The 1,128,446-nt window shown below is 39.4% G+C and overlaps 111 protein-coding genes, 15 long non-coding RNA genes and 8 other non-coding genes across 269 annotated transcripts in view; 63 read left to right on the forward strand and 71 right to left on the reverse strand.

Annotated features, from left to right (window-relative positions):
- Positions 1–1,114: 1,114 nt before the first annotated feature.
- Positions 1,115–9,673, forward strand: LOC109610998 (vesicular acetylcholine transporter). The gene is made up of 2 exons (XM_020031794.2): positions 1,115–1,310; positions 2,812–9,673. Exon 2 carries the CDS (start codon positions 2,986–2,988, stop codon positions 4,714–4,716), a length of 1,731 nt encoding a protein of 576 aa, XP_019887353.1. The 5' UTR covers positions 1,115–1,310; positions 2,812–2,985; the 3' UTR covers positions 4,717–9,673.
- A 13,773-nt stretch (positions 9,674–23,446) lies between these two features.
- On the forward strand, positions 23,447–31,397 carry LOC105279742. The gene is made up of 3 exons (XR_893995.3): positions 23,447–23,614; positions 26,098–26,154; positions 26,675–31,397. It is a non-coding gene; the product is annotated as an uncharacterized LOC105279742 (long non-coding RNA).
- Positions 31,398–35,758: 4,361 nt separating this feature from the next.
- LOC105279745 (choline O-acetyltransferase) lies at positions 35,759–70,142 on the forward strand. The gene is made up of 11 exons (XM_026971218.1): positions 35,759–35,887; positions 56,688–56,860; positions 57,647–57,827; positions 58,187–58,361; positions 59,834–60,063; positions 61,356–61,567; positions 61,819–61,941; positions 62,381–62,567; positions 63,183–63,251; positions 64,651–64,851; positions 64,954–70,142. The coding sequence occupies exons 2-11, from the start codon at positions 56,712–56,714 to the stop codon at positions 65,158–65,160; spliced, it is 1,734 nt and encodes a 577-aa protein (XP_026827019.1). The 5' UTR covers positions 35,759–35,887; positions 56,688–56,711; the 3' UTR covers positions 65,161–70,142.
- LOC105279743 lies at positions 37,833–52,635 on the reverse strand. Its single transcript, XR_893996.3, has 2 exons — positions 39,006–52,635; positions 37,833–38,664 (listed from the first exon to the last, which is right to left on the reverse strand). It is a non-coding gene; the product is annotated as an uncharacterized LOC105279743 (long non-coding RNA).
- On the reverse strand, positions 53,365–56,681 carry LOC105279744. Its single transcript, XR_003406797.1, has 2 exons — positions 55,069–56,681; positions 53,365–54,878 (listed from the first exon to the last, which is right to left on the reverse strand). It is a non-coding gene; the product is annotated as an uncharacterized LOC105279744 (long non-coding RNA).
- Positions 70,143–71,370: 1,228 nt separating the features above from the next.
- Positions 71,371–82,932, reverse strand: LOC105279741 (mitogen-activated protein kinase kinase kinase 4). Of its 2 annotated transcripts, none has more exons than XM_026971216.1 (18): positions 82,733–82,932; positions 81,416–81,550; positions 81,024–81,297; positions 80,573–80,770; positions 80,289–80,494; positions 79,548–79,961; positions 79,034–79,279; positions 78,208–78,435; positions 77,576–77,992; positions 77,302–77,412; positions 77,064–77,223; positions 76,552–76,996; positions 75,894–76,256; positions 75,616–75,803; positions 75,343–75,511; positions 75,128–75,250; positions 74,798–74,949; positions 71,371–73,456 (listed from the first exon to the last, which is right to left on the reverse strand). In XM_026971216.1, the coding sequence occupies exons 1-18, from the start codon at positions 82,813–82,815 to the stop codon at positions 73,274–73,276; spliced, it is 4,095 nt and encodes a 1,364-aa protein (XP_026827017.1). In that variant the 5' UTR covers positions 82,816–82,932; the 3' UTR covers positions 71,371–73,273. The 2 variants fall into 2 exon arrangements, with proteins under 2 accessions (XP_026827017.1, XP_026827018.1); XM_026971217.1 differs by having other exon boundaries at positions 80,289–80,479; positions 82,733–82,931.
- Positions 82,933–83,074: 142 nt separating this feature from the next.
- On the forward strand, positions 83,075–86,398 carry LOC105279740 (cytochrome c oxidase subunit 6B2). Of its 3 annotated transcripts, none has more exons than XM_011339724.3 (3): positions 83,103–83,252; positions 85,485–85,596; positions 86,097–86,398. In XM_011339724.3, exons 2-3 carry the CDS (start codon positions 85,505–85,507, stop codon positions 86,263–86,265), a joined length of 261 nt encoding a protein of 86 aa, XP_011338026.1. In that variant the 5' UTR covers positions 83,103–83,252; positions 85,485–85,504; the 3' UTR covers positions 86,266–86,398. The 3 variants fall into 3 exon arrangements, with proteins under 3 accessions (XP_011338024.1, XP_011338026.1, XP_019887370.1); XM_020031811.2 differs by having other exon boundaries at positions 83,104–83,252; positions 85,482–85,596; XM_011339722.3 differs by lacking the exons at positions 85,485–85,596; positions 86,097–86,398 and adding an exon at positions 84,119–85,406 and having other exon boundaries at positions 83,075–83,252.
- Positions 86,399–86,972: 574 nt separating this feature from the next.
- Positions 86,973–89,145, reverse strand: LOC105279738 (protein max). 2 transcript variants are annotated; one of them, XM_011339721.3, is made up of 4 exons: positions 88,960–89,145; positions 88,835–88,894; positions 88,018–88,252; positions 86,973–87,472 (listed from the first exon to the last, which is right to left on the reverse strand). In XM_011339721.3, exons 1-4 carry the CDS (start codon positions 88,996–88,998, stop codon positions 87,288–87,290), a joined length of 519 nt encoding a protein of 172 aa, XP_011338023.1. In that variant the 5' UTR covers positions 88,999–89,145; the 3' UTR covers positions 86,973–87,287. The 2 variants fall into 2 exon arrangements, with proteins under 2 accessions (XP_011338023.1, XP_011338022.1); XM_011339720.3 differs by having other exon boundaries at positions 86,973–87,484.
- A 676-nt stretch (positions 89,146–89,821) lies between these two features.
- LOC113562331 (tctex1 domain-containing protein 1-like) lies at positions 89,822–96,199 on the forward strand (the record flags this gene model as incomplete). Its single annotated transcript, XM_026971544.1, has 3 exons — positions 89,822–89,980; positions 90,265–90,458; positions 90,772–96,199. Coding segments are annotated over 3 exons (519 nt in total), but the record flags the coding sequence as incomplete, so codon positions are not given.
- LOC105279737 (inactive rhomboid protein 1) lies at positions 94,333–148,552 on the reverse strand. Of its 5 annotated transcripts, none has more exons than XM_011339718.3 (19): positions 144,365–148,552; positions 139,004–139,192; positions 125,438–126,928; positions 124,781–125,226; positions 123,682–124,219; positions 122,746–123,240; positions 107,199–107,537; positions 106,642–106,828; positions 106,378–106,467; positions 101,016–101,347; positions 100,747–100,833; positions 100,180–100,353; positions 99,871–100,054; positions 99,456–99,692; positions 99,231–99,257; positions 98,754–98,941; positions 98,037–98,324; positions 97,590–97,743; positions 94,333–97,342 (listed from the first exon to the last, which is right to left on the reverse strand). In XM_011339718.3, exons 3-19 carry the CDS (start codon positions 126,895–126,897, stop codon positions 96,911–96,913), a joined length of 5,658 nt encoding a protein of 1,885 aa, XP_011338020.2. In that variant the 5' UTR covers positions 126,898–126,928; positions 139,004–139,192; positions 144,365–148,552; the 3' UTR covers positions 94,333–96,910. The 5 variants fall into 5 exon arrangements, with proteins under 5 accessions (XP_011338020.2, XP_011338019.2, XP_011338017.2 ...); XM_011339717.3 differs by having other exon boundaries at positions 100,180–100,362; XM_011339715.3 differs by having other exon boundaries at positions 100,180–100,380.
- On the forward strand, positions 111,228–119,611 carry LOC113562332. Its single transcript, XR_003406856.1, has 2 exons — positions 111,228–113,804; positions 117,044–119,611. It is a non-coding gene; the product is annotated as an uncharacterized LOC113562332 (long non-coding RNA).
- Positions 148,553–149,625: 1,073 nt separating the features above from the next.
- LOC105279736 (facilitated trehalose transporter Tret1) lies at positions 149,626–154,166 on the forward strand. Its single transcript, XM_026971542.1, has 5 exons — positions 149,626–150,066; positions 150,301–150,480; positions 151,266–151,462; positions 152,579–152,885; positions 153,072–154,166. The coding sequence occupies exons 1-5, from the start codon at positions 149,988–149,990 to the stop codon at positions 153,695–153,697; spliced, it is 1,389 nt and encodes a 462-aa protein (XP_026827343.1). The 5' UTR covers positions 149,626–149,987; the 3' UTR covers positions 153,698–154,166.
- A 1,291-nt stretch (positions 154,167–155,457) lies between these two features.
- On the forward strand, positions 155,458–157,313 carry LOC105279733 (mRNA turnover protein 4 homolog). The gene is made up of 4 exons (XM_011339708.3): positions 155,458–155,600; positions 155,863–156,182; positions 156,412–156,648; positions 156,736–157,313. Exons 1-4 carry the CDS (start codon positions 155,573–155,575, stop codon positions 156,880–156,882), a joined length of 732 nt encoding a protein of 243 aa, XP_011338010.2. The 5' UTR covers positions 155,458–155,572; the 3' UTR covers positions 156,883–157,313.
- Positions 157,314–157,443: 130 nt separating this feature from the next.
- On the forward strand, positions 157,444–160,823 carry LOC105279734 (putative 3-methyladenine DNA glycosylase). 2 transcript variants are annotated; one of them, XM_011339709.3, is made up of 5 exons: positions 157,444–157,571; positions 158,039–158,186; positions 158,268–158,471; positions 158,625–158,834; positions 160,105–160,823. In XM_011339709.3, exons 1-5 carry the CDS (start codon positions 157,470–157,472, stop codon positions 160,476–160,478), a joined length of 1,038 nt encoding a protein of 345 aa, XP_011338011.1. In that variant the 5' UTR covers positions 157,444–157,469; the 3' UTR covers positions 160,479–160,823. The 2 variants fall into 2 exon arrangements, with proteins under 2 accessions (XP_011338011.1, XP_011338013.1); XM_011339711.3 differs by having other exon boundaries at positions 158,271–158,471; positions 160,105–160,478.
- LOC105279735 (vacuolar protein sorting-associated protein 18 homolog) lies at positions 160,798–166,642 on the reverse strand. Of its 2 annotated transcripts, XM_011339712.3 has the most exons (18): positions 166,291–166,642; positions 166,042–166,225; positions 165,528–165,862; positions 165,394–165,441; positions 164,910–165,099; positions 164,634–164,755; positions 164,287–164,502; positions 164,100–164,216; positions 163,916–164,028; positions 163,706–163,817; positions 163,400–163,582; positions 163,021–163,338; positions 162,796–162,931; positions 162,503–162,724; positions 162,215–162,366; positions 161,971–162,068; positions 161,451–161,762; positions 160,798–161,281 (listed from the first exon to the last, which is right to left on the reverse strand). In XM_011339712.3, exons 1-18 carry the CDS (start codon positions 166,369–166,371, stop codon positions 161,218–161,220), a joined length of 3,003 nt encoding a protein of 1,000 aa, XP_011338014.1. In that variant the 5' UTR covers positions 166,372–166,642; the 3' UTR covers positions 160,798–161,217. The 2 variants fall into 2 exon arrangements, with proteins under 2 accessions (XP_011338014.1, XP_011338015.1); XM_011339713.3 differs by lacking the exon at positions 165,394–165,441.
- Positions 166,643–166,863: 221 nt separating this feature from the next.
- On the forward strand, positions 166,864–171,086 carry LOC105279732 (chymotrypsin-like elastase family member 2A). Of its 5 annotated transcripts, none has more exons than XM_011339704.3 (6): positions 167,239–167,338; positions 168,558–168,783; positions 169,108–169,372; positions 169,538–169,683; positions 169,798–170,069; positions 170,325–171,086. In XM_011339704.3, exons 2-6 carry the CDS (start codon positions 168,687–168,689, stop codon positions 170,505–170,507), a joined length of 963 nt encoding a protein of 320 aa, XP_011338006.1. In that variant the 5' UTR covers positions 167,239–167,338; positions 168,558–168,686; the 3' UTR covers positions 170,508–171,086. The 5 variants fall into 5 exon arrangements, with proteins under 5 accessions (XP_011338007.1, XP_011338009.1, XP_011338006.1 ...); XM_020031771.2 differs by having other exon boundaries at positions 169,126–169,372; XM_011339705.3 differs by lacking the exon at positions 168,558–168,783 and having other exon boundaries at positions 166,864–167,338.
- A 2,256-nt stretch (positions 171,087–173,342) lies between these two features.
- On the forward strand, positions 173,343–185,402 carry LOC105279726. The gene is made up of 18 exons (XM_026971108.1): positions 173,343–174,113; positions 174,871–175,139; positions 175,443–175,478; positions 175,623–175,908; positions 175,989–176,519; positions 177,726–177,916; positions 177,990–178,190; positions 178,316–178,510; positions 178,670–178,775; positions 178,905–179,099; positions 179,246–179,472; positions 179,609–179,768; positions 182,118–182,337; positions 182,457–182,803; positions 182,969–183,311; positions 183,385–183,552; positions 183,635–183,877; positions 183,954–185,402. Exons 2-18 carry the CDS (start codon positions 174,928–174,930, stop codon positions 184,985–184,987), a joined length of 4,695 nt encoding a protein of 1,564 aa, XP_026826909.1. The 5' UTR covers positions 173,343–174,113; positions 174,871–174,927; the 3' UTR covers positions 184,988–185,402.
- Positions 179,978–181,585, reverse strand: LOC105279725 (39S ribosomal protein L39, mitochondrial). The gene is made up of 3 exons (XM_011339678.2): positions 181,463–181,585; positions 180,639–181,290; positions 179,978–180,454 (listed from the first exon to the last, which is right to left on the reverse strand). Exons 1-3 carry the CDS (start codon positions 181,471–181,473, stop codon positions 180,107–180,109), a joined length of 1,011 nt encoding a protein of 336 aa, XP_011337980.2. The 5' UTR covers positions 181,474–181,585; the 3' UTR covers positions 179,978–180,106.
- Positions 185,401–194,565, reverse strand: LOC105279728. Of its 11 annotated transcripts, none has more exons than XM_011339691.2 (8): positions 194,424–194,565; positions 193,973–194,178; positions 192,082–192,139; positions 191,036–191,270; positions 187,147–187,372; positions 186,747–187,061; positions 186,335–186,580; positions 185,401–186,221 (listed from the first exon to the last, which is right to left on the reverse strand). In XM_011339691.2, exons 5-8 carry the CDS (start codon positions 187,369–187,371, stop codon positions 186,006–186,008), a joined length of 1,002 nt encoding a protein of 333 aa, XP_011337993.1. In that variant the 5' UTR covers position 187,372; positions 191,036–191,270; positions 192,082–192,139; positions 193,973–194,178; positions 194,424–194,565; the 3' UTR covers positions 185,401–186,005. The 11 variants fall into 11 exon arrangements, with proteins under 11 accessions (XP_011337993.1, XP_011337984.1, XP_011337990.1 ...); XM_011339682.2 differs by adding an exon at positions 193,338–193,536 and having other exon boundaries at positions 191,036–193,272; XM_011339688.2 differs by lacking the exon at positions 192,082–192,139 and adding an exon at positions 192,967–193,536.
- Positions 194,566–195,731: 1,166 nt separating this feature from the next.
- LOC105279729 (complex I intermediate-associated protein 30, mitochondrial) lies at positions 195,732–197,030 on the forward strand. Its single transcript, XM_011339694.3, has 2 exons — positions 195,732–196,323; positions 196,476–197,030. Exons 1-2 carry the CDS (start codon positions 195,953–195,955, stop codon positions 196,996–196,998), a joined length of 894 nt encoding a protein of 297 aa, XP_011337996.1. The 5' UTR covers positions 195,732–195,952; the 3' UTR covers positions 196,999–197,030.
- Positions 197,031–197,379: 349 nt separating this feature from the next.
- Positions 197,380–199,155, forward strand: LOC105279723 (phosducin-like protein). 3 transcript variants are annotated; one of them, XM_026971480.1, is made up of 4 exons: positions 197,380–197,730; positions 197,821–198,067; positions 198,259–198,673; positions 198,888–199,155. In XM_026971480.1, exons 2-4 carry the CDS (start codon positions 197,864–197,866, stop codon positions 199,118–199,120), a joined length of 852 nt encoding a protein of 283 aa, XP_026827281.1. In that variant the 5' UTR covers positions 197,380–197,730; positions 197,821–197,863; the 3' UTR covers positions 199,121–199,155. The 3 variants fall into 3 exon arrangements, with proteins under 3 accessions (XP_026827281.1, XP_011337977.2, XP_011337978.1); XM_011339675.3 differs by having other exon boundaries at positions 197,828–198,067; XM_011339676.3 differs by having other exon boundaries at positions 197,383–197,730; positions 197,841–198,067.
- LOC105279724 lies at positions 199,129–200,735 on the reverse strand. Its single transcript, XM_026971482.1, has 3 exons — positions 200,555–200,735; positions 199,983–200,448; positions 199,129–199,813 (listed from the first exon to the last, which is right to left on the reverse strand). The coding sequence occupies exons 1-3, from the start codon at positions 200,586–200,588 to the stop codon at positions 199,294–199,296; spliced, it is 1,020 nt and encodes a 339-aa protein (XP_026827283.1). The 5' UTR covers positions 200,589–200,735; the 3' UTR covers positions 199,129–199,293.
- Positions 200,736–201,001: 266 nt separating this feature from the next.
- LOC105279719 (BRCA1-associated protein) lies at positions 201,002–203,829 on the forward strand. 2 transcript variants are annotated; one of them, XM_011339670.3, is made up of 6 exons: positions 201,002–201,241; positions 201,447–201,750; positions 201,854–202,043; positions 202,129–202,447; positions 202,698–203,116; positions 203,244–203,829. In XM_011339670.3, exons 1-6 carry the CDS (start codon positions 201,163–201,165, stop codon positions 203,625–203,627), a joined length of 1,695 nt encoding a protein of 564 aa, XP_011337972.2. In that variant the 5' UTR covers positions 201,002–201,162; the 3' UTR covers positions 203,628–203,829. The 2 variants fall into 2 exon arrangements, with proteins under 2 accessions (XP_011337972.2, XP_011337971.2); XM_011339669.3 differs by having other exon boundaries at positions 201,003–201,241; positions 202,692–203,116.
- Positions 203,735–211,934, reverse strand: LOC105279720 (chitin synthase chs-2). The gene is made up of 19 exons (XM_011339671.3): positions 211,645–211,934; positions 211,295–211,533; positions 210,855–211,151; positions 210,402–210,626; positions 209,791–210,135; positions 209,150–209,574; positions 208,801–209,071; positions 208,384–208,658; positions 208,037–208,247; positions 207,588–207,835; positions 207,238–207,430; positions 207,003–207,157; positions 206,590–206,889; positions 206,106–206,332; positions 205,531–205,918; positions 205,225–205,401; positions 204,767–204,928; positions 204,360–204,588; positions 203,735–204,201 (listed from the first exon to the last, which is right to left on the reverse strand). Exons 1-19 carry the CDS (start codon positions 211,740–211,742, stop codon positions 203,957–203,959), a joined length of 4,710 nt encoding a protein of 1,569 aa, XP_011337973.1. The 5' UTR covers positions 211,743–211,934; the 3' UTR covers positions 203,735–203,956.
- Positions 211,935–212,056: 122 nt separating this feature from the next.
- Positions 212,057–214,139, reverse strand: LOC105279722 (superoxide dismutase [Cu-Zn]). The gene is made up of 4 exons (XM_011339674.3): positions 213,859–214,139; positions 213,397–213,493; positions 212,606–212,793; positions 212,057–212,425 (listed from the first exon to the last, which is right to left on the reverse strand). The coding sequence occupies exons 1-4, from the start codon at positions 213,922–213,924 to the stop codon at positions 212,318–212,320; spliced, it is 459 nt and encodes a 152-aa protein (XP_011337976.1). The 5' UTR covers positions 213,925–214,139; the 3' UTR covers positions 212,057–212,317.
- On the reverse strand, positions 213,397–229,034 carry LOC105279717 (DEAD-box ATP-dependent RNA helicase 20). The gene is made up of 4 exons (XM_011339668.3): positions 228,743–229,034; positions 227,743–228,196; positions 225,867–227,549; positions 213,397–213,493 (listed from the first exon to the last, which is right to left on the reverse strand). The coding sequence occupies exons 1-3, from the start codon at positions 228,769–228,771 to the stop codon at positions 225,912–225,914; spliced, it is 2,121 nt and encodes a 706-aa protein (XP_011337970.1). The 5' UTR covers positions 228,772–229,034; the 3' UTR covers positions 213,397–213,493; positions 225,867–225,911.
- Positions 229,035–229,757: 723 nt separating this feature from the next.
- LOC105279716 (nucleoprotein TPR) lies at positions 229,758–239,172 on the forward strand. 2 transcript variants are annotated; one of them, XM_026971470.1, is made up of 13 exons: positions 229,758–229,865; positions 229,943–230,157; positions 230,397–230,559; positions 230,722–230,943; positions 231,193–231,752; positions 231,892–232,283; positions 232,451–234,220; positions 234,295–236,739; positions 236,847–237,251; positions 237,341–237,703; positions 237,811–237,991; positions 238,095–238,418; positions 238,713–239,172. In XM_026971470.1, the coding sequence occupies exons 2-13, from the start codon at positions 229,989–229,991 to the stop codon at positions 238,826–238,828; spliced, it is 7,110 nt and encodes a 2,369-aa protein (XP_026827271.1). In that variant the 5' UTR covers positions 229,758–229,865; positions 229,943–229,988; the 3' UTR covers positions 238,829–239,172. The 2 variants fall into 2 exon arrangements, with proteins under 2 accessions (XP_026827271.1, XP_011337969.3); XM_011339667.3 differs by having other exon boundaries at positions 229,772–230,157.
- A 462-nt stretch (positions 239,173–239,634) lies between these two features.
- LOC113562326 lies at positions 239,635–242,193 on the reverse strand. Its single transcript, XM_026971481.1, has one exon. The coding sequence runs from the start codon at positions 242,162–242,164 to the stop codon at positions 241,667–241,669; it is 498 nt and encodes a 165-aa protein (XP_026827282.1). The 5' UTR covers positions 242,165–242,193; the 3' UTR covers positions 239,635–241,666.
- Positions 242,194–245,517: 3,324 nt separating this feature from the next.
- LOC105279712 lies at positions 245,518–248,319 on the forward strand. Its single transcript, XM_011339657.2, has 2 exons — positions 245,518–247,464; positions 247,629–248,319. Exons 1-2 carry the CDS (start codon positions 247,397–247,399, stop codon positions 247,957–247,959), a joined length of 399 nt encoding a protein of 132 aa, XP_011337959.1. The 5' UTR covers positions 245,518–247,396; the 3' UTR covers positions 247,960–248,319.
- LOC105279713 (dynein assembly factor 4, axonemal) lies at positions 248,046–250,994 on the reverse strand. 5 transcript variants are annotated; one of them, XM_026971478.1, is made up of 7 exons: positions 250,729–250,994; positions 250,422–250,659; positions 250,121–250,319; positions 249,343–250,033; positions 249,003–249,103; positions 248,774–248,927; positions 248,046–248,583 (listed from the first exon to the last, which is right to left on the reverse strand). In XM_026971478.1, the coding sequence occupies exons 1-7, from the start codon at positions 250,849–250,851 to the stop codon at positions 248,377–248,379; spliced, it is 1,713 nt and encodes a 570-aa protein (XP_026827279.1). In that variant the 5' UTR covers positions 250,852–250,994; the 3' UTR covers positions 248,046–248,376. The 5 variants fall into 5 exon arrangements, with proteins under 5 accessions (XP_026827279.1, XP_026827277.1, XP_026827278.1 ...); XM_026971476.1 differs by having other exon boundaries at positions 250,422–250,994; XM_026971477.1 differs by having other exon boundaries at positions 248,437–248,927.
- A 144-nt stretch (positions 250,995–251,138) lies between these two features.
- Positions 251,139–269,410, reverse strand: LOC105279714 (microtubule-associated protein futsch). 5 transcript variants are annotated; one of them, XM_026971471.1, is made up of 18 exons: positions 269,065–269,410; positions 266,528–266,632; positions 265,931–266,195; positions 263,804–265,629; positions 261,496–262,573; positions 261,068–261,088; positions 260,530–260,748; positions 259,942–260,125; positions 259,090–259,712; positions 258,471–258,726; positions 258,076–258,129; positions 257,248–257,553; positions 256,740–257,129; positions 256,322–256,583; positions 255,958–256,164; positions 255,690–255,842; positions 255,469–255,575; positions 251,139–255,230 (listed from the first exon to the last, which is right to left on the reverse strand). In XM_026971471.1, the coding sequence occupies exons 3-18, from the start codon at positions 266,191–266,193 to the stop codon at positions 254,979–254,981; spliced, it is 6,201 nt and encodes a 2,066-aa protein (XP_026827272.1). In that variant the 5' UTR covers positions 266,194–266,195; positions 266,528–266,632; positions 269,065–269,410; the 3' UTR covers positions 251,139–254,978. The 5 variants fall into 5 exon arrangements, with proteins under 5 accessions (XP_026827272.1, XP_026827274.1, XP_026827273.1 ...); XM_026971473.1 differs by having other exon boundaries at positions 255,469–255,527; positions 269,065–269,408; XM_026971472.1 differs by lacking the exon at positions 261,068–261,088.
- A 543-nt stretch (positions 269,411–269,953) lies between these two features.
- On the forward strand, positions 269,954–273,361 carry LOC105279706 (SUMO-activating enzyme subunit 2). Its single transcript, XM_011339646.3, has 8 exons — positions 269,954–270,312; positions 270,510–270,664; positions 270,744–271,031; positions 271,119–271,186; positions 271,414–271,632; positions 271,707–271,964; positions 272,037–272,632; positions 272,748–273,361. The coding sequence occupies exons 1-8, from the start codon at positions 270,169–270,171 to the stop codon at positions 272,970–272,972; spliced, it is 1,953 nt and encodes a 650-aa protein (XP_011337948.1). The 5' UTR covers positions 269,954–270,168; the 3' UTR covers positions 272,973–273,361.
- A 142-nt stretch (positions 273,362–273,503) lies between these two features.
- LOC105279708 (carbohydrate sulfotransferase 11) lies at positions 273,504–275,965 on the reverse strand. Its single transcript, XM_011339647.3, has 5 exons — positions 275,524–275,965; positions 275,004–275,200; positions 274,656–274,775; positions 274,413–274,556; positions 273,504–274,294 (listed from the first exon to the last, which is right to left on the reverse strand). The coding sequence occupies exons 1-5, from the start codon at positions 275,830–275,832 to the stop codon at positions 273,913–273,915; spliced, it is 1,152 nt and encodes a 383-aa protein (XP_011337949.2). The 5' UTR covers positions 275,833–275,965; the 3' UTR covers positions 273,504–273,912.
- Positions 275,966–276,085: 120 nt separating this feature from the next.
- Positions 276,086–280,469, reverse strand: LOC105279709 (YTH domain-containing protein 1). 5 transcript variants are annotated; one of them, XM_011339654.3, is made up of 7 exons: positions 280,278–280,469; positions 279,068–279,443; positions 278,520–278,736; positions 278,154–278,358; positions 277,742–278,009; positions 277,450–277,596; positions 277,012–277,186 (listed from the first exon to the last, which is right to left on the reverse strand). In XM_011339654.3, the coding sequence occupies exons 2-7, from the start codon at positions 279,409–279,411 to the stop codon at positions 277,012–277,014; spliced, it is 1,356 nt and encodes a 451-aa protein (XP_011337956.1). In that variant the 5' UTR covers positions 279,412–279,443; positions 280,278–280,469. The 5 variants fall into 5 exon arrangements, with proteins under 5 accessions (XP_026827170.1, XP_011337956.1, XP_011337955.1 ...); XM_011339653.3 differs by having other exon boundaries at positions 279,068–279,886; XM_011339650.3 differs by having other exon boundaries at positions 279,068–279,886; positions 279,960–280,469.
- Positions 280,470–280,526: 57 nt separating this feature from the next.
- LOC105279710 (GPI mannosyltransferase 4) lies at positions 280,527–284,517 on the forward strand. Of its 2 annotated transcripts, XM_011339656.2 has the most exons (6): positions 280,527–280,614; positions 280,688–280,876; positions 281,232–281,403; positions 281,469–281,869; positions 282,055–282,593; positions 282,657–284,517. In XM_011339656.2, the coding sequence occupies exons 2-6, from the start codon at positions 280,865–280,867 to the stop codon at positions 283,585–283,587; spliced, it is 2,055 nt and encodes a 684-aa protein (XP_011337958.1). In that variant the 5' UTR covers positions 280,527–280,614; positions 280,688–280,864; the 3' UTR covers positions 283,588–284,517. The 2 variants fall into 2 exon arrangements, with proteins under 2 accessions (XP_011337958.1, XP_011337957.1); XM_011339655.3 differs by lacking the exon at positions 280,527–280,614 and having other exon boundaries at positions 280,633–280,876.
- LOC105279705 (histone deacetylase 6) lies at positions 283,989–292,487 on the reverse strand. 3 transcript variants are annotated; one of them, XM_020031813.2, is made up of 19 exons: positions 292,207–292,487; positions 291,677–291,841; positions 291,131–291,550; positions 290,843–290,940; positions 290,486–290,659; positions 290,088–290,280; positions 289,816–289,875; positions 289,448–289,537; positions 289,257–289,363; positions 288,994–289,137; positions 288,679–288,785; positions 288,311–288,480; positions 287,740–288,080; positions 287,465–287,660; positions 287,085–287,214; positions 286,322–286,891; positions 286,058–286,221; positions 285,477–285,764; positions 283,989–285,351 (listed from the first exon to the last, which is right to left on the reverse strand). In XM_020031813.2, the coding sequence occupies exons 1-19, from the start codon at positions 292,207–292,209 to the stop codon at positions 285,262–285,264; spliced, it is 3,510 nt and encodes a 1,169-aa protein (XP_019887372.1). In that variant the 5' UTR covers positions 292,210–292,487; the 3' UTR covers positions 283,989–285,261. The 3 variants fall into 3 exon arrangements, with proteins under 3 accessions (XP_019887372.1, XP_011337947.1, XP_011337946.1); XM_011339645.3 differs by lacking the exon at positions 289,816–289,875 and adding an exon at positions 289,923–289,982 and having other exon boundaries at positions 292,064–292,487; XM_011339644.3 differs by lacking the exon at positions 289,816–289,875 and adding an exon at positions 289,923–289,982 and having other exon boundaries at positions 292,207–292,486.
- A 215-nt stretch (positions 292,488–292,702) lies between these two features.
- Positions 292,703–295,189, forward strand: LOC105279704 (pentatricopeptide repeat-containing protein 1, mitochondrial). The gene is made up of 4 exons (XM_011339643.3): positions 292,703–292,996; positions 293,264–294,498; positions 294,589–294,894; positions 295,010–295,189. Exons 1-4 carry the CDS (start codon positions 292,903–292,905, stop codon positions 295,109–295,111), a joined length of 1,737 nt encoding a protein of 578 aa, XP_011337945.1. The 5' UTR covers positions 292,703–292,902; the 3' UTR covers positions 295,112–295,189.
- Positions 294,896–300,538, reverse strand: LOC105279703 (protein virilizer). Its single transcript, XM_011339642.3, has 5 exons — positions 300,153–300,538; positions 299,931–300,043; positions 299,416–299,782; positions 295,720–299,347; positions 294,896–295,515 (listed from the first exon to the last, which is right to left on the reverse strand). Exons 1-5 carry the CDS (start codon positions 300,204–300,206, stop codon positions 295,226–295,228), a joined length of 4,452 nt encoding a protein of 1,483 aa, XP_011337944.2. The 5' UTR covers positions 300,207–300,538; the 3' UTR covers positions 294,896–295,225.
- Positions 300,539–301,156: 618 nt separating this feature from the next.
- On the forward strand, positions 301,157–308,827 carry LOC105279702 (nucleolar pre-ribosomal-associated protein 1). The gene is made up of 9 exons (XM_011339641.3): positions 301,157–301,872; positions 301,966–302,554; positions 302,696–302,986; positions 303,075–306,453; positions 306,599–306,726; positions 306,826–307,035; positions 307,299–307,519; positions 307,635–308,034; positions 308,407–308,827. The coding sequence occupies exons 1-9, from the start codon at positions 301,439–301,441 to the stop codon at positions 308,689–308,691; spliced, it is 5,937 nt and encodes a 1,978-aa protein (XP_011337943.1). The 5' UTR covers positions 301,157–301,438; the 3' UTR covers positions 308,692–308,827.
- Positions 308,828–308,839: 12 nt separating this feature from the next.
- On the reverse strand, positions 308,840–310,509 carry LOC113562316. Its single transcript, XM_026971370.1, has 2 exons — positions 309,945–310,509; positions 308,840–309,613 (listed from the first exon to the last, which is right to left on the reverse strand). Exons 1-2 carry the CDS (start codon positions 310,366–310,368, stop codon positions 308,865–308,867), a joined length of 1,173 nt encoding a protein of 390 aa, XP_026827171.1. The 5' UTR covers positions 310,369–310,509; the 3' UTR covers positions 308,840–308,864.
- Positions 310,510–311,654: 1,145 nt separating this feature from the next.
- LOC105279700 (ankyrin repeat domain-containing protein 6) lies at positions 311,655–331,986 on the forward strand. Of its 2 annotated transcripts, none has more exons than XM_011339635.3 (11): positions 311,655–312,979; positions 313,499–313,912; positions 320,666–320,771; positions 321,997–322,095; positions 327,552–327,761; positions 328,282–328,380; positions 328,648–328,885; positions 329,035–329,915; positions 330,257–330,503; positions 330,595–330,834; positions 331,131–331,986. In XM_011339635.3, the coding sequence occupies exons 3-11, from the start codon at positions 320,679–320,681 to the stop codon at positions 331,292–331,294; spliced, it is 2,271 nt and encodes a 756-aa protein (XP_011337937.1). In that variant the 5' UTR covers positions 311,655–312,979; positions 313,499–313,912; positions 320,666–320,678; the 3' UTR covers positions 331,295–331,986. The 2 variants fall into 2 exon arrangements, with proteins under 2 accessions (XP_011337937.1, XP_019887392.1); XM_020031833.2 differs by lacking the exon at positions 311,655–312,979 and having other exon boundaries at positions 313,284–313,707; positions 313,802–313,912.
- Trnar-ucg lies at positions 323,758–323,830 on the reverse strand. Its single transcript has one exon. It is a non-coding gene; the product is annotated as a tRNA-Arg (tRNA).
- Trnal-caa lies at positions 325,221–325,340 on the reverse strand. Its single transcript has 2 exons — positions 325,303–325,340; positions 325,221–325,265 (listed from the first exon to the last, which is right to left on the reverse strand). It is a non-coding gene; the product is annotated as a tRNA-Leu (tRNA).
- Positions 331,819–338,454, reverse strand: LOC105279701 (lipase 3). The gene is made up of 9 exons (XM_011339640.3): positions 338,355–338,454; positions 335,930–336,258; positions 335,271–335,469; positions 334,138–334,252; positions 333,659–333,902; positions 333,367–333,525; positions 333,092–333,176; positions 332,748–332,890; positions 331,819–332,653 (listed from the first exon to the last, which is right to left on the reverse strand). Exons 2-9 carry the CDS (start codon positions 336,116–336,118, stop codon positions 332,474–332,476), a joined length of 1,314 nt encoding a protein of 437 aa, XP_011337942.1. The 5' UTR covers positions 336,119–336,258; positions 338,355–338,454; the 3' UTR covers positions 331,819–332,473.
- A 2,501-nt stretch (positions 338,455–340,955) lies between these two features.
- On the forward strand, positions 340,956–351,597 carry LOC105279698 (ankyrin repeat domain-containing protein 13C). Its single transcript, XM_011339632.3, has 12 exons — positions 340,956–341,479; positions 341,633–341,674; positions 341,907–342,011; positions 342,082–342,213; positions 342,371–342,582; positions 342,815–342,946; positions 343,183–343,344; positions 343,481–343,881; positions 344,089–344,140; positions 349,379–349,538; positions 350,453–350,663; positions 351,002–351,597. Exons 1-12 carry the CDS (start codon positions 341,338–341,340, stop codon positions 351,324–351,326), a joined length of 2,076 nt encoding a protein of 691 aa, XP_011337934.2. The 5' UTR covers positions 340,956–341,337; the 3' UTR covers positions 351,327–351,597.
- A 381-nt stretch (positions 351,598–351,978) lies between these two features.
- LOC105279697 (collagen alpha-5(IV) chain) lies at positions 351,979–368,735 on the reverse strand. The gene is made up of 5 exons (XM_026971121.1): positions 367,798–368,735; positions 360,201–360,324; positions 358,980–359,321; positions 355,611–358,907; positions 351,979–354,442 (listed from the first exon to the last, which is right to left on the reverse strand). The coding sequence occupies exons 1-5, from the start codon at positions 367,831–367,833 to the stop codon at positions 353,088–353,090; spliced, it is 5,154 nt and encodes a 1,717-aa protein (XP_026826922.1). The 5' UTR covers positions 367,834–368,735; the 3' UTR covers positions 351,979–353,087.
- A 5,920-nt stretch (positions 368,736–374,655) lies between these two features.
- On the reverse strand, positions 374,656–381,103 carry LOC105279692 (multiple inositol polyphosphate phosphatase 1). Its single transcript, XM_026971198.1, has 9 exons — positions 380,859–381,103; positions 378,041–378,240; positions 377,702–377,833; positions 377,330–377,523; positions 377,093–377,203; positions 376,566–376,716; positions 376,204–376,414; positions 375,656–375,865; positions 374,656–375,467 (listed from the first exon to the last, which is right to left on the reverse strand). Exons 2-9 carry the CDS (start codon positions 378,219–378,221, stop codon positions 375,224–375,226), a joined length of 1,434 nt encoding a protein of 477 aa, XP_026826999.1. The 5' UTR covers positions 378,222–378,240; positions 380,859–381,103; the 3' UTR covers positions 374,656–375,223.
- Positions 381,104–381,669: 566 nt separating this feature from the next.
- Positions 381,670–385,072, reverse strand: LOC105279919 (multiple inositol polyphosphate phosphatase 1). Its single transcript, XM_020031809.2, has 9 exons — positions 384,898–385,072; positions 384,524–384,749; positions 384,070–384,201; positions 383,758–383,939; positions 383,191–383,313; positions 382,765–382,900; positions 382,474–382,684; positions 382,182–382,391; positions 381,670–382,105 (listed from the first exon to the last, which is right to left on the reverse strand). The coding sequence occupies exons 2-9, from the start codon at positions 384,705–384,707 to the stop codon at positions 381,940–381,942; spliced, it is 1,344 nt and encodes a 447-aa protein (XP_019887368.1). The 5' UTR covers positions 384,708–384,749; positions 384,898–385,072; the 3' UTR covers positions 381,670–381,939.
- An 87-nt stretch (positions 385,073–385,159) lies between these two features.
- On the reverse strand, positions 385,160–386,087 carry LOC105279694 (tctex1 domain-containing protein 1-A). The gene is made up of 2 exons (XM_026971199.1): positions 385,866–386,087; positions 385,160–385,340 (listed from the first exon to the last, which is right to left on the reverse strand). Exons 1-2 carry the CDS (start codon positions 386,030–386,032, stop codon positions 385,175–385,177), a joined length of 333 nt encoding a protein of 110 aa, XP_026827000.1. The 5' UTR covers positions 386,033–386,087; the 3' UTR covers positions 385,160–385,174.
- Positions 386,088–386,728: 641 nt separating this feature from the next.
- Positions 386,729–389,649, reverse strand: LOC105279696. 3 transcript variants are annotated; one of them, XM_011339628.3, is made up of 5 exons: positions 389,320–389,649; positions 388,620–388,869; positions 388,422–388,509; positions 388,024–388,254; positions 386,729–387,944 (listed from the first exon to the last, which is right to left on the reverse strand). In XM_011339628.3, exons 2-5 carry the CDS (start codon positions 388,832–388,834, stop codon positions 387,831–387,833), a joined length of 648 nt encoding a protein of 215 aa, XP_011337930.1. In that variant the 5' UTR covers positions 388,835–388,869; positions 389,320–389,649; the 3' UTR covers positions 386,729–387,830. The 3 variants fall into 3 exon arrangements, with proteins under 3 accessions (XP_011337930.1, XP_011337929.1, XP_011337928.1); XM_011339627.3 differs by having other exon boundaries at positions 388,620–388,854; positions 389,320–389,648; XM_011339626.3 differs by having other exon boundaries at positions 388,620–388,839; positions 389,320–389,645.
- A 581-nt stretch (positions 389,650–390,230) lies between these two features.
- Positions 390,231–396,030, forward strand: LOC105279691 (GPI ethanolamine phosphate transferase 2). 4 transcript variants are annotated; one of them, XM_011339618.3, is made up of 13 exons: positions 390,231–391,165; positions 391,409–391,607; positions 391,705–391,914; positions 392,057–392,245; positions 392,508–392,871; positions 393,099–393,298; positions 393,418–393,654; positions 393,870–394,048; positions 394,267–394,451; positions 394,547–394,703; positions 394,914–395,214; positions 395,407–395,570; positions 395,660–396,030. In XM_011339618.3, the coding sequence occupies exons 1-13, from the start codon at positions 391,017–391,019 to the stop codon at positions 395,877–395,879; spliced, it is 2,754 nt and encodes a 917-aa protein (XP_011337920.2). In that variant the 5' UTR covers positions 390,231–391,016; the 3' UTR covers positions 395,880–396,030. The 4 variants fall into 4 exon arrangements, with proteins under 4 accessions (XP_011337920.2, XP_011337921.2, XP_011337922.2 ...); XM_011339619.3 differs by having other exon boundaries at positions 390,997–391,165; positions 394,273–394,451; XM_011339620.3 differs by having other exon boundaries at positions 391,017–391,165; positions 395,665–395,791.
- A 175-nt stretch (positions 396,031–396,205) lies between these two features.
- On the reverse strand, positions 396,206–407,589 carry LOC105279689 (transmembrane protein 94). 2 transcript variants are annotated; one of them, XM_011339614.3, is made up of 24 exons: positions 407,338–407,589; positions 406,944–407,109; positions 406,712–406,846; positions 406,475–406,611; positions 406,098–406,291; positions 405,514–405,984; positions 405,212–405,373; positions 405,033–405,139; positions 404,796–404,884; positions 404,475–404,712; positions 404,287–404,380; positions 403,985–404,202; positions 403,582–403,817; positions 403,366–403,490; positions 402,998–403,146; positions 399,829–399,972; positions 399,325–399,469; positions 399,039–399,247; positions 398,536–398,710; positions 398,182–398,427; positions 397,810–398,050; positions 397,625–397,718; positions 397,206–397,367; positions 396,206–397,112 (listed from the first exon to the last, which is right to left on the reverse strand). In XM_011339614.3, exons 2-24 carry the CDS (start codon positions 407,105–407,107, stop codon positions 397,040–397,042), a joined length of 4,008 nt encoding a protein of 1,335 aa, XP_011337916.1. In that variant the 5' UTR covers positions 407,108–407,109; positions 407,338–407,589; the 3' UTR covers positions 396,206–397,039. The 2 variants fall into 2 exon arrangements, with proteins under 2 accessions (XP_011337916.1, XP_026827314.1); XM_026971513.1 differs by lacking the exon at positions 407,338–407,589 and adding an exon at positions 400,649–400,789 and having other exon boundaries at positions 406,944–407,107.
- A 162-nt stretch (positions 407,590–407,751) lies between these two features.
- On the reverse strand, positions 407,752–410,129 carry LOC105279690 (protein lifeguard 3). Of its 2 annotated transcripts, none has more exons than XM_026971514.1 (7): positions 409,853–410,129; positions 409,320–409,558; positions 409,074–409,127; positions 408,742–408,832; positions 408,524–408,649; positions 408,198–408,347; positions 407,752–407,950 (listed from the first exon to the last, which is right to left on the reverse strand). In XM_026971514.1, the coding sequence occupies exons 1-7, from the start codon at positions 409,955–409,957 to the stop codon at positions 407,798–407,800; spliced, it is 918 nt and encodes a 305-aa protein (XP_026827315.1). In that variant the 5' UTR covers positions 409,958–410,129; the 3' UTR covers positions 407,752–407,797. The 2 variants fall into 2 exon arrangements, with proteins under 2 accessions (XP_026827315.1, XP_011337917.1); XM_011339615.3 differs by having other exon boundaries at positions 409,314–409,558.
- Positions 410,130–410,253: 124 nt separating this feature from the next.
- LOC105279687 (vacuolar protein sorting-associated protein 13) lies at positions 410,254–429,764 on the reverse strand. 3 transcript variants are annotated; one of them, XM_026971510.1, is made up of 44 exons: positions 429,382–429,764; positions 428,912–429,093; positions 428,748–428,834; positions 428,384–428,581; positions 427,767–428,221; positions 426,973–427,493; positions 426,300–426,768; positions 425,714–426,079; positions 424,981–425,444; positions 424,195–424,900; positions 423,251–423,970; positions 422,125–422,973; positions 421,780–421,882; positions 421,568–421,714; positions 421,282–421,478; positions 421,017–421,154; positions 420,810–420,929; positions 420,549–420,728; positions 420,264–420,440; positions 420,027–420,188; positions 419,738–419,901; positions 419,516–419,636; positions 419,113–419,337; positions 418,758–418,973; positions 418,338–418,379; positions 418,037–418,102; positions 417,243–417,446; positions 416,958–417,095; positions 416,706–416,852; positions 416,210–416,358; positions 415,990–416,101; positions 415,668–415,906; positions 415,304–415,466; positions 414,994–415,210; positions 414,624–414,799; positions 414,297–414,416; positions 414,080–414,201; positions 413,575–413,888; positions 413,297–413,418; positions 413,042–413,211; positions 412,768–412,882; positions 412,345–412,476; positions 412,064–412,231; positions 410,254–411,857 (listed from the first exon to the last, which is right to left on the reverse strand). In XM_026971510.1, exons 2-44 carry the CDS (start codon positions 429,009–429,011, stop codon positions 411,810–411,812), a joined length of 9,849 nt encoding a protein of 3,282 aa, XP_026827311.1. In that variant the 5' UTR covers positions 429,012–429,093; positions 429,382–429,764; the 3' UTR covers positions 410,254–411,809. The 3 variants fall into 3 exon arrangements, with proteins under 3 accessions (XP_026827311.1, XP_026827312.1, XP_026827313.1); XM_026971511.1 differs by lacking the exon at positions 418,037–418,102 and having other exon boundaries at positions 429,382–429,763; XM_026971512.1 differs by lacking the exons at positions 418,037–418,102; positions 418,338–418,379 and having other exon boundaries at positions 429,382–429,763.
- Positions 429,765–430,083: 319 nt separating this feature from the next.
- On the reverse strand, positions 430,084–434,707 carry LOC105279679 (synaptic vesicle glycoprotein 2C). Its single transcript, XM_011339591.2, has 11 exons — positions 434,619–434,707; positions 434,119–434,175; positions 433,744–433,905; positions 433,495–433,657; positions 432,963–433,084; positions 432,646–432,884; positions 432,266–432,486; positions 431,749–431,966; positions 431,332–431,491; positions 431,130–431,257; positions 430,084–430,856 (listed from the first exon to the last, which is right to left on the reverse strand). The coding sequence occupies exons 1-11, from the start codon at positions 434,620–434,622 to the stop codon at positions 430,801–430,803; spliced, it is 1,530 nt and encodes a 509-aa protein (XP_011337893.1). The 5' UTR covers positions 434,623–434,707; the 3' UTR covers positions 430,084–430,800.
- Positions 434,708–440,436: 5,729 nt separating this feature from the next.
- On the forward strand, positions 440,437–444,987 carry LOC105279681 (proton-associated sugar transporter A). Of its 8 annotated transcripts, XM_011339600.3 has the most exons (10): positions 440,440–440,545; positions 440,663–440,720; positions 440,960–441,238; positions 441,459–441,721; positions 442,081–442,332; positions 442,482–442,732; positions 442,822–442,956; positions 443,054–443,227; positions 443,643–443,882; positions 444,205–444,987. In XM_011339600.3, exons 3-10 carry the CDS (start codon positions 441,039–441,041, stop codon positions 444,598–444,600), a joined length of 1,911 nt encoding a protein of 636 aa, XP_011337902.1. In that variant the 5' UTR covers positions 440,440–440,545; positions 440,663–440,720; positions 440,960–441,038; the 3' UTR covers positions 444,601–444,987. The 8 variants fall into 8 exon arrangements, with proteins under 8 accessions (XP_011337896.1, XP_011337898.1, XP_011337900.1 ...); XM_011339594.3 differs by having other exon boundaries at positions 440,437–440,860; XM_011339596.3 differs by having other exon boundaries at positions 440,437–440,818.
- Positions 444,818–451,103, reverse strand: LOC105279683 (tetratricopeptide repeat protein 21B). Of its 2 annotated transcripts, none has more exons than XM_011339604.3 (10): positions 450,976–451,103; positions 449,558–450,760; positions 449,016–449,273; positions 447,892–448,613; positions 447,438–447,754; positions 446,901–447,235; positions 446,325–446,532; positions 445,950–446,263; positions 445,479–445,872; positions 444,818–445,252 (listed from the first exon to the last, which is right to left on the reverse strand). In XM_011339604.3, exons 2-10 carry the CDS (start codon positions 450,707–450,709, stop codon positions 445,014–445,016), a joined length of 3,939 nt encoding a protein of 1,312 aa, XP_011337906.2. In that variant the 5' UTR covers positions 450,710–450,760; positions 450,976–451,103; the 3' UTR covers positions 444,818–445,013. The 2 variants fall into 2 exon arrangements, with proteins under 2 accessions (XP_011337906.2, XP_011337907.2); XM_011339605.3 differs by having other exon boundaries at positions 445,014–445,252; positions 451,006–451,098.
- On the reverse strand, positions 450,908–457,611 carry LOC105279684 (DNA-directed RNA polymerase, mitochondrial). The gene is made up of 13 exons (XM_026971456.1): positions 457,450–457,611; positions 456,744–456,857; positions 456,502–456,677; positions 456,149–456,360; positions 455,705–456,084; positions 455,246–455,595; positions 454,744–455,013; positions 453,313–454,662; positions 453,022–453,181; positions 452,600–452,843; positions 452,274–452,445; positions 452,085–452,185; positions 450,908–451,974 (listed from the first exon to the last, which is right to left on the reverse strand). The coding sequence occupies exons 1-13, from the start codon at positions 457,574–457,576 to the stop codon at positions 451,863–451,865; spliced, it is 3,768 nt and encodes a 1,255-aa protein (XP_026827257.1). The 5' UTR covers positions 457,577–457,611; the 3' UTR covers positions 450,908–451,862.
- A 2,388-nt stretch (positions 457,612–459,999) lies between these two features.
- LOC105279685 (cysteine sulfinic acid decarboxylase) lies at positions 460,000–464,259 on the forward strand. Its single transcript, XM_011339607.3, has 5 exons — positions 460,000–460,299; positions 461,922–462,316; positions 462,648–463,111; positions 463,376–463,713; positions 463,983–464,259. Exons 1-5 carry the CDS (start codon positions 460,027–460,029, stop codon positions 464,154–464,156), a joined length of 1,644 nt encoding a protein of 547 aa, XP_011337909.2. The 5' UTR covers positions 460,000–460,026; the 3' UTR covers positions 464,157–464,259.
- Positions 464,260–464,457: 198 nt separating this feature from the next.
- On the reverse strand, positions 464,458–472,196 carry LOC105279677 (alanine aminotransferase 2). 3 transcript variants are annotated; one of them, XM_011339588.3, is made up of 6 exons: positions 472,063–472,196; positions 469,471–470,363; positions 467,030–467,362; positions 466,412–466,856; positions 465,877–466,145; positions 464,458–465,058 (listed from the first exon to the last, which is right to left on the reverse strand). In XM_011339588.3, exons 2-6 carry the CDS (start codon positions 469,864–469,866, stop codon positions 464,780–464,782), a joined length of 1,722 nt encoding a protein of 573 aa, XP_011337890.1. In that variant the 5' UTR covers positions 469,867–470,363; positions 472,063–472,196; the 3' UTR covers positions 464,458–464,779. The 3 variants fall into 3 exon arrangements, with proteins under 3 accessions (XP_011337890.1, XP_011337891.1, XP_011337892.1); XM_011339589.3 differs by lacking the exon at positions 472,063–472,196 and adding an exon at positions 470,912–471,983; XM_011339590.3 differs by lacking the exon at positions 472,063–472,196 and having other exon boundaries at positions 469,466–469,687.
- LOC105279678 lies at positions 470,307–470,764 on the forward strand. Its single transcript, XR_893991.2, has 2 exons — positions 470,307–470,438; positions 470,524–470,764. It is a non-coding gene; the product is annotated as an uncharacterized LOC105279678 (long non-coding RNA).
- A 2,179-nt stretch (positions 472,197–474,375) lies between the features above and the next one.
- Positions 474,376–486,399, reverse strand: LOC105279676 (BAG domain-containing protein Samui). Its single transcript, XM_011339587.3, has 3 exons — positions 486,089–486,399; positions 477,345–478,835; positions 474,376–477,026 (listed from the first exon to the last, which is right to left on the reverse strand). The coding sequence occupies exons 1-3, from the start codon at positions 486,260–486,262 to the stop codon at positions 476,580–476,582; spliced, it is 2,112 nt and encodes a 703-aa protein (XP_011337889.1). The 5' UTR covers positions 486,263–486,399; the 3' UTR covers positions 474,376–476,579.
- LOC105279674 lies at positions 478,749–483,990 on the forward strand. 2 transcript variants are annotated; one of them, XR_002193287.2, is made up of 2 exons: positions 478,749–478,840; positions 482,705–483,990. It is a non-coding gene; the product is annotated as an uncharacterized LOC105279674 (long non-coding RNA). The 2 variants fall into 2 exon arrangements; XR_002193286.2 differs by having other exon boundaries at positions 478,833–481,768; positions 482,705–483,987.
- Positions 486,400–486,924: 525 nt separating the features above from the next.
- Positions 486,925–491,297, reverse strand: LOC105279673. 2 transcript variants are annotated; one of them, XM_020031768.2, is made up of 11 exons: positions 491,050–491,297; positions 490,720–490,908; positions 490,341–490,646; positions 489,555–490,207; positions 489,235–489,456; positions 488,845–489,159; positions 488,531–488,729; positions 488,223–488,395; positions 488,045–488,142; positions 487,713–487,974; positions 487,090–487,599 (listed from the first exon to the last, which is right to left on the reverse strand). In XM_020031768.2, the coding sequence occupies exons 2-11, from the start codon at positions 490,853–490,855 to the stop codon at positions 487,090–487,092; spliced, it is 2,874 nt and encodes a 957-aa protein (XP_019887327.1). In that variant the 5' UTR covers positions 490,856–490,908; positions 491,050–491,297. The 2 variants fall into 2 exon arrangements, with proteins under 2 accessions (XP_026827258.1, XP_019887327.1); XM_026971457.1 differs by lacking the exon at positions 491,050–491,297 and having other exon boundaries at positions 486,925–487,599; positions 490,720–490,855.
- A 210-nt stretch (positions 491,298–491,507) lies between these two features.
- LOC105279672 (coiled-coil domain-containing protein 6) lies at positions 491,508–496,337 on the reverse strand. 4 transcript variants are annotated; one of them, XM_011339581.3, is made up of 6 exons: positions 495,811–496,337; positions 495,048–495,588; positions 494,851–494,986; positions 494,449–494,591; positions 494,002–494,111; positions 491,508–493,768 (listed from the first exon to the last, which is right to left on the reverse strand). In XM_011339581.3, exons 1-6 carry the CDS (start codon positions 496,030–496,032, stop codon positions 493,604–493,606), a joined length of 1,317 nt encoding a protein of 438 aa, XP_011337883.1. In that variant the 5' UTR covers positions 496,033–496,337; the 3' UTR covers positions 491,508–493,603. The 4 variants fall into 4 exon arrangements, with proteins under 4 accessions (XP_011337883.1, XP_011337885.1, XP_011337884.1 ...); XM_011339583.3 differs by having other exon boundaries at positions 494,449–494,576; positions 495,811–496,336; XM_011339582.3 differs by having other exon boundaries at positions 494,002–494,096; positions 495,811–496,335.
- Positions 496,338–497,252: 915 nt separating this feature from the next.
- On the forward strand, positions 497,253–501,076 carry LOC105279671 (U3 small nucleolar RNA-associated protein 14 homolog A). Its single transcript, XM_011339580.3, has 8 exons — positions 497,253–497,441; positions 497,570–497,649; positions 497,734–497,950; positions 498,134–498,454; positions 498,556–498,807; positions 498,905–499,238; positions 499,361–500,439; positions 500,567–501,076. Exons 2-8 carry the CDS (start codon positions 497,591–497,593, stop codon positions 501,047–501,049), a joined length of 2,745 nt encoding a protein of 914 aa, XP_011337882.1. The 5' UTR covers positions 497,253–497,441; positions 497,570–497,590; the 3' UTR covers positions 501,050–501,076.
- A 569-nt stretch (positions 501,077–501,645) lies between these two features.
- Positions 501,646–511,545, forward strand: LOC105279670 (S-adenosylmethionine decarboxylase proenzyme). The gene is made up of 6 exons (XM_011339578.3): positions 501,646–501,953; positions 504,559–504,645; positions 509,574–509,700; positions 510,393–510,495; positions 510,734–511,017; positions 511,215–511,545. Exons 1-6 carry the CDS (start codon positions 501,823–501,825, stop codon positions 511,518–511,520), a joined length of 1,038 nt encoding a protein of 345 aa, XP_011337880.1. The 5' UTR covers positions 501,646–501,822; the 3' UTR covers positions 511,521–511,545.
- A 57-nt stretch (positions 511,546–511,602) lies between these two features.
- LOC113562325 lies at positions 511,603–514,973 on the forward strand. Its single transcript, XM_026971462.1, has one exon. It carries the CDS (start codon positions 511,632–511,634, stop codon positions 512,253–512,255), a length of 624 nt encoding a protein of 207 aa, XP_026827263.1. The 5' UTR covers positions 511,603–511,631; the 3' UTR covers positions 512,256–514,973.
- A 6-nt stretch (positions 514,974–514,979) lies between these two features.
- Positions 514,980–516,457, reverse strand: LOC105279669 (transmembrane inner ear expressed protein). Its single transcript, XM_011339577.2, has 2 exons — positions 515,819–516,457; positions 514,980–515,446 (listed from the first exon to the last, which is right to left on the reverse strand). The coding sequence occupies exons 1-2, from the start codon at positions 516,147–516,149 to the stop codon at positions 515,271–515,273; spliced, it is 507 nt and encodes a 168-aa protein (XP_011337879.1). The 5' UTR covers positions 516,150–516,457; the 3' UTR covers positions 514,980–515,270.
- A 143-nt stretch (positions 516,458–516,600) lies between these two features.
- LOC105279668 (actin-related protein 2/3 complex subunit 2) lies at positions 516,601–519,868 on the reverse strand. Of its 2 annotated transcripts, none has more exons than XM_011339576.2 (7): positions 519,668–519,868; positions 519,210–519,303; positions 518,861–518,960; positions 518,571–518,772; positions 518,290–518,510; positions 517,852–518,053; positions 516,601–517,603 (listed from the first exon to the last, which is right to left on the reverse strand). In XM_011339576.2, exons 1-7 carry the CDS (start codon positions 519,739–519,741, stop codon positions 517,576–517,578), a joined length of 921 nt encoding a protein of 306 aa, XP_011337878.1. In that variant the 5' UTR covers positions 519,742–519,868; the 3' UTR covers positions 516,601–517,575. The 2 variants fall into 2 exon arrangements, with proteins under 2 accessions (XP_011337878.1, XP_026827262.1); XM_026971461.1 differs by lacking the exon at positions 519,668–519,868 and adding an exon at positions 519,365–519,405.
- LOC105279665 lies at positions 519,865–520,543 on the forward strand. Its single transcript, XR_893986.2, has 2 exons — positions 519,865–519,971; positions 520,059–520,543. It is a non-coding gene; the product is annotated as an uncharacterized LOC105279665 (long non-coding RNA).
- Positions 520,544–520,555: 12 nt separating this feature from the next.
- LOC105279666 lies at positions 520,556–525,059 on the reverse strand. Its single transcript, XM_011339575.3, has 6 exons — positions 524,865–525,059; positions 523,332–524,125; positions 522,710–522,863; positions 522,142–522,330; positions 521,107–521,215; positions 520,556–521,011 (listed from the first exon to the last, which is right to left on the reverse strand). Exons 2-6 carry the CDS (start codon positions 523,426–523,428, stop codon positions 520,817–520,819), a joined length of 744 nt encoding a protein of 247 aa, XP_011337877.1. The 5' UTR covers positions 523,429–524,125; positions 524,865–525,059; the 3' UTR covers positions 520,556–520,816.
- A 270-nt stretch (positions 525,060–525,329) lies between these two features.
- On the forward strand, positions 525,330–548,737 carry LOC105279663 (acetylcholinesterase). 3 transcript variants are annotated; one of them, XM_011339570.3, is made up of 9 exons: positions 525,330–525,875; positions 534,009–534,159; positions 537,789–538,225; positions 538,655–538,885; positions 539,277–539,568; positions 539,985–540,620; positions 540,770–540,931; positions 541,242–541,417; positions 544,599–544,747. In XM_011339570.3, exons 3-9 carry the CDS (start codon positions 537,802–537,804, stop codon positions 544,745–544,747), a joined length of 2,070 nt encoding a protein of 689 aa, XP_011337872.1. In that variant the 5' UTR covers positions 525,330–525,875; positions 534,009–534,159; positions 537,789–537,801. The 3 variants fall into 3 exon arrangements, with proteins under 3 accessions (XP_011337872.1, XP_011337873.1, XP_026827259.1); XM_011339571.3 differs by lacking the exons at positions 525,330–525,875; positions 534,009–534,159 and adding an exon at positions 534,254–535,135; XM_026971458.1 differs by lacking the exons at positions 525,330–525,875; positions 534,009–534,159 and having other exon boundaries at positions 537,802–538,225; positions 544,599–548,737.
- A 1,978-nt stretch (positions 548,738–550,715) lies between these two features.
- On the reverse strand, positions 550,716–554,738 carry LOC105279664 (RCC1 and BTB domain-containing protein 1). Of its 2 annotated transcripts, none has more exons than XM_011339572.2 (11): positions 554,635–554,738; positions 554,323–554,429; positions 553,909–554,111; positions 553,397–553,570; positions 553,073–553,334; positions 552,811–552,938; positions 552,431–552,709; positions 552,020–552,144; positions 551,834–551,931; positions 551,638–551,768; positions 550,716–551,561 (listed from the first exon to the last, which is right to left on the reverse strand). In XM_011339572.2, exons 2-11 carry the CDS (start codon positions 554,423–554,425, stop codon positions 551,421–551,423), a joined length of 1,644 nt encoding a protein of 547 aa, XP_011337874.1. In that variant the 5' UTR covers positions 554,426–554,429; positions 554,635–554,738; the 3' UTR covers positions 550,716–551,420. The 2 variants fall into 2 exon arrangements, with proteins under 2 accessions (XP_011337874.1, XP_026827260.1); XM_026971459.1 differs by having other exon boundaries at positions 553,852–554,111.
- A 104-nt stretch (positions 554,739–554,842) lies between these two features.
- LOC105279661 (probable serine/threonine-protein kinase DDB_G0282963) lies at positions 554,843–566,306 on the forward strand. Of its 6 annotated transcripts, none has more exons than XM_026971450.1 (18): positions 554,843–555,366; positions 556,162–556,352; positions 556,434–556,604; positions 556,693–556,832; positions 556,913–557,097; positions 557,186–557,316; positions 557,437–557,556; positions 557,634–557,942; positions 558,016–558,112; positions 558,352–558,436; positions 558,530–558,802; positions 559,373–559,567; positions 559,716–559,865; positions 559,941–560,071; positions 560,368–560,706; positions 560,816–562,574; positions 562,851–563,660; positions 565,233–566,306. In XM_026971450.1, exons 1-18 carry the CDS (start codon positions 555,112–555,114, stop codon positions 565,523–565,525), a joined length of 5,634 nt encoding a protein of 1,877 aa, XP_026827251.1. In that variant the 5' UTR covers positions 554,843–555,111; the 3' UTR covers positions 565,526–566,306. The 6 variants fall into 6 exon arrangements, with proteins under 6 accessions (XP_026827251.1, XP_026827252.1, XP_026827253.1 ...); XM_026971451.1 differs by having other exon boundaries at positions 559,373–559,561; XM_026971455.1 differs by having other exon boundaries at positions 554,844–555,366; positions 563,883–565,375.
- Positions 566,307–566,535: 229 nt separating this feature from the next.
- On the reverse strand, positions 566,536–571,761 carry LOC105279660 (cell death specification protein 2). The gene is made up of 5 exons (XM_011339568.3): positions 571,323–571,761; positions 571,111–571,244; positions 568,870–569,091; positions 568,399–568,577; positions 566,536–568,313 (listed from the first exon to the last, which is right to left on the reverse strand). Exons 2-5 carry the CDS (start codon positions 571,217–571,219, stop codon positions 568,110–568,112), a joined length of 714 nt encoding a protein of 237 aa, XP_011337870.1. The 5' UTR covers positions 571,220–571,244; positions 571,323–571,761; the 3' UTR covers positions 566,536–568,109.
- Trnam-cau lies at positions 568,672–568,744 on the reverse strand. Its single transcript has one exon. It is a non-coding gene; the product is annotated as a tRNA-Met (tRNA).
- Positions 569,239–569,311, forward strand: Trnar-ccu. The gene has a single exon. It is a non-coding gene; the product is annotated as a tRNA-Arg (tRNA).
- On the reverse strand, positions 570,448–570,519 carry Trnah-gug. Its single transcript has one exon. It is a non-coding gene; the product is annotated as a tRNA-His (tRNA).
- A 6,935-nt stretch (positions 571,762–578,696) lies between the features above and the next one.
- LOC113562270 lies at positions 578,697–580,664 on the forward strand. Its single transcript, XM_026971109.1, has 4 exons — positions 578,697–578,840; positions 579,039–579,247; positions 579,740–579,857; positions 579,954–580,664. The coding sequence occupies exons 1-4, from the start codon at positions 578,697–578,699 to the stop codon at positions 580,662–580,664; spliced, it is 1,182 nt and encodes a 393-aa protein (XP_026826910.1).
- A 1,412-nt stretch (positions 580,665–582,076) lies between these two features.
- On the reverse strand, positions 582,077–583,806 carry LOC105279917. 2 transcript variants are annotated; one of them, XR_002193297.2, is made up of 4 exons: positions 583,488–583,806; positions 583,290–583,394; positions 582,341–582,629; positions 582,077–582,204 (listed from the first exon to the last, which is right to left on the reverse strand). It is a non-coding gene; the product is annotated as an uncharacterized LOC105279917 (long non-coding RNA). The 2 variants fall into 2 exon arrangements; XR_002193296.2 differs by having other exon boundaries at positions 582,077–582,629.
- LOC105279657 (WD repeat-containing protein 60) lies at positions 583,342–589,219 on the forward strand. Its single transcript, XM_011339563.3, has 16 exons — positions 583,342–583,434; positions 584,115–584,828; positions 584,924–585,043; positions 585,114–585,301; positions 585,484–585,634; positions 585,728–585,868; positions 585,950–586,090; positions 586,173–586,478; positions 586,571–586,743; positions 586,833–587,052; positions 587,164–587,309; positions 587,388–587,527; positions 587,626–587,684; positions 587,770–587,924; positions 588,012–588,144; positions 588,226–589,219. Exons 1-16 carry the CDS (start codon positions 583,423–583,425, stop codon positions 588,346–588,348), a joined length of 2,922 nt encoding a protein of 973 aa, XP_011337865.2. The 5' UTR covers positions 583,342–583,422; the 3' UTR covers positions 588,349–589,219.
- On the reverse strand, positions 589,061–598,807 carry LOC105279659 (transferrin). Of its 2 annotated transcripts, XM_020031802.2 has the most exons (16): positions 598,719–598,807; positions 597,200–597,311; positions 596,856–596,958; positions 596,329–596,462; positions 595,859–595,983; positions 595,612–595,756; positions 595,071–595,228; positions 594,768–594,892; positions 594,535–594,677; positions 593,846–594,092; positions 593,599–593,747; positions 593,367–593,522; positions 593,070–593,177; positions 592,844–592,965; positions 592,490–592,645; positions 589,061–590,022 (listed from the first exon to the last, which is right to left on the reverse strand). In XM_020031802.2, exons 2-16 carry the CDS (start codon positions 597,279–597,281, stop codon positions 589,843–589,845), a joined length of 2,133 nt encoding a protein of 710 aa, XP_019887361.1. In that variant the 5' UTR covers positions 597,282–597,311; positions 598,719–598,807; the 3' UTR covers positions 589,061–589,842. The 2 variants fall into 2 exon arrangements, with proteins under 2 accessions (XP_019887361.1, XP_011337868.1); XM_011339566.3 differs by lacking the exons at positions 596,329–596,462; positions 597,200–597,311; positions 598,719–598,807.
- LOC105279658 (isoaspartyl peptidase/L-asparaginase) lies at positions 590,029–591,690 on the forward strand. Its single transcript, XM_026971407.1, has 3 exons — positions 590,029–590,470; positions 590,625–590,856; positions 590,963–591,690. Exons 1-3 carry the CDS (start codon positions 590,306–590,308, stop codon positions 591,253–591,255), a joined length of 690 nt encoding a protein of 229 aa, XP_026827208.1. The 5' UTR covers positions 590,029–590,305; the 3' UTR covers positions 591,256–591,690.
- Positions 598,808–598,929: 122 nt separating the features above from the next.
- LOC105279916 (major facilitator superfamily domain-containing protein 6) lies at positions 598,930–604,692 on the forward strand. 6 transcript variants are annotated; one of them, XM_026971401.1, is made up of 10 exons: positions 600,652–600,742; positions 600,931–600,997; positions 601,455–601,617; positions 601,848–602,137; positions 602,374–602,704; positions 602,899–603,089; positions 603,287–603,423; positions 603,516–603,631; positions 603,738–603,983; positions 604,127–604,690. In XM_026971401.1, the coding sequence occupies exons 3-10, from the start codon at positions 601,560–601,562 to the stop codon at positions 604,432–604,434; spliced, it is 1,677 nt and encodes a 558-aa protein (XP_026827202.1). In that variant the 5' UTR covers positions 600,652–600,742; positions 600,931–600,997; positions 601,455–601,559; the 3' UTR covers positions 604,435–604,690. The 6 variants fall into 6 exon arrangements, with proteins under 6 accessions (XP_026827203.1, XP_026827204.1, XP_026827202.1 ...); XM_026971404.1 differs by lacking the exon at positions 600,652–600,742 and having other exon boundaries at positions 600,868–600,997; positions 604,127–604,273; positions 604,349–604,690; XM_026971405.1 differs by lacking the exon at positions 600,652–600,742 and having other exon boundaries at positions 600,868–600,997; positions 604,127–604,273; positions 604,364–604,690.
- A 300-nt stretch (positions 604,693–604,992) lies between these two features.
- On the forward strand, positions 604,993–606,793 carry LOC105279654. Its single transcript, XM_011339558.3, has 4 exons — positions 604,993–605,288; positions 605,539–605,731; positions 605,898–606,068; positions 606,235–606,793. The coding sequence occupies exons 3-4, from the start codon at positions 605,956–605,958 to the stop codon at positions 606,599–606,601; spliced, it is 480 nt and encodes a 159-aa protein (XP_011337860.1). The 5' UTR covers positions 604,993–605,288; positions 605,539–605,731; positions 605,898–605,955; the 3' UTR covers positions 606,602–606,793.
- Positions 606,794–607,303: 510 nt separating this feature from the next.
- LOC105279655 (intraflagellar transport protein 172 homolog) lies at positions 607,304–615,957 on the forward strand. Of its 5 annotated transcripts, none has more exons than XR_003406841.1 (15): positions 607,304–607,717; positions 607,929–608,072; positions 608,141–608,253; positions 608,346–608,531; positions 608,688–609,158; positions 609,228–609,836; positions 609,916–610,354; positions 610,479–611,192; positions 611,308–611,761; positions 611,892–611,998; positions 612,073–612,516; positions 612,661–612,984; positions 613,102–613,532; positions 613,666–614,647; positions 615,225–615,957. XR_003406841.1 is itself a non-coding variant. In XM_026971397.1 (15 exons), the coding sequence occupies exons 1-15, from the start codon at positions 607,679–607,681 to the stop codon at positions 614,503–614,505; spliced, it is 5,190 nt and encodes a 1,729-aa protein (XP_026827198.1). In that variant the 5' UTR covers positions 607,304–607,678; the 3' UTR covers positions 614,506–615,956. The 5 variants fall into 5 exon arrangements, 4 of the variants coding, with proteins under 4 accessions (XP_026827198.1, XP_026827199.1, XP_026827197.1 ...); XM_026971397.1 differs by having other exon boundaries at positions 613,666–614,368; positions 614,494–615,956; XM_026971398.1 differs by having other exon boundaries at positions 613,666–614,368; positions 614,499–615,956.
- Positions 615,914–683,657, reverse strand: LOC105279652 (zinc finger CCCH domain-containing protein 13). Its single transcript, XM_026971406.1, has 14 exons — positions 683,161–683,657; positions 673,240–673,435; positions 659,329–659,404; positions 646,324–646,416; positions 628,968–629,029; positions 625,944–626,015; positions 625,633–625,836; positions 625,201–625,392; positions 624,594–624,834; positions 623,418–623,603; positions 622,951–623,053; positions 622,306–622,555; positions 622,022–622,197; positions 615,914–620,606 (listed from the first exon to the last, which is right to left on the reverse strand). Exons 2-14 carry the CDS (start codon positions 673,282–673,284, stop codon positions 618,248–618,250), a joined length of 4,059 nt encoding a protein of 1,352 aa, XP_026827207.1. The 5' UTR covers positions 673,285–673,435; positions 683,161–683,657; the 3' UTR covers positions 615,914–618,247.
- Positions 683,658–683,764: 107 nt separating this feature from the next.
- LOC105279653 (40S ribosomal protein S9) lies at positions 683,765–686,013 on the reverse strand. The gene is made up of 4 exons (XM_011339557.3): positions 685,897–686,013; positions 685,222–685,460; positions 684,778–684,964; positions 683,765–684,008 (listed from the first exon to the last, which is right to left on the reverse strand). The coding sequence occupies exons 2-4, from the start codon at positions 685,442–685,444 to the stop codon at positions 683,837–683,839; spliced, it is 582 nt and encodes a 193-aa protein (XP_011337859.1). The 5' UTR covers positions 685,445–685,460; positions 685,897–686,013; the 3' UTR covers positions 683,765–683,836.
- Positions 686,014–686,600: 587 nt separating this feature from the next.
- On the forward strand, positions 686,601–691,539 carry LOC105279650 (mitochondrial glycine transporter). Of its 3 annotated transcripts, none has more exons than XM_011339552.2 (8): positions 686,601–686,722; positions 687,980–688,599; positions 689,678–689,799; positions 689,965–690,049; positions 690,143–690,322; positions 690,450–690,621; positions 690,984–691,231; positions 691,384–691,539. In XM_011339552.2, the coding sequence occupies exons 2-8, from the start codon at positions 688,582–688,584 to the stop codon at positions 691,408–691,410; spliced, it is 852 nt and encodes a 283-aa protein (XP_011337854.2). In that variant the 5' UTR covers positions 686,601–686,722; positions 687,980–688,581; the 3' UTR covers positions 691,411–691,539. The 3 variants fall into 3 exon arrangements, with proteins under 3 accessions (XP_011337854.2, XP_019887381.2, XP_011337853.2); XM_020031822.2 differs by having other exon boundaries at positions 687,980–688,287; XM_011339551.2 differs by having other exon boundaries at positions 687,980–689,799.
- Positions 689,669–690,257, reverse strand: LOC109611000. The gene is made up of 3 exons (XR_002193300.2): positions 690,124–690,257; positions 689,863–690,030; positions 689,669–689,752 (listed from the first exon to the last, which is right to left on the reverse strand). It is a non-coding gene; the product is annotated as an uncharacterized LOC109611000 (long non-coding RNA).
- Positions 691,540–691,726: 187 nt separating the features above from the next.
- Positions 691,727–704,594, reverse strand: LOC113562252. The gene is made up of 3 exons (XR_003406774.1): positions 704,584–704,594; positions 700,771–700,773; positions 691,727–691,922 (listed from the first exon to the last, which is right to left on the reverse strand). It is a non-coding gene; the product is annotated as an uncharacterized LOC113562252 (long non-coding RNA).
- On the reverse strand, positions 694,266–696,549 carry LOC105279651 (luc7-like protein 3). Its single transcript, XM_011339554.3, has 7 exons — positions 696,261–696,549; positions 695,639–695,887; positions 695,357–695,563; positions 694,942–695,103; positions 694,678–694,871; positions 694,480–694,565; positions 694,266–694,367 (listed from the first exon to the last, which is right to left on the reverse strand). The coding sequence occupies exons 1-7, from the start codon at positions 696,363–696,365 to the stop codon at positions 694,294–694,296; spliced, it is 1,077 nt and encodes a 358-aa protein (XP_011337856.1). The 5' UTR covers positions 696,366–696,549; the 3' UTR covers positions 694,266–694,293.
- LOC105279649 (brefeldin A-inhibited guanine nucleotide-exchange protein 2) lies at positions 697,067–704,564 on the forward strand. Of its 2 annotated transcripts, none has more exons than XM_026971046.1 (13): positions 697,067–697,343; positions 697,438–697,731; positions 697,819–699,155; positions 699,237–699,677; positions 699,786–700,063; positions 700,140–700,514; positions 700,599–701,097; positions 701,175–701,470; positions 701,622–701,794; positions 701,917–702,137; positions 702,232–702,435; positions 702,527–703,107; positions 703,242–703,788. In XM_026971046.1, exons 2-13 carry the CDS (start codon positions 697,608–697,610, stop codon positions 703,786–703,788), a joined length of 5,076 nt encoding a protein of 1,691 aa, XP_026826847.1. In that variant the 5' UTR covers positions 697,067–697,343; positions 697,438–697,607. The 2 variants fall into 2 exon arrangements, with proteins under 2 accessions (XP_026826847.1, XP_026826846.1); XM_026971045.1 differs by having other exon boundaries at positions 697,068–697,343; positions 697,429–697,731; positions 703,242–704,564.
- Positions 704,595–705,489: 895 nt separating the features above from the next.
- LOC105287508 (Werner Syndrome-like exonuclease) lies at positions 705,490–707,388 on the forward strand. Its single transcript, XM_011353081.3, has 7 exons — positions 705,490–705,757; positions 705,839–705,898; positions 706,126–706,253; positions 706,370–706,594; positions 706,717–706,861; positions 706,949–707,050; positions 707,256–707,388. The coding sequence occupies exons 1-7, from the start codon at positions 705,620–705,622 to the stop codon at positions 707,334–707,336; spliced, it is 879 nt and encodes a 292-aa protein (XP_011351383.1). The 5' UTR covers positions 705,490–705,619; the 3' UTR covers positions 707,337–707,388.
- Positions 707,373–708,167, forward strand: LOC105287509 (putative lipoyltransferase 2, mitochondrial). Its single transcript, XM_011353082.3, has one exon. The coding sequence runs from the start codon at positions 707,399–707,401 to the stop codon at positions 708,113–708,115; it is 717 nt and encodes a 238-aa protein (XP_011351384.1). The 5' UTR covers positions 707,373–707,398; the 3' UTR covers positions 708,116–708,167.
- Positions 708,168–708,209: 42 nt separating this feature from the next.
- Positions 708,210–720,420, reverse strand: LOC105287506 (ectopic P granules protein 5 homolog). 4 transcript variants are annotated; one of them, XM_011353079.3, is made up of 31 exons: positions 720,094–720,419; positions 719,556–719,801; positions 718,617–719,372; positions 717,964–718,380; positions 717,440–717,844; positions 717,080–717,302; positions 716,770–716,942; positions 716,555–716,695; positions 716,296–716,456; positions 716,102–716,231; positions 715,469–716,013; positions 715,189–715,366; positions 715,007–715,030; positions 714,643–714,870; positions 714,401–714,567; positions 714,128–714,313; positions 713,922–714,045; positions 713,321–713,842; positions 713,039–713,181; positions 712,786–712,963; positions 712,490–712,687; positions 712,278–712,409; positions 711,969–712,205; positions 711,638–711,821; positions 710,957–711,516; positions 710,692–710,861; positions 710,401–710,609; positions 710,020–710,265; positions 709,691–709,907; positions 709,370–709,579; positions 708,918–709,269 (listed from the first exon to the last, which is right to left on the reverse strand). In XM_011353079.3, the coding sequence occupies exons 1-31, from the start codon at positions 720,109–720,111 to the stop codon at positions 708,918–708,920; spliced, it is 7,680 nt and encodes a 2,559-aa protein (XP_011351381.2). In that variant the 5' UTR covers positions 720,112–720,419. The 4 variants fall into 4 exon arrangements, with proteins under 4 accessions (XP_011351379.2, XP_011351378.2, XP_011351381.2 ...); XM_011353077.3 differs by having other exon boundaries at positions 708,210–709,269; positions 717,964–718,359; positions 719,556–720,419; XM_011353076.3 differs by having other exon boundaries at positions 708,210–709,269; positions 719,556–720,419.
- On the reverse strand, positions 720,097–724,198 carry LOC105286587 (disrupted in renal carcinoma protein 2 homolog). The gene is made up of 8 exons (XM_026971110.1): positions 724,060–724,198; positions 723,717–723,971; positions 723,406–723,574; positions 723,231–723,343; positions 722,797–722,985; positions 722,458–722,587; positions 722,020–722,125; positions 720,097–721,745 (listed from the first exon to the last, which is right to left on the reverse strand). The coding sequence occupies exons 1-8, from the start codon at positions 724,196–724,198 to the stop codon at positions 721,353–721,355; spliced, it is 1,494 nt and encodes a 497-aa protein (XP_026826911.1). The 3' UTR covers positions 720,097–721,352.
- Trnar-ucu lies at positions 722,260–722,332 on the reverse strand. Its single transcript has one exon. It is a non-coding gene; the product is annotated as a tRNA-Arg (tRNA).
- Positions 724,199–726,522: 2,324 nt separating the features above from the next.
- LOC105286558 (homeobox protein rough) lies at positions 726,523–737,795 on the forward strand. The gene is made up of 4 exons (XM_011351587.3): positions 726,523–727,286; positions 727,537–727,795; positions 730,471–730,705; positions 732,793–737,795. Exons 1-4 carry the CDS (start codon positions 727,086–727,088, stop codon positions 733,019–733,021), a joined length of 924 nt encoding a protein of 307 aa, XP_011349889.1. The 5' UTR covers positions 726,523–727,085; the 3' UTR covers positions 733,022–737,795.
- On the reverse strand, positions 734,154–742,095 carry LOC105286557 (heterogeneous nuclear ribonucleoprotein A1, A2/B1 homolog). 3 transcript variants are annotated; one of them, XM_011351585.3, is made up of 7 exons: positions 741,943–742,095; positions 741,285–741,496; positions 740,867–741,179; positions 740,501–740,744; positions 740,031–740,276; positions 739,621–739,814; positions 734,154–734,740 (listed from the first exon to the last, which is right to left on the reverse strand). In XM_011351585.3, exons 1-6 carry the CDS (start codon positions 741,961–741,963, stop codon positions 739,660–739,662), a joined length of 1,191 nt encoding a protein of 396 aa, XP_011349887.1. In that variant the 5' UTR covers positions 741,964–742,095; the 3' UTR covers positions 734,154–734,740; positions 739,621–739,659. The 3 variants fall into 3 exon arrangements, with proteins under 3 accessions (XP_011349887.1, XP_011349888.1, XP_011349886.1); XM_011351586.3 differs by having other exon boundaries at positions 734,157–738,142; positions 740,031–740,246; XM_011351584.3 differs by lacking the exon at positions 734,154–734,740 and adding an exon at positions 736,726–738,142.
- Positions 742,096–742,293: 198 nt separating this feature from the next.
- Positions 742,294–743,777, forward strand: LOC105286562 (mitotic-spindle organizing protein 1). 2 transcript variants are annotated; one of them, XM_011351594.3, is made up of 3 exons: positions 742,294–742,455; positions 742,681–742,955; positions 743,642–743,777. In XM_011351594.3, the coding sequence occupies exon 2, from the start codon at positions 742,703–742,705 to the stop codon at positions 742,943–742,945; it is 243 nt and encodes an 80-aa protein (XP_011349896.1). In that variant the 5' UTR covers positions 742,294–742,455; positions 742,681–742,702; the 3' UTR covers positions 742,946–742,955; positions 743,642–743,777. The 2 variants fall into 2 exon arrangements, with proteins under 2 accessions (XP_011349896.1, XP_011349895.1); XM_011351593.3 differs by lacking the exon at positions 743,642–743,777 and having other exon boundaries at positions 742,681–743,022.
- Positions 743,023–744,958, reverse strand: LOC105286561 (LDLR chaperone boca). The gene is made up of 5 exons (XM_011351591.3): positions 744,034–744,958; positions 743,878–743,952; positions 743,613–743,773; positions 743,362–743,506; positions 743,023–743,275 (listed from the first exon to the last, which is right to left on the reverse strand). Exons 1-5 carry the CDS (start codon positions 744,187–744,189, stop codon positions 743,213–743,215), a joined length of 600 nt encoding a protein of 199 aa, XP_011349893.1. The 5' UTR covers positions 744,190–744,958; the 3' UTR covers positions 743,023–743,212.
- A 3,291-nt stretch (positions 744,959–748,249) lies between these two features.
- Positions 748,250–750,988, forward strand: LOC105286560 (telomerase Cajal body protein 1). The gene is given in 6 exon segments (XM_011351590.3): positions 748,250–748,665; positions 748,849–749,360; positions 749,474–749,706; positions 749,853–750,086; positions 750,168–750,260; positions 750,263–750,988. Coding segments are annotated over 5 exon segments (1,191 nt in total). The 5' UTR covers positions 748,250–748,665; the 3' UTR covers positions 750,382–750,988.
- Positions 750,973–752,665, reverse strand: LOC105286588 (the record flags this gene model as incomplete). Its single annotated transcript, XR_003406778.1, has 3 exons — positions 750,973–751,247; positions 751,357–751,510; positions 751,709–752,665. It is a non-coding gene; the product is annotated as an uncharacterized LOC105286588 (transcript).
- A 2,482-nt stretch (positions 752,666–755,147) lies between these two features.
- Positions 755,148–760,108, forward strand: LOC105286564. 6 transcript variants are annotated; one of them, XM_026971160.1, is made up of 9 exons: positions 755,148–755,223; positions 755,918–756,097; positions 756,162–756,374; positions 756,515–756,693; positions 756,831–757,186; positions 757,522–758,135; positions 758,201–758,691; positions 758,880–759,136; positions 759,284–760,108. In XM_026971160.1, the coding sequence occupies exons 2-9, from the start codon at positions 755,963–755,965 to the stop codon at positions 759,475–759,477; spliced, it is 2,439 nt and encodes an 812-aa protein (XP_026826961.1). In that variant the 5' UTR covers positions 755,148–755,223; positions 755,918–755,962; the 3' UTR covers positions 759,478–760,108. The 6 variants fall into 6 exon arrangements, with proteins under 6 accessions (XP_026826961.1, XP_026826958.1, XP_026826959.1 ...); XM_026971157.1 differs by lacking the exon at positions 755,148–755,223 and adding an exon at positions 755,310–755,445; XM_026971158.1 differs by lacking the exon at positions 755,148–755,223 and adding an exon at positions 755,452–755,638.
- Positions 760,109–760,520: 412 nt separating this feature from the next.
- On the reverse strand, positions 760,521–761,595 carry LOC105286563 (chromobox protein homolog 1). 4 transcript variants are annotated; one of them, XR_003406788.1, is made up of 4 exons: positions 761,346–761,595; positions 761,173–761,225; positions 760,849–761,058; positions 760,627–760,769 (listed from the first exon to the last, which is right to left on the reverse strand). XR_003406788.1 is itself a non-coding variant. In XM_011351596.3 (3 exons), the coding sequence occupies exons 2-3, from the start codon at positions 760,971–760,973 to the stop codon at positions 760,641–760,643; spliced, it is 249 nt and encodes an 82-aa protein (XP_011349898.1). In that variant the 5' UTR covers positions 760,974–761,058; positions 761,173–761,573; the 3' UTR covers positions 760,521–760,640. The 4 variants fall into 4 exon arrangements, 3 of the variants coding, with proteins under 3 accessions (XP_011349898.1, XP_011349899.1, XP_011349897.1); XM_011351596.3 differs by having other exon boundaries at positions 760,521–760,764; positions 761,173–761,573; XM_011351597.3 differs by lacking the exon at positions 761,173–761,225 and having other exon boundaries at positions 760,523–760,764; positions 761,346–761,573.
- Positions 761,596–761,743: 148 nt separating this feature from the next.
- On the forward strand, positions 761,744–764,497 carry LOC105286567. Of its 4 annotated transcripts, none has more exons than XM_026971167.1 (7): positions 761,744–761,893; positions 761,971–762,402; positions 762,635–762,745; positions 763,034–763,329; positions 763,414–763,560; positions 763,735–763,886; positions 763,978–764,497. In XM_026971167.1, exons 2-6 carry the CDS (start codon positions 762,384–762,386, stop codon positions 763,879–763,881), a joined length of 720 nt encoding a protein of 239 aa, XP_026826968.1. In that variant the 5' UTR covers positions 761,744–761,893; positions 761,971–762,383; the 3' UTR covers positions 763,882–763,886; positions 763,978–764,497. The 4 variants fall into 4 exon arrangements, with proteins under 4 accessions (XP_026826968.1, XP_026826966.1, XP_026826967.1 ...); XM_026971165.1 differs by having other exon boundaries at positions 763,960–764,495; XM_026971166.1 differs by having other exon boundaries at positions 763,967–764,495.
- Positions 764,450–766,770, reverse strand: LOC105286572. The gene is made up of 5 exons (XR_003406779.1): positions 766,764–766,770; positions 766,562–766,617; positions 766,389–766,480; positions 766,196–766,242; positions 764,450–765,660 (listed from the first exon to the last, which is right to left on the reverse strand). It is a non-coding gene; the product is annotated as a putative nuclease HARBI1 (transcript).
- Positions 766,771–766,782: 12 nt separating this feature from the next.
- LOC105286571 lies at positions 766,783–767,874 on the forward strand. Its single transcript, XR_895264.3, has 2 exons — positions 766,783–767,381; positions 767,454–767,874. It is a non-coding gene; the product is annotated as an uncharacterized LOC105286571 (long non-coding RNA).
- LOC105286568 (THAP domain-containing protein 2-like) lies at positions 767,640–774,670 on the reverse strand. 5 transcript variants are annotated; one of them, XR_003406787.1, is made up of 5 exons: positions 774,124–774,670; positions 773,842–774,053; positions 773,355–773,645; positions 773,075–773,187; positions 767,640–767,784 (listed from the first exon to the last, which is right to left on the reverse strand). XR_003406787.1 is itself a non-coding variant. In XM_026971169.1 (4 exons), the coding sequence occupies exons 1-3, from the start codon at positions 774,342–774,344 to the stop codon at positions 773,389–773,391; spliced, it is 690 nt and encodes a 229-aa protein (XP_026826970.1). In that variant the 5' UTR covers positions 774,345–774,670; the 3' UTR covers positions 767,640–767,784; positions 773,355–773,388. The 5 variants fall into 5 exon arrangements, 2 of the variants coding, with proteins under 2 accessions (XP_026826970.1, XP_026826969.1); XR_003406786.1 differs by lacking the exon at positions 767,640–767,784 and adding an exon at positions 771,918–771,983; XR_003406785.1 differs by lacking the exon at positions 767,640–767,784 and adding an exon at positions 772,290–772,522.
- On the forward strand, positions 768,109–776,854 carry LOC105286569 (3-oxoacyl-[acyl-carrier-protein] reductase FabG). 2 transcript variants are annotated; one of them, XM_011351609.3, is made up of 11 exons: positions 768,109–768,549; positions 768,759–769,614; positions 769,705–769,771; positions 769,869–770,201; positions 770,266–770,439; positions 770,520–770,672; positions 770,751–770,912; positions 771,129–771,458; positions 775,341–775,657; positions 775,769–775,970; positions 776,090–776,854. In XM_011351609.3, the coding sequence occupies exons 1-11, from the start codon at positions 768,477–768,479 to the stop codon at positions 776,330–776,332; spliced, it is 2,910 nt and encodes a 969-aa protein (XP_011349911.2). In that variant the 5' UTR covers positions 768,109–768,476; the 3' UTR covers positions 776,333–776,854. The 2 variants fall into 2 exon arrangements, with proteins under 2 accessions (XP_011349911.2, XP_011349917.1); XM_011351615.3 differs by lacking the exons at positions 768,109–768,549; positions 768,759–769,614; positions 769,705–769,771; ... (3 more) ...; positions 770,751–770,912; positions 771,129–771,458 and adding an exon at positions 774,754–775,008.
- An 8-nt stretch (positions 776,855–776,862) lies between these two features.
- LOC105286574 (lysoplasmalogenase-like protein TMEM86A) lies at positions 776,863–781,956 on the reverse strand. Its single transcript, XM_011351614.3, has 6 exons — positions 781,724–781,956; positions 779,672–779,835; positions 779,380–779,573; positions 779,154–779,269; positions 778,853–778,963; positions 776,863–778,712 (listed from the first exon to the last, which is right to left on the reverse strand). The coding sequence occupies exons 1-6, from the start codon at positions 781,742–781,744 to the stop codon at positions 778,605–778,607; spliced, it is 714 nt and encodes a 237-aa protein (XP_011349916.1). The 5' UTR covers positions 781,745–781,956; the 3' UTR covers positions 776,863–778,604.
- A 1,155-nt stretch (positions 781,957–783,111) lies between these two features.
- Positions 783,112–788,311, forward strand: LOC105286577. Its single transcript, XM_026971170.1, has 10 exons — positions 783,112–783,370; positions 783,454–783,700; positions 783,767–784,043; positions 784,149–784,252; positions 784,578–784,828; positions 786,513–786,613; positions 786,802–787,058; positions 787,296–787,526; positions 787,640–787,838; positions 787,911–788,311. The coding sequence occupies exons 1-10, from the start codon at positions 783,244–783,246 to the stop codon at positions 788,067–788,069; spliced, it is 1,953 nt and encodes a 650-aa protein (XP_026826971.1). The 5' UTR covers positions 783,112–783,243; the 3' UTR covers positions 788,070–788,311.
- A 402-nt stretch (positions 788,312–788,713) lies between these two features.
- LOC105286579 (zinc transporter 1) lies at positions 788,714–794,764 on the reverse strand. 3 transcript variants are annotated; one of them, XM_011351620.3, is made up of 8 exons: positions 794,456–794,764; positions 792,805–792,996; positions 792,343–792,565; positions 791,145–791,406; positions 790,933–791,050; positions 790,627–790,842; positions 790,361–790,471; positions 789,631–789,843 (listed from the first exon to the last, which is right to left on the reverse strand). In XM_011351620.3, exons 2-8 carry the CDS (start codon positions 792,979–792,981, stop codon positions 789,631–789,633), a joined length of 1,320 nt encoding a protein of 439 aa, XP_011349922.1. In that variant the 5' UTR covers positions 792,982–792,996; positions 794,456–794,764. The 3 variants fall into 3 exon arrangements, with proteins under 3 accessions (XP_026826964.1, XP_011349922.1, XP_011349923.1); XM_011351621.3 differs by lacking the exon at positions 794,456–794,764 and adding an exon at positions 794,035–794,405; XM_026971163.1 differs by lacking the exon at positions 794,456–794,764 and having other exon boundaries at positions 788,714–789,843; positions 792,805–792,981.
- A 543-nt stretch (positions 794,765–795,307) lies between these two features.
- On the reverse strand, positions 795,308–803,930 carry LOC105286582 (cyclin-dependent kinase 14). 2 transcript variants are annotated; one of them, XM_011351624.3, is made up of 7 exons: positions 803,257–803,930; positions 801,512–801,601; positions 801,173–801,301; positions 800,064–800,260; positions 799,587–799,972; positions 798,950–799,494; positions 795,308–798,871 (listed from the first exon to the last, which is right to left on the reverse strand). In XM_011351624.3, exons 1-7 carry the CDS (start codon positions 803,300–803,302, stop codon positions 798,780–798,782), a joined length of 1,485 nt encoding a protein of 494 aa, XP_011349926.1. In that variant the 5' UTR covers positions 803,303–803,930; the 3' UTR covers positions 795,308–798,779. The 2 variants fall into 2 exon arrangements, with proteins under 2 accessions (XP_011349926.1, XP_026826963.1); XM_026971162.1 differs by lacking the exon at positions 803,257–803,930 and adding an exon at positions 802,738–803,203.
- A 54-nt stretch (positions 803,931–803,984) lies between these two features.
- LOC105286580 (puromycin-sensitive aminopeptidase) lies at positions 803,985–808,569 on the forward strand. 2 transcript variants are annotated; one of them, XM_011351623.3, is made up of 4 exons: positions 803,985–804,497; positions 804,846–805,090; positions 805,277–805,424; positions 805,764–808,569. In XM_011351623.3, the coding sequence occupies exons 1-4, from the start codon at positions 804,117–804,119 to the stop codon at positions 807,837–807,839; spliced, it is 2,850 nt and encodes a 949-aa protein (XP_011349925.1). In that variant the 5' UTR covers positions 803,985–804,116; the 3' UTR covers positions 807,840–808,569. The 2 variants fall into 2 exon arrangements, with proteins under 2 accessions (XP_011349925.1, XP_011349924.1); XM_011351622.3 differs by lacking the exon at positions 805,277–805,424 and adding an exon at positions 805,477–805,627.
- Positions 808,570–809,931: 1,362 nt separating this feature from the next.
- LOC105286583 (DNA-binding protein inhibitor ID-2) lies at positions 809,932–812,134 on the reverse strand. The gene has a single exon (XM_011351625.3). The coding sequence runs from the start codon at positions 811,601–811,603 to the stop codon at positions 811,196–811,198; it is 408 nt and encodes a 135-aa protein (XP_011349927.1). The 5' UTR covers positions 811,604–812,134; the 3' UTR covers positions 809,932–811,195.
- A 15,965-nt stretch (positions 812,135–828,099) lies between these two features.
- Positions 828,100–831,461, forward strand: LOC113562286. The gene is made up of 2 exons (XM_026971215.1): positions 828,100–830,311; positions 830,466–831,461. Exons 1-2 carry the CDS (start codon positions 830,215–830,217, stop codon positions 831,173–831,175), a joined length of 807 nt encoding a protein of 268 aa, XP_026827016.1. The 5' UTR covers positions 828,100–830,214; the 3' UTR covers positions 831,176–831,461.
- On the reverse strand, positions 831,263–832,991 carry LOC105286584 (epimerase family protein SDR39U1). 2 transcript variants are annotated; one of them, XM_011351626.3, is made up of 6 exons: positions 832,831–832,991; positions 832,623–832,729; positions 832,280–832,550; positions 831,929–832,194; positions 831,736–831,849; positions 831,263–831,662 (listed from the first exon to the last, which is right to left on the reverse strand). In XM_011351626.3, the coding sequence occupies exons 1-6, from the start codon at positions 832,853–832,855 to the stop codon at positions 831,558–831,560; spliced, it is 888 nt and encodes a 295-aa protein (XP_011349928.1). In that variant the 5' UTR covers positions 832,856–832,991; the 3' UTR covers positions 831,263–831,557. The 2 variants fall into 2 exon arrangements, with proteins under 2 accessions (XP_011349928.1, XP_011349929.1); XM_011351627.3 differs by lacking the exon at positions 832,831–832,991 and having other exon boundaries at positions 832,280–832,540.
- Positions 832,992–833,614: 623 nt separating this feature from the next.
- On the forward strand, positions 833,615–835,031 carry LOC105286586 (mediator of RNA polymerase II transcription subunit 10). Its single transcript, XM_011351630.3, has 3 exons — positions 833,615–833,782; positions 834,225–834,308; positions 834,384–835,031. Exons 1-3 carry the CDS (start codon positions 833,661–833,663, stop codon positions 834,571–834,573), a joined length of 396 nt encoding a protein of 131 aa, XP_011349932.1. The 5' UTR covers positions 833,615–833,660; the 3' UTR covers positions 834,574–835,031.
- Positions 835,032–844,628: 9,597 nt separating this feature from the next.
- LOC105286590 (uncharacterized protein K02A2.6) lies at positions 844,629–848,594 on the forward strand. The gene has a single exon (XM_011351633.2). The coding sequence runs from the start codon at positions 844,629–844,631 to the stop codon at positions 848,592–848,594; it is 3,966 nt and encodes a 1,321-aa protein (XP_011349935.2).
- Positions 848,595–871,418: 22,824 nt separating this feature from the next.
- On the forward strand, positions 871,419–875,720 carry LOC113562284. 3 transcript variants are annotated; one of them, XM_026971183.1, is made up of 5 exons: positions 871,419–872,526; positions 872,607–873,522; positions 873,665–873,794; positions 874,144–874,359; positions 874,440–875,720. In XM_026971183.1, the coding sequence occupies exons 2-5, from the start codon at positions 873,203–873,205 to the stop codon at positions 874,455–874,457; spliced, it is 684 nt and encodes a 227-aa protein (XP_026826984.1). In that variant the 5' UTR covers positions 871,419–872,526; positions 872,607–873,202; the 3' UTR covers positions 874,458–875,720. The 3 variants fall into 3 exon arrangements, with proteins under 3 accessions (XP_026826984.1, XP_026826985.1, XP_026826983.1); XM_026971184.1 differs by having other exon boundaries at positions 871,419–872,177; positions 872,344–873,522; XM_026971182.1 differs by having other exon boundaries at positions 871,419–873,522.
- Positions 875,721–887,169: 11,449 nt separating this feature from the next.
- On the forward strand, positions 887,170–892,595 carry LOC105285380 (chitooligosaccharidolytic beta-N-acetylglucosaminidase). The gene is made up of 6 exons (XM_011349539.3): positions 887,170–887,342; positions 888,609–889,020; positions 890,334–890,777; positions 891,015–891,526; positions 891,730–891,860; positions 892,252–892,595. Exons 1-6 carry the CDS (start codon positions 887,185–887,187, stop codon positions 892,482–892,484), a joined length of 1,890 nt encoding a protein of 629 aa, XP_011347841.3. The 5' UTR covers positions 887,170–887,184; the 3' UTR covers positions 892,485–892,595.
- Positions 892,596–892,915: 320 nt separating this feature from the next.
- On the reverse strand, positions 892,916–932,286 carry LOC105285379 (adenylate cyclase type 2). Of its 2 annotated transcripts, XM_011349537.3 has the most exons (19): positions 931,594–932,286; positions 911,003–911,169; positions 909,295–909,630; positions 908,567–908,761; positions 907,826–907,932; positions 906,973–907,084; positions 901,405–901,532; positions 899,882–900,040; positions 899,251–899,383; positions 897,871–897,941; positions 897,577–897,682; positions 897,444–897,502; positions 896,895–897,074; positions 896,199–896,436; positions 895,724–895,887; positions 895,389–895,626; positions 894,715–894,969; positions 894,315–894,432; positions 892,916–894,196 (listed from the first exon to the last, which is right to left on the reverse strand). In XM_011349537.3, exons 1-19 carry the CDS (start codon positions 931,604–931,606, stop codon positions 893,931–893,933), a joined length of 3,045 nt encoding a protein of 1,014 aa, XP_011347839.1. In that variant the 5' UTR covers positions 931,607–932,286; the 3' UTR covers positions 892,916–893,930. The 2 variants fall into 2 exon arrangements, with proteins under 2 accessions (XP_011347839.1, XP_026826717.1); XM_026970916.1 differs by lacking the exon at positions 931,594–932,286 and having other exon boundaries at positions 893,931–894,196; positions 896,895–897,065; positions 911,003–911,182.
- Positions 932,287–933,234: 948 nt separating this feature from the next.
- LOC105285382 (histone-lysine N-methyltransferase E(z)) lies at positions 933,235–937,870 on the reverse strand. 5 transcript variants are annotated; one of them, XM_026970917.1, is made up of 12 exons: positions 937,514–937,869; positions 936,812–937,125; positions 936,489–936,731; positions 936,008–936,224; positions 935,727–935,750; positions 935,421–935,521; positions 935,168–935,348; positions 934,704–935,081; positions 933,992–934,312; positions 933,735–933,917; positions 933,494–933,659; positions 933,235–933,420 (listed from the first exon to the last, which is right to left on the reverse strand). In XM_026970917.1, exons 1-12 carry the CDS (start codon positions 937,647–937,649, stop codon positions 933,360–933,362), a joined length of 2,325 nt encoding a protein of 774 aa, XP_026826718.1. In that variant the 5' UTR covers positions 937,650–937,869; the 3' UTR covers positions 933,235–933,359. The 5 variants fall into 5 exon arrangements, with proteins under 5 accessions (XP_026826718.1, XP_026826719.1, XP_026826721.1 ...); XM_026970918.1 differs by having other exon boundaries at positions 933,354–933,420; positions 935,727–935,747; positions 937,514–937,870; XM_026970920.1 differs by having other exon boundaries at positions 933,354–933,420; positions 933,992–934,282; positions 937,514–937,868.
- Positions 937,871–939,180: 1,310 nt separating this feature from the next.
- LOC105287169 lies at positions 939,181–959,676 on the forward strand. 3 transcript variants are annotated; one of them, XR_003406805.1, is made up of 5 exons: positions 939,182–939,494; positions 939,887–939,989; positions 940,200–940,793; positions 958,586–958,591; positions 959,666–959,676. It is a non-coding gene; the product is annotated as an uncharacterized LOC105287169 (long non-coding RNA). The 3 variants fall into 3 exon arrangements; XR_003406804.1 differs by lacking the exons at positions 958,586–958,591; positions 959,666–959,676 and adding an exon at positions 941,775–942,059 and having other exon boundaries at positions 939,181–939,494; positions 940,200–940,806; XR_003406806.1 differs by lacking the exons at positions 958,586–958,591; positions 959,666–959,676 and adding an exon at positions 941,775–942,059.
- On the reverse strand, positions 943,633–947,449 carry LOC105287365. Its single transcript, XM_011352913.2, has 2 exons — positions 945,460–947,449; positions 943,633–945,343 (listed from the first exon to the last, which is right to left on the reverse strand). Exons 1-2 carry the CDS (start codon positions 945,524–945,526, stop codon positions 943,758–943,760), a joined length of 1,653 nt encoding a protein of 550 aa, XP_011351215.2. The 5' UTR covers positions 945,527–947,449; the 3' UTR covers positions 943,633–943,757.
- On the forward strand, positions 955,678–958,324 carry LOC105281977. Its single transcript, XR_894404.3, has 2 exons — positions 955,678–957,177; positions 957,248–958,324. It is a non-coding gene; the product is annotated as an uncharacterized LOC105281977 (long non-coding RNA).
- A 7,133-nt stretch (positions 959,677–966,809) lies between the features above and the next one.
- LOC105281978 lies at positions 966,810–969,137 on the reverse strand. The gene is made up of 2 exons (XM_011343586.2): positions 968,459–969,137; positions 966,810–968,342 (listed from the first exon to the last, which is right to left on the reverse strand). The coding sequence occupies exons 1-2, from the start codon at positions 968,523–968,525 to the stop codon at positions 967,477–967,479; spliced, it is 933 nt and encodes a 310-aa protein (XP_011341888.2). The 5' UTR covers positions 968,526–969,137; the 3' UTR covers positions 966,810–967,476.
- Positions 968,587–980,315, forward strand: LOC113562271. Its single transcript, XM_026971112.1, has 6 exons — positions 968,587–968,679; positions 970,538–970,677; positions 971,666–971,781; positions 972,217–972,435; positions 972,865–972,942; positions 973,480–980,315. Exons 1-6 carry the CDS (start codon positions 968,587–968,589, stop codon positions 973,692–973,694), a joined length of 861 nt encoding a protein of 286 aa, XP_026826913.1. The 3' UTR covers positions 973,695–980,315.
- On the reverse strand, positions 975,244–1,080,318 carry LOC105281988 (regulating synaptic membrane exocytosis protein 1). Of its 9 annotated transcripts, none has more exons than XM_026971226.1 (22): positions 1,080,179–1,080,318; positions 1,066,932–1,067,043; positions 1,054,897–1,054,975; positions 1,052,342–1,052,501; positions 1,050,140–1,050,391; positions 1,045,359–1,045,512; positions 1,044,330–1,044,635; positions 1,041,464–1,041,668; positions 1,033,102–1,033,277; positions 1,029,552–1,029,620; positions 1,015,403–1,015,527; positions 1,006,985–1,007,097; positions 1,006,790–1,006,854; positions 1,005,473–1,005,531; positions 993,371–993,549; positions 992,812–993,027; positions 992,119–992,447; positions 991,821–992,012; positions 985,408–985,495; positions 985,067–985,149; positions 984,692–984,799; positions 975,244–984,101 (listed from the first exon to the last, which is right to left on the reverse strand). In XM_026971226.1, exons 1-22 carry the CDS (start codon positions 1,080,215–1,080,217, stop codon positions 983,791–983,793), a joined length of 3,420 nt encoding a protein of 1,139 aa, XP_026827027.1. In that variant the 5' UTR covers positions 1,080,218–1,080,318; the 3' UTR covers positions 975,244–983,790. The 9 variants fall into 9 exon arrangements, 4 of the variants coding, with proteins under 4 accessions (XP_026827027.1, XP_026827026.1, XP_026827028.1 ...); XM_026971225.1 differs by having other exon boundaries at positions 1,045,359–1,045,521; XR_003406798.1 differs by lacking the exons at positions 975,244–984,101; positions 984,692–984,799; positions 985,067–985,149 and adding exons at positions 986,987–987,046; positions 988,406–988,549 and having other exon boundaries at positions 985,432–985,495; positions 1,045,359–1,045,521.
- Positions 1,007,635–1,012,215, forward strand: LOC105281980. The gene is made up of 3 exons (XR_894406.3): positions 1,007,635–1,011,314; positions 1,011,394–1,011,463; positions 1,011,841–1,012,215. It is a non-coding gene; the product is annotated as an uncharacterized LOC105281980 (long non-coding RNA).
- A 36,810-nt stretch (positions 1,080,319–1,117,128) lies between the features above and the next one.
- LOC105281979 overlaps positions 1,117,129–1,128,446 on the forward strand; it is a 16,882-nt gene continuing 5,564 nt past the window's right edge. Inside the window, exon 1 of the long non-coding RNA XR_894405.3 lies at positions 1,117,129–1,119,324. This is a non-coding gene — a long non-coding RNA (uncharacterized LOC105281979). The remainder of the gene's footprint in view (positions 1,119,325–1,128,446) is intronic.

Here is a 1,128,446-nt window from a genome sequence, read left to right on the forward strand (position 1 = left end):
ATTTGTGATGTCAATAATGCTACCTTATTTTCAATCTGACATTTTAGACTGGGGATTATAAGAAAAGTTAAAGACGTCATTGATCGTGAATTGCAGAAAATGATTGTACTATGTTATGCAAATTCATATCTGTTTAGCGCTAAAAAATGATAGATAATTAGAGTCTCGAAAAAGCAGCATGGCGTTTTCGCTTCCGACTCACATTCTCCAACGGAGAACGCTGCTCGCGAGTGGCGTTGCATAATGTGGTTCAACCGAGCGCCGAGGGAATCCTGAAGTTCCCCGTTGAAATTTGTAGTTTACAAGAGCGACGCGGGTAATAAGAGATATTGCTGCACTCCCTGCAAACAACGGGGAACGAAATAACACGTGGCTATCAAATAACTATATTGCGATGCGGCGAGGGGGAGTAAAAAATTACCTTGGGAAGTTACACACGTGTATAATGCCCGGTCTTCCTCAAATGCTCGGTATAGGAGACTCAGATGATATAGATAGATGCAGAAACTCTAAATTTAACTTGCCCATTGGTAACGCGTACATAAGATAATAGAAAGGTTAGCAAAAATTGTGTCGACCGTACGAGAAGACATGAATATGTAGAGTACAAACGTTGCGCGATGTGCCTCGCGGGTTAAAAATATGTTTGACGATGAATTTTAACTCGAAGGTCGACGGACTCTGTCCCGCCCTCAAACGACGCGTCACTTCCTCCCCAAAGGGGACACATCGCATTTGGGAGTGTAACTCAGTTTAGGAATTTGCAATCGCCTTAATAACCCTACTATGGCCAATATTCTGATCAGCTTTCCGCGAGAGAAAACAGCTGTAGCTACTGGATCACGTTGTTTTCAATCTTTAATTGTCTTCATCAGATTAGTGACGCCTGACCTAGATCTCCGATATTGCATATTCATCGGAGATGACGCTACCCTGGATCTGCTGATCCGAAACGTACTTTGCAAATTTAGCTAACCGAATTAAACTGAATTTAACTGGCCTTCCATGATCCTTGATTCTTCTTCTTCAGCTGCTTCTTTGCAGAACGATAAGCGAGTTTGCTCAACACTGTCCACAAATTTTAACCGGTCGGAAAATGCATGACTGCTTGCAGGCTCGGTTGTGACACTCGGCTGAAAAGGTGGAGGGCCCAGGGACGCGTGGAGCCAAGGAGTCGGTGAATGACTCGAAGGACGAGGACGGATCAGACGTCGCCTCGACTCTGAGCGGCCTGCTCGCCGGTCTTCCGACCTTGGCGGGCCCCCAACGCCTTGCCAGTTCCCTCAAGCAGAAGTTCGTCAGCAACTCCGGTGAGTCGGTGAATCCTTTTCTCGTGCGCGGCGTCGTTAATCGTAGCATACACTATCTTGAGAAGGCTCGCTCATCCGCCGTGGTCGAGTTCGTCTATTTATCAAGTTGCGTCATTAACGAGCGATGACGATGATGACGATCGACAGGCGCCATTTTGCAGATGCGCGAGAACCATTGATCCGGTTGCCTTAGTTCTCGGGTAAAAAATGTTAACTCGCACTTATTATAGAGTAATTTACTTGATCGGGGTACATGTTTTTCTCTTCGCGAAAGGTTTTGATAAATCAGAATAATAACAGAGCAGGCGGATAATCGAGAGGTAACTTTAAAGTACATCGTTAAACAAAGATTTTACCTCTCGAGAGAAATAATAACAAACAGATTGAAATAGATTTTTAATTCGGATCGTTGAACTATGGACGGGACAAGTCGGTAAGTGCAATTAATAGAAAATGCACTTACAAACTTTTTCCATCACTGCATAGAATATGGTTTCTCTCCACGATTGTTAGCTCTTTCGGAAATTTCCTAGAGCTGTTACTTCATTGAGTCTTTAAAGAATAATTTCATAGAAGCTGTGTGTGCCATTTTTTATCACATTTTGTACTTGATAAACGATTAAAAAAAGCAGATAATTTCAAAGATAAAGTTAAAATACACGTATTCGAAAAACAATGTTTATCATAAAGTAATTTCTAATATCGAAAAATCTCATTCTTAATAAAATAATAATTTCTTAATCAAACTGTTGAAAATATACCATTTAAATATTATCTTTTTGTTGCTAAGTCTGGAAAGACGCAACATAGTTTCCTGTTTTATTTTTCGTGTAATTGGTCATCGTTTCACGGAGACTGACGACTCGACAAACAACTCGGACAGCAATATCGTCATTAGCACGGGGATACATCTCTGTGGCAGCAACATTCTCAAAGTGATTAGCGGCAACCCCACTGACAATGTCTTGTAACACGCGTCGACCCTCTTGTTTCCTCGGTGCTTTTCCGTGCTGTTTTTATCTCCGCCGTAACGCGATGCGCGATATACCAGTCTCGGGTATACAGAGTCGATCTCTTATACCGTGGGGGAGCCTCTATCCGGTGTCGCGTTCTTTTCCGTACGTGCGGGGAAGCAAGCCAAACAGAAAACAAGTGAGAAAAATGGATAAGAGAAGCGAGTGTGCGTTTCTGCAACGACAACCTCGCGAGGTCGGGGCATGAGGTTTGGGTCGGGGTCTTGTTGAAACCGCTTTGCGCTGATCAGGCCGGGTCAGGGCTCCCCTGTCTTCTTGTCTTCTGTCCAGCAACCATTTTTCCCCCAAAAATCCCTTCTCTCGTTGCTTCTCCAGACGCGTATCGCGCTGCGATCGACGACGATCACGATCGCGGAGGAGCTACGCGGCACCGGCGTGTACGCGGATCGCAGACGCGGATCGTGAACGCGAACGCGAGTCTAGCATCCACCGCGTGCTAATCGTGCCAACTCGGTGATCTGTTGTAGGTTACCCCCGGCCCGGCCTGATGCGCGCCGCCCCAATCGCGACGAACTCCTCGTCACGCTCGCTTCCCGAGGTCGCACGACTGGTGACCGCGATTAGTCCCTCGCACTAAACACAGACACAGAACACGGGAAGAAGCAGCGGTCGCTCCGCGACCATCACCTACTGCCGCCACCATGACGACGATACCGATACTGAATATGCAGTTTGGCGAGCTCAAGGAGATCATCTGGACGAAGCTGCAGGAGCCTAAGGCTCAGCGCAAGCTGGTCCTGATCATCGTCTGCATTGCGCTGTTGCTGGACAACATGCTGTACATGGTGATAGTGCCGATCATACCAGACTATCTGCAGTACGTCGGCGCGTTTGGCCCGGTTGAGGAAACGACCAACGTCACCGGTCCCCCGGGTCATCATGGCCAAGACTCCGCTACGGGAGTGCTGTTCGCGTCTAAGGCAATCGTGCAACTAATGGTGAACCCGTTCTCGGGCGCGTTGATCGATCGGATCGGCTACGACGTCCCCATGATGATTGGGCTGTGCATCATGTTCCTGTCGACAAGCGTGTTCGCGTGCGGTAAGAGCTATGGGGTGTTATTCTTTGCGCGCAGCCTGCAGGGAGTGGGCTCCGCGTTCGCCGACACTGCCGGTCTCGCCATGATTGCCGATCGCTTCACTGAGGAGTCCGAGCGCTCGAAAGCGCTTGGCATCGCCCTGGCGTTCATCAGTTTCGGTTGCCTGGTCGCGCCTCCATTCGGCGGTGCACTGTATCAGTTCGCCGGTAAGGAGGTGCCATTCCTGATACTAGCATTCGTCAGCTTGGCGGATGGCTTTATGCTGTTGCTAGTGATGAAACCGTTAAAGGAGCAGTTGCGCGATTGCCATCGCGAGGCCAAACCCACGATACCGATCTGGCGGCTGCTGATGGACCCGTACATCGCCGTCTGCGCAGGAGCCTTGATGATGTCTAACGTTGCGCTTGCCTTTCTCGAGCCGACCATCTCGTTGTGGATGGAGGACACGATGACGCACGACAACTGGAAGATCGGCATGGTCTGGTTGCCAGCTTTCTTCCCGCACGTGTTCGGCGTGGTGATTACCGTGAAGATGGCCAAGCAATACCCGCAGTACCAGTGGCTGATGGCGGCGGGTGGACTCGCGCTCGAAGGTCTCTGCTGCTTTATCATACCATTCGCCAACTCGTACAAAGTGCTGATGATACCGCTGTGCGGTATTTGCTTTGGCATCGCGCTCATTGACACCGCCCTGTTGCCCACGCTCGGCTACCTAGTGGATGTCAGGTACGTGTCGGTGTACGGCAGCATCTACGCGATTGCCGATATCTCGTATAGCGTGGCATACGCAGTCGGGCCAATCATTGCCGGCGGCGTGGTCGAGGCGATTGGATTCACAGCTCTGAACATCGGCATCGCCTTCTCGAACCTACTGTACGCGCCCATGCTCTACTACCTGCGGCACATCTACGACTTCAAGCCGTTCCAGGACGAGGCAAACATCCTGATGCAAGACCCACCCGATAAGGAATACCAGACCTACGTTCTACAGGAGCAGCGGCCAATAACCGGCGAGATTGGTAACCATCTGAACCAGACGCGCATGGAGACCAACATCGATCAAGGCTACGATCAGAATTACCAAACGACACAGCACGGCTATGATCAGCACGTCGGTTATGGTGCGCAGAACGCGATGGGCTACAATCAACCTGTCGAACAACCGCCAGTTTATAATCAGCAGGCTGGCTATGGTCAGCAAAGAAATTACCCCGCTGATCACGTTCAGGAGCAGAGGGGACCGCAAGTCGACGTGAACCCTTTCAGAAGACCGGAAGTGGATCAGCAGCGGCCAGCCGGGGATAGTAATCCTTTCAGGCAAGGCATGTACTAAGAGCGATCAGCCATCGCCGGTTGTCGCTCGATTGTTTGACGATCGCGATCGATTGGAAGGCAGGCATGTCCTTTCGCTCGGGAGTGCGTTCGAGAGTCTTCGAGACAGGCTTCCACTTATCAGCAGAGAATCGACAGAGTCGTCGTAGGGCGGCAGGTCGGCGAGACTTCAGGAGCGGGTGATCGGGACGCTAGATTGAAAAGACGAAAGAAAGGCGGAAAAGGAGAAAGAAGGAAAGAGAGAGATTGCCTGGGGGATCGTCGATCGTATCAGCATCCGCTAGATCTCGATCGTACTCAAAATATACCGGTACTAGTCGGGGGTGACAGACAGAGGCAACGACTTCCAGAGTGATTCCCTGAGAAATTCCACGGACTGTTGCTCCGTGAAAGCGGTGAATCCTGACGGTCCTGGGATCTGTTCGAGGTTTCGCAAGTGTGTAGTACGAGTCGCGAGAACGAGAAGAAGAAAGGAAAGGTGAGAAATGGCAACGCGAACACCGAGTTCTGACGCTAGCAGAGGATGTGACGTTGTAGGAGTAAAGTGACAGTATTTATGCAGACTGCAGATCTTCAACAGAGATAAGGACCGCGAGGGAAACAAAATTAGTCGCAACATCGAAATAAAATTAGAGTGAGAGAAAACGGGAGATGTGACTGGTGCTACGGAGAAAAGAAAAAAAACAACGTTCTTCAGGTGAAGAGTCGACGTTGTGGGAAAGTTGAAAGGGAAAGAAGGATTCACGACCGCGAGGAAGGCTTCCGGTCAGCAAGGACCTTCGCTCGCGGATTGCCGCCGGGCAAGTTTTCGGTTTTTATTGTTTTTCGTTGAAGATCGTTTTATTGCTGAACGGAAATAGCATATCACTAGTTAAGACTAATCAGGAATCTAGGATAAGGCTTTAAGTTAAGTAGGAGACTGTATAGGAGGAGTGTGACGAGGGTGGTCGAGACTCGCCCCGCGTACCGCTCTGTATTGGCAAAGTACTTGTCCCTGCTCCGACCTGCACGAATAAATTCCATTACAAAGGAAAAATCGGGAATACATCACTTCAGTAATTAAACTAAGACTGCAAAAGCTGTTTTTAATTATTAGAATTTCAGACTTTTACACATGTGCGCATTCTAAAATTGTTGCTTGACGTACGTTTCATGTTATGAATAAAATCTTCTACTACGATAGCGGAATTTTAATTATTATAAATAATTATTATAAATGTTGTTATGAAAGACAGATGGTGAAGCCTATTAAAGACTTTTCTGTTTAAATAATTTTTAATGTTCAAAATTTGTTTCCTACTCCATTCATCTCTATTTCACGTTTTTGCTGAAAAGCAAGACATCTTCATTGTTTTAACAAAATACCAGACGACGTCTCTCGTATAATTATATTTATCCATATGCGCGTATGCGTATGTATCAAGTAAATATTATATAAATATTTATATTATGTAAATATTATATAAATTGTTGTTAGAATTCTGAGAGAATATATCTTCTATTTTGTTAAATATAATAAGTACAAATTGATAAATTGACCGCAACTTCAAGAACTCAAATATAATCAGTATTTCAAGAAAATTCTTTCTGATTTTCCTCGCGCTTCAATGCGAGACTCTACATCTCCTTTCAGTCCGATCGAGTACTTTGCCGCAATAATGGAGCAATACCAGTACCAAAGCGCGACAAAGTGAACATATCTGTATTTTTATGAGATTACTTTTCTAATTGTAGAGGTATTTCGTTCTCGGAACCTTGTCGATTTGGTTCGCGCGGGGATAATCGCGCGCGAAATCTGCATAATAATCTACACGTAGACTCTAACGTACGCATATTTCTATATGTACATGTAAATATGTCGAATCTCTTAATCGTGTGTCGGAGACTGACTCGACCGCGCGGTTTCGCGGGGACCGTCGCGAGCGGACTTCACCGTCACGGGCGCGGGTCTGCCTGCGCGATTTTCCTTGTCGACAACCCGCCAAGCTTCACGGCCGAGTGCACAGTACACATTCGTACCTACTCGTCAATACTAGAAGACGCCACGAGAAACGCAAAGCAAATGAGTTAATCATTAACGAGCACACCCGCGCGCTCGCGCGCGATCGGCATCGTTCGTCATCGTCGATTAGCATGAAGGGCGCGAAAAGGATAATGATGATGAGAGGAGGGTTGCTCCTCACTCGTCAGGGAGAATCCGCTTCGCTCGCGACCGGACCTCGGGATGACCGCTCGCCATCCGATGACGTCGCGGCGGATCGGCTCGAGGCCCGGCCTCGCGACTGCTTTGAGTTAACAGTGCCTGAACTTCGCAAATTTTTAATCCCCATCCTGCCGCGGGGCTCGCGGCATGGACAAGAATATCGTAAAGCTCTCCCGCAAAAAGATTCAACGCGAGTGTGCATCACCCGACCTAACGTAGACACACTTTCTATTAGAGACCCGCTATACACATGTACCTAAACGTAGGCTATACGCGTTTCGTTTTGTAGCTGCGAGGGAGAGTGGAGCGCGTTTTATCTCCGCGACGGCGCATTTCGTTTCTATATACGAGCTGGCCTCTAACGTTAAGTACTTTATCGTAACGGTAGCGCGTGGCACGCCGATAATTACCGCCGCGATTCCGCGCTCGTGGCGGATTCACCGCGAAAGCCGATGTTTTAGCATAATCGAGACGCTTCGTACGGCGCGTTTGTGTCGCTGGTATGTCATTATGGAATTAACGATAATTTCCCTGCTCTTAACCCGCAAATAACCCGCAATGTCGTTTTCGACCCGTAGATTCCAAGGTTGAGCCTTGTATGAGCCTTTGACTTGTCTAGTCGATTTAATTAAATGTATTTATTTATTTATTATATACTTATTGTATAAATGGATATTACGTTTCGTATAATATATTTTTTTATCGCGCGTCTCTTTGTGATTCTCTTTACGATGCACCATGCAATTTCTTTCTTTAATTTTATCTTTGCATTATATTCGTATTTATGCATTACATTTGATATGTACAATGGTTACCCGAGCGTTCTCTTTCGAGAGTAGCAAAGTCGAAAGTGTTACGTACCAAAGAATACGCGATAATTATCGGCGAGGCGTTGCATCGGTGCACTGCGGTTATACATACACGTATATCATATGAAAAATTATATAGTAGCTTCTTTTGTCTCTTGTAAATACACTATATTATGCGTGCGTGAAATGGAAAGGAAGAAGGTATCTTCCTTTCCCTTTCTACGCAATGCGTCACATATTGGGTGTCTCAAAATTATCGTCACTCAATTCAATCACGAGTGCTCCAATTCGCTTCAATATTTTTAAGAAGTAAAATCTACAATTAGAATTCTCAATAGAGATTTTGAAAAAAATCCGCTTAAAATTTAATAAAGAAGATAATTAATCTTCTGTTTTCATTGCATATGAAATTTATTACATTTTTAATTGTAATCATATCTCAAATATTGCGAAAGTCCCTTGAGAACATTGAAACATGCATTGCTCTTTTCGTCTTCTGACTTCTAGTAGTCGCGATGATAGTGATTGATGTAGTGGCAGCAGTTGTGGGACACCCGGTATATATCTTGCCTACTTGTATCATATCATTGGTGAGTGTTGTGAAAGCGACAGTACGTGAGTATAAAATCCCTTTTCCTTTTTCCCATCTCCTGGGACTAAAGGCCAGTGCTGGGCAAAGGTGTACGCTTCTGATACCCCCGGTTTGTGTGCAGAACCTGAGGATCTTAAAAGCGAAACGGGAACGTGTTTTTTTCTCAAAACGAGATCAGTTACGCTTTGCATTATATTAACAATTTTACGATTGTTATTGGGTGAATTTGTTCGAAGGAGAAATCGTTTTGCATTCTTAAGAATACATTTTGAAGAAAGCAGCGTGGCTAATTTTACTTTGCTCTTGAAATCCTCAGTTATCGCGCGTACGACCAACTCGAAAGACTCGCCGTTCTCACGAATTTCGTTAAGTTTTGACGATTCTACCATACGTTGCAATTAAGTCAGGAAACAGTGAAAACGGCGAGAATTTCTCTGTTAAGTCAGTTGTAAGTTCTCTGTTGTAAAGATTTCTATAAAACACGGTATCGAATAATTTGTAGATAATTAGCTTAGACAGATACGCGGATGGGTGGATCGTTGTTTCTCCTCTGCTTGGAAAAGATTCAAGGTACCGAGCTCGACTGTAAAAATTATTATATATTTTATTGATTTTTAAGAGTAATAGTCTATGCGATGATGTCCTGCGTGTTACAAGGCCTTGCTCAGCATGGTCGTGAGCGACGTTTGGAGCACGAACACGGGCGCTAGTTTCTCAACAATATTTTTCTCACCTGGTAACCCGCGTGTATCTGATTCCCAAGTGTTGCGAGCGAGCGAGCGAGAGAGAGAGAGAGAGAGAGAGAGAGAGAGAGAGAGAGAGAGAGAGAGAGAGAGAGAGAAGAGCTGGGGATCTCGACGATCTCCAGCTCGATGACGGAGCGTGCGACACGCGAGCATATATCTTTAACGGAGTGCGGAGGGGAGAAATAGCCACCAAAGTTATGTATATCCAGTTATCCGTGCATAATGCGTAATTATTCGTGCGCGACGAGGAGTTGATCGTGCATCTCGAGATTAATCCGTAAGCGTAGCATAATTTAACTGCAATACATTCGCACTTTGCGCGTACACACAGCATGCATATACACTGACGTACACTTATACACGTACATTTACAGGTACATATATGTACAGGAGATGACATATACATACATAGACAGATGGACACTGTACACACAAACATACACACACACACATTCGCGATTCTAATAATTATACATAAAGACACGCATGTATGTATGTATATTTAACTGATGAAAAACCAAGTAATTCGAAATGCGTATGTAACTGAAATCCTATGACACTGTAATGTTGTTGAACCGGTTATTAAAGATGTCATTGTTACCGAAGGATACCATGTGTTGCACTTGATACCATCTCGACACATCGTTAACTTGTTCTCTTTGTGTATGAAGCTAATTTCTATCAAATATTCATACAATACAATTATACAAATTTTAAACTTCTAACAGACAATTCCCAGCGCTCTTAAAATATTAATCAAAACGGAAATATCTCGCTCAGCGCTCGTGAGAGAGAATTTTCCAATCGTGGAACGTAAAATTGCATCATCGCGACACTCGCTCTCGCATAAGAGCAACCGATGACAAAAGCATCTCTCTTTCATCCGGAGAGAAATCGATCGACAAGAGGAAGGGGTGCGGAGGGAGAAAGGGATGCAAATGTCAATCACGAATTCATCGTAAATCCCTTTCGCGCGGCATCAAGAGCGTAATGCGATCGCTTATCCTCTCTTCGTTCGCTCTCCGCGACACGCTTGGGAGAAAAGTAACGAGAACGACTTACACCCTGGTATCATATCATCGCGGGATGCTGCAAAGGGTTGACCAGAACGAAGTAACGATAGGAGGGGGTGAGGAGAAGGGCGAAAGAGAGGAACAGGGGGTTTTAAGCCCTTAAGAACGCGCGGCACGCGCCGTTCGGAATTCGGGCCTAATGAAAAAGCGAGAAGCAGAGAAACGAGCGCGCGCGCGCACAAGACGATGACGAGCGATCCATAGGGGATGTCTGCGGGGGCTCTCTAGTGTCACCCTAACCCCATCAAAGTGTAATAATATTTATATTAGGGTGCAGCTGAGAAGGGTGGGTGTATGGGGTACACCGTGCGGCCGGGCGAGCGAGATGCCTCGGGGAGGGGTGGAGATGCATCCATCCCCTTCCAACGACTGTACCGAGTGATCCCCTGGTAACGACTGACCCGCGGCACGTTATTCCGCAGATATCGATCGCGCGCCGCAACGAGTACGCGCCGCATCGATAACGCCGCCGTGCGCCCTCGAGGTATCGATTAATCGAACGGGGATACGCGGGCGAGCAGACGAGGAACATCACCAGACACGTTCCGCACGTGCGTGAGTAGAGTTCGGTGGGTAATTACGTCAACGTGAATCTTGCTAACTCGGGAAAAAGTTGCGACGATTGCAGCGAAGTTCACTGTTGGCTGTGATATCTCGTAAAGAATAAATTTACCTTGTATTATAGTACAGTAATCGATTTTAATGCACGTCACTGATGCGAAGAATGGACACATTTGTCGATGTCTCTTGTAAAAAATTGCAATGATTGTCTTTTAAAAAAATATAAATCTAAATTATCGATTTGCGACTGTTTAGGAAGAGATGTTAGAAAATTCCACTTATAATAAATTGCAAGTGTATATAGATAGAAAGAAAGACAGATATTTATCGAATTTTAGATAAAATTGTACTATATTTTAGATATAATGTATTTTCTATATATTGAAGAAACTAATTCTTGTAAAATAAAATTACTAAGATATCTAATTTTGTAAAATCATAAAAATTAAAGTATAAAGATAAAAAGATATTCAATTTTATGCATATTTTAATAGAGAAAGATTTATTATAACTATCTCTATGAGAAAAATAAAAATGCGATTAGCAGTGAACAGTTTTCACAGCTATCGGGAGTGAATTGATAGAACAAAAATATATACGCTTTCTTTGCTTTATTTATTTGATTATGTTACGTGATTATTTGAAGCACTTTATGTCAGAGAATAATTCATTGTAGAATAATTTCAATTACTTGCTACGGTACATCGTTACATCGTTTATTTTAAGAGTTACATAAGTCATGTATATACGACTCGACGGTCGCGTATATAATCAGCTACTCAGATCTTTACGTGTCCCAGATCGCAAGGCTGTCCTAGATTAAAGTTGACACGTCGACGTTGTGCGCTTTTAAGACGCGAATATCGATTCCTTCCATTCTCTCTCTCCTCATAAAAGTGTCTAAATATCATATATTCTTTAGTATATTTGCAGATGGAAGCTTTACCTTGCTTGTTAAGAAATTTCACGTTTAAATGTTCACGTGGACTTCTTTGTTCTGAAAATGTCCTTAGTAATGACCAAGCAGTATTGTATTTTCGGAGATTTCAACGAAATTCTTGAAGATTTTAACGGACCGTGAGGTTGAATTTTGAAAATAAAATGACGTTATAAAAAGAGCATATTTATTAAAAATGCACGATGATACACTGCAAAACACGATTTACAGTTACGACACTTTCTGACACTTTTCAAACAAGATTTAAACTAACATTCATGAGCGCTATTCGCATATCTGTTACAGTAACAAAACCAAATAATTTTGCCGTCAGTTTTTGTGTGTCGATAGAAGTGAGAAATGATAAATATGATATTGACAAGATACTAAACTCAAACAACCGTTATATACATATCGTTTACCGTTCTCACAGAAGATACATCAAGAATATATTACACAATTTTATCATATTTTATCACAAAACGTGATATGCGCTCAATACCTTATTTTAACTTTATTTTGCCTTCTCAAATCGCGATATGGACTTTTTAATGGACTATCGCTTTCTAGTAAATTAATATTTACCGTCAAAATGTCAATTGATGAGTCGGCAGATATTAACGAAGACTAACGATGATTCAAGAGTCCCTGAGTAGGAGTGCGTCCAAGAATATCTCGTGAAAGTGCGCCTCCAAAGCGGCAAACGAGCCGACAAATCGGATTCACAGGATGCTGGACATTACGTCGGAGGTGATCGGGGACGGGGGTGGTTCACACCGAATTCGATTAGGTTCTGGCGCCTTCACGTCCTTGCCCCCTCTCGCTCCTTATCCGGGCCCGCGACCCTTCGACATTGGCCAGGCACGATTAATTGACAGTAGTCCCTTCGAGACTTCTCGACGAGATTCGAAACGACAGCTACGAATTCCAGGAGGGTGCGAAGAAAGGCATAAGGGTGTACGCCCGCTCGACGTGGATCCGTGTCGGGTGTCAGTGCTTTAAGATTAAGTCATTTAGCCTAACTTGTTGAGCGCGAGTTTACGCTCCGCAGTCTTGGAACGCGTCGAGAAGTTCCGAGGACGAGTTTTATTAGCGTGCAATTATGACGTTGGAATATCACGAATTTGGTGGATAACGAGAGACGTATTATACATTAATGCTTTTCCTATTTTCTTTATAGAATGTTATACTATTACAATCTTAAAGATCTTCAAGATTTAAACATCTTTAGACTTTAAGACATCTTAAAGATTAAACAGTTCGATAATTGAATTCGAAAAGTATCCTAACAGAATATTTTATCAAACTTATCGCGCTTCGAATATCTCGATTTTATTTTATTATTTATTTCGAAATTACGCCAAACGTAACGGAGAAAGGTGAGGGAGGGAGGATTCCCTGACATAATCGCGTTACACGTACATCGGGTACCATACAGCCGTCATTACGTACCTCCCCCGGGTATAAAGTAATTTATCATGCCGATACGTGTGCCTATCGTTAGTGACCGACTGTTAATGCTTGCTAATTAATGATCCCGCAGCGACCGCTGTAGTCGAAATTCAGGACGGGATCTAGAATGTGAACTCCGCTGCCATTTGTCTTCAGCCGGAGCTGTGCATGGGAAAGCTTCGCGCATGTTGTCATCGTATAGTACTCAACTGCAAGAGCGATCATGCCTCCAAATAAAATCCGAGTATCATTATTGTACCATTACTGTATCCTTCCAGATTAATACGCTCGAAAAATACGCGGACGATATATTACGCAAGATATTATGTCGCCAGGATGATTAACGAAATAGAACATTAATTGTGTACCCACGAAAGTCGATCAATTATGAATAATTTACGAAAGGCGTGCAAAATGATGCAATTAGCTACGATCATCGAGAAATGGGACAGCCATATGTACAATTAACGGTAATTTCATGTCGATTTATTGTACACTGCGCGTTCAAACGCAGGCTCGGTCAGACCCAGTGACATTTAACGTATCTGGAGCGCGATCCACATTTAGGGTGAACTAATCTGGGAAATATACGTGAGCGTTATACTTCGGAAGCGCACGTGTAGGTGCTGAATCAGCGCCGATTTAAATTTAGAACTTCGAAAAGTGCATTTTCTTACCCGCGATAGCCAAAGGATTCCCGTCAACTGTTCGGTTGAGTACGGGAGATGAAAGCCGGCCGGAGAAAGAGGCCGAGTCACCATAGGCGTTCACGGTGGCAAAAGAAACATTGATTGAACGCGGAGGGTGCCACGCCGGTGTTGCGTCGAGGACCGATGAGGCGAATAATCGGATTTAGGGATTATCAGCTCTCTCCTTTCTCCTTCTCTCTGTCGGTGCCGGCCGCAACATCGTTGTCGGTATCGTCAGCGATTTCGAGAATCATTAACGAGACAAACGAGCCACCGTCATCGACACTGGAAATCATTAATGCATTCTAGAAATTTGCCTGGATTGTTATCATACTTCGGTTCGCACTTTAGTTTCATCAGGAAAAGCAAATTAGGAGCATAATGATATTTAACTTGATTTTCAGCTCGAGTATCACGTTCTATTTAGTTTTAATTTTATTTTTATAATAAACTTTTCGTATTATTTTAATTTTATCACATTTTATCATAATGTAAGTAGAACTTTTCAAGAATTCTTCAGCGTGTTTCTACAATCGAATACATAATTTATTTATGGTATATTCACGACGTTATATTATGATTTATGACATTACGATGTTATCATAAATGGATTGCCATCAGAAATAATGGGAGCACACGTGGCCGGTTTAATATCTCTCTTACCCACTTTACGGAGTCAATTTCCTAAAGCGAAAATGCTTCAGAGAATAAATTGTTACAAAAAAAAAACTTTTCGTGAATTAAGTTTCGGAAGTGTAAATAGGGGGCGGAATCCCGGATAAATTTGCGCTGGATGGCAGACACGACGATCGTCGCCGACCCGGGGGTGCTCTCCAGAAGACCATCCAGAAGAGCGAAATGCCTCACATCGCTACCGGCATTTCCGGCAGCGCAAGTTACCGGACCCGTTTTCACGCGCGTTTTACGCCGGACCCTCTTATCTCGGCAATAAATTTCCTTCGGCACGCCTCGCGTGCGTCGTTCACCGTCTCAGGGATCTTTCCCATTCTCCCCGGATAACCCCATCGAGAGCCGGTATCTGCGGTTCCTCCCACACAGCCAGACGAAAAAAAGAAGATCCAGATAGGGATGCTGCACCGTGCGGCCGATAATAACGCTAGTTTATCGCATGATTTATCAAGCGCGATCGTATCACACGCCGGCCCACGAAGGACCTTCGAAGAGTGGAGGATACACTGAGGAGGGCGGGGGTGCGCGTTGTGACAAATTGTCGGTCCACAGGAAGGGTGAAAGAGAGAGAAAGAGAGAAAGAGAAAGTGAGAGACACGTCGGCCTCTCCATGCGTACATCTGTTTTCCGCGCTAATACCTTGTATAACTCTTACGGGGCCGACAACTTGGGGGACAGCCACGACACGAGAGTCCGGAAGTGAGAGAGAAAGAGAGAAAGAACGAGAGTGAGAGATCGCGAACGGGACGGAGAGCCGTTTCTCGCACCCCGTCTACACCCCGAAGATATATCGCGCTCGACGTGTCGTCGTGCGATATAAATAATGCATCCCTCTCCTGGATCGCAGATCTTCGTCTCGTGATACCGCCGTCGATACCTCGGTGCGATCGGAAAATTATCATCGAGCAGGATCCGAAAACGGAAGAATCCGCATGCGAAGAAAAACATTTTTGGACGAAAGAGAGATATAAATTTATCAGGTTGATATTTTGGTAGACTTATCGTCATTGTGTGTTTTAAATAAAGTTAAAAGCCCGAATTTTCTCTTCAAAAATAAAATCGGAAAAATATTTTTTAAAGATAAAACAAGTATATGTGACTCTGATATCGACTTTTGATCAATAAAAGTTACTTCGTCAAAAGCTTGATATTCCATTTTTTATTTTATTTAGACAATACGTTCATTTTTTTTCTTTTGCAGGATTAAACTGCACGGTATATTTCTTAGATAAAAAAATCGAAATGAGTGTTTCTTTTGTATATACACCTATATTTATTACGAGACAATAAGTCTCCCGCAGAAAATCTGGAAAGACCGGGAGTCTGAGAAATAACGACGCTGCAATCTAAAGTTTGCGCGTTTCTCATAATGCAAGGGCGTTGATAGATGTGCATACTTAAGAGCAAAGGAACAACTTTAAAAACGTTCGCATCTGTGTTTTTCACCGAATAAAATTAACCGATCTGCGCGACGCCGACATCACAAAACGATTCGTCGTAACAGCTCGTTCAAACTCCAAACTGATGCATTCTTCACGCTGCTCATTCAAGATGTCCGACAGCAACCCCCGTTCTTCGACGTCTTCAAAGTGGCTCTTCGAAACAGTGCACCTGACACGCCAATCTAAAGTTCGCGAAAACCGTCGTCACTGACGGAGAGTATGGTGGTGCAAGAGGGCACAGGGACGAAGGGAGGTTCTCACCCCTTCGAGATCCACTTCTAGTCGGATACGGGGCCTGTACAAGTATCCCCTTTGGTGCGCCGCGACTCGCGTGCTCTATCTGCCGTCGGTCACCCTGAGGCCAGTCACCCTCTAAGAGAGACAGAGAGGATGAGAGACGACCAGGGGGCGGCGATGCGGACGGGGGTGCTCCGTAACAAACGCGGATCGTGTAAGGGGTCGAGGAGATAAAATGAGATCGTGTCCCTAGCACCGGGGACAGGGGGCAGGGGGAACGGCTGGAAGACAGAGGAGAAAAGAAATTGGTACATCGCCCGAGAAAAATGAGCCGACGGATCTCGAGCGGTCGTCCCTCTCAGCCCCTCACCCCATTCCACCCTCCGTTTGTCGCTTCTCGTGCGAGTACCTCGCGCGATGTGGCCAGTGCGTTGTTGCGGAAACGGGGACATTGTTTCCGTTGCGAGATCCGACCAAATCGATCAACTCGATTGTCGGCTGATCAATCTTACAAGTTTGACAAAATATTTGACAGAACGAAAGATAGTTTTGAATAGGTATAGTATTTCCCAAGCATGTGTGGTGGAGTAGCGTGTGGTGGACGTACGTCGAACGCACCTGCGCGTTCTTCATTCTTCCCGATCCACTTGAGCGAACTAAAACCACGTTTACGACCGCACGAGATAGCGCACGACTTCGTGCACAAGTCGTAACAGCGTATTAAAGTCTCTCGAAGCGACGTCACGTTGAATGATGCGTGCCTCTCGACTACGCGAGACACGACTGAGTCATAAGCGGTGCATGAGGTTGTCACTTATATTATTCAATTCGGATGACATCCGTAACATGTCGCATAAGCAATGACATGATGACAACGATATGAATACACAATCAAGAACTTGACATCAGGGAACTGTAATTTCAAATTCGTCCAATAAAAATATTATCTCACTAATATATATAGTGTCCTGTTACTTTAACGAAAGCAATTTTCATTAAAATTCCGCATATGAGTAAAAGTTATCAGATATCCCATCGTGTCTGACCTGAAAAACGAGCGAGGCATTTTCCGGAATATCCGGTAATTCGGTCGAATTACGAGAATCGCTTGCTAAACGAACGAGCTGAAATAACCAGGAAGTGCGCACACGGCGCGGATCTCTCGGGAAGCGGCAAACGACCGCACTTCCGGTTCGTGCGGCAAAGTGTTTCCTGCGTCGTCCGCGCGAGGGTCGGCAATCCCTTCGTGCTTGCGGCCGGTTGCGGGAGGGTAAAGGGCAACAATGCCGCGAGCAACTACTCGAACACCCCGGCCTTTGTCTGAAAATCTCACTCAAGCTTTCTCCTTTTCGTTCCCTTTGCCCTCCGCGTGTTCCCTTATCTATCTCCTTTACGCCCTCCGCCTGTTCCCACCCTTCTTCTTGGCTCCCTTTCACCTCGCTTGCCTCCCTTAACGGCGGGACACGTGTGATTGCTGTTCCTTTGAATTTTAAGAAAAAGACTCCCGCGAGTGCCGTCTTTGTCTCACGTCGCTTTCACGTTCTGATCAAAAGGAGACGAGTGCTCCAAGGCGGGCATGCTTATTAAGCAATTGAACTTAAGGGATGATGGAGTCGCAATTTATGACTAGGGAGTGGGTATCAAGGTCAGTTTCATGAGCATCCAAATAATATTCATGACATATCGAGTATAAAAAACTCTTGATTAATAATTCCATATGAAAACAAGTCTAAATTACTTTCTTTACGTACTTTTTAAGCATTAAAAGAAAAACGAAAAATATCTGTAAATAATAAATGTATGAAAATATAAAGTCTACATATCTCAAAAATTGTAATGTATTGCAAAAATATATGAGCGTACAAGATCATGCGTAAATAAATATATAATCTTCCTTGATATTCTGTAATCAGTGTTGTAACATCATCTTACCATTATGAGCAAATTACTCCATTGGCAATATTGATTATATTGGTCAAAGGAGGTCGACATGCGGCGAACATGATTCTGCAATTTGCTTTACTACCTGAATAAACATGTACGTACCTGACAAGCGTTGCTGCTAACAAACATTTGCTCGTGATTATCAGCGAGCCGTAAATTCTTGCTGATAGCTGACCGACGTTTCACAAGGAGCGTTAATTTTGCATCTCAAACTACTTGCACCATCTTGACAGAAATCTCCTACCGTGTCGTGCACACTTGACGTGCAAAAGAAACGGATTACCGTTAATATTCGATATCACACTGCGACTCTTGCCGCCCCGCGTCGTACCGTCAAAAGCGTCCGTAAATGCGGACAACCCGCCTTATGAATAACGTAAAGCGTCACGGCGAGGCGCATTATTCGACCCACAACGGCAATTCTCGACGACTATGACGACGACGACAATAAGGTTTCCGCCCTCGCGTACGTCTTCCCGCGAGCTGGTACCGTCATCACGGGGTACCATGTTGCGTTATGGGTATCAGCCGGCCCATAAAACGGCATTAGCGCTTCCCCCATATGCTGCGCGACCGGTTGAGTTTACTCGAGCGAAAGGGAAAGGGCGATCTTTGTCGTCTTGAGAGAAGATCATCTTCATCGTTGAGGATCGTTGTCCTTCCACGTTGCGCTTAATGACAAAGCTCACTCGAGAAGACGAGCGATTCTCGATCGAGCTACTTTTCGAGTGATCTAAACCGATACATGTGTTCTATAATAATAGAAATAATTTTTTTATAAATATTAATTATTGATATCAATGTAGATTGATAGCATGATATTTCCCCTGCACATTGTTCAAAATGTAAATTGTTTCCCTGAGTCTGTAGGGCTCTGAACTCACTGCAATTATATCGATTCTAAGTCGACCATTCCATCGCTCGAGATGAGCGATTTTATCGTTTAATCCGAGCGCGAGCGACGATAATAAAAATGTTTACGAGCCGTTTACGAAGCACGTGGACGCGCGAAATAAAGAACCGCGATGAAGAGCGAGAAACGCATTACAATATTCCCTCGGACTTCTCGAAAAAGTCGGTTTTGTGTATGGGATTTTACTCAGTTTTGATGCTGAACACCTCGAATGCTGCAGTGGCGATCTATTCGATGGGTAAACTGATGAAACGAAGAACTCGATTAGTTCCGTCGGATCGTTCGAGCGCCATAAAAATTCCTTGTGCTATTCCTAAGTGCTGCCATTTTGGACTTCGAACTTCAGGCCAGATGGAAGAATGGTGCATCATTTTCTTCCGCAATGGACCTCCACTGGCTCCGAACGCATCCCTCGCGGTGAGAAAGGCTTTTTATCGGGGAAAGGGAGAGGAAAAAACCACGAACGTGATCGCAGCACGTAGGCGAATAAAGCGAGGGCGAAGGGGGCGCGCCGTCCCAGCCGTCTCTCTCTTGCCCGGGGCACCCCTTAAGTCTGGTCCACCCTTACGGGTGGTAATAGCAGCAGACCGGCAGGGTGGCCGCAGTAACGACGCGTCGTCAGTTAATCAAGCCATTTCGTTCCTGCGGGATCGGAATGAGGATTCGGCCGAAACGGCCATCGATTTTCCCTCGGCAACGGTCGCAGCTTTTCCAACTTCCGGGAAAGCACGGGGAAAACTTGGAGGAAGTCGGACTTCTTCGCATGTTGCGGCACGATGGCCGCGCATTTCGTCGTTACCGAATGACGTACAAAGGAAGAAGAATAACTGAATCCAAAAAGACAGAACTTTTGTCGTGAGATATAGGTGTGGCTTTACTTTCCAAATGTGTCTTCTAACTTTAATCGCAAAACCATGTATGCAGCCATCACGAGAGAGAATTGTACAGTGCGTAACAAATGCATATGCACATTTTATCTCAGTTGGAATAATCGCACGCAAAACAGAATGGTATTATTGTAATATGTTTCTGTCGAACCTTTCTCTGTCTCTCATTCGACTGTGTGTTGAGTGCATTTCGGATAAAGCAACTTTTATATATTTTGTTGATGTATTGTAGTAGTAGCTCTCTGGGCGAACGGGCAATGATTGATGCAGCGCGTTAGGAGTCTCAATTTATTCCTCTATCCTTGTTGAATGTTGAGCGTGACTGTACATCTCGAATTACTGCTTTTCCAGTATAATTTCCGAGCGCGCTGTATATACTTTCTGTGAAAATAAAGATGTACAGAAATAATATCTTCCTTCTTTTATGCGAATTCGGTTTCCTTTTCACGTGAAGAATCATAGTCCTCTCTCTTGTTATCTCAAATAATAAAGCTGGGAAAGTTAAGAACGAGTGCCTTCTTATTTAACGTGAACGGTAAAGTAAGTACGAGCGTAATGCGCGTGCCATTCCCCACGCAGATATCAATAAAAGCGCGCAATATGGTAATCTCGCTGTACTTTTACGAAGCGAGTTTTAATCCACTTCCGAAAGTTTTGTAACTCGTCGCGAAACGAGATCAGAAACTCTGGCATTTCAATAACGCTCCTCCTCATAACTTTCTTCATGGTCTCTCGCGATCCTTTCGGAATTGAAACTTCAGCGTAAACCAGTTCAAGAGTTCCTCGTTGGCGGAACTGCACAGAAGGAAGCTCTCCCATTTTCGACATTGTCCGTCCTCCGATGGACATTATAAATCCCGGACCGGAATTTCCGGTTAAACCAAAATCCACTTGACATTACGAGACTGCCGCGGCTTCAGTGGCGGTTCCAAACCAAACCACTGCTCGGCCAACCGAAGATCTTGGGCAAGGTCAAGTGTTCTCGTCCTCGGAAGCACGTACTCTCGTCTCGCCACTACCTGGAAGACCAGCAGACCCTTCTTCAAGAGTGGGATGATGCAGAAGGTGCACAAAATGCGCGTCGACGGGCGCATCAAGCCTATTGTCATTGAAATTCCCTAGTGCAGGGATGCCCCGGAGGGAAGGTAGGGCGCGCAATTTCCGCCCATCTCGGGGGTACCAGAGGATGGGGACGCGCCCCACGACCCCTCGTAATCCCGCGACTGAAAGCCTCGTTTAATATTTATGATTTATTTCGGTTTAATTCGACGCGCAAACGAGAGGCGTATTTGTATTCAGCTGGCTGACTGGCCCGCTCGCTCGTGTGCTCACTAGCGATGACGGTGTCGAGATGCTTGATGCTTGAAAGCGGCCTTCTCGATCCCTCGAGACAGATCCAGGGTTTGGAGTTTCAGGCCTTGACGAGGAAGACGTTCCCCGAATTCTGTTCTGAATGCGCCACGAATTCTCGTCCTCCCTCCGCGGCGATTCGGCTCATGTCGCTTCTGATTTATAGTACATGCTGTGACAGAGATGTCATAGTTGCTGATACAGTAGCTATAAGTTTGTCGATGTAATGGTCGATATTTTTATTCAGGGAAATTTATTTAAATTTTTCATAAAATTAGCAAGCGGAAGAACATTGCATACTTATTGAATACCTTAGGTAGCTAGATTTATTAGATTTTTTGTGTTAGGTCCATTGATCGACGATCGACGGTCTTCAGAAAAATGGATTTGGGCGAATTGAAGCGCAAACTGATTGGCATCGCGTAAGGGTTAATGTCACGGAGGATCGCTGGTGTACGGTAGTACAAGTTTCAAGAACGACGGGTTTACAAGCGCGACGGAATCGCCGGCGTCATTGTCCCGGCAACAATGCGCGATAGAAATACCTTCACCCTCGCATCCGGGGCTGCCTGCGCGAGGCCTAGGGGAGAGAATTACCCTCTGCATTAACTCGCGTAATTGAGATTTATTAATCCGGCGGCCGGTTAGTGGCTGCGCACCAGTCGCATCCCGTTCTTCTCCGGCCGAGGTTGGGCTGCGTAACTTTATTATTATTACGTATAATAATGGTGCATTCGCCCGTGGAATTTTTCGGGACCGCTTTCAGGGGAAGAGAGTCATTTATCATTTTGAATAAATAAATAAACGGCGATACATTCGTCATATTTTTTTCTTATTGCATAAAGCGTGCCGTACAGCCAAGATAAAAATGTAGATTTTTATTTTTACCATCCTTCATTTTGTCTCTTTATTTGGATGATTTTCCACAGTAAATCTCAGCAAATTCGCGATATTTTTCTATGTTTGCTTCCTTATTTTATTTGGATCATTTTTACGAATTACGTGAACCTCAGTTACGCACAAACTCGCGACGTGTGTTTCCACGAACCTTCAGTTTGCGTTTTCTTCCTTATTTTATTCGGACTTTTGTTCTTCCAACGTAAATTTTAACAGAAATTCGCGACATAATGTATGATACGATACTGTATATGTTCGCAGAATAATGTGGTTACCCGAGGGTAAGTTACGAGGTAAGCCCACAGGGGAGTCTCATATTGCTGGATTAAGCGTTCAACCTCCACCTTGGAGTCACTCTCTGTCTCCTTCTTCCTCTCTCTTTCGTTCTCTGACTTGCCATCATCTCTGTCATGCCATCTTCTCCGTCTTAAGCCGGATGGCCCTAAGATATAGGCGCGATTTTCATTAAACGGCCCGATGACAGATCGCTTTGCCTCGTTTGTATTAAGGGCGGCGCTGAAACCGGATTTAGATGGCAGAATTTGGCCGCGCGATATTACGACTTCGAGACATGATTGTCCTTAATTCAAGTCCTTCCCGGCTACGTGACCGCGATTCATTTGCGCGTTATCGCCTACAACGACGGTAGCTTGTGATTATGACCAGCCCGAGGGCGACATTAAAGAGTATACTATATTTCTTTAATCTTCAAGTAGAAAGAAGAAGAGACTTAAGTGAGAGCGTATCTGATTAGAATTACATAAATGTTTTCTAATATATTACTGAAGAATGTAAAAAATATATAATACTATAAGAAACTCGCTGTGTATGTGCAAAGCATAAAGTTTCTAAGCTTTCTATACATAAAATCAACTTTCTATAGCATAATGTAAAACAAAAATGTGAAACTTGAAATTACACTCTTCTGCTATAAAAGCTTTATCTTATACTATATATTATAACTTATATATTTAATATTGGTGACAATTGCAAAATGTATCTTTAGTAAGAGCATTATTTCTTCTACTCCCACTCGAAGGTTCCGCTTTAAAAATCTACGGATGCGCTTCACCGGAATGTCGCTCTTCTGTCAGATGCGAAACGTTCGGTCATGTATCGAGCCACTCCGTGAGGAAGCAGATGGCACATTGCACGACGGATGAGAAACGTCCATCGATGTATAATGCAATTTCGTTTCTTGCTTCTTGCAGAGGGATGGCGAGACTCGGTGTTGGGGGCCCCGCGTCGCTTACTGGTGACTCTCGGCAGTCTCTCCAGGGACAGCTCGCCGTGTCCTGCCGCGGTAAGTCACCACTTTGTTCGTCCTTTATCAACAAAGCCCCGCTAAAGCGACGATCTTTATTTGCCACACTGCGACGAGATACGCCGAGAAGGGCCAACTTGCCGTGATCGTCAAGTTCTGGAGAGAGTTACAGGGACATCGTAGAACATTCTGAAAAAGAAGAAAATTGTCATAGTAATTTCTGGATTTAAATTTCTAGGCATTGTTTAAACAAAAATGAAATTTAAGGAAACAAATTGTACATTATTAATTAAATGTGAACACTGCATATCTTCATTTCTTCTTATTATTTTTAGTAGCACTTTGCTTTTTTTTAATTATTCTGTTTTATTTCTTGATAGCGAATAGATTGACAGAAATAACATGGTTTCTCTCGTGTTCGTGAAAATTTGCGATGCGAATTTTGCATCCGCAAAATTATGAGATTGCCACCGCCGACTTCTGTAATGTCACAGCGCGAAAATGAGGTCGTATGTGCAATGCATAAATATAAATTTGCATCTCGACACAATTCGTGTCACCGATTGTGTCCCCGAAATTTACGGCCTCGAGTATCACACACGCCTACTGCGTTAGATGGATAAATCACGGAATTGCAGTGTGACGCAATTGCAGTGTGACGCAATTGCAATTCGTGTCTACCGGGCAGCATCGATACGCTTTCGTCATCCTTGTTCGTCGATATATCGTAACTTACACATGACAAGACTCTCATACGTGAAACCTTTTTCTATAAATCGCCCAGACATCAAAAAGCAGAGGTCAAATGTCAAACGCGCACGATAATAATTGCGAGAGGCGCTCTTGCACTCTCAAATAAAAGCGGATGCTGCAAATTTCGAAATGCTGAGAGCGAGATGCGAGAATCGCGTCGCGCAATTTCGAGACACGCACGAAAATGGCGAGCGAAAAAACAAATTGGACTCAAAGGGAATCGCTTCTGCATTTCCGAGAAGAAATGTTCGTTCGAATTTGATCACGTTCGTCGCGCGAGCGTGTCATTCGATCTCGATTCTTGAGATCCGCGCGCGTGGACTCGGCATGAGCGTTGATCCACATGCAATAAATTCTCCCTTTCGACTTCATCCCCTGGCTCGCGCCTGTCGCGCTGGTAACGAGATCGTATCTGGCACGGAGCCGTGTCATTTACATACTCCTCGCTCGGGGCGAAGATGCGCGGCGAGGGTGTGCGGCCTCGGTTTGATTTACATTTCCAACACGCGAGAAGATCACAGCCGTGCCCCCGAGGCGGCGCGGGGGGTGTGGGGCCTCCGGCATGGATTACGGAAAGAGGCGCTCGCGCGAAAGTCTCACCTGCCCACCGCCGTGCCGCAGGGGAGAGAGATGCAAATTTTGCACTTACGGGATGTATCACTTTCGCTCGAGAGACCCGACGACCTCGCGAAAATGCGACATCTTTCCTTCGTTTCCCGTTTTACTTTCTAACTAATTTAGTATTCGTGTAACCGTAGAAACGAATGGGAGGATAAGTATGAGTGACGTGCGAATTTGTGATAATTGATGATATGCTAATCATATTGCAGTTGGTTGATGATAGAAAAAAATCATAACTTTATTTGCATTTGCGGATGTTGCGGTGAGAATTTCATTTTTTAATTACGTATTTTTTGATATACTCAAAGTGCACATTGCGCTTATCGGATATATTTTTCTATTTTCTCGTAAAAAAAATTCATAGCAGCCAGAGAAACGTTTCAAGTCTGTTTTAAAAGCATTTATAAAATGTCATTTGAAAATGAACAATTGTTAAAGCTGTTTCCTTTATTTCTTTATCTTTTTCATGTTTCCATGTTATTTTTCAATCTTTCATAAATTCAAGATATGCAACTCGTGAAACGGGAATTTAATAATTCCGACGAGTCGGAAAGCATGGCCGATTTATTTGGAAAATACTGCGCGGACTTTGAGCTACACTAATGCAATATTGCAAGCAAAACTGGACGAGTACGTCCGCGTATCTATTAGGATAACGAATTCCACTAGAACGAATTCATGACTGAAAGCGCGATGACCGGCAGAAAAGTAACGAATGCGGATGTAGAAACGGCGAGAGAAAATCTTGGATGGGGAAAATCGCTCAAGGAAAGTTCACCGGCAGGTCCCTCCTGCGGAAAACTTTCCTCGTAGTTCCCTTAAGGGAAACTTCGCTCAGGAGAAGTCCCACGCACGAATGTTAATATAAACGCGAAAGATAAGACGCGTGTGCTGTACACCAGACGTAGTTATTCCATACATAATGTACAAAGTGTTCCAGCTAACTTTATCAGCTGAGAATTTGTCACGTTCAGTATTGTCAAAACAGAGGAAAGAATATTTTTCGTGATTCGTCATGCAATGCACATGCAAAATAAAAATCCATCTAGTATTCTAAACGAGAAAGAAAATTTTAAAAACTTTATTCTAAAAATTCTAAAACTTCTAAAAAATAAAAATACCAGGTGATAAAGTTAGAGAGCTGCATTTATCGTGGCATTTACGCTGTAAATACCGTATTTGATCAGAATTTAACGCGTTGCGCAAATTTCTATCTAGTTTTATTTTTAGTGCACCATAAATATAGCGGCAAGTACTGTCCGACTATTTTGATGTGTCTGTATATATGTTGTTTTTAATAAATGATCGTTCGCGCGTCACAGGTGTCATCCACAGAAATTACGGTAATCCCGGCCGTCAACTATGGATCATTCAATAAGGTTGAGTATCTATCTAGCAACTTTTCACCCGGTCGTCGTTAAATATAAGGGCGGTTGCCCTCCGCTTCGGTGTCAAGTTCGCACTCAGGTGTTACACTTTATCGCGCCCACGCGACTCGTGTACGTGTTTCCCATAGCGTTGTGTGTGTAGTTTCCATGCCATCCAATTTTCGAGGCGAGCGCGCATATCATGTGTCTGAAAACCTGCACTAAAACTACAAACGTCACGAATTACACGCTCGATGCAATTTTCAGCTGCCACTGCTGCACCGAAAGCAAACACGACAAAATCGATTTGCATGATGCTTTCAAAAGCACGCTAGATTTCAAGCATAAAACGAAAAAGTTAAAGCAGTTTTACGTCAAATTAGATTGTTCAGTAACGCTATTCACAAGATACTTCGCAAAAAAAGCTCTCAAAAAAGAATTGATTTTAATTTTTTTAAAATCAGGAAAATTTTCAAAAATTTTTTAAAAATCGGCTACAGTTCCCAAATATTTCTGTATATTTTTATTTCAGGAAATGTTCAGCATGCTTTGATGTGAAAAAAGAAAAGGAAATTGGACATAGTATATGTTTAATGTCCAACGAGAGATGAGAGTCTATAAATTTGAGAATTTTTACGCGCTACATCGATGATTATCCATTCGCTGAGGCAGTTATCGTTGAAATTCCAAACGCCCATAAGGAAATTACTTTCACACGAAGCGAAGAGCAGGAAAAGAAGAAGAAGAAGAAGGGTAGAAAGTTAGTCGTGAGAGAGAACGATATACATTCGCGGCTCGTCACTTCCGATATTGCTTTTATATTGGATTTTCGTTTCCCGTCGCGGCGTCTTTGATTGCGGCGCCTCTTTCGGCAAGAAGGAGAAAAACAGACGATTCCAACTCGGTCCGTTACTCTATCCGAAAGTACATGAAAGAGCGTAGGGGGAGATGTGAATGCGCGGGTGGGTTGCGTGGCCACTCCGGGGGTTGCGAGGTATCGATCGGCAAAACCAGGTGTTACCACACCCAGGAGGCGTCAATTAATCCTCACGTGAGAAGCGCGCAAAGCGATCCTCGCGGTCCACCCGATCGCTCGATCGCTCGTTAACAGTTCAATCGAATTCGTCGTTCTCTCTGACATTTCGCGCCCGATTAATCCTCGCAGGATTAAACGCGCCCGATAAATCCACGATAAGACAAAATGCTGAGCTGAGCAGAAATAAAAACTCCGATTACTTTGAAAACTATCCGCTTTTAGATCGCAATCCGGCTCCGAGCGGCACTCCGTCAAGATCGGGATCGCGACACGCGTCGAGGGGGCGCAAGAAGGGGGTTCGAGCGTCGGTTGGCGTCGAGCGGCGAGCCGCAAGTCCACTTATTCTACCTGAGTGCGCCCGCGATGCCCCCGTCCGATCCCCTATATTGCATTAAACGCGGTCGAGCGGTCGGCCCTACCTGCGAGCAGGGATGAAAAGGGGGCATGCGACGTCCTCGGTCTCGATGTAAGCATTGATGGTACCTAAATACCTGATATGCTCCAGTATTTATAATAAAGGGGTATTTAAACTTTGATAAGATGGACCCTTTCCAATATGATGAATTTGATTTTTGCCGTTTAATTCCCTATGAATAATGCAGCGCTTTGAAATAGTATTTCTGGAACATAATAAATGCTCCAATGCGCGTGTAACTTATTTACGCGCTGCAGCGTGTAATGTACACGAATTTGTTTCAAGAATTATTCCATTACTGTAATGCATGTTACACACATGATATACGCGCACACATACACACGTATGCAGACACACTATTTATGCTACTTCAGGTGCGCGTTATAAGATGCATTAATAATTTCCTGCGCGAATCGATATTGAGGAAAATATCGAGTGATACGCTCGCGTGAGAGTAACAATATCGACACTCTATTAAATTCAAGCGTTCCAATTGAAACGCGACGCTTTCTTAAGAAGCGCATCGTCACGAGACGCTCATAAATATCTCGCGTTATCGCGAGATCCGATAGCGGCTAATTTATTTACGAATCGTGCGCTAAGGGTGGCGCACACGCGTGAGTCACGTGCCATCTGCCATTCGCTACCCGCTCTATTATGACACGCGTATACACGCACTCCGGCCCATTATCCGCGATGACTGAGTTTTTCCGCCGGCGCGGCGAGCGGACGTGATTCGACGGACTCGCGACCTGTCGACGGAATTGCATCAAAGATTCATCGGCATGATGGACGAATGCAGAAGACGTAGTAGCGATAACAGATGAGTGTGAAATTGACCGATCGATTCGCACATTGGCTGACAAATTCTGTTTTTAGACGAATGAGATCAAACTGCGTACTCGATACAACTCGATATAAAACTACCTATATGTGATTATATATTACTTTAAATTTCTTGTATTTATCATGCTCTTTGTATTTAATCATATTTTATTATTTATTATTATAGAGCGAGCAATTTAAATTTAAAAAAAAGGAAAATTAAATTAATCTCACTGAATAAAAAACCAAGATAATACCAAAAAACATCTATTACCGTTAGTAACAATCCTGGAGCTGCGTCGCTTTAGATCAGATTCCTTCACTGATTTCGCGGAAATTAGTACTAGTAAGTTAATTACAACATTAAAGGCAATCCGAGATTAGCAATAAGCTCCGGTAGTAAATTGGAGCGCGGAATGCAAAACGCTCTTCGGGGTCAAAGAGCTCGTTGATGTTCGTAATAGCATGCTGCTTCCGCTCTTGCGATAAGCGGTGTTCGGTAAGTGTACAAACTACCACGACGACGTTCTCGAGATGTTCATGCGACACAGTCGATCCATTTTCGCTAATAAGCGCGATCGAGGGAGGAACAGGCGGGCGGGGAGCTCGTTGAACTTCAAAGCGCGCGCGCGGCGAGTTGTCGCTAACTAAACTGCGAAGCGAGCGAGAGAGGCGAGTTTGCTATTTCCAATCCGAGTCCATTTCGTGATTAAGCACAAACTTCTAAAGCTACCCCCCGAGAACGTGCGTAAATACGCGCAACACGCGTACACAGGCAGCGCACATCCTATTCACAGCGTCTGCATCTCCCTTGCCTCACCTACCCCTTGGGTGGGTGGCGGTGGACTCCGGTGGATCGCGAGGTTCGACTTGCCGGAGAATAAATACGAAAAAGTAGCTGAACTCGAGAATCGATTCCAACTTTATTTACTTTGAGTTTTTGATGATATTACATGTATATCATACTTTTAATCTTATCGCGATTATGATTATCGATCGAATCGATCGCGAAAAATCGGAGAAAGGTCTCGTAGACGCACGGCTCGGTCGCTCGAGTGGTTTAAGACGTTTAAAGTTGCGCGAAGCGAAAACAAATCATCGATGGGGCCGTCGACGAGGAAGGGTCTCTCCGATGGGTCTCATCGAATATCAGGTTGCTAATGGTGTAAGCCAAACCGGCTGCCATAAAAACGCGCGTCAGGATAATTGAACGGTGGACCCTTTCACCGCTATCCAACAACTTCCTCACGGTTACTCTCATCGATCCATCCCTTTCGTTTCCGCATCGCCTCTCCCTTTTCTTTCTTTCCTAATTGCTCGCAAAATTACACTGCGACGGAACTGAATCATACGGAAATTTATGCTTCCGGCCGAAGGAAGCCGGATGCGTTCTCGCGCACATGTCATCATCAGGATAAGCGTTGGTCAGACGTGCACTTGCAATCTCGCCAACAAGAGGATCTTGCTATTGCATAATCTCGTGCTCGGAGAACAGCCGATTGAATTTCCACCGCGAACAAAGTCGCGAATTCGCGATGAAATATATTTTACAAGTGTTTTACTTGACGCTTGTGAGCTGAGAGTACTTCATTTGAAGAACATCATTCCGCATTATCTCTGCATTTCCAATCTCGTGCTTAAGAAGAAGATTAAATAGAGGAATGAGGTCATGCATTTCGCTTATTCACGCGCTCTAACAATAAGTGTACTCTCGGGAGTCATAAATGAAATCGAGAAGCTACGGGGCAAGAGGGGACAAATCCGCGTGACTTTAACGTAACGTGACGAGATTGCGCGATGTCGAAGAACGCTATTTTTGCACACAATTTTTCTCGCTTTCTTCGAAGACATCGCGCGCGTATTCCGCGGTGTGTACGACGCGGCTTAGCCTTGATATCGTCATCGTCGTCGACATCGTTGTTGAACCTGACGCAAATCAGGAAGACAAATTCGAGGGTGCGAAGCATTCTTCCACGGGGGTCAAGTTCTCGGTCGCCTCATTAGAAACGCGAGCGTAATCCCCGCCCGCTTTGCTCTCCAATTACTGTTCGCCCGTTCCTGGTTCAAACCAGGTTCAGCCTCACCCCAGTGGTGTAGACACGTTATCAATCGCTGAAGAAAATAAAGAAAATAACGCGGCTTCAGCTCATCCCCTTTAAACACTTTCCACGTAGAATTTCATAGAGTTTCGCATAAAGATGTAAACGACCGTAATTTCTCTGGAAAAAAGTTTGATTAACAATAAACAACAATTTTTAAATAAGAGAATATGTAAATATATATTTCTCACGAGACTTTTATTAAGGATTTTATAATTCTACAATCTTATAATATAATACAAAAATAACACACAAATCTCATAGAAGTTTATAACAAATGTCGATAAAGTTGAACATACAAGTAGTATTTAAAAAAAAAATAGAATTCATAATATAATATAACTTACTCGCTTTTTCGCTATTATTTGCGTTTTGCAGCGCAATCAGATTACTCTCCCAGATTTGTCGCAAAGTTCAATAGGCTACGCCACTGTGACGAGGCAGAAAAACCCTCTCCGCTCCCTTCGCCCACGCACAAAGAGTTTGTGCGCGTCGTTCACGCAAAATCCGTAATTGCTTCGCACGGTTGCACATCCCCGACTGTTTGCCAATTTGCTCGGTTTGCCGCTGTTTGTGTTACACGCTGGGAACATCACCCGATGACGGCAGCCATCGCGACGCGGCGTTCCATGCCCTGACAATTTTAACTGTTTTTTTGCATCATACATATCTCACCAATTTGCAATTCTCCATAGCGTTGCTATAAATTTTAAAAAGTATACTTTTTCTACGCCAATGTATACCATTTTTCACTCCAGTCACGTACAATGCATAAACATATCACGAAAACTCCACCGTACGACAATTGATTCTCGTAAATGTCTGAAAAGAGTTGAAACATACACGATCTCCGAATTTTACCGAAATAAAAGTTCCAGAATTGAAAAATAAAACTAAAATCCTTCTTTTTATCAAAAGCGGAATTGAGTTAAGATTAGCGAGAATTGGGAGGATGGAAGGAAGAGCGTCTTCGAAGCTCTCCGAGTTTCAGAGTGTCTCACCCTGTATGAATACAGCCGACTGCGCTTCTCAGGAATCCCGAGCTGTGTTGGCGCAGGGGGCTGTGTTGGGATGCGGGGGTAGTTAGCCCGCCTCATCGCCGGCGTTTTCCTGGGCAAACATCATTAAGCGCGCGAGAGAATCGCGCTAACGAGGAAAGAAGGAGCGTTAAGGAAGTCGCCGCTGGAGGTACGAACCCGCCCCCGGCGCTCCTTTTTAAGCTGTGGAGGAATATTGCGGAGGAATATTGCGCGGAGCGGAATCTCCATTGCGCTTATCCGCGCCGCGTAATCTGACTTTGATCGCGTCGCCGTCATTTCTCCGGAGAAATTGGCGCGAACTTTCGTGCCCCCGGCAATCGTCTCGTCACCTTTCCCTTTCTCACTCACCCTTCTGTCTTCGTCCCGCCGTCGTCGCCGAAAAACTTATTTTCTCCTTGAAGTGCAACCCCCGCCGAAAGGGAGGAGGCCAGTTCGTTAAGGCGCGAGCGAGAGCGGCAACTCCCGAGAGATTATATCAGAGTTGTATCGCTCACAGTATCGCAACAGAGAAACTGAGATGAAAAATGAAATGTTTTTTGATAATGTCGATATATTTTATTAACTTTTTATTCTCCTGAAAAAAGAGCATGAAAGATAAAACAGACGGGAAGAAAATTGTGAAAAGTCGGACGCGACAAAATTGTAAAATTGCTCTTTACATTTATAATATACGTCATAAATACATTACATAGATCATACAAGCAAATGATTTCTAGCTTTTTCCAATATCCATATTTTAACGGAGAGTTTCGTTAACTTTATTGTTTCAATTTAAATCATCTCACGAATGTACGAAAGATACTTCCGCCGCTCTCTAAGTGAATAAAAATAGCATTCGTAGTTGCCGCTGGTAATCGAGTCGATAATAATTGTGCACATGTGTTTATGGCGAACGCCGGCGCGATACTAATCAGCATCCAAGTCAACGAACAACGCTCGGCTGGCTCCGATCAAGCACCCTCGTTTGCCCGATTCGATAATAATCAATCGGACGTGGCTGCCATTCGAACGTACTGAATTCGAAATAATTGCCTGTCCACCGCCGTCCGTTTCCCCTGCCCTACCCTCCGTCTCTTTTCCTTTCATCCCCGAGTGATGGGTGACCGGAGTCACCGGAACGGAGCATAATCAGTTCACGATGCGACACATTTTCCAGCGAATTATCGTCTCGTTAACCGGCTAATTTTTCTGTTTCGAAATAGTGATCCAGTGTACTATCCACGCAATCATTAACGTATAAAAGTACACTTCGCTACTCTTGTTAGGCGAAAGAAACCTCTCCAATGGTCACTTTACATTTCCTTGATATTTTTATATTGATGATATTGATCTTATTTGTCTTTAATGAGAATGAAATCGATCATAAATATATTGTCCATATCATACCTTGCGACCAAAACTTGATCAAATTTTAGTCAATCAGGAATCGGCATATTCCAGATAAGAATTAATGTGTCGTGGCGCGGGAATTGCACAGGAGATTCGGCGAAGTTCAAGTTATCTCAGATAAGATAATATGTACCTTCCATCACGAGAGAGCGGCACCTCGCAATCTACTGCGGAAGTCCCTGGTGGACCGTCGTGGTATGCAAACAGGGGTCGAAAAAGCGGGGGAGAACCGGCCCGAGGGGGTGGAACGGCCGGTCGTGCGGCGAGGGGTGCGCAACGAGGTCGGTTGGTTTGTTTCGTTCGTCTAGCACACCGTGGCTGCGGGGGTGTTACTAATTGGAGGGGCGCCGTAGGCCGAGGGGGCAGGAAGGAAACCTTGTTATCTCTTAATTGCTACGACCCTCCGCGCTGTTTTGCATCGATAAGGAGAGCGCGAGAGTCGACCAATCTCCCCGATGGCGTTTGTTTCGCGAACCGTGTCGATCGCTCTTATCGATCTGACTCCTCGACGAGATTATTCGACGGGATGTAACAACCCTTCGACTGCCGCCTCCTTCGTGTCCCTTTTTCGTGTCCCCTCCCGTATTCCTTTTTTTCTTTGTATTCCGGTAGCACCCTTCCACGCGCACAATGGCTGATCGCACCTTAGTTAACTCACGTGACCCTCTCTTCCCTTTTTTCATTTTTCATAATTTTGTACAAGGTGCACGTAGCTTCAGCAAACGCGGATTCAATACATTAAAGCGATAACCAAAAATTTATCGCGATAGATATGAGGAATATTAATAATAATAACGTGAAACTTATGATACAAAAAATCGCGAATGATATAAATGAACAATGCAACATTTCTCTGTCTTATTACTTTCTTATACCTTTCGAACCTTCATTGCGCGAGATCATGCGTCGCAGAATTAAGCGCCACGCACAGTTCTCAGCCCTCATCTTCCAATACAGAGTGCCGTACTGGAATTACCATGAGGGAGTGAGCCGTGGTCACTTCCAAGACGTACCCGAAAGCGATTACGTCCGATGGATTGTACACCGTAACGGCAAGTTTCGGTACATCGATATACCTCGCGGGTCGGAACGATCGGCGATTCCGCACACGAAACGAATCCGGGGAACTGATCGTAACGAGTTCGATTATCCTGGTGCGGCATGAGTCAGTTGTCCCGGTTCCCTCCCGCGTCTACGAGTCCGACACACGCCCTCCGTTTCATTCCGCGTTCTATATAACGGGTGTCCGGATTCCCAGGAGGTTTTCCGGCCCCCTTTTCAAGCCTCATTGCTATGCACCGCTCGAAACTCCGCTAACGACCTTACACATCCCCGACGACCCCTCTCATCCTCTTCTCTCTCTCTTTCTGGTCTTCAGGCTTCTTCGGAGGTCGCGTTCGTTCCGCGTACACGTTTTCGTATCCAAAATCGTGTATCCTCTCGCTCTGCTCGAAACCACTGTCTTCTATCGGGCCCTTTGATCGCGGCGCGTCAATGGAGAACTTGTGCGGTGAGTTCTTCCGTCGAAGCCGACTTGCGAAAGCTCCATCGATCGGGATGATAGCGAGAGGTAGTTTTCATGAAGGAGGTTTGAGAAACATTATTCGAAAGCTGCAAGGCAGCGTACGTTGACTTGTACTGCTGTAAGTAGCTGCGAGCGGAGTATACATGTTACGTTTAATTTTTAATGTTCTATTCAGTTAAATTTTACTGGTACCTATTTGGCGAGAAAATTCGATAAAAATCACGTTGGGATTTATTCTTATCCAATAAAACTAGAGGAAATAGCCAACTGCAAGCAACGATTGCAGAGTTTCTATTTTCACACATATGTCAATTTATTCTCTTACGCGAACCGGTCAAGGTAATGTCCTTATTCGAGAGAAAATAAAATTTCATAAAAGTTAATCAGAAAACGAATTATTCAAAAAAAACGACAAAATAGTCGGGGCAACGGCTAATGAGTCTATAAACACGCAAATGTAGGAAAAAGGGAACAAAGCCCATTACAGTAACTCTCTTTCTCTCTCTTTCTCTCTGTCTCTCTCTCATTCTTACTCACACAAGTTCACCGGAAATACTCAAGCTGAAGGACGAGGGTGTTCGGATCGCAAAGTTGGTCTTGTTAGGCCTGCGAAAGGGGATTCCGTTCAACCAACCGTGCTAGCCTTAAGGGCCCTTACTTCACCAGAGGCACGCTTCGTTTCTCGATTGATTCTTTATTTTACAATCGCCGTGGTCCCCGCAAAGGGCAACGAATACACGAACGGCATGGGGAGCAGGACACGCAAAAGGACTCGCCTGCGACCCTTCCGTTCGGCAATTTCCGGTTGTGTCATCGTTTTCCACGTCACGTATTCATCTCCGGCGATGTTGCACTGTGCAATGACCAAGAATACACGTAATGTCTCTAACCCTTAAATTCTTAAGGGTATATTCCTCTCAGACTCTTATTATTCCTCATAAAATACGAATCAACATTTTTTATTAAAAATTTTAATTATTTCCTTTCTTTTTCTATTCGTTTGAAGAATATGGCTTAAATAATTTTATTGGGAAAAATAGAGTCATCTATCAGCAAATCACTTTACTGATAAGGTAATAAATGTGCAACGATATTCTCAATGTCGCTTAAACCGAGAAATTCAATCCATGTCTCTCGTCGCTTATAGCATTGAACGTAATAATCGCCAACTCGTACTTCTTTCTCGTAGTAATCGCCTATTTCCGCCGTTCGTTCGATTTGCAGAAGGAGGAAGCTCTACCGAGTCTTCCGGTTCCGGACCTCGAGACGACCTTGCAGAAATACTTGGCGCAGGTCGAAGCGGTCGCGCCGAACCACCTGGAAAGGACTCGGAGCTTGGTGAGGGCCTTCCTCTCGGGTCCTGGACCGAAACTGCAACAACGTCTCCTAGAACGTAGACAGAAGACGACCAACTGGGTGAGAGATCACATTTCATATTGCAAATATCATAAACATTAGTCATATGCACACATCGCGTGTGTTTTGAATCATTCGAATAAAGTAGGTAAATCAAAATATTCTTTTTCATTTAATTGATGGAAGAGTCAATTAAATATCGACCTACTTTAAAAGAAACTATATGTATTGTATTATTGGAATATTATTAATGATAAAAGCGAAGATATTACTGAAGTACTATTGAAATATCTAAAGAAACTTGCGGAATAAAATAAAACGATTCATTGCTCATTTATCAGTGCACAAGGTAGTGCTCGATCTACGTCTGCGCAAAGTTCGGAATCTTTCCTGTATTTGCGGAAGCGACGGAGGAACTTCGTAAGCCCTGATCGACTTTTCTATTCCGTAATGTCACCGGGAAGACACCGGTTCTTCCGTAAAGCCGAGAGTCAGACGGCGTAATCCCTAATACGGTCGCTTTAAACGAGGGACTGTCCTATGTCATCGTGGTAAGGAAAAGAAAAGAAAATACTCTTTGTGTCATGGTCATGGGTACCGAGAGCAGCAAGAGAAAGACAGAGACGCCCTCCGCGTATCCTCTAAGTGGCGCAACACCATTTTCGTTTCAAGCCGCGATGCCTCGGGAGAATTTACCGCTACACAGGGTGTTCACTTATTGTCCTATCGATCGCAGTATTGAGGGGAGTGAGACTGCACGTATGGGGTACAATGTGGATTCAAATAATGAGGTACAGGACTTTGGACTTTAAAGAAACTCCTGAGGGACATTTACATCTTTGTGACGTAAAGATTTCGAAGAATCTCTATACATATATATTCCGTAAAATTATTTAAAATTCTTCCCTAATCATTAATAATTTCATAAATGAATTTTATCAAATTCATTTATGAAATTCCTAATTAATAATAATCCACTCTTAAAAAAGCCGTGTTAAATCAAATCGAAATGGCTAGAACTTTTTTATTTATTGATTTAACGAATTTTAAATCATCGAGAACTCTAGGCAATATGCCAAATAACAATATAAATAGCACAGAACTCCTCGGAAAAGAAAACAATTTTAATGGCTAGAACTTTTTCATTTCTAAGGATTTTCAATCGTCGAAAACTCTTCGCAATATGCCAAATCCACTCTTAAAAAAGCCGTGTTAAATGTCTTCACGTGGAGGTTAACAATTTGGTAGAGTGTGATAATTGTGCATATAATAAATAATAGATGAATATTATTATTCGAAAACATTAGTAATATCGAAAAATAAAATAGCGCGCGCCTGTGTTGTACTAGTACATTAAAAAAATCTAACTATATTTTTTATATATTTCTGAGAGTAATATATAGTAGCATGATACGTATACCTATATTTAGAAAACAAAAGCGTATTCTTAATTTAACACTGCGAGAGATTGGAGAACATGAGCTTCTGGCTATTTTTGTCACGAGAAAATAAAACTTGTAGTGCACACCAACTTATTTCATCTTTTTGACGGGAAATATAGGGTTCCATATGTTAAACGTGCAAATAAGTAAACACCCTATATATCGCGAATGCGAGTGCTCTGAGAAGCCGACGGAGTCGAGTATCCGCGCGCCGTATCCCCGTGACTTTTGCCGTCGTCCCCTCATCCCGTACGGGGCGCTCCCATGGGATTCCTGGTTCGATGCATGCGCCAGCTATAAGCCGAGCCTCGTCGCACCCCCTCGTCAGCCCCAGGCCCCCCCCCGTAGCACATAAATAAATAAATAAATGGATTTACGAGGGCCCAGGCGCCACTCCTCCCCCGTCTCTCTCTTCTCCCGCGCAAAGCACCGGTGAAAAGGGATGGACGTAAGGGTCGCCTCCCTAGACTGTACCGGAACAATGCAAATATTGCCAAAGGAATGAGGACAGGAAGGGTGACATGGAGTATCGCGTAAGGTTGCCATAAGAACAAGACGGAATTCTGATGAATGATTCGCTTTAATACACAGATATAAATTATGTCTCTTCACAATATCAAACGCTCCAAAATTCTTCGAGACAATGTTCCCTGAAAATCGTCAAGAAATTTCACTTCCTCGGAATTCCCAAATTCGCAGTAGAAATCGTCCCTAGGCAATTCGCGTAATGTACCGGAGACGCGTCTGAATCGCAAAGCAGACTCGCGGATCGCGCCGCAATTTTATCGTGAGGAGCGCATTTCTCTCGCGAGAGGGAAAACACGCCGGACGTCGGCCGATAATTCTTCCCGCGGCGGTCTCCCACGGATGTCTCTTCATCTCTCTTACTTTTCCTCGCTTCTTGTTCTACATTTTCCGCTTCTCGCTGCGAGAGAGAACTGCGTCCTTGACGGCTGCCTGCCCACCCACGTAATTTCTCTGGTTTTGCCGAGCGGACCATTCACCGGTTCCATCGAACGGTTCGGCACTCATTCGCACAATCGCCGGTCCGGGTTTTCGATTTGCCGGCATACATCCGGAAATACATTTTCGTTTCTCGTTTCTTCAAGGGAGGGTCGGCTCCTACTTCTCTCCCCCGGACGAAGTGTCGCGAAAGGCCAAGCTGAAAGCAATTTTCTCGCCAGCGGCGGTGGCTGCCGCGCGAATTGCCGGTTCTCCTTCGATCTTGCTTTCCCTTTCACGCTATCTCTTCATTCATCTGATCGATGCCGGCTGCATTATCCATTTACGCGTCTTGCGCCGTCTTGTAAAAGCGGTCGCCGATCAATTCAGGGACACGCGACTCGTCAACGAAATTATTCGGTGGTCTTTTCTTGCGAGGGATGAGAATTTAATCTGCAATATAAATTTATGGTTATTTGTTATGCAAATATACGTTAATCGTAACTCAATTTCTGGCGTAAACAAGATTAAAGAAATGATAGAAAGTAATAATAGTAAGAATTTGTTAATAATGAAGAAGTGACTTTGTTGCAACTATAAATATGAGTTTTAACAAACAAAAGTTTTCAAATTTGAAACTTTCATAATTACATATCCAGCAGGCACAGGAATATAAACGTAAACGCTCTTCTATTAACAGTACTAAACAATTAATTAATAAATTTCTACAAAATTTAATTAAACCTGTAAGATTATCCTTCACAAAAAACGCGTGCATCACCCCGTCGACTCACCTGTGCTCACAATGCATCGCTTCCAACCCCGCGCATCCCCTTTAATCCTTGTATTTCTTTCCGCTTGTTCCCCGTTAATAGATGTCGGCGTCGGGGGTGAGAAAGGTATGAAAGCGTAGCACGAGAGGCGGTGGGAAGGAGGAGAAGGGTGGCTCGAATCCAAAACCTCGGGTCGGGTTGTGCGCTTCGCGGTCGCCGTTCCGGGGACCACGTCGGAGTCGCGATAGCGACCGTAAGCTAATATCACGGTGCCCCGCGGCGAACTGGAAAATCTCATTGGGGCCTCCATTATTCATCCGTGCGAGCCACCCCCTTCGTCGTTCGTTCGTTCATCCGTCCGTCACTTCGTCGCTTCGTAGTTTCCGCGGCGATAAATTCAATTCGAATTACAAACGCCCGGGTTTAATCCTCCCCCTCACCTCTCCTCCTTCCCCTCAGCGGTTACACTTGGCCTTTCTCGCGTTCTCGGTTTCTCGCTTCGCGATGTTCGCGACTTGGCCTGACGAAGATGCAATTACGACGCAATTAAGTGAATTACCTCAATGGAATGCGCAGCTCGCGAAGTTGCAGGCACTTCCGGTGGCAAGCTGCAGTCTTCAGGCTTCCTCCTGTTTTCCGAGTCCTCTCGCGGGGGTAGTAAAGTCTATCGTAATCTAAGGTATATTCTTGGATGAGAAATCGGCGCTTTGAGAAAATAGACGGCACGTTCGTGTCATAAATTCGTAAATATACGTAGCAACCATTCGTTACTTGATTTCTCCCGCGGAGATTAGCCGGCCGGAAGTTGGTCATTTTCAACGAGCGATCACGCGATGATCGCTTCCGCCAGCCAGAAGATTTCTACACAAAAATTACTATTGCATTAACGTAATTATCATAATTTCACGCACACAATGCCTGTATTTCGTTGACGTTTGATAAATCATATCGATCGGATACATTCGTATATATTTGAATATGCCTGGAAAGTAACGCGACGGTCCCCTCGCGTAAAGCGGTTAAAGTAGATGTATCCTCCTAGGGGGCACACGAGAGGGTGGAATAAAGAGATAGGATGGAGCGGAGGCAGGTGGATATCAGCACAAAAATATCGCGAGCACGTGCAAATGGCCGCGTGTCCCGGACTCAGGAGGGATCCCCTTTCGCGCGGGGAAGCGACAAAGTCTCGCTCCCGCAACACTCCGTGAAGGAGTGAACCACGGGAAGGAAGAGCAATAAACTTTTATGACCGTAAGCTCTCGCGTGCTTGCGCGGGCGACGGCCTCCGCTCGCGAGCATCGGAAACTCGGGGGTGTATAACGTCACCCTCGCGGCCTCGCAAAATCGTTGCGGCTCGGAAGAGATATAAGATATAAGACACATCGAAGAGAACACGGGAATGATTCCAAAAATAGAATTTCTCATCAGAGAGTAAAATAAAAACGGGGATTATTATGAATCCCGCAAGAGCACACCAAGTTTCGTAAACTTAGATCATTATCGCGGGAAGATTTGCTCTTTGCGTATTGCGCTACTCATTCTGAGGAAGCGTTAGAACGCCAAGCGAGAAATTAATTCAAACGATCATCCCTCTCAATAATTCTCGCGGAGGCGGAAACTCGACGAAGTCCAGGCGAGCAGCGCGTTTATTCGCCGCGAGTAAGAAACGAGACTCTGCCGTGGAGCGAGACAAGTGATACGAAGAGAAGAGGGAAGAAACTTTCTCGCAGGAACATACAAGAGAGGAAGAGGAGACCGGCTGATCCCACGAAGCCGAGCGTTTACTCGAACGAGCGGATCGAAAGCTAAACCGAGTCGGTGAAAGAGGGGTGTTTTTCGAAAGAGGGCCGCTTCCACGCCAAAGTACGCAACTTTTCTTATGAATCCCTGCGGACAGGAGAGAAAACCGGGGCGAACGAGGGTGGCCGTTTCACCCACGATTCCGCTCGCTGCGGCAGCGGGGGCAGGGAGAAGAGTGGTGTGACAAGGACAGAGGAACTCACCTCGCGCAAAAAGAAAATGTTTCTCGTCGAGTGACGATACAAAGGATCCTAGTTGCGCTTCCTTCATTCCTGCGCGCCTCCTTTTTGTCTTATTTCGGGACGTGTCAAGCGCCGTTCGACAGGCGAAAAGTCCTTCGCCCGATAAAGCTGAAGCCGCCAGTGAATCGATACACCAACGGTACACCTAATCTTCTCCTCGTGCCTCGTGTACCTCTGCGTCAGCCATTTGCACGATTTTTCCCTTTACGCGAGCGCCTTTGTGTCTCGAAAATCCCATATCAGATAAACTGTTGAGGTCTCGACATCTAAATATGTCCGGTGATGCAAGCTTTAGCGTTCAAATTGCTAAACAATAAGAAAATGCAAAATCATAATAAATAATAAATATTTTTCTAATAAAAAATTTCGTAAAATAGCTAATAATACTGGAATAGATAAAACTTTGACACAAATTATGACAATCGTTGATTTAGCATTAGAATTAGATGTTGCGGTACCGTAGTTTCCGTAGTTGCGGTACCTTTCATCGCATCGCGCACGATCGATCATCGCAGGCAACTGAGTTCGGAGTACTGAATTTGCAGCAAAACAGCAATTTGACAGTGTCCAAATAAAAATGAATGGAAAAACGAAATTATTGCTTGTGTGCCATGTTCTCGACATGGCTAAGAGGATTACGAATGCTTTCACGCTCTCGAGCGAGCAAGTGTCAACGATATCCGAGGTTGAACGTGATTACTGGCACGCGATTCTGCAACGCAAAACCGCGGCGGATGAACATACAGGATGTTCCAGAACAACGGCACTTTCAATTACCACTGCTTTCAATTGCGGTTGCAAGTTGAGGAGTTGCTTTGAAATCGGATTAGCCGGATTAGGCTTTGGATTTAAATGGACACTGAAGTTTCTCGTTCGCTGCATTGAAATTCTTTCTCTTTGGAAAAAGATCGTTGAATAAATGTAATGTTGATTTAATGTGTTAGAGCTCGTTAAAAAGTTAAAAACTTGCGAGTAATGACGCGGGTAATGCTTCATAAAATCTTTTAAAGCGATTATCCGTCAAGCAAGTCTCCATCGAGCGGCATGTAATCAAGTTGAAACGTGCATTAAGTGAAAGTGCGCAACTTTTGAGACCGCCTGTATGCATTGCGGAGAATAATATACGCGGTATTGCGGTTCATAAATTGCCGCCGGCCAGACACGTACGGAGAAGATAAGCACGTATGCTCGTCACGGTTTAAGATGAGACTCGTGGCAAGACTGTGCCTCTCTTGCGGTTCTCGTGTCATCATGCCGCGCAGAACGTGAAACCATCCCATTCAAATTAAACGGCTAATTACGACTATTAATAATCCCTTTTATTAGTCAGCGGGAATTAAAAGATCCAAGCTAATTTAAAGAAACGCCCAGACGCGGATGATCCCCGTTCGCGTATCCGTCAGGATACAATGTCGCGGTTTCACCAGCAGCACGCAGCCACTTCGCGTAATCTTGGCAATTTAAATGTTTGTCCCCGATGGGCGCACGCGGGTGGATCCTGCAACGGTGGATCGCATATCGCCCGGCTTAGGGACGCGCCGGTAATCCCTTGTTGAAACAGCGCTAAGCCCTTACGGATTGTCTGCGGGATCGCTACGACGATACAGCGGCGAACGGCCGATCTCGAAGGGTGACAACCCCTATCCGATGTTTTCGTTCTCGCGGTTTGTCCTATTCGTTTCGCCTCTTACTACTACCACTGTCGCTCATTACCCGCGTTTCACGCATGTTCCTCCGATTCTCGTTCCATTTTCAACCGAGTCAAATATTGTTTCAGGACTAATTACTGTTAAGCAATTGTAATTAATATAATAACAAAGCAGTTGTAATTAAAAACAAAAAGAATTTAATGTTAAAAAAATTCTGGGAGGTGAGTGACGTTTGAATAAATAATGTGAGAAATTCGATGGCGAGAAACACGTAAAATATATAAAAAAAGAACGAGAGTAAATCGTACGATAAAATTTTTATAAATATGTTCTCATTTATTCTGTTCCCTTCTTTGTGTTATCTTTCGATTCCTCGAGAATGAAGAAACGGGATATGGAAACACGCCTGGAAGACACGAACGATCGGCAGGAACAAAACGAATGTCGTACACGAAATTGGCCGATATAATATGTACCCGATACGAGCTGGGTAAATCGTCCCTACGCGGATAAGGGGTGCACAAAGCCAATCTCACCCAGGAGCTTGGAAGGCGCGCAATGGACAGTAATGCGGGGCGGAGGTGAACGACTGAATGATCCCGAAGAATCCGCAACTAATTCGAAAGGAGACGCACGAAACGAGGAGATGGTTTTGCAGAGATTCGAGCTTAAAGTGGATTTGTATACATATGTATTACAAAGTCCGTGTATATATTAAAAATGTTCGAAATAATTTAATCGGGAGTTTAAATTCGAAGAAGTTGAAGACGTAAAATATGCCAACGCGGCGACCCAGCAATTGCTAAGAATTTTAAGAAGCTTATTAATTTGGATTTTTGTGCTTAAAGTCTAACTAACCTAAATTTTTTAATTAAATATTTAGAAAGGCACACTTTTTACACGTAAATTTAATATAAGATTCGATGCAAATTAAATATAAACAGATTGTAAATTTTGCATCGCAGAACTTGACTAAAATTCTCAGAAAGCAAATTTATGTTGCGCGCATAAAACCTCTAGGAGGATCCTTCAAGGATAATGACTGCAGTCTTCATTCCTGCGAAGCTGATCAAGACAAGGAAATCGTCTTTTCACGTAAAAGAGCATTCGTCAGTTCGCGCGAGAGAGATCCGCGTCTTCTCGACGGCGGCTTGCTCTTATATTCCAGAGAAGCACTTAGGAACGCAAATATTTATGGTGTCTTCCAGTCTGGAGTGAAAAACAAAACCTTCCTATCCTCCGAAGGAGAGGAAGATGAAAGAACACGATGGAACACGGCGAAGGGAAAAATCCCTCCGTTCCCTCCCTTTCTCTCTCTCTTTCTCTCCCTTTCCCTCTCTTATTGGGGTAGATATACCCCGCGGGATTAACCTTTAATTCTATCTTGTCTCAAGGCAGCCCCTTCCTCGTCCTTGAGGAAGGGTCCTCGTGGCGTGCGCATCGAATGCTCTCCGAGAGCTCAACATGGGCCAGGAACAAGACCGAAATGCAATTTTCGAAATGGCTTGACGAGCAGTTCGAGATCGACTGCTCTTGTCAGGTCGTTCTGGGAGAACTGGAAAGGATACCAAAAAATGATAAGGACAGGAATATATTTTCCCTAACGAGGAAAGCGAGTAGAATTTTTGAAAGATGACACTTCGATCACATATGCGAGGGTTGAGGCGGTAAAAGAGCTTCGGCAGAAGAAGCTTCAAGTGGGTCAAACGTAGGAAAATAACCGAGCTATTTTTGTAAAAACGCTGCAAGTATGGGTCGTTACTGCGACAGCTAAAGGGCCACGATTTGTTACTCTCTGATCGTATCATTACTCGGAGCCGGCTGAAATTTTCGTGAATTACACAGCCTGAATCTCGGTTTATGCCGTTCTCCGGTGGTCACGCGACGATTCTCGAACGAACGAACGTGCGGCTCGAGAAAGTCTCTCTCTGTCTCTCTCTTTCTCGAGTCCGGGGATGTACATGCAAGAAGGGACGACGGCAGCAGGGCAGGGCAGGTCAGGTGGATCGATGCAGGTTACTTACGGGGGTCTTACACGCCTTCGCGAACCGCCGTGCACGCGTCGGCTCCTACCCTCGGCTGAAGGGGGAGGACTTGAATACGAGGTTTGGCCGGAAAGCCGTCCAAAAAGTCATCCAGACAGCCATGAGTCTTGAATATTCTAACGGAGGAAAGTTTCCTCAGGAGAGAACGAAGAAGAGGATTATCGTCTATTGTTGTCCAGAAATGGTAGCGCCATGGGAAACAACGCGTTCTCAGAAAATGCTTCCTTAAAAAGTTGCCATCTTTCTGAAAAGGAATTTTTGGAAAAGTCATTAAAGACTTTTTCATGTAAAATACTGGGAGTTGTGTCTCTCTCTTCCTGCCTAAGTCGCTCGTCTAAGTTTTAAACTAGTTTCTCATCATTTCGCAGGCAGGCAGGCCTCGGTTGTATCTGTAACAAAGATTTTCCACGGCATTATTTCATTTTGTTCACACAGCGCAGCGATCCTGTTGCGCGCAGCATATTGTTGCGGCCCTAGATTTCCGAGATCTCCGTTGTCGGCGGTAATTAAACACTTTACGATGAAACTTTGGGAGAATCCCGACTCGCTAACATGCCGCGTTGAAATTTATAACAGATAAAAGTCGTTATTACTTTCGCAATTGGTTGGCGCAATCACGTCGGAAACGGGCAACGATGGCTGGATGCGTGCAACGAATTGGAGAGCTACTCCAAATTGCGCCACGACACGAGGCAATGTGTTTGCTCGATTATAAATTGCCACAGTATCTTTCATCAACGATACACGCAAATATCATTTAATGTCCAGCGACAACGCGGAATAAAACCGAAAATACTTCTAGCTATGACAGATTACGGAAACCAACAGAACTATCGTATTGTATTTTCATTACTGTTCGAGGGCAAAGTTCTCCCAACTGAAACATGCACAAAACTAGAAGCTCGACTCAATCATGGTCTCAATTATTCATCAACCTTTACTCATTACCGAGGTCTCGACCGACGGCGACGCCGACGTCGACGACTCGGGGGCGCGTGTTATCGTCCGCGGCCAGGTGAAAGAACGAGGGGTTGACCCCCGGTTCGCCGGGTAGAATCCAGACGAGCCAGGCGAGCGGGCTCGCCTCTCGCAAGGGTGTCCTCGGCGCGCCGCGACAAGAGTGCGCAGAATCCGGGGTAACGATTGCAGGCAAGAGAAGCACCGGAGGAGGCGGCCATGGCGCACCACAGGTAAGGCGAGGTGAGGCTGCCGATTTGGGTCAGCACGCGACCTCGTCCTAAAGGCCGGACTCGCTGGAGGTTGCGACCCGCTTAAAGAGCCGGATCGATCCGCATCGACCAAGCAGCTCGCATCGCGCAACGTTCCACAGTCTTGCCTTTTCTTATTGTTAGCGTTTTATCTCTGGCGCGCGCGTTGGCGTTCCCATCAAATCGGCCGCATTGTATGATGTAATATGATGTAATGCGACCGGCTGCATTATTGATGGTGTTCGCCGTGCGTGTCCCCGTTGGCAGAAAGATGCTGCTGCGACGAGCGACGCTTCGCGCGATTCTCGAGCAGTTCTGAAGCGATCAAGATGTATAATTAATTATGGGAAAGCTTGTTGGATATTAAAGAAAAGTTTCATTGTTCGATGTAAATAGATGCCATTGGTGCGTTCTATTATCTTGGTTTATCTGTGGTTTACCTGGACCAGCACCGCGGGATTGAACAGATGCAAGATAATGCAGAGGAGATGCGAGACGTGAGGTGTGAGAGATGAATAATCCCAGCTGGGCGCGTTCGTGTTAAATGTAGCTCTCTGCTTGATTCCCATCTCGCGTCGCTTGGGAAAACGGAGGCTGAAATCGAACAGCGCTGTATTCGGCGCGCTGGAAGGATCCACGCGTCATTCTTCATTTATGACACTGACGTATGATTTTTAAATCATATTCTTAAAATAACAGAAAGCTGCAGCTTCCAAGCCTGTCCATTTTTTACTTTCGCTCGCATATTGGAATACTCCACGTCGGAAATCACGTAATGGTGAAATTGACGTAACTCTCTTTCTTCCTCGCAAAATTTGCTGAAAATAATAAAGACTAGATGGAGAAATAGAACTTCGATGTCTTCAATTTAAAGAAGAAATAACTATATCTGTTCGATCTTCTTTTTCTCGACGATTTAAGAATATTAATACTGAAGAAATATTGAAGGAAGTCTGAAGATGTGACAATGACAAAGAATATTACGTAATTAACGGTATATGTTAATTCCAAACTGTGCAAGCACCATAACGAATGCAAGAACAACCAAGGAAAATCCATCACGTTTTCGATGGTGAAACTTACGTATCGCGTCGAGCTCGGAAGATCCGCAAGCGAAAGTTTCCCTGAATCCGTAAAGCGTCTAAGGCCTAACTACACCCTGCGGGCTTTCCCTTATGTAGTTTTTCCTCCCTCACACAAAGAAAAGAAGAGGACGAGATGGAAGAAAAAGAGAAAGAGAGAAAGAGGAAGGAAGATGGGAAAGAAAATTAATTCGAGATTTTCGGATGCCGCGGGGGGTCGCTAAGATTGAGAACGCACGCTCAGTTAATCCCTCGCGTCACGTGGTTTCTCGATCTCGTTTTCTTCGCGGATCAACGGATACCCCGTGCACGCGATCCGTCGAAGTCTCCTCGTCGAGGTCTCCGCAATCCGGCTTCCTATTCCAGCGGATTCGGAATCGATCCCGCTTCCCGTTCCGTGTACGTGCGGGACTTCGCGAGGCTCCTCGTGAAAGAGACTGCACGCGTCACGACTTGCAAGCGTAATGAAGGTCTAATAAGAAAATGAAAGCCTTGGCTTATTCCTCGTTTGTTGGTCCATTAGATGAAGACATACACAGTGGTGATGTTTCTCACATCGGAGAATAGATGTATTTTGTAAAATGCCTTGTATATTATTATTAACATTGCGAGAAATTTCATATTGTCTATATTAATTTCTTTCGTACATTTCTTTATCGTGGAAATAATTTAGTTTTTTCATAAATGATTTAAAATAACTTTAAAGAGAGAGAGGGGGGGGAATTTGTTGGAAACTCTTGGACAAAGTTTTTGCGCAGTGTTGCACTCGGCGGTTAAATATTCAATTATCCACATAAAAACTGTGTCAGGTTAATTAAGCCGAGCAGAACGCTCTGATTAATTTTGAAATTAATTTCAAAGCGCTTGCGGGTTGGAAGAAACAGGTCAATTGAAGCACTCAGCAACCCAGCAAAGCGCAAAGCGGTATATCGTTCGCGTAAAATACAATGTTAATGGAGAATTTAATGAAATCACGTCGCGCTCCGCCGTGACAATAGACGGCACGAATCGAGTTGTTGATGGAAAATTAAGCAAACTCCGTGCCGTTCGAATCGCGGTCAAGTAATGCAGATGCAGACGCGCGCGCGCGCTTTAGCGTACAATCGATGTAACGCGCTATTAACTAGATATTCAAACGTACGTATATTCAGCGTTGATCCATCCCGAGCGCAAAATAGATGCAATGCATACCGTATATGCATTTAACCGTCGCGCAGAATTGCCTTCGGGCTGATCTGCTTGCGATTTCAAACGTTGATGAAATGCGGCAAGGAAAATTAACATTGTCCCAATTATATCTGCGCACGCCTGATCCCGCGTTGCGTCGCTTTCCAACGCACTGGAGAGATCGATTTTCCGATCGCGATCTCTAATCGCACATAACGTCGAAGATGCAGTTCGTAAAATGATGCGTAATAATGATGCAGAAAGTAAAAATTGCTCGCTCGCAAGGGGGAACAAGAGGCACTTCCAACTCCGGAATTACGGCGGAATTGCAGACGCAATTTCGGAAATTGCAGCCACGAACGTTGCTGACGCGTTCCTCGCCGTTCCTCGGCTTTGCAGGAGCATGATCGTTTTCAGTGAAAAACACCCTCCGCGAACTGCCCAGCATTAACAGCCTTCTGCTCGGGCTGCTGAGCGTTCACGTTCCGTTGCTGAACACGCGACGTCGTCGCGTATTGGTTTCAGGGAACTCTGGAAATTTGACGGGCGGATATTACAGGCCCAGCGCACCTCTGTAATGCTAAACACGTCACGCTAAATGCCGTTCTATTCCCATGCGACGCTGATTGTTCTCCTCCTGTGCGAATTGATCTGAGAATAGCACGTCCGCAGCGCTCGGCATTAAAAGTGATCTTCAGGATATTCAGGATGCGGCTTCAAATAGAATCGCCGTGAACCGATTCTGACATTACTGATATTTCATGATATTTTCGATAATGCGCTATTTTTGATTGCCCTTCTTTCTTCTATTTTCTTGTTGTTGTATACTGAGTGCAGCGAGCGAAGAGTTTCATGGCTGAATCGACCGCATCAACCATCCGCGAGAGATCCGCGAGAGAGACTTTCTACGCGTTCAGCCTTTCTCTTTTTTTTAATTTGCGGATCACGCGATGGGGTTGCAAAGGGAAGCTCATCTCGTCTCTACTTGCGTGGTATGTGTGTGTGTGTGCGTGTATCGAAGGGAAGAAGCGAGAGGTCCATCGATTGGAGAGCGCGTAAGCCCTCCTGACCCGACCCGGTGCGTTTTCACCGTGGCTAATGAAGTATCGCGTTGAACGAGAAACTCGATACACACTATGTATAATACATTCGCGACGAGTTGTCTGAAATATGAGCGGTTTCGCGAGCGGAGGGAGCCCACCAGTGTCAGGACCTCGCTAAATTTCCCCCTGCGCTCTCTCTGCGACAAGTTCGCGACACGTTAAATTCCGACGTGTTCTGCTCATTATCACCGTGTCAGCAGTTTCCTCGTTCGACTGAAATGAAACAAGTTCAAGCTTCATACGGGGAAAGCGTAAAACGAGCAAATCGCTACATTCACTTTACATCTATTCTTCGCAAATAAGCTATCAATTAACGTGATTCATTAATATTACAAATCTCAGCTCATCTTTTCCCTTTCCAAAGTTCAGACGAGCTTCTGGGTCAAGCCAGTATATGATCAGGCAACAGATGTACACGTTATCGCATTGCGTTAGCGCAAAAGCGTAGATGCTTTGAGGACTTCGTGAAAGGGCAGAAGATTTAATTTATGAGTAACGCGTTCTCTTTTTCCTCGCAACTTACTCTTCACGGATGAGAGAGACACGCTGGACACACACGTGCCAGACACACGCGGCCGACCGGCCGTGTCGTCGCGGTGCTCCGGGTGGTCGATAACGCCGCGTTTGCGCCGACGATGAGGGAGGATGAGGAGGAGGCCGCGGACGAGAAGCGGAGGAGCAGGTCGACGAGCAGGGTGCGAGCGAGCGCGAGGAAAGAGCGAGGAGGCGCCGAGAGAATTCGAGCTCGACGGCCTCGTGTTTCGGCTTTTCTCTGTTGAAATCTCCGTAACTTGACACCCCTCGAATGCCGAACTTCAATGCCGAACGACGGGGGTTGTTGATGTCTCCCGGAGCGCCGCGTCCGGAATTGCAGCTCGCACTGACACCCCCACAGGCACCCCCGCGCGGGATTCCAGGCGGAATTCAGTCCATGGCACTGAAGCATTCTTTGCGATTTCTTCAATCCTATCGAATAATCGATATTAATATATCGAATTCTGAATTCTGAATATTTCTGAAGCAACGGTTTAAAACGTGGAATTTATGCTCTCAATATTGAACTGCAAATTTTATAAATCGCATCAATTTTCGATCAATTCTATATAAAATATTTTGTACAATATTATAATATTTTTGTGATCTTACTAATAATGCTGATTATAAATTATTACGTCAGTTGCATGTTGAAGAATGCATTGCATATTCCGTTGCAAGAAGCACTTTTCGGGGCACTCCGTTCACTTGTTAATCATAAGTCTGCAGTAGTTTCCAATTCTCATTTCGTAATCGCGAATAGCTTGATACCTATAATCTCGTTCGCCTCCGCGCCGGCAACACCTTTCGATTACACGATAGCGCAACAAAAGAGAGATCGTAACCGTCACGGAGACTATTACCTGATAGTATTACCACACGTCATTATCCTGTTATATCGCCGCGAAGATGTATGCAGATGTACACCAGCAAATCACTCCAAGTTTGCCTGCAGCAATAAGAAAAACCTCTGCTTTGTCATAACAAGTTCATATTTCTCAAATAATTTTATAGAAATTAATTTTAATAACAATATTCTCTCTCTCGCTCTCTGTTTCTCTCTTTCTACAAGATTCAATAATATTTTTAAAAAATCGAATTAGCAGACCCTCACTTAAGCAAATTGAATAAGCTAATCTTGAAGAGTCCGCAATTCGGCTACGATTATAACGTTCCATCGGCTGCCACGTGTCCCGTGACGCTCTTCGTGTCACACATCGCAAATGTTGAAGGTAGACGAGTCGATTACACGTCGATAAGATGACAGGAGTCGGAGGACGAGGACGGCCCTTGAGAGCCTCGTAACGACCACGGCAAAGGACGAAAGTTCGCGGTAACTTGGGACGACCGCGGAATTGGCTCCGTCATCGCCATCCGTCATTCTCGCTACGGCAGAACAAATCGTCGTCTGCCCTCCCTTCCCCCCCGACACATCTTCGGCATAAAACCGAATTCCCGACGAGAATTATTCGATTATACGCCGTGCACCCTCCGCGACACCGGCGACGATTAATAATGTTGCGCGCCCCCGTAATTTGGACGCGTGCGAGGGCAAAGCGAGCGAGCGTGGATACGTTACTATTTCGATAAAAAACGAAAAGTATTTTCTCTCTTTTTTCCTTCTCTCTATCTCTCTTTCTCTCAGGGGGATTTATCCCGCAAAACTACACACTTATCCGCGAAATAAAGAATAAAAGCAATTATTCTCTATTGCTTTTCGTTTCCGCTTGTAATGTTCGCTTCTTTCTCGCATTAGTGTGATAATTGAAAAGGAATTAATCTTCTCTCTCTTTCTCTCATTAATTCGATTATAACTACTGATTGATTATAATTTTAGAAAAAAAGAAGTAAATCACATTTTCTTTTTTCCCGTCGGGATAATTAAATACCTCCGATACGGAAATCGCTCGTCATTAACTTGAGGAAAAGAAACGTTTCTCGTTTCTGGGATAAAATATATCCGCAAGCAAGAGATCTTGCTGGAAATTCCCGCTGCAGGCAATTAACTATCTCAGGAACGCCCAGATTTAAAAAGTTAACAATTCCTGGGCAACCCTCTCTGCAACACCCTGTACAACCCGTGCGTGGGTGCAGCGAATAAATGAGCGAACAGCGTCCATCAAATGCATTGAGACGTTATTGCGCCAACTGTTTCCTCATCGAGAACGACGACGTAGGTCTCTCGTAATTCCGTTCGCGCTCGTTAAGATCTCGCGTATCGTCATCGTGCGGAGCGCAAACACACACACATACACACAAATACAGGCGGAAATTTTATAACGAAACACTTTGCGGCTGCACGAGACGCGGGAGATGAAAACGGTCAGCGCAACGTTTAACGTAAGCGCGATTCGACGGGTAATCCATATTCCACGAGGATCCTCTAATGTAACGATCACGTGCGCCGGTATCTCATTAAGCCGTGGAGAACGGCGCGTACAAGCATCCGTGAGGCACCAAATGTCGGTTTCGCAAACATCCATCCCGTGAGCTGATCGTGAGCGGAACGTCGTGTGTCACCGGCTGATCCTGCAGATCTTGTTCCACTGCCGCCCGTATAAGCGTGAACTGATGAACGACGCAGTTAGATCCTAACTCGATCAACAAAAGCTCGTCGAGATGTACCAGTTATTTTTATGTAAAAATATATTTTTTTAATTTAATCGAAATTTAATATAGTTTTTATAATAAATATAGTTTTTAAATTTAATTTGAAATAATTTCTAGAATTATCCGCTTTTACTCGTAATTGTGTATTTGCCTGCGTCCTATATTCTCTGTATGGATCCCCAGCAAACACAAAGTAACAGGTAATATACATGTTAGTTATAATTTCCCACTTATTAATATAAATACAATATAACATACGTGTTATGTAACAATTACATTGTTGAGTGGGAAATTATAACTAACATGTATATTACCTGTTACTTTGTGTTTGCTGGGTCTGTTATATATCTATATATATTTTTTAACAACCCTGTGAATCGTTATTAATTTTTGTATAACGAGGAGTAAAGTGTCACGTGCGCCGAATGCGCTTCCATAATGAAACACCAATTATCGGATCTGCTGTGCAAGGTAAACAATCAATCCGTATCCGGCATTCGCGTATCAGGAGCCTTAATTAGAAAACGAGTATCGGGAAGAGCTAAAGCGCGAGCGCAATTACTTAAGCATCTAGTAATTGTTCGCGTGATTGCGAGGGATTGCAGACGCCACCGACTCTACTTTCACATAGGGAAGTGTGAACGATCGCTATCGTCGAACAGATCGAGAACCCGGAGACTTTAGTGGATGGAAGCGGATGGAACTCGGCACTCGTGGCCGCTTCCTCGCGAGGGTGCGCACCATCAACCACGCGGAGACCCGTAGATCTGCGTGACGTAAGGCATTAATATCGCCACAAGTATCTTTTCGAGCACATGGTTGTTACGTGTACCAGACGGGCTGATTAGTTAAGCAGTTATTATTATACGCGCGAGCCGCCTGACATGCCTATTTGTGCGATTTAAGAGGCAGACATTCTTGACCGTGAACGGCACAACTAGGAGCTGACAGAAGCCACTTTATTTCGAAATGAGTCTCTATTACTACAAGCAGCCGTTTATCACAATGATTAATTCATACTTTAATTACGTCTTTAATTACGTGCCAGATTATATTTATGTGCAGTTTTATATGCATCTGATTACGCGCGTTTGTTATTTAAGTATTTATTTTAGTGGTCTCGATGTATTAATTTCTTCCGTAAAAACGCAGTAATTTGCGTTTCCTCTATGAACATGTGTGTATGTGTTCTTTGGGCATATTAAGTTGTTATTATAATTTGTCGAGCTGAGGTAAGGAGAGGCCAGTGTTGAACAAGTCGACGAATCCTCAAGTTGCAACTTAATGCAACTTTTGGAAAGTGGATAATTAGCGAGTTTCTTCCCCTTTCGAGTACCCCGCAATTACAGATGCATCGAAAGAAATGCTGTTTCACGTGCAATGGTCTCGTGCATCCGCGCTGAAGACGAATCCGCGTCGCTCCTCCGCGTGCGCATCCTTCTGTGCATGCACGTTGCGCAGCATTGCACGTGCGCGTTTGTGGCGCAACGCGTTGTCGAAACATACCCGGTCTTACCCGGCAGAATCGTCGTGCTCGGTTATCCGCACGTCAAAGACACCGGATTGGCGCCGGTCGAACAAGTCCTGTCCACGTCGGCTGAATGTAGCAGTCCTCTCTCCCTCTCACAGCATCCCTCTCGCGGTATCACTCCGTTAGGCACGCATCTCCGTTGTACGCTTCGCAAATTTGCGTAACTCCAAATTCCGCACTGTAGAAGATGCGCATTCAAACTGAGGAATGGAATAGTTCTGCTAATGTCGCATTGCGAGTCCTAAGCAGAAAGAGAATTTTTTTAAATTTCCGATGGACGCGTGTATGGATTGTAATTTGTAACGTCAATGATCTAATAAGAATTTAAAGATTTAAGGATGTCGTATAGATAAATATTAATGTTCCGAGAGAAATCAGTCTTTTCTTTGGGTAATATTGTCACGTCGACTAACAAAAAAATTAGTAACAGAATCGTGCGGCAACATTTAGCTTTTTTTATGGTGTCCATCGCATGCGGTTTGCTGTAATGACTCGGTACCTCGGATGTCGGACGCATCGAAATGTCAGGTCGTTAATCTCTCCGCGAAATGCAGTTTCCTAATAAACAAGCAAATGAGGGAATTTACGAAATTCCGTAAAAATGTCACTACACGTATGTTCAATCACGACGTAACTCAGAATACACGCAGAATCGGATAACCGCACGTGATCGCGATCGTGTCCTCGTGCAATCTCATCGCAATCTTAATTACGTAATTCCTGTTGGTTCTTGTCCGTCTCCGGGGAAATCCAGTCGAGGAAAATTCAATTATTATAAATGTCATCAAATTTTCACAGTACAGAAATCGGAGATTCACCAGAGGACGCAGAAGATCCGCAGAATTATTCCGCATTCAGAGTGCAATTTACATTCGCAACAACTCGAATGAGTTGTCTGTACATTGCGTCGCTATAAATAGCATCTGCAATAATATGAACAAATTGATACGCTTCTGTTAAATAACACTGCAAACAATCAGAAGTTATAACATTCTATTAACCATCCGTAAACATTTTATCTATTTTATTTATAATAATAATAATATTAACTAAATTGACTGGACAACAACGGCAATACATAATAAATTATCGAACATCATTAAGGAAGCCTACTATTGCTACTGGCGCATTGTAAAGAAGAAGGTCTGTAATCGCCTTCGTTCGCCGAAACTGTGCATCGACGATCTAAAAAAAGGCCTGCCGGCATCTTCTGGGGCGCGCGCGAAACGATGTCATCTCTCGTCGCAAATATAGCAGCTATTCCGCGAATACGCGACAAGTTGAGAGCGTGAGTTCTATCTATAGGTGTTTCGAGAAGTCGGAGCTGCCCGATACGTCGTATCGACGCGAACGCCGGACCTCGTGAAACATGCATGCGAGATCCACGACTGCGGCGACTTCGTCACACTGACCTAGAATCGACCGTGAAGGGGGAAAGAGAGAAGTCGTACTTCGTGGGATGATACAATTACGGTTCAATTGTATAATATAATACGTATGACGTATGGCTGCCTAGTTGCTGCTTAAAGAGCAATCTGATCCGGAACGTCTCATCGCCGCCGACTTCACGTTCAACGATATATCTTTAGGACGATTTAAGATCGAACTTCCGTTAAAGGGATGTCAGCGTGATCGTCTACCGTAATTTCCGAAACGTTAGATCTCCAAAATATCTGAAAACAGTTGAGCTTTTAAAAGATGTCCAGTTGAAGCTATAATTGGGAAGAAATATGATCAGAAAGAAAATTAAATAGAAAATGTGAGGGGTAAAAGTCAGCGAGATTTCTTCCACACTTTGTACGTATAGAATTTATTTAGATATGACGCTACATGAGACCGTGTTACAAACTTTTAGATTCGCTCTTCTGACAGCGAGTGATTTTCGCGCACGGCGCGCGGCAAAACTCGATTGTTTAATCCGCATTTAATGATGCGCCGCGAGACGATAATACCCGATTATCGAGTGCGAAAAATCACGTCGCTTTACCGCGACGTTAAACGCCACGGCGACAAATTACGCGTAATTAAAAGCGCGTCAAAGTGAAAGTATAAAATCGCGTCCCGCGTCTGACAGCGACACGATTCATACGGCGCGTTTGAAAGTTCGAAAACGCGTCCCGGATTTTCCTCTAAGACATTCATCGGACATTCTTATTACCTTTCATATTGACTATAACAAATTGTGCTGCGATAACGCCCGTCCTGATGAGTGATTTACCATCGGGAAGCTTAAGGCAATCGCGACACTGCATCTTCTTCGTCCGCGTCTCGCAAATCATTCGCGCGAAGATGATCATCCGCTCGCGCCAGCCATCGAAATGCGTTCTACTCGTAATCTATCGCTGACAGATGCATTTCTGCTGCTGTATTTTAGTTATTTATTTGCTAGCCACTTTACTTTCATGCGACGTTATCTTGACTAATTAACGATTGTTATCATGCAATTATCGTTTACGGCACTTCATCATGCATTACGACCAGATAGCAATCGTGATCTTCTTGTTCTTCATCGCTTGACTGTGTGAACCTGATCACATTACATAAACCTTGATCACAGTCAGCGTAGTGATTAATGATCGTTCGCGTATTTGAGTATAATTTGCAATCAACAACGTGAATTATACATTCAATTATATATATAATTGATAATTATTTATATAATTCACGTGCGACGTACAGTTAATAAATAATTTATACTCTCAATAACGTGGATAAATGGATCGTTTGTGCAGGCGACGGAATGGTGGCTGAACGACATGTACCTATCCTGTCCGCTTGCTCTGCCGATCAACAGCAATCCCGGACTGGCGGCGAAACCGAAGAGATTTGCGAACCAGCAGGAGGCGGCGGTGTTCCTCGCGCGATTCCTCACCGAGCTCCTTAATTATCAGGAACTACTGGACAGGTGAGACAGTGCGACGATCTTCCACAAGCTTGCTCGTGCGCTCCGCAGTGAAAGTCCATGTTGATGGATGATAACGATGATGGAAATCCGCGACGTCATTATTTCCTCGTAAACGTCGATTATCGGATTCTCTCGCTTAGCGGACGTCATCGGCAAGCTTTTGGATGTTCGTATTGAACGCAATGTGCTCTAAATGCCTGAAACGAACAAATGAACCGTGTACATCCACCGTAAGCTGATGATCGGCGCACGGAAGCGACATGACGAGATGCGACGTGCCGATCGACTCGTCGCCGACGTCGGGGACAAAAAGAAGCCGCACTGAAATCAATTTAGAGAGGAACGTCTGCGAGGAAATCCGGGTCGTAAGATCCATAGAAAGCGAGCATAAAGAGGAAAGGGACCCGGCGACGAGAGAACGAGCGGACGCTCTCGTGACATGCGGCTCAAAGGATCCTCGGTATCCTGCATCCGGACGGGAATAAGCGGGAATAAGCCGGGACGGCAGCGAGTGTTCCTTTCTTTCAAAAACCGACGCAAATTCGCGGCAGGCCGCCGCCCTGGTTCTCTTAATATAATAATATAATATAATAGCGAACTGGTCTTGTTCCTCATGTTTGCTCGCCAGAGGAAGAGAGAAAGAAAGAGAGGGAGTTTAGAAAAGAGAGACAAATTTTTATCTTATCAGATAAATTCCGTCGAATTGAAATTTTCTGTGCGTTTCTCCTAATTACATAAAAAAACAATATCAAAATCATAAAATAAAATACTTTTAATTTTGGACAGACATGGATTGGAAGTCGAGCGTATGAAATCCAAGGATGGCAAAACCATGCAGTCGCTTTGTATGGCGCAACATTATCAAATGTTCCGGATTTACCGACGACCCGGGGTGAACAGCGACGAGCAGATCATCCTGGATAGAGCGTCCTCCGGTGATCACATCATCGTTGCCCACCACAACCAGGTATCGATTTGGAACATTTAAATAAAACACGTTGCAAAATTGTTGGCGATTATTGATGCGATCATCGATGAATGATTGCAATATTCGACTTTGACTCTTGAAATCTCGAGAACCGCTTTCATCCATCAGTTATAATCACGTTTGTCATACTAGCACATTTTGTATCTTTTAATTGATTTCTGTTTAATTATTTTCATTAATCAAGGACTCGGTTGATTATGAATCTTGCATATACGCACGATGCGATTAATTGGTATCAAGTAATTAAAAACATTTCATCATCATTGAACGATATAGTAAGATATTCTATGCTACATGTATTGCTAAGTGCACCTTTTTCAATACACTTTGTGCTGCAGTTTTACAACGTGCCAGTGAGAGCGTCGGACCGAGGCCGAATCACGGAAAACGAATTGACCCAGCAATTGTTGAGGATCATGGAGACAAAGGCCGATCCTAGAACTCCTCCGGTTGGAATTCTCACGACGGCGAAGCGACCAGCCTGGGCGAAGGCGCGGGAGGAGCTGGTAAAAAGTGCGTATACCATTTAGAAATGTCCATTGAATGTAGACACCTGATATGCACGAAGAGAACATCGAACTTTAAGCGCTTCGGCCAGGCACTCTCATATCGTCGATTTCAGGCGATCCAGGCGGTTTTTAATTAGGATTTTAGGTTTTGATAATTAGTAGAACAATTAAGCTGAATGTTCAATCAGGCATTAAAGCGAAGAAAACTCTGATAACTTTCTAAACTTTGCTTAGAAAGAATCTAGTCTCTTGTTTTATCTCTTTAAATCTCGTTAAATTCTCTTTCTATCGATTTTCACCATTTTTATATAATTTTTTATGACAGATGGAAGTTAATGTGGTTATATAATTCATAATATTCAATGTCTCCTGCATAGTAGAACTCGATTAATGTTTCCAGTTCCAAATATAATATGACCATAGACAGTCATATACAGCCATTTACATTTCTATACAGAATCTTATTAATATCCTATCAACTTACATCAAACGTCACGTTTCAAAATTTGATTTATAAAACCAAAATGAACATGTCTTGCAAGTTTTATCAATCAGTTAACCGCAAATCTGTTCACCAAGCTCTACAATCGATTAGAGCGAAGCGGTTACTCAAAACCTAAGCGTCGCGTCTTCAGGCAACCCTCGTCGCCACGCACCATCCTCCCTCGATGGGGAGGATGGCTTGTCGCCATAATTATTCAGTCGCGCGTTCTCCGCTTTCGCCAATATTCGCAATATTCCTATTAACTCTCTAACCCGACCTTGCTCAACCGGAGAACCTACGACCTATCTACCTACGCCTACAAATCGAATGAACGGCCGCAGTAACGAGTTAACGGCAACCTGCGTCCCGCCGTTGATTAATTAATGGCGGAAGCGGCGTCTCCGCGCGGAGACAACGGCGAGGATTCTGCGCGGCTCTCGTTAAAACGAAAATGTGTCGATGTTCTACGTTCCTACGTGGTGGATCTCCTATCGCTGGATACGCTGATGTTTCGCACGATACTGTATCATGTATATCGCTACACGTGTGTGCAGCGAAACTAATTAAAATTAAAGCTGATTAAAATTGTAAAATATGCGTCGCATAACTGTCCGATCACTGTCTTCGCATCCCGAAGTAAAACTAAATGACTCTGGCCGCTTTTGCACTCTGCGTCGCAGAACGAAAATTAAGATGGATGCACGAGGATGCCGATTAAAATGTAGATCGCGATCTATTTTGAATCCGGAATGAGATCTACAGATCTAAAATGAAATAATTGGGACCGGGTTTCCAAACGTCGCCAATTATTTCGGTTTTTGCCTCCAATTATCACCAACAGTGAAGGGTCGCTGCATTATTGCGCCGTATCTCTATGTAATTATTAATAACGGAGCGTGTAACGTGCGAATGCACGTCTACGGCTGGCTTGCGAAAGTCGCGATATCGTGGAAGCTAATCGGAATTGACAAAAGCACAAACATAATTTCCAGGTGAGCGCAACCGACACAATCTGGAGCTGCTGGAGCGTTGCCTCTGCGTTATCTGCATCGACGACGACGTGCTGCCGACCACGTTCAACAATCCCATCCGGAAGGAGGATCGATGGATCGGCGATCGGGATTACGCGAACGTGCTGCATCACGCTCTTCACGGCGGTGGGTCTCGACACTTGGGCGCGAATCGCTGGTTCGACAAAACTGTCCATGCCATTTTGGGCAAGGTAAGCCGGAAATTCAATCCAACGGAAACTCGTAGCACGTCGAGTGCAAAAAATCTCGAAAAGAGAAAATGTAAAAATGATAGAATCAAAACTGTTAGAAATAAAATGAAATTTTCAGAAACGAAAACGACTCAAATAAACCAAAAATTATTCAGACAGAAGACTTCTAAAAACAAACTAATGAAACAGAACTGTTAAAATTAAAAATAATTTGGAAACGAAGAGGACCGATAAAATAAAAGTAGCTGGGACAAAAACGGCACGGGAAATGATGTAGACGCGAAAATGAATTTAAAAAATGAAGAGTTATAGACGCGAAAATAGTACGATGCAATAAATTTGGAAAATTGATTGAAATCTGAGCCTGCTCGGCATTATGAACACGAGAGAGTGCGATTGGTGAACGATGCGTGATCGAATCTATCCGAGCTGGAAAACGCACGATGGGAAATAATGCTGTTGGTTTCGAAGTAATAGCGTCACGCAGTGATTTCCGGTGACGGGCCCCTTGACCGAGGGGGACATCGAACACCTAACAATTCGCGCGGCATAGAACGCGCAACGCGCGTTTTCCACGGAGATGCACTCAGCCGAATCGCACTTATCACTTTCTCTCCGCTCGCAAGACTACTCTTCTATTTAATCGATGTCAGGGTTCACGGGCGAAATCGTCGTTCGTGAATCGCTCGCGACGTTGCGGTATCGCTTTCATATCCCGCCACGGTGAAGAAATATAATATGTTTGACCTTTCCCAGCCGGAATATTTTCGCGGACTACGAAAACACCTTAAATTGAATTTTGTGCTTTGCATTTTGTTGATGATTATATCAGTTAATTAATTTCCTGCCACAATTAATTGCCTGCCATCGCGATAAAATGTTCGCAGCCTTTGTTCACCTTCTGTAGAGGTGCTTTCAATCAGCATCATTTACAGATACAATTGCAAGGGTATGCTAATGCTATAATTATGTAATAATATTGCAGATTAACAGAGTTGAATAATAATATTGCAAATGTCGATAGATGAAATATCAATTTTCAATTATTGAAAATTTATATTATCAAATTATTAAATTATTTGCTAAGCTCTATTGAAAATTTATATTATTAAATTATCAAATTATCAATTATCAAATTATTTGCTAGACTCTAACGTAAAAAATTACAAAAGAAGAAGAACTCTCATTATTAGAATTGTTATTTATGTTTTATTCACGTGCCTAACATGAATAAAACGTAAAGAACATAAAGAACTTAATAATTCTTTTCATGATAAATTTCTTTACTTCAGGACGGAATGTGGGGATTGTCTTACGAGCATTCCGCCGGCGAGGCACCGGCTATCTTCACAGCTTTCGAGGAGATCACGGAGAAGGTGGACTCCATGTCACCACCCGACGAGAATCTGGTGCCCTCGCATCTACCAGCCCCCGAAAAGCTGGAGTGGAGTCTCACTGAGCAGAGTCTGAACGACATTAGAGAAGCAATGACGAACTTCGACGCGTGAGTAATCTGGAAGAAGAAGAAGAGAGGAAGAAACTCGTGCATATCGTTAATTCGCAGCAAATCAGATTCTTGAAGATCGCTGAAGAAAAGTCGAGTTCAATTTCAATCACTTATCTGTGATTGTTGATATAATAGAGATAAATTACTTTAAATATTGTGTTATTATTATAGATATCTTGCTCTATGGAACGCGTCGCACTTTGCTTAAATTCGCGTTTACGTAATTAGAAAATTTCATCTTCCACCAGGCTCGTAGAAGACTTGGACCTCTGTATTCTATCGTTCGAGGATTATTCGAAGGACTTCATAAAGACCTGCAGAGTCAGCCCGGACGCGTACATCCAACTGGCACTTCAACTTACGTACTTCAGGTGAAGTATATGGAAAGCGCGATGGATTTTACCTTCATTCTTTACTCGAAGAATAAAGATTCGTTTGAAGGAATTATTGTTCATAACTAACACTCAACAGCTAGGTAGAAATAGAAACGCACCAGCAGTACCACGGATCGATATCGAAGATTAGCACGTTGAGAGTGCTATACAGTATTTCCCAGCAATAACAATTTATATTCACCTCTACACATTTCTATAAAAATTCTTGAATATAAAGTTGACAATCCTGTTCTAAAAAGAAAAATACAATCTTAAATCAATAAAAAAGTCTGCGTCTGAAATAGACAAAATAATTTAATACAGCGCCTTTTCCTTCCACATTACCAGATTTTAATTATTTATTATATGCAAGATTCGACAAGATATTAATAAATTATATTGCCAACTCATCAGAACGATACTGTGCTTTTCGCAGGCTCCATGGGAAACTCGTGGCCACCTACGAGAGCGCCGGCATCCGGAGGTTTGCGATGGGCCGCGTCGACTGCATCCGAGCCGCCAGTCCGGAAGCGTTGGCGTGGGCGAAGGCGATGTGCCAAGGCGACCCTCAGGGTCAGATGAGCCAGTCGAGCAACGCCGCCGTAGACGGAAGCCCGAAAAGAGTTCAGTTCACCATTTACAGTGTAACTGAAACTTGGCATTTTTCCTATGCGATTCTTGTGAACGTACAGCCGCATGCAGGGCGCGGCCGCGCACTCGACAATGCTACAAGACCGAGCAGACTGCGTTTTCATTTATTTATATCTTATACCCTTTATTTTTTTCGTTTATAAGTATGCTTCTATAAGTATGTCGCTTCACGCGCTCTATTCTCCTCGAGCTGAAAAATAAATTTTCGATATTTAGTTTGTTATGAGTAATGTATTTTACGATTATTTATGGATAATTTGGGACTAAGGGAAACATTTGTTCTAGCAAAGAAACCTTAGTATGGTATTTCGGATACGTTAATCTGAAAGTACGCGTTTGCAAGACATTGCTATAGCATAATATAAAATAATTAAGTTCAATACAATATGAATAATTTAAAATATTGTTCATTAAAATTCTCTCTCAAAAGTCCTGCTGTGTTTCAGTATTTTTATTGCATAGGAATCTGACCACTCTCATTCTCTTTTTCTCTCTTTTTCTCTCTCTCTCTCTCTCTCTGTCTTTCTACTGTAAAAGGAATTATTTAAAAAATACTCTATACATACTCACGATACGACTTTTTGCAGTGCCACGAAAAGTTTCGGAGTGCTTGGTCGTATTGCCCGTTTGCAACAAATGCATCCTCCTATAACAAGGTTTCGATCTGATATCTACGCTGCTTTCTTTATATAAAAAATGTGTCCCTTGTCTTACATTATTAAGAGTTACGTAATTTTTTATTCTAAATTCATCGTTTTGTTATATTTTCGTCTTTCATTTGTGGGTATCATGTGTGATCGCAATTCTTTATATGTATATCGTCATACGTCAGATCGATAGACATATGTACATACATGTTATTTTTCATATTTGCCGATTCTTATCAAGATGCATGCAAACGTCAGTGTATAAAAACATGCCATACACGCGCGTATGATATTCTTGTGCTGGCTAAACGTTGCTTATACGTGTCTCTCATTCGTTTTCGTATCGGCAGTGTCTCTAAAATATTCTTTAACATTTACCTCTTATTGACATTTCCTCCTCTCACGCGCGTTTCCACAAAACAAATAGCTACAAGATAAAAATTCTAAATCAAGGGAAAAAGCAAGAATGAAGTAAGATCCGCAGCATATAAGCAGAGATCGAGTAACGCACGAAAGGGAAAGAAAAAATAAAAATCTTCTCCTCGCCCCGCCGAGGAAAAGGCAATCAATTAAAGCGAGGCCACTGTTGGTTCATTCGTACTCTCCTTTGCAATCGAGTGTTTGCACGGTTCTCGAGAGGCCTCGGGCGAGTTCCGCGGGGATATTCCGTTCGTTTCCCTTACACGGGCTCACCCCCGCTCGGAAAATACCACGGCAACGAGCTGTTGTTCCTCATTTACCGCGCGCTGTTTCCCCTTTGGCGGTGTGTTGTCTCAGCCGTTCCTTTCTCTCTCCGTCGTCATTTTCAGATCCTCCGCAGCGAGGTCACGTGCTGTCACGAAGATACACCCCTGATGCACATCCTGAAACGCTTACAGCAATAAGGATTTGTATTCTCGCTTAATCGGCAAGCTTAATCGTTCTGCAAAAATATCTTCCGTCAATATTGCTCTTTCGCCTTTCTCTCGATGTAACTTTATATCGAGCACGCATTTTTCAAGAACTGTCTATTTAAGGGATGTTCGTTATTCTTCCTGTTACTTCATGTTCGATGTTGCTTCTGATCCCGCGATCTATCGAAAGCAAACAATCTTCATGCCAGTGTCGTCTACTTCACTGCTTCAATATTACCAAAAGCAGATCACTCTTTAATAAGATCGGAATATCATGAAGAAACTCACGAATTAATAATCCGTAATGAAAAGCAAATTGATTTAGAATTTAGTTTAATGGAAACGCCGTTCAATTACAGCCATTCGATCGACAAAGTTTCTTCATGATCTCTCCAAACGCTGATACCCATAATTTCGCGATCTATGCATCGTGAGTAATTCGGTATCAAAAAAAGAGCCAAGAGATGGATCCCGTTATACTCAATTGAGCGTTGTTTCCGGCTCGACTTCTCCAGGCGGAAAGGATCAAGGAGCTGTTCGACCTAGCGGTGCAGAGGCAGACCAAGGAGATGAACGATAACATATACGGCCTGGGTATCGATAACCACCTGATGGGGCTGCGCTACGCGGCGAAGGAGGCCGGCGAGCAGATCCCGGAAATCTTCACGGACGAAGCTTACGCGATCGTTAATCACTTCGCCCTCTCGACGTCACAGGTCAGTGATCAGGGTCCTCCTTCCTTCTACTGATCCGAGTTACGTGTCTGCCACTGGCGTGTCCGTCTCGTCAAATTTTCTAAAATAAAATTTGTCTTGCAGGTGACCACGAAGAACGACGTGATCGCCGGATACGGGCCGGTAGTGCCGGACGGTTACGGATGTGCGTATAACGTGAGGAAGAACGGTTTCGTCTTTTCAGTCTCAGCATTTCACAGCGACGGCCGGACCAGCGCGATACAGTTCGCGCAAACGCTGGAGCAGAGCCTGCGGGACATGGCAGCTATGCTGAAGAACTCAAAGAAGTGATAGACGCGATAAATGCAGTAGCGTTGTCACAGCGTAGAGCCGCGCGAACGCTTGTTTTTCTCGCCGGTGAAATAGGAGCGATCGAAGTAGGAGAGCGTGAGCTTCGCGGATCGCACGAGGGTGGTTCGAAACGCGAAAAGGTGTCCATTTTCAATTGTTCATTACCATGTATCAGATTTGAAAGATCTCGGCGTCAGAATTGTCTGACTGTAATCAAAATGAGAAAGAGCCCTGTTATTTTATTTAGACTTTTCACGGTAAATTTTACTTGAGTTTGAATGTTGTTGCCAGAGAATGACGACGAGGCGAAACAGAGAGCGCAACTTTCGAAGCACCCTTGCACAATAAAGAATACTCGTCGTGTAGATAGAAGGAAACGAGTGCATAGATGTAGCACAAAGAAGAAAGAGAGAAACAGAGCGATTTAGATGTAACTAACTCTCGCACAATTCGTTAAACATATCACTGATTTGATATAATAATCTTTAGAGAATATATAGAAGAGAAAGTAGTGACATGGATACTAGTGACACACATAGTAACAAAAGAAAAAAATGAAGAAGAAGAAGAAGAGGCTTCGTCGAAGCGCGCAAATTCATCGAAAGCTGTCTCGTAATCCTTAGGACGTGTTTCTTCGTTTTACGTGAGCTAATAGTAGATGTGAATCTCTCGTTGTTCGTTTTCTAGGGGAATACGTACAAAAGCACATACATACATACGCGCACTCGCGTGGTCTCACTCACGTTTACAGCGAATTGAAAGATTCTTCAGCGATAGCCGTTTAGTAGGAGAGTGTGTTGTAGATCGAACGGTCGTCTTAAATCTTTAGTCCACTCAAGTAAAGTTTCTTACGCGTGCGTTATGCCCGTGCGCTGGAAAAATCACCCTCCTGCCGCGTGTTTGTTTCACGTTCCTAGGAATTCAGAGAGAAGAAGCTCATGAAAAGTTGTTTTTTTCTGATCGAGTATGGGAAACGGATTATGTCACTAAATCTTGGTTTCTGCAAGAAGAAATATCATATATTTCTAATCTTTCTTCATCGTAAAAAGAAATTGAGCTTTAAAAGAAGATATTTGAAAAGTACTCATTGTAAGGATGCTCGAACCGTTTTCTTCGCGTATTCACTAATTATTCTTGTTGCTCATGTCTTCACAGATCAGCTGAGAGATCACTTTGCTTCAGAGACGTTCAATTATGTAGAGTTTCATGGACAATTTCGTTATTTGGCGGAATTTTTCAGCGCGTGGGACTCGTCTGCCGCAGGAACACTCTAAATGTGGCCAATCGTACGTATGTTGGCGCCCGCACAGTAAACTCTTGTCCAATTCTTAGGTAGGTCGGCGAATCGCACCACTCGGTTGTCAAGAGTCGGTCGATCGTCGACGGTATAGCTCTATCTGTCTATCGCGCTATTCTTCTACTTCCTACAACTTATATTGTAGTCGACCGTCTGTACGTGCCAGGAATTGGGATCACTACCATAGATTTCCATGTAACGAGATTATTAACACAATGTATAATAATAATTGCATGTGTAATTAATATGTTAATTATACGTAATAATTCGTGATATAATTTCATCTAGTTGAAATTTCAATACTATATATGGATATTTACGTTGATTTGTGGCAACGAAAATATGTTAATAAGTAAAGTGCATCGTATCTGTTAAAAATTAAATTCGTCCTAGTGATCCCGAATCCTGATACGTATTGATCTTGCAAATGAAGGAGGTAGAGTTCTTCTGCAATTTAGATAAATTTATTGCTCGATGCATTTATTGTCGTGCTGACATTGTTGCGCTCGTAATAGGCTTAAGGTGTCTGCGTGCTGTTGTTTATTCAGACGGGAATATGATGCAGGGAGCCAAACGATAACTTAGCATTTTAAGACTACGAGATGTCCCATTCCTGCCGCATCATTTTTTAATGACAGATTTTTTATTTTATTTGAATCAATTTAGAGTGTTAATTCACTTCAATCCATCAATCATCCATATTTTTTAAAATAATGTTCAATTAGAAATAAGCTTTCCGCGAATTAATTTTCTAAAAAGAAAATATAAACGCCAAAATCCTTTAATTCTAGATAAACTCTCACAAATCTTAACTTGAATCTTAAATTGATAAAAACATCTTTTAGAAAATTAAAAGCTGTTATAAACAATAATCTCTCTCGATATTCCCATGAAGAAAAATCAAGAGCTGACTGAAGAAAGAATCTGCCATAAAAAAATGATACAGTTAACATGGGACATTCTATATACATACTATGCTTTTTCTTCAAAGTTACGGAAAATTTATTGCATATCCACCTGCGATACATATCAGAGCGTGTCAGCGCCATATAACTGAAATCATCTTCGTAGACCAGTTCTATCGCATGATGATCCAACTTTACTGAATAGCGTTTAAGTTATTATTCCGCTGAAACAATCAGAAGGAATTCCTCAATTCTTCGGCTCTGCGATTTAGATAATTCAGGCGATGCTTTTGGGTTCGCCTCGTCCTCTCGTACAGGAACGTTACTGTTACTGATAGAAAATGCGTGATAGCTCTAGTCGACGTGTAACGGCGATCAGCAGGAATCGCCCCTCGTCACAGCCACAAGCTCTTAGATGCCTCTTGATACTAGTTGATTAAAATACAATTCTAGTTAATTAAAAAGTAGACAGTTAAGGGAAAACTCTGAAACCGGAGACACAGAAACAAGGAAAGCTTTTCATCGTCAGATGTGCGCAAGGGAGACGACGCATGTTCGAGATGAGTAACGCGGATTTGTCAATTTGTCGCATTCCATTGTGATTTATCACTTAATTAATTTTCCGTACAAATCTAATGGCGAAAGATCGCTTCATTGCGACTTTCGCGTGTCTCCCCCGTCTCCTGTGTCTTTTCCTGTTGTCTTGTTGTCAGGTAAGACGGATTTGTTAATGTTATTATATCATATTTTATGGAATCGCATCAGACTGATGTTTTAGCGCAGCGTTGGTTTAATCCACGTTTGCGAAAACTTGAGGAATCATAGAGAGATCTCAGTTTGATTTTCTGCAAAAGTAGTTTAGTCAACTTCTTCAAGGAAGCAGATTATTGTTGAATTTGTTTGTTTAATTGATATTTAAAACGTAATGTATATTATGAATTACACTGATATTAATTGCAAATTTTTTACAAAGAATTTTTTACGAATGCATAAAATTTCTATACATTCCAATGTACTTTTTCATAATGTACATGCCTGAAGAACCATTGATGATAGCGTGCAATACCTACCATTCAGAATCACGAGAAAGCGAATTTTACATATTACTAATTGTAAGTTTCAACAAGTTTTAACGAGAGTTTTATAAGTTAAGTTTGAAATACTCTAACACTGTAAGTATCGATATTGATATTTCTTCGCTTAGTTGTGTTACAGTTAAAGCAATTTTATTGTTCGTATCAAATTGGCTCTGCGAAGTTTCATCGCGTTCTGGCTCTTCCGCTTGTTAAAGACTCGTTCCGTCTCTTCGTAATTTTATCTACGTTTTATCTAGATTTTAGAGAGAATTTTATCCACGTTATCGTTAACTTTCGGTTCTATGAGTCGTGAAACATCATGAGTTGCGCATTTACAGAAGTTTATTGGGAAAATTGATTGATCACGAAGAAGTACGAGCACAGCGCCTCTCCGTTAGTTATTGTTAATGAAAGAAGAGTGGCGAAAGATAAACGAACAAAAAAATATATATATCTGTGTATATTGTACGCGTGCACTCGAAAGTACATACATGTTCTCGCGTATGCAGGGTGTGACTAAACCGTAAGTACCATTGAGGGCACTTCGCCAGCCAATTCGCACGAAGATTCGGAAACGTTTGTTCCTAATTATACAAATTTTTATTTAAATGTAATGTATTATATATAATAGTTATAACTTATAATAATATAATATATTAATACATAATATATTATATTATTAAGTAGAAAATAAAGAAAGTAAATATATTATATCATATAAAAAAAGAATATATATCAATTACAAATTATGTAATATATATATACATATACATATTAGTTATGTATAAAGTTAATACTTATCCGACATCTTCCCGATGCGAGACTCGTTATCGAAGTATCTCGACCCTCGTCTGTTTTAATCGCATCCCTGTGCACGCATGACACATGCAAGTGTTCTCTATTAGACCTAAGAGAAAGAGAGAAACCTGTTATTAATTAGCTTAAGGGAAAAAGAAAGTACGATTAGAGATACTCTACTTATACATATCGCGAAGTTATTGTGATCGCACTTTTGCGGCCAAGAATACTATACACATATCAGGCGAAAGCCAACGTAGCGACGATTCTATTCCGGGATATAAAGCATATCCTGATGAATCGATAGGAATGTGCTTACACGAATGTATTGTATAATGTACGATATTATTCGAGAGTTCTAAGTAGGGGATAGAAATATATCAATGCGTTGAAATACCCGTTGTTTTTGGAGTGACGTCAGTTGTGAATTTGCGTGAACCGCGACGAAAAATTCCTAAAAATAACAATTTCCGGTTATTAATCGACTCGTTCATTCAGTTCGCGATTGTGGAGAATAAAATAATTATTACAACAATTAGCCTTAGGTTTTAAATGGAATCTATGTGACATTTACGTAAAGATTAATCCTCATAGCTCCAAAACTTTATAAGCAATCGGTGTTTATAATTATAAATTATAGAAATATTGTTTCTATGCGTTAATTATACTAGCATATATATTATAAACTGTACTATGTTAAGACTGTTAATGTTAGCGTCGCAGAGAGATAAAGCATAATAAGAATCAAGACTATATAATTAATAAATATATAATTAGTGATGTATATTTGTTAAAAAGTAATGTTAATAGCATTAATAGTGTAGGATGCGCCTTATGGAACTATGAGGATTCAAAATAATTCATGCAACTCTCGGTGAGTCGTAAATTAAACAGAACTTCTAAAAATATAACGATTAAAAAAATGAAAAAAACTCTTTTGCAGCATTTTGTGGTTCACGCAACACGACTCGTAATCGTTGTGCGCGAAAGCCGCTTTCGTCGTTGTTGAGATATTTAATAAGAGATTCGTGAATTGTATTATACACATTAGTAAGCTTTCGGTTCTTCGGTCTGCACTTGGAATCTTGAGCAGCTAGGAAATAACTAGGCGCTGATCGGGAAGACGAAAATATTCAGAGGAAGCTAATTCACACGATGCTAACAAGATCGTGCTTTAGCGTTTAATTAGCTGATCGCATGGAATCAGTTTTTCCTGACTTATTCTTGCCTTCAACACCCGTGCAATAAATGATATTCTTCCTTTCCCGACTTTTCGTACGACAAATCGGAAGTCTCTCGATTCTTTCGTACGAGAAGCTGCAAGCTCGGCTGTCGATTCCGCATATAATAGAATTCACATTTCCTCTTGCCTTCGATTTCGTATAAAAATGTAAAGAAACCAAATTTCTATTGTAATGGAATATAATAATATGTACGAGAACTGAAAGTGTGCGAAGTTCGATAGACCGATCACGAACTGGAAAATTAAGACCACTCATGATTTCTAGCAATACTTCTGACGCCACGCATTAAATGACTCGTGTGCATAAACCAATAGCCCGTAACGGAAAAATCTGGTGCATATGCAAATACGTTGAAAACGTTCCAAACTTGCTATTGTAGTATAATAGATTGAATGTTCTAACGTTTCCTGAGTGATTTCTTCGCGGTTTGTGCAAGAAGCGGGTCGCACAAGCCGCTGGGTCATGTGTGATTGGTTTTAATCCTTATGCGAGCAACTCGGCTGATGATCCACTTAGTATTGTAGCTAGAAACTATATTCAACCCTTCCTCGTCTTTTAAAACAATTATTATCTCTGCTTGAAGCATAATACCATCGACTTTTATTGAAGTAACGTCGATTAAAGACGCATCTCGCTTTCTTGCGGAGATGAAGCGACAACGAGCATCGCTCGGATAAGGATTAAAGATCGCGGCGTGAGTTTTAACTACCTGCGTGCGTAAAGCGTTCGATAGATAAACGAATAGATGAACGTAAGAGTACACTCGGCTCTCCGTTCGCGCGGAAAGCATACACAGCATACCTCCGCATAAGTAATTGATCCACGTCAAAGTATGTTGTATCACGTGTGTACGTTTCCTCGTGCAGAAATAAACTACGTCGGAACACCAATTGTCGTCACATTCGTCCCACTTTATTCTCTTCTCAGTGTCGTTGTTTTTCTCTTTTTTTATGTAAAATAGAATATCTGTTTCGTGGTACATGTAGCAATCAGTCCACTCTCGAAACAGCTTCGAAACAGTTGTATACAATTATTTATGGACGTATCACAAACGCACGCTTCATTAATAATCGAGCAGCTAGATTTCAACAGCTGCCAGTTAACACGTTACATTTTAGAAAGTACCTCAACTTTCCGCGTCGCAACGATTTTACAGGATTTTCCGTGCGGATTATTCAGTATTGCGATAATCGTATTATACATAATTATCGTATTATACATAATTACATGATTATTACAATTAACAGTATTACGAGATAGTATAATGCCTCTATTTTATGATTACAGCAAAATTATACATTTAATATAAGATGAAGTAGTACCGCTGATGATATGAGCACGCCAACAACGTTCTATGATGATTGCGAGATGCAAAATTGACGGAATGTGAAAAATCTTACGTCTATCGTTCATGACATGTATTTACAAAACGTGCGTGTTTGCATATACATACATATATACATATACACTTACACATATGCTACTCATAAAAATATATATACTATAAAATAAGTATACGTTTGCCTTTGTCTGTATATAAAAAATGAAGAAAAAAATATATATACGATATTTGAGGCTTTCGCAGTGCAGATAATTGCAACTGGCTTTGTCTTCCGGATTGGAGCGCGAAAGAAGCAGCCTGACACTCTCCCTGATGAAGTAGACTAAGATGTTTCTTTCCGAAACGTCGGAATCAAAGTAACTAAAAACGCGGCTGCAACCCGAAAGCCAAATCTAATTGCAAATACGTACTTATAAATATACATTTATAGACATACATTTATTATAAATATATATTTATCACTCGATCGAGCTACCGATCGTACACGCTGCTACTTTATTATTACTCAACTAATCACGTTTGCAGCCCCCAACCTTCGACAGGCCGAATCACATTTAGCCTAATATGACTAGTTCAAAATCATCTGAGAGGAATATATGATGTTCCAGAAGGCATATTTTTCTCATCTTCTCACTATCACAATAGCAATTAAAATTTATCGTTCATGGAGACGCGTTATTACTCATAACAATATTTTTAATCTTGGATATATTAAAACTCTTGTATAACTCTTTTTTAAGTCTCCAACTACGCTTCTGTTATGCGTAATTAAGTTCATTGTTTGTTTTCCTACTAAATGTTTCTTCTAAAACAAGTAAAAAACTAGATCTTATCATTTACATATCTCCTATGTACACCAAACTTAACTCACAGTCTTGTAACAACTTTTGACGCTCAACAACTCCGTCATCCTCCGATGTAAAAATGCTATTCGTTTAGCCTCATCATCTTGCAATCGTGATTAAAAGAAAGTGTGCTCTGGAACCTTCTTCTATACAATAACACGATCACAAAAATCTTTATCCTTATTTTATGTATTACGTTGCACTCACTAGCGACTAAAATACGTTCGGATAGTCAACAGATATAAGTTCAATAAAATGTCTTGATAGAATAGAGTAAAATAAAATATATGTACATTCAATACGAAATATCCTAAAAGGCAGACAACAATTCTTCAAATAATGCGTACGATACGATCTAAAGAGAAACAAACACAAATATCGTACTGATCTTTCCTATAGATATCCTAGATTAGATATTGCGTGAAATTTTCATGAAAAAAGAAGAACAAATTATATTACTTGTGCTCTGCGCAAAGATTCACTTTGCTCTCACTGTAGAAAGGTCCACAGGAGAATACGAAAAGTCTTTTCAAGAGATCAAATTACTCAGTTAGTACCTTTTGATGGCTAGTACTCCGCAATCTTGGTAATCTTCTGGCGCAGCTCTCAGTAACGCGGCATCGTTAAATCAGCATTGACGTCTTCATATTCGCCACGCACGAAAGAGTGCGAGAGAAGGGACTCAGCAGGCCATCTTTTCTTCGGATCGTGCTGCAGGCATTTCTTCACCAGGTCAATACCTTCAGCGGAGAGATTCTTCGGAAGAGCTGGTATCTGTCCCATTCCGACCTTGCACGAAGAAAAGAAAGGATCACGTTAGATGACAAGAGAAAAATATGATGTTTAAAAAATTAATTCATTCAAGAAAGAACGTTTATAAGAAAAATCTAACTGCAAATTTTTTATCTTGAAATTCGAAGCCTGTATATGAACTAAAGCTGAGATTAATTCGTAAACTTGCACGAATTTGAAAATAATATAATAATGATGCATTTATCTATTATATACAGGGTGTCCCGGATTTTAACCGACAAACTGCGGGAGCATATTCTACTAGTGGAAATAAGAAAAAATTCTTATATCGAGCTTGCTTAGAAATGCTTTATTACAAAGTTATAAATCAATATTGAAAAGAAATATGAGATAAGTAACAACGGATTTTTTCACAAAAATAAAAATTATCTACGCAATGATTTAGTGACGCATTTCAAAATGTTGTCCTTGCACATCGATACAAGCTAGACATCGACGTAGTACAGAATTTGTTACAGTACGACATTCCTGAAAATTTTGTTGCATCTCAGTAACTGAATTAGTAATTCGTTGCTTTAAATCTTCAAGCGAGATTACTTCTGTACTGTAAACTTTATTTTTTAAAGTTCCCCATAAATAAAAATCAAGAGGCGTTAAATCGGGCGATCTTGGAGGCCAGAAAACCGGTCCTCCTCGACCAATCCACCTATGAGCATAATGTTCATTTAACCAGTTTCTAACTTGTCTAGCATAGTGCGATGGACAACCGTCTAACTGTATCCAGTTGTTTTGGCGAAACTGCAGTGGCACATTTTCCATCAAAATTGGTAAATCGTTTGATAGGAATCTTCGAAAAGATTCTCCGTTCAATCGGTCAGGTAAAAAGAACGGACCAATAAGCCGGTCATGAAGCATACCCATCCAAACATTACATCGAAATTCGTGTTGAAAGTTTCTTTGTCTGGTAGTATGTGGATTATTATGAGCCCATACACGAAATGAATATCAGTGTATTCCTCATTTGAAAACACTTTTGGCATTCTGATAGTAATTGCTAGTTGACACGACGATTGAAATCTAACAGCTACTGTTGTGAAAGTAACAATCATACTGAATCGTTTCAACATAGTGAACATGAATACATGTGAATACACATAACATAAACATCTTCGACCTTCCAAATTCTACACTATGTTCCGTTGTTACTTATCTCATATTTCTTTTCAATATTGGTTTATAACTTTGTAATAAAGCATTTCTAAGCAAACTCGATATAAGAATTTTTTCTTATTTCCACTAGTAGAATATGCTCCCGCAGTTTGTCGGTTAAAACCCGGGACACCCTGTATACATATGAGTGTACAAGTCTAGACATACTTTAAACATAATTTGATAATTCGAGTCGAAATCCGACCAGGGTTGTCGTCCGCTTGCCATTTCGATGACGCAGCAACCCACCGACCAGATATCAGCGATTCTGCCGTATCCAGTGCTCTCAGACTTCATGAATACCTCGGGCGCCATGTAGGCTTTAAATAATTTTTAAAAATAATTAAAAATTGACGCAAAAATACGATTATTGGCATATATTCCTCTAACATTCTCCTCTTCACATTTCCAAACGCACGATTACATTTTTATTCACTGCATAATAGATTGCACCAACATCGTGAGATTTTACTGTTAAAGTACGATTCGAGTACCAACCTTGAGTGCCTACGAAGCCATGAAGTTCCCCCGGCATCGTCATGTGCGCCTTAATTTGCACCGCGCAACCGAAGTCGCCGAGCTTCAGGCAATTGCCTTCGTCCGTCAGGAAAATATTCGCGGCTGCGGGAAGAGACACGTTTATCTACAGTTACGCAGCAAGTAAACTCGCACGCAGTCACGCAGCTAGAGGCAATGTTAGTTCGGATAGTTACTTTTGACGTCTCGATGGACTATTCCGTGAGAATGCAATGCCGCTATTGCGAGAAGCAGTTGATAAGTGTACTTTCGGACCAAAGATTCCGGCAGTCCGTTGCCGCTACCCGCTACCAGGTTCTCGAGAGTGCCCTCCGCACAGAATTCCATGAAAATTAACATCTCCTTCTGTAAAAGCGAGAGAGGTTTAGCGTCATAATACACAATTCGACGCAAGTTAATACATAATTACACTACAAGACGATGGAATTTTTATATTTCACTCGTCATACCCGGCGAATTTCCAGCCCGTAATATCGCACCAAATGCGGGTGCTGGATCCCCTCGAATATTTGTAGTTCCTCGGCGGTGTTCCTGATCGCTGCATGGTCGCCGGGTTTCAGCTGCACCTCCTTCATGGCCAGCAACTCGCCGGTCTGATTGTTCACCACGGTATATACTTTACCGAATCTTCCTTGACCTGTAAATCGAATGTATGTGTTAGGACTATGCTGTATATCTGTGCATAAATGTTAATCCATTATCTGTCGACATTTATCAATTATAATACCTATTTTGATACCGCGCTGCCACGTGAACGTGACCCGCCGCTTGACGCGAACCGTGTCCATCGTCTTCCTGTCAATGACCTGTCCGATGAGATCACGCTTCTGCCGCCTCTCGTCGAGCTCGTTCTCCACCCTCCTGATGACAGAGACGATCCTCTCGTGCCTCTGCGTGTTCCGCTCGGGCGTGTTTATTATCACTGCGAGATTCCCATCGATCATGCTCGGCGAGCTGCACTTCTTCGCGTTACCTAATATCTCGGGTGACTTTAGAGGATCTCGCGACTTCTGAGAGAAATTGATGCTCGTGGTCCTGCTGCGGCTGTGGCACGGCGATGTACCTCTCGATCGCGACAATGATTTAGGGCCTAAAAAGATAAAACAAATTAAAATAAAATTGATTCTTGCTCTTTTTATTAATCCTGTCCACGCGCATTATAATTAATCATTATTCGCATTATTTATGGCACAGTTACAAGAGTCTTGCAAATACGAATGACAAAGCAGCCCGAAAAAATTTGATAAAAGATTGAAAGTTTTAAAAGTTGTCGTAAAATTTTTTTTTAATTATTGGACGGTGAAAAATAACAGACAAAAATTGAGTGAGAGGTCATGGAAAGATAAAACTGATAAATATATAAATTCATAAGTTATTCTGCGAACCTTCTGCGAAACCTGAAGCGGTTCCAATGACGTGAGATATGCAACGGTCCATGCACGCCTTCAGCTCCTCAAACTCTTGATCCGTCAGGTACTTTGTATTGTGCGGCTCGCAGATCGTCATTAAGAAATCGAGACCTTGGTTCGCCCAAGTAGGCCTTAAACCACGGCCGCGCTCGCATCGCGTTCTCACGAATTCCATCCACAGAAGGGCAAACGAGACGAGACCGCGCGCCAGAGCGGCCTTCTCTTCCGAGGAGAACAGTTTGTACATCTCCTTGTGGAAGTCAAAGCCCATCCTGTAAGCCTGATGCAGAATCTCGCGGATCCTCGATCGCAACGGCGTCAGGTATTCACTCTCGGTATTCGACTGCTCCACCTCATTCGCATCGTTCTGGAAGTCTTCGATCACCAAGGTGATGCGGCGCCTCAAATCTAGGATTATATCCTAGATAGAAGAAAAAGAAAATTTAGACTCCTCATTCACGGTTCGAACAATCGTCCAAGATTCCCACCTTCAACGGTGTCAGCGATTCCATCAACTGCGAATCGAAGATCGTCCACTTCTCGATGTCACATTTCAAATGTTTGACCAGGTTGACGCTCTTCACGACCTTCTCCCGGGCCTCGACGAACATTCCCTGCCACTCGCGGCCCACAAACATCAGGTGAAACCTGAAATCGCATTTCGTCATAGCACAATAAAGCACGGTCGCAAAGCATCAAAGCAAGTAGAGAAAAAAACTCTCTTACTTGGACGACAGCTCATCATCGTCCTCCTTCTCGTCCGCGTTCTCCCGGATCTCGCGAGGTCGGTCGATAAGGAATTCGTTTACTTGCTTGATCATCATCCGCGCGATCTCACTGCGGAAGATATCTTCAAATGATAAATCGAATATATGACAGTACGAATAAAAATACAAAGATTACTTAATGACAATTGAACTCGCATCATTTTCACCTATTTTGATAAGTCTGACTTTTTCTGCATGAGATGCACGTCATTGTTCCTACGTTTACCACTCACCAGAACTTCACACTCGCGATCTTGTATCCGTTGCTTATATCACCAGCGATGGACTTGACAAACAGCCACTCATCCATGATGAGATTCTTGTGAAAGCTGTCGTGTTGCACCATGTCCACCCACTGCTGAAGATAATCTAGATAGACTTCGAACACGGCTCTCACACTCTCGTCGAAATGCTTGAGATCATCTTCAAATAGACTCTCGCAGCCGCCGTTATCGCTGGCAACAGCGGCACGGGAGTGCGTAGCGAATCGGTCACGATGAATGCAGGCGATCCTGAGACCCTCGCGAAGCTCCCGCATGAGCTGCCGAACCGACAACGGACTCGGCTGCTCCGGCTTCTGCTCCAGTCTCATCCTCAAAAATTCATGTACCACATCTAGAGGCACGCGCGAGAGAAACACGAAGGCCGATCTAAAAAGAAAATAATGCATGTATTTAATTAAATATTTAAATTATTAAATTATATTCAATTAAAATATATTTAATTAAAAATTTTAATTATTAAATTAAATTTAAATTTACATGATTTTCGAACAAAATTAGAATTAACTCTCTCGATTCCCCGACAAACTTTTGTACTTTAAATACAAATGTTACAAATTAAAAAAAAAAACAAAAGTTCGTACCTATATGATGGCAGATTTAGTTCCCTCGCCTCGGGGCTCCAGGCACCGTACCGACGTAGTTCCCTGTCACCTTCGTATTCCTCGTACGCGCTACTATTACCCTCCTCGTCCTCTTCATTTTTCTCCAAAGTTAATCTTGCTTTTCTCAGAACGGACGTGTGCAATCGATCCAAGAAATTCAGACTTTTTCTTAGGCCTCTTGTCTTCAACACGTCCTCGATGTATTTTCTGAGCGTGCGAATAAAAATTGTTATTGTCAGAATTCAGAAATTTTATAATAAATTTCGTAAAAATGTAAGCGTCGTAGAATTATTTGATAATAAATTGAAATACAAAATGAGAATTAACATACACTATATTAATTTATGTACTACAGATATATCGTAATTTCCGTCTTATTACCCCATATTCTTCGCGTAAAAGATCAAGATCGTCCTCTGTTTTCCGCGCGAATCGATCTCTAAAAGCTTAAGCTAATCTAATCTTAGGTAAAGTTTAGATTAACTGTCCTTGGATAGAAGAAGGCAGAAAACATTTACAATACAAACATTACGTTATTTTAAAGTTAAGATGCATTTTAACAACTAAACGTGATCTTCTCGCATAATACAAAATATAGATGAAATTTATCTTCCCCAATGAAATTTAGAAAAGACATACAAGTTAATGTGTAACAATTATCAAACAAAAATATTCTAAAATCAGATAATGTTTCATAATTTACTTATTGTAAATTATTTCAAAATTTACTTGTAATAATTATTTATTTATTTTGCATTAAAACTTGTAATCATTTATAAGTAGAAATGAGAAAAATTAGACATACCTGTAACCATGTCGATCAAATTCGACCAAGTAGAAATCGAGTCGGTCGACTCTCTCGTCCTCGAAGTACAAGATTGAGATCTCCGGGGTATGCGGCGCCGATCCAAGTGACAAAGCTCCAGCCGAAGAATTATTGCTGTTATTGCTGTCGGAAGGGCTGGAGGTCTCATCCTGATGAGGTATTTCAAACCGTACTACAGACTGCCGCTCCATAGAGTCGGTATCGACAGCAGACGACCGTGACGAACTGAGAAGAGAAAGAAACTAAGAAAGGGAAAATCGATTGTCTCGAAAGTTTCCGCGAAGTTTCACGCATCAAGAAAAGACAGAACCATCAAAACAAACCACCAATTTCTATTCTTAGTTCGCTGGATCATTACATGTAAATATAATCATTAAATCTACACATACACACACCAGTCAATCTGAATGCCGATTTGAATAAATCAAATGAGATTCAGCCGCAGGCTGCGGCAGGAATCAAAGATTCTAGAAAGCCTCCGGATTGTCGATACCTGATCCCGGAGTCGGTAGTCTCCTGTTTCTTCTGCGACGTGTGCAGCATGAGCAGTCTGCCCAGTATCTGCAACTTGAATCGATGGTGCTTCGTCATGTTGTACCACAGGCACATGGCCTTCACCTTGTCGGTGAACTCGGCGCTCTTGTACAACGGATAATTAGCCGCGAAAGCCTGAGACGACGGATAAAGCGCCTCCGCGCTCTCCAATCGCGCCAGCAGACCTTCCACTTGCTCCAACGCTTCTCGTTGGACGCGAGCGCATGCACGACAGTACATGGAGAGGCAACCAGGACACACGCCTAGCTCGATGCTCGGGCTCAAGCCAAGATTCGTAAGTCTGTCGCACGGGGCTTCTCCCGGGCTGATGCAACCTGGGCCTCCCTCTTGCGTGTCCGCAATTGGATTATATCTAGCAAAAGCAAGACAGTCGCCTTTATTACGGCGCGATAATTGAGGCTATCGGTTCGTAATTGCTATTATCTACTTTGATTTTTTTTGTTTAATAGATATATGTTATTTATATAGATTTAATAAATGTTTTTCGATAAAGTAGATTTTAATAGAATTTATGAGCTCATCACTGCGCTTTGAGCTTTCACTGGCTCCATTCAGATCTTTTGATTTTGATTAGTATCGGTAATTTTAATATTATTATTATTCTCAGTAATTTCTCGAAAAAAATATTTCTTGCGTCTCGTTTAAAGTGCTCGAAAATTTTGAGTAGATTCTTGCTCACCTGTACTCCATTATTTCTGCGAGTAGACCGTTCACCGCCTCCCGTTGGCGGCATAAATATTCATCCTGCGCCATCGGACTACGATCCGCGTGATGCGCCTGCAATTCCAGCCATATCAGGTCTTTCAGTTCGTTCTGCCATCTGGTCTCTTCGTGGCTGATTTGACGACAACGATTGCGTTCCATGCTCCCCTGCAAAAAATATTTCTAAAATATTAGATTTCTATGAGACTCCACGGCGCTACTTAAAAAAATATTTTATCCGAAGGAATCCAAGGTATTCACCAATTTAATTAAGAAGGCAAACGTATTGTAGAATATCTCTCTCTCTTTGAAGCTCCGCATCCTCGGTGACTGCATGAGCAAATTGTCTTCATTTATTACCGCCGTGCATTGTTCTTCGCTAATTTCCTGCTCAACTTTCTTCTCCTCCATATCGACCGGCTTCGACCGTAGACTGCGAAATCTATTTCTAGTTTCGACCTGTGCGCGAAAAACATTTTCTTTCATAACGATCCTACACCAAGCAAGTTGAGTGCAGCAGAAAAGTTCACAAAAATTTGAAAAATTATTAAATTCGAAAAATAATTAAATTAAATTTCAAGTTTTACGAAGAAATGTATCTAATCAATGAATGTAAAAGTAAGCATGTGCACAATATACAGAAACAAAGTGTCGCATGTTTGTGATCCGCAACTCTTGGCATCAGCTTGTCTGCGTTGCTATAATTATATACCTTGATCTGATTCGGCGTTGGTATCGCGATATTCCCGCAGCATTTATCATAACTGGCGATCTCTATGTCGAGCTTCAAATCCCTTTCGTTGCCGCGCAGCAGTTTCAAGCTTCTCTTGCACTTTCTCCCCGACTCCTTCACATCCTCCTTCGTCTCGTCCTCGCAATCCTTGTCCGCCTTGTCGCACATTTCGTTGAAGATGATGGTGTCGAGGGTGTTGCGTCTACGGACGATCACGTTCGGCTGAGCTTCCTTCTCCGTCGACTTGAGATCGCTAAAAAAATAAATGACAAAAGTTGAAAACAATGCTGATAACACCGGACTCACCGTGATGACTCACAGTGATCACTCGCATTTAATTTAGCAACTAATTTACAATCTTGATGGTGTACCTGCTCGAGAATTTTTGCTTCATGTATTTCTTCTTACGGCTGAGGCGAGTCCTGGGCGGTGTTTGGCCGTAAATATCGGACATCGCGTGAAGAGACTCCTCCAATTCGCTCGTTGGACTGGACGGCTGCGGTATGCTGCAAACATGATGCGTTTAATGGAACTGCGTGTTTCTGCCGGAAAACGTAATTATCTCGACATTATCGCCGAGTATCGTTGGGGAATTTTCTCACAACAGGAAGCGATCCTCTTAGAATAATGCGCTATCGTACAAGCTATTTTTGTAATTTCACACATTTAGATTTACGTGGGCACTCTCTCCCGAGAAAATATTAAGCGGCTAGACGAATATTCACGTGATATTTAGAGGAAAAAGCAATTTTAATTTCTATTAATTTTTAAAAAATTTTTTAAATTCTGTTTTAATTTATTTTGAAAAAAAGAATTAATGAGAAGTAAATTTATTTTAATTGATTTCGTACATCGATAATACTACAACAATTGTTATAAGATCGATTATCTTCAGGATGATTGGACTTTCATAACATGTAGCTTCATTTATAATTCCGTTTAAAAATAATCTCTTATAAAAAACTAATATCGATTCTATTCCTGCACGATCGAGGATTTTTACGTAGTTACGTATCTTTGTCCGCTCGATCATTCGATTTAACAATCTTTTATTTACGAATATCTAATATTCTTCCTCTTGAGAAATTAATTTTTCTGTGGACTAAAATACAATAAAAATAAATTAAAAAATCGTAAATAATGCTGCAATTACAATAACGAATCCCGTAAAATACACGCAAATATAATCCGCGCTGGTTTCACGAACTTAAGAAAAATAATAATAAATTACAAAGTCGTCGATTCATTGTTTAATTTAATCATTTAATTTTCTTTAATTCAGTTTAAAAAGTAAGCTCGTTATGCACCGGTTACGATGAAAGACGAGCTTGGCGCGCTGCAAATTTGCAAGTTTAGAGCGAAAAACTTCACGCAAGAGGGAAACTTCACACCTCATCGTCCATTCTCCACGTAGCCGAGACCGAGTGGAATCAGCAATGACGAACATCGTCGATTATATTCCGGGCACGTCGGGCTGCGACCGATTTCAGGTACAGCTGCGAACGCGTATCTCGACTCGTCACATCGTGATTCACGAATCGAAGCAAAATCCACGGGCGCAGAGCGCTATGTAAACAAGAAGCGTATCGCGATTCGCACCGGAGCACAAACGCCGGTTCCACCGTTCGCATCGAGCCGCGTCGCAAATTACGTAAAAGTAATAAATCGTCGGCTTGCCGGGAGCTTACGCAGCATGATCGACGTCATCGTTGTCAGTGGGCCCGTAATCGGGCTTCCTCGTGGAATGACACGGCCTACAACGACGAGGCATCCTCGCATCAGCTCGGAAAACGCGAACGACCAAACATCGATAATCGCTGACGACACTCGCCGACTCGCAGTGATTCGCAATCTAGCGGTCGCTCGCTCGTTCTCGTCCAACGTTCTTACGTCACGGTTTACGTAGTCTCGTAACTAGCTTCGCGATGGCTACAACAGCGCTCGCGCGGATGGATGAGCAAGTTGCTCGATCGCAATCTGATCTAGCACCAATAGGAGCTCGCGTCGTACGCATGCGTGCAGTATTGTACCAATTCCGTACGATCATGCTGGAACATCTCTCGTATGTTACAACGTGTGACTAGACCGTGTGCCCGCAAATTGCCGCAAACGCGAGAGCTCTCCTCGACGTGCATGACGTAACGAATTCGTCGGCTGGCGCGGTGTTTCTTAGTGGCCATTTTGTTTCCGACAGCACGGCTGATTAAGGTATTACGCATACAAATAATTAGCGTTATTTTAGATGGTCCAGCGAGACACTCGACGAGACGATGTCCGCTCGCGCGGGGCAGATAGCCGTAGGAGGGTAGTCGCCATCTCGGTAGTAGATCTCGAGGAATGCCGTCGTAAAGACGGCTCGCGTATCCCTCTGTGTTTGCCCTCTCCCAGTTCCTCGTCTCAATCCCCCGTGCCTGTGTATCCTACGAAAACGTACTTCCCTGCACATCACGCCTCAAGTGGAACCCCACAGCACACGTAGTAGCTCCCTCAGCTTCCCATTCTTACCCCCCGAAGAATGAGCAATTGTTTGAGAAATCGATTAGCGACCACACACGATCTGATCGGTAGTCAAAGTCCATGTTTTGTATCCACGATCTAGCTTTAATCTTGTTTGTTTGTTTTGGCACCTCTACTTGTGACGCCGCAAACGAATAGATGATACAGATAGCGAGTAAAGTCACTGTACTAAAGTTGTGTATTATTTCAACGTCTCTTGCATTCAAGTTTGCCTCAGAGTAAGCCATGCGGTCACCATGCTCGGTTTATTTGCGCTAATGATATTACTGGAATACGCTGGTCGTTGTATCACGGCTTGGTGATCGCAAGCGACGTGGCCTTAATTGATGAAAATATCTGCTCTTTCTTTCTCTTTCTCTCTCTCTCTCTTTCCCTTTCTCGTCTGTTATCCTTTGTCGTTTTCTATTCGAGCTACCTAACTACGTTACGCTCTCTCGCTCAAAGTCCGCCTGTCTCTCGCGAATGCACACTTAAAAAAAAAGCCCAAATGTCAAAGTAAAGGCGCTGGGATCTGGAATGAGCAGTGTACTCATGGAAGGTAGTTTCTATCCTTGTAGGTGTATCCGTGTACGTCCATCCTTCAGTTTGGCCCGGCCACGTGATGGACTCAAAGCGGTACGAACGCAGCTCCAGGTCGAATACCAAATCGCCACCTGCTCCGCCCTCGCCTCCCATGTATAGCACAAGTTACAGCACATCGACACACGACGGCCACAAGGGCAGAGTCAGCTCGCGGCGCTCTCCCTCGCCTACCACGGATCATCATCGGAGCAGTAGATCCTCGCGGAACGACTCGCCGCTCCAGGAGCGGCGCAGGCGCCGTCGCAGCAGCTCCAGGTCGTCCCCGGTGCGGTCCCACCGAAGGTCCAGGTCCAACGACAAGGACCGAGACCGCGATCGCGATCGCGATCGCGATCGTGATCGGGACAGGTCGCGAAAGTACTCCAGAAGGGACAGATCGCGGTCGAGATCGCGCGGTAGATCCCGCTCGCGGGACAGGAGACGAAGCCGCAGTCGTAACCGCAGCAGAGACCGGCACAGATACCGAGAGAGCCGCAAGCACCACACCAGGGCACCCTCGTACGAATCAGACGCGTTGGATGACCATGGAGAGGGGGCGGGGATGGCGATGTATCAGGCAGCGGCCGTAGCACCGCAACCGAACGCCTTCAAGAACGACGGTAGCTTTATGGAGATGTTCAAGAAGATGCAGGAGCAAATGCAACCCACTGCACAGAAACCTACCACCTCCGTGCTGGAAGAGAAGCCCGTGGTGCCGCCACCACTGATGGTAGGTAAGAGAAGAGGCGGCAGGATCCTAAAGACCGGCATGGTGGCGAAGCCAAAGACGGAACAGACGGTGGAGCAGCCGAAGGACGCGTGGTCGCTCTACATGGCGGAAGTGAAAAAGTATCGGGAAGTTTGTTGCCAGGAGGAGGACAACACGCGACCATTGGTCAAATAGCTCGAACATTCCGCGTCGCCCGTTCTTTGCGTACTACGGTTCTTTATCTTTCTTCTAAGACGTCTATAGTTAGTTAACGTTACCCTTGGTAAAAGAAAATATAAAAGAAAGCTTCGGAAGACGCTACTTCCGCAGACACCTTTCGTCCGTTTTGTTTTCACCGCGAACCTCGCGATTCCTCTGTAAACGGAAATCTGAACGAGAAAGACACGAAAGGAGACAGTGCCGTGAGAAACGGACGCATTTGTGATATACTGTGTGTCGCGTGTGTGTTCTGAGAGACGTATGGACGAGAGCGAGAGAGAAACGTAGAATTTACATTTGTGGGCGGAAAAAAAGGGGGATAGAACGAGGGAGAGAAAGAGAGAGAGAGCGAGAAAGAGAAAGAGAAGATGAAACGAGCAATGCGAGTCTGTGCTGAGGTTTAGAGATTAAATAATTTATGACTTGTTAAGCAGTGTCCTATATCGACGCAAACATGACCAAGACCACTTCAATCGCTGACTTGACTCCAGAAACGATGCAAACGGCACCGTTCGATCCTAGGTTCCCTAACCAGAACCAGACCAGGTAAGGCTCAAGTGATCAGCCTTCATTTAGACTTGATCAACACCAATATGTTGTGAAATAATTCGTTTTCTGTATCACGCCTTGGTACCTGAAACGTTCTCGAATTTTCGTACAATAAAATACAATATCGTTGTTATATTTCGCAATTTCTCTTCTCGAATTTTTATACATGTTAAATAAGCAATAAAGCAAGATAAAGTCGCTGATACACTTAATTTGGATCTTTGGAAGCAAAACAAGATTGCGCACCAATTACTTACACGTTGTTACTATCCAGTTACTATCCATTTTCCTGGAGAATCGCATTACATGTTAAGTAGCGTAACGGAAATAAAATGCAAATTTGCAAATAAAATCAACTCAGAGAAAGATGACACGCGATTAATTTTGCAAATCTGGAAACATGACAGAGACCTGTCGCATCACGATGACACTGATTATTACTATTTAGGACTACCAGTCTTGGAGAATGCTCTCTAATTCAGTCTGATAATCTGTAGATACTGTTACCAGAGCTATGTAGACTTTCATCGATGCAAGAAGAAGCACAACGAAAATTACGAGGCTTGCCAGTATTTTAAGAGGGTCTACAAGTCGATGTGTCCAAACGCCTGGATAGAAAAATGGGACGGACAGATCGAGGCTGGCACGTTCGCCGGTCGCATCTAAACTGCCCTGCGATCGATATACTACATCTGCTTATCTTAGTAAATTGTTTAAGCATTAAACAGGACTCTAGGATCGTGTCATATCTCCTGTTTGTAAAATAACTCATACTTCAATAAATCGATAACACGATCAATCTCTCGTCTCCTCTCATCTCGTATTAACAAATCTCCCGCGGTTTGTTCAACGATTCATTTTCGTTGTGTTGTTACGTATGCCAATCTTATACATGTGTATCTGCTACAGCGCGCCAACGTGCCATCTCTCTGATAAGTGAGCATTCATCACCGATATGTAATCAAATTTTAGAATTATGTAATTGAATCGTATTAGTAATGTTGATTCTGAGGTTCATTTCGAGAGACATAAATAAAGGATTGTAAGCTGTAAGAAAAGATACTGAAGTACTGATAGGAAGGGATATACTTCGGATTATATTTAGATAAATATGACTTGCGTCATTTTGTACTTTTGCGCAATTCCAGCAAATTGCAAGTGCAAGTTCAGGGATAGATACACCGATAAAATAATTGCAAACCCGTCAAACAAGCAATTCACGTCAATATAATGTTTTTTTATCATTGCTTAATAAGTAATTATATACATTCAATTGTATGAACATAAATGATATCTCAAAGCAAATGTGGATATATTTGCAACGGTTCAATTAAGTCGTTCCTCTCTCACGCAATAAAATGAAATATAGAAAATCGAACAAGCATATTCTTTATTTTCATCTAATTATGCATAATAATCGCCATATCGACACGACTTGTTCACGTGTATTGGTCTCTGGAACAAGTTATTCTTGATCTCATCGTCGGAGAGCTATCGTCGCTATATATTACAAATATATTTATATATATATAGAAGTATGTCCTACGGGATAAAAGATCTAATCGCGCTTGCTCTTAGTTGTCTATCTACATAAGATCACATAGTACACACATAGTTTACATCACTTACAATAATGAGAGAACGATATGAAAATAAAAGTATCGAAAAAGAGGAGAATGTATAAACTTTTAATGATGAAGACCAGCGACCTTCAGCTTCTTCGGCTGCCGTATTGCCCGGCCGCTCTCGCTGTCGGAGGACCCCGACTCGGTGTCGTTGTAAGTGCCCATACCCACAGGTTCGGATTTGATGGTCACCTCACACGTCTCAGAAGCGTAGTTGTCGGTGACCTTTGCCTTCTCCAGTGTACGAACTGTTCGTATAACTGTATTAGGAAGAATCATCCTCTTTGCGCATTCCCATTTTACGTATACAGGACAAATCGCTATAACTTAACTTGGATAATTATTGTAATTTTGTTATTAGAAATGAATGTTGTGGAAAAGAATATTTCTGCTTCGTTGGAGTTCACAAATTAAAGTTTTAACTTTTCGCGTCGAGATTTTGAAGCTCATCTTGACCTTATGAGAATATCGACAGCATTGTTGTAAAGTACGTGTTAATGTATGCAAAGAAACGAAGGAAAGAAGCAATAATTTTGATTGAAACGTGATAAATTGGATATTTAAAATTACTGGAAGTCAAAAAGACTAATTATTCGATGCTGAATGGAATAACTTTCTTTAAAACGTTTGCTTGTAATAACAAAAGTCAATAACACAACATGAGTCATTTAAGAAGCTAAGTTACAGCGATTTATCTTACTATTGTTCATGTACAGCTATGTATTAGGCAGACCGGCAAATCCGCATGGACTTTCCGATCAACCCAAAAACATATAAAGAAGGGAGTACAAACTCTGAGCTTCCAGAACATTATTTTGCCGTTTCAAGTCATCGATGTCCTGCTGGTGAGACGTGTTCTTGCGTCGCATGAATTGGATATATTCTGCAGCTTTTTTCAGGATTTGCGCTCTACTCGCGACTTTTTCTCCTTGCAGAGCCGGTACAGCATCCCGGAGACTTGAGAAACTGTCCTTGATGTGATCACGGCGCTTTCGCTCTAAAGCATTGTGATGTGCCCTTTTCTCTGCCTAACATTGCAAGTGTACATACATAAGTATGTTTGTGGAATATTGTTAGCAAATTCCAAAATTGGAATTCAAAAGACAAAGAATATCTTCCTCGAATTTTACTTCAACCACGACTTGCTTTGATTTTAATTAAAACTATAAAGATATCTCTAAAACGTTGACAATTAAATAATTGCAAGCATTAAACAAATTTCATGTGAAAGTGAACAATGTTATCATATTTGATAAACGTGACTCCGTCTCTGGTGCATCAGTACTTTGAAATTAGATACAACATAAATACTGATTGCAAGAATAAGATCAAGCATTCGCCCTGAAGGGCGACTAGATTATGTGAAAAAGTTGTCCTACGTTCTCTTCCTTCGTCCAAGAATACACCATCACACACTGGCAGATTTTTTGACATTTTTCTTGACAGTCAATGTGTATGCTAGCGCAACCTGAGGGTGTTTCTTGCAAATAAACACTGATTACAAGGAGACAGTTGAACGTAGTTTCTTCTGTCAAATGTCAACTTCAGGATTCTACAGGAATGCTTGATCTAGTTAAATACATACATATACATTATTGAGAACAACTCACTTGAGAGTAACACTGTGTGTTGTTGGAATGTCTTAACCTAGAATCGGAATCCTCACCGTCCTAAAAGCAGAAGTTTGGTTAGAAGCGCGTTTTCCGCAAACTTCGTGACTCCATTCGTCACTTACATCGCTTTCAATGTCAATATCTCGATCATCGTCACTCATTATTATCGCCTAATTGCGATAATTGCGCCTAATCCAGAAAACCAACAAACGCGCGGCAATAATAACAATAAACCTTTCAGAGACGCAGCCTGATACAAATACAAATACACTGTCGCGATCGGACATCGGACATCGGAGTCACTAAACTCCCGTGCATTTCACGTGACCAGCGCTTTTGGCGCCCTCTACGAGCTGCCATTTATAAAAGCAAAAAATTGGAGTATTAATATTAAATAAGTTCAGAGCAGAGAACGTATTTCCGACTTTGACCTTGATATATATATATTAAAGTGATGATTCTGAATTCTCTGAACATTTTCGTATTCAATTATTACAACTCATTTCTTCATCCAAAAATATCACAATAAATTTAAATTATTTAAATTCGTTTACGTATCCAGTTTTGCTTATAAATATTAAATATATGTTTAAATAGAATAGAATATCTTAAAAAATTGCAATCGCAGATATAAATGCGGCAATTTTCAAGAGAAAGAAACAGAAGAATTGATTATTAATAATAATTTTGGCAGTCATATTAATTGCCATATTCATGGCAGTTATTTGATATATAATATACATTATACAATATTTTTTAATGAATTTTCTTTCAATATTTTATATTTTTCAATATTTTAATAATTCAATATTTTCAATATTTTATATGAAACCAAAATAAATATGAATACAAGTGAGCCTGTATAAATTAGATCGTAATAATATCAAAAATTGAAAAGATTCTTGATTGTAAAAATAGTATATATATAATTATTAAAACTAATAATAATAGTTATAAATGATAATTATAAATGATAATTTATAAAATTGCTTTTATTTACCAGCGCAGAAATCCACATCAAAAGTAGCATGGTCTGTGATTAATAAATCCATTCAATCATCAAGAACGCTTCTTAGTAGTATCTCCATTGTAGCATTACACAAAGGTAGCTTGCTTTTTCGTAGAACCAAAAGCGGTTTAAAGGTATATGAAACTTATTGTATTAAAATAAACATATTGTATATTAAGAAATATAAAAGTAAATTTCATATAATTTTATTTATAAAAAATAAATACATATAATAAAATATTATTAAAATAATAATAAACAACGCTAATTTTATAGTTATAACTCTTGTAGCTTATAATTATTTTTATATATTGTACTTATAACTTATACGATATATGATATTTAATATGATATTTAAAAATTAAAAATATTTAAAATTATTAAAAATATTAATATATATACTTATTATATTTTTCAGATTCCAAGATACCATAATACTTACCGTCTTAAATCTTATAATCCCTTTAACTGTGAAGTTACTGATAAAATCTTGATGGATGTAATGCAAAATTATTTAACTAATCTAAAATACCAACCTGAAGTCTGCATGCGAATTTGCCAACAAATGTCGGCAGAAGTGCGTGATATAATTTACAAAAAAAACTATGACCGGTAATTTGTTGAACAATTAAATAAATGCGATAATTACACATATTTATATATATACTTTATAAGTAAAAAGTCGCTTTAATACTTGATGTACATTGTCTTTCTTCTAAATTTAATTTATAGTATTCATATATCCAAATAACTTAAAAAATAAAGTAACTTTAAGATAATTCATCTCTGAATCAACATATTTACATGAATATTTAGTAATATATTTTATTATTTAAAATATATACAATTTTAATGGTTGCGTTGTTATGAGCATAAAAACTCACTTGTTATTTAAACTTGTAATTTATTTTATTGTTGTTTTCAGATACAAAGTTGTGGTCGTTATGTCGATTGTCCAAAAATTATGGCAAAATGTGCAAATCGATTTTGGCAAATTATGGGACGTTGAAAGAGATACGTATTCAACTTATGTGCTTGATACCCCGGAATTTGTCGCAATGGGCCTTGTCGTAGGGATTTATCATGAATAAATGTGTCTAAAAACGATCAGTGAATGAATGTAAACTCTTTGCAGTAGTAACAATAATTGATTAACAACAATTACTACGGTACGTTAACTTTGAATTAAATAGAAACAGAAAAGTAAATAAAGTACAATCAGTTAAGTAAATCTGAATAAGAATTAAGTAAGAAAAGTAAAAGATTTTTTGCATCAGACACAAACGAATCGAATTTTAATGACATTATGGTTAAAGAAAGGATCATTGATCCATACAAAAACTACATGATGTGTTTCACGTTTTCTTTATTGTTATTAAATTAATATTTATCGTTCGTATATATATATATTTATATATTTATATATTTATATATTTATATATTTATATGTGTATGTATATAACAGCGACAAGTACAATGTATTGGTATGATTATTAATAATAATTGTAATCGAAGGGCACCGATGATTATAGTGAAAACCGAGAATGATGTATTCGTAACGGTATCAACAATGTCAGTTATGTTAATGTTAATGGTTATATGTAATGGATAATTGTGACGATAATGACGATGACCATGATGATGACGTTGATGATAATAAAAATTATTGAAATAATATTAATAAATCGATTAAATTTTAATCGATACAGTCGTATATCTCTTAAACTCCATTCTTAATACTTATATCGCGCTTTTATAGATACAGGGATACAGAAAAATAATACCGCGCGGCTGTGGTGGAATGTTTTATAAATTGTATATATATGTATATGTATATATACATACATACATACGTATATATGTATATATATACATAATGTATGTATAATATTTATATAAAAGAGGCGACCTTACTTAAGTGTAATTACAAACCGGCGCCGCCGCGCCGGCGCTTATTTTATTTACACCGCAAAAATTAAGCGAATTAAAAAAAGATTAACAAGAATTCATCATGTTAAATCAAACTGCCAATCTTCGAAATCACAGGCTGATAGAGAAATAATATGAAATTTTTCATATTAGTGTACTGTTTTAACGTGAAAACTTTTGCAAACTTTCAAAACCCTTTTTAATTCTGCAATTGCATTTAAAGTATCAAAATCAAACTGGTAATATTTATATCGGATTCCTGATTCAGATAGTAATGTAAATTTTATTATGTAAATTTGTTCATCTGCAGAGAGAAATTGAAAAACATTTTATCTTTCAATGACTTTCAAACAATTACGACAGAAATTATGTAAATACGAATTATGTAAACCAATTTAATAGATACTAAACATTGAAATATAGTTTGCAAAAATTTCATTTAGAATGCTTCGAAATTACATACATAATTTGACTAATAAGGAATTAAATTAATTCTTTCAAAGAGTGGAAGATTCTTTCGCAGAAATAAAGTCTGCGTGCGTTCCTTTGAATTCGCCTATCTTTCGCAGAGTCTTTTTATAATAATTAGGATTAATTGTAGCTTTACTTACGATCCTACTTGCCGATCGATTTACACGCTGCACTATGATCCTTGGTCCATTTTCGACGCATACGTTTATTTACAAGGGTTGCACGCGCGCGCGCGCGCGCGGCGGCGGTGATTTTCCGCATCGCGATGTACTAGCAAGCTAACCGCGCGATCTGAAACCTTTAATTCAGGAAAAATGTTACGTAAACTTTTTCTTTGTTCTACGTAACACAAAAACAAAATATTATAAAAGCTTAATAAAATATAAAATGTGTATGTGATATAATGTCTCGTATGAGAAAGAGAGAGAGAGAGAGAGAGAGAGAGAGAGAGAGAATTCATGATAAAAGATAAATTATTTTATAATAAACATTTGGATATAGTTGAGATAGTAACTTAATCGGTAATAATTGCACAGTGTTGCAAAATGTGAATTTCAATCACAAAATTTCTTGTAGAATAGATGCTTCCTAAAACTTCAATATACACAGAATATGTATAAAAAATTCATTCTAAATGTTTGTCAGAAATTTAGCAGTCTCTTTTGCTTTTACGTAAATAGATATCATATATTATTCTTTACATACGCCAATCTTTTATTGCCTCTTTGAATATTCAACTTCCATTTTACATATTATGCTAAATTCAGATCTAATTAAAGAGAAATCTGATTTCATTTATTTTAAATGTAACTTTTTTCTTGTAATTGTTCGATAATTAAGTGATAGTTAAAATTATGTCCAACTATATTACAAATTATAGAATATTATTGATTTGAACAAACGTTATTTGTCTCATTTAGCTTTTACAATATTAATAACTTAGAAACAGCATGCGACTTCTGAAACTCTACATAATAGATTCCATAAAAGAATTATTTTCGTCTTGCAGCGACAGTTGATTAATAAATGATGTTAGATTAATTATACAGAATTAGTTCGATCGCGCAATTAGCCCGCAATTTGTAATTTCTACAACAACCAACCGGCTTGAAAAATCGCCCTCTTCTGTCTCTCGCCTCCGCGAGGGGTTGGGGGAGGCGAGACATTCCACCTCGCCGTGATCGGTATGGAATTATTGAAAGTTCTCAATTTATTTATCTCCATCGTGTGTACGTGTATATACGATTGTTCATATGTTCGTGTGTACTGTTCGTGTATAATTGTGTGTTGCATGCTATTATTTGTATATGACACATTTACAATAATAACAATACGTTGCTCGTCATCGACGATTCATCTTAACCCGCGTATGTATACATTTATATTTATATATTTATATATATAATACGAAAAAAGTTTAATAGGGTCGCCCCAGCACACACCCGCGCGCGCGCGCGCGCGCACGCACGCACACACATACACGCATGCACACATGCACACATCTCTTCTGCTTCCCTTCTCATTCTTTCTTACCTTTCTTCTCGTATGACCATCAAATCGTGTATCACAAAGTTTTCAAATGCATGGTTTCGATTTAATGTGCGAGCAGTAAAAATGATAATCGTAATAGTCAGTACGATGATCCGCTTGGCATTCTCTGATAAAGTCACATTTGCATTTCGTAAAGTCAAATTTGCTTATATGGTTTGATGCGTTTGCATAGTAATGTAACGCTTAATGCTTTGGTAAATAGTAAAATGTCACTCCAAATGTTACGCAATCCATCATTGCTCTTATTAATTAAAAAAATTGTAAAAAATTCGATAAAGGAGAAGTAATAATAATAAATTTTAATTTTAAGTAATAATCCTTTCATTTTAAGTAATAATAATTAACAATTAACAAATCATGTATAAGAATATTGCATAAGAAAAAGACACGAAAATTGAAAAATCGACTTAGCACAATTCTCTCTTGCAGTAAAATAAAATATCCAAGTATTCGTTTACGCATGCGTGTACAGAGGATGAATTTAATCAAATAAAAGATCGGAAATCGATACAATTCCAATAAGTTTAATTTTTTATGTGCACAGAGGTATAAGAAACTTATTGCGTAGCGTATATATTTCGTGTATTTGTTCCTTTCACCGCTCCTTTCGTTCCCATACATTCCCTCGCATTGCCGCAGATACATATTTACAGACTTCGAAATTGATTAAGAATTCTGATATTCGCGCCACCCTTTCTCTCCCTCCCTTTCTCTCGCTCTCTTTCACGCCGTTATAAAAAATTGATTCGTTTCGCCTTAAATCGTTAACACTTTCCTTCCGCCTCCTCTGCCTCGGACCTCCCCTTCCCTCCTATCCTCGACAAGGACTCAGTCCTCTGGATACCAATCAGATATTTCAGTACCTGCTGTTTCTCGTGTTATTGCATGTATTCCATATTTTGTACTACGTTTTATATTACAATTTCATAAGATTATCGGTAGATATTATCAAAATCTAATGTAAAAATCCAGTTTTATTTAAAGTGACATTGCTAGAGTTATCGTATAAGATTAGTCTGGTTACGTTTGAAATGAATAATATTATTAATACTGTAATTATAATTGGTATCATAGAACTGATACAGATAATACTGAAATACAATGCTATTAGACAGAATTTGCATTGTCAAGAGATGATACGAATTATGTTGGAACTTCCTGTCATACATGATATAATTGATTAATAAATCACCTTACCGAAAATTGACAATTATATAATGGCAATTGCATTACTCGAATTGAAACGTGGTAACGAGAAATTGGCAAACAGCTTGTCGTTCTAAATGTTGAGCAATGCGTGTTCATTCTATTTTCAATATCCACGTTCAAGCCCGAAATTACATCAGGAAACGGAAAGAAGCGGTTTTTCAAGTGTGTTATACGTGCTTTAAAAGACTTACACTCTTCATCCTGCCTCTTCACACATAAACGCTTAAGGCTCCAGTTTTCCCTCGCCTCTTATCGAGCTACCAATTGGTATCCAGACGATGATTATCCCCGGGTCATTCCTGTAGGAAGGCTCGCGGCCATCATCATTACGGCCATCGCGGTGCTACGAAAAATATCTCCAAGATCAAGCCATCACAGACAATAGTTCCGGATGTCGGAGGTGCGGGGGACTATATCGTACAGAGACGAAAGACGTGCGCACTTTCAAGGTTCTTCCTAAAGTTAGCTTACTAAGGTCGTTCTTACAACGGTAACAAGACTTGATCCTATTTACATCTGCCCGTTTCTCCTCCGTTCTGCCTATCAACACCTCCGTGGAATGGATGCTGCCACGCCAAGCCGCGATGGACCCTCGCGTAGGTACGTTACATCCCGGATGTCACGTGGAGCATCCATCCGTTTAATCGTTTCGCTGGACACTCAAGGCCCGCGCATATTTACACACTCCGTCGGCGATTTAGAGTCCTGGACTCCCTCAAGGCCCGCTGGGCCCTGGCCAGCTTACGTTGGGAGCCATTTACTACGCTGGGACTTAATAATGTTAAGGCATCGTCGTGCGTCGACGAACACGAGTTCCTCTCTAACGTTCGTTGGCAGTAGCGAAAATGTCGGTCGGGATCCATTACCTTCACCCGCTCGATCCAGGCACTATCAAACCCCCATGTCCTCCGAACGCACCATGATATCATTCTTATAAGTAACGTGAACAATCCAAATACGATCGTTGATCCTGATCTACGCAGGTCGGGAATTCCGGAAAAATTTTAAAGACCAAACATTCGGGTCGCCAAATTTCAAAGCACAAAAGATCCTCCGTTAGGCGAATTGCTTTAGGCTCTACTTTAAAAGCTTATATTGCACAATTTTGCAATTTGAAGGTAAACGTAAACCTCGGATAATCTTGAAAGCTCAACAATCCAGATCATCATTAAATAGACTAGAAATTGATCACTGACCAAGAAATGTCTCTAAAATTGCACAATAGCTAATTCTTTAGCTTTATCAAAAAGGTTATTTTTCCGATGCCTTATTTTTCTTTTTTCAAAAATATAAAATTCCTTTCTTGCAGATTTTCCTACGATCAAAAATTAAAAAAAAATATTCATCTCATTCTCTCAATCTTCTTTCAACTTGAGAACCTAAAATCTTTTTTGGATCATTTTGCTTCTTCAAAACTTCAAGAAGTTCCTTTTAACGATCTTTTCAAAAATGCACATGTTCCCTTTTGATTTCCCAATTTTTCTCCCAATGTTTATTCATCTTCTTCCAGCCTCTTAAGAAATGCAAAAACTCTTCCCTGAATTCTTTACCTTCCTTAAAAATAAAAAAACTTCTACTTTTTTCTTCAAAACTTCATCAAAAATTCAAAACATTTGTCGTTCAATTAATTTCCGAAGGATTTCTTCTAACTTCGTACATCAGAGATCTCGATGATCATAAAGATTTTGAGCTTCAATTATCCCTGAAATGAAAAAGTTCTTCGATCAATCTCGGCCGACGTTGCGACTTCGGACGCGGCTTCGGGAGTCGACGAGGAGCGTCGCCAGGACGAGCGTTGCGAACAGTAATAGTGGATCGTGGTGGTGTGCGCGATGATGAAGAGCGTGAGATCGGGGGCCGAACGGAACAACTTCGCGCCCGACTGTGAACCGCGGCCCCGTATGTCATACCGGCTCCTCCCGTTTCAAATTGATGTTTTGGGAGGCGCAAAAGTCGCGGGTGAACGGCACGCAGTTGAACAGTTTGCACACCTCACACTCGTACACCGGCACATTGTAGAAGAGGGCGAGCAATAGGGCAAACAGGCCTACGATCAGGATCAAGCAGACCCAGATCAGCAGGATCTTTCGTCTGCGATCGTAATGGCCGAACGAGATGAACGGCATCAGTGCGTAGGCCGCCAGGAAGCCGAAGATGAAGCCGAATAGATGCGCATAATTATCCACCCATGGCAGGATACCCAGCGCCAATAGCACCAACAGGATTAGGATCAACTTGGACAGTGCGCGCCGAGGATGCTTCAGCATCGGCCAACAGTGCAGCACTTCGACCACCAACGTGGCCAGCAACGCAAAGTGCGCGCCGGCTGGACCGACCTGTACAAATAGAAATATAAAATATCACAATTCTTAAATAACATTAGAAACAATAAACTTGACAATAAGATTTGTTTTAAAATAATTATGTAAGAAAATTGCGTTGATAAAAAGAACAAAATTAATTATTGCAAAAGACTAAAAAAACGTTAGATTTTCATGAAATAAAATTAGGAAATAAATTTTAATAGTTAATACGATGTATTATAGGCAAAATTCAATATTAATATGAAACTTAAAAACTTACTTCTGCCCTGTAAGGGACGAAGATCGCACTGGCCAAATTCCCAGCAAGAGCACCGGTAAAATAGATCAAAGCGATGCGCAAAGATCCCGTCAACTTTTCCAAGTCCCTCATCAGAAAATACTGGATCAGCAACGTAATTGCCAAATGGACGATTCTGCAATGCCGATTCAGTGAGATAAACGAATAGAGCTTATTTCTTTAGAATCAATTACGGTAAAATAGTTAACATTAGATTTTTATCAGGAGAAATACAAATTATAGTTTGTCTTTCTTGAAATAAGTTTATCAGAATAATAAATTCATATTATTTTTCTTATTAACTCATTGAGACGAATAAATTGGATATTTCTTTGAATGAATCTATAAATACTAAAATAAATAAGTCGATAATATAATATATATAATAAATGAATTTGTCTGCTCGTTGATTATTTATTGAATTATTACCCGGCATGAAGAAAGATGGTGGTAAAGAGCCTGTAGAACTGGTCCGGCCATTCCGGATGCAAGAATGGTATCATACCGCAGACATCGTGCAGACACTCCACCTGCGAGCATAGCGACGCTTCCTCGTGGAAGTAACCGTGGACAAAATCACAGTATTCTTTCGTGGTGATCCGACACATCCCGTGAATCCCGATACAGCACGGATGGCCGATTACTTCGCACACCATGTGCTCCGCCATTTTATTGTAGCGGCCGATGGGAAAGTTCCCTTGCTGACTCCCGTTTTTACTGTCAAGAATTTCTCAGTTTTTTTTTTAAAGAAAAAAATATTTGAAATAAGTTAATCTTGATTTTCACCAAATAAATCTAAACTTTATGATCAATCATCAGTTCCCATAGATATAACGCGCCTGACCATTATTATATCATATATCGTATTATAAATCTTTGTAATTTTATTTATAAATAATATAAAATAATAGATAATGCTTAATAATTTGCAAATAACACGCAATAATACTATAACGCAAAACTTCACGAACAATAAACATGAAATATACGAAATAAAAAAAAATAGAAAGAAATCATGATGTTCTTCATTAATCCTCATTAGTCTTCACTTTCCTTGCTTTGGCAAGCGGATCGTTTATACGATATTCTATTATCTCCGTTTCAAAGAATTCGTTGATAGTCAAGATCAATTAAATCAAATCTTACCTGAAGCGTTGATTGAAGGCAGTCTTCCGGCAAATCGGCCATTTGGTGATGTCGTCTGGCCACTCGTAAGGCGCAATGCTTGCTGGAGCATCGCAGAATTTTGGATCCAGCCCACATACTGATCCACTAATGCGACCGCCAGGCCCGCTGGCCCCGTGTTTCCATTTCTTCCAGGTCGAAATTGTATTCTGCGAATAATCCCGATTGTATAATTAAAAGTTACCATGAACAATGAGTTTCGCGACTTTCTGTTATATACAGATCGCCATTAGACACATATACGCGGACAACTATTGGGAGAACATAGTGCCTGGATGAACGAATGCACATTTCTTAGAAATATACATTTTTATATTATATTTTATATTATATTATATTTTTTTATAACATGCAATGTTATATATAACGTGCAGTAAAAGCTAAAAGTTGTTAAGCGCTTCCAGCTAGAGAGTTAAAGTAAAGTTTTACGTGATTTACCGTAACAGTAGACCTTAATCCCCGGACCTATTGGCACGCATGGAAGAAAATTACGTTAACATAAACACACATGGATGTGAAAAGTCAGCGAAATATTATAGGCAAGATAGAAGCTGCAAAATGTCAGTAAGAGAGAGATATTATATCATATAAGTGCAAAATATATTACATTATTATTTTATTTACATTTGTAGCAATATTTTGCACAGAAATCAAAACACTCACAGAGCAATCTGCTTTGCTGGACTGAACGCAGCCGGAATCGTCGTTCCTGATACAGCAGGCGGTGTCCCGTTCTCTTTCTCGCCAGACGTCAATTTCCTTTAAGATCTTGATATCTCGGCGCATACAGGGCGCGAATTTGGCGCCCAAATGAATTAGATCCGCTGCTCTAGGACCCAGCCAGAAGTTCGCGGGTTCTTGATAGTCGACTTGTTGCAGTGACAGACTCGTCACGAGAACCTAAACACATTTCGACCCTTATTTCTTTTTCAGTAATACACCGAGATATTAGATTCAATCTCGACAAATGATTTCCGACAGCTTTAACGATAAGATTCTCAACAATTTTTGAAAATATTTCGCGAATATATCACTTATGATTGGATTTAATAATAAGTTGCAGTTTCTATCTACTCACCAGCCCGGATCGATGGTTGATGTCCATTCCAACAGGACCAAATCCATAGCATGCCAAGGATATTATCAGAATTAACACTTGCACGGTAGTGATCCAGTACGTGAAATACGGCCGATGATCTTCGAAGTCGTCCAGCTGCTTCTTTATATCCGGTTTGTGCGCGACGCTTTTCCGAAAAGATCGTCTGAAATAATAAAGAAAATGAAGAAATCTTTAAGTATTCATGAAGCACTTTATTTCAGCATAAAATGTAATTTAATTTAATTAATCGTAGCAATGAAAACTGAATTAAGATACATGAATGTATACCCGAAGAAGCGACCGACAATGCCCATCCCATATCGTCGCCGATTGCTGTTGTCGAAGACACGATCAATCGTGGTGCGGGAGATCCTCGTGCCTCCGGTCACTTCCCTTCGAAGAGTCACACCCTCTTCTTGCGGCACCTTCGTACCCTCCGTCGGGGGCGCGTCGTACTTCGACCTACTCCAACTTGTCTTTCTGTAATCTCTTTCTCGTTATGCACGCTTGCCAGAGTTTCTTGGCCAACAACAAATCTATTTTGCAATTTATTTTCGCTTGGATATTAAACGGGTTTTGCTACTTTTCAAGGCAAATGTAATGCAATTTGAAATGTCAAAGTGTTTTTACGAGAAAACATTATTTCTAACTTATAAAACTGTGCGGAAAATAGCGTGCTACTCATTAATATTAAATATTACTCTCCTTATATTGTGATTCTTAATTTCGTTTTAATAACTACGTTAATTCAAAAAATTTAATTAACACTTTTATGATATAATATTTTAAGAAATAGTGACGTTTCTTTTTCTGATAAACGGATTAGCTAAGATTCGATATTGAACGAATTCTCACCTGGAAATATAGTGGTCCCTCATGATCGAACGGGGTCGCCTGGCTTGTCCGTCGACCGTTGTCCTATCATCCTTCTGCTGTGCGAATCTGTACAAAAATATCCAACATTTTGCTACTTAAATACTCTCAATTATATCTAACAATTTATAAAACATTCAAACCTTTAACAATTCTAATTTTTCCCAATAATTTCGATAAAATACAATTTAATTTACAATCACAATTTTCTTAACTGTCTGACATTTAAAAATTCTCTCGTGAAAACTTACTCGACCAAATCTTCAGAAATAGCCGCTTCGCGATCCTGTTGAGTCGTGCTGAGAATATCCACGATCTTGGTGCTGACCTCTTCGTCCTTGACCAGTCCACTTGTAGCTTGATCGATTTGCGTCTGCTGCGATTGCTGAGATGACGGTGGCGGCGGAAGAGGCGGCGGAGGCGGCGGGGGCCTTTCGAAGAAAGATTCCTCCTCATCTTGACCGTTGTCAGGATACGACACTGCCTCTGTTCTCGACAGATACGCGATCGTGCTCGGTGGAAAACTGCGCGACTCCAGACGCGACTGCACACGCTCGCGAGGACGCTGCCTGCTGGTTAACGACTGGAAACAAACATTTTTCAACTTAGTACAATTATAATAAATATAATAAATATCCAATACAAAATTACTTTTATCAAGTATAGCTTCTGCAAAAAGCGTCAATTTTTCTAAGATAGATAACAGCCGCCGCAACATTTCTCGCAAGAAGAAATGAAGAAAATTGCCATGAAACGATTGTTACTCATACAATCGCTTTATACAGTTCTTTTCTTCGTGAGTAATATAAATAGCATTTTCTGAAAAGTGAGTGAATTTAGAGATTTGAAAATTTAAATTTAGAAATCTGAAAAAATTATACAATTCCAAAAGATTTCATATTAGTACTAGAGATTCGTGATATCTAACACCGGGGGACACGACGTGCGGTCATCGCGTTCATTTTCCTACGCCCCGATGACGGCGGAGAAAGAAAGGGGGCACACATCAGAAATCGATGTCCTTAAACTTTCGTGACAAGCACCAACTGCGCCACGCCCCAGTTACGGCCCCGCGATACCGCTAATAAACTGTCGAAGCTGTCGAAAGCACACTCACGCGTGGCTCTTGTTCGACTGGTCGCCCACCGGTTGGCACCTGCTACTACTAGCTGCTACCAGCAGCCAGTAGTAAGTGCAAGCTAGCTGGCAGACTGCGCTTCCCGCTATCCCTTCGAAACTTCGTAAAACTTGCCGCGTTAAACCGCAGTTTAAGTTACCAACTTTCGCCAATATTGTTTCTTCGGCGGTCGTGGTCTTCGGATAACGAGACGTCTTCGTCAAGCGAGTTCTATGCGTTTCAGGGATGTTCCGGATCAAACAGAGGTATTACAATTAATGAGCCCCTTGATTATAATATTAATAAGTATTTTTATGTGTGAGGTTTTAAATGTTTGTAAATTTCTGTGAAAATGTTTTAAAAATTTCTGGTATTAATAAATAAAAGCATATTAAATGTTTTTTTAGGAAAAGAAAGATGATAAAATTAAAAAATATTCCAATATACTAAAAATGTGAAAAATGTGAAAACATTTGGAGACACTAAGTAATGTTATAATTTTTTGTAGAGGCGGATTTTAATCGGTTACACTAGGCTGAAGCGATAATGAAATATTATAGATTTCCAATTACCTAAAACAAGTGACACATTTCTCAAAATACACGCTTTAATTGCGAGAATGACGATCGTGAAGTATGTCACGACGATCCAATTGGCTGAGCTAAATATGGAACAATAAACGTGTTGAATGTTAATTCTCGCAAACCGTGTATGAAATTAGATTTCGTCAGATATTAAAGAGCTGTAGTAATTTTCGCTTTAACAGATGTATTATCATGGTATTTCGTGTTCACATTCTTCATTTATATTCAAGCATCTTTACGTGATGTAAATTGCATTTAACATGAAAATATGAGATATTTAAACATTGACATTCCATGAAATAAAATTACATTGATAAAAAGAGAGAGATTCAATGTATTTCAATTTTAATTATATTACATTAGTACCTCTTAATATCTGTGTTTACACATGATGAAAAATATATCTAAAACTCAGATTTTAATTCAATAGATTTTTCATTTATAATTTATATCTGCTTTCCTAAAACAAAGTAATATAACACAAAAGATTAACTAAATATTATATTAATGCGTTATTAACATTTTTTAATGCAAAAGATTGGATTACATTCCTAATAAATAATACAATAAATATAAGCGTGAAGTTGTGAAAAACATTCAAGAAATGACAAGACACATATGTGTATTGTATAAAGGATTTGTGATAACAATCGACAATAATTCAACGCTTTATTAATCCGCATCGGCGTTATTATTGAATTACGTTATTGGCTCGTCATCAATATCGATCAACACACGTAATGAGTATTCATTGGAAAATTCATCCTTTCGCGAGCATATAATTAAACACAGATTTACATAATCTAGTAATAACGACTCTGTCGACGGATGCATCACATTGGCATTTCCGGATAACTAATGCGTCAGTATGTCGATTCCGATTCTACTCAACTTATAGCATTACCGAAATTTGATAAATGAGTCTCAATACTTTTATTTATTCGATATAAAGTTCGACTAAATACTTTTCTTTTTATCATTTTTTGTAAAACAATTTTTATACGTTATTAAATAGTTCAAAAACGATAAATACGATACATATATATCCTCTCGATATTGTACATGAATATATCGTATCGATATATTCATGTACAATATAAATGTAATTAAATCGAAGACTTGATTAATCATTCGAGTTTTAGAACTTCCTCCAGTCGAACATATTTAAAATCTAAAGACGATTTTTATTCGTACAAAGTACTGAAATTAAAGAAATATCTTGAGAAGAAATCCCTTACTTCCCGTCTGAAGAGGAAGAAGAAGAGCGATCTTATTTATCGGTCGTGTAGATGCAGCACCTCGCGTAATTCGCCGTTTTCGCGAAATTAAAAAGAAGATGGGAGAGCGAGTGCGAGAAGAGAGAAGGATAGGCACGCGTCATGTCTGTCGCGTGTAACGAAGTGTTTTAAATCTTAGGGCAACGTAACGAAGGGAGTAGATTACCCTCGTAACTCGCTTTACTCGGCCTGCATGCGTCCCGCTGAAGGGATATAATTAATGGCGGTCGGCGCGGGTGGCGCACGCGTTACACGCGAGTTTTTATTAAAATTTACATGGTCCGAGCTGAACGCGCAGCGCCGCGTAATAAGGAGACAGCGGCGACCATTTATTAGCGCGAAACTAATAAACCCCATTATTAAGTAACATCGGTGTTACTTTAATCAGAATGCAGCAACGTGGAGGCGTGCACATGCATCTGCTGCAGCTGCACCGTTTCGCAGAGTGCTTCTATACACGGTTATTATGTAGATATGTAGATATGCAGATATGATATCGCAAAATGGGGTACAGCTTTGCAAGATAAACTTTCGTAAGCGACAATGGCGCAAAGAATTTTTGGCGGAAGAATTTCTCGCGGTGCTGAAAAAGGGCGAAGCAACGACCTTAGCACGTTGCTTTAAATATTAATTTTTTCGTATTATAATATAATAATATTGTAATTCTAATATTATAATAATAAAGAATTAGAATAATACGTATATAATTGGAATAATTATAATGTATGCTCATTAAATAGTGTAAACAGATATGTATGTGTGTACGTGTATGTACGTACGTGTATGCATAAAATGAAACATTTGCAAAACTTAGAAATTTCTACAAAATTTCGTTCTTAAGGTGCAAATTCATGAGACGCTGAAAAGCAGCGTCGAGCGTCGTCACGTGACATCACATTGACGCTAGCGTCAGAGAAAAGAAGTCGAATGATTTCAGCTTCAAGCGTCAAGGTAGCAGAAAAAACAGCGTCAATTGATTAAAACGAAAGTGAAAGAAATATGGAAAAGATAAAAAATTTTCATTATTAATTATCAAAAACGATATGTTAATTACGAAAATGATATTATACACAATAATTCAGTTCTAATGAGTGTGTTAAGAAATATACCAGTAAATACTGTAACCTAACATTCACGTGCTAATGTGACGCTGAAAAGCAGCGTTGAACGTCGACACTGGAACGTCGACGCTGGAAATTCGACGCTGAATCTATTGGCGCACTATTGGCGCGATTTGATCACGTGACCTGTTTTGACGCTAAAAATGAGCGTCGAGCGTCAGCATGAAAAAGCACCTTTACACAATAATTTTATAGTGTCGAGAAAAAGAAAAATCAAATTCTGAACAGTCGATTACATAATCGACAAAATTAGTTGCAAGCAACCATTCTGTTAAACTTGAAATCGACGCGATATTTTCTAGCGATGATATCTTCGTACGTAAAATATTTTAATGGGCCATCGTGTATGTGAAAGACACACATTTCTCGGACGATACACGCTACCCTGTGTTGTCCTGCTTGTTCGAGTTAAGTGGTAAGTTTTGAAATATGGTCGACAGCCTGCAGTACAGGGAGAAGCATTGCACAATGCCTACATGTAATACGGTGGCCGTTCACATAGCCAATTAAAGTACTTAGCGCTTAAAACACAAATCTTATCGAAAATTAATAAATTAGTTTGACAACTGTTAAATTATTAAATAAATCAATTTATCATTATCTATACGTTATTTAACTGCATACAGTAAAGACTATTATATAATGTTAGACGATAGCTGAAGAAAACTGAAGAAAGAAAGAAACTGTTGGATAAAACTAATCCAACAGTTTCATCCAATTTGCAGAAGCATCATTATTCAGCTATTTTCGCCAAATATCATATAAACAGTACAATTTAAAATAAACAGCAAAATAATCGCGCAAATTATAAAATAGCTGGGTTATTCGAAGGTAAAATTTTATCTTTGCACAGCGAGCGCAAAGTTAGCGCGACCGGAAATAAGCCCTCCTCTGACATAAACTAAAACCAAAGTTACGTAATGGAGCAACGAGCGCGCGGGTCGCGCCACTTTTATGACTGGAATTACTCTACTTTGGCTAATATAAACTTTAAGGCTAATGTAACATAATTCAGCGAAGGTAGAGCGCATGACTGGCTAATTACATCGTGCGATTCGTCTACAAAGCCTGATAAATTCATCCGTAGATTAATCGAATTTATCAAGACTTTGTGAAGACGCTGACAAAGAAAAGATAAGATTATAAGCACACGGATCATTGATCGAGCAAGCCAAATTAATGGAATTAAATCTTTAAGTTTCAAATATGTCCAATTAAAAGATATTTAACGAATCGAGTAATTAACAAAAGTTTTAATTAATTATATTAGAAACAAATTAGACAGTATGATAAATCGTATACATAATCCATAATGTGTTTGACAGATTTAAAAATTATGATACTGTTAGTAAAATTATCTGTATAACGAAATGCTGTTCCATTACTATGAATGATATCTTCGAATAACTAATTTGTTAAACACATTATAATGTTTTGCGAAAGCAAGAAATAATCAAGGAAGATTTCAATACAACTAACACATTAAAGATAGCACAAATGAAACAAAGACTCACTTCGACGATGTAATGAAGGCCCGATAGCGTCATCCTCGCCACTGAATCTTTCCTCCGTACTGGTTGCTGCCATCGTCTGAGCGTGACACCCTGTGGATATTAAAATTTATGTAAAAATCTCGAATATAATCTACCAATATATTATAGTATTTCTCAGATCATTATAGCCTGCTATTACACGTCTCAACGTCTCAATTATCATCGAGTATGTCATCACATTTGCGTCACATGTAGCTCGTATCTTTAGAGGCGCAATGCACTCACTTCCGGTGTCTCACTCGTGTCGGGTACGTCCTTAGTGATGTCCGGATCCGGCGGCCGGTGTTCCGCTACCAGCGCGCCGTACTTCCTCGATGCCATGCGTCGCCGTCGGTCCAGCCATCTTTGCTTCTCCAAAGCCTCCGATTCCTCGTCGACCCCGAAGAACTGTGCCGTCTCGCGTCTGATGTAGCTGCAAAATTTAACAAGATTCCATAATTAATCAAATTCGTACAAATGAACTCAAATTTTAAAAATAAAATTAATAATATTATACACAAAATTACTGCATTGATAAAGAATGTAAAGACCGCTTTTACCATTGTATTGATTTGATAATTATATTGAAATTCGCCAATTAAAATTAACCAATCTTATTGTTATTTATATTTATAATTATTATTAATAATAATTTATTAATTATAAATTTATTAATTATTTATTAATTAATAATTAATAAATAATTATTATCTATATTAATAATATGTTATACATTTATTCAAATGTCTTGTCTAAGAATAAGATCGTACTGTCGTAATGCTCCAAATGCATCTCGTACTCACTTCCGGATAGCCTCGGTGCGGCTCTGATTCCTCCTCAGTCTCGGCCGTTGTGTCGCCGAGGCGCTCGCCGACGAGCTGCTGACCTGGACGACCGGTCGTGGGGCGCACGGCGCGGAGACGCTCCTGGCGACGCTCACACTTCCGGTACCAATGGCGACGCTGGAGGTAGCTTGCGGTATGGTCGTCGATGCTGTCGTCACCGACGTTGCTATCGCCGTAGTCGATGACGCTGCTGCGACGCCCACCGGATATATCCCGGTGCTCTGCGTCGCGTCATCCTCGCCGGTAGTTGACGATATCGTCGACGTGCCCGTCGTACCGGAACTCGGCGATGGTTGCCTGAAACCGGAAACAAAAAAGACGTTACTTTCGCCTGGCTCCATGCGAAATTTATGGCAAAAGTTTCTGTACGCGAAAGAGGAAATCGTGTTTTCTGCTGCGATCCTAACAGAAAATTTGGAAAATGATTATTCCAAAAGAGCCGAGGGGGTGGGGCAGTAGGGCGGAGAAGACCCAAGGGAAAATACGTGTTTATTGTTCGCCTATATTGATCGTCACAACAGCGTAGATTTTAATTCGCGAATGTAACAAGGCATTCGCAGCACGAAATATTCGCGCTTGGTTTTATTCTCGTCGTTGCGCGGAACTTTTTTTTTAATTTTTCATTTCTGCGTGATTGTGTTTATCCGTTAATTTTTTTCGCATCCGCGATCTCCGTTTTCAAGCAGCCGCGAATTTTCATCCGCGCTATTGGCACTGAAGGAATTTCCGTGCGGACGTTTTCAGTTCCGCTTGAAACAAATCGAGAGTGCTCTTCATCGTAGAGAGGAACTGCGATGCTAAATTCTCGAGAAACTTTTGTTTTATTCATTGCGAATTTTTCGGGGGACCATTATGACTAGGTATATATACATTGTTACTTCGTACGAAATTTCATTCGCGATGAAGACACACGCACGCGGGAAGATACTTCGCGGATACGCGAACGCGGCATAAGACGCAGTTTGAGCAGCCAAGATGATTTATACTCGTGCAAACAAAAAAGGAAAACTGCACCGGGAATTTTCACGACGTCACATTTTTCTCGGTGGCGGCAGCTGCATCCTTCGCTTGCATTCATTTAGGCAGCACCGGGGGAGTCAATATCGCGTGCATCAGGGGTAATTAATGGCAAGCCGCCCCTTCGTAGATGCGCTATCGTCGTTTTGCATCGGACGCACGTGCCATGTTAGTAATTTCCACGGGAGATCTTTTCCCCAGAAAATTGCGAATCCTTTTTTATCTGACAAAGCTAATTCAAAATAAATTGCATGAAAAATGCGATTAAGGGATTATCCGGTTTAAGCTTTTAAGCGCAGCTTTGACATTCACAGGGTAGAAACGCACCTTTGTGCTTATTACTGTCAGATAAAACATTGCAAATTTGGCAAAAGCCGGCGATTATTAAAATTTCGGAACAAACAAAAAACAAAGCGTTTAGCACAGGAAATATTACAATATGCGGCGATTCATTTCGTCGATAGAATTGAAGAAAATAACGATTAACGTTGCTTCTAAACCGAATGCAAACGCAGATACAAAAAAGAAGAAGGTGCGCCTAAGCGAAATTCACTGAAAGAATGTCGCGTCACGAAACCGTCTCATGAATAGATGAGAGAGAGATAGAATTGAGTAGCCGAGCTTGCAGCTTTCGTTCAACCTGAATGCACACGGAAGCGCATCAAAAAGCAATATTTCTAAGCGCTAATTTTCCAGATACGCTCCAAAACTTTATAGCTTTCACTCGCTATTATTCAACAAATATTTCAACTCTTTAATATATTTTTATTCAAATTTTAGATGACTGAATTACTTCGTTTATTTTCATGATAACTCATAAAAATCATCAATTAACATTGAAAATAAAATGGTTTGAACTTCATATTTGGTAATTATAAATCCATTGGTTTTTATTTAATGTTTAAAATTGATAGTTGGCGTACATTCTGCATATTTTTTATCATTATCCTCTGATTTACATATATACGATTAATTGCATTAACAAGAGTCCAATAAATCCGACAATTCTCAAATGTAATAAAATATTGGAAAAAGAGACAAATTCCACTTTTAACGTTCTGTGTACCACTTGTTAATAATTTTTCTATTATTCAGAAACTTTTTAGCGAAGGAAATTTTCATCGAAGAAATATTTCAATCGGAAGGAACGTAACACGCGGCAAGACCGTTTTGTACTTTCAGGTATTATATAAGCCGGGTGTTTAAGTTTCAACAGCATCTCGTTTCCGTTGGTCCCGCCGCCCTGCGTTACCTCGGTCGGAAATTAAGGACGTCGTAACGCGTCCGCTCGCCCAATTTCATTAGCCTGTTTTGGATTTGATAAGACGCAACCGCGGATTAATGCACAGGCCATGATAAATTGTATAGACAAATAAATGTGTTACAAATAAGAAGAAAAGCAGACAGAAGGTTCCACATTAAATTTATCCGAAAATATCATCTTTGTTTTACACGTGTGTTAAATACGCGTAACATTTCATTATAAAAAGTTAAATTAACTGTCATGAAATTTTAATTATTTTTGCAGTAAAGTAAAAAATATTTTTCAATTTTGTGCGTGCGAATTTTAGTGCGGATTTATCATTAAAGTGAATATACACAGTTGGAAATTTGTGTTTTCTTGTTAAAAAATATGCCGGTTAACATTTTTGTGTTAAATATTTCACACATTCATGTGTTAAATTAACATGTTGCTGTTGTGTTAATTCAACTCAAGTGTTAAATTTGTAAAACAACTAAAAAAAAGTGTAAAAATCACACATTGTGCACCTATTTTTACTTTTACACAATAGATATGTTCCGTATTATTAGTGACAAGTTGTATCTGTTAAAATTTACAGAAAACTATGTTGAGAGTAAAGATGTACGTAAAACCTTTTTTTCAAGTTAATTTTATCATTAAAAATATGTTGATTTTACACAAAATTTATTTCAAATTACTTCGCAGTTTGTATTCATTTTGGGTTAAAATATTAACATAATATTAGTGTCACCATTTAACATATCCATATTATGTTAAATTAACACAAAACTTTATGTGGACCGTTTGGGACATGTGATATCTGTTAAATTTAACACAAATTTTTCAACTGTGTATTATAACAGAAGTTAGGATAAAAAATCCCTATTAAAGTAATTGCGAGATAATTAAAGTACAATGGAATTTGATACATTTATTCGCGATAATCTGCAAATCGCTCATTTACGTGCGCAAACAAAGATCGGACTTGCCGTTAAAACACGTAAGAAATTTTAGCCGGCAAGTTCCGTCAGGCCACATCTTACTTCAGCGCTATAAGGAAGGTCCGGAGGAGTTAATTAATTTGATTTAAGGGGAACACGGCGTATTGCTGCAAGTGCTTTTACCCCTCTTGGCGCGTTCCAGTTACATTTTTTCTCAGTGTTGGCCCCGAGAAATTCTAAGAACACTTATTTTAGCTTTAGCCGCCCCTTGGTACAGCAACAATGGCTGCACTTTCCGAGAGCTAGTCCAGCTGGACCATTCTTACTGTATTTACCATCCTCTTTCTTCCTCGTCGCGTGTCTTGTTTTATAATAATCCCCAATGTTCTTACTTATCATCCCTGTATCCATTTCCCAATAATAGTCACACAAAAAACTTCAATTTAATGGCTGATCTGAATTCATCGTATTAATGAGCACGATTAGTCAATAAAACAGATTGGATAATAAAAGGAAGATCCAGTGGAAGTTTAATAGGAACTACAATAGAGTTCTGATTGAAAGAGATTGAGAATTTGATAAAGATTGGAATCGATTTGCTAGAACGAGATGGCGAAAAGAAATTTACGACGAATTGAAAGATTCGGAGGGCAAAGAAACTAATGAAGTCTAGACCAAATAGATTACCTTATAAATTAAAATAAATTCAGAAAAAATAAAGAATTGTCAGAAAAATCAAAATAACTAAAATACTGAAAAAAACCTAAAAACTGAAATTAATAGAAACTATAGAATTAATAAATAAAGATTAAAAATTAATATAAAATAAATTGTACGTAGATTTAAAAATAAATCATGCAACAGCAATGAAGATGAAAAGGAAGATAAACTAGACTATGAAAAAAGATAGATTCAAATGGAATCCAATAGGGACTATTAGATGTCAACGAACATCCAGAAACGACTTGAAAGAAACCGCGAGAAACTAGTCGGAGAGGAATCGGAGGCGACGGAGACTGGAAGGACAGAGAAAGATGAAATGATATAGAAAAGGGAAGGAAGGGGATGGTCATCTATGTCATTCGCGGAGAAAAGGCAGAGCTTACAGCGTGCTACCACCTATCAAGCAGTAAATGGTATAGCAATGGCCGGGTTGTTTTTCACGCGGGTGGATTTTACAACGCGAGATATTACTCTGCCCTTCCTCCCTCTCGCCGCATTTCTCCTCTTCCTTTCCTCACCACCACGCTACCGCCAAACATCCCGCCGACCTTACCAGGCAGGGTGTGGCCTCCATTCTGCAGCTTTTATACATTGCCTTTCACGTGTGCATCAGCGATACAGACGTACTTCACTCTCATCGCCTGTTCAACTCTCATTTTTAATTGCCGTTTTCGAGTCTCCGATAGGCAAGAAATAAATATTACATGATAATAATAAGTATATCACTATAAATAAAGGAACTAGAAAAATACTGTGCATGGTATTACCATGCAAGATGCGTTTGTTTTTCAACTTTTTTGGAGTCACGAAGAGACAATGCTAATTCTGGCTGGAAGATGGGTAGATAGGCCACCATTTCGATTAAAGCCGATCCGCGTTGAAAGTGAGCCGACATAAGCCGCAAATAATAATTACGATCGCGTGCAAGCCGGTTATTACGGAGAGCGCCGGAAACTGCTTCGGTTACTAATGATTATGTTCGTTTTTCAAGTACCATCCCCTAATGGCGCCACTTAATCAGAGCCACTTCGCCAGACTCGCTTCGCCGAACAATCGATCGAGCTTGCGATGTCAGAAAAGCATGAACGACACAAAAAAGTTACAATAGCAATTGCTTTCACTTGGGCTTAGTCCTTTTCGCGACTGCGAGATGTTAAAGGAATCGCATTTGTGCAATTTTGTACTTTATTGTCCGTACGTAACACGCTCAGACAAGCAGAAAAAGTTTATTCCACAAAATTGAGGGAAAGATGCATGAAACTAAATTTAATTGCATTCGTTTTTTCAAGAATGCATTGAATTGATATTGAAGGGAGTTTATGGGCGTGAAACGGACAAAATGATATATTTTTATGAACTCTTTTGAAGAAACTGACCGCCTAAATTTAATTTTCCCCCATATAAAGAAGATTTTAAAAAAGATATTTGAAAATTACCGCACACATTGTATCTTAAATCAAATAGAAAAGAAATTAAATCTAGCTGGCAGAATTCGCACCATTGTTGATCCCGCCAGGCAACAGAAGCTGTCTGGTTACCTCGGGGGTGAGAATTAGCGGTCGGTAACGAAAGAAACTTAATTCTGTTTGAATTACGATCGTCATTTTTTTTCTGTCATCAGCACGCGGGGACAAGAAGCCGATATAATTCAGCCTCGAAAATTGAAACTGGAAATTAACGGCGCGGCGCGCCGAAAGAGCGGCGAGCGGAAAAGTTTTACCATCGCGGAAATAAAAATCGCATCTGTCCGCACGCTATTCTGCCCCGCGATAATAAAATTTCTTGAAAAGGGCCGTGTACAGGCACATTAAAGTGCTCATCTCTTTTGAGCCGCAACTACAAAATTTTGCTAGCGGCATGACAACTCATATTTTTTTAAATACGATAAGCGAAATTTGCGGGAACGTATTAAAATAGAACAGACTGAAAAAGTCTGTCGGAGTGCTTCGAAATTGCTGCTCTCTGTACACTTTGGGTACAAAGGGGGTAGCGTGCACGTGCGCGTGTAAGACATACATACAGCTTCGCGCAAACATGGGCGCATACCCGAGCAAACGCATACGAGCTGCGATAACAAATGAACAGCGAGCATGCAAATTTGCGCTGTTAAAATTCAGAAAATGTTTACGCCACAACAAAATGCAAACGGAGCGCTCGCTGGTGCTGCACCTGCGTCTGACCTGCGTCTGATTTGTTCGCGAAACATGATACATCGTCGAGAGTTACAGAATAAGCTTATTTTTGCGTTCGCCGTTCGTTCGCCGTTCGTTCGCTCGACGTACACCCACATCTTAAGGCCTGTCTCTCTGTCTCTCTCTCCCGATGTTAACGACCTCGGCGATTGACTCGCGTGACCTGACCTAGAGTCCGCTTCGCATACGCTCGCGCCACTTCGGCTGTCTCCGGTGGTCGCGTTGGCACGGTGCTCGCACCGCTCGATACTTGCTCCTCGGTTACTAGTCAGTATTCGCTCGACCAGCGAGCTGTTAAGATAGGGGGAGTTTTGTCTTTCTGGATAAGGAGCAAAGAAGCCCACGAGAAACTCTCAATGCTAATCCTGCGGCAATTTGAAGATGCAATGAGGACTTAAAAATCTCCGATTATGTGAAGCAGCATGCTTGCGATGGATAGTGATGTTTTGTACGCATGTTAAGAGTTTGCAGGATAATATTAGAGAATCTAGAAGAATTACATACATTATACAAATGTTAGAGAAGTTTGACAATTTTTGGAAGAATTTTCAAATTTTTAGTAATGTAAAGCAAAATTGTTGAATGAGCAGTGATGTCTTTCGGACTGTTTTAGAAGACTATTTCTGAATATATATATAATACTTTAATTATATAAAAAAAAAATTAATAATATTATCTGTGAAAAATTATTAAATTACTCTGCAAACCTCAATTAGGTTCTTAATTCTTACGAAATGTTGCAAAATCTGACAGCAAAATGACATTCAGAGTGACTAACAGATTTCATATTTTATAAAGTAAATTATCTACATTATAAACGGAACAATCGATAACTATTTGTTCTTTTTTAAAATTATTATTAAAAGAAGGATAAGAATTTTTGGCAGAAAGTCAGTTTTGTAAACTATCAACTAAATGTTGCGGATGCAGAATAATTAGTGATTACCCGAAAGCCGAATCCACCCGTTCAATTATCCCGCATGCGAGCGTTACATTAACGGTGGCATAGCATTAGTTTCTCATACGCAAGATCCATTGTAAACGTCAGGCATTCGTAATAAATGCGCCACCATTAATTAATATAATGCCAGCGGCAATCGCCGTTATACCGCTCGTACTCTGTATCGATCCTAATTTCCAAAACGCATTCAATCTCAAATGCTGTTTAGCTTAACATAGTTTGCACACTGCGCGCAATTTGCGATAAAACTCAAATTCGCAGTTAGTGCGTGACAGACGCCGGAACAACTCAACGGACACCGCCACTTTATCCTCGTTACGAGGTTTTAGAATATCTTTAGTGAACCGATGTAAATTCTTTGAGTCATTATACTTGTTTTAGAAACAATAGGTACTATCTATTATATATTTATAAAAAAAATATATATATAGAGAGAGAGAAAGAGAGATCAGACATAATTAATATCTTATCGCTTTTCTCATAAAGGAAGTTATATCTTAAATTTGTAATTTTTTAATTAATTCTTCCTTTTTGGGAATAAAAACAGAATTGCATGTCCCATTGTCTTGATTTACATAATCGATATTATTATAGCCTAATATAATGCAGGAAATACAAAGACCGATACACTGATATGCATAAATGCAATGACGCTGCACTCGACCGATCTGATTAGTCTGTCACCAGATATTGACTACTTGCATGATCAATGCATCACGGTTTCATGCAAGATGGCTCATGTGCACTCGCGCAGGTGCGTCGCGACGCAATAAAGGCCGTCTCGCGCAAAACCCGCAATGATGTGAATAATGTCCGGCCCGCATGAATTTCAACTGGAGATTAAAGCCGCTGCTGGCACGAAATCGTTCTAGTCCGTTATAATGATGCCAGCGGTAACGCGATATTGGCAACGATATAGTTAGATACGATACGTTGTACTATCTCGGTTGCAACGGTATCATATTGCAGTCCCATGATTTTGCGACAATACAATTCACGTTGAAACGGCGATACGTTGATTTTATAATATCGCCTTATAAATTTTCCTCCCAATTATTAAACCATTAATGTTACGAGAGATTTAGTTTTCCAAAATTGATAATAATAATCGGAGAAATAAGATACGCTCTAAGCTGTTTCCGCCGAAAGTTATTTTTGTAGGAAATTGATATCGCACGATACGACGATATCGAGAATGAACTCGAGGAGACATCGCCATCGCTCGAATGTTCGTTGGCTTTCGCGCGGGCTTGCGAATCTGCGAGCTTCTGCTCCAGAATGCCAGGTATTCCAATCCATACCACCGGCGCACGAGCCCGGGCTCATGAAGTCGGGGAATCCCGTAATAAAAGCTGCCGTCATTCTCAAGATTGGGCCCAACATTGCCTACCTGACGGAGTATTATCATTCTCGCGAGCATCTCGCTGCCGTTTGCGACGGAGAAACAAAGAAACGAGAACTGTGTACACAAAGGAATTTTCTTCATGTCGAGAAGTATCTCTTTGCGAAGAAATCTTCACTTAGACCCTCGCTTATTGCCTAACGTAAAATATTGAGTCAAGCATACAAACAAGTCGATTTCAATTCTGTCTCAAGATCGATGCCGCAATCCATGAGCAGAAAGTGCGAGATATCTACACTTTCTCCCAAGATACATTGTACCTAAGTAGTACATATTCACTTTATCAACGGCGAAGGTGAATTATGAAGTTATAGACCTTGTACCCGGGGTGTCGGATAAAAGGGAAGACCGGAGGGATCTCCTGCGGGAACCTCCGAAGGAAGTTCGTCAAGTCTCAACGCTCCCCGGAGTTTTCCATACCGGCTCCTTCTCCCTCACTCGTCGCGCTTAAATATAGCAATAGCGAATGAATATTTAAGGGACAGTTTGCTGTCCGCGCCGCGTGCTTTCGGAGTCTGCTTTCGGATTCCGCTTCATCCGGCGAACTTTCCCTTAGGACGACTTGTCCTGCGAGAATCCCCGTTTCCTTTAGCACTTTAATCCTTTCGAGGCGCCCTGCGCTTTGTTCAGTCGGACGTATCTGATGCGTATCAATGCTTTCCGGTATGTAGCCGTACACAAAGATATTTTGCGAGATGTGACTCATCGATTATTCGCAAACGTGAAGTAGTCCGTGAAGCAGTTCTACCGTGCGATTAGTCACGTACAAGTGAAAAGTTACGTATGTTAAAAGTTGAAGAGAACATTAAATACAGCGGCATGTGTTTCGAATTTGGCGATCGTTTAAGTAGGTCACAAAATTGTCGAATTTGCGATAATCATCAAATAGTATCGAACACTGTCGTAAACAAGGATAGTAGTGGGCGTATCCTCTCGAAAAACAGCTCTCGGCCATGACGTAAAACAACCCCCCGATCCATTAAGGTTCTCTGGAAAGGGCAAAATACGAAGAATGTGTTTCGAGAGGGGATTAAATCTCTCTTCTCCTGTGCTTTCGGCCATTCTAAACACACATTTTCTTAGTAGTTTCTCTGCTGTGAAGTAAAAGTAACGCGAAGAAGGTGAAATTATCGAATATTAAGGTCCCTTGCAAGCTCTTTGTAAAATAAATATTTATAGTAATATAGAAATATCTCATATATTTATTTTATATCAACTATTCTATTTTTTTATCTTTTTTATCCATTTTTACATTTATCTATATTGGGATTTCAGAGAATGTCAGAATATCCACGTGACTTTATACATACTATGTTTCCAACAGATACTATCCTGGCGAAGAATCGAATCGCGATCTGCGATTCGGACCACAATCACGTGAGAATGTGACTTTCGGAGCGAGAGTGTGGTCGTATCCACAGATACCATGCGTCGCTTGCATAGTTTCGCACTAATGGAATTCAATAATTAGTCGCCGACTATAAAGTTTCTTGCAAGAATGGCGTATGTATTCCGCTTTAACTTCCAATGTTTTCAGTTACAATCCCCTTAACTTGCAACTTATTTGCTTGCTAAATTTTCTTGCTATTTATTTTTGCTTGCTATTTTATCTGTTAATTATTCTATCATTAACTGTTTTGATCTATAATTATAATAATTCCTAATATTATGTTAGAATAATTTGAATTAGGTAGCAACTATTTATACATATATTTATAACTATACTATTATATATGTAACTATGTACATGAACCGTTCACCAAGTTTGTTAAAATATTTTATTATTTAATTCTCAATATTCATTAGGATGAATTATTCATTTGGATTTCATATGGAGTATTCGCGAACAATTTAACGAATTTACGACAAGTATTCGTTATGAATTATTGATTCACTACAGGATATTAGTTAGTAATTAGTTATATATCGCTCATATAGTAATTAGACCATTTTATGAAAATTTGTTACAAATTATATTTGATATTTTAATCTATTTAATATTTAATTTCCGATATATGTTATTTGCCGTTCATTTTGCATAAATTTTGCTTGAAAATTCAACCTATCGATCATTTTTCATATTACTCTTTGCAGTTTCATGGCGTTTAAGAGTCATTATACTGCGATCTATGGCAAAAACCCGGCTTATTGTCATGAAAGAGTCACTGTAGGGGTGCATCAGTCGATGAAATTTTAATCCAATTAGAGCCACCGATCCTGCCATCCCCCTTTACTCTCGTCGCGTGCATTTCGAAGTTAAAATCAATAAGCATTGACTATGAAAACGAGCGCTTAAGGCAGCTCGGAAATAATGGCATTCATCGCTTTGATAATAGCAACAGAGGATAGTAGCCAAGGGGCGCACTGAGGTTTACGGATATATAATACGTAGGTAGATAAATTTATGTCTCCGATAAAGCTAGCTATTCTTCTTTAACCAACGATTTAGCAATTTTAGAAAAATATCATATTAATGTAAGAAAAGAATATGAACGAAAATATAATAGAACAAACACAACGTGTAACAAAGTTGCATAATAACATAAGAATAACGACGTAATATCAATCTACGTATATCGATAATTATTCTTGCAATAAAAGTTGATTTATTCAACAGTTGGATTAATAATATTTCATATATTAGTTAGCAGTTATTTAAGAACATAAATTATTAGATTATGTAAGTCAAATTTATGCGACAATAGTATTTTACGGATTTTCTTTTAGACTTACATCACGATCAGGATGACGTCAGCAAAGCGGGACTTGCGACTCTAATAGCAAGTATGCGTTGGCAAATTCAACACGATGCATGTCACTACATTACTTCAGCAAATCATAAATTGCTAAATTCTTATTCCACAAGTGATAATGTGTCGAAGATATCATATTGAAATGTTGACATATTGATAAGATAGCTTCCGCTGGAGATATCGATTAACACTGCAATTTATTTCACGCATCACTTCACAGTTTTGCAATTATAATATTATACGTTTGGTGCATTATTAATTACCTCCTTGCGTTAATTCATACATCAAACATCTAAAAACGGATATAAACGGAATTTACATATTCTATTGCATTAAAGTATTACTTTTAAACGCGATTGATTTCATGTGTCACTTCACAGTTTTGCAATTATAATATTATATTTAATGCATTATTAATTACCTCTTTGTGTTTTATACGTAATCAAACGTTTAAGAACAATTACAAACGGAATTTATGTATTCTGCTGCATTAAAAAGTATTATTTTTACACAAAGAAAAAAATAAGTTACATCCTCTCCGCGATAATATTTTATATTCAATTTTATATTTAAATTATATGCGATTTTTGTTAATTAATTTTGTTAATTAATCAAGTAAATGTTGCTGTCTATCCAATCCGGCTTTTAATTTTTGCACTACTTTTCATTTTAATCTTTCACTTTGTTACAATGCACACTTTGTTACAATACTCCAACCGTTTGTCGTTCACTATATTTCACGGTACATCACTGTGAGATAAAAAGGTTACGGGATTTCTATAGTAAAAATATTTAAATAATATCTTAGGACGAGTTCCAGCAGATGCTTCGCAAACAAAGATATGCCGTGCACTGAACAGACGCATGCGCCGCGTCACGTCGCACGTGGCTGTGGTGGCCGTCAGCTGTTGGGCGTCAACAAGTCCCGCTAGAAATGGTAGGAGTCTGTTACCAACGGAGAATCACGACCCACTGTCTGCAAGTCGATAGAAGAAAGAACCTGGCCAAGAAAATAGAGGGAAATTGCGGAAAAACGAGAGCCAGATGAGGAAGGAGGAGAAGAAAGAACTTCTTGGTCTGAGCCAAAAAGTTAAGGGGAAGAGAGAAGAAAGAGGAGAATGTGAGATGAGGAGGAGGAAGAAAGAGAAGCGACGTGGGTAAAATATGGGGACAGGAGCAAGAAAAGAAGAGAAATATAAAGATAGAACGAGAAAGATGAGAAGGGAGATGAGAGGAGAGGAAAGGCAATGACGGAGAAAAAAAAAGATTGCTGACTAACGAAGACTTCTTACGCAATTCGAACGTTTTCTAGAAAAAGACACATTATACCATGTCTGCGCGCATATGTACATCTATAGTATATGTTCAGCATATACATGTAGACGCAATATAAAAGTAGAAGAAAAGACTATTCTCATACGCGTGCGCGTGCGCGAGTTTGAAGGCTCGCCTTTCACTTGCTGAAGAGATTAGAACGTTTACTCAACGTAAGCACGATAGTGATTCGTAAAATCATTTTTATACGGACTCTTATTGCTGAAAGTTTTAGGTAAATTGTTAAGAAATAAATTAATGTCACAAAATTAAACGAAAAAAGACGAATTTATTTTATGTAAGCTGATTCAGCAGCGTAAGTTCAGCATTTTTATTAAATTATAAATTATGCGTATTGCAATTCTTACACGCGGTAAGTTAATTTATCTTTCTACAGCACCGCGTTAATTAAATCTGCTAATTAAAACCAGCGATTGTTAACAGAATCGTTAAGAAGAAACATTATCCTTCCAATTAACCGCTTGATTATTTTATTCTCATAAATATATCTCCTATGTAAAACATTCAATAAACACACAGTTTTATCACAACATAAGATAAAAATATTTCAAAAAATTATAAAACACGAAAATTTGCCGAAAACTGAAAAGTAAACAATAATCCATATGTGTTTCATAAGAAAACGATAAGATTTTCCGGTTAAACGGTTTTGGAGCAACGTATTTACATACGTGATTATGAATATTTGACATAAAAATTTTATAATAATTTCCATAGATTGTTCAGAGAGAGAGATAGAGAAAGATAGTTTTCCGCAAATTGCAACTGTCTCCTTGCTATTATATATTTTGGCAATAATCGATTTTGCACGTGAGGTAATGCATGAGCAACAATATTTTAAGAGGATATAGGTGATGATGGGATCTAATAGGATTTCGTGGTTCACGCAGATTTCGCTAAAAGCCTCTAAACCAGCGGGTTACAATTGCATTATCTAATGCATTATTATGCAATCTGCGCGAAGTCGAGAGTAGATTCGCGTAAATTTTATTTATTACACGACTGTTCACAATGCATTACGCATAATGATGGAAATAAATATTCTCCATTCGCCTAAGGATTATGCCAGACATTATTTCGACGTTTCTCGCGATCTGCTGCATTAACTTGTACAGAAATGTGTATATAAAAATGATATTAATTTTACCGCCAGTTCCTTCCGCCATTCTGCTGTTTTAAACTCTAATTTATTTGCTCTACTTCCACCGTACCAATCGTCAAACTTCCTCCATCTAGAACCACCTTTTATAGTTTTAGTCTTAAAAGGATCGCAGGCAAGAGGCGCACGAATTGTTCCGAGTTTACGACAAAAGACGAAGGGGTAGTTTCCCCAAGTTCCGCCTTCGAAATCTATTCCCGAAGAAAACACGGGGGTGGACCCTAAAGAAAGGAACCCAAAAAGCAATGAGAGATATCCTCGAGAATATGTGTCCATTCCTCTTTCAACCCGAGATTTATTCTACAAAATCAAGTTCTTTGTATATACACATATGCACATATCTCGTTACGTGATTTTCATAATTATACAATTTACATGTGATGTGCCTCCGTAAATGAAAGCCATTTTGAATAAAGAAAAATACAGCATGCTCTTCTAACATGCATTGTGTAAAAAGATGCTGGATTAAGAAAGTATTTGTATAATAAATACAAAATTAGTACATCTTGTATCTATACACACATTTTCTGAAAATGTACAAATTTATATATAGTATCTAACGTGTTATTCTATAAATGATTTTAGTCTCGCGTCAGCAATTTTTGTCATCGCAATTATTAAAAACGAGAGAGATGAGTGCGAGGAGAAACAACAACGGCAAAATGAAGACAACAAGGAGAAAATCGTTAATTGAAGCTGACATGGCGACGGCCGGCGTCAGATTGCAATTTCGTGCGACGAGGCCAGTTAAACTCGCGAGCACGACATAATTACCGAAGTTACCAGCGGTTCGTGGAACATTGTCGTCGCTAATGCAAGACAATGCCCGGACGCTTCCCTTACGACTACCGGGTCATTCGTCTACCCCTACTTCCTTTCATTCTGGACCATCCGCTCTTGCTCCTGCGAGCAGATCGTACTGAGGAGCTATCTAGATTATTTCGAATGAAATTTGAATTAAGCGACGCACTGCGGAAATGCACCAATTGCACAAAGATCAATTTTGGGAAAATCATATCCAGAGATAATCGTTCACGTTTTTCGAAAATAATTCATTCATATTCTTACAACAGAAACTTTTAAGCGCTTTTAGAATTTTTTATTTAAATATTATAGGCGACAGATTATAAAATTTTAATGCAATTTCTAAGGTACCAATATTTTGAATATTTTTGTTTAGACTAAGGACAGTAATATTAATTAATAATTATTTTTGTTTAGAGGAATAGCCAGCGATCAAATTCAAGAAGGAAGTGAAAAAGGTGCTGTTAGACCAAAATCTCTTAATGGTCACCCCCATAAATAACATTTATCCCTCGATTAAATTAAGGCGTTGTTCCATTCTACTTCACGAGCTTTATTATACCGACGTGTTATTACACGTGCGCATATGCATCTCCGAAGCTACCTCTTCGGTTTCTATAATAATCCCCAGGTTACACGCGCAAGCTCTCAACACAAACTATCGCTTTCGCTTGCAAACAATATTTTATGTATTTTATGTGCAATATGTACATTTAACCAAATTTTATAATAGATTATTTTATTTATTAATAAATTATTATTTAGAATATTACATATTCTATGTATTATCATATTATTATATTCATATATATTATTCTCTGACTTATAAAATTAAAAAAACCTAGAGGGATATCTTTCCTTTCTAATTTGTGATAATTTTTTATTTGATAATTATATTTTCAACGATTCTAATTATACTTTACGTAATTATAATATATTTTAATTATAATAGTATAATTTCACACAAGTACTCACCACGACGAAGTCTGCGTAGATATCGCCGGAAGCGTTCCAGGTGGCAGGGACCTCCTCATCTGGCAGCAGGCTCTAGCATTGGTGGACGCGTCTCCGCAACAGCCGACCGAGTTCGCGCACGCATGACGGTTGACACCGGCTGTCGTAGTGGTTGTCACCCCACCAACGGTGGCGGCGACGGCGGCACCGAATTCGACCGCGGACGCACGCACTTTGGGCCTCAACAATGGCGACGTCGCAAACGTCTCGCGCTGATTGGACGTCGTGCTGCTGGAACTGCTGGACCCGGGACTGCCGCCCAATCGACCGGACGTGGTGTACGCGAACCCGCGGAACCGGAAATGCGTCTGGTACGGATAACCGGCGGGCGGCGGTAGCCGGTAATGGTGATGAAAGCCAAGGTCGCGACGCATGTATGGATCGCCTGGATCGCTGGCGGGCACGTATCGATCAGTCGGTGTGTGCGCCGCGGGTGGTACGTACCTGTCCACGTACCTGGACAATCGTAGAAATCAGACATTGAAATTCCATTTGATCAGAAATAGATCGTGAGAATTCGATTTACGAGCTTTTAATTGAGGATAAATCATATCCGTCGACAAATGGATTGACATAAATCGCATGTAAATTATCGTCGTTTATCACGCGATGTTATCGTTCATCGTCCAGTTAAGCAATTTCTACTGAAGTAATGAAATCTGACCATGATAGGCAATCCAAAACGCGAAGATATTCTTCCACGGCAGCATAATGTAACAATTTTCATAATCCTACGTATAGAATTCTACACCAATATAGGATTCTTCTTTAATCTCGATTATTTTATAATATTAACAATTTATAATAAAATCATATCATATATCAGAGATTAAAAAATAAAGCGAAATATATAAAGAGAAGACGTCTTTAAACCGCAATTTTTTCATCCATCCTTACCTGTCTGGATAGAGCACTTCGGGGGGTGGTTGGGGCACATATCGTTCGACGGGGGTGTGCGCGGTTGGGGGCACGTAGCTCACGCTGGAGGAGCTGTAGGTGCGATCGGAGGACGACGTCGCAACAGCAGAGGCGCAGGAGATGGGTGTTATGCGGCCAGTGTACCTGTCCTTAGGCTTCGGCAGGGACAGATACTTGTCGGCGCTGCTGCGCGCTGGCGAGTAGCGATCAGCAGGAGTATGAAAGCGATCAGCACTGGCGGAAGTCTGAAATCGGTCAGCGCCACCGCTCGAAGCGAAGTATCGGTCTTGGCTGTACTGATGATCGTTCTGGCCGCCGACTGAGTAACGATCGTAGCTCTGAACTGACTTTGAGACCAGATATTTGTCGACGGTGCTCTTCGTGTTCTGATATCCTCCACCGACAGCACGGTGAACGTTTGACGATGCTTCGGGCGTCGGGGATATTGACGCAAAGCGCTCATTAGGTGTCGATGATTGGGTGCCGGTGGTTGTGTAGGGCGAATGGTATCTAGTGCCTGAATTTTAGAAAAAGAATTGATATATTGCTTGTAAAGTAATTAATTGTAAAAAATGTTTGTATGTCGATGTTGAGAAGTTATTAAATTATCGATAGTAATATATCTCAATCGCAACAAGACTGATACTCTTCACGTAAAAATTAATATTAGCTTTACAAACATATAATTTATTACTTTTTCAGACTAATATTTGCGAGTATTATTTCTTGCAAGAAAAGGAATTTTGATCAAAAGTCTCGTTAAAAAAAAGATCGTAATATTCTATTAACTAAATTCTATTATAATATTCTACTAACTTCGTATTTTGCTAACTAAAATACTAGTATTGTTAATCAAAGATTTGCGAAACAAATATTTGTGGTAATTCGAAAAGTGATTCGCAAAGCGTAAATCTGATATAATTTAAATGTTTGAGTAGGTAATGCCTATACATAGATAGTGGTCTAAGCATGAAACAAAAGTGCATTTTTAAAACTGAGGAAGTTGAGATTGACGCCAAGTTAAACCTTCTTAGCCTTTTACATTTTCTATGAGAGAGTTGCAATATATAATATTTACCGGTTTCCGAGGAGGAGGACGGCGAGGAGGACGTCGGCGCCAGCAGACGTTCGGTAGAGGAGACAATATAGTGTGGTGTCTCGGCACTGGAGAGTCTGCCGTCGTGCGCGGGTGACGATCCAGCCAAGTATCGATCGCTAGAAAATCGATCGGTTGACCGCGATTGACCGCAACGCTGCAGGGTGAGATCGTTGAAGCGGTCGTTGCTGGACACGTATCGCGTCTGATTGGTGACTTCCGGGAAACCGGAATACCGACCGAAGTCGGCGGATGCCGGTGAACCAATGGACCGATCGGAATACTTCTGACAAACTGTCTCGACACCTCTGTCAGTATAGAGACGTCGGTTTTGCTCGGAACCGCTAGAAGAGACTTGAAGAGACGAACGCTCTGACGATGAATAGCGCTGATGCGTGCTCTCAGGATTAGGCGAATTCGAAAGGAACCTGCACAGATTCCGTTACATGTATAAAGTTATTTGTATTCATACTTTTATATGCAATATTTATTTAAAGTGCGATTTCACAAATTATGCGATGTTATAATTAAAGAATACATTGATTTGAAAGCAAGTATTCTTGCTGTATTCCCGATATCGAAGATTTCAATAAAAAAATAGGTAAATCCAAAGATAAATCCAGACTAATTTTAACTGACCTCTCGGTGGCCGCCGCCATCGCCGAATACCGATCGTGATGTGTTGTCGCTGGTGGGTCCTGCCGAGGATACCTATCGTGAACGGGCGACTCGCCCAAGTACCTCTCCGACTTGCCGATGAATCTCTCTGGGACTGGAGCATGTATCGGCGAAGAGGATAATATCCTGTCTGCGGAAATGGTGGCGTAACGGGCATCCTTGGCGTAGACCCCGCTACCCTGGAGTCCCGTTTGAAGTCCAGCCTGAAGTCCCCCCAGGACAGGGGAGGATCCCGAGAGCAGGCGATCAGGTGGACCAACGTAGCGTTGTTGATCCTTGGCGTCGCCTGCGGTTGATTGTTGAGTGACCAGCAGTCGTTCGGCGGAGGCGAAGCGCTCTTTGGCGGGCATCGGTGATCCTGGAGCGGCACCGTCGGTGCCATATTTGGACCCCGGAGAATTGGGGGGAAAAATGCGATCAGTAGCAGGGTAACCAGCCAGACTCTGACTCGAAGCATACTTCTCGCTCGGACTGGGCGACAGTGGCGGTGGTGGGACGAAACGGTCGTTTGCCGGTGCCGGCGACGGCGGTGACGGGAACGTCTCCGACGTGAAGGAACCCGCGAGTGCGTTCGCGTTCGCGTACTCGCTAGGCCCATTCGGGCCCACCGTGTCGAAGCGCAGCTCCGGGTTGCAGACCGAGTAACGATCGCTCGAAGCTCGCTGCTCGCCGTGCAACGCACTGAGGTCGTTAAATCGCGCGAAACGATCGGCGCTGGCGTGCCCGCCACCGTAATGTCCCTGCAATGGGGACTGACCGAACGCTGAAGCTTGATAATGGCCGAACCGCTCGCAACCCGATTGTCGACCGTCAGCGGTGCACTTGGTGAAATCGACCGACGTCTTGTCGGATGACTTCTCGTACCGCTCGCCCATTCTAGCACCGACTTGGTGGGCTTGGTCGCAGCTTTGGGCCTGATAGAGTCCGAAACGCTCGCAACTCGGTTGACGACCCTCTCCACACTTCGAGTAATCAATCGAAGATTTGTCCACGGCCTTCTCGTGCCGCTCACCCCCCATTCGGATCCCCACATGCTCACCGCTTTGGGCCTGATAATGCCCAAAACGTTCGCAATTCGAAGTACGGCTCTCCGCGCACTTCTCCGCGGATTTTTCGAGCCGATCGACCATTCGGGCCCCGACATGCTCGCTACTTTGAGTCTCTTGATCCGATTGGCTGTAACGTTCCTGGCTCGACTGGCTCGCGATGCTCGTGACCGAACGCAAGTCGGACGATTGCTGCTGCTGAACCTGCTGTTTGTAGCAGTCGTTGGGATTATTGGGACCGATCTGGGTCCCCACGCTGCCGGAACTTGGCGCGCTTGACCCGGTAAGCGGGGATGACGAGGATCCGTACTGAGCGATCGGATGTTGGTGCAACAGAAGACGATCTCTTCGGCCATAGTCGTCGTCTGTCGGCATCCTGGTGGCCCGGGGCCCGCTGTCAGGACATCTACAATGAAAATGACGACCGCATATCTAAGATTATAGTAGAACGATATTAGCCGTAATACGCAAAATTAGGAAATTGAAGAAATAATAAATTAGAATGCATTTTGTTATATACGTATGTAATTATATTAAAATTTATGACATAACAAAGTGATAAAGAGCTTCTGTTAATATAAAAACAAATGCTCTTCTGTTATTATAAAAACAAATCCTCTCCTACATTTAATGAAATAATTCTTTAATTAATAAAATCTCTCGCTGTAGAGGGTTTTTTCTTTAAATGCATCTGAAGAGACATTTACTTTTGCGTCCTTCGTTCTTGCTTCCCCTTTCATGCTTGGCAGCGTTCAGCTGTGTTCTCTGCGAAAACGTCAGCTTATTTTTCATATTTTGTAATATTGTCAATGTGTATACCCATTCCCATTGCCGCCGTAAATTTTTTCCACCCTCGGTAGACGACGCATTGCAGAGCGAGACTGCTGCCACTCCCGCCCTCTTCAAATAGCCATTTCTGTCTCTCGTTTTCGTTCTCTTCTCTCTCTCTCTTCTCCCCTTGGAAACACGGTTTGCCTATCTCCGTGATATATCGCGAGATGCAGCAACTTTCGATGGCGATTCGATATAAATATTCAATCGACCGTTCTTATTCATCACGACCATCGCGTTGCCATTCCTCCCGCGCATAGTAACAGTGAGATTAAAATTGTAAAACAAGCGCGCTGTGATTTTCCACCTATTAATTCAGATTTGACGACGGAATTATTTAGAAGAATAGTTGCGTCTATTACCAAGAATTTTCGCCATTCATGTAAATCAACGTGAATTTTCGCCATTAACGGATAATCTATTCTCCACAGTAATATTTACATGCCGAGAGAGATGGCCGCCGCGAGGGAATATTGAGACAATGCGAGGGACGTCTGGTAATGACGTTTGATTCGACAACATGTCGGAAGCGAATGGGAAAGCTCTTGTGGAACGTACATTAATTGTTGAACTCGCTAATTGCGAATTAATAAAACCCGCTGTGTACATGCTGTGGCGCCCTTATCCAACGTTAAATGAGAAAATATCGAGAGAGACAGAATATTTAAAATATTTCTTCACAGAAGGAGTGCTTGTATTACACAACACGCAATGTATTGTACGATATACAATGCTCGGACATCACTTCCGATTTGAGCAGGCCGTCGATTCTTTCCGCAAAGCGTCAAAGGAATTCAAGAAAGCTCCGTCCCGTTCGGCACAACTAGATTTGACAAATGGTTTTATCTGGCAGTTGACGGGCGTACGTGCGCGCGACACGTGTCACGCGTGCCCACGTTCCCCAATGGTGGCTGCCGGGAATACGCTATTCCAATGGAATTTCGGAAGTCACGTCGAAGCACGTTGCCGCCCATCCGCGAAACGACGACGAGCGTTCTTACGCTGAAACGGCGCCGTTTGAAATATTTATCATGGAGAATTTTCGACGACAATACCACGCACGACCGATGCATCTGCGGAGATAACTGATCAACGCGATACAAAACTTTCAACACCCATTCCCAGCTCCGAAAGACTCACAAGAAATGCCTCTTTTCAGATAAATGAGTTACATTAAACGAAAGAGAAAGCCTTGAGCGATTTTCCGATAATATCAATGTTAAGATAATGGATTTTGATTTAGCCCCGTTGTAAAAGAGAATTCTTTAGAATTTTCCCAGAAAAGTTGAATGGATTAGAGAAGATTTACGAGCCGATTGACACACCTTTGCAAACAAGGGGTGTTCGCGTGACCTGCGAAGCACCTGATATTTTAGCGCGCATTCCGGATTAATATGCGGAAGAAAAACGTCGAGGTGGATGACACTAATTCGATGCCTCCATAAATTACTCTGCTGCCCTCCTGCCTCTTCACTCTTTCTCCCCATTCTTCGGATGAGCATCCCCGGGAGCGAGGTCGGTATTTATGAAGGACGATAAATAATAAGAAAGTATAATAAGCGACTCACTGCCATGCCCCACCCACAGAGGTCTCACCCGTCCCCCGACCGGATTTCGCCCCCCTTTCGATTTCGCTTCGTCTGGATGCAATAAATTCACGTCCACCATTCGACGGCTCCGTCCCTTCCTGCAGATATTTCTTCCTATCTTCCTCGATCCTATCCCCATTTTTCTTCAACCAGCAAAGTCGCGGGAAAGTATCGAACGGAAATATCGAAGCGTAGAGGGAAATATGGCGACATCGCAACAGGACAGCGCTGCTTCGTTGTTGTGCAAGCTTTCCGTTTGTCGTTTTGTAAATATTTGTTCATTCGTGGAAATTTATTGCGGATTACGTGAGAAAATCGCTAAATAATTTTTCACTTACAGTTTCAGTTGATGTTAACTTCTCTTGAACGAAAATATCAGAAATGCTTATCATTTGTTATTTATTTTTATTGTTTGATGTCAAATATGCTGCAATTAGATCAAAATCCAATTAAAAATTACTATTTTAGCTAAAGTTAAGTTAAGTGAATCTACTATTTTATTGTTTGCCGCCTTTAAAGCTTCGCAAATACGTTATCACTTTTAATCACTACTTTTTCAAAAATTGTTGATTAGCTGCACGGAGATCTTAATATCTATAGCATTCCATATGTGTGTATGTGTGCTGCATTTTTTGTTGTCAGAAAAAAAAGGTCGGCGAATCGGTCGATGACCGGTGGCCAGCAAATGGGACGTAGAGCGCGCGAGGCCATAAAATCTTATTTGTCGGTCGAGTAATGGCGACACTAAGACGTGGCTGGCCTGTATCGCACATTCACCATTAGCCCGCCTCGAAAAATGGCTGGGGAGCTGCTTGGCCGCCATTGTTTGATTTTATTTATCGTTCAATAATTTCAACTTTGAAACACGAAAAGTTTTGTGCCGAATTAATTCTTCAGATAATGTAATTTATTTTTCAGATTTTTCTGATTTCTGTTTAAATTAATATAAGTAGCATTTACTCAAGTATTGTATGCGTATACAGACACAATAAAATGTAATACTTGTATGAAATATAAAATATAAATAAAATATACTTGTACATAATTTATACAATTGTTTCTTTCATGTACCTAAAATAAGTTCAGTTGCACTTCGGATTCCATGAAAGTACTCTCGACGGGCAGAATGACCGTTGCAATGTTTGTACGAGCGCATTTGTAACATTCGTGCGATTTTATTATCGTTACCGGTTGATTGGCATTCCGGACAGCGCGTTACAAGGTAAACCGAAGGATAATTAATTATTCGCCCGGTGATAATTAATTTTGAGTACACGGCGAGCACGCGTGCCGACGTGTTACAGCTACAATAGCAAAATTAGCGAGGCACACAATGCGACCGTGCTTGCTACAATTAATCAGTTCGACGACGCTGCACTGTCGTAGGACAATCGATATCGCTATCATCATCGTGAGACTACGGCGACGTTCAAACTCAATAAGACACCGATGACTCGATTTCCACGGTATCGCGCCAACTCGAATTCGAATTAAGAAGTAATCGATAACGACGTAAAAGCGTCTGTGACGCTTAGTCGATTAATTAGCTAAAAAAAAACAAAAACGGAAGCCGTTAATTTGAAGCAACATTATCGACGTTGAACGGGAATTATACATCCGCGTTCGATATTTCGCGGAATAGTCTGGACACAAAGGGGGTGGGAGTTGGGGGTGGGAGAGTGACGTTGGTGTATAAGTGCAAATATGTGTCGACGCTAATTACAAAACTGGAGGCACGTCCTGTGTCCGTAAGATCGTGTCTTATGTAGCCGCAGCACCCTCGTTAACCGGCTGCCACGCGATATTGTTGCTTCAGTAAACACACGTACATACATTCCTATACGGTAGCACACGCATGCACGGACGCGTGTATGTACGGTGCATCGGACACGGGGAACTACGTCGAAAGTTATATCTTACAGTTACGGCACGTTATTGTGAAACTTGTACAACGTAACGTACATACGGGATAGAAACTGCACGCGAGACCGCATGTGTGTACCGGGTGTGTCTCGGCAATAATCGACCGTTACTCCTGTGTCGACGTCGCGTGCAATCGACCCCTCAATTAGATTCCGCTCTGTCCTGCATTTCTCGTCTCGTCCCCACGTAATGGTGACACTCTTTCTCGCTTTTCAGAAGGGCTTACGTCACATTAACGTTGAATGATAAATTCTTCAACTGGGATGCGTGAACTCAAACGCGGCAGGAATGAAATGCACTTAATTTGCTAAACTCGCACTCGCACGCGTAATGAATTGTGATAACTTCGAACGTCTTCGCGTGAAACGTATTAATTTATTAAACATATTAATCTTTAAGTAATATTTATAATCTTTAAATAATATTTAATAATAATTTAATAATAATATTTGTAAACTTTTTGCTATTTTAAATAAAGATTGACGATCCCATCTCGTGAACCATTTAAAACATTAAAACGTGGCAATTCTCTTCCATTTCAAACGTGACAATATTTAAATAATGAGTTACATTTTTATGATATAATGTAGATCGTATGATGCTTAAAGATAGCGCAGATTAGAAACGGACGCGCATTAGTGCAAAGCTACTAATCTATATTGCATCACTCTAATGTTCTAGTTTTGCGGAACAATGCCATATCGATATACATACTACGAAGATAATTCACCGTAATCTCGGGCTTATTCCTCACTTCAATATTTCGGGATAAGAGCGAAGAGAGATATTCCTTCTCAATTCTCCCGCTCCTTCACCCCGCCGAACACATCAAACTAACCGTGCTACGCGGAGTTTCGGGCACTACAAACTTCCGCTAATAAATGTAGAATACGCGGCTAATCCGCATCGGTGGTTTAAGAACAAAGAAGCTAGCCCGCGTTCTAATAGAGCGTACTTAGCTTTATGCAGGCTCTAATTTCAACGGCGCATTCCGCTCCGAAGAGTTGCCTAGACTTCGACAACTTGTTACGTACCGCTAAATTAGTCAATATTAACTGTGTTAAATTCCAAAAATATTTAAGCCTCTGTACAATCGTGGATGATTATAGATCAACGTTAGATCTAATAAGTCTGACGTACACGCAGGTATTTTCAGTTACGCGTAATGAGTATATTTAATAAGTTTAATGCGGCATCCATTTTTGATCTAACGGAAGAAAGAGATTTCTTCGATGTCAGCAATGCGCCTGCAACATGTGAAACGTATTACCGGAGTGCCAGCGTACGTGAAGGGTATGTGGAAAGAGGAAATTATGATTTTAGGGAAATTCACTGACAGACGTAACGGTGCGTTCGCAGTGAGCTGTCACGGCGGTTTTCCGCGGTCCAGGGTTTTTTTCGTGGTTTGCATCCGCGAAATCTATTCGGTTGCAACGAGAGCGGGACGTGTCGTTGCTCGGGTCGCCACAGAGGTTGGTAGGTGCTGAACGCTTAGCTTGATATTGATCGACCTTCTCCGCCATCCTGCTCCCTTCGCCGCCCGCGCCGCTCCCGCCGCATCTCCGTACAAAGCAACGCGCCGTAGTGACGTAACGTCGGGGAGGGGACGCAGCGAAACAACCCCTATTTTTGCCCCGTGCAACCTCCTCCTGAACGAGCGTCGACGGGCGCGCAGCAACAATTTGTCACTCAAAAATTGCTTTCCGGAGAAAGACAGTCGGATGCAAGAACCGGACGAGTCTACTTTTCCGAAGGGAGAAATCGAAAAATCGCCAGCAACATTCTGCGATATCGTATCTCGAAAATGGCTGTAATACAATTTAGGAAAATTTTTGCGAAAATGTAATTGTTAAAAGAAAAGATTTTTAAAAACTATTAATTAATTGTATATCAAACTATATTTTTTTGTTTATACATCGTTTTACAAAAGAAATTAATTAACACGTTATACGCATTATATATCGATATTATATTCAAAATTGGTGAAGAGAGTGTAAATGGAATAGCTACTCATTACAGCATGGCAACTTCAAAAATATCCATTTCGCGTGCACTGCACCATCTCATTAACTAGGAACAATCGGAAAAACGACGGCTCTGCTGCCGGGAAATAATTAGAGCAACATCACAGCGGAAATTAGCGCGACAACGATATTTAATTAGTAAGCGACAGACCGCGCCTCCCCCAGAAGCTAGAGGTAGATGCACCACCGAATATTGTGCGGAAAGGGAGCAACCCTTCTGCAACCTGCAACCGGATACGCCTTCAAAGGTAGTTTTCGAGCATCCCTCGAGAATTTTGGGGTGAGCCGGGGACCAGTGGACACAGCCGAAGAGTGAGACAGAGTGCAACAGTTTCGCCACACGTTTGTTAATTAACGCTAATTAATTAAGGAGCCCCGCTGCGTATGGTCACATTCGCTGGCACTCCGCACCTCGACCACCTCCAGCAAAGCGCTAAATCGAGTTTTGGCCACATTTTCCGCAGTTTTTGCTTAGTTCCTTTTTCTAAAGGAAGAGAGGGATGAGACTCGCCGAGTTCGCGCGGTAGTTTGAAGTGATCGAAAATGAACGGAGTTTCGCGAACTACTCTTTACTCTTTACGATAACACTATACGATAAATGAAAAGTAAACAGATGACAAAGTGCATACTTTTCACTTAAATTTTATTTAAATTAACTTTATTCTATTATAAAATTCTGAGATTTAATTAAAGATATTCAACAGCTATAATGAGAGACTGATAATAATTTCACTGAAGAAAAATCGAAAAAAGGTTTCTGAAAATATCACGTTAAAATTGTCACAAATGTTAAAATTACGTTTCCGATGAATAAAATTATTTAAAATATATTCGGATATCAAAAATGGAAATTCCAAAAATCGTAATAAGAAGTAATGCAGACATGTATGAAAAGGGGTTGTGAGTATAATTCATTCAATCTTGTTGGAAGGGGGGACGAGTATGCATTATAGTTATCTCTCCACTCTCTTCTCCTGTAATTACAATTCTAATAAGCGGTGCACTGGGTTTGTCAGATACAGAGTCACGGGCAGCACATTCATCAGCGCCGAACGTTATTTTGCGTTATTTCCCTATGCCGATTCTCGAATCACGCTATCGCGAGATAAAGCATGTCTTTGACATCGAGGACGTGGCGTACATCGAGAGTGCTAATTCGCGCGAAAGTGCCAGCCATCGAGTGAACGAGAAGAAATTAATTCTCCCTGGACTAATCGGCGGCTGATCGATTCCGTAAGCTCGAAATATGACGCATCCTGTTTTACTCGCAAGACGATTTAAATGATTCTTGTATGTGCAGGTGAAGTGGGTTTAGTGTCTCTGAGATCTTTATTTTCACTGTTACTGATATCGCGCTGTTACTGATTAATAATTAAAGTCGAGGAATAATTAATTCGACGCTCAATTGACACGATATTCCATCATATTTCATAGTAACCGTGCTTTGTGCTTTTGGCCTTTCCTCAAAAGCTTGCTCGATATGATTGTGACAATGCGAACAGATAATTAAATAGTAAATTAATATTCCAACAAGTAATATCTCTCACTTTGTTATTAATCTATAATTTGTGCTAATTATTAAATTATAATCAATTTCTGTGTGCCTCTATTAATTATCATATAATCGATTTAATGAAATTAATGAAATTAACAAATGCGCAATTTGAGGCATGCGCTCATGCAAAAGTTGCGCTGATAAAATTCTGTCCGGAAAATAGAAGGTTTGCGGATTATCCTCCCGACGCTCTTTATTCGTTTTACGACCCATCTTCGTCTCATTGTATTCCCCGCGTTTCACAGGAATTTTTCGTCGGTGGGATTCATATTTCATCCCCATTTTTACACCCCCTTCGACAAACCGGAGGAAAATGAATCCCATAGCGCCGGAATAGATGTGGGAGAGGCCGTTAAACATTTTATCGCCCGATAAAAAGCCACGATCACACAGGCGGGATACAACATTTATTTTGTCAATAGTCAAGTTTATGTGCCTGACGTGTCTATAAAGGAGAAAGAACCAAAAAACTTAATTGATTTCAATCGATCAATTGCAATTTTGGAATCATTTTATTCAAGTATAAAGATGAAATATAAAGAAACATAAAAAAAATTATACATATATATGTATTAAAAAAGTTATATTTTCGCCTCTTTTATTTTTCAGTAGAAATGATAATTCTGCATTAAATTTCATGAAATTCGCTGTTCCCTTTTTCTCTTGTTATTCAAAAATCAGAACAAGTTCTCTTAAAAAAAATAATAATATAAAAAAATAATAATAAAAAATAAATTAACGTTGAATCAGATTAATGTGTAAAAAGTAATTATCTTGCTATAACAACTAACAAACAACAATAGAGGAACGAAATTTTTGAACAATCTGTTTTCATTACCTCCATAAAACTAAATGCTTTCAACATATCTTTATTAATATTCTTATCAAAGAATAAACAAGTACGACAACGGCAAACTCCGGTGCCGCGTGCAACAAGCATCAACAGCAGCAAAAACTCGTTCTCCACTCGTGCTTGTAATGCGGCGCGTTAATGAGCGTAATTAATTCGTCTGATTAATGGCCGCGACAGCCGTCGCTACTAGCCTCCGTTTTCCAACCCCCGTCGCCTCTTCCGCCCGTCGCCTTCACCACGGTATTATTTATCGCCGGCGGCATATTATATTCCGCGCGATTCACCCGTTACATCCCGCCGGAAGTGGCTTTTGCATTCACGGGCTTAGATTCGGTTCGCATTTAATTGCATTCCCTCGTCACATAGATGCGGCCGAGCCCTTATCACGGCATTATCACGACATATTCCGTGTCTCGCAGTGACCTCCAATGAAAATACCGCCGATTCCCGCACGCGGGAGCGCGTGAAATTTGCCCAATTTAGGGGAACAAAGAGATATTTCATATGATTGCACACGGACATAGACGTAGATATAGATCGGAGTATGCAATCTAATTGCACACGTTAATTTCATAATTATCATATGCCTATTATAATTCTACACTTCCTCAAATAAAAAAATTAAATTAATTAAAATTGCAGAGTACGCAATTGTTCATTTCATTAATATGAATTAAACGCTCATCTCAAATGGCCAAACAACACCCCATATATAATTGCTCGACTGAGAGACCGTCTTTGTTCAGCAGCACGTACGTACATCACATCGCAGATATGAAAACGGGGGTTGGCAAGGAGGGGTGAGAGTTGTTTAGTCACCGTCGGTTACATATACAGTACACTCCAGCCTCCATTAAGGAAATGAATTTCCACCCTGTCTCTCCCAATCTCAACCTCCGCCTCCTTGCTCCCGGAAAAACTAGTCGAGCACCCTGCCTGCATCCTCGCCTCCACCCTCTCGAGGCTCCTCTCGAGTTGTCTCGAATCCTTATCGCAGACAGCCTGCGACGTCTGCCGCTCCTCGTCGGCCAATTATTTTCACTAATTAACGAGGAGCCCCGACGATTATGCGCCTTTGAGGGTGAAGGTGGTCTGAGAGAACGTCGCCACGATAAGGAAGGACGCCGCGATCATCTCGAGACTAGTCTTAATCCCTGGTAAAATTTCGTGATGAAATTTCATCTCGGCAGGCTTGTCTAATTCCCTTAAAATTAACGTTTTCTACCTATTTATTTTTTCTTTAAGTAGAAGAATGTTTTTTTATTCGTTTGCGTTTATATCCATTGTATTTATTTATCTTTCATCATCACTGTGTTTTTTTCTATTGCAACTTGAAAATGCCATTACACATCATCGGTTTCCTCGATTTATAACGTAACGTAATATAGTCCGTCTTGATCATGTCAATATTACGAGACGCGCATGTGCTCCAGTTTTCGAGGAAGAATTCTATCTCTTCAGATAACCATCTGTCCATTTGCGTCAGTAAAAACAACGAGACGATATTTTCATATAAATACGGATTTCCAATAAATAAATCTTTGCATCGCGCATTCGCAGTTGCGCGTGGAAGGTGCGGAGACAATACTGTGTTACTGACGGGCACGCAATTTTTAAGAAAACAGAGGATACACGGGAGAAATGATGTTCATGTCACTAATCCGTCTATGAAGCTGGTTGAGAGCGCGAGACGAGCCGTTATCTCCACGGAAGAAATTGCTTTCGGTTTTATCACGCAGTTGCGATTGATATAGATTGATCATCCTGACCCTCTCATGGGGTAGATAAATCATTCTCTGGAAGATAGGGTTGAATGATGAGCATGATTGCTGGTCGGGAAATTTCGAAATGCTTGAAGGAAAATTCCATTATTTCCAGTTCGCGGACGAAGAACCGCAATTTTAATTCCATTACGGGTTCATCGCATTTCACTTGGAGTCCATTTAATGTTAATCTATTCCAGTTAAACTTCTAGTCGCCAATTTATCTTAAGTTATTTATTTTATTTTCATTTTCGATTTATTAATCTCGTTATTCCATGCTGATAAATTTATTATTCTCTTGTATACATATTTTTTTAAATTTGTATACTGTATATTTTATGTTTATACATTTATATATTCCGTATACAAACTGCTAAAAATTTATTTGTAGCCTGTTTCTCTCGAGCGTATCTCATATAATTTAAAACAACGCAAAATTAATTGGAATAAAATTCTAAAACAAGATTGTTTTTAATGCACTCGAACGGAATTACAAGTATTTGTTGCACACATATTTTCTGCAGTTACCCAATCACGAATATTAATAATGTTTAACAACAAAAATTAACGCTTGATGTACGAATTTTCGGGAACAATGTAATTGCTTTCCGAGCGCACTTGAGAAATGCATTATGAGGCAGATTCCAGTTTCCAAGCACTATACGGTACGGTCCTGCCTGAGGGGTTCCCGAGAACTTTCAACTACCGTGATTTTCCGTTCGAGAGCTGGCGCCTTTGTGGACCTCGACATTCTTTGACAAGTTCGAAAAGTCACTGGTGTACACCGACCAATCTTCTTCCGGAACTTCACCTTCCTCATTCCCGGAGTAAGACAAAACGGGGGAAAAAAGAGAGGAAACCACCTGACCGCCTAAAATCACCGAGAAGGATGGAAAAGTTTCCCCAACAGCCTACCCCATAGCATTCAGCTATGAAAATGGAGCCATGAGACAATAACGTGATCAACGAAGTTCCTGAAGGTGAGCTTACTTTCCTAAGCCGACTTCCGTCGTGCTGATGCAACGTCAATCTTGATTTCGGATTTCGGTCTTTTATTTTACGATGAAACATCAGCGGACAGTGAGATGGTCGGTTGATGACGACGTTATTTCTTATTTCTTTTTTCTTATTTCGCTTGGAGAATAAATAATCATTGTAATGGTATTTCCGGAAGATTGAGGTAAATTCTCCTTTACGACATAATCGATTCAATCTTCTTACATGGGTCTGCACTTAAAGACTTCCCTAACCATTCTCGAAACGAGGATGGGAGGCACTTCTGACAAATGACTCTGTTTACAATGCGTCTAACTGAGGGATCGTGCACCCCCTTCCGTTAGAAACGTATAATAGAATGCTCCCTTAACGCGTCGAGATAAGCCCCCCTGCCATCAAGTTTTCGATATCTTCAACAGGAGTTTCCACCCCTTGCTCGATCCACGGCGCAAACATCCGCTCAAGACGAATGATCGATCTGCCTTCGATGGCATGTGAAAATGTCATAATTTGCATTCTTAACTCACCAATAAATTAACCCTTTTTTTTCTAGCTTGCGACAATTGTCGCGAATGCAAAAGTAAATGTAAAATATTTTTTATAGAATAGAAATCCTCGAAAAAAATCGAATGTCTCGAAATTTCAGCGCGCACAGGCTTCAGACATAGTTTTAGCAAAACAGCAGTTATGGAATCATTAAGAAGTCTGCAAATCTATTTTAAAAGATTCTCGTCAATTCTTTCTACATTAAACACGATATTCTTGAAATTTCTTTGAGCAGAATTCATTTTTTGCAAATGTAATCTATTCTTAAATAGACTAATATCTCCATTATATGAAAAAAGTACTATGAATTAAAAAGATCAAGAAAAATTCTCACAATTCATCCGTACGATCAAGTTATAGCACATTTAAATCTGTATTAATTACGAGGGGGATGTACGAACCTGTTCTGTTGTTCGTCGACAGTGACGGACGGGAGAGTTGCTGGTCGTCGGCAAAGGGGTTGCTCGCCCTCTCGCGCTCACCGGGTCTCGTACCGCCCGAAAGCGGCCAAACGACCCTCCTTTGATCCCTTCGCTGGTCGCGAAACGAGCCCTACGGCCGACTCACTCGTATTACGCATGCCAAAGATTCTGCAAACAGAACAGACTCTTGTTATTTATAGGCATTAAATGTACTTATGCTAATACTGAATCGACATTAAAAATACACAAATATTCTTTCTCTTTAACAACAATAATTTTCTTATAATAATTTCCTTATAATGAATTTAATGTAGAGAATTATTTATAAAGATTTCCTTTTCGAAAGAATATTGAATAGTCAAGTTCTGCAAACATTTAAATAAATGAACATTATTTAGCTTTGAGAATTTTACTAGAATTATTATCACAGTCATTCTTCATTGTAAATCACACATCCGGCACGAAATGTGAAACAGAAAAGTACATGAATGACGAAGTACAAAAGTAGTAAATAATAATGTCAAGAAGACATGTAGCTTAAAAACAAAAGTTTAGAAAATGTCCTTAAGAGCAAGTGCAATAAACCCCGTTGCATTATTACGTTATTTCGTTCTGAATTTCTCGACTCCGTGCATAAAAGTCGCATATCTCCATTGAACGGTGTCTCCTATCCTTCTCCTGTCTTTCTCTTCTATATTTTACTTTACTTGTTCCTCTCTTAAACTGCAGTCTGTTTTCGACTTGAATCATTCAAGCTATAAATGTTTCATGGCTCAAAATTAAATAAGAATTTAATTCGAAATAAGGTATGTTTTCTTCCTCCCAGTTTTTCATTCTCGTTTCACATTTCTTCTTATCTCCCGCATCTCCTGCACATCTCTCTCGCAAGCTCCGTGAGATCTGAGGAGGCGCAGGGGAGAGGAGGGGTAAGCAGCAAGAACGTCACTAAACGACGTAACTTTTATCGGCGACCATCGCGACTTTGCAAACTGTGCTATTACAAGAAGAGGCCGATGCCGACGATGACAACGAGGAGGACGACGAGGACGAGGACGCCTCTCGTCCTGACGATGAGAAGACCGGAGGTTTTTCGAAGTCGTTTAAAGTTAGACGAAACTTCGACGGCCGCACACCTCTTCCTTCAAATTGATCCGAGGATACCGAAGGGGTGAAAAGACAAGAATGAAAGGTAGGAACCGAGAAACTTGAAAAGAGATACGAGAAGATATAGTCTTAGCTCCACAAGAATGGATTATCTCCAAAATCCGATGTTAATTCTTGAGTTAATTCTCGGCGATAATCCTCGAGTCATCGCTCGAGAAATATCCAAAAAAAGACAAATGTGTGCTTGTATGTATAAAGACCGTGCATGAAGTCCAAAGATAGATTTAGATAGAAACTATTAAAGCATATTTAGAAATAGATCTTGAAAATAATTCACAGAACCAAAAATGTAACACGTTCAGCTATTTTAGAAGGAAGTAGAATTGAAACGAAATTGAAATGAAATGATTTCGAAAACGCCGCGGAATGCGATTATTAATTTCAATTTTAATAAATTATAACATGGATTACACGTTTCCCGATTAGTGATAAATTAGAGCACTTTGCACAAATTGGAATTTGCAATTGCCGATATGCTACTTGTCAGTCGGAAATGGACGAAAGATTGAGCATCGCATGCACGCGAGGAAATTCGCTACCACGTGAACTCTGCAGGGTGACTCGATCCACGATTTCTCGTCCTTGACGTCAGCACCCATACGGTTGCGTGCCGCAGGGAGCTTCCGGATTCACAGAAGTTCCAGAATTTTAAACAAAGATGCACCCTTGCGACGCGCGCTCACCGCATCGCAAAAGCAACAAAGCAAAGACAAAGCAGATTTCGGAAGATGGCGACCGAGAAGGTAGCCGGAGTGTCGGCCGGCCTCTCTACTTCCGCCTTGCTTTCTTTGTAAGAAGAACGGCGAACTTTCCTTCCGGCGCGGTTAGGTTACGCCGACACCACGAATCTGCGAATCAAACTTTTTAATGGAAAAGCCGACTTGCCGGAATTATTTTTCAGGAAGAGAGAGAGACATCCTGAGCTTTCCCATCCACTTTGCTCGCCCATCGGCCGACGAGAGCGGGAGGTGATTTACATCGGGGGTGGCTGTCACACCCTTCCTCCCCCACCCTTCGCACCGGCGTCCTCAGCACCAGGAATATTACCGGTTCTGCAGGATGTGCCCGTGAATCACCGTGAAATATCTTCAGACAGCTCGGGGACTCCGGCCTCAATGCCATTAGCGGCGGGGAATTTGTGGAAAAATCGAGAATAGGGTGAAAAAAGCTCAGAATATTTTTTCAGGACTTGCTCCTTTTTCCGTGCTAGGTGTCACGTTATTATCTGGTTTGAATGCGGACAGGAAGCGGTGTTTCATCTAGCCACTTAAGGACACTTTCTTTTTCGCCGCGTCTCGTAATTTATCTTATTGTTGAAGAGACTGAGCGAGTAAAAGTGTCAAATACTAGGAGTCAAAATTTCGGAGCAACAGTGTATTATTTCATTCTATTTTTCTTCGCTAACGTGCGCAATGTAGCAAGTGATGCCACACGCATTCTCATGCACGCGCGTTGGAATGTACGTTTTCGTTTTATTTTATATTTTCATTATATATTCTTTCATCACGCTTGATAAAGTCTTGATAAAGTTACGACATCTAAATATAATCGAGTAAATATATCGAGCAAGGAAACATTATTAATATTCCTCGTAAAGAATTTTTAAAAGACGCAAGGTAATAATATAAAGTAAAAATAGATCCAATAATTAACGTCATATTAATTTCTTTGGCGAGCTTCCGCTCATTTATATTAAATATTCATACAAAAAAGAATTTAATTCCCAAACAAACTCTTTTATATAATTTAAACGAGCTTTTCTTGCATCTGATTCTTCTCGCTCGATGCAAATTCGATTTTATTCGTTTAGGTGCAAAATAGAGAAATGCAATAGATAGCAATACGGAAAGTTAAAGAACCTCTTCACATTTTAATTTAAGGGAGAGAAGCAACAAGAAGAGAGAGAAAGAGCGAAATGGATCGAGCATTCGGGGGGCATATGCGCTCGTATATGTGTGCGTTTGTGAATGTCCTATGTGGGTGCATGTATGCTTAGGTAACGTATGCGTGTGTATCGAAGTGTGTATATCGATTTCGTGGAAAGAGGTCACCGCCAGTACTTTACGGCACACAATAGTAAATCAATTCTTTCGTGCACGTCGCTATATTTTCTTAAAGTTACAAGTACGATGCACGACGCGGGGGGAGCGCGACCGGAAGTGACCGACATTTCAGCCCCCTCAGTGTCAATCCCCTCGTCAATGCATGCGTCCTCACGTATCCCTTTCAGCTTCTCATCCTGCGCGCCGCCATTGTTGCAATTCGATTATTTGTATTTCTTTTTCTTTTTTAATTATCGTATGAAATCTCATTTACGCGCAAACTCATAATGAAAAAAGCAAGCCTTCAAATAAACGCCGCCCTCTCCCCCCCCCCCCCCCGTAGAATCCGCTGGTGAATCAGTCGCAATAAACGCGCCTCGATGTTTGCCGTGAAACTTTTCGGGCACAGAGTTCGGCCATTTCGGCCGAGCAGCGAAAAATTTCTCCGGCACACGGAAGGAAGTGTTCGCAATTTATGCTCCCTTCGTACCAAGCGCAGACGATTAATTTCGGACCTCCCCCCCTGCTTTTCAGAAACGCATTTCGGCTGCATCTCTCTAATGGCACCACAAATCACCGCCGTAATGATCTCGATGCTGGAAGAAGTGCGATCATCACCACTTGCGATCTCCCCTCCGACCCTTTCCCACCCTCGTTTTAAGTTCGACACGACCGCCAAAAACGAATCGCTTCATCAATAATCGATTTTCAACTCAGATATAATCCACACGCAGCTCATATTCGAGAGAAATTATTTAGACAAATTATAATGTCTGATTCCTCAATTAAGCTCGAATCAATTTTTCTTAGAAAAATTTTCGAAGAAAGGAGTCACTTGTTGCATTTTTAATATTAATAACCGATTTTAAATATCTTGTTGAGTACATCTTGTATAAAATGTTATAAAAGTAAAATCTACTTGTTGGACCAGATAAAAACTTTTTTCTTTAATTAACAAAACATATTTCCGTTTATTTTCACGAATAAAGCTATTATTCATGAAGATAATAATAATCATAGATTGCTCCAGATATACCGAGCAACATTTTGGACAATTTGATTGATCAACTTTAAAAGTTTTCTATTTAGAGACTATTATAATCGCAATATCTTGATGTCTAAATTTTCGTTTACAAATATCTTCAGGAATTCGCTGTTAACCGATGTCATGATCTAAAAGAAGATCTAAAATGCTTAGAAGTTTTAAAATTTAAATGTTAAAGCTGTTAAGTACATAAGAATATTATAGAGAAGACTTGTTTCTCTTAGATTCAAGTCCTCACGGATTTCCTTTGGAAGATAATTCTCCTCATTGTACCATCTCTTAGGAAGGAAGAAGAAGGAGGATGGAAACGGATGCGATGGTGTGTTCATCGCGGATGGTTTTCATTTTGCGGACTGAATGTGATTTGTCATACACGGATGAATATGTAGGTTAGCGCTTTCCTGAGGGTTTATATACTAACGCTTGAGGGGTGAAATGCGGGCTGCAAGTTGTCACCGAACCGATTCCTGACCCTCTTTCGGTCAGAAAAAATCGGTTTTAAATTTAATATACAAAACTTGTTTGCATTAAAATATTGTCTCCAAAAATATCAAATAATTTACTAATATATAATTCCAGCAGTTAATTCTTGCATTGGCGATATTATTAGAAACCTGTTCGAAATCTTACAAATAAAATGTGTGACAGTAATATCATTAAAATTAAATAATCTTATTACTGTTACGAGTACTGCTATCATTTATTCATTATGCCTAATTACTTTATAGTCAGATCGTTGATATTAGATAAACCAGTCTAGTTTCTCGAGAATTAATTTAATTAGCTGATGTAACTTTTCTGCATTTTAATTTTTCAATTCATTAATTATATGTAAAGTTTATTATGCCAACTACAAGAAGTTTATTCTTCCATTTAACGTTGGAGCTAATCTTTTATAACAACAGTAATATAAATAATTTAAACATGAGAACCGTTACATATATCATGGAACGCAGAGAAATTCTTGGATGGCAATTTTAGAATAAAATTTTTCTGGAATGCGTAATCGGATCGTCTTTCTGCAGTGATTCATTCAATTAATCCTCGAGCTTATTCCGTCGAAACAAAATGGCGTGATGGGATACTCACGTCTCACGAAACGTAGGAGCCCGGCCGCCACGCGTAATCCTTCGACGAGGCAAACCAGGAAAACACTTTCCGAAGCACTGATAACGCACCACCAATCGATCTCACTTATTCGTACGAAACATCTAAAACTACTTGTCGGTCCTTTGCCGAAATCACTGGTTCCTCGTCATTTCGGGCATTCCCGATACCAGTCTGTCCAATTCCTAACTATGTCCTGTTAATTGCTAACTATTGGAAGGATGTTACATTTGGCGACTTTATCGAGCATAATTCATTAGATATATTCTTCTTCCGTCAAGAACCACTGTTCGCAAACCCGTGAATTCCATGGACTCTTCAGCGACCATCTCGTTCGACGAATTTTTAATCTTCGTCTGGCAAATCTTCGTGGAAGATTTATTCCTGGATACGCCCGCTGAAAGAGTTCTCCTCTTAAAATTGCAGAGGGAGACTCGTGATTTTTCTCATCACGAATTCACACCATAATTCTTCTCAACAACATTCCTTAAATGAAGATGATTCGTGACTTCCCTCGACAAGCAAACAAGTTTTCTAGAAAACAACGGTTTTCTCCCGTGCGCAAAGAACATTCTTCAAGTAAGCAGAATTCACAGTTCTTCTTGGCAACAAAGAATTCGCGATTTCCTTTAGCGCAAAAGATTCTTTTGCTCTTTTTCAACAAAGAAGATTTTGTCCGCGCGGACAAGATTGTTCTTGATACTGAAAGAATCTTCTTGGACATAAATTATATCTTTTAGACAACAATTGTCTGCAATCTTCAATTTTTTGTAATACGTTAATTTTTCAAATAATCCAAATAAGCGCAGCTCTTTAGCTCAAGAACGATTCATAATGATTTTTTCCGGAACTTTAACAATATCTTTCAAAAGAACAAGATTAGCTCGTTATGAAAGATAAACAGAAAACACAACTTTGCATCTTCTTTCTTTAAATGATTATTAAACCGACGTTGAATCTGCGCACAATCTGTACACAGATGTTCCCAGATTTTCCTTAATGTGCAAATTCGTACTTTATTTTCTTCAGTAATTAATCATTTCATTAAATATGGAAGCAGGTACCAACTTTTCTCTGTCCAAGCCAATCATATCGCGCAAACGTTTCCTCATCGAACTTAGATAGCACGCATCTCCTCGTTCGATATATTTATGCACGCTGTACCTCCTTTAACGGAGAAACCTGCATCTTCTTATTCTGCGCATCGTTCCTCAGTATTACTTCGCATACAGTTTCACTCGTTCCAACGTCCCTCCCTTTTCGATGCATAAATCCAGCTTCCCTTCCCAATATCCCAATATTCCTTAACAGTTCATCGATCCGTAAAATCTACTCGCACACTACTTTCTTGCTCTAAGAAGACACATTTGCCTTCTCTAAGTGAAATCAATCTCACCACGCGATTCCTTTCACCGAGTCTATCGAGTCAATCTCCATGTTTTCATACTACACAGTCGATTGCACAAATCTTTTATCCCTGTCGCACGACACTCCCCAATAAATCTTCCGATTCATTGAGTCAATCCAGATCAACCACTGTCCCCACTTTTAACATACATCTTAGATGTTTGGACATCTTAGATATCCCTCCACTCTTAATCAGTTTCACGCGTTTTGTCTTCTCGCATGATATTCCTCAACTTGACCGATCCACTCCAAATCAACCTCCAAACGCACCCTGCTATTCCACCCCAAAATCTGAACACGTTTCACTTGCTTCAGTGTGCAAACCCACGCCTCTCCTCTTCCCACATAAAATTCCACGACAAATCCATTCGAAGTACACTCCTTTCCAGTTTAACGTATAAATCCATAGCTCTCCTTCATCAGTCTTAATCACTGATCACACAACCTTCCCTGTCCTTCACAATCCAGATCCAGACCCACGCCTTTCCTTCCTGCACAAGTCATCCCAATTAAATATCCTTATCACCACTAGACGTAAAACTTCTACTAAAGGGAGGGCAGGAAGTAACGTTTTTCAGTCTGGGCTGAATAGATCCACGAGCCTCCGGGTGACGGGCGAAGGAGGAATTCGAGCGGAAGCGACGCGGTAACCCAGTTTTCAGCGGGAGCGCCGCTTGCCTTTCGACATACGGAGCGTAAAAATGGCTCCAGTCCCGCGGCGTCGTGAACGTCGCGATATCCCGGAAAGTTTCGGGACTGTCGTGATGAAGTGCTGGATTCCTAGCAGATCCAGCTGATTCCTGTGCAGCGGTGTCGCAACATCGATTTGTCCCCGGAAACCACTCGCTCTCCCCGATATCCGAGATCTCTCCTACAGCGACACGAAGAACAAGAGAGAGGAAACGAGAGAGACGGGATAAAGGGAGAGAACGAGAGCTGGAAAATCCCCTCGAAATAGAACGTTATCTCCCGTGGATCGCGCGAGTGCCCCGACGCCTGGCACTCTTTCCGTGAGAACACAGAATAACCTCCGCGCAGCCAAGATGGTGGACGGCACTCCCGAGGGTTGATCCGCGTATCGCTTCGTTCGATTCGGTCCCGCTCGGTCTCGCCGATAAGCGGCGAACTTCCGATGCGATGCGGCAGCTCCGCACAATCTTTCCCAAATATGCCGTCCGCGCCGTGAGGGGATGATTGGGGCCCGCGGTCCACCCCAAAGAATACACAGCCTCGCGAAATGGACTTTCCGCACCGCTTCCGCCCCGCGCAATCCCACTTAGCGATACACGCGCTTGCTCGCGCACGGTTCCGCGCCCGCACGTTTACAACGACTTCACTTGGCACCGAGCGCGTTCCTCCTGGTCGCTGTCAGTCACCCTCAGCGTCGTGGATGGAGCCGTGGGGCTCGACAGCGTCGGCAGGATCCTCGCCGAGAGCACTCCAGAGAGGGTGGACCGCACACGCCACGCCATCTGGCAATCTCGCGGCGAATCCAACCACCCTTCGTCATGGCCGCCGGACCAACCCCCGAGTCAATAACAGGGCCAGCGGACGCGGATCCGGAGGTCGCGATGCTCACGCGACGTCATGGAGAACGATGTCATCCTCCGAGGGACACGCAAACCGGATATCACGATTCGACACCCCGTTTGAAAACACTATATCTCGATGCCTTCCTCACCTGTGTGCTTGCACCCCCGTTCCTTTTTTCCCTTTTATTTTTCGCACGCGATCACAACGCGGGACCAGCCATCCCGAGGTGTTCGAGCGGCTGCGCGATTCGCACTGAGCGCACCCCCGCATTGGAACCAAGAGGGTGCGAGCAGTGACCAGGAGTGTGACTAGAAATCTGAGTTGTCTGAGAGAGATGTTTTGATCACATACACATTTATTCATAGCGTACGAATCTAACTGAATTTATTCATCAAAGTAAAAAGCTAACTTTAGCTGGAAAATAGATAATGCTATCACTAATTTATATATTTATCAATGAACAATAAAAATGCATACGCCTACAATTGTTTTAAATTGGTTGTAGAAAATTATAAGATTAAAACTATCGAGATCTTGAGAAAAAAACATCTATTATAATAAAATAATAATCTGAAAGCATTATGTAAAAAGATAGTATCAATTTTTCTGTTATTGTAAATTAGTTAAATAAAATATTATAGTTAATATGTAATTCAGACCAAATTTTTATAAATTGTGATCTTGAAAATCTAAATAAACTTTGGAATGATTTGCAATCTAATTTAAATAAAATGTCATGCATTATTCGTAGGGAAACATAGCTACATATTCCATATCCGCAATTTGATATCCAAAACAACAACTTCGCTCCTGATGCACGAGCGTCGCCGGAAATACGCGACGTCCGCAGTGAAACGATGCTTTTGCAGAAGCGTCGCGCTATTTTGGTGATTTTTTGGGATGGCGAAGCTGAAGGAAGGACGAAGAGGGAAACGGTAGAAATGAGAACGGGGGTTGGTGAATGAGAGTGCGCGAGAGGGATGTTTTGTCGCTGGAATTGGATATGAATAATCGGAGAGCGCGTTTGCACAAGAGAATGATTTTGAGACTTTCCAGTAGCGAGTGAAAAAATATACAGCAATAAAAGAAAATAAAATACGCATGCACATGAAATAGAGATATGAATAGTAATGTTTAAAACTGTCGTATATAATTTTTACAATAAATTAAAATCTTATCTGGAAATGTTGAAAAGCAATTCCATTATCATTTTCTGTGACATTAATATTACGTAAAATAAAATAAAATTGTGGGCAATAAAAAGTATAATTATTATATAATAACATCAAATATAATGTTAATAAACGGATTATAAAATACTTTTTATATAAAGAGAAAAAAGGAAAAGAATATACGCATTTTAATTTGAAACCATGCAACAAATGAAATAGATTATTTTCATTAAAAATCAAGCAGTTTAAAAAAGTAAATTATAAAAAATTTATTGAATGTATTAAAGTTTATTATCATTATTAGTAAGATTATTAAATACTGCATACCATAAATAACTTAAAAATAGGAAAATTTTTCATGAAATTACATAAATTCAGATATACCGTAAGATTGGAAAAACAATCACGCGATCGTTGCATGTTAAAAAGTAACATAGAATATTACAGAAGATAAAGCGAGAGTTTTTCTGAACAAGAATGTCCCAGAAGAGATAAAACGCTCGTGCGATTATTTTCGTGTCGAGGCAATAAATTTGCAAAGCCCACCGGAATTTCGGTATTTTCATTAGCTGGAGGTGCTCGACGTGCTTTCGCGATAAGAATGCAATTGTCGTCAATTACCGTTACGATTTCTCACCAATATTTACACGCTGCCTGGTATTTTCCCAAAACCAAAAGCTACTTTATAGCGCCAGTGCTGGCTTTATGCACAAAAGACCCGCTCTTTTTCTAAAACTTTAAACATTAAAATGTTAAATAATATTATTACTGTGTCACACAAATGCAATATTATGTATAAGATATACATAAACTATATATAGATAAGATATTTACTATTATAAATATCTGCAAAACTAAACTTTTCTAAAATGATAAATTCTCATCGTTATTCGCTACATGTCCTTGGAACAATAACTAAACTTAAATTTAATAATAATAACTAAAATTTTGAATTCTTTATATACCAGAAATCTTACTCTCGTGAAAGTCATGGTTTACTGATAAGATATAATATGAAAATCTTTAAAGCAGTAGATTTTTTAAAATTCATTCAATTTCAGATTCTTTGTAAAAGGTTCGAAACATTTTAATAAATGCTTAATAAATGGGAAACGAAGTTTTTAGCACATCAGATCTCGGAAAGTCGAGATTTTTAGCTCGGAATCCGTGGAACGTAAAACCCTTCTCATTCATTTCTCCTAAAATTCCGCGGTTCCTCGTAAGTTCGGATATCTACGGCAGTAGATTGGCCCTGACGTCACTTATTAGAGATCACTTTTTAGTAACGACGCAAATACACGTGCTTTGGAGCAAATCAAATCACGCGACACGTAATAACGTCATAAACAACTCGAGGTATCACTCTTATCGGAATGTAAATGCCCTCATCTTAGCTCTTCTTTTTGAAAGTTGCCAGACTCGAACCCGCAGGAGTCAGTCCTACTCGATCAGGACGTGTAACATGTGCCTCATCTCACGCACCTTGAGGAAAAATGTCCTGCCCCGAGGATCCGAAGGCTCCCGCCGGCAGGAAGATTACTGTCTGGCCGCAGCGGGTGGCCGCCCTTACCAGTAAGTTTTTCTCTTTTTCATCATTTACCGTCGTTTTCTAAATATTTTAACGCATAAAGTGTCACTTGTATCCTTCGTAAAACATTCGTTAATACTGCATGCGTTTATGTGACAATTCGGAGATGTGTCCTCGATGATACAATGTACATACACAGAGTCAAATATATATGCACATCTCCTTTTTTTCTCTCTCTCTCTCTTTCTCTCTCATGTTTTATTTCTGTTTTTAAATAGTCAGTCTAGCAGCCATTGTTAGCGGCCTAGCGACTGGCTGGGCTTCGCCGTATTTAGCGCAATTAACATCAGCGGAAGCAGGAACCCTCCTGAAATTAACTGATGCCGAGGCATCCTGGGTGGCTTCCTTCTTGAGTCTTGGACGCCTGATTGGTGCGCTTCTCGGAGCTTTTTGTCAAGGTAAAAATCCTTCCCCACATATTTTTGCTTTTATATTCATATATATATAATGTATAATATATTAAACTATGAAAATATATAAAATAAAAACCCCAATCCCGTGCTTTTGGCTGTTACAGGCCCATTAATGCTTATGTCTGAAGCATTCAATTTTTCTTGTATTTTTGTCTTTTTACGTTAGTAGATTTGTTAATCGTTTAGTCTCAAGGTCCATTAGGCCTCAAGTTACGAATTATTGACTTTGAATAGTTTTCCGGTTAGAAATGAGCAATAATTCGCGATCTAAGAACAAGCCAGCCACGACTCAGTAATAGTCGATAATCAAAAGCATTCGTGTTTTAATATTATAAAAAGTAAATTAATAGTAGAAATGTGTGCATAAATTTCTCACTTTCTCTGTCTTACAACTTTTAGAACTATCTTAAATCAAGGATTCGCTCTTGAAGAGCCTCGTACTATTCGTACTGATCCCGATATTTTTAAAAAATCTTGAAACATCTGTATATCCTTGTTGAAGTTGTCGTAAAACTTTTGCATAATAATAATCTTGTATTCCTAGAATCAATTTTTCATGTAGGGGAATATTTGTCTTTCGATCCACATCTCGAAATTGTTTCTCTTTTCCCAAATCTCTTATATGAAAAATAGAATGATCGCTCAGAGCGAAACGAAAGCAAAAACCGACGGTTCACGTTGGTGAAAAGGTCAAACCGCAGTTCTGAGTTGTGGTGATCTTGTTCTCAGGATGACATGTGTCTAACGCGTGCTACGACACGATCCTTCAGAACATGTTGGACGAAAGAGGGTGCTTCTATTATCGGGCTTGCCGTTAGTCTCCGGATGGATCTTCAGCATCTACGCTACATCGGTCACGTGGCTCTACCTTTCCCGATTCTTCTCTGGGATCGGATCGGGCGTACTATGGCCCGCGATGTCTTTATACCTCGGCGAGATTGCCGATCCTCGCATCCGAGGCTCGCTGGTGATTCAACTAACTTATTTTTCCCATATCAAGCTTCATTATGCGATTCTTCGAATTTTATTTCACATTCTTTTTTTATTATTATTCTTCGATAGCTGCACACTAGATTACTTTCCTTAAAATTCATATAAATCCTTGTATGATTGTACTTTTTACTCTTATTTTCTTTATTATTTTCCATCTATTGTTATCTTTTTATTATATTATCTTTATATTATATTCTTTACCTATTTATTATTTTTATTTTCGAGTATTTTTCTCTTAATAATACTTAGCTACCATAGTTTTAGATTCATTTGCTTTTTTATATTAAAAATCTGTGTCAATGGTTTATTATTATATCTGGAAGTGTTGAGTCTTTCTATTACTGCATAGTTATGAATTATTACCTGAATAAATAGCATCTTCTCAAGATATTTTTCAAATTTGGTACAAATATTAATGTCAATGTTTTTCTGGTATTTAATTATTTATATAACAGATTTATGACATCAAGTACATTAAAGCATATGACACTAGGAACTAGGTCACTTGAGATTATAGTCGCAATTCGGTTTAGCCGATATCTTTAATATTTAAACTTCGTTATCTCTCTCTCTCTCTCTCCCCCCCCCTCCTTCCTCCCAAGACAATTAAACGGAATTACAGGGAGAGAGATAGAATGACAATCGAGATTTAAAGTATTAATATTAATCAATAACTTACGAAGATTTTAACTGTTGATATTAGATATCAAGATAACGAACACTATTAAGGTCAATAAAGAACAATGAAAATTGTACATAGAAATTTCGATTATCAATCGTTTCATTATGTTTAATTATCGCTCAATTTCAGTTATGAATAATAATAGATAATTTGAAATTATTAAATTAATTGCTATAACAATGATGATAATAATCCAAATATTACATCCACTCTGAAAACAATTCATTGTTATGTATTATTATAACAGTATCAGTTGCTAAATCAAAAATAATATCATTTTTATCGATGTTTCAATCTTTTATTAATCAAGATTATTTTTTATTATTTTCGTCAGTAATCCATACATTCGCCAATTTTTTCCATAAACCGTAAAAGTTCTCAGATTATAACTCGAAATCACATCTTCAGATATCTATAAACATAAATGCATCGTCCGTGGGTATGTTCCTGGGTAATGCGATGGGTCCTTATCTATCTATGGAGATGTACGGCTATGTGAGCCTCATTCCGACTATCCTCTTCGTGGCCCTCTTCAGCCTGATACCTGAGTCGCCCTATCATTATGTCCTTCATGGCAATATTGACGAAGCCGAGGCATCCCTCAAGTGGTTTCGACCAGAAGCTGACGTCAAGGCGGAGATGCAGGAGCTCCAGGATTTCGTCGAGGGTGCTAATACCGATATCCTGAAAAAACTCAACGATTTCCTGTTACCAGGTTTGCAGTCTCTTTTTATTAGCAGTCGAACTTCTTATTTAATTACATTTCCTTCAAGCGCATCGCGTATAAACCATTCTCTCAAACTGTGAAGAGTAGTTACCGTTTTTCACCGCTCTTCTTATTTAAAAATATCAATCTTCAATGCAAATTGTGTGTGTCAGATTAATCTTTCTCACGTTTCAGCAAATCTGAAGAATGTCTTCATCTTATTCGGCCTAAACGTTTTCGTCTATGCAAGTGCGTACAACACTATAAATTCCTATGCGGAGATTATCATCACCAAGTCCCAAGTGAGCGTAACTCCCTCAATTGTGGTGATGGGACTGGGCTTCTCCCAGATCATTGCTGGAGCCACCGCAGTCTTCGTCGTGGACAAATTCGGCCGGAAGAACCTGCTGATCGTTTCCAGCATTGGCGTCGCCATCTCGCTCACCGTTCTTGGCTTAGACTTTTATTTTCTTTCTCTAAATTTTGATCGTGAAAAGCTCACGTGGTTGCTGATCATATCGTTACTATCTTTTAACATTTTCGTGTGCTACGGCCTAGTTCCAGTGCCCAGTACGCTTCTGGGCGAAATGTTTCCGGCGAATCTCAAGAATTTGGCGTCTCTCTGTATCGCCTCGGGCAACGCCATGCTGACCTTCATGTTCGCCAAGAGCTATCAGCCCTTTCTCAATTTGGCCGGAGAAACGATCGTCTTCTGCAGCTATGGATTATTCGTTTCTATAGCAGTACCCTACGTGTGGTATTTCATCTCTGAGACAAAGGGCAAGAGCTTGCTGGATATCCAGCGATCCGTAAAATCGTAAAATGTCGCAAAATATCGGATTATTAAAACGGACTTTGATGAAATGTTATGTTTATTCCTAAGAGAATTTCAGAGAAAATCGATCTTAAATTAATCAAAGAACCTATATAGCAAAGTGCCATATTTTTAATATATGTCATATAAAAACCAGTTCTAGAATTAGAATAAATTAAACATTTCCAGATTGAGGATTTTAGCCTAAGATCTACATAATACATATACTTTTTTCTGAAATATTAATTTCTGTAAATTAATGATAAAAATCAATGTAATTCAAATGTTATGTGATAAAAATGTAGTATTTATCTTACGGACTATAATAATAATAATAATTAACTATAATAATAATAATAATAAGATAATATAATATTTATATATATCTCATAGATAAAAAGTCGGATTCATAATTTTAGATTATATGCATTTAAAAATGTTTGAGAATATATATTAATATTCTCGAAAACAACATATATATTAGTATAATTACATATTTTTTATATCAATAAGTGATAGAAAAAGTGTAATAAAGAGATTCTATCAGCCAAGAATTAGCTTGAGAGCGCTAGAGATCAGCGCTTATGAATATCGATGTATAGAATTGCTACTCATATATCTTCCCAATAAGCAATAAGAGCGCTAAGAAAGCGAGACACGATATATTAGATCGTGGGCAAAATGCGAATATTAACGTTGAAAGATGGAGTCGTCTTTTGAGGCGATCCATTCCATCAATCCATCTCGGCAAGATCTTATGCACCGCAATAAGATACTTTTAACATACATAGGACTCACCTATCCCAGGCAGCACATGTTAGCCTAATATATGTTTCTTAGACGTATCTAATGTCTAAGAAACATAAAGTACCATTTAAGAAACGGTTTAAATAGAAACCGTTTTTAGACCTAAATTTTAAAAACGTATTTTTCACGTTTCCACAGAAACGAAAAATGTGTTTATTAAATTGATTTGAAATTATATAATTAAAAAATAGTAATTTCTACTTACTTTGCGAGTATTAATTATTTTTACATCGTACGTTTCAATGTACTTGATTATGGAACAAGAGATAAAAATCAACACAAGTGTGTGTGATTCCCACCTCTGATTCACCAAGCGACCGATAGAGGGCCAGGCCAGACGTGACGTTCTCGCAAGTAACATTTGTGTTATCACTTTATAAATAACCATCCGAAAAACCGATCCAATACTCTTTTCTTCTTCTTTTCTTTTGAAACTTTTGAGATCACTATTACTTGAAGTGATATTTCAAAAGAGTGAGATTCCACTACACGAAATTTAGAGAGCAATTCATAAAATATAAAAATCTAGTTTTTTACAAGAATGTGACTTAACTCTGTCTATCTTTGAGGCACTGATATATAGAATTGATAAATATTTTTCTGATGGTTTCTGAAACGTTTTTTTGCCAAAAAAGAAACGTTTCTCCTAACGTTTTTTCGTTGGACATTTTTCTCCTAAATAAACGTTTCAATAAAATGGTTATGAAACGGTTTTGAAACCAATGTGTACTGCCTGGGATATGTATCGCAAACGTCTTGTTCTATCCTCTTAACTAAATGAAGTAACGAAGTTGATTGTTATACACTAAACGTAATTGCACACGATTAAAAACTGATTGCACGATTGGAATTTGGTTACACTCAGTTAAACTGGTTAAATGGTCCAACACGCGCATGCGCATTGAGTCAAAGGGCATGAATTGTGGAAATGAGAGATATGCGTCCGTACGGACTACGAATACCGCCCACAATTTCCTACAGGTGGTGCCCTCTCTGTTTTATTTTTAGTCCGTAGCACGTGGACGGCAAGTGCAGAAGTCTTGTGTGTATTTTATAATAACATCAATCTGTAAAGATGCCAAAATCGAAAAGAGATAAAAAAGGTAATTCTACAAGATTGTATTTTATCGCATCAAACTCAGCAGTATGCTTTTATACACGTAGCATCTTTAAGATACTCTAACCTCTATAAATAATACATAGTTTTAAATATTTATTTTCTTAAAATGTGCTACTATAATTTTGTTGAAACAAAATTAATAGCTTCATTGTATGACACATGAAGAATCACTCCTCTTTATTTCTTGAAATAATGAGAAATAATATATGCATATACAATATTTAATTTAACGTATCTTGTTGCAGTATCTCTCACAAAAACCAGCAAAAAGGGCTTACTCTTAAAACAACGAGTCATAGATGATGTTAAAAAATGTGTGGCGGAATATGACCACATATTCCTTATCTCCATTCAAAATACACGCAACACCAAACTTCTTGATCTGCGTGCAGAATGGAAAGACAGTAGATTTTTCTTTGGTAAACTCAGGATAATTGCACTGGGCCTAGGAAATACGAGAGAAACCGAGACTGCAGACGGCATATATAAACTAGCCACTGCAATAAGAAACCATTCAATGAAAGGACAATGTGGTTTATTATTTACTAATAGGTCTAAGAAACAGGTATGTAACATGTATTTAAATAGTAATGTTAAATTGCCGTTTAAATATTTAAATGTTTGACATTAATATCCAACTAAAAAAGTTTTATATCCTATTTGTACAAATATTTTAGAATAAAAATTTCAAAATATAACGAAAAATATAAATTATTTAAAAATTAAATAAATTATATTAAGGTTCATATTAATCCAATTTTGTATTACATTGTATTTGTTCATGATGCATTTAGGTAATCAAATGGGCAGAGCAATACGAAGAGCTGGAATATGCACGCTCCGGATTCGTGACACCTGAAACAGTAGAATTACCCGAAGGGCCTTTACGGCAGTTCCAACACAGCATGGAACAACAGTTGAGGCAATTAGGTATGCCTACATCACTGCAAAAGGGAGTTGTCACCTTGATTAAGCCATACACGGTCTGCACGAAGGATGACGTGCTAACTCCAGAGCAAGCGCAAATTCTGGTACATGTTTAACATATTTTCAAAACGGTGCATTGAGGTTACGTTATTTCAATATCTTATATTTTTTATAATCTTGGTATTTCACAGAAATTGCTGGAGAAGCCGCTAGCAATCTTTAAGCTGCTGCTCTTGGGGGTGTACACTGAAAAACATGGTTTTAAAAAGCTCACAGTACCAGACGACACGAAAGACGATGAGGAGGAAATGGATATGGAAACCAATGATAACAGATAAAATTTGTAATTTAATTTTTGAAAAAAACAGGATGTGTATATATGATTTTATACATAAGTATAAATATATATCTTGTCTACCCGTAGCTGTTTTCTTCATGTTTACGAAACGATTACTCGATTACTGCTAAAAACAATCGAATGTTACATGGTAACCTTACATTTAGTTTGTTACAATTATTGTACATTTCAATCTGATGACATGAAATCATTATCAACATTAGTAAAATATTTTAAATTTCCCTTAGATAAGAGATTGTCAGGTGAGGTTTTTACATAGTTTGTGTACATTTATCAATACATTATTGTTACATTTATATTTCTTGTTCTTGTATCAAAACATTATATCTTTTCATTAGAAAAGATGGCGATTTTCCAAATAAAATACTGTAACAAAGATTACGATTTAACAGAGAAACATGATAGATGTAATCCTAATTATGAACATTACTTATCTAGTCGCCTTCCTAACCTAACTTTCCCTTTCTAACGTTGATTCGTGGTGTGTACACACTGCTTCATGTAGATAGAATTTACTTTCGAACAGCTAGAAGCAAAACGACCGGATTTGTAATAGAAGAAACATTGATGAAACGAACAAAAGCAACTGCGAAAATTCTGCAACAAGAGGATATTGCTGTGGGAAAAAATAAAGATGAGGAGATATCGACAAAAATTCAAACGACGCCGGTTCGCATTTTCTGATTTTACAATGAATATAGTAAAGCAGTATCAATTCTGTTTTATTTTTTCCAATATAACAAAAACATTAGTATGAAAGTTTTAATTTATATTTATTTAAAAACCGATATTTTTTCTGTTATGCATAATCTGAACAAATAGGTTAGGAATGGAATTATAATTTATATTTGAATGGAATTATAATTTAATATATTAATATCATAGTTGTAATAACATTAGTATTAAGATGTTGTATCAAAGTATGTCAATTTTAATTTAATTTAATATTTGTTTTCAAAAAATACACCAAGTTATTTTCAAAAGATACATCAAGTTATTAAACAGTATATATCTCCTTTTATATCATATATGACTACTCATTTATTAAGTAAATACACACACATATATTTTTTTGTTACATAGCTTTCCTCTTTTGAGAACCTAATATGCTCTCTACATTAACATCATTTTATCAGGTTGCATTGGATAAAAGACCAAAACTAAATCTGAAGTCCTTACGAAATCAAAATAGTAACAATGTATTGGATCCTCCCAGTATTGCATCCTCAAAAAAATTCAAGAATCTTCATAAAGAATCAAACATGGGAGCCACACATATCGAAAGTTGGTTATAAACTCTGTTACTTAATTATAATAAACTTTCTTTTTCTATAGGCTTATTTGTTAATAAACTACTTTACACAGAAGAAGAAGAAGAAGAATTGAAACCAAACACGAGTCCTGGCAAGGGAAAACAAAGAGCTGTTGTGGACTTGCAGATGATGAAGGAGGAACTGAGCCAGTTAGAGGATCCTCCTGTCACACCTTGGGAGAAAGAAATATCCTCTAACCGACTGCAATATGAATTCTTCGACATTCCTTGTGAAGAGCTAGCGCAGAAATTACTAGGTTTGTACATTGAATTTTTCTCTTATAAGAAAATAATGTAACGTTAATAATTCTTAATCTGTCCAAACAAACGACAGAGAACACAATAAGTATTCTATTATTCTGCCTGATATTTTACATGCACTGATTATAAGATCTTTTATTGTTTTACAGGAAAAGTATTAGTAAGGTACTTTGAGAATGGAATCATCCTCAAGGGTAGGATCGTAGAGACCGAGGGATACTTGGGCACGATCGACAAAGCGTCGCACTCTTATCAAAACAAAGTTACACCGCGTAATCTGCCAATGTTCATGCCGCCGGGGACCATTTACGTTTACATGACATACGGCATGTACCATTGCTTCAATATCTCTAGTCAAGGTAAGTACAAACTTGCAAAGAAAATAAAACTTCTTCCCTTATTGTAGTGTTTAAAAAATTAGGAGATTTTAATTATATTTCTATTTTTAACTATATTTTTATATACGATTTTTTAAACTCTTGTTTAAAGGCAAAATAAAATAAATAAGAAAATAATTCATCACGATGAATATCGAAAATATTACCAATAATCTCTAACACTCTCAATAAATAAATAAATTTAAGACGAACACAATCGCAAACGTAATGGATCCCATGACAAATATAATTACTCGGCTAACATTAATATTATGTTCGGGAGACGCGAGAATTTGTTTTGTCAACGCATCAATCGAGTTCAAAAGAAAAGAATGAAAAAAAATCATTCGGGTACATCAATTACAATGCTAAATAACGTTCAGAAGGGAATGCGTACGTATCGATCAAATCGGTGGAGCCGTTAGTGGGCCTCGAGTACATGGAATTGCTAAGAAACATGCGGTGCAAGAGTAACGGAAGAGAAAAGCAGATCGCAAGACGCGCAATACACCTAAAGCAATACGAGCTTTGCAATAGTCCGTCCAAGATTTGCCACGCGTTCGCAATCGATCAGAACACTTTCGACCAGAAGCTTGCTTATGCGTGTAATAGTATCTGGTTCGAGAAGCAACCCTTTGTAAGGTCTCCCACCATAGTATCCGTACCATCTAAAAATCACAATTCAGACGATGGCGGTATCAAAAAGACGCGATATTATGTATTAGGAAGCGCCAGCATTGACGAAAGAGATGCCGAATGTGAGGAACATGCTTACGTTGTTACAAATTAGTCTTTATAAGTATTAAAGTTTGAAAGCTTGAAGCTTTTCGGATGTAGCCAATTTTTAATATTTATTTATTCTTTCAAGAATTTATATTTTACTTAGAATTAAGTTTCTGATCGTTAAAGAATTAAAAATAATTATTAAATGATCAAATCGAGCATTGATTTGTTGCGTTGTTTTGCTGCTAGTTTTTTAGGGACATGTAAAAGTTCGTTGAATATCCCTTTTTTAATTACTAGACTATTTCATTTAATTAATTTCATTTAATTAATTAAATAAAATAGTCGAGCAAAGTATTTATCATAATTATCCGCTACACATCTGTAAATTTATTCATTTTTTAAGCCAATAAATTTATATGGGATCCGTCGAACTTTTACAAACACCTAAGAAAATCTTGGGCAAACATTTCGAAGAGTAGATTCTTATATCGTCCAGAAGACCTTTATCTCACTGGAAAGGTCGTAGGTGATGGATGCGCGGTACTGGTGCGAGCTGTCGATCCCTTGGAGGGTATCGAGCACATGGCTGATCAACGTAATACCTCGACGAAGACGAAGAAAGTCGGTTTAAAGCCGCACGAGTTGTGCAACGGCCCGGCAAAGCTCTGCATGGCGTATCAGCTTAACAGGCAGCACAGCAGGTACTCTCTCTGTACGTGGAAGAGTTTGTGGATCGAGGACGATGTGTCTGGGGAGGAGGATTTTAAGATCGTCGAGTCAACCAGGATCGGAATCGATAGTTACGGCACGGAATGGGCCAGCAAACTTTTGCGTTACTACGTGTATGGCAATAAGTCGGTCAGCAAGAAGGACAAGAAAGCGGAAACGAAGATTTCTTAACAGCTCAAACTGTTCTGTCAGATCCGGTCTGCTCTTTCTCGTATAAAGACGATCGAGATATTCGATTTTAATATTTCCTGTAAATCTAAGCGATCATGAAGCGAGAGATTGAAGAAGGTGGTCATTTGAGTGAAATATTGTATTATTATTGGAGAACCACAAATATTCTGTCATTTTATTGGAGGATTGATAATATCAAAGTCGATGCATGCTATTGATTCATGCTGTGGTCCATTAATTATTATTAGTTCATATAAAAGCACGGACATCTCCAATAATAATTCTGGTAAACGTTAATACTGTATATGTGATATAGTTATTTAAATATAAAGCACGATTTATTACAATGATTGGGTTCTGTCTGCCGTGCGACTTAAGCTGGCGATAAAATAAGTCGAAATTATCCTTAGGACTTCGATTATAATATAAACAATTAAACATTCAGCCATTCTTGCAAGCTAAAAGGGTTCGAGGCTGGAATGCAAAGTATTTCTTCACGATGTTTCCTCAATACGCACTTAAAAAGAAATCGACTATAGATACAAGAGAAGTTACTTTGGAATTTTTTCGAGTAAGCTGTGGCAAATATACTAAGCCTTACAAGTCTACTTTAAGATCATCATAATAGCCAAGCAACACTCTGAGCGTAAACATTTTTCTGTTAAAAAAAAATATATAAATTTAAATTATATAAATATATATATCACTTTGCTCCATCACATTTTTCGCGGAAACTTCATCACGTCCACTCCTTCATCACACGTTCGTAATCTTCTTCCTCGATGAACGGCTTGTCTATCGACCTGTGAAAAACAATCGATTGTCACATTAACTCATTAAAACATTATAAAAATTTGTAAAATACGACATTTTTCTACGATCTAATATTGTAAAGTCTCTTTCAGAATTCCAATAATCTTTAAATTTTGCAATTGCGCTAATAAAATTATTTAATTAATCGTTCAAATGTACTCTATCATAAGCTCTCCGCAGTAGAGGCATTCCGAAGCGATTAGCTGGTCGATGTCGGCTTTGATCTGGTCCCTCGTGGACAGGCTCACGGATGTGACTGAATTGGTGTCTTCAGGCCGATTCGAGATGGCCGTGAGTTGCCGCTGAAGGTCCGCCAGTTTTGTTCTTTGGTCCATGGATAGCATCGGCGTCAACGCCGCAACTAAGCAGTCGCTGTGAAATTTATGGCCGCAAGGAAACACGTAAAAGGGCCTCGACAGCAATTGTACCTCGCATGTGTTGCACGTATCCTTCGCGTGCACGAAAGTACATCTGGAACAACATGGCTTGGTAATAAAGATCGAAATCCACAAATGTCTGATAATATATCTCAACATTATGATGTCTTTTAAAATTTACTACACGTTATCTAACAGAAGTAAGTTTTGTATGAGCCAAACACACTTTTTTGGATTTATTCTATTTCTACACATCAAGTTGAAGTAATAAATTATTTTGAAGGACTGATTTTGTTTTGTACCTAGTTCTGAAGGCTTGAATGTCTTTCCTTATTAGTTCCGCTGACTTTGTAGCTTCCTGCATTTCTTCTTTAAGATCCTGAATATGCTGGTTATATTCCTGTCAGATATTTACAAAAAAAATGAAAATTTGTACGAGAAAATTTCTAAATAAATATCATTATTTTGTAAAACTTGATATCTTTTTGATTACGTCAGATCTAACTTAAAATTATAATCTCAAAAATCATATTGGTTTTTTTCTACCTGCAGGGAATTGCAAATCGCTTCCTTAAAGTGATCAATTGTGACGAAGTCGGAAAAGAACGGCAGGATGTCTTCTATCCTAACTAAATCGCAGTGCTGCAAAAATTCCATTGCTTGTTGTATGTCGTCCTTCTCTCGTACCACGTGTTCCGCTGAAATAACACAACTTATTTAAAAATCTATAATAAATCACAAGCCTCAAACTACTGATATATTCGTCATGGATTCGTGAACATTTTTTTAAAATCAAACTAATTTGATTATTTATTAAAACACTCTTGAATTTACCTATTTTCAACCATAGTTTCTTTCTCAGCTCAACGTCATGGTCGGAAGGCATAGCGGCGATTTGCTTAGCGAGATCCACGCTAATCGTAAGCGCGAGATCCACGGCGGTGGTCCACAAACCGAGCAAAGCCGACAATTGCACGCAGGCTTCCGTCAAGCCCACTTCCTGGCACAATCGTAGCGCGTAATGTACGTCGTAATGTACCATACTGATATCTTGCCCTGAAAATAATAATAACAATTTATTATAATTGCAGCAATTGAATTTTATTCGTCGCACGCGGAATATTCACCTTGCGAGCTTATGTATTGCATCACTTCGTCCTGCTTGTAACGCGCGTACAAAGACAAAAGAAAGTTGTGGATCGCTTGCTCCTGCGAGCCCTGCTTGTACACGCAGAACTCCAGATACTTTATGATTTCCCTTGCCTAACGAAAATATAATGGATCGCTAACGAAGCTCGTGATTGACATAAAACGAAACAGGAATGAAAAGATGAATATCTCACGCTTCTTACATGCTTCTCGTCGCTGTTGCATGAAACCAAGGCTGGCAAAAGCTTCGCCGGCTTCAGCGACGATCCCTGCGAGATCAAAGCGGCGACCGTGGGCCGCGGCAGCTCCTGCAACAGGATCCCAGCGAATTGGTAGAAAAGATCTTTATTGTTTTGACTCTTGAGTACTCCGAGCGCCTCCAAGTAATTATTCTTGTACAAATGCTGACGAATCACCTCCTCGTAGTTACAGTGCATTATTGTCAGACGTATCAGATTGTCTTTGTCGCCGTGACTAGCCATTAGATCGTATATCGTGCTGCGGTTCCTCCTGATGCATTCCTATATCGAAGGAACGATATAAAAATTGAAATTTTTATTGATTGCTACCGCTTTCACATACCTCAACTTTAGGAATGCTGAGGAAACTGTCGAACTGCTTCTGCAGTTCTAGGTACTGCGGATCATGGAGGTAGGATATGTTGCTGCTGCGAAGGACTCCCATTTGGTTCATGAACAGCTCCGTCACCCAGATGACGATCATCGTTATCTGCGTCTTGTCTTGCATTTTCAAGCCATCGAGTTTCTTCAGGCAGATTCAAATGTTTCAAAAGATAGATAAGGGATCAATTCTAACTTGTGTCATTTCGTAATTATATTACCGCGAAAAGTAGAACCGTTCAATAATTTCTTACGCCTCGGTTCTTACCTTGCGCAGGAACATTTTCAGAGCTTCGATCTGCCATTCCTGCAGGAACTTTAGTGAGATCTCCTCGAAGGACGAGTGAGTGTCCGCGTATATTAACGCGCTTTTCTCATATCTATGAAATTGCGTTTATAAAATAGCAAATATTTTACAAGGCCAGGAAAGTTCTTCTTTTAAAAGAGACTCTCAAAAATGTTGTATATAAACACTCACTCTTTGTTCTTGAAGAGCATTTCGGCCTGCTTCACCAGAACGTGATCGATATGCGCGGGATTATCCTTGCAATATTGCCTAGCTAGCTCAAACTCGCCCTTGTCGACGTATACCTGAGCGAACAATATGCTATTATCATTTTCTAAATTTGATTTCTAAATTATTACACTTTTCCTCTGCTCACCTGCCAAACGTTCCTGTCTTCCTTCGTTACTTTGTACTTGAAGACGGCTCGCTCGCTGTAAGCCCAGATCGACCTCGTCGCAGGGTCTTTGGTAATGCCGATTAATTTACCGACTGCCTAAATAGCATTGAGAGACACGGTGAGTATTTAATATCTCGCAAGAGAATTTGGTTATAAGTTTGCGTACGTCATTGTAGATATCCTCGAAAATCAAGTCTTGATTCAGAAGCGATATGCCCTTTACGTGATCCGAATACAGCAGCAGTGCGTGAAATTCCGTTAATACGAAGGACAACGGTGCCGCGGTGGTTTTCGAGACGTTACTGCTCATAAGGCTTGTTTCCGGGCATGTCAACATCTGCTGATTGATTAGCACGTTGGTCGAATCCGGTTTCGCATCCACCTGAAACCGATCGTCATGTATTTTTTGTTTTGTTTTGCATCAATGCTCTCCAATGGCCGCGCACAGACTTAATTTCACACTAATATTAATATTTTTGAAATTAAAGTGTACATGCGACAGTATAACTGTACCTCGGCATACAAGATGCCAGTCTCCGTCAGCCATCCAAATGACTTTGGTAGAACGCCCAAAGATGGATAGTAAAATTGCATCTTCGAATATGGCAGAGAGCTTATCACTTCGCTGAAACTCTCTGTAGCAAGTGCACGACGAGATTTATTAGTGTTAGATTAATACTCTTGATACGTCATAACAACATTTTCAAGTTTCTTCGTAGAAGCATTTTCCCTCTTTCATGTATTAGAAATATTTTTTCAAAATAGATGAATGCAGAAAATGAGGCTTACCTTGCGCGTTCAGGTATCTGTAGAACACCTGTTGCAAGAGAGGCTTCTCCTCGGGATTACTGATAGCACCGATGTATTGATAAATGCGCATAAGAGTAGTCACGATGATCATGTACTTATCAGAATTGGGTATTCTATGGAATTCTATGCCAGTGATTGGAGGCTTGCTATTCTTCCCGATGTCAAACACCTAAAATAATACCAGAAATATATTATACTATTTCAAATACGATATGTAAACTTAAATGATATTTAAATGCACAACTATGCTACTACTACAACTAGAATATTTTGTTTATTAATAACGCCGATTTTGATTATATGGAAGATAAGTGGATTCATGATCATTTTTCAGCGAAAGTGGGAGAACAATTCTTAGATATTCTGTTCTTTTACAAGCAAATTAAAATTGGAGAAGCCAGAGTTAGGAGTTACAAAGAAACGTTATTTAATTATTTATTATATGTAAGTCATCGTAACTCACCAATCCTCCTACCTCTTTAGCACCATAAAGAGGCAGGTAATTCGGAAGCTTTGTTAAAAGTGAATCATACAATAGTGAAGGGATTAAAAGGTAAAATGAGATGATGATTCTATCTATCTATATGATATTAGTACCTGACGCCAATATTGTTCCAAACTTGTGTTAAAAATCTTGTCAGTGTCCAATCCAATTTCTGTCTCAAAAATCAGGCCCTTCGATGTACCCAGCAGAATGGGGCCAGAGGTTGTTTCCGAAGTATTTGAGAAGTTCCACCCTACTGCGGTGATCTCGTGGCCCTTGAACTTGCCGGCCTGCTTGAGTTTTGCCGTCTTCCTGTGCAAATAGAGCAGTTCCGGAGGAGGGTTGTCGCCGTGTTTCGCCACCAGAGCTATCAACAAGTGGTGACCCATCGGATCCAGAAACAAAGCAGACATTTTCATGCTCATGGTGTATTTGGATATGTCAATTTCTGGAAGCAGAAACGTAATTTATTAAGGCGAGTCATCAGTACTTGATAAAAAAGCAATCTCTATTAATAATATATTCAAACTTTGAATACTATATAAAACTGAATTTAACTTAACATAACTTTAATAGTATCTTGGATGCATCTATTGATAATAAAAATATTGATTATACTTGATATACCTTCAGTCTTGTCAGGTTGTCTCATGTCGATGCGCAGCAGGATATTGTTGGCCATAGCAATAACAATTGTGTTACTGCTAACAGATAAGTGAAGAATTTTATCGGACGGCAGAAAGTTGACTTTCTGCTTAGTAAATATCGGTCCATCCTCCTGCAGCTTCATTTGGATGAATCCCGCTGTGCTCTGTCAAACAATATTCAAGGTATAAATCGCCAGTTTTGTCACTTAACGTTAAACAATAAACTTACAATGTCTGGACGAATCGGTGGTGCGACCACTTGCTTGGAACGTTGAGAGGCTTGCTCGTACTGATCAAACATCGACGTCATCACGCTGATTGAAACTTAATCACTTACTCGCATTTCAAAGTAAAAGGATTATGTCGATTTAAATTCTTGTTTTCTTTAAAAAAGGCTCAGTGAAGTATTTTGCGACATCATAAACGTCCGTAATAATGCACAAATTTGCACAAGTAATGCACTGAGCTTGATTGACCTATAAAATTCTACTGTACAGCGAATGACAGCAAGCAATCGGATTAATTTGATCTGGTATCAATTGTCAGCTGATTGTAAATATACTGAAGAGTTGAAGACTCGTAGCGGAGTAGCGGCGCATTTACGGGGCCGTGGTGCCATCTACTATAATTTATGAAAACCAGGTCAAATAAGTCCGATAAGTTCCGCTGGATGACGCCACGGCCCGATGAAAGCGCGCTCTTTATTAGCTACTACTATTAGTTCTAAAACAACCGTTACGAGTCGCTACTGTCGCTGCTCAAAAAGTGAAGTAGTAGTACAAATCAACATATATCGGAAATAGCTGTATTTTTAAGTAGTACAAGTCAGTGACTTGCAGAATTGTATGGTTCTTTGCTTTCTTTATTTTTATATTCTTACCATTAAATAATATATCGAAACAGTTTCTAAAGAATACAGTATTAAACAATGAATTAAATAAATTTTTATTTTCACATATTCACATTAAAGAATCGATCTAACTGAAATCGAGAAGAATGGAAAAATTTACATTAAGTTTTCTTTCCTCAGAATTTTTCCTGCTTTGTTTATACTTTACTTTCCAAGATACTTTTCTCTCTTTCTTTGCCTCAAGAAAGTCAACTGTCAAAGCCACTGTCATCTCGATCACCAGCTCTACAGTTCACTGTTACACTCCTGATGTACAGCACTTCAATGCGGTAAATGGGCGGTGAGAAACAGCAGAGTTGCAGAGGTCGGCTCTTCCTTTCTTTTTGTGAGGCTGATTGCAAATACAGTTTCACTTTCTCATTTCATGGTAAGAGACGTGCATTCACGCGATGCACCTTTTTGCTTCTATATAACGCGACGTTTCAATATAAATCCTCCAAAGATCTCTCAAATATACCTCAACGACTGCCACGTATCTACACTTGCGAACTCGGCTCGAGATTAACTTGTTCGAACAATAAACAATTCTAAATCATCTGCATCATTCGAATATTCGTGACATGTATTTAATGTGCTCGTCGGCATGTCCCCATAAAATTCATTTAACATTTCGTCGGCACAACGTTTTTTTCCTCGCGATATTTCCGCGCTATATATTGATGTATGATTACGCGATATCGTTTTAGTGAAAAATCAAGACAGCAGATTTTATCACCTTGACGATTATATCATTATATTGACCGCGTTTCTCTTCGCGGCTGCAGCGAACAGAGTGTGGAGTGATTCGCTCTCGAAAGTCATCACCTCGTTCGAGTGTGCGAACGAGCGAGCGAGAAACTTGAGTTGCATCTCCGCGCCGCGCCGCCTCGGTTTCTTTCCTCAGTCAATCTACTGATCGTTAATTACAGCGTGTCTGACTTCCCGCTTAATTCCCCATACATCATCGTTCCCGGCGATGGAGATATTGGAGATGTCGTACCCGGGGAAGAAAGTCCAACTCGAAATTCGAATAATTCGACGAAAACTTTGTCTGCCGACAAAGCGGGAGAAAGTCTCTCGCGTCTTCTCCCTTCTTACTCGATTCGCTTCGCTGATTTTTTGCCCGCGACTCTCGACGTCGCAAGGATTTCTTTTGGTCGATTTCCATTCGAACTTCTTCGAGAGGGAAATCTCATATTGCTTGTTCTTCCAGGACTTTTCCAGGAATTCGAAGAACGAATCCAGAAATTGCGAATTTCCGATCCAGTAGATTTGAAAGTTCAATAATTGAAAGCTCTCGAGTCTAAGATCACTTGCTGCTGCATCCGAGAAATTTGTATTATCAAAACTAAAAATGCTAATCGTGCCATGCAGTTACTCTCAGCGTGATCATTAATATTGTTTTCTTCATATTCTCGCTTGAACGGAACATTAGCTTCATTATCGTTATCATTATCATCAAGATTGAGGAGTCCGCATCTGTCGATATTACGTTTCATGGATCTACGATTCTGAACGTACTTCATTCACGCTCTTCAGCATTTAGCAGTCACATCATCACCCGTTTTTCCCCCCTCCTGTAATGTTCGACGATCACTTTCTTCAAGATCGCGTCTTCGCGTCGCGTTAATCCTACTCGAGGATCGATCGGCGTCGCCAAGGCCAGTCGGGCTATGCGGATCCATAGATCGTGGTGATCCGTGCGGTGATCCAGCGTATTCTCGATTTCGCTGGCGATGTGCCGTCTTCGTGGCGATCTGGTGATTCTGTTGGTGGTCATCCTGGTGGAGACCCAGTGTGTCATGTTGAGAATCGTTCGAGAGGATCATTCTAGTGAGTAATTCCTCAATAATGTCATTCTTATCGCACCGACATCTCCTTTAAGTCATTTTGGAGCTTTCGATTTATATCTGAGTGAATTCCCAGGGTGTTGTAATTTGTAAAAATTACCATCTTCTATAATCAACGTAAATCTTTATTCCTGTTACCCCCCGTTACATTTGGACCCAACCCTAGACTATCTAAAAATTTTTAAAGACATGTCCATCAAACTTCCGTTGAACAGTCTTGGGATTGTATTTCACCATGCGGGATTCAGAAGTTGCAATTCGCATTTTGTAAAGGCGTTAAACAAATACAAGCGGCTTTGGATAACAGAATGCGGATGTCCGGCAGTGTCACAGAGGCAACCACGATCAATTGTGTCACCGAAGCTCCAGGTATTGAATAATGACGCCTCGTCCTCGACGACTACCACTACCACCGGCCGTATCTTCAATGGCAAACCTAGCAGAAGGGGTGCATGGCCCTGGCAGGTGTCCCTTCAACTACTGCACCCGAAACTCGGCTTCATCGGTCACTGGTGCGGAGGTTCTCTGATCAATCCCAAGTGGGTGATCACCGCTGCCCATTGCATTCACAAGTGAGTTTAGTTTTCCATGTAGAATTTCGCAAAATGTATTCTGCCAAATTATGATATTGTGGATGTCTTATACTTCGTATTAAATAAATTAAATAAATTTCATATTTCTCATCTTCTGGAGTATTTATCTCACGCTTCGTATTCTCAAGTGGGTATTTGCTGCAGCGAATTGTTCAATTTGCCTATTGGTGCTCTGTGGACGGCGGTAGTCGGCGAATGGGAATTGGATTCGGGTGGACGCGGATCCGCCCGTTTACCCGTTGAAAAAGTGATCCTGCATGAGAGATTTAATAATTACGTACATGACATAGGTGAGTGATCTAGCCAAGCCTGCAATGTAATCTCGCATCAAGGAAATAAAGCAAACCTCATTTTAAAATTCCAAAAATTTCAAATATTAATTTTTCAAATTTTTGTTATTGCAGCTTTAATGAAGCTTGCCAGGCCAGCGCCTTTGTCCAAGGTTGTCCGCACGATTTGCCTTCCCGATTCCAGAGAGACTCTTGATGAAAGACAATGCGTAGCTTCCGGCTGGGGCCGATACAGCCCCTCGCCCTCGCTTTCCACTGCCCTTTTAGAAGCCAACGTCCCTCTTTTGGATCTTGAAGAGTGCTTGGAAGCCTACGGTGCTTCGGTGCCTATCAGAAAGGGCCACCTCTGCGCTGGTCATACCGATGGTTCCTCTGGAAGCTGCGTGGTAAGAAAGACACATTTTAATCTGCTATATAGAGAAGTTAAAAATGTTTGAACAATGAATTGTTTAATTATAAAATTTTGTCTGCTGATATAATGTATAATTATATATAATATATATAATATTTTATTTTACATTAATTTTTTTAGTGTGAAATTACAATAGCAAGATTTAATTGTCCTTATATCGGATATGTCTAATAACATTAGTAACTTCATACAAAGCGGCGCTTTTAATTTTTTTTTATCTCATTGTCAGGGTGATTCCGGAGGGCCTCTGCAATGTCGCCGCGCTGACGGCGTTTGGCAGCTAGCTGGTGTCACGTCCTTCGGTTCCGGTTGCGCCAGACCGGGCTATCCAGATGTGTACACTAAGATACAGCATTATCTAAACTGGATCAATGAGACGATCAACGCCAACGACGATGATGAAGAGTGGTAAAATCCACGTAGATACCGATGTTGTAGATACCAAGGTTGTAAATATAGAATTGTACAGCGTTAGTGTGTATGTTTTAGCTTTTTGCATTTTGTCTGTGTTATATGATATATTGTACAGGATATTATGTTGAAACTATCGTAGACTTATCTATTTTATGTACAAGTTTCTATGTGTTAGATCTTCTTTATTATATTCTCACTTGAGAGTTGCATTGTTTAATTTATTGGAATTATATTCCTTATCTAATAAGAGAGAATAGAATATTTATTTAATAAAAAAAAACAGCAATGAATAATTTAACATGATATTAATTAATTTGCCGAGCTAAAATTTTCTTTTTAATACGGGAATATAATAGAGAATGTTCTGTTTTTTGTACAAAAAAATATGTGTATGTCATGTGTATATATTATAAAGTGTGATCTCCGTTTCAATTTTGTACAGTGCTTTACATTTATTAGATTATACGTTTGTTATTTGTTATGTATTGTTATAATACACGTTTGGAAAATCGACGAATTAGTGTCATCAAAAATCACTATGTCTATTAATAAAACGACAAGGACTCGTGTAACATCATTGAAGATGTATTATTAAAATTAAGTGTACATGTAGGTCACGCGTTGAGCCTGACATTGTAAATAGTCGACGAATGATAGAAAGCTGAGAAGATTTTGATAAGTGACGTACAAGCGCTCCTCACGTACGGTCGCTTGTAATAATCGCCTTATTTATTTACAGACTATAATTACGGCCATTCGTAAATGATCCGGTCGGATGGACGTCGGAATCCAAATAAACAGGGATAATGATTCCCCAGGCTTGTAAAGATCCTTTACGGAACATTGGCCGTGGCCGGTTAAAACTTTCACGGTTGTTCATCCAGCCGGAGAGGACGGGACGCGCGCGATCTCGCTTTAAATCACTTAAATTACGTCGGAGAAACACGAGTGTCTATTATTTTGTTCGGGAATGAATCGGGAAAAGGTAAATCGGTATACCTACGCGAAATTCCTCGCATTATCCATGAATATTTCACGAGGAGAAGAGCTCCCCGAGAGCCGGCGAGTTTCTGTAGAAAATCCGCGCGGTCTCAACCGGTTACACGGGCCTGATCCGCGTGTAGGGAGAGCGATAATGAGTTATAATACGATAATTCGTTCCGCTGGGTAGGACACGCGGCGCTTTATAATATGAGAGACATGCGTTATATGTTGACGATGAAGTACGTTAGAGATATCGATTTTCACGAGACGCACACGCGATATACCGTGAGAGCGCATTCGGTTACAGGGCGAAGCCCGTAATTAGCCTTAATTATTAATTACAGATATGTACGCGGCACTTAGTGCGCGTGCATTGAGCGCTGTTGCGCGAGCGTCGCACGCATTCCGGCAATCATCGAGCGAGTAATGCACATGGCAAAACTCAAGCGACGAGATCCACCCACGATAGCAGTCGCAAAATTGGGGTGTATTTAGAACGCTTTGATATTTGAATTATAGTCAGGAATTGTAGTGGAATATGATTTCATGATTTCTCGTTGTGTTACATAACATAATAATAATAATAATATATTGTAATATTGAGTCAATCGAGAAGTTCGATTCGATTCTCGCATTAAATTTCACGTTCTTGGGAAACAACCGTTTCGAATGAATACTTCCAATTTGGAATATATAACATGGCAGCTAGCGTGATAGATACGTCGCGCTTCGCTCGACACGGTTACGCAACAGCACAAGTGGCTCCTCGCAGGTTCGAGATCCCCATATAAATGCAGATTTTTCCCGGTATCTGTTTTCTCGCGGTAAATAGCTTTTCTTTCAAACTTCCAGGACGCATCTCTCTCTCTCTCTCTACGTATGCATTCCAATTCTCGCTCTGATAACGCAATAACGAAACAAGACCACGCGCGTGCTAGATGAAACCGGGATAGGAACCGGAAATGTCTCGGCATTGATTTTTCTACGTTTTTCCCCGGAGGTTGCGCGTTCAAATAACTATAGGAAATCGATGTCCATTTATTTAAACAATGTCAAAAACAAATGCTGATAAACGGCAAATAAATATATATGATCGTTTGACTGTTTCTTTTTTAAATTAATTACTCGACATATTTATTGTTTCAAATTTAACGCCGAGGATTCACGCAAAAGGAAAAGACACGAAAGTTTCGTGAGGGGTGCGAGGCATCAGCCGTTGCCAATGCTACCCTCATGAATGAATCATCGCCTGCGCACTCAATCCGTGCGCATTTCCCTCCACCCTCCAGCCTCGCGTGGCTCCTCCACCGCCACGCATTCGGATCAACCTTCGCGCGCGATCAGTAGCATACTTTCATCGCGTCGAGGAAAGTGAACGAGAAATCCGGCTGGCTGGGAGAGGAAAGAGAGAAAAAGAGGATGGTACGGCATTTTGGCCAAGATGGCGCTCTTTCGCGCCACTAATCAGAAGCAGTCGTGATGCGCGACTCTCCGACTGTTTTTGTCGATTACCGCGAAATTTCGAAAACGAGGTTGCGAGTATCGATACTCCGCGGTGTGCGATATACTGATTGAGCAAGAGTATCGATTGTCCGTGCGACTCCGTTAATCCTACGAAGGCAGTACGTATTTAAAATTTTAAGTATCAATCTATGTAAATTTTTATTTATTTAAATTACAGTTATATTTCGAACTTTTAAATTCACGAATTCATTTTATTCCGTAATTTTGTATCTTTTTCTTTTCTAAAATACGAAGCACAGAGAGAGAGAAAGAGAGCAAAATTTTGGAAGAGAATGTATTAAACGAGGCGGGAAAAGAACGCGGGCAGGAAAGTAATTTTTTATCCAGAGTGACGCGTGACATGCGCGTAAACGTTGCGTATCCAATCGTCGCGCGACTGGATCGAGGAGGACGAAGCGAGTCTCGCTTTAAGATGGCCGTTCCTGGCGTGGCGCGTACACGGCGAGGAAGCGTCGCGTCGCCCGCTGGTTAACCCGCTCGATGCGATTCGTTCGCGCGACTCACGCGGATCTGAGAATCCCGCGCGTGTATCGGTGACGCGTCTGCGATCAGTATATCGATTCCCGGGGGTTCGAGGAGAGACGACTCGCGGAGGGAAACGAGCGTTCGTACGGAGATGCTTCTTGGAGCATCAGTGAACTATCAACTATCATCAGTGACGCCTCCGTGACGCCTCCATGACACTTTTCATGACGCTTCAGTGACACTCGGCCAACTTCATTCCGGTACCGTGCTCCTCTTTGTCTCTCGTCGCATCATTTCTCGGCTTGCACAGGTCGAGTCTAAACACGCTCCGTGATTGGAGCTTGTCCGGGGGAGACACAGTGTCAACGAGCCATTAGTGACGCCTCTGTGGCGTCTCGACAGGTCGCGAGGACGATTCTCGCCCCCGACGCTTCGATAATAAACTCCGAGTCGCCCCTCTTCGGTCGTGTAGATCGCGCCTCCCGAGTGCGAGCGAGCGGAGCGAGAGTTTCGTGATCGTGAAGCCTGGTGTCAGTAACCTGTCAACAAGGTCTCTCCGTAACGTTCGTGTTATGTTTCTCGGTAACGTGCCGCTTCAATAATCAACGATCGAGACCTCGATGTGATCTCAGTGAGTTCGTATTTGCGAGCGTGCGAATGAGGACGAGGCGTTTTAAAGCGATAATCGCGTCCTCGTCCTCGCGAATTTCAAGCGTCGATGAATCATTTTTGTATATTTATACACAACAGTGCCGAAGTGTGGACTTCGTGACTGTTGAACGTTTCGATTCTCGATTTTCTGGTTCGTTCTTCCCCTTTTTCTCTCTCTCTCTTCTTTCCCCTCCCCTCTCTCTATCTCGCTCTTTCACTCTTTCTCTTTCTCTTGGTAGTGATGCGTCAGTGATACGCGCGGATAGACGACCTTCCATCGATCGCGGTTTGCGCTAACCCTTCCAAGAGTGTCGAGTATACAGAGTGGCTCGTAAACGCGTACTCGTACGTTCCGTTCGTTCGACAATCGCGAGATCATCGCGACGGCGATCGATCCGTAACGAACAATTAAATTTAACTCGCTTGAACTCTTAAAAACTCGAACGTTAAACAAATACGTAATTTCGCGGTCACCCTATAGAAAGTCTACTAATGGACTTCAAACTAAATGAGGTGCCATGACATATAATTAGTGCTATCATTATTGTCATTATTCATGCGATAGTTTTACCTAATTAAACTTCTACTATTAATTGCTGCCGCAGCCTTCGCGTTAATCGCGACAGAAATGATAATAATAACAGTATTAGTCATTGCAAAAGACCAATTAAGAGAATAAAGGTTTTATACAATGATATTTTGATGCAAATAATAATAATCAATGATGCATTGTGCAGGTTCCACGTTAATAATAAATAACTCATCAAGAAGAGTCATCAGCTCGCAGAATTGGTATGAGCAGGAACAATCAGAGCGGTGTATCGCTGGCGACACCGCCAGCGATTCACGTTGGACCCATCGTCACACCCGGTTCTAACGAGACCATCTCTATCGTGATACCATTATCGGCTCAGCTGACCACAATGGCCAGCCAGAAGATCGATAAGAACTGTAAGGATTGCAGCAAGGACGTGAAACGACCTGCAACGACCAATCCCATTCAAAGGTATCAGAAGCAGTTGGATAAGATTTTTCATACGTTTAATAATTAATATAATAATAATTATAAAATATACATAATATCAAATAGTATTATTACACAATTGTTGAATTACGGTGTCAAACACACATTATGTTGAATTAAGGATTGACGGAATGAAGATGTTTTATTTGTGACATAAGAACACTTGCGGAACAGAGATAATCAGGTTTTACACTGATTTGCAGATAATATAATAATGAAACTTCTGAAGTCTTCAAATATTTAAGGTCTTTAGATGTTTGTTAAGTTCTTTTTCAAAATTTCTAGATTTGCGCAGTATGCTTCAATGGTTTCGCGAGTTTAGTAAGTTTTTTTTATTAACTTCATTGAGATAAATTATTCAAGTTGATTTCTACTTCCATTCTTCTCAGTTAAACCCACAAATAATAATTACTGAACAGTATTGTTCACGGTTGAGAAATTCAATGAAAGTATTGTTCTGTCTAGTTTTGAGAACGACAAAACAAAGGGCTGTCCTATTCCCGGGTGCACGCGATACAGACGAGCGTTTTCCCGAGCGCACGATCTGAAGCGGCACATAGCTCGGCACGCGATGCGCAAAGACAAAATACTGCAGGTCGCTCAGCAAAAGCCCGACATGGAGAACGCGAGCGACGTGACCCTGCAGGGCGCCCTTTTGCGCGGCATGGAGGGCGGATATCCCTGTCCGCGCTGCAAAAAGAGATACAGCGACGAGGATAAACTGAAGGTTCATCTGGCCTCTCACGGCAAGGTACAGCAATTTCTTGAAAAAGACATTTTTTAGTTTATATCTTCCATAATGTTACATCTGTGCCGTTACGTTTGCTTCAGACCGTGCCAAAGAACAATCAAATAAAACCGGAGGAACATGCTAAGAGCTTGTTGCAAGGCCAAACGACTACGGACAAGTCCTCAGCGTCGAAGGAATCGGCCGATGATGATTTTCTGTTGGAGGAGATGCTGCTGCTGAAAAAGGATTCCCGAAGAACGGACAAGGGCGACTCGAAGATCAGGTGTGACTACTGCTCCAAGACATTCAAAACCAAATGGACCCTGAGCTCACACGTGGCCGCACATGAGGGCCGTTTCCAGTTCGATTGCGGCCAGTGCGGCAAGAAGTTCGTCAGGAAAAGCCATTACGAGGGCCACGTACGCTCCCACGAGGCCGCCAGGCCCTACGTCTGCGAGCAGTGCGGTAAGACGTTCAAAGAAGTCAAACACCGTCGAGAGCACACCAAAAGGAAGCACCCGAGCAATCAGAGCGCGATACAGAGCTTGCTGGACAGCATCGGGCCTTGCGCGGCCGAAGAGACGAACATCGATCAAGCCAAGTTTACTCTGCTGATGCCCGTGAACTTCGGCGCCTAAAATACTGCAAGGAAGGGGCCTTCATCGCCTTGGAAGCTTACTGTGGATTCTACGACTTCGTATTCCCGAAAGTCTCGCTCCTCGGGAACCTTTGATCTATGGGACCCAGATTTCTTGAAATGTTTTCTGCATTCCTGGAACTTTGATACTTTTCGTTTCGTAGAACTTTCAAGAGAAACATTTGGAAGGTTGATCCTCGAAACCTTCGGTACCTGGAAAATAAACTTTAAGATTTTGGATGCTTGGAAGAGTAGATTCTTAGAGCTGTCTCTGGATCCTCAAATTTTTGGATCCATGGAACCTTGATTATTTCAAAGAAATCCTTCATATAAGGGTGCAATATGTATGTATATGTACGTTTGGGTATCTTGAATTTTTTTACTGTATAAAACTAAAGATTCTCATAATATTGATTACATAAAAATTACTTGCGGTCAAGAAAATCGTGTACGTTTAGAAGTTTGGGTCCTCTCTGTAAGTTTGCTGTTGAAACTTCTCAGAATTTTTAACTCTCGAGAAATAATTCCAGCTAACCGGCTAGAAATATGAATCTTGGGACTCGGATTTCTCGCAATCACAGAAAGTAATATGTGTCTAGAAAATAACGATAAATTGGATGATAAAGAAGAAAAACATTCTTTGATTAATTTTAGTGATAAATCAAAACTATTGTGCTGATTATATTCGAACCTACTATTCTATACCTCGCGAGAATTGTCGAAAAAATAAATCTTGAGTCAATAAGATAATTACGTTTCATTTACTCCTTTATCTCCATGTGTGCAATCAAATTTTATTTAAATCTCTTTAAAAAATTAGATATAAAATTAAACAATCGTATAATAGTCTTAAAATAAAATTCACAAATTAGTTTTCGCGGAATGACATCGCAAAAGATGGATCAAGATGGATTCAAGTGACATAAAAATCTCAGATTTTCAGTTGCTCGCTTGTCCTTTCCTTATTCTCCTGAAACTATCACCGCAAATCGCAACAGGCGTATCACAAGAGTAGCTCTTTTGTTTCGCGCAAATTCGGGAGTCCTCTCTCGCTCAAGGGCTCTCGCAAAATTTCGGGAATTTTTATCTGTCCCGAGTAATTGAAAATTCTGCCAAACGCGACCGTTATGCGAGGATCACGTACGTGATCCTCGTGATTGATCGCGATCGGTTGTAATTGGTCGCGATCGTGAATTTGAAGGACAAGTTTGAATCCGAGAGAAGCCAAATGAGCGCGAAACGGCGGAGAGTGAGCTCGCGATGGAAGCAAGACGCGCGAAGATGCGAGAGTCTGCAGAGCACGTTAGATCATTTGCCACCGGAAGTCCTCAGCATCATCTTGCGGATGCTGTCCTTGCACGACATTGCTTGCACTGTTCGTTTAGTCTCCAGGTAAAAGTCTCCTTCCAAAGCCCAATAGAAATTTTCGAAAACTCCTGAAAAATTTCCTGATCTTCCTTAACAGACGTTGCTGCAGCATTGCCGCTACGGTATTGAACAGCGAGTTTCTAGTAGCCGGCACCAAGCTGGAAATCGCGGTGAAGCGCATACAGAATTTCATGAACAATGTAAGGACATATGCGGAAGTGCTGGAGTGCAGCAGGATCTTCAACGCGCTGGAGCTCATCCGGTCCCAGTACCAAATGCTGAAGGCAGTCACGTGGCGGTACACGCACCCAAGGTTTCCATCTGCTTCATGTCTTCTTTCAAGAGTTCAGAAACTCCTACGAAACTTTGAAATTGAATAGAAACATATGCGATTCTATTCTTATTTATTTGATCTGCACCAAGGTCCCGCGCCTTGCCTACATCGTGTTTCTACGGCGGCAGGGTCCTTGACAATCTGAACTGTTTACTTCAGACGGTCTTGGATCTCTGCCAAGGATCCTCGAATGCTCTCAACTACGTCGACCTTCAGATCTTCGCGCGCAGCTGTGAAAATTTCATGGACCACTTCGAGAAAGTTACCGAGTGCAGGATAAACAGGTGATACCTCATTCTTTTCATCGGCTTGATATGATCATTGAAACGGTAATAATCGAATTTACATTTCTGCGACTGTTTTAGCGAGTGATTAATAAATTAATGGATAATCATTATCTATATTTGATTAATCAGTGATCAGTAAAAAAAAATCACCAATAGATCCGCACTGGTTTCTGGATGTAAGATAGTCGACGTCCTGGACTGCTTGGGGGAGGGTCGACAAGTGGTATCTTTCAGGACTTCCTCGAGAACGGGCAATCCCGTGGTAAGAGATGTATCATCAAATGCAATGCATGTTACGTGAATTTAACTCGTATAAAATAAAAATAATATGAAATAAAATTATAATATAAAATGTAATTCGCGTTTATCACTCTATTTGATTTGTGACCAGATCAGCATGCAACTCAAGTACGTCCTGAGACGCACATGGTTCACGTGCCTGCGAGTGCCTAACGCGGGCAACGAGAGTTGTTGGCGGGACAAGCAGCGCTATATGTACCTGAGACTGCGCCGGCTAGTCAGCAACTTCAACAAGCACTTGTTCCACAAGCTGCACTATGAACGCAAGCTCGTCGTACAAGCGACGGTTCGTAAATATTCATGCTGTGTAGAACTTGTTAATCTTTCTTTTCATATTTACCCTTGTATGAAAATAAGAAAGATAATTTTTTAATTATGATACACGATTAAAGACCGACAGTATTTTTCACGAATTAAAATGCAAAATCCTAGACATCGCACCAGTCGTTACCACCTCGAAGATCGCCGCCGGCTTCCACGTATTCAGGATACGGCGAGTACGGCGGACAGTTCTTCTTTTACGGCAATATGAGCAAGTACGCCTACGAGAGTAAATTTAAATACGTGAAAGCCAACAACATGGAGAATACAGGCGAAGAAATCGAGGACGAAATTAATTCAGCGCCCCGCTTCGACTTGGTCATTGGGGTTCAATTGAGGTCTGATTCAATGGATATAAAATATATTCGTAGGAATCGGAGGTCGAAAAATTGCGTTAATACTTCATGATGGGAACAATTTCGGTAAAATTCTGTTTTAATATTTTTCGAATTATTTCATTGTTTTTTCATTCAGATGTTCCCCAGAATTAGCACCATTAGCGGTGAGATCGGATCTGAATCTCGACGATCTCGAAGGCTGTGCCAGTAATCCGCGTCAGGAATTGTATTTAAAACTGGATACAAAGTGTGCAGCGTCCAAAGTTAACAGACTGCCAAGCAGCTTTATCTGGGAAGTGCGCGCTCCTCGAATAAACCACTCGCAATGTCGTTAAAATCTATATACACACACTCTTATACGTAATATTTAATAATTTCTAGCGATTAAACTGACTTTTGTCGTTATCCATGTAAAAGTAAAATAAAACGGTTCATGCGCGTTTTATTCAAATACGTACTATGTGTTAAAGTAACTAAATTTCTCTTACGAAAAGTTCAAATTTACTTCATTGTGCTCGCCATTTATTTGTACAAACGCAAGAAGGAAGGAATCCGAAAAAAGGGAGAGACCGAGAGATTTAAAGTCATGATTGATAGATATTATTTACATAAAAACTGTATGAAATGAATATTCTTAATTTAACGACGCGGTAACATTGATCGCTGCTGTTTCTTCTTCTGTATGAGGCTGCCATGTGGCGGTATTCAGTTTTTTAGCACGATTTTCTAATATACTAAAGGCGAAGTGATTAAGCAAGATACCCTTGGGTAAAGCAACACCCTGGATGCGATACAGACCTTCTACAGGCCCATTCACAAGTTTATGTACAGCTGACATACTAACACGTCCTATCACGCCGCTGTTACCCACCATGGGTCCTTTACTGATATCTATATGGTCTCCCAAGCGGTACAGCGTCACCCTATTGTTATTGCTGTTTTTGGCGATGTTGGGTATCTGTTCAGATTTGAAAGGATTGTCCTGAAAGCAAAAATCAAATCAGATTTCTTGCAGGTTGTCTCCAAGTAAATGGTCAAATACGTTAAATCACTTGGTAACAAACAAATTTTCATGTTAAATTACTTAAACAGAATCCTCAATGCCAAATTCAACTTGCGAGTCACAGGTTTTACAGTTGTCGCATGCCTGATCATGCAATCCTTACCTGAAACATATCCAGGGCGACGTTGCATGGAACTTCTAGCCTCTCCAACAGCAGCCCGCGGTTTTTGAGTATGCAGAAAGAAGCGGCCATGGCGCGCAGCTCGGAGACGGTCGGTTGCCAGTCAGGCAAATCGATAAACACGTCGTAAGTGAAACTACCCGAGCGGATTACTGGAGCAGGGAAGCTGTGCAGGTGTACCCTTATGTCATCTTTAAACGCGGTGTCTACCATGGCGCCCAGGATCAGCGAGCAGGTCCGCCAAAAGGCGTAGTTCACCGCGGCTACCCGAGGACTCTGCAGCGTCACGAACTGCAGCTCACAGTTGTCCGTGAACGGCTTGTGCATGTCCCAGACGCGACCGTTTACCAAGGCGATGCCAGACGTTTTGGCGACGCTTTCGGAAACGTGTCTGGCGCAGTCGTAGGGTGTCGAGATGTTCCGGTTCATCACCATTACCGCCTCCTCGTCCGGCGCCTGGTACTTAACCTCTATCTTCTCAATTCTGCCGAGCTGCGATCGCTGCCTTTTCTTCTCCTCGTCGAACAACTGGCACCGTCGTTCCCTCGCCTCCGCTTTCGACAGTGTTCCGGCGCATCTTGATGACAGAGCGTGTACCGGTAACCCCAGCCGGCTCACACAGAGCCTTGTAGACCTGCGATAGATCTCTGATCGATATACATGTTCAGCAAGAAACAAGTGAAAATTGTCTCTGGTTCTAGGAACGCGGATTGATCCAAGTGGATCGGTATTAAATGGGAAAAAGCAAGATCAAACACGATTCCTGCAAGCTTTATATTGTTAACGAAAATAAGATAAATACGTACACGTGCAGCATGCTGAATGCTGCAGGTTATATCTGCGTATTTCGACGCCGTTTGATGCGACGATACTACACGATACCTACCAACAACACGAATGAGGTTAGGAACTGCGCGCGCCGCAATCGCATCAGCTGTTTCAGCGATGCGGCATCGCCGTCGGCGTCACTTTGTGCGTCTTGGTGACACGATCATGGAGTGACACAGCGACTGCTGTTGACGCAAAAATAGGAATAATGCCAAACCATTTATACAATTGAATGTTACGTTAGATTTTTCTACCGACTGAAATGCAACCATGTGTTCTGAGAAAAATGTTGGAAGTTTTTTATGGATTATATAGAAGTAGGCATGTGTCTTTGATAAGTTGATTGGTGATAACGATATGTAAATAAAATATTGAAGTGTATCGCACGCAAAGAAAGTAAAATAAATACAGTAAGTAAACATGTATCATCTATTATCAATTATGATTATATTGCACTACAATTATGATATTAGTTTATTGCGATTTTTAAATAAAATGTAAACCGAAGTTGTAAAATTATTAAAAACTTGATAATTAACTGGGTTGTCTTATACAGAGTTTGTGTATTATCTTGTATGTACATTATCTGAAATTATTTGTGAAAATCCTATTTTAGATACATGCTAGGCCTAGTACAGAGGACAGAGTATGATATTCCCTAAGGATTTTAAAAAATGTGCTATAATGAGCCAGGAGTGTCCAAACTGTAAGCAATTTACAAACGCATCTTTCTCAAGGCTCGTAAAGGATAGCTGTGGCCATACCAAATGCCGAATGTGTTTGCTGTATGAGGAGCACGGATGTAAAATTTGCCAAGCTGAATGCTTGACCCAAAGCGTTCAAGATTACTCGAGTAAATAATTTTTGAGGCTTTTCTTTGTCAATTTTTAATCTGGATCGTAATACTCTACACATTTTTGTATTGTATACATGATAATAAATTTAATTTAAATAATATTAATATTATTACAGAAGAAACATGTTCCATAAATAAAGATCCAAGTCAAACAGATAAACCATCCAGCGAAGAATTGGTGTTTCCATTGGAACTCGTCATCAACAAAGACTCCAAGTTCAAAGACAGCCATTCCGATTCAATCTCTATTGAATGCAGATCGCCAGATCTCCATGATGATGAGAATGCTTCCTTCGATGACAATGAAACATATCAATCTCAAGCAATAAATGATACGGACATTAATAACGCTCCTGACAAACTGTCCATTCCAACAATAGAGGCCTGCAATTTTGTGCGAAACATTCGCAACCACTTGAGAAATGAAGATGATCACGATTCAGTTAGCTTGCGGAATCTACATGTAAGAGAATACAAATTGCAATACAACTTGTATTAAGAGATATTTATCTCGTTACATCACATTAAATTTCTACTGTGCATAAAAATAAGATGTTAAAATCAAAACATAATTGCTGATGAAAAAGCGTTATTTGCAAGCTGACAAGATGCATCTCTGTCCCTTCAGGATAATCAGGTGGAAAAGAAAATTGATGAAGTGGTGGTGGAAAAGAACGTCAAGCGTCGTGATCGCAGTCACATAACGATAGTGCCCGGCAATCCGGAGAAATATAAATGCAACGTGTGCGGTAAGATCTTCCGGAATAAAAAGGGCAAGTGCTATCACGACGCTTGCGTGACAGGCATCAGACCTTACCAGTGCACCTACTGCGACAGGAGTTTCGTCAAACGCTCGCACTTTGAGTACCACGAGAGAATGCATAAGGGATACAAGCCATACAAATGCAACCTCTGCGAGAAGGCTTTTCCCCAGCAGAATAAGCTCAATCGGCACATGTTCTCACATAGCAGTAAGTCCCGTGTTTTTATAAATTATCGTATTAATATTAATTGTTTATTTTAATTAAAGAAATTTAATATTAGAAGAGAAGCAGTTTGCATGTCGCAAATGCAACAAACGTTACAGTAAGCGAGACGACCTGAAGATTCACCTAAACGTTCACAATGCAACGACCATGTACAATTGCAAGTCCTGCGACAAGTCTTTTCAGATGTTAACAAACTTGAAACGCCACATGCGAACGCACATAAGTAAGTGTGGCAAAAGTTCTGTTCTCCAGTGAATTCTATGCGCGTTATCTCTTAATGGAAATTTTATTCTAAATCGAGATAGTACGACGAAGTGGTCGTGATTTCTTAGACACTCAGGAGACGAAAAGTAACGAGCTGATCGATATCATTGTCACAGGCGAGCGATCACACGCGTGCGATCAGTGCAACAAGAGTTTCAAGGATAGATCCTTACTGATACGACACAAACGGATCCACGGAAAGGAAAGGCCGTTTTCCTGTGCCGATTGTAACAAGGTGTTCCTGTCGAAAAGCGAGCTGAGACGACACTTGACCGTGCACCTAGGTACCTGCATGACTCTTTTACTCTCTCACCTGCCAATTAGATTCTCGAATTCCCCAAAACAACTCGCTTTTTGCAGACGAAAAACCATTCTCCTGCGAGTACTGCCAGACGCTGTTCAGGCGCAAGGACAATCTAAATCGACACATACGGCACCATCACACCGAAGACCTGAATTGTGAGACGCGCAAGACGGCGATCGCCGAAACGGATAGCCGGAGCAGCTCGGCGAAGAGTGGTCAGCAACGGCAAAGGCAGAAACCGAAGGCGCCACCGAAGAAGACGCAGGCGAGGAGTCCCGACAAGGTCGCCACGATATCCGCGAGTTCTCGTGATCCGATCAGCTCTCGGCTGGACCTCATGGGTAACATCACCCCCGTGATAAGAACCACTAGCGAAGTGAGCAATGCGGTACCGGTGATCAATGGACCCATCAGGCGGCCGGAGGACAGGACCGACCAGAAGATGTTCACGCACATTGAGCCGATTCCAATTGCCGAGGCGGTAGTGCTCAACTGCCGGATCGAGGAGAAGCTGTACCCGCAGAGCGCCAACAGCCACGACTACTTCGTGCGCAGTTACCTGAAGGACAGAGGTTCGAGGTTGAACTCCTGCAGCGCGTATTCCAAGCCTGCATCGCAGGAGAACTGTACCGCTGCGGCCGCATCGTCACAAATCGAGTCGTCTCTTCCAAGAACGGTGGGAGGTCGGAAGGATTCCGCGGTTGACCTCTACGAGAGAGAAATCGTGAGGCAGCATCATCATGAGGAGCAACATCAGAGTGACAATCAGGATGAGGACGAGGATTCGAGGAAGAAAGAAGGAAGAATTCGACAACGAGAAAGGAATTCCAACGAGTATGAGGGGAATCCGAGCGCTGCTACACTTCGGGAATCGAATTGCGTGCCTACGATCAAGAAACGCTCGGTGCGACACTCAGAGGGGCACTCGAGCGAGATCTCGGCAAGTGACGGTGCTTTAAATCGAGATATTGGTGATTCGGAAGCGACGAGTAATTTAGCACTGCCAAAGAATCATCAAGACGGCTGCAAGAGGCAGCAAAGCGACGTACACTGGAGACGCAGAATTGCAGAGACGCTGAAGCCGTGCTGATCCATTTTAGCTTTCGGTTTTTAATTTTCGGTTTCTCGTTGATAAAAAATGATCCTTGTGATTTCTGTATCTTTAAGCATGAATTTTCAATCCGTCAAATTGACGTAAATCTAGTGTTAATGACGACAATGCAGCATTCGGTACAGCAGCAAAAGGAATGTACCGACTGCATAACGAAGCTATAATAAACTAAAAATCATTGTTACAATATTCGAGATATATATAAAATTATGCTCAAAAAGCAGAGTTATACTTAAGTCAATATTGTTTACATAATTGAGATTTGCGATTTTTCTTGGAATGAAGTTTGCGATCAGGAATTGATTAATTATAAAATATTAATTATTAATTATAAAATGTTTGATATATAATTATTAAAAGAATCGTGGGTGCGATTAAAGATGCAGCAACAATTTATCGGCCTTTTTTTATTAATCCTTAGCGTCAGTTGCACAATACAAGTACAGGCAAACTTAACGTATCGTTTAATTATCATTGATCGTTTATTTACAATAATTAAATTATCTTCACAATATATAAATGCGCCGCGAATTAGTCTTACGTAAACAGTAACTAATTAGAAAAAGACACACTAATTGTCGGCGCATCATTAATTCCACAAGGCTTGTCGACTTTCGTCTCTTAATGCTAATTATTATTCTTATCGCCAAAAAATTTTACAAATTTATAGAGCACAAAATAGTCTTGAAAAGACAGATGGATTCGCAACTCGCATGTGCGAAACATTAATAATAGCTTGAAATAAATGCATGCTTTATGAAATTTAGTAATTGATTTCTCTCTCTCTATTTTCTCATAAGTTCCTCTCTCTCTCTCTCTCTTTAGAAAGCCACTAATAATTCAACATGTAAATGTATCTCAAATTCCGAGATTTTCATGCTTGACATTGAGAAGAAGCGTTATATAAATCGAGAGACGTGCGTACTGAAAATTATTAATGATTTCATGGAAGAATTACATGAGGAATGAAAGAATTCACTACGACGGATCTAAAAATCTACTCGTAGTCTTCCTCGTCGGGCCGGACCTGAGGAAATCGTTTGTAGGCTTGATGCTGCGACTGCGGTCGCCTTTGCTGGAGGGGGATGTTCACTTCTTCGGGGCTGCGGAATACCTGGTTCACCGGAAAGCGAATCTGCGGGAGTACTGTGGGCTGTGGCCGGGCCGACGCGGGGATGCTGTTAAAAGCTGGGGTTTGGGGGCTCACAAAGACCTGTACAAGACCTAAGCGTTAACGTGTCAATGCACGCTCGTAACAGCTCTCGCAAATTTTATTTCCTATAAAAATGTTTTCTACTTTTCATAGATTTTACAATCGATACACACCTGCGGAGCAGGACGGCGTGCCGGGGCGACAGGCGTAGGCGTGATCTGGTAGTCATCGCTGTCTCTATTATCGTCCGCGTAGATATCAGCGGGATAGTACCTCTCGCTGTACCTGAGAGTAACGTTGGGTTTGGTCTCGGCCTCCTGCTGGTTCAGCGGTTTGTACAGATACTCGTTGACGAAATGGTACTGCGAGCTCTTCTTGCAGCTGATATCACCGCTGGGAGGCATGCAGATCAGGTGCACCTGACAATAAAAAGATAATAAATGTACTTTTAATTTTATCACTTAAATGTACTTAATTAAATTTGAATTTAATGAACTTAATTAAATTACTCAATTGAGACGCAAAATATGTTCACTAATCTTCCAAAAATCAAATAAGATACCTCTGCTTCAACGTTTCACTCACCTGGTGGAAGGTGAAGCCCTCGGGACAGATCCAGGAGTGCTTGGCGTTGTCCTGGCAATAATGGAAGACCTCGCAGTTCAGATCTTCATCAGCGTAATAGCCGGTCTGCTTGTTGACGCAATCGAATCTGCTTTGGGGTAAGAGGAGGCTCAGGCGATCAGGCTCCTCCTTCTCCTCCTCGAGCTCCTCCTGAGGGGGACCATTTGGCCCGTATTGCGGCTGGCCTCGAACAGGAGCCCGTTGTGGAGCACCAATGCGGATGGCTGTCTGAGAGTAATCCCGAGTGTCTATCGGCGCCGTCGGTTTGCGGTACAGCTACAGTATGTAACAAATGCGTTCGTGTAAAGAAAATGCATAATTAGACATAATTAGTGATTTAATTTTCCAACTTGGAACTGACTGGCTGTTGATTAGGATTCCTGTAGATCGGCGACGGCGACGGCGTGGGCGTTACCGCGTTGTCCTCGTAACTGTTATCACGGAACCCTTGGCCGGTACTCAAGCCGGCCGAGTAAAGTGGTCCTAAGCTCGGCTTGCCGGGAAATGAGACCGCTCTGGTCTCCAAGTCGTAAGAACTCTGCGCCGCGATGGCGGAGCTCAGCAACCCCAGGAAGACCCAGTACATCCTGGAAAACACGGAAAACGGTGCCAATACTCTTGCGGTTGAGGTAAATGTGGCGGTACTCCGTATAATGAAGGCTCCACGTAATGGAACAGTGAAGTTCCGGATAAAAGTGATGTGATATTGCGCTTTCGATCTCGTTCGCGCCAATCGTGACTTTCCATTTTCGTGTGCCGCGGCTGCATTTTGAGGGTATCGACGGCCAAGGGCACTTTCTCTCGCGTGTACACGTGCGTGCGAATTTAATGATGTAGATTTGCGAGAAAGTACAGTAGCTCGGAACATTTTTTTTCTGCTGCTGTAACGGCATCGATACGCAATTTCTGTTTAATTTTCTTCTCAATTTAATCCATCAATGGCTGTGATTAGAAACTTTATGCAGAACATGTGAATGTCTTGAGAAAAATTTGATGACTGAAAATTGTAGAATTCCTGAAACTGCGAGCTCTTCGCCAAATATAAAATTTAAAAAGAATATATAATTTGTAATTATTAATTTTAAGATAAAAATGGAACTTAAATAATGTTAACTAATGTTAACATAATTAGTTAAATAATTAGTTAAGAAAATGGAAAACGGAAGAATCTAAAAATTTAATACATAACTTTTTTATATATATTCAATAATATAAATAGAAGATTCTCTCTCTCTCTCTCTCTCTCTCTCTCTTTCGACAACTTTATTATGTGTTTCCTGCCTCTTTGTCGCGAATCAGACGTAAAGCAATTAGAAACTAGCTTTCCAGATGCGTGTGCCACATGCCATGTTTGAGAATTATTATGGAAAGCACTCGAGCTCGTCGAGCACGCGTCATCGTCACGACCGAAATGGCTTTAACCGAACGTGAAACCGCTGTCCGAGTTTTATAAAGCATGTTACTTAGAAAGTAACACGCTTTCCTCGCACCTGCAGCAGAATCGATTCTCGCATTGCAGCTCTATTCAAACTTTGCCACTGGCCACGTGACCACATCGAACGAAAAGAAGTTCCTTTCGCCTTGAAATCACTTTCGGATGATTCGTATTCATTTTACGAGGCCTGATGGACAACATTCGAAAACTGATGTCGCGGGACAGCGTTAAGCTTATTTATTTTATTTTTAATTTTATTATTAATTATTTTAATGTTTATTTTTAATTTTTCTATTCCAAAACTGATTCAGTCATTCGTGAAATTATTGAACTGCCATGCTGCTCTATTATTGACATCTGATTTTCCGTTAATGTTCCATAAAACGGCGCGTACGTTGGCCAATCGATAATTGCTAGTACAACGCGCCGGAAGTGTCGCTTTTAATAAGCATCCTGTACAGAGATCATTACAAGCCACGTTTATTAGCTGCGGTTTCCCGATTAAAATCAGATCGGAGTGAAAGTGAGAGGGGTTGCGCGTCAACATGGCGCCTGTCACATCGCGTTCGACCTGCTCAATGATATCTCTCTCAGACTCGAGTTTTTCTCTTCGTCGATCGCACACAATGGCCAAAGCGACGCGACGATTATGAAACAGTAAAAAACATGATGTAATGATGCGAAGGTCATGGTCGTCATTTTGTGAATTCAGCTTGACTCTGTAACAATTTCTTTTGAATTCGGTCGTCGCGTCGTTTTTGGATAAGCGGCAACTTTATGTTGATCGATTTTTTCATCTCATCGCTAGGAAAATGGCGGAAAGCCATGCTAGCAAGAAAAGCAAATTTAAATGATTATTATTACTCGAAATTGTCAGCGTAATTATATGCGTAACAGTTACATTATTACTCAACGAAGTCTCCGTGGTATTCGCGTATTTGGTGTCCATTAGAAGGGCGTTCTCCTCGCAACAACTGACTTCCCGTTTGGCGCGTAAAGAAAGCAATATTGCATAATGGAAAAAGAGATAGTTGTCCGGCGACTACGAAGGCGAGCCGTACGATATAACGCGCGTAACTCTCGCGCGATTTGATCGGTCGGCTTAAGGAAATCTAGAGCAATCGCCTCGAGGCGACATTTTCTTAGAATTCTGCGGACATGTAGGGACGCAACATCACGTTGATCAGTTTTTCATTTTATCGCTGCTTAATCTCGTTTTTTTGCCGGAATAATATTAATTTTATGTGTCTCTTTTCAGGCTATGCTGATATCAAACGATCTACTGATAAGTCCTGTGAGGATTTGTCTAATAATTAATTGATTAATAATTGCCATCTAGTTAGATAAAAAAAAAAAAAATTTATTCCTTATTAAATTGATTATAATTTAATTCTCAGATTTACTATATTCATTTTTATTTAATTTTTTGAAGTTAAGCAATTTTTAATCACATTAACTAAATCCATGCATCAATTTTTTATATTTGAATAAAACAGTATAAAAGCTTTTACCTGAAATCAAAATTCTTAATGTATCGAGGCAGTCGATATAGTCGATATTCTAGCGTTTTGATTTGCTTCAATCTTTTCTTTTATAGATTTCTATATACGAAGTCTGATACGAGTTGTAAGAGAAATTTCCGCTGTGGTATTTTAATCAAGCTAATTGATAAATGTGTAAAATGTAAAACAAGAAGCAGAGGTAGAGGAGGGGATATTCGAGTGCGTGCAACAGGGAGTTGTAGAAGTACTTTCTCTCGGGCAACGATATTGTTTCGCGCCAGAAGCCACAGCCCATAAATCGAAGGGGGGACCTCGGGGGCGCCGTCAGCCCCAGGAGTTTTACGAAATTAACCCAAGTATGCACGCTAAAACTGGAATTATGACACGTGCCTAGCCGGCGAGAACCAGTTCGGTGCACCGCAAAATTATTCGATTGCGAGATAAGGAAGTCGAGCATTTGAATCGCGCATAACTCGATAGCGCAGTCGTTGACCCAAGAATGCCGATTGCATTCTTATAACATTCACGTTGACCGAGCATTGAATTTCAATTATGCACGGATAAGAATCAAGAAATAGGGAAATGAACTATTAGCATTCTGTCTGGGTTACTCTAGTCTACAAGGAACAGTTTTAAGAAATATTCTATGTAGGAATTCGTACATGTAGAAATATTTTTATATAAGGATAGTAATTTCTAAAAGAATGATATTGAAATAAACTTAATTTAATAATGTAATAAATAAAATATAATGGTAAAAGTTATTTTAACTTTAAAAAAATGGTTGAAGAAAATTATTCTTTTTTAAATATATTCGTTAAAAATTCTCTTTTAAAGTATATTACTTATAAATATAAAAGAAAGATAAAAATAAGAAAATTTAAATTTGTATCCGAAAAGTACAAAATATATTTTTTATTGTGATTGCAATTTAGCTTTTACCAAAGCAATCTGCAAAGCAGATATAAATAATTTAATTTATATAATAGTTGAACTAACAATAGTACTAATAATAATAATAATTTCTTTAAAATAAAATTTTTAATAATATTAATTTAATATCAATCGTAAATTTTTATTACTTATTATCATTATTAAATTAATAAATTAATATTCAACACAACAAATGTGTACAGAGATATAATGATACTGATCAATCAATAAAACTCAAATTTCTGCAAGTTTGTTTCTTCAGAAGAAACGATAGGCGAGATAGAGCACAGTGGAATAGTGCGATAGGATATAAAAGTCCCTTGGTCCCTCAAGATGCACTTCACTGGCATTAAAGCTTCACTGATTTAAATCCCACTTACCTGTCAGTGACGAAGGTAGCGGGACGGTTCGACAGGACGAGTAAAACACCGTTGGAGATCAACTACACGCGCGTGCTTTATCTTGGCCGGCCGACATGTCACTCTCTTATATAGCGTATCCCGCTGAAAGTTGCCTTCGCCAGATGAGGTGGATTCAGTCCTCTTCAAGGTAGTGGGAGATCTCTTGTGACTGCACCGTCGCACTCCTTCTGCAGGATGCACCTGTCTGGAAGTCCTGGATAAGATGCATTTTTAATAGCTTTGAAGAATTATTTTCATGAAATTGGTTGCAGTAAAATGACAAATGTAATTTATTATCGTACCTATCGTGCTTAACAATCTCCGGTTACATCGATTAGTGGATTTCAATAATCATAAATAAAAATTACTGACGATATATTATTAAAATTAAATAGTTGCGCTTCAAACTAAAAGCTTGAATCCATTAATCTCAATTTGTAATGGACACCAATCAGTATTTCTTAGATAATTAAAATTTAAAAAAAAAGAGCTTCAAATGGAATATAACAAAGTATTCCAGCTTTCAATATCAAAAATCATCTTGATACTAAATGGGAAATCTAAGTGCTGAAATGCTAAGTGAAATTATCAGGAGGAAGGGAAAACGTCTCGTTATTTATTAATTAAGAGTTTAAATCGTTAAAGATCACAAAGTATCTGTTACTTACTGGCAACGAGCCGCCTCGTCGCGATTGCAATTAAGATTAATCTCTTATACGATTAAGATTGAAAAGAAAAGTTTTAAAAAAGCAAGTGCGGCGTAAAATTTGCGAGATTGGAGATTCGCGATTCCGGAAAATATAATTACAAGGGTTGTACGATTTCTAAGAAAGCCAGATGTACCCTAATGCACACGTACACATGCATACATATCTCGCACGCGGTGTGTAAAATCAAGATCGCATTGAGATTAAATGTAAAACATGCAACGGGTGGAATGCATAATGTAGCATGCCGTGCAATTAATTCGATCTGTCTATTATTCCGGAAGATCGGCCCGCGGATCGTCATAAAGCGAATCGCACCCTTTCTCCATGCTGGATCTCTTCCCTCGCTTTCCACTATTCACACCCAGCGCTGTAGCTAAATAGACAGAAGATTTCATTGCTATCATCCATACACGTCTCGTTAAAGCACCGGCATTAATGCAATTAAGATGCGCGGCAAGATACCGATACTCGATGTAATCAAAGGCTTCCGGCGGATACATCTAAGATTTGTCGACATCCAAGTATGAAGAAGTATATTCATGTGTCGGAAACACATATAATAATAATAATAATAAGAAAAGTAAGAGAGCAGAATGTTATGTAGACGATTTCTTGTTTCTAGGATGATTACGAAATAGAAATTTACAAGAACAGGTAACAAAAATGGGTGTGGCGGGGCATTAGAGGCGCCTGCAAGCGACGAACTTCGAATGCGAAATTCGATGACCCACTTGCGTACACGGAAGATAACGCCTATTTCTTCTTCCTCTCTGGCTTTATCTTCTTTAATCATAATTGGTGTTGCTCATGATTATTTTATTATACATCTCATATCTCTGTGTTATATCTACTACTTCGTATCCTCCATCGTTCACCGTCACGGATGAAGATTTTATTTCCGGAAATGCGTAAAGCGCGGAGGCGAAATTATTGTTAAACACACATTACTAAACTAGTAAAGCAACATAAGCCGCATATGGGCGTGAAGCGAATTCTAATTCGTAAATCCAAGGACGAATCGACATTTAGCTGGAAACAACAAACGAAGATAATTGCTTCCCGATATCAGAATACTCAGCAATGATATGTACTTTGCGCTTAAGTACGCCCTGACCCCTCTCCTGCCAGGGGGGAAATAAGAAGAAAAACGTTCAGCAAGAGAAAGGAGACACGGTCATCGGGCACCAATCGGTCACTTACACCACCAATGCTGCTCTGTGGAATGACTTAATCCGTAGCACAGAATATGTCGCTGAAATGCTTGAAATGTTTTATCGCTGCACAGGAATGACTGCTAATTTCACTGACCGCAGCCTCGTCGGCCGCGCTGATTTCTCAGTTCTTCATTCTGAAGATTAAATACGTTGATATACCCAAGTTCAAATTTTCAAAACTCATTTAAAACCAAAAGAAAATCTTGGAATATACTTCCTTTCTGAAACGCTTCTGAAAAGCCTCTCATTGTTGAGCACCCTTAATGCCGAAACTGCTAACACCCCCTTACTTCTGACGAGAAACACGAATTGCAAATATACTTGAACCTTTTCAATTTTAGAATCGCAATTAGTTACCTTATTTCTTCGCGTATAAAGGTAACTAGATTTTCGCGTTTATTATGTAACGTGATTAATTTTTTGCCTTATTTATCGACACGTGCAACTTGTCACTTAAGATCAGCATACTTTCGTTCAAGCGTTACGTTCCGATTAAAATTTCATACCGGTCGGGCGACGCGACTTTCTCAGTGCCCAACGAGCTTTACTTCCTCGTCTGAAAAATGTCATAACTCAATAATATTCCCTTTGTCTTGCTTCGTCACGTAAATTCATCTCGGATTCCCCGCAAGTTTATATAAAATATTTATTACTATACTTTGTATTGTTAAATTTTATACCGAGATCGTTTCAAGTTCAAGATGAATTATTTGCCGAGGCAGCTTGCTATTACGCGTCAACGATTCGCCATTCTTGTCCGTCAGTGAAAAGAGCGACCTTCGCCTCGCCCGACAAAAGAAAGTCCGATCCGCTTCCATAAAATTTCAATAAATCGGCTGCTAAGCAGTGCATTGAATTCGACGGGAAAACGAGATCGAAAGTCGCGGTTCTCCACCCACCGGAGAAACTCACCACTGACACGCTTTGTTCAATTTATTCCGATAGTATCGACCGCGGACGCTAATTATCCTCCTGGAAGGAAAGTGATTTACCTTGTTTTCCCTTTTTTTCCTGTGCATCATACGTGTACATCACAATTGAGACCGTAAATAAGTTGATGACCTAAGCAGATCTTGATCACTGGCTGGTTAATCACAGGTTTCGCACGTTTTCAACGCTGATTCTTTGATTTCTGAAGTCCATTGTAGGCAATTTACAATTTACGAGAGCTAGAGTTTCATCTGCAGCATTATTAAAGCTGGAAAAAGTCGATAATATACAAATTTTTAAATAACAATAATACTAATAATAATATTATTGAATAATATAGTAATACATATGCATATATTATAAAAATCATGAAATATTCAAATATAATTCGGAGTAATATGATATATCAATTGCAAACAGTGTACAATATTTCCTCGAAATATCTGCTTGAAATATTATTATTCCATTCGAGAAACGATTTCGATAGAGAAGCCAACATTCGAAGCTACATACGCGTGAAACACTTTCACCGACCGTTCCTGGGCCTGATGGAGAAAGTTCCTTCGACCTCCGTTACGCCCTTGTTAGCCGGAAATTCGGCTGAAAAAATGGATAAAATGAGGGAAGGCATTCAGACGATCCCAAAGAGTTTTTATTCGAATCTTCAAGTCAAAGATTCAAATTCGAATCTCAGAGATCTCCGATTCCTGATCTTAGGAGAGACAAGACTCATCATTATTCATCATCCACATGGTGCATTACGATGCAAGCCAGGAAAGTTGACTTTAAGGTCTCGGTCGACAGACAAGATGATCTCTGATTCTCCTCCTGTTAACATTCAATTGCGTTTATCATAAATAGTGGCATAATTATTTATAACAAAAAAGTAAAAAAATCGTATAACGATCTTTTGCGTTAATAAGCGAGAAGAAGAAGATCATAGAAGGCAAAGATGCACAAGAGAAATAAAAGATCACTGCTGCGAAGACAATAGAATGGAGAAATACCATGGTTTATAAAATAAATTTATGTCGAATCGAATATTCAAACAAGGCGACTTTCGATTGAGTAATAATCACGTAATGATCGGTTAATAACATTGCACTAAAGTGTTTATGCAATAGTTCGATCTCGAAGCGGGAACGAGCGAGAAAATGCGGAAATCTAGTGTGCGAAATCTTTTTCGTGTCCAGATATAAACCAATTTACATATACAAAGTGCATATTGCGTAAACGACTTGCATACCATTAAGAGGAAATAGTAACAAGCGAGTGTGCGAAACGATATATGCAAAATCATTTCTAAGCAATACTCGCTATATTCAACAAGTCACTATCAATTATCGTGAATATGTATCAAACATTAATTGATATTCTCAGACATTGTTAGCACGTAATTAAAGCATGATCATTCAAAAATTATAGAAATGGAATTCTAGTACTTATAAAAGTGAAACGATAAAACTACTAATACTCTTAATTATTAATAAAATTTAATTTAATTATAAAAAAATTAATTTAATATATCGAATAAACTTGCAATTTCTTCTACAATAGTAGGAGAGATACGTGCGCAAAGATACGAGAGAGATGTACGCAAATTATACATTGAAATATACATTTCATAATAAAATATAAAAGACTAACAATGTCAGAAAAAGCAATGTTAAAAGAAAAACCGTAATACGAAACAATCTCGATGAAACGATGAAGATTAAGTTTTACATACGTGTATTTATGTACGTGTTTATTGTAATGTTATGCAACAATTCACGCAATGATGCAAAGGGAAGATGGCGCACGCTAGTGTGCCCAGTGCTTCATCCTATTTGTTTAGATCAGCAATACTTATTTAATATGTAGCTGTAAAACTATAGGCAATATAAAATACAAGCTATTATTCAATATTGCATAAATACCATATATGCGTTAAAAGTGCAGTAGTAAATTATATAAGTAGAATAAATTTTAATTACGTATATGTAAAGTCCCAGATAACATAACCTCTAATTTCTCCGTAAACTGTAATACACTTAAGAAAAATGACTACACCGATATTTAGAAGAATATTGACGCACTATGCGATTGGCAGAAGAAAACTGCACACAACTGTGGGATTGTCATGCTTCTATCGACCAGATCCAAAATCAGGTTACAAGACAATGTATTACAACCTGCCAGCGCAGAAAAACTGGACTATTTTCGGCCGAATTTCTGATGGATATTATCAATTGAAGAGAGAACTCGGTATCTGGGTGGAGGAAATAAAGGAGAAACTAAGAAATGATCCTATACTTGTATATACACCAAATGAAGTAGACGTCGTGTGGGAATTTAATGGTGATCCGAGTTCACTGGATCAGTGGATCCTTACATGCGACAGTGATTATGACGAAGGCTTTTCAACAGCCACGTAAGTTAAATAAGTATATGCAGCAGCAGTAAATTCTAGCACTAAATTGTCTCATCAATTACAATTAGAATTACAAAAATAAATGTTCAATACATTAAAAACAATTGTTCACTTACGTAACTCAATTCATCCTTGTCACTCTCTTTTTCTAGATTAGAAATGTCTTCTACTGGCACTGGCATATTCTCTGGTACGCTGAGCACACAACTGCCCAAAGACGGCAAAATAAAGCACGCTGGTTACTGCAACATCACCACGAAGCCTAAAGAAAAGTCCTTCAGACGCACGATTCATCATGATTGGTCGAGGTACACTCATGTCGTCCTCCGTGTCAGGGGAGATGGCAGGACTTACGGCCTGAACATCGGCAACAAAAGCTTCTACGATTTAACGTGGAACGATCTGTATCACTACCCGTTCTATACCAGAGGTGGGCCCTACTGGCAACTCATCAGGATACCATTCTCCAAATTTGTGTTCTCGAGCAGGGGCAGAATACAGGACGACCAGAACGAGCTTATGTTACACGAGGTCTCGAATTTGGGCATTACCGTGGCGGACGACGTCAACGGTAACTTCAGGCTAGAAATAGCTTACGTCGGTTTAGAGAGCGATCACCTTCATACAGAAGTGTGTGCTTATGAAAACTACAATGTGACCGGAATCAGATTTTAGTGTGTATATACGAAATATAATTTTAAAAAGTATGAGCCTGTAATTTTTCTCAATGTCACTCTGTACACAGATACATTGGTACAGAGAGAATTATGTGTATGTGAATTGTCCTACCTGAATATATATAGGGGTGAGCTCCCCGAGTCGATGTCCCTCAAGACGTAATCGGAGGTTCCTCTCACCAGGACGGAGGCCTGAAGAGGTTTTTAGTGGGTGGAAATCCCACACGGTGCCCCTCCGTCCCCGGGGGGTGGCCAGTCTCCGATTTTCTTCCTCGCCAAAAAAAATCTAAATATATATAAATATATGCTTGTAACACTTTCGATTTGGCGCGATGTGTAATTAGTTCTGAGAAACTCCGCTGTGAGCCTCCACTGTTTTAAGGAAGCGAGGCAGTAGTACAAGTCAATGGCGGGTTAAACGTGGTTTGCTCTACTATACCGACATCAAAGGAGTTGCTATTGTGATCATTTTGTGACAAGTGCCTGAAAGGAATGGAAAGCGTATTCGTGTTTACTCTTACCTTTGTACGGAAAATCAATAAAATAATATAAACACAAGTCTCTCAAGAATAAGTAATAAGAACGAAGAATTAAAAGAACGTGTTAAATAACCTGAAATAAACGGGAGATATCAAATAATTCGTGATTTAAAGCAAGAAATGGATTCTCTGTGAAAATAATACTTCGAAAAAAATATTAAACGCACAATCGGAAGAGAATTAATATATATGTATGTCACTACAATAATAATATAAGAATTTAAATAAGAATTTTCTGCATTCTTTGTTCTGTAATCTTGCAACATATTTATCATTCTCAGATCAAAGATCTTTGTTGCAGACAAAGCACAGAATTTTTGGACTATGTCAACATTAGAGGATAAAATTTTGGGGGAGAAGTTGCATTATTATTGCAGCAGCTCCAGCGAAGATGAAGAAAATGACTCTGGGGAGTCTGATAAAGAATATGAGGATGTAAAATATACTGAAAATAATGCACAATATATGACATCTTACTCGGAATGGGATGGAACTTCCAGTAACACAGGACCTAAAGGTGTTATAAAGGTACAAAAATATTATCGAAGACATTTTATCGATACTATGATTCGCTTTCCTTTTTCTCTCACACATATATAATATGTTAATTATGATAAAGACAAGATTCATAGATCAAATTAATCATGTATTTGAAAGTATTAATGTCAAATATTGAATCCAAAATATAAAAATACTGTAAAAAAAAATATTCTTGGCAGGACTGGCAACGATACAAGCAGCTGGAAACAGAAAAACGGGAATCGCAGGAGAAAGAAAGATTGCAGTTGATTAAGAAACTGAGCTTGACATGTCGCAGTGCTTTGGACGAGGAAAAGGAAAAGCTGGACGAGACAGATCCAGATCTGGCAGATTTGTTAGGCGATGAATTCCTTCTGCAATATCAAAGACAGAGAATGAAAGAAATGCTTGCAAAAGCGGAGAAGCTTTGTTTTGGAAGTGTTATTGACTTGGAGAGCACAGATCAATTTTTGGAAGCTATTGACGAAGAAGACAAATCTGTGACTATTGTCGTTCACATTTATGAGGACAATGTGCCCAGCTGTGAAGCTATGAATGGATGCTTGGCGTCTCTTGCAGGGGAATATCCTCATGTTAAGTTTTGCAGAATTCTAGGTTCGTTAACAAACTTTAAAATTATCTATAGTAGTTCAAAAACAATATTTTGTCTTTTAATATCAAAAAATTAATTTTTAATTAAATTTAGATATTTGTGACTAATAATAATAATTAAATTTTACAATTACAAGCAAAAAAATATTTTTAGCACAAATTTCTTTAATTTTTACTTGATGTTTAATTATAATCAAAATATAATCTGTTCTTTCAGGATCGATTGCAGGCCTCAGCAAACAGTTTAAGAAATTCGGCGTGCCAGCACTGCTGGTATACAAGAAAGGACAAGTGATAGGGAACTTTGTGCACATGACGGATCATTTAGGAACAGATTTTTACTCGTCAGACGTAGAAGCATTTCTCATCGAGCATGGAATGCTCAACGACAAAAATTGCGTACCTCTTATCGTATCGAAGAACGAAAATGGAGCATCTGATAGCGAATAATTATTTTTCTCAATACGTTTATCAATATACAAAAATACCTTAACAACTCGCGCGGACATTCGACAAGGCAATTCGAAAGGACTAAATGAAGAGATACATTCTCTCCCTCGCAACATTGTTCTCGAACCAAATATCTCGTTATTGAAATCTCCCAACCGTTCATATTTACAGAACTATTTTAGCGTATCCAAGATGTGTTTCTTTTTCTTTATTGCGTTGCAAAACTGCAAGTAGGTCTGCAACACTTGGTCATATTTCGTGTTCTTCAAGCTATCATAAAGCTTCTTCGAATCTTCTTTCTGACGGATCTCGTCCGTGACTTCTTCCAACTTCTCTTCGACTAAACGATTCAGCGCTTTGAAAGCTTCGACGGTGGTTGGAGTCTCCTTGAACATTCTGATCGTACAAGACAGCTTTGTTATTCTCGCTTGCAACTCGGCAACTTGCGCCTGCAGCAGCAAATGCCCCGTCTTCTCTAAATACGCCTGACTCATATCTGCATACTTCAGTTTATTCCATCTATCGATCAAGCTCGCATATTCTGACAGGTCACTCTCGCACTGCAGAATTAACTCCGTGATTTTATTTTTCCACTGTACTTCTGGCATGTCGTGGCACTCGAGGAATTTGCCGCGTACGTTGCCCTCGTTTCTCTTCACCATTTCCTTGACGTTTCCTCCTAAAGCTTCGTATCTGTAACAGAAATTAACAGGATTTTATAATTTATATTTTGTATTGATATTAATATATTTATATTTTATTTATCCTTATTATTATGATTATTATACTCTGTCATATATTAAAATTAATAACATAGAATAAAAAAAATTAATAAAATTACTTTCTATGTACAATGACTTGCCTTGATATTATGTCGTGTATTTTCTCTCGAAGCATCGTCTCGACACAGCACTTCACATCCAATTTCTCACCAGGAGTTAGGTCAGATGGCGGTAAATCAATAATCCCCAGGAGAGCCAACTCATCTGGCATATGCTTTGTCGATGAAGGGAGGTGCATGTACTTGTCAAGTTCGTGAATCAACAGCAAAGTTTGCAATTTGCTCACTGTACTATCGGGCAGAACACCTTTGTGGTTCAACGGCGCTTCCTTCACACACTGGTACACAATATTGGCTTTTGCGTGCGCACTCATGCTCTCTTCGCAGAGTACCAAAGACTTCATCGCTTTCTCGATTGGGTTTGTTTCATTATTTGCTGCAAACTTATTACTGGTCCCAGAATGATTGTCCAGCAGGTTCTGTGCTGAATCTACTCTGCCAATTAATTTACCACTGCACTGGGAGATCATTGAAATGCTGGAGATATCTGAAAGTTGTAATTATAATCTCAATTTCATCAAGAAAATATTTTCTTGGAAATGAATACATATATCTTTAATAAAATGAAATGATAGTAATAATTTCTTGCTTACCCGATATTTGATGCAGATCACTAAAATTGCTCATGATGTCACGTCTGTCTAATAAAATCACTTTTTTGATTACGAGGATTAATACAACGCTAACAAAATGATGAATTCGCTCGTTTTTCTGCAATACGTGTATAAATATCCGTTTCTTGTGAAATGTCCTTTTAACAAGCGATCTAATGCATTTCAACCGCCTCTTTCTATCAATCTTCAAAATTCAAAACAAACATGTCAGCTGACTTCAGTAATACCAACTTCAGTGCAACTTCAGCTAATTAATTCTTGCATAGGGAATTTCTTTATCACGGAAATATGAAAGCGTCTGATGCCTGGAATGCGTTGATTGGTTGTCGCACTTTAGATTTCGCATTTGATTGGATAGCCGTTTCTAGGGAATTGTGAGTATCTCAATTTTTAGTGCGTAGTATAATCTATTCCAGATGACGCCACGAGTTGTGCGAAATAATGGCTTCTGAATTTAATAATGACAATAATGAAGAATAGAAGAGAGAGAGAACTGGAACATTTGCTAGTATGGCGATGATGTTTGCAGTAGTGAAGTAAACAATGGGAAATGTTTAGCATAACATGTCATAATTTAATTATGTGGCATGAGTTCGCCCGCCGTTCTGGTCTCCCTATGCGTTATTCGCATTGAGATTTGCGATCCAGAGTTAGAAGAAACTGCTAGTAAGCATAAATATCTTCATTGCATAATTTATTGACAAACGATTTTGATTACCTTTGATTACGTCCTAATATGGCCCCAATTACAAATTAATAACCATAAATAAAAACAGCAATTAAACATTTAGCCTCGACAATATGAAATTGTTAGAAAAATTATTTATGCATGAAGTCTACAGTATTTAATATTGTTATGTTATCGTTACAGGCACTATGGCTGCAAGGAAGATGAGAGGTCGCAGAGAGCCAAGGGATATTAATATCGAAACTTACACCAATGTAACAGAAGACACATCTCCATTGTTGTCAGCCCAAGGCACGAGCAAGTCACAGTCATCTTCGAGGGCTAATTCCGAAGAGATGTCATTCGCAAATACCAATCACGTCGCCAGTTCCGGTTCGGGAGAGACAATTGGTGCTACTGCGTGCACCTCACCTGATCAAATAAGCTTCATCTCTGGAAATCCCTTCGTTGAAGTTACAAAGGGCATTCTGCATCTCTTCAAGGAAGAGTAAGTCATCTCTTTGTGCTTTAAGCTACATGATCAGACATTAATGATATCGTTCATTAAAACTGTGCTGTTAATTCTCCTCGTTCTTATTTTTCAATTGCAGTGAATTGACTGAAATGCGCTGCGCCGCGGACCGTAGTCACACCATCTGCATCTTGTCAGTGCCAGCGACCATGACGTGTCATGATCTCTTGACCTTCACAGCAGCTTGTCACCAAGACATACAACATTTCAGGATTCTCAGGGATGGCAGTCCTAATCAGTACATGGCTCTGATTACCTTCAGGTCATCGGTGAGTGCTTCAAATATAATTTTTGTATGAAAAATTGGTCAATGCAACAATGTTTAAATGTTTTACGAGCCTTTGCCACTTCCAGAGTGCAGCAAGCGAATTCTACGAAACTTTCAACGGTGCTCCTTACAATTCCCTGGAGCCAGATGTGGTTTGTCACATGGTGTTTGTGTCCAAAGTCGAAGTGGGCGACAATGGAATGCCCCTGAGCGGGCACACGGAGTTGCCGTCGTGTCCCGTCTGCTTGGAAAGGATGGACGAGAGCGTTGACGGAATTCTGACGATATTGTGCAACCATACCTTCCACTCTAGCTGCCTCGTCAAGTGGGGCGATACTTCCTGTCCCATCTGCCGATACGCCCAGACGCCGGAACCGTTGGCTGACAGCCATTGCATGGAATGTGGTAGGCGTTCGTTTTCTCCCCCAAATTATTTAAATCTGAGTTTCAGCTGATCTTAGCAGATCTTAACACTTTATTATTAATATTATTATTATTATTATATATTAATAATTTTAATAATTCTTTGAAAAATTGGGATATGATTTGTTATATACTTTGCACTTTTTTTTAATCATGGTGATCGCTGACGATTCATCTTCATCGAATCTAAAATCTTCTTTAGCATGCTTTGTATGAATCCCTTCAGTTGCAGATGCCAGCAATGACGCGTTGTGGATCTGCCTAATTTGCGGCCACGTGGGCTGCTCGCGTTATCACCAGGGTCACGCGTTCGAGCACTACCAGGAGACCCACCACTGCTACGCGATGCAGTTGGGCAACAACCGCGTCTGGGACTACGTAGGCGACAACTTCGTGCACCGATTGTTGCAGGACAAGGACGGCAAAATGGTAGAGGGTGGCCGCACTGCAGCTAAGAACGAGGGAGCTGCCATGGAGGAGAAGGTCGACTCGGTGCAACTGGAATTTACGTACTTGTTGACGTCGCAATTGGAAACGCAACGGCAATACTTCGAGGAGAGACTCAGTCGTTCGGAACAACGTTCCATCACGGAGGTCACTGAGCTGAGGGACAAACTGGGAGAAGTGCTAGAGGACAACGCACAATTCAAGGTATTCCTAATTTTTTAAATCGATAACAGATAAATATCGTCTTGCTGTTTTCTTTTTATTTTGCTTTCTTCCTTTCCTCGTCTCTTGTTAAGTAAATTAAATAAAGGAAATACTTCTATCTTACCAGAAACAATTTGCAACGCTCAATCGCGATAAGCAGGCGCTGGAGAAACGTCTGCAGCACGCTACTAATAAACTGACACAAGTGCAAGCGGAATTAACAGAAGAGAAGGATCTGAGAAAGGCGCTGCAGCTCAATCAAACTTCATGGCAGACGAAATACAAAAAGTTAAAAGACGAATTGTCTGAACTGAAGACCACTAAGGAAGCAGAGGTCACCGATTTAAAGGAACAAATTCGGGATCTCATGTTTTTCCTCGATGCTCAAAAGCAGGTCGAGGAGTCCGCCGATCGAGATGAAATCGCTGCCGGTCGTATCGTTATTCCTCCGAGTCCGAAGAGTGGAAAATCGTCGGGATCTCGAGGACATAAAGGCCATAAAAGGCATTAACATCATATGAATAGATATCTAAATTTTGTATTTTTAAACTCGAATGTTTTTCTTTCAAGATTGCTTTCAAGAATTCGTCAGTCTGTAAAAGGGAGAACGAAATGTAATACTTTGCGAATTTTTATTTATACAAATAATTTTCATAGAAAATATAAATGCAAATATGACGTCGAAATTAATACTTGACACGAAAAAAAAAAAATACAATATTTTAATTAATACTGTACAGTGATTTTAGCGAACTGTCATCTACATTTGACTCTTGTACTAACATAAGTTTAAAAATAAGGAGTGTGAAGTCTGCATTGCACACTTTTATCTTTCGTCCCTCATATATTTTCATCTTGCTTAAATCCCGGATTATCATACTGGAATTGAGTAACATTCGTCTGTCTCGGCTGTGAATGAAAAGCCCGACCGTTTGACATCCTTCTCAAGTTGTCAGCGTCATCATAAATATCATACGGTTTCTGAGTTTGCGTCCTTCTTCTTTCGGATACGATCGTCGATCGTCTCCGCTGGAAGATGTTAAATGCGCTCTTTGGTATTTGTGAGGACATACGCCGCGATAAACCTACAAGAATACAGAAGAGGTGCTCAATAAGATAATAAATGTATAAAAGTACGGAACGTGTGTGACAATGTAAATAAAGTATTAAAATATTGTGTAAGTAAAACTTTAGTTTTATTTATTTACTTTTATTATTCAAGTGAAGTTAACAAAAGTTATACCTGATGCTTTTGGATCACGAAGCATTCGAAGAAACAGCGATTTAAAATTCCCCAGCATCTTTGATGGTCTTTGCGGATTGTCAGTTATGTCGTGTACAGTCCTTCGCCTGCCCGGAGAAGTCATGGTACTTCGTCTGAACTCAGTATTTATGTCGTCCTCCGCCATGCGTTTAAGCTCCTGCGCTATCTGGTCGGCATGCTTCTCATCGGGGTCTTCCGAAGAAGTTATCTGCACGGAGAGAAAAGAATTCGATTTTCTAAATTTTTATTTAAAGTTTTTCTTGGAATTAGTCTTTGCTTTGTATTTCTTGAAAATTTCTTAAATTTGACGCACGCCATGGAGTTTCTTCTATCCTTTTAATATATTTATTTCACAAAAGAAAATAACATAAAAAGACGGTCTTTACCTTTGAGTAAATAGGAAGTTTTGTATTAGCAAGCACGTGGGAAAACGTGCCGAATCGGTGCATCAGCATAGCGCAGAACTGGATGCCCAATATACTGATAAATGCGGCAATAAACACGCAACCGATTGGCTCAAGCCTCAAGTATTCTTTTTCTATAAATACCTGTAGAAAATTTATGTACGACATATGATGCTTAATAGTAATATAAGATAGTACTATAAAAGATCTAGTGCGAGAGCGGGAGTTAGATAATTTGTAATTTTATTATTTATTTTAAATACGATTTCGTTTATTTTGTTGTCTTTTAGTTTGCAATGCGTATTAGTCATATAGCTGAGGAAGCTCGTTCTTGCATTATTAACTCTACAAATTTGTAGATAATTTAATTGTTTAATGGAATTACAATATAATACAGAATTATTGTTAAGTAAGATGTGTAACGTTATCAAAATCTTTACCTGTCTCTTTTCACTGTCGTATGTAATATTGAACTTCATGCCCAATGGCCATTGCAAGTGCAATGTTTCTTTGTTCAACTGCATAAGAAACACAATCAACACGAATAATGCGTTTATCATAAAGAACTGTAGTAAATATGCATCTCGGCAGCTCATCAATTCCTGAGCCATTTTATTCTAAAAGAAACCAGATTTGAAAATTCACATTTAACAATCAAGCAAGCTCAGCTATTACACGAAAAATTTCCGTTCACTTTGCGCTTATTCTCTTCGTTTTTGTAAAATGAAATAAAATGGAGAGCTCACCTGAGTCTCCTCATCATTATCGATCGGCCGCAAGTATTTTCCGATCAAGTCCTTCCAGAATTCTTCTTCAGGATTCGATAGAAAGTCCACCTCGCCCTTCCGAATCCTTTCATCCTGTAGCCAGTAAGGGCTAATGAGAAAGCTAGACTGATCCTGACTGGAAGTCCCCGACACCTGCGTCAGAACATCACTTTCGTCGTCTTCAACGTCGTCTTTGTAGGTCTCATTCTCGTGATCGCTCTTCTCCGATGTGGGTTGTAATTCAATTTCCTCATGCAGTTCCTCTTCGGCTGGCTGCTCCATCGAGAAATACGGTTGTCTTGCGTACATATTAGTATCAGATGATTGGCCAATGTTGCTAGTCGTCTCTACGTTCGGTGTATGTACTCTGTGAATTTGTAATTATCTTAACGCAGGCTCGATGCGAAATAAACCAGATAATTATTTACAACTTAAATAGAACGAAGCTTAAATGTTGAGAAGATTAAAAGAAGGTATAAATGCATGTAATGGTAATTGCAGATCCCTAAGTTTAATAATAACTGTAAAAATAATAATTTCTTTGGGATTTCTACCTGTCCAGTAAATTCAGACGCTTATTTATTTGCTGCAAGGCCTCGTTGATCTCGTTCAACTTCTTCTCTTCGTGACTGATTCCTGAATGAATGCAGCAGACGCACTTGAAGAGATCCGCCAATGAAAACTCTAGTGAACCTCTCTGATTCCTGTCTTGCTTATTCCCTCTTCCTATTATGCGTTCAGAAAGACTGCTGGTTTCCATGGGTCTCTGCTCATCTTGAGGCTTGATTGTTTCGTCATTACAACATTATTTCTCAGAATGTTTTAAAGGACTTAAAATATTTTTTAACGAACATATATAAAATAAGAAGAATGGAAGTCGATATATACGATCTTCATCGATTTTCTATGTTGATCAAGATTAAATTCTTGTACGTAAAATTCATAGAATATTACACATTTGTTAATCGATGTGAGAAAAAGTAAAAAAAATTTGTTTCTGAATGATTCGAGCTTCGAGCGAATAGCGCAGGCACTTACAACACTCTGCTTCTTCGAGTCACGCGTTCCCCACGTGACGTTGTGCACGTTGAAGACGGAGAAGACGATCAGCAGCATGTACATAGACGGCACAGTAATGTAATAAATAACGCCACACAATAAACAAGTCCATTCCTGTGGATGTAACAGACCAGCTATTGCCATTTGACTGGCAACAACGAAGAAGAAGAGACTGCTGGGTGCGAGCCATCCGTCTTCGGCGATTTGTAGCATAATTCCCACCAGGACGACTATCATCACCAGGCCGTAAATGGCGCTAATGATTTCGGCCACTACTAACTGCATCCATACATCCATATTAGTTATCAACAAAAGTCATTATCAATATATTCTGTTCAACAATCGATTAATTTCTTTTAATCCGAGATAAAGTATTACTCCGAGTTGCGAACCTGCATGCGCTCCTTGCAGAAGAAGCAAACACCGACGAACACGCCAATCGGAATCAAATTGTACCAGAAGCTGGTCCAGTTGTCGATGTGAAACGCGGCAACGAATGCACCGACCAGCATTAAAAATATCGTACCTGGTCCCAGGATAGTGCTCCCTTCAGAAGACATCAGTAATATTTAGCAACTTCAAAGATAACTGACAACTGCGGCGATATAACATGTAATGGATACCTACCCATGAGAATCCACTGATAGGCGATGTACGGCAACGAGATATTATCGTTCACCTTCCTGGTTGATTTGGCAGTCAGCAGCAAGTCAAATATGTTCGCAACAGTGGAGGGAATCCACCTGCGACGTTGTATGTAAAAGTCCTTGAAAACTTCCGGTGCATGAGTATACGCGTCACTCGCCGCCGAATATTCGACCTGATGGAAGCATTAATTCCTTCGTTAGAACAGAAAATGAATATTTTTCTAAGAACAAGATCTGGAATTTTTGTGAGGATGGTTGGGAGAGAAACTAAATGCTATAAGAAGGCTCAAACATTTTACTATCTTTTATTACAGAGTATTAAGTACTTACCCGAGAACCCACTTGGAGGAGCAACGTACAAAGCCATCGATCTTCGCCTTGGTCATACTGGATGTAATGCCTGGCCTCAGTCGATTTTGTGGCATACTTCGCCATTACATTATTCTGCATTAGCGCCTTCGCTCTGAAGAGAGAAAAGCAGCCTGGACTGCACAGAACGCAACCGATCGTGTGCTCCGTAGATTTCTGCAGCCAGTGGCCGATGGCATATTCGAATTTCTGGAACCAAATCATCGGACCTGTAAAGAATAGCAGAATACTTGAGCGAAAGTCTATAGAAAAACTAGATTTGGAGCTCTAACAAATTTGAAGACTCAAAAGGCGCAAGGTCTAATAAAAACTGATGAAAAATTTCTTCGTCGGTTGTTGTAAAGAATATTGTAAAGAATTGAGCACAAAATACTCTGATCTTTCAGATCTAATTCATGTAATCATTGTACCTGATCCAACAGGATGTATTCGACCACACGCAGCACCGAGACCTTTATCTTTCTTCATCAGATCCACGAGGATCTTGACGGCAGCCGGTCGGAAGTCAATATCCCCATCCAGTGTAAGAATATACGTGTTTTCAGCAATGATCTCTTTCCGATCCACGTCGATTGACAATCCCATCAGATTGTAGCCCAGAAGGTAATACATATACATGACCTTGAAAGATTATACAAGTAACGCTTTGCGGATTCTTTCTTCCTTATTCTTAGAAGCTACTACCCGAAAAGTTTTTCTAATAAAAAAACTTGATGAGGAACTTGTTGAGTGCTTTTATATATTTCTGCTTCTATACCTGACTCCATCGTTTCCTGTGTCGAATTTTATTTTTATCTTTCAGATGAACTATCAGCTGAGTTTTTCCTGGCAACGACCACACGAGGCGGCCTCCATAAGGCGTCGGGTATTTAATTGGAGGCGAATAATGCATACACAAATTTTCGATATTTTTTTCAACTGTCTCCACTAGCGTTATCACGTAATGATTAACTTGTGTCTCGTTCTCATCGTGATTGCACGAACCAACACAGCCGTGCATGCAGCAAAATGCGTCATCGAAGAAAATATGCGCTATAAAAAATATACATATATTTATTCAAGAAACACATTTTAAAAATTTCATGATTACTCAATAATATTTCGTAACTTAAATAAGAATAAATAAGATTGTTAATTGTACAGTTAATTTAATTACAGTTAATACACAACTTACTCTCGAGCTCGTAATAATCCTTGATGGGAATTTTGTAATATTTCTGCGTGACGCTTATCGCACAGTGATCTTCGTCTAATCGCAGAATACTGCCCACCAACTGGTTCATCTCATTACTCTCTTCGTGCCACATTGTAGCACACGCGTAGATCCTCGTGATTCGATCCTTGCGTTTATTAAATGCCGTACTCAAATCGTCTCCTAATTCCTGCTCAATCCTCCCACCGTCTAAATTAATGTCGTCCCCGATACTTAGACCGTCATTCTGAAACTTTAATTCATAGCTAATTGATAATTGATGCGATAATAAAGGTGTTACGATATAATAAAGACGAGTTCAACTTCTTACTGAAAATCTAGCGTCATTGGGTACGGTTTCCTCGTCGTCTTCGTCAGTTTTATCATTCTGCGTTCTCCTGTTCAAGGCTAAACACTGATCAATCATCAGGGAATCATAAGTAATTGTGGAGAAGATCTTTTCGGCCAGCGCTAGTCTCTCGTTCTCGGTGGTCCACAAGTGCATTGTGATCCATATTTGAGATATTAGCCATGCCGGCCAGCACCAGACGTACCAATCAGAGAAGAAGTCGCTCCAAGTTTTGAACAACGGCTCCCCGAAGAAAAGATAGTCCGGTATAAATTTGTGAAAGGCACAGACATTTCCATTCCTGATAGCGCACAGCGTCATGATCAAACACACTGTAGCCGGACCAGCCAGACTCGTTGGAAACGCAAACCCAAACTGATGCATGTGGGTTCTATAGGCGAATTTGCCTGAAAATATTCATTCCTTAAGAATCCATCAATCAGATTATCTTGGATTGAAAAGAAAACTGTCAATTTTGAGATACTCAACTTTTAACAAATTTGCATTTAGCAATATTATAAAATAAGATTTAATTACTTTACGGATATCTGTATTGTTTGAATTAGTAGAAAATTTTTTCATTAGATGACATCGATACATTCGGCTGCTTGAAAGATACTTACAAGATTGGTACATCATTAGGGCGCCAACAGCCTGAATCGCTAATACGTAAAATATTATTACGCTGTCTGCGTTTAAGAAATAAGATTTTCCTTCTTGCAGCATGATGTTGGAATAATCAAATAAAAGATGATATTGGGAGACGTTTCCCATTGGAATTCGATTAATCTGATACGTTTTAGACAATTTCGGTAAAAAGAAATTTTGGGCATCTATCCCTTTGCACACGCTAACGATGAAAGCGCCTATGATAAAAATGAATATTCTCCAAAAGGAAATGTATCCCTGTATGATGTGCTGACATTGCTGAAGATCTTCTTTCACAGACAACAAGAATCGCACCAGACCTGTTTTAATCGTTAAACAATATCTTTGATAAACTTCTCTTTCTTTCTTGATTTTTAATAAAAAAGGAGACATAAAAATATACATAATGTAAAAAATTGATCAATTATTAAGTTTAAAATATAATTATTGGTAATGTTTTATTTCCACAATTCATAATAATTAAAAATGTTTTTACTGAAATAATATATATTAAATAGTTAATTTTTAATTGAACTTTTTTATTCAGGAAATGTTATTTGGATTTAGGAGTATAAGTCATACGTGCCGACATTGCTGTGGGGTGATACAAAGTTGCTCCACCAACGACATGAACACAACACGAGTGCAATAGGAAAAATCCACGTCGAGGCTTTATTAACATCATGCTGGATCATGGGCCATAAAAACATTCCGCTAACTTGTGCGGCCAAAGCCAGGATGTCAAAAATTCGAAACAATCCTAATCTGCTTGTTGATAAATTTCGACTTTCCTTGTTTCGTGAAAGTAGATCTGTTAAATATCAATATTGCCAGTATTTAACAAATTGAAATAATTAGTATAAAGATATTTGATCTGATCATTTCAGGCAACGATTATAAATGCATACTCTTAGTATTGTAAACTTATATTAGAACAATTTAAATTAAGAAATTGAGAAGAAATATTTTTCCGGAAATTTTTACACTAATAAAAAATTTAGCAATTTTTATCATCTTATTAATTAATGCACAGACTTACTTAACAATCCTGGTACAAAGCATAAGCAACAGAAAATAGCGGCTCCTTGAACTGCATTAATTTCCGGTAAGATAACGAAAATTAATAAGACTAAACCGATCGTGTGAAGGGTTTCTATCAGCATCATGAATGCGATATTTCGCTTCTTTGGCATTTTTGGTTTATTTTTGAAGAACCAGTGCCATAGAGTGTTTAGAAAGCCGAGGCACTCTGGCACGAGAAACATGAAAATTAGACACCAGGTCCAATTTATGCGGCCGTCCTGTGTATGCTCAACTAAAAGTCTATGTTCCGATTCTGAAGAATAGAAAAATTTTGTGTAATGATATGCGATAAGAGAGCCAAAATTCTTTAGAATATCAAATTTTGCATTTAAAGTTGAGGAAATTGTGAAATGTAAGTATTTACATTTCTATATCTTAAATTTATTCGTATCGTACCTAGACTGTAATTACAATAGCGTACTGATGGATTCTTCTGCAACTGCGAGGTCGCGAACAGGACAGCTGATTTAGCTATAACACTGCTGCACAGAACGATGATGAGTAGCAAACCGTAAATGAACAGTTTCAATATCCAAAGTATCATTTCGAAGAATTTATTCATACGCATCGAACCGCTTTCCGGTTGAGGTGGGAAGGACTTGAACATGTCCCATGGTGGGACGTCCTTCTGCGAACTAGAAAGTTTACTGATTTACTCGCAATAAATTCCAGTAAACTGCAATACGTTTACTACATTCCGCGTGGAATTTTATGCTGGAAGTAAATTTAATTCCCCAAATACGTACCCTTCGTCCTCAGTTTCGTCGAACTCGGAACTGCTGTCGTCGTAGTAATCACCAAGAACACTGATTCTCGGTCCATTTTCACGATTAATGGACGACATAATTCACACGTACGCATCAGTGAACACGAATCTCGCGACTGCCGAAAATGATGTATTATGCGCCATACGCCGAATGCGTCATTGATCGACGATATTATTATATTATCGTCGATAACCATGATAACGCTCGATAAGATTCGTAATCGAGGTCAATTTGGGAACCGAAATGCTAACACGTTTCCGCTATTTAAGACAGCGTCGATACTGCATAGATAAACCGGTAAACCATGTGAATTCCTGGAGCAAGGAGCGACATCGTTACGGATTTACAAACGTCGATGTGGAAAGATTCTACGAATAAAATTTTGTATTCTCCTTATTTAATTTTTATTTGTTCTGCATATAGACAGCATACATAGACAGCAGTTTCGGCACGTTATCTACAGCTTCATAAAGTACCAATAATTCCCGTGTATTTATTATTGCAGAAAACAAGGAATGATACTTGCGCAGTATGTATAGCTACATGCTCAAAGTTGAAGGATAAGAAAATAGTTGTATCTTGAACAGATCCCCATCGCTTGTCCGCACCGATCACATTACATAATATAATGTAGATTATAGGTTTACTGCGTTTACTTCGTGATACCAATGACGCCGCAGGCAAGACGAGCGCCAGCGTTACCGGTTGTCTTGGAGAGCTCGTGACCACCTTGGCCCAAGTCGTCAGGGTCAGCATGGACCTAGAAATAAAAAAAGATGTAGACGAAGACATTCACCCAAAAGACAAAGTTTCAGCTGTCCAATATAATTTAATAATATTTAATAATAGTTTTAATAATATTAGGAAAAATGTAGTTGCGCGTATGAAATGGCTCGTGCTTTGCATGGTAGCAAACGAATAACTTGAGCTTAATGATTACCACGAGAGTTCGTCCAATGATGTTGTGTGATCCACTGAGCTGAATCATGGAATCAGTGATGTTGACCTTCGCGACACCGTCAGCACCAGCTTCTACGTTTCCCAAGTCTCCGATGTGACGTACAGAATGGCTTGGACCACCATGATCTTTTCCCAATGGGTTGAAATGGGCGCCTGCGCTTGTGCAACCTGCAGAAATATATTTCATGCATTCTTTGGCGAGTTTGACAATTTTTTAGTAAGAAATATAAGAATAGTTTTGGGTAATTTTTATGTAGATTATGGAATAAATTAATAAAAATGATCAAAATTAATTATACTTTGATGCTGAATCAATAGTATGTTCAATATTAAAAATATTTTCGAATTTTAACAAATAACTTGCATATATGAAAAAAATTATTTACAAATTTATTAATAAATTTTTAACTGAAAAGAAACTTGACGATGCTGGGATATCACGTATTCGAGTATATTTGCTACCCTCTGACTTCGCATATTGAACAAACAAGCAGATATTGATATCATGTAGATTTTCTCATCCGTCTCAATTAACTTCGTGATTTCACAGCAAAGAAAAATAAACTTGATAACATGATAAGAGCCAGTTTCAGTAGAGTCTTATAAAATGTTTTCAAAAATTCACTCAGGAACTTTAATATAGTTGTAAATAATGACGCAATGATTAAAAAAAATTACAATCAGAGATTTATAAATAGTGCAACATTATATAACATTTCCAGGCACATCATAAATATTCAAGGCTGTTCTCATATATGGATTCAAACATACCATTGGTATTGTCGCCAAATTCATGAACGTGGAAACCATGCAGACCTTTCTGCAAGCCAGAAACTTCTCCGGTCACCTTGACCGAACTGGAACCTTCCTGTAACCAGAATATATGAAAAAAGAACGTTTTAGTAAATCAAAGCTTAATAATCATTAACAGTACAAGCAAATCAATTTCCACGAGATAAAATAATTTCCAAATTAGCGAAATACGACTATCGGTAATGTAACTACAGTTCAAATACCAATATAATATGTTAACCGAAAAGTTTGTGCAGTTTTTTTAACATGTATTTACATTTTTGGTACATCCCGGTACATCAAATAAAGAGAATCATTATCATCGCAGTCAATCTTTTAACCTTGAACGCAATAAAAGAATTACGCCGCGAGATTCAGTGGTCAGTAAATTTTGAGAAAATTCGCTGATTAATTGAAAATTGCCGAAGGTCAGGTGTTTACCGCTTGTTCGAAAAACACGGTCCCCTTAATGGGCTCGCCTTGAAGGACACAGACCGCCTTGACCATTTTGAGAGTTTTCTACGCTGCACAAGACCGCCCGAAAGGATAGCTCGCGGCAAACTGTGCGTAGCTTCGATTATGCAAGTATTATAAAATCGAACTGCTGAATCACGAGCAGCCAGCCAGGGAAGAATGATGATTAGTAGCAATTGATAAGTCGGCGCAATTTTAAATGATAAGATAACCGGTAGAACGGCTCACGAATACAACGTAGGATTATCAGTTAAAAGTTCGTACACATGATCTTGCGAACGTTGTACATATGAAGGTGTAAACAATTGGGACCTATCCGGAACAAGCACATCGTGTGCAGTCATGAATCATGACTCTTGGTTTGATTAAGTTGGTACTCGTGAATCTTTCATTAATCGACGCACATACACACACATACACACAAAAGATTAAAAGATAAAAGAGATTGCATATTAGATTAAAATAATAAAATTTCTTGTTATTCATAATCGATTTTTTCGTGATCGAAATGAACAAGTATTTAGATCCTAAGGTTTCGAAAGTAGCATTATTAATGCACAATTAAAAAATTGACAGCATAAATAATATGGAATACAATTTCATCTCCACATCGACTCAAGTTAGATGGTTACATACACTCACGTAGATAAAATATCACTAGCCCAAGATTCTAGTAACTAAGTTCTGACATTAAATATGATACACTAGATTCGATCCGAAACAACCGTTAGCTAAATCGAATTTAATCGGGGAGTATTCATAATCTCTTCTTATATTAAAATCGTCTTAAATACGATTTATAAAAATCGTATTTAAGACGATTTTAATATAATATTCATTAGTTAATCAGATAGCCTTATTAATATCTAAAAGACTTATGACTATCTCGTTATAATTATAATTATAAGATGTGCAAGTTAAATCGATGCTTTTCTTCTTTTTTTAAGAAATTATGCCTTTATTTACTTTCTTTCTTTTGAGAGGATTCGTCAGCTGTCCAATAAATGGAGAAAAGTATTAAAAAATGATGAATATTTCGAGGATCGATATATATATATATATATATATTATTATTATTTTGTAATAAAGGCTCAGTTTCTTCAGAAAAAAGCATCAAATTAATTTGCACATCTAATACGTATAAATCTGCGACTAGCCTTACAGAAGTAGGGAGTAAATAAAACACACGAAAATGCATTTTACTATTGCATTGTTTATTTTCTTAAGTTCTACCTGTAATACTGTAATAACATACAAGAAATGCACTTTAATGAAACCTACAGAAGAGAATCTGAATATAGAGTCTGACACCTTAATCTCACGCATCTGTTTTGCTTCTCTGTCTTTATAATACATCTAACAAATGTGTATGTGTGTATGTGCTTCTTTTTCTCGTTCAGCAACAAACACAAACGTATTTCCATTAGGTAATTATTCATTTTTTTTTTGAATCGATATAAGCGATTCGTACGACAATCGATTCATTCTCTCTTGCTTGCCAGATACCCACACATCTAAACGCACGCACACACAATCGCGCGCGCATGCATACTATTAAATATTACTTATCACCATATTCTGCCGCGCTGAAATGTCATGGTGGAAAAATAAACAAACCACTTTTTCGCATTATCTCTCTTTGGTCGTAAAAACTAATCGAATAGTAATGCAGTTTTTAACGGCTCGCCATTAAGAAATTTTGTCGCTTCTCCGTCTCCTCTTTTTCCTTTTATACATTACCAAACCTGAAATTATCAAAACACATAAAAATTTGTACATGCCTGATAGAGGAAACATGACATAATGTCATAGGCATCATTATGTCATCTTCTAACGTCACTTTGTTACTTGGGTGTATTCGTAACGATATCATTTTTGTAGTACATCTGTTTCAAGCAAGATAACGGACTCGTTCTGATTCTGAGACAGAAGAAACAGATTTTCAACATTTTCTGAAATATATTTTAGATAATTTTAATTACCACTAATAAAAACGATCTGCAACTTTTCTCCCGTCCATTTCAATTGCCAATAATTCGCAGCACTTCGTGATTCGTTTTGTGAATCGCTTTTGCATGAATCAGACTGCAAAATGTATTTAATTAAATCTAATTTTCTTAAAAACTAATTCTGTGTTCGAGGCTCTGAAGATTATTAAGATTAAGAAATCCAGCTTGTCATTGAATTATGAGTTACAAATTATACGCTTATACTTAAAAGTTAATGTCAAACATAGATTCCGACGAAGTTTTCCAAGTACACATGTCTTTTAGGTTTATATGCACAAAACCTGACAAATTATTACTTGATAAACAGTTAATTATTATTAATTTTCATTATAACTTTTCCGCCGTAAAACGGTAGATTTCGACAAAGCATATAAAATTTTCACTGAATTATCAAGCAATAACAATAGGAATAGGAATTGGGACAATAATACAATACATAGTATGAATTGATAGAATGCGACAATTGTTGACTAGAGACGTGATACTAATACATGTTCAATAATACGCTGCAACAGGATCATTATCTGTTGTCGTACAAAATAGACAGACTGCAATTTTTCGAATGTAATTCAAAAATTCCAAGAATTCAACAAGTTGAACACACAAGAACTTTTCGTACACAAACCTAAGTAAGAAAACTCGTAGTGATTATCGTATATCTATAAAAAAATAAAGAAAAACGATGGTAATGGAAATTATAAAGGAACGCAGACGCTAAAATCGTGGTAGATTAATAGAAGGCTCACACATCACAAAGTTCTAAACTCTGAAAGCCTTGGATGTGCGCTTCGGATATAATAGTTATCTGAGCCGCAGCCTCATGAATTTTACCAGTCGTGGCAGACATTTTGCCAAGGACGACCAAGGAGCGATTTTGAGAAAAAAATTATATAAATATGTATATTAGTTATATGCACGTAAAGCTTCCTCTCTCTCTCTCTCGCTTTGACGCTGTATTACAATGTCCTAAATAAATTAAATAGCACGGAAATCCGCATCGGGCAGTATCTCGATAGGATTTGTCCTTAATATTTCATGAACAGTTCAGAAGATTCGACGATATCCCGCGTTGTTCTGACTCCACCTTCGAAAAATGTTCATCTGTAGAGACGCTATTTCTACAAGGTACTTCTGGCTTTTATTTTGTATTTCCGTTTGTCGCGTGGCAATGCGAAGTCACGTAACAACAACGTTGGTATTACTCGGAGCTTAAAAGGATTACAAACGCGTAATTTTCTGGTGCCCGCGCGCGTACCGTTCGCGCGCCGATTTTCGCAGATCAGTACGTAATTCATCTCTCTGCATGCATGTACAACGCGCTATTCGCAATGTGTCACGTGACGTTCATGATGCTGTCACGCCGCGTTGAAATTTTACACCGCTCGCGCCAAAAAAGGCGAATATCGAAAAGTTCTCTTTCTATTTATATATATAATATATATTTTTTTAATTTCGCTGCATACATACAGTCAAGTGGCGCAAGAGCGTGCACGCCGTTTTCTTCTAAAATAAATAAAAACAATATTGAACGAATATTAAACGATGTTTATTTTATATTAAAAATAATAAACATGTGTTTAATTGTTCTCAGGCTGATGTCAATTGTTTTTTTAATTAATAATTTCTAAATCCGTTGCAATGTAACAAAATAAGATCTAGTTTTCGAAGCATTCTACTGTAATGTATTACCAATTGTACTGCTAAACTGTTGCATGCTAGATAGCTGAAATTATTAATTAAGTACACGCTTTTGCGCTACTGACCGTACCTCTCTTTCCGCATGTTAGTCAGATCCCGCGGATTTGTATCCGCGATCTCTGTGTTCACAGGTCAGTGGCATACTCAAACACACGCGCACACATACATACACGCGTACGAGTCAACGGATTCGAAAATAAAATATTATGTAAGAAACAAGAAGATATATCGCTACAGATCTCGTATCCTCTTTGTGTGTGTTCGAATTCGTGAATACATTCACTGAACGCTCGAATTATAACGACGAAACGTGATATTGCATTCTCGGCGCGCATTTAGCGCAAAACGTGGTTCTTTCATTTTCATTTTTGCAATAATTAATAAGGGTTGAAGAGCCTTGTGATTCGACGTGAATCGGGCAGCCACGTTCCACGTTAAAAGCGGTCGCCACGAACGCGGACTCTGATTGGCGCGCTATACCATACTGTTGTTGAAGGATTCACCCGTCGAAGGACCATAAAAATGAAATGAAACGGGACAAGCCTTTTGTTCTGTCCTCAAGTTTGTTAGTAACGAGAATAATAATAGGCGATACTTTTTGAGAGCAACAGGTTACATCTTCGGCACATACTTTTCGCTTATCTCGCTTATCTTGCGGTGATTGAACTCGTTAGTGGCTCGTTTTACTTTTTAGTCGGTAGCCATCATTTTTGTTTTTATTTTAACCGCGTGCTAAACGCTAAAATAATACGCGCGTTCAGACGGGATGCGAATACAACGAACGGAAACGTTTCGTGTGTAATGGCAGTTTGTTCTCCGTGAAAAAATAGTCCGTTCGCCGTCAACGAAATGCCCCCCCCCCCTCCCCTCCCCCAACTTAAGCGGACTTTATTTACGCAGCTAGAAAATAGTCTTCGTTAGATTAAAATACATTTAACCCTTTCGCTATTCAAATTAAAAATTTCCCGCCAAAAAACAAATAATAGGCGTTCATTTATTCATAAACAGTAGACAGTCAATTTAATAATCGCGTTCGTTTTTTGGCACAAGCCGTCATATAACTATCTCTCATAGATCTACCACTGTTATCCTCTCGCTATACAAATTTAAACTTTTCCGCCAAAACACAAGCGCTTCATATATACAAATAGTAGACATTCATTTATTTACAAACAATAGATACTCAATTTAAACATCGCGTTCGTTTTTGAGCAAGCACAGAAAGCTCTCATAGATCTATTACTGTTCATTCTTTCGCTATTTAAATTTAAAATTTTCCGCCAAAAAACAAACGCTTTATAAACAGTGGACAGTTCATTTACTTTAAGTCAATTAAATCATCGCGTCCACTTTTGACACAAGCTGTTGCACGAAGCTGTATACAGCGAAAGGGTTAAATTAAAAATGTTATATACCGTAGCTTTTCAGAATTTTAGGGCAGTTTTTTTATAGAAGAACGTAACCTTGATATATATCTGCACGCGTAAGGAAACTCATAGAAAATCCTTTTCCCGCCTTAAACAGATATATTCTTGATTTATGATGAGAGTAGGTCTTATTGTCGATAACATGACAAATTGAATCTGATACTGTGTTTTAATCTGTCACTGTGTATACATGTGGAATTGCTGAACAGACTCGAACTTTTGTCACTGGATTTGTCATTATAAACGCGCTTTCAGAAAAATAGAGATATTTTTTTCAATGAAGAATGTTTCAGGACGTCCGAAATGAAGGTATCTCTATCGTGTTCCCCCGTTTAGAATACTCTAGACACGAGCCAGAATTCCGTGAAAGAAAAAGACTTTTTCGAAAGACGCTTGAGGGTAGTTCCGAAGGAAGGAGCAAAAGAAAAACTGTGCAGTTTACACCCACATGACGACTCCCATGAGAAGTTAGAAATTAGATGATAAAGTATTCGTAGATTCGTAACACAATGGATTCCTCAACAAAATGCGAATAACACGAACAATCGAAACTAGCAGCAGTAACGGTACGATTACGACGACGCGAAATCACACGAAACATTATACAAACGATTAATAAGAGTACTATACTTCGTCGTATACAATGCATGTGCACACGTGAGGATGGGGCTTTGCTAAACTCGTGTGTAAATTGGCGAGATTCAGTCTTCATGTGTAAAAAAGAAGAATAGTCCCTATATATTTATGATATTTACGTTTATGATTAATTAAAATGTTTATGTACGCGATATCACAGCACTCATCAGCGTTCATCACGAAAAAGAGGAGAATAAGAAGAAGGTAGGAGATATATGTATATATACTCTCTCCCCCCCCCGAACTGCGATTATTGACTGTTATACCATCGCAGGATAATCGATTATCGATTCTCGACTCTATCACAGGGGTGTGTGTGCGCGTCGGTTATTAGCTTCGTACCAATTTAATAAATGAGGCAAAATCTTCAGTACGATTCGATTAATTAACGAAACTGTTTAACAAAATGGCGCTATCTACTACAACTAATTTAATTTGGAAATTCAAAGAATTCCAAAGATCCCATGCGAGAAATTGACATAGCGAAAATTAAGTGGCAATGAATAAGTCAGACCAATGACAAAGAAACAACCCGCAAAAGCGCTTTACACGTTAACGAGATATGTGAGATTATGTTTCAATCTTGAGATTATGCTCCATATAAGATGTGTGCTTGATGTACGTCACGGAGTACAATCTCAACCTCGAAATATAAAACCCGTGCACTTTACCAATTCATGCAAAGTTAAATTAAAACTCCACTTCTTCAATATAATCTCAATTTAAATTATATTTAAATTATCCACTTTAATGTGGGGTAAACACTATAATGGTAAACATTCTACAAGTTGTAATTTAAAGATATAAGGGAGGAATTTATCATGAGAACATTTTTAGCTTCGATTTTGTAAGAACTTGTAACAATATAAAAATTATAATTTGATAATTAACGTGAAGAATTTAATTAAAAAGGAAATTGTTTAGTAAGTTTCTCAGAAAATTAGGATAATGAATATGCTGTTAAATAAGTGATACAAGTTAGATAAGAGTTGATAGAAAAAGGACAAGCTGTTTACATGCGTCAGGTATTGATGTAATAGAGATATTAGTTACAGCTCATTATACTGTTTACCCCAGGAAAGTGAGAGGAAAGTGCATTCGGTGTCATTTTCCCTTTCGTTTCTCGTTAGCTAAATGGATATTGACGACCCTGCATTATTAAGCATCATTAAGTTCAAATAACTGATATTCCGCATATAAAACTGATGTGAGAGATACATACGTTCCTTACTTTAATCATGATGCACGATAGGTAGATCTAGAAATATGCTACGTTTTACATATCACAGAACTATGCATACTCCCGCTATCTACATTACTTATGCCATTCCGTTAATAGAGAAAAATAATAAAGAAAAAGAGAATGAGAGGAAGAGAGAAATGCAAAGGAGTAAAAACTAAATAGAGTAAAAAGGCAGAGAAATTTCCAGAGATATCTAATCACACACACAATCAGAGAAGACTAAGTTTGCAAATACCCCAAACGATTTTTCGAAAGCGCGAAAGGAAATGTATTAATAATGATTATTCTAGCATATATACATAATGATGGTTCTCATCAAGGATTGAACGACTTAATAAATTAGTATAATAAAGTATTTAGCGATTTGATGATCTTATCTGGCTGAAATTGTCGCAACTTGTTTGATAGCGGGTGTACGCAATGCGCGCAAGAGTATTCAGAATTTTTCATGCTCGCAACACATACTTTTCCTATTATTATATACTATTCATCGACATATGCAGTCAGATTGACAAAGTAGGCGCATCGAGCTCAATATTCATCGATCAAGAATCCTAGAATCCAGGGATTGTTTCATATGAAGATTCAAAGTGCGGAAAGTGTTTTGAAGAACATTCCAAGATTCCAAAAACTATTTCAAGATATATGAAAAACTTCTAAAATTCTCAAATGTCAATATTGTGCAGCCGAAAGGAAAACCAAATTCCAAGAGAAAGTCGAAATTTTCTAACAAAGAAGAATTGAAATAAGTCATCGAAGTCAGAATCTCCTATTTTTGCAATTGCATTACACATTTCGAAAATTGTAAGAATCTGAAAATTCAAGTTCAAGAATTCAAAGATTCTGAGGTATCAAATATTTGGAATACTGAGAAATCGGAAATTTGAAGTCTGCTCGAAACAGTAACGACAAAGCTATGATGTCAACAATTCTGGAATATGAATCTTCGAAGATACAAAGAATCCAAGGACACAAGCATTCCGATCCAGGAACCGCGAATGTCCCACTTCGTTGAATATTATTGACTATCATTTTTACCATAAAAAACAGTGGAGGTTCCACGGCAAATAATCGCGTTTAAAGTCAATCCGTGGATCGTGACTGACATCTCGAATACGCGAATCTAACCGAGTCGAACGGGACCTTTCTGCGAAAGGGATTTCTGCATCTCTGCTTTTCGTGCACTATGTGCGTAACGAGTGGCTAATTATTTCACAAAAGCGAGTCGCGAGTAAATAATCGCCACGCGGCAACAATCAACAATCATTAATTAATGACGTCCCTGCGCGAGTGCATTCTTGCATATACTTTTTAATTCTCTGGTCTTTCCAACAAGTCAAAAGAGAAGAAAAGAAAAGAAAATAAAAGATTTTTACCTTGGTGCAAATTGCAATTATTAAGAGCAACATTTAAACAGAGATATATCATATTATAATATAAATTCAGATAAGATTAGTTAAAAAAATATGACAAAAGTATATAACCAATTACAGTCTGTTATTAAACAATCAATGAGGTATGTTGTCGCAAAAAAAGATTATTCATTTTACCGTTCCCCCCCCCCCCTGATTGAGACCAGAGAATCATATCTTTCAAAAGATCAGAAGAACTAAATTATCACATAAATCATAACTTTATGCTTATCAAAGTTTTGATCCTATTCATCATTATTCGTGTAACGATAATGAATAGTTAAGATTACCTCTCTTTTTCTCTATCATTCCCCTATTTCTTTCTCGATTACATGATATACGGTGGTATGTGCAGAGTAATCTGGAGGCTCGCAAAATTGCTACACGCTGCTAATAAAATGTATCACATGCCCCAACAGCGTGCGGCATTCAATCATTAGTTCGAGAACAAATTCGGGCATGTCGATTAGAAAACGTCCTCCGGTACCACAAAGGGCTACTTCAGAATACAACAATATGTTATATCCCTAGCTCATTACACGCAAGGTGATTCGTCCTTCAACCAGTATCTCCTGTATACATTAAACAGAGATTTTCTAAGTCTGCAACACAGTCATAGAATTTCAATATCGAACTCAAGAAATTAATAAATAAATAATAACAGTACTGAAAGAAGACGTTTAATTTGTACGTTTTGTTATATTTTTTTTTGTTTTTTAATTTTTTAATCTAACTTGTAAAATTAAATTGTAAGAACTATTTCCAAGAATCTCTTTATCTCTCACTTTCTCTTCTGCCAATGTACAGGAACTGTACATTTCAACTACTTCACTTACTTTGAAGAATTGTCCGAGTTATGAGAACAGAACATTCAAAGAATAGAATAGGAGTTTAAGATTCAAAATCATATAAATATGAAAAAATATAATATCTTGCAGCACAATCTTATATAGAAAACATAAGAAACTATTGCAACAATTCGAATATCCAAAACCTCACAATTGGATTTCATTTGTAATTTTTTCATTTCTCAAATCAGAGAAGAAAAAAATAAATAAGATAAAAAAAATAATCAGAAATAAGTAAACTTAATAATTGTAGCAAAATTTCATTATAACATTTCGTATAACATGAATGGTAAATAGTTCAGATTTATATTTTTAGTACTATTTTAATAATGCACACTGTAGGACGGCAAGTTACTGGTTGAAGAAGGAGATTTTTAGCAAAAAGTAGCGTAATCGTTATCGTTCACCGGAGTGAAAAACGGCGGCACAGTAATTTGGACCATTGATTGTCAACTAAAATAGCAGGTACAACTAAAGGGAAACGGTTTCGATGGCGGCCAGCCTGCGCGTACGATGCGCAGAGACAAGACCACTCAGTGGCCAATTGCATAAACATCAAACAACAATGTATCATATAATCATTCGTTGGTTCAACAACAAATCACTTTCGATATATATATAAAAATAAGGTATCAAACTTTGCGTCAAGGTACACAGCCATCATGACTACGTGCTTAATTTACGTTGTCCCCTAAAAGCCATCTCCATTTCTCCAAAGATCCAAGGGCGTTCAAACCTCACCAAAGTCCCTGAATATCAGATTCAAGAAACAGAAAGTGCTTCAAGAAATGTAGGTTATAAATGTAGATTAGATTCACAACATTGAAGCACTTGTGTTCTCAAGATGTTTACAGATTAGGATTCAATTTATGAGTTCGAAGATGTGGAGGATAATAATTAAAGTGCCTAAAGATATAAAGATATGATTTAAAATATTGTTATATCTTGAATCCGAACTGATAAATTGATTCTTGAAATCAGAATTCTCAGAATTTTCAAAATCTGCTCTTTTGAAATATTATGCATTTTATTCTAGACTAAGAAAATCTAATATAGCACAGTTTCAAGGATTCGAATATTAAAGATGAAGGATTCTATAAATGTGTATTTCGATCATCTGAAAAGTGTTAATATTAATATTTCTAGAATCCAGGGACTTGCAGCTTGTTTGAAACCTTCAGATCATCAGAGCACGAGATACTTATTTTTAACGCTACGATTAGTTGCATCGGAGGGCCCAAAATTAGTTCCATCGGCAAAGCTGTTCCAAACGAGTGACATCCAGTTGTTCCAGTCTATGTCTTTCTCTTTTTTATCTCTTTTCTTAGCTCTTTGCTTTTATCACTTGCCGTTCGCGGAACAGAGGGCATGACAACTTGATTATTTTGCCGGGGCGTATAAAAAATGGCTTAATTTTTATGCAAAAGGCCTTACAAATTTTCTTTCCATAGAACATATCGCGCGTTTTGTTTGCTGGTTTTCTTTCTCTGTGTTTGTGTAATCACGCGAACTATATAAATAAATTATAAATTATTACACCTGATATATAGTCTTAACCCACCCCCTTCTATATGTTTCGTGCATTTCGGAGAAAGCATTTATAATATAGTTACAATAGTACTCGCACAAGAGGATTACTATTTATTCTCAATTACCATTAGAAGGATCTGTAGACCATCAATCTGACAGTCAACATCTAAAATCGATATTATATCGTGTATGTTCATCGCTAACGATGCTAAACGCTACATCAAAAATTCGAAAGCTGGAATGTGCCCTCGTTGATTAGCATGTTGTTTCAGAGTTTTCATCAATTTAACAAATTGAGTCCACCTAACACTGCCAAGCTATTTAACAGAAACTAATCGAGATGTATAAAGAAAATACAACAAATGCAAAACATTTGTGCATTTTAATGCAAAATACAACAATCGGAATACTAAAAATTCAAATCATTTGATCTCATAAATATAATTTTCATATCATCTATAATATCAATGTAATTATTAATTAAATTTAATCATCGATCATTATTTGTGTAATAAGTAAACTGTAAAACATTTTAATTATGTGTAGTGTGTGGCAGCGGACTCAAATTGTTAAAATAAATTTGTTTTTTATCATGGCAGCATCAAACAAAAATCAAAGTTCTCTTTGTATGTGATAGGATTCTTAAGTAACAATTCTATTGATCAATGTCTGGAAATAAACATTTAAGGGATGTCAAACTGGCACAATTCCAGAAAAGAATAAATGAAAAAAGAAAAGAACAAGTGTTACATCGAAGATAAATAGTAGACTGTCGATTGCCTAAAATATTGAGGAAAAAAGAAAAAAACGGAAATCAAGATTCGACACACAGATTTAAACAAAAATTAACAAATTCCTGCACTTCTAATTCTTTCAAGAACCAAGAGAATATAATAAATCTCTCGTTAACAGTCTCTCTTTCATTTCAACCTTTCAATAACAACAGTTTAATTATTTCCTTTGTTTCTTAAAATAAATGTTTTAAAAGTTGCCAAATTAAGGTCCAGATTTCAAACGAAGTATGAATTTAATTCCCAGAGTCAGGTTGCAATACGAAAATACTACTACAAACGAGTGAACTATCATCGACAGTCTACCATAGCCAAATTGGGCACGTTATCCGACATAAGAGCGACCCAAGGGAACCCGATATGCGGGAGTTGTATACTTACTTCTCATTTAGCCCGTACCCTAACGGCTTTGCACCGCGGGAAGCGTCACTGCTGCACTGGTGTAGGCGGATACGGGTATCCGTACGGCGGCACAGCTTGGAACTGGCCATAGCCCATCGACTGATAGGCACAGGCGCCAGCGTTGGGCGGCGGTCGGTTCGTCTGGAAGAACTTGTTGTTTACGAGATTCTGGATCCCAGAGTCCGCGTGGCCACCCGACGGCATCATAAACGGTGGCGGCATCGAATACACGTTCGGTCCATTCTGGCCACCATTGAAGCCATTCTGCCGATTCTGGAAACGATTACCCTGATATCCAGTTCTGCCCTGGTATCTGGGCGCGCTGGTGGTCTGATGCGCAGGTTGACACGCATTTCCAGTCGCTTGATAGCCGTTCTGGTAGCTAGCAGTGGATTGGCGTTGCTGATGCTGCTGCTGATAGGAGTGCTGCGGCGGCTGGAAATTATTCTGCCGGTTGGTCTGGTAGCTATTGTTACGTTGATGACGCACGACAGCCTTCTCCTGGGTCACCTGATTATGGTGTGCATTATGGCTGACCTGCGGTATATGCTGATTCTGCCAGTTGTTTATCGTCGGGCTGATATTGTTTCTCAGATTTACGTGGGTGGTGTTGGTCTTGTTGCCGCGTCCGTGGCTCCACCGCTGCCGTCCTTTGCCGTACTGGTTCTTGACGGAGTTCGCCATGTCCGCCAGTTGTGGGTTTATCGCTTGGCCGGCTTCCTCCAGTACCGCGATCAGTTCCTTCGCCTGTCTCGCGTTGTTCGGCGTGAAATAAGCGTAGGCAGTGCCCGCGCTTTGACAGCGACCGGTTCTGCCGATCCTGTGGATGTAGTCCTCGGAGCTGTTCGGATAGTCGAAGTTGATGACGTACTTGACATCCTCGACGTCTAGACCGCGCGCTGCTACATCAGTTGCAACCAGAATCATTGTTTTCCCGTTGCGGAACTCGGACAGTACGTAATCGCGCTCGGGCTGCGACTTGTCGCCGTGGATGGAGATGGCGGGCCAGCCCTCGCGTTTGATCGCCTTCGTAATGTCGTCCACCTTCTTCTTCGTCTCTACGAATATGATCATCTTGCTGCCGCGCTCGGTTCCGATCTCGCGTAACAATTGCGACAATTTCATCTCCTTCTCATGCTCCTGACAGATCTCGATGATCTGACGGATGTTGTGGTTGGCCGCCAGGTTCAACGACCCGATATTGATCTGGATGTAATCCGTGAGGAAATCTTCCGCGAGTGCTTGTACCTCTTTCGGCCAGGTTGCAGACCACATGAGCACTTGTCGATCCGGCCGAATTTGCTCAATGATCTTACGAATCTGAGGTTCGAAACCCATGTCCAGCATGCGATCCGCCTCATCCAAAACCAGATACGTACATCTGCGCAAGTTCGTCGTTCCTTTTTCCAGAAAATCAATCAACCTGCCAGGTGTAGCGATACAAATCTCCACTCCACGCTCGAGATCGCGAGCCTGAGGCCCTTTCGGCGAACCACCAAAGATACACGTGTTGCGAATGCATGATGACGAGCCGAAGTCACGCGCGACCGTTTGTATCTGTTGGGCTAATTCGCGCGTAGGAGCGAGGATCAGGACGATCGGGCCGTCGCCGCGGCTGAGACGAGATTGATGGTTAATGTGCACCGTTGCCGGAAGAATGTACTAAAATAAGTAGAAAAAAAATATTCTTACTCTTCGGTCTTACGGTTATCAGTCAATTTCTGAGTAATATTGCTCAAAATTTTCTGATTAATTTCTGATTACTGAATTAATTTTATTAACTTTATTTAATTAACTTAAATTAAATTTGATTAATTTCTGAATTTATTTGATTAATTAACTTGGTGCGCCTTACCGCCAAAGTCTTTCCGGAACCAGTTTGGGCGATTCCGACTAGATCCCGTCCACTGAGAGCAATTGGCCATCCCTGAGCCTGGATCGCAGTAGGCTCAGCGAAGCCCTGCTTCCTGATTTCCTCCATCACATAGTCCGGGAAGTTGCTCTCCTCGAACGCCTGGATGGGAGAAGGTGTGTTGTTGCCTTTGACAGTGATCTCCTTGCCGAGATGATACTTGGTGATCTCATCGGGTGTTCTGTTGAGAACATTGATATGCGGAGCGTACAAGTTCTTCGTTATTGTGGGCAACGATACCAGTTCCCAATTAGGTTTCTTCAGTAAATCGCCTGGGGTCTTCCTGTTTTGTTTCTTAATGCCAAAGTCCTTCTGCGTTTGTTGTTGACTGTTCCAGTAAGTTCCGCTGTTTCCTCCATTACGAGTCAGATGATCTCGATTCCCTCTTGGCCTAAAACTAATTAGAGTCATCTGCCTAAAGATGAATCTAAATATAGCATGAAATGAGTTAATTCATGATTTGATTTCTGAGAGTCCTCTTTGTTTCCTATATTAAAACGATATAGCCCCCATATTCGCGCTTGCAACGATAAAGCGTTTAAAATTGGCTGAAAATCCACCGACTGGCTGAGAAGACACGTTGCTTTTATCGCAAGCATGTTTGAGTACGGGTCTACAAAAAAATTCAAAATTGCCTTTTTTTCAACATTCTAGCAAGATAAAGAAACAATATCTTCGTTGATATTTCCATTCTAATTATTAGCATCAACTATCAAGTAACATCCGCCGGGCACTAAGTACTTGAATCCGTCGGATAACTGTATCAAATTTTATTTCACAGTTAGAAAATGGAGCAAGTAACCGCATATGCGGAACACAAAATGGCGGCGAAACAACCGAAAACTCGAACGGGCAGGAAGAAAAAAAACGTGTATCGACATCTCAGCAATCGACATAGTAAACTAATCTCGAATGCTGAAGAACGAAGGATCGAGGGACGTACTTGGCGTGGGCAGAATATCCATTGTACATCGTGGTGTCTCTCAGCGAGTGTCGACTTTGGTCGGTGGAAAGATGTTACTAGGCCCTGAAGTTGCAAAGATGGTATGCCAGTCGGTGAAATTAGCGACGGTGAGATTGTGGATTCGTCGAAGGATTCGTCTGCGCGCAACTTCGGACTTCGCTGCTGCACGAGCGACACACGCAAGCGGACTGCACGCTTGCTCCAGCTCGGCACAGCAAATCCACGGACTCAACCCACAGGAACCGGCGAACGGAGCTGCGATAGCTGGTAGGCTCCGGCGGGACGGAAGCGGCCGACTGTGGATGGGAATTGGACAGTGCTGCTTTTCCGGAAAGGTATAGCATCGACCCGGGGTCCGACGTCCGAGCATGCGCGATTCGATTGGGCGCTTGCTGCGCGCGCAACTATTGGATAGATCAATCGCTGGCGGGACACCTCCATTAATATGTCTACGATAAATTAGGTCGTGGCATCGATAAGATATTATTAAAGATTGACAATCTCATGGCTTCTGCATGCTATAACGGCACGGTATACATATACAGGAACGCAACTCATCTAATTTTCCAGCTTAGCCTATTACTGCATCTGAAATTGTAGTAAAAATTACGTAAAAAGATATTAATAATATAATATATGCAAGATAAATAAGAGAAAAATTACTTATTAGTGTTTTTTAAGTTCTTAAATCGGTATATGCTGCATTCAGCAGACTCAACAATTGGACACGTTGCTAGATTTTTCAATGACGCCCCGGATTGGTCATTCAGCAGAGAATCTAGTAACGTTGTCCAACTATTGAGTCTGTTAAATGCAGCAATTACATGCATTAGTAGTGTTACGCGCGTACAATGACATAACATTGTATGTACAATAAATATTTTAGGCATTATATGTAGCAGAAATATTAAAATTCAGTGCTCTTCTTTGCCGGCCGGAATCGCAACGATCTAGTAATAAACCACTAGAAATTTTGTAGTTTGTGCTCTACCTTCAGCTATTGGCTATTCTGTATCGGCACGTTGAACGGCGTTGGTCTTCACAAGTTTGCATTACAGTGTGTTGCAGTGCGTGGAAAGAAGCGGTAACCGAGGAAAACGCGGTAATTATTAGCGAAAGCCGCAAATGTAGTACTAGCCGAAAAGATTTTGATAATTTCACCCGAAAATCTGGCTGCAGAACCGTAAACTTCTACTATTGATCCATTTTTGATGAATAATTCGACATGGAGTCAGCCGAAGAAAATTCCGCCGTTCTTCGAACGATAATGAATGACCAAGAATTGGCGCAGATTCCGACGGAACTGTTAAAGAAAATTCAAACATACTGCAGCGGACAATTGGACGATTTTCTAACCGCTAAAGGGGTTTTCGATACGTGTCGAAGGAATTTAGGTAAGGCGAACGTCGCTTTGAATATTTTCTATTTTTGAATGTTTAAAAAATACATCACTTCAAGAGGTTCTTGTACCTTCTGTTCTTTCTCTTTTGTTATTTTCATCTAACTACGATATTTTGTGGATACTATATTTATTACAATATAGAGAACTTTTTAATTGTAAATTCAATGGAAGCTAAAGTAAAAAAATCTACCTGAATAAAAGGGAGAACTTGTATGGTACATTGGTTTGCAGAACAAAACTTGGAAAAGGCACAGAAAGAACTTGCGGAGCAAAAAGCGAATTGTGACGAGTACAAGGAAAAGTTTGAGTTCGTGGAAAGGACTAATGTAGAGATATCTAACAGCTTTGAGGATGCGAGGAATGAAGTACATAGATTGCAGGAAACTGTAAAACGGTAATGCCACATATAACCTATATAACCTATATGTATATATATTCAAATAATTACTATACAAAATAATTAAAAATTAAATGGTTGCTTTTTATATATTATTCATATTTTTAATAACATATTTATTATATAATCATAACAAAAAATTTAATGCATAAATTACAGATTGGAGAAGGAAAATGGTGATTTACGCAGACAGAGGGACACAATCACAGATGATACAAATGCATTGCAACTGCAAGTTGAAAGGCGGGATACTGAGATTGAAAGGATGCGCATCGAATTATCCTCCTTGAGCTCTCAGCTTCAAGCTGCCATTGCAGCAAAGTGTCAAACTCTAGCTGACACGGAGGAAATTCGCAGTCGAGAAATGACTTTAGATTTTAAGTAAGTTTAAAAGAGTAGTATATCTATGTTTTAAACGTAAAAATATCAAATGTCTCTAACGCATATATTACAATTATTCTGTTCATTTTATTTCATTACAGTTTATTATTTATTTTAGTATTTATTTTTATTAGTTTTATTTATTCGTAATTCATACTTTGGTGTGAAATTTTTATTGATATGTTTGTTGTTGATTAATTTCAATAACATCTTTAATTTTTTGTGCTTAATTTTCCCATGCGTTTACAGAGAAAAACGACTGGAGCAAGAACGCGTGCTTCTTTCCCAACAAATGGCGGGTCTCGAAGAGGAATTAGCCAAGAGGACCTCTGAACTGCAGACGGCAAGGTCTGAAGCATCTGCCAGAGCACTCTTAATTGATACCAAACTGTCTCAGCGTGAGGAGGAGTTACGTATAGCCAACGAAGCCAGTTCCCAATTGCGGGAGTCGGTTTCCTCTCTTCAGAAGCAATGCGACGAGCTAGTCCAGAAAGTGGAGCAGCAAAGGGCTCACGAAATCGCCATAAACGATTCCTACCAGAAAGAGATTAGTGCACAGAAAAATCTGACTAGTTTATATGAATCGATGAAGAACGATGCCAATGCCAAGGCTGAGGCGATCTCCAATGCAGCGAGCGAGCTGCAGAAACTCGTAGACAGCACTGCGGAAGAGTATGGACTCTTGGAAACGAAGTATAACCAATTGGAGCTACAGCATAAGCAAGACATCGAGGAAAAGGAGCAGAGTATTCAGGAGTTGACAAAGGAATTGGTACACGCTAACGAATTGGTGAAGAATATCCAGCAAGGTAGACTGCATAGTTTTCCATTCTATCACAATTAATGCGTTGATTAATAATATGAGATATTCTTGATTGTTTAGATTTTCTTTACTAAATATTTCACATATTATATTACACATACGTATATAATATTAAAATTTTGTAGAGAAATTAGACCAAGCTGTAGAACAACTGGCACCAACAGCAGCCATAACAAGCCGAGTATTGCGAAAGGGTCTGAGCCTTACGCAAATTTACACTCAATTGGTCGAAGTCACCAATGAACTGACTCTGGAACGAGAGGAGAATGAACGCCTGAAATCTCAGATGGACGTGATCCTTCGTGAATTAGAGCAGAAGGCGCCATTGCTGCAGCAACAACGACATGATTATGAAACGGCCATGTCGAACGTTGCAACGCTCACCACTAGATTGGATGAACTGCTTGCGGAGAACCAGCGTCTGCACGAAAGTTCTGACGAGGCTAACCGTCTCGCCAAGCATCACACAACGGAGAATCAGAGATTGAAAACGGAACTCGCCGATCTGGCCAGACAAGTGAGTTGTATTTTATCTCTTTTGTATTATAAAAATTATGCATTATAAAATAATTTTATAATAATATATTATAAAAACTTTTTTTGAAATATACAAGTCTACGCAGTAATGTGATAGTAAGTTGATATCCTGACATGTTCATAGACCTTTTTTTTATGTTCTTGCAGGTATGTTTCCTCCTTAAAGAGGTCCAAGAAAGCCGCACTGGTACCAGTATAGAAACCCGAAACTTGTCATCCTCCGTAGACACAGACGACATCTTGTCATCGCAGATTATCAGCAAGAAGCTGGTGACTTTCAAAGACATTGAGGAGCTACAAGAAAATAATCAGAAGCTCTTGGCCGTTGTCCGCGCATTATCTTCGAGGCAGGAAGAGATCGAACGGGCTACTGACGAGATAAATTCGGGCGAGATGAAGGAGAAGCTGGATCGTTATATGGAACAACTTACAGAAATGCAGACTGCACAGGATAGGCAGTCGAAGATGCTGGATAATCTTTTGAAACAAAGGGACATGTACAAGAACATGTACCAACAGACGCTAAAAAGCTCTACCGAGAAGAAAAAAGACGAACTGGAAGAGAACGCCGAAGAGAGCAAATCGAAATCGGAAGAGGAGCTGAAAGCAACGAAAGATGATGAAGAAAAGAAAAAGGAATGGTCCAAGAAGCTGCAGGAAGCCGAAGACAAATGTAAACATATCTCGGACGAGTACGAAACGTACCGGAAGGAACGAACTGCGCACGAGAAGATGTTGGGCGAGGAAGTGGATAGACTGAGGAAGGAGGCGGAGGCGAATTCGGCGAGATGTTGCAGGTTGAGAGCGCAGCTGGATTCTGCAAATGAGAGATTCACTCTTCTGCAGGGCAATGTTGCTTCCTACAAGTCTCAGATCAAGGTCCTTGAAGAAAAATGCACCAATTACAGCGTCACTATTGGTAAACACGAGCAGAGCATCATGATCCTGAAAGACGAGACTCTCGCTGCTCAAACTCGCTTGTCGCGGGCCGAGGTTCAGTTGGAAAACATACGTCAAGAGCGTCAAATGTTGAAGGATTCTGAAGGACGTCTCCTGAAGGAACGCGAAGTTTATCAAAGGGAGAGACAGACTCAAGTCCTACTTAAAGCAGACATGGAATCCATCAAGGCCAGTTTGGAGCGAGTCCAGGCTGAAGGACATCTCAGGGCTGAGCAGAGACTCGATGATGCCAACAGGGAGTGCGCTGCTCTTCGCCGTCGTCTGCAAGAGGAACAGGACCGCTTCAGGGAACTAGCAGGTCACTTGGAAAGACAATTGGCGACCGATCGAGAGAGATTGAAGGAAGAGCGCGAGTTATGCGAGAGACTGAGGACGGAGCTCGATCAACTGAGAGAAACTGACGCTCAAAACAGTCAGAAAATTGAGGCACTGAATAACAAACTGCGCCAGGCAGCCACTCATTCCATCTCTAAGCCCTTGATGGGAGAGGAAGGTCTTGTGAAGAGAATAAAAGAGTTGGAGATGCAACTGAGTGCATCGCAAGCGGAGATGAAGTCATTCTCCGAACAATTAAAGACAGCCAGACAACAGAATCAGCAGTACTGTGACATTGCCGAGAGCGCGGAAACGCAGCTGAGGGAGCTGACAGCCGAGTATAACAAGTGTAAAGAGGAGCTGGAAAATGCTCTGAAGGAATCACGCGTGGAGATTACTTCGCTGCAGAAGAGGGTGAAAGATCTTAGCGATGATCTGTCAAGGGTGTCGAATGGCAGGCAAGAAACCGACTTGGAACTGAGAGAGAGACTGGCCGAGGCCGAAAGGAAAATGGAGGAGTTGGATGAATTGAAAGGCGAATTAGAATTGCTGAAGGGCGACGTGAAAACTGCGTCTACTGTAGCTAAAGAGGCGGAAGACAAGTACACCAGGGAGATGATGCAACACTCGGCCGATTTGCAAGTGAGTCCAGCAACAAGTACATTAATTTTCTTGAATTCTTTTTAAACTTCTTATTTACGTAAATGTCTTTTTAGATCTTAGCCAAGCTGAAGGAGGAAGCTCAAGATTTCCAGCAACGGCTTAGCGTTTTGATTCAAGAGCGGAACGCAGCGGTGGAAGCTCTGGAAGTTGAGAAATCAGCTTCGAAAGAAAGAGAGCAGAGGTTTGTGAGCGAGATTGAAGAAACTCATAAGAGAATCACAGATCTAGATACACAGAATGCGCTTCTGCATAACCAGATTCAGGAATTGGGCGATAGAGTAGCCATCATGCAGAGCCAGCAGACTAAGATAAGCGGAAGGGAGAGCCCCGACACCAGTTTGGAAACTTTGAATAAAAGTTTCACCTCTCTTGAGGAAGATTCCAAGTCAGTGGAACAATTGTTGCGGGTTATGAAGTACCTCAGAAGGGAGAAGGATTTAGCTTTAGCGAAATCCGACGTTCTTAGAGCAGAAAATCTCAGATTGAAGTCGCAGGTCGAGGTGGCAGAGAAACGATTAAAGGAAACTGAAAGTTTGCTGAATTCTGAACGAGAGAAATCCGAGGTTGACGTGATGACCACCTCCAAGCACGCCGAATTGTTGCGCAAAGTGGAGACTTTGAACGCTATTACCGATTCTAATCGCATTCTTAGGGAAGAAAGGGATAGTCTGAGCGCAAAAGTCAACGAACTTACGGCCAAGGTCAACGCTTTATCGGAAGAAGTAGTGCCTCTTCGGGATATATCCAGAGATTTGACAGCCAAAACCGAAGCTTTGGCAGAAGAGAACACCAGCTTGAAGGGCGAGGCAACCAGATGGAGGCAAAGGGCGAACACGCTGTTAGAAAGGGCAAATAAAGCCAGCCCTGAAGACTGGCGACGACTTCAGACTGAGAGGGAGAATCTCAGCAAATTGCTGACATCGGAAAGGGAGATTCATGCGAAGAGAAGTGAAGAGTTTAATCAGGTAAAAGTGGAGAAAGCGAAACTCGAAGAACAACTGGTACAGTTGCAAAAACAAATACAAACTCAGGATGAGCAGATGCTGCGGGCGTCGGAAGAGGCACGCAAATTGGGCCACGAACTTAATGAGGCATTAGCCGACTCATCCTCAAAAGTAAAGGACTTGATGTTGCTCAAAAAGGAACTAGATGATAAGGAAACTGCACTCAGCGATATTCGAAGCAAAGAAATGCAAATTCGCAGAATAGCCAAGAAGTATAAGACGCAATTTGAGGAACTTGCGAGAAGCGTCGAGGAGGAGAAAAACCGCAATGAGGGAAGTAGGAACGAGAACAGTTCCGTAATCATGCAAGAACGTGAAGATCAACTGAGAGAGGAAGGCCGTCAAGAACTCCGCCAGGCAAACATCGAACTGACGACGAAAATAGACGAACTAACCCATCAAATAACGGCGGCCCAGAACGAAACGGAGACTCTGAGAAAAGAAATCGAAGCTATAAACCGTAGCAGTATAGAGAAGGAGGAGAGGGCAAAACAAGTTCTGAAAGGTGCTAGGACGAAAATTATGCAGTTGACTGAATCGAAGAAGATGTGTGAGAAAGAGCTGTTGGATCTGAAGTCGAGATTAGAATCCGCTGGCGGTAGCGCGGGAGTTCAGGATGACCCGGAAACGGAGCATGACGCGCGATTGGTGGCGTTGAAGTCACAGCTGGAAGCCCGCATCTCCAGACTGGAGCACGAGAAATCCGAGATACAGGCGGAGAAAGACACGCTCTCGCAACGGATTACTCAGCTTCAGAGGCAGCTATCGGGAGGGAGCGGTGTCAGCGCCACTACGGAGCCGCCTACGGCGAACATTAAGCCGATGTCTGCTAGAGCAGAAACACCTCTGGCAAGTATCAGACCGATGAGCGTCGTGGTACAGTCAAGAACGGTTGCCGTGTTGCCGACTACTGCCGGCGCACCGGTCATGGTCGCGCCGCATCAGATGCAACAGCAGCAGCAACAAGTGGTACACACTACGGAAACTAGCTCGCCGACTAGCAGTTTGACCGACTTTCAGCCGGCGAGTACAAGTAGTTCTTCGCAGAGTGCACAAACGAGTGGCCTTCGTCAGTTGGCAGTACAACCACAGTTGAGCGAGTCGGCCGAGTCGACACAGCGAGAGGACCCCGAGAGCGCCGAAACGTTAAACGTGCAGTCACAACAGCAGCAATGCCAGCAACAACAGCAGCAGCAGCAACAAGCAGTGGCGCTGGTAAGCCCTAGGGTGGAGCAACAACAGCAACAACAGCAGGTTGCCGTCAGCGATCAACAACAGACAGTGGCGAGCAGTTCCACACAGTCAGTCAGCACGTCTCAAGCTTCTACAGGACTTAAGAGACCTCGAGGGTTGGATTCGACCGCTTCTGGCTCCGGTATAGTTGAAGGGGTAGATCATGGACGGCAGGAGCAAGGACAGAGCCCGAAACCAAAAAGAAGCAGACCGGATATCAGCGCAACTGCAAGTGCCAGCGCTTCAGAGGTCGAATACCAGGTGAGATTAGTATGATAAGGATGATAAGGATATAAATTTACGATAAACATTTTGACTCAATCTCGAATAATGTTTAAGTAATTTTCTAACTAATCTATTGGCATCAGGTGCCTACATCAAGCCAGAGGGATCAAGATGAAGAAGTGGAGGAAGGCTGTGTAGTGGTAGTAGATTGCGATGAAGGTGAAGGTGGCGGAAATCACCAGACCCAAGAGGAAGAAGAATTCGATAACGACACCTACGAGGAGATGGAAGAAGAGGAAGAAATGCCTTACGAAGTTGAAGTTGAGGTTGAACGGGACAATAACGAGGTGGAGATTATCATGGAGGAGGATTCCACCAGCGTTGAAGTTCCTAGACAAGGTCAAGCGGCGATTCCTACCAATCAACAACAGTCTGAAGCAATCAGTAGTGCTGGCCCCACTGGAGAACCACCAACGTCTTTTACAGCTAGATCGTCGAGAGGAATCGCGCCTATGCCTAGACAACAGCAACAGCAACATCTTCTTTTGGTGAGTACTCAAGACACTACTTCCGTCTATGAAGCCTTACAAAATATACTTTACATCCAATTTCCTGTCATTCTTTCTTCTCTTAAAAGCCACAACAAGGGTACGAAGATGGCGGCGACGACTGTATCGTACCTAGTACGCCTACTCTCTTTGTGCCACGTCGCGACGGCTTTGGGGAAGCTGTGAGCTCTCCACAGGTTCCTCAGGGTCGTTTTACCTTCGGGGATCCATCGGCGCCCACAACAGCTTCCTCAACGCCGTCTCTAACGACACCCACTGGCTCTGCCACCAGAACCATCTTTGGTTCATCAAATTCTGCAGTAGCTCAGGTTGTCCAAGAAAGCTTGGACGATAGTAGAATGGATTTGGCACAGCTCGAAGATGGCGGTACTGGTCGTAGCGTGCCTACAACACCTCTTCAGGTTTCGCCAGCTGCAGATCTGCCACCTTCGGTAGAAAAGTTTCTATTTTCCATTATTATTTTCTACCAAATGCAATAATATAAATGCAATTAATAATTAATATCCCTTAACTTTAACTGTATCGTTTATTGCAATAGACTAGTAGCAGTCAAGCGGAAGAACAAGAAACTACTGCGTCTGTAGCACCCATCACTATAACGGCTACTTCCGGCGATAACGTTGAGGAGCCGAGCATTCCGAGCATCCGCATCGTGGGTGCGGACGATCAGCAACGCGGTTCAACTGAAGCTACAGAATCCAGTGCAACCCCAAGCGAAGGTCTTTCATCAAATCTAAACTACTCAAATTTGTCATAAAATGTAGTCCTCAGAAAAATAAAATAATGTTATTTCCATATTAATTTTATCGCTTTTTTCCACAGGAGTGAGTTCGGAGGGCGAGAAACGATCAGAAGAACCAGTGGCTCTGACATCCGGTGAGGATGATTCTGTGGACACAGCAGAGGCAACGGAAGAAGCCGGAAGCGAGATCGTTGAAGATGACGTCGAAGAAGAGAGCCGTGAAGCAGAAGCGTCACCGTCTAGTAACACTCGCCAGAGGACAATGGCAGCCAGTCTAGCAGCTGCAGCTGCCTCCAACGGTGCCAGAGGAGTAACTGTAAGACGATCGCCGAGATCACCCTTCCGAGCAGCGAGAAGCGCTAGGCCTACACCGATTGTATGGGGAGAAAGCCAGTCAGGTAGAGGTAAGCGACAATTGCGACCAAGTTTTCACTTCTGAAGACAAAACGAATACCTCATCTTTTTAATTGCATTTTTCATTAAAAAATCAGGTAATTTGACCATAAAAATGTGTAAATCTTGGAAGTGAAAAATTCTTTTTTATTAACACTTTATTTAAAAAATATATAACCTGTTCTTTATTTCAATGCATCTAATTGATATTAATATTGCAATTATTTAATAATTATTGTATTCACTTCTCGCCAGAGAACTTCCAAAACAACGAATATTAATGTGCAATATCTCTGTGTTCGAAGGACAACCCGTGCTACGAGGACATTCAACTAGGGGGACTACCAATGAAGGTGGACGAGGACGAGGAACCCGAGGTCGAAGAATGCGTGGGAAGTACTCTTATGGTCGATATTCATAATATAATATAACGATACATTTTATTCGCCAGACATTCTGTATAGGTTTATGGTGACAATATGTTATTAAGCAAGTAAAGAAAATTCCAATAAACTGTTTTTTTGTTTATTATGTAATAAATAGTGTTCCTACTCTTTGGAAAGAATATGTGGACTATATAGAAATATTATGCTATCTCTTATATTCGCGTCCTTTTTTCTGAATAGATAATTGTTTTTGAACAAGTCCAGTTTTGCAGCTTATGATCTTATTTATATTAAAAAGATTTAAGGATTGAGTGATTTTACAAAAGTTTTGTCATTCGTAAAGAAAAAATTGAGAAGATTAATAAATTCTAGATTAACAATATAAAATATTCTTCTTAAAATTTCTCTCCTGAAAATTTCAAGATCCATTTTTATTTTTTCATACAGAAGTCTGTTATATTAGGTAAATAAGGCTTCTATTATACACACTGTAATTTCCAAGAATAATCTATACATATGTACAATCCGAACTTTAGTTTGGCAGTATGTGTGATTCAGTATGTGAATTTCTATTATGTTTTTCGCCAGAGAGTGTCTTCGTTGGATGCTTACAAGTGTCGACGTAACAGTTCTTGCAAAGCATCAACGTAATTCTATTTTTATATTGTTCTTCAAACTATATTGAGACTCTGCATTGCTTTAATGTTTTCATTTTGCAGATAGACTTTAGGTAACAATTGGAATTGTTATTATAAAAAGTAATATTAATTTATAACTCAGAGACATTTGCTACAAATTAAATTTGAAGAATATATGATGTAGAAATCAATTGTACAAGTTATAGTGTAAAAATAACCAAATTTGCGATTTATTTTTTATAAACATTACAGTTTTGATTGCATAAGTTGCTCAATACATAAATTAATTAGTACAAAAATTAAATTAACATTTAAATACTCACTAATTACATACTACGGGAATACTGAATTCTTTCGTTACATTTATTTATTATTGCCGATCGCGATAATAAATGCGCGACAATGCTGTTGCGATATTTTTGATACGAAATTTTATCACATAAAAAAGTGTAAATTTTGCACTTTTACAGCTATGACTAATTTAGGCTTGCTTTTTCCTCAACAAATATTGAGTCCATCTTCTTATAAACTTTTATGAAATAAAATAAAATCTTTTATAAAATAAAATTATCAAATTTTGATAATTTTGGTAAGTAAATGTCATACGCATCAAAACTTGTTGTTTTGTTAAAATCCGTTCTAAATTAAATGAAAAACGAGTATTTTATTTTATGATGGTTAAGTCATGAAAAATTGCTCTTACGTAAGGTAAAAAATTATTTTTTAATATAAATGTACACTTTTAACTTTTAACGGCATTCCGTGTACAGAGTGATTTACACATAACACAGCGCGTTATTTCTGTTGCGCGTCTGGACTTTGTTTAACTAGTATAAACTCTGTGTTTAACGCGCGAACAGTATGGCATTTAGTGGCGAATATATAGTGAAGTTATATTTAGCATTAAACGTAGCTATCAGTTTTGTGATGCTATTAGTTTAATATAAAGTTGGAAGTGCACGTGAATCCAGCAGACTAAACGTGATACAAGCATTCCGACGCCATCTTATATAGATTTTTACAGAACGCATTTTATAACTAGAAATTGATATGATTTCTTTGTATCACAATGTAAAAAAAAGTTAATTATTAAAATGTTTAAGATGTCTCTAAGACGTTCACGATCACAATTCAGTGAGGCAAATGTGAAATACAGTTATATATAATATTACTGAATCTCACTTTAAGTGTAACTGTTTAGAATAGCTAAAACATTTTAAAGTATATGAGATGTTTAAAAGAAGTAACGTGATGTTTTACGTTACATGTTGCGTTTAACAGTTTTCTATTTCTCTATAATACTAAATCACATAAAAAGAAGATGGCACTATTTTATTAAGTCTATTAAGTGCATTTATATTAAAATATATAAATAAGATAAGAAGAAATATATAAATATTTATGATAAAAATAGATACTTCTTATATCTTACATACATAAGGCATACTTTGATCGATTGAAGAATCGAAATATTCTTTGCGAGGAAGAAAAACCCAAGAGGAAACTAATTTCCTTAAATTTGCTACTGAAAGACTTTTCTTCACTTTCTGCTTCTTCATGATGATAATTCATCGTTCAAAGCATAATATGTTCGTTTATATTAATTATAATCACTTATCAAATATCTAGACAGCTTCTTTATATCTTCACCATGCTTCGATCTTCCATTGATGATTCTTCTAGTTGTAATCCAAGTTTGTTTGGACATCTCTGAATCTATATGTCTGCTACATAATTTCACCTTTATTATTTCTTATTTGTTATGTCACAATCAATTATCGATGTACAGAAGATTAGCAAATATTATTCGAAGAAACTTCAAGGATCTTAATTCCATATAGTTTGATTGATCTCACATCAGTCTCACATATAAACTAATAGTCAACTAATGTCTTTTGGCATCTCACGCTAATTTTTATTTAAACTTTAGCACTGCTGGTAATCAAAACTTCTTGCAGATAATTCAGTAGTAACGATGATCATACTTTCTTAATCTTCTTTCTTTCTCCGATATGCTTCTTAATTGTAACAAGTTAAAACGTTAAGAGATTAATCTCAGTCTTACTTTGGGTTAGCTAACTTCTATTGGCAATGCACTGTCACATTGACATTGTTAGTTTTTTGTACCATAAATGTTGTTCATCGAGAAAATGCAAGGTGACTGCCTTGATTGCCGGCCAGTGCACTCGCAGTCTTCTATTCGCTGGATGAAAGATCCAAGGAACCTCTTGAGGATCAAAGGATTTCTGTAGCGGGTGGCTGGATGTCCGCTCTAAGTCTATCACTGGAGTTGCTGATTTCGCAGCTGCATCTACCATGCTGCTCAACCCTGATCCACGTCCTCCTCGTGCTATTTGTCAACAGGCTCCAGACCTCCACCTCCACCTCCTCGTAATAGATTGACGACTGTACCGGCGCGCAACTGAGATCAGGGCTGGTACAGCAGCCTGAATGACTGTCGCATCTCTTCAACACAATGTACACCGGTCGATTCGGGCTCTCGCTGGATTGCATGCTCTGTACCAGATCCCTCACGTTGTAAGATCTCGACTGGGGATCTCTGCATGGGAATCTTTTGGTAGCCTCCATCGCACGTGGCAGATGAATCTTCCTTGACACCCGATGATGATGGCCGTTATGATGACTTGCCAGGACCATCATTGCTTGATCTATCGTTGTCAGGATCAGAATAAAAAATATAAGAAGCGACTCCTTGCTCGATTTTCCCCTCATTATTGATTCCACTAAGAATTGATCAGTTGATTCACTGGCTCGTCAGAAAGTGGAGCTCACAAATTACTTTGCAAGACACAAAGCGATAATTCAAAAAATATATTTTTAACTCCAATAGAGGATCATATCAGGCCAAAACAACTGGCCCACGCAGAAATCACACAGGTTGACAGGTGCACAAAACATAGTCTTTTGGATCAAACTATATTTGACCGCACTAGACTAATCAGTAGATCCTAAGCCGCAAAAATTCGTAGTCACTATGAATCACTGAACTTATAAGATTCAATGATCCTACTGGTCCCAAATAATCCTTGGCTCAAAGATACACTGAGTTACTGGGAAAATTTGATGATATTTAGATAACAGGAGAGATGAAGGTTCTTCTATTATATCTTTAGAAACGGAGACTTCTTCTTTTATTAGACTTTTCTTTCTTTGTGAATATTTTATACAGCGGTGCGATTTGCTTCAGGATTTTCTTCTCCTTTTTCACCCTAATATTGGATCTCGATTTCTTCTAGTACTACGAAGGAATCACGTGAATTTGGGTTCTGATTTCTGGATAAAGGTAGCAAGGTGGATGAGCGACGAGCTCCTGGCACCAAATATCGGTCGACTGAGATTTTCCCACTGGCACACGAGTATTTATATGTAGAAGAGCTTGCACGCATGCCTCACTCGAGAGCACGCGTGAAGTCCGCGTATGTGCCTTCCTTGATGATTCCATTTTATTGTGCAACATTCACGTTTCATGCGTGAGTGTGTCGTTACTGCTTTACCCCTTGCACTTTGAATAATGATTGTCAGCTAGTAATGAAATTGTAAATCAATATTTATATCAATACTCATTCAATTAATATTTTTAATTAAGATATTTAATGGTATGCATGTGTGATTTTAGTATCAATAGCATCCCAGTGAGTGCTGCAATTGGATTTGCTGCATATGCAAATTGTAATTACTAGTATTATTGATGAATCTTTGAAATTCTTCAAAGTTGAACTTGAACTAGAAGTCGTTTTTTCACTCTTCTCTCTCTTCTGGTATCTATGAGTTTTAGGATCTTAGATTCTGTATCAGATCCTTTTTTTAGGATATAATCCGTATTATTCTTGTTTTTTTAGGACTTATAATCCGTACTACGGATCTCATTCATGTTATGAGGAAAATGTATATTTTCCGAGAAATCAAAACTCGGAAACGCATGATAATGATGAAGTCGCAATCAAACGTAGAAAGATCGAGTCGGCAGCAATCACATTTATTTTCCTAGTATCGATGATATGCATATTGGAACGTGTGGAATGTATTTACATTTCAAAGATTTTTTTGCGGAAACTGTTCGGATTTTCAATAACTATTATATGACTATCAACGTACAATATGCAACTAAACAGTAATCAGTACCTTATGGCCTCTATTTATCTTGATATCATCAAGGTTGTAGCTTATATATGATAAATGAAAAAACATTACGCTTCCTGTAATAAGCACGATAAATTATAAGTTATGTAATAGAATTATATAGTTATGATTGCTGTCAAGTTCAAGTCCATGTTATGTAAATGAATTGAATTTAATACAACGAAGCCGAAGCTGAAGAATTGAATTGAAATTATAGATATTCTTATAATACATGCAATTTAACATAAATTACAAATATTTTTACAATAATTTAAAGATTTGTTAAAATAATGAAGTTAAGAATATATGCTTCAGAGTATATTTACATTACTTTTCATATTTCTGATGAGAATTCCTTTCTGTAGTTTTAGAATTGATTTCAAGATGAACTATAAGGAATCTCTTTCTTTTTTTCTTTTTTCTTCGGAACCAGCATCTGGCTAGGTGAGTCAGACAGCATAAACGGTGTATTTTTAGCGAATCCAATATTTTTGGCAATCATTGTGGTCAAGTTTCCCACTAGGATGTATTGCTCAGTTAATTATATGTGCGACTTAAGATCGTAGTCACCTCATTGTGATGCATCACAGGCGCCTTCTTATCAATAATTAGAGCCACGTGTGCGGCCACGTGTCCATAGCGTTGCAATAGTTCTTCCAAGTTTGTAAGTTTGTAAGTTTATATATATCTCACTAAGGCAAGGTAAAACACAATATTTATTATAATAAAATTATTATAATAAATGATTTTAATAAATATTTATTATAATAAAAGTATTATACTAAATATTGCTATTATTCTGTTTCTTATTATTATTCTTATTATCAGATGTGATAATTAAAAATCTGTTATAATTAAAAATTTCCTATATTATTTTTATTTACTCTGCTTATAAACGGTTGATAGTGATAAGGGGAAAAAAGAGAAACATATATTATTACAAATAAAACACTTAAAGCTTTTGCAAAGTTTTGGTATCTTGCATCGGTCAATGCACAGTCAATGACGTATACTTATTGCAAATTAAAATTGCGGAATGATCTCATCATAGGTAATTCTGCAATCGTCATGAAAGGATCAGATACCGTGAAATACTGTTCTGCATACCGTGTGACGCAGTTGGAACATCCAATTGAGGATATTCCCTTCTTCCACGAAAGGGGTTTCCCTTATTGCTGACGCATCCTTCTGTCATTTACATCATTGCATGCTGCACCGGCTGATTCGACAAATGTGCGTGCAAGTGCTGTATACTTTTCAATTATCTATATTATTATAATGTACTAAATACTAAAAAAAAATATCTCAATACTAAATGTCTGTTAGTCAAGTAATGTTCTTTCAGTTTGATTAAGAAACGTGATATAACTCTTACATAAAGATTTCTCATCCCAAAAATTCTAATTTTTTGAATACTTTTTATACACTCTTCGAACTTTCCGTGAACATTTTCTAGACATTCTTCGCGTTTTTAGTTATGTAAATAATTTTATTCCCTACTATTTTAGATTTCAAGAGAGAGAACTCTTTGCATGAAAAATATGCATTTCTGTTAGGAATTCTGTATTATAAAGATTTCAATACCTCAATGACACTTATTAAAACTGACGTAAAAGAGTAATGTATTATCCTGTGACGTAGGTCTGCAGCGTAGCTGAATCGTCGGTACACTCATTCAACGGTATATTCATTCAACATCACAGACAAAATTTCTTTCCTTGTTCTGATTTATGCAACTCATCGAGTCCCTTTTCCAGAAATAGAATATAATATTCATGATGACTTGATTTAATCATGATGATTACACAATGTGTGTGTGTGTATGTGTAATTTATATAAATGATCCTGTAAATCCCCAATTTTTTTATTCCTGTAAAAAGAGATGTTTTGTGGATTTAATTAAATAATTAATTAACGATGTTTTTAATTCTGTTTATTAATGTTTTTACCTGTTTTCTAATATACATATATATATATACATATATATATACTATATATATTTGGCGTTTTAATGAATATTTATCGTCTTTTGATAAGTAGATCTCTGTTATTAATTAATAATAACACGCGTAATGGTATAAATATACTGTTATGATGTGCATTTGATTAACAGCAAATGAGTAAGATGCATATAATATGTAATTATATAATTATCTTAATGTAGCTAGAAATGTATAAAAAATTATGTTTCTTCAATCAATGAAACAATCATGTATCATTATGAATCACTGCATGTTACATGTTGAATTTCTTGAAGAGAGAGAATCTTAGAATTGTTCACTTGTAGGAAGTGTAATTAAATTTGCTTTGTAATTTTTCCATTTATGTTTTTTGTTTTTTTCTAAATTATAAGAATCTTTTTTACATTGCAAATATTTAAAAAAGTGTTAATGTAAATATGTAAATACGTAGAACTCTCTTAAGAAATGCTAGTTGTTGATCTTAATTTATTATATAACAAGACATTTTAATACGAACATGAAAACTTCTCCGTTCAGAAAATAAAAAATAAACAGTATCGATTATTCGATTTATAGAAAGTATCGATCATATCTTGTGATTCATTCAACGGTGACTCAGTCCCTGAAGTTACAGGATTGGCAAAATGGTACGAATACCATCATGTGAGTATCGATTGCCCACTCTCGCCAAAGCTTCGCAAGGAATTTTAAGTAGCTTCCTCAACTTGGATGCCGTGAATGATGACACATCATTCACTTTGTTGTAACCGTTACCGGTTCTACAAAGATTACGAGTTCCGAATTTCATCACACGAATGATCGGCGAATATTTATTGGAATATCCGTTGCAACTAGACGAGATATAGACATTGATTCATTATTGTAATAGGTCATATTAGCATATATAGCCTCTGGCGCTGCCATATTAATATTAATTAATTTAATAAGACGTTACCTAATAAGAAAGTAACTCATAAGAAAAATGTGTTATTAAATGAGATTCTTGATTTCTTGTTATGTTTACATTACGTACAAATAACAGTATAAAACGATAAATTACTTTTTCAGTTAAAACGGGATAAGATCAAATAACAAGTTCTTAGAACTACAAGATTTTCAATTAACGGTAAGTTAAGAAGGGTGACATCCTCGGTTTATTTCACCACGCTTTTTGGGCTCCTCTCCCAGAGCAGGTGGCCAAATAAATCGAGGAGAAAGAGGAAAGAGGACGAACATTCAGAAGACGAAGGAACTGAAGCGAGGAAGAAAGGAGTCACGCGATGCAACATTGCGTCCTCTCGCTGCTCCTAATAATTATAGTTATCTCGGAGAATTCTTCTGAGAATGGTCTTAGATCGACCTCTCTTCGGACCTCCTCCTCTTACTAAGAATTCGCAGGGAGACGAGCGAAGAGAAATCGAAGAGCAAGTAGGAAGAAGAGAAAAGAAATCGGAGAAGGGAGAAAAGAAGGGTGAGGGAACAGTTCGGATGAAACTTACGTCTATACACCGAATGGAAAAGAATTCAGATCGCAGAGAGCTCGGCAGCAACCGCAGTGAGTCTCTCTAGCACCGAATCTTATTTCTCGAAGACGAGCTTATTCCTGAAAAAATTAATTGAATATTTTTGATGTTTATGTTAAAGTGAACAGTTAAATATTTCTGAAAAGATACAAGAAAGATTGAAAGATTCAAGAACGAAGTTATGTTAATTAACAGAAGTGTATAGATTACGTTTATGTGAATATATTGTGAAACTGATTGAAGCAAGTTAATTTGAACGCAGAATTAGATTTCTTCAAGCCAGATTTGCAGAATTGATCGAAAAATTTGTGAGAATTTACTTCTTAAATCACATTTTGAAGATGAAGAAGCTTCTATTTCTCGCAATCTGTGTTCAGATTGCATTAGCCGTTATCGGCAGGCATCATAGGTGAGAAAATTAGTTGATTAATTAAATGATTATTATATTTGTTTCTTTTTTTCATTATATTTTCTTTTTACTTTCTTTATTTCTTCGTTTCTTCTAAATGTCTTTATTCTGATATGTATATTTACACATACAATATTATACTTACATATACTTATTCAATGTAGAGACAATGCTTTCCTGAACCACGTGCAGCTGGTACATCAATTTCAATGTTCTCTGCCTCAACCACGAGCAGTCCCAGTGGAGGATCTTCTGACTGCAGGCGTCGGACCTGACGAAATCTTCTATCCGGCATCCACGGTTTTGACACGCTGTGCAGAATCAGGATGCTGTCCTGATCCCATGCAGATTTGCGCACCGATCGAGACTAAAAACGTCAGCCTCGTCTTCATGGTTAGACATCGTATTGATCGACAACGAGATCGTCATCACGAAATTATCCACGCTGTGGAGCACACCAAGTGTGCCTGTATGGACGATGTATCGGCCACTTAGAAATTGCAAGCTTTGGGTAATGGAAGCTTTAAAACCAATTCTCCATAAATAATATAAACGATAAAGTAAAAGATAACAGGAATAAATTCTGAAAATTAGGATTTCTATTTTACAAAATACAAAATATAAGTTACATAAGAATCTGTAAGAATCTTAACATGAAGACTTTATATGTGAACTTCTGTGATATTTTCGTTGTTTTATATTCCATATTTTTCTTTCCTTTTGATATAAAACGAATAAAACGAATTCGTGCCTTGATAAAAGAGAATTATCACTGTGAGAAAAATCAGAGAAAAAGAATCTTTTTATAGATTCATGTATCTTACATAATATATGTAATAAATGGATAAATTGAAACATTTTTGTAATTATCTGAAGAAAATCTTAAGAAAAACGAACCACAGGTGTTCATTTTTATTCCTTTAAATTAAAATATTGTTTAGCGGTGTAAAGATCGTGTTTGATGCTGTCGTTACTAGGATCCAACTGCAAGGCAGCTTCTAGCTCGGGAATTCCATGCTGCGGTGCAGACAATTTACACAACGCGGCACCCCGACGAGCGTGACATCTCGCACGCGATACTCTGTTACTTTCGCACTTTGGTTCCATCAATTCTAGCACCTACAAAGAAAATATCTCTTTCTGCTTGCACTTTCTTGCAATTTAAACGAAAGAAGGCACATTTAAGTATCGAATGTACTTTTTTTATGAATATTAAAAGCAGGAACAAAGTATGTGATTGATAGAAAGAGAGATACATTAGAATTGTAATAACATTTTTTGCGACTTGGAAGACATTTGTGTATGGTACCTTAGAACAATCTTCAATACACCTATAATAATTTCCAAGAGCATAATGCGCAGCGGATCTGTTCACGTAGAGCGCAGCCATTTTATCACTGATTTTAATTCCATGCGTATACGCGCTAATAGCAGCCAAATAATTTCCTGCCTTGAAGAAATCACTGCGATATACAGAAGCAATTAATTAGAAACCTGGAATAATTAGGTGTGAAACATTCGTTCTCTTGTCGACATACTCGCCCTTATCCTTCAACCACTGAGGATCCTGTTCCTCAGGACGGAGATCCTCAACGACGAATCCAGTTTTCCTTCTAGCTTCCGCTACCTTGGCGAGCCACTAAAAGTAAACTATGTATGTAACATACGGAGCACATTAGGACGCATAAAAAAATTGAAACAAATTAAAACTGAAAATTTTGAGTTTATCCTGTTAAAATATCATTTTTCCTAAGAAAATTCCTTTCCTAAGAAGAAGAAGAAGTTAATTTCAGATAATTTCTCACTCAAAAAATTTACTTCCACATTTTTGTTGAAATGTTTATCGCAATTTACGATTGCACGGGTATTATAGCTTACTTCTTGCTCCTCTACGTGAGAACTCTCCCTCGCTGGAGTGGGAAAGGCTCGTTCAGAGAAAGTAATATTGATGGTCCCGTTTTTTCTAGGAAGAGGAACTGCCTTTTCAGGTTCATCAAATATTCGGTTTATCTTGGAATATTTGTTCTTCAGCACTCTGTCGATCAAATTCTGATCTGGTCGCTGTTTCTTCATTTTCGCATAGAATTTCTGTAAGGATTTTTGGTCCATTTCTTTGATTAAAGGACCCGTTAAAGATTTTGGATATGCAGTTTCATAATCCGACTCGGAATCCTCGGAACAACTTTGTTCAAGATTAAAACTCTCGTGTGGAATTGCTGTTTTCTTCTGTGCTGAATTATTCGTTGAAGTATTCGTCTTTCCTCGGAATTCTTCATTGACTGTGTCCTCTTTTAGACTCGTTTTATTAATTGATTCTATCGTTAAATTTTCGTCAACAGTTAGTCCGTCTTTAAATTTCTCTTCGATAATTAATTTTTCTTTTACGTTATCTTCGTTTTTTTCAGTTAGTTTTTTCTTTATCTCTTCTTCAATAATTGATTCGTCTTTTAATTCCTCTATAACTACTGATTTTTCTTGTTCTATCTCTTTCACTGCTTCCTCTTCTTTCGAATTAATTTCTCGAGATCGCACGAGGTCATGTTCGTCTTTGAACCATTTAAGCGGAGGCCTTTCAAGGAAATTTTTTAATTAGACATAAAGCCAATATTTTCCTGAAAAAGGAATATTTTTTCTATGCTTTCCAAAGTAATAGTACCTGTATGCTTTCCTATTTTCTTGCACCTCGCCAGATATATATTGAAGAAATGGTTTTTCCGCGTTTGATCGCCATTCTTCAAAATCTTGCATTGCGGCCTTTCGTTGAGAGTCTCTTAAAGATTCTATCTTGTTTAATGTATCAGTATCTAACTCAATCTGTACTTTCACTGCCTTCTTTTGCAGTTGTTGACGTTTTTCTATGGAAATCAAAGAAATAACATAGTATTTGTTAGAATTGTATTACAAAGCGGCGATTCTCCGTTATAAATATCACAAATTCTTATAATCACGAACCTTACCACTTCTAAATTTCGCACGACTTTCTAAGACACTTTGTGCTTTTTCTAGAATTTTGTTTCTAAATCCACGTTTTTGCTCCTTATCAATATCATTGATCTCGAGACTTGGCCAGTCGAGAGCCATCTGCGCTTTTTGTAAGGAAAAGATAGCTTCGGTATCCGCTAAGGTGCATTCACTGTCTTCTTCAAGCACGTTTTCCCACAGAAATAATTCCAAAATGAACGGAGAAAAGCTAATCTTCAAGGAAAATTGATTATGTAAATCTTCTAATTGTTTTGAAAGATATTTAAAAAAAGAGTCACGTACTTTAACATAATTATCCATGACGAATAAATCGACTTTTTTGGGACGACCTTTTAGCGGTACATAAATTATTATCTTCTTTTCCGTCTGCCGCCAGTGATAATCTTTGATAACTATTGCTGGCATAATTAGAATCCAGATTTTCACAAATAATGCACTTGTTTCAATACAACACTTTCCTCGTTTGCTGCAAAATTCTACATAGCGGCGCTATGATAGCGCTGCATAAAATATTGATTAAACAAAATGTAATGTGTCTAAGCAACGTGTCTAAGCAACTACAAAGCAAGCGCAGCTAGCGCAAGCTGCAAATTGATTTTCTTCAAAAAATTAATTCTTATTAAGAGTAACTTCATAAATATTTTTTTAAATATAAAAATAATAAAGCATAAATGAAGAGTCAAATTTTATATATCGTACGAATTACTTTTAATTAAAACGTTCAAGAGTATTTGTTGACAATACTTTTAGACATATTAAAAAGCTGCCGTTTCGCATGTACCTTCACTGTCATCGTTATTATCCTTACCATCATTAGAATCTTCTTGTCACTTTAATCATCTTCCCTATCATGCGCAACAATATCAAATCAATAGAAACATGTACATGACTCGATCACACACGATCCAATAAAAGCAACAGCAAAAACACACAATTGTGTTATGCAAAAAATATCAGTAAAATATTTTCGAAGTCTGATTGTAATGTAAAATTATTTGCAATCTAAAACTAAGAATACTATATTTGTCACTCATGATTGATCATCTTATACTGTGTCCATCGCTAGCAGTATTGAGATTTAAACATTATTTGCTTCGGACAATCAAAAGATTGCATAACGCGATTGAGAGAAACGACGAAATACTGGAAAAGCTTTTGCGTTTAATCGGATCGTGTGTGAGGCACTCCTCGAAGTTACATGGCTAAGTGATTCGTTGAAAATCGGCTACAAAACTTATGATAAATCAGTCGGTTTTGCGAAGGGTCCATTCTTTCAAGGAACGGAAATACATAAAACGAGGATCCAGAACTTGAAAATTCTCTCTCTCGAAGGATCGAAGAGCAAGAAAGATCTGGATCTAATATTCGAAGGAACAAGAAATCTAATTGATTAAGAATAGCAATTAATGGATCAATTAAAATGCCCAAGTGTTGGATAACAATCTACAAATTCCAGAGTTTACGAATAGAATTTCACGATGAAGGATTTGGATCCATAGTCACATAAGGATCTAAAGCTTCGGGAATTCACAATTCAGTTTTATGGATCTAGCGATCTAAGTCTTACGATTTCACGCAGTTAAACATCCGAGGATACAGAAGAAGAATTCAAAAAATTTCAAAGATACAGAGGACACAGACAAAACCAGCAAATCAAACCTTCAAATCGAATTGCATCCAACAATCCAAAGATCTCAGAATACAAGGACTGTGAACTCCAGGGATACACAAAGACCCGAAAATGGAAATGTCTATTTCAAGTTCCAAACATCCCACGAGGTTTCTGGACACTAGAAAACCCTCAAAGCGAGATCCTAAGATCTTCGACAAGTATAATAAAGGAAGTATCGAAGGAAGTAAAAGCAAAATTTTCAACTATGGACAATCGAAATGCAGGACGACCGTTCCATCGGCGACCATCTCCTCGCCAACGGCGACCGTACGTATTACAATCTTTAGAAGAAACACGGACACCTCTCTCATTCCCGCAGTTCGTTGTGAATATAACAACAAAAACAACAAGTGCGCATCGCAGTCGCCAAGTAATGGAGGACTTCTGTAAGGACTGTCATGAACATTGAAAATTATGCCTCGTAGAACAGTATTATGACATTGTGCATAGTCGCTTTCCTCACTGCGGAATCACGCAATTCAAGCACGCACGCACGCACGCACGCACGCATTAATCATCTCTCATCAGTTATAATCGTCGTTATTAATCGTCGCTCGATACATATGCATATTTACACATTACGCTCCAGCGTTCAACATTTCCGACCTCTCGCAGCGAGACCAAGTCCAAGAGAAATGTTCAAAGTGGAGCGCTCACAAGTTCAACGCTACTATAAATAAGTACGCGTACAGCGACACGCTCGTCCTCGCGGAGCGTGCGTCTCGCAGCCTTCCGCACGCTCAGGATCTCCCCTTCGCAACAGGAGCCGCTTGGCTTTGTATCCAATTTCGTGGAATGTTCGACAACACCGAGTTGTTCTACAATTTACAGCGGTGCGACTCGCGACTCAGCTCGACGACGAGGGATACTTCTCGTCCTCGAATTGCTTTTTCGCGATCGTTTGACAATGCTGTGAAAAAAAATGATCGGACGCAGAATGCAAATCTGTCGACGTCTGACTTGATGCGAAAAAAATTGCTTTGAGCAAATTTTTTGTGGCGCGCGGGGGGTGGGCGGAGGAGGGCGAATAAATATAAATTACGAAGTCTCTTAGTTACGAAGTAATTATAGCAAGTTCGTAAAATATACAGCAGCTGTTTCTGATCAATTGCATTTTCATTTATTCTTGCATCGAAGGAACGTTGTTGCATCGTAGTGATTAATTGCAACAAAATATTTATATTCATAAAGAACACTGATTAAATAATATATAGTGCGACATTTAGTGTGTCTAATATCTGAAAATTATTAGTACTATTACATTAGATAAGAATAATAATAATGATATTGACAAAGAGATTGTTTCGATACGTTATATATAATATTATAATTATTATTGATATAGATTGCGTGGGATATATAGAGTCTGCTTGATATTGATATTGAGCGTTCCCGAGATCCATCTCCCAAGCTTTCTCTACGCAGTCCGTCCGTTAGTGGTCCATCATTTTGTCCAATTATTCATTACAATGCAAAATATTACAAAATGCAATAATCTTTGCAACAGGAAATAGAACTTCGCAGAATCATTGCGACATCATTTAACGATGATTTGATGTTTGACAAATATTTCAATTCAGAGAATCCCATATTCATGAGACATTTAAAAATATAATTGATCAGAGAAGCTTCACAGCGAATAATTCATGATTAATTAATAATTCGTTGACGATGCATTTAAATTTATATAAAATCGAAGAGGACGATTATTCAAACGTTCATTTGTAAGATTCAAGTCTTAATCGTGAAAAAAGGGGCGCCGTTAAACGCGATTGTAAAATAAATACGAGAACAATGCTTATGTGACTATATATGTATATGTGCTATAATACGTACGTACAATTACAAAAGAGTGTACTTTTAACTGACATGATGTTTTTATTACACATTTTCCGCGCTCTAGACGGCTCATCTAACGATAAACGTGGCACGCAAATTCCTTTTTTTTATATTTTCTTTTTCATAGAAGAACGGCTTTTATTATTAAAAATCGAGCTGCCACTAATTCAGGGCTAAACGCGCAGCTAGAACGCGGCTGTTTAGCTACATTGCTCGAGTTTTTACACACATTCGCACGTACCGCATACACGCGCATACACGAACGCACATTCGCTTGTTTTAAATAGTATTAATAACTAAGGAAAAAATACTTAATATAAAAAGTATATAATAAGTATGGCGATAACAAGTAAATGCGGAGGATCAATATGTCGACCTCGTTCAAGGAAACAGACTGTTATTGAACGGAAGTGGAATATCTCGAAGAAGACGTCAGGATATTCGGGTGTCCCACAAAGAGGCACTTTCAATTATCAAAATTAATTGATATTTTTTTATCACACCTCAGTTGCTACTAAATCAATTATGTCACCTCAAATAATCCATAATCTTAATTTTTAATTAGAAATATTAATCATATACAATACGATTATGATCTAAATACTGGATATCACTGGATATAATTATTTTAAGGAATAATACACTAAGAGAAAACAAGAAATGTTACATGTAAATTAGAGAAAGCACGATTCTTTCATTGCTTGATGAATGTAACGCTTCTCTCTTAAAGAACATGCTTCCTTCTTTCACGAAAGATGACACCCTGTACGAAATGGACGGCGTCACTTTAAGTTTCACGTCTTTCAGTTCCTCCAACGAATTGCTTTTCGAGCATCTTTTGGAGGAAATTCGTTCCTCAATCATTCCCAATAAGTATAACTTATAGAGATAAGTTCCGATATAGTTCCTATTATTATTAATTTCACTACCTCTTGTGAGACACCCTGCACATCTCGCGTCCAAAATTCACACCATCCGATTGGGTGTCTAACTAATAGTACGCGTCTAAGTCACCCGCTTGCTATTTTTTCCGCGCGGCTTTTTCCGCTTTTCGTCGCATCCGCTCAATTTCTTTGCGTTCCTTGCGCTCGCGATCAGCCTGGGCCTTCAACTCTTTCAACTTGCGTTTCAGATGTGCTTTAGCCTCGCCGTAGATACCTAGGACTTTCAATTCCCTTGATTCCAAACGCAGCAAATTGCTGCCGTTGATACCGCTGTCCAAAAACTGGGATGAGTAGCGTTCCAAACCGATCCCCGTCAGCCATTGGCAAACCTGAAAGAAAGTTCTTCTTAAAAATATCAAAAAATAAAAAGGCAAAAGGTTTCAAGAAAATTTACAAAAATCTTCAGTGATGATGTAAAGCTGATTAAAAAATTATAAAGCTGAAATAATATTAAAAAGTGTTTCTGACACACAATTGCCACTTTTAAGACATAGAATCAAAAGAATTTTGAAATAAACCGTCTAATTGTAAATTGCTCTTTTCTAAAAATCAGTGGCGAATACTCACTTGCTCTTTGGACCAATCTGTGACCGACGCGTTCTGCCAGAAGTGGGACTTCTTGTCACCTAAACCAAAGTCGCTTAGGTGAGCAGGCAACCAAACTGTGCTCGAATCTATATTGATAATGCATGCATGATGGAAAATAAATAACATATAGAAAGTAACATATTGAGTGATCAGGGTGTTAGTGCCGAGAGTAACATTAATACACAAAATATCGGAAGTACCTGCAATGCTACCGGCTTTCGAAGGACTAGGATCAATGGCAGGAGGACTCACGGAACCACCGGAGGACAGACTCGAAGGAGAGCTTCCTGGATGGTGCCAAGGCGCGCCTCCACTTCCGATTAAGTTCGACGGGGGAATCGACACTTTTTTCACTGAGAATATAACACGTTAATTACAATAACTGATAATAAGATGTAATAATTTAAATATGGTGCCTACGTACTGTTTCAATTTCAATTTAATCAACCAATTTCTATTCTTATTTACCTTTTTGATTAGCCTCGTTAACAGCTTGTCGTATCTCCTCCACGAGATGATGCGTGACCATAGTCGGATCGTTAGGATTGTTGAGATCGTTGAAGTCGCCGGAACTCTCCCTCGATAACTCGCGGTTGACGCCAAATCGTTTTTCTCTCTCGGCTAGGACTTGTTTCAGCTGTTCCGCCAATGATGCAGGAGGTCCGGTTAAAGCCACTAAGAAAAATTTGCTTTCTCGAGTATAAGGAATTAAATATTAAAATTAATACATATCAAGTTTACACATATAAAATAAAATTACAATTGCACATCCAAAAATTGCAATATTCTCGTAAAGATCGTCAAAGTAATTAAAAAAAATGCATCGACGTACTCTTTTGCGATTGGGGCCAGCTCTGCTCGGTCATCGCCCGTACTTGCGAGCTGATGGTACTGTGCTGTCGGATCGCGGTAGGATGTATAGGATCCATGTGCTTGCCTTTCAGCGAACTGATGGACGAAATGCTGGAGTAGGAACTCAAGTTGGACTGCTTGGACGTCAAGTCGTTCGGCGATCGGCTGCTGTTGTCCTGCGACGTGAGTTTCGAGGAAGAATCGTCGTCCGTATTGTCGCCTGATTCGTCCAGTCCGTAATCCTGAAATCAGATTTATTAATCACAGAATTTAATCATTAAAAATAAAAAACCTTACGGTATTAAAATTGAAAATGATTTGTTTTTAAACTTTCATATTTAAATTAATTAATTCTCTTAAATATTCATCTGTGAATTAATGTAAAAGCAGCAACATACGGAACTGCTGTTGCTGAGACCCCCGGACCGTTGTTTGGGCAGCTGACGATTAGCCAGGCCGCCTCTGCTGGCGAGCTCCGCCTTGCTCTTGCCAGCAGAGTTGTCCAGCAGACGATGAGCTGGCACAGCGCGATCTAGCTCTTCTTTCACTGGTATCGGTAGAGGCAGCTTCCTCTCTACAGTTGCAGTCTTGTCACCGTCGTCTGGACTACTGAGATCGGAGGTTTCTGTATCAGACAATTGGCAGCTGGTAGACGAAGGCGGTGGTGGTAATTGCCTGCGGGAGAGCTGTGGCGTCACTATTCTGGCAGTGGCATTGTCATAGGGCAATCGTACCGGCAGACCGAATCGCCTCTGAGTCTCCGTCAACTCCACTTCCAGCGTAATCACCTAAAACGAAATTTTTTATTCAGAAATAGTTAATTGTAAATTCTCATATTTATCGGAAAAACATTTGTTTTCTTCTCTCAAAGTCAAATCACTCAAGCCTTCAATTGGGTGTACGTACTCGGTCCTTGAGACTCTTCACCAGCGCGTTGTACTCTGTGTCTTTCTCCTGCAACAGTTGCTGGTAGAATTCGTCTCTGGCTGCGATATCCGCTCGCAGTTCCCTGGCGGCTCTCCTAGCTCTGGCGTACTTTTGTTGCAGAGTTGCGTTCTGCGCTGTCGCCTGCGAGAGCATCTCTCTGGCTGTCGATAGATCTTGCCGAGCAGCCCCCAACGCTCTTTCCGATTCATGAAGACGTAATCCTGATTCTCGTAGCTTGGCCGCATACTCTTCACTGCCTGCTCCGCTGTTTTCCAACTCCACCAGCTATTCAAGATGTTAAGATTATAAAACTACAGTTACATATGCAAATACAAAAAGTACAACGTATAAAGCTTTTAATTTTACAGCGATATGTAGCAGTAAAATTTATATTTTAATCATATAATGTTGTAGAATAAGAAAAGAAAAGAGAGAAAAAGAGAATATGCAGACAGATACATTATTAATTAAATATACACATAAATATATTATACAGAACTAAAAGAGTATTAAACATTATGCGCTTAGTATTTAAAACAAGCATGGAGAAAAACGGAAAAAAGAGAGCATGCTGAAGCATAGGTAAAAATAATACGTACATAAAAAAAAATCTTTCTTATTCTTCTGAAATACATTTTCGCATTTTATGTTAATTGTTTTTACGTTATATTAATATTTTAATTAATTTCTTATTAATTCTGTGCTTAAACTATCGTTGCATGATAATTGGTTAAATAGTTCCGATTCAATTATAATTATCTGATTAGTTGTTGTTATTATTACATAACTATTACGATCTTACGTTACCTTCGCTTTGAGTTTTTCGACTTCCTCGTCCGCTAACGCGAGTTTATACTGACTCTGCAAGCAGCCAACGACACATACAACGCATAAGCAAACCAAAAACAAAGAAAATCATTAAATGCACTGTGCGATTGCAATAAATTTACATATGTATGATACAAAAGGGGACATTTTCGCAGATTCTTAATTTACACACACAAAAATGTATGTACAATACGTGCGCTATATATATGGAATATATATGGTGGAAGAATGACTGTTAAAAAGACATACCGACTATCCCTAAAAGGTCAAACTAGCAAACACCACACATGTACACACATAAACAGAGAGGCAAATTACTGAACGAAATGAGATTTTCAAACGGGTGAAAAATGATTCTACATTATATAAAGTACCTCTTGCAACAGTAGTCTCAGGCTGTCGACATCGCTCTGTGTAGTGGCAGTGTGTGGTGGCAGCGACGAGCTGAGTATCGGAGATCGGCTGCGACTGGAAGGCGACAGATAGTTCTCGATCGGGCTGTGAGGCGGTTCACCCTCCGAACAGGAAGACATTGCTGGTGAGCCGGGAATTCCGCTCATCCCACTGCCAATGGAGATGTCCTCGCTCCCTCGTTGACCATCGGGAGAGGCGTCAGAGAAGTTAAGTTTTCTACTTGCGCATAATAAATACGTTTTCCTTAACGTTAGCTGAAGTATAATTCACGTGATGGAAAATGATCAATCTTCATGCCGAAATCCCTGGTTCCCTCAGTACTCCAAGATGCCTCAGGCTCTCATTGGAGTGGCCAAACAAATATCGTCACGGAAATTTTGCGAGCAAGGATATGTAAATCATCATCGGGAACGCAACGGAGATGAAACATTCGAAGATTTTAAATCACGAAATACGTGATAAAAATCTGTTGATCATTTCTCGTTATGCACACACATATATAATTTATTATATAAATTGTTAATAAATTTTTATCTTAAAAATAATTTTCAAAGTATGATGTAAATACGGGCCACTTACCTATTGGCAGCGTTCGCCAGCTCTCTCTCTTTATCCGCCTGGAGACTCTGCCTAATCAACATCGCCACTTCCGAGTTCTTGGGATCCCTCTCCCTGCCAATGACAAATCGCACGAGACCGGAGGTATTCCTCAGCACACTGGCGGCGTAAGCTTGCGTCACGCCGACTAGACTCTTCCCGTCAACCTCGACGATCTGATCATTCACTTGAATCCGTCCCTCGCGCGCAGCTGCGCCCTTCTCCGTGATGGTCTTCACGAAAATGCCCAGTTTCTCTAAGCCCGCGTCCGCGCCCACGCCCATCCCGATGATGCTGAGTCCTAGTCCCTCCGGGCCCTTCATCAACTCTACTGGAAAGACCTCCATCTTCTCCACACGTTTTTCCAATTCGTACTCCGCACTGGCTGCCACAGGATCGACGTCCTCGTTACGGCGGTCATACTCGTTGACCGAGTGTGTGGAGTAAACTCGCATCGGGCCGGTGTCGAAGGACACCTTGGAGGTCTTCTTCACGGGCACGGTGGACGGATATTCTTCTTCGTCATCGTCGGATTCCGGAATCCCCGCGACTTCCATCCAGAAGTGGCCGTCCTCGAAATAGTGCACACCGTTTTCCACAAGTACCTGTTTAATAATGCACATAAAGTTAATGCAAGTAACAGATTTTCTTAAATTAGTTAAAAGCTAGCCATTCAAATTTATATCGATATTTTTTATTAGAAATAGAAAAGCACAACGCGATATTCTCTCAGCAGTTTTAAATTTCTTCCCTATTTCTTTTTAATTTGGAGAAATATTAATCAAAGAGAAAGAAAAGTTGATAAGAATACTGCATTATTGTATTATATATTACAATTTTTCCTGGTGTCGGAATGTATTCATCTTGATGCTCAGTTTCGGTGTCATCGTTAGTCTCATGTGTATCGTTCAAGCTGCTGACGGAGCCTAGCAGTCCGCTCTCGCTCCCTGTGACTGATCCTATTTGGCTTTCCGTTAATGAATCTATCGTCAGGTCACTGCGGGATCTATGAGACAGACTGAAATAAACAGAGATTTAATAATTTGACGAATAATTTGATAATTAATAGGAAGATTTACATATATATGAGGATCCTAATAACAATTCTTACAATTTCAAACATTTAAAGACCTCAAGTATTCAATTGTGAAAGAATTTAAATGTTCAATTGAAGATTATAAAAATTCAATATGTATAATATTAAAAAATCTTAGATTCTGGAAATCCAGAATGCAAGACTTTAAAGGAATCAAAGATTTTAATAATTTGGTTTAACAATCCACCAATTTGTGATTGTCGTCTTAAAAATTTGTCATATTAAACATTTGCTCAAGTCGTCAACAAATAGAGAATGGAAACGAAAAGGCAAAGATGCAAGAAGGACCCGCAACGAAAAGACATAAAAAAAATAAGCTCGTTCACCTATAATCATGAGTGGCGCTATTGATAAGACTGGAATCAGGAGCAGACAGGACATCGGACAGCCAGTCGGCTGTGTTATCCTGGTCATCCCTATCCCTGTCCTGTCCTTCCTTATCCTTGTCATTAGAAATCCCGTCACCTGCGTCATCCGCACCGGTGGGAGACAGCAACCTCGCTATCTCCTGCGCTTCCTCGTCCGATAGCAACGCCGAACCTTGTCTAATTTACGTTCACGAATCATTTACTTAGCTTTGCGAACAAATCATATGATCGCTGATGATAACAAATCGATTCTGCAATTAAATAGCAGAAGCAGTTATGCGCCTATTACAGAAATTTCTCGTACATTGGTGATATTTTTCATTATTAAATATTCGGTCTAATTTTTTAATCAGAAAATAGTTTGATTACCGTTTTCTTCAATTGTTTATGAAAGTCCTTATTAGATATTAATACATATATGTAATTTTATAATAATTATAAGAAATGCCATCTATCTGCTTCTGTTATTCAATTATAGAACTGCAACTGTACTCACCTGATCTTCTTCTCTAAGATGCTATTGTAACCAAGGCGATCACCAGTTTTACATTTAAATAAAAACACAAACACAAATTAGAATTAAAACAAAAAATATAACTAATGCTAAGCTTAAAATTAAAAGTCAAAAATATCAAGCTGCAAAACTGCAGCCAAAGGTGCACCATATTATTATAAAACATATAGATACGCTATAAAAAGTGCACAATCGCTATTTCAGAGCGCGGAAGCTACAATCTATCCCCTAAAAGCAGCTTCCAATAACAGCGTCATTCCAAAAATATATTTCTATCGCTCCCAATGTTAAGAAAATTAAATGAAATATTCCGAAAGTGTGGCCGTTCATCTAAAACTAATTGTCACTTCCGTGTAACATGAGTGCAATCTAACATCGACTAGAGGGACTCCTCTCCACGAAGCACTCACCGAGAGCTCAACAGGTTCTCAGCCTCATCTGGAGTCATGGTATCCGGCGTCACGGGGGTGATGTGATTAACGGCAGCAGCTTTCGAGGGCGTCTCTGCGGCAGCGACGGTGTTGTTCTGCACTTCCGTCATCGCGCATTCCACATTGGTGACGGTCTTCGTGTCACTGGAGTCACTGTCTTCAATCTGGCTGCTCTCCGATGCGAGGTACTCGTTGGATTTCTGTCTGCTGGAAGGTCGCTGCGAGACCACGCTGGACTGTCCCATCGAAGGGCTTTGAGCGTAATTCTCCGACAGCCTGAGCTTCGCCAGTTCGGCCTTCTGCTTCTCCTGCTCCCACGTCGTCTGCGGCTGGTCCATGCTCTCGATCCGCCTGCTCAGAACGCTGTTCACCGCTGCGATGCAGTCCTTCCTGCTGCTGACCTCGGACTTGGCAATCTCTGTTATATACTTCTCATCGTCTCTGTTCTCTTTCACCAAGCTGTTCTCCTGGCTCAACTCCTGGCTGCAATTCATCACCTTGTCGATGCTGTCCTTACCCTCCGCCTCGATGAAGCTGGAACGTTTGCCGGACACCTCTTCTCGGTTCTTTGCAATCTTCTCCTTGACGCTGATTTTGATCTGATCATTCTTCGCGTTCGAAACTAGCTTCTGGCACATTCCGTCGTTACTAGGTTTTACTTTCTCCGGCACGGCTTCCGCAGAGTTGATCCTTGTCGTTTCAGTAACGGCACTATGATTTTTCGCCTCTGCGTTTAGTTTCGATTGCGTTTTGCACTCGATGTTGCTTTGCGAAAGAGCCTCCTCGTTCTGTTGCAGCTTCTTCGCATACGGAGAGGGAACAGGGATGTCCTTGTGCTCTAGAGGTGGATATTCCTGATCGGAACTAATGACGGAGGGTGGACGTGGGCCCAGACCTGCAGCCTGGAGATCAAGACGCACGTGAGAACGCCGAATCACTGTGGTCGTATCCGTTTCATTGAACTGATCTTTCTCAGGTGGACTCTCCATGTCTGCACAGCTTTGGTACGTGGCTGGCTTCTCTTGGTCCTCGGATTCCAAATCATAGCTGTTGCGACCTGAATTTCAAAGACATAAATTTATGATAATGCTCAAGATACGAGGGTTAAAGTCTAAAAAGACTTATTAAACTAATGAATTTCTAAAGTACCTCCACAATCGATGCAAAGTAATCGTAGACACATAATTTTATGCCTGTTTGGAGTACGTGCAGCTCCAATAAATACAAACACTTTGATTATACTAAATATAACGCGTTTCATATATAAACACTCTATTATAGTCACTATAATAATATTCTATCACAAGATTATGCACTGGTACAAAATCTTCAGTTTAATTAATCAATCTATGACACAAAATCGGTAGTTTGATAAAATTCTTTTATGATAAATTATTTCTCTCACTTTAATGTTTTTTAATTCTTCGATATAACTCCTATAAATTTTTCCAATAAAATATAAAACATATTTACATCCAAACAGTTTTAATTGCTAAACTACATATATTACTTCCACAATATAGATGACTAATTTATTCAAAAAAATTTCTTTATATGTACTTATTAGTAAATTAACATTTTCATTTTCTATTTTCACACACATAAATTTACATCACAATATCTCAAAGTGGTTCACAAACTCGCTTGCACATTTATAAAATGTGTTGTTGTTCATTCTATCGTCATCAGGAGAGACTTGCAGTGATTAAAAATATGATTGAGGCACAATGAATTGATGATTTCCAAATTCCAAAATTCTGTGAAAAGTCCCAGAGACACTTTTGCAAAGTAAACGCGACGATGCACGAACGTTTGGCTGCTGGACAAGCCACACAGTGATTTCTATAAATAATACCGTCGTATACTGGTAGGAGAAGGTAGGCACAGTGAAGGAAGGAGAAAAGGGGAACGAAGAGGGGGTTGCGTCTGGTACTTTTATTTTTTGGCACTTTGGCACACTGCCATCACAACCTACGACAGCCAAAGTCACCTGGCTTCACCAACACTTTACAAAAGTGCATTTATTTTTGAAGCAATATTCATTATATGTGTCCAAGTATGTAATCTTCTCTATTCTAATTATTCTTCCAACAATCATTCGTAATCATTCTTTAATAATTATTTCTATTCTAATCACATTCGCCACATAAAGCTATAAATAAAATCGTACAATATCGAAATCATTTAGTAATTAAAATCGTCACTTAATGCACTTTTCTCAATGTTCTCAGTGCATTCTCTCATTTTTACAAAACTTGTAATCTTTCACATACATCTGGTGACTTACCTGTCTGATGTTTCTCCGGCATCTCCTTTTCCGCTTTCTCCTCCTTGCTGTCCTTGGAGGGTGAGCTGGGCGAGCTCATACTGGACGAAGCACTGTCAGTACCTGCGGAGGGCAAACCCAATTCGGATTCCGGTGAACGTATCAGCTCGACTTTCTTGTCGTCCACCGTGATCTCTTTCTTTTTCGCGTTCGGTCTGGCCCAATCAGGTCTCGGATCCGCCCTGATCACTTCGCTGCGCATCACTTCCGTTTCCAGAGCCTCCCTCGATGAGGTTTTCAGTTCTCTCAGATCCACCGTTCTCTTCAGGATCTCCTCGTTCTTCGCCAGCCACTCATTCCTCCATTGGGAAGTCTTCGCAGGCGAATGAATCGGGCTCGGGGGATAATTGAGGTACTCCGGTGTCTCCAAGCAGTCGCTCTCCCTCCTAATCAGCACGTTGTCCGTCGAGGCGCTTCGAGTTGGACTAGATGCTTCGTAGTGCACTACTGGTAATGCCTTCGTGTGCTCAGATGGATCACTTCGTTGGCATTCGTTGGCAAAGACAGTTTTGGAGCTTGGCACGGTCTCTGCAGTCACTGGACCCTTCGTCATCTCTTTCAAGCTCTCCGTAACCTCCCTCGAGACGTCTGTCGGCCTGGAAATCACACTTTTGAACACTGGCGTTCCCTCCGTAACTGCAGAACTTTTTGTAGTCTCTTTCGAGCTTTCCACTGGCTTCGAAACCGCACTCTTGCATTCTTCCACGACTGACGTTCCTTTGAAATTCTGCGTGGAAGTCTTAGAGACCTCCTTGGCACTGTCCACTGTCTTAGAAACCACAGTTTTCCCCAGAATCCCTTCTGCAGTCTGCACAGTGGCTTTGGAAGTATCCTTGACGCCCTCCACTGATCTTGGAGTTACAATTTTGATCGCTGGAGCCGCCTCCGCGGTTGCTGCACTCTTCGCATTCTGCGCAGTGTGCTTGGTAGCTTCCTTAGAATTTTCTGCCGACTTCAAAGCTGCCTTGGACGAAGGTTTCTGCACGACAGCGTACTCCGGCAATGTGTCCGAAGCCTTATCGCCGTCTTGAGTCTCCTTCGCGCTGTCCTGAGGTTTCCTTGTCTTTTGCACAACGGCGTACTCCGGAATCGTCGGCGAGATGTCGTCGAACCTCTCCACCGTCGCGTACTCCGGGCTCTCCGGCAACTCGGACGGGCTGACAGCGGCGATACTCGCCGGTCGTTCTCTCCTGCCAGCCGCGGACGAGTTCCTGACAGGCGGAAGCGGCGGTGGAGGTGATCGCACCGAGCAGAAGCTCGCCGACCTGGTGGCTGGACTAGCCGTGTCGTTGCTCGTCGTGCTCGCCGAGTTCTGGTACATGTCGACAGACGACGACTGCTGGATCTGATTCTGAACGTTCTGCGAGTTCAGGGACGTCTGGACCAGCGACCGATTCGGATCGGAGTTGTAACGGCTTGGTCTGGTCTTGGAGAAGTGGCTGGTCCAATTCCGTTGTTTCTCGATCAGCTCCTTCGAATTCGGCCGGCGCTCCGGTTTCTCTGGTCTTTCCGGTCGGTCGTTCTCCTTGCCTAATGTCCGCTCGACCTTGCCCGCGCCCGCGCCCGAGCGTCGCTCTGGTGCGCAGTGGCCATTCTCGAAGTGCCGTTCCGCGTTCAACGCCGGTACGCTGGCGCTCCATGTGCTCAAGTGCTCGCGGTTGCCTGGAGGGGAAGGTGAGCGAGGACGGGGTGATCTTGCGGGCGAGGTGCATCCGGAACCCGAATTCGCAGAGCTGGAGCGCGACCGGAGACCGTGTAAGTTGTTTGGCTTCGTGACCCGATCCGTCCTGTAGATTGATAGTCAGCGAATAAGCGAGTACATCGAAATCGATTTGAAAGATTTGGTAATGGAATAACTTTGTAATAATATGACTGAGATAATTAATTGAGGGATTAATTAATCAATCGTGCAGACTGATACAATTATAGATTATAGATTGAAATCAATTGAGGTCAAAATGGAACTGAAAGTCATATAACTGATGAAAAATTACAACAATCAATAGATATAATAGTCGATTAGTAATGTAAAATGTAAGTTTAATAAACGTAAATTTCTAGTTTCTAATATTCAAATTGTAGACTTACGGTCTATTCGTTTTGTTTTCCTCGCCAAGCTTCTCAAAGAGAGCTCGGGCATTGTTGAAACGTGCCACATGGCTCTCAGTTCTGACTACTGTCACTTGCGTCGGAGATTCCTTGAGCGGAACAGCCGGCTCCTTAAATCCATCTGACAAGATATTGTTCGTTCTGTGGCTCAGATTGTCCAATTGAGGCTTGGCTTGGAAGATGTTTGCTATGGCTGACACCTTGGAGCCACCTACTCGCTTCTTTTCTTCTATCGCTGCCATGTCTGGAGCAAGATTGTGTAAAAAGAATATTTACTATATTTTTCATTATTCTATTATTTTGTAATCCAATTTTACTGATTTTATTTATAATGTAAAAATTAAACACAAAATTTCTTTTTTTTTTAAACATTCAAATGTTACTGACAACTTTTGGAAACTAAAATAATAATATATAAAACTTAAATAAAAAATACATGTATAGAATTAATTAAAAAATAAGATAATGTTTATCCTTTGACAAATTTCTTCAACTCTTTTAATGTTTAATAAGATAATTGTTTCAAAAAGAAAAATTTTTATTAATATTTAATAAAATATTTTATGAATACTTTACCTATTGTTGACAATAAGTATGATAATTATATATATAAATGCCGCCTATTCAAACGTTTCAGCCCATTGTCATTCATATGTATTTTATCCATTTCATTTCAGTAATCTGTAAAAAAAGAAATAGATCATTAAATTTACAACAAATTTAAATTTAATTAACCATTAATTTATGAAAATAAAAGGGATATCCAACATCGATTTAATTCGATTTATATTAAACTATTAAAATCAATAAAAAAATAATATATCTAAAATAATTTATAATTAATATTCAATTAAAATTGATTTAGATTTTATATTTTTGCGCTATATATATGCATATATATATATATATATATAAGAACATATATTTCCTACCACTATCCCTAATGTCGCCTATAGCTATTGCACATTAGCACACTCAATTGGATTTCCTGACCTTTAGAGAATTTGAATATCTGCTTTTCTTAGAAGATTAATACCATACATTACTTTTCCCTAATTTTTTACTATTGTTTCTAATATAATAAAGAAAATAATATAAAAATGTACTTACAAATATATAAAAACATGTTTTTTTTTAATATAAAAAAACAATAATACAAAATAAAGCACTAATGTATATTTATATCTAATGTGCAATAAAATAAGATTAATTTTCTACAAAAAATAAGATGTCTAATAAAATTGTTGATGGATATTTTAATAAATATGAAAAGATTGAAGAAACAAATCAAAAAAAGAAACTCACTATTACACTATTACAGATGTAACTATATAACATAATCAATAATCAATAAAAAATTAGGTCAATATATTAAAATATATAACACCTACGTTACAATAATTTATAAATTTGTTGTAAAAATATTCATATAATATTTGTATCATAAATTTTATAATCTCCTTTATCATAGTTATGTTTTTCATTATTTTTATGCATATTTGTTGCTTGTTTTGAAAAGATGTTAATGGGAGCAAAAGCTGAATGGCAAGCATAAGATATAATATATAATAGGTGGGTCTGCCTTGTCTGGGCTTCAACCCTCCTCCCATAGCACACCATGTTGCTGCAATCAATACTTGAGTGCTGTTCCTGTAGTAGACAGATGTGAAAAGAACTGCAATTTTGCATCATCTCTACATGGTCATATAATTGTGGTGTGATTATAAATATATCTGTATTGCTATTGTAGTGCTTGCTATGAAGCTTGTTCACAGTGTTGTTATCAAGTACAATTTGGATAACCACGAATGTATCTGTGGATGCAAAATTTTACTTATTCATAAATTATTCAAGAACTTGAAGAATTTCATTTCTTCTTGTGTTCTCTGCAATAATCTAATAGAATCATAATTAAAAATATGGTGATGTTGTTACTATATGTATTTCAGATTACCTCATTAGCTAACATTCATTGATTATTAATTGCCATTAATAACATCCATAAAACAATATTTTTTTATATCAATTCTTGCAACGTTTAATCTTGTGTGTGTGTGAAATATAACATATCTAATATTTATAGTTCAATTCTATTTAATACATGAACACAATCTTTCTTAATCGCCACTCCAATTCCAAAGCTGATACTTGCAAATTGTACATTTCAATATTATCTGAATCAATATTTAAATAAATTATGAAACTGATAATAAAATTAATATAATTAATGGAACTTTGAAATTATTAATCTTACAACTTGAAGGGTATTTTCTCAAATACCATGATACTTTAAATGTGATACTTGCAAATTACGTTATACGATTCAAAATCTACCCAAATTAAACCCAATAAAAATATAATAAAATGTAAATGAATACAACTGATTAAATGTAATCTACAAATTCGTTAGTTCCAAAACGTATTCTTGCCATATAAAATTATTATCAAACATCAATATTCTCAAATTGTTGTAAATAATTTTACCATACATGTGTGCGTTAACTTATTCAATAACAAACAATAATAAACTACATATCAACAGAACAAAATATAATATTTAAATTCATTCATTCTACAGCTGCGCAGTAGAAAATAACTTTCTCCAATCAGCATCAAACATTGGACTTGCAGTTTGTGTCGCACGATTTCACTGTCTTCTTGATTAGAATGTCAATAATGTTACAATATAATTAAATGCAAATTGTTAGAATAGAAGAACGAAAGTAGCTCTGAAATTCACCAACAACACAAGTACAATATTAAGTATCATAATACTACTTTCTATTCGCCATAAATGTCAATACGTGCAGATCGTCCGATACAATTTGGCAGACGAGCTGTGTCAAAATTTGCGTATTAACAATCCGATATGCAACAAACGAGTTAGCACAATGAATTGAAACGTAATTGCTACATTCATCAATCTCACAACTGCATCAAATAAAACACTTTCGCAATCGCCATTACACCCCATGGGCACCCCATGAAGGCGCCGATTCAGCAAGCTTGCCGGGACCTTCTCGGGGACGCCGCGCTCGGCGGCGTCGTCCGGGAAGCGCGAGCTCCGCTGCCGCGACGTCGCAACTTCATCACGGAATTACTTTCGAACTGACCCGGAAGACGATGTCACCATGTGCGCGCGAGCATTTCTCGGTCAGGAGAGCCGCAGACTTCGCACGATTCCGCTCGGCGGCGCTCCGGCAATTTACGGTCCGCGTCGTGTCCTCGCGATGTGACGGCCAGCAGCGGGGACGAGTTCGACGAATTGTCTGTGTTGTTAGCGCACAGCCACGTTCGTCATATCTGTAGCGGCGAACTGGCGCGACGTCGATCCCAATCCGCAGTTCTACACGCCTTCAATCGCTGTTTTCCAAAGCGCCGTTCCACATCGCGAGCTGCCGACGGACACTACCCGACTGTGTCGACAACCGTGCGAAATCAAGATGGTGGACCGCAATGTTTGTTTCAAATATAGGCCGTTTAAGGGTCTAGGGACTTTCTCTTAGAACGTTTCCGTTTGCATTACTGTCTATCGACTGCAGCTTTTGTATTTGAGTCGCGTGATTGGTTGTTTCTTCATTCATAATGCGAAATTATATGAAAATTTGTAATCCATATACTTGAATTATGCAAATTACACGCAATCCTACGCTAAAAATTACTAACAAAATAAAAATTACTAAAAGATCTTTTATGGCTGCGTTCCACTTGGCGCTCGCAACGACCGCAACGTCATTCTGTCTTTATTCAATGTTCAGTGAGTAATAAAGACAGAATGACGTTGCGGTCGTTGCGAGCGCCAAGTGGAACTATGTAGTTACAATTCCTAGAAATTCCTAGGCTAGAAATTCTTCCATTGGCTAATCACATGTCTCAAGGTGCCGTTTCATGCAGCGAAATAATCGCCGCGAGTGAAGGTCACGTGATCATTCGCTGTTCTCTAGCGAGTAATCGCTGTTCGCTGAAAAGTATATTTCCCCTTCCATGTGTATAAGTTCTATGGCTGAATGCCGGCCGCCGCCGCGCCGCGAAGCAGTTTATTCAGTGATTTCGAAGGGGATAGTTGTCAGGTGCACAACGGTTGTTCCGAGTTTTCTTTTTTTCAACTTGTTATTTCGTATTTTGTATTTCACTCATTTTTGCAATTGGCCGTATCGAACCTGAAAGGGATCGGGTGCCATTAAACACTAAGAAGAAGCAGAAGTTTATTCAGCAACATGGCAGCGGTTATAAGTGGAGTGTTCCGTGAGGAACTGCGAGACACGATTTTAAGCAGTAAAGTGCTTGTCGTGGGCGCCGGCGGCATCGGTTGCGAGATCTTGAAAAACCTTGTTATGTCAGGATTCACAAACATCGAGATTGTGAGTACATAATTTTACCGATGATTGACATAACCTCATTTTTACGTGTTTATACGCTTAACAAGCGTCTGTTCTTGTATGTTTTAGTTTTGTATATTTTGTTCTCTATATGTTTTGATCTATATTCGCAATTCTTTTAAGATTTATACGTATATACATTAGCAAGATAAAATTCTTAAGTAGTTTCTCTTTTCTAGATCGATTTGGATACGATTGATGTGAGCAACTTAAATAGACAATTCCTATTCCAAAAGAAGCATGTAGGAAAATCGAAAGCTAGTGTAGCATGCGAAACAGCATTAACATTCAATCCAGATGCCAAAGTGATACATTATCATGACAGTATTACATCGTAAGTTTATTTGGCTTCTTATGCTTAGTTATATGCATATATTCAACGTCCTAAAATTTTTGTTTTAATGTCTTTGTAGACCAGACTTTGGCTTGACCTTCTTCAAGAGGTTTACAGTGGTTTTAAATGCCCTGGACAATAGGGCAGCCAGGAATCATGTGAATCGCATGTGCTTAGCAGCCGATGTACCATTAATTGAATCTGGTACTGCAGGTTACGAGGGTCAAGTTGAACTCATTAAGAAAGGTCTGAGCCAGTGCTACGAGTGTACACCGAAGGCTGCACAAAAGACCTTTCCCGGCTGTACTATTCGCAACACACCAAGTGAGCCTATCCACTGTATAGTGTGGGCCAAGCACCTCTTCAAGTAATTATTTTAACACAGTTTGTATTAAGATTAAAATATTTTACGTTATACAAGAGGCTATATCTTATAATTATTCATGCATTACAGTCAACTGTTTGGAGAGGAAGATCCCGATCAAGATGTTTCTCCAGACACAGCAGATCCTGAAGCAGCTGGTAACATAAATTACTATATCGTAATGTTTCATTAATTTACACACATGTATAGCATAATATTGATATTTGAATATTTCATTTTTTAGATTGTGAACATTCAGTTATTAACTAATTAACTGATTAATGTCTTATTGATTTTGTTTGATTATTTTCACAATTAATTCAAGATATTCTGTGAATAATCACGTAAAATATAGACAAGATATTTCTACATTTTAATTTTACAGACACAGCAGGGGATGGAGCTTTGCAGGCCGAGTCCAACGACAAAGGCAATATTGACAGAGTTTCTACGCGAGTTTGGGCCCAGTCTTGCAACTACGATTCAGAAAAGTTATTCGTGAAGCTATTCCATGATGATATCAAGTATCTGTTAAGTATGGACAACCTGTGGAAGAAGCGCAGACCTCCAGTGCCATTGGACTGGAGGGAGTTACCAGATGGAGGTTTGTCTTACAGACGTGGCACCATCAGCCAATTTTCTTACCAGAGTTTATAATGTCTTTTGCTTTTTTTTAAGTGGCGGGATGCAGTAAAGAGATCAGTCAGCCAGGATTAAAGGATCAACAACGCTGGAGCATTTCCAAGTGCGGCAACATTTTTGCAGATTCAGTGAAGAGTCTGAGCCAGGTGTTGAAAGCTTCCCAGGAGAAGTCGCCGAGTAATCATCTGGTTTGGGACAAGGACGATCAACACGCCATGGATTTCGTTGCCGCGTGCGCCAACATTCGCGCACACATCTTTGGGATTCCTCAAAAGACCCGATTCGACATTAAGTGTTAGTATCGATAACAAACACCTTAGTTGTCCCTGTTACATTTCATTTCTAAAATTGTTTTTCACTTTTCAGCAATGGCTGGTAATATAATCCCGGCGATCGCCACTACCAACGCTATAATCGCGGGCATGGTCGTTCTCCATGCTTTCCGAGTCCTCGAGAACAATTTGCAAGCCTGCAAATCTGTTTACTTGCGTCTAAAAATGAATCATCGTAATCAGCTGTTAGTGCCGGAGAAGGCGGTGAATCCGCCCAATCCAAAGTGTTACGTCTGCGCGCCGACTCCGCAAGCGGTGCTGGCGGTTGACACCTCTAGCATGACCATCAAAGAGCTGGAGGAATTGGTCCTGAAAAACAGACTGAACATGATCGCTCCTGATGTAATGATCGACGGTACTGGCGCTGTCGTCATCAGCAGTGAAGAGGGCGAGACGGAGGAAAACAACGATAAGAGATTGGAGGAACTTGGAATCAAGGATGGGACGATACTGAAAGTCGACGACTTCCAACAGAATTATTCGCTGACTGTCTTCGTGGTTTACCGAGAAAAACCAGGTCCAAAGGATGACAGTCCGCAATTCCTGATATTGGCAGACAAGGATGCTCTGCAGCCAAAGGAGGAGGAGGATGAAGAGATGATAGAGAAACCATCGACATCGAATGGCCGGGTAATTAACTGCTTTGAGAAACGTAGAGTATAAAAGTCCCTTTTGTTAATTTATTTTAAAAGTTATTTTTGTTAATTTCCTTGTATTGTATTACTTATCAAAAATTAACTTGCAGGATGTAAGCGAAGCATCGGATAAAAAGCGTAAGCACGAACCGGTGGAAGATGAGGTCGCTGTCAAGAGACGCAAGGTGGAAGAAGTGGACGATGGCGATGATATTTGTATCATCGACAACGAGGAGATGCCCCATAGTAACTCATCCGAATTGAAAAAATTAACGCCGAGAAAACGGAAGCCTTCCGAAGACACCGATTGCTTGATAGTTTGCGACGATAAGTAAGCGATTAACTGCGAGAGCGAGATACGATCTTAGATTCGCGACGAAAAACGAAAGAACTCGAACGCAAGCTAGGTTGAAGCTAAGTTGAAGATAAGAAATAAAAAACATAATTTTAAAAAGGATCTGGAGTAAAGTAAGCAGAAAGAAAAACAATCTTTGGAATATTTGATCTTAAGATTGTTAGATATAAGGATTAAAGAACGTGAAAATTCCTCAAAGTGTAGGTTTAAACTGAAGGATGTCTTCAAAAAATATTATTAAATTTTTTAAACACACAATTCTCTCTATCAGAAACTCTTAATGTGAAGAGAAAGCGTCCGGGATCATATAATACATCATGATATATTAAGATTTAATTACAAGAAAATAAAGCTTTCTTGGTTGTATTAGTTCTGTGTTGTCTCGCGATTGATATAGGAATTAATTTAATTTTGTATATGGATCAATGCAGCTATGTATGTATCCCGTACGTAATACTATTCATACAATTACTGTTATCCATTACTTTGATTATTATATAAAAACGCATACTTTTTCTTTACATTGTTTAAGACGTTAACATCCATCTATCATAAGAACATATTATGTCCATAATCATTTAAATAACTAAGAACTATAAATAATAAAAATTACTAATTAAAATTAAGTTTATTAATAATCTTACAAAAAATTACTCATTTTTACATAATTACATAATTACATTAAAATAGCTTTTTCTGAACACATTACAAGGACACAATAAATTTATATTTTTATTTATATCTCTTGATCATAATTTTATAGAATTTACAGAAACGAATAGAAGATTTGCCCGAATTCAATCGACATTTACTTTACGTTTAATTTATTATAAAAAGAAAATACACATTTTTTAACACTTTTAAAAAAAGCAAATGGTACTATATTTTATCATTCTCTTGTCTTCCACATCGGAATTAATTTACTTTTGTCTAGCGCAATGCAGATAGTCATCTATCTTGTAATTATACATCTCGAAGTCCATTTTATACCTCTCATGCAATCTCAGGACCATGTCGGTGGTCAAGCTGCCGAAATACTTGCACGTTACGTTAAAATCGGTGACTCCGTTATGAGTACGATGCAGTTTAGGCAAGTAAACCTCGTCTCCGTTCAATCTCAGCTTTGACAAAACATAATTCACTTCCTCAATGTCGTAATCATCCAGTTTTAGCACAAAGCTATAACTGACGTTGCAGACTGCACAGTGAGTGTAGTATTGACCCCAGTGATTGTCGTCGGTGTCCGGCGGTTGGTTCAGTAACCATACCAGGAACTCTCGGAAACTGGGTACCAGTTTCAATCTGCGGAAAACGAAAAAGAGAATTAATACTATTATATACACGAATTGTTTAAAAATATTTTTTAATAATTTAATAATATGTACAAAGCGGAAGGAAATGAATCACTCATTGCGTATACCTTCTGTTCGGGAAGAATATTCGCTGCAGAACGTTGCCACTCGATGTATTGAAATGGAAGAGTTGTGGTCTCGAGAGATAAAAGATCTCGCGAGCGTACAGCCATGCTTGTGCCGTGTACCTGCTGCTATCTTCAATACGGTCTCTGCAGATGATTTTGTATCAATTTTAAGAAAATCTATGTTGATTTAGTTAACAAGGAGATTGCGGAAATTAAATTTTGTGAAACGAGAACGCCAATTACCTGTACGACGAGACTAGCCGCTGAAAGGGATGCCTGACGACGAGCAATTTGAAGACGGTGTTATTGCTAGCAAGGCGATGCAGATCTTCCAAACTATTTGGCGATAGAGCGTCCACTTCTCTGCATTAATTGCATTCTCAGATTATTAACAATTAATTAAATATAATTTAAAAAAAAATTAAAAAATAAAATAAAAAGATATGGAAAACTGGTGTATAAGATGTGATGCATAAATGTATAGAGTGTGCATAGGCATAAATGCTAAAAATAAAATGAAGTAGATATACATCAAGTAAGAGTTAATTTGATTTGATAAATATATAATTAATCATGATGAATGTCAATCACCTGTATAAATATCGGCTAAAATATTGGCGGTTCATATCGGAGAATAATTTGACGAAACTGGTCGACGCGACTTTGTGGATCCAACAGTATAGTGATTTGTGTTTAGCACTGTATATGAAATGTCTTTTGATAGGACGAGTCCTCAGAGCGTACCTCGCGCAGATATGTGAAGTTTGTTGAAGCATAATCGTACTTTTCTGCGTGCAAGAATATTATAAATATACATAACATTTTTGAGAATAAGTATAAATATAATTGTATTTATCTTTTCAATATAACTGTAACACATGCTAAACTTGCATGAATATAACACTTTTTTCTATTAATTGTTGTTCTTTGATAATATAGTGATTAGTATTCTCTAGTAAATCAGTTTTTCTATTGTCTTTCTGTATTGTTTCACTTATATAGTATCAAAGTTACATATTTTCTGTTAATGTTTTATAAATTAATTTAATTAATCATAATTGATAGACTATGCGAGCACTTATTAGCCTTTAGTTTCTAAAATTGAGTATACCTGCAAAATTTTATCCTTGAAATTGTTTCTTCGCAGCGTACTGATCTCCGTTTCAACATTCTCCGTTTCAACATTCTCCTTAATTATTCTGCCTGCAATTGAAGTTTGCAACGAATTGATCTCTGTTTCAACATTTTTCTTAATTATTTTATCTGCAATTGAAGTGTGAAGCGTTGGCTGCTGATGTTTGGCCGATTGGCTTATTTCTCTCAAGAAGTAACTCTTCATAATAATGAGAATTAAACAAACAAAGAAATATAATGAGACACATAAGCCACGTTTATAAAATTGCGGTATGAGATGCGGCATGATTAATCAAGTAAATTAAGCGTTAGTAAGATTTGCGATACGTAAAATAATCCTGATCAGAACACGACTTGCAAATGTTACAAATATTTGTAAACAATATCACAAATTAATTCCTGATTAGCGTCAGAATAATGCCGCAATGTATTAAAATCTTTCCACTCTTCTGCCTTCTGCCAGGATATGCGCATCCGCTCGGAGTCGTCGGAGTATCTGTTATGCATGGGTGGGATGAGTGATAATCCTTATCATTTGTCGATTTCCTGACATCTTCCTTTATTCACCAAATATCTTTCTCCGAAAGTATTTCTAAAGTATCGAAACGAATATGCACGTCACGAGATCGAACAACGAGTTCAATATTTTTCGCGTACCTCATGTACCTTGAAAGTCTTGTTTACATACAATCACACATATGTATAAACACGTGGAATTATGAAATCAAACATTCGCCCTACTTAATGTATCTGAAAACATGATGAACCTTAAAATTCCTCGTAGAATTCGTCGATGATTATTGCATGCAAAACTGACGCGGTAATTCGGACACAAGACGCCCGAAAAGTATAGTAAGTGAAGAAAAAGAATGCATCAGATAGATTTTTTTTAGATTCATGAGATACTCTAATAGTTCTTGCGTTTTGTTTCTGATTGCGAAATTCACTGAAAGTATCACGGATTTCAATATACTCGATGGTACAAAACTTACTTAATTATGCCTACGTTAAGAACAGAAAGAATGTGCGTGAAATCGCGCTACGTTATGCAGCTTGATGAGTAATGATGATTAGACGCTGTTGAAACATGATTACAATCTTATGACAATGAGACATGATTAAACCCGTCGATTCCTCCAGTCCTCTCCCAGAGATTTCGGATTAATGAAACCTGGGATTTTATTTGCTTTTGGAAACGAAATTACTTTTAATATATTCTACAATTAAATTTGATTTTCAATAGATTTATGTACAATTCTGCCTAATTATTATACATCACATTAATTAATTACATCATCTCGTGTTTTAACAATATCGTTTAGAATACAAATCTCCTCAGATGAGAAACGATATGTTAATTTTATATTCTTGTCAACCTATCATTGATTGGATCATTGGACACAATGATGAGACTCGTCAATGATGAGGAATCGACGGATTAATAAGAGAACATTGCAGTCGATCCTTATCTACGATCTCTGTATCTGTGATGATCGCGGGAAGAACGGTGATCACTGTGTCGACTGTGGCGGCTAGCCGTCCTCCACAGGAACTCGTCTACGCTTCTTTCATAGCTGCGCTTCTCCAGTGCCGATGCTGTTGCACTGTAATCTGGAGGTAGTGGCAAACCATCATAATATCTAGAAAAAAAAACACGTTTTGGTAATATCTTGTAAACACTTTTCTTTAACAGGAGACAAGTGTTTGATTTTGCTTCAACACAAGTTGCTATTTAATTTAATTGTTTAATTTAATTATTATTTAATTTTATTCAATTTTAGCCAAAAAATTTGGCTGACTAAATTGGATGTCTGCAAAGAATCCATCTAAAATAAGGCATTAAATTATCAAAAAGAAAAGTATACATCAAGATGAGCACTTTCTGTGCAGTGAATATTCTCACCTTGGTGGTGGAGGTGGTGGAGGCAGAGTGTCATAGGGGTGCGGGCCGTAAGGCGGCAACGGAGGCAACTGATGTTGCATGGTGCGCATGTAATCCGCCACGTAAGCCTCCGCAACCGCTGCGACACCCAGTCCTGTCCCGTAACCCCTGGAAACAAATCGTCATCACTATCTAACAAAAAATCATACAATTTTTCAAAGTAAAATCCTTTTCACAGAATATCAGAGTTAGCAAATATTCATTGTACGATTTAAAAAAATGACACGTGTCACTCGGTATCGCATGATCGTACTTCGTGTACGGTGAATCTCCTCGGTTGAACCACGGCGTGTACCGATAGGAATGGTCCCTGGAACTCCTGTGATCACCCGCAACACCATGGGAACCCCTAGCGAGCGAGGCCAAGCGTGATCTCGAAGTTAGGAACAGTCTACGTCCTCGTCCGCCTCTCCGCAAGAATCTTGAGCTGCTTATGGGTCTCTTGTCGCGATAACGCGACGATTTGGTCACGTGTTTCCCCGCTTCCTTGGACTTTCGTAAGATCGGCGTCATCTCGATGCCTGCCGATAAATATTAAATTCGTTTATAACGTGTACGATTTATATATTCGTACAACATCAACTAAAATTATGTTTGGATAATTATCTTCACATGTTATATATAAAATTGATTCGAGATATGTCCACACATTTCTGCAAAGTTACCTTCGTCTTCCGGAAACAGTCTGCACAATTCCTCGGCGACTCTGGGCTCGATTTCTTGGCCGTCTCGGCCGATTTTGACCTGCTTGCCGTCGTTCCAGGGATTGTACAGGTGTAACGTAGCTGTAAACGGTAATTCCTTTCTGCATATCCAGTCGACCTTAAATACACCGCCTAATGCCTTTGCAGACAGGCCAGGAGGCAATACCTGAAACGCATTCAATCACTGCTTTATCTTTTTTATCAATGTAATTAATGAACACAACAACCAATCGAACTTGAAAGAAATCAGTTAAAACTGATTGTAATTTTTATACACTTCTTGAATATTTCATTGCAAAGTTATGTTTATGTTTCGCTAGCGCATACCCAAGAAACTGGACCGGCGTCTCTTCGTGATTCCGTACTGAGTCTCGCGAATCCAGCAAACTTGCCGGATTCTTTCACGGAAAATACCAGCAATACATTACGCGATTCTCTGTATGCTTGATTCAGATTCGCCTCGTTCTGTGGCAGCGTGCTCCATACACCCTTGGCCTTCGATAACGTTACATTCTCCGCATTGTTAGATTTGATGATGAAAAATCTGGTGGAAGAGACTTGAAAACATTTACATCAAATCTAGACAGTTTCATTGTCGATACGCGATCTTGAAAAATGCACTTCTACTATCATGCACAACATGTATTTGCCATAAAAAACGCTACAAGTAATCTGCATTGTAGTTAAATCCCACGATTGTGTTTTGTTATGTCTTAAACATAAATACTTGTTAAATTTCAAACGATGTGCATATCATACAGCTTCATTACTGAGACAATGAAATCCAACAATATGCTGGGTTGATTCTAAAGTAATTAAAAGAAAGTCAAATTAAGAAAGAACTTAATCGCTACTTATTGTTGTCCCCATCGAACCTTGCGTCTCTAAACAGGTAGTTCAACTTGGTGGTGTAGTCGTAGCTCTTGGTAGTGCCCTTGCTCTCCTTGGACCTAGCTCGTTTCGGTTCAGGACTAGACGACTTGGTTTCTCTGGACCTGCCCCGCTTGGTCCTGGTCCTCCTGCTTCGCTTGTTGTCGCCGCGTGACGACTTGCTGGAGACCGAGCTGATACTGGGGTGACTCGAGTCAGAATTGGAGCTGCTCGAGGAGACCTCACTGCGTGTGTCATACGTTTCGTCTGCTGCCAGCCTGAGCTCGTCGCCGTTGTCATTCTCGCCGCAGCTGAGATTCAGATTGTCGCCGTCGGTGTTGCTGCCCATAGTTAGCTACCCGTTGCAACGCCCGCGTTCCTCTGCAACGCAAACACACAGAGATGGGGTCTTATTACTGTGTCGCGGGCCGCGCGGGAGCGCATCACCAGGTGGAACGATGTATCGTAGCGTTTCTTGTACATCTTACGGTAACAATGCAGTAGCAAGGGACTATATAGTATACAGCAAGGATAGTTCAAGGGTCCCGAGTCGAGCGGAAAGTCCACACTGTCCCGGAGGTATTCGATTAAAGCCCCTACACGTGCCATAGCGGCGTCCAACTCTCTTACACCTAACACAAATCGAATGGGACACATGGCAACGACTCGACCGGGCTACAAACAAGTGGCCAGCCAGCGGTTTAGCCAGGATTCAAGCTAGGCTAGCTTTTTTTACAAACAGTCCTGGAGATGGCTGTGTGGCGATACAGCGACACATAGTTAGCTCCCACCGGGAAGGGGGAGTAGATTGCTCTATGAAGTCTCTGAAAGCACAGAGGAGGAGCGTTTTTTGAAGCTGCGAGCTGCCATGTCCTAGTTACTTTATCCTCTACGCACTTCTTCCGAAGGCGGAAGTCGGGATTACCGACAGATCTCTCCCGAAGTAACCGGAGTGATCGTTTTTGACTTTCGCCCGCGAACATGCTAAGAGTCTGTCGATCAAAAAACTTCCTTTTACTGGCTCTCTTTACTCTCGCCCTTAACTCGCGCGTACTTTAGTTAGCTAGGAAAGTTCGCCCGCGAAACGGTGGACCACTAAATAGACGAGATTCTCGTCGACATTTAGAATATTTCTCTCTCTCTCCCTCTCTCTTTTCTCCCGAAGTCTCTGCAATTTTTTGAACGAGTCCTCCCGAGGGCTCGGCACACACTTACGTGACACCCTTTGTCCCTTCACTGATACACACTTCACACCGAAACACGCTCGGGCATCGTCCCGCACGCGGTCTCACGCACACGCACGGCACGCGACTCACGCAAGTTTCTCGGATCTTACATGCGAAAGCGAATTTGGAAAGATCCACCAAGAGCACAGTGAATAAACGTAAACAATTGCTCGCGGGCGGTTCACGCACAAGTTACGACGTCCATTTTGTGACGTGTACTCGAGAATCAATAGCAAGTAGAGATTTTGCAACGTTCGAGCAATCGATATTCGAGTGGAAGATTGTTCAACTTTTGTTCAACTGGATTTTTAATTTGATTAATTTCGGTAATGGTATTTCCATATCTATTTTCTTTCTTTTTTTGCATCGAAGCTCATTATTGAACCTGAACTTTTCTAGAGACAAACTAGGGACAAATTTTACCTAGAAAACAAATTTGTCGTTTCAAGTTTGTTTACATTGGTTTACATTATGCCGTATAAAGATGGTGGTTATGGTTGTTCTTGGAAATGTTAAACAGTTGCTGAGGTTAAATTACGATAAATTTGTTTTACAAAGAATAATTTTTACAAAAATATGTCATTAAAGGTAAGTTTTAAATATCTTCTTAATACTAATATTTTTCTCATAATTTATTATTTTATTCATTATTAAAGTGTAAATTACGTATATATTATCAAATTATATAAATTTTTTATATATTTATGTGAGTATTTCTATATTTTTATTACTTTATTTAATTTATTTTCTCATGTTGCGTATATTTGTCGTTATCCATTTATATTTTTAAAAGTTCATGCATGTACAGTCTCTTAACTCTTATTCCTATTCGTCTCTATTAAAATTATTAAAAACTATCATCTATTAAAAAATTTATTAATGTATATTTATACATAACATAATTATTCCTACATGTATGTACTACATAATTCTTATTTATCAGCACAAAAACGAGTATCGCAGATCCATTGACGAGTATCAGTCTGCAAACCCTATACGTCGCAAGATTGGTCTGTACTGGATCCTAGCTGCACTAAGAATAACTCTTACTCTCGCTCCGCAGACAGGCTACATCCATCCGGACGAATTCTTTCAGTCCATCGAAGTTGTCTCTGGTAAGTCACCGTTTTTTCACTCCTCAATGTTTTCGTTTTCGAAAATTCTTTTACGTCTCTTACAGGAGAGCATTTCGATATCGACGTCTACAAACCATGGGAATTCAACACTACTTTTCCCGTACGCACTGCGTTTATTCCTCAACTCGTCGTTGGTCTGCCTTACGTGGTTCTCAAGATGCTGTCTCCGTACACGTTTCACCTATTCGGGCTGTCGCTGAAAACTCCGTATTTCTTCGTGATCTTCCCACGACTCTTCATGTGCGCGCTCTCCTTCCTGTCGGATTACTTTCTTTACAAGATCTGCTGCATGTACGGGCAGAACTACAGAGTCAGACTCGTGACATATGCCAGCTCTTATATCATGCTCACATACGCCACCCGTATACTGTCCAATTCCATCGAACTGGTGCTGACCGCTGCTCTGTTGTACCTCGTTTCCAAGTGCATGGTGTTTTCGGAGAAAGTATGTTTAGTTTTCTCTACAAAAAAAAATTGAACGACGCGAAGACGATCGATTACTCGAAGAAAGATAGTTGACGGATTCATATTTTTTCTTGTGTATAATTAATCAAGAACTTTCGGTATTTTATTATACCGTTATCAACATGCACACACTGTTTTAATAATTTTGTAATTGTCACATATCAGGTCGTGCTTCAGAACGATTACATCTCCAAGAAGTACAGCGAAGCGACGAGCGGAACGGAGCGACTTAAGTATTACAAGCTCAGGGCTTTGTTGCCCTCGCACTCGCTGAACCACTGCTTCAAACTGGCGACGATAACGGTGATAGGGATATTCAATAGACCGACTTTCGTCGCGTTCGCTCTCGCTCCCATCTTCTTCTGGCTGCAAAGAGGTCTAGGTTCGAAGAGCGTCAGCTTGGTGGACTTCCACATCCGGATCTTCATCTTCATCCTCTACGGGCTGCCAGTCGCACTGTTCTTTATTCTAGTCGATAGTTTCTATTACGGATATCTAACGATGGGGGAGATAGGTCAATTGGAAGTCGGAATAAACAATTTCGTGGTGACGCCGGTTAATTTCATCAAGTACAATATCGATACAAAGAATTTGCAGACGCACGGACTGCATCCTCGTTTCCTGCACTTCCTGCTGAATGTTCCGCTGCTGTTCAGCATCCTGGGACTCATCGGACTGCTCACGTTCGTCAAAATGGTGTACAGGTGAGTCAACATCACGCGAATTTTCTTTGTAATGAAATGACTAATTTCAACATTTATTTTCAGAGGAATAACGGCGCAATGGCTGCGTCTGCCACGTCTGCAGAGTATCGTGGGCCTGATGACGACCGCGTTCATCGTTCCGGTTGCCTTGCTGTCCCTTTTTCCGCATCAGGAACCGCGTTTCATAATCCCGGTGCTCTTTCCGCTGGTGTTCCTCTACGCGCCCGAGCTGAATCAAGTTCCCAGCCTAGATATCGTTCAGAGGGCATCGTTCAACGACGACAGTGATGTCGGCGAGTCTAGCAGTTCCACCGAAACGAAAAGGCACAAGTCCAGGAAACTGGTGCTGTGGTACATCAGCAATCTGCTGCTAGCCTTCTTCTATGCCTTCGCGCATCAGGGTGGAATCCTCCCGCTGACGTTCCACGTCGCCACGGAGTTGGCGGCCAAGCCGTACCTTACCAACGTGCATCTGTACACTTCGTATAGCTACTCGATGCCCACCGCGTTGCTGCAGCTGCGCAACACTCGTAAGGTCTACCGCAGCGGCAATCACAAGTACAAGTTGACGCAGGACTTTCACCTGTACGAGCAAGGCTCCAAACCCTTACCGCAGGTGTTCAACAGCATCGCCAGAAGCGTCAGGGACTGCGAGGAGAAGTTCGCTGTGAAGAAGATCCCTTACAGACTGTACTACGCGTTACCGGCTTCCGCGATGGACGAACTCGCGAGGCTGTCCAACAGCTCGCAGTCTAGGCAGTTTGGGTTTCACATAGTCAAGGCCTTCTACCCTCACATCTCTGTGGAAAGACTGCCGTTAGTGCAACCGGTCGAGAGACTGGGAAACTTGTTTAGTCGACAGAATGACGGTATTTTTAGCAGTTTCGTTAAAGCTGTAGAGGACGTTCGCGAATATATCGAACAGTTCAAGTTGCTATTGTTGAGAATCGAATACTTTGTGCCTAAGACAAAAAGAAGTAAAAATAACAGATGAATATAAGGTGGAGAAATAGCGAATAATTGAAAAAAATGATATTTCTACATTCCTATTCCTAAGATAATAATAGAATATATAATAATAAGATAATAAAATCTAGTCAAAGAGCGAAAAAAAAGACAGATATAAAGTGGCTAACTGACTTGTTAAAATATTACTAGAGACTGTTGCAGTATTCAATGTAAACAATACAGCGAAAAAGGATGTTTCTATCAAACGTTTCAACGTGAGAAGTCATGATTTATTAAAGTTTTTATAATAGATTTTAATTGTATTAAATATCAAATATATACATAGAATATAATATATTAAGGATTCGGAAATTCACGGGAAATTAGTTACAAACTAATATATGTACAAACTTTTCATTTTTATTTCTTGTTATTTGTCTAGTTTTCTTTTTGGTAAGAGGTAGTACTTGTAAATACGATTTATTTTATTAAAGCTTATACGTATAAATATTCATTTTTCTCTCTTCTGTTAATACAAAAGGCGAATTGCTCCAGAATAATCTAAAGAGATGACAAAAATTTGATTACTTTAAAATAGAAATTATTAATTTTTATATATTCGGTGTTATAATTGGTACAGCAGGTTGTTCTTGAAAATAGGCAACTTTAGTTAGTTAATTTTTAATTTGATAAAGAATGAATTTTATTTTTTATTATACTTTAAAAGTATAAATATACATATATAAGCAAGAATAAGTTATATATCTTTTAATATATCTTATTAGAATTTTAATGAAAGATATTTTATATGTACTTTTACTTTAAAAGCGATTACGTGAAAGGTATTATTAATTTATAAAAGATTATAATAGATTATTAATTTATAATAATTAACATTTACGAGAACAACCTGTATACATACGTAATATGTCAGAAATACTATTGCACTATGATAATATAATTTAACATCATACAATAAAATGGAAATTTATATGAGGAAAATATAATTCTTTCCTAATATAATTATTGTTTAAGAGGTTTATTATTTTTAATCTATTTATTTTATATAGAAAAATATAGTTCACACGGTGCACCTGAAAAATTTCAGTAAAGAGTATTATTTAATAAATTAAGTAAGAAATTAATTATGGAAGAAATAAAGAGAAACTTCTCGTTTCTTACTAATTAATTAAGTGAGCTGCTGAATTTTTTCGGAACACCATACATTGTTCTACAATCAATAAAAGATATTTTTAGTTTAGTACAGTTAATATTTTCTAACCAAGTTAAATATAACAAATTATCTCAGTACATTTTTATAGTTTGATTTTTCAGCAATCTAGTTTACGCTGGATCATGTTTTTTTGTTTTTCATTTTTAAACTAGTATTTTTTGAATTTTTGAAGAATCGTTTTCCCACATGCAACATTACATATTGCAATTGCAGATTCAATACGTCACGTATTTAATCCCAATTTTTAAGTAAAAATTATCAAGATCAAGCCATGCTTTTAAAATTCTAATTTAACAAAAAATTAAAATCTCAAAAATATTTATAATTGAGCTATAATAACTTGAATTATTTGTACAATAGCATTTTGTGTTATTTATTAATGTGGTATTATATTATTTAGTAATCATTCTCCACCTTTAACTTTTTATTTGATCTCGCGGTATCTAAAGAATAAAAAAGATATGCCTTTTAATTCTTTTAGATTAATTAAGGCGTGTTTGTAATCTCGTTATAAGTCCAGGGAAGTTCTTCATTGAATTTGCTCTGATGAGCTGCGTTCCTTGCCGCATATAATCGCTAAAAACAGTAATCACCAATGTGAAAATTATTCAAAAGAAATTAAAAATTTAATAAACTTAGGCACATAATTTTTATGTTATTCTATTATTTGAGAATGAGCAATCTGAAGAAGAGATACTTACAGGATTATCAATGTAGGCCTCACAACCGTAGCACCAGACGGAAATATCACTAAAGCTGAGCGTGATAGGATGTTCAAACTCCGTTGCGTGTTGCATCGCGTGCTGATTTATGCTGCGAGCACAGTGCACAGTGTAACACTGCAGACAGATCCAGTTTTCCGCGGTGCTGCCGCACTCCACGCAGGGTGAAGTCACATCAATTCCACTCGGAGGAACCTCGTTTACCGTGAACAAGTGTGGACAGTCACGCAAAGGCACCACAGCAAACATTTCTCCCGCTGTCAGAGCCTGCGTAGCGCGAAAAGTTCTTTTATTCATTCATTCTCTTCATTTTTCATGGAAGAAATTGATTTATGCGAGATGAAAGATACATGAGGTGTATTATTAAAGTTACCAAGTTATTATTTTAATAATAATTTAGTAACTTTAATATTATTATCTAACAGTTATTATTTAATTTATTAATTTAAGTTATTAAAATAACAACTTAGTAATATTAAAATATAAAATGTATTATTAAAATTGTGTAAAGTATAAAACAACATTATACATAAATCTTATATAATACACGAAAATTTTACCTGTAGATTTTCAGAGAGATACTCTAGAAGATTCGCCGATTGCGTCTCACGCTGAAGAGATGCCGCATCCTCGTCGTCACGGTCTTCGCGGATACTGGAGTTTGCTTGCTGGGTGTTCCTCGACTGATTCGTCTCGTTTACGCATTTCTGTATATTTTGCGAAACTGAAAGTCAAATGTTAAAGTATAAAGCATATTATATTATGTTTATCTCGACCAAATATACCGTTTAAGAAAATTAATTTGTTAGGGATTTGTTATTTACCATCTGAGCTTTTCATCTCGCTCTTCGATCCAGGATTCTTCCTCTCGTCTGCCTCACTTTTCACTGTATCCAACTTGGAATTCTTAATCTTGATATTTTCTATCTCGTTCGTTAGCTTCAAGATCTCTTCGTCTGTCACTTGACTCAGATGATTCTTGTCTATCAAATTCAATTCTAGTTTCTCACTTTCGAGTCCTTCCAAGGCGATCTTCGATTCCGTACGCTTCGGTTTCTCCGCGTTTCTTTCTTCCTCAAGTTTATCAGGTGCCGTTCTCACTTTAGGAAGCAGCTTTTCTTTCGGCAATGACATTCCGTATTGCAGATTAGGCCAGAATTTCTTTTGCGTCTTCAGCACATTGTTGATAGAATTGACCGCACTGGGGCAAGGGATCAAACCAGGGTCCAGCATGGGCATAGGATCGCCCAGGAGAGCCTTGGTACACATTGTCATTGCATGCGAGATCGAGTTGATGTTGTAGCCCCCCTCGAGACTGAGAATTATACGACCATTGGCCAGGGATGAGAGCCAGTGAGTTAAATGGCCGTACATTTCTGGACTTACGTGACAACCTGATGGAAAATAAAAATTCCTAATAATTGAGAGATTTGAACATTCTTTGAAGATTGTTAAAACGCATATAATATACAATTATAACATAAAATATAAATTAATGTGTGCCTTATACAAGCATTTTATATGTAGGGCGACACATTCAATTTTTAAATAGCTGCGATAATTATATTTTTGATTTGTGCTACTTACCGCCAAGTGGATCGCCTACACAAGCATCGAATCCAGCGGAAACCAGAACTAATTCCGGATTAAACTGATAAGCTATAGGCATCACAACCTGTTGGAACGCTGCTATGTACTCGGCGTCTCCCATTCCCTTCTGCAAAATATTTAGAAAAAAGTAAATACACAATAATGTACACGATAGATTATCTCGTTCTGTTAGTCTATAAATATTCCCAAGGTACGAGAGTCGTTTGAAAATATATGAGATAGCGGCACCAATATCAAACTGACATGATAGTTGATATATATATATATATATATATTTTCTAAGGACTTATCAAATCCTCGTACTTCAAAGTTGAACAAAGTTCAACATTCGTGAAAATATATATCGCCTTATGTACCTTATTCCACGGTACGTTTACACTGAATCCCTCGCCCGCCTTCAAGCCGACACTTGTATAATTAGCTGCCTTGGAATTCGGAAAGAAGCTTCCATTATCGTAACGATGAACAGAGATATAAAGGACTCTCGGATCCTCTTCGAAGATATATTGCGTCCCGTTTCCATGATGCACATCCCAATCTACTATTAACACTCTGTAACACATTTTTATAATTTGTTGTTAATGCTACCAACTTTTTTTTGGCGATTATATAATCGAGGAGAGTGTTATACCTTTTTAAATGATAAAACTGTACAGCACATGCCGCAGCCACAGCCACGTTATTAAAGATACAAAAGCCGCACGCGGTGTTATCTCCAGCGTGGTGTCCTGGGGGTCTCACAATCGCCACTCCGGATTGGCTCCTCCTGTTCAGAACGTCATCCAATACTTGCAGAAGGGAGCCAGCGGACAGGCAAGCACTTGACCACGTTTCCGGATGAAAATAAACAGAATTGTATTCCGAAGCTAGCTTTTGTAATTCCTTGAGTTTTAATGTTGACGTCGTCTTCATGGCCTCGATATATTCCTTTGAATGTACTAACGATAATTCTTCTATCGTTGCACTCCTTCCCTTCGTGGAGAAAATGAAGGCAAAAATTACATCTTGGTTTCTCTGTTTTCTATTATTACGTGTAATACTCGTGTATTATTTTCTTTTGCATTAAATAAAGTAAAAAATTTATGTTAAATTGAATTCGAGATTCTTAAAAGCAAATTGAGATATATATATATTAATGTAATTTTCTATATAAAATTATATCTATTTTAATGATCGTATATAATTATCATGTAATGTTTTACTTGTAACAAGTGGCATCGTTCTAGCAAGCCATACTCTTCATGATTCTTATAAATGCTGGAGATCCGAGACGGCTTCTCTGGATGAGTATTGTCAGAAAAGTCACAATGCTTCTGCATCCTTTCGTCATACACGATGCACACTTTATGAGGCGCTTTATACAAGTTTGTAACTGTAAAAGAAAATTCAAGTTTTAATGAAATGTATGAACTTTCATAAAATAAAAAATTTTATTACAATATGTTTTAAAGAAAATTTTATTAAATATTAAATTATTTAAACTAATGTTCATGCATAGGTATTTCGTATAAGTATGCAATAAACAGTAAACAGAACATGTACAATGATTTATTTGAATTTTGTTACTTACATTGTATTAATTTGTCCAATTTTTTCTCCGTAGTATCCAAAACTTCCTTGCTCTGTATAGGGTAACAATTCCGAGTTTCATACTTTTCTGGTTTAACTTCGCTGCCCCTGGAATAAAGAATTAGAATTATGTTAATAATCATTAAATATTGTACTTGTTTTAATATACTGATACGTTAAAAATAATGAACATAAGTTTCAAGAAAAAATAGATCATAATATGTAGATGACAAAATTCTTTGATTTTTCTATTCATGCTATAAGAGATATTATGTTAATCGTATTATAACAATATTAGAGATTTACAGCTTCTTACTTGTACGTAACCATAACTATATGTCGATTGGCCATCTCCTCCTTGTTGTGCGTTACGCTGTTAATATTGTACGTATCTTGGTATTGATAACATTTCCAGTAAGGTTTATGCGCGTAGATTACATTTAAAATAGTCTCACGTATACTGAAATGAAAAACTTCATAAAGAGCAAATTCTTAATATCAAATTATAGCAATGATATTTATTTATGGATAATATTTGTGATTTACATAGTTATAACATGTAAATTTCTTAACGTTTACCTTGATGATGGCAAATCAAGTACTTGCAGAACAGGACATGGATCACGCAATAGAGTTCTTAAAGTTAATGCTGCGCTTTCCGCTAAAGACTTCAAGCAATAACCACCCTACATATGAAAATATTGCATTAAAAGTATTTAAATAACGTACAAGTAAAAATGGAGACGTACAATTCAGAGAAATGTTTTTACCTCTAAAATTACAGCAACTTTCCCGGCTGCCAAGCTTAACAATGATGATAGCAAGTGTGTATAACATGCCGGAGTTATCAACATCTCACCCTGTATTAATGCAAATATTATAATAATATTTATAAACACAATAATACATATTATAGCCCTTTTTTAAATAATTTAATAAGTTGTAAGAATCTTCCGAGCCTTTATAGAACAGCAAAATATGAAGAAAATGATGACATCATACGATACAATTTTATGTGATTTGTTTTAAGACAAGTTTATGTTAATATAAAAATATAGATATAATCATACAATCGATGGATGCACAGTGAATGAGTGTAAAGCAGCACATGATTATAAATAATAGAAAATATTTTAACCTTCTCGTCGCCGATCGCGGCATCAAACCCAGCGGAGACGAGAACGAGGTCTGGGCAAAACTGAGAAGAAAAGAAAAGAAGATAATTAAAGATATGCTGAAAATTACCTCTGGACAACCCAGAGCTGCATCGTAACCAGCTGACACTATCACCAGATCCGGTTGAAACTATAATAATACTATGTTAGTATTTCGATTAAAGGCACACTTCTATATCGATTTGTACAAATCAATCGATTACTGCAGTAAATACTATTATGATAAATATTGTACCTCATAAGCCATTGGCAACAAAACTTGTTGGAAAATTGCGATGTAATCAGCATTCGTCATGCCAGTTTTATTCAGAGGTATATTGAAATTATATCCTTCTCCAAGGTCTTCTCCAATGTAATGAAAGTCAGATTCTTTCAAATTTGGCCAAAATTCGCCGTATTCATAACGATGTATTGAAAAATAGACTACACTGTAAAAGATTTTAAAGAGTTAGAATCATATAATTACAAAAAGGTCTCAATTTCAATTTAATTACATTTAATCAAAACAATTCGTATAAAATATTTTTAGACGAGAATAAATTTCATTATTATATTCTGTTCTAATAAAATATATAAAACACATTTTTGAGAAAACTAATTAAAAACAATTTTTAAACAAGACAAAATACGTACCGTGGATCGTTATAGAACATTTGTTGCGTCGCCTGTCCATGGTGAACGTCCCAATCGACAATTAAAATCCTACTCGCCAAATTGGAGCTCAGAGCTTTCTCCGCTGCAAGAGCTACGTTGTTGAAGAAGCAGTAACCACAAAATTCTGATTTCATTGCATGATGACCTGGTGGTCTAAAAGAATTTGTGTAATATATTATTTGATCATATTTTAATGATAAAATGTGATGAATGAATAAGAGTTAAGATTAAATAAATCCAATTCTGGTGAAACTAGATTGTCGAAAAAAAGATTAACAAAATTAAATATCAACGTTGTTATTCCGAATACAGAATCTTTAAGCAATACTAGCTTACCTGACTATAGCCATGCCATTTTGCACCTCGTCTTTACAGATACTTTCTACCAAATTGATCGTCGAGCCTGCAGCTAATAAAGACAATCTGTACGTAGACTGTAAGCATAAAATAAACTCATGAAAAGATCCATATTTAATAATTCTATATTTTCATTCTTCAAAATTATATTCTATATTCAAAATATAACTTGATGTTACTTTCTTCACTATTCCATGTACTTTTATTATTATTTAAAAATAGCAGATTAACTGTTATCTGTTATTAATTAATTATGTCTATATGTACCGGGTGAACAAAGACGCAATCGTATTTAGAAGACAGCAATTCCAAATTCTCAGAATCTGTGCAGCCATCCGTCGCTTTCAGAATATCGATTTGCTTCTGGTTATGTTTCATCAGTATCTCGCTCTCTGTTGCCAGTCTTGATTCGATGAGTTTGCATCGCTGCACCAAGTCCAGTTCCTCGCACCTCTGCAAAACCCGCATAAATCTGGCTGGGCACTCGGGATAATTCGTATCCCAGAGACATTCATGCTCTGCCATGCTTCGGTCAAACACAAGACCGGTGTCCTTTCGTATTGTTTTGTATGCGTCAATTGTTCTCTGGTATATATCGCGTACAAAGCTGTTGCTGGGTTTTTTCTCCAGTAACTGTCGCTGCGCTGCCTCTCGCTTGGCAGCCAATAATGCAGCTGATGGACGCCCCTATTATGTTAGAATATTTATTAAAATATTGAATTGAAATAGTGGATTTTCATTAGAGATTCAGTAGTTTTTTTTCTAAATTTTTGTAATGTAGAAGTTTTAGTAACATAAATCATTAATATTTACATTTTTTGATTTTCCAGGCTTTTTTGTTTTCTTTGCTGCTGTGTACATGTTCATAACAGTTGTTTGGCACTTGCTGGAATTTTCGATTACCTTTATCAGCTCAATTTCGCTTTCCACTAGTTGTTTAGCAGCAGTAAATAAATCCGAGTTTGCTATGGATTCAGTCTGCAGAATTATATATTCTTAGCATATATTTTATAATAAACAAATTAGAATCATACTCCATAAATGGAACAATAATTAGTCAAGAAAGAGAAAATTTACAACAAAAAAGAAGCACAATTTTTTAATATGAAGAAAGGAGTGAATATTTTATATATTTTATGCTTATTTTTAGTACATGACGTTACATTACGAGCAATGTAATGCAATGCAAAACAACAGAACTGTTCATTGATGTGTAGGCGGTGAACAGGCAACCTATCCTTCTATAGATATGATACCCCTTCCTTTCAATGTTATCAGCTTGCTTTCAGCAGTCAGCGATAAGCGAACGTGCACAGAGATGTGCTGATGATAAGTATTCATACCATTTGCTCTGCCTGATGAGGATCTGATAAATGTTGGAAATCGTATACTTTTAAGTCAACATCGACACGAGAAGGAAAGACAAAGTATACGTGAAATTAATTTATCTCCGAGAAATTTAATCACGACGGTTGAATATTAAAGAGTCTTCTCTTCATTCACATCATTCTGTCTATTTTCTGTTTGTTGTTTATATCTACTGATGTCAATACCGTTTGATAAGAAACAGTGAACATACACCACGAACTGACAGGTGTAATGAAAAAATACAGTTGACGATGCTGTTATGTTAACAGGGCGGCTATTAGTCGAAATATCCCTATTTGAAATGTTATTAGATGAAAATTGAATATTACTAGATAAAACTGCAAGAATGACCAATGAGAATTGTCACACATATTCTGTTCTTCGGTAGCCAATCAAATTCGTTATTTTGTCCCTATAATTATAACTATATGGTGTCACGCTACATCTTCTGCAGGTAGTTGTTTGCCTTCATATTGCATATCTTGTGACTCTGTGAGACGGCCGCATTGTATGTTTTCAACGTGCGGTTAACCTCATTTTATCTCGTTGTACTCGATTCTACAATCTTAATTTGATGTAGTTTCATAGTATAATTTTTGTATTGTCAGTATTAAAAAAAAGAGAAATAAAGATATATTTTCTCTTCAGTTATCGCCATTTCTGTTTACAAAATGTTATATCAGAAACTTTTTACATCGGTCAAACTGAAAAACGTCGTTGGCTGTGTTAACGAATTTAATCAACTAGTTACACATAAAACACAATGTATGTAACAAAATAAATAATGTATAATTAATTCTAACTTTTTATAATTTTAAACTAATAAACTCAAGTAGTTTAACCTCCCTTATATTTTTGGAAACTAGAATGTGCGTTCACATTAATTTTTACTTTATCATATTTTCACTCATGACTGCTAAAAAAAAGAATAATTATATAGTTCTTGAACAAGTACTAAAAAATCAAGCGCAGAAACAGTTACCAAAATTAAATCTAAAGATTGCAAAACTAATTTTTAAAATTGTTACGCAGCATACAAGAATGAGCATTCGCAGCCCAGACTGCAGCTCTTAGCCAGTAGATACTGTACAGACCAAGCCCCAAAGAATGCCAATGTTTTTGGAGATATCTCTGGTAGGAAGTTTGAGCACTTTGAAATGGACGAGCTTGAGAAGAAGGAAGAAGAGTTCCAGGATAACGAAGCATCCGTTCCACGCTGGATGAAACACAGCTTAGGTCAATACGGCAAAATGATCAAGTCACACTTATCCAAGAACGACTTGAACTCTGCTATAAAAGTGCTCGATCTGATCAAGGAGAAACGAGACAAGCCTACTATGTATCTATACAATCTGTTGATACGAGGCTTTGCCAGGCAGGGTGACGTAAAGCAATGCTTCGGACTGTACAATAAAGCAAAGCAGCGTGGCCTGATACCAAACGCAGCTACGTACACGAGTCTGTTCAATGCATGTGCCGTGTCTGATAACAGCACGCTCGCTCTGAAACAGTTGAACGGGCTGCGGCAGTCGTTGTATGAGAAGCAGTTTCCACTGAACGATACGCACTACAATGTCATGGTAAAGGCGTACAGTTGGCACAAGAAGATCATCGAAGCGTTCCAATTGGTGGACGAAATGAGGGACAAGCGTATGCCTTTCGGAGAGAAGACATACAATTCTCTGCTTCACGCAGCGATCGCCGACAAGGAGGTTGGCCTGCGATACGCTCTGACCGTGTGGCACCTAATGCGTCGGTACAAAGTCAAGCCGACCGTGGCTACGTACAACTTGTTCTTGAGAGCGATCAGGGACACTAATCTGGGAAGCTTGAAGGTCAACACTGTCTTCATCGAGGGAATGGAGCAGACCAAGATTTTGTTGAAGGACAGTGAGAGGCCAGACTTACTGGCGTCCCCGCCTGTCTTGAGCAAGCTGCTGCCGTTAACAAGCAAAGAGCAAATGGTCACACAAGAATGCGTGAAGGATGTTGCACTGACGGACTCTGTAGACTTGAATGACGTGTTGATCAATAATCGTTTGATCCTATTTGGCGGTCTGGAGGGTTGGGTGGAGCGAATGGCCAACGACGACGTTAAACCCGATGCTAAAACCATCACACTACTCCTCGATCTAATTCCAAACACAGTGCTCGTGGAGAATCTTCTTATCACAATCGCGGAGAAGAATAAAGTTGAACTGGACATTGACTTTTACAATATGCTCATTAAAAGACGTAACATGCGCGGCGATTTCAAAGCTGCCAAGGTAAGTATAAATTAATATATATTATTATATAATTAATATAAATTTTCGATTCGTTTCTCGATGGTTGCGTGATGCAATATTATTATTTAGGAGGTAATAAGCATAACAGAAAGGAAAGAGCTTTCTCCAAATGTGATGACGTTCGGAGTCTTGGCGCTCGGTTGTCACGAGTCCAGAGAGGCCAAAGAGTTCCTGAGAGGATTAGACGCCTTCGGTTATAGGCCCAACGCTGTAATCATGAGCACTCTTATTAACAATGCTTGCCGCAAGAAAGATTTCGAATTACTGCTGTTCGTAATGAATTACATGAGGGAAAACAAAATAGAACCCAACGAGCAAGCCATCAACAACCTGAAAGAATTTTCACAAAACTTGTCAGAGATAGAAAAGCCCAGGGTACGTTGAAAAAATTTATTATAATTATTATCATAATTAATTTGTCGCTATTTCTAATAGTTATAAAGTAAAAAGGTAATGTACAAAAAATTTATATACGTGTGTTGTTTCGTAGGGAAAATACAGTCTTCGCAAAAAGAAGCGCCTGAAGAAGAACATCGAGGACTTCGAAGAACAGTATCCTAAGTGGCAAAAGATGATAAAAGATGATGAATAGTTCGTCACATGATGAAATGTTACTTTCGCAAAGTGGGAGAACTGTACATTGTTATAATATACGTAATTGATATGTGTATATACATAAATACGAAAAGAAACCGATATACGCGAGCTAACGATGATACGGTGGACGAGGCTCCTGCGTCCAAGGTCGACTTCTGGCTCCGCTGCTGGCGCGCGACGAACACGTTCCGCGGTTGCTGAGCTTGTTATATCCGGTGGGACCCGTCGGTTGCGCGCCGCACGTTTCCAACGCAACAAACTCGTCCACGTGAAGCGATGGCGGTCTCGAGGTGTTGGGCGGTCTTGATCGGAAAGGATCGGCTCCTCTGCCTACTCCTCCACCTACAGGGCCACCTCGCAACGAGTTGGCAAATTGTGTTCGACCTCTCACTGGTGTTACTGTAAAAACAAAAAAAAAACAATAGACGTGAAATTATTGAATCTTGAATGAAAAATGTTACACAATTGATCACGAAAGTGCGTGGTCTTTCTTGAATGGCCAAAAATTGTCCATCCCTTATCACTTTCTTCCGATATTTTATTTTTTCTAATATGAGGAAGCAGAAGGCAAGATGTATCTAATAAATTCTTGAAGGATCTTACCAAATGGCTGTTTCGTCTTGACCATTGGTGAAGCCTGCTTCTCAGACCTATTTTCTTGATCTTCATTTTGCGACTTCGATTGCAGAGGTTGAGTAGCATCATCGGGAGGTGTTTTGGAGCACAAGTTCTGCGCCTCCGCCAATAAATTAAAGTCAGCGGGCAGTAACTCGGCAGCGAGTGCCAGTAGATCCACCGTGTTCTCAGCTTGCGTTTGATTAGTCGTTGCAAACGAGAACTTTTTCGATCGAGCTGGACTGCTGCTGACCGCGCCGGAGCATCTTTGTGAAAACTGGCTCAATAGAGCTTCTGGTGTGGGCAGCAACGGTTCCAACATTTCCGGGATAGGTTCCTTCTCTTCTTTTTCTTCGGCGGTTCTCAGAGTTTCCACTAGTTCCTCCGCGCTTTTTAGCTTTTCTAAGGGATGATTGTTCTTCTCCCACGAGATCAAAAATGCCAACTGCTGCGTGCGTAAATGCAAAGATCTTTCCGACTCGGAAGCGATCAAATTTTCCAGAAAAGTTATGGTCAATCTCGCAACGGAATTCGTCTCGGGCTCTTCCAAGCTGGACACGTGGTCTAATAATGCGCGCAAGGCACCGGGATTGTTCTCCAGGCAGCTCTTCACATGATACAGTCCGTAGTTGTGATTGCTGAGAGACAAGAGAATGTGCAGGGTGCTCTCTATCACATCCAGCTGGAACTTTGTACTGGTCGCTAAGATCTCGATGAGAGCGGCGAGGATGGAAAGCAGAGGTTCCTTGCTAGGCACTGAATGCGTCAGTTTCTTCTCGAAAGACTCGTTATCTTCTTGTACCAGACTGAGACTGCAGTCGCACAGAGTTTCGAATATGTTTAGGATCTCGTATTGTACACGGACGTTGCCACTGCTCTTCAAGGTGGAGCACATCATCTCAATGACAGGCGGATACTTCTGATCTGATTTTACTTGTGCTCTGGACGCCGGACTCGTCAGAGTTAGTAACGTAGCCTTCATCGGCGCGTGTCTGGCCAGATCACTGATTAAAACGAGAATAGGAACGTTATTCTCCAAGGGAGTGGCGGCTAAAATACCGTCCAAGAGACATCTCCCGACTAAAAGGGCCGTTGGTGCTGCCAGGTCGCTCAGCTGCTTGCAAACTGTAGACAAAAGGAGCAAGACCTCGGCATTCCAACTGGCGCAGAGTAGTCGGAGAGTTTCGGTGAGGTTTCCCGCCTGAGCTTGAAGATGCGCCGACCAAAGCTTCCTCAGGCCCAGGATTCTCGTCGCGTCCTCAGTGGCAGTCTCCTTCGGCGTTAGAACAGGCGGTAGTAGACGAGTCAGCAATTTTAGACCAGGTACAAAGTTACAGGGTCGCAGGGAAACCATCTTCAGCACCTCGCCCAGCATCTGGGTCCATAATGACTTGGCCACATTGCCGGAACCATCGGAATCCACGGCCTGCGTGAATACTAGCAGTGTCCCCACAATTTCCTCGGACAGAGTTCGCACCATAAGATTGTCAGATGGGATAGCCTCGATCAGGGAGTAGATTCCGAGCAACGGAACAACCACTGTGAGATCCTTGAAGTCTGTCGCCATGCACTTGACGAGCTGCTCGAGCAGCGCCCTGGTCAGCCTCACGCAGGGAAGCAACAGGGCAACTAACGCCATGCCCCTACGACCAGTCAAAGCAGCACGATGAAGGAACGGTTGCTCGTAGAACTCGGATACGTTTGCCATCACGCTGACTAAGGCAGTGAGACCGTCAGCGGCGAAAAGCTGGGTCAGGGCGTTTCTGTATTTGAGTTCAATATATGGCTCCAAGGGATCGACGTCGTTATTCGATAGAAAGATGAGATAATGCAAGATTCTGCAGGCGGTGATCAGCTGACCGGGAAGCGACGCGGCTTTCTCCGCGCTCTTTCTAATAGTCGTTACCAGTGAGGAGACGTCATTGTAGTCCCAATGAGAAGCCTGGGCCGCAGTCGTCAAGTATGACGTCACATCTCTGAGTACAGCATGCTCGCGAGACTTGCTCAGCATCAGCTCCGCGTGATTTTGAAGGATTTCCACCTTGTCGGAATAACGGACAACCGCGGAGATCACCTCAGCAGCGAACTCGCAGAGATTGGAATCCGACAGGTAAGGGATCAGAGTATCCATAAAGTCGCCCAGGGGTAAGACCGTAAGAAGCGCACGCAGGCCATCGGGAAAAACCAGGAAAGAGTGCAGCTTTTTCAGGACTGTCCAGTCGGAATCCTGTTTCAGGCGAATCAGACACTGCGCAACTTGAAGACGCCACGCTAGAATACAACCAGCACCTGGTAATTCATATTTCAGGACCTTCAACGTGAGTCGGACTACCTCCGCCTCTTTCAGTAAGTAGCACAGGCCCTCTTTCGTGTCGGAGAGATGTAGCAGGAAGTGGCGGATTAACTTGTTCAATTTAAAACTGCAATTCGGAGAGGACAATGTCAGCAGAAGATGACGAGCTAGTTTATGATACTCAAAATAAGCTACAAAGTGAGCGCGAGGATTGCGAGAATGCTCTCGCTCGAATTCCATCTGTGCGCCAGCCGGCAACTGACGTTTAGGCTGCGCCATCAGCGTCGGTGCGCACACGTAAGTGTTCATCAGTTCTGCTAAACCAATCTCATCGAATTCTCTGATTTCCTCCAGATACTCGTACACGTGGATCTTACGGAGGATCGAGCTGAGAGCGTACTTGAGTCTGGCCAGCGTCGTGTCGAGCATCATCAGCGCGTTGTTATACAGATTGTTTCTCGAGCTGAGGAATTCTTGTACAATTATTGGACTTATCAGCGCGGCGTCTAGGGCTCTCAGAGCAGAAAGTTTCACTGGCAACGCCACATTCTCGCGCATGCAGAGAGACAGCAACTTGGACGGGGCCTCGACTTTCAATAAGATCTCCGGGCCCTTCGACAATCGGCAAAGAGCCTCCGCCAAGCGAACTCCCACCTTCACGTGACGCATTTTGTACGCCGGCTGTGGCTGAGCCCTAGCGAGCTCCATATCCAAACCAGCATTTACAATGTTGGTCAAGTCGATGTCATCCGCGTTAGAATCGAACGGGCCCAATATGGCGCATAAAGTCTCACAGTTGTGAACGAACGTTTCCTTCTCCTGACCTGACGCGTTGTGGAAATGCGAGACCGACTTGGACAGAGATTGTAGGATCTCTCTCATCTTCAATAGGCTCTCATGACTCATTTGGGTGTTGTCCAAGTTCTCCAGCTTCTCCAAATTAAGCAAGTCAGGTGGCACCAGTGCGTATATCTCATCGGTCTGCGAAGATTCACTCTCGAATTCGGTTGTAGACGGGATATCATCGGTCATTATGTCCTCGTCCGACAATATCGGCTCGAAGGGCTCGCCAGTTTCCGGTTCGCCGGTTTCCTGCTGCTCCGCTTCTTCCTCTTCGGCGGAAATGGATTCTGGACTTAGAGAGATCAGAGATTCTGTAGGCGGAGACGAAGGTCGTTTTGCCGGCTTTTCGCCTGTAGCGGATGCTTCTTCTTCCCATTGTCCCGATTCCGTTTTTCCCGTGTCCGATGTGGATGTCCTGGTTGGTTCCACTACTTGGATTGGTTGAACCGGAGGTGGTGGAGTAACAGTTACACATGTTTCCTATTGATAATAACACAGATGTAATTCAAACCTGAATTTAGACATCAATATTATTTAAATCTGCTTACCGATGAGTTTGTTTGATGCTGATTTTCATAATACCATTCAGATTGCTGTTCAGAAGATATTTGTGCAGTACTTTCAGAATTTTCTTCCAATACGTTGACACAGGTAGTGGACCCAGCTGCTGAACTGATCACTTCTTGAGGATTGTTTAACGATTTGGTCAACGTTCCATATACCGCCAGTGTTATGGTCGTGTACCATCCTCTCAAGACTAATCCGTCGGTTGGTATTTGCTTCCGCTCACATTCCAATTGGATGTGAATATTCTGTTTATATTCTAAACCACCCAAAAACTCAAAAGTAGAAGCTCCAGGTTTGCTGAGATCGTTTACAAAAAATTCTATTTCGAACTGGGAAGGATTAGTTGCACTGTGAACAGATAACAGGTTTTCCTGTACTCTTTACATATTTATTACTATTACATACTTCAATGTTGATATCATGTTTTAAAAATCAAAAATATATCTTTTTAAGATACTTGTATAAAATTTAATAACAAGATGTTAATGTTATTTACCCAAGTCGTACTCCTCCTGGAAAGTCTGCTTGCACTCGGGCACCCAATGGAATTATTCTTACTTCGCTGATGTAAACAGGTTTTGGAAATTGTACCAGATCCAAATTCAATTCCTGAAATTTTTTCAATTTTTTTATTTACATAAAGTTTTAACGAAGTCAATAGAAAATAACATTTCTTTGTGGTTTAATATTTATTGTTATTTAACTGACGTAAACTAACCTCTGAGATATCATGCGAGAATGTGTCAAAAAATAATAATTCGATGTTGTCCATGTTTCCATATAAATTAGATTAATTTAAAAATAATATTTAATCTTTTATAATAAACTTGGTGTCCTCATTTTCTTGTCCATTTTATTCATCTATTTTGTTACGTGATCTTCTTTTAATTGATATTACATTTGTATCTGATTAACACATTTTTATATGTTATGTAATTCACTGAACAGTCTGAAAAGAATATCCTTTTTTTATTAAGAGATGTTTCACAGATAAAACTATGTAATAACGTTCATGGATAAATATTGGACGTAGAAGTAAAGAGCAACTAAAGTAAGGTTAAACTACTCAAGCATAAAGCCTTGCGTCCACGTCGTGGACTCCACGATGCTAGAAATCGAGATCTCGATCCGAGAAATGTGTGGCCAATCATCAACTTGCAGCATTTCATTTCAGCTATATCGATTGGTCGATCGATTTAGTGTTTACATCTTTGTCACGGCCTTTAGAATACGTGAAAAAGATAAAATAATACAGATTCTAATTGCAGTAACTTTGACGATTTTCTCGTTTTACCACTATTATCTATCTAAAATTCAATAACATCCAATGTAGGCATCTGTATTTTCAAATAGATAAAAATAATTACTTTCAATTAGTTTCAAAAAATTCCGCTACGCGTCTCCACTGTTTGTGACGTGTAGCGAGCGTATATTTATTTGATTGGTATGCTACATTTACGGCAGTTTTAACGCACGAGGAACTATTACAACATCTCGGTTTAGGTGAAAATATATAAAGATGCTGACTTTATTTAATACAGACTAGTACTGCTTAATTAATGCACGTGTGACTTATCGCGCGAGCAATTAGCTTCTCTTTGTTCTCTGATTCCTTCCAAAGCTCTCCATCTCGGTATTCGTGCTGCCCTCTCATTGGTCGGGCTAGTTCTGCCTTGTACTCCTTAGATGCCGCCACAGACGAAAATGTGAGGTAGTAGTATAAGTCAACAGTTAATCAGACGCAGTGTTTCTTTCCAATTAATTGAAGAGAATGTTGAAAGCATGCACTATTGTTTACTATTTTGTGAGGTAAAACGATACAAAGCAATCTCAACAAAAGAATTTATTAATTACGAAACACGGAATTGTATCATATAATTTAAAACAAATTGATGACACGAAGTAATTTATTATCCAAAGTTAAAACCAAGTTCGACTTAGGTTAGAGTGAAAAGGTTAGGTTTAAATAGCATGGTAGCACGCGGGTGATGCACGTGCGACTGCATGATGGATGCGACCGGGAAGCACGTGCTCTGCAAGCCGAAAAAAGCACAAAAGCGATCCTTGCAAGATGAAGATAAAGTGCCGAGGAAGAAGACAAAGCTCAACGGTGTTGTTAAGGAGGAAATCGAACATAATGCATCAGGAGAAAATATAGTTCCTAAAGAAAGTAGTACAGAAGCCGCTGTTTGCAGTGACAGACAGGACGAACTTAATGGTAAATCTCTGAGAACGTTATTGTCCTCGTCCAATGGCTTCGATGCTCTGAGGAAATTCGTGACGATATGCAAGGAGAACAAGGAAAGGAATCTTGCAGCAGAATATCTGCTTGCTGGTGGCAGTGTACTGGAAGTCCTGAGACTGTTGGACTCTGCAGAGAAGAAGAATATCTCTAATGCCATCACCGTCTTCTCTGCAATCAATATTTTACTCATGAGGTATGCTCACTAAGATTTTCTTTGTTTTCTATTATTTCTTCTTTTCTATTTTTCTTTTTTTAATTGCTTGATTATATTTTTTTTTGTGTGTAGGATTTTGGCTGAATATCCTCAGTACCAAAATAGTGCGATAGAGGCTTGTCGTTATCTGTTGAATTCGTACATGTCCATCGTACATTCCATGTTCTCGAGCCAGAGTAATGTCAGGCAGCGCAAAGTGGTGTTGAAGCTGCTCACAGCAATAGTATCTTTGGACAGTAACCTGTCTAATGAGTTGCTGACTCATCTGTCACTGCAGCAGCAAGCTTTAGAAAATCTAGTGCATCATACCAAGCCCACAGATCCACAGAGTGTTAGGACATGCTTCATACACTTTGTCTTAGCGTTTCTTGTGGACAGAAACACGACGGTGATCAGAACGCTGTTGGATAAGCATCATCTGCTTTCTTGCATCTTCTCAGGTTTGGTATACGATTCAAAAATGATTATTAGCCTGGTTCTGTCGACCATCAAGATGAACGTGCTTGAGAACACGAGTATCAGCAAGACGACAAAGTTGCACATGTTCAACACTACAGCCGTGTCGAACTTGTTGTCGCTTTACGACTGGAAAGGTCCTAACAACTGGCGCAAGAATAAAAGTAGTTGTAGCGAGAGTGAAGAGTTCCTAGAAGATAAACAGGTAAATTATCAGAATTCTTAACAAACAGCAATTTTTAACAATTAAATTTGATGAATGAATGTTAAAGTATATATAATGTTCTTATCGCTGTTGATATTCTTGTTACTACTTTTGTTTTTATTCTTCCTGGTTGTAATTCAGGTTGTTAACGACATAGTTCATGAGTTCTTAATTGTTCTACTGACCTCACATCGCTATGGAGTTATCTTTCACGACCGAACGCTAGGTTCGCGAAACAAGCACAATCAGCTGGTGTATACGGTTCTCCAGAACCTGGAGAAACCGTGGGAACGCGAAAAGTCATCAGATCTGGTCATCAGGATAATGGGAGCCTGTCCGGATCTGATTCGTTCACAGTATAGCGCCATCGAGCCGTTTCTCGAACCCCGAGTGTCACCCAAGTGGATTTCCCTTTTGAGATTCGTTAACAAGGTGAAGTGAAGTACGCGCATTGTACTGCGATGATAACGTTTTGTACACCACTTATTGTGTTGATTTATCGAATTTCTTTATTTTGCAGATAATTGAATCGATTGATCCCACCGGCTGCATAAGAAACTACTCTCTGGAACTAAATGCAAAGAACTTGATAAGCATTTTATTGTCTTTGACAGTCCCAAATATGATTGTGAGGGGTGCCATTCTGCCAGGATTAAGTCACGATAGTCTCTTGGTCAGACATGAGGCGTTGGCTCTTTTATTATCGATGATTTGTCAGTTGAAAACCATTTCCTTGGCCGCAAAAGAGTTTTACAAGACAAATGCGGTTAAAAGGCAGATAACAGATTTCATTTTGAAGGTCGTTCCTAATTTAGATATCATCCTACGAACATGGAATCGTGCCTTCGAAGCCAATGCCGATATGGAGATCCCAGAAAGCGCAGAGAACGTTCAGAATCCAGAACTGATGGATCATCTTGACATCATCCTGAACATTCTTCATTTGTACAAGGATGTGTGCCCAGAACTGTTAGACGGCCTGACAGATTTGCAACCAAAGATGCTTCTGTCTAGCTTAAATAGTCTCCAAGATGAAAGTGATGAAGAAGCAAATATAGAGAAGTTAAGCTCCATGAAAGTCAAGGCAATACAGTTCTTGCTCGTCCTGGATTCCACTATCTTTGCGCCTAGAGAAAGGACCTTCAAGGAAGCTCTTCTCTTCTTGATATCCCTCATTCGTCGAGAAACACCATCGGAAAGTTGCAAAGCTGCTAGAATGTTGTTAAACGCGACAGGTTTGTTCGAAAATTGCGACGATCAGTTGGATATCTGGATCAACGGTTTCTCGGTAATAACTGAGCCTAAAGAAAACGAGGAGTTGGCGCAATGGTTTATGTCTGTTATGAAAAGTGCCATTAGACACACTGACAAATATATAAACAGCATGACGCAAGCGGAAGCAGCATTAAATGAGCAGTGTTTGGCTAATCTTGATGTTAAAACAACAAAAGACATAATTAACGAACTCTTCGAAAAGGCCAACAGAATCTCTAGTCCTTGCGAGAAGGATGTTTCCACGACGTCTGTAATTAATGGACAGTTCAATGTTGATGCAAAAGACAATAATGTAATTAACGATACCTTTAACAGAGCCAATCAAATAAAGTCGAAAGGCGCTAAACATACTGAAACGTACGTGATTCAGAGAAACGAGCAGGGTTCCAAGTCTCATATAAAAAAGGTGGGAGATGTAATTAATCAGTTGTTTGATAAGGCAAAACCCAATAGGTTTCCTTTTAATGGCCTTCTTCATGGTAAAGCTTCTCCTCCGTGTTTATTTAATGGACAAGTAGTTGATCTTGAGGCAAAGAAAACTGATGATGTAACTGATCATTCCTTCGACAATCTTGACGAGGAAAGCCTTCCTCACAGAATGCAAGTTTGTACATCCGTGTCACCGCTCTTGTGTTGCGCACTTCATAAAGCAAATAAGCAAGATTGCTCCGCCACGATTGTAGCGTATGTATCCTACGTACTGGTCCACACTCTGCACCATCAAGTTGCTCCGGATCTGTTGATCCATTTAGCAACTGATTTAACCAGCTTGCCGGTTTATAAATATTTGCAAGGTTGGTCAAGCAACGGTCGGCCAATTCCCTTGAAGAATAAATTTCAATTTCTACAATTATTGCACAGAACAAGCAATGCGTTACTGGCAGATTCTGAGATGGATGTGACTGAGGTTTTCAAAACGTCTGATAACAACTGTTCGACATGCTGCTTCAAGTATGACAATAAAGAAATCGTCATTAATCACTCCTTATCTTTACATGACGTCAAGGTTTTATGGAGGATGACGGTGTTTTATTTAGCGCAGCTGGCACAGCGAAGAATTTTGAAGCAGATTCAAAACGAGAATTGCAAGCTCATGCTAGTGTCTCTATTAAACATTATACAATCCGTGAATCAAAAGAACATGAAATACGTCACAATAGTTGAAGAAAATGCAAAATATATCTTCACTCATCCCATCTTGCTGCATTATTTTTCACCATTTTGTGGGGAAGCCTCAAGAGACTCAATAGAAGGTATGATCACTAAAACTATTTTAGATATCTGTGAGACCGTCGTTCATTTGCACGAAACGACAAATGGTAGTACGACAATATATAACATGTTCTTCGCATTTAGAGAAAAGTATCTTATGCAATTAAGAAACATTATGGAAAAAGATTCTCTAAAAGCTTGCAGCAATAATTATAATGTTGCCATTGCATTACTAAAAATATTACAATTGAGAACATCAAATATCGCAAATTTACTGCTCGCTTTAACGAATCTAGAAAGTACCGCATTTATCTCGAACAACGAGCCAGGACGAAACCAGTCCATATTCGGATGTATTGTTCCAATATTGCTTGACATGTATTGCGACAACGAATCAAAGTTACATCACGGTCAATCTAATGCATTGAATGATCAGTTCGTAAAGAAGCTAAGTTTGCATTTGGTGCACCTAAAATCCAATAGCCACATAGAAAGGTGGGAGCAATCCTTGACGAACTACTTGTCAATCTTTCCACGCAATATTGCCGGCATCAGCTCTGACACTTTTGTTTCGTTGTTGGAAAGAGGTATTACTAGATCCACGGTCCAGCTGGTAACGATCTTGATCAAGAGAAATATCAAACTGATTCCATCACTGGTGAAATACTTTTTCCAGGGAAACAATGCGAAGCAAGCGGATGTTGTCCAATTGTTTCCAATACTCGGTTGTAATTTGAAAGATAAATGGAACAAAAAAAAATTCCTCCAGACTCTTTGCCATCATTACAGCAACGATATCGCCGCATATTTATCTGAGCCAGGAAATCCCGTTCCGTGGATTGAGGAGAACACGGCGGCAATTGTTTACCTGATCGAGAACACTTTCGATCTTGCTCTATGCGAAAAAACTTGCAACACTATTTCCCAGAGCGGTGATAAATTGGACATGGTGTCTACGTGTTTCGTGCATTTGTTGGAAAGTCTGTACAAGAAATACGAAGAAAGTTTGGTAACGGTGAAGGACAAGGCTTTAAGCGACCTGATACAAATATTGCTTCATATAATGACTTTAACGTTGAAGAAGGAGGCGAAGAACCTGAAAAAAATTAAAGTTTTGTGCGAAAAACTCGACAACGCAGTGGCTTGTTTAAGAAAGACTAAACCTGATTTTATCCTTAGTTCATTGAGTAAGAGTTACTCGTGGTCGCAGTATACCAGATTTTCTTTGAAATTGGGTCTGAAAGATGCTAAGAACGATGAGACCCAGTCGAGCATATTGAAGACTTTAAGTAGTCTATGTGATATCGCATACGCAGATAATATCGAAGACGAGTACGCGAAGACGTTATTCGAAATGGCAACGTCCCATTCGGAGTTTGTTAATGTTATGCTAGGATCTTCTATTGTTAAGGGTGAGTTTGCTTGCACAGCACATTTCATTGTCTACACCAAGATATAAGAAGAGATAAAATTGTATGATTTATATGATCTTTTAAAGTATTTCTGCAGGAGTGTACAAGCTATTTCAGTAATTATTCAAATACTTTCCAATTACAGGCGATTTGATTGAACTACTGAGGATACTTATTCGAAAGAATCATTCAGTAATATCTGCTTCGCACGTGGCCCTTTACCTCGCGGCTTACAACGCTACTCTCAGTCATATTGATCAACGCATTTTGCAGGTAATAATTGCAGTGCACAAGATACATATGTATCAAATTTATCGTTTAATGCATGTTGCAATTATATTAATGTAATGTAATTAATGTAATGTATTTTAGATTCTTCAGCATTATGAATCTCATGGTGTCAAACTCCAACAGTATTGGCCGTACTTATGGGGAAGCGCAGCAGCATCACATTACGCTGTAAAGGGAGAGACGGAGACAGCCCTTTGGAGACAACCCTCCACCACCGAGATTTTTAACTTGTTCGACAAGGATATCGTTAAAAATACCATAAAAGACTATCCCATACGCAGGACTTTGAAGGTATTTATTAATAAAATATTTTATTTTTCCGAAAGCAATGGTAAATTTATCTCTTAAAAACTTTAACTTTCCGACATCATTAGATTAAAATATTGTACATTTTATAATTTCTTTCTTTTTTAATAAAGTTCGTATAGATTTGTCGCAAGCAGAATTATATGTAAGAAAAAAAATACCGGCAGTAGAACTTTATGTTGCATGGATCTTTCATTTTTATCGAATTTAATAATGTTAAAAATATTTAAATATTCTTTTTTCTATAGGATGACGAGTTACACGAGAACAGCAACGTATACGACCCCGCGTTTTACTTGCCATTGCTGTGCTCACTATTAGCGGAGAATAATATCGTTGCGTGCTATAAAATAAATCAGAACGGTGTGTTAGCGTTGGTGCTCATTGCGTGCTGCAGCAGTTCAAGCGACGTTCGGTTGGCAGCATATACCGCCCTCTCCAGATACTACTTTCACCTGGAAGCGTCCAAGTACGATAGCAATCTCAATAAATAACGGATTATCACGCAGCGAGATCGCAGCAATTTAGAAATCAAATTTAAAGTGCTCCTAAGGGTTCCTGATTTAAATTTTCTTATTTGCCAGGTCTAAAGACAAGTTGTTATGGATGCGTCTGCTTGACGCTTTAAGAAATGGCGTTAAACTGTCCTTAAACTGCCCATTGAAGGACATTCGCCTGAGCTGTCTGACCGCTACCTTCCTGGCCAGAGCGTCGTTGATCGCCAGCCAACCCCTACATCCGCTTTACTCGCCACTGCACACCTTTCTGATGGCCAAACCGGCGCTGGATTTGACCACCATACCCGAATTGCTGCAGCTGCTCCACAGTCCGCACGTGGAGCACAAAGCACACCGGCACTGGATCCTGAAGAACATTCGGGACGGCATGAAAGAAGAGGGCGACGTGGACGTAGCTCTGAAGTGCATGTTGTTCAGGATGCTTCTAGATTTTCATACTTGTATATTATCGGACGCTAAGAGCAAGGTAAGCTCTAAATAACTATGTATTTATACATTGGATTATTTTTATAATTTATTAGGTCCACAAATTAATTTGTTCACGGGAAAAATAGACTAATGTAACATAACATCTTAATATTAGCATTGCAGAGCATAAGTGTTAATTAATTTTTTATATAATATAATTAATTAATTTTCAGACCTAATAATCGTAATAAAATTAGAAAAGAATAATTTTGAGATTCCGTGGCCATGCAATTAACTATTTACGTATCTATGTTGATCGGATAATTTGAGTAGATTTTATCTTTAAACAAGCTCTTTTAAATCCTCGAATCATAGATATTTTTAATCGATTTATCGACATAAACTAATTATTTTCGATATTCGTTTTCAGCAATTGATCTTGGAGGTCATTGCCTCTACCACGAAGATTTCCAAAGCTTCGGTGCTTCTTATACGAGGGTATGGTGTGCTTCCGTGGCTACACAAGGTTGTTAATCAGTTGGACACTTGTGAGACGGAAATAGATACCGTCATCACCATAATCGAAAATTTATTGAACAACCTGAGTGCCTTAACGGAGGATACTACGCGTTACAAGTTCTTGTTGTTTAGTATCCTCTCGCAATTAAAGGAGTCTTCAAGAAACAACCAAATGAGGTTTCTCTCATCCAACTAAATTTTCTGTGACTGAAATAAGATGGATACCTATTCAGAGATGTAAGTATTGTAAAAGAGTGAAAATGCGCAGCGAAACGAACATATGTATGATATGTATGATTTTCCTGTGAAATAAACAGTACTCTTTAATTCGATTAGTTTACATGTTTATTTTTTTGTTTTACACGCGTTTTATTGCTCAATTTTTCCGTAAAAGAGATATTTCCCCAAAAAGGGATAAAACGTGACTACAAAAACGTCTGCATCTGGCATGCACATTTTATTTTGATGATGTCTCATCACTAATATTACTGTTAAGAAATCTTTTTTCTCTTGTCTCGAAATCCCATCGCAGTCATATAGTTTTGCTTTCGGTAAAGCAGCACGATATGGTTTGACTGCTGCTTTCAGAATTTCGGTTGATATCTCCTCTGATACCGACTCCTCAGGTGTATTAAGCTTCTCCATAGCATTTTGCGCTTGTTGAGTACTCAAGGCCAAATGGGCAACTAGATTTTGATCATTTCGAGACAAGAAACCAGTTCTTCGTTTTCCAGTTGATCTTGCGTAATTTTCGACACTATCAAGATTTCCAGTCGCATGAGGGTGTGAAGCGTGACCTCTAGGATGTCCTAGATATCTACAATTTTCACACAATACATTTTGTGAATTATCGAGAATTATCGCGGCATCTCTGGGCGAGTTTCCATTGTAACGGGCCCCGCCAATCATTAATGTTATTCCATCATTTCCTTTCAACCGGATGATCTCGTCCACCTGACAAGCCAATTCCTGAAGATTGCGCTTCAATTTTAGTACTAATTGTTCACGCAGTTTTGATGGATCCTGTCCGGTCTGAGAACCAATTACGGAGAAGAGACAGCTGTTTAAATCAACGATGGTGTCGTCAGGATCCTTGCCGTGTCTCAAAGTCCAGTGACCTAGGGAAGGATTAGGAAATTTTGGTGGGATGAAAAATGAGATAGGATAATAACTACGATAGAATTAGGAAAGTTATAATTTTGTGGAATGCTTTCACAAAGAAAACCTGATAGAGGAAAGATCTTATTTTGCTAAAAGAAATTATATTATCTGACAATCATTATACATTGCGATTATTAAAATAAAATATTTTTCAAAACTGACACATCATTTTTTTCAAGATACTAATGAGTTTCTGAGAAAAATGTTTGGAAATGGAAAATTTAGTAAAGGAGATTTCGGCATTACGAATCAACTGCTAAAATTGATACAATTGAATTGAATTGTCACCTATCTGCGTGTGTTTTGAGTCTATTGGGTGATATTCGACATCTATGGGGCGTCCTTTCTTTTCTTTCCCGACAATTCTGTTTAAACTACCATCGTAGTTCCATATTTTGATTGGTTTCCCAATTATGTCACTTAGGATGGTGATATGTAGTAAACCAGCTGACCCATAACGTTCCAGATCTTGGATGATATTTCTCACGCATTTAATTCCGCGAGTTCGTTCTTCATTTGCGCAACAAAAGTTGCGACTGGGTGATCGAATTCCATGCATCGTTTTATCGCGAATTTGCCAAGTTTGGGCCAGGATTTTTAAAAGTAGTACTACATAGAAAGAGATAGCCATTATTAAACCGATTCTTCCAAATTGTTCAAACTTCTTCAGTTTGTTGCATTTTAAGATTAAATTACTTTTATAATATAACATAGAAAAGATAAACTTTTGTAGGTAATAATAACAAAAATGAAGATAGATATTACTGACATTGTTTTAAACATAAACATTTTTGGAAGAAATTAATTTGCGAAAATAAGAAAGGTAATGAATATAATGGATGGAAAGAATTTCTAGACTTTTTATATTCACTTACCATGCCAGACTTATGACGCCCACTTTAATGCAACAAATTCATTGTTTTTGGAATTAGTTAATTTATTATATTAAAATCTCATTTTGAAAAATAAGCCTCCCTCCCTCAGTAATATCAACTTTCGTTGAAGCATATTTATAGTATTATGGAATTACATCTTCCAATTTAGTTGCGTTTTCTGCTTGTATTCCCATTTTGATCTTTCGAGGAGTAAAATCTATCAAAATATAATTAGCAAATTTATAAAACTTTGAAATATAGAAAAGACAATGTGGAAAATTTATGTGTTACTTACTTACAATTTTGATAAAGATTTTAATTTATTTCTTTTTTTTTACTTGAAATTTTCTGTATTTAGATGACATGATTCAAATAGTTGAATCAATTTTTATTGATTAAATTTTGATTTGTAATTGTTTTCATAACATTCGCTGCATTTCATGACGATTTTCTGTTGATTACATTTTCGTAATTAACTTCGCGCGTATCAATACTTTTACATCAAATATTAAATTTCTATAGATTTAATATTTGTTATAATTGTTTGTTAATTAAATTTCATACTAATAAAGATTTTATGCAATATTTCACAAATATATTTCTGTGTTTAAACGTAATTTGCAAAATTATCCTTGATTGATAAACTATCCTACAAAATTAATTTTTATAAAAACACAGGAAATGCATTTTTCTATCAATTACGTGCGTACATCAATTTGACTATTAGTTACGCCATTGGCTGATACATAACAGATTCATAGTAGTCCAGTTGTCGTAGCGTCTGGCGAGGGTGCGGTGAGAGGGAAGCATGACATCGGCAGTGGGGAACAGTGCCGGATAATGAACTTGAAGTTCAATTTAATTGAGACATTTTCTTCTGAATACCACGTGCCATAGCTTCATCAAAAATTATCTCAATTGTATTTACTGAAAAATTAAATATGTACTTATAAACTAGTTTAACAACAATTTACAATAAAAAAGGAAACGAGAAGTACAAAATTGACTTAAATTTTATTTCTCTATTTATATTATATATAATTATAACTTTTTTCATTTTAGTAAAGGTGGAGTTTATTTCTTCTGCCTCAAATTTATTTGAACGGATAGCTTCTCTATTTAATATGAACGAGATAAATTAAACGACAAGATATTATGATCTAATCGTGTCTTTTTTCATTGAAAACTCTAATATCAAACATTTTACATACATTCAACACATTTTCTATCTTTTACATTTCGTTTTTATTATATTAACACAATTTTGGTGAGATTAGATAATTACTTAATTATGTTTAGCTACGTTCCAATTATATTTAACATATTTAAAAATCACAGAGAGAAGTATGAATGCGCACCATTTCTGTAATAACAGAAATGCTTCATTCAACAGCAGTTTACGATTTATATAAATCTCAAATTTTGCAATTGTTTCTTATTGCATCTATACGGTTTCTTTAAGTGGGATTACACTCTATAGCCTTCGTTCCCTTCTTCGTCAACCCGGGTTTTACCGGCTTTCGATGGCTTGAGCCGTTCCTGATTCAGGTCCGTGGAAGACCGCTCGCTCGTGCGATTCGCGGCTTTCTCCCGACGCGACCAGTCTCAATGCGGCTGCCTTTCCGAGTCTTCCGGTCGAAGGAACGCATCCTCGAGAGTACGCAGAGCTGAGTTAATCATTGAGTTAACTGCGTACTGTGAGACACGTCGCAAATTATGCCGTCAATGGGAAAACGGTTAAACCGCGCGCGAGCGCGCGCGCGCAAGTGCCCCTGGACAGTCTTGAGTGTTCTGTGACTGCTCCTGTAGAAGATGTCGGAAATACGGGGGAGAAAGTAGCAAGTTTGATCGGCAAGTTCGATTACGAGTGATTAAGGTGTGTAGTTTCATTGCTGTTTAACGTGAGGAAGTCTCTGGAAATTTTTAGTTTGAAGATTCGCTTTCCTCCACTATACTGAAGACAACTGCTGCAAGAGTGAAGAAACGAAGCAACACTACCGACCATTTTGCTTGAAACAATTTTGAAATTTCTTTCGAAAAGAAGTAAAAATTCTTGTTCCTAATTTATTATAGAAGGACTTTTAACAATCCAAAATCTAGGAAATCTTAACCAGACGGTGCGGTCATCGAAGAGACATCTTGATCTTTCATGTGTGCTTTGCGGATCATGCAATGCCGAATAGACTAGTCCAATGTGGTCGTAAAATCTGAATAAAACTTGAGATTTCAACAAGTTTTATCGGTTTTACCACTATTCGAGAGTAATACGACACCGTTGCCAACGAATCATGCGAAATTTTTATTCATGCGGAATGTGTGATGAAGTCAGTAGTTCAGTACATCGTCAAATGAAGATAAAAGAAAAATTTCGTGAAAGTTAAACGCGATTCAAGATAGTAAAAATTCAAATTTTTGTGAAATCCGGCCTCTACATCCATATCTCGCAAGGTACTCTACACGAACGCGGTGAACTTGTCCATGCGGGCGTTGAAGTCTCCGTCGCGTCGTACATTTGCTTGCTGGAATCTTGAATTGCGTTGAAGTTGAATAGTCGCAAAATTGTGGTGCAGTATATACATTTAGTGTCTAAATTCTTGTTCTCCTGACGTACAGTAATAAATGTTAATTTATATGATATGTACAGTCAATCTTAAAATAATTATAAAATACTTTTTATTTCATAAATAATGTCTACGCGAATCTCTTTATGCAAATTATAAAAGCAATAATAATTATTGGAAAGCAAAACCTGGATAATTATAATGTATAGTATAAAATTATCTTTTAATTATAATTTTGACGATCGAATATAATCATTATCGTTTCTGATTTATGTACCGATTCCAATGAATTACTCCTGGATAGATCACTTTGCATCGAAAAGGGAGACTTCAGCGCGTAGAAAACGAGAATCTAATTTATCGGGACCATTAAACTGGCGTAACTGATCCGTTTGGAACCAATTAGGTGCATCGACTCCGTAGAGAATCCTGCATTCCGTGGCGGCAATTTGATTTCCTGAAAAAATCCCAAGTTGCAACGCGGGGTGCCATCTTGAACGTTGTAGCGTGACAAATGATCTCGTCGTAAAGTAAATCCCGTCGGACCGAATATCATTACGCCGACGATGATCCGCTATAGCTAGTGCTCAACGATCTCCGTGCTACGTGATATCGGTAAGAAGATCGAGAACCATCCCTTCCTCTCTTTGTGCGACAGCTCGTTCGAAGTGGCATAAGAAAGTGGCGGTGTGTGGCTTTGTGCTTTTAGCTCGCCGGTGGATTTTTGCAAAAAGCATAATTGTCCGACTGTTGTGCGACACGGATTATAAGGATTATTCTCGCAAGTGACGTCTTCTGTGGATATAAGCGTATATGGCCGGTAAGTGTGTTTTGTAACTCGGAGTCATTTACTGCGCTAAGGGCATGTAATGATCGTAGAAACCCTTTGAATCTCTCAGCGTAGAACGTGTAATGTCCTGTAATAAGAAAACGCAGCAAGAAATACAATTCTTTCTCAAAAGGAGAAATAATCTTTTTTAGTTAACTAAAATTTACAATTTACTGAAATGGAACGTAAGATACAAAATCCGATGTGTAATAATTTTCCACGCGTACATGTCGATTTACAAAAATGCTTTCATTTTCAATTATTTGCACGCGAGTCTGCGATTTTTTGAGTCTACGATGCAGTTCCGCGACGCCCGCGTGCGCTTCTTCAATAATCCGTGTGTTCTGAGAGCCTCGTCATTGCTGCGAGTTATACAGCTTGTTGGAGCATCCTGTACATTCCTGTACATAAAGGTTTAAGTGGAAGGCGCAAATACCGGTTCCACGAGAGTTAGACGCGAGTATGTTCGCCTGTGTGCGTACGCGTGGTTATCATGTGTACGTTCGCACGTGGCGGCGCCGCGGCTACTCCAGCTCACGATTGGTTGTACACCATGAGCGAATTATGCAATCGTATTGGTTTGTCGACGTCCAAACCGATACAAATGTTGATCGATGAAACAGGCGGCTTATCTTCTCTATTCACTTTCCACTTTCCTTCTGCGAACGTATTTGCCGACAAATCTAGAAAGTGTAGACTTTATTCGGCGGTTTAATTAGCACGTGCGAGATTTTTGTACTCGTTTAGCAAGTAACTAGACTACAGCGAAGAAAAATTTAAGGTTTGGAACGTGAAGTGAAAACGAGGGCTCAAAATTATCGCTTACCGCGTAAATGTATCCGAAATATGACGCCATAGTTTGGTGAGTTATTAATCCGCATTTATTTAAAATTAAACTAAAACGAGCGTTTTTATCTGTAATTAATTGATTGAGTCACGATCTGTGAAATATGCATATCAGAATATCAATAAATTTCTCATTATTCAGCATAAAGATGCACCTTTACTTGCTCGAATATCGAAGGGACGATGAGGATGAGACTCGTTTACAATTATCTACTTTATGAGGCCTAATGTTAATGTATGATTCATATATAAAGTACTCTTCTCACAGAAATTACTGTGCGTTTTCCATTTCGCATCTACTATGTGTAATCAAAGTTGTCGTTGTTGGATAAGAAGCTCATTTCTTCTGTGATTCGCAGATAAGTTACACATTTCTATTTCGCGGCTTCCAATTTTGTAGACATGTAGCAGACACCGCGGATACTCACGTGCATTATCGCATGTTTAGCGGTACCGACCCTAATCTAGATGAAGTACTTAGTTTTCTCATTAACGGCGGGCGGATTACTTTGCGACGAGGCGGTGCAGCGCGACTAAGCGTAATTTCTGCATTTAATCCTCGAATGAAATGGATCCCTCGGATCTCACCGTCATTACGACGCGACGTGTAGTCGTCTTTTGCGATGCCGGATAATGGCACGGAATGCGCAGGAATGCTGCGGAATGAGGTGGGCGGTTCGGTCGAAGGTAGAGAAACGACCGAGTAGATAATTGTCGGATATCTTCTGTAGATTAGGTCGGAGCGAGCACGCAGACCCTCTGCCTCTGTATCGCGTTTTTCGAAAAGAGCCACGTGCCGTAATGAAGAGTGCGAGGATGAGCACTTCTTCATTAAGAAAAAGTCATATGTAATTAAAAGCGATTAGAGAAAACTGTAATGAAAGGATTTAGATACGATGTAATTTTATAAGAAATAGATGACAAATAAAAATGCGACAGAAGAAATAAAATAATAATATTATAAGAATATACAAATTTAGAGATTTGTTTAAATGTCCAGCAAACTTTTTTATCCGATATTTAAATTTTACAGAATATAATGAAAAATGTATGATAATTAAGATAAATATTTTATAATAATTACAATTGAGAAATAAGATATTATAATAATCCTTTTCGACACTCAGCAACATTCTTGATGCTCCAGAATCTCTTATCTAAATTTAATAAAAATTAAATAAAAGAATAAAACGTTAGATATTGTTATAGAAATAAAAATTTGCTATTTCCTTGAATGTTTAGCAAAGTGTGTGGGAATCAAAACGCGCAAGTTGACAACCCTCTTCTGGGCGTGGTTGGGTCGTGCAAAGTAGCATACACCGAAGGTGAACAAGGTAGGAGATGCACACGAGCTTATCTTTGGTACTAATAAGTTAGTATCAAAATGCTACTAAATACTGCTAGTCGGGACACGGAATTATTATCCGATATAAATCGAACGGTACACGCCAGGTGATTTATGGATGAGATACGTCGCTTCGAGTAGTCGGCTGCACGAGAGATCTTTCATTCACTTCAACACATCAGTCTTCGTCTATAATCTGTCTTTTAGTTACTTCCAGTCTAAAAACAGCCCGAAAAAATTCCTAATGATGCTTACTGGAATGCACTGAATGGCCGGAAGAGACATAATAACATGGCTAATATATTAAAGAAAGAATGCAACAAGAATACAATACATGTCCGTCATTTGTTATAATTCATAAAAGTATTAAATATTGAAACAATATTAATATTACATTATTAACAAAAATATAATAATATAAAATATGAAATATATCATAATATAAAAATATAATAAATATAAATATGAAAAATATAATATATAATTTTTCATTTACACTTTTGATTACGATTATTTTCTATTTACAAGATCAATTTTATAATATATTTGTACAAATTGTTCAGTTAACTGCTCTTCACTTGATCGCGTGCATCGCGTGCATTATTCGTGACTCAAGACATCAGGCCGCACCATGAGAAAATTTGATTTGCAATCTTATATGCCTTTCTTAATATATTGCCAATCATTCAGAGAGATCTCCCTATTTCTTGAGACATTGAATGACCGAAAGATTTAGCTTCTTGCGTTAACCGCAATAAGCGTTTAATACGATAAGCATCGTAATTCAATGATGATAAAAAGATAATAGAAATTTCAGTAGAAAAATATTTTTGCGCACAGGCTGCAAAAATGTCTAACTAGTAGGCACAATTCGAGCGGTTGGCAAAGTGTTAAGCTAGATAAATTTTTTCGGAATATATGTATCAACTGTTCAGTTCAAAAGAAATTTGTCCATATATATACATGGATATTTGAAAAATGAGGCAAATATCCCAATAAGACCAAAATACATTTTGCGGCTCGCCACAGTGAGGCATGCCGCTCGTAATGCCAAGCTTCATGGATTTAAGAGTAGACAGATGCATCGATAGAGTGCCCGCAACGCTTCTAGTCGCATGGCCATCGGGGTAGCGCCCGAAGTGGACCGGAACATACATGCGTAACCGTCGTTTCGGTTGATGTAAAAACGTTAGAAAATGCGTTCCGGCTAATAAAATTCAAGTTTAAAAAGGTCTCACCAACTTCATCGCTTTGATCTTGATCAAATCTAACAGTACCTGTCTTCAACGAAATATCTCACATAACGTATTGCACAAACAAACAAATAACATGCTGATAGTGATCATCTGCTTCTAGATGTGATCTGATTTACCTTGAAATAGCGAAAATCATGTCAAATCTGTGTTGCACATGTCATATAATTTTTATAATATATAATAATTTTTAAAATACATATAAAATATTTACATAGCGGAGTGTCATAACTCCTAAAAGAATTAATACTGTGATGAATACAAGGTGATGAAAACGGACCAGGAAGAAATTATGACGTGCCAATTACATTTATGGCATCTCACTGCTATTGATGGGAATTTATGCGTTCCTTAAATCAGATTCCGTGATATATAATTACGATCTGAGATGGACAAGTTATAGAAATATTATAAATGTTGAAATTTACGACGATAAAATGAAATATTGAAGTAAATTAAAATAAGAGAAATATAAAATGAAACTTGAAACAGAATAATGGATTAAATTACATGAACAGTTTAATCGAATTCTAAAAATATTTTTAGAAATAATGAATAACGATTTTTGCTTTCTTGAATAGCTTACACTTTTATGTAATCTTCCCGCTAATATCCTGTCGATATTACATCCCGTCGCCATACTCTTTGAAAAAGGCGACGAGCAACGCGGAATAAATATACGTGCCTCTTTCTTCCTTTTATCCTCTCCGAGATGGCAAACGCGCGTGATTAATGACGGACGGAGACCGGCAATTTTCGATGTTCCCTTGCAAATTTCTTTCTCGCTAGTCAACGGATGCGTTTTCCGCGTGCAGGATAATAATTAAGAACGACCTTGATATCATTGGCGTGATATTAAGTCGTTAGGTCGGCTGTGCCAGTGAAACCGCGATTGGAAACACTTACGACGGCAATTTCGTTAAGCTGCCTCCAATATACAATACTACTTGTCTGATGATCTTGCAGACAGGGCCGTCCTCAAGCTAATCCTTGCTTCCTCGAGAGGCACGTTTGTCGATCCTACATTTTTTAATCACTGTAAAATGGTTTAGCTTCAAACGTTAGAAATTGCATCGATCTGATATAAAAGATTTATATCGGAAAATATTGCGCCATAGATTCATACACGGAAGGAGTCCTTGTAAATATAGAACTCTAGCAAATCATTTCTTTCGTGGTAAGTGGTGGATACATAACCGGCCCTGCTGGTAGTAATGTCGCGGCGTGATCGCTGCAGCGGGAAACACTATGATTCGCGAGATACACCGCATCATCGACGTCGCGGATAAAATAAACACGACGAGATTGCTGGTTTTATTCGTCCCAATGCCGGTTTATCGGCTCGAGTTTCGTCGCGTGCAGGAAGCCGGCGAAAGGGAGGCAAAGATTATTGGCAAAGGCAATTTGCTCTTCCATTTTTCAATGCAATGCGAATGGATATGAAAGTCAGAAGCATAGCCATTTTTGTGTTTTACTTAGGATTTAGATGAAACAACAGATGATGTAATTATAGAAATCGAGAGTATCGAAGAGATCGTTATCTCGCGAATTTATTTCAGTTCAGAGCTATATGATCGATAACGATTCGGCGATGACGATCCTCTTGTCAGACTCTTCATCACTTCTCAAAAACACACATATATCTCAAATCTGAAAAACATACATATAGAGAAAAGCATATACAGATAAACATGTTTGTCTCCAACGCCGAGAGGACTTACAAAAGTCGTTATTACATATATTGTATGTGTGTATGTGGTAGTACAAACCACACGTGTTAGTTCTAGAGAAAGTGGACGGTGTTAAAATGAATTGAACGGTTTACAACATGTAATCAGTGTAATCATAGGAAATAAACATCAAAAGACTTGATCTGATTAAAATCACATGTGGCTGTCCACATGTGAAAGCTAAAGTCCCTAATCTTGGACCTTGATTAGTCAGTCTTAAAAAGCTGATTTCTCCGATTTACTTTCTATCGGTCAAATGGTCCACCTGGACAACTGAAACATGCTTGGGCATCACTGCGTCCGAGAAGCAGTCTCGCGTCACAAGGAAACCGCACCCGCACGTGCATCCGCATTCGGCCCGTTGGCGTTGGAGCGATTGGCGAAGCGTGATTTCATCGTCGCGTGCCGCCTAACGTACAAATTCGGTGCCATGATGCGTGACCGTATCGCATCATCAATAAGTTTGGCTGGACAGGATGCATTTCACGTTTATTTTAAGACCGGACGGAGGCGAACAATGCATCATTGCATCATTGACCATATGCCGGATGTGATCGCAAGCATTTCCTGTTGATGTTCCTGACGTTAAATTGTTACTCTAGTTTAACATTGATCCGTGTGCAATGCAAGACCGTTGATGAATAATAATATTGAAACGTACAAAATATTTCCTGTCTTTTGTAAATATCCTGCAAATAATTTTAATAAATTAATCAAAGTTTCTTTTTTAAATCTATATTATTAATATTATAATATCGTATTAAAATACTAAAATTTGTGCCTTTTATCGTACTTGACTGATTTTGCTCATAAATCCTCGTCATTACACAATATCGTTGTAGGGAAGATAGATGAGCAAGTTCAATATATGCTTTGCAGTACGTTTTAATTTAAAACTGCAGGGATTACCAGCAGTTTTTGCTCCTAGGTCACGTATTAATTCGCACTTTATGCTACTTTCATAAATTGCTCGTAAATTTGCTCGTTGCGCACTTTCGTTCGTTCGTGTCTACGTTTCTGGAGTCGTTACGTACACACCAAAAAGAAGTAATCGTGACCGAGATTAATGCTCCAAACGCACGTCGAGCCTTACTCTTCTCTCTCTCTTTCTCTCTCTCCGCCAAGGGAAGTGTAATAGTCTACCTCATTAGCGGACGCACACTTCGGATCCTAGATCATCTTCCTTCCTCTTCTCTCACTCCAGGCATCGGTGTAATTTACTGTCCGCACGTTATACGGATTATATACGACAAGAATCCAAGAAGCGGAGTAGGTGCATAAAGAAGGTGCTGAAGCACAAAAAAATGTATATAAATTTTATCCACTGACTCTCTTAAATCAAAATCATCCCTTTAGCAGAGAATATTATTTTTATTATTTTCCGTTTTCCAGAGTTCCAGCGTCTTTCTTTAAGCTCTCGATAAATGTGCGTTACATTTAAACTTTGCTGAAATAATTTCAACTGGAGCTTGATGCAACGAGCGTGTTGAAATGACGATTTGGAAACGTGTGTCTTGTATTGTATTGCACATGCTTTGCCCAAAATGACATATGTTGCTTTATGTTGCAGACGCGCGACTGGAATGGCAGAAAAATTGTGCGAGGCGGCTGCTCGTGGCGACGTTCCTCGAGTTACACGCTTGCTCGACGAAAACGTTAAGCCGTTGCCCGATGAGGTATGACTTCTTCATTTCTTTTTCGAATTTTTCGAATGTGACAGATACGGATTAAACTATTTAATTTGAAGCCGTTTGACTTTTATCTGAAAACTTAAGCGAACAAAATAAGCATTATAAGTTACAGTGTTTCCAATGTCATTTTGTTTTTCTTCGCAAATATATCGGATTAAAAGAGAAAAATAGTCGAATTTATTGTATATTTTATTCATACTTTAAAGTTTGTGGAATAATCGGATGTAGCGACGTTGAAGGATGCCTCTTGATAAATTAATCGATATAATTAAGCAAGAGTTCTAAGAGTACCGCAAAGCGTTAAATTGAATTCCTCTCGTAATTGCTCGCGATGTTAGCTGGAAGGAAAACTCTATTAACGGCATCCAGCGCGACTGGCAACACACGATACATTAATTTCATCTATTAATTAATTCGCCCTCACGCAATGCGATTCCCCGCCTGTGCTTGTGTGTTGATCGGATTAGATGTAGAATACAGACAGGATGCGGACGTGCGCGCGCGATATGCATTTGTCAAATCCGTTGCGGAATATACGAACGAGTGATCAGCCACTATCCGACTAATCAGTCCCGCACTTATTAAAGTTACTTCTGCCTTAATTACGTCGATGAAATTAATCGCTGCCAAGACTTTTCCCGTGGCTGTCGTGTTTGATTTATTTAATCGTCATTCCGTCGAAAGCTGATATTCTGCACGCAACTTCGTCGTCTCTTGAACAACCGCAATAAATACTCTCTCTCTCTCTTTGTGTACTAATAAATATAAAGTACAAGATACACGATAACAAATGTTGTACAAATGTAAAGAAACATGGAATTACATTTTCTTAATAATATATGAGATATGAGGAAACTATAAAATTTATATTAAAAATTAAATTCGAGTTTTTAATTTAATCTCAAATTTATGTAAAGTCTGTTATAAAAGATCAATTTGGAAGAGGAAGAGAATTTATTTAGACGAGCATTAAAAGAGATGAAAGCGAGCTATTAATTCTACATCGCAAGACATTAATATTGAAGGACCGGAATTGATCAACACTCCAGTATTGATTAAGAAATTTTGTCGAATGTCAAAAATACGATAAGATATTCACTTTCGTATGTATGTTTTCGGCGCACGGTTATTAATTAGCGAGGTTTATCGGGCACGAGTTTTACAGACACAGTCTCAGGGATATGTTCGGGATTCCCGTTTCATGTTTCAGAATGGCCGAGGGCCCCTGTTGCTGGCGGCGGCAGGTGGTCACGTGGAAGTGTGTGAGACCCTGTTGCTGCACGGCGTCGATGTCAGCGCGGCGGATGACGTGAGTAGTATTGCATGAGTTTCATTTCACTGCGTCTGCCTTCACATTCCAAACAAAATACTATCAGTGTCAACAAAAGGTTAACAAACTACTTGTCAGAGATTTAATGCCGCTTGAAACATTTCTAACAATAAGATGTAATCGTGGAACAACAGCGAGTGTATACCAGGAAAAGCAATTCGGCACAAATGTGTGTTTAATATTTTGGTTTCTGGGTAACACTAACATTAATTACGGCGCAAATTATAAAATAAAATAAAATAAAATAATTAAATAAATTAAATTATTTTAATGCCTATCCTATCTTGTGAGGAAAGAATAAATTACATAGCTGCACTTTATGAGCGGTGGAACAAAGAACAGGCATTTTATTTCTTAATTACAACGTTAATTTTATTTCAGTTTTTTATTCTGTCCTAAGTAGAATAGATAATTTAGGTACAAGAGCAGTAGAGCGTGAAGAGGATTTCACTTTTTTCAAGACCATCATTTAGCTTCACCCAGCTTACAACACGTGATTAACTTAAACTACTCTCTCGATGAGAACCACAACTTCATTCCAACGTTAAAAAATCCCGGAATATGAGTTAACATCCCTGCTTATCCGCTTCCTTGTGACCGGATCCTTCGCAAACACATATTTCCAGTCCTCGAGTCCGCACGTACACACGACTTCCGGTCATGGGTCAACTAGTAACGCGTCTCCTCGCTTGGTCCCCACCTTTTCCCTCCTCGATGCTCCTCCTTCGTACCCTTCCTTCTCCCTCCTTCACACATTCGGCTTCCTTTCTTCCTCTTTTCTCGCACGTGCATCGTACGTTGCTTAGGGCAAATAATTTCACTTCTCGACGCTAAGCAAACGGCAATTCTCCTCAGATCGAGGGAGATTGCGGAAGGGGAAAGAAGAAGGCAGAGAGGGAGAATTAATCGATGCCGAAGTCATAGACCGACGCCATGCGGTCGAGCACACGTGCGTGCTCGTCTGATATGTTTGCCTCTTAAATAAAACTACAATAATGAGTATGTACGGCGAGTTTCTTATTAACAGAAAACAAGAGAAGTCTACAAGAAGACTTAGACTTCTGCTTGAACATATTGCACTTTCTCCGTATGACATAATATGGGATAATTAAAGTTTTTACTTCTTCTCATATTATGTAATATCTATATAAATATCTATATAAATTCTCCAGCTTTGAATTTGTCTTTTTTTGACGAAATTTTGAGTCATCATTTTTGCTAACTTTTTATCATTAACCATCTTCTTGCGTTGAGATAATATCATCATTTATTCGACATCCTCTATGTTTCTGTAATCAATTTAATGATCATAATAGAAATTTCCATATTAAATTTTCATTATGAAGAAAATTAAATCTTACATTACCCGAAGACGTTGTATGTATGTGAGAAAATGTATGGTAATTCTTAAACAGTGTATAATCTATGTTAATAGAGTTGAACTTAACTAGGTATATCAGTAGAATTGTACTTGACTAATACGAGATAATTAAAATAATACTTTTACTTGTTTTCGCTTAAAGTGCATGGATTCGCACTTTTAGATTTAAATTTAAATTTAGATTATTCGAAATATTTTACATATATAAATTATTTTCTATTCTACTTTATATTTTTCAAAAGATAGCAGCAAAAAGATATCGACCGTGACAGGATTCGAACCTGCAATCTTCGGATCCGAAGTCCGACGCCTTATCCGTTAGGCCACACGGTCTATTAAGGGTAGTTACCCCGTATATGAAAACCTATTATCAACCTTCGTGAAAGTCGAGACTTTCATCTTAATATAAATATGCATTAGTTTTGCATATTTTACTCATATTAATTATATTCATCTATGTATTATTTTAGTACGCCTAATCAATAGTGATGTTTTATTTATGCAGAAACTAAAATTTGAAGGAAAATCATTTTTATATAGTTAAATTAATTTTATATATGTTTTGATAAAATGCTTACATATAATTATATAATAATATTAATAATATAATAATAACATAATAATATATAAAATAATTATATAATTAGTAAAGTTATATCTAATAATCGTAAACCAATCAAGCGAATAAATTGTTTCCAAGATTTATTTCTTGACATCATTCGACAGTTTGATCACCGTTGGCTCGAAAATGGGCAGCAAACGATCCATAGAAGCACTGGAAGACGAGGTCCATGTCGCGCATATACATGCGGTTTGAAATAAAACAAAGTCGGTCTCGATGTACGATACGGCGTGACCAGGGAATCGCGCATGCCGTAGTAGAATCCCACTATTGTCTCGCGGGCAATTAGCATGCCCGGTCCGACTCTCCTCTTTATGGGAGGGGTGAATACATTAAAACGCTCCTCGCGGCAACATCCCGTCGAATACTCGGATGCACGCGTGGGAGAACGTATATTCCTGCAAATGTGCGAGCGCATCGTACGCACAACTCTGGTGTGCTTGGTATATCTCAGATATTTGATATTCATTATATGATGACTTTCAATGAATGAACGTGCACTTGGTACTTATGGATGTCATTAAAAACTGCGACAATATTTATATATCTCTTATGTTCCAAACGACGCAAAGTCCTAGAAGTATAGATTTGTTAAGTATCCGGGTATTAGAAATAGAGAGAGACAGATTGTTTAATTAAAATGTAAAATATTAAAAATATATAAATATTTAATCTCCATTATGAATCAAGGAAGAAAAATATTAACATAGACGCACTTCTCAGATCTTCTGCACTTATTTCTGATGCATGTTCGTCTGCACTTAAGTGCACGGAAAGTGTAAATATATTCAAGAGAAGAAGTATGATTTCTATTATTAGCAATGTTAGATAATTTTGTGGGAAATAATAAAAACGATAAAAAATAACTAAAAGCATTAAAAAAATGTATTTTTCTATAATAAAAATGCAGAATATTAAAAAATATATACAAAGATATATAAAAAACAAGACATACTGGGATTAGCGGGATTTGAACTCGCGTCGTTTCAAATTAGTCAGAATTCACAAGTAGATGCTTGGACTTTAAGATATGGTATCAAGATAATAATCCGGTATCATTCTAATGTGTCAAGAGGTGAAACGGTAATAAAAAAAAAGATGTGTCAGAAGTGGGATTCGAACCCACGCCCTCAGAGAGGACCAGAATCCTCTAACACCCGTTTTAGACGGGTAAGGTGACAACCTTGAGTCTGGCGCCTTAGACCGCTCGGCCATCCTGACATATGACTACGTCGTCTGATTTTACTTATGATATATTATTATGACTTTTCAAAGGTCGTTAACTCCTCAAAGAAATTCTCATGTTTTCAAAATGCACATTTCCATGTATCATCGATATCTTCATCTTCATCTTTTTTCTTTCTTCATATATATTTGCCGTGATGTGATATATGTCGTTCCTTTCTAGCTTTCTTTTCATCATTTTAATCCTTTCTAACGGCGTTTTTAGCCGTTAAAATGTCAACATAATTATAATTTAGTCAGATAATCCTCGTCCCTATGCATAAATCCGAGCTTGGAACGAGATTACGTGATCAGATCCCCCGCACATCCCGCATAGTGCCCGCGTTCTGTGTGTAGGTCCCTATTGAAAGCCTCCCACAACTTCTTATTCTGTGGCAGCGAAGAAAGTGCTTGGCTTGGCACGCCGTATCTCTTCCCATCGCACTTTCGGCCGATGTTATATGGCCACAATAAAATTGAAGCAAGCAACCAACTGCTAGGAACGCCACTGACGTTCTGCAGTCTCGTCTCGGTTTCATGCCTAGCTTATGATCTACGTTCCAGGGACGTAGACTTCGGAGGTGGTAAGGCACTTGAATGATGACAAGCGATGATGAAGCTAAAGAAGCTATGAATCCGATCCTTGCATAACGAAGAGTTTTGCATCATCTTTGAGAATATCTTTTAATGTATCTTTTAACATGTATTCGACATTTTAAATATGTCATTATTTGATTGACGTTCTGTTCTGTTCTCAATGTTCTTAGGGCTATAAAAGGCTTAAATCCGCTACTGATCGCTGATCCATGACGATGAATCGTAAATGCGAGCGCCTCATTCCCTTGTTGTTCTATAGTGTCTTTTTCCACACGATCAGAGAAGAGGGAAGAGAAGAGAAGAGTACATAGACCCGTTTGTAGAGGAATGAGAGATAAGGCTGAGTTACAACGAAGGACAATCTTTGTACCTTCACTCTTTCAGCTTTCTTCTCTTTCCTCTTTTCAATCATTTCCTTTCTTCTTCTTTTAAATTTGATTTCTAGAATCGTATAGATTTTTCTTTATTTACTTTTGTACACAGATTTATGTACAAAATATTACATATCTCGTATTTTTTTTAAATTGATGATTAAAATGATATAAACAATTTAGTCTACATTACATTTTTATATAGAATTAAGGAAAGTAATGTTCCAAAATAATTTAATTAAAAAAAATAATTTAGATAAAAAATAAAAACCTGCAAATAATATTATAATTGTGATACATCTTGCATAAAAAGTTTTCCATATAAAGTTCTTGTAAAATTTCAAAAAACTAGGAATAAATTGTTCAAACTTTTCCAACACTTCAAAGCTATTTTCAAATATTTAGTTAGAAATAATTAAGCTACATTTTGTATATATACCCATAATTACTGAAGTTCTCGAAATTGCCGCTGAGACACCCTGTATGCTGAGTAGTATCGTGCGTGAGCACGCATAGTTTACATGTGTGTGGCGATGCTGTCGCGAGCGGCATAGCACGGTTCATCGACCAGCAACTGTTCGCCGAGTATGGGCGAGTAGTTGTAAGTCTCTCGGTCATCCTCTTTCGCTCGTCCGCCTTTTTCCTTTGTTGCGCTACACCGTGTACCGTACACCAGTTCTGTGAGCACCAGCTGCGCGGTCGCGCACCGCGCATTGCACGTCATAGCAATTTTTACGTAATTGCAGCAAGCCGCGAATTTCAACTTTGCGTAGTAATCAAGCTGTTATCATTTACATTACAATCTACAAACTGATATAACAAATTCAGTTATCCTAACAAATAATTTTATAATGAAGTTAAATTATCTTGAAAACTACAAGAAACAGTTATTCTTATTTATTTATAGTAGGAATTAATAATAATTACAATTTCATACAGTTTAAATTTAAACAATACCAACAATGCTGAATTATTTCTGTGTCGCTTTAAATTCTGATGACTCTTTAAACGATAATCTAATGAAAAAAAAAAACTGATGAAAGTCCAAGGAGGCTCATTATGGATAAATTAACAAAATTAAAAAATTATATATAAAAAAATATTGTCAGTTAGAAATGCGAAGTTTTCCGTGGATCGTAAAATGCAAATTATATATCTGATTTGAAGCTTTTCTGAGACACCCTGTAGCTTGAGACCAGGCACCAAGCAACCTTCGATGAATATGTCTGCGTGTTTTCAGCATGGAAACTCGGCGTTACACGAGGCATCATGGCGTGGCTACAGTCGGATTGTGGCGGTTCTGGCGAAGGCTCTCGGGACCCAACGGGCCCCACTGCATGCCAGGAATCTTGCCGGATTTGCACCGCTTCACCTTGCCTGTCAAAACGGCCATAATCAAAGCTGTCGAGAACTCCTCCTAGCCGGCAGCAATCCCGATCTTCAGAACAACGTGAGCGACCTACCAGCATTTTCAGTCGCTTTATGGCACCCCTGCTGCGCGCAGAAGACATAAAAATAAATTTACTATTAATATCCCACGAAGTTGAATTTTTAATCCAACTCTATGTGCAGAAGCTCTATACTATCATATAATTTAGTTATATCTTCATCATGTATGATAGTAAATGTACGAAAGAAGAAATAATGATGGAAGTCATTATAATGTGTCACAATAATGGTATATGTATAATTTAAAGATGTAACAAATCTAGAATTATCATCATTTGTCCACCTACCTTTTTTAAAACTGATACGTTTTTCGTTAGTAAAAATTAATAAAAAAATGCGATAATTATCGTATCGACATTTCAGAAATTTTTACAAATTTTAGCGGAAATGAAAAAAGAATATAAAATATTATAAAGTTATAAAAAAATGTACTTGCTGATTTTCTAATGTGTGTCATGTATAATTTCGTAATAATTGTACTTGTGTGTCAGAGAGTTGAATTTTCATTTCACCCGTTTCAGTATGGTGATACACCGCTTCACACTTCCGCGCGTTATGGCCATGCCGGAGTGACACGCATACTAATTTCAGCTCTCTGCAGAGTGTCTGATCAGAATAAAGTGAGTATAAATTTTCTCTGAAATGTTGATAAAACACTATTTCGTTGTAAAGTATATTTTATAAACTGATATTTTTTTCATCATTTTTCATATCTTATATATCATTTTACATTACTCAACAAAAATTATTAAAGTTTGATTAAAGTTGCAAATGATGAGATTAATTAATCAATACTTTACAATTAGTTCTCATCGATAACATATAAGGTGCGAATTATTTACTCATGCAACAGTTCACAATACAAGTCGTTTCTTTATTCATCTTAGAATGGCGATACCGCTTTGCACATAGCTGCAGCGATGGGCCGCCGGAAGTTGACGCGGATTCTCCTGGAAGCCGGTTGCGACCGGAGTCTACGGAATAAGCAGGGCGAAACGGCGAGGGATATTGCCCGTCGTAAGAACCATACCGAAATCTTGGAGATTATCTCTAAAGCTCGCAGTAAAAGCCGAGCGCGCAGCAAGAGCCGCGAGCGTGACTCAGTGGACGGCAAAGTGGACGACGGTAAGAATGAAATAAAATTTATCTAGATAATAAAATCATTATTTCACTACTTAACATTGACTATTAATCACGCATTTTGACTTTGTATAAAATCTGCCCATCTGAAATATTCTAATTTATTAATCTAATGAATTTATTTGATAAAACAGACAAAAAGGGCGAGAAGACCGGAAGTGGTATCTGTGGTGGTTTAAAGAAGGACCGAAAGAAGCACAAATCCAACGGCAAGCAACACAAAGTTCGTTTCGAAAAAGCCATTATGGGCCGCCAGTGGTCACCTTACGGTTGCCACTATTATCCGGATTTGGAGGCGTTCCCTCAACCACGTCTTGATTCCCTACCGGCGGATCCTCTTGGACGGGGCGAGCAATATTACCTGGATCTGGCGGGCAATATCAGGAAAGGTCCGGTGGGTGTGGGATACACGTGTTACTGCGCGCCGTTCTTCCGGCACATGGAGGCGAAACTAGAGCGAGACAAGGCCGAGCTGAAAGCGCACATTGATCAGGCTCACGAGAAGCTGGATCTGAAGGTGGCGAATCTGGAGAGGAGAACCAGAGGGCAGATCTCGGAGCTGACCAGGTGTGTTCAACAGGAGCGGTCCAGGTGCGACGAGAGGTACTCGCACCTTCAGCAACGCCTGCAGCGAGGTGTCAAGGGCAGATACAGCGAGAGACCGGCGAAAACCAATTATCAATCGGAAGTGGTGCTACGGACGAGGACGAGGTCGTTGGAGGACTTGTTGGATGATCGACCACAGGACCGCAGTTTCGAGATTCCCGGGGAAACGCCAGTTCACCGCGGAAGTTTAGATGACCTTGATATACCAGCCATACCCAGGCTCAGTACGTCCATGAGAGATCTACCTTCGGGGTCTGGAGTGATCAGATCGACGCTGAGGGTACTGGACATCTCCCCGAGACTGAACGAGACTTTCGACGGAGTTATCAGGCAGAATGGAATGGCCTCGCCCTTAGATCCAGTATCGACACAGTCACCTCTCGTAGAAGGAAGACGTCAGCAAATAAGGGTAAACTTGAATTGTTCAATGCAATTATTTTGCTATGATTTTTAAATAAGAATAGATGGATAAAAATTGCAAATTAACAATAGTGGATTTCTGGATTTAGAGTTAAAAAATCAAATTATTTTAGTTATCATCCTTGCTCCTGGAAAGAGTAATCTGTTTTATAAGTGGCTCTTTGCAATGAAAGAAACTTTTTTGTAACATAATTTTAGTTAACTTGGTTCCAGACACTTTAATAGTAATTTTAGAATAGCATGTTGTTCCACTTTTAAATTAAGATTGAGGTAGTGTTGAAATGACGATGGAATGTTAATCCACGCATGATTGTTTCGTGTGTTCTTCAGAGTTGCGCATCGTATGACGTGCACAGCATGAACGTACCCGGGGACGAAAATACAATTCGAAACATTGGTGATGAGAACACGACGGAATGGAACGGTGGCCGTCGCAGTGTTCATGAAATGATCAAGAGGTTTCAACAAGTACCTGATATGCATAACGGCTGGCGGAGGATTTGCTCCGGGGACAACGAACCAACCAGTCTAGACGTACACACTAAATGCTCGCAAAATCAAAGAGCGCATTCTCAAGGTAATACGATATGTCTATCCCAAAGAACTACAGTAGATTTACGGAAAAGGCTTTTCCGAGCCGAATTGATCCATCGTTGTCGATGTCGCAGATAACGAGAGCGAGAGCAGCGAAGGGGAGGACGACGCCGAGCAACCCGAAGCGTACAAGGGGTCGAACTGTAGAAAAGGTATCCCCGAAGACGTGCATTACGACAGCATCGCGAGGATGCCGTACAGATCACGTAATCCCGTGTACAGTCTGACACCACCTTTGCACGATACTCATAATGATTCCGGGTACAGTACTCGCATGTATGGCTCCAGCAAAGGCGCGTCACCTTCATTATCAGGTAGATACATGACAATATTCCGAAAAATACGTTATATGTAAAATATATCATTCATCAAACATTTAACTCAATTGACTAAATCGTCCAGTTAAAATCCGTTAAACTCAATATTAATCAACTAAATACTCAATATAAATTATTGGATAATCGATTAATTAACTAATTAAAATCTCAAGTTAATTAATTATTTTTATTAAAAGTATTTTTATTAAAAATTGACATTAAAATAATTTTGTTATTAAATAATTATTAAAAAATGACACTTGCGAATACTTATCGTTTCGTTTTTGTTCCAGGACAACTAGAATGTGACGTAATCCTGCCACCCTCGACAGGATCATTCACCAGTGGAGAACAGCTTGCTGCTTTGCTGGAGCAGCCGAGAGGACACGATCTCACGGTTTACGAGCGAGGTGCCGATAATGTTGTCATCAACATCAGCACTGCCAGTCTGGTTTAGCTGATGCCGCCGTTCCAAAATGGGAGCAAAATAGCTTTTAAAATACAATCGAATTACATTGTACATAAAATACATGCAAAGTGCTTCAGATCTCGAAGCTACGATCATTTTGTTAATATTGTCACTATTGTCATTGAGTGTCATATCCGTCCGCGTTGCCATGACTTTAATTTACAAAAATAGAAATAAATTTTAAGTAAGAGAATATAACGATATTTATTATTTGTGTAATATACGTGAGGGAGAATTGTACATGTGCAATGTAAATGTACATTGCAAAAATACAAAAATGTGAGCTTATAATTGAGGATTATCGAAACGGTTAGTACAGATTCTTTGGCTACGTTATTCTTGTGTCAATCTCAGCTTACTCCTATATTAGTTCCGATACATAATTTGTATATCTTTTATTTATACATCCGGAGAAAGCTGTAGTAAATTTTATTGACATTCGCATGGACGTCAGCCAAAATTAACAATCAACAAAGTTAAATTGCAAACAAAAGATTCATTTTGCTGTGTAAGTTATTTCTGGGTTTTTATTCTTACTTTTCACATCATAATTCAACATGTCCACACATGAAAACAGAAAACATTTTTACATAGTTACACATCCACATTTATCGTGCGATGTTACATACAATTATTTCAATATGTATAATGAATAAAAATAAACATATTAATTAAAGTATAAAAAATAAATTTTATTTTTTAAATAGTTTTCTCTTACACCCTACCCTATAAATAAGCAAAACTTAAAACAGTTCAATTATCTTCCTTTTTCGAATATTAAACAAAAAGAATCACGAATGAAATTATCCGTTTTTTAATAATTTTTCATGTTTCACATTCTTGATTAGTTTTATAAATCGTTGCCGATTATAAGCAAAACACAAATAGTTATCTTCGATGCAGTCGATTGATAATACCTTCCATAATTCTTGGTCTTCCTTTTGCTCCTGTACTTCTTCTATTTACTCTTCCTCTTCCACTAGCCACTAAATTTTTCTCAGAACGTACCATTTCTTATACTGCTTATCAGTCTATCGGAACCGGTATTAGCAGTTATTAACACATATTTTACAGTACTTGCCAATTTGATTTGTAATACACGTTCTTGAACGCTTCACTTGCTAACAGCTTCTTATTGCGACCTTTGAATGCTACTTTCAATGACGCTCAGAACAGGTAGTACCGGTTTGATTCAGTATCAAATTTCTGCAACAGTTCCATTATGCGATCAAATATTAGAGTTTTAGCATCGATGGCCCACATAAAGTCCAAGTGATTAAAGGATTTATATGGGTTTTCCTCCAATACGACGACATTGGGCAATTGCCTGTATACCCTAAGCACATTCTAGAAAAGAAAAATGCATGTACATGTATGAAAAGCATAATATGTTTTCGTACAAGATATTTTTGCATTAAATTTTACAATAGAAAAATTATACCGTTCTTGTAGCAAGAACATCGCTTGCACCAGATAATAAAGCTAAAGGTGCAGTGATCTTCTTGAGATCATACGTTATAGGCGTTCTCTGTTTGTACCTCTCATAATTGTCGAGAGGTCCATAATCGTAGCTTTCAAACTTTTCTGCAATAGTTTTGAAGTTTGAAGTTTCGATAATTACAAGTAAATCATGTAACGACAAACTAAAGAGAAATTATTAAAGAAATAAGTAGCGATATTATAGAATAATGAATAAAACGAATAAAAAAATTAAATATTAACTAATATAATTTCTTCGTTCATAATTTAGAGTTAATGAATTAAAAATGAATAAGTTACACTCACTTGTAAGAACATTTTGAGTATAATGGTATAATGTTTTCACGGAAGTACCGCACGGATAATGCGATAGTATATTCGGTAAGGCCGTCTGTATAACAAACATAATTTTCCATGTAATATGATAATGTTACCAAATACATTTTCGTCATTATACATTAAAATATTACAATAATTTCTAATATTTTATATTCTGCATAAAGTAATTGAAGAGTGTCTTTACATTATAATGTTAAAAAATTAATAAAAATTATATCAAATTAGAAATTTGTTTGATTTACAGTATTCAATTGCTGTGGATCGGATCCTGCGAGTACGAAAATTATCGCAACGCAGATAGGTTGAGTGATTGCCTTATCAGCACATAATGTTCTTCCTGTCGTAATAGTGAGCGATGATAATGAAGCTACTTCATAAATTCCGTTGTTATTAAAAAATTGCTAATGCAGAACAAACAGAAAGAAACATGTGAATATGAAATCTATAACACGCACAGTACATGTATCATTAGATCGACTACCAATTTACCACAAATAGTTTATATTTTATTTAATCTAATCGTTTTATGCGTACCTTAATCTGTAGTGCGTTATCTAAAATATTTCCGAAAACAATAGGGTATTCAATCCAAAAGGCGATTGGTGCAAGGCAAATTGCGAAATTTATTTTTGTGTTGTATTCGGGTCTCATGGACAACAAGACAAATAGTGTGGAAGTGCCCATTGAGTGACCAATGTAGCGTAAAGTTTTTCGCCCCGTATGATTAAGCACGTAATCGATCATAGCTGGCAGATCTTGCACGCCTGACTCGTGATAGCTGGACAAATAAATTTGATGTTCTTTTTTTCATGCTCTCAATTAGATGTCTTAAAATCATCGAATGTCTTTCTCGGTGGATTTTTTTATTAAAACGAAATTAATTTGTCAGTATTGAGACGTATGAGTAAGAGAACCAAAGAAAATAAATTGATGCAAACAGATTGACGGAATATGAATTAATTTTATTTTAAACGATAAAGTTTTTAATTGAAATTTGTAGAGTACGATTTTACCTGAATTGCCAAAAATCGCTATCTCTAGGAGACATAGTAACATGCGATCTGCAATAAGAATTTCCCCGGAAATTTCCAAGCCACACGTCATATCCTTCATCAGCTAATAGAAATGCTGTAATGCAACGTACATAATTATGCGTAAATAATCGTTATAAATTTTGTTATGATATTATCAGACTGGTTGATAATTTCAGTAATTATTTGGAATATTTATAATTATGATAATTATGTTACTATGAGAATGCTAGTTAGCTTGTTTTTCTAATCAGGAATATGTGCAGTGTAGAATAATAAGATAAGATCTCCTACGCATTAATTAACATAATTACAGTTATTGTATAATATCACATGTAATTATAGATATCTTAGAATCGGCAATTGCATCTAAAAGAAACACATGTAACAAAACTTTTTGAACCGTAATTTGTTTAACAAGATCTAATAATATATTTCCCTAATATGACAAAAATTCTTTGAAGATTTGTTGGGGTATCAATCAATGTTTTCTAATTTTGCAATTTTCGTTGAATTTTTAAAAAATTCAGATTTTGTGATGGAAGTATAGCAAATCGTGATGATCAAAAATGATATCTGCTAGATTAATAAAATGTTTCATTATTCTTTGCTTGGCATTGAGTCTACTTGTTTCATAAAACATTCACTAAGACTTTTACTATCGTGCCTCAAATTTACACTCTGATGTACATGTTCTTGGTGTCAAGGTAAACATGTTGAGCGTAATCCTTTACTATCAGTAAGCTGATGTCTTCCAAGGGTTACATTCAAGTGATGTTTTAATGTTACTTATCCTTAATATTATATTTAATTAATAACAAATATTAATAATTATAATAACATAAACAATAATAATAACAATTACTTAATTAATAACAGTTAAAAGAAATGAAAAAGCCTAACCGATCGCTCTTTTGTAATTCATGCACTTTCATATAAGTATTCAGGAATACTCGAGGTCAATCATCGACCGTCGATGGTATGCTTTGCGTCAGCTTACTTGATATCATCATTGTTGAGAAAACACATATTTTCACAGGTGACTAGCATTTTTATTGACGAAGTTGTAAAGTTTTTTTTGTATTTATTACCGCGATCATGACCATTGTACTCACCAAGATCTTTACCAGGGCCGAAAAGTACCCAACAGTCTGACGTACATATAATACCGTGTTGAAGAAACACGACTTTCTTCATTTGCCGATTATTAGACACAGGACTTCCAGGTATCCTATGCACCAATAAATTGTAGCCATCCTTCGTCGTGACATAATGCTCTTCGGCTGGATAGCCATGTCTCTCCACTAAACCGATCTGCATGTGCACACAATTCAAAATAGAATCAAAATAGAATTATATAATGGAATTATATATAGCATGTTTTGTATTTTAAGGAGAATTTTATTAGTCAAATAATTAAAACATCTAAGAACATATTTATAATGTTTATATATGAAATATATATAAAAATTTGCGTAAATATGTAATTAACTTTTTCTCATAGCATATCATTAATTAAAAAGAAACTTAAAGCTAACAATAAGATCTCCTCAATTAAAAAAGGTCACGATATTAAGTGTTTTTAAACCAATAATCATATTAAAATAATAATATAATAATAATTTTAGAATATCTCATAGATAATCGTGAAGCAATGCATGATACAATCTCATCAAATCTAACATTTATCAAATTTTATATTTAATCGAAGAATTGTTTTAATTATTGTACTGCTTTTCTAATAGGACAGAAGATAGAAGGAAGTTATACTTACAAAGTCCAACGTGCTCACTTTTCCGGTTGTTCTAGCTTGTTCCGAGTTTCTTACTCTCACTATATTGGGATCCTTTGGAAAAATAAAGTCGATCACTGCTCTCTGGAACAATGAGAAGTCTTTCCATATGTCCAATCTAGCTTCTGCAAAAATCACAGTGAGCACAACTGCGAAGGACACGAATCGCATGTTTACTGATGATCCTATCTCGGCAGTTGCGATTACAAATTGTAGCAAAGCAAGTTATAGCCGACGATATATTTTTTGTTGTTTTTTTTTATCGAATCTGCAGTCTTCATTTGCATTTATCCATCCTCATTCCGAGAGATCTGCATCAAAAACATAAGTTATATAGTATTTTATACGTTGAAATTTGTTTATTAGCTGAATGATTTATTATATTAATTTATGCAAAGCTAATGACGAAAATAAAGTAAAACATCCAAGAACATATTTATATATAATGTTTATATAGGAAATAAATAGAAATTTGCGTAAATATGTAATTAACTTTTTCTCATAGCATATCGTTATTAAAATGAATCGTAATTAAGAAGAAATTTAAAACTAACAATATGATCTCTTCAATTAAAAAAGATCACGATATTATAAGGTGTCTTTAAAATCAATATTTAAAATTGCGCCGCAGTAAAAAATTCATTTAATATTAAATAAATGATGAAGAGTAGTATCATATTGTTTTCATTAAAGAAAGGAAGATTTTAATCAATTTGTTTATAAACTTCGCATCCCAGAAGTAACTCAGAATTCTGTAAAGCAAAAATATTCCTGCAATACGTGAGTTATTAATTGCTTGTTAAACGAGTCAAACCCCCAATTAAAAACGCTTATAATTACAGATCCAGATCATCTACTTTCAAATCGAAAATTATAAACCTCGTGAGCCGGATTCTTAATTCTTTCCTAATTCTTGTTTAGCGTTTCTTAATCGTTCTATGTACCATTAGGGAATTTTAATTTGCCAAACTGGAATCAAGCGTGAAGGTAAATTAAAATAGAACGTTGACATTCCGAATCATTAAACATTTCGCAATATTTGTCACTAGATGTTATGAAATGTTTACAATTTTTTATGCAAAAATCGGAAAATCCTTTTTATTGCAAAATCCCATCATTTTACGAGAAGTGCGAATTATGGCAAGAATATGTCAGTCGCTATGATGGAAATTAAATGCATAATGTTTATTCATCACGATTGTCCCTCTGGGTGCGTTTACATTACGTTTACATTCTATTTTTATAAATCTTAGATTGAAAATTATCTTATTTTCAGTAAAATAGAGATTTTGTATAGTTTGAAGAATATATGCAGGTAATCTAAAAGTTTATATATTTTGTTTTTAAATATATAAAGTTTTCAACACAAAAAATTTTTATATAAATTAATATTTTATTCTTTATATGCACTTTATATTGTCATATTGTTTATTTCACTTTGTTGATGTTAATTCAATTTAACAAGTTTGGCAGCGAATGACCTAATTATGTATCGTGTTTGGCATAAACCAGTTGTTTCGTATAAGGTAAGCTGCAAGGTGAGCAAGATAAACTATTCTTCGAAGAATTGCGCATGAGCCGGCTGTGTATCATCGAGTATATGATGAAGCAGAATCAAAAAGATTTTATATCATGTCTGTATTAAGTATATATTAAGTCTGTATTAATCGGCTTTACCATTGAGCAATGTTCCCAGCAAACACAAAGTAACGCAGTAATATACATGTTAGTTATAATTTCCCACTCAACAATGTAATTGTTACATAACACGTATGTTATGTTGTATTTATATTAATGAATGGGAAATTATAACTAACATGTATATTACTGTTACTTTGTGTTTGCTGGGTTAGTTACAGGGAGGATGCATTGTTTAATTGGCAATTCTATTATAATATATTTTTAATATTTTTAAATGTTTAATTGTTAATTCTGTAATATATTTATATTTATTTATCTCTCGTGTGGGAATGTTACAACAAGTATTGATTTTAATGGTTATCAAAGTTAGAGAGTTTTTAAAATAATATTTCTGATATTTCTTTGGAAGAATTCCGAGAATTTTTGATGCAATGAAAAAAGTAAACTACACAGTATTTTATAATCAAATAAAAGAAATGATTGAAAGGTTTAAATATATCAAACAATTTGTGCATACACAGATCTTCGAAATGGCAAATATAAATTTTATTTCTATTTTCCTGACATTGATACTCTTCGCTATTCTGCATTTTTACACTTTTGTATTAATACATGTACTTATTTCTATATACACATACACACAGATATTTTTATTTAAGGCACTTGAAAAATTCACGAAAATAAAAATAAAGAAGTCTATAATTCTTAATTATTCCTGATGTGATTATTTCAGTGAATACTCAAATATACTTCAGTGATGAGTTACCTGACTTCCAAGCGCGGATTACGAACGGTATCCGTTGTCCACGACGGATAAGCTGCTACTGCGATCAACAATCTGCTCCACTCTACCAAATATAAATATGGAAATTAGGCGTTACGCAAATCGTGAATAGTCGAGGGTCAAATAATTGAGGGTCAAATAAAGTTTCTTAATACTTCATTCATGTATTTGATATAAACACTGAATGATCAACATATGCGCGCATTATGCGAATCTGGCGCTAAGAAATTCAAATCTCCCAGACAGCACACAATATTTATGAAATATTTATAAAATATTTATAAGATTTATTTAAATATTTTATAAATATTTATCAAAATATTTCATACATCTTTTTGTAGTCTTAGATTAAACAGATCATAAATATTTATCATAAATATTAATTAAATATTCTAAAATTACTTCCCAGGCAGCACACATTGGTTTCAAAGCCGTTTCATAAACGTTTTAACGTAACGTTTCATAACTATTTTATTGAAACGTTTATTTAGGAGAAAAATGTCCAACGAAAAAACGTTAAGAGAAACGTTTCTTTTTCGGAGAAAAAACGTTTCAGAAACCATCAGAAAAATATTTATCAATTCTATATATCAGTGCCTCAAAGATAGACAGAGTTAAGTCACATATTTGTAAAAAACTAGATTTTTAATTTTTTATATTTTATGAATTACTCTCTAAATTTCGTGTAGTGGAATCTCACTCTTTTGGAATGAGATATCACTTCAAGCAATAATGATTTCAAAAGAAAAGAAGAAGAAAAGAGTACTGGATCGGTTTTCCGGATGGTTATTTATAAGGTGATAACGCAAATGTTTTGTGCGAAAACGTCACGCCTGGCCTGGCCATCTATCGGTCGCTTGGTGAATCAGAGGCGGGAATCACACGCACACAATAAACCAACCAAATATTTACAAGATATTACTATAAATATTTATTTTTACTTACCGTAAATATTATATAAAATATTTAATATTTATTTTAATAATATGTCGAATACAATTTTTATTTTTGTATTGTCTTTATGTATCATAAATATTATGTGCTGTCTGGGCTAGTCATTAACTTATTTTATTTCAATTTATAGCAATAATATATATATATTAATCGCCATGAAAGAATTTTCTTAGATTGAAAAAATAAGTTTCATTAAATTTGCTAATTTATTAACAACAAAGAGACAAACGAAAATATAAAAAAGTTAAGTGTAGCATAAAATTAAATTAAAAAGTTAAAACACATCTTATTGACGATAATATGTAAAAATATATAGGAAAGTATAAGGTTATTATTAGATCGACTGGAAAGTCCATGTGAATAGCAATAAAATTCAAACGCAAAACTTTAATTAATTCTTAATATAAAGTTTGAATATATTTTACGGACTTTTCGGAACATCAATATTTTCAAACAAATGATGGAGACTAGAATATATATGTAGCTTGATAGATTTACTCGATATGTAGATATTTATCTTACAAATCCAACTTAATCGAAGATAAGTCCTGAAGATGCTAATGATTACCGACTTATACTGGCGAGTAAATAACTTGATATAAATGCGTCGCAGTGCCACTTCAGTTATATTCAACATATTGATCCACTTTATTTTATCATCAACTAGCTGGCGCTTGTTCCTCGCGGGCTTCGCGCGCTCGGTATATTTGGAAAATATAAAGCATAAAGAACGTATTTTTTTACGACGCGCACATTTTTAGAAGTTGCAAAACGATTGCACATAGCCTATGTTACTCAGGAAGATCTAAGCTATCCACCAGTGAAAGATTTTTTCAAATCGGTTTAGTAGTTTCTGAGATTACCCCGAACAATGGAGCAAACTTTACCTCTTTATATATTAGTATATAGATAGAAGTATAGATATTAAGTTATACATAAATCATAATTTAACGCCGTATAGTATATTTCATATGTATTTCATACTCGTATATAAAATCAGTAAAATCATTGATGATTTTATCGTATTTTATTGCGCTTTAATGCTGTAAGAACTGACGGGGATAATTTTTTCCTTTATTTTATTTATTAAATCAAGAACGCGTATAAAGTTACATCTTTTTATAAATCTCTCATCGATCTTCACATTAACGTAATCATGTAAGGGATCTGCTTTACCAACCTCCTCAAGTACACAGCCGCGATGTGCGAATATATATGTAGACATGATGCGCGTCATCCAAGTATCAAATTGATGCAACTTCATTAGAATTGTGATTACTGATTAGATATTCACACACGCGTCCGTATCCAAACCGCAGTTGAAAACTGAAAAATCATGAGAAACACAAACCTGCCACAGTACAAGCTAGCCAGATAAAAAAAACAATAGATATATTTTTTCAAAGAGTGCAAAAAGAGAGCATCTCTCGAATCAGCATTTTGCCATCTTTGGCGGACGAGCTGGCGTCATAAATATATTAAATTATATTAAATTAAATATAATTAATTAATAAAATTAATTATATTATCTTATATTATATTACATTATATTATATTTAATATATCTATGGCTGGCGTTTAAAGTGCGCGCGCGCACGGTCACGCGCCACCCGCCACATGCGTCCGCTCTCTCACGCGAGTGCGCGCACCATGGATTTTGCGGGCGCGAGTGCAGATCGGTGCAGATAGACGAGAGACGACGGTAAATGAGAGTTCGCAGGAACGTCAGGTCGACCCGAGAGCCTAAGTAAATCAATTCGTCCAGCGTACGCAGGTGCTGACACGCGGACGCATAGTATCGAGGACAGCCAGAGGTCCACGTAGAGATGTCACCGTGTGACACGTCGAGTCGCACACTCGCCAGGGTACGGGACGTGTGCGGCGCGCCGCGATGTTTATAATACCGCGGGTACGATGATCCGCGTCGGCATCGCACGTGGAGAGCGCCGCCGCGACACGAGCCGCCGAATTCTGTGTTCAGTTTCCCCGCTGCTGCTGTGACGCGCGGCGGATGCCGCAGATGCCGATGATCATGGCGCAGAAGGACAGCGAGAGGTATCCGCTCCACAAGTGTATATTTCAAGGCGACGTGAAGACGCTGAGCTCCTTGATCCTCAAACGGAAGCACGACATCACCGAGAAGGATAAACAAGGTTTGCCTGTCACATAGCTTCATGCTGCAGTAAACTTTATGTCTGCATTGACACAATGTACAAAAAGAATTGGTGGATGAATCCGTGGATCTTCCACGAGGTGAGGCATGTGGTAGAGTTTGATATCTAATCATTGTGCACTTTCCGTTGCAGGAAACACGCCCTTGCATTTAGCTGTGATGTTAGGAAGAAAAGGTACGCCTCTGCGAGTCTCATCCTGTTTGTTTTTCATGTTTGAACCATGTATCAGATGTTAGAAGCCGTGTTGTAGTCACTGACAGCTGATCAGCTGATCAATGCACACGCTCATCGATCAGTCATTGAAATACAAATGCGGGAATTGCTTGATCAGATGCCTGGTTTAAATTGATGCTGTGATATAGTGAATGGTCGATAAATGTGTACAATATATTCTATTGTATTGCAGAATGTGTTCAATTATTGCTCGCACACGGTGCACCTGTAAAAGTGAAGAACCTAGCTGGCTGGAGTCCACTGGCGGAAGCGATCAGTTACGGAGACAGGCAAACCAGTTCGTACATGAGACATAAAGCAATGATATACATCAAGTATCACTGTGTTATCTGCAATCTTCTTTACAGTATCATCTTTAGTGCGCAAACTGAAGCAACAGGCGAGGGAACAGATGGAGGAGAGGCGGCCGAATTTAGTCGCCGCGTTACACCAAATGGGAGATTTTTATATGGAATTAAAATGGGATTTCCAAAGCTGGGGTAAGTTCTCCTCGCTTCCCGTCCGTCTTCAATTGTGTAGTGTTCACACAATCATGTTTACTTTCTTGCAGCGCTCTTTTCATTGTATGCTCCTGCCTTGATAACATCTCTTGAATGAACGTCGGTTGTATCAAGAAAAGTTTTCTGTTTCTTTCAGTGCCGTTAGTTTCGAGGGTGTTGCCATCGGATATATGTAAAATTCATAAAAGTGGGGCTTCGATCAGGATGGACACGACCCTTGTAGACTTTAACGACATGAGATGGGAGCGGGGCGATATATCGTTCATCTTCAATGGTGACCAGAAGCCTAGCCACTCGTTGACTGTCCTCGACAATAAAGCTAAACTTTTCCAAAGAGTGAGATACGAGGTTAATAGTTTTTCTTCATTCTATGGTGATATTTTTCATTTGTTCACTGTACTAAACAATTACATGTATGAATTTTATTATATATATTTGTATTGGAAGCTTTGACATTTGTCACATATTTTGACAATAATTTTAGCTAATCATAACTAGATTAGCTGACATGAAGATTAAATTTGATCGTCAAATCTAGCCTTCTGATTTGTACTAATTTATTCTCTTGCATGTTTTTTAGGAGACAGAACTCGAGATCGAAGATGAAGTCGATATTCTTATGTCCAGTGATATCATGGTGGCGCAAATGTCTACAAAAGGCATCACGTTTTCCAGAGCGCAGACAGGATGGATTTTTAGAGAAGACAAAAGGGTAAGCTGGTGTCGAGCTTTAACAATGATAAAATTGATTATAAAGCGCAATGAAAAATGATGTAATATATAAATTATGCCCGTCCCAGATCAACTGTGCTTCCTTTCACATAGGGACTCTGATCATTCTTGAGCCAATTCTGGATTATCATACCAGAATTGGCTCAAGAATAGTATAAAAGTATGAAGAGAGAGGGAGAGAGACAGCAATCCTGAAATAAATATTTAAAAATTAAGGAAATGGTGGGCGCCTTCAACGCTGATTTTTACCAAATCAACGGCATGGTACTGGAAAGTAGAAAACGCCGCGAACACTTAAGCGAGGAGGACCTCCAGAAAAACAAAGCCATCATGGAGTCCCTCACGAAAGGCAGCTCACAGGGATTCAAAAACGGCGAGGTAAGAGATTTCGAACGTAATGAGAGCGCATCGCTGCTCCGGTAACTGCGATAGCTTCCCGAAACGTGTACTCCGCACGAAGAATACGTTCATGTCTTCACAGCAAATGTAGTAAAATTACATCTCATTTGTCCAGCCTCCCACGAGAAGAGCGTCGTTGAACCCACCACCAGAATCGAACATAACTTGGGACGATTACATTGTTGCGCCGCCCGGCAGTTGCCCGCTCTTAGGCAGAAGCCTCGTCTACAAGGAGAGCAGTAAATCGTTCAAAGCCACCGTGGCGATGAGCCCGGACTTCCCCCTCACCGTCGACATGCTACTCAACGTTCTGGAAGTGATCACGCCGTTCAAGCACCTGAGCAAGCTGCGACAGTTCGTCCTCATGAAATTGCCGCCCGGGTTTCCGGTCAAGATCGACATACCGATCCTGCCTACGGTCACCGCTAAAATAACTTTCCAAGAATTCGCCTTCCGTGACGACATAGATCCAGAATTGTTTCAAGTGCCATCGAACTACTTCGAAGATCCAATGAGGTAAGTACGATTCCGGTAAAGTGTCGGGCGAGTTAAAAAGTCGTGACAATCCTCCACTAGATCCTTGAAAGATCAGTCTATATCTACGAGCTTTTGCTCGTCAACATATTATTTTATAAGTCACATAAACAATTTCTGGAATATTTGATAAGATGCTTTTGCTACGCGTACATTATCGTAAAATTGAGACGCAATAATACGTTTCAGTGGATATGGTGCGTATATCACTATGATGATGGTTCTTCATACTGCGTCGTGTGTTCGAGGGTAAAACTTCAAGACAAAGAGAGCGTTCTGTGATCGGGCTTGCAAATTTCTGTCGTTACAACGAAATTTTTATCTCGTTAACAATGTGGATTTTAATCTCGGATTTTATATTTAACTTTATATTTTATCAGTAATAATAAAACTACTGTAGAATTGTATTGATATTGGCAAACACATTGCAGATATTTATTTTAATGGCAAGTCTTTTAACAAAAATATACCTCTGTGTAACAAATAATACATTTTTATAACGTGATGTTTTAACAACCGCATGTTTTGTACAAACAGTTTCACTGATAAAAAGCTCGCTTTTTGCTGAAAAACCGACATTGTATAATATAACTTATAACATTCGCGCAGTTCTCGAAACATTCAAGATGTTTTACATCGAACATGTTTAATACGATTTGCATATGGACTAGTCTGTCATGCGTTTTTCATATCACACTTCGCAGGTCTTGCGCCTGCGCCGTACTGACACTGATAACATTACATTAATTAACTACTAACCACATCAGCGATCGAAAATTTATTTTTTCTTGCAGATTTCCAGACTTATGACGCTTCGACATCCTAACATTAATCGAGGTTCAGCCTAGTTGGGGTCGGTTTCCTTCTGTGCTAGGGGACAATCTGGCTTTGGAGACTTGGGTCTACAGTCTGAATAACGTCTATGCAGGTCACTGTTTATTACGTAACTTATCGTAATTCAATCAATACCTAACAGCGAATAGTGTCGAATATTTAAGGGACATTCGATAGGCGGACTACGGAGGGCAAATTTGCGCACTGAAATCAGATAAATTTGCACATGGTATATACTATATCACTATATTTAGTACTTAAACTCAATTACGTATTCGCCAAGTAGACATTAACGTTTATATAAAATTATACGTGTGTCGTGTCGTGTCGCATCACGCATCACGATCGGCTTGACACGTGGAGTTAAACACGCTTGGGATATATGCACATAATCGAATATCGAGGCGCAATTGCTGACTTTTTTTATATTTATATTTCATTTAGATATTTGTGCATCGTGACAGAGAATTAATAGCTCAGTAATTTTCAAGTCTACTGCCATATTTGATAATTTGGCGCTTGTATTTGTGATTCGTTTCGACATGTGTAAAAGATTGAACACACACAAGATTGAAATACGAACAGTAAGTTATATAATAATATGTCAAGCAACATAAAAATCTGATTTCTGATTGATATAATCTTTCTCATTGTCATAACGCACGAATATCTAAACACGGTGCCTCACACCCCGGATGTATTCCAAACGTATGTAATTTTACGTGCTAAAGCATTCCTGATACCGTGTGGTATTCGGGAAAGTGTATACTATGTGTGATAAGTGACATGTAATCTAAGTTTTCGGGAAACATCGCGATCGAAATTCTCGTTTCTTGAGTGTGCTTGGAAATAAACGAACAATTTCTCATATCGGAAGACACCTGAAAATTTTCTCGTCCTTACGGCTACACTGGATCATGATGGTCAAAAATGCGAAATTGTACGCGATTTATTTTTACGGTATAATAGTTTAATCGTTAGTAATAACGAAAAGATAAATGAATTTATCTTGTCTAAAAGAAGATAGAAATGTTCGATGATTTGAGATTTTAGTTGATTTTTGATTTCCGGTGATTTGATTTTTAGTGTTATAATTTTATCTGTAACGTCCCAGTGATGACCCAGTGTAACCGCGTGATAATGGATAATATAGGATTATAATAAAGAATTAACGGTGGAATGCAGGGAATCAGATTAAAAAAAAAAACGAGTAGCGTTGCTATATTAGTATTCTGCACTTTTCGCAAACTGTCTGTCGACTCCAATCTGCGAAGGTAACTAACTGTGTTACTTTTGTTTCTTCGCTGCTCTCAAGCAATATGTATTTTTACTATTGAGGGTTTCGTGAATATACTGTAGCATCCGATTGGCCACATAAGAGAACGTTTAGTGCAGAATGCATTCTTCAGTATTACCAGTTGACACTTGCGTAGCTTACATCGTAGCGATTGTAATACTTCTCTTTTAGTACAAACACGTTACCACACATACACACATAAACACACATATAAACCTGCACACCAGCTTCATATCCTCGCGCGAGTTAGTGCATAAAGTCGTCTTTGAGATATAAAGATGCGCGCTCATACCGCATTCGATATTATAATTGTTATTATTTAATCTTAAATGTTATAATGCACAGAATGTGTTGAAAAACTGAGTCTACAATTTCCTTTAATTAATCTGAATTCGAGTTTTAGTGAAATTTAGTTGCAGGTCAACCTCTTCTTTCGTAGTCTCTTAATTTTTTGCATTAAAGTAATAAATAAAAGTAATAAATAAAAGAGAATATAAAAAATAAAGTAACATTTAGGTTAAATTACTTAAAAAATTAATTTACTTAAATCTGTTTAAAATTAAATGGATATTATGTGGAATTGATATTTATTTTTATTTTTGGAGATTAAATCAGAGAGAAGATCGTACTCGTGATTTCTTGTACACGCAGATTTTCAGCACTTTGTATGAAGGCGTTACATGTAAATAAGAGCTTACTAGATGCTATTGTTTAACGAATGCGAGAGTATGAGTCCGGATCAATCTTCCTTGCTACCGAATTCTCGAACAATCACGATGAGATCCAGCTGAATGACGCTTTTGTGAAGTTGTGGATTTTTCAGTGAATAATATAGATAAATTTCCAAATAAACAAATGAATTTTCTTTAACCACAGATGTGTCCAGATATCTATAAAATAACATATTACTACGGATATTATCATAATATCGATCAAAAGTGCCTACATTTGTTTACTTACAAAATTTCATTGATTTGATTTTCATTAATTTTAATAATTTTAATCTTCCTGCGAAAAATTGTTGTCCGCCCACTTGTACATTCGCGTATGGCCTTCTTTGTTAATATTTTCCATAATATTAAAATTATTATAAATCATATAAAAGGAAAATTAATATAAAATTATAAAGAATTCTTCGTCCTTTTAGCGATAAAATGTAAAAAATGACCAGAAATCACGTTCAAGCACCTACCTAGTGGAAGGGCACATACGATGACAATGCTACGCGTGAGAACGAAGGGGCATGCCGATCGTTACACATGTACATAACTTGTACTTCACGACATGCGATTCTGTTAATCGCCGTGTAATCCGAGCATGGTCACCCCCTGAAGTAAATCGCGGCGTCACGCGTCGTGCGATCTTGGACTACTTGCAGCACAATTTTACGGCCTTGTCGACTGACGCAGCCGAAAGTCAAAAGAAGAGTTATGTGTGAATGTGAGTACATATATGTATTTGTTTATTCATATCGAAGAAAAGGAACCACGATATCTTGCATCTGTACAAAATCTGTACAAACGACATGCAATATTCATATATCTAATGTAATTAATATTAGATAATATTATTTTTTAATTTGTTTTTCATTTTTTGATAAATAAAAATGAATCACATGTATGTTTAGCAGAAATAAGAACTAACATTATGAAAGAATCATGTTCACTGATTGGGAAACGTTTGCTCTATAGCAAGAGCGTATGCTTATCAATATGAAATTGGGGTGGACACACAGATGCTGATAAAGGTGACAGGAAGAGAGAGTCTGTCGCCTGTCAAATTGTTACGAAAGTTCCGTCTGTCTTTTGCATTTACGACATGTATGCGCTTTGCGTAAGGCTGACGTGCCTGCTAGGACTACGGTGTACTAAAAATTAAGCATACATTTATGCACAGGCATTAAATCTCGTGAAAACAGTAAGCTCCGTCTTTGAAAATGCGGGAAGTGGAATTTCACAGCAAAAAAAACTGAAAAAATGAAAAGAAATAAACGAATGTTTAAGAATGAAACGTTTCAGTATAGGAATTGTTCAAACTTCACATAGATACTACGGTCGATTAATCTGAAGTGAAATCTCTTAGCGAACCATAAAAGAAACGTAACACAACATTTTACGGTGAAGCTAATGTCACGACTATGTATAGAACAGTTACATAAGATTGCGTTTAGAATCGAGAAGAAAAGAACGGAAAGGAGATAATTCCTTTCGTCATACCGCAATCCAACTCGTTCATTTATTTGGAGTATTTTTCTCATGCGATCACGACGGAAAAGAAAGCGAAACAAAAATGCTAACGACACCGTAAAACGATAGAAAATATCTAATAATAGTGTAATAATTTTCCTCGAAAACAAGACTACTTTTGTGCGAAATGCCCTCTTGTTCTTGCATCCATGCAGACATGAAGACCTGTAACATACTTATGTAACAATGTCTTCTCTGTCGGCACCTAGCGCGAGTGCATGCGTATGTGTGTGTTTACATTTAAACAGAGGGAAATGTAAATCCTACACGAGCGGTGATAGTTTCCACATCTTCGGGCGTGTCGCACCGATTCTTGTCAACGTCCTTGTCATCGCGGTTCTGAAGAGCGACCTAAGCTCAAACAAGCGAGACCACCTTGGAGCATGAGGAGGGGCACCTCGACGTGTTAGAGGAGAGGATATATAGAGGTTTACGTGCCAGTACAAGAGCAAATCATCTCTTCGTGTCTCGGACACTGTGTTTCCCCGAAAAATGCGATCAGTGACACCAACAATATGAAGCTGATTCTTGTTGTAAGTAAATTAAACATTTCTTCTCTTGCAAACAGGTTGCAATATTATTTACATACTTCTAAATTTAGATTTTTACAACTTTTATCTCTAAAATTGGCTATTTCGTAATCGACTTTTGAAAATTCAAATTTAAATAAAGTCTATTGAAAAATATATGTGAAAAATAAAGCTTTTGTCATGTTAATAAATCAATAAATTAGTTTTGACACTTTTGGTAAGAAAAGATTGGTTGTATTTAGTGAAAGATATATCTGCAAAGTTTGTTAATTTATTTCAAAATGCACAGATATTTTATTTCTAGATTTCTTGGACTTTATAGTGTATTAAATTAATTATTTTATTTCATAGCTATTCTTTCCTTATATTGAACTTTTATAGAATCTATTGAAACATTGTACAATATAAATTGCATTATAATAATATCTTAAAATAATAGACCACAATGTTAATTATTTAACATTGTAATCTATTAAAAAAAAGTTTTATCTCTGATGAAAATATGCATAAATAAGTGCACGTATTTTATATTTTCATTTTATTACTTTACTATTTTACTGTGTTGATCACAGATATTGACTCTCAGCGTGGTGATTGCACTATGTCATGGTGCGGCCCAAGCTCCAGACTCGAAGCTATTTACAAAATTGACGCCGGTGAGCGATGCACAGCATGTGTACACAGATAATGCAAACAATCGAGGAGATTTAACTACATCTGCAAGTGACCGAAGTAAGAACAACAATTTTTTCTACCGCAGATTCTTCATTTGCACTATTTATTTTCCAATATTCTTTTTTAATAAATAATAAAGATATGATTCTGCTTGTAACGGTAAACTATTGAACGCGGGATAATTCAAGGAAATTGCTGGCACATGACTTGAATCAAGTCAAGCAGTTTTTTGATATGACACCTTAATGGCGTGCTGCGTTGCATAACGTAAAGGATTACCGTATATAAGAGAGGACATCATTCTAATTGTGACACAAATTATTCTATAATCTCGGGAGCACAGAGAGTTCGAAATTCTCAAGTATCGCATGAAATGGATGGCGGAAGTATGACGGATGCGTGCAGATCATGTTCTTCGAAGTACCGTGAATCACATGTTGCTTCCTCGTGAGAGAGTCGAAAGACCTTCGAACGGCTTGTTACATTAGCATCTTATTACAATCAGTTTTTTTGCTATGAGAAGCGCCCAACCCTCAAAGTCAGAGCGTGGGAATGACAGTGACACACTTAGTTAATATGCCAATTACTCATCGCACTCTGTTATGTTACCGCATTAGATAAGGATCGATTATTATACCTAATGCTGCTCGCAATCCTATTCCGCATTTTGTGCGTGTAAATTCACACAATTATACGTCTACGGTTAATGTGATAGATGTGCTATTAATAGCAGCTTCCGATACACAAATGATACTCTCATTCATTACAATGTTTTCCAGTGAAACATTTAAATTGTATATCATACATATAGAACATTATTTTTGCATTATTGATGCATAAATTAATACGTAAATTTAATTTTTGTGGTTTTACGTTTGGTAATTAAATTTTGAGAAATTATTCTTGCAAAACGATTAGAATTTTTGTTTGATACATATACAATTTATTGATACAAAAATATTTGTGTTTAGCATTTCATCTAAACAAAGATTATGGGTCAATTGGATATCCCGGAGGATATCCTGGAGGATATTCCGGTTATCCTGGATATTCATATGGCGCTAACCCAGGAATCGGTGGATCTTATTATCCTGGTGGGTATCGCAATAGCCTAATTCCGGGCGGTTATAGAGGATTTCAAGTAGCTGGACCAGGAGGAATTGTTGGTGGCGGCTATCTTGGGTAAGAGACAATTATACTTGAGATAATATTCTTTTGCATAATTTTTCATAATATTTCTTTAGATTTGGTTGTAATTATGTAAAACATCTTTAATTGTATTAAATATTTTATTTATTTAAACAGATAAAACGATTATTAATGAAACAAGAAGATATTAGAATATTAAGTACGTGCAGTTAATGTCACGTTTGCTTAAACTTTTGCAAGAGATTTTGTATTCTTAATTTGCATATGAAGATATTAACAGAAAAATATTAAATAATCGAAACAGAAAGAAAGAAAAAATTAATTGTATGTGAAATAAATTAAAGAAGAAATAATGAATGTTTTTATTACAGATATGGGTATTATCCAGGTTATTCTGGATATGGTGGATATGGTGGGTATGGTGGATATGGCGGATATGGTGGGTATGGCGGATATGGTGGATATGGCGGCTATGGAAGGGGATATGGTCCTGGTTACGGCGGTTATGGCAGGGGTTATGATGATGGTTCTTTATATGGTGGTTACGGTGGGGTGGGTGGATACGATTCTTATGGTTACGGAAGTGGATATGGCTCAACATATGCAGCTAGAAGCCCCTATGCTCCATACAGCTATCGTAGTGATAGTTATGGCACTTCCCTTAGTAATCCGACTGGTTATCGTGGTTATTCTTAAACATGATTTTGTAGACGTTTTTTTACGTAATTACTTGGCAATATTACACAATTAGAAATATCTTTAGAAACTAATACGTCTGATACGTTCTTTACTCAGCATGATCAAATTAATGATACTTTTAAGACTTATTAACATGTAAAATTTGGTAACATGTAAAAATTACTACATTGCGATGTGATATGAAGGCGATTTTGTAGTTTTACTCTGTAAGTCGTAAAATTATGCAAATGTACGTTGTATATTGAATTAAAAAACTAATGTTAAATATAATTTTATCTTTACTTATTTATGATATTAATTTCTTGTTTCTCCTCTACTACATCATCCTCATTTCTTTATTATTAATAGATAATTACAATTATCTTTATACTGTTATTGTTTTTAGCTATGTTGTCAATAATGAATTTTTTTTAGTTTCATCTAAATAACAGCGTTTTCACGTCGGACTTTAGAATCTTCTTAATTTTTATATTTTTAATTTTTATTAGTTTATAATAGCTTTTATCCACTTTGTTTACATTGGAATAACGATCGTAATTTAAATAAATTTCACTTTGTCCAAATGGATAAAATTGCAATACTCATGAATGTAATTTTTCACATATATTTAACATTGGCTTTATGCTGTGCAGTTAATGAACATCTTACGTTAAATTGTAACAGCATTTATTTTAAAATGTATCATCTTATATATATAGATAAGAGTAAAACTATATATTATGCGGAATACAATCATCTTAATTATAAACATTAACAATTTTCTACATGTTTATAATAACTCTCCGTGCACTAAAAATATGAAAACTTAAATGATATGCAAACTCGAAAGAATCTGCAAACATCTTCCGTTAGAAAACTAAATTTTAAAGTAATTTGTATATGTTATCTATATCTGAATACTGAATTACATATTGTTTGGTGTAAAGTTTTATTAATCATTTCTTTATTTTAATTAAATTTTGTATAATTTTTCAAGTATATATTACATAATCTATATTTAATGTTCATTACATGCTATTTAACCCTCCACTTGTATCAGAAAATCGAACATAAAGAGTTGAAATCCCTACCATAAATTCTAATAATAAATATCAGGATATTAGTTGATATTTCTCTTGAAAAACAGAAACTGGAACTGACGTTTTATTAACGAAAGCTTTCAACAGTTTCGCATCAAACTACATATTAAAAAGAATAATCATACTCAGCAATTTATAATACGAATCTTTAGCATCTGTTGCTTTTACACAATGAATATCAATTTTTATAAATAATATATAAGGATAATTTAATCATATTTAAATGGTAAAATAATATGACAATGTATAAAAAGTTTAAAGCAAGAATGATTAATAAATCATGTAATTTAAAAGATTTCCTTTTTAGACTTTACGCTTGAAAGATTTTCATATAAATTATAAAGTAATATAATTCTTCCCTTAATTTTTTATGCTTTAGCCAAATAATAGAATAATTACATGATTTATATGTAAACTTGAATTTAAAAGTGATTTTTGATTTGTAAAAGTATTAACTATTGAAGAATTAATCTCTTCTTGTACTCCCCATTCTCCGGGTATCTCGCTAAATTTGATTATTCTGGTAAGCAATAATTATTCTTAATTGGCCATCCATCAGCTAACCAGCAGCTGACGGACGGGCAATGCTAATATCCCATATATTTATTGATATTCTCTAGAATAGGGTAAATTTCTTTTTCGAGAACGATTACAATTTAAGATAAGTTAGCAGTACTCCTCATTCTGCTCTTCTGGCTTTGCTCCTTCTTCGTCCGATGCTGGTCTTCACTGGAACATTCAAAAAGCCAAGATTGGCTTGACTTAATGCGTCTTTGAGGTAATCGATATTGCCAAGCTGCGTTACGTCGAGCGTCTTTATACCGAGTTTGCTGTCTTGTGTGCCGCATGCATCGCATGCATATAGGACGGGGGTGGCGGATGGAAAGATGACCTTCATCTTATTGCTGTCCATCTCGTCTCCGGGACAGTATGGTACAAAAATAACAGGAATGAATCCAAACTGACCAATGATAGGGGCGGGAGTCGTGCTGATTGCTACGTTTGTGCTGTTATTCGACTCGACTAGGTAACAAGGACATGCTTGTGGGTCTGGCCCTACAGGTAGCGGGAAGGGCTTGACGTTGATGAAATTGGGCGGCTGAACCCCAATAGCGTCGAGGCCGGGACTCGCCTGGGATGATTGTTCAAGGCGTGCATTTACCTGTTTTTCTGGACCAGTTGGAAGTCCATCCAATGGTACATTAGAAATTGGTTTGCTATCTTCATCGGCGGAATTATTGTATTCTTCACGAGAATTAAATGTGCTCTCTTGTCGTCCTGCTTTAAATCGGTTTGGACCTTTGGAGAATTGCCGTTGTGAGTTTGGATAGTATACTGATTTCTGATATTGATCTTCATCGTGCACAGAAAATTGGTCGAAATTCCTAGATGATTCCTTTTCTGATTTTACTTCCGTATGGGTAACGTAATTAGAAGGTCGTGGAGTTAGTTTAAGCAAATCTGTGTTTTCATAATTCTCAACAGTATACCTCAATATTGGCGGTGTCGAAACTGTTTGCAGCGAATTGATTTCATCTGCATTGTAAGATTTTTGCTTTCCATACGTTGATGATATTTCGCCTTGAGATTTATATTCTTTCTGGTTTATATATAATGGTGTGCCTACTTTTGCGAAGTCGGGAAATGTCGTTGATTTGGTATTCTTTACAGTATAGTTCGCATACGAAGAATCAATTTTGTTTTTCGAGTAATATGGTGAACCAGAGTTACGATCGTGAGTACCAAACGAATAAGTCTTAGATAGTTGATTCTTTATCGACCCTTTATGTGAAGGTCTATTTGTTTTTACTGGAGCTACGTAATCTGGATCGCCAGGCCACGGACCGTTAGGACCTGGCGAACCAGTTGGCCATGGACCATCAGGACCATTAGCTCCATCTTCACCTTCACCACCTGTACCACCGATACCTCCTACGCCACCAATGCCACCAATTGGACCTTCAGGTCCTTCCGAACCTTCTGGACCTTCTGGATATGTTGGATAGCCAGGATAATGAGGATAACCAGGATAACCTGTAACATATGAAAAAGTTAACAGAAATGTATCTAAAACAGAAAGTTTCTACCTAAAAGTTATGCAAATCGTGAATGATCTACATCACATTGCAACATATATGTAAATAAAATTAACAGAAAACTATAAATTGAAAAATATCGATATAATTTGTGGAATTCTGTGAATAATAATTTGTTTAATTCTAAAGAAAATTTGATTATCTGTACTAAAAATACAACAATGTACCTGGTGTTCCTGCAGTACCTGGCCTGCCAGGACTTCCTGAAGTACCGGGTCGTCCGGGGTATGGTGGTAGTCCGGGACTACCTGGTATTCCAGGCACTCCAGGTATACCTGGCGTTCCTGGATATGTGGGATAAGACGGTATCCCTGGTTTTCCAGGTGTGCCGGGTCGACCTGGATATGGCGGTAATCCAGGAGTACCTGGTCTACCAGGTGTACCAGGCACGCCAGGTACGCCTGGCGTTCCTGGATATGTGGGATAAGACGGTATCCCTGGTTTTCCTGGAGTTCCTGGTGTTCCGGGAATTCCAGGTTTGCCGGGTCGGACTGGATATGGCGGTAATCCAGGAGTACCTGGTGTACCAGGCACTCCAGAAATTCCGGGTGTTCCTGGTCTACTAGGAATGCTGGGATAATCTGGAGGATACGGCGGTAATCCAGGTATACCGGGAGTTCCTGGAATTTCTGGTGTGCCTGGATGTGCTGGCTGTGGCGGCAACCCTGGCGAACCTGGAATACCAGGTATGCCCGGTGTTCCTGGCGTTCCTGGATATCCTGGATAGGCTGGCGTTCCTGGTTTTCCTGGAGTGCCAGGTGTACCTGGAGTTCCTGGTACACCTGGACGTCCTGGCTGTGGCGGCAACCCTGATGTACCTGAGATGCCAGGAAATCCGGGTGTTCCTGGCGTTCCTGGATATCCCGGATAAGACGGTTTTCCTGATGTTCCTGGTGTACCGGGTGTTCCTGGTGTTCCCGGTGTGCCTGGATATCCTAGCTGTGGAGGCAATCCTGGCGAACCTGGAATACCAGGTATGCCCGGTGTTCCTGGCGTTCCTGGATATCCTGGATAGGCTGGCGTTCCTGGTTTTCCTGGAGTGCCAGGTGTACCTGGAGTTCCTGGTACACCTGGACGTCCTGGCTGTGGAGGCAATCCTGGCGTACCTGGTGTGCCAGGAATTCCGGGTGTTCCTGGATATCCCGGATAAGACGGTTTTCCCGATGTTCCTGGTTTACCGGGTGTTCCTGGTGTTCCCGGTGTACCTGGATATCCTGGCTGTGGAGGCAATCCTGGCGTACCTGGTGTGCCAGGAATACCGGGTGTTCCTGGCGTTCCTGGATATCCTGGATAAGACGGTTTTCCTGATGTTCCTGGTGTACCGGGTGTTCCTGGTGTTCCCGGTGTGCCTGGATATCCTAGCTGTGGAGGCAATCCTGGCGAACCTGGAATACCAGGTATGCCCGGTGTTCCTGGCGTTCCTGGATATCCTGGATAGGCTGGAGTTCCTGGTTTTCCTGGAGTGCCTGGTATACCAGGAATACCTGAAATACCTGGATATCCTGGCTGTGGAGGCAATCCTGGCGTACCTGGTGTGCCAGGAATTCCGGGTGTTCCTGGATATCCCGGATAAGAGGGTTTTCCCGATGTTCCTGGAGTACCGGGTGTTCCTGGTGTTCCCGGTGTGCCTGGATATCCTGGCTGTGGCGGCAATCCTGGCGTATCTGGTGTGCCAGGAATTCCTGGCGTTCCTGGATATCCCGGATAAGAGGGTTTTCCCGATGTTCCTGGTGTACCGGGTGTTCCTGGTGTTCCCGGTGTGCCTGGATATCCTGGATGTGGCGGCAATCCTGGCGTACCTGGTGTGCCAGGAATTCCGGGTGTTCCTGGATATCCCGGATAAGACGGTTTTCCCGATGTTCCTGGAGTACCGGGTGTTCCTGGTGTTCCCGGTGTGCCTGGATATCCTGGCTGTGGAGGCAATCCTGGCGTACCTGGTGTGCCAGGAATTCCGGGTGTTCCTGGATATCCCGGATAAGACGGTTTTCCCGATGTTCCTGGAGTACCGGGTGTTCCTGGTGTTCCCGGTGTGCCTGGATATCCTGGCTGTGGAGGCAATCCTGGCGTACCTGGTGTGCCAGGAATTCCGGGTGTTCCTGGCGTTCCTGGATATCCCGGATAAGAGGGTTTTCCCGATGTTCCTGGAGTACCGGGTGTTCCTGGTGTTCCCGGTGTGCCTGGATATCCTGGCTGTGGAGGCAATCCTGGCGTACCTGGTGTGCCAGGAAATCCGGGTGTTCCTGGCGTTCCTGGATATCCCGGATAAGGCGGTTTTCCCGATGTTCCTGGTGTACCGGGTGTTCCTGGTGTTCCCGGTGTGCCTGGATATCCTGGCTGTGGTGGCAATCCTGGCGTACCTGGTGTGCCAGGAATTCCGGGTGTTCCTGGCGTTCCTGGATATCCCGGATAAGACGGTTTTCCAGGTTTTCCCGATGTTCCTGGTGTTCCCGGTGTGCCTGGATATCCTGGGTATGGTGGTAATCCTGGCGTACCTGGTGTGCCAGGAATTCCTGGTGTTCCTGGATATCCCGGATAAGAGGGTTTTCCCGATGTTCCTGGTGTACCGGGTGTTCCTGGTGTTCCCGGTGTGCCTGGATATCCTGGCTGTGGAGGCAATCCTGGCGTACCTGGTGTGCCAGGAATTCCGGGTGTTCCTGGATATCCCGGATAAGACGGTTTTCCCGATGTTCCTGGTGTACCGGGTGTTCCTGGTGTTCCCGGTGTGCCTGGATATCCTGGCTGTGGCGGCAATCCTGGCGTACCTGGTGTGCCAGGAAATCCGGGTGTTCCTGGCGTTCCTGGATATCCCGGATAAGGCGGTTTTCCCGATGTTCCTGGTGTACCGGGTGTTCCTGGTGTTCCCGGTGTGCCTGGATATCCTGGCTGTGGTGGCAATCCTGGCGTACCTGGGAGGCCAGGAAATCCGGGTGTTCCTGGCGTTCCTGGATATCCCGGATAAGACGGTTTTCCCGATGTTCCTGGTATACCGGGTGTTCCTGGTGTTCCCGGTGTGCCTGGATATCCTGGCTGTGGTGGCAATCCTGGCGTACCTGGGAGGCCAGGAATTCCGGGTGTTCCTGGCGTTCCTGGATATCCCGGATAAGACGGTTTTCCCGATGTTCCTGGTATACCGGGTGTTCCTGGTGTTCCCGGTGTGCCTGGATATCCTGGCTGTGGTGGCAATCCTGGCGTACCTGGGAGGCCAGGAATTCCGGGTGTTCCTGGCGTTCCTGGATATCCCGGATAAGACGGTTTTCCCGATGTTCCTGGAGTACCGGGTGTTCCTGGTGTTCCCGGTGTGCCTGGATATCCTGGATGTGGTGGCAATCCTGGCGTACCTGGGAGGCCAGGAATTCCGGGTGTTCCTGGCGTTCCTGGATATCCCGGATAAGACGGTTTTCCCGATGTTCCTGGAGTACCGGGTGTTCCTGGTGTTCCCGGTGTGCCTGGATATCCTGGATGTGGTGGCAATCCTGGCGTACCTGGTGTGCCAGGAAATCCGGGTGTTCCTGGCGTTCCTGGATATCCCGGATAAGGCGGTTTTCCCGATGTTCCTGGTGTACCGGGTGTTCCTGGTGTTCCCGGTGTGCCTGGATATCCTGGCTGTGGCGGCAATCCTGGCGTACCTGGTGTGCCAGGAATTCCGGGTGTTCCTGGCGTTCCTGGATATCCCGGATAAGAGGGTTTTCCCGATGTTCCTGGAGTACCGGGTGTTCCTGGTGTTCCCGGTGTGCCTGGATATCCTGGATGTGGTGGCAATCCTGGCGTACCTGGTGTGCCAGGAATTCCGGGTGTTCCTGGATATCCCGGATAAGAGGGTTTTCCCGATGTTCCTGGTGTACCGGGTGTTCCTGGTGTTCCCGGTGTGCCTGGATATCCTGGCTGTGGAGGCAATCCTGGCGTACCTGGTGTGCCAGGAATTCCGGGTGTTCCTGGATATCCCGGATAAGACGGTTTTCCCGATGTTCCTGGTGTACCGGGTGTTCCTGGTGTTCCCGGTGTGCCTGGATATCCTGGCTGTGGCGGCAATCCTGGCGTACCTGGTGTGCCAGGAATTCCGGGTGTTCCTGGCGTTCCTGGATATCCCGGATAAGAGGGTTTTCCCGATGTTCCTGGAGTACCGGGTGTTCCTGGTGTTCCCGGTGTGCCTGGATATCCTGGATGCGGTGGCAATCCTGGCGTACCTGGGACGCCAGGAATTCCGGGTGTTCCTGACGTTCCTGGATATCCGGGATAAGATGGTTTTCCCGGTTTTCCTGATGTTCCTGGTGTACCAGGAGTACCTGGAGTACCTGGACGTCCTGGCTGTGGAGGCAATCCTGATGTACCTGGTTTACCAGGTATGCCGGGTGTTCCTGGTCGAGTCGGCGTTGCATCAATCGCTGATCCGCTTCCAATAGGTGCTGCTTATACAATTATAGATATAGTTATTTTATATATATGTAAAATATTTTCAAGTTATTTCTGTTACATACCTCCTGCATCTGGCCTTATTGGGAATTGAGCAGTCGGATTTTCATATCGCCCACATACCGCAGGGAAATATAAATCTTTCCATCGTGTTAGCACACCGTGATGCTCATGATGATCATGATTATCGTCATGTTCATGATGTTCATGTTTATGAAGAAATATTTCTATATCTTTCCCTGGCTGAACAACACGATAACCCCATCCATCACTAACATAAAATGTTGCTTTCAGTTGACCAAAAGAATCAATATAGCCATAACAGCCGTAAGTGACACCATCTGGTCCACGCACTTCATGATGAAACTGACCATTTGGATTGACGTCATAACCATATTTATATGCATCTGCAGATTAAAATAATAATTGCAATCACTTATCATATAAGATTTATTTCCGAAGAATCTATGACAAATATAGGATGAAAGAAGAAATCCATTTCAGACATTTGAGAAAAAAATTTTATATCCAATATTTATTAAAATATATATCTATATATACAGGTTATCCCAGACTTACCGTAAAATTGTATTAAATAATTACAATAATTACTGTCAACGCGTAATTATTTAATAAAATTGTAAATTGTATCGTCTTTATGAATTACATGTTATCGAGATTGGTGCAGTGCATTTCGCATCGATAGTATCGATTATCGTACGCGAGAACGCGCCGCACTTCACGTGTTTTGACAGTTCCTCGTGTATCGCGATTTCGTGCAATACTTATAGTAAGCGATCGGTCCGTCTTTTCTTGTCGATCGTACTGCCGATGTTGCAGAAAGTCGGACGGTGACACGCGAAAATCCCCGTGCACACGTACGCGGAAGTGCGTTTAACGACATACGCGGATAAATTGATCGAACGCGGAGAAGCGTGTGAACTGGCCAGCGAGGTTATCATTGATTTGAATCTGATTCGTGAACAGTGTTTACAGGAATACACTGTTTACAGGACATTGTGCAGTGAAGTGAAGTCGTGAAAAATTAAGATCGAAGAATATATTGATCGGTGCGCGATGCGCGAGGCCCCTTCGACCCACCGTCAATGCTGGAAAAGTCTGTACAAGGACTTTCGTCTTGGAATTGGAATGACGTCAGGAGTTTACCCTGAACCGGTGACGGTAAGACTGGGACACCCTGTATATATAGATTATAAGTCTGTTTTAGAAACATACAGAAATTTATAATTGTATTCTTTATGTTACACATTTTTGTCTTTACTTGCCTGACTCTAAGTTTTGACTTAAGTATTGAATTTTCTGTTCATCGCTAATATTCAGAACCACATCGTTATCCCGATTAGTACTTCTTGATTCTTGAGTGACTTGTGATACGGATGTTGCAATCACCTGAAAATCACAATTATTTGTTTTTATTGAAATATTCCAAATAAGACAAAATAAAAATGATATGCGTAAAAGTAAAATAATAAAACTCTAAAAAACTTTTTAATCTTTAATTTTAAGCTGTATTTATTATCTTTCTTGATGATTGCTCTGCTTATAAGAAATGATTTGCCAGTTGCAATAATTTTGCTTTAGCAAAGCCCATGACATTTCCAATGAAGCACAATGTAATTATCAGGTGTTTAAAAACAGTTGCCCTTTAATATCAGTCACCAGGATTATGTATTTGATACGATCTGCAAGCGCGCAATCGTGAAATATCATGGTCGGCATTTCCCGTTTCTGCTGTTGAAGCGATTTGTAACCATTGGACGCTTGAGTCTCAAGATGTATCGTGCAATTATAAGAATGCCAGAAATCCTTGTTGTGTAACAATATTTATACTAATCAGCTTTTTCCAAGATATTATATGTAATACATCTCTAATAAATGTCTAATATGCTATCTATTTGTTATAAAGAAGATATTATCTCTTTGAAGCGAAATCTATTTCCTTCCTTCTTGGACTCTGAGTATAATTGAAGTTAATTTTTAATTTCTTCTAAATAAATATATCTTTCTTGTTGTAAAATGTTGTTGCAATAAATCAAAATATATATTGTCTCAGAATACAATATATCAGAAAAGATTTTAGGTTTTTATTCGGTGCATCCGCTTTAATTAATTAAGGAATGATATTTACTGAAATATATTTTTATATACTGAAGTATATTAAAAGACTTGATGAAAGAATCTATCGTATCTTACTAAGCAGATGTGTAAATGACTTAATTGACGTGCAGGTACTGCTTTTGCAAGTCTGCAAGTCTGATAGTACGAGCAGAGTAACCCTGTTCACCTTTTCAATGTCTATCGTCCAAAGATACTCTAATGGCGCGGCGCATCATTTTAAATGTCAAGACGACCAGATTACTCTTACACTCGTTACCTAGATATTAATTTTACAAACACATCACGCAATGTGATAAGAATCTAAGATATTTGAAATATTAATTGTTACGTGACAGAATTATTCATAAAAATGTAATAAAAATTGCCGCAAGTTTTCACATAATTTCTTATGACTTATTTGATTTATTAAGACATTTACAGGAGTAAACTAATGTTAGATATGTACATCTATACATTTTAATTTATATAGTATAAGTTAATATGTCTAAAGCTTGTATTTAGAAAATTATTAGTCTTGTCGGAAAACTTTAAAAATTTGCAATAAGTACATGTGTACATATTCTCTCTCTCTCTCTCTAAACATCTTCATCTCATTGTCAGATGATATGTGTATGAAGAAGAAACGTAAATTGTGCATTGATGTAATGAGATGAAGATGTTATAAGTGCATTAAAACATGATGTATACTTTTTTCTTAGCAAAAGAAATTAATCAGCGTGGTTTTCGTTTCCATCTTTGAACATATTGTCATCTTTTATTAAAATAATCTTTACTTTCTCGGATGTGATGCAATAAATTAAATTTTTTTGCTGTCGCTTTTGATCTCAATTAATTATCAATTCTATATAAGCGAAAGTGGAAAGTGGTTAATGGACTAAAAGTAGAAATCCTTTTCTTGATTATTAATTTACACGAAATTATTCAGAACTAAAATCTTACTTGAAGTAATATTTAATTACTTTCGCAAAATAATTGAGCAATATTAAGCGATGACAAATATCAAAAGGTCTTTTATAATAACTTGATAAACAAGTCAATACTTTTTTATTATTATCTTCAAATTGTGCCAATTATTATCCAAATCGAATCTTATTATCGGACTGTCCAATTTTGTCAATAATCCGTTTTCTGATTGACAATGACAAAAATTATTCTTTTCAGTTTCACTTTCTCCCAGCCAATAATATTGTTACATAGCAGCTATATAAGAGTAGCATTGTTGTGTTGATGAGATTGGAGACTCTCGAAAGATGAGATCTGAATCCGGCATCGAATCCGACTTCTTCCTCATCCCGTCTCGCCGTGCGAGCCCCGCGGCGTGATAATATAATATAACGAGGATGCCTATACTCTCGTAACAGGGTTGCCGGATGCTGTTGCGAAAGGTAGCGATGCTCTCTCGGAAGATTACACTCGCGTCTTTGCGACCTCCCTAAATGGTGACATGGTGAATAAAAAGGCCCGTTTCGCACTTATAGTCCGAAGAAATGTCAAGGTGGGGATACGATGCCCGGGTTCCACCGTCATGACGTATCCGAACTCGCTCGACGAGTTCTTTAATCACATACTTCAGACATGTGTTGTCAAGACTTGACTGCTAAGATCTAGATTAATTTTAATTTTATTCTTCTTTCCACTCTTATTCTTCCTTTCTGAATCTGTATGATGAATATTATGTGTCTATCAGAGAGTAAATGAGGATCAACCATGAAGATATCTGTCATATCTAATCTTGTATCTTATATCTTCAATCATCATTTAGTCATCACAATTGATTCTTTTAATTAAATATAAAGTAATTGATTTGGTTTCGCTGTAATAGTGAATTGTATTTTCATCAAATCGAATAGACGATTCATCAACTTAAATAATATTACAATTTCGTGGAAACTATACCATAGCTTTTTGTTCGGTACATGCTATCAGTATTTTTATACATTGTCAAGAAAAGTAGAAGACCGTGTTGGAGTCACCAAGAATCTTGTCTGATCGTGATTCTAAGTCAAAGATTATCGTTTTCCCACTTGTTGTTCCACTGAACGATAGCTGCGTGAATTGATTGTATCCAAGAACTATGCAAAGCTTTATTACAGGCAACCATTGCTTGAAGATATCTTCAGATAGCTTCCGATCATTTTCTATATTCAACGTATTCCTTCATGATTCCATGGTGGTACCGCTTTACGGTCGTAAACATAATTTATTCCATTCCGTTGTGCAATTGATTCGCGCCTAATAAAGAGGTCTCTTGCAAGACGAAGAAGTATCGTTAAAAGTGGCACGTATCCTGGTCGGCAAAGGTAGTAGTAAAGTTAATGTAGGTTTGGCCAGGATCCGCAGACTCCGCGTCGCGATCGATGATCTCAACAGTCCCGTTGTTCCACCCACGACAAGGGAAAGTCGCGATTCCGAGAAGGCTACGCGCGAGAAGCTGGGACTCCTCTCCGTCTTGTCTTCGTCTTTCAGCCCCGGGTTGACAGACTGTGGAACGAAAGGTTAATATATGCTAACTCCTGACGCGACCCTACCCCGTACACGCACTTGCCGCGTCAAATGTTGCCGCAAGGATTAAACCCTACGGTATTTATGCCGCGATATTTTAGTGGACAATAGCGAGATCATTTCAGCGAAGGCAATAGTAGCGTCCACGAGCGTTGCATATCTTCAGAGGCATTTCTAATCTGGTTTCGGGGAACTTGAATATGAAACATGATGTTATTCCAAGATACTCTTTGCGATGCAAATAGGTATCCCGATAGATTTTATGAATAATCGAATAATGCAGTCTAATAACAAATTGATGTAACAAATCAACAATTCAAATAGTGTAGAACATACTTCTTACATACTTCTAATAGTTTAAAATGAAGAAGAAAAGTAAAGAAAATCTACTTGATTTTCTGGTTTATTGTATGAATATAATTGTTTCCATAAAATATATATTGTAAATATGCGATAAGCTATTAAAAAATAAAACTGCAAAAATTAAAATCAGCACACATATTTGAGCTGAAATTTTCAGGAAAATGATATTCAATGACAATTTTAATCTTCGACTGAAAGAGATAGTTTAAAGAGACGGAGTCACTGATTACACGATAAGAATGATAAGATGTTGATTTATGCGAAGTCGTGAACCCAACAGCCGATGTGGGCAGATAATATGCGTAATACAAGAAGAAAGTCCACGGAGTGTCCCAGACCTAGTGAACCATCTTTCAACTCTATATAGTCTATTTCAATCTGAAAATAGGAGTCCTAAAAAATCCCTTTTTGGTTAACAATAATAATTGATTAATTAACTAAATATTTTGTCAATTATTCGATAAAAATTATAAAATAAATATCTAATAAACCACCAAAATAAAACCAGTTTTGCATAATTCATAGAATATTAATTTTCTTATGCATTGACAAGAATTAAGTTGTTTAGAAGAGGGTATAGATAATGAAATCAAATTTTATACATATTTTTACGTTTTATTATCAGGACATTTGATGCAACCGGATCTCTTTTAATTACTCGTGGCGAATCAATCGTGACAATCAAATGGCCAAAGTCGTATCGTCTTATGAATCGCAAGAGCCGGATCGATGCATCATCTTTCAGTGAAAGTCACCTGTAAGCGATTGCGTAAAGGACCAGCACGATTTAGCCTGGAGCGAAGCCTCCGGTATACAATTGTTTACTCTCTGTGCACGATTATGGACCGCATCGATTTTAACAATATTGCATTAAGAGCCAAAATTTATCTTGATAAATTAATGATGTGGAAAATAACTGGGATAGAGGTGCTTAGTGATGTTGACGCCAACATTCTTTGTCGATAATGAAAAATAATGGAAGAAATCGTCACATCATTTGCCAAATATGCTTGTTGAAACGACGGTCAAATAATCATGAAGTGCATGCTGAATTTATAAAACGTATCGATGGAATGGTCCACTATTATAATGCTCTTTTTTCGTCACCAGAGTGTCTGGAAATCCCAAATGGTTTCCTGCATATTGAATTGCAAATAGTTCAAGATGCCTCACGCAAGTCTCTCTGTCCACATGCAGTTTAAGTTCTCTTTAAAGTTAGGTCCGATTAAGCGGTAAAATATCCCTGGTATTAAAATAATAAGGCCATGGGGTAAAGGGGAACTATAAATGTCAGGACTTTGTCAGTGAAATGTAGGTAACTGTCTTCGATCACGTCCTTCGCCACTTTTTTCGAAGTAGCCATTTTATTATGCAGCACCGCGAAACCGCAACCGATGTTGCGCTGGTAACAGATTGCGATTAACGGACTCCATTGACAATGAATCTTCATAATGCGTATCTAAATATCACAGTTGCCCAACCCATAACTTTCAATACTCGCCAAACCCACATTCTTCTCGTTTAAATAAAATGTCAAAAACTGTCATCTCAGAAGGACGTTCTAATTTTGGCACATTTAAATATACAAGTCACAATACTCAATATAACTTTAAATCATATTATTCTCTGTTCAGGATATAAATTTTCAATATATAAATATATATAAAAATTATTTTATAATATATAAGTTTCTCATAAAATTAAAATATATGTTATATGTATTACAAAATATATTAATTTTTAATTAACACTTTTAATTCTTTCATTGAAAACAATAGATTTCTCGTTGCTTGCATTCTTTGCATTTACAATAAAGATAAAATCTTGTAGCTTCAGAAGAAGAAAAAAAATTAAAGAAACGAAATATGTAATTTGAATGCTGTTGAAATTTTATAAAAGCTGAATATGGGAATTCATCGATATAGAAAATTAATTAGGATATTCAATTTTTATCTTGAGCGCTTGTACGTGTCGGCACGCTAAGAATAAGAACTTTATCTTACGTGTGAATGATACATGTAAATGTGAATGATTCGTGACAACAAATGTCCAAACGTAACTCATGTTATCTGACATCGCATCTGATACCTGATCAGTCGAAATGAAACGACTGTCATTTTGACAATAAGCTCTTCCATCAAAGAAGATAAGCATCTACTTTGTAACCAGCAATTATCAGTGAAAGGCCCAATCAAACAATTATTTACATACATGCGGCATTTTCGCACGTCATGTAACAATTTGTGCGCGTATTATATTGTTGCACATTACTTGTTGGTAAATTTCAATTAAAAAAATAAATATCAAGTCTCTGAAGTAGATGAATCATTACATGTGGATGCGAAGGTCTTACGCTCGATTTTAATTCGGAACATGCAAAATTCGATTCGAACTACCGGGCAGATACTTGCGAAATGTTCGTGCCATTCCATAGAAAGTCTGGCAATGATTGACGACTACCGGCCGCTATAGTTATCTTGCAACTGCATCAGAAATTATCTTCGGATGCGATCTGTTTTGTTATTTGCAAATCTGAAATACAACGTGCGCGTTTTCGATATTCGCTACGAAGTGCTACTTATCAAGAGTGATAGTATTCAAAATTTTATATACACGATATTGACATACAATAATATTATTATAGCAATATCACAAAAAAATGAATTTGATGTGTGTTATATTATTAAATACACAATGTTTTAAGTTATATTATTATATATACATTATAACATGATATATTATACATAATATATTTTATGTAGTATATTTCATGACCGTGTGCATGATTTGGAATATCCATGCGGTGAATTAAAGAAGAATTAATGAAGAAATAAGGAAATTTAATAAAGATCATTAATGAAGAAATTGAAAGTCAACGTTTGTCATGATTGTCAAACTTGTGTTATCACGTACAATATCGCACGTACGATATTGCCGTAACGTTGTGGCATTGAAAGAGTTATGAATGAAATGTAGTGCACAGCATTCTGCTTGAGAGCCGAGATCAATGGAAGTCTTGGGGATAACAAGTCACGAGTTGAATGCAGCTATCATCGACTGGTAATCAACGTCACTTTCTATTATATACTATTACGGTGTAAACATTATTATACGTAATAATTGATAATAACAGTAATAATGGTCACTATTGTCATAAGGAACTTTTATGATGTATTTTGTGTACAACTTACGCGTTTCCGTGTGACACATGACAGCACGTGTCATTTAATCATGTGGTTTTAAATGATAAGTATTTCCTTTTAAATAAGATTATTTTCTTTTGCAATTCTTTTCTTACGATAACAAAAGTCTAGTACGAAATTACTTAGACAATAAAATGCACGGTTAATTTGCAAGAAAAGCAGTAAAATATGAAATAATTTAAAACATTGAACATCTTTTAACAGAATTTAACAAAATGATAATATATGTCCACATTAATTGTTTATCAAATTTTGATTTTGAATGCTGAATATTAAAATTGATGTACAGTGATATTAATAACATAAAATAATAATTAACCACTAAATAATAAATAATAAATAATAAATAATAAAAAAGTAGACTTCGTTTTAAAATTTCATTTCATTAATAATAAATTATTTTTTGTACTTTTATAAAAATTTTAATCAATTATAGTGCAATTGAAAGATTGAAAATGAGCTTTCACAGAGAAGAAAAATAAAATAAAATATGTGTAAAAACAACATATTAAAATAATATTTAATGTCACAAAATTTAAAACAAAAACCTTCTTTTCAAATAATAACTGCAGAATATACATTCTTTTACACAAACGGCGAGCAATTTCATGCAAGCTCATTGATTTTCTAAGATCCGCGACGGATGCAAGAAAAAGGGGATGCAGAAAAGACGTACCAAGATGAAGAAGATCGGAGTGGCACGCCACAGCATTTTGACACTGAATCCTTTTTCAGCAGGGCATCGTCCGCCAGCGAACCTCCAAAACGAAGACGATGATCCTCGTAGATAATCGCACGCAACCGCGCCGTTCGAACTGAAAGACTGAACAAGTCGCTGGCTGAAAAAGGCTTTTATACAGGGTGGGGATCGCCAATCCCCCGACGAGTCCCATCTTCGCTCGCATCTTCTCTTTTTTTCTATTCTTCTGGTTTCGACTCCTCGAATATTACTTCTGTGCCCTCTTCCTCCCCTTTCCGCTCTCTCCTTCTTCGCCTAAAACGTGATTTTTCTGAATCATTGATGGTTACAATTAATTAGACGACATATCAATTAATTATTAATATTTACAGATATCACACATCTGCAGTATTCATAACAGCAATGAAGCCTAATGGTGATTGCTTAATTTACATGATTGATTAATTAATGGTCATTTCAGGTGAGACTTCAATAATTGATAAGTCATCATAAAAGTCGACTACTATATCTTTCTTTTTTTCAAGCTGATCTCGGTGAATCAGAGGTCCTGATTCACGGCATTTGGTACGTGCGAGCAAGGCTACTGAAGAATGATCTTTGAGATGACGACATGCCACATAAATGGTAACGGTTGATGGTACTCACACATAGACATTAATTGTTTAGAGAGATACAAGCATACTGTAAATTAGTAAATAAACAAGCATACCGTAAAATAATTTTAAGACGAAGCGACTTCTTTATGAGAATTTGTTATATGTCACTCACATAAGAGTCACATATTAATTATTATCTCTCGATATACATTTTGCAAATGTTGTAACAATAACAAACTTTGATTATCTTTGGTGTAATTATCAAATAAAGTAAAAAATCTGGTATTGAGATTGATTTATGTAGATTCTTAATGATTGTCAATTATTTACTTTATTTTACTATTTATTAAATTAATTATTTACTAGAAAAGGATGTTTATCTATTAAGTAATAAAATTTAGTAACATGTTAATATATTTATAGTTAATATATTTTTCCTGTTAATATATTTTTTATATAATCTCTCAATCTTAGAAATTTGCTTTTAATAGATCTATTGTATGTTACGCGCTTATCTGCTTGAAAATAACTTTCTTCTTCTCGAAATCGATGTGTTTTGTCATTGTTAATGAAGCAATAGGTATAAGTGCCGCGGGGATCACTTTCGTTCTCATCGCCGAGCTCTCGGAGGGGCGAAGGATAGATTAGAATTAAAATGACAACACGCAAATCTGATACGAAATGCGGATGCGATTGCCGTTAAACCTCAGCTTTACTCGGCCACACAATATTCATAAATGCGGTATTACAAAAATTATTTCTAAGAAGATTTAAAAAAAAGTTTAAATATTCCTTTGATCTTTCAATATGACAACTGTGTCGTACAATTGATCATATTATTTTCTTCCTCAAGTAAAACGTGCGTTTATCGATTGGAAGTAACACCCTGTTTGGAGACACTGCTTTGTGTGCAACAAGAATTCTTTCCGAGAAATATAAAGTTCCTTTTATCGGATTTAACCGTTCTCGGCGGGGGAGTTTCCTTACTTTATCTGTAAATAATCTTCCAACTGATCCAGTCTGCACCGAATACAAAAGCAATAAAGGAAGTGCAGTAATGAATGCTTTAAAAGGATATGTGCAAACGTTTTTATTCATACAAGTCTGAAATTTCTAGAAAAGCAGTTTCTACTATTTATCTTTTATACTCAATTGCGGTATTCTAATATAAATTTGTTCTAAAATTAAATTAACACTAAAAGATCGTGAAAAATAAGATCTCGAATAAAATGTGGCCTTTAAGAGAATGGTAAAAATTAACATGTAAATTGTACATTAAAACATTCCGATTCCGGTTTTTTCGGATTCCTTTCATTAATAATCATTAATAAAACGTTTTGAAAAACTTTTCCCTCTCCCTCTCCATGTTCATTTCTTGAAATAAAAATAGTTGCCTAACAATACTAGGAAATAAGTTTGATTAAGTTAAAAGAACTAATTTAGCTGATGCATTAGGACCGTTTTTTGAGATACGCAAAGTTTTCCCTTACTCAAAATTCTTTTAGAGATTTAGGCTTCTCGTTTCGAAATCGCATTCCTTATCGATATTTATTTAAGTTTTGAAACATCTGCCTGTTTTTTATGTCCGCATCTAGTGAATCTAACATCAATATTTGCTGACGCTGCCGAAAGAGTAGGATGTTGTAGGATCTTAAATGAAGTTACTTAAACGGAAGATGAGAGAGTTTGGACACGTTTCTGGAAGCGAATTTATTCATTTCAACAATCGATGATAGATTTACGAAGAAGCCAAGTAAGGACAGAACGAGAAACCGATAAGAGCGCAGAATGCGATCCATGTTATCGGCTTGATAAACATACAAAATGATTTATATTTGTGGAGTCGCAATTAACCCCATTCAAGAAAAGAGCGAAGAACATAATTTAGGCTGTACATATGCATTACGTAAACGCAACAACGCCATATTTTTCAACTATTTTTTTATTTTATAACAATAAGATATAGGAAAATAAATAAAACTTACGACATCGGTTGATCGTCCATTTAATAATGATATAGAACACGAGTCAATTTCCTAAATCAAGTGAGATCTTAAATTTTTATGACACGCGTGACGAGATATTTTTGGCCGACACCCATTTTCGGATGAATTGTGCAAAGTTTTAAACTGCAGGATGATGCAAGTTGTGGTTCCTGTTAGCATAATTTGGTTACAGATGATATCAACAATATACAAAATTTTCCAAACTTGCTGACAATGAGATATTTCTCATCGAGTTGGAGTAGATCAGGGTTTTGGCCAACACTATCATTGATTATAACGCTTCTTTTCAGACTAACTAAGATGAAAGGTTTGAATTACAAAACTTCGTTGAAATAAAAGTTGTTTAAATGTGAAAGAAGGATTAAGACTTCACTCTCAATTTAAAGATTGCAGCTTGTTTCTCTAAAACGACCCTCTTTTAAAATATACATAATTTTAAACATGAACTAATTTGCTTTAATTTGACCTAAATTGTTAAATTTGAAGTATCTTGTATAAGGAGTACGGTATAAGAAGGACATTGAAAATTCTCACAAAAGTTTTTAGCCATGCTAGTTGCCATTCCGGCAACAGCCGTGCGTTTTGAATGCCGTTGGCGTAAGACAGTTCCTCACGATGTCAGTGAATTGATATGAATATTTACGTGTCGTTTAGAGTCCGTACACTCGTTGCTCACCGTATTTTTGCTGCAGATATGTGGGACTTACGTAAAGTCGCGCGCACAACGGACGATAGCGTAGATTAAACACGATTAAATTACATTATCATCATCGCATCATGCCAGATTTCATTTACAATCTACAGCATGTGACGCCAAAATAAATTGAAATTCAATCGAGCTAGCTTAATTCGCATCGCGAGGTATCCCAATGTTTGTGAGAGCCGCTTGAAAGGGAGCTCACGTAGGTGAGGGAACGGCGAACGAGGAAATTTGGTGGCATGCTCCGATTCTGACCCGGAAATTCTTACGAGTAAAGCCAGGTGACGTCACGTCGCCGGTCGAGGTTCTGCCTCGAATTTTTCAAGCATTGGTCCATCGGGTCTGCATTCGAAACTAGGGTTTCACTGCGTTTTTGCTTGAAATATCGCGTATAATGGCGCGATAACGTGCGTAACTGCCTCGTCTCTCCCTCCTCGCTGACTCTCGGCTATATTAACATTTAAGATAAATTACAGAAGTGGACTTTCGGGATAAAAAACGCGATACATAATTCACCTCCAGTTTGTTGAACCTAGAAACGTCTTTAGCATCAACACCTTGCTTTCGAGATATCGAGCATACTCTTCAATATTGAAGAAGCTACTTGTAATTCGAAAACACAATCGTTTTTAATCTTAAACATTGGTATTATCTTCTTCACAGTGGTTCTGAGTACCATACATGCTCAATTCTTCTGGAATAAATAAATTAAACGACGAGTAACGTTCCGCTATTTATCTTCACGCTTGAAGCCTAATTCACGAGTGACCTTTCATATTCACTTGCTCGTAACTCAAACGCTGTTGATGTTCGACATTTTGATGTCGGAATTCTCTTCTGTCCTTTACCTCATTTTATTATACTCAACAGATCAATAAAAGGGATATACCTTACGCGTTTAAACTTCAAAGCGTGAAAAGAGGAAAGAGAAGAAAGAATCGTAGAAAGATGTGAAAGCGCAAAGGTACACGCTTGCTTGGCCCATCCCGGATTACGCAAACGCTTCTGATGTCTGCATTAATTCATCCTAAACGCTCGGATGCCGGAAGTGTATCGGAATTTATCGACACCCACGGAGAAAAATCTGGGAGTTGTCGCGACGAGCTGCTGATGTGCTAATAAATGGCTGGAATCTATTTCGCATGCCACATCGCAGATAAATTTTATAGCCCGGAGAAAGTACTCGCGCCGTCTGTCCGTTCTAACTTTCTGCGTTTAAAACAAAATAGATGTGACGTTCTTTGCTTTGCGTTGCTTTGGTTCATAGAAAAGAAGAAAGAAAATATGTTGGTGCAGAAGATATGTCAAGAACGTATGGCGTGTTTATCATCTTGATTCACATGCTCAATCCTTATTTTCAACATAGAGCTTTCCTCTCCTTTGGGAGATGATTAAAGATCCCAAGTTAAAAATATCAAAAGACAACGCCAACTTTATCTGAACCTTAAGCTTCGTGTTGTCAGTTTTGAAGATAACCAACGTTAAAAATCTCGCAAAGTTGTCGACAGGACTGGACATACAGAAGACTCTGTACGCGCAGGATTCTAAAAATAGACTTTCCTCCTTGCGAGGTAAAGGAACGGATAAGTTGGACCATGAGGCATTAACATATGGAACGATCTCAGTGAGATGAGCTAGATAGCTCATCTCAAGCAAAAGCCTTAATAACTCTATTGCCATATTAGTTAAGTTATCTGGACGATCTCGTGGATTCCGGTTGTGAACAATTTTCAAGGATCCCTTTAACGAGAGGCAAAGAAGACAAGGACAAGATGGCTGTCACAGATATCAGTCATGCTGCAGCAAATCATTCGAATTTCAGTATCACTAGTGCCAAGTGTCAGTGGATCAGCCGATATTTTGTGTATCTAAATTCTCGCGAATTAGCATAACACAACATGGACACGAAGGTGTCGCCGGGTCGTCTTTTATCTCTGAAGATTTATGTCTGGCGAGATCACGCACCGCCATGAAAGGAGGCGCGTGGGTTTATCTTGCGTGAGCCCGGGCGCTGCAGTTAAATCATTGTCTTTGCGCGAGAAGGTTAAGGACCCAGACCATTAGGGTGGACAAACCGGTTTGGGTATTCTTCGTAACGTAGAATCGTTTCAGGAAGCCCGCAAACGTCTTTTAGCTGATGATCCTCCCATCGTTAACTTCATCTCTCGCTAGATTTGTATGATTAAGTGCCGGCTGTGTCATGTATAATAATATATTGTAAATAGAAAAATACATTGCTGCATCCCTAGTAAGTCTTTGTATTTTCTTACATTTATGGCCAATTAAGATCATGAGAATGATCAGATCAAAATCGCCTCTCGTGTGACAAGCTGCTGAGAAATAGATGAAGTCATGAGAACAAATTCAGTAAGACAGATCACTTCGTTCCCACTGCGATCAGGGCACGTAAGGACATATAAGACCGTCCGATCGAATTCATTATGGATCGAGTACATTCGCTCCGCATTTGAGCAACGCGATGATTGCCGACACATAGTCCGATGTGGGTTACTGCCACAATGACCACATTCTGTGAGTCGAAGATTCTCTCCCTTTTTTCTGTGCATTTTCCGTACATCCTTTTAAGGACTTTCTGCAAGGACTCCGCAGAAAAGTTTTCTTCAAAAGCATTCCATCCGGATGACTGACTGGGTTTCGTGTTATTTGCTACTTCAAAGTACAACGGTGTTCTACTTCTCTTGCACAAGATCTGTATCCAGTATTTCTGTATCCAGTATTTTTTAGATTCAAAAAATTAACTTATAAAGATTAAAGAAAAAGAATGTTTAATTCCTCGTTTCAGTTATATATTTTATACATAATACTTTATTTCTGTTTTCTTTATACAAGACATGGATGAAAATATTACAGATTATTTTTTTCGATTACTAACGTCTTCTCAATAAATGTTACAATTAGAAGAAGCAGGAAGCTAGAACAAATAGAAATAACTGGAAAAATACTTATACATGAGATTAAAGTTAAAGCGCGGAAGCACGTACATATTTATATAAAATATAGAAATTGTAACATAAATTGTAGATGTTAAAATATTCCTGCATACAATTACGCACTTTACACTTGTATTACAATATCGAATTTCATTAAAGTTACAATAGGAATTGAACAGGAGTGAAAGAAGACAGAAATCAGGGAGTAACAACAGCTACAATTAGAAGTTACGCATCTTGCTACACAAATAATTCCTGATTAGTATTACAAACTGCTAATTGCAATAAGAGGAAGATATATATATATATATATATATATAAAAGTAAAATATAAATATAATAAATATATCAGAAAATATATCTCATATAAAGAATTATTATACTTAAAATATACCGCAAATTAGGAAGTATATCATACATTACATGTAATGTATGATGTATATAACTAATTATTAATTTTTGTAAAAATAAAATATATATAAAAAGATAAACATATTGCACATATTGCAATTCTTATTTACTCTAATATGATATACTTTTAATCTGTTTGTAAAGTCGCAAAATTATTGCAAAATCATGAGTAACATAATTATCTATAATTTATTGTCTTTATTTTCTACAGCGTTTCTCTTCAGTAACAGATCTATTGGTGAAACTAATAAAACTTGATTTTCAGGGTCTCGAAACTCTGAGAAGTCGTTATCACACAGATATAAAATTTTCTTTTGTACATATTTTTAAGATGTAATTATGCAAATTAATATTATATCATTATTAATTATGTTAATAATGATATAATAGTAATTAACTATGTTATTTAATTACGACAAAATACAGACGATTATTAAAAATGCACATACGTTTCCGTTAACGTTTTCGTTAATATATTATAATATATAATATATAAATGCCATACACATAAATGCCATTTATGTTAACAATCATTATATGTTTTTAATAAATAATAGTTTTAATAGGCACACGTTATCTATTCTGCCAAATTTTTCTTGGCTGAAAAGAATTTACTATCGACTCTTTCAAGCTTCTATTAGCTTCAAACTCTTAAAAACGTATAGATTCAGCAGTTTCTACTTAGTACTTTACAATTCAACGTTTGACAGTTGCGATAGCGGCTTATTTACGGATTATTTACAATTGTCGGTAGCCAAGGCAAAGAACAGCATACGCTAATAAAACTGCTATGGAATTTGGAAAACTGGAAGGCGCCGTGTTTCCTTTCCAGCAGATATCCAGCTTGCAACTTGAGGCCAGCTCGCCGAATTTACTCTTCAGGAACTGCCAGTCGCAGAGACCCACTTGGCAGCCTTCGTATCGCACTGGTTTCTCCGCCAAGTAAAACATCACTTTATTGCGATCAGTGATGTCATTGCATCTGCAACGAGACCTTAAATTAGCATCTTTTGGTATTTAGAAATTTAGATATAATTTTTACGAGCGAATTCAGATCTTTGATTATTTTGGATAATTTAATTGAAATAAATAAGAGCGGATGACGGTGAATGTTTTCTCCACAAGAAATTGGAGGGGGATAGTATGCAATTAAAGAAAGCGTGTATTTACTTGTAAAACACTGCGACGAGATTCCCGGCGAAGGGTGATATCATAGATGTTCGCCATTGTCGCCTGGCCATGTCTTTAAAGTTGAAAGCAGCTAATGGCATCGGATCCTCGTTTATGCCCATTGTAGTCAGAAGATTCTGCAGACTGATGACGTCACTAAAGTAAAAAATACCCGCAGGCTCATTTGATGTCTCGTCACGTGCTAGATTCCTGTAATTAAAATACGTATGAGTTTATATTATATATATATATATATATATATATATATATATATATATATATTAATATATAGAAAATCATTTTAAAGAGTTAAAATATAAAAGAATTCAGAATATGCAAATTATGCTAATTAAACATTTTGTGTTCATTTGTCGGAATACTGTATTACTTCATTCTTTTTTAAACACTAAATTAATTGTAAGGAATTAAGTTGCAAGTTATTTGTGAAAAGTTGTTCAACAAGTTCAACAACCAAAAGATCCAATAAAATGATCATAATTAATGAACTAAAGTAAACGAGATTCAACAATTAAGTTGTGTGCGGCTACCAGAAATGTTGCATCATGTCATGCAACAAAGGACATCCTAGACGGCTATTAATATCTCGCCCATAGCCGGCTTTGTAGTAGTAATAAAGGTCCTCCCTATACTCCAGAATGCGGAGTTCATCCTTGCTGAAGACGGCGCACCAAGGTGAAAGTTTAGTGACGGCCCAGGCCTTCTCGTATCGACACGCATCGTACATGGCAACAATTTTTTCTAGGAGTTTGCATTAAATATTTTTAAACAAACGCGCATAATTCTATATTAATATGTAAAAAATATATACATTTAATTTAATTTAACTTTTCATTTAAGATACTTAACACAGAAGCAGATTTATTATTTAAAAATCAATGCATTTACTCACCAGTAGAGATATTGTAGAGAAAACCAAGTCGTCGACTGACGTTCCTCAGGAGATTCTGAAGTTCCGGCCCGGCGTCGAATTTGCTGCCTTCCGTATTTTCAAACGGCTGCACATCTTTATCATTTTCCCATACAGAGCACGTTTTGTATGCCTGCGAAATGAATTACACAGAATGCGATTTGAGGCATATAAAAGTGACAAGCCACTTTTAATTAATTCGATTATAAAAGAGTAAATATAAAAAATTAAATGCTGTTTCCAAAAAGTATTCGAATCATTTGTAAAGTGTGTCTGAAATTCAAGAATGCTTCTTAAATTCGTGTTAACATCATAACTTAAAATAAATTTACGGGTTAAATATTAAATTAAATATTAATCACATTTAATTTAATTTACTACGTTATTACAAATTATTCAACAAGCTTTAGATTCAATTAGTAAATTGGATTTTATTCAGTTTACGACTTTTTCTTTACTTTTATTGAATTCAAACAAAAGTTTTAATGTATAAATAAAAGTGCACTCACGGTCAGCAATGTGTCATTCAGGGAACTTTCCTCGGGAAGTATCGCCGTTCTGCTCCCAAATAGTCCCTCCATGAAGGATGCCATACTGTCGCGTGCTTCAGTAGCACGGAACTGAAAATTAATCGCGTCCCATATGGCTGCGATCTCTTTTTACTTGATACTCATCGATCAAAGTTTACTCGATAGGATTAATCTCATCAATACGTGTTCATCAAGATACGATCGATGAAGAAATACCTTATAATTGGCGGATGTGATGTTGCTGGCGCTGGGCAGTAGCAATTCCGGGAAGTTGCTTTGCAATCTTCTCGCCAGGAGCCTCATATCCTCCACTCCTTGCGGCGTCAGGACTTCCGCTCGCTGTGGCGCTAAATATTCGTCTGGTCGCCATCTTCTCAAGTTTTCTAGATCTCGGTTGCACATGTGACCATCTGTACGAAAAATGAAGCAATTAAAAAACCGAACATCCGAATTAATTGACATAGATGTAATGATATGATACTTCAGACATGGTGATCTTTGCACAGACTAAAATAATAATTAACTTTATAATAATTTAATTATTAACTTTATAATAAAAATGGAAGAAGGCCGGTGCTAAACACTTACCACCACGTATTTCATGATTGTGGAGTATCTGCTCTTTGAGTTCAGTTAAACCGACGATTTCGTTGATTTCATTGATGGTTGGGCAACGGGTACCGTGTGCGGCGAGCATCCAAATCTGCGCCGGCCGGCAATCTGTCAAACGGCAAAAAATGAGAAAGAAGAATACGAAGAAAGAAGAGTAGAACAAAAGCGTAAATTAAAAAAATTTATCTCGCTTAAAGAAATTCAAGAATACATGAATATAAAAACATATCTTTGCACATCATAATCATAAAAAATAATATAGTACAGAAATCAAATATAAGAAGAAAGAAAATTGATTCGATTTTAGATACGCACTCGGCACATTCTGGAACCGGGTCTTGCCTCCATGTACGAAATGGTAGGCGGTCTTTGTGGCCATGTACAAGTATGGGTCATCCTCGTCCGCGAAGCAGAAATCGGCGTCGCGTGCTAGCACACTGCGAATGCTCGAGCAGGCCAAGAGCGATGCGATCAACGGCAGCAACAACGCGCGCATTGTGCGGCGAAAGTTGATCCTGCGATGATAATATAATAAGTATAATCTATAAATATTAGAAACACGGCAAGCATCATCAAATAAAATAAAATAATCTAAATAAAATTCATTGTTCATGCATTTCGCAATAATTAAGTTGCGTATTATTTAAACTTCATGACAAAATTTCGTAAAGGTAAAATGTCGCAAAACTTAATCTTCGATCTTCAGCCTTATCTTCAGTTTTAACGGGCCGTCGCGAGGTCAGCAGGCTTCTCGGAAAAGTATTTTTCTTTTCTCGTTTCACGGATCGCCGTAAAACCGGAGTTTGCCGCCGGCTGACGACATCGCGGAATTCAACTTATTGCCTGCGGGGAAGCTAACGTAACGCAGCACCGGTGATTACATAACCGGAAGCACGTTCGCGCGTATTCTCGCTCGTTTGCCAAAGGCTGTTAGGACTGCTCCAAGCACGTCTTGATACGATCAATTAGCGAGAATACGATGGATGACGTATCCACATCATAGCTGCAGCAACATGCAATAATACCGATGCTTGCAAAAGAGTCTCTTTAAAATCTGCAAATCTATATTTGTACGAGTTCCGATGCTTCCGTGAAGAAAATTAAAATTTTCCTTCAACGATCTCAGAGAACGCGAAAAACTTCGAGGAAGAAAAGTTTAAGGGATCGTAAGATATTCAATTTCGAAGTTCTCGGGGTTCCAAAAGATTCGGACTTCCGTGAGAGAGCGTAATGTATATGTGGCAGGTTGACGCGAAGGCCAAGGATAACGTTGTGAGAGAGAGAGAGAGGAAGAGTGAAGCTATTGAAGCTATATACATTGCTTGCACAATGCTGCCTACGCGGAAACCGGTTCCGACGAGAAACTCCTCTCGCACAGTGAGCCATCTTCGGGATTTCGCAACCGGAATGATCGCAGAACGGATCAGAAATAGCCTGGACGTAATGGCAACGACGACAATGCAATTGACAATGGCGCGATTTAGCGGAGACTTCTTTCGCTCTAACGACTTTACTGCTTGGCCTACTTATACTTAATTTCTCGTGTCCGCGAGGATCAAGTGCCACTCCGCCGTCTCCAGCGTTGCTGCAATCTCATTTCAATGTGAAACCCATTACACGCCCGCTGCCTCACGAGCGTTACCTCGAAGGTAACACGTATGTACAGTGTGTAGAAGACATTTACGTCTCCGCGCGCAGTAGGCTTAGCTATTGGCTAAAGTTTTGACACCTCTCGGGCTTAAACTTCTCGAGTCTTTAGACCCTGAGAGACTTTTTATTATTATTTCATTTGATCATCAGTTCCGACAATTATTTAATTTCATCAAATTGTAAATTACGTCGTTGGAAGAATTGCGATTGCAGTATTCTAAACTTCGAAAGATTGTAAAATTTTTGTCTTTATTCTTCTCTCTTGCTTTTATTTTCTTGGTAGTTTTCTTAATGGATTAAATGTTTTTCAGCAAGGACTTCCCTCCGATTGTGGAGCATCACGCACGGGTAATAAATCGCGGAACGATAGACCGCGCGCGTTCGCGACAATTGTTCACGAAAGTAGGACGGCGACGTTGGTCACGCTCGATGATTCTTAGAGTAGGAGAACAGCAATAATTATTCGTATTTTGCGCGCGGATTTTATTCGTTTCTAGTGAAATTCAACGTCGCTCGATCATCGAAGCAGCGCGATTGATCGCGCAGGCGAATCATAAATTACGCAACGCATCGAGAGCAAATACTGCGCACTTTCATGCCGACCAACAGGAAGAATGTGATCGCATGCGATTCATTGCGTGATATTTAATCCGGAGTACGAATTATATTGTCATCTGGCACGCGCTATAGAATGCAATATGTTAATTTTATACGTTAACTGAGGTCGCGAATCAAGCGTTTCCGGAGATAATTCATCTCGTCCATCATTCTGAGAATTTTTGAGTTGAATTGAATTTTTGAATATAGGATCTGAGAATCTCAAGGATTGAAAATTTTGGAGAAACAATTCAAAATTAAAAAATGTTACTTTATTTGAAAATATGAGAAAACATTCCAAACATTGGAATCTCAATTTGGAAATCTGTTTATTGATCGAATGTTTTAGGATGTCTGGTGTGAGTTAACACCGAAGAAATGTGAGAAATCGGTTTTAGTACCTCACCTTTAAAATGTCCAACTGTTTAAACAACTGTCCGCAGTATTTAAACGAATGCAATAATTTACGAGCAATTTATCTCCAATTTTAGAATTTCAGTGTTTAAGATTTCAATTATTCAAAAATTTTTAAACGAACAATCTAGTTTAAAAATACTAAATCTAGTAAAATAAATAATTAATAATAAAATACTAGATCCAAGATTTCAATGATGCAGTGTGCAGTCTAAGTGTAATTATCTCTTACTTAACTACTAAACTAATTTAATATCTAAGTACAATATTCAAGAGTGCAGCGCAAGAAAAATTAAATTATTAATATTAACATAAAAAAATGTACATTACTATTATATATTAGTATACGCATGACTGCATTCTATACTCTTATATATTAGCATATTAAGCATGTACTAAGAGATTATATAGTCTTATAACATTCAACACATTAAAATGCAACACAACAAAAAAACCCCGATCAATCACGTACGTTTGCAGGATTGCAGAAACGCAAAAGCGCGATCAAGGAAGTATCCACAGTGATCCTGGTTGCTAGAAATCAGAGATGAAAATTAGAAACTTGACACTCGGAAAAACGCACAGTTTCGCAGGGTAGATCTGATCCGGCACAAGGGAACCTTGCTCGACACCAGACGTGAGTCACTCAAGTTACACAAGTATGAAACCAGCGAGAGAAATATACGACAAGGAATGATATAACTCGCGATATAAACAATTAACATGCATACCGTGCAATCACGTGACAGCATTCGAACCACCGTTCGCCACGGCGGTTCACGCGGCACTGTCGCGCGAGGTCGGCGAGCTCCGCTATTTCATAGGCAAGCAACAGCACTAGGCGACTAGACCAGTACACCTAGACAAATGCTTGCCCTGCCTGTACAACATCTGGCGCTTGCTGTGACGTCCAGCTGACGCGACCTGCTGCTCGACCTGCGAGTTAGTGACCTGATTAAACACGCGGGGCGTCGCCGCACCCCAATTTAACGCGAGCATTCACTAATTTTGTTTGAGGGAAAGTTTCGTTTCTCTTTCTTCTTGTCAATAAATCTGACGCGAATTTCTATTGCCATGGTTTGTTAGGAATGTAAGAGTTGGTGGTGCATAACTCTGCAAGCGATCTGTTCTTGTTTCATTAATGTACATTAACGTTCGGGGTTATTAGAACGGGGTGACGTAATTGCTATTAAAATCGATGAAGTACGATAGATGAAGTACTTGAGAGGTTGCGGTATAAAAACAACTGAAGAAAACTAAAAACAAAAAAAAAGTAGAACGTTCATTTAGTATCTTTATTTGAATTAAAATGTTCTTCTGCCAATTAAAGAAATATTTATTGTGCAAGCTAAAATGTATACATTTCCATGTATCAGTTTTCAATTTAACAGTAAAAGAATATATTTTTTAATTATTGCTCCAAATCCAAATCCAAAAATTGATAACCACAGTCATGCAATCACAGTCTCTATCTATCACAATTTTCCAACTGCGTTATGCAATCCTGCGGAATATCAACAAATTTTATCAGTCCCATTAAAACAAATGTTAATTTACGATGTTTTCCAACAAACTTCTGTGCTGCAGTTGGCAGCGATGGGGACCAGCTTCTTCTTCAGCTGCGCCCAATCGCAAACTCCATTGTTGCAGCCCTCCAGAGTTAAAGGCTTCTCAGCTAGATAGAAGGCAATCTTGAAGGGAGAGTCGCTGGAATCGCACCTGAAACGAAAAACAAATTTCTATGATTATTTCAACAGCAAAAATAATCCTGATAAAAAAACTGTTAAGATCGCACCTGTAAAATACAGTCGCAAAGTTCGTGGCGAACGGCACCAATAAGGAAGTTCTCCAATTTCTATGTTGCATGTCCCGATAGTTTGAGGCGGTAAGATGAACGGGATTCTTGCCAATTTCCATCACGCTGTAGAACAGCATAATCATTTCCGAGTGAGTGAAGTAGAACACGCCTCTCGGTTCGTCGCTGTCCTCTGCGTTCTCCAGCTTCCTGCAGGATTTCAATTGGAATTGAAATAAGAAAAGGAGGATTATCAAGTCTGATTTAAGCTGCAAATTAGGACGTGACTTACGTAAAACGATCGACCATGTCGCGAAGAGGGTGACACCCAAGTTTGCTATTGATTTCTCTTCCCGGACCGACGCTGTAGTAATGGTAGAGGTCCTCCTCGTACTCGAAGACGTGCATGTCTTCATCGGTGAACGCGGCACACCAGGGTGACTCCTTGCTCGGTTGCCAAGCTCTCTCGAAGCGGCACATGTCGTAAAGCAGAAATGCATCTTCTGTTGTGAATAAAATATCATTAATTATAATAATTAGTGATTGGAGATTAATTGTCATGTTATGCTTAATAAGTACTCGCCTTTGCTAATGTTGTTCACAAAGCCGAGTCGTCGACTAATATCGGTAATGACTTTCGTCATTTCCGAACCGTTTATGAATGCTGTCACTTCTTTGCTAAAGCGCTCTTTTTCCCACGGTTCGCAATTTTCATATATCTAAGAGAAAATATATATTAATATTTCGTAAAGAAATAATAAATAAGCTTCCTTTTTCAAAGATTTTTTTCTATCTTATATTTATCCCGCATTGAAAATCTGTGGTATTTTATTTTGTTCCTTCCTCAATCATGGAGACTTCTTGACCTCTTTGAAAGTTTTTAAAAATTTAATTAATTAAATTTAATTAATTAATAAAATTGGAATACTTAATTTGTATTTAATATTTTCTTAAAAAAAAACAGCTTCTGATTAGTTTCTAAGTAGCTTCCCAATCTTGTATTCATTACCTTCAGCAAAGTGTCATTGGAGGCTGACCCTACTTCTAATTTAACTGAGAATGTATCTTTGAAAGATCCTTTTACAAAGAACATCATGCTGTCAATAGTACGTGGCGTGTTTGTCGATCTAAACTGCAAAGCGGACAAACATTATATTGGAAATTGATCGAGAAATTAATTCCTTTCCTTACACAATTAATATTATTAGCCATCAAAACAAGAAACGTAAAAAATACAAACTCAAACTATATAATATATTTGTAATTATTGATACTGACTTAATAACGATACTTTGTCTTCAAATTATTATGTACAACGGAAAAGAAAATATGAAAGGAATAATGACATTACGTCTCACCAACTTCTCAAAGGGAACCAGTTCTTACTTCATCGACATATTAATAATATCAAGGTTCTTCAGCAGACGCAGTGACATATTGCTTATAACAGCATATATGCGCATTAATTAGTATAAATTATTGTAATGTGATACTTCTGATGAACATAGCGTTTCACCGCCGCGCCGCCCGTGAACTAGTGAAGTAGTGATTCTTCTTTAGATTGTTACAATGTTACCTTATACTTCTCTGGCACATCTTCAACGAAGAGCTCTGGGAATTTCCTACGGAGTCTGTTGCCGAGCGATGACAGATCTTTTCTACCCTGCAGTGATAAGTGTTTCCCTTTCGTCGCATCAAGCTCGGGAAAGGACCTCCATCTTTTCAGCGCCCTTAGATTCCTACGACACAACTGTCCGCCTTGAAAAAAACATTAAAAATCGTAAATAGAGCTATTAGTGAAAATTCAGCTCTAATGATCGAATAACGATCATCATCGTAATCTTATGAACTGTAGGAATTTAAAAGGTATCAGGGTTTCGTCACTCACGATGGTCAATCTCGTGATTATTCACGATGAGATCTCGGAAGCGCGTCATGTTTAGCATTTCCAAGATCTTAGTTGTCTTTGGAAATCGCGTGCCATGTCGACATAGCAGCCATATCTGCAATGGCTTACAGTCTGAAAAAGATTTACCAAATTCTAAATTTGTTATTATACTTTACTGAACTGATGTATTTATTTCTATTAGAATTTTTACATGTATATGAAGTAAATATCTTAAAGAGTGATAGATAACAATATAGTGTAAATTGCTTGATGATTTGATATTCAAATACAAGCCTAATAACAAGTGAAGTGAATAACTGTAATAAACTTAAATAGATATAATTTTGACAAAATCAGCTTCATATTAATAAATATTCGCAATTTCACGATTTTTTTAGCAAAACTGATTTTAAGGAAACTGAAACTTTATTTGAGCACAACAATGAATACTTACTTGGTAAATTAATGTGATTTATAGTACCATTGTAAACTTTACTATATGGCGTTTTAATGCCAGTATAAGGATAAGAATTACCAGCGTCGCATCTAAAGCGGTTAACAGTTTTGATCATGCGCGATTTTGTATCTTCCGGCAGAATAAATACCAGCAAAATGAATAAACCGAGCTTTCCGTACATTTTACAAGTCCGCTTTACCGTCACAAACAGAATTATCTAAAACTTGAAACGCAAAAGTTAGCGAGAAGAAATAATGAAGAAATCATGAAGAAGCTAACAAATCTATTTATTTCTGAGAGAGAATTTTCGATCGAGACATTCGCTATAATTATCGACACTTGCAATAAGATTTTCTTCAAATATTACTTACCTTTTCTGATCTCGTGTGATCTTTTACTTGAGAAGAGAGCATTCGTCCGAGCGTATTCAAATGAAAAGACAAACTGACAGGCGGAGGTATTTTTCGTGTCGTTTCTATCCGTGACTATCTCCACAATCTCCGCATAGATGTAACCAGTTTTTTCGTCTCTCGAAGATTATACCGTATAATTATAACGGTGCTCACTATATCGCATCCATTAGAAGTGATATTTTATGTCTGTTCGCGTCACGCGCTTTTCGTAATTGATTTCTTCAACAATAAAATATTATTCGTAGTTGAGACCGAACACACAGCACTCGGCATGAAAAGTCCGGCCTTCGAAGGAAAAAACGGAGTAATTATCCTTCTCGGTGTCCCACAGGAAACCTACTGTCGTTTCAAACGACTGACTAGTTTTCTCGATGATCGTGACGATGACGACAATTTTATGTCTGGAAACAATAATAGATAACACGAATCACGAGTTTGATAAAATATTTCAAAAAGTTCAATTTAAGAATACATTAATGTAGAGCAATAGATTTTAGAAATATATTTGTGTTCTTTTAAAATAATGTACGGAATATAAAAATGAAAATTCGCTTTTCTTCATTATGTTAACAAATTCTCTTGCACTTCAGAAATGTTTGAGTAGTTTCACGAGTAATATAAATAAGCGAACTGATTTTTTGGTAAATATGTTGGATTAGCTGAAAAGTAGTTAATATTTTCTTTTTTTTATATCATTTACACTTTCAAACATCCTGTATGTACAACAAATATTGCACAGCTTGTAACAATCCTAAAAGTAAAAGTCCGTCAATTAATTCTTAATACAAAGCTTTGCGTTTAAATTTTGCTAAAACGATCCGTACGGATTTTCGGACCAACTCGATATATATTTTCTTTTCTAATTTCTAAAAATATTTAGAAATTATTTAGAAATTTAGAAATTTATTTATGAATTGTACATGCACCTGTCAAAATTGAGTTTCTTCACACGTCGCCGTATCTCCGATGCAAGGTCGCCGCACAATTTCGTAACTTCCGCATCGTCGTATAAAATTTCGTCTAGACGATTGTTCATCACCGACTTCACGATTTTATCGACTAAATCGATTTTAAACGGATGCCGGGGTTCCATGCGATAATTATTCTGATATTTTGGCACCTACAACACATTTCAATCTATTATTATACAAATTTTAAAATCCTGTTCTTCCGAAAAAAAACCTTATAGTCTTTTTTTTTATTTAGTTAATATTTTCTATTTTTTTTATATCATTTATACTTTCAAACATCCTGTACGTACAACAAATATTGCACAGCTTGTAACAATCCTAATTGTAATATTCTAAAGGAAAAATTATTTTACGTTTGTCAATATTTTTAGAATGTAATTTGAAGGAACACCTTATATACGACACGAGCGTTTTACCTCATTATCATCGCAAGTCTTCTCATTTACTTCAAGTTGAAAAGGCATTGATTTACGAATTGATTTCTAATGATAAATTGGTAAATGATAAAAACAAATCTTTAGTATTTCCGAAAGAATTTCCCACTCTGTCGCAACGATGTTGAATAACCAGCCAGTTACTGCAAGGATATATGTTAATGTATCTAAGGTAAACGATCATCAGTTACTTAGAAACGCTACGAGGATAGATCGATGAAGACAAGATTAAAAATACTTCTTTATAAACAATACTTATTTACTGATAAGAGCTTCAAAGCATAAAATAAAACCCTTGCAATTGTTGAGGAAGGAGTTATAATTAAATTTCTTACTTTTTTGTAGATAATTAACATATTATTACAAAATGAATAGAGACAAATGTATATTTAATAATCATCTTTATTCCATTGCACATTTTTATAATATTTCCACCAGCCATTTTTTGGATTGCGGACATTCATTGCCGCATCTTAATTATTATTTAACAATTCTCTTCATTAACACTTCAATACGAGCTTTAAAATACACTTTGTTACAGCGTTGATTAATTTTAACTTGCATAAAATGCGGCAACGTGTTGCCGTAGTTAAAGTAATGTAAGCTTGTTTCGAAGATCTCTGAAGATCCATGGACATGTTATCGTCTCTCTCTCTCCGGCAATTTTTCAAATCCTTTTAAAATTGTCCAAAGTCTCCGGAGCACTCCGGAGAACATCAGATCAATTATCAAAGAATCTTCGAAAATGCAAACACGGAAAGGTGTCTCGCCGCACAACGAGAAGCACAAAGCGTACCTCCCAATTTCGATTTTCTCATCTCTACACACAGTGGTGAAAATATACACTTTCTAAAATATACTCATATTACATTTATCGACATGTCAATTCCATTCACAAGTCCTAAACGACGCAATAATAAATCGCTCATTACTTTTTCAATTTTCACTCTCAACTCCCCTCCATAAAGTCGAAAGACAATTTCAACGAAAAATTGCTAAATTGATAATAATTATCAACAAAAGAATAATTAGGTACTAAACTAACAAAGGAATAACAAGAACAATTCTCGCCATGAGCAATTGAAAGCTTGTGCGCGTAAGAAAGATCTGACGATCTTTCAAATAAATTTATATTTAGTTATTAAGAGAGAAAATATTACACAGCGATTTATATGTATTGAGATATTCAAGCTCAACTCAGATCACCGTAAATCAACAATACGGAACGAGTAACGTAAATTATTTAACACTAACATCCTGTTCCCGTATTCACAAGAGATTCGCATTCGACGTTCGTTTCATGATTCCGCGACGAACCGGCGCGGCGACGAGTGTATCTCCGTGAGGTAGGCGTCGGGATCCTTCCTGACATTATTACTGCATCTGCTGAAAGCCCTCGGTGAATATGATCGAAGCGGATTCCTGGCCTCGAGCAGCGAGCGCGCAAAGGGAACCGTCGATGGTGCGAAGCAAAGACGACAGGATTCTAAGACAACAGCTCCACTTCCGCTTCGATATTCTGGCGCGCCTGCTCCTCCAGCTTATCGCGGAACTCCATGGTGGCGAAGATGTTCGGGATCTGCAGGAAGTTCTGCAACACCTAAACGTACGAAGATTAGCGTAACGACGGGAAGCATTTAATTACATTCTTTGCTTCTTCTATCGAAGTAAAAGCTCACTTTCAGTCGCAGTGCCGTGTACATAGGCTCGCTGAGGAAGGAATATTCCCCGCGTATCCGCTCTCTGTACTCGGCATAAGTGTCCGGAGAGGATCCGAGTACCGCCATGTCCAGATCGAGAAAGTAATGAGCGTCCTCACCGCCAAAGGCACCACCAACTTTGTGCGCCTCGGTGCTGTGAGTCGCGGCTACTTTCAGCAGAGAGCACGTTTCCTCTCTGAGCTCTGCATCCTGGAAGAGCATCGCTTTGTCATAGTTACGAATATAAAAAGCTGACAAGTTGTAATAATAAAAATATAATATAAAAACTTGTAATAAACGGTAACTAAATGAAGACTAAAAACTTAACAATTAGTAAAAAATTAATTATTTAGATTAATTCAAACTCTTGTACTCACTGATGGTATCTCGACTTCATCCGCGAAAGCATTGAAATGCTCGAGATTCTTGTCCTCGCCGTCCAGAGCTTTGGGATCGTATTCGAAACTGCAACAAAATTCTTGGTCGTTAACAATTTAATTAATAGTTTTATAATAATCAAATATAAAATATATATATATAATAAAAAAAGGTCATTTTATATTATCACTACTTACTTTTGAAAGAATATGGCCAACAGGACGGCTCGCGGATTCTTGAGGTTGCTCTTGATTTCGTAATAATGATTCAGCTTCTCCCTGAGCGAGTCCAGGTTATGGTACGTGCGTTTTTCTTCCGAGTAGACCTCTTGCAGCCGCGTGAACCAAGAGTCGCAGACCGCGGCGTTCAGGTCTTGCGTAGCTTCCTTCCAACTGTCCTCCAACGATGCCATTGTCGCTAAAATTGTTCCTCCTATTTAAAATCCCTCTTTTAAATAGAAAAACATGTTATTTACTATATGCTTATCTATCTATAATAAAACTATAACAAAACACCTGTTTTCAAGAATAGAACATCGATTATTACTGAATTACGATGTAGTTTATTTCGAATCATAATTCAAACTAAACATATGATTTCTTGAGTAATTTTTATAATAATTAATATTCAAATTTTTTAATATTGATCATTTGCTATTGAAACGCTAAAATATATCTAATATATTTACAACATTATTTTAAAGAATTAATATTATAAGAAATCAATGTTCGAAGAATCAATGTTTGTAGTATTTGATGCGAATTCAAAGAAAATAAAGAAATCAATGATTCGAATATCGTTAAAAAACATCTTTAGCTTTCGAACAGCCATAAAGCTATAAGCTTTACTTTGCGTTCCTGTGATCCCTGAGTACTTGTTGGATTATTATATACTTACTATGCTTGACAAACTGGAACTGGGAGAAAAAATCCACAGCACTTCGGGACAGCAGAAATTACCGCAACATGATTCACGCGCGTCGCGAAACGTCTTTGCCACGCAAAGCGTTGCGTTGGCCAACAAAACAGTCCACCTCCACTTATTGATCGTTCTCGTCGGCCAATTTGTTCGAGCTCCTCTACATAGGGTGGTTGTAACGGGTGGCTCAACCACAGAAAAACTTATATATACATTTCTCTAATATAATGTTTTAAAGATCTAATGTAAAATACTCTTGCATAAATATAATATGCGTCGTTTAAGTTTGATGGCTCAGAAATTAATCTTTAACACTCTATTGTAATTATTAACTTTATACATTTTTATAATATATTTATGTTTATCTTATTACATTTATCTATGCATATACTACCATTTTTTTGAGAATGTAAGATATATTTTTCAAAAAATAAATTTCAGTTTTATTAAATTACTAAACCTTGAAATCGATTTGACTGATACAACGTGTTACCTGCAAATAAAAAATTAAGTATTATTCACAGATAAAAAGTTTATTTATCTTGTACTGTAATAATTACTAATTGATATTACAAGCTTCTTCTCATTTGTTATATCCGAGTTAGATAATTTGGAAACAAAAACTTAGAGTACGTTCCATTTAGCGCTCGCATTCATGCCTCGTTCTATCTCTGTTCAATATTCAGTAAACAATAAAGACAGTGACACTCACATCGACGCGGTCGCCAAATGGAACTTACCCTAACTACGCCATTGAGTTGTATTACTTGGAAATAAAACGGTAATGCGCCATCGTTGAGTCATACTACTACCTCACATTTCAACTACTGACAGTGGAGGCTCGTAGCGGAATTTTCTGGAACTAAACGAGACCCTCAATGTTGAACGCCTACTGAACAGCAACCCGTCTTTCGTACTGTATGACGAGTTGCTAGCTGTAGGCGCCACACACTGACGCGAAACATCTGTTGCAGACAGAATTGTTAATTAAAATTTGATTTCATACTAATTTTTATGTAAGAAATTGTAACTCTATACAGAAATAGAAGTAGAAAAATCAATTGAAACCCGACAACATATAAATTTCTTTTAACGAGATAATAAACTTTGTAAGCATTTCGATGATCTCTTATTGTCTTATCAAAGATGATGACAAATTAACAGTTTCTAAGAATTATTAATTAAAATTATAATTGAAACTGTAATAAGTGACGTAAGAAGAAGAAGAAGAAGCGACGATAAACGAGCTAATGAATAAAACGAAAGGAGCAGGCAAGCTTCTTTTAGTCGGAAAACAGGATTTAAGGTTAAGAATTGAGCTGGAAAATAATGAAAAAATGAGATAATAAAAATTATAATAGCGACAGAAAAGCTGAAATTTGAGAGTGATAGAGAAACACGATTATATAATAATAAATAAAAATGATGACAGTATCTTGTAAACAAAATTAGTAAAACAACATAGCTTCAATAACGGAACAAGTAATTGAGAAATGCTGAAAGAGTTACATCAAATAATTTGAAACGAATTAAATATACTGAAGAATCCATTATACAGAATAAACTTCAAGATTCGAAATAGAAGGGAAGAAGAAGAATGTTCGCTTCGAACACAGTATATCGAAGAATCCTATAGCAAAATAAAGGCCTAATAAATACTGCATAAAAAAAGAAGAATGCTTACAAACAATTTATTACTATTTTATGTGTTATTAGTCACACCGATTTCTATCACTTTGTTCTTGTATGGTTTCTTTCCAATTGCTCATTATGGCAATGCGATTGCCACACAACTGGACATTCCACAGCATGTTGGTAACGTGAGGTACATTAATCTGAATATTATGCATATGATAAATAGTGAATTTCTTATTATTAAGTACATTAAAGTAAGTATCTTGTTAAAAACAATTATTAGTTAAAATAGTAATATATATTGAACAGGTATAAAGATGCATTAAAAAGCAAATTAACGTTATTAAGCATATAAATATATAAAGCACATAATTAATATAATTAACATAATACTGATTGGAGATTTTGATATTTCTATGCATACTATTTTCAGCGTAAAAACAAATCTCCTGTACAAGCCAATGGTGACGAGGCTAATCATCATGGTGATTGATGCACTGAGATGGGACTTTGTCGCAGGTCCAGTGGGAAAAGAAGCCATGCCAGTGACGAGCAGCCTACTAATAAATTCTTCCGGCTGCTTGATAAAAGCCAAATTGCAATCACCCACAGTAACCATGCCTAGAATAAAGGTAAGACAGCAATCTCAATATTAGTATAGAATAATGATCTGCAATAATGAAGGAAAGATCACTTCGTGTATAATGACAGTTGCTTGCTTTCCAATAGGCGATGATGACCGGCACAGTGCCGAATTTTGTGGATGTGATACTGAATTTCGGGAGCAAGCCTCACAACAGCGACAGCCTGCTGCTTCAGGCGAGGAGGCAGGAGCGTCGTTTGGTATTTTATGGCGACAACACTTGGCTCTCTCTGTTCCCCCATGCATTCGAGCGTCACGAAGGCACCACCTCATTTTTCGTTACAGATTTTACGGAAGTAATTAGAATGTTCTTCATTAAAATAATTATAATGATGAGGCGCCGTTGCAAGTCAATCGCACATTGTAGATAGAATTGTATAATAGTTGAAAGACCGGACGTTTATTAAAATCTATTAAAATTGTCGATTTTATAAACAGGTGGATAACAATGTAACTCGACATATAGAAGACGAGCTCAATCGTGATGATTGGTCCGTGATGATTCTCCATTACCTCGGACTCGACCATATCGGTCATGTTGAAGGCCCGTTCAGCACGTCGATCAAGCCGAAACTGCGAGAAATGGATGAGATCATCGACCGAATAGCCCGAAGAGTACAGTATTGGGTCAGTATGGATAAAAATTGCTTTCATTCATTCCTTCCTCCGGAAAAGGTTTTCTGGCTGTTTCTCTTTTCTTGTTTTCTATATAAATTGCATATCAATTATTATTCAAAGAGATAATATATTATATGTAATATTACTTATTAACAGAGATATAATTTATGTCTACGTGCAATATTAAAATACTCGAATGAAAATTAAAATTATCCTATTTATCCTGAGGATAATAAAATACAATCACTGTTCTCAACTCATCTACTTTTAGAACAACGATGGAATACCCGCACTCTTCGTCGTCTGCGGCGATCACGGGATGAAGGACTCAGGTGGCCACGGCGGGTCGACCCCACAAGAAACGACGGTGCCGTTGGTCATGATGGGAGGAACCCGGTGTTCTCATCAGGAAAACGGTGAATCGATCGAGATTGAACAGCTCGACATAGCAGCGACGCTGTCGGTCGTCCTCGGACTACCCATTCCTTCCACGAATCTCGGCTCTGTGTTCCTCGACAGTATCTACGATCTCCCTGACGCCAAGCGACTCTTCCTCCTCTATTACAACTCGAAGCAGCTGTTTGATTATTTCCGGAATCTCCCGCACCGCGAGTCACACAGTGTATCTCATGAACGTGAGCGTTTTAGAAATTATTTGCAAAATTCAAATTTTAAAAAGACTCTAACAGTAGCTAAAACGGTAAATGGATAATTTTGTAATTTAAAGAGCTAAGCAACCTAGTGATAGAATATTGTCATCTAGCACAGTTTCAATGATGTGACAATCGAAGCGTACTAAGAATTCAGAAACTCGATCAGTTAAAATTTTATGTATCTCCATAAACACATGAAAAAATTCCAGATGTACAACAAAAGTACGCGGATACTGTGAAGCTGCATGTCACTTGGTTGAACGGGAACGAGAACTCGAGCGAGATGGGTGTCGAGGGTATCGTCTCGTCTTACAATACAATCCTCAAACAAATGAAGAATGCCCTAATTAGCAGTATGGTCAAATACGACTTCCGTTCGATGATCGCTGCCGTGTTTCTCCTGTGTCAAGTGAGTGAAAGTGGATTTAACGAATAAATTTTCAAACAAATAAATGTAAATAGCTTTGTTCTGAAAACTGAGAACTTGATGAGTCTGAAGATAATCTCTTCTTACATGTCTCCTTTCAGATTCTCATCATTGTGTTCTTTGTGCAAAATTTTACTTGCACTGTGTATAGAAAGATGCCGTTCTCTTTTTTCAAGTATTTCTTTCTGCATTTGGGATTATGTTACGTGTACTGCCATCAGAATACGACATCGTTCTATTCAATGGATGCACTTGATGTTTTACTGCTTCTACTTATCATCAGTATTTCGTCCATAAACATCTATTTTTGTACGAGCAGCCATTTGTCTCTGGTGGAGGTAAGTTCTGTTAAATCAAAGATATCTAAACTGGTTCTCTTCTTATCAATCATAAAGTTAATAATAAAGTATTCAAAATTATTTTACATTTTCAAGAATAATATAAAGATTTGATAATAGAATTTTTTGTAGCTCGTTAAATTTCACGCAAGAAGACTCGATAGAATATTCATTATAAGAAATCTTACATTTTTAATATTAATTTCACTTGGCAGTTTACAAAAGGACCAAAAATACGCGGAGTATTCCAAATGGGCGCGTTATTACACGTAGCAAGCTTCGCCGGCAGCAGTTTCGTTGAGGAAGAGCATCAGACCTGGCATTTCCTCTGGGCCAGTACAGTCGCATACTTGCTCTATCATTGCTACGGAAAATTGCTCATGTATCTCCGATAGTGAGTAGAATCCTCCTTTTCAACAAAAGAATTGTTAGACGTTATATTACTTTGCATGAAAAGATACATTATTTTATAAAACTTCAATTAATTTATGCATCAAAAAGAGTTGTATTGCTTCTATTAACCATTAAATTATTTAAATTTTATTCAATAATCATTCAGTAACCAATGTACATAACGATCTTACGAGTGTAAAAGTGCAAACTGGATCCAAGTTGCAGTGATTCTAGGCATTCGCGCCACATTCAACTTTGTATTAAGCTGTTGCTGCTGCTAGTAGGCCACCGAGTTCTGCGACAGCTGAACAGCACCGGCGATAAGTACGCTCAACTGCCTGACCTAGCTGGCTGGCTGAAAGAAGACAGCACCAAAGTGGGAATGACGCTTCTACTTTTAACTGGTAGACTCCATATCATAATTTTTTCGCAACGTGTCCAATAAAATTCATCCGCGTCCCCGTGTGTATAGTCTGAATCGATGATGTTCCTTTTTCAGCGCTCGTTCTTTTGATATGGACCGCGTATGAATGCGAGGATAAAGGATACAGGTGGCAATCGTTGATCTGCAACGTGGCCATTGCGCTGTGCATATATCTTCGTCATATGGCCAACGGTGCAATCATGAAAATTCCAAACTTGCATTTTTCATCGAGGTAAGTACGCTTGTGTTCGAAACGAAAGTCCATCTCTGAATCACTCGTGAAAAAAAAACAAAGTTGCATAAGTACGTTAAATTTGAAAAATAGATTGAATTATATAAAATTATAATAAATAAGAAATACCTCTATGCATCAAGAATAAATATATTAAATTGTATAAAACTATAATAAATAATAATAATAAATTAAAACTGTTTATCGTAGTGGAATACTCGAGGTGCAGACATTTTGGGGAATAACGACGTTATGCCTCCTAAGCTACAGCTATCGGGTGATATCGGTACTTAGACGCAACAAACCGCGTTTCGCCAGCATAATGATGTTCATCATCATCAATATCTGGGTGATGATCTCGGCGATTTTGCATCAGCCGTACAACGTGATCCTGTTGCCGATACAGATCGTCGCGAGCTCAACGATCGACGCTGCACTGCGAGAGAACGATTTACTCGATGTCAGCGTCTTTGTGCACTGCTGGTTAGGCAACGTATTCTACTTTTATCAGGTGTGTATCTTTAAGCTCGCAAAGGAATCCACTCAATCAAGTCTCGGAGCTAGCAAAGTACGCATTGCGAAATAAATTACGAATAAAAGTTTGTTTAAAGAAGCTATCAGTCCTTCGTCAATCCACGTCAAGTGAACAAAATGGAGATTTTTTATTTTGATTACACTTTCTACTTCCCGATCGATGTTTCAGGGAAACTCCAATAGTCTCGCAAGTGTAGACATCGCAGCGGGATACGTTGGCCTGCGCTCCTATGTTCCCTTCATCACCGGTGTTTATCTGATCATCAACACCTATTCCGCGCCTGTGCTGGCTTACTTCCTGCTCGTTTACTATCAGTTGAACACGACAGATTGGTAAGTATCTCGTGAAGTCTGAAATCACTCACTATGTGACTGGTATAATTGTGATTAATAATGAATCTAATAATGATTTTTATCCGCAGTGTAGACGTCAGACGCACGAGCAGGACTTACGTCGCATGGAGGCTGTTAACGGTGACCGTTTACACGTTCATCGTCATCGTGCAGCGTCATCATCTGTTCGTGTGGTCGGTGTTCTCGCCGAAATTGCTATACGAAGCGATGTACACCGCGACGACGTGCTGTAGCGTGTTATTAGCGTTGATCGTGATCACGTTGCAAGATGCACTAAGTAATTCCTAATTCCACATCAAGTTCCACATCTCACGAGAGCTCAATCTACGCAACACTGCAGGAATCAGTGTGAAATACCAAATACATTCACTTGTTTCAATAAACTTGTTGTAAATATACTTGTTATAAACCTGTTAAATATATATGTATTATACATTAATTTTTCACTTTCCGAGGAATATTAATTGCTATCGTTCAGAATTCAATGAAGATAAAAATAAATAATATAAATTATTTCGACATGTCAAACGTACTTTACAGCGGGCGTACTTTACTGGGAGACAAATACGTGTAGATATCGGTAAAATAAATTTATTACGAGCAAACAAACTTTTGCTTAATAAAAGTTTATTTCTGTTAAAAAAAAGAAAAATTTCGGCAATCGTTACACTCTGCTATACTCGGTGGAGGGAACTAAGAATTACCTATTTGTTGAAAATAGGATCATTTCACAACCAAAGAACCACGTGCGAGCGAAACTCCTACCATTGGAGCGCCAAGCGGAACTTCGACGCAGCCGAGCGTAATTTCGCAGAGTACTTTCGCAATTCGCTAATCTATGTGTAATCGCTACAAATAAGTTACTATCGATAGGAACATCTTTATGTACAAGTACTCTATAATATCGTGACACTCTAGTAGTGCTAATGTCATCAAATACAAGGCGTCACCGCCTTGTCAGGTACCCTCCCTCGTTGCTACGGACGCTGGAAAAATCTCTAGAAACTATCTTGCGAGAGTTGCTTTAAGATTACTTACTGCTGGACGTTAATCATCCTTTAAAACTCAAGAATTTGATGACACCTATGTTATGCATCTCGTATCATGACGGAGTGTTTCAAAAACAAAAAAAAGTGACTGGCTGTCAGGGAAACCACTTCTCAATTCGGACGAAGCGGTTTCACAAAATATCGTACAAATTCCGCTGTCAGATAAATCGCGCGAAGAAGCTGTTACACTGCGCTCGTAATTTAAGCTCGTGATTGATGGCTCGCTTGTCTATCGCGTGCGCGCATTATACCATAAAATAGAAATATGTATATGTAGCTATAGAAAAATACCAATAATTTATCTGAATTATCTACGATTTGGCAATATTTGGCATGGAGTACACGGAGTACCATAAGTACACGAACCTCCTCTTCAGGGTGCTTCGAGCCCCGATTAAACTAAAACGGCGAGTTCATCCCCAACTTGGTGCCAAACTCTAGACGCGCTCTCTTCTGATACCTCACGTTCACCCTGAAGGAAAGAAATGAAATAATAATAAAGAAAATTGAATTAACTGCCTAAGGGAAGCGATCAAAGGTAAGTACGTAGAAAATGTAGACTCACTTGATCTCTTGCCACTTAATCAACTCGTTAACCGCGAACATCAATGGCACGGAGAGCAGGAAGAATAACGCCACGTGTATGGGAAAATTCTCTATCCTTTTGCTCTCCTCTCTCCAAAACCTGCAGAGTGCTATGCCGGAGGACACCGCCTGTGCGCACAATCTGTAACAAGGACACAAGGATAAATATAAAGAGTTGATCTAAAAGTTTCAGAATGTACAAAGGCTTCATTTCGTGAGATAAAAAAGTGTCCCATATACATAAATAACTATTATTCCGTGACCCATATCTATATTACAATTATTTCTTGATATAATTTAGTATTAGTATTCTTAATTGACCACTAAATAATCCATACAACTGTTTAACAACGGATATTCAACTAACAAATAAATATTATTTGATGATTTTTTACTTACACGATGAATATGCTAAGAAACCATATGCAATTGTTCGCGGGATGTTTCTTCCATATAGAGTATTCTCTATGTACGAAACCAATAGATATCGTGACTGAAAGAAAACGTTAATCGGTATTAATAAAATTTTCTCGTTTCAATTGTACACGCGTATTGATGTGTATAAACTAGGAATGCGTAATTACTGAAGTGCAGGACTATGAGAACGAGAGCAAAATGCTGAACGGCCAGGATAACGTTGGGCCTGGCACCCCAGCCACCCCAAGGGACTTGACTCGGCACGTCCGGGTATATGTACAGGCACTTGGAGTTCTGCGGCACGTAGAAGGGACAGAGCGTCAGGAACGACACGCACTGCGACAGGATCACTGTGATCACCGTTGGTAGGAACTTACAGCCGTAACACCACAGCACGAACAGCGCGACCTGAATAGAAGGAACATGCATATAAATTCCGTCGTGCGATTGTAAAGTATGCAAGTATAATATATAAATAGTAAATTAGAAAATATACAGATTTTAAGGAAAGTGGTCCCGTATTGTCATTCTTCTTTTACCTGTCCATTGACTATGCACTGATTCTTCCCAGTCGCTCGTTGCATTATCGTTGGATCTATTGGAGTGGCAATCATGGATATCGACAGCATGGGAATTATGAAGCAGCACAGCCAGATCACTTGGTCAACGGAAAACAACGGTGGTAACAGTAAGAATGCCGACAGCGCTTGGGTAAAAGAAAGTGTGATTGTGCAGCACAGCCAGAATTGCACGCAGTTCCATAGACTCCTCATATAATGGCGAGCCTGTAGGCATCAGGAAAATGTATTATATTTCAACATTTAATATCTGATTTTAATAAACCTGCCATCTTGAAATACTTTTTGCGTCTATCTAAAATTGAAGATATGCACCTCCATAATAAGATGGAAGATCGCTACGGGATCTTCACGTTTCACGCTTAATGAGCACGCAACGGAATTGAGCGCTCTACTGAGATCAACTGGCGAAATGCCTTGACTCTCAGTGGTAGGCACCAAAACGGGTACCTTCTGACACACCTGGGGATGCAAAGGCTCCACCGCCACTCTGCAATTAATTCATTTTCACTTTGTTAAACTCTGATATACGGTCAATCATCTCACCACAATTTAATCCGCGAAATTAGAAATCGTATGTTTCTAAGTTCATTCAAAATTTAGCTAATATCGACGATTTCATCGAGCTTATATTGTTTTTGAGCTCACAGAATAAAATATTAATTTATTATCAACATTTATTTTTCTGATCAAAAGTACTCATTCTTTAGAAAAGTCAAATATCAAGTCAATAAATATATGATTCTTTAAAATATTTAATTTCGTAGAGTAAAATACTGATTAGAGTCAAGTTTTGGAACTTGGAAAAATAAACTCACCCGGCATCAGCCTGCATAAAGATCGGCATGTTTTCGGCATTCGCGGAGGAGCCGAGCACACACACCACCTCGCCATAGTCCTGCATGATGTGCAGCATCTCGCGAGTCACCGTGGTGTTGCAGTCGGTGAATAACGACACCAGCAACGGGACGTTATCAATCAGCTCGATATGCGGGCGTATCTTGTCTATGCCTCTCGGTAGTTTCGCCTGCACATTCAGAATATATCATATCATATATACATCGCGAATGTGTTTCAGATTTTTCCAGAAAGAAATTGGCCTACTCTATTCGACAGATCGAAGTTGACCGGCGCACTCTGCTCGGTGCTGTCAGTGAGGCAACTCAGGGACCTCCAGGCTTCCTGACCCGATCCAAGATCAACGCTCTGCACCAGCACGCTATCCTCGCTTCTCACCGTGTCTTGCTCCCTGTTCAACATGCAGTCGTCTTAACGCCTACTTAAAAAAAAATTCTAAGCAATTAAAATGATTTCAGATAAGATACTAGATGTGTGTGTAAGTTTTAGTCTTTTTTCATCGCTCTAGAAAAATTATTTAAGATTAATGTGTAATATAAAATGTAATGCGAGATGTGTATTAATATAAAAATAATATAAAATTAAACTATTTTGCCCTTTTGCAATTTTAAGACACTTGAATCATTAAAATTCACTATGAAATGCCAATAATCGAACGATTTTTCTTTATATATTATAAAAATAAAGCGAGAAACTTCGAAAGAATGACTAAAACTCACGCGTGCACCTAATATCGTCGCTCGCGCGAACCTGTGGCTCATGGCGCTCTTGACCTGCGAAGTTCCTGTGTTGTTCCACTCCGTGGTCTCCTCTTCAAACTTCACCGTCGTAAATTCCGTGTTGATCGCGCTCGGCGCGGACATGCTCATCGCTCGACTGTTGTTCAGATTAGTGCTAGAATGAAGAGCATTCCTTCTTAGGTGAGTGTCTTCAGTTGCTTGCCTTCGCTAGCTACGATGATGGTGGTAGACAAGAACACAGATTGGTGCACAGAAGCCGAGAGGATGCGTTATATTGTCCCGCGTGAGCCCTCTTGAACTCGGCAAAGCTTCTCGTGACAAATTGATGTAGACTCTTTGTCATCACTGTTTTATCATGCTATACATCTCTGAGACTGATTGACCGTAGGATAGGGATGTGCAAGGGCTTTAGCATTTTGCAGCACGTTTAATTCTTTTGATATCTCCAGTTAAAGTTTTTTCTTCTTTTAGATTCTTTAAATTCTACAAGAAACAAACTATTTTCTAGTACTGTGATTTGAGTGCTTTGAAGCAGTGCCGTCAATTCGTCCCCGCGGTCCGCGACTCACCGAAGTGGTGGGGATGCGCAGCAAGCGTTGAGCGGGCGCTATACACATATATTTCTCTGCTACATAAATTTTGTAAACTTGAAAAACTGCATGCACTTCAAAACTAACAGTGTCCTTTAAAAGAAGAAAAAAAAGATCTTCTCTAAAAAGCAACAGAGATCTTACATTGAATAATGTATAACATGTAATAAGCATCGACACTAATGAATAATTATATAATGCATAATAAGCTAGTTTTTGCATGTAATCGGCGTAACGTACCGAGGTAAGACACGATTAAGCAAATGGCTGGCCTCGTCCATGCAGGAGTAATTAGGCTGATGAGATTGGGCCGTGGGTGAGGGAGTGGGTGAGGACATGGCTGCTGCCTGGCTCACCCACCAACCCACTGGACTCTCGGACCTGATGTTGTCATGTGTGTGTTAGTTACACTGAAGTATACATATGAGCGTGTGTCTTTTTCTTTCGTGTACATACTCGTGTAATCGCGCGGTCAAATTTAACGGATATCGACTCGCAATCGTAAAATCTCGAGATTATTAATTCCACATCTGTCGAGAGTGTATCATTAACACAAACGATGAGAAAGCACAACAGACGTATACAGAAGAAAGAAGGAATACGAAAAGAAGAAATAAAAATCAGTTATTAAAAGTCAGATAAAAGTGAGATTCAAGATAGAGATTAAATAAATCATAAACATATACACGTATATATATATATATATATATATATATATATATATATATACAGGGTGTCCCGGGTTTTAACCGACAAACTGCGGGAGCATATTCTACTAGTGGAAATAAGAAAAAATTCTTATATCGAGTTTGCTTAGAAATGCTTCATTACAAAGTTATAAACCAATATTGAAAAGAAATATGAGATAAGTAACAACGGATTTTTTCACAAAAATAAAAATTATCTACGCAATGATTTAGTGACGCATTTCAAAATGTTGTCCTTGCACATCGATACAAGCTAGACATCGACGTAGTACAGAATTTGTTACAGTACGACATTCCTGAAAATTTTGTTGCATCTCAGTAACTGAATTAGTAATTCGTTGCTTTAAATCTTCAAGCGAGATTACTTCTGTACTGTAAACTTTATTTTTTAAAGTTCCCCATAAATAAAAATCAAAAGGCGTTAAATCGGGCGATCTTGGAGGCCAGAAAACCGGTCCTCCTCGACCAATCCACCTATGAGCATAATGTTCATCTAACCAGTTTTTAACTTGTCTAGCATAGTGCGATGGACAACCGTCTAAATGTATCCAGCTGTTTTGGCGAAGATTTAAGATTCTTTCCGAGCGTCGTCGGTGTCTTAGAGCTGAACGAACATCATCATATTCATTCATAGGTCGAAATGAACCCAAATTACGTAATTGCAAATGGGTATTACTAAACACAGAACTATCTGGTACTCTCCTGTTAGGAAATCTACGTTGATACTCTCGTACGGCAGCTCGTGCATTTCCGTCACAGAATCCGTACACGAAACGAATATCGGTGTATTCCTCGTTTGAAAACACTTTTGGCATTCTGATAGTAATTGCTAGTTCACACGACGATTGAAATCTAACAGCTACTGTTGTGAAAGTAACAATCATACTGAATCGTTACAACATAGTGAACATGAAAACATGTGAATACACATAACATAAACATTTCTTCGACCTTGCAAATTCTACACTATGTTCCGTTGTTACTTATCTCATATTTCCTTTCAATATTGGTTTATAACTTTGTAATAAAGCATTTCTAAGCAAACTCGATATAAGAATTTTTTCTTATTTCCACTAGTAGAATATGCTCCCGCAGTTTGTCGGTTAAAACCCGGGACACCCTGTATATATATGTTGACTACGTAAAGGACTTGCGATTCGACATCCTGAATAAACAAGAGATATTAGTACACGAATCAAGTATTAGAACACTGCAGCCAAATGATCGTGGCATTGCTTCTTTGTCAGAAACGCTGCAGGACGTCTCAAACGGAAATATTGAAAATACAGTGAGTCTGCAACCATTTCGTAAACTTTTTACGTGGATTCTTGCATGATACGAGAAACGTATGTCTCATTAGAATCGCGGTCGAGCGCGTGGATGTTCATCGAGCCTGAGACATCCTGCATAGTAACGACGAACATGCAGATCAATGTTAACACTAAAAAAAGAGAAAAAGACGTATAGACAAACATATACGGCGGGGGCATATGCGGATATCTCGCCGTATTCGGATATAACCATTGCTGCCTCCTGCAATATACATCGACACATTTTATACTCGGGCCTCTCGTGGCAGCTCGCTAACGCGAAAATAGAAAGAATTCTTGCATGAAGAATGCATTATATTAATTCACGTGCAATCTGATCGTGTGCACATCCGATTTTGCGATTAGCCCTTTTCCCCAGTGCGACGTTTCCTTTACAAAAATATCTTCTTTACTTGAACCGTTTCCTTCAAAGTTTCTTGACTTAGCAAATTGAGAAGAGAGTTATAGCAGAGACACTGACGATAAAAATGGTCGCGGATATGCCCCAGGAGGAATTCGACATCGAGAGAGAAATGATGATGACGATAATACGCGTATTTAACGCACGCTACCTGGCTCCCTCACTGAGCAACGAGATATGACAGTTCCATCCGCTTTCCAGACCCATCTTCTCCGAGAAGACGCGAGAGCGCAACTCGTTCTCCTTGCTGAAATGGACGAATCGTATGCACGCTCTATCTAACTGTTCGATCAATTGCACCTGCAACCAAATACGTGTGTAGCTACATTTCTCTAATAATATTTTTTTATCTAATATTTTGCCCAGACAAATAAGACTGAAGCAACTAGATAGATCTAATCGAAAAGGCGTCTTCTTCATTCAATTAATTAATTAATTAATTAATTATTATATTTCTTAGAAGATGCGTTTTACCATCACGATGTTCTAAAGAATTGATTATTAATTAATATGTCGTACCATGTCTGTTTGAGCCTGGTATTGCATGGTAACCATTCCGATGAACACCTGATTGCACTGAATCTCGAAGCAGCCCTCGACGTCGCTCACATCGTCATCCTTGTTCTCGTTACACAATAGGGAATCTAAAGGAAGTTACGTGATATCTTTCTATGCTCAAAATATTTACGGAACAAAACGCGTTAGATAAAGTGGCAGCAAGAGTTGTTTGACTACCTGTCGAGTGAAACTGCCCAAGTATTCCTCGTGCTCTGGGATCGAGAACGTTTCTGAAGTCCCACGGTAACGGTGTCGGGCTTCTATGCGGCGTGTACAAGTGCTTACTGTCTGCGGGAAGCTCCAAGTATATGTCGGACATCTTGCTGCTGATGGCGCGCGTCAGTGGTCTATAAGCGAACGCGGTGCAGTACGATGTCAAGCTAGTTCTCTGATAAAAGTCCTGCACCTTTTTTCTGCGACAATGAAAAGATGAATTAGAACGAGATCACGCAATATAAAAACATTGATCAGACTTTTCTAAAACTTTGATTGAACATTCTTGAAACGTCGATCAAGCTGCATATCGGCCAAACATATCAAGCCTGTAAATAAATGCAGGGGCCGAGATTGAATGACGTACCTGTCTGACGCGGAGAGAGGACAGAGATCGTGACCGTCCCAATACTCGATGCACGAGTCCAGAATTATGTCGGCTGTTCCCTGCGTCAGTAATTGCAAACCACCGCCGCTGCGCTCTTTTACGACCACAGCAACCATGTGAGGAAACGGGAACTTCAGCTTCGTCGCGATGCTCAGCGAACGCGCGAACTTTATGTCCCGCCTCACCATTTCCGGTTGCTGCCAATAATCATTCAAGTCCAATTTACCTTTACAATTGTCCAACAGATATTAAATACGTGAATTATCATTAATATAACTCACCACGTGCCTAAACGTAGACAGCTGTTGCTCCAACTGAAATATCTTCTGCGCCTGGTCCTGAAAGCCGATCTGCTTCGCCAGCTCGCACAGGCACCTGCAAAAAAACGCAATCGTTGAGAAATCACGACCAACGAGAGATAAACCAGTCGCAAGAAAATGGAAAATAAGATTCAGTTATGACAGAGTACCGTCTGTTCGTCACTGGGACTAGATTCTCGTTGTAGAGAGCTTCGCAGGTGACGTGGCAGCAGAACTGCATGTAGTGCTCCTGCGTGTCCATGTTGCACGTGTTGAGCAGGATCGCCAGACCAAGCGGTTTCAGCGAGTTCAGGTGTTGTCGCCACGAATGGTCATCGAATTGCAGTCGGAACGGCAAGGCGTGATCATGCGTGAGATCCAACACCTCGGCGGTAGAATGTGACATATCTGCCGAAGTAATCATCAAAGTCCGTCATTGTGCAAGTGCAACAACCGTGCATGAAGGCTGCGCCACTCTCATCTTTCTTTACCATGCTGCACGTAAGACGTCCTGTTCGAGTTCGCCTTGGTATCTTCGGACTCCTGGTTCTTCTCGGCTGTCTTGTCCACGCTGCCGGTACTGCGAGATAAATAAGACTGCAATCAATTATCGAGTTACGCGATACCGCACGAATACGATATCACCAATTTCACGAACTCGAATTACGTAAAGTTCCTCTATCTCGAACGAAATTCAAATTCTAGGTCCATGATGACAAGATGTCTACCTCGAACTCGGCGACAAAGTATTATTGGCGTTACGTAGGAAAAACACTTTTTCCGCTGTTGGATTAGGCCACGAGAGAAGACCCTTCTTGTCCACGCAGCACAGTGCCTGCGAAGACGTAAGATGTCACGAATCTGATCCTCGTTACTCGATATTGGGCAGAAGTGCTCCGATACTCACAGTCACGGAACCCAAAACATGCAAGATACTCGCGGATCTCGACATCATGTGCTCCTTGCCACAGAGAATGTCGAAGAGGTATTCCTTCAGCTCAAGCCAATTGTACACGACGTCCGGATGATTCGGACCACTAATATCCGCATCCTCGAATGGATCTACAAACTGAGTTTATAAAAATATGTAAACCTGTGATATCATTTCTAGCAAAAAGTCCCACAATCAATTTAGAATTGAGAACACAAGAGAAAGAAATAATTCTTTGTTATCAAAAAACGTACGTGCTTTCGATCATTAACACTCACTTGGGGCTTCTTCGTGGACAGATAGAGCTTGAACAGCGCCTTGAAGCGGGCCATGCCGAAGCAATTGAGAAATAACCAGCAAGCGGGAAACACCAACGGCAGCAACGGAAGGCTCACGGCGATCGGTTGGAGCAAGAATGTCTCGCTCCAGTGACCAATGCCGAAGTAGTCCGCCAGGTACAGATAACGGAGCAGATTGGTCACGAGGATGACGATCAGCAGTATCGGATAGGCCAGGTGCTCTATGCAACAGATCATTAACAGGTGCCGCTTCCGGTTGTGATAGGTCACCGGTCGGTCGAGCGCCTGGTCCAACGCCATTCGCAGGTTCGTCAGATACGGAGTCTCCTGCAGTTTGTAGATTTTGTTCTTCAGGGGCACACGAGCCTGCGGCGTCGAGAAGATCTCGTTGGCGCTGTGCACTGGCAGACTGTAGGTTTCTCTGCCGTGCAAAACCGGAGCCTCGGGATCCTGGAGAAAATTGATCAGTGCAGAAAATCTGAATCGTACATCGACTGATCTTTCCAGCGCGATTGACTCGGATCAGAAATGGAATTAAAATTCTTGGAAAAGAAGCTACGTACGTCGTATGGCACGCAATACCCGGGCGCTTGCTGGCCTGGCTTCATCACGATTATGTCACCGGCAACCAGCAACGCCCACGGTAAATTGACTATTTCGCCGTCGCGATATGTCCACTGCAGAGTGAGGCAGGGCGATTGCGGACTGCACAAGTACGGATAGTTCTCGGGCCTCCACCGACACGTGGAACGCGCGACTGTGATTTCGAGAAAATTAATTAGTTCATTAATAAGTGATAAGCACATTGATGTATTAATAAGTAGATTATTATCTTTTTAATTATTTAACTTCATTAATAAATCTATGCCTGCGAGTATTTTAATGAATAATAATTAATGGTTCTACGTATAAATTTACTGCATTATTTGAGCACACATACCGTCGAGTTGGTCGAGGAGAATCCTCACTCTCTGAGGAATCTCTTGGTGTCGCAATTTGTTATCCGACACCACTAAAATAAAATTGAATACTACTAAACAACAGACTACCAGTCCTTCATAGGGCAGTGTGGAATACCTGCAATGACACATTTCTTTTCTTATTCCCATTATTTGATAAGGCAGACCAGATAAATGAAGAATGATCAAGACCATGCATAAACTCACGCTTAGCGTACCGTGTTTCATTGAGCACAAAGAATACAATGATAAGAATAACGGCGTTGATCAACAGTGCCATCGCGGAAGTCCAACAGAGTGTCGTGTATTGGCTGCGATGGTGCAAGGCATCCTTCAACCAGGCTCTGTACTTCCTGAGTGCAAATAAATAATTATCAAGATATATTATCATAAGCTTTGATACACAGATACAATGCTCTCGCTGGAAGTAAATGCAGCAAAAAACGCTACTTATTTCTCCTGTGTTCCTCTTCATATTCCTGCAGCACGCGCTTGACGTCACGGTGCAGCGTGTCTAAAGCCACTGCAGTGGTCAGGCCCAGAGTTTCCTTGGGTCTGGCTTCGGTAGTCTCAGCATCCTTCATGTCCTTACCGGTCAGTCGATCGCCTTCCATTTCTTGCAAACAATTAGAAAAATTGCTGATTTGATCATGTGATCTCATTTAGTGTCAGTTGAAAAAACATTGACAACTTGACAGCTCAACTAGGAATGTTGGCAAGGAACATTGATAAATTCTTAGTGTAACAGTCCGCTGTCACGAATAAGTAATACAACGAGGAGGACAGAGTATCGAGAGAAGACTAAAACCAAAACAGAGAGATGTAACAACATCCACCGACTTACTTCTCGCAAAAGAGAATCTCTTATTCGCTCTTCGATAAACGCGAGTGCCTAGCTCTTCACGGAGTTCTTCTCGTCTCGAGGTTCAGTTGTAATGTGCTGGGAATCGCATGATGTTCTTCAGGCTCCGCTCGGAACTGTGACGACCACCACTCAAAACACACTCGCATGGCTTGCAATTCCTATAACTATAGAATTGCTTGCGTCAGTGTTTCCCAATGTTTGATAACCTAACCTAACCTGAAAGATTTGTCTGTAATACAGAGCTCTGTAATATCACGAGTCTTAGTCGAGACACGAACCATCTAAAAATGGTCCTTTTACCGGCTTGACGCGAAATACGAATACACTTCGTTTAGAAGGTAAAAATGGAGCGTTATATTATATTTATAATAATATGTACATGATACACAAATATATGTAGGTGTATATATATATATTAATACAATGTGCAATAACGTTGTCAAGTTTCATGGAAGAATCCCATGAACATTAATAAATACTGGTAGAGCAGTATAATGTCTACGTAAATCTGAGTTGTCGCGAAGATAATTTCGTCAGGACCCAATTCCACTCTGCGTCCACCCATGATCGTCTGTATGTCGAAGTACAAATACTACAAACACATAAAACACACACATTCAACATAATATTCAATACTAAAACTAATTAAATCACAATTTCTCTTGATAAAATATCTTGATAGAATCAAGATATATTACAATAAATTAGCAACTCTCTAATTCCTAGATATGTAATAATTTAAAAGTCAAATTGAGATATACGTATCAAACATTGCAAATAATTTTTCATTTTCCATAAGAAATTTTCATAAGATTTTCCACGATTACATTGGCACGAACCATGCATAACAGCAGCGTTCCGATGATAGAGATCACCAGTCGTAGGACCAATATATGAGTGAAGATCATGATTATCAGCATCGTAAAGATAGTGACAATCGCAACCAGTCCAATTACCATTAGCATGCCTGGTCTCATTGTCAAGTCAAACTGAAAAGGGTGTATAAATTTATAAAATAGATGTAGATTAAGGAAATATAATAAAGGAAAAATAACAAAATTATAAAATTCAGTACAAGATTCTAGTACAATACGCGCTAAATTTGCAAGCTACAAAAAACGATGAAAAATAACATGATTGATAATAAATAAAGTAGTAGGATTACCTTGGAAAATGTCGCCACGAGAGCTATTATAAACGTGACGATGGCAGTCATGCCCATAACAATGAGGATTACTTCAATGCTGTAGAATACAGAGACGAAGGCGGACAAATAGGACATTGCTAACGTCTGCAATGTAACAGTCAACAAATTAGATTTACTTAAATATTTTATCTAACGGTTATTAAAAAAGAAATAAGAAAAACGTTTCGAGATTTTACCAGCAAGATCAGACAGATGTAGTTGAACGGAGGTGTTCGCCTGGCGTGCACCGAGCAAGATATGGCACAGTACGTGATGATGAAACACACCCTGCCAAAATAATCTTTCTTAATCCAAACTAACTTTACTAAATAAAAATGCAATTAATTATGTATTATACAATTTCCTGCGTATCGATCAACTCTGTCAGAATTGTGTCAAGTAATATCAATATTATAAATAATATTAATTATGTTCATCTTCTTCCGTTTTCCTTATCTGCTTTACTATAATTCTAACAAAGTTGATCAGCAACATGAAATCGCTTTCGCAGAACAATAATTCTTCTTACATTGCGACAATCCATAGGTACCAGTGTAGTATCATGAACTTCTGTGCATCATCTCTGGAAAATAAATCACAGAATCACGCACTAATCTTTTTGAAACTTTCTATAAAAACTGAGATAAAATATTAAAGAAATAGGAAATGAAACAAACATCGACATTCAAGAGAAAGAAAGCGTAAGAGAAATTCAAAGGATCGCGTAATACAATCAAAGAGATCCTCGAGGATCTCTTCAAGTACCCACACGAACATAAAGATTGATATGACGGCGATGGTGAACGTCAGCTGCAGCGTGAGGAGACAGAAGACCTTGCGGACAAAGCTCCTCCTGATTGCAGCTTCCTTGAAGTCGCCTATATACTCATCAGCGTCTTCTTGCGGTAGCATGTTCCTCCTGCGCTGATCACGTACCCAAGCCTTGTATAACTCCAGGTTCTCCCTTTCCCGTTGCCCTACCATCTCATCGGTCACCGTGATGGTGTACGGTCCCTGGAATTGGACCATCATTAGTTCAAACCCCATTTAAATTAATCATATCATTAATAAATGATAACAATTTTTGAAGCTACAATGGTTTAACACATAGGACACGAAAATCATAATTTGATGTGAAATTAAAATAACAAATCAAAACATATAATAAATATAAAATATTTCTGTTTAACCAAATTTTATGTAAAATATATAAATAATTTTTTTCGTGCAGTATATGTAACAATAAAATTATTTATGAATTTCGCCAAAAGCTAAATGTCATAATTTGATGATAAGCAGGTCACTTACACTCTTCAATTTCTGTCCTTTGTATAACGGTGGTAATTGCGGAGGGCCCTGGATGTGCTGCGGATTTTGCCGCAGTTCTTCGATATCGACGTCGTCGGATCGCATTGGACACGAGTAGAATCGCCTGATAACGTATACAAAGTTTCTCGCTTCTTTCGATCCCTATTACACGCACACATAGACATCCAATAATACCTAAATGTGTTCAAATACGTCAAACATATATCCGTCGAAATATATTGCAACGCGACTGCACGAGACTAACAAATGAAGAATCGAATTCGAGCAGCTAAGACGCCTGAGACGCAAGTATAAAATCATTGTTCAACTTTTCATTATTACAATATCAATTGCTTATTTCTAGCAGAAGATGTTATAATTCACACGCAGAGTACGGAAAATATTTGTAATAACTTTATTGCGTATCACAACAGAGTAATAAAGTTAAATTAATAAAATACATACCAAACACTGGTACACGCTGTATATATATACGTAATAAGCATCACGCGAAATTAGTTGATTTTAAAAACGTTTCAGAACTAAGTGAAATTAGTTATAGATAACGTTTTCCGTTATCGTTTTAAATAAAACTGTCCGAGGTAACATAACTGGGCAACGAAAAGATTAATTATGAAAATCAGTTAATCCGGTTGTTATGTACAGTACGAGTGTGATTCTATTCAACACGTATATACTCTATATATATATATATATACATATATTTATACGTATATATTTATTTATACTAACAAGCGTTAATAAAACGAGGTAGAAATATCTCCGGTGCACACTAGTTAGGCGTTAAAGCTCAGTAATAAAATTTCTCACGTCTTAACAATGTGTTTCTCTCTACTCGTTGCATCAATGATATTCGTAGCAAATTTCTTAACAACTCCATCAAATATTCTGAGGAGGAGGAGGATAAAGCACACAATTTTACTTTGATTATTGATTAGTTTCAACGATGACTCGTTTGCATTTGCCGATTGCGGTAGGATTAACAATGCAGTTCTTGATGTGATGCTAAGCTTTCGTAGATATAGAATATTTCATTCGATCTCTTTAAATAAAAGTTTCGCTTACTTCAACAAGTATATATTATATATATATCTTCTTGTATCGTTAATTTGATTTGTACGATTGATTGTAAATGACTTGAAATTTTTCTATCATTTTGTTTCACTGGTTCATTTAACGATTCAACTTAAAAGACTCTGATAGGTTTGTTGACCAATTTCAGCTTGTCATTCTAAGATTTCCAATCAATACAATTCCGTGGCTATCGTAAATTATTGTAAATCTAGTTTCTAATAATACGATTAAAATGGTTAACTTAATGGTTAATTAACTTTTTTGCGGCTAAAAAACTCGGTCGTAAGTGGAGCGTGGAATCTTACAAATATAAATTTAAAAATGATTATTCTCTCGCATTTATTTCTATGTTACTAGATTGGTACAGACGATTGCCGATTGCGTATAAATTCTATGGCAAATATAAAACACTGTCGATTGGAGTCTTTCGGAAAGAGCTATCAAATTTCTTCTTCTTAAACAATAAAAATGTAAAGTAATGATTTATCGTGATTAATAAAAATTCACTATAGAAACTATGTAATATTCCACTTTTAATTTTGACAGATACGGCAAAGTCGTTGCACCAATCTATAATGTTTCATTCGATAATACAATACCGACAACAAAAAACTTGCGAACAATCGCGTGAGAAAAGTAAAAAAGATTCCATAGTCTTTCGTGTCTAGTTTTCAGTGTTCTAATTGGTGTTTCCCTGTTCTGTCGCTATATGATATATCAGTCTTATAAATAGTGTCCATAGAAAATGTGCATAGAAATTGTACGAAATCGCTCGCGAGGCATTTGGGAAGTAAAGCAGCTTCGTTTCTTCTTCGTTCCTCTTTTCTTTCCTGTATTCAAAGTTGCATTGTATGTCGCTGTACTATACTCCGTATTGGTTGATTTGCTCTTGAATTTTACTGCATAACAACTGCGGAAAGAAACGTAAATCGAATGAGAAAACATCGAATGTGACAAAAAAAAATAATAATGATATTTTTAAGATCAAAAACTTTGAATAAAATTGTAGATGAAATAAATATTAAAATTTTAGTAGCAATATTTAACAAGATTTAATATTTGAGATGAAATAGAATACTTTTGCAAAAAGGTATGTGAGAATAGTTTGCCGTGTACCTCTTTAATATTGTGATCTGCGATTAAAAGTATCTTCGACTGATCCGCATTGCCGAATAAACCGCCGAGTTTCTTCTTCCTGCTAGCGTCTTTAATGAAGATCTGCACGCCCTTCTCCACGATCTTGGGTGATCCGCTGAACTCGCTCCATGTGTGAGTCCATTCAACCTGGCGCAGTTGAGAATATTATAAAATCAGGACATTGTAACAGTTTCTTTAGCTTAAATGAAGAATAATCAGTAAAAATGAAGGTACAACAATTGATAAAAATCAATACCAACCCGCCAGCCACCAAACAAATCGCTGTGTTCGACGTACGACAATCTTTTGTCTGTCAGCAGCAGCACGTCTTTGTGGAGGTACATATGATAGAAATAAACGTCTGTGTTTGCGTACTTTCCCTTTTCCAGTTCCTACATAAAATACAAAAGAGATTTCGCATGTTTCGCACAAGTCTTTACGATTGATTTTCTACGTGAATAAAACTAAGTTTTACAGAAGAAATTTTAAAGGAGAAATTGGTTTTACATATTCCATCATTGCGACTTATGTTTATATAATACTGTACCACAGTATTATTTACTCATTCATAATTCTGTATGAAGGTAAGACGTTAATCTTCTGTAGAAGAATATAAAAAATTGTACCCTAGAAACAAAACTACTACGTTTGAAGTTTGTGAACTTGGAGAATAAAAGCCTTACCATCAGTATCTTGTTGCCATCGGCTTCATTCTTTATGTATGGCCTAACAAGACTGTCCGGTTGGAGAAACCTGGGCGAACGTACCCGTTTTACTTCCTCGTTTAACTCGGTAGCTCTAAAATGCATATTAAAACTTAAAAATGTGTAGTATACCATACAAATATTAATTGTCTATTATATACAATTTTGGAGATAGTTTTATGTCTCAATTGATTGTTTTAATACTCATTAATAAAATTATTAAGACTTTCTTTGCGCAGTTAATTGCTCGTACCGTCTGACAGCTCCAAAAGAGCCGCTAGCAAAGTCAATAACGCCAGCAGTAGGTCTGGTAACCAGTCCAACAACGCCCTTTCCGAATCCTTTGAAGAATCCCTCCACTCCTTCCTCCTTTGCTCCTGATATGGGCTTCATTACCACACCCGTTACCCCATCGACTACGCCCTGTTGCAGGAACAAAACAAATAATTAAATAATTCATATACATATAAATCAATGAATGCACAGCCTAATTAATTTGTAAATCTACCATTACTAAGCCTTTTCCACTTCGTGCAAGACCTTCTTGCAAGTTGGCAGGTTGCTTGTTGAGCTGCTCCTGTCTCTTTCGCTGGTAGTCCTTGTCGAAAGTCAGAGCAGCTATACCCTTGCCTGCAAAAGTTTGTAACAAAAGATGGAAAGAAGTATCAGACTAAGATGTAGCAGAAAACGTTAAATATTAGAGAAATACTAAATGTAAAAATTTATTAAAATATCATAGAAAAATAGCAAGTTGCACAAATCGCAAAAACAGTTTCAATTCCGTACCCATCGCTCCTGTGATTTTCGATACAGCGCCGGCCATTCCGCCGACGGTGTGACCCAGCATGCTGCGCACTCCGAGGAACAGACCTTCCGCGAACTCCCCCGGGCCCTGTATAGCTCCTTGGAAGGGTTCGTAGAACAGATCTTCGATGCCCTTCATAGTTCCAATTACGAGCCCGTACGGGTTACCGATCACGTCGAGGCCCAGCACGAGTACGTACGCCTGCTTGATCGCTTGGCCCGCATAGTGGGTGGACGCCTCGGAGATGAGTTGCTTGTGCGTCATGAAAACGTAACTTCTCTCGAAATACGCCAATCTGCGAGCGAGGAGAATGACACCGATTAAAGATCTCTGTCTTGAATACAAAAGATTACAAAGTTCTGCGACTTGAATTTTTAGGATTCTTCATTTAATCATTGAGAATATATCTTTTGAGAAGATTCTCTTAACTGCACGTTAACGAAAGTTGTTTCTAACAAGCTGATGAGCATAAGATAGATACTTTACTTGAACACAATGTCGTTGATATCCGTCAACGTCACGCCGATTCCTTGCAGCAATACGTTAAGTACTTGCGGCAGCGCGGAGGGTCCTCCACCGCTACCAGCGATTGAAAAGCTGATGTGTATCTGCGAAGTGAAGATAAAAGAACCGTGAGAAAATTCGATGCTAAAGTAAAGATAATAATAATTGCTACTTGTGTTCACAGTATTGAAACACGAACCTTCAGTGGTGAGAAATGCAGAAGATCGAAAAAGTTCTTCTGCTCGGCTGTGGTGATTAGACTGACATGGTACATCAGCGGTTCGTTCACCAGTTTCATATCTTTGCGGAAGAGAGCACTCTAAAACGAATAGTTGGCAGCACAAGTTAGAATAAATTAGAGAAGGTTTTAACGAACGTTTAGAAATAATTAATATAACAATGTTGCAACATTAGATTAGTACGTGAATTAAAGTATCTGCGCGATATATTTGATGAAAATGTTCTCTACTCGTAAAATTTGAGGAACAAACTTTAAATGAATGTATTTGAGTATTCTATGACTTACTTCTTCCGCATCGTTGATTTCGTCGGCTTCGAAAAGACCCATTATTGCGTTTATGAAGATAATGTCTACCTTGATATGGAATTCTTGTATGAGAACCTTGAAATATCGGAATTGTTGCACGGTGCTGTGCTCCAACAGGCGCTTGACCATACTGAGTTCCGCGAAAGGTTTCATCACTACAAAGATGAGCAGAAAGAATATAAACAAATTTTTTAAATGCATAATTCTTTAATAAGTATCATTAAATCACAACAACTCATGAAGAACTTGAAAATTATATATATATATAATATTCTGCATATATTTTATTTCTTTTTATTATAAAATAGGAAAAGAATTCCATTCGTATCAAGTAAATAATTAATAATACCTGTGCTTTGTGTGACACTCTTCGGCGGCGGCACCGGAGCCAAAATGACTGGAAACACGCACTCCGACAATTGATTGTCGATTTGGAGCTTGTTGATTTTCGCATGCAATTGTACTTGATGCGCCGAGGTGCGATACTGTAACCAGAGTCCAGTTTGAAAGGTTCGTCGCATATATCTGCGATGCGGCCGCAGCATTTCCATGTTCAGATAATCCACCTAAAATTAAATAAAAAAATTATAGAAAACAATAAAAGCGATTTAATTATTAATGAATTAATTAGAATTAATAAAATCGTTGAACATTCTTACCATCAACTTGGGCTCCAGCATCACTCGATAATCCGCATCCTTGCCGATTTGCAGTTCTTTGATGTAACGTTGATATCCTTCCTCAATGGCATTGACTTCTTTGGCATTCAAGGCTCGCCATCGTCCGCCAAGAGACTTACGTGTTTCCCATATAATTCCAGAACTAAATTACGTTAAAGAATCATCAATTTACAATGACGTAATTATAAAGATAATTATAAAGACGAGTAATTATTAAATAAAATTAAATTAAAAATTAATTAAATAAAATTGGATTATCGATTTTAAAGATGTTGTGGAAGACGATATTTTACTAGATATTTTAATATTAATAAATCTGCGTTGTGTTTCGAGGAATACTTACCTGGCGATGCACATGTACAGCAATTCGGACTTGGTGATGTTGTTCACAAGAGAGAACCCGATGCCGTGTATGTTCAGTGTGATTTCCTGATCTATGATCTCCAGATCACCAGCCAACTGGCAATCCTCGGCGATCTTCAAATTCGGAGTGAATAAAAGTACACGTTGCGTGCCGTCCAGGAACGAGACGTAATACAGTTCCTGGTCTATGTCGGGCAATTGGAAGGCACCGAGATTGTCCTAGAATAAAAGCATGTTTGAAGATTCGCCCTTGACGCGACACTGTCTCGTTGATGAAATTGTTCATTGATCTCTTTCTTCACCTTACGAAGTTTGTTCTCGATCTCCTTGCCGTTACTGTCTTCCCAGATCAGTTGCCGCGAACCGGCCGGATTTTCCCACGTGTAAAACATCCTGTTGTACGACTGCACGGATCTGTTGATTTTCAATATTCAGTATTGAACAAATCTGACAAAATAATTATACTCGTTGTATAATTCAGTTTGAAGCAAATATCAATTTCTTGGCGCGTTCCACGCGTACCTGACATTAATCGAGCCTTTTTCCCAGAAATTAATGGTATGTGGCGTATGATTGATGATCAAAGCCGGCGCATTGCCTGAACTGTAGCCCGACATGGAGATATAAACGCCGCCCTCGTTCATTTGCACGTCCACGTTGATTCCTCCGTACTGTTAAATAGATTTCGAAATAGATTAGAGATGTACAGTATTAAAATTATTTAAGTTATTTTATTAAATGAAATTCAATTAATTAATTTTCATTTTTATTTATAATTTAAAGTTTAAAGTGTATTTAAATATTTAAAGTTATTTTATTAAATCAAATTTAATTGGTTAAAGTGTTGAAATGATATTAAATATTTAAATAAAGTAACAAATAAACTTCTCAATGATTAAAAACTTAAACCTAGTTACTCATTCTGCAGTCGAGTATTCATCTTCATATGTTATAAGTCATATTTATGATTTATAATTTCTAATAATAACTAATTTCTGTAACTGTGATTTCGCATTACCTTATTGTCCAATTTCAACAGAGTCGTGTGACTGTCAGTGTAAATAAACGCTGCAGTCTTCTCAGGCTGACCAGTGACTTTGGCTTTCAAGGTTTTATTCTCGTGCTCAGTTCGAGGCCACAAAGCTGCGCACTCGCCAGGAGGCACCTATATGCAGCAGTAATATAGTATTATTATAAAAAGCAATTTTTATGTAAAACATTTCTACACATACAATATAACAATTACATCAATTGTATTTAATGAACATACTTTGATCGTTGGATCGGCTGGTCGATCGCCTTCTTGGCATTCTATGAGGAAATCGGCGTTGTTAATGAGTATGTAATAAGGCGTGAATGTGATCTGCTTGGTCAACGAGTTGTAGGTAAGTTGATTGTGCACGCCGATCTATAACAAAAGATATAATTTTATATTTTATATAAGCACATTTTATACGTTTTTCCAAATACAATTTGGAACATAACATTTTACTAAATTAATAAATTACGGATATCAATACAATATAATAAAACAAATTAACGAATTACACCTAACCTGATACGTCATTCCGTTGTACTTGCACGCCACTACACCCTGGCTACCTGCGACATCGATGGAGAATTTGTCGGACCATTCCCCGTCTTCCACTCTGATCATGGCTTTCTTTTTGCCGAAAAAGGCCTTGGAGCGGAATGAGAACAGAATCGGTCCCTTGAAATGCTCTGGATGGTACAGGACATTCAAGTAATCGTCCGTTGTCTGGAAGGAACAATCAGCATGAATTAATTTTTACATTTTAATCGTCTAAAATTATTTCTCCGATGCACCATGCAGTTAATAGGACAAGTAGCAAATGTTTTTGTACAGCTATACATTAGCAAGCTTTGTCTTTGGACTTTGTTGTAGCTAGGATATCTTTTACATGCTCAGAAACTTAAAACCGCTGTGGGATTGGAATACAATAATAAATAATGGGATATAGCAATATTTATCATTAAATAAAGAAACATAATAATCAAAATATTGGAGGAAGGCAACGCAAAGGAAGCAAAGAGAGAGAGAGAGTGAGAGAGAAGGTAGCATGATAAAGCACACTGTACATGATGATATAGCTTTCGTGAATATACATAAATAAAATAAAGGATTTATGTGCCCAAGGCTGCGTTGGATAAATGCTGTTAAAAATTAATAAATTAGGCATTATGTTTAAACAACGCGGTTGTGGCAATTAGTTCGATGACACACAACCGTTAGACGATTGTTACTTCACAACACAGTCGCGTCTCGCGAAGCAAGACGAGCACGAGAATAGCGAAATTAATAGTATTGAAGTAAAACAAATGCATCACCGCGCGCGTTTTCCTCTTCCTGTATCGTGCGCGTTGCTGATGGGGTTTCATAGCGGAAACGAATTTCTGAAAGACGTATCCCACATACATTTCCCACGAATAGAGACAGTTAAACGACGAAATCCACTCGACGAAGATAATAATAATTTCATTTGATAATTACGTCACAAAATGAGAGCGAGTTACATTTAACCTCCCATAATTACAGAGATTGAAAGCGCTATTCGTAAATAATTATGAATCAAACTATCCATCTACACGAGAAGCACAGTAATGCGACACGATAACAAGGAATCTCTACCTTGATCGGACTCGAGTGCTCTTTGCCACCTTTACTTGATTTCTGTAAAATAACGGAGCATGTTCAATACAGAGTACAGGTTAGGCAAGATGCAGTACTGATTAATTTCGCAGAACACTGACGGGGAAAAACACGAAAGAGAGAGAGAGGGTAAAAATCGAGCAAAGAAATGGAAGTTAGCAAACGTGCGACAAAAAGAGTGTGCATAAAAAAAAAGATTTTATATTCCAAGTGTATCTCTCTGATAGAAAAGAATGCTCTCTAAAGAAGAAAGAATTTTGAACAAAAATTTTGTAATAGCAAGCTTAAACAGTAATAAAATGGTGATAAACTGCAATTCACCCACGAAAAAAAGGCAAAGTTAAAAGTTTTTATCAAAAGTAAAAAAATAATAAAAGATATCTATTGCTATTTACGTACCCTATACGACAGCATCAAACCAGTTTTATTCAACATCCAGAAGGGACAATACAGTTCCATGATGATTGAACCATGCTTGTGCGACGTATGCATTCCGAGGTCCATGACTACTTTCTGCGCGCTATCGAAGGACTCGAACGACCAGACCGCGAACTCCGGCGGGTTTGCCATAATTTCGCCCCTGCACGACCAGTCTTTCTCCAGATAATTGGGTAACTGTATCAAACATTGTTTATCTTCTATTAAATAGTTCCTAGTTTATTCTTCTTTTTTAAATTTTTATTATAATTTAAAAGCAGTTTTCGTAACAAAGTGCTATTTTATTTAATTTTTCTCAATTAGCACAGAATAATACCTTGATAATTATACTCGATTTGGCTGGATCAATCGTGGGAAGTTGCAGAGAGGCACTCGCTTCGAGCAAATGTTCTTGAACGCTGTCAGGCAAGCAGATGATGATGTCAATGGGCAAGAAATTCTTCAAGTACGCAGACGGATACAGGTGCACGTTGTAGACGGTACTAGCCATGGTATGACGAGTGGTGTTCTCGAAATAGACCTGTTCGATTTCTCCCACAGCCTACAAAAGTATATATTCTTTAATATGCCTGATTATTCTATTAATTATTATCAATAACAAATAGTATTAGTTACTATCACCAAATTACTTAATTAATATCAGTTAATATTAATTCTCTCTACATCTGTATTTCGACATATAATTCACAAAGAAAATTCTATACGAGAAAAATGTCGACCTGAATGTAAAACGGTTCCGTGACGTCCTGCTTCGAACGAGCCTCGCATTTCAGTAGCTTCGTCATGGAAACTGTTTTTTGTAGGTCCTTCCAGATGAACGGCTCGACCGATACCATATATCTAAAGAGTAAATTTTGTTAAGATATGTATATCATAATGACTACGTATATTCAATATCCGAGGTGAAGAAATGTCACAGTTAATGAAAAGTGCAAACCTACCCGTCGACGCTGAAGAACAACCAGTAGATGTTAGTCGGAGTGTATACGGCGTCCAATGGCAAATTAAGCTTCTCGTCCGGCGCCACGGTGCCCACACATTCAACCTCGTTGCCACGTTTTGTCATGTAATAAACGGATATCGGTTGGGCGAAGTGATTATGGACCTACAATGCGCACAATACAAACCAAAGCTGATTGCTAAATGGTAAATAAAATTATCTTATAATATTTGACACATTATATTCATCGTTATGAAGTAATGAAGCTGTTCAGTCTCTCTCCCTCGTACCTGAAGTATGCTTCTGAGGGTGACAATCGTACTGCCCTCCTCCACGATCACGTCCGAAACGATGCCCCACTCCTCGGAACCCTCCTTGCGATGCTTTAGAGAGAAGAATCGCTTGTCCGCCTTCAGCACGGGTATTGCCAATTTGCCTTGAATACCTTTGAACTGTAACATTTCGATTGTTAAAGAGTTAAAGTTCTACGTGTTACATTTTGCATCTGACTTATATTATCAACTTACAGACACGGCGAATTTACTGTCTTCACTGTCCTTCACGGTTTCCGCCTTCAAGTGCTCGAGTACACGCGCGTCCAACTTGGAGGTCTTTGGCGCGAGTTCTATCGACGCACCAGTCTCGAGAATCACTTCCATATACGTGTCGCTGTGGTCTCTTATTCTCGATCCGTCCTCGAAGATCTGTAAGCGTCATCATTGACAAAAACGTGCTTATATTAATAAGCATTGCATTAATTAATTTAAGCAATTAAGTACTATTAAATAATTGCAATTGAAGAGATTCCTGACCTTGAAGAGACTGTGCTCCAAATCAAGTATCATCGCAAGGCCAGTCTCGTTTTTCAGCAGATACGGTGCCATCTTCCTGGTGGGTCCTTTCCTGTTGGTGTCCATAGCCGACGAGAACGCCTGACCCAATTGGTTCAATACGTCCACACACGTCTTCGTCACAGTTATCTCGAGATTATCCTGTTCAAGAATGAGAAAAGATAGATTTATATATTTTTAATGAAACTTTGCTCGCATTATCGTTGATTAAATTGCGCTTACGGATGACGTAACATCGATGGACATCTTGGTGGACTGATGTAGCTCTTCGAGCTCGCTGTCTGAAGAGGGACTGACTGCGCTGGCGCCTCTCGAATCCAGCAGAATGTCGTTAAATTGAATCTGACAAAACGTTATTAATGTTATTAATTGGTAAAAATGTAACGAGTGAGTGGTATTAATAATAAAGAGCAATGAAGGAGAAGTTACCTTCGTTTTCAGCTCCCACGGTGTTGAGATGCGTTTACCATTATCGAAGCTTTCGATCGGTTCGATCAATGGTTCCCATAGCGCGAGACGGCTGTTGTAATACGCCATGATCACAGACATCGTAGAATCCATGCTCATCTGTGAATACGATTCGCAAGATATCATACAGTCATTAATTAAATTACGTTTCACGTTCGATAATGTAATTATACTAAACGTTAATCAAACATTTTCACAGATAACAATGACAATGAAAATCACTTACGGTTTTTGTGCTCCAATCGTTGACGTTACTTTGGAAGCCCACATGAAGCAACAGCATCGGCAGAGTTTTGTTGCCGACACCCGCCTCCAAAGTCAACAAGATCGTCGGTGCCGAAACAATTGCCAATTCCGGTTTATACGCTGCTGCAACCTCGTCTTCTGGATACGTATATTCTTCGAGCGCTTCCATCGCAACCTCTAAAAAAAAAAGAAAGAAAACTCTTGTTAATCGACATAATTTGATATTTAGTTAATTAGATAATTAGTTAATGTAGATTAATTAATACCTGTTTTAAGGAACCAGTAATCATTCTCCTCGAAGGGTGTAATGATCCACAGCCCTTCATAATTAGGCTCAGGTTTAATGATCTCCTTGTCTTCTTCCTCCTTCTTCGTCACCGTGTGGATGACCTTACTCAATATTTCAATTACACCTGCAAATTATCGCTTTTTTAAATTAACACTATCAATTAATTGGCATAGACAATCAAAGAATTACCTGGCGAAACGGAGATGTGTATGTCTGTACAACGGACTTCCAAGTGCAACCCTTTGCCCTCCGGCGTGGAACCGGCTACGCTGATGCTGCATGGTCTCAATACCTGTCAGATTAATTAATAATTATTCTTTAATTAATTAATTAAATTTATTAATAAAATATTATTATTTACTCTAATTATTATAATTTATATATATGTGTAAAATATAGATCTATGTATCTTCCTAAGAAAGCTATTATTTATAAAAGATCGCATTTTTTACGAATTCTATATTTTATGTATAAGCATATACATATAATTCTCTATTAATGTAATAAATATAAATTATATATCTATCCAGGTACCTGATAGATCCAGTCGGCTCTCTTTGCAGGATTGTAAATGCCCGTCAACAGAGAGAGATCCTTGATGGAGCCCGTGATCACCTGATGTTCCCCCATGATGCGCACCTTCAACAACAGTTCTGTATTCAGCACTATGCAGTTAGAATTGATGTCGTCCATGTTCTCGAGCAGGATGATGTCCGGTTTCTCCACGTGTACGTTCACCGTCAGCATCTTGGGCGTTGATGTGGTCGGCTGAGGCTGCGACTGTGCTGGCTGCTGCTTCTTTTTCGTCACCATTGCCCCTTCACTCCTCGAGGGATGCGCAGTTGTCTTGTTAGCTGTGTCGACGTCGAAGAAGTCCTTGATCTTCATGAGATAGTCGAGGGATACGATGATGCTGAACGAAAACACCCGCACGTCCGCGAACGTGTCGTTCGGGCTCTGGCGCACCGTCACGTCCAGCATGCTTCTCGAGCCGTACTTGGCGTCGGAATTCTCGGCCGACACCGCCGTCGATACGTTGCTGGTTCGCTCCATGATCCGTACCAGTGAACCTTCCCGGCTCGGCCGCGTGTCATCCAACGTGCAGTTCATCAGCAGAATCGACGTGGCCAGCAGGCCGTCCGCGAATACGCGACCCTTCACGGCAAAGTGCGTGAGGCTGAAACGTGCCAGGCCGTTCTCTGGTAAGCGCAGCGGCGACGTCTGCGACTGCAACAGTCTGGAGCCGCCGGTGAACAGGTTGATCACCAGACTGTCCATGATGAACTCGAATTTTATAGACGTGTGTCCATGCAGCTGCTCCTGCGTGTCGGTTGGCGGCTGTTCCCGCGACGTGTCCACCTCGTATTTGTACGCCGGCTGCATCTTAACACGGAAAGTAAACGATTAGTGAGAACTTGTGATTATTTATTATTATTTATTATATAAAAGTTTAATCTTTTCAAATATTGAACTGTGAAATTTTTTAAACTGTAAATGTAATGTTTGATTTTTATGATGCATGATTATTCCATTCCTCTCTTGAAGTCGTGTATCAAACTAGCGATTGTTATTGCAAACAATGCAATAAGAAAAGAAAAGAAAATTTTGAATTTATATTGCAATTATAATTGTTAAATATTTCATTGTGGTTATTATTCACCTGTAGCTCTCCGCTAGGTTCTGGCTTTACGGTGGATGGCACAGCTTGCACTGGTTTAGGATCTTCGAAAGTCTCACTCAGGTTTTGCTCGAGCACTTTGAGAATCGTAGCATAGTCTTCTTTGCTCAGTAGTAGATTGATCTTGTTCATTCTGCCGGACATGTCAATGTCCGGAATAGAAGTGAACCAGGCGGTGGACAAGTTCCGTTTCATCAGCAATGAGAACGTCACTGGTTCTAACAGCAACACCTCGTTTTCGCTGGTGAATTTCTCCACGTTCTGCCGGACTCGCGATAGCTTGAGATTCTGCAGATCGATTCTCATGTCGTCCACTATAGGGTACTCGCCGGTCTGCTCGTTCGTCGCTTCCAGTTTCTTGAAGGAGTTGCACACTTTAAGATTACCCATATCCAGCATTAAACTGTGTTCGCTCTTGGAGTTCATCGGCACGTATACGACTGGCGCCTTGATATTAATGTTCAGTTCGATGCGAGAAGCGCTCTCCTGAACGTCCTTGATGTTCGTCTTCGCGGCTTCCGCCGCTGCCGCTGACGCGTCCTTGATAGCTTTCTGCGCGGTTTGGAAATTGTTCAGGAAGTTCATCACGCTGCCGACAAACGCGTTCAGGAAGACAATACGATGGCAACCCATCGTCAAGCTGACGGACATGTTGTTCTTATCCGTCTCCCAGTGTTCAATGTTGTACATCACTACTTTGACCTGCGCAAAGTAAAAATGAAGGTTGAAATTAAAAGGTAAAAATAATTAAAAAGTATAAAACTGAAATATATAAAATACTTGGTATTATAAATAAAATATTATACAGATATCTACAAAAATAAATTTCCGATTTTGAAGATATGAAAATAATTAATGAAATTGTATGACACAAAACAACATTTATTTTATTATATAAAACGATAAAGAAATGTGGAAGCGCTTACCTGCAGAGACTCATTACCCTCCACAGTTATGATATCCTTGTACATAGAAGCAGGATTGAGATCCTTGATGCTGATATTCGATAGCTCGACGTTCGTTTGCAAGTAGGAAGACTTGCTGAGAAAACTGGAGTGAATGCCCTCAACGTAGAGTGCGGTGATGTCCCGGGCGGCGCTGGAGATCTTCAGATTGATCGAGCTGATGTTGGCGGTAACTTTTAGGTCGATACACTCCACCGTTTGCCTTCTGCGCCGTCCGGTAGGCCGCAGCCGTTGCCTTTGTAACTGTTCCTTGAGGAAACCGGAAGTCTCCTCCTGGATGGAAGCCAATTGAGTCGGTCGGCGACGCTCGACTTCCCTCTTCTGAGCGCCTCCGAGCGAGTCCATTCGATCTTGGATATACGTGCTAAACCGCAGCAGCTCGATGAGCGCCTCTTGGTGCAGCAGCGTGTCCAGCGAGGTGAATTCCAGCTGCAGGAACTTCACGACGGAACCGTGCCGCGTGACAAACTCCGGCGAACGTTTGTTCACATTCACATACTTCACAGTGATCAAATATTCATCCCGACCGGCCGACATTGGCGTGTTCACCATGAAAATCTCTTGATCCTCGTGACGCTGCCGGATCTGCACGCCGCCCAGTCGCAGCTTTATCTCCTGATCGTACGTACGTTGCAGCATGTCCGCTTCCAGTTGCAACACTTGGAATCTGAAGGGAATATATCTATATATTAGATTATATTATAAATTATATTATATTAAAATAATAAAACTGCCAAGCGAGCGAACCTGATGAATTCTGATACGTTATCATCCTGCTGCTTGAACACTGACAGCGTCAACTCCTTCATCTCGAATTTCATCTCCAGATCAATGGTCTGCTTCATCGGCGCAGGGTCCGTTTCCTGCTGTTTCTTGTTGGCGATGCTGGATATCGTCGTTCCCAACTCCTTGAGCGAGAGCTGTGACACAGACTTGGAGAGGGAGATTCGCTGGCCTTCTGCGGGTTTCTCCTCCTCAGGCACGGGGATACTTTGTGCGATTGACAGGGCTTGCAGCAGCCGAACGTCCGTTATATTCACCGCCACCGACGGCAAGTGACCGATAAGCCGCAGTTTCGGCAATAGAGGGTCGTCTGTCACCAGACACTTGTGGAACTGGATCTCCAAAGACGTCGGATGCAGCAACGTTAGGGCGCTTTCGGTACCCGCCAACGCAGTTCGCCATTCTTCGTCCGGCAATGTTACCAGCACCTGAATGTGACGACGTTAAGATTAAAACGACGTTAATAAACAATACTCTGTCTAATTATAAATCAATTTTATGTCAAAGTAATGTTTCTATAAGAATATCTCAAATCGATATTTGATTACAGAAATGATATTTGTTCCTTATTTAACTATTGATTGTAGAATTAAATCTTGCTGCAATTTTTACTAATCACTAATTATTTATCTTTTTTGTATAATATTTATGATTTTTCTTTTTAAAACTATTCCACGTAATGATGATTTTTTATTACCTGGAAGTTGACGATCTTCAAAACAAACTTGTCGTAGCTATGCGCTCTCAAATGTGACAGAACTTCCTCCTCGCTTTTGCCCATGCTAACTAGTTGCTTGACAGTGACGCCGCTCATCTCGGTCTTCTCTTCCTGCAAGGATTGCATCTTCAGGCTGCCCAGATTCACGACGATCAGCGCCTTTGAATCTTCGTAGAAACCGCCGTACGGTACGATAAGTTGTGAGGCCTGCATATCTACTTGTATATCCAGCACCGAATGCTTCTGTATCGCATATTCTAATCCAAGTGCCGACATTTCTTTCAAGCCTTCTAATTGTTCTGCTGCAGCTGATTGCAGCTGATTCAGCGTCGAAGGATCTTGTATCTATAAAATGCAATAGCTCAACAATTTATCAAGAAGCATAGATAATAATTAAACGTTTAAACACAAAATCTTAATTGATACAGGCTTCTATCTATATCTATAATTTATATCTCTAATAATAATTATTATATAATAATAATTATCTATATAGAGATAATAACATGTATAAACAAAAATTTTATAACATGCATTCGCGCTGTTCGATGAAACGATGGCACACCTTGAACAAGTTAACCAGCTCTATGATGGTCTGCGCGTCGTAGATGATATCGACGGATCGCGAATTAACAATGACGCGATCGCCGCACAGCTTGTCGATTGGATTTTTCTCGTAGGATACCGACAGCAGAGCGCTGTCGGAACTACCATGTCCTGGATTGAAGAGCGAAGGCACACGATCATCTTGCGTCGCGCCTAGCAGCTTCATGTCGCTGATGGATGCAGTGACGCGGATCGCGTTCGCGGATGGCCGCGACTTGAATCCCACTCGTACGCCATGCAGCTGTAGGTCCAGAACGCACGGGTGCTTCTTGTCCGTGTCCAGCAGCGAGATCTGCAGGCCGTGTAGGAAGAAATGCGTGTCGATCATCTCGTATGTCTCCGGGTAGTGCGCGGGAGTACTATTCTCCTGATAATCGATCGCTCGATACAGTTTCTCCTTCTCCTGCGGCGTCATCGCTTCCTCGAATCTGGACATCATATTCACATCGTAAATAACATTATTAAAAATTTTAAGACACACAAGATTTTACATAAAAGTTTCTACCAAATTATACATTTTTGATAAGTATTTAAACTTATAAAATACTTATAAAATCAAATATAAAGCATATAAAATTATAAAGCCTGATTAAAAAATTCGAATTAGATCAAAAGAGATGTTGGAATCGTACCTGCGCATGATCGCCGCGGCCGAGTTAAGCTCCTTCGTCTCCTCAGCCTGCGAGCTAGTCCACAAGAAACCGAACCACCCCCGCTGCGCCTTCAGACTCTTCTCCCTTTCTGCCAGTCTCTCTACTTCCATCTCAATTTGCTGCCGGATGATCACCAGATTGAAGATGTCAAGCTTTTTCTCGCAGTGAGTCAGCTGTTCCTCGATCTCCTTTGCCAGCTTCTTGGTCGTCAGTTTCGTCTGATAAGCCTCGGCGTACGCGCGGCAGGTATCGCGATGTTGTTTCATGTGATCCCAGTCCCAGTTGCGACGACATCGTCGTACCGTCTCCTCAAGGACGCAGGTATACGCGAAACGCCACCATTCCTTATAGTGGCCACGGTACGGGACGTTGGGCCGATACTTTCGGTACGGCGCAGCCTTCCGTGCCTGGTCCAGGCCCTCACCTAGCCGCACCAGCGTTTGATATTGCCGCTTCGTCAAGCCGATCCGCAATTTCTGCATCTCCAGGTCCAACCATACCTGCAAAACATATATCAAATTGATTATTATGTATCTGAAATTTTCAATATTTTTATATTAGATAAACTTGGCAGTATATTTATGCTAAATTCAAACGTGTTCTTATTAATATTAATTTATTTTTACATTATTAACATTAGTTTATTAGTTACTTTAATTTTCATATTATGTGTTTGACAATAGATAGGAAATACTACTTAAAATTTTATTATTATTATTTATTATTATTTTTCTATATTAGAGAATTTAACGTGGATTGAAAATAAGTCTCACTTTAGGGATAGTATAGTTGCTGCCATCAGATTCTGGTTTAGGATTAAGCCTAAGTTTGGACTTGATGTTGATTGGTCCCAGCATGTATTGGTAACCGGGCGGAGTGTAGTCCATGGTTGCTATACCGCTGCAGAAGAGAGTGGAATAGGAGGATTGCGGGCTCTTGCTATATTGTTCCAAGCCGGTGTTGAGGTAGGCAGCTAGTCCGTCCAAACCGCACAGTTTGAAGATCTGCGGGATGGCGTACATATCTTTCAAATTGCCGGTGGTCTCCCACGAGTCTGTGCAACTTTCCAGAATAAAGGTGTTCAGGGTGAAGCCGACGGAGAACGGGTGCTCCTTGAAGGTGACGTGATCCTCGTACCGAACATGGATTCTTTTGATCTCCACGTGGATGTTCTTGATCATACGAGCGACTAGCTTCTCGACCATCGAGTCGTCCAGCTTTTCTTGTGCTACGGAAATTAAAGAATTATAATAAAATTCAATAGAAAATAGAAAATTAATTCAAATTTATTTAAAATTATTTAGTTATGTAAACTTAGTATCAACACTCACGAGGATCTCGATTCTACTCTCTATAAAGATCTGTGTCTCTAGAAGATGTAAATAGTTACATTTGATGTCCGCTAACTGCTTCCTCTTCTCCACTCTTTCAAGTTCCGCCCGCTTAGTTTCCAACTGTGCTTTCGTTTCCTTCTCCTCATTGTATGCAACTTGACTCGTAGGCACTACCAGAATAAACAACTCCTCAACTATTGCGTCAATCTGGCCGTTCCACATGTCTTTGAAGGGGATCTTCAGTATCAGTTTTCCTGGAAAATAGAACATTATAGAAATAGCAATTACACACATACACTTTTTGCATATCGTAATCATTTTAGTAATTACTGTTCTGTTTTACTTTGCAGCTTTTACATGCAACTTTGTGTCATTATTAAAATAAAATTATTATACAATACATAACATGATTTTTAATACCTAGACGTCCATATTCCAATCTTACTGGAAGATCCAGTACATCCAACGCAGATTCCTTTATTAACAAGTCATTTAACACGAGATCGCCTGCAAACAAATGGTGTGTTTCACATAAGATTATTAAGAACCAGAAGAAGAGACAGAATTATCGTGCACATTCCTACCTCCCCAGAGGCTGACTTTGAGCTGTGTGTAGTCCAAGTTTTGAATGTACTCGCCGAGCACCTTATTGAGGAGCTCTGCAATGATTGACTCAAAAACCATTTTGCTATTTGTTTCTTTGCCGTTTCAAACAAATTGTACTTTCCCCTCCTGCACTGTAATGCAGTCGTCTCTCCCACGGTTTCTGTAATAGAAATATAGAAATAAAAGTACATATAAAAGTTAAATAATAGTATACAACTAGCAAAGATAATGAAACAAAAAAAAATAAAAATTATAGATAATAATATAAGTTCTTTAAATAATTATCTTAACTGATTTTCCAGAAAATTATATTAAATGTCAACACGATCACATGCACCATGCGTTGGATCCTCGTCTGCTTAATACACTCAGTGTAACGTAATTACGACATGACATTCCCTGCGATCAAGTACAATGCAATTTTGAACGATAGAGCAAAAAGATTTACGAGGTTATGGGCGAAACTCTTCGAGGACGGCGCACGGTAGACACTCGTAATCTGACAGCTTCACCGACAACGCGACGGCGACGGTGGCACACATAACCTGAAAGCAGGCTGCTCAAGCTCGGCGGCTCGTGGAGGAATATGTGTGCGTCTTTTTTCGTCAGGTTACGTCATTCTTGAGGAATATCATCGATCCTCCGCGTCGGCAGCTCCGGAACGCGGGCGTGATTTCAAACAGTTTCGAATCACGATCCTGACGTCGGCACCCACTCCGCGATTCCCGTTGATCCTGCCTGATCCTTGGATGACTTGGATCACCCGAGCAACCTGAATCCTGCGCCGTTCCGCTTGCGTGCTACCAATCAATTTCTGTTTCCTACGCGCGAACGCCGCGAACGTGCCGCGTGAACGTTGCTGATGACGGAGCTTCGATACTCTCGCGAGTAGGGAGGGAGAGTGAAGATTACGTCATCGTGGCGCGTTTTTCATAAAATAACGTGAAACCGTTACCGTATGTGTATCTATGTTGGATGAACGGTTCGCTGATAGCCGCGGAAGCGGCACCAAGGCCACGCGATAGAGTATCTCCTCTTTGTTTTCTTTGTAAAAGTATCACGTTAATAACATAATCATTACACGTATGTACAATTATTAAGAATTTCAAAATTAAAAATTGGGGATTTAAAAATAGATCATCTAGAGAAATTGTCGACAAAAATATAATTTTATAATTTATATTAAAATTTATACTTTTCCAAGAATCGACCGTTAGTTAGCAATAAGCACAAATAAAAATTCTTTTTCGCAAGATTGCTTGTGGAAGAAGGACGTTGACGGATTGCGAACTCGATTAATCAAGACACACGGTCGTGTCACGATAACTGTTTGTTAATCGAATAACTATGTCGATTACGTCATTCATCGACATCGGTAGAATTAGTATTATCTAGTACCACGCACACGCACTGCTTTGCATAATTCGTTGTTGACGAATTCTTCTTCTATATCGCTCAGAATAGCGATTACGTAGCATTACACGACGCTGTCGATATTTTAATTGTTACAATTGATATCTGTCCCTTGAGTTCGATCCCTCGATCGTATCGATATCTATTAAAATATCGTATAAATTGACAATTAATTGTATCACTGTTATAATTCTCGCATGCGACAATCCATAATGCCAGCGTGACGCAATGTGTTACACTTCACATTTGATCTTGAAAGACTCTTGACAGAAGTCACAGTCTCGTTTCGTTCGTGACGCATTCAGACACAGATCAAGTCATCGAATCAAGATACAGATCGATAGATCCGTTTTTTTATAAATATATTTATTAATAAATATAACCGAGGTCACAATGCTCCCCAAGGCACAGATTCTTCGGGCCGTCCAAGGGAAATTTTCCCTCCGCTTGATTTTCACTCCAGCGTTTCCTTCCCGGTCTTCGGTAGCAGGAACGATAAGAAACCGCATACTGAAATTAAACGAGTCGCATATATTTCTATGATCGAGTCTTTTATTATTGCATTATCGAGTAGAGACAAATTATTCATCAAGTATCTAATCATCAGTGATCAATTAAGCAACGATGATAATTACCTGGTTGATGAATAATAATTGTCCCTACTGAATGAACGCAAAAATTAAACCGAATTTTCTGACTGACCAAATAGATTATCGCTCACATTGTCGCGTATATTTTGCATACAAAGGCGGAAAACGAAATTCAGTGGAGGAAGCTTCTTACCGAACAAAAACGCGGCAAACAGCACGATAGGAATGACGCAGGCCAAATCGATTAGATAACCAAACACCAGGTTGCCGACCAAGGCGCCCAGTCGACCCATAGTTAATGACAAGGCTGCGGCCATCACTCTGGAAACACCGTGACAGTACAAATAAGTTTCAAATAGGAAATTAGGAAAAACGCAAGAGAGTGATTCTCTCACCTGAGATTCGTCGGGAACATGTCGACGATCACGCAGTAAACTAGAGAGATCCCGAGGGACGTGAGGGCCTCGAATACGCACGAGAGCACCAGATTCTGCAGCGAATCCACCACGTAGTAGAAACCCACCGTCACCGCGCCGGAGACCAGCAACGAGACGACTGAAACGGCCACATAATATTAATATTTAATTTAAAAGATAATATAATAATAAATTCTATAATTATTACTGATTAATTATATTGACAACTCTACTTTAATCTAATCTAATCTAATCTAATGTAAAAGTTGAAATCTAAAAGTTAGAATGTTTTATTGTAAATAAGTTTATTTATCCATGACTGGTATGAAGTTATATTAATATTAATTACTCGCTCGAGCGCCAAGTAACTCCAAGTTTTCAAATTCCGTTACTCACTCAGGAAGAATTTAGCTCCTAGTTTGTGCACGAAGAGAGGCAAGATGATGGAGCCGGGGATGCAGGCGAGGCCGATGTACACGGTGTGCAGGTAAACGGATGGCGCGATCACGGTATCGCAGCCGTAAATGTCGAAGAGGGTACCATTGTCCGGCAGGGCGGACACTATGCACACTGACGTGGTCTCGCCGGGATTCGCGTGCTCGAATTGCTCAAATCTGTCGAATAATGTGGATATATAAGATATTATTAAAATAGCTACTATTATAAGAACGAAGTATTTCTCATATTCAAACTATTATATAAAAATTAATTAAAATTAATTAAAAATTAACTATTATATAAAGAAAACTGTTATATAAAAAAGGACTTGAAACAGCCATAACTCATTCAGGATTCTTAAACTTTGATTAATACTTATCTTTAGTAATTATAAACTCTGTAATTTTCTTGTCATCAGTTTTATATGTACAAATACAAGCCAAGAAGTCTAAGATATTATCGTGGAAGAAGTTACCTGGTGAACAATTCCGGAAACCAAACCATTAGGGTATAGTAACTACTGGTGAGCCCGAACTGAATGCCGCAAGCGAGCAGCGTGTTGCGCAAATACGGTGGTTTGCACAGCGCACTCGTCAGATCCCGTATTTCAGCAAAGAGGACCTTCAAGTCCTTTCGTTTGTGCAGCTTCAAGGACCTGGTGCTTTTGTCCTTCGACTTCTCTTGTAGACATTTCACCTAGAGCAAGAAGCAGAAAGAATAGAATCAAATTATACGTCATACATTTTGGAATCAAAATTCTTTTCAAACCGCGGGATTTTCTTTGATTCTGCTTTTTTTTAATTTCTGAAAGATTGATTACAAATCTAGATAAAATTATATAAAATAAAAGCATACCGGATATGTGTCGGGATCGGCGCCGGTGTTGCGCGAGTAGATCCACTTGAATACCTCGAGAGCCGCCTCGGTCTCGCCGCATTCCAGGAGGAACTTTGGGCTCTCCGGGAAGGCGAACAGCCAGAGGCCGAGCATGAGTGATGGCAGGGCGCAGAGCGCGACGAAGAGATTCCAGGATTTGAAGTAAAACGCGTCGCTCTGGTACATCAAGTCCATGGGTATGATCAGCCAAGCGATCACTGAAAATTTCATTCAGGTTTGATCTCAAATCTCTTGACTTTGAAAAGTGAATTTGAGAAAATTATAGGACCACTTACGTGGTAGAACTATCACGCCGACCGTCCAAAACAGTTCCATCCAGCAAAGGCAGCGCTCGCGGTACTTTGTGGGTTGAAACTCGCCGAGATACGGGAAGCAGATACCCATGGCACCAGTCACACTGCGCGAAGAAGAAAATTTTGTTAACACATCAATAGATACTTATTTGTTATATCATGAGTGCCTTACATTTGCGTGTCTCACATTTTAATTTAAACAACAGATCTCTTTCTTTATTTTTTTACTGACAGACAAATTAGGATTCTCTGATAAATTAGGATTTTTTTCTCAACGAAAATATAAAAATGTTTATAAGTTTCTTGCGATAAATGTTTAGAAAAGAATCGAAGAATATCTTCGCAAATTATAAACTTATTTGTAGATAGATACCGAACTATATGCCTCATTTAATTTTATAGATAGCTTTTGTTTCAATAAAATTTCAATTAATGCGATATCGGAGTTTAGAGAGTTGCAATTCTTTTCGTTAGAAAGAAATTGGTCCTAAATAAATTTATAGAGTGCACTTACGCGAAGCCGTTGAAGAATCGGAAGACCAAGAACACCCAGAAGTATTGGACGAAAGAGGACATGATGCCCACAATGCCGTCCATTAGCAGCGTAGCTATTAACACGATCTTCCTTCCCTTCGTGTCAGCCAGGCATCCCCATATATACGACCCAAGTACCATACCTGCACAAAATAGTATTTTAATTGAAACTGGCATGAATTTTTCTCACTTTAATTCGCACGATAAATTACAAAAAAATTACACCGACCTAGCATCGGAGACGCCGTTAGCCAACCCTTTGCCGTGGAGTCCATCTGCAGATCGCATTGCGCCGCCGGAAGCACGAACGAAAGGATTGTCACGCCGATGGCCGTGTCCATGTAAATCAGACCACAGATGGTCAGTAGCATATAATGGAACTTGCCGAAACCTGTAACGTGTTTGATAATTCATTTTGTAGTTAATATCAAATTGCAAATCGGAATTAAATTATAATTAATGCTGAAATTTTTGTACTGTTAGATTCTTTTAGATTGTATCGACGCGAGATTGCTGTAGAGCTCAGACTATTACACAAACTCTGATAGAACTCAACTTGAATTTTAAAAGAGTGAACATTCAATTTTCCCATCAATCTTCTTACCTGTTACGGTGATTGCATGCTCGAAGTCGGCACCTCCGTCTGCCAGGAAGTCGAGTCCTGTAACAGAAGAATTAGCAGCAAACTTAACTAATTGTAAGAGAAACATAAACATAACTGAAGTAAAGTTGTCGAAGAAACGAAGGCAAGATACTCAAAGAAAAACTGATCAAACAGATTACAACAATTTAAAGAGGAAATTTCATCTAACTACTCCTTTTTTGTGGTAAGAGAAGAAAAAACCTTCAAAAGAATCCCGAGGAGGGTGCCGAGGGAAATGTGGGATTTCTACCGACTAAAACTTCTTCCGTGGCCCGGATGCATCATTGTGGCGATTCAGGGAATCGGGTATTACTTCCTGGGCGTCAAACTAACATTTTGCCCCTAACATTTTGATAAACGATCAATTACAAATAACAGATGTAAAAACACTCTTAAGCGTACCAGTACGACGTCGAATCTCCAGGTCACTTCCCTTATAATCAAGAAAATAGAAAACTCACCCATGGTCGCCGCTCAAGTCGCTGGACGTCCTGGAGGTGCTCGCGGGCCGGAAGTTCTCCTTGGGGGACGTGCCGTCGCAGTGCCGTCGCTTCCTGATGCTGCTGCTGGTATCGGCACAGTATGTTCCTTGAGAAGGGCGACGCCCCGGGTTCATTGGTGAACGGTGAACACCCGGTGGTAGCCGGTCGGCGTCGCAGCCGTGAATCCCGTCTCCCTCGCTCGATCGCTACCCCTTTGGCGAAGAAACGCGTCGAGCCGACGGACGAAGAAGAGAGCTGCGCGACGATCAACGGTGTGGCTGGTTGCGGCACCCCCAATGCCGTTCACGGTTTCCGGTCCGCCTGCGAAGAAGAGAAGCGATCGGCCGGCAACCGTTACTCGCGCGCTTGCGGTCGAGCGAATGATCGTGGTCCAATATTCGCGGCGCGCACCTTGACACGAGCTGTCGGCTTCCGGAATAAGCCTGAGGCCACGTCGAGATAAGATATCATCGTCCACCTCCGCGAGAAGAGGGGCTGAGGAACCTTCGGCTTTTCCCAAAAACGATAAACCGCAAGAAAACCGACGCTCTTTCTTCCGCATTCTTCTCTCCTTTCTTCTTATTTCTTCTTTCGCGTTCTCGTGAATTTTTTGCAACGACAATTTTTGAGCGAATACGTGAGAAAGCTAGTATTGCGTTTAATGGAGAACGATTGCGTTATTTGTAAATTTTTGAGCTTGTAATTTACGATGCGAATACGCGGAAGTCACGTCACTTGTTTGAGCATCGTTATTTCATCGTGATTCTGCGAGATAACGTCCGTTTGTGAAATTATCGGTGTAATGTCTCGTTACGTCGTTCATTTACTCGAGTCTTATGGAGATTAGGTGATAAGATATGCTGCGCGGGATCGTGCCGCTCGCAGCATCCGCAGCAACCCCGAGTTATTCTGTGTTAACCGGTCACATGTCTGTACATTGCTTAACATTTTACATGTATACCACATTAATTCTAAAAATGAGTTTTTACAATCCCAAATATAGAGGATGTGCAACGACCGGTAGTAACAAGGAATGACGGTACTTATCGACGTATCGACACATGTCACTCGAAAGATTTATAATATCAGAGATTTTGCGATTCTTCGACTTTGCATTGCGATATAGAAGGTAATAAAATCGAAAATCAGTAGCGGATATGATCTCATAAAGTTACAGGTGGCCGCGCGAAGAAATCGAGTATCTTGCACTTGTTATAATTTTTAAAATTCTTTAAGACCACCAAAGAGACATCAAGAAATCAAGTGATCTTATCTCAAATTTTTGTTATTTTGCGATAATAAAATAATAAATAAGACGCTGATCACGAGTGATTCCGAGAAAAAAAAGCAGACGGAGTGTTGAATCACGCGTGAGATCGCGGCACGTGAGAGAGGTGCGAGGGATCTTCCCCGTTTACTTCACGTATGCATTTGCAATTGTTTGCGAGCTCCTCTTGGCAAACAGTGCCTTTGACGAGCACATTTTATCTGGCAGCTAACTTATCGTGACGGCTAACAGGGAAGTGTCAGACGCGCGGCCTACTTACACCGGCATCATCGCATCACCGGCGTGATTAATCGTATTTTCGAATCCTCGGAATTTTCCGCGACGATAAGGCGATCTGCCTCGAAAATATCGATGTATCGCCGTCCTCGTTATCCCGGGTTACGAGCACGAAATATAATAAATCGGCAGCCGCCCGCCCGATCATGAAAGCGGCCACCCCAAACGCACCGGGGTTGACTGGATTCTTTCGACGCGCTACATTTGCAAATGCATTGCTATTTATATCAAACCGATCACGAATCGATGGTCGATCGAGAGATATATCTATTTATGGATCGCGGTCATGGAAAGTTTCACGTGGATAAGATCCGATCGGGATAAAGCGTATCATTAACTTCCTCCGCATTGTTTACTGATCGTCGGCTTGATGCGACCTGGACTTTCCCGGCGTCACGGAACTCGCGTGCCGCCCGCTGCGCGATTGTATCTTTTTAATCGTAATGAAGAGGGGAGTCCAAATCCAATCTGGACAATCCGAATCTTCTTGAATCCTTCGACAATTCTTACTGCAATTATTAAAAAAGGATTAGTGAAAAGCAGAATCTCCTCGCGGATTTTATTCTCATGTAATTCAGCGAAAATTTCGAGGATACATGCTGAAGTATCCTCCTACAAATATTTCTGTTAGAACTCTTTCTGGTAATAAAATGACGTAAAGCTGAAATAAAATTGTAAAACTGAAATTTCTTCGTGAAATTTTATGAATAGTTTAACGAAATTTTTGGAAGCATGTTGAAGTCTTTTTCTGTAAATATTTCTCTTAGTATTCCTCGCAGTATCATTTCAATACTTTACCCAAATCAGAAAGAATTGGTTGAAGCAATGAAGCTCATACTGATAAACATGCATTTTCACAAACGCATCGACACGCACGACCTTCGGCTGCGATTACTTTTTGATCCGCACAGTCTAGATTTAACCAGCCATGGAAGTCGATAACGGCGACAATAATTTCTTTATTTAGAAACAGTCGGTTAAACCTACTGTTGATTAATTGGTGATGTAATCAGACACGGGAAAACACAAAGCAATCGCAGTCGAGAGAATGGGATTATCTGATCGTTGGTACCACGAAGATTAGTCTCTATTTAATCCGATCATTAGTTCAGTAAAGATTGCTCCTTCTTGGATTACCATTTCAGATATCGAGGATTATCAAATCGTCATCAACGACGTATTTTTCTTTGGAATGTATGTTGATCTTTCACAAATATCAAGTAAAGATAGTAAAATGCCATTTGATATTTTCGGTATTAATTAATTAATTTATTATTAGCACTTATTAGTGTTGCAACTTCAGCAGAAAATGTGTATCTTATATATTGTTATTTTATATAAATACTTCGTTAGTGGAATCGTGCAAACGCTTACAATAAAATTTTAAAAAATTTCAAATTCTGGTCATTATGAAGGTCGCGGATTTCTTTACTGTCAACAATCCTTAATAATGCACTATAAACATTTGATACTATAGTGCACGCACAGTTTTATTTCCCAAATTTTTTGGATTGTACATTAATTTTGCAAGCATATTAAATTATGACCGGAATTTGTAGAGTTGTTCTCCAAACAGTGATTTTTTCAAACAGAATTTTAGAACAAATAAAGTCCAGACTACGTGCGAGTTCAGACAAAGTTGATAACGTTTCTCACCCTTCTCTGAATGATGCTGAAGAGATAGAGAGGAAGGACGTCGTTCTTGAAATACCACAGAAGCTTGGAGGCTGCAAAACGTTTTCTTCACGGATGACGGCCTCGTCGTTCACCAGCACTGCCTTTCGGTGACCGCGACCCTAACTGCCTCGAGTACGAGCGCGATATTTAGGCGAATATGGGCCAATGGCAAGGAAACACGCAGTGTCGACAATAGGACTTCAGCACCTCAAGCAACGTGCACAGAAATCAAGAAATTGTATTATTATACATTAGATCAGTTGATGAAGCTTCCACTTCTAACAACACTCTCTTAACAAAGTCAAGGAATCTCTTAGAAGAAAAACAAAAGGAAGGAATGTTTCTTGAAGCAGACGTTAACGAGCTTAACAAAAAAACAAGAAATTTTCTTCAAGCTTATTGAACATTAACATTGATATTTCTTCGAAAGATAATATAATAAATAATTGATAAACGGACGGTCTTCAATCTGAGCCGAAAGTATCATCTTTCGAAAGAAATTAATCAATAAAAAAATGTATTAATCTGGATAGAATCAAGATTCTCTTCAACGAATGAAGGATCGCTCTCGGAAGCATTTGACCAATTCTCGCGCGTCGGCCCTGCAGAAACAATTGGCGGGTACCGGGACAGCCGGGACACCGCGATGCCTTAATTAGAACAAGTAAGGTGTGAGCGAAAACTATTAATTGCGACGTCGTCAGCCAAATCGACACGTATACTCACTCGTAAAGACGCTGATCACCTATCTTGCATGTATCAACGCTTAACTGACACATCATCCACATAGGGCTGACGATTGTCATAGTTTAAGTAGGAAAATTTTATTAACTATGTTTATAGAGATATTGAATTAAAAAAAATAAGATATCATTTGCAATATATAATAATAATAATGTACGAAGTAACATTATCATTATCTTGAGCGCAGAGATAAAGCACGAAATTAGTCTAGCACTCTAACTAACCCAGATTGCGCGTATCGCGTATCTCTTTGGGTCTCGTAGGACCGAAATTAGCTGGGCAGTTAAGTGTTAATATTGTTAACATATTCGTATTTCGCTGAAACTTCTTCACATTGGTCGTCCATTCATCCGGCGGAATTCTTGAAGCTGGAAGGAATCCTGAATTCTCATCGTGGCGAAATTCCAGCAGTACTCTCGGCCTTGACGAGCTGCCATTGATAACAACGTTCTCGCAGACGTTTAACACCGTTTTACGCCGTTGTCGCCGATATCAACAACAACGCGATGACGACAATGAATATCGATCCAGTGCGAACGCTTTTAAAAGCACACGGAGAACGGCGCGTTAACGAAGCGCGCGTAATTTCCTGCGAGGAAATTGTATCCTGCCGCACTCGTCCACGTTCTTTCAGAAGCCGACGGAGAGTTAGCCGGTCTCGATCAGCTGCACTGTCCTTCGAAGAAAGAAGAACATCGCGAATCGACTTGTCGACTGGATCTGGAAACGGAAAATGTAATTTTAGATTTCTACTTCTTCCGGCGTGCAAAGATTTCTCAAACCGAAAGTAAAAAAATGAATCTTCAATTATAAATTCGAAAAAGGCTTTCTCGTTGCATATGTTCTTGAAAAAATTCGTTATATAGACATAATAAATATATATCTATAATATAATATTTCTATCACTTTTGTTATTACAAACGTTTATTTATTACAATGTCATAACGTTAATCGCGATGTTCAAAGATTTTCAGGGAGAGGGTTGACGCTCTTAGAGCGCCTCGCTTTTCACCCTCGGACGTATCGAACGTCACGAAGACCTACAAAGAGCGCAGAGTCTTCGTTGCGTGAACGACCTTGATCAAAGCAGTGTATTAGATAAACTATCGACCGATTCACTGTTATCCCCGGAAAACTCATTTATTCCGCAGGGGTGTTATCTGTGTCTTTGCTCTCTCTCCCCGTAATTTATTTATCTAACGAGAACGAGAGAGATAGTAAGGAGGCGAGGCGGAGAGTGAAACACGAGTGCAGAGCTGTGTTTACTCAATTTCAAACGTATTTACTGTTATACCACGTAATCGGATTGCCGGGAGACGTCCTTCCTTATATTGGACATCGCGTAAACCTCCCGCCGGTACCATGGAAAAAAATTGCAGCAGTAAAGTCCAAAGAATCTCCCCCGGGGTTGCCGGGCAACACGATCGTGTTCCCGTTGCCGCACTGATGGAAATCCAGCTTCTGTAATTAAAAGTCTTGTATACAAAAGCTCTCTCTCTCTCTCTCTCTCTCTCTTTCTCTGATTTTCAATAATATAAACAGAATCAATACCGCTCTATACTTAGACCCAATCGTGCTCAAGCTGCAGCTTCCGGGAAGCTCAATGTCATGATGATGTCGTCGGAAGTTCATGCTTACTTGATCATCTGAAAGACAGGTTGATATCAATTAGGAGACTTGCTGAGTAACGAGCAACTTGCTTAACATGGAAAGCTCATCCTCGCGAGTCGGGACCTGTCTCAAGCAGGTCCGAGATTGCGCGGGCATTTCTCGAGCTTTCGTGCTTTCGCAGCGGAGGTCCCGCTTGCTTCGACGGACGGACTTGCTTCAGTCGCCCATTGGCCGTCCGCGTCCGCGCTTTCCCACGGAAGTTGGTCGCATGAGTCGCGACGTGGTCCGGGCTTCGACTCCTGAGCGATTCGTCCGTATCACGACACTTATCACTGTCATTAATAAAGTGCAATCGCGATTGAGAATGCTTCGTGTTATTTTAATCTGTGTTGTATATATATATAATTAGAATTAATATACACAATAGATAAAGAAGACAGAGATAAGGTTCGCTGATTCAGGCGGCTCAATATAATCTGCGAGACGTATGACAAATGCTTATTAATAGTTATCATCAGTCTCCGCAGCATTAAAGATAAGATTTTAACTAATCTATGTGAAAACCGGATCAAATCGGATGAAAGTAAAATAAAACTGCATCTTTGATTAGTGCAAAGAGATAACAGTGTGTGACAATAATAATAATATATTTTTTCGGTTAATTTTAGTGATTTGCAAAAAAACATGGTATTTGTGATCTCACAAAGAGACCTTCTTTTTCTAGAATAATGAGTTTTGATAAACTTGTGCGGCTTATTGTTGCACCGTTGAACGTGTGTCACGCGAGATAAGAATTGACAAGAATGGTGGACAAACTGCACGACTACGAAGGACTCGCTGGTAGAATTCATGGTGTTCGCGACGCCATCAAGGAACGATGGGACGTCTGGAAGGAATGGAAGAATGGTCTGAATCTGGATCAAGGTCTGGACGGCCTGAAGCAGCACTTACGGAAGCCGCCCAAGTTGGAACGCACGTTGGAAGACTATTCTCACATTTACAGGTGAACAATTCTCTCTTCACTTCAATAATTATTCATATTTTTGTACACTGATTAGACATATTGTCCTTCTGGAAACGGAAACTTCTTCTTCCACAGCATTGGCCATATATCTAGTGTTAAATTAATTAATTAAAAATTGATTATTAATCAAAACTCATCAATTGTCTTAATGAAAAGAAGAACTTTTAACTTTTCGTTTGTTTTCTTCATCGTCGATCAGAAGGAAGACTCGTGCCGAACTGATCAGGGTGTCGGCGGCCGTGATGGGGATTGAATTCTCGTATGCGGCGGAAACAGCTTTCGTCTCGCCGACGTTGCTGAAGATCGGCGTCGATCATCAGCACATGACGTTAGTGTGGGCACTGAGTCCTCTCGTGGGCTTCTTCGTGACCCCCATTCTCGGTAGTATGAGCGATCGCTGCAAGCTCAAGCACGGTAGGAGACGGCCCTTCATTCTTCTGTTAGCCCTTGGTGTTTTCATAGGCAAGTATGGGATGTTTTCGATCGTTAATATCTTCTTTCACTTAGACGTAAAAAAATTCTCCAATATAAAGTATAATAATTATAGAACATCATTCTGAACTTTAATTGATACTAGTCTAAACTGAAAAGAAAATGAAAGATTTTATTTTGCTATGCAACTGAAGTTAATTTAATTTTCATTAAAAATTCTATATTTTTTGTAATTATCTTTCTTATTGCTTTAATATTACTAAATATTTATAGTACTATTACAATTTATACCTGATTATCTTGCCTCATATTCAATTGTTTATTCTTTTTCTTCGAGCATTTTCACATTCATTGTTTTGAACAGTATTCAATTTTATTGCTGCTTGCAGGCCTCATACTGGTGCCGAACGGAGAGCATATTGGCTACGCGTTCGGCGACAAACCGTCCCACACCAACGAGACCATCCCTCTTGGACATCGCACAACGGCGAAGCTCGAGGAAGCGGCCGAATCAGTGGAAAGAGCTTTCTCGCATTCCTGGGGTATTTTCTTTACTATTCTGGGCACGGTTCTACTCGACTTTGACGCCGACGCCTGCCAGAGTCCCGCAAGGACTTATCTCCTTGACGTCACCATACCCGGTAAGCGATAATACGCTTTTCAAGAATCTTGATATAAATTAAATTAATGAAATTAATAATGGAAAGTATTAATATAATAAATTAAGAAAAGATATTTGGTGAAGAATTTAATTAAAGCAATTACATCTTGGTGTTCATGATATTCACAGAGGACCATACAAGAGGCCTGAGCACGTTTACTATAATGGCGGGCCTGGGAGGTTTCATGGGCTACGGCTTGGGCGGCATCAACTGGGATGTTACTTCACTCGGCATTATGCTGGGTGGACACTTGCATGTGACTTTTACCCTCATCACGATCATCTTCGTCATCTGCGTCGTCTGTACGATTACTAGCTTCAAGGAAGTCCCTCTTGAGGTACTCGAGAGAGACCAATACCGGAAGGTGGACGAGCCAAAGGTGGATTTTGCAGTTTTGTATTATCTTATTGTTACTTCAATTTCTTGAAGTTTTATTCAAAGTTGAGGTAATTTTTTCGACACTTTTAGGCGTCGGAAGAAGCCGGAGAGACGGATAACAAGCGGGATGAGCGCGAGAAGATTATCCTTGATGAGTTAAAGACGTACGGTGCTCTCAACGGTGCGACTCAAAGAGGACACGAGACTACTTCGTCAAAAACGGAGGTGAGTCAACGAGAAATATCTCAATATTGAATATTCAATAGTATTTACGTTAGTAATTTTTATTTCATTCACGCTTTTGCGTAAATTATTTATCAAGGAATTTACCCTCGATCCACTGCTGATGCAACCTTTCGATCAACCGGAGGCACAGGTCTCCGAAAGCAACCACGTCAATTACGGCCTTGATGACTTGGAGCGTGAAGTAAACCCTAAGGCGACCTTGAAAGAGTACCTGCTGTCCATTATCTACATGCCACGCAGTCTTCGTCAGGTATCTGAAGAATACTGCCAATTTTGTTCTTCTTTATGAATCCTAGTAGGACATATTCTTTTATTTTCTTGTCATCTTTTTCAAATAATTCAGATTTTATTGCAAAATACTATTTTATTTCTTTTTATCAAACAGTGTAAAATTCTTAGCTGTAAAAGTTAAGCTTAAGATTATATAAATAACTAATAAATCAATTTCTCTAGAGCTTTGAATTACATAATATATAAAATTTAATACAAACTTTCATATTTTATTAATGTCTCAAATCGTTAATTATACAACTTTGACTTTTTTACGACTCTAAGGCACTACTTCAATTTTCTCTTCGTTAAATAATAAAAGAGTAATGTTTGATGAAAAACTGCATTTATGCTACATTTATTTCAATGATTCATTGCAAGCTTTCTATCACCAGGTATGCTTGACTAATCTCTTCTGCTGGATGGCGCACGTATGCTATTCCTTATACTTTACGGATTTCGTGGGTGAGGCGGTGTTTGGCGGGAATCCGCGAGCACCCATCGATACCGACGAGAGAGAGCTCTACGAGGAGGGCGTACGATTCGGATGCTGGGGTATGTCCATGTACTCGCTGTCCTGCGCGTGCTACTCGTTGATCATCGAGCGATTGATACAGCGTTTTCGAGTACGCAAAGTAAGAACTTTTGATAATATAGTGACTATTGTCAACAATATTTATTAATTTCAGTTTAAAATTGATATTTTTATATTAATCCATCCTAAAGTATATGTTTACGTAAAACTTATATAAAATTTATAATGATGGAAATTAGATTTTACTTCACCAATAATCTCAGAGAATCTTATATCATCTAAAACAGTCAGCCAACTTCCAAATAATATAATAATTATATTGAGAGTTTCAATAATTAATATTCTAATTAAAAGAGAACGTACAGAAGAGAAACAATAATCCACGAATGTCGCATTCAAGCAACGTCTTTATCCGTATCCAGGTTTACATCTACGGGCTGCTCTTCTACAGCGTTGGCATGCTCCTGATGGGTCTGACGAGACACCCGGTCGGCGTCATCATCTTCTCGTGGACCGCTGGCGTCATGTACTCCACATTATTCACCATGCCGTACTTGTTGGTGGCGCACTATCACAATTCTTCGACATTTGCTCTCACGACGACGGGCGACGCCGTCTCCAACGGCTCTGTGCGCGGATTGGGAACGGACATTGCCATCGTCTCTTCTATGGTGTTCCTCGCACAGTTCCTGCTTTCCTGCTGCCTAGGCACAATCGTCAGTCTTTCCGGCTCTACCGCCGCGGTCGCATACGTAGCCAGTATCCTAGCGATGTGTGGTGCCGCCTCGGCCACGCAGATCATGTACCTGGACCTGTAAATCTCCTTCAACTCTAGTCGTCGAATCTAATCAGTTTGGATGTTAAACCGTTCAGCAACTAGTGCTCGGAATTCCGCGTCGCGTCAAGTATAATCTCGCCGGAATCACTTCACCGAGTCATCGTCGCTCGAACGTACATTTCGCTACTTAATAAACGTCTTAATTATTAATTATTAAGCTAATTAATTACACAAACAACTACGTCATCTCTTAGATGCTGTCGTGCCAACGTCTACTGTAATTCGCTAGGCATTTATTAGTCCTAAATTGGTGTAAAGTATTTCCAATATAATTAAGAAGATTAAGAATCGTCTCCAATATCGTAAGAAGGACGGATGTGCATTCATTATGTAATATAACGAATAAAGGCTCGATCAATATATAAACGAATCCAAGCTGGACAAATTCAGATTTCACGTGCGCAGATTATTGATGCATTTCTCCAGAATATCCTTCTTGATACGTGGATAATCTATGTTCTGTTTCAACACCTCGTTGCAGGCCTCGATGGCGTCAGCGTACATTTTCGCTTTCAGGCAGCAGTAGGCCAATTTGTAGCCGATCGATAGCTTCGTTTTGCCGCCGCATTTCCAGGCTTGGGTGTATCTTGTGGCTGCCTCGCGATAATTCTGATCTTTCTCAGCAATGTGGCCTGTAAGTAAAAATATACTAAAATGCAATTTTAAAGCCGATCTTATGATTAACAATATAGATTTCTCAAGTTTTTTAATTACAGAACAGAATTGTACAACTAAAATTTTGATATCTCAACCTCTTTTATAAATTTTTTAAATAAAACAATTTTTTATAAATATTTTTACAATTTTTATATAATTTAATAATTTTTAATCTTAATCCTAGTTTTGACAGAACATTACCCGACAGCTCGTGGGCTCGTACGCAGGTGGCATTATGCTGCAGCACTCGTTTCAATAACTCATTTGCCAGGTCGTACTTGCTGGACTGCACGTAGATGTCCGCCAGCAGCAACCAGCAACGTTCCAGATATTCAGCATCCTCAAACGTCCACACGTTCTTGCTAACGCGCTTCAGGTGATTCCTAGCGCGCGGCGTCTGCTTCAACAGAATATGAGCGGTGGCCATGCCAAGAGCGGGACCCACATGATCTCGAAGGGTGTCTTGGCTCGCCAACGCGGTGCACTCCTGCAGAGCCTTCTCGATGTTGGATTTCTGCTTGGTGGCCAACAGGAAGAAGTTGCTGAGCAATTTGTGAGTTAGTTCCTCGTGCGGACTTCCCTTGGGATTCAGTTCCTGCGATGAAACATGTATTTTAAATGTACTTGTGCCTAGTTAACATTATCTGATTCGAATAATTATTGACATAAAACCTGCAGCAATCGGTAGGCTGTCCTCAACGCCATCGTCCTCGAGTCCTGATACTCGGCATCTTCATCGTTGAATGCCTCGTTCGACAGAGTGGTATCGTCGTCGGGATCCAAACAGATCTCGATCATGTTGTAGATTGCCTGCTGACCCCACTCGGGATCGCGCCGCGCGTAATTAAAATTGCGCAACGCGGAATTCAGCTTGCCCGTTCGCCAATCCAGCAGCCCGGCACAGTAGTAAAAGCCGGCTTCGACGTTGCCAGCACCCATCGCGGTCTGAGCGCGTTGCAACCATTCATCGAGGTCGTCCATGGCACCTGGGACGCACCGTGTTAGTTCTCCATGAGATATTGTAAGAGAATCTGAAAGATGCAGTACCTGTTCTTCGGGACACTTCGATCAATCTCGCCAAAGCAGTCCAATAAGTGGGTTGGCGCATCAGCAGTTGTCGGAAATGGAAAGCTGCGGTGTCGAAATCTACCTTGCGGAATGCTAGGTCCGCCATCATCACGGATGCAGCCTCGTTGTTGGGATCGGCGTTTAACAGGATCGAGCAATTCTGCGCGCACCGGTCTAAATTGTTCATCTAACAAAGACAGATTAATCAATTAATAATTTCGAAATTTGAAAATTAAAAACCAGTAATCATTTAATGAGCAAGTCGTTATTTACTCGTTAATAAACAAACGATATTTTAATGCATTTAATAATATTAGACTAATTAAAAAATTTACATCGCTTTTATAATACGTAATTGTTAATTTAAAATAAAAGAGGAAACAAAATGAACTCCATTTAATATTTTTTTCATAAGAAAAAAGACAGTTATTTAATGTCTATTTAACAAATCCTCTATTAATTAATATGCCTATTAAAAATTATGTATTATAAATTAATTTAGATCCTAATTTAGATCGGATTCAATATTTTAAGCTGAATGATTCCATTGCTCACCTGCATATACAGTTTTGCCAAAGAAAGCAAAGCGTTCACATCTGAGGGCTTGTGAGCTAACACTTCCTTGAAATGTACGATCGCTTCTTCGTAGCTGCGCATGGCAGACGCATAGTCGGCCATCGTCAGACAAATATTCGCCAGCACCTGCTTCTGATCCGTGATATCCGACGAAACGGTGAGACGCTGAATATACCTCTGCTGATTCTCCTTAGCTTCCTTCAAGGTAGCCAATGCGCCCCTGATGTTGCTCGACTTCTCGCGCACTTTCGCCAACAATAACAGCTCTTGTCCTCGCATCTCCAAGCTGAGGATATCCGACTCGCCTCGTTTATCTACATACAGAAAAATCATATATAAATAAATAGCAATGTAATCCATACTAGTCTCTTTAAATTATTATGAAATGATTAATTAAACAAAATTAAGTTAATAAAATTAGATATTCATATAATTGTCCGACATTCATTGATGGTAGTTTAATTATCAATATTATTATAATATTAACAATATTATCACACATTTTAAGAAAAGTACCTTGCAACTCTTGCACCAGAGTTGCCTCCGCCTTGTCGTATTGCTTCATCTTCGTATACAAGTTCGCCAGATCTAATTTCAAGGCGCCGCACTTGTCCTGCTTCACTACATCCTTGTAATAATTGATCGCTTTCGCGTACTGATGTGCCTTAACGAGTGCCTTGCCCATTCTGTTTGCAATATCCACCTTGTCAATCGGATTTTGCGACAGTGCTTGTTCGTACGCCTCTATCGCTCTCTCGGGTTCTTGTATAGACATGTAGGCGTTCCCCAGCATGCTGTATGTTCTCGGTCCCGGACAATGTTCTACCAGCTCCCTAAAAAGTCAATGTCAGTAAGAAATATTAATCTTAATAGGAGCCTAAAAACGAGATTGACGATACGTTATTTTCAATTTTCCATAACATTAATTAAAATAACATCAGCTAGAAAATTAAGATCGAGTTCTCCGTGCCTGAAACACTTGGCGAACGCCTGTCGGTCCTTCTTGTAGTTCAGATAGATCTCGGCCAGCTTGGTATGAGCCTGCAAGTAATATGGCTGTCTAGGACCGATGCTGCGCAAGCAGCCAATAGCGTTTTCCAATTCCCCCATGTCCAGATAGACCTCCGCGGTGCCGATGGTGATCCTTCCCAGCTCAGCGGTACCAGCGAGACTCGTTTTCGCGTCGTCGACGAGCGCTACCGCCTCGGCGAATCGTCTGGCCTTGCTGTAGGCCGCGATTAGCTCCAGGTACAGCGTCGCACGGTCCGACGTAGACATGTCAGACTTTCTGTTACTGTTGCCGGTTAAACCTGCCACGGACATGGCCGTCTGACAGCTCTTAATACAGCTGTCCATATCGCCGGCTTCACGCTGCACCATGCCGACGATGAGATGGTAGATCGGTTCGTCCCGGATTTTGAAGTTGTAGCTCAGGCCGACCTCCAAACTCTGCGAGGCAAGCTGGTACTTGCCTTGGCACGCCAGGATCTGCGCCATCGTGAGATGCGCTTGTGCGTTGGAAGGCTCCACCGTGTCCAGCAGTCGCCTCAGCAGGATCAGCGCGTCCTCGTACTCACCACTTTGCATCTTGGCCCTGCTGAGCAATAACAGCGCAGCGGTGGAACCCGGACAGGCCTCTATCAGTCGTTCCAGCAAGCGGACGCTCGGTTCCTTCTCCATCGCGGTGCCTTGCTGAAGATGAAAAAAGATAGATACAGTCACATTCTTTTGGCTCATAAATGTCTCATTTATCATTCTTAAAAATCGTAGTAGAATTTTGTTATAGATTCGCTACGATGTCGCCGCTGTATGCAAAAAGCCATTTTTAAATATTAAAGATAAATGTTAATTATGTTCAATGTAAATCGAATTCTCCATCATTAATTTATAATATCGCAGATATGTGAATTTATGAAGTATGCATTAATTTATGTAACATGTTATTAATTATAGATATATTAATTTATGGTAGACAGTGAGGTGTGTATTAATTCTATATAGAGATAATATGTTTTGAAATAAAAAAACCTCACTTTTTATTTGATTCTTCAATTTATTTCTAGCATTTTTTGTCTTCTTTGAGAGAATAGATACCTGGTCGTCGGCCATCGGGGATTTGTTCAACGAGTACATCAGTCGTTGCTTCGCAATATCGAGACAGAGATCCGGTTTAAGCTCCTTAAGGTATTTGTAACCATAGGGAAGTCCTTCGCAATTCTTTAGCAAAACTTTTGCCGCTGCATCGAGATAGCCGAGTGCCTTAGTATTGTCTTCGTTGGAGGCAATCTTCGCGGACATGAGCAGCAGCCGCACATTCGTCAAGTGCGGCTGTATCTCCATCATAATCTCCACCTAGACATGCCATGCCAATTAAGCTTCTGACAACTACCCCATGTCTTTTAGACGGATTGGCCTCAATAAACTGCAGTATTTTTTACTGCTCTTTTTCTTACTAAATGTTTTTCTTTCAGTTTTTATAATCATAATATCACCGTTATAATAATATAAAAAGATTAAAAAATTAATAACAGAAAGTTATTACATTTAATAATTATATTTAAATTTTATTTATAAATTATTATAATTTACTCGATTTTGTTAGTTGAACGCATCATTACTGACACACATTTATTTACCTGCTGGCGTGCTTGTTCCAGATCTTCTGCAGATCCTTCTAACAATTGACAGCGAGCCAGACCCATGAGTGCTGCAAAGGAGGACTGATCTGCACGAATGGCGCTCTTGTACCAATGCTCAGCATCCCTGATGTTACCCAACGCGACGTAGAGATCACCCAGCTCTGCCATCAATTCCGCATTGTTCGACGACGTTGCCTGCAGCATCTTTTCGGTTATCCGCGCCAGTTCCGCCAGAATTCCATGGTCCTTGAACGCGATGCCAGCGAACAACCGCACGTTCTCGATCAACAGGACCATGTTCTTCGGTTCGACGACCAACAAATTACGCAAGAACAGCTGCAGCTGCGGCAGACCCTCGCTGGGCATGCCATCCCTGCAAAGAGCCACCACCGAGCTCGCTTTCACAGCGTCTAGATTGTTGGACTCGATCGACAGCGCTCTGTTCACCATCTCCAGCACCTGTTCCCAGTCCTTCGCGGCTAAGAGACACTTCATCTTCTCTGTCAGAGGCAGCGGCAGCTTCGGATAACGAACGATCAGAGAGTTGAGGATCGAAATGGCCTCCGTGTGGTCGCCAGCGCGTTGCTTCGTCTCTGCGGAGCCCAACAACGCACTCAGATTTCTTGGCTCGTCCTTCAGGACCTGGTCGAAGAAGCTACCTGCCTCTGGAACGTTTCCGCCAGGGCTTAAACTAAGTTCCACCCACCCCTTAACGAGGAGTACGTTAACGTTCGCCGGTTTCAGTTTGTACGCTCTGTCCACGTATTCCTTCGCTTTGTCTGCTCGGCCAGATAGGAGCGATATGGATGTTGCGAGGCACAGCGCAGTGTAGGGAGCTTTCCTGCGCTCGTCCCGAATTCTGTTCTCCATCTGTGTCACGGTGCTCCTTTCCGCGTTGCCATCGACCAGAGCAAGGTTCTGTACGAGCAAAGCCGGTAGCATAAAATCTGCATAATTCAATAAGCTCGAGCTTTCTTTGACGGCCTCGTGACTCTTCCTGACGAAGACGTACGCCAGGCAGAGTAGAAGCTTTAGCCGCTCGCTGTTCGGATAAGCATCACGCGCCTGCTTGGCGTGCATCAGCATGCCATTGTAATAGTACTGGCGACAGTACCATTCAATCAGGGCCACGTACTCTGCCTCCTCCATTTTTCCAGTTATTTTGTATTCTTCTTATGATTCTTGAAAATTCGATTAATCCTGGAATGAATTTCGTACATTAGAGTATAGGGAGATAAAGAAACTTGTTTTGCAATTCCGAGAAGGATTGAGAGAAGGAGACACACATAAAAATAAAGAAAAAAAAGGAAAACTTGGAGTTTACAGCTAAGTAATTTGCATTCTAAATTCTCGATTCGTATATCTACTTTTTATTGATGCTATATTTAATGTTGCACATTCTTTTATTGATTTACCTAATATATCTAATCATGTTCTACGCTTACAGACATTGTCCAATTGCACGTAAAATACGCCGCGCTTCACGTTGTGTTTGACAATGTGCAAGAACCCTTGGCGATGGATCAGGTTATTTCCTCAACGCGATGTGACACGACTTGACACGGCGATGCCCATTTACTGGTCCGGCCTGACCATTCCCCGCTCACTGCTCACATTTTGCTAATACAGTGTACAGTCAAAGTGACGCGGATCTGACAGGCTGACAAGTGAGACACTGAGACTTACAGATCAGGTTATGTTTGTTGAGTACGCGGTTGTCGTGGCAACCGATCAACTGAATCTTCAATCAAACTTACAAATGCAAATTATCCATACGCTTATTCAAGAAAGTCTGAAAAGAGTTTCAAAAGCTGTCTGTAAAATTTAAAATTAACCGCATTTTTTAAATATTTGTTATTTGATGAATTTAATGTAATAAGAATTATAAGATAATCTTGTAATATCTTATAATTTCTTATTCAAAAGTTCAAAACAAAAGTAAACGTTCAATATAAAATATACTTTTTACATAATTCCTTGCGATTTCTAGCGTTAGCGTCATGCTCGTCGAGCACGTGTCCATTATTCGATATAATTAACATTGACGCGCAATATTTACACATAATTATTGCAAAACCTTCTAATATAAAAAATTTATGATGCTAGAAATTTGAGAAATCCATTTTGAACACATCTTAACAATTTATTTTAATTAATTGGCCAATTAATTGGCCAATTGCAACAATGAGCACCAGGACTGGCCGTACGCTAAAAGCTTTACATTCTCACGAATGCGGTTATAATACACATGTGTAAAACCAATACGTATCTTCGAGACGTGATTATTATACAGCTATACGTTTCAACTGAAGAAATATTCGGACGACAGCACCTTTGTGATGTCGAAATCACCCTTCTTTGGCAGCTGCTTCAAAACTTGCAAGGACAGATCCTTATCATTTCGCTTGGTAATCCTGAAATTTAAATTAAAGAAAATTAATAAGAATATTATTTTGACTAAAACTACGTTTTTTCAATATTTCTGCTTTTTTATCCTTAAAATGCTTCAAGTTATTTAACTTACCCTTCCATTAAGAAGTGCTTTTTGTATCTCTCTGTAAGGAACATGGATAAATCTTCGAGGATAGGCTCACTGTGCAGCGCGATGAATTGTTCTCGACAGATCTACGAAGACGAGGCATAAAAAGATTCTGTTGAAAAATATTTAAGTACGATACATATAATACATGTAACTCTATAATTCACTTCTTACTCTGCTCATAATATTCACTGTACACGCATGTGTCCAGAAACAATCGTGCACCGACATAAACGTGATCCCCGCCTGCTCGCAGTACAAACTCGTTAACATCATGTGGCAGGAGTCCAGCGAGTGAATGAAGTTCGGCGCGAAGGCGTTCTTTTGCTTCAACGTATCCGGTTTCCTGCAAAAATCACACAAGCATTCACAGATAAATAATAATTTTATACTGATATAAAAATATCAATTCATATATCAAATAAAAATGCGAACATGAACGCATCAGAAATACGCAAGAAAAGCGCAAGTACACAATCGCGGTGAACGACCGTGCTTACTTTAGAATTTTATTGCTGTGAGTGGATTTGCCGCGCTTGAAGTAGGGCTGCATAACCGGAAGGCCCAACGGCGTCTGCCATTGAACGTACTGGTTGCACCTGGTCGAGATGACGCGGGAGCAATCCGTGAACCAGTCCTGAATCTCCTTTGCACTCGTGAACATCGTTCGGAGTGATTTAAACGTTTGCTCAACTAGGTATAGACTGCCGCTCCAGGTGTAGTTTTGATCGAACTCCTTTAAGTCTGCAGGATACAAAAAACAAATTAGAATTGAGCTGTATTGTTTTACGGACCTTTTATGAATCACTTTTGCCATAGGATTCCAATCTCAGCTTAAATAACGAAGAAAATTATTATAAGAACGACACAAGATAATTGATCTTAGCTTAGCAGAGGAAAGAAAAATGTTGATCTTGCTGACCGCTCAGTTGTCGCGTAATCTGAAGCCTCGCACCGAATTTCGTCACACCGTATACCGTCGTCATCACGGTTTGCTTGATTACTTTCCTGCTGATGTGTCCCTCCAAGATTTTGGCTACTTCGTTACCAGCCTCCGCGTCGGCCTTTCTGAACTGCTCGACCTACCCAAACGATTGTCAAGATTCGATAAAATATTTAGTTTTAATGATAGAGGCCTGCGCCAATCGGCTTTGAATTCTCTTTATTTCAAGCGATCAGTTGTACAACTCTGCGAAATACCATAAATACATACCATACCGACGACGACGCTGTAGACGTCCTGTGGTGTGCTCGAGGGATACAAGTTCACGCTTTCCGCACCGATCTGGTCCCTACCAAGCGCGGCGTAGTGCTGCAACCCGTTACAGCTGCCATCCTGGTGGATCGGCAACCGACTCACATACTCCTCCACGTTCGGTGACTGCAGTGCGTTATCTATCTCCTTGCACGCCGCTAGGGTCTGCCACGGCTCGTCCGATTTGGTCCACCACTTCTGTCCCGTCAATGGATTCCGTGCGCTGTCTATGATCAGATCCAACACTTCGTTCGCGTACTCGAGTCGCTTGTACGTCGGTTCCCTCTTCTTCATACCGGTCAAGTTTATCGTGTGGATCTTCAGCCAGTCCAGGCCGTTGGGACCCAGTGGTTTTCCTTGAGCAAACATGAGAATCGAACGGCTGAGGTCCGAGCTAAGATGCGTCAGATGTGGCGGCGCTGGGTACGCCCTGCCCCTGAAGTCCAAATTGTGTGGCAGCCAGAATGTCTTGCCCCTGAAGTGATTGGCAAGGGACAGTTTATAAAGGCAGTCGCACCAGAGTGAGTACAGCTCATTCTTTCTACGTCTGAGCTCGAGCAGTAATTGCGACAACTTGTTGCGATTCTTCTCCGTTCCGATAACATCGGACGCTGATGGTAACACCGAGGGCGACTGCGGTACGTTTAGCTCCTCTGAGCCGCCCTCCTGGAAGATCTGGATCAGGATGTCCAGCATCGGCTCGTTGATCTTCCAGGGAATCGTGCCGAGCTGATTCAGACAATCGAACGCCGGATACAGCTCCTGCGTCGGCGTGTTCCGCAATAAATGCACAGGCGTCATCCTGGTATAAACGTCGCGAATAAAGTTGGTCTTGGACAACAGGAAACCACCGGCTTTTATGTCGACCCAGGGGCGCGGCGGTACATACGTTGGCAGCAGAACCGTGTCGAAGATCAGCGTTTCCGGATCTGCGTCTTTGTAAAGCCTGTGCAGTTGCGGGTGCGGTTTGATCTCCTCCGTCAGAAAGGCGTTGCCCTTGTTCCGGAAAAGCAAGTAAAATGCGGGTATCTGTCGGTCGGGCGTGTCCGGCTTGTGAGGGATCTTGACGTTGTTCACGATGATGTTGTATAGAAACTTGCCGAGGTTCAGCAGAACGCTGCGTGGCCACTCTGGCACTGTAATGTCGGAGTAAACGCCAGATCTATTTGCCTCCTGAATAAGCTGCTGCCACTTAACACGTCCATTGATATTCTTGTCAGCAACATTGGTCTGTAGATACCACTTTAGATATTCCTTGTAGATTCTAATCACGCTCTGTACAACGCCGGCTTTCACTTTCCGCTGCAACTAAAGTTAAATTTTATTAAGTATAAAGTATAATATAAATGTAATAAAACATAAATAATGTAAGATAATAGAATAGGATACCTCATATTTCTTATAAATGCTATTTCCCAGGTTGTGATAAAGAGCCAACATGCTTGAACTGTACATATCAGAAGATTTAGCCAGCTGATTAATTTCATTCAGAATCGCATTGATGTATTCTTCCTTGGGTAGCACTTGCAGAAACGGATACAGACTCTTCCATTCCGATTTCATTCTGATCTCATGTTCTTTCAAGTAAGTCACATTTCTCTCAAAAGCTTCCGTCACGGACGATTTCCAGAACTGCTCCAATTCTGCGATTCGGTTGGCCTAACGGATATGCATATACGTATAATCGTACCGCAACTAATTTCTTGAAACTGTAAAACTTTGCCTTTTTTCCATAAAATTATTATATAAAGTCTTTTATTAATTATTATCATAAATAGAGAATTAACTAAGTGAGACACAAGCAGTCTAATCGATTAAATTCGAATTTAAGGATTATAAAGCAAATAAGAAATCTATTTCATTGTTGATTCATAGAATCGAGCTAACTCACAGCTTGCTGTCTAACATGGGAATCTCCGTTGAGCGGCGCGACACTCTGCACTTTCAGCTTGCACTGTTTCTCCATGTCAATCTGCGTATGTAACATATCATGCAACTCGTCCATGGTCACTACTCCCTCCGCCGGGGTCTGCTGCTTGCTCTCAGTCGCAGTCAGATTCTGCAGTAATTTGCAGTCGTACGCAGTATCGATGTCTCTGTACTGTATCTGATATTTCGGATCGACGAGCCGAATACATTGAAGAACGGCATTGCGTCGCGCCGTGTTCATCATCGTGTTCATTACGTCGTCGAAGGAAATGTTTCCCTTTTTCATATCCGCTGTCAATTCCGTCACAATCTCTGCAAGAAATCACAAAAACCTAAGATTTCGAATTCCACAAGTTCTTCAAGCACTCATAACTGCCAGATTTCTCGAAATGCAAGTTATACAATATATCTCATTAATCACCTTTTCGTCTCTTGTGATTTTTGATTTTCGCGACCATGTGCAACAGAAGAACGTACGTCTTCGCATTTGGTTGGACAGAATGCGTCTTCATTATCTCGTAGATTTCGAGAACCTTCTCCAGTTGCGCACCGGAGACGTGAGTCTCAATGAGCAGATTGTAGAGCGGAGCAGTACCGACTTTACTGTACTTGAACTGTTCTATAGTCTGCATTAGTATCCTCTGGGCCTTCTGCGGCATCCTGAGTTGTACGTAGATGTCCATGTACACCAGTAGTTGAGACATCAGGTTATGATCGGAGATGGAATACTCGAACTTATCCTTCTCCTTCATGAAGGGAATCAAGGAACGAAAATTCTTGTTACATTTGGACGTCTGTACGCTGAAAGAGTAATGATCAGTGACGATTCTTCTAAATTAATCAAAATAATCTTGTTTGCACTTACTGTGTGTCATTCTGATCTACATCTTTGTCATCGGTCTTGTTGATCTGCTGCAACGTATTCAGGAAAGAAGAGTCCTTGAGCAACATGGTGTGATCGCTCACACCAGACTGCTTCAGATCTTCTACGATTGCGGTCGTATCTTGTAAATACTCGCTGGATTCCTTAAGTATGGCGCTGTGTATACTGTCCACTTTTGTGTTTACTTCCTTCTCCTAAAATCGACATACTAATTTAATTCTTGGAGAAAGATACGTTACTTGAATAAAATCTTTAATTATAATTACATTTTAGAAATATTCAATTTATCTCCTTTTACTGAAAAATTTAAATGCAACTAGATTAAATTTACTTACAAAAACCGATTTCTCCTTGCATTGAGTTGTAGTACCCTTCACTGCTGTCGACATTGCCTTGGTGACCTTATGCAGTTTATCTAGCGTGACATCAGGCTGATCCATCAAGGCGGATAAATGAGTGGAGTTTAATTTACGCACTGCTGCTCTTCTGTTGTTGGTCACCTGATCCGTTACTAATATGCAACATACATAAATAAAATTACATTTTTGTTATAATAGTATTTACAGCTTTACTATACCTTCCAATAATTCTGCATATTTCTTAGAGCGATGTTTAATTTTCTTCTTTAAGGGGGCATGTAGTTCCAACGAATCGATTGTTGAGTAATGACGAAGCAATGCGTATCTCGTAGCTACAATATACAAATACACATATCAAAATTTGTACCATATATGTACCATATGAAAATTTAGAATCAATTTGTCTTTACTAAATTCTTTCTATTCAGCTTTCTATTTTATTCTATCTTTGTCTCATACTGAGAAAGATACCCTACAATGCTTAAAATATCCTAGTATTTCTTTTTATTAATTTCCAAATATCTCATCAGTTAATTTTCATCTCTTATCTCTTATCATACATGCAGTTACGTTTAAAATATTTCTATGAACTAACAACTATTTTGTAAAAACAATTTCAATGATAAATAACTAAATTAAAATTTCTCTTAATTTAAGACATCATATTACACGCCGCTTAAAGTGAAAATAACTGTCAGATTGTCATCGCGGCTCACTACTACTTCAGCTTGCCGGTGTGATTGTAACTGTGTGTTGTAGCAAAATAAATAACCAAAAAAGTTTACTCAGGTTTACTCAGTAAAGTTCGAGCGTGTTGCTTGTAATCATCTCGTAACATTTGTTCGTATTTATTCGTAATCATCTCGTGACGGATATATCTAACGCCTATTATTTAACGCCTTAACGTTTATACATATTACGTACGTCTGGGTTTCAAATGGTGGAACTTGCAGAACGAGCAGATTCGCATCGAGCGTTGCGTGGTCGTGTACGTTGACATGATACGGGCACTCTGCATCGAGACGGAGTGCGTCCTCAGGAAACTGAACATCTTAGGACGATCGCGCGATAAAAATCATCGATTGTCGAAAATACTTGTCGAAAGCGCCAGTGCGATGCGTTAACCTCTTCACGCCATAACGAGAAGCATGGCTAGAAAGCGGAGCAATCACGGTTGCAACCTCACGTTGCCGCCGCAACGAGGGCTAGTTGCTAAATCTAGTAATTCTTTCCTCTATTTTTTCCCCACAGAAGGCACCATGAATCTTTTGAATTCAAAACAAGTTCGAATGGTTTCGTGTTGAATTACGTGTCCGAACGGAAGTTTAATGTAGAAAAATTGATTCTTCTTTATCTTCCCTTGACTCCTTCGCAACTCTTTCTCACAAAGTGAAAACATTTCAACTGAATTGCGCAGCAACTCGTACAGTCTGAAGTTGTCTGAAATTGCGAAGATGTTCGTTAGCTATCCTCGATACCCATATTGCCTAACTTCACTGCGCCGCAGTTTCAAATTTGAATTCAACACTTTATCGATATTATCAAGCCTCAACATTTAAATTCAAGTGATTAAGATTGTAACTATTTCAATTATTTCAACACTGCAGAGTTCTCAACTTTGTTCAGCAGATATGACGTACCTCCTCGCGTCGGCTTGACGTTAACGAATCGAATCGAGGTCGCGCCTTTTGTAACGCAGAAACGCGTACTTTGACATTAAACGAGCGGGCAATCGTAATAAGGAAAGTGACGTCAGAAGATGAATCATGGATTAATCGAACAGAAAGTCGGCTTTCCTTCTCAACTTTGTTCAGCAGATACGATACGTACCGTTAATCTCGGAGGAAACTCGCTACCTTGTGGTATTGTCCCACACTAATTGCTTCGGGGCCGGAAGTTTCCTTCCTCCGTTTCTTCTTTTATTTTTTTTTCCATTTCCCGCGCGATTTTTTATTTTTCTCGTACCCAGAACTATCGCGATATCTCCTTCTGATTCGTATACATACCTGTTCTAATTACGCTGCATAATTAACCGTGATAAGTGATTCTAATTAATTCTGCCTATCCAATACATTCTGGTTTGATAAACTATTTCTGACATTTAATGATAGCTGATGTACGTATAACTGATACCAGAATAATTAAGCAAGTGCTTTGTTTTGCGGGAAACCACAGAATTATGTCATGCTTACATAAATTTCATAAATTTGCAGTTATTAAAACATGTATGTCCACTAAAATAGAAGCTATTAGTGTTTATAATAATTATTACTACTTACTTCACTGCTCACGTCTACTACTTCGCTTTATTTCTTAATTCTCACATCTGTTACCTCTTTACTTTTCACTATATTTTACTCATATCTATTATTTCGAAAGAAATGAACAATCTGTATGTGTACGAGAGACGTAAGCATAGAAGAAGAAAGAACGTGATACGCACCTTCGCCAAGTTTTTTCGCTCAAAACGGAAATCTATTCAATCTCTGAAGGATATGAGCTGTAAATGAGCGTATTTATATATAAGGCCATTCAAATTATCGTAGAAACTGGATATTGGATTGACTATAACTCGCTCGTAAGTTTGATTATTAAATCGCGCGTGTCCTTGAATTTGTGCACGCGAAACGAGGACAGGCTCGCTGACTAAAACGAAGCGAGCAAGGCATTATTGTTATCTATGACACGCGAACGTTTATTGCCCGAGTCGAAGGCTCCTTGCGATCCTACTTTTTCCTGTCACGGTCGCGAGAGATCGACGGAGAGAGAAATCGCACGATTCTTCATTGATAAGCGTACCTAAGACGGACGTCTCGACGGAAGTCTGTCCAATTATCTCGTTGATCTTGAAATATGATCACAAAGTAAAATTGATTGTTGTAATACTCATGAAGCGAAGGCGGCTTCTCGTTAAATCGCTTCGAATAAATACGAGCTTGCGTATGGCGCGACTCTTTCTCTGCAAAATTAAACATTGTTACATAATTGATATCGGTTATTATTATAATAATAGTACGTCATTAATATGTCTACACTGTCATATTATGCGCGCTATGTTAACACTTATGCTAATTAAAATAATTATCTTCGCAGTACAATTTAATAAATACGTTACTATGTCTTCGTGTAAATCCGCAAGGACTTTTCCTTTCTCTTTTTTGTTCTCCCTTTCCTAAGGCTTGCTGAGAAACAGAAAGGTGACTGTCTCGGCGCTGCTGATCGATGCCCCCCATGAGTCAACTCAACCATCTCCCAGAAATGCCATCCGATATCTTATGGAAATTCCCAGATCCAGATCCAGATTCCCGTTCCTCGCGGAAACGCTGTCAGGGATGTGACGAGTCAATGCGAGGAAGCGCAAACGGGAAACCCTGCGCGGAAAAGCACGTTTAGTGTGTTGGAGGGAGGCGTCCTTGATTGACACGATCGGCATTGATACCTATAAAGGAAACCGTCGTCGTCGTCGCGGGTTCAGACCGATCAACTGATCAGCCAACCGTCATGCCTGCTCACGAGGATACCTTCAACGAGTCCACGTTGAAGCGGACGGAGTCTGGTGGGCCGAGTCCTGCCACGGGATCCCAACGAAAGGCCTCTCAGGATGAGCATCCGGCGTCCACAAACTCCTCTTCGTCGCTGAAGCTTCTAGGGTGCACTAACGGCAATCAGGAAGGAATTATGAAAGGGGATTTCCGCAGCGTACCACGCCGGGATGTTCATGAGAAGCTCTTCAGAGACTTCTTCGAGCTCGTGTTGCAGCAAGCAGTGTTTCAGGTGAGCCTGAAACTGGATTTAATTGTGTACTTACGATTCAAAAACGACAGAAATTACATTTTTATAAATTGTAATATAATATAATATTATTTTTTTATTTTTTATTTTTTTAATTTTAATATTTGGCGTTAATTTATTAAAAACTAGATTATTCTTGCAAAACCTTATTTTCTGTTCCAATATTTTTTTCACATCTCTATGAATATACTGTATTAACGGCAGCTTTTTGCACGTTTCATATTTTATAATCGTTCTTTTGTACTATTTATGTCATTTACTTTTTGAACATCTAATATAATTCTACTTTCTTCAATTTCCATTTACGCTACTATATTATTATCATTAACTTAATAACTATTAATATATTATTAAATGAAGAAATACATAGACTTTTATTTTAACAATAATAATTATTTAAAAATTTATGATAATTAATAATTACTATACACTGTGAGAAATGCAGTGAACAAAAACTAGTTCTTGTCAAAAACGACGAATCTTCTGGTATCACCTAGATTCTTGCTTGAGGATTCTATCTCAAGAGAGAACTCTTGGCGGAAAGATCGTCAGTTACAGATACCAAAAGAAAAAAAGAAAAAAAGGGGAAATAGACGAAGATATTCTACATATGGTGTACGTGTGATTAACACGCAACATGTCGCATTTTTATGCTAATGGCACTCCATTTATCACGGAATACGTCGGAATTACGCCGTTTGGCGCGCCCCGCCGTTTAACGAGCACAATGATGGTAGTAGTAATAATTACAAGTGACGCGGCAATTAAACTGCTGGAAAACGATCCTATTATCATTCGCTATTCCCCGATGAATTAGACGTAAATTATATACAGGTGCTCGATCACTGACAGATCGAGGAAAAGAAAAACGGAACAGAACGTACAGAATGCGCTACGTCGCATATCCGAGATTCTCGATCCTCGAAACGTTTCGAGACGCTTCACTTGAAATCAAACGTGGAATGCAATTTTATTATTTGTTCGCATTCTTGAAATTTAAATTTGCTAAAAGAAGCGGTTATTTCATCTCTGCTTATTACTATTATTATTTTTTTCTTTTTGTTGGTAGTTAGGATCTACATGATAATGAACAATCTTTCTAACAAGAATCTGTGACATCAGAAAACTAGGTATAAATTATGTATAATTTTTGTTATAAGTTATTTAAGTTTTGATACTTTGAAGTTCTTGATATTAGAGTTCGTGGAAATTCGTATCGGACATTCCCCGTTTTCTTCGCGCTAATGGCGAATTATCTTTTAACGGAATTATGACAAGCAACTGAATAATTTCCCTGAAGAAATCATGTTGCCGTATATTTATCGACAAATACTAAGAAATGAAATTAATCACTTGTGAATTGTCATTATTGTCAAGTATATCATAATTTACTAATTTATATAAATTTTCATAATACTTATAGTACGTGCACATAAAAGAAATGAATGGGAGGAGCATGTGTTCTTTAATACATACAATTACATGCACAAATGGACAAATTGAGCATTTAAACAATTCACAAGCAATTGCCTTGTTTCTCTTGTAATTGTCTATATTTATACGTAATTGTTGGTTGTAACTGTATATTGCACGCTTATTTATAGTCCACCTCTGGCAAAGATCGAGTAGTCGAATGGGTGGACCCTTATGATTTGCGATCCGTGGTCGACCTCTCATTGCCGGCTGAGGGTGTCAACCACGAGGAGTTACTGATGCTGACGCGCGACATCATCAAGTACAGCGTCAAGACGGGCCATCCGCACTTCGTGAATCAGCTTTTCTCCAGTTTAGACCCGTACGGATTGCTGGGTCAATGGCTGACCGACGCTCTCAATCCATCCGTCTACACCTACGAGGTGTCCCCGGTATTCTCGCTGATGGAGGAAGACGTGTTGCGGCAGATGCGCTCCATCATCGGTTGGCAGAGCGGCGAGGGACTCTTCTGTCCGGGTGGCTCCATGGCGAACGGATATGCCATTAATCTTGCGCGCCACCATAAGTAATATAACTCATGCTTCTGAATGATTTCTTAAATATAAGAGAAACGAGTTTATCATATCTTTTTCAAGTTCTACAATTTTATGTAAATCTTTTTCTTAATTAGTTATAGTTAGTATTTTTGATAATAACATATAATAATATAATTAAATATATCATATGTTACAATTTACAAGAGCAATTAAAATTTAAATCGAGATTTATTTATAGCTAAATTTATTTGAATATTAAATTTCAATATATATTAATTATATGTTTTTCTGAAATTATTAATTAAATAATTTCTTTTTTCTTTTATAGCAAATGAAATAAACGTTCATTGTTAACTGCAGATACCCGAAGCTGAAACAATGCGGACTGTCGCAGATGCCGCGACTAGTGGTGTTTACGTCAGAGGATGCGCACTATTCCGTGAAGAAGTTGGCGGCGTTCCTCGGCATCGGCTACGACAATGTGTACCTGGTGAAGGTCGATTCCCGGGGTAAGATGGTGGTTGCCGATCTGGAAGCTCAGATCGCCCGGGCCGTCATGGAGGGTGCCGCGCCATTCATGGTGTCCACCACCGCGGGTACTACTGTGATGGGAGCGTTTGATCCTCTCAGAGAGATCGGCGAGGTCTGTAGGAAGCATGGGCTGTGGTTCCATGTAGACGCCGCCTGGGGTGGCGGTGCTCTCGTCTCAAAAATGTATCATGGCCTCCTAGACGGCATTGAACTCGCCGACTCTGTTACGTGGAACCCGCACAAGTTGCTTGCCGCACCACAGCAGTGTTCGACCCTCTTACTCCGATACGAAGGTGTCAATCATTCTTTTTGTCTATTTTATATTCTTCTATTTTTATACTGGGTTGGAATATAAATTCTAGCAGGACAGAATTATGAAGTTGCCTATGCGTGAAAGATGATCAGATTAACGATTTTTTAATATAGATTTTTATCTTTTATTTTATGGAGAAAAAGCGAAAGAATTTATTTTCTAACTCAATATTTGCCTCTCATCTTCAAACTTTCTGGTTCGAACAATGTTACAATCATACAATAGTCTAATTTTACGCGTTCAGGTCTACTACAAGCGGCGCATGGCTGCGGCGCGAGCTACCTCTTCCAGAACGACAAGTTCTATGACGCGTCATTCGACTGCGGCGACCGACACGTACAATGCGGTCGTCGCGCCGACGTCCTCAAGTTCTGGTACATGTGGAAGGCGAAGGGCACGCGCGGCCTCGAGGCGCACGTGGACCGCGTGTTCGCGCTGTCGCGTCACTTTGCCGATCTCATCAGGACGCGCGAAGGTTGGCGCCTGCTTGCCGAGCCGGAGTGCACCAACGTCTGCTTCCGCTACGTGCCGCCGTCGAAGAGGTGCCTGAGTGGTCCGGAACTGGATCAGGCGCTGCACAAGGTTTGCAATCCCTCCCACGTCGATTCCACTTGCACGTTCGTGAGATGGACGTGTTTTGTCTTGTTGAATTTCAAGTTCAGGTGGCTAAGAATCTATAAAATGTAGAAAACATACCCAACTTGTCTTTTTATTTTGTTAAGCACAGTAATTGTCTTCAACTCTCTTCTGCCTAACAGTGAATGATATTGACCCTTTCAATCCAACTTTATTTCTCTTAAATATAATTTCTACGTTTACGTTGTGATTATATTTTGATAAAACTGTTGCAGATCGCGCCGATGATCAAGGAACGCATGGTGCGAGCCGGTACGATGCTGATAACGTATCAGCCGCTGAGGGATATGCCAAATTTCTTCAGACTGGTGCTGCAGAACTCGGGACTAACGGAGGCAGACATGAAGTTCTTCGTCGAGGAAATAGAGAGGCTCGCTGTAGATATTTGAACAGTTCAGTTTCAGTTTCTTATTGTAAATAGCGATAAAATATGTATATGTATTACTATTATTTTAAGAAATAAATAGGTGCATTTAGTACCATTTAGTACTAACCAACGATCTCAATATCACTATCGGTAATCTCATGAAAGGAAGCGGAGAACGATCTCTCGTTCAATTTTTATTTACACGTAACGTATTCTTCAATTTCAAGTATTCGTAATTTTATATATATATATATATATATATATATATATATATATATGTATATTAATATAATGTACAATTTCTCTGGTAATGATAACATTGATTAACATTGATTTCGGCATAATCATTATTTACAGAAGTACTTGTGAGCCCTTGGTAAAACAACAAGATTTACATTTACATACAACAAGATTTAAAACATTTTCGCCACATTTCTATACAATTCGATAACAACGCCACGACAATGCAATGGCTTTTAGCAGCGAATATTAATAGTAATAAAAATATTTCGCATTTGCGACGCATGCGGATCGAAACCTCGTCTTCATGCAGATATGCACGTTGATCATGCCAAACAGGCGTCCTCGTTCAATCATTTCGGTATTCTTCGTTTAATCTCATATAATCCACTGGTCTAGAGAAATCTAGCTGTACTCCTCCAGGAATTTGATGTGGAATTGCTTCAACGCCCCGAGCATCATCTTGATTTTCTCTTTCTGTGGCAGTATGGTGGTCCGGAAGTGATACGTGCCGGGTATCTGGCCAAAACCCGAGCCGGGAATCACGCAGATTCCCGTGCTCTCTAGTAATTTGAACGCGTAGAACACATCTGGCTCCTGGCTCTTCGCACGCGCCGCCTCGATCGCTTTCGGTGGAAGTTGGAATCGTGGGAACACGTACATCGCCCCCATCGGTGGGTTCGCCTTAAGCAGCAATAAAAAATCACAGTTAATATTCGGCGCACAATGTCAGAAATTAAGAAAATTGAGAATTAAACTTTATCAAAGTGTATATATTGTTACGTCCGGGTTGGCTACCCGATGTAGCGCGAGCCGGTCGGCTGTCAGCTGAGCGCGGATCGGCCGTCGTGGAAAAGACGCGAGCTTCCTAGCGACGGGTCGCCAAGGATTATAAATATTATAATAAACAGTGTGCAAGAGACAGAATAAGATCTGACGTGATCTAAGCCGGACGTGTTGTATCTCGCTTGTGGATTTGCAATAAACCGCTTATTCATTTAACGAAGTGTGCTTTTCTTTGGTGCGCGCGGAGATTCTTTGTGTGCGTCGAGCTAAGTCCGCCCAGACGCAACAATATTATCTCTTTTTAACTTTGATTTTTTTTGCGTTATTTTTGTATTTTTTATTTTTTATTGTAACAAATTGGTGACTTCATTATGTTTTAGAATGAGATTCAGTTAAAATACTCGGTTACGTTAAACACTTGATAAGGATCAGAAACTTTAATCGAAACGTTGTGTTCCTATTTTCCTTTAAATAAACTGCCAGTCTGGTCGTTAAGAACTTTGGATTATTTGAATTTCCTGGCGTTACATCATACAACAATTATCTCTTTTTATTTATATATTTCTCAACTAAATTGGTATCTAAAGTCGCAGAAAGAGAGCACTTGAGATAATTGCGTTCTTAAAATGTTATAAACTCGCTTTCGAAAAGAATTGAGATATTAGATTAACATAAAAATGTACTCCGTGAAGGTGAAAACATGCAATTCAATCCACCTTAAATCCCGGAATACTGTTGAGAGTATCGACGACGAGTTGCGACCTCTCCGCCAAGGAGCGCAGCGTTTCCTTCTTTTCCTTCTGAAACAGCGCGTACGACGGCTCGTTTGGTTTCGGCGGGTTCACCACGACATCCATCACGACCTGGCCAAGCACAGTGGGGCACAGCATCGCGGAGATCGACTTGAGCAGCACCTTCATCACCTCCGGGTCCATGTTGATGATCTCGGCGTAACCGCCACGGATTCCGCACTCGCCCATGTATCCTGAAACGAGATACTTCAATGCTGAAATCTCTCGACAAGAATCCTATTTAAGAATCTAACTTCATCAAGGTTCGAATCAATGAATTCGTAATTTGTTTAACTAATTTCGAAATTCAATGTTCTAATTTAATTAATTTAGAAATTCAATGCTTTCATTAAATTATTCAAAGTCCAACGCAATCATAAATTAAATTAAATTACATTCTTGCAGTTTCTAAAAGAATCTGCATATTTCATCTTCGTTTATCTTTATCTTTTCTACATACCTTTCGAAATGGACATAAACGACGCGAGTTCCATCCTTGAATACGGCTCGCCCATTTCCGTCATGACTTTCTTGAACGAGTGGAACGCGCTCTCCTTGTCGTATATGTTATCCTGATAGACCTCGTCGGCAAGCAGAAACAGGTGATTCTTCTGAGCGAAGCGGATGACGTTTTCGATGTTGGTGCGAGTCAGCACCTGGCCGGTCGGATTACCGGGGTTGATCACCACCAGAACGCGAGGCATGCACTTGCCCTTGCACTCCTTCAGCGCGCGTTCCAGCTCACTGACCTCCAGCGACCACTTATTGTCCTCGTCGAGATAGTAGCCGATCTGCTCGAGACCAAACTCCGCCAGAGTCGCCGAGTACAGAGGATACTGCGGGATGGGAATCAGCACGCCAGACGGTTTGCCGTCAATCTTTTCATTAAATAATTTCAGGAATGACTGAAAAAGAGTGATCACCGATATGTTAGAAATCACATTAAATTCTTGCACTTTAAATAGTAATTTTACCGGATAACTTTCTACTGAATGTTGTTAATTTAAGAAATTCTTCAGAGAAACTTTGCTTTTCTAATGTGTTTGAAAAAATCGAGCAAGTTTCCAAGTCCACACACCTTGATACCGTCGGAAGCGCCGTTCGACAGGATGATGTTGTGATAATCGCATGGGATACCTCCGTCGCGTTCCTGAATGTATTGCGCGACGTGCTTGCGGATGCACTCGATGCCAGCGGATTCCGAATACGAGCCAACGCTGCCGCCCTTGCAGCCCTGGAGAACAGTGCGGGCGCGATCCTTCGCATCCTCCGGGTAGCTTGGATCGTCCAAAAGGTTCGGCGCGACCGTTAAGGTCAGTACTTGTCGCAGGAACGTGATGGGCTGCTGGCCCATCGCGTGAGCGTCACCCACATTGGCCTTGATCACTTCCTTGAAGGGTTTCTTGACGCCCTACGAAGATGGACCATCTTGATTTAATTTTTGCCTATTTTTGGAAAATTCAAGTTGAGCATTGTTCGCTGTTACATAATGCCTGATAAATGTTCTAAATATTTTAATGATTAAGTTTGACGTTCCATTAAGAGGATCTACTTGAATTAAATAAAAGATAAGATTTGATCGTAAACCTTATTATACGCATACATTATTAATTCAATGTAAAGTATTCCTTTTCCTTTAGAGAAGATAATTAATTTCTACATTCTTGACGCCTGACTCATACATCCTTTTGCATTTTATTTCAAGTTTAGCTTCTTTCCGACTCCTAATAAACTGTTACAAAACCTTATAAAATTTTTAATCTGTTTTTTATTTTATTTTCTATTCGCTTTAACGTATCTTTATATAGCGATCATCAATATTGTTCAAATTTGAATTTTAATCTAATCTAAATAGCATAGAATATATAATAACTGTCAAAACAAAGTACGGAATATTTCAACGCAGCTCGTTAATATTTTGCTCTCCTAAATTGGATAAATTTTATACAACTGTGTAACTATATGATTACCGAGTGTTACGCAATTGCGTGTAAAACTGAAAAAAACGCACGAGACGTGAATATTCAATAACATGTTTCTGCGTATCAATTGCAGTTCTGCAAGGAATCGCATCACAGCAAATCAGATACGCCTTCCTCTCAATAAATCGGACGTTCCCGTCTGTAGAAACATATCTTTGCGAATGCCTAAAAAAAGTGTAAAAAGAATCTCGAGATTTTGAGTGACTCATCAGTAATCGTCCCAAGAAGAAATAGCTTCGAAAAAGTACAGTTATTCTGAGACATTCTACGTACGTCTATACATACAAAATTCTCTCGAAGACATCGGTATTCGGGTATCAATGTTTCTTCGAAAGCATCCAAATAGCTAGCTGTTATCTCTTTAAATTCTCTGAAATGATAATTGCCTTCGATTTCGATTTCGAAGGTATGTTTAATTTCACTCCGCGCTTTATTTGTACGGATGCATTCATTCCCGTTGGGAAATTATGACTGCGACTGGAGATAGAAAGCGATAAGAGGATGCCTCACACTCGGCCGCGACAAAAGCTGGAATAGTAAAACGGATACTGCGACGAGGTAATTGTCGTTGTTATGTTCTCCTACTGCACGAATCGACAATAATGCGTTAACATGTTTAACGTGTTAAACGCAGTTACACAGCAATATATGTGTACTTTGCATGGATAAGTTATCGCGATTGCAAAGCTATAACTGTTATCTGCTTGGATAATAAATCAACGATATGCGAACAACGCGACAGTATTCTTGCGATAAACGCACAGCCGAATTTGTTTTCAACTGTTTTTTATTTTCTTGTGCTATTTTCATTGCGTTTACCGTTTAAATTAATTTGTTTGATGCGAATAAATGGAAACGCAGAACTCGTAACGCGCCGTTATGCGTAACGATATGGTATGGTTTAAAAGCAAAAAAATCGCTATATCGCTCGCCTAACTTTCCTTTCTCGCGTTCCTTGCTGCCTTTGCCTTTACTAATACTTTCTATTAGAGAGCCGAATATCTTTTTTTTTCTCTTCTCCGCAAAACTCTAGAACCTTGCAAAACGCAAGTCGTTTATCGCGGAGGATTTGCAATGCGCGAGGAATATTTATGAAACGAAACAAGCAAACGATCATTTTAACTCGCAGAGCCTACATCCATATTTAGACTCGTTGTAGATTCTTCCATTCGCACTTTGCATAGTGACGATCTGACGATAGCAGTTTAATTAGCAATCATACGTTTTCTCCCTCCCGTCTCCTCGTCCTCGTTCGACACCCGGCGCTTCACCATGGCAACCTCGCGTTGCCACCGAGAGCTTCCGCTTTCTCAACCTTTCTTTCTCTCTCTCTCTCTCTCCCTTTCTTTTCTACCGCGTCTTGCTTTTTATTCGTATTAATTTCCATGTAACGAATATTGTTTTCCGTACTCCTGCCACTGGGAAAAGAAATCTCGTATCGCAACACAAGGAGCGCATGCTGTCACGCAACTTCCTCGCCCGCAAGCTCGCTTGCTCGCTCGCGCTTCCCGCTCAAGAGCTTTCGAGCTTACCTTACCTTTTGCAGCTCCTTCTCGATCTCCAGCGCCCTGAGGAGCAGCGGGCCGCGCACCGCGTACTCCATCCTGCGCAGGTTTATGAAGACGTTGTCCTCGGTGAGGACCTTCCGGCAATCGCCGGCCGCCGCTGCGCTCGCCGCCATGCCGCGACACGGAATAACCGGCTGGAACAGCGACATCGACGTGGTGGAGGACCGCGCCGGCCCGCCACGGCGCCTACTAGCTGTTACCATGTCCACTACCCCCTCTCGCCCAATCAGTGCCCCGCCGCCGGCGCCGTCGCTGCCGCTTGTGACGGCGTTTTGTCGCCACGCCGTCGTCGCCGTCGTTCTCGTTGTCGTCCTCGTCGGCCAGCTGCCGGCGATGACGGCGTTCCGTAGACGCGCGTGCGACATGATCCTAGTCACCTTTTTTCCCTCCAGTCTTCTTCGCCTATTTCTGCGCTCCTTTTCTCGCTCTCTCTCTCTTCCTTTCCCTCCTTTCCCCTCGCGGAAAGTAGCGACGTCGCGTCGTGCAAGTCACTCGTCGATCTGCCTCGCAATGACGTCTGTCAACGTTCTCTTCTTTCTCTGTCTGTGTCTTTCTACTTATTGCTGTTCATACTTTTGACCTAAGCTCGACTCGCTCGAACGTTGGACCCTCCACGCGAATCCACGAAAGGCAGAAAGAACACGAAATCGCGCTCACACTCACGTCGATTCTACAAGCGGCGACGATTGTTAAACAGCCGCAAGAGGAAAGGGAAAGGGGTGAAGAGAAGGCAGGAGCACGCACGTCCGAGCCGACGATGCCGGGTTGCCGGGACGAAGTGGAGTTCGATCCAAGTGCCGCGCCACCTGGGAATCGTCCAGGACGGTCGTCCGGAGTGAAGTTGCCGCGCGAATATATGAATCTGCAAGAAGAAAAGATCACATAATCACCTTCTCGCGATTTAACCGCGGTAGAACCGCGAAATCGATGTAGCAAAGTATTTGCGAATTAATGGTTCATTGATGAGATATTTGAAAGCAAATATTTTTGCGAATATAATAAAAATGTAAATTTCTTCGCAGAGATCTAAAAATTGAAAAATATTCATCAAGAAATCTTCTGAAATGAAACTGAAGACTCAATTGAAGAATCATGGCACTTATCTGTTACAAACGGGACAAAATAACTAAGTAAATGGTATTATCTACTATTTATCTATTAAAGATAAAGTACTTATCTGTTATGGATGACTAAATGGGAAGTAACAATCCGTTGTGTAAAGACGCTACCGGAGAATAAAATATTACACATTGAATTACGCAACCTGCTACGAAGCGAAATATTTCATCAGCTACATTCACGCTGGGTAAATCAAATGGACACTGTACTTCACTTTTTTCCAGAATAACGTGCGAAAAAAAACTCCATGTGCATACATGTATCTATAGTTATAACTAAGCAAGTAATTACCTGCTAGTATCAGGTTTCGGTTGCGGCTCTTATTAAATAATATCCAGTTGAATATCACAAGCGTAAAACGACGAAGCGACTTCCACCGTGTCACTAGACGGTCTTTCGAAAACAGCTTCGAACGAGCAAACCGTCATAAAAGTGCGCCTGCGCATGTTTGTTTTTATGTTTGCCTCATCCGCAGTCACATGACTGTCAATCGTCCCAAATCAGTGATTCTCGAAGAGAATTTGAAATTTTAACGAAATATTCTTTTAAAAATGGCAGATTCGCGAATTTATAACTGATCTGCTGTTCTTCCGCTTTAATCGTTTCTTCATTGTCATCTTTTTAGATGCAATATTATATAGTATATGCTTAGATACAGAATCGTCTTTGATGATTAATAATATCAAGTAAAGATTTCGATTATTTATAGATCAACGCAAAGAAAAGTTATAAGAATTAATGTTCACCAAAAACGCTATACTGCAAAGATTACATTTGATATTCATACTTATTAATATACAAAAATAATTTATAATATAAAACTGATTATTTTTCTTCTAACAAACAAAAGTTTCAAATGCGAGAGATCAATTTGTCTACATATATTTTTAATGCAGAAAGCGTAATACGACGCAGCTGACGATCGGAGAGAACAAAAGTAATCCCTCGTGCCAAACGGCGATCGCGATTGAGAACCGCCGAATGTCACGGAGGTCACGGTACTCTGTACTATGAACCTCAACCGATTGCCCCATTGGCATATGTAAACTCTTGCAGAACCTCCCCACGTTTTATCTTCCTCGTTTCATTAATTAAAAAACGTTGCATTTTGACATGTACGCGTCATCGTACTCGTCGGCGATCGAAGTAATCAGCTCCCACGACGATCGCCGCGGCGAGCGTTCACTGAAGTACGTTGACGACAACGAGCATCCATCGATCGCGAATACGCGACAATTTCGCATCGGAATTACCTTCTCCCTCTCCCCGAGGATTCCCTTGACGCAAGTATGTATCGCATACTCACTCGGAAAGATCGATCGATATCGCGCGAAAGACCCCGCCTTGGACTAGTTTAGTCATTCTTCGAGTAATGCAGGCACGCATGCGCGTAAAATATTCATCGACAGCTAAAGATCGAGGCTCGATGATTGCCAGCTCACCTGTAATATTCCCTCGGCGAACTTGACGTTCCTGAGTGCCACTTGGCGCGCCAATGAGGCTGATCCCGCGATTCCGCGTCTCCTCGGATTTATCGTTAGTTTCATATTTTTAGCGAGCGCATTATGTAAGTGCGGGTGAGCAAGTAACCGCGTCTTCGTCGCTCTTTCCCGCAATAATGCGTGTCTCGCACCACGAAAATCGAAATGAGAAAACAAAGAAAACTCGAATCTATATCTTCAACTTAATCTATATATCTTAGCTGAAATTTGAAGTTTAAATAATTTGCCATTTTGAAATTGAATAATCTTACGATGGTTGATGTACATATACGTTAAGTGTAAGTCCAACTTGAAAACAAACTGGAACTTTGATGCTAAAATAATATCACCGACAAAGAATTAAACATAATTAGGACTAGAGAATTGAATTTCGACCTATGGAAAGTAATGCATGCGTTTACAATAATTATTTATTATTACGTTGACATATCTCTATTGCTAATTCCTAATGCTTGGTTGCATATTTTTCTGTCGATAACATAGTTTCACATCTCTCGGGCATCCGATAAGTTCGTTCTACTATACATATAATTTGCGACTGAAATCAGGAACTCTTCCTTATCAATATCAAGTGTAAAACTAATTCGGATAAATTATAAGAGAGGGCGACACCTGTACAATTTCAGACAAAAGTACACGCAATCCACCGACATCGCACAACTACAGACTTTTATATGACATACTAGACTGCGAGCTTTTTATATACCGATTATATATTCGTGTCCTCAAAAAATATATCCTAAAAGTGCTCTATTTAGTGCAGAATGTCTAGTATGTTATACAACTCTCTGCGCACACGAAGAAAAAGTTTATTCGCACGCTCACATTAACATGAAGTACACTTGTATTTTCGGGTGTTGGAGCGACAGGTAGTCGAGGGATAAAGCGCAGAAAGTGCAATTAAAATGAACCAACCTAAAAATGTAAAAATACAAGATCTAAAAATAGCGACTTACGGTAACAGTATAGCAGCAAATGACGAAACTTTAAATTATCGCGAACTTGTATGCGCATTACATCAATTAATATTAAGTACTAGAAATAAAAACGAAATCATTTTACCTACGCGCATTCTCATGAATAAAATATACCAATAATGACACATGATCAAAGATCGCCGCTGCGTCACACTTTCTCTCTCGCTCCTCGAGCGATCTAGTTTAATGATACGGACAAATATCATCATGGGGAGGGGGGGGAGGGAACACGCAGGTGACATATGCTCGTTCGGAGGCGGCGCGGCGTCGCATCCTCAACGGAATTCCCGACCGACGGGCATTGCGGCGCAAAAACGTCGCGTTCGCTCCTCCGACGGCCGCTTGAATGCCGCCAGAGCCCGGCGCTATTTTTGGACACGGAGTGCGTGCTTCTACCGTGCCAAGTTCGCCGAGCCCGCGGAACGTTCCGTGCTCGTTCTCCGCCGTATCATCGACCATCGGTCGCCGTCAAGGAGCCTAAAAGTCGCACGAAAAAAAATGCGAAATTATGCTCGAAATTATTTTGCAACAAACCAAAATAACGACGCAAGCACAAACAAGATTATTATTTCATATCTTAATTTACGAAAAGCGAGATGCCAAGTGCACAGGTGAGGTAGGTCAGGAATTGATAGGTCCCCCTGTTGCATCTGCGACAATAACGCAGAGCGTTGTTTCTCTCCCGCTGCACAGGGTTTTCCCGGATGACAGCTAAACCGCGCGCGTCAAACGCAAACAATTCCCAGGAATTTGGCAAGGGACGGGGTGGCAGCTGCGTTTTGGCGGATGTTGTTATTAGCAGGTCATTGGTACCGCCTTTGCGAATTTTCCGCACTCACGCGTGAAAGCCGCGAAGTGATCTCGAGTGTCGAGGTCGGAGTCGGAATAAGCGAAGTTAATAAATGGTAAATTTATTCATGTTAGTAAATGTGTTAGCAGGAGTGTCGTGGCTCTCGTCGTTTGTTTATCGCGACCCGGGATTTCCCTACTCGAGATTGCTAAGAAACAAGTGGATAATTATATTTATATACAGCAATGCAGCACTAAAAAAAAGATAAGCGCATGATTAAATACGCGAGGAGATGAAAAGAAGGAAAAAGATCACAGAAATGATATGGAAAATGAGTGCGCGTATTCTCTCTGATCAATCGGAAGATCGATCGCATATCATTTGCCGCGTTTATCTTTAAATCTATAGCCGAGTTATACCGAGTTTTTCTTTGCAGGTTATGTAATGGTTTAGCATGAATGAAGGTGTTTTATACGTTACACAATATTTTGTCATGTAGCACAAACCGATTTTTATTGTTTAGTTTCGCAGTAACGGCCTATCGTACAATATATAAAGAAACATTCAATTTTTGGAAAATCATTTATAATTAACTTCCCCGAGGGTCTAAGGGGAATGAACGAAACGAACGTAGGACAGAGCAGCCTTTGTATTTTCACTGATTAATCTCATAAAATAGTCACACACTTTCGCCGCTTTATATCTACTGTATCTCTCACGCGCACTTCCGCTCTCGCATGTTCTCTCGCATTTCTTGCATCAGAAAAAAAGAAAATACAAAATTTTCAGTTTTTGGGAAAAGATGGCAGAACGAAACGTCATCGTACGGGCACAATTAAACGTATCATCGTGAACAAGGAACCAGATGATGCGCGTCACCATCTGCCACTCCTCTTTCTCTCCCCTTTTCCTCCGACTATATTAAAGAAATGTTTGAAAGAGCTCCGGAAAATCCATACATCAGGTCCTCGAATTCGCAGGGTTTAATCTCTCTCGACTGTTCCGAGTCGATCTAAGTACCGCGTATCTGCCACTCTGAGAATTCTAAGTGGTCGCTAAATTCGGAGCGCTGTGTATATAGGGTGCTCCACAAGTTGCATGTCCTCCGGGACGCAGATGTTTTTCTTGAAAATTTGATTGCATGCAAACTTCTTTCTCTTTATAATCTTTAAAATCAGATATTACAACAACCGACCCTCAAATAGCTCTTTACTGGTTGCAATCATCATTTATGATTGAGCGCACACGCAGATTGAACGCGTCGCGAAACATCCTGTACAAATCTGGATAGAAATTGGGCGGTACGCATCGCGCAGTATTTTTGAATGTTCGGCTCTACAGTATGGACGTACTTCATATACAAAGTTCCGTGCACGACGGTAACACTGGCTGGATGTGCGTGCGATATGCAGCGAATCAACAAAGAACAAACACACTCGCGAGCGCGAGATCGCCCCGCGCAGGCAGGCATACAATAAATTACAAATTAATATTTTAACTTAATTATATCGTCATCGTTATTACGTGTACACTCCACGTAATACTACACCAAGTATAAGTATGTACAATCATACTTAGCAGACCAATTTCTTCGCCTGGCGTTCCGCTGAAAATACGCGAAAAGCGCAGACGTGAAAAGCCAAAGATTTCATGTTATTATATTATTGAATATAATTAAATACAATTTTACTATTCTCTCATGTCATTTCACAAAATATGATTATGATTCTTTCTATCTCTCGAAAATTCTTAAAAATTACATATTTGATTTACGCGGAATTAATAACTCCGCATTTTCTTCGTGATGTTTAAGTAAATGTCCTCGTGGTAGTTTGGTCTGCTCGATAGACGAGTGTGCAGCACTTTGCTATGGGAAATTGCATTTCCCTCCCTCTCTCTGCAGAATATTCCTCAAGTTATGCGCCTGAACACGTGAATTCTTTTAACGCGCCTTGGATTTACAAAAGATCATTGCATCTTTGCGCACAACCTCAAGCCTATCCCGCACAAATTAGATACATCACATCTATCATCATCGTCCGTGACTTCGCAAACAGTAAATAAATTAGAAGACGATTGTCATCGACAGAGAGAAAAATTCGCTCGCCGCGTGTAGGTTCCCACGTAAGTCTTTTCTTAACTTACAATTAGCTGTTGAAAAAATATAACGGAACACGTGCAGGTGCAGCCGTTTAGAATAAAACTTCAAATCGAAGGCCATTCTCCCGAGGAAGCCAGTTATCTGCGAATGTACGGCCGAATACCGTTCCGGTTCGCTCTCACTCGCGGTTATTCCGCTGAATGTACAAGAGGAAAAAGGCCCCATCTTTTAAGGCAACGACGAGCGAAGCGCGTAGTAGGATTCGTTCGCTGCCCAGTTCGAAAACTCCAACTCGGAGGGACTCTTCAGGTTGGCATCGGAAAATTCGAAAAGAAAAGGCTTCAGTTATCGCAGCGATTTGAATGTGCTTCGCACATTCGCCAAGCCACTTCGCGGTAACTCGATGTCCATTAAAGGTTCTCCGTAGTCGACGTTCCTCTAAGATTCACGGAATTCTCTCGCCGAGCCTCGTGCGCTTCTTCGCGACCCACGAAAACTCTCTCTCTTCCGTCCCCATCAAGTCGTGTCCACGTACGGATCAACGTGTCCACATCCGGCTGTACAACACTTTCTCAGCGTTCCGGTCGTTCTACTTTGCACTCTCCGTCGGTGGCGGCGGTGGCAACGGAATCGCCTGCTCGGACACCGGCTGCTGCTGCGGCTCCTTTTTCTTCGTTTTCTTCGTCTTTTTCTGCGTCCTCGGCGACGTCGAGCTTCGTTGTCCGCCATCCATCTCCATCTTTCCGTCCTTCGACTCTTCTCTCTGCTTTGACATCGCGTCCTTGTTCCTTGTCGCCGTTTGCATTGCGTCCTCGCTGTTCTTTCGTTGTTCCCCGTCCTTTCTATCGTTCGGTTCCTTCGTTACTTCTTCCGCTGCTTCACTCGTTGTCGTCGATGCGATGGTTTGCTCCGTAGTACTTTCCGCTGTGTGATTCTCTATTTTCTGTTCGACATCCATGTCCTGCTGGGCCGAAAGGACACTCTCCTTCGCAGATTCGGCTATTACATTGTTATTGTCTGAAGGTTCCACCTTCGCCTGCCAACAGGAAACGAACATCAAATTTATATAAACAAAAAGTAATATTTCTCATAAAATATTTATGTGTTTATTTAATTATGTTTAATTTTTCAGACTAATACTCGCGTAAGAATATCTCAATATCAATTACATTATCCTATAAACTACAATCAGAAGAATAGTTATACGAAAAAACAAATAAAAAATAAAAGAAGACTTTAGAATATGAAATAAAAGCAGAATTATTAGAATAGATAATTAAAATTACTAAACTATTAATAAAAAAAGAAACTTTCTTAATTACAATGTTACCGTTTTATTCTCGCAGTTCCTCACCTTTGTCGGTGACGACGGCGCAGGAGGAAGTGGTATCGGCTCATTGGACTGCTTTTCTTGCTTCGTGTCCACGTCCATAGGTTCCGCGGGCAGTGATATTTCCTTCTCCCCTTGTTGATCCTTCTCGGTGCCCTCTTGTCCTTGCTTCTCTCGTGCAACAAGTTGCTGGCCAGCAAGAGGTACTTTCGTCTCCAGCAAACTGATAGTGTCCTGTATACTCTTGATAGCATTTTTACGCGCCAGCCGCACATTCTCCCGACCTTCGGTCTCGATGTCGTCTAGCTTAATCAGTTCACGTGTCAGCATTTCATCCAGATAAATGTACTCCTTGTCTTGCCGAGAATTACCGACATAATGTCGCACCTGTTCAGCCAGATCGTCCACTTCTTTCTGTACCAGAGCAACTTTCTCCAGAGGGTCTTTTAGTATCACAGGTTTTGGTTTCGGTACCTCCTGTTGTTGTTGTTGTTGTTGTTGTTGCTGCTGCTGCTGAGTTTGCTGAGGCTGCTGCTGTTGCCGCTGTTGGTATTGCTTGTGATATTGCGGGGGTTGCTGCTGCTGCTGCTGATATTGAGGCTGCTGATACTGAGGCTGCTGATGGTACTGTGGTGGCTGGTGATTCTGAGGTTGCTGATAATGTTCCTGGAATTGTTGGCGGCGCTTCGGCTGCTCGAAGCCTGTTGATTCATAAAACGCATTCTGGAAGTGCGGTGGCGGCCACTGCTGTCTGGCAAAGTGATCATTGAAGTGCGACGGTCTCTGGAAATAATGCGGCGGCGAAGGTTGTCGTTGATGATGGAAAGTGGATGGTCCGTTGTCAGGTGCAACTTTTGGTATCACCGGTTCGTCACGTCCCTCCACGAAGATGGGGATGTGCCGAACATTGCTGGTTGGTTTGCCGGGCGATTGGGCACGCTGTTGTTGATTATGCTGCGGCGTGATGTCCACGCGGGACACAAATCTCTGACCTTGACCGGATTGCGGTGGCTGCTGCTGCTGCCGGTTCTCCGGAGGTGCCGACATCGAACGCTGACCGCGTTCACCCTTCTCCGGGCTTATCTCCATGTCACGGCGCCGCTGCTGCTGGCCTATATCTACCGTGTTGCGTAATCCGTACTGCGGTATCGCAGTGGATGACGTCAAGTCCGGCTCACCGGTGCCACTGTGCGAGCTGACGGCGCTCGCGCCGCTCGCGGCACTACTACCGCTCGCCTGGCTACGCGCGTCCTCGTCCACTTGATACTGCTGACCTTGTTGTTGTTGCTGCTGCTGCTGCTGCTGCTGTTGTTGCTGGCCGTCGTTACTGCTACCACTGGAGCCGCGGCGCCGGCGGCGGCGATCACGTAACGGGGAGCCGCCGAACGGCCAAGGTGGGCCGCGCAGGTGCTCGGCGAGCTCAGGGTGGCGCGCCGCGAGATCGTCTAGGTGCGCGCGAACACCGTCGCTGCGTGGACGCTCGAAGATGTCAACGTCGTCGTCAAATGGGAAACCCTACGGTAACAGAGAGTCAAGTCAGTGCCGACGTGCAGTTACACGAGAAGATGGAACGTTTTAAAGAATCCTGTTTTTCGAAAATTGTTTAAACTCTGTTTGCAAGGAAGAGGGAAAAGAGAGCAAGAGCATACCAGAAGAACTTTGTGCATTTTATCAGGAGAATATAAAAATAATTTACGTTCTCTATATTAATTTTTTTAAATTTTTTCTAATACTTCAGTTTTGTGTGTACTTTAGTTTTGTGAGGCACTGCATCTTTAATTTATGGAACTCGTACTTTCGTGGCATTTCCGTTAGTTTTCAACCTAGTTACCTAGATCACGCATCTATGCTGTTTCATGAGAACCACAAAAAGTTGAAACTATTATATATTGAGTAAAAAATGAAGAATATGCGTATAAAATATCCTATTCAAACTTAAAGTAGCATGTTTTAATATGCATATCATATAAAATAAAAAATTGTAATTTAAAGTATTACGTTACTTGATATAACAGAAAATATCTGTCCATCACATTTATTGGAATAACTTTAAATAATCGCAAAATATCACTGTAATTTTTATTAGAAAGAATACATCATTCTCTTTTATATCAACAAATTTATCTATAAAAATCTATATATCTTTATAGATCTCTATCGTGTATAAATCATACAAGATTGTTTACTCGAAATAACTTCTCCAATAAATTATCAAATTTTTTTGCCGTCAAGCAGTATTCAGTACGTATCCGGACACGGCTATTGCGTGCGACGTTGTTCAATCGTATCGAATCCGATCGACCCGCGCGCGGGCAAGGGCGCCGAAGGAAATTCGCGTAATCGAGCACGAGGTGACGAATCCTCCTCTGGCGAATCGAGGTCGCATCGCCGTTCCACTTTAGCGGTTATGGCAGGCTGTACATACAGAAAAGTCGCGCGCGGAGCACGGGAGAGAGAGAAAAAAAAAGAAATGAGAGAAGAACAGAAAACGAGAAACGCTTATGCCGTGCACCTACACTCAATAATCAGATTTTCCTATTTTCGGCACGACGTTGCCAGCTCCTGGCCAGCACGCGAACTCCTGGCCGCACCGCCGTTGCCGCGTTGACTTTTAGCCTGTCAACCCACCTTCTTGTATACAGAAGATAACGCGTGTTTGAAAAATTTTGCATTTACATAGTAGATACTACTAGATCTGTAACTAGATACGCAATTAGATAATTCAACATAACTGATAACTAGATAGGGAAAAAATAGGAAAACGTGAAGTTGTCGTTTCTGTATATGCATTGCAGAGCTGCTATAGTTCAAACACAATTTCTATGATGTCATGTTCCAAACGTTCATGCAGTTGCACACTATTAATCTTATTTCACTAGTTATGTAGATAGGATAAAAAAAAACTCGCCAGATAATTCGAGCACGGGCAATCGAGAACGCAAACATAAATTGCAATCGAGGAACGTAGGTTGGCGCGTTATCATCAATCTATATATGTATATCCATAACTCCAAGTGTCGAAAAGTGTCTTTTATTTTCACCGAGTGATTTCATACGGGGAAACGATTGCTCGGTCCCGTTCTTCCCTCCCGTCGTCTTTCCGCGTCGAGGCACGCGCAAATACACCCACGCGTGCAGGCGAAACCGACCGATGCGATGTTCGTCGCACGCTCGCACGTTCGAGAACGAATGCGAATGCTGAGAAACGTCATCGCTACGTGTAAAGAACGCGATGTGCGCTGCGGAGCATCGTACGAAGTTAGCTCTATCCTTTTTATCCTTCGATGTAATGCACATATATAATTATCTTAGCATATGCAACTGTATCATTTTTCGTCATACTCGAAGCATGCGCATTCAAACAACGCGCAATAACGCGTTATTTCCATGAATTGTGCTTTCATTCCTAATGTCGTGTGTAACGATCTCGTGATCTCACCAATCATATGGCCAGTATAATGACTCGATAGTACCTAGCGTAGGTAGGTATCTGATAATGTTCTGACGTGACGTCACGCGCAAATCCGTCGCCGCGCCTTTCAACGTCGTCGTATCGTTAGTCGTATCGATCATGTAATAGTGGCGTCTGTGAGGTGGGCTAAATGGATCCGTGACGTCACGATCGCAGCTCGGTGGACTCAGCGTACGTTTAGCGATCACGTAATTACTCGATGATAATTTAATACATCAACTTGAGGGCGTCAGTTCGGTGGTTCACGCGCGTGAATCTCCGACAAATATTATCATGGAACTGTAATGAGGCAAATAATAATCATGGCAAGAAATTATACATGATAGTAATAATCGATTTGCGCGGTTAAGACTTTCTGAATTTCGACAAATCATTGTAATAATACCTCGATTTTCGAGCTGTCTCGCGTTTGCGACGCGAAAAATACGGCACGATCCACGCAAATGCTATTTCTGATTTTCACGCGATCTCGACGCGGAATGCGAGGAGGAGTAGCAAGGAGGAAGGGAAGAGAGAGAGGGGGCATATATCGGCATCGGGCGAATAAAGCGCGGAATGTATGGATAGATCGCGCTGCCGATTCCATTAAAGTCTGGATTATGTCTTCTCGGAACGCGCACGGAGAGCTACAGCTACCGTATCCGTTCGTTCGCCGTTAATTACCGCAGCGTAATCGATGACGTAGAGGACACTGCTGCAGTGGAGCTGCCACCTCGCATCATCGATGATTTACGCGCAACGCGAGTCGCGCAGTGAATGGGTTTCTGCCGAAGAAACAACCTGAGAGCTAACCTTATTCACTCTCTCCGAGAGTGAACTCCGAGATTGAATTTTCTTCGAGTATCTCACGTAACACGAACGACCGTGCATACCGCAGTGTTACCGACCGTATTATAAACCATCAACCTTCCATCGCGACAACCTGAGCGACTTCATCTTGCCGTTCCCGCCGCGAAAAAGAAAATAGCAAAAAAAAGTGGGTAACGTCACTTACGGGGAACGAGTGGTCCAGATCGATCTCTCGTCCGAATTTGGATGCTGCGTCCACGATGACAGGCGAGTCCATTTTCTGGACTCGTTGGCCCGCGTCCGTTTTTGGATACGTGTGATACATTCTCTCTCGTTTGCGCTAGCAGCAAGTTTTAAGCTCTCTCTTTCCCTTTTTTTTCCGGGAATATGTCGGTATAATATGATTTTCGGGGCTTTTTAGCGGCGCCTAGCCGCTACGGCTGTTACGGTACACGCGCGGCGTTTGAATGCACAACTCGAGGAGGCATCGAGGAAAAACTCTCGCGAGATTTTTCTCGAAATCACCTCCTTGCTCTCTTTCTCACTCCCTCACACGCTCTCGATCTTTCTCTCTCTCTCTCTCGCTCGCTCGCTCGCAATAGCTGACACTCACACGTCGTCCTGTATCTCGGCTTTTCCTCGTCTCCTCTCCGCGCCTCTGCCTCCACGATTATATAAGCGCCACCGCTATAGTGTGCTTGTTTGTTTGTCTCTCTCTCTCTTTCTCTCCCTCTCACTCGCGGTCAGATGTACTTTTTTCAAGGTCGTATCACGTAAGAAAGAACCGTGCATACACGTGCTTCACCGCAATCACGCGCATAACCCGTCACGCTCGCATGCGATAACGAAACTGACAGCGGCACGGACCGCGGAAGACAACTTAAATGCGCGATCGCGTGTGGGTCGCGCGGCGCGCGGCGCGACCACGTGACCGCCGCAGCGAGTGCGGGCGGAGGCGGTCGAGCGAGCGCGAGAACTCGCTAGAAACTTCTCGCGTTTAACTGCTATCGAGAAAACGGCGTGACGAGGCGCGAGGAGACCAATCTCTCTCGTTTAGCACTCTTTCTTGCTCCTCTTTATTGTTCGGGCCTCTCAATAAAGCATAAATTCGTTTTATTTTCAGTGTAGAGAGATGACGGGTAAAACGAACAAATCTCTTCGATGAGAATGCGAACCTACTTCGAACGATCGAGAAAGCAAGGAGGAGAGATGTGACCTATATTTTTAGGCACGAGCGGAAGGACCGCTACGTGCTATATTGCGCGCTCAATGAAAGCGAGAATGAGAAGACAGACACTGTAAGAGCGAAAGGATTATGAAAATGTTGGGAATATAGAGAGGATCAAACGGTTTGCTGTTCAAACGTGTTTTAAGGAAAAGGATCAGGAAAGAAAACAAAAAAAGAGAGAAACGGCAATGAGTGCATCGAGAAGTTATGCGGAATAACGAGTTCGAGGAAAATGACACGCGCACGCGGTGTTCAACACGTAACCTTAAATGGACTTACGGTATACATTGTAAGCGCAAATAGATGACATAACTGCGATAAACGGAAGCTCATTGGACGCTAAAATTCCAGAGTGAATCTGAAAATGTGTCGCGTACGCGCACTACCGTCTTGATCGTCTGCGGGATCATCGATAATGACGATCGATGATCTACGGTGATCGATAGCGCTGCCAGGAGAGCACGAGGCTCGAGGAGGTCGCGCGAGTCTGCTGGGAAGTGGCAACTCGGACTGCGTGCCGGTGAAAGGCTTGTTTATTCAGAGGCGGAGGCGGCGCGCAGCGCAAAATTCGCTCAATTCATTAAGATCTAACTCCAATGGCGTCCATAAGAAAAATATATATTATAACTGACAATGAGTATAAGTATATATCAAACTATACACAGCTATATTTTCTTATAAACTGTTTATACAACAATCCGTTTTAGACGCCAACAAGATTGTAAAATACTTTCCGAGCGCTTAACTTCTCTTTTAAGTTTCATCTCTTTTACTTTTCACGTTATTCTTAAGTCATTGCTATGCACATTTGCAGCACGTCTCTGTGCTTTGTTCGGAACCGCGATGTTCCGAAGCGCAGCGAGTTTTAAGGCTACATTGCTCCAAGAACCTGCGAACCAATAACAACCGCGCATTACTCTCGTTACGCAAACCGCATTGTGCAACCGCACAGTGCGGCAAAGTTTAATACGCTTAATGTATAAATAACGCTAACGTGCACTGCCAACTGTACACGACTACTACACACGACTGTGCGTAAATTCGCAACAGCGACAACGCACCTCGCTGCGCTTGCTTTGCAGGCACTTTCGTGAGAACGCACGTGCGCGTTCAGCTTCCTCGAAAATTCTTCTCGACTTGGAAGTTTATTATTTAAAAAATAAACATCTTTTTTCTTTCGTCGTTATCGCTGACTAATTTCCTCCTCGTTACTGTTATTGTATTACTGAGACAATGGCTCTCGATCTTCAGTCTCTTGACGTTTTCGAAAACAAAAATACCGTGAATACGTTAGATTCGCGGTGATTCATCCTCGTATACGCGCGTTATCTTCTCTTCTGTGCCAGAATAAAGGACCAGGAGGGAAGCATCCGTAGGCCACACACACACACTGATGCAATTCGCTTTACGTAATGAGGCATAGTTTTCTCTTCGTTCTGCTGTGCCTATCGGCCTATACGTAACCGAATCACCTGTTCCGCATTGTCAGCGCGCCAATTAGCATGCTCCGCGCGCGCGGGACACACCGCGCGGCATTATCTGCCGCGATAATTGTTTCCCGGAACGTTATCTATCGCTCGCCATCAGATCCACGGAGCGCTGGTTTTTTGCAAACTTCTCGCGATCGTCTTTCGGCAGATTATCGCGGCGAGGGCCACGACGATTCGAGATAAGAACCGTAACGTAACGGGAAAAAGTACTCGGACGAATCGACAGTCAAGTAGTACTTTCAAGAGGTTGAACATCTTCGGAACTTTGCCAAATGATCTGGCTTTAATTTTAGCTACGATTTATAGAGATGATGAAAAATAAGACGGCAATTAGGTAAAGAATTTTCATGCGGGATGTCAACGCGAACCTAACGCGTTTGGAATCGAGAAGGATGACTCCTATCTAACGCATCCCTCTCGTCATTAAGGGACTCCCTGTGCCAGGACACGCAGGAGGGTCGGGAATACGCCACTTTCTCCGGGTAAACCGAGATCGATAAGGGCGGCCTACCCTCGATATACGTTCGGAACTCGTTTTGGAAGGGTCCAGCTAGACACGACACTACTTCGGTTTTCGGATCCATTCACGAAGGACGACGAGCGACATAAAGACCCTTTTAGTTTGCAGGATATTGAAAGCCAGGGTGTGTCCGGCAAGTGCCTCGATTGCTGTTTATCCTGACAATATGCTGCCATAATATCAGATCGATCGAGAAGTTCATTCCTTTTATAGCGCTTGCGATAATGAAGAAAAAACTGATAATGTTTAGACGATCTTTTCAGAAATGATGAATGACAGAGGTGCTTTCGATCGCTGCTTATTCACGATGCGTAGCAATATCCTTTTCGTAATATCAACATCACTGCTAGAGAAGCATCTGTGTGATCTGTGCAGCTTCAAAAAGAATGAACGAATTCTTCGAATGACTACTCTGTCGGTGGAAGTGCTTTCAAGTGGCGAGATACCGAAGCATAATTGTTATCATTAACATGGCTTAATCTTTAATGATTGATTTATCGACGTTCGCCGCCGAGACGTTTAACTGATTAACTGGGAAACGTTCTAATTGAAGGTACACAAGCTCGAATACCCTCTCTCGAGTATAGCAGATAGCTTCCGCCGCGAAAACATCGGGCTTGGAAAAATTTGCGAATCACTCTCGTTCTGAAAATATCGCGATGACGAGAATAACCGGAGAAAAAGTAAGTCCACGGCGCGGCAAAATCGCGTCGCCGACGATCATCGTCGCGTTGACGAGGGAGAATTGGGACGACGCTATAAATACGGAGAAATCCAGCACGCACAATGTGCAGCTGAAATTTGCTCCTGTGATTTAAATTTCGCGCGCATACGCGCACGATGTTAGGGAACGTCGGCCAACTTCACTCGGTACTTGCATCAATATTTAGAAACACGGATGTTTACAGAATCAAATAGCATCTTGACGATACGCGATGTGTCTCGACGTGGCTTATTTTTATGTACGTTCACGTTGTCACGGGAAACAGAAGCGCAAACGTTATTGTATACATTCAACATTTGAATATCCGATAACAGATGGTGTCGGAGCAAATATTAAATTCGTGGGGTCTCGTCTCTTTTTCCGCGTTTAATCGCGGAAGGATAGAAAGGATAAAATGGGGGGAAAGGAAGAAGGCACGTCGGCATGTAAAAGTATCCGATCACGATTGCAAATTCCAAACACGCGTACTCGCGAGGAGAGAGCGCGAAAGCGCCAAGTAAAGCGACAGTGAATAATCAAGGTGCGACCACGAACGTCGTACTCACCCTCGGAAAATGCGGGAATGGCCGATCGAAGGAATCCCTGGAGGGTCTGCTACGTTCAAAAAACGCGTCATCGTCCTCGTAGAATTTCTGCTTGGCTTCCTGCAGCAGCTCGTCGCCGGACTTGCCGCGCGTTCGGTCCGAAAATCTCGGCGAGTCGCGAAAGTAGGACGACATCGTCAACGACGCAGGAAGCACTTTTTTATTAGACTGGCAACAACACGCAAATCTTTTCTTGTATGCGTTCGCGTCGCGAATTCAAACCTTCCCCACAACCATCCTCTCCGCGCGGAGGTTCGCGCATCACTAATTCGTTGCGTCTTGCGTGACGCCGGTGAGCGGCCGGCCGCCGGCCGCCGGCGTTTGAAAAAGTAAGCGCGCTTGCGCACCACTCACGTCGCGCGCTCTCACGAGCAAAAGGACCCTATCCGAACAGATTTGCAGCACCATCATCTGCACCGACGAATCGGCCAATAACGTGACAATGCGAATTCACTCACTCTCGCCGCGCGATTGGTCGATTCCTTCCTGCATATTTCGATTCAAATCGTGATAAGAACACTTTCGCGCGCTCACGAAACCTCGTACAATTGTAAATACGTAGTTTTGGACTAATTTAAGCAACATGCTTATTTCCTTTAGAAGCGCGCATTGAAATTTTATGAAATGCTTTTAGCACTTGTAATATATCTCTTCATTTATGTTAATGAAATGTCACTAGCATACATGTCTTATTACGAATTGCAAAATGAATAAATGCGCCGGAATAATTAGCCAGTACGATTACTTTGGCGTAATCTTCACACACACACACATACATCAAAGTATTGCAAAACTTATTTCCTTATATTCAAAACTATGTATTAACTTATATTTATCTACATTTATAACTATACAATATATGTGTAAATAAAACCGCCAGTAGTCTTATCCCTGCCAATATTGCGGGAATGTAAATTACTTTTATCGTTTAAGGCACTATCTGACGAGATATTGTTACGAATTTAATAGCAGTCCATCGAGTTGACGTCCTTCTGTTTGTACATTATCAGAATGTCCTCTAGGATTGACTCGAAACTGCTGGTATACGTTTTCAACCATCGATTCTTCTCCTCGATGTAAGCTTCGATGTCGCAATCGAAAATCGCATGAAGAAACTCCTGTCGCGTCACCGACGAGATATAACGCAGCGTTTTCTTCTCATCCTCCTTCGATCTGCCGCTGTCCATATTCATGGAGCTGTTATAGATGGTTGCCAATAAGTTGGCATCGTTCGCGTCTACGATCTCCTCGATTACGTGCGAGGCGTTTCGCGTTTCCTCTCTGGCGGCGGACGAAGAGACGAACGACGGCTCCTTGACGTAGACGGTATCTATCGTCGCGTTGTTCTCTATTGGCGACACCGGCTCATCCAATTTGTATTTCAGCAGACAGGTTTTCAACTTGCCGATTATCACGGCAGACGCTTTGCACACTTCGAAGTCACTGTCGTCCTTCAAGGTGACCAAAAGTACCTAGAAATGAGAAAAACAAATCTCTCACTTACTTTTAATATTTATTGATTTATAAAACGATTCTTAAAATTTAAAATAAGATCGAAATTTTTAGATATTTATATTTCACTTACACCTAGGCAATTTTGTTTCGCCAACTCGTCCAGCGCTTTGTTCAGCCTACGTTTAATCTCGGTCTCGTTCAACGAGACGATCTTTCTATGCTCTTTGGAGAATGTCACATTCGGGAACGAGTCGTCGAGCATCCCCTGATCCGTCAAATGCGACTTGACGAAATGATCCCAGAAAATCAACGCGTTTGTCTTCACCTCCCAATGCAGATCAAATACAGCTGTCGCTGACATCGCCCGCAGCATCGAATCGATGACCGTCTTCCTGTGAATCGAACGATACTGATTACTATATCCAATTGATCAATCTTTAGTTAATAAATGTTTTTACGTACGGCCATTTTCGATGAACGTACAACTCCTTTATCAGATTCACAGCTTCTCTCCTAACGATCGCCTCGCTCTCGTTCTCGAGTAAACAAATTGCGATTTCCTGTCAACAGATTATTTTATGTAAATAATCCTCAACGAGTTACTGAAATAAATGGATAAGTAGTGAACGAATATACATACATTTAAATTTAGTTCCGACAGTTGTTGTTCCCACAGTTTGTTTATGCGTACGGTGGTCGCGATGAACGTTAGTGCCGACGCTCGTACATAACTCTCACTGTCCGTTTCGGCAATCTTGACTGCTAGTTTTGGGAACTCATTAATCAACAAGAAGTCTTGGAATGCCGGGTACTCTGCAAACATTTACGCGTTACATCTCTTATTTTGATCAGGTATTTGTTTCAACTTATAATTTAGGATTTAGTTTAGTATTTGCAAAAGAGATATATATGATGATAGAAGCTACATATGTTTCATAACTTGCTTACTGTATTCGGAAATGGTCGCGATGGTGTTGAGAACCTCGAGAACGCTGTCTTTCACTTCCCAGTTAGGGTCGTGTAGCCTCTTGAAAAGCGTCGGTCCTATCTCGTTCGTTTGACTGTCTGAATCGACGAGTAATGCCAAATTAGGCGGCATAAAGTTGTGGATAGCGAGTTTGCATAGCTTCAATGCTTTTACACAAATCTAAAGAGGCAGGCGAAAATTATATTTTTTAAACTTATTAACTTCGATATTTTAACAACTTTGATTATGTGTACATTCTAGATCATTCATTTAATTATAGTAATCAATTCTTTACCATTGGTAATATCGCATTATGATTGAGAATTTCTTGGGCGAGGGACAACACGCATATCGTCTCCACGCATTCCTGCCACTTGAGTTTGAATTTTTCCGTCATTATCGCCAAGCCGTCGAGCAACGACGCCAGCAAAATAGGATACTCGACTATGAAATCGCCTTGCAATATCGGTTTGTACTGCAACTTTCGCGGATGCTCCGAAGGAGACTTGCTATTTGTGTCTGATCTGCTATCCTTCTGTTCCCCTCGCGTGTCTGGCAAGTAACTTTTCAAAACATGGCACAAAACTTGAAAAGTAATTACTGCTACATCCTGAGAGAAATAAGAAAAAGGAAAATTAGAGATCACGAAAACACATTCAGCTTCTTAATCCTTTCATGTACTTACTCTATCCATGATATCTGACATTTCAAGAAGAAAATCAATAGATGCTTTGCAAATCTGCTCCATCGGAAGCTCCCCTTTCCGTATGACGTCTCGCATGTTGTAAGCTAGCCTTTGCACAGTGGTGCACGTCACGTCGAAGATTTTGTTAAGAAACATATCAAACAGCTCATACGAACAGGTGCTCATATGATTCTTCTTTATGCACACGCATAACGGCAATATCTAACGATTGATTGAAATTAAGAAATTAATTCGTTCACAATACCTATTATTACGTAGCTATAAACACCTACACGCAAATACTCATCTGATTGCCTTACCATTATAGCGATAGCCTGATGCTCGAATTTGTATGCTTGATGCTGCTCCAGGAGAACGAATTCTCGTAGCGCGAGCAGCTTCTTCCAGTACACCATGGCGAACTTTTGACTCTTTACCAGCTCCGTAATGTGTTTCTTTGACAGCAGCATCATCGAAATGTAACACAAGCTGTAAGAGAACTTTTGCGCCGCGTTAGAGTCGACCACGTTGCTATCTTCCTTGATTCCTTGCTTCAGCTTCAGGAACAACGACAGCAGCAGCAGCTTGTGCACATGGTGGAGGAACCTGGTACTGATGCAAGCTTCGAACAGCGCCTTTACCCGCGTCTCAAGATTGACGAGCTCCTCCAGCAACTCGGGAATACCGTTGTCCAGACTGGCGAACAGCGTGTTCTCCAAGATGCTGGTCAGTAGATCCAGCGTCGAGCACAGCAGCTTGTTCTGTTCCAAATATGTCTCCTCTAGATCCCGATTCACCTGGGCGTCCAGAGTATTACTCATTAAGGGAGCAGCAATCGCCAGAATGATCTCCTTGCAAGCTTCAACGTTTCTGTGCTCGTGTAACAGTAACGTCCACAGGAATTTCTGGCTCTCCCTTGTGACGTACATTGTGTGATTCCAGTGTGCACAGTTCACAATGTCCTTCCACGTACCTGTTGTATTTAAAACCAGAAGAAATCGCTGTAGATCATATTTTACATTTTCACACACTATCCAAATTCATAAAATACTATGATTTTCTTGTAATAGACAATCGACGCTCATTACAAGTTTCCCAAAATTTACCAGATTTTATCACCCACTGCCTGCCGCTTCGATGAATGATCAAGTCTGACAGCATCGTTGTGTATGCCATCTTGATAGACGCAGGTAAATTATCCTTGCTCAATTGGAAAATTGTGCACAGCCTGTTGTATACATCCTGGCACTGCCAGTAGTGGAAACGCAGCTCGTGCTGGGAAATAATCCCAACCAGTTTCAGCGTGAACGTGATGATAGGCTGCGATGCCTTTTGTCCAGACTCCCATACTGCTAAAGCCTTTGGTATCCACTTCTGGAATACCTCGCAGTACTCGTAGTCCACCGAAGCACCTGTAGATTCACGTGATAAAGCATACGTTAAAGCAACGACACATCAAAGCGCTCGACGATCAAATCTTCTTACATTCTTTCGTGTTCTCCGCAATGTGACTCAACAGATGATCCAAATACGTGTTTGAGACAACGTTGTAATCCGGAAGGAGAAACAGATCCAAGACTTCCGCCAGTACATCCTCGTTCCTCCTCCTACATGAATTCATTCCAAGGTTGAAGTTCGTGCGACCGGCGATCTGCCTCGTAAACAACACTTGGTCTGTGTAAAGATCAACGATAGAAAAACAACTTCAAAGACCTGCAAGAAGGGTCTTTCTTGCTTGTGTACGGCAAAATAAAACGAAGGATATATGTATAAGACTGATAAGCCCCTTCTTGGAAAAATCTCGGAGACACTTGCGTCATTTATGACATTCTCGAACAGAATCATTAATTGTACTAATGATTCAAGGAACAACAGTCGACAGACATTTTTTGACACTTTGCGAAACCATTTGATCTTTAGCACGTGCAGCTGAAATACTTGGGCCGTAGGCCTCGGCCCATTTGATGCTCCAAATGCTTCAGAACACTTTCTATTCTTCTTCTTCTTTCGAGAAAAAAGAAGAAAAGAAAGTATTTTGGAGTATTCGAAGCATCATTGGACCACAGCTGCACTGGGAGCTACACTTCCAGCTAGGTATTTTTTTGGGGAGGTTGGATGCACTGTATCTATCTATCCTATTTTTGACTTTTGCATATCAGATGCACTGCATTATCGACAATGCACAGATAATAAACTTCTCGACGATTGATTTTATTTAAATCAATTTGTTAAAATGTTTTGATATTTATTTATAAAAGAAGAAAAACGGTGTATATAATAGCAAAAACGTGACTGTATTTCATAAAAGCTTGAGTAAAATACATATGCAGCTGTGAAGCATATCTGCGTAATTGTAATTATCGATAAGAACTTTTTCATGTTATAATAAAATTCTATATCATATACTCGATATAACATAATAAACAACGCTTTGACCTGAATCTCGTGTGTGTCCTTTATATATGATACACTTGCTATATAAACAGGAATTCTCAATACATAACGTCAGCTGCCTTGCATTACGAGATCAGAGGAAAGAATTCGCGAGAAAATTCACGGACGTAAATTGGAATAAATTTCATAAGCAACGATTGATCTCGTGCATTTCCTCGCGCCTCCTTCGCTTCTCACATCGTAATTCACGATAACTGATGTGCGTAGGGGGTTGTTGAGAATCTGTAAGTGAGAAACACCTTTTGAACGCGTTCTCCTCTGATATTTCCTTATAATTTTAAACTTCAGAATTTCCAGATTCTGCAGCTTTGAGTGGAAATTTCAAAAGTTCGGAACACGCATTTCGAGATCTGTGAAAAACATGGATTTAATGGAGCTTCCAAATCGTGGAATCGAGATTTTATTAGAAAGCCAATTCTAAATCCCGGGGGACATTGTCCGAACGTCCTTGTAACAAACACACTAAAATCAAACTTGACAAGACAACAAACAACGTCTCGGATTAACGCATAAGTATCGTTGACACAAAAACAATTTATTAGCAAACAAACTCGTGAACGGAATACGCAAGATTTGTTGTCTCTATGCGTCACACTTAATTCCTCGATATCAAAATTCTGAAGCACCTTCAGCGGCTTCAAGCTTCAACATATGAAAAAGCTTCAAGATTCTAAGTTTCAACACTTCAATATTCTAAAGCTAAAGGATCTAAGATTAAAGTATCCAACTTTCCAATTTGCGTGGTGGTACTTAGATGCTAATAGTTCAGGACTCCGTGATCCAAAGATTCCGAGAACAGAAATTCCAAAGAGGTAAAATGTCGGAAAGCTAAAGATTGGAAATTTTAAGGAATCTAGATCTTTCTCACGCTGAATTTCTTAAATTAACGAGACTCTAAAATCATGTATTTATACATATACATACACACACACACATATATATGTATATATAAATATATATTTATAGACACTTAGATATATTTAGCTTTCAGAATGCACATTCTAGAGATCTTTGGATCCGCGAATCTTCAGATTTTTTAGATCGTAAGATTGTTGAATCCTTCAAACTTTAGGGCCTTAAATTCTCAGATCCTCGCGATTCACTAATCCATTATCGAATCATCCGAGTTTCTTAGACATCAAAGTGACCGTCCATCGAGATCGCTCCTGGACTCTTATCGCCTGGTCGCACATTCCAAGATCCAACAATCCTCAAAAAGGAACTAACGGAACCTTTCCCTTCCTTCAATAAAATTATGCCTCCGTTTTGGTATTACGTGCGCTATGTGATTACTCAGGCTCAAAGCTAAACAAATGCATACCTGTTAGATCATGAACACCGCGACACTACATCCTAGTTACTTTCGTTTACGTTCTCACAGTAAGATTACAATAATATCGCAAGTATGCCGTGTAGACGTCCCTCAGCGTTCGCGTTCAACATTTATACTATGGATACTTGGAACATGGAAGCAACGTGTTAATGTTTTTTTTTGTTTTTTTTCCTTTCTATGTAGAACACTCAAACGATATTAATTGCGTAGTACAATAAAGAGCTCGGTCTGAATGATACTGCAGGCATCACACGAGAGGAATCGTTAAAGATGTGCGAGGCGGAACGAAGAGGACCGCCCCACGCGACGAGAGGTAAGAGACTTTCGCACCGTTTGTAACTCAATGTCTGCCATTCAGATCGGATTAATTAAGTCCCGTGTCTTAGTTGTAGCCCGTGCGTTACATTAGAGCTGAATTAGTAGTTAACGAACGTTTCGAGAAAAGCGCCGATGATGGTGCCCTCGGCCGGAATCTGCGGATTACTTCTCCGTATCTCCCTCTTCGTAAGTGGGAGAAGCATCGTTTCGAGAAGTACCTTTGCGCGCGACTACGGAAAAGGATGACTCCCTTGGTTGAGCGATTTATGTCTTCGCGATGTCCATCGGCGATCCTGGCTGGGGCGTAGCATTCGCCGTGGGATTGGATGCAACAGCCGGTGGTCCGCCGGGGCTCACGATGGTGGGCGGAATCGCCGGCTTGACGAAGCGGTCCGACGTGCGTCTGCTCGACGGCGCCACGATGTGTCCCTGTTTCGGCAAACATTCGATCAGCAAATAGATAGTGACCCATTCTCCGAGCCAGCAAATCATCGTCGACGATCGTTAAACAATGCTAGGTACTAATTGAGAGAACAAGTTGCCGTACATTAAGCAAAAGTTCCTTAACAGACGCACTAGCGCGAAAGAGGGAGACATGTATCCCGTATGTAACGATCAATTAGTTTCCAGCATTAACGACCGTTTCCTACATGATAGTTTACCCCTGAAGGAGGCGAAGAGCTCGCGAACGGAGGAGCAGTCGGTTGGCCGCAGGCGTAGCACCGGTTTGCGCTGAAGCCCTCTCTCGATGTGGAACCTAACACGTTAACACCTAGTGATAAAACGCGCACTCGCGTAAATTCGCTAAACACAAAGTGTACACTCAAAGGAAGCTCAAAGTCGACAAAGTCGAGCCCACTTACGAACCCGCATATACAATTTTAATCAGACTGTATATTGTCGCTCGGAATTGTTAATTCTCCGATTTGCATATCCGCAAAGGAAACTCATACGACAATTCAACGTATTCTATCTATTTATATATTCCATGCAAGCGAGCGTATTTCGTAAGAGTCAAAATTGACTCTCACAGTCTGAGTTGACGCAATGCTAATGAAATATATCTTCTATTTTCATGATTCTATCTCTGCAAATCCATCGAAACTCACCTGGGCTCAATGGCCTCGAGGAACTAGGCGAAGGATTGTATGGTACAGGACTGGACACCGTGCGGGTCCTTATGTTTCCCCCGGACATGACGATTTCGTTGTAGTGCCGTTCTTCCTCCATCTCCAAGCTGCGAAAATCATGTCTGTGAGATTAGGAACAGTAAATAACTCTGGCCTGTTGCATCTGAAATTCAGTTACACCGTAAAAAACAGAGGAATATTACGAGGGCGTTACGAGCACTTTGAAGCGTCACGAAAGGCACATTTCCAATTCTTCTTCTCACTTTCCGCCATTCGAATTCTCCTTCAATTGGAGCAGAGATTTTGCGAACAACGCGCCGATTTCGTGATATATCACACGCGTCAATATGCAGTAAGCCCTCGGCCATCCTCGACACCAACCTGGACTCGGATTCCGAAAGGTGTCTGCACAAAGCCTCACGACGTTCCACTTCCAGCTGCAGCTTCCTCTGCAGTCTCAGATTCTCCTCGCGTATCTGTTTCTCCTCATTAACGTACCGCTTCATTTTCTCCGTATCTGATGAACAAATGATAATTAAACACACTGTTCGAGCCGTTCAATTATAAGCTATCCTTACGTTCTTGCTGCGAGATCAGCAGAGTATGCTTTAGTCGGGCAACCTCGCTTCTCAGGGTCTGGATATGCGTGCTCAGGTTCGTGGCAGTGTCGCCGTTGTTGATCTCCCTGGGCGACGTCGGGTCCGACACCGGCTGATCCAACTTGATCTGTAGCATCCTCTTCTCAGCCTCGAGCTTGTCCATTCGCTTCCATAATTTGTTCACCAACGCCTCCTGCTCTTGCTCCAGTGTGTTCTCAAGTTCAACCTTCTCGCGTCTCAGCTGCTCCAGATTGCTCTGCTTGGCCAGCGTCTCTGCCTCCAGCTTCTCGATCTTCCTCATCAGCTTGTTCACCAAACACTCTTGTTCCTGTTCCAATGTCTGCTCCAGTCTGCATTTCTCCTGCCGCAGCTGATTCAGCTTCCTCGACAGATCATTGGTGAGACATTCCTCCTCCTGTTCATAGTGGTGAGCCAACGTCTCCTTCTCCTTCTTCAAGGCTTGAATCTTCTTCAGCAGGGTGTTGCTGATAAACTCTTCTTCCTGTTCAGCTTTCGCTTGCTGCAAAATGTACAAATATTAGTTTCATACGTAGCGTAGCTACGAGCTTTCCTGCTCGAAGCAAAGTTTCTTACAAATGCAGAGCAGTCAACGAGAACAGTCAACATTTTTCAAGGAGAATAAGTTAATCTGACAGTTAATCACAGTTGTGTCATACAAGTAAAAACACATGACACCGCTCCTGATAAAGAAGCCAAGAAATAAAAAAAAAGATCGGCTCACTATAATGACAGAGGCCTGACGTAGACCACGGTTCTCTTCCTGCAGGGCCTTCACACGCAGCTTGTATGTCTCAAGCTCGACCTTCAGAACACGGTTGTGCTGCTGCAGGGACTCGATGCGTTTCTGCAGCTGCTCACGCGTCACCGGCGACGGCGGCATCATGATCGGTCCGCCGTCGATCGAGCTCGAGTCGCTCTCGGAGGCGCTATCGCGATCGGCCATGTTTCACCTGCGATAACGATGACGACGGCGACGGCGACGGCGACGAGGAGAGCAACGGTGACGAGGACGATCAATCCGCCGGTTATCGCCGGCTGCTGCTGCTCATCGCACGCGACCCGGGGACGGGCGCTGTTCGGCCGGTGTTCGTTCGCGCGAGCGACAAACGATCGGCGCCGCTGCTTGCTTCACTCCGGATTAACACGCGGAACGGAAGAATTGCGACGATTGTGCGTGATTATCGCGCGACAAACATGTGCTCAAGAGCACAGAGAAAAGCACTACACGGAAACGAGATCAGCTGTTTGCGACCGCTTCCTCGCTCGCCGACTGTTTGCCACCGTAAGAGCGCTGCGGCGTTCCACGAATCATCGCGGTGCTGTGCGATTGCACAGCGCGCCTAGAGACCCTAGAAGTAAGAGACTGGACACCTGTGGTCTAAGTTTTGATTGGTTGGATACGGAATGGCGGAACCAATCAGTGATGACGGAATAGGCGAGAAAATTGAAGAAAAAAACTTGGAAAACAGATAAAACTACACTGTAAAGAAATGTTTATGATATAATTATGTAATATATAATATATATATAATCATAAATATGATATGAAACAAAATATTGTGGAATAATCGCCTTAAGTATGTATGAACACATTTATATATGTATTATTATTAATAAATTAATAAAGTGATGAAAAGTATGAAAAATCAAGTACTAGTAAAAAAATGTGCAATACTATTTAATTAGTGTATGCATAGCCATAGTTTTACTATTAAACGATTTTAAAATTAATAATAATACATATATAAATGTGTTCATGTTTCTGTTTTTCTTATATTTTATGAATGTTTCATACATACTTATAACGATTATTCCACAATATTTTGTTTTATATCATATTTATAATTATATATATATTATATATTACATAATTATATCATAAACATTTCTTTACAGTGTAGTTTCTGTCACCAGTGCAGCTGACAAGAACGGACTAAATCCGCCATTTTGTATCCAACTAGACGAGGTGTCCAGTCTCTTACTTCTAGGGTCTCTAAGCGCGCCCTGCTTCAGAGACACCTGGCGAAAGGAGCAACAAGGAGCGCTCATTCGACCAATAGGAAAGTTCCATTTCTAGGGAGAAAGAATTACCTAGAATTAAAAGTTGTTCTGTTGCACATACTGCGATGCATGTTCCATGCAGGACCAAAAACTCAATCGGCAGTGAAGAGTTTTCAGTTGCGCTTGCGCGTGTTTGGTAGATGGAAAGGAGTTACTGTCGCACTTGGTTTCTTTCATGAGTTTGATTGCACCAAGTATCTTCACACGTGGTGTGATATGTGATTTTCGTGATTAGGAAACTATTATACAAATATATGGTTTCGTTAATTTGAAAGTACTGATTAATACTAGGTAATATTAAATTATTGTACGGTCATTCTGTATTTTTTCTACAAAATACGCAGAAAAAATGTTAGGTTAATTTAGGTTAAGGTTGAGCTCTAAGGTTGATTGAACCGGTTTCCGTATTGCATTTGCAGAAGAGAATTTAGAACAATATAATGACGGAACCACATAGCAAGCTTGTCGAGGCTGTGGCGCAGCTCGACAAAGGACAACGGTAAAGAATAAATCATGATTTTACTCAACATTAAAAATTTTCATTTATTTTACATGATACATTCTGCTCGCTTCTCTTTTGCAGAATTAAGAAAGCAGAAAGAAGTGAGCCTACTATAGAGGTATCAGAGTATCATTTGGTAAAAAGTGGAATATCGAATGATAATGTGGTACGTCCAGAGGACCTGGCAAAATCATTAGGGCAGAAAGGACATCAACATGAAATTACTAAGAAACTTCGATACGTCAGACAGAAATGCAAGGTTCTTCCTAAGCCATTGGAGAAACCAGCTGCTGAAAGAGTAAGTTGTGTCATTGTGGAGTCATTTTATCATTATTTTGTTATGAAGTCAATCAGGCAATTCTTTTTTTCTATTTACTTGATTTTATTCTGAACTCTAAATTATTGTTAAATATAATTCCAAGTAAACTTTATCAAGATGTTTTAAGGATAAAGAATGACTGTGTGGGCTTCTGAATTACAGATAAAACGAGTAGTCGGATTTGATGAGACTAAGAAGGAATTGAGCAAATGGAATGCTACTATTGCGAGAAACAGGACGGTAGAGCACTTGTCCTTCCCATTAAATCATGCCGCAAAGATGAAGAATTCTCCTACCACGGAATATCTGAAAAGATTTCGGATTAAGTCGGATCTTATGAAGAGACTGGAAGAGGTGGATCCATCTGTGCAATTTCCTGCAATGGAGCAGGAAAAAGATGACAAAGACGAAAATGTATACCAAGATATCAAAACGCAAATGATAGACAAGAGAAAAGAAGCGGCTAGACTCAGAGCATTGCAGGTATGGAAAAAATAGTTTGCAACACAATTATCATCAGCATATATGTTAAAACTATAACTAACGCTGATGAGAAATCGGTTTTACCGTTTTTGCATTCTTAGTCGTACAAAGAGGCGAAGGCACGCCGTCAGCGCAAGATCAAAAGTAAAAAGTTCCATCGTATCCAAAGAAAGGAAAAAGTTAAGCAGCAGTTGAAGGACTTTGAGAAGCTGCAAAAAGTTGATCCGCAGGAGGCACTGACCAAGTTAGACCAATTGGATAGGAGCCGCGCGGAGGAGCGAATGTCACTAAGACACAAGAACACTGGGAAATGGGCGAAAAATAAGCAGATTAGAGCAAAATACGACAACGATGTGAGTTCGCTTCTTTTGTTGTAAAATTCAAAAGAAATACATTTCACTTGGAAGAACCATCTCGAATTTTAGTAAATGCATTAACGAATGTTTTCAGACTCGACAAGTACTTGCTGAGCAGCTGGCAATTGGCAGAGAATTAACGCAGAAGATACGAATGGCCGACAGTGATGAAGAAAACGAGGAAGACCAGGTCCCCTTCGTAATTTCGAAAGAAAATAAAGACAACTCGTCGCAGGGCGTAAAGACCAAGTCCGAAATTAACGAATTCATACAGAGTTATCGGACATACTGGGATAAGAAGAATCAGGAAGAAAAAGAGAAGAAAGTCTCAAAGACTGCTAGTGAATCTAATTCTGATAAAAACTGCTCATTATCGAAGAACAAATCAGAAAAACAGAACTCTGATGAAGCAAGTAAAAGTAAAGAGGGTAAGCACTTGCATATCTTTATTTTTTCTATTGCTAAAATTTTATAATTTTATAATTAGTTATTTTTTTAAATATATATTTTTAATATACATATATATATATATATTTGTTGAACAATTTAGATAATTCTGCAAATGAGGAAACTAAAGAGTCTGAAATTAAAGAAGAGAGCAAAAATTTCGGTAATTCTGCAAGTCAGAAAACAAAAGAATCTGTTAAAATTAAAAGAGAAAATAAAGGGAATGCACGATGTACTATAGTTTCAGAGGAGATACTATTAGATAAAGTGAAGTTATGCAAGAACGTAACAAACAATATTTCGACAAATACGATAAATAAAGTGATAAATTCGGCAAATAAAGAAGCAAATACGACGAATAAAGAGGCAAATATAACAAATAAAGAGATAAGTACGGTAAATAAAAAGGCAAATACGGCAAATAAAGAGGCAAATACGAGAAAGAAAGAGATAAATACCGCAAATAAAGAAGCAAATATAGCAAATACAAAGGCAAATAGGACAAGTAAAGAGGCAAAGGATAAAAAGCGCAAAAACTTCTGTAACGATGCGTGTATGTCTGTATGGGATGTTGAAGAAGTACAATCTAATGAGGAAACAAAAGACAAACGGTGTAATAAAAAATCCAAGATATCCAAACTGCAAAGTATAGATGAAATGTTTGACTTATTGGAAGAAAATATTCAGCGTAAAGCAGATCTAAAACTCCAGAAAGCCAAGAAGAAACGTGAGATCAACAGCAAGAAGAAAATAAAGAAGCAAGAGGAGAAGAAGAAAAAGGAGGAAGAGAGTGAAGATAACGAAGACATTCCGGATCTTGAATTTACAAATTTCAACCCTAAACCTATTTTGGACCAATCATTGGACGAAACAATTGCTGCAGAATCTCTGCAGGAAGACAATCGGATAAATTTGATGAAAATAGCTAACACAGAGCAGGAACCACTCGACAAGTCGAATGATCAAAAAACGGTAGACCTCGACAAGTATGATAATATTAAACCGAAAGATTTGGAGACACAACTGCCAGACCTTTCGGATGATGAAGGTACGGTAGACAACACTGCACCAGAAGACGGAATAGACGAATATCAATCGAATAGAATTCAATTGACTGAAATGGTTTACGATACGTTCGCGGAGGATGGCCAAGAGGACTTTACGAAAGAGAAGGAAGAAGAGGTATGTTGTTCGAATCTTAAACTATAAAAGTATTAAGTAATCTATGTATCACAAAATAAAACAGAAAGAAACAGGGAGAAATTACAGAAACTATTGTAAGAACGCAATATATTTAAACTGTTTGCAGAGTAAGAATAAGCAGCCGGAAAACTCGGATGGAACTATGCCTGGGTGGGGAAGCTGGAGCGGGCCAAACATCACGAAGAATAAGAGGAATCGTCGGAAGAAGCAAACTATCCTTCTTAACGTCCCTAACGAGGCGCCACGTAAGGACGAGAACAAAGGCAAGCTGATCATTTTCGAGGATACGAACAAAAAGTTGAAGGAGCATCTGGTCAGCGAGTTGCCGTATCCGTTCACAACAGTTAACGACTACGAGGCGACTCTCAGGGCACCTGTCAGCAGAACGTTTGTCCCGGAAAACGCTCATCGGCGCCTGATTCAGCCGGCAGTGGAAACGAAGATCGGTCAGGTGATTGAGCCAATGGATGAAGACGTGTTGGTGAAGAAGCAACCGATGGTAAAGAAACCGCAGAAGCGAGGCATCGATAAGAAGAGTAACAGTAAAAGATCTATTGTAAAAAACAATAAGAAAAGGCGTGTAAATTAGTAAAATAAAAAAAAATGTATAAATTAATAATAGTACATTTTAATTTTTTTTTTAATAATATTTCATACCTTTCGAATTTTAAGTTGCATGATTTGTCATGTATGTAGTGGATAATCAGTATCTTTCCCATTGCTCTCCCATTGCAAATAGCAAGATACTATCGATTCGTTAACTCTAAGCTCTGCAAGCTCTTTTAATATTTGCTACGAGTTTTCGTCGAGCAACGCTGTCAATTCGGTTTCCATCTGTTTATGACCTTGTGTCGTAGTTAATTTTATTACGACATAATTTAATTGAATTTCGCGATGATGAACACGAAACCACCCGCCACCGTAAATTTGTACGCGGCGCAATTCACGCCGCGGCACGTCACGCCGTCTGTTGGCAGCCGGCGCGCGCTTGATTCCGCGCGGCGCCGTTCGTGGCGCCACGCTGCAGACGCGCGCGAACCGTGCAGCGAACGACACACGGCGCAGCGCAGCGCAGCGGTTGGCTGGTGGTGGCGGCGTGCGGCGGCGGCGGCGCAGCGTGGCTGGCAGCACCGGCGGCACTCGTCCGTCAGTCAATCAGTGTGCTTCTGGCGTGGTCAGTGTGTCAGAGTCAGTCTACGATCACGCGTCACTAGGAATAGTGTTGGTCGGCTCCGTGTACTCCCGTATTCGCAAAGTCGAGTCGGCAGCGTGAGACAGACGGGCCAAAAGAGAGGAAAAAAAAACGAGACGAGGACGCATCGCGTGCCGCACCGCATTTCGGACGGACGATCACGGCAGAGGATGGCGGACACCAAGGACGACTCCGCCGACAATGTGCAGTTCTTCGAGGGCGTCGAGAAGCTTCTCGAGATCTGGTTCACCAGCTCCAAGGGCCTGAAGCAGCACCAGGGCGATCTCCGACAAATACCGCGGTAAGTACGCCGACCGCCGGCGTCTCGCTGCCTGCTCTATTCCACCGCCTCTTCCTCTTCTTCATTCTCCCCGCGAGACCGATGACAGTCGACGCCGGCCAGCCAGGACGGACGACAACGACAACGACAACGGCGACGACGGCGATGAGCCGCGCCGGCGTCAACCGTTCCGAGTCGCGGAGGCTACGCTGATTGCTCACGTCGTCCCGGTCGATGTCGGTGTACGCGCGTGTACTTATTTTCTTATCTTACTTATATAGTTCCTTATCTTTTTTCTCTCTTGATAATTCTCTCTGAAATTACAAGCGCGAAAAAACACGCACGCTGCACGAATTGTAGAGCATTACGGGGTTTGTCGCGGACGAGATTGACTCACGTTTTGAAACGTAGAACTTCTTCTACGGCAGACAAGCAACAATAACTAGACAGACAAATGATGATTTGAGGCGATAAAACTCTTTCATGAAATTTTGCCCATCAAGAGTCGCAAAAAATCGCTCCATTAACGATTCGAGTCATTACGCAAAGAAACGCCACTTGTGTCGCTTGTTATCGATGAATGATTAAAAAGTTAAAATCCTAAAATGGCTGTGCGCGAGTTTCGCATCTCTTTCGCAAGTTTAGAAATGCAAAAACTGCTCTCATTTTCGGATGTTGCGTTCGGACTGCGCAAGTTTGACCGCCGTAATTGTCAGCCCGGAACAATTCAACGCTGTTTTGCAGATCGATGTGTGGGAAGGAAACGCGAATTTGCGGGTCTTTAAACGGTACCTAAAGCGGGTTCTACAATGAGAATTTGGCCCGGTTGCTTAACTTTAATCGTAGCTTAACTCACTCTTCGTTTCTTTTTAATTGCCCGTTATAGAAAAAGATGAAAAGCTACGGTTAAAGTTAAGCGGCGTTGGTGCAACCGGGCCTTCAAGATATAAACCTTAAGCTTTAAGCTTTAAGCTTTAAGCTTTAAGCTGTAAAAAATTGATCACAGTCGATCACAGAAGGTGAAAAAAGAAATCGACTGTGACTGGTCAATTTCTTATGATTTGAAAGCTTAGTTTTATAGATATAAAACTTAAGCTTTAAGCTTAGAACCCGTTTAACGCGCCTGACGATAATGCGCCAAGTTTCAAACTTTAAGTCACTTTTTGAATCATCATAACGTTAACCTTGCCTGCAACAGTCGAGCAATATTTCTTCAGCGAGTACCGCCCGGCTGCGCAGTATCAATCACCTGAATATCAATCAAGATAACGGAAAGTAACACGATCAATAAACGAAGGAGATCGCAGGAAATCGCCGAAAAAGCTTCAGCTGACCCGCATCCACATGTGGTGGCCGCGCAGCAATTATGTAATCCGCCGCGGATTAATAGCGTTCACACGAACGGCGAACCGCGACCGTGCTCCGCCGGGATCCGGTTGCTCGCGATTGTTGATGCTGCTACGTTCAGTGTGTCGTTGAACCGCATAGACGCACCTTGCGAGTTGCCCCGCGATGCGACCACTGTTTATTTTTGCATATAGCGGCGACAATAAATTTAGAAGTCCGCCCTGCCACCGGCCAATGAGCTGGCCAGCTCACGCCGGGATGCCGAGGGCAGTTCGAAGACACGTCTCGTGATCGCAATCGTAAAAAGAGTGTAGAAGCTTTGATTCAGTTTCAGTTAACACAATGAGATAAGACAAGTTTGTCTAATTTTGTTGGTCGTCACGGTTGGTCAGCCTGGAGCTTAATCGTTTCGGTGGAGGATTAATCTTCCGAGTGTCAAATGATTGTTGAGTTTCGGTCGCGATAAGCGGATTTCGTGCTATGTTATTCACGTTATTGGCACGCAACCCTGTTGCAATATATGAAGTAATAGATGAAAGTCTCACGTGCGCACGTGAAGTAATGCGATTGGAGAATCGGCGTTCTACAAAAGCTTTCGCATTTTGAATGGAATTTTCAAGTATTGATATAGTAACTATATACTATATTATAGTTTATCAAATGCTGTGCAAACTTCATGATATTAGGCGCTTGCAAACGTCGATAAGGTCGCAAGCAGACGGAAAGTAACGAATTGAAAGCGTTGCTTCGAGAAAAACTCGTTCTAAACGTTAAAAGAGCTTTCAGGGCAGTTTAAAGTTAATCAAGAATCAAGAATATCCGGCCATTTAAAAGCGCGGGAAAGATTCAAAGGGAAGAAAGATGGCTTTAATATAATACGAACTTGTGCAAGCACCTATATATATGCTAGAAATTTCGAGCTTCATAAATTGTTTAGAAGAGTGGACTGTTTCTTTGTCGTCTGATCTGTTTCGACGAATTGTTATCGTATAAGATCTTGATAGTGAGATACAATTATTCGTCGCGCACGTATATCGATATAAATATCGAAAACGCTTCTCGACCTAAGAATATAAGAAGCGCACTTGTAATCTTATCGTATTTCTATTGTACAAATTTCTATCATTTGTCAACATCAACTATATCATCACGATACGTTTTGATAAGTCTTTAAATAATTATTTGAAATTCTCGGTCGACCAGGTCGGTTTTCTGAGTCGCTTCATGTTTTCGGGATCATTCAATCAAAATGCCAAAGAATTGCATTTCATTTTTGCAGGCAAAAGTGGGAATCGTTGCTGAAGATAGTCCGTTGCGAGATCATCAGCTTCTGCCACAATGATTTAGTGGATGCCTATGTCCTCAGGTAAGTTCTGTTTACTATCGAGCTGAGATTAATAATATTAGGCCCATGCTTAAGTTCTTGCTGATAGGTCGATGAATGGATCGCTTCAAAAGGTGACTCACGAATATCCCGCTATTCAAACGCCACAGGAAAGATTCAAAAGGAAGAAAAATAGCTTTTCATGAAAAAGATCCAGGTGAAAGGAAGATAGCTTTAATATTATTGTGTGCGTCGAGCCGAAGCACAGCCGGACGCAACATTTACGGCTTCTACAATATCATACGAAGAAGCACTTATATCTCTAGAAATTTCGAGCTTTCTTTGGTATTCGCATGTTGCCGGAAATATGGGGAAAAAGTCGTAGAAAACTATAGAAAATGTTTTGATCGATTGATCGATCATGCTGTATTGTATTGATTTATGCTGTATCGATTGTTTCATTTCAAAACAAGAAAAATTGCAAAATCAGCAAGAACTTATGCACCAGCCTAATAATAATACTTGCATTCAGATAATAAACCGAGCCGAGCCGAGAGAGATAACTGCCCCTAACTAAGAAAGAACCTTCTCTCCGACTAATCCCGAGCAGTCTACCGGATTTAATCTCCACGGATCTTATCGGATCTCCATTTTTGCGGCGAATTGTGCCAATCTGCTGATTATAGCGCGAACTGATCAGAACGTCATTCAGCAAACGATGCGTTATTATGTTTATCTTAATGTCTCGCGCACGATGACGCTTCTTCCATTCAAGCTAATGGGCAATCTCGGTCGGAGTAGGATTCTTCCACATGTGCTTACGTGATCTTCTCAACGTTGCTCTCACCGCTGCGTGCTGGTGACATTCGTAGAAGCGACACTGCGGTATCAGCCGGTTGATGCTGATACTGTTGGGTTTAATTAAAACGCTCATTTTCAGGCAGTATTTATTATCATTATATTGAAAAAAGGAGATCAAGATCATTCGTGTGATCACTGCGAACACCTTTCGGCAGCTTAATGAAACTTAACGTAACATTCAGTTTTGAAAATATTCAAGAATATTTCGGACTCGAAGCGAGCTTCTTTCAATCCTCTGACGACGTAGGGGGTGAGGAGTGAGCGCGGGTCGCTGGGGTCGCGAGGAACGGCGCAATTTTTCGTGACGCGCAAAGCAAGTCAAGGAGGTGCGGGGAGAGCGCGGGGCGTCCCCAGGAGAGAAAGGGAGAGAGCGAGAGAGAAAGAGAGAGAGGCACTCACCCGTGCCCGTGTGCCGGTGTGGTTAATCGATATATCGAATTGTTTTGATGGAAGAGAGGTGCACCGTCCGCGGCGGCCCGGCCGGCCGCGTCGCGACGTGCCCCGGTTCCAGAATATTCGAGGGTGCACACGCGGGTGAGGTTGACCCAGCTGCTGCTGCTGATGCCGATCCGCCCCTATAAATAAACATGGTCAAGGTGACACTTTCGCGCGTTTCATCCCCGAATTAACCGCGGACTGTCCTTATCGAGCCACCCTCGGGGCTCGGACGCCGATTCCGGTCGGATGACAAGTGCCATCCAGACGCGGGTGGTACTTGTACTTGTACAAGTATACTTGTTATTGCTGTTGCAATGTCTTCCTTGGTAGTGAAAATCTACCAGCTCCTCGCTAGGACTCTTGATAATGTATGTCAGAATGCTATAAATAACAGGATCCAGCACTTGTTAAACGTGCTCTTTTTATTGCATTTTATTATCCTTCGACCCAATAATAGAAGAGACGAGACTAACAAAAGTCGATCTTTTTTTTCCGACGATAATTCTGTAGATTTTTGACTTTGTTTTATTTGTTAATCAGAAATACAATTTCAGAATAATCCTCACTAAAACAGTCCAACAGGAGTAAAAATAGCCATTCAAGAAAGAAACGTGACATTTCGAGTTTTGTCGAGGACTTCACAGTTGGCCGAGATATGTCTTCCCTTTTCAATATCCAATATATTGACTTAAAAAGACACATGTTGTTTGTCTCATTGTTTGTTCTTCTTTTTTGTTGTGATTCTCACTTTCATCGGTTCCGATTCAAAATCAATTGTCTCTGTACGTGTTCCAAACATGCTCGATCTCGTCATCTGCCCTAGACCTTTGCGCTCGGCTTTTTCGTTTTTAGTCCGCTTAAGGACAAATTTAATGTGACAAGATATAACTAATAACAGCAATAATAGGTGTACTTAAAATATTTAACTCGAGATATTGATCTCATTTTTCTCTCAAGACATTAGAACATCGTTTACAGTTTGGTGACACGATAACGGTTAAACAAATTATTATGACATCGTCATGTTTCTTTATCAGTATTGTTATCAGTAATAGTCTTACTATTACCACACAAGGATCACTGACACATATTCAAGTTTTATTCACACACACACTGAGAGTCCTATTTCATTATTTAGTAATATTTTATATATATATAAGAGAGAGAGAGAGTCACACGCATATTGGAATGTGTGTCAGTGATCCTTATGTGGTAACAGTAAGACTATTATCGATAATAATACTGATAAAGAAACATGAGACGATGTCATAATAATTTGTTAAACCGTTATCGCGCCACCAAACTGTTTTAATGTCCTGAGGAAAACATAAGATCAATATCTCGAGTTAAATATTTTAATTATACCTACTATTGTTGCTATTATACCTTTATCTTGTCACTTTAGATAAATAATAAACTTTATCAATTTATAGAACGACATTATCTTTTTTCAAGTTAAACGGAAGGTAGAACCTTGACGTTGTTATCGGCATATATTTCTATGATTTATCATGAGTGAATTCAAATATCAAACCTTTTTTCGACCCCTTTTCGGATCCTCCTCAGTAACAGTGATACTAATCATTATGAAAACCGGAGAATTCGAAATAGGATCGAAACATTTGATATCTTAATTCATGTACTATATAAGCCGTACAAGAAGCCACTGATAACTGTATCAGCCAAGGTTCTGACTGGCCCATTTAATTTCAAAATTATGACAGAGCCTTCAATTAGTGAAACATAAGTCTCATTATTCGTTCTTCTATTCTATTATGACTCATAATGTTTTCTTGGTTACTTCCATTTATCTTTGTTATTGAAAACGCATTATTTTATTCTATTATTTCGATGCAAAGCATCGAAATTGTTTATGTTCACGGAATGTCTATGCGGCATGTTTCTTTCACCATACATTTGTCGCACTTTCATTTAAACTTTGGTAAGAAGCTTAAGTGTCGTTATCGTTTCTCACATAGTCTTCGCGAAGAATCTTAGGGTCAATGTCTATCACCGATAACCCCGCTACCAATCTATTTTTAAATAAATTTTTATGATAATCCTACTTTCCGGCTTTCACTCAAGTGCGAGGAAATAGAAATGCAAATACTATAATAAGCATATTTGCTTATTATAGTATTATATGAATGTTAGATTAACGTTCAGTTTGAAATAATCAACTTTGCAACTATCGGAAATGTAAGATATCGAAAATATCTCTTTTAATAAATAAAGGGATAAGTTCATAAATAAAATATTAAATAAATATTACATATTATTATATTTCATAAATATAAATAAAGTTCCATATTTTAATTACAAAACTATAATTAAAGAAAGAAAGAAAGAAAGAAAGACACAAAAATTTAGAAGAGAGCGTAGAATCTCGAATTTATTCTGATATCTAGAATTGACAGATGCTGAAAATATCGGTTTTCAGTTTTCCGCACAATTAGAGCAACATTAGCAAATACTTCCGCAAGTGGGCCACTGGATAAAGCGAATACCTTTTAGCGGTTCTTAAATCATTATCAGGGGGTACAATTATCTATGAATGAATTATCGGCATAACGATAACGTGCCGGCATAATTTCCGACACGTTGACGTAACAGCGGGGTTCACGTGCCGACCCTCTGCTTCCTCTTCGCGAATATCTGCGAGTTCCGCGAGCTGTCTTCGTGCACTCACTCTGTCTAATAGTGAAGCGCGGTCCAGAAATAGCAACGGCGACAAAAGCCAAACAAATATCTTTTAATAACTTTCATTCTTCGCTGACCTTCGGGATGGCACGTGCAATCCCTAGTACGTATCCTGATCCTGATGGTATCTTCCAGCGATTACCAGAAGCTATCGGTATCAGGATTACTTACTCCCTATTAGAGGAATTAGATCGGATCGGATGTAATTAGACAGAGCAAGTAGGACAAGAAAAGGACTGGAACAAGATTAATTCGGCTATTCTGTAACACGTTGTAATCTCTGATGACCTGAAGCATCATGGATTCCGCTATTACAATTATAAATCATGCGTTAGTGAACAGAACATCGATTTGTGTATCTTGAAACTGTAACAGTCATGTTGCAGGAGGTTCCTTGTTAGGATAAAAGGTACAAATACGCTGATAAAAACAAATTTACAGAAGCGTAATGTCTTCCTCTCGAGTACCGGTGCGTCGATATGAAAGCGATACGAGGCGTTCGGGCGCGAAATCTGTCAAGTGACGGCAATAAAATTTTAGAGCCTCTCTCTCTACTTAAACCTAGTTGCAGGTAGTTGCGCTACATATTTTCCACCTTTTTACTCTTTTTTTTCCTTTATTATATTTTATTACTTTTATTATTTTTGTACTTTCAGCGTGAGCGGAACGTGTTGTTCACGTCACTAGCACAATGTTTCTTTTATTTTCCTCATCTTCTTTGATCTTTTTTATTTTGCAGAAAAACGCAAAATTTTCAAGATTGCCGCTTAACAGGTTCTACGTCCGAACGCCTCGAGAACGCCTAAGCACATTTACGCAAGATATTGTGAGTTTCCGCGCGCAAATATTATGATTGGCAATTGATGAGCGATTGGCACGCGAGACACCGAGAAATGTGCGAATTATGCAAATGCGTCGGTAATCTGCGGTTTAACAACAGTAATGGCTAATATTGTCCGTGTTGTTCGCAGCGAAAGCAGCATGTTCGTGTCCAAGCGCAGACTCATCCTGAAAACCTGCGGCACTACTACGCCTCTGCAGTGCCTGGAGCCACTTCTGGAGCTCGTTGAGGAGTACACAGGCTTCGACGACGTCGAGGTAGGAACAATGCCAAAAAAATGACGTCGGGAAATTTGACGGCGAGTTGATCATGACGGAGATCGCCGTCCTTTGGGATGCTACCCTTCGTCGTACGTGCGTCGTTTAGCGTCTCACGCGAGCGGTTTAGCTATATAACTTGACCTAGTGTGCACAGGGGATAAGAAACGTGACTATACGTATCTCTCCGTCGCGCGAAACACGTCTCTCTGCCTCCTCTGCTCTGGTTTATCGATCTCACCTTATCTCCGACGCGATATACCTGCGGCCCACCCTCGGCCGAAATGTGCGTCTCCGCTCATGATCGCTCCGCCGTGACTATTGCTGTGATGAATTTCTTCTTGGTTTGATGAACGTCGGATGAAAGATGAAGTCTACTTATGAAGGAAATTATATATTACTAAATGAATAAAAGGTGAAAAGAGGAATAATATGAATAATGAGTGATAATGATAATACCTACTACCGGAAACGGTTACAAGTAAATATTAATTAATAATATTAACGGTTAAAATAAATATTATCCGATCGCGCGCTAATAGGTAATTGATACGTTCCTCATCATTTTCCACTCGAGTCTTTTTTTTTCTTGCTCGCTCAGGATTAGCCACGCCAGTCTAGGTCCTGTGCGAAATCGATATTATTCTTCATGATCGGCATTAATAATCGCATTCTTACTGCGCTTGTTGCAGAATGTATTTTATTCCCGGAAGAATTATAAGAAACCGCAGCTCCAAATATCACCGCATCAGACGTTTGAAGAGGAAGTTGCTCTGTTGGATTCCCTCTTTCCGGGTAATTATATTCGTTTTTACATGGTTTTTGTAAATAATTATATATTTTGTCGTTATTAAATATATCGTTTTGCACAAGAGTCTCGAAATGAAAATTTTTTAGAGCTTATTTCGATGCCATCGCGTTATTGATTATCTGAGATTGAAAAGTTTGAGCGTCAGAGACCAAAGACGTCCGACAACAGTGATAAACTTGAAGGTTTCTGAAAATCATTTCATTACGTTTGTTTACGTTCCAGATGGCGAGGCTTATTGCATGGGCTCACCCGAGACGGACTGCTGGTATCTTTACACTCTGATCCGCGACAAGCCGCTGCAGGATCCTCCGGAACCTGATCAGACTCTGGAGATACTTATGACACACCTGGATCCAGATGTAATGTCCATCTTCACCAGAGATGTTTGCTCGTCTGCTGATGAGGCGACGATGAAGTCGGGGATCGATAAGCTCATCCCCAGCATGATGATAGATGACTTCCTGTTCGAGCCATGCGGATACTCGATGAACGGAGTATCAAAGAATGTAAGTGAAATTTTCTGAATGATTTTTCGTAATTTTCACATTTTAACTGTAAACTTGAAAAACAAATATTCTTCTGTGAGATAGCAATCGTCGCTCTTATAAATATTTCGCGAAACATGAATACATGCTATCTTGATTATCGATTTATTCATCAGGATGCGCTATTACCTTCTCTATTTTTTTTCTTTTTTCTTCAGGGCAGTTACATGACGATCCACATCACGCCAGAGCCTGAATTCTCGTACGTCTCGTTCGAATGCAACGTGCCAGAAGCGTCGTACGACGAGATAATCCGTCGCGTGCTCAACACCTTCAAACCGGGCAAATTCGTGGTGACCATCTTCGCGAACAAGCAATCTGCGGCGGCGAATTGCCCGCGCGATCTCGAGAAGCGGACCGGTTACCTGAACCGCTCCGGCGACTGGCTGCGCACCGACGTGCAGTACTGCCGCTTCCCGAACTACGATCTGATCTGCGCCTTCTTCTCGCGTTTCCCGAGCTGAGGGTTCAAGGACGCTTCATTTGTCTCGCAACCCGAGGCCAATGAAGCGCACTCCATCCCCCTTTCCTCCCTTTGTCGCTCTCCCCGGGATCACCATTGTGACATCGACTCGATGACGAATCCGAAGAGCGGCGACAAGGAGTTCTCCTCCCCCGTGCAGCCCCATTCCCTTTCTGTTGCTCCTCAGAGCCGCAGTAATGTTTCCGAGATCCCAAAGGGCGCAGATGCGGTTCGCTCGGCGTCATCGCCGCAGTTGATGGCCACGAAGCTGCCGCGATCCAAAGTGTATCGTAAAACATCCCTCAAGTGCGAGATCGACGTCGGTAACGGCGATGGCGGCAGCGACGACGCTTACCAAAGAAAAAGTGTCGTGCGGTACGTGAGCGCTGTCGCGGAGAAGAAGCAGAAGAGGAGGAGCCTCACGGGGAAGGAAACCGACGCAATTGCCAGGAGCGAGAATACCAAGTGGAATCCCGAACATGTCCACATCACGTGTAATCCGCTATCGACGCCGTATCCGTACTCAACGCCGTCAGCGACGACGACCACGACCACGACAGCCACCACCGTCACCACCGCCAGCAAGACGACTACGGTAGAGCGTGACGAAGAGCCCAAGAGTCGCACCTGTGGCAGCTTCTTACCCATACTCGCGCTGATCCCGCAGTCAGTAATCAGCTTTCAATATCTCAGCCCGAAAATGAAGTTCTCGTGGTGGCGGAACAAGATCTCGTGAAGACACGCGTAGACGCCCACCGTCGTCGCCACCGCCGCCGCCGACGTTGCGCGTCGCGACCTTTTCATGAGGAGACATGCCTCTTTTACCTCGTAGCGAGCTCTCTCTTTCTCCGTTTCTCTGCTTATGTATCTCTGTCTCTCTCTGTCTCTCTCCCCCCCCTCTCTCCCTCTCTCTCTTCCTGTCTACACTTATCTGCCTCACTTCCGGCCAGTCTTCATCAATTAGAGGAATCCCGAAAGCGTCGTCCACTCGCGAGTTTAATCGCGTTGACGCTCGCATTAATTAATTGTAACTTTTCAAGTCTCATTGTATCGTCGAGAAGATGCATGTACCGGAATAACGCCAGCATCTGTCGAAACGACTGGACGGCGTTTTTAAGTAATCACGATAGCTCTCTGACGAGTCGTCACGAGGTTTGATTCCGCAATTCCTAATGATTCCGAATCAAGAATGCCGGAACGTTCAAGAAATTAATCGAGAACCTTGGGATTTGCCAAGGAACTAGGCTGACTTTCTACACAGAGCGTTGTAACTTTTATAACACTTCGCGAAGAAGACTCTGTCAGTTCACGAACCAGACACGACTTCGTGCTTATTATACGTGTACATGGAATTTCGCGCGTCGTCGGATCCTCTAGTCGGTCGAAGTTCCTTCCTCGTACAATGTGTTTTAAGGCACCTTGTAATCCTTCGAGAATCCGTTCAGAGAGAACATTGTATTCTAGTTCATGTAGTCCCGCGCTCTAAGCAGAAACATCCTCCTGGATGTTCCGGGATTGAGACTTTATTTCGCAGTCAGGTCGAGCAATCACGTTAACGATACGTTCTCGCATTTACGCTCGTTCCTACGTTTTCATTTTTTTCTTTTTTGGTCAAAAGAAATAAATATTCCAGATCCCCTCTTTCCCTCCTAGAGTACCTAAGTGACGCAAAAATTCTATAATCCAAGAATCTAAAGACCGTAGAACCTAAAGATCCACAGTTCCTAGAATCTAACACCCAACGATCCAAAGACCTTAGAATCTAAGTACGCAAAGATCTTAGTACGTAAGGATTCAGAGATCTTACAATTTTAAGGAGGCATTCAACGTCGTAGAAATGTAAGGATCCAGGCTATCTCGCAGAATGCAAGATCCAACAAAATCGAGCATTCAAAGATTCTAGAATTTAAGAGCACGGAAGAGAAACATTAAAAATCTCTAAGCGTCTAATGATCACACATGACATCCCCCCGGCGAATTGGATTTCTTTTTGGCGAAAGTATGAGAGAGATGAGCATCATTGTTAACGATCTTTTCTTTCGAGATCCACACTCGAGAGTGAAATGCGAAAAGCATCGACGAGAATTTCGTTTACGCAAGATCGAAGGCACAACGAGGAGAAAAAAAAAAAGAAAAAGTGGCTGCGTACTTTGGCGATCAATTGTCGACTTGAACCGTCGAAGCAACAATCGCTCGAGACGCACCAGAAAATCACACAGATTCTGTCGTCTATTTTGTCATATGCTGTAATCAACATTATCGCATAGAGTTATACGAGAGGAAGAGGACGACGAGATCGACCTCTCTCTCTCGTCGGATCCCTCCGCTGAATCATCATTGAAGAAAAATTAAAAGATCCCGTTATCGTATCGATGAACCGTCAGTACCGCGTCGACGTAGAAGTAAATCACGAGAGCGAGACCGATCAGACAGTCGTCGGTGCTGACTAATTGAGACATTGCGTTTATACATTTTTTTGTCGCTTTTCGTTGCTATCACGTTCAGTTAGAGGCCATCAACGAGAAAAGATGATGAGCGGTGCACACCCGCCCGCACAAGAGAGTGAGTCTCGCGATTGAGTTGTTACACGAGTTACATCACCGATCGACAGTTCGATGGATCTCCGTTTCTCGCTGCATTTTCGGTTCGTTCAATTGGCGATCCTGGTTTCTCTTTTCCTTTTTTCCCCTATTTTTTTACGGAATCGTACGACGATGACCTGTTGCCGTTACAACAGTGGGATTGTCAAGTCTCTTGCCAAGCAATCCCGCCTCTTGTATGTTTCCGATTTTAATAAATCATTTTCATAAACACGCATTTCCCGTGGTCTTTTATTTTATTTTTTGTCGAATTACCTTCTCCTGTTTTTTTACCTTAATTTTTTAAAAGATCGTTGTGGATATCGATTGATTGAGTTACCTCGCGCGATCATTCTCCGAATTGCGATCGGTCAGCAACGAGGAGATTGCAAAGTCATCGTGACTCGATCAAGCAAACTTGCAAAGTTGCAAAATTGCGGCGGAAAGCCTGTTGCTATACTAGCATTTTATGTAGAAATTGTAATCAGATTTGGTTTCATTTTCGGCAATGTTTTGTTACGCAAATTTCAATCTTTATTATTTTTACTAAATAATTTATATAGTTATTTTATATTCTTGTCATTGATCGTTAGATCCATAATTCAACGAGTTCTATCAGTTAGATGAATAAGATGAAACGGTGTGCGATAATAAGATATAAGCGCGATTAACGAGAGAGTACAAATAATTAATCGATATAAAGGATTTAATTGATAGCGATGTCGAAACACGATAGAGAAGAAGAAAAAGAAAAATACACTATAACACACCGTGGAGTGCTTTTTGAAGCATTACTATTCGTTGCTAATAGATCACTGTTGCATGCTAAACTAAATTTGTGTAAAATATATCTATGAAATAAAGATTATATTTAGTCAATGCAGGTGTCATACATGATTTATTGCCCATCACTTGTCGCTTAAATTGACATCAACCTCTTTCTAAAATTCTTAATTTTGCACCCTTTTTCAGCTCTTTCTTTACATTGAAGTTGAACTAAAATTAAATTGAAGGATACGTTTCATTAATTTATTATTCCGTTTCTTCATTGCTTTATTTCTTCACCTCTCCGTTTCTTTTTTCCCTCGATCTTAAAGTTAAATCTTAAAGTTATATGTGCAACAAGAATGCAAGAACATGACGCATACATTATTATAACTCGCGAGAGATCGTTAGATCATGGCACTGAATTCCGCTTGTTCGCGTGAGCTGAAACGCACCCGGGTTCCGCCAAACACGGCGTTGAACCTGGATCGAAAGCCACGTTGAGCGTTCCGCTGTGCCATTTCCGCACACTCCTTCGCTATCGCGGGGTCCCCGTCGAACTCGTTCCGGATTCTATCCAGAGCTGCGGAAAGCAAATATGTTTAGCTTCCACAATCGTAAACATTTCCAGATTTTATCAAGATTTTATAATAAATAGGAAGGCATGAAATAGGCTTTATCTTAACCGAATAGATAAATCTATTTGTTTTGGTCGAGGAATTCCTAATAAAATATAAATGAAATGATAAATGATCTCTTGATTACCGAGTCACACATAAAATCCATAGACTTTTCTCGTATGAAATTATATATTTATATTACAATAATATTACTATATTCATTATTTACTGTTAGATTGCACGCATCCTACATGCCTTGTCCTTTGTTTCCAGTTTAGACCATCGCGAACTTATTATTCTCAATTCTGGAACTCTTCGCGCGAAAGTCGCATTACCTTTCTGCAGATCCATCTCGTCCATATCCTTATTATTAATTTTTGAAAGCTCGCGTCGGAACTTTCTAGTAATCTTCTTGCGAATGTAGTCCGCCTCGATCTCCTGCTTTGTGCGGGGCACGCGGAAGCGGATGCAACAGCACAGTCCGACGATGATGGTCAGCAGGATGGAGAGAACGATGGCGGCAAACTGCCAGACACGAATACCCAGGAACACTTCTTTCTCCCACAGTTGCGTGTCCTCGATGCAGTCGTCGGACCTCACCGAGGCTTCGCTCCATGAGCACGGAAACACGGACGAACTGCTCGTTGCAACCGTCGTCTCCTCCATCGCGCTAACGCACGTTCAAGTTCCAAAAGTCCCGAAAATAAAGTTTGCACAATTTTAACTTCTTGCAAAAAGGTGTTTTAATTTTGCGATCTGCAACGTCGAAATGAAATTAATCAACTAACGAGGAAGCAAAGTGACGCAAAACACGGTTCCGACCCAAGGACCCAGATTGTAGTAGCGAACTGTGCAAAGGCCCTAAATTTTTGGCTTTTTTTACGTAACGAGTAACGAGTGCTAACTATTGCGTTGACTGGAGTCGTTGCGCACGTATCGATGCATATTCACCCTCGGGAAGATACCTCTGACTGACGGAGAGATTCACGGCGGTGTCGGAGCCTGGGTGTGGTTTTGCTTAATTGGACACGACACGTTCGGACACTCCCTATTTGACGCTGCTTACTGATTACAGATCGATACCAGAAGGTGTAGGAGTAGACTCTCTCTCTCTGTAGACTGTTAATGTCGTTTTATTATCTCTCTCTCTCTCTCTCTCTCTCACAATAATCGAATGTATAGTCGTTAATTAGACAATAAAAGTATCGAAAAGGGAAACAATCATGCTATTTAACAATGTCTGTTTGTTCCGACGATCTGTTCGACCGAGTTTGAAGTCGCGATGCGGAATAAAGAGATTAGTTTAATCGTTACCTTTTCCATATATTGAATCTTAATTATTTTAGTAGTAACGGCATTACTGTTCCGACGGTCTGGATAATGTTGCCCCCATGAAATTTCGCAACGTGACGACGTGAAATCACCGACGTGCACGTTTGCTTGACAGTTCAAATATCGTTCGTTTGAACCGTCAAACAAGTCGAACGTGTATCTTCACGTTCATGGTCGTTTCACGTGATTTCACTTTGAGGGCATCATTACAACTAATCTGTATGTCAATGTACTCGCTCGGAGCGTCGGATGCAGTTCAGAGTGTTGGCATAACGCATGATAAATCGTTCAAGTAACAACCGACGTAATACGAGCAGCCGAATCCGAGTTTCAGCGGTGCTATATTTGAATTGAATCCTAGATCACTGTTTTAAGATCGCCGTAACGTTAGCAGAGTGACTGTCAACTATCGGTACACACACACACAGACAGACAGGTGTGACTTGGACATCCTCGAATGTCCTCTCGCCGGATAGAATTGACCGTCGCGTTGAGTGAGTCGAAAACTCCTGCTCGATTTCTCTCTTTCCTCGCAACATCACTCAATGCGACGCTACATATTTCCTAAATATACGGCATTGTTCGAAGGTTCGAAGCACTCGCCGACAGCGCACGGCGACCCGAACGATGTCTCGAAGGAAAGTTTCCCTCGCAAGATGGTCGATATTTCCGACCGCAATCCGCACAATCTTCGCACAATGATCTTCCGCTCTCTATTTCTCTCCTTAGCGTTAGCACTTTCGACTTCGCCACACGCTGCTCATTCTTTCCTGATGAATGTCCGTCCTCTGTAAGAGATTGTAAGCTTGAGTAAACATCGCATCAAGTTTCAAGGCAATGTCCCAAGGCAATATTTTTTTACAGAATAATTAAAATAATCTTTATTGATTTGATTTTATATACATATAAAGACTAGATAAAACTTACATAAAAAGACTTTTAAAAGAGTGATTTAAGAAATGTGAAAATTACAAATTAAATTAATCATTTACAATACATTAATTATTTTATGCGAAATAATCAATCCGATACATACGTGATAGTCTTCTTCTCGGTGTTTTTGGACTGAGATCTCGCTCTGTTCAGCACTTTGAGAAAGTCCGTCGTCTTTGTACGCATTCTCGAATGAATGTAGACCTTACTGCACTTAATGTGGTAATGCAAGTAATTCCTAAACATGTGTATCAAGTCGATAGTGTTGTCGCGAGCCTCTCGATTGGTGTGACGTGGGAATAGCACTGCGAGATAAAAATTATATTAGGAAGATATGAACCCGAGGACTGCCGCGCGTCCTCCACTACTCGAGTAATACAAAATTATATAATAAATGTCAGATGTCCAGATCTATGTTTTTTCCAAGATAATTTAACATTAAACCTCAAAGAACCAACAATAATCTTTAGAAACTTGTCTAAAAAGGAAATTCAGTTTAGCATATGCTTGAAGGTGAAGAATTTAAGTAATCCTCCCTTACCGAACGTGATGTAGCCGATGCAGTCTCCGACCGCCGCCTCGGAATCCTGCAACTCCAACGGTGGCTCACGATGATTAAACAGCACCTGCGGAGCGGTATGGCTCGCCCGTCTGCCCTCCTTTAATTCTTGAAGAAACAGCTTGCCGATCACCATGTCGTCCTCGTCCTTAAATATTGTGCTGAACACTACCGTGACTCTGTCGCTCTTAGCCTCCACGTACCTTAAGAAATATTAATATTAATAGCAAGTTAATAATGTTAACAATCGACGTGTTTCTTACATCGTCTCCTCGTCGCGGTATTGAATGACAGCCCTCTTTTGCACTGGCCTGCCTGGAGAGTCGCAGTATTCCTCCTGAAAGTCAAAGTACTTCTCAAAGACGCTGGCGAAGCAGTGCCTCTTCAGCAGAGCAACTTTCCTCACTAACGCCTCCCAATCCTCAGGTAATTTCTCTAAATCTATGAGCACCGATACATTGTAGCCTGTAAAAATGACAGACAATTTGAAACAATTAATAATTTTTACTTCTATACGTACAAAAATGCAAAATAATTAAAACAAAGTTCTAACCACTCTCTGGCGCAATGAGATGAGACCCGTACTCCCGTTTGAGCAGTTCGTCCGCACCATGCTCTTGCAATTGTTTATAAAATTTGAGCAGGATACTTATCTGTAATGAAAGGCATATTAACAATAATTAAAGTTTGTTCCACCAGGATAATTAAACAATTAAAACTCTCCTTTAATTGACCACACTGCCAATGTATTAATAATCAGGATAACACAAAACTCATATGATAAAGTACTGATAAAATAAAGAAAATATAAAAAGACACGTTCTAAATATACTGAATCAAACTCCATAGGTATTATTTCAACAAATAACATGAAAAATTCATCTCAAGGAACGTGTGCTCACCCTAAGCTTCGACTTGTCTCCACTAAGGTTTGAAATGTGAAATAGCACCCCATCAAAGTCCGCTATGACAACATCTGTCGACTCTTGCTTGTGCCTTCAAGAAAAACATACATACATTACTAGATAATAATAATAGTAATACCGAGATTACTAACTCGGTGAGATTTTTCGCAACGCAACGGATAGATAGATGATGGGAAAACGCGTTTCATGCTCTATATGGCTCCACGCTAGTCTCCGGATAAAAAGTGTGAGGTGAAGCGCGAAGAAATGTGATCAAAGGGCCGATGATAAACTCGCTGGTAGATTCGAAGGTGAGAATCTCTCTCCAGAGAAATAAATGTGGCGATGGACACCGCCCCGGCGCCACATCCTCCGGGATGAGGTTATGTGCCGAGATAAGGCACGGGTCAGGATGTTCCCGTGCGTGGAAGACCGCGCGCACGCGAGCCGCTTACCCCGACAAGGCATTCTTGATTTTGTTCGTTAACGTTTCCTCGAGTATCCTGTTGTGTATCTCAAGCAGAATCATGATTCTCGCGCCTGGCAAGGAGAGCCGCGTCAGATGTGGTGCGTAACGATAACGATAATCCGTTCGCCGTGAACAGATCGCGGCGGATTTGTCATCCGGGTGTCGTTGACGCCGCTGACTAATGTCCGAAGTCCGAACACGTAGGACAACGATGACGGTTCGCTTGGTTGGTAAAGTAAGTCGCGCACTGTCGACTTACCTGCGATGGATAATAACGAAGTTTATTGTCGGTAATGTAAATCACAATGTTTCTTTTTTGTTCTAAATGAAGCCGCTTGTCCAAGTTTGGCAGTCATAGCATGTTTCTTCTCTTTCAGCATCTCCTAATTTTTTAAGCATCGTCGTTTAGCCCGTATTTTGTTATTCAGTATTAATAATTGATAACAATGATAACAATTGATTCTTTTCTTGTTCAACATTTGGTAAGTATAAACTTTAATATTAAGAATAAGCTTTGCGATTACCGACAGTAAATGGAACAATTAGGATGATGTTTGTCTAATTGTTATTATATAATCAATTTTTTATTTCGATAATATGATAAAAAGGTTATGTAAGATTAATAAACTATATCATATTCTTTATCGTGATAAAGTTCTCGATTCGTTGGTAACATATAGGTATTTATCACAATTCGTGCATATACGACTATCTTCATCGTATATTTACCTAATAAAAGAATTAATTTCTCGTGGCCTCCATCTTCGTCTAACACGATTCAATACGCAATCATTTCTATTGGAGCATTGTTAAATACTTTTCGAAGTGAACTCATCGCTTGAAATGAAATAACCAAACAAAAGACAATAAATAATCAAAACAAATAATCGGATTTTATTATTAGTAATTTCATTAGTAATTTTTGTACAAATGTTAACAATTTTAGTACAATTCTAGAGAGAGAAATTTTTTATAATTACAAAACAAGGTTTTCAATAAAAATATACACACGCGCTTACATCTAAATGATGAATTTAACGCTCTTCGAATGCATTGTATTTTAATTGCTCAATTAATGACGATCGATCGAATGCCTGATAATTGATCAAACAACGTGCCTTGAATGGCCTAAATATTATCCAAACATTCGCAGTAGATCCCCAATTGTTTTAGTCGCTAGGAAAGCATCGAGTTGCTTCGTGAGGAGAGCGTCTACTTGCTGCGCAAGCTGATCCTGATAATTATTGATGAATTCAGGCACGATATCGGAGATTACGGAGCTTATTACCTCGGATACTTCCTCGTCGTTGAAGAGACCAGTTATCTTGAACTATGGGGAAAAAACAAAAAATTAATTCTTGTTCCGAAGTTTATAGTTAAAAAAAAGAAGGAAAATGTCGAAAATTGCGATTCGGTTGTACTTACGTCTAACGCCTTCAAAGAAAATTTCGATGACAAGCTCTTCACTTTGAGATATTTGCCGTTCACTACAAGAGTAACGGTCGTCCCGAAAACGAAGTCATGCGCGGCCACACTAAAAATTTAATACATATATAATATTACAGTGATATCTTGATCTTATTAAATTTTTTATTATTAATTATCATTTCTTAAAATAAAAATTTAATAGTTGCAGATAAGATTGCAAAAATTGCAATGTATACACGTATTTAAGCAGGAATTGGCTTCAAAACAAATGTATTATTTTATTTAAAAGTGGAACGATAAATTATTTCGAATCAGCAAGAATAAGTGTGAAAATACTCCTAAATGGACCACGTATAAATCTTGGCTAAAACCTGACCTTGACTATTGTCAAGAGAGGGAAAACAAGCGCGAAAACCGATGTACACAGCGGTGCGGTCACGTATACGCTTTACACATGAACAAATGCATGCATAACAGATGAATTTAGTTTAATAATGTCCTTCGTCGTAGTTGACATTGCCTGATAAAGTCGGGAATGCTTTGAATGAAGAACGGCTGATTCATTGTCAGTCATTGGAGCTCTCGTTTTGTCACGCGTATATTTCAAGCATTGTGTACTTGTTGTAAATATAGACGAAGCGAAATAGAAAACGAACGTTTTCCGCGAACGAGGAAAAATAAGAAATAATTATAATAATTGTAATACACGTACGCGTATACATTAATATCACGCATCAGTATACTAATAATTATAATTATATACTATTCTATCAGATTTATTATTACATAAAAGTAATGAAAATAATAATAAAAACTAAAATAATTTCGCCAGAGTTCAGTTCCAACTGAAAAGATCTTTACATCTTACATTGACAAATAAACAAAATCTACGCATTTTGTTTATTGATTACTTTATCTATTTTTTATCTATTATTTGGATTATCAGCAAATGTTATTTCAAGTATCTGATAAACTGAACACGCAACGAAATTGTTATCAGTCAAACTCGTAAGAGAAAAGGAGAACACTCACTCTATCTTGCCTTTGCCATAAATTTCGAAGTCGTTGACGGTGGCGTCTATTGCGTAATCTGTACTCGCGACTATTTGCGGCCACGAGAGATTCATGCTGAATTTTAATCCTATTAACTGGAAGTTACCACTCAACACGTTATACTCGGACAGGCTATCCACTCTCAGGTTCGTCAAGAATCCGTCCACTCTAAAAATACGCCGAATAAGAAAATTATGAATTAATTCTAAACTTTATAAATATGTCTCTTGCCTTTACCGTTTTAGAATCGACACACACACCGCGTGATCTATCAAATTATATAATTATTTGTAGAAACAATATTGTTGAGACGAAAAAAAATGTCTGTACGAAGAAGAAGAAACGTTCACAGCAATAATAAGAGGGAGAGAGGAAATGAAAGATTTCAAGTTTGAGGCTAAAGGAGGCGGAACACAGAGTAGAAAGGAAACGATCCGCAAGGCAGTAGTTGCGTGTGTGTCAAGGATTAAATAGGAAGCCTCGTACAGCTTTGTTCTTCGCGGCATTGCAGCATCACTCAACTCAAGAATCAAGAAACGACACGCACTTTATCATTTCTTCGTCGACCTTGAGCGGAACTTCTTTCATGACGAATGGATCCAAGATTGGAAGCCCGAGTTCCTCGTCTCCCGTCTTCATTTTGGTCTTGAAGTCCTCGAGGAATTTTTCGACTTTATTCGCCTGCTCATCGATGGGTGCAACTAAAAATTCGCGAAATGTAAGATTTGCTAAATTACAAACACTTAAACATTACGTACATTGCTGAGATGTTTTATCTTTTGCAAAAGAATAATTGTTGAGAGTGGACAATTATTCCAGGCTACAGAGAAATCTGCGCGCGGTCGTTAAAAATAACGCTTGTGACATTACAATAAATGATACTGCACAAGATCGAGTCATAAATTGAGTTTATGAGTGCATTCTGCAAAAGATTCATATCTATGCCCAGAAATAGAAGCCAAGAACAGGATAGCTAGAAATAAGCGGTTCAAAAGTAGGCGGTCCAAAAATAAACAGCAAGGCCAGTACCAAATACTTGAATGTAAGAACAATACGTTTTTTCCAGAAAAGATACGTATTGCTCAACTAAGATATACTATACTTCCTCAACAGAGATCCGATGTATTTTTCTAGAAGAAAACAAGAGAAATACACATGTCTATACTCACTCTGATCATTTTTCTCAATTATCCGGGCATGGCAACAGATCAGGATAAGTCCGAACACCACGAGGTGGCTCATTTTTCCGCGCAAAGTGGGAAACATGGTCGACTGTCCGATTGCCTCTGGAGACGTGGAAAGAAGAATGTCTTTCCTTTCGAAGTTAACGAATTTGCTGCGTCTTCTTTATCAATCGATGAGCGATTGCGAGGGAAGAAACTGCAGTGATTCTCGCGACTTAACGTGCCAAATCGAAGGTAGTTGCTCGAAAAGAAGAAAATTTATGCGCGTCCAGGGAGTCCGTTTGACGTACTCGATCGCGTGTGTAGTCGCTATCTGCCCGTGTACCGAAACGACGATACGCTAATTACACACGAGTATATCCTCGCAAATTGGTTCACTGCTCTTGCGACTGCTCGAACGCGATAAGAGTCCCGCGAGTAACAATTAAGAAAATAACGCGGCTATTATATAGATCGCCGGTATCGGATCCAGCTGGGCATTAAGATCTCTTATCTGATATCAGCCGATGGTGTTCGATCAATGTGTCAATCCGTCGAAAGTCGAAAGATGAACGAAAGAAGAAATGTACATTTCTTCGCGTTATCTTCGTCAAATTTCGTCTGGACATCCATTTGCTGATCTCGGAGCGATCCGTCATTTCATCACATTTCAGGAGCATGGTCAAGCGCAATTAGGCATAATTAGTCTAGTAGAAAGTGGTCTTTGTTTTGACAAAGAATCTCGACATCTTATCGAAGTGAAGATCAGCTCACAGATTAGATTATAAAGCAGCTTGTTGCTGTAACACGTGAAACAATCAGTTGGACAAAAAAAAACTTTCTTCATTTGCCGAGATTTAATCATCTGATTGCAGCGGGTACACACATTCGCAATTTACTGAATAGATTTGTTCTCATTTTTCTTTTATTAAACAGATTAATGAGGGCCTGCGCTCCTGCTTTCCACTCCGATGGGATTAAATTATCAGCAAGGGTATCAAAGGGACGCGCGATGAGCAGAAATTTCACTTATGGCAGAAATACGCAATATCGGGACAGAGAATATAGACAAGAAGATTTTCACAAACGGTAAGAGCAACAATTAACAACAAAAATTAATTACCAAAAGAAAGTATGCTATAATGAAGAAATAACTATCTAAAAATGGCAGGTGCTCGTTAAGTTTGGCAGCTAAATTAGAGAAATTGCCAGCTGTCACGCGTGATCTATTAATCGCGGATAAAATCGCAACGCGCGACGCAGTGGCTCATGAAAGATGTAATGCCACCGCCTTGAAGTTGCAGAGAGGACTCGATTTAATGAGCTCCGGAATATCCTGGCAAACGGTATTATTAGCAATGCACTATTGACTATATATTACACACAAATTGTCCCTCTATTATATTATCTATATATTGTCTACATATTACATTATTACGCTCTCTGCCATGCATGTTACCATATTATTCATCCATCTATATAAATTATCCACACATATAATATACCATATATATCTACGTAGCGTACTATTATACACACTATTATTCTATATAAACTATCCTCTTCCGATTTTCCGTCGGGTTAACGGCGGGGGTGAAAAGGGAGATGAAGTTGGAGTAGCGCGAACGAGGGATGAGATGCGAGAGAGAGAAAGATAAACGGAGGGAGAGAGAGAGAGAGCGCGCGAGCAAATGAGGGAAAAAGAGAGGGAGGGAGAGAGAGAGAGAGAGTGAGCGAAAGCCGACGGAACGCGACGGGATGGCGGGAGGGTTGAAGGTGCTCGGCTGGTGGCGAAGCGGGGTGCGTAGGGGTTGAGAGGAGGGATGCCAGGCCGTCCGCCGGTTCACCCTCACTAACCCGCGGTTCGCTCGACTCTTCAGTGCGGCCTGAACGGTTAACCGGCCTACTTCTCTCTCTCTTCCTGCGCTTCGCTGTTTTGGTCCCGCTGCCGCTGCCAACCCTCGTTGCCGTCGCCGTCATCGTCGTCGTCATCGCCGTCGTCGTCGTCGTCATCGTCGTCGTCGTCGTCTTCGTCGTCGTGACGACGTCGTCGCGTCACCGTCATCATCGCCGCGGCTGCTTGACTGGCTGCGTATCCCGATCCGATCATCGATGTAACACCGCGAGAGGAAACGCGAAACGAGAAGCGCTAGAGAGGACTCTCGCTCTCCCTCTCTTCTTCTCTATTTCTCCCTCTCTCTCTTTCTTTCTCTCTCTGTCGGTCTGGACCTCTCTACCTTTCTGTCTGTCTGCGAGCAGCCTCGCAGCCTCCGCAGCAGCTCACCGCTGCGGGCAGCCGGCCTAAGGGAAAGGAAAGGACTTGAGGATCGTTTGTCGGCCAGAGGGTGATTCTTGCACCGCGCGGTGTTTCGCATGTCGGTGGTGACGACTCGGTGACTCGGTCCCGAAGCGATCGCGGAACACACGTTCGGCAGTCACGGGGGTGTTACGACACACGGCGGGGATCGCACTCGTCGACGGCTGACGACGACGTCTCGCCAACGGACGACGGCGACGAACGGACGCTACCCCGCACCACCGCGGGAAACCGTAAGTGTTGCTTTCTCTCTCACTCTCTATGTTTCTCTCTCTCTCTCTCTCTTACATCTCGTCTCGTCTCTCCGAGTTGTGTGCTGAAGATCGATTCCCCCCTCTCTCTCTGTCTCTCTATCTGTCTATCTCTCTCTTTCGTTCAACCCTCTCTCATCCTTCCCTCTCTTTCTCTCATTTTATCCGCGGACTCGGAGTAAAAGTGTCTCGCGCTTCCACGCGCGTCCCGGTCGTCCTCATCTCGCCTCCGACTTTTTTCTTTCTCCCTTAATTCTCATCGCCATTCGCATTACGTTCGTTGTCTTCCCTGTGGCCATCCCCTTCCATCCCTTTCTCTCTCTCTCTCTCTCTCTCTCTCTCTCTCTCTCTCTCTCTCTCTCTACCACGAAACGCGACGCAGAAGGCCCGTCGGCTACGGTGGTGTAGCGTGGACAGCTGCCGGGAGAGAGCTGCGTGGATCTGCGTGGGGCTGCGTAGATGACAAGGGGTGGCCCTGACTGCTGACGGCTGACTCGCGACCGATTGTTTGCGAGCGGCCACGCGCAGGTACCAGCGCAAATCAAATTCAAAAATTGGTGATGGTTGAGAGGCCGCCGCAATTTCGATTTCGCGATGTTATCATCGAATCTTTTAGACCTTGTCTAATAGATTTCTCATCTTTTCTTTCTCACCAATAATGTCCCTAAATAACTTGAAAATCAGTGAGATGATCATGGAGTATTTAGCTTTAAATTCTCTTGATCAAATCCGCTCCGGGTGATCACGTGAATGTACACATACATGAAACGCGCCGTGTATAAAATCACACGTTCCAAATTCTGATGCGGATTGCAAATAACGGAGAGATTTGGCTTACGAAGGGAAAGGACACACTTTCAGGAAGAGAAAATTAAGCATTGCAGTAAGTTAAGTTTCAAGCTTTTCGTTTGCCTTCGTGTCTCCTCTCTTTTCTCACGTGCGAGCACATATACAACCACACGTACATTCCTTATTAAAATACCCTCGATTCGGTAGGTTCGCGAATCTTTCATGCGCGTAGTATACTCGGTATTTTCTTCGCGCGGTTGCTCCTTTATAAATTACACGCTTCTCGGTGCCTTTTTTTTTACGTATGAGTGTACATCCAGCGCCGTAAAAAGATCTTCGATCCCGTAGTTTCGCGAACGTTTTTACGCGCGCAGCATACCGGATAACGTGTCGATTAAAGCCCGCACCATTACCCTACCTGTCCTCTCGCCCCCTCGCTCCCCTGCTCTCTCTCCCGCATCCCTCGTTCCCCGTTCCCCGTTGTGGAATAATTAACCGCTATGCAGCAGCGTACCGCGAAACGACACGATCGATTTTAGGTCACGATCGTTCGCCCGTAATCCGATTAGTTTCTGCAACAGTGTGATAAGCAGCGACGACAGCGATAAACAATGACGCTAAAGCGGACGTGCGATAAAGCCACCACCGGCGATGCGCAGCAGGACTCCCGTGTCCTGACCATTAAACGTAAAAGGACTCATCCCTCCGCGGGGAGATTCGATGAAACGAACGCACAAAGCGCCCTGCGCTCTTGAATCTGGATAGCATTGTAATCGCACGCTAATAACTAGGCGCTTAAGCTGAGCGCCCGTTTCATGGCATCGCTCTCGGAAGAGTAAGAAGAGTAACGGCCGATGTCCACTCGCGAGTAAAACGAGGATGGAGAGTCACTCGACAGTCGTGCAAATTGCCCATTAGCAAATGGATGCGCATCGTTGCGGGGAGTATCATAAAAGTGCGCCGTTCTCTTTTATTTATACGTTATACGTTTATTCTTTTATCCTTCATATTCGCAGAAATCACTCCTAAATAAGCTTCGGACTTGCTCTCCTGCCTGTTTGCGTTCTCCCAAGCTCGAGCTTAACAGTCCACTCGAGAGTAATAAAGAGAACGAACGCACCCTCCCTCTGTCTCTCTCTCTCTCTCTTTCTTGTCATAAATAAAGAGGATAATTTCTCTTGGTGCTCTCCAAGATATGTCGATTCGCAAGTGTCGACTCTTGATTGTGTCTTAAATGAGCAATGGCCTTCCAAGCTGTTACGGGTCCTTCTCTTGGTAGGACGTGACGTAACCCTCATGACGATATTTCGCCGTCAATGTCTAAACTGCGGGGAGACATTTTACATCAAAGAGCCTTTTCTTTCGCTCTATTGGAAGAGTCTGGTCTAATTTCCTGTCAATTTGTGCGGCACTTTGCGACGAACGATACCACGACGATGTGTACGTCGTCGCGTCCACCGAACGTCATTCGTTCGTTCGTTCATTTGCTCGCCCTTGCTACCCCGCGAGGATGAAGAAGCAACGCGGGTGCAAGGGACAGAATATCCCGCTGGCAAGTGTTACGTCGCGTATCGTACTTTTACCGCAGGCCGCCGTAAATACTTTAACACGTTACTTCGATCGTATCCTGCCATTATTTATCAATACACATACACACACATGCACACATTTGTTACCCGTGCTCTCCTCTATTTTTATCCGGAGTTATAACCGGCCCGGATAACCAGGATAATTTTCATCCTCGTCGAGATTCACGGTGGGATTTACGACGTTCGCGCACGAGCGCGGCTCGAAGGATGTCGCTCTCGTGCCGATTCGCCTTCACCTCACCGTCAGATTCGATCGTGCAACTCCGGTCACGTTGGATTGGAGCCCGATCGGATGTAGTAAGCGGTCGCGACGTGCCGAAAACCCGGCAGAGCGCGAGAATCGACCTAACTGCGAGGAGCGAAAAGCTAGAAAGCGATCCGAGGACCGGGGGGTTGGACGGGGCGATGGAGCGTGGAAAACGTGGAGAGCAAACGTTGGACGCGCAAACACACGTACACGCGCGCGCGCGAGGGGGAGGAAGATGGCCTTTGCTTTTCCGTTTGCGCACACCCAATCAGGATCAGGACTAAAAATAGGGACGCCGTGACCGAACCGACTACGCTCGATTCCACAATTATGCATCTTCCCTCGTTTCGGCCTCCCGACTACTATTTTTCGGCAGTGCGACGCGACACTGCGACCAGATCGATCTCACGCGAAAGATCGCCATCAGCCGTACGCTTTCCTCGATTGATAGAGAGATATTATAACATATATTTGTAACGTTTATTTAGTATTTTTAATAACGAATATCTGTTACAACCATACTTTCATTTATTTACCATATTTTCTATAGCAATCCAAGAAGGAATCGAAGGTCTAAATAAACGTTTCCTTCATAGGTGAAAGGCTTTAGTTATTTATTTTCTGTAAAGGCCTACTTCGTTTTCTTTATGATCTTTCGCATGATTTTATTGCATGAATGTCGATCTGTTTATCGTCGGAAAACGAGGACACGTGATTCTTATACACGCGCCAAGAGATGCGTCGTTTTTCTCGTTTAGAGTGTTTTGCAACGATAACGATACAAGTTTAGGTGGGCTGATATCTATGATGAGAAATATGGGGAATGCGTTACGCCAGTCGTTTTGAGATCTTTTGTGGATAAAGTGGCCGAAGAGTCTCGGTGGTTGCGAAGTCACGTTTCGGCGTTGATGAAATCAGTACTTGAGTGGAGTTGAGAAAGCGGCCGCGTTTCAAGAACCGTACCTACGGAAAGCCTCTAAGCGAACGCGATTTCTTCAGCCGATAAAAATCGACGAAGTGCGGAACCCTCCCCTCGGATAATAATCTCTTTCCATTCCCTGCGTCTTCGGTCTTATCGATCGATAGAGAATCGACTTTGCACACAAAAACTATATTAATTACGTTGTTGTTTATCAATTAAGATACACGAAGATAGAAAAAGTTTTGCTACAAAGATCCCACTGAAAATAATATTGCGTGACGGGTTATCTTCCGATAACGCAATGATAGCTGATAACAGTAAAAGTAGAATTATTAATCTTTTGTTATAACAGTAGAATCTCGATGCTTACTTGTATTAACGCGCTCTTAAAAATACGTAATACGATAAAAACGCGTGAATGTGTAGTACTATACTAAGCCTCTCAGCAATCAAACTGACCAACTCCATTGATTAAAAAGTTCTTAACTTTCATAGCAAAACGCGCGCGCGCACACGTGACCGCCCGAGTACTCTGAAATTGAAAACTTTACAAAGAGTGGACCTCTGACTCATGTATTCATCAAGTTGTCTTTTAATTTGTACGGATACCTTCCGCGCGCTAAGAACTTTCTATCGGGTTTACCTATCGCTAACTGCCGACATGTCAGGAGCAACCGGTGCGACGTGAGGACGAACGAAAGCAAAAGGACGAAGAGAGGACGAAGTTTCGGCGGCCGACGAACGATTTTTCTTTGCCGGGCGCGCTGCATTGCGGCTGCGACGCGGCGCGACGCGACGCGACGCCGATGCGATGCGACGCATGGTGATGTCGTCGCTCGGCACCGAAAATGCGGTACCCAAAATGCTCGGAAACCCAATTTGATTGGATTGGAAAGACAAATGTCAGGCGAGCGTTAATAGAATAAGTATCGGCAGCATGAACAAAGATGGCGGACGGAGTAGAGACTCAGGATACAACTTTACGCGCTCTAATGGCTAATTCTCCTGATCTATTCTTAATTTTTAGCATAATATTTTGTTTTTATTTACAACTTTCATTTACGTTACCGTTTATATCCTATATTTCATATTATTATAATCTAAGATAACTTAAACTTGTAAAGGATGGTCGCTGAAGCTACACCGATTCCTTAATCGCCGCGCGCGCGCGAGCCAATCTCTTCTCTCCGTACAAACACGCGCCGGGCGACGGGCTCCGGTGGATGGAGAAGGAAAATTTACGAGGTCCCATTCGAGGGTTGATCCGGCTCGATTCGCCCGCGAGATCGACCGTGGAAAGAAAACGGGTGTCTCAAGCGGGGCGACGGTGGGTGGGTGGATGGATGGCAGGCAGCAAGGGAGGAGGGTAGAAACGTCGAAACGAAGGAGCGAGAGAAAATAGGACTCGGTGTCTGGTTCGGTGCCTGGTACCCTCCGGTCGTCTCGCGCTGTTGTTTTATCGCGCATGCCACGAACGGGCATGCGAATTTCCGATTGCCGGAGTCGGCCCGCCAAATATCAACCCGCACCGATAACGACATCTCTTTCTGTCTCTCTCTCTCTCCCTCTCTCATCTTCACGAAAGAATTATTTACTGCACACTCCGGCTGTCCCGTCATAATCCGACTGACGTGGGAAACGAGATGACGCGAGTGTGTGCCGAGTGCGAAATTTCTATAAAATGCACACATATACGCAAACATGGCCCGGCCTACCATGATAATTTTCCACGGAGTTGGCGCGTCGCCCGCTTCGCTTATTATCGTTAATGTATTCGGGATCCTCGACTCTCTCACGAAACGGAGGAAGAGAGAGAGAGAGAGAGAGAGACCTTTTACTTTTAACGACCCCCGACTACAAAAAACGCAGCAGGTTTCGAACGAAGCGCGGCGGGTCTCGCCGTAGATTAGGTCAATATTTGGCTCGCTACGCGGGTAACCGGGTCAAGGATTGCCGCCGCTGTCGCCGAATGCGTCTATCGTTCCGATAACGTGTATTATCGATGTACTACATCTCTTCCCACCCCTTTTTCCGCACGCCCATCCGTGCGGGCTCCTGTTACTCCTCTACTCCGTCCCCCACTTCCGTTTTGCGTGTCGGATTTTTCGAACTCATCGTCGCGTCGTTAATCCATCGAGCCCCGGTAATCCCGTTCGAAGCTGTCACTCTCTCGTCGGGGGATAAAGAGATGCAATATTTTTATTCTCGTCTCCGTATTAACTCTGAATATCGCATGAAAACGAGAGGCGTGGGAAATATTATTGTGCCCTCCAAACTCTCAGTGATCCCTCCGCGTGTATTTATTCGATCGCTTATCAGCAATTGCGGGCGTAAAGTGGTCCCTAGTGTATTTCGGACCTCGTTAATAACTCGGCGATAACGCGCGATATTTTCCGATAGTTTACGAGAGCATCACGCGACCAATTGGAGTGATCTCGAGGGAGATTGTTGCGCTGTTGGGACTCACAATCAGAAGCGGGGTGCATGGGACTCGACGCGCGTCTTGAAATATCATCTGCGGCCTTAATCAGAGTCGATCTGAAAATACACGGCTGGCAGTCGTGGATCGAGCGAACGAGCGGTCTAGCTGACCTAGAGATGTCACTGGGTTAGCGTGTCCATGGGCCATCCATAATCCCCGATGATACCGGCGATACATGCTCGCTTTTACCCTGTCATAGGGACTGCAGCGGCGGGTCCGACTGACCCACTCGCGTGGATCGTCGCGTGTTTCCGACCCGCAACAGCGAAATATGCAAACCGACAACTCGATGTCTTGCAAGGAAAACGATGACGACAACAACGACGAAGGCGACGACGAAAACGACGACGATGACGTCGACGTACCGTTGAATCAAGTCATCTCGAAACCTTTAAGCAATTACTCGCTTATTAATATGGACACAACCTGAAAATTTAAAATATAAAATTTCGGATATTTCTTTAATTTATGTGATTTTATTTAACAATTTATTTTTATAATGATATATATTAATTTATATATTATTTTGACATTTTTGCATTTCTATATTTTTTAGAAAAAGATTCTTGAACGAAAGCCTTTTCTGGAAGGAGTTGCAGATGGAAAGAGCGAAAAGATCTTGATTGTTGGCGAACGCGCAGCTTTCACAGCGGAAAGGATAACGGGTAGTTTCTTTCTGGGACGCGCGCAGGTTGCGATGTTCATACCAATGCATACTTCGTCGTGGCAGCCGGCCGGTCTCGTCTTTCATCCCCGCGCGCGCTCGGTAATTTCCTAAATGTCCGCGCCGCAAAATTCAGCCCCGCAGTGCAGCCAGCCAGCCAGCCAGCCAGCCAGCCAAGAGCCGAGCCAATGACGCCCTGACCTTTCGTTTCTCGGTCAACGGTCGTCCGTGTGTCCGCGCGCGCACATGTGTATGTGTGTGAGTATGTATGTGTGTATGTGAGTGGCTTGTATGTGTGTGCGCGCGAAATTCACAGACGTTCGTTCCGCCCAATACCACCCTGTCGTCGTCATCGTCGTCAAACCACGAGCTGTCGCTCCGCGTTTATTCTTAAGAAGACGTCCAATTTAAGAGAATGATTCTGACGACGGTAGCTTCGCGAAAATGCTTGGTTTTCTGATCGAGCGATCACGTAATCGTGAAAAGTGTGTTAAAATTACTTTAGAAAATGTTCATTAAATTCGAAAATGAGTTCTCGATATTCTTTGGTCCTCGAAATTCGCTTGGAGACATGTATAATACTAGTTTCCGTGCCCTGAGGTAACTTTATCGTTCACTGCGTAATATGGATCCGTTTCTCTGTCCCTGTCTCTCTCTCTTCACTCTCGAGTAGGGGCCACGTGGAAAGATTTTGCCCCCTCATTGTCTTTCCTCGTCCGTTCATATGCGAATTCCACGTCGCTTTCGGGAGGGGGCGACGAAGGGACGAAGACAGCAAATAGACGGGCGACTGGAATTTCTAATAAGCGCGTATGTTCGTCCCGGCTTTCGGCATTCGGCCGGAGCGTGGCCCGAGCGGAATTCGCGGATGACGAATTTATTCCGCCGGCGGGCACGAGATGAAGGCGCGCTTCCGGTGGAGCGATGCGCGTCGCCGAGGGACCAAATTCAACGCTCAACAGGAGAAGAGGGCCGAGAGCACGGAGAGAAAAAGAATTTCACAACGTCGCAATGGGACACGAGACTGCCGTTTGACGTGAATGCGAGCGAATTTTTCGTCGCTACAGCCTCAGCATCAGAGAGACTCGACATCACGACGAGATTTAATTAAAATGTAGAATTTCACATTCTTTTATTTATTATCTACTTCAGTATTTCATTCCGCCGATTCATCTCTCTCACGACTCTCTGTGTCTTCGCTTATTATATTATTCTCTTCTCCGTTACTATCAATCTACACTTTTTCTTTGAAAGATTAACTCTAGGATTACGATGAACATGTTTCCCATTCCCTTTTCATTTTCGCAATCGTTCTAACAATAATTCCCAAATAACGAGCACGCGATTCCTACGTTTTTCATCCTTCACTTCCGACGTGCATCCTCATTCGTCCAGTCTAATGACAATCGCGTTGTGTTGCAGAAGCGAACGATGCTCCACGAACGAAGGATGTAGAGAACAACGGGAGGACAAGCGGATCTGCCTGTCGCGGATTCGCAGGGGGAACATCGCCGTTGTCTAAAGTCTAATCACCTCGAGCCGCGTCGAGCATCTTCCTCGCGTCTTCCTCACTGTAAGTATCGGAAAGAGAAACCGGGACGACACCCGAGTCAGAGGGGAGACGGGGGAAGAGAGCCGGAAACTGACGAATCCAATTTCCAGATGGATATTCTGGATCGCTACGTTTTATCGACGAAACAGAGTAATTCGCGAGAATACTTCCGGCGCTCTTCGCCGGTTTCTATAGTTTCTAGATACGGTCCAGGCGAAAGACGCCGGCGATCAAAGAAAATCCTTGCGAAAAAAGAATAAATTGCCGTCGTTAAACGTCGTTAAATAAGAGAGCGAGCAATCGGAAAAATTAACGACGAACGATCTCAAGTTATATATCAAGTGTTCCGCTCTTCTCGTGTATTATTATTTAATTAATCCATTATTTTATCAGTTGATTGAGTCTATTATCGATTGTATATGTGCAGCATATAAAGACAGAGATTTTTATCGACGATGGTCGCGTACATTAAGAGATTTCAGGACAAGGACGGAAAATATCGTGACAAACATTGCGACGTGATTCCATCTTCTTTTTAATTTTTGACGTTACTGGCGCGGCCAAGATTTGCACAGACAGACAGAAGAATCCCCCTCGAGATGTTCTTCGCCGCGACTCCCCCGGGTATCCCCATTGATCTACGGCGCTTCGACCACTGGTCGAGTCACGTGATCTCCATCGCATCGCATATAATGCAGCCGCGGTGCTAAGGGAAGAGTAACTAGCCGCTTCGCGCTCCAATGCTGTCGCTCCCGTGATCATTTTGCCAATCATTCGCCAGTGCATCGTCAGTTCGTCTAGTTTCGCCTAGCCTCGCCTCATCTCGTCTCGTCGCTCGCGAAATCGTCGGCACACCGCCGCGCGGCACCGCGACGATCTCGCGATCCTGCGCAAGCGCGATCCCCAAAATCGTATATTCCATATCGATAATCGTCGAGTAGCGAGGCAAACGAGACGGCAGGAACCGCCGGCGGACGAATACGAATTCAGAACTCCGGTGAGTTGACTCTGAAAAGGAGAGGGATCTTCATTCGCCGAATGATCGTGCGATTTGCCGCGCCCTTCTGCTTCTTTTTCTTGTTTCTCTCTCTCTCTCTCGCTCTCGCTCTCGCTCTCGCGCTCTCGTTTCTCGACTGCAGTTTAGCTTCGCCGAATGCTAAATTTGGATTTTAATCAAATTGGGCAATTTGCACGAAATTAAGCAAGATCGATTCGTTTAATTAGCTAGATTAGACATGCTTAAATTAATGTGTTAAAAGTGCGGAAGAAATCTCGCGCAGAGACTAAAGCGGCCTCGGTTTCGCTATAGACTAGCTTTGATTCCGGAACGACGGGAGCTAATTGCATCGTGGTTTTTCCGCCGGTGCGGCCAATAAATTCTAATTTCAGACGACACTAAAACGCGCGTAACGTAAGCGCGCATGCGCGTCCTCTTGCCTCGTGTGTAAACTTCCGCGTGCGGCAACGTTCCCGTGGACGTGCTGCGTGTGACCGTACGTACGTACGCCACGCACGGAACACGTAGAAGGAAGTTGCTAATCAACGTGGACCTTCGTGTGGTAACTAGAGAATACTATCATCCTACTAATCCCTCCTAACGTGTGCGAGACAGGGGAGAAGAGAGAAAGAGAGAGGAAAGAGGGGAAGAGCGACGTATATGTCAACAAGATATATGACGACGCGTATATCACGTCGTCGCGAAGTAACAGTGTGCGAAAGTGAAGGGAATTTATTATGTGGCGCTAACGATAACGTATCCCTTTTCGCATTGATAATAAAATTGCATTAAGCAAAACGGCCTCGATTAATCCAGAATAGATTTTTCAAAGATTTCGTGGAATTTGTTTAAGATAGATTCTAACTCATTGATAGGATCCTTTTTTTGCTAGGATACTTATTTAGGGCTTAGAAGATGCGTGATACTGAAAGTGGATGAATGATGAAGAGATAATTGATAAACGAGAGAGAAACGACTCCATAGATTGCTCAGAGAACTGGTCGTTGAAAAATAACACGAGAAGTGGGACACCTTGTACGTAACTGCGGATCGTTCCTCGCAATTGAAGATTCGCGTTCTAAATACTCGTCCAACTGCTCCGCCAGTCGCTCGTAGATCCTGCTAAAATAAATTTCATTATTTAATCTATTATTTAGTAATTTGGAAAGTTTTATGTTTTCATATATCTCAATAGATCGATGGCAGTCAGCGTAAAACGCTTATAAAAAATTTTCAGATTTAATCGTACGTACGTGTACGTACATTGCACATGTCTATCAGGTTACACACTTATATTTGATAGTTAAAAATAAATATGACAAATTGTTAGTAACAATCGAAAATCATCAATCAAAAGTTGAAAAATGCGAGTCTTTTACCATCATGTGCACGCGCTTTTAAATTAACAATCCGATGTTACGAGTATTGTTTCAACAATATTAACAATTAACAATATTAACAGATTTAGAATGCGTCAAGATTGCAGCAGAACGTCGAGAAAATGTTTGAGCAATGAGTAGGGACACGCATCACCTGTCTATCAGTTACGTAATGGGGTCTGACTGACAGGATAATGAATGGTTGGCGGATGAGGCGTACACGAATAGAAAGAAACATATTCAACGATATTATTCCAACGAGGTTCAAATTACTCGTAATAGCCGTCTCTTTACCTGATGATACCCGAATCTCATTCTCAATCGAACGACAGTTGCCGCGAGCGCTTTTCTTCGCGCGATATCTTCCTCCCTCTGACGAACGGAGTCGCCGATGCATTTCCAAAAAAAAGGAGAACGTTTCTTGAAAAGAAAGCGACAAAGATTATCATGTGCTATGTTCGGAATTGAGTTGTAACTTATTTGTTACATTCTGGTATTCAAACAGCCAATAATCCAGTTATAACGTATCGGTGATACGTTAATTTTCAAAGCTTGTTTACTTCAGGCAAACTGAAGTTCAATCGTGACCTAGCATGGTTCAGTAATGAGCTTTTCTTTTCTGGGTGTGTATTTCTAACTGATATATACACACATGAGCATTATCTTGATTTCCATCTTTGGGCAATGAAACTTCAATATTGAATTCTCAAATCGCCCGATTGATCGATCGCTTGGTCTTGCCAAGAAAGCCACCGCAAGTTGTGCTTTTCGCTTTCTATGTCATTTTCTATTTAAATTCTTTATTCTATTCTATTCTATTTAAACTTTCCAATAGAAACGGGGGCAAGAAGAATTATTACCTCTGTTAGAAACAAAATAATTTTGTCTAATACTATTTCGAGCACCGTTTTCGCAAATCACCGCGACAATATTTGGCGTATTTATTTTCCTGTCGGGTCGTTTCGCAGTTTACCATGTTTGCGAAGTGTGAACGTTATGCACTAACCGCTTGGCGCATTCTTCCTACATTTTTCATATGAATTTGTCCTACGTCGCCAAACACGAGTTGAAAATACATTTTATTCGCGGTCGCAACGTTTCTGCTGGAAGCATTTCCTATACGCGACCGCTCATAATAAGATTTCACTAATAAAAAAAATAAATGGCACCCTAACCGTCATAAATAACAACTTCATCTGACAGGAAAATAACAATTGGAGTAATTTTTATTGTGTACAGAAAAAAAAAGAATTAAATATAATTCCTTCGTACAGCCGAGCAGGCACGATGTCAAGAGATCCAAGTTCCTGGCGGGCCGGTCCCGGCAGACTGGAAGCCCTGTTAGCGTTGAGCTTGATCCTGCTCCTCGTCCTGCAGCCGGATACCTGCCACGCCTCGCCGTCCCATCGTAGCAGACATCACGAGCACGAGCTGCACGCGCAGGAAGCGGCCGCGTCATCGTCGTCGTCGTCGTCGTCGTCGTCGTCGTCGTCGTCGTCGTCGTCGTCATCGTCATCATCGTCTTCGTCGCGCGAGGATGCGAGGAGTTCCAGGACGAACGAGGAGCTGCCACATGCGGCCGCCTTCACCAACAACGATCCGCTGATCGTGCACACCAAGAAGGGCATGATACGCGGCAAGACCCTGACTGCCACCACTGGCAAAGAGGTCGACGCCTGGCTCGGCATACCTTACGCCCAGAAACCTCTCGGTATGTCTCACACGGAAAGAAAGCAAAAAGAAGATCGTAATGTAACTGATAATACAGTAATGAAAAGCAAATCACGAATAATTCTTCGTTCACTGAGTTGTTTGATTGCGCAATTCTAAATAGCAATATTGGAAAAGAATACAAAGAGTAAAGTATTAAAATAACTATTTTTTATACCGAATCTTTATACTGCATACCGACCGTTGTAATATATTGCGATCTTCAATCTAGTGGCCCATTACTTATTTGTTAATTAATTGATTAACGTGAATCTCGCTTAGCGGGAATGTAACATATTGATGATCAGTGGAGGTTGAATGGAAATGATTGAAAACGGAGAGCCGTTTGCGAATTGAACCTCCAGGACACAAGCAGACAACGAGATCGTATTTAATTGGCTTGGGGAGTTGATCTGAATTCTTGTCGCAGGCTCGCTGAGGTTTCGTCATCCACGACCAGTTGAGCGCTGGTCGGGCGTGTGGAACGCGACCACCTTGCCAAACAGCTGCGTGCAGATCCTCGACACGGTGTTCGGAGACTTCGCCGGCGCCACCATGTGGAACCCGAACACGCCGCTGAGCGAGGACTGTCTGTACGTGAACGTAGTGGTGCCGCGGCCCAGGCCTACGAACGCCGCTGTCATGGTATGGATATTCGGTGGTGAGTTCCTAGTACGATGAGAATCCATCATCATCTCCTCCGCTTGCTCAACATTGTCCGTGCGAGCCGAGCGGCGTACACTGATGCCGATCTCGCTGAACCCCTCTGGGAGACTCTTCTCCACTGAAGTTTGATCAACCCTGAAATGGAACAAACTCTTAATAGCGACATGCAATTTTCAGAAGGAAAAAAATTGGATGAAATAAATAATTATTTTCTTTAATATTATATATTAAAATTTAATATTATATATTTTTAATATGACATTTAATATGAGATTTAATATAACATCATATTATATGTATGAATAATTCAAGAGAAATGTCGAACACGTAAATCGGCATCATTGTGCGATCGCGAAATGCAAGGATCTCCGCGATCCCCTTTTCAGGTGGCTTCTACTCTGGCTCGGCCACTCTCGACGTGTACGATCACAAGACCCTGGTATCAGAGGAAAACGTGATCCTGGTATCGATGCAGTATCGCGTGGCTAGTTTGGGCTTCCTGTATTTTGGCACGCCGGACGTGCCCGGTAACGCTGGTCTCTTCGATCAGATGATGGCCCTGCAATGGGTGCGCGACAACATAGCCGCGTTTGGCGGCAATCCCGATAACGTGACACTCTTCGGCGAAAGCGCTGGCGCAGTCTCCGTCTCAATGCATCTCCTGTCGCCGCTGTCCAGGTCAGTATCAGTTGATATCGGTCGAGTTTGCTAATGTACAGACAAAAAGATCAATACTGATCGACATTCGATTCGTATGAATCTAGAAGAGGAAGAAGAAATGTTTGCAATTGCAGAGATACAGGAAAATTATATATCATTTATATGTTGTATATTAATTTTGCTACATACTACTACTACATAATATTATTTTTATTTACATCGCAATTACATATAGATCAGTTATAAAATTACGCACAAGATGAGACCTTCAAAATTATTTAATGACAACAACAAATTTGGATGATACAATAATATATTATTATTCGAAACGTCAACGTAACGTCAAACACACATGGCAATAAAAATCTAGCCATTCCATTTTCTTGGAAAATAAACATTCCGCTAACAGAAGATACTCGGGCTTTTAATTACAGGCACCTGTTCAACCAGGCCATCATGCAGTCAGGCTCGCCGACCACGCCGTGGGCGATAATTTCGCGCGAGGAATCGATCGTGCGTGGCATCCGGTTGGCCGAGGCAGTCGGTTGTCCGCACGATCGTAGCAACCTGCGCGACGTGATCGACTGCCTGCTGACGAAGGACCCGGTCGAACTGGTGAAAAACGAATGGGGCACCCTCGGGATCTGCGAATTCCCATTCGTACCGGTGATTGACGGCGCATTCCTGGACGAAACGCCGCAGCGTTCACTCGCTACATCGTCCTTCAAGAAGGCGAACATCCTGATGGGCTCCAACACCGAGGAGGGCTTCTACTTCATCATCTACTACCTGACGGAGCTGTTCCGCATCGACGGTACCGAGGATGTAAAGGTGACACGCGATCAGTTCGTCAGTGCCGTGTCCGAGCTGAATCCCTATGTCAACCAGATTGGCCGGCACGCGATCATTTACGAGTACACCAACTGGCTGCACCCGGACGACCCGCACAAGAATCGCGATGCCCTCGACAAGATCGTCGGCGACTACCAGTTTACGTGCAACGTCAACGAGTTTGCCGGCCATTACGCCGATAGCGGCAGCACCGTTTACATGTATTACTATAAGCACAGGTAAAGATCTTGCTCGCTTCATAGCGATTAAATCATTTGCGCATATGTCTCCAAATCTCCAAATTCATTCATGCAACGTCATTATCTACTCTTTTGGTTTCGCGTACGCGATAACTGATAATCTGGCCGATAAATAATAATTTAATCAGATCTGTGAATAATCCGTGGCCGCGGTGGACTGGGGTCATGCACGCCGACGAGATAAGCTACATCTTCGGGGAGCCATTGGACCCAACCAAGGGTTACACCCCCGAGGAGGTGCAGCTCTCGAAGAGAATGATGAGATACTGGGCGAACTTCGCCAAGACGGGGTAAGGAGCGCGTAACTTTGTCTTTCGACGTACACAATTCCGCTTTAGTTCTATAAATTGTACACGTACATTCACGATATATTAATAGTCATTATTCAAAGTTTAGCATATACATTGTTTCACTTTAAATAAAGAGTTTTGCTAAAATATTAACTAATCTTATTATTAATAGTTTGGTTACTACATCATGACAAATTTATGTATAGACATACCAAGGTATTATGAAATATCGCTACTTGCAGATATTTTGTTACGATATTATATATATATATATATATAGACGTGTGATTTGTGATGTGTAATCGGTCAGGGATCCAAACGTGGGCGACGGCGGCGAGACAACGTCGGTTTTGTGGCCACCGCACACTGGCGCCAATAAGGAGTACCTGACCTTGGATATCAACAACACGGACATCGGCAGCGGTCCCCGGGTGAGGCAGTGTGCCTTCTGGAAGAAGTACCTGCCGCAGCTGCTCGGTGCCACGTGTAAGTCTCGTATACATAATATATTGACTTTCCATCGCGATTCGGAAAGTATATCTTACAGATTCTCCAATCGCATTCTTTTTCAAATATAAGATACACAATTACACTGTACGCTCTCCCATATACTATAACATCTTTAGCATCAAGGCATGAGAGAAAGAGAAAGGGATGATGAAGAACTTAAACTTCATAGCGTATAATTTACGCTTGCGGTTTGATCTCTCGACATTCAATTGTGTGACATCTCCCAAAGCTTCCCTATTATTTTTTCAAGATTATTTTTGCGCATTTCTTTTATGCATTTTAATATATCCCGTGCATCTTCCATGCATTTTACTATACTCCCCGAGCGTCGGAAGATCCCGAACACTATTTCGAATACGCTGTCGTGTATTGACGTAACGTGCATGCACCGTGCTCGGTGAGGCTCGATGGAACGCGAACACGTCAGGCGCGTACACGCGCGTGCAAAGCGGCGCGATGAGGGGGTTGATTCATCGAACCGTCGAGGCCCTCGACGCGTTACTTACCGCGCTCCGCGCGGATTGTCTTGTGTATGACACCTGTTGAGCGCCAAGTACGTTTGATTGTTCGCACGGTCGAGGCCGTGCTTCGGAGGAATCGTCTCGACGACGTGACTCGCGTCGAGCGAACGCGTGTCCCGAACAGACGCTTCCGCCTGGAACAAGAAGGAGAGATAGCCGTCGTGGTGCGTAATCACCCGCCGCGATCGGACTCTGGTTCCCATGTAAAGGCAATTTCACACGAAATTAAATCGGTTAATCCCACGCTTTCGCGAGAGCAGCAAGTGATGATTCACGCGCGTTCGTTTCGTGCGCGTTCGGCGAAACGTCGCGAAAACGTCGCGCAAACGTCCCAATCCTGTCCTGTCGCGGGGCACACTCTATTGTAGACAAGACGACACACTCCAATGGCGAAGCGCTCGAGTTTACATCATTTATTCAGAACTGCTATCAAGAGCGCTTCGCCGAGTGTCCCACTTAAGGCCACCGCGCGGCCGCATGATTCTGCGGACTCTGCAGCGTGGTTTCGATGATGGTTGATTTCTCGTGAGATCTCGCGAAGAAATCTTGTGAGCGCTTCGCGCTACGAGAGGCGATCATCTCTTCTCGTACAAATCAAGTTCTTCTTCTTTAAAATCAATAGCTGGGTCATACACGGATGTATCATATGTTAATCTCTACGGCAGATTCGATGAGATCGTATCGATGATCGTATTGATCGTTTTTTCGCGAATAATCACATTGTGCTGACAAAAACTCCATTTTTAACCCTCCATTTTTAATAATTTAATGAAATTTATATATCACGGCAACTTTCTCAGATCGAAATATTAATACAAATATTAATACAAATAAATAGCTCATCATTTTTATACATGCAAAAAGTTAATTCAAATTTTATCTATTTTGGCGCCAATCTGTGCAGATGGCACCAATATGGCTTTATTAAATCCGTCATGCCGAGGTGATGAGCGTAATTTCAAAAATAATATCGCTTAAAATTGCCACGAATAAGTAGCATATTTATCACTGCCTTTTATATGAATTCCAAGGAAAAAATACTTCAAAAGCGTGTGAATCGATTTGTGCTATTCTCGATGATAATATCGTGGCATACGACACATGACTGATTTAAGTGATTTAAAGAAGGCAATTTTGGCTACGTGAGTGACAGTGTTCACGTGGAAATGTGAAGACACTGATATCGAAAAGTTACTGAACAGAAATCTAACTTTAGCCCAAAAAGGCGCTTGGGAATAATCCAACAGCAAGTTGCAAAGTGGTAGCAAAAGATTGGTAGAATTCGGTAAAATATCCGTAAATCCGGGCTTTGGAAGCATTATCGTTTCTGCAGTCTGTCCGTTGATGGACTTTTATTGCCATAGTACACACGAGTCCGCGTACGCGCTAACAGCCTGAAATTTGTACTCGCTCGAACACAACAACGTCGTTTTATATGATAATTACGATTATGGTAAGCCCCGCGGTTGTCGCTCGGCTCGTACGCACGCACGCACGCATAGTCGAGATTAAACGACATAGCGTGTCGTCGTGTCATATCGCATCACGAAAGCAATATCGCGGCATTTTACGACAATTGTGTACACAATTGTGAGCGCCGTAATAGACAGTTATCCGCAAAACCCTTCTTTTTTTTCCACGCTGCGAGGACTCGAAAAAAGCAAGCTTGATCAATCTTTAAGCGGCATTCTCTAGGCGGCAAGCTAACGATGCTTAATTTTAGATCCGCGCTCCCAAACAAAAAAAAGCACCAAGGACATAGGTTTTCCAATCGGGCACAACTTGAAATTAAAGCAACACGATGCGCTCCTCTACGTCCTACGAATAAGCGAGCGAATTATCGAGCGACAAGGTAAAAAAATCTCAAAACGTCCGTTGTCGACATCCACGAGGTGAGAGGGTGAAGACCCACGACGCTAAGAAAATTTTCTGAGGCGCGCGTGCAAGCTCGCACGTGCAAGCTCGCGGATTCGACGCGCGCGAGTAACCCACATCGATCCGCGCCCTGCCTGCCTGCCAACCAGCTTGCCTGCTTGCTTGCCTGCCTGCCTGCCTGCTTGCTTGCCTGGCCACCACCACCATCGCACCCCCAGCACCCCAGTGGTGCGTGTGTGCGTGTACGTGTGTGTGTTGGTCCGGTATACTACCCCCGTTTGCTCGACTCCGTTTTGTTTCTCGCATCTCACCGTGCACGATCGAGAAGCTCCGTCCAACCCCCATCCACCCTTCCCGGTGCTCGAATCTCCTTATCAACCCTTATCAAACCCTGGCACGATGCACGCTGCGAAATTTGCTCATCCGATCCATCTCTTGAGTCGACAGCAAAAAATGAAGTTTCAGAGGCTGTCATATAAAGATTTTTTAGTAGAACAAAAATTTGATTTCATACTTGTCTATATATTCACGTGAGGAAAAGTTCAAAGCAGAGAACAGAGAGCGAGTCGCTTTTTCCATAATGCTACATAATTTTACATTAATACATTGCAAAACAAAAACATATCCACGGCGTAAAGTATAGATACATATCATTTTTTCATTGCAGAAATGAAGTGCGCAGTCGCGCGTTTCAATTAGATTAAAAGATTGTTAAATTTATATACTGCGCATTACCACCATGATTCGCTTCTCTGTTACAGCGAAACTGGAGGTCGCGTCCAAGAAGACCTGCAGCGGCACGAGTATCGCCGATTTCAGCGTGACCCGGATACTCCTGATCGTGAGCCTGTTATTGACCGGCCTCACCAATCTGCCTCACATCCAGCACGACGTCAGAGGCATCATTTAGCTCCTGGCCGCCGCCGCCGGATCGGTGGCCGGTTGCCGAGCCGTCGTCTTAGCCCTGTCGAGCAGCATCAGCAGCAACAGCAGCAGCATCAGCATCAGCCCGTTTTCTCCCTAAAGAAGATGAGGGTGAACTAAAAGCGAGCGAACGCGAGCGAAACGAACGGACGGACAGACGGACGGACAAACGGACGGACAGACGAAGAAGATCACGACGCTCGGAAGCGAACATTGATACAAGAATATTCTTATGTCAATGGAACGAACAAACGAACGAATGGATGAATGAATGAATGAACGAAATGGAACACGATCGGGAAGACGACGGTAACTGCGCGAGAAACAGACATATCAATAGTAGACGAGTGCTCGATCGCCGATGGGGATCGACGATGAATGAACGCGAACAAACGCGCCCGCCTGCGAGAGAATTCTCGCTTGTTCGGGGGACTCTGAGGGGTTGAGTGGGTTGGAGAAGGAAAAGGAGGGCTCGGGGCCCGGTGGAGTCGAGTTGGATTTTTCTGTGCGCGTAGAGAATAAATTATAGTTTAGTTTGAGAGAGAAAGAGGGAAGGAGGATGTCAAGTGACTAATGCAACGAACCGACGACGATGATGGACGCCGGGTGATCAGAGCAAGAGGGAGAGAGAGAGGGAGGAAACGTGAAGTGGAGAACAGAGACGACGGCGCGTCAAAACTATTGGTGAAACTAATTAGCGACGGTTAATTGCAGTGATCACCGAGTTCCCACGAATCTTCCGTGCGCCTGAATGTGCGATACTCTCCCCAACATGCGCGCGGAATTAATGCAAACGCGTATATGAACAAGGAAATTCGAAAATTCAGAAATGAGAATCGAAAAGAATTTTAAAAATCTAAAAACATGAAGAATTTAAAAATGCTGATAAAATCGAGAAACACGCGAAAGTGGCAAGAGTTCGAGGGCACGCGGGACGACGCCGGAAACGACGCGAGGCGGCCGCGGAATTCATTGCGTCGTAAAAGCATCGTTATGGCGGATCTCCCGCGCCTCCCGTCGATTCCGGGGTTTTATCCGAAATATACGAGGGGCAGCGTGTTATACGACACCCGCGTTATGTGGGTCACCGCGCGGGGGATTTTACGAACGCGAATCGCCACGTCGCGTTTACCCCGCGACGTTATCCCGTGAGACAAGGAGCGGTTATATATCGGATCAAAGCGTCCTGAGCCAGAACGTGATACGCCTCGGACCTCGTCGGATCCACGCGAGAAATTCTCGTTACGAAATCCATCAGATCTATCTTGAGAAATCCCGCAGAAAAGTCCGCAACAGACTGTCTACTGCTCGTGCACCCTTGATGAATTTGGGGCAGAGTCAGAATAAAAAAATTTGATAAAATAGAAAAAAGAAAAAATTAATCCATTTCGTAAATATCTTATGTGATCACGGGATTGCGGCTCGTGCAAGCGAGATTTCGCTCTGGGAGGACGATCGCGAATAATTAAAAAACGCACGTGTGGAGATTCGCGGATCCACCAATCAAAGCGGACAGCCGTTCCCCCTCTCCGAATGAAGTAAGAATTATCCCCACCACACTTGCTCGTCGCAGTGTGCACTGGTAACGACGGTGCGCCCGGGTGCATCGTGTACCGCATTCGTACCTAACAGCCGACGAAGATGAGCGCAACGTCGCGTGAAATTACCATTTGGTTGGTCCCCTCGAGCGATACACCAACTACTCTCTGCGTTGCGTTCGCATTCGTCCAGCAGCATCCGTTTTATCTGTGTGTGTGTGTGTATGCGCGCGCGCGCGCACGTACACGTGTATGCGCGGCGGGGTGGTAATGGGGTCCGCAATTCGATCTATATACGGTCTGATACGCGCGCATGAACTCGCGACTCCGAGCGAGCTGCGTCGCACAGTCGATCGCATTCGCGAAAAAAAGGAAAGGAAAAAAGAAGGTAACGATGGAATAAAATGAAATGAAATAAAATTCGTCCATCTCGTACAGTAGCCTCTTTCTCCCTCCCTTTTTTTTCGCTTTGCGTGCACGCGCGTTCGATCTCTCGCTCGTCCGAGCGAGCCAGCGCGGCGTAAAGACACGCACGAGTGAAGCCCATGAGCTCCCCGATGCGACGGAATTAAATGACGCTTCGCGGATCAGTTCCCATCGAATCCTCCTCTTCGTGCGCAACAAAAATTAAAAACATTTCCGTGATTAATATCTCAATATTCCGATGCGCGGAACTCGCTTCTAGTTGGAATTAGTCTCTGAATCACCTCGGCGTTAGTTCGACGTACAGAAGCACAGAGATCCTCCCTCGTTCCTGATTTAAAAGCGGAAACTCCTCACGCGTGGAGAAGACCGAGGGGTCGAAATTCCACCGGTTACCCTCGGGACCCTTGGCCCACATCTAGCTAACTTAGCTGTACAAGAAGCATCGTTACAACGTAAGTAGAGATGTAAAAAGAGAAAGAGAGAGGGAGAGAAAGAATCGGAGAGAGAGAGAGAGAGAGAGAGAGAGGGAGTGAAGAAGTACTCTCGCTAATTCGCAGTAAGAGATAAACAAAAATTATTACGTAAGACAAATGGCAAAAAAAATAATTATATAGAACGATTTATCAGAAGTCTGTACAAAGGACTCTAAACGATTATAATCCCACGCGCGACGATGAGTACCGCCGACGCGCGTCGTCCATGACAAATACGAGCTTTCGCGGACCCGCAAACGCCTCGGCAGGAAACAGAGAGAGAGAGAGAGAGAGAAAGTTGATCAGAAGAATAAAATATACAAGGTACAAAAAAACAAATAAAAAACGTTAAAGAAGGAGCGAGTGTGTTCTCTCCTACAATGACGACTGCAAATTGAGTAAACTCCGAGAAATTAATTCACGCCGATTCTCCGTGACATGTCGATGTAAATCGATTGTCGATCATCAGACGTATGAATCGCGAAAAGTAAGAGTTGTTTTTACTGATTTTTGTTTTAAAGAAAAGAGGAAGAAGAGATATCATACCGTGACCACACACAGGCGTTTAAGATGCAGAGAAACAAAGTTAAATAATATCATACGAATAATAATGATAACACTAAGATAACTAAAGATAACAATAGTGATAGCGGTAATGAGACGGTGCGATATGTTGACGACGATAACGAACAGGCGACGATAACGGGATGGTGACAATTATAAAGATAATAATAATGATAATTATGTAATAATAACGATAACGAGATATAAATAAAACGCTAATTATAATGGTAATGAGTAAACAGTAGCGCGATAACGGTACTAGCTGCTACTAATAAAATGTAATAGTAACGAAAATAAATTATATAATCGAGATTCTCTCTTTCCCCGAGGTCGGAGGAACGTAGTTAGTTAATAGTAACGTGGAAAGAAATATTCAAGATTGACCCCTTCGGTTTTCCCCTCTTCGGTCGTCGTGCCGGTATCTTTTAAAATTTTTCATTCCACACTGCACCATCGGCTGCAAATATTCGAATATTTCCATAATCCAAATTGTCGGGAATAATTATTATTTAATTGCCGAAATGTCCTTGGATTATCAATCTCTCAATCTTGAAATGTAAAAAATCGAGAAGAATCGAGTTTTACTCGCACCGGCAGACCAAATTCGAAAAATGTAATTGCAAAATGTAACACGCGTGAAAACTTACCAACGTTATAATTCATAAAAATGCAATTAGGGTGAGAGAGACGTCGTAAATTATTTTCGTTGGTGAATAATCTGCTGACGCAGTTTTTATGGAGAAACAAAGGGAGAAAGAGAAGAATCTTGGAGGCAGATCTCGAAATATCATCGATTATCTCGGAGAATAGCAGTAGTACCGATGCGATCCGTCTAGATAAGCAGAGTAAGTCAGCTGTCGTAAAGAGCCTCCTTCCTAAGCAAAGAAATCGCTGCTTCACCACTGTAAATTTCTTAGCCATAATAAATAGCGGTAATCTCGCGAAGGGATAAAGACGAGCGACGACGTCACAAGAACAAAAATGAGAAACCAGAAAAAAAAGAATCTAAAAGCGGCGCAAAACGCCACAGACAATTCACGCTTGTTTCTACGCGAAGAGATGACTTAACATGAAGAGATGACCGTCGATCGCGCGGGAGAACCGGATGTCCGGGCGCAGAACAGTCAACCCGAAGAACAACGCCCCCCCCCCTCCCGAAAAAATGGATGAACGGATTACATCCCCCTGGTCTCTCTCTCTGTTTCCGACAGCCTCGAGATCGAGAGAATCCCGAAACGTTCCATCGAGGTCCACTCGGGTGATTGGAAGGATCATTGAAGGAAGAAGGGGCACCCGCGAGGAAAGCCACCCTCGTCTTCGTCGTGGACGGGATTCGCGGCGCGTCGCCGGAGAAAAGTAGCCCGCAGGCCTAAATACGCTCTAATTAATTCTCAAAGAAAAACTTCAAAAGAACAAATAGAACGATCTATCGCTAATGAACTAATGAACCGGTGGACCGTCGTCCGGCTACCGGCGGCCGATCGCACCTCGTCGCGACCGCTTCCTCCTGGTCGCGGAGGGCTCCCAGCGGGGGTTTTTTGTGAGGTGTGTCGCGTCGGAGTAATCGATCGGCGACGTGCAACCAACGCGCGCAATCGCGTGCCGACTCCAGTTTCTATCACGCCGATTCAAATTCTCGCAAGCGACAGGTTCGATCTTTGCGTAAAACGCGATCGTTATCCACGCGTTGTTGTCACAGCACATAGCCAGATTGGATCCTCTCAAGTCTGCCCTCGTGAAGCTTCAAGCGCAATCAGTCCCAGCGGAACCTTGTACCTTTCCTTCTTCGCATTTGGCTTAAACTCTTCGTCGCGAGTTGCATTTGTAGTCTAGTCGACATCGTCGAGGCATCGAAGAGGATCCAACGTTCAGGAAACGTTCAATTTCGGAATTCTCATACACGTCGACAATTGTTAATTGTACATTCGCATACCAATTCGCGTCTCGCGCGTTTCTGGCTCTCATTTGCCCTATATTTGTGCCATCGATTGCACATCAGAGACCGAGAGCCTTCGTGTAACAACAATGGAAGAGATTCCGCTTATCGTACTACGCCTACGGTGACGAACAGTCGCTCAAGTATCGCGATAACATTGCAAAACACTCGTCGAGCACAAGAGAGTCGAGATCGCGTCGCGACCTCGACGCCGTGGCGGCCGTTGCACGCGCTGGTTGAAACGGAGGAGTCTCCGGTTGCGGGGCGAAAGCGACCGGTCACCTAATTTAATAATAATTAAATAATAAATTACTTATACATATATATATAAATATATTTAAATAAATGAAGACACACGTGCGCGCGCGCGAGGCGACCGTTTCGCTCCGTCCGGCGGAAGTACGTCTTGCACGCGCGCACCTTGTATACTTCTATATACGAGATTGGAATACGAGCGATCGACGAGTGTTGGGCGACTCGAACAAATCGGGGCGATGACGTTACGCGTGTACAGAGATTTATCCGGGGTTTATTCCGAGGCGGTTCAGGACGGCGCCGATCGCTCCCGCTTCCAAGGTATATATGTATGTATATTAAACATATGATGATTATTAATCAATAGATACGTACGTATTATACGAACGACAAAATCTATCGCTTGTATATATTGAGAATATCGTAATAAAATAATGTACGAACGACTACGTGCGAGTTTCCACCACCACCACGACCGAGATCTCCTCCTGCAGTTTCTCTTACGCGCGTTATCCTTCTTTATCCTTTACTAAAAACTATGAGTAACATTTAACATTTGAAACGTACCGTTTCAAGCAAGATAGGTACATTTGCAGCAAAGTGAGTCTATTGGAATAATCGGCGTTATTAGAGCTAATTTGAAAAGAATTAAATGCGATTAAATCTGTCAAATAAGAAGATCGTGAGGTAGTTTTCTCGAAAGGTGAAGATATATCTGGATTTTTCAGGGTGTGTCGATAATAATTGGTATAGTATCGGTATGGTATGGATAACACAGCAGTGCTATATTGTATTATATTCTTATTATATTATATTCTTCAGATACATATACAGTGAAATAAATTTTACAAAGATTACAGAAACTTAAACAAGAAATTAACGACAAATCACAGACATATTATCACGTATGTTACGAAAGATTATCAGGAATGCTTCACGGTAAAAGGGAATGGCTTCTTGCAGTTTTTTGACAAACTTCCTACGTTGCTGAGGCACACATCCAAAAACTGAAACTCGTTTATATCGATTGAGGTCGCCGAGACAACACTTTGTCTTTCTCGTTCACATCAGAATTTCAAGACATCACAGAACAGAGATTACACATCAAATTCGTTCTTCGAAGATAAATCGAAGTAATGAAAACTAAGTCTCGTGCGCATATACATACATACATACATACGTACATACATACGTACATATATATATATATATATATAGGATGATAACATGTAGACTGATATAGAACGATCGGAATGCGCGCAGTAAATAAGACGTATAATTAGGCGCACAAATTGCGCGTATCTATACTTATTGCTAACAAGAAAAAATAAATGCAAAATATCTAAGTGAGCACTCCATCGGCTTGTTATACTACAAATGTTGTCGCGAATGGTCAAACGATAACAGACCGGAGTTCCATTCTTATCGAAATGTAGTAACATCCTTGAGACAAGGAACCAAGACAGACTACGTCTTACAAACACCGGCCTTGGCCGCTTCAATCATAAAAGATTTTGCCATTTTATCATCCAATTTCGCGAAACTTTCTGACATTATCACAGCCGTCATGTGTTTCAGAGCGAACTTGAAACAAAACTCCTCCAGCTCCTGAAAATGATTTTAAACTATTCATTTGAAATATCTCAAACGAAGCAATGTCAACAGCGAAGGGAGAAATAATTACCTGTGCATTGTATTCGATCGCGGTGCTGTAGAGAAACGCCACGTTCGCTACAGTTACCCCCTGCTTTACCATGTTGATGCAATGTCTCTTGAGATCAGTCTCGCAGTATGCATTAGCCAAATCCAAAAGTTCTGCAATAGTGCGCATTGCTTGAGTAATTAATAATAGCACATTTTAACGTACTTGATGCACTTACCTAATGCCTTTTCCGTAGGTAGGTCGACTGTGCCGGTGTACAAATACTTTAAGAAGGCTTTGTACACCACATGCGAGAACTGATCGTGCTGGATAACACTGTTGGAAAAAGACGATAATCAAAACAAGATAATCAACTGACAATGAGAATTAAATTGGCTTCTAGTTCGCTTTCCAAAGTGCTTACCTCTGATTGTTTTCCGCCCAATTGTGTTGGAACATGGTTCTGAAATACGGGCATCGGATCTTCAAGATAGCCTTGTGAACGTAAATCGGCTGACCTTCCACTTCTATCGTGAGATCGCTCGTCGACTACATTAGAAAAAGTATGGAAATACGGTAAGTATGAAAAGTAATTTAACAAGACATGTTTTCGTTCGCATAATTGCAAAGAAATTTTAATTTATTTGTCAAAATATTCGTCACCGTGCCTCGGAACCGATGTTACCTTCCACTTAAATTAATTTCAGACAACATTTATCCAAAGAAGATTTCAAGCTCAGCATAAATTTAGACTAAAACTTGATGGAAAAATGATCTCGTGTGCAGAAATGCGAAGAGCGAACATGCAAAGACGGAAACAAAAAAAGGAACTTACCGAATCGTCGAAAGCAGAGCCCAAGCATTCCAATATGTTCGATTGTTTGTCCATACGCAAGACCAGTGGTTTGTGCATAACGCTTGGCGATGCGTAACACGCGAGTGCGTCATGTATGTTTGAAAATGGTGTGGCGGTCGGGGTACTAATACTCTGGCCACGACAGTGACCCCACATGTACACACGTCCACCCTTGCCAACGGCAACGCTGATGTGACTATAGTGAAGAGCAGCTATGTCCGAGATCCTCCCCATCTCATCGGCAATATTAGTGGCCATCTATTGATCACAATTGTCTGATTCTTCCGTCTCTGATTCTGGTCTATCCAGCAAACAACGATTATTTACGATTTTACGGCAACAAAAAAGTGACCGCTTACCGGTTCCGGACTGCAAACATTCTTCTTGTTGCCAATGCCCAATTGTCCGTAACTGTTACCGCCCCATACATATAACTTGCCCTCGTCTGTAAGCGCGAGCGTATGTGCGTATCCGCATACTACTTTCACTGAAAGATAATCAGATCGTCAAGCGCGATGTTGATCGCAGGGACACGCGCTTTCGTCCTTTTGAGTGATAGTTGTTTTCAATCGTTTTACTAATCGCAGTTGGAGAATCGTACATCATAAATAAGCAAATTACCTATTACGTGGCCTGTCAATGAGGCGATTCGGTACGGATTCACCTGATTTACGTAATTGCCTATTCCAAGCTGACCAACGCCGTTGTAGCCCCAGCCGTATACCTCCCCGTTCTCGGTCACCGCCATACTTGAGGTCTGACCGCACGCGATGCACACGACCTTCTTGCCAGCCAAACTGGAACTCACCTGCCTCGGAGTGCCTTGATTCGTGCTTAGACCACTACTCACTTGACCACAGTTATTCTGACCCCAGGCGTACACCTAAATTTAACAGATACTTAATACTAGCAGGAATGAATTGTCATCATCAATTGTCTCATTACCTCTCCATCCTCAGTAAGTGCAAGAGAATGGTGACTACCGCACGCGACGTCTACAATGCGTTTCATATTTGGACCACCCTCTATACTGGGCATATTCACTATTGTAGGAGTGAGACCTTGGTTGCAAGTTCCATTTCCCAATTCACAGTAACCGTTGTGGCCCCAAGAATATACCTTTCAATGAAACATTGCTGTAATTACCTTTGGAATCTCAAGTTGGTTTTACATACAAGTCACTAAATTTATTAGTAATTTATCTTTGTATATTTATTATTATTAATTATTTTATATAATATATAATTGTTTTAAACAATTTCAGAGCATAAGAAATTCAAATATTTCACTCACAAAATATTATGTGACATACACAAGATAACATAAAGCAAAACAAGTAATTAAATTCAAATTAATATTTCACAATGAAAATGATTTATATCTCACAATTGATAGTTTACCGATTAATCATTTTTGTATGTAATGTAACTCTCTCTCTCTCTCTCTCTTTAGTATACCTCTCCATTCTCTGTGAGTGCCAAGACATGAGGTCCACTACCATAGGCAAATGTTTTTATATCCTTGCTGCACAAAGGTTCCACTCTCCTGGGATATAGTGTACTATGAGAGTCACCAGTTCCCAAACAACCAGCGATATTATTGCCCATAGCATATACTGTCTTGTCCTTTGTTACGATAAGAGCTTCATTGCCCAAGTTACCTGTTTCCAAGTATCCAAGCATCCAAGAAAAGTACATTAATACATTAACAACATATGATATGATTCAATAGAGTATGATAGTGTAATATTCAAGAAACAAAGTTTTAAGTAATATATAGTAGGCTACAGTGCATACAGTAAGACAAAGTAACAAAAAGTAAACCGAAATAAAAGGCGAAAGAAGAGAAAGAATAAAAACGAATGAAATTACCATATACCACAACCATGTGAATCTGCAAAATAAATTCTTGGTCCAGCAAGCTGAATATTGGCCAGTTTTTTAGATCCGTCGAGCAACACATCCTTCGGTACATATATCTTACAATAAAAGAAAAAAATGTTTTATTAGTTACGGACCCGTGTAATTAATCTCTAAACTTGTAGCCTAACCAAACTTCACATTTTTATCATTTTGAACCATTTGTTAATAAATTTTCCAAACTTGTCTACGACTTCTGACTTTTTAAATCTTTTATCAACTACTACGAACACTTATCGGAACAAAAGTGACAGATTTTCTAACCTGCACTGCTGAACTGGTGCAATATCAGACAAGTATATTTTTTCTCACTCTAACTATTGCACCAGTTCCAGTAGTGCAGCTTTATAAAGAACAGAGTGCAAGTGCAACAGTTCACTGAACTAGCTGCACTGGGCTGCACTAGAGTCCCTAAAAGGTCCTAACGTTTTCGCTTCTTAAAGTCCCTAGCAGTCACTAGCCGTGTCGGCACTGTCGGCATTTCGGTAACGCGAGTTTTTAGTACGGTGAAGTTACGTCGCTGCATCAAACATCAAACTGCGGTCGAAACTGTACATAGGACGATCGCACGCGAGACGCCATATTGAGAGAGGCGAGTGTTGACCGAATGTGCGGCTCAGGTGTTTACGCGGTTTCAGATAAGAGCCGAGCTAACTGCAAATCGATCTTATATCTTTCGTCTGGAATACTACGCACCGTGCACCGTAACGTGTACGCTATTTAACGCGTATTTGTGCTGACATGAGCGGCAGCGACGGCGAGGACGGTCGACGTGAGAGGACCACCATCGCCACTACCACCGGGGAAAGCGGTGTGGCCGCGATGGGTGACAATAGTCGAGCGATAGCTGTGAAACAGTGCACCGATGGCGGGATTCCGTGTGGCGGCATCGTTAGTACTCACAATGATTCCGTGCGAACGTGCCGAGACGGAGGTGCACCGAATGACTGTGACGACGAGAACACGCGCGTCTCCTCCGTAGCCGAATCTACCGGGGTACGTTGTCACTTTGTTGATAATTTTCCCGTTTAGTTTTTATCGGATACATGTTTATTTTTAATTTAATTCAGATCGAATTATTCGCAAAAATCACAAATTACAAGTTACAATACAGACCCTTTCTTTTCCTCTCATTAGCTCAGAATCTTGCCATTGGTACATCTATTATTATTCTTTCTGAAATGAGGAATTCGGTGAGATTAAAAAAATTGGCTCATTTAGTTACTATATTGGTGCAATAAGTTATTTATTAATATTTTTATTTGGTATATATTATTGAAAGATGTACAGAGTTAACTGACATTTGTACAACTATATTTTGCAGCTATTTTTATGATACGCAAAGAAGAGATAGGGATTATATTTTAAAAACAATTTGATAGTGGAGAATTATAACATTAATATTTACTGGATCATAAAGTGCTTCACACACAGAAATATACATAATGAATATATAGTTTACGATAAATTCAGAACAAAAAAGCTTTAGATGGCATAAATGTATAATGTTGCTATGGTATTATGTCCAAAATATTTGTGTAAAGGTTATGAAAGATAGCTTTCCTTCAGTTTCTCACATTATGCTTAATTAAATAATCTTCAAATTCTAAATATTCTTAATAAAATAATTATTCAAAATTCATGCACAAAAATCTATGTCATTCTGTAAATTAAATAAAGCCATTTTTTGTACTATTACTGTATTTATTACTAATTACTATATTATATTATTATATAATAAATCTTATTGTATAGATTAGTCTACTTAAATAGACATTTTGGTTTTCGCAGTGCACAACAACCAACCAAGCTGTAATTGATGCATTTATTAGGGGTGCAAGAACAGCTAATATAGATCGGTGTAATATGTCTCGAAGAAATACCGATGCACTTGCCAAGTTGTATTCGCCTACAGTAGCAGTCGACAGCTTGTCACGTCATGGAAAAGAATCTTGTTCCTGTGATACTTATAAAATTAAACGGTAAAGACAATTATTAAGTACCTAGAAGAAGCAAGAAGTAGAAAAGTGATGCATTAATTGAAAGTATTGCATTGACTGCAGAGACATGTTTCGGGAGGAGCTGCAGAAGGCTATGAAGTTTCAGAATTTGTGGATTGAACTGCGACAGCATATACGAACTGCTTTTAATACCGCTCTGGAAGCAGCGCGTGTATCTGATTCTTCGCAGTGTGACAGATTACCTATGATTAATACGCACGATACTGTTATTCAGTAAGAGACTCAATTGCTGAAGCCTAGGACATTATTTCTGCCATTTGCCAATGTTATTGAATGAACCAGTGTATGATTGTTTTTTTAGATTATGCAAAATGGATCCTCATCAACTGTTTATGAAATTAGTGAGTCAGGCGCAAGAGTTTGTGGTGGAAGTAAAAGTCCGTTTGTTCGCTCTTCTGCATGATCAACATGCAAACAATCTAGCAGAAATTTTTCTTACTGGTTGGTACTACTTGAAAAAATTCAATAAAAGAACACAGGTAACAGATGTAAAAAAACTATTTGAATTTGTCATGACACAGATCTTTTGGATGACTATGATGCCCTTGTCTCGACAGCGACTGAAATTTCTGAATTAGTAAAGCCATTGAAAGAGTACCTCTTCAAGTTTAATTTAACGTGGGATTGTTTTATCAAAAAATTGTATCAGATCTATGTATATAATGACGCTCTAGTACAAAATAACGTATCCACGTTCTTCCGTCAGGTAAAGAGAAACTGCTACTTGTACTTGACTGTGTAAGTAATTCACAACCTGAAATTAAATCCGAATGTAAACGCTTTTACATTTACAGGTAAAAGAACTCGAGTCGTTAAAAACCGTGAGTTACGAACGTCTTGTCGACAGATGTTTAACCTTTAAGGATGAGATGAAAAGAATTAGTAATTTATGGCTCGAGACGGAGTCTTGGATGGATAAGTATAAGTAAGTTAAAGGATATCATTCCTGTGGCAAACATTGGCAATTGTTCCGATACAGAACAACTCGATACAGAATCGAGTGGTGAGAGTATAAAAATAAGACTATAAGCAAAATGTGTTTCAGTGCAGAACAAGCCGTTCGTATGACAAGGCTCAGACAAATCAGGGAAGCCTGGGAATTATTCACGGCAACGCGCAAACTTATGGAGCACAGCATGTTGAACAAGGCGTCCGATATCGGGAGGCAAGAATAATAATTACTTATACGAAACGGCAAAGTATCTTTTTTTAATTGCTAATTGCGTGAATAAATATTTACAGCGAGATGCAGGAAATACATGGTCAATTCTCGTCGCTTATCGCGCATACGTCTGGCAGTGATAGCCGGTCCTTGAGTCCAACGTTGGACTTGAGTTCGGATTCCATGGCTGTGCCACCGAGCATAGAGATAGTTCAAATATTGTTAGATGATTGGAATAAAGCTCAGCATCAGAAGCTAGCGGACATAGCAGGGGCGTTGACCGCCAACGAAATGGACGCTCGACTGGGCGATTGTTATGATAAAGCCAACCGTTACAATTATGCGCGTGCAACGTGTCAGTTGGCGCAATACGCCATTAGATCGATTAGGTAGGCTATCTAAATGATTATATATTAGATTGTTTATTCTTCTAATGAGTTAGTGATTTTGATTTTCTCTTAGGACTTGCAGTGATGATTCCGATAACATAGCGAATAGAGATGAAAATAGAAAAAGATGTGATTGCCGCACGTGCAGTGAAACAGCAGTAGATAGTACGGTAAAGAAATGTTTTGTTACTTTTGCCTAATTATTAATCGACATCTCGCTCTTTTCTTCATGCTTTATTACACAAAAGATTTTAACAATACGAATATAAATCTTCAAAAAATACAGATAACTTCAATAAAATCATTTATATAATATAATTTAGAAATTGAATTATTTGATTAGATTAAAAGTAATCTAATCTATTTTACTAATTAATTATTATAATTACTTATGTTGTCGTTATTGTAGGATACAGAACACAAGATTGAAAATGTTGAGAATATTGAAAGGAAAGATACAAATTCCTTTTTATCCTTCAGCAATGGCTTTCCAGGTAAGTAATTAATAAATTACTTTATAATAAAAAAATAAATTATAACAAATAAGTAAAGATGTCAGATAAAAACAGAGCTAAATAAATTTTTAGAAGGTTCCACGAATTGTACGGTGACTCAAGTTAAGAAGAAAACGGACAATTCGAACGATAAAGAGAAAAAGAGAAAAGACACGCACGATACCTCGCATAAAGAAACAAAGAACGGAAGTTCGAAACACCAATCAGAACCCGAACCTTGTTCGTGCGTTTTTGAACACGCACGGGAAATGGCGGAAAAGAAAAAAGAAGTTTCGGAAAACCCGCCCTGTCCTTGCCTGCTGAACTCGAGGCGCAAGTGGAACACGTGCCCTTGCTTGAATAAATGTAATGTATAATAATTTTCTATTTTTTTTACATTATTAAAATGTATGCAAAAGTTAATTTTCTTTTTTTTCATCACTCTGATATTATTACAACTTGAAATAAATTCTCGCTGTTTTACATTTTTAAAGAATTGGCATCGAAGGTTATAAAACGTTATGATCTAACGATAAATATAATTTCGAAAAATAATAGTGAATTCGATGAACAATAAAAAGCTATATATGCTTTTCGTATTCAGCAAACTATTTTAGACTTGGAAAGCTCGAAAGTTTTTCCGTACACGTTTATTTACTCAAATTGACGCCTTTAGATTACCACTTATTCTAATCGATACAGTATTTTTTAAATGGATGGTAATTCGAGATGGCTGAGTTAGGAAAAATTTTTTTTTAAGAAATTCGGAATTTACATAAGAGATAAGAGATAAGAGAGAATTGTAAAAAAGGGCAATTTATTATTTTGCTGACTTTGCATACATTTGCACGTAAAACAAAAACGTGCAAAAAATGTCTAAATCTTTTCATATTATTATTATTTAAATCGTGTGTCCTCCTTAAATCGTGACTATAGCTATACCCGGGACAGTAATGACCAACAGTTGTCCTAAAGCAATATCGCCCATTTCCGTGACAAAGACTGCTCCAGAGTCGTGCAAGAAATCTGTCGTGAAGACCGGTTTAACGCAATCCGCACAAACTCAAACAAGACACTCGACGACACAAACGCCGAGCACGGCTCATAATCACAACGCGCATCAGGGTAGGTGTAAGTAGCAAACTATTCCTAATTATATTGTTATTGTCACAACGATTTCTTTTTTCATACGCGAGTTCTGTCTTACATTCGTACATATGTCGCACATGTTTATGTAACATGTTTACCTATATATTTTTTTTCACGGGTTTATGAACAGGTAATGCTCACTCGCACGTTCACAACCCGTTGTCGGATTTGAAAAACACAGTTCCGTCGCATCCGAGACTTCACTCGCTTAATCATACATCGCACGCCTGTCACAAGCAAGCCAATGTTGAGTACATCAAGAGGGTATCGTGTAATGATAGTCAGTATATTTCATGGAAATCGTACCAGTTATATATAAATCATTACGCATGATTTGTATCTCTGTGTATTTCAGTGAGCTCTGGCGATTGTTCAGACTCTGGAAGCAGTCAAGAGGACTCGTGCTCTACTAGTAGCTCTGCGCAAAGGGACACTAATACGAGACATTGTGACTGTTGCTATTGCGAGGTTTTTGGCCACGGGATGGTAAGTTTATTATCCGGTTATTAAAAAGTGAAATTCCAGAAAACTTTCTTTATCTAGAAAAATCGAAATTTTTCTTTCCAAACAAACAAGGAATTCTTTTTCCAAAATTTGAATAGACAACAGATAATACATAATAGTTTACATTCCACGTGATGTATGCAGTAAAATTAAGTTATATTCGAAAATCCTTTTCCTTCATTTTCTCTCATAATCGATCCCTTATATTTCTCCGAAATTATATCCGAAAAATTGCATGAAGAAACATATAAAGAAACAACGAAGACGAATATTTCTAGCCGCCAGTCGCACCGGTAAGTCGGAACTACAAGGAAACACGGGAACGATTGCGGCAGCTTCTGACGAAAAAGAAAGCGAGAAAATGTAAAGCCGCTGATTGTAGTCCGCCGAAAAGCCCATCGGAGTCGTCGACTCCCAACACCAATCTCGAATCCAAGGTCATGACAAATTCGATTCCTAGATCAAACACCCCAATTTTGACAACGCCGACAGTCCAGCATGATCAACGCGATCAACGAGATTTAGAGGAGCTGTTAGAATTCATCGAGGGTAATCAAAGCGGAAAGAAGGATAATAACAAGAAAGCCGAAAAGAAAGCGAGACAGAAACAACGAAAGGTTTTTTTTTTCAAATACAAATACAAATTATACTGTGCCATATTTGTTTTTCTATTGCTCTTGAGATAAAGTAAATGACAAATGTTAATATTTCATTCTTTTTTGGCAGCTCGAAGAAAAACTAAAAAAAGATAGACAAGAAGTGGAGAAACAAAAGTTGATAGAATTACAGAAAAAGACACCAGAGGTGACGATTACCGTCGTAGATCCCCAGAAGCCCATACCTCCGAGACTGTTCCCTCAATGTAATTTACCAGAAGTTTCGATTTTGCCAACATCGTCGTCGGCATCTGCACCTGTATCTGCATTAAAACAGTTACAAAATAGAAAAAAAGACAAGCAAGAAGTATCTAGTAATAGTAGTAATAGCAGTAGTAATAATAGTATTAGTAATTTGAATAACAAGACAAAAACGACGTCTGCAAATTTAAATGCAAAAAACAAAAGTATTAATGGTACGGACAAGTATGAAGCACGTAGTACGAATAACAATCAAGGAAATAAGAGTAATGCGAAGAGTGATAAAGCTGAGAGCAATAAAAGCAGTAGGTCGCTTCCAAGTATTAATAACGCGTGTACAAAAAGTAATAGCTCGAGCAATAATGTGGATAAGTTATCCGACGTCGACTTGCTCGATAAAAAGTTAACGAAAAAGGAGAGGAAAAAATTGAAGAAAGAAATGAAGAAGCTGGAAGAAGCTAAGACGAAGGAAGCCGAGAATACGACGCAAACGGAATCACAACCTCAAATAGTCACCATTAGGAGGGAAATGAATTCTAATAATGCCGAACCTACCGTCACGATCACGTTGAAAGGTCAGACCCCGGCTGAGGATAAGGTTCTGTTCACTTTGGTGAACGGACAAACTAAAGAACCTTCCCACAAAACGGACCAAGAGCAAAGCCAAAGCAATAGTGGAAAAAAGAAAAAAGTTAAAACAAATAATAATAATAATAATAATAATAATAATAATCCCTTGCAACAGGGAAATAAGTTACAGCAGTCAAATAATTCGAAACAACAGACAACGTCACAGGCTAAGATCTGCGATAATAAGAATTTGAAACAGCAAACGAATAATGAAAAGTCAAAAACGAATAAACAAACGGACGATAAAAAAATTCAACAGCAAAGTGTTAGCGAGACCAAAATTTCCAAGTCGAAGAAAAACAAAAAGAGTACAGAGAACAAGGAGAACGTGTTGCAGCAGCAGAACACGGTGAACAAGTCAAAGAATCAACAGAATGTGACTAGTAAAAAACAAAGTAAAGCGAGTACGCCTCCTCAGACGCCGGTATCGCAAAAACAGCAGCAGAATCAGAATATCACAAACGAATCCGCGGCTAATAAGAAAGGAAAGAAACAACAGCAGCAGCAGCAACAACAACAACAAGATAAAAGTCGATCAAATGCCAGTAAGAATAGTAAAAATATTAATAGTAATAACGCGAGCAATAAGAATGTATCGACTAAGAATGAACCGCAGAAGAACGTAAATAAAATAAATCAAACTCCTACAAATAAGCAACGTGCGCCTGCAGAGATTCAACCGTGCACCGAACGAGTCAGCTCACCATCTCTTAGCAGCCAACTTAAAGACATGGGTCCGTACTCCAAGATTAATATCGAAGATTTGAAATTACCGCCAGGTATTACTATCACGAAGGTCGACGCGCCGCCAAAACCGCTCCCAATCAGGACAAGTCCGTTACCGAAACCGGTGCATCCTCCAAAACAAACTACCCTTTTCGCTGCGTCGATGAATGGCATGCAATCGAGCTACGCAAGCCCTCAAGCCGGCGGAAACGTCATAGTAGTGGACACGGGCAAGCTCAAGCAAGACTTACTACCGAAAGCCAATGAGAAAGGTAAGTAAAGATTAATATAAATAACTCGAGAGATAATAAAAGATAGAGGTAATAAAAAATATTTAAACTTGTAAGAACAGTGTATTTAATTCATTGAGTTGATGACTAACAGTAAGAATTTCTTTTGAACGAATAAGCAAATAATTACACAATTACAATTTTTATCATAATTATAATTTTCTTATAACAAAACTTCAGAAAAATGGATATATAATTCATTTAACTTATTTGTACGTTTTAAACGAACTTATAAAAAATATTTAATAATTTGTGTAGATGTATCGAAGGATCCGCAATCTCAGAATACAATTACTAGCAAGAAAAAAAAAAAGAAGAAGAAGAAGAATAATAATACGGGCAATACAGCTTCGACATCGCTGATGCAAAATAATGACACGTTTGCGAACGAACATGTAATGGATGAACCTGCACGGATACTGCACAATCCTGGCACGAATATGGTGACTATTAGAAATCCATCATTCGGTCCGATGAAAGTGCCACCGACGCAGCAGGCAGCCATCATCAAAGTGTCGGAGAATGGCATGGTGACGATCCGAAGTCCAGCCTTGCAGCAGGCGATCAATGCAGGTTTGGCCTCACCATCCAAACCCGATTACATCGTCAAAGGTGACTTGTCGACATCATCGACGAGCAGAACATCGGCATTGTCCGATAATACGCTGAACGTTAAGCACGCGAATGGCGTTATTCCGTCGAGCTTGGCGGAGTTGCGCAGCCGGTTTATGACACAGTCACAGTACGCGTCGCCCTTGTCTGCGCTCGCCAACATTAGCATCAGCAAGGTGACGAATGGCCAGCCAATACCGGAAAATGGCATCAATCTTAAGGGTACTAGCGTCACTCTGACGAAGGTCAGACCTGAAGCGACGGATATGGAGAGCGCGCGACAGGCAAAGAATGGCACGATAAAGGAAGCGGCAATAAATGCCGCCTCGATAGCGACCAACAGCGGCAGCGGCGGCGGCAGCAGCAGCAGCGGCAGCGGCGGTGGCGGCAAAAGCAAGAAAAAGAAAAAGCGTGGAAGCAGCACAAGGCAGTGTGAGGATGACTGGAACCTCGTTGGTGAGAAACAACAATAGTCAGACTTTAACATGTAAATTTGCTTCTTTCATTTTGTTTGATTTCTTTAACACACACACATTATACATTTACACAAACACACTACACGAAATGTCTGCGGGTAGCTTTGGCACACACCTGGTGCGAGTATATTTTTTTTTCTTTTTTTTCTTTTTTTATGACGGAAATTATACGCCCATACATATTTCTCTTGGACGCTCGTAGATTCATCGCACTGACGACGACTATTTCTTTTGCTTCGTATCCGGACAAGGCGTTAGGACTGCGTCGCGTTAGGACAAGACGTACAGGTTGTCTGCTAGATCGATTTTTCGAATACCGGATGAAAGAGATGCACTCGAGAATTGGCCTCCAAGAGTTCGTGTCCGGAAGAGAAATAAACCAATGGCCAGTGAGCACTATCTTTTCTTTATTTTCTTTTCGCATTTGTCTCGCGTGAAACTCTCTCATTTCGAGTACACCATTCTTTTCGAGTCACTTCCGCTAAGTGCGACTCATTTCTTTTTTATTTGTAGTTACGAACGATCTGTCCCATGAGCGTAGAATGAATAGTTTCTAGTATTTAAATTTAAGCATGAGCGCTCTTTTAGATCTTGAAAGAGAGAGAGAGAGAGAGCGCGGAAAAGAGAGTTTAACATACTTCCACAATAGCAGATTATTTTAAATATTAGTACCGAGCGATAGATAGAAGTGATTAAACAAATAATCTATAGGTTTACATCAACTATGAGCACAACACAACGTACATGGAATTTCATTGTGATAGGTGATACACGAATGTGATATTAGTATTTAATATACGTTTGTAGCAGTATTTAATATATTTTTAATATATAATATATTATAATCTAAAATTAAACAGCAAGTTTCTTTTTATAACTTATTATACTCTTTTTCCTTTTGGTCGAAATAGTTTTTCAAAATGCTGCATGAATATGGGTAGTCATCTTTACTCATTTTCCTATTCTTGCCTTTCAACATGTTGGAAATTGCTATGATTTTTTACTGTCTATGTCATAAATTTAAAACAGACAGACTAGCTTTAATAAATTCTTTCTTAAATGACTTTTATTAAATTGAATTTTGTCAAGGAGAAGCTTCTTAAATTGCAAAACACATGACAAAACATAAAAGTATGGCTCGTTCATTAACAATTCTTTTTGATACAGCTCTTATTGTTAATGAAATGCAATATTGGATAACATAAAAGGGCACAATTATCTCTCACGCGAGTTATCAACGGCACGAAAGATTTAGAAAACGTTGACGCGAATATCGCTCCCTTCGTTTTCGCTCTCTGTGGGTTGCGTGTAGCACGTGCACATCTTTTGATTCACATTCAGATAATATTATAAATGTAGCACAATGCCATAGTTCACTCTTTCTTCTCATTTATTTGATTACTTCTACCCATACCACACAGCACAGTACGTATTCTTGATAAAGGAAAAAGTAAGAGGAGAAAAAAGAAGTATGCAGCAGATTTTGCCACTCATTACCACGCTCACAGGCGGATCACTAGTATACCCAGTATTCAGAGCGTGTCTTTTACAGAGAGCGTATTCAGGCCGAAAGATATAGAGGACGGAGAGATGGACGATGCCGAGCGCGAGTTGGAAGCTTTCAAGAGGTTTTGCTTCCAATCTGTGCCGCCGCGCCGCAAAGAAAAGGTCAATCTCAATATCAAAGACATCGTACTGAAGAAGAAATCATCTTCTTCGTCATCATCGTCATCGTCATCGTCGTCGTCGTCGTCGTCGTCATCGTCATCGTCATCGTCATCGTCGTCGTCATCGTCAGCAGCATCGGCGACGAACGCTACTGCTACTGTGATAGCGGCCAATTGACACGTCGAATAATTTCACAGTAAAATACGTGCAACAATTCGACGCACGATCTAGAGTGCAATGATCGCGAGCGAACGAATCGCATTCTCGTTATGGTTTCATTGTCGATATTTTGCGTCTTAAAAGACGGAAAAAATGTAGATATGTCTTGGCAAAGAAACGATATAAGAATGTGATCGTAATGCGAGTCTAAACGATAATAATAACGACGAAACGATGATCTTTAGATGATGTCATTGTACATGTATATTTCTAATTAGGGAATTAATACCCTGTTAATGAATTTGATGATCTCCTAGCGTCAAAATAAGATCAACGTCATCCCGAGAGCATCGTCAAAATAAGATCAACATTTTGTAAAAATTTGACCACGCCTTTATAAATAAGTACGATTGTAAAGTTAAAAATTAACAATTGACGAGAAGTTATATTGTGTATTTGCAGCTCTCAAAACTTCATACCGACAAAAGCCGACATGAATTTACATACCTATGGCAAATATGTGCGTGATCACATAGATGAATAGACGTATACAGTCTTTTTCTCAATAAAAGTAGATGCGCATTTCTACTTAAAGCGTCTTATTACTTCTATATGTCTCTGTATCTATTATACATTCTCCTCATAGTCTGTACAAGGAGTCTCGCATAGGTAGTTTATATTAGTATAGTACACCAAGAACGTTTATATATACATAATGCAATTGTATGTCGCAATGTTTCTTATTGTATTGTAATTAAAATACTTTTTATACGATAAATAAGACTAGATCAAAAGCTGAGGCGACAATCTTATTTTTTTAGTACTTTTTAGCACTTACTGCATATATTTCATTTCCTACCATGCTCTATGAAGATTAATAGAATATTGGGTAAGTATGTATAATACCACTCGTTTTTGCCATGTTACAAGTACAGAGAGTACAGAGAGACAAAACAATTATTCGTTATTATTTTTTTGGAAAGTATTAGCTTGCCAATTATTAAATTATTAACATTAATTGATGCTCATATTTTTAATCACATTTTTTTATTAGCATTCAAGCAACAATAATTATACTTATAATGAGTAATAATAACTCTAACAAGAAATAATCTTTATTGAGGTCTTAAAATTATCCTAATCTCGGCTAATTAACTGCCTATTATTTGCACAAGAAATTGCGTAAAAAAATTTGTACCTAATAACATGAATGCGTACTTTCTGAATCTGAAATTAAAACCGTTGTAAATCCGGAATTTATTCTCATTGTCAGTAAAGTAAACACAAGCTTTTGCTTGTAGTCACGAAAATTTAATTTAATGGAATAACATTTGTTAAAGGTTGTGGAGTTTTGTAAAAACAAAAGGTACTTCTGATGCATGCAACGTATATATTTTGAATCTGGTTAGAGTGTATTTTCAAGATGCATTCAGGGAACTCGTTATCAGCGTTATTTAGCGCTAAAGCTCTTCGGAGCTCTTCTAAATCTTTCCTTTTCGACTACAATCTTCATACTTTTAACCACTGCAGTATTCCTTTTATATTTTCGAAAAGTTATATTTTATAAAAGATGTTTCCTTCGATTTATAATTTCAATTATAAGTATCGTAAATTCTTTTGTGTGTGTTACAGTGTTTTTTCCATCTTCTCCTTATTATACTTCTCTTTATTATTTATAATTTCTATCATAACCAGATGTATATAGAACTATATATCATCAGTATATTGCAATATTAATTTTCTGTTGAATATCCTTGAATATCTTAAGTTTCTCTCTGAATGAGAGACTTTATTAATATAAATACCATATAATATATTGGGCTTAGAACCACTCCTTAAGATAGTTTCCTTTGAACTTTATCTATATTCGAATTATTTATAATATAAATTACCTTTCTTTCATACATTCATCCTCCCATGAATTTTATAATTCTCAATATAATGCTCAAAAAATAATAATTCATAAAATTTAATAAAGCTTCTCTTCTTTTTTCTTTTAAGTTAGTTTCTTGTATTTTATCTTGTCTAATCCCGATGAAGATTTTTCTTTTATTATCTCAAATGCATTTTCTGTTTCTTGTATTGTATAATCGTTATTGAATGAATCTCTATAATCTTCTCATCTGAGATTAATCTTTATCTTAGACTAGAGTATAACAGCTGTTGTTCTATCCTTGAAGAGCTTAAGTTTCTCAATTTCTTGAATTACATTTATTAGGTCGGTGCATAATTTCTTGCCGATTTTTCTTTATTGAAATGAAGTATACGATCAATCTTGCTCTATTTTGCTGTTTGATTAGATTTAGAACTGAATGTTACGATTAGCTTAACGCTACATTGTTGGTTTCATGAACGGAGTTAATAATGTTAGCGTTGATAACGCAGTAGCGAGCTCCCTGAATACGCCTTTAGAACACCTTGCAAAACTATAGGAGAGAGAGAGAGAGCACGACATCTATTTCCATTCGACCTGAAACAAAATAAACAATTATATAAATGGACAAACTCAACTCAAATATTAAATTCAATACTTTAACAACATTGATTTTAATTTTCGTCACGGATAGACATGTTTGACGCTCTTGGAAAAATTATTGTTGAATTAACAATCTAGACTTGAGGCTGTATGCGGGGGAGACAGTGTAACGGGAGTAATCGAAGAGAGCGATCGTTCGATGGATTGTATTGCCGGAGTATCTTGTTTGATTAACATATATCTCAGTGATTGTGCCTCTTCCCGAAGTGTCACTATCTGCGCCTTCAGAATCGCATTCTCGTGCTCCAACATCGTCGCTCTCAAAGCGACCTGTATACATAAAAGCAATAATTACACATAAAAAATTTAATACAAAAGTTTTTAAAAAAGGAGATCGAAGAGCAATCTATCTTACATGATCTTCTCTAATCTTGCGAGCATCTCGCGACTTTTTTGCAGCTTGATTGTTCCGTTTACGTCTCTCGAAATACTTTTCATCTTTCTGATCGTCCGGAATTGGTTTCTTTTCACTTCTGGGTCTTCTGTGGAGAGTAGTTATTCCATTTGTAGTGACAAAGTGACGACTCGTAGCACCTGGTTTCGCCATAATAAAATGTAAATAAAATATTAATTTATTACTACTGCGTATAAGTATATGAATTTTTTTAAAACAAACGATAAAAAAGTTTGCCCCGGGTGAGGATCGAACTCACGACCTTAAGATTATGAGACTTACGCGCTGCCTACTGCGCTACCGAGGCACTTAGCAAAAGGTACTAAATTACTCAATAAATATACCCACTTAGTATTTTATATAAACAACTTACAAATTTAAAAATCTAAGAAAAAACTCGGGCAAAAATGAAACAAAAACGACTCAATCTACCTGTAGTAGTGGAAAATGTTTGAGGCATATTCAAGGAATGCACCAATGGTGGCATTGCCGTTAGAAATGACGGTTGAAGTAATGTTCCTGGGAGTGAAAATGGTGACAAGGAAGAAGATGTTAATGTTGAAGATGGGGAATCCATCGTTACAGAATTTGGTAAAATATCAGGTTCACTAAAGCTGTAATCTCGAGATGGGTATGCTTCATAGCTGCATAAATCTGCAAATAATAATAAGAATTTTATTAATCTAATTCATATATTATATATTTAACTGCACTACTCATTTGTTTTATGCCATTAACGTGAAAAAGAATAAAATTGATGATGTACAATTATATATAACTTTGGAAGGAGAGCTATCGACTGCCCCTGTGGCCTAATGGATAAGGCATCGGTCTCCTAAACCGGGGATTGTGGGTTCGAGTCCCACCAGGGGTACAAATCAATTTTTTCTTGTTTCTTTTTTCCTCATACTATTTTAAGTAATTGAAAAATGTGTACTATTTACTACGAAAAAACTTTATTTTTTAAATTATTCTATAAAAATTACTTACTAAGAAAATATATATATATATGTATGTATATGTGTACCTATTTTCCTATATGTTTATTGGATGTTTTTGCATACAATTATTACAATAATTTATACAATTCATCATATAAATTAAATTTCACATAATATATGTATATATTTGTTTATCTCGTTTCGTTTTTTTTTCGTATTTTTGGCATGATTAATTACCTTTATATGAATTCAGTTTGTTTAGTCATATGTTGATTGATGGAAAATTCATTTGACACTTGGAAATTTTGCCAGAGAGAGCGAGTACTGAAACTTTTACTTCTGCTAATTACATACATTGTGTTACTTTTGTGTGCGTCTACGTACCGACAATGAAACATCAGCGCTCGAATGTCGTGATAATACAGCAATTCAATGCTTTCGTGCGAAACTGTGCAAACGTTAGCGTCCGCACAAATTGCTGTGACTGTTACAGCTTGTAAGTCGTAAAATTTGCTTAGAAGTTAACTGCTGGAGCAGCAGTTATAGTTTTAACGAACAAATCTGATATATGATTACGATACTACAAATAAGACAGCCGTTCATAACTAGAAATGCGTTTTTTGTAAAAATAGATTATAGGTGGAGCAAATGGTCCGTATTTCAACAATTTCATGTGTATAAAACAACAAATAACATTATTTATAGCAGCTTCAATCTCTTTCTTTCTCGAGGCAATTTAGATTATATGATTTATAACAAAGTTTTAATGATTTTCTTTAATTAAAAATTATTTAATTAATTATTGTATAATTATCTATAATGAACATAATTATGTATGTGTATAAATTGCGTAAAATGTTGTTACATGACAAATAAATCATAATCATTTTAACAAAACAGATTAATCGATTACAATCTATCTTCTGGTATACGCCTATACTTAATATTCTGAATTATAATATATTTTATATATGTTAAGAATAATAATATATGTGTATATATTTATTAAAAAAATAAACAAGACAATAATTGTACAAAAAAAACCTCCACCGTGACAATGTTTTCACATTGCCGTGACCAGGATTCGAACCTGGGTTACTACGGCCACAACGTAGGGTCCTAACCACTAGACGATCACGGCTATTGGAGGAGTTGACAGGAGAGAACAAATTATTGAAGATAAACTAAAATATTGGTCAACTTGTTTACTTATGCATAACGGAAGTAAATAGAAAGTAAATAACTATTATGCTATATGGCTTCCTATAATCAGATATAACTTGAATAATCGAAGTTGAAACGTAAAACCAAACTTTAAATTATTCTTAGATTATGAAATGTATAATCATGATTGTAATAAATTCGTCGCTAATTCTTACACAATAAATTTTCCTATATAATAAATTTTTTAATTTAATATAAGCATTATTATATAAAAACACATTACAATAAAAAACTAAATTTAGTTCCAGGAACCAAGACGACAAAAAAACCGTTCCACTCCGAAAGCCAAACTGAGAATAATAACCAGTAGCTCAAAAACTTTAAATTAATTATTTAATTAAATAAATTAATAATAAATTAATAATAATTTTTGCAAATATACATATATGTATTTAATTATAAAATATTTTAAGAAATTGTCGAAAAGTTTGCCGAAAACAATATACATATAAGTAACAGTATTGAATTATTAGTTGGATTTTGTTAAGAAAACTTGATCTCTACGCACCTGAGTTCGGGCCAAAGAGACTGTAACTTCGCAAGAGATGCAACGCGGAGAATGGGCCTGACATTGCGCCTCCAGTGCACATCGTCCTCGTGTGAGAATGCGAACTCATTTTTCGAGAAATAATTTTTGATGTTCTAAATCAAGGTAGTTTCCATGTATCATCGTAATTTCGAAGACAGGATAATTTATATTTTATGTTTTATTTAACTCACAAGTGGCTCAGATATTTTTAGTAATTTTTACTTCGCTCACAGAAAATTATTTAGCGATAACTCGTATCACTTAATATTTTTTCACTGCTTATATGCGTTTTGCGTACACAACTGAGAATATCAAATAATTTTGTTGACAGCATTTTAAATGCGACATTCTTTCGCGATGTCCACAAATCACTTTTATTTTGACTTTTATTATGACGATCGAGTAATACTAACTAAAAATACACCAAAGTGTCTTTATAACTCATCGATCTTGAAAAAATTGCAAATTCACGAAGGTTTGTGAATTTCTTTTGGAAGAATATTCCTTGTTCTTATTTATGGTTCACATATGCGCTATTTATCGAGCACCTCGGTTCAACTACTACTAAATTGCCTTAGCTGCTTAGCGCGATACGCGCTGTGTCGCGTCACATGTTGCAGCATCGCAAGTGCGAAAGCCATTCGATTCGTTGGAAGCGATGAACGTCCCGCCTTCGGGTTCATGCGCATTGCTCGCGCCGCTAGTTGATTCGCTGTTGCATCATTAGCGACGACCAGCCAGATGTAGCTGCCTTTGGTCAAGGGAAAACGCGGGCGCGAACTTCCTGACCAATCGTAATACATCAACTACAACGATTGCTTATCCCTGTTGACACCGACCACTGCATCGTATCGCGAGATTAATCTGCAATCCGCGAGACATAATAGGTCGCACCGCACGATTATTACGAGTGATGTGCGAAAGGATGCGCCGAATAGATAATCAACGACAAGAGCCTTACAATGCTCTCATGTTCCTTGAATTAATGTATGTACATGGACATCATTAATGTTCCCCTCTTTCTGCCATTTTTACATTAAATGTATTCAAATAATATGTTAGTTTTATTTATTTTTACAATTTATTAAATCATACACTGAGAAAAATTTCCATCGGATAACCGATTAAATAGTGTTTTCGATTATTAATTTTGTTTAAATGATTAAACCGATTAAATAATGGCTATATCCAAAAGTATTTACAAATTGATCGTAGTTATTTATGAAATTCAACCCATAAATATATATTTTATTACACATAAACTAAATATGTACGTGTTATATATCTATAAATAGTATTTATTAAAAAATAGTACAGTATTCTATCAAATTCCTATATACATTCAGTAGAATTCAATAGAATTAATTAATAATCTTTGAATTAAACCTAATTATAATTCTAAAAAAATATTAGAATTAATTTTAAACATAAAACCATATTTATAAAATAATTATAACACATTTATAAAATAGCTTCTATAACGCAATTATATATTCTGCATTATAGCGAAATGTAAAATATTCATTACCGAGAAGTAATAACGACTAGTCTCGCAATTTCAAGTAACCAGAGAGATTCTGATCTTCCAATCATTACGCCATTATTATCTGCGATTTGCGTGGTTCATCGCTCGTATATACAAGTCGCGGCCTCACGATGACTGATTACTGTTACTGGTGTGCTTATCATGCATATCTACGGCCTCGATCTGGTATTCCTTTTTTTTATGATGTATGTAATTTTTAAAGCTACTTGTCACTTATGTCTCATCACATGCATCATTTCATTGCATCTAACATGAAGAAAAAGAAAGAGCGCGCGAACCGCATTTATCATAATCCTAGAATTTTCTGAAAACGAGAGAAAAATTCTATAATACATATATAAACGATAACATGAAAATAAAACTAAAGTTAAAAATGTTACTATATAGATTATATATTATAAATTAACTATAAAATACTATGTTATCTAACAATAAGTACAACTGAAAAACGTACATGTAGGACAATTTATTTTTATGTAAAGTAGTATTAATGTAAACTTAATTATTATCCAAATTGTTAAATTCCCATGACTACCAAGAAAAGCGACGTAGCCACGTTGTTGAAGGGGAAGGAAAAGTCACGGGAGGACGCGCGAGGTCGACCAAATGAGAACGTAAAGTTTGATCGAATCGGTGGAGAGGATATTCAGAAACTTTGGCGCGAGCGAAAACGAGTTAATGCGATTCTTTTGGCCGCTCTATTTTCAGAAATTACGATCTTCTCCCTTCGTCCTTCTGGGAGACTTCGTGCAGCGATGCAGGTGCGAGACTTGTACAGGAGAATACGCTTACATGTGTGCACGCGCCCCGCAGTCTCGCATAGACCATCAGGTGGGTACGTGCCTTCTAATATGCCTCTGGGACAGTCAGCACCTGACACTTTCACGTTACCTACGTACGAATGTTTAATGCGCTACCGGTAATTATTATGAAGTAAATTAGACGGAAACAAAGAGAGAGAGAGAGAGAGAGAGAGTCCTATGCTAGATCCGTCCCCCATCTTTTTCCGGGGTCTCATTAATGTTGCAGCTCGACTGTCCTGTAATTACCGCTCTAACCTGCGATTAACGGTCAAGAGATCGATTACTTTCGCATTGCGATTGTATTGCGCGCGGGCATGTTCCAGGTGTTCAACGTCCTTTGACCTTTACGGTTGTTCCCTGTTATATCGCGTTATATTCATATTATCCAAGCATCGTACTATAAAATTCAAGAGATATTTTAAAGATATATAAAAAATTTAACTTTTTAGCTTTTATTATCTGGAAACTATTCTACACATTACTTACATTACGTATTTCTCTATTTATTAAAACTTGTTATATAATAAAAAAAATTTTTGTAGTTTTTCGAATAAGAATAGCATATCATAATATGATAACACACGAGAGGGGAGTAAATTGAAATGAGGATCACAAAAGACCATTGTGCACCTGTGTGCCTTTTTCTTTCTTTCCCTTTAGTGGCGCGCAGTCTAGTGGACTGATTCGGCCATGTCTGCACCTGTGTGCCACTTGCGCGACAACGGCATAGACCCACAATAAATTTAACTTCCAGGATGGCACGCACGGGCGGGTTAAATAACGCTGTTTAGTATCGTAATATCTAATTTACTGCAGAAAGGGGCGATGAGCTTCCTCGGACGGGAGGCCACATGGTCGTAATCCCACGACGTCGCAATTACAGGCGCCTTCGAAACAACCTTCGAACGTGTGTCCCCTTGCAAGTTTAGTGTGCGCGAAAGATTAAGCATATCTGATTATTCTTCCATGTATAAAATTATTTACATTTGAGGAAAAGCTCGATTTTTTTATCCATTATAGATTAAAGCCAACTTTTCTTTAAAAAGAGGAAATCTAATTCTCTGCCATTTGTTTTCCTTAAATATGTAATCGAAACTTTCTAGACAAATTCAAAGATACATATGCTCTTTCTGTTTTCTTTTTTTTTAGTTTTTTACTTTTTATAGAATTCCCTGGTGAAGATCGACCGAATCGTACATGTTACACGTGCTTTTTGTCGCCCGGCAGTTCGTTATCATTATGTGGCTGGATTTATGCTGATAACGGACCGCGCTTTCGCGCACAATTCTTGCTCGTGATCGGACGCGGTCGTGCGAATCCAAACACCTGTCGACGACCACCAAGTAACGTGACATCACGTCACGTGATGAGCTGGCGAGCTGACGAACCTCCGAACCCACCCCCAACGTCCCCGTAACGCGTCCCTAGTAGTAATCGGTCTAATCGACGTCCTGTGTTGGCTCGTATAGGTATAAAGTACATACATATGACAATCTTTATTTTGTGAAAATTCTTTGAAAAGAAATATTAATGTTCCAAATATTTAGATAAACATGTTTATCTAAATATTTGGAACATTAATATTTCTTTTCAAAGAATTTTGACTTGTTAATTTAATAAATAAAATCTATAATTTAAGAATAACAGAAGAAAACATTTGTAAAATAAATATTAACTCTATTCAAAGGCTTAACATTTAAAACTTATATATTATTACATTCGTATTTGATGCATCTTGCGATAACGATTGCAATAATATATTATCGAAATTTTCAGAAATATTATTATATTACCTCAAGTACCAATATCTTCTTAACTCTTAAAAGCTATCATCAAAGAAAGTCACGTTAATGCTCTTATGGATGAAATTTCTCTCCAGTATATATTTGTTTATTTTAGAAATCAAAAAAGTCAAACCAATGCAATTAAATGTTTTATTATTATTGAATATTAGATGAAAAGTAGAGAAGTTATTGTTTGCAGCGGTTGCAAATAACATTGCGATGGTTGAAATCTAATTCGCATGGCGTGAAATTTCACCCATGGTAGCCTTTAAAAGGGTTAATGATCTTAGGAATTAACAAATGTTGTCGCACGCAGAAACACGGTCGCTCCTCTTCGCAGTCATGGCGTGAAAAGCAGGCCGCTTCTCACGCAGCGTGTTCGCCAAGTTCGTGTTGTATATCTCGGAGCAGAACAGGGTGGGTATCCAAGGAGGTCGCGTGTCTTGCTCCGCCCTAGTCTTCCATCTCCCCCTACACTAGGAAGCACGGATTCTCCTTTCACCCTCGCACGAAGTAACGTATCGTGACGCCCGTTGTTTCACAACTTGGACAAAGTTATCTCATCAAGTCGTCACGAGGACGCCTTTTCCCTCCCTCCAAGTCCTGATTAAACTTTTCTTACTTTTGCGGCTTAGCGTATTTATAATCTCGCGCCGCTCCGCGCTCTCTTAGAACCGCGGAATCGTTATTAGGTCTTGACTAATTACGATTTTGGCAAACAAATTTCATAGTCTTACGCTTCATGTCGTTTCATGTCTCTCTCTTTCGACTAAAACCGAGTGTATGAGTACGTTGTAATTTGTTTAATTTTGCTAATTTGAATAATATTTTAGAAGAAAACAGTTTAAACCAATTGCAAACTTTGTAAGAAAAAATGAGAATTGTAACATTGTTTTATTGTAATCTCAACTAGAGTCAGTATCATGGTGCATGTAGACTTTAATGCCTACAGGTACACTAAAAACAATACAATGACCTATCTAATCGGATAATTCAATTACATAGTAACAAATGGATATATCCGATTAAATTGTATATCTGACAAAGAACATGATCGGAAACACTATTTAATATCGGTTTAATATCCGATGGAGATTTTTTTCAGTTTCGACTTTGATGCAGCGAACGTACGATCATTTACGATCGAAGAAAGAAGTGTTTTATATAAGTAAGATGCCAGTGAGCAAAAATGCCAAATTTACACTGATTGTGAGAAAAATTTCCATCGGATAAATCGATTAAATAGTTCCTTTCTTTTGATATACAATTTAATTTTCTTTGTCTGATATACAATTTAATCGGATATATCCGTTTGTTTCTATGTAATTATCCGATTAGATAGGCCATGATATTTTTCTCAGTGTAGACATGTAAGCTGATTTGTATCTGACCTTTCGATTGCAAGAGTCTTGCGCCATTTTGAAAAATAATGCTTCCTGAGCTGAAAGCAAACATATTGCAGTAATCGTGGACCAATATACCGTAATAAAATTTTAATGAACGAGAGAAAAGTCGTCGCTCGAACGTGCTCCAAGCTGCACGCCCTAAGGGGGGGCTTAATCATTTAGATTATTTGCCTCCGTTGGAGCACGCCAAGCCATCTACAGCCTTTCAGTTCCCAGGCTGTCGGCAAATTGCGGCTTACCGCGCCGGCACGGTTCTTATCCTTGCGCGCACTCGTCCAGGTAATTCTTGGCGAGCTCCGCTTCATCGTTCTTATCGGAAACGGCGCGAAACAACAAAGCGAAATCACCTCACACTATCATCCCTCCACCGACTGAACGAGCGAAAAATGGAGCGTCCTGGTGCCTACCCGAGCCCGATCCGCCGCGAGTCTGTTCTTCGCGACTTGCTCCTATTCTATCCGCGTAATCTTATTCTACATCATTTCACAAGATACTATTTTGTTGTAAAACTATCATGCATAAACTTGTTTTATCAGTATCTATAGAAATAATAGAAATATAAAGTAATATATAGTCGTGCGCTCAATAAGGTTTGTTAAAAGAATCTTGTAGTTTCAAACTTGCGCGTTTATTGCTCACGCTAAGCAGGACGACTTACCTTTTCTCTAGTAAACTCGTGATCGTTCCTCAGTGATGACACTGAATGTAGAACAGTTCCACCGCTTCTCCTTGTATTCTACAATCCATACGAATGATCGCAAAACGAGTATGAGTAATAAACGACTTTTTCTTGGAAATAAAAACGTTAGTATTACAGCTACAATGTATGCATATATTGAAAACTCACCGATTAGACATACAATATCAAGAAAATTATTTCGCGATTCCGTGCGAGTTATCATAAGATGAATGCAACTAGCGAATTTTTTTAAACGAAAAGACCGAAGAATAATAGTATATACGAAACTGCTACAAGATGTTGCGAAATTTTGAATGTCTTTTAAACTTGAACCTATTTCAAATGAACTTTTTGGTGAGTCTCTACAAGATTAAATAAATGATTCCACTGAATGGATCTTTATATATTATTTATTTTTAATATTTATATGTTAACACATTTTAATAATATGTATAGCATACAATATTTTCTATGAATAATCAAGTTAATATAGATGTGTGCATTTATTTATATATATATATTTTTTTATATATTTATATATTTATATATGTGTATGCATATATAAATTTGTATGTATGCATCCATTTCGAAAAATTAAAGTTCTTCCCATTCGTGCACGTATACTGTTTTGTGGTTTTCCTTAAAATATTATTACCAAATAACTTATTGCGAATCGTGGTGAATGCTTCAGTTTTTGCTATTATTATAGAAAAGCAGTGACACAATAGGATGTGTAATTTTGTTATTATCGAATTTATTGTCACTGCAACGTGTTGTTAATTGTCTTTATATCGCTCGCATATACGAGAAACGGCAATTTCATCACAGTTAGTTTGGTATAATATAAACTGGTTTCTCTCTGCTCTAGGAAACCATTCGACATCGATGATATAGAAGTGCTTCCGCGTGCACAGAGCACTGACTGTTCGCTTCATTAATATTTCACGTATGCAGTCGTCTCCACTACTCATGTGCGAGTTGATTGTTCCTCTCTATACTTTTCTCCCTCCCCCCTCTCTCTCTCTCTCTCTCCCTATATTCATTTATGTCCCTTGACCGTAGCACCTTCCTGTGACGTTATTTCGATTGTAAATCGATACTGAGACCACGAGTTACAAAGGACGACTCGTGACGACTCGTTTCATTGAATCCTTCAAAATTAATCGACACTATCATTTGTATCGACATATCCCGCAAACGTTACGACTAAAACTCTCAACCCTAATACATGTAATTCAGAAATATTTACATATATAATAATCGTGAATATTTATGATACATGTTAAAAGCAATGGTATATCATCATGTTATGCCGTACATTTGTAGTTTCTTCAAATTTATGGAAGAATGAGGAATATTAGAAGAACGAAAAAAAAGGTCAATGCTATAGTTAATGAAATTCTAAACGAAGATCAGGAAGACAACTTCAACGGGACACGATCTGAAGCTTGTCCGGGAGGTTGCGAGCAATCAGAAAATACGATCAAAGAAGTAACGTTCTTATATAAAGAAAATAATCTTCTAGTCGCACACACGTACAATAACGTTTTATCATAAAGTTTTCTTTCTTCTTGTTAATGATGTACGGGATAAAATCTTGTTTGTATGAAAATTATCACATAAAAATAGAATCTTAATTTTTTGGCGTGCTATCGATGATAATACGTATTTTCCTTTTACTATTACTAGGCACCCCGACAATGCAATTGCGCCGTGGAAAATTCGTTGAGGTTCTCGTTACGCGTGATGGAGGCGATGCGCTCGCTGCAACGCGACGTCGACCAGTCTTTCACATCCACCACGGAGGAGATCGTCGATTATATCCGGGCGAATTATCGCAGCGACGGCGATCTTTACGCACAGGTGCGGACCGCGCTGAGACAGGTCTGTTCCCAAGGGTTAGTTTTCAACTTAAGAGAAACTAATCTTGTCCAGAAGTCGAAGGTCAGACAGCGAGGAGAAAGAAAGGACACGTCTCTCGCGTGTGAGGATATTGAGTTTCAAGGCAACTACATTACTATTGCGTAGTCTATCTCGTTTCCAGGCCGTGCATCTATCGACCGATTTCGTTTACGGCGCTAATTACGTACAGCGAACTTGTATGGCGTGTATCGTGCCGATATATAATGCAAATTGTTTCAGGAGAATATAGCGCTTGAGAGATGCAGTCAGAGAATTCTGATACAACTTATAATAGCCATATGTCCTTCTCTTCAGTATCTAATTATAGTTAAAAATTTCGGGATAATAATTTTCATTCAAACAGATTAACAAACATACAGGCATCTTTTATTATACTTTGAGCGTATTATGCCTAACGGATTGTAATTTTTCTTGTTCAGCATTCTTACAAAATTTCCATTATTTAAAATAAATTAACAACGTTAATTATTATTTTCTAACAGATTTGTAATAAAATTATTGGACAATGAGTATCACTGGATCGGTCCCATTGCTCGTTCAACAAAACAGAATGGCTGTAGTTTGGATTGTACAGGTTGCACTTCTGTGGCGATAGACGAAACGTCGAAGGAACGGAAAAGCATCAATAATCATGGAAACGGATGCCTTTGCAAACGAATTTCGCCAATATCGCCGCACGAGGAATCTCTCAGAAGAACTTCTGTCGTCGACCGGCTTGAAGATCGAATAGCAGGACCGATTCTTCATTCAACCAGAATATCAGCCAACGAAATAGATAATGCTGACTATCGCGACAGAGAAATTAATTCCAAAAGATTATCGCCAGTTTGTAATTATGAGGATATTCCAGACGTTCGAGATGATCATCGACATGGTGTCACCCAAACACGCGAAATAGAGCAACGTGATGAATTTCTAAGCCCGATCCCTGGACCATCCAGAGAAATTGTAACAACACTTGTCTCACCTAGAAATGCGCGAAAAAAGACACGATTAGGAGATCGAAAAGTGAAACGCGCGGATGATAATGACGAAGAGACTACCACGGAGGAAGATTTGGACTGCACTTGCGATGCTCGTGTAGCTCAAGTCGATCGAGATACACAGTTGAGTAAACGATTGCCTGATCGTACTCACGTTGTTAGGGATCGACGGAATAGTCAACAGAACAGTCGGCATCATGAAGGTGCTGAAGATGAAGAGGAAGAAGAGGACGAAGAAAAAGAAGATGAGAACGAAAAAAAAGAAGAAGAGGAGGATACAGATACGGAAGATAGTGTATATAGACAGTTGAGGAGACGAAGCCCTCGTAGGACCAGGGCACGCGAACGAGAGCTGAAAAGGTGGATTCGGCGCTGTCGCGAAGAATGTGAGCGACGGAGATTGCGATAATACAAATCAAAAAGTTTAGTGTTATATATAAATGAATTATTAAGAACGTTAAAAGTTAGTTCTAAATATTACTATCTCAACTCAGAAGTAAACTTTTCTAAATTTCTAGCAAAGTTATATAAAGAATTAATCTAAATTTAAAATTTTTACGACTTGAAGATTATATAGTTACTGCTATGCTGAAACTTCTAATTGATACGATAAATTGCAACATAGTACATTATGCAACTCATTTTACGTACTCTAAAATATAATCAGTTAATGTGTGCTTCATGCATAACAATAAAAGTTTTTCACCTTTTACTTAAACTAGTACAACACAGGCGCGCGCTATTTTATTTTTCAATGTTACTAATGTTTTCGAAAAATAATATTCATTTATTATTTATTAAAAAATTTTTTTCTTTTTCCGAGGAGTTCTGAGATGTTTATATTATTAATTGGCATATTGCCTAGAGTTCTCTGCTATTGAAAATACCGTAAATTCAGAAATGAAAAAGTTCTCGAGTTTAAATTTTTTTCTTCTCAGAGGAGTTCTGAGTTGATGATATCATTATTTTTTATATTGCCTAGAGTTCTCTGCTATTGAAAATACCGTAAACTCAGAAGTGAAAAAGTTCTACTCTTAGAAATTTTTTCTTTTTCCAAGCAGTTCTGAGTTGTTGAAATTATTATTTTTTATAGAGTTCTCTGCTATTGAAAATACCGTAAACTCAGAAATGAAAAAGTTCTAGCCCGTAGAAATTTTTTCTTTTCCGAGAAGTTCTGAGTTGATGATATCATTATTTATTATATTGCCTAGAGTTCTCTGCTATTGAAAATACCGTAAACTTGGAAATGAAAAAGTTCTAGCCCGTGGCCCTATTCTAAAAAAGGCGTTAAAGGTGTTATTTATTTTTGATCATGTTTCATCAATACAAATTTGACAAAATTGACAGCTGCCGTTTTCACGTTCCTAAGAAATAATAAATTAATATAACCGCACTGACAGCCACTATGACATTCTGACATTCGCAACACGAAGTTCAAGTCACACGAAGTTCGAGCCAAGCGAGAGAACCAATCAGCGTCGCGGAAAAGAGGCCTCAATATTCGATAAAAAAGAACTTCACGAAGTTAACACGCCTTTTTTAGAATAGGAGATTATATACAAAAGTACAAATATATAAATGTTTAAATTAAATCTGAATTAGGAATAAATATTAATATATCTTTCTTGTCATGTCGAGCATTTAATAAATGTTTTTATTCATATATTATATTAAAAATTAAAAATTGTTATAAATATAAATAATGTTAGGCAAGGATTTCAACAATTAAATTTTTGCAATAAAGACTGTACGCGTTGTATAAGATATTCAATATCGCTGATCGTGCTTATCAGATTGAGTTTTGTCTCTTCTCGTGTTCTTCGACGGACAAATGTTTCCCAATTTTCGCGAGACACGCAACATGTTTTGTTCATCACTCGGAATTAATAATCCGGATAGTAATCCATATAAGAGTGCTTCCTTGATGTAGCATTTTGCGTGTTTTGATCCTAAATGGTGAAATTAATCTAAGAATTTCTTTCCTTTACTTTTCTTTTTTTTCCATAAGTAATTCTTTACATCATAAATTTAGTTTTATTAAAATCATAATTGATATTCTATAAATTTAGATGCATATTACTATACCATCGTGGATAGCTTTCGCATAATACGCAGTACATCTTCTTTTCTTCCTAACTATCTTGTTGGCACATTTAATTTTATCTGACTTAAACTGCTCGTTGTTGTCGTCAAAACTTTGATGGAAATTGACGCGCGGTATCGGTACATCTCGTTTTTGAATATCCTTTCTTCTCGCATGTTGCTTTTGAAATTTATTGCACGCGCAATTTCGTTGCTTCCATTTCACATCCCGATCGGCGCATTTTCGTAAATATTTGTATACTAAATCAAATACCGTCGATTTCTGAATATCCTGTTGACAAAAACAGTCTTCTCCACTTTGTGCTGAGATAGCTGATCTATGAGTTTGTCTGTCATTTAATGATTACTATGAAAGTTTAGTATGAATTTAGTATGAGTTAAATGAGAGAGAGACAGACCAAATAGCAGACAATGTACAATTTTTGCAAAAGTTGAATATTTTTACGATAAAAAAGATCACAGCGTAAATAGTATAACTTAACCTGTTTCTATTGTGAAATACACTACGATATTTATGTAGATCTATAGAACGATAAAATTCCCAATATTCAGTCATGTCAAGACAATATGGAATATGATTGTTATAAATTAAATATCACATAATTTCACAGAAAAAATTAAAATTTAGGTTAACGGTTATTAGGAACTCGCATTTTGTCTATTTTTATATATTTCCACTTGTTACTATGATCGTGCTTGCGAATACAAAAAAAATGAGAAAAGCGTTTTTGACGTAAAAATATTGAATAAAACAACTAGCGTGTACATATACATAACTTTGTTAGTATTATCTTTAGAATTATCTTTGTTAGTTATGCATGTATTTTACAACGTATAACGTACTTGTTTTCAACTCAGTGAAGCAAGTAAACAAATAACAAAAGATAAGAACTCATTCCGTCGGTAATACAGAAGTCTCCGCAATTCTTACCATATGCTGATATCCACGTCAATTAGTCAATTAGTTCGTAAAAAGTCATGAATGGCACTGCAATCGCTTTAGTTTACATCATGGTTGCCTTACGACCGGTTGCAACTGTCAACGTCGATCAATTAACTACATAATGTCCAATAAAGTGAGTGCTTCCAGTATAAAGTGTATTAACATAATTATCACATTGCATATTACCATGATGTCGTCGTCGATCACTATGACATTGGTTTACGAATTGCACTTTCTTACGTTTGTATTAATTAACGTGACCGAACGTATGATACTGGTGGTCAAGGCTGTTCTTTACTTACATACCTCAACCTCGAAATTATTGATATATCGCGATGCTACATAAATGTCAACGGAATGAATATCGATAATTTACTACGGAATACAAAATTCTCTTTTTTGACAGTGCAATCTTATGTAGATTCTACATCAATTATGGAGTATTGTGTATAGCTCGTTTTCACGATATTTTATCATAATATCATCGACGATTAAACATACATCTAGTAATGTCACCGTTTAATGATTATCTTACGTGCTATCACTTTTTACGTCCAAGTATGGCAATGAATGATTATGCGCGGTTATGAAAGAAATGTTTTCCTTCTCAAATGCTACCTGAATCAATTATACTGTGCCATTCTAGAATTAAATCAGATAGTATAAGTATAAGATATTATTGCAAAAGGTTTATCAATCAAATCATCACATAACATTATCGATATGGTGTAGTCAAATTCTAGAAAATTATGTTTGTTTATACATATTTTTTATTATAAGGATAATTTATGTTCTATTCTATTGTATTCTTAGGGAACCACCAAGAAGATTGAACGCAAGGATGAAGCCAAAATACACACAAGGTCTAAACCAAGAACTGTAGGCAATGAGAGCAATGTGGAACCGTCGAAAAAGTTAGAATCTAATCTTTCGAGAAAATCTCGAAGCATCGAGCATAAGGGAGATGGAGATAAATTGTCAAAATCGAGTTCCTCAACGAGTAGAACACAATCGATTAGAAATACTAGCAAGCAATCCATCGGCTCTGTCCAAGCTAAGAGTACAAAGCAGAGTCTTTCATCAAACTCCAACTCATCTAGTCACGTTATGGGGAAAAGCACCAGTTCCAAGATAAAATCTGAGAATGTTACTAAATTGAACGACGACAGTATGGTTAAGAAAAGAAAATCGAGAGAGTCAGCAGGATATTCAGAGAATAGAGGACTGAGCACGATATACATGCCAAAGTCGACCGTGAGCAAACTCAGTGTCGCATCCAGCGAGAAAAGTACGCATCGAACGTCAAGAGATAAAGAAAAACAGGATTTCTCTGTACCCAATCGAACCAAGGGACGAGTATCGTCAAGAGAACGTAGGACATCCAGGACACTGAGCCCCAGCGAGATTAAGATGCTGCACAGTGCCATAAAGAGACCGGATGTTATGGAAAAGGTGGAACAGAAAAAGAATGTTCCATCGCAAGCGGACTCGGACGATGCAGACTATGATTATGAGGATGATTTTGAGGTAAAGAAGAGAAATCAGTGAACTTGAATAACAAATATATATATATATATATATATATATAATATAAATATATGCATGAGATGATTCTGCTTTAGGATTACGAATCGGACTTTCAAGAATGCACCGACAGCGATACTTCGGTGATTAGCGAAAAATCAGACAGCAGCGGAAACGGCTCTCACATGGAGCCGATCGAGCTGCGCACCCGCGAGAAGGTATTATTTCACGATTAACATCGACTATACACTGTTCGACTGCACTGTTTCATAAAAATGTCTCTTGCAGAGGAGCACAGTGAACAATTTAGTGGAGCTTGCAAAGGTAAACGTTGAAGAGGAACGCATGCTCGATTCAGGGCACTACGATCTTGCGGAGGCGAGGAAGCGAGCTGCGCGAATAGAATCTATGTTCGTAAATCAGTCAAATGTGCTGCCGTTACCCGAATTAAGGGAGCCAGTTAACAAGAGCTTTAGGTTCGTGATAACCAAGATCGGATATCAAGATGAACAAATGGATATTTATTTGTGATTACTTGTCATTACTGTTTGCATGCTTCTTATTTGTGATTGTTATTATTTTAAAGCGTGTTTGTTTGTCTGATAAAGATAACGATAATAAACGAAATAATTTAATACATTCGTATTTGCTGGAACAGCGATGACAGACTGGTGGAAAATAAATCTTTGCCGTCGTCAACCGACGAAGGTTTCGAGGACAGTCGTTCTGGGGACTTTACTAAATCTCCGCCGTTGTCGCAAGTGCCGTTTATCGATTTCCGTAAGCTGAGAGAAAAGGCACGTGAGAAGGTAAAAAAACTATCGTATCAAATAGATAAGTATAATTGTATTATTGCATATTCAAATTGTTGCCGTATGATTGTATCATCTTGGTCCTTGTAGAACTCGCAGAAATCTCGAAGCAGGGGCGAAGAACTATTGGAGATGATAAAGTTAGATTTCATGGAATGGTCGATTTTAGAGTGTAATCCTGTGCCCTACGATGAGTTCATCAAAAATTACGGAAGACTGAATACCCAACAAGTAATGTCTCAACAAGTAATCGCTGTAATATTAACAATTTGCACCGCGTATTCTTATGCAGTTATGCGTTACATTTTACAGATATTTACCCAAACTGGTGACGATAACATGGACGTCGAGGTACAAACGGAGCAAGTGCTTTGCAGAAACAAGTGGACACAGTTCCCGGTAACTTGTAGGAAAGTGTTACGAGATAAACAAGATATTAGCTTATTTAAACTGGTAATAATTAATGCTACTATTTCGAAATAATATTGATATATTGATTTAAAATCAGTTGAAAGTTAAAGTTAAAAATTCGTAGGAGCAAATTGGAGTCGGAGATGACTTGGATGAGTCAAGTAATACGAGTTTTGCATCATCGTACGACATGTTACGGTTAAACGATTTCGTTAATCGCGCGGGCACGGTTATGCTGTCGTTATTAGAAGAGAGGGAACACGGCGGCACTGTTTTCCAGAACGATGCAAACGAATTACCTTTTAGCGATGGGTTTGTCAAGCTCTCCATAGATTCAGTAACGTTCTTGGCCGCCAGGCCGGTTAGAATTATACATTACTCGAGCGTGTTAAATAAAGTTCTGCTCACTGTACATACTCCTGTAGAAGAGGCAAGTTACTGGCTACAACCACGATCTAACGAAATAACATAATGCTTGATTTGTCTTTCTTACCCTTACCATTTCATTTTTTCATCCAACAGGAAATAGAAACGGTGAATAAGTTGGACTACATAACCGATTGTTGCATCGGATGCGTTTGGAACATCTCCGAGCCCTCGATGCCGAAGAAATTATTTTATTCGCAGTGCCCGATTACCGCTTGTTGCTTTCATCTGACAAATTGCAACGTGGTGTTCGCTGGGCTCGAGGATGGGTACGTAACTTGAATCTCTCTTACAAAGAGATTCCTTTCGTTCTCCTCATTCGTTAATTCTCAAAGCGGAAAATTACATTTAAAACTAGGTCACTGAGCCTCTGGGATCTCAAAGAAGACGAGATGTGGCATCAGAGAGTCACGGATAAGGCTAACGAATTGGACTGGGTGATAAGAACGCCAACTTACACGACAACGGCGAGTATAGACCCGGATGCGCATACGTCTGAGGTTGTCGCGATACGCGTACTCTCCAAGATCGAGGCTACTTCTGTCAACGAAAAGCACAATAAGTTCGTCCCTATCCAGGTTAGGTCATCATTATCGCTACACTAACATTAACAAACTCTTGTTAAAACGTATTTCTATCGTATCTTACAGTTTCTGCTTATGCCAAAAATATAATTATAAATTTCACAGATATGTAGCTTAGATGAGGATGGTTACTTGATAGTATGGAGCATCGTGCACAATATCGGTATAAATATCGACGACCTGGGACTTTCTCACTGGGGCGACATACGATTCATAAAGAATCAGAAGACATGTCTTCTGAAAAAAGACACGTAAATAAATCTGAAAATTCGTCTCGACGGATTCGTATGTATCTCGGGTCTTCCTAATCTCGTTCGACTTTCTTCTAGAATGAATCGGTTTATCGATATGCATGTGGACAGTGCAAACGCAAATAACATTTATATCGCGACTAACAGTACCGATGTCTTGCATGCCACTTGTATCGGTAACAGAACTAATCCATTAACGTACAAACCAGCCGAGATAAGTGAGTCGTAGATTAATAGCTTTCTTGTCGTGCGGATATGCTGTTATAAGGTTTTTTGCTGTTAATTTATTGATTGCGTTAAATGTTGAATGTGGCAGGTGAATGCGGCAGTTCCACTTGCATCGATGTTTGTCCTTTCGGTCAATCGTTTTTCTTGGTAAGAGAGAGAGAGCTTCCTTTTTGATTTTTGAAATCTTAATTCATTGAATTACGAATCTTACGAATTTGTTTTCGTTAATTAGCTTGGCTGTGACAACGGGACGATTCGGCTTCATTGTTTGAACGTGGAGAGACCGATCGTACAACTGAAAAATGAACAGTATACAGACAGAATCGAAGCTTTACAATGGTCGAAAACAAAACCGCTAACTATATACACGCTGGACACTAATTCTCGGTAAAATCTTTTCTACAAGTAAAAACACAGAGAAAAAATGAGATTTTTCGCGAGATTCGATAAATTCGAAAATTGTATATTCAACAGAATTCACATATGGGATTTGAATAAGAGCGACGTTAGTCCTGCCTATACATTATTTATGAAAAAATGGGGGAAAATAAGCAGCATGCAATTGTCCCCTTGCACATTAGATCAAGATATGACTAATCAATATTTGGTAAGTTTCAACAGCTAAACGAATTATTAAATTTTCAAAAAGATTTCTTTATTCTAAATTTCGAAATATTTCTCTTTTTAGGCTCTTGGCACGGAATCCGGTAATGTCGAGATCCACAAACTAAAGAAAGATTTCCATTATACAAAAAAAGAGGAGTTTTTGCAAGAGTTAAACGTGTTCTCGCGATACGTCTCGATTTCCTAAGCAAAGAAAAATTATATAAAAACGCTGATAGTCGTATAGAAAATTATTAATACGTAGCAATAGGATGTTTCCACGGATTTTATACTTTCAATGTACGCGTGCACTTATAATGTAAGAAATTTCAAAGTTTCGAAATAGAATTGAAGATAAGTATTGCGTCTGAACGCGGGTTGAAACATACTTTTGCCATTTTTAATCGACAAGAGACGATTTCACACATATGCATATACGCGTACACGCGTGCGCTCGCATAATCAGGATTGTAATTTATAAGATTTGTAAGACAGCAGTAATCCTCTTTAACTTTATTAACTATATTATTTTTCTTGCTTGAACAGTTTCGTAATTAAACATGAACATCTATTGACGTACCTTGTCTACATCAGATGTAAATGTATAATTTATTACTCAATTCATTTCTAATATAAACATGGTTATACATATAAAGTTTGCAACAAATTTTAATTTCTGTTTGCGTAACAAAATATTACATGACGATTTAATTCATCTCTTTTAAGCTTTTAACAATATAAGCAGGAAGTTTCGAATTTTGTCAAATTATTGGAATGTATAATTAGGTATATTTACATGTTATTACAATTTCCTATATTGTATACACGCGCGCTATGTATAGCGAATTATCTTTGTATATGTACACTCTTATATCTATCTTTATAGTAATTCCGTCCAGGGAAGAAGCAATGCCGTCCAATGTAGATAAAAAATATTTATAACACATTTATACGTACATTTATGTAGTATATAGAAAATATGTTACATACATATACACACACATATAATCACATAATAATCAACAAAAACTCAATGGTATGAGATTGTACAGTTGAAATATACATAAACTTTTATATACTATCTATTCGATTTGGTATCACATTCTGTATTATTAATAATCTGTTATTGCAACCGGGAAAACGATAAGCGATAAGATATGATAGAATAAGCAAAAAAGATACGGGAAAATCGAAAACGTAAAATAAAGTGTTTTCATGTAAAGTTTCATCATAAAATTTAATTAAAAGATCAGCAAATATTTTTTTATCATTTTCAAATTTGGATAACTTTTGACTGCCTTATCTCGCAATGTAAAATATCTAATTTACCTATATATTGTATATATATATTCATATATATAATTGCACAGATGTAACATTATTAAATGATTTATACTACAATATATGTATAGTTCGCTAAGCAAAATATTGTGCTTCGAATATTCTGCTATTCAACTATTTAATTAACATGGCATGTCAAAAATTATACAAACATAGAGCGGAGAAGAATATGTTATTATTTTGCGATTTTTTGAATAAATTTTTTTATGAAGCTTTATGTAGACAAACGCTTACTTTCTCGTAGAAAATCAGCCAAAATCATTGATTGTGAGCGACTATTGTAAACTATCGAATGATTGTTTTGTCTTGCAATGATACTAAATTATTATAGAGAACATACTCGTAATTGCCAGTTGAATAATTAACTTAAAACAATAACAATTACACACAAAGGAACAACTTCCAGAAGATGAGGAATCCATACGTTTGCGGCACTACAAGCTTCTTGCTTCACGATGTTGTCTACAATTTGGTCGTAACTGTTTTCCTTGTATTTGTATAGTGTCTGATGGCCATATAACTCTAACACACGTGTGCCCACCTGCGACGACAAAATTTACATTTGTTATTTCACATAGGATTTACTTACATTATCAAATCGAGACACTACGCATTTCATTTTGCCAAAAACAAAAATAATGTCGCGATTCGCGACTTTTATTTGTAATGATCGACGCACGTATGAAATGATGCGAAATGACAATTGTCACTATTACATTTTGATTTGAACAAAATTTGTTTACACTTGGCTGTCCATTTGACAGATAGTTCCAAAAACACTTTCGTAAAATTTTGAAGGCCATTACAGATTCTGAAATTACATAATGTGCGATTATTGTTCCTGGATCAGCCAAGTTTTGGACAAAATCGATGCTAAGGCACAAGTTAGGAAGAAAAGAAGATTAGCACCATGGGTGGATCCAGTTATCATTATTCACGGAGGTGCTGGAAACATTCCTCGATACGCGCAGAAATTTATGCTCGACGAGGTTAAATATTCATTAAATTAAATCTAATTGATGTCACAACTAATATTTTTTTAAATATTATTTTAGCTGCTTAAAAATAATATGTCATTCAAAAAGTGAAAATAAATTCATATTTTTTAATATAAATGTAAAATATGACAAATTAACACATCAGGTGAAGGAAGCCGCTATAACGTCGTATTGCGAGCTAATTAAAGGATGCAGTTCAGTGGATGCGGTCGAACGTGCGATCTGTCATATGGAGAGCAAGAAATATTTCAATTGCGCATATGGAGGCTCCTTGGATGCCAATGGAGAAGTCGTGATGGATGCTGCAATAATGACGGGCGATTTTCGTGCGGGTTGTGTAGGCGCTGTTCGAAACATGGCACATCCCATAACATTGGGTCTGTCGAATATCTCAACGTTTTGATATAATATTTTCATGATAATCGAAATAGAAATATACTCATCTAATTATTGAGATTCAAAGATGTTCATTACTATTCGTAGCCAAAAAGGTTCTGCAACAAACAGAACATGTATTGGTAGTCGAAAGCGGAGCGCAAAAACTCGCCTTGGAGTCAAACATTCCTATTTTGTCATCGGAGAAGCTGATAGTTACATCCGATTCGAAGACCTCGTTACACGAAGAAGAGGATAGCGGTAATAAAAAGAATAACGAAAACGAACGAGATATTTTAAAAGCATTAATTATATTAATACACACATTAATCGCGATAATAAGAAGCGCAAGTCGTGAAGAAGATACAGGAGCCTGTACAGACCGAAAACGGACAATGTGACACGAGGATGTGTATACCGGGATGCGTGATTGATAAAAATGAGCAAGTCAAAAGCGCCATTCCGGAGACTGCATTCATCCGATTGAACGAATCTCTAGAGATCGAGTCCGATTTTCTACAGGTTGATTGATTGCAATGTTTCTTATATGTAAAATGTTCAAGCAAGAATGATGATGAGATAAATATATATTAATTAATAATCTTATTACAAATTCGACTTGAATCATTCTTGCTCGAAACATTTTCGAAACATTTCTTGTGTAACTGTATTTTATGCATAATCTAATATGAATATTTGCAAGATTTGAAGAAACGATTACAAAAGTGCTATGACAGATCGGTGCGGTTGGAGCAGTGGCCTACGACCGAAAACAGCGTCTCGCCAGCGGAACTTCAACAGCTGGCGAATCGGGTAAGCTTCATGGACGTGTGAGCGCGACTGGTACGACGATCGGTTGCGGCATTTATGTCGGTCAAGGATGCTGCATCTCGGTCTCGGGCTGCGACGAAGCCATTCACAAATACGCGCCGGCTTGGCGAATCTCGCGGCGATTACGGAAGAAGTGTACATTAATGAATGACGAAGCAGTCGCCGCGGTATTGAAGGATTTCGAGGAAGAAACCGGCAGGTCCGACGTAGGTGCGATTGTACTGACCACCAAAGGAGTACCATTCGTATCATTCAGATGCACGCACTTTCCTTGGGCGTACTGCCAGAAGGGCTATGTATACTATGGATGTGCGAGAAACGAAAAGTTTTCAGAGAAGATCGATATCCTGGAACGACCGTTGGACTGCATGTGCGAAGATTCCAACTAGCTAGTGCATTCGTTTAGCTACATTCGTTTAGCTGCATTCGTTTTAAAAAAGAAAATGAGAGAGATAGCTATAGTTGTTCCTCTTAGCACAGTCAAACTGCATTATGCAGATACAAAATCTGCATAATATAATATACTGTGTCTTAATAAATAAAATCCAAAATAAAAATTCTTAGAAAAGGAAAAACGAAGAAGAAATTAGAAACAAAATTAAAATCAAACTTAATTGATTGACGAAACATTTTCTGTATCTCACTTTCATTTATACAATTATTAATTCTCCCATTTCTTTCTCTCTCTCTCTTTTTTTTACTACACGCAAAACGCGCCCAGAGTGAGTCAACAGTTCGAAACAATTTTTCACAATTTTCACAGTTTTCGTTTTAAAACTAAACGATCTTAATTGTCCAACTTACGGGGAAGATGACACCGGGATTACCATCGTAAGAGTCATACAATGAGAATGCAGGCGCACGTCCGTCGATGCTTTTCCCGAATAACTTGTCCATCTCGAGCAGCATCGAATAGATCTCCTGGCGTCTCAGATTCGTGATATTTTCGTGCGCTACTATCTACGAAGACAAAACAATTTAGTGTAACATTTTCTTTTTAATTTACAAGCTATTAGAAAGTAAGATCACATATTCCGAGTATTTAAATAAGCATCGAATTGATTCTGATTTTTCTTCGTCTCGCATCGAAGAACTTCAATGCTATCAATACGAGAAATCTTTCAAGTTGTAAAGATGTCAAAATGAAAAAAGCCATACCGAGCCATGAGCTATCCAAGCAAGTAGATATGGAGTTTTATTCATCCAAGTTGAACCCAACACTCTATATTTCGATACTTGGTTTGCGTTCCTATAATCGATTTTCTCATGATCAAACTCACCTACGATAGTAAAAGGCACGCAGATCAGATACATGAGAGAGAGCTAGTGTGGTACGCAAATAGCAGCAATAAACTGTAATATAATCAAAATCTGTGCAACGTACCAACTTTTGTCTTCTTTTCCACCACCTTCAGGTTGACGAAAGCAACGTCAACGCGACCGGAAGTCAAGTATTCAAAAGCGCTTAGATCATCGCCTGCTTGCTCTGCACCTATATCAAGAATGATTATTATGTAACGAATTATTGTATTGCTTTTAATTATGCGCAATTAGGTGAATCTAACGAGCCTGTGCTATTGTAATGCACATATTGGGTGGATATCTCTTACGAGAGCAATCCTCGAGTTTATAAGCGCCGTGCGCGTTTAATCGTATTACATACGTCTCTCATGAATCTCACCTTGTTTGCACAAGGAATATAAATTACTCGGAAATTCTTTGCTATGCCAACCAAGAACGCAGCTGTCCTTAAAAAAATTCGCAATAGTCCGTGCATCCGAGCAATCTTGATTTTCACCCAACTCATTTTTCAACCACATCGTGAAAACATTCCAGCCTGTGAAGGGATCAAATCAAAAGAATTAGAAATGACTAAGATGAAATTCGCGATCTGGTTTGCGTAGTTTACCAACCGACACTTTTGTAACCCGTGAAGGACGCTCTGGCACCTTTGAGATCTTTCAGGATCTTGAACGTTGAGTTTTTCATAACGACCGCCGCGATTCTGTTCATTTCCTGTCTGGTGTTGGTCGTCGCCCGGACTATAGTCCTCAGGCCCATCCTACGGAAAGAAGTGATGTAGAATTACGTACGAAGAAAGATATTTTATATTATATCTATCATATTCGTGTGCATGATATCGGTCTGTTTTTTACTCACTTCCTAGCCATGAGAAGTTCTTCAGGTAACGCCATAAAGACGTCCGCTCGTTGTTTTCGGATAGCCGCCAAGCACAATGCTCTGCTGCTTACCTGGACGCAGGAGATAGTTGGCTCTACACCGTAAGCAATAGATACATCACGTAACCAATTACACTTGCGCTTCTCTATATCGGATGTGAGACACCATCGCACTTCTCTCGAGGGCCGACAACCCGATCGGATATTGGCACTCAGGAAATTTGGAACTTTAACGAAAAATATAGTCATTAGAAGAAGCAAGTAGAAGATGTTTTACAACTTTTTTTAGTCAACAATCCTTAAATATTGTTAAATATTCTTTTTTTGTCGAATAATTTTTTAAAATTCTAGTTCTATCAGAAAGTAAATTTGCTGATCTGAGCTTCATCAAATCTCAATAAAAATTTAATCAATGATTTCAAAATTGTTAACATTATGAATGTTAATAAAAAAACATTCAAGTTTTGAGAGATGCGCCTTGTTTTATCACGTTCGCGTTATACAAATTCTACTTAGCAAGTTACAAATTACTCGATCACGAAAACTTGATATCACTGCGTTCACAAACTATAATGTTCAAAAACTGAATGCGAAGTTGAGTATTATACTTAGGATCTGATCTTATGCAAATACATATCAAAGTAAATAATTGCATCGTTTATACGTTACATCGACGTAAGTAATCATCGGGTGCATCCAAGCCTACACTAGTCGGATTGATATAATAATTCTCCATCAACTGCAGCAGGATCATTTGCCAATCGAGTGACGATGTCGTGTTCATTATTTGGGTGATTTTCATGGCTTTTTGTCTAACGAGAAAGAGGATTCGATATAATTAATGTTTGTGATTTTTTCCAATCCTTCCTTAGTGCAAGTAATTCGCTAGTAAGAAAACTTACGATTTAGCTACGATGACTGGCCATGGTCTTGATATCCAGGTGCAAGGTTCATTGAAATTGAGCGGTCGCGTGGTACCGTCCAGGCACAAGAATCTGTAGTCATCTATGTCGGCCTTCTGGAATTTCTGCATCAAGCCCCGGTAGACATTAGTATCACGAATCGCGCTATAATTGGTCATATTTTTTTGTTAGATCGATGAATGAGATTATAAAAGTCATTGTGTAATGTCGAGTCATTATCTGAAGATGTTTTTAAACAACCGGTCGAGGCATGAATCGTGATCATAAATAATGATCAACTACCTTAAAATGCAGCTTAGCTTGGTCTAATCTGATCCAGGCAACGTCGCCAACATTATCGGTGAGACATATCAAAGCACCTTCCCATCCGTAGTACTTGTCGTTGCTGTAACAACCGGCCGGATTACTGCATGCTCCGCAGAGATTTCTATATTTCGATTCTGCAAACAGCAAATAAACAATTCTTCGTCTGATTTAATGTCTCGGTCTTCTTCTCTATCTGATATATAATCTTCAAATTTATCAAATAAGTTATATCGTTTTGTTGATTGATATTAATTTGGTATACCGAAAATTTTTAATTTGAGCGATGTTTAAACAATCTAAAAACATTCTTCAGGTTTTTAATTTATATTTTGTCGTGATAATATATATTTTATAATCATTTTTGCGAAAAATTACTGCATATATTAATTATCATATATTTCATAGTATGGTATAAATCATACATCGATAGATGATATTGACGTTGAAAAGGATCATAATCATTTTGCAGAAAACATTATGATCATTTGCATTTGTATTCTTGAAGTTACATACGTACTCAATTTATAATCAAATGCTGTATCGGAAGCCCATGGGCCTGCAATGCAAGCCATTTCAAAGTGATCGGATAAAGCATAAACTCTGTTCTCGAATAGTGTCTTGTCGGGATGACATTTTTTAGGGATTATAAAGTTTTCGAAGTACTGGAATACGAAAGATTAGTCTTAATATAATTGAATTGGAGCATATCATCTTATATTAATTTTATATTGTGTACTGATAGAGAAAAATGAGAAAACACTAACCGTTAAGAAAACTTTAGTGATATCGTTGCCAATATCGAAACCCGGATAACATAATCGTTTACCTTTAAGATTCCACATATGTTGCACATTTTTGTGTGCAATAGCCACTATTTCAACTTGCGCTTCTGAAAGAGAATGCGGCAGTCCTTCAAATAGCTGCATATTTTAATAATTATTTGATTTTTCGGCAACACGTCGATTCTTTTTCTAAGATAACAATATTTTCGAGCAGTTAATTTGAATTTGGTTTTTATTTATTGCTTAAGTAAGTAAATAATTTTAGAATTTTGAAAACACTTTAACGGAATTTTAATCTGCAATTTAATCACAAAAAAATAATACAAGTTGTCTGAACGCGATAATCCCGCAAAAAAATAAGTTTATTAAATTTCAAGTCGTTTAAACTTAATGTGTAATAATATCCTATGCAATAGAAGATTTCCTGCGTATTCATCTTTGCTTTTATTTACCAGTTGGTTGAAATCTTAACTCATTTGTGATTAGAATATTGTATGTATTGTAGTTTCTTAAAGCTATGAGATCTTCCGGTTCCATTACAGTGAAATCGGCCTTGTCCATGATTATTTGACGTAAACAACCGAACCTAATCAGAATGAATTTTATTCACTCAGCCATTTATGGAAAAATTTTCATAAAAAATTAGTTAATCAATTAATGAATAATACAATAAAATGGTCTTTCTAAAAAGTCAAATTTTCACATTTCTGAAACCATTTAAGGAATAAAGAAAATCTTTTTTTAGGAGGTTTGAGATCATAATACGTGTCATCATTCCGTGCGCTCTTAAATTATAATATTATCCTTCAACGAGAAATTATTTGAAAAATAAAGAATAGCAACTTTAAAAGATGAAGAAATAATAACAGAAATATGACTCTTTTGAAAGAGGACTTTCGATTATTATTTAATCGAAAGAACTTTTATTGAGAAATTCTTTGCAAAATAACTAAAAAAAATACTATTGTATGATACTTACCTGTCGACATCCATGATACATTGTATCGGACTAAAAGTTAGTTTCGAACAGTATTTATGTATCTTGCGTGCAGATTGTGCAGTTTCGGCTACACACAGCGTTGCTAAAATAATATGATTTCTTTTGTATATTTTGTACAATATATTTCCACGAAATATAACAGAAAATTTTCTTTTTTCCATGACACAAACTTTTTTATTTAATATTAATTCGTTGTATACTTTTGTTTTTTAGAAAGATAATGTATTACACTTTTATTTAAGTCGTAAACTATCCTTTTAATATTTCATTTTTAATAAAGTAAAAACCCTATAATATTGTTGTAATATTATATGTTTACTTACATTTGTTAACAGCATTGATAGTTTTGAAACTATGGAAGGCGACGAGCGTGAAAAGAAACCAACAAAACGTACGAAAATCCATGATTAATCTTAGATTTATCGTCACCTCCTTCTGCAAAGAAGCCTTTTTTCGTACAGAATTTTTAACAAAGTCTCCTAATTAATGCCTCCATTCATAAGATTAATGTATTAATGCGGTCACTGATGTACAAAGACTAACTATATATAATTATCATGTTATGCTGTCGAGATAGGAGATTATCATCATTGAGGTCTATTTTGTCAGATCAACATGTATACATATAATTAAACTTATAATTAATACAGCTTGATCCAAAACACATTATGTATAATTGTAATAATTATCATTCATCTATTTTAATTATATTTAAACATTGTTTTTATTTATAATCGAAGCAATGTTTAGTATTATAATAATACTAATATAAAATATCATATTTTTAAAACGAAATTCAAAAAATTCCATTTTTTAATGTATTTAATTTTAATAATATTTAGATATCTTGAATATACACAGACTGGTTAGGCTCTGGTGTGGCCGAAAAAATCATTACCGTATAACGTTTTTCATCATTTCGAACATTTTATCAGATATTTTCTTCAGTTTAAAACAAAATTTAATATTAACTTTTACGCAGTGTTTTTTCGAGACAATAAAATACTATCACGTTTAACGTCAAAATTAATGACATGCTAGCGTCTTGAAGTTTTGAGTGATCATAGCTGAAATGTCAAGCTTCATAACGTAATTATTCATCAAGGGATGACACTGTAGAAAATTTTTTTTAAAAATCAGTCGCACCAGAGTCTGGACAGACCGTGTATATCTGATATGACCGTGTATGTATTAATGAGAATTCTATGTATATATCGATTTCTATGTATGCTTAATATGTGTATATGTAATATTATATATAGAAACTAGTACAAAGAGTATATATTTTCCTGTTACATAAAAGTTTAACTATATTTATTATTATAAGATAATATTATCTTTTCCATGCTATTAATGTAATGTTGGTGCCGAAATGCAGATGGTGAATACTTTCGCTTTTCGGCCTTGAAATGTTTTACTGACACAAAGAATATGGTTTCTCGTAGAACCGACTGCTTACATCACCGGACGACTCGTGCAATTTTACGAACGATCATAATTTTGCGAGATGAAGAACAAGTATTTATATTGTTTTTAGTTTCACTCTAATAAAATTATTTATTACCATTCATATTCACAGATTGAACCAAACAATTATATCTCGCGAAGAACTTTTAAATGTCTTTTGTCAAGGAAGATTTTTCCTCGATTTTTGTAAAAACAGAATGTTTTGTAAAAACTGGTTCTAACTTCCCGGTTTTCCTATTGCATACTACGTTTACATTGAGATTCCCGACATACACGGTAGAAAGCGTCACGATGCGAGCATTGTTGCTCGTATTCGTCGCCATGTGTAGTAAGACCGAAATTCAGTTATGAATGTGCTGTAAAGTAACTACGAACTGATTACGAAGACTTGCGATGAGAACGTATTATACAATCCAATGGCCAGATGGTATTTGCACTGAACTTGAAGACTGCGTGTCGTGTTGTATTTTGTAACTCTCGCACATACGGAAGCACAAGTAATGACCGGCCGCCGAAGCGTCCGACTATCCGATAACTCGGATCAGAGGCAGCATATACGATGTCCGGCGCTGATTCAACGAAAGCCCAGTCAGCCCAGTGTCGAGAACTGGAATCATTAAATCTGGTGGGAGAGATCGAGACAACAACGAGAGATTCTCCTGCGTAATACATACGCGTGAGTGTTGTGTTGCGAAAGTGATATACAATTCATAGAAGATAGAAACGTTCCTTACGTTCAGCAAGAAACATTTCGATTTAAAATTATATATTATAGGCGGTGAAAATAAGAGCGTAAATATATTTATGTTTTTGATATAAAAAGTTTTATATAAAGTTTATCTTTATTTGCAAGTTACTTATAATTGTTTAAAAATTATAGAAAATGGATATCTATTACCATTTCGTATAGATCTGTAATATAACTATTATAGAGCATGGCTGCATATTATGCAAATAACGATAAAATAACGATATAAAACAAGAAATTGTAACATACGCATGAGTCACAATTAGTTGTGCAGCGAGATAAGATTCCATCGTCAATATCTGCATTTGCATGCGCGTGCACGCTTGTTTACTGCAAAATGCTATAATTAATTAAATTAATGATCTTAAAAAGATTAATGAAACTACGATATATATATATATATATATATATATATATATATATATATCTCATTCAAGACATTATGTCTGAATATACAGTAGGAAGTGAAATTTCCTTATGTGACGTGATCGGCACACACAAGGAAAAATTAAATCAACAAACACAAGTTGATAGAATGTTTATCCTCGTTTGGGGAGTTTCCTTCTCTATCTACTATCATCTATGTGCTATTAATTAATTAAAGAAGTATCAATTATTGATAACGAAAAAAAACAGACTATCAATTTTGATAGCATTACGATAATACATTATCGTAGTCGCGATAAATCAATGGTAATCAATGCATATTACAGTGCTTCTATCTTACGCGATTTTTTACTGTTACCGCGAAAGAAATGCATGCAGAAAACTTGGAAATCTACATAATCATCTTGTCGTTATCGCATCTTTACCAGAAGTAGTGATGAAATCATCGCTACTAAATACAACAACCTGTCTCGATAATATCACATGTCCTTTCTTTAATGCACAACTTCTGTGGAAAATATAGAATCAGTTTGTATTATAATATGCTATTTTTTTAAATTAATTAATTATATTGATTTAATTACATTTTGTTATACATTATAATCAATTATAATTATGATATATTTTATTACTTTTTTTTACCATTTCGTAAACAATATCGTAATAATCGTAAATATATGCATAAATGTAAAAATTTAACCAAATTCGCGTGTAAGCAAATTATTAGCTATTCGCGGCATTATTAAATATTTATTGCAATCGAATAATGTACGTCTGTAATAATTGCAAGATTGCGATGCAATCTTGCACGTACCGTCGCAAAAGATTATTCGCCTCACAAGAGCGTTATTTGTTGAGATAACGAGGATTCCCAGTTCATATACGAACTCATATTCGTACTCGATGTCTTTTCAAATCGAGAATCTTCCAGTCGTGTGACGCGCCATAACTTTCAATATTAGTCGCGTTTGTTCCATCGAGTGTGTCCTGTAAGTCAGTGCCTAATTGCGTACGTAGCATTAGATACAGTAGCTGTTAGCATAGTGTATATGTATTATATTTATGCACGATACACTATCTCGGAAAGTTCTTTTATCTGGTAAAATGTTGAGCCATTTTTTGACGCCGTGTAAGTGGAACCGTTGCTAAATAACTACACATTTACTTAAAGTGCAGAAAGTGCAGCACCCGCAACTGGAGCGACGAACGCAGATTTGCACCGTGACTATTTTATCATCACTCATTCATGCCCGCATCACTGACAGTACGTGATACAGTTATCGAGTAACTACGAACCCATGTGTTTTTTTCTTTTTGAGCCTATTACACAATGCAAAGGAACAGGGAATAACCAATCGCGTTACACGATTTGAGTACGGATGACCAAATCGAGCAACGCGATTAGAGGCTATTCCCTGTTCCTGTTGCCTGTTCCTTTGCATTGTGTAATAGGCTTTACGGTCGAAAGCTCAACGAGGGGGCAAACTTCAGGCTGAATGCGCAGGCAACTTAAACTAGCGTAAGTTCATCGAACAGCGATACAGTTTTCTCGCTTGAGAAGCTTGAAGTACACGTGCTCGAGCAGCTTGACAGCTCGAGCTAGTTGACAGATCTTCCAAGTAATTTTAGACCACAGAGTCGTGTAGAACGTATACCGATATCACCGATGTTGTGCTACACGCACAGCTGATCACGCGACTGCCATATTGAAATCACTTTGAATTTTACGATATATCTCGATGGATTGAACAGTATACTAATCGAATGTAAATGGCGATTTATTACAAATTCAAATTTTGAGTTTAATTCGAATTGTCTAATCGTGTACGTCATTGCATAAAAGCTAATTTCCAAGTTTCTCGAAAGCTTATAATATGCACTATTGTTGTGAAATGTATTTGCTGAACATTTTGTATAAAATTATTTGTAATCTAAATTTGTTTTTCTAATGATGACAATCATATTACAATTCACAGTATGGCACTAGTTTAATACAGGAAGAAGAGCGGAAAATATAACACTTTGAATGCATTTCTCGGATAAACTTATCTTTTTATCCGTTTTTTATGAAAATATAAATCATGAAGATCAATTATAAGCAACTGCCTGTAAAGGCTCATTATTTCTTCTTCATGGCAGGTGAGCATCATTATAAATACACTTACATCAAAATCTTTAATCTTTATCAACATCTTTAGTCTATATGTGTGTATTTTGTATTGTAATATTTTTAAAAATATATTATACCTACATACATGTAATAAAAATTATATATATTTAAATACAAAAGATAGAGCATTAATAATTTAGTAAATTATATCATCAGATAGATTCTACAATAGATATAACGGTAATTGTTATAATTTTAGCCATGGGTCCTATTTTGCCGTTTTTACCAGTTTACGGCAAGCAACTAGGCGTGTCACCTCTAATTATGGGTTCTATCACCGCAGTTCTGCCTATTTTATTCTTAATTGCTAAACCAGCATTTGGTTTCGTCGTAGATTATTTCCACTCTCAAAGAAAACTAATCTTCATACTCTTGCTCGCCGTAACAAGTGGATGTTACATTTTGATGTATTTTTTACCAGTATTGCCGGGTCTTATGCCGCATCATTTTCAACACGTTTCCTGTGCATCTTTATTGCCTTGTGAACAGGTAAATCATTTATAATAATTTTCTTATAAACACACAATTATTATTATACTTTTATGATACTGATTAAAAAATCCCTACTACTCCTTAATCTAATTAACTCTAACTGAAAAGATTGATTTATACAAATTTGCATTCACTTCTGTAAATTTAAAACATGTAACTCTAAGTGTAAAACACTGAATCTTTAATGAAAGAGTTAAGCGCATTCTTGAAAATTTATTTATTGTTTATTTAAGCATACAGTAATGGCGTCGTCTAATAGTACAAAGGCTACTACGTGTCACTGGACGTGTCAGAATAATTTTTCTACGCAATTATCTTTCTATCCAGCTGAAAAGGTAGCAGACATCTCACCGAATAGCACATGCTTATTAAATATCAACAATGCGTCATACTGTCAAGAAAACATTTATTGCGACATTGTTACCTGTGATGCTTTTGAGGATAATAATCATTACCTATATACGTCCGTTACTTTCTGGGGTTTTGTCCTCTTGATGTCTCTTGGTAACATTGGCTTTAACGTCTCGAACTGCATAAGTGACGCAATCTGCTTCGATGTATTAGGTAAATAATATTGAGAAATATGTAACTTTGTTACAAGTCTATAATATTATTATTTATAATTATAATATATACATATATAATTATATTGATAAGTTTTATTTTATTTTATATTAAGTATATATTATACAATTCTATGTTTCTATGTTGTAATATAAAAGGAAACTTTCTTTGAAATGAACTTGTCTGCTTTTCAGGTGAAGGTGGACAGATGGGGTACGGTCGACAACGAGTATGGGGTACAATCGGTTTTGGTGTCGCGGCATTCCTAGCCGGTTACACGATGGATCTGTGGTCACACGGAGAAACCTACAAATCCTATACACCAGCATTTATTCTTGTCCTCGCATTCACCTGTATTGACCTAATCTGCTGCAGAAAACTGGAGGTGATAATATACAATATATATATATATATATATATATATATATATATATATATATATATTACGACTTACATTAAAGAGGCACAAATGAAATGAAACAAAGGCAGTAAAGACAGTAGAAATTTCGTTTTTACGTTATGTAACTTAATTATTACGTATATTTATTACTATAGCTATTTATTACATATTTATTATTATAGCTACCTCTTATGTCAAGTTCGAGGACCATACTAAAAGACGTTTACGCGCTTTTGAAACTGAAACCCATCATTATATTTTTGTGCTTCGCCACGCTTGCTGGTATCTTTGACAGCTTTATGATTTATTTTCTCTTTTGGTAAGTCTTAGCTTCATCTTTAAATAATCATCGCTGTACTTATTTTTACCGTAAGTGAGATTGATTCTATTCGATCAACTTGTTTTCATCAGGTACCTAGAAGATCTTGCTGCAGCAACTGGTTATATGAGTGAAATTAAATTAATAGAAGGTCTAACGGTAGCCGCGGAGACTCTCGGTGGCGAGATAATATTCTTTTCTCTATCTGGTAACGATAAATATCATAATCAAGAAATGACACGATTACTTAGAACAAAAAATGCTTTGCACAGAAAAAGTTGCTCCTACAAATATAATGTTAAACTGCTTTCCAGGCAAAATATTGAAGAAGTTTGGATACGGTTACACTTTTACATTTTGCTTCGTATGCTACGCACTGCGGCTAGCATTAATATCTCTAGCACCAACGCCATGGTGGGTACTTCCGATAGAATTTTTAATGCAAGGGCCGACGTACGCGCTCTGTTATACGACGATAGTGGCGTACGCAAGTGCGGTATCGCCACCCGGTACTTCGGCTACTGTTCAAGGAATTGTCGCAGGAATGGACGACGGTTTTGGCAAGTTTTTTTTACGCAGTTATACATAACGAACTATTTGAGGAAAAAATAATTTATATAAACAAATTAATTGTTTTTCCAATCTGTAATAAAATCTGTTTGTTAATTCAAGTGGAAATATTGAAATGTTAAAACATTTTCAGGATTTGCGGTCGGTAGCTTGATAGGAGGTATCTTGTACAAGAAACTCGGTGGTGCACTGACTCTGAGAATACTTTCGGTACTCGCAGCATTCTCTGCGTTAATGTATTTTATTTTACATACTTTGTACTTAAAACATGTGACGCCGGGTAAGAAATCAAATACTATAGTCACCGAAATGTGTCGAATTCTCAGTTTCTCAGGATACTGGGAAAATTTTAAAGCATTTTCTGTTGCAGATACACGAAGTAACGTTGAATGGAGAAAGCCTGATGATGCGCAGAAGCATTGTGCAACAGCAGAAGCATAATACACATTTTGTGTACAGTGTCTTCTTTTTATGAGTAATAAGGAAAGACTAAAGTATATTTTTATAATATATATGTCTATATGCAGTTGATATTTCAAATACAGCTCTTTCTATTCCTTTTTTTTCTCTCAAATAAGAAGAAGGAAAAAAGTATTTTCAAGTATTTGGAACTATTAACTATTAACTAGGCTGCAATTATAATACATTCTTATATTACATTCTGTAAGCTCTTAAATATAATGTAAAAAAGAAAATATATTATTCCCCTCTTATTTTTTCCCTCTTTTCTACATGAAATTTTAAATAATAAAATACGATCGAAAATTATATTGGTAAATTTTTAGTTTAGGACTATACACAAATGTTAAGTTACAAACTTTATCTTCTCTCCGAGATTTGTACAGGCTCCAACAAATTCTTATTTTGAAAATTAGCGCCAGCGTTAGTAACGCCATCTAGAAGCGTGCCTTTGGAGGGGATAGTCACGTGCTACAGGCCTACGCATGCTCATGGTGGAATTAGAAAGGTGAACCATTCCGATGGATGCGCAATAGATTAAAAGTAGTGGGGGACAGTCAGCCAATTACGCTTTGAGCTTTTATGCGAAAGTCAATGTGACTGCTTACGATGTTATGATGTTATGGTTCTTGAGTTGCTGAATTATCGGATCGGTTAATCGTGATTAAAGTACAAGTGAAAATGCCAGTGTGTTGCGTTAGAAATTGCAAGAGTCGGACCGGTCGTAGTAATAGGGAAAATTACAACAAATTGCTGTATTATTTTCCTAAAGACTATGAATTAAGGAAGCAATGGCTCATAGCTTGTCAGAGAAGAGGAGTTGAAACTCAACTGTGGTGAGTTTATGTTCCGAATGCTTATAAATATAATTTGTTCCTTTTCGTATTTTTTATGTCACAAACTGTTACGATGTAGTGACATAACCATGTTGTAAAGTCAGAATTGTACTATTCTCATTGATTATCTCTCATTTTAATATTTGTAGTATGAATGCACAATCTGCCGAGTAAACATTGTGACTACATTTTCTTGGTGAATGGTTTCATTTGTCATGTTACAAAGATTATTAAGAAATCTTATTTTTAGCTGCAGTATGTGAGCGACATTTCGTGCCAGATTACATTGAAGAGAAGTGGACACAGCAACGTGGGAAGAATGAGCCATGAGTGATTCAACGGCTGAAAATAGGCTCAGTACCAACAGAATTGCTCAATATTCCAAAAACTGTATCACAACTTGGTGAACCAAAAGAAAAGATCCAAAAAACAGATGTACCCTGGTAAGTTCAGAAATATACATGTCATCCATTTAGTCTTTTGTAGCTATTTGTCACGAATTTCTGTTGTGCAGTTCATAACAGTTATGGAGCGAATTATATCAAAAACTGAAAACACAATTGCTATTATAATATGATTTCTTTAATAATGCTATTTATGCTGTTACAGTAAATCTAAACTACCATCGTACAACGAACTTGTCACTTATGCGAGGATAAATACGGAGATGGATGCTAATGCCGTGAGCAGTAAAAATACATCAGTAAATGATGAGCGAGACAAACAGTCGAAAAGTAGACACGGAGATGTACCAGTGGAAGTCGTTGAAGCAATGGATAGGTATGGTTTATTGTATATCTAACTTTAAATGAACAACAGTAACATACTTTTCCATACTTTCTACATACATACATACATACATACATACATACGTTGAAATAGTACAAATAAAATAATTATTGAAGCATTTGCGAGTAATATTAATTAATGTGTTGTTTTTTTACAGTGCGGAACAATTAGACAATGAGCCGAAGGCTGAGGAAACTGAAATGCTTCTGGAGCAGTTGAAAAAATTGCAAGAAGAAAACAAACAACTTGCTAGCGAGAATACGCAGATGTCTGTCGCATTTAAGCAGCTCGCCGAAGAGAATGAACGCTTGAAAGAAGATGCCATGAAAAATCACGAGTTTCAACAATTGCAAGAAAATGTTGAAAAACATGCCGCAACAGTAGCGTTCAACGCATTGCGTACGGTGTTTACACCTGGCCAAATTAAAAGGATTATGTCTCCAAATAGCAGCCGTGTGACATGGTGTAGTAAGAAAGAAAAAAGAAAACTCAAACATATGTGCAATAAGCAATCTGTGCAATGAACAACAATATAGTTGTACTTACCTTTATATCGTTATACGTCGCATCAACTCGGGATCTGCAATCGGCGATGTTGCATAGTATGGCTCAAATGACCGGAAGGGAACAAAAGTTGATGCAAATAATTCGACTGAAGTTCGCTGTGATAAGTTAATACACTAATTATATAAATAAATGTAACTAAGACTTTTTCTAATCTTTTCTACCTATTCCAATTTGTGACAAATCCCCTTCATTTTTCATTGCGAGTGGTTATCAACTACTGTCTCATTATACAATATATCCATTAACTGCCATTACTGAGCACATCAATTTGATGTTTACAGTAAACTTGCGTTAGACAATCTTATTGCATTCTTGACACTTCGAACCGCGTGCGTTGAATAAAAGCTCAAGCTCTGATTGGTCAAGATCTCAGACTTCCGCCATTATGCGCAATGGCTCACCTTTCTACTTCCACCATGCGCATGCTATCGCAGCACAAGCAAAAGTTCAAATTTTAAAGTTCTTGAACTATTCAAACATTCAAATGCAAATCCAAATTAAAAAATTCAGATTCGAGAATTTAAATTCGAACTCGAATATAAAACTTCAAATTCAAACTTAAGAATTCAAATCGAAGCATTTAAATCCGAATTCAAATCTAAACATTCAAATACAGAAATTCAGAAATTCAAATTCAAAAATCTAAATTTAAATCGCTTAAAATTCGTTTTCAATGGCACGTAGCTATTTTTTCTTTTCTATTTGTATTTTCATTTGCGGTTTCTCTTTTTCAATTCTAGGTATATATCTTGATTGTTCGTTTCTAAATATCGAATATTTAACTTTTCTTCGAGATCAAAGAAATTATTATTGAAGAAATATAAAGCTATATGTAAAATAAGATATCTAAGAAGTATCTAAATATATCTGTGTGTTATATACTTCATGTTTTGACTGAAACTCACTTCGGTTGCTAGGTAACCAATGTGTATACATTACGAGCTTTATAGCGTGTTTTGCGTTATAATACTGTGCGTGTGATGCGTATACCTTGCAAATGATATCTTAGAATTTTATTAATTTTATAAACAAACATGTTACTCAAGTATCTTGGTACTGTTATGCCAGCGCAGGTCAGTAGAACATTTAAACGCTTTTAAACTTCAAGATCCTGGAGAATCTTTGTGTAATTTCTCTTAAATAACTTATTATAAAAACACTTTTATATAACATTTACAAATATACACTTTGCAAAGACAAAATACGCAATGTTATATAGAAATATAGAAAAAAATATTTTAAAATGTTAAGAAAATTATTATATTATTATAATCTATATTTCAGGAATCGGAGAATAAAGTGATTAGCATAGCATGGTCACCAAACAACTTAAAACTAGCCGTTGCATCTTCTGATCGTTCCATTTACCTCTTCGACGAAAATGGTGCAAAACGTGACAGATTCTCCACCAAACCTGTCGATCCCAAGGTATTCGTTATCTTTTTAATATTTAAAAGCATTTTACAGAATTAATGTTAATAGCACCTTGTCTACAGTTTGGCAAAAAGAGCTACATGATAAAGGGAATAGCTTTCTCCCCGGAGTCTACGAAGATCGCGGTTGGTCAAACCGATTGTATTGTTTATGTATATAAAATAGGAGAAGACTGGTAATTATCAACTTCAATCTTTCTTATGAATTCCTCATCTAAAAATAAATAAGTTTGAACTAGGCACTCGTTAATATCGGAAATGATTTCAGGGGCGACAAGAAAGTGATTTGCAACAAGTTCAAACAGACTTCCGCGGTAACTTGCTTAATTTGGCCCGTAGGAGGCCCGATTATCGTGGGCTTGACAGACGGGAAGGTCCGCGCGGCCCTGGTAAAATCGCAGAAGGCGCAAACCTTATACACCTCCGACGCCATGACGATAGCTTTGGCTAGCAAGTAAATTGGAGTTTATCACTTATAGTTTAGCAGTGTTTGCGCATATAAATCTCCATAACTATATAAAATAAAATTAAATAAAATAAAATTAAATAATAATGTTATTAAATAAAATTTTTGTAACGTTCATAATTCTGATCAACTTGAAATTGCCAGTGTTCGTGGTAGTGGCTTTCTGTCGAGTCACGCTGATGGTAGCATCATCCGGTATTACATTGCCGAAGACGGCAGTGCGGAACCATCAGGACGCGTATGCGTTCACGGTGTGCCTGCTTACGCCTTGGCGTGGCCGCAGTCGCACATCCTAGCTGCTGGTTGCGACAAACGGCTGACTCTGTACGACTCACATGGCAAACAGGTGAAGAACTTCGATTTTAGTCGGGACTCTCAAGAAAGGGAAATTACCGTAGCCTGCTGCAGCCCGAGCGGCCAGAGCATTGCCGTGGGCTCGTGGGACAAGGTGCGCATCCTGGACTGGACGCCACGAAGAGGCGTCTGGGAGGAGACCAACGTGCGCGATCTTCCAAACTTCTACACGATCACGGCGCTCGCCTGGAGACGAGACGGCTCGAAATTGGTAGTTGGAGGATTGTGCGGTGGTGTTGAACAATTTGAGACTATCCTAAGGTAACTGGTTTTCGAAAGTGTTGAATTTTCTCGGCATAAATCTGTACAAATCTTGATTCTATTCTTTAGACGCACAGTGGTCCGTGGCAGCCATGAGGTGGCCTACGTAGGTCCCAGCCAGATAGTAATTCGATCTCTGAGTGATTCTTCGCAGCGCTCGATCGTCATCAGATCGCAGACAGGTCTGGAGATCGAGGATGTACGCGTCTTAGGGCGCAGGGATAACAACGTGGTAGCTCGCACGGCGCGTACTCTGCTGATAGGTGACATCGAACAAGGTCTAATCAGCGAGATTCCATGGGAAGATCGATCCAGCAGCGAGAAATTCTTCTTTGAATACCCGGTTGTCTGCTTGATTTTCTATTCTGGCGAGCTAACAATCGTCGAATATGGGCAAAACGAAGCGCTCGGCTCCGTACGAACCGAGGCTGTGAACCCGCATGTGATCAGCGTGCGCGTGAACGAGCGACCCACGTCCGAGGGAGAAGATAACAAGAAGCTAGCGTATCTCTTGGATCCAAGAACAATCCGTGTAGTTGACTTGATGACGGGCGCGACCATCAGCATGATCGCCCACGACGCTCGCATCGACTGGTTGGAGCTAAGTGAGGCAGGTCATCGACTGCTATCGCGCGACAAGCGAAGTCGCCTGTGGCTCAGCGACGACGCGGGTAGCAAGTAACTACATAAAATATTTCTAACTTCTGCTGCAAAAGACTTTCTCTCTAAATCTGTTCTTATCTTATTTTATTTTTAGAGTTTTGCTGGTGACGGGGGTATCCTTTGCGTCTTGGGTGCCGGGTAGCGACGTTGTCGTCGCTCAGACGGGTCAGACTCTGGCGGTTTGGTACAACGTAGATGCGCCGGAAGCAGCCACGCTTACGCCGATCAAAGGCGACGTGGTGGACATTGTTCGGGAGGATGGCAAGACGTCTGTAATGGTCGAGGAAAACGGTGCTAAGGTGGCGTATGTGTTGGACGAGGGATTGATCGAGTTCGGTACGGCGCTGCACGACAATGACTTTGGCAGAGCCATTCTGTTCCTGGAGAACATGGGCGATAGCCCTCAGGCGGAGACTATGTGGGAGAACTTGGCTAAAAACGCGATGAACGAGAGGAAGCTCGCGATAGCAGCCAGATGTTACGCCGCGATGGGTGACGTGGCTTGTACGAAGTTTCTGAAGGAGACCGTCGAGGTTTTTTATTTTTTTTAAATATGTTATTATTTGTTTGTTTAAAATATGTTATTATGTATTTTTTAAATGTATTTGTTTTTTGAGATACAATAGCATATCTCATTGTCTTCTTTAACACTTTAAGATTGGTGAAAAGTATGCCAAGGAAACGGGCAATGATCCAATGGGCAATCCAGACGTCTGGGCCCGACTGGCTGTGCTGAACGGTGATCTGAAAACTGCCGAAGCGATCTACTTGGAACAAAATGAACTGGACAAGGCGCTGGAGATGTATCAACGCTACTGGCACTGGGAAGAAGCTTTGAATTTGGCCGAGAATCGGCAGTGGAGTGGTTTGTCCGAGTTACGGGATCGTCACTTGGCTTGGCTGTTGGACAGCGGTCAGGCAGCTCGCGCGGCCTCTATCATAGAAACTACGAACCCCAAAAGAGCCATTAAGCTCTACCTGGAAGCTAATCGGCCCGGACGAGCTGCCAGGCTGATTCTCGCTGACAATGAATTGTTGGAAGATGAGCACATCGTTGAGGATGTCATTAGCGCTCTTAAAGCTACCGATCTTATGGAGCTTGCTGGAGAACTGCTGGAGAAAACCGGTGCTGGCGCTGAGGCAATCAGCTGTTACTCTCAGGCCGGTATTTTCGCCAGGGCCCTCGATCTAGCACGTAAAATTGATCCTACTATGGTGGTCGAGCTCGAGAGGGATTGGGGGAAGCATTTGGCAACGGGTGGCCATTACGACGCAGCTATCAATCACTTTATTGAAGCAGGCGAGACAATATCGGCGCTGAAGGCCGCTATTAACGCGCGTCAATGGAGAAAGGCTCTACAAATTATACAAGTACAATAATTTTGACCGCACACACACACACACATACGTGATATGGAAATAAAACAGATACAAGTAATGATTTTTGATATCCCGTGAAATCACATTTTACTTTTCCGTTTTTTAGGTGATCGAAGATGACGATCCTGAAATTCAGCTGCAATGCGAGAAGTTGGGCGAGTACTTTTCGTCGATCGGTGAACGAAGCCTGGCCGAGAATCTTTTTATTCGCGCCGGAAACGCGCGACGTGCCGTGGAAACTCATGTGCAGTCGGGCAATTGGATGCGTGCGCATCAGGTAGCTCAAGAACACATGAATACCGATGAAGCCAACGAAGTGCTGGCAAAGCACGCTGAGAGTCTACAGCAAGCTGGCGAATATCGTCACGCCGAGGCGCTCTACGTGGCGATCGGCGATCACGATGCAGCGATCGCTATGTATCGTAAGGAAGGGCATCGTAGCGACATGGTCAGGCTGGTTGCTGACCATCGGCCGGACCTCCTTCATACTACTCACGCACATCTGGCGAGGGAGCTGGAGGCAGCCGGCAAGCCAAGAGAAGCCGAAGAATACTTCCTAGGTCAGTCTCTGAACTATTAAACGAATAAAATGCTCTCTATTTCAAGAAATAAGTTGAGTCCTTTAAGGATCCTCTCTAAAATTTAATTTATAACCGATTGAGCTCTCTTACTTAGAAATTATATCCGTAGGTGCTGGTGATTGGCGCGGAGCGGTCACAGCTTACAGGTCCGTGAATATGTGGGAGGACGCGTTAAGGGTTGCCAAGAAGGCTTCGGGCGAACAAGCAGCACAGCAGGTAAAAATTTATACAAACCTGCAAACACAGCTTTCATATCTCTCTGTTCATTAATCATCTCTTTTTTCCTCTAGGTTGCCTTGATGTGGGCCCGAACACTGGCTCCGGAATTGGGTGCTAGATTGTTAATGCGTCTGAATTATTTGGAGCCTTGCCTGCAGCTGGCATGCGAGACCAACTTGTTTGAGTGGGCCTTGGAAATCTCAAAATACGGCACGATGGATCAAAAGAAGGAGGTCCACTATCGCTATGCTATGGCGCTCGAGGACGAGGGCCGCTTTGCTGAGGCTGAGAAGGAGTTCGTACAGGCTGGCAAGGCTATGGAGGCGGTGCAGATGTACATACACTCCCGCGACTGGGAATCCGCCGAGGATGTCGCGCGATCGCATAGTCAAGAGGCGGTGGCGCAAGTTCTGATTGCCCGTGCTGCTGAAGCCGCAGAAGCACAAGATTACGCAACGGCGGAAACCCTTCTTCTAAGGGCCCACAAACCGGAGATGATTATTGAACATTATAAAGTTAGTTTTTTTAGTGAAGTTTTTAGTGAGTTGTGCAAAATTGTTTTGAGAAGTTCATGATTATTTTATGTAGCATTTTATTTAATAACATCGATTTTTTTTGCTCTGAAGGAATTTTTAATCATATTAAAAACTTCATTTTAGACTGCTGGAATGTGGTCTGAAGCACTACGAGTGTGTCGAGAGTATCTGCCAAGTCAAGAGGCTGCCCTACGCAGGGAGTTGGGTCAGAAGAGCGCGGGATTGGACGGAGCGAACGCCCTGGAGGAAGCTCGCAAGTGGCTTGAACTCGGGGAAGTGCGACCTGCCCTGGACACCCTGATCCTGAATCCACAAGCACCGAGGCCTTATCTTATTCGTGCGGCTGATATTCTTTTACATCAGGCGGATCCTGAAACGGCAGCGGAGATTGGCGGTGATCTGGGTGCGCGCTTGTTCTCCGTTGGTGAACACGCGCTCGCCGCTCAGGTACTCTTCCGTTTAATTCTTCTTCAGGATTAACGATTCACATCTAAATTGAATAATTTTTAATTAATCTGTTCATGAAAGATGAGTATTTTGCAATATCTTGCAATATCATTACAGGTATTCCTTCAGGCGGATCGACTGAAGGACGCGGTGAGTTCGCTAGTGGCGGTCGGCGAGTGGGATCGTGCACGTCGGATTGTTCGCGAGCTCGCTCCAGATCTCGAGTCGTATCTTGAAGAAAAGTATCGGGATGCTATGGCAAGTGACGATCAAATGGAGCGATTAGCGGGGACGAATGGCAATGCCGCCCTCGAGATGATGGCACGCAAGGGTCAATGGAGTCAGCTGTTCGAGGCCGCGAATTCGCAAGGGCCGGAAGTATTGCACAGATTCGTGGCGCGACGTGCCGCACAATTGCTGAAGAGCGACTCCGCACCGCAAGCGCTACAACTTTACGCGCAGTACGGCGCACCCGCGATATCGCAGAACTACAATCTCTATTTCCAGCTGGCTGAGAACATCCTGAATGAGAAGCAGCAGGAATACAGGTATTTTACATTCTCTTACTTTCTTCTCTTTCCGTGCTAATTTAATTGAGTCTTAAAAGATATGTTATATTTGTTTTTGTTTGTCATCTACTTTTATTTTTTCATTTCTTTACGCATTATTTTCTGATTTTAGATATCTAGCCCAACTGCGTGACATCCTGCATGGTCTCTGCCGCTCGTCGCCGTCTTCCGACAAGTTCGAGCGACTGCTGCAAGCTGCGCATCTTTCCGCGGTGAAGCACGGCTGCCGTTCGTACCCAGCACTTACCAGCATTGTAGTTAAAGTGTCTGTCAGCCTTCTGCGATATACCGATGTCCTCCTCGCCGACAGATTCTACTACGAAGCCGGCATTGCAGCGCGTTCCGCGGGTCTCCTGAGCGAAGCCTTTGTCTTTCTCAATCACTTTCTTGACCTGGAAGAGTGCATCGAGGAGGAGGGTGACGGCAACGTTCTCGACGTGGACGACCTACGCGTAAGCGACTTCCCGCTCGAAGTTCCGCTTCCGGAACGCCTCGGCGTCGCGGCAGATCAACGCGAGGAGGCAAGGGAGTGGGTGCTGGCGGTGTCCATGGATCAAAAGATTGAGCAAGGCTTGCCGGTTGATCAGAGAGGTGTCTATGTGGGCTCACTGACGTCACCGACTAACTCCGGTACGCTTCTTCAGCAATGCGTGATCACGGGATATCCGGTACGCGGCCCAGTCGTCAAATTCGAGGAGACCAATCGCGTGGCTGATCGAGACGACTGGACCAAACTGGTCCACACGGCCAGACAAGCGCCTCTAGATTCACCGCTGAACGACATCTTGGTGTTTCTTCAGGAATGGTGTGGCACGGTACCCAAATATTCATTTTAAAAAGAGCTTTCAGTTAACAAATTTTAACAAATTTGAATCGAATTTTTCATTTGAAGATAAATGATGAACGACACAAAGAATCATGATTATTTTTTTCTGTTTAGAATAGAAAATGAAATAATGTAAAATAATTAAAAACTCATCAAATTCATCAAATTGTTCTCCGATATACTTCTTTCAACACGTTCGTCGTATGGAGTAGCTAATGAAGGGATTTGAGGGAGTAGCAGGCAACTGGGGATGATGATTAACCACTTGGTAAATACACTCTGGCTCCGACGCATTCCATAAGCCAAAAAGCTGCCCGTGGAATTTGGTGGCTCAAAGTAAAGCAAATATACGCATATGCATATATGCGTATATATGCACGTACACGTTATGTTTACTCGAAATCGAGCGACGGGCTTAATGCACGTCGCAGGAAACACATAAATGCACGTTGCACGACGCACAATGCATATTTTCCAATAAGGAAACGAGACTGGAATTCTTGTAGCAATTTCGATCTACATAGCGCGATAATTTATGTGATTTTAATTTAACTATGACTATATTTAAATTCATAATTAAGTTTAATTTATTATTTATGATGCGGCGCGTTGATAAAGGAATAAATATTGCTGTTCTTTGATACTGTATAATTTGCTTTTAATATTTGTGTACGCGCGGTACGCGTGTTTTCTTTCCTTATAAAGAGAAATTAAAGAAAGATTCAAGTAAAGTTAAGTAAAATAAAAGCGCAGGTAGGGAGAACGCGTCTCATGGCTGTTACGTTAATTTCCGCGTGGCCGCCACCTTCGATTTTCCGATAATTACCACATAACGGCGAGTATAGAACTTTCAGATACTTTAAGCGGTCTAAGGAAAGGTGTTGGAAGAAAAAGAAGACAGCAAGAAGACGGCGACACAGCTCCCGTCCAGACTGATACGATCCTTACCTTCCTTCAGGAATTCGTGAAAGCCAGTTGATCGCCGCCATTAAACGCTCGACGATTAATTTAAATAAATGCGTCGCCGTTATAACCGCAGAGACACTTACTTGCATGAAAAATAGCGGATATTCAAATGGGGGAGAAGTCTTCGCTGAAAAGTCACGAGGGACTAATCTTCTGACGGATCGCGGGATTTCCCCTTAAAATATTCAGACGAAGAACTGTAGAAGAGTGGTTTAATTAATTACGGGATTACGTGCGGGAATTTCGGTCACTATGAAAATTTGTATTGTTAATATTGATATAATACGCAAATAAAAATTAAATTATCTCTGAAAATGTTAAGCTATTCAAAGTAGATGATTTGATTTTTATCTGTGACGGTCTCTCAAGAAATTAAGTCTCTTATTTTATCAACAATGCTGAACGAGTGTCCAAAGGGCATCGGATAAAGTTTAGAATTTTATATATATTATAATATAAAACATTTAGAGTACAGGGAGGATATTTAGGGATAAAAAAGAGAGAGAGAGAAGGGTAAAAAAAGAAACGATAAATGGGGCTGTGAATGCACATAAAAAATTGGTATATATAATAACAATAATATATATAATATATATAACATATATGCAATGTATACATGGTTCTTATTACAACAATTTCATTTAATCTAGCCTAATTCCCAATTTGCCAGAATTACATTCGGGCAATTTCTTTTATGTGTATATTATGTGTATCGTTATAATATATTATTCATAATATATTTAAAAAAAAGAACATCTGCGTCTTCTGGCGCTTGCACGTACGCTTAACTACTTTAAGTTACAAAATGTGGTTGCCCTAAAACCCGCCTTGCACCTTCCAGTCCGGACGTCTTGGTTTCGCGTTTACGCTATAAATTACGCTAGAATATTACTTTAAACCTAAATCTATCTTAAGATGCGTATCGAAAAACGTTTAAAAACACTTCAAAACGACGTGTTGCACACAAAATCCGAATCTATCAAATCGATCGTGTAACCCCTTCGGTACGAAATATATGTATATAATAAATGTATAAGAGTGTTAATTTTTATTATCAAATATGATTTTTGGGGGGGAATAAATGCAGTAGTTCCAACAATCTTTTGTATTGATTTTGGCTCGTTCGGTTACCAGAAAAATTCTACTTTTCATCGTCGGAAAACGATGGAGGGAATTCAATCGTTCGTAGGATTTTCCAGATATAAAGTACTGTGGACATTTGTAGATAACAAACTCGACTCGAGCTTTTGCTGTGAGCTTTCCATTCAACAATACAGAACTGTGTTATCGCACAGTTAACGCTGCGAAACTGTGTTAACGCAGTTAAGACGAGAGCGCGTTCACGCTTTAACATATCGCGCGATCGCGATATTAACACAATCATCAGTGTTAATCCTTTATTTAACACGGTACAATTGTGTCGACGCAATGACGATGTTAAATCCTTCACCCGACACTGCGGAGCTGTGTTAACGCTTCATTCAACACCATGGGAAACCTGCTAGCTATTTCCACATGATGCTCCGCAGTGTTCCGGCTGATTTTCCATGATTCTATACAAGCTCACAATACAACACAGAAAGCTTGCGGCATCATTGCAGCGACGTTGCTGTAATCTTTTATGCGGCAGAGCCGTGTGTTGATATACTTGAAGAGAGAAGAAATGGTAGAAAGCGTGATTCCGCAGCGCGTAGATACGGAAAGAGTTAGCGTCGTACTTGAAAAGAAATTCGCGGACAGATGATTCGCGTGGCAGTCGATTCTCATCTCGCGGAGGGAGCTGCGCGACGAAGGAACTTCTTCAACAAGAGAAACCCGCCCGTCTCCGTAGCGTGGATCGCTACTAGCGCGAAAAACGCGTGATCTAGAGAAAGGGTTTGTCTCATGACAGTGCTGGGGCCGAGCGGTCGTTAGTCTTCGTCTTACGCAGCTTCACAGTTGCGAATATGTTAGTCCTGAAAGCCGTTAATTTGCGATTAATAGGAGTACGGAATGTATCAATCTGTCGGACGATTCACGTGGTCATCTACGAGCAACTAGAACATTTGAACTAAAATCGACATCCTGGCGGTTTTCTTTCTTAAAAGCACACAATAACAACTTCTTATTCGGATTATTAGCTTCCTGACTTACGGATTAAACGATACCTATTGGAACTAGATAAGTAGAACTGGATTAAAATGTGACAATTCGTTTAAATTCTAGATTTACATGTAAAAGCTTACGATCTTAAAGCGACTGATGAAAATTAAAAGAGATGGCAAGTGCCCGGAATAAAACGACTAATCTAGCAAACAATTGCACACTTGCACTGCGCCAATAGTAACAACGAAACATACAGAGCTAACGCGTGCAGTAATGGCGGACAATAACAATACAACACAATTGCGACTGATGACGATGCATCATCTGGTAAAGTTGATCGCTCCGTCTCGAGGCGGATAGGTTGCTTAGAAGTCGTCGCAAAAGTGTATCGAGCGCTTTCTTCGATGCTGCAAGCTCCTACAACATTAACAGCCAATTGTTGAAAACGAGACAAAGCGTCAGCGAGTCAACCAATGCGAATACATCAAAGGTGCGTGTGATGCTCGATCATTCACAGATCATTCTATCCATGAACAGATAATAAGAGGTGTAAAATGAAGATAATGAAGAACTTAAAAGAACTGAACTAATAACGGAAGTGGTAACAAGAGCTCGATATTCATTAGCTGATTAAAATGCTTGAAAGAAACATCATTCATTTCTGAAATCCTTCTTCATTTTTCAATTTCTGCTCCATTTTCCCCTTTCGGTGTGTTTACCTTTGCTTCGAAGGGATGCATCAACTATTCGTTTCGTAAATTTAATTTCCGTTCGAATTCATCTCCTTCATAATCATTTATCTCTCTTTATGTTATCTTTACTGTTGCTTCTGCTTCTTTTTCTTCTTCACAGACGCGTCCACGCCCCAGAGGTCATACCAGGGTCCACAAGTGTTCTTATCTCGATCTGATTCTCTTCTCAACTTGGTCCGCGGCAGCAACGTCTTCTCCGGCATGCTCTGATCCTTCACGACGATACAGCTGTACGTGGACTCCTCGTCGGAGGCCTCGGTCTCGCTAAAGTTCAGCGTCGCGTCCTCCTCTTCGTCATAATTCCTCCTACCGCGCGTCATCATGTCGTTCCGCTTGCTCTCGTTGTTCTCCTTTAACTCGGCCACGATCATGTTTCGTTTCGCCTCGAGACTGCGTCTCCGTTCTTTCTCGATAATCGCCTTCCGTGACACGTTGCCAATAAAATACGTGCGCTCCTCCGACTGCTGCTGCATTCTATAGTCTGACCTCTCCGTGATCTTAGGGCGCTCCGCCGGCGTCGGCATGTCTTCGAAGGCGTAATCCGCCTTGTCCGGCACGTGACTCCTCTCGGCTGGTTTCGGTTCCTCGTGCTGGTGGTCATTCGTGATGGTACCTTCGCTGCCCAGACTCGAGTTCGGACTGCCACCGTCAGAGTTCCTCTGCTTTTCCTCGTTTTCCGCGATCTTCTTCTCTTTACGGATCATCTTCGGGATGTCGACGAGCGAGCGATGCTGCCAGAGCGCCATGCCCTCCAGTACTTCCGAGTCTCGACGGAACTTCCAGAAGGACTTGGTTCGCTTGACCAGCTTTGGGCTCTTCGGCTCTTCAAAAGCTCTTCCGGTTTGCGCGAGATGGCCCATAGCAGTCGCCTGTCGCGGCAGTAGAGGCTTCCGTTCTACTTTGAGCGTGTTGTTGTTGGTGTCGCCGTTGCTTCGCTCGTTACTTCTGGGTATGGCGTTTCGCTTCTGCAGACCCGAACCATGCATGCCCGCGTGATAACCGTGTCTTTCGATCACCTTGGATCTCTCCAGCTTCGTCTCGAAATTCGATTCGTAGCCGCGATCTCGCTCAAGAGAGCCCACGCCATATCGTCCGGTCTCTCCGTAAATCGCCTCCTCTTTGTCAGAGTATCTACGCTCTCGGTAAGGCCCCATGGGTCTTTCTGGGGCTTCCTGGGACGGTGGTCGCGGCCTTTCGAATCTTCGACTGGATAATCGCTCTATCGTCCTGTTACGATTCTTCTCAAACGTCCGCTCGTAACCCATCACTTCCTTTCGCTGCTCAATATACGCACGCTCTTGCTCGTTTCTAGCAGCGCGAGCCCGCTCATACGACTGAGGATGCTCATCACGAGGTCGCTGAAAGCTCTGCTTGTCCTCTCTTGACCGTTCAAAGTTCTGCTTGTCCTCTCTCGCGCGCTCAAAATTCTGCTTGTCCTCTCTTGAACGCTCAAAATTCTGCTTGCTCTCCCTATTCACGCGTTCGAAGCTTTGCTTCTCTTCTCTCGCGCGTTCGAAGCTCTGCTTTTCTTCGCGAGAGCCTCGCTCGAGCGTGTGCTTGTTGTCCCGCGCGTGTTTCTCCTCGCGTGAGCGTTTGTCGTCGCGGCCATGGTCAAAGCCCTTCTGACCATCTCGGCCATCTCGGCCGCGCTCCAGGCTCTTATATTCCGCAGCGGATCTTTCGTGACGATCGCGCGAATGAGCCATTTCACGCATTTCCCTCTCGAGGGTCTTGTACTCCGTCACGCCTGATCTTTCGCGGCGCTCCAGGAACTTGGGCGGACTGTGCTCGCGCGCGTACTTCTGCGCGGTCTGCTCAAGCTTCTGAGCAATGTGCTCGACCTTGCGACCCGGTTCCGGAATCGTGATGGTGCTTTCGTCATCAGATACCGACGACGAACTCGACTTGCCGTATTTGCCCGTTTCAAAGTCGTTCCCTCTCCTTCGATCCTGGGATTCTTGATTGTTCGCGTAGAACTTGTTACCGCGATACTCGCCGCCGAAGTCCTCTTCATCTTCTTCCAATTCCTCCTCGGTTTCCGTCTGCATCCGCTTGTTCAAGTGTCGTTGATCGCTGCGGCGTGTAGCGGCGGGCACGTTCCGCTCGTCTGATATCTTGGTGCGCTGATTCGGGCTAGGCCGCTCATTAGGCACTTGCGTAATCCTCTTACTCTTTCTCTTCTTCGTCATGTCGCCGTTCTCCAGCGCGAAGTCACCATTCTCCATCTCAAAGTACTTCTTTGTCTCCTCGGTCGCCTGCTTGGCCTTGGATTCCGCCCAGAGATCCATCGCCGTGCGATACAAGTGCCAGGACTTCTCGTCCCGTGGGATCGTCTTCCAGGAGTCGTTTTCCCAGTCCTTCGACTCCTTCTCGTCCTTTGGGGGCAGACGGTCCCCTCCGCTTCGCGGCTTGCGGCGTCGTTGTCTGCGTGCGCGACGCGATGAATAAAAAAGAACACAAAAAAAGAGGGCGCGAAGAGAAGGATTAAAGAAGGGGGACTGGAAGAGATGCAGAACACCACCACCACCAGTTTGGCGGTTTATTTCCAGCGGCCACGATAGCGCATGCGGTATCTACAAGAAGGAGAGATATACACAACTTTGAAGAAGAAACGGGAAAAACTGACATTTGCCGGAAGATAGAGGATGTATGACCGAGCATTTAATTCGCGAGGAATGGAATGAACAATGGAAATCTTGCTAAATCGCAATTACCGTCAAAGGAGCAGTAACCGATAAGCGCTCGGGCTAACACCGAGCCGAATAGAATCCAAATATTTCAATCCCCTTGCGATAATATTATTTCGCGGAATCAGCTGTCACAGGCAAGCAATTACCAGGCGAGATCCGCAAGCCTCCCTCATTCAAGGATTATGCCAATCTGATTTTGCGCTATCTGAAATTAATTACAGCTTCCAACGTTGCCGCGAACCCTCCGAGCGCAAAGAACCGTATCTACAGCGTATCCATCACCGTTGGATCTTCATTCTTCGTGATCCGTTCCGATCGAGTGCCGAAAAAGAGAGCGACGGGAGGCAGGAGTGAAAATCGTGCTAATTACAGAGGGGACAGTAGATAGCAGAATAGCAGAGAGCTACAATGATACAAAGCTTCAATCGCGCTGAATGGGATAAAGTGGGAGGGCGTTCACCGGCGTTATCAGGGCGTAATATCGAGGGGGCAAATCAAAGGGTCAAAAGGCCCAAAGTACCTAGAGATTTATTGAACGTCCGCGAATAGTGACGGTGGTGCACATGCAACTGACTCGCAAGCTTCGATTTGAAATCGATATTATTACATTGGCATCAATGTGTTTGACAATGTTATAGACGGTCCAAAAAAAATAATCTTGTCGCACCAGTTATTGCATTTTTATTCTCACGAGATTACTTTTGCCCCGTCGGAATTTGTGCCCGCTAGAATTTCCGACTTTCATGTCGATGTAAACTATGTAAACTTTCTGTCTCTCTTTCTCGCAGTGACAGTTAATTAGGAACGCAAGTTAACTTACAGAGAACCTTTTCACACACGCTGGAAGTACTTAATTCTCCTGTAATTATATAATATTATCGTGCCATCGTGCGGCACAGTAATGCGTATTATTGCGGCAAACTTTCGCAAATCTCTATCCCCGTAATTTTGCAATTATACAGTTTTCAGACCAAATTATGTATCATTTCTTTTAACGTGTACTGAAACTTGTCGTTTCCTCAAGTAGTTTATGTAGTTTATACAGTTTACTTTGGCATCTAACTAAACACATCACGCTAGACGATATGTAGACACAGGCACGAGAAGTAGATGTGAACTTGCGGCCTCGAGCGTGGAGTTTTGACTTACCTCAGAGCCTCATCGTCGCTGTAATCGACGTCGGGTTGCACGGGAGGTTCGTTGGAGAAGCCGCTGTCGTTGCTGCTGTGGAGGGACGTCATCGCCGGAGGTGGCACTGGGGGCACGGGTGGCTGCACCCTTCTCCCTCCGGCTAGCACTGCGGGCAGCGTGCCCGATGGACGGATCTGGAAAGCAGATAACACGCTCAAGTAAGCACGTAGTTTACGATTGACGTAAATTACAGAAACAAACGAGAACGAGAAGTAGTCGCTTACGTCGCTTCACCGACTCACCGATTTCGATTGGCGCGCGGTTGGAGTCGCCAAAACACTCGCGTTATTCGTAGGTGTGCCGACGTTGCTGCCGTTGTTGCTGTTGGCGTTAGTGCTGTTGCCAGCAGAATTGATGCCGATTCCGACCGTTCCTCCGGATGGCTCATCGATACTGGCCGGCGTGACCGGCGGTCGAGAGGCGGGCGGCTTACATGGCGGAACACTTTGTGGCTCTGGGGTTCTGCCGTTGCTTGCTGCGTGGCTCGGCGATCTTCGCGCAATGGGATAAAATATGATATATCATCCAAAAATTTAAAAAAGAAAAGTAAACTCAGAAAATATTTAAAAATTACGATAGTTATATATAATGTATGAATAAACGGAGAAACGAATAATAATATTAATTAATTTTGATATTTTAATATTAAGAAAGTATTAATTAATTAATTTTTAACGAAAGGTAGATAATAGAAATCGAAGGTGATATCTAATAATGCTTGATAATATGAAATTCCATGATAAAATTTTTATAGATTTATTATACACTGTATTATAGATACGGAATATTAGGGATGAAATATTTGAGGCTTGAAGGGTTAATAACGAGCGATCGTAAGTGCGAAATTTCGGTATTCTCGCGCTTGTGGTCGGGAAAGGTTTACTCACCCCAAAGTGTCGTCGATTATAATTTCGGTGTACGCCAGGGGAAACCACCCCGTGCTTTGAGTGCGCAGGTTTTCGCCAAACTGCCATCCCTTCTGGCGATCTCCTGATAAAAAAAAAAGAAAAATATGCAAATCCGTGATATATGCGACATGTCCCGTCTTCATTAACATTCTTACAACCGAGCTTCTCTTTAATGGTAAATATCGCAAAATCAGATATTAAAATATAACTAAATTTATCCTCGTTTAATCCTATTTAAGTTTTTCTATTAACGCGACGAATTAAATAATTTTATTAATTACAATTTATTTATTCTTACTATCATAATAAAAGATATACCCTTATTAAATTTAATTCGTAGCATCAAGAAAATCCGCAAGCGGATTTATCTGTACATTTACAGAGACACGTGCGACGAATGCGAGTTGAAGACGTCGTATCAACGTACGTAGCAAAATCGAACTCACCCATCAGAGCGATGAGATCACCCTCCAGGAAACTCAGCTGATTCTCCCCTGAGCTGAGGTAGGCGAAGAGAGCCCTGGCGAGAGGGGCGTCCCCCCAACCGCCGGCGCCGACTCCGGTGCCACCGCTGCTGTTACGGGACGCGGGGGGCGCCATAGATCGTGGCCGGGGTGGAGTCTCTGGAACGTCTGGAAACCAGAAACGTTGTAACTGACCGAGCAGAAGGGTGGCGGAGCGCTCGAGGATGTGAGCCGTAGGATAATGCAGGGGTAGTTTCGGGGTAAACCGGGGCAATTAAGTCAGCGGACGATAGTCAACCGGTGGATAGGGTGGATGCCGGAGGGCGAGCGGGCATAAGCCCAAAGGGATGGCCTAAAGATACAAGGAAGAGACGGGATTTCGCGGGAATCGTGCGGGAATACGCCGCATTAACTACACACCGTCATTTGCAAATCGCGGTGGGTTAATGCGACGCGAACGACAACGGAGGGGTTGTTCCCGACGTGAAATTATTTGTAAGCGCGCAGCGCGAGATTAACCGCAGGCTTAATTCGTTGCTGCGACAGGATTATTTATTTAATTTCAATTATGCGCGACGTCACGGATGACACGGCATCTGATGCAACCGAATCAGCCCCGGACCATCGAAGAATCGAGGGTATCGTTCGCAAACCCGGCGAGAGTAATGAACGACGGAGCAGCGTGACACGCGACACCGCGACGATGAAATACGGGCTCGAGTCGCGTTGCACAAACGAAAGCATTTTCCGGTTTTATCGCGAGTACGCGCGATTCCGAGGCACGTCGAAAGCTTCGAGTTTCGAAACGTGTCCGCGAATCCGATCGCGGCTGAAATTTACACCGCAACTACGCGAGAGGCCAGGCAGGGAGAGTGGGCGAGAGCGAAGTCAGAGCGCGGAAACGGCTCCATTCCATTTTTCTCGATCGGCCGCTAATGGACCGTTATTGCGGGCGAAACGCGACGAAACGACCAACTCGGGAGCGAATAATTTCATTTGAACATAATCCCCCGGACACACGGGGGACGAGCGTGTAGGAAGAGCGCGTAGGAAGCGAGACGGATTTCCGACGCGGCGATTCGCGTAGCGCCGCCACGAAAATCGATATCATTGTCGCAGAAAAAAAGGAGGAGTGCAGAGAGTGCAGACGTTACGTACCGGGGCCGAGAGATAATGTCGAGGCGTGCAGGTTCGCCTCCGACCGCGCTCTGGAGAGAGCTGCGGGGAGATGCGGCATTGGACCGAGGTGGCTGCTGGACGACGGCGGATTTCCGGGAAGCGGGCCCAGCCGCAGCTCCAGGCAGGAGCTGTCCATGCTGCGGGTCTTCCGCAGCTGTGAGCTCATCGTTGTCAGCTCGGAGCCGCCGTTCTCTTCATCCTCCGGCCAGAAGGACGTTTGCTGTCGAAACGGTTTCATCACAATTTTCGTGTTTCCTCTAGCGACGCCATCTTTTATTACTTGTAAATCAGTTCCGTGCAGATGTTGCCTCGAGAATTAGCGACATACCGCGAGGTATATATCGGAAACCAGACAAACTCGAATAGACTTCCGGCAGCAGGAATAAATTACTCTCACCGTCGAAATTTCCGTTGAGAATTCAAATGCGATTCGTTATGAAGCTTCAATGGGTAGCGCGAGATCCAGCCGCGAATCAGCGAGGGTGAATTGTCGTGATGCACGGATGCAAGTAATTCGAATGGCGCGTGAATAGCGTAGAAACCCCACGTGAGACTTTGCGCGATGAACAGCGAGTCGCGAATTTACCCTGAGTCTGGAAGCAAACATGTCCTCCACCGACTGGGGCAAGTATTCCCTGGTGGCGGCGACCTCGCGCCATTTATCAACCGAGGGATGAAGCGCGGCCAGTGCAACCTCATGGAAACTCGCATAGTGCTTCGCCAAGGAGCATTGTCGCTCCAGCACGAAGCCGTATCGTCGTCTCTCCTGAGTCATCGCCTGTGAAAAGAACGCACAAAACCCCCCGGGCATTAATGAACTCGCTCCGTTAATGAATCTCACCGCGTAATCCATCATCTACGTCATCCGTTAACGTTACTCAATGATCGCTCTCTTCAAGATTGCGCGTGTTACATTGCGCGCTACATTCGCGTGTCATGCACTCTCGCGTACTAACGCGGGAATTCAATAGTCCGACTTAATTAATAACTTCGTGATCAAAAAGTTTGTCGTCCTCACGTTCTTCAAGCTCTGCTCGCAGAAGGCGTCCAGCTTGGTCTTCTCCTCCTCCAGGATCTGCATGTTCTTCAGCTCCTTGTCCATAGCGAGGCCGCTCTTATTAGCCGCCCTGGACTTCTTTCTGTGCTTCTTCATAGTCGCGGCCGCCTTGCTGTAGGTCTCGGATCTGGTTTTGTGTTGCTGAAGAAACTTCTTCTGCTCGCTCTGAAAGCCCATTCCCCAGACGTTGCATTATTCATTGCCAGCGCGGAAGCCGGTGCCTGGCGACGACTAATGTGTCTTCCGGGGATCATTTTCGGTGGTTTACTTACCTGGACAACTTTCGTGTCCTTCTCCAGGTTGGTCTCCAGAGGCACCAACAGGTCCACGTAGAATGCTTTTAACTGAAACATGAGGAGTAGCAGGAGAACTATTATAGTGCAACGTGTGAGTGATAGGTATACCGCATTCTCTTTTCACGTTTCCTTCCTTGTAAATTTTGCATTTTTTGATATCACGTTTCTAACACTCTCTCACGGGAATAACATTCATTTCAGTTCAGGAAGTGAACATGAACTTTAATCGATGTCCAGAATGCACAAGGACACCTATAGATGCATGGAAATGTAATTAACGCGGACACGACGAAGTAATGTTCATATAAAATGATTAAAACATCCTGGTAGACGTGAATAAACGTAATTAAGGGGCAGTCAGACATTCCTTCGACATCCAGGAGCAGCGCCGGGACAAAAGAATCACCGCGAGTCTCGCGTCCTCGCGACTGGTGCTAACGGAGCGATGTTTCTTTATTTCCGCACCGTCTCGAGACGGTTTACGAGTCTTTCCCGAGAGCCAGACCTAATTTATACTCGTAGAGAAGTAGTCTCCGCTCGGATGTACTTACGGACGTAAAACGCGGCGAGAATGAGGACGCCCTTTATTTTTTTTATTAACCGTCTTGAAGAGGAAAGAAAGCGCGCGCGCATGAGAGAGAGAGAGAGAGAGAGAGTAGTGAAAAGAAGATAAAAAAAGCGACGCGTAAAATTTTGGCGTGACGGGGATGGAATGCATGCGCAGCGAGAGTATAATTTTTCAACCACCATAATGATATGTTTCCATGCTTGCCAACCACTTCGATCCATCAGCGTATTAACCCTTTCGAACTCATCCTCTTTCCTCCTCCTCATGCCCCCTCGAGGCTGCTCTTGCTCCCGTTGGCGTTTCTTCGAGAGCTACCCTATTCTCTCTGTTCTCCCCTCGCAAACCTCTCCCTCCTTCCTTTCCGCGGGCACGCGAGCTCGCGTTTCACGAACAAGTTGTTTGTTTTATAGTTCGAGCACCCTTTGCTTCGCTTTTTGTGTACGTCGCTCAAAGGCAGGCGGATTGCAGCCGCCCGTTGCTATGGCAGCGCAGCATGTGCGGGCGGGGAGGAACAGAAGAATTCATCCTTTTTTTTATCCATCTTTTTTCGTTTCCCCTCACGAACCCCTCGCGAACACGCCGCGAACCTTCGCGCGCCGTGAATTTCATCTGTGCGCTTTTAGAGAACTGCTGCCGATTTTTATTGGAAAATTCGGCGCTCTTTATGTATCTGATTGCGTATGTGTGGCTAGCCACCACGTTGAATTCACGCTAGCAGGCTCGAGCGCACGCGCTTGAGTGCACCTTCTGCACCTCCTGACTTGAAAAAACCGCTTTGCTCTCGCCTCGCCTCACCGATCGAGAATTATGGCGTTTCCGGAGCGCGCGAGTGCGCCTTTCTGCGCCGACTTCCGGTCGCGCGGCCCGGAATATCGGGGAACCGGAATTCGGACAATGGCGGGGAACGTCGAAAATGTTGATTGCGGGTCTCCGCTCGGGTCGTCGCAGAGAAAAAGATCGATATCCGTAAATTCCGAGGGAAGAGTAATCTACTTTATCTCTCCCTTTACATTTTTCCCAAAATTTTCATCTTCGGGGAAATTAAGGCCGGACTGTCGCTCGGCAATCTCCGCGGCAGCTTGGCAGAGGGATCGCGATTTCGCGAAGTTGTCGATCGATCGCGGAAATACACGTCCGCCAAGAAGCTGCGAACTAATGCAAGCTACGTGAGTTCCAGCCCGCACGACCGCCCCCCGACCACCACCCCACTGGACTTGGCACTCGCTCTTCTCTTTCTCCGCGGCACTTCCTCCATTCGTTTCTTCCGGACGCGTTCGTGATAATCTTCGTCTAGAGTGCGTTTTTCATCGGCGAATCGTGACGCAGCGCGCATACGCGACTGTTTGTTTCTCCGGAGTTTCTCCAAAGAGCCAAAGGTCATTAACCTCCACCCTCAGATTTTTCCCGAGCGAATTATCTCTCCAGTTTTATTTGTATAACAAATTTATGTTTCTAGAATTACAAACAGTAAAAGAAACGAATTGTTAGAAAATTCAAACTACCGAAATATGTGCATGAAACTTTTGCTGCTCTATTTATTTACGTAAGATTACGTTAGATAGAGGGACATTTTCGCAGGCTGGTCGGCTGGAACGAAATTGCAAAATGCTACAACGGTACGTCCAAGAGAGGGTTGCAAAGTCGTAATAACCACATGTCGTTATGGCCGCAACGAGATTCCATCCTCAAACGAAACGCCTGCGGGATGTAATGTCGTCCCCCAGCCAAGCAGAGGCGAGCCGCAGGATCAAAGAGGTTCTCGGGGACTTCCGCGTGCCGTAGTACCGTTCTATAGGGTGTCACAGGATCAGTGACGAGAGAAGAAGGGGAGATAACAAAGTGATGTTGTATATACTTCATTTTGCAACGAGATTAATTAGGAATTTGATATTCATATTTCAACATTACAAATTATAATTATCTACTGTTTATGACACATCAGTAAATTTTTTTTATTTTCGGGCAATACTTCTGAAGAACGCGATTGCAAAATCTGTATTCAGCGAGGAAACATGGATAAATAAAGATACGCGATTTTCCATTAGATAGGCTTGGCACTAGACGAAGGCGAAGGACATCTTTACGAATCCTGGCAGACACGACGGAGTCTGACGTAATCTCCGGAAATGGACGATGCCGGGGTGAAGGACAGACGGAAAAAATGAGGCAGGCAGACAATGCTTTTAGCCACCCCAGAAAATGCCCCGAAACATTATTCGATCGCGATACAGACTTTCTCCGCAGAAAAGGTTCCAATATGGCAAATCGATCAACGAGAGAACACATACGAACATGAACAATATATAAGAAACGACAAGCATCTTTGAGAAGAACACGTAACCACCAGGTTGTCAATAAAAATATATATTCATGCCGTAATTAAATTCTATGATACTCGAAAATGTTTAAATAATCTCTTTTGTTCTACTTACAATGTTCATCTCCTGCTCCTGGATCTCCTTGTACACCTCGACGATCCTCATTAGCGCAAAACCTGCAACACGGAAAAGCGAACCTCGATCAGACCTCGATCGTTCTCGCAGAACTCCTCTCGCGGGATCGAACGGCCAAAACTTTCATCCTGAATTATTCAGACGCGGTTGGCGTCACCGATACTTTAATCCAGCCCTGAGCGGCAATAGGGCACGGGAGAGGGGTGGCGGGCGAGGCGCGGGATGAAAGTGGCGGTCGACGGGGGTGAAAACCGCGATAGCTTAAAGCAGCGCGTTACGATGCCTGCGGTCGCCCGCCCTGAGTGACTTCCCTGCCGAAAGCTCGCGAAAGCTCGCCGCGAAAAACAAATACTCGCGCGCATCGAACTCGATCGAGGAAAGTTCTCGCGCACGTAAAAAGAGAGAGAGAGAACGGAAACTTTTCCTGTCGGAACGCTCCCCGACTGTATCCTCCTTTTTCTCGGTCTTCCGCTCAAACGGATTTCGCTTTGCTTCTCCCCGAATGAGCTTGTGAAATTTGCGCCGGCGTGAATTCATGCGAAAGCTCGCTTCGGTCAGACTGAACTGCACTCGCTCAAGATACCCGCGAGGGAAATATTTGTGCAATAACAAGAAAATTATTTAGAGCGCCGAGCTCACTCGCGACGTTAACTGACGTTTCCACGTGCTCTCGCAGCCTCCGGTTTTTCTGTTTCCGCTCGAATTGCAGAAAAGCAAATATCTTCCGCTTCCTCGCTGCATGCGTGCATTTTCCATGATGCCCTGCTACGCGTTCATGTCGTTTGCGTCGTTTGTGGAATACGCTCGTCCTGATGTAGCGCGAGAAGATATCGGTGGCGGGCACCGGCGACGGGGTGGCTACAACACTTCGGTCACGTGCGACAAATATCGCCTAACGCACGTGACGGCGGATACCGTCGAACACTATCTCGTATTTTTCCTGCACTCCGCTCAATATCTGCACGTTGCGCGATTTTTCCTGTTCGCGAGTGCCAATGCGAATTTTGCATTTTATCGAGCACCAACTCGATATCTCGGATACACCCTGGTTGGATACTGGTATTAGCTATTGGGGTGTTGCAACAGTACTGCGCGAGCGCGTGTTGTTCGGTATGTACAGGTGCAAGAATGTATTTATATGTGCTCTGTGCAGTCTTTCAAACATTCACGCGCCCACGTGATATAAAGGGTGTATACCCGCACGTTCAGCCTCTGGCTGGTCTCAAATATTCGCCACCGAGAGAGAGGGGTTTGAAACGCGCCATCATCATGGAAATCCGGTAGATCCGTCGCTGTGATAAATTTTATTGTCAATCGTCGTTTACGTAATTATCGATCATTCACGATTACGCTGATAATGATTGCACGATATGTACTTTCGAGAGTGATCGATCTCTTATTTAAATTTAGTTCGGCGTACCAGACAGATAGCAAACCCGACGACACTAAAACTCGCAAACTTAACGACGCCCGTGGGGAATGTACATCCGCCCCAGATTTCGTCGGTCCTCTTCGAGTTTCACAACTGCTGAAAACCTGATGATCTCGGAGCGCGTAAATTCGGGGATCCCGGGTGGAGCACGGAGGGCGAATTTTAGTTATCCGCGCGCGATTGCGGAGTAAAATAGGTCTGCCTATTCTCGTTGCTTCCGGCGGAAGCCGAAACGAACGGCGGGGGTCACGTGCAGCTGCAGCGACAGCTATTACCTGGTCCTTAAATGAAAGGCTAAGGATGGCAGAGAACGTAGACAAAGGGAGCGCCCGTCGTATCTCAACCATACAATATCGTAATCCGCCGCCACACACGGGAAACCCCCGCAGCCAGAGAAGCCCGTTTATACGTACGCTCGGATATACAGGGTAGCCTGGAAAATGGTGTCGCGCGTGCTCACCGGCGGTGAACATAAGCGTGGCGGATCCCTTAAATCCGCGGATCCTAAACGCCGCGCTTCCGTCGGGAATTCACAGAATCTCGTAGAGTGGCGCAGATCCTCGGACTCGCTGCTTTTCGATCGCTTTCGATAAATCCTTAAATTCACAGTCCTTAGATTGTCCAAACACATCGGTAAATTTCTCTCTTCAAAGCTTTCTCATAAATTTAAAGCGACCGACCTTTAATAATAAAACGAGACTCAAAAGATAATTTTCAGGTAAAAGAAAGTTTTCATTAAAATAAAGTAACTTTTACAATTGAATGGGATAAACGGATCTTATTGTTGCAGCTGCGGCGAGATACGCATTGAGCGCGACGCTGTCGAGGCTTTTCGCGCCCGCACCGAAAACCACTCCGTGGATGCGCGCGACTCCATACGGAGCACCCCTTTCCGAAGCTGTTCGAAGCTTTTCCGCGTGACTTCGCTCATCGACTATCCCGGTGGATTTTCCGTGGCCGCCATGGATCCGTTGTTCCTGTTTACGTTAAGCGTTAAAGCCCGATGCGACGAGCATTAGCTCTATCCCGTTGAAGCCGCACGCTTAGAGAGAGGGAGGACGGCCCTAAAGCCCCGCAAGCGTTATGCCCCGTTACTCCCCGCGTTATACTCCCTCGCGTTGCGCACAGGGTGCCAAACGACGCACCTCGCGACACAGGGTACTTTGAAGCGTGTCACGATGCGATAACACCGACGGCCTCGCAGGAAAAGATGACACTTACAAGAGGATAATAAATCAGCAAACATTGTTGCAAAATCATTGCTAGTTATGGAAAAATGTACTTTTCCATTTTCGCCACAGAAATGGAATTTCTCTGATTTGCACGAAATTGTTGCGGGAGACAACTGTCGAATTTCGATACGGAATACCACGACTACCGTAGACAGTAAATACATAAAGTTTGCAAAATTTTAAAAAGCGGAAGTAGCTCTCCTTCCGGGAATTATATCGGCATCATATGTCAACATTGAAAGCGGAAGGATATCGCGTATAGATTCGTTCGACACTTGTTCGGCGTTCAATGGCCGATATCACGTATACATCGTTATCACAGATTGATATCCAATATCACGTCAAACCGGGACGATCCCAATACAGCGAGGTAGCAGTAATCCAAGATGGTGGATAATATACATCCAAGACAGGAACCCAAGAACGTCTCAACGAGACTCGTCGTCGTGTTACGCGATCGCATTAGGCGAACCATTTACAGCCGTTCGACACGGAACTCCCTGCGACATGTTGGAGGGCCTCGGCGAGCCCTTCGCCGCCCTTCAATCTCGGTGTTAATGCACCCAGCCGGCTATGATAGGGCGAGACGGGGTGCGCTCTCCTCGTACGAAGCTTCTCTCTTGTTACACAATGGGAAGCCTCGCGTTACAAGTGTAAACGGGAGCCGGCGACGCCTAAAATACTACGAAGCTGTGAAGCTCCCGCCAGAGCGTGGAGGGTGTAAGTACACGCGAGTGTGCGAAAGCCCTTTAAGGGCGGACGCCCTTAGGCGTCACACGTTCAACGACTGGCTGGTCTCAAATATTCGCGTCCGAGATAAAGAGAAACACGGGAACTTTGAGACGTCGTTGAAATTTGACAATCATCAGCTCGTCGCGCTCTTTGTTTCATAAATTTAACTATTGGTATTATTAGCGTTGTCGTAATTGGTGATCATTCAAGATAAGTTGCAGATCGCTTCATGACGCTTTCATGTTATGAAATTTTGAAAAGATACTCTTAAATGCTCCAAATGTTAAATTTCATGTATTTAAATTTATGGCTCACTGGAATTCTCGAGTTGTTAAAACCCGGACTTAGAGCCTCTTATTAATCCGGGCACCCCAACGAAATTTCTCCCCATTGCCGTGATGCATTTAACTGTATTTAAAACACCAAACCCTTGCGGCGGTGGGGAGGGGAGGATGGGAGACAGTAAGCAGTGTAGGAATCATTGGGGGTTGTTTTCGACTACCGAGTCAAACGGAATATACGATTTCAAATCGGCAAGGGTTCACCAGGGGTGTGCAGGTTGCGGATGTTAATATTGAATCAACGAGAAGTAAACAGGGGTTGTTTTCGATTTCGGCCGGTTCGCCGAGAATCGAGCCGAGCGATTTTTCCGGGCCACTTGCGAAAAACAGGTTGACGAATCCGAAAATATCGCAACGGAAATTCACCGAATACCGTCGAATACAGAAAAAAAACAAGTGAAATTTGATGAGGAAGAATATTAAACAATTCTGAAATAGATTTTTCCTCTCCCTCTCTCTCTTCCGCTCCGCAATTACGGATATTAATTGAAGGATAGAAATTAAACATCACGAGCTCGCAATAAATGTATTATCTCACAATTACTACTTGATTAACAATTACAGATATAATTCACAGATAATAACTCGACAGCCACAATATGGTTCCGGTCCGATCGATCAGTCAGATAATTAGAAAAATCGGCAATTACAAAACTGCCGGCAGTAATTAACGGACGGCGGGCATCCAGTTTAACGCGACTGTAATTCCGTGGCCTGATTTCAGTTTCGACGAGACGTTATTATTATACGCGGTTATTGTACCGCCGTGAAGCAACTAATTAGTCGAAACGGGGGCGTAACCGAGATAATGAAATTAATTAACTTTCGATGATCACGCGGCAATTGAATGGCGCCGCTTAATTGCCGGTCCTCCTCCGCGTTTTACATATAGGTTTGTTTGTTAACTATGCTAAACGACGTTTATTATTAACCGTATGCGCGACTAAATGATGGTCGGTCCCGCCTTTCGACAGGACAAATTTGCGAAATAACAATACTGCTTGCCATTTAGCACGGACCCTATATTTGATCAAAACGGATTAAATCGCGGAAATCCAACCGGATTACCGTGTTGCATACGTAGCTAATTAACGATGGCGGCGGCCAATGCGAGTTTTGCGAAAGTGGGCCGATGGCGGATTCTTATTTATCATTTCCGGAATGTGGATTTCTATTTGCGAACAAGACATTACTCGTAAAAATGTTGTTACGTTAAATTATTGACGCATCAACATGAGAAATGTCACGCATCTCTTTGCGTACTTCGGAAGAAATTTTTCAATCAATAAATCACGAAAGTTTGCCTCGCAATTTGTATCAGAATAGCGTTTACGAACGTTCACATCAATATTCGCGATTTCATAAATTACCGAATATTTCGAGACGTCGTCCGGTAATACTCATTTGATTTAGAAAAATTGGATCCAGACGCCGTTTCCGGTGCGACCGGCGGAGCAAGTTTCCGGAATACTTCGCGATCGTAACGCGCTTATAGCCGCATGCGTCTATACGTGGACATATATTCTGGCAATAAATTCCGCCTGTTCAGGAGTGCGCCATAATTTCTTCGTTCGCCTATCTTACATGATACGGCATTACCGCAGTAAAATGGTATTACGCCGTAAACCGAAGAGAAACATTGCAAAATTAATTTTGCCGATGCAGGATGTTGGCTACAAAAATTCACATGTAAAGATTCCACGATGCAACAGTCGTAAAAAATTCAAAAAAGCCAAAAAAACATTAAAAAATCAAGAGCTTTAAAAATTTAAGAGATAATTTCAAAATACAGCTCTCTTCTTCGTATATTAATTGTTTTAATCTTGAAACGTCGAAAACGTTCTTTTCTTGTTGAAACTGTTAGAGCGTTTCTTAACTTTGAAAAACGATTAATTTCTGATTAAGTTATGATTGCAGATCAACTTTGTATCCACCTCAAAATGATCTAACAATATTCCGTAACGGTAATAATCCAGCATAATGTAATTCGACCATATGACGGCAAAATCCCACGTTAATTAGTTCGAGATGGTCGAGCCAGCTGAAAATTGTTTGTCTTGGCCCTTCTTGCTCGGCTGGGTTAGAATGTTGTCCCAACCTAACCCCATCCGGAATCCCTTCCTTCCGCTTCAAGGTTCACCCTTTACCTTCCACTTCTCTCTCGTTAAACTCCGCAGAGAGAAACGCTTAAATCGGTTAAGACAGAAGGGATGCAACCACTCCTGACTAAACCGAGAGTGCTTCAATTTGTCTTAATTTTTCGCGCTCGTCGCTGACACCTCCAATTATTTCGCAGTTATTTTTCTAAAGCGCGCCATTCGTTTAAGGCACTTTAAGGCCGCACGCGAATATACGGGGAATTGTTCCGCGGCAAGCGTACCGAAATAAATATGCAGAACATGTAAATTCGTGAACAGCTTTAAATTCAGTCTGAGAAAAAGACAAATAAACAATTTTTTTGTATAAATAATCTTCGCGAAATGATATTGTTTCTTACTGATACAAATCGATATCTCTCGACAAAGTAATTATTCCGTTATCCGCAGTTTCTCAATTATCCGGACCCTCTTGCATGCTACCCCATTACAGGGGATAATAAAGATTCTGTCCTATCCGTGAAATTCCAAGAACGCAAGGATAATCGGGACAGCGAATTATCCCGGCGCCATTATTAATCCCTGCTCAAACCGGATAGCTTGTTAAATCAGTGGCGCGCGACCCTCCCTCATTTCGCGATGCTTTCTCCACCTCGAAGAGCAGCAGGAGCTCCTGCTGCCTTTGATCAGCCGCGAGTCAAAGAACGCTCAAAACATGTTACAAGATGGCGGCGGCGTCGGAGATCCCCGCGGGGAGGTTTCGGCATTCGGAAAGAGTAACGACTCGTGTCAAGGAAGTTGCTAAAGCTTGGGGGAGGAGAGGGTGGTTTCAGAGAGCGAAACATAAGGTAGATTCGGGGGATATTCGCGAGATAGAGCTGTCAGGAAGAGGGATGAAGTAGGCGCGTGCCGTGTTCTGCCCGTGCAGAATTTCTCCTGTTTCGTTATTCCTGGACCTGGTTACTCGCGACATGTAGGAGAAGGAGGAGGAGAGAGAATGATACAGGGCACGCCGGAGATCAACGTTATCCAAGATTGATCTCTCTCTCTCTCTCTCTCTCTCTCTCGCCTGTTCCAAAAATAAATACATATGGCTCGAGAAATGCGCGGAAGAGTGCTCGAAAAAGGTCAAAAGCAGATTTTTCGCAGTCTCGCCTGTTCCCTTCTCTTTCTTCTCCCGCTTCCTTCACTCCCCTTGCGGAACATCTTGAATGCATCGTGAGTGCTTTCAAGATCGGTTAAATAAATGAGGGCAGTTAGAACGTGAGCGTACGTGGATCGTGCAGTTTCTTTTCCGACAGTTTTCATGTCAAGGAACCCACACACGCGTATCTATCCCGCATGAACTTTTATACGAAACTACAACGATTTCCATCGCCAAGTAGATCCGTAGATTTTTGTATAAGCAGCTTTGCTCCGCAAGACCGGCTTATTTTTTCGCTTTTCGCGGATAGGGCGGCCACCCTCTATCCCACCCTTCCTCCTTTCTGCCACCCTGTTGCAGCGAGCGCTTGGAATAAATAAATGCTCGTCGATCTCGTTTTTCTTGGCGGTGAGATCCCGTTGCGGGAAATGGGAAAAACGCGGGGAGCGGTATATCGTGGATTACAAGCGATACCATCTGCTCGATGATAAAAACGTCCGCGGCAGCGCGGCGCGGCGAGAAAAGCTTACTTTCCGAAACGAGATAGGGGGCGACGGTGGCGCTGATGGAGGGTGGCTGCGCGAGGATAAGAGCAAAAGAGAGAGAAAGGGAGGGTGGAAAGGGCGCAAGAGCGAGAAGGCAGCGGTAAGAAGAAGGTGGGTCGCGCTTCGGAATTTAATCTAAAGTAGAATCGCACCCGGCTTTACTCCCCCGAGTAAAGCTCGCTTACACTTTATTTTATTTCGCTTTATACGTTTCCGCATGCCTCGAATGGCGGCGCGCTTCAACGTTTCCGTTCCGCGATCCGCGGGATCCTTAACGCTTCTCGAATCCTCCCACTCTCCATCCCACCCCGTATCCTCCCGAGTTTCGGATACTAGCAAACTGGTGTTCCGGCAGTTTCAGGCGGATTTCTCAATTTATTGTAGCGGAAGAAGTTTTAGATATTTTACCAAAAAACTCATGTAAAAAAATAACAATCGTACGCAAGATGTCGTTTCTATTTATCACAGACGAAAATGTAGAAATACTTTGTTGCAAATGTACGAAACGCATCAAATTTCACTGGCGAGGAATTTTCATGGATAGGTTTCGCATTTGAGGCCAATAAATCTTTCGGTAAGGGAGACGATGCTGAAGGGGGGTCAGGATAAGATCGATCGATCGTCAAAGTGCGGAGACGTGTACGTCGCCTCGAATATTCTCGCGTGAATAGCCGTTTCCTCGTGAGCATCCCGAAGGGTTGAAAGAACCCTTGCAAGAGGATTAAGCAGAACGAGCGAACCACGAATTTTTCGTAGAAATACGAAAGGTCTGACTATTCCGGTAGATTACATATTTTATTCGTAAAAATATATGTAACATATTTCATATGAGATTGAAAATTGGAACGGTTATAATAGTACTCTTGAAATTATATATTATTATATTATATTATATTATATTATATTATATTATAATATAATTATTCATTATATTTTGAATACATTTGGAACATTAATTTAAATTTTAAATGAAATCGCATTGTTTAAAGTATTTCGTAAATATATTTAATTCAATTTATCAATAACTAATTCGAATTTAATTACGAGCCTTTTACAAAAAGGTGGGAAACCTGGCTGATCCTCATCGTGCAAATACCAATCTTCGGCACCGTTTTAAAGCAAGATCAAATGCAATCGGGACATTATTGGCAGCGCACACTCGTTTCGCAGAGCAAATTAAAGTAAGTCCGATTAAAACGCGCGCTTCGCGCCGCGCCGGAAATGACGCGATCGTTCGCGAATCGGAATCTGCTCGCGACGCGCGTAATTACGTGCCCCAATATTTGAAACCTTGCACCGAGTTCCGATGGTTTTCATTCTGATGAAACTCCAAGAATTTTCGAATAACTACAAATTCTAAGAATTTAATTCAGAATTCATCGCGTTTACAATCTAAATTATATAAATTAATTCTTAAAATCTATAATTATATTAAAATCCCCTCCTTCAATCACAAAGAAATTCAAACCAAGTTCCGCATTTCGTTACGCGAAATCCCAAGCATACTAACCCGTTGCATTAATCACTTGAATGTAATTCAAAGGTTTCTCAATCCATTCCAGCCGCGTCAGTACGGGTACGCAGGGAGAAAAATCAACTGAAAATTACACGACTACCTTAGCGGTAAACGGGGACCGCCATTACGAAGCTAGAGGGTCCGTCCTATTTAAAGGACTCGCGTCCATCCGGAATGAATAAAGATGTCGGGAGCTTTCCTAAGAGTGAGCGAAAACAGTCGTAATTGGCCCCTCGGTTCGGATAAATGCGTCTAAGAGGTGATGGGTGGCAAGGTGGCGAGGGGGTGGCAGAGTGGCGAATTCAAGCGAATCCAGCGAATCGCTAAATTAAATGACATCCTTTTATTGCGCGTCTCGTTTCTTCTCCACTACCTGCCCGGTTCCTTTTCCGTCGTACTTTCGTCTTCGCTTTAACTCCGGGGTTCTCGTAACTCCCGTCGTTAGATCTTCAGCTCGGCTTGGCGCCGTCATGCAAATACGAGCAATTTAATAACGCCACCGAGATATCGTGCGCCGTTACAAAGTAAACATTCTAGTTGCAGCGCGGCATTCGCCACCGCCGCTCGCAACGAGGGTATTTACGCAGCGCGTCCCGTCATTCTTCGCCTTTCCAATTAGACGTACAATTTATTTCGGCCACCATGGTACCCGGGAACGCAATTTTCCCCGCGAGAGATCCGTGATTCAATATTAGCTGGTATTCAGCCCGCCGCGAGTAGGTACGTAGCACGCCGGCGAGCACGACTTTAAATATGGGGGGACGTATACCCCCGCGGCACACATTTATTCCGCCCCGATCGAGCACGGTATAAATGAATGCGCTATTTAATGCAGAGAAGAATAGAATCTCCTCGTGAAACACATTTTTCCAGCGAACATACAATCTGCTCCTATAAAGATTTTAATAAATGTGTGATGGAGGATTGGCTCAACATTTATCGCACCGTCCGAGCAGCATTTGTTTGCACATTCTACGATAAAAGGGCAATAACACTGCAGATTCTCTGTGTTTCTACGATTCCGACAATAACCTGAAGTTCCCCAAAGACGCCAATCTTCCAAGCTCCACGCGTTTGAAGCTCCCGGACCCTCAAAGTCCCATGATTTTAGAATCCGTAGTTTCAAACGACCAAAAACGTAAACGAGAGAGAGAGGAAAAGAAAGAAAGAGGGAGGGAGGGAGCATGGCGATATGGTGAAATCGCGTTCGCGAGTCCGCCGAGTTACGGAACAAAGGAGGTGTCGGTCGCGATCGGGGTCGTGCAAGCCTGGCATGCTTGGAGGTTGCGAGTGCCGACTGCATCGCGCAGATATAAAGCGACGGGAGGGCGTCGCGGGGAATCTTCGGGTGCATTTCCATTTCAAATGCGCTGATACGAGCTCGAGCTTGCCCGGTCGCTCGCATCTTCGCTCGTTTCTCCCGGCGAGCTTACGAAACACGATGCAATCTCGCGTAATGAAACGTTCCCCCGCGCCATAGCAAGGGGGAACACTGCTCCCGAAACACCGGATACCCGCTCGCGTTTACGGAGGGCGCGAGGACACTTCCGGCTTTGATTAGAACCCGAGACCGAGTGTCCTCGCCTCGGGTTAACGCGGAGATAACGGAGGGTGAGTCGATTTTTCGAGACGCAATACCGAGTTTGTCTAATGATTCTCATTGTTCTCGCAGTTAACTTGTGCGAGACGTCGTATCAAGAGGATGTGACTTTCATTTCGAGTAGATTGTAACTTTGAGAACTGTAAATCCGTGCGCAATTCGTGATTTGAACCTCTCTTCTTTAACATCCGTCTATCCTTTGCTCGTTTCGGCGAATTTCCCGCCACTCGCTCGGTGTCTCATTAATACGAAAACTTATTAGAAGTGCAAAGTATCATTATTACATAAGTTTGACAAACTGTTCGGACGCTACGACTGCATCACATTATCGCGCAAGTCGCAATAAAGAATCCGCCACGTTATTACAAGTTTCGTGCAGATATCACGGCGGAGCCGTTATAACTTGTTACAAGTTTTACGCGAACGTATTGTTATTACGTAACTTCGTACAAGTTATTAAAATCATAACGAACCGTTCGTCATTCCCCTTCCTTTTGTGCCGCGAAAATACACGAAGCGAGAGACTTCAGTAATATGCGGGATTCGTCGGAATATCAGGAGAGAGGAGCAAAAATCACAGTAAAAGACATCGGCCGTTAAAAACCAGCCTGAAGTAACGTTTATACGTTTAAAATTCTAGTCGTGCCACGTATAATCTTTGAGGATGTGACTTTTGGGATCTCCGTACGGGAAAGACAAAAAATCCCTTATCGTTAGAGTAATATTTCTGCAAAACGTATCGGATAGGCGTTATCACGCGTGATAACGCAATATGGTCAACCGCGCGCGCGCATGCGCGGATGGTGATAATTTATATTCCCGATTCCGCGGGCGATCCTTTTTAACGGTTTCTTATCGCGCGAAGGCGTTAACAAAAGCACTCGTTAAAGTGATTAACGACGATGATATTGCACGAGGCGAGGCAGGAGGTGGAGGAGCAGGCCGCGATACAGCCACGGACGCCATTACGGGGCTTTATTAATTGCCATCGTCGTGTAATTTGCCCGGCTATGCGCGCGCGAGGAGGGTTGGAGCCACGGAACTTGGTCGATCGCGCTCGCCTACTTAATTGCTGCTTTCATTAAGACCGTCATGTCACGTTCTTTCAACGAGGCTGCCGTTCACCGCCCGCGCCGTCGCGAGATTGCTGCCTCGCCTCGCTCGGTGATTTATGGATCCGCTGCGACTGTTTCAACCCTTTCGCCGTGGCGGGGCGTACCTCAAAATTATATGAGAGAAGTTCTCCCTCGCGAGCTCAAACTGCTTTTCTTCTTTTGCAATCCTGTGATTTCGCTTTTTTTTCTTCTTTTTCCCAAAGTCCATTCTGCGACCTCTCTTAGTTTTATTCCACATTTTTCTCCATTCATGACACATTTTTTGAATTCATGATATATTTGATGAATTTATAACTTTCAATTCATAATTCCATTTTAATAGCAAGGTTCAAACATTTTTTATTCTACATTTATTGAGACGGTGATTTAATTTTGTTTTTCTTGTAATTTTGCGGACGATAATTCCTTTCCATCGCGGAAGTCGATAGTTTGTCATTGCATTAATAATTCCGGATGTTTTACCGTCGAGGAAAAACATGGCGGACCAGTGATGAGAGAGAGACCAGTGATAAGAAAGCAGCAAGGGGTTCATCGACTAAAGACGAAACTCGAAGCGCTAACGATTCAAGTTTTGAGCGGAATTTCGGAGCGGACTTGAAACGTAACTTCGTTGGCGTGTAGCTGTGAGCGTGTCTGCGGCAAAGTGGCCACTTTCGGAGAAACGACGTTACACGATACGATTCCGGGGAATGACGACCGCGACGACGAGGACGACGACGAAGAGTAAGCCAACGCGTCTGCGTGCAGTACACGTTCATCGCTCTATAAAAACCCACGTGCCAGCCGAATAGCTTGTAGGCGACACGTGGTGGGTCCCGAAGAGAAACATTAGGAAGATAGCGGACCAGGATGGAGAAGACCGACGGTAGCGCGAGAGAGGGCAGAATAGAAGGACATATATGGGAGCTTTAAAACGAGAGCGTGAGATGCACTAGAATTTAAATATTTCGAGGGTAAAGGGCGGAATAGAGGAGCTTTTGGCAGAGAGCGTATAAAATTCACATACGTGATGATACGAAGGTGATGGCAAATAAAAGGAAAATTTAAAAGACAAAATCTAAAGGATGCAAAAATCTAAAAAATACGAGGAATTTACGAGAGGTGCCCGGAAAAGCGCAGGGAAATTCCGAATGAGGATCAAACGCACCGCCAGAGAGCTGCGAGGGCCGCAACTACGCCCGACTACGCGCGTCAACTGCGTAATTCACCGCGCCGCAGTTTCACCCGCAGCTTCACAGCCTGATACCCGTCCTCTTTCCGTGCGTGATGCGTGTTCCCGACAACAAACAGACTCGTGAGGTGCATCTCCGGCTCAATATCCAAATGCAACAATAACTGCGTGGAGTAAACGATGCTGTTTGTGCAGGACAGCAGATGACGCCGTTCCTTATCGCGCACAGAACAGGCCGGGGGGCTTGGGACTAACGCGTGCTCCATTATACCGCGGGACCAGACGCAATTAAATGAGAGAGAGTCCTCCCTCTCGCTCGCTCTCTCTCTTTCTCCTTCTCTCTCTCATGAAGAGACCACTCTCGCAGGAGACCAGAGGAACGTGCCAGCTGCAAGGAACGGTCCGATATCCTTCACGGCTTGTGCGTTCCCCTAGGTCTCGCCCTCTTGCTCCGGCCCGCTTCGACCTGCTCCCTCTGCACGCTTCGCAGTGCGTAGACACGCTCTGTTCTTGACGCGCGTGAAGCGGCTACCCACCACCCTGACGTACCCGCTTCTGCTTGCTTGTCGCGCTCCGTCTCCGTTCGATTCATTCGAATAGTTCTGCGACCCTTCAACCTTGCGTCATTGTATTTTTATGTTTTTAGTTTTATTTGAGAATTTTTATTTGAGAAATTTGACGAGTAATGAATAATCACGCCAAGATCGCGTCAAGAGTAAAAATCGCAATTAATGCAGATTAATTTTTGCGAGATTGCACGCGCGAATTATTAACGAGTTTATGGCAATGTAATTTTATAAAATAATTATTTTTGACGTTACTTGTGGAAAATACATAAAACGATTACGCGATTATGCACGGGCAAGAGATCTGATAAAATTTTCCTGCAAATTACATACTAATTATATATGAATTAATTTTGCAAGGTGCATGCTGCGGACTTGATATTGCTCACGCGTTTCATCAACATATTTGCGTAATTGTATCTTCACGCAAAAGGTTTTGCTCCGAACGAAACTAATGTTATTTTCAAACAATCCGTTTAGTTTTCATTAAATTAAATTTCGATTTTCATAATTTAAAAAAATTTTTATCTACCGAGATTATCTAGTAGTATTCTATATCTATCCGTCCATCTTTTTCTGTATCTTCTCCCCTTGTCCTTTTTTCCGACGGACGTGTGGCACATCTACTGTCAGCTGCGGCTGACTATGACAGAGTCACGCCACTCGGCGGATTACACAAGAAAATAAAACGCAAAGAATCAATCCAAGATGAAATTTGCTCCTATTCACCCTAAACATCCCGAGAAATTATCTTGAAAAAAAGCATACGCAGCAAACGGTATGCAGCAGACACAGTCATCGAAACTGAAATCAAATATTTCCCCGAAGTTATCACAGTGTATTAAAATTATTAATGCTGCTACAGTATATATAAGCATGCTATTTTTTACTCGAGGATCATTTTCGCTGTAATAACTTTAATTATATTAAATAATAATTATATTAAAGTTATTACAACGAAAATGATCTTCGAGTAAAAAACAACATGCTTATATATATATATTGTTTCAGCATTAATATGTCGAAAGCCTCCGCAAAACCTTCGCAAAGCCCCCTACGTTCCCGTCGACCTCTTCATTGTCATTTCCGGCAAGCCTGCTGGTGAGGAGCAAAATATCGAACAGAATCCCTTCGATCTTCCGACTGTCGGAAGAACGAGAGGGAAAACCGGGAGTTGGGGGTGAAGGGACGGGGGAGCAAGGAAAATCTGGGGTGACGATATTGGCAATTTCGCTGTCGCATTTTCGTTTCGTCTCGCGCTAACATCGTGAACTACGAATTTTCGCGACTCCCCTTCGCGACTGAATGGAAGGGTACTTTAGGAAAGGTGGCGAGAAGGGAGCAGACACCGAGGGGTCTAGAGAAAACAGATTTCCCTGAGTGTCGCTCGTGCTTCCTGCGCGAATTTCCTCCGTCAACGTAATCGCGCGAAACCGCCGCGACCTCCTGCGCGGAACGCATGCGTGGATGGAGATAAAAATCGCGCGAATGTATCAGGGTCGGTATCACAAAACGTGATTCCTAGCAATTTTCATCAAAGTTACAGATAATTCAAGAAAAATGGTGACGTTTCTCAAATCAGGTTAAATCGAGAAAATCATCAACCGATTTTGAATAACACGACTTATATTAACTTCGGTAAAAGTATTTTCTGATAAAGTTGGATGCTTTTAATCTTAATTTGTTGGAAATCGTGCTTAAATTAATTATCTCGTTGGAATATAGGTGCCGCGAGATTCTCGAATAAATTCGGGAGCATTCGGAGACACCTTCGTTGCGAGTTACGCGGCACATGATCCTCAAGGGTGCGAATAAGAAATTTAACGAGATGTTTGTCCGACTCGCTATTTGCGGAGCACTTCTTAGGCTGCCGTTCTCACGGCGAGCGCGAAGACTTACGGCGCGAAATTAAAGTTTCAGGAGATGCGGCACTCGAAAGCCGGCGCGCGAAGAGCGGATGATGAGCGCAAAGCGGAGCCGGACTGTATCCGCCGCGAATTTAGACCGCTTCGAAAATGCATACACAAAAATAAAACGGGAGTTTTATTACTCTCGCAACAAAAAAACATGTAACAAAAAATATGTATAATAAAATGACGCGTTTCTTTGTGCGGTGGCTGTTACGATGGTTTTTATTTCCGCTGCCAGATAGAAGCAGCACAGCGGAACCGCCGCAGGTGCATCGCTCGACCGTACGGTTGTCATATGTAAATTATATTGATTATGTAAATTACGTATTAAAAGTTGTACGCGACGCGTGAATTATTAGCGGCTTTGTGTAAATATGATTTTACGCTTGTTTGAAATAACCACTCGCAATACTCTTCTGTTTTGCGGTCTCGTTTTTTATTCCGCGTTGTACATGATCGTTTTCGAAAATTTCAGCCTCGTGTGATCCGCGTTGTTTTTGAAACGTTTCACGCTTCCGTTGATTATGGCAGCCGGCGAAATTATCGCCGGTGGAATACGACAATTGATTTTACCAGGCCGTCACCGAATAAAGGGTTGAAGGAGGTCTGGGAGATAAAATAATTAATGCCGTGGCCAAAACACTCGAGCAATTACATAACAAATTGCAACAGACTGCGCGGACGCGATAAACAACATTTCTACGTCGGGACGAGTATAATTTGTAAAATAAAATAGCTAATTCGCGGCGCGCTAATTAATTATGCTTGAAACTGCACCAATCTCTCTCTCACCCTCTTGTTCCCTTTCATTCCCTCTGTCAACCTCTCTTTCTCATGTGCATTTTCAGAGCGCATGGACTCGCAAATAACTCGATCGGTGAATTTATTAATTCGATTAATTGAATCCCTCGCTTCCGTGTCGGCGATACTCTCTTTCTGGTTCCCTCTTTCTCCTACGCTGCGCGCATACTAATGCATTATTATCGCGAGGCACAATTCGCCATAAATTATCTCGTCGGAAATTATCTTCTCTGCGCGATCATGGCGCGGTCGTCTTTATCGCGGAATATAATTACAATTAATCTGTTCCTAAATCGCTGCGCGAATCCGAGAATCTCAAAGCGATTTGATATGCGATTTTTGGCAAATTGCGGTTTCAAAAGTATGGTGACCCAATCCTGTTATTGCCGTTCCGCGAATATTTAATTCGAGAAACGTTCATATCTTGCAAGCGCAACAAAATCGAGAGATCGGAATTTGTCGCTTCGAGGAAGATCGTGAAATCATGGTCGAGCAGCGTGGCTGATCGGATTTCGGCTCCCGTCGGGAACAAATAAAAAGTTCTCCTGGTCCTTGGCACTTGGAAAGCTTCCTAAGACCGCGTCTTAGTCTGCTTTAAGAGGCTCGTAAGCTCCACTCGCGGGTCGCTGACCTGGTCTTAATACGTATACTTATCACGCTGCAATGATCTTGTTAGCAACTTTCGTTCATCGACGTCCGGGTGCTTCCGAGTGGGCGGGGAGAGGAGCTTTCGGGCTTAGGGACGGTTAAACGCGCTTTATTGGCTTTGGAAGCCTCGAAAAAGCTCATCCGGTTCCAGAGCAATGCAAACTTTGTGCGAATCCGGCCTTCAGAACTGCTCTGTTTGTGTTATTTGTTTCGACGAGATGGATCAAGCACAAACCGGAAACTCGATCAAACTTCTTTGATAAGGAAAATTGTAGAACATTTTGTCTGTTTAAATATTTCGCGGCGAGCATATGAGTATTTCAGAAAAATTATAAACATGGATTTCGTGTGCAACACTTAAAAATTGAAATAAGAAGAAAGGTGCAGATACTTTTAATATAATCTTAAATAAACTGTGCGTGGTTGTTGGTATAGTGTTGGTTTATACTTCGATACAAATTGATCGATTCAAAGTTTTCCACTTACCCACATCCTTCGAACCTCCCCATGTTCCCAGCTGAGCTTGACGAGCTAATCGAGACAAAGCATCAACGTAAACTCGCGATGCCGCAGCAGATCCTGTATATAAAAATAATTATTATTAATTATAAATTCTACATCAGACATTAATTAATTATAGATAACTGCATAAAAATGTAGAACTATTCATAAATCTTCTCTTTTGGCAGATATTACTACTTTGCCACAACCCTGAAGGACCATCATTAATTTGCTTTTCAATTTCATTATTTCTCTTCTCCCGCTCTTTTTCATTCTGTTTCTGAAAATTAATTAGTCGAATAAATCTCTCCACGCTAACCAATACAGCTTCAGCTATACGCATTTCGAATCTTTGCATCAACAAGTTAGAATTAAAAAGCGCCGCTTTCGCATTTCTTCCCTCGTGTATGACGCGATAGACATGGTCGAGATTCACCCACCGAACGAACAATCGCGCCGATAAAATAAAAAGACCGAACGAGCCACTCGTGGTTATCAATGAAAAACGATCCCTCTTCAGGCTGGCTCTCGTTAGGGGTTATGGAGCAGAAAAATTGGGACGATCCGAGAAAAAATGGGAAAGACGGGGAGCTGGGGAGCGCGGGGTGACGGTATATCGGTGGAAATTGTGTGTTTCACCCCCGCGGGCGAATCCCTCATAAATAGCGGACTTGTGCTCTACCTAACGGACTCGAAGAACGTAAAAAGAGGAAAAAGGAGGAACGGAGGGAGAAAGGGGGATGGCTGGTCCGACAAGGAGCCGTACGTGCTGTATCTCGGAACTCACGGACTCGCAGGGGGACTGAAGGGTCGTTTTATGGAGCCCGCCTTCCCTCCATGATCATTCCCCTTCACATCCGCAGCCTCCCTCCTCGCACTACCGAGAAATCGAGCCGTGCTCGAAACGCGTTTGTTATTTCATTAGAACGACTGGACGAGAATTTTATTGGCTCGCAGGATTCTGTTTGCAGATCGGGGTCTCGAAATTATCTTCAACCCCCGAAAGCATCTGCAGAAATACCTTCAAAATATATTATTTTTTTCTTGAATCTGAAAAATGTATGTATAAAAATATAGATTTTCCCCGAGAGTTTCATAAATATTTTTTTCATAACTTCGTTTGATATATTTTATTTCCAGTAATTATCAGAGAAAAATACGAAGTGCATCGCATATATAAATACGCGAGACGAACCAAACATCGTAGTTTAATTTTCCTTTTTCCAGTGAAGCGCTTGTCGTCTTCAATTAAGGGCTCCAAAACGGAAAATTCGCCGGCACTTTTCGCGTGGCTAAACGTTAAGTTTCCTCTCCGGTGGTAGATCGTGAGTACATGGTACGGCGGGAGGATGAGGGCGCAGGGTGAATTTATGCTTCATTCGTACACGTTAGGTATACACGAGGAAGAAACGAGTGGAGCGTAAATTATGGCACTCTTGAAGCTCGTTTCCCACCCCCGCCATTCTCCCTCGCAAGCCCTCCGCCCACCCCCGCCCTTCGACCTCAAGCACAGTGCTCGTTTCCGGAGAACGGCTTTTATTTATTGTTTCATGCTACTGCACACACCATTCTTTGGCGAGAGAAATTTTATTTAACAATTATATCGGGCTACGCTTTTTCGGCGCGACTTTCCAGCTGCGTTCGATTTATTCAGCATATTTTCTTTGCCGATGATTGCGGTTTGCGGTATTTCCATTCCAAACTCTATTTGCAGAAATGTTAAAAAGGATTCGGAAATTCGCGAGCGAATACGCTCGATCAATCTGAGGCCGATGTTTCCCTAGGCAAAAATATCATCAATTTTCGAGTTACGAGCGATCGAAAACGGAGCCTCGCGATTTCAGCTTCCGGGATGAATAAAAAAAATGATGCTATATTATATTTTCCGCTGCGCGCCGAGTTAGTCGTTCATAAATTATGTGCCGTGTTTATTATTTGTATATACGTATTATCACGTCGTTTTTCCTATGACATGTATTGCATAAATGCAACAAAATAATGATGAAAGAACTCGCCCGGCAATAATTCCGCCACGAGAACTGCGCTTCATATCCGAGTTTTACGATACAGAATTTCGTGACGGCATCGAAACTCGCACGTCGACAGCTGTCGCCGCCATTTTTCGCGTATGTTTCGTTGCAGCCTGCAGCGAGACATACATGAACCAAAAAAATATATACGATTTCTCTTGTAGTTGTTTCTCTCTTTTTTGCATGTTTTTTTGTTGCTGGACAAAGTCTGGGAGAAAATTTAACTGTGCGAGAATTCTCACAATGTCAGTTTGAATTATTGTTAATTTTTTCTACTATCTTGCGTTTTTTCGCGTTTCGCGAGTGTGTTCTTACGTAAATCGGTGAAACGTTGTTACTTCCGTGAAAACTCGCCGAATTTCTACGGTTCAGTGGTAACGTACATTTTTGTACATTTTTCCAGAAGCCACATAAAAATATCTTACAATATTACATATTATAAAACAGTTAGAGATGTAATAATAAAATATATTATTACGCAATACAGTATTCTCCAATAATACTCCACGTTTTTAATTCCGCGCAAGTAATCTCCATAAGCAATAATCATTCCTTTCATCTCGCGGAATATCTTCCGTGAGGATGCCCGTGCAAACATCCCGCGCTTTAAACGCTACCGAGTAGTAGTAGTAGTAGCCTGTTATTAAAACGTCCAATATCGAAGATCGCGGAACACGCGGTACATAATCGTAAGCAGAAATATCCAGCGCTTCGCACCCCGCCTTTTGCAACCCAGGCCTTTCACCGTCGCTCGGGGAATGCGTAAACCGTTTGCAGCATAACTGACGGGATGGCGGGAGGAAACCGAAGGGAGGAAGGGGGGACCGAGGTCGATGGTGGAAATGCTGACTCGCCCACCCCCTTGTTTGCGGCTGTTCCAGCAACCCCGGAGCGACTCCGGGGATTGGAAGCAGGCCGAGTTCGTCATCGGCGATGCACCCCATTGTCCGCCGGTCATCCCTCGTCTTCCCCCGACTGTCGGCAAACTTCGGACCGTCCTGTATCAACCCTTCACCGCAACGTTCCTCACTCGGTCCGGCTCACGGAGACATCTCGATACCCGACGTGCACACACACGCAGGTACACCAGATCCGAAGAGAGCTGCCCTTCCTGCACCCCCTCTCCTCTTCCCCGTTGCAACCTCTGATTTCTCTTGCGAGACAGAAATTCAAGACGTTTCCATATTCGAGAATATGAACAGCATCGGATATTCATAGTTTCGCGTATTTGCAGTCGCCGAGATTGTGCAACTTGAATTGACAATGTTTGGTGACTCTAAACAATCGGGGAGGAGAGAGGGTCGGATTTGATCAAGATTCCCGATGATTAGGATTCAAATTTGAAAGACTGACGCCATACATAACCAGATTCGTCTGGAAGGATAGACCTAAGAGTCGATTTTCTCAACTTTGAAGGTAATTCGTCCAAATTCTCTCAAAGAAAATTACGTTTGTCAAACACTCCAAATTGCAATTATTTCTGAAAAAAATTCACCAGAGTGCGATGTGTGTGCTCGAAGCGAATAGGGCCTCAGCGCGTAATTAAGGAGTTGCTTTGAAGGACGGGTTCTTGGGCCAGCGCATCGTTTATCAGCTCTTGTGAGAGCTTGCACGGCTGCTTAGAAGGGACAGAGATAATAAATGAACGGTGGAGTTTCTAAGCGGCTTAATTGCTTATGAGGATGTTTACCAGGGCCCTTAGGCTGCCTCCGCTAAACGCAACAGGCGCGAGCGAGGCGCCACCAAGATTTCGCGCGGCATTAATGTAGATTAATGGGGAGCTTCGCTGCCATTTTGACTGCAACTTTTCCTATTACTTCGTCGACAGTTCTTACAGCGAGCTATCGACGATTATTAATGGACTCGCGACTTGACTTTCGCGATCCGTTGTTTCCTTTTTTTTTCCTTTTTTGTTCAACATCCTCATCTAAATGGAATTTCTCGGTTATTACAGACTTCGCGACTCTTATTTTCTCCATTTATTTTATGCAAGTTGGACGCATTTCTGTAGCTAAAGAGCAGCGCGATGTAAGCCCGAAAAGAAAATCGCTGCGAGCTTAGCTCCCGGCGGGAAACTTTTTTTTATTATTCCAATGAGAAAATTGTATTAGAGCAAGTTTCAGTGTTGCTGTGTTTTATGAAAAAAGTTTTCAGACCTGGAGGGAATATCCTGACGTTATGCAAATTGCATAACATTGTGCGTCGCTTAGAAATTTCAGGAATAAAGGGATTCACTATTTTGTGTATTGTATAAAATAAATCTCAAAATGAATTTCGCTGCTATTAAAATCCAGTACATAACGCGAAATGTATGAGTAGATGCAAATCATTTCGAGTAATATAGACACTTCAATAATGGAAATACACGACTTTATCACGACTTCAACAAGTTCGCGCCGCTCCATCCCCTTGCTGTTCCCAAATTCGCCATTCGTACCCTCTTAGAACCGTCGCGGGCGTCCTTAACAAGCGGCGTTAATGTCCTTCCACCCTCGCCATCCTCTCGTCGTGGTATCCCGAGGGGTAGTTTTAATATGAGAGACTCGCGGTGCTTAGTAACGACGTCGACGCCGCGACCGGATGCCACCACGTCGGAAAATGCGACAAGGGAGGAGAAGGGAATGGAAAGGTCCATTGCAACCCCCGAATTCCAACTGTCTCCCTCGATCCACCGGAGCGATCGGTCACGTTTTCCTCCACGGGACGCAAAATTAATAAATTTAATTCATTTTTAAGAAAAGACAAAAATATGAATTATATAAACATGAAATGCAGCTTTAGTCGTTTAAGGATCACGGAGGAGTAAAACGATAAAGTATGGTCGCGCAATTACGAACGCCGAGAATGCGCAAGATGGCTTGAAAGTAAAATCAATTAAGAAATTGAGAAAGTAAGAGAAAAAAAACGTGAACGTCAGGCGACGAAGCGGCGATCCGGCGACACTGCCGTTTTGCATTCCGGAAGTGAATGCCGCGGCGGGCGGTAATCGCGAATTAAGAGGCGCCGGCTAATCGACGCACCCACCCTCGCATTCAATTTCCATCCCTGGCTTGTAAAACAGCGCCCTCGTCGTGTCGTCAGAAGGAGAAGGTATAAGAGAGAGCGCGAGAGAAAGGGAGACAAGGGGAGAGCGATTGTCTCCGGTGATTACGGTTTCCGGGGTTGTTTGCATTTAGGAAGCCATCAACGCTTAATCGCATTCCTTCCCGCCTCGGGAGATTGCAGTTTTCGGCGAGGAAAAACAAGGGAAGGAGCGAAGTATGAAGCAGAAGGGGTATTACAACAGCCACCGCTTGCCCTTTTACATCAGACAACTCCCCGCGGCGGTGCGTAAAAGGTAGCGCCGCGACGCGGAATTCCGCCGGTGAGATTGCGAGGAAAAACGCGACGCAATTTTTTAAAAATATTTTTTGACGAGCGAGCAAGTGAATTTTACAAACGGTACAGTCGCGTCCCTTCGTCAGCCTGAATTTACGAGGGAGTTTGACTTTCCCTCTTTTCGCTGCCAGTTTCTAGCTCTACTGAATTTTATGATAATAAACGCATTTGCGACGTAATTGCAAATAAAATGACGACGGCGCAATACAGATCTGCAATTCGCATCAGCGCATGCGTGCCGTCAGTACGAGCATGTCGTTCTCATCAGAGCACCCGGTATATCAAAAGAGCACACCAGTTAGGAACCCTCATGGGTGGAACGCTTTGCGCGGAAATAAACCGCGAGGGACGGGGTGAGAAAAAGGAATGAGGCACGAGTCGGTCCTTCGAGAGGGAATAATGAAATTAGAAGCGTCTACCGCCCCGACCGCAACGCGAGGGGTAGGTGAGAAGGGCGAGGGAAGGGCCGAAGGGAGGCTGCCCGGAAGCGTCGTCGGGACTGAGTAAAAATAATTGAATCGTACGGGCGCGGGGTTCCGCACTGTCCAGAATAAAGTTTACGTTTCAACCTACCCCCCTCGGCGGGCGCCTCCTCTCCCTCTTGCACGTTGCGCACTTCAACCGTACCTTTACTTTTCCTCCATTTGCCTCCCCCTCCTGCCGTTCTCCGTTCGCCGCTGCGAAAATGCGCAACCCCTCTCGACCGCCAACCCCTGTTGTCTCATATTTCCATCTTGCTTCTGGAATTTCCAGCGGGTGACCACCCTTTGCCACTTCCAGCACTCTCCCTTTCCCTCTCTCTCGTGGAATTCCCACGAGAATACGGCGGAATAATAAACGAACGAAATGACTTTGAGATGAATGGGGGGGCCAGTTCTTTACACCTCCCTCTTCCTCATTCACTATCCGTTTCTAGTGGTGTCGGCTATTTTGTTCAACAATTATAAAGCTCACAAATTATAAAATCGTATTTTGCAGAAGGTTCCGCCGCTGTAAAGTTATTTACACGATACGAGTTCTTGCGCGCTGCCTCGTCGCTGCGAACGAGAGCCGATGGGAAATCCGAAATGAAAGGTTCAAATGAGAAAAGAATTGCGGATGATTTGTGGGGTGCATGCAGATGCTGGCATAACGGTGTTATTGTAAATTTTGCGATTGCGGCATTGTTGAAATACCGAGAGAAGGGTCCATCGGGTGAACACGCGAATAATGGGGGTGGCTCACTCGGTTTATTTGCGCTCATCTTCGTCGGGGCGGGGTCGTATATTTTTGGAGTGTAGACACGCGGTGCAGGCACGAAGGATGCGAAACGACTCTGAAATTGGGCGAACGGGCCCGTCTTGCTCGTGTTTTATTCACGATGGATGTAAAAGGCATCAAACCGCCATTACCAAAATAATCCGCGAATAAAGAATATCACATAGCACACGTACGAGGATTTTATTTTCGCGTTCGTGCGTTATCGCCAATGTCGGGATATCGCTCGCTGCTTGCGCCGTTATGAAAAGGACTCCACGTGACGAAAACAATGGCGGATAAAAACGCGAAGGCCATTGGTCGAGGAAGAAAGTGAGAAAAGTCGAGGCGGAAGAACGCGCGATATCACGAAGGATAATATTTAAGGATTATTCCGCCTCGAACGCCAGCTATTCCGATCCATTAATATCGCTCAGCCGGTAAATTGGATTAAAGGGAATCCCCATTTAAAGGGATATTAGGACGGTATCGCAAAGGGTCGGTCCATCCTGATTTCTTTTCGCTTCAAGGACAAACTACAACATAAATCGAGTCCTTCGAACGATTGACATTCGTGATTGAAGGCTAATGATAATTCCTTCATTCGTCTTTGACTTACCATAACTTCATTCATTGCGTTTATTATCATTTTTACAACATCTTTACAACCATCATCTTTACAAATTCATAACTAGCATTTCGTTAAAAAATCCTGAATTTATTTAATGCCGACTCGCAGATTTTATAATGATGTAACGTAAACAATAATCAATCGCTTTCCAATCAAAAGGCATATTACATACTGCAGTCGATATTTCTTATAATTTATATTGCGGGAGGATTTTTCATCCGAGCGTGACGCTCGCCATTAATTTCCAGGGAAAAATGGTGATCCACCCCGGGACATAAAAAACTTAATATTAGTTTCATCAGTTGGTATTATATTAATAACGATCACGCTGTGAAAATTAAATTGAATTCCAAACATGCTCGTTCGATGGGCGAGGGAGACGAGAAGTGGCGAGGGGAGGGAGGCGGGGGGGGGGGGGTAGCAAGGGGTGAACTTTCTGTTTCCAGGAATGACACGTCCTAGGTCGGGGTTAATTAACGGCGCGGCACGCCGCAATTAGCCGGACACGATCGATCCGGAACAGCGTGACGGTTCCATTAGCACACCCGGTATGCAGGACCGGTTCGGCGCGGATACGTAAGGTATTCGCTATTAACGGGGATTCGAACGGATTCCAGGTAATGCCCCGCCGGAAGCCCCATTTGCCTTTTCGCCGCGCGCACTCGTGCGTAATCATCATCACATCATCGGCGCGATATCATAATTCGGGGAACGCGCGAGGCAGATCTAATCCGGATCCGAATCATCCGGATCGGTGAATTGGATTTCATAATTAATGGAACCTTATCAGATAAATCTCCGCAGGTTGTCGCGCGTTTTTTAGGGTTATTCCGACGTGATTTATTTTCCGTTTGATTTATCGGCGCTTGTATAATACAAGTATACTACTTACAGGAGGCTCTTTGAGTCATTATACTCCATGTACCCGAACAAACGCATCGCGGTTCGCCGATAAAATTGACACGGAACGCCAATTTGTGTTTCGTGTTGCCCGTCACGGTTTAATATTACAAATCGTGCGTTCCTACGATTACGAGTCGGTTACATTATCACGCGATAACGCAAACTAATACACATTCCACTTATCAGTGCTCGATATAATGTACGTCCGCTGCAGAGCGAAGCGGACCGCGCGTGATAAGGCCGCGCGTCACTTTTGCGGGATATTTTTCACTTGCTCTTGCCGCACGAAGCATCTCCCGTCAGTTTTCACAAACGAGGGGGGACTGTCGCTCTATCTCGCACGCATAATTCATCCCTGTGTTTATTACAGGTTTTATTTATGCGTATTACGCGGACGCGATGCAAAACAATGCGACGCACGCGCCCCAAACGATTTTTATGCAAAATGCAGTCATTTTCGCAGCGTGCGCGCATGCTACAACCGCTTCGCGGGTCCTTCGATCGTGTAATATCCGCGAAAATAACTTCCGCCGCTCTTTTTTTTTCTCTTTTCACGGCGAGATTTTCGCCGTGGCGCAAATTGCAGTTGCACGAGGAACGCGAACGGAATATATTAACCGTTAAATTTTACGCAACGACCGTTGCTGTTAAGTACACGATATTAAACTCTACACGGTGTTCCAGAAATGCTTCTCGTTCCTCTGATTTAAGGGTTTCTTTGATCGAACTTTGGAAAATTTTCAGACTGGAAACGTTGCATTTATCTAAGTTTATCTCTGCACATTACTAAAAATTAATAAAATAATATTATTGAATAATTACATATTTTTAATTAAATTATTATGTAATAATGATAAATCGCTGGGCTGAAAAATTAAAAACGTTCCCAATTTAATCGATATTAGTTTTTAATTTGGTAGTCAAAATAATAAATGCTTTAATGACAAAGTCTAAAAGTCTCTCTCGCTCTCTCTCAAATTACCGTTCTTATCACACAACAAGTCCACGCTGTGGCGAACATTCCGCGTACATTTGCGCGATTCCCATCCCCTTCGGTTGATTCCCGCAAAGCGCTGAACAAACGACGGGACTTGACATTCGCGAGTGCGGCGAACGCGTAACTCGATACTCTCGCGATACTTTCGACCCTTCGAAAGAAAATCGATATTAAAGAGCGACCAACCAGTAGGGGGCTCAGCAGGAGGGAAAGGGTCGAGACGGTGAGAGGCGCGAGAGAGTGAGGGGTGAGGAGATGGCGCGAAATTGAAATTGCAGGGGTCGCCGGACCAAAGAGAGGACGAGGGGTAGGACGGGTATGAGGGGGGGGGGGGGACGAGGCAAGAGCTAGAGAAGGGGGCAGAAGGGATAAGAGGATGGGAAGGGGGACATGTGCCGACGGGAAAATTGAGCGTTTCACCTGCACAGATTCCATAATTAAAATCAGTCGGTACTCTCTCGTCATTGTCCGCGCCACGCGGATGTTCCAGCCCCCTTCTCGCGTACCCTTTCTCGTGGCCCTCCTCCCCCGGATCGCTGTCACCCACCCTGTTCACGTTCGACATCTCTCGCCGCGCATTTTTGCGCTATTTAACGAGAAAACTTTTCAAATCGCATTCGCTGACCCTCGGTTAACTGGTCGCCTCCGCATCATCCCTTTCCTCCACCCTTTTTGTCGACCAAACCCCACGAAAAAAATCTGCACCGCACAGTACCGTAACGTAATATACGTTTGTACTTATTATCATCAACATTCGACTACACAGTATATTTTGTATATTAATTTATTATTAGTAATGCATTATTAACGTAGGAGCCGAAAGAAATCTCTAACTGGCGGCGCTCGTCGCTTTAAAATTCCGTCCGTCTCGAAGGGCGCTTTTTAATACACGCAAGCGGAACGGTATTCCGAAGGCGACCCGTGCATCCTTCAATCGGCTGGAAATACGAAACTCTTGGCATTTAAGTGGCGTCCTTAGCAGGAGAAAGGACATAGAGGGCGAAGACGAGGACGTGGGTGGAGAGAGAACGAAGTTTCTCGGCAGGATCGAGCGCGGTGCCTTCAAAGTGGCTCGACGACTCGTTATAAATTGTCACAGAGTCGGCTCGCGATAGGGCGCGGAATACGGCTGAGCTACGAGGGGGCGGGCGAGGAGGAGATTGAAGAGAAGAAGTGCGGAGAGGACGGCAAGTTCGCCGATCGACGGCGAGTTCCTTCCGGTGGAACAAATTAATTCCGCGGAGAACAAAGACGACTCTGCCGGGGTGAATCCGCCGTTTTAAGCTGGCGAATCGCGTTCCGATAAGGCCACCGGAGATTGATTGGGAAATTGAAGAGATCGAGGCCTCGTTTGAGGATTTATCCGCGGACTCGGACCGTCCGAAAAATCGACTGTCACTTACAACGTTAGGTTGCATTGAAATCCAAACGGGATATTAAAATGTAACGACGGGATGAGAATCAACATGGGGAGAGACGAATCGGTAACCACCGACATCCCACTTGCAACTCTCGCGCTCGGAAAAAAATCAAATAATGCAAGGGCGCAGAATTAAATCCGACATCGAGAGAATACCGCCCTTCCGCGCGGGCAGGATTCTCTGGTTTCACTTTAATTCCCAGCCGTAGCGCCCTTCCTCTCTCACGCCCTTCCCGAACTTCCCGCCCTCCGGCTTTCGCTATTCGGAGAAATCTTCCCTTTGTCTCGTCTTCCGCGGCTCGTCAAAAATTAATTCCTAATCGAGTTAGCTTTCTTTCCCGGCGCGGAACTCGTTAAGGAAGTTGCATCGCCCTTTGTACCGTTCACCCTCCTCTTTCTTCTGTCTCTCTATCTCTATCTCTTTCTCCCCTGGCATTTCACTGCTCGACATCTCCCCCAGTTCGAACTCGTGCAGTCCTAATCGCGTCGAGATAAAAAAGTTCGCGACGCTACCGTCGAAGAAAATTATCGCGGTTCTGTTTGTCTGAACTTTTCCATAAAGCAAACGCCGAGCGCAGAGTTGCCGCCGGCGGCGACTTCTCGGCTCGCGGAATCGTTTCTCCCCTTAAGAGCGCAGCGCCACGACCTTATCGCTGATGGTGCATCCCTGTCGGTGCAGAGGGGTGAGTCCGTTTGCCTCCCCGGGAAATTTTGAGCCACTCGGTCTCTCGCTATCGCCACAGCGTTCTATCGGACGTAATAATAGCGTAATTTACCGACAAGATTTTATCGATGGTGGAACTGAGCTTTCGAAGCGTGCACTTCGCGCGATCGTTGCGAAACGCTTGCAAAATGCTTGTAAACGAGAGCGAACGCGACTGGGGGAGCTCGCGAGAGTTCTCGGTAAGAAAATGGTTAGAAAAGAGAAAATAAAAACGTAGGAAACGGTTGATTATATGCTCGAGGTTTCGGGGGATGGAGGGTGCAAGGCATGCATGCCGGGTCGATTCTCATCCGCCAGAAATGGTCTGTCTCTCGTTCCCGTGCAAGAGTGCGTCTCTCCCCGTGCCACGACTCGGTAATACTGTTACATCAAAGGCCGACGGTACCGCGCGAAACTTTTAAGTCACTTTTAATGTAAAGTCGACTGCGCCGTTACGCAAACTACTTTCCGCCGCTGAGTACTATTTTCCACGGCGCTCCTTAAACGAATTTTCAACGATCAACGGCAACCACCGACTCGACGCGGTAACTTGCAAAGGTCGCATGCATTGTCACCCCACGGTATGCAAATTTGTCAGAAAAATAATTTTTATTGTCGAATGACGTTGGCATTAAAAGTCATAAATGATAATAAAACATGTTATAACATTAATGTCAACATACAGTTATGCATTTTGCTAAATTCAAAATATTTACTTGATTTGATTAAATTTGAAAGTACTTTCTTTTTTTGAAGTTGAGATAAAGTAGGAAAAAGTTGTATCGAAAAATGCGAATCATGGACATCCTTTTTATTTCCGTCGCCAAACTCTTCCTATTTCTATTTCTCAGGGAAAGCGGAGGTAATATCCCATCACGAGAAACACGCGATCCTCATGGTGATGGCACGCGAGCTGCCGTTTCAGGGTCAACGGGTTAATCTCCAAAGGTAATTGATCTGACCCGGCCTCGAAAGTATGAAAGTGCGAAAGGTAGAAAGAGGAATGTATATACATATTTGTCTAACGCGAAATATAACGCAGAAATATAGGAGCGGTGCTCCTAAACTCGTCGAAAAAGCTGAATTTTTATAGCACTTGTATATTTAATTATTATGAAAATTATCTTTAAAAATACCTTGAAGCTGTTATTTCGCGTTGTAGAGAACGTGAATTTCCATATTTAATTAAAAAATATGGTTTCGTGTGTTATTTGTATTCACTTTTACATATTTAATATTATTTACATACAGGAGACGTATATTTAATACCATTGAATTAAATTTTAATATAAATCACGCGATCCAAGATATTTATAAATTTCTACTCGGGTAATATCATCGCTCGGAAATGTTTAATAATCGAGCTCTTCTGTTAAATAATAATGAAATTCGTTTAAATAACAATGAAATTCTAAACATAACATTAATTCACCAACGTTTCCGTACGAAATAAAGTAATCGGCGTCACGGGATGGTGTACGAGAGAGAGAGACAGAACAAACGACGCTGGCAGGGCGGAGGCTCGCGACGCTTACGAGCTGGCAATTCGATTCTGCAACAGGACCCACGGGAATAACGTGAACTCCTTCCATTTCTTATGTACAGACCCTCTTTCCCGCAGAAACCAACTGTCCGCCTCTGTTTCTCTTTTTGGAACGCCGCGCCGTGGCATGCTCAATTTCATTCACTCACCGTGAAGAGCCTTCAGATACGCCTTGCCTGCGTTGATCAGCTGTCTGGCGCCCGGGTTGAACTTGTCCAGTATATTCTGAAAGAGGAAAAGAGAATTGAGAAACAGAATCGCATTAGACCGCAGTCAGATACACCGAAATCCGGGAGGGTGGTTTCCTCTTTTTGCAAGGCTGACAAGTTCGACGCAATGGAGATACAAGAGTTACAATTCTGTTAAAAATGCACGAATTGTTCGCCAGATTAACGATGTTACATGGATAAGTGCCCCGCACTTTCCTCCCTTTACGTAGAATAGATGAAATAGACAATGGATAATTGCTTCATGACAGAAATGCTTTAGCAAACGCTTTCAGTGCGGAAACGTTGTACGTTGATGGAAATGCTTTGGTGAATGCTTTTAATGATAGAAACGCTTTGTTAGCGCTTGTTCAGGGGAATGCGAGAAATATTTGTCGATAGATAATTCGCGATAATAACAATTCGGACGTTCCACAAAAATTAATCATCATTTTTCAGGTCTGACACGCCCGCGGCTTATCGAGAGAACGAGAGAACGAGAGAGCGAGCGAGAGAGAGAGAGAGAGAACAGGAGAGAGAAGTTATAATGGATCTTGTCGCGCATGATAGCGAGCGCAGAAATTGTTTAGCAGTAGACAACTGATAGCGATAGAGCATAAATTGGCTATCAAACTTCAGGCATTTCGCGTTGGCGGAACTTGAATACCGCGATACAGAATCGGGGACGTGGAGCGTGGGAGTTCAAGAATTAAGCACTCGCGAACTCCCGGCTGGCGCTGTGAATTTTTGCTCCTCCTACCCTTTGCCTCATCTTCGCTCGCACTGCAACGTTTTAATCCGAAAGTTTCTCCGGTTCTCCCACGAACTTTCTAATGTTTCTTTTTAATTGCAAAAATCCTTGAAAAGTACAAAACTTTAACGAAAACGTAACACCCGGAACTTTATAATCGCCGCGCATTCAAAAGTGACGCAGGAAACGCGAAAGTTCCCTCGGAGTTCCCAACGTGCTCCACGCGTGCTTTATCTTGGGCACTTCCGGCGTGACCGTCCGGGGATACGAATCCCGAAATCTCAGTTAGATCCTCAACTTTCGGTTGAGAATGCTCTCTTTGAAACGCGCAAAAACCATCAACCAAAAGGATCGTTCCGTCAATTCCTCGAGGCGGCTTCCGCCATGTTGCTAGCGTCGCGGTAAGTCAGACATTGTTCCGGAAGCGGAATCTGGTTTGGGGCTTCCTCTCCTTTCGACGCGAGGCGACGCGACGCGTCGCCGGCAAAGTTAAGGTGGCACTCACGAGGCGCAACCCCGCTGATGCGGTTACGATGTATCGATCACGGTGAGAGCGTGACGGCTAAATTAAACTCGGCTCACCCCCGACCTTCGCATCGCCCCGAGGCCACGGCGGCCGGGTTCCGCCGTCGAGGAGAGGAGAGGAGAGACCGCCGCGTCAGGTGCGTTGGAAGGTAACGACGCCCTCGTCGATTCGATAGCGCGCCAATTATTTCCGCGTTTCCGCCTGGAAATCCGTGCGCTCGTTGCTCGAAACCCGTCACGACGAAAATCGGGCCCCGGACCGGTTTCTCCGGACTGCCAGGCGATGACGGTTATTGATGAGCCGCGCGCGAAGATCGATAGGCCGAGTATTACGGGCCAGTATTTGATTGCGCAATTTAATACTTATGTGATATCCAGTCGTTTTATACGATCGCTCAATTTCTTCATGTCTATTTAAATGTTTGACATAGTGAGAGAAATATTGAGCAACGACACAAGAGCGCAACTTCGGACGTTTATTAGCCGACATCGTGAATGTATCGTGCGCATCGGCCATATTCTTGCGTAACTTCTGCTATCTTACGTAACTTACTTAGACGAGCGTCGAGACGCCGCGGGGCAAAGCTTGCCGTCGCCGTGAAAGAATGTACACACGGGGTGAACGAACGATAGAGAGAATCGACTGCGCTCCTCTCCGCCGAGATGAATATCGCGCGCTATGCGCGCATTATAATGCGTACGTTACACGGAGGTCGACCGGGCCCCGTGTGCCGGGGCCCAACGATGCGTTGCGCAAGGTAACGTTGCCACATTTGCCGTAGTTTTCTTAAGCACGCTTTGACGTTTTTGAATCTTCGCGCGCGCGTCGCGAAGAATGACGCGCCAACTTCAACCGTTTCGTTGATTGCGGCCAATCTCCTCGCAGATAATTTCGCTTGCACTTATTTATTTGCGTTGCTCGTGTTGTTCTCGCGTCATCATTATTCTTTTCATTATTCACGTCATTTACATTCGCGTTACTCGCCATAATCACACGTTCGCGTCATCCATTTGCACACGTCAGTTGCGTTATTTATCCCGTTGATTCGGCATCTCTAACATTTATTGCGCATGCGCGCGTCATTCATTATTTAACGCGCAAATTCCCGGGTCTAACGCGGATTATGACACAAAGTGCGCGCCATAAATCGCGACGCGCGCGTTCGATTTGCTTTTTCGAGATTTACGGCGAAGTAAAAAGTGTCGTCGTCGGTCCGAGGTCCGGGGACCGAAAGTCTGCGCCATGATCGATAAGGCCGCGGTAAATTTAGTCGGCCGATTCCGTTACAGTCCGCATAACTGGGCACGGCGAGCGAAATGGCCCTCTCTAACTATTCTTATTGGCGAACGGCCACTTCAGAGAGACGGAAAAAAAAGAAAGAGAGAGACTGAGCGAGAGAAACAGAGAAGGGGATAAGAGACACAAGAAAGAGACCGCGGGAGTCAAGCCGGAGATGAAGTCGAAGCCGATGAATGTCGACTAACGGGATAACGTTGCATGAATTTCGCGCGCGTGTGACCGCGCGCGAACATCCGCCTGCGGACCGTCCATCTTGCTCAATGGCCACTCCTGTGTACTTGTTAACAACTACTTTCCGCGTGTACATCATGAAGAAGCCATTTCCAGAATGAATTCCACAATTTGCTCGCGCAATCGCTTTCTCTCGGATGAAAATTTGCAAATTATATCTTCCTCGTTCTATTTGCGAGGATCCGTTGAAGAAATTCTTCGGCTATCGACGTCACCTCATCGCGGCACCTGAATCTCGAATTAAAAGATTGCTAGAGAGAAGTTTGCTCGGAGCTGAACGACTCGCTTTATTCAGCTTTACTCTTGATAATTAATTCGAGATGACGATCGCGCGGAAAGCGATTAATTTAATTGTGATTACACGATTAATCACTCTGGCGCTAAGATAATTGTAAGAATAATCAATTACTGTCGAACGTTGCAGAGACGGTAGCTTAGTAAGCATTAATTTCTAGCTTCATTCAGAGGTACGAGAAAAGCAAAGAGAGAGAGAGAGAGAGAGAGAGAGAGAGAGAGGTATGAGGGTTCGCCGGACGACCCGCTGACCTCCTGCGCGAGGATTTACCGGTGTGGATGGTCTTGCCAGAGGATCCTCTCGAAGGAGCGAATCCTGCGGTCGTAATTCACCGCGGTTACCGTTAAACGAGGAAAGAGCCTAACTACCGCAGCGCGGGAGGGAGAAGTGAAGAGGGAGAAAGAGAGAGAATGACTCTGCCGCAGTGAACGTACAAAAATGCAGCCTGCCTCTGGTCAGGAGAGTGAAAATGGCTGCAGTGCCTCTCAACCGTAATGATCCGTTCGCGACTGTAACGGTCGACTTTCCTATCTCCCGTATTGCACGCCAGGGACATGAGCCCGACTCGGCGTTTATGACGAAACGCAATGTCCGACGCTGCGGACGTAATGATAATAGATTCACTTGACGTTACGAGAACGTATGGATCTGGAAAATTGCCTTGGAGATTGTCCGCAAAATTGCCCATCTCGCCCGGATATCTCGATGATCGTTTCTACATAATTTTCAATAATTAGTTTACCGGAATTTTCTGTTCGGCCGGGATCGAGATAAACCCGATCACTTTGCACGCACGTGTTCACTTTTATTCGCCACCGCTCAATAACGGTTTATCAAGTAGAACGGAAATCGTTTTGCGAGCTATTCGATGTAAGGTTTTTTTCCTAAGATCGGCGATAGCGGATAATTATCTGTTGCAGGACTTGTGCGCGCGGCACGTACCGATTATAATTCCGTGTACACACACGTACGATAAAGAGAGGAAGGTGGGAGGGAGGAGGGGAAGAAATCAGGTTATCACTGTAGACCTACATCGATATCGGCATGAATCAGTTTACGCAGGAAGAAAAACCTCGAGGTAATTTCTACCATAAAGAAAACAGGGGACAGATGACGGAGAAAAACAGAGAGAGAAAGAGAAAGAAAAATAGAGAGAGACGGCGAAAGAAAGAACAGAGGAAGTCATGCGTGTTCACGTGGAACGACCTGTAAGAGGTGGGACCGATAGCAGCCGATACCGTTAAGCACCGAGGAAAGCCGACGTGTCAAACCGGTCGAATTTTTGGCGCACGATTGCACGTAAGTGCAGCCAACTCCGTTTCGCAATCTTACGCAAACGCTTATCCCGCACGCGTGTTATCCTGCATGCGCAATTAAGCTGCAATCGAAGGTCAATGCGCTCGTAGGAATCGACGTCGCTTCGTTAACTGTATTGTCTTTTTCGAGGGGAAGCGATTACACACGAGGAGTGCCGTTTTCTTCTATGATTACCACGCATCTTCTTCCTCTTGAATGTATCTTGTGACAATAAAGAGACATTCTGTCTGTATTTTATTCTGTAATAATTTTGACAATAATTTTCCGACAAATATATGAATCAGTGCAGTAATCGTCTTTTGAGGGAGGAAAGCGGAAAGGATTAAGATTCAGACTGTGTTGTTAATAATAAATTCCTTGTTAATAATAAATTCGGTAATGCCGAGATCCTAAGAACAAGATGAAAGATTACATCGTTATCTACTTTCCTTTTCTAACACATAGTTTTGGTAGACAAGGACAGCTGAATTTTCCGGAAGCTTTTCATCGCGGGGACATCAATCAGCCGAAATGAAGTTTTCCCCGGTGCTGACTGTCAGCTCGGCTCGGCAAAGCAGATGTAATCCTTACGAATTCACGCGCACCACGAGCCCGTAATTACTCATTAAGGATGTCATCCGCAAGCAACGCCGTTATAATTGCACATACATTACCGACAGACGACGCCATTTAATCGTTTCGTTTCGAAACGAAAGCGCACCCGCGCTCCCGGCATCGTCGTCTACCCGTCTACGGGCCTGACAAATTGGAGACACTTGCGGGCTTTAATGAGTTTTGGTCCTAATTAAGCCCCGGGACTCGGGCGAGCGTCAATACGTAAAGTTAACCGAACGGCGTGTGCACGAGTAATCCGGACGAGCGCGATAACGCGTAATTATCATTAATTGGCTCTTCCGCGGATAATCGCGTTAGCTGGCGGAACTAACGAAAACCCGGGGAGGAATTTTCCGGCGATACAACGCGATGCGGTAACTCCTCCTCGAGCTCTTTGATGCGCGGATTTCGCATTCGCTCAGGGGGATTAACGAGTGACGTCGCACAAGTCGCTCCCCCAATGCGAAGAACGCAGGAAGAATACGAAGAGAGAGAGATTCGCTTTTGATGTTATTAGCCGCGCAAGAATCGAACGTCCCCGAGAATCGAGTGCCGGGACGTTAAAGCCCCGGGAGCTTGGAATCTGGGAACTTTGATTTCAAAACTTTTGAATTTTCACACGCGCTTGTACGCGGGATAGAAGCCGTTGCGGCGAAATTCATCGGGAAAAGCGGGAAAACTCCGGCCGGGCCACTTGGAGCGAATCGAGCGGAAAGTTCATGGCGAAGTTGCCCTCTTCGTTTCCGACAATGGACCGAAGAAACGCAGAAAAGAAACAGGAAGCCGCCTCACTCGGAGAAAGAAAAAAACAAGGACAAAAAAAGCAAGAGTCCGCAGAGATTTACGCGAGCGGCACGGAACGCCCGGGAAAGCTCGCACGGCGATCGGGAAATTGAGTTTTCCGAGGAGGTCTTACTCCCTGGTCGCTCTCTCTCGCGCGCATCCTCATTTATTTATCTCCTGCGAGGGATGCGCAAGCACGTACGCGATCGAAATGAAATTTTTAATAAATAAATAGCGCGCACCAGAAATTCGTGGTGATAAATGCGTGCATCGGCAAGGACGTGCTCGGTTTTCCGATGAGATAGCGTGAAAATTGCATCATCCCGCATTCCCGCCCCCGTCCCGCACCCGAGAGCATCCCCCTAGTCGAGATTATGGTACCTGCGAATTTAACGACCTGGCAACGATTACCGCACGCCTGTGCGAACTTTACAAGTATCAAAAACTTTGCTCGTTCGCCAAGTTTCGAATGTTCAAATTTCCTCGCACACTCCAACTCGCGGCTATAAAAATTCAAAATCCAGAGTACAAGTCGTTCGCTCGCGGGGAAAAGTTTCGAGTCGAATTTTCCTGTAAATACTCGATCACTCGTGATTACGCGGAACAGAAAATTTCACCCAACGAGCACGTAATAAACACTCTACGCGCGATACAAGATGTCGATAAGCGTTCTACAGTTCCAGCAGTTGGATCTACAAACAGTACAAACGAATTCGAGAGTAATGCGGCCGTAAAAATAAAAGTCCCGGGGGGCAGGACGATCTCGGGCGAGGAAAATTCGGAAAATTCCGACTCCGGAGTCCCGGGGCTCGTCGAGTTCCAGCTCTAACAGCAAATAGAAAAGAGTACAGTAATTCTCGCTCGTGATGCTCGTGCAGCATTACACCGGGACTGGTTGTGCAACTGCGGAGCGCAACTACGATATACGCCAGCAGAAGGTCGTAGATGGTCCCAGGTGGGTCAGTCGACCAACTGGTTTCCAGCGGCTTCGTGGAAACTACCTGGAAGACCGAAATAAGTGCAATGCAACGCTATCGCCCATATCGCGGTGGCGGGAGAGAAAGAGAGAGAGAGAGAGAGAGCTTTACCGATGGAACGAGATACCATTTGCAGTCTCCCTTAGGTGCACTTCTTATCGCAAGCCCCGATGTTACTTGCACAAAATTCTTAATTAACTCGCTCGTCTCCGGAGAGGATCGTTGCGAGTTGTGAAAAAGTGTAGATGTATTTTTCATAGCGTTTAATTAATTAGAATGTCACACTGGTCGTTCTGCGCATAGTGCAGCTTTTAATTAGAAGTAAAAATGGTGCGCATGCAAGCGCATCGAAAAATGAATTATCCGTCGCTCTTCGAGATCTGCAATCGAGTTAATCGCGGGGAACCAATATTGGAGTACTTACGCATGCATAATTGACTGGTATAAATCCGCTTACAATCGACTGTTTCGAAAACTTCGAACAATCGGATTTTCGACTGTTTGGAGTTGAAAATCGCGTGAAGTTTTGGGCGTATTTCCGCACGCGGAAATTATTGGCTTCGCGGTGAGGAGCAATACGGAATTGTAAAGAGCGGAATGCGAAAGATCGCGCACGACGAGAAAGTCGCTTTCGCTCGGCCACTCGAGGGGAGATCGGCCACTTCTCGTGGTGAGTCGCGATTAAAACGGGGCCCGATGCAGGGCCGTACTTTCTACCGCCGCGGCCGAGTAGAATCCGCGATCCGAACACTTGTCTCCATCTACAGTGTGTGCAAGTGCAAACGATCGAGAATTGAGATTGAGCAGATAAAAACGTTCAAGTAAACCTCGTCGACTCCGAGTTTCCAAAACTCCGTGAATAAATCTTGAAATGTCGAATACGTGAAGGTATAGAGAATTCCAAAACGTCAGAGACTCAAACGGACTCTCAAGGGAAGACGTTTCCATGGACACGCGCCGTAAGAATTCCAATTCGAAACAATTGAAATTGTCTATCATTCGAGATTCAAGGAGCAAGGAGGCAGTAGTCCACAAACGTAAAAACCCGGGCATGCAAATGCTATACTTTAAGACCGCTTGAAATGTTCTGGGACTTGGGAAATCAATTGGAATGCCTAGTCGGCACGCCGGAACGACGGAAACACGACTGGCTGGAAGGCAATAACGTCAGATTGGAAACTGCTGTTAAGCCATCGCGAGCGAAGTCGGTTACGTTCGATTTGTTGCAGGGTGAACGATCTCGTTACAACTTTATGCCGATTACAAGAGCCGACGGCAAGGATGCCGGCCGTAGCGTGAAAGCAGCCGCGGACGTCTTTAATTATTAACTTTCTACGTGTCCTTATCGCGCGCGTCCGCGAGCGCGAGCGGAAGAGCCGCGCGACATTGAATTGCAAAACGCGGACTTGAGCGTGCAACGCCCAAGCGTATCTCGGCTTTCCTGTGGAAAACATCTCACGGTAACTGCACCCTTCTGTTCCTTCTTTTTATTTTTTTATTTAATTACTGACAACGTCGACAGATATGTAATTTATGAAACCTTATAGATCCGAGCGGAAGCAGATATGCAAATGATTCTACGCGCAATTCCTTGAACATTATGAGCTGGGACACTTTGAATAATCGATGAATAGGAGAACGGAATAAATGATTTTGAATTAAAATTCAAAACTCTCCACCTCGCTGGCAGTCACTTGAAGTTATTCGATTAACCTTCTTAATTGCCCATGAACAGTTACCTGGCAATTACGCTTTTTCTAGCGAGATGCAAGATTTTATCCCGCTTATCCGCCGTTCCTCCTTTCACCGATCGTTATTACAGTTACAGCTGCGGATTCTAAAGTTTTGCGCAATGACGAAGTCGCGGAATGATTCATCACTCGTGCAAAATCAAGGCGATTTCAAGTAACACTCACGTATATAAATATAATTTTATATATATATAAAATTAATTTTATGAAATTTCGCTGTTTTGTGTGTGTGTATAAAACAGGGAAATATCATAAAATTAATTATTAATTTGTCGTAATATCATACGCGCTTCTCAGTCGCTATTATAATTTAATGAAGATAATGAAAATCTGCAATAATAATTTTAGCTCGACAATAGTGACATTCTACCTACATATTATTTTGATAATTAATTATTTACCACCGCGTATTATGCCGACGCGTTTAAACATCGTTAATAGTCGTCCGCGACTTTAAATGACTTTTAATTTTCCGCGAAAGCGATAAAGATGAAACAGCATTTTCGCGCGCCTTTCCAATGACGGATCTCGCCATTTCCGTAAACAGGATGTTTTTTAACTGTCGGAAAGGGATTCCACTGTCAGACGACTATTGTCAGATTTTCACTTTCACCACCTTCGCGCATTCTCTCTCTCTCTCTCTCTTTCTTTCGCCATTATAAAATTAATGTTTCCCTTTTTAAGTGCATGTCACTTATTAAAATGCGATTCTAGGTGCGTGTTAATCGTTCTTTCTTTCTCTCTCTCTTTCTCTCTCTTCTTGCCCGCGATTTTCCAACATATGCAATTTTCAAGAGATGAAAATGACATTATCCCGCATTATATAATTATAATTGACGCGATATACATTTAACGTTAAATTTAATGGTTGTTTTGCAAACGTAACTGATATGATGACATATTCTTCTTCCAATAAACAAGAATCGCTCTTCCATCGGTCTTTCACTTCCGGTAAATCGCGCTTTCGAGCCAGCGTGGGAAAACAGCGGAAGAAAGCCTGCGCTGAAAAACTTGCGACAGAAAATTTCTGTTTTCGCAGAGCATGACACTGCGAAGAGCCGCGCCGGAAAATTCGTAATTTCAGCATTTTTCCCGGCTGCTGGCCGGTCGCGAGATTGCCGAATGCACACACGAGCGGGACGGAGGGGAGGTGGAGGCAGGCACATGTGCGCTTCTGCAGGAATGGATGTTTTCCTGGCTTCAGGAATCCCGTATGAATATTTATGAGCGACCATCTCGACCTGGGCGCGGTGGATGGAATCTACATTCCTCCTTCCAGCTTCTCCCTTTCTCTCTCCCTCTTTCTCTCTCTCTTTATCGCATAACAAACTTCTTGTCTCTCTCCCTCTCGCGCCGTGCAACTCTTCGTCTCTGTCCATCCTGATTCGTCATAAAATCATAGTATATTTTCCTGCCAGCGATATCCTTGAATTGAAACTCCGGCGAGGAAGAGAGGAGAGGGAGCAAGCAGGGGGTAATTCTAAAGATTCTCCAGAACCTCGGAGTCGCGGGCAATTTATATGACGGGTGTGCCGCTTATACGGCATCGAATTTAAATTCGACAAACTTGACCTTCGAATGTCATGGCGGCGCGAGTTCCAGTGGCGTAAACTCGGACACTCGCCGTGAAATCGGCACTCACCGTGGCTTCCGGGTTTGCAGCTGTCAGAGGTAATTATAGGTATTGGAATATTTCGTTTTTATATTGATCACTGTTCGAGTAATGCCCGATACAGCGGAACGTATTTGTATAACGAAATGCTCGTATAATACAGGCGCGGATAACGGAAGTTCTGCACCGGATATATACTTTTCCCGGGATCGATCTCGGCACGTCGCGAACGCGTTTCGAAACATAACGGTTTTTATTGCAATATTTACATCCTGATTTCGTCGACGCCGGCATTTTATTCCATGTCCAATGCAAAACGGAGAGCGCGTCCAACGGAGAAATATTTACCCTGCAATTCGGACATGTAATAACTCCGGATATTTCAGCCCCCGTCCAACAGATGCACCGCGAGTGCAGTCCGTTTATGCAGTCTGCCCCTTGTTTGATTTTCACCGGAATATTTTACGCCAATGACGCCGCGCCCCTCCCTTTTTCGGGCGAGTTTTCCGATAAATCAACCGGACGATGAGTTAAAAAAAAAGATCAGCGCGCTAAATCGTGATATTAAATATCTCGCGCGCAAACATGTCGACTTTTTCATCCTTACACAGAAAAAAAGTAAGTGTCACATTAAAACTTATATACTTGTATATACGCAACAATTTATAATCTTCGTAAAAGAATTTAATAATCTTGAATTTCAACTAAAATGAAATAATGAAATTATATCACGTTAAACGAAGAAAACAATTTTTGAATAAAGCAATTTTGTATAGTTCAATCAAGAAAAATATATTTTTATTATTTAAGAATAATTTTCTTGAATAGAAAGGAAACAATGTTAAATAGAAAATAACATATTTTCAAACTGTTTTCGCGTTGTGCGTTATGTTCAGTTTAGAATACCATCGCGCGGCTGTCTTCGCGTGGAGGTTAACAATTTGGTAGAGTGTGATAATTGTGCATATAATAAATAATAGATATAAGATATAATCCCGTCAACGTGAAAATACGTCTCTTACCTCCACGCCCACGATCTTATTCCGTTATTATTTGACGCATTTTCTAGTCGAGAAAATAATTATATTGTATTCTTCAGGTGACAACTATAATATTGAAATAAGATTATAATATAGTTGAAATTCAAGATTATTAAATTCTTTTACGAAGATTATAAATATTGTTGCGTATATACAAGTATATAAGTTTTGATGTGACACTTACTTTTTTTCTGTGTTATGCAAACGCGGAAATATAAGGAACATATTTTAGATCCCATTTGCAAATTGCGTGGAAATAGCGAAATTACGAACGCACACGCGCCTGTGTGTGCTCATATGCGATAAGCAGAGGTCGAAATGTATTTTGTTTATTTAACATTCCCGCATTTTTATCGCGTCCGCAGGCTCGTGCGTGCTACTGCATTTAATTCGATAATGCGCGAAAAATTTCGCGGAGCTGAAATTAAAATCGCCCACGTCGCTCGGGTTTTTCCCCTTTTTCCCGAAATGGTCGTAAAACTCCGTGGAGTCACGCGTCTTTCGTGCGATTCGTCGAGTCGAGATGTTGAGGCGCAAATAATCGTATTGTACATTGCCTCATTTTCCACCGGCTCATATTCCATTCAAGTATCGTGCAATTGCAGGATTTATGGCGCACTCAATGATCGATCAACGTTTTCCTCATTTTCTCTCCCTTTCCTCGATTCTTCTTCCACCCCGATTCATTCCAATTACAACGAGCGTTGTTGTGATATTTATCGCGCATCAAATGTCATTGTCTAAGCATTCGCCGTAAATCAGGAGTCACTGGTCGCAACGCGGAGATAAATCAAACTCGAGAAAGCTATTTTGTAAAAACGTTGTTACGGTCGATGAACCTAGTGGTTGCCACGGCTTGATTAATGCAAGAAATATTTAAATCACGCGCCCATTCCGATTAATGCATAATGCATGTCTCGAAGTAAACCGCGGCCAGTTCTTAATAAATCGCGATACTCGAAAATGCCATAAATTCCTTGTAGAATCAAGTGCTCATTTTCATAATTACATGAGAACGCTATCCGGCTTTTGAGTGACTTTTAAAATTCCCTTTACAATCTGTATATCTGCTCACAGGGCAGTAATTTTCCTCCACATTAACATTGTTTCATAAACTTCAACAAATAATATATTAAATCATTGTGATGTGAGTTAAATCTCCAGATCTCGATTAAAAGGCGCTTTCGTGTGCGTCCCTTTAAACGTGAGATCCTTACCCATAAATCAAATCATTTTATTAAAAGGGAAAAGAAAAAGGGGGAGAGAGAGAGAGAGAGAGAGAGAGAAAGGAAAGGAAAGAAAAAGGAAACTCGCAGACATCAGTGATCGTGCGTCACTTATTGCGCCGAATAGCGCCATATTGCGAAATGCTAATGAATGTTTCCCTCCAACGCGACGGAAGCGAGAAAAAAAAAGATTAATTTACCGTGGGTGCCTTCAGCCTTCAGAGAAGGGTGACCGGAGGAAGGGCGATATTAAAGATTAATCCTCTCGCTCGTGCGGGCTACGGGGTTGTTCGGGGACGACAAGTGGTCGTAATGAACGCTCTAATGAACATGCACAACGAGCGCGGCATCGTTAAGCCACGTGGACGGCCGATCGTTAGCACGTGGCCTCCTTTTTAACTGTTACTTAGGGCCCAGCGGCGGTGACAGGGGAAAGGAGGGCTAAGCAGGCTCGATGTGTCAGGAAAATGAACTGAGAGGTATTTTTCAGATTGAAATTTCTCGCGACCCACCTGATTACCCTCGTCTTGGAGAACCGCGTGACATTCCACAGGAAACCCCTTGGAGGGGTTTCAGGCGCGCGCGAGTGAAGTTTCTAAATCTTCCGAAACTTTTTCGGCGGATCATGAAGTTACAGTATGCAGCGACTTCATAAAAACCGGAAGAAGAAAAAGAGAAGAGGGAGGAAAATCGCGACACTGAATTGATGCGCCTCCTGTTTTCATAGGGCATAATTCTTGTGAAAGCGACTTTAAGTATAATGTTGCATCCAGAGCCGAACAATCCCATCAATTTCAAGCATTTTTTCTATTTCCTATTTCGGAATTATTACAATCCCGACATTGTGATGGCAGACCCTCCGTCTTCGAATCCTATCCTCAGGAATTTGCGGATGTCAAGTGACATATTAGTGACATTCGGAGTGGTGGCGGGACACATCTCGCATACATCTCGCACGCGCACGGGGGAGAGCAGGGGTGGAGGTGATCTCCCCCGCGTAGATCGGAAGCCAATTAATATCCACGCGGAACGCGTTCCACGCGCCCTCCTGTCTGCACCCCCTTTCCCCTGTACCGCGTGTACACCTGCTGAATAACCCCGTTGAAACATAACTGCGCGCAGCGTGATATACTCGCGCCATGGGGCTCGCTTGTCGGCGACGGGACCCCATAAACTCCCGGCCGAGCGATAACGGGGTTAACCGGCGGTTACCTCGTTATTTCGACGCGAGATCTCCGACGGGAGATCGTAACGAGGCGCCGTATCGCCGTAACCGTGCGGCGCCGCGATAATTATCCTCCGAACATCCCTCTCCTCCCGGAACTTGATTGCAAGGCTGATCTCTTCAATCCCGCCAAAAACGTGAACTCTGGCGGATCGTGGAAGTTTGGCGCGAAGTTTGAATCTCCTTAACGGCACGATCGATCAAACGTGTGAGGAACAGCTACTTACCTTGTAGATCTCGTCGACGAGTCTAGTAAGCTCCTCGGTCTCCATGATGCCACCCAGATGAAAACCTCCGCTTTTTCTCGGCTTCACGAGATGCTCATATTTTCCCGTTCGCCCGAGACCGGATCTCACGTGACTGCTCCACTTTCGCGAAGTCGACGATCGTGATCGCGCCTTCGATCTGTTGTGCTCTCCCGATCTAGAATGCAAAGAGAACAGTGGGAATTAGACGCACACATTCGCCACAAACGTGATTTTGTGCGACGTCATTTATATACTAATCTAATGTATTTTTAATGAGACGATCTTGAAATCCTCGTCGGTGTCCGGATCGTACATGTTTTCTGCGACGAAAAATAGATAATAAAGATAAATAAATAAATAGATGTAAATAGATAATAAAGAATTTGGATTTGGACGATTGTGATAATATAATAATGTTAGTAATTATAATAATTAAATCCTGAATTAGTAAGCTAATTAAATGAGTTTCGCTATGATCAATCTCGCCATCTCGTCGAATCAACATTTAATAATGCGTATATGCATATCCTTCCACGGATTTTCGCGTGTGCGTATGTAGATCTCACATCGAATTCACGGATCTCCGACTCGGTTGGTATTTGCACTTCGCATAGCCAGATATTTATCCGCTACCATATTTTTATGATAATGATCGCTAATAGAAAAGCGCATTCCTCTCTCGATTGCGACCAGTCGGCATGTCGGTCCGGCTGGAATCTCGAAACACCGCCTAAGCATTACTCATACGCGCTACGAGAGAGGTCACGTTTCCCAAGTACTTTCATTCCGCAAGGACACCCGGTATGCGCGCGCGAGTGCGAGCGGCTACGGGAGGGTCGCGCATAACTTCGCCGCTTTTATTTCTCGACGCGGATCTATGGATTGTGCGCGCGCTCGATTCGAGCGATCGTCGATCGGCTCGCGGAACGCGCGCGCTGGAACTTTCTTTAACTGCGACTACATTATTGCAGATGCAATTATTATTCTCCCTTTTAGTTAATAATAATTATCTCTCTATCCGTGAACCGAACAAGCGTGAAATCACGTCTCGCACGCGTTACCGGTTAAATTAATTACTACCATTTCATTCCCCGGCGGTTCTCGGAAAATTCCGCGCGGGAGAAAAGGATTTTCCAGACTTAATCGGTCGAGGATACTCGCGGGCATGTTCCGTAATTCATTCGGTATGCATTTTACAGGAGACGTTGGTGCCGAAGGTAAACGTCGCGGATAATTGCAGTTGCGCGCGACGTTTACGTCACGGCGAGAAATACGTTTACGGCGCGGCGATTGTGAGAGTGTCACGTGCAAAATGCGAGACGCGAAAAAGCGCGAGCGGTGACTGCAAACGAAATATCAATCGCCCAGGCTCCGCGTGAGCGTGTGTAACATAATAGGTCGATTAATAATAAAGCGGCTGCTCGACTCGCACCGCGCGCTCCGCTCGAGCGTGCTTAATTAATAAATTGACGTTTCATAAATTAATCCGCGCGACTGCGAATTCACAAAGTTCGCCGGACTGTTTAAGCTTTATCAATAATACCGACGGCCCGAGTAATTTGTCAACTTGTTATCCGCCAATTTTTATACTATGCAAATCGCGCGCGAAAAGGAAAGAGCACGAAGATTTTCTCTTTGTCGCTTATATCGGGAAATTGAAAATCGTAATTTCGGAATCACAATCTTTGAATGGCTTAAATAATCAAGCAGCAGCTGTATGCGTGTACGTATGCGTGTGTGTATAGTTTTTAATTAATTAAATAATTAAACGTTCCATCGGGCAGGCAAATTACAAAAGTAGAAGGTAGATGAAAAAACCCACGGCAGAACACGGCAGAGATATTATATTTTGCAGCCGAAATTATCAATCCATTCGAAATGTGTAATCAAACGAAATCGTGACTCGATGAACGAAATGTTGCGAATATCGGCGGGGGCGCTCGTTCGAATCGTTAAATCGCATCGATCAATGCGACGCGTGTGCGCGAACGATTCGATCGCGATCGCAATACGGAACGGAAGATTCGATTAAACGATGAAAGCGCCGCAAAATTCGACGCGGCCTATCGAAAGCGCGCAACGTGCGCACCATTTCTCTCTCTCTCTCTCTTGCTCATTCGCTCGCGAATTCGCCCGTACGCGAATTTCGCCCGGTGCAACTTCGCAAACGCTCGCTCGCTCGCTCACCCCGAAAGCTTTCAAGCGAATTAAATTCTCTCGAATCGTTTACGATAAAATGTTTCCCTTTAATCTCTCTAATCACCGCCGCGTTCTGCAAACTTTCGCGAATTTAACTAGCGGACGTGACCAGCGAACGCTTTAAAATATAATATCTCACACTCGCCTGATTGCTAATGTACCAAAGTATCGATACTCGATGGTTCTTAGCGAGAGAGCAGAAATGAACGAGCGTGAACGTTAAGTAAAAAAATAGACACGTTTCGTAATAAATGGCCAATGAATAAGAAAGCGACCACGAATGCGACTATGGATTTGTCGAATTATATTGATCACGATACAAATACACGATAATAATAAATTGGCTATAGCAATAGGCTGACGTTAATGTCGGCATAATCAGGACACCGTGATGTGCATACGAGCGTTATTGCGCGCGTACGCCGATATTATTATACATACGCGATATTGTTGATAATAAAATTATGCCAGCTGCGTGGATATTATTTATCAATAAATACATACAATTTTGAATTTATTAATTACAAATATATATAAATATATACATATATACACATCTCGACAGAGGGAGAGGCAGACAGATTAATAAATAAACGTGCGCCTGCCAAATGCGGTTTCTCTCGACAATAATATTGTTGTTTATCGGATGCGCGTTCGCAACTGTCATCTCGAATAACGCGCTATCAATCACATCGGTGCATCGGTGCATCCATTGGATGAGCGCGCGCGTTACTTTCTTCGTTACGGGATCCGTATATTGTTACATCACCGATGTGATTATGTTTATTAGAGCGGTCGACAACCCGCACCCGTCCCCCGCCTCTCCCTCCGCCTAGGGAATTAAACTCTGCTTTCTCCCAACCGACTTATCGACGCGATATTCTCATAAACGCATAAACTATGCACATCGCAAATAGAAGCGCAACGGTACCGCACGGTAGTTGCATGCAACGTAAAACGCACACTTCGTGCAACCGTTGCATCGCGAGCGCGAAAATGCTGTTTTAGGGAGTTGCTTTTTTAGGAGTGTACGAGTCTAACTACCTAACTTAATTATTTAAAATATATTAGGTCAAGTAGAAAGTTTTCCAGACCGAATATGGCTTCCTTACGTTCAAGGAGCCAGCCTTTTATTGGCCAGGGAATTATTTTTACTGAATTCTTTCATTATAAAGTATTAAAAATATTTGATTTAATACGTATTTCTGATTTAAAAAATCCGTAAAACTTTCTACTAAACCTAATATATCACCCAATTAACCGTTCCTTATCCTTTACAGCATCAAAGTTTTCGTTCGTCGAAGAGAACTTTCTCTCGTCTCCCGTCTCCCACGAATCGAGGACTCTATTAAGGTCCATTGGTTTATAGAAAAAGAAAGAAACCAGATAGAAAAAAGGATGGGACGGAAGCGGGGAACAAACGAACGCGCGCGTATTAGCATAACGCCGTTACGATACAATGTAGTCACGCCTACGCGCCGCAGGTGCAAACGGGTGTTCCCGGCTGCAGGACATCGGGACCGCTCCACAACCGTTACGAGAGAAAGAGAGAGAGAGAGAGCCAGTCTGAGAGAACGACATTCCTTGGCAGTCGCGATTTCAGTGCGATCTCGCGAACGAGTCGCGGTAATTCTCCGATGCATGGGCGCGCCCCGGGAATTTTGCGGAAACACGCCGATCTCGGCGTGGCGCAAGGCGGAACGCGATCTTCTTTGGCCGCGCAATCGAGATCTCAAGAATTTTTTCGAGATACTTGATACCTCGATGCTTCGTTTGAGGAGAAGAGTATCTGACTCGGCTCGACTGCATTTTCGATTGCGAAATGTTTATTTGGTATATTCAGAGAACAGAGAAGTCGTGCTGCGAATGCAGTTATTAATTGCACCTTTTTTTCGTGCATTCTGCACTCGAGCGTATTAATAATAAAGCGCGTGTAATATCGAGAGGGATTTTATTAGCGCAGTAATTTTCTTTTTCAAGGCCAATGAGGCAGGACGGAGCTTATGGAACTAGTTCTATAAACGGGATTCCACCAGCTGCAAATTGGTGCGAGAAAAAAAGCGCGCACACCTCCAAAGCAATCGTTTTATCTCTCTCTTTTCTCCGCGGCCTGTAAAACATCCTTGGCTTTCAAAGCTCTCACTCCGCTCGTGTTCCGCCCGTTCGCCCGCCTGCGTGTTCCCCCTCGCCCTTACATCGCAGCTTTAATTATCGCCTCAAAGAGCCCCGCCCTTTTGCTTTATTTATTCATCGATGATGTTCTCTTATCCCGCGCGGTCAAAGAAATCTTTACGGCCGTTAATTAACCTTCGAATGCAAAAAGCGGAACTGCGAAAACGAATGAACGCGCCCGTACGTGTTACAAACTTACAAATGCAACGAATCATCATTGAACCCTTCCCGCAAGGGTGTGATGCAAGAAGCTGTCAGATGAGAGATATCAAAGACAAGTTTTCCGGGATGATGCGCCTGCGAACACGTCCTCGAACTAGAAACAACTGGCCAATTTTAAATGCCGGCCCTAAAATCGCGCGTTTATCGCGTGCGAGATAAATCCGTACATCGCAAATGGAGAAAAATTGCGACGCATTGGCAGAGACGGATGCGGATTGAGAGAAAAGGAATTTATATGGTGACGCGGAATCGCGCGCTGAAAAGCGTTCGTAACAACGAATTACGAGCTGCAACTCGTTGGGGGGAGGGGCGGGTGCTCCGGTCTTAACTCGTAAATACAATGTCACTTCGGCGTAGATTCCGATTTGCAGCTGACATCTCGCACCGCTCGATACTCGACATCGCGCTTATAAATTTTTTCCCGCTCCAATAATTCCGCGACCCGGACGAAATAGGCCAGCCATTTTCCGCGCTCGACTTTAAAAGACGCGTCGAGATAGGAGAGGGTCGAGGGATGAAAGAAAAAAAGAAAGGCAAAAGAATGGGGAATAAAATCCGGCGGAGAGTTTTGTCGCGGAATCGCTCGCGGATGATTTCCGTCGATGAAATATTCATAATTTAGCACGCTCCTCATTCATCCCCGTCTCCTTTTCTTTTTGTTTCTCTTTCGAGAACGATCGCGAGATGAAATATTCATCCTCGAGATGACGATGACGCCGGTCCGAGAATACCACGCGTCACCGATTTCTTTGCGAAATAATTCGAGCAGAATCGCCGATGCGATTTGCAACGTCTGCGTTACATTGCAAATTTCCGGGCGCACATCGACGAACTCTCCTCTCTCTCTCTCTCTCTTGCCAATATGAAATATTTCGCGCGTACGCAATGTGTACAATTCACGTTTACAGTTTACAGGCCTCCCATATTCAACATGTATTTTTTGTGTATTCTCAAGAGAGATAGAGAGATAGAGAGAGAAAAAGAGAGAGAGATAGGGAGGGAGGGAAGGAAAGAGGAGAACCTGGAATTTCGGTATTTCGCTCTCGTGACTCTTGTGGAAATAATTCCAAGGTTTCACAAGATCGTAAACACACGAGCGACAAAACGTCGCTGGGCATGAGTCTAATAACAATTGTCACTGTAACTCATACAAGGTATGATTCAGGGGGAAACCGCAATGTCTGCGGAATACACTCGGGATGAGAAATAAGCGAGAGTATAACAGAGTTTCTGTATCATGCATATTTCAAGGCACGCGATACGGTACCACTACTCGTTGTTACATAATTGAGCCGACGTTGGCGGAATTATTCAAAAAAACCGTTTGCTCGGTTTTATGCTCGTATATTAGATTTCTTTCTCATTACGTTAATTGCAATCAGTCGTTTGCCGCTCGTAAATTATGCAACATTATCAGAACGCGCGAGTCGCGCTCGAATCAAAGTTTCCAGGCATACCAGTCGCCGCAACCCCAACAATTTCAAACTCCGAAAAATGGGAATCATCTCCAAAAATGTGTCCAAGAATATTTTACAAGTGTCCAACTTCCCAATTTTCCCATCGTAATTGATCCAGGACAACTCACCAGAGATCTCGGGGGGGGGGGGGGGGGAAATCGACGGCTCCAGATCCAGATCACGGGAAGAGTCGATCAAACTATCGGACGGCGGACTGTACTCTCACAGGACAGCTGGGGAAACTTGAGCACTTTCGCGAGCGAGCAAACGACACGAAAACGATACGCTCAACTCGACGCGCGCGGGACCACTGAGCGGTGCGAGAGCTGGCGGACGACCGCTCGGCGCAGGTCGGCCAGGACGGGGTGACCGCGCACGATCGAGTCGTATTCACGTTGTATTAATCCGGTAAATACTATTGTTTCATTGTAAACTATCTGATTATGTGCAAAAAGTATGCATATATCATAACACGAGGAAATAACGGATTCTTAGATTCTTATGGAAGTTACAGTACCAGACTTCGCGTCTAATGGACTATTTTAACACAAAAAAGAACATGTATTCTAAAATATTTTCATGTTGTATCACACATTATTATTGTAATGTTAATAATATTAGAGTATTATTAGAAATCTTATTATCTGGATTAATTTCGTAAAAATACCGTGCATATTGCAAAATTCGTGAAAACCGCTGAAACTTGGATCCCTCGAGACTGATTTGCAATAGTTCATTCGCGCAATTTATAATCGGCATTAACAACAAATTACTCCGTGAAGTTTTAATCGAAAACGCAGCGTGATTTAATTGAACTTTTCCTCTGCTCACCGCCGCAGTCATGAGGGAGAAGGAGGGAGAGGAGGCAAGAGGAATTCAATTAAAAAGTACTGTGCGTCTATGCTAATGTAAAGTAAAAGCCACGCGTTTAGCGACAAATGTCAGTTTTGTTCTCGGTTTTGTTTCAGACGAGATATACATAAAACGGGCCGCACGCAGTCACGTGATCATTTGTAACTCCGATGCGCCAATTGGCGATGCGCGATAAAAATTATTATGCATCTACGAGCTGAATGGAATAAGCAGTTTCAATTATTTGCTATATTTTATTTTATTATAGATTAATTTTATTTTATTATATATCAATAATTTCACCGACTCGAGGAGTTGCAGATGCGACTAACAATACAACTGCACCGCGCCGCACAGAGAATACTTGTTCGACGAGAGTATGCAGTATCGAAAGCGCGGCATCGTTGCCTTCAGTCGTATCTCCCGTTAACGATTCGAGAGTGTCCCCTGCGAGTTTTCTCGCCGAGAACGCATCTTCGATGTGGCCCGAGTTTATGGGGTCACCGACGAAAGGAGGACTCACCGTGGAATGTGGTAAAGGCCGGAATGAAGGTCGGTCTGTTCCATCGGAGAGACTCCGACCGAGACCGACCAGTTGATCGGTCTCCCGTTGGCCGTGTTTCCGATAATGGTCTCGAAAATACGCAGATCGAGAATTCCCGCGCCAATTTCCTCGCCCTCGGCTCGCTTAACGGCCCTAATTAATTTTACAGACCGCTCGCTACGACTAATCGAAGCCATTCGCGAAATTCTCTCTTAAACAACCTACACGAAGGACTGATAGTTCAGTTATTTTTCCGATTACTTCAGCAGCTGATTAATAAATAATGGTCAAAGAGCTCCATCACGGCAAGTCGAATTAAAAAGGACTATTAGTCCATATTGCAGACCGTTTACAGCGATTACAGGGAGTTTTTCACGCGGGCTGCGAGAACTTTTTTAAAATTTAATTTAACGAAAAACTGAATTTAATTGCGCATCGCGCGGATGCACGAAAGAAAATAAAAAAAATACTCGGTATGGCATTTATCCGTCTCGTCATAGCAATCATCGTTCAATTTCCTGGTTTTTGTTCGCTTGCCGTTGGCGGTTTTCGGATTTTTTGGGTGCACAATGAAAAATAGCTATTGGGTTGGCATGCAACTCGAATTATATCGAAACACGATCGGCGCCTCAGAGGCACAACAATTTTCGTTTAACGAATCAAAATCTGGGGATAGTAAAAAATTTTTTTGTTTTCGTGAACCGTTTCCCAAAAGTTACGAGGGAGATTGGGCTAATTCTCGTACACGATCCGCGTTTTATTTAAGTCTCGTTCGCTTGAATCCTCCAAAATGTTGCTCAAACATTACGAGAGAAGTTTAACAGGATAACTAACAACGAATTTTGTGATCCCTTCTACTAAAATAAGAACCACGTAACGTCGACCAGGTACTTTTGCGTCAAACTGTACCATCAAATATGAATCAAAGGTCTATTTGAGCAAATAGAGGATCATTTCCCCGTAGACCGGTCACTTGTCACGGCAAGTGCGGCGCGGAAATTTGTTTACGGAAATACACACAGTCACGTTCCCTCCGGCGAATCGTAATTCTGGATTCCCTACTTGCATTATTTATGCTCCCATGCAAATACGCGCGCGCGCGCTCGCGTTATGAATGACCCAAGCGATACGTGCTAAGTACCGTTGAGCGTGCAAAATAATCCGCTTCCGGAAATCGCATTTACGCGGAATTAATTATCACCGAGAACTGTCCGACGAGGAAAGAGGGGCCGGAGAGGAGAAGAGAGAAAGAAGGAGAACACGTTTGAATCGCTCGCTACTTGGTGCGCTTCGAAGGAGCACGTCCCGCGAATCCTTCGGGTCCTTCGGCCGGAATTACACCCTGAATTTCTTATGCCGCGCTTGATAGTATCATATTATATACACTATATAACTTTATATTGGATCGTATACTCGTCCCGCTTTTTTAGTGTTTTCAATAAAATGGTTTGTAACATATATTCGTTACTAAAAATATTTAGAAAACGGAAATATGGTACAACCCACTATATTAAGTTACTTTAAATTTTTCCGGAAATTGTTCCATAGTCTCAACCTCTAGGTTCAAACGAGAAGAAACGATATCGATTTTCCGACCTATATCGTCAATTTTCTCGACAATATAAGAGATCGATGAAAATCGTTGGTTTACCTTTTAGATCAATTGTGTCGGCAAAACGCCTGCAAAACGTCGAGAAGGAAAATTTCCGAAACCCGTCGCGACGCGTGACCGTAGGTGCGCTTCCAAAAAGTAAATAAGCCGTGAAATATTGCACGCTCGCGGCGAAGCAGAAGAGCGAGGGTGACCCTGTTATCCATCACGAGGACTGTCAGTCCCACATGGGACAAAGTCGACAGAGCATCTCGACTCGAGGCGTTAATCCTCGATACAGGAGAGCACAGCGCCGTTCGATCACCTCCCTTCGATATCGCGTAAAAGGATCCCCGACATCGCGCACGTAATTTCTCCTCTCTTTTCTACGACATTATAGGAGTGGTCGCGGAAATTCGGAGGATGAAACCGAGCATTTAATCATTTATTATTGCAATTTATAATTATGATTGAACTAATATTTTTATGAAAAGTGTTCACTCGCACAATATTAATCGTTGCTTTTATTTTGTAATATTTAGATATGTAAGATAAGAAAATTAATTAGTTTTCGCAAATGCGTAGCGCAAATAAGATTATAATAATATACGAAAGCTGTGTATTCTGTGTATCTTTAATTATTTCGCTGAAATCTCAGAGTTAATATGACTACCTTTGAGATATAGACTGCCGAACCTAAAATTGTTCTGTAAATTATCTCGTGCTGCGTGAATCGCACTTATGTTCTTTTTGCATTCTTAAAGTAACGTGGCAATACTAATATGTATCGCAATGGCGATACAAACTATCTAAATTATAGGTTAAATGTAATTGTACATCGCGATATAAATGGATTTACTCACCAGGTATTTATCGACAATTGTAGCACTGGCCATTTTGAATTTGCAACCGCCGATTCCGTCACGGTGCACACCTGCAATGTCGTGGGACAATTATCGTAATTAACCATGACGTACACGGTTGATCACGTTTACAACAACCGCATATTGTTCAATTAGCATTCTGACATACTTTTTTGCACTTACGATTCGCTTTCGACAGGTAAAATATGCAAGAAACACGGAGCAGCCTTGAAGCGGGTGTAAAGTGATTCGGGAATCGGTACAACTGCGTTGCGTTACGTATTACGCGCCCGAAAGATCACGTGGTGCAAGTCACATGCTACTCCACTCGCGCGCTACTTCACGAAGCACCGAACGCGCGAGTTTCAAACGTAAAAGTTTTAAACGTATCTTAAATATTGCAAAGATTACATATATATTTCAACAATGTTATCTGTTAATAAATCTGTAGTTTTTTTTCCATTTTTCCAATAATTAATAAACCTAAAACAAATATTTGCTCAAGCTCCATTCTTTAAATGTCAATTATAGATATTTCAGCTCAGGAAAGGGGAATGGTGACGATGTAGAAGAGGATGCTCGAGAGATGGGCAAAACGCATAGAAACGATAGAAAAATCAATTTATTCTAAATCGCGCATTTATTCAGACAATAAACCGCGACAACAACAATCAGCTTAATCCTCCTCTTCTTCTGGCGCAGCGCCACCGCTGCCCTTCCTCAGGTTCTTCCTCTTGACGCGACCAGGTCTGCCACCGCCGAACGGCGATTTGAGCGAGAAGTCAATGTGCTTCTGCGAGTCCAATCGCACGATAAACGACGGAATGTTCACCACCTGTTTGCGCACTCTGCAACGAGAAACCGCTGGATGATCATCCGAAATCTTCATCAGGTTCGCAGCGAAACCACTGACTGCAAACTTTTATTTTAAAAAAAGCAATCTACCAGAGCTTGCTCTTTCTCAACTTCGATTTCGAGGCGTTAAGTGACGATAAACGACACTCAAGTGGCCTGCACGAATCAAATTTCATTAGTTTAACGACCGAGAATCCCGGATCCAGTGCATGTGATCAACCAAGATCAGCGGATCAGGCATAGCTGTCCCGATACCTGAGCAGCAGAATTTATTTCGTCACCTTGTGTTGCGACATAACAACATTTTAAACGCGAGATTTCCATGGATATTCTTACATACTAAATTAAATGATTAATTCAACATCTCTTAAATTTTAATTAACTAGATTTATGACGTTATAAATGAAGACTATTCGGTCAATATACATATATTGCAAAGATTTGGGTTTGTAGCCCAGGATGAAACTGAAAAAGGACAAATTCCTTAGACAGGGATTAATCCAAGGCATTGCTCTCGCCTTAAATGATTAGAAATGTGCCGTTAGCGTGCAGCCATTCCTTGCCCAATTTTCAAGGCGTTTTGTAAGAGATTTCAAGCTTTGTTCAAACTGAGAAGACCGGTCTTAATAAAATCCAAGATTTCTGCTCAAATTTAGATGCAAACATGAAAACATTTCAATGCCTCTAAGTCTTTTGAGTAAAACATTTGCAGTGTTCCAGCGATAAGGAAGTCAAATTGTTATCCTGCCATTAATGACTCACCGAATGTGCCGTTGGCGAATCAGCACGCGGGCATGATGGATCGACTTGGCCAGACCCAGCTTGAATACTTGAGTTTGGAGACGTCGCTCCAAGAAATCCTCGATCTTTAGACCCAACACGTAATCGAGCTTCATGTGGGCCTCGTTGAGCACACCAATCCTCACAAGACGACGCAGTAGGGCGTTTCCTGGAACGAGACATTAAATATGACTACATCGTAACAAATTTCAGAAAACTTGACAGACTAATCTCTAACAAAAATTAATCTCTTTTCTAGAATACAGAAGCTTTCAGAAAACGCATAAGTCTACACAAACTTTCAGACAAGAGGTGTCAGAATAGCGCAATCATCATGTAACTTGCATAATTCAGCAATTTATAATTACATAACAGTTAAAATCAACTAAAATATATTTGTGCACTATAGAAGTGTGTGTGACTAACCTTCAAAGAGACGCTTGGGATCCTTCTCTTCCAACGTGAGCAACTCACGAGCGGCCTTGCGGATCTTGGCCAGGGTGTACTTCACCCTCCATACTTCGCGTTTGTTGCGGAGACCGTATTCACCGATGATACGTAACTCCTGATCGAGACGTGCCTTCTCGTACGGCCGTCTGGGAGTGACGTAGGTCTTGGAGAAGACCGACGGAATCCTTCCATTAACCATGCTGCGAGATCGTTATCTAAAAGAGACGTTAAATATGACCACGCTGTAGCAAGTTTCAGAAAACTCGAAAGACGATTAATCTCTTTTTCTAGACGTACAAAATTTCAGTCGACGCTCAAGTCTACACGAACTTTCGGACAAGAGGTGTCAGAATAGCGTGATCATGTACTTTGCATAAAATATTAAATAAATAAATTAGACGAATTAAAAAAATAAGAAGAGAGTGAGTTTCGGATGCAACAATTCAGAGGAATCGGTGCAATCGTGAGCAACGGTTCGCCACGTGTCCGCCATTTGATGAAGAGCGAGTGCACGTGGAAATAGCGAGAATATCTCAAGAAAAAGATCACATTATGCGTTGAATCAATTATTTGGACATTTCAGAACGATAAAATTATTCGAGACAAGAATAACGTGACTACTCGTGAAACAACGTGGATATTTATACGTACCTCTTGCCGTGAGCAGAATAACGACCTTCCTTTAAGATGAACGGGAGAAAAATGGCCGAGCATGCCGGAGTACTGCAATTTATAGCCGCGCAGTCGTGCGCGTGCGCAGTTGGTAGGTAAAAGCCGATTTACATTAGTACCGGAAACAATACTAAACCAGAGAGAAGCCTGAGAGCGGTCACGCTCGCGTTTTAACTGTAACGCCTCAAACGTGGGCATATGCGTTCCACTTGACGCTCGCGGCGTCATTCTATCTTTATTCAATATTCAGTGAGCAATAAAGACAGAATCACTTCAATCGCTTCAATGTCCACGTTTGAGGCGTTACAGCTAAAACGCGAGCGTGACCGCTCTCAGGCTTCTCTCTGCTAAAACGGTAAGCGAATCGACCAATCAAGGCTTAGTTTTAAGTGGCCGTTCGAAATCTCCATTGCGATTGGTCGATTCATTTACTGATCAAGTTTTATTACTTGCAATTTTTTTACCTTATTCAATACTTCAAAGATCTTTTCTCCTTCATCTTAGCTAGAAAATTGCCAAAAGTTCAGCAACTTTTTGCTAAAAATTTTATTCTTGTAGAAAGTTTTTAATAAGTTTTTATAATTTACTTACTAATGGACTATCTCCACGTTATATACAGAAACAAATTACAAAACATTAAAATCGACTATAAACTGTAGTTCACAAGTTTCCTCCTAGATGGCACGGGTGCATATTATATGAGGCCGATCCGAATCTATCCACCCACGTGAGTACGTTACACGAAAAACGACAAACGATGTGAACGCAACCATGAAACAGATTCGAACATTTCGAACACCGTTATGTACGTATCGAATACGGAAATCGAACTCTGTTTTCCTTCATCGAATTTTCTTCTACACCTTAAAATAGTGCCGGTTTTCCAAACCCAAGAATGATGATGTAATCAAAATGAACTTATCATGGATCCATTATTTTCGGTCTAGCGAAAACAATTGCGAAAATCACGCCGGATCAATATGCGCCCCATTTCGCAGGCATAAATAATTTAAACAAACACAGATACAGCAATACACGTCATACATCCCGAATCGACGCACAACAATGATATCGTGATTGCCGCCCGATAACCGTATCAGTAGCCTTCGCGACCTTTTCGCGATCACACCAGAGGTCGTTCTGTGACCTTCGCTCTCGTGCGACCTACCCGTTCGGCGTTAATTCATTGGAAAATTAACGGTAAATGAGCGTTATTTTGCTGGAAAATCTACCACCACTGCCATAAATCACTCAAAAATCACTGTAGATCTTTCCTTCACGAGGATGCTTTTTGATCGGCATACTGCTTACACGAACAATGTATTAGATGCTTGCACAAGTTCGTAAGGTCACGAATGAATGGATTGCCTCAAAAGATAAGTCGCTTTCATCGCCACGGGATCAAGCTGTTGCTTGAAAGATGACAAAAGGTTATCGATAGCAACGGCCAGTACTTTGATTAAAATATTCCATGTCGTCTCGTTAGTAATAAATAAAAATTATTCACTTATCACATCAACTTCTGCAAGCACTTAACGTTCGTTTCAGTCGTGCCCACTATCAGCAATTGGGGATTGCTGTAATTCCGATGGCTCCAGTTTTCCAAGTTATTATAGTGCAGGAAAATGCTCGTGGCCAAGATGGCTGCGAATTTTCTTGAACAATTGGATACCATGTAAAATTATATATACCATAATCTCATGTTTAGATTTCATGCATAGATATCTACAGACAGTAAACACTCGTGAGCCTTTCACTGTCGTCACTCGATCGGTCTCCCAAAGACAAATATCTAAATCGAGAAGTATTGTTTTTATTTGCTCGTCTCACGCCACCCTATCTTGCCTATCAAACAAGATAACGTGACGATCCACATTCCAACTTTCTCTTGCTTTATTAGTTACATTTTTGGGTGTACTGGGTACAATTCGACTTCAGCAATTGCTCATAGAGCTGCAGTTGCCTCCAAGTATCGCTCATACTTTCCCTTCGCAACTTCCCTGCTTCTATTGTTCCGTTCTCATTATTCATTTTTTTCCAAGCAAGTACTCTTTTCTTTCAGTGGAGAGGGGAGAGCACGAGGACAGGTCGTCGGTCATTCTGGATTTCTTCGTGGACTTCTCCGGAAGGATTCCACGACACGTGATCCCGGTCCCTATCGTCGCATGAAAAAGCAAGAGGGTCACCGGACAAAGAGGGCTCCAAGTGACCCGTAGCCATAGTGTACATCACGTTTTCGAATGAAGTCACGTTTAAATCACGTTTCGGCGGCTGATAAGCCTGGAAATTTTTTCTTTTGCGTGAGCATGCCGCGATATGCAGGGTGACCCCGTTGACCCCGAGAGTGGTGAAATGAAGATAAAGGGGGACGTAAGTACAGTCGACCGCACGTTTCAAACGTGAGTTGGTGTCGCGTCGCCGTCGGAGACGGGCCTCACTAAAAAATTTATCCCGTGTTCGAAAAGTAAAAATTAGTCGTTACCGTGAATCAGCTAGTTGATGAAAATTGAGTAGACTGCATGAATGATTGGAGCACTCTGAGAATTCTTTGTAAACGTAATTTCGAAAATAATTTGGAGCTTAATTCCGAGACGTACGTTTGAAGATCAACAATAGTGGGTGTATACATTTCACATTAAACCAGTGAATATTAATTGATTTACCATGGAAGTTCTGGGAGCTGTAAGTATTTCAAATATCCTACATACTTAAAAATATAATTTTTTATATGTAGAGTTAAAAAGTAAAATACAGTTTTATTACATCAGTGATAGCAGGACTAATAAATTTGTTAGTTTCAATTATCGCGAGACTATCAAGAAATCCAAAATGTGCTTCATTTTTTAATAAGTCTTTGCATACCAGAAACTTTTGGCAAATCATTATAGTGACTCTTCACACGTAATAAAAGTAGCTACAATAGTATTTTACTTTGCAGCAAAATCATTCAGGAATATAATCGTATTTAAAATTATTAACAAATCATTAGAAATGAAATGTAGAACCGCCAAATTTGTCCATAAAACTGACTCTTTTTCGGAATCACCCTATATAATAATTCGTATTGCGAAAGATTCACTATCGGCGCCTGGTAGGCCTCCCGCGAAGAAGAAAACCGACAAACAAGAGCAATGAGGCGACTGATAAATCACGAATCACTATTAATACACCATAATCTCCGTTGACGACAAATTTACGTAAAGCATTCATCAATCTGTCGAAATTGTTTTCGCCCTTATCTGCTAGAAAAAGAAGACCGACCAAGACCTCCCCCGCGGCGCGCTCAATGTTAACGAAACGGAACAAAACGCAAGAGCAAGTCACGCGATGTTAATGAAGAAATACGCGCGCGCGTAATTAGTCTATCGGCTCGCCGCGAAAAATATCTATTTGCCACGACCCGATAACCCCGTGCTCGCTCGTTACAGCGTTATAACGATAACGTTTAATGTGCTCGTGTGCTCGGCCGAGATCTTAAGCTCGCACGTGAGCTGACTCGTGTGACGAGATAGTTCACGATATTGTTCATAATAATTTGCGCGCAGACGAGTTCAAAGGTCATCGCGATAATCGGATATTTGTGTCGGATACTCGTCTGGGATCCAGAGGATCCCACGACTCGTTTTCGAACGTGATATTTCTGCTGAAGAGAAAAGAGAAATTCAACTCCATGTACCTGGAGTCAATTCAAGTCGCGAATGATCTCGTGAAGTTCTCGAGAGCGCTTTTCTTATTTTTTTTTTCCCCGATCTTTTTGCAGTATCCGATCCTGAAGTCTTTCCTGGCTGGCTCGTTCTCCGGGACGTTCTCCACGATTCTTTTCCAGCCGCTGGACCTGGTGAAAACCAGACTTCAGAGTCGAGTTAATGCCTCTAATATCGGGTGAGATCAAGCTCCTCCGTGCGATTTAAATTTCCAAGGAATATTGCAGTTTTTATACTTAACTCCAACTTGATTAATAACTCGCACGATTCTCCACAAGTTAATCTTGACTTTACGTTCATTTTCTACATAATTACTAATCGATCTTTGGGTCGTCCCGAATAGATCACCAAGAAACGGTATGTTGGGCACGGTGGCGCACATCGTTCAGAAAGAGAACGTCTTCGGACTCTGGAAAGGCATGACACCGGTGAGACGTCGCTTTGCGGATTAATTAATCTGATTAATCTAGCAACTACATGATCGATTTGCATCGATAATAACAATGAATATAAATCTGCAGTCGATAACCAGAGTGATTCCTGGCGTGGGCTTGTACTTCTCGTCGCTGCACTGGCTGAAGCACGCGTTCAATCTGGAGGAGCCGCTGACAGCCATGCAAGCAATCTCGCTAGGCATCACTGCGCGGTCCATGTCTGGCGCTCTGCTGATTCCCATCACCGTCGTGAAGACACGATTTGAGGTACAAATCATTGAAAAAGAAAATCAAAATGATGAGTCGTAACAACTTATCTTTACGAGAGAAAACGAAGAATTGTGAAATCTGCGAAAGGAATTAATCGATTAAATAATTTTATATTACGTTACAGAGCGGTGTTTACAAGTACAACAGCATCGGTGAGGCCCTTCGCCTGATTTACAAGCAGGAAGGGGTGAAAGGTTTATCAAGCGGACTAGTGCCTACTCTCCTGCGAGACGCGCCTTACAGTGGCTTATACCTCATGTTCTACACTCAACTAAAAAACGCTACTGCCAGTACAGGTATTGTTTGATCAAGAGACACGGTAGTGTCTCGCGCCAAGTATACGCGCAGCGAGACCGACCGTGTACTATTACGCGACGCGACGTTTTCAGAGACTTAGATTATTGGATCTCAGTAACGGCTGATCCGATCAACTTCTAAGTAGGCTCAATGGATCGCTTGCGGTCGAATTATGTAATAAAAGTGTTTTCATTTCTATATTTAACTCGATTAGAAATGTCTGTAAAGAAATTGTAGAATCCGCGATATAGAATTGTAGGATTTTGATGCAAACTTACAATCTTTTTTGAATGAAACATTTTTTAGTGTTATTAAAATATAATTAGTCTCAGTGAGTAAAGGTAAATTTTTCCGTGCGCAGGAACGGCTGAGGCGCCGGTTCATTTCAGCTGCGGGATTCTCGCTGGAATTCTGGCTTCCATAGTAACGCAACCACCGGACGTAATCAAGACAAAAATGCAGTTATATCCGAACGAATTTAACAGCATTTACCAAGCGACGTTTTTCGTCTACAAAAAGTACGGTGTACTAGGATATTTCAAGGGCATCGTTCCCAGGATGCTGAGGCGGACCCTGATGACTACTATGGCGTGGACCGTGTACGAACAGGTAATATAATCCGATCTATTATTAAATAAAAATCCATGCACACGCGTGAAATATGAAAATCTTTAATAAGAATTATAAGAGTTTGTATTCGGCGAGATATATTTTACACAAAACCAAAGTATGATAATTAATGTATTTTTTTTGCATTCCAGCTAACGAGGCAAATCGGCCTGAAGTGAACTATCGCTGTATCAAAGTTTGTACGAAGTTTTGTACGAAGACGTGCCGTGTACAGTATTAACGCAAGAATGTGTGTATTATTAACGCCTCGCATATATTTATTTAATAAATTATATATTTTTGCAAGATATGGCTACATGTTCACATATTGGTTAACAATCCTCTACATATATTGTATCCTTACATTTTCCTACTCTTGGTATTTCATATCGTTCTTCAATGTACTATTTCTAATAATAATAATAATAATCTCGTTTCCATTTAATCTCCATTTAATAATAATTAAAATTACAAAAAATAATGAAAAAAAAGGAATAAAGATTTCTGACATTGCTTTATTAAGTCCAAATAACAATCTTAGGAGTGTTACACAATTCATAGACAATTACCTGATCGCTCTGTTTATAGACTGCCTAAAGTAACGATTGCTCGGAACAAAAGTTACATAGATCCTGGGTCTGGTCTTGATCAGAAATTTTATTCTGTGCTTGTTCTGCCTCTCTCTGTCTCTCTCTCTTTCTCTCCCTCTCTAATCACCGTTAAGATTATACAAAATCTTTACCTTAATAATAGGTCAAGTAGTGTTTCTTATTATTTCCCCGAGGTCTCTGCTCCTCTCTTCTTCCTGAAAATAGACAATCCGAGTCTTAGCAAAAGTGGCATCAGCAACGCGTTTCGATATAATGATCAAACATGGCTTAATCATATCTTGCTGGCAAGATCCTGTTCCTCTGTCGACTGTGTGTTTGTTTAACAAGTGTACGAGGGGTCATCGATAGATATATGTCTCGATTAAAGACGAGAAGCGACCGATAGCTAAACCAACTTCCCTTATCAATTGGAACAACGATCAGTTCAGATCATTCAAGACAGTATCTCAACGTTGTCTGTTCTCTCAAAGAATTTGTCGTTTGTTAAATTGCGTATCAGTCCTATGTGTAGCATTCAAATACATTTGTTAAAATTATTCATTTCTTTTCAAGATTCACCTCTTTTCTTTCTATTAAGAATGGCATTTCTGTTTAAACATATCTTTCTCGTGATAGTGGTGTATCTAATGTCAGTCTTGTTTCCAACGCGAAAATTGCGGCCTCCTAACACAATCGGAAATATTCCAAAAAAAAACACAAAGACATGGTCTTGTCCTATTATATATCCGGCATAATTCGAGGATCACCTATTACCGACTAAAGCTTCGCGTCTCAAAATCGTTAAATCCATAATTTAGCCAAGGACCTAAAGAAAATGAAAGCAAAGGAGAGATTCCCCTGGCAGGACATGTGTTGATATTATCATTCCGGCATAAATACCTCGTCAATTGCGTGGCAGAAGCTAGAGGTTCGTATAGTCACAGTCACACGTTTGCAGGGCGCACTCGCAGTTGTGCACTCGTGCATTCGCAGTCGTGGACGAAGCTCTATGAAGCAGGGCACTGAGAGCTGTGTCCCCCTCCAAACCACTAAACCACTAAATCTCTTTCTCTCTCTCTCTTTCTCTCTCTTATCGACACGTGAGCGAGATTATCGCACTTTTAACGAACCCACAGAGACAGTCCTGTGCCCGAGAAGCGGAAGGGGTCAAGTCCAGGGCTACTTGGCCTGGGCTTTTTTTCTTTTCTTTGTTTTTTCTACATTGTCGTTATGAGAGGTACGACAGCTTTTCATCGAGAGCGGAGTGAGTTTCCGACGCAAATCTCGAAAGCAATTATCTGAAATCAACGTGATAGCGTCGCGTTGCAATAAAAACAAAACGCACGTAACTTCGTAGAAACAATTGGTTTTATTCTTTTGGAAATGAACAGTATATGTGTTATCTTGAATATGAGAGTCTCAACCTGATTGCATTCGTTCGCGCTCTTATTTAAGTCGTCTTGAGAATACAAGCGCATCCACGATCATCGCAGGCTTCTCCTGGAAAGAAATCAGTACTTGGACTTACACCCTTCTGCTGCTCGGGTGCAGAGTTAACCGGTGAAAGCAAGCGCAGGTATACCTTCTCCCAGCTTGCTCCAACACACAAACACAGGAATATTCGGAATGATAGCACATTTAATGTTCATACGACTTTCCATTTTTAATCGATTAATAAAACTAAGTCTCTCTCTCTAGAAGAACTCAAACAAAAAACAAAAGAAACTAGATCCAATTTTATATTCTTTGAAACTCTTGGAAACTTTTAAGATGATGCATTGTTTGGTAGTTACTGAAAACCTTTCGGAGGACTCGAGAAAATCAAATTCAGGGTCGAACAAGCTTGTGAGACTTATGTTTTCTAATTCAAAATTACTGGCAACAAACTAACTCTCTAAACAGCTTATTCAAGACAAAATTTAATTCTCTCGGTCATAGAATTATTTTTCAGTTATATAAGCAAGTTAGACTATGATACTGTTACGTCGAATCCTCTGTCGTAGACGATGTCTAATATGTAGACTGATATGTATAGTGATGCCTATTAGCCTGTCGACTATACTACTGCTCACTCGGCACTGCAAATCTCGTACTACTAGCGACGAATTTCGATCGTGAAGCTAATGCAATAGGCACCCGAGAATGGAACGACCCGCGCGATCGATTGTTTCGTTTTAACTCCATTGTTAAAGTTTCAAGAACGAGAAGCTATTTCCAGTGGACATATCATACAGAGAGGGGCGGAGAGAGACAGAGCGTGTTTTCAGAGAGTGAGCGAGACGGACTTGCTGTGTGACTTATACGCGGCACTTCAAACATCACAGATTATATTATCATGTATATGTATTATGTGCATCAGAATGGCAACTCACCTGGATCGCGAGAGTACCTGTACAGTAATTGAGACGAATATGGTTATATTGTTTGGTGCATACCTGGCTTACTTCTCACTCACTAACCAATCAAGAGAAGTTACTTGTGACTTCGGCTTCGCGAGCGGTGACGACGGCGGTTTTGATGACTGGAACTCCGGTGGTCGCGACCTCCTGGAATTAGGATTATCGTTGTCACCGCGTTATCCCGAGTGCGACCTTGATCCTTCATCCGTAGTAATCAGTTGAATGTTGAAAGAGCAATGTAGGACGAACGTTATCTCACCTTTATCTCGGCTATGACGTCGATGACTTTCTTCGTCTCGGTGATGCTTGTCCCGTGACTTACTTCTACTTCTATGTCCAGCATTCCTGCAATGACAAATTAATCTTTTTTTTTTCTATGCTCGAGCGTCCGCGCGAACATTGTTTGATGTTCATTTGATGTTTCGCATCGCAAGACGCTGCGAAGGGAGATCTCTACCTGTGACTGCCCGAGTCATAGCGGCTCTTGTCTTCGTCCATTCGTCTGCGACGTTTGTCTTTGTCTCTGTCGCGCTCTCTGTCCCTGTCGCCGTCTCTCCGTCGCCTGTCAAGCTCCTCGTTCGCTCGCGCCCTTTGCTTCCGCTCCTCCTCCCTCCGCTGTTCTTTCTCGTCGCGCGCTTTCTCGCGCTTGCTCTGCAGATTTTAACGTTCCATTAGTGTCCGAAGACACTTAACGTTGGAAAGAAAGGGAAACGGAGCTCACCATTATCTCTTGAAGGGCGCTCTTCAGTCTTGCGTAACCGACATGCTGCTTTCCCATCAAGTGATCGTCGATTCGCTGCTGGGCATCACCCACGATGAGGAATGCACCGCACACGTCGCACACTTCCATCTGTTTCTCCTGCGCAGCTGCCAATTCAGCAGTCTGTAAGTAAGAAAGTCTTATACTTTAAATGATACTTTAAGCGATACTTCATATTATATTGGACTGATCGAAAAGTCCGTGCGAATTTTTTAAACGAAATTCAAACGCAAAATCTTATATTAAGAATTTTGCTAAACAAAATCCGTACGGACTTTCCGAGTTCAACCCAATAAAACTATTGCATATAACATATAATAATATCTCGTTACTACAATTGTTATTGTAAAAATCAACCCGACTGCTTCATGCTCACTTGATTGTAATGGCTGTTGTCGTTGGACTTCCTCAGGGTTTCGCGTTCCTCTTTCAGCTGGTCGCAAAGACGCATCAGACCCTGGGCCTGCTCCACGTTGCCCTGGATTCCACTTTGCTCAGCCTCCTCCACTAGCTTGTTTATCTTCTCCGTTAACAGAGCGATCTGCTCTTCGTTCCTCTGCGTTTGCGCTGGCGTTAACGTTGGCTGTGCGCAAAACGTTGAGTTACAATTCTGTACTTTCTATTTAATATAATATAAATATAATAATGAACTACTCACTGCTTCCGTTCTACCAATCAGCGCCAATCGCTGCTTTCCCTTTACAATTTTTCGTTCCACTTCGTTCAACATGCCCTGGCAATATCTGATAAATTCATCCTCGTATTGCTGCTTACGATACGAATAGGGTGCCTTTTCGAATAATTCCCTAGCCTCGTCATCATGCACTTTCGGACAGGCACCCAAGTCTGCTCTCGTGTTAACAAATAAGTCATGAGGGCAGAACTTCACCAAATAAAGTTTGCAAAACTGTAACATAAATGGAAATCGATTAATTTCAATGACAAATGAATTAATTCAGGCTTGAAAGCAAGCAAGCGAGCGAGAGAGAGAGACAGACAGACAGACAGAGAGAGGGAGAAAGAAACAATTAAAAAATCCTTTTAATTTTAAAAATCTTGAGAGACAAAAATGTCCAGAAAAGTTTTTGGCAAATCGAACAACCAAATAAAGGTACACAAGCAAATTGCCGTGTTTTAAAGCTCTAATGCTAAAAATTTGCATTTTTGTTTTCTTGAAAAACATCGAAAAGAAACAGGAAAAGGGTTAATATCCGGAAAGATTCTCTGAAGGAAACGATTCGGATTCTTGTCGCGGTTGCTCGATATCGACGCAGACTCACTTCAGGATCCTCCCAGTTGAGTTCTTTGGGTTTTTCGTTAGGCAAGACATTTCTGTTTCTGCCCATTAGCTCATCGAGCAGAGCAGCAGCTGCGGCGGCGGCCATCTTACTTCACCGCGCAATTGCGTCGATTCGTACGTGAAATTCGTCCACAAACTCGTTAAAATTACGGAAAATCCACAACGATCACGATAAATTTGTTAAATTTAAAGACCACCGCACTTTACGACACTAAAAATTGGAAGAATCTCGACACTGCGACGACCGGATGACGACTCCAACATCTCAAGTCCGAGACCATCCGACACACAACGACGATTGCTCGCGAAACGCTTACAATAAAGCGAACGGACTTGCCACCAGATGCCGCTGTGACGGCAAACAAATGAAAAGTAACTAGATGAAGAGAGTAAAGGCGGATCTCCAACATGTAAAGAGAAATTATAATCCAGGTTATAAAATAATAAACAAATATATTAGGTTGACCGCAAAGTGCGAATCTTTTTAGCAAAATTAAACGCAAAACTTTGTATCAAGAATTAATGTAACAATGACAAATAGCGAACTTGATCAATTGCCGCGCCACGTCTGTCACGTTGAATTGAAATTTCAAATTTGGAATTTGAATAAATGTTGTTCGAACAAGTTTCAAATTTCAAATATATATGAACGAAGCTCAGAGTACACTTCGGAGCAATTTCACGTTCGCTTATAGGCGAGATATGTCAAAATATGTGCATATTGCGTCGTTCTTTATTCGATGCAAAAATTACCAACAAGATTATTAGAGGAAAACGTAATGGTCGCCGACTTGTGCACGCGGCTTGCGGCGCTGCGTTACCGCGTGAAGTTAGTTGCGCGCGGCGAGCGAGGTCGTCGTCATCCGTGGTCACATTCCGGTGGCTGTCAGTGCGAGTGTCGGTTAATGTCAGTTAGTCGTGTCAGTTGCCGTGAACGGCTGCTTGCGTGATCTCTTGGCAGGCGATGCTATAGGTTGCGTACATACATCGTTTTCGAGGGAGCCGCTTTCTCGCGGTGTTGTTACCATCCTGAAAGCAATTGATGCGGTCGTTATCCTTTCACGTGAGTATCTCGTAGCTGCGAGCCTGATTCTACTTGATTCTACTTGTCTTCATCCGACTCACCGACGTTCGCACAACGTGCGCAGACTTTGCAGGCAACGATCGTGTAGCAAGAGAGGCTGAAAGTGGCGAAAGATGCTGGCGTCCAGCCAGACGCGGATCCAACGTAGTCACACGTATAGCCGCTTGACAGCTTGCTCTGATGTTGACACACTGAGGAACGAGCACTGAACGAGCGTGGATCTCCAGCTGCGCCGTGGTGACGATGCAAAATAACTCTAAAACCAGAGAGATGTTCATCGTCCGAGCCTTAGAAAAGATACTGGCCGATCGAGATGTCAAGCGATCGCACCTCTCGCAGCTCCGGAAGTCGTGCGAGTCTGCACTTGGTAAGAAATGAAAGCTTCTTCAAGAATTGTATGTAGCTATTCTGTATTATGTAATTACGTGATTCTCTCTCTCTTTCTATTTCACAGAGGACCTTCGTAACGAGATCAAAGATGTACCAGTCGTGCAAGGTGAAGAAGTCACCTCGAACGCTCTACCGCAACCCAAGAGCGACTCAAATGTCATCACCGCGGAGAAGTACTTCCTACCGTTCGAGCTGGCGTGCCAGAGCAAGTCCCCACGGATTGTGGTAACGGCGCTGGACTGCCTGCAGAAGCTGATCGCGTATGGCCACCTGACCGGTAATGTGCCAGATTCGACAGAGCCGAACAAGTTGCTGATCGTACGCATTGTGGAGACAATCTGTGGCTGTTTCACTGGGCCGCAGACGGATGAAGGTGTGCAACTGCAGATTATCAAAGCTTTGTTGACTGTGATGACGAGCCAGCATGTGGAGGTGCATGAGGGTACAGTACTCTTGACAATTCGTACCGTTTACAACGTCTATTTGGCGTCGCGCAACCTGGTGAATCAGACTACGGCTCGCGCGACGCTCACGCAGATGATCAACGTAATCTTCGCGCGGATGGAGACGCAGGCCGAGGAGGAGAGCGTGAAACTCGAAGGAGAGCATCAGCAGGAGACCGCTGTCGTACCGAACGGCGAGGCCGATGCTGAATTGACTGCGGAGAACGCCTCCGACGCGGTCGATCCGCAAACAATCGTCAAGGGCATCCTCGACGACGTGGTGAACTCGGTGGTGCCTCTGGAGGAAGAGGTCAGCCTGGAGAATGTCAGTCCGGAGGATAACGGCGACGAGGCGGCAGCCGAAAACGACAACATGGTCACCGCGAAATTCACCCACGTGTTGCAGAAGGACGCGTTCCTGGTGTTCCGTGCTCTCTGCAAACTCTCGATGAAGCCGCTGCCAGATGGCACGCCCGATCCGAGATCGCACGAACTCCGATCCAAGATTCTCTCCCTACAACTGCTTCTGGGAATCCTGCAGAATGCCGGCCCGGTGTTGCGCTCAAACGAGATGTTCGTCATTGCCATCAAGCAGTATCTCTGCGTCGCGTTGTCGAAGAATGGTGTGTCCTCGGTGCCGGAAGTGTTTGAGCTCTCGTTGGCACTGTTCCTGGCGTTACTCGCGCGTTTCAAGGTACACCTGAAGATGCAGATAGAGGTGTTCTTCAAGGAGATCTTTATGAACATCCTCGAGACCTCCAGTAGCTCATTCGAGCACAAGTGGATGGTCATACACGCGCTCACGAGGATTTGCGCAGACGCTCAAAGTGTCGTCGACATCTATGTTAATTATGATTGCGATCTGTCCGCAGCGAATCTCTTTGAGAGGCTCGTAAACGACCTCTCCAAAATTGCTCAGGGTCGCCAGGCTCTGGAACTCGGCGCATCACCGAATCAGGTATGTAACTGCGCGAAGGAAACCGAGATAAATATATCATAGAACAAAGTTCATAAATATTACATCGTCTTGTTCTTTCAGGAGAAATCCATGCGTATCCGTGGCCTGGAATGCCTTGTATCTATCCTGAAGTGCATGGTAGAGTGGAGCAGAGACTTATACGTCAATCCCAGTGTGCCGGCGGATCAGCAACCGCTGTCGGATCCGCCAGATCCGGCACCGGAGACCCCGTTACCGCGTTACGGCAGCGCTGGTAGTCTCTCTTCGGCCAACTCCAGCTTAACCGGCAACAAGGAGGTGCCGGATTCGCCAGAGCAGTACGAAGTGCAGAAGCAACAGAAAGAGGTATGGGAGACCGGCATCGAGATCTTCAGCCGGAAACCCGGCAAGGGTGTGCAGTACCTGCAAGAGCAGGGTCTGCTTGGCACGTCGCCGGAGGATGTAGCCAGGTGGTTGCATCTGGACGAGCGACTCGACAAGACGGCCATCGGCGATTTCCTAGGTGATCACAATCACAACCAGGTAATATGAATTGTAATTCGTTATACTTATAATTAATGAGCAATAATTTAACGATGATGTATCATTAAAGAATTATTAATCACTATATTTTATGTTTGTTCGTAATAGGTAATGTACCATTACATCGACCAAATGAATTTCGCTGAGCGCGACCTAGTAACCGCGCTCAGGTACTTCCTCGAGGGTTTTCGACTGCCCGGCGAGGCACAGAAGATCGATCGATTGATGGAGAAGTTCGCCAGCCGTTACTGCGAGTGCAATCCTAACAACGGCCTCTTCACCAGTGCGGATACAGCCTATGTTCTCGGTTTCTCGATCATAATGCTAACTACCGACCTGCACTCGCCGCAGGTCAAGAATAAAATGACCAAGGAACAATATATCAAGTTCGTTGCATTGGTTTAATTATATAATTATGTTAATTATTATATATTACAACACTTTCTCTCATTTATCCGTCAGATTGAACCGACGCATCAGCGATAACGAAGACCTGCCCGAGGAATATCTCTCTAGAATTTACGACGAAATCGCCGGTAACGAGATCAAGATGAAATCAAATCCGAACAACAGTCGACTTGCCGGCAAGCAGCTGATCTCCAGCGAGAAGAAACGGCGATTATTGTGGAACATGGAAATGGAGGTGATCTCAACTGCGGCAAAGAATCTGATGGAATCCGTCAGCCACGTTCAAGCGCCATTTACCACGGCGAAACACCTGGAGCACGTGCGGCCGATGTTCAAGATGGCCTGGACGCCGTTCCTCGCGGCCTTCAGCGTCGGTCTTCAAGATTGCGATGATCCAGAGATTGCGTCGCTCTGCCTGGACGGCATCAGGTGCGCAAAGCTCTCAGAACGAAGAAAAGCCGATTAAATCTACGTCGCTGTAACATTCGCATTAATGTATACGTAATGTTCCAGGTGTGCCATCCGCATCGCGTGTATCTTTCACATGAGCCTGGAACGCGACGCTTACGTACAGGCATTGGCGAGATTCACCCTGTTGACAGCCAACTCTCCCATTACCGAGATGAAGGCGAAAAATATCGATACTATCAAGACCCTTATCACCGTAGCTCACACCGATGGTAACTATCTGGGTAGCTCATGGCTGGACGTTGTCAAGTGCATTTCCCAGCTAGAATTGGCACAGCTGATCGGTACTGGAGTACGGCCTCAGCTGCTGGGTCCACCGTCGAAACCGCACTTCCCCTCGCCGCTAGCAAACTTTGGCAATCTCACGCACTCGGGCAGCTCGCATCAGAGCAATCTCAATCTGAGCTCGCTGGACCCGAGTGTGAAGGAATCCATCGGCGAAACCAGCTCGCAGAGCGTTGTCGTGGCTGTTGATCGCATCTTCACCGGTTCCACGAGACTAGATGGTGATGCGATCGTGGAATTCGTCAAGGCTCTCTGCCAGGTCGTTCTTTCTTAAATCCAATCGGCGATTTTTACATAGTAAATCAAATTTTATAATAACAAACGCTTCGTTATCAGGTCTCCTTAGAGGAACTGGCACATCCAACGCAACCCCGAATGTTCTCTCTCACAAAAATTGTCGAAATCTCGTATTACAATATGGGTCGCATCAGGCTACAATGGTCAAGGATTTGGCAAGTCCTCGGCGACCATTTCGATAGGGTAGGATGCAGTCCTCGACAGGATATTGCATTCTTCGCGGTGGATTCTCTGAGGCAGCTAGCTACCAAATTTATCGAGAAAGGCGAGTTCGCCAACTTTAGATTCCAAAAAGACTTCCTCAGACCATTCGAGCACATCATGAAGAAGAACAGGTAATTAACGTGTGTTACAAATGTTACAGATATTTATATAATAATTTTCATTTAATTTTGTTATATATATATTTATTATGTACTTGCTCTAATAATATATTATTTATTCTTGTAACGTGGTTAAGACATAATCTGACTTAATCTGATCCAGATCGCCGGTGATCAGAGACATGGTTGTGAGATGCGTGGCGCAAATCGTCCACTCGCAGGCGCCCAACATTCGATCCGGTTGGAAGAACATTTTCAGTGTTTTCCACCATGCAGCCAGTGATCGCGACGAGTCTGTCGTCGAACTGGCCTTTTCCATGACCGGCAAGATTATTAGTAAGTTGTGATTTTTGTGTTTCTCATGAAAATGTCTTGTTATCAGCACAAGTCGTTTACGTGATCTCTCTCTTACTGCCTAATTTTTAATTATAATTGTCAATAACTTAATGTATCCATAGATGAACTGTACGCAGAGGACTTCAGCATCATGGTGGATTCTTTCCAGGACGCTGTCAAGTGTCTGAGCGAGTTTGCGTGCAACGCGTCTTTTCCAGACACCAGCATGGAGGCGATCCGGCTAATACGTTCCTGCGCGTCCTACATCGATGCGAACCCCAATCTCTTTGCGGAGGGTATGATGGACGACAGCGGCATGGTCTCCGAAGAGGATCGCGCCTGGGTACAGTCACCTTCACTCGCATTTTATTTCGCATTTGCGTCGCTTAATATGAATATTCACATTTTATTTTTCTCTCTCTCTCTCTCTTATTTAGGTGAGAGGATGGTTCCCACTCTTGTTTGAGTTATCTTGCGTGGTAAGCAGGTGTAAGCTAGACGTCAGGACACGCGCGTTAACGGTACTCTTCGACGTCGTCAAAACTCACGGGGCGTCCTTCAAACCCCACTGGTGGAAAGATCTGTTCCAAGTGCTTTTCAGAATCTTTGATAACATGAAACTACCTGAACAGCACACTGAGGTTCGTACGACTTCCAAGATTCATCTTTATAAAGAGACAAGTGTAAAAATGTAAAAAGCTAAATGTGTAAATCACATATTAAACGTTACAGAAAGCAGAATGGATGACAACAACGTGCAATCACGCGCTGTACGCTATTGTGGACGTGTTCTCGCAGTTTTACGATATCCTGGGTCCTCTGTTGCTGGAACAGTTGTATTCCCAGCTTCTCTGGTGCGTTCAGCAGGATAACGAACAACTGGCCCGATCAGGTACCAATTGTTTGGAAAATCTGGTGATAAGCAACGGTATCAAGTTTGACGAGCAGACCTGGGAAAAAACCTGCCAGTGCGTCTTGGATATCTTTGAGAGTACTCTTCCGTCCGCGCTGCTCACTTGGAAGCCGCAATCGCCCAACAAGGAGTCCGACCTCGACGTGATCACGGGCGATTCCGACGGTCACCATGTTGGCATTTTAAAGAGGAGCAACAGCGCGCAGAGCCTAAACACGGAGGCCTTACCGAAGGCGAAACTTTTCTCCGCGCTGCAGATTAAGTGTGTCGTCCAGCTGGAGTTAATACAGACCATTGACAATATCGTGTTCTATCCGGCGACCTCGCGTAAAGAGGATCAGGAGAATCTGGCACTTGCGCAGGCCGACATGCTGAACGGCAAGTCGTCGGAGCTTGTGAAGTGAGTGATGCGATATCTTACTCCTCTCTTGCCAAATTAATGCATAACATATTTCGCAATGCGTGCTATCGTTCCTGATCAAGCAAGTCCAATTTTATACTTCGATACTCACAGCTTGTCCGAATTGTTTCCAGAGCCGGCGCCGACCAGCAGAAGGAGGAGCAGGGTATGTACTGCGCTCTGACAACCAACCATCTTCTGCAGCTGGTGGAGTGCTTGCTACGGTCACACCGCTTCGCCAAGAGCTTCAACTCGGACCACGAGCAGCGCAACGTGCTGTGGAAGGCTGGCTTTCGCGGTAACGTGAAGCCGAATCTGCTGAAGCAGGAGACGCAGTCGCTCGCCTGCGCGTTGCGCATTCTCTTCAAGATGTACAGCGACGAGGCGCATCGCGCGGACTGGCCCAAAGTCGAAACAAGGTTGGTCGAGGTGGCATGCGAAGCACTCGAGTACTTCCTCGCGATCGCAAACGAGGCTCACCGTGATGCTTGGACCCCGATCCTCCTCCTGCTGCTGACACGGATCCTCAAGATGAGCGATCACCGTTTCGCGGTCCACGCCTCTACCTGCTATCCCTCGCTTTGTGAGGTCATGTGCTTCGATCTTAAGCCTGAGCTGAGATCGGTGCTGCGCAGATTCTTCCTCAGGATCGGACCGGTCTTCAGAATCACGCAGCAGTAGTGACGGGCCGCCTGCGGACACGAAGCCAATCGGACTGAATGGACTTGAATCCTGCTTGCGAAAGGGAGAGAAAGGGAGACAATACGTTGTTGAACGCCCATCTCTACCGACGCCGTAGAAGTGTAATTAAATGTAATTAAAACGCGATTGAATGTTACGGCTCGCGTTAAACTATTCGTATACGATCCAACGATTAAACGCAATGGATTTTCGTTGCACCGAGGTCCCTAACGTGGTCATGTTATTTTCACGTCGCACATCGGAAGTTTTATCGCAACTGTTTGCCTCGTCGTGTAGAATCGCGTTTAAGCGCTGAAGATGGCGCGCTAAACCGGAATTCTACCCGGAATTCTGACGTGCGGATGCATGAGCAGCGTGTTAACTGCATCTTGCAATTACTTGATTACAGAATGAGATCTGTTAATTATAGTAACTCTAATTTATAACGCAATTAATCGATCAATGTATTTTATTAGTAGGATATTGATACGAATAATGTTAATATTCACGTTCAGTACGTCTAGCGTCTTAAAAATGTGACGAGAATGAACACTATTTTGCACGCGTTTGCATAACATTTATCACGGCAATCCTTGGATCGCATATGAACTGTTTACCTCCACTGTGTACACATGAGTTTATGTAATATAATGGGGTACATATATATATATATATATATAAAAGTTATTAACTATAATATATATATATATACATATATATATATATATATATATATATATATATATATATGTACAAGGTGATACGGGAAATCTTGAGAATTGGCGACAAAAAGACACACGTCTCCGCGGCGTCGAAAATTCTCTTAGCGAAATTTTTAACGGTGATTTTTTCCTGCCAATTTTTTAAATTTCTATCTAGAATGTCGCGTCGATTTAAAAGAAAAATTCGCCATTTAACAGTTGATGAGACAATTTGATGATTAAGTTAAGAAAGTGCGGTTTTATCGGCTGCACAAGTTTTGTTATTATTTTTATTGAGCTGCTAAAAGAGACGAGGGAAGGAAGATTGTCGCCAGATTCCCACACGTTTCGAGATATCGCGAGATACGTGTACATTATAAATAACGACCGAGTGGTTAGCTAGGGCATCGTTGAAACGATAGTCTTTATAATTTGATAGCGAGAAAGGCCGAAGAAGCGTGTATGCGTGTATGCAAGAGTGCGAAAGGAAGAGATGCTATTGTCGATACGTAGGAAGGTAAGGCTCGCAAGGCGCCTTGTCTTTAACTTTAAAATTATCATACATATGTATATTCGTGTCGGAGCAAGTGTAACGCTTAATAACTTATATATATATATATATATTATATATATAGATAGCGATTGGTCAATCCTTTGACATGGTTCGAAATCGTATTTAAATAAATTCGATGAAGGAAATTGCCTCTCGAGTTTGACTAGATCCCTGAATTTCCGAGTAGCATCCTTGAATGTTTGAATAGTGTTTCGAGTAAAATTCTCACTTTTGTAGCAAATGTCTACAAGTTTGAGTAGTACGCTTGAACTTTCGAATTTCTACTTGAATTTCCGAGTAATATTTGTAAGAGTTCTTGAGTAGCATCGTCAAATCTTTGAGTAGTATTCTAAAATATCACGTGCGAGCCACGTGAGAGATCTTTCTCGCCCCTCTTCCCCCGTCCCTCTGCGAGGCGCACCCTCGTGTGCACCTGATTTGCTGGTGTCTGCTACGTCCGTGCTGTCTGCAACACGTGCACGCACGTGGTCAACGTCAGCTGTTCGTCAGGTGAGAAATTGGCGGGAAACCGGCGAGCCAGCTGCACGACGCGTTGTCATGGCGTCGTCGAAGTCCCATGGCGGGAATCCAGAGCAGGTATCTGCTTCGATATTGTTTTGGTCGCACGCAGATTCATCTTGCGGCTGTTCGCTTTCCCTCCACCATCACGATGACGACACGAGTCGCCGCGGCCGCGCGGCTCGCCTACCTCGAGGTTAGTTAGGTGCATGATTCGCACACTCGCGTTTCTTTTTCTTTGTCGAAACGTTAACGTTAGACGCGCTTCCTCTTCTAGGTGCCCGCGGGACCCGCAGGATTACGCCGTTCGTCCAGGAATCTGCCGCAGCATCTGAAGGTCCGTTGGTAACCGACGCAGAGTATTCATGAAATGCGTCATGCATTTCAATGCAGCACTGAATTGGAGCTAGAATCATGATAAAGCATTTCTAGGCCACTTCGAAGGCATTTTTGTACCCGTTCTCAAATTTAGACTCGAGCTGTGTGCTTCCAGTTAAAAGTACGTCATCCGCTCGCCTATATCTTTATGCAGCTGCACCAGTTTTGCCATTTCTGTCTATACAGGAGAAGTTGGAGGCACCAAAGTCTGAGAGAGAGCCCAACGTAGAAACTCTGCCTCCAATCGTTTTCAAGAAGCGCATTCGGTACACCAGTGACTTCTTTGAGTGTGCCCAAATCTGTGATAATCTCATGTAAGTCCACAGGATATTTCTCAAAGATACGTATGATGATAGGAGGAGGAACCTATGATGGAAACAGGTTGAAGTTTGTGAAAAAATATACTATATTTTTATAATTTTCCGCTCAGACAAGAAGTGACGCACAGCCAGAAGGAGTTCGTGCCGGTGGGTTTCGATCTGGAGTGGCCTTTCAACTTTCAGACTGGCAGTGGCAAGACAGCACTGGCACAAATTTGCCTGGAGGAGAGCGTGTGTTATCTCCTGCACATTTACTCGCTGAAGAAGCTCCCGGCAGCTTTCGTTCAATTCCTGAGTCACCCAAAAGTCAAACTCATCGGTGTCAACATCAAGAAGTCAGTAAATTATTAGACGTCTTCTAAAACTGTACTGTTTGAGAAAAAAAAACAAATGTGATGAATAATTGTACACTACTTTGTCTTTGTTGATGATCATATCGAACCCGGATGTGTTGCAGCGATGTGTGGAAACTCGGGAGAGACTTTCAGGAGTTCCCTGCTCGGAAAGTGGTAGAGAACAACTGCTGGGACTGCGGGACGTATGCTAATCGAGTCTTGAAGCGATCCTGTCGCTGGAGTTTAGCAAAATTAACCGGTTACTTGGTACTAATCCTTCTTTTCTACTTCATGCTGCTTCACTGCAACGTAACAAATGAGATCAAAACTGAGAAGAAATTTTTCTACATTTAGCTGAGGAAGAAGATCAGCAAGAATCCCGAAGTGCGAATGAGCAAGTGGCACGTGCAGCCCCTCAGCGACGCCCAGAAGACTTACGCAGCCACAGATGCTTATGTATGTTATGTAATCAGTCGAATACATAATCTCGATGATACAACACACACAAGAGTAATATTAAATGAAATAATTGAATACGAAAACAAGATCGTAATCAACTTATTATTTAAAAATTAAGGAACGCCAGAGAAATGCTGCAGATAAATGATAATCGTCAAAAAAAGCTATTAACATTCTCATCAAAATAAATTTTTGCTTGCAGGTATCCCTTCTGCTTCATACGACGCTTGCCGACCTAGATAAGACCCAGAGCCAGAATGAGAATTCGATAAACTCGCTCTAACGAAACTCTAACCGAGTTCTCGTCCGCAAAGTTCATTTAATCTACGCTGCAAAATCTTCGGAATGCGTCCGCGAGTGGTGAAGTTCTTACTCGCCGGTCGCCTGCCTTACGGAATCGGTCTACAGTTGCAGAAGACCTTGGCCGATCACCATCACAAGCGTCTGAGCGAGCCGGCGAACACGCTGGTGGTGCTAGAACATGAACCGGTATATACGGTGGGAATACGGAACAAAGGATACACGGAAGAAGATGAGAGGAAGCTTAGGAGCCTAGGCGCGGACTTCTGGAGAACAGATCGCGGCGGGCTGATCACCTTCCATGGCCCCGGGCAACTGGTAGCCTACCCGGTGCTCGACCTGAAGCAATTCCGCACTAGCGTCAGGTGGTACGTGCAGCAGGTGGAGCGTATGGTGATCCGCGTGTGCGCCGAGCTCGGCATCAAAGCCGAGACCTCACCAGACACTGGAGTCTGGGTCGGCGACCGCAAGATCTGTGCCATAGGCATCCACGGTAGCCGCTACGTCACCACCCACGGCCTCGCGCTCAACTGCAACACCGATCTCAGGTGGTTCGACCACATCGTACCATGTGGCATCGAGGGTAAAGGCGTGACTAGCGTCTCCAAGGAACTGGACATGGAGGTGACGGTGAACGACATACTGCCAATCTTGAAGAACGCCTTCAGCGACGAATTCGAGTGCGACCTGATCGAGTTCCCGGCCGGCGAGGCGTCGCAGCTGCTGCGAGACATACGCCGCAGTGTTTTACAAAAAGTATGATAATTATAATAATCAAATGAATTTTAGAAAAATAAAGAGATGTTTTAAGAAAGTTCTTCGATCCTTCTCGAATCTTTGTAAATGCGAATTAGAATTTCATTGATTCAACGTATAATTCATGTACACAGGTAACAAAGCATTGACGATGAGAGTTGAGTGCATAGCAAATTTTACACAATCGATTAAATATATATAATATATAACTACATATACTGTTAAATATTATCAATTACACTATCGACAGTCTACATAACTCGTGTGTGCGGTTAAATTGAATGCACCATTTTACGTTATTAAAATTCAAATTAAAAAGAAAAAAGCAACTCGTTGACTAGATCGATGTGAATCTAGAGATTTAAATGAGCAACACAGACGCAATTTAAAATTAAAAAAAATTGCATCTTAACTATACATCACAATTGGACAAATTATAATATACTCTGAATCTTCATCTGTGATACAACTATTAGGCATTCGATTTAAACGCAATGTCATTTGGTGAGATCCGCACAGCAATAGGTATCTTCAATCTTTCGTCTGTCGCAAATTCGCGATTCAGTCATAGATATGCTGTCCATTTTTGAGTAGCAATATCGATTCTTAAAAGTGTCGCAGATCTTGAAATACTTAAGAATTTCAAAAGTCCTAAAAACATCATTGAAATCATCGTAAACTTTGAAATGTTAAAATCATTCGTAAAGTGACGGAAATACTTGAAAATCTTGAAAGTCTCGTTCGCTTCGAAGTGACTCGAGAACGCTTGTCCGTACGTTCCATTACATCCCAGTATCTAAAACTAATATCACTCTGTCAGCACGTGCAGATATCTTTGATTGTAGAGCTCTGTGGTAAGGGCGCCAATGATTTCGACAGCGTTGTGAAGGGAGTTGGCCGAGTCCCTGATGAACCGGATGGCTCTCTCCACGTCCCCGCGCAGCTCCGCGTACTGCTTGTTTACTAGGAGCCCTTCCAGGCTCTGCATCGCCTTCACAGCCTCCGCGCTAGGTCGCACCTCCACCGCTTCGGGATCGGTCGATCTCGAGGGCGCCACGCCGGGCGAGTGCGGGGTGTATCTTACCAGTTGCTGATCGGACTTGGATTCCGGTAATTGCGCCAGGCAGTAGACGGCCGTGGCGCGGCTCAGGAATTTGCATCTGCAAGAGAATCCAGTAATCAGTCGCAGTTACGAAACGCGAGAAGAGCAAGATGCACTTTTCAAATTCGCTTCCTGAACATTGTAGCGTCGCGACTTACCGTACAGTTAGCTGAGAACCCTTCCTTAGTCCGATTGCCCCCAGGATGCCCCATCCTTGTCCCGCGTCATCCGCCACCGTCAGCAGCACCCGCGCCAATCCCTTCAAAGCTCGGGCAGCGATCACTGTGTTCTCGCTGTACTGACATTGCCTGTAGGCGAGCTCGCACGTTTTCGCCCACAGCAGAGGTAACTTCTCCTCTACGATATCTCTGGAGAAATTAAATTTAGCATTAGCGTTTCCCACTTTTTCAGGAAATATAAATTCTTATCGCACGATGTAGAGATGTAAATTCATTTTTAGTTTGCAAAAAATCACTCACGTGGTTTTGATAGCGCTAATCCAGTCCACCAGATTGATCAGAAGCATGCCTTCTTCACGAATATCCCTACAAGACGGAAGTCTCTTCAGCAAAACAGAGTAGAGGGCCAATAGTCTTCCTTCTGACACCAGTATAGATTCTAACGGCGGCTGACGAGGCACCACAGATTGCAGAATTGTCAGGACTGTTGCCCACGTAGGTCGAACGTCCTCCGTTACTAAAAAGAAATCAAACAAAAATATTGTTGTTGTAACAATCGATATATCGATATATTAAGTTTGCGGCGTAAAGCAAGAAAATAATGTTGAGGTAAAAGACCGGTCGCTCACCATTATATTTGAAATAAGCCTCCAAGGCAGCTTCCATGAGGTGACCCAAGGTAGTCGAGGAAGCGACCGCCACCCCGATCACCCTCAATATTCCCATCAGCACCGGACTGCTGGCTGTCCGTTCCAACAACCATGCTGTCCAACTGCTACGCAGATGATCGACTAACGCTGCACTCTGGTTGATTGAGTGTAAGAACTCGGTGATCAGCAGGCCAGCCTCAGCAACTTGTTGTGACTCAGAGACAGCTAAAAACGAGAAGAGAATTGGAAAATTAAACAGATATATCTCGAGAAAGACTTTACACTTCAGCAGTCAAAATTTAGCAGATTGAGATTAGATTTTTGGATCTTACATCGGTATTCTTCCAATACAGTACTTACTGCTGATGATGACGGCTTCCATCTCGTCGAGCATTCGCGACAACATGTTGGTGAATGCTTTACCGTTGGTCGACAGAAGGGCCTTATACCTCGTAGTGCAATTGATCAGCAGTTTTACCGAGGAGCGCACGAACATTTGCCTCTTCTTCAAGGTGGTGGGATGAAAGTGTTTCGCCGTTGGATCGTAAGCCGCTGCTATCTTCAGCAAGCTGTATAAGATAATATTGATGATTAACGACAATGTTATTTCTTTTGATACAGATGCTGTATCTTATAATAATAAAGACTTACTTATTCACGGCTGCATCGATGGGGTGAGTCTGGTCTTTGCCTAAACATAAAATTACTCTAGGATCACAGCTCATCACGTGCCAATTGATCACTTGGTCGTATGCCGCGGCGTCGATCAAGTGCCAGGAGAAGCTTTCAGCTTCCGTGACCAATTGTATCGCCTTGTCGTTCTAAAGCATTAATTGCATTTCAGTTTCAGTTTACCTCGAAAATGTCATTTCGTTTCACTTGATTCCGAGTTTTAAGATAGTCCCTCTTCTCTTACCTGTCTAACATTAGGTTCATTCGACAGCTTCACCAGCAAGTTCAGTAGGCAAACGTGCATTCTGGCAGCGACTGGCAACGATTGCGTGGACATTAACTCGCCGATCCAGGTAGACCAGTTAACCGCGGTGAAGACGCTTCCGAGGAACAAGTGACAGTCCGGGAGATACTGATCGACGACTTTGATCATTAACTCGACATCGTTGATGGAGGGACTGAAACGGTCCCAAGGCAGAGACAGGAAGTTACCATGCACCACATTCAATACATGGTCCTTGACGGACACGTGGGCGTAGTTGGATACGTAGAACTGCCACACGAAGCTGAGGATCTTACTGGAGGCCGGCATAGTGTCGACAATAAAGCGAATGCACTCGCCGAACATCGCCATCGTCCGATTTGCGTAAGAACCGTCGGTGATGATCCATGGCAGTAGCACCGATCTGTCATCCGTCAGCTGTTGGATCCACGCGGCTGTCGGTTCCCGCAAATTTCTCGTCCAGTACGGGGTGATCCATGGCGCATACATCTCGCTCAAAACCGGCCAAATCTTTTCGCATACTGAAAGAAGCATTGACATAGCCACTTTTTCTATTCCTTTCTATAATTTTAGAGATTTTTAATTTCGATAATTAATGAGTCGAAAATTTCAAGATTCTCAAACGATTCTTTGTCTACTCACGTTGATCAGCAAGCGATCCTCGATCGGCTTGAAGCGTCAATACGACCAGAGCGTGGCCGACCATGCCTAGAAATACAGTTAACGGCTCGTTGTAGCTCCTGTATTTCGGATAGAGCCCATACAATCCATACTGCAGCCTTTCCTTCATGAAATGTCGGCTTAGCAGCACGGCAGTGTCGTGCATCTGAAATCGGAGCGTTATAAAATCTGATTTTAAAGTCTTAATCAAATTTCTTGCTATCATAAACAAAGCAATGCAGTTATATGTCTCTTTGTAACAGTGACAATATCTGATAAGATTATTTATGGAATGATTGTTGAGGAAACGAACCTCTTGACGAGACAGTAGCCTCTGTTCCGTAGCGTAATGTCTGATCTCGTCTCTAATTTTCGAGGGATGTATGGGCGCGCTGCTTTTCGGCTTGCTGCTAAGGGCTCCCAACAAGTCGCGCCACACGTCCAAAGACAAGTTCTGGCTTTCGGATCCTCTCAGCACCGCGCTCAATACCTCACCGTAGTGTTCAGGGAATTCGTGTAGCAGAATGAGCCGCAAATGATTTCGAAAGAGCTACAACAATGAATTTTGTAATGATTGTAATTGACTTAATTGAGAAGCAAATATACATCCTCGAGCACTCACTTCGTGCAACATTAACTTCTCTTCCTCGGGATTTAGACCGATGTTGCACAACGCTTTGGAAACTAGATCTATGAAGGTCGATCTTTCACTCAATCGTGGTCGACGATAATTTAACCAGCTGCCGACATCGAACTGCGACAGAAACGATACTTTATTGTAAACAGTGATCAAAATGATAATTGAATGATTTATGAATGAACAATAGCACCTACTTTTGAAAGTAACACGAAACACAAGTCAACGTTGGATCCAGTGGACAGCTCTACAACGGTTTGATACATCTCCAGAAATGTGGAGGCTCCCCCGGCGACAGGCGTAAAATGTGGTCCCAACAAACCACCGAGATTGGGCCTCTGGATGATTGCGCTCAGCAATTCCGGACCTTGCGTCTCTTCGCCGCTGATGAATAACTGAAAGCGACACGAGAACGCTAATTATCAAATTTCCGATTCTAATTGTAAAAATTTCGAATCTCAGATTAAATCTGTCTGATTCAGCACACACACACCTGACCCAGCTTCTCCAAGCAAGTGGTGATCAGCTGCTTAGTAGGCGGGCACAGTGCTGCTTCCTCCGTATAGAACTCCACCAGATGATAAAACAGCTTGACTCCGCTTTCCTGTATCTTGCGCAGCACCGCGGTGTTCTCGTTAGTGCGGATGACGTTCAACTCGTGCTCGAGCATGCTGAGTGAACGAGAGTAGACGAGACATGTAGCATATACATCTCAAGATTACAATCAATTCATTCAAACTACTTACGCGATCAAGTGATCGATGAAGACACAGCCGACGGTGACCTTGCTGGGCGGCGGTTGACTAGCTTTCACTAAGAGATTCTCGTACTCGGCCCTGTTCTGAGTTATCATGTGGTCCACGCCCTCACTGACGTGCGCTTCCGAGACCTGTGCAGTTTACGAAAATCTCCTTAGACACAACTTTAAAAGATATCTCGATACTTAAATAGGAAAATTATAGATTTATGTCTGATATTTTAACTTGGACATCTCTCAATATTAACATTCTGCATATTTTTGAACATACTTTGATCCTGATGACTGCTGGGCCTGCACAGTGCACTGTCGGGGGCGTGCCAGATCTCGAGCGCCTCTGGCCGGCTGGCGCGGGGTCGCAGAGAGCGTGCAAAGTCACATGATTCTCATAGACCCGGTAAAGAGTTGGGACCAGTTCCAGAAAGGTGCAGTCCACCGCAGTATGCTCAGATACTATGAGATTGTAAGTCTGTGCGTAGTCCAAGATGATCTTGAGGTGCGGTTTGATAAGATCGATGACAGCGGTGGAGTTGTAGAGGCATTCTCTGGCCACGGAGCCCAGTACCGGCTGGCTGCGGTTCAGAGGCGGCGGCGCACATGGCGGCTCGTAGGAACTCAGTCTATGGAAGATCCTGCGAAGAGGATCGGCCAGCTCGGGCGCGCTTGTCGTCGGTTGACAGAATCTCTGACACTGACTCTCAGGATCGCGGAAGGTCGCGCGCTCCCAATCGTGAACAGCTTTCTGCTGGATCTGCTGCACCGACCAGTAATCCACGTATTCCAGCCAGGGTGTCTAAAAGTTGGCGGAGATTAGAATGACATGAGATAAGGATAATGTTTAATACCGAGAATTTAATACATAATTAGCTTACTCGGTCTCCCTGGACTAATAAAACTAGCCGTTGCGACATGTACTGCGGCGGCAGAGCTGGTAAATACAGTCCCGGCTCCTGAAGACGAGGCTCCTCTAACCAGAGACTCAATGTCTTATAAAACCTGCGATAAATACGCATTTCTATATGAGATACACGTGAGAAAAATATTTCATGTACATCCTTTTGATAAATTGTTCGCTTACTTTGCAGTGCTGAGATAAAATACGCGCCGTTCGTCCGTCATCGGTTTCCCATTCTCCATTTCCTTCTCCCCCTTCGCTTGGAAATACTCCGTTGTCTCGTGCAACCGTTTCTTCAACTTTTTCAGGTAACTCAGATTAATCATTCCCTCGAAGAATTTTTCTCCAACGCCGCCTTTGTCCATAGACCTAGACAATTCCACAGAAAAAACGAATCGTATATTAATGTATATTGCACAAAATTATCAGCATCGCGAAAAGAGGAACAACGCTCACCCTGGAATAGTAGGCGCTCGCGCAAGGAACAAGCTGAAGAAATTTTGCCACAAGAGAGGCAGGATTGGGTGATCCATGGGTGTATCGAGGGCCTGCTGAGACCAGCGATAAATCGCCAGGTTGTTCAGTCCGAACGGAGTAGTCACTTTCACCGTCGCACAGGCTCTCTGAAACAATTTGTTCACGCAATGATTACAATTTTATACACTAGAGCACGTAATCATATGTGCTTAATCGTAAACCTTGAGTGCAGTGTCCAGCGATATTTTGGATTGCATGGACAGCTCCCGCAAGATTTCGCGCCACAGTCCGGTATTCAGCTCTCTGTCGTACTGCTCCGTTGACAGGATCTGGTAAGCAACCCATATAGACTGCACGGTTCCGCCGAGAAGACTTGCCGAGGTCGACGATCCCGTCGCCCAACTCAGGAAGGATCCGAACGATCCTGGTGTTCGATTAGATGCTATGTTCTACAAATTACATTCAAAGTTTATATATATATTATTAACATATAAATTTGCATCAATATAAAAATATACATAATTTATTTTAGCTTTATTATAGAAAATTAAAGCGAAAACATTAATTAATTCTTATGTCTCATACCTCGTTACTTCCATCGGCAGCAGACTAACAAGATGAATATGTTAGAAGCATAAAATAATATTCTATTACGAAGTTACAATTACACCATGGTAAAAATTACGACTGCTTAATCCTTCATCCAGTTTTTGTTAAGTCGGAGCACCATGTGTAATTGTTATTTGTATTACTCAAAGTATACTCACGCAAAAGAGATTCTGGAACATATTTGCCATCGTCACTCTACTATCTAAGTGGAAGAACGCAGCGCGGATCACGGTGTCCATCAAGTACATCACGCTGTGGTCCTTGTTCCAATCCTGGACTAGCGTTAATACATTCAGCCAGAGATACACGAAACGATCCGGACTGTTTAGGCAGTATCTGAAATCGAGATATACGCAAACAATATTATCATCTTCACAAATATATCTACAATTCATATTATTTATAATTATATTCGCTTTTTGTGTATATAGTTAGTACCGTGCGTAATGATGCAAATGAGACTCGATCATGTTTGAGAACTGCTTGAGGATCGGGCCGGGGAACTCCGGGGCGATCAGGTTCTTGGCTATCTTCATGTACGTGCGATCGGCAGTGACGAGTGGAACCATCAGACTGACGAACTTGTCGTTCTTTAAGAGCGAGTCTGGGCAATCGAGGAAGAATGGTATCACGTGGTGCAGGCACACCAGCACCTGCTCGTACTTGTAGTAGCACTGCAACGTCTGCAGCTGGCTGAAGCCCTCAACGCAGATTAGCGGCACCGAGTGACCCCACATGGTCATCAGTACGGAGGCGTAGCAGGCGATCGGCTGCTTCTCGCGCATTCCCTTCACCAGAATCTCCAAGGACGGGTCGGTCTCTATGCTGGGCACGCGAGCGAGGCCATCGGCCGGATTCGAGATGGTGTGCTGGCACACGGATTCCGATCGGTCCAACTGATGAAGCCTCAACCTGTTTATCATCTCCCACGCCCACAAGCAGAATGCTTGCTCGCTGTTCTGCGGCCTCACTATCGACGAAACCTGGAAACGAGATTAAGAATTGAAATACTTCATGCATTATGCTTAAAATTGATTTTGCGCTCGTGCCTTTTCTGATTAAACAACTCACTTGCTTCACGCCTTCTGCTAATAACGAAGCTGTCTGTACTGGAGTGTCAGGCACGTACTTCATCATAAGCTCGACAATCAGTAATGCCACTCGTCGATGCAGCTCAATCGGGAGGTACAGGTTGTCGTTTCTGTCAAGTATAGCATATTTATGGCAATGTAAGGTATTTAACGTAAGATATTGTAGGAACTTACGCGTCAAGGCCCCAATCCAAGTGCGTGAGAACCAATCGAGCCAGATGACTCTCAGACGAGTTTAAAGGATGCTGATGCAACCAGGTGGATAAAACTATTATGTCCTGCTGCTGCGGTACCCACATTTCTATCTTCAATTCGGTGAATAAATATAGACTTAGCTGGAAAATCATTGAAATGATTATTATTATTACAAATTTTATTTCAAAAATAGTTTTCTCGCTATTTTAGTGCAAAATGCGTGAAACTATTTTCTTACTTTGCCAACTGACACGAAATTGTCCTTCAACTTCTGCAAGATATCAGACAGAAGAGTAGGATATTTGCTCGTCAAATTCGACAAGAGCGATCTCGCGTCCTTGGAGCAGGATTCCTGTGTTTTCTCACTGAGAAATCCAATCTGTGAATTATTAAGTTGAACAGTTAACTTTCCACATTAATTCTATTAATTTTATTGAATATTTATTAGCACACCTGAAACAGATCAATCGTAGTCGTTCTAACAAAATCGTAGTCCTGATGACCTCTTGCCATAGCCATATTCGCGAAGGTCGTTAACAGGAAATAAGATTCGTCGCCAGGCAGATTGCCCAGCTTCTCCTCGAACTGTATATGGAGCTCAGTGCAATTCAGTTCTGCTTCCCAGTCTAAAAGTATGAAATATCATCATTTACGACTGTATATTCTTGAATAAAATTAAAAAATTGAGAAAACTGTACCAACGATGAAGATAAGAAATTTCTAAATTTATAATTATTTATTCATTTTATCGTATCCGATTTACCTGAGGTTGACATATCTGACGCAGTTACGTCACTGGGTACGGAGTCAGTATGTAGGATGTAGAAGATGCGCCACAGAGTGGCGGACGATACAATATGGTACGGTATCGCGGCGAGGTACTGCCAAGCGCCTAAACGCCGTGACGAAAATATGCAGAGGATCGCTCTCAGGAAGAAGCAATCGTATTCGATCTGCAGCTTCAACAGCATCGACTCGTCAGTCACCTGCACACAAAATCGATACAACAAGCTCTAAAAGTGAGAAATTATAAAGGAAGACAACGAAAGAGCCGAAGCAAGCTGAAGAACAACTAGAAATGCTCTTTCGATAATTTTATTTTTACGAGTTATGCTCTACGTACTTGGTTTCTATCAAACGCCTCCCACTGATCGCTCGCGTACTGGACGATGTCTCTAATCAACGCACTGAGCCTTTTCGCTAGCTGTCTGTATCTTGGCGAGTCGTACGTTTTCAAACCTTTCCTCAGCAACCTGAGGAGCATGGTGTAGAACGCGAAGAGGCGCAACATGTGATGATCCGTGATGGCGTTCTCCTCCTGCTGATATTTGTCGTTTTGGCACTGAATGAACAGTACCTGCTGGAAAAGTCTGTCTAGTGGGATCTGGTGAAGAAGGTAGATCAAGTCGCTCTCGAAGATATTGGCGCCGAGGTTCGCGATATCTTCGTCCTCTTCACCTTCTTCGTCCAACATCACCCACACCGTGTCGCCCGGAAAGCTCGTGTTGTCTTGCAAGGATACTTGCACCTGCAGAACGTAATTGAACAATCTTGAGAATGTGAGACTGACTAATTCAAGAAGTTTCAGACAAATTTCGTAGTTTCAATATTGAAAGCTGCTCAATGTGGAGAGCTCCTTAATATTACCTGCTCTAAAAACTTGTCCCGATCCTTAATGGGCAGCAAGATGACCGCAAGGATGACGACCATGTGATCGAGGTATGGATCGTTGAACGGCGAGGAACAGAGTCCCGAGATTTTCGGGGGCACTGGCACTTGCACGAAGGGTTTCGCCCAATTCATCATACCGCCTGGACAGCGTAGTATGTGGCTCAACAGGAACAAGTGATCCTGCCAGGTAGCGACTCTTAGTAATACCGCTATCAATCTGCACAGCCATTCTCTAGTGTCCGTGACAAACTTGCCGTCTTTGAGAATTCGGCGCTGGAAGTTGAACAGCACCGTTATGCACATCCTGAGCTCTATCAGTTGCGGAGCTGTCTGCGACGGTGGTTGCTCCGGTAGGAGATTTGCTGGGGCGTTCTGCGACAGATTTGCAAACTCCTGAGACAGAAAACAATTTAAGCAATTTTTAACACTGCAGAAAACCAAAATATTATGAATTATGGGGTGTAAATTAAAGATTTGCATAAAAAATCTAATCATATTTTAAGTTTAATTTAGTTTAGTGATTTAAATAGTGATATCTGAGTACTTGAATTTTGAATAATACTGAAATAATAATATCCAAATAATATTTTGATGTTTGAACAACAATTATTCAGTGCAATGCAACTCACGTTGAAACTTCTGGTGACTCTTTGCACATAATGCTCTATCTGCAGGCGCAGTGACTCCGCCTCGTAGCAGTACAACGCCTGGCTGTCGTGCAGAGTCTCCTTGATGGCCGAAAGGGTTCTCGACAACGTCACGAGCGTCTGCTGATTAAAGTGAGCGATCGAATACTCGTGAGTGGCGCTAACAGGATTGCCGTCTTGACACTCGCCGCTCTCTGTCACTGACGTCTTCTCTAGGCACCAGAGCTGCTTCTGCGTCTCCCGGCAGTTCTTCTTCAGCCGTTCCAATTCGTACGAATTTGCGATTAAGTGGTTGCGCACTCTTAGGTAACTCATGAGTAACTCGTGCAGCCTGTGTTGCTGCCTTAACGGCGCGCATCTCAACTGCGTCTCCGTGAACTCAGTCACAAAGGTGTCCACCAGCGCTAATTCCTGATTCTGATACAAAGACGTCAGCTGTTGCTCCGTGAACGGTTTGACATCCTTGAACGCACTCAGCACTTCCTTCTTGCTCTCTGCAACTTCCATCTGCTTTGACAGAGATTTCTGACATGGAATGTTTACAGCGCTCGGGTCTTCAGAGTTCGGCACTTCCAGGTTGGCTGCTTCTTCCGGAGCAGTCGGCGGTAGGTCCACCAGCTGTATCATGGAGACATTTACTTGGACTTGCTCAATTTGATTCTGCAAGGTGTTGTCAGATATCAAAGTTGGTTGAACAGCATCAGTTTCATCCCGAGAGCTTTCAGTTATCAGCAACTCCTGAAAAAAAAACCATATATATGTTATGGCAACTGCAGTTTCATTATTTCCAGAAGCATTTTCTTTTTTTTTGTATATTAAAAATGTTACCTTTCTTCGAGTGGCATGCTAACATCATATAATTCACTGTTTAGTGCAATACAGTGTGTTAATAAACATTTGAACACTTCATCGTTAATTCACCTTGTTTGCCGTTTCAACTCGCAGACTGCACTCCTTCTCGTGAGCCGCTCTCTCGGCAGCCTCCTTCTCATAAATTTCCGTGTCGATGGCGGCCGAGTGCAGCTCGCTCTCTATATTCTCTACTGCCTCTCCCTTGGGATAATTTGTGGGCGATTCCCCAAGCAGGCACTCAAACTCTTCCAGAGTAGGCGCGTCCGGTATCTGGTGCTCCAGGATCGACTGACGCAGCTTGTTTCGTTTTCTCTTCTGCAAAACACACACACACACACACAGAACGATCACTTTGTTGCTACAATCCGACACTTGCAACACCACTGTCAATGTTTCGTTCATTTATTACATGTTAATTCATTTAATAATAAATCTGTTAATTTATTGTACATGTAATCAAATGTTACATTACATTCGAAAGAAAATGTATGTCAGAAATGCACAAGACTGCGTAGTTAATGTGACTGTGCTGATGCAACATAACCTCTCGCGATTGTTGGGAATAACAAGAGAGCAACGAGATGCGCTTAACGCGCAATTCTGTCACCTGTTTCTGCTTCTCCATGATGACTACTGTCGATGACTACTGGATTTCCGATCAATGACGATCATCGAGCTAATCCCTTACAATCTAAGGAGTCCGTCTGGAGACTCTAAAAGATCCGTTCGCAGCATGTTCGGGAATGACGGACGCAATCAAGAGCAGCGAACGCCGGGGCAACGTCTTGGGTGTCAAAAGTATCGTTTAACCTATTCAGGATCCTTGCCAACATCGTCATCGGTTCTATTATTTCCTGGCAAGACGACGATAACAACTAAATCCACAACAATGCTGCTGATATGCAAGTCGGTTCATGGGAGCAAATGTCATGACTGTGCAAGTACAGTCCAATCAGCTGACGTGACGTTCGAAGCGGACGCCTCCGCGCGCTTTTTTGAATATTGCCGAATAAATCTTATTTATTAACTTTCTCGCTTTGGAAGGTTACAAAAGACGTAAAAGACGTGAAAGAAATAAAATCTAAGCTTCAAACGCGAAACGGCAATTCACTGCAGCAATAACTGGCGCAAAAGTGTGAAGGAATAATTGCACCTCGAATCTCGCGCGCCATCAGAGGTTAATTTCCGAATTCAAACTTGCGGTTCACTTCGCTCTGCATACCTCCTACTTACTTATGTTACCTCAGTAACGCGCGTGATCCCGAGAGCGCAAAGTGTCCGCAGGTGGTTTTTACGTTAACTTCTTGTATTAAATTATGTTAACTTTAATACTGAATAATCGACAGTATATTAACAATAATTTAAAATGTTTATTAAAAAAAAGAATTTATATATTTCGCTACATTGTTTGTTACTAAAATTTGTTGAGAAAAGAGGAGCGAATGTTTATCGACTAATTAATATACAAATTAATAAATTTATGGATTTATCTGTTAAACAGGATCAATATTAATGCATTATCTTCTTTCGGTGCTTCTTGCAGTCTTTCAACTTCTCCTGGGACGCTCGAGATTCCAAACTAATAATGTTAACATGAAGAATAACAAGAAGTAAAGGAAGAAGTCATCAAATACAAACACTTACTCTATCTTCGTTCGAGTATAATCTTCCTTGACATATATCACAAGAATCGTCGCCATCGCGAGATTCGCGAACGTCCAGTACGTTGACCAATGTTCGTCTAACAAGAAAATGAAGAAAATAAAATAGACACGATCGGGTCAAGTGTGTGAAAAAAATTGAAACTTGTAAAATCGAAGGTAACGGAAGAATAGAATAATTCTTTGAATGGATAATTGTTTAGCATCACTTACTCATCCACGGCAGGAAATACGAGAAGTAGAAGAGCGCGCCGACCAGGTTCGACAGGAAGATCATGTAGCCGCCGACGATGGCTTCCGAGACCGGAAACGCAATCTCGGAAGCAAGCTCGAGGAAGAGGGCCGGGGTGGACCAGCTGGCGGATATCCCCAGGATCACTGCGGCGTACAGCTCGCCTTTGTGAAAGACAAGGACGCGATCGTCCAGCAGGAGTATCCAGAGGAACATCGCCGATGAAGTAGCCAGCAGGATGTAAAGGGCGACTTTTAGGTGACGTTGAAACGCGTCCGCGAGTCGCGACGCCGTCAAACTCAAGACGCCGCTGAGGATGATCGTCCAGAAGGCCAACTTGTCCGCTTCCTCCTGAAACCCGACTTGTTAGAAAACTCATCTCTCGAGAAAGCAGTTGATTCGAAGGAAAAGCTTCAAGAAGAAATTGAAGAAGCATCAAAGATTCGTAAACTTCATTTCTGGAAACTAGAATGAATTTTCCGAGCTAAATAGCTGATTTAGTTTAAAAAATATAACAGAATCTTAATTGATAATAAATGAAGATTGTTAGCATATTTTGTAAAGTTTTTTCTGAACTTTTTGCATAAAAGTCGCTCAAAATGACGAAAATTTTGAAATTTTTAGATTTTTAACTTTTTACTTGAGTAATACTGGCGTCGAAAGTCATCGTCATCATTGCGAGCCACGGTCCAGTCACGCCTTGGCTAAGTGCAGCTGCCGAACAGAGACGCCACATGTTTCTGTTTCTGCCAACGAAAATGTCCAATTTTATATTTAAAAAAGTAAACTTATCGACGAGTTTTTAAATAAACTTTTACGTGAAGGATCGTTTATGGCAATTGGAAGGCAAGATATGAAAAACAATAAAAAAAAAGATTGTCATCCCTTGTGGGGATCGAACCCACGACCTTTGGATTAGAAGTCCAACGCGCTATCCTCTGCGCCAAAGGGACTTGATACTTCTTCGTGAAATAGAGAGAGATCTATCATTACTGATTTATCGTAAAAAAAACAATTAATTTTTGATCATTCTTCGAAAATTTCGGTCTAAAATTTTGAAAAAAGTAATAAAAATTACTTTAAGAGCCGAACGACAGATTCTACGAGACCCAGACGCTCAGAGATTTCAGAAGGCACAAGAGATTGGCAGGGTTCCTTCGGAAGGAAGCACAGGACGCCTACCAGGATCAAGAATTGACCGACAAATTCTGAAACGTGCGATCGATTGAGAAATGCGATCGATAAATCGTTCAATATAATTTTATATAATCCAATTTAATTTCATCATGCTACATTTTGGAGAAGCTATAAACTTCTCTATAATCTTTCTTAATCATATGTAGACAAAAGATTATTTATATATCACACTTTAATTTAAATTTTCCAATATAATATTGCTCTCTATAAAATAACGCACCGATCCGCATGAGAGACATAATTTGCACTCGCAGTGCCCTGGAGTATGCCTTATCGAAAGCAGCACTCTCGCTGGAACTCGCATTCCTCGTCGAGAAGGTGGTATTGTACACGGCCGTGTTCCCTACTACGGCCGGTCCAATTAGATAGGAGATTGCCATTCCCAATTGATTACAAGCGGAAGATATGCCTGTAGTCGTTGTGCATCAAGTAATTGGTTCTTACTCAAATTAATGATAACAATTTAATGTAACAATAATAATTACGCTACAATTACTCTCTCATATTTCCTATCCCATTAATTAAAAAATTATAAATAATACAAAAGGAGATAAAAAATATATATATACTATACACACACACACACACATATATATATATATATATATATATCAATCAATGCAATATTAATAATTATATATTTAAAGGAGATACCAGTAGCGGTGGTGCGCTCGCCCGGAGGGAACCAGACCGCAGAGACCAGCGCTGTAGCAGGACCAAGGATCACTCCCGATAATCCGTTCAGGATGGCCGCGGTGTGCGCTGTTCTGAGTGACAAAAGTATCCCCTTTAATCCCGATCGGCAATCGTCCATCCAGGATTAACGTACATCGTGAAGATGTTCTCCTCGTGGAACACGCATCGGACGAAGGTCGCCATAGTCGACAGGATCGCCGCCATTCGCAGAGACATCGCCAGGCCTTTGATAAGCACGCTCATCTCAATTTTAGTATAAATCAATAAATAAAAATCATGTGTATTCTGCTTAAATCTAGATTCTACAATTTAAATTACTCTTTCAATTATTTTTCAATTATTCTTTAAAGCAGATTATACATATTCTGATAGTATCGAACAATCTGTATGAATGAAAGTTTGTTAAATGTTATTAATAAATATATTAAATCTAAAGGCTGTCACCTTTTTTGTAGAGCAGCCAGCAGCAAGGTACGCAGCAGGTGAGGTAGCTGATGCATCCCCAGTCGGACAGCAGGGCCACCAATGACTCGTTCCAGTTCGGGAAGGCCTGCAGGGCGAAACCTGCTATCGGGCCCCAAGTGTTCCACACGCAACATTGCGAGCACAACAGCGCGGAAAACAGAGCTAGAGCGAGCCAGCTCTCCTTCTGGCTCTTGAGTTGCGGCTCTATCAAAGCGGAAGTTTCATCCTGGCTCCCTACGATTGGATCAGGCTTGATGTCCGACAGCCGCAGTCAATAACACGCGATGTTTCGATGAAATGACGAAATATGGAAATTTATTACGAGGCACGTAGTTCCGGCGGAGCTCCAAGTTCCCCGTGCTCTGTGCGAGCTTCCGCAGGCATATTCTACTCTTCGACGTTCTCTTGCCGCTCCTCGAGAGCTTGCTAGGTGAGCTGCGGCATTGATGCAGCCGCGTCATGTCGATCTCAAATCTTTATCGTGTCACAATGTCAAAAAGAGGAATCAATTGTATACTTCAGGAGATTTCTCATCTGCGATATACACGGTGATCCGTTTATCATTGCTACTCTGTGCGGCAAGAGCTGATTCAAGATAGAGAATCAAAGTTAGAAATCGGCAGCTGCATCGTCATCTCTAGCTCCGACCCTGTCCCATTTTTTATTATACCATCGACCGGGTCGGAGCGCTCCGAAGTAACTTCGTTATTTCGCTGCCATTTGAAAAAGAAGAAAAGAGAAAACAACTATAGTAATAATAATAATAATAATAATAATAATAATAATAACAATATGTGCATATAACAACGGAATAATTCGTTCTCCAGAGAACGCGTCGATAAGCGGCGCGCACCTGCGGCGTCCCAACGTCCCGCACGTTGGCGGCGGCGGCGGCGGCGGTGGCGGTGGCGGCGTCGCGTATTGACCGCGGGGATAACGATAATTGTATTGTCGCGTCGCGCCCGGCGACGACTACACGACGACGGGCGGAAATCAGCGTGAGCGTAATAATCGTAATGCCGACAATAGGCGGCGCACAAAGGGAATTAGACACCCATGTACAAAACGCAGGAACGCTCGCCCGCGCAACAGTCGCAACCCGGCGCCGCGGAGCGGAGGCAAGCGCGCGCATGCCTCCCGCAACCCGGCCGCATGCCGGGTTGGCTCCTCGCTAATTACATCGATCCCCACCCGTCACCCGATTGGTCCGGCATCCAGCATCCGCCTCCGCATCCGCACCGCCGCCGCTCAGATAAACCTCACGCGAACGCGAGACAATTGGATCATCCGGGGAACCGCAGCTGGTAGGAGGGGAGGAGGGAGCGGAGGAGGGATGCTCCGCACGGTCCATGATGACGCTGGATTCCGCGACGAGGGTGTCCGAAGTTTTTTAGCCGCCGCGTAGCTCAGATAGATGAGCTCGTTGTTGCCTCTGTTTCAGTTTGCTTCCACTTGATCTAGCTTGATCTTTTGAGCAACGCAATGACAACGCCCGCAGTGGATCTCTGGAATTGAAAATCATTCAGACATGGAAGTATAAGATGTATCGTGAAAATGAAACGGTGGAATAAAGATTAATGATAATTTTGTTACAAGATGTGAGAAAGCAACGCTGAATCCACTAATATTCGATGTCTTCCGATCGATTACCAGATTAGGATCATCAGATTCAACAAGATCGTAGATTTTGATACAAATACTGCAATTACCTGTTACGTGATATCAGTCGTAGCTTCCACTCTTGTCATTTTACTTCATAGCGACGAATTTATTCGCCAATCTGGACTAAATTTCGTATTTATTTCTGACATTAGGACCTTTGCTCTTATTGATCAAACTCCAAGCGTTTTTAAGGCTAAACATTGGGTTCCTTTGTTGCCTGAAAAATGAGATGTCCGTGTTAGGAATTATAATATTGCGAGAGGGTAATATCACTTTTAATCGAAGATTAAAATTGCAGGGGAAACATTCGAATGCCGATAAGTATATAATACCGATAATCAGAACGCATCGGAACGCGCCGTTTCACCGCGAAATGATTAAGAGAGGGAGAGGGAGGGAGAGAGAGAGAGAGAAAGAGAGGGAAAAAACGGAATGAACCCGCAATAATCTCGCGTTCACGCTAAACCGCACGCGTTCTTTCATTCTTGCTCACGAATGCTCCCTTTTATTTCCCTGCAAAACAACGCATGATTAGTACCGCGGTTATTAAAATGAGCTAATCCGAATCTTCATACGCCGCATCTGCTGTTGAAATTTTGACGCACTCGCTCAGGCATCTTCGATCAATAAATTTGTAATAAACGAATAAACATGCAAAGATCCAGTATATCATCATCAGTGGATCATCAGTAAATGAATGTGTATCAGTGAAAATTAGAAACGCACAAGTAATAATTTCTCTTGACGTTCCCGAAGAAGAATCAATTCCAACTTGATCAGAGAAATCACGGATGATTCACTGGATCAGTTACATTTTTGCAATTGTTACAGTCTCCATGATCATTCTTCATGATGTCTCATGGAGAAGGTCAACCCCGAGTCGCATGTTCATATCGGTCGAAGAAGTGAAACTTAGCCGCATTCGCGCGACCGCACGTGCGGCTTCGCATGGGGGCGGCGCAGCATCGTATGGGAAAGAGAGGGTGGCCGAGGGTGGAGAGACATCTCCGTGGAAGGGAGAATCCCCCTACCTTGGTTCTTCACCCTAGCCAGCACGAGGTGAGAGAATGGAGGACAGACCAGGTGATTCAGACGCGCGTGCCACCCCGCAGAGATCGTCGTTCTCGAGCTCGCAAATCCGCGTCGCGAGCCCCATCCTGCGAAGATAACTGCGGTTGTGATCGGACCGAAAGTTGTGCTGTTGTGAGATTGTGACTGAAAGAATTGATGCAGGGAAGTTCGAGTGTAGAATGAAGCTCTGAAAAAATGAGACAATAAAAGATAACTGATAAGTTGTACAGAGATTTTTCGAAGCGTGAGTTTTGCAAAGATAAGCGGGTCGAACTCAGGAATCTTCGGTATCTGGAAACTTTTGTTTAAGTAGCTGCGACTGTCAACTTTCGATTCCGAAAGTTCAGCGAGTTTCAACTTGTGAATTCTCAGGAATTTAAGACTTGGAAACTTTGATTCTATTTGAGCTTTGTGTACTTGGAACGGTTGGACATCTGCAGCTTTTTGGGTTTCCATGACTTTCAGCCTGATGATATTCATCATCGCTTGAGACCAGTTGCTTTACATCCGACAGGCTTCAAGATCTATTCTTCCGGACTTCGGGAGGAATACTTTACGTTTAAGATTCTTCAGGATCCATGGATTGTTGGACCTAGAGATTGCCGATTCCATCAAATGTCCACGAAGAAGGTGAGGAGGCCATCGTCGCCGCGGCGTTTCTTCGCGCGGCTTTACGGCCATTTGGAGGCGACGAAGAAAACGAAGGATGACGAGGACGAAGATCGTACGAGAGAAAGTTTGGACTCCTCGCCGGAAATCACGGAAGAAGTTCCGCACGTACTTCCTGGTTCACCTGGCTTGCACAAGACGCTGCATGTGAGTACAATTAAAGCGTTCTCCTTCTTTTAAAAAAAAACTAATAAAATAATTGAAAGTTGCAATATTGAGTTAATTTTTAAATCGTTCGAGCTTTTGAGAAATAAATTCAATTCCTTTAAATTTATCATCAATCTTTCTCTCAAAAAATTTGCAAGTTTGCGTGCACAAATTGGCGTGCTCACAATTAGAAGAATTAGATTTAGATCAATTTCAAAATTGAGATTAAATTGTCATCTTCTTTTGCTAGGCGTCACAGTCCAAGAATCACGAGGAGACGCCGGACGACGTCGGAAAAAGCAAAGTATTCGAGGACAAGGAAGCGGAGAAAAATTCGGTGCTCGCGGATGTAAGGCTGCCCTTCCTACACGGATTTTTCCCGAGAGTTCCTGGTCACCCTTTGCACCTGACGCAGCTCGCACATCCGCCCACGCTGCCACCGCATCTTCATGGTTTACCGAACCATCATACCATGGCCGAGCATCACTTTCAAGGATTCTCAGCCTTCCGTAAGTTTTCGCTACTTCCGCGTTGCGAATTTTAGCGAATTAATTGAGCGTAATGAAATATAAAAAAAGCTGAAATTTATTCAACCAGTCTTAATTTTAATATTAGCGCGATTAAATTAACGTGTATTATATATTCTTCTTCGCTAAATGATTTATTTTAACACAGCTAATTTAATCTGACTGGTTTCATATAAATAATGTCATCATATAGATATGCTCTGAAGTTCTTGAATACTAGAAAGTATCAGGATATTGAACATTTAAGCTGTCAGAACTCGAGTATTTGAAAATATGATATCAAAGTTCCATAAAAAAATTTCTTAGATCGCTTACCGATCGGACATAAAGATTTAAGCATTTCCCGTTTAGAATTATTGCAAGTACTCCGCCCCAAGCACCAAGGATTTCATAAAAGACTGCACGTTGCAGTCTCTCGCGCACGACGTATTCTCGATCAAGGAATAACGCATTCTCTGTCTCCGCCGTCGCCTCTGCATCCGTCGTGCGAGCTGCAACACGGAGATATGCACACGGAAATGCGGACGACTGCGTCGCACATTTCCAAAGGCCCGGTACTATGTCCTCGGACGATGTCCTCCCATTCCCTCCCGCCTCCATCCTCAGCCTCACTCCATCCCTCGCTGTAAGCTGAAGATCGGGCGGCGTCTTTGCGTTCGAGTATTCGCGAATCGGTAAGCAGATTTCGCATTATGCGACGCCGGGCGAATGCGACCATCGTCCAGAGGGAGATATATATCGAGGCGCTTCCTCAACAATAGTCCGCCTCCACAAGGGAATTGTCTTTCGAGGAGAGAACGGCGAATTCCAAACTTCCGTGTGCGCGGCTTCTGATTTTCCGCAAATCTGTCGGTAATTCTGTCGCGGTGCAGTTCTTCGCACGGCAGTCCTCTGAAAGAATCGCTTGTTGAACAAATCCGTATTCTAATTTGAGACGCTCAAAGCGCTTTTAACTCGAAATTTTGGGTATCTACTGACCGTTTTCCATGTTCTGGATATAATCTTAATTCTTATCAGATATCACGTCCGGCAGATCTCTGAATCTCTGTATCAGAACAGAAACTAATAATCGTGCGCGTTTTGGTCGGAAATGGTATTTTGAGCAGTGTCGCAAGAGAATCTCGAGACATCCCGCGGATATCGCGTGCTACATGATGCACTAGTTTGAGGCGGGGAGAATTAGTAGAGCGAATTTCACTCTTCATCTGGGAAGTTTGGCGAAGTCCGCGAGAAAAACATCCCGCGAGAGCGAGGCGCACACGCTCGCGCGGGCTTATCCCGCTTCGACACCTCGTCGCGATATTGTGATGAGATTACGGCGACGCAGTTGGCCGCCCCTCAATGCCAGGGGATACACGTCGCGGTATTCCCTCCCGAAATCTGCTCGCTTCCTCTGCAAGGGCCTTAAGCCTGGAGAGCCCGACTCGCCGGAAAATATTATATAATATAATACACGCCGGCCGATTAATTCCTACGTAAGTCGCGCATCACGAATTCTATACCTGTAGCATATTTCTGCGCCTGTGATCTCCGTGATCCCGATTCGCTCCGAAGATGGTGCGAGACACTCGCAGAAAGAGGATAGTCGAGCGCTATCGCGTCGAGTTTCTAATGCTCTTTTAAGTTTTAACACTTGGACTGCCACATCACCTGTACATGACGGTTTTAATAACTGAAGAAAGAATAGTTGTATTAACTATTCGTAGAGATAGTGAATGAAAATAGAATATCATGTGTCATGTAAGAAATAAAATTAGCATTGTCACCAACTCGCGCTTGTGAAATTAGCTGAGCAGTCAAAGTGTAAAATGGCTGCATTTTGCAGTGATGAGTTACATTTTAACTTGATTGCACTTGTTAAATCCACTCCAAAGAGTTGCGAGTTCAGGGAGAAATTAGGATCCGGTATCCGTTTCGCGTCAGATTGGACGAAGCCTCGGGAAGCCGGGATTTCCGGTGTCGCTTACCGGTGCATCCTAATTATTCTATCATGCGTCGACGATGAAATTACAGCGCTTCTAGATTTATTTCACGGATCCTTATAGCAACTGTGCTGGAAAATAAAGAGCGAGACAAGAATGAAGCATATTTGTATTGCAAACATTGAAGTGGAAGTTACATGATCAAATTGCTATTTTACGATTTCAAGTTACTCAACAAAATCGAGCTCTTTTTTCTGTGAAGAACTAAGCGTTCCGCTCATTTATTATTCGCTTATGCATGTTATTGGAAGATCCAGCTGTTTAGGGGGATCCTGGGAACAATAGGAGCTTCGTCATGTGATCGTCCTAATTGTTCCACGGCGGAATGAATCGTTAGATCGTTCATCGAAACACAGATGAGCCAGGCAGCCGTCTCTCTATTCCACTACTTCTACTTTATTCCGTTCTTCTACAAAATGTAAAAACCTTTCCGATTCTCAAATTTCCGTTATAGAAAGTTCGACAAGAGTAATAAGCCGTACAGTTCTTCTTCACAACTTCTAATTGTAAGTATATTCATTACTGATGAGGCTTCCTTAACATCTGCAACAAATCAAGATCACAGCGATGAACTTAAAATATCTTACTCTAAAATATCTAATTCTGTTTTTGAAAGTGGAACTTTGAATTGTACTTTACTACAGAATCTGAGACTTGGTCTCGTTTTCGTTGCAGTAGCGCGCAGAAGAAGAAAAGAGGGTCGGCCACGGAGGCAGAGGACGACATTCAGCGGCGAACAGACCCTGAGACTGGAGGTCGAGTACCGGCGAGGGGAGTATATCTCGAGGGGACGTAGGTTCGAACTCGCAGCTTCCTTGAGGCTCACCGAGACGCAGATCAAGATCTGGTTCCAGAACAGGCGTGCCAAAGACAAAAGGATCGAGAAGGCGCAACTGGATCAGCAGTACCGGTACTGATTTATTCAACTTTTTGTCCACCTCTTTGTGACTCCAAGTAATCTTTGTGCGTTATTGTGAATTTGTTGAAAACAGTTTGTACTGAAAGCTTTTGCATGAAGAGTCTTCTGGAAGCATTAATTTATTGGATGAATCGAAAGTTGCGACGGTATTTTGATGGCATTGCAAGCGCTTTCAGTATAACAATATATAATTAAATTGTTTTGTCTGAATACGAATAAATTGGCTGACTCTTATGGAAATGAAAAACCACCGCAACTTTTGACTCGTCCAACAGAGTCCACTCTAAACTCAAAGCTACTCAAACGCGTGATCTCAATTTCTCCTTGTTAAAGCTGACATGGGAAAGATAAGAGGACCATAGCAAGCAGGCCATGTATGGGGAACAAACATATGGTGATTCTCGCACGCGTCCCACGTCCTTGCATCCCACGCGCGATGCATCCAGCCGAATCGTTATCTTGTCAGCGTGATGTATCGCGCGGTTTCAATGCGGTCATTATTATTAGTGCGCAGCCATTAGTTTCATCGGCTATCCTCTCATCAAATTTTATCCTGGCGAAATGAGCCGCGAAATTCTTCGATTATTTAATTGTTCGGTAAATATACTGGCATGAGCGAAAGTTCTACTTTGACCGCGGAACTTGATACAGAATGAATCGTAAGGATTTCCAATCTGGCCAAGGCAGCTGCAATCAAACGTAAATTGCAGACTACCTTTGACAATATTTACATTCCAAATTACCAACTTTCAGCTTTTCCTGACGACGAGCAAGGCTCCAATCCTCCTCCGGAACTCCTCTTCCTTCTAGAATCGCAAGAACGGCGTCAACTACCTCACTCGAGACTGAGTTGCAATCCCATCACGAACAATTGCTCCGAGAACACGGTACTCGCGCGTGGGAGGTGAGGCTGCCCGACGGAAATTCGGATACCCTGGACGAGGCGTCGGGACGCTCCGACGGCGCACAAAGGCCGAAATTTGTACGCGAGCTCTCTCATACCTTCCTCGCTTCGCCTCGATCACAATAACGGAGACGTAATCCTACTTAAGGCTATTTAGCGGCGTATCGCATCAGGAATCACCCCCCTCAGCTCGCTCTCGAGGTCCGCCGAGGGTCCCCTTTACTCGCTCCCTGTGTCGCCCTCGCCTTTCCGGGGTGGCCCCGGCGTTTATTCAGTCGATATGCACCGGACGCGCTCGATAAACCACCGGATAAACGGTGGATAAATGCATTCGCCATGTTAATCGCCGGATTTTCTCATCCACTTGTCGCAAATCCCGCGTGTCCATCCGTCGAGCATACCCGTTCCCGCTAAAATCGTCGCAGCTCGCTTGTTTCATTCCAAACGGCGACGATTATATTCATCGGGATATTCTAAACGTATTCTGAGAATGCGATTTACCTCGTCAAGAAATCGATATGAGTAGATACATCTTCGTCTATTAAATGAAGTCCATTACCTTCAACTTTCCAAACAATCACACAGTACACTGATCAGTACCAGTGTTGAGAAGATGGAGTCAAACATGTGTATGTAATATGTGTGTATTGTGTCTTTATGTGTAGACAGCCTGATTACAAGGTTGCAAGTATTTACAGTCTTAACTGAACGATCTCGCAATAATAGCCCTCGTTTAATTGTATTAAGAACGGAGTAAACGAGCGGAAAGAAACGCCGGCACGCGATCCGCAGTTTAAGTAACGACTCTTTTGTATTCTCTCCCCTTGGTGCTTCTGATGCGCAGAATGAAGGCCTTTGCCTCGAACAAATGGAGATACGCGAAGTGGCTGATTAGCGACTCTCGCCACCGCGTTCTTCGCAGACGGGGAACGTGAACCACGGATTTTGAGCAATTCGAGAATATCCCGATGATCATTCTGAAACACGAGTCCGCCAAGAATTTCACAAGTTCAGAAAGATATCAATTATTTTTATTTTATTTTTTTTATTTATTGCTGCCGAAACAGGACACATCCTGCTACTAGGAATATTATTATGCAAATAAATTTGATGATGAGAAATCAAAAAGTTTAAGATTACATGATTAATCTCAGCTCGCCGGGAACTTTTGCAGCAACTTTGCGGTGTCGAACGGCCTGGTGAATCTGCCGCTTTACAACGCGGGCTTCTGCGGCCTCTGCCTGTACAAGGATACGTACGGGACGATGACCAACCATTCCTGCGTCTCCGGCAATCCCGTTATCGCCGACTCGTCGCCGTCACCCCTGAAGGATCAGCCGCGTTACAGCAGCAGCGGCAGCGAGACGTCCGACAATCCGTCGAATCTCATGTCCACGATTTAATCGAGTCTAATGCGATCGCGTTTAACACTTTGGCTGTCCAATTAATTTCGAGTGCAAGTCCGCGTGACAATGTCAATTTTATTTCTTGCATATTTTATTCGATATTCAGTATAAATAATTAAGTTAATACAATTCATTCTTACTTGAATTATTTAAACAGTTATCCGTGGGTGACGTGGCAGTCCAAGTGTTAAGGAGCTTAAAAAGTATCACGATGCAAAAATGCGGTTTGCTATAAATCTTCCGGCTAATCATGCAGTCAATCGCGGCTCCATCATCAGCGAGATGCGCAAGTTTCCATAAGTATCCAATGCAAAAGGTGTTCCTCGCTGTACAGAAATATAAAAGCTGCTTGCCAATGTGAATTGTTTCGGATTAACGCTGCGATTCCGTCATCAACAGCATCGAGTCTGATATTTTTCAATATAATTATGCGATTAGAATTAACGTTACCAGTTTCCGGTCGGCATGAGAGAGAACACGAGTGCAGTTCTTGTTCGACATATTCTTGAACTCAGAAGCTTAGCTTCATGACGAAATTTCGCACATTGACACTGTTAGTTTTCGCGTTGACAAATAACACGCAGACTTGGCAAAGCTTCTTGCAAAGCTGGAATTCTTATCTATTCTTTTGAATGTAGACTTTTGTAAAAGATGATAGATTCTGATAGATAGGTTTGAATCTAAAATCATTAATTGACAAGATTGAATTATTAAGTCGACTTACAAAATCCGTTTAAAATGAACTTACCTCTCGAGCTCTTCCTGCTTTTTATTGTCCGACACATTGAGCGGGAATTTAGTTTGATACATGTTTTACTTGGGTAATGTGCATCAATGACAAACGCAATCGAGGAAATCAGTTACGATCAATCGTAGTAGTAATGCGATTATGGTAGTTACAGTTATTATTTATATAATAATTATAATAAAGGACAATATTTAATTGTGCGAGTTTCAATCAACGCTTAATCGATGAGGAGGATGATACATGAAACTGCAACAACGTGCAATGTGTTAATCATTAATTAGAACAAAATTCAAAATTGATTCATAATTCTTACTTGTCGCATCAAATTGCAGTTGCAGTTGCATGTATCCGGAGAGTTTGGAGGGAAATGAAACAGTTTTATATAGTTTAAAAAGAAGTTTATTAAACGTGTAAAGGCAGTTACAATCTAAATATATCGTATATATATATATCCTATAGATCCTAAGATCCGAGATTTCTGATCTCTGGGATCTCTGGATCTTTGCTTAAAAATATTTCAGTTCCTAAAAAAAACCTTGGACCTGCAAAGTTTCTGGATTTTGAGAGAATCAGACTCTAAGATTCCATGCGATTTAGAAAAGCTCTTAAAACAACTTGCACGCTTTAATTTCAATTAAATCCTATAAAATTCTGAACAATTCTTGCAATTTCTAATTTCCTGGATTATCAAAACTCCGAATGTTAAAAAAATATTTCTGTGCTTATTTCAATGTTCATGAATCAAAGGCAGATTTTTATTATGAAAATTTATCAAATCTTCAGGTATCTGCTTTTGAATTATGAATGTTCTCGGACGCCTGGATTCTTAAGATCTTCTCAAAAACACCCGACTTTTTCGAGTAACATTCGAGGCGACTCAAAAAAAGCCGTAACTCCCGTGTAAATCGTTACTTGAACTTACCTCAATCGGCGAGCCTGGAAAGACGGCGGCAGAGGCACGTCGCTTTCTTCAAGTACCAGCCCAAACGGTAAACCAGAAATTAATGAAAACGAAAGACAGCAATTAATACAGTGAAAGTAAAAGAAAGTCTCAGTAAGAAACGCCCTGCCTGCTCCGAGCAAGAGAACTCAAATGAACCAAGTGATAACGTGTCTATCATCCTGATCATCATCCTTCTCGTGTCTTAGATCTCGCTAACTTGCCTGTTAAATTTAATCAAGGTTCCTTTCCAAGTAGATGACTAGATCATTTAACAATATCTCTTTAAATATTACCACCAGCTTTCATATTAATCATTGATCATAGGTCTTAGAATTTAAAATCTTAGGTACCGACGATGGATTGATATTAAAAGAAATCAATTATATTTCTATAAATATTCTACGTTTCACATACACTAACAAATACTCTAGACACCACAGTAAGCTTTGATCTCGTGACTCCATGAGTTCAGTACGTCGAATAGCGGAAGTGTCACACCTTCGGGGGTGCTACAACGCGAGAAAATCTGACTGCGGAGCTTGGTGCTTGGTGCCAAAGACCCTTGAAGCCATGTAACGTAATATTAAATATAAAAAGACTCCAGACTCTCGTAGAGTCTCCGGATCCGTGAGACACAAACGGAAAAGCATATTCGCCTGTTCGAGACGGCATATTTTTTGAGAGAGAGACTCTCGTGTGCACGTGAACACTAGATAAAAGATTTAACAAAAAAAAAGGAAAAAGAAAAGAAGAGAGACGAGAAACATAAATGTAAAGAACAGCGACGATGCAACAGAGATACAAACGAAATTGTGTGCCTCCCGTTCAATCTAAAGCTTCTTCTTCGCGAAAGAGAGGTGACTCGAATGGTATCGGCGGAAACCTGCAATCACGAGAAATGCCACAATAACGAGTGTTATTGGCTGACATTTCTTTTGCAAAATTATCTTGCGGACTCGAAGTAGGCTCGACTTTCAACTGGTTAAAGCTAGATTTACTTTGAGCTGCGGTTTCTACCGATTCCTTCGACAATTCATCACACTTTCGCAAGTTCTCTATATAAACAGCGACAGTTCTGGTGCAGGTACACCAGGTGCAACGTAGTCGCCAGGAAGTATACACGGTAAAACAATACTATAACGTCATGCACACACTTGTTGCTATTTAGCACCCTATATATATAGATACATGTATTATATATAGATATGTCTAAGCAAATGAGTCGAAACATTCCTACCTGCGTGATTGCATAACAGAGGCTAGAGCGAGAAGCCTAGCAAACACTAGTCTGTCGCAGACTGAGGATCCTTTCTCTGTCCTCTCTCTTTTGCATTTTCTTTTGCTCTTTCTCTGCTACCTGCCTGCTTTTTAGCTTCTTCCTGGCTCTTAAGCTGCTAATCTTCATCGCTAAAGTTCGGATCCAAACTGCGCTAGGCTAACTAGACGCTATTCTAGCACTTTCAACGTCTCTCTAGGTCTATCTAAGGGTGGATAACTCGTTTGGAGGATCGTGCTGCGGGTAGGATTGAATAGAATCTCCGGAATTAAAGTGAGTCTCGTAAGGATTTTTGGTTCCAGGTATCTTTTTTTTGGTATCGCTGCAATTACATTTGATTAACGTTAGAAACGACAATCGCATGAACCTTTGAAGATCGATACTATATATCAAACGGAAAACTCACTTGTTTCGATTGACGTATATAGCACGGTAGAAAAGAATCACGCTGTTTCTCGCTCTCGACGTCGTGACTGAACGCAGCCGTAGGAGCAATCTCAGGGAGCGATTAGCGGTCGTGGCGGGAACGGGTATTTCGGAAGAGTAAAGCTTCGCGCGCGAGTCATTCGTCAGAACTCCTCGCGACGGAGGAGACTACAGAAAAAACTGGGCTTGGGTTTATCGTTTCTGTACAAATGATTTAATACTGCGAATACACATTGAAACATTCGTCGTCTCGTGACACCGGTGGCACTTATCTTTCAACTACACAGTTGATCAGTACATCCATACGGTTTTTTTTTTTCTTTGTTGCTCGGTCTATTGTACAATACATTTAGAAGCTCTCTTTTTCACGATACTGTATACAAGATATAGTTCTGATCTCGTTAATATTATTATTCTTACGCGAACTTCAAAGAGGAGATTGCAATATTGTAATGAGAAACTCTCTCACGTCAATTGATTGGAGTTCGCTCGTTCCCTTCTCTTGAAATGGAATGAATTCTTTTTACTTGAGCAAGATGGATACCTTGCTTACTAATCAAGATTATAATTTTGTGACTTTAGACTCTTTTCTAACTTTACTATTCTCTCACCAAAAATCTCACCTGACTTTTTCCTGAAGGAGTCAATTCGATCAGACAATTTTGATCTGCACGTTCGATATTGTCGTGAAATACACGTACGTGTTTGGTATCTTGAATGACAACATCAGTTGACAAAGGTCAATTGATACTGCAAAGAGACTTTCGATAATCTCCAGTATATGTGGATCATTGAAAAGTAATTCATTGTCGTCATGAACTACGAAAGGACCTTTCCGAGATGTAAATTAAGCTTTTAATGCATTCATATTTGAGAAATTCTACTTTAGCTACTACGGAGGAGACGAGCGAACTGTTTATTAAATCAATTCGATATTATGGAGTTTCATAAAATAAGGTACTTCGAACGACGGTATTAGTTAATCTACTCGGTATATCCTGTCCGCCCGCGACAACGCGGGCCCTTTATAGTCCCGAGCTTGCAACCTACCCGATTTCTCGCGTCACAAAATTAAAACATGGTAAAGAAAAGGTTTTTCTGCTGTTTTATTTCGCTGACTAAGTTTTAAATAGTTACACATTTTTAGTTTCTATCCTAATATTTAATTCTTACGCTGACAAATACTCCGTTCTATTGCGGCGTATCACCATACACGCACAGACGCGTACACACACGCATATGCAAACGCTATCTCTCTTCCTTTCTCATTCCCCGCCTTTCCCTTTCTTTCCCGCACTGGCTCTTCCTAATATATAAATTATGTTTCTGTGTATAAATGAATTTTCTTTCCTGTCTGGTCGTGATATCTACGCACAGGCCCTTGCGAGGACGTGCAAATACATTTTAAGGATAGTGAGAATCTTTAAAATGACCGAGGAAAGGAAACAATCTGGATAAGATAGAAAAGGATAGACATTATAAGTCCCCCTCACTGCGAGCTAACTGATGACTTTTTTCTCTCTCTCTCTCTCTTTTTCTCTGTCCTGTTTCCTGATTGTCCTGCCTGCCTGATTGACTTCCTGACTCTGTGTTTCTGAGTTTCTGCCTGCTCTCGTTGTCTTGTCTCTCTAGCCTGATTGCCTGCCTGCCTGCTCCGATACTAAATAGTACAGAAGTACTTGGCGACTAGAAGACAAGTAGTAGTAGTAGTAGTAGTAGCTTCACCTGAGGTTCAAAAGTCAAGAAATCCGTTAGTCAAGCTCCCTGCCCTGTACAAAGGACCGGTCGGGTCACGAACGAGGGATTTCCGAATCTTTGGATCTTTCTAAGGCTTCTCAGATTTGTAAAAGTATCCCTTATACGCGACAAATCAATTTTCAATTAAAGGATTCTGTACTCTTAATTTTAAATAATCTTGCGTAAGTAAGATCATTTCTTGATTCAAAAATCGCGGTATTTGTGAATTCATCATGTCTTCTCCTAGTTCTTAAATTTTTTGTATTTTTAAATTTCTACATAAAGTTTTTTTCAGTTGCAAAATTCTTAAGTGTACTTCCAAATTCCCAAGTAGATCGCTATTGCGCGTTAAATTTCTATGCCATTGAAATATCTGATTCTCAAAATTTCAGAACTTGTAAGGCTTGCAAATGTCTAGATATAACATTTGCAGATGCTGGAAATTTCTCAGAACAATCATCAATTAATCAAATTTCTAGCTGCTTGACATTTCAAGAATCTGATAAATCTATAAAGACCTGGAAACTCCAATTTTTTGGTACTTCAAAGTGGATACTGAAAACCTTCAACGCCTCATATCCCGAGATTCTTAAATCCTTGTCCACGTAGACCCTCGGAGGTCCCAATTACACAGATTTGAGAATTGCGAGCACTTGATACTAAATAAATTCCACCAAGAGTATCCCACCTCGCTTCTTACACAGAATACAACAGTTTATCTTCATTCTGTGTTCACACATACGCATTATACGAAACGCATAAAATAAAATGAAAGAATATTACTTTACTCGCGTCGAATAAAGCGTCACGAGATATGAGAAATAGAAATAGGCAACTACATCGCTATCTTTGCCTAAGCTACGGTTCTCGTCTACTCTATACACTTCTGAACTTTGCTCGGATACGTCTCAATTGCATATAAACGCTATTTTGCTTAACTGTCAAATTAGGATAATTTTAACTATGCTAGAAAAAAAAAGAGAAATGATGCGACAAATACGAGGATGCAACAATCGCTAGACAAAACTCTGTTATTCTAATTGCACCGTCCACACAAGCCGTAAAGTAGCGCAGCGAGAAAATTAAATGTTACTTTCGTCAAGATTTATCTTTGGGTAAGTAATTGTATACGTTAAATCTTAAATGAGGAAATTGCGATTATGATCGTCACATCATGAATTACTCAGATTACTCAAAGAATTCTAAAATAAAAATAATGATCGTTCATTAATTATCCGAATCATAATTGATACATCACGTTGGCATATGAGCGCAACAAGCTCATAAATATAATTAACGAATAATGTAATTGAAACAAAACAAAACTGTTTCAGATTGTTGTGAACAAGTTCCGCCGATCAAAGTTGCCCGTTGAAAATCATTCGGTACTTCCGGAATTTCGCGATCACGAGCAAATCTGATAAACTGCCTCAACATAGTGAATCTGAAATTATAAGTGCACTTACCAGTGGGGATCATTGGTACATCATCCTCTTATATCTGCTCTAGTATCTTCTACCGCTGCCGCCTCCGCCGCCGCCGCCACCGCCCATGTTTCCACCTCCGAGAGAATTGCCGCCGTAACCACCCTGGTTTCCATATCCTCCGCCGCCGCCGCCGCCGCCGCCGCCACCGGAATTTCCACCGCCCATGGGACCGCCTATGGTATCAGAAAAAAAAACAAAAAAATTAGCGCAAGTTACAAATTTTATCTGAATTGCTCGATGAATGACAAAATAATAAATCAATATAAAATCACTAAAATTCATAAATGATATTCCAGTTGTTCGCGAAAATTACATGACTTGTACAAGATCTTGCTGTTATATGCGACTTTAAATTTTCAGAATTTTAAATATTCGAGAAAAAAGGTAACCTTGACCACCGAACGGTGGAAGCCATCTTGAATCACCAGATTGCCGCCCGCTCGGACCCGAATTGATGCCGTATGGCGCTGGTCTTCCACCCGAATTGAAGTTGTTGCGGACCGGACCACCACCATAACCCTGCTGATAACCGCCACCGAAATTATCGTTGCTCCAGTTGCCACCGCTGTTGTAGCCACCTTGTCCGCCCTGATTCCATCCACCTCCTTTAAAACGATCGGCTCTTAACGTCTCCGCTGTCATCCGAAATAATTAATTAAAATCGTTTTTTTGTACAATACACTGATTCTTTGCAGGGAAAGTAGTCGCGAGTTTCTTTTTACAGACGAGTACAAAATTAATGATTAAATTTATTGCCTATACATAATTTTGTTCTAGTGAAACTAAAGTGTAAACGCGCGTAAACATCAACCAAATTAAGGTAAAAAGAACAGCCAATCTGCCCTGTTTGAACCTTTACCTTGATTCTGATTCTCCCATGGTCCATTACCTCCCCAACCACCTTGATTACCTCCACCGTATCCACCCTGATTACCACCGTTGTTCCAGTCACCACCGCCACCACCGCTGCCGCGGCCGCCCCAGCTGCCGCCGCCTTGGTTACCGCCACGAGGTCCTCTGCCAACTCCCTGGCCACCTCGGCTACCACCGCCACCACCACCGCTACCACCGGAAGCGGAGGCCATCTCTGCCCTGCTCAGTGCCTGCAATCAAAGTTGAGTAGAGAGGTGCAACAATTGGAATTATAAAACATACATCAAGTTATATTTTCACAGTTTGGATCAGAATTTCCTTGAATAAAGAAAGATCTTTGAGATTCTCTCACCTTTTTGACGTCAACATGCTTCCCACGGATCTGGTGATTGCGTTGCAGGCAGATCTTATCAACTGGGTCATAATCATCAAACTCCACGAAGCCGAAGCCACGCTTCTTGCCGGTTTCCTTGTCGGTGACTATACTGATCGAGTTTATGCTGCCATAACTCTGAAAATACTGCCTGAGATCCTCCTCCTCGTGGTCATCCTTTAAACCACCCACAAAAAGCTTCTTCACGGTAGCACCGGCTTCCGGGCGGCCAATCTCTTGCCTTGGCACTGCCCTCTTAGGCTCAACCACTCTGCCGTCTACTCTGTGGGGTCTGTGGATACAAATGAGCATTGCATTAGGCTCATATTCTCTCTCAACGACGACATATGTTCGCAAATACGATGTTTAGACGATGAAGCTCGTGAGAATTCCATACCTGGCATTCTGCGCATCGTCTACCATGTGAGCACGAGAGTAAGTGATGAAGCCGAAGCCTCTTGATCGCTTCGTCTTGGGGTCCTTCATGACGACTACGTCCACGATCTCGCCCCACTGCTCAAAGTGCTTCTTGAGCGAGTCGTCGGTCGTCCTGTAATCCAACCCGCCGATGAACAACTTCCGGACGTGTTCTGGTTCGTTTTTGCCATCCTGGAACGACCGAAGGTGTGGATTAGCGCCGAGGCTCATTCTTAATCGAGGAACGAGTCACGTCGCGCGAGAAACGTTAAGCTTCAAACGACCGCTTTTTTTCTGCCCGATTACAAAGCAAAAGGAGGGATCAAAATGGCGCGAGTCGCCGCCATGCATCTCGTATCGAAGCCGACGAGTCGAGCCGAACGTGGAGCGCGAATATGCATGACCATGAGCAGCGTTGACAAATTATGGTCGCCGGTTAAAGAATTCTGCGTTTAACATTATGTAATTCTCCTCTTGGCAACATTTCCTTTACAACAAGTAAAGTATTATTACGCAGTTATTGGCGGCGACGCCGATCCTCAAACGCTTGCGTATTCCTTCACGAGTTGATATCAAGGACATTATTTAGATCCAGACTAGCGATAACTGTTCGCCGGCTTAACGTAACAATTACTTACGTCATGCTCCATCTTCACCATTTTGAAAGGTTTAGATAAGATCCCGATGGAAATAGAAAAGAAACGCACGAAGTTCACGAAACGGAAACGTAGTATGGCACGGTATCCAACTCCTACGATCGATTACTTGGCTCCCTGCGCGTACTTGAGTAAACCCCGAACGGCCATGGGGCGGTATTCTCACGATTCGGTCTCGCGCAGTAAGGAGTGACCAATCAAAATCGATTATTTCAAAAACTGACCAATGGGGACTCTTACTTCTAACTTCCATTGTAAAGTGACCTTAAAATTGTATTAAAAGAACTGCACGACGACCAATCATCTTTCGTACTATCTAGTATTTTTGAAACTGAGTAATTATTGGCCAGCTCCTACGTGCCATCTCTTATTTGCATTTTGCGACACAAGTTAGTGTTTATGTCTGTTTATGTTTGAAATCTACGAAACGAGACGATCGCTTCCCCCTGTTAAATGTTCGTGATAACTTATTACAAAACTGTCTAACGTCGAAGAGTGAGTATTCAAATTGTGGGAAAAATACTATTAAACTTATTGCTATCGAACGTCCGAATAAATTATTCCAAACTGTAGAAATGTGATGAGCGAGAAATCTAACCTAATCTCGAGTTAAAATCAGTTTTATCAAGAGCCGTTTTGCGAGGAACTTTAATCAAATTACAGTACGAAAAAGACGTGTATGAGTCAAGTGTTTGTTGCACATCTTCTGTTGGTTTTTAGAAAGGAACGTAAGCGAGCCAGCATGCCGGAGCCTGTGAGCCATCAGGTGAATGCAGCTCGTAAAACGTTCGAGACCCTGTACCAGATCTCCAAGCTGTTAAATACCAATCTCGATCCCACCACCCTGAGCATCTGCATCAGGTTGTGTGAGAACGGAGTGAACCCGCACGCGCTTGCCACCGTCATGAAAGAGCTTCAGCGAGAGGTCAAGGAGATGAATAACGCGCAGTTGGAGCCAGCCAACAAAGCCAGCACAAACAAGTGAACACTAGCTGGTATGACACAGTCGCTTTTCCACACACTCCATTTCACGTTGTACAAATAAATGTTCTTCGCTGTAAATAGCATACCAATTATTTTATTTACCATACACACCGACGCTCGAACTTGGTACACTTGACACTTTGTAGAAAATAATTCGTTTCGTGATAATGAGTAAAGTCGAAAAAGTATTCTCAAAGAATATTCATATGAAAATAGATGAAAACGGGAAATGTCTTGGATTCGCTTACACGGGAATGTATACACGGGATTACAAGTCAACTTTGCTTCGTGCCTTGGCACCTTCTTTCTTCATCGCTTCATCAGCTGCAGCCTGAGAAGGAAACTACATTAATCTTACTGCTCCTTAAGCTCGCAAGTTACGTTTGACGTTGCTGCGAGTATCTTGAGTGCCATTACCTGTTGTTGCTTGTCCCTGTAATACGTCTGTCCTTCAAGAGTGAGATGAGACAGTTCGGGCTGCTCCAGCAAGTAATTCTTAGCGTCAACGGCTTGGGATCCTTCGTGGAACATGAATATCGAACGTTTCGTGTCGATTGGATATCTGCACAAGGAATAGATTACTACATACTTCTGTCGTTCTTACACATCCACCCGAGAACAGCTTACATATGTAGCCACATCTTGCATACGACGCAAGAATATTCTACCTTTCTGCAATGATGTGATTGTTTCGCAGACTACTCTGCCAGATGCGCATTGCAACGTCCGCTTGCTCTTCCGAAATGTCTGGCTTGACGTCGACGAACATCATAACGCCTTTCCCCTTTTTCGTCATCCTCAGCAAGTTGTCTGGATTTGTAGTGTCTATCTGCACAGTGGATTACTTTATGCACAAATCGCGAGAGTAAACGCGACTCTTGAGCTAACAATTGTGGGCTTTGTAAATACAGTGAGAGTAAGACAATGGATTACTTGGGATATGTCTATCTTTGGACTGGGTTGCAAGTGCTCAGGCAGCTCATCTGGCTCCAGGGGTTCCTCGTTTTCCTAAAACATTGCATCAAGGTTCGTTCAATTTTTGTTCCAGTAGCGTGAATCATGTTAGTTACAGGAAATCCAAACTCGTACTTCCCACTGATCCAGCAAATGTTCCAGATCAGCCTCCGTCATGTCTCGTATATCCTTATCGCGCCACGATTTCTTCTTGGGCTCTTGCGCGATCGCCGTCATCAGCATCGTAACGTGGAGCGCAAGCAGGCTCAAAGCGATACTCTGTGGTTCCATTTTGCACTGGTCTAGAAGTTACGTATCCGTCACGAACGATTTATCACGATGCGTTGCGAGCATTCCAATCGTGCTCCCAGGAAGTTCAGAAAGTCTCACGTGGACGCTACGTAATGATCAAACACCGGCCGTTCAGTGGAACGTTTAACTTTTTCGTGGTAATATGCTATACGCTCGTGTTGCCGACTCCACCGATTTCTTCAAGATATATATTTTAACAGGAAAGCTTATGAAAGTATGAACATGTAGAAAGAAATTATTATTTCTGGAATTAATACACACGCAATACTTGAAAAGATGAAGTAATAAAAATTCTCGCGACGTCGCGACTGCGCGCCGCCATATTAGTATGATATATCCTGATATTCCTGATTCCTGATAGACTGTAGTCCAGTTAGCACTGCGAATGCTACAAAACATTTTCTATCCTTTTTCTTCTTTCAAATAAAAAAAGGAGCTCCGGAAGTTAGACGGGCAACTTTTTTTTACGAATCGTTTGTTGGTCGTTTGTCAGTTGTTGTTGGCCTAATTAAAATTTTTGTTGGCTAATACTTTTTTTTTTAAGAAAATTTTGTGGGAAGTTAGCCGGACGAAAATTAATTTTTTATCATTTTCGGCTCAATCGATGCGCAATCGTTTGTTGGTCACAGATACACTAATTAAAACGTTTGTTGGTTTATTTGTCTTAAAAAAAAATTGTATGCACTTCATGAACGGTGGAGTAGTGTTCCTCATCTGCGCAGATCAGATGCGCAGCCGTATAAAAACACATTGGTCGTTTATTCGACGACATTTCAGGTTTGTCGCGTCGCTTACTCCAACATACTCCTATTCGCCCTAACGCGCTCCAATGACCAATACTGTCATTTTATCCGTGACCCAAGTGCTCCCTGGTGTACACTGGAGCATGCGACGCGAACAAACTTTCCTCAACCTGGTACAAGCAACGGCATAAATGCCTTCCTTCGGTTATGAGTAACGGTCGGTAACGGCAGATGGCACGACTGTGATGTGGACGGAGGTGGCGCGGCGCACACAGGCGAATTCTTACAAATTCAAAACCTAAAATATAAAATTAAGGTGTTTTCGAAATCTAGTTTAATAAATAATGTATTGACTATCAAAGAATCATTTGCAGTTATGAACAAAACTTAACCATTGTTTTTAAAAAACGCCATTTTTAATCTGACGAGTTCGTAATTTTTGCAAAAATTAAAAACTAAGTTATTGTTTGTATTTTAATAACATTAAGAACTTATCGATCAAAATGATAAGAACGTGCTAATAACATAAGCATCGCCAGCGTAAACATAGTATGTATACATACTAATATATTTTTATGTATATATACTATATATTGTTAAAGCTAAATAATAAATAATAATAATATAAAATTTATTAAGAATATTTTTCAATATATCTATTTAATATATATAAGATATATATATATATATTTAATATATGATATATGGAAAGTTATTCAAGAAATATGTTTGAGACTGTTTCGACGTTATTAAATCTTTGGTGGCCCTGAAAAGGACCGATTTTTGGCCCTGAAAAATAATATATATTACTGCAGATAATGCGAGTTAGTCACATACAGTGATGACAGCCTCATTGTTTGCGAGTAAAGGTCGTTCTACATTAGACGCAAGCAAGCAATCGCATGAACGTAAGCTGCAGTACTTCCGATCGTAAACTGCTCGCAAGCAGCAGTCGCAAAGTTTGGTCAAATTTGACAGTTGCGTCTCTGCGTTTTGCAATAACCTGAGCGTCGAACTTTGTTATCATGGCAACTATATGATATAATCCCAGCAAACACAAAGTAACAGGTAATATACATGTTAGTTATAATTTCCCACTCAACAATGTAATTGTTACATAACACGTATGTTATGTTGTATTTATTAATGAGTGGGCAATTATAACTAACATGTATATTACCTGTTACTTTGTGTTTGCTGGGATAAGACTCGTGCGACTTGCGATTAATGTGCATGTGGTCAATCGCTTGCGACTAATGTAGAACAACCTTTACGCAGCCTCGAAAAGAAGAAATAAGCAGGGAGAGTTCCGTCTTCTCTCGATGAAGACGTTTCGTTTATAACATCACTGGACTCGCGCATCGTTTATATACCCAACGGGGTGTGTCGATGCGAACCAATGAAATGCATATAACAAATTCTTCAATTCCTATTGGCGATTAATTAGTGAGTCCAATGTTACGATTTCACGGAAAAACAATGCACATTCTGAAAATGAGCCGTAGCGCTTCCCGCAAATCGTATAAATACAACTCGCGGGAGGCGATGCGTTTTATCTTGTGACTTATTGCAGGTGCGCGTTAAGTCATGTTTAAAAATTTGTGCCCCGAGGTGAGAGGTCGCATAGTGGGACAGTGGCAAGCTGGAAGATCAGTAGCAGATATTGCTGCTGATATTCCATGCTCCACAAAGACAGTACGCACGTGGATACAGCGGTATGCTGATGGCGGTGATCATGCATTGTATGATCATCGCAAGCATAATCGCCGACCACGACGGACGACACGGGACGAAGACGAAAATCTCGTCGCTTCAATGCAACAACGGCCTTTTGGCACAGTTGCAGAAGCCATCCAGACTGCGGACGTCAACATATCGGACAGGACTGCAAGACGACGACTAAACGAAGCCGGACTTCACTGCTATCGCCCAGCTCACAAAATTCCGTTGACTCCTGAACATCGGGAGCAACGTGTCGCGTTTGCTTTGGACAGCTTGGCGACAAGCCGTGAGAAATGGGAGGCCACGATCTGGACCGATGAAAAGGTCTTTGTATCGTGTACCGACCGTCAACCTCACGTATGGCGATTACGTGATCAACGGTTGAATCCTAATCATGTTGTGCCTATCCACAGAAGTGGAAGGATTTCCTGTGCAATGTGGGGCTGGATTTCTGGCACTACAATCGGAGAGCTGGTGGACATTCCCACACGCATGAACTCTGCGCAGTACATTCGCATACTGGAAGAAGTATTTCTTCCGTCAGTACGTAAAATCTACCCCGCAGAGGACATGCCAGTTATTCGATTAGTTCAGGATAATTCTAGTGTCCATTCATCACGGGAAACACAAGCATGGTTTCGGAATCATCCGGAGATTTATTTAATCCAATGCTCGTTCGCCAGATCTAAATTTGATCGAAAATGTTTGGGCACAAATGGTTCAACGATGGAAACCAAGAAGGGAGAGGACGACAGCAGCGTTAGCCGCCTATGTGAGAGAAGTCTGGGAAGAACTTCAGTTTCAACCCGACTTCCTCGCAAATTTGATTAATTCGATTCCTAATCGACTCAATCAAGTTATCGATCGTGACGGATACTGGACTGATTACTGACTGACGGACTATTCACTATCGACCTCTTTACCGGAAAAAATCGGTCCTTTTCAGGGCCAAAAATCGGTCCTTTTCAGGGCCAAAAATCGGTCCTTTTCAGGGCCACCAAAGATTTAATACCGTCGAAACAGTCTCAAACATATTTCTTGAATAACTTTCCATATATCATATATTAAATATATATATATATATATATATATATCTTATATATATTAAATAGATATATTGAAAAATATTCTTAATAAATTTTATATTATTATTATTTATTATTTAGCTTTAACAATATATAGTATATATACATAAAAATATATTAGTATGTATACATACTATGTTTACGCTGGCGATGCTTATGTTATTAGCACGTTCTTATCATTTTGATCGATAAGTTCTTAATGTTATTAAAATACAAACAATAACTTAGTTTTTAATTTTTGCAAAAATTACGAACTCGTCAGATTAAAAATGGCGTTTTTTAAAAACAATGGTTAAGTTTTGTTCATAACTGCAAATGATTCTTTGATAGTCAATACATTATTTATTAAACTAGATTTCGAAAACACTTTAATTTTATATTTTAGGTTTTGAATTTGTAAAAATTCGCCTGTGTGCACCGCGCCGCCTCCGTCCACATCACAGTTGTGCCATCTGCCGTTACCGACCGTTACTCATAACCGAAGGAAGGCATTTATGCCGTTGCTTGTACAAAACAAGAGAGGCAGTTTTTACAGTCCAGATGGGGGTCTGAACTTCAGGGTGCCTCTCTTTGAAAGATGATTTTTTTAACGCGGTACTCGCACCAAGCATGCGATATATAAGCGAAGTGAAACAATTCTGAAAGAAGATATCCGTGTTCGTAAAAGATAAATATGGATTGCGAGGAATCCACAGAAGTACAAAATTTACCGATAACAATAGAACAAAAAATGTTAAATTAGAGTACACTGAAAAACGAAAGCATGTTGGAAGATGATAATCACGTGCAGCCGGAAGATGCATTTATGCAGGCAGAAGATTCCTGCAACGTAGCAAATATTGAAACACTTGGAATCTGATGTAACTCCAATCACAAATAAAGCTGCCTCTCCTTCACAATCACATGTAAGTTATTTAACGTATTCATTAATAAGAATCGACAGATCACGACAGATTAATAAATTTAAAAGGCTTCTTTATTCAAGTAGATACTCGTGTAATAAGGCATCCATTATGCTAGCCATTATTTCAGCAAATTACAAAATGTTGCAATATTTAATTCAATATTGACGTTCCCTTGAATTACAGATGATAGATGATACCACAAAAGAAGTTCCTGTAATGTTAGCGGTGCAAAGTGAGAAAGAAGTAAATAACACAGAACCAACTAATTCAGAAGATATCGAACCCATGAGTCCTCCCTGTATCGATTACAATTGGTCTGCAGCACCAAGACTACTGTGCACGGCTACTAAGGAGTACGAATCTACAAGCTTATACGAGAATTTCACGAAAGGCTGCCAATAGTCCCCAGATGGAACGTGCTTGCTTGTGCCATCAGAAGATTTCAGAATACGTACTTACGAGCTTCCCAGAGAGTTGTATTCTGGCAAGATTCCACCCGACTTTATGGAGTCAAATTTTACACCTGCTTTAACTGTCAAGGAGGGTGGCCTTGTATACGACACTTGCTGGTATCCGTTCATGAATTCGTGGCAGCCTGCATCGTGTTGCTTCCTCAGCACCAGTAAAGAGAGCCCTGCTTACTTGTGGGATGCATTTACGGGAGAGCTACGGGCAACGTATCGACCTTACAATCAGTGAGTAACCAGTAATCATATAATAAAGCAATAAAGTTGCATCTTTTTATTTATTTTTTACTTTTATTCACTTGAATTCATGTGTTTTTTTTCTAACCGTGCATTTTCCTCAGAATGGATGAAATAGAGGCAACTATTAGCGTTCAATTCGTAGATTCGTGAAGAGAGATATGATGTGGCTTCAAAAATGCTGTGAGAATCTTCGACACGAGCTATTCCGGACGTCAGACGAGCACCATTGAATTTAGACACGATTTTCCAAATATGATCGGCTTAGTCTCGTGTATTCCTGAAAATCCAATCATGCCAGGCCTGGTTGCCATGGGCACGTATTCCAAGTGTATCGGTACGCGTCTCTGTTCATTATGATATTTATTGTCCGTCAAAATTTAACGGTCCACGGACATCACGTACACTTTTAATTATAAAATAATAATAGGTGTATTTTGATTACAACTGCTAGTGAAATAACGTTTCCTCGTTTGTCCGTAGGTTTGTACAAGGACGTACCATCGTGCACTTTCAAGACCGTGAGCGGCGTCACGCAAGTCGAATTTAGCTCCTGCGGGACCAAACTGTTTTCCGCGTGTCGAAAGAGCCGCGAATTGCTGTGCTGAGACCTCCGTAATCCTGGTGACGTTCTTCATTCGTTCGAGGGGAAACAATCGGATACCAATCAAAGGATACAGTTTGACGTTACGTGCAATGGCAAACAGATAATCTCTGGTTAGTTAATTGGTAACTATGTAACCGAACAAGCGCATTCTACGATGCTTCATTAATCTATCGACGTTATATGTTCCATAGGTGGTACTGATGGAAATATTACTGTATGGGAACTGCCAGACGTCACGGAATACGGTGAAAATTTGAACCCAAAGTACAAAATAAAATTATCTGAGGATGTATAAATGGAACGAGCTTGCACAAAACTTTACCGATAGTAGCAACCAGTTCCGGACAACGTGGTATCGAGACTGAGCACAGAGACAACAGCGTAAAATTATGGAGGGCCCTTTGACAAGACATCACGCGACTGTAAACAGACCTGTAAATACTTGATTTTGTGGCTCCGTTATCATTGACAGTACTCGTGTTGACTTTATCCAAGAATTTGTGGATAAAAAGGACAGGACAATTTTGCCAACGCTGACAATAAGCGACAGAACAGTCTGTATGTATCATATGTATTTATACAGAGTTATTGTCACTAGTATTCATACGTCTGTAAATATATATTAGGATATTAGTAATTTATATTTTTATATTACATAGTTTTATTTCTTTTTACAACGGAAAAATGGTATAATTATTAATAATAAATAACTTCTTTCCATTAAAAAATTATATTATTATTTCTAAATCGATTAATTGCTAAAATGTTAAATTAATAGGAAAAATATCGTTCGCATATATAAAATTGGAAAACACTTATGAAAGTTTTATACCGAGAATTTTCAATTACGTTAAAAAAGTGCGTCGATATGTTACTATGTCCTGATTTCTCCATGTGTTCTCCCGTACATGCGTATCACTATACAAAGGCTCAATATAACGTACGGTCTCTTATAAATACACCATGTAACAAATATCTATGTAAACAATAAAGGTGTTAGTTATTTTTCATATGAGATTTCGTGATCCCTTGGCGCTGAAAGAAAAAGTGTTTAATTAATACGATATCTCTCTCTCCTCTTTGATCGTTATGCCTCTTTGTACATTTGTACTGATAGAACTTACGAGGTTCTGGTGTATCCAATGAGATAAGATCGCCATCAAATGTACGTTTGCCTCGACTTAGTCTTGAAGGAGTCTTGCTTCGACGTATGGCATGCGGAGTCATAGGTAGCACGGGTTTGTTTTCGGAACACACTAAGCATGTTTCAGCTGCAAGAAAATATAAATAAACGTACAAGGTGGTAAATCAATACAAGTTTAATTATGTAAAACAATAAGTTCCGCCGACATTTTACCATTAAATTAATTTCAATGCGACACTTTCGGGGTGATCTTCTCCTCTTGTCAACATCATATATTGTATTTTTCATTGTATTTTAGTCATCCTGTAACAATTTCAGTGAACTCTTTTTACTTGTCTTCACAGGACTCTTATTTTTCTTTTTACTAACGCTTCCTTTTCTCGGTGTCATCTAGAGGACATTAGCTGTTATCAAATAGTTCGTATACATTTTCTGTTAAGCTTAAATTTTAATTTAAGCTGTTAATAAATTTAAAAATATATAATAAAATATATAAACATTATATATAATATCGTACATAATGAGAAATGCATAATAAATAAATTAAAGATTTTACGTAGCAATAATAACAAAATAACACAGCTTTACCAATTTGCTTGTCCTGTTAATCTTCACGCTATCGTTTGTCTTGATGATTCTATTTCTAAGTACTTTTATTTCCGACTCGTTATCTCGTTCCAATTCTGCATTTGAGATTATCCCCGAGTTAACGGGAGTTCCGACATTAGTTTTTGACGGCGTTGCAGGCAACACATTTACATTATAAAATCTTTAATTAATTTATTATTCTACTTCCTCGTCGATGTATCGACACGTCGAGTGCGTTGAACGTTTCCTAGACGTTACAATCTCTCCATCGTCCGTCGCCGTTTTCTTACAAGATAGTGTTACGTCGTTACGCGAGTGTACATTAAGATTTAAAGCATTCTGAACAGATGATTTGGATTGTCGCTTCTCGATCTGCATCGATACCTCGGCCGCAAATTCATCAAAACTATTGGAATTCATGGAATTGTCAGAATCTTCAGCTTCGAAGTTCAACCTTTTCTCAGCGTTAAAACTCTCTTCCACGCTTAATTCGCCCAACTCGAGATTCTCTATTCTGCTTAACGCAGCGGCTAGGCTTAATTTAGTCTGCGCTTCCTCATCAAGAGGAACCTCCCTTCTTCGAACTATCGTATCATCAAAATTGACCTTGTGTGCAGATTTGATACGAGCTTCCTTACTTAGGTCCTCCGATTTCTTTAATATACTTTTACCCGGCATTTGGCCGGAATTAAAATACGTTATCGTGTCCAATTGGATCTCGGGTGTCTTACACATTTGACTTATCTTCATAGCTGCGAATGGACTCCTCAGCTTTTTGGTCGGAATGTCGTCGGACGGTGAACGGCCGATGCCAAGTCGCTGCTGTTGCTCCTTCCTAGCGTTTTTCTTGAAAGAAAAAGAAATTCTTTTTATCAATAAATAAGAAAAAGAACTACATAATATAATGTGTTCATATAATAAAATACATACAGTTTTCTTATTACTCGCTCTTGTTTTTATGATTATTTATTTTAAGAAAGCTATTTCTCTTAGCAATGTTGTATTGAAAAAGAAATTATTTTTTCAACAGAGAAAAGAGAAATGAACGTTTCGAGAAGTTCAAAAAATTGAAGGAACGGTATGACCGTTTCAAGGAAGAATGCAATAGAAAGAAACAATTGGAGGCTGCCAAAAAGAAGCCTGCTTTTGGTGTTGTTCACCATTCTCTATCTTCTCCTTGGAATATAACATCCGCAAAATCACAAATGCGAAGCAAGCAAAGCACTGATTGTTTCTTTCTATCATGTTCTTCCTTCCATTTTTTTAACTTCTCGAAAAGTTCATTTCTCCATTTTTTCAATTCGTCTGTTCGCTTCTTCATAGCTGTGGTAATCTGTTTCGGGACATCATTCTGAAATGATGCCAGAAAAATCATTTCAGAATGATGTCCCGAAACAGATTACCACAGCTATGAAGAAGCGAACAGACGAATTGAAAAAATGGAGAAATGAACTTTTCGAGAAGTTAAAAAAATGGAAGGAAGAACATGACAGAAAGAAACAATTGGAGGCTGCCAATAAGAAACCCGCTTTTAAAGTTGGTGTTGTTCTGTTGTTCACCATTCTCTATATCTCTATCAGGAGATAGAGAATGGTGAACAACAGATCAAATTTGGTCGAATAGGAATTTGAAGGACCTCTCGAGGTCTTTCTCTAGCGAGAGAGTACTGGGTCCGCTGGCCATCTGGTGGCGATTCGGCAAGCGAGCCAGGCAAGTTGCGACGCGCGGCCGAGCGGAATCGGAGCTCGGACCGTGGAGAGAGTCCCGCCAGAACGCGGGATCACAGCGTAGACCATGGAGAGAGTTCCGCCGTGAAGCGGGATGGAAGGGCGGACCATGGAGAGAGTCCCGCGGGATGGATTTTTTTTAATGGGCCCTATCATCGGATTCAAGGCTTTCTGGGATGCGTTCCAAAACTCTACCAGGGTTCTCTCCCTCTCTCTTACCCCATGTTCCGATATTACTGTCAGTACTGAAAATCTATAGTATACGTGACATAAACTATAGCTTTCCGTACTGGCAGTCAAATATCGGAACGCAGCCTTACTCTTACTCTTGTATCTTTCTCACTCCAACGTAGCGAGGTTACCGAGGTAGGATTTTGGAACGCACCCCTGAGTGTGTGTGTGATGTGAGGCGGGCCAACATCAAAGCGGCGGTTAGTTCCAAACGCGGAATCGTAAGTCGTTTCAGCGGAGCCACTAGTATAAGTATGTACAAGATTTTTACAGATACTTTTCTTTTTTATTATGCTTCTAAAGTCATCTTGAAAAGCTTCATTATATTCCTTTATTTTATTCCGAGTGGTGGCCGCCGCAATTTTTGTGTGTACAAATTGCGAAATTTTTATAAAAAGCATTTCAACTGTAATTTTTATCCAATGTGTATGAGTGCAAATGGCAACACTGTTTCACTAGTCACTCCAGGATCCCCTTAATTATAAAAATTATTGCTTCCCAAACTGTGAAAGTGCCTTCCTATACTTGCCCAAACGATTCCCAAATGATTGCAATAGAAAACATTAGAAAACAATAAGATATATCGAAGATTATAAACATTTTCCATTATATAGGTTATGGTCAAAAAATCCCTAGATTTTTGGCTTGACGTCTGGTTGATGACATGAAACTTTATTTTGAGATGCAATTATTATTTTCCAAACTCTAAAACCATTACAGGCGTATTTCCCAAATGATTTGGCATTGAAAGAAGCAAAATAGAACATTATTTGTAATGATAACTATACGCTCAACTAATTTTCATTAATTATTAAAAAACTATTATTTCCCAAACTCTAAAAGTGGTTTCCTAAACTTTCCCAAACGATTCCCAAACGATTGCAATAAAAAAAATAAGATTTATCATATTTGTCTGCTAACTATACCAAGATGAAAATTCCATAGACGTATAAAGATGTGTTACATACGGCTGTGCATCTGATCTGCAGATGAGGAACACTACTCCACCGTTTCACGGAGTGCATACAATTTTTTTTCAAGACAAATAAACCAACAAACGTTTTAATTAGTGTATCTGTGACCAACAAATGATTGCGCATCGATTGAGCCGAAAATGATAAAAAATTAATTTTCGTTCGGCTAACTTTCCACAAAATTTTCTTTTTAAAAAAAAAAAGTATTAGCCAACAAAAATTTTAATTAGGCCAACAATAACCGACAAACGACCAAAACGATTCGTAAAAAAAATTAAAAAAGTAAAAGTTGCCCGGCTAACTTCTCGGAGCTAAAAAAAAGAGTAAAGGCAGGAGCATAGACTTTTGCATAAGCGCATAAAAAGATGCATAAGGAATTTGATTGGTCTATAAGCATGTGCATAAGGATATGGACCAATCAAATTCCTTATGCATCTGTTTATGCACTTATGCAAAAGTCTGTGCTCCTGCCTAAAGTGTTTTGCAGCATCCGTGCTAACTGGACTACGGCTATATAAATAATTAAATTAATATATTAAATATTTATATCTATGGGTTCTTCGTATATGTCGTGAATCGTGCGGTTAGTATGGATGGGACTTTAGTTGCGGTCTTTAAATGCGACGACGACGACGACGCCGGTGAACTGCGGTTTCCGCACACGTAATGATCCCGTTGCCAATGTCATGTTGTTTGATGCTTCGATCCTTGTGAATGTTTTATGTTCGCAACGCAACGACTTCTCTCTTTGAATTCACGAAAGGAAACTGAACACCTGCCGTGCGCGTGTAACGTACACGAGCAAGTATGCATCCGTTCATCTCACAATTCGTTGCGTTCGGGTTCGATCGCGAAACAAACATAACCTTGGAACGCGACGTTTACGCAACGTATCTGGCCCAGGATTTCTGTCGCTCGTGACGATTATCTTGTTCGACTTTTTTCGCTCAAGTTTTTCCAATTCGAAGAGTAACAGATTGTAACAGGTGGAAATTCAAGTAATCATTGATCAGTGACACAAATAACGCTGCTTGTACTTGAGCAGCGATTGTTGACGACTACGAATTCTTCGACGCTACTCTTGTGTTTTAACAAACATTGAAGACCAGTTTTGTCAAGCTAATTCAAGATTGTTTTGCACGAGGAATTTTAATCAAATTACGATATGAAAAAGAACATTAAATGATGAATGAATAAAACATGAATAAGTTTATGAGTGTTCGTCTACGTTTCAACATATCAAGTGTACATTAAATGTTACTGTGCTTCATCCACAGATAATGTTTGCAATGATTCCATCGTAATGTCATACTGAGACGAACATGTCGTTCACCAACCAACTAAATGTGTACAGTGAAGTGGTGCCCGAAGAGATGACTGCAAAGACCAATCTCACCAACAAGGAAACGGGACAATGCGCAATAGCTTCGAAGCCAGAACGTGTTTGCGATACGCTGGTAAGTAATCCAGTGTTATCGTCCACGTTACCTTTAAGTCGATATCAACAGTTTTTGTATTTAGCAGGTTGCGAGCGAAGAGATAGTCGTAGGTGCAAATGGATCGCTGTCAGGTAAAGTCGATTGCCAGAGAGAAACAACCATGCATTTTGAAGAAAGTCTGAGGAGCTGCAACGAAGCTATTGAGTACCAGGGATCTGTTGATTCGGTATCGTTAACGGAGAACTCAATTGCCGACAATTGGGACTGCGAGAACGTTGACGCGTCTACTTTGAAGGTATTCACATGTCTGTTCAAGCTGGCAGGTCTCCATTTAATTTGCCAGTTGATTGATTGTGTTCTAATTGCGATGTTTACTTGTGATTTATTCGATTGATTCTCAATCATAATGCTTGAGCACAACAATTGGATGTGCAGAATGAGCCCGAGAGCTGCAATGATGAGCAGGATGATGGCGAGGAGACGATCGCCACTTTTGTCACCGCAGCTGGGCAACAGCTAGCTCTCTATGCCGTGGAAGACTCGGATGAGATATTCGCCGTGGCGCTTTACGACGAATCCGGCGAACCTCCGACGAACTTTCAATTTCTCATGAAGTAAGTTCGCGAGACGAGTGAGTCGCCTGAATTTAAATTTTATTTTCCCTTGCTTGTTAATAATATTCTCCTTCATTTAAGTTTCCTCACGAGTTTATTGTAAAGTTTATTGTAACAATACGAATGTGTGCTCACAGAGCCGACGTGAAGCGGCTGATTGACGAGGGAGCTGTGCGAACGCTGAAGAAACCAGCGCAAATGAAGAAATCTGTGTTAACCACGGAATCGCCAGTGTTCTATCACAAGGAGAATTTCGAAGAGCTGCGTCATCAGGCAAACTACGAAATTGGCATTCGTGAGAAATCAACCGTCAACGGTGGGAAGCGAATCGCGCAGAAAGGAGAACGCAAGATGGGTCAACACAATTACAAAATCGACGAATCCTACAGCGATTCTTCCAAGATGAATTCCTCGTTCGACGACATCGATTATATCGCTGATAAACAGTCCGATATCGCGTACCTCATGATGGATAACAACTCGGTGAATATTGGTACGTGTAAGCAATCATGTATACCAGATATATTTGCTTACGTATTTATACAGTATTGATAATTCGCGTCGAATAATATTGTAACACGCAATTACTTACACTTGCAAGCGATAATGACTGTTTGATAATGATGGGAAAGTATAATGGACAAAACGCATTGGTAAACGACTTAATATTTTCACTGGTTAAAATTATTGAAATAATTATGTGAATGGAAAGTCAAATCATGCTTGTTAATACATTCAGAAGAGAATGTATGTTGTCACAAACAGTTCGAGCGCTTTTGCGCTGGTTATTGTTACTAGTTTTGCCAAAACTGATAATATATTTTTTAGCTGAGCAGCCGGACGACAGCCAAGATAATTACATCGAGCCCGAGGAAGAAGAGGAGCTGATATTGTGTTCGACCGTGCAGTACATCTTCTTGGAAGACGACCAATCGGAGTCGGAGCTGACGTTCGACGATATCCAGGAGACGTTGCAGAACTTGAAGCACGCTCGTGGAAAGGCATCTTCGAAAAAGGATAACGAAAGATTATCCGCGGGCAACTTACAGAGCAGCCGCTCGGTAAATAGCAGACGGGATACTCTGCGCGAGCCAATGACAATAGAATCATTAAACGATGAGCTGGATTATTACGTATCGTCGCAGTTGAAGGCGTCGAAAGATAAGTCGGAGGAGGACCGGCAACGATTGATCGATGCGTTGACCGATTCGCCGCCGTCGATGGCGATTGCTGCACAGCCACAGCTGAAAGTCAAGCGGTCGCGCAAGCAACAGTTGACGTCGGTGAATCGGGACGACAGCGAAATTATCATCCAACCAGCGTCAATGCTGAGCGAGGAGGAGCTGACCGGTAAAAAGCGTGGCAGACGGCGACGCGGACTACCGTCGCAGATGCGTGTCGCTGTGAGCAACGCGAAGCGGATGAAACGGAAACGACGAGAAGTAAGTGCTCTCAAACCGGAAAATAATTTGTTAACTTTCTAATAATGCGATGCATTGCCCGACAGATCGTGGAGGTGATCGACTTGGATGTCGACGAGGAGGAGTCGCAAGAGAAGTCCAACGTGGTGGAGATCACCCTGGAGGACAGTAAAGACAAGTACTCCAGCGACAAGGAGAATGAGATCATTATGATAAGGGACTCGGATTCCGATAACGGCGACGATGAGGAGGATGACGAAGAAGAGGATGAAAACGAGCACACGAACGGCAATTTGACAAAGTTCAACAGCGTGATGCGGTGCGAGCATTGCTCCAGGAACTTCAGGCAACGACGAGCTTTTGACACGCACCTTAGAGTATGCGAGAAATCACCGGAGAACCTGCTCAGGCTCGGTGAGAAGCAGCAGCAGGACAAGGAGGAGAGCCAGCAAGTGAAGAAGCAGTATGCCTGCAAGATCTGCCAGGAGAAGTTTGACGTGGTCGTCGCGTTGGCGCGTCACGTTCGCGCGGCACATTCGCAAAGGAAGAAACAGAAACTGGGTCTTGCCTCGTCAAAGTATGAGCTAATTTTCGCTCGACAGCAATAATTTTCGTATAAAGTCAGGTTTCATTAATCACGAATGAATGTTTCCTACTTCTAGTAAGAGCTCGCGCACCTTCTCTTCCTTCCTTTTCTTGATTGCTCATTTTGTGAAGATACTTTTCTTTATATCAAGTCCTTAATAGCGCATTTTTATGCGACAGGATCCAGGACAAATCGCTGAGGTCGGTTCAGCAGAAGGAAGTAACGTCGACAGAGGAGGAGGAGGAGGAGTCGCTAAAAGACGGTGAAAAACCGACGAGGCAGCTCCGTATGCTCAGCAGGGTGAAGAGAAAACGCAGGCAGAAGAACAATTGCTCATGGGAGGCGAAGAAGCTCAGCTGCGCAGACTGTGGCCGGTGGTTCCCGAGTTCCGCCCTGCTGAACGCGCACAGCCTGCAACACGGCACTAAGAAATCAGGTACGTATCGAGATTAGAACCTTGCGCGACGAAAACGTTCTGTCTTGCCTGAACGTGTAAAGATACGTAAATGAAAACGTGAATCAACGCAGCCGCGAAATCTGCCGGAATTCTTTACACTCGTCATCGTTTTCCTTTCGCTCACAGAACAGCTGCGCAAGTGCCACATCTGCAAAAAGCTCATCAGATCCAGACTGCTGTACCTTCAGCACCTGAAGATGCACAGCGACCAACGCAGCTCGGTCGGCTCGTCGAGGTTGCTGCGGCGTAAGCTGCGCGGCCGGCCGAGCGGCCGCAAAATCGCGACGCCGCGGAAACGAGGCCGACCAAGGAAATTCTGATTTTTTCCGTGAGCGACGTGTATAAAATACTGTACCCAATGAGTACCGTCAATACCGTTCCGAGTCCGTTCAGGTCGTTTTTTTTCTCAGACGACTCGATTAGAATAAGGTACTAGCTTCAGTGTAAATAGCGAGTTTTGAGTACATATCCTTCTTCTCCGCCGACTTCAGTCGACCAATCTCGAACATTACGTTCGTCTTCAGGAAACCGAAGACGTCCAACCGCGACATTGTCTAGATACGTTAAATGATCGTCACGGAGTCCGCATATACGAGTGAAGGCGAGGGTTTCTAGCGTTCGCGCCATATGAAAATGTTTATGCAGTCGAAGTTTTTCGAAAGATACCACGAATAATCGATCCACTTGTTCAAGTGGTCCCGTTGCTTTGACCACAAATTTGACCGCGAGTAATCGAACGACAGATCCCTGTAAATAAAACGACGATACTAGGTAATAGGCTTGCGCCACAATTCTCATCGGCGAATCTAGTTCGTACATATATGTATTGATTGATTGACTGACATACGGTGATATTAAAGATCGCGATCGCAATGTGTAACTGTAAATTGTATCCGCCCCTATTTTCTTGTCAACTGCAATAAATGATGGGGAAAAAAGGCTGTATGCTCGTGAATTGCTATGGGCTGGATTCTTTTTGGCTGTTTCCGCTGTCAGCACGCTGTGCTTCCAGTTCTTTTTATTTCTTCTCAATTCTAATGGAACGTAATATGTAAAATGATATATTCAACTTGGATCGATTTCATGTCATCATATTCCTCTGTCTGCAAAACGTCTGGTCGAAGCAAAATTTTTAGTAACACGTGTACGTGAGAAACAAGGTAAAAACAATGACGAGCAATAAAATCGAATGTACCACTCTGTACGTTTGAAAACGGAGAAGAAGAGGAAGAGGACACATACGTATACATCACAATAGCTACAGCTGAAAAAAATGAACAAATCTATATACACTTAGGATACAGAGTCGAGTGTGTGAAGGATCTTTAAGGAGGCGTGAAGGGAGTAGGAATTCAAAAACATATAATATAAAAACAGTATTTATTATACGTTCAGATCATATTATACAGGATACAGATGGATCTTAAACCATTTCGATTGCAATAAATGTCAATATCTTCGAATATCTTGTAAGGAAGCGCGTTTATTTGTCACTGGACTTAGCTACGTCCCAGGTCATTCGATCTTTATAAAATTGGATGACGACTTGAGGGCAATTTATATTGGCCTCCGTGGAGGATACCAAGTCGACCACGTCCGTTCCTTTCCTGCACTAACAACATCACTTTTGTTTAAGCAATCAGCTTCGATCGTGATCAAATTAATTAGAGCGGAGTAGAACCTTTACCCACCATTGCATCAAGTACATCAGTACTCCATTATCATCCGCCGCGCCAATAATCTTTTCTGCGTCGAGTCCCCTTCTAAATCCATGCATTTTGCAATTATCTTCCACTATCTTCTTTTTATTATTCATCTCATCAAGTTCTTGCTTATTTCACTTTTCTCGAGCCGTTTTAATCTCGTTCTTGGATGTGACATGAAAGCACTAGACGCTGTCCCTGGAACGAAATTCGAAGAAATTAAGTATTCGTAGGACTTGTTGATGCATTGAAATTTTATCTGAAAACATTAAATGTTTTTCAGGGAGTATATAAAAACCCTTGAAGACTCACAAAGGAGAAACTGGATGCGCAGAAGTATTTTGAAGTACAGTTTACAGTCTTACCTGTATCAAAAAGATGATACATGCAGTCAGATCTACTTGAAATTAACGGGCGTAAGCCTCAGCTTTTAGGATACAACGATAGACGTTTATTAGAATCATGATCATCATATAACAACGTACTGATTTCACATGTTGCACTCTGCACGCAATGGGTCTGAACAGCCGCGCTTTACAGCAATTATAGCCCGGAAATGTAGTTGACAGAAAATGTGCTCCGACATAATTGAGAGATTAAAGTTAGGGAATATAATAACAGGTTATAAATACCGATATCGTTAATAAACACGCACAATTCTGAACTTCAGGGAGCAGGCACATGGAGCGTAACTTGCGTAAGCGTAACCTGAAGTTACTAGAAATTTTCCGCCTAGTTATTTTACGCTGTTACGTCGTTTTGTCATTACGGCACGTTTCTACCATCTTTGCCTTAACCTGCAGTTTAGCCAATCTTTCGTTAAATTTAAACCTAGATTTAATGCTGATTGGTTTCTACCAACGTATAGTATGAACGTTTAGCTAAACTTATACCTTATGTGTCATAACTCTAGAATCTTACTAAACTCGAACGTTGATTGGCCTAATATTGGTTCTAACGGTATTCTGTCTTGTACTCACATAACCTTTGCTCGCCTGTGAATATTTCCGAACTGCGAACGTAGCTGACAGAGGTAATATATCATAGTATTATATTTTTTCTAATATAATTAAGTTTATATGTCATTTATATGCTGTTCATTAATTGTAGATCTAATATTGATGAATACGAGTCGACATTTGAAGCAGTGCTTGTGACGAACGTAATATTGGAAAGACTATTAAACATAAAAACTATAAAATTAATAAAAACTATTAAATTTAAAGTAAAATATTAATAATGAACACTGAAAACATAAATAACAAACAACCACGCAAACGTGCTACGAATTTTTCGGAAGCGGAAAAGATAAGATTAATAGATTTTGTATCCCATTTTAAACATATATTAGAAAATAAAAAATCAGATATGGTAAATTTGAAAGAAAAGGACAAATATTGGAAAAAAATAGAGCAAATGTTCAATAGTTCATCATCCTCAACTGAATTTCGAAGTTCTGAAGTATTAAAAAGCTGTTGGGATAATCTAAAAAAAAAACAAGAAAGTTCTTTGCAGAAGAAAAGATGGTATTGTATAAAACAGGTAAAGGTTTCGATCTCATACTTTTATATAGATCTGTTATTAATATTGAATTTTTTGATACTGAGTAATTATTTATGTTTCCATCTCAATATTTTATTCTTTTTAATTACTATTTCAATAATAATGTTAATATTGACTGACAATTATTGTTTAGTTGTCACAAGTTATGTATCAAATTTTATTTTTTAATATGTAATAATTATAAAAGTCTAAAATATAATATTAACATTAGGCGAAGGACCTTGTGAATCTAGATCAGATACAACTATGGAACTTGTGCGAAATATCATAAAGCCTTCTGTTGATGGCCTAATCAATACTTTTGATAGTGATGCTATAATAGGTGAGTAATATGTTTAAAATCATAATATATATATATATATATATATATATATATATATATACACATATATGAATTCATTAAATATTATATAAAGAAATTATATTTAAAATAAATAAGGCTGCATTCGGAAACATCACCTGAGTGCCCCAGTGTATCATTTTATCCTTGTTCAGCGAATGAACAACAAGGATAAAATGATACACTGGGGCACTCAGGTGATGTTTCCGAACGCAGCCTAACTTATATATCTCGTATATATCTATATAGTATTATGTTATTTCTTTACAGAAATGAATGAAAATTTATGTGAAACTTCTCAAGTGTTTTCAAATATAAACAAATATGATTCTACAATTCGAAGTATAAGTTCATATAAAGTTCCAATAGCTTCAAATGCAGATTCTCATAAAATGACAAGAAATACTATGACCACAGAGGAATGGCGTACTGACAATACTATGAATATAACGGATGAAAATGATATGAATATAATGGATGAAAATGATATGAATGTTACAAATGAAGACAATGTAATGTATGAAGACAATATGAATGAAAATCCCGATCAAACTGATGTACTAGATGTAAGTGTGCAAGTAGATTTAGATAAATATCACACACATACACACACACAATTTGTATATTAATGGATACAAATTATCTTGCAGTATTTGAAAAACCAATATGTTAGCACAAAGAGAGATTCTTTTCGAGATCTATCAAATAGATATGAAGATACTAATTATTCTACAGAAAGTGAAATTCATAAAAATGGAAATGCAGACGAAATAGATGACAATGCAAATAGCTCATATGTAAGTGTCAAATAATATTAAAATTCACAACACAATTAAAATTTAAAGTTCCTATGATAATTATATTAATTAATTTAATCATAACATTATGTTGTTACATAAACATGTCTGATCTTTGTATATATACATATACATATATATGTCTTTATGTGTGCATATTACATATTGTTTTAGTTTGTGAATAATAATACTGCAGAACATTGTAAAGAAAATGACAATGCACAAAGAGGACAAAAACGAAACATGCCAAAGATATCTGCAGTACAGATTTTACAGAACAGAATAAGCATTCCACTCCAAAAAAAAAAGAAACTCGAATGACCAAAGTAAGTTACAAAATATTAATAAACGCTGTAAATTACGCCAAAACAAAAAAAAAAACACGTTCCAAAATGTCAGCATTTAGTATATTGGCAGAATCAAAGACTGAACTCGTTCAATATATGCAAGAAGATTTAAGAAGAAAAATTGAAGTTGAAGTATAAATCTTGAATATGCAATTAAAGAAAGAGGAATTGGAGGTACAATTATTAGAAAAAGAATTATTATTAAAAGATCACATTTTGAAGAAAGAATTATAGAAATAATTACTTTCTCTAATACGTATGTTTTACTTTTTGTTCCGTTTAAAAATTACAATTAATTTAAAAAATGTTTTATTTAAAAAATTTTTGAAGTTTACGGTATGTTATCAGCATTCCCAGTATGTTTTCGTGAATGTTATGTTACTTTTATTAAGACTGAAACATAATTATTAAATGAATAATTTGTTTTTATTAATGTGATAATTATAAAACAAGAAATGGTTTAGTTTTTGCAGTACTGTGATAATGATTGTGATTTGGTTTATGCTTGTTTAGAATAAGAGATATTGTACTCTATTTACATGTTATGTAAATTAACGTTTATTATAAAATTATAGTTATAATAAATACAATAATATTCGATATTTCTCTCCCTCCTACACGTATTTCTGTCACATGAAAATGATAACAAATATGATTCAATTATGATTTAATTATTCTTAGACAAATTAAATAGATTAATAGAAAGACAATTTCGTTAATTTAAATCATATTGCTTAGATAATTTCTATATGATAATAAAATGCATTAAAATAATATTCTTCAATACAATGTCACAAACAAGAAATGTACAAAGAAAGAACTAAAACTAATATCTTTGTTAAATCTTAACATAACTAAATTTATATTTTCACAGAGCAGTTTCACAAATCGATCAGTTGTCTTTAAATGAATCTGTTAAATGTTTTCTCAAGCATTAAATCCATAATCGATGATCCAAGAAGTCACTGTATTCCTTAGATTATTACAAAGGGTTGAAAAAGAAATAAGTTATAATAAATAATTTATAATTATAAATTATGTGTTTACATTTTTTATAATAACATGATTAATATGCAATTTAAAATTATGTATTAATGTATAACATGAGGATACTAATAGCGAATAAAATTTACAGACAAAAGCTGGAAAATTTGTAGATAAAACCGCAACATACTTGGTAAAATAATTATGGATCAACTCTGTTCAAATCGCTACATCAATAGCTTCGTTATTGTGAATGCCATTATTTATGTTGCAATCTGCTAACATTTCGTCTCATGGCATAGGCAAATGCAAATCTGGATCGATATCTAGATCTACTTCATTATTATGCCTAGCAATGTTATGCAACACTGCTGTCGCAGTGATAACAGTCATTACTCTAGGTAAATGGTATCGCATTCCAAGTGCCAAAATTGGAAACCTTCTTTTCCAGATACCAAAAAGACGCTCTATTAAATTTCGCGTACGAATATGTGATTCGTTATACAATTGTTCTGCAGCAGTTCGTGGATTTATTAACGGAGTTGGAAGGTATTGCCATAAGGGGTATGCAGAATCTCCTAATAAGAAACCGTTATATGTTCCATTCTCAAAGTTTGCTCTTAAACGACTATTGTTGAAAATCGTACTGTCATGTACAGAACCTTGCCAGCGAGCAACTATATTATTTCTAAATTACTATTACATACTACTTGAGTATTTATTGAAAAATAACCTTTCTTATTGCGAAATAATTCAGCATTTTCACCACCTATATTACTCAGAAAACAATAAGATATCAATCAGATTATACAATCAGATATAACAATAAGATATTAAAAATAAATTCGAAAAAAAACTTCTTCACCACGCCAGTAGTTTCAATTAATAATGATCCTCGTTTATTTATGACCAGACTGGCAAAACAAGATATTGTACAATTAATATGACGTTTCAACCTTTGTTTTAGGTCCTTTTCAAGTGTAACAAATTATAGTCACTCCTTTCAAAAAGTAACCAAAAAAATTAGAAATACATAAGAAAGGTAACAAAGGTGAGCAGTAACGACAACTCTCGAACGCAGCCGTGTATCTTATGATTAAGACTACTACTACTTTTTGGAACGAGTGACTATAATCTGTTACACTTGAAAAGGACCTAAAACATATGTCGAAACGTCGTGTTAATTGTACAATATCTTGTTTTGCCAGTTTGGTCATAAATAAACGAGGATCATTATTTATTATAAATAATATAATAACAATAATAATTCAGTAAGTAAATTTAATAATAGTTATATAACTTACCAAATGACTGAACACGGATATGTGTGCAATCTATGCAGCCAATAACTCTAGAAAAATGTGCAATATTATAAAATTGTAATTGTTCCTTTCTTATTTCCTCTTCTGTATTTGGAAATCTAATATAATGGGGTCGAAGTCTGGCAATAGCTGCACTAACTCTATGTACAATATAGTGTGCAGAAGTTGTACTAACTCCACTGAAATCACCCATTGTTGAGAAATGATCCTGTAGCGTACATGCGAAGCGTCAGTAATAGTTGCTCTGTAGGAGATACTGCTCTGTTTCTTAAAAGAATATCTTCGTGTTACTTTTAAATTTCTATAATTGTAATTATAAATACTAGTAAAATAATTTCAAAAACTTACCTGTTCGTCAAGAATACTAATTCTTCTCTGATCTGTTCTAATATCAATAAAACTGTCTGTTTACTTAATCGGAATCGCATTTTAAATTCTAATTCATCTAATACTTCAAAGTAATTAACAAGTTCCTTAAATCTTCTTTCTCTTCTATTATAGTGTGGAATAATATCTTCGTCATCAGAAGATGACAGTACAAAGTTATAACATGCCATGTTTTGACATCCGACGTTTCTAACCTAACAAGTTCTGTGGCACTCTCTCATGCAAACACAAATATAAAAATGACACAAATAATGCTAGTTACATTTCTTAACCGTAGTTTATCTGGCTCTAAACGGCCAAACTTGCCCGTTTAATTTAAACTCGGATTTGATATGTTTAACCGTGAATAAATTATTGGTAGAAACCAATATTTCGATTAACTTAACTTAATCGAATGTTACTAGGGATTATAGGTTTAAACTGTGTTGGTAGAAACGGGCCTTATAGTGTCTGTATAATGTGGTTTAAAAAGTTTGATTCGGGTGTTTATCATGAACACTGCAGACGTAATGGAACTAGAAGCGAAGTGGAAGTATTGTACGTTGAGTATCCATTCCAAACACACCAGAAGATCGCAGATCGGCTTGGCATTCGTAAAACAACGGTATCGCATCATGTGAAAGCAATAAAAAAGGAGGCAGAATTGAAAGTATTGCTGGACAAAATTCCGCACTAAATACCACCGGCTTACAGAGAACTTTGGCATTTCTGAAGCAGCAGCATGGTATCATGTGAAAGCAATAGAAGAAAACCGGGAGAAAGAAACACAAGAGATGAAGAGGTAATATGAGCTGATGCTTTTTTATCTCGCGTGTGATTCTATGTGCGCAACTTTTTACCTTTGTAATTTTAGGAGTATATAGATGCATATACGACCTCGGATACAGATGAAGCCGATAATACTCTCGGTGCGGCGCGTACCTGACAAAGTGCTCACTTCATAAGCACAGTGAGCGACTGCTTCCTTTTTACTTCCTTATTACTCGGAGAGACTTGCGGCACTTGTCAGCAACGTTTGAAGAAAGTAACAAACTGTTAGCGTAATATTTATAATATATATTGTTTGTAACATTTGGAAATGTTAGAAAAATGTACATGTCTCTGCTACATATACCTTCATTCTGGTAACTACGATCTCAAACACGTTTGTCACTAGTACTACTATGTTTTACTAAACATCATATCTGAAAATTAAATAATTTTTTGTATTTACATAATTGACTATGAAACTTCTTCTTTCTCTGTACAAATAAATCGTCGCACCTGTACTTTAAGAAATATTCATAGTTTTAACTTACAAAAGTATCTACATACACATTACATATTCAAAAATATGAAATATTTCTGTTAAAAAAAGATCATTTCAATATTTCAAAAAGATGAATTTAGTACATGAAGGATTACCCTGAGGACATTTTCAAGATCCCCCCCCACAAACACCGCACCATGTGCTTTGCTCATTTTATCACATAAAATATCACAGGTAAATCTAAAACATAATTTGAAATTGGCGCCAACTGTCAGAGTGTGCAACATTTGTAATTTCAAATATGACAGGTTTTCTAACCTAAACAGTCAGAACCTTAACGATTAATATCTCGTTGCAGGGCAAAGCGACACTTTTTTCTTGTCAAATCTTTCTTTTTACGCGAAAACACATCGACTAAGTATATTTTTATGGAAATTTGAGCGGGTTAAAGTAAATATTTATCCACATTAAGAGTGATTTGATCCTGGATCTAACCTTAATGTGCCTTGATTAGCTTTGATGGTCGCGTGGTCGGTGTTTAGTCTTTTACGTGAAATAAATTCCATCTAGACAAGAATAAATACAATTTCTCTCTCTTCCTACGCGTTTTAATTATATTACGATAGTATGGCTGCGGACACAGGTCAGATAGACGAAAGCGTAGAAATAAAACTTTTAATTAATTTCTCTGTAGATAGAGGTAGGTTAAATATACGTCATATATTTAACTTGTATACGCAGATAAGAATTATTATTCTGTTATATATATTATAAATGATGTAAATAATTTATTATATTTTTTTTGAAATGTTAATCATACTTGTAATCAATTCTTTCTTATCTCGCAAATTATAATAATTAATTGTAAAATACCACAGATTTTATCTAAATAATTATTTTTTATTTTAGTTTTCAATCTGTCTCAGAATTTATACAGCATATTAAATGGTCAGTACGAGGATGTACTAAATAATGATCTTTCTGCATATACAATCAAAGCAGTGAGCAATGGTGACAATTTGGAAGAGATTGTGCATAAGGATATAATAAAAAATGATACGCATCTGTTATGGTTGCAAACAGGAATAGCCTCATTGTTGTACTTTGGCCAATGCAATTGGACAGGTCCGTGCATTGATAAGAACATTGATTGGTTGGCCAGCAGGAGGAGTGAAGCTCTTAAAGAGTTATCGTTGCATGATGAGTGTAATATAAATGTACAAAAGCCAGAACTTCTCTGGCTGTCTAAGAAAATATTCTCCAATTTAGAGTTGCAGCTGAAGTACAAAAGTTGCATTTGGTGGCTGTTTAGAGCTAATTTATTACATCAGTGTGTATTAGATGAGAATTTGGGGATACTGTTTGAAGAAACCGAGAATCTAATTGTGCAAATCAGTGGTCTTCGTATATTAGAAGATCTTCTTTGCAAGCTTTTATTTAATCTAGAAGTTGCCAGATTTTATTTGTATCACAGAAGGACTCAGAGTTCTGAGAGATATCTTGAATGCGCACAAAACGTAGCAGGCTTAACGTTAAGTCTGGAGGGTGCAATGGGAAAGCGCACAAAGTATCAACAAGAGGAAAAGGCACAATTATATTTAAAAGTAGAGATTAATAAAGACATTTTTCCGTCGATAAATTGCGAGGACATGCCGAAGTCAGTGAATTTAGACGACGAATTGAGGTTGGAACGTATTGAATTTTCGGAATGCAAAGAGGAGACTCAATTGGGTATGTTGGAGGAAGCAGTAATTTTAGCGAAATAGTAAGTACAGTTTGCATAGTCCCGTATTTAAACATGTCGCATGGATTTTATAATACATATTGGAATAATAAATATTTTAACATTTAATAGTGTTCAGTTGCAGCTGTGTCAACCGAAGCACAAACTTACTGATGAGGAAATTAAGCCCTACCTAACTGTAAGTTTATAATGTTATTATATTAATTATATAATTCGTGTCCTTTTCTTATTAAAAAATGCCATTAAATGGCATAAAATAAAAATTTGTCCCGTAGAGAGTTATAGAGAACACTAGGAACTGGTCGTTAAAGATGACTTCCTTGTGCCATCGTTGTTCATTGGAATCCGACGACAAGAGAACCGTCGAACGATCAATGATGCAAGCGGAGTCTTTACTAAACGATTATAATAACGGCGAGGCGTCTGTAGCTAGAAGAATGGATCTGTTTTTTGCAAGCGGAATGAAACCTATTTGGACGTTGAAGGAGAAGTGGGCCAATGTGATGTTCAGTCTTGGCTTGGTAAAGGGTGCTCTACAAGTTTTTATAGAGTTGGGATTATCGGAGGACGCGATCGTTTGTTATCACACATTAAATTTGAAGCACAAGGTATGTATTTCTTGCATCTTTCGAAAAATGTAGCGCGATTACTAACTCGTGAATTTGTCTGCAGGCAGCTGAGATCATTCAACAAGAATTATCTAAAAGGCCAACGGTGAAACTGTGGTGCCTATTGGGGGATGCAACTGGAGATGTAGATCACTATGAAACAGCATGGAAATTGTCCGAAGGGAAAAGCAGTAGAGTGCAGAGGCACTGGGGTTTCTATCATTTTGCAAAGAAAGATGTTAGTGAATATTTTTAAGTACATTCCGTTTGAAATTTTTTTCAAACAAATATGAATGTCTACTTTGCTCTACTTTGCAGTATGTTAAGGCTGTACCACATTTAAAGTTATCAGTCGAGTTAAATAACATACAAGAACTCGTGTGGTTCAGGCTGGGGTATGCAGCACTGCAGACAGAGGATTGGAAGTTAGCTGCTACGGCATACAGGCGCTACTGCGCTTTAGAACAATCTGTATGTACATTTTGTATTATCTGTAATTTAGCATTTAGTTTGTATGTTCGTATTGATTTGATTTAATAAACATTGTAGTCTTTCGAAGCGTGGAACAATTTAGCGAAAGCATATATAAAACTGGGAGACAAGCCAAGAGCCTGGAAGTCTCTACAGGATGCCATAAAATGTAATTACGACCGTTGGGAAGTATGGGACAACTTGATGGTTGTCAGCGTTGATTTAGGGCATTTTTCAGAGGTAAGTATTCATATAAATATATCCAATATAATATAAAAGTCACAGTGTGTCACACACACACACACACGCACGCACCACGCACGCACGCACGCACGCACGCACGCACGCACAAGGATATTTTAAGGATATTATATGATATTAATATTAGCAATTATACAGACAATTACATTATTTGTATCAGTCTTTGGTGTTTTTAACAATCTTGCTTTGTTGCAGGTTATTCGTTGTTACCATCGCATTTTAGACTTGAGGGGCAACTATTCGGATATTCAAGTGCTTCAAATATTAGTGGATGCTATAATAAATAACATCAATGATGCGGATGGAAATACGGCCTCTCGCTTGCTTCAGAGTAGTTTGACATTATTTGGAAGGATTACTTCTAGCACTACTAACAGTCCGGATATTTGGAGAATGTATGCTCAACTCACTGCGCTAAGAAAAACGGACGTCGATGCGGAGAAAGCAGCACAGTATCTGCAACAGGCGCACCGTGCTGCAGTTTCAAATCCAAATTGGCCTCGCAGTGAAGATACAATTCAAAATGTGCTGGAATTGTGTCGTCACTTAGCGCAAGCGTATTTACGTTGCATTACTGACATCGCGATCGTTAAGAAAAGAAAAATGTTAGGCAGCGCGAAATTGTCGCTTCAAGCGGTCGTGAAAAAAGTGAAGGAACAAGAACGCAGTAACGAAAACATCGATGAACAGTTGGCGAAAGTTGAAGAGTACTTGGCCATTATAACAAATGAATTGGAACAAATAAAACTTACGCAATGAGGATATATCCTTAGTTCTCTCTCTCTCTCTCTCTCTCTCTCATTTTTTTATTATCGCAGCATTCAGCTTCCATCAGAAAGATGGAGAAGCTTATAATGATCATGAGCAATTTTTTGACTGAATTCTTTCATTCTAAATATTTGATTTGAATATATATTTGTGACAAAAAATGTGGAAACTTTCTGGAAAAGTTAGCTTTCTAATATATTAAATTATGTCTTACATTTTTAACATTTACACAGAGAAGCTCCGTTTATTTACGATAAGTAATCATTTCCAATCAGATAAAAACTAAAAATACAAAAGATATTGAACGAATCTAAAAATTATAGTTATAAAATTATAGTTATATAATTATAGTTATGCTTATAGTTCAACAGATAACGTTACAAATCATAAATCAAACAACAACACTATTTTCACAGCAATATTGCATGATATATTGCACAGATCTTTAAAACCGAGTAGAAAATTATTCACTTAAAAATAAAAAATCATTTTGGATATAAACTGGTTAATTTTTATAGTAATATCGTAACAATTAACTTCTTGAGTCATAATGTTACATACAAGTTTTATCATCCAATGTGCATAATATTTTTTTGATAATGTGCAAAGAGGCGGAGAAATTGATATTGTGTACATTCCTCTTCCCCGTACGTGTGTGTGCGTGTGTACCACCGATCTATATAAATGGTTGCAGCAGGCTAAATAGCGACGTCTCCAATCACGGAGTTAAAGGAGAGAGCATAGGTCTGAGGGGGTGAAGCAATGGCGGGGAGGGGGATTTGATCGTCGGCCATGTCTTTACGGGCTACTAGTAGTGTCACCTATCGACAATGAACTATATCATCTGTTTGTTTAGTTGGTAATATCGATAAGTTTGCACAATCTGAAGCAACAGAGGAATTCCTGCAGATGATGAACGACTTATTTGATATTTTTAATTCTAGAAATTTACGAAAAAGTTTTATAAACGTTCAATAAATCCAGATAATTACGAATCAGTTTTATGTAAACTGGAGGAATACAAAGAATATTTGTTAAACTTAAAATTTGAAAATGGGCAATTAGTAGTATGTTCTAATCGTAAAACGGGAGTCCTTGGCTTTTTAATTAATATTGAAAGTTTGAAAACGTTATATCAAAATATATGCGATAAGGAACAAATTCTACCATATATACCGTTATATCAAATTAGTCAAGATCATCTGGAGATATTTTTTGGATGCATTCGAGCTTTTGGACGACAGAATAATAATCCTACTGTTAGACAATTCAAAGCTGCTTTCAAAAGATTATTGCTCTGAACAGAAATTAAGGGTGCAACAACGGGAAATTGTATAGCTCTAGATGATATACCTATATTAAATGCGACTTACACTAGATTACAACCAGAGGAAGTAATAAATAAAACTTCTACAGTCGTGCGTATGATAGATGACCCAGGCAGCACATGTTAGCCTAATATATGTTTCTTAGACGTATCTAATGTCTAAGAAACATAAAGTATCATTTAAGAAACGGTTTAAATAGAAACCGATTTTAGACCTAAATTTTAAAAACATATTTTTCACGTTTCCACAGAAACGAAAAATGTGTTTTATTAAATTGATTTGAAATTATATAATTAATATAGAAAAAATAGTAATTTCTACTTACTTTGCGAGTATTAATTATTTTTACATCATACGTTTCAATGTACTCGATTATGGAACAAGAGATAAAAATCAACACAAGTGTGTGTGATTCCCACCTCTGATTCACCAAGCGACCGATAGATGGCCAGACGTGACGTTCTCGCTTCGTAACTCTGAAGATTTTTCTTCTTCGCATCTTCAGTAATAACTACATTTATTAACGGTACATTATGCGAAACATTATTTGTTACAGAATTTGATGTGGACTTGTTTTCATTTAAATGCAGAGTATTTTCCGTAGATTTTTCGAATTCTGCAAAATAAAAATATAGGAATTCTTTACGTTTATATTGCATTTGCGAAATCAAAAAATAATATTTTTATTATAAAACTTAAAATATGCAATGTAAATTATCACACATTCTACTCAAGAGTTTCCAAATTTTTCAAGTTGTAATTATAAAATGTAGTATTTAAAGTAATTTTAAACATTATAAAGTTTAACTTACCAATATTTTGATACAGTGGATCACAATCACTGGGATTTAATATCGTTGGGATACTATTTTCCTTTAAAGACCAGTATTTATTTTTTACTTTCCTTAGACAGGATACTTCAAAATGGCTTGAACACAAGCAGCTTAACTGAGTAGGTGTCCAATTTAACAAATTCATATTTTCCAGCCATCTATTGAGAAGTACAGGTTTATCTAAAGGAAACCTACATCAAATAAGAATTAGAATTATAGAAAGTTTTACAAATAAAATATAACAATATTTAAAAACCATACTTGAAAAATGAGTGCATCGATTCATGTGAACGTTTCCGCTTGCAGATTATACAAGCTGTTTGTGGATCTCCAAAACATGTTGGGACACTATCAGATTTTAAGCGTACTTGAAATGTAGATTTGTCAAAACAATTTTCTGTAAAATGATCTGAACACAGGAGGCTATCCTTATTTGGTGTCCAATGCTTCATTGGTATTTGCTTGAGCCACTGCTCCAACATAAATTTATCTGATAAAGGAAACCTTCACAAAAAGAAAATAAAAAATACTTAATTTTATTTATTTATTAAATACACTGAACGAAACAATATAGTTAATCATAATTATTTATTCTGTAAACATAACCTGCACTTCTTACTTTTTATTTCCTTTTATATGTAATTTTACTATACTTATCTGTGAAATGTCCGTCCACATCCTTTTGTTAAAATACTATTACAAAAACAACATCGCACCATTGTGAAACAGATAGAAAACTTTTAAAACTACGTAAACCGTACAATAATATCGATACAGGATCATACTTGTATCCATAGACGTATAATAGTGGCAACCGACACGCATGCGCGGACCTGTAACTAACAAGATGGCCGACCTTCATTTGGGTACACTCCGGTGGTCTGCAAACAAAGGCTGTCTGCAATTCATTTATATAGATCAGTGGTGTGTACATATACGTGTACGTCGGTGATAAGGAATGGCATAAGTGGGGAGAAAAAGAATGGACCAAGTCTCCTGAAAGTTGCTGAAGATACTTGTTATTGCCCGTTTGTACCGACTGCTGTCCGGTTCGGAAGGTCAAATCAGTTCCTGCTACGTCATAAATTATTAAACTTCTATTCCCCAAATTCTAAAACAATAGACAGATTATCGCGCTATTTTAAGGTAAGCATATATTCATATATTTTTTAATTGTAAGAATTTAATTGCGACATTTTGCATAATTTTTAAACGAAGATATATCCATCTCAGTTGCACAACGTGTACGTTGATCCTTCTCTATTTCTCTCTTTGAAGAAGACTCAAATGTACACCTAATTAATTTTAAATTAAATTAATATTAGAATAATAAATCCGAAGAATAGAGAGCATGTTGTGTGTAAGTTAGTCTGTTATGATTCTTAACTGATAACTTATTTCTGATAAGTATCGTCGCACTGGTTATGCCAACAACTGTCACTACAATTTAATTTTAATGCAATGAAAATTTATTCTAGATGTCTTTCATGGGGAAGGTTGTCCTGATAACAGGAGCCAGCTCGGGAATTGGAGCTGCGACGGCTGTCCACTTGGCTCAACTTGGTGCCTCATTGTCGATACATGGGCGCAATATGGATAATTTAAACAAAGTAGCTGAACAGTGCGGGAAATCTAAGACGTTTGTCGTGACGGGAGAGCTGACTAATGAGAGCGACGTGAAGAATATCATTGATTCTACGGTCAAGCATTATGGCAAATTAGATATTCTAGTTAACAATGCCGGTATTCTGGAGACTGGTACCATAGAGTCCACAAGTGTGGAGCAGTACGACAGGTATTTAGTGATAATTAAACGTATATTTATGTACATATAAAGAAACAGAAAAAAGATGTATCTATAGCTTTGTAAATGTGTGCTTACATTACTATGAAAATATGTTTCCAGAGTCTTCAACATAAACGTTCGCTCAGTGTATCACCTGACAGCACTAGCGGTGCCACATCTGATCAAGACAAAGGGCAATATCGTCAACGTTTCCAGTGTAACCGGATTGCGATCTTTCCCAGGTTGCTTAGCGTATTGCATGAGCAAAGGAGCTGTGGATCAATTTACACGCTGCATCGCTCTGGAATTAGCAGAAAAGCAGGTACACTCGGAGAAGTGATGATCTATTTGCAACATAAATAACAGCAGCTAATAATAACTAATGGCATAATAATAGAGTTATTAATTAGCTTAACATATTTTTTGATAAAACTATAATAGGTGCGAGTAAACTCTGTAAATCCTGGAGTCATAGTAACGAATCTTCACGAGAGAAGCGGCATGAACAAGGAGCAGCTGGCCGCCTTTTTCGATCATAGCAAAGGAACACACGCCCTGGGAAGAACGGGCGATGTTAAGGAAATCGCGAAAACCATCGCTTTCTTGGCGAGCGATGACGCCAGCTTCATCACAGGCGCCACATTGCCGGTGGATGGAGGTAGGCACGCCATGTGTCCGCGTTAAAAATCTTACATCATTTTTTAACTGATACATGGTATTATATTTCATGTATTGGATACATCGTGTATCACATTTACAATAATAGAGCATCCGCGCGAGGATTATATCGGTTGAATCGATTGATCCTATACAGTTCTGCTAGACTTTTGGTTTGCTCGTTACGTTTTTTGTTACGGTTGTCACATTCATTTTCCCCATTCTCTTCTCATCAGCAATGCAATACATGAATTCAATACAATTGATAAAATTATTTCAAATCGTACTTTCGAGAGAAATGCTATTTTGGCGCAAATATAATATTATATTAATGTCGATGGAGATAAATTTACGCTGCTTAAAAAAATGTTTACTTTTTTTTAAGTAGCGTCAGCGAAATATATAAAGAATATTTTTTAATTCCTAGTTTTTTAAATTCCTAAATATACATAGGTATTGTAAATTGTAACTAATCTTGATACTTTATTATATTTGTATGAAACAAGTACTTATATATTTGTACGGGATAGAAAATAAAGGTGAATGGAATAAAAATATACTCTTCAACAATTCATTTTTCATGCCACAGCCACGAAAATACATGTAAGAAACTTGATAATAATGTTCAGCGTTATGAAAAATAGAGAAACATTGTTTCATAAAATTTCCAATTATCTAACTGCTAACAAATTTGTGGAAAAGAATAGAACGTTATATGAACATTTATGTAAGAATTAAGGTTTCGGGATTTGTAACTCTTTTTATATTTGTGTCTCTATTGTGTCTCTGGCCACTACATTTTTGCATGAAAAGAGTTCGATTTAACTATAGATACCAATTGAATTTATTGTAAGCTAGGTTTATCGATTCTCTATCGCGATAATTTTCTCTTTATTCTGCCAACAAACTGGCAGTGTTAAGGATTGACGTTGTAACAGAGAGACACAAGCAATATCACGTAACGTGACGATTATAGTGCGCAATATAGATTAATATAAAGAATATCTTTACGGTATGCACAGTTTGTAGCTGTTTTGCAGTTATTTCTCTACAAGATATGGCTATCGGAGGATAACACCGACGACACTATATGTAAATTAAACGGTAGTCATGTCATACATATCTTATGCATATACAAGAATATCTTTCCTACACGGCGGTATCTAAGATACTCGCCCTTCGCGACGTATACCTCGCGCAGATTATTGCATTTTGGCCCAAGTATGAGTAAGAAGTAATTACAATTCTACTAGTTTCAAATGCAATCTTACACATAAAAAACGCTTAACGCTAACAATCTAATATACTCTTTATTACATTTACGAAACTGCGATTTCTAGAATATATTTCAGACTATGGAAATAATTCGTCTAGTTTGACGAGAAACGTAAAATGTTATGCTACTCAGCTGAGAAAGCCGACGGAAATGTATATTTGCTAATAACATCCGCGTATCCTCACACCTATTCTTACCTACATACAACGTTTTCTTTAATATCTCTTTACATGCATACAAAAAATAGGAACCACAAGTGTGGTTAGTATGAAATCTGTGTATAGGACACCCCTATGTGTTCGTACATTCTAATAAAAAAAGAAATATAAATCTATCTCCACAGTCAAAGGTACACCTTATCGTTACAGGTACCACCATAAATTGATACAAAGACAATTGATCTTCTTCTCTTTCTGTACACGAGGAGCTTGCTCCTGTCTCGACGTTCCCGCCTTGTCTGGTGACCGGCTCTGTTCCACGGAACAAAGAACCATGTCTTGCATCCAACGATAAGTGAATCCTGGAATCCGGGATTTGTATCGCACGCGTTACTAACGTCCGTGCAACGATCATAGCGTGCCTGCTTTTGTTCTCTGGTCAGCTTGCGTGGCACGATTCGGTCATGAATCATATTTATTTTAATTTCGTCGGAAACGTACTCGAGTTCACCGCCTGCTGGGGAAAGTTCAGCGGCAAACCGTGAAACTCGTGCCACGTTCGGAGTAAGAGCTTCACGGGCTTTGGCGATGTTGCATTCAATAATATTGTAATTATAAGAGGAACGAGAAATGGATTCTTTTCCCTCTTTAAAAGCGTGGTACCATTTCGCAATCGTCTTGTTATTCGACTAATATGGCTTTGAAATATTCAACAGTTTAAAGATAATTATCACAATAATTTCCTAGTGGAATTATGCTCTAAGGCAGATACGTAGGTATCTCTCTCTCTCTCTCTCTCTCGCATCTGCTTTGCATCCGTACATGCGTACTTCCTGATAGATAACATCTAAGAGGATAAAATGTCTCAATCTTTACTGGCAGGCACTCTATTATTATTACTGCTGGGTTTGGAGTCTACCGCACTCAGAGCTATACCTAATTGTGCCGCGTAATATGTTAACATGATAGACACCTGTAAAAAAATAAAAGTCAAATTATTATTAATAATCACGATGTTCACGGGTTTCTGGATCATGCTATTCCTTAGTCATGATATTGTTAATATGCATACATACATATATATTATATATGCGCAATCGATTGCATACGTACCTGAGAATATGGTAATGGACTGTGGAAATAATGAAATCCGAGTAAAGTGTCAGATATGACGAAACAAATGCTTCCAATGCAACTGCAGAGCTTAGTCCATGTCCATAACTCCTACACATAAAACACGCTTAAGTCTCCTTAAAGCTCATGTGATATGTTTTTACAGTACACACCATTAATAGCGATTGTTGTTACATATGTTGGAATAAAAAGCACAGACTATTATAAGAAGTGATCAATACCGCGACGATTTAAAGAGGATAATACGGAAATTCATCTGGACGTAAAGTCATAAATTTACCCCAAATAATTGTACTCTTGATATGGCTCTCCATGCCATGGTAGTAAGTAATACTGTGTAGATTGGCACTCCTATTGCTAGAACTCCGTTCAGCCCAGGCATCAGAGCATATATGACTGGAAACACAGCAACGATCAATTAGTAAACGCAGATAAACGCGGATTAAGCGTAACCCGTGATCGCAGGGTCGAAGGAAATCTCAACTATTCACGTTCGTGAATCTTACCAACTGAACAAGACATGTACAGTATCGCCCCGAGCGTTAAATTGAGGGGTTCGAATCCGAATGCGATTATGTACATGATTTGCGCGATAGCGAACATACACATCCCCGCGGTGAAACAATTAGGCCATACTAGCAGTGCGTCGCCTATACAACTAAACACTAATCCTGTTAATATGCGCCGGGAGAAAGCATATCTGCAAAAGAAAAGAAGAAAGAAAACACGAATTTTAATGATACCGTTAAAAGTTGTCCGTTGAGGTGAAAGTCATCCACGCAGAACGCCTTTACTTACTCTTTCGACAAACTTATTCCATGCAAGATGATGAAAACAATGAGACTTATTATCGGCAAGCATTTTAAACACGCCGCCAGCAGAGACGGCTGTTCAGCGAGTAACACAAAATATACCGAGACACTTTTAAAAAACGGTACCAATTTTGGCCCAATACTTTTTATCTGAAATGCAGAAGATTATCTCGTTATTGAGAAGGCTACGCTTCATGGAAATGACAACAGTAACGTATCAAACATAACATATTAAAAAAAAAATTAATATTAACACCTTAAATATTTGTACAATTTATCTATATGAAACAACAGGTATTCAACGTGACAAAAAAAATGCGTCACATGGTAATGAGTCACATGGTAGACTCATTCATACAATAACGTTAATTAACGTTCCATTAACAAAGCTTATGCGTATTTTCAGCACAGTTGCAACAGTAAACAAGCTATCTTAAGATAACTTATCTGTGTCTAAGCGTAAAAGATATCAGCAAAAAACACTCTCAGTAAAATAATAAATATGTTTTAGAAATTTCGTATCTGTTACATTATCGCTTTATTATCGCAATTGATATGACCTTTAGCTTATTATTCACAGCCTAATGAAACGCTTTACAAGGTAGCAGATAATACATAGCAGATACTACTCAGTAAATACATTCTCTGTAGGAGATTGCAGTCCATACTAATAAACTAAGAGTAATTATATTTTTCATTTATCTTTTCATTTATTAATCTTACTACCACAATAGCGTTGTAATTCAATGTAATTATTACAAGTTTTGATGTCCAATATTTTTCAGTTTTTTTTTATCCAGTATTATATAATATTTTCTAGTAGAATAATTTTTAGGAAATCTATAATAAATAGATAAGTATATATAATAGATTACTAAATATTATTTACATGTAGATTAAGACATTTGGCAAAATATTTTGATAGAATATGCTTTTCATCTTTGAAAAGAACTAACAATATTGCATGTTTCAAAGAGGTCTACCCATAGTCACTGAAGCCTAATCATTGATCTAATCCAGTTAGGTATATGATAGTACATTATCTAACACTGGTACTGCCGGAATGCACAATAGTCTTTGATATAGCGTGATCACTTTATGCCAATCCAGTGATTTCTTTAATAGCAGGCTATTACCATAACAACTGCAGTGAATCAATCTTTGAGGAATTTCAAAACAGGATACATGTGATATCGAAATCCTTGTTTTTTTGTCTTTTATGATTTCAAAACGTTTGCATACTTGATTAATATTACTACACAACTTGTTAACGTTATAACTTTACAGTTTAATTATATGCAACTACTTATTTGAAATATTATTATTAAAGTACTAAACAAAGAAAAAGAATTAATTAAAAATATTTAAAAATGATTTCAGGCCATAAACAGTATTTAATACACACACACACACACACAAAATTATATATGTATATTTTGATATAATACAAGTGTGCATAAATGTGATCTAATTTGTTATGTGTGTATAAAAAAAGATATAAAAAATTCATCTCCTATTTTTTACTGTTGGAAACAAATGTAAATATTTCTGCTATAACTGAAGGACCTACACAAATAATGTGTTTATAAAATATACAGCAAATATACATAATTGCCACAAGCTGAATGTTTTCCAAGAAAAGTGTTTTTTCTTGAATCCAGTATGTAAATTCCTTGACAGTACTTTGATACATGACACACTATATAACATACTATAGTTTCACAAAATGTATAATACATAAATACGTCTAAATTAAATATTTAAATTTTATTTCTTTTTCACAAGGACTAAAGCTCGGGATCGATTGACTCGATCAAGTAACTTTTTACACAAACACATTACGCGTCCAACAAAGAAAACAGTGTACGTGATTCGCACGAAGAGACAAATAAACGAAGTAGCAGCACAAGTTTTTCCCCCGACGTTAAATCGCGACGCGATGACAATGACAGATACAATTTAGGAAATCAACCTGGCGGGAGGACTAGAGGAACGCGTCGCCGTCGTGTAAACAAAGCTACCGTGATTGGTTTCTTACCACTTGTGTAGGCGATGACATTTTCGGTCGACGGGCGTCGCGGAAGCGACGCAGCAGCCGCTCGTACTGTTAACAAATCAGTCCTGGCTTCCCGACGGAGACCACGAATTGCCGCGAATGCTGTCGCTCTCGCGAGCTCGCAGCTTATTTATACGACGCTTTCCAATGTACGGCTGTATACGACACATCATACACATACACGCGCATCGCGCGCACTGTCTCGTCGGTCGGGTGCAAACACCGCCGCTTATCGCCAGTATGGCCAACCGATAACGCATATCTATAATGCACTATAATAACTTCGGTAATAACTTTACAATTTAGTTATATGCAATTGAAATATTGTAAAAATACTAAACAAAGAAAAGGAATTAATTAACAATATTTAAAAATGATTTCAGGCCGTAAACAGTATTCAATACACACACACACATACACAAATTATATATGTATATTTTGATATAACACAAGACGTGTGCATAAATGTGAAACAATTATATATAACGACATAATTTTATTCTTGATTTAATTTAATATTTTATTTCTGTCATTATAATTTTATTTTGACATAATACACTAGACGGCGGACTGCTGCTTATCGGACGGACCAATCAGTGCGTACGTACTTGTTACACAGGTTAGAGCGCATGCGCCAAATGGATAATTAAGAAACCGAGCAACACCATATTTATGGAAGCTTCTATCAAATTATTAATATTTTCCTATTAATATTGCTATTTCATATTAACATTCTTATTAATATTAATGTATCCTATTAATATTGCGGAAGATTGCAAAATAGCGACGCAAAATGTAAACACATTTATGACTCATTTCGCGCATGCGCCGTGTCTCCATTTCGCTCTAAAGATTGGATACGCGCTTTGACTGTAGAAATATATTTCTACGCAATAGAAACTGTGTGACCAACCGATGATAATCGATGTCAGCGCAGACCCTCTCGGGTCCGCTCGAGTTTCGCGCGTCACTTTCGTGTCACGTGGTTGAAATGAAACTGTCAGGATTTATGCCCGGTTCCGCCAACGTCGCTTAACTTTAACCGTAGTTTAACTCACTTTTCATCTCTTTCTAATTACCCGCCTTAGAAAGAGACAAAGAGTGAATTAAACTACGGTTAAAATTAAACGATGTTGGTGGAATCAGGCCTTAATCAGATAGATTAGCATAGTCGTTTACCTATACGTACAAAACAACATAACGATCTCATGTCTAAACGTGACGATCATTCAAATGGATTAAAATCGATTAATCGCAATTTTTTAAGATATATTCATGTTGTGTTTTCACAGTGCCCGTTGTTGAGTTTAAAGTTCGGACATGGTACCTGCTATCGATAAAACTCGACCTGATCACAGAAGAATCGATCTTAACAATCGATTCGAATTCAATATGGCGAATTTCATGCTCAATCATCTGCGCTTGTATACTAATAAACCGTAGTAAATCTAATTAATTATATACTGTGATTTTTAAATAGAATTTGAAATAATATTAATAAGATGGCGGATAGAGTTAATTCCAAGTTGAACAGTCTGCTGGCGTCCTACAAGAAATGGATCGTGACAAATCCGCAAGTGCTATCAGAAATCGAGGCTGCCGTCAGATGTTTGTCTTACCTCGGTGTTGGTTAGAGCAAAAATAATACAAAGATTTTCTAATTTGTTTTTTAATCCGTCAGTTCGCATATATTAAGTGAATTCCCTTCGCAGGACAATTCGGCAAATCAAGTTTGACTGTAGAGCTAATTTACTCTATGCCAAATTTGATCGTGCTCTGCAATGATTTGCTTATGTACAGGAGTAAGTGCGAGCACCTGAAGATACCTCAGTTTGAGTCAAAAATCAAAATTTGGCTGACCGTGGTGGAATACGTCGAGACATTGCTCGAAGTGTCGGGCAAGAAGTTAGGGGGGACGAAGGGAAAGTGGTTAATAGTAGTGGTTATACAATTATTTAAGTAAGCGTTGCCATTTCCGATTTAATTAAGCGTCAACTGCGTGCACTTAATCGATATTTGTTTCAGAACCGTGTCGCGACTGTTACTCCTCTACGTGTACAAGGAACGCCTCACAAAGAGTCCTGCGACACCGCCGCTTAATAGAGAGAAGTTCAATAATGTCATTGACGGTGCGCAGTTGCAGGAGGGATTTAAGTTGAAAAGATCGGGCACCGTTGTCAGAAGTATAAAACATTCGGTTCCCATAGAAATGCGGACGTGGAGAGCGTTGCCTTGTAACATGGATGAGAATGAAAACCTGACCAAGAGTCAGAAGTCCGAGATGAGTCTCAAGCTAGCCGAGGTTGGTTAAGAGCAGTATTTCTTGGCTATAACTTTTTTACAAAATAAATTTTACGATTATGCAAGATGATTTAAAGAGAAAACATGATGTCGTATAACGTTTTAGACTATTTACATAGTAAAACCGTTGCTGCATCTTGGATGCATGTATGTTACCAATCAAAAACCTTGGCCACCGTGGATATTGTCACTTATTGTCGATTTAGTCAGGTAAGTGATGTGAACAAAATACCAAATATCATAATTGATGAATTCTTTTTATATAATGAAGCATGGGCGCCTGGAATTGAAAAATTGCAATGTTAAAATTCTAAATCATAAGCAAAAAAAAGAAAAGAAATAAATAATACACATAAATTATATCTCTGAAATAATAAGTTTCGAAGTGAAAATTTTTCTTGTTTTTTGAGTCTCCTATAAGGTTTTGCCCCCTCTGAATTTTTTTCTGCGGGCGCCCATGTAGTGAAGCTACAATTGTTTGCAGTCTAAATATATATTATATTTTTATATAATTAAGCTACAATTGTTTGTGCAGTCTAAATACATTTACTCGCTGTGCCGAGAAGGCATTATTCACTAAGGAAGAGAAGGAAGAGCTCGTGCGCCGAAGATTAGGTTTACTGTTGTATCTTCTGAGGTCGCCGTTTTACGACAAGTACAGCCGTACCAAGATATACGCAATGCTCGACGCGATATCGAATTCCGTACCTCTCGCACACTTACTGGCGAATGCTATTAAGAAGAACTTGCCGTATATGCAGAACATGTATTTTTACATGTGGTCGCGTTGATTTATTAGTGCCATTTGAGATTTAAAAAACGTGGCACAAATAACGAAAACTGCAGTGGTGAATTGTCATGTAATTCGTGAATAATGAATAATTGGAGGGGCATGGTTATAACAAATGGAACGTACTGTATGACATTTTGATAAATGCTTTATTATACTGCGTTAACAGATGAATATTATAATATTTGTTACATATTATTTGATATATTTTTTTAATTTTTAGAAATATTCGTAAAAATACATTATGTGGAGGGTACAAAAATCTGAATGTTTTTTTTCTTTGTTAACTCGTCCAATTAACACAAATTGATATAAGCATGACCTCAGCCAAGTTTTGGTAATTAAAAATCTAAGGAATTAAATTTCTAGCTGCGCGTAAATCCGGACGTTAAAACAACAGAGAACATAAAAAGCAAAACAGAAGATGTTACAAATTACAAAAGCGCTTCGTGGTATACAACGCCAGGAGTAATAGCTCTTTTGTCATCGCACGCGTGACAGATACAGTCGGCTGGTACTCAATGGCAATTTGCCGCCGCTTGTGAAAAGCACGATCAGTGTTTCTTGCGACAACATTTTAACACATTGCGATGAATGAAATCAGTGTTGCGTGATTCACGATTTGCTCGCACCGTTGAATCTTGATTATTGACCTTCGTCGTCTATTTTCCAGCGAGTGATACATGGCCTTGTCCCTTCCCTGCACTTGGACTAGACGGACGATTATTTTGATTCGCCTGGGAATACCACCGGGCATTATTACTAATCGCGCACGTGCTGCGCTTTATTACGACACGTACCACGGGCATAATTATAAACGGAAGCAATTTGTTTCTTTTTCATATTTTCCACTTGTTGTGCTAGATATTTTACACGTGATAGCTCGGCCAGCTACCGGGTGTTGTTACCAAGAATCATCGTTTCTAACGCTCCGTGAAAGGTCATGCATTATATCTCATCCGGTAGGATGATGCACGGAGCTAATGTGCTCCCCTCGACATTACGAGGAACGGAAACGGTGTAACGTAGCTCGGCGATATGCATTTATGTATATATAAATCCGTATAAATTATTTCCGCGCTTATTTCTTGCGAGTCTCCGTTTCGCTTACGACAGTCGATTCCCTGCGATTTCGGATCCTCGAGATGAACATCCCATTGCTAATTTCGCTGACGTTATGTCAAATAAATCAGCAAATGATTTCTTTCGCGCAATCGACTGGTTTTATTTTTGGCGGCGCCGGCACAACAACAACAACAACAAGGGCAACATGTATGTATTAAATACACATTTTTGTAAAATACATTATATGTGTATATATGTATATATATGAAAATTTATATAAATTATACAATGTTGCAATAAACATTTAAAATAAATGACATGTAAAAATAAAAGACAATAAATAAGAAAATAAAGAATCAAATAATAGTAAATAAAATTATTCTTTTGATTACTAAAGTGATCTGAAATTACTATTAATGATACTTGGAAAAAAGTATCTGAGTGTAGATTTACAGTCCTCTAATTATATCATCTGAAGAATTTAAAGAAAGTGAAAAATAATATAAAAATAATAAAGAAGGAAAGATTTTTCAATTTTATATATTTATAAATTATTCTTCTTATGTTCCTTGTGATGTATTTCACTGTATTTTTCAGCCACTGCCGGCACTACAGCTACTGGTTTAATTGCTACGGGTCAAACGTGTACATGCTTTCTTGGCCTTACCTGTCCTAGTGGCTATACTGGTGGTATTGATACCAGAATCGTGAATAATGTAATATATATTTCTTCGTTAAATAGTAGATTAAAAATTCTGACATAACATTCTATCACAAAATATTTATTAAGATCAAAATATGCCCATAAAGAAAAATTGTTTTTATTTTTATATAAACATATTTAGCAATATAATCTTTTTGTCATTAATATATTGTTAACGAGCTAAACTTTTTGTGTCTTTAGGGTTTAGGTTGTCCTGCTGGGTATGTACTCTGTTGTAGATCTGGTGGTGGTGGTGGTAGTGGTGGTGGTTTAAATGACGCTTCCTGTGGTATCCGAAAAATCCCATCTACTCCGCAACCACAAGGACGAGCCCCTTACGGTGCATATCCCTGGCAAGTGGCGATTTTGAATGCCAACACTAATGAATATATCGGAGGTGGAGCGCTCATCAGCACAACGCATGTCCTTACCGCTGCTCATAAAGTAGCCACTTTATCGTAAGCATTATTATGTCTTCTAGAATTTATAATTTATAATTTAGAATATTTTATAATTATTAATTTTATAATAATATTTAATTAATAATTTATAAAATTTAGAATTATTGTGTCTTCTAGAACGGTATTTCCTATAGATTTGCAAACGGATCAATTTCTGTTAACTTGTTAAATGTATTAAAGCGCTTTTATCATTCAATTATATAATTTTTACATTTATTTATTTATTTATTGCAGAGCCAGTGCGATCAAAGTAAGACTAGGTGAATGGGATTCCGCAGCTACCACCGAACCTTATCCGTACAAGGAGTTCTTGATCCAAAGAATTACTACGCACCCCGGATATAATTCGGGCAATCTTGTGAATGACATCGCGGTGCTTAAACTGAATGGGGTGGTTGAGACCGCGGATAGTCCCAACATTAATACAGTATGTCTTACATCTACACCACCTACACCGGGAAGAAGGTACGTGTAATTAACAGAATATTGTTTATATATTTTCTTTTCTTGGTGCATTTTAATTATCGCATTTGTCCCGTTGTTATCTGCATAATATATAATATCGACATCTTCTCAAGGTGTTGGGTAGCGGGCTGGGGAAAGAACGCCTTTGGAAACAGTGGAAGCTACCAAAGTATCTTGAAGGAAGTAGAGGTTCCTGTGCTGACTCAAGAAGGTTGCCAAACGGCTCTTCGAAGAACAAGACTCGGCAGTAATTTCGTTCTGGACGGCAGCTTTCTATGTGCTGGAGGGGAACCAGGCAAAGATGCGTGCACCGTAAGAGAACGCAATATCTATTGCTTCTTATTAAATATGGACTCGATATAATAATTTGTTTTAATCTTCAAGGGCGATGGAGGCTCACCGCTGGTATGTCTGGGTGCTAACGGACGCTTTGAAGCTATCGGGCTGGTAACATGGGGCATAGGCTGCGCAGATTCAGGAGTGCCTGGTGTCTACACTAATGTGTATAACTATCTTTCCTGGATCAGGCAAGTGGCAACGTAATCCGTGAAACGGTAATAATCGAAGAATGCAAGTCGTACTATCTATTTATTTAATATCTCGTAGATTTTAATTTTGTAATATTACTCAATGTGAGATTATTCCGCTCACCTTTTATAATATGAAAAGCTATGTAACACGAACGAGATATATGTATAACGCATAGACCGCTGAATTATATAAGAGTTTTTTAGATAACAAAAAATGATATTTAACAGTATATAAAATAAATACTTTATTTTCAAGTTATTCGTATGCTCTTCCCACAAAATCCTTGAATTCCAATTTTGAAAGTGTACTATTTAATTTTAATGTAAAGACAATTATAAAAGTAGGGCACAAAATATTAGATACATAGTTATTATTAATATAACGTGTACACTGAAATAAGAGATAAAGACGCGAGACACTATAAAAGGAATATTTCTTGTAATTTTTTCGTGCTTTATGATTCTTTAAATTGGATATTATAACACTAAACAAAATCAGAAAACTTTTAAAAAGAAGTGCATATAACATTTATAAATGACATTGTTAAATTTAAAAAAAAGAACACTTGTAAAAAATTAATAATTCTCATCATGATGGAGTCACTCCGTTTTTCAAAGGAAAGTCTAAAAAGAAAAATGCCGACAAGATCTTTTTAAGTTTAACTGACGTTTAATTATCTCATTTTTGCAGTACTGTTGTTCTATCGTAAGCCTATAAAACGAAAAGGAAATTTTCGAGGCTATCTACAGAAAAAAATCTGTTAATATACTTTCTTTTATCATTTCTAAAGCAGTAAATGTGATATAAGTATTACATAGAACACATAAGCAATCAATACATTCAGTTTTTACAGCTGTTTTGTAATTGGAAGTAGAGTCTACAAAAAACACATAAAAAATATACAAATTTAACATTTGAGAGAATTATATAAGAAGGAAAGAATACAGGTATAATAAAGAGATTTGGTATTCTTGCTTTATAGATTTGTGTAGTATCTTATAAAAGTATGTAATATGTAATGTACATAATAAAAATCGCATATAAATAAAGAATTTTTCGCAAAGTGGCATCCTTATAAAACCACAGTGTCAATTAATGTACACGTGAGATTTGAACAAAATTATCTAACGTAAAAATAATGCTACATCTAAAGTACGATAAATTATGCATCGAGCGGTAAAAGTCAAAACTTTGTCAAACTCGTAAATTTGGAGCGTCATTTCAACGTCTTACCTATATATCTTATTATTTATTAATGCGTATGTATATACTTGAAATTGATTTTATATATTTATATGTCGAAGCGTTATGTAACGTAATGTATTTGGTATTAACATGCCTTTGGCATTATTATTAATTATCAAATATCTTAACTATTTAATCTATAAGTAAATTGACGGCATAGACAGAAGAATTACAGAAAAAAAATGCATCGTACGCTCATCTCTGCCATCAATCCGCGATATTGATGAATTCTATATAGGTGTACCCATTTATTGCGTTTGTACAATAAACCGTGACGCAGAGCGTATTTTCACTATTGGAGGTAGATACTTGATAATGCGATGAGAGCTCAAACGGTCGGTGCATTGATAACGTGAGGGTGGGGAACTTGGACGGAATGGAACGAATTTGGATGCGAGGCGGGCAGTGATAGCAAGTGTCCACGTTCCATTTCATTCACTTCTTGCTGTTCCGTTCCTCCTATGGAGGCAGTCGAGCGTGCCAGGCTGTTACGCTGTCGGCACATGTATGGCGTCTCTCCAGGTGAGGGAGTCTCACGACCCTGGACAAATCACGCAAGTTACGAGTTAGAAATATTCTTTTGCAAATTTCATTGCAAGGTTAACAAAAGTTATTTTTTCAAGTATATAAAATATTATTATATATCATTTTTATTGCACATTATTCTGACTAATTGTAAGCCGATTTACTACAATTCAATTTTAAACCACAAATTAGTTAGATCTAATAATTCGAATTTGCATAAGGGAGGAAAAAGAGATGTTTGCTAAATTTTAAGTAATTTAGGTAAAGTTTATGCAACTTGTTTTAAAAGATATAACTGTACTTTTAAATATGTGAAGTACAATATTTATGTTCTGTGGACGTAGTAGACGAACTATCCCGGCTAATGGTCGTACTTGACTCCGATTTTATTCCTTCTAAGCATCGTCCGAGATAATTTTTAGAATACATAGATTGAGTATTGCTCTTCATATCATACTGGGAAATCGAAGAATGTAACGCAAAACTGTTAAGTGTTGCAAGAATGACAAAAGTGAATAATACTTGACACTCACTTGCTTGGAAGGACCGCAGCATGTCGCGTGATTGCAAGGTTTATCAGTCTTTGGACAATCCAACACGCAATCCTCCGTGGGAGTTTCCTTAATTTCGCTATTAGAGTGATACTAAAATAATAAAAAAATAAAGAATAAGAAAATAAAATAAAAATCTCTCAGTAACATGTATTGTGACTATTTAATTATTAATGCATATTATTAGCCAATTTTATTTGCGCATGTATAAACAATATTATTATAGTGCTATTTTTATCTTTGCTCACGTCAATAAATTCCGGTTGAATGGTCGTAGAGTGTATGCCCTCATTGTGGAAAAACTCCTTCACTTGTTCGGCAATTTTCATGTATTCCGACAGATTCCTACATCTTATGTGCGCGCTAGCTATAATACGATCGCCCGCTAATTGCCAAACATGAAACTCATGTACAGCTAATACTCCGTCTACGTTCTCTAACAAACGCTGTTGTATAGCATCGACCTACAAATAAATAACATATAACTAAGTATAAATATATGTTTCATTTAAAACATTTTTAAGCTATTCAATGCGTCAAATGAGAAACGTTACCTGAATATGTGTTGGCACAGTTTGCAAGAGAATTAAAGCTGATTCGTGAAGTAACGGCCAAACCGAACGCAGGATAAGGATGACTAATAAGAGCGATAGCGCAGGATCGATGTAAAATCTGCGCGAGTAAAACAGAATTTTTTAATAAGGATTTTAATCTTTCTTTTATTATATATATAAAATAAAAAAAAATATATTAATTGTATAATTACCTGTACTTCCACTTTGTAAGCCACACAATCAGAGCAGACACAATCACGATAACAGATCCCAATGCGTCGGACAGAACGTGAAGAAATACACCTCGCATGTTCATTTGACTCGCGTCATGGGTATGACCATGCGCCCTTTTCACCTGCGGTGTCGAAGCTCTGTAAGCTTCGTCATTTTCATTGTCATCCGTACCTACTAAAGTGCTCAGTCTATTATGGCTTCGAGATTTACCGTGCGAGTGACCATGAGCGCTTCCGTGTTCTAGAATTACAACATTGCACTTATAAATATATGTGCAGTTTATATCTCGATAAAATAGATTAATCTTATCTATCATATGAGAGGATATAGATTATTCTATTAATTAATAGCAGACAAAAAATATTATCTTTTTTTATCTTGCCGTCATGTGACATTGGACAGGCTAGTTAAAAAATTATTGAATGCTATATAAAATGTAATAAATAATATAAAATACTTTTCCTTCGATATTGTCAATTTTTCATTTATTTATTTGTTCAATAAACAGATATTTCAAATATATGATATTATGGTGATTTTAGTATCACCAGAGTAGTAAAATAAAAATACTAGATATATAATTGCATAATCAATAGATTTTTAACCTACACTTATTGATTTCTCTTTCTTTCTTTCTCTCTCTCTCTCTCTCTCTCTCAATTGATTTTTATCTTGATTTAGAGTAAGACCTCTCGAGCATCAATAACAAGATAACATCAAAAATGTTAGACAAAGAATTTTACGTATGTCAACACCAGTTTGGACCAATATCATTACTTCCATTTTTATAATTAAAATGTTAAGATATTATATGATTAGATACGAAGAATAATAATTGGTCTAAGTCTATATGAAATATCAATATAATACACCAAATAATATTATCTAACACAGTTGCACAAGAAAGTAATGATGCAAATCTCTATAAAAAAATGTTAATTAAAATTATAAAATTTTAACAAAGACATTTTCATATGAATGCAATCGTCTGTCTATAAGAAACATTTTCGGATTGTATAACAAGTTTAAAACATTTTTGAAGATATCTTGATATTAAGAGAGAGAAATATTCTTTGTATTTTTCAAACCTTTAGACTTTATTGGAAGCAAACAGAATTTATTGTCTGTACAAATAATAATAATAATAATAAATCATAGAACACAATAATTACTTACCATGGAATAAACATAAACCTATCACATTCACCAATAAACCGAGTACTCCGACTCCTACAAGCAGTTTAGCTTGGTGTATTTCTTCTACTTCGATAAATCTCTTAATTGCCTCCACAATAATACTAAAACACAAAGCGACCAAGAACACAGCATTTACCAATGCTCCTAACACTTCGGCCCGAGCCCAACCAAAAGTATTCTTGGACCATTTCTTCGGTGACATCTGTAACATGCGTCATGAGAAACATTACTACTTATACGAAATAAAAAATATTACAATTAAACAACATGACATAACAAGAGGTCTGTTCTTTTTAGCTGCACTGCTGAACTAATGCAATATGTTAAAGTGAGACAAGTATATTTTCTCTCACTCTAACTTAATGCACCAGTTCAGCAGTGCAGCTAAAAAGAACAGACCTAAGATCTTGTGATAAAAGTGCAGGAAAGCCCGACACTTACCTTAACCGAAAGGAAAGCTACTACCAAAGCAGCTACATCCGATAACATGTGAAAACTGTCAGCTACTAAAGCCATCGAGTTGGTTACATAACCGACTATTATTTCTACTAAAAAGAATAAGGCTGTCAGCCATAACATTGTCAAAAGACGACATTTTCTCCCTGTGTAACGACCCATGGTATTTGTGCAGACCTGAAACATAATACATAAAGAAAAAGTTACAGATAAAAATGAAAGAAAGACATTGTGAGTCTATAAGGGCTATGACAAACATATCTACATTGCCTTGGGATAATCTCTAGAATTTCAAGAAGCTGATAATATATTTGTTTCATAAGTCTCAAGTATCTGTGACACAATTAAATAGCTATAACTTGTTTATTGTTATTCAATATAATTTATCTACTAACATAAAGAAAAGATGTATCTTTTAATGTATTATTTATGGCATAAAAAAATTAATTTAAAAAAAATTAAATTTTATGCATTTATATTTCATGACATATTTAATTTGCTGATAGAAATAAGATGGTATAAAAGATATGCTACACATACTTTTTGTTTGAAAGAATTTATGTACGTGATATTTAGTGAAAGATGAATAGAATAGCTCCTTTGCAGAGCTCCTTTGATTTGTTCTTTTAATTCCATTGGAATTTTTCTCATAAAGATGTTTGAAAATAAGATTATTAATATATTTTTATATATAAAACTTATAGCAGTAAATACCAAATTTCTAAGTAGAGATTCTACATACACAAAGATATTCAAAACATCTTTCATAAATATCAAATTCAGAATGTGACCAAATGATCCTTTGTTTGCAAGAAATTAAAACAAGAATAAAAGCAAATCATCTACATTAGTAAGATAAAAAATTGTTCCTAACCATAACAAATTTGATATGCACTAAACATTTGTTAAAATAAGTTAAAAATATTAATATTCACTAAACATTTGTTATTCAGTTTAGCATTTCGTATTATTTTTGCTCTAAAAATCCTGAACGCTTTCTTAACAGCTTATATACCAAAATCGTGATAGAAACTTCTAGCACTATCGAAGCACAATAGATCTCACGAGTTCCGCATAACGCGCGTTATCCTCACAAGCTATTTGTTTACGAGACGAGAAACGTGCAAAATTCGGACGGCTCCTTGAAAAGGAAGAAATAACGAAGAAATAAATTCCGATATGCGAACAATTATGGAATAAAGACGCTTTTCTTACTCGAACTCACGACGACGGGGACGACGGGGACAACAAGGTTGCGCGCTACGTGCACTCAGCGAGTCATCGCGCGAGTCAAAGCAATTTCCTTATATCCATTCCCCATAAATCCAGTAACAAGAAGAGAGAAAGAGGGACGGAGATGAATCACGGTAAAACAGCAAGAAAGGTGCGTGAATCATCGGGTGGAACAAAATCGTGCGCCACGGATCGGAAAAAGTTCCGGAGCGTATTGGAGCGCAACCGCGTTCGTTAAGTTCGTTCTCGCTCTCGCGTGATGGTGACGGGCGAGGATGAGACTGGGAAGATGAAGCTTCTTCTCTAGGGACTATCGAGGGAGAAATATCCTCAGTCGAGGCTCGGGTGCGTTCCCGGAGTCACTAAGAAAAAAGTCTCTCGGCCATTTTGACGTCGACCATACCTGCGGAAGGAAATTCGTAGAGCTCGGTCGCCGTTCGTTTGCCGCGATCGTATCAAGTGACACTAATTAAGCGCGACATGCAGAGAACGTTCCTGGACATGTTTCGTCGTGCGATCATGCGTACGAGTAAAACACATCGTTGGCAGGTACAGACAAGGCACACAACGACAAGTCACGGCACTCCGCGGCGCTCACAGCCAACTGATTTTCCTCCTTGCCTGCCATGACGAACGGGACACCGCCAGATGCTCGCGATAAGCTTCCACTCGAAGCAGCGCCACTTGAAGCTAGCGCCGCGCCTGCAAATTATACTTGCATTTAATATTGTCTCTGTCATATATATATATATATATATATGTATACATATCGTTAATAATAAGACGATGTACACCTGATGAAATTTTAATTTTCAAAAGCGTACACTCGCTAGTTTAAATATGAATATCAATAATGGCGGGGAAAATGATTTTTGAAATTCGCGCCATCTTGGATCACCTTCCTCAATCGTATCTCGATATATCGACAAGCAAGCTGCGGAATTTAAATACGCCGATTGTTTCAGTTTCATTTTTCTTATCAAACAGAAATATATAATAAATAGTTTAATATAAGAAATTAAAAATTGTTAATTATGTTGTTAAATAGTAATTACAATATGTTTGTAAAATAGTGGTTTGTATTTATAAGGTATTCCATATCTTTAATTAAATAAAACAAACAATTAAAGTAAAAAAAATTAATTAATTAATTAAATAAAATTTATTATATAAATTTTGTCTTTCTTAACTGTTATGATATATATCATCTTGTGCATTTTACGATGTAAAATAAATATAAAGTCCACAAAATAAGTAATAGCGAGTTGTATCTTTATTTTAAATATTTGTAGCACAGGCACAATACGTTCAACTCGATGGTTCCGAATGCATCCGGAATCGATCAATCGGTCTAAACGTTGGACATATGCAATACCACATATTCGCAACGACGCAGTGTTTCACCTTCGAACGCAAAATGTAAAAACATAATTTTTATTTTTGTTCTTTTATCTCTTTCCTTACATAATTTTGTAAGTGGCTTGAATACACGCGATTCCATATAAAAAATTTACAAATAAAATATCTACACACTTAAATTGGAAGGAACGCACGTACAAAATTGATATATTTGAACATTATAAGTACATATTTAAAAATATAACACTTTTCGTTACTGTATTTCTGAAAATAAAAGATTGCAGACGGTACCGGTCATGTATGATACTTAACTCGGCAGTGGTAGGATGTCAAAATTTGTGTTCGTCATGTAACTATATCGTGGAAACACCTCAAAAACCCATATAAATTTTGTTAGTTCTTTGTAAAAGCTGGACGCGTTATTCTCGAAAAATTGTATATCGGGAAATATTAATTGAGAAATAAAACAGAATACGTTTTAAGAAGAGATAAATGCGTTTGGAATCCAACAAATTTCGTTATGTCATATATTAGATTAATATCATTGGAATTTCTGACATTAGAAAGTTACAATATTCTGATAAATATTGTAGGATTACAAAATCAATATTCTTTTCATTTTGATTTGGTTTGCGTTTCTACTGTGATCTGCAGTAATGTTATAGTTTGTATCTTCTTGTATTTAAAAAATACTTTTGAACTATTTCCATAATTTTGCGTAACGCGTACGTTTTTGGTATAAAAATATGCCAGGAAATAATAGACTGGTTTAAGTTATTAAAGGAGATTTTTAATAACAGAATATTTAATTAAAAGAATATTCGTGTGCGACTATTTAAATGTAGAATGTCTTTAAAGTTGATTCGTAATGTGAAAAAGGAAATGTTATCTCTTTAATTCCTTCTGCATTTATTTTAAAATCAATGTAAACCGATTCATGTTTACACGTCAATATGTATACGAGTAAATATATGAATATTTCTTTTCAGGAATAAGATTCCAAAGTTACCATCCATAGGATGAGATAAAATTCCTACAATTTTGCATTAGAGTAAAAAATTTTAGCACCACCGTTTTACGTCTAAAGAGAACAATTAATACTTATTGTAATATTATACTCTACCTATAATTCACTTTGTAAATGCTCTTTCTTCACGAAACAGTGGAACAAGAGACGTGAAGGATCTTATTTAAATATCTAAGCAACGTAACGTAGCATGTATACTTAACTTTGACATTGCAAATGGTAACACAGTAGTAGCATCAAAATAATGAACGTGTTGGCACTGCAACCCATTTACAGTAAAAAAAGCTTTTTTTACAATGTAAATTACATGAGAAGATAATTATCATCACAATTATAAGAAAAATGATTTTTACGTACTTTATATTACACGCATACGCACACTTAGGTTGTTATCACTCCTTAAGTTCTGAATGTGTACTTTCGTTGTCATTTACCAGTAGTTTATCCACGTTTTTTTCTTTGTCGAAAAAAAATTACTGTTATCGATATTGTCATATTATCGACATGTTGTATTTATCACACGTAAAAGTGAAGTTTTAAGCGTGCCTTATATACGTATAGGTGAAACATACAATTCCGTACAGCATTTCAGAAGTATTTTGGTAAGTAATTCGAACGCATATTTTTGTGACATAATTATATAGAGTTTATATTTAAAATATAATTTTTTTTAGTATGTTTCTTTCATCTTTGTAATTTACCACTGCCGGGTTAAGAATGAAGTTCCAGATTAATCGTACGATTTGAATTTATTACAAAGTCACATTTATTATCTCGGTTCGATTATCTGAGTGTCGCGGATAATACGAGCCAGATAATAATTCTATGTACAAACCGTCTGTGCGTCTTTTTCAATGAAATAAAAACGCAATAATCGGTATTAATAGTAATAACGCGTCTCTCAAATCTCTTTTTGAAATTTCCTCTCCTTTCCTTTACTTTCACCTTGTTGATATATTTTTGTTTTCTTAGTAAGTGTGCTGAAAAATCGGTACAAATGTAAACCTACAAAAAGGAGTAATATTATACCGCAATAATCATCAATTTTAGCTTAGACAAAATTTGGAAGAACTGTAACGCCGTTTTCTTTTGCGTGCCCCTATTTCTACTATTGCCAACGCTATTTTATTCGGTAGTACTTTTTTTAGAAAATCGAACGGATACTCGTTAAATGATTATACCACGAGTACAAGGTCGATTAAACACGTCATAGTTTACAATTCGAGCACCATTTGGCTAATGTTGATAATAATTATCAGTAAATTGAACAAATGAAATTTCGACAAGTTTAAAATCGCTACCACATTACACCACCTCTCCCTCTCTCTCGTTTTCTTTCGATTCGCTATCATTACACTACACTGCGACTCTGCCGATAAACTTCGGATCAATATTAAATACGATTTAACGCTAATCACTTACATCTAAATTACTACCATCGGTACTATCAACGATGAGCATTCAGTTAGTTTCTCTCGCTGTGTCTTGCGATGTTGGCGGCTACGGCATTTGACTAATACTGATGCATCAGTTTTTTGTTTCTTTTATTACTACGCTCCTACCTAGCCGCTAGGATGATGCCTAACAGTTAATTTAACTCGAACAATGACTCTTTTTTTCTATTCATCTATCAATATTTTCAACTGTCCCAGCGACCAACATCATGTCCAAAAACAGCAATAAAGTTCGTTTATATAGAGTGCTACAGGTCTTCCACAATTTTTCTAAGATACGTAATATTTACTTCGTAATAGTTTTGCTAACCAGCAGCCGCCCGCCCTACTTGGCTTGGGCTGGGAACGGGAGAGTGTAGGGCGGCGGTATGGTACATTCGTTTTTTTCTTCCTTTTGATTGGTATCGATCTAAATCTAGTATTTGGACGAAGTGCGAGGATGGGTCGTGCGTGCTTTTGCCTCCTAAGTCGAGCGTGCGCGAGTCCTTATAATCTCCTTTTTTTTAAAAACTTTTAGCCGTAAGCTTTACTTTCTCTGGTTTCCTTGGCCTGTTACGACTTATCTTCGTTATTAATAATTAATTTACTCGATACGTGTGTCCTCAAAAAGAAGAGCGAAAGGAAGGAGAAAAGAATGCGGTTGTCACGTGTGAAAAGAACAGCCGGCGGGAGCGGGGAGTATCGTGGAGCAGCCCTGAGAGAGAGCGACAACGCGCCTGGGAATATAGTGCATGTGCGCCTATATGTATGTATGTATGTCCATTCGTCGTGTAGGTGTACGTGTATAGGTGTGTCCGACATATGAATCTCATGAGAATGAACGTTCTTCACTCAACGATGCGGTGAGAATTTACTTATAATTTACTTCTTTAGCGTTTGCTTTAACCTCAAGTCTTGAGAGCCGTGTGACGCGAGTCCGCGCACCCGTGCCTCGAATTTGTATACAAGTGACAACCTTCTACGCTGAATATAGACACTTCTGCAACAGAATATATTAATTGATAAATTAATACGTCCAGATTTCAAGAGTAAAGTAGGAATAGCGCAAGGGTCTCACCGTCAGGTAATTCATATAGTTTCCTAGGGAGAGAGGCAAAGTAGGGGTGTTGTAATGCCTCTTCGGCTCCTATCCGCTGATCGGGATTCAGCTGCAGGAGCGACGACGCCATACTATCGCCGTCGGCGATGTCGTAGAGCCGCGGAAACGAGAGCCCCAACTTCCGCGGCGGATAAAATAACAGTCTGTGTGCTTTGTACGCGGGCAGATGCGTGACACCGGGCCAGGTCTCCTCGGTGGGTGTGCCCAGCACTTTAAATATCTTATCGAGTTGGTCGTACGTGCAGCGTACACCTGGGAATGTCGGTTCGCCGGTTAACATCTCCACAAATATACAACCTACTCCCCACATGTCGAGCGAGGTGGAGTACTCTGTGGAACCTAAAAGAACGTCGGGCGGTCTGTACCATAGGGTCACGACTTCGTTTGAGTATGTATGCGATGGCACGGATTTGGCCCTTGCCAGCCCAAAGTCTGCCAATTTCAGCTCTCCTATCTCGCTGATTAATAAATTCTGCGGCTTCACGTCTCTGTGCAGAACCCTCCTAGAGCGCACAGTGATGACAAATCATTAATTAATTAATTAACTTGTATCGAAACGGAGGATCGAGAGATCATGCTACACACTGGTAATTACCTGCGATGGCAGTACGCCAGCCCTCTCAGCAGTTGAAAGAGAAACAACTTGACGTTGCGCGGATCCAGCCCCCCGTTACCGGTTCCATGTTTCTCCATGTATTGCGAGAGATCGGTATGAACGTACTCGAATACGAAGGTGAGCGTCTCGCGGGTATGAATGATATCGTGCAGGGTTACGATATTGCTATGTTTCAGCTCCTTCAGGAGACTTGCCTCTCGAATGGCAGTAAACGGTGTTCCCTCCTCCTCTTGTAGTCTAATTTCTTTAAGAGCCACCGTCTGACTGGTAAGATGACTGTAGCCTCTGAACACTGTGGCGTATGATCCCTCTCCCAATTGCTCCAACTTTATATAAGCCTCGGATTTACCAAACGGCGAATCTCCCTGCGTGTTCGTGATTCAGATTCAGTTTAATATGCCTGCATCTCGTGAGAAAGTAAGCGCAAAGAAATTTATGCGTCACGTGTAACGTTACCCCAAAGGCGGAGAATCTTTTAGTTCTTCTAGATGGTGGGTCCGGTCCGAGAAAAACCTCCGATTTTGGCCGCGGCGGGCGTCGAGGCCGTAGGATTACCCTAGCTTCTTCCCGTATGTCTTCGTCGAGAAGCTTGGAATCGCTAGAAACTGAAAGCTGCCGATGCACTCTCTCGTGGTCGCCGACACCTGTCCATTCTGTGACAGTTCAATTTGCGATTGTACAATTTGCAACATGGTTTTTAAATAGTAGTAAAGGAAAATAAAGCTATATATTTTTACTTGAAAGGTTGGAAAATCAAATAATATGCACAGTGTACAGAGAAAATGCTCAAAATTGTTTTAGTATAACGCGCATAAGAAGAAACACCACTATAGCGCTCGAAAAATAGGCTATTTTCGTGAATTTTTTGTGCGGAACATAATACATAAATTTTATGAATTTTATTTTATGAAATTTTATTTTACTGTCTTTGAAAAAGATATATCTTAGATATATTGTAAAAAAATCAGTTGAAACTATTCATATTTGCGCCTGCAGTGTGCGATACCGTGCACCTCCGCACAAAAGTCGGAGGTGCACGACTGAAAGTGTTCCATCTGAATGAGAAATCTCTGAAATTAACAATTTTGATGTCATTTTAAACTATATGAGTGTTGTTTCAGTTAAGCATACGGATTTTTTGGAACATAAATTTGCAAAATGACACAGTTCGAAACATAAAAATTCAAAATTTAGCCATAAATTTCTCACTTTGTTGGTTTTCAAAAACAACTATAATTCCGTTAATATTTTTAATACACTCGCAGTTTTTAATATACTCTTTTAGGGTCACATGTTTAAGACTCCAAGCATTAAAAAAATGCAAAAAAAGTCAGTTCGTTGAAACCGTCGCAGTGGTATTCCCCCATAATATAGATTGTCGATATTGCGCATATATATATCCTCAAAATAAGTGCCTTTATGTAAATTAAGATATTGGTCTTACATCAAAGCGTGTAAGCACAGAATATTTGCTTTGCTTTGATATAAGCATTAAAAGACGCATGTTAATATATGAAACTAAATTTAAAAAATGATAAAACTTGCAGCATTCAGATAAAACCCACCATAGCGGCGATCTTTATCCACCGGTATGTTGCCATTAGGTTCCAAGCGATCTAGGAACTCCTCAGAATAGCCATTGTACGGCAACTGGCCTCTGGTTGCTGTGTCATCAGCCTCTTCTTTTGATATAGCTACAAAATCAATAATACTTAAATTAAAAATAATCATTTTTAATTAACAAGCAACTCATTATCTAATTGTATTATAAATAAATAAATGTCAATTAACTTTATGTCTTTATTATAATTAATTAATTCATTTAAATCTTTGAAAGTAACATTTTATCGATATAAATTATTTAATGTATAAATTATATAATTATTTATGCACAGAATACTCACAAAGTCGTCCAAAACTGTGACTAAGGCGTTTTTTTAGCTTTTGCACTCTACTGAGAGCACCACCTTTCTTTTCTCGCATTGTTACAGGCCCTGCATATAATAAATACGATATTTAAGCAACAATGACTTGAAACACAAGTTTTAAAGTGAAGTGTAAGTCGAGAAGCGTTATTGTAATGGAAGGCCAAGAACATCAGAGTAATTCAGATGTGACAGATCATTGCATTTGTGATGACATCATACACTGTGCTATGCCAGTGCTCGTGAATCTTAATAATGATGATAGAAGCATATACATATATATATATATATATATATCACACTCTTCTTTCAAGTGACACTGAGAGAAATATAACAATGTAATCAATTATTATGCTATTTAACATTAAGAAAAATTTATTATACCCTTTATTTAAAACAATTTAATTTGATAAACATTCGCTATAATAGTCTAAAAGAATTTTCTCCATTTATCAAACAATTTTTAGTTAAAATAAAATAAAACTTGCAGTTATTGTTGCACAGTTGCCGAAACACAATACATTGAGAACATAATAATTTAAATAAAATTTGCTGATAAAATGGAATGATTCAATAAAGATAGAAATCACAATCACTCATAATATTCAACATTCATTGAAATTATAAAATATAATTGGTTTTTGGAGCCATATTCAGAATACGTTTACAATAACAAAAGTCGTTGGAAAATCACCTGATTGGCTAAGAAGCCACCACACTGAGGACGCTTTTACCATTGTAAGCGCGTTTTGAATATGGGTCTTGGACAATATGCATAATTAACTACATATTCTCCCAGTATTGTAACCATTTGCTCAAACAACAATCTTTCTTTGGTAAGACAAAACGAACTTAGGTAACAAGTGCTGCTGAAATGTTATCGAAGTTTTGACAATGTAGATTTTGTCATGGTAAACATACACACTGTCACACACACACAGAAAACATACACGGGTGTATGGTGTCATACACACACACACACACACCACACACACACACACACACACACACACACACACACACACACACACACACACACACAAAACACGACGTACATCGCAGTTAGAGCGCGAGTCAATGATCTGATAAACATTAGTTTCGCGCGCCGTATAATTACGGGCAGGCTTTACTGCGTTTTCAAGTGCTAATTGACCGCGACGTGTTTCGTTATTTCGCGCGTGCATTCGCGCCGCACAAAAGATTACGTTGCCAAGCTGCAGTCGTCAAATGCAATTGGAGAAGCCAGTTGTTTGTTCTCGCAGCCGTTTGTCACGAAACGACAATAGTTCGCGAGCGCTTTTTCCTGCGGGCAATACGAATTCGAGTGAGATTCGAGTTACGCTAGGTCGGAGAGAAAAGTGCGCGAGATACGTACCGGAGCTCGTCCCTCTTCCTCTTTTGCCAACAGTAAACGATATTATACCTGCGCGCGCGTACACACTGCACTCTCCTACGTACACACATGCACACATGCACACATGCATCTCTCTTTCTCCCTGTCTGTCCTCGTTGCACCGCCGGCCGTTCTCGCTTCATCCTTTTTCCATCTGATCCCGGAACGGAACTCCCTTTACCTCTCACTCCCTCTCGCTCTCTCTCTCTCTCTCTCTCTCATATCACACGCGCGTACAAAGCAGTCGAAAGCCGATAAGCGGATAAAGCGAGCTGGAAGATCGGCGGAAGGCGCGAGGGAAAAAGATGCGCGCCAAGCGTATCCGACTTACCCTCTTTGCTCTTGGAGGCGGTCGAACCCTTGTCTTGACAGTACATGATTACTCATTCGCTCGCACGCACGGGATACATCACATATGGGCGGTGACGCACTCGGGTGCGTGCGTGTGCGTTGCCGTCGTGTGTTTTTCTCGGGCGATGCTCCTGCCTGCTCGTTGTTCGTTCGCTCGCTCGCTCGCTCTCCTGCGGTGGACCTCTCACGTCGCTCGTTCCGTCCCGTACGTTGCTGAGGGCGCACGCACGATATCTGCCGTATCGCCTCGCGCCATGAAAACGCCTCTGCACTCTCCCAGTGGACGACGATCGGCCGACACGGTACGTGCTACCGTGCGAATCGGCCGTCACTGAAATTATTCGCCTCCCCGGTAGTCGACGAGAGAAGCAAGTTCACATCGGAGCACAGGATCTTTCTTTCTCGCTCTCTCTCTCTCTCCTTCTCCTCTCCCCTTTCTCTCTCTCTCTCTCCTTCACCGGGATCACCGCACCACAGAACACCACCGTCCGTCAACCCTCCTCCTCTCTCTCTCTCTCTCTCGTTGCGTTAACCCTGCTGACGGTGGGTGCTCGCGCACGCCACCACTATCTTCGGCAAATCATCCGCGATCGGCCGATCACTCGGCGGAAGCCTATCAGCTTATCCTGCTTATCGCAGATACTGCCCACCACCTCGCACCGCTCGCAAAAATTCTCAACTAGCCGAGTACGGTTGCCATGAACGCGTGGAATTTAGAGCGGCACACCGCTACGGAGTCGCACGAGCGCGGGACATGGGGAGAGATTGATGAGAGGAGCCGCGGAAAAGGAATATCCCTAGGCGCCTAGGGACTATCGATTTATTTCAACGTTGAGAGAGATGCAGGTATCGATTAGTATAATCGATAGCGCGACGAAAACTCGATGCTCGACTAGACTTTTGGCCATGTTCTCCTCGGGTGTCATTGCACGTGTAACTGTGCGCTGTCACCTTGTGAGTCAGCAAAAAGGGAAAGGAATTATTGGTAATTCGCTACAGCGACTGTTACTAGCGAGTAGCATCGGAAACGGTAAAACGCGGGCCGCGCGTTACAGTACAAGTGAAATCGCGAATAACGAGTCGACCGCAGCGATGTCGAGCAAGGAGAAAAAGCCCTTTTGCCGCCTACCGTCGTGCGTGCGTCCTTATCATTATGATATTTCACTGACGCCGGATCTCACGACTTTCACTTTCGACGGTACCGAGAAAGTACACCTTAACGTAAGTTCACTGCTTGCAAGTATCGATTACGCACGTCGCCTTTGTTTTGAGAAACAACCGGTTTCTCGCGAGCTGTTTGCGGAGTAGGTTCGATCGGCGCGTGCATCCGTTGCGTGCTTTTGCATCGTGGTTGCCGGTAAAATGGTTTCGCGCTTTTTCACGATTTACCTGGACTAACTCATTAATTTCGTAATGCCGCGCGCAAAATGCTGTATTCTTGATTTTATTTGCCAATAATAAAGTGTTTTTCTATAAATTTATTTTATATTGTTTTAACACATTTAATTTTCTGAAATGATGAAAATGACTTTGTTTCTTTAATCGATTGTTTGCTTTATTGCGATACAGGTGGAAAGCACTACAGATACCATTATATTGAATTCGTTGGAAATTCATATAAAAGATGCAACCTTTAACCAAACCGATGGTAAAATCATTCCTGTCAAGAAAATTGAACTGTCTGCAGCGGAGGAAACGGCCACATTGGTGTTTTCCAAAGTTCTGCCGCTTGGTAAAAGCGGATACTTACATTTAGATTTTGTGGGTGAAGTCAACGATAAAATGAAAGGCTTCTATAGGAGCAAGTATACTGGGTAAGAAGATTGCTCGCAATTTTGTGATATTTGGAATTATAAAACTGTTGCGCCTCAGTCCTTTAGGAAAAGAATCTCTCTTCAAGAATGCATTTTAATCATTATCAGTTTTAAGAATTTGAAATTCGCATCAAATGTAAAATAAAAGTAAAAATCATGTTTAAGCTATGTTTTGCTTTTTCAAAGGCAAGATGGTAACTGTGCTGTAACGTTTTTGTGTCCCACATCAGCACGGAGTTTCTTTCCGTGCTGGGATGAACCGTCGATCAAAGCGACCTTTGACATACGTGTCACGCTTCTGTCTCAGACACCACTCATTGCATTGTCGAACATGGTGAGGGTCGATTGGAATTTTCCACATTAACGCAGAACTTTTATGATTTCAGGGAAAATGGTACCATTGAGTATGCGGCAGTTACTCAGTTCGAGCCAACAGATGCTAGACGTTGCTTCCCATGTTGGGACGAACCAGCGCTCAAAGCTACATTTGACATTGCCCTAAAAGTACCGATCGGTCTTATGGCACTTTCCAATATGGTAAGCAGCGCCAAGCATCTGCGATATGCTTCTATTTTTTTTGTACTTGTTAGGTGTCTTACTATGTAAACTTACTGTATAAACACTGTATATTGACTTCAAATTATTATTAATATATATATTACTTAATTTTCAGCCTGTAAAAAGCAAAGTTACAAATGGCACACACGAGACACTGACTTTTGAGAGAACGCCCATCATGTCGACGTACTTAGTGGCTGTGGTAGTGGGCGACTTTGATTACATAGAAGACACGTCGAGTGATGGTGTATTAGTTCGAGTTTATGTGCCGAAATCGAAGAAGGAACAGGGCCAGTTCGCACTGGAGGTAGCTACCAAGGTGTTGCCGTATTACAAGACTTATTTCGGTATTGCGTATCCTTTGCCGAAGATTGATCTCATAGCAATCGCTGATTTCTCATCCGGCGCCATGGAAAACTGGGGCTTGGTCACGTATCGTGAGACCTGCCTGCTCGTGGACCCGCAGAACACGTCGGCGGTGCGGAAACAATGGATCGCACTGATAGTAGCGCACGAATTAGCGCATCAATGGTTCGGCAATCTCGTCACGATGGAATGGTGGACGCACTTATGGCTTAACGAAGGCTACGCCTCATTCGTCGAGTTTCTCTGTGTCGCTCATTTGTTCCCGGAGTATGACATATGGACGCAATTCGTCACGGACACGCATATCCGGGCGTTGGAGCTGGACGCACTGAAAAACAGTCATCCGATCGAAGTACCAGTCGGCCATCCGTCGGAAATCGACGAGATTTTCGACGACATATCGTACCACAAGGGCGCCTCTGTAATCCGTATGTTACATGCGTACATAGGCGACGAGGACTTTAGGTCAGGCATGAATCTATATCTAAAGCGGCATAGCTACGCCAACGCGGAAACCGAAGACCTGTGGGCTGCGTTAGAAGAGGCCAGCAACAAGGCTGTACGTCGCGTGATGTCGTCGTGGACTAGCAGGCAAGGATTCCCAATCGTCAAGGTGGATCATCGCCAAGATGGCAACAATAGGATCATATCGTTGTCGCAGGAGAGATTTCTGGCTGATGGAACAATAGATAGCGATAACACATGGATCATACCAATAAGCGTGAGCTGCTCGCAGGATCCGAGCAAAACGATATTCAACGATATATTGGACGCGAAGAATAAGGAATTTGTAATCAAGGATGTGCCTGAGGGCACATGGCTGAAGATTAATCCCGGTACAATTGGCTTCTACCGGACACGTTACAGTCAGTCTGCTATATCGCTTCTGTTACCTGCCATCAAAGATCATACGTTACCTCCGTTGGACAGACTCGGTTTGCTGGATGATCTCTTTGCGATAGTCCAGGCAGGTCATGCGTCCACCGTCGACGTACTTGAGCTCATGCGAGCGTTCCAGCGTGAGGGCAATTACACCGTATGGGCTAGTATAGGGAACATCCTAAGCAACATCAACACCCTTATTTCGCATTTAGACTTTGAAGATTCCCTCAAAGCATTCGGATGTAACTTATTCCGCGATATTAATATCAAACTAGGTTGGGATCCTAAGCCAAACGAAAGTCATTTGGACACGTTGCTCAGGTCCCTCGTGTTACATCGTTTGGCTGCTTTGGACGATAAAGATACCATCGAGGAGGCAAAGAGAAGATTTGAGCTACACGTAAATGGCACGACGACACTTGCTGCTGATCTGCGCAGTCCGGTTTATCGAGCTGTACTGTCCGTAGGTGACGCAGACACTTATGAAACAATGCTGAAGCTGTACAAAGATACTGATCTCCAGGAAGAAAAGGAGCGGATCCTGCGGGCACTTGGTGTGGTAAAAGACGAGGCTCTGTTGAAAAAGGTTCTGGACTTCTCCATGAGCGAGGAAGTTCGTGCTCAGGATACGGTATTCGCGATCATGTCGGTGGCTCTGTCATACAAGGGACGCATCATGGCGTGGAATTTCTTCAAAGAGAAATGGAAGATCCTGTTGGACCGTTACGAGGGCGGATTCTTGCTGGCCCGGCTAGTGAAGTTTACCACAGAGAACTTCGTCACCGAGGAACAAGCCAAAGACGTAGAAAGCTTTTTCGAGAGCCACCCGACTCCGGGCACGGAGCGCACGGTACAACAATGCGTAGAGTCCATCCGACTGAATGCCACGTGGCTTGCTCGGGATAAGGACTCGATCAAAAAGTATCTGATCGCTCAAGTTTAGGAAACACAGGTCTTGTCTTTTCCTTGTTACCATAGTTCGGAACCGTGTGTGAATTGTATTATCGCGCGAGTATCTTGTAACTTGATATTATGACTTTGGCGATTTTGGGCAATCAGAACGCAGAAACGGTATCTTGTGTACGAGATAATAACCCGCTATTAAGTGTATGCATGTATTGGATAAAAAAAATGTTTTTGATGTTGATTGAACAGCTCCTTGATTGAGAGAATGAGTGAGAGAGTACAACTGTTTTGTATATCTATTATATTTGATCGAGTCATTTTGAGTAAATGCAGCAGTTTTACAGTATTTTTATGCGTTTGATTCCTAACACGTTAATTGTCACGTTGGTCACCCGTGACCGGAGCTTGTCTTTTCAGAGCCCTGGTAGTTATCAGTGATCGGAGTTACGAAATTATTTCGAATGATTAAAATAATAAATAATCGAATATCATCGACTAAAACATTTTTAACAACGTAAATGACTAGACAATATTATGAAATAAAAAGTGCACTATTCAATAATTAAATGTTTTTATTAAAACAATATTTTATATAAATTAAATATTACGATGTACTCTGTGGCCCGCAGGGCAAAACATACAAAACTTGCGTGGCAGTGAACGTGTTAATTGATATGTTCATTGCACTATATGCAATCATGTCTCACACTCAGAATTAGGAAATTTCTTTCTAAGCAAAAACAAATAAATTTTCTTTGAATCTGATAACTTACTAGATGAATTTTTAACCCTACATTTAATGTAAATTTAATGGTAAATATTTATTAAATGGGTTGTTTTAAGGAAGTAGAATGGGGTACGGAATCCTCGTATGTACGAAACATCGCGACGTGTATATCTATTGTATTCATCATCGGGTACAATCCTCCATAGCTGGTGACAGTGCATGCCGGAAATAAAGAGAAAAGATGATTCCGGCGATGAGTCAGTCAGCCTTCATTCCTATTATCAGCATGTTCATTATCTTCGTGTCGAACGAGAGGCTTCTTTAATCTATATACTGCATCACGGAAAATATAGGTAGAGTCATTGCTCGGCAACTATACGTTTCGTAGTGTAGTTTTAATATATTGATAAATGATTATTGATGGACGCTTTTAAAGAATGTTGAGATTCTCCGAGGTAATAAACGCAGGTAACAAACCCAGCTTTATTCGCTAGTTTGTCTTATTTAAACAAAGGTACGGAAAGTGGGTATCTGTCGAGAGGGAGGGAGCGAGGGAGAAGAGCACGAGAGGAAAAGGGATGGGAGAGCAAGATAGAGAGCATGAAGGGACACGGGGTTGGAGTCAATTCCCGTGGGTATAGCCCGGATCGAGCGTTCCCAGGAAAGCGCACGTGACCCGCGCCAGAAGACGATCAATACAGACTTTGCAAACTCCTACATCCCGCCGAAACGACGTGTCGCCCTTGTATAGCTCTCACACATATCTTTCCAACGAGACTGATGGCGACGACGAACGACCGCTACCCCTCCTTGCACGTGTGCATAGATTGTTGCGCGCACGTGCGCCTATTTAACCCTCATCTCTTCCCCTCGTCCTCTTCTTCCGTTCCCGATATCGTCGAATCCTCGGCGGATTTATGGCTCTGGGCGATGCGCAAGAGTAGGCATAGCAACCACACCGAGACTCTTCAGCCTTATTTTTAACAGGAGAAATGTTTCAATTCTCGTTTACGCTAGGATATTAAATCTATATTTTCGTTCATCGAGAGTTGCAAATTTTTATGATTATAGTGTAATACATCCGAACGTACATGTAATTATCATTCAAATATAATTTTCTTCGAACAAAAGTAATAAATATATAATAGAAAAAATCTCATAGAGCAGATTTTTTCTAGCGTAAATGATTATTCTTTCATTTTCTGTGGTTAATCTCGATGATACACTTACTGCTTCATTTGATATAAGAAGTATTCATATAACATTCAAAACATCGTCGAATCAATATTATTTTTAAAATTTTTACTAAAGCTGTAAATTGTATATGAATATGTGCTTGGTGAGATGCGATATGCACCGTTTATAAAGGAGAGAGAAAGAGAGAAATATACACAAGAGCAACTTATGGACACAGTTTTGTATTTATTTCGCGTGTGCAGCGCATCACGCAATCATCTATTTACAGCCTTTCAGTCTTCGCAAATATATAATATTTACGTGGATCGATGAGGGAAAATTAGCTCTTTCTAAATTATAACATAAAGGGCTAATAACAACAATATATAATGATCATACAATAATAAAAGATATCAGCAACACGGTAAAGCATGAATTCTTCATAGGAAAGTGGACCTGTGTAAAATCGCTGTAATTTCGGTGAGTTGAATTTCGCAACGCTTATACCGTATTTACCGCCGCAAATCGATTGTCACGCATGAACATAAACGTTACTTTCTTGTATGCCTTGAGACCTGAATTGATCGACATTATTTCCTCTAAATTTCTCGAGATGAATTTCTCTCAGCTATCTACAGACTGCTCGAAAACTCGGCGAACGCGCGACGACGAAGCGTTTTCCCAGGAGAAGACCATGCAACAAGAAAAAGACTATCGATCGGCGACCAGTTGGGCGGGGCGCTATGTAATGACACGAATGTAACAAACCCTTGAGAGGGAGAAACAGATGGCGAGCTTGGCATTTACGCGAGACACGCATTATTCACAAATGATACGCAGTGATCAGCGGAAACCTCTCGCTTTCAGCCACCGCGGAATTCGATTTAAGTGATTCAAATTTCAAATGATCGCCGTTCGAAGTATCTTGCCGGGAAACAGACATTGATCGAAAATTTCTTTTCTACGGTCCATCGAAATAAAACTCGTTGAAAGGTAGGTAAATATGACATTCGATCTAGCGATGAGACGTCACACGATCGACCAAACGATGGAATGGTACAATTTTAAGGAAAGGAGAAAAAGAAGAGGAAGGAAGGTCCTTATAACCGCGAAAAAGATCTCACGAGGAATGCGATGAGTCTATTTACAAGTGTATTTACAATTTCCTTTCACGGGAGAAGAACGACGAACTTAAAAATCGAGCGTGTGCGCGCGCTGCCCTTCAAAATGTTCCTCGATCGTGTCTTCTCTTCGCAGGCACGCCCTCGAGTGATCTTCGAGTGATCTCTTCCGGGTGATCGACACCTCCCTTTGCCATGTGAGTCATCGAGGACATGAGGACTTGAGCGGAGAACTTGCCGAGTCCACGTGAACGTCCACAAGGCGCGCGAGGAACGCGCATTTTGTGCGGGCCTATTCTTACGTTAGTCCCGCACGAGGAGGATGACCTCGATGCGACGTGTACCTCAGTGAACCATTCGGCCGGCAGGTCACCGCTCGGCGACCGTCGCAGTGGCGGATGTCGTTGTCGTCGTGACGGACATGGTTGTTGTCGCGTTGGATGTTGCAGTGGTGGTCACGGCGGCGTTCAGCAGGGGTTGCAACGGCTGTCGTGTCGGCTGCTGCGTCTTCGTCGTCGTCGCATTCTGCACGGCGTTCGTCTGCTCGAGAGTAGTCTGCAGGTGGCAGATGTACTCGATTACTCTTTGAATCACCTCGAGCTTCGAGAGCTTCCGTTTGCGCGGCATGTCCGGCACGAGGGAACGCAGCTTCGTCAGGTAAGCGGCGACCTCTTCAGCCTCGAGGTCGCGCCTGCCGATTCCCAGGCCGTTGTGCAGAGCACCGCGATGATTGGGCGGTACTCGACCACCCACCGGGCTCACTACCATCGCCTTCATGACTGCGTACTAGCGGTGATCCGACTTACTTCAATGAGCTACTAGTCAACTGGAGCAATTTGGTGCTTGCTTACTCCTTCTTTCCTCTCAGTGTCGCTCGCGCGAGCACGCTACGTGATCGTCGATACGCGCGCGCGCACACATGCACATATACACGCACCTTGTGTGTGTTTATCGATCGTAAGAGCTGTTAAGCACAGAAGCGTGATTACACGAGCGAAGGATGGACGGACGAATGCACGAAAGTGTTTCTCGTTTCTCCCCGCAAAATTCAATGACGAATTTTTCCTCCTACTCGCCGATGAGACGATACACGTGCCAATCAATCACGCACAAGATATTGGTCGATCGTCCGTATATCACAAGTTCGTCTCACTGAACAACCGCATTCTTCACCAGGACTATGTATGGTTCAAGAGTGATAATAAACTGATCCAATCACTCCGAATGTACGAGTTGGATCGTCAGCAAAACCAACTCGAGTCTCTTGACGGATCGAAGCCGACTGGCCTCCGCCCCTCACCTGCGTCTTTTTATAGCTGCGCCCCACCTCGTTCCCCGCGAGACTCTAGAGACGCTTCCACCATTTGTACGGCGCAATCGCTGCCCGAGTGGAGTAGTGGTGACTGTAAGCATCGCGCGAGTTCGCGATCGTTCACAACTGCATTTTCTCGGACTCTGCAGAATTTTTCATAGATACTTTTGCAAACTCGCACAAATAAACAATACAATTTGAGAACAAAGAACAAACATTTAAGTCTGTACTGTACAATGCTGCGCAGATATTAGTTACGTTACAGATTTACCGTTAATTTGTTAATTTTTTCAAAGCAAACATTTCTTTCAAAAGGTAAAGAAATATTTGTGCTGCAACAAAATTAACTTGAAATTTCCTCGCAAACAGTAAAATTATTCTAATCAGAATTTTATAAAAATATCTCAAAGATTTGTTCAATAACTTAATAATAAGAAAATATTTCAGAAATGATTTAGAAAACAAGTTGAATCATTTATTGTTAAGAACCAATGTGTCTTCACGTGTATTCGATGCGAACGAGAACGCTATCAGAAATCTTACGCGGAATATAATCTTCACGCGTATATTTTTTCTATCGACGAGAAATCGAAGCTATCAGTAGTCGGGGGTGTTTGACGACTGTGCGACTGGCGGCGTCGGTGGAACACGACGGGAGTGTAAAAGGGAGAAGGGAAAGGGAGGCGCGACCATTGTTGAACGTCCGGCGGCGCCAGCCATCACGGCTACCACTACCACGAAGTCGCCAATACGGTAACAGGCGGCCGACCACCGCCGTCCGACGCTCTACGTGCTTGATGCACGACGACGACGACGATCGTTCGCTAACCTGTAGTACACCATGATTCCGGCTGGAATTTTCCGCAGCGGCGAATACCGGGACGTCGCGCGAATAAATCTACATGCCGCACTCTCTTTATACAGATTTATACCCGATTTATGCTGCGAGATCGCTCTGATCCTTCATTTGGACTGTTATGCGAGAATTCTTTCGAGCGGCTCGATCTCAATGGCGAATAAAATCAGATACAAATTGCTCGAGGCGATAATATACGTCGCTGTGATTATGTTATATCGTATTTTGTTGTATCTTCCATCTTGCTTGGCTCTCACGCTCGCACGACTCCGCGACTTTGAGAGCTCAACTCTCGTTACCGGTTGAAAATAAGAACCTAGTCGATGTCTGGTGCTGCGAGTTAAATAAAAAAAAGAGAGCTGCTTAATAGGAGAAAGAGAGATAGAGAGAGAGTCGGCTGGAATAGCGGCGACACGCTTCGTAGAATTTCCAGGCGACGCCGATGAGCTCCCCGGCGTTTGTCCGAGAAAACGAGCAAGTGCTCTGTGAAACAATCGAGGACAGCGGACTGGACTCATTGACAACTACTCGCGAGATTCTTGCGCGATATGTTTCGGTCGAGACACGATGCGTGTTGTCGCATCGGATGTTTCGGCCAATAAATCGTCAGCTGCTTTCGCAGAAGCGTGTTTTCTCTTGAGAACGAAGTTGTAACAAACTGATGATATTTCCGAATGCTTTGCAGTCAGCAATGTCGGCAAAGAAGGATAAGCGCGCTCATTACATTATCAACGAAATGTACAAACGCTAATCTATTCGTTTGATATCGCGCACAGCTAAAAGCGTTAAAAAAGTACGGCACTTCTTTCGCAGTATCGTTTAGCTGTTATCGAACTAGCATACGCGTTCTTTTCTTTCATGTCGACATTCAACAGTGCCGATGATGATAAAAAACGGATAAGCTTTTGTGTGCGCTTGTTGGTATGCGAAAACACGACCGATCCGATCATCATGATCATCATTATTCGGAATGGTAGTCCCACCACAGGTGACACGTTTACTGCGCAATTCTGCGGCCTGTTTCCCATATTGTTACTCTATCTTATAGAAGAAGAAGAAGAAGAAGAAGAAGAAGAGGAGAGGTGCATGAGACAATCTCGTGGAAAATTACAGGGAATAAAATTGAACGCGAGACGCCCGTGAGACTCGGCGAGCAGGCACTTGCGCGCTTACATACCTGAGCAACCGGATCTCATTGACTCCTTGACCCCCGTGTTTAAGAAATGAAGTTCCCTTGACCTGGGAATAAATAAACTGAGGAAACCACCGCGGCATGCTATCGCTGGTACGCGCGAGAATTTAATAATACTTTTCGTCGAGAGATCCCCCAACTCGATGTTACGACTTTGGCATCGTATCGTCGCTGATGAGACTGCTCAATTAACGTCGGAAACGCCAGCACGCCACTAACGTTATACGGGGAGGATTGTGCGTAACTGTCGCATGCGTTTATCTTCCTCATTAATCTCAATTTATTTTGGTAATCTATTTTGTTAATCTAGCCTCCCAATTTATTTTTATCGAAAATGTGTGTCACGATGCCACATTGTGATCCGCCTGTATCGACTATTGTTCTGCACGCTTTTAAAAGAGCGTCAAGAGCTTTTGCAAGACATATAGTGTTGCAGTGTCGCAATGGATATTTCGAGCCTGGCTAAGGAAGTGGAAGGCAACTTTGAAGTATTGGCTGAAAAGTTAGCTGTTACACAAGCCCATCTTGAGTCCGATTTATATGAATCATCGAAGGAAGTGACTCGGCCAGATTGACCACCCAGGTGTGGATCCGTTCGACTGTACTCATCTTGCACTCGAACGAATTCCACAACGTTGTCCACGCAGTTATGAGAAGCTTTTATCACATTAATGTTATCAAACTCAGTTTTTAACCTTATCAATGTACTCATAGTTCAGGTGCACCAAAAAGGGAGATAAATAACCTTCGATTTGCCGTTATCGGCGCTTGGCATCGTCTTCTTGAGTCACTTCCACGTACCTGATAAGTGAAATTATCGCCGGCAAGAATCAATCGTGAGAAACCGCTATACGTCAAATTCGTTTTGCTATCTACAGTGTAATAGTCTCGAACATTTCGCACGTTCTGTAGCTACAATAATTTTAACATCGAATCTCCGCATACAGAAATCTCGATTGATTTGTACAACAGAATTCTGTAATTAAGCTTTTAAGTCTAGGATGAACAAATAATCTTATATATATATAAGCAAAATACCACTCACTCACTCACTCACTCACTCATCAACGTGCAGCCCGAACCACTGCACCTATCGACTTGAAATTTTAAGGGTATATTCCTACTATCACGTAGGTGCTCACTAAGGGTGGGTTTTCCGAAATTCCACCCCTAACGGGTGAGAAGGGGTAAAATGTGTTTTTATTTAATTCTACACATAATATCGCGGGCGAAGCCCGCGTGACGGGGGATGCTAGTAGTCCCATATAAATGAAAAATTAGTATAATTTATTATAACTATATTGAATTTGATTTGAACGAAAAAATCCAGCGGCCATGAAAAACACAAATCCACCGACTTCATACTTCAGCGGATTAGCCGGACAATTTACTTATCGGACTCTCGCACTTTCCGCTCTACTACAGCTGTCTTAGTGGGTTTTCCAGCGAGTTACACAGATGACACAGTGTAACACTGTGTCCAACACGGAATGTTCCAACTGTGACACAGTGTCACACCGCTCGACACAGTAAAAAGCTAAGTACAAGCGTGTAAAATGTCCCAGTGTTACCAATATTTTAAGAAATCTTATATTTAGTATTTAAATGGTGGTTTCCAAAATTTGCATCATAAAAATAAAGGACCGTAATACACTCTACTGAGATTTTCAGAAATTAAACCCACACTTCACCGTTCCAACGAGAATTTTACACGGTGTAATACAGTGCAATTTTCAGCCTTAGTAACGGTCCCTTGATACTTCCTTCCTCTCTCTAGCTCGCACTCCTGATCTGCTCATCCTTTCCTTTTCGGTTCCTCTCGAGATCTCCACGTGTTCCTCCATCTGACCTTATTTGCGGGTTCATTTTGGACAGTCTATATTGATCGATACAATATAGTGTTTTGATGATTCGTTTTCGCAATACTGGCGCTTACGATTCTTAAATCAGCTATACTACATCAGCCATCAAGGAATTTATCGGTAGCCTCCGATGACTGTGCAGAATCACGAACGTCTTGTCGCGATTTATCACGAGACGCAAATAAAAAGCGACGTGCCCACGTGTCTATAATTAGCGCTGTCTCTCGTTTCATCTTTCCATCTCTTTTACCTCCCCCCTTGAAATTGGGCCGCGCGGAGATTGCGCGTCCGATCGCGCGTGGAAACCGTGGCGCACCTCCCCATACAGCTGTTGCGCATGCAACACGTCGGGAATGTATCGGATTGTGCCCGTAATCGTGCGCTTCCTGCTGCGTCGTACGTGAGATAGCCGGCATAAGTGGAGGTACTCACGTCTCGTACACTCTTATGAATAAATTTGCGGAGCGCCGCCGTGCGTGCGTCGCGTACAAAATCGCGAAGGAAATCGCGCGCGCGCGACCCGATCGGTGATCGCGCGACTTAACCTCTACGAGCGGCTCGATTTAACCCGGCAGTGCGCTTTTACGCGTGCGCGCGCGCGCGCGCAATCGCTGTCGGTGCAGTCGTACGCAGAATTGTGCGTAAACACGTTGTAACCCGTTTGAAAACATGATTATCTCGATTTATGGAATCAAGAGCCGAGATGACTTAAATGAGATAAGACTTGGATAAGCTTGGATGGACAACGATCCCTGCCGATCGCGATGCAGTTGAATCGCAGCGATAAGCCGATACGACATAAATTGGTCTCGAGGCTTTTCTTTGAAGCGGCATCTGAGAATCTTCCTGCATATCTCGGGAGATCGAAATCCCCTATTTCCGTGAGTCGCAATCGCAATTGTCCGTTGCCCGCGGTCAATCCCGACCGACAATGATAACGTGATACGCTCGTCCGCCCTCACGGCGGAATTTTTCCCTCGATTTTTAAATTCCTCTCCAAGGAAAAGGGAAGATATGGGAGTGCCCCATCGAAAATTATTCCGTGGAGTGTATCTTGGCATCCGATGATTGTGCGCCAGCGGCTAGAGTGGTCGGTCTCTCTTGGAGTGCACGTGCGGCTTGCACGTGTTAGCTGTGGGGCGACTCTCCCGATTCCCGGCTGCCTACAAGACTGTAACATCGTATCAGGTATGGGGAGGGAGGGGAAGGGGAAAAGAGGAGGAGGTGGCTATAACTATACGCTCACGCTTGATTCTCGTCTCGCGCGCTCTTTTCCTCGTTTTAACGCTCATCTCGCTTCTTCCTTTTTCGTTATCCGTTCCTGCGCTCGGTCTTTGTTCGACGAATAGAACACAATGACGCTAATCGCGAATGGAATTAGACGTAATGTGTGCTTCGTAGGGGCGATCGAGGATAAAACATGTATCTTATGTCGCGCATTTAATGGGTTTAATGATAATATGTAGCATCCTCTACTGGCCGGTACGATTAATCAGAGATTCGGTAACTGATGGAGTTATAACAGAGTGTTTGAACACTGCTTTGTTTGGTCTGTCTATCTCTTTGGCTGGAACTGGAGATAAAATTGCAAATGGTAAAGCGGAGTGCGAGCCAGAGACAGAAATCACGAGCTAAAGAAGCGCGCGGATCTACTATTTGCGCAGCTGTTCAAACGGTTCGCGCCGCGAAAATACCACCTCGTCGCTCGTTTTTAAAATACCCGGAGTCCTCGAGCGACGGGCGACATTGCATAGGCAGCGGAGTCATTAACAGGGCGAGAAACATCTTGACCTGTTTCTCGAGGTGCGCCACGTCGTTTGTTTCGTCGTCGTCGTCATTGTCGTCGTGCAATCTAGAGCGCTCGTTCACGGCAGGATCGTTATTATCCGCCTATTTCGCAACTTTCACAGGAAGCGGTCGTCTAAAATATCATTTTAGCGTCGCGTACATATCATGTAGAATGTTGCGTCGAGTGAGCAAAAAACTTTTAAGTCGCAGTACATAAGCACAATTTCATTAAGTTTTAAATATCATCTTTTATCACGATATAAGTAAATAAATAAAAAGGAAATAAATTTAGGTAAAATAATGTGCTATACTCCGTTACAGTTTTCGAATTGTCTTAATTATGCACATTGTAAGCACAAATAAATTTACAACTATTACGTCACGTTATATACAGCTAAGAAAATAAATAATTACACAATAACGTAATAAATATTACTGCGTGTGTTATCACAAAAATTGTAAATTTCTATAATTATATCCATGGAAGAAAATGTCTCATGCGCCGAGTGAGAAGTTTTCTTATGGTATGCGAAGCGTAAAATGGAGCAAACTTTCTTGTATTTCTAGCTAAGCGTGCAAAGCCATATCGATTTAGGTTTCGGAGAATTCCATGTTCTCTCGAGATTCCATTCTACCATCATCGGCACAGGTATGAAGTCCACTTAGTATTTCTCAAATGCCCTCGAATACCGTGTATTAGATACATTGTCATGGAAACTCGCTTATTTTGTAGCTCAACCGTTCTATCTAGGCCTAGCGATACACAATGCATGATGGTATTCGTCGAAATACAAGAGTCTTTGATATAAAACCACCAATTGTAGATGATATGTGCTCAAAATATTTAACAACAGCTTTATGTAGGCGAGATTTACACCTAAAACCTATGATTACATGAATCATCTGTATGCATCTTAAATCTTGAATTTCAGAATTTTTCAAAGAAAGAAACCATTGTTTTCGAAAGCAACGTAGTAACGCCATCTGCAGAGAATGGATAATTACGGCGACTCATGTTCTAAAGCTAGGCAATCCTGTGAAAAAATCCAGAAATGCGCTTCCCCCAACCATCCAAGAGAGTTATTTGACACCGTTTGACCTGCAATAGCTTCAAGTACAAAAGTTCCTCTGTTTCTTTCTCCTCTGTTGCTCCCGTGAGGCTGATATTTACCAATTATTGAGATCATTTCAGAGAATAAGATTGGATGTGTCATAATTGTTTATACATATGAATTACACATTCTTGCTAGACAAATCAATTGGCGACAAATATTTTACGAATTTTACGAACTCATTTGATAATCTCAGTTTTAGCAGCTAAACTTGAACGAGTTTACATTAGTATACTCTCTTCCATTTTGTATACCATTTCGAGGTACAATGTCTGTATCGACTACTAAAGGTATTGAAATATCTTTTGCGGGCACAAGATAATCTTCGCGAAGCAAGGCAAGAAGGTATAAAGGAGAACGTGCGTGAAAAAAAGGGAAAAAGAAGGAAGGAAGAAAGAGGAAACGAACACGCTCGCAGAAGGAGAAACGAGAGGACGAGCGCGAAGAGGAGCGACGAGAGGAAGATCAAGAAAAAGAGAAAGAAGCAGGTAAGAACCTCGCGCTCGCGCAAAGGTGACCGAGGCCGGCCAGCCTGGTCGGTTTGGCCCCGTGGGAACGCGTTGGTGGCCAGCTGCACTGATTGCCGTGAGAGGACGTGACGTAGCGTCGTCGAGGCGCTCGCGCGCACACACACACACACATATACATACACATGTACACACACCAAGGCGAACGTCAACGTGCCCCATTCCGGCCGCCCGTGCGCCTGCACTTGCGCTTGCGTGCCGTAATTGGCGATGGTAGTAGTGGTGAACGACGAAGTCGCAGTGTACGTACCACTGAGAGACCCGTAGGGGGTTGGGAGAGGAACGGCCGGCGAGGGAGGGCAACGCGAAGGGGCCCGGCCCGACCGACTGTCGGAGGAGGTGGGAGGGGGAGGGCTGCATTCCTGAGAGGCGCCGGCCAGTCTGCGGCACACCTGCGCGTTCGGTTGAATCACGGCGCCTCCGACATAACCCAATCTCGTCGTCCTTCTCCGATTCGTTGCGTCCCGAGCCGCTCGCTCGTCGCTGTCGTCCGTCCTCGTCACGTCCACGCTCACTCGCTCGCACGTTCGCTTGGCCTCGTCTCTCTTGGAGGCGTCGGTCTCTCCATCCTCGTTTCGCCGAGCGGACTGTTGGTCCCTCTTTCTCTGAGGAATACGCGAGTAACTGCGCATGGCTTCGTGCGTGCGAAGTGCGTGTCCGCTCCGGTGTGCGGCGACTTGACGATGTGTCCCTGTCGCTTTTCTCTTCCCCTCTCTCTCTTTCTTTCTCTTTTTCTCCTCCTACCGCGCATTTACCATTATTGCCCGTTCCATTTTAAGCAGCGGTATCTTTTCTGTCTCTCTCTCCTTCTCTCCGTCGTTCCCTCGACTTGTGGGTTTTCTTTTGCTTTTCAATTCTTTTCTTATCTCACACGTGAGCGTATACGTGATTCTTGGGTTCTGCTCCGTTCGCACCCGTGGGAGGACCGACCGTGGTTTTCTCGAGCTGTTGCGCCGGAGGCAGAATGGCGTGAGAGAGAGAGAGACAGAAAGACCGAGGGAAAAAGAAAGAAGAATGGATTCTGAGAGAGGCATCCGCCGACCTTACGTACAATCGGAGGTGTGCAGGTGTCCGTCGTCGTTCGTTCGGCTGTTCGTCCATCCGGCGTGTCTCTGTCAGTTGCCGCACGATCTAAGCCGATCACCACAGCAACGGCTACGAGCCAACACCTGTTTCTGACCGCTAGGCCAACGTATCTGATGACGCGCCAATTGTTGACTCGCCCTTTGACTTAAAATTTCGTCTAATCTGAAGGAATTTAATGAAAACTTAAATGCGTGGAAAAAAATTCAATTTAATGAAAAGCTCGGGCACATATGTTAAAATTAAACTGGATATTAAATTAATTCATAAAAATTGCAATTGCGATAAATAATTCTGGTAATTGTATAGAGATACGGATCACCTTCCGATTTCAATAATTTTTTAATATGTCATCAAGGTCATCACCCTGAGTGACATTATGAAGATTTTAGCCGGATTTTTAACAGCGCGTAAATTAGAAACCGATGGCTCGTATGCTTGTTTTGTGCATCCATTGTCTCTTGAACGACTTGCTAACTATAGTTGCGAGGACTCACAAAGATCGTGAAAATTCTCTTCTCAATAATACAGCAGAACGAAGGAAGCGGAAATATGAGATGGGAATTGGACGATTTATGCGAGAAATATACAGACGCGGCTACGCGATGCCGTCGGACGGACATCCGTTGGAGGGATCCGAGGTTCATTCAGTGACGTGGGAACGTGTGTAGATACCATTCATAAGTCGGCTATACGACGTGTGGAGTGGTAAACGCCCGTATGTAAGTTCGTGTAAACCCGCGAGTGCAAACACAGCCAAATCTTGCACGAGTACCGCATTTCGCTTTATATTATATGTCACTGTCGAAGCGACATGCGAGATTCTTATCGAAAGTTTTAAAGTATTATTCACAACTGTCTCTCCTATAATTAAAACATTCTTTTCTTTTATTGAAAGAATATTCCCTCTATTCGTGCTGGAAACAATATAGCCATTAAAGTCATAATTATGTATCAGTCTTGTATCGATTTACTTTAACAAAAAATTTATCAATATTCTTTATTTCTAATTAAATTATTAGGTATATGTATATATTGTGAAATCTTCTATATATATATAAGCCAAATACCACTCACTGACTCATCAACGTGCAGCCCGAACCACTGTATCTATCGACTTGAAATTTTAAGGGTATATTCCTACTATTACGTAGGTGCTCACTAAGGGTGGGTTTTCCGAAATTCCACCCCTAACGGGTGAGAAGGGGTAAAATATGTTTTTATTTAATTCTACACATAATATCGCGAGCGAAGCCCGCGTGACGGGAGATGCTAGTATATTAATATACCTCTAATTAATATATTTCATATAATAAATAGATTTCATAAATATATTTATTGTGAAATATATAGCTCATGCAACCGTAATTACATAAAATAGTACTAATTGATAAAATGCTGTTCGACTTTTTTTAATTTTATTCGCTTGATTTTATCGGTAAGGTAGCTTACGTTCTTTTCTGGCATTTTCAGGTATTTTTCCCTTTGTGAGAAAATCTAAATCGCACACGTGTATCGTTCACGCTCGAGCTGTTTTCGTAGCCGTCACTGCCACGGACCAAGAGAACTTCCAAGAGAAGTCCCGCGGTCTTTCCTTCACGGCTTTACAATGAGCGTCATGGGATTCGTGGGAGCCTGTTTTCCGTTTCTTACCTCGTTCATCGCGTACGTGGTTCAACTCGTCGTCGTTGTCTTATTGTTGGATAGCCGTCGCGAGGGAGAGCTCGAATTTCTCTTAGGATCGGAGAACGCGCCTTGGGCGATACGTTCTTGGACCCTTTTTTTAAAAAAAGTCTCTTGAAGGATGAGAGGTTTCTGGAAGAATAAATATATGCTAATCTCTTAACATCTCACAGCTTATCGATGATATTTGTGTTGATGACATTAAGCTTTTAACGAAGCAATGTCCAAATTTGCCCAAATGTACAAATTATCGATATGATTTTTTCGATAAGGCACATATCAATACGGGCAATCAGTGTCGGAGTCGTCAGACAGTCAGTCCTCGTAACGGGATAGATTTCATCGTACGCGGTGTGCTGAGTTTCCGATTTAGAGTGCTTGTGTACCTGTGGTGCACACCTGTACGAACGAGCCCAGGTTTATCGCCGTGGCAGCCTAGGCAGCCACCTGTGCGCACGCAGAGATGGTCGTACAGGTGTCTTTTAAAGCGTTCCATTAATTACAAATGGGCAACCTGACGTGGTTTCTCCATGGTAGCTAGGTCTGCCGTTGTTTTACATTTTATATCTAGATGAATCTGCAGATTTTTTTCTTTCTATTCTGTTCCCCGAAATCGAGGTTTTGAGAGTTTTGAAAAACAATGCCGGAGCGTTATACATCATGAATGAGCGTTCATTCATGACCATGAGGTAGAAAAAGAAATCTTAGTCACCATTCATGTAATCATTATAAATACAATGACGTAATAAATTCTAACGCCTGGTCAGTCTTCCTCTTTTTTCTTTTAAAGATATTAAATATATTATGTAGAGGAAAGTCCCCGATTATGAGATACCATATCGATTTTGCCGAATGTAAGGAAATCTATAGGCAGAATTTAAAAATGTAATACGTTCTCTTGAAGAGAATTTAATAAGCTTTAGGTTGGTCAAATGAAAAATCTAATTTAAATATTTTTTCTGAAAATTAAAAAAATTTGAAAAAAGAGCTTTACGCAAGATCGCGAAAGTGTGCTCCTAATATAAGATATCTTGAGAAATCGGTGTTAAAAGGGCAAAATACATCAGTATTGCAAGTAAAAAACTTTATTAGATATTTTTATAAAAATACTGCTGCCACAGCCTTCGCCAAATCTTCACGATTTCACTGTCAACGCTTCCTCGTTTCTCTAACCTCCATAGTCAGATTCTATAAAAATTAAATACACAAAAATTCGTAATATAAATTCGTATTAACTTTTCTTTAACCTTAACGTAGTATTTTCTTTCTTTTTATTACACTACATACTCTTCATATTCGAGCAATAATTATCTCATATTAAGAGTACCCTGAATATCTCATTATACGATCCACGCGCCTAGTGGTTCCGCGATCATGAAATCTAACCTCTACAATTAAGCAATTCAACAAATCGCGTATTTTCCTGTTACTACGATTCTACTCTATCATTGTATACTGAATTTATTGCCAATCATTTCTTTATTATGTAATAAACAAGGTTTAAAGACTTACCTTAAGTTCCTTTGACATGTTCACAATTTCACAAACCTTTTCTTGCAAAAGCTAAACGCAATAACGAACAATGAATTTTTCACTAAATATATTTTACACCAAGAGTAATAAGTTTATGGTGGAATTAACAGATGGTACTCATTAGTTTAGCAGAAACTCCAGTATCTCATATTAGGAGCATATCTCATAATAGGAGATTCTCCTCTATATATTTTATGTTAATAATTATCATACTTATACTGAAGAAAACCAAAAAGACTACGTTAGAACAAAGAATATTTCTAAAATTTCTTATTGTCGTGGATAAGTGTCGCTCCTCTTTTCGCTTTACTATAATAATTAGTATAATAATTATAATTTAGTATATTATTAAATATAATTTAGTATAATAATTTAGTATAATGTTCATACGAAATAAATTGTATTTTTGCTGAATCTTTTACAACTCATGATTACTTGTTTGCTCTTACCTGACAAAGATGTATCAACTCACGCTTTTTAGAGACTAGTTTAATGCTATGTCATGGCTCGATCGATCCATTTTCACATTCGTGCACCGAATGTTATTTGTGTATTCGACAACGAGTCCTCCATATTTTACGATCTCATTGAAGGACGCTGACCGAAATGAGCGATCAGCCATAAAAGTGACGTTGAATCACTCAAAAATTATCCGTTAAGTTTCGCCAATAAAACAAGGAGTAACAATGCATTTATTTTCTAAAAGAACTCCAGTCAGAAAAAAAAGAAAAGAAGAGTCAAAGAAGCAGAAAACATCTATCAAAATGCATTTGCAGGCCGGTGATATCTGTTTTTTCTAATTGCCCAAAAAATTCGTTGAAATGATCAAACTAAAATAAAATAAAATTTCTACTTCATTATCGTTCTCTTTCTCTTTACAGGTTTCGCCGTACGTAACGTTAGCTGATGTTTTCTGAAACGTGTCAACACAATCATTAGAACATTATGAGAAATAATTCACGATACGAACATGTCATGCACATTCAGTGTTTGCAGGCTTACTTCCCAATGTATTCCGAAGGCAAACGAATGTTCTCGAACACGGTGGTCCGGATCTTTTTGGACATTTCTTTACGTTTCTTTCTTTTCTTCATCTCACGCTGGTTGCGACGAGTTCGTGCGAGCCCTGAGTTTCGTTGTTACTCCCACACAACGACCATCTAACGGATGATCTTGGGTTACTTTCCTTTCTCTCATCAGAAATTCCTTTTGGATTTAACGTGATGGTGGTGGGTCTATTTATATATCCAGCTGGATTACACAATCCTCAAAATACATATTTAAATATATCGTACAGATTTAAAAACTCGAATGTTTAATTCTTTCGTACCTCTGGATATATGTGCCCCTTACGAAAAAAATCATAAATCACTTTTAAACAAATAGTCTCACCGACTTGTACGGCTTGTTTCAAAGAGGAAGGTTCAAGCTATATGTAAAAACATCGCGCACTTTGAAGTATAATCTTCTCAACAAAATATAATTATGTAAACTTTGCGAAAAATCGAACTTTTAGGTAATGAAGAATAATTATATATTATGTCGAAAAATCATTGAATTAATACTAATTATACACTTAAAGTCGTATTTAATTGTGAGAGAGATGCAAAAAGATTAAAAAACTTTATTATGATAAATATTGTATAATAGTTTATGTGTATAATTAAATGCGCAACCCACAATTCGTCATATTCAAAATATTTTATCGTTCCAAAAACATTTTAGGTTGAATAGTTGTATGTATGAGTAATGAATATTACCGCATGTTATTACGGCCATTTTCTGGCAAACGCGTATGTTTTCATACGCAACAATGTGTTCAGAAATTCCTTGTATAGTTATCCGAGGTGTATTACCTTGACTCGCAATTTTTATATTCGATTTATAATTATAGTATTCAGAAAAAAACATAATCCAAGCTCATATTTTAAATATATCGCTTTTTATTTTAGCTTTTCTTGGCCGCCACTTGGAATTTAAATTTTTGATAGTCAATTTGGAATCAGCGCCTCCAAAAGGAGGTACGAAAGGGTTGAATTTAAAAACCTCCACGATAATAACTTAATCGTGAAATCCAGGTTGGAAATACTCCTTATGACGCGGAAAAATAAGAAGAAACTACAGATCTCGCACAAAATCGCGACAGAATCACACGTTCGCACACAATCATCCACAAAAATGCATACATCCAGCCTGATAGCGAGAAAAGAGGGACGAAGACAATCAAAAGAATGAGGTGGAGGATTAGATAGTAGCTTATAGTGAAAGAAGAAAAGGAAGACAGAGAGAGAAGGAGAGAAAGAACCTTGCGGACCAGGACCAGAGGAAGAAGCAGAAGAGGACAAGAAGCCGGCTGAGATACAGGTAGATTCATACGGACACAGATTCAGGCGACGCAATCGAAGACGAAAGAAGAGAGCGTGCGAGAGAAAGGAGGAGGGAAAGAGGCATGAAAACGAGGAGGTAGGTGCCAGCGATACCATGCCTTTCTTCCCTTGCCACCTTGTTCGCCATGGCCGATGGACAGCCAACCGAGGTGGAACCGGAGGGATCCGTAGTGTGCAATCTCGTTGGCGGGGTTCTCGCTGGTGGCGGCGGCATCGACGACGATGACGATGATGACGACGACGACGACGACGACGTCGGGGATCGCCGACGGGGGGGCTGGGGCATTGAGAGGGGACCTGGCGACAGACTGGCGGGCGCGCACCTGCACTCGCTCGGCCGCGAGAGAGCCGACAGTCAGGGGCGCACCTACCGAGCGCAGACTCCATTCTTCGTGCGACGGCGAGGAGATACAAATCACGCCGCGTCTCGGACCGCGATGCATTCCTCGTCCGCTTATCTCCCACACTGGTGCGAGCGCGCGCGAGCGCGCAAGCGGTCCGTTCCACTTTCAGAGCCTGCCCTTCTCGTTTTCCGACTTTTTTCTTTATCTGGCGTTCGTCCGTTCCCTTTTTCCTATTATATTCCTCGTGCGAAACGCTCGTCCCTTTGCCGCTTTCTCGAGTCTACCTTTGGTGTGGTAGAAATTCGCATTTTCTCAGCGAGACACCTTCCGAGCATTTCTTTCGTTACGATTCTTTGAATCTGCCATTGTAGGAATTTGCAACATGGTGGCAGTCAGATTCCGAGATAAAGGTCACGTTCTCTTCGAGGTGCCGCAAAGTACCCTTCTTTACTTCCTGAAGAATGATGAGTCAAGGACTCTCGGGGAACAATTTAATTCTAATATCTATTCGAGACTCGGGTGACGCGATGAGAAGAGAAAACAGTCTTTTTTAAATAACATCAACGTAAATAAATTCTTCGAAAAATAAATAAATGTTTTTCTCACTCACATTTCACGTATCTTCGTAGCTCCTTGCATCTTGATGCGGACTGTCCTGCAGAAATTTTTGCACGTTTTACGTTTCATGTATATACGAGGAGGAATGTAAAACGACTATTATTGTGTCCATTGAAAATCAATTGCCATGAATACCAAAGTATTTGCATCCGCTGCACAGATACGTACTAATTAACTTTATGAAGGATCGGGAGGTTTTAATAAGGTAGCGAGGCTACTGTCGGAGAGACGTACGTGGTTTTATCGTCGTCACTTATTCTGCATTGAGAGGCACTGCTGTTTTGAAATACATACGCGTTCACGCGTGTAGAAAGTTCCGAGCCGACGCTCGTCCTTAGGTGCCTGAACACAGGCACTTCGCAATTAGCTGTAATGTTTATTAATTACCTGTGGCGCACATGGTAGCCCCGCGCGTGCAATTAGACGGCTGGTTTCTAATCGCGTGCTTTTTTTAATTCTAGGTAATGTTGCATCTTTTATATAACGCTCGTCAGCATGCCAGATTGGCAAGCGGTCAGGTATGCGCCGAAATCGATCAGGAACGATACGGCTATTGAATTGAAGATTCAACAGGGTTGGGTAACTTCATTTTTTTTTCTTTAACTAAGTTAAGTTTAAAGATAATGACCCAGAAATTAACTAAGTTTACGTTAGAAGTTACTTAAATAAAAATTAACTCAAAGTTAAGTTAAAAACTTAAATTAACTTATTAGAGTTAAAAGTTAATTATGCAAAACTATTTGATAATGGTTGGTCGCGTTGCAACATTGGAACACAATTTTTCTATATATATATATATATATATATAGAAAAATAAAAAATAAAAATCTCGCGAACGAAGTTTTTCAGTATAAAAAATTTACGAAAAGCGACAGAGCTAAAGGAAATGTTTCTTTGAATCATTTACGCAAAAATCATCATCTACACAAAGAGGTATCGCAGAGATCATTAACATATAGCAGAGTGTGATGCATAAGCATTAACTTTCATTCCAAAAGTCTCTCCTCCTCTCTCTGTTTCTTTTGTAAACACCGTTCGAGATAATCAAAATAGATTGTATTCTCGATGAAACGATAAAGCGGCCTTTTTTGATGTGTTTAGAGGTTCATGAATGTAGATCAGGAAAGTAATCGCGAAATGCAGGGCCATAGTAAGCTGCCGCAAGATTATGATGTAAGCCGGGTTTATCCCGGGCGCATAATAATCCCGGGAACAAGGTGGCAGATTATTGTGCGTGACACCGACGACGAAATACCTTCACTTTCCACTTCTGTCTCTATTGTCCGCTTATTGCGAACGAGAGGCTCGTTCTCCCGGTAATAAGCGACTGTGACTCGTATGTATGTACGTTTGACCTTTCCTCGTGGAAGATATTTATAAGATTCGCGCGCCATGACGACCATGATTTTAATACGAGGTCGTTATGCAAATCGTAAAGTACTTCCAGTTTATTGCGTTTGTTAAATATCGGAGCTTACACGCCAACACGGTAGCGCCGCGCGCTGCCGCGATTTTATTCTTCATCTTTATCGGGCTGAATGAGGAGCGAATGGAACGAGTTTACGACAAACCTTTAGCGATCTATATCTTGTGATTGCACATTATATATTAATTATGTCACGATTCTATTGCTAGTCGAAAAATTCGATTTAAATTTTATTTTATTGCATTCAGTAGAAAGAAATTATTCATCAATTTCTGCGATTCCTGTAGTAGAAATTTTCACGTTTCAAGTGATTAATTTTTTCATTAAATTGTCATCCACTTTCATCGAATATTTTAAGCCAAACGTTTTGACTGACCTAATATTCCGCATTTACCCGCAAAGATAAAATTCTCCTAATCTCGTAAAAATTAAAATTGATTTCAATTTGGATATTTGAAACCCGTGTAATAATTTTACCAATATTGAGGGATTAACTTTTGCCTGTATGTGTATAAGAGAAAGAGGAAATTAATCTTAATTTTAATTTTAATAATAAACTTGATACAGCAAATCTTAGAATTAAATTATGAATATTCGTCAAGTGCTACCGCGCCGCTACATTAAGCTTATATGTGTGGAAGTGTGTTGATGATTACGGGGCCTCGAGGGAACGATCGTTTCGTCTTTTGAACACGTGTGTTCTTATCAGCGGTCATTTTTCTCGCGGATCGCGATAACGGTTTTGCGAAGCGTCATTTCTGTCCAACGGCAGCCTCGAAGTTCGTCTTTCATCATTTTTGCGTTTTCTTGCGAGTACTGCAGTAATATCAATCTCACATAATTTTCTATTATTAATCGACATAGCTTGTATCTCTTTTCATTTAAATATTCTAAGACAAAGATACATATTTTTTATGAAAGTAATATAAACAGCTAAATTTGCTAACAAGAAATTAATTTATACAGTAAGAATAAACATTTAAAACGATGAAGCATTTTTGTCATCGAAAAGAATGAATTGCTGAAAGAGCACGGAAATACAATGTCTGTTTCCAAACAATTGTATGAAAACCAATGTGTTATTTCGTCTTTACTTGCTAACTTTTTTTTATTAAAAGTACAAAAGATAATGCTGGAGCCCAGACTGCCGATAAACTTGCTTAGTATATGTTGTGTAGGTAGCGACACCTCGTGCCTACTCTTAAAAAACTGTACAAACTAAAATATTACAACGCTGTCGTAAACAAATAATAATATTTTAAGCAAGATAACAAAAAAACGTGACTGTGAGATTCATTAATTTGTTACAGGCATGGAACTTACATACAAAGCTTATACATTGTTTTAATTAACATTATGCAGAAACTAATTATTTCAAGTTTAAATAAAGTTTGAATTTAAATTTTAAATGTAAAATTTTTATTTTTCATGAATTAAATGATTTTTATGCGAGACCATCCGAGAATGTGATTTTCATTCGAAAATAGTATGACATAAATAAAATGTCGTTCGTGGAAAGAACAAGTGCGCGGCATAGAATTTCGACCAATCCTCAACGACTTATGTTAAATGTCAAAATTCTTTTAGCTCTTGTGTCTCATCTCACGTGATTGTAGAATATTTTAACAAAATTTTTCCTATAATATTAATTTCCACGATTGTAATATGCTCCTGATCACAAAGCCGCAGCTGAAAGTTTTGAGTAAAAATAAATTACACGTATCGCGAAGGCCAGGATGTACTGCGTGGTTACTGCTCGCTTGTAAGAAAACATTTTTTAAAGCATCATATTTTCAAGTTTCATTTAAAAAATATCGATTTAGATTAACAAAACTATCAATTAAAAGTATAACAAGAATACTGAGATTTTTCATCATATGAGATAATTCAATTAATATTAATTATGCTTTTCTTAGTGTCGACGACAATTTTTATCGGAGTCTTTAGTCGTCTGACAAGCAACGTCTACTTCCTGATTATTTTGCTGCTAGGAGAAATTATGTTCGGACTAGACAGTTTTGGAGAATGGGAGGACTTGATACTGTACAAGCAGGAAAACAGAGCCATTATCGAAAAATCTGTTTGGGTCGACAAGCTGTGTTCTGGCGGTGCGGGTGAACTTTTCTCCATGAGACTCATCGATATCAAACACGTTGGAATTTCCACGGAGATGGGTCTCTCTATCCTTCACAGGAACGGGGAAACGATCACTCTCAGCGTGAAGGGCTTAACGAGCACGGAGATGCAAGATCTGAAGAGAGAAATTAATTACTTTTTGAACATGAGTCGGCTCAAATACCTCGATCACATGTCGATAGATCCGTCAGAACGCTTATTACTCCCTTGTGATTCCGAGGAATATTTGCAAAATTTGTCGAAAACATATCTACCTGTAACTAATGAGTCAACGATATCGGACAATGTCTTGAGCAGCAGCAAGCTGCACCAGGTACAGCAGAACTTGAGCTACCCAACGTTAATCCATGAAGCGCAAGCAAATAGCTGCCAATCAGCAAATTTGAGAAGAGGTCCTTATACTAAAAACTTGACGCATCTCGATTACATTAAACATATCGACAATATCAGGCCTTGCAATTTGTCAAAGCTTGACAAAGAGCGTGATTAATGAAGGGTGATTTGTTCATGATGTCTTTGGTGTTACGAATATTTGTAACAAATCTGCGAGTCAACTAAAAATAAAATCGTACAGGAAAGAGCTTCAACGATTTATTTCAATGACAACAATAAATTTGTAACTACGATTGCAGTAATATAAATTCATAATTATAAATTATGAAGCAATAAAAAATTTGTTAGTTATTTACATTATAGTAAATTCAAGCTGCAACGCATGAAAGAGAATATATATTAAACTTGATGTCTCATCGTGAATCATCAATTATCACATACCACAGACTATTACATTATAATTTATAATAAATTACTTAATCAAGCTATACATGTTCCTATCGATTTTTATTACAATTATGTTTACGAAATCTTGTAATTTACTGTACGAGTTGCTCACAAGCCTTCTTGATGTCTGGATATTGATACTGAAATCCTAGCTCTGTGACACGCTTCGGTATGACTTTCTGCCCCTCTAGCATCATCTACAACACGAAAAGATTGAATTGTTAAATTTGTATGTCTTATATGAAAATTGTCGAGTCGAGCGATACCAACTTTTGCTCGTTCTTCGTTGAATAATATGTTCAGAATAATTCTTGGAAAAGGTATAATCGCGGGTCTCCTTAACGCTGCTGCGAACGCTTGTGTAAATTCTTTATTTGTTATAAGCTGTCAATAGTAATACTCACATTACTAAAATTAATAATTTTCTAATTCAAAAGCAATAATGTAAAAATATTCATATCACCTGAGGCGCAACTCCGTTTAATATTCCATGCACATTGCCGGTTTTAAGTGCGAACAAAAACATGTTCACCAAGTCTGTGATGTGTATCCACGGCATGTACTGATTTCCAGTTCCTATTGGTCCACCCAGACCGAGTAAAAACGGTAAATAAATTTGTTTGATCATGCCGCCGTTTTTCCCTAACACGACCCCAGATCTTATCGTCACTTGTCTGATGTTGCTAGCTTCTGGCAATCGTGCTGCTTCCTCCCAATCATGACAGAGTCCTGGCAAAATATTATTATGATTAATTATAAATATGAGAATAGAATTATGAGCTTTGGTTTCCGATAACAAAATTAAAAATTCTACTTGACAAAAAATCATATGATTCGCATTTGCTCTCTTCTGTATACTCGGCATCGTCCGGCTTGTAACAAGCGACTCCCGATACGGTCACGAGAACCGTAGCCTTGGTGCTCTGTATCGCATCCGCTAGAGCCTTCGTTGTTTTCACCCTGCTGTTCCTGACGTTCTGCTTGAAACCGGGCGTCCACCTCCGCGTGGGATCAAGCACATTTTGACCGGCAACATTGATAACGGCTGACGTGTTCTCCGGTAGGCCGTAGCGCTCTAAATCATTCTACAGATTTTACAGCACGGTTCACTTTCGCTAATGTATTTTCTGGCAGACAAATTTGTCATCACGATTTACCCATGATATCCTACTTGGTCCTGGCATTCGGGAGATGCACGTGCAAGAGAAGCCCTCGTGGGACAGTGTGTTTATCAGCTGTGATCCAATGAACCCAGTGCCACCACCTAAAAATATTACGTAACCTTACTTATGTCATGATCCACTCGTAAACTTTTCTGCAATGTTGCAGATCTCCAATAGCTCGATTTATAAAAATTATATTCACCTATTACTACGTGCTTTAAGGCCATGTTCGAGAAATAACGTACGTGACGTTTATATATGACCAAATTAAATACTTTGACGCAAACTTGCAAATCTCGTCGGTCGTGGCGAGCCCGGATGAGACTACTTGTGAATAACAAAAATAGTACAAATTCAAAACGCTACCAGATTCATAGCATATTATCCAACAATACGTAAATTTTGTTTCTATTATTTTATTTCTATCGTTTTACTTCATAATGTAAAAGAAATATAATTGTTTTTTAATATATTTCATATTTTTTATTATCGCAACGTATTTTTAAATCTTTATGTATGTTTTTATTAAATTCTAAATATTATCATTATTTTATGATATCGCGGTATTATAGTCTTATTTTTAAAATATAACTGGTTCTTTTTACAAAAATCTATCAATATCATTAAATAAATAGAGAAATAATAGCACTAATGCTCAAAATATTCACGTATACTGGTTTAGTGGAATTAATTGTATCATACGAAATGTATTTTACGTATTCTATATTTATTTATTTACTTTTTTCATTTAAAACTTAATATCAATTCATAATAGATACAGAGTGTAGTCCATTTAGGGCTACAAATACTTCAAAACACTTTCTATCTTTCTTCTTTCAAATAAAGATTATTACAAAGTCCAGACCGTGATTTGAACAACGCGGGCATTAGTGGACCTAACATGGCTCCGACCAATTAGAAAGAAGGTACAAGTTGGCGCTTCTTATTCAGGAAGTTAATACTGCATCTCTTTATTCCTATGTCTATGGTAAGTCATTATTCAGGGTAGGATAGTTGCGTTAACAAACGAAAATGGCGTCTGCACTGGAAAATTTAGAAGCTCAATTAGAGCTTTTTATCGAAAATGTACGGCAAATACGTATTATAGTGAGTGATTTTCAGCCTCAAGGACAAAATGTATTAAATCAAAAAATGTGAGTATCTGTACAATACATTTAAGCATGAGGATATTCGTCTAAATTAACGTATAATATGTGATGCTTTATATATATATATTCAATGGACAATGATAATTATATAGAAATTATAAACAATAAAAAATTTTTTAGTGTCCGAATGTGCCCTTTATTTCAATATTACAATGCAATTGAAGAGCTTACTTGTCTGTAAAATTCTGTAAAAATTTTGATACTTTACTATGAAAAGAAAGTATGTTGTTTTTTGAGTGCACAGTGTGGTATCTATCAATCTCTTTACTATTAATTTATGAATTATAAATTGTACAACAGAATGGCTATTTAAGTTGGATAATGATGTCTATTTGTATAAATATCAAAGTAGTTGTAGTTAACCTATTAATATGCGATTCCAAATATATATAATTCTGATGATAAAGAATTAATTTTTCTTGCTTAGTCAAGGATTAGTCAATGGCTTACAAGAGATTGATAAGCTAAAATCTCAGGTACAAGATGTCCATGTGCCGTTAGAAGTGTTTGAGTAAGTTTGATTAATGCTGATATCAAAGTATATTAAGTTGAATACAAACTTTTAGACAAATAATTATTGTTGCAGTTACATCGACCAAGGAAGAAATCCTCAGTTATATACCAAAGACTGCATAGAGAAGGCTCTGACTAAAAACGAACAAGTAAAGGGAAAAATTGATGCTTACAGGAAGTTTAAGGCAAACATGCTGGTGGAGCTGAATCGAGTTTTCCCAAACGAACTAGCTAAATACAGAGCAATTCGTGGAGATGAATAAAACAACTTAATTTTAAGGATCTGGTCATGTTTCTTTATAAATCCTGTCACAATTAGTGTAGTTTTTTGTAATTTTGTGTATGATCTTACATTGTATTATAAATAATTATAAATAAATAAATATATATATTGTAATATATAGTATGTTACATATACAGAGTATGTCCCATGACTTGAAGTTCATACATTAATTTACCTTGTTTATTTACAAAACATAATTTTGAACAAAATTTATAGTACATTTATAAAAAAGTTAAAGTAAATGTCTTCTTTTGTTTTTCAAATATTCACATCAACTTTCAATGATTGTAGTTCTGTTAGGAAGTATCTACCGACATATATGTTTATCAAACAGTTTCAATTCCAAATGACTTTAATAATGCTCTTAGTGTATGGACCTTAATTCATGGAATTCCCTGTATATTATAAGTGTGTAAATATGTACAGTATTTTTAAAAATTAAATGAAATGAACGTGCAAAAAAACAAGAGAGTAGAAATTGTTATATTTCCTCTATGTGTGCGTATATATTTTTCTAAATTTATAGGAAAGTTATATGAAGAATTAATCTAAATTTATAATTTTTACGACTTGAAGATTAATTTTCCAAGTTCTTAGAAATACAGATATATAGTTACTGCTATGTTGAAACTTCTAATTGTATGATAAATTGCAACATAATATGTTATGCAACTCATTGTACTCTAAATATAATCAGTTAATGTGTGCTTCATGCATAACATAACAAGTACAATACAAGTTTTTCACCTTTTACAAATTATACAAAAGTACAAATATACATATAAATGTTAAATTAAATCTGAGTTAATAGGAATAAATATTAATATCTTTCTTGTCATGTGTCGAGCATTTAAGAAATGTTTTTATTCATATATTATATTAAAAATTAAAAATTGTTATAAATATTATAAGTAATGTTAGGCAAGGATTTCAACAATTAAATTTTTGCAGTAAAGACTGTATGCGTACGACGAATTGTGTAAGATATTCAATATCGATGGTCGTGCCTATCAGATTGAGTTTTATTGTCGCTTCTCGCGTTCTTCGACAGACAAATGTTTCCCAATTTTCGCGAGACACGCAACATGTTTTGTTGATCACTCGGAATTAATAATAGTCCGGATAGTAACCCATATAAGAGTGCTTCCTTGATGTAGCATTTTGCATGTTTTGATCCTGAAACGATGAAATTAATCTAAGAATTTCTTTCCTTTACTTATCTTCCATAAATTCTTTTTCCATAAATTCTTTACTTTCATAAATTTAGTTTTATTAAAATCATAATTGATATTCTATAAATTTAGATGCATGATACTATACCATCCTGGATAGCTTTCGCATAAGAAGCAGTACGTACATCTTCTTTTCTTCCTAACTATCTTGTTAGCATATTTATGTTTATCTGACTTAAACTGCTCGTCGTTGTCATCAAAGATTTGATGGAAATTGACGCGCGGTATCGGTACATCCCCAGACAGCACAAAATGTCCTCAGGATCATCCTGAATATGTCCAGGACTGTTGGTAATAGGTATAAGTTTAGTGAAAACGAAACTAGGATGTTTGGGCATGCGCAGTGAGTACGAGAATGCGTTTTCGCGCGCTTGTGTTTTTTTTGTTTAACCGTTCGCTCGCTGCCTGCGTAATGCGTGCGTCTGAGAAGTTCAGTTGTAATAAGCGTTTCTATAATAAAGTCTTATATATATTCACTTATATCCAGCAGTTTCCATCAGGTTATGGGCCCAACGCGTGTGCAAAATAAGTGCAATATTGAAAATCGATCTGAGCGGAAAAGTGTGCGGAAAAGCCGACGAGTTAACTTCAAACAAAGGATCGCGCAATCGACATGGAGACCGCGAACGCGAAGTACCACATGGAAAAGCTTGCGAGTCGCGAAAACTATGCATCATGGAAATTTGCGATGCAGGCTTATCTCGAGAGTGAAGATCTCTGGGGTTGTGTGACAGGCGCACAAACGCACGTAGCGGATGTCAAGAAAATGACGAAGGCGAGGGCGAAAATCATATTAAGCGTGGAAAAACAGAATTACAGCCATCTGCAGGACACGGCCACCCCCAAGGAAGCATGGGATAAACTGAAAAGCGTGTTCGAAGATACAGGCCTAACCAGAAAAGTAGGCTTATTTAAGAAACTCACGTCAGTCAAGCTTGCCAATTGTACCACGGTAGAAGAATACGTGAATCAGATCGTTACCACAGCACACAAATTGAAAGAACTGCAATTGACGTCAAGGACTGCAATTGACGTCAAGGACGAAATGATCGCAGCTCTGTTGCTCTCCGGTTTACCGGAGGAGTACAAACCGATGATCATGGGTTTAGAGAGCTCGGGTGTAGCACCCACAGCAGATGCAGTTAAAGTGAAAATTTTGCAAGAAGTACAAGTTGCAAACGAAGCCGGAAGTTCTAATCAGGAAGCGGCTTTTTATTTAAAAACCCGTAAAGGACACAACAAAGACACTAAGCAAAGAAATGTTACATTTGTAAGAAGCCGGGACACTTCGCAGCAAAATGTCGATACAGAGACAAGAAAAAGGAAGCTGACAAAGAAGAAGCTGCATTCATGGTGACGAAGCAAGGACCCAAAAGCGTAGATTGGTACTTGGATTCCTGTGCGTCTTCGCATATGACACATGATCTAGGCGCATTAAAGGAAAAGCGAAAAATGGAATCCACGGTGCTTACGGCCAGCAGCGGAAGATTACAGGTACAGTCCGAGGGTGACATGCAAATTAATCTGCAAATAAACAACCAGCGGCGGAAAATAAGCGTTAAGGACGTCTTATACGTACCTGAATTGGCGGTGAACTTGTTATCCATCAGCAAGATCGTCGAGCGAGGCTACAAGGTCGTATTTAACAAAAACAAGTGCGAGGTGAAAGATTCGAATGGTCGTACAACAGCCCAAGCAGACTTACAAGGAGGTGTCTATCGGCTACGGACAGCGCAGGAGCAGGCGTGTGTGGTGCAAGAGGCAGACAAAGCAGACCTTTGGCACCGGAGACTCGACCATCTCAACCGACACGGAATGAACTTGTTAAAAGAGAAGCTAGCTACGGGTATCGAAGATTGTATAATACGTAAGGACAAATGCGAGACTTGTATACTTGATAAAAGTAGTAAGCTACCGTTCAAAGGAAAAGGTAAGCGAGTTGATGGTTTATTGCATTTAGTCCATTCCGATTTGTGTGGCCCGATGCCAGTAAACTCTATAGGAGGCGCGCGATATATTTTAACGTTTATAGACGACTACAGTAGAAAGAAATTCGTGTATTTTTTGAAAACGAAAAGCGAAACTGTGCGAGTGTTTGAAAAGTTTAAAGCGCGTGTAGAAAACGAGTTAGAATGTAAGATTAAAGTTTTAAGAACAGATAATGGAAAAGATTATGTCAATCAGCAATTTCGACAGGTTTTGGAGAGATGCGGCGTGATACACCAGACTACCGCACCGTATACTCCCGAACAGAACGGGGTAGCAGAAAGGGCTAACCGAACAATCGTCGAAATGGCGAGAACGATGCTTTTGGACGCAGAACTTTCAAAGCGATATTGGGCGGAGGCAGCATAAACTGCGACGTATATATTAAATAGATGCCCCACAACACCATTAACGGACAAAACGCCAGAAGAATTGTGGACGGGCAAAAGGCCTGACTTGAGGCATTTGCGTGTTTTTGGATGCAAAGCCTTAGTTCATATTCCCAAGGAACACAGGGACAAATGGGATCCCAAAGCGAGGAATCTGCTCTTCATGGGATATGACGAACACAGAAGAAATTATCGTTTAATAGATCCGAAAACGTTTAAAACTACAACGAGCCGGAATGTGGTTTTCTTTGAAAGTGCAGAACAAAAAGTCAAGACGAAAAATGCGATCCACTACGCCCCTTTAGACGAAACAGACGAGAGGGACTTAAAGCATAATGAAGATACGCCCGCAGTACAGAAGATTACGGAAGACCCTGATTCTGATGAGTTCGAATCAGTGGAGTCTAACGATACTATAGAACCGGGAACAGACAAGAATCCTGAGGAACGGGGAACAGAGAAACACATAGACTCGAAATCCCAACCGCGCAGAACTCAAAGGACTCAAAAGCCAAAGAAGTGGGATGACTATGTTTCTTATTACACGATTCAAGATACAAATGAACCAGCCACAGTGGAAGAAGCTTTCCAAGGATCTGAAAAGGAACAATGGTCACAGGCAATAAAACGCGAATATGAAGCCTTAAAAAAGAATGCTACTTGGATATACGTACCTGCACCTGAACACCGAAACATATTGACGACAAAATGGGTGCTTAAAGAAAAACAGGCCTCAATGGCGAACTTCAACATAAAGCTAGGTTAGTGGTGAGAGGTTATACACAACGCGAAGGTATAGACTACCAAGAAACTTACTCACCAGTTGTAAAGTATTCAAGTATTCGATATTTACTCTCGTTAGCCGCGAAGGAGAAATTATATATTACGCACATGGATGTCACAACAGCCTATTTACACAGTGACTTAGAAGATGAGATATATGTGGAACCACCTAAGGAAATCCCAGAAAGTCATCAACGAGGAGGCGTATGGAAACTCCAAAAAACTATGTACGGCTTAAACAGAGTGGTCACGTTTGGAACGAGAAGCTGGATTTTACGTTAAAACAACACGGATTGGAAAGGTCTAAAGCAGATCCATGTATTTACTTTCGGAATAAAGGAGGTAAAATATTAGTAGTAGCCATTTATGTGGACGACTTATTGATATTGACGAATGATAAGTCGGAAGAACGAAGCTTGAAGAAAACACTTAAGAAGAATTTTGAGATGAAAGATTTGGGAAGACCAAAACAGTTTTTGGGTATGACTGTTGAGCAAAATTCAGATTACGGTGTAGTTCGAATCAATCAGACGGAGTACATTGAACGAATGCTTCATAAATTCCACATGGCGGACTGTAATCCTGTCAGTACTCCGGCGGACCCAAACTCGAGGTTAGTTTTGAGGAACCCGGACGAGAATCTGGAAGAAGGAACGGATGCCAGAAGACCCCCGTATAAGGAGGCGGTCGGTAGTCTGCTGTATGTGAGCCAGATCTCTCGCCCTGATATAACATTTGCTGTTAACCAAGTAAGTCGTTTTTGCGATAATCCCGGTGTACAGCATTGGAATGCGATAAAGCGTATATTTAGATACCTTCGTGGTACGATTAAGTATAAGTTACGATATTCATCGCGTGGTAACTCTGAAATAGTCGGATATAGTGACGCTGATTGGGCGAATAATCCGGAAAATAGAAAGTCTATTACAGGTTCAGTGTTCCTTATGAACGGAGGAGCGATTTCGTTGAGCAGCAAAAGACAAGCGATAGTAGCTCTTTCGACCGTAGAAGCGGAGTATATAGCATTAACTACAACAAGCCAGGAAGCATTATGGTTACAAAAGCTCGTACACGAAATCGAGCCTCAAAAGATACAAAAGGTTATTAAAATATTTTGCGATAATGGAGCGATTAATTTAAGCAAAAATGCATGTGTGAGTCAGCGATCGAAACATATTGATACACGATATCATTTTTTGAAAGAAAATGTAGAGAATAAGAAGATTGTAGTTGAACATGTGTGTACCGATGACATGACAGCTGATTTATTTACTAAGGCGCTCCATAAACCAAAGTTTGTGTATCACGCGAAAGCGTTGGGTTTAATTTAAAAGAGTTTTGTTTTCAAGGAGGCGTGTTGGTAATAGGTATAAGTTTAGTGAAAACGAAACTAGGATGTTTGGGCATGCGCAGTGAGTACGAGAATGCGTTTTCGCGCGCTTGTATGTTTTTTTTGTTTAACCGTTCGCTCGCTGCCTGCGTAATGCGTACGTCTGAGAAGTTCAGTTGTAATAAGCGTTTCTATAATAAAGTCTTATATACGGGTGATTCAGAACAAACGTCAGTCCTTAAAATGACGTATTCCTGAGGTAATTCTAAGACAATTTTTCCTGTAGCAAAATTTTGTCCGAAGCTTAGTTTTCAAGTTATAAGCGAAAATAGTTAGCAAATTACGGGCAGAGTACGGACGATACGCAGGGGCGGCGCAACTCACCGTCGACGCGGGCCCGATTATGCGATCAGCTGCTACACACAGTGGTACGCGCGCGCGCGCACACACACACACACGCTCACACATTCTTACCTTATAAGATATTCGATGTCTTCATACTGTTGTAAAAAGCGAAGAATAAGTAAATGGCCCCACGATCGCGGATAACAATAAAATCACAAATTTACATGTAACACACTGAGTAATGAGTCACAAGTCTTTTTCTTTAATACATTGTATCACGTATTTACTCACGCACTCGATTAATTTATAAACGAATCTATCGGCTTATTATTTACTACCGATTAATTATTCGGCAACTGAGAATTACTCGACGAAAAAAACACATTACGCACAATCACAGTAATCATTATCGAGGCAATTGCGAACGAATCTGTTGTTTCATCACTATTCACAGTCCACTTCCGATCACTACCGATTCAATCACCACCGATTAATTAATTATTAAAGTTACTTGAAGGAAAGAAACGCGTTACATTACACCGCGCAGTTACACGATGCGGAGACTGCTCGACGCGCGCGGCAACAGTCAATAAGGTTACGGTGGGTTATGTTTAAGGCGCGCTCGGCAGCGCACTCTCCCGTTTTGTGTTTGAGTGAGTGAGAGAAAAAGAGAGAGAGAGAGAGAGAGAGGCGGTGTATTCATTCCCGAAATTCTGACCGCATGAGAAAAATTCTTTTCTAAAAAATAGGGGCCGTTTTTCAAAGCAATCATTTCAATAACGTAATGATATGATTTTATGATTTTGATATTGATATTAATAAACACATTATGTTGATAATTATTTTCAAATAACAAAGAAGAATGAAGGTGTATTTTATGCATAATGCATCATTTCTTCTTGTTGTTCACTGAATATTAAACAAGGATAAATAATGCATTATGCGTGAAATGAAAATGCACTTTAAGAGTATAAGATTGATTATAAATATTGCGAGAACCGAAGCGTTTTGATCCCTCTCTTGGATTTTTTTTATGTTTCTGCAACTGCAAAAGATGTTCCACGTTCAAATGCTTTGTTCGCTCTGAAAAGAGCGGATTGGACTCGAAAACTTTCATAGCAAGTGCTCGAAATGACCACCATCCATCCTGACGCAAGCTCTCATGCGTTTTGACAAATTTCTTGTGACGTCCTGCATTACATCTTCTTCGATGTCCCAAATGGCATGTCGGAGTCTTGTTTCCACATCGTCGACATCTTCCGGAAGCGTTTTATAAATTACTTCCTTGCAATAGCCCCACAAGAAAAAATCGAGAGGGTTGAGATCCGGAGATCTTGCGGGCCAAGATATCGGGCCATACCGACCCATCCAGCGTCCAGGAAACTGGTCATTTAAAAAAGTTGTTACAACTCTAGCGTTGTGTGACTCGGCACCGTCTTGTTGAAAAATAATTTTGTTTCTTTCCACCAACGGTACATCTTCTAAGAAATCTGGAAAGTTATCTCTTAGAAGCTCGACGTACGTTTGACCAGTTAACGTTTGTTGCGGAAGAACAATTGGACCAAGTATTTGTGTTCCCATTATTCCAGCCCACACATTTAGCTTCCAACGAGTTTGAAAGTTTCTAAGTCGTGTGACTCTGGGATTTTCGTCGCTCCAATAATGCATGTTGTGGGAATTATAAATTCCTTCCCGTGTGAATAGCGATTCATCGCTGAACATGATACGAGAAGGAAATCTGGGATCTCGATCTATTTCCCTTAGAAAATTTTCGCAGAACGTTTTTCTTCTTTGGTAATCTTCTGGTCGCAAATGTTGCACGCATGTGTAGTGAAATGCGTGCAACTTTTCTTCCTTCAATATCCTCTGCACAGTTGCATAGGATAAATCTTGTTCTCGAGCAACAACCCGAATGCTCTTTTCAGGATTATCCTCGAAAGAATGTACTACGTTCTCCACATTTCGTACATTTCTTGCCTCCCGATTTCTTCCAGTGTCGTGTTTGTTAGCAAGGACACTGCCGGTCTCGTGTAATCTTTGTGCCGCTCGAAGTATGACGCGAGCCGATGGATGTCTTGCTCGGTTCGGATACAATTCGGTCTATCGTCTTGAAGCTACGTGGTACTGCCCGTGACACTCGCCAAGTGCCATTAACATGTCATAATATTCTTCGTTGGTGTATGCCATTCTTCTAACGCTTCTTAACGCCTCTAATGATAATCGAAGGATTATTGATTGCAGTATTGATCGCTTCATCCTATTTATACGATCTTCGCGGGGGGTCGATGCCCCCTCCGCGACCCCCCTGACCAATCGCGAGTGTCCGCGACACACGCACGCACACGCACACGCACACGCACGCACGCACACACACACACACACACACACACACACACACACACACACACAAAAGAGATGTAAATCCGACCGTGCAACCTCCACGCGGTACACCTTGGGGAATTCTAATGCCGGCGGTACTGTGTAACCTTCAAGCCTTATAAGTCAAAAAGTACGTAAGAGAAAAAAAATTTATTATAGCGTTTCGAAAAGCTCTCGAGCTAAGCTACAAGAATATGTAATAAAAAATAGGGGTTTCCATTTAAGATTTTTATGTTGACCATGACCGAGCTTTCCAAGGTCATACCAAGGTCAAACATATATCATGATCTAATAGATTTTTTAAAGCCCTATACTTTTTGTTTGAAACATTTTTCCACTAAATCATTATTTTCCAAGATTTTTAACCGTTCCGGAACTTTTTGCCAGCACTGTATATATATATACAGGGTGTCCCGGGTTTTAACCGACAAACTGCGGGAGCATATTCTACTAGTGGAAATAAGAAAAAATTCTTATATCGAGTTTGCTTAGAAATGCTTTATTACAAAGTTATAAACCAATATTGAAAAGAAATATGAGATAAGTAACAACGGAACATAGTGTAGAATTTGGAAAGTCGAAGATGTTTATGTTATGTGTATTCACATGTATTCATGTTCACTATGTTGAAACGATTCAGTATGATTGTTATCAGAAACAAGTCGAATTTTGTAACTGGTATGTGAATGCAGTAGAAAGGGACAATCTTTTCTCATCAATGATATTATGGACAGATGAAGCGACCTTTACAAGACGAGGCATATTCAATTCTCATAATAGCCATGTATGGGCTCATAATAATCCACATACTACCAGATAAAGAAACTTTCAACACGAATTTCGATGTAATGTTTGGATGGGTATGCTTCATGACCGGCTTATTGGTCCGTTCTTTTTACCTGACCGATTGAACGGAGAATCTTTTCTGGCCTCCAAGATCGCCCGATTTAACGCCTCTTGATTTTTATTTATGGGGAACTTTAAAAAATAAAGTTTACAGTACAGAAGTAATCTCGCTTGAAGATTTAAAGCAACGAATTACTAATTCAGTTACTGAGATGCAACAAAATTTTCAGGAATGTCGTACTGTAACAAATTCTGTACTACGTCGATGTCTAGCTTGTATCGATGTGCAAGGACAACATTTTGAAATGCGTCACTAAATCATTGCGTACATAATTTTTATTTTTGTGAAAAAATCCGTTGTTACTTATCTCATATTCCTTTTCAATATTGATTTATAACTTTGTAATAAAGCATTTCTAAGCAAACTCGATATAAAAATTTTTTCTTATTTCCACTAGTAGAATATGCTCCCGCAGTTTATCGGTTAAAACCCGGGACACCCTGTATATAAATGTTGTAACTAGCCGCCGCGCCAGGTGGCGTGGTGGTGCAATTCCGGCGGGACGTCTGTCGCGCGCGAGCAGTAGATCCGAGTACGCGAGTTACGGAAGTATCCGGTATCCGTGCAATATACATTGTACCGAAGCTGTAAGTTGCGAAACAATAAATACCGTATTTGTGAAATATCGAGTAGTTCGACCCTCGCCTGTATCCTCGACCTTAATATTCTTCAGTGGCGACGAGGATGGGATGGCCATGGCGGAAGCCATCGTGTTACTCAAACAGATGTTTGGTTACAGAGACAAAGTTTGCGATGCGCCATAAGTGTTTCCACCTTAAGAAAAAAGACTCCGAGGATTTCGTTCAATACGCGGCTCACATTAATAAACATGGCGAAAAATTTGATGTCAGGAATTGCACTTCTGACAATCTCAAGGTACTTTTTTTTGTGAGCGGCCTGAAGAGCCCACAGGATTTGTTCATTCTCGAGAAGCTCCTCGCCAAGGTCGATGCTCAATCCGTCCAGCTTGAGGCCGCGCCGACTGACGCAGCGAGAGCAGTGCTCAACCAGCTCACATTGCAAGACCTTGTCAACGAGGCTCAGCGGCTGCTTTGCCTCAAACGGGACACTGGTACAGTTGGTGATAAAGACACCATCGGCGACGCCTCTCTTGCGGGGGTTCTTGCTATCCAGCACAAAGGCAAGAAGCAGTGGACCAAGAATAAGCAGTCTTCCTCTGAAAAGCTTAGCCCGACGAGGAAACAACCGCCACGCCCATGCAATTACTGCGGTGCAAATCACTGGGAGCGTGAGTGCAATTTCGAATGCAAGCAGTGCAACACTTGTCATGAATATGGTCACAAGGCCGAGTTTTGTGAATTCGCTCGTAAAGTGGATGCGCGGAAAGAGTCACGGTTACCCCGGCGTCTGCGTCACAGTTCGGACCAACAGGTTCATCACGTATCAATTCAGCGGGCACCGTTACACCGTAAATACGTCTGCCTCAGCATAAATGATGCGAAAATCAAACTGCAGCTTGATTCTGCATCCGACATTACAGTTATTTCGGCCGCTAATTGGACGAGGCTCGGGAAGCCGGCTCTTACACCGTGTGACATCTGCCCGGGCAGTGCTTCGGGTGATCCGGTTAAGCTGTGGGGATTTTTTCCGTGTCGCATGAGTCTCAATCACATCACAAAAACGGGCATCTGTTACGTCGCGGCGCGGCTTAATTTGCTCGGCATCGACTGGATCACAGCGCTTGATCTTTGGAGTGTCCCTTTCGCTACAGTATGCAACAGTATTACCACAGACGCTAGCTTGGATATGCTCACTAAGGAAGTCAAGACACATTTTCCGCATTTGTTTTCTGCTGGCCTAGGCCTTTGTACCAAAACAAAGGTCTCGCTGACGCTTAAGCCGGGAGCTAAACCAGTTTTCCGAAAACAACGATCGGTTCCTTTTGCAGCGATACCATTCATCGAGAACGAACTTCACAGACTGCAGCACCTGGGAGTTATTACGCCAGTCGAATATTCAGATTTCGCAGCTCCCATTGTTGCCGTCAAGAAGAAAAATGGTGCGATTCGCATTTGTGGCGACTATTCCACGGGACTCAACGACGCTCTGGAGCCTAATAAATTTCCGTTACCGACGCCAGAACACATATTTGTGAGTCTAGCAGGCAAGAACATCTTTAGCAAAATCGACCTTTCCGATGCATTTCTTCAGCTAGAACTCTATGACGAAGCGAAAAGGCTGTTAACCATCAACACTCACCTTGGGCTTTTTCGTGTCAATCGCATGCAGCCAGGAGTCAAACCTGCACCCAGCACGTTCCAGGAGCTGATGAACAAATTACTCAGCGGCCTGGAGGGTGCGTCTGCATTCATCGACGACGTTGTTCTCGGCGCTGCCACCGCAGCCGAGCATAAGGCGTTGCTTTTCGAAGTCCTCACTCGTCTTCAGGACTATGGATTCAAACTTCGCCTCGACAAGTGTCAATTCGGCCAAACGAGGATTGCTTTTTGCGGTCATATCATCGACGCCAGCGGAATTCGACCTGATCCTGTCAAAGTCCAGCGCATTTGTGATATTCTGCCACCGACGGACGTGTCACAGCTCCGCGCTTTCTTGGGCTCTGTGAATTATTATAGTAAGTTTGTCAAGGGCATGAAGAACCTCCGGGGACCCTTGGATGAGCTTCTTCGGAAAGGTGTTAAATTTGCCTGGCATTCTAAGCACCAGCAGGCTTTCAACAATTTGAAGAGCGCCTTATCGTCTGACCTTGTGCTCACCCACTATGATCCTACGAAAAAAATTGTTGTTGCGGCCGACGCCTCCAGCTATGGTATGGGAGCCGTCCTCATGCACGAGTTTCCTGACGGCACACTTCGCCCAATCCTGCATGCGTCTTCGTCTTTCGATGCGTCGGAGAGGAATTACCCGCAAGTTCAACGCGAAGCTTTGGCACTCGTTTTCGCAGTAAAGAAATTTCACTGTTATATTTACGGGCACAGATTCGACTTACAAACGGATCACAAGTCTTTACTTGCAATTTTCGGCTCTAAAACCGGCATTCCGGCTCACACAGCAAGTCGGTTACAACGGTATGACGTAATATTACTTGCTTATGACTTTACTATTCAGTATGTCAATACCGACAATTTTGGCTATGCCGACGTCCTCTCCAGGCTCATCGCTACGTACTCGCCCGCAGTAGAGGACACAGTTATCGCTGCCATCCGTATGGTAGGGGACGAGCAGTGTTATGCCATCGATTCTGCAAACATGCTCCCCATCCATTTCAAGGACATCCAGGCAGCCACACGAGCCTGCTCGGTATTGAGAACACTCACAGGCTACATCTCTCGCGGCTGGCCGCCGTCGAGAAAAGCAATCGTCAACTCTGAGGTCGGACAGTTTTATGATCAGTGCGGGGGCCTCATGATTATTCAGGATTGCATTTTCCTGGGTGATCGGCTCGTCATTCCAATGGTTTTTCGTCGACGGATCCTGGAGGAACTCCATCGTGGTTACCCCGGCATCGTGCGCATGAAGATGCTTGCGCGCAGTAAGGTGTTCTGGCCCAAGATCGACAAGAACATCGAAGAAGCCGTTAAGGCTTGCGAGAATTATGCAAGAGCAGGAAGTTCACCAATTAAGTGTTCGCCTCAGCCGTGGCCGATTCCGAAGGGGCCATGGTCACATATCCACGTTGATTACGCTGGGCCGGTCAACGGATTTTATTATTTTGTTATTGTGGACGCTTATAGTAAATGGCCTGAAATTTTTAAAACAACTACTATTACCGCTGCCAAGACTGTCGAATTCTTGTTGGAAGTGTTTTCCCGGTATGGACTTTGTGACACAATTGTTAATGATAACGGTCCGCAATTCATTTCACAGGAGTTCACGACTTTTTGTAAGACTAACGGGATTGAGCACTTTCTTACTGCTCCTTATCATCCGCAGTTAAATGGCCAAGCGGAAAAGTTCGTCGATCTTCTCAAAACCGGACTTAAAAAGGTCGATGGTAACACAGATGAGAAGCTGCGCAATTTTTTAACTTGTTACCGATTTACTCCCTCGTATGGCCTCGGTATGAAAACGCCTTCTGAGCTCATGAACAGTCGCGCCATGAAAACTCGGCTTGATCTCTTGAAGCCGACGGTAGCGACTTCACGATCACGTAGTCAGCAATTCAACACTGCTGCCGGTGCCCGGTTAAGGGAGTTCCAGTGTGGAACAGCAGTCTATTACAAGTTCCGTAAGTCAAACAACACGTGGAACTGGATTCCCACAATGGCCCTTCGCAGGATAGGAACAGTCAACTACAGGGTCAAGCTCAGTGCACCCGATCGCATCGTTAAGGCTCACGCAAATCAGTTAAAGTTTCGTCACCAGTCAAACGAGCTTTTCGACGCTTTTGGCCTTTATGATGTGTCTGAAAACGAGGTTGAACCAACCATCATCCCTCAAGCGCAACAGTGCGATGATAGTAACCAACAAGGAGGAGATCACAATGATCTCAGGGAATCATCAGTCCATGAAGCTGTTAGGAGTGACAGCCCAGAAGTCGGCAGGAATCCAACAACTAGTAAGAGTCCGGACGCAGCCCAGCTAGCGCCCCGACGTACAACCAGAATTAATGCAGGTGTCCTCCAACCTGCTATGGGTTCGAATCTTAAGCGGAAAGGAATGTGGTAACTAGCCGTCGCGCCAGGTGGCGTGGTGGTGCAATTCCGGCGGGACGTCTGTCGCGCGCGAGCAGTAGATCCGAGTACGCGAGTTACGGAAGTATCCGGTATCCGTGCAATATACATTGTACCGAAGCTGTACGTTGCGAAACAATAAATACCGTATTTGTGAAATATCGAGTAGTTCGACCCTCGCCTGTATCCTCGACCTCGATATTCTTCAATATATATATATATATATATATATATGTTGGTAGTAAGTGCCGCAAGTCTCCGAGTAAAAAGGAAGCAGTCGCTCACTGTACTTATGAAGTGAGCACTTTGTCAGGTACGTGCCCAACCGAGAATATTATCGTCTTCATCTGTATCCAAGATTGTCCATACATCTATATACTCCAAAAGTTAAAAAGGTAAAAAGTTGCGCACAGAATCACACGCGAGATAAAAAAGCATCAGCTCATATTACCTCATCATCTTGTGTTTCTTTCTCCCGGTTTTCTTCTATTGCTTTACATGATGCTGTTGAGCCAGACATTCCAAGCCTGTTTACGATCTGTTGTGTTCCGGACGGTCCCGCGTTGTCCAATGCTCCCACTTCGCTTCTATAATTTCTACTTTGCCTTTCTATCTGCTCGTTCTTTCTTATTGCTATCGTAAGATACGTTACTGTTGATACAGGAATGCCAAGCCTCTTTGCGATCGTCTGGTGTGTTTGGAACCGGTCCGCGTTGTACAATTCTTCCACTTGTGTTCTAGTTGTAATTTGTCTTTCTATCTGCCCGTTCTCTCTTCGTGCTTTAAAATGATTCGATACCGTTCTTCGAGATATTCCAAGCCTGTCTGCGATCTTCTGTTGTGATTGGGATGGGTCCTCGTCGTACAATACTTCCACTTCGCTTCTAGTTGCATTCAGTGAGTAGTAATCATTATAAACACCCGACTCAAACTTTTTAAACCACATTTTACAGATACTAAGGGGCAGTACATTCCTTTTACATTCCTGACAAATCAGACTTGCAGTATCTTCAGCACTCTTGTCTCGCTTATAGTAATACAAAATGCGTTCGCGAATCCTACTTCTATTTAAATTGCACTGGGACATCTTCAATCGTGTTAAATGTGACACGTCTGTATTTGGAATTGTCAAGCATCGACCGGGTATGAGCGAGTACTGCCAACACTTCAAATCTAAGCAGTAATTTAAGGGAAACAAATCACACAGTCGCTGCTATCTATTTGTGTCCTTACGACCTTTTGCAAACACCTCGTATTTATTTTGATCGATGTTTCCGCGAGTGGATGAAATGTGAAATAACGGCTCGCTAATAGTTATGTGAAGTTGGCACCCGACTTTTAACAAATTAATTTTTTAATACGGCAGATGTTAGAAAAACTGCGCAAGCAGATTTAAGATATGTTAATTTTCGATGGAAGTAACTTTTAAAAATTTTTATTTTTCTGTAATCAAAAAAACTACAAACGAAATTATTGTTACTAGAACCAACTATGACCGAAATGCTAACATTTGCCGTATTAAAAAATTACTTTGCTATAAGTCGGGTGCCAACTTCATGTAGCTCTCGCTAATGTTTCTCGTGGGCTCGCCATGCGATGATAATAAGCGGTATTAACGCGTATTAATCGATCACGCCAATCCAACACAGAATCCGGCCTCGTTTGAGGCTGAGTGCGAATTCCGTTTTATACGGCAAATGTACTCGTCCAACCGCAACATTGTTTTTCTGCTTGCTGAAGCTCCATAAATGTCCAGCTGCTGCGCTCGCGCGTGATCAGATTCTCGAATGAACATTGGTCCTGAAAGTAATTTAATGCAGATTCGTTATTTTGCCGGACAAAGCTGATCAAGTTGCCGTGTTTAAGGTCAAGTTAAAATGAAGTTAACTAATAGAAATTGATATTTTGTTTACAACAAACGTACTAATGCATCGGACAGTGCAATGTCTTGATTGGTGTTGGCTGAGAAAGTATCTTGCATTAAACACATCGCATTAGGCATGCAGAGATTAGGCATGCATAGTTCACAGGTGGAGTGCAACAAAGTGAAAGAAAGCACAGCTGTGGACATGATGGTACACAGCAGAATGGAGATTGATGCAAATCGTTATCACTCTTGTGTTACGGGATGTAACGTTAATATTTTAGTTTTTGGAGTCAATGCATTTAAGCAATTTACCCCAGGGACTCAAGTCGTGTGCGTTTTGCGATTTAAGGATAATTTAAATGGTCGGAAAAGGAATGTGAAAGTCGGAGATTCAATTACTAATTGGATAGTTAATTACTAAGATATTGGATTTATTCGAGTTGATTAATTGACAATGTTGAATGAATTTAGAGTGAGGGAGAAGTAAAGATGAACCTTGAGTTGTGATCGCGTTGACGCCATTTTGGAGATCTCGTTGCTGTACTTCTTTCTAACCGCGATATGAGTGAAGAGAGCCGGTCGAGAACCAGGAAGAGAAGAGGGCCAGGAACCTTGGTTGGTTTTATATCAAAATCGTGAGCAACAGAAGTTTCCTTTAGCCAATGGGAGATCTCGAAAACGGCTGCAACAGGCATAGACAGAGAGGGAGGATCCCGCGCAAATCCCCGCTCTTGGCCTACAGAATCTTCGCGAAAGTTCTAACGATTCTTATACGTATATATACTTATGGTATTTTATATATGATTTTATCTTGTTTTTAAACAACGGGAATACAAATACTGATATCGTTAATCTGTGCGTTAACATTATGCAATAGACATATCGTTTTAAACCGAGTCTTGGAGAGTGACTATATCGATACATGAGAAAACAATTCAAGAGATATGGTCACGCTTCGCCTCCAGGATGCGCGACCTGCTTAATATTTACTTATAATTAAAATGCTATAAAAATATATCTCGTGTGTAAGTCTAAGTAAGTGTAAGTTAAGCGCTATGTCGGGGAAGATGACTAAGCGTGCAACCTTGGTCCTTTGAGAGGTTGTTAGGAAAGGAATTTTGGGATGGATCATAAAAGAGAAAGTTTGTCTGAAGGCAGTGACATCGTCATATGACGGTTAAATGGAAAAAAAGGAGACTTGTCGGGACGTAACACCTCCCCCTTTAAGTCATACGTGATGCACTTAAGGTGCGCCACGTATGATTCCATAAGAATACAATAATACAAGTAATACATGGAGATTATAAACGTGGATACATAGGAATGGCGATACTTGTTTCTTGAGGTGGGCTGGATGGTTCTGATGAGCTGGATTTTCCTTGTAGTGCTGACACAGGTTGCTCTGCTTCTTGTTCGGGTGCTTCGGTTTGCGTGCGGGGTTTGTTGGCGATGTGGATTATCAAATTCGTGACTGAGTCCCATAGAGCTCCAAGCAAATGTACTGACCATCCATATATGGTATGCAAGGCGTATCCGTGTATGACTGTGTCCATAATTAGTTTTAGTGTTCTAATGCAGAAATAGATTTCTATTAATCCTGCACTTGCGTTACCGAAGAATATGAATTTTCCCCAGATTTTGTTCCAGGTGTTTTCGGTGATCTTCTGGATTGAATTGTCATCCAAAAGATGTGCAAGGGATATTCCTTGGGAGACTATCGGTTCTCCCGTTGCGCCTCGTGCCATGGTGTTAAGTATGCTCGTTTTTTCAACTGGGAACATTATATGATCTCGTAAGTGTTCAAGATCTTCATTACTATATATACCACTATCTGCTAAAGATCCTGGGTTGGTATAATGCCACGTCGGTTTTGTCAGTGGCTTGATAATTGTAGGAGGTAGTGTGCGTTCCGGTGTCGGTAGCATACGATACCAACCATCATGGAGAAAATACACCGGTGGTATAACCCGACTGCATGTGATTTGAGTGCCCGTTTTGATTAAGATATGCGTTCTGGGCGACAGAAAATATGTGTTGTTATTCCATTGCACCAGCAGTTGGGAATAACATTACTTGACGTGTTGGATTTTGACGTCTACTGGAGTGCATTTAATAATATGCACTACCTCTCCAGATATGACAGCCATATAGCCAGGTCCCTTCATGATTTGGTAGGCGAATTCGTCTGGTGAATTTATGGCGAGACTGAGGGTTCCCTTCAACAGCTGTTGCTCCAGGTCGCAGCGCTGTTTAAGGACATTCCGATACAGGAGATTCATTTGGGTACGGATGTGTTTTTCGACGTATACAAATTTGGAATTGACGTAAGCCAGTAAGTCTATATTTTCAGCAGATATCCGGCGGCGAGTTGTGAAGGATTCCCCTTTTTTAGTCTCAAGGATCAGCAAATTGGGGTGCTCTGTTTTGATGAGTGTGTAGCCGCACAAGTGTTCTTCACCCGTCATGGTGAGGGCGAAGGTTATCTCCTGGGTGGATAAGGAGTAGATGACTTGCGGTTGCTCGAGAAAGGTGTCAAGCATCCTGCTGGCGTAGCCCTCGTAAAGAACATCATACTGGTTAAATTTACAATGGTCCTGTTGTATCGATTCCCAGAAGGTATGCCCTCCGTCGATGTCCATGCAGGAAGAATCGGTATAGGTGCAAGTCGTGCCTGACCTGAGGTGAACGTGGTTTGTTTCCAAGTTGATGGCGGTATAATAAGAGGCTAAGGTAATTGTTAGTGTTCCTTGGACAATGACATTGTTCCACTTGCCATAGGGATCCGAATATTGAGCGCCTGAGCATTGGCCATCCGAAGTGACGGGTCGAGTTGTAGTTTGGTTCACTTTTAGGCCGTAAAGAAAATTGCTCGCGCTGATAGAATAGATGCCGGTCTGATGCATCTACCTGCACTGGCTCGAGGTCGTGTCCAGGATATAATCCGCCTGAGCGTTTTGTACCGTCGAGATGTGAGAGTGCATTCCGCAGTAGTATATGAATCGGTTGATGGATACCTTGCATTGTTTAATTTCGATGGATTCGAAGTTTGAGAGTTGGAGCAATTGAATGTAGGTTTTCTGTACTTGAGGTTCAATCATAGGAATGTTGCAGTCTTCGACGTTTAAGAGAGATAGGGTCGTCGTATTTAGATTTGCTGATCCACAGTCGTATCCCACAATTCCGTTGGTTCCATGAATGTAAAAATTCCAAAGAGTGAAGAGTAATAAGATCCGCATCTAAAATACAAGTTAAAAAAAACAGACATAATACTACGTTACGTTATTATATGATAAGGGTTATATAATACAATGTTGTTTATCGTTGGCGTTCATACATTATCGCACGCGCTTAAATATATATATATCTAAATACTAAATAAAAGTAGGAAATATACATGTTAAAATACTGAAGATTTAAATTGCGACGCGGTTCAATTCAAATCTTCCTCTTGTTTACATTGAAATCCGCGACTTTTTGATTTTATTGGAATGGACGATTTTGAATTTTCCTTTGACGGAAAGTTTAACATTACCATTAGGTAATATATCTAATATGGTATGAGGGTCAGAATATTGATTACCAAGTTTGCCCTTTTTTGGTTCTGAAAGTAAGAAAACTTCATCATTAACCTGAAACTGTTAAGGGTTGATCTTTCGATCGTAATACCCTTTAGATCTTACTTTGGAAGCTATTATATGTTCTCGTGCCAATTCTTGCAAATTATGTATATCTGTCATGAGCTGAGTTAAGTAGTCATCATAGGCTCGTGGTTCTTCTGCATCGTTAATTTCATTAGATGGGAGTCTAGCTAATTTACCAAACACTAACTTATATGGAGTGTAGCCGGTAGCTTCGTGAGTACTGGTGTTATATGAAAATGCTGCATAACGTACTAGTTTATCCCATTCTGTGAATCTATTGACAAATTGTTTTAAAAATTCTACCAAAATGAAATGTGATCTTTCCAAAGCTCCGTTGGCTTGTGGATAAAAGGTGGTTGTTTGAAATTGTTTAATGCGAAATTGTTTGGCAAAGCGTTTTAACAGTTTACTGGTGAAATTGGTTCCCTGATCAGTGAGTATAGCCTTAGGGGCTCCAAAGGTACAAATAAAGGACTCCAAAAAGGCGTTAGCGACACTCACAGCTGTGGCGGACTGTAAAGGAATAGCAAGGGAAAATTTGGTTAAATGATCCTGGATGGTGAGGATATAAGAATTGTTTTGAGAAGTTACTGGTAATGGTCCCACAATGTTTAGTGATATTTTCTCAAATGCTGTGTACGAAGTGTCTGTGATTAACATGGGTTGTTTCGTCTTTGTGCGAACCACTTTCTTGAGTTGGCATTGTAAGCAGTTGTTGATGTAGTTCTGGATATCCGTTTTGAGATTGATTCAATAAAAATTTTGGCGGATACAATTATAGGTCTTTGTAACTCCTTTATGGCCTCCAACTATTGATGAATGTGCTTCCTCAAGAATGAAGTTACGTCGCTCGGTATCCGGTATTCGGACTAGTCCATGGCAAATGATTAATTTGATGGATAGCCCTATTAATGCTTCACGGATAGACGTAAGGATTGTAGTCCACTCAAAATTATTAATTGTTGTAGTTGTTGCTAGAGTTAGTATCTTTACAGGATTTGTGATCGATGCTTCACGAAGTGAAATGGATAACTGATTCAAGATGTCTTTAGTTAATTTGTCGTTGATGATATTTTTACCAATGAGAATAAAATCAGTTTTATTTCGACGTTTGTGAGTTAATACTTTCCCTGTTTGTGCGTTGGTTATGTGTGGTAATAGGTTTTGTTGTTGGAGAAGTCGGGATCCGTTATCACACGGTTTTCCGTCCCTCGTCATGAAGTACAGATAATGTTCTTTTTGCATGAATAGTTGATCGCGACTATTTATTATACTGTGTTTCGCTGCTCGTGTTACCATTTGTGACTGGTCAGAATTATCTGGTTCGTATGGATTAAATTCATTAAAGGTGTTGTCAATATTGCTTTCGTTATCATTCTCATTGTCACTGTCATAATTATCGTGAAGTTCGTGAGGTTGGTTGTTAGTATTATCTGTATCATAAATGTCACTAATATCGTCGTCAAGAATATTTTCGTTAATATTATCTTCTCCGTCGTCGCTAGTGTTGATGAGAGGATTGCGCTGGTTAGAATTGGTTTTATCGTTACTCAATTTCTCTGATAATTCATTCAAGATTTGTAAAAGATTTGGTGGCAGAGCTAATTGTGAGTTTATAGTGTTGTCAGTCGTTAGAGGAAGGTTGTCGTCCTGCGTGTCTACGTCTGCGGAAAGAGTGGGACTGAAATCGGCGTTGTTTCCTTCCGGAAGTAATTGCTCTAAGTGTTCCACAGGATTGTTAGATTGTGGTTCTGGATGTATTTGCGCTTGAAATGTGTGCTCCGTAAAGAGAAGTTCTTGCAACTCTTTCCGAGTGAATGGTATGCTGTCTCCATCCGATGCTGCTGCTTGTCGAGTTCGTACTCCCCTGCATATGGGTTCTGGTTCTTCCCACATTGATCCTCTCCGGGGTGAGGATTTTAAAGGCTGAGGATTTGCTTGCCTAGCACGCGCGTTATCATCCTCTGGACATTCTTCGATTTCATCGTATTGCGGTTGCATCATATATACATGCTGTACAGGGTTTCGAGATAACGCGTCGGCGTTGACGTTTGTTTTGCCAGCCTTGTAAGCAATTTCATAGTCATACTCAGCGAGTTTAATTCTCTAACGTGCTAATCGTGAGGTGGGGTCTTTTGTTTTATGAAGCCAAGTCAACGGCTTGTGGTCGGTAACTAAGGTGAATCGTTTCCCGTAGAGGTATGGTCGAAAATGTTGGACGGCGTATACGATCGCGAGTAATTCCTTTTCGATAATGGAATAATTTTTTTCGGCGTCATTTAGGACTCGTGATGCATAACTTATGGGACGATCTTTCCCTAATGATCCCTGACTCAAAATGGCGCCTATAGCTGCACCTGATGCGTTTGTTGTAACTATGAATGGTTTTGTAAAGTCGGGATATTATAACATCGGTTCTTTACATAAAGCGTTTTTTAAAGTATTAAAGGAGTCTTATTCTCTCTGTTCCCATTGAAATTTTGTGTCATTTTTTAGCAAGTTAGTTAAGGGTTTCGCTATTTTAGAGAATCCTTCTATAAATCGGCGGTAATATCCGGCTAAACCGAGGAATTGTTTTATATTTTTGGTGTGTTTATGTGTTGGAAAATTTTTTACCGCTTCGACCTTTTTTGGATCGGGATAGACTCCATCCTGACTTATTACGTGTCCCAGGTAATTGACCTCTTGTCGGAGAAATTCACACTTATCAGGCTGTAGTCGGAGGTTCGCTGTGCGTAGTCTAGCTACTAATTTTTCAAATTTAATCTCGTGTTCGCGTAATGAACTCGCATATATAACAATATCATCTAAATAAACAAACATTTCGACCCCTTGTAATCCCTTTAATATTAGGTTCATTAATCTTTGAAAAGTGGACGGTACGTTTTTGAGACCGAATGGTATTCTATCAAATTCGTAATGCCCGTGTGGAGTGGAAAAGGCGGTCTTGTGACTATGATCTGGATGCATCCTAATCTGATGAAATCCGGAAGCCAAATCGAATACTGAGAAGTATTTAGCACTGCCTAACTGATCGAGTATGTCTGTAATATTAGGAAGTGGATATGCATCGCCTATTGTCTTTTCATTCAATGTTCGAAAGTCCAGCACCATTCTCCATCGTTTATTCCCGTGCGAATCGGTTTTCTTCGGAACTATCCAAACTGGAGTATTACACGGAGATGTAGATGGTTTGATAATTTTCTGATCTAATAGTTCCTTTACCTGCCGATTTACTTCATTTTTATGGACGGGAGGAAATCGATATTGTCGCGTATGTATCGGAGTATCGTCGGTTGTAGGAATGCAATGTTGTGCGACATTGGTAAATCCGAGATGTTCTCCCTGGCAGATGGAAACAATCCGCGTTTCGATCAATTAATTTTTCAACATGTGCGCGCTCTTCGTTGTATAAATGATCTAACCGTAAGGCGTTAATTACTTCGTTTTTTCTAGTATCTACACTTATTCTTAGACAAGATCTCGATTTTGATTTTGATTCTGAAATTGAATTAGGATTGGAATTCGAGTCAGATTTAAAATTAGAACTTGAGTTTGGATTTGGATTCGAGTCCGAATTAGAATTAATTGAGGTTGGACTCGGTTGTGAGGTAGAATTTGAATTTGACTCGAGACGTGAATCGTTTAGTTCATCGAATTCGTATAGTTTAATTGTAGGAATAGTGACGTCGTAATCTTCATTAGTGGTATTGATTACACGTAAATGCGCTTTTCCGTCCCGCACTGTGACGAGAGCATTACCTAGGTAAACTCCTTCTGCCAGTTTTAATCTAGGAACGTATCCTTCTTTTATTTCGGGATTAACGACTTGAATATAAATCTGCGAATTAGCCCGTGCAGGAATAGTTAAAATTTCTTTTGCTTCGAAGGGAATGCTAATATTACCCCATTCTAGCTGATTTAGTTCATAATTTAATTTTATTTTGAATTGTTTAAAGAAGTCGGAACCTAGTATTCCATCTTGCGGTATAGGGAAATTGTCTTCTACCAAATGGAAATCGACTGGACATCCTAAGATATCTACTTGTGCCAGCCCTAAGGTGGTCACAGAGTGCGTCGTAATTCCGGTTAATTGGAGAATTGTATTCCTTTTTACCGGCGTATTGGAATTTAAGAACCGCTTTTTAATAATATTCGGACCTGATCCACTATCAACTAGAAAGAGTGAAGGAATTGTTAGATCTTTACTTTCCAATTTTACAGTTAGACTTTCGTCTGTATTTGAGAAATTTACTGTTCGACATTTAATTCCGTCTCGACTGTTATCACTCGAGTGGGGCGCGTATTCGTGTTTCCCGGAGTCGCCCCTGTTTTCGCGGGAATTCGTCCGTTTCCTTGAGCTTGATCGCGTTGCTGGTTATTAAAAGCTCGCTTTCGACAATCTTCAATTACATGGTCTGACTTTTTATAGTACCGACATGTTACACTATCTGAATTTTGTGATGATCCCGAGGGGGGTGGTGGTGTCTGTATATTATTTCGATTCTGATACCCGCGTGAAGAATTTACTTGAATTGGTCTCGAGTTCGTAGGATTATGTCGCGTTAGTGCTCTATTGTTTATCAATCTATAACGGTCAGCAGTATGCCCAATTTTATGGCAGTATTGACACGTTACTGGCTCGACATTGACTCGTCGTAAGGATGCATTTCCTGTGCGTTTACCGTCGGTGGACATCTTTTCTCTGAGTACTACCTGCCTTATTGTTTTCATTGTCTCTAGTTCCCTTTCGGCATCTATGGCGCGAGCTTCTGAGCATCTAATATTCTTTTACCGACTTCACGAATACGATTTGCATAAGATGATACCCTTTCATCATCTTTCTGATACACATACGCGAGTCGAGCTTGATAAACTGTTTCTCTGGACCCGTATTTACTACGTAGGAATGCGACTAAGCCTTGCAAGGAAGTGAATACTTTTCCGAGTATTGATCGATGAGCATCACCCTTTAATTTATTACGAATAGCACGCACGAGAATCATCTCTTGAGTTGGAGCTATCATGCTAAGCGCTTCCTCGCAACCCTCTACGAAATGCGAAAACGCGACGGATTCTCCGTCGAAATTTGGCACTGCTTCTAGTGCATCGCGAATGGAAGTGTGCAATATTACTGAAATCGAAGAGATGTGTTGGATTGGTACTTGTACCTTGTGATTCTGCTTGTGGTTGTTGCTGTTCTTGTAGCTGACGAATTAAACGTTCTTGCTGCTCCAATTTTTTTTGTAAGTCGGCGAGATCCATTTCGTTTGCTTCTGCAGTTGAGCTTCTTCGTGGAGGACTATATATCATTTCCGCGCACTCAATAATCACTTAATTTTTCTCTGCACACAGCTTGACCATTCCACCGCTGTCACCAATTTTGTTACGGGATGTAACGTTAATATTTTAGTTTTTGGAGTCAATGCATTTAAGCAATTTACCCCAGGGACTCAAGTCGTGTGCGTTTTGCGATTTAAGGATAATTTAAATGATCGGAAAAGGAATGTGAGAGTCGGAGATTCAATTACTAATTGGATAGTTAATTACTAAGATATTGGATTTATTCGAGTTGATTAATTGACAATGTTGAATGAATTTAGAGTGAGGGAGAAGTCCCACACAGCACACTTTATCCTGAGGATATCCCAAATTGTCGCAGATTTACTAATACAATCCCAAAGATATCCAAGTAAGTAGCATCTAGGATATCCCAAAAGGATATCCTTACGATATCCTACTGAAATCTTCGTATCGCGTGATATCGACAGGATATCTGCAGGACATCCGCATGTCAGGATGTCATCACGCACAAAAGTCTGAAGGACGTTGTAGGGATGTCCACAGGATATAAAATGTCCTTTAGACATCCCTTCGATGTCTCGGATATCATTTTGCAATGAATTATATATTATACATAAGAAAGTTTAGAATGTCATAAATATCTGTTGGAATAAATACGCGTAGTGACGATTTTGCTCATTTCACTCAGGCGTTACGCGAAGTTACCGATATAATTACTATTATTTCTATTTCGAGGTGGTTCTCGATGCTTCCCGATAGTTCGAGGTATTTACTTGTTTTTGCTTATACGAGCAGGTATCGAGCATCGCCGTGCGTTAATCGGAGCCCGTCGGCTCAGTCGTCTCACGCACTCGAATGAGCACACATACTGTACATTTATGTTTGAATTATACAATTGAACTAAAATTAACTGCTATTTTTCTCTAACAACAAAATAAACCCATAAAAGTCCAACAATATCAAGTAAACGCGTAGCGCGAGATCGTACCGTGAATTTACGCAAGTCGGCGAGCTGCGAGTACCCGAAATTATCAGATCTCAATAACGGGTAAATTGATTAAGTTCTAAGTAGGCTCAATCGATAGTTTGGGTATGATTTGCATAAGAAAAATGATCTTATTTTTTCGTTATGTACCCTATGAGCGGAGATATTGCGATGCAAAGTCCAAAGAAACGTCGTCGTCAATGTCGATTGTTGTACAATTGCACTTTCTGCCGCGAGAGAGCGCTAGCGATATATCTAGACCTTTGTAGGTTATGAGGGGGCAGGAGGGCGTATCGCGAAGTGGCTTATTCGTCAGGTGACGGAGTACGCTTTTTCAAGGCAAACCGTGATATGCCGTCCTGTCTTTCCCGCGGCTGGGTATGCGATACGATGACCGGTTATCAGGATGTTCATGCATGTCGAGGGATCAAACGTTGAGCGAAGGTGGCTTGAAGTGGGATTTGTGGTCGCGCGGCATGCGCCGCACATGCGTGGAAATCTAGTGTCTTTTTTCATGGAGGCGGTGGGTTGGGATCCTGCGTGCCATGCAGCGGGCTTTGTTGGTACGATTGCCGGGGCTTGCCGCGGAGCGTGTGGGGTCTCAGCTATGTCGTAGTTTTAGCGCGAGACCAGCTGTAGTTTTTGGTCGATACTATAAGTCCACATATTGTAACCGCTGGCCGGATGGCGATGCCAAGGCCCTCTCTTTTTATACAATAAAAAACAAATTGTAGGTTATGTCCCATACAGCACCGAAAGATTGCAGAAACGTTGCAGAAATCTTACATTAAAAGATTGCAATATTGCATGGAAGTTGCGAAATGTCTCTGCAATGTTGCCGCAACATTGCAGTAACGTTGAAATGTCCGCCCTAGGAAACATTGCAATGAAACATTGCAGCAACATTGAAATGTGTGCTCCCAGAAACATTGCAAAAATATAATAGTATAGTAAAAGAGAGTAATTTATATTGGTCCAATATTATAAAGTAATCTGTTTTTTAGCTAATACTTAATTATGATTAAATGGGCAAATTTAATGACTTCAGATGCTTGCGGCGTGCGTGGACGTTGTCCATGGGAACCTCTGCCGCAAGTGCAAAAATTCTCAGAAAAATTATTATCATGCCAAGGCACTTACTTATATAACTGTGAAGCTAAGTCTTAACGCCGTGTAAGAACTCGACATATGCACCACCTAGTGGTGCGGAGCGAAAACGCATACAACTTTGCAGGATCATTTCGGTGCAATATTGCAATTGTATATCTCTGTAATATCTCTGCAAACTTACATTACAACTTGTAATGTTGCAACATTCCTGCAATAAAACTGGAAGCTTATGTGCTGTATAGGGTGTAGGTTATAGATCGAGTGAGCGAACAAGGGATCGACAGTCAGCGAGAGAGTGATCGAGTACAGGAGTGAATTATTTAAATGAGTAAGAGTGAATAAGTATGTGATGTGCGTACGTGGTGTGTGTGTGTGTGTGTGTGTGTGTGTGTGTGTGTGTGTGTATGTGTGTGTATGAGAGAGAGAGAAAGCGAAATAAGTGAAGTGAATAATTGAATGATAACAATATTATACAATTCGCAGCGAGGTTAAGTTACAGGTGAGCTTTAATCAATCATTATGCCGTGGTGTCTCGTCCGGATGGATAAAGAACTATGTAGTCATGCTATGCTGACTGCATATCCAACAGAGTTTTAAAAACCATAAATAAAATGGAAAAACGGGGCCCTTCAGTTCCGTCGCGCTGCGCGCGCACGTAACCTCATTGTGTTTTCTGTTCTTGCAGAGTTCACAGAGTTCGTTGTATTGTGTGTTTTTTCATTCGTTTTTCTTCGTTCATCGCCTTAGTATTGACCATGTCACGACATCAGAGGGAACGCTCGCTGATTTCATCGAGGAATCGCATGCATACACATCAGGAGAGATCCCGTGAGCGTCAGCGGATTGTGTCCGCGATCCTAACCTCTCTCGAGGTTCGCCTGGTATTTCTCGCATACAGATTGCATTACCTATTATTAATTAATGTTTGTTCTTTTCTCATACTGTGTCCATTGTCGCAATATTATATCAAATGTCGATATTTATCTGCTGGTTTTAGGTGAGCATTTACGTCTTTTTTACTATCTACCGCTTCCTGTTACTGGTATATATACACATGTATGATTAGTGTAGCAGTGATTAGTGCAGCATATGGCGCGTAAGGTGCGCACGAGGATCACCCAGCAGACTTATAGTCTTCGCGTCGTTGATACGCGAGCGCTTTCTAACCTCGCAGAACTTCGAGGGATTCGCCACGTGGGATCTTCGCAGGATCTTCGCGGGATCTTCGTGGGATTTTCCTGTCCTACGCCTTGTGGTCACTTGGTGCAAGCCGTGAGCGAAATTTTTCGCTTACGGAGTGTCGTAACTCCCCGACATCCAGCGAGATGTCGGAGGATATTCAAAGACCGGCGAGTCTTGTCCCGCATGCGGACTTTACGACACTCTTGGACGGGCCCGGCGAGGTATCCGTACCGTTGACTCTCTGAACGGAACGTAGACGAACAACCGGCCCTTGCTGGCCGGGGCGGCGACCTAGGTATGTCTCCTTGCCATAAGGAGATCATAACCGACTGCTCACTTTTACTGTGTTCCGCTTCTCTCTCCCTTTTTTTCTTCCCTTTTCAGTGACTGCCTCCCCGTTAGCGTTAGAGGACCTCACACTGTTACCGTTCTCGACCCTGTGGCCAGGGCGACGATCGGGCATGGCGGACCTGCGGAGTTCAGGTCCAGGTCGGCTTCTCTCCATGAGAATAGCCTGCATCACCGTTACAGCATCGGGATTGTCTATCTTCTGGGATGCTCTCGCAATCGTGGTATATTCCAGTCTTAGGGAAGGATTGAGGACTAACCTCTTCGGTGAGCGTGGCTTCTTTTAGCAGTGCACCGAAACCAGGCCGGAAAAGATATGGTAGATTTAATCAGCTCTTCTATGGCGACTGCTGGCTTTCGTCCAATGACAACCACGGTTCATTTCGTCCGTGTGACTTTGAACTGTTGGGGCAGTAACCTTACGGGGCTCTCGAAGGTCGGATCTCCGTCTCCAGATGTCAGTAGACGGACAAAGCACTATCAGCAAAATGGAAGTATCCGCTCGTTGGCGGAATACCTTGTTTCGTCTTTCTCAGACGACGAGGGTTGTTTCAGCACACCCTGTCTGACAGCCTCTACCACCGGCTCCCTTTTTTGACAATGGTCTTGCTATTCGTGTCGACCCGCCGCCAAGCGCGTTCAGCAGTAAAGCGAGTGACGGGCAATCGGCTGGCCAAGCCGAATCAGATGTTTTCTGTCCCGCCAAGCATCCCCTATAGCTTCTTCGACTTCACGGGTGAAATGATCAGGTGACCCCAGTGGATCCACTTTTTCAATCGCAAGCAGCTATCGCTAATGGCTTGCAGAGATGGTTCGAGCGGCACCATCTATTGTGAAGTGTCTCCGAAGGTGGCGAGTAATAGCCTTACCTGCAGGTTCGTCCACCAGCTTGTATCGCCCGACACGACTCGACCTTTCTCTCCGTGCAGTGTCACGATGGCAGGGACACAACAAACAGCCCCTCCGCGTAATGTATCCTTGCATCCCCAATCGAGGAAGGATTTTTTCATGGTGGGCCGCACCAGAACGTCGGCTTCCTGCTCCTGAGTTCGCACCCGACACTGCACCCGGCAGAGTCAACGTGTTGTTTGACCGTCTGCACGAATCGAGAGCGAGAGATAACATCTGCTCTCAGCTATTCGGCTTACCGTCTATACGAGTTCCTTCTTCCGCTGTTCGATTCTTATCTGTCGGAATGATCTCTGTCCGCGCGGAGAGCCGCTCACTGCATTGCAGATATTTAGCGGTTATGAGCCTTCGCTGATACTTATCACATTTGGCCTGTGAGCTATTACCTTTTTGCGGAGGAATACATTTCTTTTTAAAGTTACACGAACTGATCGCATTCCGGTCTCCATCTTATATATGGAAGATTGACGTACTATAGCCTCAGGATGCTAAATTGTACGATATTGTGCATCTTGAACGCATCTCAGCTGGTATCGTTGCACTCCTCTCTTTCTCTGTTATTAGTAACGAGCTTTATGGTTTTGTCTCGTGGCCTGTCCACGACACCTTCCACTTTTCCTGCGACCGTCTGCTCCCTGGTTAGGGCATTGCGACGGAGGAATTCTCAATCCATTGTATTTTTACACGATTTTCGACCTTTAGACGCTCTGGAAGAGGTCTGTCGACGAAAGATGTCAGCCTTCTTGGATCTATTCTTCTTTTTGGGCGCCAAATGTAGCTTGGGTTGCAGCTACGATTCTATCTACCGATCTGCCAATGATACTGAATGTGTCATGAGATCCTCGGTGCTCTATCCGAGATTTCACACACATAATTGCTTGCTTCTAGCGGTTTACCCTATCCCGTTTATGCAGCTCTATATGACCTACTTCATTTCAAGACAGCCGAGAGGCAGAAGCTTTTGGTCCTGGAGACTCATTCTCAAACCTATGGCGTGTGGATGTCACCCTCCGGATATCTGAGTTCAGATTACAATCGGATTGGCGTTTTCTCTAACGTTATTTAGTGCGCTGCAGCTCGCTCTAGCTCCGAGAGTCCTCTGTTCTTTGATGTACCTTTAACAAGCTGGCGAGCTCCATAGAAGGTAACCCCCCATGTGGACGGGTTTGGTGCTTCGGAACGGCTGTTCCTAGCACTTTTTACGTTCACGCTCTTGTGCTAATAGTGTGCTATGCTTTAGCGTATTTTGCCGCAGATTTTCAAGTCTGCAATATCACCGGAGATAGACGGAGAGGGCGCGCACAGCGCAATACTTACTTTTCTCGTTTTTTATATTGCCTTCCTCGGCACTGTCATTACAGTCGCCGCATCAAGAGTTCCAGTCATCGATGCTGAGTCACTACTGCCGACTCGGGCGTCCAATCGGGCTGAGACAGCATTTAGTCTTCTCGTCGCAGAGTTGGTTGCATTAATAGCAACCGTGAAACGTTGAGGCTTCCTGGTTCTTCGCCCCTGATTTAGGAGCGATTGCTGTGTTTATCATATCTCGATAGTATGATCTGCCTCAATTACTGGGAACTCCATAGGACGTTCACCTTCACAGTGTGAAAGCAGATTCGTTTACCCGATATATTTGCCGATTCTTGCACTGTACTCTGCTATTGTATACTCCTTATACTATATCTCTACTTCGATACAGTCCTTCTCGGTTGCCACACGCCCCATAATCTCATTCTATCTGTATCTGCGCCCGTTGGCCAAGTTGGCGTCTATATTTTCTTCTGTCTGTACCGCTGTTACTATGACACTAGTCCTTCTTCTAGCGCCAGGATCCGATCAATATGCTACTCTCTCACAGTCGTTATATCTCTGTTTATCGTTCGCTATGGGTCAAGCCATCATTCGGATGCCGGACATTCGGATAACATCAGCCACCAGTTGCGCGCAACTGCTATCTATTTTTCCCGGTTTTTTCCGTCGTCTGGATCTGTGTATTGTTCCTTTTGCTTGCGCTCTATCTCGACCCCGCCAGGAATCTTCATGCGGTTGATTATATTTCTTTACTCTATCCTGCGTGATAACAACTTATTATAAGACTATCATCGCGAGCCTTTTGGATTTTGTTTTATCAAGAAATCTTTATGTTTCTTACTCCGAAATTTATGCCTCGTTATGAGGGCTAATTGTCTTGGTTCTTGCAGTTATTTCCGTCTCCCGTCTTTTCGTAAGACATACGGTTGGTTCGGACGGGTGGCACTTATCGGCCCTCCTGTATAACCCGTTCGCTCGTAAGCGGAATATTACTCAATTCGCGGTACTTCCTTGTCGTCCTGACCCGACGATGTCGCTCCGGCGGCACGAAAACGAGCGTGAGCAATGTTTTCGGTTTGTTTCCTTTTTCGTTACCGCAGCTACTTTGCTTGCGGATTGATCGTTCTTCTTATAATATTATTATACTATTTTTATACCAGTCTCAGGAGTCTCCTATCGTAGACTGGTTATGACCCTTATTTGTCTGTTGCTGTTCTAATTCCTTTGGTTGGTTTTTTGCGCCCACAGGTGCGCCCAGTTCCTTTCTTTGGAGGATGTACAGGCTTTATAATGTACCTACTTCCTTGGATTTTGTACCAAGTGTTATGTTAATTTGGTACTTCTCGGCAAATCGCGCTTTGAACAACTACATAGTTCTTTATCCATCCGGACGAGACACCACGGCATAATTGTATAATTAAATGAACTTACTTGTAAGTGAAGTGCGATTGTAATTATGCCTGGTGTCTCGTCCGGATGGACTTTCCCCACCCAAAGCCTTTGGCTTCTTCCCTCCCTCTATATTAGGCGATTTGCCTCGCAACTTTGAAATAATGAGGTTACATGCGCGCGCGGCGCCGCGGACCGTGCGCAGCGCGACGGAACTGAAGGGCCCCGTTTTTCCATTTTATTTATGGTTTTTAAAACTCTGTTGGATATGCAGTCAGCATAGCATGACTACATAGTTCTTTATCCATCCGGACGGGACACCAGGTATAATTACAATCGAACTTCACTTACAGGTAAGTTTGTTTAATTATACAATTAATTAATCATTTTCATTATGCAGTATTGGTACGATAACGTATTTATCATTTCCACATGGTATTTTAAAAAATTTTCGTTTTACTTTAGACAATAGCTACATTCTTGTTTGCGATAACGCTGATTCCGATTTCTGAAACGACATACGTGTCTAGTAAACTAGATGTACAAGGAGTATTGTAAAAATATATTTTTCGTACAAACTTCTTTCCTATTATCACAAAATCATTCAACTGCACATGTCGTACTATTTGTTGAACAATTATAACATACCATCTTCTAAACCGCAACAATTATTATCACCATTTCGCAAAATTGTAGAGTGTAAGTTTAACATATAATTGAAAAAGATATACATCATCCAGTTTTTTTCAGTAAAATATAAAACAATGATATTATTTTATTTTTCAGCAATTATAATACAGTTGCATAATAATGCAACACTACTGGGAATAAAAAAAGTGTATTATAGACTGGCTAAGACATGCCAAAGAAAGATACATAAAACATTCGAACAATGACAATGAGGAAGCAGCAAGACCATAAACAGTAAGATCATAAACAATATTACTTTTATTACTTTTCGTATTATTTCGTATTTTATTACTTTTCGTATTATGTTTATGTTTCGTGTTATATCGGAGGTATGTGTTTAAAGCTTTTTCTTTGTGCTGCAAGAACTTACAAGAATTTTTTATTTACTTTTAACACTTAGAAACTTGTGATAATTTTAAGAGGTACTGTTAAGAGTTATGTTTATAAAGTTTATAAAGTTTCCTTTTATAAATGAAAAGTTATGTTATTGTAAACTTTATGTTTTTTAAAGAGATTTGTTACTATTGTATAAGATTAATATATACTTCTACAGCCGATTTTTACATTGAAAGACTGATTATATAAATAAACATTTATTCTGCAATGTAAACTTCTTTCATATATCATCATCCCCTTCTTTATTTTATGAAATGTCAGAAATGTATTATTATGTAGCATTCAATATCGTAGATAAGTAGATATCCCAGATAGCACAGAGAGTTAAAAAAATTCACTTGTATGTCACAAATTGTGAGTTAATTTTCAGATACAAAAAGAATTCTTTTACGCTCCATAACATTTTTTCTATTCTTTTTGCTTCTGAAAATGAACTTAGCATTTGTGACATACAAATTAATTCTTTTTGAACTCTCTGTGCTATGTGGAATATCTATACATACGATATTGAATGCTACATCTCATACAGCAAAACAAAAATCCGAAGGACGTCGAAGGGATGTCCACAGGATATAAAATGTCCTTTAGACATCCCTTCGATGTCTCTCGGACTTTTGTGCTGTATGGGATATCTCATAACATCACTCGGACATCCTCTGGATGTCGTCTGCGATATCTGTAGGATTTTCCCTAGCCAGATTTTAGGCGGACACTTGTGCATATTTTGTACATCCTACGGATAACTGAGATCATCTTGGGATATCTTATGGCTATTGCGATATCCCAAAATTATAACTATGGGATATCTCTCAAATAAAGTGTACTGTGTGGGATATGTCAAATTCAAGTCCTTACTTCGTGTGAAAAGTCGGAAATCCATACAAAACTACTGAACTTCTTTTGTTAATAACTTTTTAACGAACAACGAGCGACGGCTAAAACCTCTTGAAGGTCACTCAGGAGGGTGACCTTGACAACATATGTCGAGGTCAAGGTCATCGGGGCTGGCTCCCCTAATCGGTATATTTATACTGATAATTGTTTTTATCAAGAAAGGAATCTTTTCTATTTTTTAATATTTTACATATTTACAGGAGGAATACAATTTTTAGTGCATGAAAACATTATCAAAAACAACAATCTTATCTTCGCATATCGAAATTTCACAAGAGGGGCAACAATCAGTTCTCGCCTTTAGCACTTTGCGTTGTACCGCGCCTGAGCGCGCCAACTTTAGGCAGTCTAATTCGCTAACTACAGATACTTACAATTTAAAAACTATTATAGCCTCGACATTTTGGTATTAGGATTTTCGTCTTAAAATCACCTCAGGAATAACATTATGTACTTGGTGGGCGCGTTTTAAGATACACCCTGTATATAAATATTGTAGAGTATAAAACTATATTTTATGAAATAAAAATCAAAAACAATTGAACGTTATTACACCTTTACCTTGACTGCGTGACAAAACCCAGTGAGATCTATCGAAATATGATTTTATTATTTTACTTTGCGACATAGATGAGTTATTGTTTGAAATTGCCTTCATTTTATTGGTTCTTGCTACTGATTGGCCAAGAAGGAATTGCAATCGCAGACGCAATTGCAGCTGCAGCCGCGAGCCGCTAGTGTGGTAAGGCTTGCTCTTTTTGCACCCTTCATCATTGCACAGGCGAACATTCGAATCCCGCCGATGGCAGGCTTCGTTTTTTTTGTTACAATTAATCTAAAAGATATAATACATCGACATCGTTGACATGCTCCGTCCAGTACTATATGTCGCTTACATTTGGCGGTAGGCGGGCTTAATATGATAATTTTTAATAATTAATTACTCGATAATTATTGCGAAAATAGCAAAACGGTATAGGACTTTTCTCTTCGTCTCGATCCGCTCTACTCGTGTACGGAAGCTGGGGCGATCATTATCGGACACGTATACAGAATATATAAATTTTACTCTTATTACGTTTTTAAATTAAAAATTCAATATAACAGAAGGGTGACAGAAGGGGAAGCAATAATTTCTCCATATTATAAACTGATATAAAATTGTATTTTGCAATAGTCAAAATGTATTTATTAGTCAAAGTATAAAATACATTTCTCAATTACTTATGTTATTATTTTATAAAATATAGTTTAATTTCTCTTTGGTAGAAAGACTAGGTAACATATTTGCGTACATTCTAGATCTTAAATATACAATAATAAAAAAGTTACAATTGGTTAGTCAAATATAATAAATCATCTGGATAGATCCTCTTCAATGTCTCGTTTGGTATATAATGAGTACCATTGAATTCTGAGAAATATCTGCCGAGTACATCGTTCTTGAGAGGTTGTGGCGTCTTTACCTTCTCCAGATATACTGAAATAAAAAATATACGCACATGTTATTACGTACATAATTCAGAATAATACAATTTACTTAATGCAGTTTATTCATACTTCCGGCCATGGAAAATATTGTGTTGTCCTCGCAAAGTCTATGTAAGCTCGTATTTGGCCGGCGTAATGGACTCTCATATTAAAATCTCTCATCAGCCATCCGATTATCACGCCAGTAACGTTTGAAAACATTTTCACGATCATACCCACTGCATATTTCATACTAGCCTTCCTCTTTTTTGGTTTAAGCGGGTATGTTTCTTCTTCATGTGATGACTAGAAAGTATAAAATAATTATATAAACTGTTCAAACTGTACATAATTAATAGTATTCCTTGTGCTATAGAGATATTCTCATTATGTAAAAATATATTAATGAAAAAATGTTAATTAATCTTACGCAAAGAAACAAAAATGTTATCATTTATAAGAAATAATATGAAGCTGTACATATTGAAACGGAGCTAGATCTTATCACCCAACAGGTGATGGAACATCTTAAAGTTGAGAATTCTAAACATCCTATATTCGAGGCATCTCAGAAGCAGTTCTCACAAAGTTATAGCTTATAATACATTAGAATCAGATTATCTTAACTTACAATGTAGCGACAAAAGTTACTCACCTCTTTAAATACCTGATGCTCAGCAGGACGATTTATAAAGTTCTGCGATACGGTTTTTAGATAATGATGCTTCACGTATGGCAGAAGCTCTTTACCATAATAAATATGCGTGAGATCAGTCCTCGGTTCACTAAAAATTAAAACATTTTGTATATTAATTGTGTAATAAGTATTTTATCTCCTTAAAATATGCGTATAGTATTATCACTTAATTATCCACTTAATTATTTATTAGAAACTTTAAGAAATATTCATTATTGATTGAATCTCACCTCTGTGACTGCTCATGTAGACTTTCTAATTCATTCATAAGTAAATAATATTTCAAGTGATGTGTCGTTTCATTTGTGAAACACTGGACCAATAAATTGAGTTTTTCTTCATTCACAGTTAAATGCATAGAATGAGTACAAGGGCCAAGAAGGTCGGTCACGGGAGTATCTGACGTACAGTGATAGTACAGTGGAGTACAGTGATAGCTATTTATATGAGCTTGCAAAAACTCTGCGGAAGAGATACTGTAGTTCTCTTCACTCATTTCTATCACAAACTGCCGCAATGCTTTTCTGCATGCTACACTTGCTTCGAACATTTCTTTGTAGTCTAGAAAACCTTTGTGCTCCTCTTCTGCAGCACAAAATGTTTTCAACGACGCAAATCTGGAACAAACATGTAAGAAAAGAATAAGTACATTAAACTTTGCACTTCATTGAATAACAAACTTTCTTTTTTTTAATAATTTATTAATTTATTTAGCTTAGAATCGCATTTCTTCGCGAGCGTGTCTGCATAATCAAACATGGTGGACCATGTGACCATAGGTCCACATGGACCATCGACATATAGAATGGACCACTGATCGCAGTGGTGGGGGTAGTGATCGGGTGTGAAAAATAGAGGCAGACAACTGGAGAGTCTTCCGTCTCTTTCTACTGTATACCGCGGTAGCCAATCAGGCTTTATTAGAGAGAGACGGAAGTAGAGACCCTATAAGAAGAGACTCGCCAACTCGTCACGTGATCCTTAGTGGACTCTGATTGGCTGGGGTATGGATCGCAAATGTGGGCTCCATGAAGCCACATACATAACCTATCCCGAAGATGCAAATGAGCAGATGTTCTACAAAGGTGATTGTTAGATATGCTCGGGATGCGCGGGAGTCAGAGTGTACTGTCCAACACTTATCGTGGTTGTAATAAACTTTATTTTAATATTACTTAATAGCGTAATCTCCAAGAGAACAAAGACGTGTGGTGAGCTGCGTTGCGAGAATCGAAGAGAAGTGATATCGCTAAATTCCGTCGCGCCGCTATCATCGCTATCATCGCTATCATCGCTATAATCGCTATCATCGCTATCGCTGTACTACGCGCGTAACTTAAATCTACGTATATGTATATAACAGTGATATTTTTACACATCTGTTAGTAAGTAAATTTTTCATATCTAAGTAAAATTATGAGAAAAGTAACAATTATAACAAATGTCATGAATAAGTTTCGAATTAATAAATGTAGAAGCTTTACAATAGTTAAATAAGTAATATGAAAGGTAGAGATACCTGTTTCGTTAATAATATAATTCTTATTGTAGATTTGGATCTTCTATTGTGCAATGCCACACATTTGCTGTGCATCGAGGTGCTTCAATACACCTCAACAGGGATATGCATTAGTACGATTCCCTAAAGAAGATAGATATCGCAAAATATGGTCAGATGCTTTGGGCGAAAATGTGTCCTCCAAACGTTCTTTGGAAAATCTTAGATTGTGCGAGGTGAGTACTATGTGGTCATCGTAAGAATGCTATGCAGGATCCAAATAAAAATAATTCAAAACATGCTTCTGTTTGTTCAGGTGCACTTTGAACCATCGGATTTATTGATAGTGGGTAGCCGAAAAGAAGTGAAGAAGAACGCAATACCTTCACGTTTTTGCATAGCATTCTTACGATAGGTTATGTATGTGGCTTCATGGAGCCCACATTTGCGATCCATACCCCAGCCAATCAGAGTCCACTAAGGATCACGTGACGAGTTGGCGAGTCTCTTCTTATAGGGTCTCTACTTCCGTCTCTCTCTAATAAAGCCTGATTGGCTACCGCGGTATACAGTAGAAAGAGACGGAAGACTCTCCAGTTGTCTGCCTCTATTTTTCACACCCGATCACTACCCCCACCACTGCGATCAGTGGTCCATTCTATATGTCGATGGTCCATGTGGACCTATGGTCACATGGTCCACCATGTTTGATTATGCAGACACGCTCGCGAAGAAATGCGATTCTAAGCTAAATAAATTAATAAATTATTAAAAAAAAGAAAGTTTGTTATTCAATGAAGTGCAAAGTTTAATGTACTTATTCTTTTCTTACATGTTTGTTCCAGATTTGCGTCGTTGAAAACATTTTGTGCTGCAGAAGAGGAGCACAAAGGTTTTCTAGACTACAAAGAAATGTTCGAAGCAAGTGTAGCATGCAGAAAAGCATTGCGGCAGTTTGTGATAGAAATGAGTGAAGAGAACTACAGTATCTCTTCCGCAGAGTTTTTGCAAGCTCATATAAATAGCTATCACTGTACTCCACTGTACTATCACTGTACGTCAGATACTCCCGTGACCGACCTTCTTGGCCCTTGTACTCATTCTATGCATTTAACTGTGAATGAAGAAAAACTCAATTTATTGGTCCAGTGTTTCACAAATGAAACGACACATCACTTGAAATATTATTTACTTATGAATGAATTAGAAAGTCTACATGAGCAGTCACAGAGGTGAGATTCAATCAATAATGAATATTTCTTAAAGTTTCTAATAAATAATTAAGTGGATAATTAAGTGATAATACTATACGCATATTTTAAGGAGATAAAATACTTATTACACAATTAATATACAAAATGTTTTAATTTTTAGTGAACCGAGGACTGATCTCACGCATATTTATTATGGTAAAGAGCTTCTGCCATACGTGAAGCATCATTATCTAAAAACCGTATCGCAGAACTTTATAAATCGTCCTGCTGAGCATCAGGTATTTAAAGAGGTGAGTAACTTTTGTCGCTACATTGTAAGTTAAGATAATCTGATTCTAATGTATTATAAGCTATAACTTTGTGAGAACTGCTTCTGAGATGCCTCGAATATAGGATGTTTAGAATTCTCAACTTTAAGATGTTCCATCACCTGTTGGGTGATAAGATCTAGCTCCGTTTCAATATGTACAGCTTCATATTATTTCTTATAAATGATAACATTTTTGTTTCTTTGCGTAAGATTAATTAACATTTTTTCATTAATATATTTTTACATAATGAGAATATCTCTATAGCACAAGGAATACTATTAATTATGTACAGTTTGAACAGTTTATATAATTATTTTATACTTTCTAGTCATCACATGAAGAAGAAACATACCCGCTTAAACCAAAAAAGAGGAAGGCTAGTATGAAATATGCAGTGGGTATGATCGTGAAAATGTTTTCAAACGTTACTGGCGTGATAATCGGATGGCTGATGAGAGATTTTAATATGAGAGTCCATTACGCCGGCCAAATACGAGCTTACATAGACTTTGCGAGGACAACACAATATTTTCCATGGCCGGAAGTATGAATAAACTGCATTAAGTAAATTGTATTATTCTGAATTATGTACGTAATAACATGTGCGTATATTTTTTATTTCAGTATATCTGGAGAAGGTAAAGACGCCACAACCTCTCAAGAACGATGTACTCGGCAGATATTTCTCAGAATTCAATGGTACTCATTATATACCAAACGAGACATTGAAGAGGATCTATCCAGATGATTTATTATATTTGACTAACCAATTGTAACTTTTTTATTATTGTATATTTAAGATCTAGAATGTACGCAAATATGTTACCTAGTCTTTCTACCAAAGAGAAATTAAACTATATTTTATAAAATAATAACATAAGTAATTGAGAAATGTATTTTATACTTTGACTAATAAATACATTTTGACTATTGCAAAATACAATTTTATATCAGTTTATAATATGGAGAAATTATTGCTTCCCCTTCTGTCACCCTTCTGTTATATTGAATTTTTAATTTAAAAACGTAATAAGAGTAAAATTTATATATTCTGTATACGTGTCCGATAATGATCGCCCCAGCTTCCGTACACGAGTAGAGCGGATCGAGACGAAGAGAAAAGTCCTATACCGTTTTGCTATTTTCGCAATAATTATCGAGTAATTAATTATTAAAAATTATCATATTAAGCCCGCCTACCGCCAAATGTAAGCGACATATAGTACTGGACGGAGCATGTCAACGATGTCGATGTATTATATCTTTTAGATTAATTGTAACAAAAAAAACGAAGCCTGCCATCGGCGGGATTCGAATGTTCGCCTGTGCAATGATGAAGGGTGCAAAAAGAGCAAGCCTTACCACACTAGCGGCTCGCGGCTGCAGCTGCAATTGCGTCTGCGATTGCAATTCCTTCTTGGCCAATCAGTAGCAAGAACCAATAAAATGAAGGCAATTTCAAACAATAACTCATCTATGTCGCAAAGTAAAATAATAAAATCATATTTCGATAGATCTCACTGGGTTTTGTCACGCAGTCAAGGTAAAGGTGTAATAACGTTCAATTGTTTTTGATTTTTATTTCATAAAATATAGTTTTATACTCTACAATATTTATATACAGGGTGTATCTTAAAACGCGCCCACCAAGTACATAATGTTATTCCTGAGGTGATTTTAAGACGAAAATCCTAATACCAAAATGTCGAGGCTATAATAGTTTTTAAATTGTAAGTATCTGTAGTTAGCGAATTAGACTGCCTAAAGTTGACGCGCTCAGGCGCGGTACAACGCAAAGTGCTAAAGGCGAGAACTGATTGTTGCCCCTCTTGTGAAATTTCGATATGCGAAGATAAGATTGTTGTTTTTGATAATGTTTTCATGCACTAAAAATTGTATTCCTCCTGTAAATATGTAAAATATTAAAAAATAGAAAAGATTCCTTTCTTGATAAAAACAATTATCTTTTATTCATAGTATTGAAGAAAATTTTATGGTAAGCTGTTTTATTTTTTAATAGCATAAAAGATACTTTCTCTAAAACGCGTAAAAAATAATTGTCTAAAACAAATTACTATTTTTCTTAATGAATTAAAAATATGTCGACACAATAATAATTCCGAATTTCTATTATGTCCCGACATAATTTTAATTCAATTATAAGAACTAATTCCTTTTAGAAAACCATGTTATAAGAGGTTGACATTAGAAAACGTATCTTTTATGTCATAAAAAATTAACTAAGAATTAACAATTTATCATAAAATTCTGTTCATATTATGAAAAAGAGATAAATCTTTTTTATAAGGAAAGAAATGTTTCTCCATTATTAACTTTTTACATATTTTCTTATACATTTTCTAATGTCAAACTCTTACAAACGTTTCATCCACCTGCACACAATTATTATGTTTGCAAGCAAACATAATATTTTGATTCACCTATTGAATCGGTTTCAACTGGTCCTACCACGTCTGCGTGTATCTGCTCTCCAGTAACCAGTAACCAGTAACCATTGGTCTATTCTTGCGCTTATGAAACGGGTGTCGATGTGCCTTGCCTAATGAACATCCATCGCAAAAGTCGCTGTTACAACTGGAAACTTCGACTCCAAAACGTTTTAAAACTGTCTTAACGTGCTGCTTATTCTGATGTCCAAGACGCTCATGCCAAACTTGTAATGCGTCTAGTTCTGATACGGTGTGGACTTCAACTTCCTGTTCTGGTATTATGACTCGAAGCTTCATTACATACGCTCCGTTATACCATTCTCCAACTGCAGTTGTTTTATTATGGAACTTGCATATGACGATATCTTGCTTGATATATATTCTGTGTCCTTGAGACACTGCTCGTCTTACTGAAAATAAATGTCGTCCGATTTCTGGAACATACCATACGTCCTTGATGTGACTGCGTCGCCATCTACTGTTAATAAATAACTCAATATTGACTCTTCCTTTTCCATACGCTAAGATTGTCTGTTTATTCGCAACCTTAATGGGGACTGGTGCTGCAAATTTCTCGTATGACACAAAATATTGCTTGTTTGCTGTCATATGCTGAGATGCACCGGAGTCGCAAATCCACGAATCAATTGAACCTGCTTCAACATCAATTGAAAAACTTATCTGTTCCGACTTATGTCCTGAATTGTTTGTATTCTTTTTACTTCCGTCACTGATATGCTGAGGATTTTTATTTTGCTGACATTCCTTTGCCCAATGACCTTTCACATGACAAATTGCACATTTTGTCTTCTGCTTGAGTGCTTGAATACGCTTATTCCTGGCTTGCAAGTCATTATTTTTCTTTCCTGCTGTTGATTTTGCTTCAAATGCGACAGCTTCCGACTGCGACACAATTGTAGAGCGATTTCGTAATTCTATGGCACATAGTTTTTCCGTTAGCAAATTAATTGTTTGCTGCTCTTCTGGAATAACTTCCCATACATTTTGAAACTCGTTATACTCTGTTCCTAGCGAAGATGTAATGCGTCCGAGCAACACTGACTCGTCCAACGTATTACTATGCTGCTTCTGTAATTCCGAATTATGATCAATGAAGATTTTCTGAATCCGCGCTATATAGGATGCTACGTCTACGATCTTGTTGTGTTCAGCTTTGAAAAACTGTTGAAATAGCATATCGCGCCTTTGCGTGCTACTTCGTTCGAACCGTGAACAAAGCTTCTGCCAGCATTCGTGCGCTGTTGTACACGAAAGCACTAATTCTGCGTTTTGCTTATTTAACGCACTCATAATATAATTAGCTGCACGGCCGTTGTCACTTTTCCATACTTTAAACTCTTTAACAACATCCGCTGTTGCAATAGTGGGCGGCTGAGACGGGCACCGGCGTGTACCATCAACAATGGAAACTAAGTCATATTGCTCGAATAACATGCTCATCTGCCATTTCCATCTTGCCCATTCTGCTTCTGATTCCAGCTTATCCACTTGGACCTTAATTTCCGTAGCCATCTCGCTGATTTTAGCACTTGCGATATCCTAACCTGCTTCTTTGTTATGTGCCACGCGCCTATATGCCTATTCTGTAACTCGTATCGACAGTTTTCGCTATCGTTATGTAACGACAGCCTATGAGAGCCACGCTTTTCTCCAAGATCGTCTTTGCCATTGGCTGTCGCTAGTTAACGATACCGAAAACTGTCGATACGAGTTACAGAATCGCCCTACTGGGCCCATAACCTGTTAACGGGGCAGCACGAGAGCAGTAGGATGCATAACACAATGCTACGTATTGAAATGACTAATTTAATAAGAAAATACACTGCTTTTAGTAATACTGACTTATCAAAAAAAAACTAAGTATATATGTAAAGAACACGACTTGACTCGTTCGCGCTCTTGTACGTTCGTGCTCGCTCGTACATAACGAACCGAAAACTAAACTTCGCGTCGCTCTAACCACACGCATGCGCAGCATACGTATAACAAACTCAAACGTATTATTATATATTTCTAACATTTATAAATCTCCACAATACAATATTTGAATAATATACTCAATAATATACTCAAGTTTCTAATAATTATACCTTTTACCATTTTCCCATAAAAAATAACTTTTTTATGGGAATTGCCAAAATTCTTTTTAAGAACTTCCATTTTAACCTGAGAAAAACCTTTTCACAAAGTTTTATAAAAACTGGAATACTATACTCAAATTTCTAGTAATTATACCTTTTATTATTTTCCCTTAAAAAATGACCTTCTTTATGGGAGTCGCCAAAATTCCTTTTAAATACTTTCATTTTAACCTAAGAGAAAGCCTTTTACAAAGTTTGATCGAAATCGGAGCCGTACCCTTTTCGGAACTCCACCCTTTTATTTAATCCGACAACTACTATTCAAGCTGGGATACAACGTGATAACGCAAATGCGATAACAATGACACGATGCCGATATCATTGTAATTTCCTTCATAAACCATTCAATCACACCGTTATATAGTATTTATCGTTTATTATATAATATTTATCGTGTATGAAAATAGCCGATGAATTAAACAGGCCTAGGCCATGGCGTCATGGGCCTATCCAGTGATGATTCATAAGAATAATTAAGATGATAATGATTATGATAAACAAGTCAATCAATTTTTTATTATTCTATACTCTTAAATCATCGCATTATAATTCTAATAATTATGTTAATAACGCGCGATATCGATATATTATTATAAATTCTCTCTCCAGAGCATCCAACTAATTTTTATCGTATTATACTTAAATCATTGCATTACCATTCCAACAGTCGTGTTAATAACGCAGCGGCTGTATCATTATAATTTTTGCTTTAAATTATTCAATCATGTTACACAGTCATCGATTTTTATTATCGTAACAATCATATTCATGGTACAGCGTTGGTATCATAGTAATCAACCAATTTTTTATATTATATTATATTTAAATTATCACATTATTATCGTGTTAATGATCGTGTTATTATGGCGAGCGTGTATTGCTTGCGCCATAATGTAGTATGCACACAAATGTACTGACTTTCCTTTAATTCTGACTTATATCCACTAAGCACTGACGCGCGATAAGTACAGATTGTATGCGATTTTGCACAATTCCTATCTTCAGATACATCTAATATTAAATGAACATTAAGCGCCTTTGCCTTAACCGCAAAACTTAAATTCTCGATTTGATATAAAGAACACCAATCTAATCCAACCGCCTGTTAATAAAAATAGAATCAAAATATGAAAAATATAAAAGACATTATGTCCCAAGCGCGCGGTTTGTAAAGATCTTTATGGTAACAACATTTATTTATAGAATCGATTTTTAATCATTTTGTATTATATTTTGAAATAATAAAATTCATTATAAAGAAAAAAACGTAATTTAATCCTTTTCTTTTAATTAATATAATGTAATCTAATATGTTTAGTAGTTAATAGTTAATCTAATAACCTAAAACTATTCTGTGAATTTTCAATTTTTACCATTATTTTGAACACAAGTTTCGTTTTTCCTTAAGTAATTAATATGAGTAACTGGTATTATATGTTTGATTTTTAATATTTTATTCTATACAGACTGCTCGTTTGAGTAATCAATTTTAAAAATTTTTGACAATATTTCAAACATATTTGATTCTTTTAGATTATAATTTTAATTAAATTTAAATGTAATCTTGTTAGAAATTAATCACAAATTGTTTTACAATTTAATAATGAAATGAAATTACCTCTCCAATGACGATTGCTCCGTGCTGCACTGCTGCTAACAACTTGCTCGATACAATACTAGACAGCATTGCATTGTCATGAATCACGATGCTATTAGAGGGTTATACCTATCATATATTTCAATCCTAGAGGAAATCACTCGAAAGTTATTATCGTAAACACCCTTTGTTAACATACTTTGTTGCAATTCTGTTAGCACACTTCCGTCAATATGCAACATTTTCACCGTTCTATTGTCAGATCTGCTCTAATGTTGTCGTCAATTTGACTGTGGAATATGTTCGTCAGATTTGGTTCACATTGGAGACCAACTGAGGACACAGTAGGCTTTGGTTTTGGCATTATAGTTCCGCTGACATTTGTTTCTCATTTGGTAACATCCCACAACCAAAATGTTTGCTGGGTACTTTGAGGATATTGGGAACAGTCAGATACTGCCTCCATGTGCCTTGACCTCCAGCGGCTGCGGTAGCTCCTCTGTTATCTACTGCAATGTGAAAAGTATTGGTTCCGAAAACTCCAACTCCAGCCGTGACCGAATCTTCCATGGCGCCAAGAACATCAATATCGCCTGGTCTTAATTTATGCACCTAATCTGGTACCTTTGATGATCGCACCACTAAAATTCATAGCCGATCATATAATACACTAACCTAAGTGCATAGTATTTACATTTATTTTAATAATTATGAATCGATATTTTCCAAACAAAAGTGTAAACAAGCGATATTTCTCCTATAAGCAGCAATAAAAACACTGTTATTATTTTGATATTTTTATAATTAAATTATGTTTTTTAAAGATTTAACGATTAAAGTAAATGTTTAGTTATAATTTTGTTTAACTAAAATATAAAGACTTGAAAGGAAAAAATGTTATATAAATATTATATTTTCTGAGTCTTACATCTACCTATCACGTAAGCCTTAAGAATTTATATCCTATCATTCCTCACTTCCGATCATCATAAAAATAAGATAGCAACTTAGAGATAGGCGATCCTTAAGATATTGGTACCAATGAGTGGTAATTATCTTTTGACCATCCTACCTGTCACGTTGCACGGAAACGGGACATAAGGTAAAAGTCCCAATGACTAACCACGTTCCATTACCTAGCCATTGATGGGAATTATATTTTTTATTAAACTATATACAATATTAATTACGAAGATATTTTTACTGATTTATCTTATTTGATTATTAAGTATCTTATATAAAAAATTATGGTTAAAAACGTTTTGTTTAAAACATAAGAAAAATAGTTTAAATTATCGCAAACGAGTGCACCGCGAATGTTATTAGATTCCTTACAATTTTATTAAGAAAAGTGTAGTATTTGATAAGATGATAATTATAATATTAGGTTAATCTGCGTAAATAAAATAGCTATAGAATCTTAAAATTATAATTAGTAAGTAGAAAAGGAAAAATTTGATATTTAAATTATTTTTCAAATAAATATTTACGTGGCTATATATCGGTACAAAAAATTCCTATGTCCATATGGTATGTCCTAATACTTAACCACCGACACGTGAATTTTTGTGCTTCGTTTTAACATTTTCTGTGGAAACGTGTAAGTATATTTAATCTTAAATGTTACTTATATCAATATTATAAAAGATTGTATAGGTTTCTTTACGTTTTATACAAGTTTTTTAGTTCATTTTCTGCAAGCAACTGTCAAGCAGTTTATATAACCCAAAAATGTTAATTGCTTTTTAGTCTATTTTTTGCATTAATTATAGCATTGTCTTATTACTTTACATAAACTTTTTCATGCAATTTTTTACTTCATTTGGTATGATATGTATAGTATACCCAGTCAGCCAAACCTGCGAAGAACAGACATTGGCAAAATCTGTTCGACAAAATATGTGAGCAGAGAGGCCACAGATTGGGTACAAAATCCACCCAGTAAGCACACTGTCAGCAGTATACCGACAGATTGGCAGCAGATATGAAGCAGAATAATGCAACAGATCCGGTACCATCTGTGTCCGCATTAAGCTTGTGTTCTGCCAGCAGATCCTGCTTATAACATGATCTGACAGCAGATTGGCGGCAGAAATAGAGCAGGATCTGCGCAGTGTAGTTGGCAGCAGATTGGCGACAGAAACCGAACAGAGCCTGCCGACATAACCTGGCGCCAGGTTGGCGGCAGAAACCGAACAGGATCTGCAGCTTTTGACACTATTCAAATTTATACGGCTAGGAATATGCGTTTTCGCTCCGCACCGCTAGGTGGTGAACATGTTGAGTTCTTATTCGACGTTAAAATTTAGCCTGACAGTTATATAAGTTAATATACGCGTCTTGACATAATTATATTAATTTTTCTAAGAATTTTTGCACTTGCGGCACAGAGGTTCTCATGGACAACGTCCACACACGCCGCAAGCAATCTGAAGGCATTAAATTTGCCCATTTAATCAAATTAAGTATTGATTAAAAAACAGATTACTTTACAATAGTGGACCAATATAAGAAATTAATTCATACCCCACATAAAAAATTAGATTTATATTGTTAACCAATATTGCTCCAATAAAGTTGTACTACTACGGTACTTTCTCGCAGAGCCTGCTCGATTTCTGCTCCCAATCTGCTGCCAACTACACTGCGCAGATCCTGCTCTATTTCTGCCGCCAATCTGCCGCCAGGTTATGTCGGCAGGCTCTGCTCGGTTTCTGTCGCCAATCTGCTGTCAGATCATGTTAGCAGGATCTGCTGGCAGAACACAATCTTAATGCGGACACAGATGGTACCGGATCTGTTGCATTATTCTAATTGAATCTGCTGCCAATCTGTCGACATACTGCTGACAGTTTGCTTACTGGGTACTTCAATGTAAAATTAACATACAACTGATATGTTATTATTTTTATAACAATTTTATATGTTACATTAATGTTAACTTCATAACTTAACATTTTGTGTATATCTCTTAGAAATGGAATATTATTTGAAATCTTTTTAACACAATAATTTTAAACAATCAACATGTCACAAAGTCAGTTTAACATTCTAAAAGAAGTTAAAGTAAATCTTCAAATAATCATGAACTTAGACATATAAAATAATCAAATTTACTAAAATTAAATGTTTCTATCAAAAATAATTTAAGTTGAAATAATTACTATCATGTGTTAATATAACATAAAAAGTAAATGTTCTTTTGAAGTATTTATATGTTGATACAACTCATAATAAAATATATGTATTAATGTACACTTTAAAATAATTACATTAAATGTATTAACATATAAAACTGTAATGTTAACAGGTGAAATATTCAATAGAACATTTAAGTATGGAACATTTAATATGTTAGGTGACTGAAGAATTATGTTAAAATGTATCAATTTTTTTATTGTATGAACGAAAATGTTCTATCAACTTTTCTGATAAATTATTGTAACTTTTCTTCTATGTAGTTTTCAATTACTTTGTATATTATTTTTACATCACACTTAAAGTTACAATAACAAAACTAAATGTAAAGTATTACATGTTAATTACTTAACATTTCTAGTTTGTCATGAAGTAACACATGAATGAGTTACTTTAACTTAAAATTTAGAGTAGATTTTCTGGGACATGCAAAAAATGTTAAAATTAACATTTTATTTTTTACTGTGTATCGTTAAGTAAATTTATCAATTTATCAATCGTTAAGTAAATTTATCAATTTTTTAAGGCCGGTATTCATAGTCGGATCTTATATACCAGCCTAAATGGAAGCAGTTTTACGTTCGTTTATGCAACACTGCAAGCAGTGCATCCAGAGCAGAGATGCCAGAATGCAGACGCGGTCCGCGGTCCGCGGTCCGAGTAGTTGAGGGGGTAACACACACAAGCGAGAGCTGCGTACGTGTTCAACACGTAATATCAAGCATCAGTAATATCTCGAATATTATTATCTCTAAATATATCTCGAACGTTAAAAATAAAGTTTATCATTATTTGTTACTGTATGTACATTAATTATCACCTATTCAATAATCGTTAATTATTGTATCCCAATTAAAAATAATATTTCCGTTGTCAAACGGCGCGGTGGGCGTGACGTCATCCGCGTTTACACATTGCAAGCAAAGATTACAATCTACCTTTCTCTCTCGCACCCAACTTGGATACAGATCGTTTCCACGGAAAACATAGGCAATTCCCCTTCCAGGTATATATGTTCTAAGGTAAAGCCCCCAATACAATGCAAGAAACAGGCAATAAGAATAGGGAATAGGATCGTATGTTTCATTTCAACGTACAGATTCCACTGTGCGCTGATATGAAACAGACGATCCTATTCCTTATTCTTATTGCCTGTTCCTTGCATTGGCCTAGTTTACACCGATTGTTTAATACGCGTATTAAATAGTAAATAACTAGTGCATCCATTTAGTCATTGGCTGATTAGCTCAAATGTATTAGATACGCTTATCAAACGATCGGTGTAAAATACGCTATTGTGTTGGGGGCTTTACTTAGCGGTGTATTGTGTCGTCCAACTTCGCGGTGCCTAAATGAACGGTGCGTAAATGAACTGTGCGCAAATGATCTGTGTGCAAAAGATCTGTGCGCAAAAGAACTATGCGCTAAAGAATTGTGCGTAAACGAACTATGTTCACTCCAACAGATGATTATTTGCAAAATAAAATTAATAATAATTTTTCGAAAATTTAAAAAGCTTTCTTGCATAAATGCGTGGGTATGTATTCCAAATTAAACAAAAATATATGTTGTGTCCAAAAGTGTGTCCAAATTGACGGTGCGCAAAAGATCTGTGTGCAAATGAACTGTGCGCAACTTTATGTGTCTAATTCTAGCGCAATTGCAAGTGTCCAATTGTAATGTGCACAAATGAAGGCTTCTCCTTTGTTAATATATTAGTTTGAATCGCAAAAGAGAAAACACAGCAGTATTTTTGAACATATACAATGCGTGAAATATAAATGGTATTTCTTATTTAATGTAGATATTTATGAGCCCATTCATGACATGCGGGCTGTGCGAAACCATATGTGATGCAGATCATTTAACAGCTAAACACGAATGTCTTCAAGGATATGCTCAATATCACATTGATGAAAATACTTGTTACTTTTCCCATGTGCGGTATATAAAAATAGTATAAATAAATAAATAAATAGTTTAAATAAATAGTGTAATAATTATTTATTTAAAAGAATGTCCTATCGTAGAAAGGCAGAAATACAGACTTTTGTATAAGGCATAACGCATAATGCATAAGGAAATAAACCAATCAGAATCCTCTATTTCCCTCCCTGGGATGAAAATGGAGGATTCTAATTTGTTTATTTCCTTATGCGTTATGCGTTATGCAAAAGTCTGTGTTTCTGCCCTAATGATTTGTAGAAAATGAACTGACGAGATGAGACGAAGTCTGATAGAAAATCAAAAAAGTCTAATAATAAAACACAAAAAATGCGAAATCTGTAGCTCAATTTTTAATTTTGTTTCCCATCCTATTCCTTTTTCATGTATAAAATAGAGTTCTATATAATCAGAGAAGCGAAATTGTTAGTGGACAACAAAATAACTACCACTTAGCACGGAAATAGAACCCATACTCGCACAGTGCCTCACGCCGCAAAGCGATGAACTAATAGGCGTAGAAAGTGCAATACGTCTATTTTATGTTGCGATATATTCCGTTAATACTCATATTCCGCATTACAGTGACATGCAGATGTGTGCAGCAACATCTCAAAAATATCCGGACGATATGATTAGAGTGTGGCCTCATATGTGAGACTTAATATTCACTGCACTGCCAGCTGTCAGTTTGCATCTTTTCTGTCAAAATCAGCCCAATTTCCAGGCTATGTATTGATTGTTGAGTTCCAGGCTTATCGTCCGGATATTTTGACAAGTGTGCTGAATTGATCACAAGTGTCACCTTGAGCGTATGTGCTTTTATTTCCATAAATATCGCAACGTAAATGTGCATGCTTTTTCTCGCTTCTGATGTCATCAACAAAGATGACCGCGGCGAGGCCACAGCTGCAGCCTTTGAAGAAATGCATTTGTCATAAGAAAAATATATAGAATAATATGATTAAGATAGTATTAAAGCTAGTTTTTGATGTCGGTCAATTGAAAGATGTAAGACAATCGGATAAAATCTATATCTATATTATGCAATTGTAAGATATGATAACTATTATCGAGATCCATCTCTCGAGATCAAAGACGATTTATAGCTATCAATAAAAACATATATGTTTGTTTTATATAAATAATTTTATAATTATTGCGATAAACTTAACATATTTATAGATCGCTGTTATTCCGTTAAATAAATTTCTTATCTTGTGCAATCAAAAATTTATATCATTTATACTACCCAGTGAGAAATCATTCATCGATTGACGTCGAAACGATGCTGAATCGATGTCTAATCAACGTCGATTCGACATCGTTTCGACGTCGATCGACGAGTCATTTCTCACTGGGTATTATTTAAATTTGAAAGTGCATAGTTTGAAATGCGTTTTCTCGATAAACATAAATTGTACCCACAAGTGTATTATATCACTTTATTCATCTTGACGAGAAGAAAATCTTAACGTCTTTATTTTTTTTAAATAATTTTTTTAGAGTTAATAATTTATATATAAAAGTATAGATTTTCAAATGCGTTTTCTCAATAAGCATGAACTGTACTCACAAGTGTGGTATATCACATTGTTTGTCTTAACGAGAAGACGGTCTTATTAACGTCTTTATTTTTTTAAATAATTCTTTTTAGAGGAAATAATCTATCTATAATATTATATTATCTATACCTACTACAAGTTAATTAAACACTGTTTAATGTAAACTCTACTGGGCAAGGCCGGGTATTAATTAAAGCTAGTTTTGATATAAAACATACGAAGTTAGTGAGATAACTCGTGTAATGAGATATTTAGATGTTTCATAAATATTTTATCAACAAAAAACAGAGTGGCAAAGAAAAAGAAATTAATGATATCTGATAACAATTTCTGATTACACTTACTATATCTAAGATATCTACTATTAAGTATATCGTATATCACGTGCGTGAAGTTATCATACATTTGAGACGTCGGTTTGCCCCACTCGCTTGTCCCCCACGCAAACACAGTATGAATACGATGATCAGGCGAAGGATCAAATCATTCTGCGGACGACATTCGAGCGTTCGACGAACAACGGTCTCGGCGATCATTTTCAGAGTCATGATCGCTCTAGTAATCTTTGTTTTTGTGTTTCAATTCAACGGCAATCAGGCTGAGGAGTACGCGTAAGTATTCTTAAATTATTTTCTTCCGCTAAGAGTTCCATTTTCGAAATACCATAGATATGGAAAAATACACTTTATTCAAAAATTTATTTGGCACGAACAATTGAAACTGCATAATCTTGGTAAATTTAGGATTTCTTGTTCATTCATTGAAAATTATGTCTCTTTTGATTTGTCACCTTGCTGTCTTCTCCAATCATCTGCTTCGCGTGTGGAGAACGCGAGTTAGCGCGTATGCATCGCGTGCTTTTAAAACGGTCAAGTAATAGCACCGGATCGCTATCCAACTGCACGAGTGTTAGTTTTAAATAGAAAGGCAATTCGCTTGTACAGTGAAAGCAACAGGTGGGTGGATTCACCGAGAAATAGACTGCATCGTCTGTGGTCTTCCTCAAGTTCGCAAACATTAAAAAAATTATCGGAATCTTACTAATTTTCATACTTTTCAAATTTATGAATCTAGTAATTAAATATGCATATTTAAAATTTTTTTACCGTAACTATATTCTAACGATATATAAATCGCTGCTTCTTCTCCCGACAAATTATTTTTAACAATTATGTTGTAACGATAAGAATCATGTTTTTTGTCATTATTCTTTTGAGATATTTTTACATTTTATAATTTGCAACTTAAAAATATAATTCTTTTTTTAGAATATCTGTTGAATGAAAATTTCATTTTATCAATATCGAATAAAAGGAATAATCAGCATTAACATTTTGTCGGTTTAAAAACCACGTTATTATAATTTTTTAACCAGATTAAAATGCTTGTGCATTATTATAGAAATTGTCCTTCTTACTTTAGATATAATTTCAAGAATATTAATGAGAATGGTGACATAACAAGTATCATTAAAGAAATGGTTGATTATATTTTCTACAATTATATCTTACCATTATAATGGTATAAAATTAGATAATAAAATACATTTATACTAATGTTATAAAAATTTGCGTGAGAGTATGATCAGCATATTTCATAGATTGCAATAATTTGTACAAAATTATTTTATTTCACGAACATTATCACGTTTCGACAATTAACAAAATATCGATATTGATTGCATTGCAATCGAAAACAATAACGGAAAAGAAAGATTAATAATAGTTAAAACAAAGAAATTTTAATTTAATAAATTTAATAAAAAATAATTAAAAAAATAAAAATTTTAATTTAATTTAATTAAAAGATTATACTTTCTCGCGGTATCAACATTATATTTCATGTAAATTTTCAAGTCCCTCCTCTCTACATTGCAGTTCCCCTTGGCAATATAAATGCAATGGCGGTTTGTGCCAAAAGGAGTTAATCACGGAACAGGACACCAATCCTCTCTCCCTCAGCGTGTGCCAATTGTGCTGCAGTCAAGGTGGAATCCTTTGGCCAAAGCCAACAGGACACCTGTCCATTGGTACAAATGTGGTGCAGCTTAATCCTGACAACATCGTCTTATCCGGGATTTCTACTCAGACGGTAGTAGGAAATCTCCTGCAGAAAAACTTGGATCGTCTAAAGGCGACCGCGAAGAAGCTCGGCGCTCCTGTGACCTTGAAGGATGGTGGCACCAAGTTGGTGATTCGCTTCGACGAAAAAATTAAGGTCGATGACGCCAAGCTCACCTTGGACACGAATGAGAATTACACTCTCCAAATAGCTCTGATCGATGGACAGGTAAGCCGAAACAATTTAAAAAAGTCCTAAAAGTTGAGAGCGCGACGTTGACTAAATTCACCTTGGGCTTCCATTAAATTCTCGAAGAGGTTTATGTGTTCCGTCTGGTCATAATTTGTACATTTTAGTATTTGGATAAGACACCGCGCGAGTGAACATCGAGGAAACAAGCCGCATGTGTTTTTTGTATGAATAAAAGAATTAACATAAAAGGGGAATATTAAAGCAATGTAGAAAGCAAAAACATGAGTAAAAATAGTTATGTAAAAATTTTATGCCTAAGTGAATAATACATAGAGTCGAAATATATTAAAATTTATTATATAGCTACTGCTGTCTGCTCTCTCTTGTTATTTTTATTCCTCGTTTGTACATTGAATATCAATGATTTCATTATTTTATTTTAATCAAGCGTCACTATCATTTTCGTTTCATTACCAGTAAAATACTTGGAGAAACAAATTTTCTGTATTTAGTTATTTACATAGTCAGAAAATATGTAGCTATTCACATAGAGAATAGTATACATTTTCACCGTTAGATTATACTGTTATAGACTTCGCTAATGGTCATATGGTCTTCCTAATTTGTCATTGCTGACATGTCAGATAAATTAAGGTCATTAAAACTTTTCACAGCATAATTAGGTGATTAAGATACATTCCACTCATTATCATTGTGCCACTATATACTGTCTGCACGTGCTATTTTCGACATTAGAAATTAAGCTAAATTACAATCAAGATAAAAATTCGAAAAATATTGGAAATATATTTATTGCCTTTTTTATAAACATTAATATTAATTAAGCTTATACATATTTTTGTTATATGTATATTTTATATATACATATAACAAAACACACATCCATACAAATAATACAAAATATTATAAATATATAATTATAATTTAATGCATTTAATTTAATTAATATTTCTTTCCTTGTGATATCATCTATACACACACGTACCACATACACGCATACATATAAAATAATAGGTTATACATCATCAACAAAAGACGCAATAGTTTAATAGTTTAATTTCTACATATAAATATATAAAAATATAAATTTATTAAAATTATTAGTTTTACAGAATTAATATTGTTTCAAATTTCTTCGTATCTATCAAAAAGTGTAAAATCAATTTCGTTTGCATTTCAGCGAGTCTCGTTTCCAATTGGAATAGTAAATGATTTTATAATAGATTTCCTTTGATTCATACATGCTTCTCTATTATACATTCAAATATATATTTTCTTGTATAATATATATAATATTTATAATAAAAATTCGTTAAAATAATTTTCAGGTGGAAGCCCGTATCACAGCGAGCACCTACTTTGGAGCTCGACATGCGATGGAAACACTCAGCCAGTTAATCGTCTTGGACGACCTGCGTAATCAGATTCAAATAGCGAGCGATGTCTACATAGCGGACACTCCAAAGTATCCTTATCGTGGAATTCTTCTGGATACCAGCCGAAATTATGTTGACAAGGAGACGATCTTGCGGACGATCGACGGTATGGCCATGTCCAAGCTGAACACGTTCCACTGGCACATCACTGACTCCCAAAGTTTTCCCTATGTCAGTAAAACATGGCCCAAGTTTGTTAAATACGGTAGTTACACGCCAACCAAGATTTACACGCCCGAGATGATTAAAGAGATCGTCGACTATGCCTTAGTCCGTGGTGTCAGAGTCCTGCCGGAATTCGATGCACCCGCTCATGTTGGCGAGGGATGGCAGTGGGTGAGTCATGCCTCATCTATTAATATTTCTACAAAATGACAACGCGTGAATGAGATTTAATTTAATAGGAAGTAAATTTAAGAAGATCGTAATTGTTGTTTAAATTTAATTTAAAATTTATTAAAAATTTCTCATTAATCATATGTCTGTTAAAAAACACGTGTAAGGATAATATGAATTATAATTTCCTGATTTTTCCAAGTCTAGCATTAATCTGTGACAAACCTTAAACAATAGGTTGGTGACAACACGACGGTTTGCTTCAAAGCTGAGCCTTGGCAGCGTTATTGCGTGGAGCCACCATGCGGGCAGCTAAATCCTACCAGCGAAAAACTATACGACATTCTCGAGGGAATCTATAAAGACATGCTAGAGGATTTCCAACAGCCGGATATTTTCCACATGGGTGGTGACGAGGTGAACATCAACTGCTGGAAGTCCGCGAATATCATTACCGACTGGATGATGAAGAAGGGATGGGATCTCAGCGAGAGGAGCTTCTACCTGCTGTGGAACTACTTCCAGACGAAAGCTCTTGAGAAATTGGAAATCGCCAATGGTGGTCAGAATATTCCGGTTGTTCTTTGGACCAGCGGGCTCACTAATGAGGAGAATCTTCAATATCTGGATCCGGCAAAATACATCATTCAGATTTGGACAACTGGTTCTGACGAAACCATTGGTAGACTGCTACGTGACGACTTTAGAGTTATTTTTTCGAACTATGACGCCCTGTATCTTGATTGCGGGTAAGAAGATTCAATATGGAATAAAACTAGAATGTAGCAATACATTTTTACAATTTTTCTCTTTTTTTTTATTAACAATTGCCATTTTAATTAACAGTTGCCTTTTTGAAGTATATTTTAAATATCTTTAATATTATATTTTAAATATTTTTCAAATTTCTTCTTAGGGCTGAGCATTAATTGCACTTTCTATTTTCTTTTAGATTCGCAGCTTGGGTAGGTGAGGGTAACAATTGGTGTTCGCCATACAAGGGCTGGCAGAAGATCTATGACAATTCTCCACTACAGATAACCAAGAATCTAGGATATGCGAACAAGAAACATCTTATTTTAGGTAACTTATTTTTTTTTAATTACTATTCATTATTTATTATTTATTATTAAATGTCGAAACAAGAGAAACACAGTGCAGTAAACACAGATATGTAAACAAATAGTAAAGGGTAGAAACCACTGTTGTCCACTCTCTAAGCTACATAAATCTAATTCATAACAAGATTCGTCTTTTTTTAATTTTATATCATCTTCAGCTATAAAATTTGCTATTGAAAAAATATATTAATAATTCGTTATGTCCAGCTCATTCGAATTACGTTTAAACATTAATAAATTGTTATAGATTAAATTTGCAAAATTCAAAATTATTTCAGAAATATTTGTCAATGTTCAATATCGATATTGCAAATGTTGCGATAATTGTTGAATTAATCTACTACATATTTCAGGTGGAGAAGCGGCGCTTTGGACTGAACAGGCAGACAGCATGTCTGTCGACTCGAGGTTGTGGCCAAGATCAGCCGCGATGGCCGAGAGATTGTGGAGCGAACCGGACTCGTCATGGCATCATGCCGAGCAAAGAATGTTGAGACATCGTGAGAGACTCGTCGAACGAGGCGTTTATTCAGACAGCTTGGAACCTGAATGGTGCCTCCAAAATCAAGGCTCATGTTACATGTAGATTTTATACTACGATGGTATGAAAACCTACGCCTTCCTTTTTGAAAAAATATGAACTGTTGTTTTTTATAAACACATTTAATGTTTAAGAATAAATCATCATGTGTTTTAATATAAGTGTTTTGCTTCTTCTTTACCTATATAATTAACTTCGTAGAAATCCAAGTGATATTGGTAGTTTTGTTATAATTTTGTATTATTACATTCGATCGTTTTAAACATAAAAATTAAATTATAAATATTTTTTATCGTATTCTATTTAAAAATTATAGCCTTTTATTTATTTCATCCAAATTTCAAACGGTTACTTTAGTGCAATCTGATTATTTACACAAGTTGATATTCTAAAGATTAATTTGTTAATAATTTAAGAGCAACAAAAGTTATGCGCTTTTATTCTATAAGAGGTAATGGTAACGCTACAATGGTAAATTTTATCAATATACCTTTATTCATGTGATCACGTTCACAATGCTTTTAATCCGTGAAGAAAGGCAATCAATGCTGGCTGTATAAAGCAATATCGTACATCGATCATATTGGTCAGAATGATTGATTAAAAAGCTCTCGTTGTTTTTTTTCGATAGAAATAAAACTGATAGAAATAAAAATTATATCTGCGCTGTAGCTCCCGAAATAAACTAATTGTACATGTATAGTTATACATATGGATATTTTATGTACATAGTTAAATGTATAAAGTTAAAGTTAATCTATTTGCAGGTACGATGTAACGATGCTTATAATTATTGGTCATAATTTAAAAAGTGGACTGAGTCGATATTTGCAATTTTTCATACGGTAGTAATGATTTTTGAGTATTTTGGAAACTACGTATGAGATCATCATTTTTCTCTAATACAATAAAATAATACAATTACCTTTAAAACACAATAATTATTCTTATCATTGTCTTATCGCTGCGCTTCTTGATCGATTAAATGTCAATTAAATGTAAGAAGAAAACATCAAGAATTATTATGAATGTTATATATTATTCTGGACATTGTTTTTGGATCGTACGTGTCTTATTGATTCTTTAACAGCTAAATAGCTACGACAAAGTTAATATTTTTAAATACGTTGTCAAATATAATAAGAAATCATTGAAATTATATCACTTCTTTGATGTGATATTATATCATTTCTTCGCGCAGAAAGTTAAAATCTTATTTACGGGTTGAATGAGTAAATCTAACATCCACCAATGTTTTACATTAACAGATAGATGATTAAAATTTTGTAATTGCTTGGCTTTTAACATTTAATTTTTCTTATGCGAATATTTTCTGCGACTTTTTTGTGCTCCGTTTTTTCTCCTTTTTCATGATGTTCTTCTTTTATTCAGACTTGCGAGGATCGATAAAATATCTTTCATGAAAAATATCTTTCTTTCTTGCCAGATAAAATTTTGATTATCCGAACCGACAATTTATGTGATCCATTATTAATAGGTATCCTCTTTATCATCGAAAGGAGTCTTCACGAAATATGTAGTAAGGGTGCCCTTGCCCTTCACGTATGTAGGTCCTCGACAAACGAGCTCGTATCCAGCGTCAATGAGGATCTTGGCAGTATCCTCGGTGACTTGAAGCTTACCCATTTCACCGCAACTGTCCATTCTTGATGCCACGTTTACCGTATTTCCCCAAATATCGTATTGAGGCTTTTGAGCACCAACGACACCTGCTATTACGGGACCATGATTTAAGCCTGCGATAAAAAATCGGAAGGAATTTAAAACACTATTTATAATAATAATAATTATTATTATTGAAGAGATATTCCGATATCAAAATAATATATTTATGTAACAATTTTCAATATTTACCTATCCTCAATTTGAATCTTTGAAAAGAGTCTCTATTGATTTGATCCAGGATTGTCATAAGTGCAATGGCAAACTCGACGAGTACGATTACGTTGTGATCTTGCTGCTTTAGTGGATCCTGAAGCAAATAATAGATACGATATTATTCTTCATTTCTCATCAGAGTTAACAAAGAGAATATTTTATTTAAGATTTATATAATTATTTTATCTGTATTTATAGCCATTTGTTTATATGTTTGTACGTACATATCTTATATATATCTTTGAACAACTTTTCAAATTTAGAAAGAAATAAAATAGATCAGATCATTATAAATTTTCTTACAAATAAATCAAATTTCGTAAAAAATAAGACTGTGAGATTTTTATTGAGATAAAGTTTGATTTTATCATTTTACCTTTCCATCACCGTCTTCCTTGCCCGGGCTAAGGCCAGACGCTAGCATATAAGTACTACCTATCGTCTTGATCTTCTCGATTCCTGAGAATTTTGGCTTGAGTAAGAGCTTATCAAAATCGCAGATAATCTCGTTGAGTAGACGCAGACACTCGAGACCCTGCTTATTTATATCAGTTTCATCATAAAACTCTTTGTAATTTGGTATCGATGCGAACATTACAGCAATGCTACTGTATCTCTCATGATAGAGTTCCTATTAATCAGAAAACAAATGTTCCTTATTATAATATTATTATATATTTATTATTAAAGTCAAGCAATCAATTTTCAATATGTTACATGCACATATATTTATTTTAAATAATAATTTATTTAAGAAAAGTTGTTTCAATGAAGTAATTAATTATCAGTATTTTAATGATCAATGATTTATAGTGGACTATAATATTTTATTCTCGCTAAATGTGTTCCTTTCTATCAAAGTATTAAAAGTATTTTGTAATGAATATATCTTATATATTCAAAGAACGTGTTAAATGTTTAAATCAAATTCGATTCGTAATCGCTCCTTTCAATAAAATATCATAATGTTGGTCCACATAAAGCGATAATAATAATACTAATAATAAGAGAGATAATTTTGAGGATAGTGAGAAAATTTCAAGAGCTCACTTGTGAAGCTCTTGTGGCTAAAAAGTGGTCGGCAACGTGCGCCGGAAGTATATTCTCCAGAAGAATTTTGTTGATGCCCCTCATGGTTTCCACCTCATCCTGCTCGACCCTCAGCTTACTTTTCCACAAAATATCCGTCCGAGATGTATATTCCACTTGTCGATCAAGGATGTGGAGTATTAGACTGACGAGAATCAGCAGATATCCCACTTGCATCAGATAATGGACGCCGTAAAACCTGCGGGAACGTGACCGCGTAAAATCGCAGGAATTTTCTAGCGGGTTTGCAAACGTATAACATACGCTACATCGAGTGCCGGGAGCATCTCACTCACTTGGCACCAGGACTCTCGTAGTAAAGCTGAATGACTGGTGCTTGGGAGAAAACGACGAGTATCGCGATGATGGACAGAAGCATTACACCCAGTTTCAGTAAGAAACCGACTCTCAAATGCGTCCAGCCAGCCACCAAGGCTATCACCGAGGAATACACGTACAGCTGGAAATATATCATTTATCAAGCAACTGCCTAATAAATATATGTTTACATATTTATTTTAATACTTATTTACTAATTATTTAATATATAAAATTGTTGCTTTTACTTTTTGTAAATGAAACAAAAAAATTCTGATAAGTATAAATTGATTAAAATTTCTAGAGTTTTTTTATGAGTAAAAGGAGGAGTGCTAATATTTAAACTTTTTACTTGTAATAAGAATCTATTTAGACGCAAAAATAATATTTTTAATAAAAAGAATTTTATCTTTTTTGTTTAAAAAATAGTACTTTGTTTTTGGACATACGCACTGGTACGATGTCGTTTCCGACGATCTGATCGACCTCGATCAGACTAGTGACTGATGATGCGATGGCTAGTAGGGCCGTTATTAGATACACCGTTATCCTGATTTCACGGCTAAGCGCTATTTGACTTGTTGATTCTTCAGTACTGTCAGTGTCGGTTTTACCACTAAACCACGAAATTGCGGCAAATACAACCAGGGATGCTAAGCCAGCTGCGAAGCAACCATAAACCGCGATGCTTCTGTGAATAAAAGATAGGGTTGTTCAAAAGAGAATATTTCAAGACATTCAAGAGAAATGTTACATTTAATGCACGACATTTACTGAAATGTCTCATCGCGCTGCGAAAGAGTTTAATAATATTTAAGTACTAACATGATTATTTATAATTGCTAAACTTTTCAGTAATTCCAAGTTCGTTAAATTAAATTAAATAACAAAAAATGGGCTAATGAGAAAATAATTGAAAAGTATTTTGAATAATACAATAATCTCGCGTTATTCATTTTAAATAGTCCTATATCATGTATTTTCAGAGAAGAGCCATTAAAATATTACGATTAACTATGTAATCTTATTTTGTGAAAATTTATGATTATTGAATTTGCGCAAATTTTGATACTTAATCATCAGAGTAATGAGCCTTGATATTATCAGTTCAAGTATCAAACATTCAATTAGCTTGTTATAGGAACTTGCCTTGGTAGATAAATAATCTGGATGCAGAACATCATCGCGTAAACGACGTTGGAGGCTACGACGTACCAAGGGTATTGTTCATCTCTCTGGTCTCGATACAGCTGTTCCTGATTCTTGTCTTTGAACCAATAAGTAAAAGGCGAAATCTCTTCATTTCCGCCGCACCAGTGCCTGCATCGTCCATAAAAATTGAAAAAAGTTTTATACTCTACAAATTTTATATTTAATTCAATATCATTAACAATCTAATATTGTCCTTCACACGTGTTGCTCCAAATTTCTCTTATTGGAAGTATATATATGAAAGTACATTAATTAATTTTAATAATAGCTTAATTATATGTATTGCAAGGCGTGGATTGAGCGTGTATTACGAGGCGGAAAGAGGAGAATGTAATTCAGAGAAATAATTGCTATTTTGTGAATGATTACATTTGGCTATTTGTATGACCAAATTTAACTGAGATGTATTAAAATTAGATGTCAAATTAACAATCTTAATTTTGATAGATATGACGTTGATATAAATTAATAATAAGCGTAACTCACTGTGCGTCAAAGCAGCTGGCATTGTTCGCCAATAGATTCGATTCGATCATTGCGATACTCTGTCAGGAAGAAGGAGCGCATTTGAATTAAAATCCAGTAAAACCATTCACCATTTAAATAAATAAAAGCTTACTGTTAGGCCTATATTTTTCGCCAACGTTGCTTCTGCTATATTTGCAAAAGGCTTGTCCGCACCCCAACATTCTACGTATTTTGTCATTTTGCTACTAGGCCTCGATCTATTACAAAGAAATATTTTATATTATACGTAAAGAAATATATTATTATAAGAGCTTAAATGACATCGTAATTTATTTACTTATCATTTGCTGTGATTATTATTATTTTTACTCTTACACCTTGCTATTTTTGTGAGTGCATTTTGATCAAAACTGTGTTGAAAGGAAATATAATAATAAAAACATACCTAGAAGGTACTGGTCCGCAGCCGTGTATACGATTTCCACCGTTTTCCATTCCATTTTCCTCTCGGCTTTTCTAGGGAATACAAGGATCATTATCAAATTTGCATTCGCAGTCTCCCCCTTTTATGATGGGATATATCGAATCTCACAGAATGCATTTTATGTTTCGCACGCACATGTAAACGTTAGTTTCCGCGTATTATAAAATGCAAATACTTTAAATACTTTAAGTAACGTTCTATATGTACATAATACCCTTTCATTTCCATAAATAATCATTTACAGAATACCATGCTAAGGAAACTTTCTCCTGTGAATGATGAATAAATTTCAAATAAAGGGAGATTAATCACTGTCACTGCAATCACTGTAATCGCATTTATATATTTCTATTCAAGTGGAATGATATAAATGTAAGTACGCTTCTATCTCCATGAGATCCCACTTATTCTCCTCTTAACGGGAATTAACGAGAAAGAATTTTTCCTACCCTACGTTGCGGAAGATTTAACTCGTGCGAAATTATAGTTTGCTCGAAAGAATGAAGCACCATCGGAAAATGTAAGACGCGAATAAATTGCGCGTGCAAAAGCGCGACTTGGCGAGCTTTTAAGTTTTTAACGCGTTCTCCCCGGAATATTTATCAAGATAGTGTAGACGAATTACGATCCGAACTTCGTTCATATAGAAACAAGCTGCGGGCAATTCGTTCGGATTTCTCGCCTCACAGAGCAGCTTTACTATCACTTTGCGGTAGATTATTCGCCAGTACTCGTAGATTTCCCGTTCTCTTGAAGAAAACCGCCGCGGCGCGCCGTTCGATCAACAAAATTCTTGTACCTCAATCCGATTAAAAGAGGATGGTATTACTTCCCATGAAATGGTAAGCTTTAATATCGCTATATGCAATTCTAATAACATTACACAGATCGTACGCATATCTAACAAATTATGAAAATTATGAAAACTTTATTCAAATTATATTTTGGTAAAGCTTTAATATCATCATTTGCAATTCTAATAATTATACAGATTGTACGCACATTTAAAATTATGAAAACTTTATTTAAATTATATTTTGATTTATGAAAGAAATGCAAAAATATCGCTTGCGATTGAATTTTTCCGCGCTCAATTCATTGATCAGTTTGCATCGATAGAGGCGAATGTATTACCACGACGAATAGATCGCGATGTCTTCTTTCCTTCGGTAATGCTATTTATTTTTGCTAAAGCAATTTTAATCGAGTTGTAAGAGCTTGACACTCGCAAAACTTATTTACCGATCAAGAATCAGAATCGATCGAAATCGAGAAGAATCAAGAGGGATTAGGGCACTCGCCTTACAAGAAATGCATTAGTGAAAATGGATTCTTATTTACCTTGGGCGGTACGATAAGGAAAGTCTCCACTTTGTGCTGAGCAAGGTAACTTTCCCGGGATCCTCCATCGCCCGGTTCGACCTCGAACCGATCGCCCAATTGCAGTAAAGTAGCCTTCGTTATGTGTACTCTCCTAAAATTGCGAAAAAACTGATACGATCACAGCTGATATAGCTATATTAATTTTCTTATAGTGATTCGATCAATTTCGTAATCTCGGAGAGTAAAGACTTGCGCATCTTAATATTGCAGGGATTTAAAGGTAAACCGCGCAAGCACGCAATATACGAGAACTGCATAACTATATTTAATATTAAACTACAGGATAATCCAAGGATAGTCTTCCAGTTTTATAGTCTTACGTTATTATCTCAAATATTTTTCTAATATTGAAATTTTGTGTAACTTCATCCAAGAAAATTGAGTTTGGTAATCAAACAATATTACAAAATCTTTTAAAATTTTGTAATCTCTGATTCCATTCTCTCTAAAGCTGTATACGAAAATTATCTCAGATGTTATAAATATAAAATATTAAATACCCCTCTTCTTTTTTTTAATGACGTAATAATATTATTACATTTTGTGAAACACTAAATAATCAAATCAAGGAATCCATACACAGTCTTACCCTGGTAAACCACCGCTTTCCATGTGATTGGCCAGAGTCACGTCGTCGCTCCAAACGTCGAATTGCCATTTCCGCAAGCCGAGAACTCCGCACAGTACGTTCCCCGTGTGAATCCCTATCCTCATGTCGACGTTGAAGCCAGTAGCTTCGCGAACAAATCTACGTGCAAAGAGATACAATTCAAGAACGCTTTCTCTCGTTTTATATTGAGAATATTGATTACACCCGTTCCTGTATTCCTGCACGTTTCTCATTAACCCTTATGTAAGTGACGAAAAAAATCTTAATTGGTGTGATGAAGGTACCCGGATACCTTCGGACATTTTGTAAGAAAATTGATATCCTGCAAATTACGTTCCCCATTGAGTCAATCTGTCCAAAGATAACGCTAAAATAATCGTCAGGTTAAGAGTTCTAATACGACTAGAGAACAAACAAGTTACCCGGGTACCCCGTCACTCACATAACGGTTAAATTCAATCATGACTTATATCCGTTTCATGTGATTAGAATTAAAATATAATATAAATATAAATAAAAGCCTAATATAAGCGCAAGTTACATTAACGTCTTGATACTTTCTTGTTTGACTTGTTTTTACTAAAACCTTTTCTTAATATCTAGAGCCCAGGAATCCTGTGGGAAATAACGTCGGTGAAAGCTTGGAGTCAAATGGCGGTACGTTACGCTAAATGACTGTGCAACGGGGAAATAATACAAGTCTTGAATTATTAACTTTGAAAGAGTTATGCGATCGTGATGTAATATCAGTCTGATGAGAAGTGTCAATTTTTATTTACTCTGCAAATATATGATGAGTTATATTAACAAGTCATTACGGAGAATTAAGAATTTTATAATCTAAAGAAAGAAACTATTTTTTATTCAATACGCCACATATTTGTTGCTAAAATGCAATTAGATGTACAGTGGCATATATTAAATAGAACTTTAAAAAATAGAATGAACGATTCGAATGATTAAGAGATAACGAGCAGCATTTAACGAGCTGATCTTTCGATTGCCATTGTTTCATAATAATTAATGCATATGTAACTAAATGGTGCTATACTAGTTGTACAATATAATCGAGACTATAATACAAGCCAAATGACCGCATTTCGATGCATTCACAATTGCCGAAACGTACACATGTTCGTGTACACATGATGGAACGAAAACGTACACACAATCTGTAATTAATAAAGCGCAATATATGATTAACTATGCGAAAGCATGAAGTTATCTCGACTGAGTTAACTCAACAGTTAGTGATAAATTTCTATTACTAGATACTACGTAATAATATTAATTGTATAAGAATATTTTATATTTTCTTTTCTCCTAAATAAAATTCAAAATTTGAGATAATCTTTTCTTTCAAAATTTTTCCCGCGACCACGTTATTAAAATAATCAATAATGCATAACGTAATTTTTAGTAAACTCTTTTTGGTCAGTAATAATTTTAATATTTTAATCTTAATATTTTTCTTAATTTTTACTGATACTTTTAATTTTTACCTGATGGCATCGATCATTTGTAGTCCCATGTTCACGCAGTTGTAAGCATGATTTGGGCGAGAAACAGGAAGTCCGGAGACGCAATAGTAACAGTCACCCAGAATTTTGATTCTCATACATTGATTGTCCTATAAATCGCAAATTAATTAATTATTTAATATTCTAAAAATATTGATTACAATGTTCGGTGAAAGCAGTTAAATCTAGAAGTTATTACAACCGAATAATTATGGGAATTAGAGCATAAACTTTTAAAAATTATATAAAATCTTTTTTATATGATAATTAAGTTTTCTGTAATTCGTACATACAACATATATTTATACATGCATATGTTATTTGCATTCTTATTATGTACAAAACTTTTTATAGCTTCCTTATACAATTCTCCTTTTTAAATTAAAATTTCCTTATAAAAATTTTGTAACAATGTCAACTGTGGTAATAATAATTCGTTTCATCTTCACAAGAATATTCATATTTCTGCAATTCTTTATCGATAACGGTAAAACGTCGACAAAATGGGATTCGTAACTCTTTGTATCGTGATCAGATTCGAGATTGAAAGATAACATGCGTAAATAGTACTCATTTACGTAGGCTATTCGCATTTGCATTTACATGAAAGTTCCGCGATAATTTATGAATTTCGATTATCTGCATAACTGTCGTTTTTTTTATCAATTACAATAACCATTTAATTAGCATTCCATTATCGATTTAATTAACATCCGCGCGTGCAGCTACGCGTTAATGTGTTTCATGATGTGTCCAATTTTCTAAGTACAGTTACACATGCAATAATTCATGTTATTAAATAAATGCTAATGAATATCGCGAGTAGTCTCTGCAAATCCCTGTTCAGTTATACACGCTTATTTTCATCGCAAATGCTGTTAATTGCGATAACGTGGCGCAATATTCATTAATTAATTGTCACTTTGTCTCCTCTAATTTTTATCCTCTTTTCCTTAAAAAACCGGGACATTCTTGCGATGATTTGTTTGCCAAGGGTAAACACGCTACCCTCAAAGGCGGGAAATGGACAGAGACATTCTCGGAGAAGCTTTGATAGTCTCTCGCGCATATTCCGTCCATATAAATGGAACAAAGTTTTTCCATCTATGGCGCCGTTGCTCGTGGAATGATATTTTGCCATTCTCCGCACACAATCGTGTCTCGAACAACAAAAAAGGAGCGAAAAGTTGAGAGCTGGCATCTGTTCGGAAAGCAAGTTGCAGACACCTGTATTATATATAATATACGTCGCTCAATATATCGCTCGTACAAATACTGCTTATTGCAGTAAATGCGCGGATGCTGCGACCGTTTGGGATTTTATGACGATTAGCAGCTAAATAATGATTCTATTGTATCACGCAGAGAAAAGATAGTCATCACGTTCAGAAAGCTCTTTTCATCCAACCATTTTGTTCCAGCTGCATTGGCTGGACATAATCCGCTGCTCGCACGTTGCGATTCATTGATGAAACTCGGCAATTAAACGGTATTACACGACGATTAAAGGAACGAGGAGCTACGGAAAAAGATTACTCTGTGTACTGCGCGCGTCGAGATTGAAATCTCGTCGACGCCGATAAATTCTAGTTTAGCCGGCAAAATTAAATCCAGAGAATTTTATACTCAGTTTTGATTTTCCCGTGATCGAATGATTATGAAAATAACCACTGCTTTTCGAGGATAGCCGTGACTAATGCAACGCCTCTTGAGACGCCGCGGAATTTATTTGCAGCGCAATTCCAGTCATCAAGAGCTGGCGTGCCTTTGCCATACTTCCGCCATTATTACGGTGATCATCTGGGAGTCTGTTCTTTAGCTTCGTGCAGTCATAATAAACAATTATAGTGATTTGCTGAATACTTGGAGTAATTTAAAAGCTATTTATTTGCTACAGTTTGCGCGATATCGAATATCTGATCCTTTGTTAAGTGCATCTACAAAATGTATCTGTAATTTAACATCGCAGTGATTCAACGAAATAAAACATTAAAATACAAATACAAATGCACGTAATACAAATTTAACTGATTGTGAAACGTGATAAAAAAGCTGATAAAAATTTATTTTACAGTGAAGAGTTTTGTGATAGATGTCGGAAAAAATTTTAAAAGATGTATTAATTTTCAACGTAAATTGGTTGTTAAAATAAAAAAATGTTACGTTTGTGCCTTTTATGGAGATTTAACAAAATTTAATAATCCAAAATTAAGTAAAAAACTGAAAAACGATTTTGATTATTTTTACTAGATCAAAATCAATTTGCCGAAACTGCTTTCTATACGCAATGATGTAACAAACCATTTAAACGCTTTTTGAAGCGAGAAGCAATACTTGGGAATAATTATGTGAGGTAATCAAACCAAATGGTGCATCTTATCGATTGTATGATTTTTCTGTTTAGTCAGCAAGTCAACTGATATGAAAATGACATTTATAAAGTTCGAAATAGAAGTGAAGAGAAAGACATTCGCAAAGAACAATCTATACTGCGTCGACAACGCAGTGAATCAGCGCGTAACACTTGGATTCATGGTCGGTTTGGGTGACGCCGTAAGTCCTTCCGGCTGCTGTAAAACCGAGTTATGCGATCCCGTAAAGCTGGAGGCCTTGGCGCTCTCGCAAGACTATAGTTTCCGGCGAGCGAGATTTCGCAAACTCCTCGCTACTAAGCTCCTATAACTAGCTCCTACAGCTAGCTCGCTTGTGCTAACAGATGTTCAGCTTTATAAACAATTCCTGATCGATAACGGCAGCGACGGCGGCAATGTTGTGGTCACGAGAGCGGCTTGAAAAATAAATGAAACTCGGTTTTAAAATCCGCTCGCTCGCGAACGCATGTTTTGACCGCCTTCGGCACTGGAAATACGTATTGTATGTTTGTGCATAGATATTAGTTGCGGCCAATGTAATACGGCGGCGGATGAGTTACAACATCCGCAAAAAATGTTGACTTGTTGCAAATAGTTTTGAAAGATTCGCATGAGAATCGATAAGTGTGCGATAAAAAGACTAACGATAATTAATCGATATGTCGATTATTATAAAAATTATAAATTATAAATATTATTAAAAATTATAAAAATCATGAATATGTCGATTATTATTATAAAAATAATTATAAAAGCAATGATTGAATGTTAGTTTCTTTTTAATTCTTTAAACGGTTGACTGCGGAATTAAACTAATTGTTATTTATGCAAATTTAAATGTCTCGGTTTGCTTCCGCAACTTTTCGACAAAAATATCTTTCATTTATTTTAAGAGAAGAAAACTTGTTGCAAGTTTGTTACAAAAATGCAGAATATTGATTTCTTAATATTCATATTAAAATAAAAGGAGATCATTAAATACTTTACTTGAGTTAGGGTTTTACTAGCGGGGTAAAGTAGGTGAGTACCGCTCTCTTGAAAAACTCGGGAATTGCGCTTAGTATCGTCGTACCATTGTCGTTTTAAAAGCAATCTCCTGCGCTAATGTAGCGTGACGCGGAAGTTCATGCTCTTTCTTTGCCAAGAGAAAGAATGCAAGTGGCATCCGATTATGAGTAGAGAGGCGCGCAATACTATGCTTGCCTCTCCATAGCCGTATTAATCTGCAGCTTTATTAGTCTAAGCTTAAAGCTGCAAAGAAAATCGGAAGAACGAGCAAAAAAATGACAGAGTGAAGCTAACTGCGTTTTTTCCGTCTAGCTGTTTTATTAGATTCGAATATTACTTTAGATTAAAAACAGAAATTCCTCTTCACAATTAGTCTTCTACACGTGTGAACCTAATTAAATTTTACATTCTTCGATAAACCGCTGTTTCTCATTGAAGCTAGAAAAAAATCACGTTGCGGTATCATGAAAATTTCATATCGAATTTATACACTTATTATAAACTATTTTTTTTGCATTTTTTGCTGATGTGACTACCTTATGTATTCGATTTTCCATTGCGAATAAAGTTTTCATGAAATCATTTCGAAAAAGGCAGATAGAAGGTAGCCGCTAGCGAGAAATAAATTGCGCACACACTTTCGCGAAAGGGAATCAGCAATTTTTCGACTGGAAAACTTTTATTTCTATCGCTCAATCGCAATTTGATTGAATGACATTCGATATTTCTCGAAAAAGTGCGACTCTCGTGGTTCACATTTTGCATACACGCAATCTCATTTATTATTTTTTAACTAAAGCAATTTATCATTTCCGCTGAATTTCGGCATTGCGTATTTCATTTCATTGCGCATTCTTTTCAATCTCCCTTTTCCTACCATTTTTCATCTCAGTGCTCTTACCTATATTATTTTCTAACGTGAAATGCCACGTGTTTAACTTTAATTTTGCAAAGAGTTGTGTACAATTTTTCACATACAATTTGTATAATGGCTGAAAAAGAAAGCGCTTCACTTATATGTAATAATAGATATAATTTACTTTGTTTTCAATTTGCGTCTCTTAAAGCATTTATGCTTTACAGTAACATTGCAATGTATTTTCGCAAAACGATTATTTATTAAGCAAACATGAAATTGCTGTAACTCGGGACAGACCATGAGTTTCAAGCTTTTTTGATAAAGGTTTATTTATGTCAAGCTGCAAGCCGGAAAATTTGTTTTGTCGGCGGTAATGTCGCGCGTCAACAACAAATTCCGTTTTAAAACCATATATTGATGGATTGAAAAATCTTCTGTTTGTTTGCAATGCTAAAAAAATATCGTGTCTGAACAAATCATCAAACGGAAGTAAACGTAAATATAAAGATTTAAAATATTCTAGGCACATCATGCCTATGAATATTATTTTAAATTATAGCATTTTTTTCATGTGCACACATCAAGATAGATCATTCTTAAAGTTATGAAATAACACTGTTGTACCACATTTTCTCAAGTAAAATTGTCTTCTAACAAAAACTAAAAAATTCCCTTTTTTATTTTATTTTTTGAGGTAGTTGTTTTGTATCGTTATATTAAAACCAAATATTTGTCGATTCTACGATATAATTTTCATTGAATACATTTTATTCGATTCGAGATGTTTGAATATTATATTCCCTCGTAAATTAAAAACACACTTTCCCCATCGTTCTTTGCACAAGTTATAGGCGATCGTATATTCTGCTTGTTTGTAAAAAGGGTAAAAGGTTTCCGACATTTTATTCGTGCCGTATTAATGGATCCATATCGACCTTCGCTATCGATACAATATTGATACACATTGCAAGAGATCTGGTTGCGACAGTGTGGTTTTCTCTCTCTTCATCGATCCAACGTCCGAGTATCAGGTGTACTTGTCTCATATCGGAATCAAATTTAAAAATAATACAGACAATCCTGAACGCATGTTAATAAAAAAATGTTATACGTGTGTGTATATGTGTGTACAATGCTGAGAATATAATAAATAAGTATCAATTCCTATATTTGCAAAGAACAATTCTTACATGTACTTAGAGGAAAGCTTTTTGTTAAAGCTGAGAAATTTTCTTCTAACAAAATGGGATTTATTTTTTTTGGAAACTAAAAATAAATTAATAATTTGATTTTTACTTGAACTTTTTTTACCTGTGCTATCTGATCGAACCTGCCGAAGAGCTCGTTAAGCGTCTTTACGAGATCGGATGCTGAGAGTTGCTCTGACAGCGGCGTAAAATTCACGATGTCCGCATAGAGAATGCTATGTATTAACAGATATTATTCTTTAAAATTGTACTACAAATATCTGGAAAAATGCTGTGGAGAAAACACTGAATAAAATTACATTTTTAACGCGGAATATTTTTTAAATTAATATATTAATTTTGGAAGCATCTCGAAGAACATATTTCGAAGAAAGACGCATATCGATGGGGAAAAATTTGCTTTTGAGCAATCGACATTTGAGAGAGGTTGAATTGGACTCCATACAATCGTGCGACCACGTGACGTAAATTCAGAATGCATCGTTAGATTAGTGCATAAATAAGAGAGAAGCCACCGAAAGCGATATGCGACACGTGCAGGATGCGTTTAATTCAATGCAATCGATATTCGCTGCCATTATTCGCGACCCACATAATCTCCGCGAGAAGCAGAGTCATATATGCGCCTTTAAAAAACACTGATAAAATTATTCTTGTTCTTGACCTTGCGAATCATATCTTTATCTTATTTTTAACATTGCCTTCTTGTCGTGGATCGATTCAATCGGATTAAAATGAGATGAGTCTCTTAGATATCGAGAAAGAATAGCAATTTAAATTTTAATTTCCTTACGGAGTAAGAAATATAATTTTCTTCGAATTTATGATTAAGAGAATTCACATCGGCACATTCGATTAATTAACACTATGATTAATAATTTACAAATAAAGATTACACAAAGACATAAAGTTTCTGTTGCAATTAAAGATATTATATTATAAATTAAAACGATTACCTGACGTTGTTATGTCGTTGTACGTACATCTCTTGGAACGTGGTTTGCTTGTGTTTATTAGCTTCCTGGCAAGCATCCGCCATTTTCAGCATTATACTCCTTTTCACCTGGGATAAAATATCATGATATATTAATATCATAATTTTTGTACATAAAGCATCATTTGTATAGATGTTACAAAGTTATTGCAATATAAATATCTCGGTGTAAAATGTTTTATGGTGATTAAAGCAACTCTCTGATGTAATTTCATATCATATATTTCTGACACATTAAATTCGAAATTTGTACATTGTGCAACCCAGTCTGTACGCTATATTTTTTGATTAGTTGGATTAACATTCAAATTACTTGTCCGTAGACATAAATTATCTACCTCGCTGGTGATGATTATACGTCACGGTTACATACAGAAGTATTGCATACAAAATATATTTCTACGTTTTACATACATATGAAACTGCTAACTTAAATTCATGTTTATATAAATCGGATTCTAAAATTATATTTATAGCAGCTTCATGTATACATGTAGTAAACGCATGTAGCCATAGCCTGCAGCTTAATTAAATGCCTGAATCAATTGTTTGCGTATAATTGGAAAAAGCTTTTCTATTATACATGCAATCATACACATTACATGATAAAAGCGATTATTTCCGTAATGGATCATAATGAAGGTTTTAATTAAATCTCACTAAACATGATTTTGCACGATACATTTTTATGGGCATGGCTCACCTCTGCCGCGATGTAGGCAGGAATAACGCTCAGCAATAATTGCTCTTGTTGTTCCCTCTCACACTCGAGCTTGATTCGTGATTCGATCACCGTTTTCGTGCCGGAGAAGGTTTTCCGATGGGCTCTCGCCGTCAAGATCCTGTAGTACATGCCTGCGAGGACAGCCGTTAGAAGGAACACGATCTCCACTGTGATCTATCAAAACGAATTTCTTTCAATTGGCTCGTGTATAGATTAAAACATTCTTAGAAGCTTCAGTCTGTTCAAGTTCTAGAATAGCTGATAGATTTGGTTATTGCAGCATCACATAACGTACCGTAGAAATTTTCTTTATGCTGACTTATACGTTATATGTGCACAATGAATCTTTAATTGCAACGTTTACAAAAGTGTATAATATGTAATTTTGTTGTAAGTTTTATACATGGAATTTACAGAATAAAATTGTTTGAATATAAATTTTAATGAAAAGCAAGAGAAAAATTTAAAAAACTCCATAATTGGAAATAATAGTCATTAGTTTGCTTGTTTTATTATTGTTGTATAATCATGTTATACAATCGTTACACCAAAAGACATTTATATTATATTATTATATATAATGTAACCAAATATTATAATAATAGTTGTTATAATAATAGTTTCTATGTCTATACAATAATTATCAAATAAATTCAATATAATACCTATATATAAATATCTCTCTCGATAATCTCAGTTGCATTTACCTGAATTATATCGTAATAGCTCGACAGATCGCCGAAGATGAGTCTTCGTGAAATGTAAGCGAATGCCAAGATGCTACCAATGATGAGCGGTACTTGCCACCTCATCTTAGGCAGAATGGCGATTATTGACAGGATGCAGGCGAACAAGGGTAGAATGTCTCCTAATATTAAAATTCCTAGACCAAGTATAATGGAGGATGCTAAACCTATCAGTATTCTGGATCGTTTGGAAGTCATAGCTGAGGATAATTGCGTGACCACCAGAAATGTTAAAGAAGTGATGAGCATGGTCGTCAATGCTGACACGGGTATTAGATCAATCATGTGAAAGTGCTCCTGAAAAATAAATAATTAAATATCGCATAAACAAGATCAATTCTTTATGATCCAGTTTTCGCGATTTGTAAAACAACGTTCCTCTTTCTTTTCCTTCTCCCTTTTATTTCATTTACAATTTTTATATCCAGATTTATTAATATACAATTACGTTCTGCCACCTATTCTAGGCGATTCAAATAGGAGGAAAATTTGATTCCTACATTTTTGCCAGTTGGAAATAACTTGTTAATTATACAGTAGGGAAGTCGGATCAAAATGCAATATTAAAACGAGCAGAAACGAGCTGCTTGTGCGAGAAATGTAAAAAATAAGCTTAACGAATCATGTTCCACGTTTCATTTTTCTCGCAAAAGCTATCACGAGATAGTAAGCACGTTAATGCTCGGAGATCTGTAAACTTCCGTGTTTGGAGTTGCAAATTCAGAATTTTCATTAAATGCGTTCTCTTCGAATTTCAAAATACACTTGTTTTATCGGTAATTGATTCCGTTTATTTTTTAATGTTGTTGAGATACGAGAGAAGCTTCTCGATGTGAGATAAATCACATTATCAATTTTCTTACGCGTCTCGCGAATCCTCAACGGATCAGGTTACTGTTTTACTGTCAGTTCTTCAATCCCATCCTCTCGAATCTAAACATTCGCGGTATTTTATTTATTTTTTATTTTATTTATTTATTTATTTTATTTTTTATTCTTTGTAATCTATCGATTCGAACAATCTCAGCATTTGCCTGGTTATTTTGTACCTTTGATACTTAATTAAATAATATTTCATATCTTTCTGGACTTCGCTAACGAGTGCTCTGTGATTAAGTTTCACTTATTTGTAGCTGGCTCGCGAAGAATACGTATGCACTTATCGTCGAGAGACATTTTGGAGTAATATCGATCCAATCTAGAAGAATACTAGATGAAGTTTTAATTGAAAGTTAATTACATGTCGATCGTCATCTTGTAACCTGCACTGTCGAAGCGTAATATTTCACCTTCGAGCTTAGGATACCTCATACATCTCGTTAAGGGGTATTGATTTTCGAAAATAGCAAGTAATTACAAGACGGTATGACTATAACTTCTCTTCAAAATTGTTTTTTGATTATTATAGATCAGAGTAAAATAAAATATTCCAGAGAAGCAAGTTTTATAGAAGTTCTCCAAATTTTTTAAATCTTTAAATATTTTTGCAGGCAAAAACAAATTACGGCAATACACGTATGATGAAAATCTAACTGTTAAGCAGATTATTTACCGTTATTTCTCTGTTGTTTAGTTATAATTAGACGCAATGAATGCACATTTTGAGACATGGACAAAAATTTTGATGATGTTTTTAATGACTGAATTTTAATGGTTAATTTCAACTTACATGATAATCGGTGAAGCACAGAGCACCGAGAGCGATCAACGAGGCAACAGCGGAGACGCATAGCGTTCCCGTGTAAAGTGATGCCGTCAGTTTTCCCTCGTACTTATCGCGAAGTTCTTGAAGTTCTTTAACACCTGCATCATCGCTTGCACCTTCGCCAAGGCTTTCTGAAAAAAGCATTGGATCATTATACGTTAATTTTATTATATTCACATATTGCGTGTATAAAAATAAACGTATAAAGCCCGGTTTAGACTATGCAATATATTGCTCAAAATTTGACGCAATTTTTAAAGCAAGAAATCTAAAACGGGCTTAAAAAGGAAAAATCCTTGGATGAAAGAGAGAATTCTCGAATGTCTCTAAATTTAATAATCGTGAAGAGATATTAAATATTTGTGACAAAAAGATAAATAGAAATCGAAAGGAGCTTGTCTGTGATTTTAAATTTAGATATTTGTCAGCAAGACATAGCAATGTAAACCTAAGTAATCATTTTGTTCATTGAAAGAGAATATTCTTAAACTTTTAATTCATTTTGTAAATATATATAAACTTTAATAACATAAGTAAAGCTGAATATTTGCACAGGACTATTTGTACTTCCCTTTCCATAACTAATTGTAAATACAATGCATATATATATGCGTAATAGCAACATAGTTCGATGTGTGTTTCAGACATAACTCAGAGAGAATTACTGACTGAATGCATTTGACTTCCGCTTGGAAAGGACGTTTCGTATCGTAATGCATAGGATTGTAAATGCTACACTGAATGCTGCATGATGTATGTTGCATTGTGGAAACTTCAGTTACAGTACAAGATACAATTAGTGATGCATAAACATGAATGAAAATTATCTGCGATATGTATAACATATAACAGAAATATATATAGAACTCCCAACCCAGTTATTTTGCAAGTACCTTTGGCATTATTATTGCATGGAATGGCGCACAATTAATATAGTAATGAAATTTATTTAGACATTAAGTATCCTTTTCTGATGTGCATAAGTTGTCTTCTAGTGTATAAAAGTATAAAAAAGTAAAAAGTAAAAAGTATCAAAGTGTATAAGTGTATAAGTTTACCTTGTATACGTTATTACGACATATAAATGCGTATGTAAGATATTATTATCTGGAACTAGATTTATATACAGGATTGTATAATTACATACTATATTACTAATTATTTTATATATATATATACACACACACGTACTATTTAATTTATATATTTTGTATTAGTATACTACAAATATTTCGTTTTTAATACTAATTAAAAAAAGATATTAATAGCAATATATATTATGTATTTTCTTTGCATCATTTCTAGCACTAAGAACTTTTCGTGTCTATACAAGAAAGCCCTTCCCAGTTTGTTAATGGTTGTTAAGTTCCTTATAGCGTTTTTTCGCAAAAAGAGTATAAAGTACGTTACTGCGCGTGCTTTAACAATCAACCCTTTTTGCCGTGCGAGGATGGGTGATGGTATCTATAAAGGTTAATTGAGAAGGTTTTAAAGGACGAGCAAAATTAAGATCGATATACGACGTGAAAAAGGTAGAATGAATACGAACTTAATTAAATTGATTAATTATTTAAATTGACAAACTTAATTACGACAAGTTGGAAGAGACAAAGATAGAATTCTTGTACGAAGATGTAACACAAACTTGACCTCAAATTATAAACGAAAAGTGAAATATAAAGTTAAGAAAAACAAAATTAATCCTTTATGTGATGTATTACATTTTTATATAATTTTAGATATTAGCATACATATGTTTTAATATATCTTAGAAATAAAAAACGTTTTTGTCGTTCTTTTTGTCAATTTCATAAAAGAATTAATATTTTATTATTGCATACTATGTTTCTGTCGACATATTTTACTCCATTTCTGGGTAAATTAAGTTATTTGGCTAGTTTCCGAATTTATGACCTTAAAACTTCAGTATCATGTCGTGGTAACATCCCATCGATAATTCGTCCTGATAGAAATCCGATACGTGAACGATATGCGTGCAAAAAGAGTATTTCCAAAATATCTGATACCTGGAGGGTTCGTCTATAAAATCGGCTGCTACTGATATTGAGCGCAAATGGCAAAACATTTCTTACAGAGTCACAGATTTTATGTGATTGCTTGAATACATTTTTATATTTTTATATAAAGCTTGACAGTATTTGTATAAACTCTTAAATATCCTTTATACAATAAATATAAATTATATACTTGTATAACTTATGCACATATTTTACATTTATACTTGCTTTTTAAGTTATTCCGAATTCTCTAAATTCCCTCTGAATTCATTTAAATGAAAACTTTGTATAATAACGGCTATTATTTTAAGACAATTGTTTAAGTGCAGTAAAACATCGCTTATTTTATCGCTTATTTTAATTCTGTTTGACCGAATATTATTGTAGCATTATTTTATAATAAAAACATTTTCGTTACGATAACTGAGCTTCTTCTCATAAAATTTTGTCGATTTTACTCGTTAATTGGTCATTTACTACCGTGTTTGTAATCAAAGCACGTATCCGCGAGGGATAAGAAGGCGTAGGCGCCTTGTGTGGCCGTACACGACTGTACGAGTGCATTAACTTAATTGATCGAAGTTGCTGTCGTCGGCGACTAAAGCGAATCAACCTAATCCGCTAATGAAACAAGTCGCGTTCAGACACGCGATCGCAGCTAATTGTTCGATAAAGTCAAGGGCAGCAGCATCGGCGTTGGTGATACTAATTACTTACACTTGCTCTTTTGCTGATCCACATGTAGCACGAAAGATTGCAATTAGACACCTCGTTAAATTGATCACAACGAAATTATCGAAATTATTGAAATTATTCTGCACAGTCGTGCAGAACTGAAGCGTACGTATACGTTGTATTTCCACCGCACTGTGTTTACGTAATTGGCAATACGCAATATAAATCATAATAATGTTACGTGACAAGGAACGTAATATACCTATATATTACACGATATTGTGATGTGTAATAATCTAATTGCAGTAATAATAATAACAGGCGCGAAAAGAACTAAAATCAATTTTATTATACGTATAATATTAATATAATGTTCAATTTTTCATTTTCTTTCTTTCCGCCTATCATTACCTCTTCCAATGTATTAAGAAATTTTTATAAAACAGATATCCTTTTTAAGTAGTATTAATCGTCATATTATTTATTAATATATAGTATTAATCGTAATTAAACTTCAATCGTTCGATTGAAGTACAATTACTCTTATAAATCTTATAAAAATTACATCTATACAAGTTTTTTTACTTGATGTCTTTTACTCGATGTATCGTCTCTGTTCTGTTCCAGTTTTCCCTCGTTTAAATCATAAACTGTATAACATTTGATCAGTACATTAAATTGGCTGCCGCTCTCGTTCTCGTCCTCATGACGGATCGTCACGCCATGGATTCCCCGTGAAATGCAACCGCGCGACGTGAATCGTGAAGGATTTTTCTCGATATGAATGTAGAATGCGTTTTTTTCGCCCTTTCTCCACGCATTCATATAACTTTCAATAGCTTCTGCTCACCGTTCGTCACTCTCGCATATAGTATTCTCGTATGGAAATCGCGGGAATATTTTTTGCAGAACTCCCGCTTCGCGAATATCTGCATTCATATACTACAACGATTTTATAGCGACACGAGTAATATTATTTTTAATACGAGCACGGTTTTCGTTGGAGCTTGCAATTCGTTATACACTGACTTTGAAATATAAGTGTAGAGAAAACCGGGTCAGGTTTCACTAAAAATATATCTCTGCTTTGGACTCTGATTTATTGGTATGCGGATAATATACGGATACACGAAAAGGCAATGCTCACGATATGCTCAGTCGAGTTCTTTCTCTTCTATAGTTTTCCGAATTTTGTCTATTCGCGACAGCTGATCCCCTTCTTCTTGTCTCTCTTTTTAAACTGCATCCTCACTGGAGCAACAACGAGCAACTTATTGTTGCTAAATGTTTCATAATAATATTTTCTCCACACTGAAGCAATAATTGTCTTGAACAACTGTCTTGAATACTTGTCTTAAAATAATAGCCGTTACTATAAAAGTAAATATACTTTAATTACTATAAATTAAAGTTTTTATTTAAAAGAATTCAGAGGGAATTTAGAGAACTTGGAATAATTTAAGAAGCAAATATAAATATAAAATATATATAAGTTATATAATTTATATTTATAGGATATTTAAGAGTTTATGCAAATACTGTCAAGCTTTATACATTGCTATAAGCAACATAATCACAGGAACATTTGGGGTTTATTCCTGTAGGGACGCGAGTTTAAAGCGCGATTTCTAGATAGACCAGATTGATTTTTCTGAACATCCGTTAAACAATCTGAAGAGGTCATGTTGTTTGCGCCAGAATCGTGCTCTTTTGTTCGCCGGCACTATTTGTCAAAATATCTGGGAATGTACCGTAAGACTTTTGTGAAGACTTTTGCGTTCGCTCCTACCGCTGTACTACTCTATTCCGCATTTTATATCTTTATCTCTAATAAACTTCTGGATTTCTTGATCGGACTCTTTTCTAAATAATAAAAAAGTTTTTTTTATTTATTTTCCCTACATTCCTATTTCCGTCTTTCTTGCCAGTAACAAGTTGTCCATACTCAACAAACAAATTCAAACAGTTTCGTTGCAAATAGTGTAGAGTAAATAATGACAGAACAAGACGTGCTTCTTGCAGCTGCAGCATACGTCATTATTAATGGCAATAGAAAGGAAAAACGAAAAGTATGAGTGCGACCTGCATTTATATTTCTTATCGCAAGGTGCCCATAAACACTTGTACTTCCTATATTCTTCTATTAATTTCTATATATTTGATCAAATTTATAATTTTTTATTGATAAGTAATAAATTAATTCATTATCCCATTTTCACTGTCTGAGACATTTATGCGACCGCGTAACCGCGATTGTGCAGCAACTGAATGTCCACAGTGAAGGAACATTTATTTCTGTTGCGACTTGTTGACGCGTGTTACTGTTTTTCCTTTCATCTTTACCACTTCGAATGGAAACATGCAACAAGCGGCAACTTTTGTCGCTGGCAACAGAAAGAGTAAGGAACTCCAAGAAACTTTTAGCGACAACGAGCAACTGTTTTAAGAAACATGGAACATCAAAAAATTGCTCCAGTGGGGACGCAGCTTTACGTAGTCGTATCGCAAGTTCACATGCTACATTTAAACAGGAAGCTATCTTTCCTGAAAGATAATCGCGTAATCAGCTGTTGAGCCGAAAACAAACAAGCATCCTCGGATATCATTCGTTAGAAGGCACCGAAAAAATAGGAAATTATTAGAGAAATGATTAGAAAATCCTTCCTAGAATACATCTTTTCCTACATAACTTTGCAAATATTTTGCGAGACTTGTCCGGGCAGTTGTGAGCTAGAGTTTACTGCATTATCAAATATTTGCAATTCGCACGTCGGTATTGGTCCTATATCAAACAAATCGAGTGCGTCTAGATGCAATTAGGAAAATTAATTAATGCCGTCCGGTTCATTGTCGTAGCTATTATTGTTAATATGGCCCCATGGAACACAAATCTGATGCAATTAGCGTATCGGCCGCGGAGCAGATTGCGAAACGTTGTTCTGGACGAGAAACGTGTCTTACCGTCGCTCCGACTGTGTTGATTGCGAACTTAGGTCCTTCAAGTTTCGCGATTGCGCCGATTCAGCAATTATCGAACTTCGCACGCTACGCTAGCTTTGCGGTTCTGCGCACTTTCTGCTCAGTTTCCCGTATCACGTGCAAAGTGAGTGAATTTAACGAAGGGCTTAAGGCACCGACTCGAGGCGCGCGTCGGTGCACGTGATGCGTATGCACTTTGTAAAAATGCAAAAGGGTCAGCCGCCTTTTCGTTTCTACCTGTATTTCCGCGGTAACTTCGACGTCGGAAAGTTCTCATGCGCGTTATTTAATTGCAATCTTACTAACAAGCAACACTACCCAAGTGCCACACGCCGATTTTGATAAGCTTTGAATATGTTGTTGTCTAGGTCAAAATATGAGACACGTATTTTTTTATACGGGCCCGTATCGCTATTAAGGGGGTGAAACACCCTCTTGAAAAAAATCGGTTTTTATATTTCTTAGCGAATACCGTGGAAACAATAAAAAATATTAAAAAAAGTTTCAAGTAAAAGTTTTATGGCTTCTAATGTACTTCATAACAGTGCAATTAGATTTTTCGAAAATGTCATATTTTTCGAAATCCCTCCCTCCCCCCCTCAATTTTTCAAAAATTTTTTAATTTATCTTTCAATAAAACTTAAAGCATATTTAATGTCAAATTCAACCATATATGATAAAGTTATATTCTGAAAACGCATTTAAAAAAAAAACGTATATATTGGGTCATTAAGTATGAAACTTTACAAATGTAAAAGCGCCATCTTTAACATTTGTTATCTCAAATTTGGCGCCAGACGTCAGTATCAGGTTAGGTTAGTGTGATAGATGTATGTTCGCTCTTCAAATGTCATATTTGTTTGTTCAAATATCTTCATTAGTTTTATTGGTGGATTCTTTTTTATAGAACTATGGAAAAGTCCAAAATTCGTGTGATTTATGAATATGAGTTCCGCCGTGGAACCACAGTGTCGGAGACAGCTCGTAATATCAACGCTGTATTTGGTGAAGGTTCAACTACTAAAGCAACGGTGGGCAATTGGTTCAAAAACTTCAGAGATGGAGATTTCAGCCTCGCTAATGAGCCACGTGGAAGACCAAAGACGAAGGTGGATAATGATCACTTGAGAGCCGTAGTAGAGTCCGATCTATCTCAAAGTACACGTGAATTGGCATCGATATTCAATGTTTCCATACCCACCATATTGGTTCATTTAGCTGCAATTGGTAAGATAAAGAAGTTGGACAAATGGGTCCCGCACGAATTGACCGATGCGCAGCAGGCGCAACGTCTAGAGGCTTCCCCTTCTTTGCTTTTCCGTCACAAAAATGAATCTTTTTTGAATCGAATTGTGACCTGCGATGAAAAGTGGATACTCTACGACAATCGTAAACGCTCACATCAGTGGTTGAACGCTGATGAACCACCGAGACATCACGCGAAACCCAACGTTACACAGAAGAAGCTTATGGTGACTGTTTGGTGGTCCAGGTCAGGTGTTATCTACTACAACTTTATGAAACCTGGTACATCGATAACGGCTGAAGTATATTGCAAGCAACTGGACGAAATGATGCAACAACTTGCTATTAAACAACCGAAATTCGTCAATCGGTCAATGCCAATCCTGTTGCATGATAATGCTCGACCGCACACTGCACGACTGACCGTGGCAAAGCTACAGGAGTTGGAATTGGAAACTCTCCGTCATCCACCATATTCACCAGATCTATCACCTACCGACTATCACTTCTTCCGGAATTTGGACAACTTGTTGGTGGGAAAATTCTTCAATTCTCAACAGGCAGTCGAAACAGCCTTCCGCGACTTCATCGATTCCCGTACTCCTGGCTTCTATAGTAGAGGCATAGACCAACTACCACTAAAATGACAGAAGTGTGTAGATAACATGGGCGCATACTTCGATTGAAAATAAATCATGTCCATGTGCCAAAAAATGCAAAAGTTTATGTTCTATTTGTAAAGTTTCATACTTAATGACCCAATATATAAGTGTATATATTTGTTACACACACACACACACACACACACACACACACACACACACACACACACACACACACACACACACACACACACACACACACACACACACACACAAATATATGTTAATTTATGTTATTAAGAAATGTTAGTATATATGCAATTACAAAAAAACAAAGAATCCTTAAAAAAAATTTTTTAATATTGAAAAAGTTTTTAAAAAAGTGAAAATTTCTTGCCAGTTTCACGTTGACCATTTCTGGGTCCGGCAGAAAGTGAGAACCTAACTTATTTTGTTTATTAAAAGTAATCTCCCGACTTCATTGTTATCTCTGTGAGATTGCGAAAAAACTGTCGCCAAAAGTAACTAGCGTATTAAAAACGCAAATACAGATGGGGCGCGTATATAGCGATATAGAGGTACTTTTAGCTTTTTTTTTAAATGCGTTTTCAGAATATAACTTTATCATATATGGTTGAATTTGACATTAAATATGCTTTAAGTTTTATTGAAAGATAAATTAAAAAATTTTTGAAAAATTGAGGGGGGGAGGGAGGGATTTCGAAAAATATGACATTTTCGAAAAATCTAATTGCACTGTTATGAAGTACATTAGAAGCCATAAAACTTTTACTTGAAACTTTTTTTAATATTTTTTATTGTTTCCACGGTATTCGCTAAGAAATATAAAAACCGATTTTTTTCAAGAGGGTGTTTCACCCCCTTAATAGCGATACGGGCCCGTATAAAAAAATACGTGTCTCATATTTTGACCTAGACAACAACATATTCAAAGCTTATCAAAATCGGCGTGTGGCACTTGGGTAGTGTTGCTTGTAAGACTCAATTGTGAAACTTGTTTCGTCTTCTTTGTCATCCATCCCGCATCTTTCCCCGAAATGTCATCTTTTATCGCTTATTTATAAAATTAGTTCGTACCTAAAATAAAATTCTTTTTGCAAGTGTTTGGAAGTACTACTCCACCATAGTTGTTTTTGTAGTAATAAAAAAATTACAGTTATAAGAAGATATATATACAAGTTTTTAAGGGAGGAGTTTTTAATGTTTTTATAGAGAAAAACTCGAAAATGTCACGTCATTTTATTAAAAATTTGGGTACATATTCCGATAAGGTTGGGCCTCGCAAATGTCAACGACCTTAAGGTATATAATAGCGGAGTCCCTCCCCCGCTCGCGCATTCGATTTACCATATTCGCTTCGCGTGGAAAATCCTATCCCATCCAGAATCCCATGTCAAATCATATAACGGGCGTAGCTTCTCTCCGAAAATGGAAGTTATATCATAAATAAGTTAGTACAAATTTTAGGTTGTGTTTATAAGATTCTACATTATTCTATGTCATACATAAAATTAAATTAGCATGAAATGTTGACAAAAATTATCGATTTTTGTCTACAAAAACGTTATGCCTCCCTTTAAAAACTTGTATATGTCTTCTTATAACTTGGTTTTTGATTATTACAAAAACTTTCAAATTTATCTTCTTTTTTTAACCCGTGTAATAAATTATAAAAATTGTGCGTGTAGAGTGACAGAGTCGGCAAACGGCCGTTTGTAAATTACTTCCGTTTCTAAATTCCATATATGCGGGATGAAGCGCGCAATTGTGCGAGATCGGGCGTCATGTAACAATTGTGCTCCGACGTACGAGGTACCGATTGTGCGGCGCGCATGCCGATACCACGCATTTATATTGAACGAGAGAACGCGTTTCACACGGGGCGCTACATATCCGTTCCAGTGGTGTTTCCTGGCCACGCCAATTCGCCGTCGTAAAAGCCGGCATTAATTGCAACGCGCGACTCGAACATGCAGCCTCGAGCTAATTTTCACGCCCGTTCGATGCGGCGGCGACGGCGGCGGACAGTTACTTAGTGGACTCGATTTTACATTTAATTGTGCGTGCGAGAAGTGTGTCATTGCGTTGTTAGTTGGCGTGCAGTAGTGGCACGTTATTGTTCCGCGCGAGGGATCGTCGGTTGGAATTAGCGCTGTATTTACATGACTGGCGTAATCTCCTCTCGACAACGCCGTTAATCTCCTATGCTTTACGCGACATGACGTTTGTAAATCAATCTGTATTGGATTACACCGTTTTCGCAACAACGCGAGTTAATGTGATCGATTCGATTTTACTTTGAATAAATTAATAGCGATTCTCTGCCAGTTTTCCCCTGCAATCGAATTCGAACGGTGAAAAATTCATGACCGCCGTTTGGCAAATTTCGCATTGCCGTTCGTGCACGCGGATATTCAAGAGCACGCAAGTACGCGCGTGTAATATATTTATAATACGCGATGCGCGTAATTTCACGTTTTATCCACAGTAAATTTTGTCAAGTTTATAATTATAACGTAAGATTTATGTACGGCAGAGAGAGAAAGAGCGATACGCAGAAATATTCATCGCGCTCGAGGAAGGCATCGTGCCATGCCATCCGTGTGCTTATTAATAGCGAGTATCGCCGAAAATAAAATATTCCCGTGCTTGATTCCATCGTATCTTATTGCGGGCAGGGGAATTTCGTAAGACGATACTCGCATGTCTCAGGTTGTACATTCCGAGAAGCGTAAATCTCGAAAAGCCGCCGTGTTACTGCATGGCACTGCGACCTTCTGTGATACCTACACGAGATGATAATGAACCCAGAACAGTAGAAAATATAGCATCACAAATATTAATAATATAATAAATATTAATAACGTAATAAATATTGTAACGTTCATGTTTGCACGTGTATCTTTCCACAGGCAAATGTTTGAAGAAAGATATGTATTTCAAAATATCGTACTACCGTATTTTTTAATATCCGTGAATTAAATGACATCAAATTTCACTTATACATTAGAAATTATACAACTGAAATGTTCAGTTGAATTTATATTCGTGAATTTCATGAAAGTTTAATTAATCTAATATTATTATTCAGCAAAGCTAGACGCTGCTTGAATTTGATAAAATTTGATTAAATTTAGAAATTACAAATTATATAAAACTGAAATATTTAGTTAAATTTGAAATCGCGAATTTCAAGAAAGTTTGATTAGTCTAATATTATTCAGCGAAATTGAACGTGTATATGTAGCTAACGTGAAAAATACTCTGAAAGACACATTAGTAAATCAATCTTTATTTGCCTTCCACACGCGTCCTATTTCATGTCATCGGATCTCTCCATGATAAAGCAAAACAGTATTAACTGCTCAAAGGCGGTGAAAGCTTTCGACGCGAAATATCGCGTGACGCTATTATCATTAACCTAGCAATATCATTAATGCAACAGTACTATTCAACCATTATTTAGTATTAGAACGTGGATGAACATTGTCTGCAAATCTGCAAGTACGCTGATGGATATCTAAATAAATGATAATCTTCGTGTTATGTGTACTTATGTGTACTAAAGAGACGAAGTAGTTGTTACTTCTCTTGTATTTCTGCATACACAAGAGATTGTAATTAATATCTACCTCCACATCAATTTTATAAATAATTTAAATTCACGATTACTTATGTATCGTCAATCTAACTTGTACCTAATTCTAATTGGAATTAAAGTTAAAATATTTAAATGAAAATATATAAATTTAAAATATATAAATTAAAGTTAAAATATATAATTAGTAGGAGATATTATAACTACGGGATTGTTTCGCCCAGATCCTATAAAAGAAAGGATTAAAGTTTAACTCGTTACAATCCTAAAAGTTTTAACGACGTATTAGATTTGCAGCTTGCAATAATTTTTAACGCTAGCTATATACGTTGGTTCACAAAGCAACGATGTGATTCGGTTGAGAATCTTTCATCAATCAAGCAGATAACGCAATTTAAATCATTTTAATCACGCGTACAGCGTACATCTGCGTATTATCAATTTCCGTAGGAGTCGAGAATTCGAACTGCTCGTGTACGTGGATAGAGGCTGACGGGTCTTGCCGGGTATTTCTCATACGTGACTGTATCCGTCGTCAACTGGAATCACACGCTGCAGTTAGCGAAAACCGATAGCGGACTGAATCCGGAAAGCGCACGCAAAGTGCAAACGTTTACGGCAGCGAAGAGGATACACAGACAGTATTGCCGATAGCTCTGGCCTATCGCCAGCGAGAACTATTTTCAATCTTGGTTAAGGGAATCCTTGGTAAAAGGAGGTACTTGCGCTGCTCCCACGTGACCACAAGCTCGCCTTTTAAATTAAGATAAGCGTTACATTTATTCCTTTGCGGAGTCCTGCCGTCATGACACCCGCGAGAGCTGCCGGTTTCAGAAAGAGCAATTCGATCACGATTAGATTCTAGATCCCTCTTACGTGGCGTCACCTTCGAATCGACGTTATTATTCTTCGGGTGTCAGAGATCTTTGAGGTCGGATACACGATACTCCAGTACATTTTGCGCCTTGTTTCGCCAAGCCAAGGATTATTCTCGAACTGATGGCTTACGACCGATTGTGATTTAATTAACTCAGCGTTCCGCTCTTGTCTGAATGAGTTTCCGCCGTTGCGTCGCGGAAACCGCTAAGGGTGAGGCCGCGATAACGAAGTATTTCTTTGTAGGACGAATATTGACTGAAGGTGGAATTTATTGACCCTTCTCTTTTCCTCGATCGAGCTCCTTATCGAGAAACCGAGCGGGACAAGCTTTATCGATTTGACCTGTCCACACCAACTGCAGTTTCACTGAATGGACCACCTCGCAAGCGCGAATAAAAATAATACTGGACTAAGTGAGACTGCGACAGTAAACTTTCCGTCGTGTCCCGTTTTCTTAGATCGCAGCAAAGTAGCATTAGAATAACCCATTTGATATAAAAAGATGAATGCATGCGAATATTAATTTATGTTTATTGATTATTGAATCTTAGATATTGTATTTTCATAAGAGTTTATAGATCTGCCTGTACAGCTAAATATTCTATATACGTAGATCATATTAATCTACAGTTTTATAAATAAGCCTTATTACTTAAGCAGATTATTATTAGATAAAGAATTATTATGAATTATAAGAAGATTATGACAAAAAGAAATCCATTATTTTTATAAATAAAATAATTCTGTTTGTAACATTAATCTTTTCACATTTTAGAGTTATAAAACGATTAATAAGTAAATAAAAAAGAAAACACAAAACACAATCGTTTTTAACGATTTTTAGTGATAAACTGTTGTTGTTGAAAGCTGTTTTTAATTTGATTTTAAACTTTCTGCAAAACTGATAGCGTGCATTTGCTTCGTTACAAACGTTTATATCGCCGATAGCAAACTGGTAAGCGGTTATTCGCTGCCTGGAGGTCAATTTCAATTGTTGCTAACTCGGTTCAAGTTCATCCACAATCTCGATTCGCAATTTCTTGTGATTAATGCCTCGATCGATAGAGAATTTTCCGCACTGGAGTTTGCAGCTAATGGAGAAATTATTATAACTATAGGAGTATTCGTAATCATTAGAAAATGACGAAATTATATCATTAATTACTTTGCAAGATAAAATTATTTTTTAAACAATATGTATGTTGTATATGTGTCTTGTTAGTTTAATATATTAAAATTTAATATTAATATCCTAAAACATCATTTTCAGGATTGCATCGACTAATTCTGAAGAGTCAGATAAAATATTCGTGAGATACACTTTGTAACAATTAATATTTTTTAGAAAAAATAAATTATTAAATAATTATTTTTTATTCCGTTTTTCCTTTTTTATTACAGAAAATTTAGAGAACCTTAAATAAATTTAGAATGAGGAAAAGGAGAAAAGAAAAAAGTAAAAACAATATGATACATATATAGTAGTTAATTGCAATATAAAGATTGCTCAAATATTAAAAATGTTAGAATGATTTATATAATTTTAACATGATATTTCTCATTTCAGTAAAAATATATTGTATCGTAAGGTTTCATGAGAAAAGGTTAATCGATCGTATGAGAAAAGCAAGAGCGACATCAAATAGAAGATTACATTGCCAGGGTCCGACAATGTTTGCACGGCGCTATCAATGTTTAACGTGCTGTACATCAAGCGATTCGTAACGTACGAATGTATTTCTACGTTTTTACTCCGACGCGTTTGTATCAGGAATGAAAATCACGAGTCATTCAGATCAGAATACAAATTTCATATTTCTGTGCAAGAAATGTTGAAGTACGTGAGAGAATTGTGTATATATTATATAAATATATGATTTAATTATACACGCGCATAATTAATGTGTAATAGTAGGTTGTCAATTATTAATCGCGCTCGATGTCCTTCTGACGATTGATTATTATTCACATTACAATCAGAAATAAATTTCTCTTTCGTTAATTTTTAGATTTCCTTTTAATTGGAGTCGCATGATGCTCAAAGTACAAGTATGCGACCGTGCTTCGTAGAAATTCATGAAATTTTCGATTTATTATCGCAATTATGCATGTCATTTTGATCTAATTTTATATATAATTTAATATATTGAATTTGATGGACATTACTAAACCGCATTGTGAATATTTTGCGAGCATCTCGACAATTAATACCATACGAATTCACGTCTTGTTGTGTATGATGTTGAGATTTTTTGAAACTTGGTAGAAAAGTAATGATGCATCAATACTTTTGTAAATGCCACTGCTTCTGTATTTCTTATAAATAAGTTTGACAAAATTGATTAATGGTTAATGGGAATTTTATTTATTTAATTATTTAATTTATTATTTAATTAATTGATTAACGGCAATTTATTATAACTTGTTATGTTAAAAAGTATTCTGATTTATTACTAATGTATTTTATCGTAGTATGTGTGATATTCTTTTATTTTCTCTCGTAAGCTTCATAAACTTATAAGCGTTTTGTTATTGTAAGCGTAATGAACTACAACAAATGTACATAATATCGCGCCATGTAATCCCACCGATTAAGCTAAATGATCCTTAGCAAGGAAATATACTTGTTAGCTATGAAGTTTATGCGTAATGTTGTACAGGGTTTTACTGTTAGTTCTCGATGTTGCGTGCAATTCGAATGTCGCATGGAAATCGTAAAAGAATTCCTTTATGAATCCGATTGCGCTTTGAGGACGAGTGTTTTGTTGTAAGTTATTTAACGCGAAACACATAAGTAGCAATTGCGTTACAAATTAAACAAGTCTGAGCGGAAAGTCTGAGTCTACGATGAAAAGGGTAAAATGAAACAGATCCGCGAGGTGTAACCTTTTTTTGCAGTTTTATAAAAAAAAGAAACGTTCGAGACGTTGTAATAAATAGAGAATACGAAAATAGAGAATACGTAAATAGAGAAGACAAAGATATAAAGTGTTCAACTTTTTCCTCTGTGAGATTACGATAAGAAAGTAGAGAAAGTTTAAATAACACAAAACGTGTGATATCAAGTAACGTGACGTGTAATATACATTACACGTATGGGATTTTAAGCACATGTACGCCTTTGTACAACAGTATCTGTTCGTGCTACATCTGGGAATGTCTCCTCGGGGAGAGCCGGCTCGAAATATGAGGTAAAAATGGCTATGCGTGGCGTGTGGCTGTCCTATTTTTTTCAGCAAATCCCTAGCGATACGAGTTCTCTGTTGCAACGCGTTCTCCATTATGCGGGTTACGCTTTGGGCTCTCGACTGAAAGCCTCTCCTATGCAATTACCTACACGTCCCTTCAAGGATACGCGTTCTATCGCCTGTCTTGCAATGTTCTGCTTATGCTATCGCGTTTCTTCTAAAATATTCGTCGTATTGCAATTCTAAAATTCTGAAACGAGATAAACAAGAAATTCTTTCCTTCCTACTTATGCGATTGTATTGTATGTATAAGAATTTGGCGATATTATGAATCATTGTGCCTTTTCCTTGGCACTACAATTCTGATATTGATATCCATCATTGTCACGGAACAAAATGTTTTTACAGATAAAATGATTTTACTAAAATTTTATACTTTTACTATCTTCCAATTTATAAATATTGTGTCTTTTTAACAATCTTTTGTTAATAATCCAAGACTGTTGGAAAACTAAATTTTCATCATAATAGAACTGAAAGTTTTTATGATTAAAAAGTCTTCGATGTATTGGAAGATGGACGCTACATTTGGAATGGATAAAACAACTCACTTAAGAAGCATGGAAGCTGGATAAGCTTGTCAGATCGAAGAATGCTGAAGAGGGTTGGAAGGACCAGTGAACTATCGACGGATTGCATGGTCGGGAGAAGTCTCGATCGCAGGAGGTCGCTAGAATTGACACGAAGTGGCAACGGCTATTGGTATCGACAGGCCTCGACGATTCGGTCAGTCAGAGCTTATCACGGTTTGAAATCGAGTCTGGTGCTACATTCGCAAAATCTCCTTGTTAACGTAGATCGTCAGGCTATGCAAGTTTCATTAGATGACGATTACAGAGCATAAAGTAGAAAATTACGCGAATCACTATTGAGGGAAATAGTGGAAAAAAAGGGAAATAGAGAAGAGTAATGTTAGCAGTTACTTTGCAAATATTTATGGCTGGGAACAAAATTAGCTTGTAGATATTTTCGTTCTGTGAAGTTTTTCCAGCGCGGAATTAAATTTTTATGCCCATCGCAGTTGTTCTCTGTTGAGTTTAGCTGGGTTTCTTGCTCTGTTTAAAGTATTTTTCCTTCTCTTGCAGTTCGTGTACATATTACAATCCTATATAGTTACTAATTAATTTTTAGAAATATTATTATTGCTTGAGTATTTAATATAACTATGAAATTATTAATATTATTAGTAGATATTACATTTCCCTCATTAAAGTGATAAACGACACATTACGCAGATAACGTAAATAAAGTTTTGTACAAATCCGGAATTAATATTATTACTGCTATTGAAATTAAAATAATGTTCAGCTTACTTGCTTTAACTTGTTTCGTCTCGTATTTTACATTTTAAACAAATGTACAGTCCAAGAAAGAAAAGGTTTGCAATTTTGGAGACACAATTTTCTAAAAGAAAAAAAAGAAAGAAATGTTTCATAATAAACAAAATGATAATTATTCATAAAGTTAAGTTCGTTATTTATTATCTCAAATTAATGGTTCTTTATCTGCGCTGCATTGCTTTTCGTATAAAATAATCTAACTTTATTTCTCTAATAATATCATTCCGTTTCTTTAAAAGTCATCTCGCTAAAATATTGAAATTAGAGACGGTTGTATTTTTTCGTTTAAACAAAAATCTCACTGACTCGCTGTAACAGAAGGAAGCATGAAAGAGATAATATATTATACATTCACATACAGCATGTGTGTGTATAAAAGAAAAATAAAAGACAATCAGCTCAGTGCTTCGACAATAATTAATCTTAAATTTTGATGAACTTTACGTTTTTTGACACAATTAATTACAGATCGGGCAAAAACTGATACTCGTGACCTGCAATATTTTCAAAGCGCAGCGTTTATAATCCCGATACAGATGTTTCTGAATCTGTTTCTTTCGAATCCACGTCACGGTGAATTTATGCCGATACCTCGTAATCGTACTTACTTATTGAAATTAGGAAAAACGGAAAGTTGAACGCGGCGGTCAAAGCGAAAACTCGTCAATTTAAATCAACTGGATCTATAATAATCTTTTGCAATTTCATTCACTTGTTGATTTATAAATTTCTGATAATAGTTTTACAACATTTCGCATAAGCGCTTTGCTGATATGAACGCGTAATTGTTGCTCCAAGTGTAATAATCCAATTATACTTTCATTATCGCTTTTAACTAAATATCATCGCTAGCATCACAATATCATTAGCAAATAGAACCATCATCATCGTATACTGCCTCACGAAACGCACTAAAGATCTTTCGAGCCACAAACACACCCTTACAAGGTACAAGCAATCAGTTTCTGCTGAATGAAAGTCCAGGGTAATCTGGAATGATACCACCACTATCCGGGATCTTACAACGCCGTTACTGGCTATTATCATCGTCGCGATTACTAACGTGAGGACTGTAAGGTCGGATACGAGCGCAAAGACAGGATGGGGGCGAGTAATGAAAGGATTAAGTCGCGTATAAAGCGCTTTACCCGGACCTCGCGCTACGTTCTGGACCGTAAAGCGGCGTTTAGCGGAAACTGCTGCTGGTTGCGGATTTTCACACGCTGCGACTCGCCCGACGGTTTCCGGGAGCAGGTATCTCCTCGAGGGGGCGAGTGAGTGCGCACGTAATTCGCTCGTCGCAACCGTCAGCGTTTATGTAAACGCGCGCGGTCCCACCCTATTAGTTCCGCGTATCGTCATTAATAACCGCGCGAGTGATAAAAATAAACCGTCCGCTGGCGGATTTGGAACTTGGCTTCGTTCTCCATCTTATCATAAAGTTCGCGGGCGAAACTAGCACTAAACCACGCGAAACTGCGATGCCTACCGAAAGTTTACAAGGTGTTCTTGACGCACGGGGCTATAAATTGTTCCCCGAAGTCGGAATATATTTGAAGAGTGCAGCTACGCACTCTTTTATTTATGCACGATTTTCAGTAGATATTCGATAGATTGTTCGATTGTCGTACTCATGACTGATGTAATATCATCTTATCAAGAGGCATACTCGCGTCTCGCCTGAAATGTCACGCGTAATATTATATATGTAATATTATCAATGGTGTATGTGCGTGTATTATCAGTAAAATCAGTGTATTGAGTACGTTATATTTATTTCTTTGGAATACACGTTTGACAAATTACAGAAAAGTAGATTTTTTAAAATTTTAATTAAATTTTTTAATTTTAATTTTAATTAATTTTTAAATTTTTTTAATTAATAGATTAATAGGCTCAATTTATTACTAATATCTACAATATAAGGTGTTAATGAAATGCTAAAGTTATTATATTATGGTCATGTCATTACCAATTATATAGTCATTAAAATAGTGAAAACGGGTTAATTAATGTAGAAGAAAAGAAGAGTTACATGACATCATAGAAAAGGAATTCAACGTACCAATATGCATCACGTGTTAAAATTGCAACCGTTTTCCGAGAACATGGAGCGTGAAAAGTTATTTGCGAATTTTAAGCCCCGGAAACATAAATAAATAATAAAACATTCTTTTCCTATTGTGATTGAGAAATGCGACTTTTGCTAATTCTCTCGTCGACAAATAAAGAGAATGTAACACAAGTAGTGCTTCTCCTTCTATCCGCAAAGATGTCTTTTATGTTGATACGACAATGGCGTTAAAGACACGCTTCGCGGCAGCAAGACCTGAGCTAAGCGGCCTTGTTTCCTCGAGAATTGCTATTATGAAACTTGGAAGACGATACAACATAGACGTGAGTACGAAACTCGGGTTCGAGGAGAGGGTGGAGGGCCGAATTTTATGTGTCGCGAAACATCGATGCGAAATATCGATGAAGCGCTCACAGTCGCGGTTGCAGGTGCGTTTCGGATTCATGAATTTTCCGCTCATCCGCTCGTTCGTCCCCAATAAAAAAGAAATAAAAACCAGGAAGAAAAATAGCCGGATCAAAGAGTCGCGGGGATTAAACGCAGTCCCACGTGATGTGTTTGAACGAATTTCCTCTACTGTCACGTATGTAATTATGCTGATATATAAATAGTGTGTATCTGAAACGCGACACGCAAGTATGTACTAAAATGCGAAGGAAAATATTCGCGCACCCTTATATGGAGTTCTCTACGCGGAACTGAATCAACATACGTAAAATTATGTGACAATTTTTTAGTAATTTGTAATAAACGTATTCGGGAGAAATAGAATGATAATACGTCGCGTCATACAATTGTAAATATATGTATATGTATATATTGCTATATGTATTGTAAATAAAGTTTGGAAAATTCCTTGAATAAAGTTGCTACCAAATTGTATAATCGTTAATATTTAGTATTTCGAAACTTGACACATTTTTATAAAAATAAAAATTATTTAGATATAATTATTGAAATATATTATAAAATTGTATGTATATATTTCATATATTTAAAAATATAATGTTGTCTATAAAAATCATAATTATGTCCTCGCATTTAAGTAAAAAATAAAAATGAAAGAGTTAACGATAAAGCAAGCAAAGTGATGAATGCAAGCAAAAGGATTAAATTTGATCAATGTTTGCTTCCAATCCGATCAATCAATTACGACAGCAATTTAACTCATCAGAACTGCGCGCATTATTGCTACGAGAGAAGAGAGATTTTTCCGATATCTGATGTCGATTTAGCAATCTTTGAGTCTTTTGAACTTGATTTCTATAGCATCTTCTGCAATAATAATTGTATATTTTTACATAATTTCTGATGACAATATAAAGCATTTCAGCAAGCTTTCTTATCATCAAGGTACGATACAAAAATTGAAGCTTTTATTTTATGTAAATAACATAAAAATTTTCATCTTCTGATATCGCATTGGATACGCGCTGTCCGTTCAGATTTTCAAATTTTATTCATAAAACGAGAAGTTTATGCGCCTCATATGAGCTGTCACATTGCATAATGCAAGTACTTTTGTTTTTATCGCGGCTATGCATTGTAAATTAAAAATGCATGCAATCTTTATGCAATGTCGGCACGCAATCTTTATGTAGAACCGTTATATTTGCGTAACACATTTCCATGGTAGAAGCATCCTCCGAGAACAGTTATGATAAAAACTGTCCACGTGTTTTACAATTTTTTAATAATCTCTTGATAATAATTTTGATTTTTCACCCAAAGATATTGCAAAATGCCGATATCAACATTCAATTTGAATCTTTGGCACGAACAATTACAGTAGACATGGTTGTTACTTTCTGCAATATCTCTCTCGATACTAATGTTTCTCAATGTTTTAAAGTGTTGTAACAGAAATCGTTATTACCTTCTTCCTCCATCCTCGTCGTCGAGATTCCTTTAGGCTTGGCCTCGATCCAAATTGGCTTCCTCCACCGAGCTGAGTATCATCGGCGTCGTCTTCTCTCGTGCACTTCACCTTCTCTGCGACATGCTCATCCGTTACGCATCGTACGTCATTTCTCTTTTCTCTCCACAAAAGGAAAAAAAATCAAATCCGCCGAATTTAGCATCCAAGTGCGCGACTCGATTTCGCGCTCCAGCCGACACTAGTCCCTGCGCACATTGGACCAGAAACGGCTTCACAGGCGAATTCAATATGCGCGTGTAAATATTTGCCCGACACCGAAGCAATTAAATTTTAAACGCGCGAATTTCCCCGATCACCATCGCCAAATTCGCGGATCCTATTCAAAGACGTCATATTACTTGTCCGATTATTATTTCTAATCCGTCTTTCTCCCTTTATTTATTAGAAATAAATAATTATAGCGCGTTAGCACAGTTCGCAAGATCAAATTCTCTCTGCTCGATCACGAATTCATTCCGAGATGAACATAGAACTGTGAAAGTGACGTTATCTAAGTGCGATTACAATTTAATTTGTATTTTTTATGTATTCTTTCCGAGAATTTTAGCTCAAAATTTTATTCTTGACAAGCCCTCCGTCTGACCGTTTTCGCGGCCGCGAAGCCTGCAACTGGTGGCCGAATTGGTACGCCGAGATCACTGAGAAGCTTCCCTACAATCCCTTCGCGGTAACTCCATCATGTAAGCTGCGCGAAAGCTCGTCGTCCGCGATGCCTTGATTCAAGCACAGTCCACCGTGAGAAGCGTCAACGGTATATCATAATGAAGAGATTTTTTCACGTTTTTTCCACAAGTTTCACTGGTGTAATTATACATGTTTTATCATTTTATTTTTATGTTCTTTGCATGTTAAACACTGATGATTTTTCTCATCGCAAACCGCACTTGCAGTGTACTTTCGCTAATTGTTAATATGGTAATTAGTTAATTAACTTTCTCACTATCCTCTAGCAGCATAAATTACGATAATGAGTTGAATTAACCACGTACGTATGTCAATAATGAACGAGGATGTAATTCATTCTATTTTTCTTCCATCTAGAGATAAAATGCGATATTTGTTCAATAATTAAAAATTAGAACGGGTTACGCAATAAACACACATGGGACACTTTTCTCGTAAAATACTTTAATATAGAACACGCGCGCGCGCGCGCGCACGCGCACACACACACACACACACGTTATACACAATTAAAATAAATGATTTTCGTCAAGGTTGATGAATATCTCCTTGCTTACAACACAATGTTAACATACCGATTGCGCCATTCATCAATGAGGATCGTTCATCAGGTACTTATTCTGCCACATATCAAAACTTACATACATAAATATTCACACCATTATTGCTTTTTTCATTAGAAAATTTAGATATGAGCGATTTTATTTTTTGTAGATCCACATATATTGAATAACGATTACATTAAATCATTACAGGTAAAAGAATACGATGAAAGATCATCGGCTTAAAATTTACACGTACGTGTGAATTTTAAAAAGAAAGAACATTATATTGTTGCAGCAGCATTAGTCTCGACCTTCTTCAGTTAGGGTGCAGATTCTAATTAAAAATGAATGAAAAATTGAACAAAGTATTTATTCCATTCTCTGTGTTTCCACATAGTTGTATATACTATACAGTTGTATACACTTGCTCAATGCATTTATATAAACGTGTGTCGCTATATAAAATAAATATCCTTAAAGAAATTCCATTTCCCGTTCGATACCCACAAATTTGAGTTGTTCCGTTGGTCCGTATCTGAAAATTGTTGCAATTTATGCGTTATTGAGTTTTTTACGTAACTGAAAAACCGCTGTTTGCAATGACGTACCTGTAATCAAAAAATAATTCCTCGCCAGGTTGGATCGCCCTCTTAGCAAAAATACCTATCCTGTGATCACCGTTCACCATCATTACTTTCGCATAACAATTGGGATTTATCGAGTGATTGGCGAATCTGATTTTATTTCCCTTTCTCGTCGCGTCGACAACAAAATCTACGGATGACGCACAATTTTTTAAATCTTTTCTGTGTAACATAGAGGTCAACTCGGCGTTCACGTTGTGCTTACCATTGTTAAGATTGAAGAGAAAACTGCACATATATTTGTCGTACACCTTTCCTCGCCTGTCGGCCTCGTCTTGGCTGATAATTTCACCGCAGTACTCTGAGATAAACTCATTCTTTGCAGCCGATTCCTTCAAGAAAATTCCCCAACCCGCTACGTCCGACGGCGCCATCAGAAGATGCTTGTCTGCAAATCGAAGGTTTCCTTTCCCACTTTTTTGTTTCTAGTAAAATTAGGCAGCTGAAATTCTTGCTACTTACGGAGACCTCGTTGCACGCTGACGTTCTTGCACGATATCTTAGTGATGTGGAATTGATCAGCGCCGCATGTTTGGCAAAGGTCGGGATCACACTCTCTCACGGCCAAGTAACACGGACACTGTTTCGTGTTGCACTGCGCCTTGCATCTGCAGCCGGGGAACCGATTCTGACACTCGCTGCTGCACTGACAGAATTTCTCACAGAAGTTCTGCGCCTGTATACACGGACACGAGTTGTCACACTGGCGACCCGGGTGATCGCACGGCGCAAAGTTGTGCACGTGATTAGCACCTGTTGAGACAGAATTGTAGTTTCGCACTTCTGAAATTGATATGCCACGTTCGGCGATGCAAATCCGAGGCGTCGAAGGTGCTCTTTCACCTCGCAAACTATCACTTCGGCAATGCACATCTGTTTGCTCTGTATCATCTCATCTGCGTTCGGTATTATCAGTTTCAGAGCAAAGTGAGGTCCTAATCTCAGTTTCTAAAAACTCTCAAATAGTATCAAAATATAAATGAAATTTACGAAGATATATACAAGTTCCGTTCAGACAAAATAGAATCAGGCTCTGAGCAGTTTTGAATCGTTCGGCACTGAGTTTAGTGCTCGGTTTGCTCGAAGATCACGTGACTCAAGCTCGACATCTGCTCGCTTGCACCTCAGATTTGCATTGCCGAACGTAGCAACTGCGACGTATTGTCGAACGTACCGGAATCTTTCTTGAGCTGTATCTTTCGGCAGTGCATCGACCATAACCGATGCTTCTTCTTCTTCTTTCGCGGAGGCGTGAAGTCTTTCAGGTTCTCGATAGCGGGAATGTCCGAAGCTTCCTTTTGCGCGAACTCGTACACCTCCTGGCAGGTCTTCGTCAACATGATCTGCGCCAACGCGCACGGATTGCCGGGAAAGGCCTTGTGGAGAGCTCGGAACAAGCTCTGCTCGGAGCCCGTCCACGAGAACTCGCTTTCAGTTTTGATGCGTTTTCCGCCGGTTCCCAACAGCGTGAAAGGTGTTTGGTTCTCCGGCTGTGCCTGGTCTTCCATTATTTCTTCGGGTTTGGAGTCTTTGTTAACATTTTGCTTGAAGTCTGATTCAAACAGAAGAGCCTTTTACCTTCGTTCATACGTACAGAAAGCGATATCGTGATAACGATTATTATATCGTATAACCAACCTTGACAACTGCCTCCTTGACCGTACTTATTGCTATCGTTGCTGTCTTCGCTGCTTGCCTCGTTTCCAGAATCCACGCTCGCCTGTTTTCGTACCTTCCTAGGTGGCCCACCGCGTTTCTCATCGCCCTCTTCTTCCTTTATATCCGCCGCCTGCGCCGCCAGTTTCTCCTTCATTCCATCCTGCGTAGAACATTACGATGTTAAGTCGATGTACCTTTTAAAAATATAACAAATTTAACGTATGTATATTACCAAATGCATGTAACATTCTGTCCCGCATGGCTCTGAAAACGGTTTCAAATCGGGTCCTTTTCGCTTCAGCAGATTCGGGCCCGGATGGCAAACTTGAAGACCTACAAGCAACACCATAAGCTCACTACGAGTATATAATCTTGTCAGCTGATTCGGCATGGTTGAATGGAGAAAAATTTAGTGGAGACAGCGATGAACGATGAATGAAATATGATTGCAGATGAGCCCTTGACGATGCCTCTGTGCTAAACAAAAAAAAGCTTCCGATCGATAATGCATTAGTTTGTATGCAGTATTGTTCTTTACCTTGCGGCGAGGTCCCCCTGGCTGCTACGATAAATCAGGAATCACAAATTATTGTAATTAATAAAACTTTCAACGTACAGGACACTTATAGATATATGCTACTGATAAGTTGTATTTCGGCGAAGCTGTCGTTATTTTACTTTGCTTGTAACAACAATATTAGCTACCAAAGTGAAGACTAAATTAGGCAAGCGTTAAGAAGGCAATCTTTTTAGTGTTAATACTTCACGAAATACGACTTACGTAATTTAAAAAATTATGTATTATTGCAGTATACTCACGATGTAAGAAGCAGTCGTACTTGAAGCACCTCCTGCAAAACAACGTGTGGAACGAGTGCATCGTCTGTTCCCGCGGTACACTTTTCGCGTTCACGCCGTCTATATTGGGCGTACATTCGGGTGGTAGAACATTCGGATCAGATCTTTCGGTTAATTCAATGTACTTTTCCTTTAATTCCTCGGGTCTTCCTTTGTCAGGGAACATGCTTGATATTGCCTAAAGCAATAATTATAGAATAGCTTGGCATACCTATGTCAATATGATCATCGGCGGATCCTGGGGGGAGGAGGTTCGGGTTACCCCTCCCCTCCCTCGAAATAAAGAAATCAGTTTTGCTGAATTTGTTTGAAAAATCTAGGAAGAAAATGCGCGATACTAAGAAAAATATTAAACCAAATAATTTTGTCACCTCCCTCCCCCCCCCCCCATTATCGACATCAGGACCCGCTAGTGAATATGATTGTATCATTTTTAACTTACATTAAATATATGCATCGATGGGAAGGGAACGGCCATTGCCGTTCCATTTTCAGTCTTTTCTATCTTTACTTCAGATTTGACGTCAATATCCTTCTTCTCGTTGTCCTTTTGATCTCTTAAAGATTCCTTTCCCTTCTTTATCTGATCTTTCTCCTTATCGTCTTTTTCATAATTTGCCAGAGCATTTACCAGCTCAACAAAGATGGAATCGTCCATGAAACCAGATTCTCTGTCACCATGGACCTAGAAAAAAAAATTAATATCTGGGAAAATTGATAATTAATAATTTAATTATTAATGCAAGTTTTGAGCATTCTGTATACCTTTCCATCATAATTTTTGATGAGTTCTTCAATAAAAGTACCATCCTGATCCAAAATTTCATCACCCATGTAAGGAATATTATGCAAGACAGTTTCATCTTCTACCATGAAGTTCTGTTGAATAGGAGCCCACGTGTACATTGTTGGAATAGGAGTAACTGCGTTAATTATTTTTACAGGACATGTCTGCACATCGCCGTCAGAACTTGTAATTTCAGCTTTCTTCATGCAGGAAAGGTGAGGTGGAATATCTTGTATCATTAGAGACACCGCCTTTCCATCCATCCAACGCTTTTGTTCAGTCACAAGAAGTTCTATTCACCAATACCATAAACCAATATATAAGTATAATATATAAGTATAAAATTTTGTAAACTGTTTAATACAAAACTGTGTATTGCAACATTTACTTTCTTTCTTCCCTTCATTATAAAATAATAAACAAAAATAAAAGTAAATTAAAAGTGTAAATTAAAATAAAAGTATGTACAACAGCAATTCTATAATTTATACTATCAGCAATTTCTATAATTTATGCTATCTTTTCAATATCAATTTATTTCTATATAAAAATAATATTCAAATAATTTAGGAAAAAGTACCCAAGTAGCAAAGTGATATATATATATATTCCCTAGCATATACAGCAATAAGTCTAGAGAGGTTAGGACACCGCTCGAACAACGAGAAAGCATAACTCACCGGTCATACTTTTGCGATTCTGATTCCACGCGATTTTGACTTCGTCCGCTCGCTTATAACGCTTCATTTGTCGCAGACGCATGTACTCAGACTTCACCCTCTTCCTCCATTCCGCCGAAACCTTAGCTTTTGACATTACGATAGAAACTATTTTGACAGTTACGTCAAATCGTTCTCACTCGCAGTTCTGTTTCCTTCTTTAACAAGTATTTATCTCTTTAGGAACATTGCGACACTTTTGACGATTCCAGTAGAACTTATCAAAGTACATAGCAACTGCAACGAGAAGAAAAACATACTTCAAGAAATGTAATGGAGTGTAGTATAAAGGAAGTGTAAAATGTCTGTTTAGGTGGGAGTGGGCGGGAGCATTCGCAAAGCAGGGAATAGAAGCAGAGGGTAGCACGGGTGAACTTGATTGGCTGCACCATGTTGTTTCTGCAGTTTCGAATAAAGCGCGGTATACGTCAAAGTGATCTGCTTGTATCTCAACTTTGGAAAACTATTGAGATAATATATACTTACAGTTCGCGTATTAAATGGGTGATTCTACGGTATCAGGTACTTTTGATGGCAATCAAAAAATTGCTAAAAATTTAACAATCAACTTTATAAAATCAAGCAATATTAAAAAGTAACTTGTTTTCTATAAGGCGCGTTATATTTGAAGTGAAATACTTTTATAGAATTTCCGAAAATTGAATCTAAATACGTAAATAGTCCCTCCCCTGTTCTGTCCCTTAGCCATTTGTTCTTAAAGTCATTTACTTATATTCAATCCTATTTAATAAATTATTATAATATATTGATTTTAATATATCTATATAAACATGTAATTGCATTTCAGTAATAAAATTACTTGCATATTACATTATCATCAAATATTTTCATATTAATGTTTGTCCCGCAGTTTGTGTAAAAAAGTAACTTTCTTACTTATTTAATATTATTATTTTAATAATAATATATTTTAATAATATTTTTTACTATTTTAATAATATTAAAATAGTACGCAATTTTAATAAAATCTGCTTGATAATATAATGTCACATATAAATCATATTAATTTTATATTAATTTCATATTAATTTTATATTAATTTCATATTAATAAAAATTGTATGCTCAAATTGGCAAGCCACAACTAAACATATTGACAATTTTCAATAATCCAATCACTAAACCAATAATGGTAAAGCCAATCCATCGAATGATGTATAAAAGGCACATGCCTAAGTCTGCGGTAGCTGTTTTAAAGATGAAATGTTTGATCAATATTACTCATACAGCACAGAAGCTTGCACCAACATTGCAGCAACGTTGCAACGTTGCAAATTGCAATGCAACAGTACAAAGACATTGCAGAGATATATATCCGCAAAATACCAGCACACTTGTAGCAACATGACATTAATATTTCGGAAACATTGCACAATCACAATTTGTAATTAATTAATATTAATAATTCATTTTATTAAAACATTGGAGTCTTCCTATCCTAACGAGATTCGTCCAAATCTATTCGACCAATGATGTGTGATGACCAGAATCTGAGCTCGGTAATATATCCCTAACAGCACATGATATCATTCGAATATTCTGTACTCGTACTATCAATATACGTACTATAACTAACGTACTGAGAACATATCTGTAATATCATTTATAGTATATTATTTCTCGTTTATTCTCAGGACATGCTTGGAATATCTCTTATAGTATATCATTTCTTGTAAATTCTCAGAACATACTATTTAAGTACGCAGAAGTAGGATCAATCTATAACAACGCCATCTGAGATATACATAACCTCTGTATTGCCGGTACCTGTCTTAGTGCCAAAAAGCCGCGACAGATATTGGCTGTAGGCACATTAAAAATTACATAAAGAAAAAAGGTACCTGTCTTTTCCGTTTTCGCATGGCGTGCCACAGTTTCGTGTTGTCAGTGTCACGTGTTGCTGTCCGTGTAGATTATCCGAGGTAATTATCCTATTTTCTTCTTTATGTATACTTTATTTATCACAAAATAAAAATTAAAAACATATATATACATTGTTTTAATAATATTTTTCGAACACTGTAACAGTTTGTCACGATGAAGTACAAATGCGAGGTTATGTTTTAAAACGTTGACAAGAAATAAAAATTATAATTAATATATAAGTAAAATCTAGCATCTTAAAACAAGTACGTTTGGATTAATTATTTATTTAGTACACAGATTAAACAAGTTTTCATTTATACAATATTAATCTAATGTCTCAATAACCTCCAACATATACATTGCACATTTGTGCTCTGCTTTATCGTGAGCTATGTTTGATACGTGTAAAATAATATTCTCTTTATTATTTGTAATTTTTATGTTGCAGTTTTGCCACTTTTGCAGTTATATAGCCATAAATAAGTCTACTCTCTAAAGTCTGCTCTCTTGTGTAGGCACACGCATTGCTGGGACACAAAGTTTATAGTAACGTAAGTTATATGAAGTCATTATAGTAACGTTTAGATTAATTATTTATTTAGTACACTGATTAAATAAGGGTTTTTATTTGTACAATATTAATCTAATGTCAATATCCTCCAAAATATACATTGTATAATTTCTGCTCTGTATTAGGGAGAGTTATATATATATTTAATACATGTAAAATAATATCTTTATTTGTAATTTTTATGTTGCAGTTTTGCCACTTTTGCAGTTATATAGCCATAAATAATGATGTCATGTGATATTTTGAATGTCTTTAATTGTCAATCATTTGTGTTTGCATTATAAATACATGTACGTGTGCATTATATTCTACACTTTGTAAATAAATAAAATTGATTTATAACATGTAAATAAAGAGTTACAAATTAATACAACCTAAAAAAATCAATATAATCTTTATATATATGAACGCACGTACCTGGCTGTATGATATACTATTTACATACTATACATATTCTGTTCATATACTACAAGATATTACCAGTAGATTCTAAGAACCAGAATAGGCGGACATAGGAACTTTCTCAGCATGTTCTTAGCATATCGTAGTACGTATCTCGAATGTTCTGAGAATATACGCAACATACTGTTGCGATATTCTCAGAACATTCTCAGTATCTACGGCTGCATTCGTTTACGCAGTAGTTAGTGCATCCACTGCGTATCTCATCTGCTGATCACGTGACATAATTTGCCGAACGCACTCCTGCGTGAACGGCTGCGCGTGTGCGGATTGGTGCGGAGTGTTTTGGAGCGCTTCAAATGGGACTTTCGGTTGCGTTTCGGTAAAGCGGCTCGGTACATATCGTTAAGTAAATTTTAGCAATTTTGCGGCAGTAATTTTTAAGATATTTATCCTTTTGTTTAAAGGTTAGTTATTACTTGTTTTTAAATATCTGAGGCACATTTCATTTAAAAATTTAATTTTTAGAATAATAATGGACGTGATATTGAATAATGTTATTCATATCATACGGTAATGGAACTGATCGACAGTGATAGTAGCTCATAGATTCTGATTTATGGTCAGATAGTAAATAATTTAATTATAATTTTAAAACGCTTCCATATTGAACTTGGGCTGCGTTCCGATTTTCCAAATAATTTTTGATTTAGTTGGAACATTTCGAAGTAAAATAAATTCGTGATTTAGATTTATTGGATCAGTATTAGAACATAATTTATTCAAAGTCCGCTATTTATTTACTAGCAGTAAATAACGGAACGCAGCCTTGGTTATTAATTATAATTATAGTTTTGTAGGATCAATTTGCAGAGCTTGTTCTTCACCTTTCTCGTTCTTTATTTTTATAAAATAACTCATTTTCAAGGCAGATCCCATTCATATAGAACCAAGGCTGCGTTCCGTTATTTACTGCTAGAGACCCTCATAATCTCACAACATTTCGTAAACGGTCTGTTCATAAACAAATAATAAACATCTCTATAACATGAAGAGCTCTTAATACAGCATCAATAACACAATAGTGAAACACGTCTCAAATATTATGACAGAATAATTCAATTATATTATACAATTAATAATTTTCAATTCTAAATTATTTAAGAAATACTGTAAACAATTTCCAACATCTTGAGAAAATCGTAATTAATGTTGGTTAATTAATATTGTTTAATTAATATACGAAATGTTGTGAGATTATGGGGGTCTCTATTCGCTGCCAGTACTGAAAATCGGAACGCAGCCCAAGTTCAATATGGAAGCGTTTTAAGGCCGGTATTCATAGTCGGATCTCATATACCAGCCTAAATGGAAGCAGTTTTACGTTCGTTTATGCAACACTGCAAGCAGAGCATCCAGAGCAGTACCTCTGAAGTAGCTGCGCAGATGGGATATATCTCTGCATAAACGAATGACAAACTGCGCTGCAGTCGCTTTCGCAGGCAGAGTAAACGAACAACATCTGCGGCAACCACTGCGTAAACGAACGCACTCTACTTGTGCTGTTAGGGATATGTGCATGCGGTGTTTGTCTCTTTCGACTATCTAAAGAACATGGTGGTTGTATGACGCGAGCATCATTCTAAAAGAAAGTAGTTACGTAAAAGAAAAAGGCAAGTACTTTTTTATAATATTATGTCTAATTATAGCACTTGTGTGCTGTTAATCTTGTATCTATTAATTATAATAGAGAATCACTCTATTTGCCTATCTCACGGTTTATATCACTATAACCTCAAAATTATGGAAATTCATTAGAAAACTGCATATTAATAGTTGTAATATTTTTAATAACTTTTTCTGTTATGGAAGCTGTTCGTGAAATACACAATCATGCCACTGATGCAGAAATTGCTGAATGCATTTCCAAGTAGCTTGCTCAAGCTCCGGTTAGGATTGAGAGATTAAAGTATGTCATTTTACATATAATTCTATACATACTTGCAGTATGTATATTTTTATGTAATTTTATGCTAATATATGAATTTTAATTCCTATTTTATTTTTACAGGCAACATACAAACAAAAACGAAGAAGATTCAATTATTTAATTGAAGGAAAAATATTTTAACATAATTAAAGGAAAAATAATATCTCAAAAAGAGGATTTTTAAGTTTTTTTTATAAAGAACAGTTACTTTTTTTATAACACATAGAGAAAATGTTTATTTCATTTTTTATTACTATTGTTATATTACATATAATTGTCTATTTATGTTAATAAATAAAAATATTTAAAGTATATAATAATGAATAACTATAATTATTGCAAATTCATTACATTGTAATATTATTATGACGTTTCATTGCAATGTTCCGAAAAGCGGACATTTCACATTCCTGCAATCCCATAGCAATGCTGCAGAAACATTTCGCAGTGAATTTGCAATGTTGATACGTTGCGGTGGAAGATTCCTGCAATATATGCAATCTTTGCGTGCTGTATGGGTAAGGGTGGGTTTTCCGAAATTCCACCCCTAACGGGTGAGAAGGGGTAAAATGTGTTTTTATTTAATTCTACACATAATATCGCGGGCGAAGCCCGCGTGACGAGGGATGCTAGTATGTATTATAGGAAACAATGTTTGCCAATGTTTATCTAATTGATAATGTCTACATCATAAATAATAATGTCTAATGATAGACAACGATGGTGATTACCTGTGTGATGAATAATTTGTTTCCACTGAGTAAAATGCAAAAAAGTAAAATTTGAGTTTTACAGATGTCAAATTTTGGTTCGGCTTTTGCGGCAAAAGTTACTTTATTGCATTTAGCAATATACATAAATAATTTTTCTTTGACATGTATCAAGATATCTTTATTAGTTTTTAGAAATTAGTTGGTTGACATATACGCTATGTTATATAATAGAATATATAAAAAACGACACTTTTTCACAGATGCAAAGAATCCTACGATAGAAATGTAGTAAAAATGGCTTTATAATTATGTATACACAAATAAACGAATCCCAAAAATTCTAAATTCCTAAAATTTCCTTTCTGCCAAACATAATTTTATGAACATTAATAAATTCATATGTGTATTTTGCGAATAATATTATATCATATAATATACATTATATAGATTGTATAATATATTATATAATATTAATATAATGCAATATTATATGTATAAGTATAAGATACAATATTAAATATAATGCTGTATTAGAAAATAATATTTCTGTATTTTTATATTAAAATAGTAAGGAAAATAGAATATTATAGTAATTTGGTAGTCATTTATCCTTGGTCATGATAAGCACTAGATTAAACGCTTTTTAAACAAGCTTTTTATTATAGTACGAACGAAGTAGAAAGATATACTTTTTGTAACATTTTACGCTATTGCGTATATATTCCTTCAGATTCCCTTCCTCTACATATGTTGTATTGAATTCCATATTTTCTAATATCATGTCCACAATAATGGCATAAGAAACTGCCAAATCACAATAAATTCTTCTCATTAAGAAATTTTCTAACGTAACTTTGTAAACATCAATATCGCAAATATCTTTTAAGATCTGTATCTGCCGTTTGAGCAATTTTATCTGATTGTCCTTATCTGGCTCAAAATACGCTAAATATTTGTATGTTGTGCTTATATTGTATGCTATTAATTTAGTACTCTCTACAAATCCTATTTTCTTATAACATGTTTTAGTTACTTCAAACCATTTGATGTAATGTAGGAAAACTGATTTAGCATCGTCGCGAGTTGTCACATAATATGTATCAGTGACTTGATTGGTATAGTTATGGATAATTTTTAGATTTTCCTCCAAGTGCGTCAATATCAAAAATTTCACAGATGTTGTAGAAGACATTGATATAGATTTAGCTGCTTTATGAATTGGGAATCCTGTACCAAGTCTAATATACGACATGTTATATTTCGATAAAAATAATATTAGATTACTATAATTACACCACGCTAAAGCTACAGACGCTTTTGTAACATAATAATTTGCATCATGAAAATCTTCAGAGTTATTAGATGTTTCCGCTTTAGAAACTTCTTTGTCATTTAGTTCTAGCATATATTGTGCAGAAGCAATACAATTCCTAGCTTCAGTGAAGGAAAGGCGAAATTTACTCAAGCGCAGAAAGGACGCAGACAATTGACATGCAGCATGAATCCATGCCAAATCTGTTTTCACTGGATTCGCCATCACCATTACTGACTGACGCATTAAAAACTTCTGCATAATATTTACAAGGGTATATGCATCCCATACATTGGAGTCAAATTTCAATATTTCCTCTATGGGTTTCAAACGATTTAAAAGTTCTCTATACAGAGTCATGAAGGAAACCCTAGAGTTTGGATAAAATCCTACTGGTTCAATATCAAGACTAACACAAAGTATATTGATAGGCGCAGGAAATTTTTCTCCGTACTTCGTATATTTGTGACATAACGCGAGCGCTTTATGCAACAATGAATAACATTTCTCTGGTTCATTCAATTTGTGATAAACGCATTCTAATTGTAGAGATGCCCTCAAAACTATCAAAATGGCTCTGCGATCCAATTCTTTTCGATTTAACAGTTCTAAAGATTTCTTCAAATAACTCTTACGTAGTAATAATTTCTTTTTTGTTTCGTGGCGACTCCGCACTATACTCATGTTAGAGTAACATATTGCTAGAGCTATAACATCGTTTACTTTTGACTCTGCTTTATTTATTTTCTTATATAATATACCCATTCTGTCTTCTATTGGTCTCGCTATATCATTTGTCTCCATTTTAGTAAGTCTCGTTTGTTTTTGTGAAATCGCTGCTTTAAATGATGCTGTTAACATTTGCCGAACCTCGTCAAGAAGATCCCACTTATCCACGCACAAGACAGGGTCCGTTTCTGCAAAGTAACAAGAAAACATACTTATTTGTATTGGTACGTACTATACAATCCATCTTAAATAGATAATTTCTTAATGTAATCATACTATGATCTTAAATAGATTAATACATTACCAGGATCATGTTTCGCCGGTATCAATGACTTCAGATGGTCTACGTAATCCGACATGTATTCATTCATTATTGCTTATTGTTGATGTAATGAGGGTTCTTCGTATCAATACGTCAAATCACTTTTGCGTATGGTGAAATCGTCCAATGTGAACAAATCACAAACGGAGAATTACGAGATATACAGAAACAATGTGAATCAGTTCGTCGCGTCCAAATATAAAATACTAATCCGATTAATACTGGAAAAGAATTCTGTTTCTCTTAACGATCTCTACGTTTGCGCGTCTAACGTGACTTCTCTTTGAAAACTGTCGCTATTATTGATACTCTAGGAATTTCTGTAAACACAAAGTGACTTACGTGTTATTGTCGAATGTCTTTGGTTTCAAAGCTGCTTTGTCTTGAAAGGCTTCTATAATAGGTACTTTATACTATTCCTTTAGATCTTTGTTCGAAAAATTAAGTTGGAATGATATGCGATAGAATGCGATTTGAAATGATATTAGAAAAATTATATTATAAAACTGTACACGTTATTTTAATATAATGCGCGCGGAAAACGGATTATAAAATGAAACTGGAAACTTTCATGATTAATGAGACATCTTATATCCAATATCATTAATATCGCAAACACGCAACATCTCGTTTGAAATAGTTTCGAATATCTCTATCACGTATATTCAGATTTATATTATTATAACTTAGATAATAATAATTATAAGTTAGTTAACACTATAGAGTTACCAAGGGGGTCAAATAAATGACTTGTCTGGCATTTTGTTATAATGAGTAGTCATTTTTATTACATCTTAGTTTTCATTTTTGTTAAGTACAACAAAAAGTATATACAAATGCACGTTTGTTTTAACTAACTTGTTCTTGTCAAAACCAAGTGATTGTGATCTCTCCGACAGTAATACTTCTTATTATGCGGAAGCTATCCAGAATGGTATAGTATCATGCATCTAAATTTATAGAATATCAATTATGATTTTAATAAAACTAAATTTATGAAAGTAAAGAATTATTTATGGAAAAAACAAGGAAAATAAAGGAATTAGGAATTCTTAGATTAATTTCATCGTTTAGGATCAAAACACGCAAAATGCTACATCAAGGAAGCACTCTTATATGGGTTACTATCCGGACTATTATTAATTCCGAGTGATCAACAAAACATGTCGCGTGTCTCGCAGAAAATTGGGAAACATTTCTTTGATGTCGAAGAATGCGAAAAGAGACAAAACTCAATCTGATAGGCAGCGATATTAAATATCTTATACAACGCATACACTCTTTATTGCAAACATTTAATTGTTAAAATCCTTGCCTAACATTATTTATAATATTTATAACAATTTTTAATTTTTAATATAATATATGAATAAAAACATTTCTTAAATTCTCGACACATGAGAAGAAAGATATTAATATTTATTCCTATTAACTTAGATTTAAGGGGATCCTAGAGTTGCTAGTGAACTATTTTTTCACTAGCTCTCGTTACAGCGACCGTCCGCTAGCGACATCACCAACAGACTTGAGAATTACCGACATGTCGGGAAGACGTGTGCGCTTCAAACCTCTGAAGCATTTAGATCGTCAAGTGAACTGTAAGCAATTTCCCAACATTATTTCGATAATATGCGGTAATGTTATATGCGGTAACGCACACTTCATTAATATATATATATATATATATATATATATATATAAAAATGAAGTGTTTATATATAGATATATATATATAAAACATTTGTTTTAAATGTTTTGTCATTTGTACTTCCCGTTGCAACTTTTTGTTGTAACAAAAAGGAAATAACACTGTGTGCATTACCGCATACAACATTACCGCATATTATCGAAATAATGTTGGGAGATTGCTTATATATACATACATACATATATATATATATATATATATATATATATATATGTATATACACATATAGATGAAGTGGTTTCATGCATTCTGCGAAATAACATTTTCTCGTCATTATCAAAGAAAACTAAATAAATATATAGACTACTAATAAACATTATATATCATTAACAAATTTTCTATTATATAATATAAAATAAATAATCGCAATTTATAAATAGCATTTTTTTCTTGTATAATTTTTCAAAAATTTTAAAAGTTACTAAAAATATTTGTAGCACACGAAACTATTTGATTGCTAAACTCGTACTATATTTTTTTCATTACATATTGATAATTTTAAAAAGTGGTTATGATTCCATATGGTGTCCCAAATTGCCATGCATAAAAAATCTTCCTTTTTCAATGTAATCTATACTAGTCTATACTCTATACTAATATATAAAGAGGTAAAGTTTGTTCCATTGTTCGGGGTAATCTCAGAAACTACTAAACCGATTTGAAAAAATCTTTCACTGGTGGATAGCTTAGATCTTCCTGAGTAACATAGGCTATGTGCACTCGTCTTACAACTTCTAAAAATGTATGCGTCGTAAAAAAATACGTTCTTTATGCTTTATATTTTCCAAATATACCGAGCGCGCGAAGCGCCAGCTAGTATTTAATAAAGTACATACAAACTGCAGCGGGTTTAGCAATCTTAAATATTTTCGCTACAAATGCGCTACAAATAGTTTTAGGAAACTTTTACAAGTTTGGAAAAATTATACAGGAAAAAAAATGCTATTTATAAATTGCGATTATTTATTTCATATTATATAATAGAAAATTTGTTAACGATATATTAATGTTTATTATTAGTGTATATATATTTATTTATTTTTATTTTATATAGTAACGAGAAAATTTTATTTTGTAGGATGCATGTTAAAACACTTTATATATATACATATATATAAAATATGTATTTTATATATATTAGTATTTATTTTATATAGTTTATATAGTATTTTATATATGTAAAGTACTTTACATAAAATACATATACATACATACATACATACATATACACACACGCGCGCGCGCGTATATGTATATGTATGTATAGGTAGGTAGGTATGTATGTATAAACGTTTATTATATATGTTATATAAAATAATAATGGTCCATATTCAGGACGTGCTTCTAAAGATGTTAGCGCGCCTTTTTGTCGTTCTATCTTTATCATTCAGTAGACATAAAACAAGGATAGAACGACAAAAAAGCGCGCTAACATCTTTAGAAGCACGTTCTGAATATGGATCAATGTATATATCCTTTCGTGACATATAAAATAGTAATATTTTATAAACAGAATAGGCCCCTCCAACGCCTATTCCCGTGAGACGCAACCAATATATTGTCTCGTCTCTCCGATTGCTCATACGAGGCATATGAGCAGTAACGCATTTATTTGCAAGAAGCGTTCGTGTGATTAACGCAAACGCCTCGAGTAATAATGTATTACTACATATATGATATAAAGTCAACGCCACGTATGTGATGCCTTTGAAAATTACGTGATGTGTCAACATCACATATTCTTCAAGTCGGAGAAAGCGTCAGTTTGTTACTTCGTAAAATAGTTACAAAATGACGTTTCATGCTGACATTTTCACGTCATTCGAAATGACATATGACTTTACTTTTTATAGCAGCCCAGGAATTTATACATCTGGCTTTGTTGTACATGCCAGATCACAAATTGATCGCATCTGGCTTTGTTGTACAGTTTTTATGTTGGGAAAAGCGTCAGTTCCTTACTTTGTAAAATAGTAAGAAAATGACGTCTCATGCGTTTCGTGTCATTGGAATATTTTTCCTCGCATGGATCTTTTCCCAACGCTACAGCTGTAGCGAAGGCGGCAGCATAAATACCACATTTCGTACTATGGTTGTGTTTGCACCTTTTCAAAAATTATATTGCTCACGTTTATTAGTGGGAAACGTTTGCGAATATAATCTTTTTCCTTTGCTGCTAATTTGTTATATGTACAGCCGGGTATGCTGTCATACACATGCAGTTTGGAACCGTCAAAGAAAATGCACCGCCAATGATCGGTACAATATTCCCTCTAATTATTTGAATGCTCATGTCGCTATTACTAGCGTCAATGAGTTGAGGAGATTCCAGGTACTGCACGCTTTGTGTCTCGAAAGGAGACGTCTCTCTGACGATGCGTAAAAATGCATCTAAAAAGATTCATCAGTCACTTTGCTGTGCAGAGGTAAAATATTTTGCTCCAGCAAAGAGAGAGGAACATTTGTCTCGTCGAGAGTGTTTTTAATAATTCTTGCATCTTCTTAAAAATTGTATTGAGTAATAGTGAACGATATAAGTTAAAATAAAGGTGATACTTGTAATTGTGACGCGTAGCGTGGCATATTAATAGGTGTAGCGTCTCGCGCAATCATGGGTTTCAGTTTGTCACGGGTTCGATTCCTGGTATATGTGTTTTTTTTATTAAACAATGTACGTATTATGCTAATATACAAGAGATATTTGTCATATTATATGAAGTTTTAAAATCATATATACATGATTGCAAGTGTAAAGAATGACCCGGTAAAAAATTTTTCATATATCATATCCTATAAAACTGTACGTAATTATATAGAAACATATAAAATTATGTATCAAATATGTCCATATATGTCCATACATACTTCTTTTCTCTTGTATAATTTTTGATCACATATATGTAGAACAAATAATAAGAAAAATAATTGAAAAATAAGTAGAAAAGTAATTTGCGCATTGTCTTTTTGTAAAATTGTGATTTTGTATAATTGTGAGATAATATTTTATACATCATCATATATAACATATATAACATTTCTATATATAGAAACATGTTATATATGATTATATATGATGATGTATAAAATATTATCTCACAATTATACAAAATCACAATTTACAAAGAAATGCAAATTATTTTTATTATTTTCATTATTTTTTATTATTTTTACATATATGTGATCAAAAATTATACAAGAGAAGGGAAATATGTATGGACATATATGGACATATTTGATACATAATTTTATATGTTTCTATATAATTACGTACAGTTTTATAGGATGATATATGAAAAATTTTTTACCGGGGACTGACGAATGCATACATGATCTATTTTTAATTTTGATTTCCTCTTTATGCATCTCGTATATGTATCTCGTTACATTTATGTGAGAAAGTATTATTGCTTCATATATAAAGAAAAAATTATGGTATGTAATACATGATTAATAAAATTCATATAATATAATAAATATTCCTAGCATATTAGCATAATATAATAAAAAAAGGATATAGATCAGATACATATTAAAAAATACATTTATACAAAAAAACATATATAATAGTATTTGTGTATTACATACTACATACTTTCATTGAATATATGTACAAAGCAACACTTTTTCACTTTCAAGGGGAGGTCGCGAGCTGGGGCACACGGAATTAAATAATTTTTTTATGTTGAATAAAATGTATGTCTGTACGTACAGCATACGTACAAACATACGTTTTACTCTTGGCCCTGATTTCACGCAAATCGTATGCATCAAAAGTTTTGCAGAAACGTATCTTTTTTTACTACGCGCGAAAACTTTCTTTTAAAAGCGTCCTTAATAATCCTTAATTCTATCCCGAGTCGGGGTCATTCATATTTTGTACGTACAAAGTGCATAAAGTATTGTATTGTAGAAAATATAAAGCATATGCTGGTGCGAGGGCCAGAGGCGCGTATCGCGGCACTGATGCCGGCACGGTTCCGTATTCCACATTTATCATTGCCGTAGCCGTATCGTCCGTCGCGTTGTTGCCACAATTTGCTTTTTTCCTTCTGGATATGTGGCAACGCCGGTCCCAGCGCCCGAATACGCGCCCGTCGAGGGGACATATCGAGTAGCGCCATCTCTCGCAATATCGAGCAACTAATCTTGTAGTCTGCATGACTCTTGGCCATGATTTCTAACCCAGATGTATGTACCAAATTTTCAAAAACGCTTTTCTTTTCTCTTACGCTTCTAAATTCATTTCTAAAAGCTGCCTCATATTCGTTCATTCTGTCTTCATTCAAAAGTGCCTCACTTTTGTGCGTACAAGCTGCCAAACTTTTATATTAAGGAAATCATTTTACGAAGTTAGGTCAAAGCCTGTAAGAAAACTGTAAGTTAAAAATTTTTCTTTATTTTTTATATAAAATCAAGCACTTTTGAATGTATTTCAGTATGTACTTTTATCGTGGAGAAGGATTTTCCATTCTGTAAAACCAATAAAGAGTAAAGCGTTTACAAAAAAAGTCACTAGATTTCGGTATTACTAGCAACTCCAGGATCCCCTTAATTTAACATTTATATATTTGTACTTTTGTACAATTTGTAAAAGGTGAAAAACTTTTATTGTACTTGTTATGTTATGCATGAAGCACACATTACCTGATTATATTTTAGAGTAAAACGAGTTACATAACATACTATGTTGCAATTTATCGTACAATTAGAAGTTTCAGCATAGCAGTAACTATATCTGTAGTTCTAAGAACTTGGGAAATTAATCTTCAAGTCGTAATTATAAATTTAGATTAATTCTTCATATAACTTTCCTAGAAATTTAAAAAAGTTTACTTCTGAGTTGAAATAGTAATATTTAGAACTAACTTTTTAACGTTCTTAATAATTCATTTACATAATACTAAACTGTTTTTATTTGTATTATCGCAATCTCCGTCGCTCACATTCTTCGCGACAGCGCCGAATCCATCTTTTCAGCTCTCGTTCGCGTGCCCTGGTCCTACGAGGGCTTTGTCTCCTCACCTGTCTGTATACACTATCTTCCGTATCTGTATCCTCCTCTTCTTCCATTTTGTCGTCCTCTTCTTCTTTTTCTTCGTCCTCTTCTTCCTCTTCTTCTTCATCATCTTCAGCATCTTCATGACGCCGACCATTCCGTCGATCCCAAACAACGTGAATACGATCAGGCAATCGTTTCCTCAAATGTGTATCTCGATCAACTTGAGCTACACGAGTATCGCAAGTGCAGTCCAAATCGTCCTCCGTGGTAGTCTCTTCGTCATTCTCATCCGCACGTTTCACTGTTCGATCCTCTATCGTGTCTTTTTTCGTGCATTTCTAGGTGAGAAATGCACGGTGTTCTTACAATTTCTCTGGATGGTCCAGAGATCGGGCTTAGAAATTCATCACGTTGCTCTATTTTGCGTGTTTTGGCGACATCACGTCGATGATCATCTCGAACACTTGGAATATCCTCACAATTGCAAACTGATAATCTTTTAGAATTAATTTCTCTGTCGCAATAGTCAGCATTATCTATTTCGTTGGCTTCCAGCAAACACAAAGTAACAGTAACAGTAACATAACTGTTAGTTATAATTTCCCACTCATTAATATAAATACAACATAACGTACGTGTTATGTAGCAATTACATTATTGAGTGGGAAATTATAACTAACAGTTATGTTACTGTTACTTGGTGTTTACTGGGCTGATATTCTGGTTGAATGAAGAATCGGTCCTGCTATTCGATCTTCAAGCCGGTCGACGACAAAAGTTCTTCTGAGAGATTCCTCGCGCGGCAATATTGGCGGAATTCGTTTGCAAAGGCATCCGTTTCCGTGATTATTGACGCTTTTCCGTTCCTTCGACGTTTCGTCTATCGCCACAGAAGTGCGGCCTGTACAATCCAAACTACAGCCATTCTGTTTTGTTGAACGAGCAATGGGACCGATCCAGTGATACTCATTGTCCAATAATTTTATTACAAATCTGTTAGAAAATAATAATTAACGTTGTTAATTTATTTTAAATAATGGAAATTTTGTAAGAATGCTGAACAAGAAAAATTACAATCCGTTAGTATTAAAAGCAATTGAAAGCATTTGGCATAATACGCTTAAAGTATGATAAAAGATGCCTGTATGTTTGTTAATCTGTCAATGGAAATTATTATTCCGAAGTTTTAAACCAATTAGATACTGAAGAGAAGGAGATGGCTATTATAAGTTGTATCAGAATTCTCTGACTGCATCTCTCAAACGCTACATTCTCCTGAAACAATTTGCATTATATATTGGCACGATACACGCCATACAAGTTCGCTGTACGTAATTAACGCCGTAACCGAAATCGGTCAATAGACCTATGCACGGCCTGGAAACGAGATAGACTACACAATAGCAATGTAGTTGCCTTGAAACTCAATATCCTCACACGCGAGAGACGTCCTTTCTTTCTCCTCGCTATCTGACCTTCGACTTCTGGACAAGATTAGTTTCTCTTAAGTTGAAAACCAACCCTTGGGAACAGACCTGTCTCAGCGCGGTCCGCACCTGTGCATAAAGATCGCTGTCGCTGCGATAATTCGCCCGGATATGATCGACGATCTCCTCCGTGGTGGATGTGAAAGACTGGTCGACGTCGCGTTGCAGCGAGCGCATCGCCTCCATTACGCGTAGCGAGAACCTCAACGAATTTTCCACGGCGCAATTGCATTGTCGGGGTAGTAAAAGAAAAATACGTATTATTATTGATAGTACGCCAAAAATTTAAGATTCTATTTTTTATGTGATAATTTTCATATAAACAAGGTTTTCTGATCTCATTAACAAATAGAAAGAAAACTTTATGATAAAACGTTATTGTACGTGTGTGCGACTAAAAGATTATTTTCTTTATATAATTTACTTCTTTAATCGTATTTTCTGCAATCTCCCGGACAAGCTTCAGATCGTGTCTCGTTGAAGTTGTCCTCCTGATCTTCGTTTAGAATTTCATTAACTATAGCATTGACCTTTTTTTCGTTCTTCTAATATTCCTCATTCTTCCATAAATTTGAAGAAACTACAAATATTCACGATTATTATATAATATATGTAAATATTTCTGAATTACATGTATTAAAGTTGAGAGTTTTAGTCGTAACGTTTCCGGGTATGTCGATAATGGATCTTTCTTTCTTAAAACAAACGAGAATCGAAAAGAGAAAAATGAGAAATTCTAAATGTTTGAAATGTATAGTATACGAAATACTTTTAAATGTGTAATTTATACATTTTTTATTGAATTCCCTTAGAGGATTGACTTGTGCTTTTCTTGAGAATAGAGGAAGACGCCAAAACCGACATACCATTTTGGTTATCTTTTACCTTATTTATCATTCTGAAGGTTTTCTCGTACCTTAAAGCTCGAAATAAAAATTTGCGTACACATATACTAGAGACTGCCTCCTATTATTTTTTTTATAACATCGTTTCTAGATTTTAAGAAACTAAACGTTTTTCTAAGACACACGAAAAGTGAGCTCTGAGGAATTGGGCACCAAAACTGACACTACTATTAAAAATTATGAAATATGTTAAAAACTATGATAATATATTTAGATAAATAGTCAAAATAACATTAAAAAAATCAATGAAATTTTTATTTTAACCATTTATCCAAAAACTTTGTATAAGTTGTATAAATTTGTAAGAGTTAAACTGTAAAATCCGGGTCTATAATGTCTATATTATGAACTTCAAGTTTTTTCTAAGATAGCAGAGAGAGTTCAACAAAAAGAATTCATTTGTCATGTCACCAATTCTGAATTCATTTTCAGATGCAAACAGAATAAAAAAGATGTTCTGGAGAGTAAAAGAATTTTTTTCCATCTTAAAATGAACTTAGAATTGGCGACATAAAAGTGAATTCTTTTAGAACTCTCTCTGCTATTTGGGTTGTGAGCAATAAGCTAAAAATAGTTTTTCGAAGAAATAGTGCTTTATTGAGTCAAAGTTGTAGAAATAAAATCTGACAAAGGTACGTAAAGCGGATTCTACAATGAGTATTTAAGACAGAAAATTTAAACTTTAATCTTTTAGCTGTACGAAATTGACCAATCACAGTCGAATGTGAAAACAAATCGATTGTGTAGAATCCGCTTAAAATGCAATTTACAGCGGACATACTGAACACATTCTGGGTCTCCATAGTTTGTTCTTACATGAAGATCGTCTTAAGAATGATCATAAGATAGTATTAGAATCGTTTCATTAGCTAATGAGCACCTTAAAATAAATATTTGACTCGATAGAAGGCGTACAAAGCTTGTAACGTAGACCAAGCAACTATTTATTCAAAATTACAATCAAATAATGTTTGTGGAGCTTCAGCAAGCAGAAAAACGATGTTGCGGTTGGAGGAGTACATTTGCCATATAAAACGGAATTCGCACTCAGCCTCAAACGAGGCCGGATTCTGTGTTAGATTGGCGTGATCGATTAATACGCGTTAATACCGCTTATTATCCTCGCATAGCGAGCACAAGGGAAACATCAGCGAGCCGTTATTTCACATTTCATCCACTCGCACAAACATGGATCAAAATAAATACGAGGTGTTTGCAAAAGGTCGTAAGGACACAAATATATAGCAACTGAGGAAATCCTTTCCTTTAAACTACTGTTTAGAATTTGAAGTGTTGGCAGTACTCGATCATACCCGGTCGATGGTTGACAATTCCGAATACAGTGTCACATTTAACACGAGTGAAGATGCCTCCATCCGAAATCAATAGAGGTGTGCTTCGCCAACGCATTTTGTATTATTATGAGTGACACAAGAGTACTGAAAAAAACTACAAGTCTGATTTGTGAGGAGTATAGAAAGAATGTACTGCCCCTTAGTGTCTGTAAAACGTGGTTTAAAAAGTGTGAGTCGGGTGTTGATAAAGCTTACTTATACTCACCGAATGCAACTACAAGCGAAGTGTGTTGAAATTTGATTATTTCCCTTTACAAATGTGCGAGATAAGGTATAAATAAATGTGTTCAGTATTTCAATAAACAAAAGAAAATGTATATATATATAATTACGAAAAATATGTAACAATACATTCAAACAGTTTCAAATAATTATATATCAATCACATACAAATAAGCAAGAAAATATACGTGTGAACCTCAAAGTCACAAGAAAAGAAGATACAAAATTAGCCAATGCTTTGTTCAAGCAAAGAATCTCATAAATCAAATTAAAGAAAAATTTCTACTCATCCGATTGATTCCGTGACTTCCAGATATCAGTCGCCTTTTTCGTTTTTCAGATCTGTGCACAAATCCGCCTTATTCTATATCGGTAAACTATTCGCCAGTAACTATCCGCCAGTGGATCCACTTATTTGTTCGCTCGCTCAGTACGTTCGCTCGCTACAACGGTCGCGTGAGAAAAAGGGTCGAATACATCGCTACGCGTCTCGTCGTGCCGATATTTGTCTATCGATATTTGATGCCCGAATCTTCCCGAGACAATTGGGCAGAATTAGCGCGAAGTTTAAACTAGTTTTCTCAACAAAGTGGAAGTATTGTACAACAAGGACCGGTCCCAATCACAACAGAAGATCGCAGACAGGCTTGGACTTTCTAGAATAACAATATGGAGACATTTGAAAGAACTAAAAGAGAACGGACAGATAGAAAGACAAATTAAAACTAGAACCAAAGTGGAAGCATTGTACAACGCGGATCGGACCCAAACACACAAGACGATCGCAGAGAGGCTTGGACTTCCTGAAAAAACAGTATTGTATCATGTGAAAGCACTAAGAAAGAACGAGCTAGAGATAGAAAGACAAAGTAGAAATTATAGAAGCGAAGTGGGAGAATTGTACAACGCGGAACCGTCCGGAACACAACAGGTCGTAAACAGGCTTGGAATGTCTGGCTCAACAGTATCGTATCATGTGAAAGCAATAGAAGAAAACCGGGAAAAAGAAACACAAGATGATGAGGTAATATGAGCTGATGCTTTTTTATCTCACGTGTGATTCTGTGCGCAATTTTTTACCTTTTTAATTTTAGGAGTATATAGATGTATAGACGACCTCGGATACAGATGAAGACAATAATACTCTCGGTTGGTCGCGTACCTGACAAAGTGCTCACTTCATAAGTACAGTGAGCGACTGCTTCCTTTTTACTCGGAGACTTGCGGCACTTGTCAGCAATGGTTGAATAAATTAACAAACTGTTAGCGTAATATACTTTTTGTAACATTTGGAAATGTTAGAAGAATTTACATGTCTCTGCTATTTATTATAAATGTTTAATTAATGACATATATTTTCTGACACTCTTAACTGTCGGTTTCTCATGTAGTTCTTCGCAAATAAACGTTTAATAATTAACGTGCTTTTAACAACGAAAAGCAATAAAAGCGGACCGGCAGAAGGAAAGACAAGATAAACAGAGCGAGTAAAATAAAATAAAATCATGTAATAAGTTGCCTAGAATTAATGTGAGAGATTTGCACAGTTGTTTTTTGTGCCGAATTTTCCTAAGTCACTGATTCACGTACACACATAAAGGAAAATATATCTGTAGTTTCGTAAATATTTCATATAATAATGTATGTTTGCTGGCTTTTGATATACTTTAAGGTTGTAACAACTATTAATGAAGCATTTAAAATCATAACATACATTAAAATACAAACGCACTTACGCGAACTCACTATTCAGGTTTGCTGTTATATTTTTAAATTAATCAACTATTTTGTATACCACTTTTGCACATTTGTAACTTATTTTTTGTTATTTTGTTAATTCAACTTTGAAAACTTGTATAACTCTTAATTTTTTACTTGCTTCACTGATTCTAAACAAGTACGTTATACACATTGTAATACATCTTGCAAAACTAACAAAGATAATACTAAAGATAATATTAACAAAATTATATCCGCTGGCATATATATCGTCATATTTATATCATGTACATATACCTTCGTTCTGGTTACTACGATCTGAAACACGTTTGTCGCTAGTACTACTATGTTTTACTAAACAACATGTAAATAATTTTTTGTATTTACATAATTGACTATGAAGCTTCTTCTTTCTCTGTACAAATAAATCGTCGCACCTGCACTTTAAGAAATATTCATAGTTTTAACTTACAAAAGTATCCACATACACATTACATAATCGAAAATATGAAATATTTCTGATAAAAAAAGATCATTTCAATATTTCAAAAAGACGAAGTTAGTACAGTAAGAACAAAGCATTCAATCTCTTTGAAAAATATTCACATGTTAATATTTTTTTATACCAGTCGCATTTTGGCCGCATTAGACTATAATTTCGTTTTAAAAATATGTTCAGAAAATATGATAAGTATGGAGTAAAATGTATGTAGATACTAGTTCATCAAGAAAATAGTGCTAAAAGCCAATACAATTCTATATCTGTACAGAAAAATGTTAAGTATTTATAAACCCGTCAAATTAATTATTACGGATAAATATATTGACCATATTGTACTTTTATTGTTTCTTTTTATTAGATATAAAGTTTATTAGATTATAAAGTCAATCGATCCAGTTCAATAACTACATTTATTCTTTGCGGCATTTTCGCGATGACGAGATTTTTTAGCTAATTTAAATCTCTAATCCATAAATTAAAAAATTTTAATAAAAACGTTGAGCGTGATTCTAAAACATCGTATGATAGCTATTCTACATGGACGACATCTCATAGTTTATCTCACGTAGATGTAGATTATTACAGTTTATGCATAGATGCACAATCCTGCCAATTATAAATTACCAAATCTTCCTTCTGTATCACCGAGCGATAAAATATAGATGTAAATACCAACGAGGTGAACATATTGTACCAATTTATAATCTTTTAAAATTTAGTTATTCTTATAAAAATTCCGTCAAGATCTATAAAAAGAACTTCAGTTTAGCGTTTCTTTCAGTTTTACTTTTTTTTAGTTTTATGTATTTTTTGTTTTATTCAATATTTTTACGAGACGTCAAAAACAACACTTTTCTTATATTTTTTTATATTCTTTTATTGTATCCAAGCACGATCATAGTAAACAAGTGGAAATAATTATAGAAATAGACAAAATGCGAGTTCCTAATAACCGTTAACCTAAATTTTAATTTTTTCTGTGAAATTATGTGATATTTAATTTATAACAATCATATTCCATATTGTCTTGACATGACTGAATATTGGAAGTTTTATCCTTCTGTAGATCCACATAAATATATTGTAGTCTATTTCACAATAGAAATAGGTTGAGTTACTTTAAGTTGAGATCTTCTTTTATCGTAAAACTATTCAACTTTTGCAAAAATTGTACATTATCCGCTTTTCTCTTACATTTTATTCTTTCTCTCTCTCTCTCTCTCTCATTTAACTCGTACTAAATTCATACTAAACTTTCATAATAATCATTAAATGACAGACAAACTCATAGATCAGCTATCTCAGCACAAAGTGGAGAAGACTGTTTTTGCCAACAGGATATTCAGAAATCGACGGTATTTGATTTAGTATACAAATATTTACGAAAATGCGCCGATCGGGACGTGAAATGGAAGCAGCGAAACTGCGCGTGTAATCAATTTCAAAAGCAACATGCGTGAAGAAAGGATATTCAAAAACGAGATGTACCGATACCGCGCGTCAATTTCCATCAAATCTTTGATGACAACGACGAGCAGTTTAAGTCATGTAAAAATAAATGTGCTAACAAGATAGTTAGGAAGAAAAGAAGATGTATAATGTAATTAATCGTCGGTAGTGCTAGTGTTAAGTTAGATAACTTAAATAAGTTAGATGTATATCTAATGATATCACACTTCGGTTACGTTCATGAAATTTAAATATAAAAATGGAAAATAAATGTAAATTGAAAATAATTGTAAATGTAGATTGTGCAATATTAATTCAATTTTAAATTATATTATGGACAGGTTATATAGTATGTTTCGATGTCTGATTAAAATAGATATCGTATTTTCGTGTAAAAGGAACGTTTATTTGTGTCATATTGTTATGCACTTACGAACTAGAACTCACTTATAGGAAAGAAACGGTTGTTATTTTTTGATCGGCAACGCCTAGGATGCCCTGAGCTAATCCTGCGGTAATTAATTGGCAGTCAGCAACGTGTAGGAGGCCCGAACATCTGATCCGATCGTATATGCACTGACCCACTTAGGCAAGTGAAATATCACTGATGTTTGTAATGACCGAGAAAATCGTACGCTGGTCGCTTCACTCAATTCGTTACTTCCGGAACATCTACGATGAAAATTCCTCTCCAGTCCTCTCTTCACCCCTTTATACATATAGTAAAACGAAGAACAAACAACTCGTTTCTTTTTGATGATTACTAAACTGACGGTCTGCGCCTGGAAACCGCGTGATGAGATCAAGAAATCGCCTATGTAGAAGCCCGATCGCCATCCTTAATAGAATATCGGCTATCATATGTATGTGCATGCGTTATTAAATGTATGTGAACAATGAAAGGAAAGTATAAATCGAGAGAGATGACAAACAAAGAGAAAGAGAATATATATATATATATATATATATATATATATATATACCTATAAAGATATCTGTATAATTTTATATTTTTGCTGTTTTTTTATCGTGCACGATTATTTGAGTTCTATACGTAACAGCTTATATCTATTAACAGATAACACATCAAATATAATTTTAGTACACAATTATGAGTATTACATATATTGTATCAGTCAAGAAGTTCGGTTCAATTATTAATATCAGAATGCCATATACATGTAATATAGGAAACAATATTGATAGTCTCTACATTGTAGATATAATGTCTAATGATAGACAACGATGGTGATTACTTATTTCATGAATAGTTTGTTTCCACGAGTGCAAAAAAGTAAAATTTGAGTTTTACAGATATCAAAGTTTGGTTCAATTTTTACAGCAAAGGTTACTTAATTGCATTAAACAATATACATAAATAATTTTTCTTTGACATAAATCAAGATATCTTTCATATTAATTGATTGACATATGTATACGCTATGTTATATAATAGGATATATAAGAAAACGACAATTTTTGACAGATGTAAAGAAGTTTACGATAAAAATGTAGTAAAACTAGCTGAACAGGTATGTATATACAAATCACCTAAAAATCTAAATTCTTATAAGTTGCTTTCTGCCAAACATAATTTTATGATCATTAGCATTACAATAGAGTCATGTGTATTTTACGTACAGTATATCATATAATATAATGCATATTGTATAACATTATATTATATAATACTAATAAGTAACACTACCCAAGTGTCACACGCCGATTTTGATAAGCTTTGAATATGTTGTTGTCTAGGTCAAAATATGAGATACATATTTTTTTATATCGGCCCGTTTTGCCATTAAAGGGGGAAACACCCTCTTGAAAAAAATCGGGTTTTATATTTCTTAGCCAATAAAAATTATGGATTCTAATGTACTTTATAACAGTGCAATCAGATTTATAAGAAATGTTAGTATATATGCAATTATAGAGAAAAAGCAAACAAATTTAGAAATATTGAAAAAAATAAAAAAAGTAAAATTTTCTTGTCAGCTCTACATTGACCATTTCTGGGTCCGGCAGAGGGCGAGAACCTGACTTATTTTGTTAATTAAAAGTAATCCCCCGACTTCATTGTTATCTCTGTGCGAAAAAACTGTTGCCAGGAGTAACTAGCGTATTAAATACGAGAATACGGACGGGGCACGTATGTAGCGATATAGAGGTACTTTTAGCTTATTTTTGAAAAATGCGTTTTCAGAATATGACCTTATCATATATGGTTGAATTGTCGTTAAATATGCTTGAAGTTTTGCTGAAAGATAAATTTTAAAATTTTCAAAAATTGTGGAGGGGGAAAGGAATTTCGAAAAATATGACATTTTCGAAAAATCTGATTGCACTGTTATAAAGTACATTAGAATCCATAAAACTTTTACTTGAAACTTTTTCTTATATGTTTTATTGTTTCGACAGTATTCGCTAAGAAATATAAAACCCGATTTTTTTCAAGAGGGTGTTTCACCCCATTAATGGCAAAACGGGCCGATATAAAAAAATATGTATCTCATATTTTGACCTAGACAACAACATATTCAAAGCTTATCAAAATCGGCGTGTGACACTTGGGTAGTGTTACTTATAAGTATAATGCAATATATCATTTAGTAGTGCATTATATAATAAATTCATATAATATTATAGTATACTATGAATATAATGCAATAGTTTAAGAATATAAGATACAATATTAAATATAATGCTGTATTAGAAAATAATATTTCTGTTTTTATATTAAACCAAGAGGAAAAGCCTGTCTACGCCAGGTAATCCCTGGATCGAAATTAAAGATTTCAAGAATTTTCCCATTACCTGGGGGTGAACCCCTATCACCATGCGAAATTTGGTGTTTCTAGCATGTCGGGAAGTACCCGATCAATTCAACGACAGACAGAATAGGGATTATATATACAGTGCTGGCAAAAAGTTCCGGAACGGTTAAAAATCTTGGAAAATAATGATTTAGTGGAAAAATGTTTCAAACAAAAAGTATAGGGCTTAAAAAAATCTATTAGATGATAAATATTTGACCTTGGTATGACCTTGGAAAGCCCGGTCATGGTCAACATAAAAATCTTAAATGAAAACCCCTATTTTTTATTACATATTCTTGTAGCTTAGCTCGAGAGCTTTTCGAAACGCTATAATAAGTTTTTTTTCTCTTACGTACTTTTTGACTTATAAGTCTTGAAGGTTACACAGTACCGCCGGCATTAGAATTCCCCAAGGTGTACCGCGTGGAGGTTGCACGGTCGGATTTACACCTCTTTTGTGTGTGTGTGTGCGTGTGCGCGTGTGTGCATGTGCATGTGCGTGCGTGCGTATATGTGCGTGTATGAGTGTGTGTGTGTGCGCGCGCGCGTGTGTGTTCTTCATAAAACTAACTTTATAAAAATAGTTTATACTCGTATGTACGAACAACGGCATTAATACCATCCGAAAATACGTGTGACGCACACTAAGAAATCGCGTCACTTATAAACTTTCTTGCGTATAGGTGAGGTGTTCCGATAACTATTTTGCTCGCTCGTGTTTATCTCACCTACCGGCATTGTGTAAGCGACCCGATCGTTGTGTGCGATCACATGGGTATTCGGACGGCATTAATGCCGTTGTTCGTACATACGAGTATAAACTATTTTCGTGAAGTTAGTTTTATGAAGAACACACACGCGCGCGCGCGCGCACACACGACACACACGCACACACACACGCGCGCGCGCGCACACACACACACACACACAAAAGAGGTGTAAATCCGACCGTGCAATCTCCACGCGGTACACCTTGGGGAATTCTAATGCCGGCGGTACTGTGTAACCTTCAAGACTTATAAGTCAAAAAGTACGTAAGAGAAAAAAAATTTATTATTGCGTTTCGAAAAGCTCTCGAGCTAAGCTACAAGAATATGTAATAAAAAATAGGGATTTCCATTTAAGATTTTTATGTTGACCATGACCGGGCTTTCCAAGGTCATACCAAGGTCAAATATATATCATCATCTAATAAATTTTTTTAAGCCCTATACTTTTTGTTTGAAACATTTTTCCACTAAATCATTATTTTCCAAGATTTTTAACCGTTCCGGAACTTTTTGCCAGCACTGTGTATATATATATATACAGGGTGGCCCATTTTAATTTATACAGTCGATTTTTTAAAAAACTAAAAGAGATACGAAAAAATGTTTCAGACAGACATGTCACGATTTCGAGGGGGACATAAGATGATACCATTGGTTTGACCTTGAATAGTCGTTTGAAGGTCACGCGAAGATCACCTTCAATTTCTTAAATTGAAACCCCAACTTTTTATTGCAGATTCTTATTCTCCATCGAAAAGTAAGTAACTTTTGTCTGAAACATTTTTCCGAAAAATGTCATCTTATGTCCTTAAAATGTCCTCAAAACTCATCTTGAAGATCATTTTAAGGACATAAGATGACATTTTTCGGAAAAATGTTTCAGGCAAAAGTTGCATGTTTTCTCGCGTAGAATCCGAATCCGTAATAAAAAAAATACCATGTCTCATTAAAAAAAATTTCAGACCGGAAGTTAGAATTTCGATAAACAATGACCCGTCTAGTTGTATCCACATTCTCTGTCGTGTATGGAGATCAACGTTCGAACAGTGTATTGTTGAATACCGATTTACGTAATCACGTTTGACATTGTCGATACTCGACAATACACTGTTCGAACGTTGATCTCCATACACGACAGAGAATGTGGATACAACTAGACGGGTCATTGTTTATCGAAATTCTAACTTCCGGTCTGAAATTTTTTATTAACTTGAATTTATACCCACTTTTATAGGTATACCCACTTTTTCTGTTTCTTGAGAAATCCGTTCATCGAAAGGAAGAAATTCAAGTTAATAAACAGTGTTAATTCACATATGCAGTTTCTTTTGTATCGTGATAACAGAAAGCAAACATGTTTAGCAACGAAGAATATCGCGATATGCATTATCTGTATGGACTTTGTGATGGCAATGCTGCTGCAGCTGAGAGAGAATACCAGATACGATTTCCGCGGCGACAACATCCTAAAAGACGAGTGTTTGAAGCCTTACATCGAAGGATGGGAGAGACAGGTGTACTTCAACCACAACATCACGTTGGTCGTCCAAGGCATAATGTGGATCGAGAGGAAGAAATTCTCGATATTGTACATGAAACCCCATCTATCAGTACTCGACATATTGCAAATCGTGTAAATATCCCGGATCCGACAGTTTGGAGAACATTGAACAGACAAGGTTTACATCCATTTCATTTACAGCCCGTGCAAGAGTTACTACCGCGAGATCATCAATATCGTCGCGAGTACTGTCGATGGTTGCTACACAAAAACATTGATGAACCAGATTTTCTCAACCATGTGTTGTGGACTGACGAAGCGGGATTCACACGAGACGGAATTATGAATATGCATAATCTACATGTTTGGTCTGATGTGAATCCTCATGCAATACGACCTATCTCATTCCAACATCGATTTTCTGTAAATGTTTGTGCAGGTATTATTGACAATAATTTAATCGGCCCCTACATAATGGAAGACAGAATTAATGGTGCCAGATATCTCAACTTCCTTGATAACAGACTACACATACTACTGGAAGATATACCCCTACACACTCAACGACAAATGTGGTACTAATTAGATGGCGCTCCAGCGCATTTCACACGTCCGGTATGTCAGTGGTTACACCAGCATTTCCCAGCACGATGGATTGGAAGGGGAGATCCCGTGTCATGGCCACCGCGATCCCCTGATTTGACATCCTTAGACTTTTTTCTTTGGGGCTGTATGAAGGAAATGGTTTACAATTCCGTAATAGAAAATAGAGACCATCTTGTGCAAAGGATTCATGAAGCTGCAGCACACATACGACAGCGCAGATTGTGTGATAATCTGAAACATGAAGTCCTAGTGCGCGTTGAATTATGCTTACGCAATAGAGGAGCACATATTAAACACCTACTGCAGTAAACGCGAAACATTGTAATCTGCTTGCCATAATGTATGCTTACTTCTGGCTTACTTCTATGTCTTACTTCTAACTATAAAACCTTACACGCATACACACGTACACGCGCGCGCGCGCACACACACACACACACACACACACACAAAGAGGTATAAATCCGACCGTGCAACCTCCACGCGGTATACCTTGGGTAATTCTAATGCCGGCGGTACTGTAACTTTTAAACCTTATAACTCGAAAAGTACTTAATAAAAAACTATTTTATTATACTGTTTTGGAAAGCTCTCGAAATAAGCTACAATAATATTTAATAAAATGTAGGAAAGCCCATTAAAAATTGCAAGGTTATCTTTACGTGACCTTGAGAACACTATTCAAGGTCATTCTAAGTTTTCTGTGTAATGCATAACTTAAAACCCTACACTTTTTGTATAAAACATTTTTTTTGAAAATACGTATTATTCGAAATATTAAGTAGTTTCACACTTTTCATACATCCTTATAAAGCGCTATACCTTCTAAACTATAGCCAATATGAAAACATTTTATTTACATTATGTGTTCTACTCATGCTCCTCTTTCACCTCCTGGTCGGTTGACTTTACCTTTTGAAACACACTGTATAATAATAAGTTATACAAGTCTTGGCATGATAATATTAATTTTTTGAGAATTTTTGCGCTTGCGGCACGGAGACTCCCATGGACGTCCATGTAGTTCACGCACGCAAGCAATCTGAAGTTCGAAAAATTCGGACTTCAGATTACAATAAATTAACAATAGTAGAAAGATTATACGCAACGAACTGCCAGAAAGACACATCAAGTCAAATGTACTTTAATCTAACAGACAAACAAATGCGTTCTTTTAATATAAAATGCTGCATATGTTAATATAAAATGCCAATTTAGTGTGTTAAAAGTGAACACATGCTTTAACATATAAATATGAATGGCCAAAAGTTGCAGATTCTGTTCGGTTTCTGCTGCCAATCTGCCGTCAGATTGTGCTGGCATATTGCACACATTTTGCTTACTGGGGATATGCTCGAGTCTTGCTGTGTTTTTGCTGTCACGTTGTGCCAGCACGATATACTCGACTTTTGTTACGCTTTTGCTGTCATGCTTGATGGTATGGTATGCCTTAGTTTAGCTATGCTTTTGCCCTCAAATTTTGACAGTATAATATGCTCAAGTTCTACTGAGGTTTTGCTGTAATATTTCGAAGAAAGTATATGCTTTAATATTGATGTGTTTTTATCGTTATGTCGTGTTAGCAAGTCATGCTGGAAGAAACTAAGCTTAATGTGGACGCAGTGGGATATGAATCTGCTGCAAAGATGTGACTGAATTTGTTGGCATTTTGCTGGCATAATGTTATCATTTTACTTACTGAGCATATTTATCAGTGACTTGATTGGTGATAGGTTTTAGATTTTTCTCCACGTTTGGAAGAAAATCACTCAATATGAAAGATTCCGCAGACTTTGTATAAGACATTGATTTAGTTGCTTTGTGAATTTTGTTACTTCTACCAGTTTTACCATACAAAAAGTTATAATGCGATAAAACTAACAGTTCATTGCCATACTCACCCCATGATAAACCGAGACTCGCTTTTACAACATAATAATATTTATCATAAAAATCTTCAGTTATTAGATGTTTCTTTAGTAACTTTTTCATATAGTTCCAGCACATACTGTGCAGCAGCAAGACAATTCCTAACTTTATTTAAGTGAACGCGAGGTGCACAGTAGTGCGAGAAGCATATAGACAATTCATTTACGGCGCGAACCCATATCAAAACTTTTCTTCCTTCGGGATTCGCCATCACCATTATTGACTGACGCATTAAAAACTTGTGAACAACTTTTGCAAGACTATGTAGACTGCATGTAATTAAGTCAATTTTAAATATTTCACCTACAGGTTTTACAAGTTTTTCATATAGAGTCACGAAGGAACTCATAGAGTTTGGATAAAATTCAAATGGTTCACCATCAAGACTAACACAGAGTATAATGATAGGCGCAGGAAATTTTTCTCCGTACTTCGTATATTTGTGACATAACGCGAGCGCTTTATGCAACAATGAATAACATTTCTCTGGTTCATTCAATTTGTGATAAACGCATTCTAATTGTAGAGATGCCCTCAAAACTATCAAAATGGCTCTGCGATCCAATTCTTTTCGATTTAACAGTTCTAAAGATTTCTTCAAATAACTCTTACGTAGTAATAATTTCTTTTTTGTTTCGTGGCGACTCCGCACTATACTCATGTTAGAGTAACATATTGCTAGAGCTATAACATCGTTTACTTTTGACTCTGCTTTATTTATTTTCTTATATAATATACCCATTCTGTCTTCTATTGGTCTCGCTATATCATTTGTCTCCATTTTAGTAAGTCTCGTTTGTTTTTGTGAAATCGCTGCTTTAAATGATGCTGTTAACATTTGCCGAACCTCGTCAAGAAGATCCCACTTATCCACGCACAAGACAGGGTCCGTTTCTGCAAAGTAACAAGAAAACATACTTATTTGTATTGGTACGTACTATACAATCCATCTTAAATAGATAATTTCTTAATGTAATCATACTATGATCTTAAATAGATTAATACATTACCAGGATCATGTTTCGCCGGTATCAATGACTTCAGATGGTCTACGTAATCCGACATGTATTCATTCATTATTGCTTATTGTTGATGTAATGAGGGTTCTTCGTATCAATACGTCAAATCACTTTTGCGTATGGTGAAATCGTCCAATGTGAACAAATCACAAACGGAGAATTACGAGATATACAGAAACAATGTGAATCAGTTCGTCGCGTCCAAATATAAAGTACTAATCCGATTAATACTGGAAAAGAATTTTTATTCTCTTAACGATCTCCACGTTTGCGCGTCTAACGTGATACAATCTTCTCTTTTGAAAACTGTCGCTATCATTGATACTATATGAATTTCTGTAAACACAAAGTGACTTACGTGTTATTGTCGAATGTTATTGGCTTCAAAGTCGTTTTGCCTTGAAAGGCTTCTATAATAGATACTTTACTATTCCTTTAAATCTTTATAGTTAACTATATCACATTTCTAAGTGTTAGATTTATGAAATTTAAATATAAAATTAGAAAATAAGGATAAAAGTTACGCATATTACAGTAAACGAAATTTTATTAGAAATATCTGATTGACTTGCGAGATCTATTGATGTTAAATACAGTATATATTATTATATTTATACTATTCGTTATTATAATATTATTCGTTATCATTATGTAATATACATATGTATGCATATGTACATAATTTCTGTTTTTTTATGTTATACGGTATTGAGAAGTTTTTTCATATTAAATTATATTTATGTAAAGTATACGATGCTACATAACATATATAGTACATGGACAGAATGTTTGATAAAGTTCTAGCCAATGTTCATATAGAAGTAGAGTAGAGTTAAATCGAAAAGTTTTGTACTACTTTGCGATCTTCGTATAATTAAAGAGTATAATTATATATTAATTGATTAAGATTAGCAAATTAGAACGCAAGTCAAGCTCCGACATGAGCAAAGTGCTCTAGGTAGCATTCGTATCCAGAGATGCCAGATTCCGGCCGCTGATCGCAGTTGGTAGCATGTGGAAGGGACAACGCACACAAGCTACGTGCCGTGTCTGTGTGCGCTCGGAACACAGCCTTCGACAATATATTTATTTATTTATTTATTTAATCTAACTTTTTTAATTTATAATCTAATTTTATATTATAGTTTGATTTTTTATGATAACTGTCTAATCTCTTTCTAGTTAATTTTTTTCTATTTTTTGAGAAGGCCATAAAAAATTTGTAATTAATTTGACAGCAGGGATACGGACCCAGCCTCCGCGACTGCGGGGGGGGGGGACGCAGAAGGTTTTAGGGGCGCAAAGGAGATGCGATGTTTTAAATAGCGGGGAGATAGATTATATAAGCTAACAATATACAATCAGGAAATAATATTTGACAAATGAATCTTTGCCAACATTAACATTGTTGAATACACATTGTATCTCAAATGTATTTTTCTTCATCATGTTCTGCATTATGTTACATAATTTCTGATCGCATTGCATTGGAAAACAAGAAAACTATTTTAAATAATAATATAGCTAGATCTATCTGGGATCATTAGCGTTAAATATATTCTTTCAGTATATTTTCCGTGTTTTCCTAAAGATAAATGATCCAATTTCCTTTCTTGTACTTTGTTCACATTTCTTTTAAGCATAATTAAAAATTAAGTTTGACAAACTTTATCTGATTATATGATTGATATGATATGACATGATTGCCACAATTACTAAATGTTAATTGAACTGTTTTTCTAGAACATTGTTAAAAACTAATTAGGAGTTCGCTTTCATCTCTAACTTAATGAATATTGTGGTTTATTGCTATTGCAATCATAACAATCATGCAAAATGGCAATCTTGACTCTAATCGATGAACAGCGGAATCAAGGTCTTATGTCTTGCATTATTTGCCTTATATTTGACTCTTCGTCGAGAGTTTACCTTCACGATTAGTTGATTATTTCAATCTTCGACGGTGTGACGTCTCTATGAATTGCAAAAAGTTCCACAACACGGATGCACGGGCAGGTTCTAAAAAATCTCAGTCAGTTGGTGCCCACATTTCTAAGAATAATGTGAAAGTGGTGGCAGTTCTGTTGTATCCTGCTGTCTTTATGCGTGATGACATCGTGCCAGAGCAGCATTCTCGATATGCCTATTGCAGTGGATTTATTACGCGTAATTCGGAACTGGGGTTTGAGTGCTTTCGGTAAGTCTAAATAGTAAGTATGTGAGCAGCACGGAAACATAATTTGTATATACACGAAGGATTTGCAAATTTTTTACAGAATTCCAAAAATATTTCTAATAAATTTTATCTTGTGATAGTTAAATAGATTATTCGTTGTTTTCCTTATATTTTTTGTAAGACTAAACGTTGTTCAGAAGCTTTCTCCAAGTAAAAGTATTATAATGTACTACTCTCAAATAATCACTGATAAATGAAGATTATTTACAATGAAAATAGTGTGAAATAAATCTTGAAAATCTCGAAGATAGTCTCGCACTCACAAAATTCACAACCATGATAAGACTTTTGCAAAAAGAGAAGAAGAAACTCGAGATGATTTGCAATAAGTGAAATATATATTAATGATAAATGCATTTCTTTCGTGCCTATATCATCAAAAGCACAACGTGAATGCAACAGATCACTTCAAGTTTGTCGTTTTTCGTATAACAGCTTTTATCCATAACCGAATTTAGTTAAACAACATTCTTTTGTAAATTCTCATTGCTTGGCTTGGATGCGTAATGTCGCGCATTGAAAAAAAAACAGAAATGTCATTGCTATCTCACTCAATTGAAAAAAAACAGTTTTTTTGTGACAAATAGGGCAAACCAACGTAACTCAACACAACTTTGCGAGAACTCTTCCTACTTCTTAGACACTACTTTTCTGCATAGTTCATCCTCTAATCGGCATAATTCGATGCACGTTCCCAATTACATTTCAAATTGCATTACACATTTGATTTAATTATTTACTTAAAGTAAAGTATATTTAATAGTAAAGAATTTAATGTACTTCTAAATTTTACTCCTTTGTTTAGCATATCTTACTCTTTTTCAATGTGTACTGCATAATTTTGTGTTGCCCCTTATCTTTACTTTTTCTGATTCATTGCACAGGTTGTGTAGATATAACCAAATACATGAAATTAGAAATGATTACTGTATTACTTGTTCCATAAGTTACAACAAGTGATTCATTAACTTCGAAGGTCGAACAGGAATGGATGAAAATTATTTACAATTGGCGAGAAGTGCGGGCAAAGTGCAAAAAGCCATTCCCGATTATGTCCCGTTTCCGTGCAACGTGACGGGTAGGATGGTCAAAAGATAATTACCACTCATTGGTACCATTATCTTAAAGATCGCCTATCTCTAAGCTGCGATCTTATTTTTATGATGATCGGAACTGAGGAATGATAGGATATAAATTCTTAAGGCTTACGTAATAAGTAGATGTAAGACTCAGAAAATATAATATTTATATATAACATTTTTTTCCTTTCAAGTCTTTATATTTTAGTTAAACAAAATTATAACTAAACATTCACTTTAATCGTTAAATGTTTAAAAAACATAATTTAATTATAAAAATATCAAAATAATAACAGTGCTTTTTATTGCTGCTTATAGGAGAAATATCGCTTGTTTACACTTTTGTTTAGAAAATATCGATTCATAATTATTAAAAGAAATGTAAATACTATGCACTTAGGTTAGTGCACTATATGATCGGCTATGAATTTTAGTGGGGCGATCATCAAAGGTACCAGATTCGGTGCATAAATTAAGACCAGGCGATATTGATGTTCTTGGCGCCATGGGAGATTCGGTCACGGCTGGAGCTGGAGTTTTCGGAACCAATACTTTTCACATTGCAGTAGATAACAGAGGAGCTACCGCAGTCGCTGGAGGTCAAGGCACATGGAAGCAGTATCTGACTGTTCCCAATATCCTCAAAGTAAATCGTTAAGATATATAATCTCGGAAATAATTATTCAGATATTTTATATAAACAATATTTAATATAAGAATGTATATACATATTTATAATACATATTTATAATACATTCTTATACATTAAGCTATTATATAATCTATATGACAGTGTAGTTATTCTATATAACATTGCATCGTCGTTTTCAGTATCGATAGAATAATTGGAGAAATAAACCAAAGATTTTCTTAAAAGTTATAATATTTTACACATCCTATCGGATGGGATTGTAAAACTTCTGATTTTTAACAAAATGGCGGGCTATTGAAATTTTAGTATCGATTCTAAATAATTTCAATAGCCCGCCATTTTGTTAAAAATCAGAAGTTTTACAATCCCATCCGATAGGATATGTAAAATATTATAACTTTTAAGAAAATCTTTGGTTTTTTGTTTTCAGATGAAGCACGCAGAAGATTTTCCTGGAACCATCTAACAAACAGGGCTAGACGCGATTGCGCAGGCGCGGCTGTATACTGTAAACAATAAATAAACAAAAATATTTTAACATAGTAAAAGGTTCATACTTTAACCTCCAAAAAGACCGAAACATCCTATATTTCTTATTTTAGTAGAAAAAAAATCACAAAGAATGCTCATTTTCGAGGCCGAGATATGTATATGCCCCCTTAATGGATGGTACTCAAGGGCGATTACCCTCGAGCTGTTATATGTCACTAATTAATGCATGTGGTTGCATGATCGGTCTTGCTTATAAGAGAGTGAGGCCAACGTATGACAATATCATAAGACGGTAAACATAATATAATAACATAAAATAAAGCAGTGATCTATGTATATCATGTTGTCTAACAAGTGTTAATTATTATATTTTTGACAAAGGTAACGTAAATTATATTCAAATTAGTACGTTAATGTACATTAAATTATATATGTGCATGCAATTAATTGCGCGAAATTAAATGCACATAAAATGGATAGCATATATAATTTAATTGATAAGTAAGTTACAATTTATTCTGCAAGTAACATATATATTAGAAATTCAAAAATATTATATTTTTCAGGTGGCAAGAGATAGATATGGAAATCGCTACTTATCCGGAATTTCAGAGAGACGATTTCGTAGTTGTAGCGCAACCCGTCTTGATGGATTTAACTATTCCACTTAAGTCAAATGGAAAAGTCGATTTAACGTATTTAAGTGCCGATTGTTTCCACATTAGTCAAAAATTGAACGCTTGGTGTAAGTCACATAAAACATATTAGTAGGAATTATTACTAATACATTAAATTTTAACGAACTTTGGTCTTTTTGATGAATACATAATATACATTAATAACACTTTTTCTTCACTTTTGCAGACGCAAGCTTTCTATGGGAGAGTCTGTTCCAACCAGTAGGTGCTAAAATGACGAAGCTGACCGACAATCCACCGTCCGAAAAATTTTATTGTCCTACAGAGAAGAGGCCTTATTTGGCTACAATGTTGAATTCAAGAAAATAACGGCTAACAAAACTGACTGTTAATTACGTGAAAGACATTCATACTTGACGAGAGAGAGAGAGAGGGGGGAGAGAGAGGGGGGAGAGGGGAGAGAGAGAAAGGGGGGGGAGAATAACTGATTACGTCGACAAAAAATATTATTTATTATTTCAGTGCTTTACATGAGAACGAAACAAATTACTAATAATTACAGGAACGAGCAGCAATTTTATTCCATTCCTTTCATGGTTTTATATATTTAACATTTCTTTTATGTAGTATTTAATGTAGTGTGTACGTTGTTGCGTATGTATGTGTGTGGCAGGGAATAAAATTAAAGTAAAATGGAAAGAATTTTATACGAGTCCATACATTTCCTCGAAGAACAATAGATATGGGTAAACGAACCAGAAAGATTTGTATGAGACACATGCACACACACTGTGCGTACGAAAAATTTGTCTTCTTTCAAATCCGTTATTGCGTATTAAAAAGTCTACTAATTCTATTTACATTTTCTGCATTTAAAATGATGTATCGGAGTGTATTTTTGACGTTATATAAAAAAGAGAAAAGAGACGGAATTAAGAGAACCATTTAAACGCCTATTGTCGCGCTTGAAAGAAGCAGTGAAGAAACTCTTCTCTGTATGATGTAGCCATAATTGAAAGAGAGACATTTCAGGAAAAAGAATTAGTGGCTTATAAATCGTCGTAGAAACTTTAACGAGAGATAAAAATAAAAGTTATGTACTTCCTGTTCTTTTGTATTTTTTATACATTTAACTTGTAAAAGCGTTTTATATGAAACAATCTATATTATAATACGGTTACTCTCTGGCCCTCCTTGCCTTTTTATAGTATATGTATATTGTATATATATCTTTCGTGTAAGTTTTTTCCTGTGCATATATCATTGTTGATATATTAGTACGCTTTAATCTTTAAATTATTTCTGAAATATAAAGCATGCTGTACTAACATTATCAACAATTGTTTTATTGTTAGCTAATCAAAATTAGTTGCTTTTATTTTAGTCACTTTCTTGCAAGACACGCAGTGGTCCTTTCTTGCTTTCTTTTTATATTCTTTTTTACCATTCTAACAGGGCTTCCGATATATAGAAAAATACGGATTTTTTCACAACATAAGAAGTAAATGAAAATGTCTATCCTAATTGCTATGTTATTATTTAGTTAGTTATTATATAATTATAATTTCCGTTTTGTTTTTATTATTTTTATCTTATTATTCTCTTTTTGCCAGCAATTTGCCGTTAATTAGAAATTGATAATGGTGCAACTAAATGTATACAATAAAATTTGCTATTTCACAGATACACAATATATATTAAATACGATATTGTGCTTTACAGCGCAATAAGATTTTTAAGTGTGCGTGATAAAAGATTGCAAGAAAGCAAACGCAGATTTGCAAATTTTTTCAACACCAATTGCGTTTACATGTTTAAACATTGGCTAGTATTTTTAAGACAGAGAAGTATACGAACGAGAAGAAGGACGAGTGAATTCGCTTGTTCTCGTTTGCATCTGTTAGCAGCAATTAATTAAAGTTTAACTTGTTAACTAATTTATAAGAGAAGAACATTTTGGATTCATCGATCATGAGACACTTCTGAGACAATTTTTATATTTTCTTTCCTTTTATTTTGTACTGAAACTCTAAAAATTTTGCTATCAAGAATTGTTTTTTCAATATTCTGCTACAGACAGTTTGAAAAAATAAAGAGATCTTAAGTGAGAAAATATAATATTTCTTAAAAATAGTATTTTTTTAAATAATTCCTTTTTTTACTTACAAGGTTATTTTTGTAAAGCTAACACATCAATATGTATAGGTTTAAAAATAAGTTTAGGACAAATCAATATTCGCGAAAAGTCAAACAAATTAAAATGTTTAAATTTGTAGTATTTTACTTTGAAAATATTAAAATGTTTATCTAGTTATTATAGCATTTGTAACTACGCACAATTCTTAATTCTTTTCTGATGATAATATATAAACTCTTAGATAATATGAAGCGTTCGGTGATAAGAGCAACTTTACAATTTGCAAGTTCCGCATTAAATATAAATAGTTATATCCAAAATAGAGTTTGCAAATTATAAACTTACTTCATTCTTCTATTGCGCACTTACAGCATTTTTGAACAATTTCGGTGAATTTAAGTTTGATTATCCATGAATAATATAATAATCTCGACTTTTTCCATGTTCCTTTTTTCTTGTTTTAATATTGAGAATAAAATTCTTACATGTGGATACACAGATCCTCTCAGAACATCTCATGTATAATACAATGCGTGGTATCACCTCAGGAATTTTCTCGCATCATCGACGAATCGATACTTAATCACTTGGTGCATCATTCAAGACTGTTATGTAATTACCTATTGCCACAAAACCAATTGAAAGTAGATCGCAGTATTTCACTTAATCGCTAATTATTCGTACTCTCGTATTAACCCGTAATTCTACCACGCTGTGACTCTAATCCACATGCGCGACGATCAACATTCAACATGCAGGGAACATCACATTGAGTTTGATATATCACGACACATCGTATCTATGTCTTAACTACGTTAAGGGTGTCTCTTCCGTGTTGCTACATTTTTTTCTTTGCCACGCGAATCGTATCTTTCATCGCGTGAAGGTACGCGTGATCGCTCGCAAATCGTAAGAATTTCAATTTGTAATAACTCTAATGACAAAGCAAGAAGAATCATCGAAATCCCTTCTGTAAAAGGCTTTACAAGGCCATAGTGTGTTTCGTTTTGCGTTGATCTACTCCAGAGTCCGACACGTCTATAATCACATCGTTCGCATAGCTCTCTGACATTGAAATATAACTAAGAATCATGTAACTTTATCGGATAACACAATTGCCTTATCTAAAAATATATTAAATTTATATAACAATTTCTAACGCTCCTGATTAAAACTAATCATCTAAAATATATCTGTAAAAAAATGTGAACGCCTTTTCAATATTAGATATTTACTAAAAGTTGCAGTATTGAAAATAGAATGATAAAATTCAGTTTCATTTTTAGAGCGGACGAATATTACAATCTACGTAAGTAATCTATGTGTGTGTGTGTGTGTGTGTGTGTGTGTGTGTGTGTGTGTGTGTGTGTGTGTGTGTGTGTGTGTGTGTGTGTGTGTGTGTGTGTGTGTGTGTGTGTGTGTGTAATATATAGTATATTTATATATAAGTACAGTACGAACTCGCTGCTTTGCTTCGCACAAATAAAATTTTATAAAATGCATAAAATTCCACGTAAATTCGTAAACTCGACAGCTCATGACATATGTTACAACCGAGGGAAATCAGCTTACTGTACACGAGTGAAACATTCTTTAAACTGCCATTCCTATGGCTGATGAGAAAATGGCAGAATCTTTCCCCAGTGAAAAGAAATTGTGCAAAATGACGGCAAAATGAGAGAGAGATGACGATAACGTTATTCAAATGTGGTATTCATATTAAGTTGAATGAGTCGTGTAAATTGTCCATTATAGAATAAAAGTTCAGTTAAATTAATTATAAAAAAGAAAGAAATTATATAATTATATATGTATAATTATTAATTATATAATTTCTTTCTTTATTTTAACTTCCTTTCCTATTCCGTGTAAGTTATTTGTACTCTTGCGTTTACATTAATCCTGGTTCTACAATTAATTTAACTGAACCTTTATTCTATAATTTACACAGCGACTCATTTCAACTTAATGGCGAATGTCACTTGGCGGCCGACTAATCAGAGGGAGAAAACACCGTGACGATCAACGTATGGGACATTTTGCGCTTTTTCGTCATCGTCATTTCCCTTTCATCTTGCCGTCATCTTGCACAATTCCTTTTCACTGGGTCAACATGTCTAATTGTATAAGTATCCTACCATTACTAACGATATCAGAAAGACGAAACTCGGAGGATATTGGAAAGGACAGCTCGATTGCTTCAGTACGTGCGGAATCTCGAGTTACCTCGAGCAGAATGATAAGTGCCGTAGACGCGAGAGAAACGTGAGAGAAAGTCGAGACCAAGAACTTGCTCCTAATCACGAAAGAACATTTCAAACAACATGGGATCACTTTAGTCAGACCTAAATCAGTTTCTGCTGGATGATTATCGCTAGAAACACATTTAACTATCAGTTCCTAATGGTGTTCTGCGGCGAAAATTATTTGGGTCCCGAATGATTATTGTAACTCGTTTAAGATCTCCCACGTACGTTTCCGTTTTTCGCCTTTCTCTTCTCCTCACGAAGCCAGTCGCGTACTTGCTTCGTTTTAATTACACATTTTACAAATCATTAATTTTTAACGATTAGTACTTATGCGTACGTATGTAACAATTAATCGCGCATCTACGAGGATCAAGCATTCGTGGGTAGACGTTCGTCTCGCTATATTCTTTCGGTTTGTGGTTTTAGGCCGTACTTGAGCAGTCGCTATTAAGAAATCGCGATCATTGTTTTATTGCCGACCGCATGAATCATCCTCATGAGATTTATCTTCTCGGGAAATATGCCAAGATATGATCGAGTATGACAGAAATTGTAACGTTCGCGGTCACGAACAAAGCGTCGTGGACGAAAAGGGAGCTACAATATTAGCATCAAGTGGCGATTTTCCTCGTCTTTTCTTGCACAGTGTTTTGTCACGAAGTAAAGTGCGATATATCATCGATGTGTCGGTTTAACTTCCAGTTATATAATGTTTTAGCGTTATTAACGCGATTAATGTTATTTAATTGAGAAGAACTTGAAGTAAATTCGAGCGAATATAAAATTGATTTATATCGTCGAAATGCTGATATGAGCTCACTTCCTAGACAGACCGGAAAAATGATCGCTGATGTTTGACCCACGTGAAGACACGCGCGCAATTCCATGAGATTGTCCCTGACACTTACAATTAGACGTTAGAAAGAGTACAACACAGATATGTACGGGAAGAGACCGTTGCTCGTAACTCTTAATTAGTAGCATTCTCGACGAGGCGACCAAATCGCGTTAATGTTCATTTCAGGAAAAAGAGAGACTACTTCCTTTCAAGTGATTCATCGATCATTTTTCTAAAAATTCTATAAGTTTAATCTGTAACTAGTCGGCCTGATAATTTATAATATATCGAATATACAATTATGCAATAATTCGCGCTGCATGTGTACGTGTGTGTTGCCTCTAGAAAGATTTTACACACGGCTCGCAATAGTATAAATTATAATAAATACGATATATTATTAACTTCTAGAGATTCTCATAGCGTATATCTGAATTAGTAATTTCGATTGTCAAGGTTGATACAACGTATGTATAACTATTGCGCATGCACGTGTGTATTTGTATTTGTTGCTTATTTGTGTGCGTGTGTATGTATATGTAAAGTATATATGTGTTTTTTGGAGATTTTATAAGATTAAGCTCGAGCTTTGCCAAACATTGCTAGAAGATTTTCAGAGAATTTCAGAGAAGTGAGAGAAGCACAGCATGTGAAATGGTTAAACTTTGTTCTCAGATAATTGTTTTTAAACATATAAATAATTTAAATACATATAAGCATATAAAAATAAATATATAAATTTTTATGTATTTCTATAAGAGTGTATCAATAAAAATGAACGCGCGTATAAGTAGAATTAATAAACTAAAAGTATAATTACGATATTTATAAACGTACGAACAAAAAGATAAAGATTTAAACATGAAAAAATATTGAATGCAATTCAATTCAAATATTGATAAAATAATATTTTAGAGACCAAAAAATTGATTTATCATCATCAGTAACTTTTGATTATTATAGATCATTGTCATATATATCATGGTTTATAAAACTCGTTACAGAATTGCAAAGTGCAGATTCTCGTCTCGATTTTATCGGTGCAGCACTCATGCTTTTTATGGCCAGAAGAGAGAGAGTTGCAACAATAGCGAGATACTAGTGACAGTAATAGCAACAATCGCGATGACGATAACTAATGGTATCAGAATAATGGTAATAGTAACAGTAATAGTAGTTACGTTTAGGTCACTTCAAAGGCTAGTAGAAAACGTGCCTAGAACGTGCTCAGCTACTTACAAAGGAGAAGTCTCCCATTTAAAGCGTACATGATTGCATTTTCTTACAAGAAGATTGTCCATGCGATAATCTTCATGCGACGAAACTTTCGACGGAGCACGTACGTCCGTTCGTGATCGAACTGATCCGCGACTTGCGTCCAAAGTTTCATCGACTTCTCTTTACTTTTGCCACGAATATCTCGTTCGCGCTTGTACTTTTTGCTTATATCATTTGAGATTATCTTGAACTTATTTCTTTATCTCAGTTTTTCATTTTTGTGTAACTTATCGTCATTTTATTTCTGAAGAAAAAATAGCTAGGACATTCGAGTAATCGTTATATATATATTACACGTTAGTTACATTATATTGAACGTATTATATTGAACGTATGTGCAACGGCACGAATGCTATATAATAAATATATAATAAATAAAGTACAAGTACGAGATCGAATAATACATTGTTTGTTCACGCATGATAAAGACGAATTCAAACTGCTTAAATATTCCTGACGTTGTATATGTATCTAGGCCGATTATAGACTTCCCTCGTGAAACAGTATCGTTTCCTTTCGTGATATATTTGACTTAGCCCTCGCAAAGGCACAACCGTCTCGTCATGTCTCGCAGCGAGACTCATCTCGCTGGCATTCGAGGCGAGAGACCGATGAAGCAATTATATTGACAAAAAGTGTATGAATGGCACAACTATAGTTAAAGTGTCTCTTTCATACTAATGTATGATTCCCGCTCTATTAAGTAAAAATTACTCTCTTCGAATCCTTGCGATTCCTCCTGCATGCCTTCTTGATCATAAACAAGAGTCTGCCGGTTATCGAGGAATTATCAAGGAATCCAGTCACAAGACTCGTTCCAATTATCGGATTGGCAAGAACCAATGTTGAATGAAAGAATGCAATAGAAGTCAGAGCCTCTTGATATTTTTCAATGTTCACGAATAGGTGAACTGAAACGAAAATCGGCATTAATGTAAGAACAAGCGAGTAAGAACCGTACATGTGCACATCTTCATTAAGAGCTTCGTTCCAACATTGATTTGCGAAAATAAATTTTCGATTGAACTTTCGTTGACATCCCTTAAACATCTACATCGTTAACACTGAGTTTCAATGATATGGGACAACAACACCGTCTTACTTATCCTTACATATCGTTTAAACACATGTACATTTTGATTATCCTTCGTTACAATTTTTCCGCAGATTGTAATAATATATAGTGTAATTAATTACGTGGATGTGCACACGCGTGCACACATACACATCTCGATATCGATATCATAGACCGTAAGGGCCGTAAGTTTTACATATTATACACACATACACCACATCACTTAAGTATCGCCGCGTATCTCTCCGTCTGCACCACACTCGATATGATATAATAAATCTGTGATTTTTCATCATTTAGAGTTAACTATGATTTATGGGTCGTCGTATGAGGGTGCTGTCGGTGCTGTCGTTTCAATCAATCTCGTACGGTATCGTTACGTTTAGTACCTAGCACTAATTACTCGGGCGGGGTAAGCGCAATAATTCTGTGTGAGTGTGCGGACAATCCATTCTGTCCTCAACCCCTTAATCGCGGGACACTGTAGGACTTAAACATTCACATTAATGTATCCCGAGGATCATCATAAATCGTCCCGAAGCAATCGCTTTGGAATTTGCCGCATAGTCGTATTTTCTCCGATTTTAAAATTTTTCTTGTAGCCGATCGGATCGCTCGTCTTGCACATCGTCTATTATAATTATTACTCGGGATTGCTTCGCGGAGTCATAGTAATCTTCGAGATGCTATGTAAAACGGGACGACGATATTAGATCTGAGAAATGTCGAAGAAATCTGCCCGTTCGTCCTGCTATCAGTCTACGAGCTACAAAAATTGTGCGACTTCTAAACACTGATTTTGCTTGATTATTATTCAAGTTGGCCGCGAAATTATCTTATCCACCCATCTCGTCACCACCTCCAGCTGATTGCTTTTTTCGTTTTTTGTTTTCATCATCGGCTCGGCCAGCGAGCTCTTGAAACGATTGTCTATCGTTAAATAGTTGAAACAAGTTACATCAATCGAGGCATTCCGTTTGATTCACATTTATTTCTATTTTCTGTTTTCTGGAATGTGGACAATGCGTGTAGAAAATTCTGATATTTTCTTATCTTAATGATAAATAAGAGCTAGTATATAAATTACTTTATAATTTATAATTATTTTATAGTAACAAGTTTTACCGTTTGCATAGAGCGAAAGGATTGTAATATGCAACAAAATATAATAGAAAATTAATGTTAACGCATACGAATCTCTGGCATAAGCGTCACATTTCAATGCATTAATTGAATTGTATTTTAATTGAAAATTCTTTGTATATTTTTTCTTGGTGTCTCTGTTTTTAAATGTAACATAAATTAGTATACTTAAAAATTATGTATAAATTATATAAATATTATAGAAATTTGTTTATTAATGTAGATATTATTGTTCCACATTCCAGATCAAACGTCTATGTTAAACAGAAATAAGACACGGCATGAATTCTGGAAGCGCCTCGTCGACGTGAAAGGATCAGACAGGATTTGTCGCTGTTGATCCTTAAATATTTGAATTAAATTGTGCAAAATTTGATCGAATCACTGACTGGATCAACCAGATAAAACCATCGCCGACGGTAGATGTCGATCAAATTTCGCTTTATATTCGGCGTTGCCGTCGATATTATTCCTGTTTCGGGAAAAATGGACCCTTGTCATCTCATCAGGATACATGGCTATCTTCATTTCTCTCTGTAATCACTTACTAAAAAATAATCTTCATCTTCTTCCTTTCTTTTTATGCTTTTACTTTTATTATTCGTGTGAACAGATTTGCGCAGGTACACCTTTATTGCTAAAATGTCCGCGAATGCCGACCAAGCAATCGCGGATCTCGAAAGGCGCTAATTGAAGGAACTCAGTTCTTTGGAATCTATTAATAGGTTCTTCTTTATTCTCACTTTTTTTGTCGAATTTTGGCGACGCTGACGTTGTTCCACAAGCGCGAGTTCAATGGAAACGTTATTCCATTCCATTACGATCTTTAAAATTGATTGTCTTCTTGAACAATGATAAAACCATCTCTGAAGTTGATTGTCCTCTGGTTAAATGCTAAATGTGATTATCGATTTTTCAAATCAAGTTTGCCGTACAGCGCATAGTCGATCCGTGTCACTGACTAATCAATTTTATTACTTCTCATGATTGTAGTCTTTATATATTCTAATGAATAATCTCCAAATCTTATATATCTTATATAAAATTTGAAAAAAATAATAAAAATTTTGATGCATCAAGTTCGACGTTATCAGCAAGCAGAGAAACTTACTCGTACATGATGTATTTTAGCATGAAACTAAAGCACTTTTATCGGAGCAAGTTCCATCTTACAAATAGAAAGTCTTATGAACAAGACGTCGAAGCGATGATTGGAAAGTCTCAGGAACACGGAAAGACTGGAACTTCGCCGGCATAAACTTTATCTGTTTTCTAGAACAACGTACGCCTCGTCACTCAAGGACTTGTAATAATAAGGAACGTTGCTGTCTCAAGGAGATTGTGATCAGATTCAAGTCAGATTCAAACAAACCTGCATTACCAGATAATCAGCCATGATTTCCATCAAGAGATGATCTTTACGACGGGCTCACCCTCGTCCTTGAGCAAAAGGCTCAATCTGAGGTCGAGCTCGCCAGCTTCGAGAGCCCACTTTTCCCTTAGCCATCATGGTGAATCCGCGTTGTGCGTGCCGAGGGTGTGGATCGGAAAGAGTGGATACCAGTCGAAGATGAATTCCTTCGGCGGCAGCAAGTCGAGGTTCACTTCGGCGCCACCCAACCCTTGATTGCTCTCGAAGCCCTGCTTTTTTTCCCACAACATCACCAGCAAATGCCTACCTTGCAGGACGTCGCAGCGGCTGTACTTGAGCGTTTGTCGATACTGCGGATTTTTCGAGTGTCGCACTACGCGAGTCTTGCGCTTCTGCAGCCACTTTTCGCCGTCCCGTTCCCGCAAGTACGTCTTCACGTAAGTGTCTGCGATTCCGAACAAAACGATTTGACAACATTAAACGTATATGTGCGAAAAGTTCGAACGGAAAACTACTGTTTTTACAAATTTTCCTTGTTAGGAAAATCAAAAAAAGAGAAATTTAAAAAATTAAAAAGCTGATCATTGCACGTTAGACCTTATTAAATTTTTTTAATCTGCAACTTACTTTCAATCTCTAATTTACTTCAATCTGTAACGTTACATTATGTTGAATGCACTTTTAAATAATATTTTACACATTTGTCTTATCGCAGGTTTGGGCTTAATATACCTTAACGATAAGTTGATCGATGTAGGTCGTCGCAATTAACCGCGTTGAAGAGCTCGTTCAAGAATTCATTTCCGAACGTTAAGTAATGCATGAATAATCAAAGGAGAGCACCACATGCCGTAAGAGTAACAGCTACGGTATTATGTACACGTATATACGTTCGCGCGAGAATAAGTAGCCGAGTGGTTATCTCAAAGGTACTAGGTTGCAAGAATTTTATAGCAGCTGTAAACAGAAGCGAGAGCAAGTCGAGCGAGGAAATTAACGGCAGTAAAGACAGGAGGCATATTCTTCACAAATTACCTGGCTCCTCTTTCTCCTCGGGACAGACATCCCTTGCGCAGATTACCTCGACTTCTAGATTTCCCTTGCAGAGGTAGAATCCTAGCTGCATTTCGCCATTCTGCGCACCTGCGGTATTCGTGATCGCAATTAATTGGCTGTAGAAATATCCAGCATGAGCAAATGTTGTAATAAAGAAACTTATATAACTTAGGAAGATTATCAAGTATAGCAATCAAATATATTTTAGAGAAGAGTCCTTTTTCACATCAATCTCAATTGCGTTTTACAATTAGATGAGATTTAAAAAAAGAGGGAAAAGAATTTTAAAATATTTGAAATTGAATGAGTATAATTTTATTTTTTAAGGAGACCACATTAAAGTATATACTTTACCGCTGATTATTTTAAATGCCCTTGGCACCACCTGTCCGCGACCCAGTTTCAGGTCGACGCCATTTTCATTTTTTGCCGACTGGCTGTAACAACAAAACCGCGCTTACATTAATTCAGTTGTATTTAGCTTAACGAATATTAATATAGGGTGATGCAATTATTATTAGATTATGTCCATGTTATGTAAACATGATGATTGAATCAAGATATCAATAATAGAATGACAGAAAGCGTAATTGATGAGTTTGTAATGGACACACTGAAAAGAAACACACGAAAATACGAGTCGAACAGAGTAATATATTGTAACTTGTCGTGAAAAAAAACGAATTGCGTCCTACCTCCATTTTTCATCTTCGTCGGATTCGCTGTTTCGATCATAAAATTTTTCAGGAATCTCCATTACGCTGTCTTTGCGCTCACCCCGCCCTACGAGATGAAAATCATTGTTTTACTCTATTGATCATCGGATAGGCTGCAATATGCATGGCATTGCAGGCGTAGAGTAAGCAAAAAGTTGTCACCAAAATATCTTGTTCATTAAACAACACAACACTTTTGTTAAATTATATTCCTATTTATACTTAGATTATTTGGAAGTGCACATCCACGCAAATTGCAGTTAACAAGTGAGAAACAATTTGTATTTGTCAATCAGAAGAGGTAGTTGTATAGATGTGTCGTTTCAAACTCAGTATTGCGATAGATTTCTCAAAGAAGCTTCCTACTGGACAATATGATAGCTGCAAAGCATCTTCGATCGTACGAATTTCAGTATCATCAATGTGTGTTTCTTTAGCGAAAGATCACGTCGTAATACGTGTAGTTTGTGGAATATGTTCTTCTTCAAATTTACTTTTTAATTCCGTTCCACATTTCTTATTCAACGATATTATGATTATTTTATATGTATAAGTAGTAACTTCAAATATGTATAACAATAATAAATAAATTTCTAACATTGTATTGCATTAAAATTCTAAAATTGTATTGTATTAAAAATTTAAATATTAACCATTATTTATAAAATATAGTGTGTGGCTCCTATAGTTGTTATTTACAATATTTTTTTACTATTATTAAAATAAAATAAAAATAAACACAATATGCTATCGTTTTTATAATATAAGATTCTTAATTATTTATAATATCAATCTTGTTATAGGAAAATCGATGAAAACGTATTTGCAAGCAATCCGATCAATGAAGCTGCCGACCGAGTCGTGAAATTCAACGACCGAAGCTTCCTGAATTAGGTAAATATATGTAATAAGTTCCAAACATGTTCTCTACATAGAAATAAGATACAAACTTTGGCTCTCTAAAGTATCAGCGATAGCAGAGAGTTTCAACGCCCTACAAGGAGGAAAGTTAGGTCTCGATATCTGTAATAAGATAATTAGAAGCTCAGAGAAGAACTAGTTGCTTTACTACTAATGTATTTTATCTAAATCGAAGTTCTCGTTCTGTGTGTATGAGATTTACACCTCTTCGCTACTTGTATGACAAAAAATATTTCAATGGCTTACTCTTATTTAATACTGTCATTAATTGTTTAAAAGATGTACTGTTATTATTTGATTAAATATCACTAATAATATATTTTCTACATACTAATGTAAATGTTCTTCGACGAAATTTGTTAAATCACGTGCGAGCGTAACATAGCATGAAAAGTTTTAAATATATACATACTTGAAAATGGATCAAAAGCATGAAAAAGTTTAAAACGAATTGCGAACCAATAGATATACAATAGTATAAAATTACTACAGAAATATTATGTAACCAATACAGATATAGTTCGTTGAATAAGTCAATAATATTAATTAGTAAAGTGCTACTTGTTAGATGCTCATATCAATATAGTGCTCGAAAGGGACGTGCAACAATACAACGACTACATTTGACTTTTCTTACCTAAAATCACGATTGTAGATAGCAACAGTGGTAGCAGCAAGTGGCTAGCGCTCACATTGTCTACGATAATAGAGCTAATAGAGCGTTCAAGCGGATATTCTTTACAGCTTTACTCACTCTAGTACAAGAAATAGTTCGGAAGAGGAAAGTAAAACGAAGTCAAACAGGACTTACAGTAGGAAACGTGGATAGGATACTTTTTCTGCTACTCACCTGTCTGCAGATGGTTCAAAATATTGCAAAACTTTCGCAACATATTATTAAATAAGTAAGTGAGTAGGATTAGTTGATTCACCTATTTATCGATTGTGAAAGTTATTAATATTAAAATAATTAAAAAATACAAAGAAAATGCAAATATTTTTGTGTAAATATTAGATATATTGATAAAATTATAATAATTATTAACTATTATAAATTTGTGATTTAAGAATTTTTAGTAATTGATTAGCTCGAGTATATTATTAGTGTTGATTAATAATGAAAAACGATTTTAGCAGAGAATATCATACTTTCTCTAGATATTAAAATGTTATTTATAGAAAAGAGAAAAAAAATGCATTAATTAGGACATTTCATAGAAATAATCGCTCATTCTTCGTATTCAGAAAAATTAAATGGATTAGTAAATAAGAGTAGGGAATAAAATATAGTATCAATTGACGTACGTAAAAAATTAGCAATATGGAGGAATTGTGAGAAAAATGTAATTAATCTTGCCGTATAAAATATTATAGAACAAGGAAAAAAAACACGAAAAAAATACAAGCAAAGAAGAAAGAAAAAATGTTTCGTAGATAGAATTCACCGGAATTTACGTTATTTTTATCTTACTTTTTTTGTTTTGTGATAAATGGCATTGCGTACATCTCTGAAAAATAAAATATGGCATGTACCAAGGGAAAAACAAATTAATGTCATGTGCGCGAGAGAAAACCGCACGAAGAAAAAAAAGAAACCTAGAAAATAAAGAAATATGAGAAATGTCAGAACAGTATTTTGTAGCACAAGTATCTATGTATGTTCTTCCAAGTTCTCTTTTTCAAGTTATCTCGTTGTTATCGATTAGGGAGAATTATAGAAAAATGGTGGATAAGAGAAAAAAATATAAAAAGGGAGGAAAAAGGATCTCTCTAAATATTATTCAAAAAGTCAAATAAAATTTGACGTCTTTTAGATGCAAAACTTGTGTGTGCTTCTACTTTTCGTCTGTTCGTAATCTGTTTACGGTCTGCTTACAGTCTGTCTTTGTAATTAATGTAAATCCGTCGTGTAGAATCAGTAACAATGTCGTCGAGAGGGACCAACCGAAGAAGCAAAAGTCGGAAGCAAAATTCTGCTCAAGATATACAATACAGGTAGAAAGATAGACAGAGAGAAAAAGAGCGATAGACAGTGAGCGTTAAGAGTGTGTCTTACCGGAAGCCCATAACGTTGGTTGACAGTGCCTTGCGGTTATTTATCGAGGTGGTGTGGAGTGCGGCAGTGGGAAGGAGGCCGAGTTACCGGTCCTCGGAGACACAGGCTCGCACTGCCACACAGTAACTGTTGGGACTACGCACTCTGTTGTCGTTGTTGGTGGTCGATTGGTGGTTGGTTGGTTAGTTGATTGGTTGTTTGGTTGGTTGGTTGGTTGGTTGGTTGGTTGGTTGGTTGGTTGGTTGGTTGGTTGGTTGGTTGGTTGGTTGGTTGGTTGATTGGTTGGTCGTGCGTGCGTGGCCCACGATTTGTCGTCGATAATCGGGGTTGTGACGATGGCCAATGGCGTTTCGACCGAGCGAACCGAATGTTTCGCGATTCAAGTTGAGTATGGAGCGTTCAGAGTTTTGGCATTGGCGGACGATGCCGACCGAGAAAGGATATCAAGATAATCAACAATACAGTGAGACATCAAGTTTAGAGTGCACGCCGTGTCCGAGGCTGTACACTTGCGCGGACGAAGATGCACATAGATGCCAATAGAGTTTTGAAGGCGAGAGACTGATCGGGTGATTGCGATTCTTTGATAATTAATATTCGGGATGCTTGATGATTGGCGACTTACTAGCGACGAGGTAGATGATGCTGAATACGCGAAACGGTTTGGCAGCAGTTTGTAACACGTGAACGAAAGAAAGAAGAACCAGCGAATACGGGTAAACTATCGTAAGCACTTTATCCTGTGCCGCGTTGAATTTATTACACTTTCATATATAATATTCCGCAAAAACGTTGGCCAACTTACGTCTCATGAAATCCGTAGCCTACTTTCTCGTAATGTAAATTTACCCTGAGTTTTCATAACTGTGCCAGTAAATAGACGTGGCAGTAATTTCGCGTTTGTTCGTTTAACTAGTGGAGTTAATTTCAACAGATGGAATGTCGCATACAAATGTTAGCGTGTATCATATCACGTAATAAACTGTACAAGTGATGTGATATAATGGAATGCACTGCACTCCGAGTTTCCGTTTTGATAAAATACTGTAAAAATTAAGGAAATTAAAGGAAAAGCACCGTTGCGATATGTTGATTGTTCCAATTATCCATCGTTTTAATAAAACATCTTTCAATAATATTGTCGCAATATCCACCTTGTACCTTAAATAGTCAGTACGCGCTAGAAGCCGCCAACTAAAGCGACCATCAAGTTTGAACGATGAAGAAACGATAATCTTGCTGAGAGAGAACGATCAGCAGCGCAACGCTTGATTATGACAGCTTGGCACGCTTGGTGTCAATGCGGCAAACAACATTCGAAGGAGCGGATGAAGGACTGAACAACGTAAGAACAGAGATAGAAAGAGAAAGAGAGAAAGAAAGCGAGAAACAAAGAGAGAGAAAGCGAGAAACAGAAACAGCAATAGATCGGCGCAAAGTCACACATGTGCGTGCAACAGCACAAGAAACATAGCGAGTTGTGTCTTCTGCTGCTCGGTTCACACGTGATTGTGAATTATCGGCTTCGTAAAGTCCGAACAGAGGAAGAAGGAAGGATCGATGCTCGGAGACTGATCACTGTCAGGCTGCGAGGCGATGCGAGCAATCATCAGCAGGCAACAACGGCGCGCAATAGCGATTGCAACATAGATGAGCAGAGAGCACACTTCGCGTTGTCTTTTGCCGACCGAGAATGTGGAGAACGAACACCGACCTCTCCATGTAGAGCACAAGCGGACGGAACGGCACAGAGGCGAGATGAAGAGGCGAAGCGGTGGTTTATGCCAAAACCACGTTAGCCGAAGCAATTCCGTCGACCGGGACGATGACTTCGCGAAACGAAAAAGCAGAGGATGATTGACGAGCGAGGCTTGGAAATTTCGAACAGATTCAAGCGAAACGTTCGTTCAAGTGGGGAGAATTCAAGTGATCCGTCGATAATCGAGACTGCGATTCTAGCTTGATTCCTCTCTCACGCCGATAGATCAGTTCCGCACAGCTTGGAGAATCTGTGTTGACTGTCAGTAGCAATTTGCAATATTCAAGAATGAAACGTCCGCCGAATTGAACCAAATCGAGTACGTAAATGATGAGATAAGCGACGAGGATTGAGGACGACGCAACAGAAAGTGTTGACGGCGGTCATCGTCATGGTCGACGTTAGACATGAAAATCTAAAATTATATGAAAGTATCTGAAAGTAATCCCGAGATTATGTCGAGGTCCTTTCCAGGCCAGGCTGTTACCACTTCGAGCCGTCCGATTCAGATAGCATAAATTGTGAGGGTGCGGTTTTTAGCAAACGAATGAGAAATTTTTCGTCGATAATGTTCGCTCGGTCAAACCGCGCGGGATTAACGAGACGTGATAGTGCGAGACAGATAAATAGTAATTGCACCGACATCCGAAAACATGAATGTAGAAAAATTTCAAGAAAATGCTTCTAAACTCTATACAAGATGTTCATACAAAGTGATAAACGTGTAGATGAGAACTATACTAATTGTGATCGGAAGATTGATTACAAAATAGAATGAAAGGCAGAATATCGAGCTGATTCTCAGTTATGGAATAATTCGTAAAAATTTCAATAATTAGAAAAAAATATCTTTACGCAAAAGTTATGTGTTAATGCGGCAACTTTTACTTTGTAGGAGTGTTTTGCTTTCTTTGTACTATGTAGTAAACAGTATAGTAATGCAGCTGTAAAAATAAAAACAAAAAAAAGTTTGTTTTAATTTTGATTGGCAGCTTTTTCTACTTTCAAGATTTACATTTTAATAAATTATTTTTGTAATTTATTATATGTAAGATATGTTTTTAATATAATTCTTGCTGACTATGTTTTTATAATTTGCTTCAGTTAACGCGTTAATAAAGAAACAATATTTACAAAAATGATAAAATAGTGAATAAATCATTGAAATTTTTTCTTCTATAAAAATCGAAGAGGAAAGAAAGAAAGAATAACGCCCACAGAAAAAGAGAAACAGGCAGATGGCTCGTGTAACGCATGAACAATGAACGTGATGGGACATATATGAAACGATGCGCGAACATCCAGACAAAATGCACACACGCACTCGCACACTTACATACATTTAAATGCACGATCACGACATGATGGATATTCATTAATGAAACTCGATGACAGTCAGACTAAACAATGATAATGACACGATAGGCCGATGAGACGAAACATTAGTAACATGGTGACAAAAAGAGAAAGAAGGCGTGAGAAGAAGAGAGAAGAGAAGAAAGAGAGAGAGAGAGAAAAAAAGTGTGTCACAAAATGCAGTAAAAATGATCGTGGAGGTGTGACGAGCGAATGGAGTGGTACAAAGACAGACAAAGAGACGGACCACGGACGAGCGAGTGATGGCCAAGAGAGAAGCAAAGAAACACTTATACTCACGGCTGCTGCTGCTGCGTCTCTTGTCCCCAGAGAGACTCATAGTTCTGTTGAGTTCGCCCTTGACCGCCTTCAATGATCGCAGACCCTCCAGAATCTCCTCAGGATCCCTCATCGGTCTGGTGAACGAGCTCCGCCGTCGATCACGATTGTAATAAACTACGTTGGGCATGTCAGCTTCGCCCATGCTTCCACCTGGAACGAATTTAATCAGAAACGATCAGATATAATCTCGAGAATTATCAGAATGACGTCGGTCCTGATGACATGGGTTCGTATTGAATCCTCCTGCGACACTCACGTTTACTGTCGGTGCCGCCTTGACTTTGGAAGCTACTTCTACGGCTACCCGGCAAGGATCTGCTGTAATCCCGACTGAGCTCGTAGGGCTCGACCTCGAGCTGTTCGGACTGGCTGGAGCCGCGTCTAGAACTGCCGTGCCAAGCCTGGTCCGGGTGCAGAAAGCAAAATTCCGGACTGCCGCTGTCACTCTGCGTATCGTCGCTATAACTACGGTCTCGCAGCTCTTTCCTCAGCAATCTCTGGGCAATGTCCATCGTCAGCGAGCCGCGTGGCGAACAATACGGCGACTTGCCTGTTCGAAGTCCGCGTGGGTCTTCCAGCCGGTACCTAACATTTCGTGCATTACAATATTTGATACATGTGAGAGATACTTAGCGAAAGAACTCTTGACTCTTTGCATTCTCATCCTAATATCACAGTCTGATAAGTTTATAACCCGCGACAGCGATCTGCAAAGTTATTCTCACTTTCTCTCTGGTTTTTGTCTTCATTTCTATTGTTATCAAATTTCACTTAGCGCGAGATTTCATTGATTCTATTGAATGTATAAAAATTCTTACAAACGTAACATTGCACAGACACACTACTTATTCCATCATCATGATAGAACTATTAAGCTGCAACAATTATTATTGTTGTTCATTTGGTGCGAAGGAATCTTCACAATCTTTCCTTCGAAAAATGTACTTACCAAACTGCTCTGTCATTTTCAAGAGCTCGCTGAACATCGACAGTACATTCACCAAGGAACACATTGTCGCCTTCGGGACAGTAATCCCAAAGAGTCACCTCGATTGCACGTTCCATCAGGCTCTCCCCATCAACTCCGGTAAAGAACAATGTAGCGTTCCAGATAGGTTTCTGGGTCGGTTCAGCAACGATAGTTTTCAAAGGAGTTCTATCGCCGCTGTGAAGGTCAATACCGATTAATCAATCTCTCGTTTTAAGTCTCGTAACACATCATCAATAGAATGAGCTAAGTAAAGAAATTATAAAAGAAGGTCGATATAGGAGCACTTGAAAGGGTAGTTAAATGGATCAATCACCTATATATAAAACCATTCTTAAGTATCATTCATACAGCGTTGTATCCTAATTTCGTATAGATTTTCTGAGTATTAGTGTATAATTTATGACGCTTACTTCATTCTGACACACAATAAATTTGTACGATCGGAAATCGATTTTATAGGAGATCAACGTATCGGACATGTCCAATCCGAAAATTTATGAGATGATTGTGAACTTACCATGGCGGTGCAAGGACGAGCTTGGCAAAAGCCTCTGGTAACGTGCCGAATCCGGTGTCTTCCCGAGCACACAAGTCATCAGCCATAAAGACCGAAACGACCAGTTCTTTGCGTTCCGTTTCGTACGAAACCTGAATCTGTACGCGACCGGTCACTTGCCTCTCCTTTGCTAGTTGCTCCTAAAATATCGGAAATCAGCTTCAACATTCCAGATATAACAAAGAAAGGGTTAAAATTTCCTGAACCTATGAGTGATAACGAAGGTTCCTTATCTCTCATAATTGAGGTAGTTTTCAAGATATTCTTACGAGACACAGATGTGTGAAAATGGATATTATGGTTAAACAGTTATCAAAAGTAACGTTGAATATATAGCGAATATTGAAATACAAAAGAGCATAATTAAATATCAGAACTGTAAAATATCGCGATAATTTAAATAAAACAAATTTAAGAAAATATCTGAAAAACAGGAAGGATTAATAATTCTGAAATATTAGAAAACATATTTATTAATCATTTCATGCAGTGCAATAATATCGATTAAACAATTGGGGATATAAGTAATTAAAAATACCGATTAAATTCTTTTGAAGAATTTTTTAATGGAACCTTCGTTTGCTTCACTCGCGGCATTCATGTAGAGCCGGAAGCAGAATTAGTTTTGCATGCAGAAGCGATTTTGTGGTGAAGTTTTGTTGAAGAGGTAAAACAAAGACGAAGAATGGGCAAACTAAGAGCAATCCTCGAGGTTCGGTTTTACTCGTGTCAAGATCCATTCCGTGTCGCAGATCTCATACAGCATAGCAACTATGGATGAGTAATCTTATGTGTACATGTGTATGTATATGTGCGTATGTATGCAGGGGTGTAGTCCTAAAAAAGGTTCTGTTCCTAGATCTCGCTTTTGCCTAGCTTTCATTTAACCCTTTACGACTTGCTAATCAATTGATCCTTTTCTAATTAATAAAATTAAGTTGTTAAATGCTGAAAAACTATTAACTGAATATTACACAGTTGATTAAAATTTATAGTTTCTTAGATTATAATATAAAGATATTAAATTTATATATATAATATTAATATATGTCTATCAAAAATTAAAAAATTAAAAAAAATACATTTTACAATCTCTGTAAATTTTATTATCAAGATTTACAAATATTAACATTCTCAGAGATGCAGAAGTTCCTTGGAGTAATTTGTACTAAAATCTTTATAATACCTAGCTTTTGCGATTTTCGTATTTTCGAAACTCTTCCAGATTTCTCCGAAATTATTAATATTTTTATTATTATATAGAAATATGTAACATATCACGCTCATCACAAAATTTGTCTTACTTTGTGTCAAATCGGTAAAATAGGTTTAAAATATGTAGCAATTTTTCAAAGAAGACGTATTAACGGACTACAACCCTGGATATGTGATACAGCCAAGAAAAACGTTCGTTAAATAGGTTTCTGTTAATTATTATTAATTTGTTTCGTTTTTTCTCTTTTTCGCTACGATCGATGATTTATATATGTATTCTTCTTTCAGTCTTCTTCTTCTCGCATTTCTTCACATTTTCTTCTGATGTTTCTACGACATCCCTCACGTCTTCTCGACATGTAAGCCTCTATATGCATGCCTTCTGCCGTGTCCAAGTCTCTCATAATAACAAAAGTATAAATCGTCCATTACTCTTTTTTTTACGTACGGTTTTTCCAGACTGTAAACTGTTTGCTACATATTCACATATGTATTTACGGTAAAAGTTTCTTTCTACGCAAGCAGACATGTATGTATCGCGATGCGCTTCTTCGGCTGCAATGAGTTACAACGACGTGTATTTTATACAAATTATTCATTATTTCTGTGTTTAATACTTTAATTTAGTAAATAGTTTAACAAATTTGACGCACGCTCTTGCACTTTCTCAAAGAAAATTTACTTGCATAAATTAAAAGGAGTACCGGCAATCTATTTTAGAAACATAAAACAATTGGTATCATAATTCTAATTTTAGTTTTGAGAAATACTCATTCTAAAAATGGATTTATAAATGTTGGAAACTGAATATGGATTTAATGTGCTAATTTCAAAACTTAAATTCAACACTATGTATGTACATAATTCTACGGGCGGAGAGACAATTTCTTCACTGGTATACTAATATTAAAATTAAATTGTTTCATGACATATTATTAAATTTTTGGATAACATAATATTTACGAAACGTAATATTAAAACAATGTTTGTTATATAAAAAAAATTGATCTGTTTTTTTGTGCCGTTGTACCATGAATTATCACTTATTAAGGTAATTATGTACTTTAACGGACCCAGCCCCGATGACCTTGACCTTGACATATGTTGTCAATGTCACCCTCCTGAGTGACCTTGAAGAAGTTTTAGCCGTCGCTCGTCGTTTGTTAAAAGTTATAAACAAAGAAAGTTTAATGATTTCGCACGATTTTTAGCTGTCCACGTGAAGCAAGAACATGATACTGACATATATTACAAAGGTTACCTTCCCGAATAACCCGCACTAGGTTTTAGTCGTCGATCGTTGTTTATGAAAAAGTTATTAACAAAAGAAATTTCGAAAATATAGTAGTTATTTTGAAAGAATATTGAACATTGAAAGATATAAACGACGAATATGTATATGAACGAAGAAAGGAAAGTCATTTAAAGCAGTGAATTGTTAATATATAGAATAGTTTTTTTTAATATAAGTACAAAGTATTCTTCACTTTAACCAAAAGCACAAACAGTTAAATACAAAGTATTCTCTGCTTTAACTTAACCTAATTTAACCTAACCCAAACCTATTTCTGATTTAAAGCTAAAATTCCATCAAATATACTCTTTCGTAAACGTATATGGTATCGTAAAATTATGCTTTATTCATTAAACATTTTTGTTAATAACTTTTTAACAAACAACGAGCGAAGGGTGAAACCTAGTGCGGGTTATTCGGAAAGGTGACTTTTGTAATATATATCAAACTCAAGTACTTGCTTCGCGTGGACAGCTGAAAATTCGTGCAAAATTATTAAACTTCTTTTATTAATAACTTTTTAATAAACAACGAGCGACGGCTAAAACTTCTTCAAGGTCACTCAGGAGGGTAACCTTGACAACATATGTCAAGGTCAAGGTCATCGGGGCTGGGTCCGTTAAAGTACATAATTACCCTTATTAATATGACGTTTCTTAAACGATACATCCATTACGAAGTTAAACATATAATCAGGCGATAACATAATGGTTACTAATAAAGTAACTACGACACACATTCGTTCTGAAGCCGAAGAAGAGCCACGAGACAAGCGTTGATATACATCGTCAATCTACGATCGTTTCCAAAGCGCGCATTTCCCCAGTATAACAAACGGCTAGTGTCGCGATGGCGTTTCGCAACGCCGTCTCTCCTCTCCGGGAAATTCATCCGATGTGTACTCGAAAGTACACTCGGTCCATTAAATCACACATATCTCGCATATATACTAGGGAAAGCGACAATGTGACAACAACCAAACGCCCGCGTATTTCCATCCGAGCAATCTGGACGCTCGTCCGTCGTGAAAATGCTCGTTGCCGTGAAAGATTATCGGCTTCGATGGTTCGTACGGTCGGTCATCAATCAACCATCGGATGAGAACGCTCGCATTTAATTTTTCGATAAAAATCGAACGAGCGGAGCTATCGAGTGCCCGTTATTCATCGCGCGCGCGTGGCAAAGCGCGTTGCATGTCGTCGGAAACATTGAATCATTGACTGCACTATCGGCGATTATCGGCATATTGTAATATTGCGCGAGTGCGCGCAACTACGTGGAATTTCGCAAAGAGATCTGAAAAATATTATATCTGCTTTCACGCCTTTGCGCGTCGGTTACAATTGCGAACAGTATCAGGATAATGCGCTCGGACGTTTGGCGTTTGTGCGTCGCTCAGGAGTTTCATGTTCGTGTGTTTGCGCTCGCAACGAAAATTAATTAAACAGATGGACAGCTAGAAGTGGAAAAGAGATGGAAAAAAGAAAGAGAGAGAGAGAGAGCCATAGAGTTACCATAGAGTTGCCACATATGTGTAGATGTAGATAAAGAGATGAAAAAGAAAGAGAGAAGTGGTACATGATTTATGTGAAGTGAGATGTCATTGAGCTAAACAATGAGGCAGCCACAGACGTACGGATAAAATTGGGCGCAAGAGAGGGAAAGAGAGAGAAAGGGAGAGAAAAAGAGAAAAGAAAAGAGAGAGAGAGAGAGAGAGAGAGAGAGAGAGAGAGAGAGAGAGAGAGAGAAACGAGTCGCAAAGAAGAGGAAAACGCTAATGTACAACTAGAATTCGTGCCAGTTGGGAGAGAGTAGCGTGGAGGGCCAATATGCTAAACTTGCTCAACATGGACAACTTACATTTTGTCTTTCTCATTTTTCTTTCGTCTCAGCGGATCTATCGCTTTTTTGTCTCTGATCTTTTGTTTCGTTCTTTTTTTAACACGGTGCAGTCGATTATTTGTCAGCGGGTATATACAGGGAGACACATAATTGCATATATATATATATGTATGTATATGTATATGTATAATATAAAGAAACGTAGATGAGACATCGAGTATGTACATACGTATGGGCAGAAGTATAACGGAATTATACTTAGAGTAACGTTAGAGCAGAGAGACGAAACAGAGTGTGTGTATGTGTGCGTGTGCGCGTGTGTAGAGATATCCAGAGAGGAGTTTCGTGTACTACATCTCTCATGAAGTACATCGGGACACGTGAGAAGAGAACAAGAACAAAAGCAAGAAACACTGGAGACAGAATCAGGTGGACGGTGAGGAGGGAGAGTGTGATATATAAGGGCGGGAGACATCAACTGAGCGAGATATATATTTATCGAAAATAAAATCGAGACTGACAGGAGAGAACCGTGTGAGAGTGTGATAAGGAGAGAGAGACAGTTAGAAAGCGCGCGGGACGAAGATGGATATACATTTATACATATATATGATCTTTCTCTGGCAGGGTAAGTTACATAAAGAAAGATCGAGTGCCACAGCCTCCGTGTATGCATACAGTCGCACTTCTCCGCGAGAATCTCCTTTGGTTTTCCCGCCGTATCTCCTTCCCGTTCATTTCCCAGCTTTGAGACCACTTTCTCGTGAACGAAGAGGACTCGAACCTCTCGCAGTCGCGGATTTGGTATTGAAATTTTTCAAGACTAAATCTGGTATAGTGTCGGGCAACTCCGCGGGCGAAGGAATTAAAAAACTAAAAGGTACAACATTTTATAAAGCAATTTTTTCCTTCGGATATAATACCTGTAAGCACAGCCTTTGTATTTGCGAAAGAGCTGGCTGCGTTATACGCGCACGTTTGTTTCCAAAATTACGTTATGTAGTAATAAAGTTTTGAAGCAAAATAGGAAGCTGGACAAGTAAGCGAGTTAAATTTAGTAATGTCCACATTTTCTGAGCTTCATTGAACGTTTCAGATTGTAAAAAACATGTAAAGTTTGAATGGTGAAGTTACTTGCGGTATACAATGATCAAAGGTGAAACAGTTATAACAAACGCAATGCGTTGTGTTCAGTTATAACATATACACGGTATAATAACGTAAATGAAATACGCTCGACACTATTCGATCATCTCTTTCAAGCTTCCAAAGTTTGGAAAAAACGAAAAGTTTGTTCAGTTAAAATGAACAATTTGACACGAATGCTTCGCGACGGATCGCTTCCAGGCGACTTTATTCCGCGCGAGATCAGCAATAAAGCAGAGAAAGGAGAACAGCAACGACACAACTCGCCCCAACTGACACTTTCGTTTTCACAGAGCGCGCGTTTCTTTTTTCTCTTTTCTTTTCATTTTTTTTTTTAATGTCGTTATCGTTGCACGCGTGTTCATTGCACAATTGCAGCGCGTCTTGCTTCTCTCACGTGAAACAAAAAGTGAAAAGCGTGACATTCGTTCTCTCTCACAAAAGCGACAGACATGTTTGCGCTGCTAGTTTTTTTTTTTCGCCACCGTGTACATCGTGTCTTGGAGGAACTTGGAGGATGTACGCGTGATTGTTGCAAACATCGCTATTATCTGATTTGATCGCTTTATATACTCTGCAAAGGGACTCGAAAGAGAGACAACACGGCGTGGCGGTTTCTACGTTACTTCACGCACGAGTGAGCTCCTGACGTCTCTCAAGTCTCTCTTGAGTTTTGTTAAAAAATGTTAACCACGCAAATATTTCTCAAAGGCAATGCGATTCGCTTTATAAATGTGAAGTCCGTTTACACAGTGTACAACATACAAAATCAATGTTTGCCGTAATAATTGTAGAGCTTGCGCTGAAAAATCGATAAACTCCACGTTCAGTAATCCTAAGGTTCATTAAACGTTATTGATATAGTTACAAAATTAATACGACCATTTTTATTACCATTCACATTAATACACTATGTATCGTATATAGACTAATTACTACTTCATCTAACAAACGACAGGTTATAGAAATCTCTACATCCTGATTCGGTAAAATTCAATTTTTCTCTCGCTATCTTGCCAACAAAATTTTCACCGATGTCATTTGCTAGAGGCGTTTAGAATCCACGCTGCGATGTCTAAGGTAAAATATCGACTTTTATACGCGCGAGCTCTATAAATTGTCATGTAGTGGTACGTCCGTACGTTAAAGGTAGCGTTTGTCTCTACATTTGTCTCTTTTCTATCAAAGTCTAACATTGACGAGAAACATCTGACAGATGTTCAATGTGTATTACAACACATAAACTCATGTTGTTTTTTGTTTTTAATGTGATAAAGTCGCTCGTGTTCACGCTGAACTGTTTAAATTATAGATGAATTCTGCTGATTCTCTGCAATATTTATTACACTAAAATTTGTATCAAAAAAGCGGGAAAAGAATTTCCTTAAATAGCATGAAACTACATAAAAAAAATTGATTTTGATAGCAATTTCCGAGATTGTTTTATAAAATCTACATGAAAAATACACACAAAATATATTGCGTACCGAAATTATTTGCATACAATGTTGAATTTTTCGACATGACATATAAACGTACAAAAATAAATAGCCATATAACAGATTTTCTTTTGCTGTTCTGCTATTTTTCACGTTGCACGATTGCACAATTTGTTCAATATAACGCGATGAAACACCCTCTTTTTATGCGCCAATTAATATTTCTTCACCAATATAAATAGTAATCCATATAAATTAATATTTCGTCATCAATATAAATAATAAATATAATCTTTTGACATTATTAAACATTGCCAAAGCAGATTAAAAATTTCGATGTGGCAAGTGATTCTCATAACTATTTTCGAAATAAATGGATAATGGCTATTGTAATGTTAACAAAGCAAAGAGAATATCATCAACAAAATTCATCGATTTTGGCATTGCAGGGGGACACATCCCCGTGTATTGCTAGGTATTTTGGCAAACGATTTGACGACAAACGCACACGTAGGACAACGCTTTTACAACACATCCATTTGTATATCGCGAATTCATGCCGATTAAACTCTTAATTCGGTAAGTACTTGATCGAAACATTCAATATGTCTAAAAGAGATTGCGCTATAATACTAGATTTCGTATCCTTCTCTGTTTTATAATCGTCTTTATATTTTACATGTTTTGAAGCTCGTGTTAACATCTAGGAGCCGTGCGAGTTTCTGCTTTTGCTCATTCACTGTCATCGAAAAACGATTAATCTGGAGATGAGAGTGATTTTGAGAATTTAAGCACACATTCAATACAATAGTTATCTATGATAACAATAAATACAAATTTAAATTCTGATCATTTATTAAATTATTAGTTATTATTATATTATATATTTCAATATTATGAGTTAAATAGAAATATTATTGATTATTTGTATAAATAATTATATTATTATGACGATAAATATATTTAATTATTTATAATATTTATCAAGATAGAAATATTGCTGCTCAAATCAGTGTATATGTATATGTATATTAATAATTTGTGTATTTAAAAGTCTAATGATTAAACATTTCTATAAATTCGACAATTATTTCATTATGAATTTAATACATACATTTACATAAGCACATAATCGCCAAATTCTTGTTTATACCTAATAGCATTAAAATGATTAATTTAACGATAAAGCTTTGTGCACATTAAACATTCAATCACTCGTGTTCCCAGATGTTTCATATCACGATCAATAGAGTATAATTCCTCCCGATAATCATTTTGATGATTTTAATCATAAAGATTTTCGGAAGTGAAATGAGTAACGCTCTGCTCGCACGGCGGTTTTCTACGATTGATTGTACGAAAGCTTTTTTTTCTTTCTTCAGACAGAAATCGGTTGCGGTGTCGCATAGACGTTTTTTATTTTTTATTTATCTCTTCCTGACGTGTGCGAAACCGACGGACGGAGGTGTTCGTAAGCTCGCGATTAATCGATGTAATTACGTAGCCGGCCGATTCGCGCTCGATCGCGATAATTAATCGGCAGGACGTGTAGACGTCCTCGTGTTATAGTCGCTGTGTCGGAATAAACCGGCGATGCATTGGTAAACTATCAAATTAACGGCTGCGCAAATGCGATGGCCGGGGGAGGAAGAAGGACTGGTTCTAGCGCTAATAGATTGAATTAATTTAACGTACGACAGGTCTCGGTAGCGTTTGAAATTTTGCGTGTTAATAACGCTCGGAAAAGAAACACGCAACTCGTTGCTGTGGAAAATTTTCGCGGCTTTGGTACATTTCGGAACGGCGTTATTTTATTGCCGATGATAAATATCAAGATTGATGCATATTCCCTTAATCGGTTTACACTTCCACGAAAAACCTCAATTTCCTTGAATTTTTTGAAATTTTATGGCTACACACACGTTTTTACAGATAATAAATAACAAATCCCGCGTATTAATATTTACACTGACGCTCATTGTCAGATAGCGGCAAGAACAATGTATTATATTATATATGTGATTCTACATTTGCGTATATTTTTCTTCAACAAGAAGATATAAAATCTCTCTCTGTAGTAATCGTGTAATTTTTACAAAGTAGACTTATACAACATACGTCGTATGTATGCAACTTTTTATTGAACAAGCAGTCAGCAAACAGTAATTGTTTTTTTTCTATGTTCACGTTTGTACCGATTTTTCAACAGTATATTTCTTGAAGTATAATACATAAAGGAACACCCCCGATTGTGGCGATTGCGTTGAAAAAAAACGAAATGGCGTACACCGTAACGCACATTTCTGCTAGTGATTGTACGAGTGCTGCTGTATGTCCTAAACAAGTTATATACAACGTGCTAATAAATTTAAGTTGCTCTCGAGCCGCATCGACGACATCCTACAATCAATATCAGCCGATAGGAACCAGTGCCGTCAATAACATTCCAAATTCCTCATATTTTAACGGTTAAGCATTATCAATATCACAATGTTACACAAAACTGTAAATACAAAACGAATATAAATTAATACCAATTTTTCAGCTTATGTTATATGTTATGTTTCAGCTTGTTTCAGTTTTACATTTTTCTGTCTAATATTCTCGTTAATAATTGTACTTATATTTTTATACAATACGTGTCTTTATAAAAATGTTGTTTCAATTTTTGTACAAATGTTAAGTAACTATTTAAACGAATGTTTAAACGAGCCTTTAAGCCAATATCCGCGCGAGAGAGAACTGTGAATCCATATAAATATTTCTTTAATAGATACTGCGCGAATATTTGAACAGCTTTTAAATGCAAACGTTTAGTCCAACATGTAATATTCAATGCGCGAGTAAGATTTATTGGAATAATTGCGGCATTCCCGTTAATTGTACATTTTGTGAAAATATCTCTCCCACATACTGCTCGAATGTTCAAATTGCTAGAACCATTACTACCAGTTGGAGAAAGGTGCGCATACCAGAATGGCAATTACGCGGTATCAGAATGTTTAAACAACGTGTCATGGCATATTCACGGCACTGGTTGAACTTGTGAATATAGTGAGCGTTGCTTTTTTTTACTAGCTACAACACAGTCTTGTCCTTAAATTTTATTGAATAAATAGCTCGAAGAAATTTTACGACTGCTAAGGGAGCGATAGGAATTCCACTAATAATCTCGCTCCATATTCTTCGCTAGGATTCTCTCACGTCTGATAGGATATCTATCGGAGTACTCGTGAAAGCATGGTAGAAACAAAAATGCCGAAGAGCAATGGAAAGCAAACTAAAAATAATTGGCAATAAATTATTTGCGACCAGCGCTGACGGAAAGGTAATGCATCATCGTACATATTTTTGCAAAATTGTTCTTTCACACAATTTTCATGAGAAATGAAAGCGAGCATACTGGCTGCAATGTCTCGATGTTTCCAATTGAAATATGCGATAACAAGAGTGAAATATCTTTTTGATTGGTATTTGTTGCGAAATATGCGATAACAAGAATGAAATATCGTTTTGATTGGTATTTGTTGCATATTCGTTATTAAAATGTTGTGAATTATTATGAAGTATTGTATAATACGTTAGAAAATATAACTCGAAATATGATTGAAACAGAATACTCAACATAGAGTAATAAATCTAAAATACAACAAATACAGTTTATGTTATACTATGCATTTTACTGCATGCTAAAATTATTCAACGCTTTCACGAAATAGCTCCCGGATAATATCGTATAAAACGCGATCGATAATCTTGTATTTTCATTTTCCCCAAAATTCGAAAACCTACAGTAGCTTGCACTACGGTTTTTCTTATTTGTCACGATTGCTAAAAATCGCGCAAGCTCGAAGTAAATTGTCGCTATGGATAAAAAACTACTATCTCACTACAGATTATGGATCAATCGAGACGGACTTCCATCTCGCAGTTCTTTTTCCTAAAATTAGTTTTTCAAAAACACGCTTGTGTGTGTGAGAGTAATCTTCTATGTAGCTGACGCTTATCTTTGTTCTATTAAAGACAGCTAGATTTATCTTTCTCTATCGATGCGATTTTTGCAAGTTATCCGAACCGCGACAACGCAAGCGATATGGTCCGTTTGTCTTGCTAGAGGGTCACTAACATTTCCATATTACGTAACAATTTTTGCGCACGATCAGTGAAAACGTGCAGCAGGATTATGTCAGTCACATCTTGTCAGTCACTGAGGACTTTACTTTCCGCGAATAACGCTCTGTCAGAGCACTCGACTTCTGTCAGCTTTTCTTAAGCGTCGTCAACTAAGCGTTTGCATAAGATTGCCAGCTCATAAAACATCCTCCGTGAGCGATGAAATTTAAAAGGCAATTTAGCTATTATTATTTTATCAACGAATCACGAGGACCGGAACAAACGAGGGCGCGGGGGCAAATAAAATAAAACGATTGGTGGAAGAAAGTCTCCAATATATAAAATATTTTCAGGAATATGAAGAAATGAAAGATCAGATTGCTCGCGCTTCGTCGCTGCGGAAAGATCAAAGATAAATATTACATTATAGAAGTGGAAACGAGAATTGGATAACTATATCGAAGATTGAAATTATTCTGACATCGAAATTGATTTCGATTAAGCGAGGTATTAAGAGAGTTTTCTTTTATAAAACACATATATAACATTTGCCATACATATGCGGGCTCGCTCGCCTTAACCGACCATGTTTTACAGTGACGCTGAAAATTGCGATCTCCTGCACTCATCCACACATACACATACACATACACACATACACGTCACACGTCATACGTCACGCTTGTCAGTATATCCGTTATGTACGGTTAATGAATTATACGTATTATTATATTATATACAAAAGAGACGATGCGAGAGAGAGAGAGAGAGAGAGAGAGAGAGAGAGAAAGAGATAGAGAGAGAGGACGCCTTGTTTTCGTTCAGCTGCTCCCCTGCACTTTTCTCTTTCTTTTCTTTACGCTCTTATTCTCGGCTTCTAAGCGTGCTTATTCCCGTGTCTGCGTATGCATCGTGTGCATCGTGTAGGGTAATGAGAGAAAGAGAGAGAGATAGATAGAGAGAGAGAGAGACGGTCAGTGTGTGTATAGGTGTCAATTTATCAACTCGTTATACCGGCGTCTTTGGCAGTTTCCTGCGCGTTGGCGACGAGGGCGTTTTGTCCGTTTCGGTGTCTGGAAAAAATATTTCAAGATACATCGTATCAGTAATGCATGATAATGACATCCTCGATTATTTTTCCGGCGACTGTGATGGTGAGAATAATTATTGAGAATGATTGAAAATTGTTTCTTCCCATTTTGCATTTCGTAAGTACTGATAGTCTAGGAAGTATAAATGTTGAAATGGTAATTGTTACCTAATCAACTTGGTTTATGATAAAGTTTTGATTATATAAATAATGTACTGATCAAATCAAATATTATTATTATATAAAAATATTATTATTATATAAAAAGTCATTGGAAACCTGAATAATGTTATATGTTTATGATGTTTTATCCGAATGTGTAAACGGAAAATCAGAAAAATTAATAGGATCGAAGAGAGTCGTGTATGAAAGCTACACATTTCTTATTGTAAATGCAGATAACTATAAAGGAACGCTTCTTAAATCCTTCATCGCAGGTGACTTTTTAGTTTTTAATGGCAGATTATTTCAAAATCATCGTAAAATCACGTACTCTTAAGATTCACGTGCAGAAACGTGATCGTAATACACGAATATAGCGATTCGCTCAGTAAATATTCAGAGATACGAAAATAAATCCGTCTTGCGAGTATTTTCGAGGTCAGAACGAAACCGTGTCACCGGTCAGAGGCCATTCTCGTCCCCACGATATTCTAGAACACCGCGGAACTTTTATCCGCTGTATAAAAAGTCATGTCGCGCATTATTCGAAGGCATTTATTTTCAGGAGCAGATGGCTGAAGCACACCATCGCCTGCCACCCTTCAGATTTTCTTTTTTGTGACAATCCACCTTCGAGATGACCGTTTTTCATCACTAACCTTGGCCATCATAAAATCGGCTATAAATGCAGTTAGCAGTTTATTTCGACGGTCGTTATTGTATAAGCGATAGGGAACATTTGTCTTTTGACTCTTGAATGCACGATTTTCCTCATAGAACCCGTATTTCGAGTTTGAAAATCAATAAGTATGCTTTGAATAGTCAACTTATAAGGTAGAAATTGCACAATTAAATTTTGTTTGTACGTGTTTTTATCTCTTTTGTAAAATAGATAAATTTGTATAAACTTGATGCTTGACATAAATGACGTATAATTAAAAATATACATTACTCTAATAAATTTTTATAAGTTTTCCATAAATTTCTATAAAGTTTAAGCTAAAGAACTTTACGTATTTCAACTTAAATAATAATAATGTTATGTGCATTTTATGCGAGTTCTGTCGATTGGTACTCACCCATCAGCAGGCCCAAATTTGGAGGTGTTTTGCCGGCTTGCGGATCGTCCAGCAAGTCTCCAGTGCTGTTTCACGAGAGGACCGTAGAAATCGGTCGTTGAGGAAACATGAGGTGAATATAGAGGATCAATTTGCGGTTAGGTCTGTTTACGATCGTCTCACGGTAATACACTACTACGTGCTGTATTGACTTACATATCGGTCGCATGTTCTACCACCAGTTCCGCCACATCGTCGGTCCGCTCGATTATTTGCTGCACCTCTTCGAAGCTACGGTCGATCAGAGACACGCCGGACCATTCTAGCACCTATAGGCACAACCATTTCGTGGACACATGTCAATATATATGTATTATATAATTTTATATATACAGGGTGAGCCATTTTAAGTAACGCATTGATTTTTCTCGAAAACCAAATCTTGTATCGAAAAATGTTTCAGGCAAAAGTCGTTTGGTTCGAAGGGGGCAAGATGATAGCATTATCAATTTAATTGTAGATGGCGCCACTTTAGAGATTTAATCATGGCGGCCATTTTTTTAAACGGAAGTTGATTTTTCTCTCTAAGTGAAAGTTGTAGCTGATAATGAGACGAATACAACGGTTTTTTGTTTTTTGAAATTGGACCATTTTTCAGTGAGTTACAGCGTTCCAAAGTATACTGTTTTATAATTTAAGTATACACAGAAACCAAATCTTGTATCGAAAAATGTTTCTTACAAAAGTTTTATGACTTCAAGGGGGACATAAGATGCTGCCACTGATTTGACCTTGGGTACACCTGTCAAGGTTATGTGAAGGTTAACTTTTGTTTTTAATGGATCTCTTTATTTCTCATTATACAGTCTTGTAGCTTACCTCGAGAGCTTTTCAAAACGCTATAATAAAGTATTTTTTCGTTAAATATTATTCGAGTTATGAGAACTACAAGTTACAGTACTGCAGGAATAGAATCGGGATTTCAACATCGCTGTCTCGGTGGAATTAATGTCAAGACACGTCTCGGTAAGGCAGCAGGACCGAATCGCGATCAGTCGTTAAACGCCTGGTTCCGCCGGGTCTTTAAGTACTTTAATTACTTTAATTACTTGAGCGGATTGCCGTCGGAAGGGACGAGGACGGGTGACGAGCCCACCGCCAAGGGCGACGGTAAGCTGCAAACTTTCGGAGATGAAGAGGGAGAAGGGGGAGAGGGATTCACCATACTAATCTCTAAGGCTGCTCGGCCAAGGGGACATTAAGATTAAGAGCCCGTCCGTCTTAACTCGACAGATGCCATTTGTCACCGCGTAAGACCGAGAGAGAGCTGTGAAAATTGAAATGCAGCGATTAAACGCGGCTAACGCGTGTTTACCATCGGGCGCACGATTGGTGGGTTTAATAAATTTGGCTCTTCAATCTCGGCTGAATTTTCACCGGCGCGGATTTGGATGAAGCGAAAAACGGAATTTGGCGACGGAATTTTTCCTTGTTGCTCGTTGTTCCTCTTCGTGTGTCGCATCGTAATCCGCCCAACGTGCAGTCGCGTTTCAATTTATTTTATACTCGGCGGCGGAGCGGCTGTACCGTGCGTTAATTAATGAGAATCGGATTAAACGTTCGACCGTAATTATCTCGGAGCGGAAAACTTACTGCAGCGAAAGGACGAAGTTCGCGAAATTCTCCCGGCGTTTTCCCATTGCGAAATATCGCGCGTATGCACGTGTCAATTGCTATTCAAACACCGAGTCGTCGAGAAACTTGCGCTCGCGGCGCATTTGTTTCAGTTACCGCGCATTGTGAAATCGGAAAATATATTCATCTCCGACTTACTGCATAATGATGTCTAGTGCGGGTTCTTTGAGGGACGCTTCACGATGAGCGTCAATTACGGTGCTCGGCGGCTTTCAATTAAACCGCGAGTGGAGTCGAATGCAAATCACTACGTATCAGCAGGAAAGAAGTACGTTCAAAATCAATAACGCTGCGGCAATATTTTTCTCTTGCGAGGGAACAGAAATGTAAGAGCGTAAAGTGGAATTGTGTAAACCGCACTTGAAAAATATCGACTCCCCAATAATTTTCTTGAGTGTTTCGAGATCGCGTTATCTCTGTTCCTTCCTCGGAATCATTCGCCGCGTTTCGATTATCAGACTCGCTTCAGTTAGCAATCGTGTGCTGCCTCATCCATACGCGTCCTTCACTACTACCACACGCGCGCACAATTTTCTATCTCGGTGCTTTAGAACGAGCTTTCCAGCTTCCACGGTCACATTGTGTGTATCCACATGGACTTTTTTTCCCCTGACTGCCTCGAACTCCTCTAAAGGGAAGATTGTGGACGCGGTAACTGGATGTAGGAAATGACGCGCATGAAAGCGATCAGCCGCCGTTCCGTTTTTTTTCGCGATTCTCGTTTATCGTACGATATATTTTATCCATTAACAAAAACAAGGAAAAAAGGAAAAAATTCAATATGCAGTCGCGACACACCGAAGAATATTCATGGGATATTCATTGCGCGCGATACAACGCCACGAAGTTAACTAAAAAAGGACGTGCGATTCAAAAGCCGATTGATCTTTACAATCGGCAGCTGGGAGAGTTAAAAAGGCAATGTTATCGTGGCATGTGCGGGATACAGGTCGCTGAATTGCGGTATTCCATATATATATACATATATGGAAACAGTAACATTTACTATAGGCGTTGTTAGGGATCAGAATTGCGCTAGATAAACCGCGAGTTCGCGTATTAACATGAGCATGATTTCCTATTGATTTTCACCATCCGTCAAAAGATGGTTGCGGCTACCCGTATCACCATTCAGCTGTGGTAACTTTTGAGACAGTAAATGCTAAGATTAAGAGTAGCCTCACCATCTTTAATTGTTTATAACTTATAATAAATGACAAGCGACAATTAAAACTTTTTGCAAATTGGTCAGAGCCATATCCTTGATAATATGTGATCATTGAAATCAGTGAGGTCGATTCTAAAGCTTTTAATTAATCCAAATCTAATTCTACAGATTCTCTCTCTAATTTTAATTTTAAATTAAAATTTAGTTTGGGTTAGGTTAAAATTTTTTGAAGATGAGAACACAGGGAGAGGGGTGGAGTCCTTCCCCCACACACGTGTTTTCTGTGGTAATTTATGCGAAAATGAACGCAGTTTTATATTCCAAACATTTTGGTAAATATTAAGATGGGGTAACCATTGTTTAATTGTTCATAATTTTTGCAAATTAGTCTCTAATCTTAGTATATTACTTTTGAAATTTATTCAGTCGCTAAATATCGCCGAGACAACTCATTAACCGATAAGTGTCTTGATCTTCTGAGTATTAAGCACGAGGGTTGTACGCATATTACATTTACTGTTATATTGTTATATTAGGCAGTAAGCCTTGATTAACAATGTTAATGAACAATAACATGTTCCGTTAACCGAGTTTCCGCGCTCATTATTTCTCCTGTGTCGATACCACGCTCTGAATTCAATTGTGGGCGCACAATCTATCCTGTGAATCGCATCTGTAGAGAGCGCAGAACTGACCTATTTTGGAAAGACGCATTGGCTCTCAGAAACATTTTGGTGCTTCGATTCAGGGAATTCAATTTAATTTTGCCTGCTACTGAGAAAATGGATATTCATAATCTTGCACGGACGAGACTAGTGGTCGAATCAGTTATTACGTTACCAGTTTGAATTTTGGGCGTAATGGGGGGGGGGTGGAATCGTGTCTGAGATTTGTATTTTTACGTAGTAATTAATTGCTATTTACAGAAGAGGCGCGTGGACTCCCCGCATCAGCGGGACGAGAGGATCGTTATTCTCATGATTGATTAAATTAATTACTGTTACTTTAAATATTCAGATATTGTAATTCTAAATTCGATGTTCTTTATCGCGTCGACTCGCAGGAATTAAATCGCAGGATCACGTTAGTAAACAGTACTGATCATAAGCGGATTCGGCACGTATTGATCCGGACAAAACTAATTGTTTTCTTCCACAAAATTAAAAAATGAAACTGTTTGTTGGAGTTTCCATTTAAAATTTTTAATCTAATCCCCGTTCCACCCACGCAACAGGGGGTTGAGGGAGTAACCTTCATTCCAGTTTGAAGGCCATACATTTTCATAACAATTATCCATAATTATCCAAATCCATACAATTCAAGCACTTGATATTTAATAGATCGATAATGGTCTCTCACGTGTCACGTCACGTGTTCGCACGCGGCAACTTCACTACGTACGTACGTACCAACTTCATTACGTTGAGCGATGACGCGCGATGCACTGTGTCATTGATTTTTGTTTTACTCGATTAACGCAATACGTTTTGTATTTTAACTGTTATATTTCAGTCGAAATTGCACGCATGTGAATTATGAAAATCCTTTACGGCGTGCCAATTTAATTGGAAGTTACAAGAATATGCGCTCGCGCATATGTGACGCGAACTAACCTCCAATATGGCGCGTCTTCTATAAGCTCTCATATCGTAATCGTACCTACGCAGTATTGCGCACGCGAATGTAAGAATTACAAATTAAGAATTAATTAAGAATTATAAATTACATTTAACAATTGCATCAAACTCATTTCTGTTTCCAGATCCAGCTGAGATCGGTAATTCATTTGTTACCGGAGGTTCTGGTTCGAGCCAAATAGGATCGGCTTGCAGGTATGGTCACAAATCCACTATATCGTTATATGTCCTTTGTTGTAAAAAAATTAAGATATGTCCATTAATTAACCTAAAAATATTCGATGTTATAATCATATTGGTATTTGAAGATTAAATTAAATATTTATTTATCAGCGTCGGTTAAATTTCTCCTTTTGAAGTTTTACTGACGATGAGATAAAGGAATGACGAACAAGAGAATGAAGATGAGAGATTATAATTAATATGAATATTGTATCCATAAAGTTAAAAATCATAATAATTAACCTAAGATGTCGCGGATTAAGATCGAAAGAATTAATACATTTGTGCATATGCATTACGTTTTCATTTATTAAATTTGCTTTTAATCGACGGCATAATTGTTATTTTAGAACGGAATAGCAGAAGCGATCCCGTGTGAGTGTGGCCGTTCAGTGAGTAATGAGTGAGAACATCTTTAAGATAATGGATATCTGCTTCTTTTAATCTTTTGCGGTCTATATTATTCTAGACATATTATTTTGTTCTTCGTGTTGTTCAGTAAATGTTTTTATATTTTACATAAATTGTGCACATGTCACACACACACTTGAACGAACAGTGATATAATTTCCAATTTTCTCATTTAAACTTTCATGTAGATCTTCTCATGTCAAATTCATCTATATTAAAACACTGTTTTCATTGCTATAAAGCGAAAAATATAGAAATAATTAAAGCATTAATATTTCTCTAAATTAATTAAATAAATATACTCATAAAGTTTTTAAAATGTATATACACAAAATATAATAACTTACCTACCTAAATATAATAACTTATACCTATCTAAATTATTTCATTCACAACAACAAATTAATATTCTGTCATGAATGTAAATAATCGTCCGCATACCGTTTCAAAGCAATATAACATATCGCGGAAAAATTATACTAGGTTTAGAAATATTTATAATCTATATCTACTGTAATAGAATTTTCCATTCGCGACTCGATGAGGCACATGTGAAATTAAAAATCAGAAAATTATTAGATTTAATTTATGAAAATACGAAAATATAAGAAAAGTTATATTCACTAGTATGTAACGAAGCAGTGAAACTCGAAAATATCGTGATTAGTTTGGAATTACTTCGCTCACATGCACATTAATGGATTTTGCGGTCAATTATTTTCTCCAAATTCTCTCGACAGACACGAAATATTGCCTGTATATTGCGAAGTAACTGAGCGTAAAAATTTCACGCGTCTCATAATTAATAATATGTTTACATACGCATTGTTAAATTTTGCGATTGACGGGGTTCGTAGTTCTTCTCTTACCTTTTGCATTTTACGTCGCAAAAGTGCAATAAACCAAACTGTGATAGAAAAAAAGTGTAAAAGTGCAAATCAATCGTCTCGTCACAGTTAATTGTTAAATAAATAAATTCTGTACATCGATATGAATATTAAAGAATATTATCGTAAATTTGTTAACAAAATAAGTTGTCGTGTAAATGAACGTATATGTAAAGTGTACTCGACAAGAGGTGTGACAAAGAAGTTACGATCTACAGAGAGAATACATAACCGCGGAGGATATCGAGGTCGCGCATTGGTGAGTATTCAATTCTAATTGTAATTTAATTCCAATAATAACTAATTTTTATTAAATAAAGTAGCAGTATAGTCATGTGCATAGTCTATAAACCGCACTGATCTGTAAAATATCTGATCAAAGCAGTTTAGCGTAAAGGAAATTAACAATAGTTACATGTTACAAAAAAAGATATGATTTATGCGAGTGAAATGAGTTGTTTTTTTCATATCAACACATTGTATGCGGGAACGAAAATAATTTCTTGAAATGTTTTACACTTATTATAAATTAAGTTAACTATAAAATTCGATTTTCATGCAACAAAAATTCTGTAGTTTTACTGCAAAATATGCAAATGCAGTCATAAAATGCTTTTGGTATTGTGGAACAAATATTTTTCTTGAGTGAAATTCACCTCATTTAATAGTAAAATTGATTTTTCTAGTAAACTTTATCAAGTTAAAATAAGAAAAATCCTTTTTTAGAAAATAAACTTGATTATGATTGATGAAGTATTAAACGAGGACGACGCGCATCAAATAATATTAAAATCATATTAAAATAATATTAAAATCACATTACTTTACTCCGCTGTGAATCATTCTAAGTTATTTTAATCTTATTGACATTCAAATCTCTTTCCCAATCCCCATCTCTCAAGATAAACTTTCGACTCTCGCATTTGACGTTTTCAATTCAATCAAAGGTATTGTTACATTTGCTTTTCCGAGGTTTATTTGTGCATAGATTGCATTGTTTCCAGTCTGCGGTATCGGATGTGAAATCTATTCCGTTTCATTTGTGATTTGTGTAAGAGAATGATTACATAAATTCAATTTTGTTCATTTATTGACGTATGCGGAATTTTACGTGAGAGTTTTAAAATATCTCACATGCTACTAAAACTGAATTTACCGATATCTACATGCACGATCTATTCAGTCGTGCTAGAAATTAAATAAGAGATATAGCTTTAGGTTTCTTCACTCATCTTCGTACTACTTCATATTACAGGATAATTTAAAAATAAAATGTGCACATGTTATGGCGCAAATCCAGTTTAAATATATTGGCTGATACTAAAAATTGCTCGCACGGTTTATTGAATCACGTTGCGGATTAACAGCGTACAGTGTGCCCTCGTCGATGTTAAATTTTATTTCCGCGTATAAGCCGCGCAACGACGACGTTCACATGACGTCAGGCGTAAACATTGTCAGAACATGGGCGAGGAGTAGGATTTGCCATTCGATCGACTCGACGTCAGACTTTATTGTAATTAAGTACCGCGTGGGCGATCGTCCATTAGCCATGAGCATATATGCGTGAGGTGTTGTCGTAATTCGCCATCTCTCGCTAAATATGCCGGTAAAATGGTGCAAGGTAAAGGCAATAGGAGGATTGTAGACTGATCATTCATCATATGAAATAAGGTATAGGATAGCAATAGCAATAAGAAAAATTGTAGTTCATAACTTGAAGGTAGTTCACGAAAGATAATATGTATATGGACGTTTAAATCTAATTTGGAAAATCTTTATTGGTTTTTATTAGAGTTTAAACTACGTAATTTGTCAAAGAACTTATAGAAAAAAAACTTTCAAACTTGAAGAACTCGATATAAGCTCATTTAATATATAAACAAACAAGAAATATATAAACTATCAGTTCTTAATACGTTAACTAGCTAAATAGATCGCGTTGATATTAGTTTTGATAAAGTGTAACATTTACTTTCTGAAACATAGGGGTATGTTTCTTTAGGAGGTCTATGTCAGTTTCGGCGCCTTTCCTCTACTTTGTTCTAAATTTCTAAATTGAGCATATTGTCTCATCAAATTTTAATGGCAGGTTTTTTAATTTTGATTTTAATTTTGAGTCGAGCCATTTATTACCAATAATTGATAATAGATCATCAGCACTCTCCGCTTTCAATTTGATCGTGGGAGATGTATAAATCCGTTTACGATCTTTTTACCTCTGTGATACACGAAACGAACGATCAATATTTAATTACGTTCTTGTTCCCGTTTTCAGATCCGATTTAGTAGAAACTCCGTTCTCACCGGGCTTCTAATTACTTCGTCCCTTCGATGAGAAGAATCTTTTTTTATCTCCATTTCTCTGTTTCTTTCCTTTCTCTTGCTAGCTGTCCGTTACTTAACGTGTCTAAAATAACACCGTTCAATATTCATCCTTCGATGAAAGAGAAGAAAATGGGGAGAACCCTCTTACTCATTATATTAACGTAATTTTCAATCTCATAATCACAAATGGAAAGATGTAACAAAAAGGTATTCATTGAGTTTTTATCGTGATTGCGCCAGAATGCAATTTTTCAAGCAACTAAGCTTTGAAATATGCTAAAATTACCTTGTCGCCTTGCTGCAAACCGGCCTTCTCGGCGGGACCACCCGGCACGGTCCAAACAATGCAGGCAAAGGTGCGGCCATCTGACCCGGTCTTGCCACCGACCACCCTCATGCCAAATCCGCGCGCTGCAACAAAGGGACATAGGGCTGTGAGAACAAAGCACGCACACCTGCGAGAAGCGATTTAACGCGATTCACCGCAATTTCCGCGGATTTCTCTCGCCTCCTCGAGTAGGATTTGCGTTATGGCATGTTGAAATGCGCTGGGCTGCACATGTGTCGCACGGCGTCGCTTCGAAATGCTCGAAAGAGCGCGGATATTTTGCAGCTACGTAACTCATGCATGATTCCTCACGGAATTTCCTCTTCTACGTTTCCTCGCAATAAATTTATACGTGTTCGCGAGCACGACTGTGTGAAATCTGTACATACACGTCGAATCTAGGAAAATAATTAACGCCTGCGGTAAATATGAGCTGATTGTTGGACTAACATCAGATTGAGTCTAACTGTATCTTGGCGCACGCCATAGTTTGTGATTTAGCTTCGACTTTTTATCCAATCGTCAGCATTTCTTGATCTAGGAGAAAATAATGATACGACGAATGTTCTTTTATGATAAATGAATGAATGAATAAATGAAGCAAGTATATTTGTAAAATCCCTGGTAAAATCATTACACTGAGAAAAAAATGTAATTGATCTTATGAAATGTTTTGTCACGGACTGCCAACAAAATATATACTTATTTCAACAAGTTATATATTGAAACAAATATGTAGTTCTTGGATTATGGATATGGATGTGTAATCACACATATGAGAATTATAATCCAACAATTATATATTTGATTCAATATATAACTTGTTGAAATAAGTATATATTTTGTTGGTAGCCCGTGACAAAATATTTCGTAAGATCAATTACATTTTTTTCTCAGTGTAGTAATGTTTAATGATATTCCAATTGTATACTATTATATTAGATTATATTTTATGAATATAATGGCGTAGTAGTAGCATATGTTTTATACTATCAAATAACTGTCATTGTTGAAAATATTTCGAGTTTGTATATTTTGCAGTCAAAAGCTCAGATTTATCCATCAATAGATTCAGATATTCAGGATTAAGATTGCAGTGAATTGTCATGATACTCAATATTCAAAATGTGCAATATCAGATATGAATTTTCATCATTTAAAAATAGATGTTATCTATTTTTAAAATTGCTAAAAGCAAAATAGAAACTATTTCGATCATCTATCTGACTTCACACGATGCGCGTATCGTATTTTAATCATTATAAAAGGAGCAACAAATTTAAAGGAAAAATAAAGGACAACAAAGAAGACATAACAAAATAAAGGAAAAAAATCGCTCTTAATCATTTTTATTTAAAGGGAAGTACATTTCCCTTCTAGATCTATTGTATGTCTATGTAGATATACTAGATGCGTCGGATTTAGCTATCAAGTGCATTTCGATAGAAATACAATGCAAGAAGATCAAGTCAATCCCGAGCAATCGGCTCTATGGATTCTGCAACATCTGGATAAATCCTTGCGTCATTAGCCGCGCAGATTCGGTAGGTATTCTTGTTGTCGGTAACCAGTAGCGGATCCAGAGCTTTAATGGACGAGAATTCACGTTCTCGAGACGCATTTGCGAAAGCTTTAGGAATTAGTTTAGAAAAAAACGAATAAGAAGATCGTGTTTTTATTTAATGTTATACACTTCACGTATTTTTTGTTATTACATCCATTATGGTTTATGCGACTGAACACAAATTTGTGGAATTAACTATATTTCTGTGGAAAGTGGCAACTCTCAAGAAAGTAAAAAGATTAGCAATTTCTCTTCAAAAGCTAAGATATGATTAAAGAACGCAAAGAAAGATAGAGAGAGAAAGAGAGATCTAACTGTAATATACAGTAAATATAAATTTGAAATCTATTTTGAGAACGCAGCGAACAAATTAACGAGTCAGTTTTCCACTTGCAGGGGGCCAGTAAAATTTAATAATACATATCTTTGGAATTGTCGAAGAAATTGCGGAATTGTGGCTACTTTCGATCAAGCAATGGATTAATCGCATTTATGCTGAAAAAACCTGAAACGTTAAAAGTTTACTTGTTTCGCGCTGTTCGTGCGAATGGGATAACGTAACTCTCCATTGAAGTTTTAACGAGCTAAAGAGGTATAATGCTGAAAGTGGGAACGAAAAAAGGGAAGAGGGACGATAAAACGGAGAAGTTCGCCGATAATGGCGTATAACACCTACAATTTGGGCTCTTGCCACGCGGTGAATGAGGATAAAAAATTGCGTAGTTGGCTTTTCGCAGCTGTGCAATGTATCATCATCATTTTCCTCATTTTTTAAGTCTGCATTAATTATCAATTAGCTTAAATTTATGCGTTATTATTATTACTCATTGAATGTCTTCTATATATCCATAAATCGTTCAACTTTAAAATATCCCCATGTAAATAATTTTTTCCTCTTTAATAAAACAATTATTAAAAGTGATTCAAAGAAAATCTGGCAATTCGAAGTCAAAAGTGAACATATGAATCATTCTATTGTTAATCGGAGTGTTTTATCGCAAATAAGATACCAAAATGATACGAAGAACGCAGGAAGAAGTTATCCAAAGTTTTCGATAAATTAAAGAAAACTATTTAAATAGAAACAAGTAAAATACTCCTTACTTACCATATTTACTTATATTTATTATGTCAAATAGCAAGAATCAATAAAAGTAGCCTAATTCCTGCTTGAAGAGCAAACGCATGCTCCTCATATTTTGATATTTGGGCAAAACATTCTTTCTCTTTTGGCGGAGACCGCTATATTCATCTTTGTTTAGGGGAGTTTCTGAGGCTGTGTCACGAAATGATGTAATGGCCATAGCGTAAGGATCGTAGCAGAGGGATGCTGGAGTTAAAGGATGGTAGGTGACGGACATTGGAGGCATAGTTTGGCACACGACCGGGAGGTACACAAGCGGCGATAGAGCGAGAACCCTATGTCGTTCTTCGTGCTATGCATATTGCGTGCGTAGTCAACATCTTCGCGTTCTCCATACCTAAAGATCCGTGGTCAGCCGCGTAACATTCTTGCATGCCGCCCGTAATAGTATTGTCCCGGTATATTAGCGTGAGAAATCCGAAATGTGCGCGCGCGAGCAGAAGCACTTAATTAAGTGTATCGTGCTACCGCGCACGTAATTTCGTTCTGATGTGTACGAATTAATCCCGCCGCTACGGTGCGCGTAATTCTGCCGTCCTTTCGTGTGCCCGAATCGTGAGGGGCCGTTCGGTAAGCGCCGTCGTTAAATTTAAACGGTCGTGAAGAGAATGGTTCTAAAATCGAAAAAAGATTATTTTACGGAAAATAATATTTTTAGTCCCACTTTACTCATAATAAAGCAAGGTTTAAGGTATTATATAGTAGTTTATAGCAATTTATAATAATATATTTCTAAGATATTTTTGAATACAATGTCATTGTTGAAGTAAGTTGAAAATTTTGAAGAAATTACTGTCGGCGCACAAGAAATCGTAAAAAGTGGTAAATTTCGATAAACATATCTTTGAATGAAATTTGATGAAGGCTCGAATATGTCACAGAATTATTTGAGAAAAATTGCATTAAAATTTTAAGTTCGACAAAAACTCGAGGATGCAGTATTTGTGAGCAATCGAGTTAAAAGCACATGTTGACGTCTCACAATCGAGCTAGTCGGAATTTCAAATTCGGCAGTCACGAAATACCAATCCTATTTGGCGGATTGGTTGCAGCCTCGGACTGTCGTACTGGCCGATGTGCAAATCTGCGTTTGCACAAACCAGACGTTAACGAGATACGACGTTAACGCGACGTCGTACCATTTCATTGATTAACGTCATCGAACGCACAGCGGAATTATCTGTTAATGCTCTGATGAATTGGTTAAGGAGAGAATCTCGTTTATGTCGTAATGCCGGGATAGATTCTCAAGTAATTTAGTTAGAGGTTTCACTCGCACGCCATGGTAATTATCAGCTATCGTTCATAAGTACAGAAACCTTAGCCGCGGCTTTCGATGCTAGGAATCTGACGTTTGCATATTATTATTCTCTGTCGGTAGTATTAATGGATAATAAGTTGTCTGATAATCATAAACTGAACTGCAGTTTGTCTTTAAATCGATATTATCTAACTCAATTCACATTCGTATTTAATTTTAATTCACACACTTTATTAGAGTTGCGAGCTATCTGAATATGTATTAATAATACTGGTGAATCTAATTAAATTTAATGAATAAATTGGAGATCCATTTTATTGTTTAAAAAAATCTGCGCTATTGCGAAACGGACAGAACTCGAAGACTTTTGCGATCGCTTACGATATCAAAAGGAATAAAATGAGCGCACGACAACGACAAAGCTAATTAAAGCTAACGCTGATGCTTAGTAACTTGCAAGAAGCGTGGTCTAATTACGAGCAACACGCAAGTTGCATAATTATAGACTACGTGTCGTTCATTTACATGTGTTGCTTTGTGCTTACAGTAATAAAGCTAATTCCAAGTTGCATTTGTTGATTTGTTTGAAATTAATACATTAAAATTGAATCATAATTAAGTTAACTTTTTTATTCGCTTTAATATATTAACATTAAAAAATTTTAGTAATACTTTATTGTTATAGTATTCACAAAATGTATTACGTAAAATACGTAATTCTGTACAATATTATAACGTAATCTTATCGCACATCTCATATATAATCTTTCTGAGCAAATAAAATCTCAAATTTCATTCTTGATTTAAAAAATTTATCCTTACTTATTAATAATAAAAAACAATTACATATAAAAATGCAATATTTAATTGTAATAATTATACAAAAACATCATTATTTATATAAAAAGTATATATGTAATGAAATTGGAAAGTATTGCGATTATTTTCATTATTGGAAATAAACGATAATTAGAACTCATGCGTGACAAGCCATGAGCATCTAGCTGGATAATGGGGTCGAGGGAGACAGGGGATGGATACGAAACAATTCCAGGCTGTATTCGCGATAATAGGAAATACGTCTGCTCATAGCCACAATGGCGTACCTGTTGCGGACAGTTCGCAGTTTGCTCGAAGCGCAACCCCTCTACGGATCTTGCCTTTATGGGATAATTTTCTCATTTCTTCGATCCCTTTTTTATTTCCCTCAACTGTTTGGCATCTTTCCAACTTTTGCGAAATTTATTATTCACCATTTCGTACCTCACAGTTTTACGGAATGTCGGAAAGCGAATACGTGTCTTTCAGGAGAAAGGAATTTTCATCAATTTTGCAATTTGTTTATAATATTTAATAATGTAATATATAATGAATATTATAAATAATAGTTATACAATTTCAGAAGATCTTTTAATCAATATGAATAAAAATGTTATTTATTTTGTTTCTAAAATTAGGACAACTTTGTGAAACACTATAATTATTTCGCAAGGGTGACTGTCGCGAACGAGCGGTATACGCAAAAAAACCGCGAGTGAGCGGAAGCGAGTGAGCGGTGTGACGTCAGCATCAGCTGACAACGTCAGCTGCGTTAACTGTCAGCTCGCCGATCGATAGAGTTGACAGCTGATTTGTTTTTAAAGATCTTCTGTTCGTTTGTATCTAATAGAATGTTTTATTGATTAAACGGAGATCGTTAGAAACCACACAGATTATAAAAGGACCGATTTGTGTGTTCAAGTCGAGTCATCGTGAAGATTTCACACGTATCGCCCGGTCACCGACGTCTTCGTAATTTCATATTCCGCCGAATAATTATATAAAAGTTCAGTTCGCGTTCGGTTACGGAGTTATTGTGAATTATATTTGTGCTGTGAAGATTTTATTCAAATATACACTTTTTAATGTTTAACGGATTTGTGGTTTATTATGTGCGCGAGTTTCACGAGCGAGCCGTAAGCCTTCTTATAACAGTGACAGTAGTGCAGATTTGATTTGCGTACTTCTTCATAACTTTCTGTAATAAATGTGTGATACGAGAGAAACCTTGCTCATGTAAATAATAATAACAATAGCTGTCACATCTACACTTGTGCAATGCAGCACACGTATATCTGTAGTTTTTCTCGTCCGTCATTTCCATTAAGTTTGTCCTCGTTTGCACGATTGTCGGTCCCCGATCCCCGAGGGCAGATAACTTTAAATGCTTAAACGAGAAAGAAAGGTTTTTTACGGTAACATTAGCACCTGGTCTCTCCATTACAAGGTGATTCTCTTGAATGCAAATAAGGGCTTGATAATTTGAAAGAATTATCAAAAGACTTCACGTAACCGAGTGATTGGGGAGGCAAACCACATAAAAGAGGAGGAGTTTTATTTTACGAGTAAAAATGTGCAATTTCACGTTCCATCAAATATGCCTGTAATAAAATGCGTACATAGTTAATTATTTAAGTAACGTTAATGTACAAAATTCTGTTTCATGTGCATGTCCTGTATATTCATTAAACATTTCCCACTAAGTACACGGGGTTGTAAATTAAATTATAAGGTGTAAGTGGAGATTGTTATTTATCAAGTATAATAAACGTGCAGTTTGCAAATCATGATTTCTTTCTATGAAGATTTGTTTTCATAACGACATTATTAAATTAACAAATTATTAAATCAACAAATTATTATTGATGTGTTTTATATCGTCGTCATGCGCCTCAAAAGTAGCCGTTTAAATGCGTCGCGTATCGAGATTACGAGTCGAGTTCTCAAGCGCAATTAAACCTGAGCGGTACCTCCGCGCACCGTTTTTCTGCGTTGTTCGTCGACGTCGTTTAATTATAATTATTGTCCTAGTGAAATAAATCGTCTCCACCTACCACTGTTCTTGTGCGAAGTGTAACGATGTCACGCGCGTCAAGGCGACAAAGCGGGAGGCGTTCCGCTCTAAATTATAGTTTGCAGAGGCGTACAGCTATAATTCATACTCTAGAAAACATGACCTACGAATTAATTTGCATTGTTACCGAGATTTACATACGAGCGCGCCACACGAGCGAAATTTTTACAGCTCTGCGTGCCTATCACGCACGAATCGCGTCGGTTTTTTTATTGTCACGGCCGCATATCACCGAGCTACTACACGTTCGTCTTCCGTGATTTGCGTCTTTTTACGCGCTGTTTTGGACAATGCCGAAAGCGCCCATTACTCAACAATTACTTCCATTTATTCCTTCAGCTTATGCTTACAACCCTTGCACTTGTACAATTCGTATTGTTTGTCGGTTTTACTGTATTCATCCGCAAAGACCAGCAAAGCTTCTTATTACCATCGTATTGTTTCTGAGGATAAACATGAATCTCTACACTCTCTCTGACTTTGAGAGAGCTTTTCTTTAGTTATTTATTCATTGTTAATCCGTGTTGAGCAACTTTTTAATATAAAATGAATTTAATTTAACTTTTATATAGATAGAATTCGGTACCCGTACATTTACTTTATATACATTTATATATACCTTTCGAATAAATTTAATTCGTTGTATAAAGCCCGTTTTAGACTATGCAATATATTGCGCTAGATTTGACGCAATTTCTTGAACAACTTTTTGCTGCAAGAATTGCTTGCAGTTAAATTGTATTGTGTTTGTATTTTATACTGTACATTTTATTTGACGCAAGGTTGCGCAATATGCACTTGTATACGCAATATGTAACTGAAAACATGGAGGAATGTATCAGTTATATAGGAATAGCGTGCTTATTAATAAGGAACATGTATAACAAAACGAGTAATATAGAGGCGAGTAGCGAGGCGATTATCATAACTTTGCACTAATCATAAACAAACAAGTAACAAAAGTTTAGTTTTGATAAAATAAACTTTTTATCAAAATAAAAAATGTAGTATTAAATGTCATTTAAATAAATAAAAAAAAACAGATCTCGAAATGTACAAACCATGGCACGCGTCAGCAGACGAAACATTGCTCAAGAAAAAGCACGTTTTCAATATCTTGCGCAATTTACGAAGCACATGCAATTCGCTTACAATTTGTGTATGATATTCCACAATATTTCTTGCTTTAAAAATTGCGTCAAATCTGCGCAATATATTGCGTAGTCTAAAACAGGCTTTAAATATCTGAAGATTTAAATATGATGCATTTTGCGGCGTGTCGATATAACAAGTAATAACTGTACGTATGCATGTAGCTACATTACCCAACTTTCCTCGCGTTCTATCGATCTAAGTAAATGACACGCAAATGCACATTACGCTTTTACGACAGCGCTGACATTTAGAAAGCAGTGAAAATACCTGCATGTCATGTACCAAGTAAATGGTCCAAGTAAATGGTATCGTGGCATGTATCAAGTAATGATATACCGCTTGTAGTGTTCCGTTTATTTCGCTCGCATGTTATGTACCCCAATCAAATAGCCCGGGCGATATCCGCCAAAGCTGCCACAGCAAACATCCCCATTTCTCATGATTAAATCAAAACAGATCCCTGTCGTATCCGTAGTCAACCTGTTGAGCGTTAATTCCAGACATTGCTACCCTTCTCATGTGTTATCCGTCATTCGTGTTTTGTAAAAATATTTGGCATTGCGCGCGCGCAATGGATGGATCATACCGTAGGCTCGAAACATTTTACGGAGCGTCAAGTTGCTCAAATAATGAAATCAGCCTCTGCCTTGTATAAATAAAGACCACACTTTATTTTTTATCTCAGAATCGGTAACGCTTCTCTCGCTCATTGCCGCTCGCTATTACGTCTCGTGCTCTTCTCTCCCCTTAACTATACTCGCGCCCTATTTATCGAGTCAGACAGCCCGCCATAGCGATTCGGCTATGAACTCAGGTAAATATGTATGTATTATCTAAAATTTATCTAAGGCCGGTATTCATTCAGGTCGTATATTTAAGACTGTCTTATCTTATAAGTGTCTTATCTTCAGATACTCCATAGCCAATGAAATGATCCATACAGTATCTGCAGATGAACTTAAGACGGTCTTAAATATAAGATCCAACTATGAATACCGGCCTAAGTAAGGATCTTTCAGCTTTTTTCTCACTTGCGCTTTTTCTCGCTTGCGCTTACAATATTACATATTATTTGTTATATCCGTCTTTACGGGAACATTCTCGTCAGGATTCACTTCTTTTTTTACCAGAAGAGATCTCTCTTAGGAGATTAATTAGCAATATACAGCTTTGAACAAGATCTGTAAATATGTTATACATAGCTTTATGTATTATTTTTAATCGAGTCTGCCAAAGTAAAGGCTTTTCGAAAATAAATTGAAAAATGAACTTCTGTCATACATTTACATTCCCGATATTTAATTCGCTCAAATTTATTAATCGCCAATTGTATATAATTCACAAATTATCGATTAATAATTCTATTACGCGAGTTTAATGCGAGCTTTGGTAAAACTCCTGTTTAGGGGATCCACCTCCGATGACCTTGACCTTGACATATGTTGTCAAGGTCAGTGTCCTGAGTGACCTTCAGAAGGTTTCAGCCATCGCTCGTTGTTTACTAAAAAGTTATTAATAAAAGAAGTTTAATGATTTTGCACGAATTTTCAGCCGTCCACAAGGAAAAGGTTATATTTTCCAAAACTGGAGCCCCGGACACATACGCTCGGTTTCAGCCCGCTTCGCGGGAGGGCGGGGGGCAGGGACTTCGCCCCCCCCCCCCCGCCAAAACCAGTGTAACAGATTTTGATCACCTGGTACACGGTACGGATTCCGGCGGGGGGGGGGGGAGCGAAGCCCCTGCCCCCGCCCTCCCGCGAAGCTAAAAACGAGCGTATGTGTCCAGGGCTCCAGTTTCGGAAAATATAACCTAACCAGGTTAGGTTACACGATTTGAGTACGGATGACCAAATCGAGCAACGCGATTGGTTATTCCTTGTTCCTGTTGCCTACCATTGTGTCTCCGGCCTTATACTCAAATATCCACTATACACCTGAGCATACTATTTTGTTTTGGTTTCTTCGACCGTGACCTCATCACCGTGACCGTGATCACATAGGTAGTATGTCATACACTTCGGTACACTTTGAAACAGTTAAATACAAAGTATTCTCTGCTTTAACCTAACCTAACCTAACCTAACCATCCCGTTTTTATTTTGCAAAGTACATGCGTGGATCAGTGTTTCGCCCCCCCCCCCCACCCTCCCGCGAAGCGGGCTGAAAACGAGCGTAGTACAGAAACGTATAATTCGTGTAAAATCATTAAACATTTTTTGTTTATAACTTTTTAATAAACAACGAGCGATGACTAAACTCTTCTGCAGATTACTCAGGAGGATGATCTTTGTAATATATGTCTAAGTCAAGTACTTGCTTCGCGTGGACAACTGAAAATTCGTGCAAAATTATTAAACTTCTTTTGTTAATAACTTTTTAATAAACAACGAGCGACGGTTAAAATCTTTTTTACATTACTCAGGAGGGTAACCTTGACAACATATGTCAAGGTCAAGGTCATTGGAGCAGGCTCCCCTAAACAGGAGTTTTACCCGAGCTTTTATTTAGGAGGGACTTTTGTTTTTTTGTTTTCTTTCTCTTTACATCAGTTGGTTTTTACGAAGTTTCCGTCAGTCGGGTACTTTTTGAATATAGAGATGCGCAGCAACGAGTGACCAAGACAACGGCTGTTGATCGACATGCAGTTGGTTGTGCCGGTTGTGCGGTGAATCAGGCGGTTTACAAACCAGGTTGCAAAATACACGAGACATGTCCGTTTGCGTTAACGCATTTCTATTGAGATGGCCGCGTCGAGAGCCAATCGATCGCGCCGAATATTGGCGGACCTTCGGACTGCGAATGCAGCTGCGTCCGTGATGTCATGTGATTCGCACGAAAACCTATTATTCGGAGATAGATGTGTGCAAAACGTTGGTGGTGCCGGATCCGCGACTGCAGTTTGGCGGCGACGGGTCTTTCGCACGCGGTATACCGGCACTATTTATGGAACGTTCAATCCTCTATATGGCTCTTTATTTACGATTTTTGCTGAATAACTGGTCACCCGACGCAGTTTAAACAAATAGAAACCTTTTACGGCCTAAATGTGTTTTCTTGCGAGTTTTTTTTTATCTCCGTGAGAGTAAATTAAATTCGTTTTCACTTCGTTAATTGGAATAAAGATATTTATAATTTTTCCAGCTATAATATTTATCTCTTTTCACAGGTTTTTATTGAGTTTCAGTTGTAAATAAGTATCAAATAAGAACAAGACACATTTATTGAACATTTTTATTTAATTTGATAATCGTTTGAATTTTTAATTATTAATTGTACTAGTTTTAGATGCATTAACTGCGCAAATGGGGATATTATATTGTTTGTTCCCCGCGTTGCCTTGTCATTCCATTGCAGCTATCGCGGAAAAGCTGTCATTGCGAAATTGCCGCACGGAATTACAGTTGCATCCAGTTTACGTCCACGCATTACGTATCATCGGGCTTAATGGCTTTCCCTTCGAATTGCGTGAATCGCGGTGCGGAACCGCTGTTATTGTGCTTTCTATATTATTACAGCAGATTAGTTGCCGATAATGCCGCGATCAGCAGATGCTGTTATCCGTAAACAAGAAACGATAAATGACATCAAAGTGACTCTCAGATATCAAACAGCAAAGGTTTCATTTTCTTATGAATTACGACCGCGAAAGTGCAGTGTAATGATCGAACATATGTACGTGGAATTATTGAGCTAAATTAGTAGAAATGCATTTGTTTGGTAGTATATTGTACGTCGAATTACCGTCAAAAGGAAACAAAAATATAAAACTCATGAATTTCTATTTTACACGCTACAAGTTCATAATATCGCGTCTATTTCATATTTAATCGTCTGCGTTACGTTTATGAATGACTAAATATATTAAATCACTCTGAATTTAATTTACTGTAAAATAAAATTAGAAAACAAAAAACATGTTAAAAAACACGCGTATGTTTTAGGACTCTAGGTCATTAACGCGAGCAAATGAACATATATGTTCCGCGCAACTATAATTCGTCGTTGCAGTATTGAATGGGCTACTATGATGAGAAATTCACTTGGGCCATTCGTAAATTCGCTGTCACACCATCGTCACAGTCAAAAGAGCTCAGTATCGAATAAATGCATTAATTGCATTAATAAAAATTAGCGCGCGTATTTGATGACAACATGGTACTTGCATATAGCGACGTAAAACTCGTGAGACTGACGAATATGCATACAATCTAACAAACAGGAGACAATCCGAATCATTATTGTTTGCGGAAATGTTTGTGATGACATCCAAAAGTACATTGGTTTACTTAATAACCCTCGCTTCCCACACAGAGATGCCTGAAACCCCAAATAAAATAAAATAAAATAATTCACGATATTTGAATGTAATCTTTTTTTACAAGCGAATATTTTACAAAATATTTTCTTTTTAAAATTTTCCTAAAAAAGTAACTTAAAATCAGTTGATTTTTTCTTATATTTTTAATTAAATGTTCAATGTGAGGTAGCCTGTATCCTAATAATGTGAAAATTGAAAATCTAGCTAGGGAAGCTAGGGTTAATCAAACATAATTGAAGCATGATTAAAAGTTTGTTTACCGCACAATGCATTAATATATTTATCTTAATGTCTTAATCTTAAAACAATCTTAAAAACATTAAAAAAATTTTCTTTAGTAATGTTGTCGGCTGTTGAAATTTCGAATATTGCCTCGGATCGGTCGTTTCGTCTGTTCTGTTCGCTCTAATTACTCGTAAGGACATGATCGATAAATCTTCCTCCGATAACCCTTGCCTGGCACCGTGTCATAACGGCGCGCAACAAGAAAGGACAACGCGGACGCGAGTTATAGAGGAAACGAAGCGCCTGAATGCGCAACGAATAATTAAACGTCAATCGCACGCCTACCGTCAGTCGCAGGCTTAGAATTACTGCTGCTTCTCTCTCTCTCTTGACTATTTACTGATGCACATACTCCGCACCAATAGTTATTACATAACGGTTCGTATAACTATGAGCCGTCAACCATTTAGAGCAACTGCTGCATCAACTATCGACAGCCTTGTATCCGTATGATGGAAGGCACTACGTTGATAAACGCGTTGCATAGCGTGTGATATGAAATCGCAAGATACACATGTGTGACGAGAATAAGTCTAAAACAATGCTGAGATAAACGTGTGGGTAGTGTTGTAGCACAACTTGACGAAATTTTAATCTCCGTTTTGGCCAACGCGCGCCTCATCAACTATTTAACATTAGATTTAATTGTGGGAGTAAAGTGTAACGTCGAGAGCACTAGATGAGAGACCAGAAATACATAATTCATCAGAGGATGTAAATGTGGGCGATACATCACAATGGAGCAGCCACAAAGGACCTAAAAGACCGAGGTGTAAAGTGACAATGAGAGAGACGAGAGTAAACGCAAAGCCGTGAGCGGGAAAGAGTAGGCGAGGAGAAAGCGGCGCGTGAAAGCACGACGAAGAGAGATGGAGTTTTCGGGGATGGTTAAAAGATTAATAGCATCGCGCATCCACGGCTGCTGATTAACCTGGATCCTATCAAAGTATTTCGCGACTCGTTAATCTCTCGATTACCAGCAGCTTTGCCGAACCTGTTGCACCCCCTTCAGCTTCGAATGACTGTATTCACCATAATCAGCTACTTGCTCGAGAAGATTGCTGTTGTTTCTGTCTCAATTAGCTCGGCATTATATTTATGCCGAGGTAAAACTCTTCATTCAGTTTATTAAAAAAGTTTTCCCAGCGCTGAAGCGTTCCCCTTTTCAAAATGTGTATTTTGTTAATGACTGCAAAGGAACATTGTACATAGGTCATTTAGGATGTTAATACCGTGTTATTGACTTGTCGATAATGAAAGTTTCGACATGATTCGTAGCTGCAACGAGGAGTCGATACTCAAAACTAAAGAGACGATACGGAACACCATCAACATTGTTCACGTGGTAGAAGGAGAATTTAATCGATCAGCAGAAGTTGGAATCTGGAGCAAACCCGAACTCTTCTCGAGTCTCGAGTCTCAGGTTTCGGGCGCCCCCGAAGATGCTTCAATTACGTCTATAATTAGTGTTCTAATTATGTACTCACTTCTGTGTCCTTTATCCATGACCGGATCCCTCCTGAGCTTCACCCTCCTCTTCGCATTCATCCGTGGAGCTGAAAGGAGCGGAATAAAGATAGGACAACGGTGAAACTCATGTTAGTTAATAGCTTGATACATTTTTATGAAGTAGAATGAACAGAGAAGTGTTGATGACGAGAAAACGAAGTTTTATTTTCATGGAATTATATGCCTGTGCCGCTTTTCAAACTGGCAGAATTGCGCTCGTATTTCAAAAAGGAACGAAATCTCTTTTTCTAAAGCTGTTCAGTTATTGTTTCAAATTGACGCGATTTACGCAATATCTATCTATCGCACACGCTGGTTAAAAAAAGCATTCTGTAAGAAAAGAAGCTTGATCGCAACTATTATTGCACCCGGCACAATGACAGAAAATTTCTGCCCGCACAACTATCAAAGAACCACGAAAACGAGGTGAATCAACGATGATTTGCGGACAGATTTGAAATATAATAGAAATAGACTTGTCAAAAAAAGATAGTCAAGCGAGAGCCGTCAATTTTTAATCACGCAAAATATCGCGAGTGTATTCCTAAATATTCCATGATACTTTGAATCGCTTTAGAAAATAAGCCAAATCATTATTGCAATTAGTAATTGTAACATGTCTTTATCTTATTCGCGAAACAAGCGGTTTCGGAAAAACATTAATGTACGTTTTTAAAATTTACGTTATGCACTTTTTTTATTACACATTTTCGTCACACGTCCATGTAAAATTCTGTTAATTCGCGGCACACCACGTAGACCATATCGTCCCTCTCCCGAAAGACATAAATCAATTACGTGACCCAGTGCTAATAGCTTTAGCAAATAACTCTCCACGCAAACCGCTCTCGTTGCAGCGGTGAGAGAACGTGCATGTCGTAAAATTACAAATTACAATCACTTTAGCGCGCACGCGGAAAGCGTGCATTATTTTCGCAGTTTTGCGTCTTTGTTTTCCTCGTTACGTCCACCCTTTGATTTCTCCTTCTCCTTCTCCGTTTGCGCATTTTCACTCCGTCTCGCGTGCGGCTTGTTGCATCGCAGTTTATCGATGAGATAAACTAGGGCGTAATCTGCCTTCCGATCGACATACCGTTAATGAACACGTGGACAGATCGCGATTCGCACGTAGCTCTTGCGTGGCGTGTCGGGTCGCGATAACTGCCGTGGCTGCAATCGATATAGCGCCCGGACCTACGCGGGGGAGTGTTCTGCCTGCCGGCCGAGAAAAATGAAACAGTCCGTTTTTGCAGCTGTAACTCGGTAACCCGCACGTGAAGGGGAAAATACCGTGTCTGTCGGTCCCGCGATAAAATCTTGGACAAATCGCACGTGATGGAAGCGACTCAAACGCTGCTTGCATACGTTCAAGTTTCAATCATCCACGTTGACTGTCAGTCCTTTTGTCACAAAAGTGACAAAATGTCATGTTATCGTGAAAAATTAATTCTCGCGATGGGCCTTTTTATTTTGCCTGTTGTCAATTAGCAATGATAGAAAGATTTAGATACTTGAAAGATCTAGGTACTCATAATATTTTATTTAACCGAGTCAGTAAATTAAATTAATTTATTTTTTCGATTAATGTCACAACTATGAAAGATTTTAACAAAATTTTAATTAAACGTGATAAAGCGTTTATCGGGAAATTTAAAAAAACTGGGTCAGCCGTATTAAAAAGATATACTACATCATGATCGAACGAATGAAAGTTAGCTCCTCGACTAGTAATGATAAAATCATTCAGTTAAATAATTCAGTTAAATAATTCAGTTAAATATGTAACAAAAATTAGACACGAACATCTTATGTATATATTTCTATCACAGTCACTATTTAAATATTACGTTAAATACTCTTAATGCGTGATTAAACGTAAGTTATCAAAGCAATCATAACTTTCAAAGTAAATGATTCACTTGGTTCACTTTTCTTAAGGTAAAAAGTTATCTGGTTGACACTAGAAACTTGTGTCGGAAATTTTTCGAAACATTTTATAATACTTTATAGAATAACAATTTTGTGTATTAAAATATAATATAATTAAAATGATTTATCTTTTATTATATACAATTATATTTTTTTATGTCATAATGGTAGAACAGAAAAGATTATTGATTAAACGCATTTAAACACATTTTCCATAACAATGTGAGTTGAGAAATAATATGAGATATATAAATACAGAAGCTCATAACTCGGTAATCCGCGTAAGGAAAATACCATCTTGAACCAGCTGTGGCGCAACGTGCTACGATTTCCTCGAACCAGAAGGAAATTTGTGAATTCACAACAAAAGCAGGTCGATTTGCAGTCCAAACGAAATTGCGTTTTTCCCCGGTACACAATTTTGCACACGCAGAAATAAAAAACGTTTGTCCTGCAAATCGTGCAGAGAATGCGGTCTTAACATTCGAGTTGAATATGAGTCCTTCGAATACGCATGCATTTTAACAGCGCATTGCGCGACAAGGCCGTTCGTTTCTCCTTGTGAATATTTAGATTGCATAAATCGCATAAATTTAGATCGCATATAAGGTATCTTTCGGCAAGTATAAATTGAGAAAAAGAAATGAGAAGTTTATCGCAGTAAGTAATATCGCAGGGATTTCTTGGCTAGGCGTGCCGCGTTTGCGATCACAAACGCTCTCGGGAAACACGAGACACTTTAGCTTGCAGGAACGTATTACGTTGGTAAAGATAATCTGTTCGTTCATTAGTCGCGATGGAAGATTCTCCAGTATCGACGACCGTATTACTGATTCCAGTTATATCATATTATAACACCACTCCTCTGCGAACAGCGATTCTGTTAAAAGCAGCTCGTGCGCCACCCGTGTGCAAACCGAGACCGACGTTCGATTGTGCTCGAATCAGATATCACACGAGTCTAATTAACCCGAATGCCGCGTTATCCTAGACAAAGAGGCGGATCGTTTCGTTTCCCCGTAGTAAATTAATCGGTATTCGAACACGACACCTTGAGCCACTCGAGCGAGAGAGCAGGCGGACGGGTTCATGAGGGTCCCTCCCACTCTCCCTTTAATGAAATTAAATTTCCGATTCGTAATTAACGAGATTTCACCAGTGGCGAGAAACAAAAACTTGCCGCTTAGCTGAAACCAACGTTATCCATGATATTAAATTTGCCAAATCCGAAATTTCATTTCAACCACTTCTTTTGTTTTTTCTCCCTGTAACGTTGCGTAATTTGCACGCCTGTAGCGCAAAATGCCTGAATAAAATACGAAACCTCCTCTGAATAAGTCAAGTGGATGTCAATCCTTACCTGCCTTTACTTTATTGCGGAATTGAATATAAAGAAGGACAATTCTTTTGGAGGACGCAGGCAGATAATTCTGCATAATTATTTTGTGATTGACAGTATCACGAATATCTCCGTGCTTTTCGAGGGAAAGATATAAAAGAATGTTGAAGAATAATGGGTGGTCAATGAAACAAAGTGACGGTAACGAAAAGTAAGGATTTAACACGCACATCCTTCGGTGTTCTGATAGCAAAGCTTACCGAGATCACTATCGACATCGTGAATGACGATCTTGATACCTTCTCCGTCGACCAGACTGCTCTGTCTAGGCAATTCGCGTTCTTCAGCCGCGACCCTGCTAACGGCTGTCGTAGGGGCGCCCTTTGGTGCTCCTGGTTGGGCCGATGTCAATGCCCTTATTGCGTTTATGTCGGGTCTGAAACACGTAACATGCATGATACCGATTGTCGCAGAAACTTCTTCTTATCATACTTCAAAAAGTTATTCGCTAAGGCAATTGCCTAACAGCGAGCAAATTAAAACAAATTATCTAATTATTGCTTGAAAACCATTTTAAAAACTGCTAAAGATCTTTACGTGAACATGTTATAATAATAATAATAATTATTATTATTAGATATTATACTAATTACAATTATTATTATCATTATTATTAGATTGGTAAGGATAATCTCTTTGTTCACACACACATTAGTCGCGATGGAAGATTCTCCGATCATTATTACTGATTCCAGTTATATCTGCGAAGAGCGATTCTGTTAAAAGCAGCTCGTGCGCCAACCAACATTAGGTGCAAAAATAATTGTGGTTTTTGCTAGTAGATTTAAGAGAGTAAAATCTGCAATTATTTTTGCGTCATGCATATATGGATTAGGCAGATCTGGAAGTATCACGTACTCAAGAGGTTGATATTGATCGCTCATGTCAAAGCAAGTTTCGTTATCACGAAATTATTTTGGAATAGCTAAGATAAGTTTAATAATTTCGCCGTTGCTCGCGGCGCAGATCGAAGAATATTACAACCAATATCGACTTTTAACTTTCTCGGTCAAAGTTGCGATAATAAATACCACCGAGAAATATCGTTTCACTGGTAAGCGTTGATATGAATTATAACTTAAAATAAACTTTTAATAACCGTTAGAACGAGCGAGAAAGACAATTATATTAAATAATATCTGATATTAAACAATATCTTTTATAATATTGTTTACGTTTCCTATTGTATTTTAAGTATACATATTTAAAACTTCGAGTTAACTGGAAATAATTAAAAAAATAAACGTATGAAAATTAAAGTTTAACAAGTGATACAGAAAGAAATTGATTTTATTTTCTGTGCAATAAGAAAAACAGGCAAAGGAAAAACATTCAAGATGCAATCATGTTATTTCACGTTTTTTACTAAAGAAAAACGAATGTTTGCACGGGAAGCAGACTTTCAAACGTTGCGATTGTGTTAAACTTTTCGTCGTGTGAAAAGCGTTACCGGACAACCGATAAATTTTTATCGCTCCGCGCATGGTGTGATACCATAGACACAAATTACCGCTCTAATTTCGCTTCATGAAAGCTAAGAAAATTTATGTTCGGGCTTCATGAAGTAACTCCGGCCACCATAACTACACCATCATTCTACATACAAAAATTAGCGACTTCGTTTCCGATTCCGTCGGAAACATTTTATGCTAGATGTGGAAATCTTATTTTTAGACCGAGATTTATCATTATATGATAAATTGTATGCGACTTTTATATAAAATATTAATTACAGTAATAACATCTAAAACTCGATCACTCTTAAAGAAATATTTGTATGGCTCTTTATATCTTCTACGAATAAAGTGGGTAATTGCAGTTTATAAACAATTTCGATTAGAATAGTTTGATACACTAACAATAAAATATAATATATATTACATTGAAGAATTCTATTTTAAAAAATAACCTTTTATTTTTATCTTCTATCTATACGTATATAAATTCTATATTCTAATCTTATCTATATATAAATATCTTGTATTTTTTAGAAATTTCATTTCCTCTTTATTTATTTTTTTCCTTTTTCTTTCTTTTTTTCTTTTTCCCTATATGTGATGCAGCTTTCAGAGAAGCGATCCATTTAAAATGAAATATGAATACGATCTTGCTGTGTAAATATGCCAAGTAAACGCGCGTCAAAACACTTGTGCATCCAGCAACTAGTTTGGTATATTTACGAGCCTCTCGGCTGTGTATCGTATTGAAAGTTGTCGACATAATCACGCAAAAGTTTTTCACGTAGACGGGAAACTCAGGCGATAGATATCATTAAAACACGCGCTGAAGACTGTAGAACTCGATTTTCGCGGTTAATTCTCAAATTGAAAAGAGGATAAATAGGGAATAAATGAAAAGTCGTAAAATCGAAATCGATACACGCGCGCAGCTTCCGATATCATCTTTTTCTCTATCTTTTAACCCAGATAGCTGTCACGACGTTTCGCGCAATAAATAGAAATTCATGAATAGTTGAGAGGCGTTTATAAGGCGATTGTCCGGAAGCTCCACGCGAATGCATTGCACTAAACGAACGATATCCTGACGTACGTGACGTTGATGCAATTGCATCAGCCTTGCCACATTTTTCGTTTCCCTTGCAGATTGGAACTTGCAATTCAGCCGACGGCCTGGAGCAGCACGTGCCCCGCAGCGTCTGGCTTATCTCGCATTTTTATACGCAGTGCAGAAAAAATTGCAAAAAAAAGAGATGGAAAGAAGAAGAGAACGATGCAACGTCCAAGCGAACAAGACAGATTTCAAACGAGGCGTGCAACTTTTAACGAGACTCGTTTCATGAAAGCGTTTCTATTTCCGCTGAGACAAGTTCACGATCACTATCCAATTGCTTCCGGAATGATGAAAATAAAAAGAAGATCACTACATATTTTTTCTAATTTTATCTATTATGACGTAACACAACGCGAAGGATAGATATATGGATAGATTGATAGATAGATAGATAGATAGATAGATAGATAGATAGATAGATAGTGACGCTGACGGATTTTCAGTCTTTATCGCATCGCTTTATTCATCTATTTCATTTATTTCATCTGTTCTTTTTGTTTCATTGCTATTGAAATATAACCAAATGCGATTATAGAAAAAAAACTTAATTTTGAAATATTTTTCTTGATTGCGAATAACATAAGCAAATATATTACAAAATCTCTATTAATCCTAGATAGGATCACGGATTTTATATTCTTGATCAATAATGTTCCAGTAATGTTAATCATATTTCACAATTGTTAAATTATTTGTTATATATTTAAGTGAAAAATCTCTTCTATTTTAGTCTTCTGTGCGCTTTTAACTAAGAATTTCTTAATGTTCAATTTCTTAATGTTCAATAAGATAATTATTCTTATAAAATTATTCTTTATCAAGTGTTCGGAAGAAAGAATTGACTGCAAGTTCAACGAAAAGCTCGTTGTTAGCAGCGATCATAAAAACGAAATCATTCTGTGGGACGATAAAATGGATATCCATTCATCCTGCATTGATAGTTCTTCCTTCTATAATCACGTTCAATCATACGACTTCGCGTGATATCAATAAGAAGCAATTTCGATTGTGAGCGATCAATCTTTCAAACGTGAACCCGGAACGGAACGTTGATTCGACGAAATCGTTTCCTACGTAAACGCACGCGCGTAAACGCTTATTTCGTTGGAAATAAAACTACAACGTTCGCTGGAACCTTTTCGCAAACATCTTGGGGATTGAAAAATAGCGAGCGATTTCATATCTGATTTTCTTCCGATCCTCGTGCCCGGAAAGTGAGTAGAACATGCGTTTTCGTACGGGCTAAGGCCACGCGCAAATCTGCAAGAGCGTCTAAAACGTTTCGTCGATACGGAGTTTCCTTCCAATGCTGTTCCCTACGTTTGACGTAAACCTTTTTGTCGGAACGTTCTCAATCACGGATGTGTATCTTCTTCATCTGTGATATGTTTTTTTCCTTTTTTTTTCTTGTACATATGCCATTTTAGGTTCACTTGATATTGATACTTCAGTTTCATGTAGCACATCATCATATCTCAAGCTACAATATGAGCAGAAACTGGACATGTAATATTTGAGACATGAGTAGGTATAAGATATGAGAATACATGAAATCAACCCTTCTACAGTTTTCATGATTGGCATAAAATGATCGATATAAAATAAAACCTTCGGTAGTTTTTAAAATATAAATCACATCACAAAAATTTACATCAGACATTTAACGAAATACGTTAAATGTCTGCTGTAAATTTTTCTTGCAATAAATAAAGACTCAGCATTGAACATTGAAATATTGGTTAAGCAAAGTGAGATATTATGGTGACGTAACTGCGTCTCCCGATATTTTTCGAAGACACTTTAGGTCTCTATTCTTGTATGTCTGTCGCCATTAACCTTTAGAAAATGGAATTTCTCTGGTAAAAGCATGTCCTGGGTGCACAAATTAAATTATAAATATGTAACAGTTTTAAAAAAACATAAATTACATCTTAGGTGTAATATGGTGGTATATTTTATACGTGGCAAATAAAGTAACAGGGATGTAATTAAGGACTAGATATGCTGTAACGAAGAAAAAAGAATTTAACTGGCGACGAGAAAAATATACGGCGAGGGAATTTTAAAAGCTCTAGTGCTAATGTACGACACAATGTAATTGGTGCAAAAAGGATTAGTGTTTAAGACAGCTGTAAGCGTGAAAAAACTCGTGAGTGAAAAAAAAAGAACGTGTGGATGCCGCGTTAAAGAGGAGAACACCAAAGAATATGAATGACAATTAGGACAAAATGAAACGTCTGAATCTTGATTTGATCTTAATCGAATTAAAAGCGTCTCATTGGATTTCTATGAAAATTTCTCTTTTTATTTGCTATAGGAAGCCTCATTGCATTCGGATCCTATCGTACAATCAAGCGCAATGGAATGTCACATGTCGCCTTTAAAAGAGGTCTTTCTCTCTCCTTCTCGGTTTTATGCGAGGCTGAGGGTTAGCTGAGGCTAGATAGAAATTTACAAGATCATATCCCTTTATGAGATTCTTCCCGTTCTTTTCATCGCGGCTCGTAGTCACTCTTTGAAGGAGAATCGCTTAATTGCGCAGTGCCATCACGAACTCTGGTGGAATAAAAGCTTTTCCTAGCAGTTTCGCTGAATAAGAATGAGCTGCGCGGCAATATCGATTAGCGCACATTGGACGAGAGTTTATAGAAAGATAGAGCTCTGTTTTATTTGCACGTTTAGCATTATTTTCTTATTTGAAGGCCCACATGGAAGTCCTTATTTAAGAAGTCAGAAAAGAAGCCCGCGAGAAGACACACTAAATTGTGTTATTGATATACAAAATTATAAAATATTGTAAAATTCAATAATAAACATGTTTGGTATTTTTCGGTTAAGCATCGGTAATAATAAATATTAGAAAATTATGCCCAAGTTTAAAACTTTATCCACGGAGAAGGATAGTTTTAGATGAAATTACACATTGAGCGTTTATTGTTACAAACTGCTTAAATTTAAGAATAAGAATATCCAAGATTAAGAAAATTCCGTGAAACTGCGATAAATGCAGGTTCGCGTGTGTCTACGCTATTGCTCTCACAGTTTAGTTACTATGAAACTTGCGTTAGAAAGGGGGATAAGCACAGATCGGAATAATAAAACGCGATAATTAAGTTAGGTTGCAGTCTCGTAAGTAAGCGGGAATTAGAAAGTTTTTTAAATTAAGAAAGCTATGTCGCGGTTGGAGTGATAGGATACAAAAATTGCTCGGACGCGCCACGAGTAAGCGAGAATTAAAACTTATTACTACATTTCTCCAAGTTTGTTTTTGTGTTGGGAAGGAGAGAAAATCACATAATATAAATTATCACTCTCTGTCGGAAAAGCGAAGTACTGCTTACATAATTATTCGCGTGTCATCATTGAAATAAAAAAAACACATAATTCTGAAACGGTCCTTTTTAAAATTTGTACGTTTATCAAGAAGAATAGAATCCTTCACCATTTTGATTTATCTTATGTGTTATTTAAAGGAAATTACAATAATTGTTTGTTGAATCAATTATATGCGAATGGAATGTAAATCACCATTATTTATCGAGTGGAACAGGCCCTCGTTACAGAATAAAGTGTTTAAACCGATTTCAGGGGAAAAACGAAGAAACTTTAGTAGAGACGTGAGGTGGGTTGAAAATTTACCAATATCAGCGAGAAGTATACCACTCAAGGTGTGCGATATTCGACAGAACTGCCGAGACGATTTACCCTGATTTCCGGCGGTCTACCGAGATGGCGATACCTAGGTCGTGGTTGGCACACAGCACACGGTCACCCGATGCAAGCATTCGAAGCACGACTAAATTTCGACATGGTGCAGCAAGGTCGCATTAAAGCGCAAGTGCACTTTCACTCTACTCTGCTGTCATTCTCAACAGCGGAATGTTTCACGGATATAAGTCAAGGTACTCGCTGGAAGGAAAACGCGCGGTTGTTTTAATTCGAGTAGCACAGCTGCTGTGGTACCTCTCAATTTAGCAGTTTGCCCTCGTGCCTCGAAATCGAGGTCAACAAATGGTGCCGCTTTAAGATAGCATGCATTAGTTGTCGTAAATGATCGACGAGCTCCGTCGAAAGCGTAAAACCAGATTGATATTTTGGAAAGCGCCCTATGTGTAATTCTCTTATGAGAGATATTCTCCCATCAGATTCGACAATGTAAATCTCGTGTTTAATTAAATAACATTGAGCTTATTTGTTGTTACAATATTCAAACTGCGAAAAATGATTTTTCGAAAACAAAAACATCGTGCAGTATCAATTTCACGAATAAATTATTATTACTAAGATCATTTATGATTGATTTATGCACGTGTGCGTAATTATGCGTATATTTACAAATGTTTCGCTAAAATTTCCGTTATTCTCTTCTCTTTTATGATGAAATATAAAGAATAATTATTAATATAAATATGCTAAATCTTTTGTTAAATATCTTTGAGATATATTTCGAAAACAAACTGAATGTTAAAACTGATATTTTGTAAAGCCACTAGACTATACAGGTAAATAGCAATTACGCGAGTTTAGATTTATAACGTTGACTGATGACTTAAACTCGTCAGTTTCCCCGGATTTTTTTACTCGACCGAAAGAGAAAAGACAATGATAGCGAGGGATCTGGGAGGTTAAGCCAATTTTGACGGGATGATACATCACGTAACGCACGACCTTTTCGCCAAACACTCCCGGCCTTTCCCTCCTATAAGAGTAACAATTTGTCCAAGAGTCGACACCTTCTTGCCCTCAATGTTGAAGCTCTGACCCTTTTGCAGAATCAGGATGACGGATCAAAAATGCAGATTTTTACCATGGTTGAATTGAAAAAAATTCCTGATTCGTCGATATGAAAAATAACGCTTCCTAATAGAATATGATTATTTATTCTTCTATTTATTATCATTTCTTATAAAACAAAACGTATTATTATTAATAGAATTATTAGAATTATTATATTTATAGAAGAAGAATAGAAGAAAAATATATTTCAGAAAAATATTTATTTAAATTTATATACACATATAGAGAGGTGTTATATGAGATAAATTCTGACTCAAGAGAGTTTTAAAGATAAATTAAGATTAAATTTGTTCCTTTTTGTTACATCACTCAGTCTCAGTACCAGCGCTGCAAGCGTTGCAAGCTCGTTGAATAGTTAATATCGTGAGCTTATGGGACTATATTTTCGAGCAGCCTTTATAACGCAGAAAATGAAGCTCGTCGAAATTATAACAGTTCCGAACTCGACTTTGGTGAAAACCACAGATGTTCGTACACGAGTAAGTGTGCACACTTAAACCGAGAGCAGGAATGGGGAGAAGAGCGGTATTAATTATTTTCCCAGCAGTAAATTCCCTTGTTTGCGATCCACTCGACTTTTCGCAACGTATACTCGAAATACACGTACATGCACTTACGACACGGGGTGCACGGTGCCGCTTCACCGGGAAAAAAAAGAAACAACCGCACACAAATCGATATACGGTGGCAAAAGGGGAGAAATCACGAGTGGGTAGATCGATCCTCATTTTCCTCGCACCGATGGTTACGAAAAGATATTCGTTCGGTTCTATATACAGAATTTTTCGTCGACGTGAATCAATACTCGTGCTAAAAAAAGAATCGGACGCTTAGGATTAAATTTAGATACATGAACTTTCTTCCTTAAGATTTTAAATCAAAGAAAGCTATAGAGAGAGAGAGAGAGAGAGAGAGAGAGAGAGAGAGAGAGAGAGAGAGAGAATTACTGAGCTACGTTCATCAATCCAAGTTCTTTTTTCCATATAAAGTTTTAATCTACTTAATGAATCTTAATGAGATGTATAAATAGGCGACAATCACGCTAGGTCTTCACTAATTTCAATCTGAGAATGATTTAGTTTTCAAATGAGGGCACGAGATTTCATCTCGCTTTCATTATTATCAGTAAGAAGTCTTTGGATACGCTCTCGCGTAATTAATCCTCAAGAGATAATGATACCAACGATAACTTACAATTGGGAGCCCCTTCGCCGATTGCGCCTCTCCTCATCGGGCACGAGAACGGGTTGCGACACGGGCGGTGCCACCGCAGGTGCAGATGACGAGTCGAGCTTAATCATCTTTTCGTCGTCGGCCACGACCTCGTAGGGCATCACCGGCTTTACGGCACGGAAGGAGGATCTGCGCGCAGTTGGCCGCTCTTCAGATTCCCGGGCACCTACGAGAAAGTAGGCTATCAACGACGTTTTCAGGCCAATTATATTATCTCTGAAATATTTCATCTAACTCGCCGGAACGAGTAAAATCTGAAATTACTTAAAAATCGCTGCTGATATAATGAACGTAGAGTTAAAGAAAAAAACGTTTAGAGCCTTGAGACACGCAAGAAAATCAAGCCGACGTTGAGAGACAAGAATATCCAGTTAGTTGGCGAGAGAGATCGGAAAGAGATTAAGTATATCCGAGAGAAATGAAATGATCGTAGCGTTTCCGCACCGAAGCACAATGTGGATCGAGTGAGACTGCTGCGTTCCTTTATAACGCAGAAAGCAATATCTGGAAACGGTACTTGAAAAGTATTTCGAAGCAGCAGGGAAGCGTTGTCATGTAGATTATATGCATAAGCTGGAACACTCTCGTTTGACTTGGATAACAAAATTACAGTAATATCTGATTTTTCATCGTGGTCTTTGTTCGTCAGGACTGTTTTTATAGTTATTTTATAAACGTTCTTTTAGACGATTAAGTATTCTGAATAAAGGTTATATTAATGTTGTTCCATCTTTAATGATTTGATGGTTTTTATTAGAGCTCATTTTTCATTCCCCTTTTCTTTGAATTGTTTAAAAAAGGTTATGATTATTATAGTAGTTTTGAGGTGAAGATTTGTTGGGATGGTTTTACGAATTGGATTGTTAAGATTGTTTAGTGGGGCCTATTCATTGTATTTATTTTCAATTGTTATACATGGGGGTGGTTTTAGAACACAGAGGAGGAGAGGAGCTGCTACTAATGAGGTTAATGGGTCTATTTTACATTTTTATCCTTTGTTATTATTTTTATTGAATTTATATATATATATATATATATATATGTAATAATTTATGAAGGGATAGTATAAATTTAAGATTTAGACAGAATAAAAAGAATTAAGAATTAGGAATTAAATTTTAACAATTTAATTTTAAAGAATCACAGATAGCGAATTAAAATTTTTTATCATGTGCGAGCATCGCTTAATTGATGGATTTTACATCATATCGAGCTAAGTTATCATACTGAAGCAAAAATATCATGATCGTCAATTGGACATGTAAAAGCTGGCAGGGGAGCTTGGAAGATTTGACGCGTACGTGCATGAGTACTGATGAACCGTGTTAAGCTCTTCACGCTTCTAGCAACGCATCGGAAATAATTTTCACAGGAAATTCGTTGTAAGTTCTTTGTGCGTACGACCTTTTGATACAACGGAAGCAAAATAGAGATAGGAGAGAGAGAGAGCGAGAGAGAGAGAGAGAGAGAGAGAGAGAGAGGAAGAGAAAGGCTGAATTTCCATGTCGAGCTTGTTTGATGCTTCCGATCACGCAGACTGGCAATATGTGCGCGTAGTATTAAAGTTATAAAAGTTACACAGAAATGGCTCTCTGAACTTGCGATACGCGCCCAATGGATGTATCGAATGCATGAGAATGGATATTCTGAAGCATTCCTAGCATTCCGCACGTTCGTCAAAACTTATTTCTGCGGGAAATTTTAACGGTGTGCTCTCGACGATCAGCTGTAAACAATTTGTCGACGTATTGAAATTTTTACTCTTACTTTAGAACATTTTTAATATCTAAAAATGACGAGTGTGCTCGAAATGCGATCATGCAGCTAGCCGAAACGGAAATTGCGACATCGTGCATTGTGGTCTCCCGTGACAGGAAGGTCGACCAAAAGTAACGCGGCTGTATTGTCGCGGCCGAAATAGCCTAGCTTAGTGAAAATCGGCTTATTCATCTCTTCCAAGCTGCTTGGCTTTGATGACAAAACGCCGGACGGGGCGCATCCATATGATGGAGCGAATTATATTCACGACAAAACAGAGGACGGAATGAACAATGAACGGAGGACGGAGTTGCCGCTGTTTGACAAGGTCTATTCGATTATTTCTCCAGTATTCGCCGTCCTTAGGGCCCCTCAGAGCGTAACCATCTCCAACTTGCCGCGAACGCCACTACGATAACTCGTAAACGTGCAATGTGACGCAGAAATCGGAGCATGTGTTGTACCAGTTTGCTATTGCTACCGGAGGGAAGCGAGGGAGAAGATGGAAATTTCGGTACTGCCGCCAGCTGCCAAAGTTCTTACCGGGAATAGCCCGAGAGATCGAAGGGGGAACACCCCGTGAGAGGATTTGCGAGGAATTATGCGTACTCTATATACTTGATACCGGCATGACTACCGATAAATACTTTTCGCTGCTTCCAGGAGGAAATCTCTGACGTTTAAGTTATGCCGAACAGTTCCGATATTTCAAACCTGAAGCAAAAATATGCGATGGGGGAAATGCGTTTAAAAACACGTTTGAAAACGCAGTTTCTATCCGTCAGGAAACCAACACGTTCCAAAGTGCAAACCAAGATATCGTAGGATACAGTTTATTAAATTTACATGTTTAGTGTAATACGTTTTCAATACTAAAAGAATGTTTCGGGAAAAATTAAATCTTGTTCGAAAAATACGAAAACATTTTTTTTCATGTGTTTCCTTGAATATCGCGTACAGTTTTTGCGTTGAGATGTAACGAAAAGACACCCTCGCTAAATTAAAAGTGCAAACTTCCGACAAGAACGAATATATTTTCTTATCTGGTGTAATAAATTCGCAAACATACCCTGCGCTGACATGGAGGCTCTCTGCTGGGCAGCGGCGATGGCCATCGCGTTAAGGCCACTGCCTCCGGGTGCGGCATAAACATCGTAAGCGGATGCTCGTCTTGGCAGCTGAACCGGAAGTCCTAGGCCGGTATCGGGGTGCGTAGGCTGCGCGCCACCCCCGGCCATCGCGGCTGCTGTTTTGATTTCGTCGTCGTAGGATCGCTGTCTGGTCACGCGAGATTTACGACGAACCGTGCCACCTCCTCGACGAGCGCGACGCCGACGCTCCTCCTCGTCGTCCAGATCGCCGGCTTCCTGCTCGGCTTTATCGAGAGAATTGGAACGTGTCATACTTTAATTATGTATAATATATCGATTAATTGTCCAATGCAATTAACGTGGACGATCAGAAAATATTGGGTCAGTCAAAAAGTTTGGTTCTCGATATTTATGTCAAATTTTATTTTATTGCATTCAGAAACAAATGAGGTAAATGTTAAGATTTACCTAATTTGGGGGCGACCTCATCATCATCAATCGTTCATAATAAACAACGAGCGACGGCTAAAACTTCTTGCAAGTTATATTCTCGACAGTATATGTCAAGGCTCAAATCGAGACGAGGTCATCTCTCCTAATCTTAACATTCACAAATTATTCATCAATCAGTAATCGCCATATCGTTGTCTATAATCATCATTATTGGTTGTCTATGATCATGATTATTGGTGATTACTTAGTTGATGAATAATTTGTTTTTATGGAATGTAATAAAGTAAAATCTAACGCAAAAATCGAATCGAACTTTTCGACTGATCCAACAATATCAAGCAGGATAAAAAATAAGAGATTTAGAATCCATTTTCATTTCAAACAGGATTTCTTACTGCGAGGAGGATTAGTGTCGAAAAGGATTAGGCTTTAATTTGCAACTGCGAGATTGAATTTAATTGTTGCGCGGGGTTGTCGTGACATCTGTATTCGCGTGTGAATATGATATGGAGAAACAAGCGATGTTTTGTACTAACGAGCAAGACAATCCTTACCACCCTGAGTCTGAGCCGGCATAACGACCCTTTGAGGGCTGGTCGCTCTCCCTCTGTCGGAGACCTGATGACGATCGGGCGAACCACCTCTCGACTTGCTCTTCCGGTCCAAATCACGCTCCCATCTGAGCTCCTCGCGGCGTTCTCCTGCAACCTTTCGAAACTACAACATTACGACACAAATTAGGGCTCGATGCGGGAGACGTTACCACATGTAGGCCGTGAGTAAGGGTGGGGAAGAAGCCACAGCATCCCCAACAACACGGCAAGGGTGGGTGGGGGTGCAAGATTAGGCAGCACAAACTGACACCTAAAAGCTGACGGTTAGATTAACGCGAAAAGATCAGCTATGACTCTGGGATACATGTTGGATGATCAAATGAAGCTACGCGACTGTATTTGAATTATTACTGAATTAAAATGTTCCAATGAAACTGTTAATTTTTATACATATAATATTTGATATCACGAGTTATGAGATACTATAAATTTATGAAAATTACAAACTTTATTCATACCTGCCATTTTTTATATATTATTTATTATTCTAAATTAATCAGAATATTTATTAATATTAAATTATGCTCGAGAGGGATGAACAATCTCTGATCTCTGATTACATGTAAAATTACTCATTGAATTTTCTACTGCACAAGTTTCTAATTATCTTCATAACATAGAGAATCATTTGGAAAAATAGCGAAATACTTTTAGAAGTGAGACAAGCGATTGCACCATGTTCGAACGTGACGCGGATCGATTCTACGTGGCTAAAATAAACTTTGTGCCACCCGCGAGCTGTGCAACAAAGACATCGCAAGCTTTAAAGCCGGTTAACTGCCCGTAGCTGATGAAACTTAATAACGTGTCCCCGACGCGCTTGTGGATAACAAGGAGAAGGACCGCTCACGGTAACACGACCGAGAGCTCGCGATAATAGCGAAATGGCCACGTCCGAAAATTAACTTCGTCCGGGTTTCGTCACGCGATCCCGCCGTGTGCGCGACATAATTACACGCCGGTAACAATTAAAGTGAGAGCAAAGCGCGCGCGTATGCGAATTCGAAAGGGTTTCGGTATTAAGGCTCCATTAGAGTTCGAGATCCAGGGCAAGGGATGCTGCGATGCCGCGCACGTCTCTCTCGTTCACCGGTGACGAGTCGCTGCTACTCATCGGGTGGATGCCGGCAATTCGATCTTGCTCTCGAGCACCTGCCGTGCGCATACATATTCACGGTGATGCGGCTCGAAGGAACATTGTTTTAAAGGTCCGCGATGGCGACGACGACGGGGAACGGCGCAAAGATGCAACGCGTCGCGGTAATGTCCTCTCGATGAGATGAGAAACCGCGTTATAACCGTACTTCGTAACCACACGGTCCATTCGATGAAAACTGGGTCACCGTTTTCGTTACGACGTAACGTAACATGTGCCGCAGCATATATCGGTGGTTTTCGGAGTGCGAGGCGCGCGCGCGCGACACTGAGATGCATCGGATACTGTGCACGTTGCGCATCACTCAAGACGCTCAGCCAATGGTAAATTATCCAATAGGCGTAGCCGGCACGTCAAAGTGCACGTAGGTAGTTCAGAAAGCTAGTTACTAGCTATGTATAGCGTGTCCTGGAAGCGTAAACGCCGAGTGCCGAATGTAATTTTAATCTGGATGCATGCGTGTCGCATTCATAGTCATGCGAAACAACGAAAAATCGGCGGGACTACGGTGAAGCTTACTCAACGATTAATTCAATCAAAGTCGTAATCCGAATCCTCGTAAAAAAGCACAAGTTCTTAAAAATTTATTAGATTCTATCGGTGCGACGACACGAAATAAAATCGTGAAGGCAAAACCCTTCTCGATCGAATATATCGAAATGAACACGTAAACATCATCTATAGGATTTGCGTAATCCGGGTAAATCGATCATCGGCGATCGGATTTTAATTACAAAATTATTGCGGCGTCTTTGTAATTGAATACTTATTTTTGCACCGTTCATAAACATCACGATTGCATTTCCGCAATTTCGCCAGCGGCACTGCAGTTGGTCCATTTCATCTCTATATCCAGGAACTGGCAGCCGTGACGTGCGAGTGGCATCGAAGTGGATTGAATCTCGAGATGAAAAAAGCACCATCGACAATTATCGCGAGGAAGATAAACGCGCAATGCGTTCTTCCCTGAACGAACGCGAGCAATAAACTCCAGAATTAGCGTTCACTCTCGTAAAACGAAGCACTATAATCCTTTCGGGTGCACTTACGTAAATGTACGTATGCGTACGTATGCGTAAATGCTCGTAGGACGTATTTCACGTCACTACACTCTGATAAAGCGGATTTGGAATGGTGAATCCACCTCCTCGTGTCTTTTGCGTCAAGCATCGAACTCGTCGAGTGAACGACACTGAGAGTGACATATGTATTGACTGTCGAGGAGGATTAGGCTTCAATTCGCAACTGTTTCATAAAGATATTTTTTCATTGCAACTCATGAGTCATACCTTGAAACCGCAAAAACGAACACGAGAAACTCGAACGACACTAGCTGTGAATTTGATTGAATGATATTGAAAGTATTCTGTCCTCATTTTATTACGTTTATTCTCAAAACGTCGCACTAATCAATTACAAAAACAAGACTATATGTTATATTGAAAAATTCTGAAAATGTATCTCTCGCAGGAGGCAAATTTGTTCAATTGTACGCGATAAGCCAATGGAAAATAAATACCAGATTTATTTTTAGAAACGTGAAAGCTTTGATTTTATATTTTTTCGCGCATTAAGTCGTTCTATTCGATATACGGTCGTAAAAAAATGTTCGATTCTACCACTTTCATTCTTTCGCTTTTATCGATTTACAGCGGCAATTTCTTTCTTATTTTAATTTCATTCCACTTTCTTTCGTTTCCGCAGTCGTTTCCGCTCTCGTTTTCCCCTGATTATTCCGCCAAGCGACAAAAACGTCGATAACTTCTCAAAGTACAGCATCTCTCGCTGTCACAAAGTTGTCGACTTGCAACGATCTAAGTCACAGCCTTAAATGTGGCAATCGATATAACTTCTGGAGCTTCTGGATAAATTTAAAAAAAATAAAAAAATACATGTATATGTATATACATACATACATAGACTCACATAAAATAATTCGCAGGATTATTTTAGCCGAAAAATAATGACAATTTTAAATTAGCCACTCATAGTACATTTCGACAAGTGAAATGAAAGATTGATAATATTATCATTAATTTATTCATTTTTAATAATGATTTTCTTATTTCACATTAGCTCGTAATGGTGTAGAATTTTATTTGATGATATCAGAGCAGGATGACGATATCTTCAGTTTATCTTGCGGAGCCGTAAGGAATATTCGATTTGTGTGCATTACAATATACTATATTTCCGTCTGTATCCTTCGAACTCGCGTTTACGATTGTCACGAGGCCGCACGGTACTTGCATGTCCGTTAATTATCCGTCTGAGTGTCGAGTAATGAGAAGTCTGATTTGCACACACGTGCGACGAATACGTCAGTGTTTGTGGGTGCGCGTTTGTGGATGCTTTGTTCATGCGACGAGTGTGCACGGTCTGTGAGATCTCGTCGAGAGTAGAGGAACTCAGTAGTGGAACTCAGCGTCGAGCTCGACAACGACAGAAGCGGATCGCGTTAAAGCTGCATGTGACGAAAATAATCGTTGATCGTTCGGATAATTTATGTGACTTCGTATGAATTATCGAGACTCTTTGAAAGATTCACCGCAGTTCAAACAGCACGCAGCATTTCCTTATCAATTTATGGAGTTTACGAATAAAATGAGTGAAAGTGCAATTTGTGCACAGAGAAAAATGTTTTGATTGTACCAACAAGACGCATAGAATGCATTTTGGTTAAACCAAGCAGAAGTTCTAGTTATCACGATGGGACTGGATATTTTATAGAACTAGAACATTTGATAGACTATAATTTCTAGGAATTCTGATTCGTCCATTTTCCAACAGACAGTTGAACCTACCAGATTTCTAATTAATGCAATCAGATTTTTTTCAGTGTACGAATATCATTTTTTCCGCACAATTTTTCTGGCAAATATTATCGTCGAGATTTCTATTGTGATAACAGTCAAGAGTCAAATCACTATCAAATCAATGACACTTGATTGCTGATTGCAATCGGAATGGAATAATTCAAGATCCTTCTTGATGTGCGACACGACCTGCACTTTGTTGTATAATGCAATGGCGTGCAAGAATCGCGAGCATTATGGAGTATGCGTCGGAGATAACAGCAAAGTGTAGCTTAAAGCGTTCAAGCGGACACTCAAAGCACGTTACACGTTGACTCGTTTCGCAGGGCTAATTCAGCAACTTTAATTTCAAGCATGGCTGCCACGCACGAACGTTTTCGCGTATACACATCCCTTAAGATGTTAAATTATGCACCTCGCTGGGAAAAGGGAATCTCGTGCGATGATGAATCGTGAGTAACATCGAAAGCCAGCCAAACGACACGGTGCGCACGTAAAGCGTGGCCCTTATCTCATAATTCCACAGATTACATAGTTTTTTTTTTAATTTATCGCCAAAGAAGACCAATTTTGTATCGTTGAAGTTACTTTCACTAAACAGGAAAAACTCATCTAAATTGATGCGTACAATTAGGAGATTCGCGAGGATCAAGAAAGATTAAATCGCATTGAAGTAGTTAGTAGCATCATCCAACTTTCATTTTGTCGCTCAAACGACACAGATCGTGGTGGGTCGAGTATTTGCTTACCTTTTCGAGTTCTTTGAGACTGGCCGGTGAAACGTCAGAATGCCTTCGGATTTCCGGACTTCGCGGTGGAGCGAGTCCGCTTCCGAGTGCGCCTATTTGGCTTCCGGTAGGGCCAAGCCGGGCATCGCTGTGCCTCCTCTGGAGCGCTTCCAGAATTGGCACGTCCAGCAGCGAATCCGTGGATTCCTGCGTTACAATCGGCTGGTCCCTCGAGGCGATCTTTCGACGACAAACGCTACATCGCCAGGAAGACTGCAACATTTTGCGGAAACGAAATCGCTTATTGATGGAATGCCAATATTTATTGACTCGATTTGTATATCACGCGGACCTAATAGTGAGATTCATGCATCCTCAATAAAGGCGAGGCTATTTCCGCCTGTAGGAAGCGTGAAAAATGGTGAATGGAGCGCGCGAATGCAAATCTTCAAGTTTACTATAAACGTATTTCCATCATATTCTGATATGGCGATTTTTCTCGCGATTCCGTATAATGTAAAATGCTCCGTTTTATCAAACGTTCCGTTTTAGAATGCGCGCATATTTTCAACGAATTCCAGATGCAGACACGTTGCGCGTCAGCAACAAATGGAATTGTGAGAGAAAGCTCAGAATAGTTACGTGCATTTTACAAAATTTGCGTTACCTGCAGGAATGTCGTGTAAGGATTTGCCATTTATTATAATTTGGCATGAGATTAAATGTTCTGCAATGTTGCGTTCTGTACTGAATTAATCAATTACGCGTGTAATTAGAATTAATGCATAATAATGGATTAACACGCGTGTATTGACGAGCACATTGCCGCTAAACCAATTAATCTTCAGCGTCTTAATTAGCTGCAGAATCAAATCGCGTGAATCGTAAAGAAATTTCTGTTATATTTTATATTATTTTTTTATAATAATTTATGAGTTTAAGAAAGGTTTCTCACGAAAATACCGATTCATGCATTTGGCTTTCCTGAGGAAATTTACAGATTTAATCGTGGACACGAAACGTGGAAGTCTCGGGAGAAGTAACATTATTGTTTCAGCGCTTTCGGGGAGGGGGGAAGCTTGGAACGATCGACGAAGTGAAAGTTGCGGTAATTTTCCACCGTAATCTACTGTACGGGTGGCACATTGCCTACCGAAATAGGCAGAGATTCCCCATAACGACGAAATACAACGGGAGAGATGGCGAGAGTGAAAATTAGTGAGCAACGGTGGTGGATGTGATTTACACGAGTTAGCGTTAGGCCTGGTATTAGGGTAGTTTGTTCATTCGTGTCACCGTGAATCCTCAGCTTTTCTTGTCACACGATCGGCTGACAATTAATTTCCCTTCTCACGCTTATGCTTCGACGGCATGAGCGTCCGCAGGGGAGGGCAAGACTGGGCATTTGCCCTCCCTCCCTCCCCCTAGAATCAGCAAACAATTAAACATTTGTTCTTCCTTGAAATAAAGAAGAAAGATACCAGATTGCAAACGTAACGCACGCTTACAGCATCTACCTTGTCGCGGTGAGAAAGCTTTTACCACCAAAAGATGTATAAATTTTTAATTATAAGTATTTTAATTCTGGAAGTAAAAATCTCTAAAAAATATCCTACGGACGCCCATGTTCGACGGATTCAACCAGCGGAATCTTCGTTCTTCTATGCAAACGTTTTCATAAGTGGAATTCAGTATACGAACTATTTGTATAATATTTTGTTGACTCGTATATAATAATCATGAATGACGCATGCATGCTTAAGTGCGTGCATTTAGCTTGCGAAAGTTTATAATCGCATGAAATATAATTATATGATAAAAAGTATCAAATATGCAGCATGTTTGAAACTTTGAATAGATGAAGAGTGATGTGAGCGATATAATGTACATAATGGAACATAAGAATTTATTATTTACATATCATTATTATATATATATATATATTATATCGAACAAAATGGCCGACTCTCATCGTGCTAATAAAGTCGTATAAATAAGGGTGCAAATACTCAGCAACGATAGAATTTCGTGATAAATTACGACTTTCGAAATTAGATTTTCGCGTTTGATTCTTCCTCATTGGTCGTCTTCGATGTTTTTCTTTCATCCGCTTCGGCAATTAATTTGTGTCCAGACGCCATCCAATCTCGTTTTATGGCAATATTTACCGACGGGAAACAATGAACAAGCCGGTTAATTAGAAATGGAGGCGTGCAAACTCACCGGATCGTCGGAATTCGTTGTCGTCGAGTACGACGCGCAGTCCTCGCAGACCTTGTGTTGACACTCGCAACAAGTTCGCGAAACCTCCTCAGGGCCGAACGACTTTCGACATACTCTACAGTCGTCCCCGCTGCTTGTCTTTCCACCCGTTTCCGACTTTCTGGAACATCAGAACCGATCAACTCCATTAAATCCATGCTTTCTTATTCACCGCAATTATCCCAAGCTAATTATCGAACACGATGCGAGCGACGATGTTTCGTCGAACGGTATGCCCGTTATTTGAACAAGCCACGGTCCTTAAATGGACGCGGCATATTAAATATCGTTCCCAAGGGATGCACGGAGCAAACCGCGCTGAGTAAACGATAAAAGACAGGAAGAGGTTGCGCCTGTTTAAATTAACAGTGAACTTCGCGGATCGTCTTCCCTATGAATAACATTCATCACCGTACGCTCGCGCGTGCGTTTCCAGCGAATAAATGCTCGCATGAGCTAGTGTAACTTGTACATTAAGCGCAAAGGATTATCACTTGGGTGAAATGTCTTCAGCTGCATCGTGTCACTTAATGGAATAAACTCCGTTGCACGAACATTGGAGCTGTCCCAACAAGCAAGACTGCTTATTAGATGTTACGTAAGATGCAATTATTTCAATGAAACATGAAAGACGTAATGTTTACTGTGTGAGTATTAAACGTAACATGCGCAGAAATTTACGGTTCCGATAGAAAATCAAAATTTCGACTAATAACAAATTGAAAGGAATTGAAGGAGTAGGGTGACAATAAAAGTAGAGGAGAATCCCCTATTATGAGATATGCTCCTAATATGAGATAATGGGGTTTCTGCTAAACTATTGAGCACCATCTGTTAGTTCCACCATGAACTTATTACTCTTGGTGTAAAATGTATTTAGTGAAAAATTCATTGTTCGTTATTGCGTTTAGCCTTTGCAAGAAAAGGTTTGTGAAATTGTGAACATGTCAAAGGAACTTGAGGTAAGTCTTTAAACCTTGTTTATTATATAATAAAGAAATGGTTGGCAATAAATTCAGTATGCAATGATAGAGTAAAATCGTAGTAACAGGAAAATACGCAATTTGTTGAATTGCTTAATTGTAGAGGTTAGATTTCATGATCGCGGAACCGCTAGGCTTGTGGCTCGTATAATGAGACATTCAGGGTACTCTTAATATGAGATAATTATTGCTCAAATATGAGGATTATGTAGTGTAATAAAAAGAAAGAAAATACTACTTAAGGTTAAAGAAAAGTTAATACGAATTTATATTACGAATTTTTGTGTATTTAATTTTTATAGAATCTGACTATGGAGGTTAGAGGAACGAGGAAGCATCGACAGTGGAATCGTGAAGATTTGGCGAAGGCTGTGGTAGCAGTATTTTTATAAAACTATCTAATAAAGTTTTTTAATTGCAATACTGATGTATTTTGCACTTTTAACACCGATTTCTCGAGGTATCTTATATTAGGAGCACACTTTCTCGATCCTGCGTAAAGCTCTTTTTTCAAATTTTTTTAATTTTCAGAAAAAATAATATTTATATTAGATTTTTCATTTCACCAACCTAAAGCTTATTAAATTCTCTTCAAGATAACGTATTAAATTTTTAAATTCTGCCTATAGATTTCCTTACATTCGGCAAAATTGATATGGTATCTCATAATCGGGGACTTTCCTCTAATAGTTTGGAATGTTATAATTTTGGAATTAATAATTTTGAAATGTATTAATTTTGGAAGTAATACTTTTGGAATGTAAATAATTTGAATGGAAATAGAGCGTAGTTTGCTCTAAAATTATCAAAATTGTAAAATTATTAATTAATTGATTATTTATTTATTATTATTTATTGCATAAAATTAGAAGTGAATTATTAAATGATAATCTAATATCTTGTATTGGCTCCAGTGATAAATACGCTCAAACGCAAAATATAAAATCTAATTACACAATACTTGAATCGTAATACTTATAAGGAGTCCCGGCCTAAATAAATCTTGTAAGAGCAGTATTTTTACTTGCATTTGCTATTTGTTGCAATGATATCGTATTCCGAACCTCTGATCAATTGCAATATAATACTCAAAGCAATACGCGTTGCACGTTGTCGATGATATGACAATATGTTTGATGACGTAAAATACATATTCGAATAATTAATCAACTGAAAATTAAGCGAAAATGGAGATATCTTATATTTACGTAATTGCAAAGAGTCAAATTACGTGTAAATTAATGTGTCTGTAGAAAACACGCGCACACACAGCTACACTTAAAATGCTATGCACTCTCCGCGACGTTAAATAATTAATGTTGATTTACAAGTTATAAAATGCCACGATACGCGATGATAGAAAATTTATAGAATTCTCTTTTCAAAGAGAGGCACGTAGAGGCATGTAAATCGCGCATCACAAAAGTAGGGCATTATTCATGCCGTATCAAAGGTAGCGATATGTGCAAAAATGGCAAGAAATATACAACGAATATCTTACAATACATAAGTTATACCTCGACAGAAACTTACGGTTTCAGAGATTCAATCGCGGAAGTCTCCTCTTTGGGCTGAATGTCCTCCACCGGGGTGACCTTGGCCGGCTTCGCCACTGAAAAGAGAAAGGGACATCTTTTATAGCGTCATACTTCACTGAAGATACTGTGTCGGCCCTATCTGCGAGCGCTCTTTTACAAGCTATATCCTTCGAAATTCCCCGCAATTGGCGAATCGATTGCCGCAGACGCTTCCCCGCCCTTCTATCACCTCCGCCGAGTCTTTAAAGTTCCATTTGTATCCTTAAGAGTATCCCCGGAAGGACTCGTTAAATGTTCAACCTCGCCTTCTCCTTCTGACGGAGCGAGCGCCGCGCGCGCGGTGATTTTATCTCGTGCGATTTGCCGAAGGCTTTCCTAATCGACCGGCAACCTTATCGCGAATCTCCGTCGAAAAACGGCCGCGCGATTACCAGAATCGGTCGTTACCGTCGACGAGAACGGGTTCCCGATGTGTATCCCACCGAATACCCCGCCCTCGCAATAAAAAAAAAATACGCTAGAAATTGTAATTGTCAAATCACATCTTAATTTCATTCGCGTCGTAGAGAAAGGTAATGCCATTTCCATAGGAGATTATCGTCCTAATGTTTCATGTTGCACCGTATTGTTTCGTTATTTTTATCGTTGGGTCGAATTACGAAACATTTCCGGAAGTAAATGTTAGCTCGAAGATTTTTTTACTGGTCGCAAGAAGCGTTTTTCAGCATCAATGATATCTCATTGCATTGTACCCGCAACGCTCTCGCAGCTTCTCAATTAACCCAAATATTCTCGCGAGTAACCGGATAATCCATGATTCTTTTCCGTCGCGAGAACCGTCGCGATATGAATTAACAGAATGAAAAAGATTACTGCACCGTCGGTTAAAAGAAAGAAATGAATTTCACTCCTTTTCACGCGCAGTAGGTACTTTCTTTTGCTCTATTGTGCTCCTCTTCTTTTTTCTCTCTCCATTTCTCCATTTCCAGAAATTTAATTCATCGGATGATTGATATTTCATATTTAATGTATAAATTGAATATTTAGTCAATGAATATTTAATATTTAACTTTCATACGGTACTAAACATTTTTGAAATTAAACAATCACGCAAATTTATATGAAGAACAGATTGTGATCCCATTTCGACACTGTGATTAGGCTTTGTAAAATTTCCTTTATAGAGACAGTGAAGTGTGAAAGAAGTAGTTAAAAACAACATAAAACAACTATCAAAAATCAAACGTTTAAATTTTTTTCTCTATTAACACGCAATAATTAATCAAGATATTAATTAACAACAATATCAATAATTAATAAGAATAATAATTTAATTCGGGACATGTGCATATTTACAGTTGAATTAAATTACGGATGTGTTGTTCAATAAAATAATTAATAATATTTTCTGATCATGATGAAAGCAAATGTATCAATGTAGCAATTTAATTTTCTTAACAAAATTAACTCTTTTTTTCTGCTTGATGTCGTAGCATTATTATAAAAATAAGAAATCCGCGTTTGTCTTTTTATTATATACGTTACAAAACGAATTATTGACACAACCGATAGCGGAGCACAACAAAAAAATCCTTTCTGAATGACGTGCGAAGAATGCCAGGATTTTCCTTCCTATAGCAGTTATTACGTTGTCTTTGGGATTCACTGAGTCGCCCGAGAACTGTCCTTATCGCGTTTCGACACGGGACGAATCGTTATCTGTCTAACTGACCGAAAAATTATTGGGGGAACATCTCGACATCCGGAGGGATGGAAATTATCGTTACGAGTTATCCGCTCTTATCTCATGCTCAGTCCAAAATTTATAGGATATATTTGTATAGCTAAAAAAATGAACGATGCTTCAATGAAAATGTACTATTTACTTAAATAATTATTTTATTTGAAATTTACGTTTACGTAGCTGTAAAAGTTTTATTTACATTTAGCTTGAAAAACTAATATATATCCGATATTGCATCATTCTAAACACGTTCGCTGTTTGTTAAAAATATTTTCTCTGATATCAAAATCTCTCTCTCGCTTTGTTATATTATAACCATGTTGAATGCACGCTTCCTGTTTGTGTGCCACATAATGTAAAATAACTGATAAAGCACATACACTTCAATACTCGGGAAACCACACTTTTGAAAACTGATTCCATGCAAAAGTAATGCATGTTGCTCGAGTTTCTTGGAACTATGTCATTGAATCAAAAAAGGAAATGTCTTCTTTATATTTGGTATATTCTGAACATTATATATCTCGAATTTGCCGCGTTGTACGTGACATGGTACTGTTCTTTTGAGACACCTGAATAACCTTAGAAAGGACACGAAGGGTTTCATCCTGGTGATGGAAAGCTCAATGGTGTCTCCTCGAGTTTCCAGTGGAGGCAACTTGAACTTCCTCTTGGCTTCAAGTTTTCGGAAGTGCGATGGTCTGCTACAAACACGCGAGATTTAACTTTCTGGAAGTTGTGTAACGAGAGGTCGACCTCCACCAGGTCACATCACCGTTCCGGTGATCGGTTTAGCTTTTTGAATAGAACGGAAACGTATACGAAATAAGAGGAAGGTTGCAATCAACACAGAATGCAAGAAGAATTGATAAACTTGTTACTAAAAAGTAATTCCATTGAGATGTACAGAGAAATTCTGCACGGATATTTTGTAGAATTTAATTGGTAGAATGATACGCAGTTTTTTCTTCATCGATAAATCGTTATCATTTTTCACAACGAGAGCAATATACTTTACTAACATGTAATTCGAGGAGATTTTAACAGGTAGGAACTTTCTTCCAGGTAGAATTGTGATAAACGCATATACAGGGTGTAACAGTCAACTATAAGTACTTTCGGAAAGCTGCTGCATTTTTCAGCCACTTGACCGATTCTTACGAAACTTGGAGAAAGCATTAAGGAAGGATGAGTTTTATTTGGCATAACTGATGATAATCATGAGTCGTTGAAGAAGTTTATCAAAATCAAAAAATTAAAAATTTTTTATGTGAGCATGCACAAAATTATCTTTGGTATGCCACTCTGTTACTCTTCAATTGTTATCAATTTGTACCAAGTTTCATAATTTCCCGACAAACGCATAGTGTAACGAATATATAGGAAATTAATTCATAATCATCATTCCAATCATAATTTCAAATTTAACGCAACTAAATTTTATTTCTCTTTGTTATGTTGTATAAACATAATATTAACATTAACAATTAACATTATTTCAACATTATATAGAATATATAAAACAAAACACACGTAATCTTTTTTTATTTTAGAATAAATATCTAAAGTATTATAATATGTTAAATATTATGGAAAAATAGGATACTTTAATCATTATCACTTTCTGGTTCAGATGTTACGTCTAAATCTGTTGGCATAGATTCAAAAAAATTTTCGCGGTCGCTATTATCAATAATTACGTACTCTAATATATTAGGATCTAATTTAATCTTTTCGTTGGACTTTTTTCGTAAAGAAGAAAGTTCAGGATCTGATGATAGAAGAAGCAAACTTCGAGAATAGTAATGAGAATAGTAGAATTTCTTTCGACATTTTTCTCTTGGCAGGGATCTTAAAAATGTTAATATCTTAAGAAAGAGCAGCGAAAAGCAGCATAAACTACATGTTAAATAAAAGAGCATAAAAAATAGAATTTTTTATTAGAACAACAAGAAATCGATATTTATCGATATTATTTTTTTAAATTCTTATTCAAAATTCTTAAAAAGATGAAAAATCTGTTTAAAATAAATCGAATTATCCATATTATTATAAATACTGTTTCCTTACATAAAAGAAAAAATTTCAGGATACAATTTTGATTATGTAATACAACTATGCAATGAAGCAAACAATTGTGAATAAATCTCTTTTTTTCGCAAAGCAAATAACTTCGGTTTTGTATATCTAACTTATAAGTCTTCAAACTTCAAAAATGTTTTAAGTTACGTTGTGTATATATTGACTATTGGTCAACTGTTTTAAAATGTCGGAATATTGTACTATTAAAACCAAATGAGGAAAGTGGAAGATTAGTCGAATAGATTTTTAGTTTTGTTAAGAGAAAGTTACATTGTGAAACGGTTCAAAAGTTATTATATAATAATTTATGATGTCGGTTCTCCTCAGGAAATGTTTCGTTAAAAAAGGAAGTGAATAATGAAGTTCTTATAGTTGACTGTTACATCCTGTATGTATAATATATATGCGTTTATCACAATTCTACCTGGAGGAAAAGCTCCTCAAATTACATGTTAATTTTTGCAAAGTATATTGCTCTCGTCGCAGGCACGCAGGCACGCAGGCACGCAGGCACGCAGGCACGCAGGCACGCAGGCACACAGGCACGCAGGCACGCACATATGTATCGTGTGCTTTTTCCCATTTTATCCTGTAAAATCAATACATTTCGTGGTATTTATTTTTCCTCCGCGACTGTAGACGGGCTTTTAATATTTTTCCGATGAACGTCAAATGCAGAACTTTTGAACGGATAAAAATTTCGAAGTTTACGATCCCTGTACTTTATCGAGGTAATTTCAAGGACTTTAACGAAGCCTATGGAAGCCCGCGGAAACGCCAAACGTTATTTCGATAACGTAAAAAGTGTAACGAAATATCGATTCAAAAGGTAAAAATAATAAATACTTGGCTTTCGCGCAATAATCGTAACGAAGGAGAGAATATTTTTAATATTTCAGGTAATTCCAGAAATATTTGCTTGTGTGTACCGGCAACAGACACATCTCGCTCGGCTTTAATGTACATGTAAGTCACATTTCCTCGTGATATTACGTTACGCGTTTACCGCACGTACTTAATGCACACGTAATAAATTTTATTGAAGCTCTTGACGCGGCCGCGAAATGTGTACGTGAAAAGTAATTCATCGACATTCTGCGTTCTGCACAAATTTATTCAATTTCGCACACTTGCACGAAAAATAATATGTTTAGATGCAAAAGGGAATATATTTCGTACGCATTAATTTCAATCCGTCGGAATTGATTACGTATCAGTGACGTTCGACCATTGACGAGAATGTTTGAAGGTGTATTTTCGAATGGCGAATGCAGTCGCCAATAACATCGGCGCCGTCATCACCATTATACGCTAAAAAACATAGCGAGAAGCGCGACGTAGCTCGCAAATATTTGTTGCGCGAATAGTAGCTGGATTTTCCCGAGTTTTCACGCTCTCTAATAAGCTGTATGCACTTAATTGCATGTGTGACATATTTCGCTATTGGACGTTGCAGGTTGCAGCAGAAGAGTCGGTCGATATCGCCGATTGACATTGCGCTCGATTCGGTGCATGATAAACGGACACGTAATTAAAGCTTCGCTAATGTAACGCTGCCGTAATATTAGAGATAACACTGTGCTGATGACCCATTTACAGCGTTTATGCAATTCGATGCAATTAATATTAATGCCGTTATTATTCGCGGTGTATTCTTATAAAATTATATGAAAATATGGTTTTAGTTTAGAACATTTGGCGCACACGTAATCGTATTATGGACAAATAAACAAATAAATGATTGACAAAAATTTCTCGCGACAACTTTTCCTTGATATTAAAGATTCGCTATCGCGTTATCGTCGATGATTCTTAATGAAACGCAAGCTCACACACCGCGACTAATTGAGTAGCAATCTTTCGCCTGCGACGCGCGTTTTTGAAAACGCATCGTTAAACAACTTATATAACGTGGACAATAGTGGTGTTTAATCAAAGATGAAGAGAAATCATCGTACCGTAATGAGGTGTACTACTGCTCGACGATGGCGCGCTATCGGTAGGGCTATTGCTAGTAATTGATCTTCAGGGTACAATCACATTGTTAATCATCGCGGTAATTAATGGAGTAGCGGATCGACGGCAGCGAATTGGCCAGTCGGATGGAATATCGTGGAATTAGCAGTCATGGAGTGTACCTCAATGAGATTGACACGCACGTATCGGGATAATCGAAAATATTGTCGAATGGCAATCGCGGCCAGAATGTCGAGGAGAAACTCTCGCAAAGGACCCGCCGGGATGAAAGGATCAGAAAGCAGATCTTCCAAGATCAGTGATCGCGTAGCGTACTCAAGAAGGCGTGACGGAGAGGATGGATGGGTGGGACGAAAATCGATAGCAGATCGAGACTGAATTTGAATTTTACGTATGACGTAAGCACGTAAGCATCGCGAGAGCGAGAGCGGGAGAATGGATAGACTGCTCCGTGTTACCTCCGTGAAGCCCCGGAGGGTTGATTTGGGTTTCCAAGTCACCGACAAGCCCTAGTGGAAGAGGCTCCGGAGAGGATCCTCGGAGAGAAGGAGAGTCGTCGCAAAGTCAGAAATCCGCAGAAACTACTCTTAATCGGCCGATAAACACGAGTCAGCTGCGAGGCAACTTGCGCGACAACGCTGCCTTTCGAAAGCGACCTACTTAAAGCTGCAGCTGGAGTTGCGGCTTTATTGTGATTTAATTAGCAACAAGAATGGAACACGAACTTTCAATCGCTTTTGATGTCGCGACAGTCCACGAAACGGTCCGCGTGACGAGAATTTAACTGTTAATGTAGATATTATTTTCTTATGGGATTAAGATTAAGGATAACGATGTTGTCCGTCGTCATCAGTTGTAAGGATGAACTGTAAACTCGTTTACAATGTACCCCAAATCTGATTTGTTTTTTTTTTACCAAGCGCAAATCCGCGCAGGAGCGCCGTAGAGCGCATAATGGTTTTGTAATCTCCCAGCAGACAATTTCAAAATCCCAAATTGATAGAGAGCCGCGCGAGAGTGAAGAACGGGAAAGTTGTATGTGCAACCCGCGTCGATGGGCTCGTGGGAATTACGCGGGACGGGGGAATATATATCGTACTCGCGAACGGTATCGCTCGATGGAAAGAGGCGTGCGCCGGTGCTCCAGGTGTAAATAACAGTTACCGTTCCATCGCGTCCCTTTCCCGTCGCACGCACCCCTGGGCATTCGCCCACCCTCTCGTATATCGTTATCCGCTGTTTGTACGCGTCTTCGTGTCTCACCCCTTCTGGATGTAAGCTCGCATTTTTTACGGGAGCATTTAGTCCTCAACTCGGCGAGTTCACCGCTTTGTCCAACTCCCCGCTCGCTTTAGGAGTTTCCGACCTCACCCGGGCGCACACTCTCTTTTTCCTCCTCTCGTTTATTCCGACTTAACGACCGCCACCCTCGACCACCCCCGCAACTAGCTCAAATTTCTGGCGAGGGAGCGGGATGAAAAGGGATGCCGGCGAATGCGGCAACCATTCTTTATAGAGTAACCCTTCCTCCGGTAATGTCTCTCTGATACCTTTCAGTACTTTGAAATTGCCCCACGTTTTTCTTCCGTTTATCTCTCGTATCGATTATAGAAATAAAACTTTCTCCTTCATGCTGTTTTGTCCTCGTGCTGTTATATTAGAGTTTCGCAAATGTCTCTTTGCTAATATCTTGATGCAGAAATAACAATTGACGTGTTGTGAAATTATATTATGCAATTGACGATTAAAGAATTATATTCTGCGTACATGTGCCAATTATTTTTTAAACTTGACACGGATATTTGATTAATACCGTCATATGCACTTCGTTATTAATTTAGGCAAATGTTTGGAAGTACTATTCCACCGAGAACCGTGATTCTTATTGTAATTATCACAAATTTTGGTAAATATTCTGACAGCTGAAAATTCATTCAAAATCATTAAACTTCTTTAGTTAATAACTTTTTAATAAACAACGAACGATGGCTGAACCTTTTGCGGGTTTCAGGGGAGTCATCTCTATAATATATCTCAAGACCATTGACATTTGCAAGGTTTGACCTTATCGGAATATTTATCAAAATTTATAATATGACGTGAAAATTTATGTGTTCGATTTTTTTCTACAGAGACATTATGCCTCCCCTTAAAAACTATACAGGGTGTCCCGGGTTTTAACCGACAAACTGCGGGAGCATATTCTACTAGTGGAAATAAGAAAAAATTCTTATATCGAGTTTGCTTAGAAATGCTTTATTACAAAGTTATAAACCAATATTGAAAAGAAATATGAGATAAGTAACAACGGATTTTTTCACAAAAATAAAAATTATCTACGCAATGATTTAGTGACGCATTTCAAAATGTTGTCCTTGCACATCGATACAAGCTAGACATCGACGTAGTACAGAATTTGTTACAGTACGACATTCCTGAAAATTTTGTTGCATCTCAGTAACTGAATTAGTAATTCGTTGCTTTAAATCTATCTGGTACTCTCCTGTTAGGAAATCTACGTTGATACTCTCGTACGGCAGCTCGTGCATTTCCGTCACAGAATCCGTACACGAAATGAATATCAGTGTATTCCTCATTTGAAAACACTTTTGGCATTCTGATAGTAATTGCTAGTTGACACGACGATTGAAATCTAACAGCTACTGTTGTGAAAGTAACAATCATACTGAATCGTTTCAACATAGTGAACATGAATACATGTGAATACACATAACATAAACATCTTCGACCTTCCAAATTCTACACTATGTTCCGTTGTTACTTATCTCATATTTCTTTTCAATATTGGTTTATAACTTTGTAATAAAGCATTTCTAAGCAAACTCGATATAAGAATTTTTTCTTATTTCCACTAGTAGAATATGCTTCCGCAGTTTGTCGGTTAAAACCCGGGACACCCTGTATACGTCTTCTTATAAACGTCTTCTTATTAACTTGGTTTTTTGATTACAAAAAAAACCACAGTTCTCGGTGGAGTAGTACTTCCAAACATTTATCTTAATCTAAAGTTCTACTTTATTCATTTAGCGAACTCATCGTTCTGAGGATTTGCATAACATCTGCAACGTATTTGACGATTATAGCCAACAGAGCAGTCGGAAAGACGAGATAGAATATCATTTACCTACAATACATATATACATACATTTCGATCATAGTTATCTAAGAAACAGAGGCCAATGTCTGTCGGATGATCTGTCGGATCAACTAGTATGTTTAGCGGTAGTTTCGCTGAGAGTATCTGTTTCTCCCCTTTAGGCCCGATCCCACCAACGTCGGTTAATTTTAACCGTAGTTTAACTCACTCTTCGTCTCTTTCTAACTACCTACCTTAGAAAGAGACGAAGAGTGAGTTAAACTACGGTTAAAATTAACCGACGTTGGTGAGATTGGGCCTTAGTGTTGGATCAGAGAAGTTCAATGGGTGTAGCAAGGCCTGCGAAAGGTTATGGGCGAAATTCCCGGGAAATTCTCGAGGTACGAATACGTCAATAGACGAGCCAGAGTCGAATTGCGCGGAGGCCGGAGAGGCAAGAGACGTCGGGGATTAATTAGAACTGGCTGTTTCGTTTGAGCGAATTATGTTAACTTGATTGCCTTTACGTCTGATTTTGATCGTTTATGATTGCGATTAAAAGCTTACAACATTATATTACTTAATGATAGCCGGAACAAAATACTTATCAGCCGTTCTCTTGTCGAGAGGCTTTCCATCTTTCTCGCAATTGGCTGATTCCTTAAAAAAACGTACTGTTTTAGAACAAAAATGTGCTGTAAAAGATATTTAGATTTTTAATTTTAATTTCACCATCTATACAACATATAATTATGCTATATTTTTGTTAAACGGAGTAAAGTACGAGCGCGAGTGTAAAGAGGAGAAAAAATTCAGCGTGATTCACGTCACGAAATGAGAAAGAGAGAAGGATATAATTCAGGAGAGAAGGAGAACACGACTTTCTTCTCACCCCAATGAATTTCTGTAATTTAAATTCTGCCCCCCGTTTGCCGAGGTTAGCCCAGCGAGTACTTTTACCGCGTTCTCTTCCTTTCTTCATTAGCGTCCTTTTTTCCAGATCGAAGTAAAATAAGCTCTCAATGTCGTAGCCGAGATCTTTCCCCTCGGCGTTACCCGGCCACGTCGCTTTCGAGAGATCTCGCTCTCGATTAGCGGACTTCTCTCCGAGTATCGTTTCCCCGTTCTCCAGCGCAACGTGGAGATAAAGCGTACGCATCGTGCTTCTGCGGATTATACTGTCAAGTCTCTTTATTTCCCTTCGAAAGCGCCGTAATCCGTGAAATCGTTGGACAGGTCTATAAAATTTTATGTTCCACAATGGAACGACGCGTAAATCAGGTTTTAACGTGCCTGATCGTTGATACAACGCTCGATCATTGGACGTTTGAGTGTCATTCGAGCGAATGTTGCTTCTCAAGTGTGAATGATGTATTGTGGTGTATATTTCTTTGAACACACGTGGAATAATCTTACACTTTTTGGTAGAATAGAATAAAATACGCAGATGTCTTTTTAATAAACGTGTGCTTTATTTAATAGGCTATCAATAAATACTCGATTCAAGTATTGGGTCAGTCAAAAAGTTCGGTTTGATTTTTGCGTCAAATTTTACTTTATTGCGTTCAATAGAAACAAATTATTCATCAACCACCAGTCATCTGTGATCATAAACAATGATGGTGATTACTAGGTTGATGAATAATTTATTTCTACTGAATGCCATAAAGTAAAATTTGACGCAAAACGCGAACCGAACTTTGTGACTGACCAAATATGATAGATAAGAGATAACCCACAGCTTTCATATAAGGAAAATGTTCTTTTTCAAACCATTGCTTGCACCTAATTTTCTCTTGATCATGTTCTTCTTTTGTTAATTATGTGTTTGAATCTATCGGTGTCTTGATAGATTTACAATTCGGTAAATATACATAAAAGGTCACACCTCGCGGATCTTTCTCATTTTGACATGTGTTATGAAGGGTGAAGTTCTAAATAATTTTTACTTAACAACTATGGGGTCATGTATAGTGTGAAAACCTTCTGTCACTCAGAGTGATAGCCCTTGTGACATATTAAAAAATTATTTAAATCGGGGGTGGCTCCCTTAATATAAACAATTATCCAAAGTAGAATTCCTGTTATCGATGAATCGATAAGACAAATAATATGAAAAATACAAATTGGACCTTTTGATCCGAATAAAACAAGGTGTTTTTTAATGCGGAACTTGCGCAAGCACGGGACTATTAATTATGTTTGCCCGTTGGCGGTAAAACGCAAGGTGACGGAATGAAATATCGTGCCGATATTAAAAGCCGTCAACCGCGCGAGAGACCATGTAATTAGATTCATTCGCGGAAAGCGAGCTTTATTCGCATTAACCCGGCAACAAAAGCCCCTCGATAAATCGCCGCGCTTAACAACGGCCGGCCGCTGATAAATAGTGGCACGACGTTTCCTTAATTCGTCGACGGTATATAAATCAAAATAGACGTGGTATCGCGATAACCGGTAGTTGGACGCAGTTGCATGGCCGGATGCGTCGAGACCATTACTACAGCCGCGATGCATCCTCTGTCTAGTGCATTCGCCTTTAATATCTGGTGCAGTGGTGGAGCACGCGGCGTACAGAGCTTTTCACCGTACATCGTGCAAAATGAGAGGAAAAGGAAAATGCGCACTGCCGATGAAAAGCGCGGAAACGCCCTTGCTCGACTGTCCTCGATCCTCATTGGCCTTTCTGCTATGCGCCCCTTTCTCTCTCTCTCTTTCTCCACGTCGCGTCGCTCAACGTGCTTCCACCACCATCCGACATGGCGCCGTATAATTGGACAAACACGGTTGATATTTATGCAAACGCTATCCGGCATGAAACGCAGTTTGCACGGTTACGCACAAACGTAAATTCTGCGGATTCAACTCGCATGCTGGCGGTAGCTGGAGTCGCTGTGAAATATAATAAACGTGCGCGCGAGAGAACGAAACCGCTCAAGAGCATAAATGCCCGCGTTCTGCTGTCGGGTCAGGTGTAACGTACAACGTGGGGAAAACCGCGTCAACGAATTCGTGAGGCTGACGTGACGTGGAATTGCCGCGGAAACGTGGCAAAAGAAGTCACGTGATTCTGATCGTGTGACTTGACGTTAAGTGCCGAGGAATGTCGCAGACAAGAAAAAAATCTCACCATTCCCTGTCGCTATGATGTTTCCCAGCTGCCACAGTTTGCTCAAGGTCTTTCCGCTCTCCTCTGGCGTAACTGATCCCGATGCGCCGGCTTCCGGTTGCGTCGTTACCATCTGCAACATGAGGGTGGTTTGGTCATCTTATTTGGAAGCTATCTGGGCGCGCGATAAGACGTAAACGTATATTAATCCAAAGATATGCTGAATCATCTTCTCATCTTTTGTCGTAAATTATGTATTTAGTGTTCTGTTTTATTAATAGATTACGTAATTATTTATTTTTCAAATTATTAATGATAAATGTATTAGTCATACATGTCAAATATAATATGTACATATCTCTCGATATGTCATTGATGATGTCTTTATAATAAACTAGTAAAATAGCCTGTCTACGCCATAGTCCCTGGACCGAAATTAAAGATTTCAAGAATTTTCCCATTACCTGGGGGTGAACCCCTATCACCATGCGAAATTTGGTGTTTCTAGCATGTCGGGAAGTACCCGATCAATTCAACGACAGAATAGGGATTTTATATATATAGATTATTTCTTAATAATATAATTATTTCTTGACAAATTTTTATTAACATAGTTACCTTTAACATAGTTAGTCCTACAAAATTAAGGAATAATGCAGTAATTAGCAAATCTCATGATTTGTGCGAGCTTATTAACAAAATCTAATAAAATGCTGATAGTAGTAGATATATTAATGATACAAAATGATATTTGAGCACGAAACGTGTGAATTTGCATCCTTATCCGTCTGCTTGAATATCCTTGACCCAGCGAATATAAGTATTAATTAATGTCTGACTCGTAGATCTTGCGCGGGTTATGTCTCAACGGTGACATCCTCAAACTCTGCTAGCGTGATTACATGAGCAGAAATGTTCAGGGGCGCCCGAGGGGAGTCGGGAGTTAAATACTTTTCACCGTAAACGAAAACTTACCAAGCACTAAAATTGAGACTAAACACGCGACTCTTTGGTTTACGTTTCATTTGGGTACTGTATTACGCTGTGATACTTTGCAAGAATTATCACCGTGGGGTTCACCTTGCGAATTTCGGAGATTTTAATCAAGAATCACCGTGCGCCTCCTCCCTCCCTTCCTCTCTTTACGTCTTTTGACAGATTGATAAGAAATCTGAACTTTCGCAGCTCTGTATGATTTATTTTTTTATATAAAATAAGCGAAATCATAATTGATTGGAGTTTTATCCGTTTTATGATCTTAACAACAATGCGGTTTCTCGTACATCTTAATTGTTTGTATCAATATATTAAGAAAATCTTTCCCAATTGTTTAGAATTTATCATAAAATCAAATAAGACGTGAAATTGCCCAATAAATACTTATGACAACGTAATAATATTCATAATTTTTTCGTTATAATTCCGTAATAATTTTTCCCGAAATATTACGTTACAAAATCATCAAGATAAAGCAAATCAAATAATATTAAATTATTGCAAGCAACTAAATATCAAAAATTCTGAAAATATAAATATATTGATTAAAATAAGCGAAATATAACTTTAGATAATAGATTAGATTGAAGTTTTTGAGGGAAATGTGAAAAAAAACTGCTCATTTTGTGTTGCGTCATGATCTTAAATGTGGAAGAAATCCAAAGATATCGCGTGGTACAACAAAATCTAATTTTCTCCTTTCTTTCTTCCGAAAACAAGAACGACTTCAGGTGTATTTCCTCCGGAAGACTTATTCCTCTGCCAGCGCCGGAGCTACTTTGCCCGAGCTTCGATCGGGTGGTCGTGGTGACCTTTGAAGTAGGGCAATGGTAAATATCTTTGCAGATACAAGCGAATCTCTCCATGCAAAAGCCAATCTCGTAATCGAGATGTAAATTGCACCGTATCTGGCCGATTGCCAGTTCTCCCTCTCCCTCTCCCTCCCCTTCTCTCTTGTTCTCTCTCTGCCTCTCTCTCTCTTTAACTTCATCCCTATCGAGTTTCGCTTTCCGTTTGCGGTGCGCTGAAAGCCCTTCTTGTCCAAGATACTCACACCCATTCCCTTATACCGGCTGTATTGTTCGAGTACGTTGAGCGTGGCATAATGTGAGCCCCGGTTCTGGAACGATTCCAGCGGTCGGAAACAGCCGGTGGGACGTTCTCGTGATTAGATTCAGGTTGCCACTGATGGAACGCGGCAACGCGAATATACATGCATATCGAGAATATTAAACGCGTGGCGGATCGCGGCCGTTCTAGCGTCCCTCCTATTTGCACCCCTCGTGCATCAGCACAGCCCTCGCGTACAATGTTTTTGCGTCGTTTCGTCATTGAGCTGCATTTGATTACACCGTCCCTAATCTGCGATACCGTTTTTCTTCTCTTTTTTCCTCTTTCAGTAATGAAACGGATGAATATTTTTATAAAGAAGATATATGTAAGCTGAATATTAAAATATATTGGGTTGTAACAAAAGTCCATAGCATTGTTTAATCTAAATCTTTTTTTCTAATGAAAAAAAGATGACAAGTTCTGGAAAGATGGAATGTTCAGAAATATTATATCTGTGCAATAAAAGGTATTACAAGTAACAAATGATACAAAAAGATTCATAACGGTAAAACAAAGTGCGAGATAAAACATAGATGTTACAAAAATAATTTATTCGTGCAGGATGTTACTTTTGAGGATGAAAAGAGAATCATGAAGCTATCAAAGATGGCAAATGTTAAGTAGAACAAGACGGCGTATATGTTTGTTGAATAAATATTTATTCATATGTGTGTATATAATAATTTTGTCACTTGGAATTTCGCTAAAATAACGCTACGAATTTTTTTGCTATCCAATATTTATACATTTGTAGAAATGGGGAGAATTCTGGGCACAATATTTGGCGAAATGGTTTAATTGATAAATTCGATAGCGACTGCCAATAAAACCGATTTCGAAATATTATTAATTCACCTTTACGTCCCTCGATTTCTGCTTTGTATATTTATTCTGACCACGTATGAACTGTAAATCTTGCATGTTGGTGTACCCAGCGATGCGTGTGCGACGCCCGCAGCTATTTCGATTGCATCAATATTACATACAATACTGCATTCTTCAGAAAGTCTCTCCCTAAATCTGGACACTCTGAAAAACGAGCAATGTGAACGTGTCCGAATGTGTCAATCTTATAACACTTAATGTTACGTTATTGCATCGCCAATTAAGTTTTTTCGGCAGGGCATACACGAAGAGCAACATATTTACATTGAAATCGCATTTCGACATTTACATTTGCTACGGTGGGAATTGTCGAACAGCGACCGCATTATCGATAACACATGTCGCATTTGCAAACGTTATGACGCGCGCGGACTGAAGTTCCGAGCTCGAATGTCGTTTCATCTGTAACCCGGCGTAATCGTCACCACCTGGTCGGATTTAATCGGCAACTATATTTCCCATCCTACCGTTATTTGTTCGACACCCGAGAGCGGAACGATGGATGGTGAACTCGCGAAGACTTCCGTAAATTATGGCACAATCATCGTTCCATGAAGCGTTATCGCTCCTGTGACAAATAATCTCGAATACCTGGGTCAGTTTACTTAACGCCTCCGTGCACGAAACATTTCTCACTGACGCAATAACTCTTTTTTTCACACGCATTGCTCTTTTCATCTTCAAAGGTAACATCCTACACGAATAAATTATTTTTGCAACATCGATTTTTTATCTCGCACTTTGTTTTACCATCGCGAATCTTTTTGCATCATTTGTTACTTGTAATACCTTTTTATTATAGATAGAAAATTATTATTACAGATAGAAAATATTTATTACAGATAGAAAATTCTGAATCAAAATATTGGATCAGTCAAAAAAGTTGGTTTGATCATATTGCATCATATTTATTTTTACTTTATTACATTTAATAGAAACAAGTTATTCATCAACCATTGTTGTCTATGATTAGATGTTATTATTGCTATAGAAAGGCGCTTACAGCAAGTTTGGATTTAGACAAATTTGAAAGCGGTCTCAAATATGAGCGTTAACAGTGGTGACCTTGTAGACAACTGTGTTTTGCATTAACGTCGCGATAAACAAAATCTTTTCTAGTATTACATGTACACTAATTTGAAAAATTGAAAATCAAAATCAAACTTTTTGACTAATCCAATATTATAATTCAAACAGAAAGATTAATAATTACTTTAAAGAATTTGGCTTACAACATACGTATAAATGACTTCTTGATTTGAAGATATCATTTTAAACTAATTTTCGAGCATCTAACGTACAGCTAAATGTAACAGTCGGCGCTCAGAATTTAGTGGACGGTCATGAGCCATATCTACGCGTATAATATGTAATTTATGGCTCTGGGAAAAGTGTAATCGCATGATAAATGAAAATGGTGCTATGTCCATGTTTGCGTAAACACTCGCGGAAACTGTCGTGCTCGCATCCGACTTATCGGTCACCACGATCATGATAAATAACCGTATTAAGTTGGAAGCGTGCGAAAGGAAAATCCGCGATGAGAAGAAGGGCGAATAAAACAGATGCATCTCATACCGAGAATTAAATTCTGTTGGCGTAATTAGTCCCAACATGCTCAAATTGAAATTAATTGAGCGTACATCTGCACATGCTAACGCCGATGTTTATTAAACATAAAGATGCAACTTTACCAAAAGTACCCTTTTTTCGTTTTGTTATTGATTAATAAATTGTGTGCATTAATTAGAAAATTATCAGAAATAGCCAATATGATTCTAAGTTACATCATGTCAACTCCCTCTAATCAAACATAATTAAAGTTTTTAAATAATTAAAATATTTTTAAATAAATAATTTAAATACTACACATAATCGAGAAGAATAAAAATGTTTCCGTCGCGCACATTATATTTTTATTTCGAAAGCTATAATATTTCAAAGTACTAAATTCAGCAAATCGTGTCTAAAAAGAACATTGAAGATTGGAACGAATATCCGTGTTATATCCTGCCATTTTACATCAATCACGTGTCTGAAGTAAGATTCATTTCGATAAAATGCGTGTCAAGCGAAAGATGATGCGTAAAAGCACCTTTTTACAACTATATCTATCAAATCAACGGGCATAAAAAGCATCCGAAGTAAATGAAAAAACAGGGTGTAACTGTCCCTAATATATGGTCCCTAATACATGACGTAGACGTGTCCGTCGAATGACGAATGATACAGTTAGTCTGGCTGAGAAATTGAGTCTGACGTATATATATAGAGATAGCATCGAACCGATGGATGCTTTCTCCGATTTATCGGGAATCTTTCCAACATATTCAAAGAACACGGCTATCAAATGGCTTTCTCTGTTTCGATAAGACGACTGGAGAATGCCTCGGCTCGTCGAATGCAGAGGATCTTTTCCCAGCGCGCCCTTATTTCATGAATACAAATACCGAAAAGAGTATAACGTCCGAAAAAGAAACGATTCCTGATCCCGGGTCTGGATCTACTTCCGGCCTGACTTCCGGATCTTCGAATCGCAGTACGATTTATCTAGGTAATTCCCCGTGGTGCGTTTTTCGGTCCGAAAGTAGGTCGACCGCGAAGTTCTTTTTAAATTAGTAGTCATAAGTTTCAAAGTGATATTATCCGCTTTAATTGTGTTATGTTGAAGGTTTGGCACTAACGGCCGAAGTTGTTAGAACCGTAATAGCGAAAGTTGGTGCTCTCTTACTACAGCACTATTCTTTTATCGCGCCATTTTTACGCGAAAGCCGCCATTAAACGCTTCCCCCAGTGTAACAGTGCAGTGCTTCTTAACTAGGAGTTTCTTAAACGCGCATTTTTCTTGGCCGCACGACTTTTTTGCGGGCGAGGTAAATAATTAATCTTGCCGTGAGCTACAATATTGATCTGTAACGGAACAAAAAGAGCAAAACTAATGAAGGTAGAATGAGGCGATTCCATTAAATAGCAATTTACCGTCGTCGTCAAAATATCAGTATTATAGATGTCATTATGTTACTGAAACGTATCAATCAAAATCGTATCCTTACTCCACTTTTCTCATTCCTTTATGTAACGACGGCTGTGAAGATAATGCTAATGACGGCTCTGAAGAATGTGAAGGAAAGGGCGAAACTTTAACTGCAAGTAAACGATTCACGAAACATTAACTTGGCGTATTATTTATACAACTAAACATCCGCGTCGTAAATCTTCGTTACGTGTCACCTCCCCGCGCCAAATCTTTATTCTCCTCACGCTTTCGATATAATTTGCAATGTTGTATGAGTATAATTTATAAAGGCAGTCATTCTAGTTTATTAATAGTAGAAATACTGATAATGTATGGCAAATATTGACGGATACCGCCCAAATAAATATTGCAAATTATATCGCCGGAGAACGCGTGGGGCTGACAATTTATGTCAGAAGCATGTGAGCTGTATTAATAGCTAGCTCTGTCTTTCTCTCTTGCTGCCCACATCGAAGACCAACGTCGACCATAATCGACATCTAACGGTCAAATGGCTAATTAATTAACAGCAAAAGCCGAACAAATTACAAGACAAAGGTAACAGTGGGTGAACGTGTTAATGACGCGAGCAGTTGAGTGCTAGCGTCGGGCTTTTAAGCAGGCTTTGACACCTGTCGACTTTATGGCAACAACAGGGGCCTTGTAAAGCAGCACTATAGATCTTTTATTATTGGGCATTTTCGCGATTATAACAGCGATCTTGTGATTTAATTGGCGATAATTTAAAACTCTAAATGCCAGAACGTACTCGGTGTTAAATGTCAAGTTGATAAAGCTACAGCAACGCGTCAAAGCGGAGCTATCGATTTTTATACGTGCCATAAAAAATATTAGCGGATATAAAGTACATACGTGGAGCGTAACTGTTTCCTTTCTTTAGCCGGAGGTAAACGACGCTCCTCGTCGTTTTTGAGAAAGAAATTGGATCCGTGCGACCCACTTTCATGAAGAACTGCTAATAACGCACAGATCGCACGTTTAAATTCGGACATACGGAAATGGATTGATCGCGAAAATGTGAATAACGCGTTTTTTTTTCAGTTTCCCTCGGATTGTTCTTGTCACACGTGACGTGAATTAGTTCCATTAGAACATTTTCCGTGCGCACTTTTCCACTCTCTCCCACGGTAGCGCGGGGCGGTAATTTATTCATTGAAAAATGATCGCTCGGTAATAGTCTAATAAAATTTCGCGTTCCTGATGATTATAGCGTCGAGTTGCGTGTTGAAACGCCAACGGCACGCCCCACCGTTATATTTCATACGGTGGACTAAAAGTTCATTGTAATTCACATTTGTAGAGAAACACGTAACGCGAGTAATTGCATCTCCGGTGAATTAAGAAGAAGGTCAGCCGTCCCCCCCCCTCCCTCTCGTTTCCGCTTGTCGTGATGGAAAATGACCGTAATGAAATTGCTCGTCGAACTTCAGTGGTCACGCGGTGGTGCGGAAAAAAAGTGTCGAATGTATTTTAGACTCCCTCCTGCGTAATAACGACCCCAACGAATATCGGATATGTTCGAGCAGCGCGCGATACCTTCTATAAAGTGTTGTAAATGGTGTGTAAGTGATTTTTCTCGGCGAATCTACACTCAGGACAATTTGTTTCGCTCCAGTGCGAGAAGTTGTCCCGGAAATCAACTCTCAGTAAGACAATTCCCAGATTGGAAATAATAAATATTAAAATACATAATATAATAATATATAACATTGACTTGACTTGAGTAATTTTATAATAAACTAGCTTGATTGTGAATAAGTATTATTGCATCAATTGAGTCAAATGTTTCGCAGCATATTGCAAAATATATTTTATCGTTTTCTTATTATCAAGATGACCTTTAATATTGATTTAATAAATCAATATCAATCAATATTGATACAAGTTTAAACAGACTGTATGGAGAAGAGTCTCAGAGTTTTAAACAAAGTGTAAGAAATAAAAATTTGCGAATCGTGCGATACAGATATTTAATAATAATAATAATAATATTGCGCAAGGTGGTATAATTTTACTGATTAATATAATCTAAATTAGTATATCAGCGTATATTACTGTATATTAGTAAATTCAAGGTAAACGGTTTGATATAGTCGCACGGAATATAACAAGATTGCAAACGGAAGATATGAAGGACTTGGAAACAAGGAACCCATCTCGCAAGAAAATAGAATTGGATAAAAAAGTGCCGCGCCAGCAACAAGTATTACTACACACTTGCGATAATACACGCAGCGTTTCTATCTGTAAACGGTGTGTTAAACGCGATCATGACTGTGGATTCTCCTTCGATGTATGGACGTGTAGCACATTTTCCTTAGAATTTCTGCGACATCAGAAGATGGAAAATCGCGCATCCGACTTTTTCGCTCTCGAGTTACTGGTGCTTCGCGTTCACGATCAAGCTCGCGAGGAAACGTCAGCGAACAATTTCGTTGAAATTGCTTACATCACTAGATCGACTTGTGCTTTGCTTGGGAAGTGTTGGTGATTTTTTTTTCAAGAAGAAGACGAGCTCCATCCCTTGCTCGATGACGCCGCGCTGAAAATGACAGCTCGCGGATTCCAGTCGTTAGCACTGATACAGCTTTATGAGCGAAAGTTTCTTAATAAAAGTTTGCTTACGGGATCGCGAGACGAAGGGACACGGAAGGATCGGAAGATTTAGTAGTACTACGTGGATTTCGTGCCTCTGTTACGGAGAAAAGAGACGTGGGAAAAAGTTGAAAATTCCGGTCTCGCAAGAAAACGAGAATGAAGATGACTGGGGAGGCGCGCCTTTAACGGAATTACGTGCCACTTTGGCTCGTCGTGATATACGCGACGTCGGGCGTTTTGAAGAAATTTTGGACGGGGCCGCGTGAAAAGTTGCGAGCAATTGAATAAGGGCGCAATGGAACGATGATATAATAAAGCCGTTCTTGGGAGGAAGACCTTACGATCGAGAGAATTATCTTATTTTAAAGAAAAATTCTTCATCATAAAATTTCATGAAATGAGATTAATTTATTAAACTTATTTTATTTAAATTGCAATATTCGCATGTTGCATTTTCGCGAGGTGTGCAACAAAGACAAAATAAGATAATATTTTGTAATTTATTATATCCATCATATCTATTATTATTATATATCATCTCGTAAATATATGTCATCATGTTTTATCAGATAAAAGAAAAATATTTCCTGCTTCCATATCTCGTATTATCACGTAGCAGTCGCAGTTGATTTCTTTATGAAATTGCTTACACAGTCAGCATTTTCACGTATACTATAAACTATAACTTAAGAGCTTAAACTATAACAATCCAGCGAAATATAAAGATCGTCTGATCTCCGATATAATCTTGGCAATATCAGATCTCTCTTGTCAGAACTGGCGATGAAAGCAACTTTTAAGAAGAATCGCCAAAGAGGGTTCCTTGGCATAGTTGGTATCGCGACCATAAAAAACGAACCTCTCCGCCGTATCACGATCGACCTTTAAGGCCGTTGCCGAATATTGAGACCATCGGGGAACAAATAAATAAGCTTTCGCCGTGGGTTCGATAAATTTCAGAACGACCGCCTGATACAGTCGGCTGTTTCTTCAACACAAAGGATCGGTCGAACACTTCGCGCGCAAAGTGAGGAAAAAGCATCGTGATCATAAAAAAGGATAACACATGCATAATGCTTTTTGATACTTGGATGAAATACGAATAAATTGTAATTTTTATGAAAGAATTGAAAGTAAAAATTATAACAGGGATAAATAAATTGCACATAAAATATGTTTAGAATGAGAAAAGAATTATCCATATAAAATTCCTTATCTTTAAATTTGAATGATAGTTCGAGAAGACAAAAGGGATATGTAAGGGATGTAGGTATTATACAAAAAAAATTAGATGGATCGAAGCGACGTAAATAAGAACCAGAAATTTACGTCAAATATTTAAGAAAAGATTAAAACCAACTATTAGGCGTATTAATTCGATGATGTTTTGAAGAAATAAAGCCTGTACTACAAAAAAAAAGTAATAAACATGTCAATCTTCGAAATATTTGCCATCATTTTCCAATACTTTTCTCCATCTACTGGGCAGCTAACAAATTCCTTCTCTAAGAAACTAAATAAAGTTCCAATTTCTTCAAAAAAAGCACCGAATTAATTTGCACTTTGCACTCCTAATATATGGCGTGATTATTCTCGATACTGTTGTTCAAGCAGCTGAAATTAATTATAGGTATATAACAAATCAAAGAAATTCACTTTCAGAAATTCACAAGTATTCATTTTATTGGTGTAAATAGAGTAAATAGAAATATAGAGGGCCGAGCATAACAGCGGGGAGATGATACAGGGCGGAAAATTCAAAGCTATCGTGTGAAGCCGAGACACAGAGAGACACATAAAGAGCAAAGGGAGGATCGACGTACAAACATTTCCAGCAGCACCGACCAGGGGAAGACCGCGCGCAAAAGCTTTCATCTCATCGGGCTATGCCGCCTTTGGAAAAGCGCGGACGTGGCGCAAAGAGATTTTCCACAGAGGGAAGCAGAACACACGTAAAGAAACGCCAACTATGCGCAATTAAGTTTATACGCAAGAAGGATCAAGGACATAATTCTGATGTCACGAGTACATGTGTCGCATGAGCTTCTTATCCTTTTTTAGTTTAACAGCATGTCCATTGTAATGTTATTATTACCCAGTGAAAAGGAATTGTGCAAAATGACGGCAAGATAAGAGGGAGATGACGAAAAAGAAATAATATATAATAAATAATTATATAATTTCTTTCTTTATTTTAATCTCCTTTCCTATTTCATGTAAGTCATTTGTACTCTTAATTAATCCTGACTCCACAATTAATTTAACTGGATCTTTATTCTATAATGGACAATTTACACAACAACTCATTTCAACGGTAAATATATACAATAACGGACCCAGCCTCAATGACCTTGACCTTGACATATATTGTAGAGGTCACCTCCCTGAGTGACCTTCAAGAGGTTTTAGCCGTCGCTCGTTGTTTATTAAAAAGTTATTAACAAAAGAAGTTTAATAATTTTGCACGAATTTTCAGCTGTCCACGCGAAGCAAGGACTTGAGTTTGACATATATTACAAAGGTCACCTTCCTGAATAATCCGCATTAGGTTTCACCCTTCGCTCGTTGTTTGTTAAAAAGTTATTAACAAAACTGTTTAATGAATAAAGCATAATTTTACGATACCATATACGTTTACGAAAGAGTATATTTGATAGAATTTTAGCTTTAAATCAGAAATAGGTTTTTTGGGTTAGGTTATATTTTCCGAAACTGGAGCCCCGGACACATACGTTCGTTTTCAGCCCGCTTCGCGGGTGGGCGGGGGGAGGGGGCCCTCCCCCCGCCGGGATCCATGGCGTGTACCAGGTGATCAAAATCTGCACGGTGAAATCTGTTACACTGGCCTCGGCGGGGGGAAGAGCAAAGCTCCTCCCCCCGCCCTCCCGCGAAGCGTGCTGAAAACGAGCATATGTGTCCGGGGCTCCAGTTTCGGAAAATATAACTTAACCAGGTTAGGTTAGGTTAGGTTAGGTTAGGTTAAGTTAAAGCAGAGAATACTTTGTATTTAACTGTTTGTGCTTTTGGTTAAAGTGAAGAATACTTTGTACTTATATTAAAAGAAACTATTCTATATATTAACAATTCACTGCTTTAAATGACTTTCCTTTCTTCGTTCATATACATATTCGTCGTTTATATCTTTCAATATTCAAAATAACTACTATATTTTCGAAATTTCTTTTGTTAATAACTTTTTCATAAACAACGATCGACGACTAAAACCTAGTGCGGGTTATTCGGAAAGGTGACCTTTGTAATATATGTCAATATCATGTTCTTGCTTCACGTGGACAGCTAAAAATTCGTGCGAAATCATTAAACTTTTTTTGTTAATAACTTTTTAATAAACAATGAGCGACGGCTAAAACCTCTTGAAGGTCACTCAGGAGGGTGACCTTGACAACATATGTCAAGGTCAAGGTTATCGGGGCTGGATCTGTTATTGTATATATTTACCATAATTAGTTATAGTAGTTGTTAATGACAAAAACAAGAAAGAGTATAATAGTAGAATATGTCGTTTCTACCTTTTCTGTAATTTATCTTATCATGCAATTATTATACAAAAAATATGTATTTACAAATACATCGAAAATATGCAGATATTTTATTTCGATTCGATATTACGTTCGTGATATTACGTTCTGTGAACGCAACGGCGTAACGTATTAATTATCAATATCGTTAAATCTTGCTTCAGTTTTGATCATGTGTTACATTATAGCGATACATGTTCCGACATCGTGACGTTAAAAAACTTCAGACTTCTGGTACAATATTATATTTGAATATTCAAATTACGCGACACAATTAACGCTAAACGCGAGCGGTTTTCATTGATCAAGAGAATGGAAATATCGTGTCGAAGCAGAATTTACAATTCCAAAGTGATTCTCCTTCGTAAAAGATAACGGACCGTTCCCCGTGTATAAAAGCTCTGCGTTGACATTGATCTCAGGGCCGATCCTGCTGTATTGTATCTTGATCGTGCACGATCTCGGGTGTTAGGTGCGAGAGGTCAGATCTGGCTGTATTGAGATCGTCCATTCCGGGTGCTCCGTATTTCGAGGGGATCGATGCCAACTGTTGAATATTCGATGCGCCGCGGATATCCACACGGATAAAACCGGTCGTTAAGTAACCAGCCGCGTATCCCAAGCACGATCTATCGATTACTCGAGTTTTCTGCCCTGATTTGATTCTCCCGGATCATCCGCGTGCAACCGGAAGCCGCGACTCGGTTGGCGTGATGTAATTACGGACATTTTAACGTATAATTCGTATCTGCATAGTTTTACATTTCATTACTCCTAAAAATACCCGATCGGAAATGGATGCGACTTTACTTGCATTCCGATCGGGATACGGACGGACGGACGGACAGATCATCAGCATGCATTCCGCAAAATTATTCGGCGCGGTCCCTTGACAGCCAGTGTAATTTTTTCAAGGGAAAAGAAAAAGAGAGAGAAAATTTTATCATGAAAAGTTCCATTTCTTTAAATATAAATTTGATATTTTCATATTCTTGTGTGATATTTATATAATAATATATTATATTATATATTATAATTATTATATCACAATCAATTTTTAGTGATTTTTAAGATTTTGTGGAGAACAATTTCGTGCTTACCTTCTTCATGAAAGACGTTATTACATTGTTGCGCAACATCCTGACGGCTCTGTTTCAGTTCCGGCTATTCTCAATGGAGGAAGCAGAGGATCCCTGAGTCCCAGTCACGCCTCTCGTCACTTCCTGCTGATTGAACTTCCGGCATAAAGGCCGACGCCAACGGTGCCCGTGCTGTGGATTCGCGATCGTTAATTCCGGCTCACAACAGTCCCGCAACGTGTTTTGAGCCGCAGAATCTTGACTGGCGAGAGCTGGAGCCATGCGGCTCGTTCTCGTGCAAAAGCATCTCCCACGACCGTCTTGACTCGCCCTTAAAGCCGTTGGCGGGTGCTTGCGGTGCGTCGCCACGTGACTCTGAAAACGAAATGAACGTTTAATCACGGGCGATTGAGGACTCCGGGACGAAAGTGGGCCAAGTCCGTAATTTATAACGTTCACTTTATACGCGACTTCATGACTAAAATGAATCTGATAAATGATAGACCTGATCCACTTTCGCCCGGCCCGGAGGGCAGGCCCCGATCGTGATAATGGATTCAACGATCGTCAAAGCTGGTCCCGCGCACGGAGCGGTGCCACGGTTGTGGAAACGTTTCTGGCTTATTCCGAGCGTAATAAGTGGATTTCTACTTTATGGGCAGCATTGGGGTTTTCAAAGTTCTCGCGCCATACACCACTTTGTGATTTGCAAACAGTACTCTCGCACGTTAGCTGACTGCTTTGAGAGGAATGTTTGGCCAAACGTAACTTCGTTAGAAAGTTTCGACACAAGCAAATATTTGCTTGCGCAAATTAATATCTGGCTTTGTTTCGTGGCGCACAGGATGTCAGAGAGCAAGAGCGCTCACGCATACACATCGCCAGATGATTAATCTCACTTTTGCTAAGGCCAAGCTAATATTTCAGATACATCAGAATTCTTACACTTATCCAAATATCATTAAATTTGATTTTGTTGCCTCATTCTCAAGCAATAATGAGATTATATTGTTTTCTTCGTTGAAACGATGGTAAAGCTTGTAATAATCTTTTTTTTATATCAATTATTAACATAAAATTAATTTATGTTTGGCAAATAAAATTTGCGTTTCACGCGCTATGAAATTCTAAACGTTTGCATCAGATACGCACGCGCGCGCGCGCGCACACACACACACACACACACACACACACACAGAGGTCGCGAAAACAGTTTGAAAATTCAGCATTTATATATTCCAACGTATTTTCAATTGCCAGAGAGTGTATGGCGTACCAAGAGATCCTTAATTCTCTCGGTATTACATCCCCGCGACGGAATCATAATTACAAATTTAAATTCGAAAACGTCAACAGTACTCAAAATTAATAGCATAGTCGCATGAATAAAACATATTGCAGTGCAGCATGTTTGAGAAACAAAAGTTAATCTTTACATTAATGTTACACCGTAATTGCAATTCGGAGTAGACGGGGATGAAACACGGTTACGAGAATCATGTGTTTGCGCGGCTGCAGTTTTTTGGACTTGTTAAAAGTGTAATTCTCCGTCGGGAATTGTGAGAAGATGCACAAAAGCGGGGGTCCGCTAAATTTAATCATCGCACCGACGCGCTGCAATACGTAGTTGTCCTCATTAGCTGTAATTTCAATCAAGGAAATCACCCACGCGCCAACTAGAGGCCCTTAATTCCCACGAGGACAGTTGACCACGACGGTACTGCAATTACAAATTCAAACTCTGAAACGCTCTGCTGCAGCCATCGAAACTAATAATAAATTCATACAGAGACGGCGCAGCGCGTGTGCATGTTGTTTTATGGCTACACGTCGCTGGCAAGTTGATTGTAATTGTATGATTGAACGAACTTACCAAGTGAAGTTCGAATCCTAATTATGTCCTTGGTCTCGTCCGGATGGAATAACTATGTAGTCGTGTTCCTGTACGCACCTCGACAACAGTGTTCAAAGAACCGCCAAAATAAAAAGCGGTTCATCACCTCGCACGTCCCGCGCTGCCGCGGCGCGTCTGGCACTGCTGCGCGCGCCGCGCGCCTCGTGTACTCATAAGTTGAAAGAAAATTCAATTAGGCAAATCGCGAAAAACTGGGAGGACGAAATAAAAAAGGGAGGGAGGTCCATCCGGACGAGACCAAGGACATAATTAGGATCGAACTTCACTTGGTAAGTTCGTTCAATCATACAATTATGTTCCTTAGGTCTCGTCCGGATGGAATAACTATGTAGCTGTTTAAAGCACCGATTTGCCGCAGAACAGGACGCCCAAAGTAGGGAACCAAAATAGGAACCGGAGAAAAATAAAGGTCGGCGGCAAGAAAAGAATAAAAGAACAATGCCGCCCTGCAGGTGCTATGCACACATGTGCCAGCGGAAAATGGAATGACAAAACCGCATCTTGTGAAAAAAGAAAGAGGTTACCAAACAACTCCTGGGCTGAGTAGCAAAGACTCAGAACTCACTGGTGCGACCTTGTTGCTATAGCTCCAAAGGACCACCATCTGCCGAAAAGTAGCGCCAAACATATGGTGATGTTGACTGGGCAGGTAATCCTGGATAGATCCGGCAATGTAGCCGCGTATACGAGCTATGAGGAGATATAAGCTAAGTCCTGTAAAAAGACGTAGAACCTAGAGCTGGATATGCAATCAAAAAATGAAGTACATTAGATATGTTTATTCTTCTCGATTGCGGAATCAACGGCGAGTGGAAGAGTCCGATGGCAGCAGTACTGCAGAGAAGGAAAAAGGAAAAGATACGCGTGATCTTCAACGCGAAGATAAGGAAAGGGTTGAACGACAACCCGACGCTAAGATGAAAAAACGAAAAAAGATATTGCGGATGGAACGATAAACCGCAAACCGAGGAAAACGGTAAAAATGATCCTCTTGTCATGCAGAGAGATGACGACATTATGAGAATTAAGGAAATGGAGTGAGACTCCCAGGGGGTCGGAGCCCGCTGACCTGTCCGGAGGGCAGGAAGGGGATAAAACGTCCCAAGAGTAAGGAACTCGGTGGCAAAACCATATAGGCAAACATGAGACCACTCGGAAAGTCCATTGGAAGGGTGAATGAGACGTGGCCATCGTAGCCAGGTCAACATGGGCACTGCCACTACCGTGAGCAGGAAATTCGAGACCTTGAGAGCAGATAGAAAAAAAAGGCGTCTACGGACGCTGGCAAAAGTACCGCCACGAACAAGGCGCAAGGGAAAGTTATTCGAGCTGATTCAGAAAAGGGATAAAGAGCGGAGAGTAGTCAAAGGTGCCGACAATAAATGTGCCAAAGGTAAGCAACTCCGCAGGCCGTCTCTGAAAAAATGCCGATCTGCAGTCCAAACCAGATAATAATCCTGAGAAGAGATGAGAAAAAGAGATAGCCAAAGGCAGGGCTACAATGGAGCCCGAACATAGGAAACACACATGACGAACCCGATTTATGGAATGTATGTCCGTACGAACCGAACCGGAGTACTGGACTTGTGCCGGACTGCGACATCCTCAGAGGCGAGGCCGCAACGATCGTTGGGAGATCTGCAGGAAAGCGACGACCGACGTTGGTCTCTAGTATCACAGGGAGACACGATGAACAGGCTCTCGAGGGTTCCCAAAGAGCCACCAGCTCCCGCTGCCGTCGTCCGCAGACGTCATAGTCTTCGTGGCAATAAGGAAAAACCGCGGAGGAGTAAGCCCTCCGGAGAGGGGATGAACGGGTCCGATGCCAATGCCGGGGCCTGAATCGGCCGGCCGTATGACGAGGCGCTGCTACCAGCCGGAAGGCCTCAAGATCGGAATCTGCTGTGCGATTCAACCACGGCGATAGAATCGTCTATAAAGGACAACCAAAATGCGTAAAACCTAAAAAATAAAAGTGAACCGATCCTCCGAGTAGCACTCGCTGTGTCGCAAAACGAGAAGTGGGAGAAAAGAAAAAGAGGGGCGCAGTATAATGAAAGGCCCTCAAAGGAATCTCAACCAAACGCGATAAAGCGTTACAGGCCGCTTAACAGTACTCCAGGAAACGGTGGAGAGTCAAATAGCGTTACCACCACTACAGCGTTACTACCGCTAGTCGTGTGCGAGTGTGTGTATGTACGTGACATGTGCGTACGCATACCCGCACGAAGACCGCCCCAAAGTTCAAAGGTGCATCCGGAAGGATACCCATCTAGAGAACCTGAAGGGAGCTCCAAAAACTGAGCTGTAAAACGGGTAAGCAGCGAGCATATAGTATGCCGCAGGCGCAGGAACCACAAACTTTTGTGTTCCCGGCTGACGTTGTCAATTGCGACTGAAGATGGCGACCAGTCGCAAGACCTGGAGAAGGTCTCCTAATATGGCTAGTCTGTCCCGCAAAGGTACCCGTAACAACTGCACGGACTGCTAGAGAAAGTGCAAGGGGTGTAAAGAAGCCGAGAAGCAACACCGCGAGCGCACCTAAAGTTCCTAAAAAGCGCAGAAACATTGCGTTCCTGGCATCACGTGATGGAAAATAGGCGTCGCCGGCAGGACGGGCCATGTGAGCGCTGGGAGCAAAAATAAGGCGCGATAAGCGCAACTCCCGCAGGAGAAGATCGATAGTTGGCCACAGGACGGTTTCTCTCTCGGAGATGGCCGTAACAGACGCGCCCAACGATCCACAGGAACAAGAGCGTCCCGGAATCCCAGAAATTATATGCGCACATATTTGGAGTGCGAAGAGTCTGGCCAGAGAAAAGGAAGGCACTCATTCGGTGCACTGTGGCAACAGAGGTCAGCAATTCTGAAGTACGTCCACTCACTCAGCGTCAGTATAAAAGTTGGCCAATGCTCCGATGTGTCTGAGCGCTCATCAGATCGTCGAGGCTCACGACGGAGCGCGATGGAGACAGCTCCAACGATAAGGCTGCTCGGCGAGCCAAGCCAACAGAGGGCGAACAGAGGCTCACCAGCCTGCCAAATAATAGAAAATGGATTTGTGACAAGCGTAAGTGGCAGGACAGTGCCCTTCTGTCCCTGTTTGCGACGTTATCGCCGACTGCCACTGGGAATTGCGGCAACATTACCGTCGACACCGTAGCCGCTGTCGCATAGCAGCGAAGAATCCACTGCCTGGAATTGAACCGGAGGCCCTCCGGTTGTGAAGCCTGCATCAGCACGCCGCTGCCACCGATCTGTGTTGCGTGGAAATATACGAAGCTGGTGGCGCTGCTTCGATGGCCAACAATCCGGATGGAGAGATCGCCTTTGCACTGGCGACGGTGGCGGCTGGAACGGCGTTGGTGATGACGGCTGCGACGACGGGTCCGGCAAAGGGCCGAAGGACGAAACTCACCGATGGCTGCAGACAGCAACGCTAAAAGCGTAGCGGCGAGAGTCCGGCCAAAGCAAACAATTCCGTGAGAAGGAATTGCAGGAAAGGAAGATACAGAATCTCCTGGGTCGCAAAGGCCGATGGCGGTGACGAGCAGAGGAATGCTGGCTGCGCAATGCGCAAGCGGCAAACGTGCGTCGTTCGTAGGATCGTGCACGATGTCCGGCTCGCCCGATGACTGAAGGGGATAACTAGGCAACTGAGTCTCCAATGTCTGTGCATGAGACCAGTGCCTCCAGACCCTTCGACAGTCCCAAATCAGGTAGAGCGCTGATATCCTCTCTCCGACGCTAGTAGAGCACGGCAAGGTCCAAGGCTCCTGGCAAGGGCCGATCATATAATGGCCAAAAAGTTAGGTGATGGTTTTGTGTTCATCTAATAAAGCACCCATCAGGAAGTAACATGTGAAGTCCGTTTGCTAATGTAACGCCTATTACAGGATTCTCGAGTCGAGGAAGTCAGCTGCTCGTTAGGTCTACAGAACCTACCGCCAGGGCACCAGCGCACACGCTCAAACACACGCACGCAGTCAAATCACATGAGAATGGTCCACTAGTTAAAAGAGAGAGTTCTCACGCACACGAGTGTGTGTGTGTGTGTGTGTGTGTGTGTGTGTGTGTGTGTGTTTATAATTAATTGCATTGTGTACAATTACTGTGTAGATTATCAAGCAAACAGTGCTTGAAACAATAACATTGTGTGCAATGGGCACATTTAAAGTCGGAAAACTGCTCGCAGCTAGGATGTGAGCAAATGGAAAACTTTTCAAATGAAAAGCAAAACTGTGCCGGAGTTTTGAATGATCCCGGCCGCTCATCCAAGTAACCCGCCTTGTAGAAGGCATATTTGACCATGTCACGAAACATGGGTGCCTGGAATTGGAAATGAGCTAATGCTTGCAATTTGAAGTAATTGTCTCGCTTCCAAATTCCATCGCATACTTCAAGGGAATCCGATATATGACGTACAAATTGCTTGTACGGCCGAAAATAGTACACGTTGAGAGGCTGGATCATGCCAGTGGTTCCTTCGGGAATCAACAGCCTTTCGACTTTCAATCGTCCTTCATACTTAGCAAGGACTTCTTCGAACAGCTTGGTGTTCTTATTAGAGCTCCAACTATCGGCAAGCAAAAGACACTTTTTGATGCCTTTGCTAATTAAATATTGGAACAGCAAGTCTAGATATATCTTCGAGTCTGCGTTCGTCATCATCGCACTGGTCCCCGCGTACGCTTTGATGTTGTCAGGAATGATGGGCTTAATGATCTCGGGAAATTTACCGTTTGCCTCTTGGGACTTCAAGTACAGAAAGTCCATTACTGTACCCGAAGCGTCGATATTGCCCATCACCATGTAGGAGTGCGTGGCTGCATTCTTCGAACCCATAGTTACAAAAACTTGCTTGGCACCTTTGAAGGCCAAACTGCGGTAGCTGTGGAGTTCCTTATCGAATCTCGATTGATCGATGTTGATCACTTCATGAGGCTCATAGTTTTTCTCGCTGATGATCTTCTTCACCAGATCGACGAATTGGACTGCCTTGGCCTCCAACTCCAATCGCTTCTTCCAGAAGGTTTTGCCAACTTTATGCGTGATACTTCGAGACACAATGTTGTACTTCCGCTTGAAGTTTAACAGCCAACTACGGGATGTGCGCTGAATTGTTATTGCTGGAACAATACGTATCGACGAGGTAATACAAAAATCGGGAATGTGGTAGGAAACTGCTGACGCAAACACATGACAGTAGCCGCACGCAGCAAGTTTGCAGACACATCCATCTCGATAGTAGTTGGATAGATTACTCATGTAATTTGGATAGACTAGCTGCCTTCAGAACATCAGCATCCAAGCTCAATAGGAGCCTCCAACATCTTCACGCCTTTACTGAACATGTCCCAAGGTACGGAACCTCGCAGTTCAGCGAACAAACAGCCCTTTTCAGGGCTAGAAAAACAGTCCTTTTCCGGACTACCATCTGATACCAGCGATCCCACTATCCAGATGAGAAGGAAGAGCATGCCTCGATTCATCGTGAACGTCATCGCCCTGCTTTGCCGCAAGCATAAGGTATTGATGGAAGAACTGGAAAACATCATCACATCCGAGTCTCACCATTTTGATTATTGCGAAGTGATGATGGCGGAGCAACTAAACAAACAGCTCGTCGAACAAGATCTAATCCTCGACAGCATTGACACACTGGACGTCGACTTCGACACAAGTATCGATCCCTACGCTCCCGAGCCAGTTGATTTCGCCGGATCCGACGACGAGTTTGGGGAGGACGAAGAGGACGATGATGTCGACGACATTGATAATGATCCTGACTATATTCCTGCACCCGAGCCAAAGAAACCTCGCGTGTTCAAGGAGAATGTTCCTCAATCGAAGTGGGAGAAAGCCTACCGCTACTGGACCAGACAGGACGATTACAATCAGCCCATCATCATCTCCCGCGAATATGTCAAAATATTGGGAAAGCAAAAGAGGACCGAAATCAACGTCAAGTCCCAATTTCCCAACACAGTCGGCGATGGATTAAAACATCTTCGCAAGTGGGCCGAAAAGATCAAAGACAGTGGCTATGGCTCGGCCAGAAGCGTCAACATGCGAGTGTACGAGCTTTTTTGCGAGAAGAGGGACAAACACGGTATTGTCAACGATCTTCAAATCAGAAAGTGGGGCATTCAAGCGAAGAATGAAATCAACCCCAACATGAAGTTCAAGGCATCCCGTAGTTGGCTATTAAACTTCAAGCGGAAGTACAACATTGTGTCTCGAAGTATCACGCATAAAGTTGGCAAAACCTTCTGGAAGAAGCGATTGGAGTTGGAGGCCAAGGCAGTCCAATTCGTCGATCTGGTGAAGAAGATCATCAGCGAGAAAAACTATGAGCCTCATGAAGTGATCAACATCGATCAATCGAGATTCGATAAGGAACTCCACAGCTACCGCAGTTTGGCCTTCAAAGGTGCCAAGCAAGTTTTTGTAACTATGGGTTCGAAGAATGCAGCCACGCACTCCTACATGGTGATGGGCAATATCGACGCTTCGGGTACAGTAATGGACTTTCTGTACTTGAAGTCCCAAGAGGCAAACGGTAAATTTCCCGAGATCATTAAGCCCATCATTCCTGACAACATCAAAGCGTACGCGGGGACCAGTGCGATGATGACGAACGCAGACTCGAAGATATATCTAGACTTGCTGTTCCAATATTTAATTAGCAAAGGCATCAAAAAGTGTCTTTTGCTTGCCGATAGTTGGAGCTCTAATAAGAACACCAAGCTGTTCGAAGAAGTCCTTGCTAAGTATGAAGGACGATTGAAAGTCGAAAGGCTGTTGATTCCCGAAGGAACCACTGGCATGATCCAGCCTCTCAACGTGTACTATTTTCGGCCGTACAAGCAATTTGTACGTCATATATCGGATTCCCTTGAAGTATGCGATGGAATTTGGAAGCGAGACAATTACTTCAAATTGCAAGCATTAGCTCATTTCCAATTCCAGGCACCCATGTTTCGTGACATGGTCAAATATGCCTTCTACAAGGCGGGTTACTTGGATGAGCGGCCGGGATCATTCAAAACTCCGGCACAGTTTTGCTTTTCATTTGAAAAGTTTTCCATTTGCTCACATCCTAGCTGCGAGCAGTTTTCCGACTTTAAATGTGCCCATTGCACACAATGTTATTGTTTCAAGCACTGTTTGCTTGATAATCTACACAGTAATTGTACACAATGCAATTAATTATAAACACACACACACACACACACACACACACACACACACACACACACTCGTGTGCGTGAGAACTCTCTCTTTTAACTAGTGGACCATTCTCATGTGATTTGACTGCGTGCGTGTGTTTGAGCGTGTGCGCTGGTGCCCTGGCGGTAGGTTCTGTAGACCTAACGAGCAGCTGACTTCCTCGACTCGAGAATCCTGTAATAGGCGTTACATTAGCAAACGGACTTCACATGTTACTTCCTGATGGGTGCTTTATTAGATGAACACAAAACCATCACCTAACTTTTTGGCCATTATATGATTGGCCCTTGTGAGTGCGGATGCGCCGGATTATTCATCAAGGAGCGCTGAGTGCTCAGGTAGCGACTCCTCACCTCGGGTCCAGCGCAGCAGCATACCGTACAGGAGAGAAAGAGAAGAGCGAGTGTCGTCCAAAGCGCCGGGCGTTGTTGCCGAACGCAGCGACACAGAAGGCTGCAGCGGGTACGTGAATTCTCCCATAGAATCTGGATCCAGAACGCTCGAACTGGCGACAGCCAGTTAGCAGCATGCCGCAGGAAGACGAAGGCGTACTCGTCGACGGCGCCAAAAAACCTCAGGAGAATCCAGAAAAGGGGGGAGGAGCAGAAGAACCGTCGGTTATGTCCTCTCTATCCAGATATCGGGAAGACTGGGTCGTGGAGAGGACATACCTGGTAAGACGCCCCGGACGCTTATGCGACCGTCGGTTCTTCGATGCTCTGTGCTCAAAAGGCCGGTGGCAACGCCACGGTACCCGCTGAGAAAACCTTGCGCACGTGCGATGTCCTCCGCCGTCGAAAAATCCCACGGCGTCCCTCGCTGCCGCAAGCGCGCGTAGAGGGTATGTCCGCCGATCTGGAAAATAGCGTAACACCTCTCCTTTTCGCGCGGTCAGGAACGCTAACGCGTGCCACACAAGACCGCTGATGCCAAATAAGGAAAATAGCTCACCTGAGATATCGAAGAAGACAGCATCGCCGCCGACGAAAACGAACGCAACGAGCTATCTGCCCGCGAATTGACGTGCGAGCGATCTCGGTATCTATCCGCCTGGGAGGAAACAACGACGATGGCGAAGCCTTCATTCTCTCGAACGTTTGCCTACACGTTCTGCCCTGATGCCAAGGTAAAACGCACGAAACCGAAAGAGAAACTGGTGGAGAATCTCCACGAGACGCTGCCGAACCGGCGAGCACATCCAAGGCTGCGCGCGTGATCTTGCCGTCTCGAGAGTAATTGTCCCGATAATAACGAGAATCACGTCTCTCGCACATGTCACATAAGCCTTTCGTCGTGCACTGATACCTCTACATCACTAGAGAAGAGGCCGAAGACAAGAATCACTGGGAAAAACAATATAACCTAAAAGACACTATTATCTCGGATAACGAACAGAACACAATGAGTACACGAGGCGCGCAGCGCGCGCAGCAGCGCAAGACGCGCCGCGGCAGCGCGGGACGCGCAAGGTGATGAACCGCTTTTTATTTTGGCGGTTCTTTGAACACTGTTGTCGAGGTGCGTGCAGGAGCACGACTACATAGTTATTCCATCCGGACGAGACCTAAGGAACATAATCAATAATTTTTAATAATCATCAAGTATTCGTGATTAACGTGATCTGAATTTTTGTCTTTATCTGCGCAACTAATTACGGTAAAATTGCTACTTCCAACGATTGTTGTCGGCAATTAGCAATGTAAATACTGAAGGTAAATTAATTGCAGAGACAAACTTTTCCACTCTCATTAATTAATGTAACTCTGCATTTGTTGCGCGCTTAATCGACATTTAAGATTTTTGTGAAAATCGAGGCAACTTGCAGCTTTATTATTAAATTCGCCATCGCGAAACGCGAGATTTTTCGTTGCTAAATGAAAAATTCCGCAGCTCTCACGGGCGTTAATTAGTGCTCTTTGCATTTGCAGCCGTTTGGCAAACCTCGTCGATTCCAGAGTGGTTGCAGCGCAGCGGAAACTGGTTTCGCGTGACAGGAAGTAGTCGACTCGTCTCGCCGCGTGCGCTTTGCGAAACCGCGTGCTCTTCCGCGTCGCATTCCGCAGATCAGGCAATTAACCTGCCGCGTGGCGAGACAAACTTCGGCGGCAACCAGGCTTCATGGTTGCGTAAATCATAGTAATTGCAATGTAAATGGCTTCGTTAACTGTTCCGCTCGGCGGGATTAACGCGATGCTACCGTCGTCCTAACATCGTTGTGGCCAAAATTTGTTATTGCCGGGCTTTCACGCGGTTGGAGTACTCACGTTGCCCGTCGTGCACAGTTTCGAACAATCGTTAAAAGTGTAAAGGTTTGCCGCTAATTACGCTTGGGGCATTTTCAAGAAGAGACCAAGGAAAGTGAATAAAATACTCGACTCTTCTAAATGCGGAGGAAAAACGGGGGAAGAAGGATTCGCGTGACATTGCGTAACACAAAGCCCTCGTGACAGAGGCAAAGCGGAAACACAATCGAACATGTCCATGAGATAATTATACCAGTCTTCACGAGTGTGGGAAATGGGCGGAGAGGCGAAAGGGCCGAAGAACCGCAGGAAAGGGGATGACCGGAGCGAGCGCGAAAAGAGAAAAACGACAGTGCGGTGGGACGGGCGAGATGGAACAATGGGCGGTATGGAATTTCAAGCGCGTCGCTCGTAATACCCGGCGTATATTAATTTATCTCATAATGATCTGCCATCATAGCGTCCCTTTGCCGCCATCCCTTTCCCGAGGCCTTTCGGGTAATATCTCACAAACGTGGGCGCCTGTCGCGGACTCGAACGACGGGGAACGGAGGGCAAGAAGCAGCTCGGCATTCGTCCGTATTAATTTGCTGATATTAATTGCCGAAGTTGATATTCGCGATCGAAGTCAGCGAAGCGTACAAGCATTCTCGAGTTATAGGAAAATCTGTAGCGGACCTGCAGAAGTGGAAGAATGACGGGGCTGGCGAATCGAATAACACGCTGTCATTTTGCAAATCGTCACCTTCTGTCGGGGGGGATTAAATTCTGGGAGTTTCGTTAATTAGCTAAAGCGCACACAGGTAGGTCGCCCGCACGGCGCGATGCTAATGAGCGGCACAGCTCGCGTGTTCACGGCGAATGAAACGACCGCCCGTCTCGTCCTTTGCTTGTACTTTTACTCCCACCGTGTGATTTTGTTTGAAGTGCATTGCACGACGCGTCATTCATCACGCCTTTTACGTTCAGCCATCTGTAACAATTGTCTTATTTCTAACGAGCGGTACCAAAAAAGCGGTTGAAATATTAATATTATTATTTCGCTTAAATTCTTTTCTATTTTGGTACATTGAGATTTTAAAATCGAGAATTTTCAATTAAACTTATAGGCAAGACATACAAAAAGTACAATTGATTGTATACTTTGAAATTTTCATTTACGAAATCTGAAATCAATATACAATTTGTATTAAATCATGCGCGACTCTCGCACAGTAGAATTGGTTGAGATTAACGAATAGCGCATTTACGAAATTAAAAAAGGACAATTAATTAAACTGCCCTTTTCTTGATTTCAAATAATTAAAAGAGAAAATTGGTCAAAAACGATAAACTGTCTTTCTACTTATCTTGCAAGGCCTCACGTAAGTGATCTGCACGCACAGAGAGAGAACAATCACAAAGCGCTGAACCGCCCCTAAATCTCGCTAATACCACCTATTATCAATATCTATCATTAGCTATTCCTCTTTCTACAATAACGCGCGCAATGTAAGCCTCGTAATTCCATAGAAGGAGACAACCACTAACACAAATAATACAAATGACACGCACATAAATTACATTTCTACACGATGCTTGATAGATTTGCTTGGGATGTATTTACGGGAACAATCAATATTGAAGCAGTGCGTGTTAGTTCGGGAGGGGGATTGGTAGATGAAACATCCAGACATTACAAACGAAACGCAAAAGTGGTGTCGCACGGGCATCAACATCGTAACACGCAATATCCGCGATGGATGATCGCCTTAGAGCGAAGCGCAAACAAGCCACCCCAGCGACATGCGATGAATAACCCGGTTCAAGGGAGTCTCCGATGACGTACGAAGCGGAGACAAAATTATCCTGGTGAGGAGATCGACCACGCTTGTCTGTGAGTTCACAATGGTCGACAAGGACGCAAACTGCCTCATTTACAGATGCAACAATGAACGATACATTTATAGAACCTGAGGGAACCGCGGTTTGTACGTAATACCAGCCATGGCCGGCATGGAAGAAAAAAAGGCGAATGGCAGAGGAGAATTTCTTCGCGAAAGGGTTGGCCACGAGCACGAAGATCCACGATGACAATGCTACAAAAGAATATCGTCAATCTGGAGATAACGCTCGAATAGGATAACGCTTGATAGCGAACCGTATCGCGACTCCTATAGTTGCGTCGAAAACCGATCTCTACCTTGACGCGATTCCTCGATTTATCAGATACATCAAATGTATATTATAGAATATTACTTATTAGTGCCCACGTTATTCTTTCGCGTTGCGTGCTCTGCTTCGATTTTGGGCAGAGGTGATTGTAGTTTGCGTCGAACATGGAATCATTTAGGACTTCTTTGTCCATTTAGGACTTTTTTGTCCTCCTGTATTTTTTTGAAACTCTTTCCTACAGATATATATCCTTTATTAATTACGCTCATTGCATGCTTTTATTTATGAAGGTCAGCGGCTACATTGTTTAGCCTTTACCCTTTTCTAACGATATTATGCCTGATCCATTTTTTGCTGGATAAAATACTTGCGACTTGAAATTGTATCGTTCGCTTCAAATAAAAAATTGGTAAATCGAGAGGAAGTCGTGAAACTAAACGTGTTAAGTTCCAACGCTACGCGGACGTCTGCCTGCAGATACGCGCGACATGCGAGCGGGTTACGTTTCTTTTATATGCACGAAATTCCGTGTGAAACAAACGTATTCAAATTACCGTTGTTGCTACTCGAAAATGCGTACATTGGGCTTCCGTAGCGCGAAAAATAATTTTGCTACACTTTTAACTCTTTGAACGATTACCATAAGTACCAACGTATAGTGAAACCTTAATTGATTCCGTCGCTCAAAGCGACGTTATAATTTGTTTTAGAATCTCTTTTGATTTATGAGCAAAATATGTACACAGAAAATAAATAATTTATGACTTTGATATTATACGTTGTAATAATTATCTTAAAATTGTATTTGTTCATGTCTTGTGATGTATGAAACATTATATTATTTTTTAAATTAATTGCAGACAGTTATTGACATTTGCCTGTACTAAAGCACTTCTGAACTTTAATATTAATAAAAACAAAACGTGATTCCAGAACGCTAGTTCTTTTTATGTAAACATATATTGTGCACACGTGCAGTTTGATTTGTTGGTTTGTTAGATAAAAATGCACACGCCAGAAGAATATTTATCTATAAATAGCGATGGAATTCACGATGGCCCAATTGTGCCCTGTCGTTACGTTTTCAAATACCGAATAAGCCCACAGTCCAATCGAAAACGTTAATTCGAGAGGAAATCGAGAAATAACCGCGTTAAATTGGACCCCTATGTAATCGATTGCGCAAATACACAGGTATCTGCACTTAGTATAGAAGTATATATTGACCAAACACGAAACAACTAATGCAATTGTTATTTATTAAATTATATTGAATTGAAAATTTATGCGACACATTTCCTCGGTGGAAAAATAAAATAATTAAAACACTTTTATTATGGGAAATTAAATTTTCGTACTGTAATCCAGAGAAAAGATTTATATTTATATAATCAAAACACTTTTATTATGGAAAATAAAATTTTCATACTATAATCTAGAGAAAACATTTTACAATAAAAAATTGATATAGTTGTTATTATTTTAGATTATTTCAATAAGAATATCTCTTGTCGTATAAAGAAGAGATAAAAGGAAACTTGTCCAACTTTCGCGTAATACCTAGTTCTCTCTACAAACAGACGAAACAATTTCCCTGTCCATCGCCCGCGACGCTTTCTTACAACTTGATGGTGATAAATCGGTTCGCCGGGAAGATCGATGACACGTATACAGGCCTCGTTTGTACGCAGGGATTATAACGACCACAGTTACCCCTGGTTTCAATCTCCCCATAAAACGATATTTGTCCCAGTAGCTACTTGTTGAGCTTACTATATACTTTAATATCGCACTGAATCGGTGATCGCCATGACGTGATCGTTTTGTATTATTATACATGCATTTTGTCATCCGCATGTGGGATTTGCGAATTCCGCTCTGATGGTTTCTCACACTCACGATGGTAGGTAGGAAATTCAAAACGTTAGTAGCACGTATTATTACGCAAACACACGTAATAACATGATGCATCAGGTTTTAGATAAATTATGTGTTTTTGGTGCGATAATTTGCGTTCGCTAAGCATAAAAATACTATTTAGTTTATGAATCTAACGTAAAATGGTGCGAATTTAAACTTAAAAATGATAAACGAAAATAAAGTAATTGTTAATGCGATTATTATTATTACAATATGACTACTAGAACTATTATTATTATATTTTATATTATTATATTTTGTTTAATATCTTATTAAGAGTGAATATATCAATTTCAAAGGTACAGAGAATTTTAGAAATAGGAAGCAGTTTTTAGATTATTATTTTTATTTTTCTTAAAATAAAATTTATATTTTGATTTTTAATTAAATTTTTATTTTTTTATTTTTATTAAATCAAATTTAATAATTTATATAATAATTTATTATTATATATATTATTATATATTATATATAATAATTTAACATAAATTTAACACTTGGATGGATTGATAAATATCTTGAAACTATATTATTGATAATCAATATACTATATTATTGATAATGTCGATTAAAATATCGATTAATATTGAAAGTGAATCTTCACAGGTAATAGTTTATTTTACCGGATGATTACACGTTAACCGCTTCTACTTGTTGCAGGTGATCAGATAGTAGGCTCTTTCCCTTGTTCGTGTTTCCACGCTTACTATTTAGTGGTTTTAAACGTGTGCCGTTTTAGTGACTTTAAACGTTATTGCTTCGGGGAGAACTTTATCTTACAAATATCCTGGTTTATATCTTTATTTACGACTTTTCGAGAGAAAAGAAAAAATTTTAATCAAAATATCAATTTTCACACGCAATCTTGGTAATTTTTACACGTAAAAGTAACGGATATATGTTTGATGCGTGATTATGCTAATAATATGCGCGTTCATCGCTCTTAATAATGCGTGACACACTTTTCAGATTATTAAATTAAACTCTATTAAAATTAAAACGTTTAGAAATAATATTATTCTTGACAAAAAAATGGAGAGAAAGAATTCTACTAATTTTTTACGAAATTTTTAATTAGTACAAAGTGACACGTATATATACATGTGTGTGTGTGTGTGTGTGTGTGTGTGTGTGTGTGTGTGTGTAATTTTATAACAGAGATATTTTTCTCACGAAGTCACACATGACGTTTCTATCTAGATCAAACGGAAATTTCGCGGAAATCTTCAGTAGAATACGGACACGTCACGCTGTGCGTTTACATCATTACGCCGTGACATACAATATTATAATTCCGTGAGTGAGTGGCATCTCTCTCTCTCTCTCTCTCTCTCTCTCTCTCTCTCCCCTCATGCAATGCATCGATCTGCGTATATACACTGTATATACACGTGCGCTGCGGATTCAAACCTATTATCCCATATATCAGGCTTTATCCATATAAGCGCATGTGTGCGTATCCGTCTGTTACATAGTGGGCTGGACGAGCTGCCAAGCGTGTTATATCATCGACATCCGACTGTTCTACAGAATCAAAGTGTCGCTCATGATGGTAGATTTCATCCTTGACAGGATCTTTTAGGTGCGAGAGAAAGTTATAATTTTTACTAAAATGTAAAAATTATATTCTTATAAGTGCTACCAAGATTTCATTCCCTCGTCAGTCTTTTCACCCTTAAAAAATTAATTACAAATATCTAAACAATACTTTTTAATATGCAGATGCATTTATCAAGTACAGAAGCTCGAAGTTACAGCTTCTTTAATTTGTAGCAGCCCTTATCATCATTAGCAAGAGCATTCTACCGTGCTTTGCAAACATTCGTTGGATGATGATGGCGCACACCACCCGTTTGTGTACAGAATTAATCCAATTTCTCATAGGCACGCCCGACTTCCTAAAGACCAAGACGTTTGTTCCATATTGTGGTTCGCTTCTTTCGCTTTTTATTCAACGGGTACAGTTCGAACGTCACGAGCGTTGCGTCATAATGCGCGATGAAAGTGTAATAATGATTAAACTCGCCACGAGTATGATTACGTCGTGAACAAGTTATTCCTGAATTTTTAAATATGAGATTCTCTTCTCCGGAATGAGGCTTGAAATAATTTATAAACCATGTTAAAACGTGCCGTGTGCGACATCGGTGCGCAATACAATTAGGATTTTTAGACTTTATCAAAAAAAAATCTGAAAGAGCGAGAAATTCTCAGCCTTCGTCGAATAATTTTCACTCTGCGAGTGGCGTGAATTTTCAAGTGACTTCGCAAGAAAAATGCGACTTCTACTCCCGCGAGATCTCAGTATGAGACGCTACTTTGCAGAAATTACTTTTTCCTTTTTTTTTCTCTGAAAGCAGATTAGTTCGAAACTTTTCTCTCGCGAGCAACAAAAGTTGCATGCATACTTTAGCATATGGCAAAGCCGAAGTTACGTATGACGTATGATTACGGCGTGCGAAGGTACGAAATTATTCGAAGAGATAATAAGTTTCACTGGAGAAAGGATGAGAGAGTAGAAGAAACATCACAGATAAAACGCGAATGGTGTTAATTATTAACATGCTTCATTTCACTTGCAATTAATGTACGATCATAATTAAATTATATGAAACTCATTTAATTAATTGGTAAAAAAGTCATTTAATTAATGAATGCGGTAAATGTATTATACTCTCAGTACAAAACTAATTGGATACATTTCTGATGCTTTTGCTCCATGATACATAAAACAAATATTGAAACCAGTGATTGATGGTAACTCATCGATCTTGTTTACGTTAAGGCGAGTGTAACAAATTGGTGCACTGCAATGCAGTGAAATTTCTTTCTGTTCCAATCAGCAAAATATAATTGTTACGGTATAATAACAAGCTTGATGCCTTCATCCTACAAAAATTGCATTAATCTTTGAACTTGTATACATAAATGTATTTGATTATTTTTTTATACACGCGTGATCATACATGCGTTAAACAAAACATGCTTTTTAAACTGGTTGCGATTTCTCAACTACTTTATTAAAATTACTTTATTAAAAAGACAATCAACATTAAAAAAATAACTTAAATTTACTTTCCTTTAATGGACTCGATGCTGAAAAATGAAGCTACGAAAATGATGTGTGTTTTTATTAAATTATATAGAGGAAAGACGCCAAACCAACGTACCATTTTGTTTTTGGAGATTATCTTTTAACTTAAAGCTCGAAATAAAAATATGTACTAGAGACTGCCTCCTATTAGATTTTTTATAATATCGTTTCTAGGTTTTAAGAAAATAACATTTTTTTAAGACACACGAAAACTGAGCTGTAAAAAATTGGGCGCCAAAACTGACATATCTATTAAAAATTATGAACTATGTTAAAAATATGATATGTTTAAATAAATGGTCCAAATAACACATTAAACGGTTATATAATATAAATTTATTAAAAATTTAATATTTCAATAATATTTATAACAGTATTTAAGTAATAATAATAGTATACAGGGTGGTCCACTTAAATCGATCATCTTAGATATTTCACTTGTTTTTGATGATACGAAAAAATGTTTAAGGAAAAAGTTGCACCGTTCGAAGGGGCTATCATGATGACAGAACAAAAATGTTTTCAAGGCTATTTTTTTCAGAGATTCAAAGGTCAAGATAATTTTTTTAAATGGAACTACATATTTTTGTTTGCGCAATTTTATAGCCAACATCGAGAGGAGTTCAGCGACCTATGACAACATGACCTTTAAATGATCTTGAACGCGGGAAACAGAAAAATCAAACTTTATGCTCTTCAACACAAAAATTTATTTAAGGAGGTGTTCGAAATGATGTCCTCCGACTTCAATACATTTTCTAATACGATGCACAAATGATACTCTTACCCTTTCTATCATTTCTGAATTTATACTACCACATGCATTCAAAATGCGCTCTCTCATGTTTTCTTGTGTAGTTGGTACATCATTGTAAACAGTGTTCTTTAACATTCCCCACAAAAAAGTCTAAAGGATTCAAATTAGGAGAACGTGCTGGCCAACTGATATGTCCTCCTCTTCCTATCCAGTGTTCCGGAAACATTTCGTGTAAAACTGTAGGTGCAACACGTGCGTTATGAGCCGGACAACCACCATGCTGATACCACATTTGTAAACGAGTTTCTAACGGCACCTCTTCCAATAAGTTTGGTAATTGTTGGGACAAAAAATCAGCATATTTTTGACCATTTAATGTACCATCAATAAAGGAAGGGCCAATGATTCGATTGTGTAAAACACCACACCATACATTAAGACTCCATGGACGTTGACGTTCTACTTATCGAAGCCACCTTGGATTTTCAACGGACCAATAGTGCATATTTCTTCTATTTACTTGTCCATGGTTAGTGAAAGTTGATTCATCGGTAAACAATATTCTGTTGAAGAAGAATTCATTGACCTCCAACTGTTGTAGCGCCCATTGACAAAATTCTATTCGATTAATAAAATCATTTCCATGAAGTTCTTGATGCAATGCAATGTGATATGGATGAAATGAGTGGCATTTAGGAATGCGTAAAACACTTGTCTTGGAAATACCAGTATTTCTTTGTATTTGTCGAGAACTGATATGTGGATTATTTGCCACTGCAGCCAAAACAGTAACTTCTGCTGGTTCATTAGTTTGCAAACGAGGTCGCATTTTCTTACGTGAACGAACACTTCCAGTTTCACGAAATGTTTTAATAAGACGGTCAAAAGCAGCGCGAGACGGTAAACGCTTTTCAGGGTATCTTTGGCCGTACATTCTCTGCGCCTCTGTAGAGCTTCTTCCGCTTTCACCGTAAATAAGAAACATTTCTATTCTTTCCTCTTTCGTATAATCAGTCATATTTAAACTCTGATATCGAGAAGCTCAGGAAATGAACTGAACTGCGAAAGCATTTCACGATCATAAATATTTACATACACATACACACACGCACACAATACATGTATGGAATTATTTCAATCTTACATTCCATTGAATTCCAGAACATGAGAGTGTTTACCGATGAATCAATGTTCACTAACCATGGACAAGTAAATAGAAGAAATATGAACTACTGGACCGTCGAAAATCTAAGGTGGCTTCGATAAGTAGAACGTCCATGGAGCCTTAGAAAATGTATTGAAATCGGAGGACATCATTTCGAACACCTCCTTAAATAAATTTTTGTGTTGAAGAGCATAAAGTTTGATTTTTCTGTTTCCCGCGTTCAAGATCATTTAAAGGTCATGTTGTCATAGGTCGCTGAACTCCTCTCGATGTTGGCTATAAAATTGCGCAAACAAAAATATGTAGTTCCATTTAAAAAAATTATCTTGACCTTTGAATCTCCGAAAAAAATAGCCTTGAAAAAATTGTTGTTCTGTCATCATGATAGCCCTTTCGAACGGTGCAACTTTTTCCTTAAACATTTTTTCGTATCATCAAAAACAAGTGAAATATCTAAGATGATCGATTTAAGTGGACCACCCTGTATATAAAAGTATTTATGTAATAATATACAAAACACATATGTAATAACAAAAATAAAAATTCATGTCAAACATCATGTATTCTGTCAAAGATCGAAATTAAGTTATGTTGATCGCAGAGTGGCGCACGTATCGCATAGAATACGTCGGTTTACGGCAAACTCTGAAATTTAAATTCTAAATCTTTGAAATCGTGCCGTAAAAGAAGTAATAAAGATAAAAATAAAAATAAAATATTTTTAGAAAGCTACAAGCATGTAGAAGAACTTGATATTATAAAAAAAGATGACTACTGTTGTTTAAACTACGTAATTTGTCAAAGAACGTATAGAAAAGTTATAGAAAAAAAGCTTTCGCACTTCAATAACTCGATATAAGCTCATTTAACAAATAAACAAACAAGAAATATATAAACTATGAGTTCTTAATACGTTAATTAACTAACAATTGATCGCGTTGATATTAATTTTGATAAAGTGTAACAATTACTTTCTGCGAAATAGGGGTATGTCTCTTTAGGAGATCTATGTCAGTTGCGGCCTTTCCTCTACTAACCCATTAATTATATACTTCATTAAAGAAAAGAACACCACGAGATCTCTTGTAATTAAATTACTGCCATATAGATTCAGAAATCGTGAGCCGCGACGTACGCAGATTATCAGCAAACCGGTGAAGGGTAATGATGAGCAATAACGCTTAATTCACGATATCGGATCATACCAACAAGCCCTTAATTATTATCGGTCCGGAACAGCAATATTCGGGTCGAGGCTTGCGGTATAAAATCATCCCCGCGCATTCCATGGGGTATTCCTGGAAATCAGTCGATATACATATACATATACACTGGAACGGGACTCGTTCCAGCGGCCTTGTAGCCGTTCTAATTAAGCCGACGGAAATGTAATATACGTGGTTTAATCGATACCGTGGCTCCGTATTTCGAACCGTCCCTTTATTTCCTGAAGGAAAGGACGATTCTGTCGTATATACTGGCTGCGGCTGTGAAAATTAATTCACTTTGCACGTTCCGCGCGCGTTTCGGACATCTAGTCTGTTGCCCGGAAATTTCATATTTTCCGTCGAAAAAACAGGACGTTTTAAATTAAAAAATAATTTTCGTCCGAAAAATCGCAATGAAATTTACACGAAAAGTCATAACGAATTGTCCTTCACGAAAGTTGTAAAATGTTAGAAAATCTTTGCTTTTCGATGCACTAATAATTCCATAGGATTTCTTAATTAATCATAAATTATAATCCACGATCAAAAGGTCACCAAGTAGTTATCTTGAACCTTTCTTCCTTGATCTGTCCGTGATCGAATCGGCGCGTGTAGCCGAAACTCGATAAAGTTCGTAAGCCCTGCTCATCATCCGGGCACGCAGCAACATTGTTCATTAGCTCCCTTATTAATCTCGTTCGCTGGTGCTGGAGGTAGGCCAGGCGACGCGCTTCCCCTCTTTTACAGGAAACGGAAGAGCTTTTGTGCGCGCCGTGCGATCGATCGACTCGATTAAAAGCTGCCCGACTGACTGCCGGTGGCCCAATCAAAGCTCGTTCCGCGTCGCAATCAAGCTCAAGATAAACTCGATCTCGATGAGGCCGCGCTCCCATGATTTAGCGCAATTTCAAGCGACGCGCGTAAGGCAAGCGACGTGGACGCGCGTGTATATCGAAGAAAATAAGCGACTGCAGTTGTGCTCGTCGCAATCGCGCTGCGGAATATTATAGAGGACTGGAAAGTCACTCGTGCCGACGATCTAACTCGCACAACATGTACAAAGCAGGAATTATTTCTCATCAGTAAAGACAGTAATTCGAATTTGGAATACATCGTACAAGAATCAAATACATCCTTGCTTGTCCTTCCGTTCATCGTCGGTTGTCACAAGCAGCGAGTGGAATCAATTTCAGCTCGTGGAACCAATTTTGATATCTTCTTTCTCCGTCAAGTTCATACGAATCGAAAAGCGCAGAGAAGAGACTACTCTGCGATGCCACAATATTGTGGTGTCGCAGAAAATTATTATAATTGATTCTGATCCCGTCTCTCGGAATTTCTTTTCTTGATGTCTATGCGACACGGCAGAACAATCGTTTCGAGGATGTGCTCATTTAGCTTGCAGGTGGAACGATACTCTTATGCTCTTGCTTGTCGCTTTATGCTTGATCGAGTCTGTTGCGTTGTCCATCGTTGTTGCTAGTAATATAGATAGTTTTACAAAGATAACGTGTGGAGCACGAGAGTGACAGAGTGAAGGAGCAAGAGAGAGAGAGAGAGAGAGAGAGAGAGAAAGGGGCCAAGTGCCGACGTTGGCTAGGAAATGGCTGCCACCTGTAGCTATTGATCGGCAGGGCGGCAAAGCCGAGTGTGTACGTGCGCGCGTATTTTCCTCTCGCCGCGCTGCACCCCTCCGGACTTCCATCGGGAAAGTCCTGTAAGCTTACGTTTCCCTCGTCCTTCGGCGCCGATTCCTTTACAGCGGGCTGTTGCGTATGACGTACTTATCCCTCGCAACGCCTTGCAAAGAAGATTGGGGATTTACGGACGCGTTATACCGCCGCTGCTGCTGTTGCTGTTGCTGTTGCTGTTGCTGCCGCCTGTGCGTCTCATGGCCGCGCAATTTTATCATCGCAATACCGCTTCGTCGGCGCAATCGGGAAACGTAGTACGCGATAGCACCGGATTTGCCGCTTCGACATTCGAATCTCAGCGAAATTAACATCTTGAACGAATGATGGCAATATCTTGAAAAAATACTCTGAAAAACTATTCTGATAATTAAAATGTTTTAGATGTCTAGTAAAAACTTGATTAGGCAACTTGATAGATTCTAGATTTAAGATTCCAGAATTGAGTAATCAAATCTCGATTTTGCGATTATTCGCTACGAGTATTCGGCTATATGAGCAGTGTCGCGCTACTTGTTCCGAAGATATGTTCGATTCTCCCCATCCTGATCGAGCCTCCAAATTGCCAATAACTTGTGAACCGGTTCTAAAAGTCGGCGTCTCGTGTGCCAGGCGAATTCCTGTCCTCAAACTCAGTTTGAGGATCCACAGAGTCCCGTAAGGAACATTCATTTCGGAGGAGCGCGGCGGCATCCTTTATTTTCCTCGAAAGCGATCGAGGGTCCTCGGAATCCCATAAGGCACTCCTTGGCATAGTCTCACGACGTAACGGCGGGGGAAAAGGTCCCTGCGCGAACGACACCCTCGCGCCATGAGGATTTCCCATTCGAGCGACCATGGTGCGACACTTTACAAAAAAATTACTTCGATACGGCAGGCTTACGAAATCCGAAGATGTCTCTACGACGTCATTCGCATTTCTTTACTCAAAATGAAATTTTCAGCGTGCCCTTTTAGCAAATGTAAATTCTCGGAAACGAGTATTTTAACTGCACATTATGAGAATTTCTCTCTTTCGTTTGAGATAAAACGTAATCGCCGATTAAAATGCTTTCGGCTATAAATTCATTTTTCGAATAGACATTTTTTATTTATTATATTTTTCGAATACCTTTCCTTTAAATATTAATGTCCGAGTTGCACGAGTAATCCTGTATGTTTAGCCCGAGATAACAAATCGAAGAAGCCTCGATCCGAAATTTCAGTACATTGATTTTCTAATACGTAAGCAGCTATAGTTGGTCAATTGAAAAAAAAAGAGAAAAGGATAATACAGAAGAGTATTTCGTATGTGTACGTCACTCTTGCATGGGTGACGGCTGGAACTCGGTATTCCGCAATGCCTGTTCCCTGGAGACTTCCACATGTGTGCGCGGAATTGCAACCACGAAGGGACGGCGGTAAAAACGCGTACATTTTTTTCCAGGCAGTATCGGAGTTCGCTCTGAAAAAGAGACGAGCTTCAATTTGCCGGAGTTTGGGGACAAACACACACCCACACACGTGGCAACAATATCTCGTTATGTCGCGCTTGCAACTTCGTTATAGCGACCGCTGCTTCCTTTCCATGGCTGCAACTTTGGTTTGGTATTCGTGCGTTTGACAAAATCGTGTTGAACATGTGCTCAATATCGCGAACTTTTGTTCTTCGCTTTTATGACTCCAGACGCCGATTTTGCATTTGTTAAACTTTACCGCGAGCCATTTCGCGCCCGAATTGATAATAACGCGCCTGACATGAAAATGCTAAAATAAATTTTAAAAAGGACTGTATAAAGAATTCACGCGCGGTCTGAAATTATTATAAATATCAATTAAATATGAAAATATAAAGTCGCAATAAAATAAAATATAAATTCCCTCTTTAGCTCTGGCAATTTTCGTTTTTTTACTATAATGTCGTCATCGTCGCGTGCAAGCCGCGCGTTTGAAAATCGTCGCGTTATCGCCAAATTCGCTCACGTACGCGCGGAGATATATAATTCATATCTCGGTCGAACGGAGACAAAGGCAAACGCAATCTCGAAAGGAATCGCATTAATCATCGACCGAACGGCGCACGCGAGATCCCGCGCGGAAAAGGAACGGCCTCTCCGTCATTTCGGCGAGGTAAGGTGAGTTCCCTTAAATTATCATCGACGGCGGCACGCCACAACGCGCTTTACGATCTGCGGATGAAATATAGCAGGCAGAAAACCGCCCTCGGAGGGTAGAAATCGAAGGATCGCTCGCTCGAGTCGTAAAGGGAACGTATGTACGTACAAAGGTGGCGCGTGGATATACGCAATCGGCGAACGGCCGACACGTACACCGTCCGTGGTGTCCGATAATGTTATCACGTCGTGAATCGAGCGTATTTCACGGCGTATTTCACGTGACGGTCGCGTAATAACGCGGCCAAGCTCATTGAAAACTTTATGCTCGGTGTGTTTTTCGTGAAGTAATCTCTCGTGACGAGTCTCGGATACACCGTTCGAGTTGCCGATACGATCGGCTTGAAATGCCTCATCAATCTCACTAATAATCGGAATGACAGTTTTAATACGAATTATTGCACACCCGATAAACACGCTTTATATGCCGAGTCAGCGTTCGATACTGAAATGTTATCGAACGATACAAGTGAAAAAAGGGGCACCGCTGCGCGGTGAATTATTGAAAACTGGGCGGTTTGTTTTCAATATCAAATATGCAGTCTGAATAATGTCCATCGCGCGTAATGGAACGCACGAGAAACCGATACTTGGCAGGTAACTTGTACAAGTACGTCGAGTATCAAAGTGAGGCATATCCAGGCGTAACGTAACGGGCAACTTCGCTAATAACTTATGCATGCGAAAATAAAGCGAAAAGTGACACGTATCGAGCTTGCAAAAGTTAAGTACGCTACTTTGCGAAAAGATATTTAAAAATTAGATTTATTTTTTATTTATTTATCTATTTAAGAATTTAATTAATTTTCTTATTTTGATTTACATTAAGAACTTGATATCGATATAGTTTGCACGTGACAATTTAGACGTCTTTTTCTTGATCAAAAAAGATAAGAAAAAAGTCCAAATTATGGCTTGATTTGTATACAATTTGTGTTGATACACATGCATGAGATGACGTGGAATTACCAAAACTGAATTGAAATAACAAATAGAAAGCAGGACATACGATATCATACACGGCAATGACCAATATCACACGTTTCATTCAAATGCAGCATTTAAATTCCTCTTGAATAATTCAGCTATACAAGTAGCAGTATACAAGTTACAAATACGGATAAAAGTTACATATCCGCCGAAAGCAGTTTTCTTTTTTTCGTATAAAGCAGACAAATCCGACGTGACACGGTCATGTATTCTTTTTCTATTATATGACGTACTGAAAACCATGAATCCAGTGGCAAATTGATAAAGTGTATCTCCGTCTTTTCGTGCTTCACGTTGTTTCATGCAACGCGGCATTGGAGCCGTTTTCAAGGTCCACCGAAAGTACATAAATGACCCATATAACAGAGGCATATTCCCTCGATCGAAAGAAAATTCTCTCCCGAGAAACGACTCGGCGCGAATCGAACGTGAGGCCGTGTCAGCGACGCAGGTAAAGAGGGAAAGAGGATTGAATTTCGCTCCAGCCTCGAAGGGGTGGTTTCGAGGTCGGGGCTGTCGACCGACCCTAGCCGATCAATATAGCTACAGGTGTCCGAAAGTACCGGTATTATTCGGTACTTATTGTTAAAAAGACACGGGCAATATGCAAGCATTTGTATCGCGAGATTTCACGAGAGATAATCTCTATTGTTTCTATAATACAACGATATTATGCAATTAATAAATGGGAAATTATGATATGTATACGTGTGATATATAATATGTATATTTTAATACTCGTAATTGTAATAATAGATTTTCGTTGATGAGAGCTCCCCCCCCCCGCCGCGAGAGATCTCTATTAACTAAAATATTGAGAAGAAAATAATATTTTTGAAATAAACGTTTGTGAATAATTTATAAAAGATTAACAAGTTTTTCTACAAAATATCTTTTATGAATTTTAATAAATGATGAAAGTAAATGTTGTTTATATGAAATTTATATATTGTACTACTAATTTTTTTGCAACATTAATTCGTGACGTTAAAGATTTTTATATGCTCGAAATCACATTACAATATTTTCAACATTCGCTACGTGCTATCGTGGTTTTCTCAGGAAATAACAGAAAAAAGATAGGAAGACATGGATTTCAGAGCTGCTCGCAATCGCTTTAGCTACAGGTGTTCGAAATTACGAGCACGCGAACTCGTTATATACTGTACGCGTTCTGCTTACTAAACTTGGAACGATTTCACACGGGTTTTATAACGAGACTGGGTTCTGCGACAATATAGAAAAAGATGGGATACCAGTTGAATTTCAATATTGATACGATACGTTTCGCGAAAATTCGCAATTTTTGATCCGTGCAAAGATACTTGCGATACATAAATTTGAATAATTCACCCATTTCTTCCTTCAAAAATTACCCAAAACAAATTGTTGCTCATTCCGTTAAAAATTCCCTTATAAGTGTGTTGCAAGTGACTAATAATACAATAGTTGATAGAAAAATCTCTCTATTTTGGAAATAAAGCTCATCGTCTGCATATATCGATCGCGATGTTCCAAGGGGAATAAGTAATCATCATGTGCCTTGAAATGAGAAACTGGGACACTCGGTGGCCTTGTTGCATCCTGCGCAACAGTGCCGTTGACAATATCGCACCGCTAGAGTAAAGTAGACTTAATATATGTACCATTATAATAATCATATTGTATATTATCATTATTTATAGAAATGCATATATTCACACGTGCACGTGGACACGTATTATACGTAATGATATTAATATCCACGCATAATCTGGGTGTTGGTAAATTGATTAAAAATAATATAATTTAATATTATAATGTACGCGTAACACAAGCATACACCACATTACATACATAGGCACACACACAATCTTCGTAACTCTTGTTTCATCGCAAATGAAACAACTAAATATTCATTCAGTTGTCTATAAATTTTTAAAGCCTGTTTTAGACTATGCAATATGTTGCACTAGATTTGACGCAATTTTTTGCTTGCCGTTGAATTGTATTGTATTTTATACTATGGCGCATGCCAGCAGACAAAAAATTGCTCAGGAAAGAGCACGTTTTCAATATCTTGCGCAATTTACGAAACACATGCAATTCGCTTGCAATTTGTGTATGATATTTTGCGCAATATTTCTTGCTTTAAACATTGCGTCAAATCTGGCGCAATATATTGCATAGTCTCAAATATAATGCGTTTTGTTTCATGACATTCACGTTCAGAAGCGTCAACCACTTGTTTCTGCTCGTTTCGTTTACTGTCCATCTTCACAATATCATGCGTAATAAACGCTCGGTGTCGCGATAATTGCGTTTTTACTCGATTTACTCCCAGATCCTGACGCGTAATTGACGTTCTGAGGACCGACTCGTGGCAGAGTGGAGCGGAGGCAGGGAAGAGAAGAAACGTGTGATCGCGTATATCCCGGATCGAGAAAGTGGGTCAACCTGTGACCCCCTTGCGGTAAGTAACCGGGGTGATGCATATTCTTAACGCGAAAATTATCGGTGGCATCAATTTACGGAACATCTTACGGAACGTGAAACATCCCGCGCGGATAATAATTAAAGCAACATATACGCAGTAAATTAACACGCACACAGCCATGAGATTTTTTAATCATAAATTTTACGTTATCGGATATCGTTACATTAATGCCGATAATGTGCGAATATATATATATATATATATATATATATATATATATATATATACACAGATTTTTTTGTCCACATTTTATGTGGGCGTACATTAAATTTATCGAGTATCGAAGAATTTCACGGTAAATGTTAAATGTGGAATTATAAGAATCTCTTTAATTCAATAAGCGTCCATAAAGCAACATTCATTACGTAATTCAGTTTTGCGCTTCTAGATATGTTCGATTGTATAATCCGATTAAAGCGCAATCAGTTTCACTCGCCAAGAACAGAACATGGGCGGCGCACGAAAAAGATGAATAATTAACATGTAAATCGGTAGCGGCAAAAAGTGAATTTGATAAAACCGACATGCCGAATACGTCATATATCTATACACTTATAAGTTACAATTATAACATTACAACATTACAAATATTTCAAATGTTTTATTTCATTGATAGCTACATAATGTCTAATATTCAAAGTTTTTTATTTGTGTCATTAAATAAATAATTTAATAAGAAATGATTTTTTCAGTAATTACAGTTATATAGTAGTCTATATATATATATATATATTAGGTTACGCATTTAAAATGCATCAGTTTATACGCCGGGATGTGTGTATGTGTGTATCCCGGTCTATACAATTACGCATTTTAAATGTGTAACCTAATGTGTAACCTAATGTGTAAGCGTGTAACAAGTAAGCACTAAACTATATAAAATAACACAGATAAAACGTATATAAAACAGTACACACTTACAAATGCGTAAAAAGTGACTACATGATTTTACATACATAAGTGTGTAAAAAGTACACACTTGGATTTACAGTGTAGTCGTCACGTGAAGCATAAAAACCTCGAAGTCCAATTTGAGAAAGATTCGTTGCGCGTATTACTCGCCATTACTTAAATCCTACATTAACTTGTTCATTGCGCTTATTCGTTTCTCATTTACGTTAACTTAAGACATGAGAGCGACCTCATTAAACTGCAAGCGCACGCGATTACGATTTGTCTCGCATCTATCAGATTCCTTTGAGCAACTTATCTTAAAAAAGTTAAATTACTCTGCGACACGGCAACATTGGTACAATCTCCAGAGAGGATTGCGAACGCTCGGTCATTAATTATGTGCTTTATCTGCATAGGTTTTTCGTCAAGATGTAAATTACATTATCCGTGTGTACCAAGAAGAAAAGGAAAGACCTGCACTTTACATTCTATTTTTTTTGCAAGTTCTTGAGAACGGCGGTTCTCAATTTATTATTTAGAACGTTAAATAATTTATTGATTTTTCTTCGACTCATTCTGCGCGCTTTAAAATCTGGTTATTTTTAAATCTGTTTCAAGCCAGTATTTTACGACGACTGTACTTTTACGGTGTAATCGTATTATATCTTCAATCATACGTGCGTAATGTTTGGTCAAATGCCACTACAGTTGCTCTCGTCAAGCATTTATTATTTATTAATTCTCATTAGTAACGGATATAAAGCGCGCGCAATATAAAGCAATTACACCTATTAAACGCAAGCGCGTAATAAACAACGACGGCGCGTTATACAAAAATCGATGCGGGTGCACTCCACGTTTGTCAAGTATTGCACAGATATTCGTTACTATAAAAGGAGAATCATCTGCCGTTTTTTTATTTCTCTCTAGTGAGATACGCGCGATATCACGTTTTTTAAGTATCGCGTTTCTGGTATTAAAGATGTAAACCAATTACGATGCGATTGCATCAGTTATTACCAATAGAATAAGACAAAAACTCGAATGATAAAAAAATCTACTGTTTAGACTCTAAAGCCGCGATTTTTGCTGTTATTAAAGCCCTCTTTTACAATATTCTCATTTTTGCATTTTTTACGGTCACTCTGCAAAATAATTAATAATAAATAATTATTAATAAAAAGCTTCGTTGTCATAAATGTTCCGTGATGCGCACGTTAAAAAGCCGGGGAATATAATAAGACCTCTCCCAATTTTCCCCAAAAAATCTGAAAAAAGCGAGAATCAAAGAGATTTAGAACGAAAGTTAGCGATCGCAAGTTGCGTGGCATATCAAGATAGTTACGAGATACGATAGTTTCGCGAACGAAACTGCGTGTAAAACTTTCCAGTTAACCCTTTGACTACGTTTGCCTTGTAATGACATTACGCGCGGTATTCTACCCGTTTTATGCACGAATAAAACTGCACAATCCGAGCGTGAGCTACAGCGCAGCAGCTCAATGACATACGGTAAAAGAGAATTTTGCGACATGCAGTTGACACACTTCCTTTGTGGGATAATCGTCGAAGCTTTCTGACGATAGGCACACGATATGAATCGATACATCGGTATTTCCACCTTTATTTCGGCGTACCTAAATTTTTGGACGAATGGACGTGGCTCGGACATATTTGATACCAGAAATTGGAAAATTTCAATTCCATTTGCTGTAGAACTGTAGAATTTCCGGAATTACTTTGTAAGTCACTCCTTAAATAATTTCCCCATAAAAACAATAAAATATATAATATTGATACTTTAGAATAACATTCTTCAATTTGCAACAAAAAGTAAATACATTTTAATTTATGCGTTGCTTTCAAGTCAAGATTAATTTCGGAACGGAAACTATTTTCAAGTTACATTTATCAAATTTGTATCTTAATCTAGCCTAAAAGTCGGAAACATATTTGTTTAAGCAGTATTTTTTGAATATAAAATTTTTTCACTTTAAAGGATGCATCATCTCGCATCGTAATCGAAGCTATATAGCGAGATAGCAAAGGATAACATAATCGTTGTTGTCGTTTGTTCATCCACCCACGAGGGATTATGTGTAGTGTATCAAACTACATTACCACCTTTATTACGTAAAATTCCCCGTTCTCCCTAATCGTGTTAATTAACTCCCACACGCAATCAAGAATGATATTTCGCTGAAAAAGGTTGCAGCAACTATCCGCAGCATATATCATCATTCCACGAGGGAAAGTGGACAGACGCGAACGACGCAGATGCTTGAATTTTTCATATATTTTGTTTGGTGTTTTCTCTTTTGCACGGTGAGGGAACAAAAAAAAGTGGTCTGGAGTGCTCGTGCGCAGTTTATTAATAATATGAGCAGCACGCACTCGCCAGCCCTCGCCGTCCCTCACGGTGCTTTCAAAGGAATTGCACGGGACAATACTTTCTCGAAGTGATCACGAGTCTCGAGAAAAATAGGAAGGATGAATGGCATGTGGGATGCTAGGGCACCACCAAGTTATCGCCCTTTACGGGTGTTCAACAAAGGAGGGACGAACAACGAAATTGATCAGCGAACGAGAATGCGAGAACGGCCGCGCCGCGCCGCGAGAGCTGCCTGCCGGCTTTTGACGTTGGTGCAAGCCAAATTAATTTACGCCCTCGAAGCTCCGAGCGCGAGTCTTTTGATAAACCCCGTTACGCGCGTCTTTCAGCGTGTCGTTCCGCGTGTCACGTGTGATCGATCGAACACGGTCTAATTTTGCCAGCGAAAGGGATTTACCCGATTTCATCAAATTCATCGAATTTTGCTGCGACGCTGTGCTAGTTTGTAGCCGAGCACGTACTTGGAATACATTTCCTTATTGTAATCCGATTTGCAGCGCACACAAGACTTGTATTTGTTCGGAACCGGCGGATGCTGCAGACAGTTACGATCAGGGTTCCGTGACTGGAATAAAATCTCGTCGCGCGAACGCGTGAAATGACATTTTTTTAATGCGCACGAATGCAATTTCATGTAATTTTCAAAGTTATCGGAAGAAAGGACGAGGGAGTCCAATATTTTTGCTAGGCGCGCGCGGGATAATGCAATGAATTGGGAAATTTTTCTCCAACGAACGCGCGCCCTCGTAAATAAAGAAACTTCCGCTTGCGAATACATTGGATCTCGACGCTTCGTTTCCAGATGTAACATAACGGTGCCGACATGAATCTTAAAAGTGGGAAATATTTCGACGATTCTTTATGCTTGCACTGACGTAAGAAGCCATTCTCGGACTTGGTTTTTAGGTCGACGGGTGTTCGGTAGAGCCTGTAGTAAAGTTACGCGTACGATCCCAGGAGATACGAGAATGCGAGCCCGATTGGATCGCGGATGCGGTAGCCAATTTGCGAAATGAGAAAATGCGCGGCGGAAACGTTACCTTTGTGAAAGCACAAGCGCGCTTTATGGGCATTTTGCCAACAGCTGTGCTCTTGTCTGCTGAATTTATTGGTTCCCGATGGCTTTACGATCGTGGCAACACTAACGTTGATTATTAAAGTCGCTATTGACTTACCGGTAATGAAACTACCGCTTCGAGAATTTTATTACAAAAGCTAATAACAAAACTTTTATTTTAATAGACGCTAATAATGTACCCTGTGTATTTTAACAGAAAGTAATAATAACTTTTATTTTAACATAGTTAAACAGCTGCGCCCGTTTTAATCAATTCTGCTCGAGATGAAAAAAAAACCGTATCAGAGAAAATATAACTCCAGTTAATGAAATATATCCATTTAATATCATGTCTCTCAAAATATAATACTTAATCATTTTCTCCGTGAAATTAATATCGATATTTATTTGTCGTATGGATTAATTATTATTTTACAGACACTTATGAATAAGCAAATATGGAATTCAAAATTGTAGAACGCAAAAGCATTAATCGTGTGAAAAAAGCTTTGACTTTCGCCGCAAATACGCGCATTTAAGTCCAATCATTATTTAACCGTTACACAAACCGTGATCCCGTTGATTGTTTTTTAATTTACGATCATTTCCGCACAGTCGACCGATTCACGTTACGGCAGACGTTCATTTCAATTAAATTTTGTGGAAATCTCATTTTTTCAACTAATGAACATTGCGCGTAATAAAACTTTCCGTGCGTCTGCGGATCGACATTGTAACATCAATTATCTGTTTCATCTAATTTGTATATCTAAATTGTTTCGACTATGTCATCACGGCGAAATTTTTCAACCAAACTTTTCCAATATTATTTTTCTTGAATAAGTAAATCTGACCTCTGTGAAATGTAGGTTACCACAATATTTCATCGTAGAGGTCTATTCGTATCAGAAATGATATTGTATTATCGACTTTCTTGACTATTACCGCATGTGTCCTTGACTATTGCTATCAAATTCGCTTTATTTGCTTTTGCAAGATTCTAAAATAAACGATGGAGAATATAGAGATCACAAAAGTGTTATTTCAACATTGAGAAAATTTGAGTGAACGAGAGTACGTTAGAATTGTCGCTACATCATCTCCGATGCATCGTAAAAATTACGTAGATGACATTCATACCAAGTTTGCAAGATCACGTAAAGAGGTTCCTTGTTTCTTACATCCTCGCAATAAGGACAAATATGATATCGCAGAAAACAAACGCAGCTTCTTCGAGTTACATATTATGTTAAGTTCTTGCAATTTAGAAACAATTTATCGCGATAAATAACTAAATTACTTCATTGTAGCTACGTATTAAAAAAGAATAAACACAAATACACTTGTTTCGCATTTATATCCGCAAAATCCAATATGGAATATTAATAAAACATTTCCAATATGTATGTAAAATATTTGCTATAAAAGTTAGTTTCAGTAATAACTCTGCTTTCGAGGTATCCTCTATAACTTTAGTTGCAATAAAACGCATTATTTACGTGAACTTTTTTTACACATTTAACGATAATAAATAAATAAACTCGTGCATTCACACGTTAATGATAAGTATCATAGTTTCTATCTTGATAGTCGGATTTGATCAAATTTATTTGGATTTACTCCCAATTTACAGGAAGATGAAACGAATTTCCTCGCGCGTCGCCGAGAAAGATGCAAAATACGCAGCGGAGCAGGTGGAGCGACATGAGTCTAGCCGATGGACCAAGCTCCAAGTTCAACCTCGCTTCGCTCGTGTAATCTAATTACAATCGTGTACTCGCGTTCTCTCAATGGAGACGATGCAAGTGACGCGTAACAAATCTCCGCTCTAATCTACAAACGAGGCAACCTGTTACTTGGCACCGAACTCGCCAACTTATATCGAGTTGGCGGCTCGAGATCAACCGCGGAAACCGCCGAGCATCATCCGCCGTTCATCATCTATCGCCTTGTTAATCGGTATCTCACCAAGCAGCCCACATTTCGCAACGAATCGATCGTTACCGTATCGCGAACATTGGCAACCGCGACGCAAGGAACAACCGTGATCTGCCACCGTCAACCGGTTACTCGATTTATCATCAAGGTCGCTTCTCCATTAAAAGCACGTCGTTCGCGATCGTAGAGTCCATTTTTCCAAATCCATTTTTGAACGATAAAAATTGTCTATTGCAGAGCTGTAAAAAAAGCTGTTCATACTTTTTTAACTTGAGAATTCTTTTGATTCTCTAGCTTCATTGTTAGTAAAAAGAGATATATGTTCATAATTAAAAATGTAATACTTGATATTCTATTTTCTTTTTTCCTTATATATATATATATATATATATATATATAAAAAATTATAACACGCACATTTATGAAACAGATAACTGAGAAAATTATAAATATTTTTTAAGATTTTAGATGATTCATACAAATAAGAGCATCTCTTAATTGGGTTAGTTATTCATTTTTCCCAGGATTTTTCCCGACATGAAGTGACTTTCCATTAGTATAATCATCCTCGAATGTTTTATAGTGTTCTTTATCTGTTTTTTATTTACTTTTATTTAAATCAGTATAATCTTAAACTCTATTATTATTATTTAATGTTAATATTACTCAATATTTTTTTATAAACTACGAGAAGTTTACACTCGAATACTGATCACCAACTATACTGAAAAAAAACCATTATGTACATTCGCCACTTTCACGTAGATTATGCACAATTTGTCAAAGTATAATCATTGCTCTCCAAACGCATTATGATTTTTATAATTTTTTACGCGGTTTACAGTATATTAAAAAATCGATCGAGATTAAATGACGATTTAAGCTAGAGTACTTGATGCACCTGCAATATGAATACGTCACATATGCTTCCATTTTTTGAGCGTGTCTTCATCGCAACCTACACCACTCTAGCTGATACTTGATTAGAATCTTGATTCCTAACATCCCTAATATATTCAAATCTGAAATATTGCTTGCCAAGAGTGAGATGATCGCAGTGAGAGACCCTTTTCATAGTACATATTAGGAATACACACGTCCCTCCGCTCCGATTGATCGTGATCGATCGCTTTTAAAGACATTGCTACGACACCAACCTGTTACTTGTCGGCAGCGCGAGCTTCCAAGAGAGAGGTAGGAGCGTTCGACCCCTCGGGCTTCTTCTGGTTATTTTACACGAATACACGTGTCTCTCTCTCTCTCTCTCTCTCTCTCTCTTTCTCTCTCTCTCCGATTATTCTCTCTCGGCACGGGCAGCGTGCTCACTTTTTTCTCTGACACGACGCGGGGTGACAGGTTGCACGCGCCGGAAGATTTCAAGGGAGGGAGGGGGGAGAGAGGGTGGGAACCGACGTCTCGAGTGCGCGATTTGAACACGGGCTCCCTTGTTGATGAAAAAAAGGGGATGAATCACCACGACGACCCAACAGAACGACCGTATCGTCGGGCAGCCCGGCTTGCACTGCCCGGGTCTGCCGTTTCTCCCACCGAAGGACTGCCACCACTGCCTCACCCCCTCGTCTCCCTCTTGCTCCCAACCCCCTCTTATCAGTATGCCGCGACAACCCCCCGCAGCACCCGCGTTCTACAGCGAACGAGCGCGTCCTCCCCCGAAAAAGCTTACCTCTCAACCCCACCTGGCGCCGCTCACCTCTTTCGCACCCCTCGCGCTCTAAAGCCCCTAGACGAGCAGCTCAGGGCGCAAGCTCGCAACCCCTTACTCCCTTCGAGGATTTAGAGGCAAGAAGCCTTCGCCCCACGGCCGGCCGATGCAGGACGAAGGACAGGACTAAGAAACTGCGCCGGGGCGCGGGTGTCCGTCGTCGGCGCGTGTGTCGACCACGACTACTGCCTGCCCATCACACGTTCACAATCTTCGGGCAAGCTGCTTGTCACGTTGCACGAGTGATCTGAATCGGTGTATAGTGAATGAACGTAACGTTTGCCGGCAGGTTGAACGACAAAGAGTGCGCGAGAAGAATCGAACAACGTTGTAAAATTATATTTTTCGCTCTTGGTGGTTGCTGCTTTCTTTAATAAACTTAAATGTGTAACATATGTGTGTAACATATATGTGTGCATATAGTTGGACAGATAATTGCCACTTTTATAATAAATATAATAAGATAAGCGTATAATTTTATCATACAATTGTTAATTTTACACACACACTTTCCTCTTTTTTCTCTCTCTTTGTTTTCCTGAATTCCATTAATATTGCACATAAATAAAGTTCAACTTATCGAAGGAACGTATTCGCGACTGTTGCGCAATTCAAGCGGCTAACCGTACGCAGATGTTTGTTAAATAAATAAATAGAAGTTATAAATCTGCGTTATCGTATAATCCGGGGATCGAGGACGAAATGATACGTAAATCAAGTTGCAGTGAATGCACAAAGTGCCACGGCATGCATAAAGTAGGAGCAAATCGAAGTATATAATACGTGTATATCGCGAAATTTCGATAACATTGTGTCGGTTCGCTGAATTGTACGCAATATTATCGCCAGAGGTGGTTGCAAGTCTCGTATGTACACGAATAAACAAATGAGGCTCCGTAGCGGACATGTTTAATCGGAACAATGGGAATCGCGTTGCATCACTGAATCTTAACTTCATTCGTGATAAATTGCGACATGTCGCGCGCGTAGCGTTATATGATCCGAGACGGGAAAGCGTAATGCTCTTAAAACACAGCTCGTAAATACCTCTTCAAACGGTAATTCCGTCGAGATAAATCTGCCGCTTTGCGAAATGCTCGTATACGAAACTACATATTCCAGAGAAGAAAAATAATCGCCACGTTACTGAAAAATGTCGTGTCAGAACGATATCAGCAAATCGACATGCGAATGAGCCAAACTTCTATTTGGATTAATAAAAATCTAGTTGAACAATTAAACCTTAAATGAAAATTCTTTTAAAGTGTACAAAATAAAGGATGCGATCTGCTTGGATTCTTAAATCTTAATTTGCGAAGGGGCTGTTTATTTCTGGACATTTTAAAAATTATCAATGTATCTTTTGATTCCTACTAAGGCAAACTGCACTTTAACCCTAGCTTTCCACACTTTCAATTTTCTTCCTACACTGGTGTACAGGCTACCTCACGTCAAACATTTAGTTAAAAATATAAGAAAAAATCAATCAATTTTAAATCACTTTTTTTCCCATCGATACGCCACACATCAAGGACTATGCCTACGCATAGGAAAATTTGAAAAAGAAAGTAGTTTGTAAATATTCGCTTGTGAAAAAAGGTTACATTCAAAATTCGTGAATTACTTCATTTTACTGGGGGTTTCAGGCACCCCTGTGTGGGAAGCTAGGGTTAATTTAAATCTAGTCTAATTCGTCAGATTCTCTCTCTAGTCCAGGCGATGTGGGATAGAGGTAATAATACGATTCCGTACAATCTGCACGTGTTCCTTAAACTTTGTGACATCTCCATTATCCATGTGAAAACCGCGGAAGGGAAGGCTTCGTAGCAGATCCTGACGAGACGTCACGCGGACGTCACTACCTGATCGATTTCGCGCGCGTGGAGAGAAAGTTTCCTGGCGAAGGTTCAGATCGGGCTCGTGCCTCGTTCGCGTTCCTGCCCTTCCATTGTCCTGCCAACCCCTCCGCTCCTCGTACACGGTCGCGAGACTGTCCCAAGGGTGCGACGAGGATATCCCGCGGTGCGCAGGCGACGAACCGCGTTTCGGTTATAATACGTTGGGGTGTCAGAACAGAGTTCCAGCCACGACGATGAGGTGCGGGTGGCGAGAAGGTGAAGCGGGGGATGATGTCTACGGAAAGTTCCGTGGCGAAGAGGTCCAGGTAAGGTTGGAAAACCGACCCGTGATAGAAATAGACCTCCGAAGATGATGCTTGTTATCCGCCCGGAACGGATATAGTGTGCATCCTTACTGCTACTCTGCCATGTAAAGAAATGGTGATGTATGGCTTATATTTTATTATATTTTATTTAAATATATTTGCCAGTATGGTCGAATAATGAAGAATTTCTATTGATCTAATTTTTCTGGCGTAGCAAATAAATCTTTTATTGAGTTTATTTGTTATTCTATTTATTATTCTTTTTAATACTTTTCTCTTAACGTATCTTAAAAGTATAAAAGTATAAGCACGTTGAATAAATTATGATTTCAAGCTACGCGTGCGTTTATGACGAACATTGTGAGCATTTTTGTGACACAATTTGCTGTCGTAATATGAACGGAATACACGTTATTTTTATTAAATTTATTAAATGTATCACCCCATGCGAATTTTGTAGTAACCATCGCAATATTATTTGTAACCGCTGCAAACAATAACTTTCTACTTTTCATTTAATATTCAATAATAATAATAAAACATTTGTTTGATCTTTTGATTTCTAAAATGAAAAATATATACTGGAGTGAAATTTCACCCATCACACAACATTAACGCGATTTTCATTGATGACATCTTTTAAAGCTTAAAATTGTATCGAAAGTGCGTGGATGTATATAACATATTTGCAGATATTGGGAATACCTTCTTGTCTCAGCAGCGATATTTTAAGTACGTTATAAGTATATAAGCAACTTCCCGTCTCCTCCACACTTCGCCGTTTTCAATATATCAACTTCCTTAAACCGAGCTAAAGCTTGAAGCGCCGGGAAACGATAACGGCTTTACTTTTGCCTCTTGCAAATTTTATCGCGGAAAGAATTCTCGCCGGCTTTGCGGTGGTTAAATATCTACTTTTCCGGTAATTGGGGTGAAGTCGGAGAAATTGTGTTTTTAACAATTTACATCAGCCAGGGAGGAATGCCAGGCCACGTCTAAGAATCCCCTTTCATCTCTCGGTGCAATTCGCTGAAAAGAATCCGTGCGCTTTGGCTGTTGATTGTTCCTTGCATTCTGGCATCGTCGTTAAATTCTTATGATGCGAGAATGTCTTTGAGGCATTATATGAAATGAACGAGTATTATTCAAATTATGAGTTCACACCGGAGAATCTGAAACAGAAACGCAAATACGACTTACCTTACGAAATATAGTTTGCGCTTATCATCAGACGCGTGCAACTTGTTAATATTAAACACCCGTAAAGCACGGACTTATCTAGAAAAAGTTTACTTTACGGAACTTTAAGGGTATTTTCGTTTATTTATTAAAATTATCATCTCAATTTAAAGTTAAATGAAAACCCCGGTATAAAATAGCTGAAGGTAGGATACGCAAATAAGGATACTCGTTGATTTTTTAAAGGCGTTCCAATAAATAAGATAAATAAGACAAGGAAATAAATGTTCTCTTCATGGAACGGATATTTGAAGTGTGTTAAGTAAACATTTCCCATCTCTTCTGCATTTTAACTTGCGAGCACGGGAACACCGCTCGATTAACAGGGAGCATTAATCATTGTTCCCAGTATATAACGCGTCGCACTTTCTAGCGCCGGGAATTACAATGGACTCCTTCAAACAACGGTCGCAAATTAATCCCTTGTGCGCGGAACTTACACGGAACACGTAGGACAGTTTCGTATTCGGATATGCGGTGCTTTGAGAGCCTGCATCAAAGGCGGAAACACGCTCGAGCACAGTCGTGGGTGTTACAGTTGTGGGTGTGAACACCTCACTACGTACGATAATATACGCGAGTAGCAGTGATGTTTAATAAATAATCTATTAGAAAAATGTAAAAAAGCAAACAAATGCAGAAAAATCAATTTTCATACAAAATGTCTAAAGGTGCCCGAGTATCTTCATCACATCAATTAAGATTTTTTTATCATCACTCACATAAGGATTAACGATGCTTGCCGTAGAACGATGATTCCGAACACACTTTCTCATTTGAAGTAATCGACGATCGGTTGATGTAATCCGATTACATTTCATTCACGCAACATCTCGTTAATTAGAGAGAAGTGCGATCGCCTCCCCGCGCGTTTCATTTCTACCCGGTCGACTTATGGCAGAAAGAATTTCCCGGCGCGCGGGAAACTTTTTCCATTAATCCAATGGCACACAACTCCATCGGTCAAGAGCAAGCACGATTTAATTCATCATTTTAATGGAAACCTCGATAGACGAACTTTCAAGGCTGTGCATTAACAAGGAAAATCGAGTTAAATCCCTGGAAAGTTTTCGTTCTTAGCAGCGATTACAGTCATCGTGCGTTACATCATTCTTTGCGACAAAAGTAATAAAACGGCCGGTCGACGCTGAAAAAAAGAATTTTACCCAACACGGCAAAATTAATGCGAGCTTATCTTCACGTAAATGTGAAAATAATATACAACTGTTATTATAAAATAATTCATGCGTCATAATCTTAATGCATTCGATGGTAATGTGCATAAAAAATGTGTGAGATGCGGAGAAGTGTACATGGGCGGCTTTCAAAAATTTCATTGAAAATTCGACCTTGCTGTATTTTTTTAATTTCTAATCAACCAGGCGCGAAATGTGTGCATGAGGCAATGAATTTTCAGAAATAACGCATTTGCAGGCGAATCCGGAAAGGGTATAATTATTATACTTTATTGCTACACGAATTAATTACTCTCGTTGATTTTACACGAGCGTAATGTCGCCGCCGACGCGCATTTTCAGCGAATATTCAAACAGAATTTTGCAGTCTAATAATATTCCAACTATCTCCGCTCAACTATCTCGCTTCCATTGTCTCATAATTATATTAATTCGCAAACGTTATCCTGTAACGTCATTTAGTATCGCTGTGTAAACTGTAAATTCGACGGCACGCCCCCAAAATAACGCATGGGGTAGCTATTCATTTTCCCCTAATAGTTTTTGATTTTTGGATATAAAAACTCGCCGCGTACGGAAACATTTTTGTGCACGTTGCACAATACGATAGATTTTTCCGTGCAGCCCGACCGACATTTTTTTCCTCTTCTTCTAACAATGTCCCGCCAAATCCATTTTGCAGGCCTGAGCGAGCGGAATTACGTAAACGGAATTTTTTTACGCGCGACTGACGATATTACGGGAAGGAGAGATCCCGGGGATGGCGCATCATATAAATAAAACACGGCGACGAGAGCCGCCGGCAGCCGCCTTGCGCTGGTAATCAGGCAATTTCGATGGCGCGGCAAATGTCGCGGAGATAATGGAGACGCGCGTGCTCTCGCACACGAGGGTGTACCAGGAGTGATTCAATTTCCCATAGCCGGCGTCGCAAGACTCGCAAGTGGAAAAAGGAATATCGGGGCCGCCTGCATCTTGCTCGCGCGATGCAACGCCGTCATTACGGATGCGAGCATCCTGCAGCCATCGTACGCCCGGATCCTGCGCGATAATCCGCGGCCGGATTATCGCGGAAATTGAAGCAACTACGTGATTACACGGAGGCAGGCGCCTTCCCCGCTCTCTGTTAGGTGCTAATAGCATCGTTTGCTAACTGTCTGCGTCGCGTCATCCCGCCTCTCTCGAGCCGCGGGAACACGTCGACGGCGACGCCTCACTCTCCCGCATCTGCCGCTCGGGAGATGAGAAATTAAGAGAACGGAAAGGTAGCGCACCGAGTGATGAAGAAATCCTACGCCCGCGACAGCGTCTACCGCGTTTCATGTTGGAGTATCATTAAATTAACACGCGCCACGCCGACGCTTTTCCCGCGACGGGAACATTTGAATCGACTATTTTAGAAATCTCCAGTTACAGAAAATGTTATTATAATAATTGTGAGAAATAGTAATTATTTGTGACTTGAGAAGTTTTGATCGAGTTATGCTATGGGTGTTTTTTGAAATTAAAATTTTTATCTTCTACCAAAGATTTTCTTAGAAATAATGTATAAAATTATTGATTACTTTAATAAATTTATTTTTAAATGTAAGAATTTTTAATATAGCTTTATATTAATATATAACCTGCTATATGTGTATCTTTAGTTAAACTGTTTTATTTTAGATTTGTAATGCTTATGTTTCTCTTTGAGAATTAAAAATAGTACCCAGTAAGCAAAAAATCATTAATGCAACGTTGATACATTGATATTTGACAACATGTAACATTTTCAAATATGTAGCTCTTAATGTTGTATACAACATCATAGTGAATAAACTTTGAGTCACATCTAAAGATTTCAGTAATGTTAGAAAAGAAGTAATATATCGTTGCAAATAATAATGTGCTTATATTTTCTTAACATTATATAGTAACGTTTTTATAATATTATAAAGTAATGATATATAAACATATTATGAAATATATGTTATCATTTTATCAACGTTAAGACAATATTGATTTTAACATCTATGCAACATTATTATTAATATTTTATTTCTATTATAAGCAATATTTTTCAACAATTTTCGGGAAAAAAACATTTCAGAAACCATCAGAAAAATATTTATCAATTCTATATATCAGTGCCTCAAAGATAGGCAGAGTTAAGTCATATTTTTGTAAAAAACTAGATTTTTATATTTTATGAATTACTCTCTAAATTTCGTGTAGTGGAATCTCACTCTTTTGGAATGAGATATCACTTCAAGCAATAATGATTTCAAAAGAAAAGAAGAAGAAAAGAGTGCTGGATCGGTTTTCTGGATGGTATTTATAAGGTGATAACGCAAATGTTTCTTGCGAGAACGTCATGCCTGGCCTGGCCATCTATCGGTCGCTTGGTGAATATTTATAAATAGCGTTTTAGAAGCATTCATGAAGCATTATGTAAAAACATTAAAATATCTATAAAATCAATGTTTTAAAACGTTTATTTGATGTTTCTCGTTTACTGAAAAGCAACATTAAAAAATATTTATACTAATATTTCTAAAATATTTTTATATATCTACAAATATTATATTACTAAATAATATTTTAAAAACATTTGTAAAATATTATGTGGAAACATTTATAATTTGAACATAAAATCAACGTTTCAAACCGTTAGTTTAATATTTCTTGCTTACTGGGTATTTTATATCATAATAAAATATAAAGATGATTATACAAAACTAATCAAATAATTGCTGCAACTAAACACAAGTTGAGAATAATTGCGTCTCTAAATGGAGCTTGTAGCAATATCATGCATGTAGCCATAGCTTCGAAAACATTTATACGATGTAACCGCCAACGTCCATCAGTTGTTTCAACTGGCGTGCGCGAGTTTACATTGCAAACACTACCTTGCACTGATCACCTTGACCTCCCTGCATTTGCCTTGGCAAAGTTATGCGCAAACTCATACCTATCTTCTTTTCTAGCCTCCCTGTTCATCCAGTTTTTTCTCTTTCCTTTCACTTTTCGCATTTTTTTCCTCTTTAATCTCCGAGATTACGCGTTGTTTCCACACTCGATAATAAATAACGAGAGAAAAACATATTTGTTGTCTATCAATTTTATAATATGTTGCTACTTCTCCATCAGCAATTTCTTTTTCTGAGCTGTAGAATAAATAATAGGTAATAAATAAAATATTATGATATAAAATATTGTATATAGAAAATATGCTAAAATAATACGAGAAAGAGAGAGATAGAGAGAGATATGCCTATACAGTTTTTCATACAATTATTTTCTAAATTCAAGAATTAATGGACAATTAATAAAGTTTAAAATATTAAAAGTCAAATTTTTTAAAGATTTTTTGTTCCTTCTCTCCAGGTCATTTAACTTCTTAATACTTTTGCCTCACTATCACTATTTTTCCATGACAGAAGGTATCAGGAAATCAAAACTAGTTATTTTTGCGTTTCTCGAACGAATGTTAAATTTTAATGTTGCGATTGAGTTGACGCGAAGATAATGGCTTGATATCGAAGACAAGTTAAGAATAACTTTGATGTTAATAACTCAAGCACGAAAACTTTTATACGCGGAGGAGCCAGTAGCTGCGTGCTTGACTCCCGGTGTTTTATTTGTATTCGTTCTTGTGCAGGAAAAGTCGAGAGACTTTCGGGCGTGTATTCGAGATCGATTTGACGTAAGCAACATATATTCATGCATGTTCTTATATACAGAAAAATATAGAAAAGTGAGACCAATGTTGATGACAAAATGATAAAAAATTAATGTTCATTAATAACTAAGATAAATAAATAAGATCTTAAAATATTAACTATAATGGTAATATATACATAAAGTATGTTGTGTACTTTATTCTATTTCTTGGAATTTCTTGGAATTTTAAGTTTTAATTCAATCCCCATACAGCACAGAAGCTTGCACCAACATTGCAGCAACGTTACAACGTTGCAAATTGCAATGCAACAGTACAAAGACATTGCAGAGATATATATCCGCAAAATACCAGCACACTTGTAGCAACATGACATTAGTATTTCGGAAACATTGCAAAATCAAAATTTGTAATTAATTAATAATATTAATAATTCATTTTATTAAAACATTGGAGTCTTCCTATCCTAACGAGATTCGTCCAAATCTATTCGACCAATAATGTGTGATGACCAGAATCTGAGCTCGGTAATATGCGCATGCGGTGTTTGTCTCTTTCGACTATCTAAAGAACATGGTGGTTGTACGACGCGAGCATCATTCTAAAAGAAAGTAGTTACGTAAAAGAAAAAGGTAAGTACTTTTTATAATATTATGTCTAATTATAGCACTTGTGTGCTGTTAAAATCTTGTATCTATTAATTATAATAGAGAATCACTCTATTTGCCTATCTCACGGTTTATATCACTATAACCTCAAAATTATGGAAATTCATTAGAAAACTGCATATTAATAGAATTGTAATATTTTTAATAACTTTTTCTGTTATAGAAGCTGTTCGTGAAATACACAATCATGCCACTGATGCAGAAATTGCTGAATGCATTTCCAAGTGGCTTGCTCAAGCTCCGGTTAGGATTGAGAGATCAAAGTATGTCATTTTACATATAATTCTATACATACTTGCAGTATGTATATTTTTATGTAATTTTATGCTAATATATGAATTTTAATTCCTATTTTATTTTTACAGGCAACATACAAACAAAAACGAAGAAGATTCAATTATTTAATTAAAGGAAAAATATTTTAACATAACTAAAGGAAAAATAATATCTCAAGAAGAGGATTTTTAAGTTTTTTTTTTATAAAGAACAGTTACTTTTTTTATAACAAAAATAGAGAAAATGTTTATTTCATTTTTTATTACTATTGTTATATTACATATAATTGTCTATTTATGTTAATAAATAAAAATATTGAAGTTATATAAATAAAAATATTTAAAGTATATAATAATGAATAATTATAATTATTGCAAATTCATTACATTGCAATATTATTATGACGTTTCGTTGCAACGTTCCGAAAAGCGGACATTTTCACATTCCTGCAATCCCATAGCAATGCTGCAGAAACATTTCGCAGTGAATTTGCAATGTTGCTACGTTGCGGTGGAAGATTCCTGCAATATATATGCAATCTTTGCGTGCTGTATGGGTCTATCTTTAACCCTAGCTTCCCACACAGGGGTGCCTGAAACCCCAAGTAAAATAAAGTAATTCACGATTTTTGAATGTAACCTTTTTTCACAAGCGAATATTTTACAAATTACTTTCTTTTTCAAATTTTCCTATGCATAGGCATATTTCTTGATGTGTAGCGTATCGATGGAAAAAAAAGTGACTTAAAATCAGTTGATTTTTTCTTATATTTTTAACTAAATATTCGACGTGAGGTAGCCTATACCCCAGTGTGGAAAGCCCGTGAAAATTGAAAATGTGGGAAGCTAGGGTTAAGATGAAAACTCTAATATTACGTTATTTATATAATTACATCAGTTAAGATGGACAATTTCTATATATTTATATATTAAAATTTTCCTCTTATTTTCTTTATTTTATTTAAATAAAATTCATATTTTTTACATACTCTTTAAAATTCTCTCTTTCTATCTCTTTTTTTTTCTTTTAACATTTTATCGTTATCATGATAAAGACAACAGTTGTATAAAACTTTAGTGTGACACATTGCTACATTCTTGATCTTTTAATGGAATATGTATTCGATATCTCACTATATTAAGCGCGATATCATATTGCCGGAGTAAGATTACAGTTTGATGGTTACCAACGATAAACTGAAGCATGCGTAGTTGATGTGTACGTGCCTCAAGGGTCTCACTTAGATTTTATGCTAGGATGGAGCCATATTATTCAAAAATAAGCTTATATTCGTGCGGTTTATATATTTCTGAGAACCAACATGTGTCAATAATGATTAAATAATTCTTATTAATACAATTAATATAATTATACTTGGCGTAATTATCATATATCTAATAATAAGTCGTTTTTTAATTCTATTTCCAATAATTTCAATTAATGAAGTTTTTCATAATTGCACACCTCGGAAGATAATAATCTTTTTCTTTTATTACACAAAAATTAATCAGAATATTCTGATTAAACTTCGCGAGGAAATAGAGCATCTCTTCTGATGGAGCTAGCAATTATGATCGAGTTTACGTTCATCGAAGAGTTGTCATAAAATATAAATCTCGATCGCGCGATTTGTTAAGTCGATAGCGTTTCCTTCATGATTCCGTTCGTTAGGTGTGCACGTGCAATTTCGTGACACGGGAGCGTTTCGTCATCGTTTCCTCGTCGAAACCCATGTCACACGATATCACGCATTATCATAGATATTGGCTAAGGGCTTTAGCTTCGAGGCTTCGGTACGTTAACGGTCCTCATAAATAAAAAATATCGTCCCGCGTCATGAGATCCGCCGTTAGAACAGCGTCTCTCCACCGAGAGTATCCTGCCATGCTGCCACACGAGGCTGAAAAGCCTCGTTTCTCATTCTTCCCGTCCCGTCTTTCGAAATACGCGAATCCACTTTACGCTCGATACGCCATGCTGCCATTTACGTTCTCCATAGCGTCGCTATTCCGATATCACCGCTGCAGTGTCGAAGAAGCCATTTCTCCCATGTCGACGTTGCTTCCACGCAATTTGCTT

Source organism: Ooceraea biroi, chromosome 7, assembly GCF_003672135.1.
Source record: "Ooceraea biroi isolate clonal line C1 chromosome 7, Obir_v5.4, whole genome shotgun sequence".
In the NCBI taxonomy this organism is placed as follows: domain Eukaryota; kingdom Metazoa; phylum Arthropoda; class Insecta; order Hymenoptera; family Formicidae; genus Ooceraea; species Ooceraea biroi.

Bases quoted from the DNA above. Each gene is read 5' to 3' on its own strand.
- LOC109610998 (XM_020031794.2), top strand. From the start codon at position 2,986: ATGACGACGATACCGATACTGAATATGCAGTTTGGCGAGCTCAAGGAG.
- LOC105279745 (XM_026971218.1), top strand. From the start codon at position 56,712: ATGTACCTATCCTGTCCGCTTGCTCTGCCGATCAACAGCAATCCCGGA. The intron at 57,828-58,186 runs GTATCGATTTGG...TTTGTGCTGCAG, and splicing joins TCGTTGCCCACCACAACCAG to TTTTACAACGTGCCAGTGAG. The intron at 64,852-64,953 runs GTCAGTGATCAG...TTTGTCTTGCAG, and splicing joins TCGCCCTCTCGACGTCACAG to GTGACCACGAAGAACGACGT.
- LOC105279741 (XM_026971216.1), bottom strand. From the start codon at position 82,815: ATGCCTCGTCGTTGTAGGCCGTGTCATTCCACGAGGAAGCCCGATTAC. The intron at 77,413-77,575 runs GTGAGTGGTAAA...TATCTTCCGCAG, and splicing joins ATCGCGAGTGTGAAGTTCTG to TGAGATCGCGCGGATGATGA. The intron at 75,512-75,615 runs GTATGACGAGTG...TCGCTTTTACAG, and splicing joins ACGGGCTGGAAATTCGCCGG to AAGGAGATGTTAATTTTCAT.
- LOC105279740 (XM_011339722.3), top strand. From the start codon at position 84,163: ATGGACTCAAAGCGGTACGAACGCAGCTCCAGGTCGAATACCAAATCG.
- LOC105279738 (XM_011339720.3), bottom strand. From the start codon at position 88,998: ATGAGTGACGATGATCGAGATATTGACATTGAAAGCGAT. The intron at 88,895-88,959 runs GTAAGTGACGAA...TTCTGCTTTTAG, and splicing joins ATATTGACATTGAAAGCGAT to GACGGTGAGGATTCCGATTC. The intron at 88,253-88,834 runs GTGAGTTGTTCT...TTGCAATGTTAG, and splicing joins ACACACAGTGTTACTCTCAA to GCAGAGAAAAGGGCACATCA.
- LOC105279737 (XM_011339715.3), bottom strand. From the start codon at position 126,897: ATGCCGACAGACGACGACTATGGCCGAAGAGATCGTCTTCTGTTGCAC. The intron at 106,468-106,641 runs GTGAGTGCATTG...TAATATCCACAG, and splicing joins ACACGAGTGAGACACCGGAA to GGTGTCACGCTCAGACGATG. The intron at 98,325-98,753 runs GTAAGATTTGAT...AATTCTTGACAG, and splicing joins GCCTTCAATCAACGCTTCAG to TAAAAACGGGAGTCAGCAAG.
- LOC105279736 (XM_026971542.1), top strand. From the start codon at position 149,988: ATGTCCTGCCCCGAGGATCCGAAGGCTCCCGCCGGCAGGAAGATTACT. The intron at 150,481-151,265 runs GTAAAAATCCTT...ACGATCCTTCAG, and splicing joins TCTCGGAGCTTTTTGTCAAG to AACATGTTGGACGAAAGAGG. The intron at 151,463-152,578 runs GTGATTCAACTA...TCACATCTTCAG, and splicing joins CTCGCATCCGAGGCTCGCTG to ATATCTATAAACATAAATGC.
- LOC105279733 (XM_011339708.3), top strand. From the start codon at position 155,573: ATGCCAAAATCGAAAAGAGATAAAAAAG. The intron at 155,601-155,862 runs GTAATTCTACAA...ATCTTGTTGCAG, and splicing joins ATCGAAAAGAGATAAAAAAG to TATCTCTCACAAAAACCAGC. The intron at 156,649-156,735 runs GTACATGTTTAA...GGTATTTCACAG, and splicing joins CAGAGCAAGCGCAAATTCTG to AAATTGCTGGAGAAGCCGCT.
- LOC105279734 (XM_011339709.3), top strand. From the start codon at position 157,470: ATGAAACGAACAAAAGCAACTGCGAAAATTCTGCAACAAGAGGATATT. The intron at 158,187-158,267 runs GTTGGTTATAAA...TACTTTACACAG, and splicing joins GGGAGCCACACATATCGAAA to AAGAAGAAGAAGAAGAATTG. The intron at 158,835-160,104 runs GTAAGTACAAAC...GAAAGGTCGTAG, and splicing joins CTTCAATATCTCTAGTCAAG to GTGATGGATGCGCGGTACTG.
- LOC105279735 (XM_011339712.3), bottom strand. From the start codon at position 166,371: ATGACGTCGATGTTTGATCAGTACGAGCAAGCCTCTCAACGTTCCAAG. The intron at 166,226-166,290 runs GTAAGTTTATTG...ATTGTTTGACAG, and splicing joins CACCGATTCGTCCAGACATT to AGCACAGCGGGATTCATCCA. The intron at 163,339-163,399 runs GTATGTGAAAGC...CCTTCGATATAG, and splicing joins TCAGCATTCCTAAAGTTGAG to GAATGCATCAGGAGGAACCG.
- LOC105279732 (XM_011339702.3), top strand. From the start codon at position 168,990: ATGTCCATCAAACTTCCGTTGAACAGTCTTGGGATTGTATTTCACCAT. The intron at 169,373-169,537 runs GTGAGTTTAGTT...TATTTGCTGCAG, and splicing joins GCTGCCCATTGCATTCACAA to CGAATTGTTCAATTTGCCTA. The intron at 169,684-169,797 runs GTGAGTGATCTA...TTGTTATTGCAG, and splicing joins TAATTACGTACATGACATAG to CTTTAATGAAGCTTGCCAGG.
- LOC105279726 (XM_026971108.1), top strand. From the start codon at position 174,928: ATGAGCAGGAACAATCAGAGCGGTGTATCGCTGGCGACACCGCCAGCG. The intron at 178,191-178,315 runs GTACACGCACCC...ATCTGCACCAAG, and splicing joins CTGAAGGCAGTCACGTGGCG to GTCCCGCGCCTTGCCTACAT. The intron at 182,804-182,968 runs GTAAGAGAATAC...CTGTCCCTTCAG, and splicing joins TTAGCTTGCGGAATCTACAT to GATAATCAGGTGGAAAAGAA.
- LOC105279725 (XM_011339678.2), bottom strand. The intron at 180,455-180,638 runs GTAAGGATTGCA...TTTTGCTTTCAG, and splicing joins TCGCCCTGGATATGTTTCAG to GACAATCCTTTCAAATCTGA.
- LOC105279728 (XM_011339689.2), bottom strand. From the start codon at position 187,371: ATGTACTGGGTCTTCCTGGGGTTGCTGAGCTCCGCCATCGCGGCGCAG. The intron at 186,581-186,746 runs GTGAGTGAAACG...TTTTATTGTCAG, and splicing joins AGGGCTTCACCTTCCACCAG to GTGCACCTGATCTGCATGCC. The intron at 186,222-186,334 runs GTGTGTATCGAT...GGTCTTGTACAG, and splicing joins CACGCCGTCCTGCTCCGCAG to GTCTTTGTGAGCCCCCAAAC.
- LOC105279729 (XM_011339694.3), top strand. From the start codon at position 195,953: ATGACTACACCGATATTTAGAAGAATATTGACGCACTATGCGATTGGC. The intron at 196,324-196,475 runs GTAAGTTAAATA...CTCTTTTTCTAG, and splicing joins GAAGGCTTTTCAACAGCCAC to ATTAGAAATGTCTTCTACTG.
- LOC105279723 (XM_026971480.1), top strand. From the start codon at position 197,864: ATGTCAACATTAGAGGATAAAATTTTGGGGGAGAAGTTGCATTATTAT. The intron at 198,068-198,258 runs GTACAAAAATAT...TATTCTTGGCAG, and splicing joins GACCTAAAGGTGTTATAAAG to GACTGGCAACGATACAAGCA. The intron at 198,674-198,887 runs GTTCGTTAACAA...CTGTTCTTTCAG, and splicing joins TAAGTTTTGCAGAATTCTAG to GATCGATTGCAGGCCTCAGC.
- LOC105279724 (XM_026971482.1), bottom strand. From the start codon at position 200,588: ATGAGCAATTTTAGTGATCTGCATCAAATATCGG. The intron at 200,449-200,554 runs GTAAGCAAGAAA...TACAACTTTCAG, and splicing joins TGATCTGCATCAAATATCGG to ATATCTCCAGCATTTCAATG. The intron at 199,814-199,982 runs GCAAGTCATTGT...TTTCTGTTACAG, and splicing joins ATACACGACATAATATCAAG to ATACGAAGCTTTAGGAGGAA.
- LOC105279719 (XM_011339669.3), top strand. From the start codon at position 201,163: ATGAGTTCGCCCGCCGTTCTGGTCTCCCTATGCGTTATTCGCATTGAG. The intron at 201,242-201,446 runs GTAAGCATAAAT...TTATCGTTACAG, and splicing joins AGAGTTAGAAGAAACTGCTA to GCACTATGGCTGCAAGGAAG. The intron at 201,751-201,853 runs GTAAGTCATCTC...TTTCAATTGCAG, and splicing joins CTGCATCTCTTCAAGGAAGA to TGAATTGACTGAAATGCGCT.
- LOC105279720 (XM_011339671.3), bottom strand. From the start codon at position 211,742: ATGTCGTCCATTAATCGTGAAAATGGACCGAGAATCAGTGTTCTTGGT. The intron at 208,659-208,800 runs GTAAGTTGTGTA...TATTTTTTATAG, and splicing joins GGATTATTACGAGCTCGAGA to CGCATATTTTCTTCGATGAC. The intron at 207,158-207,237 runs GTAGGTATCCAT...TGTCTTCTGAAG, and splicing joins CTATCAGTGGATTCTCATGG to GGAGCACTATCCTGGGACCA.
- LOC105279722 (XM_011339674.3), bottom strand. From the start codon at position 213,924: ATGGTCAAGGCGGTCTGTGTCCTTCAAGGCGAGCCCATTAAGGGGACC. The intron at 212,794-213,396 runs GTATGTTTGAAT...ATATTTCTGCAG, and splicing joins ATTTGGCGACAATACCAATG to GTTGCACAAGCGCAGGCGCC. The intron at 212,426-212,605 runs GTAATCATTAAG...TTTTATTTCTAG, and splicing joins TCATTGGACGAACTCTCGTG to GTCCATGCTGACCCTGACGA.
- LOC105279717 (XM_011339668.3), bottom strand. From the start codon at position 228,771: ATGTACAATGGATATTCTGCCCACGCCAA. The intron at 228,197-228,742 runs GTACGTCCCTCG...GACTCTAATTAG, and splicing joins GGATATTCTGCCCACGCCAA to TTTTAGGCCAAGAGGGAATC. The intron at 227,550-227,742 runs GTAAGGCGCACC...TACTTATTTTAG, and splicing joins GTTCCGGAAAGACTTTGGCG to TACATTCTTCCGGCAACGGT.
- LOC105279716 (XM_026971470.1), top strand. From the start codon at position 229,989: ATGGAGTCAGCCGAAGAAAATTCCGCCGTTCTTCGAACGATAATGAAT. The intron at 230,944-231,192 runs GTAAGTTTAAAA...ATGCGTTTACAG, and splicing joins GAAATGACTTTAGATTTTAA to AGAAAAACGACTGGAGCAAG. The intron at 234,221-234,294 runs GTGAGTCCAGCA...ATGTCTTTTTAG, and splicing joins AACACTCGGCCGATTTGCAA to ATCTTAGCCAAGCTGAAGGA.
- LOC113562326 (XM_026971481.1), bottom strand. From the start codon at position 242,164: ATGAGGGGAAAATCGAGCAAGGAGTCGCTTCTTATATTTTTTATTCTG.
- LOC105279712 (XM_011339657.2), top strand. From the start codon at position 247,397: ATGAAGAAGCTTCTATTTCTCGCAATCTGTGTTCAGATTGCATTAGCC. The intron at 247,465-247,628 runs GTGAGAAAATTA...TATTCAATGTAG, and splicing joins GTTATCGGCAGGCATCATAG to AGACAATGCTTTCCTGAACC.
- LOC105279713 (XM_020031815.2), bottom strand. From the start codon at position 250,851: ATGCCAGCAATAGTTATCAAAGATTATCACTGGCGGCAGACGGAAAAG. The intron at 250,320-250,421 runs GTAAGGTTCGTG...TGATTTCCATAG, and splicing joins TCGTGCGAAATTTAGAAGTG to AAAAACGTCAACAACTGCAA. The intron at 248,928-249,002 runs GTATGTCGACAA...TGTATATCGCAG, and splicing joins TGGTTGAAGGATAAGGGCGA to TGATTTCTTCAAGGCAGGAA.
- LOC105279714 (XM_026971471.1), bottom strand. From the start codon at position 266,193: ATGGCAGCGATAGAAGAAAAGAAGCGAGTAGGTGGCTCCAAGGTGTCA. The intron at 256,165-256,321 runs GTACGTCGATGC...AATTTTTCTTAG, and splicing joins CTGGCCCCAATCGCAAAAGA to TGGCTTTAACCGGACCTCCT. The intron at 255,231-255,468 runs GTGAGTATTCGC...ACTTTCTTTCAG, and splicing joins CAGATTGGTCCAAAGAGCAA to GTTTGCCAATGGCTGACGGG.
- LOC105279706 (XM_011339646.3), top strand. From the start codon at position 270,169: ATGGCAGCGGTTATAAGTGGAGTGTTCCGTGAGGAACTGCGAGACACG. The intron at 271,032-271,118 runs GTAATTATTTTA...CATGCATTACAG, and splicing joins TGGGCCAAGCACCTCTTCAA to TCAACTGTTTGGAGAGGAAG. The intron at 271,965-272,036 runs GTTAGTATCGAT...TTCACTTTTCAG, and splicing joins GACCCGATTCGACATTAAGT to CAATGGCTGGTAATATAATC.
- LOC105279708 (XM_011339647.3), bottom strand. From the start codon at position 275,832: ATGCCGCATCTCATACCGCAATTTTATAAACGTGGCTTATGTGTCTCA. The intron at 274,776-275,003 runs GTGATTGACATT...CAATTAATGCAG, and splicing joins TTTAGCCGATATTTATACAG to AGAAGTGGACGCTCTATCGC. The intron at 274,295-274,412 runs GTATACGCAATG...CGTTTTCCGCAG, and splicing joins ATATTCTTCCCGAACAGAAG to ATTGAAACTGGTACCCAGTT.
- LOC105279709 (XM_026971369.1), bottom strand. From the start codon at position 279,411: ATGGGCAGCAACACCGACGGCGACAATCTGAATCTCAGCTGCGGCGAG. The intron at 278,737-279,067 runs GTTCGATGGGGA...CTCTTCCACCAG, and splicing joins TACCTGTTTAGAGACGCAAG to ATTTTTCATCATCAAATCTA. The intron at 277,597-277,741 runs GTACGATCATGC...ATTTGTTTCCAG, and splicing joins GGAGATTCACCGTACACGAA to GGGTTACGGGACAGGACTGG.
- LOC105279710 (XM_011339656.2), top strand. The intron at 281,870-282,054 runs GTATGTTTAGTT...GTCACATATCAG, and splicing joins GCATGGTGTTTTCGGAGAAA to GTCGTGCTTCAGAACGATTA. The intron at 282,594-282,656 runs GTGAGTCAACAT...ATTTATTTTCAG, and splicing joins TTCGTCAAAATGGTGTACAG to AGGAATAACGGCGCAATGGC.
- LOC105279705 (XM_020031813.2), bottom strand. The intron at 290,941-291,130 runs GTACATATAGAC...TTATGCTTACAG, and splicing joins ATTGCGTCTTTGTTCACCCG to TCTACGTACAGATTGTCTTT. The intron at 287,661-287,739 runs GTATAACACTCT...AATGTGTTACAG, and splicing joins CAGTTTTATCATTTAAAAAG to AGTGTTAATAGTAGATTGGG.
- LOC105279704 (XM_011339643.3), top strand. From the start codon at position 292,903: ATGTTATATCAGAAACTTTTTACATCGGTCAAACTGAAAAACGTCGTT. The intron at 292,997-293,263 runs GTATGTAACAAA...ATTGTTACGCAG, and splicing joins AGTTACACATAAAACACAAT to CATACAAGAATGAGCATTCG. The intron at 294,499-294,588 runs GTAAGTATAAAT...ATTATTATTTAG, and splicing joins GCGATTTCAAAGCTGCCAAG to GAGGTAATAAGCATAACAGA.
- LOC105279703 (XM_011339642.3), bottom strand. From the start codon at position 300,206: ATGGACAACATCGAATTATTATTTTTTGACACATTCTCGCATGATATC. The intron at 299,348-299,415 runs GTAAGCAGATTT...TATTATCAATAG, and splicing joins AGCATCAAACAAACTCATCG to GAAACATGTGTAACTGTTAC. The intron at 295,516-295,719 runs GTAAGATCCTTC...TTGTTTTTACAG, and splicing joins CAAGACGAAACAGCCATTTG to TAACACCAGTGAGAGGTCGA.
- LOC105279702 (XM_011339641.3), top strand. From the start codon at position 301,439: ATGATGGATGCGACCGGGAAGCACGTGCTCTGCAAGCCGAAAAAAGCA. The intron at 302,987-303,074 runs GTGAAGTGAAGT...TTTATTTTGCAG, and splicing joins TTTTGAGATTCGTTAACAAG to ATAATTGAATCGATTGATCC. The intron at 306,454-306,598 runs GTGAGTTTGCTT...TTCCAATTACAG, and splicing joins AGGATCTTCTATTGTTAAGG to GCGATTTGATTGAACTACTG.
- LOC113562316 (XM_026971370.1), bottom strand. From the start codon at position 310,368: ATGTTATATTATAAAAGTAATTTAATCTTAAAATGCAACAAACTGAAG. The intron at 309,614-309,944 runs GTGACAATTCAA...ATCCTTCCCTAG, and splicing joins CTCAAAACACACGCAGATAG to GTCACTGGACTTTGAGACAC.
- LOC105279700 (XM_011339635.3), top strand. From the start codon at position 320,679: ATGGCAGAAAAATTGTGCGAGGCGGCTGCTCGTGGCGACGTTCCTCGA. The intron at 328,381-328,647 runs GTGAGTATAAAT...TATTCATCTTAG, and splicing joins GAGTGTCTGATCAGAATAAA to AATGGCGATACCGCTTTGCA. The intron at 330,504-330,594 runs GTAATACGATAT...TCGATGTCGCAG, and splicing joins TCAAAGAGCGCATTCTCAAG to ATAACGAGAGCGAGAGCAGC.
- LOC105279701 (XM_011339640.3), bottom strand. From the start codon at position 336,118: ATGCGATTCGTGTCCTTCGCAGTTGTGCTCACTGTGATTTTTGCAGAA. The intron at 333,526-333,658 runs GTACGCATAAAA...GTTCTGCATTAG, and splicing joins ATAACGCACTACAGATTAAG to CAATTTTTTAATAACAACGG. The intron at 332,654-332,747 runs GTATAATTTTTC...TTTCTTTTCTAG, and splicing joins ATGTTCTTGCTACAAGAACG to AATGTGCTTAGGGTATACAG.
- LOC105279698 (XM_011339632.3), top strand. From the start codon at position 341,338: ATGCCGCAGATGCCGATGATCATGGCGCAGAAGGACAGCGAGAGGTAT. The intron at 342,947-343,182 runs GTAAGCTGGTGT...TTAAAAATTAAG, and splicing joins TTTTTAGAGAAGACAAAAGG to GAAATGGTGGGCGCCTTCAA. The intron at 350,664-351,001 runs GTAAGAGACAAT...TTTTTATTACAG, and splicing joins GTTGGTGGCGGCTATCTTGG to ATATGGGTATTATCCAGGTT.
- LOC105279697 (XM_026971121.1), bottom strand. From the start codon at position 367,833: ATGCTGTGGCGTGCCACTCCGATCTTCTTCATCTTG. The intron at 358,908-358,979 runs GTATGTAACAGA...TTGTATAAGCAG, and splicing joins AATAAGGCCAGATGCAGGAG to CACCTATTGGAAGCGGATCA. The intron at 354,443-355,610 runs GTACGCCAGGAT...CATATGTTACAG, and splicing joins CGGAATTCCTGGCACACCAG to GTTATCCTGGTTATCCTCAT.
- LOC105279692 (XM_026971198.1), bottom strand. From the start codon at position 378,221: ATGCGCGCGTTGTTGCTGCCGTTGATCGCATCGCTCTTGGCCTGCTCG. The intron at 377,524-377,701 runs GTAAGTGTTTAG...TTTTTCGTACAG, and splicing joins CAATCATGAAATACGTGGTG to ATGGTCACATGTGCAACCGA. The intron at 377,204-377,329 runs GTATTTCTTCAT...ATTAATTTTCAG, and splicing joins TCACATCCGCCAATTATAAG to TTCCGTGCTACTGAAGCACG.
- LOC105279919 (XM_020031809.2), bottom strand. From the start codon at position 384,707: ATGTACGGAAAGCTCGGTTTATTCATTTTGCTGGTATTTATTCTGCCG. The intron at 383,314-383,757 runs GTAACATTGTAA...TCCGCTTTGCAG, and splicing joins ATGTGCCAGAGAAGTATAAG to TTTAGATCGACAAACACGCC. The intron at 382,901-383,190 runs GTAATGAATACA...ATTTTCTCTTAG, and splicing joins CCAATGACACTTTGCTGAAG to ATATATGAAAATTGCGAACC.
- LOC105279694 (XM_026971199.1), bottom strand. From the start codon at position 386,032: ATGGAACCCCGGCATCCGTTTAAAATCGATTTAGTCGATAAAATCGTG. The intron at 385,341-385,865 runs GTGCATGTACAA...TATTGTTTCCAG, and splicing joins AAGAAACTCAATTTTGACAG to ACATAAAATTGTCGTCATCG.
- LOC105279696 (XM_011339628.3), bottom strand. From the start codon at position 388,834: ATGGCATCGTTGGAGGACAGTTGGAAGGAAGCTACGCAAGACCTGAAC. The intron at 388,255-388,421 runs GTGAGTACAAGA...ATGCTCTTCCAG, and splicing joins ATGAAGTCGAGATACCATCA to GATGCAGAGCTCAGAGAGGA. The intron at 387,945-388,023 runs GTGAGCTTTTAC...TCGTACGTTTAG, and splicing joins ACACGGCACTGCGACTGAAA to GTGTTGCAGAACTTCCTGCA.
- LOC105279691 (XM_011339618.3), top strand. From the start codon at position 391,017: ATGCTTACAAACAATTTATTACTATTTTATGTGTTATTAGTCACACCG. The intron at 391,166-391,408 runs GTACATTAATCT...TACTATTTTCAG, and splicing joins CAGCATGTTGGTAACGTGAG to CGTAAAAACAAATCTCCTGT. The intron at 395,571-395,659 runs GTAAGTATCTCG...TTTTATCCGCAG, and splicing joins CAGTTGAACACGACAGATTG to TGTAGACGTCAGACGCACGA.
- LOC105279689 (XM_026971513.1), bottom strand. From the start codon at position 407,107: ATGGAAGGCGATCGACTGACCGGTAAGGACATGAAGGATGCTGAGACT. The intron at 405,140-405,211 runs GTGAGTATCGGA...ACGTCTTCGCAG, and splicing joins ATGTTTTGGGTTCCGTGACT to GCACTGTGCTGCGTGGACAA. The intron at 399,470-399,828 runs GTTCGCGCGAGC...CATGTTGAACAG, and splicing joins AAGAGCGCCATGAGCCACAG to GGAGCAAGACACGGTGAGAA.
- LOC105279690 (XM_011339615.3), bottom strand. From the start codon at position 409,957: ATGCGATCCGACGACGTCGATATCGAAGAACTGCGGCAAAATCCGCAG. The intron at 408,650-408,741 runs GTAAAATCTCGA...GTTACATTGCAG, and splicing joins ACATCTGTCTGATCTTGCTG to ACGTTAGCAATGTCCTATTT. The intron at 408,348-408,523 runs GTAATCCTACTA...CACCCTTTTCAG, and splicing joins TCGTGGCGACATTTTCCAAG to TTTGACTTGACAATGAGACC.
- LOC105279687 (XM_026971510.1), bottom strand. From the start codon at position 429,011: ATGGTTTTTGAGTCAATCATTGCAGAGCTCCTCAATAAGGTGCTCGGC. The intron at 415,467-415,667 runs GTAAGTATTCCT...AACGTAATTTAG, and splicing joins CTGTACATGTGCATCGCCAG to TTCTGGAATTATATGGGAAA. The intron at 414,202-414,296 runs GTTCGTGTTTCA...TTCACTTCGCAG, and splicing joins TGCATTTCTCACCACTGAAG to ATACACATCAGCTTTTCAAT.
- LOC105279679 (XM_011339591.2), bottom strand. The intron at 432,487-432,645 runs GTATGCTTTTAT...TTCTTGCTCTAG, and splicing joins CCGATCCCGACACATATCCG to GTGAAATGTCTACAAGAGAA. The intron at 431,258-431,331 runs GTGAGAGAATCA...CGGTGTTTCCAG, and splicing joins ATGTTCCCGACGAATCTCAG to AGTGATGGCCGCAGCCTTGT.
- LOC105279681 (XM_011339594.3), top strand. From the start codon at position 441,039: ATGGTGGACAAACTGCACGACTACGAAGGACTCGCTGGTAGAATTCAT. The intron at 441,239-441,458 runs GTGAACAATTCT...ATCGTCGATCAG, and splicing joins GACTATTCTCACATTTACAG to AAGGAAGACTCGTGCCGAAC. The intron at 443,228-443,642 runs GTATCTGAAGAA...TTCTATCACCAG, and splicing joins TGCCACGCAGTCTTCGTCAG to GTATGCTTGACTAATCTCTT.
- LOC105279683 (XM_011339604.3), bottom strand. From the start codon at position 450,709: ATGGAGGAGGCAGAGTACGTGGCCCTGATTGAATGGTACTGTCGCCAG. The intron at 448,614-449,015 runs GTATCTATTCTC...TTTCATCTTCAG, and splicing joins CCCCGATGGCCGACGACCAG to CAAGGCACCGCGATGGAGAA. The intron at 445,873-445,949 runs GTTTTATGTCAA...GTTTCATCGCAG, and splicing joins CAGCCTACCGATTGCTGCAG to GAACTGAATCCCAAGGGAAG.
- LOC105279684 (XM_026971456.1), bottom strand. From the start codon at position 457,576: ATGTTCAGTTTCCTGAGGACGCACTCCGTCTCGATGCAGAGTGCCCGT. The intron at 456,085-456,148 runs GTAAGTGCAAAC...TTACTCTTTCAG, and splicing joins GTAGATCAGAATGACACACA to CGTACAGACGTCCAAATGTA. The intron at 455,014-455,245 runs GTGAGTTAGCTC...CATATCCGTTAG, and splicing joins CCCATGTTAGACAGCAAGCT to GCCAACCGAATCGCAGAATT.
- LOC105279685 (XM_011339607.3), top strand. From the start codon at position 460,027: ATGCCTGCTCACGAGGATACCTTCAACGAGTCCACGTTGAAGCGGACG. The intron at 462,317-462,647 runs GTAATATAACTC...TGTTAACTGCAG, and splicing joins AATCTTGCGCGCCACCATAA to ATACCCGAAGCTGAAACAAT. The intron at 463,112-463,375 runs GTGTCAATCATT...TTACGCGTTCAG, and splicing joins CCTCTTACTCCGATACGAAG to GTCTACTACAAGCGGCGCAT.
- LOC105279677 (XM_011339588.3), bottom strand. From the start codon at position 469,866: ATGTCGCACGCGCGTCTACGGAACGCCGTCATCGCCGGCAGCTGGCCG. The intron at 467,363-469,470 runs GTAAGGTAAGCT...CCATCTTCGTAG, and splicing joins TCGAGAAGGAGCTGCAAAAG to GGCGTCAAGAAACCCTTCAA. The intron at 465,059-465,876 runs GTGGATTGAATT...TTGCTGCTTAAG, and splicing joins ACAGTATTCCGGGATTTAAG to GCGAACCCACCGATGGGGGC.
- LOC105279676 (XM_011339587.3), bottom strand. From the start codon at position 486,262: ATGTCGTCCTACTTTCGCGACTCGCCGAGATTTTCGGACCGAACGCGC. The intron at 478,836-486,088 runs GTGAGTACGACG...CTGTTACCGTAG, and splicing joins CATTCCCGCATTTTCCGAGG to GGTTTCCCATTTGACGACGA. The intron at 477,027-477,344 runs GTGAGGAACTGC...TCCTGTTGGCAG, and splicing joins CGCCGTCGTCACCGACAAAG to GCGAAGGTGGAACCTTCAGA.
- LOC105279673 (XM_026971457.1), bottom strand. From the start codon at position 490,855: ATGAATTCATGTAGGAGGAGGAACGAGGATGTACTGGCGGAAGTCTTG. The intron at 488,396-488,530 runs GTAAGCAAGTTA...AAATGTTTGCAG, and splicing joins CGCGACCATTTCCGAATACA to AGTACCCGGCATTCCAAGAC. The intron at 487,975-488,044 runs GTACGTAAAAAC...TTCGATTCACAG, and splicing joins TACGTTCATCGAAAATGGCC to GAAGACGGTCATCGATTCGA.
- LOC105279672 (XM_011339581.3), bottom strand. From the start codon at position 496,032: ATGGCCGATCGCGATAGCGCCTCCGAGAGCGACTCGAGCTCGATCGAC. The intron at 495,589-495,810 runs GTGAGCCGATCT...TACATTTTGCAG, and splicing joins GTCAGGCCTCTGTCATTATA to CAAGCGAAAGCTGAACAGGA. The intron at 494,592-494,850 runs GTTGGTGTCGAG...CTAATCTCACAG, and splicing joins CTTTCGGAATCCGAGTCCAG to ACATGATTTTCGCAGCTTGG.
- LOC105279671 (XM_011339580.3), top strand. From the start codon at position 497,591: ATGACGGAACCACATAGCAAGCTTGTCGAGGCTGTGGCGCAGCTCGAC. The intron at 497,951-498,133 runs GTAAGTTGTGTC...TCTGAATTACAG, and splicing joins AGAAACCAGCTGCTGAAAGA to ATAAAACGAGTAGTCGGATT. The intron at 500,440-500,566 runs GTATGTTGTTCG...AACTGTTTGCAG, and splicing joins CGAAAGAGAAGGAAGAAGAG to AGTAAGAATAAGCAGCCGGA.
- LOC105279670 (XM_011339578.3), top strand. From the start codon at position 501,823: ATGGCGGACACCAAGGACGACTCCGCCGACAATGTGCAGTTCTTCGAG. The intron at 510,496-510,733 runs GTAATTATATTC...TTTACGTTCCAG, and splicing joins GTTGGATTCCCTCTTTCCGG to ATGGCGAGGCTTATTGCATG. The intron at 511,018-511,214 runs GTAAGTGAAATT...TTTTTTCTTCAG, and splicing joins TGAACGGAGTATCAAAGAAT to GGCAGTTACATGACGATCCA.
- LOC113562325 (XM_026971462.1), top strand. From the start codon at position 511,632: ATGACGAATCCGAAGAGCGGCGACAAGGAGTTCTCCTCCCCCGTGCAG.
- LOC105279669 (XM_011339577.2), bottom strand. From the start codon at position 516,149: ATGGAGGAGACGACGGTTGCAACGAGCAGTTCGTCCGTGTTTCCGTGC. The intron at 515,447-515,818 runs GTAATGCGACTT...TGCTTTCCGCAG, and splicing joins CGAGATGGATCTGCAGAAAG to CTCTGGATAGAATCCGGAAC.
- LOC105279668 (XM_011339576.2), bottom strand. From the start codon at position 519,741: ATGATTCTGCTTGAGATACACAACAGGATACTCGAGGAAACGTTAACG. The intron at 518,961-519,209 runs GTGAGCACACGT...CTTTCATTACAG, and splicing joins GAGACAAGTCGAAGCTTAGG to ATAAGTATCCTGCTCAAATT. The intron at 518,773-518,860 runs GTTAGAACTTTG...TCATTTTTACAG, and splicing joins TCTCATTGCGCCAGAGAGTG to GCTACAATGTATCGGTGCTC.
- LOC105279666 (XM_011339575.3), bottom strand. From the start codon at position 523,428: ATGTTTCCCACTTTGCGCGGAAAAATGAGCCACCTCGTGGTGTTCGGA. The intron at 521,216-522,141 runs GTGAGTGTTCTC...TTAAATTTTTAG, and splicing joins TATGGCAAAGGCAAGATAGA to TGTGGCCGCGCATGACTTCG. The intron at 521,012-521,106 runs GTAAGTACAACC...TTTTCCCCATAG, and splicing joins TTTCTTTGAAGGCGTTAGAC to TTCAAGATAACTGGTCTCTT.
- LOC105279663 (XM_011339570.3), top strand. From the start codon at position 537,802: ATGTCAAGAGATCCAAGTTCCTGGCGGGCCGGTCCCGGCAGACTGGAA. The intron at 540,621-540,769 runs GTAAAGATCTTG...TAATTTAATCAG, and splicing joins ATGTATTACTATAAGCACAG to ATCTGTGAATAATCCGTGGC. The intron at 541,418-544,598 runs GTAAGTCTCGTA...TCTCTGTTACAG, and splicing joins GCAGCTGCTCGGTGCCACGT to CGAAACTGGAGGTCGCGTCC.
- LOC105279664 (XM_011339572.2), bottom strand. From the start codon at position 554,425: ATGTACCGAAGGATGTGTTGCTCGACGGATCTAAAAAACTGGCCAATA. The intron at 553,571-553,908 runs GTATACTAAAGA...TTTCATTGAAAG, and splicing joins CACTCACAGAGAATGGAGAG to GTATATTCTTGGGGCCACAA. The intron at 551,932-552,019 runs GTAAGCACTTTG...TTTTTCCAACAG, and splicing joins TGGGCGGAAAACAATCAGAG to TGTTATCCAGCACGATCAGT.
- LOC105279661 (XM_026971450.1), top strand. From the start codon at position 555,112: ATGAGCGGCAGCGACGGCGAGGACGGTCGACGTGAGAGGACCACCATC. The intron at 558,437-558,529 runs GTAAGTAATTAA...ATAAATTTTTAG, and splicing joins CTTCAGCAATGGCTTTCCAG to AAGGTTCCACGAATTGTACG. The intron at 558,803-559,372 runs GTAATGTATAAT...TCGTGACTATAG, and splicing joins GTGCCCTTGCTTGAATAAAT to CTATACCCGGGACAGTAATG.
- LOC105279660 (XM_011339568.3), bottom strand. From the start codon at position 571,219: ATGAGTTCGCATTCTCACACGAGGACGATGTGCACTGGAGGCGCAATG. The intron at 568,578-568,869 runs GTAGATTGAGTC...TGGCGAAACCAG, and splicing joins AACATTTTCCACTACTACAG to GTGCTACGAGTCGTCACTTT. The intron at 568,314-568,398 runs GTAAGATAGATT...TTATGTATACAG, and splicing joins GCAAGATTAGAGAAGATCAT to GTCGCTTTGAGAGCGACGAT.
- LOC113562270 (XM_026971109.1), top strand. From the start codon at position 578,697: ATGAGGAATATTAGAAGAACGAAAAAAAAGGTCAATGCTATAGTTAAT. The intron at 579,248-579,739 runs GTTAGTTTTCAA...ACAACGTTAATT, and splicing joins AGACAGGTCTGTTCCCAAGG to ATTATTTTCTAACAGATTTG. The intron at 579,858-579,953 runs GTGGCGATAGAC...TCGCCGCACGAG, and splicing joins ATTGTACAGGTTGCACTTCT to GAATCTCTCAGAAGAACTTC.
- LOC105279657 (XM_011339563.3), top strand. The intron at 584,829-584,923 runs GTAAAGAAGAGA...ATTCTGCTTTAG, and splicing joins ATTATGAGGATGATTTTGAG to GATTACGAATCGGACTTTCA. The intron at 586,479-586,570 runs GCAAGTTACTGG...TTCATCCAACAG, and splicing joins TACATACTCCTGTAGAAGAG to GAAATAGAAACGGTGAATAA.
- LOC105279658 (XM_026971407.1), top strand. From the start codon at position 590,306: ATGTGCGATTATTGTTCCTGGATCAGCCAAGTTTTGGACAAAATCGAT. The intron at 590,471-590,624 runs GTTAAATATTCA...TTAACACATCAG, and splicing joins AGAAATTTATGCTCGACGAG to GTGAAGGAAGCCGCTATAAC. The intron at 590,857-590,962 runs GTCTGTCGAATA...TACTATTCGTAG, and splicing joins GGCACATCCCATAACATTGG to CCAAAAAGGTTCTGCAACAA.
- LOC105279659 (XM_020031802.2), bottom strand. From the start codon at position 597,281: ATGGATTTTCGTACGTTTTGTTGGTTTCTTTTCACGCTCGTCGCCTTC. The intron at 593,748-593,845 runs GTGAGTAAAAAA...TTCTTTCCGTAG, and splicing joins GAACTTCTCATGGCTAGGAA to GATGGGCCTGAGGACTATAG. The intron at 590,023-592,489 runs GTAAGTTGGACA...TTGTCGTCGCAG, and splicing joins ATCCCGGTGTCATCTTCCCC to GTGGGCACACGTGTGTTAGA.
- LOC105279916 (XM_026971402.1), top strand. From the start codon at position 601,560: ATGAAGATCAATTATAAGCAACTGCCTGTAAAGGCTCATTATTTCTTC. The intron at 602,138-602,373 runs GTAAATCATTTA...TGTTTATTTAAG, and splicing joins CTTTATTGCCTTGTGAACAG to CATACAGTAATGGCGTCGTC. The intron at 603,424-603,515 runs GTAAGTCTTAGC...TGTTTTCATCAG, and splicing joins ATGATTTATTTTCTCTTTTG to GTACCTAGAAGATCTTGCTG.
- LOC105279654 (XM_011339558.3), top strand. From the start codon at position 605,956: ATGGATGCTAATGCCGTGAGCAGTAAAAATACATCAGTAAATGATGAG. The intron at 606,069-606,234 runs GTATGGTTTATT...GTTTTTTTACAG, and splicing joins GTCGTTGAAGCAATGGATAG to TGCGGAACAATTAGACAATG.
- LOC105279655 (XM_026971396.1), top strand. From the start codon at position 607,679: ATGTTACTCAAGTATCTTGGTACTGTTATGCCAGCGCAG. The intron at 608,073-608,140 runs GTATTCGTTATC...CCTTGTCTACAG, and splicing joins CCAAACCTGTCGATCCCAAG to TTTGGCAAAAAGAGCTACAT. The intron at 613,533-613,665 runs GTATTTTACATT...TTCTGATTTTAG, and splicing joins GAGAAGCAGCAGGAATACAG to ATATCTAGCCCAACTGCGTG.
- LOC105279652 (XM_026971406.1), bottom strand. From the start codon at position 673,284: ATGGAGACCGAGGAGCTTACTAGACTCGTCGACGAGATCTACAAG. The intron at 623,604-624,593 runs GTACGTAACGTC...TCTGGTTTCCAG, and splicing joins GACATTATCTCTCGGCCCCG to ACGTTCCAGAGACTCCACCC. The intron at 622,198-622,305 runs GTGAGTCGGTGA...TCTGCTTTCCAG, and splicing joins CCGCGCGCCAATCGAAATCG to ATCCGTCCATCGGGCACGCT.
- LOC105279653 (XM_011339557.3), bottom strand. From the start codon at position 685,444: ATGGTTAATGGAAGGATTCCGTCGGTCTTCTCCAAGACCTACGTCACT. The intron at 684,965-685,221 runs GTTAGTCACACA...GTCTCGTTCCAG, and splicing joins TCCCAAGCGTCTCTTTGAAG to GAAACGCCCTACTGCGTCGT. The intron at 684,009-684,777 runs GTGAGTCATTAA...TTCTCGTTGCAG, and splicing joins ATTCGCCAACGGCACATTCG to AGTGCGCAAACAGGTGGTGA.
- LOC105279650 (XM_011339551.2), top strand. From the start codon at position 689,588: ATGTACCTGGAGTCAATTCAAGTCGCGAATGATCTCGTGAAGTTCTCG. The intron at 690,050-690,142 runs GTGAGACGTCGC...ATAAATCTGCAG, and splicing joins TCTGGAAAGGCATGACACCG to TCGATAACCAGAGTGATTCC. The intron at 691,232-691,383 runs GTAATATAATCC...TTTGCATTCCAG, and splicing joins CGTGGACCGTGTACGAACAG to CTAACGAGGCAAATCGGCCT.
- LOC105279651 (XM_011339554.3), bottom strand. From the start codon at position 696,365: ATGGCCGCCGCCGCAGCTGCTGCTCTGCTCGATGAGCTAATGGGCAGA. The intron at 695,888-696,260 runs GTGAGTCTGCGT...TTTATGTTACAG, and splicing joins TCAACTGGGAGGATCCTGAA to TTTTGCAAACTTTATTTGGT. The intron at 695,104-695,356 runs GTGAGCATGAAG...TCTTACTTACAG, and splicing joins ACAACAGCCATTACAATCAA to ACTGCTGAATTGGCAGCTGC.
- LOC105279649 (XM_026971046.1), top strand. From the start codon at position 697,608: ATGCAAAATAACTCTAAAACCAGAGAGATGTTCATCGTCCGAGCCTTA. The intron at 697,732-697,818 runs GTAAGAAATGAA...TCTATTTCACAG, and splicing joins GTCGTGCGAGTCTGCACTTG to AGGACCTTCGTAACGAGATC. The intron at 703,108-703,241 runs GTGAGTGATGCG...AATTGTTTCCAG, and splicing joins AAGTCGTCGGAGCTTGTGAA to AGCCGGCGCCGACCAGCAGA.
- LOC105287508 (XM_011353081.3), top strand. From the start codon at position 705,620: ATGGCGGGAATCCAGAGCAGGTATCTGCTTCGATATTGTTTTGGTCGC. The intron at 706,862-706,948 runs GTACTAATCCTT...TTCTACATTTAG, and splicing joins CAAAATTAACCGGTTACTTG to CTGAGGAAGAAGATCAGCAA. The intron at 707,051-707,255 runs GTATGTTATGTA...TTTTGCTTGCAG, and splicing joins ACGCAGCCACAGATGCTTAT to GTATCCCTTCTGCTTCATAC.
- LOC105287509 (XM_011353082.3), top strand. From the start codon at position 707,399: ATGCGTCCGCGAGTGGTGAAGTTCTTACTCGCCGGTCGCCTGCCTTAC.
- LOC105287506 (XM_011353076.3), bottom strand. From the start codon at position 719,888: ATGAACGAAACATTGACAGTGGTGTTGCAAGTGTCGGATTGTAGCAAC. The intron at 714,568-714,642 runs GTTTACGATTAA...AAATTGTTTCAG, and splicing joins CGCTGGACACTGCACTCAAG to AGAGCCTGTGCGACGGTGAA. The intron at 710,266-710,400 runs GTAAGTACTGTA...TCTCGTTTTTAG, and splicing joins GGAAGCCGTCATCATCAGCA to CTGTCTCTGAGTCACAACAA.
- LOC105286587 (XM_026971110.1), bottom strand. From the start codon at position 724,198: ATGACGCGGCTGCATCAATGCCGCAGCTCACCTAGCAAGCTCTCGAGG. The intron at 722,986-723,230 runs GTATCTCCTTTA...CAACGACTACAG, and splicing joins CGAGCGCACCACCGCTACTG to GCATATCTTCCGCTTGTAAT. The intron at 722,126-722,457 runs GTAATTTTTATT...TTTCGTTGGCAG, and splicing joins TCTGTCGTTCGGCTCTTAAA to AAACAGAAACATGTGGCGTC.
- LOC105286558 (XM_011351587.3), top strand. From the start codon at position 727,086: ATGTCCACGAAGAAGGTGAGGAGGCCATCGTCGCCGCGGCGTTTCTTC. The intron at 727,796-730,470 runs GTAAGTTTTCGC...TTTTCGTTGCAG, and splicing joins TCAAGGATTCTCAGCCTTCC to TAGCGCGCAGAAGAAGAAAA. The intron at 730,706-732,792 runs GTACTGATTTAT...GAACTTTTGCAG, and splicing joins CAACTGGATCAGCAGTACCG to CAACTTTGCGGTGTCGAACG.
- LOC105286557 (XM_011351585.3), bottom strand. From the start codon at position 741,963: ATGGTGAAGATGGAGCATGAC. The intron at 741,180-741,284 runs GTATGGAATTCT...TTGTATCCACAG, and splicing joins GACGATGCGCAGAATGCCAG to ACCCCACAGAGTAGACGGCA. The intron at 740,745-740,866 runs GTGAGAGAATCT...CTTTGATTGCAG, and splicing joins AGCATGTTGACGTCAAAAAG to GCACTGAGCAGGGCAGAGAT.
- LOC105286562 (XM_011351594.3), top strand. From the start codon at position 742,703: ATGCCGGAGCCTGTGAGCCATCAGGTGAATGCAGCTCGTAAAACGTTC.
- LOC105286561 (XM_011351591.3), bottom strand. From the start codon at position 744,189: ATGGAACCACAGAGTATCGCTTTGAGCCTGCTTGCGCTCCACGTTACG. The intron at 743,953-744,033 runs GTACGAGTTTGG...GCAATGTTTTAG, and splicing joins ATTTGCTGGATCAGTGGGAA to GAAAACGAGGAACCCCTGGA. The intron at 743,507-743,612 runs GTAGAATATTCT...TTCCTTGTGCAG, and splicing joins AATCACATCATTGCAGAAAG to ATATCCAATCGACACGAAAC.
- LOC105286564 (XM_026971160.1), top strand. From the start codon at position 755,963: ATGTCGTTCACCAACCAACTAAATGTGTACAGTGAAGTGGTGCCCGAA. The intron at 757,187-757,521 runs GTACGTGTAAGC...TATATTTTTTAG, and splicing joins TAACAACTCGGTGAATATTG to CTGAGCAGCCGGACGACAGC. The intron at 758,136-758,200 runs GTAAGTGCTCTC...ATTGCCCGACAG, and splicing joins TGAAACGGAAACGACGAGAA to ATCGTGGAGGTGATCGACTT.
- LOC105286563 (XM_011351596.3), bottom strand. From the start codon at position 760,973: ATGAATAATAAAAAGAAGATAGTGGAAGATAATTGCAAAATGCATGGA. The intron at 760,765-760,848 runs GTGGGTAAAGGT...TTGTTAGTGCAG, and splicing joins CTGATGTACTTGATGCAATG to GAAAGGAACGGACGTGGTCG.
- LOC105286567 (XM_026971167.1), top strand. The intron at 762,746-763,033 runs GTGAGTAATATG...ATTTCTTTACAG, and splicing joins TGATAGTGATGCTATAATAG to AAATGAATGAAAATTTATGT. The intron at 763,330-763,413 runs GTAAGTGTGCAA...ATTATCTTGCAG, and splicing joins ATCAAACTGATGTACTAGAT to TATTTGAAAAACCAATATGT.
- LOC105286569 (XM_011351609.3), top strand. From the start codon at position 768,477: ATGGCTGCGGACACAGGTCAGATAGACGAAAGCGTAGAAATAAAACTT. The intron at 775,658-775,768 runs GTATTTAGTGAT...ATATGTTTCCAG, and splicing joins AGTGTGGAGCAGTACGACAG to AGTCTTCAACATAAACGTTC. The intron at 775,971-776,089 runs GTACACTCGGAG...AAACTATAATAG, and splicing joins TGGAATTAGCAGAAAAGCAG to GTGCGAGTAAACTCTGTAAA.
- LOC105286568 (XM_026971169.1), bottom strand. From the start codon at position 774,344: ATGTTGGAGCAGTGGCTCAAGCAAATACCAATGAAGCATTGGACACCA. The intron at 774,054-774,123 runs GTATGGTTTTTA...TATTTGATGTAG, and splicing joins TCGATGCACTCATTTTTCAA to GTTTCCTTTAGATAAACCTG. The intron at 773,646-773,841 runs GTAAGTTAAACT...TTTATTTTGCAG, and splicing joins TCCACTGTATCAAAATATTG to AATTCGAAAAATCTACGGAA.
- LOC105286574 (XM_011351614.3), bottom strand. From the start codon at position 781,744: ATGTCATCGCCTACACAAGTG. The intron at 779,836-781,723 runs GTAAGAAACCAA...TCTGCATTTCAG, and splicing joins TGTCATCGCCTACACAAGTG to ATAAAAAGTATTGGGCCAAA. The intron at 779,270-779,379 runs GTAAGATTCACG...CTGTGTTTCCAG, and splicing joins GTACATGTCTTGTTCAGTTG to TCATATATGCTCTGATGCCT.
- LOC105286577 (XM_026971170.1), top strand. From the start codon at position 783,244: ATGGCGGATAGAGTTAATTCCAAGTTGAACAGTCTGCTGGCGTCCTAC. The intron at 783,371-783,453 runs GTTAGAGCAAAA...TTCCCTTCGCAG, and splicing joins TTTGTCTTACCTCGGTGTTG to GACAATTCGGCAAATCAAGT. The intron at 787,839-787,910 runs GTAAGAGAACGC...TTAATCTTCAAG, and splicing joins CAGGCAAAGATGCGTGCACC to GGCGATGGAGGCTCACCGCT.
- LOC105286579 (XM_026971163.1), bottom strand. From the start codon at position 792,981: ATGGGTCGTTACACAGGGAGAAAATGTCGTCTTTTGACAATGTTATGG. The intron at 791,051-791,144 runs GTAATTATACAA...TTACTCGCGCAG, and splicing joins CTTACAAAGTGGAAGTACAG to ATTTTACATCGATCCTGCGC. The intron at 789,844-790,360 runs GTGAGTGTCAAG...TGATTTGTCCAG, and splicing joins GCTGCGGTCCTTCCAAGCAA to GGTCGTGAGACTCCCTCACC.
- LOC105286582 (XM_011351624.3), bottom strand. From the start codon at position 803,302: ATGTACTGTCAAGACAAGGGTTCGACCGCCTCCAAGAGCAAAGAGG. The intron at 801,302-801,511 runs GTGAGTATTCTG...TTGATTTTGTAG, and splicing joins TCACAGTTTTGGACGACTTT to CTATATCAAAAGAAGAGGCT. The intron at 798,872-798,949 runs GTGAGACCCTTG...ATTCTGTTGCAG, and splicing joins ACTATATGAATTACCTGACG to AAGTGTCTATATTCAGCGTA.
- LOC105286580 (XM_011351622.3), top strand. From the start codon at position 804,117: ATGCAGGTATCGATTAGTATAATCGATAGCGCGACGAAAACTCGATGC. The intron at 804,498-804,845 runs GTAAGTTCACTG...ATTGCGATACAG, and splicing joins CCGAGAAAGTACACCTTAAC to GTGGAAAGCACTACAGATAC. The intron at 805,628-805,763 runs GTAAGCAGCGCC...CTTAATTTTCAG, and splicing joins TTATGGCACTTTCCAATATG to CCTGTAAAAAGCAAAGTTAC.
- LOC105286583 (XM_011351625.3), bottom strand. From the start codon at position 811,603: ATGAAGGCGATGGTAGTGAGCCCGGTGGGTGGTCGAGTACCGCCCAAT.
- LOC113562286 (XM_026971215.1), top strand. From the start codon at position 830,215: ATGCTCCTGATCACAAAGCCGCAGCTGAAAGTTTTGAGTAAAAATAAA. The intron at 830,312-830,465 runs GTAAGAAAACAT...TGCTTTTCTTAG, and splicing joins TGCGTGGTTACTGCTCGCTT to TGTCGACGACAATTTTTATC.
- LOC105286584 (XM_011351626.3), bottom strand. From the start codon at position 832,855: ATGGCCTTAAAGCACGTAGTAATAG. The intron at 832,551-832,622 runs GTAAATCGTGAT...TAAAATCTGTAG, and splicing joins GACCAAGTAGGATATCATGG to AATGATTTAGAGCGCTACGG. The intron at 831,850-831,928 runs GTGATATGAATA...TACTATTGACAG, and splicing joins TAAACGGAGTTGCGCCTCAG to CTTATAACAAATAAAGAATT.
- LOC105286586 (XM_011351630.3), top strand. From the start codon at position 833,661: ATGGCGTCTGCACTGGAAAATTTAGAAGCTCAATTAGAGCTTTTTATC. The intron at 833,783-834,224 runs GTGAGTATCTGT...TTTCTTGCTTAG, and splicing joins AATGTATTAAATCAAAAAAT to TCAAGGATTAGTCAATGGCT. The intron at 834,309-834,383 runs GTAAGTTTGATT...TTATTGTTGCAG, and splicing joins GTGCCGTTAGAAGTGTTTGA to TTACATCGACCAAGGAAGAA.
- LOC105286590 (XM_011351633.2), top strand. From the start codon at position 844,629: ATGGGATGGCCATGGCGGAAGCCATCGTGTTACTCAAACAGATGTTTG.
- LOC113562284 (XM_026971182.1), top strand. From the start codon at position 873,203: ATGTTCGAAGCAAGTGTAGCATGCAGAAAAGCATTGCGGCAGTTTGTG. The intron at 873,523-873,664 runs GTGAGATTCAAT...TTTAATTTTTAG, and splicing joins CTACATGAGCAGTCACAGAG to TGAACCGAGGACTGATCTCA. The intron at 873,795-874,143 runs GTGAGTAACTTT...TATACTTTCTAG, and splicing joins AGCATCAGGTATTTAAAGAG to TCATCACATGAAGAAGAAAC.
- LOC105285380 (XM_011349539.3), top strand. From the start codon at position 887,185: ATGAATACGATGATCAGGCGAAGGATCAAATCATTCTGCGGACGACAT. The intron at 887,343-888,608 runs GTAAGTATTCTT...TCTACATTGCAG, and splicing joins AATCAGGCTGAGGAGTACGC to TTCCCCTTGGCAATATAAAT. The intron at 891,527-891,729 runs GTAAGAAGATTC...ATTTTCTTTTAG, and splicing joins GCCCTGTATCTTGATTGCGG to ATTCGCAGCTTGGGTAGGTG.
- LOC105285379 (XM_011349537.3), bottom strand. The intron at 907,085-907,825 runs GTAATCGTTTTA...GTTAATACATAG, and splicing joins CAACGACATAACAACGTCAG to CATTCTCTATGCGGACATCG. The intron at 900,041-901,404 runs GTAAAAATTAAA...CTTTGCACGTAG, and splicing joins CAAATGATCGATGCCATCAG to ATTTGTTCGCGAAGCTACTG.
- LOC105285382 (XM_026970917.1), bottom strand. From the start codon at position 937,649: ATGTCAAAAGCTAAGGTTTCGGCGGAATGGAGGAAGAGGGTGAAGTCT. The intron at 937,126-937,513 runs GTGAGTTATGCT...ATTGGTGAATAG, and splicing joins GAATCGCAAAAGTATGACCG to AACTTCTTGTGACTGAACAA. The intron at 936,225-936,488 runs GTAAGTTAAAAA...TTATTGCTTTAG, and splicing joins CATCGATGCATATATTTAAT to GCAATATCAAGCATGTTCCC.
- LOC105287365 (XM_011352913.2), bottom strand. From the start codon at position 945,526: ATGAATGAATACATGTCGGATTACGTAGACCATCTGAAGTCATTGATA. The intron at 945,344-945,459 runs GTAATGTATTAA...GTTACTTTGCAG, and splicing joins ACCGGCGAAACATGATCCTG to AAACGGACCCTGTCTTGTGC.
- LOC105281978 (XM_011343586.2), bottom strand. From the start codon at position 968,525: ATGAATGAATACATGTCGGATTACGTAGACCATCTGAAGTCATTGATA. The intron at 968,343-968,458 runs GTAATGTATTAA...GTTACTTTGCAG, and splicing joins ACCGGCGAAACATGATCCTG to AAACGGACCCTGTCTTGTGC.
- LOC113562271 (XM_026971112.1), top strand. From the start codon at position 968,587: ATGGTGAAATCGTCCAATGTGAACAAATCACAAACGGAGAATTACGAG. The intron at 971,782-972,216 runs GTAGGATGGTCA...TATGAATTTTAG, and splicing joins GTTTCCGTGCAACGTGACGG to TGGGGCGATCATCAAAGGTA. The intron at 972,943-973,479 runs GTAAACAATAAA...AATTCAAAAATA, and splicing joins CGCAGGCGCGGCTGTATACT to TTATATTTTTCAGGTGGCAA.
- LOC105281988 (XM_026971225.1), bottom strand. From the start codon at position 1,080,217: ATGTTGCGCAACAATGTAATAACGTCTTTCATGAAGAAG. The intron at 1,067,044-1,080,178 runs GTAAGCACGAAA...CTCATGTTGCAG, and splicing joins TAACGTCTTTCATGAAGAAG to ATGGTAACGACGCAACCGGA. The intron at 992,448-992,811 runs GTAAGTACATTT...ACGAAATGTTAG, and splicing joins GAAAATGACAGAGCAGTTTG to GTACCGGCTGGAAGACCCAC.